The sequence below is a fragment of the Geotrypetes seraphini genome, chromosome 1, assembly GCF_902459505.1.
Source record: "Geotrypetes seraphini chromosome 1, aGeoSer1.1, whole genome shotgun sequence".
NCBI classification, from domain to species: domain Eukaryota; kingdom Metazoa; phylum Chordata; class Amphibia; order Gymnophiona; family Dermophiidae; genus Geotrypetes; species Geotrypetes seraphini.
Genome location: NC_047084.1, coordinates 400,561,429 through 401,426,785, shown reverse-complemented (window position 1 = coordinate 401,426,785; position 865,357 = coordinate 400,561,429). Strand labels below are relative to the sequence as shown.

Genomic DNA, 865,357 nt, shown 5'->3' with positions numbered 1-865,357 from the left:
AGACCACACTAGTTTTCGCATCATAACTCAAGCTACGTATATTGCTGCCTCAAATTGACTACTATAACTCACTATATGAGGGCATTACAAAGAAGCTTCAGAACAGAATACAGCTTTTGCAAAATACAGAAGCCAGACTGATTACAGGGCTAAAAGAATTGAAAGAATAACCCCTATACTGCATGAGATGCACTGGCTACCAGACCAATACAGGACCAAATTCAAATTTCCTTGTATTATTTTCAAGGCACTGACTGGAAAAAGTTCATCATCATTAATTTAAAACTGTCATCTACTTCATAACACAGGCTCCTGATTTATCCTACATTCAGATATGTCAAAAACAAAAGACATGAAACCACCTTTCAATACCTGGGAGATAAAATCTGAAATGATCTAACAGAAATTAGAACTATTTACAATTTCGCAAATTACTGAAAACCTAGTTCTTTGAGAAACTAGGATCTAACTGAACTAGAAATATGCCTTTAAGTTTCTTTCCATAAACTTTTCTGGAGCCATACCGGTTGAGGCAAGGATTACTTTCTGTTACATAAAGAAATTAATCAAGCATTACCTTGTGATTCTTCAGTCAAAATAATGAGGCAAAGACCGTCCCCTGTGTAGGCTCTTGGATGTATGTTTTAGTGCTATGTTTCTTGCTCTCCACACCAATTTATTCAGACTTGAATCACTCACCTGCTTTTACGAACATCAAAGTTCAGAAACTTTTCTCCGATCTTGAGAAACAGAATCTAGTGTTTGTACCGTAAAGTAAACTGCCACTGCTCCCCAGTGTTTGTCGTTTCCTAGTAACCTGGATTCCAAACTCTTTCCTACTACTTGTGTATTATAACCATGGAAACTGAGCAACTACATGACACTGGTCACATCATAGCTGTGCAGCAGCTTTCTGATGTCAACTAGGGAGGCAGTGGAGAATTTTTGTTGTATTTTCTGCTTGAAGAGAGACTGTCTGACAAATACTGTTATTCTTTTAATTCTCTTTCAACATTACACTTCTCCCTCCCGATTCGCGGGTTTGACTTGCGACTTTGGTTATTTGCGAGATTCTAAACCCGGAACCATCCCCGCCTCCCGGACCTCCATACAGCTTACCTGGCGGGTCTAGTGGGGCAGCAGCGCTCTTCCTACGCTCCTGCCCCGTACAGAGCCATCCACAAAAATGGAAACGCATGGCAGCCATTTTTGTGGACGGCTCTGCACGGGGCAGGAGTTTAGGAAGAGCGCTGCTGCCCCGCTTCACCGCTAGACCTCCAGGTAAGCTCTATAGAGGTCCAGGAGCCGGGGGTGGGTCGAAGTCGACCCTAAAAGTTATTCTGCTACAATAGCTACATACAATAAGGATTCTGCTGTGTATTTGCATACTTTGAATATCAAATGTTAATGTAGTTTACATAATAAAAAGTTTTTAATCATGCTTGTGTGTGTATGTATATATATATATATATATACACTAGTTTTTTAGCCCATTACATTAACGGGTGCTAGAATAGATGTGTAGACTTAGGCATTTCTTTATGTCAGTCTTTCTCGCTCTCTCCCTGCCCCCCTTTCTTTCTCGCTCTCCCCCTTGTCCAGCAGTAGCCCTTCTCCCTTCTTTTTACCTACCCATATTCCCATTTCTCATTTTATCTTTCCTATTTCCACCTTTTTCACCCCATCCAGCATCAGAGTACTTGTTCCATTGTTGGCGTTCTGGTGTCTTCTCTGCCTTGGGCCTGGGCCGGCTATTGTGGGTCAGGATTGCTGGGGGGTTCCCTGTGGGACAGGCCGGGGTGCAGGTCAGCAGAGGGGGGGGGGAGTTCTGGGTGGCAGCGCGAGTTCACTCTGGTGCAGGGAGCTGGTGTCTGTGGAGCTCGGTGTCTGGGGTTGTTGGGTAGGTGCTCCGGGAAGAGTGGGATGGTTGGCGGGCCTTTTTGGAGGTTGAGGCAGGGACCCATGCAGTCAGCAGCGTAACGCTTGCAGCATTGCCAATGGAGGGTGATGAGGAAACCACTGCAGGCAGAGTTCTATTCTGCACATGCAGGGCCACGGAAGAACAGATCAAGGACTCAGGGATCATGCCGTTTGAAGTGCGCATGCACGCTAAGGGTTTTATTATAGCAGATATTTTTTTTTTTCTGGGCAGGAGAATCTTTGTGCTGGGGAATAAGGATTCTGGGATAAAAGATAAGATCTCAAGATGGGGATATAGGGGAATTATTATACCTAGGATCTTTTGAATCTGGGATTGATATGGACTGGCAGGGGGCTGCATGCGAAGATTATCTCCCTGGTCATTCTCTTAATTGGCATAATAGGAGGTGCACACAAAATGTTTCTCCCATCCAGAAAGAATGAAGGGAAACAGAACGAAAGAAAGGGGGGACAGAGAGATAGAAAGAAAGGGAGGCAGGGAGATTAGAAAGAAAGAAAGGAGAGGGGGCAGGGAGAGAGGAAGAAAAAGTTGGGGGAGGGAATGAGGTCTGGACAAGAAGAAGCATACAGGAGGCTGAAAGAATGGAAGAAATATTGGATGCACAGTCAGAAGAAGAAAGTGCAACCAGAGACTCATGAAATCACCAAAGGTGGAAAAATAATTTTATTTTAAATTTAGTGATCAAAATGTGTCCGTTTTGAGAATTTATATCTGCTGTCTATATTTTGCACTATGGCCCCCTTTTACTAAACCACAATAGCGGTTTTTAGTGCAGGGAGCCTATGAGCGTCGAGAGCAGCGCAGGACATTCAGCACAGCTCCCTACGCTAAAAACTGCTATCATGGTTTAGTAAAAAGAGAGGGGGTATATTTGTCTATTTTTGTATGGTTGTTACTGAGGTGACATTGCATAGTCATCTGCCTTGACCTCTTTGAAAAAACTCTGGAATATAAATGATAATTAGCATTTTATCTGAATACAGTGTGATTTGTGTTTTTTAAAATTTTATTGTTGGTAGATCATTTTGGCTTAGTCATTTTAAAAGTAGCTCGCAAGCCCAAAAAGTGTGGGCTCCCCTGGTATAGAGTGTGGTACAATAGTCTTTGAATATCATAAAAACATAAAAATAGCCTTTCTGGATCAGACCAATCATCCATCAAGCCTAGTAGCCCATTCTTATGGTGGTCAATCCATGTCCCTAGTATCTGGCTAAAACCCAAGGAGTAGCAACAATACATGCTAATGATCTAGGGCAGGGGTAGGGAACTCCGGTCCTCGAGAGCCATATTCCAGTCGGGTTTTCAGGATTTCCCCAATGAATATACATTGAAAGCAGTGCATGCAAATAGATCTGCATATTCATTGAGGAAATCCCGATTGGAATACGGCTCTCGAGGACCGGAGTTCCCTACCCCTGATCTAGGGCAAGCATTGACTTTCCCATGTCTTTCTCAATAACAGACTAAGGACTTTTCCTCTAGGAAATTGTCCAAACCTTTCTTAAAACCAGCTACGCTATCCACTCTTACCACAACCTTTGGCAAACTATTCTCTGAGTGAAAAAATTTCCTCCTATTGGTTTTAAAAGTATTTCTCTGTAACTTCATCAAATGTCCCCTAGTCTTTGTTATTTTTGACTGAGTTAAAAATCGATCCACTTATATCCGTTCTATTTCACTCAGGATTTTGTAGAATTCAATCATATCTCCTCTCAGCCGTTTCTTTTGCAAGCTGAAGAGACCTAACCTTTTTAGTCTTCACTCATACGAGAGGAGTTCCATCCCCTTTATCATCTTGGTCGCTCTTCTTTGAACCTTTTATAGTGCTGCTATATCTTTCTTGAGATAAGACTACCAGAATTGAACACAATATTCCAGGTGAGATCACACCATGTAGCAATACAGGGACATTATAACATTCCTAGTCTTGTTAAGCATCCCTTTTAATATTTCCTAGCATCATGTTTGCTTTTTTGGCCGCTGCCGCACATTAGGCAGAAGGTTTCATTGTATTGTCTACGATGACACAGATCATTTTCTCTGAATCTAAGCCCCAAGCTAGACCCTAGCACCCGGAAACTGTGATTTGGGTTATTCTTCCCAATGTGCATCACTTTGCATTTGTCCACATTAAATTTCACCTGCCACTTAGATGCCCAGTCTTCCAATTTCCTAAGGTTTGCCTGCAATTTTTTACAATCCACATTATAATCACTTTATTACTTTATTGAGCCTGTTAAAAATAATTAAAAATTAATTTGTACACGTCACTTTACCAAGCCCGATGAACACATCACCCCTGTAAGGGTATGAAAAATTAACAAGTAGTGCCTTGGGTGTTTGAGGTCTGGTAATGAAATCAACTTGATATGAGTGTGTTCTCCATCGTATTCAAGTTAGTTTATTGAACATCTCTAAATTTTTCCTTATTCAGCTGACATGAGTATATAGCCGCAATATCTCAGATAAACTGGCCCAATTGAGAGATTATGCTCGTTGGGAGGGGATCTACCTCTTTCTCTGTTTGGACAGGTAGCATTAGTTAAAATGGTCCTGCTTCCAAAGATCCTTTATCCTCTGCAGATGATACCTTTGTGGATTAGGGGTGCTGATGAGAGGAAGTATCAGGTCTTTCATCTGGCATAATCACAGGGCATGTAATGGTTATTGGAAACTCACCCAGAGCAGACACAGGGGGGGTCTTGGCCTTACCAGATCTTAGATTGTATAATGTGGTGGCACTGATGAGGTGGGTGCATGAACTTTTCACTAACCAGTGCCGGTTTGCTCCTGAGGTGTTAATTCCTGTGTCTTCCCAGACGCAGCCCTGTCATGTTTAACAGCTTCTCAATGGCATCGCTGTGGTGTGGGTTTTCAGGTGGTATGGCATGCCCCACTAAGGCTGGCTCTGAATTGGTGGCGGCTTTGTATTGGAAAAGGGCAGGGAAACTGGGCCTTTCAATTAATACAGGACAATCCTGAGTTTCCTCCAGGGGTTGGGGAGGCAAGGGGCCTTGGAGATTGTTTTGGAGATCGTCACTACCTGGGCCATATTTGGTCTTCTTTTGCAGATGCTTCTGTATGGGGACTTGCATCATCATGGGCTTTGCCCCGTATGCCATTTTTCACATTCTTACAGTTGCAACATTATTATTTGGCAAAGTCCAGGCTGCACTCAGGGGAATATAATTTCTTGAAGGTTGATCATATTTTCCTCTCTCTCCCTCCGTCCTTAAATTCCTTGTCCATGTGGTATGGAGTTGTGTGAGAGGACTCCCAACTGCTAACCCTGGTGGCTAAATGGTTACTGGAGATGGGTGAACCTGACATTCTGAAAGTTTGGTTTAGCAATATTCTCCAGGGAGTCTGTAATGCACAGCTGCAAGAGATACACTTACCGTACTTCACTGGGACACAGGGGGTTAGGGCTTGTCTTTGGAACTCTGATGTGTGTGTGAGGTGTAAACATATGAGAGGGTCATTATTGCACATGCTTATTGAATGCCCTTCGCTGTGTGATTATTGGAACAGAGTCCTCAACTTCCTACCTAGGGTTTTGGGTGTCTCTGTCCAATGGTCTTATTTGATTTTAGTGCTGGGCGATGATATGGAATTGACTACACAAGGGTTGTCAACTGAGCAATGGAAGTTCCTTTATGTGTCCCTTCTTGTGGCTAAACTGGGGGATTGATCAGGGCTCACCAGAGGTGATGGGGTGGCACAGGTCCCTGAAAGAAGTGGTGCATTGGGAGCTTTGTAGTCTCAGAGTGAGTGCGAGGGGAAGTCGGCAGACATATCAGTCACTCTGGGAATTAGTTGTAGCAAATGTAGATGCTGTGAGTTTCCTGCTGGATTCTGTAAGTTGATGGAATGTGGGGTGGGGGTCAGGGAGATTCCCTTAGTCTTCCTTGTTGCTATCTATATCTAAAATAACATCAAACCTGTTCAACTGGATGCATTTGTTGTTGTGATGAACATTCTAAAGCAGTGTTCTTCAACCTTTTTACACCCGTGGACCGGCAGAAAAAAAATAATTATTTTGTGGACCGGCAAACTACTAGGACTAAAATTTAAAAACCCCGTTTCCGCCCCATCTCCGCGAGCTCAGTCCCCACAAATCATCTGATCCCATCCATACAAGCCTCAGTTATGATTTTATATTGAATGTATTTTATTAAAGTATAAAAAGAAACAATATTCTGTACAATTGTCATTTTATAAATACAAATAATTCAGAGCAAGGATCAACAAAACCCCTGTCTTCCCTCCCCTTCACATATATCCCCTCTACTATCAAGAAAACTGAACAAGCCAAATTATTACAGAATGCTACACAGAAATATCATGCTAACAGAATACTGCAGTCACACATGACAGGAATAGTTTTAGGGGAGTGCAACTAGGGCAACTGCCCCCTGGTCAGAGAGCGCCCTAAGCCAGCTGGAAGCTAAAGAAGCACTGCCTGGGTTTTGCAGTCCCCAGTTATGTCTAACACCAGCTCTAGCAGGATATATATTTCAAATCTGATATATTCTAATCACAAAATAGAAATAAACCTTTTGTCGTCTCTGGTTTCTGCTTTCAATCTTCTTTCACTCTCTTCCTTCCAGCGTCTGCCCTCTCTGTCTCTTCAATCCAGCATCTGCCCCTTCCATCCACTGTCTGTCCTCTCCCCCTTCCATATGGTATCTGTCTTCTTTCTATGCCCCTCTCCCCTTTCCATCCATCCATTCCTCTCCTTTTTACATGATTCATTCCAGCTTCATTGCTCTCTTCATTTTTATCTCTCCTACACCAGATCTATCATCGTTGTCCCTCTCTGCTTATTTTTTTGCTGACCCCTTCCTATCATCAATCTCTCTACTTTCTCATGCCTGTGTCTCCGCTTCCCCTCCTCTAATCTCACTGCCAGCTGTTTCATTCCTTTTTTCATTCTCCCTTCCCTCCTCCTCCTGTCCAGCAGTAACTCTCTTCCCTTCCTCCCCTCCCAGCAGCATCTCTCCTTCTCCCTCTCCAGTAGCAGCTGTCCCTTTTTTCCCTTGCCCATCAGCTTCCCAGACTCCTTTCCCTCCTCCCCTCCCAGCAGCATTTCTCCTTCTCCTTCCCTCCAGGTCCAGTAGCAGCTGTCCCTTTTTTTCCCTTGCCCAACAGCTTCCCAGATTCATTTCCCTCCTCCCCTCCGAGCAGAATCACTCCTTCTCCCTCTCCAGTAGCAGCTGTCCCTTTTTTTTCCTTGCCCAACAGCTTCCCAGATTCCTTTCCCTCCTCCCCTCCCAGCAGCATCTCTCCTTCTCCCTCTCCAGTAGCAGCTGTCCCTTTTTTTCCTTGCCCAGCAGCTTCCCAGATTCCTTTCCCTCCTCCCCTCCCAGAAGCATCTCTCCTTCTCCTTCTCCCTCTCCAGTAGCAAATGTCCCTTTTTTTCCCTTGCCCAGCAGCTCTTCTTACTTCCCAGCGCAATTCAGGAAGGCAGCCTCAGGTCCTTTGTTGGGTCGCGCCGCCTCTGAGGAAAGAGGAAGTTGCATCATCAGAGGCAGCCGCGACTCAGCAAAAGCCCCGAGGCTTCCTTCGTGAATCGCTGCGCTGGGAAGTAAAGGAGAGCTGCAGAGAGGGGAGAAAGCCACTGTCGGAGGTTCCCCAAGATCTCTCCGGCCCAGCGCAGACTTCAGATGTTGATCTTGCTGGCCCTGTGCGGACCGGCAGGAAGTTGAAGTAAGTCAATCTTGCCCTGCGCAGACCGGCAAAAATTTCCTGCGGACCGACACCGGTCCGCGGAACGGCGGTTAAAGAACTGTGATTCTAAAGTATGCTGGAGGCAGCTGCTGGCTTGGGCATTTGCTCTCTTCTATGTATGCATCCTACTGTTTTGTTATGTATATCATTTCATACTTTCCTCTAGAAAAGAATGTGTTATTATATTGGTTTGTTTGTTTCAATAAAAATATTTCAAACAAACAAAAAACACACATTTACTTATAATAATAACTTTTAATAATAACTTTATTTTGTATACCGCCATACCCAGAGAGTTCTAGGCGGTTCACAGAAGTTAATAAGATTACAATTTTTGGAATGTACATGTCATAGAAGTTGACAGGAATTAACAATTTTTGGAGTGTACAGGTCAATGAAGTTGACAGAATATACAATAGAGTACAGTAGGAAAATACAAGAGTGTACAATAGGAGGGTGCGTGAATATGTGAGTTAAAAAATATTTTGTTATGTGTGTGAATATCCCCCCCCTCCCCTTTTTACAAAACCGCGGAAGTGTTTTTTAGCACAGGCCGGCACACTGAATGCTCTGCGCTGTTCGCAACACTCAGAGAAACTCTGATTGTCAGACGTAGCACAGAGCATTCAGCGCACCGGCTGTGCTAAAAACTGCTTCCGTGGTTTTTTAAAAAGGGGAGGTATGTGAACTAGAAAATATTTTTAACATTTGGTGATATGTATGAATGTATGTTCAATCAAATGGTGTGTTAGAAGTGTGCAATACCAAACATACCAAGTGGATGGTACTCTTGTAACATCAGAGACTGATATGTAATGAAAACAGATTTGAATGAAACAGTTCACAATGAAGTGTCTTATTTAAATGAAAAAGTTCACAAAGGAAAGTCCTTATTGTAAGTGGAAAAATAGTCATATCCAAACAAATTTATCTTTCTGCGAATATTAGATCATGATTAGACCAGGGTACTTAATGTTGCTGTGAGATGTAAAAGCTGAAGCTGTGGGGCTCATAATCAAAAGAGAAAAACGTCCAAAAACCGGCCTAAGTCGGCACTTGGACGAACATTGTCAAAATACGTCCAAGTGCCAATAATAAAAACAGGTTTTGGATGTATTTCTAAATGACCTAGGCCTCATAGTTCTGCTGAATGACCATCGCTAAACAGGGCGGTTCAGGAGGAGTGTTGAGGGTGAGAGTTGGGCGGGACGTGGGCCGGCTTAGACAGCCCAGGACTGACGGAACTTGGACGTTGTGACTTAGACCATTTAAAACATGGTCTAAGTAAAAAAAAAACATCTAATGTCACCAAATAAGCACTGCAAACATATAATACAGACCCCCACACACTACCCCAGTGATCACTGACCTCTCTCAACCCCATAAAAATCGTAATCACACCTTTACAATTCAGCCTCCAGACCATCATCACCTGGCAGCCTGGCATAGGAAAGCCTAATCGTCCAGCACAGAGGCGGCTTAAGCCATCTTGGGGGTGGGTTAGGGACTCATGGAGAGAAGGACCCATGCCCATAAGCCCCTGTAATCACTGCATTGATACTTAAACATGTGCACTCCTCTATATACCCCCAAAACCCTTTTTTACTGGCAAATAAGTGGCTCCTGCAGCCATAAGGGCTATTAGACTGGTAGATAAGTGGATCTAGGGGATTCTGAAGGTGGTTTGGGGGGCTCACCATGACCTATAAGAGAGCTGTAGTGAGGAGAAGACATGGTATCCTTTTTATGAAGTTCACAGCAGTGCCCTGTAAAATACCCCACTATTTAGGTGCCATGTCTAGGTGTTCAGTCCATCACTTTGCAGACCCCTCTCGTGTCCAACAGGGCTTGTTCTAGGCGTTTTTGACTTGGATGAAAAGCTGGACGAAAATGAGGTCTAAAGATGGACGATTTAGTGACTTGGACGATCAGATTGGCAGGATGTATATTTAGACGATTTTCAAAACAAAAAAAATTTTGCACGTATTTTTTGAAAATGTGTCCTAGGCTGTTTTTTACTTTAGACGACTTGCGACTTAGATGAAAACGGACTTAGACGTTCCTTTCAATTATGCCCCTCTATGCATTCAAAACTGAATGGTGTATAGAACAAGTCTATCAGCAAGCGACATGCCCAAACCGATTTCCTGTTGGTAACATAATTTTTTATTCTTTACCGGTTCGAGCATGTCATTCGCTGATAGATTTATTCTATACACCATCCAGCTTTGAATGCACAGCTTTTGCATTTCACAGGCAGCCTGTTAGAAATGCTGGAGTACTGGCAGTCCTCTACAGACCATAGTTACTTTTTAAAGTCAGTCCGGGAAGACCAAGGGGATGCCAAACGAGGGTGGAGACAAAGGGAAAGTATGCCAGCTTTTGGGAAGCCCCTAAAGCCATAGAGCTGAGGGAAACTGCTCTATATGCCCTAAAGCCAAAAGGCTCTTCTTGAAGTACATGGGAGGAGGGGGTACAAAGAGAAGGGGTTATGCTGGACTGAGGGGGGAGGGGAAGAGATAATGGGCCTAGAAACAGAGGAGAGGGACAGATATAGTGGATAATGGGATGAAGGGAGAGAAAAGAAAGGGAGAGAAGTTGGACCTGAGGGGTGGTGTGAGGGACTGGATATGAGGGCAGTTGTGAGGAGAAAGGGAGAGATGGTGGACCCTGGGGTGGAGGGGAAGGAGGAAGAGAGATGCTGGATGAAAGGGTAGTTGAAAAGAGAAAAGGAAAAATGGTTGATCTGGGGATGTTGGACTAGGGTTACCAGATATCTGGATTTCCCCGGACATGTCCTCTTTTTGAGGACTCTGTCAGAAGTCCGGGTGGCTTTTAAATTTTAGAACTTTTGTACGGGGAAACCGGACACCTAGTAACCCTACACTCGCACACCTTAAACAAGTCAAGTTTGGCAAAATGGTGGTTCATGGACTGATCCTGTGTCATAACTGCATCAAATAATATTTTAATAATCTGCCCAGGAAGGAGGGTTAGGGCAGCTGTTGTAGTTTGTGATTCAATCATTCAGCATATAGATAGTTGGGTGGCTGGTGGGCATGAGGATCACTTAGCCACTTGCCTGCCTGGTGCAAAGGTGGTTGACCTCACATGTCACTTAGATAGGATTTTAGATAGTGCTGGGGAAAAGCCAGCTTTTTTGGTACACATAAGTAACAATGACATACGAAAATGAGAAAGGGATGTTCTGGAAGCCAAATTTAGGCTCTTAGGTAGAAAGCTGAAATCCAGATCCTCCAGGGTAGCATTTTCAGAAATGTTCCATGTTCCATGCACAAGACCCAAGAGGCAGACAGGGCTCCAAATTCTCAATGCGTTGAGACAATGGTGCTGGGATGAGGGATTTAGATTTGTTAGCAACTGGGCAACCTTCTGGGAATGGATGGACTCCAATTTAATTGGGATTAAACCAGGCTGCTGGCACTAACATTTGAAAAGGAGATAGAGTAGCTTTTAAAATTCATATTGAGGGGTCGGAAAGCTGATAGTCACCTAGACTATTGAAACAGTGAAAGAAAGAGTAAAGCACACAAATTATCCCTGTCAACTTCTAAGCAGCCTGTAAATGCAAGGAAAAAACACAATTTGAAGTGTCTTTATACCAATGCTAGAAGCCTAAAAAATATTCAAGGTACTGAAGGGAAGAGACTTAGTAGATAAGGACAGGTTGTTCACTCTCTCAAAGTAGGGAGAACGAGAGGGCACTCTCTAAAATTGAAGGGTGATGGATTCCGTACAAACCGAAGCTACTGATGAAGAAATGGAAGCCGAGATGAAACGAGAATGCAAAAGCGAAAACACGATTATTATGGGAGACTTCAACTATCCCGGGATAGACTGGAATCTTGGAAACTCAAAATGTGCTAGGGAGTCCGGATTCCTGGAGGCTATACAGGACTGCTTCATGGATCAGCTTGTAAGAGAACCGACGAGAGGGAATGCCACTCTGGATCTAATCCTAAATGGGCTAAGAGGACCTGCAAAGGAAGTGGAAGTAGTGGGACCGTTGGGAAACAGCGATCACAATATGATCGAGTTCAAAGCTGAAGTAGGAATACCGAAGGGAAAGAGAACCACCGCGATAACTTTTAACTTCAAGAAAGGAAACTACGAAGGAATGAGGGTAATGGTAAGGAAGAAACTTAGGAGCAGCTCGAAGAAATGGCAGACTGTAGAGCAAGCCTGGTCTTTATTCAAGGACACGGTGAGAGAGGCGCAAAATCTGTATATCCCCAGATTCAGAAAAGGGTGCAAAAAGAACCGAACAAAGGACCCCACGTGGATAACTAAAGAAGTGAAGAAAGTGATAGGTGAGAAGAAATCTTTCAAGAAATGGAAAAAGGGCAAAACCGAGGAGAACTGGAAAGAACCTCGTGGTTAGAAAAATGAAAAGAGAATATGAAGAGAGGCTAGCCAGGGAAGCACGAAATTTCAAACCGTTCTTCAGATATGTTAAAGGGAAGCAGCCGGCTAGGGAGGAGGTGGGACCGTTGGATGACGGAGATAGGAAGGGAGTGGTGAAGGAGGAAAAAGAAGTGGCAGATAGACTAAACATGTTCTTTTCGTCAGTATTTACAAAAGAGGACACATCCAACGTACCAGAACCTGAACAAATCTTCAAAGGAGACCAAGCAGAAAAATTAACATCCATGGAAGTAAGCCTCGAAGATGTTCACAGGCAGATAGAAAAATTAAAACCTGACAAATCACCGGGCCCGGACGGAATCCACCCTAGGGTACTGAAAGAACTGAAGGAGGAGATAGCGGAACTACTACAGCAAGTCTGTAATCTATCCCTAAAAACAGGCATGATCCCAGAGGATTGGTAGGTAGCCAATGTTACGCCCATCTTTAAAAAGGGATCAAGAGGTGACCCGGGAAACTACAGACCGGTAAGTCTGACCTCGGTTCCTGGGAAAATGGTGGAAGCGCTGATAAAAGAAAGCATCGAGGAGCATCTAGAAAGGAATAAACTTATGATAACAAGCCAACATGGCTTCTGCAAGGGAAGATCATGCCTGCTAAACTTATTGCACTTCTTCAAAGATATTAACAAATGGATGGACAAAGGGGACCCCATAGACATTGTATATTTAGACTTCCAAAAAGACTGACAAGGTACCCCATGAACGCCTACTTCGGAAACTGATGTACCATGGGGTGGAAGGAGACGTATACAGATGGATCAGGAATTGGTTGGCGGGTAGGAAGCAGAGGGTAGGAGTGAAGGGCCACTACTCGGACTGGAGGAGGGTAACGAGTGGTGTTCTATAGGGGTCGGTGCTTGGACCGCTGCTGTTCAATGTATTTATAAATGATCTAGAAACAGGGACGAAGTGTGAAGTAATAACATTTGCAGATTGTAGGGAAAATTAAGTCTTTTGAAATGCTCTGTCAAGAATTTGGCCTTCCCCAAACAGATGGCTTTGCTTATCTGCAAATTCAACATTATATTGCATCTTTGCCACCTGCCCATTTGACGGCTTCTTGCCAGGAGCTTTTATCCACGGCATTTACCTTTGGATCTCAGCTCCCGGTCCCCCTTAAATTTCATCATAAACATTTGAAGGATAGTCACCTTTGCTAGACCATATTAGATTGAGGGATGCTTGGGCTCATGACCTTTCTGTACCATTGCCTGATGTTATTCTTTGTGCTATATGCAAATTACCTGTTTTTCGCAAGTATGCTACGTTTTGGGAACAACACTATAAATTGGTATTACGTTTGTATATATCACCTAAACGAGCCCATCTTTCAGGGTTCCGGGCTTCTTCTGCCTGTCCTCGCTGTGCTGCTCCTGATGCGGCTCTGGGACATATGTTCTGGACTTGTCCTGTCATTCAGTCCTTTTGGGAAGCTATTTTTCTTTTTGTTGAATGCATTTGGAACATTGGTATTCGTTGTTCCCCTCTATTACTTTTTGGTGTTTCTCTTCATTTTACTTCTCGCAGACCAGGGACTGCTGCATTTCTTCGGTGGACTGTGGTAGTAGCTCTCAAGTGTAATCTGCTCAAGTGGCTGGAAGTGGAAGGGCCTGACTATTCCTTCTGGCGATGTTGCTTGATCACCCTTGCGATGTGGGAGCAGAGAGATGTTGACTTTTCTTCTCTGCTGGGCTGGAACTTTCAACCTACCTGGAAGCCTTTAGGACCACTATGACTCCGGTGGCCCGTAACCGCTTCCTGAATTGTTAGCCTGTTGCTTTGGACTATATTCTCCACTGGTTCCCTGCTTTCCATTACTTGCCATTTTCTGTTCCGATGTAGTGGGTTGGGTTTGCTGGAGGACTGGGAATGGGGTGGGTAGGGGGTTTGGGGGAGTGGTACCTGTGACTGCTTGTTGATTGAGGGTTTTTCTTGTTTATTCTTATTGGTTTGCTTCTTTCTTCGTGACTCTGTAGAGCTCATCAGGGCTCGAGGGGTTGTGTGGGTGGGGGTGCTGGTTTTCCTCACGCTTTCCCTTGACATAAAGTGAGCTCCCATTGTTCTATTTGTACTTGCTTGTGTACTTTCTTTTGAGCTCAATAAAATATATTTGAATATAAAATTTGCAGATGACACCAAACTATTTAATGGGGCTAGGACTAAAGAGGACTGCGAAGATTTATAAAGGGACCTGAACAAACTAGGGGAGTGGGCGACGAGATGGCAGATGAAGTTTAATGTAGAGAAATGTAAAGTCGTGCACGTAGGGAACAGAAACCCGAGGAACAGCTACATGATGGGAGGGCTTTTACTGAGTAAGAGTACCCAAGAAAGGGACTTGGGGATAATAGTGGACAAGACCATGAAGCCGTAGGCACAGTGTGCAGTGGCCGCTAAGAAAGCGAATAGAATGCTAGGTATAATCAAGAAGGGTATTACAACCAGAACGAAAGAAGTTATCCTGCCGTTGTATCAGACGATGGTGCGCCCACATCTGGAGTACTGCGTCCAATATTGGTCGCCGTATCTAAAGAAGGATATGGTGATATTAGAGAGGGTTCAGAAGAGAGCGACACGTTTGATAAAAGGTATGGAAAACCTTTTATACGCTGAAAGATTGGAGAAACTGGGGCTCTTTTCCCTGGAGAAGCTGAGACTTAGAGGGGTTATGATGGAGACTTACAAAATCATGAAGGGCATTGAGAAAGTGGAGAGGGACAGATTCTTCAAGCTTTCAAAAACTACAAGAACGAGAGGGCATTCAGAAAAGTTAAAAGGGGACAGATTCAGAACCAATGCTAGGAAGTTCTTCACCCAACTGGTGGTGGACACCTGGAATGCACTTCCAGAGGGCATGATAGGACAGGGTACAGTATTGGAGTTCAAGAAGGGATTGGACAATTTCCTCAAGGAAAAGGGTATAGAAGGGTATAGATAGAGGGTCACTATACAGGTTCTGGACCTGTTGGACCGCCACGTGAGCAAACTGCTGGGCATGATGGACCCCTGGTTTGACCCAGCAGAGGCACTGCTTATGTTCTTATGTATAGGGTAATACCCCCACCTTTATGACCCACTCTGTCTCTGCGGAATAGCTTGTATCCCGGTAGCACAGTGTTCCAGACGTTTTCCTCGTTCCACCATGTTTCCATGATGCTGATAATGTTGAGGTTATCTTTTTGTGCCATAGCTTCCAATTCCCCCATCTTATTCCTTAGGCTCCTTGCGTTTGTGTACACACACTTGAGTTTGCGGCCTGTTACTTTCTTGCATTTCCTTCCCTCTTGTGTTCCCTTCGACCTGTCAGGATTTCTGTCTTGCCTATGATCCCGTGAGTCTTATCCGCTATCTTCTTGCACAGTATGCTCTGGGTATACCGGTTCCCGAACCATCGACTCTAGGTCGACTGTTGGCTTTCCCCTTCTTCCTAGTTTAAAAACTTCTCAATTTCTCTCTTGATGTTGCTTGCAAGCAGCCTCGTTCCATCGCCACTGAGGTGGAGTCCATCCTTCCTGAACAGCTTGCTCTTCCCCAGAACGTCATCCAGTTGCGCATGAAGTGGAATTCTTCTTCCTCACACCAGCGCCTTATCCATGCGTTGACTGGTTGCAGCTCTGTCTGCCTCTTCTCATCAGCCCTGGGTACCGGCAGGATCTCCGAGAATGCTACCCTCGGCGTTCTGGTCTTCAGCTTCCCTCCTAGCATCCGGAACTGGTCCTTCAGTCTTTCCCTGCTGTAGTTCCTGTTGCTCACGTTGTTTGTCCCCACGTGGATCACCACTGCCGTATCTTCATCTTCCATGCTATCGATGATTCTGTTGATGCGGCTCACTATATCTTCTACCTTGGCTCCCTGTAGGCAGGTCACCAGCTGATCCTGTCTTCCTCCCGCTATGTGTCTGTCGAGTTGTCTGATGATGGAGTTCTCCATGACGATTGCTGGCCTATCTATCTTCTCTTGCCTCTCTAGTCGCATGGTTTCTGCAAGGGAAGATCGTGCCTAACGAACTTATTGCACTTCTTTGAAGGGATCAACAAACGGATGGACAAAGGAGACCCCATAGACATCATATATCTAGATTTCCAAAAAGCCTTTGACAAGGTGCCCCATGAACGTCTACTCCGGAAACTGAAGAACCATGGGGTGGAAGGAGACGTACATAGATGGATCAGAAACTGGTTGGAGGGTAGAAAACAAAGGGTAGGAGTGAAGGGTCACTACTCCGACTGGAGGAGGGTCACGAGTGGTGTCCCGCAGGGCTCGGTGCTCGGGCCGCTGTTATTTAATATCTTCATAAATGATCTAGAAACAGGAACGAAGTGCGAGATAATAAAATTTGCGGACGACACCAAACTATTTAATGGAGCTCGGACTACAGAGGACTGTGAAAAGTTGCAAAGGGACTTGAACAAATTAGAAGAATGGGCGGCGAAATGGCAGATGAAGTTCAACATTGAAAAATGTAAAGTATTACATGTGGGGAGCAGAAACTCGAGGTACAACTATACAATGGGAGGGATGTTATTGAATAAGAGTACCCAGGAAAGGGACTTGGGGGTAATGGTGGACATGACAATGAAGCCGTCGGCACAGTGTGCAGCGGCCGCTAAGAGAGCGAATAGAATGCTTGGTATAATCAAAAAGGGTATTACAGCCAGAACGAAAGAAGTTATCCTGCCGTTGTATCGGGCGATGGTGCGCCCGCATTTGGAGTACTGCGTCCAATATTGGTCGCCGTATCTTAAGAAGGATATGGCGTTAGTCGAGAGGGTTCAAAGGAGAGCAACACGTCTGATAATAGGTATGGAAAACCTGTCATATTCTGAGAGATTGAAGAAGCTGGGTCTCTTTTCCCTGGAGAAGAGGAGACTTAGAGGGGATATGATAGAGACTTACAAGATCATGAAGGGCATAGAGAGAGTAGAGAGGGACAGATTCTTCGAACTTTCGAAAAATAAGAGAACAAGAGGGCATTCGGAAAAGTTGAAAGGGGACAGATTCAAAACAAATGCTAGGAAGTTCTTCTTTACCCAACGTGTGGTGGACACCTGGAATGCGCTTCCAGAGGACGTTATAAGGCAGAGTACGGTACTGGGGTTCAAGAAAGGATTGGACAAATTCCTACTGGAAATGGGGATAGAGGGGTATAGATAGAAGATTACTGCATAGGTCCTGGACCTGTTGGGCCGCCGCGTGAGCGGACTGCTGGGCACGATGGACCTCGGGTCTGACCCAGCAGAGGCATTTCTTATGTTCTTATGTAGGTCCGTGTCCCTGGTGTATGGCCATCTCCGCATCCATAGATCCATGTTCTCTGTGCACTTTCATCTTCCCTCATCCTGGCGTTGGCTTACACCGGACTCGTCTTCTTTGTGGTTGTCCTCCAGGTGGTCCTCACTCACCCTAGGTGTATCCTGGCCCTCGCTCACTGTGGGTGTTTCTTGGTAGCTCCACTGTTGTTGGTGATTTTCCATGGCCTCCCTGTATGCCTGTTCAATGAACTTCTCTAATTCCCTGACTTCTTCCTCAACAGTTTCCTCTGTCATGAAGTTTTCTGCCTTTCTGTCCTCTTCCACTGCTCGAAGTGCTTCTAGTTCCAGTATTCTGCCCTCCAGGAGTCTGACTTGCTTCTTCAGGCCCTCCAGTTCCTTGCATTGAGTGCATACATAAGACTGCTTCCCAGAGGGGAGGTAGTTATACCTATGGCAAACAGTGCAGAAAACTGGGTAGCTCAACATCCTGCTTCTGTCTGCTGCATCCATTGCTGTCCGCTTGCAGGTCTGTCATCTGAAGTGGCTTCTCCTTGTGTTGGAATCCATGTAGCGTCCTTGGTGCTACTGTGAAGTCCTTTTCTTCATTTTAAACCTGCTACTCCTGTTGCTTGTATGTGTCCTCTGTGTCTGCTATGATTGCCCTCTGCTACTACTGTGTTTGTTTATCTACTACTTGCCTGTGTAGGTGTCCTTCCTTAGTGTTTCTTCTTTTGCTTGTCCCGTAAGGCTCTTCACAAAGGCGCTCTCGCTAAGGCGAGCACCTTTAACGCTCGCCTTTGATGCTCACTGAATGGCTGAGCTTTAAGGAGGAGCTCCAGTGATGTAGGTGGGTAGGTGGAGCTACCTCTCACTGATGCCCCTTGCTCTCTCCTGCCTTCTGTTGCTCCTTCTTCCCCTATCCTATTCTCTGCTCTGCTTTTCTCTCCTTCTCTTTTCCTGCCTGCTGAAGCCTGTTTAACTGAGCTCCGTTGGCCCCTCCCTTTTTAAGTAGGAGCTCCGGTGGATGATGTCAGTGGGTGGGGCGGAACTACCTTTCGCCGATGTCCCTTGCTCTCTCCTGCCTTCTGTTGCTTCTTCTTCCCCTCTCCTGTTCTCTGCTCTGCTTTTCTCTCCTTCTGCTTTTCTCTCCTTCTCTTTTCCTGCCTCCTGCTTGCCTGCCCAAGGAGGAGACTGTGGGACACTGTGTTACTGGGGTACAAATTATATCACAATGATAGAGTACATCAAATTGAATGGGGGGGGTTGAATTATATGTAAAAAATGGACCCCATATTAAGCGTTTTCTCTGAATACTCCATGGCTTGCTACCTGATATTACTTATTTTGAAATGGGATATAAATTCATTTGTCACCTGTATATAGCACCCTGGTGTGCCTATAGGGCAATGCTTGTATCTGTTGGCTCTTGCCTAAAATGTAGTCATACTAAGGCTACTTTAGCCCATATGTTTTGGATTTGTCCTTAGGTATACTATTTATGGTCTGTAGTTTTTTCTAAGGTCAGTAGAATGTGGGACATCACCTGGTATTGCAATAGTTATAGCCTATTTTGGTTATTTGATCTCCCTCATCCTATACCTAGAGGCCTTAAAGGCTTCCTTCGCCAAGTAATTTTGGTGGGTATGAAGGTCATATTTGGATAGGACCCTTGAAGCCTGAATATGGACACTGACGCTGGCCTATGATTCATTTATTGACTATGGAAAGTATGCAATTATCCGAGTGGGAAACTAAACAAGGAAGGTTGTGGCAACCTTTTTTGGACACATTAACTCCTTATGCCCATAGTCATGTATTCCATTGTCATTCTTAATATATTTATTTATTATTCTTTTGTAATGCAGTCCTGAGATGGATGGGCTGGGAGGGTAGGTGGGTGGGTTAGTTTATTGTATAATTGTTTTATTAATTGTGTTGATTTTGAGATTTGTTTTTATTCCTTTTATTCTAAATTTGTTGAAATGTAATTTTATCTTTGTAAAATTAATAATAATAAAAAAGGATGTTAAATAATATGGCAGTAATAAAACTCATGCTGACTTTGTTAAAAGGGAATTGAATAAAAAAACAAAAACATTTTGACCAATGGCAGCTCCTCATCACTCGAAGAAGGCTGCCCACTCAAACCGGGCATGGGGCTAGACAAATTGTGATTGGTAGATTCATTGCTGGTTTTTTTGTCTCAAAATTCACCATTGGTCAGAATGTTGCCAGGGGCAGAGTTTGGTGCATTGTTGAGCAGCCTCTAGATGGCATTTGGAACTGCCAGTGCCATTTTTCTTTTCTTTGGAGTTGTGTGCTCAGCTTTGAATAGTTTCTTCAGTAAGGACCAATCCCTGACACAGCTATCAGTGAAACAGGTGTGTGTTGACTGCAATGTCCCTGGAATGCATTGTGAAGTTCTGGTGTCTTGTGGATTCCAGTGGAGCATAAAGTGCAGCTAAGTGACTGTTTATTACTGGTTTGTTCATATGGGCACAGCATTACTTGACTTTTGGACTTTATGCTTGGTGAGTGCAAAAAAATTTTTTTAACCCTCATCTCATCCTCACTGCTTCTTTATAACACTGATATTCTACCTTCGTGCGTATTCCTCTGTTCTCTAGACTAGTCCACAACCAAAATTCTTTCCAGTTTCCCTTCCCCCTTCCATTGTTATGACTCCCTTACTTTCCTTCCCCAATCTTTTCCTTCTCCCTAAGCCACTGAGCACCTTAACACTTCACCCTTCACTCTTTAAAGCCACTGCCTCTCCCCTCTTCGCTGTAAAGATCCTACACTTTCTTCCTCATTCAGTCATCCCTGCGTGCACCTCACCCACGTCATAGCAGCAAGTGCCCTTTCACCTTCTCTACCCTCACTGTACCTTCCTCCACCTTCTCTTGCTTTCCGCTGGGAACATCAACCCAAATCCCACCCTACTCTTATGGTCCACCTTACTCTTACGGGCCAACCCACAATACCACCAATCTTATTTCTATTCCTCTCCTACCCCCATCCTCACTTCTTGCGTCTCTGGTGCCTTATAGAATGCCCGCTCCATTCCCAACAAGCTTATCTACATACATGACCTCTTCATCTCTCGATCTCTCCACTTGCTCGCACTTACAGAGACCTGGATCTGCCCTGATGACTGTACCTCAGCTTTTGCCCTGTGTCATGGAGGCTACCTTTTCTCCCAAACGCCTTGTCTGATTGGTCAAGGAGGCATGGGGCTACTACTCTCACCCTCTTGCAGATTTCGACCCCCTCCGACTCCATCTCAATGCCCTTCCTCCTTTGAAGTCTATACCATCTGTCATTTTGCTCCCCTACCTGATATGTCCCACTCTTCCTCACAGACTGACTCCTAGTTCTCCTCCTTCCTCGAGCCCTCATCCCCTTCTCTCATCTTCGGTGACTTCAATATCCATGTCGATGACCCCTCCAACTCCTTCGCCTCTAAGTTCTTTGCCCTAACATCTTCATACAATCTCCTGCTGTGCTCCACCACCCCTACAGACCAGAAAGGACATTGCCTAGACCTAATTCTATCCCCCAACTGGTCAATCACTAAATTCTGCAATACCACCCTTCCCATCTCTGACCATCAGGAGGGAGAAGGGGTACTGCTGGACAAGGGGAGCAGGGAAGGGAGAAGGGGTACTACTGGACAAGGGGAGCAGGGAAGGGAGAAGAGGTACTGCTGGACAGGGGGGATGGGAAGGGGGACAGGGGGGACGGGAGATGGGGTACTGCTGAACAAGGGGAGCAGGAAAGGGAGAAGGGCTACTGCTGGACAAGGGGAGCAGGGAAGGGAGAAGGGGTATAGCTGGACAGGGGGAGGTGCTGCTGGACCTGGCAGAAAGGGAAGAACAAGAAAGGTGCTACGCACTGGAGGAGAGAGAGCTTGTTGGGTTGGGGGTGAGAAGGAGGGATGCCATTGAGGGAAGAGGCAAGGTCAGAGAGAAAGCGTGCAGGAGGCAGAAAGTGTTGGATTCATGGAGAGGGCAAGATGGATGGGGAGGATAGAAAGGAGGGAAGGAGAAATGTTATACCGGGGAAGGGGGAGAGGGCAGACAGTGAAAAGTTGGACTCATGGAGGGAGAGAAAGAAATGTTGTTTGGTTGAGGGAAGGAGGACCAGAGGAGAAGCATGCAGGATGAAGAGAAAAAAAATGTTGGACTGGTGGAAAGGAGGGAGAAATGTTGGACTGAAAGGGGGCCAGAAAGGAGGAAGGGAAGGGAGATGGACTGCAGGGGGCAGAAAGGAGGAAAGGAAAGAGAGATGTTACACTGGGAGGGAGGGGAAGGAGAGAGATGTCAGACCATGGAAATAGGGAGGGAAGGAGAAAGAGATAGGAAGGGAAGGTAAGACATGGAAAAGGATATTTTGAGAAGAAAGCAGAAAAATGGAAAAATTGAATGTTAAGTTAATGCCAAAGATGGATGCAAGGAAGAAAGTGAATATGGAGAGAAAAACAGTCAATGGACAAGAAGGCCCTGAAAACGTAGTTATAAGCACAGAAAAATAAAGTCACCAGACAACAAAGATAGGGAAAATGATTTTATTGAAACGTGTCAGTTCTGAGAAAGGAAAGATGTTAAACTTTAACTGTGAGAGCCGCAGAAAAAATAGTTAATGTCTTATTAAAGAAATGACAATTTTGCATGAGGTAAAACTCTTTATAGTTTATAAATATTTCCTTTAACTGTTAAAGGAAAGATTTAATATCTTTAACAATTAAAGGAAAGATTTATAAACTATAAAGTTTTACCTCATGCAAAATAGTCATTTCTTTAATAAGACACTAACCATTTTTTCTGCGTCCCTCCAAGTACCTCCAAATCCAAAATATGGCCCTGCAAAGGGTTTGAGTTTGAGACCACTAGTGTAGAGGTATTCAGTTATTTACTTACCTGAGGGCTTTTATCACCCTGCCCCATCGCTTACCCGGGGGCTTTGATCACCCTGCCCTATTGCTTCTAGTTTAAAGCCCTTTTCAGTAGATTGGCCAGCCTGCTTCTGAAGAAACTTCATACCATCCCTACTCAGCAGCCTTGAAAATCATCCCATGGTCCAGGAAGCCAAAACGCGCTCGATAACACCATCCACATAGCCACGCATTCATCTCCAGGATATGAATTTCTCTGCCCTGGCCTTTACCCTCACCCTTGAATACCACCCATGCACCCGACTTTCCAAAGTGTGCTACTCAATACAGCCTTATCAAAACCAATCAAATATGGTGTTCCACAAGGGGCTCTACTATCCCCTCTATTACTTAACCTCTACATTAGGCCTGCCCTAGACATAGCCCATAAATATCAAATCCAGATTCACTGCTTTACTGAAAACATCCAATTGTATCTACTGCTGGGTGAAATCTGTGATGCTCAGATCATGAAACTCATGAACTGCCTTTCAGAAATCAAAAACTGGATATCATACACAAATTGCAACTGAATGCCTCCAAAACAGAACTCCTTTGGATTCGCAAAGAGCACTGCACTCACCCCTCTCTATGGGAATCAACTATCATAACTGCAAAAGACCAAGCATGCAGCTTAGGGATACTCCTTGATTCCAACCTAGCACTCTCAAACCATATCTCTCAGGTGATCTCTTCCTCATTCTACTACCTGCAATAACTCTGAAAAATAAGGAACTACTTCTCAGAGCCTGACCGCCCAACTACTCTATGCCTTCGTCCTCTCCCGCATGGACTACTGCAATGCACTGTTCAACGGTCTCACAGCAAAAAACCTATACTGTCTCCAACCTGTCCAAAATGTAGTAATCAAACTTCTGAAGAACCTTCACACCCACGACCCTGTATCTGAGGCTCTTTTATCAGTCCACTGGCTGCCCATAGCCAAATGCCTGATGCTAGTGTACAAATCCCAGCACAACATGGTGCCAGGCTACATGTCAACAAAACTCACCCCATATGTAACAAACAGACTACTCCACTCCCAGGAAGCAATATGCCTCCAAACACCCCCAAGCTGTGCCCTTCAACTACAGAACGCCAGACGCCGATCCTACTCCCTTTTTCTATCAAACTACTGGAACCAACTACTCCCAGAGCTCCTGAACTTTAGGAAAGTAATAAAAACATACCTCTTCACATAATCCCTTGCCTACTACCATATGTTTAAAAAGAGAAATGTATATTAGAATCTGACCATGTGTATTGTCATACTAGGACATTCACATTATACTATACACATGTCATATTGTAACCATTTGGACTGTATATTATGTATGTTCAACCTGTAAACCATCTTGACTATATATTATGTATGTTCAACTTGTAACTCTTTCTGAGCTCATTGGGGAGAACAGGATAAAAAATGAATTAAATAAATAGTCTTGACCATCAGGATGATTCAGAGCAGTCCCCAGTTCCTAGGGTAGAACAGATGAGCCTGCTGCCAGTACTAAGGGCCCAAAAGTGGTGTCCAGCCCAGATGCTACATCCACCCTGTAAAACTTAGTGAACATGTGGATATTAGACCAAGTGGCTGTGCTGCAAATCTCTGCAGGTGAGACTGCTCTAGACTCTGACCAAGAGAACGCAGCACTGCAAGTGGAGTGTGCCTTCACCAAAACCGGAGATTGCTTTCCACTTCCAATACAGGTGGAAGATATAGCCATCCTGATCCATCTGGATATGGTCATTTTAGATGCTGGTCACCCCCCGATGTGCCGCATTCGTAAGTAACAAATCAAAATTTGTCGCACATCCAGAACTTTCAACACACTATCTGCTTTCTTCACTCCTGTAGGTGTGAAGGCTAGGAGCCGCACCTCCTAGTTCACATGAAAACTGGACACGACCTTAGGTAGGAAGGAAGAAACTGTTTGAATCAAGATGCTAGCCTCTGAAATGCAAAGAAAGGGTTCCCTGCAGGACAGAGCCTGCAGCTCAGACCCCTTCTTGCTGATGTCACAGCCACTAAAATAGTTGTATTGATCTATCAAGGGCGCTTCCTCCAAAGGCTCATATGGGGCCTTTGCAAGTGCCTGCAGGAACAGATTAAAGGTTCCAAGATGGAAAAGATTGTCGTACTGGAGAATGAAGACTTAGGACTCGCTTTAAAAATTTGGATACATCCAGATGGGACGCCAATGAGCGCTTGCTGACCTGCGCTCTGAAGCAGGAAAGTCTGGCTATCTCTATCTGAGACAGGTAAACACAAAGCCCTTCTTCTTCTGTAGGAAGTTGAGCATAACCAAAATTTGTACGGTCACCAGGTTCAAGCTTTGTCTCATTTACACCAGTTCTTGAAACACTTCCAGACTTTTGCATAGGCCGCTAACGTGAAGTGCTTCTTAGACATCAGGAGCGTGGAATAACTTCAGGTGAATAGCCTTTATGCCCTTAGGCTTCGCACTCAAAAGCCCAAATCATAAGACCAAAAACTCTGGATCCTCCAGCGCAATTGGATCCTGTGAGAGAAGATTCAGATAAGAAGACTGAGAGCGTCACCCCTCTGCAGATGTACTAAGTCTGCATATCATGGCTGTCTCAGCCAATCTGCAGCTACCTGGGGATGTTCCGACCCACTGATGTACTTTGGCTATCATTGGCCATGAGCGGAACACATACAGGAGCACTTCTGCAAGCCAGGCTTGGAGAAGAGTATCAAGCCTGGTGCTTCTGGACTAGTACCTTTGACTGAAGAAATGATCTGCCTTTTTGTTGGATGCTGAGGCCATGAGGTTGAATGTCGGGCGCCCCTTCATCTCTCTATGGACTTGAAGGCCCTCCGAGAAACCACTCCCCCGGGATTCAAAGTCTGCCAACATAGGTAATCTGCCTGCACATTCTTCACCCTGACTACTGAAGAGACGCTGCTTACCTCCTCACTGACTCCCTATAAGGGAGATAATACATTTATTGTTCAAAGCAGAGTATATAAAAAAAAAAAAATAACAGCGGAAGCATACCACAAAGCTGTATTATCACCCAGAAATGACAATGGAGAAAAGCATGCAGATAGAGGCCGGCAAGAGTCTAGCTGTACAATATTCTCTGGCGAAAATCAGGAAGTGTAGCCCATTATATAGGCTTTATTTGGTCCATGCCCATGCATCCTGTGTCACCTGAGGACTATTCCAATTGGTGCAAATGTGCTACTACGCTGCCCTATCCCCATCACTTCCTTGTTCCTATGTCCATACCTGGAAGGTTTCTTAGTGTTCTCTGTGGTTTTCCTGTGACTGGGCCCTTCGTCCAGATGTGTACTGGCAGTTGCTGTTTCAACGGTTGCTGGTGACCGCAAAGTGCTGACCCAACAGTTGCTGATGTGCACATTTCTCTGTAAACCTATCTCTCTTTTTGAGCAATGAAACTTAGGGTCATGACCACAAGTTCATCTCCAGGGCAAAACACAGTAGAAATGTGTTTTAATCTTTTAGTTCAAAATGGTTGCAGATTTCCGTGGGGGTCCATAGATCCTCCCTCACTATGTGAGCTGCCGAGATGGCAAAGAGATGGGCTTCTGCTTACCGAAAGAGCAGATGACCTTCCAAGCTCAGCAGTGTATTCCTGGTGCCTCCTTGCCTGTTTACAGGCCACTGCAGTTGCATTGTCTGAGAAGAATTGAATTGCCCTTTCTTCTAGGGCAGTGATTCCCAACCCTGTCCTGGAGGAACACCAGGCCAATCGGGTTTTCAGGCTAGCCCTAATGAATATGCATGAAAGAGATTTGCATATGATGGAAGTGATAGGCATGCAAATTTGCTTCATGCATATTCATTAGGGCTAGCCTGAAAACCCAATTGGCCTGGTGTTCCTCCAGGACAGGGTTGGGAACCACTGTTCTAGGGCACTATCCAGGGCTCACAAAGATTGGGGCCACTGCCTTAGCAGCGGGCATTCCTTGCAATGAGCTCCCCAGCCAAACAGACTGGCATCCAGATGGCAGTAGGTGGGAGTGGCCTACTGCCATCTAGGCCACCCCAGCTTCGATCTCCTGAGGATGTTGGGGAACAGAAACAAGCTGAGCCCACCCCTGATGTACTGCCATCCGAGCCACCTCGCCCCCTCAAAACACCAGTAGTGGGAGTGGCCTACTGCCATCTGGGCTGCCTCAGTTTCAATCCCCCGAGGATGGCAGGGTCCAGAGAAGAGCAACTAAAATGGTTAAGGGGCTGGAGGAGTTGCCATACAGTGAAAGATTGAAGAAACTGGGCCTCTTCTCCCTTGAAAAGAGGAGACTGAGAGGGGACTTGATCGAAACGTTCAAAATACTGAAGGGAATAGACTTAGTAGATAAAGACAGACTGTTCACCCTTTCCAAGGGAGGGAGAACGAGAGGGCACTCTCTAAAGTTGAAAGGGGATAGATTCCGTACAAACATAAGGAAATTCTTCTTCACCCAGAGAGTGGTGGAAAACTGGAACGCTCTTCCGGAATCTGTTATAGGGTTTCAAAACAAAGTTGGACAAGTTCTTGCAAAACTGGAATATACGCAGGTGAGGCTGGACTCATTTAGAGTACTGGTCTTTGACCTGAGGGTCACCGCGTGAGCGGACTACTGGGCAGGATGGACCACTGGTCTGATCCAGCAGCGGCAATTCTTATGTTCTTATGTTCTAAGCAAGTCAGGTCCTGGAGAGTCGCTCCACCCCAAGATGCACTGGCAACATGGCACCATGCCTAGCAGTGTATTGCCACTCGGCGCGTCACCAAAGGCATGCTTTTTTTTGCACAGTTATTTCCTCCACTACCACAGACTTCACCAGTAAAGCTAACTACAGACTTCACCAGTAAAAAACTGACCTTCTACATCAGGGGACTACAGTAGAAGTGCACTGATAGAACAGTTCAAGATTCTGGGAAGGAAGTTGAAGATGAGGACTCAGAAAATAGTGTTTTCAGAGATCCTGCCAGTACCGAGGGCAGATGTGAAGAGGCAGGAGGAACTACAATCAATAAATGCATGGATGAGGAGATGATGTGAGGAAGAGGGGTTCCACTTCGTGAAGAACTGAACGTTTTGGGGCAAGAGCAAGCTCTTCGGGAGAGATGAACTGCACCTGAGCGCGGCGGGAACTAGACATCTAGCAAACAACGTCAGGAGAGGAATAGAACATGCTTTAAACTAAGAAGAAGGGGAAAGCCGACAGTCGACCAAGTGTTGACGATTCGGAAGAAGGTATCCCATGAAGATACTAAGTGGGAAAAATGCTGGGAAGAAACAACGGGCAAAACACAGGAATTGACTGACCCAGAAGAGGAGGATAAGAGGATTGTAGCACAGGGGAAGAAAATAAAGATCGAAGCACAGGAAAAGGAAATGAAGACAAAAAAACTACCAGAACTTAAATTGCATATATACAAATGCAAGGAGTCTAAGGAACAAAATAGGTGAATTAGAAGTCATGACTAAAAATGAGAACCTAGACATCATTGGGGTCTTAGAAACATGGTGGAATGAAGAAAACAAATGGGACATAGCACTGCCGTGGTACAAACTCTATCGCGAGGACAGGTCAGGTCAGAAAGGAGGAGGAATAGCCCTATACATAAAAGAAAGCATACACTCGACCAGAGTGGACACAGCAGTGACGACCAACAAATTGGAATCACTATGGGTTAAAATACTGGGAAGGAAAGGGCCCAAGATAAAATTGTGCCTGTACTATCGTCCACCTGGGCAAACCGAAGCTACTGATGAAGAAATGGAAGCCGAGATGAAACGAGAATGAAAAAGCGGTAACACGATTATTATGGGAGACTTCAACTATCCCAGGATAGACTGGAGTCTTGGAAACTCAAAATGCACTAGGGAGACCAGATTCTTGGAGGCTATTCAGGACTGCTTCATGGATCAGCTTCATGGAATGCCACTCTGGATCTAATCCTAAATGGGCTAAGAGGACCTGGAAAGGAAGTGGAAGTAGTGGGACTGTTGGGAAACAGTGATCATAATATGATCAAGTTCAAAGCTGAAGTAGGAATACCGAAGGGAAAGAGAACCACAGCGACAACTTTTAACTTCAAGAAAGGAAACTACGAAGCGATGAGAGTAATGGTAAGGAAAAAACTTAGGAACAGCTCAAAGAAATGGCAGACTATAAAGCAAGCCTGGTCTTTATTCAAGGACTCAGTGAGCGAGGTGCAAAATCTGTATATCCCCAGATTCAGAAAAGGGTGCAAAAAGAGCCGAACAAAAGACTAACTAAAAGAGTGAAGAAAGCGATAGGAGATAAGAAGAATTCTTTCAAGAAATGGAAAAAGTGCAAAACAGAAGAGAACTGGAAAGAATACAGGAAGTATCAAAAAGAATGTCACCTCGTGGTTAGAAAAGCAAAAAGAGAATATGAAGAGAGGCTAGCCAGGGAAGCACGAAATTTCAAACCGTTCTTCAGATATGTCAAAGGGAAGCAGCCGGCTAGGGAGGAGGTGGGACCGCTGGATGACGGAGATAGGAAGGGAGTGGTGAAGGAGGATAAAGAAGTGGCAGATAAACTAAACATGTTCTTTTCGTCAGTATTTACAAAAGAGGACACATCTAATATACCGGAACCTGAACAAATCTTCAAAGGAGACCAAGCAGAAAAATTAACATCCATGGAAGTAAGCCTCGAAGACGTACACAGGCAGATAGAAAAATTAAAAACTGACAAATCACCGGGCCCAGACAGAATCCACCCTAGGATACTGAAAGAACTAAAGGAGGAAATAGCGGAACTACTACAGCAGATTTGTAATCTATCCCTGAAAACAGGCATGATCCCGGAGGATTGGAAGATAGCCAATGTTATGCCCATCTTTTAAAAGGGTTCAAGAGGTGACCTGGGGAACTACAGACCGATAAGTCTGACCTCGGTTCCGGGGAAAATGGTGGAAGCACTGATAAAAGATAGCATCGAGGAGCATTTAGAAAGGAATAAACTTATGATAACAAGCTAACATGGATTCTGCAAGGGAAGATCGTGCCTGAAAAACTTATTGCACTTCTTCGAAGGAATTAACAAACGGATGGACAAAGGGGACCCCATAGACATCGTATAGTTAGACTTCCAAAAAGCCTTTGACAAGGTACCCCATGAACGCCTACTTCGGAAACTGAAGAACCATGGGGTGGAAGGAGACGTACACAGATGGATCAGGAATTGGTTGGCGGGTAGGAGTGAAGGGCCACTACTCGGACTGAAAGAGGGTCACAAGTGGTGTTCCGCAGGGGTCAATGCTTGGACAGCTGCTAATCAATGTATTTATAAATGATCTAGAAACAGGGACGAAGTGCGAAGTAATAAAATTTGCAGATGACACCAAACTATTTAATGGGGCTAGGACTATAGAATACTGCGAAGATTTACAAAGGGACCTGAACAAACTAGGGGAGTGGACTACGAGATGGCAGATGAAGTTTAATGTAGAGAAATGTAAAGTCTTGCACGTAGGAAACAGAAACCCGAAGTACAGCTACACGATGGGAGGGCTGTCATTGAGTGAGTGTACCCAAGAAAGGGACTTCGGGGTAATAGTGGACATGACAATGAAGCCGTCGGCACAGTACGCAGCGGCCGCTAAGAAAGCGAATAGAATGCTAGGGTATTAATCAAGAAGTGTATTACAACCAGAACGAAAGAAGTTATCCTGCCATTGCATCAGGCGATGGTGCGCCCGGATCTGGAGTACTGCGTCCAATATTGGTCGCCGTACCTAAAGAAGGATATGGTGATACTCGAGAGGGTTCAGAAGAGAGCGACACGCTTGATAAAGGGTATGGAAAACCTTTCATACGCTGAAAGATTGGAGAAACTGGGGCTCTTTTCCCTGGAGATGCGGAGACTTAGAGGGGATATGATAGAGACTTACAAGATCATGAAGGGCATAGAGAAAGTGGAGAGGGACAGATTCTTCAAACTTTTGAAGACTACAAGAACGAGAGGGCATTCGGAAAAATTAAAAGGGACAGATTCAAAACCAATGCTAGGAAGTTCTTCTTCACCCAGATGGTGGTGGACACCTGGAATGCGCTTCCAGAGGGCGTGATAGGACAGAGTACGGTTTGGGGGTTCAAGAAGGGATTGGATGATTTCCTGAAGGAAAAGGGGATAGAAGGGTATAGATAGAGGATTACTATACAGGTCCTGGACCTGATGGGCCGCCGCGTGAGCGGACTGCTGGGCATGATGTACCTCTGGTCTGACCCAGCAGAGGCATTATTTATGTTCTTATGTTCTTAAAGTGGCTCTCATTGAAACACTACAGCCACTAAAGAGGTAACTACCCAAGAACTACCCTAACTCTTCACACATGCAAAACAAACCAGACACTCCCCCCCTACTTAAAGAGGTAATGTAATGTAATTTATTTCTTATATACCGCTACATCCGTTAGGTTCTAAGCGGTTTGAAGAAAATATACATTAAGATTATAAATGAGAAGTAAGAAGGTACTTAAAAAATTCCCTTACTGTCCCGAAGGCTAACAATCTAACTAAAGTACCTGGAAATTAATAAAGAAGAGAAAATAAAGATGGTTGAAAAAAGAAAAATTCTATGTGAATTTATAGGATGGAAATTAAACTGACTGTGAAGAACTGTATTACTGCATACCAGACTAACCCTGTGGACACAAAAGCCTAATCACTCCACAAAACCCAATCACCTCCTTTAAAACCTCAACAACCACCTAATCCAAATTATTATGATGGAACCATTACTCTTACCACTCCTCTGCCTCCTAAGCCTCATAGAATTTCAGTCCACATCTCCTACTAGCAGACCCATTTCCTTATGGCACACCACCCAGCAAAAGCCCATGCCCCAAAACCCATCCGCCACTCTGGAGAACTTCTATGCACCTCACTCTAACTCTATCCCCATTCTAAGGCTCAAACGTATTACCAACAACCCCTCCCCCCCCCCGTTAAAACAACTCCCCTTCATAAATCACATTAACCTAAGATATATCAAGCATACATAAATCAAAAAAAGACAAGCAGGCAGGCAGCGTGGGGTAGTGGCGAGAGGGAGCTCCGCCCACCCCATCGCGTCATCACCAGCGCGCCGGACTCCCCCTTAAACAGAGGAGACCGCGGCGCCTAGTTCCACAACTTCGGCCGGTGCAGGAGCCAGCAGGCACCGGCGAAGAAAGCCACAAGGAGGGAAAGAGGAGCAGCAGGAGAGACAAGCAGGCAGGCAGTGTGGTGGGGTAGTGGCGAGAGGGAGCACCGCCCACCCCATCGCATCATCACCAGCGCGCCGGACTCCCCCTTAAACAGAGGGGAGCCAACAGCGCACAGCCGTTCGGTGCGCGGTGAAGGCGAGCGGCAAAGGCGCTCGCCTTAGCGAGAGCCGCCTTTGCGAAGGAGCCTTTGAAGGAGCCAGGAAACTAAGCCAGCCAACAGAGAGACACAGAACGTAAGTTACATTACTGTTTGTTTTCTTCCAGGTTGCTAACATCTCAGTAGCACCATCACAACTCGAAACCGACAGGAGCAAAGCGAACAAGAGGAAAGGACACACACAACCAGCTGAGACAAATGACAAGGAGAATAGGACATGATCACCCACGGAAGACAGAAGATGAGCTGTCCAGTCTTCTGCACCGGCTGCAGTATGTATGACTACCTCCCCTCGGGGACTAGGGCATACATTTGCGGCTGATGCATAGAGCTGGATAGCCTGAAACAGCAAGTCCGGCTGCTGGAGGGAACCGTGGCAGAACTAGAAGATCTCCTCGCTAAGAAAGAAGATAACCGCAAGTAGGAGAAATTGCTAGGGGAGCCCAGCGCAAGCGAAATGATTGAAGATTTAGAGAAATTCATCGAGGAAGCTCACCTGCAACCTGTGATGGCCCCAGGACTGAAGATAAGTACCCAAACATCAACTAAGGAAAAGGGCCCAGGCGATATGGAAGGAGGCACCATTACATTTGAAGAAGAGGCTGAAACGGAGATTGAGGACGACCACACACTTAGCAGTAATGAAAGCCAGTCTGGGGATGCATCACAGAAGAGAGAGGACAGGTCCTACACCATGGATACAGACTTGCAACCCCCTAAGAACCACCGACTGAAGAAGTCTGGGATCATTGTCGGAGATTCCATTATACGCAATGTGGACAGCCACATCGCAGGAGGAAGGGAAGATAGACTGGTCACCTGCCTGCCTGGTGCAAGAGTAAAGAATGTAGCCAGCAGGATCACTAGGATCATAGACAGCGAAGGAGGAGAGGACACTGCTGTGATTATCCATGTGGGAACCAACGATGTGAGCGGACGGAAGTACGACAGAGAGGAAATGAAGGGTCGACTCCGCTCACTCGGAAGAATACTGAAGGTCAGGGAGGTGAAAGTGACCTTCTCCAAAATCTTCCTGGTACCGAGAGCGGATGGAAGGAGACAGGAGGAGCTGCGAGAAATCAACGCCTGGATGAGACGATGGTGTGATGAGGAGGGGTTTGACTTCATACGCAACTGGACGGCATTCTGGGGAAGAAGCAGATACTATAGAAAAGACGGCCTGCACCTCACCAAGCAAGGTGCAAGAGTCTTGGCTGAAAACATGAAGAGGACCATTGAGAAGGTTTTAAACTGAGGAACAGGGGAGAGCCGACAGTCGACAACCAGTCGATGGCCCGGGCATCAGGTGATTCCAAAGAAGAGCCTACAAACAACTGCTTGGATAAAGGGGAAGAGCTTGTTGAAATTGAAAGTGACAGAGAAAGAGCGCAAATAGATACAATGAGGGCTGCGAAGACTATAAAGCCCAAGAAGCCAGCACAAAAGTTGCTCAAATGTATGTACACAAATGCCAGAAGCTTGAGAAACAAAATGGGGGAGCTGGAGGCACTAGCGGGACGAGAAAAACTTGATATCATTGGCATAACAGAAACATGGTAGAATGAGGAAAATGAATGGGACACAGTACTGCAGGGATACAAACTATACAGAAGAGATAGAATAGGGCAAAAGGGGGAGGTATTGCCCTCTATGTACAAGAAGGATTAGAGTCTATCAGAGAAGGGCAGATGGAAGGAAACGAAAAACTGGAGTCCCTTTGGATAAAGATCCCTGGAAAAAGCGATGCAGACACAAAAATTGGCCTCTATTATCGACCCCCAGCACAGACAGAAGAAGCACATGAAGAAATGATGAAGGAAATCAACCATGAATGTAGAACGGGAAATGTAACAATCATGGGATACTTCAACTTTCCAGGGATCAACTGGAACCTAGGAACCTCGATGCGGCAGGGAAACGATGTTCCTGGAAACAATAGGGGGCTGCTTCTTAGAACAAATGGTGAGAGAACCAACAAGGGGTTCCGCAACATTGGACTTAGTCCTCAATGGCTTAACTGGGAGAACATCAGACGTGGAAGTCCTGGTCCCCCTGGGGATGAGCGATCACAGCATGATCAATTTTAAAATTGGCATTGGGAAGGGAAAAAGAACCAAGACCCAAACTACAACCTTTAACTTCAAAAAAGGGAATTATGACAAAATGAGAGTCATGGTAAAAAAACGGCTCAAGAATAAGACAGCTGGAATCAAAACGGTCGATCAAGCATTGTCCCTACTAAAAAATACAATCACCGAAGCGCAGAATCTCTACATCCCGCAGATATCCAAAGGAAGACGAAAAAAGAACAAAGGAGAACCAGCTTGGTTAACTAAAGGGGTGAAGGATGCGGTAAGGGATAAGAGGGACTCGTTCAAGAAATGGAAACGCGAACGAACAACGGAGGCCTGGATTAGACACAAGGTCGACCAGAAGAAATGTCACAAGGTGGTAAGAGACACCAAAACAGCCTATGAGGAAAAGATAGTGCAAGAAGCCAAAAACTTCAAGCCCTTTTTCAGGTATATAAAAGGGAAAAAACCAGCAAGAGAGGCAGTTGGCCCTCTTGACGACTAAGGAAGGAAAGGGTGCATTAAAGAAGACAAACAAATTGCAGATAGGCTAAATTCATTCTTTGCCTCCGTCTTTACCAATGAGGACACAACAACAATGCCGGAAACAGGAAGGGTATTCATGGGTGACATAGAGGATAGCCTCACCTCAGTGAACGTGGAATTGGACATGATATACTATCAGATTGATAAACTGAAAAGTGACAAATCCCCTGGACCGGATGGAATTCACCCGAGAGTATTAAAGGAGCTAAAGGTAGAAATTGGAGAACTATTACAAACCCTAGCTAACATGTCAATTAGAATCGGGCAAATACCAGATGACTGGAAGATAGCGAATGTCATCCCAATCTTCAAAAAAGGATTGAGAGGAGAACCAGGCAATTATAGACCTGTCAGTCTTACATCAGTTCCTGGGAAGATGGTTGAAGCACTAATCAAGGATAGCATAGTGCAACACCTGGAGAATCATGACCTGATGAGAGCTAGTCAGCATGGCATCAGGAAGGGGAAGCCATGTTTGACGAATTTACTTCAATTTTTCGAGAAGGTGAACAAACTAATCGACAGCGTACTTAGATGGATAGGCAAATGGCTAGAGAATAGATTGCAGAGGGCAAGCATAAATGGGAAATTCTCGGACTGGGAGAAGGTGACTAGCGGCGTGCCCCAGGGCTCGGTTCTTGGGCCCATCTTATTCAATATCTTCATAAATGACCTTGAAGAGGAATCAACAAGTATTATAATCAAGTTTGCAGATGACACAAAACTATGTCGGGCAGTTGGGTCACAAAAAGAAAGTGAAGATCTCCAGAAGGATCTAAACCAGCTGGAGCAATGGGCGGAAAAGTGGCAGATGAGGTTTAACATAGACAAATGCAAGGTGATGCACCTGGGCAAGAAAAATAAGGAACATGAATATAAAATGTTAGGTGTAACATTGGCCAAATCCGATCAAGAAAGGGACCTGGGGGTACTGATAGACAGGAACCTGAAGCCGTCGGCTCAGTGTGCAGCAGCGGCAAAGAAAGCAAACAGAATGTTAGGTATGATAAAGAAGGGGATCACGAGTAGATCGGCGGCCGTTATAATGCCGCTTTACACAGCAATGGTCAGACCACACTTGGAATACTGTGTCCAACACTGGTCTCCATACCTAAAAAAGGAAAGGGTGAAGAGGTCTCCATACCCTGCTGGAAAGGGTGCAGAGGCGAGCCACGAAGCTAGTAAAAGGTATGGAAAATTTGAGCTACAAAGAACGCCTCGAAGGACTGGGACTGTTCACCCTCGGGAGGAGGAGACTGCAAGGAGATATGATTGAGACTTTTAAAATACTGAATGGATTCGATAAAACTGAGCAAGAAACATCATAAGAACATAAGAAACGCCTTCACCGGATCAGACCTAGGTCCATCTAGTCCGGCGATCCGCACACGCGGAGGCCCAGTTAGGTGCTCCCTGTTGGAGACCCGGATTTCCCGTATCCCCCGATATGATTTGAAAGAAGGTGTGCATCCAACTTGCGCTTGAAACCCTGAACACTAGTCTCCGCCACAAGCTCTTCTGGGAGAGCATTCCAAGCGCTCACCACTCGCTGTGTGAAACAGAACTTCCTGACATTTGTCCTGAACCTGCTGCCACATAGTTTCAGGCTATGACCTCTTGTCTGCGTCACATCTGAAAATGTCAGTAATGCTTCTTCCTGGTCTATTATGTCAAATCCTTTTAATATTTTAAAAGTCTCTATCAAATCCCCTCTCAATCTTCTCTTTTCGAGGGTGAACAGTCCCAGTTTTCTGAGGCGTTCTTGGTAGCTCAAATCCTCCATACCTTTGACTAGTTTCGTGGCTCGCCTCTGCACCCTCTCCAGCAGAGTTATATCCTTCTTGAGGTATGGAGACCAGTGCTGGACACAGTATTCCAAGTGTGGTCTGACCATTGCTCTGTAAAGTGGCATTATGACGTCCTCAGACCTACTCGTGATCCCCTTTTTAATCATGCCCAACATCCTGTTTGCTTTCTTTGCTGCCGCCGCGCATTGAGCCGATGGTTTTAGGGTTCTGTCTATCAGGACCCCCAAGTCCCTTTCTTGTTCGCATTCGGCTAATGTCACACCCAATATTCTATATTCATGTTTTTTGTTTTTCTTTCCCAGATGCATCACCTTGCATTTGTCTATATTGAAATTCATTTGCCACTTTATCGCCCATTTTTCCAGCTGGTTCAGATCCTTCTGAAGATCCTCGCAGACCCTTGGAGAGCCAACCCCCCGACATAATTTTGTATCATCTGCAAACTTGATTATATTGCATGTCGTTTCCTCTTCAAGGTCATTTATAAAAATATTGAACAAGATGGGCCCAAGAACCGAGCCCTGGGGCACGCCGCTAGTCACCTTCTCCCAATCCGAGAATTTCCCATTTATGATCACCCTCTGTTTTCTGTTCTCTAGCCATTTGCCGATCCATCTGTGCACTTCTCCTCCTATTCCATGACTTAGTAATTTACTCATAAGCCTAGCGTGCGGGACCTTGTCAAACGCTTTCTGGAAGTCCAAGTAAATTATGTCCACTGGGTCTCCACTGTCGATTTGTTTGTTCATCTTGTCAAAAAATTGAAGTAAATTTGTCAAACATGACTTCCCTTTCCTGAAGCCGTGTTGACTAGCACTTATTAGGTTGTGCTCTTCCAGGTGTTGTACAATGGTATCTTTAATTAGTGCTTCAATTATCTTCCCAGGAACCGATGTGAGACTCACAGATCTGTAGTTTCCCAGTTCACCTCTTGATCCTTTCTTGAAAATTGGGATGACATTTGCTATCCTCCAGTCATCCGGTATTTGCCCGGTTCTTATTGACATGTTAGTTAAGGATTGTAATAGTTCGCCAATTTCTATCTTAAGTTCCTTTAATACTCTTGGGTGAATTCCGTCCAGTCCAGGGGCCTTGTCACTTTTAAGTCTATCAATCTGAAAGTATATCGCGTCCAACCCCACATGTACTGTTGCGAGGCTCTCCTCTATGCTTCCAGCAAATATCCTCCTTGTTTCTGGGATTGTTGTAGTGTCCTCATTTGTAAAGACAGAGGCAAAGAATGAATTTAACCTATCGGCAACCTGTTTGTCTTCTTTAATTGACCCTTTCTTTCCTTGGTCGTTTAGAGGACCCACTGCCTCCCTTGCTGGTTTCTTTCCTTTTATATATCTATAAAAGGGCTTGAAGTTTTTGGATTCTTGCGCTATCTTCTCTTCATAGACTCTTTTGGCGTCTCTTACCGCCTTATGACACTTTTTCTGGTCGATTTTGTGGCAGTTCCAGGCCTCCGTCGTTTTTTCACGTTTCCATTTTTTAAACGAGTTCCTCTTATCCCTCACTGCATCCTTCACCTCTTTGGATAACCAAGCTGGTTCTCCTTTGATCTTTTTTTGTCTTCCTTTGGATATCTTCGGTATGTAAAGATTCTGTGCTTCTGTAATGGTGGTTTTCAGTAGAGACCATGCTTGTTCAACTGTTTGGATTTCTGCTTTCCCCTTCTTGAGCCGTTTTTTAACCATGGTTCTCATGCTGTCATAATTCCCTTTTTTGAAGTTAAAGGTTGTGGCTTTAGTCTTGATTGGTTTCCCTTTTCCAATGCCAATGGTAAAATTGATCGTATTGTGATCACTTGTCCCCAGCGGGGCCGTAATCTCTACATCTGCTGTCCTTCCAGTAATGCCATTTATGACCAAGTCCAGGATTGCGTTTCCTCTTGTTGGTTCTCCCACCATTTGTTCAAGGAAGCAATCTCCTATCATTTCCAGGAATCTTGTCTCCCTGGCGCAGATTGACGTCCCCATTTTCCAGTTTATCCCCAGAAAGTTGAAGTCCCCCATGATCGTTACATTCCCTGATTTACATCTACAGTTAATTTCCTCCATCATTTCTTTGTCTGTTTCTTCAGTCTGTCTGGGGGGTCGATAATAGAGGCCAATTTTAATGTCTGCTTCTTTTTGTCCAGGAATCTTTATCCAGAGGGACTCCAGTTTACCATTTGCTTCCGTCTCCCCTATTCTAGTAGATTATATCTCCTCTTGGACATACAGGACAATACCCCCCCCCCCACCTTTTTGCCCAGTCCTATCTCTTCTGTATAGTTTATATCCATTTAATGCTGTGTCCCATTCATTTTCTTCATTCTACCATGTTTCTGTTATTCCTATGATATCCAGTTGTTTTCTTTTTGCTAGTTCTTCCAGTTCACCCATTTTGTTTCCTAAGCTTCTGGCATTCGTGTACATACATTTGAGATTTGTTTGTGCTAATTTCCTTGATTTAGTGGTCCTCGCTTCCCTTTTTGTAGCTATCTGATCTTTCTCATTGCCTTTTGTAGTTTCTTCGTGTACTTCCCCTATAATTTTGCGGTTGCTTGAAGTTTCCTCCTCAGGATATCCTGGTGTCCGGGCCATCGACTGGTTGTCGACTGTCGGCTCTCCCCTGATCTTTAGTTTAAAGCCTTCTCAATGGATTTCTTCATGTTCTCAGCCAGGACTCTAGCTCCTTGTTTGGTGAGGTGTAGGCCGTCCTTCCTATAGTACCTGCTTCTTCCCCAGAATGTTGTCCAGTTTCGCACAAAGTTGAAACCCTCTTCTCCGCACCATCACCTCATCCATGCGTTTACTTCTCTCAGTTCATCCTGTCGTATTGCGTCTGCTCTTGGTACCGGGAGGATTTCCGAGAAAGCCACTTTCACCTCTCTGACCTTCAATTTCCTTCCGAGTGAGCGGAGTTGGTCCTTCATTTCCTCCCTGTTGTATTTCTGTCCGCTAACATCATTGGTTCCCACGTGTATAATCACGGCGGTATCCATTCCTCCTGCGTCGTCTATGATCCTGGTGATCCTGCTAGCCACATCCTTCACTCTTGCACCAGGCAGGCAGGTGACCAGTCTATCCTCTCTTCCTCCCGCAGTGTGGCTATCCACATTTCTTATGATGGAATCTCCAACTATGATCCCAATCTTCCTTTGTTGGAGGTTCCTCGGGGGTCTTAAGTCCGTATCCATGGTGTAAGTCCTGTCTTCCTCCTTCTGTGGTGCAACCCCAGATTGACAATCATCTCTGCTGAGTATGTGGACATTTACGGCCTCCGTTGCTAGCTTCCCGTCAATTAGATTGGTGCCTCCTTCCGTTTCAATTTTTCCATCCTCCTGGGTTGTTCGGTTGCTGATCTCAAGCCCTGGAATCTCCACAATCTGCTGGTGGGCATCCTCGATGTATCTCTCCAGTTCCTCAATCACTTCACAGGTGCTGGACTCCACAAGCAACCTCTCCTGTGTGCGCTTTTCTTTTTTGTTTATGAGAAGTTCTTCTAGTTCCTTCACAGTTCCTTCTAGCAACAAGACTTGCTGTTTCAGGCTTTCCAGCTCCCTGCACCGACTGCAAATGTATGCCGTAGTCCCTGAGGGGAGGTAGTCATACATACTGCAGCCTGTGCAGAAGACTGGAAAGCTAATCTTCTGACTTCCGTGGGTACTCATAATCTGTTCCTCCTTCAAGCTGCCTGTGTCTTATGTGTGAATCCTTTTATACCAGTGAGTTGTGTGTGTAGTCCTCCTTTCGTACCAATCGTCTGGGCTTGTATAACAGATTACAACTTACGATTTGGGATTATTAGTATGCTTCCTGGCTCTTTCTTAAGGGGTCTTCGCAAAGGCGCTCTCGCTAAGGCGAGCGCCTTTGCTGCTCGCCTTTGCCGTGCGCCGTTGGCCCCCACCCCTTTTAATGGGGGAGCCGAGTCGCGCTGTTTATGACGCGCTGGGGGTGGGCGGAGCTACCTCTTGCCTACCCCACGCTGCCTGCGACCTCCGTTGAGCTTTCCCTGCTTTTAAAGTTTAAAAGATCTCCTCTACCTGCCACTGCTCACAGCTCCGGTGACCACTGCTGCCTCCTTCACCGGCTGCTTTATCTCCGCGGCTCTCCCTTTTAATGGGGGAGCCGAGTCGCGCTGTTTATGACGCGCTGGGGGTGGGCGGAGCTACCTCTCACCCACCCCACACTGCCTGCGACCTCCGTTGAGCTTTCCCTGCTTTTAAAGTTTAAAAGATCTCCTCTCCCTGCCGCTGCTCACAGCTCCGGTGACCACTGCTGCCTCCTTCACCGGCTGCTTTATCTCCGCGGCTCTCCCTTTTTCGTTGTTCACATTGTCAAAAATGACACAGACAAGAGGTCATGGACTGAGGCTGAGGGGCAGCAGGCTCAGGACAAATGTCAGGAAGTTCTATTTCACACAGCGAGTGGTGGACGCTTGGAATGCTCTCCCAGAGGAGGTGGTGACGAAGACGACCATTCTGGGTTTCAAGCGTAAGTTGGATGCACACCTCCTTGCAAATCACATTGAGGGATATGGGTAATCAGGGTCTCCATCTGGGAGCACCTAGCTTGGCCTCCGCGTGTGCGGGTCGCCGGAATAGATGGACCTAAAGTCTGATCCAGTGAAGGCGTTTCTAGTACAGTATTGGGGTTCAAGAAGGGATTGGGCAACTTTCTGAAGAAAAGGGGATAGAAGAGTACGGATAGAGGACTACTACACAGGTCCTGGACCTGATGGGCCTCCGCGTGTGCGGACTGCTGGGCATGATGGACCTCTGGTCTGACCCAGCGGAGGCACTGCTTATGTGCTTATGTGCCACCTCCTCACCTGTCGTTCTTAGGAATTTGGATGATGATGTATTATGGTGGGCATAGGTGGGGTAATTCTGGACAATTTGTTTCTTTTAGCCAGGTTTTGGTGAAGGCCAGTCCCAGGTCGTTGGTAGAGATCAGTTTGTTAGGTAGAAATAATTTGTTTACTATAGATCTTGGATTGATGTATATGCAGAGGACTGGTGAGTTGTGGAACTAGGCATAGCCATTTGTCTACAAGAACACCTTGACTGACTCCGCCACCCACCACGATCTTGAATCCAGCGGTCCCACCTCCTCCCTAGCCGGCTGCTTCCCTTTGACATATCTGAAGAACGGTTTGAAATTTTGTGCTTCCCTGGCTAGCCTCTCTTCATATTCTCTTTTTGCTTTTCTAACCACGAGGTGATATTTTTTTTTGATACTTCCTGTGTTCTTTCCAGTTCTCTTCGGTTTTGCCCTTTTTCCATTTCTTGAAAGAATTCTTCTTATCCCCTATCACTTTTAGTTATCTATGCCGGGTCTTTTGTTCGGCTCTTTTTGCACCCTTTTCTGAATCTGGGGATATACAGATTTTGCACCTCGCTCACCGTGTCCTTGAATAAAGACCAGGCTTGCTTTATAGTCTGTAAGCTTGAAGACAAACCCAGTTCCACCACATTGGCACACTGCTGGTATACCAGCCCCTGAGATCTCAATTAAGCAATAAAACTAAGCTAGAAGAAATTATATTGAGCCTTGCCTGCCAATACAGCAAACTGCTCATACTCTGAGATGTTAACATACCTCTTGGAACTACCAGCAACAATGCTGCTTATTACTTCAAAAAACTGCTAGAAAATGGCCATATCAACATCCAAGACATGAAAAAGGTCACACCCTTCACTTGCTCACATCCACACCTTCAACACCAAATGGGCTCCAGTTCCCTGGTCAGACCACTAACTCCTTATCTCTTTACTTTCAACCTGAACCTCCATACAGGAAGCACAAATAGCAAGCCCCCGCAACACAGAAAGCTGGTAAGAGGCAAAACAAATCCTACCAAATTCTGGAATGCAGTTGCTAAATCACTGACCACTACATCTCATTGTACGATGCTATCAAACTGGTACAAATCCATCATAAACACTTTAGGCACCCTTGCCCCATGACATTATAAATCAATAAAACACATCAAAATCTCTCCCTGGTTTACAGAAAAACGAGCATGTCGAAGGTTAGAAAGATAGTGGCAGAAAAGTAAATCACCCAACCACAAAACACTATGGAGGATGGTGATAAACAAATACAAATTCAATATCTCAGAGGCTAAGAAAAGAAATAAAAAATAAAACCTTAAACAAGAAGCTGTGGACCAGACATGATTCATCTCAGGATATTGAGGGAGCTCAGAGAAGTTCTGGCAGGTCCTATTAAAGATTTGTTCAACAAATCTTTGGAGACAGGAGTGGCTCCTGGGGATTGGAGAAGAATGGTTTTGGTCCCTATTCACAAAAGTGGTTGCAGAGATGAAGCGTGAAACTACAGGCCAGTAAGCCTCACTTTGGTTATTGAAAAATAATGGAAGCATTGCTGAAGGAAAGGATAATGAAATTTCTAGAATCTAACGAGGCAGAATGGTTTTACTAAAGGTAAATTGTGTCAAACAAATCTGATTGAATTCTCTGATTGGATGACCAGAGAACTGGATCAAGGACATACCCTAGATATAATTTACTTAGATTTCAGCAAAGCTTTTGACACGGTTCCTTATGAGGCTCTTGAATAAACTTGATGGGCTGAAGTTAGGACTCAAAGTGGTGAATTGGATTAGAAACTGATTGACAGACAGATGCCAGAGGGTGGTAGTTAATGGAATTTGCTCAAAGGAAGGAAAGGATCAATGTTGGGGCTGATCCCTGTTCATTATTGCCGAAGGGTTAGAAGGAAAGGTTTGCCTTTTTTGCGGATGATACCAAGATTTGTAACAGGGCAGACATCATGGAGGGAGTGGAAAACATGAAAAAGGATCTGCAAAAGTTAGAATAATAATAATAATAATAATAATAACTTTATTCTTATATACCGCCACAATCTTGCGACTTCTAGGCGGTTTACAATGAAGAGAAACTGTACAGACAGCGAATTACAGAGTATAGCATTGAACATCTAGTGATAGTAACAGGAGAGTTACAGGGTCTGTGTATTACACGGTTTCACAATGAGTAGCATTATACAGTCGACGATATTCAGAGCATAAGTAGGAGAAGAGAAAGGAGATTGCGCTTTGAGTTACAAGACTGCGAAGATGAAAAAGATAACATAAGATGTTGATGAGAAGTAAGTTGTTAACTTGGTACATTTGAACGAAGGACGGGCACCAGTGGGAAAAACTGGTAACAATTAAAGATAGAAATTTTGGCAGAAGAGGGTAGACGGACTCCTTGGGATGGGAGGAGGCTCCGATTTTAGGGGAGAAGTCTGGTTAGGTTATAAATTTCTTAAAAAAGGTGGTTTTTAGTTCTTTCCTAAAGATACTATATGATTCTCTGGCGGCATCGGTGAAGTAGCCTGTCCAAGTTTGCAGTCTACCTGCTTGGAATTTGAATGTTCTATCAAAGAAGGTGCGATATCTACAGCCTATGATATTTGGGTAGGTAAAGAGGTTACGGTTTCTGGTAGGCCTAATAGAGGAGTGGAATTCGAAGTGAGGTAGTAGGTAGCTGGGGGCCAGTCCCCAGATTAGTTTATAGCAGAGGCAGGAGAATTTGAATAGAATTCGTGCTTCAATTGGTAACCAATGAAGGAGTTTGTAGAATGGACTAACATGATCGCTCTTCTTTAGTCCGAATATTAGACGGATGGCCGTATTTTGAACTATTTTCAGTTTTCTCACATTTTTTTTAGGTATTCCCAAGTAGACAATGTTACAGTAGTCCAGGGTGGATAAAATCAGTGATTGTACCAATATTCTGAAGGATAGCGGGTCGAAGTATTTTTTTATGGTTTTCAGTTTCCAAAGGATGAAGAAGCATTTTTTAGTCACCGAGTTTATGTGCTCGGTCAGGGTCAGGTGGGTATCCAGGGTGACTCCCAGTATTTTTATGGTTTTTAGTATTGGGTGATCATGGCCAATAATTAGAATAGTCTAATGTCTAGCAACTAAAATTCAATGCAAAGAAGTGCAGTGTGAGGCATTTAGAGATTAGAAATCTGAGGGATCTACTAGGAGATGAGATATGCATGGATGGGGAGAGAGACCTTGGGGTGATAGTATCTGAAGATCTAAAGGCAAAGAAACATTGTGTCAAGGCAGTGGTTGTTGCCAGAGAGATGCTAGACTGTGTAGAGAGAGGTATAACCAGTAGAAGAAAGAAGGTGTTGATGTAATGTAATTTATTTCTTATATACCGCTACATCCTTGATGCCCATGTACAGATCATTGGTGAGGTCCCACTAGGAGTATTGTGTTCAATTTTGGACACTGTATCTGGCAAAGGATATAAGAAGACTTACAGCAGTCCAGAGAAAGGTGACAAAAATGGTAGGAGGTTTGCGCCAAAAGACATATGAGGAGAGACAGGAAGCCCTGAATATGTATACTGTAGAGGACAGGAGGGACAGGGCAGATATGATATGATTCAAACTTGAAAGGTATTAACATAGAACAAAATATTTTCCAGAGAAAGGAAAATGGTAAAACCAGACGGCATAATTTTGGTTTGAGGGGTGGTAGACTTAAGAGTAATGTTAGGAAATCCTTCTTTATAGAGAGGGTAATTGATGCCTGGAATGCCCTCCAGAGGGAGGTGGTGGAGAGGAAAACAGTGACAGAGTTCAAAAAAGCATGGGATGAACACTGAGGATCTCTAATAAGAAAATAATGGGCATTTATTGATGAACTAAGGCCGGGACGGACTTGCATTCAATTGAGGATGGACTGGGGACGGCTTCAACGGAGACTCCAGTAGATGGAACCAGTTTGTGTGTGACTTTTGTTGTGAGAGGAGCTGAAGAGAGAGCTGCAACTGGGAACCAGAGGCCTGTGGAAGGTGGGAACTAGGCCTAGCTCCGTGCCCCAGGCAGAGCTATGAAGCCTGGGGTCCCTTCCCAGGGGAAGTCCCAGGCAGGACGGCCTGCTATGGAATGTGATGAGGAGAAGCCTGGGCCTTCGGGCTGGAAGAAGCCAGGAAAGCCAGACCTTGGGGCTCCTTAAAGAGGGGTTCCTTCCCCAGCATTGGAGCCAGGGAAAGAGAAGGTACACCAGGGGTCTGGCAGGGCCTGGGCTTTGGAGGTGGAGGTGGGAAGGCAGAAGAACCAGGCAGTTACTGTGGTGGAAGATTCATTGGAATCAGAGGAAGAACTTTTCAGTGGAGAGGAAGGAGAGCTGGAGTTAGATTTGGCCAAAAGAGTCATACTAACAGTTAAAGGAATGGCAGGCTTGGAGAGGAAGCTCCAAGACCTGCAAAAGAAACAGCGCATGTTGGCCACACTTTGCAAGCTGGCTCCAGAGGAGCAGAAGAAGAAATATAAGAAGGAACAAACAGTTTTTGCAAAGGCAGGTTGAGAACTGCATGGCTGAAATGACAACCATTACAAAAGAAAGTACAAATCCTATGGCAGAAATATATAGGAATCGTGAGAGGATGGCTGGGCTAGCAGGACACCTGGTGGTAAGGGCAGCAGGAGAACCCAGGGCTGAAACTGTACAAAAGGAAAAGCAAGCGCCCAGCACTGCAGTACAACAGCAAACTCCCAGACCAGTAGTGGAGGAACAGCAAGCCTCCATAACAGTTGTGGAGAAAGCAATCTCCACAAATGCTACAGGTAACCAGCTTGGGGCAAGTTTGGACTGTTATAGCTGGGGAGAAAAAGAAGCAGTAACTAGGAACAGCAAATTAGAAGCTGGAGTGGAGGAGGAGCAGACAAAGGAGCGCAGAAAGAAAAAAACCACACAAAGAGAAAAATACTTGGAGACAGAGTTTGAGCAATCAAAATCTTTAATTAAAGCACCTGAAGGAGAGGCTTTGGAACTGCTGGCACCTGAGCAGAGCTTACCAAGTAACATACTGAAGTTCATGGAGGAGGAGATGGTAGAAGAAAATGGTTTGAATGTGACTGAGAACAGGCAGGGATTACATACACCTGGGTTCCTGCTGCAAGGAAAATCCCAGCTAATGGGAGTGGGGCAGATTGCAGCCCATGGGAGGAGTTCTCTGGACCAACCTAAATCTGAGAGCAGTGCACAGCAGGTTGCTGTTTCCAGTGTGGTGGAAGGTGTGGAGTGGAGTGTGGAGCGGAGTCGGGAACAGCAGGAACAAGAGAAACTCCAGAGGCCAGAGCAGGAGGAGGAGGAGGTTGCTGGTGATGGAACAGCGCAGCCGCAACGGCAGCAAGGGACAAAGCAAGCTTTGCCTTGTTCTAAAGAACTGCAGTTGAGAGAACTGAATGCAGGGCAGTTTGAAGTAAGACAGGTCCCTGTGTTGGGGAGGGGGAGGGTGTTGGGGAGGGGGAGGGGTGGGGGAGGGTGGGGGATCTGGTGGTGGTGGGCATGGTGCCCGGAAAGGGGTTAAACGGGGAATATCTTTTGCAGATGTGGTGGCTGGGGGATTGGGGCAGGGGGGGTAGGAATCGGGGGAGGGGGAATGTGCAAAGGGAGAGTGGGGGGGAGGAGGGAAGATGGTGGAGGGAATGAGAATGGTGGTGGGGGTGGGGTACCGGGGGAGGGGGAGAGGGTGGTATTTTCAAGAGAAGAAATGTGGTTCAGTTGAAGTGGGTGGGGGTGGGGAATATGCCAACAAGAGAATGGTTCTGGGGTTGGGCTTCATCCCTGAGGACCTGTATGCCTGTATTCACCCGGTAATGGTTCCGGAGTGTGACATCAGTTTCCAGAGACAGAGGGGTTTAGAGTTATTTTGGGTAAAATATGAGTGGGTGAGGGGGAGGGAGCAGTGGGCAGAATTTAAAGCCATACCGGTGAGTAAACCTGACCTTGTGCAAGTGACAGTGTTGGTGAGAAATGAGTCCATCCCCAGTTCAGACCTGACATACTGGTTGAATCGATATGGGGTGCTTTGGATTCCAATAGTGAAGATCATGGACCCGAGTAGGGTCTGGGCTGGTGGATGGACGGCCAGCATGAAGCTAAGTCAAGTGGGTAATGTGATACAGCATGTTCCACCAGTGGCATACATTGGGAGAGAGCGCATCCAATGTTTTTACAAGGGGCAGCCCAGGGTATGCTTTCGATGTGGATTGTTTAGGCATCTAAGTATGGTGTGTCCTACCCTGATGTGTATAAAATGTGGAGGGAAGGGGCATATTGGGGAGGAGTGTGACCTCATTCGGTGCAACTTGTGTGGATGTCTGGGGCACCCATTCAGCAAGTGTCTGAGGGCTGCACATAACAGGTGGCAAGAGGAAAATGATGGGGGAGGGGAGGAACCTCAGGAGCGGGCCCAGGAGGAGGAATGGGATCAGGAGGGTGGTCAGGAAGATAGCCAGGAAACGGTGAGGCAGGGTGAAGGGCTGGTGCTGGAAGCAGAGGGGGAGAGAGAGGGTGGGGGTGGGGATGAAGGTACATGGGAAAAGGTACGTAGTAAGAATGTGGGGAAACATCAGAGGAAAAGAAGGGGGGATAGGGTTGAGGATACTAATAGGTTTAGTGTATTGGCACAGGAGGAAGAGGATGGAGGTGGAAAGGGAAAAAAGGTCGGGAGGGAGGGCAGCAGTGATTCTGGAGAGGATGCGGGTTGAGAAAGTGGGAGAGGAAGGGGATGGGGGAGGGGCTTTTCTAAATACAGAGGTGGGTGGGAAGGAGGGTATGGAAGTAGATGGAGGGGACATTTTGCTGGTGGGGAGGGATGTGATTAAGGAAGGGGAAGATAAGGAAAGGGAAGGAATTGGGGAAGAGTTTATTCTGGCGGAGGGCGAGGCGGTCCTGCCAGGGGTGGTGGTGAAGAGAGGAATGGAAGAGGGGAGCGGAGAGAAGGGGGGGAAGAAATCTAAATTAGTGTCATGATGGGGGGTCCCGGTTTGAATATTGCAACTTTGAATGTTGCTAGTCTCCAAACAGAGAGAAAGCGGTTTCTGGTTTATGAGTTCCTGGCTTCCAAAAAATTGGATGTTATCATGTTGCAAGAAACAAGGGTTGACCACCCAAGTTTATTGTGGAAAGCTAAAAGGGACTGGAAATGGGGGCCGTCATACTGGGTATTAGCCCAGGAGGCTTATGGGGGGGCAACAATTCTGTTTAACTCCAGGGCGGTGGAAGTGCGTAGGGTGGTGGAATTGGGTGGGGGGAGGGGGCAGATATTGGATGTAAGGAGGAAGAGGAGGTAAGGTTGGTGAACATCTACGGTCCTCAGAGGAAGTGGGTGCGTAAAGCTCTAATCTCCCGGATCAGACCATATTTATACATGGCCAGGAGGGTGGTGTGGGGAGGTGATTTTAATGCAGTGGTGAGGCAGGAGGATAGGGAAGGGAGGAAATTTTCTTTAGGATATGATGAATTATTTTTGAAACAGTTTTTGGGAAGCAAGGGGGGGGTTACGTTTGGCAGGGGGAAATGCCATAGTCGTATCGACAGGTTTTTTGTAAGGAGGGAAGACTGTCAGGTCCCTCCCCAAGTGCAGCATGTTGAATTTACGGATCACGCTTTGGTGAGCATACAGGTAGGGGACAGCTGGCACCGGACACAGTGGCGATGGATGTGGTGCGGGCAGTGTGCCAAGTTGCAGAAGCAGAGAGAAAAAGGAGGAGTGAACAGCAGTGGCATTTACTGTGGAGGGGGGTGCGGCTTCGGCCTCCCTGACACCTGTGGATGAGTGTTTCAGTTTTTACTGAGTTTTTGTATTTATGTTTATTTATTGCTGGGGGGGGGTTCTAGTCACTCTGTGTACAGGTTTTGGGGATGTTTAGTTTTTATATGTACAGGTTTGGTGTGGGGATAGTGAAATGTCAGTTTATGTTTGTATTATTTGTATGATATTTGCTGCTGTGACTTTGTAATGTGTTGAATTGTAATGCTTTTTGGTGTAAGTCTATATAATAAAAAAGAACTTTCCAGTAGTTGGAACCTAACCACAGAACTGGGCAGACCTTTAGGTCTCTGGCCCAGAAATATCTAAGAAAATAGACAATTTAATTTATATTATGAATTGTAATGTGTGTACAGTTGGACAGACCAGATGGACCATTCAGGTCTTTATCTGCTGTCATTTACTATGTTCACCTTGTACTTAGCTTAACAGCACTCCCAAACAGGGCAAATCACCTCTCCCAACCAATGGCCCAGGACTTTGTTGACTTCTTCCTCAACAAGATCAGAAAGGTCCAAACAGTAGAAAAAAACGACCCTCACTCTGAGACCAACACACTACACACATGAAAACCCAGAGGAACCCTGCAATGCAGACCAAATATGGAACTCCACACCCTTATCAACCTCTAAGACAGAAAAACTGCAAAAAAAACTATCTGCCATTAGCAACTACCTAGACAATTGTCCCTCTTACCTTCTCACTTTTGCACCAGAAGCAATCATCACGTGGATCACCAAATTCCTAAATAACATTCTAGATCAGGGTCAACTTCTGGCAGAAATGGGAAAAATAGCAATCGCCCTAATACTAAAATCACAGAATGCAGATCTTTCTACTCCCTCAAATTAGTTCCATTGCTTGCATTCCCATACTCACCAAGCTCCTGGAAACCTATGTAAACAAACAACACACAACTATATTGAACAATACTCCAATCTACATCCATCTCAGTTTGGATTGCAAGCACAGCACCAAACTCCTCCTCCTATCTCTGGCCACAAAAATCAAACAGATACTAAGCAAGGACCAGCAAGCAACTCTTCTCCCAATCAACATCTCCACAGCTTTCAACTCTGTAGATCATCACCTTATTCTAATGAAACTCTCAGAAATAGGAATCACGGGTACCACACTAAATTAGTTTAGAAATTTCCTTGAAAAGAGAGAATATCTCATGAGGAAAAACAAAGCCTTTTCCAACAGCTGGAAGACTTTCCATGGTCAGACCAATGATCTATCTAGCCCAATATCACGTCCTCACGGTGACCAGTCCTGGTCACTAGTACCTGGCAAAAACCCAAAGAGTAGCAACATTCCATGCTACTGATCCAGGGCAAGCAGTGGCTTCATCCATGCCTTTCACAATAACAGATTATGGACTTTTCCTCCAGGAAATTAATTTAAACCTTTTTTTAAAACTAGCTATGCTATTCACTCTTCCAACAACCTCTGGCAATGTGTTCCAGAACTTAACTATTCTCTGAGTGAAATAATTATTTCCTATTGGTTTTAAAACTATTTCCCTGTAACTTCGACTGTCCCGTAGTCTTTGTAATTTTTGACAGAGTTAAATTGATCCACATGTACCCGTTCTATACCACTCAGTATTTTGTAGACTTCAGTCATATCTCCCCTCAGCTGTCTCTTTTCCAAGCTGAAGAGCTCTAACCTTTTTAGTCTTTCCTCATATAAGAGGAGTTCCATCCCCTTTATCATCTTAGTCAATCCGACTGATCTTCGGACTATAAAAATGGGAACACATAACTCCCTATTACCACAAACTTCACTGGCTATCCCTAGAAGCAAGAGTGCTATTCAAGTTTGCCTGTTTCTGCTACAAATCCATCCTTGGCTCGGCCCCCCTTTACTTAGTACCCTATTTTATCCTAGACCGCCCATCCAAACTCACACGTAGAACCCACCTGTTTAGCTACCCTACCCTAAGGACCTGCCGTTACAAAAGATATCTAAATAGAACTCTTGCCTTCCAAGCAGGCCTTCAGGGGTGGGATGCAGACTTTTAAGGGGGGGACAGGCCTTCAGGGTGGGGCGGGCAGGTAGGCCTTCAAGGGGGGAGACAGGCCTTCGGGGGGTGCAAGCCTTCAAAAGGGGGACAGGCCTTTAGGGTGGGATGCAGACTTTTAAGGGGGAGACAGGCCTTCAGGGAAGGGGAGGCCCTGGTGTAGAAGTACAAGGAGGGAAGGGGGGTTCAAAGAGACGTGCATATGCCAGACTTTGGGGGGAATAAATAATGGGTCTGAAAATAGAGGAGAGGGAGAGAGATGATGGACCATGGGTTTTAGGGAGGGAAGGAACAGAAAGGGAGAGAAGTTGGACACAAGGGATGGTGTGGAGGGGAGAGATAGAGATATTGGATAGGAGGGTAGTTGGGAAAAGAAAGGGAGAGATGGTGGACCCTGGGTTGGTGGGGAATGAGGGAGAGATACTGGATGAAAGGGTAGTTAAGAAAAGGTGGATCTGTGGAGGGAGATGAAAAAAGGAAAGATGCCAGACCTCCTGGGGAGGGAAGGGAAATGGAAGGGGAGGACAGAGATGGCAGATGGATGGTTAGCATGCAGAAAGAAGAAAGAAGGAGACCCTGGCAAGCAAGTTATCAGAAGACAACCAGAGCCTTGGACCAATAAGATTTGAAAAATAACCGGACAACAAAAGATAGAAAAACTAATTTTATTTTCTGTTTTGTGATTACAATATGTCAGATTTGAAATGTGTATCTTGCCAGAGCTGGTGTTAGACCGCAAACGTGAGCCAGTGTGGTTAGGAGAAGCCAAAGGGGGTGAAAAAGCCATAAAATAAAACCACCAGGATGTTTGAAAAAAACACCCAATTGGGCAGGAAAATCGAATCGAAAAACCAAATCAATAGGCTGAATCGAATTGAAATTTTTTTTCCTGAATTGGGCAGCACTAGTTTGCGCTACTGTCTTAGACTTTAGGACCTGGGAATGGGGAGAGATGGCATCCTCAGTACTTTCTAATGCAAGTGAAATGAGGATTTGGTCAGACTTTTGAAGGGTCTGCAGAAGAAAAATATTGTATAGGCCGGGGACATGAGACGGCAGGAAATGGGAACTTTTCTTCCTTCTGTTTTTGTGAATGGCAAGGCTGAGAATGTCAGAGAGTTCAGTTAAAATATGTGCTTTATAAGAAAATATAATAATGTGTTTTATAAAGTTTATAAGCATTGCTGGCCTACCCGGTGAGGTGTTCCTGGTAGAAACATAGAAACATAGAAAGATGACGTCAAATAAGGGCTACAGCCCATCAAGTCTGCCCATTGACCCCCTTTTAAATCTACTGGCCCCCTTAACTCTACTGACCTGCTCTATTACGTCTATATCCTAGTGACCCTATTCATTGGTATGACCCTCGCAGTGATCCCACATAGGTATCCCATTTATTCTTGAAGTCTGGGATACTGCGGGCCTCGATCACCTGTACTGGAAGCTTGTTCCAATGCTCTATCACTCGTTCCGTGAAGAAGTACTTCCTGACGTCTCCACGAAACTTCCCTCCCCTGAGTTTGAGCGGATGTCCTCTTGTGTTCGAAGATCCTTTGAGAAGAAAGATATCATCTTCCACCTCAACCCGTCCCGTGATGTACTTAAATGTCTCAATCATGTCTCCCCTCTCCCTACGCTCCTCGAGAGTATAGAGCTGCAATTTGTTCAGTCTTTCTTCGTACGAGAGACCCTTTAGCCCCGAGACCATCCTGGTGGCCATCCGCTGAACCGACTCAATTCTGAGCACATCTTTACGGTAATGTGGCCTCCAAAATTGCACACAGTATTCTAAATGAGGTCTCACCATGGCTCTGTATAATGGCATCATGATCTCAGGCTTCCTGTTGATGAAACTTCTCTTGATACAACCCATCATCTGCCGTGCCTTAGATGAAGCCTTCTCCACTTGAGTAGCAGTCTTCATGTCTGCACTGATGATCACTCCCAAGTCTCGTTCTGCCGTAGTCTTGGTCAAAGTTTCTCCATTCAAGGTGTAAGTTCTGCATGGATTTCCATTTCCGAGATGCATGACCTTACATTTCTTGGCGTTGAAGCCCAGCTGCCAGACAGAGGACCAACTTTCTAAAGTACGGAGGTCCTGTTCCATAGTATCCTGCAGATTGTAGCCATTTACGATATTGCATAGTTTGGCTTCATCAGCGAATAAGGTTACCTTACCTTGAAGCCCTTGAGTCAAATCCCTAATGAATATGTTGAAGAGGAGTGGACCCAGGACTGAGCCCTGCGGCACTCCGCTGGTCACTTCCGACGTTTTGGAGAGGGTACCGTTAACCATCACCCTCTGAAGTCTGCCACTTAGCCAATCTTTAACCCATGCAGTTAGTGTTACTCCTAACCCCATCGATTCCATCTTGTTCAGTAGTGGTAGTGGCAGTGTGTCAACGTGTTGAGAGGAAGAGGTGGTCTGGGAAATTCTGCTGAGCAAACTCCGGGCCCATTTCCACCCCCCCAGGTAGTCCACTCCACTCAATTGGTTCACACACTGAGTGGGTCTTTGGGTGTTGTTCCTGGGTAGTTGTTTTGGGATCTCTTCCAATGGTTTGTCAGTATCTCCTTCTGGTCCAAGGAAGGAAACTTTATTAACCTTAGCATTGACCTTCAGAATATGTTTGGGATTTCTTCCAGTGGTTTGTCAGTATCTCCTTCTGGTCCAAGGAAGGAAACTTTATTAACCTTAGCATTGACCTTCAGAATATGTTTGTAACAGTGCTGCTTGTGTGGCATTAGGCTATTTAGTGATCAAAAGAAAAAAAAACAGACCTTTGGGTGTATGAGAAGATTCACATTTCCTGCACAGCTAAGTCCGTGTGAAGTTACCTTGTTCTGTATTTGACATCTAGCTCTGTTTGGAAGGAAAGATCTAAGCTTAAAAATGAAGTGGCCAGAAGTGATGGTAAAAGCAGATAACGTAGCTGGTTTTAAGAAAGATTTGGACAAATTCCTGGAGGAAAAAATCCATAGTCTGTTATTAAGACATGGGGGAAGCATCTGCTTGCCCTGGATCGGTAGCATGGAATGTTGTTACTCTTTGGGTTTTGACCAGGTATTAGTGACCTGGATTGGCTACCATGAGAATGGGCTACTGGGCATGATGGACCATTGGTCTGACCCAGTTAGGCTATTCTTCTCATCTGTAGTGGCCTTTGTTTTCACTTCTTATTTTCATCCTCCTCGAGACAGACTCGAACCTCACTAACCTCGCTGAGAACATATCCGCATGTATAATGAACCTCCAATCCTGGGCCCAATCTGTACAAATGAAACTGAATGAGTCCAAAACAAAATTACTTTGGCTCGGCCCAATATTAGATAATTTACCCATCTCCATCCCTTTATCCTCCGGCCCCATTCTTCAGCTCGAGTTTTCAAGCAAAGTCCTGGGCATCATCATAGACTCCTCTCTCTCCTTCAATGACCACCTCAACGCCTTGGTAAAAAAATGCTTCTGTAGCCTTCATATGCTGAGGAAAGTGAGATCCTGCTTTCATCATTCTCACTTCGCCGTCCTTGTTCAATCCACCATCCTCTCTAGACTGGATTATTGCAACTCCATCTTTATAAGCCTAACTAAGAAAAACCTCCATAGACTTCAGCTAATTCAGAACGCCGCGGCTAAGCTTATTTTCGCAAAAGGCAAGTTCGACCACGTCTCTCCACTCCTGTCCAAGCTCCACTGGCTTCCAGGACACTCCAGAGTCCTCTTTAAATGTGCCTGCTTAGCCTTCAAGATTCTACACGGTATCCTTCCTCCCGTTATTTCACTCCTTTGGAACTCCTCTAACCCTAACTCCACCAGATCTTCCCAAAAACTGAAACTATCATTCCCTTCTACAAAAGGTATATCCCGCGCAGGAAAACTAGGAACATCCCTCCCCTTTAGAACCACAGATCTCTGGAACAACCTCACATCCTCACTCAGAAATTCAAACTCCTTCCAATTCTTCCACAAACACCTGAAAACTTGGCTCTTTTCAAAAATCTAACACCTCCTGCTCTCTGGGACCCTTGTCCCTCTCTTTCTTCTTGTTCCTTTCCTATAACTCTTCATTGGAGTTCCTTTCTTCCTAACTCTGTAAACCATGCCGAGCTCTACACTTGTGGAGATGGCGCGGTATACAAACCTAAGGTTTAGTTTAGTTAGTTTAGTTTAATGTATTTTTTTTCTGGGAACTTATCAGTGTTTTTTATAATGGGAACAAAAATGGAAGAGAATTAATGTGTGTGGAATGGGGGGGGGGTAACTAATTTCTTCAGCTAAATAATTCAATCCACCTCAACCAGACATAGGAGAACTCATGCACTATTCACACACCGTCCAACCAAAAATGTGAAAAGAAAAAAAACTGTTCGACAACCTCCTAGCCATTCGAGCTGCAACACTCGACCCCCAAATCTACAACCTATTGACCTCGACCACAGACAACAAAACTTTCAAAAAAGAAATAAAGACTTCCGGTTTGGACTCAAACAGTATGGCTGCGTGAGCTGTGAGATCCCACCTTCTCTTCAGATAATCGCTCTAATACTATTCAGATCACTTACTTTTTTCTTCATCTGACACCTTGCCACACGCTATCTTCATCATACTAAGCGTTATGGCCAACAAAAAAACCAAAACAGATGTGCTTCCTGCTAATAAACGCCTGAAATCGGCTCCCCCTTCTCCTGATAAATCTGGCGCCAACACGGACCTCGACGAGGAAAACGACCCAATTCTCACCGAACTGCAAAGCATAAAATCCTTGATGAAATCCCACATGGATATATCGAAGGATATGCGGGTGGAATTGGAATCGATTCACACTCAAATGGCTGCCTCTCAACAACATTTTTAGCTTCTTTCTAATCGAGTTGCGGCTGTGGAAAAAGACATTCCGGCAGTGCGGGCCAACTCAGCAGCCATCTTAAAATTGTCCTCGGACCTCGAGGATATGGCCAACCGCAGCCGTAGGTCGAATTTGCGGATCCTTGGCATGCCGGAGGGGGCCAAAGGCACTGACACACTCTCCTTCCTAACATCCTGGCTGCCTAAGTTTCTTAATATCGAATTCTCCCCGACTTTGGAGCTAGAACGCGCCCATCGCTCTCCTTCCACCCTACAACCTGGAAGCAAGCACCCGCGCCCGCTGGTTGTCAAGGTGCTCCGTTTTCAGCATACTTTACAGATCCTGACCGCAGCGAAGGGCAAAGCATCGATGTTACATCAGGGCCGCAAGATCATTATCGTGCCCAACCTGGCTCCTGCTACAGCGGCAAGATGGAAGGCCTTTCTTGCTATGCGCCAGGATCTAAAGGGCCTAGGAGCGCAATATGGCCTTTTCTACCCGGCGAGATTCCGTGTTACTTACCGGAACAAAACTGATAACTACTCAGATCCTGCAGGAGTGCTTGGCTTCACCAAACCAAAATGGGATAATCCTTTCCTGACTGTCTTCGTTGAATCTTTGTTCGTTGGACTTATCGACGCCACCCTGCTGTGATTTGTCTCCTCGTGCTGACCGGTTTCCTGCCTCATCTTGCCTGCTGTACTGCCTTCACTTCTTGGGGACATTATATTTTCCCTCCCTTGTCTCTTTCCTTGTGCTATTTTGTAGTTCACCCCCACCTATTTTCATCCCTTTCCTATTATCTCCCCTGCAATTTTAGTGTGATATTGCTTTCTCGTGCTTTCTGCCTCTTCCTGTTTCTCTCTGTCGCCATTTTGCTCTTTGCTTATCTTGGTTTATCTTATTTTATTTCTCGATTTCTCGGCGGTCTAATATTATTTTCTATCTCTTCCAAGTACTTGCTCTTTCTATGCTTCTAATATCTTGCCTTGAATAATTGCTTTTCTTTGCGTTCACTTCTCACTCGTTTCTCCTCCTTTAACCCCCTCTTATTTGCTTACCTTTTTGTTTGTGCACTTCCAACCATTTTCTGGGAAGCTTGCTCTTCCTTCCTGCCTAATAACTTATCGCTTTAATCTCCGCTTTTGCTCTAGACCTTCTTCTCCTTCTCCAATCTCCTCCTCATTGTGCTCTAGTGCCTCCTGATGAACTTACTAATATTTATATATAATGCATTATTTATACCCCCGTAATCTTACTCCATTATTAATGCACTTTGTCAGATTCTATCTCTACCTATCCTCCCGCCATTCCTACACGTGGTTCTTTCCCTCTTTGCACTGTCTCGTCTTGCTTTGCTTCGCAATTGCAATGCTGCTTTTACTCAGAGATATATTTCTATTTGCTTGATGAATTTACAAATAACTGATTACTTCCATCATTATTCACTTTTCTTTTTGATCTCCTTCTCTATGTGATGCACCCTTTGATTTTTTACGATTATTCCCTATACTATTTTTTCTTTTTTTTACCTTAATATCTTGTCTTCATGTTATAATGTACACATGTTGTTAATATATGAATCGCCATCTACCTAGTAATAATTTCATTGTTGTTTGATGAATTTACAATCTTAAGCTTATTTCCTGTAATATTTATTTTCCTTTATGGACTCCTTACATATACAATGTATTCCAAGATGTCTTATGTTTCTTTTTTTATATCATCTACTTTTGCTCTACTATGCTGCCATATTGTTTAGATGAACTATTGTATATATTATAACCCGACGTTGTTTCAACGACACCATAATGATCTCATATCTACTTGATGAATTCACAATCTTCCAATTTTTTCTCCCCTCTTATACTTCTCTTCTTCATTCCCTTCCCCTTACGTTGTCCTATAGGCAGTTCTTGGCTTACTTATTAAGTTCTCTCCTTTCTCTCTATTATGCTGTCACTTTTCTGATGAAATATTATCCATAATATGTTTGTACAATACACTGCCTGCAAATAATGATCTCTCCCTTGTTTGTTGAATGTACAGTCTTTGATCCTCCTCTCCTTGTACCTTTTTTCTTTTTGCACTCACTCCTTTCAAGATGAACTCTATTTTGTATTTGGATTTATTTTTCCTATGATTCATTTTCTCTCTTAATACTATATTATCACGTTTCCCCAGATGAATTTGTCATTTTATCAACCTCCATGATATTAATTTTTTTTCTACTATACTGCTTTACCCTCCAGACGCAATATTGCTCCAGTTTTGAATTTTATATTGTTCTAGTGATATAATACTATTTAATAATTATATTCTATGATATTTATTTTCCTTTATTATGCTGTCATGTCCTCCAGATGCATCACTTCACATAATTTGGAACAGTGCCCTTTCCTGATATATTTCCTCCTCTCGAATTTACACTATTTATTATGCACTTTTATATGCTGTTCATTCCTTCTATGTATTATTATAACCAATATTGTCTTGTTCATTTGCTCTGTGATTATCCTTTATCATATTGATCTTTTTATTTTGCTTCCTGATCACATTAATGCATTCTTCTCTCCCTTGTCCTCTCTCCTTTCTATGTCCCCCAGGGCTTGCCAATATTATATATATATCCCTGTTGACCTGTTTTATACTTATGAGACCGTTTATTATATTGTAGGCCTTTGACTCATGTACAGCTCCTTGGTGACCGCTATACACACTTTAATCCTGACTTTGTTGGATCTGCTTTTTGTTGTAGTGCAGATCCCGAAGACACCCTACACTATTTTGAATGTTTTGTACCTTTTACTCTGTACCACCTGATTATATACACACGGTGTATTTTACTTTGCTCCATACTTTCCCTGTTCAGTATATGTTCTTAAATTTGAATTTCCCCTTTCTGTTTTGGATAACTTCACCATGTTGCATTTACCATTGTTGGTATTTGAATTGTTCATAACATCTTCTATTTCAAAGACACTCTACATATTTGTGAAAGACTTGTACCTTGCATTTTGTACCATTTGATCTTGCTCCCTGTGTACTCCATTATACTACACTCCCTCACTGATTTACACATGTTCTCAGTCTGTGTTCCTCCTATTTGTTTAGGGTAACCTACCCCTGTTATATTTACCATTGTTGGTATCTGTAATGATTACATTATTTTCAATATTGAGTGGGTTATTATAGCTCTTTCGCCATATGGTTGACAAACTGGTGTTTTCTTCTCTCCCTCCCTCTTCCTGGAGAGGATTCCTCTTTATTTCTCTCTTTTATGACTTCTTCACTCTCTTTCTACTTACTACGTTCTTGTTCGGGGCGGACATCCCCTCTCATAATTTCTCTCACATCCGTTTCTTCTTCTACTATTATGTCATCCCTTAAGCTTGTCTCGTGGAACGTCAACGGTATCAATCAACCTCTTAAATGTAAAAAAATTATAGATTATCTTAAATCAAAAGATTATGATATTCTCTTGTTGCAGGAGACTCATCTTAATTCTACAGATTGCTCCAAACTCCATGTCTCAGGATATACCACGCATTTATTTTCTCCGGCATTTCATAAGAAGAGGGGAGTGTCCATCTTCATCAAAACCTCATTGTAAGCTCGTATCTTACATCAACTATCTGACTCAGAGGGCAGATGGATTGCAACCTCAGTTCAAATTGGTGATTTGTTCTTCTCCATCGTCAATATTTATGCACCAAACATCGACATACCGTCCTTTATGTCTTCGTTGAGAGACACACTGCTGAATGTAGCCGATAACCCTTTAATTATCGGAGGTGACTTTAACCTTCCGCTAGATGTCTGCAAGGATAGGCATTTTCTCTCCCAGTTCCGCCCCTCCAAAATGTGGACTGAACTTCATCATGTTATTCAGGATTTGGGTCTCTGCGACCCTTGGAGATTGCTTCACCCTGATGAACATTCATTTACGTTCTATTCTGCTCCTCATCGATCTTATTCTAGAATTGATTTCTTTCTCATCTCTAAATCTCTCCTTCCTTTGATCCGTGCTTCTCTCATTCACCCCATTATTCTTTCGGATCACGCTCCCATCGGTTTACATGTGTAATTACAACATACTCGTCCGAATCGCATTTGGCGACTTAATACCTCTATTCTCTCGGATTCTGCTTTTCAAGATAAAATTCGTAGCTTCATTTCTGAATTCTTAATTAACAACGCCTCCTCTATTTCCTCTTATACCACCATTTGGGAAGCCTTCAAAGTGAGTCTTAGAGGCAAAGTGATTAGTTTTTTGGCATGGAAGCGCAAATCCGATTCTTCCAGCATGGAGACCTTGGAGAGGGACATCTCCCTATTAGAAACACAACAGGTTAAAAATAATCTATCTCAGGTCTCCCCGGCCTTAATTAAGAAAAAAGTTGAATTCAATCTGTTATCCCGGCTTAAAGCCCAACAAGACTTTTTGATCTCCAAACCCGGCACCTATATCTCTTCTAACAAATCTGGTCGCTTTTTAGCTCGTTATCTCGCCAACAGTAAACAACGATCTAGAGTGGCGGCTTTGTTGAGAGAGGATGGTACTTCCGTCACCGATGATGCCTCCATATCTCAGCTCTTCACTACCTTTTACCAGACGTTATACTCCTCGTCAACTGCCTCCTCTTCTATCTCTAGTACTGACTTCTTCAATGACATCTCCCATCCCTCTCTAGATCATTCTCAGGCTTCCAGTCTTGGTGCCCCTATTTTAGAGACCGAGATTCTGGAGGCTATTAAATCTCTAGCTTCACACAAATCGCCTGGGCCTGATGGTTATCCGATCGAATTTTACAAAACCTTTTCCACAGATCTTGTCCCACTGTTAAAACATCTTTTCGATTATCTCTTTTCCAATCCCGAGGATCAGGGTAGATTTGCGGAAGCGCACATTATAGTTCTACCCAAGGCAGGGAGAGATGAAACCTTAGTGGCTAATTACCGACCTATCTCTTTGCTTAACACTGACTGTAAGATTTTGGTCAAAGTTTTGGCCTCACGATTGGATAAGGTTCTTGGCAGTCTAGTTCATCCTGATCAAGTTGGTTTCATGAAATCCCGATTTATTGGTGACAACGCACGTACATTCCACGCTGTTTTGGATATCGCTCATTCTTCACCTGATCCTTTGATTGCGATTTCCTTGGATGCAGAGAAGGCTTTTGATATGGTCGAGTGGGATCACTTATTTGCCGCTCTCCATTGGTTTGGATGTGGTTCGGACTTCGTACATTGGATTCGATTACTATACACCAAGCCTTATTCTAGACTTCGTATTAATGACTCTCTTTCGGCCCCCGTATATCTCCATAGAGGCACTCAACAAGGCTGCCCCTTATCCCCTCTTTTATTTAATTTAGCCCTTGAACCACTGTTACTGGCCATCCGGCAAAATCCTCATCTAATAGGGATTCCAGTGGGCTCCTTTCAAGTTAAAACATTAGCATATGCTGACGATTTGCTGGTGTTTCTTTCTAAGCCAGCTTCTTCTATTCCTGTACTTCTCCAATTGGTATCTGAATTCTCTCGGTGTTCGGGTTATCGTATAAATTGGGACAAATCCGAAGTCATGCCTCTTAATGATGTTACTTCTTTAGCCGACTGCGGTCCAATCTCCTTTCGCTGGGCCAGCTCTTCCTTGAAATACCTTGGTACCTTTTTCCATCAGGACACTGAATCAGATCTTGGATAGCGGAAAACTCCTATCTTTCTCCCAGATCATGGACAAGTTTGCCCTACCACCTTCTGAATGCTTCCGTTGGATTTAACTCTCTCATTGTTTGATGAAATGCTCTCCTTCTATCTTTACATACACTCCGACTTCTACCTTCACGACACTTTCATGCATAGGACTAGAACTCGGCCACACCACGTCCCTCTTCTACAAAGAACTCCGATCCCATTTATACCCCATATCTAAGAGAACTACTGATGTTTGGTCATCCCACACTACTTGGCGTGGTTCAGACCAGGCTTGGGATCATTATTTCAGTAAAATCGTTTGCCCGATGGCATCTGCCAGCTTATCTCAATCTCTATATTTTCTTGCATACAAAGTTTTCTGGACGCCTAATAAGATGTTTATGGCAGGACTCAGAGATTCCAATTTATGCTGGCATTGTGCGTCGGAGTTGGGGGATCTCCACCATATGATCTATGCTTGCCCTATCCTTCAGGGGTTTTGGACACAAATATGGCGCCTTATCCAACGCATTATTCCTATCTCCTCTGAGTTCTCATTTGATATCTTACTTTTCAGAGCTTTAGCGGTGTCAGACCCTCTTTCCGCCAGTCAACAATCCCTTCTTAATATACTGATCGCCTTAACGATTCAAATGATTCTTCACAACTGGAAGTCTGCCGACTTACTTAATGTTGTTTTCTGGTGGAACACTGTCCTTATGATCCATTTGTATGAGATGAAAGCGGCAGAATTCTCCAATAGAGCTCTGATCATCTCCCGAATATGGAAACCTATTCAATACTTCTCTCCTTAACCGTTGCCTTTCCCTTTGGTTCCATTGAGCCCGCCTTTATCCTCTTTCTTTTTTTTCCCCCTACTGGGAATGGGATGTCCGCCCTGCATCTTTTATATAATTGCTTCTTTCTTTTAATATCTCTCTGGCTGAATTCTTCTTCTTATCCTTCTTTTCTCCCCTTTCTCTGCTTCCTTTTCAGGTTTATATTAGGTCCCCCCGGACCCTCTGGTTCTCCCCTAAGGTTCTCTTTGAGATGTATTGTATGCTAACCCTCTGGATTTCCAGACGGTTCCGTTGAACCTCATTGTTCTCTTGTTAATTGATGATTCTGTTCCATTACCTGTTTCTCTACTTGTTTTGGAAACTCAATAAAAATATTTGAAATAAAAAAAGAAATAAAAACCCTTCTATTCAAAAAACACAATCAGAACTTTCCCAAGCATCACCTGCAACTACTCCTTATGTATTTCTGATGTCATGACAATTCAGACATAATTTATATTATGTTATGTTTGGAATAATGGTTACATATGAGGTTCAATAAAAGAAAATTTTCACTGCCTGTTTCTATTCTGACCATTTATTCCGTTTCATGGTCATTACACAAAATATTTTTTTACATGCAGGGGTGTCAAAAATGATGGGCCCTGGGTGCCACATACCCTAGGTATGCCACTGCTTTGTATTATGCATGAGCATATCCCTTAGCTATGTCAGTATTGAAAACCACAAGAGCTGAATTGCGCATTAATATTTTCCTGATAGAGCTATCTTATATATAGAGTAACTGTGTTACATGTGAGCATTTTGCCAATATTTAGAAACTACAGGAGCTGGTTATTCTTTGAACAAAAGTCAAAAGGCAACCATTTTAGATGTGGACTATTAAGGGCTCCTTTTATTAAGGTACGCTAGTGTTTTTAGCGCACACAGGAAATTACTGCACGCTATGGGGCTCATAATCAAAAGAAAAAAAGTCTAAAAAGTGGCCTCAATGGCTACTTGGATGTTCAAAAAGCCTGATCGTCCAAGTACCCATAATCAAAGCTGGTTTTAGACGTATCTAAACCCAGCTTAGGCCTTTCCCCTGCCTCTAAACGCACAGAGAGAAAAGAAGCATTTTTAGAGGAGGGGAAAGGGCGGGCGGTGGGCTGATCTAGACCTAGGCATGCAGCAGGTATAACCAAGTCAAAACAGGTATAAGTGCCGAAAAAGGGGTCGCTGAGCTGATCGTGGCTGCTGCGATCAGCTCAGCTGCCCCAGTAACCTGCCTACCCCCCTACAGCAATGATCGCGGCAGGAGAGATGGCTCATCTGCCCTGCTGCGATCCACCCTTCCCCCCGACGATTGGGCAAGAGGGAGCCCAAGCCCTCTTGCCCCGGTGGCACCCCGACTCCCTGATTACATTCGGGGCAAGAGGGAGCCCAAGCCCTCTTGCCCCGGCGGCACCCCGACTCCCCGATTACGTTCGGGGCAAAAGGGAGCCCAAGCCCTCTTGCCCCGGCAGCACCCCGACTCCCCGATTATGTTCGGGGCAGGAGGGAGCCCAAGCCCTCTTGCCCCGGCGGCACCCCGACTCCCCGATTACGTTTGGGGCAGGAAGGAGCCTAAGCTCTCTTGCCTCGGTGGCACCCCGACTCCCCGATTACGTTCGGGGCAGGAGGGAGCCCAAGCCCTCTTGCCCCGGCGGCACCCCGACTCCCCGATTACGTTCAGGGCAGGAGGGAGCCCAAGCCCTCCTGCCCCACGCCCCCCCCCCCCCCCGATTACGATCGGGCCAGGAGGGAGTCCAAGCCCTCCTGGCCTCTCGCCCCCCACCCCCTACAAGATCGGGCAGGAGGGAGCCCAACCCCTCCTGCCCAGGCGGACCCCCTACCCCCCCACTACAATATGGGCAGGAGGGATCCATGGCCCTCCTGCCCTCGACACAAACCCCCCCAACGACTGCCCCCTCGAAACCCCGATCGCCCCCCCCGTCGACCCACAACCCTCCCACCCCACCCCCCTTCTCCATATCTTAAAACGTTGGCCGGATGGACGGAGCAGGCCAGCCGGCTCCGGAATGGGGCCGGATTGGCCCAGGCGGCTGAAACCCCGCCCACAGGTGGGGTCTGAGGCGCCTGGGCCAACCAGAATAGGCCCGGGAGCCTTAGGATCCTCCTGTGGGCGGGGCCTTAAGCACATGGGCCGGATAAAAGGCGCCCTAAGATAATGAATCTAAAAGGAAAAGAAAGAAGGAGGAAAAGAATAGAAAGCGTGTATTGAGTATTTACACCATAGATAGCTTTCTTAAAGAAAATGTATCAATTCTAATTCTGTGTTCAATCTATTTGGTTCATAGTGTCATGTTCTCGCAAAACTTTTTGATCCAAATTTCCACCTCGCCAATTTTGTTTAATCACTTTCATGACAAAAAACTTCAAATCGGTTAAAGTGTGATTGTTATCGAACCAATATTTAATAAAAGGAGCTGACTCTATATGCCTCTTGTTTTGATCATTCTTTTTGTCTTTCCAATGTACCATAAGTTGCATGGGTAGATTATGGCATAAATCACAGAGGAAGCGTTGCAATTTGTTTTGTCTCTCAAGATTGTTTGTTTCTTACTGACTGGAAGTGTGTATTCTGTAATTTCTATACATGTTTACATACAGTGCAAGTGCCATAGGAAGAATAACCTTTCTGGGTATTGTGCTTAGTTTTTCTTGTTTCTATTGTGACCAGTCAGACTCTGTGCCTGACGTGTTCCCAGCTAGAAACCCCAGGAGAGGCAGAAATAGGGCTAGGAAAGTTGTTCCCAAGCCCCGCAGAGCCCAGCAGCCTAGGTTCCCTGAGTACACTAGGGAGAAATCTGCTGAAGATGAGTTTCTTTCTGACCATTCAGAAGCTGAGGAGATGGAAACTCAGCCCAGCTCTGCAAAGTTTGTCTCCAAACCTGTGATTATCCCAGGACAAGCAGGCAGCATATTCTCACATGTGGGTGACATCATCTACGAAGCCCTGACGGGGACAGCTTTTCAAGCAAACTTGATTGAAGATTCAAGTTTGCTGTGCTGCTCCACTTATGTGTGCCTTCCTGCTCCACTAGAGGGTGCATCCCCTCCTCGTGGTCTCCAGTTCGTTTGTTTCCGCGGAGCCAAGAAGTCCTGTCTTTTTGGCTTCTGCCCAACAACGTGCCTTCTAGCACCGCGGCTTTCTTATTTTTTCGATCGGAGAGTCGCTGTGCGCGTGTTTGTTATTATTTCGATCAAGTTCTTTGATTCGCAATCTTTTTGGCTGCCCGGGGGCTCCCGGGTTGTCACGGCCGCATGGCCTCGTCGGCCGCGGCCGGTTTTTGCTTATGTCCCGGCCCTTGACTGGGTTTAAAAAGTGCGCCCGGTGCGAGCGTCTTCTTTCTATCATTGACCCGCATCGCTGGTGCATTCTGGGTTTGGGGGCTGATCATCCGACTGAGTCCTGCCCCCGGTGTGCTACGTTTCAACACCGGGCTCTTCGTCGACGTAGGGCCCGTATGGCGGATCTTTTTGCGGTCGATCAGCCCTCGACCTCGGCCTTGAGGTCGGCTTCGGCCCCGGCCTTGACCTCGGCCTCGGGTGCCTCGGCCCCGCCTTGGGACCCAGGCCCAAAGTCTTCGACGTCGTCCAAGGCTTCGGCTCCGGGTAAGTCTCCTCTTCCTCTCACAGGTTCTACTCCCGCGAAGAAGCCTTCCTCGGGGACGCCGGCCGGGCCTAGTGGGGGTTCCCTGCCTGTTGCTTCGGCGAAGTCCTATAAACCCTCGGGTCGTGCCTCCGCCACAAGGGAATACTCTGTATTGAGGTCGCCCTCGGTGGAGTGCACTACGGCACCGGACATGCCCTCGATGATGCCCATGCCGGTTTTCCAGGATATGCTCCGGGCGATAATCTCGTCGGAGCTCTCCGCTGCGCTGGCCCATCTGCAACCAGCCTCGACCTCGCGTGCGCCGGACCAGCCTGAGCAGCGCATAGGAACTCCGGGGGCCAAGGTGCGCTGATCCTGACGTTTGTCCTCGTCCTCGGACTCCTCCCCTCGGGCCTCGAGGCGGTCTTCCCCCGCGGGGCTATGCGGGGCGAAGCGTCGCTCAAAGCACGCCGAGACCTTGGTCCGGAGGGGTTCTAAGAGGGCCCGAGGTTCCCCTCCAAAGCAGGGTTGCTCCCCGACTTCTCGTGCTGAGGGACCACTGAGGGTTACAGAGTTGTCTCTGGCTAACCCTCGGCTCTTATTCACTCCCCCTCGGTCCGGGACTCCGGACCGAGGCTCGAGGCTTACGCCGAGGGAGTCTGGGGACCGGTCTCTGACCCATCATCGGTCGGTGCACCGTACCCCGGCGTCGTCTCCGAGGGGCTCCTCGAGATAGCGCAGGTCTTCGACCCCTGCGCGCTCTTTGAGTGCCTCCTGGGGTTCGGAGCGCACTACGGAGCGGGAACCTCGCTATTCTAGGGAGGCTTCCCCGTCCTTTTCGGCGCTGGGGCAGTCTCGTTCGGCGTCGCCTCCCGGGGCCAAGGGAGCGGCCCGCCTGTCCTTTACTAGGTTTGTCCAGGACATGGGTCGGGCGTTGGATTTGGACCTCCAGGCTGACTCCAGATATTCGAAGGAGTATCTGGCGGAGCTTGACATGCCGTCTCTGCCTAGAGAGTCCCTTCGGCTGCTGTTGAACCCTGTGCTCCGGCAGACCTTCATCAGGAATCTTGAGACTCCCTATATGGTGACGGCTGTCCCCTCTAAGATGGAGTCAAAGTATCGCACGGTACCCTGCCCGGGGTTCGAGCGCCCGCAATTGTCTCACCAGTCATTGCTGGTGGAATCGTCACTGACAAAATCTCACCCCTCCCGTGTCTCGGCGGCGGTCCCTCCGGGTCGTGAGGGCCGGACCCTTGACAAGTTTGGACACAGATTTTACCAAAACTCCATGATGGTCTCTAGAGTGCTGAATTATTCCTGCACCTTCACGTCCTATCTCAAACACCTGATTGGACTGTTAACGGCCTTCCAGGCGGACTTGCTGGCCTCTGTTCCATGCGGCGTACGATGGGTTTGAACTTTCGTCCAGGGTTTGCGCCTTTGCGGTGGCCATGCGTCGGCTGGCTTGGCTGCGCCTGGTCGACATGGACCCGAATCTGCAGGATCGGTTGGCCAACCTCCCCTGTGTTGGCAAGGAGTTATTTGATGACACCATTGAGATGGCTACGAAGCGCCTCTCGGAGCATGAGAAGTCGTTTGCTTCGTTGGTCAGACCGAAGCCTAAGCCTTCCTCGTTGAGGCCTTATAGGGCTCCCTCGCGGCGTTATCCGCAAAAGTCAACTCCGGCCTTCTCCCTGCCTCCGCCCAGACGTCAGCATGCACATCCTAGGGCCTTGCCCAAGTCCCAGCCGTCTGCTGTTGCGAAGCCCTCCCCGTCTTTTTGACGGGGTGAGCGGAAAGGGGCGGGTCCCCTCCGCACCAGTGTCTGGCCTCCTCCCTATCGGGGGCTGCCTCAGAGCCTTCTACCCTCATTGGGTGACCATCACGTCGGACGAGTGTGTCCTGGGCATGATTTCCTCAGGCTACTCTCTCAGCTTTCGGGAGCTTCCTCCCGACCACTCCCCAAGCGCGTGTCCTTCCAATCGGGCGCAGTTGTCCCTCCTTCTATCGGAGGCTCGGGCCCTTCTCCTGTGGGTGGTGGAAGTAGTCCCTCCTTGTCAACAGGGGCGGGGGTTTTACTCCTGTTACTTCTTGGTGCCAAAAAAGACCGGGGACCTGCGCCTGATCCTGGACTTGAGACGCCTCAACAAATACCTTGTGCGGGAAAAGTTCTGGATGCTTTCCCTTCCGGTTCTTTATCCCTTGCTTGAAGAGGGCGATTGGCTCTGCTCCCTCGATCTGAAGGAGGCCTACACGCATGTTCCGGTGCATCCCGCTTTTCGCCGGTTTCTGCGCTTTCAGGTGGGGGAGTACCATCTTCAGTACCGGGTCCTCCCCTTTGGTCTGGCTTCGTCCCCTCGGGTCTTCACAAAGTGTCTCGTTGTGGTCACAGCAGCCCTGCGGTCCCGGGGGTTTCAGGTGTTTCCCTACCTGGACGACTGGTTAATCAAAGCGCCGTCCCGGGAGGGGGTTATCTCAGTGACCCGACAGACTATTATCTTTCTTCAAAGTCTGGGGTTCGAGGTAAATTTCCCAAAATCCCAGCTGTGCCCCTCTCAATCTCTACAGTTCATCGGGGTCTTGCTGGACACGGTTCGCCTCCGTTCGTTTCTTCCTCCGCCGCGATTGGAGACGCTCGTCCGTCTGAGTCAGCAAGTTTTTCTGCTGCCCTCGGTATCGGCGAAACGCATGATGATTCTGTTGGGTCATATGGCTTCTACCGTCCATGTCACACCGTTTGCCCGTTTGCATATGCGGATCCCTCAGTGGACATTGGTCTCTCAGTGGCGTCAGGATCGTGACTCGATCTCCAGTCCCGTGACGGTGACTCCCTCTATGAGACGCTCGCTCTGTTGGTGGGCCAACTCTTCCAATCTTTCCAGGGGTTTGCTCTTTCTCGCCCCTCCACACCGCAAGGTCCTAACCACGGACTCTTCATAGTATGCTTGGGGGGCTCATCTGGACGGGCTGCGCACTCAGGGGCTGTGGTCAGCGGAGGACCGTTGCTGCCACATCAACGTCTTGGAACTTCGGGCCATTTATCTGGCCGCAGTGACCTTCCGCCACCTACTTCACGATCAGGTGGTTCTCGTTTGTACGGACAATCAGGTGGCGATGTATTATGTGAACAAGCAAGGGGGCACGGGGTCCTGGTCCCTGTGTCAGGAAGCTCTTCAACTCTGGGAGTGGGCGATTTCCCACAACATCTATCTTCAAGCGGTTTACATTCAAGGGGAGCGGAACTGTCTGGTGGACAAGCTCAGCTGCCTACTCCAGCCGCACGAGTGGTCGCTTCACTCTCAGGTCTTACGACAGGTGTTTGAGCGCTGGGGGACCCCCCAGATATATATGTTCGCCTCCCCCCTCAATCACAAATTGCCTCTCTTCTGTTCCCGGATGTACTCCCCGGATCGTCTCGAGGCCGATGCCTTCCTCCTCGCTTGGGAGGGGAAGTTCCTCTACGCGTTTCCGCCTTTTCCTCTAATCCTGCGATCGCTGGTCCATCTCAAGTCTACGCAGGCCACTCTGATCCTGATTGCTCCTCGGTGGCCTCGTCAACCATGGTTCTCCCTCTGTGTCAGGGAGCCTCTACTTCTACCTGTTTTTCCCTCTCTGCTGTCTCAGAGTCGGGGTTCACTGTTACATCCCAATCTGCAGTCTCTACACCTGACAACTTGGTTCCTTTCCACCTGAGTTCTCTTCCATTGTCTCAGTCGGTGAGGGAGGTTTTGGAGGCGTCTCGTAAGGTCTCGACTAGACTCTGCTACTCTCAGAAGTGGACTAGATTCTCTTCTTGGTGTTCGTCTCATCATCTGGATCCTTTGTCGGTTCCAGTGTCCTCAGTCCTGGAGTATTTACTTCATTTGTCTCACTCAGGTCTTAAGACAAATTCTATTTGTGTGCTATTGCTGCCTTTCATCGGCAGCTTGGTGGGAAGTCCCTTTCTCTTCATCCTTTGGTTTCTCATTTCATGAGGGGTCTCTTGAATGTCCATTCTCCTCTCAAGCCTCCACCTGTGGTTTGGGATCTCAGTGTAGTTCTGGCTCAACTTATGAAACCTCCGTTTGAGCCTATGGATAAATCTCATCTCAAGTTTCTCACTTGGAAGGTGATCTTCCTGCTTGCGCTCACTTCTGCTCGAAGAATTAGTGAGCTGCAGGCGTTGGTAGCGGACCCATCTTTTACTGTGTTCCATCATGACAAGGTGGTTCTCTGCACTCATCCTAAGTTTTTGCCTAAGGTGGTGTCTGATTTCCATCTCAATCAGTCCATTGTTCTTCCGGTGTTTTTTCCAAAGCCCCACTCTCATCCTGGAGAAGTGGCGCTTCACACACTTGACTGTAAGAGGGCGTTGGCTTCTTATCTTCAACGCACTCAGTCTCATTGGACGGTTCCTCAATTGTTTTTGTCCTTCGTTCCTAATTGTTTTTGTCCCTGTTTCCAAGTGCACCTTGTCCAACTGGTTGGCTGCTTGTATTTCCTTTTGCTACGCTCAGGCTGGTCTCGCGCTGCATGGTCGGGTCACGGGACATAAGGTCCGAGCGATGGCGGCTTCTGTTGCATTCCTCAGGTCAACGCCTATTGAGGACATTTGCAAAGCTGCCACTTGGTCTTCAGTTCACACTTTCACTTCCCACTACTGCCTGGATACTCTGTCCAGAAGCGACGGCCGGTTTGGCCAGTCGGTTTTGCGTAATCTGTTTTCTTGAATTGCCAACTTCCCTCCGTCCCTTTTTGGTTAGCTTGGAGGTCACCCACATGTGAGAATATACTGCCTGCTTGTCCTGGGATAAAGCACAGTTACTTACCGTAACAGGTGTTATCCAGGGACAGCAGGCAGATATTCTCGCTACCCTCCCGCCTCCCCGAGGTTGGCTTCTTAGCTGGTTATATGAACTGGAGACCACGAGGAGGGGATGCGCCCTCTAGTGGAGCAGGAAGGCACGCATGCGTGGTGCAGCACAGCAAACTTGAATCTTCAATCAAGTTTGCTTGAAAAGTTGTCCGCGTCGGGGCTCCGTAGATAACGTCACCCACATGTGAGAATATCTGCCTGCTGTCCCTGGATAACACTTGTTACGGTAAGTAACTGGGCTATACAGTCAAACCTCGGTTTGCGAGTAACCCGGTTTGCGAGTGTTTTGCAAGACGAGCAAAACATTCTCGCAAAACGTGTCTCGCAAACCTAATGTTGACTCGATTTGCGAGCACCCCCCGATAACCGGCATCGCTCCCCCCCGCTCGCAAAGGGCCCCCCACCGCTTGAATTGGCACCCCCCTGCGAGAACAGGAACCCCCCGCCCGACCAACTTTAACTCACCCCCCCTTTGGCATCGGCACGCAGCCCACAAGAATCTCGGCGAGAGGGAGAATTAGAAGGGTTTGAGCATGCGCAGATGCATGCTCAAAGCTGGCAGAGACTGGGAAGAAGATCTTCAAGCGGCACCGGCACTTGTGGGCTGCGTGCCGGTGCCAAAGGGGGGGTGAGTTAAAGTTGGTCGGGTAGGGGGTTCCTGTTCTCGCGGGGGGTGCCGATTCGAGCGGGGGGGGAGCCTTTGCGAGCGGGGGGAGTGGTTCTCGTGCCGGTGCCAGACGGGGGGTGAGTTAAAGTTGGTTGGGCGGGGGGTGCCTGTTCTCACGGGGGTGGCGGATCACGCGGGGGGGGACTTTGGGGGGGGGGCGCAGCGCCCTGGCTTCGGGGGGAGGTGGGGGGGGGGCGAGTTTCCATTATTTCCTATGGGGAAACTCGCTTTGATAAACGAGCATTTTGGATTACGAGCATGCTCCTGGAACGGATTATGCTCATAATCCAAGGTACCACTGTATTAGGTTTAGGCAAAATGCCCCTGTGAGAAAACCCTGTATTTACCCGACCATCCACAGGTGGAGCCCAAGAGAGCCTCAGAACAGGCACACTGAGAGCAGAGCGTGGCTCTCACATTGAAAAGCCAGCAGCTTTCTCTCCAGAGTTAGAGAGGACAAGGAAGGGAAAGGGTCCTCTCTCCTGTGCTCAGCAGTCAGCTAGACCAGGGCAACTAAATAGCCTGGAACCCATTGAAGTAGAGAAATGTAGCCCCTTGCTAGGAACCTGAGGCCACACCTCAAGAGGAAGCAATGGAGGTTTGTGAACAAATATTTCCAGAACCTGAAGCAATGGAAATTGGTATTGCTTGCAAGGTTAGCAACTGAAAAACTGTTTTTCCTTTTTTTGTGAAGTTTTTTTCAAGTAAGCCACTGTTTTGAATGCTGTTTTTTAGTTTTGCTTGGACAATTCTCAAGGCTTGTGCAGCCTAGAAAGGAAGAGGTTTTTTTCTTTTCTTTTTTTCTGCTACCTGGGCTCACAGCTCTAGTGAGGCCCAATGCAAGGCACCTGGTGGAGGCAGGACTCTGTGGCTGGAAGGTAATGTTTAAAGGACTGTTACTGGTGCTTTCACAAGTTTTGCTGGAGAAATGTTTTGTTGGTTTTTTTGGACTGCATTACTTTTGGTTTGAGTGCAGTAATGCAGACTGAGAACTGTTCTGATGAGGGAAAAGTTTGTCAAGACCTCGGGTGGGAATATTTGAATTTTTGATATTTGTATGAAGACAAACTTGTCAGTTCTCCTGCCCCAGCTCAGGAGCAGAGAGCTGAGGGCCTCCTCAACTTTTCCTTTTTGCATTTGTAGGTTTGGTGGAAAATTATTACACTGTGTTTGGTGAGATTAACTCTCTCCACAGTAAGGCTTAGGTCCAGGTGAGGCCTAGCTTTAGGAAGCTGTGCACTTGCTATAGCACAGGGACTTTGTATATCCTGATTTACTGACCAGGATTTTTGCTTTGCGTTTTTTCTTATTGTTTCTTGCTTGCCATTCTGATTTTGTTTTTGTGGTACAAAGAACCCTGGATAGGATTTAACTAATTACCTGGTTTGCCTGTTGACTATTTTATTTGATATTTTGCCTGTGGGCACTGTCTCCTTATTGAGCAGAACGCCAACACAATTTTCCTGTGATCCATTCAGGCACTATCAGCCTAGTCCAGGGCCCGGTTGCCACACTATCGATGGAAGAGTAGATGAAACCAAGTATTCTTTCAAGTTTCTTGATCTGGAATAAGCAATAATAGGTGATGTCTCCTTGAAACAGGGATGGATTTGCACTATATGCCAATAGTTTTGGATAATCTTTCGAATGTCCTTGGAAAAATAAGAGAATCTCATGGTACACACAATCTTTGGATCCTCTTTATTGCTTTTCTTTTGTAGAAGTGTTCTTCAATCTTGTTTCTTGGCATTTAGGTATCCTTTTTTAGGGGGAGTGTGTGGCGCAGTAGGGGGAGTGTGTGGCGCAGTGGTTAAAGCTACAGCCTCAGCACCCTGGGGTTGTGTGTTCAATCCCACGCTGCTCCTTGTGACCCTGGGAAAGTCACTTAATCCCCCCATTGCCCCAGGTACATTAGGTAAATTGTGAGCCCACTGGGACAGACAGGGAAAAATGCTTGAGTACCTGAATAAATTAATGTAAACCGTTCTGAGCTCCCTTGGGAGAACGGTATAGAAAATTGAATAAATAAATAAAAAAATAAAAAAAATAGACACTTATATGGATATCCCCTTTTTTTTATCATAGTCGGTGCCTGCTGATCATACGAGGGTCATTTCATAAATAATGCACACTATTTTTTAAATTTACATGTTTTATTTTTGTCAAGTATTTCTTTACAATCCTTCATATAGTCTCCCTGCTTTGCAATGACCGAGTCCCAACGTCCGGGAAGCTTCATTATTCTATCCAAGACACTGTTTTTGTTCATTTGCTGAATGGCTCGGGTACCGGCGGAAGAAAGCTCTTTCAGAGATGCAAAACGATGTCAATGCATAGGTTGTTTCAACTTTGGAAAAAGATTGAAATCTGGATGGACTCATGTCTGGACTATAGGGAGCATGAGGTAACACCTCCCAGCCGTATTCGCATAGTTTTTCAATGACGACATTCCCTATGTGCGGGTGAGCGTTGTCATGAAGAATGAGTGGCTCAGCCAAGAGCAACTGAGATTGGGTTTTGTGCATTTTTCTGAGCATTGTGTGCAAAAATCATGATAATACACTGCTGTGACACTTCTTCCACATGGAACTTTGTGATAATGCCTTCATGATCATAAGTAAAAAATCATCATTTGTTTGTCTTTTGATTGAGCTCATTGAAATTTTTTGGGTCGTAGGGAAGATGAAGCTCTCCACTCGTCATTGAAAAACTACGTGAATACGTCTGGGAGGTGTTACCTCATGCTTCCTACAGTCCAGACATGAGTCCATCCGGACTTTGACCTTTTTCCAAAGTTGAAACAACCTATGCGTTGACATCGTTTTGCATCTCTGGAAGAGTTTTCTTCTGCCAGTACCCAAGCCATTCGGCAACGTAACTAAAATGGTGTCTTAGATGGAATAATGAAGCTTCCCAGACATTGGGACTTGGTCATTGCAAAGCAGGGAGACTATATTGAAGGATTGTAAAGAAATACTTGGAAAAAAAACCTGGTAGCAAATTTTGGGAAGATAATTAGCCCTAATTTCCAACAAATTGAAAATAAATTGAGTCATCACTCAGAAGAGTTAGAAAAATTAAAATTGGACATGACTTCTAATAATTTACTTCAAAAGACTCAGCAGGATATAGTTTCAGTAAAACAACTCCAGGAGACCATAATTAAAGATAATTTGAACCTCAGAAGAAAAGTAGAGTCATTAGAGAGCCAGGCATGTATTAATAATTTGAGACTGATAAACTTTCCAAGAGTAACTTTGGTTACACCTAGAGACAACCTTAGAAGAAAAGTAGAATCATTAGAGAGCCAGGCATGTATTAATAATTTGAGACTGATAAACTTTCCAAGAGTAACTTTGGTTACACCTAGAGACGTGCTTAGGAATATTGGAAGTCCTGGAAGGGAACCTACCAACATTCTCTCAAGTGTATTATCTCCCTAGCAAAACCCCACTTCAACAGCAACCTGAACCTACTGAAGGACAAGCATTGAATATTACTGAGATTTTAGAGAAATCAGACACGGAGGTGGCAACACTGGCAACATTAGTTGTTACATTGGCTCTTTCTATTGATAAGTCTTGGTTATTGAGACTATTTCTAAAGAATAAACAGAAGGAATTCCTTGGTTGTAAAATTCAAATGTTCCCTGATGTTTCAAGGGAAATGCAAAAACGTAGGCGTGACTTTCTTCTTTTAAAACCAGGGGTCACCTCATTAGGGGCTACATTTTACTTAAGACACCCTTGTAAGTGCAATGTTCATTACCACTCAACTAGATATGTATTCTTTGAACCTCAACATTTGAACAATTTTGTGGCTATGTCCCTTCTGGATAAGGAGAAATTACAATCTTGTGCTCTAAAAGAAAAATGTAACTCTGTTCTCAAGGTATAGAAACAGCATTACTTAGTTGTATTGTTTACTTTTCTTTTGCTCGCTAGTAACTTTTTGGGATCCAAGGAGGACTTGAGCTAATTTCACCATAATAATTTATTTTGTAAATTTTACTTAACTTTGTTAAGTATGGATTTATCGTTTAATGATTGTAATATGCTTTGGTTAAATTTGCTTTCTGTACAAGTTTTACTTGATAATATATTGAAATCAATAAAAATACTTGAACACAATACTTGGAAAAAATAAACATGTAAATAAAAAAAAAGTGTGCATTATTTATGAAATGACCCTCGTATGATCAGCAGGCACTGACTATGTTGTCTAATGTGATGGACAGGTGACAGAGAAAAGGGAAGAGTCAAAGAAGTTGCCAAAGCATTACTTCCATGTTTGTGACTACACAAGACTTGCATAAATGGACATGTACTCTTTTTGTGTGTTTGGGGTTTTTTTTTTGTATGTATACAATTTTTTGCATGTGTACAATTTTATAAGAGCTTTTGTTCATCATGTAAAAAAGAATGATTCAAATTAAATGTTAGACATAATTCCACCCATAACTTAGTGTTAGAAAACTGCCAGATGTGTGGTAAAGGCTGTGGGGGCATATAAAAAATTCTACATTATTAAATTGCCAACATCAAACTTTATAATACTGTATCCTCAAATAATGCAGTACGTAAAATGTCAAGTTAACATTTCCACAATGAGAAATTTATTTTGAAATTTATAAGCAGCATATGAATTATTATTTCACTGAATACAAACATTTTTTTTGGGCAAAGACACAGTTAAAATTCTTATTCCTAAAATTTGGTATAAAGGTTGATTTAAAATTTAGAAACACTGTTATATAAGTAATTAGAAGTAGAAAAAAATCTTTAAAATAACGGTCCTAGTAATATGTAGAATCCTCTTAAGATGTTGCTGCTTCTCTTTCTGTTCTGTTCACAGAGATACCTGATGTGTCTGCACGTAACCTCTTATAGTCTGTGTGGAAAAAAAGAACAAAGCAGCAGGCTCCAAAGCTGCATATACCAGCCATTGCAAGGATCGGTACTGTATTTAAAGAAGAAAACAGAAAAGTTTCAGTAGAGCAGCTGAGCATATTCACTTAAAGGATTGTTTTATTAAGCTGTGGTAAAAAATGGCCTTAGCCCTTACTTGGGATTTTACTAAACGTTTAAGGCCATTTTTAACACAGATGTAAAAATGTCTTTTTCCTCTTTCCTGTATTAATAGACATGTACTAATGTTGCCATTAGCATGCACCCAACACAATATGTAGTTTACAATGAAATATATCACCAAGAAAAATGTGATACTATATATTAGCAGTTGCAATCCCTGGTGTTCAGCACATCAAATACAATGTATCAACTTCAATAGTGCTCAGAAAAAAAGTTTTGAGAGACCAGACTTAGAGCAATGCCCCAACAGCAGATAGCTCTCCTTTTTCACTCACAGCACCGTCAACAGCTTTTCATTTATCAGACTGTTGTTTATATCAAACATAAGACAAGTTAAAGAACTCATCTCTGCTAGAGTGAGGCCAAACTTTCTGGATTTTGACACGTTTTGCAACTAGCTTTCAAATAATAATAATAATAACTTTATTTTTGTATACCGCCATACCCAGAAGAGTTCTAGGCGGTTCACATTGGTTAGAACAAATTACAAGAAGTTACATACCAAATTGATCATAGAGTTGCGAATAGCAAGGAGAAAGAAGTTACAAATGGGTACATACCAAATAGATCATAGAGTTGCGAATAGCAAGGAGAGAGTAGTTACAAGTGGTTACATTCCAAATTGATCATAGAATTACGAACTACAAGGAGGAAGAAGGGGGGAGACGGGAGGGAGAAGTTTCGGTGGGAGGGAGGAGGAGGATTGAGGGAAGGGGCATTGGGACTTTAAGGGTCTTGCTCTCGGAATAGGTGGGTTTTAAGTGTTTTTCTGAAGTCGAGGTAGTTGTGGGCTTTGAGGACCATTTGGGCCAGCCAAGGGTTTAGTTTGGCGGCTTGGAAGGCATAGGTTTTGTCAAGGAATTTTTTTGAGTGGCATAGTTTTAGGGAGGGGTAGGCAAAGAGTTGGATTTTGCGGGAGGTCTTATAGTTGTGGTTTAGGGTAAAGTGAGGGGTGATGTAGCTTGGGGATAAACCAAATATTGTTTTGTAGCAAAAACAGGCGAATTTGAATAGGATTCTGGATTCTAGTGGGAGCCAGTGGAGTTTGTGGTAGAAGGGGGTGATGTGGTCCCATTTTTTCAGGTCGAATATGAGGCGGACAGCCGTGTTCTGGATCATCCTAAGTCTCTTGATGGTTTTCTTTGTGGTACACAAGTAAATGATGTTGCAATAGTCCAATATGCTTAGGATGGAAGATTGTACTAAGAGGCGGAAGGAAGTGTCGTCAAAGTATTTTTTTATGGTGTGAAGTTTCCATAGTATCGATATACTTTTTCAAATGCTAGTCCCATTACTATGTGTGCATTTACCACCAACAAAAAGGATGGGAGTAAGGACTTGTGCACTCTGTTAACCAGTTAGCATGCGGTAATGTAGCTATGTTGACTGGTTAATGTGGGAACACCCATGCTCTGCTCCCTGAAAAATATTTTTTAGCATGCATACTTTTGACAGTTACTACTACAGAGTGCCTGAGTGCATCCTGTAGTACACAATTTTAAGCTGCGTTAGGTGTATGTTGACGCCTAACAGTTTAGTAAAAGGACCCTTAAAACATGGACATGAAATAAGCAAGACATACAATCTCAATAAGAAACACATCTGGGAATACTCTACCAAAAGTGCACAGATTTATTAAATCTCTCAGCCATTCATTTATACAGATTATTTTAAGTTGTTTTTAGTCAAAAGATAGCAGCACAAATTTCTATCCTGCAAATTCTGTAAAATTAAAACATACAAAAATTTAAAAACAAGCCGTACTAAAAAAAAAACAAACATGAAAATAATAGACGAACTTCATAAAAACACTAAATCACAAGTTATAGTAGGTGAGAACAATCCAAGAATGGGTTCTTAACTGAAAACCCCATGAGTTTCTGGATCAGTAAACATTTTGGGAAGTGAAGGGTAGTGGTAATTGGCCATTTCCTTTTTAGAAGCACAGAGGTGTCCTTCTGCCAACCAGACATACTGTTCTGGAAGGTGTGTTGTCTGCCTGGTACCAAGATTCTGCGTTAATAAACCTATTGAGTATTATCTGATACTGCATCATAAATTTGAGAGAGAAGATGAAGCAGATATGTGTGCCGATAGTAGTCTTGTTGATTCTCCCTCTTCAGTAGAAGTATAGAAATTTACATCCTGAATACATGCTGTGTGGATGGAGTCTCAAGAGTGTTTAGGTTTCCTGGACAATGGGAAGAATGTTAAAGTAAAAATGGTGTTTATCACAGAAGGGATGAAGTGTCTTCCTTGCAGCACAATGACTTTAAACTAGATTCACTGGGGATGTATGAATAAAGTTTACATGGTAAGCAAAACTCTCAGGGAAGTAAAATATTAAATTGAAAGGAGCAATGTCTGGAAAATTGTGTATATTAATGCTCACAGTATGGGAAATAAGATTCTGGATCTTGTGGTGTTCTGTCGCCATATAGCCTACAATGCTTCAGTCAAGGACTCTTTCAGCAGACATGCGGTATATTCAACAGAAAGCTAAACCTTCAAAGCTCACACAGGCAAGTCCTTATAATTTTCTGAAATGGAGATCATATGATGAGCTAACATTCCCTAGTACTGTCCATCTTTGTTAATTTTATAATTTGGTTTTATTGTATCTATGCTTTGTATTATTAGTATTGTAAACCGCCCAGAAGCCTGACCTCTCTGCTAACAACTGCAACCGGAAGAAGAGGGGTGAGGCTAGAAAAAGGCTAGTCAAGTGACATCATACAGCAAGCAGAATTCAAAAAATATGAAAGAGTTTCAGAAAACCTGAACAGCATAGTGTGTCAAGAAGAAATAACAATATCAGCAGTACAAACTTTTTGATTTTTCTCTTATTTTGATATTTTTATTTGATTTATTTTTTTAATAAATTAATTAAAAATAAAAAATTAATTAATTAAAAATAAATCAAATAAAAATATCAAAATAAAAGAAAAATCAAAAAGTTTGTACTGCTGATATTGTCATATAGTAATGTGCATGATAGAAGAGCGGGACAGTGAAGAGTAGAAGCTCGTGGCCAGTAGGGGGTGATGTTTATGGGACAGTATTGGAATGGATATCAGAACTTGATAGTGCAGTATTAAGTGCCTATTTTTCATATGATTCTGGGTATTTCTAGTTAGATACAAGCATATGTGTTTGTTAAGGCTATGCCCAATAGAAGCGTATGACAAACTGATGAATAAAAATCTGAATATAAATGAAGCTAAAGCCAGAAAAGCACACTACAAATTAATATAAGGGAAAGTATAATAATATTTTTAATGTACTTTGCTGTTGGGCCAGATCATGAAGGGAACCAGGGTATACATGGAATCCATCTTGGTTCTCTGGCTTTCTTTTCTATATCTTCTCTGTCTTTGGAATCCATTTTGTGGTCAGTTTATCCAAGTCTTTGTTCTAAGCCATGTGGTGTTAATTGATACCAGCTGTGCCTTAGGCTGGGAAGACGTATCCTAAACTAAGATATAACAGGAATTAAATATAGTTATGAATGTATGGAATGCTTGGCCAAGCAAATATGAATGTGTGGCTGTGTATTGAACAAAAGAATGGGTTTTGAAAAAACATATTATATATCTTTGCAACCTAAAGAAATCCTAAAACATCTGGAAATGAGTAGCAATCTCTAGTGTAGAGAGGGGGAGACCAGCCCCTCCTCCTCCTTTTCTAGGAAGGCTTCTGTGGGCTAAAGCCATGAAATTTGAATCTGTCAGTTTAGGGAGAGTTTTTTTTCCTCTAAGGCTGACAACTTTTCAGCATGGAAGGGCTTAGAACATTTCAGTATCTTTTTAACTAATGATGTTCTTAATATACTTTTGTGAAAATTATGAAATGAATATAAGCAAACAAATGTAATTTTCTGAAACTTTTAAATGTAGAGGAATTTTCTTTGTCTAACTTTTAAGACCACCCATGTTAATTTTTATTGGTTGAGAAACTGATGATGTCACACTGAGCCAAAAGTATATAATAGAGTGACTTGAGATATTAAGCTGAACTCGTTATCAGAAAGCCAGCATTTGGCAACTATAACGATCTCCCACTAATGTAACGATTAATGCAATTATGCTGTATTCTTTTGGTGCCATGATTGAAGATAACCACAATAAAATTACCGGTAACTTTACATTAGTGAAATTTTGCATTTTTTATTATTTTTTTCACACCTTTGAGCTTATGCGTCAAAAACCTATGCTCAACAGGTGTGACTGTACATGACGATCTTAAGGTGGCCAAACAGGTTGAAAAGTTGACGGCGAAAGCTAGAAGGATGCTAGGGTGCATAGGGAGAGGTATGGCAGTAGGGAAAAAGAGGTATTGATACCCCTGTATAAGAATTTGGTGAGACCTCATTAAGAATATTGTTTACAATTCTGGAGGCCGCACCTTCAAAAAGATATAAAAAGGGTGGAGTCTGTCCAGAGAAAGGTTACTAAAATGGTGCGTGGTCTTCGTCATAAGGCATATGGGGACAGACTTAAATATCTCCATCTGCATACTTTGGAGGAAAACAAAATCAAAAGAAGAACTGACCTCACTTAAAAGTCTGTCTATGGAGAGTGATCAAAAGGTTTGTTAGTTGCTCAGAGGTGTGAAACTCTGCAAGGAAGGTTTGCACCTTCCTAGTGTTGTTATAGAGTTTACTTTCCAGTCATTGCAGCTTTTTTTAAAACAATGATCACGCTCTGAGACAGGGTTGACAAAATAAATAAAGAAAGTGTTACAGTCCTTCACAAACACTTTAAAAGATAACGTTGTTTGTTCTTATACTTCTTCTTCAGAATGCACATCACTCAAAATAAGTAGGTTGTAACACTATTACTTAGCTTTGTTAAAGGATTAGGGGACAATAGCGGACAGCCTCGCAAGCAGACTTGCTTGTAGAAACTCAGAAGTTTCGAGTCTGCCGCACCGCGCATACACAAGTGCCTTCCCGCCCAACACAGGGCACGTCTCCTCAGTTCAGATAGCTAGCAAAGAAGCCAACCGGGGAGGAGGGTGGGTTGTGAGAATAGCTGCCTGCTGTCCCTGGATAACACCTGTTACCAGTTCAAAGTGGAAATAGGAATGCCAAAGGGGAAGAGAGCCATTGCAACAATGTTTAACTTCAAGAAAGGGAACTATGATGCCATAAGACAAATGGTGAAGAAGAAACTCAGGAACAGCTCCAGGAAAGCACAGACTGTGGAGCAAGCCTGGTCCTTATTCAAAGACATGGTAAATGAAACGCAAAACCTGTATATACCCAGATTTAGAAAACGGTGAAAAAGAATCAAGCAAAAGACCCGGATAACTAATGAAGTTAAGAATGTGTTAGGAGATAAGAAAAAATCATTCCGGAAGTGGAAAAAGGATAAAACCAAAGAAAATTGGAAAGAGCACAGGAAGCATCAAAAAGAATGTCAATGCATAGTCAGAAAAGCAAAAAAAGAGTATGAAGAGAGACTTGCCAGGGAGGCACGGAATTTTAAACCATTCTTCCTATATGTGAAAGGAAAACAGCCGGCGAGGGAGGAGGTGGGACTTCTGGATGAGGGAGACAGGAAGGGAGTGGTGAAGGAGGAAGAAGAGGTGGCAGACAGACTAAACACATTCTTCTCGTCGGTCTTCACAAAAGAGGACACATCCAATGTGCCAGAACCGGAAAAAATCTTGAAGGGAAATCAAGAGGGAAAATTATCATGCATGGAGGTAAGCCTCGAAGATGTACTCAAACAGATAGATAGATTAAAAACTGACAAATCTCCGGGCCCAGACGGAATCCACCCGAGAATACTGAAAGAGCTCAGAGACGAAACAGCGGAGTTACTGCAGCAGATTTGCAACCTATACTTGAAAACAGGGGTAATCCTGGAGAACTGGAGGATAGCGAATGTTACACCTATCTTCAAAAAAGGATCGAAAGGCGACCCGGGGAACTACAGATCGGTGAGCTTAACCTCAGTTCTGGGGAAGTTGGCCGAATCATTGATCAAGGACAGGAGCATATAGAAAAAAATAATCTGATGAGAAGTCAGCATGGTTTCTGTAAAGAAAGATCATGCCAAACAAACCTACTGCACTTCTTTGAGGGGATAAGCGAACAATTGGACAAAGGTGACCCCATAGACATCGTGTATCTGGACTTCCAAAAATCCTACGACAAGGTACCTCATGAGCGCCTACTAAGGAAACTGTGGAATCACGGGGTGGAAGGTTGACGTGCAGATGGATCAGAAATTGGCAGGCAGACAGGAAACAGAGGGTAGGAGTATAAGGAATACTACTCTGACTGGAAAGAGGTCACGAGTGGCATCCCACGGGGTCAGTGCTGGGACCACTGCTGTTCAATATATTCATTAATGACCTGGAATCAGGGATGAAGTGCGAAGTTATAAAATTTGCGGACGACACCAAACTCTCAAGTAGGGTTAAAACTGTGGAGGAATGCTTGATTCTTTTTCACCGTTTTCTAAATCTGGGTATATACAGGTTTGGATGACACCTGAAGTAAAGAGGGCAATCAGTGACAAGAAAGTGTCCTTCCGGAAATGGAAGAGGGATCCAACGGAGGAAAATCACCAGGAGCACAGGAAATGCCAAAAGGAATGCCACCGAGAGGTTAGAAAAACAAAAGGGAAATACGAGGAGGGGCTGGCCAGGGAGGCGAAAATCTTCAAGGCATTCTTCAGTTACGTAAAGGGGAAGCAACCAGTGAGAGAGGAGGTGGGGCCATTGGACGATGGGGATAGGAAGGGAGTGATTAAGGAGGATAAAGAGGTAGCTGAGAGGTTGAACACGTTCTTCTCGTCGGTCTTCACGAGCGAGGACACGTCCAATATACCGGACTCAGAGGAGCTCATGAGTGGGGAGCAGGCCAAAAGATTGGGGCATATAGAGGTAAGGCGGGAGGATGTCCTCAAGCAGATTGACAGACTGAAAAGCGGCAAATCACCGGGACCGGACGGGATCCACCCAAGGGTTCTAAAGGAACTAAGTCAGGAAATAGCGGGCGCAATCCAGCATGTTTGCAACCTATCCTTGAAAACTGGAGAGGTACCAGAGGACTGGAAACTGGCGAATATCACACCTATCTTTAAGAAGGGATCGAGAGGTGACCCCGGGAACTACAGGCCGGTGAGCCTGACTTCAGTTATAGGGAAGATGGTGGAAGCAATGATCAAGGACAGCATTTGCGAGCACATCGAGAAAAATGGCCTACTGCGGACAAGCCAGCACGGATTCTGTAAGGGCAGGTCGTGCCTGACAAACCTTCTGTACTTCTTTGAGGGAATAAGCAGTCAGGTGGACAAAGGGGAACCCATAGACATCATTTACCTCGATTTTCAAAAGGCCTTTGACAAGGTGCCACATGAAAGGCTGCTTAGGAAGCTGTGGAACCACGGGGTGGGCAGGGATGTACACAGATGGATCAAGCACTGGCTGTCAGGTAGACTACAGAGGGTCGGAGTAAAGGGCCAATATTCTGACTGGCGGGGAGTCACGAGCGGTGTGCCGCAGGGATCGGTGCTAGGGCCGCTACTCTTCAACATATTTATCAATGACCTGGAAATGGAGGCAAAGTGTGAGGTTATAAAATTTGCAGACGATACCAAACTCTGCGCCAGAGTTAGGACCAGGGAGGAGTGTGAGGAACTGCAAAGGGACCTCGATAAGCTGGAGGACTGGGCAAACAAATGGCAAATGCGCTTTAACATAGATAAATGCAAGGTCATGCACATAGGGAAAAAGAACCCGTTGTTCGAGTATAAAATAGGGGGGATTCAAACAGGGATTGGACGGATTCCTGAGGGATAAAGGGATCGTGGGATACTGAGAGAGGTGCTGGGATGTAACAAAGGTATAGAAAGCTAACCAGGAAATAAGTATAGAAACCCAACCAGGTCGTGCATGTGCAAGACCGGAGGGTTAGGACTTCGATGGGAAGATAGGACTCAATGGGAAACCAAGGTGGCAAGGGGGCCCCTTCTAGTGATTCAGACAGGTCGTGACCTGTTTGGGCCGCCGCGGGAGCAGACTGCTGGGCAGGATGGACCTATGGTCTGACCCGGCGGAGGCACTGCTTATGTTCTTATGTTCTTAAGACACCGGACTTGAGAGAGACTTGGGTGTGCTAGTGGATCCATCCATGAAACCATCCGCACAGTGTGCAGCAGCCTTGAAGAAAGCCAACAGGATGCTGGGCATCATCAAGAGGGGCATATCAACCAGGACGCGGGAAGTCATCATGCCGCTGTATCGAGCGATGGTGCGCCCACATCTGGAATACTGCGTTCAATATTGGTCGCCGCACCTCAAGAAGGACATGGCAGTTCTTGAGAGAGTCCAAAGGAGGGCAACGAAACTGGTAAGAGGGCTGGAAAACTGCCCATATGCCGAGAGGCTGGATAAACTGGGGCTCTTCTCTCTGGAAAAGAGGAGGCTCAGGGGCGATATGATAGAGACCTTCAAAATACTTAGGGGCATAGAGAGGGTGGACAGGGACAGGTTCTTCAGACTAAAAGGGACGACAGGTACGAGGGGGCACTCGGAGAAACTGAAGGGAGATAGGTTCAAATCAAATGCAAGAAAGTTTTTCTTTACCCAAAGGGTCGTGGACAAATGGAATGCGCTCCCGGAGGAAGTGATCCGGCAGAGTACAGTACAGGGATTCAAACAGGGATTGGACAGATTCCTGAGGGAAAAGGGGATCGTGGGGTACTGAGGGAGGTGCTGGGGTGTTGCATAAGTATAGACAGCTCACCAGGTTGTGTAGGTGCAAGGCCGGAGGGTTAGGACATTGATGGGAAGAGAGGACTTCGATGAGAAACCTAGGGGGTAAGTGGGCCCCTTCTGGTGATTAAGGCAGGTCATGACCTGTTGGGCCGCTGCGGGGGCGGACTGCTGGGCGGGATGGACCTCTGGTCTGACCCGGCAGAGGCACTGCTTATGTTCTTATGTTAATGTAAAGAATTACAAAGGGACCTGAACAAACTGAGTGAGAGGGCAAATAAATGGCAGATGAGCTTCAATATAGAGAAATGTAAAGTCTTGCACATAGGGAAAGGAAACCCGATGTACACAATGGGGGGGATGGTACTGGGGGAAGACAAACTGGAAAAGGACTTGGGGGTTTTGGTGGATAAAACAATGAAGCCGGCGGCACAATGCGCAGCGGCCTCAAAGAAGGCAAACAGAATGTTGGGCATTATCAAAAAAGGTATCACGACCAGAACGAAGGAAGTTATCCTGCCACTGTATCGGGCGATGGTGCGCCCACATTTGGAGTACTGCGTTCAATACTAGTCGCCGTACCTTAAGAAGGATATGGCGATACTCAAGAGGGTCCAGAGAAGAGCAACAAGGATGATAAAAGGCATGGAAAACCTTTCATATGCTGAAAGGCTAGAGAAGCTGGGGCTCTTTTCCCTGGAAAAGCGGAGACTTAGAGGGGTCATGATAGAAACTTATAAGATCATGAAGGGCATAGAGAGAGTAGAGAGGGATAGATTCTTCAGACTAGCAGGGGCAACAAAAACAGGAGGGCATTCAGAAAAATTGAAAGGAGACAGATTCAGAACAAATGCTAAGAAGTTCTTCTTCACTCAGAGGGTGGTGGACACCTGGAATGCACTTCCAGAGGAGGTGGTAGGGCAGAGTACGATTTTGGGTTTCAAAATGGGATTAGATGATTTCCCGAAGGAAAAGGGGATTGAAGGGTATAGTTAGAGGGTTACTATACAGGATATTAAATGATTAGGGAATAAAATGTTTTAGGTAAAAGATCATTTACAGATCATGGACCTTGGGGGGCCACCGCGGGAGTGGACTGCTGGGCATGATGGACCCATGGTCTGACTCAGCAGTGCGATGCTTATGTTCTTATGTACAATGGTTGATTGAGATGAAATTCTGAAACCACTTTAGGTAAGAATTTAGGACGAGTACGGAGGATCATAAGAACATAAGGAAAAAAAACCCCAATGTTCACTTACAAAATGGGGGGATCAGCGCTAGAGGTGAGCGACCTTGAAAGAGACCTGGGAGTGATGGTAGACACAACATTGAAGGCGTCGGCGCAGTGTGCAACAGCCTCAAGGAAAGCAAACAAAATGTTGCGTATCATTAAGAAGGGTATCACGAAAAGAAAGAAGGAAGTCATCCTGCCACTGTATCGTGCTATGGTGCGCCCGCACCTGGAGTACTGTGTTCAATTCTGGTCGCCGTACCTCAAGAAGGACATGGAGGTACTTGAGAGAGTTCAAAGAAGAGCAACTAAGCTAATAAAGGGTATGGAGGACCTCTCATATACTGACAGACTGAAAAGGCTAGGGCTTTTCTCCCTGGAAAAGCGGAGACTTAGAGGAGACATGATAGAAACCTTCAAGATCATGAAGGGCATAGAAAAAATAGACAGGGACAGATTTTTCAAATTAAGGGGATCAACAAGTACAAGGGGGCACTCAGAGAAATTGAAAGGGAAGTTTAGAACAAACGCTAGGAAGTTCTTTTTCACACAGAAGTTGGTGGATACATGGAACGCACTACCGGAGGATGTGATAAACAGGAGCACGCTACAGGGGTTCAAAGAAGCTTTGGATAGGTACTTGGAAGACAAAGGGATTGAGGGGTACAGATAAGAGTAGAGGTAGATTATAGGGATGGGATTAGAGGTAAGTTATAAAATTAATCAGGGATCACTGTTCAGGCACTAGGCCTGATGGGCCGCCGTGGGAGCGGATCGCTGAGCAAGATGGACCTCTGGTCTGACTCAGCGGGGGCAACTTCTTATGTTCTTATGTTCTTATAAGCAGTGCCTCCGCTGGGTCAGACCTGAGGTCCATCGTGCCCAGCAGGAAATTTTCCAATCCTTTCTTAAACCCCAGTACCGTTCTCTGCCCTATTATATCCTCTGGAAGCGCATTCCAGGTGTCCACCACGCGTTGGGTAAAGAAGAACTTCCTGGCATTTGTTTTGAATCTGTCCCCTTTCAACTTTTCCGAGTGCCCTCTTGTTCTTTTATTTTTTGAAAGTTTGAAGAATCTGTCCCTCTCTACTCTTTCTATGCCCTTCAAGATCTTGTATGTCTCTATCATATCTCCTCTAAGTCTCCTCTTCTCCAGGGATAAGAGACCCAGCTTCTCCAATCTCTCAGCATATGAGAGGTTTTCCATCCCTTTTATCAGACGTGTCGTTCTCCTCTGAACCCTCTCGAGTAACGCCATGTCCTTCTTAAGGTACGGCGACCAATTTTGGACACAGTACTCCAGATGCGGACGCACCATCGCCCGATACAACGGCAGGATAACTTCTTTCATTCTGGTTGTAATACCCTTCTTGATTATACCTAGCATTCTATTTGCTCTCTTAGCGGCTGCCGCGCACTGTGCCGTCGGCTTCATTGTCATGTCCACCATTACCCCCAAGTCCCTTTCTTGGGTACTCTCATTTAATAACATCCCTCCCATCGTATAGTTGTACCTCGGGTTTCTGCTTCCCACATGTAATACTTTACATTTTTCAACGTTGAACTTCATCTGCCATCTCGTCGCCCATTCTTCTAGTTTGTTCAAGTCCCTTTGCAATTCTTCGCAGTCCTCTTTGGTCCGAGCTCCACTGAATAATTTTGTGTCATCTGCAAATTTTATTATCTCACACTTCATCCCTGTTTCTAGATCATTTATGAATATATTAAATAGCAGCGGCCCGAGCACCAAGCCCTGCGGAACAGCACTTGTGACCCTCCTCCAGTCTGAGTAGTGGCCCTCTGTTTCCTACCCACCAACCAGTTTCTGACCCATCTATGTACGTCTCCTTCGACCCAATGGTTCTTCAGTTTCTGGAGACGTTCATGAGGCACCTTGTCGAAGGCTTTTTGGAAATCTAGGTAAATGATGTCTATGGGGTCTCCTTTGTCCATCCGTTTGTTAATTCCTTCAAAAAAGTGCAATAAGTTAGTTAGGCACGATCTCCCCTTGCAGAAACCATGTTGGCTGGTTATCAGAAGTTTGTTTCTTTCAAAATGTTCATCAATGCTTTCTTTTATCAGTGCTTCCGCCATTTTCCCCAGAACCGAGGTCAGACTCACCAGTCTGTAGTTTCCCGGGTCACTTCTTGATCCCTTTTTAAAGATGGGCGCAACATTGGCTATCTTCCAATCCTCTGGGATCACGCCTGTTTTCAGGGATAGGTTGCAAATTTGCCACAGTAGTTCCGCTATCTCCTCCTTTAATTCCTTCAGAACCCTTGGATGGATTCCATCCGGACCCGGGGATTTGTCAGTTTTTAGTTTTTCTATCTGCCTGCACACATCTTCAAGGCTCACTTCCATGGATGTTAATTTTTGTGTTTGATCTCCTTTGAAGAATTGCTCAGGTTCCAGTATGTTGGTTGTGTCTTCGTTTGTAAATACAGACGAAAAGAACATATTTAGTCTTTCTGCAACTTCTTTCTCTTCCTTCACCACTCCCTTCCTTTCTCCGTCGTCCAGCGGTCCCACCTCCTCCCTAGCCGGTTGCTTCCCTTTAACATATCTAAAGAACGGTTTGAAATTTCGTGCTTCTCTCTCTTCATACTCTCTTTTGGCTTTTCTAACCACGAGGTGACATTCTTTTTGATACTTCCTGTGTTCTTTCCCGTTCCCCTCAGTTTTGTCCTTTTTCCAGTTCCTGAATGAATTTTTCTTATTGCCTATTGCTTCCTTCACTATTTTTGTTATCCACGCCGGGTCTTTTGTTCGACTCTTTTTGCACCCCTTTCTGAATCTGGGGATATACAGATTTTGCGCCTCGCTCACCATGTCCTTGAAAAAAGACCAGGCATTCTTCTACCGTTTGCCATTTTTTGGAAGTGTTCTTAAGTTTCTTGCTTACCATTTCCCTCATTGCTTCGTAGTTTCCTTTCCTGAAGTTAAAAGTTGTCACTATGGTTCTTTCTTTTTGGTATTCCTACCTCAACTTTGAACTTGATCATGCTATGATCGCTGTTTCCCAACGGTCCCACTACTTCTACTTCCTTTGCAGGTCCCCTTAACCCATTAAGGATTAGATCCAGAGTGGCATTTCCTCTGGTCGGTTCTCTAACAAGCTGCTCCATGAAGCAATCTTGTATAGCCTCCAGGAATTCTGTCTCCCTAGCGCATTTTTAGTTTCAAAGACTCCAGTCAATCCTGGGGTAGTTGAAGTCTCCCATAATAACCGTGTTACCGCTCTTGCATTCGTGCTTCATCTCGGCTTCCATTTCTTCATCGATATCTCCGGTTTGCCCGGGTATAGGCCCATCTTCATTTCAGGCCCTTTCTTTCCCGGTATTTTAACCCATAGTGATTCGAGCCTGTTAGTCGTCTCTGCTTCCATTCTTGTCGATTGTATGTTTTCTTTTATGTATAGGGCTATTCCACCTCCTTTCTGTCCAGCTTGTACCCCGGTAGTGCTGTATCCTATTTGCTTTCCTCATTCCACCATGTTTCAGAGATTCCAATGATGTCTATGACCTCTGCATTGGCCATGGCTTCTAATTCTCCCATTTTATTTCTTAGGCTCCTTGCATTAGTATATATGCAGTTTAGATCCTGGTATTTTGTAGTCTTCCTTTCCTTTCCCTTTTTTGCGGTCTTTAGTGTCTTCTCTTTTGCTACAATCTTTCTAACCTCCTCTTCTAGGTTAGTCGACTCCTGTAATTTGTCCCTTGTTGTTATTTCCCAGCCTTGTTTCCCCTTAGTATCTTCACGGGATACCTTCTTCCGAATCGCCGACGCTTGGTCAACTGTCGGCTTTCCCCTTCCTCTCAGTTTAAAGCTTGTTCTAGTCCTCTCCTGACTTTGCTTGCTAGAAGTCTAGTTCCCGCCGTGCTCAGGTGCAGTTCATCTTTCCTGTAGAGCTTGCTCTTGCCCCAGAACGTTGTCCACTTCCTCACGAAGTGGAATCCTTCTTCCTCACACCATTTCCTCATCCATGCATTTATTGATTGTAGTTCCTCTTGCCTTTTCACATCTGCCCTCGGTACCAGTAGGATCTCTGAGAACGCTATTTTCTGGGTCTTCATCTTCAGCTTTCTTCCCAGAATCTTGAATTGTTCTATCAGTGAGCTTCTTCTGTAGTCTCTCCTGCTGACATCATTCATCCCTATGTGGATCTTTACTATGGTCTCTTCCGTCTCTGCTCCTTACAGGATCTTTCCAATTTTGTCCACGATGTCCTTGGTTCTCGCTCCTGGGAGGCAGGTCACCAGTCGATCCTCTCTTCCTCCTGCTACGTGGCTGTCCACATGCCTCAAGATCAAGTCTCCCACTAGGATCGCTGACTTTCCCTTCTTTAAATTTTGCTTCGGTCTCAAGTCAGTGGCCTCGATGTGCTTCGCTTGTTGTTCTCCCTTCCATGTTGGTATAACTTCATCTTCCATCTGAAGTTCGTTCTCTTGTACCCTCCTCCTGTATGCTTCCTCAATGAAATTCTCGAGTTCCCTGACTTCCTCCTCAATGTGTCTCTCACTCCTGAAGTCAACAGCTGTGCTGATTGCATCCTCTGTGGTGTAAAGTCCTTCTAGCTCCTGTATCTTGTCCTCTAGTCGCTTGACTTCCTTCTTCAAGCTTTTCAGCTCCTGACACCGACCGCATACATATGACTGTCTCCCCGAGGGGAGGTAGTCATACATATGACAGTCTGTGCAGAACACTGGAAAGCTCATCTTCTGGTTTCCCTCTGCTTCCATTGTCGTTCCTACTTTAAGATAACAGTTAAGGTTACGTGTTCCTTCTGTGCCTGCTTTCTTCTATGCCTGCTTCTTGTCTTGCAGCCTTCTTCTTGTGTGTGCTGCCTTCGCTCTACCTTACCTTACTATTGCTTGTGTGTTTGTCCCTTTTGTGCCTGCTTCCTTCTGCGCTAGCGTCTTACCTTACTGCCTTCTTGTGTGTGCTGCCTTCGCTCTATCTTACCTTACTTTTGCTTGTGTGTTTGTCCCTTCTGTGCCTGCTTCCTTCTGCGCCTGCTTCTTACCTTGCTGCCTTCTTCTTGTGTGTGCTGCCTTCGCTCTACCTTATCTTACTGTTGCTTGTGTGTTTTCGTTACTTCTGCGCCTGCTTCTTCTTTACCTTCTGTGCTCCTGTGCTTGCCGCTTCCTTACCTTTCAGACCTTCCCTTCCATGGTGCTCTTGTGTGGAGTGACTTGGCCCTTCTTGAGGCCCTTCGTAAAGGCGCTCTCGCTAAGGCAAGCGCTTTTGCCGCTCGCCAAACGGCTGTGCACTGTTGGAACCTCCCCTTTCAAGGGGGAGTTCGGCTCTGGCTCTGACGCGGCGGGGGTGGGTGGAGCTAACTCTCGCCTCTGCCCCAAGCTGCTGGTCCTATCTGGCTTCTGCCTGCTCCTTTCTGCTCTTCTGTGTGCCTCCTTTAGCACACCTTTCCGATGCTGCTCCTTCCTTCCTCCGTTCAGCACCGCGTGTGCCGCGTTGGCTCCTCCCCTTTCAAGGGGGAGTTCGGCTCTGGGTCTGACACGGTGGGGGTGGGTGGAGCTAACTCTCGCCTCTGCCCCAAGCTGCTGGTCCTATCTGGCTTCTGCCTGCTCCTTTCTGCTCTTCTGTCTGCCTCCCTTAACGCACCTTTCCGATGCTTCTCCTTCCGATGCTTCTGATGCTTCCGATGCTTCTCCTTCCGATGTTGTTCCTTTTCATGATGGAAAACTGTGAAAGGTGGATCAGCAACTAAAGCTTGCAGCTCACTGACTCTTCGAGCAGATGTGAGGGCAATGAGAAACACCACTTTCCAAGTGAGATATTTCAGATGAGCCGTAGACATTGGTTCAAATGGAGGCTTCATTAACTGAGCAAGAACAACATTGAGATCCCAAACCACTGGAGGCGGTTTGAGAGGAGGTTTGACATTGAAAAGTCCTTTCATAAATTTGGAAACCACTGGATGAGCAGAAAGGGGTTTCCCTTCAATAGGCTGATAGAAAGCAGCAATTGCACTGAGATAGACTCAGATAGATGTAGACTTGAGGCCAGAGGTAGATAAGTGCAAAAGATAATCCTGAACAGATGATAAGAAGGAATGTTGAGGCTCCTTATCATGAGAGATGCACCATGTAGAAAATCGAGTCCATTTTTGGTGATAGCATTGTCTAGTGGCAGGCTTTCTAGAAGCCTCTAAAATGTCTCGTACAGGTTGAGAAAACTGAAGAGGAGTTATGTTAAGAGGAACCAAGCTGTCAGGTGTAGAGACTGCAGGTTAGGATGAAGTAGAGACCCTTGACTCTGTGTAAGCAGAGACGGAAAAACTGGTAGAAGGGAGTACCAAGGTTGTCTTGGCCACCGAGGAGCTATCAGAATCATGGTGGCATGATCGTACTTCAGCTTGGCAAGAGTCTTGAGGATAAGAGGGAATAGAGGGAATGTATACAGGAAGAGATTCGTCCATTCCAATAGAAAAGCATCTGCCTCGAGGCGATGAGGAGAGTATATCCTGGAGCAGAACTGAGGCAGTTTGTGTTGTGCAATGTCACTCACAAATATATTGAACAGGATCGGCCCATTGCTCACCTTTCCTTCCTCTAAGCGACTTCCATTAACCACCACCCTCTGGTATCTGTCTGACAGCCAGTTTCTAACCCAGTTCACCACTTTGGGTCCTAGCTTCAGCCCTTCAAGTTTATTCAAGAGCCTCCTATGAGGAACCGTGTCAAAGGCTTTGCTGAAATCTAAGTAAATTATATCTGGCATATGTCCTCAATCCAGCTCTCCGGTCACTCAATCAAAAAATTCAATCAAGTTCGTTTGGCATGATTTACCTATATAAAGCCATGTTGCCTCGGATCCTGTAACCCATTAGATTCAAGGAAGTACACTATCCTTTCTTTCAGGAACACTTCCATTATTTTTCCAGGGTGAATGAAGATGAGAAATCGAAGGGAGGCTGTTACCTTTGACTAATCGCCTGTTCATATTTTTATAAAGACAGATGGAGTTCTACCAAAACATGTAATTCAACAATTGCGCTTATTTCCAATTTTTAAGAACTTGTAAAATACCAATGGCTAACAGGAAATCTATCAGTTTAGGTGGACAATCTAGAGTAGTGAAACAGGGGTGTTGAGTAGAAAATTACAACATCAATGGAAATATTTGCAGAACATTTGACAATGTCCTTATAGTTGTCCAAATTTGAATCCAGAATGGTTTAACCTTATCACAGTGGAAGAGCATATGTGCTAGGTTGCCTTCGTCCTTATTGCAGTACCAACAAGCAGAATTAGGTCTCAGTTTTGCTTTCCACATGCAAAATGAGGTCCAATTGGCATGCCACATTAAAAAGTATAAAGATTGTGAAATTCTGAAGGACAAAGAAGGGCGGTTAGTTTTTGACCAAAATCTGTCACAATCCACATTAAAATCTGTAGTTGAGAATTCTTTCATCCATTGTTGTGTAACCTCCACAGACAATTTGTAATGAGCATCTCTCAAAATATCTAATATAATAAAACGCTAGGCCGCGCATGCGCACTTCCTAAGTGTGCGCCGGTTTTCCGTGAGCTGTAGTGACACATAGGAAGTGCGCATGCGTGGCTTACGATCTGTCCTGCTCCCTGTTGAAAGACATGCGCACTCGCGCCGCGTGTTCGTGCATCACAAAAGCTTCCCTGCTCTCCACTTCACAATACGGCCCTACCGGCTGAAGCGCGAGCGAGCTGCGGAAGTGGTGGTGGTGGTGGGCACCCTCAGGTATCAGTTTGACGTTAGGATGATGGGGTGGGGAGGCCTGCGGAGCCCAGCAACTTTCCGCTGCCTGGGACCAGAGTCTTGCCGCCTCCCCCTTCCCTTCCCGCGGGCCCGACTGGCGATTTAAGCAGCGTGTGCAACAGTCTTCACACGCTGCTTCAGGCCCTTCTACTGCCCTGATTTGCTCTGGACGTGCCAGAGTAAATCAGGGCAGTAGAAGGACCCGAAGCAGCGTGTGAAGACTGCGGCACATGCTGCTTGAATCGCCATGTGTAGTCGGGCCCAAGGGAAGGGGGGAGGGGGCGGCAAAGGACTCGGGCCTGCGTTTGTAGTCGCTACTGTGGGAAGGGAAAGGGGGTAGAGGAAACGCTAATGCTGCTGCACAGGGAACTGGTGTGGGGGGAGGGAAATGGAATGGGGAGGGAATGCTGCTTTGGACAGACAGACAGAGGGAGGAAGGGAGACAGAAAGACACAGGGGCAGGTACACAGGGAACTGGTGTGGGGGGAGGGAAATGGAGGGGGAGGGAATGCTGCTTTGGACAGACAGACAGAGGGAGGAAGGGAGACAGAAAGAAAAGAAGAAAGACACAGGGGCAGGGAGATATACAGAAAGACAAACAGACAAAGGGGGCCAGGGACAGAGACAGACAGAAAGAAACACAGCGGGAGTCGCGTCAGGAGGGGTGCGGGATGGTAGTGGACAGCCAAGGAAAAAGAAAGAAAGACAGAAATACAGAAAGCGGCTAAGGAGAGAGAGAGAAAGAAATAAAGACAGACACACACACATATATTCTAGCACCCGTTAATGTAACGGGCTATAAGACTAGTGATATATAAAGGAGACAGCTTTCCCTTGTGAAATGGCTAAATCACACCATTTTTCGATAGTAGTAGAAGAGTCCATGATACAAAAATTCAGGTCAATGTTGTTTATAGAAGAAGTCAAAATTTTCCATTGTGAGAAATGATGTTGGAGTCCAGGAAATTGTTTACTTATTGATACAAAAGGTAGCAAGGGTTGTATAGAGAGAAAACCAAACTAACAACACTAAGCATACTCACTGAAAAAGGAGCAGAAAAGTGTGTAAGGCAAACAGTTTGCAGGTGTTCCTGTAAGAACAGTGAAGTAGTGCTCCAGAGAAGTGTGCCACCTCCAAGAACAAAACTTTATATCTGAAGCATACCTTTGCTGGTATCTGTTCAAAAATGCAAAGAAGTTAGAATAAACAGCAGAACAGAATCACTGCATTTTGAGTAGACTTCTTAGAAGAAGTTTCTGAGTTCTGTTGGTTCAAGGTAAGATGAGGTATGATTATTGTATGTGACTCTCATCCTGGGAGGATATATTAGCCCCAATTTCGCTCCAATATCTTTCAGATCTTGTCTCAGTGAAAGAAATTCTTTGTGTTTGGTAGCTGTTGTCTTCGCCAAATCCGGAACTATGTGAAGGCGTTTCCCCTGAAATAGCAGCTGAGGATGTGATTTTACAGCCTCCATAATTTGTAGAACATGCTGGAAACGCAGAATCTTCGCCACAATCGGTCTCAGTGTTTTCTCCGAGGGTAATGGGTGAGAAGAAACTCGATGTGCGTGCTCGATTTCGAGCAGCTCTTTTAATTGTAAGACAAGTGATTTAGGCAGAAAATCTCTGGTAGAACTATAAGTCTTATATTGTTGCATCAACTTCTATTTGAGAGGTCTATATCTCTCTGTAGAGCGAGTATAGTTTTATCATGCTTATCCAGCATGGCAAGCTTTGATTGCATCGATGCAGCTTGTTCTTCTAAGGCATCTAATTTGTGTCTTGCATCTACAAATTGAGCATTTATTGCTTCTAGTTCCACCCTTACTAATTTTGTTTCTTCCACCTGTGCAGACATTATTGATTTGAATGATCTCACCTCGGCAATAAGTAGATCAAGTTGAGAGTCCTTGGTTCTCGACACCATTTTTTCAGGCATGCTAGGCTCCGGTTTAGGCCTTTTTCCACTGAGTTGGGTTGTGGAAGTCTGTTCCAACTTATTCGTTTTTGCTGGGGTCATCCGCAGTGTGTAATGGAACCGGATCGATGAAAACGCAAGATTTAAGTTGCAAAGGAGTAAGATTATCTGCAAATTTGTAAATGTTCGCTGTGCTTGCCAGGCTCTGCTACCATGCCACTTTAGTTTTATTTCTATGTGGTGATTGGTATTTCAGTCTTTTCAAATTTACATTTGCTGTCTTTATATTTTGCACAGTGCTAGGGGACATGCATTACTGTTTATCTATTTATTCAGTTTTCTATATCATTCTCCCAAGGGAGTTCAGAATGGTTTACATTAATTTATTCAGGTATGCAAGCATTGTTTCCCTGTCTGTCCCAGTGGGCTTACAATCTATCTAATGCACCTTGGGCAATGGTAGGGGGGAAGGGGGATTAAGGCCCCTTTTTACCAAAGTGCGCTAACCGATTAGCACGCGCTAAATGCTAACGCGTCCATAGACTATGCATGTTAGTCTATGGACGCGTTAGCAATTAGCGCATGCTAGTCGGTTAGCGCACCTTAGTAAAAGAGGGGATAAGTGACTTGCCAAGGGTCACAAGGAGCAGCTGTGGTGCTGCATTCTATGCAAAATCTGGTTTCTTAGGGTGCAGTTTCATTGTTGTCTACATAGTCTATTTTTAGTTTACAGTTACACTCTCACCCAGTACAGAAAGGATCAATTTGTACTAATATGGCTTGCTTAGTTTTACAATGGGTATATTGATGTTCTAGTGTTCACTGCAGTGGTTAAGATACAGCCTTTTCCTAGGTGTGACTCATGGATTATTACTAAAAATATATATTTTTTCATATAGAAGAGAGGGTGTTAAAAATGATTGGCCCTGGGTGTCAAATAAGCTAGGTACAAAACTGCTGGCTGGACTTGTAATTCCAGACCCGATGCTGCAGCAGTAGAGGGTTTGCTTGTTTTTTTAGGGGGGGGTTGACAATCTGTAACTTGTGTTCTTCATGTGTTGCTGAGATCTCTGGGGCTGTTTGTTATACATGACCATTTGTTATACATGACCATTTGCTGAATGTTTTTAAAAGGTTGGGAGGGAGAGGTACTGAACCTGCCTATGGTCAGGAAAGAGAGCTAGTTTCCCTGGCTACGCTTTGAAATAAAGCCCACAGAGACCGCTACTTTGGTGTTTGGTTGGTGCTTGCAATTGCCCCAGATGCTTCAGATCTGATACAGCAGAAGGACTGTTTAATGTTGTTTCCACATGGTTATCAACTCAAAGGTTGGTCTTCTCCATTCAGCATTTTATAGACTCACAACTGAAAGTCTGATATATCATGGGCGCAGCACAAGAAAGGATGGAGGCGCCATTGAGGGTAAGTCACATGGAGTACAATTATAGCTTGCTGCGACCCTGACTGCATACAACACACAACCGCCTAGGGGAAGGGAGGGACAAGGGGAGGAGTTGGTCCATTTGTCCTCTTTTTTGGCTTCACAAATATGGAAACCCTAACTTGGGGAAATGAAGCAACTCACAAAGAATTGGAAGGATTTGCCCTTAATCTGAAGTGGTAGAATACAGCTAATAAAAATGCTTTTTCTACCATACTACGTATTGCAAAATCTCCCTATTCATGTTAAGATTTAAAGAAATAAAATAAAATATTGACCCAGTTTTTCTGGAGCAGAAAAAAATAATGGATGCAAATTAAAAATGAAGGTGGATTTGGCCTAATGGACATTCAAGCATACAACATATTTTCAAAATGTCTAAATTCAATTTTGGATGTTTCAGGGAAAATGTCCAAAAATCCATTAGAGAAAATGGTAATTTGTACACCAGAAAAACAACCAATTTTTGAAAATAGCCATTTGTTAGATGTTTCTCAGCTCAGTGTATCAATCTTTTAAGATCATTTTTGAAAACAAAATTTCCAAGGGAAAAACACACAAAACAAGCCATTAAAATGTATTGGGGGTCAGCATTCTTAGTAGACTGGCCATGGGAGAGGGGGGGGGGGTGTTACGTAATGCAGCCTACCTAAGCAGAAGCATGTGAGGAGAGCTCCGATCTCACACCGCTCAAATCAGCATTTTTACCTGCCTTTCTGCATTCCCTCGGGGCACATTCCTGGCAGGGAAAGAGTCTTTGCTTCTGTTGGGAGTCCTTTGTACTGCACAGACACGCCAGGTATGCCTATAAAATAGGCACGGAGCTCCAAGGATAAGCTCTCCTCAACCCCCTCCAAGATGGCGGCAGACCATGCAACGTTCACGATCCCGACTGGAGACCGGATTACAGACATCACCAAATCTGTCTCGGCTGCCCTGGCGGACCAGTTAAAAAAATCCAATTGGCAGTTGACGAGATGAATGAGATATTCTTGAGGGCCCGCTGGCTAGACTACCAGGCTACCAATACCTTCCCTGAGAGAGGCCCTGTACCCTTCTGGTACGCCTCTAAGGCAGTCCTGTGGGGTCATATCATTGCTTACACGGCCGTTAAATGAAAGGAGAGGAACAGGGAGCTTCTACAGCTGACTAGAAAAATGCAGCCTTTGAGAACAGCGCACATTACCACTGTCCAACTCAGACCATTTTGAATACAAGAGTATTTGCGGGAAAATAGAAACCCTGTTAAACAAGCGCAAGGATCAATCCTTTTATTACCAACGCTATCAATTCTATTGATGGGGGAGAAAGACGGGGAAGCTTTTAACCAATTTGGTTCTCCCCTTTACGAATCGCCAAATTATCACAGCTATTAGAGATCTGCATGGGATACGGTACAAGGGGGAGCAGCAGATAGTGGACCAGTTTGTTCATTATTATAAAACATTGTATGGCAGGAAACCCTTGGATCGGGAGGCCCTTGAAGGGTTTTTTCGGGGCCTGGGTGTGCCACAGTTGGAAGATACCCAGGTCGATTTGCTGAATGCGCCAATTATTGAGGCAGAGATGTTGGTGTCCATCAAGTCTCTTACCTTAGCTAAGGCACCTGGGCCTGATGGTTTTGGACCGGAGTATTATTGGATCCTCCAGGATCTGGTAGCGTAACGTGCAATGAGGTAGCGGAGGTGCCTTCCCGGATAATGTGGCCCATGTAGCATTGATCCCTAAGCCAGGCAAGGACCCGGACATGGTGGGCTCTTATAGGCCGATTTCATTGTTGGATCAGGATATTAAGCTTTTAGCCATGACACTGGTGTGCTATTTGAACTGTTTCCTCCCTGGTCTTATCCACACTGATCAGGTTGGCTTTGTGCCAGGGTGCTATGCCTCTATGAATTTGCTGAAGATCCTGGGTGCTATCTATACCCATGCTGGACAAGGGGGTCACTCTGCGGTTGCGGGGCTGGACATGGAGAAGGCCTTTGACAGCATCTCCTGGGAGTATCTTTTCTGGGTTTTATAGAGAGGTGGTTTTCGGGGTTTCTTCCTGGCTTGGGTGATGGCCTTATTCACTGACTCCCCGGGCTCAGCTCTTAATTAATGGGGGGCTCATGGAGGCTTTTGGATTGCAGATAGGTACATGGCAGGGGTGCCCCCTATCCCCTCTTCTCTTCCTCTTAGCTATTGAGCCCTTGGCCATTAAGATCTGGCAAGCGGAAGCTATTCGAGAGATCCAAGGGGGGGGAACGGAATGCAAGATAAGTTTGTTCGCTGATGATATCTTGCTTTATTTGGACCAAGTTGATCCTCATCTACATAGGTCCTTGGAGGTGGTTCATGACTTTGGTGCTCTCTCTGGTTTGCAGGTCAATTGCAACAAATTGAAACTCTTGCTTTTATCAGGGGGCCCCCCAAAACCCTGGCATGCTTTATTACCCATTCCTCCATCGACTAAACCCATGCGCGCTATTTGGGCATCTACTTGAATACCGATAAGGCCACACTCTACACTGCTAATGTCAAACATCCCCTTGAGACTATTGGGAGATTGTGTCAGGCAAGGCAGGAGCTTCCGCTGCAGCTTTTGGGGAGGGTGGCTTTGGTAAAAATGGTCATGGTTCCTAAGTTGTTATACCCCCTGCAAATTATACCCCTTTGGCTTAGTCGTCGATATGAGAGACAGTTCAAAACAATTATTTCACGGTTTATTTGGAGATCCAAAGACATCCTGGATCAGCCTCGCTAAACTGACCCTGGATAAGGGAATAGGAGACCTAAATGCTCCAGATATCCGGTTACATAATGTAGCGGTGCTTATGTGCTGGATTCATGAGGGTTATACTGGCAATGCCCAATACTCTCCCCCGGGTTGGCTGGAGGGATGGAGTCATCCTTTTCAATTCCTTAACCTACTCCATTCCCAATCAGACCCTGCTCGTCGCTATCAGACCTGTTTCCAGTTTCTGCAGCCCTTATGACTAGCTTGGAAATGGTGGAAGCGTAGATAGAGCCTCAGCCCTGGGGTGTCTCCTTTTCTGAGACTCGAGGGTAATTCCCAATTCACTCCGGGCTGGGGTCGGTCGGTATTCAGGGATTGGACGACCCGGGGGTGTGTGGCCATGGAACCCTTGTTGGAGATTCCTGCGGATTTCCCCTCCTTTCAACAGGTCTGGGATGCCTGGGGCTTGTCTCATCGTTAACTGTTCTCCTATTTCTAACTCCGGCATTATTGGGAGGTTAAGCGCCGGGGGCATGAGGGAGCCTGGGTTAAGGGGCAGCTAGATGCTGCCTTCTCGGCTACCCCGGTCTTGCTTAGCACTCTGTCTCATTGGTATAGGCTGTTGAAGTCCTCTCTCTCTCTTTGTTGGTCCTTACACCTTTACGGGTACAATGGGAACAGGATCTTGGGTACAGCATCACTGAGCAGCAGTTCTTGACCTGTTTTCAGATTCTATACTCCTTTACTAAGTCTGCTGACTAGTGCTACCCAATTCAGGAAAAAAATTTTTGATTCGATTCAGCCTACTGAATTGGTTTTTCGATTCGATTCGATTTTCTTGCCCAATTGGGTGTTTTTTTCAAACATCCTGGTGGGTTTATTTTATAACGTAGTATACAGTATTCCACTCAATTTAGGAGGTGCATCTATAGTGTTATATTACATATAACACTTTCTCTCTATTCAGGAAAAGGCCTCAGAATTGGAGCCTATGCGCAGTCTTATCACAGACTGAGAGATCAGCGTAGTTTTTACTTCTCCATGCTCCAGTCATTGGCCAAAAAACCTGAAATCTATATTTATTCTTAACATCTTAATTATTTTTAATTTGTTTCACTTAAGATATCATTCAGCATTTAAAATTACCAGAGATGCACTACTCCATTGGTTTGGAAAACATTTGACAGCTAGTTACTTATCTCAGTCAATGTTTGTTAAGAACAAATACTGAACAAACATTGACTGAGATATTCTTCCATTCACTGACTGATATGATAGTTTCTATGGGTGATACTCCCTGCATTCTAGGTGGAGACTTTAATCAAATTATGGATATGAAGATAGACAGGAAATCTAACACACACTATAGGCAAACTAAAGTTTGGTCTAGTATACAAGATCTACTGTGCACTGCGAAACTGATTGATATATGGAGACTACTGCATCCAGGTGAGAGAACGTTCACCTTTTACTCTCCCCCTCACTCTTCATATTCCAGAATAGACTATTTTCTCACGAGCTATTCCTTAACTTCTAAGGTGGAAAGTGCTGAAATTCATCCTATATCGATCTCACACCATGCATCTATTACTCTTACATTTAAAGACATGGGTACATAAGAACATAAGTAGTACCTCTGCTGGGTCAGACCAGAGGTCCATCATGCCCAGCAGTCCGCTCACGCGGCGGCCCATCAGGTCCAGAACCTGTATAATAATCCTCTATCTATAACCTTCTATCCCCTTTTCCTTCAGGAAATTGCCTAATCCCTTCTTGAACCCCAATACCGTACTCTGTCCTATCACACTCTCTGGAAGCGCATTCCAGGTGTCCACCACCCTCTAGGTAAAGAAGAACTTCCTAGCATTGGTTCTGAATCTGTCCCCTCTTAACTTTTCCGAATGCCCTCTCGTTCTTGTAGTTTTCGAAAATTTGAAGAATCTGTACCTCTCCACTTTCTCTATGCCCTTCATGATCTTGTAAGTCTCTATCATGTCCCTCTAAGTCTCCACTTTTCTAGGGAAAAGAGCTCCAGTTTCTCTAATCTTTCAGCATATGAAAGGTTTTAAATACCCTTTATCAATCGTGTCGCTCTTTTCTGAACCCTCTCGAGTATCGCCATATCCTTCTTAGGGTACGGCGACCAATATTGGACGCAGTACTCCAGATGCGGGCGCACCATCGCCTAATACAATGGCAGGATAACTTCTTTCATTCTGGATGTAATACCTTTCTTGATAGTACCTAGCATTCTATTCGCCTTCTTAGAGGCTGCTGTGCACTGTGCTGACGGCTTCATTGTCTTGTCCACTATTACCCCAAGTCCTTTTCTTGCGTACTTTCACCCATTACCAGCCTTCCCATCGTATAGCTGTACCTCAGGTTTCTGTGTCCTACATGCAAGACTTTACATTTATCTACATTGAACTTCATCTGCCATCTTGTTGCCCACTCTCCTAATTTGTTCAGGTCCCTTTGTAAATCTTTGCAGTCCTCTTTAGTCCTAACTCCACTAAATAGTTTGGTGTCGTCTGCAAATTTTATTACTTCGCATTTCATCCCTGTTTCTAGATCATTTATAAATACATTGAACAGCAGCGGTCCAAGTACTGACCCCTGCGGAACACTACTCATGACCCTCCTCCAGTCTGAGTAGTGGCCCTTCACTTCTACCCTTTGCTTTCTACCCGCTAACCAATTTTTGATCCGTGTACGTCTCCTTCCACCCCATGGCTCTTCAGTTTTCGTAGTCATTCATGGGGTACCTTGTCAAAGGCTTTTTGGAAATCTAAGTATACGATGTCTATGGGGTCCCCTTTGTCCATCCGTTTGTTTATTCCTTCGAAGAAGTGCAATAAGTTCATTAGGCACGATCTTCCCTTGCAGAAGCCATGTTGGCTTGTTTTCATCAGTTTGTTCCTTTCTAGATGCTCATCGATGCTGTCTTTTATCAGCGCTTCCGCCATCTTCTCTGGAACCGAAGTCAAACTTACCAGTCTGTAATTCCCCGGGTCACCTCTCGATCCTTTCTTAAAGATAGGCGTAGCATTAGCAATCCTCCAATCCTCTGAGATCACGCCTGTTTTCAGGGATAGATTACAAATCTGCTGTAGTAGTTCCGCTATTTCCTCCTTTAGTTCTTCCAATACCCTAGGGTGGATTCCATCCAGGCCCGGAGATTTGTCAGTTTTTAATCTATCTATCTGCTTGTGTACGTCCTCCATGGCCTTTGGCGTTTTAATTCATCTCTCAGCTCTGACCCGCTATTCATAGCGCATACCACCAAGCACATTGTAGAATTTTTTGAATTAAACAAAGTATGTGATACTTCTTGGCATATTACCTGGGACACCTTTAAAGCATATATAAGGGGAATTATAATAGCATATGTTGCATAAGAAAAAAAGGATGCACAAATGAATATAAAACAGTTAGAGCAACAAATACAAGAGACAGAGCGTCTTCATGTAGCTAGCCTAGGTAATTCAAAGCTGCAAACTGCCCTTCACAAACTAAGATATGAATACAATCTTGCTTTGAGTACAAAAGCAGCTAAAGAACTATTCACGAACTCTGCCTGTTACTATTCCACAATGAACAAGTGCAGTCACCAGCTTGCCAATTATCTAAAACTGCGCTCAGAGAAAACAACGATACCTGCTATCAAAGACCACAAGGGTAAGATAGTGGTGACCACTGACAATATCTGCTCCCAGTTTCATGCTTTTTACATGGACTTATATACCACTGACAACCCGAAAGCAGATCTCAGTGAAGCCTTTTTAAGGCATTTACCACACCTGATTCTAAAGGATACAGACTGAGAAATTGATGGAACCAATACATTCTTCGCAAATAGAATCAGCAATTCTCTCTATGTCCAAACATAAATCTCCTGGACCGGATGGACTGACTGTAGAATTTTACATTACGTTCCTGGATGCTTTGCTTCCTGTATTGACACAATACTTCTCTCATCTAATCGAATCAGAGGAGGCATATGGCTCGTTCACTGAAGCTTTGACCATTGTTTTGCTCAAACCGGATAAAGATCCACTACAGGTACAAAACTATAGACCACTATCACTAATTAACGTTGACGCCAAAATATACGCAAAATTATTAGCGACCAGACTGAATGAAGTTCTTTCACAAATCATCCTTACTGAGCAGACTTTTTACACATGTCCTATATCAAGCTCAGGATTTACTGGATCCATTAGTAGCAATTGCTTTAGATGCTGAAAAGGCGTTTGACCGGGTAGAATGGTCCTTTCTTTTCCAGGTGATGAGTTGGTTTGGTATACCTGATGGTTTCATTAAAATGGTCAGAGTATTGTATTCCAATCCTACTACTAAACATAGAATTAATGGCAACTTCTTTGCCTCTTTCAGATCTTCACGAGGAACAAGACAGGGTTGCCCCCTATCTCCCCTACTATTTAACATAGCACTGGAACCTCTCCTAATAGCCATATGCTCCAATCCTTATATCATTGGATTACAAATTGATGAATTACCCATCAAGATATCCACATATGCGCATGATGTCTTCCTCTTCTCAACTTTAGATTCCATACCACATATTCATGACATCATTGCCAACTATTCATCTATATCAGGATATAAACTCAACAACACGAAAACGGAAGTTATGCCTCTAAACTCTAATTATTGTGCTGATGTTATACTTCGGATGGGTCTTAGATACACTCCGGATAAGTTGAGATATCTAGGAATATTCTTTGCCTCTACCATTGAAGACACCAGCTCCTATGCAGTGGAACACATATTACAAATAATCAAGAAAGTTACCACACAATGGTCCCCATTGAAACTTTCATGGTGGGGCAGATTAGACTCTATTAAGATGGTACTATCTCCTAAGATTACATATATATTATCAATGTTACCTTTTCTACTTCCTCTTACCGCATACTCTAAAATGGATGCATTGTCTGACTTTCTATGGAATCATAAGGTTCCTAAAATAGCGCTGAAAGAACTAAAGTGCTCAAAAAATAATGGAGGAGTGAATTTTCCGAGTATGTACGACTACCATATAGCTTTTTGTGCAGGCAGGGATCACAGTGGCTGCTGCCACCTGAAACTCCAAAGGCACCTACTTGGTTGGTATTGGAATACAAATTGTATAACAAAAATTCACTACAACTCATGCCTTTTATTCCCCCACCTGTATCGTTAAAAAGTAATCCTATTATGATGTCTACTTCTTCAGCTATTAGAGAAATAGATACTTTTGCGGATATCAAGTAGAATTTGACTACATCAGCTTCCATCTGGCTTAATCCACAAGTCACCATTCAAGGAAAACACATAGAATGGAAATCCTGGATCAAATCTGGTTTCTGGACTATCAACTATATCGGGACAATAAGATGAGCAACTTTGCAGACATATCTGCTGAATTCTCTATTCCACCTAACCAATTATATCAATGGATGCAACTACAGCATTTTTTCAACAATAGTTCCATCTCCCATAGACCCCTACCTTATTACTATGGAGTGCTCAACTTTGAATGAAGAATGGTGAGGCCTCTGCCTGGTATAAATTGCTTAAGAAACACAAATTTACCCCCTCCCAGGTTGGGCCTGAGATACTGTCTCCACCTTCCCTCTCTCTACTTGGGAAAATATCTGGATTAATTCATTTCATTCACTACAATCAGTGACTCATAAACAATTAGTTCTCATTCTCTATCACATATTGGGCTCCACATAAACTGTCCAAAATCTCTACAAGTAACTCCAATTTATACTGGTCTTGCTCTGCCCAGATTGGTACACTGGATCATATGCTTTTCCAATGTAATCTTTTGCAACCTTATTGGTTAGAACTGTGATCTACAATTTGTAATATACTATCTATCAATAATCCTATTACATTTTCGATTGTAATTTTTGATGGTTATGCACTATCCCCGATGCTAGACAAATATGAGGATAAATTGTTAAGGTGTTTACTATTTATTGCCATCAAAATGATTCTATCTTACTGGAAAGATTTTACGGGACTGAGCTATAATGAATGGTGGAATACTGTTTGTCTTTATGCAAAATATGAGAAAACTTTAGCTATCAATACGAATTCCATATCTTCTTTCAATAATACATGGCAGAGAGTACTAGATTATTGTACCAATACTCACAACTGATTTATTATCCATATTTATGGTGCCCATATTATGTGCCCATTGATCTATTGTTCATATTACTCTGTATACCCTCATGAAATGCTTATGCATTCCTGCACAACTGTAAAATGTTTTCTTGTATTCCTCACTGTTTGTTTTTCTGTATTATGTTCAAAAAATTTCCAAGAAACATTATTGAACATAAAAAAAAATATGCATGTAGATTGTAAAAAATTGCAGGCACATCTTAGGAAACTGGAAGACTGGGCATCCAAGAGGGAGATGAAATATAATGTGGACAAATGCAAAGTGATGAACATTTGAAAGAATAGCCCGAATCACAGTTACCGGATGCTAAGGTCCACCTTGGGAGGCTTGCCTCCAAGAAAAGGATCTGGGTGTCATCATAGACAATACAATGAAACCTTCTGCCCAATGTGCAGCAGCGGCCAAAAAAGCAAAAAGGATGCTAGCAATTATTTAAAAAGGGACTGTTAACAAGACTAATAATGTTATAATGCCCCTTTATCACTCCATGGTGTGACCTTATCTGGAGTATTTTGTTCAATTCTGGGCTCCTTATCTCAAGTAAGATATAGCGGCACTAGAAATAGGTCAAAGAAGAGCGACCAAGATGATAAAGGGGATGGAACTCCTCTCTTATGAGGAAAGACTAAAAAGATAAGGGCTCTTCAGCTTGGAAAACAGACAGTGAGGGGAGATATGATTGAAGTCTACAAAATCCTGAGAGGAGTAGAACAGGTACAAGTGGATTGATTTTTCACTCCACCAAAAATTACAAAGACTAGGGGACACTCGATGAAGTTACAAGGAAATACTTGTAATACCAATAGGAGGAATTTTTTTTCACTCTGAGAATAGTTAAGCTCTGGAATGCATTGCCAGAGGTTGTGATAAGAGCGGATAGTGTAGCTCACTGTTCTTCAACCACCGGTCCGCGGACCGGTGCCGATACACAGGAAATTTCTGCTGGTCCGCACAGAGCCGGCAAGGTTAAGGTGACCATAGGTCCCGTTTTCAGATCTCCTGTCCCGTTGTCCACACGCTGTCCCGAAGCTGTACTTGGGGACAACGGGACAGGCGATCATTTCCTGTCCCTACCTGTCGCAGCCTCCCTCCTTCCTTTTCCCGGGTCGGCTGCTATCTTACCGCCCTGCTGCTGCTAAAGCCAACAGGAAGTCTTCTTTCCGACGTCAAATCTGACGTCGGAGAGGACGTTCTGGGCCAGCCAATCGCTGCCTGGCTGGCCCAGAACGTTCTCTCTGACGTCAGAATTGATGTTGGAAAGAAGACTTCGTGTCGGCTTTAGCAGTAGCAGCAGCAGGGCGGTAAGATAGCAGCCGACCCGGGGAAAGGAAGGAGGGAGGCTTTTTTTTTTTTGCGTGGCAGGGAGGGAAGGAGGTAGGCAGGTAAGCAGACTGGCTTTGGCCAGGGAGGGAGGGAGAGAGGTAGATAGGCAGGCAGGCTGGCTTCGGGGGTGGGGGTGGGACAAAGTGTGGAAGGCAGTGAGAGGGACATAGGAAGAAGGCACTGGGGGCACTAAAGACATGGGAAGGATGCACTAAAGACAGGAAGGGGCACTAAGGATATGGGTAGGAAGCACTGGGGGCACTAAAGACAGGAAGGGGCACTAAGGACATGTGAAGGAGGCACTGGGGACACTAAAGACATAGGAAGGGGCACTAAGGACATGGGAAGGAGGCACTGGGGGCACTAAAGACAGGAAGGGGTACTAAGGACATGTGAAGGAGGCACTGGGGGCACTAAAGACAGGAAGGGGCACTAAAGACATGTGAAGGAGGCACTGGGGATACTAAAGACATAGGAAGGGGCACTAAGGACATGGGAAGGAGGCACTGGGGGCACTAAATACATGGGAAGGAAGCACTGGGGCACTAAGGACATGGGAAGGAGGCACTGGGGGCACTAAGGACATGGGAAGGAGGCACTGGGGGCACTAAAGACATGGGAAGGAGGCACTGGGGGCACTAAAGACAGAAAGGGGCACTAAGGACATTGGAAGGAGGCACTGGGGGCACTAAAGAATGGGAAGGAGGCACTAGGGGCACTAAGGACATAGGAAGGAAAGAGGGAGGGAATAGAAAGGGACAATTCTTGGGCCTAAGTGCAGAAAGAAAAAAATGAAAGAAAAGATACACAGGCAGAAAGAAACACAACCAGAGACTCATGAAATCACCAGACAGCAAACGTAGGAAATATGATTGTATTTTCAATTTGGTGATCAAAACGTGTGAGTTTTGAGAATTTATATCTGCTGTCTATATTTTGCACTATATTTGTCTATTTTTCTATAGTTACTGAGGTGACCGAGCTCGCGGAGATGGGGCGGAAACGGGGTTTTTAAATTTTAGTCCTAGTAGTTTGCCGGTCCACAAAATAATTATTTTATTTCTGCCGGTCCACGGGTGTATAAAGGTTGAAAAACACTGATGTAGCTGATTTTAGGAAAGTTTTAGATAAGTTCTTGGATGAAAGTCAATAGTCTGTTATTGACAAAGACAGGGGGGAAGCCACTGCTTGCCCTGGATTGGTAGCATAGAATATTGCTACTCCTTGGGTTTTGGTCAGGCTACTATTCTTAATGGATCATTGGTCTGACCAAGTAAGGCTATTCTTATTCTCTTATGTAATTAACTACAAAATATGACCTGACAAAGGGCAGATAGGTGGCATGTCTGGCATGTCCCACAGATCATCTTTTGAGTGAATTATGCATAGGCATCCTCAAACAGAAACGTTTTAAGGTCAGATTTGCATCTATACAGAGATCTCTTTCAATACACAATTAAAAATGGGAATACGATACAGCACTAGACTGCACAGAAGGGGAATTTTTGGAAAGAGTGAGAGGAGGAGAGGAATTAGTTAAAGTGTCCAACTGCGAGAAATGCACTATAAATAATGTTATACATAGTAACAGTCACACTCAACAGCAAGGCAATGTTGAACCAATAATCTAGTAATTATTCATTTTACTTGCTAAATTGCTCTATAAAATATCCTCCCTCCCCTCACCCACCTCCATGAAAAGCAAGACCTATAATCAGATGATATGAATGTGGTATAAAATACATTACTCTCTCTATATATCCCAATATTTAATGGGGTACCTCAGGAAATTGTGTTAAGTGTAGAAACCAAGAGGGGCCCTATATTCATTCTTGATGGAACTCTGGAAGCATTATGGAACCATCTTGAGCAACCTGAACAAGCTTTAAGAATGGACATAAGAACATAAGAAGTTGCCTCCACTGGGTCAGACCAGAGGTCCATCGCGCCCAGCGGTCCGCTCCTGCGGCGGCCCATCAGATCCATAACCTGTGAAGTGGTTTCTGACTATTCCTATAACCTACCTCTACTTCTATTTGTACTCCTCAATCCCCTTTTCTTTTAGGAACCTATCTAGACCCTCCTTGAACCCCTGTAGCGTGCTCTGGCCTATCACAGCCTCCGGGAGCGCGTTCAATTTCTCTGAGTGCCCCCTGGCTCCCCACAGCCTGAAGAATTTGTCCCTGTCTACCTTCTCTATGCCCTTCATGATTTTGAAGGTTTCTATCATGTCTCCTCTAAGTCTCCGCCTTTCCAGGGAGAATAGCCCCAGCATTTCCAATCTGTCAGTGTATGAGAAGTTTTCCATACCTTTTATCAGCTTTGTCGCTCTTCTCTGGACTCCCTCAAGAACCGCCATGTCCTTTTTGAGGTACGGCAACCAGTACTGGACACAGTACTCCAGATGTGGGTGCACCATCACCCGATACAGCGGCAAAATGACTTCCTTCGTCCTGGTCGTGATACCCTTTTTGATGATACCCAACATTCTGTTCGCTTTCTTTGAGGCTGTCGCACACTGTGCTGATGCTTTCAATGTTGTGTCCACCATCACCCCCAGGTCTCTTTCAAGTTTGCTCACCCCCAGCAACGATCTCCCCATTTTATAGTTGAACATCGGGTTCTTTTTCCCTACATGCATGACTTTGCATTTCTCAGTGTTAAAACTCATTTGCCATTTTCTTGCCCAGTCTTCCAATCTCGTTAAGTCCCTTTGCAGGTCTTCACAGTCTTCCTTGGTTCTAACCCTGCTGTAGAGTTTGGTGTTGTCCGAAAATTTAATGACCTCACAGTTCGTCCCTGTCTCCAAGTCGTTAATAAATATTTTGAACAGGAGCGGTCCCATCACCGACCCCTGTGGGACTCCACTCGTGACCCATTGCCATTCTGAGTAATGGCCCTTTACTCCAACCCTTTGTTTCCTGCCTGCCAGCCAGTGTTTGATCCATCGGTGGATATCCCTTTGCACCCCGTGGTTCCACAGCTTCTTAAGCAGCCGTTCGTGGGGTACCTTGTCGAAGGCTTTTTGGAAGTCAAGATAAATGATGTCAATGGATTCCCCATTTATCCATCTGGCTGTTTATTCCCTCAAAGAAGTACAGCAAGTTCGTGAGGCATGACCTTCCCTAGCAGAAACCGTGCTGGCTTGCCTTCAGCTGCCCATTGTTTTCTATGTGGCCGCAGATGGTGTCCTTAATCAGTGCTTCCATCATCTTTCCCGGAACCGAGGTCAATCTTACCGGCCTGTAGTTTCCCGGGTCATCCCTTGATCCTTTCTTGAAGATGGGCGTGACATTTGCTATTTTCCAGTCCTCTGTTTCTAAGGAAAGGATACATATTTTGCGAAAGTTTCTGCTATTTCGTTTCTCAGCTCTTTTAGTACCCTTGGGTGGATGCCGTCTGGACCTGGTGATTTGTCGCTCTTTAGTCTGTCTATCTGACGGAGGACTTCCTCCCGGCTTACCTCTAGTTTGAGCAGTTTCCCATCCCGGTCTCTATGTAAGATCTCCTCGGGTTCTGGAATATTGGATGTGTCCTCTCTCGTGAAGACTGACGAGAAGAACTTGTTTAACCTTTCAGCTATCTCTGTTTCCTCCTTTACCACTCTCTTCCTGTCTCCATCATCCAAGGGTCCCACTTTCTACCTGGCCGGTTGTCTCCCCTTCACATTCTTGAAGAATGGTTTGAAGTTTCCTGCTTTCTCTGCCAGTCTCTCCTCATATTCTCTTTTTGCTTTCCTTACCACTCGGTGACATTCCTTTTGTGTTCATCTTGTTTGTCCTTGGTTTGGTGCTTTTTCCATTTTCTGAACGATGCTTTCTTGTCACTTATCGCCTTTCTTACTGCATTTGTTATCCACACCGGGTTTTTTGTTCGATTCTTCTTGCACCCTTTCCTAAACCTGGGGACGTACAGGTTCTGTGCTTTGTGCACCGTGCCCTTGAGCAGGGACCATCTTCTCTGAGCTGTTGCTGAGTTTCTTTCCTACCATTTTCCTCATGGCCTCGTAGTTCCCTTTTCTGTAATTGAGTGCTGTCGTTGTGGTTTTCTTCACTTTTGGTGTTCTTATTTCTAGCTTGCAATGGATCATGTTGTGATCGCTGTTTCCTAGTGGCGCTAGTACTACCATCTCCTTTATGGGTCCCCCTAGCCTGTTGAGGATTAGGTCAAGAGTGGCTTCTCCTCTTGTTGGTTCCATGACCAGCTGTTCCATGAAGCAGTCCCTTATAGCTTCCAGGAATTTTGTTTCCCTTGTGGAGTTTGAGTGTCCAATACTCCAGTCTATGCCAGGGTAGTTGAAGTCCCCCATCACCACCACACTTCCGCTTTTGCATACCTGCCTTAATTCAGCCTCCGGGTCCTGGTCGTTTGCTTCCGGTTGTCCTGGTGGGCGATAGTACAGTCCCAATTTTATGTCTGCTCCATTTCCTCCTGGTAGCTTAACCCATAGTGATTCCAAGTTGTCCGCCCCTATTGCTGTTTCCATCCTGGTTGAAGGAATGGAGTCCTTTATGTATAGCGCTATTCCTCCACCCTTCTTGTATGTCCTGTCTCTCCTGTAAAGTTTGTACCCTGGTATGACCACATCCCATTTGTTGTCCTCGGACCACCATGTTTCAGTGACTCCAATTATGTCTATGTCCTTCTTACTGGCTAAGACTTCTAGCTCCTCCATTTTGGCTCTTAGGCTCCTAGCATTAGTGTATAGGCAATTTAAGTCCCGGTTGTTTACCTTCCTTGTTGGTTTTCCTCGTGGTTTGGTGTTCCTGCCTACCCCCTCATGGGCTGCCAGTCCCCGGGCCTCGCTTTGTTTATCCTCCTCCTGTGGTGTGTCTATTTCGTCCTCAGCTCCCTCCTGTAATGTGTCTATCTCGTCCTCAGCCTGCTTCCCCATTTTTGGATGTCCTTCCGACTGTTTCCTCCATTTCTTGCTCTTTGGTTTTGTCAGTTCCCTGGGCCCCTGCTTTGCGTCCTTGGATTTTTTGTCAAAAAATGTCCACTCAGTCTCGATCCCTCTATCGCCTTTTCCTGGTCTAGTATCCTTGTTTGATACTCTAGTCCGGTGTGTCGATGTCAGATCGACTATCAGCTTTCCCCTTTTCCTCAGTTTAAAGCCATGTCTATGTTGTTCTGGATGTTGTGTGCCAGCCTCCTCGTCCCATCGGTGCTCAGGTGCAGTCCGTCCCTCCTGTAGAGCTTGTTCTTTCCCAGGAAAGTTGTCCAGTTCCGTACAAAGTGAAAACCTTCCTCTTCGCACCACCTCCTCAGCCAACCACCTCAGCCAACCTCCTCGGTCTGCCACCTTGCATCCGCCCTCTGTACTGGCAGGATCTCTGAGAAGGCTATCTTCCTTGTCCTCAGCTTCAGTTTCCTCCCCAGTATCTTGAACTGCTCGGTCAGTGTTGTCCTGTTGTAGTTCCTTCTAATGACGTCGTTGGTTCCAACGTGGATTATTACTGCTGTTTCCTCCGTCTCAGCTCCTTCCAGGATTCTGTCTGTGATGTCCTTAGTTCTCGCCCCTGGGAGACATGTCACTAGTCGGTCATCTCTGCCTCCTGCTATGTGACTGTCCACCTCTCTCAGGATTGAGTCTCCCACTATGATTGCGGATTTCCCCTTTCTCAGTTTCCTCTTGGGTCTCAGGTCTATATCAGTGACTCGATCCGCCAATCCTTCCTCCGGATTCTGATGGGACTCCGCCTCCTCTGTCTGCTCAGTTCCTCCGCAAGGTCCTGTTGAAATCCGTCCTTCCCTCCTGGAATATGGTAGAATCTGTCCTTCCCTTCTGGAATCTGGTAGAATCTGTTCTCCATATATTGGTTCCTATCCCCCGGCATCTGGTGGATTCCGTCTTCCGACTGTTGGTTCCCTTCCGACTTGTTGGTGATCCTGTGCCTCCACCATCCTGCAGGCCTCCTCAATGAATCTCTCAAGCTCTCTAACCTGCTCATTGATGTGGCACTCTCTGGTAGTATCTTCAGTTGCCCAGCCTGGTTCCTCTACAGTGCGGAGTCCCTCCAGCTCCTGGACCTTCACCTGCAGTCTCCCGACCTCCTTCTTCAGGCTATCCAGTTCCTGACATTGACCGCATATGTACGCCTTCCTCCTGGAGGGGAGGTAGTCATACATATGACACCCGGTGCAGTATACTGGAAAGCTTCACTGGGTTCCTGTAGCCTCCATTTCTCCTTTCTCGTACCTGAAGTCCCTTGGTGTGTAGGAGTGGTGCTCGGCGTGCAGCTAGCTGAAAGAATAGAGAGAGAAGAGAAGAATGAGAACAGATGAAAACTAAAATTTAATGCTAATAAATGCAGGGCTGCAAAAATCCAGGGGAATAGTATAGTATAGGTGCTGAGGAACTTCTATGAACGGAAGAAGAGTGAGAGTTAGGGGTGATTGTGTCTGATGATCTCAAGGTACAAAACAGGTAGAAAAGGCAATGGTCAAAGCCAGGAGATGCTTGGGTGCATGACCAGTAGAAATGACCAGTAGGAAAAGGGAGGTGAAGCCCCATTGTGCAATTCTGGAGACCGCACCTTCAAAAAGATAAAAATGTGATGGGAGTCAGTCCAGAGGACTGCTACAAAATTACTTAGTGGCCTTTGTCATAAACCGTATGGGGACAGACTTAGAGAACTTAATGTGAATACTCTGGAAGAAAGATGAGAGAGAGGGAATATGATAGAGATGTTTAAATATCTTCATGGCATTAATGAATAGGAGGAGTCTTTTTCAAATGAAGGAAAACTCTGGAAGCAGAGGGTATAGGATGAAGTTAAGAGGTGATAGGCGTAGGAATAATGTAAGAAAATACTTCTTTACAGAAAGGGTATATGCGTGGTATAGCGTGGAACAGTCTCCCTGTGGAGGTGGTGATGATAAATACTGTTTCTGAATTTAAGGTAACATGGGACAGGCATGTGGCATCACTTAGGAAGAAGAGGAGATAGTGGATGGTGTGGAAGGGCAGATTGGATGGGCCATCTGGCCTTTATCTGCCATCATGTTTGTATGTTTCTAATCACTCCCTAGAAGTAAAGAGTTATGCTTATTAGACTTAAAAGATGACTTGGAATTTGAGTGTTGTGAATAGTTTATTTCTGAGGAAAGGTTGTCTGATAGTAAAATGATGTACTCTGCCCTACACCGATGCTATGAAGAAATCAAATTGAAAGATTAGGTTCTTACCTCGATAATCTTGTTTCTGTTAATCCCCACTAATTGCGAATCTGCAGAAGGGTATCACTTTAAGAACTTGAACTCTTTCCCCTTCTGCAGTGGACAACAGCTTCCTCTTCAGTTGTTATCAAAGCAATCAAACTCCACTGAACAGAAGAAAAGAGAAGGAAGAGTTTCCCCGGCAACAAACTTATCTGTTCTGCTCTAAAACTTTATTAAATGTTTCTTGATCATTGTTCTATTGCCTTTTTAACAATGAACCACAGATTACACACATGAGTAGCTAGGAACCAACCTGCTCAGTGCAACTAGTAGGGGCTAGTGAACATTCCAAAGGGAAACATAATAGGAAACCCCCTGTTCCTATAGCAACATCTCTTAGATACAATAGAAGAGGTACCAAGACGGACACTGGCAACGTCTGAGGCAGAAATCAGGCGAATCAAAAGTTCACACAGACAGGGTAGTCTGTGGACTAGAGGGATTCTTTGTTACCTTGCACCAAAGAGTCCTGGGTTCGACTCCTGTGGCAGGACTTTTACAGGGAGATTGTGGCGCAGTGGTTAAAGCTACAGCCTCAGCACCCTGGGGTTGTGGGTTCAAACCCACGCTGCTCCTTGTGACCCTGGGCATGTCACTTAATCCCCCGTTGCTCCAGGTACATTAGGCAGATTGTGAGCCTGCCGGGACAGACAGGGAAAAATGCTTGAGTACCTGAATAAATTAATGTAAACCATTCTGAGCTCCTCTGGGAGAACGGTATAGAAAATTGAATAAATAAAATAAATAAATAAATATTAACAGAAACAAAATTATCGAGATAAGAATCTAATCTTTTGTTTTGTTACATATACACAGGAGTCCATACTCTAGCTGATATACCAAAACAGTGCCAGACATCTAGGGAATGACAGAAGAGCCTGACCTTAGAATCAAGTACCCAAAAGCTGCACTCTCTTGAGCCACCACATAAACTTTATAGAACTTCATAAAAGTGTGAAGAGTAGCCCAATTTGCTGCTCTACAGATTTCATCAGGTGAGATAGCCCGGGACTCCGCCCAGGAAGCCACTATACCTCTTGTTGAATGCACTACGACAGAGATAGGAGCTGGGAATCCATCTGGCAATGGAAGCCTTAAAGGCTGGCTTGCCAGCACAAAAAGATGATCAGAAAGTCGGGAATCTTTAGTCTTCTCCAAATAGATAAGCAGGGGTCTGCGCACATCCAGCATCCACAATAGTCTGTCCTGTTTCACCAAACTCGTAAGATGAAAGGTGGGCAAATGAATCTCCTGATTGACATGGAAGACAGAAACTACCTTCAGAAGGAAGGTACTGTGCGCAGAGAAACATCTAACTCCGCAAAATGGAGAAATGGTTTCCTATATGAGACTGTAATTCTGAGATCCTTCATGCCGAGACTATAGCAACTAAAAACACTGTCTTAACCATCATTTCCAGCAGGGAATGAGGAAGGAAGGGAAGAAGAGGAAGGAAGGGAAGAAGAGGAAGACCTTTGCAGGAATGTACAGTTAAAGGCCTAAAATGGCTGCTGAGAAGCCTGAAATGGCTGAAGATACATTTTGACTAAAGCTGTCAGCTTTTTACACAATCTATTTCTGTGTTCCTGAGAAAAGAATACTTTGGCTTTTCTGAGAAGAGCAAGTCATGCAGAAAGCAATGCTGAAAATAACAATTCTTGTAAAAAACAGCCCTCCACCCAAGTCAACATGGCGATCTGTTAGAAGTTTCATAAGAATAAGGATATGAAACTAAGAAGACTAACCACAGTTGGACCCAGGTGTTCAGAATTGATGATCTTGGTATATTAACAGGACATTGTTTTTCCCTCTACAGGTATATTTTGCTGTGCATATATTTTCACTTCCCCTAAAAAGCTTATTTTCTTTATTACAGATGATTTTAAGGAATAGATATAGGCTGGAACAGTGTTTTGGGAACCAGAGCTAGCTGTAACTAGCGCAGCGGTTTGGGACCTGAGCTAACCTTGACTAGCACATAGGCCCGGGAATCAGAGTCAGCTGTGACTAACACCCAGATTCCAGTTCAGAGTTAGTTGTGACTAACGCGTAGACCCCAGTTTTAATAACCATTAATCATTTTTTTGACATAGAGTCAGCAATGACTGGCGCTTAGACATCTTGGTGGTCTCCTACCACGTATGATTCAATGCTAAAAAGGTACCTGCTTGCTTGTGATCACATTGCATTATTTTGTAAGTATTCTTTCTTTTCTCCCATTAGTTGGTTAAGGCCTTATTAGTTTTGTTTTCAGACTCATTATTTTGTTAATCGCAGGGTTTGTAATTAGATATATTGATTATTTCTACCATGTTGCCCATTCCAGTGGTCTCCCTCTCTGCCCCAGTTCCCATGTCATCTTATTGCATTAAGATCAAGGTTGTGGACCCACCCACTTATTCTCATGCTCCTCTATCTTTTCAGCTAGCATCTTAGTCCTGTTCTTTGTACCCATCTCTGCAGCCTCCAGACCCACATACTTCTCGTTCAGCCAGTCCCATTACTTCCCCTGCCTTACCACTGCCATCTACCCCTTTGCTCTCCCCAGCAAGTGTTCCTGCCCTTGCTGTCCCACTGCTGGTTTCCCCAATACCTAATATCAACCAAGACTCTGTACCTCCCCTTGCATGTCCCCTTATATTACAAGATTGTTACTCCTCTGCCATATGGGCTAAAATATCCCAAGCCATAGATGATATATATGAGGCAATTCAACAGCAATGTGCACCATCCCCCACCTGCCCCTACTTTACAGGAATATATGGTTAGGCTGTGTTCCTGTCTCGAAAACCCACATCTTGAACTGGAATGCCCTCTATGTCTGATTCCATCTCCTGCTGCTCCTCCCACCACCCTTGATAACATTATGAATTCTACCCTTTCTAGCCCTAACTCTTACACTTCTCTTATACCCTTTGGTCTGGCTGCCAGTGCTAGCCCAAATTATATGTTCTGTTATTTGTCCTGTGACCCTAGCCCTGGCCTATCTTTGTCTGGCCTGTCCCCTCCTGATTCTATCTGCCTCCTATCCCTTTATCCTCCTTCTTATACTCTTGCATTTCAACCTCCCTTTTAGCCCAGCTTTAAGTAAGTGTTTGAGGGTTATGTTTTCAAGCTAATGGCTTCCTTCCTTGGTTCTGCTTTTATGCTGTTCCATTTACATGTCAGCTGATACGTTTTGTGAGATACACGAGATTTCTATTAAACTTTATGAGAAAGCGAAAGCATTGTTATCGTGGCTTTTGTTCCTTGTTCTTTTGTGCCTTCCCTCCCAACCAAAAAAAAAGAGGGGGGCGGTAGGGGGACTGAAGAAATGAGGAAGTATATTTTAACTGTGTTTTAATGCTACCATAAACGAAGAGGGAAAACGAGGGGAATCCCTCTACCTACCTCGGGCTTCTCGACGCCGAGGCAGACTGTAATAACAGCATTTACAGTCCCTCCTTCCATATCGGGCGTCTCCACTGCTGTGGAGCGGGAACTCCACAGCTTGGGCAGCGAGTTGTCTCTCTCGCTGAGCCCACGAGGACCGCATACCCCTCCCATTCCCGGAGAATCTTTGCAGCAGCAGACCTGGCTAGAGGGCTCCCCCGATGTGTGGGGGGAGGCTTGCTCGCTCTCCGAAGCGAACCCGGAAGTGAAACACTCAACAGACCCGCTGACCTCGATGTCGGAGAAGCAGCGTTCTGGGGGAGAGGAGCCGTTAGTAGCCAGCGGTGGGGAGGTTGTAGGAGCCCAGAATTTCATTTCTGGAGCAGGAGCCGTACCAAAGGCGGCTGGAATCTCCCTCCTTGGACCGTTGGTGAAACCACAGGCTGTTACCCTGGACTCTATTTGGTCTGCGATTGAGAATCTTCACCTGGTATGTTCTAACTTTGTTACTATAATTCAGAATTCTACTTCCAGGATAAGCTCCTTAGAGTCTATTACCCAGCAACACCAAGTGGACTTAAAAAATTTAGAAAAAGTAATAACAGAGACTAAGAATTTAATTACTAAACAAACAACAGATAAATTGATGATTTTGAGAAAGATTGAAAACCTGGAAAACCAGCAGAAGAATTTGAATTTGAGGATTCTTAATTTTCCGGTTGCCAAGTTTATGTCACCTCAAGAACTGTTCAAGAACTTTATGTTGAATGTTTTAAATGTACCAGAAGCAAGCCTTCCCCCGATACAAATAATTTATTATTTAAAACAAATGCAGAAAGAAAAAGCTTTAGTAGAGGAAAATGCTCAATTAGATGTTTCCGCTATTCTGCAGTCTTCAGATATTGAAACTCAGGGAAGAGCAACTTTATTGGTCTCGTTGGTATTTCTTCAAGATAAAGAGATGTTGCTGAAATTATATTTCAATTTAAAGCAGATTACCTACTTGGGGGAAAGGGTGTATATATTTCCTGATGTTTCAAGGTGGACGCAATCTAGGAGGAAAGAATTTCTGTCATATAGATCAAAGGTGATTGCTTTGGGGGCAAGTTTTCAGTTGCGATTTCCTTGTAAATGTTTTATCTCCTATCAGGGGAGTAAATATATTTTCTTTGAACCTGCCCAATTAGGTTTTTTCCTTGAAGGTAAAGGAATCTCTACACAGCCCGAATGATACAGGTTAATTATGCGGTATTACTATTTTGGATAGGATAAGAACTACCTGCTCTATTTCTTAATATTCTTATTTTCTTCTGTATATTTCCCCTTTCCCGAGGGGGTTTTTATTTTCATCTTGTCTCCCCTTCTCAGGTTGTGGACTGTATAAGTTGATTTATTATGGATGTTTAAATTTCAGTTCTTAGTTTGTATTATGACTAAGAGAGTATTATATTTTCTGTATTTCCTTTAAACATCTTGTATTAAGGATGTATTAAAATGATAAATAAATAAATGGAAAAAAAAAAATAATAATTTAGCTCATACAAGTTTGCCTTGTATGAGTTTGCTTTGTGAGCCATGTTATGAGGTTGCTTTGTGAGAGAGAGGAAAAAAGAATTATAGACAAATTTGGATCACTGTTGTTTTTGTATTTAAAGGCAAAGAATGTTGGTGAGAAGGAATAGGAAAAATACCGAAAGTCAATAGAAAGTGTCACGTAAGAATGGCATTAAAGATAAGATGTAAGCAAATTACTGAAAGTCGGAGAAAGATAGTGTACGTAGATAAGAAGAATTTGTGTTAAGTGTTTGCACAGTGATATATGCCATGATTGCGTCTAACTAAATAACTGGCAGGCATTTAGTATGATAACTGGCAATGTAAAAAGAAAACCCCCTTTGTCTTTATAGGTCCGAGAATTTAATAACCTCACCTTTCCCCCCTTTACTAATGAGTAATACCACCTGCTGAGCCACACACTCACAATTCTCTAGAGAAGGGTCTCTGATTGGCCAATCGTCTAGGTAAGAATGCACCTGGACACCCATCCTGGGCAGGTGGCCTATTACAACCATCATCACCTTGGTAAAAGTGCAGGAAGCTGTGGCAAAAATGAAAGGGAGCGCCACAAACTGGAAGTGTCACTGCAGAATGTGAAATCTCAGATATTTCCTGTGATTCAGAAAGATGGGGAAGTGAAGATAAACATCTGTAAAATCCAGAGAGGCAACAAATTCTCCCAGAACCACCACTACTAAAATGGAGCGGGACGTCTCCATGCAAAAGCGGGGGACCTTTAGGGCCTCGTTTACCAACTTCAAATCCAAAAAGGGCCTCCAATCTTTGGTGCCTTTCTTGGATACTATGAAGTACAGAGTATCTACCTGAGCCCATTTCTTCTTCAGGAACTGGTTCTATGGCATAAATGTCTAAAAGTCATTGCACTGTCACTCGGACTTCCTTCTCCAGCCATCCAGCTGAGAACAGATCTGGAGGGGGTCGAGAAAACTCAATCTTGTGCACCTCCTGAATAATGTCTAGAACTCAGTGGTTGGATAAAATCTGTTCCCATTCCTCTCAGAATGCCGACAGCTGCCCTCCAATATGAGCAGTGGCAGCTGTCGTCCTGACAATATTATTGCTTCTTGGAGGCTGAGCCCACAGGCTGCTGGTGTTTGTAACTGCCAAATTTATGCCTGTACCCCAGAGATTGTGGTAGCTGGTTTTAAGAAAGGTTTGGACAATTTCCTGGGAGAAAAGTCCATAGTCTGTTATTGAGAAAGACATGGGGGAAGCTACTGCTTGCCCTGGATCAGTAGCATGGAATGTTGCTACTCTTTGGGTTTTGGCCAGGTACTAGGGACATGGATTGGCCACTGTGAGAACGGGCTACTGGGCTTGATGGACCATTCGTCTAACCTAGTAAGGCTATTCTTATGTTCTCTGAGAAGAGTGCCCTTGACTCATGCTAGCGGACTTGATGCATTTTGTGCTAATCCGGTAAGGTCCTCCAGCGTCATCCCCATGGTTGTTTTCAGTGTGTCCAGCCATCTGATTACAGGTTGTCCTCTTTGCCTAATTCCTTAGATCTTCCCAAACATGATGTCCTCCTGCAATGATCTTTCTCTTCTGATAGTATGACCAAAATAAGACAATCATAACTTCATCATTTGGGCTTCTATTGACATAGCCAGTTTGATCTCTTCCAGAATCTATTTGTTAGTTCTTCTGGTAGTCCACGACAGGCATAAAATCCTTCTCTCAACACCAAAGCTCAGATGAGTCAATTTTCTTTGTCTTGTTTCTAAAGTGTCCAGCTTTCGAATCCATAATTGACCAATGAGAAAATGAGTGCATGGACAAGTCTGATCTCCGTTTGGAGTGTTATTTCCTAGCCTTTGAATACTTTGTTGGTCGCTCCTCAATGAAGGCTCTTAAGTGCTATTCTGCAGAGTATTTCTTCCCTGCTAGTTCCATTTTTACAACTTCCATTCTATCACCTTCAAGCATAAAATCCTTTTTAAAGTCAAACTTTTTATTGGGAAAAATCAACAAAGCAAAATACAAAGAAACAGAAAATCAGCAAAAATAAACAGATCAGAGCATCCAGAATGCGGTACAAATGAGCAGTAGCGATGCAATCAACATCATATATGGTATAAGAGCACTAAGAAGGAGCAATATCAAGTCTACATACAATCAAGAAATGCAATCACAATATTGCTGTAGTGGAGCCCATATACGGTGAAAAGCCCCCGAGGAGCCTCTGCATTCAGCCAATCTGAGTTCATATTTATAGCACATAAGCACCAAGTTCCACCACTGAGACGTAGGTACTGGAGATTGCTTCTTCCAATGAAACAACACAGTTTTAAGAGCCAGGCCCATAAGTATGTCAAAGAGAATAGATTGATGTCGAGAGAATGGTGGGTCCAGGCTAGCAGATCGCAGTATAACCTGGTAGTATGTCAATGTCGACGAAAATGGAATAACTTGGCAGACTATGTCCCTCACTTCGGTCCAAAAAGTATATACAAGGGAGCAATCAAAGAGCATATGTTGAAAAGTACCAAGATGTGTCTCACATCGCCAACAACTATTAGAAGAGGACTTGGAAACACGTTGTTGCTTAACTGGTGTCCAGATCGATTTGTGGAGTATAAAAAATAATGATTGTCTGAGGGAAGCTGAATGCAAGGGTCGATTACTGTGACACCATACCTGAGACCATTGCTGGTCAGATATCGTGCAGGCAAGATCATGAGCCCACGATCGCTGTATAGGAAGCAAATCATCTGACTCCGAATTTTGTAAAACATCATAAATCTTAGACATCACATGTGGTTTAGTGCTCCAGTTAGCTAGCATGTTAGACAGAGATATAGTACCTTTAGTCAAGCGCTCCAATGTGGAGCCAAAAGCCGCACGCAAACTATGGCACAACTGGAGGTAATGGTAGGCCTGATTGGAGGGTAAGCTATACTTTTGATGTAACTGATCAAAGGACATCAGAGCATGGTCAGACAAAATATCTCGAATATACCATATACCACTCGTTATCCAGGTAGGCCAATGTATCATACGAGACCCCACAGTAATGTTAGGATTACCCCAAATGGAGGAATGGATAGTAGTAAAAACGGGATGCTGTAAGGTATGACCTAGACTGAGTATCGCCCTCTGAGTGACATGTAACACCTCCCATTCACGAAAGCAGGGGACAGTGTTAGAATAACAGGCAATGTCCAAATCATAAGGCAACGCCAATACACGCTCCAACATACCCCAGTAGGGCAAACAATTACTGGTTAAAGGCAGAAACCACTTACTCGTGCCCCGTAAGGCGGCTGCAGAGGCATATCATGTGTATTGTGGAAAATTAACCCCACCCTGGTGCCACGGTTTTTTAAGGGTAGACAAGGCGATACGAGGGGGCTTCCCAGACCACAAAAATTTTGTTAAGATCTTATCTATTCGTTTGAACAATGTGCGTGGAAGAGGCAAGGGCAACATTTGAAGGACATAAAGAATTTGAGGGGTGAGCATCATACGAATGGTCTCTAATCTACCCCACCACGTCAAATATAGCGGGGACCATTGGTCACATAGTGATTGAAGTTTGGAGATGAGTAACTTAACATTAATAGCCACTGTATCCTGCCAAGTATTGCAGAAATGGATGCCCAAATACTTAATAGACGTGGAGCACCAAGTAAGACCATAGGGTGCAATCATTGCCTGTGTACAGTAAGCATTCAGGGGTAGGACTTCAGTCTTATCCCAATTGATGGTATAGCTAGATAGGTGACCAAAACTGGAGAGAAGATTGAGAATGGCTGGGAGGGTGTCCATTGGTCTGGATACATATAGAAGCACATCATCAGCAAAAGCCGAGAGGCGTACCTCCGTCGGTCCTACAGGTATGCCTACTATTTTGGGATCAGAATCAAGTTTGCGTAACAGAGGTTCCAGGGCCAGATTGAACAGGAGCGGCGACAACGGGCACCCCTGCCTAGTTCCACGAGATAGAGAAAAATAAGGGGACATATACACCTCCACATTCAATCTGGCCCTGGGACCGGCATACAAGAGATGAACCATATCAAGAAAAACATCTCCCAATTGGTACCATTGCATAGTATAAAATAGATACTTCCACTCCACATAGTCAAAGGCCTTTTCTGCATCCAATGACATTACACAGGCCAGAGTGGAAATATTTTGTGCGGCTTGTAACACATGACAGAATACTCTAGAGTTATCAGCAGTCAGGCGACCCTTCACAAAGCCACATTGAGTAGGATGGATGAGCAAAGGGAGAGCCTGAGCCAGTCTTTCCGCAAGAAGTTTTGCATATATTTTACAATCATAATTGAGTAAGGATATGGGTCTGTAGTTTTTAGGAAGTAATGGATCCCGTCCAGGCTTGGGGAAGACTACAATATCCGCCTCCACAAAGGTGCCTCCACTAGTTCCTCGATGTAAAAAGTCAGTATATAAGCTGAATAAGTGAGGGAGGAGTATCTTTTGAAAGGTTTTATAAATACCTAAGGGAAGTCCATCACCCCCTGGCGCTTTTCCTGATTTCAGTCCCTCAATGGCCATTCCAATCTCCATCTCTGAGAGGGGTTTATTGAGATTCTCAATCAGATGAGGTGGAAGCGTAGGGGGAGCCTTGTCCTTGAAAAATTTATCAAAATCCTCTTGAGAAGGGCTAACTCCCGATGTATAAAGGCGTTCATAAAAGGATTTAAAATGGGCAGCAATAGCATTCGGATCCGTAATCAGAGAGCCGGCCGGTTTAAGAGCTTTGATATGACCCGCTCGTTTCTTGTGTTTGAGATAATTTGCCAGCATTGTCCCTGCCTTGTTACGATGTTCATAGTATAACGCCCCCTCATTCACCAATTGGACACGAGCACGCTCTGACAGAATGGAGTTGTATTGGAATTTAAGTTTGCGAATCTGCATTAAGGCCTGGTCAGTGGGGGAAATATGGTATGCTATCTCAAGAGATTTAATTTGGACGTCTAAGGTAGAGAGCACACGTTTGCGATTTTTAGTCAGGTGGGCTGAATATGCTATGATTCTACCACGTAAGTATGCTTTGTAAGCATCCCATAGTGTTTGATAGGTCAGCTCCTGTGTATTGTTATGTAAAAAATATTTCACAGTCCATTCTTCAACCTGTTGAAGGAAAGCTTTGTCCGTTAGGAGAGCAGTATTTAAACGCCAGGAGGAGGTAGGAGAGGATGATGTAGGAAGAGTAAAGGAAAGAAAAACCGATGAATGGTCAGAGAGAGGACAGGAGATAATAGAAGTGGAGCTAATATACTGCACGAGGGATTGTGACAATAGAAAGTAGTCCAATCTCATTGCTGATGCGTGGGGCGCGGACCAGAAAGTAAATTCAAGGTCCTTAGGGTGAAAAAGTCTCCAGGCATCAACCAGACCGTAGGACCGAGAAATGTGATGTAGTATCGGGAGCGTGGGAGGAGCACGATACGATGATTGGGATCTGCGATCAAGGTGGGCATCGAGGACCAGATTCCAGTCCCCCCCCCCATAATATAGTAATCAGTGGGTGTGGAGGCCAGTTCTTTGGCTAGGGTTTTGAAAAAATCAGTATTTGGAGTATTCGGGCCATATATCGTAAAAAAGGTATAGCGGCGAGAGTTAATATCCAGAGTTACTGTCACTCATCGCCCCTGAGAATCATGAGAAGAATGTAAAATAGTATATTTAAGGTGTTTTGAAAGTAAGATGGCCACTCCTCCCTTAGAGGAAACTGCGGGAGAGAAAAAACAATGTGAGACCCAGTCCCTCTTTAGTTTAGCAGATTCAATTGAGTTCAATTTGGTTTCTTGCAGAAAGACTACCTGAGCTGAATGATGTTTACAATATAGCAATGTCCGCTTTCTTTTAATAGGGTGGTTTAAACCTCTAATGTTCAAAGATAACACTTTATATAAAGCCATTAGTGAGCTAAGCAGGTGGTAAAGACAGAATGAGAGACAGTATAGCACAAGACTATGAATCGCATCGCTCTGAAAACACACATATAATCCATGGATGCCAAGATCTGTACAAAAAAAAAAGAATAAACCTCAGTCACACACACAGCCAGACATCCCCCCACCCTCCCTACAGACACTCTAACTCCCCCCCACCCACAAGACATATGCCTTGTAACCATCCCGCCAAAAAGGCGCCCCAAAGGCCTGTGGAGGGGAAGAGGCACCACAACATGGAGGCTCAAGACCAGCCCCCCCCCCCCCCCCACCGACCCCAAAACAAGTATGTTGGTAGAAAACAGAAATATAGTGAGAAACTACTCCACTATTAGCTCTGAAAAGAGCTGAGTTATTGTGCGCAACTAACAAAACTGCACAAACATAATAGACAACCCGGTCATAGAGTCATGCCAGTATTCAAGTGTCCATACGCTGTAGGTCCTCTTGCTCTTTTAGGAATCGATCCACATCCGCAGGATCATTATATGTTTTAGTGTGGTTATTGTAGGTGATTTTAAAGCGTGCCGGCGAAAGGAGGCCAAAACGTGCCTCAAGTGCACGCAATCGGGGGCGCAGGGCCAAAAATTGGCGGCGCTTCTCAGCAGTAGCTTTGGTGTAGTCAGCCGAGATGTAGATTGATTGCCCCTGCCATTCAATTTTCCGTAGCGATCTCATTTTATCAAGAATCTGGGCCACGTGCTGGAAGCGCAGCAGTTTCATCAGCACAGGTCGCGCCCGCTGGGAGCCGGTCAGTGATTTAGTCGGCACTCTGTGGGCCCGCTCCACCTCGAGCGGCCGGTCAAATTTTAATGAAAGAACTTTGGGAAGCCACTCCTCGAAAAATGCACAGGCTGCAGAACCTTCGATCCCTTCATGTAGACCGGTGATACGCAAATTATTCCGACGGCTATGGTTGCCAAAATCATTCAGCTGATCCTCCAGGGCATGCAGGGCCTTCCGGTCCATGGATTGATTGGAGGCAAGATCGTCTATAGTCTGGCATTTGCGCTCCAAGAGCGCCAGCTTAGAGACCATGGCTGACATTTTTTCGGTAAGTGATTGTATCTCATGCTTAATATCCTTAATGTCGTCTTTACTCTCCGATAACATATTAGAGATAAGCTGTAGTTGATCCGATACCGTTAGTTCCGGGTCTACACGTGGCCGCGGCGCATCCCCCTTAACTGGAGACGGTGGGTCTTGTTTTTGGCGTTTAGCATCCGACGTACCTGCAAATGCAGCCTCAATTTTGCCCTGCTTTGGAGCAGGCATCTCCGCTGCAGATTTTAGCGCGAACAAGTGTGAATGGAGACGAGTGGAGTAGAAATAATGGAGCCGGGGACGGGAGCATCTTGTTCGGGCTCTCTAGCGCCCCCCCAAGCATAAAATCTTCATCATTTTCCGTGTTCATGATCTTTGTCTTTTTTATATTAAGTTCTAATCCCATGTTAAGACTTACAGGTTTGACTTTTCTCAATATGTACAGAATGTCTTCTTGCTGCTGGTGATAAGCATTGTATTATATGAACATAAGAACATAAGCAGTGCCTCTGCCGGGTCAGACCAGAGGTCCATCCCGCCCAGCAGTCCGCCCCCGCGGCGGCCCAACAGGTCATGACCTGCCTTAATCACCAGAAGGGGCCCCCTTGCCCCCTAGGTTTCTCATCGAAGTCCTATATTCCCATCAATGTCCTAACCCTCCGGCCTTGCACCTGCACGACCTGGTGAGCTGTCTATACTTATGCAACACCCCAGCACCTCCCTCAGTACCCCACGATCCCCTTTTCCCTCAGGAATCTGTCCAATCCCTGTTTGAATCCCTGTACTGTACTCTGCCGGATCACTTCCTCCGGGAGCGCATTCCATTTGTCCACGACCCTTTGGGTGAAGAAAAACTTCCTTGCATTTGATTTGAACCTATCTCCCTTCAGTTTCTCTGAGTGCCCCCTCGTACCTGTCGTCCCTTTTAGTCTGAAGAACCTGTCCCTGTCCACCCTCTCTATGCCCCTAAGTATTTTGAAGGTCTCTATCATATCGCCCCTGAGCCTCCTCTTTTCCAGAGAGAAGAGCCCCAGTTTATCCAGCCTCTCAGCATATGGGCAGTTTTCCAGCCCTCTTACCAGTTTCGTTGCCCTCCTTTGGACTCTCTCAAGAACTGCCATGTCCTTCTTGAGGTGCGGCGACCAATATTGAACGCAGTATTCCAGATGTGGGCGCACCATCGCTCGATACAGCGGCATGATGACTTCCCGTGTCCTGGTTGATATGCCCCTCTTGATGATGCCCAGCATCCTGTTGGCTTTCTTCGAGGCTGCTGCACACTGTGCGGATGGTTTCATGGATGGATCCACTAGCACACCCAAGTCTCTCTCAAGTCCAGTGTCTTCCAGCAATCTCCCCCCCCCCCCCCCCATTTTATACTCTAACAACGGGTTCTTTTTCCCTATGTGCATGACCTTGCATTTATCTACGTTAAAGCGCATTTGCCATTTGTTTGCCCAGTCCTCCAGCTTATCGAGGTCCCTTTGCAGTTCCTCACACTCCTCCCTGGTCCTAACTGGCGCAGAGCTTGGTATCGTCTGCAAATTTTATAACCTCACACTTTGCCTCCGTTTCCAGGTCATTGATAAATATGTTGAAGAGTAGCGGCCCCAGCACCGATCCCTGTGGCACACCGCTCGTGACTCCCCGCCAGTCAGAATATTGGCCCTTTACTCCGACCCTCTGTAGTCTACCTGACAGCCAGTGCTTGATCCATCTGTGTACATCCCCGCCCACCCCGTGGTTCCACAGCTTCCTAAGCAGCCTTTCATGTGGCACCTTGTCAAAGGCCTTTTGAAAATCGAGGTAAATGATGTCTATGGGTTCCCCTTTGTCCACCTGACTGCTTATTCCCTCAAAGAAGTACAGAAGGTTTGTCAGGCACGACCTTCCCTTACAGAATCCGTGCTGGCTTGTCCGCAGTAGGCCATTTTTCTCGATGTGCTCGCAAATGCTGTCCTTGATCATTGCTTCCACCATCTTCCCTATAACTGAAGTCAGGCTCACCGGCCTGTAGTTCCCGGGGTCACCTCTCGATCCCTTCTTAAAGATAGGTGTGACATTCGCCAGTTTCCAGTCCTCTGGTACCTCTCCAGTTTTCAAGGATAGGTTGCAAACATGCTGGATTGCGCCTGCTATTTTCTGACTTAGTTCCTTTAGAACCATTGGGTGGATCCCGTCCGGTCCCGGTGATTTGCCGCTTTTCAGTCTGTCAATCTGCTTGAGGACATCCTCCCGACTTACCTCTATATGCCCCAATCTTTTGGCCTGCTCCCCACTCATGAGCTCCTCTGAGTCCGGTATATTGGACGTGTCCTCGCTCGTGAAGACCGACGAGAAGAACGTGTTCAACCTCTCAGCTACCTCTTTATTCTCCTTAATCACTCCCTTCCTATCCCCATCGTCCAATGGCCCCACCTCCTCTCTCACTGGTTGCTTCCCCTTTACGTAACTGAAGAATGCCTTGAAGTTTTTCGCCTCCCTGGCCAGCCCCTCCTCGTATTTCCCTTTTGCTTTTCTAATCTCTCAGTGGCATTCCTTTTGGCATTTCCTGTGCTCCTGGTGATTTTCCTCCGTTGGATCCCTCTTCCATTTCCGGAAGGACACTTTCTTGTCACTGATTACCCTCTTTACTTCAGGTGTCATCCAAACCGGGTCTTTTGACCGCTTGTTCTTGCGGCCTTTCCTGAAACTGGGGATGTACAATTTTTGCGCTTCCTGCAGTGTGTCCCTGAGAAGGGTCCAGGCGCTCCCTACAGTCTCCATCCTAAAGCCATTCCTGAGCTTCCTCCCCACCATTTTCCTCATAGTTGAGCGCAGTCGTTGCGGTCCTCCCCACTATGGGTGACCCCCTTTCTAATGTGAATCTGATCACGTTGTGATCACTGTTGCCTAGTGTTCCTCCCACTTCTACCCCTCTTGCAGGCCCCCCTAATCCGTTAAGGATGAGGTCAAGAGTAGCATCCCCTCGCGTCGGTTCCTTGACTAGTTGCTCCATGAAGCAGTCCCTCACAGCTTCTACGAATCCTGCTTCCCTCGTGGAGTTGGAGTGTCCCGTACTCCAGTCTATCCCCGGGTAGTTGAAGTCCCCCATCACTGTTACACTTCCAGTCCTGCATTCCTGTCTCAGTTCTGCTTCCAAGTCTTGTCCTATTGTTTCTGACGCATCAGGCGGGCGATAATACAGCCCCAGCTTTATGTCTGCACTCTTCTTTCCCGGCAATTTGACCCATAGCGATTCTAGCTCCTCTGCCTTTGTTGCCGTATCGATCCCAATCGAGTAGATATAGTCCTTTATATACAGCGCTATGCCTTCCCCCTTCTTGTGGGTCTTGTCCCTCCTGTAGAGCTTGTACCCTGGCAGCGCCACAACCCATTGATTTTCCTCTGTCCACCAGGTTTCTGTAATTCCTATTATATCCAGGTCCTCCCCCTTGGCCATTACTTCCAGTTCACCCATCTTAGCCATGAGGCTTCTTGCATTTGCTTATAAGCACTGTAGGTCCCGGTGTTCGTCCTCCACCTCTGCCTTTACCTGGGCCGCCTTCCCTTGGGTCTCGGGCCGTTTTCCCGCTCCCGGTGCCTCTGCTGTGCCCTCCGCCTTTACCCTCGCAACTCTCTTCCTCCCCATGTCCCCTCCACCCCACCTCCCCGCTTTTCCCCGGGGAGTACCAGCCCCCTCCTGTGCTATCGTCCCCTGGGCCTTGGTTTGTTCCCCCTTGCCTTGTGTCTCCCCTTTGCCCTGTGGCTCCACCTTATTGCCTTCTGTTTGCACCCTGGTGCCATCTTGTCCTCCTGAATCCCCTGTTTTCCCCTTCCCCTTAGACTTCTCCCAGCAAGTTGCTGTTACCTGGTGTTTCCCTCGCTGTCTGATCGCGAGTTCCATCGGACCCCCGTCCTCCTCCCTGCAGTCAGCCCATTCAGCATCTTTTCTTGATACTGCTGTCCGAAGCGTCATCAGGTCAGCTGTCGGCTTTCCCCCTCTCTGTAGTTTAAAGCCCTCTCGATCTCCTTCTTTACGTTGGCTGCTAGTATTCTTGTTCCCGCCGTGCTCAGGTGCAGGCCATCCCGCCTGTAGAGCTTGCTCTTTCCCCAGAAGGACGACCAGTTCCTCACAAAGTGGAAGCCCTCCTCCTTGCACCACCTCCTCAGCCACGCATTCACCTCCTGGAGCTCGGCCTGCCTCCTTGCATCTGCCCTCGGGACCGGCAGGATCTCCGAGAATGCTATCCTCTGTGACCTCCGTTTCAGCTTCCTTCCCAGGACCCTGAACTGGTCTGTTAGCGCAGGCATGCTGAAATTCCTCCGGCTCACATCATTTGTTCCGACGTGGACAATTACTGCTGTCTCCTCCGTTTCGGCTCCGTCCAAGATCCTCTCGATTCTGTCGGCAATGTCCTTTGTCCTGGCCCCAGGGAGACATGTCACCAGCCGGTCCTCTCGACCTCCGGCTACGTGACTGTCCACCTCCCTCAGGATCGAGTCTCCCACAACAATTGCAGTCTTTCCCTTCCTTAAGAGCCTCCTCTGCCTCAGGTCCGTGTCCATGGTGAATCTGGGCGCTCCTCCCTCGGGGTCCTTGGCCTCCTCTGCCCTCCTGGCCTCTCCACTAGGTCCATCCTCCGGTGGGTCCTGGCTCTCGTCTGATGACACCTGTCTGAGTTGCTGCTGGTTCTGCTCCTCGACCCTCCTGTAGCTCTCCTCGATGAATCTCTCAAGGTCCCTCACCTGATCTTCAATGGAGCTGTTTCTGTCTGGATCCTCAGACGCCTGGCATGGCTCCTCTGAAGCGTGCAGCCCCTCCAGGTCCTGAACCCTGGCCTGCAATCTCACGACCTCATACTTCAGGCCTTCCAGCTCCCGGCACCGACCGCATATGTACTCTATATGCATAGTGCAGATTGTTTATATTTCACTCACCAACTTTGAAACCAATGCTTTCTTCTTCCAAATTTGCTTTCCTGAAGATGGGTTCACTGTAAAGTTTGAACAGATGACAAGATGCATCCTTGCCTAATACCATGTTTTATTGTTGCTATATTCTGTTCTCACTGCAGCTTCTTGGTTTTCATAGAGGCTCTTTATCAGCTGAGCTATGTGTTTGAGTATTCCCATTTGTGCTATAATTCTTAGTTTATCGTGATCCATACAGTCAAAAGCTTTGCTGTAGTTGAAGAATAACAGAGGAAAATTGACAGAATCTCCTACAGACATTAAAATTGTCTCTGCTTCCCCCAGCAGAATGAAGGCTCCTACTATCTGGGAGGGATTTGGGACAGCGATCTGCCATACTGGGCACATCAGCTAGGGCACATCAGCTAAGACGCAAATTTGAAGACCGACAGAGGCCTCACATTATAATCGCTAAAGTACATAATTAGCTTGGGTGGGGGTAGAAATGCATGTTACATTCTAGCTTCTACTATTTGCTTTATTACTCTGGATGGGAGGAACTGGGAGGGGGGTTGCAGGAGAGGGGTGAATTGTTTGTTCCTGTACATTTAATATGGGTATTATACTCGCTGTGCCTATTAATGAATGTTCCTCTGTTTTTGCAACATGGGCTTTGAATTTTGAGGGTTTCCATATCTTCCGTGTACCTTCTTTGCCCCAGGTGACGGCTGGGCACCTGATGCCTATGTTTAATTTTACTCTAATTATTTATCTGTCATTGGTCTCCTTTTTAACTTGGTTCTTCTAAGCTTAAATTAGTTACCTGGAATGTTTCTGGTATTAACTCCCCTATAAAATGTGCCAAGAACCTCTCCCAGTTGAAAAGAAAGGCAGTGGACATTGCTTGCGTACAAGAGACCAAAATCACTGATGTTGAGCACTGCATAGGTAGGTCAAGTATATTATCCTTTGAAGAAGGGTGGAGTGGCTCTTTTGTTCCAGAAAGGTTTTATGGACCAGTTAACTGAAGTTTTGAGAATCTCAGAGAGAGCGTGAACTCGCAGGCCTTGACCATGCGCAGATGTTCAAGGCCCAGCAAGAAGAGGAGGCCGATCTTCTGGCACTGGCACCAATGCACAGGACATGCCGGTGCCAGTGCCGAGGCCCAGATGACAGTAAGAAGCAGTGGGGGGGGGGGCCGAATCGCGGCGGGGGGGGGTGCCGAATCGCGGGGGGAGGGTTCCGTATCGCGGGGGGGGGGGGGGCCGTTCGCAAATCGAGGCACGCTCGGTTTCCGAGGCGCCGATTTTGCAAATGTTTTGCTCGTCTTGCAAAACACTCGCAAACTGGTGCACTCGTAAACCGAGGTACCACTGTATATGCAACCAACACATATGAACATGCGTTTTTCTATAAGTTAGTCCACTTAGCACTGCAGGATGATTCATTGCTAGTGGTTATTGCGGGGGACTTTAACCAGGTTCTTGACCATCAGATGGACAGATTGGACTACACCAAAGGGACCAGATTGGGAGCTAGGAAGTGTTTACCCTTCCTAAGTTGTTCTTTGGATCTTGTGGACCCTTGGTGCCTATTGAACCCCACTGCTAAAGATTTTACACATATATCTTGTGTGCATGGGACATCGTCTCGTATTGACAATATCCTTCTCTCCTCAACTTTGTTTTCCCATGTCCTATCCGCAGATATTGGCTCCATAGTAATCTTGAATCATGCCATATGTTGGATAGATTTGGATCTGCCTCACTCTTCTTCCGGGGCGTCTAGATGGAAATTCCCTGCTTACCTTTATCAAGATAAGCATTTTTACTATTATTTGAACTCCACCAAGGACACGGACCTGCAGCTAGAGAGACAAGAGAAGACAGCAATCATTGTGGGAGACTCCATCATCCAACAAGTCAACAGCCACGTAGCGGGAGGAAGAAAGGATTGGCTGGTGACCTGCCTACTAGGAGCAAAGGTGGAGGATATAGCGAGCCGCATTGACAGGATCATCGACAGTGCAGAAGAGGGAAATACGGCAGTGGTGATTCACGTTGGGACAAATGACGTGAGCAAAAGGAACTACAGCAAGGAAACACTGAAAGACCAGTTCCAGATGCTAGGAAGGAAGCTGAAGACCAGAACGCCGAAGGTAGCGTTCTCGGAGATCTTGCTGGTACCCAGAGTCGACGGGAAGAAGCAAATGGAACTGTAAGCAGTCAATGCATGGATGAGGAAGAAGGATTCCACTTTGTGTGCAACTGGAGGACATTCTGGAGGAAGAGCAAGGATGGACTCCACCTCAGCGGAGTCGGAAAGAGGCAAGTGAGAAATTGAGAAGTTTTTAAACTAAGAAGGGGAAAACCAACAGTCGATCAAGAGTCGATGGTTCAGGAAACGGTATACCCAGAGGATACCATGCAAGAAGATTGCAGGGAAGACTTACCGGATCATAGGCAAGAGAGAAATCCCGACGGATCGAAAGGGACGGAAGCAAGGAAGACAGAAGGAGGAAGGAAGTGCATGAAAGTAATTTAAATGTATGTACACAAACGCAAGGAGCCTAAGGAATAAAATGGGGGAATTGGAAGCTATGGCACAAAAAGATAACCTAGACATCATCGGCATCATGGAAACATGGTGGAATGAGGATGTCTGGGACACTGTGCTACTGGGATACAAGCTATACCGCAGAATCAGAGTAGGACAGAAAGGTAGGGGTATTACCCTATACATAAAAGAGGGAATTGAGTCTACCAGAGAGAACACTTTGGAAACAAACCATATGGTAGAGTCTCTATGGGCTAAAATACTGGGAACAAATGGAACGGATACGAAGATCGGCATCTACTACCGACCTCTAGGGCAGTCCGAAGAGACTGACGGAGAAATGACGGACAAGATTAAACAAGAATGCAAGGGAGGCAACATAGTTATCATGGGAGACTTCAATTATCCAGGGATAGATTGGAACCTAGGCAACTCCAGCTGCAGTAGGAAGAACAAGTTCCTGGATGCTATAGACGATTGCTTCCTGGAACAACTTGTCATAGAAAACATGAGAGAAAATGCAATTCTGGACTAAATTCTAAATGGACTACGAGGACCAAGGTATAGAAGTAGAAGGAACGCTGGGAAACAGTGATCACAACATGATCCATTTCAATCTAGACACAGGAACAAAAAATCAATCCAGAATTACTGCCACGGCACTGAACTTCCAAAAAGGGATCTATGAAGGGATGAGAGTCATGGTGAGGAAACAGATTAGGAATCCACTAGAGCAAGCATGGTCCATTTTTAAGGACACAGTCACCGAGGCGCAAAATCTATAAATATCGCATATCAACAAGGGTTCCAAGAGGAAAAAGAACAAGGAACCTGTGTGGCTCACTATAGCAGTGAAGGAAGCAGGGTCCTATCTATCAGGGAGACACACTAAGGTGGATAGGCAAATGGCTGGAAAACAGAATGCAGAGGGTGGGCATAAATGGGAAGCTCTCAGACTGGGAGAAAGTGACTAGCGATGTGCCCCAGGGCTCGGTTCTTGGGCCCATCTTATTTAATATTTTCATCAATGACCTGGAAGAAGGAACGTCCAGTGATATCATCAAGTTCGCAGACGACATGAAGCTATGTCGGACAATCAGATCACAAAAGGACAGTGAGGAACTACAGAGATATTTGAGCAAGTTAGAGAGATGGGCAGAGAAATGGCAGATGAAGTTTAATGTGGAAAAATGCAAGGTAATGCATTTGGGCAGAAAGAACAAGGAGCACGAGTATAGCATGTCAGGTGCAACTCTGGGTAAGAGTGAACAAGAAAAAGACCTGGGGGTACTGATAGATAGGACCCTGAAACCGTCAGCACAATGTGCGGTGGTGGCAAAGAAAGCAAATAGAATGTTGGGCATGATAAAGAAGGGAATCACGAGTAGATCAGAGAGGGTCATAATGCCACTTTATAGAGCAATGGTCAGACCACACTTGGAATACTGTGTCCAACACTGGCCTCCCTACCTAAAGAAGGATATAAAACTGCTGGAAAAGGTGCAGAGGCGAGCAACGAAGCTGGTAAAAGGTATGGAGAACTTAAACTACAAAGAACGACTTAGAAAACTGGGACTGTTCTCCCTTGAGAAGAGGAGACTGCGAGGGGATCTGATTGAGACTTTTAAAATAATAAAAGGAATCGACAAGATAGAGCAGGATGAAAAATTTATTTACGTTGTTAAATGTGACTAGGACAAGAGGTCATGGACTGAAGCTGAGGGGGGACAAGCCCAGGACAAATACCAGGAAGTTCTGCTTCACACAGCGAGTGGTGGACACCTGGAACGCTCTCCCGGTGGAGATTGCTGCGGAACCCACCGTTCTAGGATTTAAGGTCAAGTTAGATGCACATCTACTTGAAAGACGCATAGAAGGATACGGGTGACTAAGTTTTTGACAGGTTACACCTGGCTGGGCCTCCGCATGAGCGGATCACCAGACTTGATGGACCTAGGGTCTGATCTGGAGATGGCAGTTCTTATGTTCTTATCAAAGCAGGTGCCATAAGGCGGTAAGAGGGGCCAAAAGGGACTACGAAGAAAAAATAGCTAAGGAGGCAAAAAATTTTAAACTGTTTTTTCAATATTTTAAGGGAAAATGCCCAGAGAAGGAAACAGTGGGGCCGTTAGATGACTATGGAATAAAGGGAGTACTAAAAGAGGACAAAGTCATTGCCGACAAACTGAACATATTTTTTGCGTCTGTATTTACCGAAGAGGATATATCCAATATACCAGAAGCCAACAGAATATACACAGGAAGTAAAGACAGGAAACTGACAGGGTCGACGATCAGTCTAGAAGAGGTATGCAGAGATTGATAGGCTTAAAAACTATAAATCCCTGGGACCGGACGGCATCCTACCCAAGGGTAATCAAGGAACTGAAAGGGGTTATAGCTGAACTGCTTCAACTAATAGTTAATCTGTTGAACAAATCAGGAAAGATTCCAGAAGACTGGAAAGTGGCGAACATTATACCCATCTTCAAGAAAGAAAGGTTCAAGGGGGGATCCAGGAAACTACAAACCAGTCAGCATGGTTTTAGCAAAGGCAGATCCTGAACTTGCTGCACTTCTTTGAGGGAGTAAACAGGCAGATAGACAAGGGCGACCCGGTCGACATTGTATATCTGGATTTTCAGAAGGCGTTTGACAAGGTTCCACATGAACGACTACTTCAGAAAACTGTGAGCCATGGAATCGAGGGTGAAATACTCATGTGGATAAAAACTGGCTGGAGCATAGGAACAGAGAGTGGGGGTAAATGAACAATACTCGGACTGGAAGAGCGTCACCAGCGGGGTGCTGCAGGGCTCGGTGCTTGGACCTGTGCTCTTCAACATCTTTATAAATGATCTGGACATTGGCACGACGAGTGAGGTGATTAAATTTGCAGACGATCCGAAGTTATTCAGATTAGTGAAGACACAGGGGGATTGCGAAGATCTGCAACGTGACATAATCAGACTCGAGGAATGGGCATCGACAGGCAGATGAGGTTCAACGTGGATAATAAGTGTAAAGTGATGCATGTAGGTACAAAAATCTCATGCACAAATACAGGATGTCTGGGGCAGTACTTGGAGAGACCTCCCAGGAAAGAGATTTGGGAGTCCTGATTGACAAATCGATGAAGCCGTCCACGCAATGTGCAGCAGTGGCGAAAAGGGTGAACAGAATTCTAGGAATGCTAAAGAAGGGGATCACGAACAGATTGGAGAAGGTTATCATGCCATTGTACCAGGCTATGGTGTAGGGCACACCATAGCCTGGAGTACTGCATCCAGCACTGGTTGCCGTACATGAAGGAGGACATGGTATTACTCGAAAGGGTCCAGAGAAGAGCGACTATCCCTAATTAAATTGTGTTCAGTTTTAGAGACCGTATCTGGCGAAGGACATAAAAAGACTTGAAGCGGTCCAGAGGAAGGTGACAAAAATATTAGGTTTGTGCCAGAAGACGTATGAGGAGAGACTGGAAGCCCTGAATATGTCCCTAGAGGAAAGAAGGGGCAAGGGAGATATAATTCAGACGTTCAAATACTTGAAAGGTATTAACATAGAACAAAATCTATTCCAGAAAAGGAAAATGGTAAAACCAGAGGGCATAATTTGAGGTTCAGGGGTGGTAGATTCAAGAGTAATGTTAGGAGGAAGATCTTTACGGAGAGGGTGGTTGATGCTTGGAATGCGCTCCCGAGGGTGGTGGTGGAGAAGAAAACTGTGACAGTTCAAACTAGCTTGGGATCTCTAATCAGAAAATAATGGGTATACATTGAAGAAACTAAGGCCAGTACTGGGCAGGCTTACATGGCCTGTGTCCTGTATATGGACTATTTAGTTGAGGACAGGCTGGGGAGGGTTTCGATGACTTGGATAGTTAAGGTAGACTGGAGTAAGCTTTGATGGAGACTCCAGTAGATGGAACCTAAGCACACAACTAGGCAGGGTTCTGGGTTTCTGGCCCAGAAATATGTAAGAAAAAGGACCATTTAAACTAAATTAATTTATGGAGCATGTATGGTTGGGCAGACTAGATGGATCTCTTGTGTCTTTATCTGCCATCATTTACTATGTTACTATGTAAGGGGCTGGAGGAGTTGCCGTACAGCAAAAGATTAGAGAAACTGGGCCTCTTCGCCCTCAAACAGAGGAGATTGAGAGGGGACATGATCGAAACATTCAAGGTACTGAAGGGAATAGACTTGGTAGATAAAGGACAGGTTGTTCACCCTCTCCAAGGTAGGGAGAACGAGAGGGCACTCTCTAAAATTGAAAGGGGATAGATTCCATAAGAACATAAGGAAATTCTTCTTTTCCCAGAGAGTGGTAGAAAACTGGAACGCTCTTCCGGAGTCTGTCATAGGGGAGAACACACTCCAGGGATTCAAGACAAAGTTAGACAAGTTTCTGCTGAACCAGAACGTACGCAGGTAGGGCTAGTCTCAGTTAGGGCGCTGGTCTTTGACCAGAGGGCCGCCGCGTGAGCGGACTGCTGGGCACGATGGACCACTGTCTGACCCAGCAGCGGCAATTCTTATGTTCTTAAGTTCTAACAGATGCAATTAAATACTTGGGAGTGTGGATCCCATATGATTTATCCAGGCTTTACTCTTTAAATATTGATACGCACATGCAAGATTTGGAGCATACATTGTCAATTTGGCAATCCTATCCTTTGACTCTAATAGGTTGAATATCTATATATGATCTTTTGGCTTGGCTCTATTTATTCCAAATGCTACCCTTGATACTCTCAACATTTTCCCATAGGCGGCTTGTTCGAGCTGTCAACAAATTCCTATGGAATGGGAAAAAACCTAGAGCATCATTTGTGATAGTTGCCTCTCCTAAAGATAAAGGAGGCCTGGGTCTTTTGAATATTCTTCTCATGGTTTGGGCATGTCAGTTGTGCCACCTTAATGACTGGTTCCGTACCATTTCCCAATTCTATTTTACTCCAGTGGAATTGCAACTCTTGTCTCCTTTTCATTTTAGTGCTTGTTACATACTCCTTTATCTCTTTTACGTTCTGATTGGCATCTCTACTAAGTTTTCTTCCCTGCTTGGCAAACATGGAGATGGCTTTGTTCTCTGTTGAAGCTCCGGCTGGATGTCTCTCCTTTGCTATCGATTATGGAAATCAGTCTTTTGCTCCAGCATTGATGTCAGCTGTCTTTCGCCATTGGGCAGCGAGAGGACTTCTCTATCTCTATCAGTGCTTACAGAATAATGGCTCTTTGAAATCCTTTTCAGACTTGTGGGCTAAGTTTAGGCTTGGGTCTCATGACTTTTTTGGCTACTGGCAGTTGCATCATTATGTGTGCTCTCTCTCTCAAACTTCTCTAACAAGCGAGATGTTGGAAATTTTGAAGGAGGCCTCGCTCAGGTATTCCTTCCCCTTTCTACCCCAACATCTTTCTTCTCTCATATATTCATGCTTCTCCAATTTACTATGTAACATCCTTCTTCTTTCATTTTGCAATTCGCTGATTGTGAACCGCCTAGAAGTCAGTTTGACTATGGCGGTATAGAAAAATAAAGTTATTATTATTATTATTATTATTATGTCTAGATGCCCAGCTGGCTATACCACTGCGATATCATAGGTTTCTTCAAGAAATGTTACTAGCCTATAATTATACTCATTATACATTGGATCTTAGAGCCAACATCATACCTGATAACATACGTCGCTACTTTTGTATTATGTCAGCTTTGAAGTTGTCTTCTCCCTTGTGGGAACTGAGTTTTAAAATGATTATGCTTTAAAATGATTATGTTTTAAAATGATTTAAATTGAATCTCCTAAACATGCTTTGCATATTAGCCTGCGCGCAGATTCTCGCTACCTGAAATGTGCGCTAGAGGGGGCCTCTTTAGGCCATATGTTTTACTCTTGTTGACTGATACAGGCCTTCTGGAAGAGGATCTTGGCACATATCTCCTCTTTGTGGAATGCTTGCTGTCTTTTGTCCCCACATATATTGCTCTCTGGGTATTCTGTGGTGGCTCCACTTCTTAAAGGTATGTGAGTTTTTTTGCATAGAGCCCTCTTATTGGGAAGAAAATAATTTTGGTACGATGGCTGGATGTTGCTCCCCCTTCTTTGGAGCATTGCAGAGCAGCAATGATTCAACTTCTCCAAATGGAGAGACAGATGGTGTCTGATATGCACTACAAACTACTTGGAAACCCTTTTGGAATTCCTTGACTGTTCATGCTTGTAGTCATCTTTTGAACCTCATATAAGCTCTTGTTTGGAATTGCTCAACAGTGAGTTCTGTTAACTAATGGGTGGTGTGTGTGTGGGGGCTATATTTTTAAAATTGTTTTACCTTTTGTGACTGGCTTAATTTTACATGTATTTTTTGGTACCTGTTCATTCCTGACTTGTTATCGTGCCTGTTCTTTTCAATAAAAATTATATGAAAAAAAGCATATAGAGACAGGAATTAGAGAATGACAAAATTCATCATCGTTCCCGTCACCGCGGATAACCACGGGAAATAATCCCATGTCATTTTTTAATGTCTATTTCAACCTCAGTCCTTCTACACTAGCATTCTTCAAAGCAAAGCTTGAGGGTCAGTGGTTGTGGCCATTCATATTCTGATTCTTCCTTCTCTCCAAAAGAATGATATGAAGATGGTTTCCCGCGGTTATCCGCGGGGACGGGGACGGTGATGAATTTTGTCACTGTGTCATTCTCTAACAGGAATCCCCAAGCTCCAAGGAACTGGTTTTCAATCTGGTATGGCAGGCCCATGCCATGAATGAGGCAGCTACTGTAGCTTTGATACCCAAAGCCAGTGCATCAAACTGTCTTTTAAAGATCATACCCACCTTACAGTCCTGTGCATCCTTTAGCATCACTTCACCTTCACTATTGCGGAGTCCACCTTCAGCTAAAAAAGCAACTGCTAGAAGTCTGGACCCATAGGATTGAGCCGAGACATAGCTTTGGCCACCTTAAGTGACCAGAACTTCCTGGCATTTGTCCTGGGCTTGTCCCCCCTCAGCTTCAGTCCATGACCTCTTGTCCTAGTCACATTTGACAACGTAAATAAGTGAGCCTTAAGGTTTCTCCCACTAGTCAGTGACCAAAGATCAAGGTGAGACAGAAATAAAGTTTGTCTGTGTATTAGTGCCACACATGATGGAGCACTATGAGGTGGAGGGCTTCTGGGCACTGAGCTTCAGAATAGACAGGGTATCAGAAATGACATGGAAGACTGAAGCTGACCTGAAAAGGCAACACACAGAGAAATCATCACCATGATCCATCTGCCCCTTGAATTCTGGTCCCCAAAAAGGATCCCACATCATCCATCGTCGCAGACGAGCCCAGCAAAAATAAAGGCATAGAAAGAGACTTCCAATCATACCAATCCCATAGGCACCGGTCCTGTTAAATAGGCTTTCCATAAAAGGCTGACAAATCTGAGAAGCCTTATATTGGGGGGACCTAAGGCTTCTTGTGTAACTCCAGATTGGAGAAGAGGAGATGCGTCTTCAGCCACCAAATGCTTGCATTTCACTCCATCACTGCTTGCAGGTTCTCTTCCCCTTAGACTGGATCTTTTCAGATTTCTGGGGTTTCAAAGCCTTAGAAGAATGAATGGGGGCTGAGTCTGAAGCTCCCACCTCTTTCATGCCACATGGCATGTTGAACAAGGCTACACCTCAACCAGTAAATCTTCCCTACAAATGCAGGATCTGGGGCTAGAATGGCCTGGGACATCGGGACATCCATGAGAAGTGGGCTCTAGTCAAATCGAGTGGTTTTGAGGCAGAAAATATGAAGTTTAAAATAGATCACTAAAAAATTCAAGATGGACGCCATCAGGAAATTCACACCAAAAATGGGCCATTGGAGCTACATCAAAAAATAAAAAATAGCAATGTTAGGGTTTTTGAGTTGAGAGAACCAAATCCTAACCTCAAAACCCCCTAAAATGAAATTTTCAGACCCCTCTGATTTTCCCCATAGGGAATAACTCACTGTAACTTCTGATGCTTATCAGCTTGTAGCAGCCTGCCTTCAGGGATCTCACATAGTGACAGGGCTCCCTGATACTCAGCAGAGGCCCTACAACCTGCACTCAAGCTTGTGAATAAATTAGCAGTCAAGCAGCTCTCAGAGGGACGGACCCCAAGCTCCAGAAGGGACACAAAGCAGGCTGGTTCCATAGGTACTCGATGAGATTGGCCTGGTAGCAGCAGTCACGCACACGGGACTGCATCCTTTCCCCAGTAGAGTAAGCCCAAGAAGGAGATCTCTGAGCACTGAAGCCATGAAGATCAAAATTCCAATGGAAAAATACCCAAAAAGAGCAGATCAAAACATACCTTCTGAATTTGCTTGCAGAAGGAAAAACTGAAGAGAGAGCTGTTTTCTACTGCAAATTATTGAGGGCGCATAACCAAGAGTTTCAGAAAATGACACCTTTCTGTAGATTCATAATTAGTGGGAATCAACAGTTAAAGTACAGACTCATGAAGATGGCGACTGCATAGGTTGGAAGTGAGTTTGCTCCTGACAACCTCCTCAAATCAGCGATTTTTTTTCTCTTAGCAATTTTTAATTACCTACCGAGAATGCCCAAACGGAGAGGGAGAAGCGTCGCTGGCACCTTGCAACGCTCCGGGACTCCTGCGGCCGGCACTATTGAGGAGCTTATCCGGCGCATGCAGGGCACGTCAGTAGAGACAGGGCTGCCCCCGCTGGAGATGCTGCAGGGGAACGGTGTGCAGCAGCCCTCCTTGGGACTCGAGACAACCTTCAGCCCTGAAACACGAGCACCGCCCCCGTAGCCTCAAAAGGCCAGTACCCCGAGGGAGTGGGAGCTTCCGGGAGTTGGAGTGCTTCCCTCCTTAGAGGCAGCAGAGATCGACCCTGGGAATGGTGATTTAGGCTCCCAGCTTTTGCTGGAGAGCCTGAACATGGAGTTAGAGGCTTCAATGTCTGTGGGAGCTGGTTCAATACAGCCTGAACAGCAACAGGAAGACTTGCCAGTGGGTGAGCATAAAACTTTATATTTAAAATTTCCTCAACTTATTAAATCCCAGGAAGTAACGTTGGACGCCTTGTGGGACTTGGTAGCTATATAAAACTATAACCTCTCAATTTAATCAAGTGGAAGAAAGGCTCAAAGAGCATGATAAAGAAATTTTGGGATTACAGAAAATTGCCTCTGACTTTAAATTACAATTTGAAACTCAACAGCAAAACATTAAATCCTCCAAAGTAATACAGGAGGCCCTAATTAAGGATAATACTAATTTAAGAAGAAAGCCTGAATCACTCGAAAATTTTTCAAGGAATAATAATCTTAGATTAATAAATTTTCCTAAGATCTCTACAATAACTCCTAGAGATATGCTCAAACGTTACTTAGTTGAAATACTTGAAATTTCTGAGTCTTCTATTCCACCGTTTACACAGGTTTACTATTTGCCTGTTAAAGATACCATTGATCAAAATAATTCTCAAGAAGTGAACCAAAAAGTGATTCAAGAACCCTTGGACATAACCGCCTTATTAGAGTCTTCAGACAGGGAAGTAGCCATTCCGGCTACTCTGCTTCTTTCAGTAGCACTTAATCTGGATAAAACATGGTTATTGAAGTTATACTTTAAAAATAAATGGGACTAAAAGTTCAAATGTTTCCTGATTTGGCCAGGGACACACAGAGGCGTAGAAAATAATTTTTGTTGTTAAGACCAGCAATTACTGCCCTGGGAGCTACCTTTTTTCTCCGATACCCATGTAAATGTATTGTTCACTATAAATCGCATAAATTTGTTTTCTTTGATCCTTCACAACTGACAACATTCCTGTCGCTGTCAAGGCTGGAGAAAGCTCATGACGAATAGATGACTGCCTTACTACAGTTTCAACCTATAATTGTTTTTCTTTTTTAACTGATTACTTTAAATTCCATTTAATTTAATCTTGGATCCTATATGAGGACTTGAGCGAGATCTAAGATAGAATTATTTTTCTTATTGGAATGTATGTATTATGTTGGATGTTTTTTCTCTTTATTTCTTGGACCTTGCTTTCTGTACAAGTTTCACTTGATTGATTATATTTGAAAGTTTATAAATACATTTTAAAAAAAGTACAGACTCATATATATATGTAACAGAAGCATCAGTTATTGCAAATGGAAAGAATGTTGAATTCAAAGAAAGGGAGAGAAGAAAATCAATAAATTCATATGAATATGGGCTTATTTTCTAAATTCATTAAAATCAAGAATGAGAAGCACAATGTTAAATTTATTACACATATATTTCCAAGATGGAATAAAAGCTTTTCCCTCTTTTGACCAGAAATATATACATTTCAGCAATCCAGTATTATGAGAGGGAAACAGTGGAAAGGGATAAAGTTATAATTTGCTGGGGGAAGGGAATAGGGGTTTTGTTTATACAGAATATGATTACAGGCAGTCCCCGAGTTAAGAACATCTGACTTACATAAGAACATAAGAATAAACTTACTGGTTAGACCAATGGTCCCATCTAGCCCAGTATCCTGTTTTCGCAGAGGCCAATCCAAGTCACAAGTACCTGGCAAAAAAACAAATAGTGGCAGCTTTCCATGCTATTGTCCCATGTCTGTCTCAACAGCAGACTATGGACTTTTCCTCCAGGAATTTGTCCAAACCTTTTATAAAACCAGCTACATTAACTGCTCTTACCACATCCTCTGGCAACTTATTCCAGAGCTTAACTATTCTCTAAGTGAAAAAATATTTCCTCCTATTAGTTTTAAAAGTATTACTCTTACTTCGAGTGTCCCCTAATCTTTGTAAATCTTGATGCAGTAAAAAATTGATCCACTTGTACCCATTCTACACCACTCAGGATTTTGTAAACTTCATTCATATCTCCCCTTAGCTATCTTTTTTCCAAGCTCCATTCCCTTTATCATCTTGGTTGCTCTTCTTTGAACTTTTCCTAGTGCCACTATATCTTTTTTTGAGATAAGGAGACCAGAACTAAACACAGTACTCAAGGTGAAGTCGCACCATTGAGTGATATAGAGGCATTATAACATTCTTAGTCTTGTTAACCATCCCTTTTCTAATACCGTATTTTCACGTAGATAATGCGCACCCGTGTAAAACACGCACATGGGTATAGCACGCGGGAAACCGAAATATATGTAAAAAAAAATTTGTATACCGCGCACACCCGTATACCGCGCATGCTGCCCGACTCTCCCGTCGCCGCCCGACTCTCCTCTGGCCACCCCGACTCTCCTTTCGCCCGCCCCGACTCTCCTCTCCCCCTTGAAATCCTGTTGCCCCCCCCGACGTCCAATTCATCCCCCCCGCACGACCGCTCGCACCCCTACCCCGAAGGACCGCGCGCACGCACCCGCACCCACACCCTGAAGGACCGCTCGCACCCCCACAGCCTCCCGACCCCCCCCCCCATCATGTAGAAGCTCCTACCGGTGTCCTGCTGCTTCCTCTTGGCGGTCCCGGCCCTTCTGTGAGCCCTGCGCCTGCGCTGCTTCCTCTTCCGGCGGTCCCGCCCTTTCTCTGACGTCAAGCCCTCTTGCCCTGCCAACTCCCCGGCTCCCCGACTCCCCGACACGATCGGGGCAAGAGGGAGCTCAAGCCCTCTTGCCCCAACCAACCGCGGCACCCCCGACATGATTGGGGCAAGAAGGAGCTCAAGCCCTCTTGCCCCCCCCCCGACTCCCCGACACGATCGGGGCAAAAGGGAGCCCAAGCCCTCTTGCCCTGCCGACTCCCCAACTCCCCGACAATATCGGGCCAGGAGGGAGCCCAAGTCCTCCTGGCTCTGGCGACCCCCCCCCCCCGCTAGTTGTTCGGGCCAGGAGGGAGCCCAAGTCCTCCTGGCCCTGGCGACCCTCCCCCCGCTAGTTGTTCAAGCCAGGAGGGAGCCCAAACCCTCCTGGCCACGGCGACCCCATACCCCCACCCCGCACTACATTACGGGCAGGAGGGATCCCAGGCCCTCCTGCCCTCGACGCAAACCCTCCTCCCCCCAACGACCACCCCCCCCAAGAACCTCCGACCGCCCCCCCAGCCGACTCGCGACCCCCCTGGCCGACCCCCACGACCCCCCCCCCTTCCCCATACCTTTGTGTAGTTGGCTGGACAGACGGGAGCCAAACCCGCCTGTCCGGCAGGCAGCCAACGACGGAATGAGGCCGGATTGGCCCATCCATCCCAAAGCTCCGCCTACTGGTGGGGCCTAAGGCGCCTGGGCCAATCAGAATAGGCCCGGGAGCCTTAGATCCCTCCTGGGGGCGGGGCCTGAGGCACATGGGCCCAACCCAACCATGTGCCCAAGGCCCCGCCCCCAGGAGGGACCTAAGGCTCCCGGGCCTATTCTGATTGGCCCAGGTGCTTTAGGCCCCACCAATAGGCGGAGCTTTGGGACAGATGGGCCAATCCGGCCTCATTCCGTCGTTGGCTGCCTGCCGGACAGGTGGGTTTGGCTCCTGTCTGTCCGGCCAACTACACAAAGGTACGGGGAAGGGGGGTGGGGGTGTCGTGGGGGTCGGCCAGGGGGGTCGCAGGTCGGCTGGGGGGGCGGTCGGAAGTTCTTGGGGGGGGCGGTCGTTGGGGGGAGGGGGGTTTGCATCGAGGGCAGGAGGGCCTGGGATCCCTCCTGCCCGTAATGTAGTGCGGGGTGGGGGTAGGGGGTCGCCGTGGCCAGGAGGGTTTGGGCTCCCTCCTGGCCCAAACAACTAGCGGGGGGGGGGGTCGCCAGGGCCAGGAGGACTTGGGCTCCCTCCTGGCCCAAACAACTAGCAGGGGCGGTCGCCCGAGCCAGGAGGGCTTGGGCTCCCTCATGGCCCAATATTGTCGGGGAGTTGGGGAGTCGGCGGGGCAAGAGGGCTTGGGCTCCCTTTTGCCCCGATCGTGTCGGGGAGTCGGGGGGGCAAGATGGCTTGAGCTCCCTCTTGCCCCGATCGTGTCGGGGAGTCGGGGAGTCAGCGGGGCAAGAGGGCTTGACGTCAGAGAAAGGGCGGGACCGCCGGAAGAGGAAGCAGCGCAGGGCTCACAGAAGGGCCGGGACCGCCAAGAGGAAGCAGCAGGACACCGGCAGGAGCTTCTACATGATGGGGGGGGGGGGTCGGGAGGCTGTGGGGGTGCGAGCAGTCCTTCAGGGTGGGGGTGCAGGTGCGGGTGGGAGTGCGTGCGAACGGTCCTTCGGGGTGGGGGTGCGAGTGCGTGCGAGCGGTCCTTCGGGGTGGGGGTGCGAGCGGTCCTGCGGGGGGGTGAATCGGACGTCGGGGGGGAACTATGTAAAAAAAAATTTGTATAACGTGCAAGGTTATGCACGGTTTGTAAAAATCGTGTATAACGCGCGCGTTATATGTTTGAAAATACGGTAATTCCTAGCAACCTGTTTGCCTTCTTGGCCGCCGCTACACATTGGGTGGAAGGCTTCAGCGTATTATCTATGATGACATCCAAATCCTTTTCTTGAGCGCTAAATCCCAAGGTGGTCATTAGCATCTGATAACCATGATTTGGATTATTCTTCCCAATGTGCATCACTTTGCATTTGACCACATTGAATTTCATCTGCCATTTGGATACTGTCTTCCAATTTCCTAAGGTCTTCCTGCAGTTTTTTACAGTCCACATACGTTTTAACAACTTTGAACAGTTTAATGTCATCTGCAAATTGTCATAGGCCCCCTTAGGGCGATGGCTCGTGGGGTAACCTATGGCAGAATTTAATAGCCTATGGGGCCAATTTGGGCCTCATACGCATAGTCAGGAAAAGGCATGTGAGCATGAAATCACACATCACCAGTATTTCAGTTCTCAGTTCTTGTCTCTTTATTATCTTCAGGGGAAAAATAAGAAAACAAGGCTTATGGCTCTCTAATTAAGTTAGTCCATTCCCCCAACATGTGTAGAGGGAAAAGTTCTGGCAGGACGTGCTCTGAAAGGTGACATCAGTGTTGTGTGCCTGCTCCCTCTAGTGGTAGCTGCTGGTAAATCTACAGCCTGCTTAAAATGTGATTTAAACCATGAAATGAATGAGTGTCAGGCTGCTGTGTGTATGCTTCTGCAGGGACATAGTTAGCAGGCATAGATTGAGTATCACAAAATGTAATCACCTAGTCGTAGTTCCAATTTCTAATTTTGTTGGACTTGTACTTACGAACCAGGTCTGCCTGTGCCAACATGCTCCTTTTCCTCCCTTCCTTTCCCAATGTGTCCTTCTACCGCCCTTCTTTGACCCTCTTCCTCACTACCTGATATCAGAGGGAAGGCTTCCGGGTCAGCCACGGGCAGCGTGCAGAAGCCGCTTTTTGCAGCTTTCTGAAAAGGAGTGCAGAAGATAAACACTCGTGGGAGGGAGGGACAAATTTAGGACACAGCACAGGAGGGAAGGTCGATGAAGGTTACGTTGGGACACATAAGGAAGGAAGAGGCGCTTTGAGACAGGAAGGGAGGAAGAGGGGCATGTTGGCACAGGAAGGGAGAAGCAGGGTCACTTTGGGACACAGAATGAAGACAGGGAGCACAAACGTCAGACAAAGGAAGTAAGGAAGAAGGGAGCGAGCATGAACTTAGACCAGTGGTTCCCAAACCTATCCTGGAGGACCACCAGGCCAATCGGGTTTTCAGGCTAGCCCTAATGAATATGCATGAGAGAGATTTGCATATAATGGAAGTGACAGGCATGCAAATCTGCTCCGTGTATATTCATTAGGGCTACCCTGAAAACCTGATTGGCCTGGTGGTCCTCCAGGACAAGGTTGGGAACCACTGACTTAGACAACAGAATGGAGGGAGGGAGGGGACATAGGATGGAAGAATGGAGGGATGAAGTAGGAGAGGGAATAGAAAGGTAGAACTGTTGGGCATGGGTGTCTGAGTGAGAGGGAATGAAAGATGGGAGGCGGTCTTATGTATGCATTTGATGTGAGGAACTGGAGGGCCTGAAGAAGCAAATCAGCCTCCTGAAGGGCAGAATACTGGAACTAGAACTACTTTGAGCAGTGGACAGAGAGGCAGAAAACTTCATGACAGAGGAAACCGTTGAGGAAGAAGTCAGGGAGTTAGAGAAGTTCATCGAGCTGGCGTACAGGGAGGCCATGGAAAATCACCAACAACAGTGGAGCTGCCAAGATACACCTACAGTGAGTGAGCACCAAGATACACCTATAGTGAGTGAGGACCAAGATACACTTACAGTGAGTGAGGAAGACCATCTGGAGGACAACCACAAGGAAGAAATAGATGATGCAGCGGCGAGACCTGGAAACAGCGGAGGGAACCCACAGGAAGACGAGTCTGGTGCAAGCCAATGCCAGGATGAGGAAAGATGGAAGTGCACAGAGGACACGGACCTACGGCTGGAGAGATGGTCATACACTAGGGACACGGACCTGTGGCTAGAGGCAAGAGAAGATAGAGAGGACAGTAATCGTCATAGAGGACTCCATCATCAGACAAGTCAACAGCCACATAGCGGGAGGAAGACAGGATCAGCTGGTGACATGCCTACCAGGAGCCAAGGTAGAAGACATAGTGAGCCGTATCGACAGGATCATCGACAGCGTGGAAGAGGAAGATACAGCGGTGGTGATCCATGTGGGGACAAACAACGTGAGCAACAGGAACTACAACAGGAAAGGATTGAAGGACCAGTTCCGGATGCTAGGATGGAAGCTGAAGACCAGAATGCCAAGGGTAGCATTCTCAGAGATCCTGCTGGTACACAGGGCCAATGAGAAGAGGCAGACGGAGCTGCAAGCAGTCAATGCATGGATGAGGCACTGGTGTGAGGAAGAAGTATTCCACTTCGTGCGCAACTGGATAACGTTCTGGGGAAAGAGCAAGCTATACAGGAAGGATGGACTCCACCTCAGCGGACACAGAACGAGGCTACTTGCAAGCAACATCAAGAGAGAAATTGAGAAGTTTTTAAACTAGGAAGAAGGGGAAAGCCGACAGTCGATGGTTCAGGAACGGTATAACCAGAAGATACCATGCAGGAAGATTGTGGGGAAGACTCACCGGATCATAGGCAAGACAGAAATCCTGACAGATCGAAAGGGACACAAGAGGGAAGGAAATGCAAGAAAGTAACAGGCTGCAAACTCAAGTGTATGTACACGAATGCAAGGAGCCTAAGGAATAAGATGGGGAAATTACAAGCTATGGCACAAAGATAATCTTGACATCATCGGCATTACAGAGACATGGTGGAACGAGGAAAACGTCTGGAACACTGTGCTACCGGGATACAAGCTATACCAACGAGACAGAAAAGGTCAAAAAGGTGGGGATATTGCCCTATACATCAAAGAGGGCATTCAGTCTACCGGAGAGAACATGCCGGAAGTGACCTGGTAGACCACGACATCCTGCTACAAATACTAGATACAATAGGAATCACAGGCAAAATACACACATGGTTTCAAGGATTCCTACAATCCAGGACTTACAGAGTAAAGACAAACAAAGAAAAATCAGAACCATGGTCCAACCCCTGTGTCGTACTCCAAGGATCGACATGATCCCCAACACTCTTCAATCTCTACATTGCATCCCTCGGCACCTGCCTAGACAAAATAGGCTTAACCACCTATAGCTATGCAGATATCACCATTCTCCTTCTTATTGATCAGCCAACGCCCACCAAGAGACACACTACACAGAACTCTAGAAACAGTGGCAACATGGATGAAAGACCACAAACTAAAACTGAACCCAGACAAAAAAAAATTCATACTTCTCAAAAAAAATAAAACCCCAGCCATAACAAACCTATTAATAAACTCAATCACATACCCCATTCAACCCACTTTAAAACTTCTGGGAATGACGATAGACAGATGCTGCACCATGCAATCACAAATCAACAAAACAATACAGAAATCATTTGCGGTCATGAGAAATCTAAGGCAAGTTTGAAAATTCTTCGACAGAAACCAATTACAGTTCATGGTCCAGTCCCTAGTCCTAGGTCTCCTTGACTACTGCAACATCTATATCTCCCCTGCCCTGCAACAATGATAAAACAACTACAAACAGTACAAAACACAGCCCTGAGACTAATCTATTCACTAATGTTGAAGATTTCTGTAATTTACAGGTGTGACAGTTGTTACCGATGATATGAAAACTGAGATTGTGAATGAATCAAACTTAAGTGAATACATTAAAAAATACAGTTATCTGCACATTGCATTGGAAACTCAGCCTTGAGGCCTTGTAATAAATAGATTTAGCTAGCTCACAGATTGGCATTCCCTGTCTAAATTACTGATTCTACATTTCAGCTAATACTAGGAAGTTCAGAAGGTTGATTTGGTTGATTTTGTGACTCTTAAGAGACATAGATTTATATACCATTGTTCACATACATCTATTGGATAAGGTTCTCAAAGGAACAGGAAATTTGGGTGTTTTACAGAGAATCTGTTTCTTAGAGATTAGAAAATACAATACTACTTTGAGGAAGTACGGCTTTGTAACTGACATGATTGATACTTGGAAAGGTCAAAGATCAAAACTGATTTAGGAAGAAAAATGAAACACTGCCACCTGCTGGGTTTAAAAACTTAACAGAATGGACTTTTAGTGTTAACACTGACATAAGACATTTTTGGAAAGGAAGTCATGTGCTCAACTCTGCCATTGTATTCTAAAGCATGATAATTATTACAAATGATGTCACTTAGGGTATAAATCTGTTTGCCTTGTTTTCTCTCTTTGAAGAGCACTGAAATTTTGAGGGCTTACTCTTCCCAGACTGTGGAAGCTCTGTCAATAAACCATTTATTTTTACATAGCTTTTCCTCATCTGTTATTAGAATTCACAGAACGGAGTCTCTAGCCCAATAATGTGGGAAAGAGAATCCATTCTGGCTATTCTTTTCCTTGATGTTCAGGCCTCCAGCCTACCTGAATACTAAGAAAACACGACCACATCACCGAGGCATAACTTGACTCACACTGGCTCCCAATTCAGGCAAGAATACTATTTAAATTCTATTGTCTATTATTTAAATCCATAAATGGTGACAGCCCAGCCTACTTGAACAACCGCCTAATCCAAACTACCACAACCGACTAGAGAGTTGCGCGGGGACAGAAATCCCACCCGTCCCCGTCCCCACCCATCCCCATCAAAGTCCCACTCGTCCCCACCCGTCCCCGTGAGGAATCCCTCCATCCCCATCCGTCCCCGCGAGGAATCCCCTCCATCCCCACCCGTAACCGCGAGGAATCTCCTCCATCCCCGCCCGTCCCTATAAACTTCAGAAATAGTTATTTCACTTACCGTATTTTCTCGCATATAACGTGCGCGTTATACGTGGTTTTTACGTACCGCGCATACCCTCGCACATTATACGCGTGAGCGCGTTGTACAAAATTTTTTTTACATAGTTCCCCCCCCCCCGACGTCCGATTCACCCCCCGCAGGACCGCTCGCACCCCCACCCCGAAAGACCGCTCGCACGCACTCCCACCTGCACCCGCACCCCCACAGCCTCCCGACCCCCCCCCATCATGTAGAAGCTCCTACCGGTGTCCTGCTGCTTCCTCTTGGCGGTCCCGACACCCGACACGATCGGGGCAAGAGGGAGCTCAAGCCCTCTTGCCCCAGCCAACCGCGGCACACCCGACACGATCGGGGCAAGAGGGAGCTCAAGCCCTCTTGCCCCAGCCAACCGCGGCACCCCCGACACGATCGGGGCAAGAGGGAGCTCAAGCCCTCTTGCCCCCCCCCCCGACTCCCCGACACGATCGGGGCAAAAGGGAGCCCAAGCCCTCTTGCCCCGCCGACTCCCCAACTCACCGACAATATCGGGCCAGGAGGGAGCCCAAGTCCTCCTGGCCCTGGCGACCCCCCCCCCCTGCTAGTTGTTCGGGCCAGGAGGGAGCCCAAACCCTCCTAGCCACGGCGACCCCCTACCCCCACCTCGCACTACATTACGGGCAGGAGGGATCCCAGGCCCTCCTGCCCTCGACGCAAACCTCCCTCCCCCCAACGACCGCCCCCCCAAGAACCTCCGACTGCCCCCCCAGCTGACCCGCGACCCCCCCTGGCCGACCCCCCACGATACCCACACCCCCCTTCCCCGTACCTTTGTGTAGTTGGCCGGACAGACGGGAGTCAAACTCGCCTGTCCGGCAGGCAGCCAACGACGGAATGAGGCCGGATTGGCCCATCCGTCCCAAAGCTCCGCCTACTGGTGGGGCCTAAGGCGCCTGGGCCAATCAGAATAGGCCCGAGAGCCTTAGGTCCCACCTGGGGGCGGGGCCTGAGGCACATGGGCCCAACCCGACCAGGGGGTCGCGTGGCCAGGAGGGTTTGGGCTCCCTCCTGGCCCGAACAACTAGCGGGGGGGGGTTCGCCAGGGCCAGGAGGACTTGGGCTCCCTCCTGCCCCGATATTGTCGGGGAGTTGGGGAGTCGGCGGGGCAAGAGGGCTTGGGCTCCCTCTTGCCCCGATCGTGTCGGGGGTGCCGCGGTTGGCTGGGGAAAGAGGGCTTGAGCTCCCTCTTGCCCCGATCGTGTCGGGTGTGCCGCGGTTGGCTGGGGCAAGAGGGCTTGAGCTCCCTCTTGCCCCGATCGTGTCGGGGAGTCGGGGGGGGGCAAGAGGGCTTGAGCTCCCTCTTGCTCCGATCGTGTCGGGGGTGCCGCGGTTGGCTGGGGCAAAAGGGCTTGAGCTCCCTGTTACCCCGATCGTGTCGGGGGGTGCCGCGGTTGGCTGGGGCAAGAGGGCTTGAGCTCCCTCTTACCCCAATCGTGTCGGGGGTGCCGCGGTTGGCTGGGGCAAGAGGGCTTGAGCTCCCTCTTGCCCCGATCATGTCGGGGAGTCGGGACCGCCAAGAGGAAGCAGCAGGACACCAGTAGGAGCTTCTACATGATAGGGGGGGGATCGAGAGCCTGTGGGGGTGCGAGCGGTCCTTCAGGGTGTGGGTGCGGGTTCGGGTGGGAGTGCGTGCGAGCGGTCCTTCGGGGTGCGGGTGTGTGCGAGCGGTCCTTCACGGTGGGGGTGCGAACAGTCCTGGGGGGGGGTGAATCGGACATCGGGGGGGGCATCAGGCTTTCAGGGTGGGGACAGGACTTCAAGGGGGAAAGGAGAGTCGGGACGGGCGAAAGGAGAGTCGGGGTGGCCAGAGGAGAGTCGGGGCGGGCGAAAGGAGAGTTGGGCGGCGACGGGAGAGTCGGGTAGCATGCGCGGTATACGGGTGTGCGCGGTATATAAAAATTTATGTACATAGATTTGTGTTTTTCGCGCGCTATACCCGTGTGCGCGTTTTACACGGGTGCGCGTTATCTACATGAAAATACGGTAATTATGCTACTGAATTAAAGGCTCTAGTAGAAACCCATTTACAAATAAGCAAAGAGACTTTATTAATTTGGAAATATTAATTGGGAAGAATACATACATACCAGAGCCTCTAATGTTTATAAATTTTTATCAACCCAACTAATATACTACTTTATCCTGAAGCAAAAAAAAGAAATAGAATTTTTTTTCCTACCTTTGTTGCCTGGTTTCTGCTTTCCTTATGTTCTCATTCAGTTCCTTCCATCCACTATCTCTCTTCTCTCTGCGTCTTCCATTTGCTCTGTTACTGTGCCTCTCCCTTTCTCCCCTCTTCCAAATTGGTCTGGCACCCATCTTCTTCCCTCCGCTCCCCCCATAGTCTGGCATCTCTGTCTTCTTCTCTGCCAACGTCTTCGCCCCACTCTCTCTTCCCCATTTCCCTTCACCGTCTTCTCCCCACTCTCTCTTCCCCATTTCCCTTATGCATCTTCTCCCACTCTCTTCCCCATTTCCCTTCAGCGTCTTCTCCCCACTCTCTCTTTCCCATTTCCCTTCAGAGTCTTCTCCCCACTCTCTCTTCCCCATTTCCCTTCAGCATCTTCTCCCCACTCTCTCTTCCCCATGTGCTTTCAGTATCCTTCTCCCCCTGTCTTCCCCATGTCCTTTCAGTGTCCTTCTCCCCCTCTGTCTTCCCCATGTCCTTTCAGCATCCTTCTCCCCCGTCTTCCCCATGTCCTTTCAGCATCCTTCTCCCCCCTCTGTCTTCCCCATGTCCTTTCAGCGTCCTTCTCCACCCCTTTGTCTTCCCCATGTGCTTTCAGCGTCCTTCTCCCCCCTCTATCTTCCCCACTGCTTTCAGCGTCCTTCTCCCCCCTCAGTTTTACCCATTTCCCTTAAGCGTCTTTTCCTCTCCACTCCACCTTTCCTCCCTTTCTCCCTGCCTGCCCCTTACCTTTGTGGCGCTTCCCCGCCCACCCGACAACAGAACAGGCCGGGTCTGACAAACCTTCCTGCCCTGAATCCAGCTGCTGTAAGAAGGTAATTTAGATTCGTGGTTACAGGGCAGGGAGGTTTGTTGGATCGGGCCTGTTGTCGGTCGGTAGGGGGAAAGCACCACGAAGGTAAGGGGATCGGGCCAGCTCTGCACCGCCCCCTAAGGCTGCCCCTGTCTGGGTTCTCCTGTGTCTGGTTTAGAGAGTTGCACGGAAACGGGGACGATGGGGGACCTGTGGGGATCTTGCGGGTTCCACCTAGGGTCATGGGGATCCTGTGGGGACGCCCCCTAGGGTCACGAGGTTCCTGCGGGGTTGGATGCACTCGAGCCGCGAGGCTCGTCTTCTTTTCCCTACCTGCCCTGCCGCAGCACATAGCCGACCGGAAGTCTTCCCGATGTCAGCGCTGATGTCGGAGGGAGGGAGGGCTTTGAAGGTCGCCGTACATGAAGAAGGACACAGTACTACTCAAAAGAGTCCAGAGAAGAGCAACTAAAATTGCTAAGAGGCTGGAGTTGCCATACAGCAAGAGACTAGAGAAGCTGAGTCTCTTCTCCCTCAAAAAGAGGAGACTGAGAGGGGACATGATAGAAACATTCAGGATACTGAGGGGAATAGACTTAGTAGATAAAAACAGGTTGTTCACCCTCTCCAAGGTAGGAAGAACATAGAAACATAGAACATGACGGCAGAAAAGGGCCACGGCCCATCTAGTCTGCCCACACTAATAGCCCACCCCCTAACTACCTCCATGAAGAGATCCCACATGCTAATCCCATCTTTTCTTAAAATCTGGCATGCTGCTGGCCTCAATTACCTATTGTGGAAGATTATTCCAGCGATCAACCACCATTTCGGTGAAGAAATATTTTCTGGTGTTGCCATGAAATTTCCCACCCCTGGTTTTCAACGGATGCCCTCTTGTTGCCGTGGGTCCTTTAAGAAAAAAGAGATCCTCTTCCACCTCGATACGGCCTGTGACATATTTGAATGTCTCGATCATGTCTCCCCTCTCTCTGCGTTCCTCGAGTGAGTACAGCTGCAACTTACCCAGTCGTTCCTATTATGTGAGATCCTTGAGTCCTGAGACCATCCTGGTGGCCATTCGCTGAACCGACTCAACTCTCCACCCATCTTTTTGATAATACGGCCTCCAGAATATTTACACAGTATTCCAGATGGGGTCTCACCATGGATCTGTACAACAGCATTATGACCTCGGGCTTACGGCTGATGAAACTTCTACGGATACAGCCCATGATTTGTCTAGCCCTGGATGAAGCTTTCTGCACTTGATTGGCAGTCTTCATGTCTTCGCTAATGATCACCCCCAAGTCACGTTCTGCTACAGTCCTTGCTAGGATCTCACCATTTAGGGTGTAAGTCCTGCATGGATTTTTGCCGCCAAGGTGCATGACCTTGCATTTTTTGGCATTGAAACTTAGTTGCCAAGTCTTTGACCAATGCTCCAGCAGGAGTAGGTCCTGCGTCATACTGTCGGGCATTGAGCTTTTGTCGGGCACTGTGCTTTCATCTGTTGTGTGGTTGCCTACTATGTTGCATAGTTTGGCGTCATCGGCGAATAATGTAATTTTACCTCGAAGCCCCTCAGCCAAGTCTCTTACGAAGATGTTAAATAGGATCAGGCCCAAGACCGAGCCCTGCAGCACTCCGCTGATCACCTCCGTCGTATCGGAGAGGGTACCGTTTACCACTACCCTCTGAAGTCTACCTCTAAGCCAGTTCCTAACCCATGCGGTTAATGTTTCACCCAGTCCCATCGAACCAATCTTGCTCAATAACCTGCGGTGTGGGACGCTATCAAACGCTTTGCTGAAGTCCAAGTACACGACGTCCAGGGGCTCCCCTATATCCAGCTTTCTTGTTACCCAGTCAAAGAAGCTGATCAGATTTGATTGGCAGGACCTTCCCTTCGTAAAACCATGTTGATGGGGATCTCGTAGATTCTCCTTGTTCAGGATCGTATCCAATTGGAGTTTGATTAGTGTTTCCCTAAGTTTACTCACTATCGGTCTATAATTCTCAGCCTCCGTCCTGCATCCCTTTTTGTGGAGTGGAATGACATTAGCCATTTTCCAATCCAACGGAACTCTTCCTGTACTTAGGGAAAGATTGAAGAGCGCGGATAACCAGGACGTCACTCAACTCCCTGAGCACCCTGGGGTGTAGTTTGTCCGGTCCCATAGCTTTGTTCACCTTGAGTCTTGATAGCTCCTCGTAGACACTGCTGGGCGTAAACTCAAAATTCCGAAACAGGTCTTCCAAGTTTTCCCTCGTCGGCAGCTGAGGGCTGGATCCCGGCGCCTTGCAAGTGAAGACTGAGCAGAAGTATTCATTTAAAAGTTTGGCTTTGTCGGAGTCCGATTCTACATAGTTCCCGTCGGGTTTCCTAAGGAGTATTATCCCATCTGTGTTTCTTTTTCTGTCACTAATATACCGGAAGAAGGATTTATCGCCCCTCTTGATGTTCTTCGCAAGGTTCTCCTCCATTCGGAGTTTGGCCTCCCTGACTGCCGTTTTGACTGCTTTTGACTTGGCCAGATAGCGTTCCTTGGATTCTCGCTTCCCTGATTGTTTGTAGAGGATGAACGCTCTTTTCTTCTTTTTTATGAGGTCTGAGATCTCCGCAGATCTCAGACCTCATAAAAAACTTAAAAGGGGATAGATTCCGTACAAACGTAAGGAAGTTCTTCTTCACCCAGAGAGTGGTGGAAAACTGGAACATTCTTCCGGAGATTGTTATAGGGGAAAACACTCTCCAGCAATTCAAGACAAGGTTGGACAAGTTACTGCTGAACCGGAACGTACGCAGGTAGGGTTGATCTGTTAGGGTTCTGGTCTTTGGGTGCCGCCGGGGGAGCGGACTGCTGGGCAGGATGGACCACTGGTCTGACCCAGCAGTGGCAATTCTTATGTATACTTTGAAGGAAAAGTGGGAGAGGGGAGATATGATAGAAACGTTTAAATACATATGTGGCCTCAATATACATAACATAGTAACATGGTAAATGATGACAGATAAAGACCTGAACAGTCCATCCAGTCTGCCCATTAGTTATTCTCATTAGAAAGGTAACTTCTAATGATTAAGGTAACTTGTAGCTCCTTTTTCTGGGCCTTAGACTAAAGTCCCACCTGGTAATGTCCTAGGTTCCAACTGCTGAAGTTGTCATCCAAGCTCACTCCAGCCTATCCAACCATCCTGCTGTTTGCAGGATATCTATTGTAAAGTCTGGCCAGTAATGTCCTCATGTTCCATGTTAGTGGAGTTCCCATTGATGCACTCCCCAGGCAATCCTACACCGAATCACCGCATATGGGACACTAACCGTACAAGTTTGTACAATACCGGCCTTAGTTATTTAATTTATATAATTTGTTTGTTTTCTAATTAGAGATCTTTTGTGTTTATCCCTTTTTAAATTCCATCACAGTTTTCCTCTCCACCACCTCCCTTGGGAGGACATTCCAGCCATCCACTACCCTCTCTATAAAAAATAATTTCCTAACATTACTCCTAAGTCTTCCTCCCTGCAACCTCAAGTTATACCCTCTAGTTTTACCATTTTCCCTTCTCTGGAAAAGATTTGGTTCTATATTAATACCTTTCAAGTATTTAAATGTCTGTATCGGGGGTCATGTGATGATACAGAGCTGAGTGGTGGCTATTCACCCTGGCTCCTGCCTCCCCTCATCCATATCTCACCTATTTGCACTGATATTTTGAAAATTGGCGTTTTTTTGGAGAGGCTCGGGAGTCCTGAATGTGGGTCTCTAAGGCATGTCCGTAAAAACCCCAAGGCCACTCAGGGAGAAGCACAGAGACGACCTGACCAAGATGGCGACTACACAGTCAATGACCCCAACCTTTACCTTGCAAGACGAGGCAGTCAAAGAACTGACTCGCAACTTGTCGGCAGTCATAGATTATCGGTTGTCAAAACTGCAGGCGACGGTGGAGGACATAAAGGACGTGTTGGAGCGTCAGGGTCAGGCCATTGCCCAAACACAGCAGCGGATCTCATAGATCAAGGATTTCTTGACAGCCATGGAAGCCCAGATTCATGAGCTAGAAACATGCTATCAGGTTGCACTTAGAGGATCAAGAAAAATGGAGTCGCCGAAATAAACATCTGGCTGGTTGGGATCCCGGAGAATATAAGAACATAAGAATTGCCGCTGCTGGGTCAGACTAGTGGTCCATCGTGCCCAGCACTCTGTCACATGGCAGCCCTTAAGTCAAAGACCAGTGCCCTATTTGAGTCTAGCCTTACCTGCGTATGTTCTGGTTTTAACCTTATCTTGAATCCCTGGAGGGTGCTTTCCTCTATAACAGCATCTGGAAGAGTGTTCCAGATTTCTACTACTCTCTGGGTGAAGAAAAACTTCCTTACATTTGTAAGGAATCTATACCCTTTTAACTTTAGTGAGTGCCCTCTCGTTCTCTCCACCTTGGAGAGGGTGAACCATCTCTCTTTCTCTACTAAGTCTATTCCCTTCATTATCTTGAATGTTTCGGTCATGTCCCTTCTTTTCAAGGGAGAAGAGGCCTAGTTTCTCTAATCTCTCTAAGGCAACTCCTTAACCATTTTTGTCGCTCTTCTCTAGACCCTTTCGAGTAGTACTATGTCCTTTTTCATGTACAGCGACCAGTGTTGGACGCAGTATTCCAGGTGGGGGGGGGGCACCATGGCCTGGTACAGCAGCATAACCTTCTTTGATCTGTTTGTGATCCCCTTAATCAATCCTAGCATTCTGTTCGCCCTTTTCGCCACCTCCGAACATTGCGCGTTGATTTTTCTACAAGTACTTCCAAGTCTCTTTCCTGGGGGGTCTCTCTGAGTACCGCACCAGAAATCCTGTATTCGTGAAAGACTCTGAGCTGAAAGAAATCATGCAACATTGAATTTCTGAAGTGGTGGGCCTCACAGCACTGGGCAAATGTGTGCAGACTGGGCGAATCCATCGGGTAGGCCCCTGAAAAGATGACGCTCCCAGACCTAGACCAGTGATGGCTCGCATTCTTAATTTTGCAGACAAGGAATGCAATCTGACTTTGTATTGGAAGAAAGGGAAACTCCATTACAAAGGTACCTCTCTCTTGATGTTTAATGATTATTCTGCTGAAGTAGCGGTGAAGAGGAAAGCCCTGGCGCCATATTGCTCGGAGCTGTGCAACAGAGGGCTTCGTTTTCTAGTGCAATATCCTGCTAAAGTCAGGATCTCAATGGACCAGGCTCCAAGACCTGTGATTCTCTAGAGGGCCTTCGGGACTTTGTGCAGTGGCTTCCCCTGAGTGTGGATATTGGGAGTGAGTGTTCCTGGTAGTTTTTCTCCCATGTTTTACTGTTTATACTACCTCCCATGATGTTCCCTGTTAATATCTATTGCTCCTCTTCATATTACGGGAGATTTGCTGGAGCGTTGAATTTGTGTGGTGAGCGGACAACTGAATTGTTTTATCATGTGCCATGGTCCAGATGTTGGTGGTACGGGGTTCCCCGATTGTGGCTTTTTGGAGGGTCTTCGGGTCCTTGCTTTAGCAGCTGCAGCATGATGGTAAGAGCAGGGGAAAAGGAAGGAGGCTTTTTTTTTTGAGCAGCAGGGAGGCAGCAGGCTGGCTTTGGCTAGGGAGGGAGGGACAGAGGTAGACAGGCAGGCTTCAGGGGTGGGGTGGGACAAAGTGTGGAATGCAGTGAGAGGGACATAGGAAAGAGGCACTGGGGGCACTAAAGACATGGGAAGGATGCACTGAGGGCACTAAAGACATGAAGGGGCACTAAGGATATGGGAAGGAGGCACTGGGGGCACTAAAGACAGGAAGGGGCACTAAGGACATGGGAAGGAGGCACTGGGAGCACTAAAGACAGGAAGGGGCACTAAGGACATGGGAAGGAGGCACTGGGGGCACTAAAGACAGGAAGGAGCACTAAGGGCATGGGAAGGAGGCACTGGGGGCACTAAAGACAGGAAGGGGCACTAAGGACATGGGAAGGAGGCACTGGGGGCACTAAAGACATGGGAAGGAGGCACTGGAGGCACTAAAGACAGGAAGGGGCACTAAGGACATGGGAAGGAGGCATTGGGGGCACTAAAGACATGGGAAGTTTCAAGTTTATTAAGTTTATTAATCGCTTACTCAAATATCTAAGCGATGAACAAATCATTCAATTTACAGATAATTCAGGGGTGATAAAAGACAGATGGACACTAAACAAAACATATTAAATTAACAACTAAAAGAATAAACAAAAAAGGAAAACAAAGGGAAAGGCAGGGTAATGAAATACAATAATAATGATAGAAAGAAGGACAATTATGGTAAAAAACAATAGGAGGGAAATAAAAGAAGTAGCCTTATTAAAATAAGCAAAAATAGGCTATAGAAACATAGAAGATGACGGCAGAAAAGGGCTATAGCCCATCTAGTCTGCCCACTTTAACAACCCCACCCCCTGAATTTACCCCCCTAGAGATACCACATGTGTATCCCCTCTACATTTTATTACCTCCCTAGAGATCCCACATGTGTATCCCATTTCCTTTTAAAATCTGGCACGCTGCTGGCCTGAATCACCTGAAGCGGAAGTTCATTCCAACGATCAACCACTCTTTCGGTGAAGAAGAACTTCCTGGTGTCACCATGAAATTTCCCACCCCTGATTTTCAGCGGATGTCCTCTTGTGGCCGAGGGACCTTTAAAAAAGAAGATATCATCCTCCACCTCAATACGGCCGGTGATATATTTAAACGTCTCTATCATGTCTCCTCTCTCTCTACGTTCTTCGAGTGAGTATAGCTGCAATTTATTCAGCCTTCCCTCATACGGGAGGTCTTTGAGTCCCGAGACCATCCTGGTGGCCATTCTCTGAACCGACTCAACTCTCAGTACATCTTTTTGGTAATGTGGCCTCCAGAATTGTACACAATATTCCAGATGAGGCCTCACCATGGATCTGTACAACGCCATAATAACTTCGCGCTTCCGACTGATAAAGCTTCTTCGGATACAACCCATCATTTGTCTTGCCTTTGAAGAAGCCTTCTCCACTTGATTGGCAGTCTTCATGTCTTCGCTAATGATCACCCCCAAATCACGTTCCGCCTTGGTCCTAACTAAGGTTTCACCATTAAGTGTATAAGTTTTGCATGGATTCCTGCTGCCGAGGTGCATGACCTTACATTTTCTAGCGTTAAAGTTTAGCTGCCAAGTTGAGGACCAGTGTTCCAATAGAAGTCGGTCCTGCGTCATACTATCTGGTAAAGTGTTCTCACTTACAATGTTGCATAGTTTGGCGTCATCGGCAAATAATGTGATTTTACCCTGAAGCCCCTGAGTCAGATCTCCCACAAATATGTTGAAGAGAATCGGGCCCAAGACCGAGCCCTGCGGCACTCCACTGATCACCTCTGACATTTTGGAAGGGGCACCATTCACCACCACTCTCTGAAGTCTACCGTTTAGCCAATCACTGACCCATGTAGTTAATGTCTCTCCCAGTCCCATTGATTTCATCTTGTTCAATAGTCTGCGGTGCGGGACGCTATCAAAAGCTTTACTAAAGTCCAAGTAAACGACGTCTAGGGACTCACCCACATCCAGTTTCCTTGTTATCCAGTCAAAGAAACTAATTAGATTGGATTGGCAGGACCTGCCCTTGGTAAATCCATGTTGGCGGGGATCCCTTAGATTCTTCTCATCCAGGATCGTATCTAATTTATGCTTAATTAGCGTTTCCATGAGTTTACTCACTATGGATGTGAGACTCACCGGTCTGTAATTCTCAGCCTCCGTCCTGCAGCCCTTTTTGTGGAGTGGGATTACATTGGCTGTTTTCCAGTCCAAGGGGACTCTTCCCGCCCTCAAGGAAAGATTGAAGAGCACAGACAATGGCTCCGCCAGGACATCACACAGCTCTCTAAGCACCCTGGGGTGTAGATTGTCCGGTTCCATGGCTTTGTTCACTTTAAGTCTTGATAGTTCGCAGTAGACGCTGCTGGGTGTAATCTCAAAATTCCAGAACGGGTCTCCTGAGCTTTGCCTTGCTTGCAATTGTGGACCGGACCCTGGCGCCTCGCAGGTAAAGACTGAGCAGAAGTATGACTCCTAAATATCATAAGCGTCTTTGAAAAGAAAGCTCTTAAGTTTACTTTTAAATTTATCTTCTCTGAGATAAATAGGGAGGGAGTTCCAAGTTTGAGGAGCTGTAACAGAGAAGATAAAGTGCCACCGTGTATTAATAACTTTAAGTGAGGGTGTAACTAATAGATGTTGGAGGCACTGGGGGCACTAAAGACAGGAAGGGGCACTAAGGATATGTGAAAGAGGCACTGGGGGCACTAAAGACATAGGAAGGAGGTACTGGGGGCACTAAAGACAGGAAGGGGCACTGGAAGCACTAAAGACAGGAAGGGGCACTAAGGACATGGGAAGGAGGCACTGGGGGCATTAAAGACATGGGAAGGAGAGAGGGAGGGAATAGAAAGGGACAATTCTTGGGCCTGAGTGCAGAAAGAAAGAAATGAAAGAAAGGATACACAGACAGAAGGAAACGCAACCATGAAATCAATCACCAGGCAGCAAAGATAGGAAAAATGATTTTATTTTCAATTTAGTGATCAAAACATGTCAGTTTTGAGAATTTATATCTGCTGTCTATATTTGTCTATCGCGGAGATAGGGCAGAAACGGGGTTTTTAAATTTTAGTCCTAGTAGTTTGCCGGTCCACAAAATAATTCTTTTATTTCTGCCAGTCCATGGGTATAAAAAGGTTGAAAACACTGATGAAGAGTATGCCGGCTTTCTTTTTTGCCCAGCCGCACGCGCGGCTGCTCGAGTTGATCAATCTTCTCCTCTCCTGTAACTTCCTATTTCCAGTTGCGTCAGAGGAGAATATTGAACAAATGAGCAGCCGCGCATGCGCAGCTTTTTGAATGCGTGCGGCTGGGCGAAAAAGAAAGCCGGCATACTCTACATCTAAGGTGAGGTGGAGGGAGGGAGATGGTGGAACGCTGCAATCGGTCGGGTGTCTGCTGTTTTTGTATCACTGCCTGCCTGCGCTCACGTTCCAGATCCTCCTGTTGCTCATTGTACTGCAGCATCTGCATGATTATGTGCTCAGGTGGGCATTTTTAGTGTGCACAATTGACCTGATTCGAGCTATAGGTGAACATGGGGGACATGTCATTGCAAGGGAGGACAAGTCAATTGATTTATTTTATGTTCTGTTTTTACTACAGGGCAGAAGCACTGAAACAGGTTCTTAGTGCAGTAGTAGTAGTGGCAGGACTCTCTTCTGTCTTCATGGTGTTTCGCAGTACTGAGGCTTATATGGATGCTGCGGGGACGGTGACAGGGCGGTGAATGGGATGGCGGTGACGGTGACGTGGCGGTGAAGTGAATGGCGGGGCGGTGAAGGGGACGGTGAGCCAGGGATGGGGCGGTGATGGGGACAGATTTTTTCCCCTTGTCATTCTCTAATACCAACAAAAAAAGCATCTTATAGCCATTTTCTATCATGTTACTGGCTAGTGCCATAAAGAAGGGAATGCATTATTTTAGACATTTCTTTATCAGTATAACTTTTCTAATAAAGCTTTCAATTTGTAATTTGTCTATAATAGAATAGATCTCTCGATGAGAGGATATATTCTTCCATCAATACTTCAAAAGGGACAATTTTCTCATCTTCCAATAACTGGTCCAATGTTGTAAGACCTTTCCTTCCCCACTTATGGAAGGCCACATCAACCTCACCTGGAGCAAAATTGGACATATACTGTATATAATGGCTGCTCCCATAAAGTAGATCCTATTTCCAAAACATCACCTACGCATCTGAATCCACATATCGAGAGTGTGCCATATTACAGATTGGGAATTAGAGCGAGGGTATCATCCACAAGATCGTATCCAATAACTCTTGCTCCATACGCATCCAAGATTTTCCCCTATCCCACTTCCAGTTAGTTAAATATTGTAATTGGGCTGCTTGGTAGTAATATCGAAAGTGTGGCACTGCCATTCCCCCCAACTTCATAGGTTGGTACATTATAACATGAGATACCCTTGCCATATCTAAGTAAATATCTTCCACTCTAAATTAAGAAAAAATTTCCTAGGTAGAAGAATCGTTAGGGCTGAAAAAAGATACAACAGCCTTGGGAGGATCACCATCTTAATCGTTTGTACCCTACCGAGCCAAGAGAATTAAGATGTTTCCATCTCTCTATATCCTGCCAAATTGCTTTCAAAAGGGGAGGATAGCTACAGCATATAGCAGGTCCACTTGCTTAGTTAAATCGATTCCCTGATATCTTAATGAATGTTGAGCCTATTTAAAGAAATAATTACTGGAAATCCATCTATGATCCAACTCTGATAGGGTGAGATCTAAAATTTCTGATTTAGACATATTTATCCAAAATCCTGACACCTGTCCATAGGCTGTCAAAGCTTCCACTACAGCCTTCAGAGAGGTGTGAGGATCTCGTATTGTAAATAGAATATCATCTCCAAACAGTAATATTTTTGTTTCCAGCCCACCACAACTTATACCTAAAATATTTGAAGCTTGCCGTACCATTTGTGCAAGAGGCTCCATAGTTAGTGCAAAAAGCACAGGTGAAAGTGCACAGCCTTAATGGGTCCCCCTCTTCAAAATAAAACAGTCAGTATATCATCCATTGATATTAATTGAGGCCAGAGGGGCCCTACAAAACAACCGAAGCCAGTGGAGATAAGTTCCAGATATTCCCATCTTTTCTAATACTTGAAACAGATAGGGCCAATAAACCCTATCGAATGCCTTTTCAGCATCAACACCAAGGATAAGAGTTGAATCATGTCCACCAGTAGTTTGCCACAATATAGGGCAGACCCGGCAAATATTGTCAAAAGTCTGGCAACCTCGTACAAACCCAGATTGATCGTCGACTACCAAATGGGGCATATATGTCTGCAGACGTTTGGCCATATGTTGGACACAAAATTACCACAAATATGCTCCATAATATATATTTTCTCAGTCGCTCTACAAGGCTATTTGTACCTTTCCACCAATCATATCTCACACATACCTCTCTCTGCATACATCCCCCCACCCATATATACCCTACTCCCCTCCCCCCAACCCATATATACTTTACCCGTCTCCTACCTCTAGACCCAGGTCTGACTTCCGGTCAAAGGGACCAGAAGTCAGAACCACTTCCAGATGGCAGAGAAAGTTGACCTTATCCCGGTTTCTCCACACCTTTATCACTAATCTATTGTCTGCCCCATTTCAACTCTTAAATCTAGCAAATATTGTTTAAAATTTTATCAATTCCTCTAATTATTAATACAGTTACTCTTATTCTACATGTTTCTGCAGTCGCTTTTTCTGATCTGTTCTATGCCATCTCTGGTTTGGCAGTCCCGTAATTGAGGGTTGTGTTTGTTCCTGCTGATGTTTTTCTCCCTCATTAGTCCCAAGTTTGGCCTGTATAAGTAACTGTTGGGCCTCTGATGCTGATGTTACTTTATATTGTTTATTTTCTATCATAAAAGAAATCCCAAATGGATAATGCCATTTATAACGGATATTATGTTGTTCCAAACATCTGGTGACTTCACGTTAGCCTCATCAGCATTTCAAAGTCGCTGAGGAAATGTCTGCAAACAGTTCTATTTTTACATTATTCCACAGCAAATGGCCAATTTTTCGTGCTGCCTGTAACACTTTCTCTTTCTGTGGGTATCGTAAGAAACATACTATTATTTCCCTTGGTCTCTCCACTTTACGTGGCCCCAGAGCATGATGTATCTGTTCAAATTCTATAAGTGGCAAATTTTTTTCTGGATTTTCTGCTTGCAAGAACTTATGACATAAAGATTGTTTAAAAGTTGCTGGTTCTTTAAGTTCTTCTGATTCAGGAACTCCATTGAATCTCAGATTATTTCACCTTGCCCTGTTTTCTCCATCTTCAACTTTGAGGAATAGTTCTTCTATTGATAAATCTATTTGTTTACAATGTTTTTGAATTTCAGATATCTCTTGATCATGTATAATGATCTGTTCTTCAAATTCTTGAAGATTCTGGCTCATATCATCCATTTTTTTATGTAAACCATCAATATTTACTTTAATATCTGAGGTAAATACTGCTAATGAGAGTTTAATATCAGCCATCCAATGTTGCAAGTCCCCTTTACTGGCTAATACTGGATCTACTGGAGGAGATTCTAATGTCTCTATCGTTTCTTTTCCAAGTGTATTTAGCTCGGCCTCTTCCTGTGTAAGAGTCTGTTTTGGAGTTAGCGTTTCCACTGGTTCTTCTGCTCGATAAGCAAATACTTTAAGATCCGGTCTAGGTGTTTTATTAGCCATAATTTCAATTTTATTCCCCTTCCAAGTAGCTAAATAGTCTAGAAGTTTCAAAGTATGACTAAATCAAAAGTTATTTTACTTGGAAAAGCCTTTCAGTAATTATTTCCTCACTGGGTTAAACTTAATCTAATACCACTCTTATGGTTTACTGTCCTTATTCTGTTATTGATGTGAATATGCAAATTCTCATCTCCAGAGTATTTTTCCCCCAGTTTGAAAGCAGGGCTCTTTTTATTCCCCCCCCCCTCCTTTTTAAATATTAGTTGCCTAATTTCTTCATAGCAAGTCCAGTTGGAGATTCTATTAATTGATTATCAACAAGCTGCACTCATTAATTATTATCATAGTCCTTCCCCGAATCTCAGCATAGAAAAACCCTCAACTCAAATTACACCATATGCTATTGAAAAATAGGGTCTCAAACCTCCAGGGCTCCAAACCTCCGAAATTCTTCCAACTCCAATCAGCTCCTGGAAATCACGACCAAAGATCCGGGACCCAATATGCACCACCAGTAAGACTCCTTATCCTCTCTCAATGGAGCCAAAATCTCATACCGATAACTCTATCTCCGCTTCTTGGGTCTCCGGGCATACTGCTCTCCAGTTCCAATAGGGCTCGCCAAGATTTATCAGAGGGAGAACACCCTCCTCCACAGCTTGCAGATGTGGCAAAGACGCTGTGGGACAACTGTTCCTCTCTGGGCCTGTTAGAGCTCGCCCAGGTCCATTAGATATAGGGTGCCATCCTCTTCAGCCTTTGTACTTCCAACAGGGCCCGCTAAGTCCCATCGAATACAGCCTCCTCCGCAGCTCACACATGAGGCAAAAACGCCGCAGGACAACTGTTCCTCTCTGGTCCTATTAGGGCTTGCCTGGGTCCCTCAAATATCATGTGCCCTCCTCTTCAGCCTTTGTACTTCCAACAGGGCCTGCCAAGCCCCATCGAATACTCCCTCCTCCACAGCTCACACACGCGGCAGAAACGCTGTGGGATTATTGCTCCTCTCCGCCCCTGCTAGGGCTTACCAGGGTCCTTCAAAAGTAGGACGCCCTCCTTTTCAGCACTTATACTTCACAGCAATAGCATCACAGAGGCAGTCCTTCTTCTCTCCTACACAATTAGGATTCAATGTGGCAGCATGCTGACTTTCTCCTCAATGGCGAGGAGTCTAGGCAAGTTCACATGCTAGTCAGCCATTCACTTCCGTTTCCTGTCCCGTCAAGATAGTCATTCTTGCAAATTTGGACGCAGAAAATGCCTTTGATAAGGTAACTTGGGGGTATCTTTTTTGGGTGGTGTGGGAATATGGTATAGTAGATTCCTTCCATCAGTGAATTATACGATTGTTGATTAACCAGCAGCGGACCAAGGTATTCCCACTACAGAGAGGCACCAGACAAGGTTGCCCATTATCGCCTCTCCTGTTTATAATGTCCTTGGAACCCCTGGTTTGTCAGATTTGGGTCTCCCCTGACCTACAGGGGATAGATAAGGACAGGAGGGCAGGAATATAGAATCAACCTATTCACTGATGATATGATGCTCTTTGTTGGGAAGGACACCAGTTCTATTCTGAAATTAATAGATATTACTGAGTATTTTGGATCTTTTTCGGGCCTCTGTATCAACTTCACAAAATCAGAGGCTTTGCCTATATCCCAACCTTGTCGATCTCAACAGGTGTCTGATTTCCCATTGCAGTGGGCAGGTCTGGAGCTTAAGTATTTGGGTATTTTCTTGAGCGCAGATTGGAACAGGGTTTATCAACAAACATTGCCGATAAATTAGTCACTATTAAGGCGATGTGTCATGGATGGCTAGACCTCCCTTTATCATTGTTTGGTAGAGTGGCCTTGGTTAAAATGGCTCTGCTACCCAGGTTGCTTTATCCGATGCAGATGTTGCCAGTTTGGCTCACTGTCTCTGATGAGTGGCAGTATAGATCTGTTATTGGCTCTTTTATATGGCACTCCTGCAGAGTTTGTATTAGCTTTAAACAGCTTACTCAAAGTAGAGATTGGGGGAGCGGGCTGGGTCTGCCTGATCTGACTATATAATACCGCTTCTTTGCTCTGGTGGATACATGAGTTGCACACAGGAGTGGACAGATTTGCCCTGGCAGGCTTGCTGAATGCTTGGATGCCTTGGCTTGCATATCCTTTATGGGCCCGATATAGGGGAGGCATGGGATTTGGCTTACCTCTCTATGGAAGGCATAGCAATGGTAGAGGATAGATGGGGAGGGGAACAAAAATTGGGCATTTATCACTGTTATAAATAATTCTGCCTTTCCAGTAGATGGGTCATACCGATAGGCATTCTGTCCAATTTGAGATGAGTAGATACTTAGGACACTGTTAGATTCCAAGGCAGGAGGTTTTCCCTAACCTTATGGACCTAAAAACCCATTGGAACTTACCAAATATCCAATTTTTCACATATTGTCAGTTATGTCACTTCTTCTATGGGCAAGAAACTAAGAATTCAGGGGGGCATCATTTTCTGAAAGTTGATCACTTCTTTTTGCACCTTCCACTTTCTCTAAATACTGTATCTATCTGGTATAGAATGGCTTGGAAGGAGTGATCTATGCCCTTCCTGAACAGCTTGGCAGTAGTGCTGCCCGAGTCAGGAAAAAAAATTTTTTGATTTGATTCGATTCAGCCTTTGAATCAATTTTTCCATTCGATTTGATTCGATTTTCCTGCCCAATTGGGTGTTTTTTTTCAAACATCCTAGTGGGTTTATTTTATAGCCTCTTCACCCACCCCACCCCTTTGCCCTCTCCTATTCACACTGGTGCTGTGGTGTAAACAAAATAAACAAACAAAAGAGACTTTACATCTCTCTGTTAAATCTTAGCTCACGTTCTAATACCAGCTCTGGCAGGATACATATTTCAACTCTGACATATTGTAATCACAAAATAGAAAATAAAATTATTTTTTCTACCTTTTGTTGTCTGGTCATTATTCAAATCATGTTGGTCCCAGGCTCTGCAACAAATGTCTTTTGATAACTCACTTGCCAGGGTCTCCTGCCCATTTGTCATTTTCTTCTTTCTCCGTGCTAACCATCCATCTTCCATCTCTGTCCTCCCCTTCTGTTTCCCTTCCCTCCCCTGGAGGTCTGGCATCTTTCCTTTTTTTCATCTCCATCCCCACAACTGCAACGATGGACTCCCACCATCCCCAGATCCACCATCTCTCATTTTCTCAACTACCCTCTCATCCAGCGTCTTTCTCTCCTTCCCCACCATCCCACGGTCCACCATTTCTCCCTTTCTCTTCCCAACTACCTTCCTATCCAGTATCTCTATTCTCCCCCCTCTACACCATCCCTTGTGTCCAACTTCTCTCCTTTTTTGTCCCTTCACTCCCCTAAATCCCATTGTCCATCATCTATCTCCCTCTCCTCTGTTCTTAGACCCATTATTTTCCCCCCAGTCGGCATATGCATGTCTCTTTGGACCCCCCTTCCCTCCCTCCCTTTGTCCATATACTTCTACACCAGGGTCCCCCCCAAAGGCCTGCATGTTCCCCCACTTTCTTTGTAGCATCCTCTGGCTTCCTCCCTGGCCTCCTGGTCTCACCTTCAGCTAATTAGGGCAGCCTGCATAGAATTGATGGTTCTGTAGCAATCATAGCAGGCTGCCATTTGTCTCCACATCACGTTCCCTCTGCCATGGTCCTACCCCTCCTCTTACATCAGGGGCGGGATTGCAGCAGAGGGAATGTGCTGCGGAAGACGACAGCAGCCTGCTAGGATCGCTACAGCACTGGCGATCCTCTGCAGGCTGCCCTAATTAGCTGAAGGTGAGAGCGAGAGGCCAGGGAGAAGCTGAAGGATGCTAGAAAGAGCACCTATGCAGCACTTCATGACTGACCCTCCCTCTCTCTTGGCTTCTTTCAGTTTCATCCAATATTCCTTTCTGTACACTTCTTCTTGAGGTTTTTTTATATTTCATGAATGCCAACTTTTGCCTTTATTTTTTCCACCACTAGTCTTTCAATTGAAAGTAAACTCCAGAGAGAACATAGAATGAGGTTAAGAGGTGATAGACTCAGGAGTAATCTAAAGAAAGACATTTTTACAGAAAGGGTGGTAGATGCATGAAATTTAATCTAATCTAAATCTTGGATTTATATATCGTGTCGTCTCTCCAAAAGGAGTTTGACTCGGTTCACACATAAAAATCGATAATCAGAGTGAAAGTAGTTAGATTAGAGAGAAAATGAAGAACCTCATCCAACATCCTAGAGAGAAGATAACTAATTTTCCTTAAAACAATTTTCTAAGAACTGTTGAAATAACAGTGTTTTCATAGATTTATGGAAAATCTGGAAGGAGAAAACAGTTCTAACACAAGAGGCAATCCCATTCCAAAACATTGTAAAAAGTATATGAGAAAGATCGAGTAATATTACCAATAGATTTTATTCCTTTTATATATGGAAAGGACAGTTTAAATTTCTGAGAGTTTCTTGAATCAGATCATCCCTAGTTATTCAAAGATAGAGGAATCAAAGATGTAAATAGTCCATGTATGATTTTAAAAACCATAGAAGTACATTTAAACTGTACTCTAAGATAGAGAGGGAGCCAGTGAAGATTTCTCATAAGAGGAGACACATGATCAAATTTTCTCTTACCAAATATTAGCTTTGCTGCTGTATTTTGGATTAGTTGTAACTGTTTCATTCCCCTTACTCAAGCCTATATAGATTGAATTACAGTAATCTAATTGTGCTAGGATAATAGCTTGTACCAGTACTGCAAAATGTTTATATTTATTAAAAATTTGATATACCGCTCCCGCATTTTACTGACCTAAGCGGTTTACAATGTAACAATTGAATACTGAAAGGAACTCCATAGAACATATTCAGATAAGAAACTCCATTGAACTTATTCAGATAGGAAAGGTAGAGATAGAGAAAGATGCAAGATATACATATCCTAACAAGTATTCATTACGGGTGAAAACAATACTTTAAAATAAAAATAAAGTAAATTTAAGAAAACTAGAAATTTAAAAAATAGAAATGAAACTGAAGTGTAAGGCAACACCAGGACACAATGGCCAAGATAATTCTTTGATGTCAATCCATCACTGGCCAAAGACGATCTCAGGATCCCCAGGTAGAAAAGAAAGAGCAAAGGCAGTAGACATTCAGAGCAAATATCGGCTTCATCGAAGTCAAGGTAGAAGAGGCAGGAGAGTCTCAACAGCTGAAGGCATCATGCCGAGGAGAGCTGGAGGATCAGACAGGCCTCAGGATGAAACAGATGTAGTCTCCAGGTAGAGGTGGTGGAGACAAAGACTGTTTCTGAATTCAATAAAGCTTGGGGCAAGTACGTGGGATATCTTACGGAAAGGAGGAGATAGTGGATGCTGCAGATGGGCAGAGTGGATGTGCCATTTGGCTTTTATCTGCCATTATGTGAAGCTATAATACAGACTGGCATATACTGTTTCATTTACACATCTTTGGGGGGAGGGGGGTGGAAGGGGGTCAATGCCCACTGGAGGAATATGAGGGGCATGCTTACATCCCTCCAGTGATTATTTGGTCAATTTGGACACCTTTTTGGCACTTATTTGCTAAAAAGGTGCTTAAACATTCAAATTGTGCCCCGGACGTATTCTTAAATGTTTGTTTAGGGCAGAAAAATATCTAATGCATAAGCCTGTCCTAGTTCTACCCACACCACACCTTTAACACGCCCTCTTGAGATTTAGATGAACTACTGATCAACAGCATAGATATCCATCTAGAAAACAGATTTTGAAAATAGTGACTTGGAAGGGTTTGGCGAGAAAAAGATCCATCTGCCCCTTTTTGGACATTTTTCTCTTTTGAAAATGAACTCCATAATGTCACCATTCACACAAATACAAAATATGGTATTCAAAATATATCACCTAAATTAACTAACCCGAGTGGTGTAGATAATCAAAATCAGTGTCTATATTTGTACTCCACTCACTTAGAGAAGTGCATTAGATATTTATCAATTATATGCAGAAGCCAGCATTCCCCATAGAAAGCAAGAAGGAAACCTCAGGACTGAAACTTCTAATCATTCTTCTGAAGAAACTTTTAATGCCCAAACTTTGGCCCTGAAGCAGCGGACAAGAAATAAAACTCTGCGAAACGCTGGCTGCGTCGGCATTTTTTAAGAGCAAGCACTGCTTTAAGATAAGTAATTTAGATGTCACTTTTTTCAGTATAATGGATAAGTGCATAAGAATTTGGTGAAAAATGGTGAATAGTGAAGGAATTCGAGGACAGAAGAAAAAGGAAGTTCATAAATAAGAAAGAAAATTTATAATAACCAAATTGAATTCCAAAACAGTTAAAAATAGTTTTAAAAAAGTTAAAAAATTATAAAAGTAAAATACTAGTAATCGGGTTTTTGGCCATTGACTGGAGCAAGGAGCATTAAAACTACGCTGACCTCCTCAGTCTATGACATCACGACTGTGCGTAGGCTCCAATTCTGAGGCCTTTTCCTGAAGAAAAAGCGATTATAGAACAATGCATATAATCAATAAATATCTAATGCACTTCTCTAAGTGAGTGGAGTACAAATATAGACACTGTGGTTCAAAATATATCAACAAAATAAAAAAACACCCAGATAATTAGCACACACAGAATACTAACTTAACGAAGAGGATGGCCTCAGAGACCTATGTTCAGGCAGTTGACTGCCGATGTGTTTTGCAGGTCAATATCTCAATCATGGGCCCAAACTCCTGATAATAATCAATTTTAAATATTTTTAAATGTTTTTATAAATAATTTTGATATTTTTACTCATTTAATATTTTTTAAATATTTTTTATCTTCATATTTATGAAGATTTAAAAAAATATATTAAAAAAGTAAAAATATCAAAATTATTTATAAAAACATTTAAAAATATTTAAAATTGATTATTATCGGGAGTTTGGACCGATGATTGAGATATTGACCTGCAACAAACATCAGCAGTCAACTGCCTTAACACAGGTCTCTGAGGCCCATCGCCTTCATTAAAAGTCAATACTCTTTGTGTGCTAATTGTTTGGGTCTCCATAATGTCACCTCACATTTGTGGTTTATCTAATTACTTGTCTCTGTGATAAAATTTATGACAGCAAAATAACTAAAACAATGAAGTCCAGAATAAGCATAGGCAGCAGCAATGCCTCCGTTGTTAAGTTTCAAGTTTATTATTATCTGACTAGTGTTTTAGCCCGTTACATTAACGGGTGCTAGAGTAGATGTCTGTCTGTCTGGTTTTTTATTTTTTTATTTGTCTCTCTCTCCTTGGACGCTGTCATTCTTTCTGTCTGTGTCTTTCCCTGGCCCCCCTCCTTCCAACGTCTGCTCCCCCTGTCCTTCACACTTCCATTCGGTGTGTCTCCCTCTCTCTACCCCTTCCATCTACTGTTCACCCTCTGTCTTGCCCCTCTCTTCTCTTTCCATCCAGTGTCCGCCCTCTCTCTCTCTGTTCCATATGGCCTCTCTCCATCTCCTCCTTCCTTTACCCTTGATCTGGCATACCTTCCTCCTTCCCTCCAAGCCATTCTCTCCCCCTCTGCTCCCTTTCCTCATTTAACTACTTCATTGGTCAGCAGCAGCATTCACAATTCATTGCTGTTGCTGGCTTCAGGTCTTTATCTCTGGCCGGTCCTGTCTTCATGAAAACAAGAAGTAGGCAGGACCGGCCAGAGAGGAAGGGCTGAAGCCAGCAACAGCAGCGAATTGTAAACGCTGCTGCTGCCTGAAGTAGAGAATGACACGGGGAAAAAATTTGTCCCCGTCACCGCCCCGTCCCCGGCCCACCATCCTCTGCACCGCCCCGTCACCGCCATTCCCTTCACCGCCCCGTCACCGCCACTGCCATCCCTTTCACTGCTCCGTCACCGCCACTGCTACCCCATTCACCGCCCCGTCACCGTCACCGCAGCATACATAAAAGCCTCAAACGGGTATGATTTTATATACTTATCTTTATTAACGTATAAAGGAAACATTCTTTACAACTTTACAACTTAGTTAACTATTAGTTAATAACTATACAAAAACAAAACACAACAAAACACAACCTGTACTTTTAATTGTCGTTATTTTTTAACCCGTGGATGAACAACAAATCATCCACAATCTCTGGATTCAGTTTCAAACTTCAACTGAGACTCGGTTTCCTTGCCCTGAAAATCTTCCATCCCTAGTTCTACCATTCCTCTCAAGGGGTCTTAGTACACCCTTCTCCTTCAGGTGTACCCCTCTAGTGACTGTCCCACAAGAACAAAACATTAGATACATTTACATATGATAATTTCATCAGATTTAATATATTTTACCTTTGTTATTGCTAAGATGACTGCTTGTTTGCATTAAGACTAATGTTTGTAGAGACTACGGGCCACTATGAGTGTTTGAGAACTGCTTAAGACAGTTCATTCAATTAGCTGATTAACATAGACACTGGAAAATGTAATTACCCAGGTCGATGGTGGCAGGTTGGAAGCAACTAAGCAGCATTGGGGACACAGGCAGTTAAGATGTTAGGACAGTTCTGGAAGCTGCTTAGATTAACCCTATCCTTAAAGAATGACATGGGGATGGTTTCTTGTGGTTAACTGCAAGGGACAGTGGCGTCCCCGAGTCATTTTGTAGGCTCAGTGATAGATTTTGTATTTTAGCGGAAGCATCTCCTCTGTAGTATAGTATTATGGTGAGTGTAGTTGCTTTTAGGTGTATTTTTCTCTGTGGAGCACTTGGGCTGCTCAGCGGTCTTGCTTGATTTTATTCACCCAAACAGTCCTTTCCTTACCTCTACTTGTAACTGACAAAGTTTTCAGGTTTTCAGCTCCTCCAAGAATGCAGTGAAATCCAATCGAGGCAGCGACTCAAAATTCAAATCCTGGGCTCGGCTCCGAAATCCCATTCCCAATCGCTACTGCTGCACTACAACTCATTAAATATCATGTGCGGCAGTAGCGATTGGTCCCCTACTTTGAGCAAACGGATCTGACAAATGAGGAGCCAGTATATTGGGGGGCGGAGTCAATGCGGCAACGTGCAAGTCGGGTAGAGAGTTGGAGGAGACAGACCACATGGCGGAGACAAACATGGCCGCCGGAAAAAAAATCAAACACCCGGTCCCGAACCAAAGACACACGGTGAAGACAAGGTAAATAGCGGTACTTAGAAGGGGGTACATTGGCCTGCGGGGACAAATCTTTTCACCGTTTTTGCGGGCTGTGAAAACTTTTGTCCCCGTGTCTGCGGCGATTTGGCTATGGAGTCTCCATAACCCGCAGCCAAACCGCCGCCACGCCGCGGCTGCCTGCGGGGATCGCTCCCCGTGTCATTCTCTAGCCTGAAGCACCCGAGGAAGACGCTTCTCTCCCAGCGAGATGACTTTAATATCAAACCTCCCACCAGCGTTGGCAGCCGCAGCACGCTAAACAGGCTGCTTCGGCTTTCTTCTGCCGTTGAGTCTCTCTGTTGCGTCATTGATGATGTCATCGGTGACGCGGCAGAGGGACTCAACTGCAGGAGAAAGCCTGTTTAGCGTGCTGCAGCTGCCAACGCTGGAGGGAGGTTTGATATTAAAGTCATCTCGCTGGGAGAGAAGCGTCTGCCTCGGGTGCTTCAGGCAACAGCAGCGTTTACAATTCGCTGCTGTTGCTGGCTTCAGCCCTTCCTCTCTGGCGGGAGGTTTGTGCCGGTATGTCCCTCCCCTTCCAGTAGTGTGCAGCACTTTGCACGGCGCATCCTCTCACGATCCTGGGTCGGCCACACGCTTGTGCTGGGGACTCATACAGTCCAGTCCTTCCGGCGAGTGTAGGGAAGTGCTGGGGATTCGCGCATGCGCACTCATGCGGCCACGGAACTACTGATCATGGAAACACACAAATAGGAGTGCGCATGCGCGAGTTAGCCTTTTATTATATAGGATATCAGTCTATTTCTTAGTGCAGTGGTTCCCAACCCTGTCCTGGAGGACCACCAGGCCAATCGGGTTTTCAGGATAGCCCTAATGAATATGCAAATCTCTCTCATGCATATTCATTAGGACAAGCCTGAAAACCCAATTGGGTTGGAAACCACTGTCTTAGTGGCTTACAATACACATTAAAATCAGTAATATAAAATAAAAATATAAAACTTAACTGACAAACAAATGGGACTTAGGCGAAGAGCTACAATCTATGATAGAAAATGGACAAATAACAAAAACATGCTTGAGGAGATTTGTATTGGTTTGTTTTGAACAGAAATTCCAGCACAGGTCATGGGCACAGAAGGCAAGCAACTTACCAACTGTACTACAAGGATATAGAGTTGCTGTAACTTACTAATGCATACAGTATATTGTGACAAGGAAGCTCCTGTCACTAGTTTAACCCCGGATTTAAATCCTGCCATGCAAAGAGCTGTCCCTATTCCTAAGCCCAGGAAGTTGCCCATTAACGCTGTTCCTAAGGTAAAAGGCCAGCAGGCAGGGCAAGGCACAGAGAGAAGGACAGAAACCACAATACCTGAGTTAGGGCACTATAATCCCTTTTATGATTCCTTGGGCAGTTCTCCAGTAAAGCTCTGGTAAAGAAAACTGGCCCAGGAAGGGTTAAGGAAAGGGGTGGAGCTGACAGGCCAGACAACCCAGAGGGGGAGTGAGAATGAGCCTGCAGCATAAAATCAACACAGCTGGGAACAATCGGGGAACTCAGGAACTGGGGGAGAGAGACGAGCCGTGCAGAGCAGGAAGGAAACGGCTAGGAGCTTTTTCTCACAGCCCAGGGCTAGAGAGCACGCTATCCCACAGCTCTCTCGAATTAACAAACCCCTGGCTTCCAGGCAGAGGCTCAAGGGAAGAGAAAGGCTTCCAGAGCAGGGCTGGCCGGTAGCTGCCTTTGAGGGGAATTCCTATCCAGCCTCAGAGAGCGGGGAGTCCCTAATGGAAATAGAGGGGGAGGTCTCTGAAGGAAGCGAAATGGATTGCAGTTTGGCAGCCTGGGACCTCCTATCTAACTACAGTCAGTGAGGTAATGAATGGGGGAGGGGAATGAAAGTTAACATCTCTGTTCCTCATCCCTTAGGCAGGACTGTAAGGAAGTGTGAATGTGAAAGGGGGAGGAGGAGGTGCCCCGTGTGAATTAAAGGCCGAGAGATAAGCCGAGCAGAAAGAGTGAAGGAGGTGAAAACACGAATTAACCTCCGGGGAACAGCCTGAATGCAGTAACCTGACTTTACATAGCCCTGAATAGGGGAACTTTTGGGTGGGGACTTTAAACCAGTAAGCCAAAGGATGGACGGTTCCCCAGCCCCTACTCCATGAGCATAAGGGTAGTGGGGGCCTTATACTTCAGGTGGGTCAGGTGGAAAAAGCTTCCTGAAGTATCCTCAGGCACAACTGCTGAAGCCTGAAAGAAAGTGTTTTTGTATATTTTTGGTTTATTTGCCTGCAGGGCAGTTTGGACTCTCTATAAAGGAGAAGCCTTGCTTATGTACTATTTGTTTCAAGTATCCTCTGCCGAGTGCGGCTGTTTAAAGACCCAGTGCCTTGAACTGGGTAATAAAAGGACAAACTGTGAACTCTCCAAAGTTAGCAGTGTGTGTTTTCTACTGGGATTATCCAGCAGGGTCCTCCGGGGAGTGCTCAGACATGCGCCTGGGGCGGGAGCCGGGTTGCCAGCGCTAGGCTTATCCCTGGCCCCGCCACAATATACAAGAGTGAACTGTTTTTCTGAGTTCCTTAATAATTACCACAAGTTCAATTTCAGTACTGTAATAATTCTGCTATAGTTTGCATTGGAATTGGATGTTTTGTTCTGTTGAATTTTTTTAAAAATTCTGTTGAGATTATTGATTACAATGGCCTTTTTAAATCTAGGCATATAATAAACATGCATTTTTGGATTTTCGCATATGCATTCTGTCATAAAAGGTCAACTTACCTTTCCAGTCTAATGGATCAACCCCAGCCACATTACATGTAGCAAATATAATATCAGAAAGGGGTCTGGCAAGCACCTGAAACACCACAAGATAGATAACTCCCTGGATTTGGCTGAAATTAATAAAAACAAATGCATGATATTAATAAGATGCAGTATTTAGCAAAATATTCCAGCCATGAATAATTCATTATTGAAGACTGAAAAGAAAAAAGCAAAGCAAGATAACCCCCTCTTCTATTAAACTGCGCTAGCAGTTTGTAGCGCAGAGAGCCCGATGCTCATAGCGCAGTTTCATAGAAGAGGGGAACATATTATCCAGTGTAGTGTGTATAGTATCCAGTTTTAAAATCAGCACAAATAAATTTATGACTACATACCCAAGCAAGAGCTTTTAGATTGTGCTTGGAATCAAATTGAAAAAAAGGGGAGGGAGGTACTGAATGCATGGAACATATGCCCAATAGTAAAGATGATGAGGCATAAATTATACAAAACTATAATCCTGTTACTTGGTTTGACTTCTGGTTCTATTTTGTGTCTTCTTGATAAAGATAGCGAGACATGTAATAAATGATGAGTAGAATATACTTTTCCCCCGCAGGGATGTGTGCTGTATTAGAATCTCTGGTATGCTGAAGACTGTGTAGTGGATCAGAAAATACTGTCCATGTATTTTGGAATTGTTTGTATTGTTATTCATGTTTGTAAGGAAATCAGAAAATAGACTTGGTCCTATAAAGCCCTATCTAAGAAGAAGCATCATTGATGCATCATCCTGAGATGTGAAGGAACAAGATGGTAGATGTTCAGGCAGTAACTTTAATTTTTTTTTTTTTGCTGTGTATGTGCAGACTTGCGCTAAAGCATAAATTCCAACTTTTATTATTCTAAACTGCCAATCCACACAAAGAATAATCAAATTGACCAGGGCTGACTATGGGAAAGAGACAAGAATAGAGTACAAGATGTCTGATAAGGCCCCAGTCCTTACAACACTGTGGGGCTCATAATCGGAACTTAAATACATCTAGAAACCCACCCAAGTCGGCACTTGGCTGACCTAAAAGACAGCTCATCCAAGTGCTGATAATCAAACCAATTTTTTGGATGTATCCAGAGACTTTTTAGGCCTTTGAATGCCGCTGTGTGCCCAGAGCTAAAAGGGGTGAATCTAGAGGAGTGTTTATGGCGGGATGTGAGCCGACCTAGACTTGGTCAACATGCAGGGATAATCAAAGGTTTTATGAGACTTCCTGGACGGAAGTTATACATTGTGACTTAGATGATGTAAAAACAGGAATAAGTGCCCAAAGGTATCCAGTGACCAGATAACCACTGCAAAGACAAAGTAAAGACCCCACACACACTCCCCCAGGGTTCACTGACCCCCTCACAACCCCGCAAAGATCGGAATAAAAACATACATACCTGTCTCCAGTACATCAGCATCTAGTATAGGAAAGCCTAGTAGAGCTGCACACAGTTCTGTTAAATAGAGAATGACACGGGGAAAAAATTTGTCCCCGTCACCGCCCTGTCCCCGGCCCACCATCCTCTGCACCGCCCCGTCACTGCCATTCCCTTCACCACCCCGTCACCGTCACCGCCATCCCTTTCACCGCCCTGTCACCGCCACTGCCATCCCATTCACCGCCCCGTCACCGTCACCGCAGCATCCATATAAGCCTTAGTACTGTAATATTTAGCTTATTCCTTTCTTATAAATCAAAGTTCCTGCTGCTGAACTAGAGAAAGAGATGTTCAGCTGGCAGGGCTTTGTTTATAAAATTTTATCAACACAACTAATTTACTACTTTATCCTAAAGCAAAAAATAAATAAATAAATAGAATTTTTTTTCTACCTTTGTTGTCTGGTTTCTGCTTTCCACATCTTCTCATTCAATTCTTTCCATCCACTGTGTGTCTTCTCTCTGCGTCTTCCATTTGCTGTTACTGAGCCGTCCCTTCACCCTCCCCCAATTGGTCTAGCACCCATCTTCTTCCCTCCGCTCCCCCATAGTCTGGCATCTGTCTTCTTCCCACTCTGTCTTCCACATTTCCCTTCAGGTTCTGTTCCTCTCTACCCTCTTTCAATGTCTGTTCTATTCCTTTCTACCACCACCCTTCCCTCCCTCCTTTACCATCTGTTCCTTTCTACCACCCTTCAGCTCCTCTCGCGTGGCCTATCTATCTACCTCCCTCTCTCTTATTTTCGTGGCACGTTACAATGTAATTTGTGCAAGCCGCTGGAGCCTGCGAGCTCGGTCCCTGTCCCATTCCCACAAACCATCTTGCTTCTGTGTTCCTATTTTCCCCATTTCTAATATCTCTCCTATGTATCTGCCATTGCCCCCCCCCCCTGTGTCCATATACCATCCCCATGGCATGTCCCCTTTATGTCTCTGTCCCTATGCCCCATGCACATAATTTCCCCTCTTTCTGTTACCTTCCTCTGTCCAGATTTCCCCTATCTTCCTCTTCCATACCAGCGTATCTTCTTTTCAACCCCATCTAGCTTCTTTCCCTCTTTCTCCCCACCCCACCTGTTTCCAGCATCTGGCTCACCTGCCTGTCTTCCCCTTTCTTTCCTGCTGTGGGTTTCTCTTTCCCTCTTCATCCCCTTGGCCCAGAATTTTTTTTCCTTTCACTCCCTCCTTCCTAGTATGAGCCGGGAACAAACGCGATCACAGAGTCTAGCAGCCCCCACCTATCCGATCGCAGTGTTTAGCCAGCTCCCTCCCTCCACCTCACCTTACATTCTGAGTTTGCTGGCTTCCTTTTTCCCTGAGCCGCATGCGTTTAAAAAGACGCTCCATCAAGCTTCTCCTCTCCTGCAACTTCCTGTTTCCGGTTGCGTCAGAGGAGAAGCTTGATGGACTCGCGCAGCTGCGCGTGCACGGCTTTTTGAACGCGTGCGGCTCAGGAAAAAGGAAGCCGGCAAACTCAGAATTTAAGGTGAGGTGGAGGGAGGGAGCTGGCTAAACGCTACGGGCGGGCGGTGGCTGCGGGGACCGCACGATCCTTAATGCCTCACTGCGGAGACAAGGCCATTCACCGCTCCATGGGCGGTGAATGGCCTTGTCCCCGTCCCCGCAGCGACTGTTATTTTTCATTCCCCGTTTTGGCGGGTTACCCACGGGTAACCGCCACCGTGTCATTCTCTACTGTTAAATAGCCTGGGGGTGGGCTAATGAACCAGAGAGAGGAGGACCCAGGTCCATAAGCCACTCTAACCATTATATATATGGTGGAACATCTGCGCCCACCAACACCCCCCAAACCCTACTCTACTGCCATATAGGTGCTACCTGGAGCCATTAGGGCTATTGGGGTTGTAGACAAGTGGGAATAGGGGGTTTTCGGGGGGGCTCAGCATAACCTATAAGGGAGTTCTGGAGAGATTTTTATGTGATACCTTTTTTGTGAAGTTCACAGCAGTGCCCTGAAAGGTGCCCCACTGCTCTGTTGCCATGTCTGGGCGGCCAGTCCATCAGAATGCTGGCCCCTCCCACATCTTGTTCTGGGCATTTGGGACTTGGACAAAATTTTGGAGGTCTGGACAAACAATAGCCTGGATGTCCAGAGAGACAATTTTCGAAAAAATATATTTTAGACATATTTTTTGAGAATGGGCATTTTCCCACTGCTGACTTTGGGCGTCTAGCGCTATACATCCCAATCGGATTTAGACATATGTTTTGATTATGCCCCTCCTCATGTCTGCAAGAATAAAAGCAGGCCACATCCTAAGAAACTGCCATAAAATATGTGAGCATGTATGCTCGTCTTTAAAGTGTAATTTCAAGAACTTCCTAAGCAATTCTATCTTTATAACTGTTACATGGGAAGATTAGGTACTTACCTTGATAATCTTCTTTCTAGTAAATAGGCACATCATTCTTGAACCTGTGGGTTGTGTATCTCTGATCACAAGATCTGGTGTAGAGAGCCTCATTTACATTTTTGTGCTCTGCCTCCTCTCACTCTGGGCTGGGCTGTATCTCCTCAGTTTGTATCAAATAGACATAAGAGGGATGGGTGCAGGGACTCTCTCCAAGAAACAAGTCTGATTAATACAAAACCTTCAATAACATTTCTAATATACACGAGGTGGAATGAACAAGCCACCTACCTGGGTGTAACCTGCACTAACATTCTTGAGATTAAGAACATAAGAATAGCCTTATTTTCTACATGATTGCTCATTCTCCGATCCGCCCATGTAAATAAGGTCATTAATATTGAAATGCCATGCAAACTAGCAGACCAACTGATGCTCTAACATGGCTTCCCGAAGCACAAAAAAAGGGATTGCGTTTAGCAATCCAAAAAAAGCAATTGTCTAACCATAGTTTAGCTCTTTTTTTTTTTTTTAATGGGCACAGATGCTGGCATGTTACACACGCACAATATCAAAAAGAAAGAAAGAAAAAAGCACTTCCCCCCAATGATGGCCCTCCTCGACATCCCCCCTCCGATGCCCTGGGAACCAACACCCCGCTCCCACGGCAGCGAAAACGGCAGGGGGGGCCTTAGGTATCAGAGCCTTGGGCCTCTTCCCATGCATCACATGATGCACTAAGGAGGGAAGGCACGCCATTTTGGATCAGCAGGCCTTGAAGGTGGAGGGACTGTGCTTCCCCCCTGTTTCCAACTTCGGAAAAATGTACCGAGGAGGCGGAGTTCGGGAGAGCACCTGGTAGCAGGAGAGAATGGGCAACCCTCCTACTAGGCTTTTTCTCACATGGGGGAGGGGTAGGTGGCATAGCAGGAGGGAATAGGCATCCCTCGTGCCGATTTTCGCTAGTGCGGGGGGTTTGCCGAAATCAATGGGCAAGGGGCCTTTTTTTAATATGTGTGTAACATGCACAGCATCTGTGCCCATTAAAAAATTAAAAAGAAAAAAAATAAAATTTCCTGCCCTAAACAGCTGAGTGACAAGAGACTTCCCCTGCCAGCTCTGCATATGTGTGAGAGTCGCTCTCACAGCAATCATTCAGACGGGAGAGTCAGGGATTACGACAAACCTCTGTGTAAATCATTTGTATGCAAACTTTTTAGTGCATCAATAGCTCTTTTTGAATTGGCCAAAAATTGGATCGGAGCAGACCACATGGTCTTACTGATCCTCTTTAGTGCATCTAGCCCTTAGTAGCTTCATTGCATGTCTCCTAGTATTTTTGGAAAGAGTGAACAAGCAATTCACATTTACCCTTTCCACTTCACTCATTATTTTATAGACCTCTATCATATCACCCCTGAGCTGTCTCTGCTCCAAGCTGAAGAGTCCTAGCCACTTTAGCCTTTCCTCAAAGGGAAGTCGTCCAATCCATTTTATCATTTTTGTTTCCCTTCTCTGTATTTTTTCTAATTCCGATATATCTTTTTGGGAAATGTGATAACCAGAACTGCACACAGTATTTAATGTGCGATCATACCATAGAGCATACCATAGAACATTTTCATCTTTATTTTCCATTCCTTTCCTAACATTCTATTTACTTTCTTAGCAGCCACGGCACATTGAGCTGAGGGTTTCAACGTATCCTCAACAATGATACCTAGATCCTTTTCTTGGACAGTGACTCCTAACACAGAACCCATCATCACATAGCTATAGTTTTGGTTCCACTTTACTACATGTATCACTTTGAACTTGCTCAGATATAGAACATAAAAATTGCCGCTGCTGGGTCAGACCAGTAGTACATCATGCCCAGCAATCTGCTCACGCGGCGGCCCTCTGGTCAAAGACCAGTGCCCTAACTGAGACTAGCCCTACCTGCGTACGTTCTGGTTCAGCAGGAACTTATCTAACTTTGTCTTGAATCCCTTGAGGGTGTTTTCCCCTATGACAGACTCCGGAAGAGTGTTCTAGTTTTCTACCATCCTCTGGGTGAAGAAGAACTTCCTTACGTTCATACGGAATCTATCCCCTTTCAACTTTAAAGAGTGCCCTCTCGTTCTCCCTATCTTGGAGAGGGTGAACAACCTGCCCTTATCTACTAAGTCTATTCCCTTCAGTACCTTGAATGTTTCGATCATGTCCCCTCTCAATCTCCTCTGTTCGAGGGAGAAGAGGCCCAGTTTCTCTAATCTTTTGCTGTACGGCAGCTCCTCCAGCCCCTTAACCATCTTAGTTACTCTTCTCTGGACCCTTTTGAGTAGTACTGTTTCCTTCTTCATGTAAGGCAACCAGTGCTGGACACAGTACTCCAGGTGAGGGCGCACCATGGCCCGGTACAGCGGCATGATAACCTTCTCCGATCTGTTCGTGATCCCCTTCTTTATCATCCTAGCATTGTGTTCGCCCTCTTCGCTGCCGCCGCACATTGCGTGGACGGCTTCATCGACTTGTCAATCAGAACTCCCAAGCCTCTTTCCTGGGAGGTCTCTCCAAGTACTGCCCCGGACATCCTGTATTCGTGCATGAGATTTTTGTTACTGACATGCATTACTTTACACTTATCCACGTTGAACCTCATCTGCCATGTCGATGCCCATTCCTGCCTGATTATGTCATGTTGCAGATCTTTGCAATCCCCGTGTCTTCACTACTCTGAATAACTTCATATCATCTGCAAATTTAATCACCTCGCTCGTTGTACCAATGTCCAGATCATTTATAAAGATGCTGAAGAGCCCTACTTGTCTACAAAAACATGGCACTCTCCTGGAATAAAATTTGATTTTCTTTTAAGAGCATTGTTGCAAAGTGAATACAGGTATCTAAACCATATATAAAACACTTTAATGAAACCAACCCCAAGGAATGGCCCAATCAGCTTCAACGGTAGAAACAGTAATGACGCCCATAGCAACATGTTTCTAAGACATCCAATGAGACATCCAAACTACGTAGAATGTCCAATGAGACGTCTAAACTGCCTGACAGCCTGCAAACAGCTTAATATTAAAGAAAATGGCATTATATGAGAGCAAATAGGAAGCTGTTAAAATGAGTGAGGTGGGATTTGAACCGGTGAGCTGGAGACAAGGTACAACAAAGCGCCTGAACTTGGTGACTTCTTTCAGTAAGAGGAGAAGTTTCCTACCATGAAAGCTTAGGATATCCTAGCCATGTCAATATCTAAAGAGGTGTATCTGCAAACTGCACAATGCTGATGAAAAATAGCAAAGTCCACCGTGTCTTATGAGAGCAAATAGGAAGCTGTTAAAATGAATGGAGGTGAGGGTGGGGTTTGAACCAGTGAGCTGGAGAGGATAGATGAGGTGCCTTTACTTAGTGAGCTACAAATGCTTTCTTTGGGGTGACTGTGATATCATTCCTAAGCAGATGATACATAAGCAGTAAGCTATGATATGACAGGGCAGTGAGATCCACCTGACTGAAAGCTGAAGTAGCTCAATGTATTAAAATCCTGTGCTGATCTTGCAGAGGTAGTCAGTTTAAAACCCAGGAAGCACAAAATAGTGATGCTCGGGTGGGGAGGGAGGGGGAAGAGCCTTGTGAGGCGGTTGGTATTCTCAGTGGAGAGGTTGCCGCTTTGGGTGCTCCGGTACAGCGCAGCAAGAACGCCGCCGCTATACACATGATGCCTATATTAACAGTATAATAAAACCTGAATTATTATTTTATGGCTCATTGTCTACCTGGTGTGGGTTCAACTCCCTCATATACTTCAGCTCACAGAATACTCATTTTAATAAAAATTACAAGCTACAGACCAAATATAATTTTTATCTCAAACAGCACAACATTAGCAATACTAGAAACAATAAATTACAAAAGTGAGATTAGCAAGTGATATAAACACCAGTATTTGACTCCATGTCACATTTATTCAACCATAGATTCAAAGCCCTGGCTTTTAGGACAATGAAAGCAGTGCTTTAAGCCATTGAGCTAACAGTGTTTTGTCGCAGCTAACTGTGATATGATAGCTAAGCAGATGATGGGATGGGATGCAAACATACCGGGATATAATCTTTTTAGGAAGGACAGAGATGGTCATAAAGGTGGAGGAGTAGCTCTCTATGTAAAGATCAATATCCAAGCGACCGAAATGCAAGGGACCTGGGGAGAGGAAGAAGCGATATGGATTGCTCTGAAAAGAGAAGATGGAACTTCTATCTACGTGGGTGTAGTCTACAGACCTCCGACTCAATCGCAGCAAATTGATAAGGATCTGATTGTGGATATCCAAAAGTTTGGAAGGAAAGAGGAGGTTCTGCTGTTGGGAGATTTCAACCTGCCGGATGCGGACTGGAATGTTCCGTCTGCGGAATCGGAAAGAAGTAGGGAGATTGTGGATGCCTTTCAAGAGGCTCTGCTCAGACAAATGGTGACGGAACCCACAAGGGAAAAAGCGATATTGGATCTGGTCCTCACAAATGGAGAGAGTATCTCTAATGTTCGAGTGGGTGCTCACCTGGGTAGTAGCGATCATCAAACGGTTTGGTTTGATATAACGGCTAAAGTGGAGAGCGGCCGCACGATACTTAAAGTCCTAGATTTCAAACGTACGGACTTTAATGCAATGGGAAAGTACCTGAAGAAAGAGCTGTTAGGATGGGAGGACATAAGAGAAGTGGAAAGACAGTGGTCTAAGCTGAAAGGAGCGATAAAAATGGCTACGGACCTTTATGTGAAGAAAATCAATAAAAACAAAAGAAAAAGGAAGCCGATATGGTTCTCCAACCTAGTGGCTGAGAAAATAAAGGCGAAAGAGTTGGCGTTCATGAAATATAAAAAAACCCAAGAAGAGGAGAGCAGAAAGGACTACAGGGTGAAACTGAAAGAAGCCAAGAGAGAGATACGTTTGGCGAAGGCACAGGCGGAAGAACAAATGGCTAAAAATGTAAAAAAGGGAGATAAAATTTTTTTCAGATATATTAGTGAAAGGAGGAAGATAAAAAATGGAATTGCTAGGCTAAAAGATGCTGGGAACAAATATGTGGAGAGTGATGAGGAGAAAGCAAATGTGCTAAACAAATACTTCTGTTCTGTGTTCACAGAAGAAAATCCTGGAGAAGGACCGAGATTGTCCGGCAAAGTTACACGAGAAAATGGAGTAGATTCTGCGCCGTTCACGGAGGAGGGTGTTTATGAGCAACTTGAAAAACTGAAGGTGGACAAAGCGATGGGACCAGACGGGATCCATCCCAGGATACTAAGGGAACTCAGAGAGGTTCTGGCGAGTCCTATTAAAGACTTGTTCAACAAATCTCTGGAGACGGGAGTGATTCCTGGGGATTGGAGGAGAGCGGATGTGGTCCCTATTCATAAAAGTGGTCACAGGGATGAAGCAGGAAACTACAGGCCGGTGAGCCTCACTTCAGTTGTTGGAAAAATAATGGAAGTGTTGCTGAAAGAAAGGATAGTGTACTTCCTTGAATCTAATGGGTTACAGGATCCGAGGCAACATGGCTTTACAAAAGGTAAATCGTGCCAAACGAACCTGATTGAATTTTTTGATTGGGTGACCAGAGAGCTGGATCGAGGACATATGCTAGATGTAATTTATTTGGATTTCAGCAAAGCCTTTGATACAGTTCCTCATAGGAGGCTGTTGAACAAACTTGAAGGGCTAAAGTTAGGACCCAAAGTGGTGAACTGGGTCAGAAACTGGCTGTCGGACAGACGCCAGAGGGTGGTGGTTAATGGAAGTCGCTCGAAGGAAGAAAAGGTGACTAGTGGAGTCCCTCAGGGTTCGGTGCTGGGGCCAATCCTGTTCAATATGTATGTAAGTGACATTGCTGAAGGGTTAGAAGGAAAAGTGTGCCTTTTTGCAGATGATACCAAGATTTGTAACAGAGTAGACACCGAAGAGGGGGTGGAAAATATGAAAAAGGATCTGCAAAAGTTAGAGGAATGGTCTAATGCCTGGCAACTAAAATTCAATGCAAAGAAATGCAGAGTAATGCATTTGGGGATTAATAATAGGAAGGAACCGTATATGCTGGGAGGAGAGAAGCTGATATGCACGGACGGGGAGAGGGACCTCGGGGTGATAGTGTCCGAAGATCTAAAGGCGAAAAAACAGTGTGACAAGGCAGTGGCTGCTGCCAGAAGGATTCTGGGCTGTATAAAGAGAGGCGTAGTCAGTAGAAGAAAGAAGGTGTTGATGCCCCTGTACAGGTCATTGGTGAGGCCCCACTTGGAGTATTGTGTTCAGTTTTGGAGACCGTATCTGGCGAAAGACGTAAGAAGACTTGAGGCGGTCCAGAGGAGGGCGACGAAAATGATAGGAGGCTTGCACCAGAAGACATATGAGGAGAGACTGGAAGCCCTGAATATGTATACCCTAGAGGAAAGGAGAGACAGGGGAGATATGATTCAGACGTTCAAATACTTAAAGGGTATTAACGTAGAACAAAATCTTTTCCAGAGAAAGGAAAATGGTAAAACCAGAGGACATAATTTGAGGTTGAGGGGTGGTAGATTCAGGGGCAATGTTAGGAAATTCTACTTTACGGAGAGGGTGGTGGATGCCTGGAATGCGCTCCCGGGAGAGGTGGTGGAGAGTAAAACTGTGACTGAGTTCAAAGAAGCGTGGGATGAACACAGAAGATTTAGAATCAGAAAATAATATTAAAGATTGAACTAGGCCAGTTACTGGGCAGACTTGTACGGTCTGTGTCTGTGTATGGCCGTTTGGAGGAGGATGGGCAGGGGAGGGCTTCAATGGCTGGGAGGGTGTAGATGGGCTGGAGTAAGTCTTAACAGAGATTTCGGCAGTTGGAACCCAAGCACAGTACCGGGTAAAGCTTTGGATTCTCGCCCAGAAATAGCTAAGAAGAAAAAAAAAAAAAAAAAAAAAAAAATTTTAAATTGAATCAGGTTGGGCAGACTGGATGGACCATTTGGGTCTTTATCTGCCGTCATCTACTATGTTACTATGTTACTATGATACCTTAGCAAATCACTAAGCTATGATATGACAGGGGAGTCACAGAAACCTGAGTGAAAGGTGGTGTATCTCAATGTGTAAAAGCTCTGTGCTGATCTTGCAGAGGTTGTGAATTCAATTCCCAGCATATATTTTAATTGTGGCATTGTACCTTGCAGGTGCACCTTGATGATCTCACAATGAGGTCAGCATTGTGCAACTGCACACCTCCATTTACAATGAACTAGAAGCCACATTCATGTTTGTTATGTGTTTTATGCATATGTACTTTCTTTGCTTTGAAGAATGAGCTGATTGGAGCAATGTTTAGTGGGAAAGAAAGTGTTATTTTGAGCAACAAACCTAAAGCTGTGAATTCATGTGCTATAATTAGCTAATAACATTGCTTCTTTGGCCAGGAAACTAGTAGGTTTATGTGATGGCTGAATAACAAAATAAAATCCCTGAACTGTATTTAGGAAAATCACTTTGGAAAGGTCCAAAGTCTGCCTAAATCCCCATTAGAAAAACATCTATCAAATTAACATCTATGTGATGCTCAAACAAAGCTCAACGGATGACCTCTCTGCTTGCCTAAATACCATCCATGAAACTCACATTTATCCAACTAACATCTTTCTAAAGCCCAAACAACACCTATCTAAAGCCCAAACAACTCTCAAACATTTATTCCTTCCATTGCTTATAGGTCCTAGTTTTACAATTATTATGCAGCTTATCAACTTCCTATGTAGCACATTGGTTAAAGTATACCCTTCTACACTGATGTTACCAGTTCAAATCCCAGTCAGTACCTCTCACTGAAAATAAAATATTATAAATATCCTTTAAAAATTGGCATGCAGTATTACTTTTTTTGTTTTTATTATTTTAAATTTTACAATCCTGAAATAAGGAAGAAAAAGAATCACAGAAAACATATTTTTACATCTAAGTAAATACATTGTATGGATGTCTAGCTGGCATCTAGGAAAAAAAGTCTGAAACTGGGGATGCCTATGTGATGCCTATGTGCCGCTGAGCTCGTTTAAGCACGATTCTGTAAAGTGCATCTAGCCGAGATGTCCAAAGCATGCCTAAAGTTAGGCGCAGTTTGCAGAATCAGGCTGCCAATTGGTGAATTAAATGAGAAAATTCAAAAGATGGGGCTAGGATCCCTGGAGTCAGACATAAATCATCCTGCCTCACTCAGATCATCACATGATCTCCTCTGTGTAGTATAGGTCAGGTGTAAGTGTGTAGGGGAAGGTAGTATGCTTAGACCCTTACAAAGGAAAAGTGGGGAATATATTTCTGAATTCTCTCAGGTGTCCCAGCTCAGCAGATCTACAACTTTGTGTCCAGCAAGTCCCCTGTATGCATATCCCCTGTCCACCCATTCCCTCTCTGTGTCCCTAATGCCCCTATCTCCAGCATCACTACTGTTTCCTTTAGAGATACCAAGTTATTCAGTTCCAGACTGGAGATGGATTTCTGACTAGCCCATCCTGGCATGCAACAATTATTTCAATAGGCAGAATCGAGCACTACAAATCCAATACCACTTTGGGATATAAGTTAAAAACCAGGAGTGGGGGGGGGGCGTGGCCGTGCAGAGAACAGGGAGGACGTCTTTTCCCTGAGCTCCGCTGTTCTTCCCCTGCCCCGGCTTCCCTGCACTAAAATCGGCGAACATTGACCCCACCAAGCGCCTTCCCTAGCTCCTTGGGGGCCCATGGACAGATTTATCCACAGGGGAGCAGCGGATATGGCCTCCAAGGTAGGCAAAAAAGATCGGGAACGGGCGAAATCGGGTCCCAGCCACGAGGACAAGATGGCGGATCCGGGCGATGCGGTGACTGCAGGGGGAGCGGATTTGATAGCGCGCCTTACCGAGGCAGTGGTCTTAGCGCTGGGGACCCGCCTAGATAAAATGCAGGAGTCTTTGGATACCTTGTCCACAACGGTATCGGATTTTAACTCCCGAGTTGCTGAGGTGGAACAGAGGGTAGGTGCTGCGGAAGACTCCATTCTCACACTGCAAACTGAAGTGAAGCAGCTGCAATGCAAGGTGGGACAATTTGAAGAAAAAATGGAAGATCTGGAGAATCGATCCAGAAGGAATAACCTGCGGCTGGTGGGGGTCCCTGAATCTGTGCAAGACGGAGACCTGCTTACCACGCTGGAAACTTGGTTGGCGGCGGAGTTGCTGGGAACGCGGAGTCTGGGACCCTTGCGCATTGAACGAGCGCACCGGCTGGGTAGAAGACAGGAGGGAGCGACTAGACCGCGTGTGGTGATTCTTCGCCTATTGAACTTTGCCATCAAGGACCTTCTCCTCCGCAATTATCGTCAGCGCAAGGATTTACAATTTCAGAACCAGCGGATCCTCATCTTTCAGGACTATTCTGCACAGGTGGCATCCTTGAGGAGGGGATTTTCGTCTGTCTGCAAGCAACTCACTGAGAAAAAGTTACGTTTCACACTGCAGTTCCCTGCTAAACTTCGGGTGATCTATGATGGCCAGCCTCATCTTTTTGACACCAGTGCGGCGGCCAGAGCACAAGTTCTTCAATGGTACCCTGATCTGGGGTCCGGCACCTGATGGTCTTTGACATTACTATAGTTTTTGCAGTTTGATTGCAGTGGGGCAGCCTGCGACCAGCGGGTGATATCCTCATTGGTACTGTTACTTGGCATATGTTGCGCCTGTACTTGGTTTGTAGTTTTCTCCCTTAGGGGGGTATGACTTTCTAGCATGGGTTCCTGGCTGGGACCTGTACGATCTGGTTTATTCTCTTGGTTCTATGTTACCCATATAAATACCTAGGTTCTATCTTTGGGTTTCTATTGCCTAACACTGGTTTGGTGGAAGTTTTGGAAGCTGGGGCGGGGGTGGGACTGTAGGCCCTTTGGTTTTTCCCCTCTCTGGAGTGGTGGTGTGGTGTGCATTTGCGGGTGTGGGTGGGGGGAGGGGGTTCTTGGAGTGGGGGTTGGGGTGGGGAGAGGGGGGTTCGGAAGGGGGATGGTCGGGGGGGGTTTGTGAAGGGGATGTTGTGGTTGTGGGTTTTGGCATGTTGGGTGGGGGGAGGGAGTAGGGAGTTCAGGAGGGGGGGTGGGAGCAGGCTCCTGACCTGTGTGCGTGTGACTGATTCCGGTGGGGACCTAAGGTGGAGACTGGGCTGCTGGAGGATGGGCTGGGACCTTCGGCAGCGGTTTTGTGCTCTTTTTCTCTTTTGGTATCTTTGGTTCCTTTTTCTATTATGCCGGTTAAGAGGGGTTTGAGATGTGTGTCTTGGAATGTCTCAGGTATCAATTCTCCTATCAAGAGAACTAAGATCTTGCAGTGCCTAGCTAGACATAAGGCTGATATAGCCGGCCTGCAGGAGACTAAGCTCACTGTACGGGAACATGGTAAACTGTGTCAATCCTGGGTGGATTCGATACCCTTACCTAAATTATCAAAGTCGGACTCGGATGTATTGGCGTCCCCTATAACCAGAGAGGAGGTGCTAGGGGTTATCAAGCATCTTCCCCTTTGTAAATCTCCAGGCCCGGATGGTTTTGGGGGAGAATTCTATCGTCTTCTTCAGGGACATGTGGCTGATCCATTAAGGGGTTATTTTGCATGTGCGGCAGAGGTTGGGCAGTTCCCTTCAGGAGCAAATCGAGCGTTGATTACTGTATTACCTAAACCGGGTAAAGATCCCTTACTTGTGAGCTCATATAGACCTATTTCGCTTATCAATGTTGATCTCAAAATCCTAGCTCGGGTTCTGGCCAATCGTTTGGCCCAGTTCATTCCTTCTTTGGTGGGTGCAGACCAGGTAGGGTTTGTGCAGGGACGTTTGGCATGTCATAATGTTAGGAAGCTCCTCATTGCTCTGGCCCATTGTGATTCTCGGAAACAACCTGCGCTGGCTATTAGTTTTGACTCAGAAAAAGCCTTTGATAGAGTAGAGTGGGCCTTTCTATTCCCCTTACTGCGCTGCTACGGGCTGGACGGGTTTTTTATGAGAGCTCTTGGGGCCCTTTATTCCCATCCGGTGGCGGCCGTATTGGTTAATGGAATGGTGTCTTCGGACTTTGTACTCCAGAGGGGCACTCGCCAGGGCTGCCCCTTATCCCCTCTACTGTATATTTTATTTCTGGAACCATTGTTGATTTCTCTCCGATGTAATTCTCAGATAGTTGGAGTAGAGCTGGGGAATTCCTCTTTGCGCTGTATGGCCTTTGCGGATGATATTATGGTAATGCTGACTGACCCGGTTTCCGGCCTCCCTAGCCTATTGGAGATGTTTTGCCGATTTGGGGAGATCTCGGGCCTAAAACTTAATGTGTCTAAGTCGGAGGCGCTTCCTCTTCACATTAGTATTCCGCACGCTTGGGCTGATTTCCCGCTCCGGGAAGCTCCACAGCAGGTAAAATACCTGGGGGTTTTGATACCGTCTTCCCTCACTCGACTCTATGAGATCAATGTTAAGCCCCTACTTAGGGGCACGGTGGAGCTTCTACGCTTGTGGGGTGATTTGCCAGTATCCCTTGCGGGGCGTATATTTCTCTACAATATGATAATTGTTCCTCGGTGGCTTTATCTGCTTCAAACTCTTCCGCTGTGGTTACGGACTGGGGACTTAGCTCGGCTGTACAGTGCCTTGAGGATTTTCTTATGGCGTGGGCGCAGGCCTCGGCTTTCTCTACGCATTTTGATGTTGCCTGAATCGCAGGGGGGATTTGGACTGCTAGACATCCGCGCCTATAATCTGGCATGTGGGACTAGATTGATTCGGGACTGGTGTCTGGAGAGCTCTTCTTTTTTAATGTTTTCTGTAGACAGGGATTTCTTACACCCTATTGCTGGGTTGTTTTTATTACACGCTCCTGCTGCCCAGTTGGACTCTGTTTGCAGGGGACATGTTGTTTGGGCCTATATGAGACACATTTGGAAATTACTGTGTAAACATATGGGCATAAACTCTCATATCACTCCTCTACTCCCGGTGGTGGGTAATTTGCGTTTTCAACCGGGCAGTCACAGAGAGGTGTTTCGTAATTGGCACGCACATGGGATTCGTAGACTGGGGGATGCTCTTTCTGAGGGAGGCGATCTTCTATCCCCGGCTGACTTGGGGTCACTATATGGGTTGGATAGAGTGGACGCTTTCGCCTACCTCCAGTTCCGCCATTATGTTCTTAGCGTCTCCGGGGATAGCTTGAGCGATGCTGTGGCACGGAAACTGGGGAAGTGTTTGGCACTGGGGGAAGATGTGACACCATGACTTCGTTATTATGTCAATGTTTTGGGCCCCCCTTTACTGACCGAACGGGCTGATTGGTTAGCGGGGGCGTGGAGTGCTGACTTGGGCTGCATGATCCCGTCTGAATTGATATCTCGCTATTTTGTCCTTGTGCGTACCATATCCTATAATATGTTACATAGGGAACAAGAATATAAATTCGTTCATAGGGCATTTATCTCCCCTCACAGAGCACATCGGGCTGGTATTACAGATAATGCGGGGTGTCCCAAATGTTCTGCAAGTCCTGCTTCCCTGGGTCATATGTTTTGGGATTGCCCCTATGTGGGAGCCTTTTGGCAGCGAGTCTGGTTCTACTTGTCCTCCTTTGTGCCGGGGATACCGGACAGTAACCCCTGTATAGCGCTCTTTTATCAGGAGGCGGAGCTTCTAGGATGCACTGTTGGGCAGCGGCAGTTGATTTCTAAGGCCCTTTTGTTGGCTAAGAAAGCCATTTTGACTCTTTGGCGTGAGCCACATGCTCCCTCTTTCTCTCGATGGCAGGGGTCCCTTTATGACTTAGCTCTCTTGGAAAGACGGACTGCGGGCACTAGGGACGAACGTAGATGGTCTCACTTTCAGGATATCTGGGAGGAGTATTGGCTGACCCTTCCCCATCGTGAGAGGAGTCTCCTATTGAACTGTTAGTCTCTATTGGGTCTTCTGTCCTCTTATGTATTTTTCCTTTTTCGGTATTTCAGATTTTTCTCTTTTCCGTAGATTTCTTCTTTCTTTTTCTTTTTCTCTCCTTCTTCCCTTTGGACTAAGTTCTCCTTCTTCTTCTTCTTGTAGGTTTCTGTCCTACTGTGCTTTGGTCTATACATTGTCACTGGGGGTTCCATATGTTGCTTATTGCTTATTCCGTTTCTTTCATGTATATCTCCTCTAAGTTTCTCACAGGTCAGGGGGTGGGGGGTGGGGGGGACGGGGGGGGGGGTAGATCCTGACGTTCCAGGAGTACTTTGACTTAGGCTTTGGTTTTGGGGGGTTTTATTGGGTCTTGGGGGGATTTGGAGGGGGTAATATGAAAAACTGTATTGAGCTCCACCTGTTTTCTGAGCAATCCGTACTACCTCGTGTTGCTCTCTTCTGCTTTGTGTACGCCCCAGGGGGCGCTTTCTGTTGGATTGCTGGAAATCCTGTACAATGTTCTGTTTTCTATCTGTTGGTTTGCTCAATAAAGAAATATTATATATAAAAAAAAAAAACCAGGAGTGGCCAAAATATTTACAAATCTATCTTAGAACTGGTAAACTGGCATCTCTGGCGGGGATAAGGGGCAGGGTATAGAAGATGCTGGTCCAGAGTGAACCCTTTATTCAGGGTTGCTTTAACAGAATGTTGTTTTTCTAGGGAAAAAGTCATGGTACTCATACAAGGCCATCCTTAGAGGGTAGGGTGACACTCCATGGCTTTGTACCCATAGTAGGCACATTCCCTGTTACCAGCAGCAGAACATATATAAAGGTTATATACAGGCAGTCCTTGAGTTGCAGACACCTGACTTAAATACGACTCGTACTTAACAACGCGGTTGCAGCTTCATTTTATTTCACTGAGCAGTTTTTTTCCAGTGGCATAGACTTTTACACTTCTCCTGTAGCAGATTCAGGAATGATGCATGGCCACATTAAGAACAGTGTGTGGTTGTGCATGCTGTACCTTAAAGGGAACACTGGTAGGGACAGTTGGCCCTTCTGTTACCTGGGAGCACAGGCAAGCAGCAAGTATCTTAAAAGTTTTGAGTTACATACAAATTCGTCTTAAAAACTGTTTTAAAAATGTAATTCATTCTTAACCTGGAGACTGCCTGCACTACAAAAATAAAAAATAAGAACAGTTTTAAAATGCTGAATATACTCAGCAAAAATTCTTGAAGTTAAATTATATAGCCTGTAAATAATGATCCCTTACTCTGGATCCAGGGCAAGCTCAAGAATCTGTGGTACCTTGAGCCACTTTTTCTTCAGCACATCCCTCCTGAAGGGATACTTTTCATGTGTCTTGCAGTATTCTTTCAACTGTGTTTGAAGTTGTAAATCCAGACATTGTTTGCCTTCTCTTGCTGAAATATTACAAGGCTAATTTACTATGTAGTTTTCCTTAAGTTATGTTTGAAGTTGTAAATCCAGATTGTTTGCCTTCTCTTGCTGATATACTACAAGGCCATTGTATGTTTGAGAGATGTGCTTTCTTATTCTGTTGTAAAGTGAATCTAATTGTTTTCTTAGCTGTATTTGTAAGAAAATTTAGATAAGGCTCTGCTGGCCAAAGCACCTCTAGACTTTGGTCTTAGATAAGTAAAGGATTTGTTATTTCTTTTAAAGTTGCATGTGATCTGTGTCCACATATGGTTTGCATTTACATCATATGCTGACGACCCTTACCCATGTAAAATGATATAAAAGGAGATACAGAATATTCAATAAAGCGGACATGTTTGAGAGATAATAGGCGTCTGTTTTCTCTTAGATATTGTCCCCGGATACATCTGCTTGTCAAATGACAGAGTGTGTACGGCCATAATCGGGCCTTATCCTTTTCAGTGGGGGCTCCTCCGGGAGGGACGTTGATATCACCGGTATTTTGTGAGTATTTCTGAATTTTGAATTCTGTTCTTTAATACTCACTGGTATTAGGTGCCCTGTTCCCACCCTTTATTTGTTAAACATAGATTTTTGGGAAGTCTATAGCGGAGTTTGAAGAAACTACACTAACAATAAAAAAAACTCCTATTGTTCTTTTGGGAAGAACAATATTACTTATAGAGCCGCCTGCGCACTCTGTCGTTTGTGGGGTTAACACTTTTTGTATGTGCTTTCTCTCTTCTATCGCTTTCCTTTCTATTGCTTAGAGATAAGATTTTATAGAGTATAAGACTATATTGTATATTACTGTTCTGTATCTCGCTTATAAGGTAAGATAAGCGGGATTCCTGCATTGCTATATTGTTTTTGTAATGGGTCAGAACGGTAGTAAGGTTCCCCCCCTAAGAAAGCTGAGACTTGTAAGGCTTATGTTGCCCGTGTATGTGACACTGGATATTATCTTATTGATCCTTGGATAGATAATATGGCTGGTTGGACTGAAGGACTTCATAGTTCGAGTCCGTTTCCCCGAGATGGGGCAAATGATACGTTTCATATGGATATGATAAAGGGATTGTGTTTGGGGGATCATGAGGCATGACCATATTATTTAGGGGATCTGCACTGGGACAAAGAATATATGAGAAGGGGAGGCATTAATTGGCTTACATATGCTCCTTATTGGTCAGCTACTGTTAAAGATAAAACATCCAAACTGTCCATTCTTTCCCCTGCTCAATTACATGCTGCAGAACAATCTATCTGTGCTGCTAGCCCTCCTCCTTATCATTTACAAATTCCTTCACCCGGTGCTCCTCTTAAACTTTATCCCTCTTTATCTAAGGATGATATTGACCTCCTTATCGGTAGTACTCTTATTCCTCCTCCTCCTCCACCTCCCGTCCTGTCCGGTGCAGCTGCATCGGGACAGATTGATGACACTTTGCCCCAAGACATTCCATTTCCCACTGTATCCACGACCAGCCCCACTGTTCGGGGGCCGATAATCTCTTTTTCACCCCTCCACACTCGTAGCGGTACTCAAAGGGTTGCGGAAGTACAAGAGCTGATGCAAGAACAGATGCCCTTTCTCACAGTGGGGGATACTCTTTTGAAGAAACCCATTGAGTTAGAAGACATTAACAAGATTATTAAGCACTGCCCCAAGCCTCTTGTCTCTGCTAGTGCGACTTTTCACTTTTCACTTTTCACATGCAAGGGTCGAAATTATACGCAGGAAGATATGCGCCTTATTATAGATGGCATTGTTGGACACAGTTCCCCTTGGGACTGGTCTAACGTCCCTAGTATTAGTGTTTTAGAGCCTGCTACTGTCACAGCTACTGCTTATAGACTTAATACTGAAGCAGGAAATGCTGTTATGTGGAATGAATTACAGGCAGAGCTTGATCGGTGTTTTAAGTCTCGATCTTCCCTTCCTATTGCAGTAGCCTGCAAACAGAAATCAGGTGAAACTGTTGTGGATTTCTGGAAGAGGTTTAATGAAACCTGGACCCAAGAGGCGGGTCTCAGTTCCCATGCAAATATGGATTCCCTACTTATTCAGACTTTCCTTTCTAACCTCCGTTCTCCCTTGCAAATTCTGGTCAAACAAATGATTTCAGAATGGCCCACTAGTTCTCGTGCTGAATTTCAAAATAAATTAATGGAAAAAGAGGCAGCAGGTTGTTTTGAGATCTCTAAACCTCGGGAAATCCTGCATCAAGGGCCAGCTACCCACCTGGGGACCGCGCCTGTCTACCTCTCGTGGAAGAAGGGGTCGCGGGTTTCGCAGGGGGAGGGCTCCAGTCTCCGGTCGAGGTGGTAATAATCCATCCAGAAGTACTGGATGTTTCAATTGTGGGGACCTTGGTCACTGGCTTAATCAATGCCCTCATCCCAAACCCCCCGCATTACCAGTTCAGTCCGCCCCACCGGTGCTGCCTACCCCTCCCTCTACTGTGAGACCATCTGCCACTTCTCCTCATTTTCCTATCTTTTGGCACAGCCCCCCTACTCCCCAATGAAGGGGCCCGGAGGATTATACACCCCAGCATTCACTTTGGTCTCTGCCATTGCTAAGGATTCTCCTATGATATCTCTTATTGTACAAGGGAGTCCAATGCCTTTTCTTGTAGATTCGGGTGCCACTTGTAGCACCATCAGTGAGGATTACTATCAGGGCCCACGCATGAATGCTGAACCTTCTATGGGAATTAATGGGGTTTTGACTAAATCCTATCATACCACACCCCTGTCTGTAGCTCATCCCGATACAGGCTTTACTCTTTTTCAGCACTCCTTTCTTATTATTCCCCATTGCCCTGTCAGCCTTCTTGGTCGAGATCTTTTTTTTCCTCTCCTCATTCAGCTCACTACAGATGATACAGGAGGTTTGCATGTCTTTTCCTCCGTTATTCCCATTCGCCCTCCGTCCACCCTTTACCTTTCTACTTGCCTTGACACACTTTTGCCCCTTCCCCCAGACTCTCCGGTCTGGGCTTCTACTGACACTGATGTAGGCTCTATTTCATGTACCCCCTATCGTGCTTCTCTGAAATCACTCATTCCTGTTTTCATTAAGCAGTACCCGATCTCCCAAGAAAAGGAGAAAGTCATGATTTCACTAATTGCTTCCTTTCTTTCTTCTGGTATTATTAAAACCACCATCTCTTCCTACAATACGCCCATCAATCCTGTTGTCAAAGCTGATGGCACCCCCCGTTTTGTTCAAGACCTTAGGGCTGTTAATGCTTTGGTGATTCCCATTGCACCCATTGTCCCGGATGTCCCTTCTCTACTCTCCTCCATTCCACCTGCAGCTCATATTTTTCAGTCATTGATTTGAAGAATGCTTTTTTTTCTGTCCCTGTTGACGAGGACACCCAGCCCCTTTTTGCATTCACTTTTAAGCAATAGCAGTATACCTGGTGTAGAATGCCCCAGGGCTATGTTGATTCCCCTGTGGTTTTCTCCATTGTCCTGCGGGCTACTTTATAGCCATGGACTGCCCCCCATGGTTCTGTCCTCATTCAATATGTGGATGACCTTCTTTTGTGTTCCATAACTCAGGAGACCTGTCAGGCTGATAGTTTGCACCTTTTACAATGGTCACAAGGTATCACGAAAGAAACTACAATGGTGTAAATCTGAAGTGGAATACCTGGGTTTTGTCCTGTCTCATGGTCAGAGGAAAATTAGCACTTCTCGCATTGCTGCTGTTCTGGGTTTGCCTCGCCCAGCTACTCAAAAAGACATGCTTACTTTTCTTGGTATGATTGGTTATTGCTGTCAATGGATCCCTGATTGTTCCTTCTATGACCAGATTTTGAGACAGACCCTAGGTCCTGAAATGACTGATCTTATCAGATGGACTAAAGAAATGTTGGACGCTTTTGGACATTTGAAATGTGCTTTGGTTTCTAGCCCAGGCTTGGGTCTTCCTGATTATGACCAAATGTTTCATCTCTTTGCTCGTGACAATTGTAAGACTATGGCGGGCGTCCTGGCTCAGGATCATGGCGGTAAGTTACGCCCTGTTGCCTTTTTTTCTAAAGTTACCCCTGTTCAAGTTCAAGGCATGCCTGCCTGTTTGAGGGCCCTAGCTGCATGTGCTATGGTGGTAGAGATGGCTCCTCCTCTAACCCTTGGTCACCCCACTACCCTTCATACTTCTCACGATGTCCAAGCCCTCCTTCGCAATATTCATACCCAGCATATGTCAGCTCAGCGCCTTAGTGGTTATGAGGTCATCCTCCTTTCTAATCCCAATCTCACCATCAGATATTCTGCCCCGACATACGGCCCCGCTCTACTTTTAAATGGTCTTTTGGGTCTTAAGGGTGAACAGGATGCGCTTCCTCCTGATCATTCCTGTGTCTCTCTGATATATCAAGACACTTCCCCTCGCCCTAATTTGTCCTCTACCCCTCTCCCCGATGCTTCCTCCATTTTTGTTGATGGTTCTTGCTCACGTCCTAGTGACAACACCTTCCACACAGGATATGCTGTGGTTGAACTCCCTGATATCATCCATGAGGCCCTATCCTTCGGCACAGGCTGCTGAACTCATTGCTCTTATTTACGCCTGTCACCTTTTCTCTGGTAAACGCGTTAATATTTATACCGACTCTAAATATGCCTTTGGTGTTGTACACGACCATGGTGTTATCTGGCAGCGTCGCAGCTTTGTGGCCGCTGATGGTAAGCCTATTTCTCATTCTTCCCTTGTTTCGGATCTTCTCTCTGCTTTACTCCTGCCTGCTGCAGTTGCTATTCTTCATTGTCGTGCACACACTGGCCTTCAGACTGAAGCTGCCAGAGGTAAAGCTCTGGCTGACCGCATTGCTAAACAAGCTGCTTTGGACCCCCCTCCTTCCTCTGTTCTCCTTCCTCTTCTTTCTCCTCCTGCTTTTCCCCCTTCTTCTCTTTTTTCCCAGCTTCAATCCTTTGCTACCCCCTCTGAACTTGATGCTTGGCAAATAGCCGGTGCCCAAAGCCACCCTTCGGACGGACTTTGGTGCAAAGAGGGGAAACCCTGTATACCAGCCGCTAGTTCCCCCTTATTCATTGCTCAATATCATGGCATTGGTCATCGTAGTGCTCGCTCGACACTCCAGCTCCTTGCCAGTGATTTTTTCATTCTTGACCTTCGCTCCCTGATACAGACATATATAGCTCGATGTCTAACTTGTCTCCGTGCTAATCCCAACATACCCCATAAAGCACCACACCAGCAACTTACTTACCCCACTTCTCCTTTTTCACACTTACAGATTGATTTTACTCATATTCCTCATGCCACTGGGACCCGCCAGGATTATGCTCTTGTTATTGTTGACATGTTTTCCCGATGGCCTGAAGTCTTTCCCACTACAAATGAAACTGCTCAGACTGTGGTGAACATTTTACTTCGTGAAATCATCCCTAGGTGGGGATGTCCCACACACATCAATTCAGATATTGGTCCTGCTTTCACTGCCAGAGTATGCAAAGCTTTAGCTACCGCACTCCGTATTGAGTGGAAATTTCATCTTCCATATCACCCACAGAGTTCTGGTATTGTCGAACGCATGAATAGGACTATTAAAGACAAAATCAGGAAAGCCACAGCTGGCACGTTTGTGAATTGGAAAAAATTCCTCCCTATTGTTTTAGCTGAAATCAGGATGCAGTGCTAACCCACTGGCCCCTACATTCAATAAACTTACTGACATGATGGCTATTGCCAATCCCACTTTTGAAGATACTATGGCTGTTGAGGTAGGGTTTTCAGAACGTAACCTTTGGTTAGAATGGATGAAATTCACTGCTGATCAACATAATAAGAGTAATTGTTACATATGTGCTCAAGCTAGACCCCATCTAGGAACCGTACCTCTGGACCTCCCTCCTGGTATCCAACCATGCTTTTTTGGGTTATTTACCAATATCTCCTCTAATTTTACCGATCCCCTTTGTGTGCTGTGGCGTTCTAAATACCCTTTGCTGCCAGGACAGAAAAAGCTTGACATAGCCGTTACTATCTATAAGGGTCACATGTCATGTTTCTAATTTGACACAGGGTAGTTTTGTGGGCAACTTTCCCCCAGGTTATTGTTCTGTCTTGGATTATAGGTATGCCCCATTGTTGCAGCATCAGATTTTCACCCTAGGTGATATTTACTGGCTCTGTGGAGACTTTAGGCTCCGTGTTAAGCTACCCAGCCAGTGGATAGGCCAGTGTGCTTTAGCTAAGGTTATTATGCCTCTGCATATCCTTTCTGAAGGGCACCCTTCCTATTTACTTTCTTCCTCTCCTCTGTCTCAACATAGACGTGATCGCCTTGGTAGTTTTGATCTGCATGTATATATAGATGCTATAGGGGTCCCAGATGAATTCAAGAGGGGTCCCAAATGAATTCAAGGCCCGAGACCAGGTTAAGGCTGGGTTTGAATCCCTTATTCCCCTTATTACTATCAATAAGAATGTTGATTGGATTAATTACATTTATTATAATCAGCAACGCTTTGTGAATTACTCTAGAGATGCCTTGCAAGGTATTGCTGATCAGTTAGGCCCCACTTCTCAGATGGCTTTTCAAAATCGTATGGCCCTAGATATGATTTTAGCTGAGAAGGGGGGTGTTTGTAAAATTCTTCCCAGTACTTTATCGTGTTGTACTTTTATTCCTGACAATACAGGACCTACAGGAAAAGTTACTATGGCCATTCAGAAATTAGCAGACCTCTCTGCTGAGCTCAAACGTAACTCTGGTTTATCTCATCCTTGGGACCAGTATTTTAGTTGGATGCAGGGCTGGGTAAAAGACCTTCTTATTGTTATAATCTCTATTATTATCTGCATTCTTGTCTCTTATGTAATTTTTCGACTGCTCATGCGCTTTGTTATTCGTATTACAGCTCCTAAAACCCCTCCTCGAGAGACATATTTGGAATATCTCTCCCTCCAAGCTCATGCTGTACATTTATGACGTCATTTACATGACGTAAGAGGGGATTGAAGGGATACTTTTCATGTGTCTTGCGGTATTCTTTCAACTGTGTTTGAAGTTATAAATTCAGACATTGTTTGCCTTCTCTTGCTGATATATTACAAGGCTATTTTATGTTTGAAAAGATGTGTGTTCTTATGCTATGTTTAATCCAGACATTGTTTGCCTTCTCTTGCTGAAATATTACAAGGCTATTTTACTATGTAGTTTTCCTTAAGTTATGTTTGAAGTTGTAAATCCAGATTGTTTGCCTTCTCTTGCTGATATACTACAAGGCCATTGTATGTTTGAGAGATGTGTTTTCTTATTCTGTTGTAAAGTGAATCTAATTGTTTTCTTAGCTGTATTTGTAAGAAAATTTAGATAAGGCTCTGCTGGCCAAAGCACCTCTAGACTTTGGTCTTAGATAAGTAAAGGATTTGTTATTTCTTTTAAAGTTGCATGTGATCTGTGTCCACATATGGTTTGCATTTACGTCATATGCTGACGACCCTTACCCATGTAAAATGATATAAAAGGAGATACAGAATATTCAATAAAGCGGACATGTTTGAGAGATAATAGGCGTCTGTTTTCTTTTAGATATTGTCCCCGGATGCATCTGCTTGTCAAATGTGTACAGCCATAATCGGGCCTTATCCTTTTCACCTCCTGCATCAGCGTGCCCCCCCCCTTATGTTGGCAATACTCTACCATCTTGGTACTCCCCCACATCAGCTCCCTTCTACACAGCCAGGCAGCCTGCCTGCATAATCTCAACTCATTCCAGGGGTTATGGGGGTGACAGGGCAGCATTGATCCTCACTTTCTCTTACCCTAGTGGCTGCCTTCCTCAAAATGGTGCCGCTATGAGACTCAAGTTGCTATATAAGAGAAAAAACTTCCATGATAAAAGTCATATACTTAGATCAAAAATAGACCTTCATACAATATTGAATAAGTGAACACAAATTAAAAATAGAAATCTATATATAAAAATTAAACTGAACCTTTGATCTGAATTATGTCAATCTAGCCACAACAGATAATGTAATGTATTTTATGTATGAAATAGCTTTATTTCTTCCATAGTTGCAATTTTGTGAATATTGAATTCACTTACCCCGAAATGAAAATTAATCCTGTTGAAGTTCCCTCACCTACTGGATATGAGCATTCTACAGAAAGCTCCATACAAATTGGATAAATGGAAAATCCAAATAACCCAAATAGTGAACAGACCACAGCAAGTAAAATGATTTGATTTCTTAGTTGAGAAGCCTGAGTAAAAGAAAAAGAAAAAAAAAGATAACAAAATGTAAAACTAACATTTATTTATTTATATGTTCATTTTTCTATACCGTTCTCCCAGGAGAGCTCAGAACGGTTTACATGAATTTATTCAGGTACTCAAGCATTTTTCCCTGTCTGTCCCAGTGGGTTCTATCTAATGTACCTGGGGCAATGGGGGGAAATAAGTGACTTGCCCAGAGTCACAAGGAGTAGTGTGGGTTTGAACTCACAGCCCCAGGGTGCTAAAGCTGTAGCTTTAACCACTGTGCCACTTTAACCACTTTGCCACTTTAACCACTGTGCCAATATTTGCATGGCAAATGTGGAAGGCCATTTCTGATATGTTATTGTATAAAGAAATAAAACAAAAAAACAAAGGAAATAAGGTGATACCTTTTTTGTTGGACTAAATACATTTTAAGATGAGCTTCAGATCAGAAATAAGCAAATGTTGACAAATATCAGTATATATAAGGAAAACATGAAAGCATTTCAGTGGCCAATTTTTCCAAAGTGTTGCCCGACAGAGGTGACATCCTGGTTTGGTTTGAAAAAACTTTCTACTGCACCAATGATTTTATGGTGAGTGTCAGCCTAGAGGCCTCTGGGAGATTATATCAATCTGACCCTGGCATGGGAAGGCATATAGACCCTTAGTGCAGGGAAACTGTTTTAAGTAGCCCTGATTGATATATTTTAAGTTTCAAGTAGCCCTGCTTGAATCATGGCTAGCTAAAAGGTGTTAATGTCTGATTAAGAGGGTGCTTAGGACAATGGTGCACAGATCAAGCCAGAGACTTAATCCCATCACCATGCTTACAGGTATCTCACCCTCCTTAGCAATTAAATTAACCATTGTCTCAAACAGTTTACAAATTCTAAACAGAAAGATACTGGGGCATACAGGTTTCTATATTGAGTCAAGGTATAAAAGCCTGCTCTCTGCAACACACATATAGCTCTCTTTTTCTATCAAGCTATACCTCTCTCTCTTTCTATCTAACTACCTCTTGGCTCTTTGCTTGGCACTCTGGTTCTGTCTTGGCTCCCTCTCTCTCGGTCTATCCTTCCCTTTATCTATGGAACACGAAGCTTCCTAGAACTACAAGCTTCTATGTCCCTCTTTACCTCTGACCTCTGTAAGGCAGTGAGACTGCTTGCTCTCTGCTTAAGTGTAATGCTCTCTGCTTAATTGTAATGCTTATGAATATTACTTTTCTGTAAGACTATTTCTATAATATATTCTTTATGCAATCACCTCTGGTTGTGTCTATTATTCTACTTCCTGGTGAGTCATCTGTGAGGGAACTGAACCTGGGACCTGGCGTTTGTCAGTACGCCTTTCACTTAACCCCTACCACCTAATATTGTGGGGGCCACTTTCAAACTGACATTTTGGGGGCTTTGTCTCGGTCCTTCCTGATGATTTCATTTGGGTAAGTAGAATTGTAAGTTTTTTTATGCACTGTGCAATAGGATTATGTATAGACAGAGTGATATAGAAATCAAAAGTCCTTGGAAAACCCTTAGATTGATTGTACGTTAGACTGGATGACACACTGTTGAAAAGTTCCAGTAATATTGTGGGGTTTTATACTTGGTGAGATTTTATTTCAATTTTTGATTAATAGACAGAGTGAGATAGAAATCAAAAGTCCTTTTGGAACCCTTAAATTGTTTTAGACTGGATGACACAATTGTGAAAAGTTTCAGTAATATTTTGGGTTTTATATTTGGTGAGATTTTACTATCAAAAGTCTTTGTAGTTTACCTGTGCCAGTTTGCATTGTATGATTTGCTATTATATGCTTGCTAGGGTGTTGCATGTAAGAATATTTGAGCTGCTCTGAAGAAAAGCAGGGTTCAAAGTGAAAACAGTCACTCAATTAAGACACGCCACATCTGTACTAACTTTTACTTTTTTTTACCTTGTGCTTTTAATTCTATTTCTTGTCAGTCTCTGCCCTGGTGAAAGGCCCAGTGCACACTGGACTGGAACTGGCAGCTGACACCTCTGCTCTTCTATATTTTATCCTGCTAAACTTCTGCCTGTAAATTTCAGGTAGTAACCAGTGTGGGCAAGTGTGGGCATAAGTGTATTATTTATGCCAATGACTCTTGCCTAACACGCTTTACCTCGCTTTTCTACCTATTAACTAAAGTCTCCCTCCTTCATAAGTGGGAGCATTTCAATCTCAAAGGCTACACACAGACAGGGACATTTAGAAGTCCATTCTCTCTCATGAAATATATGAGCAAGGCCCACGAACCAAGGCAGACTTCTGCAGCCTCAAATATGAACCCTTTTGATTTTCAAGAACTCACAGATATTGTACACAAATATTTTGACAAGAAAGGGGGTCCATATGAGGGTAATTTTCCAGAAAACACATGGCACGATATTCAGAAACAAATGGTTTCTCATTCTCAGGAGTTTAGAAAGAAAACAGATAAACGCAAATGCCTTTTCATTCAGGGCTTATGTAGAGGACTTATTAGCCTAAAACAAGATAATACTGACTTGAACACTCAGTGCCATCAGCTGTCCAAAGACTTAGATGAGGCACAAATTAATATATCCATGCTAAGAACCCAAATTGTTCAGGCCACAAATTCCTTTTTAACTGTAAATGAACAATTAGAAGAGGCCAAGGCAGAATTAAAGTATTTAAAGTCAAAATGTGCCTTACAGATTCTGCCGTCTGCACCTGTGCCACCATCACCATATAATCCATGTAGTCAGTTTATAGAGAAACAGAAAACCATTTTTGTAGCAGGTCAGAGAAAGGGTAAACTAGCTACAGATGTAGAACAGGAAGAAGAACCGACAAACGAAAGTGAGGAAAATTCATTACCAGGCCAGAGCAATACCAATAGTACCCCTATAAGTGACACAGCTCCAGTAACTGTAGTGCTGCAGGGACATATGAAAGATAGTGACATTGAAAGAATAGTGGAGAAAGTGGGCCCTATGCCTTTTAACATAAATGAATGGTGCAAATGGGCTATTGACATACTGATTCACTGGGGTCTAGGGAAATACAAAAGGAACAATGCAGATTTTGATAAGCTTATGCACCTCGCCCTGGGTCCACATTACTATAAATTTGGATCTCTTGTTCATCCATACCAATTTGTAAAGATGGGCATCGAACAACTATTTCGCTGCACCTCTTTGCAAGTACTTAGAACTCTTTCACCCCTGCCAAGTGATACACCAGAGCAGTTTGCATATAGAGTGTGGGTAATCAACGCGGTACTTAACGAACATGAACATTGGTCCATTTCCTCAGATTATGGCCAGAGAGAACATAAAGAATTCCTATTAGAATTATTATCTCCCGAGATTACTAAACACCTTCTGTTGTTCTCGGAGGACCCTAAAACTACGCCTTTTGACACTTTACTGCTCAGGATTGGGTCTGTGTGGAAGACCCAGCCAGCTCAAATTATTTCAGTCTCAGAAACTAGAAGGTGGCGTGCTGAGGGAGCACCCCAATACAAGAACACATCACACACAGGACATAGAGGGCATGTCAGAGGTAGTTACAGAAATGCCTCCACTTACATTCCTTTCCATGAGCTCAGAGCACAGACAGAAGCATTAGAAAAAGAGAAAATGAAATGGGAACAGGATCGTCACACAATGCAGATAGAATTGGACAGGGTAAAAAGTGATTTGACAGCCAGGAAAAACAGTGCTAGTCCATAGGGATGTCCTGACTCTCTGTGCCCGAATGCCAAGGTGACTCAGGCCTTCATAGCCCAGCCAGACTCCTTTCGCTTACCTGTGGACTCACTTTTGGAGACGCAGGATAAGGGAAAGAAGTCAGACTCAGAATTCAGCTTGAGGTATGTTGCACCTTTGATTTTGGACACTTCCGACAGCCCCAATGTTAATATTACCATAGAGGGTCAGGATAAATTAAAATTGATTGATACAGGGGCTAGAATCAGTTTCACAGATAGAGCGCCTCCTACTGGAGATCAGAAAAATATAGAAATCTGTGAGATTCAGGGTCTAAATGACAAAGCTTCAAAGTGTGTGTCTATCCCACAAAAGGAACAAATGAAAGACATTGTAGAAACTACTGCCAGCATGAGTGAGAACACAGGCAAAGAAATAGTTGAAGTGGCTGGTCTTGCATTGGGTACAGGAATTCTAAATGCTTCTAAACCTTTGGTTCATGAGGTTATTCCTGTGCAGTTAGCCACACAGTATAGCATGCTAATGCAGAAGCATGATCGTAGTATAACTCACTCAGAGGTTGCAGCTGTTTCACTTTGGGCACAAGATTGTGGGAAAAGGTACACAGAAATTTTGTTTGAGGGCAAAGATCCTGCACCACAAACACAGCAACCAGTACTTCCTCCAGCAACTGAACTGGTGCCTAAGATGGAGGAGAGAGGTCGGAGTGGACCTATCTCTTTAGCATGTGTCTCTCCAACTGGGTCATTTGCTAAATCAGAGGGCTCTGTTAGACTCACTATACACTCTCAGGCCCTAACTAAGATTTCAAAGCCTGTAGTGCCAGTGGCTTCCTCTTGCTCTGACATTACTGTGAAATTTAATCCTAAATGTGCATTTTTCTCTGTCCTAGACATGACTAATGATTTTCGGAATTTGCCCCTTGCCTCTGAATGCCAGGACACAACAGTGCAGACAAAAGAAGACAAATCTAGCCTGCACCTGACTTCTGCACCGCAGTGCCCACTCCTCCGAGTGCAGTGGGACCCAGGTGGCAGACATGTGGTCCAGGTCGGCCTGAATAGAACATGGACAAAGTTTGCTCTAAGTGACCTTGAGGTTGCTGCTAATTTAAAATGGGTTTTTTTTCTTTTTCCTAGCAGCAGTTCGGATATAGCCATCCCAGACCAATTTTGGCACAAAGATATTTCTAGTGTTTTCCAAGGTTCCTCTTTATCACTGCAGAGATAAAGATGTTCCAAAGAAGATATTAGCTTTATGCCTTTTCTGAATATGAGATGGTTATGATATGCATTATTTGTACTACTCAGGTGTTCATCTTTGCTGTGTTTTTCTATAACAAAGTGTTTATTTGCAGAGTTAAATTCAGCCCTGAACACTTGACAAATGGAAGAATAATGCCGACGCCTCAAAATTTGTGTTTTATGTTGTCTGTGCTATGTGGTCTGTCTTTTGTCTATTTGTTTTAGTTTAGGGGGTACCCCAGGATACATAACATTGGCCATTTCTAGAGCTCTTTTCCCCAATTTTTTTTAACTAGCCCAATTGCGCAATGTTCTTTTTCCCTATAATTTGCATATGCTAAATGTAGCTTAGTTAGGGGTTATATTTTAAGAAAAGGTTTTATTCTATATCTATACCATTTATTCTATGCTCCTCATTAGATTCAGTACACATTTTTGATATAATTTTTTTTATATATACATTCAGTACAGAATTATGGTTTCTCTGAATTGCCATAAGTTATATGCAGCACACAAAAACATATCTTTTGGGAATGTCTGATTAAGAACCTTAAGTACCTGATTATTGTCTGTCTTTTGCCATAACTACATGTTGCCACATTCAGTACAGGCAACTAGTCTCTCTCTCTCTCTCTCTCTCTATGCATTCAGTACAGGCAACCTGGTTTCTCTCTCTCTACATTCAGTACAGGCAACATGTTTTCTCTTCCATTTTCTATCTCTTATTTGGATCACACTGGAGTACAGCTGCTGAATGATATCGGGACTCTTTTCAAATCCCTCCCTGTATGCACAGACATCATTTCATCTCAAGGGCGAACACCACCAGTTTCCAGTGACTTGACTGATCCTGTGCAAACATCAGATCCTGTGCAAACATCCTTTCATTTCAAGTGTGAACCTCATCAGTTTAAAGAGACTGCCGGTTCCTGCTGGACTAATTCATCTTCATGCACCCTGACTGCAAAGACTTTCCACACATGCTGTACACAATGTTTCCTGTTCATCGGATATAGCCACCTTCCTAAGAACGCTTTGCTGTACAATTCCTCCTATTTAACCTTCCAGACATTCCAGACTTTATTTCTTATGCTGTACATCCACTACCTCTTGGAATGGGGAATGAGACATTCCACAAGCTGCTGAACTTTACTGAACTCCATACTTACATTGAACAACTTAAGAAAACCTCCAAAGAAGTGAATCATATTATCACTTTTGAAAATGGACAGATTGCACAAACTGTAGAAAATTTGCTACGAGACGCTCATGTCTCAGTTTGGGAACTTTTCTTTGGGTATTCGCCCACTGCAAACCACGTATTTAATGTTTTAATTCACCCTATCATTATCTTAATTATTGTACAAATTTTGTTATGTATTATTATGATTTTTCTTTGCTGTAAAGTGAAACACATGTACATTTCTTTACAACGCTTATCATACAAGCTTCCCTCTAACTTTTAAGGCAGTTATACATGTATTTCCAGTATCTTTTCTGACACTTGCTAATTTGGTTCTAATTTGGTTTTAATTTGGCATGGCCTATTGCATTACCATTACCAGGGTCAGATATAATATTATCCCATATCCCATACTTAGATACTCTCTCTTATGACATCTTGGTACCTTTATACCTGAACCTCCTGAAAAAGCTTCCTGCATCCCTTATGTACCGTTCACTCGCTCAACGACGGGTAAGATATAGGCATACTGGGATCCCCGCCCAGATTATGGCCTATACGACCTAAGACAGAGGTTTGAACTCGTAATGGGAACTGTTTACAACCTATCTTCATAGCTTGGAGATTCTGCAAGACAGGGGGACGTACTGTTGGAGGTAAGCGAGGGTACCACAAGCTTGCCCTCATTTCAAGAATAAATAATAAAAATAAAAAAATTATGGGAGATGTCAGCCTAGAGGCCTCTGGGAGATTATATCCATCTGACCCTGGCATGGGAAGGCAGATAGACCCTTAGTGCAGGGAAACTGTTTTAAGTAGCCCTGATTGATATATTTTAAGTTTCAAGTAGCCCTGCTTGAATCATGGCTAGCTAAAAGGTGTTAATGTCTGATTAAGAGGGTGCTTAGGACAATGGTGCACAGATCAAGCCAGAGACTTAATCCCACATCACCATGCTTACAGGTATCTCACCCTCCTTAGCAATTAAATTAACCATTGTCTCAAACAGTTTACAAATTCTAAACAGAAAGATACTGGGGCATACAGGTTTCTATATTGAGTCAAGGTATAAAAGCCTGCTCTCTGCAACACACTTATAGCTCTCTTTTTCTATCAAGCTTAACCTCTCTCTCTTTCTATCTAACTACCTCTTGGCTCTTTGCTTGGCACTCTGGTTCTGTCTTGGCTCCCCCTCTCTCGGTCTATCCTTCCCTTTATCTATGGAACACGAAGCTTCCTAGAACTACAAGCTTCTATGTCCCTCTTTACCTCTGACCTCTGTAAGGCAGTGAGACTGCTTGCTCTCTGCTTAAGTGTAATGCTCTCTGCTTAATTGTAATGCTTATGAATATTACTTTTCTGTAAGACTATTTCTATAATATATTCTTTATGCAATCACCTCTGGTTGTGTCTATTATTCTACTTCCTGGTGAGTCATCTGTGAGGGAACTGAACCTGGGACCTGGCGTTTGTCAGTACGCCTTTCACTTAACCCCTACCACCTAATATTGTGGGGGCCACTTTCAAACTGACATTTAGAATACTAAAAGGGAACTTTAAAATAATCCAAGAATGTAAAACCTTTGAAATCAAAATAAGGTATTTTGACACCTACCAGACAGGACTTAACAGAGATCTGAGCTTTCTTTCCCACTATAAAGACATCTAAAACTACTCTGCCACCTTTCTGTCTTCTGCCCGCCCACCCAGCCACCCCTCCCTCTTCCTATCCCTGAAATGCTTTCATGTTTTCTTCGTATATACTGATAGTTGTTAACATTTGTTTATTTCTGATCTGAAGAAGGGTTACCTTCGAAAGCTCATCATAAAATGGATTGGGTTAGTTCAACAAAAAATGTATTACCTTATTTCCTTTTTTTTAAATATATATTCTACCTTGGAAAGTAGACTAACATGGCCACCACCACCATCATCTCAATATGATGTCTAAATCCAAGTTTAGGTGTTTTTCAGAACACGCATAAAATTTCCAGTACCAAACATGCCCTTTTCAAAACATGCAAAAAGTCTATTTGTTTTTTTCAAAAATGGACCATTTTTTCAGATGCGCATCTATCTGATTCCTCTTTCCCTGAACTGCTACTGAAGGATAATCTCTTTAAGAACTGAGAAACTCCTCCCATTCCTCAGTTGGTACCAAAGCAAGAAAACTGCACTGAAACATAGAAAAGAGAAGGAGAGGCATGGGGAACTTCCCCGGCAATAAACACATTCTGCTCTGCTCTGAAACTTAGGACAATAAACATTTAACAAGATAACAGTGAACAGCAAACACTCACATGAGTAACTCAGAACCAACCTGCTAACGGTCACAAATAGAAGCTTCTCCCCCTTCCTGGGGAAGCAAGAAAGGGAAACCCCCAATACCTGAAACACACTTGTTTTTTTATCTTAGGAATAATAGCAGAGGTCTTGAGACAGACACTGGCAATGTCCGAGGCAGAAATCAGGGGAATCAAAATTAGTCCACACAGGGAAGGTAGTATGGACTTCTATGTATCCTAACAGAACCCATATTAACAAGGTAAGAACCCAATCTGTCACTTTTTTGCGGATACACAAAGTCCATACTTGAGGTCCAAATATCAGCTCTGCAGATTTCATCAGGCAAAACAGCCAGGGAAAGAGGCGGCAGTTTCCCGGCAGAAATGTAGAAAGAGGAGATTGCCATGCAGATCCATCTGGCAAAGGTTGGCTTGGAGGTTGGTCTGCCCTGCCTCAAGTGACTGGTCAGTACAAAAAGATGATCCGAAAGCCTGGGTCATTAGTCCTCTCCAGGTAGATGAGCAGGGCACTGCGCAAAGCCAGCATGCGCAAAAGTTTGTCCTGTTTTGCAGAACTCATAGGCTGAAAGCCAGGCAAAGGGATTATCTGATTGATGTGAAAGTCCTAGGACTATTGGACTACTGCAACATCCTCTACCTGCCATGCCCCGCAAACATGATAAAACAATTACAGACAGTACAAAACACAGACCTCAGACTGATCTATTCACTAAGCAAATATGACCACATCACCACCGCATACCTTGACTCACGCTGTCTACCTATACAAGTGTGAATACTATTCAAATTCTACTGTCTATTATTCAAAGTAATGAATGGCACTGCCCCCACATATCTAAACAATCACCTATACTGGAACAAAACAACCAGACAAAGGAGAACTCAGACCCCATTTACCTACCTCCTATTCAAAAGTACACAGAGCAAGAAGTTGTATGACAACCTACTAGCAATGCAAGCAGCTAAACTTGATCACCCCATCTCCAACATGCTGACAACGACCAACTTCAAATCATTTTGAAAAGAAATCAAAACCCTGTTATTCAAAAAATTTATCAAACAGTCATAACACATCTCCATGTCTATCCCCTCTTTTGTAAATTTCCCTTCAAAGTCTCAACCACTCTTGTAAATTTCCCTTCAAAGTCTCAACATGTAAACAGCACCCTAATTTGTAATTTTCCTGGAAATGTCTAGTTATCTTCTTTTGTAATCTGCCTAGAACTGCAAGGTACTGGCGGAATAGAAGTCACTAATATAATGTAATGTAATGTATCTCCGCTTGTAGTTCATATTCTGAGCAATATTCCTCTGGATTGATAGGACCCCTTGTGAGATGTTCTCTTTTTATCCTTGGATGTGTTTTAGATTTTAAATGAGTCCAGTTTAACTTGAAATAATAAGTAAAATGGTCGGACCAGATATCGTGGCACCAAGTACTGTCAGGTAGAGAAATGGAAGGGTCTAAGATCTCCTTTGTGGACATAGCTACCACATCTTTTCCATGTGTTTGTGTGGGTACAGGGAGAGTATAATTAAGCAAAGATAGAAAGTTTTTAAAATCTTTCACATCTGGATTGTCCTCTTCATCTAGGTATAAGTTTATGTCTCCTGCGATGATATTGTATGAAGGAGTAATTGAATTATGTAGGACAAATTCGCAAAAGTCCTCTCTGACTTTTGGCCAGCTTTTTGGCGGGACATAAAATAATATGCAAGAAAAGGATTCTTCTAGTTCCTTATTGCTGATTTTACAAGCTAATATTTCTAATTGATTGGTCATTTTGGAATCCAGTAGTTCAAATTCAAATCCTTCTTTAAGAATAATTTCTAATTCTCCCCCCCCTTTCTTCCAGCATGATTTAGCATAAGAATTTTAAAATTATCTGGAAGAAGATAATTTATTATTGGATCTTCTTCAGACAGTAGCCATGTTTCCGTTAGAAAAAGATAGGCTATTTGCTTGCTGATGATACAATCTTTAATTACGAAGGCTTTATTTCTAACAGATCTAGTATTAAGATAAGCACAGGGAACAGAGATGGATGTGATAGGTTTAGTAGTTCTGATAGGTTTTACATTACTTGTCTTTTTTTAAGGTTACGTTGATGTCTTCCGTTACTTGAGATTACATTAATATGATTTACCCTATCTTCTTGTGGGTCAATTATGTGCCTAATAGATAGGTTGGGATAGTGGCTTGAGTGTAGTTGTGGATAGAGTGAATTAATGCCCTTGATGCTCCCGCTTATTAAATAGATCAATAAAATCAATAGGAAATTCATGTTTGCAGAGTAATATGTCTCCTTCTTGTTGTAGTAGCTATATTGGTTTACCTATCACTCCCAATTTTAAGATTGTTTAGTGGATACCAATCAGATTATTCAATTCTAAAAATGTAGACAGTTCCTGATGTTGGGGGGTTATCTCTCACAACCTAAATCATATGTGCGTCTAACACATGCGTCTAATCTGAATCACAACCTTAGATTTCACAATTTAAATCACTACCTAAGCTCTCACAACCTAAATCACACATGCGTCTAATCTAAATCACAACTGCGTCTAACAATCACATATGCGTCTAATAATCCAGCAAGTAGAGTGCAAAGTGCAGGAAACCTAAATCACACATACGTTTAACATTCCAGCAGATAACCTAAATCACACACGCGTTTAACATTCCAGCAGATAAAATGCAGAATGCAGCAAACCTTAGCTTAATTTCTCACTCAACTCACAGTTCAGTGCAGTGACGTGAAGCGTTCAGGGTCCTGAATAATGCCTCTTCTGTGATTGCTGTCCAACAAATGAAGGGCAAAGTCTCTAGTTTTTAGGTTCCGCATGGCTTTCTGCAAAGGCGTGACTCAAAGGCAGGCCTTAGATGGCGCGCCGAATGGTGGTGCACCATTAGGCTCTGCCTTTTCAAAGGGCTGAAGATCCTGTGCAGTCCTTGAGGGCAGAGCCAAGGCCCCCCGATGCAGGCTGCTGTGGTCGGATCGGCAGGGCAGGAGAGGGAAGATGGCGGATCTTTCCTCTGTTCTGCCAGTTGAAGAAAACCAACAGAAGCACCCTCGGTGGCCCTTTGCAAAGGGCTGAAGATCCTATGCAATCCTTGGGGGCGGAGCCAAGGCCCCCCGATGCTGGCTGTATGGTCGGGTCAGCAGGGAAGGAGAGGGAAGATGGCGGATCTTTCCTCTCTGCAGTGGCATACCTAGCATATGTGACACCCGGGGCCCATCATTTTTTGACCCCCCCCATCTATATCAAAAATATGATTTTTAGTAAAATCCACATATCACACAACAAGAGTGTACCTAGGAAAAGGCAACACTAGAACACCAACACATACATTGTAAAACTAAACAAGCCAGATCCCACACAGTCAATTGATCCTGTAGTCAATGCCAACTGAAAAACTATGACCTTTTCATACACACAGAACAGAGATACACCCTCGCCCAATATGGAATAGTCAAACTAAAAATAGAAATATGTAGACAAAAGTTAAACTGAACCGCCGGGGTATGGAGGGCTATGCATGTTAATGCACACAGTTTAGGCGATAAGATTCTAGAATTAGAGACCAAAATAATGAATGCCGACCTTGACTTGGTGGCAATATCCGAAACTTGGTTCACAGACTCTCATGGGTGGGATATGGCTATACCGGAATACAACTTATTTCGTCAGGATAGAGAGGGAAAGTCAGGGGGAGGGGTGGCACTATACATTAAAGAAGACATCAAAACTACCAGAATCACAGATGTCAAGTACACCGGGGAATCTCTCTGGGTGAACCTGGCCAGAGGCAGGGAAAAATGCCTGTATCTTGGTGTAGTATATAGACCTCCAAGACAACTGGAAGACAAAGACTCCGAATTAATTGAAGACATAGAGAATATCACTCTACGGGGAGAAGCTGTTCTGCTAGGGGACTTCAACATGCCTGACGCAGATTGGAACTCATACTCAGCAACAACCAGCGGCAGCAGGAGACTGTTAACATCCTTAAAGGGAGCACGACTCAAACAAATGGTATTGGATCCCAATAGGGCCCAGGCAATCCTGGACCTGGTACTCACCAACAGGGATAGCGTCTCGAAGGTCTCGGTAGGAGATACGCTAACCTCCAGCGACCACAACATGGTGTGGTTCTACCTCAGGAAAGGTTTCCCTAGATCAAACCAGAAAACAAAAGTACTCAACTTCCGAGGCACTGACTTCGAACGCATGGGAGATTTCGTCCACCGGACACTGCAGAACCAAACTATGACCGATGATGTGGAAGCTATGTGGTCATCCCTGAAATCTACCATACATGAAGCGACAAGCCTCTACATTAAATCAGTACACAAACGGCGGAGAAACAACAAACCCCAATGGTACTCCGCAGAAATCTCGCACCTCATCAAAGAGAAGAAAAAAGCATTTATTTCCTACAAACGAACGGAGACAAGGGAAGCTAAACTAGAACATAGGGCGAGGTCTGCAGCGGTCAAAACGGCAGTCAGGGAGGCCAAACTTCGAGTGGAAGAGACTCTGGCAAAGAACATGAAGAAAGGGGACAAATCCTTCTTCAGGTATATAAGTGATAGGAAAAAGAACACAGACGGGATAGTACGCTTTAGAAAACCAGATGGGAACTGCGCAGAATCAGATTCCGATAAAGCAGAACTACTGAATGAATACTTCTGCTCGGTCTTCACCTGTGAGGCACCGGGGCACGGTCCGCAGTTGCAGGCAAGGCCCGTTTTCAGAATTTCGAGTTCACACCTGGCGACGTCTACTACGAACCGGCAAGATTCAAGGTGAACAAAGCCATGGGACTGGACAATCTACACCCCAGGGTGCTCAGTGAGCTGCGTGATGTCCTGACAGAACCGCTTATCAGGATTCTTCAATCTCTCCCTAAGTTTGGGGAGAGTCCCCATAGACTGGAAAACAGCTAACGTCACAAAAAGGGTTGCAGGGCAGAGGCTGAAAATTACAGATCGGTGAGTCTCACATCAATAGTATGTAAACTCATGGAAACACTAATCAAACGTAAATTAGATGCAATCTTGGATGAGGAGAATCTACAGGATCCCAGTCAACATGGATTCACCAAGGGTAGGTCCTGCCAATCCAATCTCATCAGCTTCTTTGACGGGGTAACAAAACAGCTAGACTTGGGAGAATCCATGGACGTCGCATACCTAGACTTCAGCAAAGCTTTCGATAGTGTCCCGCATCGTAGGCTGTTGAGCAAGATGAAATCAATGGGGCTGGGAGAAACACTAACTACATGGGTCAATGACTGGCTGAGTGGCAGACTTCAAAGGGTGGTAGTTAACGGTACCCTCTCTAAAACATTGGAGGTGACCAGTGCAGTACCGCAGGGCTATGTCTTGGGCCCGCTCCTTTTCAACATATTCATAGGGGACCTAACTCAGGGCTTCAAGGTAAGATAACATTATTCGCTGACGAAGCCAAACTATAGTGAGAGATGGCAATTCACACGATAGTATGGCACAGGACCTACATTTGTTGGAGCTTTGGTCCTCGACCTGGCAGCTGGGCTTCAATGCTAAGAAATGCAAGATCATGCACCTCAGCAGCAGAAATCTGTGCAGAACTTACACCTTGAATGGTGAGACCTTAGCTAGAACTTAAACAGAACGAGACTTGGGAGTGATCATCAGCGCAGACATGAAAACTGCTGATCATGTGGAGAAGACTTCATCTAAGGCAAGACAGTTGTTAGGTTGCATCCACAGGAGTTTCGTCAGCCGGAAGCCTGAAGTCATAATGCCATTAAACAGAACCATGGTGAGACCTCATTTGGAATACTGTGTGCAATTCTGGAGGCCACACTACCGAAAAGATGTGCTGAGAGTAGAGTCGGTGCAACGGATGGCCACCAGGATGGTCTCGGGGCTCAAGAATCTATCGTACGAGGAAAGGCTGAAAAATTTGTGGCTGTACTCACTCGAGGAACGTAGGGAGAGAGGAGTCATGATCGAGACGTTTAAGTATATTACCGGCTGTATCGAGATGGAAGAAGAGATTCTCTTTCTCAAAGGACCCTCAGCCACAAGAGGGCATCCGCTCAAACTCAGGGGCGGGAAATTTCATGACGATACCTGGAAATATTTCTTCACCGAGAGAGTGGTTGATCCTTGGAACGAGCTCCCGGTGCAGGTGATCGAGGAAAACAGTGTGCAAGAATTTAAGAGCAAATGGGATGCCCATGTGGGATCCCTTAGAGGGTTAAGCCAAGGATACCTGTCACCAGGAGTAGGATCCCTAGGATAGTAGACTTGGGGGTGGGTCAGTAGAGTGGGCAGACCTGATGGGCTATGGCCCTTATCTGCCGTCATCTTCGATGTTTCTGTTTCTATCCATGGTGAGACCTCACCTGGAGTACTGTGTTCAGTTTTGGAGGCCACATTATCAAAAGGATGTGAAGAGAATGGGTCGATTCAGTGAATGGCCACTAGGATGGTCTCAGGACTCAAAGATCTCCCATACGAAGAGCGTCTGAACAGGCAGGCTACGCTTATATTCTCTCGAAGAGTGCAGAGAAAGGGGAGACATGATAGAAACATTCAAATACATCATGGGCCGCATTGAAGTGGAAGAAGAAATCTTTTGTCCCACGGTGACAAGAGGGCACCCGCTAAACTCAGGTGGGGAACATTTCATGGGGACACCAGGAAATACTTCTTCACCGAAAGGGTAATTGATAAATGGAATGGACTTCCAAGCCAGGTAGTTGAGGCCAGTACAACGCTCGACTTCAAGGGATGATTGGACCATCAGGTGGGATCGCTCCAGAGGAATGCTTAAATGACGGTTTCTCGAGGAGGGAGGGTTCTTGAGTGGGCAGACTTGATGGGCCGTCGGCCTGTTTCTGCCGTCATACTCTATGTTTCTATGTTTAACAATCACCACTTACAAATTAACAAATAAAAATAAAACAAATGAGAAATAAGAAAATACTATAATGTCATAGTAGGCTGAGACAAAAAAAGTGGTAGCTCAATGGTTAAAAGCGCTGCTTTCACTGAGCCCCAAACCCATATTCCCAAGTGTGCTTGAATGCATGTGAGGTGGAGCTCCGTTTTTCTCACACGCTAATCTTCATTCTAAGCACTGTACTAATGCATATATGACTGTAAATAATCTGTTCCGTTTAGGCGTTATTTGTGCTGCAATTCTTTAATACATATTTGATATTTGTTTTCTACTTGAAAACTTTCCAAATCTTTAGGCATTCCTTTGCTTAAACTTATTTGAGTTCATCCTGATATGATACCTAATGAAGCACAGACAGCTCAGTCAAGCAGCTGTAGCTCTATGGGTTAGGAGCCAGCCTGTGCTCCTAACATCCAGAGGTTGTGGGTTCTACACCCAGCACATCTTTTAATTGTGGCATATTACTTTGAAGATGCAGATTGATGAGGTCACAATGAGGTCAGTTTTGTGCAACTGAAGACCTCCATTTTGCAATGAGGGAAGCTGGAATGTCCAATATTGGTCGCCGTACCTTAAGAAGGATATGGCGATACTCGAGAGGGTTCAGAGGAGAGCGACACGTCTGATAAAAGGGATGGAAAACCTTCCATATGCTGAGAGATTGGAGAAACTGGGTCTCTTTTCCCTGGAGAAGAGGAGACTTAGAGGGGATATGATAGAGACTTATAAGATCATGAAGGGCATAGAGAGAGTAGAGAGGGACAGATTCTTCACACTTTCAAAAAATAAAAGAACAAGAGGGCATCTGGAAAAGTTGAAAGGGGACAGATTCAAAACAAATGCTAGGAAGTTCTTCTTTACCCAACGTGTGGTGGACACCTGGAATGCGCTTCCAGAGAATGTAATAGGGCAGAGTACGGTACTGGGATTTAAGAAAGGATTGGACGGTTTCCTGCTGGAAAAGAGGATAGAGGGGTATAAATAGAGGATTTCTGCACAGGTCCTGGACCTGTTGGGCCGCCGCGTGAGCGGACTGCTGGGCATGATGGACCTCAGGTCTGACCCAGCAGAGGCATTGCTTATGTTCTTATGTTCTTATGTTAAGGTGTGTATCTGTTTATTCTCTTTTTAAGTGCTGATAATGTGTGCTGGTTTTTCTTTGCTTTCAAAAGAGAGCCGATTGCAGTGCTGTTTGTTGAGAAAAAAAAGGGGGTTGTAAAAGCCATGTGTAAATTATATTATGGTTTGGGCTGAAATGTGGTTTGTTATCCATGCAATATAATGTGTTCCATTGTTATGGTGTCATTATATTTATTAGGACAGAGAAAAGATGAAAATTACCTATTGAAATTCACTATTGGAATTATTGATGAAAAAACACAGCGGACGTCTGCCTCGCGTGTAACAAAGAGCCGCAATTACGATAGTTGAAACGGCATTGAAATCCAAGTTAGACCAGGGTTTCTTACGTCTACATAATTCACGATATTTAGACGCAGGCGTTCGCTCAGGTAGCGCCTATCTAGCGTCCCCATTTGGCACGCCCACGGAACGCCCACGTCCAGAGCTGGAGACGGGACTATGCTTTCGATAGACGTCAGTTCGCCAAGTACTTCATAGGGACGTCTATGTATCGTTAATTACCCAATTAACATTAATTAAGACCCTTAACTCCGTAATTATTCACTTACATCTGACGTCCAAAGCACGCCTAAGTTAAACGCAGTAATAGAGAATTTACTCCTTAATGTCTTCCTGATTTTCAGGATTGAATGGATGAGTTAATTGAATGTCATCTGCGTATGAAAAAGCAGTAAAGCCAACAGACTGACACAAATTTAATAATGGTGCAAGATAAATATTAAATAAAAGGGGTGATAAAATAGATCCTTGAGGAATCCCAAAGGTCGTTGTGTATGCATCAGAATATTCTTTATTAAATTTGACACAAGATGTTCGATTAGTGAGATATGATGTGAACCAGTTAAGGACTTGATCGCAGAGACCAATCGATTCTAACCGACTGAGAAGTAGATCATGGTCAATTGTATCAAATGCTGCAGAAATATCTAGGGAAAAAAAGGCGACAGATTTATGATGGTCCAGGAAATAGTGAATGATATTTGTTAGACCGATTAGAGAGTGTTCCGTATTATGGTATTTGCGGAAGCCTGTCTGATTAGGATGCATAACGTTGGTTGATTCAATAAAATCGGAAACCTGGTTAAATATCAATTTTTCTGTCATTTTGGCTAAAAAAGGGATATTTGCAATTGGGCGGTAATTTAAAGGGTCGTTTTTACTGGTTTTGTGATCTTTAAGCAAAGATGATAGTAGCAGTTTTCCAGAGGGCAGGAACTGAAGCAGTTTGTAGGCTTTTTAGAATAATGGTATGAATGAAAGGACCAAAGAGATGAAAAAATTTTTTTAAGTAAAATGGGTGAAGAATTTCAGACCCTGAACTCTTTAAATTTATTTGAGAAAAAAGTGTTTTGATATCATTTAGAGTGGGAAGTTTAAAGTTTGAACATTTAGCTGTTAGAAGGTGATCACCAGAATGTTTGCTTAAGGAACTATTATTTATGTTAGAGCAAAAAGTACTTCGAATATTATTGATTTTTTGGTTGAAAGCATCCGCAATATCTTGTGCTTTCAAGAGGGGTATCTGATTTGTAGTGTTTTTTGAGTTACGAGATGTGATAGATTTTAAGATGTTAAATAGGGTAGTGGAATTTTTTGCTTTATAAATTTTTTCTGTATAGAATTTTTTCTTTGCCTGATTAATTTTTGATTTGTATATGGCTGCTTGTTCTTTAAAATTTAGAAGATTTAATTGGGACTTAGAATGACACCATTTTCTTTCTAATGCTCGAAGTTGTTTCTTTAACAGATGTAGTTCCGCCGTATACCATGGGTTGGATAATTTTCGTACCGATAAAGATTTGAAGATTATTGGTGCTTTAGTATCTAAGAGTAAATAGAGAGAAGAGTTCCAGTATGAAAGTTGATCCTCTATTGAGGTAGGCATGTCATCAATAGTAGATACGTCAAAAAAAGGTGATATGTCAGCATCTTCTAAACTAGCAAGATCACAATATGAGATTAGTTTGGGTTCAGTTTGCATTTTGTGTGTTATTGAACTAGAAAATGATATAGTAGTAGAAATGAAATAGTGGTCAGACCAGGGTACAGGATTGACTAATGGAATTGAGCAGTTAATATATTGAGAGTTGGGAGAAAAAATCATATCCAAAGTATGGTTTTCTGAATGAGTTGGACCTATTATTTTTGGAAATAAATTTACCGAATGAAGCATATTTAATATATCTTGATTATTGGTGTCTGAAGCATTGTCAAAATGGATGTTAAAATCTCCTAAGACTAGAGAAAGCGATGAAGCTGAACAAAAATCAAAAATGAGATCTTGAAGTAGAGTTATTTTGTTTTGACCTACTGGAGGAGGAACATACAACAATAAAAAATTGAGGCTAATATTTGAATTAAGTTTGAGATCGAGATATTCGATAGAGGAATTTCCATTAGATTGGTCATTGAGGTTAATTAGATTAGATTGAAAAATAGCAGCAAGACCACCTCCTTTACGATTTGGGCGATGGTTAAAAAGATAATTGTAATTCGGAGGGCAGCAGTATGAAAGATAGGCTTCCTCACCATCAGAGAATTACATCAAGGATTACATATACTTTTCATCTGTAATGAAAAGTATATGTAATCCTTGAGCGGTAATAGTGTCTTTTAATAGGTGATGCTTACTCTTAATTAAATAGGGCATCAGCTGACCTGGAGTGGGAGGGTCCGGCGCTGCGCGGCGGCAGAAGGAAGAGAACAGTAAGCTAAAAAGAAAATAACACAACAACTAAATAAATCCAAAATTGTAGCAACAGAAATAACAGCAAATTCGTGGCAAGGCAGGCAAGTGCAGGTAGTGCAGTGACATTCCAGCACTGCTGCTGGCTTGTCACAGGCTCTAGACAGGAAAAGTGTGAGCTCAGTAGTTAAGAGAGTCACACCACGGGTTTGGCCCTGGTTCACAGATAGGTGTGTCTGCCTATCTGAGTTCAGGCATGCCAGGCATGCCGTGCCGCCGGACCAATCAGCAAGCAAGGCTTTCATCTGTGTACGTGCTGAGCTCACTGCTCAGCATGGCTATTTCCCGCCGCGACGCCGGACTTGTAAGCTGCATGCCTGCATCGCCAGAATTTAGGTAGGCTGTTTTCATCACCGTGGGAGTCTCTCTCGTGCGCTATGGCTCTAAGTCAGGGGTGCCCAACACGTCGATCGCGATCAACCGGTAGTTCAGGAAGGCAACGTGAGTCGATCGCAGAGCCCATCCCGGGCTCCGTGATAGACTCGTGTTGCCATCCCGATCTACCGGGCCTATCAGCCTTCCTCTCCCCGACGTCAAAGACGCCGACGCGGGCATTAGGCTGTTTTTGTCATTTCGGGTGGGGGGTGGCAGCAGCAGCAGCAGCCTGAAAAAGAAATCATCCTGGCCGGGGTCGGTGTCATGCTCCGGAGCTTCTACAACCTTCCTATCTCCCTCTCCCTTCTACCTGCTTCCGGCCACACCCCCTGCTCCGCGGCTCTCTTCGGCAACTCAGCAGCAGCGATCGACACAAGCTTCTGACGTCGGGGCCTACGCTCTGCGAGTCCCGCTTGTTTCAACTTCCTTTTTCCACAAAGGCGGGACTCGTAGAGGGAAGACCTCAATGTTGGCAGCTTGTCTTGATCACCGCTGCTGACGAGTTGCTGAAGAGAGCCGCGGAGCAGGGGGGTGTTGCCAGGTGCAGGTAGAAGGGAGAGGGCCAGATGCAGGACTCGTGGGTGAGGGAGGAGAAGAGAGAGAGAAAGAGAGAGGGGAGGGAAACAAAAGGAAATATTTCATACTGGGATGGGCCTGAGTGGAGGGAGGGTGGAAAGATTCTGGCTACCGGGTGCAGTAACAAAGGAAAAGGGGGGAAAGCTGAAAATGGAGATAGTGACACAAAGAAGAGAAAGGGTAAGCAGGACCTACTGAATAAGGATAGAGATACAGAGGGGACATTAAGAGGAGGAGAAAAAGAGACATAGAAGTAATGCTGAAACAGTGGGGGGGGGAAATAAAGACATTGAAAGGGCAAATGGTGAACATGGTGTAAAGACAAGGACAGAGACAAATGAAGATTCTGAAAAAGTGGTGAGACAGGGATATAGGTGAGATGGACACAAAGAAGGGTGATGCTGGAAAATAGGTGGAATGGTAATTCTGACAAACACAGAAGGGAAATGCTGGATCAAGGAGAGATGGGGCTCAGCCTGGATGGAATGAGGAGAAATGCCTTGTTGACCGGAACTTCCTCTCCTACGTCAGAATTGACGTCAGGGAGCGGAATGCTGGTCAGCGCGACGCTTCTGCAGGGAAAGCTTGGGACAGCGATGGCTTGGGGGCTATTCCCCGATGGCGGTGGCAGCAAACCGAGTGGCTTGGGGGAGGGCATGGAGAAAGAAAGAAAGGGGGCAGACAGGGAGACAGAAAGAAGGGGGAACAGGGAGACAGAAAGAAAAAGTTGGGGGGGAGAATGAGGTCTGGAGGAGAGGAAACATACAGGAGGCTGAAAGAAAGGAAGAAAGATTGGATGCACAGTCGGAAGAAGAAAGTGCAACCAGAGACTCATGAAATCAGCAAAGGTAGGAAAAATGATTTTATTTTCAATTTAGTGATCAAAATGTGTCTGTTTTGAGAATTTATATCTGCTGTTTATATTTTGCACTATGGCTCCCTTTTACTAAACCGCAATATCGTTTTTTAGCGCAGGGAGCCTATGAGCATTGAGAGCAGCGCGAGGCATTCAGCGTAACTCCCTGTGCTAAAACCTACTATTGTGGTTTAGTAAAAAGGGAGGGGGTGTATTTGTCTATTTTTGTATTTTGTTACCGAGGTGACATTGCATAGAGTCATCTGCCGTGACCTCTTTGAAAAAACCCGGAATATGAATAATTAACATTTTCTCTGCCTTTCATTGTGCTTTGTGTTTTTTTAAAATTTTATTGTTGGTAGATCATTTTGACTTAGTCATTATAAAAGTAGCTCGCAAGCCCATAAAGTGTGGGCACCCCTGCTCTAAGTCTTCTTACTCTGGGGCACCAGACCTCCCTCATACAAAGGCCGGAAATGCAGAGTTGGTTCTATTCTCGGTAGGAGATGCCTTGGTAGGTTCACTGCTCAGCCACTGGGAACCCAGATTCGGTCCTGTTCTGGGTGGAGGACACTTGTGGGGTGGGGTGAATGGGGTGGGGAGGGGGGCTAGTTTGCGCTATCGTGCAGGCTCACCACTCTGCCTCTGCTGGCAAAAGCACAGTCTGTCCCAATCTAGGGGGAAAAAACCTAGCAGGGACCAGGCTGTACCACAATACTGGCTTCTAGAAAGCACAATGGACTGGGGGGGGGGGTCTAGCAGTGTGTGGCACCATTTGGACCCATGTAGACTTGCACGGCCATTCAGATGCTGACCTGAGGTCCCTTTCCATCCAGCATCTGCCCCTCTGTCTGCTGCTTCTGCCCAGCATCTGATCTGTCTCCTCTCTTCCTCCTTTCTGCCCCCTCTGTCATCCCATCCATCATCCACCCTTCTTTTTCCCCCTTCCATCCAGCATCTGCCCATCTTTCCCCCCCCCTTTCAGCCCAGCATCTGCTTCATTTCTCTTTCTCCCCCTTCTATTCAGTGTTTGCTCCATCTTTCTCTTTCCTCCCTTCCATCCGTATCCTCCCCTTCTCCTCCTTTCCATTCAATGTCTTCCTCCCCTCTCCTTTTCTTTACATCCATCATCTGTCTTTTTCTCTCTCCCCAGGCATTCCAGCTTGTCTTATCTTTCCCCTTTCATCCAGTGTGTCTGATCCCTCCCCATTTCTATCTACAGTCTGTCTCCTCTCACCTCCTACATCCAGTATCTACCCCCTCCCACCTGACACCTCAGCCACCGCCAGACTGATGCAAAGCCTTCCCTCCAATGTCAGCTCTGACTTCGGGGGAAGACTTCTGGGTCGGCTACATATGGCTTGCTGCAGGCTGCCTTCAACCCCTGCTGTTATCTGGACTCGAATGAAGTGGTGTAAGGGAGTGCATTTTTGGACACAGAAGTCATGAACTGGGGAGAGAGGAAGGGAGGGAAAGAGATGCTGAGGTGGGGGAGGGAATAGAAAGAGAGAATTTGGTGTGGGTGTGTCAATGAGTGGGAAAGAGAGATGGTTGTGTACACACGGCAAATGAAAGAAAGAGGAGAATTTTTGGTTGTAGGGAGGAAGGTACAGAATGTGATAGGGAAGAAAAAGATGAGAGTGAAAAATGTGGCAAGGGAACAATGGGACAGATTGAAAGGGATGCAAGAGGGAGGAATATTGGACAGTGGTGAAGGGAATGGAGGGAGAGATGTGGCATAGTGTTGGAGAGGGGTGATAGAAGGAGAAATGTTGGGCATGGGGCTGGTGGGCAGGCACGAAAGATGAGAAAGAGATAAATGCTGGACCATGGTAGGGGGAATCAATGGACAGCAACAGAAGAATTTACAGAAGATGGGAAAGCGGAAAAAAGAAACTGGGACCAACTTTATGGAAAAATAAGTCTCCAGACAACAAAGGTAAAAAACGGAATTTATTGACTAAAATATGTTAGCTTTGGGAAAAGTATATGGCAGATGTCTTTGTTTTGTGTTCAAAAGAAAAGGAAATGCATTTCTGGTTTTATTTCTACAGTGTTGAAGTACTTGTTGACCCTTGCTGTGACTGGTGGGGATCCCCAAGCACCGCCAGCAGAGGACCTCCTCTAGAGATGGCCAGAACTCCCCTCCACCAAGCGCAGCAGTTGCTGGCAGCATCCATGAGCCACTGAGGTGCCAGCATCTGTGACTCAGGGACGCTACTGCTGCCTGCCAAGCTTGGCAAAAGGGACCCCCGGCCAACTGCAAAGGAAGTCCTCAGCTGACAGTTTGTGGGTTCTCATCAGCTGAGTATTTATATTTTATATTTACATTAGAGGTTCTGGTAGAAACCCATTTACAAAGTATGTATTCTTCCCAATTAATATTTCCAAATTAATAAAGTCTCTTTGCTTATTTGTAAATGGGTCTCTATCAGTAGCATAATTAAATAAAATAACTATTTCTGAAGTTTATAGGGAAGGATGGTGATGGAGGGGATTCCTCACGGGGACGGGTGGGGACGGAGGGGATTCCTCGCGGGGACAGGTGGGGACGGAGGGGATTCCTCACGGGTACGGGTGGGGACGGACGGATTCCTCACGGGGACGGGTGGGGACGGGTGGGATTTTGGCGGGGACGGGTGGGATTTCTGTCCCCGCGCAACTCTCTAAAAGGAGCTCCTTATTGAGCAGAGGGAGAGAGGGAGGAGACAGTGAGCAGACTAGTCTCTGGAGAGAAGCAGACAAGAGCCTTTGAACTTGCCTGATGGTGGAGCCCAGCTGAAAACCCTAGTGGGGATTGGGAAATGCTTAAGCTGGAGGAAGATTTCCACAGGCCAGAACTGGAGCCGATTAATACTTCAGAAGGTATGGCAATAGAAGAGGAATTTATTTCTGAGAATGAGATTCCAGGACAAATGGAGGTATGCTAACAATGCTCAGTCTAGTCCAGCTGTCTAAAGTGTGCTATATTAAAAAGGACTTACCTGGGGTGGGGGTTTTTTGTGGAAGTTTAAACCAGGAAGTAAACTGTTCTGGAGCAACCACCCATAGATGCTGGAGGTAAGAAGATTCCTTTTTGAACTGAGTTTTTCCAGCAACCATAGGGCTGTGGTGATTAAGGGAATCGAGAACTGTTTGAAATGTGCAAGCCTATTCTTTTTTTTTTTTTGTAACTGTTTATTTATGACAAGAGAAAAACAGCACAGCAAAACATCAGGAATATCCAACAACAATACAGGCAGGCAATCTGCAGATCAACAAATCTCCTGATGTCACCCCCCCACCCCCCCCCCCCCCCCCCCCCCCCTAGTGACAGCACCCTGCTCCCCCCAAAAACCCAAGAACACCACCAATAGGCACAATTACACCCCAACGTGAGGAAAAGTAGAAAAATCAGAAAAGAAGTGGACCAAAGGTCACAGACCCCCAATAAGAACCCCAAGAAGACACCCCCCCACAAAACCCATCCGGCCGAAGCCAATAACTCAGCTGACAACAGAACTATTCATCCCCAAACCCTCCATTGCCAGGTATCTCCCCCAAATATCGTGATATTGCTGCCATTTTCTAGTCAACAGGGCCGAGAGCCGATATTTCTCACACACCCATCCCAATTTCTCTCGCACCAGAGCCAAAGTAGGTGAAGCAGTACTGCGCCAGTGTTGAGCCACAGTCAGCCTAGCCGCTGTAAAAGCCAAGCGCACCAATCTATCCTGGGTGTCATCTACCCCTCCAGAGGGAAACCCCAACAAAGCCACCTCAGCTCTTTTCGCGAGAGGCACTTGAAGGAGAGCCCCCACATACTTAAACACCTGGCTCCAGAAGTCTTGAATGGAGGGGCAACTCCACCACATATGAAAGAATGTTCCCCGCTGCCCACATCCCCTCCAACAGAAGTCTGTGCCCGTAGCGGACATCTTGCTCAGAGTCACTGGGGTGAGATACCAGCGCACCAGCATTTTAAGCGCATTCTCCACCAACATAGGGGCTACAGCTAAATGATGTATCCTATACGAAATAGTTTCCCACAGAGATGCCTCAAACACCTGCCCCAAGTCCCCTTCCCAAGCCAGTAAATACGGAGGCTTCCGGTCTTTATCCTGATGCACCCATTTATACAGCAGCGAAATGCAACCTCTACGCACTGGGGACCCCAAAAGCTGCTCAAAGTCAGAACAGCTATAAGCTGCAACATCTGCCCTTTTAGCCTTCTGCAAATAACTTTTCACTTGTAGATACGGGAAGAGGTCCTTAGAATCAAGCTGATAAAGCTTTTGGATCTCTGGAAAAGCACAAATGGACTCTCCCTCTATAAATTGGCCAAAGTACTGCAACCCTTTCCTTGCCCACCGCACAAATATCCCCCCATCTCTGCCCGGTACGAAATCAGAGGCAGTGCACAATGGTAAATGATGCAACCCCTTACTACGACCCAAGAGTTTGCCAGCCTCTCCCTTCCACACCCTCATTGTCCAATTAGTAAACGGGTTAGAAATGCTTCCCAACTCCCGTGCCCCCAAGTCCCCCCACATAAGCGACCCTAGGGTACGAGCCCCTCCCGAGCCACTCAAAACTCCCTGCTCTACCTGCACCCACAACTTCAAAGATGGCGCATGCCACTCCACTCCCGCTCGGAGTTGAGCCGCGCGGTAGTAATGCTCCAAATGGGGGAGTCCCAGACCCCCTTCCGCTTTAAACTTGAACATGGCCCATTGAGCCACCCTGGGTCGTCTACCTCCCCACACGAATCGTAAAAGGTTCCGCTGCCATCGGAGAAGATACTGTCTAGGGACCTCAATAGGCAAAACCTGAAAAAAATATAAGAACTTCGGCAGTACCAACATCCTAATAACCTCCATGCGCCCCATCCAAGACACATATAATGAGGCCCACCGATCCATATCCCTAGCTAGGGATGCTACCAAAGGAATATAGTTAAGCTGAAATAGGGATGTCCAATCCACCCCCAACTGAATACCCAGATATCGTATAGGGCCCTTAACCCACCGAAAGGGCACCACCCTCTGAATACACGGAATATCCACTATCGGGACCGATATATTAAGTATCTCCGTTTTTGTCATATTGGCTTTAAAGCCTGATAAAGCCCCATAGTCTGTCATAAGATCCTGAAGGGATCTAAGGGACTCCGCCGAGCCCTCCACAATTGCTAAAATATCGTCAGCAAATAAGGACAATTTATGCTCACCCCCTTGAACCCGTACGCCCTTCACCCCAGAGGCTAGTCGGATCTTTTGCGCAAGAGGCTCAATCACCAAAGCAAAAAGCAAAGGTGAGAGCGGACAACCCTGTCTCGTTCCCCGCCTGAGCTCAAAAGGAGCAGAGTATACCCCATTAATTTTCACACACGCCAGAGGTCCGTTATACAAAGACAGAATCCAAGACACATATCTGGCCCCCAGACCTACATGGTGAAGAACTGCCTCCATAAAACGCCAATCCACGCGGTCAAAGGCCTTCTCGGCATCCACCGCCACTGCTACCCAAGGACCTCCACTGCGTCGGGCCTGCCAAATCAAGTTCAAGACTTTGCGGATTCCATCTGCCGCCTGCCTTCCCCCTATGAATCCCACCTGATCTGGGTGAATAAGTGTCGGCATGTGAGGGGATAAACGATCAGCCAGCACTCGAGCCAGAATTTTGGTATCAATACCCAACAGTGAGATAGGCCTGTAGCTCCCACACTGAGTGGCATCCTTCCCAGGCTTTGGTAAAATCGTGATCCCAGCCAGCCGCATATAAAAGGGCAATTGGGCTCCCTCTCTCAGATTATTGTATAAACGCACCAACAATGGAGCCACCAATGTAGACATCTTCTTGTAAAACAACCCCGTGAACTCATCTAAGCCCGGTGATTTCCCCGGTCTCAATTGTCTAATCACATTATGTACCTCCTCCAACGTAATGTCCTCATCCAGCCCCTGCGCTTCACAGGCCGTAAGGGATGCCAAGCCCAAATCCTGAAGATACTTCCCAATTTCTTCCCCCGACCCCTGACTCTCTGGCGTATAAAGCTGCTGATAGAATTCACGAAATCGTGCATGAATAGCCCCCTCAGCTGTCAATGTTTGTCCCGAGCCATCCTTAATAGCCATAATATTAGACTGCGTCTGCTGCAGGCGCAGACGATGAGCCAGCAATTTCCCCGCTCTATTACCAGATTCAAAGAACCTTAAACGAAGACGTTCAAGATTGAATTGAATCTCCTCATCCTCCATCTTCCCCAATTCCGCCCGAACTTCCCTTATCCGAAGCCCAAGGGGAGCTCCCCCCTGGCCCCTCTTATGTTGATCTACCAGTTGACGTAAAGTCTCTCTCAGACTCCGTTCCTTTTGCAATTGAAGCCTCTTTTTATGAGCGGCCATAGAAATAAGCTCCCCCCGCAGTACGGCCTTCAAACTTTTCCATATTGTTATCGGAGAGTAGGAATCAACATTATTATGCTCCAAAAAGTCCTCAATAACCTGCTCCACCTTGCGGACCATCTGCGGATCTTTCAATAAACTATCATTCAATCTCCAGTAGTGATCCCCTACTCTCGAAGCTCCCCATCGCACATCTATCCAAATGGGAGCATGATCTGACCAGCCAATGTCCCCAATGGAGGACCCCAGTAGTCTACCCCCCCCATCCCTTATCCAGATATAGCATGTCAATTCTAGTATAGACCCCATGAACAGGGGAGTAGTATGTATAATCTTTATCCAGGCAATGCTGAGATCTCCACCCATCTACAATATTGAGTACGTCAACCAAGTGTCTAAGGCGTTTCCTATCGGACTTAAGCCGGTCCCCTCCAACCCCCGTAGAGTCCCACCTGGGATTCATAACTAAATTAAAATCCCCTCCCACAATCACCGACCCCTTCTTAACCTGCAGTACCTTGGCCAATACCTCATCGAAAAAAGAACCCTGTTTAGAATTCGGGGCATATAAATTCACCAGGGTGACTACTTCCCCATTTATCTGCCCCACCCAAATCACCCAGCGCCCCCTCTCATCCCTCCATTCCCGTTCAGGCACGATCTTAAGACGTTTAGCAAACAAAATGCCCACCCCTGCCTTTTTCCTTTCTGTCCTATTAGAGGCCCAGACCCTTCCCGGATATTCTCTATATTGTACCAGCTTCTCCCCAGGGCGCACAAAATGAGTTTCCTGAATGAAGCTGATATCAATACGCAGCCTTTTCAACTCCTTCAACAAAAGCTGGCGTTTACGTGGCATATTGAGGCCCTTAACGTTAAAACTGCCCAATCTCAAAGAATCAGGTCCCATGACCCAAGAATCCTACCCCACACCCTGCACCCCTCTTCCCCTTCCCCCCACTCCAGATCCAAAAGCCCATGCTGTCACCTACCCATCCCCCTATCCCCACCCCCCACCAGCCCCACCCCCCTCCCAACCCTACCCATATCCACCTGCTCCTCAGCCCTTCCATGACCCCGGGTGACCCCCCCCCCAGCTCATGAACCCCTCATCCATTCCCCCTCCCCTCCCCAGCCCCCCAAGCATTCATCCTCAGTCCCACTCCCATAGGCACCCTCTCACACTCACCCCCATGAAGAAAACCCCTCACATCCAACCCCCCACACAGTCCCAGCCTCACATCTGCCCAGTCAAGGCATTGACAGTCCCAATTGTCCAAGTGCAGCCAAGCAGGATCCGCCATTGTTCACTCGCCACTGCTCACTCGCCAGTGCCATTGGAAGGTCCAGCTCCGCTTCTTCCACATGGTTCCTCCACCTCTCGACCACCAGCACCCGGCTTTCGGGACCTGGTCACACGCTCTCTCCAGCGAAATTTCTCTGACTGCTGGGTCCCTTGCCGGTCCGACATCAGAACCTCTCCAGTAAGGATCCCCTCCTTCCGCAACAGTTTGCCAGCCTCCGCTACAGTGGTCACTTTCTTATGGACACCGTTAATAGTGAGAAGGAGCCCAAAGGGGAACAGCCATCTATATCTGAGGTTGTTCTGCTTCAGGATCATCATGATCGGGCGAAACTCTCTCCTGCGTTGCAAAGTAACGCCTCCACTTTATGGGTCTTCCACTCAAACGACCCCAGATCACGGGCCTTGCGCACCATCCGCTCCTTGTCTGCATAATTGTGGAGACATGCAATAATGTCCCTTGGATAGTCATCTCGCTTGGGTCCCAGTGTGCGATGAGCCCGGTCCACTTTCAAGACCCCACTGGGCTCTCCGCCGTCGTCAGCCAGGGAGAAGAGAGAGTGATATATCTCCTGCACCACCTTCACCGCATCTGCATAATTCGCCGATTCTGGTACACCGCGGATGCGGACATTATTCCGGCGGGACCGGTTTTCCAAATCCTCCACCCGGTGGTAACAGTCCTGCCAGTCCTTTTGGGCTGCCTCAAATGCCCCACTCAAATTTTGTACCACCTCCTCCTGCTCCCCCATTCTCCTTTCAGTCTCCTCCACTCTCCCCATGAGGTCGGCTATGTCCCTCTTGATTTCCTTCACTGCGTCCCGGATTTTCCCTTTGACACCAGCAACTTCCTGCTTAATGTCGCAGACCCATTGCTGGAGGTCTGCTTTAGTCACAGCTGCGGAAGAGGAATCCATTCTCCGCAGTCTCGGAGAAGACCCCCTCTCCGACTCTTCATCGGACCCGCTCTCCCCGGACTCACGCTGGGACGCGCACGAGGCTCCGCGCGACTGGCGCAGGCCGCTCTTTTCTGGCGCCTTCTCGTGCGGTCTCCCTTCGTCGGGTTTCTTTTTAGACGGCATATTCCGAAGCCGCTCAGCTGCACTCGCACAGCTCACCGGGTGCCCCGCTCGCTACCGCGGCTTGCCTGCTCCTGATCGGGGGAACGTTCGCTCGAGGATCAGAGCTCCGGCTCTAACCCGCCATTCAGGGTGATGACGTCACCGGAAGTCCCAAGCCTATTCTTTTTGCTGCAAAAGTTTCTTTTTGTTGTTTATTTTGTCTCTCCATTTTGAGAACTGGAAGGAACAATGAAATAAGCTTATGGGACATTATTGTAAACTAATTTTGGATTATTTGTTTTCTTTCCTCATCAGAAGCAACTGCAACTTAGTTTTCTTTATCTGCCAGAGAGTTTGGGGAAAAAGCCTTGAAACAGCTGTGGCTTTACTCCAGCCAAGGCATGGCAACTCTCCTGCTGTGAAAAGCCTGTGGAACCAAGAGTACTGCTGTGGGGTGCTTAAAGCATTTTCTTTTATTGAGTTTGTAGTTACCAATTGCTTATTTGTTTTTTTTGTGTTTTGTCTTTTTGTGCTTTTATTTTTCTGGAAAATATTTTGCTTTGTCTTAAAAGACCTAGACAATAAATCATTATTTTTGCATTCAAGTCATTTTGACTCAAGTTGTGTTCTGTCTTGTGTGCTGGGTGTCATCCATGTTCAGTGCTGTGGGTTTTTTATGAGCCAAGCACTCCCTGTACGGTTATCCAATATTGGAAGCATGCCTCAGAAAGGTTTATGCCGCCTAGCCAGGTGGGCCACAACTGTTCCGCGGACCCCAGCTAGAAACAGTATGTATGGCACTCATCCCCCCCCCCCCCCCGGATAACTATCACAGACAGAAAAAGAGATATTCATCCCCCTCTGTTGCTGTATCAAAAGGCTGCACAAAATATACAGATCATGCATGCTCTGAACGGGGGTAAAAGAAAGGTTGGATCTTATTTTGTTGATGGTTACGCTTTTATTGATGGGGTAGAAACAGCTTTTGAATTTAATAGTTGTTTTTATCACAGCTGCCCTAGCTGTTATAATGATAAAGACCAGAATCCTTTAGCAGCCACGACCTTTGGCTGTCTTTATTACAAAAAGCAGCTGGGAAAGATGGTAGAGGCGCTGATAAAGGACCGCATCATTGATCACCTTGACGGACATAGTTTAATGAGGACCAGCCAGCACGGTTTCAGCAAAGGCAGATCTTACCTGACGAACTTGCTGCAGGACAAGGGCAACCTGGTCGACATTGTATATCTGAATTTTCAGAAGGTGTTCGACAAGGTTCCACATGAATGACTACTTTGTAAAATTATAAGCCATGGAATTGAGGGTAAAATACTCACATGGATTAAAAACTGGCTGGAGCATAGGAAACAGAGTGGGGGTAAATGGATAATACTCGGACTGGAAGAGTGTTACCAGCAGGGTGTCGCAGGGCTCAGTGCTTGGACCCGTGCTCTTCAACATCTTTATAAACGATCTGGACATTGGTACGACGAGTGAGGTGATTAAATTTGCGGATGATACGAAGTTATTCAGAACAGTGAATACACAGGGGTATTGCGAAGATCTACAAAGTGACATAAGCTCGAGAAATGGGCATTGACATGGCAAATGAGGTTCAACGTGGATAAGACCAAAGTGATGCATGTCGGTAACAAAAATCTCATGCACGAATACAGGATGTCTGGGGCGGTACTTGAAGAGACCTCCCTGGAAAGAGATATGGGAGTTCTGATCGACAAGTCGATGAAGCTGTCTGCACAATGTGCTGCGGCGGCAAAAAGGGCAAACAGAATGCAAGGAATGATAAAGAAGGGGATCATGAACAGATCATAGAAGGTTATCATGCCACTGTACCGGGCCATGGTGTGCCATCACCTGGAGTACTGTGTCCAGCACTGGTCGCCGTACATGAAGGAGTACACAGTACAACTCGAAAGGGTCCAGAGAAGAGTGACTAAAATGGTTAAGGGACTGGAGGAGTTGCCGAACAGTAAGAGACTGGAGAAACTGGGCCTCTTCTCCCTTGAAAAGAGGAGACTGAGAGGAGATATGAACGAAATATTCAAAATACTGAAGGGAATAGACTTAGTAGAGAAACAGACTGTTCACACTCTCCAAGGTAGGGAGAACGAAAGGGCACTCTCTAAAGTTGAAAGGGGATAGATTCTGTACAAACGTAAGGAAGTTCTTCTTCACACAGAGAGTGGTGGAGAGCTGGAACACTCTTCCAGAATCTGTCATAGGGGAAAACACCCTCCAGGGTTGCAAGACTTAGCTGGACAAGTTCCTGCTAAACTGGGACATACGCAGGTAAGGCTGAACTCATTTAGAGCACTGGTCTTTGACCTGGAGGCCACCGTGTGAGCAGACTACCGGGCAGGATGGACCACTGGTCTGACCCAGCAGCAGCAATTCTTATGTTCTTATGTATTTGGAAAGCCTGGGCTTCAAGGTCATAAGTCTGTGGGAGCATGAGTGGAAGAGAATGGTAAAAGAAAATGATAGGGGCTGTGCAGACATCTTGGCTGGCACTGCAGTACCGCAACCCTTGGTCCCACGAGATGCCCTTTTTGGGGGTAGAACAAATGCTGTTTCTCTATACTACAAAGCAAAACTTGGGGAAAAAATACACTATGATTTTACCAGTCTATAAAACAAAGGAATATCCAACAAGCCATCCGCAAATCATTTATGACAAATTTGGTCCTCCCACAAATTACTTTGGCTTTATAAAAGCAAAAGTATACCCTCCAAGAAAACTCTTTTGCCTGGTGTTACCCGTAAGGGTGGGCGGTAAGCTTATGTTTCCTTTGTGTCATACGTGCGCTGACATACGGCAACAGGAAACGTGTGCCCACACGGATGAGGAGAGAGCTTTCGTGGGAACTTGGTATACGGTGGAGATGGATGCCGCCATTGCAAAAGGGTATGTGGTTGTTGAAATCTATGAAATCTGGCATTTCAAGCAAAAATCTGATAGTCTCTTTTCTAAATACATCAAAATGCACCTTCATCAAAAACAAGAGGCTTCTGACTATCCCCACTGGTGCAATGATACAAAAAAACAAAACTTGCACATATCTGATTTCTATAGAAAAGAAGGTGCACTTTTGCATGCAGACCAGATCCAGCTAAACCCTGCTAAACGCCAAATAGCAAAACTTTTCTTAAATTCTCTGGGGGGGAAATTTGGTCAAAGGACAAACCTGTCTACTGTTAGCATTGTCAGAGAGTCCGATGATCCTTTTAAATACCCATTTTCTGCCGAATTTGAGGTTTCATCGTGACTTTATCGATGATGAAACAGCCTGCATGTCTTGGAAGCACTCAAAATACCGCACTACTTTGTCTGGTAACACAAATGTTTTCATCGCCTGCTTTACAACAACCTATGAACGTTTAGAGCTGTATTTTCTGACCACAAACCACCGACCAGGAGAGGACAGCCGGAGAGGCAGGAGAGGGCAGCTGAAGCACAGGTGAGTGAAGGAAATCACTCGCTGTATGCTCATAAGAACATAAGAAATGCCTTCACCGGATCAGACCCTAGGTCCATCTAGTCCGGCGACCCGCACACACGGAGGCCAATCCAGGTGTTCCCTGCTGAAGACCTTGTTTACCCATATCCCTCAATGTGATTTGCAAGAAAGTGTGCATCCAACTTGCCCTTGAATCCCGGAATGGTGGTCTCCGTCACAACCTCCTCCAGGAGAGCATTCCAAGCGTCCACCACTCGTTGTGGTGAAACAGAATTTCCTGATATTTGTCCATGACCTCTTGTCCGAGTCACATTTGACAATCTGAATAACGATATTTCTTGCTCTATTCTGTCGAATCCTTTTAGTATTTTGAAAGTCTCTATCATATCCCCTCGCAGCCTTCTCTTCTCAAGGGTGAACAATCCCAGTTTTCCGAGGCGTTCTTTGTAGCTCAAATTCTCGATACCTTTTACTAGCTTCGTAGCTCGCCTCTGCACCCTCTCCAGCAGGGTTATATCCTTCTTTAGGTAGGGAGACCAGTGTTGGATACAGTATTCCAAGTGTGGTCTGACCATTGCTCTGTAAAGCAGCATTATGACGTCCGCCGATCTACTCGTGATTCCCTTCTTTATCATGCCTAACATCCTGTTTGCTTTCTTTGCCACCGCTGCGCATTGAGCCGACGGCTTCAGGGTCTTGTCTATCAGTACCCCCAGATCCCTTTCTTGTTCGCTCTTGCCCAAGGTTGCACCTAAAATTTTATATTCATGTTCCTTGTTTTTCTTACCCAGGTGCATCACTGCATTTTTCTATATTAAACTTCATCTGCCACTTTTCTACCCATTTCTCTAGCTGGTTCAAATCTCTCTGGAGTTCTTCTCTATCCTTTAGTGACCCAACTGCCCTACTTAGTTTTGTGTCGTCTGCAAACTTCAAGTTTACAAGTTTATTAGTATTTTATATACCACCTATCAAGGTTATCTAAGCGGTTTTTACAGTCAGGTACTCAAGCATTTTCCCTATCTGTCCCGGTGGGCTCACAATCTATCTAATGTACCTGGGACTATGGAGAACTGAGTGACTTGCCCAGGGTCACAAGGAGCAGCGCGGGGTTTGAACCCACAACCCCAGGGTGCTGAGGCTGTAGATCCAACCATTGTGCCACACACTCCTCCAAATTGATTAAATTACTTGTTGTTTCTTCTTCTAGGTCGTTTATGAAGATATTGAACAAGATTGGCCCAAGAACCGAACCCTGGGGCACACCGCTTGTCACCTTTTCCCAGTCCGAGAACTTCCCGTTTATGCCCATCTTCTGCAATCTGTTTTCCAGCCATTCGCCTATCTATCTTAGTATATCCCCCTTCTATTCCATGACTTGTCGAACGCTTTCTGAAAGTCCAAGTATATTATATCCACCATGTTTGAAGATTGGACCACTCGGTTCAAACTAAAACTAAATCCAGAAAAAACTAAATTCTTCCTTGCAAGTCCCAACCACAAATTAACAACCACCACCCTACAACTTAACGTCTAACCTATCCTATCAATTCCACCATCAAAATTCTTGGAGTCACCCTAGACCGCTGTCTGACCTTCGAAGACCACACCAATGCCCTGGTCAAAAAATGCTTTTACACCCTTTAGAAACTCCGTACCATCAAACATTACTTCGACTTCCCCTCCTTCAGACTGCTGGTCCAAGCCCTAATCTTAAGCACCCTGGATTACTGCAATATCATATATTTGGGCTCCTACAAGAAAACCACCAAACATCTGAGACTCATCCAAAACACCGCCTCATCTATGGCCTCAAAAAATCAGACCATATTACCCCTTACTACAGAAAACTTCACTGGCTACCAATAGAAGTGAGAGTCATCTTCAAATTCGCCTGCCTCTGCTTCAAAACCATAACTGGCTCATCCCCGATATACCTGTCACACCACTTTGCGTTCCCAGGGACCAATCGCACACGCAATGCCTATCTGTTTACCTACCCATCTCCAAAGGGTTGCATCTACAAAAGATTCCTTAACAAAACTCTCTCATTCCAAGCTGGCAGATGGACTGATTGCCTGACCACCCTCATCTCATCTGCCCCATCTTACTCATCCTTCAGGAAATCTCTCAAATCTTACCTCTTTGATAAATTCCTCCAACTCCTCCCTGCCCAATAACGAAATTCTACCCACCTCTCTCATCTGGCAGTATTCAGTCTCTTGCAACCCTTGCATTGCATCTGCACTTCATCTGCACTGCATAAACAGCTTCGCTGTATATGTACATTCCCTTGCATGGTATCTTCGCTGTATAAATATCTTCGCTGTATATGCACAGTCTCTTGCATTGTTAACTGCTCTCTACTGCATTGTACATTCTCTTGTATTGTATCTTCGCTGTATATGTACAGTCTCTTGCATTGTAAACCGCTCTGAACTGTTTTGTTGTATAGCGATATACAAAAATAAAGTTATTATTATTATTATTATAAAAAATTAAATGGTATTCTTACTAAATTTATTTGGCTGGGTAAAACTGCTAGAATTGCTTTAGTATCTTTACAAAAAACAATTGCGGCGGGTGGGGTAAATTTTCCAAATTTTTATATATACCATCAAGCTTTTATTCTGTGTCAGGGTATGTATTAGATCCTTCCTGAAGTCTTGGAGCATCTTCCGGATAAGCTTTACTTAGAATGGCAACTCATGTCCCCATTGCGATTATGTCATATTTTGAGTATCAAGAAGCCAAGGCTTTATAAGGCCAATAGTATTCTATGTGATACATGGAAAACATTAAAATTCATTGACAATCTAACATCTATACCAATACAACAATCTACGTGTCAATCTATATGGTTGAACTCCAAGATTCAAATTGGCAAATTTAAGATCATCTGGAAGCATTAGATGCAGGTAGGTATACGTACTTTAGCTGACCTGATAACAAATGGGAGAATGCTTGATTTTTTTACAACTGCAACAATCATTTGGCATAGCAAAATCTCATGTTTATAAATGGTTGCACTTGAAGCAGGCCATTCAGAAGGGGTTCCCTGATTGGCAAAATTTAAAGGATCAGTATAGTTTGCCGGGCCTATGCTTCCAGATAGATTTCCTAGGGCATCAGGTCGCCAGGTGGTATAAATTAATATTGTAATATTTGAATAAAAACCCAAAAACTAGTCTGAGAAATATTTGGAGCATTGAGATTGAGCAGCAGATTTCTGCTTCTCAATGGCCACGGATTTGGACTTGGAGGATGAGATGTACAGCGTCAGCATCTATGAGACAAACATGTTTTTTTGTTACATAGAAGTTTCTGCACCCCTGTTCGTTTGCAGAAATTAGATAGTTCTAAGTCTAATAGATTCTGGCACTGTCATCTAGACATAGGGACACTGGATCATTTGTTGTTCTATTGTCCTTTAATACTCAACTTTTGGAGGTCGATATGGGGACAGATTAATACCATACTGGAGTCATTGATTCCATTGACATATGATGTAGTCATATGTGGGATGATATTGTATATTAAACCCCCTTTGGACCGATATAAATGTCAGTTTTTCCTTATTATGACCGGGATATGGTTACTCGCAATTGGAAAAACTGCGATCGCCTAAGTTTTACTTTTTGGTGGACGAATATATGTTATAAGTATGAAAAGATGAACGCTGACACGCTGGATCACAATAAGTTATTTAAATTAGTTTGGGATCCATTGATGTCTGTTGTGGCTTCATTATAGTTGTCTTATTGTCATTGATTGATAAGTGCTTATTATGATTATTATTATATGTATGTATAATGTTTTAGACTTTTGTTGGCTTTGAGAAAAATTAATAAAGATTATAACTAATGAAAAAAAAGCCAGCCTCGATATTCGCAGGGAAATGAGAATGCTGTGTATTAACGTTAGCCTGTACCCCAAAATGGTTGCCAAATTACCCTCTGCAGAAATAACAGACTTATCCTCTGATATTACATGAATTATTTGCGTGTTGGGGGTCATATATGATTCTTGCAGGCTCATAGACACTTCTAATGTCTTGATTCATGCTTTCAAATAACCTCCTCAATGGTCGCATATCCTCTCTGGATTGTAAGTTAGTATTGTACATTTCCATCTCCAGAGGTGACAACATACTTTAATATTCTCCCAAGTAAGGGGGGTATTGTATTTCCACCAGCCCAACTTTCTACAGCCCCTTTAAGTCCAAAGGCCTAGCTATTTGTATGGTAAAATTAGAGCTGGTATGGGAAAACACAGCCGCCGAAGCATTGCTAGGCAGTGTGATATAAAAGCCATCATTCATTTTTTTCCTCTGTGTTGCTTCAAAAGACAAAATCAGATGCCTTGAATCTCCGATGCCTTCACCAAACTGTTAAATTTACAGGCCACCCCTTCCATTTCCATGAAACAAATTTTGTTCTTACCCCCTCCTTTTATCTTTAGAACCTTTTCTTTTTTTTAGTTCAATAAATTTTTATTCAGTATTTTAAAAAATACAAGGAGCAATTCAAATACATGCATTAATATACAGTTATTTATAAAGGCCCATATTATTAAGAAAAGCTCAGAGTATTGGATTTGTTTGTGGTGATGTATGACAATAGAAAGTGAAATAGGACAAAGTAAAAATTGAAAGAGAGAGGAAAAAAGAAGAGAAAAAAAAAAAAAAAATTAAAGAGAGGAGAAGACAGGAGTGTCTACATAGTAGAGTGTACATATGAATCTAAAAATGACCAAGATGATTTTTTGTTTTTCCAATTCATGGATTTACGGAGTGAAATTTTATTTTCATATGCATATGATTCAAATCTGTGGTACATACATAGAGAGTTCCACCAAAAAGTATAATCTAATAACGAAGATGATTTCCAATTTTTCAGAATATGCATGAGAGCAGTCACAAACATGGTATCAATGAGTTTAGGAGGACAATTTGATTGCGCGAAACAGGGGTGTTGAGATCGAAGGATTATAATGTCCATAGAAATCTCTTGAGGGCTTTGAATACAGGACCTCTCTTCTTCAAGATCCAGCACAGTGAAGGGGAAGGGAGATCGAGGCGTCCCCCTTCACTGCACCGGAGGAGCCTGAGATCGGCGGTTTGCCCCGCCCCCCAACAGCCACTTCGGCACCGGTCTGCCGTTGCAGCCCTCTTGAGGGCTTTGAATACAGGACCTCTCTTCTTCAAGATCCAGCACAGTGAAGGGGAAGGGAGATCGAGGCGTCCCCCTTCACTGCACCGGAGGAGCCTGAGATCGGCGGTTTGCCCCGCCCCCCAACAGCCACTTCGGCACCACCCACTGTGAACCGCCGAGGAGGAAGGCAACTTCAAGTCCGTGGCCTGATCGCCACGAAGAACGCACGGATGGCTTAACGGCTCCTCTTACACACCTAATTTAATATAATCTGTGCTTTTGCAATTTGATTTTCATTACATTTAAATGCGTAGCAATTTAAAAGTGTGCATCAAATAGATATGCCGGTAAGACCGGCAAAAACACCTAAACATAAATTATCCTGCTCAGAACTTAAAATGGCGACGTCACCGACTCCATCTATAACCTTGACACAATGGGGAGATTGGGCCCAAGAAATCTCAAAAATGGTCACCGAGGCCCTGGAAGAAAAATTTCTTAAATTACAACTGGCTGTAGACTGTATTAATGATCGTTTTGAATCACACGCTGGACGTATTGCAGCAGTGGAGCAAAGGGTGTCTGATAATGAAGATGCAACTTTGCAAGATCGTGAAAACGTAACTGCATTGCAAAATCAAATAGCAACACTGACAACACGTTTGGATGACCAGGAGAATCGTCAACGCCGCAACAATCTACGAGTAGTGGGACTACCTGATCTCCGTACTGATCAGGATCTATACTATTTTTTTCAACTTTGGCTCCCAAAACAACTTGGCCTAGTGACCCCTGACTCTGGTTTTCTTTAGAACCTTTTCAATATGTTATATTCTGTCCTGTAGTAGCATAACTTTTAGTAATTCTTCAGGATAAAAAGAACCTTGTATAGCTTCGCTATCATAATCCTCTATCTTGTATGTTGCTCTCTGACCCCTGTTTAAAATATCTTTTATTATAAATATCTCATCCGTCCATGTTTGCTTGTAATCTCTCTCAAATTTTCCTTTAACTTTTGACAACCTCACATGGTCTCCTTTCTTTAAGAGACCCTTGACGGGGTCGCGTTTGATGTTGTTAACATAGACTGTTTTCCAAATCTGCAGAGTTTAAGGGTGTCACATCTACAAGCCTCGCCTGTATCGTTCTGTGAAAACTAATTGTAGCTGTGCACTAAAGCCTACAGCACGTCTTGATAAGCAAAGGTGTTGTGAGTCATAAAATAGTGCCACATTTTGGATTTTAAAGTCTTGTTAAATCTTTCCACTACAGCTGCCCAAACCGGCCCATGTGCCTAAGGCCCCGCCCACAGGAGGGGCCTAAGGCTCCTGGGCCTATTCTGATTGGCCCAGGCGCCTTAGGCCCCACCTGTGGGCAGAGCTTTGGGACGGCTGGGACAATCCGGCCCCATTCTGGAGTCGGCTGCCTGACAGGCGGGTTTGGCACCCGTCTGTCCGGCCAACTTGGAAAAGGTACGGGGAAGGGGGGTGGGGGTGGGGGGGTCGTGGGGTCAGCTGGGGGGGTCGCGGGTCGGTGGGGGGGTGATCGGGGGTTCTGGGGGGCGATCGTTTGGGGGAGGGGGTTGCGTTGAGGGCAGGAGGGGCTTGGGCTCCCTGCCCATATTGTAGTGGGGGGTGGGGGGTAGGGGGTCACCGGGGCCAGGGGGGCTTGGGCTCCCTGCCCATATTGTAGTGGGGGGTGGGCGGTAGGGGGTCGCCGGGGCCAGAGGGGCTTGGGCTCCCTCCTGGCCCATTTCAGTAGCGGCGGGGGGGGGGGTCGCCGGGGCCAGGAGAGCCTGGGCTCTCTCCTGGCCCACTCGAGTCAGTGGTCACCGTGGGCCAGGAGAGCATGGGCTCTCTCCTGGCCCACCCACTCGAGTCGGGGGTCGCCGCGGGCCAGGAGGGTTTGGTGCTCCCTCCTGGCCTGATCGTACTCGGCGGGGAGGGGGGGGCACGATCGCTGGGGATCGTCAGGGGTGCCGCGGCTGCCGCGGGGCAAGAGGGCTTGGGCTCCCTCTTGCCCCGATGTTGTCGGGGGGGGGGGGGGGTTGGCGGTTCGACATGGCAGGAGGGCTTGGGCACCCTCCTGCCTGGATCGTTGTGGGGGATGGGATTCTGTAACCGGTGTTGTTTTTGACAGACACCGGTTACAGAATCCAGCTTTTAGGTGAAGGCCTGGCTCCTCCTTCGCCTAAAAGCCCTTCTGTTGGACGTTTGGGGCTTAGGCGTTTTTTTGTTTCATTATGGCTAAATAGTGTAGACGTTGTGTGGGTGTACTTTTAGACGTAGTGGTGATTGGGCGTTTAGGCAGAGGAAGGCCATAATTAAAACAAGGACGTTTGGTTTGGTTATTGACACTTTCCCTGCTTCTGCTTTGAACGTTTAAGGACTTAGGCCAAAAAGGGACTTAGACGGTTTTTTTGATTATGCCCCTCTAAACGTATAATTGAGATTGACCTCGATGAATTAAATGCCCACAGTGAGTGATAAACAAGATTTTGGTCTGCTCAGAAATATGAAACTCCAAGATAGAAGGGAAAACCCTTTCTCCCAAAATGGGTTTACCGTCCAGTCATTGCGAACTTCTTAATGTTAAATTTTTCTTCTTAAATAAATTTTTCTTTTTCTTTTCTTTGCAATAATTTATCTTGATTTGCATACAGACAGAGATATCACCAACTGAATGAAAAAACTTCACTTATCTTTCAACACTCTGGGAGGACTCTGCAAATCAAGAGTGTCTGGGAGGACACTCTTCAAATCAAGATAAATTATTACAAAGAAAAGAAGAAAAATTTATTTAAGAAGAAAACTTTAACTATATATTGTCTCAGAGAATGATTTAACATTAAGAAGTTTGCAATGATTGGACGGTAAACCCATTTTGGGAGAAAGGGTTTTCCCTTCTCTCTTGGAGTTTCATGCTTCTGAGCGGACCAAAATCTTGCTGATCACTCACTGTGGGCATTTAATTCATCGAGGTCAGTCTTACTTATACATATTTTACACAATTTTCTGACTTCCAGTATTGAACCTTAGTTCCCTGTCTTTTCTAAAGGAAACGGTGTTAAAAAGCTATGGCATACGTCACTTTGACAACCCGAGTAGGCAGGGACATGTTCAGACAGGTTTAAACATACCTCCAACTTCCCCCTTGGCTTTATCAGGGGCTGCAAGAACCTTTATGATTAACCAGCTTATCAGTTGTCACCATGACAATCAGGGTGTGACCCTGCCCACAAACATTAACTAAGGTTTCCTTCTGAAGTATCTCTTTAAAAAAAAAAAAAAAAAAAAAACAGGAAAGAAAAAAAGGCATCTGTAGATGGTTGAATTTTCTTTTCTGAGCTGTGGGTGCACTGCTCTAACAATTAGATCTTAAAACCTGTCTTTTAACTAAAAGGCTGTTAAAATAAAAGCCACATTTTTTATTTCTGGCCACATCATTTCCGGGGTTTCAACTAAATCTGTTTCAGTTAACATCATCAGAAAATGTATTTCCATCTCATCAGAAAAGCGCATTTCCAGCGCTTCACTTACCCTGTTTCCGCTGACATTGTCAGTAAAGCGCATTTCCGGTGCTTCATGTACCTTGTTTCCGCCAACATCATCACAGTATGTCAGTCACACCCATTTCCATTGATGTCATCAGAAAGCGAATTTCCGGGGTCAGACACACTCATTTCCAGCGACGTAACCACGGGGCAGGGCATGGGCGGAGCTACTACCATTCATTCCTTTGGGAGGGAGCATGGAATGGGCGTGGCATGAGTGGGAGGGTTTGGGCAGAGTGGATATGACATGGGTAGAGAATGGGCCGGGATTAGGCAAAAAGTGGGCAGATTATGGGTGGGGCATGGGCGGGGTTTCATCTGAAACTGGGCAGAGTGGGCAGGGTTTGGGCAGAGAGTGGGAGTGGTGTGGCCAGAGAGTGGGTGTGGCTTAACCCAGAAGTGAACACTGATTGGTCTATCCTTATCTTGACAGCTGTCAATCATTTTGACATGAGGTGTACCCATTATACTACTAGTAAGTGTGGCAGGAAATACATCTGCAACTAACCATCTCATTATAATATTAAACTCTGTAAGTAATATAATGTAATTCAAAAGAACTCACCAAAGCAAATCCAATACTTGCTAGAGCAGTCATACAGAAACAGATCTTGGTAACTTCTATGAATTTCTTTGTCCTATCTACATACAACCCCAGCAATAAAGCACCAATTATTCCAAAGAGAATAAAACAAGGCTCCATATACACCAATACAGACCTGCAGAGAAAAAATTTTGTTTAAAAAGGATTATTACTACAACTCATTCATACAATATAAATTAAACATTTTATAAATTTTACTAAATATATATTAAACTTGAGTAGATGCATGAGTAAGAAATAATCAAACTTATTTTTACTATTAAGAAATTAGAGTAGAACCTTGGGTTGTGAGCATAATTTGTTCAAGAAGCATGCTCGTAAACCAAAGTGCTCGTATATCAAAGTAAGTTTCCCTATAGAAAGTAAGGGAAACTCGCTTGATTCGTTCCACAGACCCCCCTCATGAGTCCACCAGCGCTGCTCGCTTCCACCCTACTCCACATCAAATCCCAAAAAGAATCCCCAACCTGGCGTACTTCTACCCCCTCCCCTGAGAACCGGCATCGCCCCCCCGCCTGTGAACCCCCACTACCCAACAACCGGCATCGCCTGCCCGCCCAAACCCTTACCGCGATCTGGCACCAGCACTGGCATACAGCACCAACCAACAGGACGTGCCAGTGCTGGAAGATCCTGCCTCTTGCCGCTGATTTCTAAGTAATGTTTTGACAATTGTGCTACACTGTTTTCCCCTTCTTCTTCCTGGTCTCACCTGTGAGATTTGGCCTACTGTTCCTTCCCTCCCTCCATCCCGGCTTCTCGGTCTCCTCTTCAAAGCAACCTGTAGCTAAAGAAAAAGAAGGTCCAGGCGCTGGCCCACAAACCTTCCCAACGTAAATTCTGACGTCGGAGAGGAAGTTCCGGTCCAGCCAGGCAGCAATTGGCTGGCCTGGAATTTCCTCTCAGACATCAGAATTGACGTCAGAAGAAGATTTGTGGTTGGCGCCTGGACCTTACTTTCTTCTAGTTGTGGCGGACTGGGGGGGTTGAAGTGGCGGGTAGTCCAGTCTTTGACGGGTAGGTTGCAGCAATCGGGGGCTGGTCCAGGAGGGGCAGGCTTTGGCGCAGAAGGGAGGCAGGCAGGCAGGCTGGCTTTGGTATGGAAGGGAAGGGATGCGATCGCCTGTCCCTTTGTCCCCCCGCACATCTTCAGGATGCTGTCCCTGAAACGGGACATTTCGGCGTCCCAAAGCTGTGCATGGGGACAACGGGACAGGGGATCTAAAAACGGGATGGTCCCGTTCAAAACGGAACGTATGGTCACCTTAGTAATTCAGGATCTGATAGGAGACATTTCCTTTCATAAGTGTAAATAACTACTCGCACACACAATATAATCTTATTAACACATAATGGTTAACCACAAAATTAAACTACAAAAGCACACTGTATGCTTCTCAAGTCATTCCTAGCAGAACACTGGGCCTTGGTCACACATGCAGCACAAAAACAACCCCTATGTAAATATGGTACCACAAACTAAAAGTACTAATACGTATATACAAATGAAACCCTAAGATGCAAGACTGCATGAAGTACAACCCCAGAGAAATAGAAACAAATGTTTGCCTGTTCTTCCTGAACAGTGCAAAATATAGACAGCAGATGTAAATTCTAACTGACACAATTCAAATCACTAAATTGAAAATAAAATCATTTCACCAACCTTTGTTGTCTGATTTTGGGTTTCAAGCCATCTTTTCCCAATCTCTGGTTGCACTTCCTTCTATCTGTGCTCTTAACTGTGTATCCAGGGCCACCTTATCCAATTGCTGTTTTTCTCTCCTTCACTTTAGCATTAACTTTAGCATTCAACTTCCTTCCATTTTTCTGCTTTCTCTTCCCTTCCCATCTATCCATGTGTACTATCTCCTCCCTCCTTCTTCTCCCCTATTCCCATCTATCAATAATAAGCATTTCTTCTCATCTTTTTCCCTGCACACCCACTGCGGTGCACCATCTCCTCCCTCCATCGCTGTGCACCATCTCACCCCTCTGCTATGGTCAGACATCTGTCTTCCCCTTCCCCCCTCATATGGTCCTAGCATCTTTCTCCTTCCCATAGCCTGGAATCTCTCTCCTCTTCCTATGTCTGGCATCCTCTCTCTCCTTCTCTCCCTCTTCCCGAGGTCTAACATCTTTCTCCTCCTCTCCTCTCTGAAGTCTGACATCACTCTCTCCCCTCCTTCCCATTCCCAGTGGTCTGACATCTCTCTCTTCCCTTCTTTCCATCACTCTTCTCAGGAATCTGACATCTCTCCCTTCTTTAAGTCATCTCTCCTCACTCTCAGTGTAACATTTCTCCCTCCCTCCTCTTCAACCACTATCATGTCCAACAATTCTCCCTCTTTCCATCTTTCCCATGTATACCATATCTCTTTCCCTCCTACTCCACACACCTATGTCCAAGAATTTTCTTTTTCTATTCCCTCCCAGCCCATGTAGCATGTCCTTCCCTCATTCCCAGCCCTCCCTTCTCAGCTGGATCCTATGGTATGACCTGTTCCCATTTCCCGACTCCCCCACCTCCCCACCGCTGAAATTTAAAATCTTTGAGCAGCTGGATAACACAACGAAGCCAGCCTCTCTCCACCAGCCTGCCCCAGAAGTGTTCTTTCTGGAGCACTTCCTTTTCCCGTGTGGGCAGGACGCTGCAGAAAGAATACTTCCGGGGAAGGCTGATGGAGAAAGGCTGGCTTCTTTGCAAGTATGGTACTTGAAGATTTTAAATTTCAGCGGTGGTAGGTGGTAGGTGGGGGAGTCGTTCCAACGCCAATGGCTGGACCACAATGATGTTTGTTGTGGGCTGCATATGGCCCATGGGCCGCGAGTTTGACATGCTTGTTCTGGGGGCAAGGCAGAGTCTGGTCAGAGCTTTGGAGTTATGCAAGTACTAGCAATATTCAGTGCTGGTGCCCACACAGTTAACAAGGCAAGTAGAACTACTTAAATAGCAGACCTATCTTGGCCTGGTTAGCTATGCAAGTATGGCATTGAATATCAGCCACACCTAGACAGTCAGCGTTTATAAAAATGCTAACCACCACTGGCCCAATATTTATTCATAAAATTTCAACCACCTTAAGTTCACAGAAATATTAAAATCTTAAATATAACTTCACATTTATTGAAAAGCCACCATTATAAAGCTTTACTGTTAGAAATATTTCTGAAGAAATCATACATTGATTTACCAATTTACTACCGTATTTTCACGCATATAACGCGCGCGTTATACGCGTTTTTACCTACCGCGCATACCCCTCGCGCGTTATATGCGTGAGCGCGGTATACGAAAGTTTTAAACATAGTTCCCACCCCGCCCGACGCCCGATTCACCCCCCCAGCAGGACCACTCGCACCCCCACCCCGAACGACCACTCGCACGCGCTCCCACCCGCACCCGCATCCACGATCGGAGCAAGAGGGAGCCCAAGCCCTCTTGCCCGGCCGACTCCCCGACGTCCGATACATCCCCCCCCCCGGCAGGACCACTCGCACACCCCACCCCGAAGGAACCGCCGACTTCCCGACAATATCGGGGCCAGAAGGGAGCCCAAACCCTCCTGGCCACGGCGACCCCCTAACCCCACCCCGCACTACAATTACGGGCAGGAGGGATCCCAGGCCCTCCTGCCCTCGACGCAAACCCCCCTCCCCCCCAACGACCATCCCCCCCCCAAGAACCTCCGACCGCCCCCCCAGCCGACCCGCGACCCCCCTGCCGACCCCCACGGCCCCCCCACCCCCCCTTCCCCGTACCTTTGGAAGTTTGGCCGGACAGACGGGAGCCAAACCCGCCTGTCCGGCAGGCAGCCAACGAAGGAATGAGGCCGGATTGGCCCATCCGTCCTAAAGCATCCGCCTACTGGTGGGGCCTAAGGCGCGTGGGCCAATCAGAATAGGCCCTGGAGCCTATAGGTCCCACCTGGGGGCGCGGCCTGAGGCACATGGTCGGGGTTGGGCCCATGTGCCTCAGGCCGCGCCCCCAGGTGGGACCTAAGGCTCCAGGGCCTATTCTGATTGGCCCACGCGCCTTAGGCCCCACCAGTAGGCGGAGCTTTAGGACGGATGGGCCAATCCGGCCTCATTCCTTCGTTGGCTGCCTGCCGGACAGGCGGGTTTGGCTCCCGTCTGTCCGGCCAACTACCAAAGGTACGGGGAAGGGGGGTGGGGGGGTTTGTGGGGGTCGCCAGGGGGGTCGCGGGTCGGCTGGGGGGGCGGTCGGAGGTTCTTGGGGGGGGCGGTCCGTTGGGGGGGAGGGGGGTTTGCGTCGAGGGCAGGAGGGCCTGGGATCCCTCCTGCCCGTAATGTAGTGCGGGGTGGGGTTAGGGGGTCGCCGTGGCCAGGAGGGTTTGGGCTCCCTTCTGGCCCAACTACCAAAGGTACGGGGAAGGGGGGTGGGGGCGTCGTGGGGGTCGCCAGGGGGGTCGCGGGTCGGCTGGGGGGGGCGGTCGGAGGTTCTTGGGGGGGGACGGTCGTTGGGGGGGAGGGGGGTTTGCGTCGAGGGCAGGAGGGCCTGGGATCCCTCCTGCCCGTAATGTAGTGCGGGGTGGGGGTAGGGGGTCGCCGTGGCCAGGAGGGTTTGGGCTCCCTCCTGGCCCGATATTGTCGGGGAGTCGGCGGTCCTTCGGGGTGGGGGTGCGAATGGTCCTGCCGGGGGGGGGGGGATGAATCGGACGTCGGGGGGGGTGAACGGAGAGTCGGGACAGCGCACGGAGAGGCGGGGCAGTGCACGGAAGTCAGGGGGGGTGAACGGAGAGTCGGGACAGCGCACGGAGAGGCGGGGCAGTGCACGGAAGTCAGGGGGGGGTGAACGGAGAGTCGGGACAGCGCACGGAAAGTCAGGGCAGTGCATGGAAGTCAGGGGGGGTGAACGGAGAGTCGGGACAGCGCACGGAGAGGCGGGGCAGTGCACGGAAGTCAGGGGGGGTGAACGGAGAGTCGGGACAGCGCACGGAGAGGCGGGGCAGTGCACGGAAGTCAGGGGGGTGAACGGAGAGTCGGGCAGCATGCGCGGTATAATCGTGAGCGCGTTATACCAAAGTTTTTGTGCTTATCATCGTGATTTCTGCGCGCTATACACGTTGTGCGCGTTTATACGGGTGCGTGTTATTTGCGTGAAAATACGGTAATCTGATTTCTGTAGGATTCAATTCTGATTGTGCCAACAAATAATTGTAAAATGTTCAACAGGTTATTTGTTTTGATGTTTTGATACAGACTCTAAACTGATTGGAATCAAATGGTTCCATGCTTACTTTTGTTAATTTAGGAAACTTTATATACTATATAAAGTTTTAAGATATCCTATACTGAAGAGTATTATCTTATATGATTTTCTAATAATTGGGAAAATAAAGAATGAGTATCAATGAGTCATTTTGACTTGCAGATATATAACTGACTATGAAAATTTTGACACACCCCCAATCTTGTGATTTATTATTAAAAATTTCCTTTGTGCAATTGTCATTTTAGTTTAACTGCAATCAATAATTAGAATATTGCTGCTTGGTTAATACCATCTCTTATACAGGCTCTGCAGATGATATGGGTAGCTGCCTAGAAGCATTGAACTGAAAAGGAGCACTTCCCCCGTCATCCTGAGCAGTGGCACACCAAGGCTGAGTGGCGCTTGAGGTGAGGGCGCCACTCCCCTGCCCTTTTCTCTGTGCCCCCCCTACTCCTTTCAGACACCCCTACTGTGCGCCTTCCCTTACTACACTACTGGTCCTGAGGACATTTCCTCTCAATAACTAAACTAGTAATCGAAAGGAGTTAATATCAAAATATGCTCTAATAGTTCTTAGTTTCCATAAAGTATAAAAGCTCTTTCGAACCAACGAATCAACCTGATTTTTCATAGTAAGAATTCGATCTAAAATAACACCAAGTACTGTATCTTTATGGTTGGTTGGATACTGTACATTTTAGCATTTAAAGTGATGTAACATCTTCATTTAGATTTGTAGATGCAAAAAAATTTTGGGTGTTTTTCTGTATTAATTTTCAACTTGAATTCTACCATCCAAGATTCAATTGCATGCAGAATTTCTACAACAGTTTGATTAATTTGAGAGAAAGATGTATAGGGATTAATACAGTAATGTTATCTGTATAGCTAAATAATTTGATCTTGAAGTGGGATAATCTATTATCTAAGGAGCCCAAATAGATGTTTAAAAGCAACGGAGACAGAGGAGATCCCTGGAGTATACCACAAGGGTTACTCCAACTGTTTGAGAGCTCGATGTTAAACCTTACTTGGTATGTTCTAAACTTTAGAAAACCTTCAAACCATTTAAAGACCTGGCCATGTATGCCTATAATATCCAGACATTCCAATAGTTTGGCATGGTCGACAAGACTGAAAGCACTACTCAAGTCCAGCTGTAGAACCAGGGCACTAATACCCTTATTAAAAAGATGACAAATTATCCATTAAACTGTTTTCAAGTTTCAAGTTTTTTCAAGTTTATTTATTAATTTGATGAATCGCTTATCCATAATTTACTAAGCAAATTACGAGTTATAATAAACATATTAATAAACAAATTAAAATTAAGTAAATAAGGGTATAAAAACAGACTCATAAACAAACATAACAGAAATACGAGAGGATAAAGGGGAAAAGTTATATAGTTAACGTTTAGAAAAAAAGAAGAGAACCATTCAGGGAAAAACATAAGGAGGGATGACTTGGCTACACTGCATAAATTATGTTTATTTTAAAGACTAAAGGCATCGTTAAAAAGAAAGGTTTTTAGTTTATTTTTAAAATGACTGAGTTCTTTTTCATCTCTTTAGTATTGTGGTAGGGAGTTCCAAGTTTGGGGGGCCACTATTGAAAACATGTCGTGACGTCTAGTACCTACAACTTTTAAAGAAGAAACTGCCAATAGTCCTTGCGCTAAAGATCGGAGAGTGCGGGATGAGTTATACGGGATGAGCATCCGATTTATAAATAGTGGTTCACTCGTGGATAGAGTTTTGAATACCAGAAGCAGAATTTTATAAGTAATGCGATGGTTAATGGGGAGCCAGTGCGAATCAATCAAAAAAGGAGTTACATGGTCATATTTTTTACCTTTATGTATAAGTTTGACGGCGATATTTTGAATTATTTGTAAATGTTTCTTTTCTTTTTGCGTAATGTTAATTAGTAACGAATTGTAATAGTCGAGCTTTGCTATAACCAGCGAGTGTATTAAAATATTTAAAGATTTAAGCTCCAGAAATTTGGAGATTGAACGAATCATACGCAATCGGTAGAGGCAAGATTTAACAGTGTTACTTATATGTTCGTGATAGGAGAAATTTTCGTCAATAATAACCCCAAGTATTTTTAATGAAGAAACTAAGTCTATATGAATGTTGTTAATAATAAAGGGAGTAGCTAACTTTATTCCTTGTTTCCATAAAAAAAGTAATGTTTTTGTTTTATGGATGTTTAATGCTAATCTATTCGCAGGCAAGCCAATTTTTAATTATATCGTTTTTTGTTGATCTGAGAAATTTCTTCTAAGTTTTCGGGATTTAAAGGATGAGACAATTGAATATCGTCTGCATAAGTGTATGACGTAAAGCCAATAGATTGGCATAGACTCAATAGCGGTGAAAGGAAGATATTAAACAATAATGGGGATAGTATAGATCCTTGAGGAATTCCATAACAAAGAGAGAAAGGTTTTGAGCATGAATTATTGAAATGAACTGTATATTGTCGGTTAGCTAAAAAAGAAAAAAAACATTGTAAAACCTGATCACAAACACCGATAGATTTTAATCTGTCTAAAAGTAAAGTATGATCTATAGTGTCAAATGGAGCCGATAAATCCAAAGAAAAGAGAATGATGGAATTGTGGTGATCTAAATGATAGTTTATATTTGTGGTAAGCCTGATCTCTGTACTATATAATGTGAAGGGACACACTTATATCTTGTAAATTGTTTGTGCTGGGAAACAGAGACACAGTTTGTGTTGATTCTGCTTTAATGTTCTGAGACAAGTTAATTTAATCTTGTTATGAAGTTAATTTAATGAGGTTAGCTGGTGGGGCAATGGAGGTTCGACCCCCCACAGCTATGCTCTGGTTGAGAGAGAAAAAGGAAGCTTTTGATAAGACACTGTTGCTAAGATAGCACTTTAGATGTTAGACAATGAAGCACATATTGTGGTACGCAGCCTATGCCTGCTAGGTGTGTCCCTAGTGCAGAGCCCTGTTTAAAGGCCAACCCTTTCCCAGTGTTACTGATAAACCTTTTTTTTTATTCTCCTGATGCTATTTCTCCCTTGCTCGCTAGAGGGAGTCAGAGAACACGGGTGCAGAGCGCCCATCCCCCTCTCAGGCCCAGGGTTGCTGATAGGAAATACTTCCCACCTGAGGGTTGGGTGCGGGGCTGCAAACTAGTTGCCCAGAGAGGAAAGCTCCTGGGAAATCAGTTAAAAGGAGGAGAGTCACAGGACAAGCAGGAGAGCTCAGGGCTGGGAGATACTGATGGCAGTTCTCCACTGGAATCTATGGAGCTGGTGGAAGCCGGAGAAGAATCTGCTTTGAAGGAGAATGAAGAACATCAAGCCATGGAAATTGACCCGGATCCATCTGCTGCTCCAGTGAGGGAGATTCTGCCAATGGAAGTTTGCTTCATGGAAGGCAAGCCGCTCGTGGAATAAAAGACTGTTACCAGCCCAGGTAGTGGGGGTTCGCCTCACGTATTTTGTGGTGGGATTGTGGGCCTGTTTGGCAGTATATCACCACGTGAAGCGCACTGCCTGCCCAGTATTCTAGCAGCTGGGTAAGTCATAGCCGTAGCTCTGACTAGTGCTGTGGTAGTCAATGCAAAGACTGTTTGTATTTTGAATATTTTGTTTCTCATTGCTGGGAAATGAGTAGGGGCTGAAACCAATAGCATGACTCTTAGAAAAAGACTTGAACTGGGACATTTCCACTTTTTGGACAGTTTGCTGTTTTGTGGTTTTTTTCTTTTTACTGTTTTGGGACTATTTGCTAATCGCAGAAATATCCTGACAAGCTTTATGTTTAATACCAATGAAAGAATAAATCCTGATTTTGATTTAAGTAACTACCCTTACCTGGTGTGGCAGTGTTTTTCTTCCGCTATTATTTTCCTTGTATAGCTCACCGCGGCTCACAAGAGCACAACTCCCGTGTCCCAGCCGCTCAGGGCCCATTGTCCTGAGCCGGTTGGTGACATATTTGGTATCAGTTTTGGGATTTTTATTTTACTGCCTTTGTGTTGGAGATTGTATGGAAGAAAAAAACTTAACCAGGGATTGGAACTGTGAATGCAGAGTTGGACTAGTAATTTAATTTTTGCTTGTTGTGATTTTTGCTGAATGAAAATTCGTGAAACCGGAACTGAGAGTGGTGCAACAGGAGTAAAGATCTGGGAAGAAGCTGTGTCGGGGTCCGTGTTTGCCAGAAGCTGGGGAAGCAGAACCGGAAGCAGAACCGGAGGGAGCCCAGCAGTGTTCCAGAACGCCGTCCCAAGTTATTAATCCCAAAGGCTCAGACTCATCAGTCTGTCCGGTAAGGGTACCCTGGGGACAGCTGGTGGAGGATACTGGGACTAATAGCGTTGCTGGGAGGCGGGAGCTGGGGGCTAGCGCTCTGGGGTGTGGGAACTAAAAAAAAAAAAAAAAAGTTCCGCACTTGGGTTCTGTTTCTGTGCTTACTTTTCAGGGGCAGCATGGATCTGCAACAGTTATTCACGCTTTTGGCTTCCGAACGTCAGAAACAGAATGAAGACTTGAAGGTCGTCTTGCAGGCCAACCAGGATCTCTGGCGAGCGAGCCAAGTGGAGACCGGTCGGCGGCATGAGGAGTTGGTACACGCCATGGGAGAGCAGAGCAGGATATTTGCACAGTTGCTTCAAGGCACAACTGCTAGTGGTCAGAGTGCTGTGTTGCCAGTGGGAACAGGAGGCCCGGTAGGATTGAACTCTTTTTCCAACATGCAAGTGTGTAAAATGGGTCCTACTGATGCTCCTGATGACTTTTTACTTGCCTTTGAAAAGATGGCGGTGGCAGCGGGCTGGCCAGAACAGCAGTGGGCCACGAGGCTGATACCGTGCCTTGCTGGAACAGCTTTGGCCGCTTATCAGACTCTCAGCCCTGAGCTAGCCAGCAATTACCATGCTATAAAAAACCACATCCTAGATTATTTAGGGTATACCCGGGAACATTATAGGCAGGAATTTAGGAGTGCCCAACTGAAGGACAAGGAAAGGCCTGGTTCTGAAATGACTGATCTTATCAGGTGGACTAAAGAAATGTTGGATGCTTTTGGACATTTGAAATGTGCTTTGGTTTCTAGCCCAGGCCTGGGTATCCCTGATTATGACCAAATGTTTCATCTCTTTGCTCGAGATAATTGTGAAACCATGAAGGGTATCCCGGCACAGGTCATGGCGGTAAATTACGCCCTGTTGCTTTTTTTGTCAAAAATCACTCCTGTTCAAGTTCAAGGCATGCCTGCCTGCTTGAGAGTCCTGGCTACATGTGCTATGGTGGTAGAGATGGCTATTCCTCTGACCCTTGGTCACCCCACTACTCTTCACACTTCTCACGATATCCAAGCCCTCCTTCGCAACATTCATACCCAACATATGTCTGCTCAGCGCCTTAGTGGTTATGAGGTTATCCTTCTTTCTAATCCAAATCTTACCATCAGATATTCTGCCTCGACTTACGGCCCCGCCCTCCTTTTAAATGGGCTTCTGGGTCTCAAGGGTGAACAGGATTCCCTTCCTCCTGATTATTCCTGTGTCTCTCTGATACATCAAGATACTTTCCCCCGCCCTGACTTGTCCTCTACCCCTCTCCCTGATGCTTCCTCTATTTCTGTTGATGGTTCCTGCTCACGCCCTAATGAAAACACCTTCCACACAGGATATGCTGTGGTTGAACTCCCTGACATTATCCATGAGGCCTCTTCCCTCCCCTATCCCTCGGCCCAGGCTGCTGAACTCATTGCCCTTACTCGCATCTGCCACCTTTTCTCCGGTGAACGCGTTAACATTTACACTGACTCCAAATATGCCTTTGGTGTTGTACACAACCACAGTGTTATCTGGCAACGTCATGGCTTTGTGGCAGCCGATGGTAAGCCCATTTCCCATTCTTCCCTTGTTTCGGACCTTCTCTCTGCCTTGCTCCTGCCTGCTGCAGTTGCTATCCTTCATTGTCGTGCACACACTGGTCTCCAGACTGAAGCTGCCAGAGGTAATGCTCTGGCCGACCGCGCTGCTAAACAAGCTGCTTTGAACCCCCCTCCCTCCTCTGTTCTTCTTCCTCTTCTTTCCCCTCCTGCTTTTCCCCATTCCTCTCTTTTTTCTCAGCTTCAGTCCTTTGATACCCCTCTGAACTTGTTGTCTGGTGGCAGGTGTCCAAAGCCGCACTTCGGACGGACTTTGGTGCAAAGAGGGGAAACCCTGTATACCAGCCGCTAGCTCCCCCTTATTCATTGCCCAATATCATGGCATTGGTCACCGCAGTGCTCGCTCGACATTTCAACTTCTTGCCAGTGATTTTTTCATTCTTGACCTTCGCTCCCTGATACAGACATATATAGCTCGATCCACTTCTCCTTTTACACACTTACAGATTGACTTTACTCATATTCCTCATGCCACCGGGACCCGCCAGGATTACGCCCTTGTTATTGTTGACATGTTCTCCCGATGGCCTGAAGTTTTTCCCACTACAAATGAAACTGCTCAGACTGTGGTGAACATTTTACTTCGCGAAATCATCCCTAGGTGGGGATGTCCCACACACATCAACTCAGATAATGGTCCTGCTTTCACTGCCAGAGTATGCAAAGATTTAGCTACCGCACTCCGTATTGAGTGGAAATTTCATCTCCCATATCACCCACAGAATTCCGGTATTGTCGAACACATGAACAGGAATATTAAAGACAAAATCAGGAAAGCCACAGCTGGCACGTTTGTGAATTGGAAAAAATTCCTTCCTATTATTTTTAGCTGAAATTAGGATGCTGCCAATTTAAAATGTTTTTTCTTTTTCTTGGCAGCAGTTCGGATATATATATGGCAGACTAGTTTTGGCACAAAGATATTTTTGGCACAAAGATATTTCTAATGTATTCCAAGGATCCTCTTTATCACTGCAGAGATAAAGACGCTCCAAAGAGCCATTAGCTTTGTGCCTTTTCTGAATATGAGATGGTTATGATATGCATTATTTGTACAACTCATGTGTTCATCTTTGTTTTGTTTTCTATAACAATGTGTTTATTTGCAGAGTTAAATTCAGCCCTGATCACTTGACAGATGGAAGATTAGCTTCACACCTAAAACTTTGTGTTTTATGTTTTGTCTGTGTTTTGTCTACTTGTTTTAGTTTGGTGGGTACCCCAGGATACATAACATTGGCCATTTCTAGAGTTCTTTTCCCACTTTTTACTAGCCCAATTGCGCAATGTTCTTTTTACCTATAATTTGCATTCACTAAATGTAGCTTAGTTAGGGGTTATATTTTTAAGAAAAGGTTTTACTCTATACAGTGTTTATTCCGTGGTGCTCACTACATATGATCCATTCAGTCTACATTTCCGAATACATTCAGTACATAATTATGGTCTCTCTGAAGTGCCATAATAGTTATATGCAGCACACAAAAACATATCTTTTTGGAATGTCCGATTAAGAACCTTAAGTAACTGAATATTGTCTCTCTTTTGCCATAACTATACCAAGTAAAATGCATTCATATTGTCACATGTTGCCATATTCAGTATAGGCAACATGGTTTCTCTCTTGTTTTCTATCTCTTATTTGGATCACACTGGAGTACAGCTGCTGAATGATATCTGGACTCTTTTCAAGCCGGTGTATCCCTCCCTGAATGCACAGACATCATTTAATCCCAAGGGTGAACACCACCAGTTTCCAGTGACTAACAGATCCTGTGCAGACATCATTTCATCCCAAGTGTGCATCTCACCAGTTTAAAGAGACTGTCAGTTCCTGCTGGACTAATTCATCTTCCTGCACCACTGGCTACTCTCCCTTTGAAATTCTCATGGGATGACCTTTCCCTGCCCCGTGGGTAGACAAACCCTCAATAGTTGAGAGTAGTGATCTCCCCTTGATACAGGAAGAGTAAGTCAGAAAGCTCATTGAAACATTAGGGCATGTTGAAAGAAAAGTGTCTTGCACCTCTTCTTTCTCTCCACAGATTCCTACCCATTCCTTTCAGCCTGGTGACGAAGTCATCGTCCAGAAGCTTTCCAATGATAGGAAGCAGACAGATTTCCCCTTTGGCCCTCCCACCACTGTGATCGCTGCGACCAGGACCGCTGTACTCACTGAGGAGTCTCCTGTTTGGATCCACGCAAGTCGCTTGAAGAGGGTTAACCTAAAACCCCAGAAGCAAGTCGTCCCTGCGCAGATTTCACCTCCTCTAGTGGAACAGCATGATGATCTCATCACAGCATTCCACCAACTTTATCATTCTCCTACTGGCAGCATTGCTGCTAGTTTTTCTTCCTGTATGGATCCTTTCCAACTGTGTCTAAAGGGATGATGTGTCCTGGGTCCATGACACTTTCTGCCCATACCCATCTGTAAATGACACCCCTGCTGTAAACCACACCCCAGGCACCTCTTTGCGAACACGACGTCAAGCTGGACTTCCTCCCAAGGGCTGCCCTTCAATTGGAATCCAGAAAGATAGACAGTATACTACCCTTTGGTATAATTCCAGCAGTGTGCATGTGGCCACCTTCACTTTTGAATATTGTGACATTGTGGACTGTTAATCAATTGATGTCGCATGGCTGTGCCATTGGTCCTCTGAGATTCCTAAAACTAAAGACATATACATATGTGTTACTGACTCACGTTGGGGGGATAAGTGTGCATCCTAGGGAGCGGTAGGGTGGAACACTGGCACTGGCTTATAAACCAGAAAGTGCTCAGAAAAGAGTGGACCAAAATGGTAAATCTCTGCTTACCCGTATGACCCTTCGTAAGGTCGGAAACTATTATAGGAAAAGTGCTCCTGAACAAATTATTAAGCTTTCTTTTACCATTGAAAATCCTAGACCTACTGATGAAGGTATGTACGTTATGGGCATGTGGTTTAAGGGTGGGTCTAGCTATCTGCCCTGCCAGTTTTTCTTACGGGATCTATCTACCTCCACTCATCCTCTCCCGCCATTTTGTGGGGCCCCAAAAAATACTAATCCACTAGCTCCCAAATTAAATAAACTTACTGACATGATGGCTATTGCCAACCCCATCTTTGAAGATACTATGGCTGTTGAGGTAGGTTTTTCAGAACGTAACCTTTGGTTAGAATGGATGAAATTCACTGCTGATCAACATAATAAGAGTAATTGTTACATATGTGCTCAAGCTAGACCCCATTTAGGAACTGTACCTCTGGACCTCTCTCCTGGTATCCAACCATGCTTTTTTGGGTTATTTACCAATATCTCCTCTAATTTTACCGATCCCCTTTGTGGCGTTCCAAATACCCTTTGCTGCCTGGACAGAAAAAGCTTGACATAGCCGTTACCATCTATAAGGGTAATTACACATGTCATGTTTGTAATCTGACACAGGGTAGTTTTTTAGGTAATTTTCCCCCTGGTTATTGTTCTGACTTGGATTATAGGTGATATTGTTCTGTCTTGGATTATAGGTGATATTTACTGGCTCTGTGGAGACCTTCAGCTCCGTGTTAGCCTGCCCAGCCAGTGGATAGGCCAGTGCGCTTTAGCTAAGGTTATCATGCCCCTGCATATCCTCTCTGAAGGACATCCTTCCTATTCACATGGTTCTCCCTCTCATTTGCCTCGACATAAACGTGATCTCCTTGGTAGTTTTGATCCACATGTATACATAGATGCTATAGGGGTCCCAAGAGGGGTCCCAGATGAATTCAAGGCCCGAGACCAGGTTAAGGCTGGGTTTGAGTCCCTTATTCCCCTTATTATCAATAAGAATGTTGATTGGATTAATTACATTTATTATAGTCAGCAACGCTTTGTGAATTACTCTAGGGAAGCCTTGCAAGGTATTGCTGATCAGTTAGGCCCCACTTCTCAGATGGCTTTCCAAAATCGTATGGCCCTGGATATGATCCTTGCTGAGAAGGGGGTATCTGTAAAATTCTCCCCAGTACTTTATCCTGTTGCACCTTCATTCCTGACAATACAGGTCCCACGGGTAAAGTTACCTTGGTCATTAAAAATTAGAAGACCTCTCTGCTGAACTTAAACGTAATTCTGATTTATCTAATCCTTGGGATCAGTATTATAGTTGGATGCAGGGGTGGATAAAAGACCTTCTTTCTTGTTATAATCTTTATTATTAACTGCATTCTTGTCGCTTATGTAATTTTTAGACTTTTTCTGTGTTGTTTGACTCGTATTACAGCTCCTAAACCCCCTCCTCAAGAGACATATCTAGAATATTTCTCCCTCCACGCTCATGCTGTACATTTATGACATCATTTTCATGATGTAAGAGGGGATTGAAGGGACACACTTATATTTTGTAAAGTGTTTGTGCTGGGAAACAGAGACACAGTTTGTGTTGATTCTGCTTTAATGTTCTGAGACAAGTTAATTTAATCTTGTTATGAAGTTAATTTAATGAAGTTAGCTGCTTGGGACAATGGAGGTTCGACCCCCCACAGCTATGCTCTGGTTGAGAGAGATAAAGGAAGCTTTAGATAAGACACTGTTGCTAAGATAGCACCTTTAGATGTTAGACAATGAAGCACATATGCTGTTTACCCACCCTACCCCCCCTTTCTTGTGTTGATTACTTCTTTGAAATTTATGTATCCTGTCACTCGATATGGTTTGTACTCATGTCATCTGATGATACCACTGACCCATGTAAAAAGGTATAAAACTGGATGTAAGACAAATAATAAAACAGGCAATTTCTTTAGGTCAAGTCTGTGTATCCTTCTTGCCTAAAGGAACTGCCTCCAGATATCTCAAAGACTGACAGAGTGTGTGCAGGATGGTTCGGGACCAAGAAACAGACCCCTTTCTTTTCATAATGGTCTAAAACCTGACTGTGATCCATGTAAAATGGAGAAATGCTCTAAGTAATTCAGCAATTGTTTATTTACTACACCTTCCATAATTTTCATGAAAAATGGAATCAACGAGATGGGCCTATAATTAGCCACCAAAGATATTGATCCCTTAGGGTCTTTGGGGATTGGAATGATAATATGTCCACCTGATGAAGGGAAAATGCCGTTATCCTGGAAAATAGGTCTAATTGAAATTTTAAAGGCGCTAGTTTCATTACTGCCGGGGACACAAGTCCAATGGACAATGTGATTTTACATATTTACTATAGAATTTTCTAAAATCGCCCCACTCTGGGTTGGCAAAAGTACCCTACTGTAGATTAACCTAACAAATATCAGTTAGCAAAAACAAGGGACACTGATTCTTACTTACAACCAGTGGACAGGATTTTTTTAACTTGCTAGGTCTACAGATTTAGGAGGAATTACATGAGCTGATTGTGAGAGAGAGTTCATATGAAAATATTAGTAACAATTTTAAATAATTCTTTGGTGTTAGTACCTGTTATACTGATTTTCGATGCGTAAAATGTCTTACGTTTTGCTTTAATTAATTGTTTATAAGAATGAATCTCTTTCCTCCAGATATTGCGGTCTTTTTGATTCCCCAATTTTAGCCAAGCTCCTTACTATGCATTTTAGAGCAAAGAGATCATTATCAAACTATTGTTTAAAATTACAAAACAAAATTCATACTTCTCGAAAAAAATAAAACCCCAACCATAACAAACCTAGTAATAAACTCAATCACATACTCCATTCAACCCACTCTAAAACTTCTGGGAATGACGATAAACAGATGCTGCACCATGCAACCACAAATCAACAAAACAATACAGAAATCATTTGCGGTCATGAGAAACCTATGACAAGTTCAAAAATTTTTCGGCAGAAAACAATTCCAGTTCATGGTCCAGTCCCTAATCCTAGGTCTCCTTGACTACTGCAACATCCTCTATCTCCCTTGCCCCGCAACAATGATAAAACAACTACAAACAGTGCAAAACACAGCCCTGAGACTAATCTATTCACTAAGAAAACACGACCACATCACCAAGGCATACCTCGACTCAAACTGGTTCCCAATTCAAGCAAGAATACTATTTAAATTCTACTGTCTATTATTTAAATTCATAAATGGTGACAGCCTACTTGAACAGCCTAATCCAAACTACCACAACCAGACACAGGAGAACCCAGACACCATTCACATATCCTCCAATCAGAGACATCAAACAGAAAAAAACGTATGATGGCTTTCTAGCCATCTCTTTTGACGGCTTTTTACAGTGACGGACCTTGACGCCGCTTATGTCTTGCCGCCACTATACAGTATCTCTGTGATTTTTTTGATTTTTTTGTTTTTTTCCCTCTATTTTTACCATGGACCCCTGACGAAGGTTTGTCCGAAACACGGACCGTGTCGGGTCCCTTGATTGGTAAAAGGGTTTGCATATTTTTGTCATTAATAAATTTTGCCTACGTCTTGTACAGATCTGCAGTTTGTTTTGTTTGTTCTCGGTTGTTCTTTACTGCAGTTTAGGTTGGATCTTCTTTTGTTCTATTGTTTCTAGCCACACAGGCAGCAAAACTAGACCACAAACTCTCCAATCTACTACTCGCGACCCCAGACTACAAAACTTTCAGAAAAGAAAAAAACCCTGATATTCAAGAAATTCATAAAGACTAACTAACACCGTATGAACATTTCAATCCTCTGAAGCAACCTGCTCTACTCTGTTAACACCTCTGGATATGTCACCCCCTAGCTTATTGCTTTATTTCTCCTTTTCTTGAGGGGGGACACCTACATTTCTGTGCCAGGGCTCTGATGACATGTTAATTTGGCATTTTAAGAGTTCTCAGGATATGTTTTAGCTATTTGTTCTGCACTATTTTAGCTCAGAAAGCACAGGGACAGCAGGCAGCTATTCTCACATGTGGGTGACGTCAGTGGTAAAGTGTACTTTCACTTTAAGTTTTTATAAAAGCTCTGAGACTGCCCACATCATGCATGCTGAGTGCCTCCCCACCAAATGCCAGCTTGCAAGGTCGTCAGTTTTATACCCAAGTGAAGAAGCCAACTAGGTGAGCGGGAGCCAGTCAAGAAGCCGCTCAGCATCAAGCAGGAGCGCCAAAGTGCGCTCCTGTTTATTGCCACTCAGCGGCTGAAGAAACAGGATTTCGCAGCAGCCACCACTGACCAGGTTAGCAGCGGGGCAGGAGCGCAGAAAACTTGTTCCTGCCCGCTGCAGCTCTAGACCACCAGGGATCAGCAGAGGAGGTACGAGGATAGGGAAGGGAGAGGGGACAGGGTGCAGAGCCTGGGAGGGAGGGGGCTGGGTGCAGATTCTGACAAGGAGGGAAGGAAGGGGGCTAGGTGAACAGCCTGACAGTGTTTGGGAGGGAAGGGGGATGGGTGCAGTGCATGGCAAGGGAGGGAAAGAAGGGAGCTGGATGCAGTACCTGACAGAGGAGGGAGGAAAAGGGGCTGGGTGCAGTGTCTAGCAGGGGAGGGGGAGGGAGGCTGGGTGCAGTGCCTGACAGGGGAAGGGGAGAGGGAAGGTGGTTGGGTGCAGAGCCGGGCAGGGCACTTGAATATTAAGCTGCCCAACTTATATTTGAGTCAACCATTTTTCCTCGACTTAATTTTGATATATTAAATGAGGTCTTTTGTTTCTATTCTTATTGTCATAGCATGTTTTAACTTTTAATAATTTTTAACATAGTACTTGAATGTTTTTAACAATTGTATTACTTTTATTATATAATTTTAGATTGTACATAGATAGTGTGTTCTATGAAACTGTACCATGTGCTGAAATGTCTCAGTATTCTCCTATTGTGAACCACCCAGAACTACTGGTTGGGTGGTATACAAGAAAATAAATTATTATTATTATTATATTCGGATCAACTTATATTCGAGTATATATGGTATTTCTTTCCTAGCGGGACCCTGCCGCACAACCTCTTTCTTTGGCTTTCAACTCTTGACTCCCGACTCCCAAATTCTCCCACCCACCTACCTCCTCTCCGGTGTTTGTTTTTTTTTAAATCTTCAGGCAGCGTCAACGAGATCAGCATCTTGCCGTCGACCTGCCCCTGAAGCCTTCTTTCAGCAGTGATTTCCTGTTTCTGCATAGGCGAACTGCTGCTGAAAGACAACTTCTGGGACAGGTCATGTAAGAAAATCCTGGAGAAGCACCAAAATTGTCTGACAAAGTTACACACAAAAATGGAGTAGATTCTGCACCATTCAAGGAGGAAAGTGTTTATGAACAGCTTGAAAAACTGAAGGTGGATGGGATCCATCCCAGGATACTGAGGGGGCTCAGAGAGATTCTGGCAGGTCCTATTAAAGAGAGTGCTAAAGGAACTTAAGGTAGAAATCGGAGAGCTCTTACAATCCTTAGCTAATTTGTCAATCAGAACCGGGCGAATACCAGAGGATTGGAAGATAGCGAATGTCATTCCAATCTACAAAAAAGGATCGAGAGGAGAACCAGGCAACTATAGACCTGTGAGTCTTACGTCGGTTCCAGGAAAGATGGTTGAAGCACTAATCAAAGACAGCATAGTGCAGCACCTGGAAAATCATGACCTGATGAGAGACAGTCAACACGGCTTCAGGAAGGGGAAGTCATGTCTGACTAATTTACTTCAATTTTTTGAGAAGGTGAACAAACATATTGATAGCGGACACCCGGTGGATATAATATACTTGGACTTCCAGAAGGCGTTTGACAAGGTTCCACACGCTAGGCTTCTGAAGAAACTACAAAGGGGGATATACTAAGATGGATAGCGAATTGGCTGAAAAGCAGATTGCAGAGGGTAAGCATAAATGGGAAGTTCTCGGACTGGGAAAAGGTGACAAGCGGTGTGCCCCAGGGCTCGGTCCTTGGACCAATCTTATTCAATATATTCATAAATGACCTGGAAGAGGAAACAACGAGTAACATAATCAAGTTCGCAGATGACACGAAACTATGTCGGTCAGTTGGATCACAAATGGATAGTGAAGAACTCCAGAGAGATTTGAACCAGCTAGAGAAATGGGCGGAAAAGTGGCAGATGAAATTCAATATAGAAAAATGCAAAGTGATGCACCTAGGCACGAAGAACAAGGAACATGAATATAAAATGTTAGGTGTGACATTGAGCAAGAGCGAACAGGAAAGGGACCTGGGGGGTACTGATAGACCGGACACTGAAACCGTCGGCACAATGTGCGGCGGCTGCAAAGAAAGCGAACAGGATGTTGGGCATGATCAAGAAGGGAATTACAAGTAGATTGGCTAACGTCATAATGCCGCTTTACAGAGCAATGGTCAGGCCACACCTGGCGTATTGTATCCAACACTGGTCTCCCTACCTAAAAAAGGATATAACCCTGCTGGAAAGGGTACAAAGGCGAGCTACAAAGCTAGTAAAAGGCATGGGAAATTTGAGCTACAAAGAACGCCTCAGAAAACTGAGCTTGTTCACTCTAGAGAAAAGAAGAATGCATGGAGATATGATAGAGACGTTTAAAATACTAAAAGGACTAGATAAAATCCAGCAAGATGCATCGTTATTCACGTTGTCAAATGTGACTCGGACGAGAGGTCATGTACTGAAGTTGAGAGGCGACAGGCCCAGGACAAATGTCAGGAAGTTCTGTTTCGCACAGCGAGTGGTAGATGCTTGGAACGCTCTCCCGGAGGACGTTGTGACGGAGACCTCCATTATAGGATTCAAGGGCAAGTTGGATGCATACCTCCTTGCAAATCACATTGAGGGATACAGGTAAACAAGGTCTCATTATGAAGCACCTAGTTGGGCCTCTGCGTGTGCGGGTCACCGGACTGGATGGACCAAGGGTCTGATTCGGTGAAGGCATTTCTTATGTTCTAAATCTCTGGAGATGGGAGTGGTTCCTGGGAATTAGAGAAGAGTGGATGTGGTCTCTATTTATAAAAAGGGTCACAGAGAAAAAGCAGAAAACTATAGGCCTCACTTTGGTTGTTGAAAAAATAATGGAAGTGTTGCTGAAAGAAAGGATAGCTAATTTCCTAGAATCTAATGGGTCACAGGATCTGAGGCAACATGGCTTTACTAAAGGTAAATCGTGTCAAATGAACCTGATTGAATTTTTTAATTGGTTGACCAGAGAATTGGATCAAGAAAATATGCTAGATGTAATTTACTTAGATTTCAGCATAGCATTTGACACGGTTGATGGGCTGAAGTTAGGACCCCAAAGTGGTGAATTGGATTATGTTTAAATATATGTTATTGAGCTCAAGAAAACAGCAAACAACAAGTATGCTCACAGTTTTGATATTAACAAGTGAAAATCCCCATCCCCTCCACCACCAAACCATCTCACCCCTCCCCCCTCCCCAACTCCCCAACCCCCCCCCCAGGGAGGCCCTCCTGCAAAGCACAACAAGAACTAACAGAAAAGAATCCAGGGGATCAGGCATATCAGAAATTTCAGAAAAGACAATAATAAAAAATCAACAGTTAAGCAAACGGCTACGAGCCACAGAAGTCATAGTAGTCCAAAATGGTTCCCAGACACATTGGAAGGTACGGCCTGGAAGAGAGGAAAAGTCCTGCACATCCCGCCGTTCCCACATCAGGAGAGTAATCATCCAGCAACGCCAATTGGAATAGTCAGGTGCTTCCCCCTCAAGCCATTTCAGTAAAATACACTTCAAGGCTATAAGGACAGTCCATTTAAGGAAAGCCGCAGCCCCGCTCGTACGAGGGCAATAATGAGGGATAGCTCCAAACAATAATAAGGGCGAGCGTTGAATTGAGATGTTCCAAATATGTTCCACCAGTGGCGTACCTAGGGTATGTGGCACCCGGGGCCCATCATTTTTTGACACCCCCCCCCCCCCCCCCATGGAAAATTTTTTATTTTTTTTTTTTTTGCAATAACCATGAAATGGAATAAATGGTCAGAATAGAAACAGGCAGTGAAAATTTTCTTTTATTGAACCTCATTTATGTAACCATTATTCCAAACATAACATAACATAAATTATGTCTGAATTGTCATGACATCACATGGACTTAACTGTGCAGGAAATGAAGCTCCTCATACTCCCACCATATAGTGCAAAAATGTGCAAAGGTCTGTTTTTTTCTTTCGATCACTACATAGCCTAATGCCACACAAGCAGCGCTGTTACAAACATATTCTGAAGGTCAATGCTAAGGTTGACAAAGTTTCCTTCCTTGGACCAGAAGGAGATACTGACAAACCACTGGAAGAGATTCTAAAACAACTACCCAGAAATAACACCCAAAGACCCACTCAGTGTGTGAACCAGTTGAGTGGAGTGGACTAACTGGGGGTGGAAATGGGCCCAGAGTTTGCTCAGCAGAATTTCCCAGACTACCTCTTCCTCTCAACACACTGACATGCTACCACCACCACCAACACTAGGAACACCTCACCGAGTATGCCAGCAATGCTTATAAACTTTATAAAACACATTATTATATTTTCTTATAAAGCATATATTTTAACTGAACTCAGCCTTGCCATTCACAAAAATAGAAAAGTTCCCATTTCAAGCTGTCTCATGTACACTTTTCAAATCTAACATATTGTAATCACAAAACAGAAAATAAAATTATTTTTTCTACCTTTTGTTCTCTGATCAATATTCAAATCTTGTTGGTCCCAGGCTCTTGTTGTCTTGCTTGCCAGGGTCTCCTTTCTCCGTGCTAACCATCAGTCTGCCATCTCTGTTCTCCCACTTCCGTTTCCCTTCCCTCTCCCGGAGATCTGGCATCTTTCCTTTTTTTTGTCTCCATCCACAGATTCACCTTTTCTCAACTCCCCCACCACCCCAGGATCCACCATCTCTCCCTTTCTGTTCCCAACTATCCTCCTATCCAGTATCTCTATCCCCCCTCCACACCATCCCCTGTTTCCAAGTTCTCTCCCTTTCTGTTCCTTCCCTCCCTAAATCCCATTATGCACCATCTCTCTCCCACTCCTCTGTTTTTAGACCCATTATTTCTAACCCCCCAAAGTCTGGCATATGCACGTATCTTTGAACCCCCCCCTTCCCTCTCTCCCTCTGTGTACTTTTACACCAGGACCCCCCCCCCCCCGAAGGTCTGTCCCCCCTCCGAAGGGCTACACCCCACCCCTGAAGACCTGCACCCCCCCGAAGGACTTTACCTCCCACCCGAAGGTCTGTCCCCCTCTGAAGGCCTAAACCCCCACCCCTGAAGGCCTGCACCCTCCCCGAAGGATTGTACCCCCCACCCGAAGGTCTGTCCCCCCCTGAAGGCCTGCACCCATCCCGAAGGCCTGCACCCACCCCGAAGGCCCGCCCCCCCCCCCGAAGGCCTGCACCCACCCCGAAGGCCTGCACCCCCGAAGGCCTGTCCCCCCCCTTGAAGGCCTGACCCCCCCTTGAAGGCCTGCCTGCTTGTCCCCCCTTGAAGGCCTATCCCCCCTTAAAGGTCTGCCTGTCCCACCCCCTTGTAGGCCTGTCCCCCCTTAAAGGTCTGCCTGTCCCACCCCCTTGTAGGCCTGTCCCCCCCTTGAAGGCCTGACCCCCCCTTGAAGGCCTGCCTGCTTGTCCCCCCTTGAAGGCCTGTCCCCCTCCTTGAAGGTTGGCACCCCCCCAAAGGCCTGCACCCCCTTGAAGGCCTGTCCCACCCCCTTGTAGGCCTGTCCCCCCCTTGAAGGCCTGCCTGCTTGTCCCCCCTTGAAGGCCTGTCCCCCCCTTGAAGGCCTGCACCCCCCTTGAAGGTTGGCACCCCCCCAAAGGCCTGCACCCCCTTGAAGGCCTGTCCCACCCCCTTGTAGGCCTGTCCCCCCCCTTGAAGGCCTGTCCCCTCCCTTGAAGGCCTGCACACCCCTTGAAGGTCTGCACCCCCCCCGAAGGCCTGCACCCCCCCGAAGGCCTGTCCCCCCACTTGAAGGCCTGCCTGCCTGTCCCCCCCTTGAAGGCCTGCACCCCCTTGAAGGTCGGCACCCCCCTGAAGGCATGCACCCCCCCTGAAGGCCTGTCCCCCCTTGAAGGCCTGTCCCCCCCCCTTGTAGGCCTGCACCCCCTTGTAGGCCTGTCCCCCCCCCCTTGAAGGCCTGCCTGCCTGTCCCCCCCCTTGAAGGCCTGCACCCCCTTGAAGGTCTGCCCCCCCCCGAAGACCTGCACCCCCCCTTGAAGGCCTGCCTGCCTGCCTGTCACCCCCTCCCCCTTGAAAGGTCTGCCTGCCCGCCCGCCCGCCCCGCCCTGAAGGCCTGATGCCCCGACCCACCCCGAAGGACCATTCGCCCCCCTGGCCTCCCCGCACTACCTATGAAGCAGCCGCAGCAGGATCGCGACGTCAGCTATCTTTGCGCTGCTTAGGAGCTGCTTCCTGCGCCGCGGTCCCGCCCCCTCCTCTGACGTCAGAGGAGGGACGGGACCGCGGCGCAGGAAGCAGCGCCCAAGCAGTTGAGGGATTGCTGACGTCGCGATCCTGCTGCGGGCTGCTTCATAGGTGTGCTGGAAGGTCAGTGGGGCGAGCGGTCCTTCGGGCGTGGGGGGGGACTGAGCGGCAAGGCCGGGAACACCCCCTCAGGGCTGGTACCCGGGGCGGCCCGCCCCCCCCCGCCCCCCCCTAGGTACGCCACTGTGTTCCACAAATGTAAAAACAGCATGCCAAAAAACCTGGATGTGAGAACAAGTCCAAAACATATGACCCAGGCCCGCGTCAGGAGCCTGGCAGCGGAGACAGGTAGCCGTCTCTCGAAAGCCCGAAAAGTACGCCCTCCTGGGAGAAATGTACAAGCGAAAAATCAACTTATAATGTTGCTCCCAAAAGGTAGTATACTTCCGAAGGGTAGGTAGCCTACGGACTGCCTGGAGAAGCACATCATCAGGTAAGTCAATGGCAAGGTCACGGGCCCAAGCATCCCGTAAAGTGGTAGAATCAAACATGGGGGCCTCATCTTTCAAATGGCGATGATGGAATTTAAGGGGAACAGAAAGTTGGGAACCAATAGTGAAGGCCGTGGAAAGCAACTCATGGCAAGAGGCCTGCAAAAATCTAGAGGGCAGAGAGGCAAGGTAATGATGAACTTGCATATAGGCAAAGTAATCAGTGGGCGGTAGACCAAATTCTTCGCAGAGTCACGCAAAGGATTTAATTTTACCATCATCATCAACCAGGTGAAACACAAAGTGGATGTCCCTTGTTTCCCACTGAGCAAAACTCAACCCATCAACCCCGGGTAAAAAGGAGGGATTGAAACAAATAGGCAAAAAAGGAGAGACTGAAGCAGAGAGAGAGTGAAATTTACAGACCCATCGTCAAACCTTCCGTAAGGGACGATGGAGCACTTTCGTTGAAAGAGACTCAGGCAGAGAGGAGGGAAGCGAGTGAAAATAAGCACTAAAATGAGTGAAGCGAAAACAATAGAGTTCCAAGTGAGTAGGAGTAAAGATAGAAGTCCCTCTAAAAAAGTCATTAATATGGCGCATTCCACAGCCAATGGTCAGATAACGAAGATTCAAGACACCCAGACCACCCTTGTACCACGGAGCTGCCGCCCGGCTGTAAGGGAGTCCAAAGAAATCTTTGGACTAAACGTTCCAATCTGCGTTCATCCCGAGAAGTCAGGTAGAGGGGAAGGACCTGGAAGACATACAGCCAACATGGAACAAGAAGCATATTACACAAATATACACAGCCTAAAAGTGAAAAGGGTAGAGTTCCCCAAAGCTGTAACTTGTTCTGGAGAGCTTGGAACAAGGGCTCCACGTTCAGTCGATATAAAGTGGACAAATCCGAAGGAAGGAGGACTCCTAAATATTTCAAAGAGGAATCAGCCCAACGAAGGGGGAACACCCCTCTCCAAGTGCGACGAAGGTCGGGGGAAGAAGGTAAAGCAAAGGACTTATCCAAGTTAAGAGAAAGACCAGAGTAAAAACCAAACTCAGAAAGAAGATCTAACGCAGTAGGCAGGGACACTTCAGGTTTAGTGCGGATTAAAAACAAATCATCAGCAAAGGCAAGTGTCTTCAACTCAAGCCCCCCAACAGAAAGACCCTGAACAGCAGCAAACCCCCTAAGAGTACAAAGTAACGACTCCAAAGCAATCAGAAAAAGTAAGGGGGAAAGGGGACAGCCCTGCTGAGTACCCCGAAAAATAGGAAAAGAATCGGTCCGGGTCCCATTAATCAAGAGAGATGCCCTCGGATTACTATAAAGTGATCAAATCGCATCAAGATAAAAGCCACCTAAACCTATATGTTCCAGAGAACGAAACAAAAAGGACCAAATGATACTGTCAAAAGCTTTAGACGCATCCAAACTGACAAACAAAGCCGGAATACTATTAGAACTACAATGTGCGATAGCAAAGAGGACTTTACGAACATTACAGACCGATTGACGACCCCGGACAAATCCCACCTGGTCTTCATGAATAAGGTTGGGGAGATGAGGAGCCAAACGATCAGCCAACATATGAGAAAGAAGCTTAAGATCCACATTAATCAAAGAGATAGGACGATAGGAGCCAGGGTCGTCAGCCGCCTTACCAGGCTTCAGCAACAAGGCAATAAGAGCCTCGTTAGCATAACGCGGGAACGAACCCTGAGCTATAGCAGCATTGAAGTAAGCCAATAAGGGACCACATATATGGGAAGAGAGAAGACGAGAAACCATCCAGACCCGGAGCCTTACCCGAATGAAGAGCTTTAATAGCGGTGTCCAATTCCACCGCTCGAAACAGTCTATTAAGGGATGACACGACCATCTCTGGTAAAACAGGAAGGCCTGAAGAGTGAAGGTAGTCAGTCAACAAGTCTGGAGAAACTGAAGCGAGCTCATCATACAATTGACTAAAAAAATCAAAAAGGACAGCTGAGACGTCCGCCTGACTAGTCACCATACCCCCGCCAGGTGCTCTAAGGGACAAAATAGGTTTCTTATGGGTTGCAGCCTTAACCAAACGGGCCATAATATGCCCAGGCTTATTTCCAAAGCGCTGGAAGCGATATTTATAGTATGCCGCCCATTTTTGAGAGCGAGAATGAAGCAGGGAATTGAGAGCTTCTTGAGTAGACAGGTATCTCTAGTCTCCTTAGAAGGGCTAGATTGGAAAGATCTCTTAGCAACCCACAACGATACCACCATGAATACATTTATTGCGGGCGCTCAAAAAGGAGATAATATGACCCCTCAGTACCGTCTTGGCTGCTTCCCAGAATAGAATAAGATCATCTAGATGAGGAGCATTATTAGTAACATAGTCTTCCCATTGGGCTGTCAAAAAGGTACTAAACTCCTTATCATGAGAGAGGTAAGAAGGAAAACGCCATAGAGGCGTCCTAGAATACGCTACATCTAAGTGAACATCCACCCAAATCGGAGCGTGATCAGAAATATTCATAGGACCTATCTCAGCAGAAAGAACCAAAGAAAATAAAGTAGAAAAGAGAAAGATATAATCTATCCTAGACCAAGTGTTATGGGCCCGGGAAAGATGAGTATAATCCCTTACTTCAGGGTGTAAGAGACGCCAAGGGTCAATCATCGATAAAGTATCACAGAAATCGGAGAGAAGACGGCCCTTAGCTCCCAAAGGAGTAGAGGGAGAGCCAGATTTGTCCAAGGTTGGATCCAGTACCAAATTAAAGTCCCCCACTATAAACAACTGATCGCCAGGAAAACGGGAACAGAGACAGGTCAATCGACGCAGAAAGTCAGATTCCGACAAGTTAGGGCCATAAACCACAAGTAAGAGGTAAGAGCGATCCCCCAAGGTAACACGCAAGAGCAAATATCTTTGTCAAGAAGCTGCACGCCAAGGGGAGAGGATTTACGGATCAACACTGCAATACCGCCATGGCGGCCCGAAGAGGAAGCAAAATGGACTTCCCCCACCCAGGAACGGGCCAACTTAAGATGTTCCGCGTCTGTTAGTCGAGTTTCCTGTAGACAAGCAATATCTGAATGGTAACGCTGTAATGCAGCCAAGATTTTGGATCGCTTAACCGGTGAGGTAATACCCCCCAATATTCCAAGAAACAAGCCTAAAAGGTGTACTCAGGTCAGTAAGTCCAGTAAAAAGAGATACAGGAAAGAGAAATATGAAATAAGAGACCACCCTGGGCGCCCAGCCCCCGCCCAGAGCAGTGTGATCCAATATACTGGATAGCCTAAAACCCCAAACAATAATAAAACAATTATCCAGAAAACCAAACCCCTATACCAAAGGAGGACCTCCCACCCCAAAACAAACACCCAACCCCCCCTATCCCCTCCTACCCCATCCCCAACCCTTCCCCCCCACCTCTCAGACCCAATCTCCCCCCATCCCTCCCTAGGTCTCACACTCCAACCCACAAAAGCGGGAGGGAGAAGGAGTCACGCAAAGATGTGAACAGGGCCCCGAGTCCCCCAAGCCCACTGTCTCCAGATCCCACCCACCAAAATCACAAACGATACAGAAAATCCCACTAATGTATCACACCAAACCATCCCACGTTACATACTTCTATCCAGCCATGGGAATAGAAACATTATAATTCACAAAGTCACAGGTGCAAGAGGAGCTCAAGCAAGTCAGTGCCACCTGGCACCCGGTAACAATAACGTTCGTCTCCCAGCACAAGGGAAGAATGGCTTCGAGTGTCCCAAGCAGTCATCTACCTAGGCATACACATCCATACTGTGGCAATTCACACAAAATCAACTCCCTATCGAAGTTTACCCCCCAGAATCCTAATAAATAAATGAAGAAACAAAACACCCCCCCCCCCCAGCAAACCATACCCACTAAAGACAGTCATACCATAACCTCAGCCCGACTCAACACCCCCCAATCATACCCCAAACACACAAAACCACACTGCAGCCATGCTAAACATAGTGGAGAAGATCCGTAAATCCAAAAAGTCCATTGGTTCAGAAGATCCAGTTAGGCTAAGACTGTAAGATGGCCATAAGTCTCAGCTCCACTGGTGGACCCCCGCCAGATGAAGTCAGCATCAACAAGATCCGGAATAACACAGTCCCTGGCCACCAACTCAGTGCCAAGTGTTACAAACAGGCAGAGATGAGGGCCATCGATAAATGCCCCAGATATCCAACAACAGCTGAGGCTATCAAAGCTAGGGCCCGGTCCTAAGAACAGAACTTCAAGTTCAATCAGAATCATCAGGTTGGGCTCCAAACAACGAAAGGGGATCCACAAGGTATAACAGGCAACAGGCCAACAAACTGGTTACAGCTGTGATTCAGTGTCCAAGGATGATGAGTGGCTCAACATCAAGCAACGGCCCCCAGGTCGGCCAAAGTAAGACTAGAATCAGCAGCGGCAGAGTAACCCAAGCTCCTCTTCCAAGTAGCGCCAGGTCCAGGCACCGCATAAACAGAAAATGCCAGCACATAAAGGAAGGCCTCAGGGGGCCAAGGAAGGTCCAGCCTCCCCCGGCAGAAAATCCAAATAAGCCTGAGCATCTTCCGCTGTGGTGTAACTCCTCCACCCCGCAGCAGTCCAGATCCGCAATTGCGCTGGGTAGAGTAGCTGGAAACGGTGCTGTCGGTCAAAGAAAGCGGAGCAAACTCTGGAAAAACGCCTCCTGCGCTCCTGCAGTGCCGGAGAGTAATCCTGAAAAAGACGAACCTGTACGCCTTCAAAGGTGAGAAGGTTACGCTTTTGGCGGTTCTGTTTCATTAACTCCACTTTATGTGCGGTTATGGACCTTGAAGATGGTGACCCGGGCTCTTGTATGGTCTTCATTACACCTCCCCAGGCGGTGGGCACGATCCAACCGCAATGGTCCCATACTTTCAGGAAGTGGCAAGGCAGTACGGACCCAGGATTCCAAGGTAGCATGCAGCCAAGACTCAGACACAGACTCTGGCAGATCAATAAGGCGGAGGTTATCCCGTCTCGAGCGATTCTCGATTTTACCCGCCTGTCGTGCTATTTGAGTTTTAAGGGAGGTCAGGTCCGCCGCCGAAGCAGAGTGGGCTTCCTCCACGTGCGCCACTCGGGATTCTAGTTCCCCGGTCCTCCGAGTCGTCTCTGAAACTAGAGATTCGAGGGATGTGAGCTGACCCGAAAGTTGTTCAAAACGTGCGTCTAAGGCCCGTACCACCGATGCAGATAGAGCTGCAATGTGCGCCGCGGACAACGGAAGTTCAGCACCCGAGTCCGGCATCCCCGCCGCCATCTTGGGGTCAGTACGCTGCAGGCGCGCTTCTCCAATCCTTAGTTCCCCGGGTCGCTTTGCCGCTCATTACTGGGCTGGTGGACTGAGCGAAGCGGTCCATAAACGGGTCCAGCAGGAAAGAAAGGGCTCAATGTGAAAAGTCACTCACGATAAGGCACAGGGAGGCCCGGGGCCCCGGAGCTCGAGCAGAACACGTCTTGCTCGGCTCAGCACATCACGTGACTCCCGGTGAATTGGATTATAAACTGGTTGACGGACAGACACCAGAAGGTGGTGGTAAATGGACTTCGCTCAGAGGAAAGAAAGGTGAGTAGTAGAGTCCCTCAGGGTACAGTGCTGGGGCCAATCCTGTTGAATGTTTCTGAGTGACATTGCTGAAGGGTTAGAAGGAAAGGTTTGCCTTTTTGCAGATGATACCAAGATTTGTAATAGAGTAGACACCGAGGGAGTAGAAAACATGAATCTACAAAAGTTACAGGAATGGTCTAATATATGGCAACTAAAATTCAATACAAAGAAATGCAGAGTAATGCATTGGGGATTAGTAATTGGAAGGAGCTGTATGTGATGGGAGGCTGATATGCACAGATGGAAAGAAGGACATTGGGGTGATAAGTGTCCGATCTAAAGGCAAAAAAACAGTGTGACAAGGTGGTGGCTGTTGCCAGAAGGATGCTAGGCTATAGAGAGAGAGGCGTAACCAGTAGAAGAAAGAAGGTGTTGATGCCTCTGTACTGGTTGTTGGTGAGGCCCCACTTGGAGTATTTGGTTCAGTTTAAGAGGCTGTATCTAGCAAAGGACATAAGAAGATTTGAAGTGGTCCAGAGAAAGGCGACGAAAATGGAAGGAGGCTTGCACCAAAAGACATACAATGAGAGAATGGAAGCCCTGAGTATGTATTCCCGACTCCACAGCCCTGGCAAAAAAGTTCTAGTTTAAAACATTCCACAGTGAGAGTGTTTATTTTTGTGACTACACAGATGGATATGGTGTTATCTTAAATCCCAAGCCTACCCAGAATTAGCCCCACCCCAGCCTGCACCCAGCTCATCATAAGAACTCTTGTTTTGTATTCACCTGTTCCAGTTACCTGTCCCAAAGAGCTTTGTCAGTGCCCAGGAATTTAGTAAGCAGAAGCAAGGTTAAACCAACTAATGACAAATGGGGCAGACAATGGATGGGGAGTGTGCCTTATATTAACAGTTAATGTGGCATATAATCCATAACAGTTAATGCCACTTGAATAAGTCTAGGTAATTGCATCAGATTATCTGCAATTTAACTGTGCATCTCCATTTAGGTGTTCCAAGGATGCCTGACAGGAGCCTATTCTATACATGTCGTGATTGCAGAACCTCTCCCGGGGAAACCCCAATCAGTCAGGTTTTCAGGATATCCACAATGAATACTCATTAGATCAAATTGAATATACTACCTCCTTGGTATGCAAATCTATCTCATGCATATTCATTGTAGATATCCTGAAAACCTGACTGGCTGGAGTTCCCACAGGATACGTTTGGGAAATCCCTGCAATAATGGCACCTGGACTCCAGGTTCTGTTTAACATAATCCATTAACAAGCCCCTGATGTAACTGTGGCATGTACATGTATCTTACAGTATTCTGTAAGTTACAAATCTAACTGGGAGTTCTGCCCATGTGAACACTCCATTATATTTATGAACTATACAAGTTACGCTCACCAGTAAACAATCGTGCTTAGGTGAGCTGCTGGCACTTTCATGAGTAAGGCTATGCCTATATAGGTAAGTGCAGTATTTTTGCATTAAATAAATACACTTTCACAGGTATGTGTACAATTACACATGTAAGTGGCAGCAATGCAACTATGCGTCATTCTGTGATATGGGGGACATTCACAGGGGAGGAACACTGATACTTGGTTATATTAATATTCTCTAACTCAGTGAATCGCAAACTGTGTGTCACGGCGATTCAAAGTGTGCAGCGAGAAATTCAAAGTGTGCCTCGCAAGCGAGGCATGTCCTGTAAATAGTAAGCCGGCACCACAGCCTCTCCTTCTACCCGGCACCTTTACTTCTCTTCTGTGGACACCCCCCCCCCCTATTGCCGGCTCAAGGCCCTGTCTGCAGGGCCTTCGTGCATGTGCAGACGTCAACGTGATGATGTCACGTGTGCACGTGATGTAATTGTGTTGACGTCCACACACTTCTCGGTGTACTCGAGCCACAGTCGCCTGTTTAGTGTGCCTCGGCTGGAAATAGTTTGTGAGATACTGCTCTAAACTGAATCTGGGTGCTAAAAATGCTCTTATTAAGAGGTGCTCACTTGCAAAACTTTACCAAACTAGTCACCTGTTTTAAAATAGAGCATTCCTAAAATGAATGTTGCTGGTATTCTTGAGCTGCAATACTGCATGCCAAGGACCCCTCTGGTGAACAAAGCTGAAAATATCAAATAGATAGCTAATTAGTTGTAATACTTACTATTTTTCAGTCTTGTATATACTGTTTTTATATTTAAAGTGTGGTGTTATCTATGAACCAAATAATTTGATTTTTTTTCCATCTTCTTGAGTAAAAGCCTCTCCTTCTCTCTATTTTTTTATGATTTTTTTTTTTAGTTTAAGCACAGTATATTAATTCAGAACATAAATTTTGATAGTTTATTCCCAGTCCTCAAATACTGGTTCTCTTTCCCCTCCATTTTTTTTCTTATTTTAGTTTACTTTACTTTACTTCATTTGATCATTTGATATACATATCATCCTTTACCCTTTAACAGCATTAAAGCTGTTTATAATACAACATAGTTTAAAAAATGGGAAATAAACGCTCGAGGAATGGGTCGCGACATGGTAAATGAGGTTTATCGTGGATAAGTGTAAGGTGATGCAAGTCGGCAACAAAAATCTTATACACGAATACAGGATGTCTGGTGCAGTACTTGGAGAGACCCCCCAGGAAAAAGACTTGGAGGTACTGGTAGACAAGTCAATGAAGCCATCTGCACAATGTGCGGCGGCGGCAAAAAGGGTGAACAGAATGCTAGGAATGATTAAGAAGGGGATCACAAACAGATAGGAGAAGGTTTTCATGTTGCTGTACCAGGCCATGATATGCCCCCACCTGGAGTACGGCGTCCAGCACTGGTCGCGGTACATGAAGAAGGACATTGTACTACTCGAAAGGGCCAAGAAAAGAGTGACTAAAATAGTTAAGGAGCTGGAGGAGTTGCCGTACAGTGAGAGATTAGAGAAACTGGGCCTTTTCTCCCTTGAAAAGAGGAGACTGAGGGGACATGATCAAAACATTCAAGATAATGAAGGGAATAGATTTAGTAGATAAAGACAGGTTGTTCACCCTCTTCAAGGTAGAGAGAACGAGAGGGCACTCTCTAAAGTTAAAAGGGGATAGATTCCGTACAAGCGTAAGGAAGTTCTGCTTCACCCAGAGAGTGTTAGAAATCTGGAATGCTCTTCTGGAGGCTGTTAAGGGGAAAACACACTCCAGGGATTCAAGACAAAGTTAGAAGTTCCTGCTGAACTAGAACATATGCAGGTAAGGCTAGACTCAATTAGGCCACTGGTCTTTGATCTAAGGGCCGCCGCGGGAGCGGACTGCTGAGCACGATGGACCACTGGACTGACCCAACAATGGCAATTATTATGTTTTTATAACAAAGAGGAATACTGGAAGCTTAAGAGACACCATATAAGATAACAGGGCACAGGGAGAGCGAGAGATAGAGGAGAGCGGACGAGCAGTGAGGGACAAGGGCAGGCAGACAGCGTGGGGTAGTGGCAAGAGGAAGTTCCGCCCACCCCCCAGCATCACAGCAATGTCAGCAAGCCCGGGACTCCCCCTTAAAAGGGGGGAAACAGCAGCGGCCAGGGGCAGCAGTTACAGCCGGTGCGGGAGGGCAGCAGGCACCGGAGAAAGGAAGAGATGGAGAGGAGAGCGGAGGAACAGCGAGGGAGAAGGCAGGCGAGGGAGAAGGCAGGCAGACAGGGGGAAACAGTGGCGCCAGGGCAGCAGTTACAGCCCAGGGAGAGCGGAGAGGAGAGCGGACGAGCAGTGAGGGACAAGGCAGGCAGACAGCGTGGGGTAGCGGTGAGAGGAAGTTCCGCCCACCCCCCAGCATCACAGCAATGTCAGCAAGCCCGGACTCCCCCTTAAAAGGGGGGAAACAGTGGCTCCAGGGCAGCAGTTACAGCCGGTGCGGGAGGCAGCAGGCACCAGAGAAAGGGAGAGAGGAGAGGAGAGCGGAGGAGCAGCAAGGGAAAAGGCAGGCAGACAGTGTGGGGTAGCGGCGAGAGGAAGCTCTGCCCACCCCCCAGCGTCACAGCAGCGTCAGCAAGCCCGGACTCTCCCCCTTAAAAGGCTGGAGCCAATGGCACGCAGCAAAGGTGCTCGTCTTAGCGAGAGTGCCTTTGCGAGGAACCTTGAGAAGGGCCAAGCAAAGACAGCCAAGGACTCCAGAACACCAGAGAACAGCAGGAAGGTAAGGAAGAAGCGAGCATACGCGTAATGAGAGCACACACAAAAGAAAACACACAATAAGACACACACAAGACAGGGAAGGATAAAGAAGCAGCAGGCTCCAGGGACAAGATAAAGGCCCAAGAGAGGACAACTGACCCACAAGCAAAAAGTGGCAGATGAAGTAGGCAAGAAAGAGCCAAGCACAGGAGAGAGCATACACATGCACGCAAAAGAAAGAGGAGAGAGCACCTAGTGGACTGAAAAGAAAGAGTAATGGAAGCAGCAGGAACCCGGAGGAGCTTCCCAGTGTACTGCACGGAGTACGACATACCTCCCCTCGGGAAGGCAGGCGTATGTATGCAGTCGGTGTCAGGAACTGGAAAGCCTGAAGAAGGAAGTACGATCGACTACAGTGCAGGGTGATCAGGAGCTGGAGGGACTCCACATCTCGGAAGAACCGTTCAAGACAGCTGAAGACCCCACTAGAGATAGCCACATCGAGGAGCAAGTGAAGGAGCTCGAGAGATTCATCGAGGGAGGCCTACAGGAAGGTGGAAGAACAGGATCATCAGCAGCGCTGGAGCGAGGAAGCTACACAACATGAGATGGAAGCAGGGACCAACAGATAGAAGACAGGAACCAACAGACACCAAGGATAAAGGACCTCATGGAAGAATCGAGCAAGCAGAGGAGACGAAGACTCGCCGGTACCCTGAAAGAGAAGTATTAAACCACACCAAGGATACAGACTTGAGACCAGTGAGGAAGCTGAAGAAGGGGAAATCTGAAGTCATAGTGGGAGACTCAATCCTGAGAGAAGTGGACAGTCACGTAGCAGGAGGGAGAGATCGGCTAGTGACCTGTCTCCCAGGAGCAAGAACGAAGGATATCACCGACAGAATTGAGAGGATCCTGGAAGGAGCAGAAACAGAAGAAACAGCAGAGATAATCCACGTTGGAACAAAAGATGTCAACAGGAGAAATTACAGCAGGACTACACTAACTGAACAGTTCAAGATCCTAGGAAGGAAACTGAAGCTGAGGACACAGAAGATAGCATTCTCAGAGATTCTGCCAGTACCGAGGGCAGACGTGAAGAGGCAGACAGAGCTACAAGCAATAAACGCATGGTTGAGGAGATGGTGCGAAGAAGAGGGATTCCACTTTGTGAGGAACTGGACAACTTTTGGGGGGGGAGAACAAGCTTTTCAGGAGGGATGGACTACACCTGAGCACGGCAGGAACAAGACTGCTAGCAAACAACGTCAAGAGAGAAATAGAGCAGGCTTTAAACTACCCTGAAAGCCGACAGTCGACCTGACGTCGATGGTTCGGACAAGAGTATCCAAAGTGGGAAAAATGCTGGGAACAAGCAAAAGACGAACAACAGGAGTCTAAGGAACAAGGGTAACTGGTGAACAATAAGAAGGGCAAACAGAAAGAGCTAGAAGAACAGGAGAAATTGAGAAATCAGGTTGCGGACGAAAAAGATGCGCCAAAAAAAGAGGAAGAAAGGAACAGAAATCAGGGACTTGCACCTCAAAAAGGGGATGGCAAGAGGAGTAAATCACAAGGAAAACCAGCAGGGAAAAGAAAAGACCAGGACTTAAATTGCTTGTACGCAAATGCGAGGAGCCTAAAGACCAAAATGGGAGAACTAGAAGTCACAGCCAAAAAAGAGGACCTAGACATCATTGGAATCACGGAAACATGGTGGAATGAGGAAAACAAATAGGACATAGTACTGCCAGGGTACAAACTCTATAGAAGATTCAGGACTCACAAGAAGGGTGGAAGAATAACACTATATATAAAAGACACCATTCACTCGACCAGAGTGGATATGGAAACAAAGGCAGAAGGATTGGAATCATTATGGGTTAAATTACCAGGAAGGAATGGTTTTGACATAAAATTGGGACTGTACTATCATCCGCCTGGACAAACGGAAGCAAACGACAAAGAACTGGTAGCAGAATTGAGACGGGAATGCAAAAACGGAAACGTGATGGTAATGGGGGATTTTAATTACCCTGGGATAGACTGCAGTATTGGAAACTCAAACTGTGCGAGGGAAACAGAATTCCTAGAGGCTGTGAGGGACTGCTTTATGGAACAGCTCATCAAGGAACCAACGAGAGGGAATGCCACTCTTGACCTAATCCTCAACGGGCTAGGGGGACGTGCAAAGGAAGTGGAAGTAGTAGGACCACTAGGAAACAGCGATCACAACATGATCCAGTACAAATTAGAAGTAGGAACATTAAAAGGGAAGAGAACCATAGTGACAACGCTCAACTTCAAGAAAGGGACTATGATGCTATGAGAGTAATGGTGAGAAAAAAACTCAGAAACAGCTCATGGAAAACAGAGACCGTGGAGCAAGCCTGGTCCCTATTCAAGGGCACGGTGCAAGAAGTACAACATATGTACATCCCCAGATTTAGAAAAGGGAGCAAAAAAAAAAAAAAAACCCCAAACAAAAGACCCAGTATGGATAACCAATAAAGTGAAGAAAGCGATAGAAGACAAGAAAAAATCATTCCGGAAATGGAAAAAAAGGACCAAACCGGGGAAAACTGGAAGGAATACAGGAAATGCCACAAAGAATGTCATCGAGTGGTTAGGAGAGCGAAAAGGGAATACGAAGAAAGACTGGCCAGGGAGGCAAAACATTTCAAATTTTTCTTCAAATACGTTAAAGGGAAGCAACCAGCGAGGGAGGAAGGAGGACCGTTGGATGATGGAGACAGAAAGGGAGTGATAAAGGAGGAAAAAGAGGTAGCTGATAGGTTAAACAAGTTCTTGTCAGTCTTCACAAGCGAGGACACATCCAGTGTATCAGAACCCGAAGAGATCTTCAGTGGAGACCAAGATGAAAAACTGTCGACAATAGAGGTGAGCCATGAGGATGTCCTCCAACAGATAGATAGATTGAAAAGCGACAAATCACCAGGCCCGGACAGAATCCACCCAAGGGTACTAAAAGAACTAAGAACGAAATAGCGGAAATACTCCAACGAGTTTGCAACCTATCCTTGAAAACTGGCGAGATCCCGGAGAACTGGAAGATAGCAAATGTTACACCTATCTTTAAAAATGTATCTAGAAGAGACCCGGGAAATTACAGGCCGACAAGTTGACATCAGTTCCAGGCAAGATGGTAGAAGCACTGATAAAGGACAGCATCTGTGAAAAAAATGAATTAATGAAAGCGAGCCAACATGGCTTCTGCAAAGGAAGATCGTGCCAAACAAACTTACTGCACTTCTTTGAGGGGGTAAACAGCCAGATGGACAAAGGGCAACCCATAGATATCATTTATCTCGACTTCCAAAAAGCCTTTGACAAGGTACCCCATGAACGGCTACTTAGGAAGCTGTGGAACCATGGGGTGGAAGGGGACATACACAGATGGGTTAAACACTGGTTGGCAGGCAGGAAGCAAAGGGTTGGAGTGAAGGGCCACTACTCAGACTGGAGGAGGGTCACGAGCGCTGCTATTCAATGTATTTATAAATGACCTAGAAACGGGGACGAGGTGTGAAGTTATAAAATTTGCGGATGACACTAAACTCTGTAGCAGGGTTAGAACTGTGGAAGAATGTGAAGACCTACAAAGGGACCTGAAAAAACTGGAGGAGTGGGCAAATAAATGGCAGATGAACTTCAATGTAGGGAAATGCAAGGTCATGCATATAGGGAAAAAGAACCCGATATTCAGCTACCAAATTAGTACTAGAGGGAAGTAACCTTGAAAAAGACTTGGGTGTGCTGGTGGACACAACAATGAAGTCAACGGCACAATGCACAGCAGTCTCAAAGAAAGCAAACAGAATGTTGGGTATTATTAAGAAGGGTATTACAACCAGAATGAAGGAAGTCATCATGCCGCTGTATCGTGCGATGGTGCACCCGCATCTGGAATACTGTGTCCAATATTGGTTGCCGTACCTAAAGAAGGACATGGAGATACTTAAGAGGGTTCAGAGAAGAGCGACAAGAATGATAAAAGGTATGGAAAACCTTTCATACGCAGAAAGGCTAGGGCTCGTCACCCTAGAGAAGCAGAGACTCAGAGAGATAGAGACTTACAAGATCATGAAGGGCATAGAGAAGGTGGTAAGGGACAGATTCTTCAGCCTATTGGGAACTACAAGAACAAGGAGGCACTCAGAGAAATTGAAAGGGGACAGGTTTAGAACCAATGCTAGGAAATTTTTCTTCACTCAGAGGGTGGTAGACACCTGGAATGCGCTTCCGGAGGATGTGATAGGACAGTACATTAAGGGGATTCAAAGAGGGATTGGACAAGTTCCTGAAGGATACGGGGATTGAGGGATATAGATAGAGGTAGAGATAGGATTATGAAAGAGTATAGATAGAAGAATAATGGGGATTGAAAGGTTTTAGACAAAGGATCACTTACAGGTCATGGACCTGATGAGCCGCCGCGGGAGCGGACTGCTGGGCACGATGGACCCAGCGGAGGCAACTTCTTAAACTGGTGCTGGCATTCCTGATGGCATGGAGTAAGTCAGCAATTAGGCAGTAATGTTGACACCTAAATTTTGGTACCCATATACTAACTTAGGCTCTATTTTGTAACAGAATCTGTTGGGGCATCAAAATGATATTATAGAATACTGATTTATTGCACAGATTTTAAGTTCATAATTTTTGGAGGCAATTCAGTAAAATGCATCACTACTACTATTATTTATTATATCCATAGCACTACCCACCTTTCCTCCTAAGTATACATATTGAGATCTTTAAGTCTGTCTCCATATGCCTTATGACAAAGACCACTGACCATTTTAGTAGACTCTCCCATTGCCATGCCCCCTTTTGAGTTGCACATGTTACAGTATAGGGCGTAGGGCAGATCCACACCTAAGTTCTACAGCCAATTAAGTACTTGTTTTTTATTATTATTTATACAAATTTATAAAATTTTTTCCAAGCATAAACATCTTGTACAGAAAAGTGCGATCAAGACATTTCTAATTTAAGTTAACTTTCAATCCTGAAAAGTAAATCACTCAAATTGTTAAAGAAAAGAAAAAATCAGCTTCCCTTGATCACACACCAGTCCTCTAAACTAGATTCAAGATTTAAAGAGTAGCTTAATTAAATTCAAACAATCATAAAGAAGCACATTAACTACTACTGAACTGAGAACTAATTATGAATAGGCGCTGTTGTTACTTCATTCTCAAGGCGTTTCATTGAAAGAAATCTTATTTCAAGGAACGGTATCTAACGACACATTTACATGGGTATCTTAAAAAGAAAAAAAAAAACAATTTGAGTCACTCCAGGTTTCAGACTTAGGAATTTTCTTCTTCTTTTTTGAGTCTCTCTGGAGACATCTGGGAAAATTTGAATATGGAGACCCAGGAAATCCTTGGATCTATTCTTGAAGTAAAGATTTAGGAACCAGTCCTTATCTGGAGCCAGAGCCACGGTCAACAAGAAAGTGGCTGGTGTAGCCACTTCTCTATCCGATTGTTCCAATATAGCGGAAATATCTAATGGATGTTCTTGAGATTCCTCAACCTTTTCTTTTTGAAGAGTTTGAGATTTAACAGGAAGGTAATAAGCCCTTGTAAGGGGATGTAGAGAATTTTCAGGTATCTTAAGAATCTCCGTAAAATATCGTTTTATCATAGCTCGAGGGGAAATTGATAAAATCTTAGGAAAATTTATGATCCACAAGTTATTAGCCCGAGTATTGTTCTCGAGAGCTTCCAATTTACTCCTCATGATTAAGTTATCTTTAACCGTTGGTCTTGGTTTTCTTTAACAGTTACGAACTCTTTATTGGTTTCCTGTTTTAACAAAGATAGGTCTTGTTTTAAAGAGTTAATTTCTTCTTTCTGTACTTTTATTTCTCTGTCCAAGTTTTTTATTTGAGGATTTAGGGTATTTCCCAAATTCACCACCAAATCCCAAAGAGCTTCTAAAGTGACTTGTTGAGGTTTAACCACTGAAAATAAATGTGTTTGTGTGGTTAGAGTCTGTTCTTGAGACTGGTTTACCTCAATGGAGCCTTGTCTCTCTTCAGTGCTAGGTGTCCTGGTCACAGGATCATGTAGTGAGAGTAATTCTCTCTGAGATTTTCCATTCTGCGAGCCCTCCAACATGCTAGCCTCTCAAAAAGAGAGTGCTTCCTGTCCGGTTGCACTCCAATCTCGCGGTGAGCTGGCTGCCTGCAGCTGGAGAGGTGGCGTCTGTGCGTCAGGGCTCAGAAAGATGTCAAGCCCTAAGGTATTCGCCGCAGCACTACTCTCCGGCGGCGTTCCCAGCGGGCGCGTTCCTGGCAATTCTTGTTCCCGTTGCAGGTGCCATAGAAATTCCTAAATTGTAGCCTAAGGGGGTACCAAGCGCCGGGAGGCAGCACCAGCGCTTTTCCCCCTTCTTTTCAGCATTTCTTATCCGAGGTAAGGGTGAACGTTAAAGGCGTCCGAGCAGCAGTTAGCTAGCGGCAGCCATCTTGGCAATTAAGTACTTGTTAACTCCAATAATAAGCACCATCTTTTATGTAATTATGAACTATGCTGGATTAAAAGACAACTCAAAATAAAACCAAGGAACAATTTCAAAGAGAAAATTATTTGCACAAAAGGACAACTGAACCCGGTAGAATTCTGGATGCATTATAGCCTAATATCTAACTTAGTTTTTGATCCAAATTTCATTTTAGGATGGAAAAACTTTAGCGACCAGGTCTTTAAACAACATTGTATCTCTGAAAGAACGTAGGAAAAGACAACGCATATCATATCAGACAGCTGGTACGATACTAACTTAATGGTTTTAAAGCGAGGATTACGTAAATTGGAAAGAATATGGTGCAAATCAGGGAAAGATGAAGACAGACTTATTTGGCGACTTAAGGTTAAAGAATATAAAAGAATGATCAAAGAAAAGCGTTGCAAACATTACTCTCAAAAACTTAATTCTCCTACTTTAAATAGTAAAGAACTTTTCAGAATAGTCAACTCTATTTTGATATAATAATTCATAATTTGAGATTGTCTCTTGTAGGTTCAAGCTTAGATTTACCAATCACTTTAATTCCTTTAGGCAAAGAAAGTTCAGCTGTTGATATGATCTGGAATCATTTTGAAAATCCAGACTGGAACCAATTCCTCAAGCTGTATTCAAAATATGTAAAATCCAATTGCCTGTTGGATAACTATCCACCGACTATTATGAAATCAGCCCCTATCCCCTTCAAGGCTAAACTCTTTAATTGGGATTCTTTTTGCATGTGTACTGGCAAATTTCCGGCGGAGCTTGGTCATATCCTTGCGATTCCTAGTATTAAAAATTCTAAGGAGTCTGTCTCCTTGACTGCCAACTACAGACCTTTTGCCAACATACCATTTTTTCTTAAACTAATGGAAGGACTGGTTAACATCTATCTCATGAAATATTTAGAGAAGTTCAACATCCTACATGACTTTCAGTCTGATTTTTGTACAAATCATAGAATCGAAACAATTTTAGCTTCCATGACTGATCATCTTTTCCATCTGTTTTCCCTGGGAAAAAGCACACTGGTACTGCAGTTCTGTAGGGTCATGAAATGGTTAACTGTTGTTTAAAATATTGCTCTGGCCTACATAGCTGAAGAAAGTGTACAATCTATTGACTTCATCTGCCTGAAATGTATGTCCCTACCTTACCACATTGTAAGCTAAATAGATAAGAGTTTGAGCCATGATGTACCCTGCCCTTCTGTACATTTAACATTTAGAACTGTAAGAGTTAGATAAGTGACCTGCTAGTGTGAGCTTAGGACCAATAATAATTGTAGAAAAGTTATAGAAGTAACAAATGAAAATTGTAGTTTTTGCATATATTAGTTTGCAAAATGAGGCATAAAAGTCCGTGTATTTCCTGTTTCTGACACTCTAGTAGGCAGGCTGTTAACTGCACTAGAGTCCGGTATACCGTAATAAATTTCTTGTACTTTCTCACGCCTCTGACTTTGTGTTGCCAAGTGACCTTTCATTTGGCTTCCGCACAGGGACTTGAAGGTCTCTTGACCACTGGTTACTTGATTGGTCGCTTGTTTCTGGTCCTACGGCTGATGTGTCTGCTTAGCCGGCTGCCTTCCTTTTGGGGGATTGGCAGACCTCAGGACGTTTGACCACTTCAACTGACCTACCTAGTCTCAGTTTAAAGTACAAGAATCTGTATCAGTTTAATTCTGTCCTGGAGTGGCCACCATCTGGTAAGTGGGGATTGATCATCCGTATCCTGTCTCTTGTCTCCTGCCTAGTAAGCCACTTGATCTGTCGCTGAAGTCGTGGGAAGGGATTCTAGGAACTGTTATTTTCTGGTTGAGTAACTGAACTGAAATCTGTTGTGTTTTGTGTGTTTGAGAGTGTCTGAGACGTCCTTGAGGACGAAGCGAGTGTGGACATGTTAGTACTGCGTTTCCCTAGTCCGGAGACGGGCAGGGCCAGGAATTCAGGGAAGTGTTTTTGTCCTCCATTGCACAATGGGGGGATGTCTTTCTACCTGTGGGGATCCCTTGATATGTTAGCTAATTTTAAAAAGGGATTTGTCTCTGATTACACTTAACAAATCAACCCTTATTTGTCTGTGCCAGTTAGAATGGCCGATATTTGGTGTGGGCTGGCCCCCTCTGGCTCCCTGGAAGAGGACATAACTTGTCAGGTTTTTATGCATTCGTTTGCTGTCGGTTCCTCTTCCACTCAGCCAATTTTTGCATTCCATTGGGAAAACCCTTCCACTGGACAAACCTCCCAAACTTGGACTCGTCTACCCCAGGGCTTTAAAATAGCCCCACTCTATTCAGCACCGCCCTTGCTTCAGACCTTGCCAAATTCTTCCCTTCATCTGATTCCCAAGTCCTGCAGTATCCCGGGTTCTTTATGAGTTCTGTCTGTCCAAATGTATCAGTGAAGTTTTAAACTGTCAGTTATTCACAGCATGAGAGGAGAGTACTTTTCCTTTTGTGCTGATAAGGGCCATGAAGTGTGTAGCACTTCAAATGCGGTTTCTCCTGAAACAGATAAGTGGTTTTGCATTTTGGCTATGTTATAAAATGTTTATGTATATTCAGAAATAAATATAAATGAAAAATATGATTTCTGGAACTTATATTCCATGCTAAAAAGAAGTTATTTGTCTAAATTTAAAAATTCTGAAAAGGACTATATCTGTAATTTAATCTCTTTGATCTTTGAGCACTTCTCTCTCTCCTTTGTGAAATTCTGTTGGAAGGGGGAGTAAGTCTCTACTGAGACCCATGTTGATTGTAAAAAAAAAAAAAAAATGAACAATGTTTAAACTTGTGAGTACAGTAAAACGTTGGTTTGGGAGCATTTGTTCCAGAAGCATGCTTGTAGTCCAGGGCACTCGTGTACAAAAATATACATACTTGTATTGCAAGCCCTTGCTCGTTTGGAACAGTCACTGCATTCCTGCAGCGTCATATAGAGAGGAACCATTGGCTCAGTTGTGAAAATGTGATGCTTCTATACTGTATGTATGTGTATTGCAAGACGTTGCTGGTATAGCAAGTTAAAATGTAATCATTGCTTGTCTTATAGAACACTTGCAAACCAAGTTATTTGCAATCCAAAATTTTACTGTATATTCCAATCTTTGTTTTGTATTTCTGTTTATAAATCATGTAAGTTTAGGTATAGCAATGTAATTTTTAGGAATGCTTTTGTATTGAAGTAAATATTTTTGCCAGTCAGCTGATAGTGAAGGGACTGCTGCTTTAGAGAGCGCTTGTGTCAGACTACCCTGCTTAGTGGGTGGATCCAGAACTGCATTTTACTTAATTTTTACAAGTCAGCTCTTTGGGGTAGGAACCTGATACAGATAGTGGGTCTGCCTTTTAAATTTTCCTGTGGCCATATTTACATTGATTTCAAGTATGCCTTCCTCGTGTCACCTACCTTGGCTTTCAAATCTCCCAAGGTACCAGGTCCCTTCCTACATCCGTGTCCAGGCTGTCTGTAGTCTCCCTGTCCCTGATAACTGCAAGGCTCTGCACCGTCCTTGGTATTGTCAGATACTGTCGTATCTGGATCCCTGATTTCTCTACTATTGCCCACCCTCTATATGATGCCTTCAAAACTTCTGACTCAGGCCCCTGCCCTCTGGCCCTTCTGCCCAAGAAGCTGAGCTGTATGCCCTCACTTCTGCCCTGCGATATTCTGCTTCTTTAGTCTTGCAACATCTACACTGACTCCAAATATGCTTTCTTTACCTTGCATTCCCATAGGGCCATCTGGAAATATCGAGGTTTCATTACAGCCTCCGGCCGCCTGATCCATCATGCTCCCCTCATTCTTGACCTTCTTGAGGCCGTACAACTACCCTCACGTGTTTCTGTTATGCACTGCCATGCTTACAGACGCGTGACAGACCATGTCTCTCGTGGCAATGCCCTTGCCGACCGCACAGCCCGAGCTGCCAGTCTCTGCCCCCTCTTTCGGCTCCTCTGTATACAATCATTCCTTTTCTGGACACCCTTACACCCCAGTACACTTCTCAGGAACAGACTTGGGCATGCACTATTTTGGGCCAGTCTGTCCTGAAAGGGGGGTGGATACAAAATGCGCCAATGCACCAATTCAAGTGCCAATCCAGACCCACACACTGATACTTCAAATGCAAGCACAGCGGGTACCCTCATATTAATTCCTCAACACCTGGCCCTCACGATTGTCACAAGATGCCATGATTTGGCACACTCTGGAGAACCCACTATAAAATTGACTCTCAAGAGACATTTCTTTATCAATCACCTTGATCAGCTAGTCCGGAATATGGTCCGACAGTGTGTTGTCGGTTCTAGAATAAAATCCCCAATCAGATGACTGCCACATCTTGGACACCATCCCATTGGAACATATCCGATGCAGGTTCTGTCTGTAGACTTCACCCACATGCCCACCTCTCGTTCCTTCAGTCACCTCCTAGTCTTCACAGACACCCTGACTAGATGAGTTGAAGCCTTCCCTACTCACACTGAACGCGCCAGGGAAGTAACCAAACACTTCCTAAATGACATAATTCCGTGCTTTGGTCTCCCTGATTCCATAGGCAGCGACAACGGCCCCCACTTTCATTGCCAATGTTGTCCAACAAATTGCTCATGCCCTCCAAATTGAATGGAAATTATATGCTGCTTACCACCCCCAGAGTGGAAAGGACCTTTCTCACGAAATGAATTGAAGAAACTAATCTGTCCTGGCCTGTCCTGCTGCCTTCTGTTCTTTTTCAGATTAGATGCACCCCATCTAAATCCCCATTTGAGCTCATGTTCGGCCGGCAACCACCCATTGTGAACCCAGATCCTGGTTCCTTTGCTACTCTGGGATCAGATATCCTCCAGAGTCAGGTCCAGTCTTTAGCTAAGGCCCTTCAAGAGTTCCACAAATGGGTCCTGGAAAGGGCCCCACTATCGATAGCTACACAAGTCCATGGATACATCCCTGGAAATACAGTATGGCTAAAACTTGGAAGTCAGACCCCCTGAAACCTAGATGGATAGGTCCTTTTACTGTCTTAATTTCTTCTCTTACAGTTGTCAAGGTGTCCAGACATGAAACTTGGTTCCACTACAAAACGGATCTTCAGCTGAAGCTTTCTAAGACCTCAAAAGTTCTGAATATTTACCATTGTACTTAGCAGGTGTTCTGAATATAATTCTTTATAAGTGTTTGAGTTTAATTGACTGCCTATGGTTCACCACTGCCTTTAGCAAGTGTCTTGAGTATAACTGTTTGAAGTTGTGCCGGAAAGAAAAATGAGCTTCCTATGTTAGTATATATATCTGATATTTGTGTTGCCCTTACTTATGCTTCTTTCTTCTGTATTTCTTTCCTATTGTACTTAACAAGTGCAGCCCCTTTTGCCTGATGTTTGTTTGCATGAAGGAGTTAAGTACAGAAAGTGTCAAACATCAGAGGGTATTTTCTGTTTCCAACCTACTGGTGATGAAGTTTAAAAGTGGGCGGAAATCTGCATTGATAATGTTGAGGGTCCACTTATCAACTAGACTCTTATTGTAGACCCCACTCGCCTGGTGTCTTTGTATTGTGATACAGGTGTGTTATTTGATGGTTCTCAAGGTCATGCTACTACCCCTAATATAGTTTTGTGTGGCTCCCTAGATTGACTGTGTTATTATACCAAATGTGCTAAGTATTGTGACAGGGAAGCTCCTGTCACCAGTTTAAACCCGGTTTTAAACCCTGCCATGCAAAGGGCTGCCCCTATTCATAAGCCCAGGAAGCTGCCCATTAACCCTGTTCCTATTACAAAGAGCCAACAGGCAGGGCAAGGCAGAGAGAGATGGGCAGAAACCACAATACCTGATTTAGGGCACTATAATCCCTTTTATAACTCCTTGGGCAGTTCTCCAGTAAAGCCTCTGGTGAAGAAAACTAGCCCAGGAAGGGTTAAGGAAAGGGGTGGAGCTGACAGGCAAGACGAACCCAGAGGGAGAGTGGGAACGAGCCTGCAGCATAAAACCAACACACCTGGGAACACTCAGGGGAACTCAGGAACTGCAAAAGAGAGACGTGCCATGCAGAGCAGGAAGGAAACAGCTGGGAGTTTTCTTTCCCAGTCCAGGGCTAAAGAACAGGCTGTCTTACAGCCCTCACGAATTAACAAACTTCTGGCTCCCAGGCAGAAGCTCAAGGGAGGAGAAAGGCTTCCAGAGCAGGGCTGGCCGGTAGCTGCTCCTGAAGGGAATTCCTATCCAGCCTCAGAGAGCGGGGAGTCCCTAATGGAGATAGATATAGAGGTCTCTGAAGGAAGTGAAATGGAGTGCAGTCTGGCAGCCTGGGATCTCCTATCTAATTACAGTCAATGAGGTAAAGAATGGGGGAGGGGAATGAAAGTTAACGTCTTTCTGTGCAGGTTCTTTCTCCCTTAGGCAGGACTGTAGGGAAGTGTGAATGTGCCAATTAGAGCCCCAGAGATAGGCCTTGCAGAGAGAGTGAAGGAGGTGGGAACCCTAATTAACCTCCGAGAAAAGCCTGAACGGGAATTCAGTGACCTGAAGTTACATAGCCCTGAATAGGGGAACTTTTGGGTGGGGACTTAAACCAGTCAGAAAAGGGTGGATGGTTCCCCAGCCCCTACCCCAGGAGCATAAGGGTAGTGGGGGCATTATACTTCAGGTGGGTCAGGTGGAAAGAGCTTCTTGAAGTATCCTCAGGCACAACTGCTGCAGCCTGAAAGAAAGCGTTTTTGTATATTTTTGCTTTATTTGCCTGAAGGGCAGTTTGGACTCTCTCACAAAGGAGAAGCATTGCTAATGAATTATTTGTTTCAAGTTCACTCAGCCAAGAGGGACTGTTTAAGACCCAGTGCCTTGAACTGGGGATAATAAAAAGAAAAATCTGAACTTTACAAAGTGAGCAGTGTATTGTTCTTTCTACTGGTATTATCCAGCGGGAGTCCTCCAGGGAGCGCTCCGTCCTGCGCCTGGGGCGGGAGCCGGGTTGCCAGCGCTAGGCTTATCCCTGGCCCCGCCACAATATATATGTCTGTATAACCTGATGCCTTTAAGAACTGCCCCTATGAGGAAACCTTCACTAATGGTGGAGCCTGTCCTTTATGAGAAAGTGTCTCGTGGGCCACCTACAAGAACCCTCATAAATACCCAGCCAATACCCCCTCTGCCTCCTTTACTATAGGTCCTAGCTCCGGCCCCTTGTATACTACAGGTTATTGTAATCCCATGGTTTTCACTGACCCACATAACTGGAATGCCAATGTCCAAGTCCAGAAGGCCAGAGACCGCATGGCATTGTATATTGATGGTAAAAGGTGAGACCCAGGTACTGTTGTATATGTCCGAATTGTATCCCGCTCATGTGCTCCTGTCTATCACTCTTTGGTGTTTCCCCAGTTTTATGAAATTATGAAAGTAGATACTAACATCCTGTAATCACTAGAAATCTGTTTATACAGTTTGCTGAAACTATAGGCCAGACTCTTAATGTTAGCAATTGTTTTTATGAGGAGGGACTGGTATGGGAGAACAGTGGCTATGGGAGGCAATGCAGCTGGACATGTTAAACCTGACTTCACAGACCCTCACTTTTACGTCAGGTCCACGACCTTCACGATGGGCCTTGTGAACCTCCATTGTTGCTTCCCACTGTCTTCAGCGCCCTTCAGACACTGCTTAATGAAACTTCCTATGAATGATGGTCAGCTCCTGATAATTGATACTGGCTCTGTGATCTGATGGCCTACTCTTGGTTGCCTGCTAACTGGACTGGTGTGCTTTGCATGATCCGTTCCAGCTTCTTCTTGTTACCGCTAGCCGATGGTGAACACCTGGGAGCCCCTGTATTCAACACCAGGGGTCGCCAAAAGCGGTCTACTTCCACCAATTCCCTTAAAATAGGTGAATGGGGTAATGACTGTCCTGCAGAATAGATCATTGCTGCTTATGGACCTGTCACATGGACCGAGGATGACACCTGGAGCTATCGGACCCCAATCTATATGCTGAACTGCATTATTTGTCTACAAGCTGTATTCGAACTGATAACTAATGAGACCACCTGAGCTTTGAGCACCATTGTCAGAGCGAATGCTAAAATGCACACTGCTATCTATCAGAACTGCCTAGCTCTAGACAGAAGGTGGTGTCTGTGGTAAATTCAACCTCTCCAACTGCTGCCTTGAACTTGAGTAAAGTGATTGAGGACGATGTGGATCGTATCACCAAGCTGGCTCATGTTCCTGACCAGACCTGGCGTGGCCTTACTGCAGACTGGATCTCTGGTACCTTCGGCTCCTGGTTGCCTTCTGGTTCAGCACTGAAGATCATCTTGCTGATTGCCGCCCTGTCTTCTCTGCTCCTTTGCTGCCTGCCCTGTGTAATCCCCATAGCCATAAAGCTGCTCCACTGAACTATGGACTCTGCTGTCAAACGTTCCACTGCTGCATTGGCCCTTGCCCTCTCCCAGTATCGTCTCTTACCCACTGGGAACCCCGACTTTCCTGACCCCTAATTTTATTTTGTCAGGCTTGGCTCCTTAGGTACGCCAGCCTGAAAGGGGGGAATGTAGGGTCATGAAATGGTTAACTGTTGTTTAAAATATTGCTCTGGCCTACATAGCTGAAGAAAGTGTACAATCTATTGACTTCATCTGCCTGAAATGTATGTCCCTACCTTACCACATTGTAAGCTAAATAGATAAGAGTTTGAGCCATGATGTACCCTGCCCTTCTGTACATTTATCATTTAGAACTGTAAGAGTTAGATAAGTGACCTGCTAGTGTGAGCTTAGGACCAATAATAATTGTAGAAAAGTTATAGAAGTAACAAATGAAAATTGTAGTTTTTGCATATATTAGTTTGCAAAAAGGGCATAAAAGTCCGTGTATTTCCTGTTTCTGACACTCTAGTAGGCAGGCTATTAACTGCACTAGAGTCCGGTATACCGTAATAAATTTCTTGTACTTTCTTCACGCCTCTGACTTTGTGTGTCCAAGTGACCTTTCAGTTCCACCTGAGCAGTGCCTTTGACCTTGTTGATCATGGCATTTTGCTCAGTTGCATTGATTCCATTGGCATTTCCAGACAGGTACTAAATTGGTTTACGGGTTTCTTAAAACAAATGTATTTACCAGGTTTACAGCAAAGGAACTTTCTCTCAGGCTTGGTGTAATCCCTGCGGAGTTCCACAGGGCTCCCCACTCTCCCCTTCACTTTTCAATGTCCATATGGCACCATTGGGAAAAATGTTATCCAATTTAAAACCGAAATCATATATATACGCGGATGGCTTTACAATTATTATTCCCATAACCTCACTGACTCAAGAGACAGAATTCATCTCATCTGTCCTTACTAAGGTAGAACAATGGACTATGCAATCTAAATTAAAACTGAATTTGGATAAAACGAAGTTATTTTTGGCAAGTCCTAATAACAAGATCATGAATACCTCTTTGAGACTAAAAGGGTCATACCACCCAATTAATTCTATCATTAAAATCCTGGGTGTCATCTTGGACCGAAGCTTGACTTTCGAAGATCACACTAACTCTCAGGTTAAAAAATGTTTTTCACCTTATGGAAACTTCGTACCATTAAACACTATTTTGACTTCTTCTCTTTTCGACTGCTGGTTCAATCATTGATCTTAAGTATCTTAGACTATTGCAATATTATATACTTGGGATCTTTTAAGAAAACCATCAAACGACTGAGAATCGTTCAGGACGCTGCAGTCCGTCTCATCTACGTTCTCAAGAAATCAGAATATGTAAGTCTATATTACAAAAAATCTACACTGGCTTCCTTTGCTTCAAAACTATAACAGGTTCATCCCCAATCTATCTATCTCATCATTTCGATTTTCCAGGCACCACTTGTACACGTAGTGCCTACTTGTTCGCTTTCCCATCCTTGAAAAGCTTTATCTTCAAAAGATTCCTCAATAGAACATTATCATTCCAAGCAGGTAAATGGAATAAATGTTTAACCAACTTTATCTCAAACGCTCTTTCTTACCAAACTTTTAGGAAGACTAGCAAAACTTATCTCTTTGACAAATTTCTCTTGACTCCATTTCTACCATGATGTACTTCTAAAACACTTCCAGGAAAAATTTGATTAATCTTACCATGTTAATGTAATTTTGAAAGTTTTTTGTAATATCGCTGTCTGTATACAGTCTCTGAACTGTTTGTGGTATTGCGATATATAAAAATAAAGTTATTATTATTATTATTACATGCAGATCTGGGATTTGCAACAGAACAGACGGTTGCCGCCGCTGCCGGGCTGGGGGGGGGCCGCATTGCCAATCTTTCACAGGGGCCCCTCGCCGTTTGAAGAAAAAAAAATCTGGTGACTAACCTGCGCAAAGGAGAGGGGAAGGGAGGGAGATGGGGCCCTGTCTCAGACAGGCAGAAGTTTGAATCTGGAGCCTAAAGTGGATTGCAGAGGATACAATGAAGGGTGTCAGGATCAAAGGAAACCACATGAAATCAACTACCGGCTGCAGCGACAATTTCAAAGGCATGGTGTGGGGTGGTATAAAAGGGTTAAAAGGAGCTGTGGGAAAAGTAGGAGCAAGAAAAGCGTAACCCCAGGACATGGCAAAGACATCCCCCAGCAGCCATGAGCAGTTGTTGGTGATCTCAGGTAAGTGGCAGCAAGCATGCTTTTAACTTTCACAGCAAAACAAAATCACAATCATTCCCAATGTGGGAATGAACAAATACCACTTCCTAAGGCTGTGAAAGCATTGCTCTGTAATGGGGTCAGGCTCCTAAAAGGGAGTGGGGGTGGTCAGAGGTTTGAAACTCCTAAAAGGTGGTGTCATGCAGCAAAAGAACCAAAAAGGGTAAAAGCTTCAATTTGAATAAACATTTTGCAATGGTTGAAAGGCATTGTGGTAGTCCTCTACCTTCGTTCTGTTTTTGATAGTGATGTCATTATAATGGATTGAGGCTCCAAAAGGAGGGGAATCATTATGGCATGCACCAGTGGCGTACCTAGGGTATGTGGCACCCGGGGCCCATCATTTTTTGACACCCCCCCCCCCCATCTATATGAAAAATATGATTTTTAGTAACAATCCACATATCGCACAACAAGAGTACCTAGGAAAAGGCAGCATCTTAAACACTGCAGTGAGCACTAGAACACCAACACATACATTGTAAAACTAAACAAGCCAGATCCCGCATAGTCAATTGATCCTGTAGTCAATGCCAACTGAACAGAGATACACCCTTGCCCAATATGGAATAATCACAAACTAAAAATAGAAATATGTAGACAAAAGTTAAACTGAACCGCCAAGAAACCAGACCCTGGATACAATGCAACACCACAAAAACAGTAACATATGTCCTCTAATACAGTGCAAAATATAAAGACAGTAGATGTAAATTTGAAAAAACTGATACATAACAATCACCACTTTACAAATTAACAAATAAAAATAAAACAAATAATGAGAAATAAAAAAATACCATTTTATTGGACTAATCCCTGTAAGCTCGGACTTCATCCCCGCAAACCACCTGATTCCATCCACACAAGCCTTGAATTGTTTATCCTGCCACTGTATCGTGCAATGGTGCGCCCACACCTGGAGTACTGTGTCCAGTATTGGTCGCCGTACCTCAAGAAGGATATGGCGGTACTTGAGAGAGTCCAGAGAAGAGCAACTAAGCTAATAAAGGGTATGGGGGACCTCTCATATACTGACAGACTGAAAAAGCTGGGGCTTTTCTCGCTGGAAAAGCGACGACTTAGAGGAGACATGATAGAAACCTTCAAGATCATGAAGGGCATAGAAAAAGTGGACAGGGACAGATTTTTCAAACTATGGGGAACCACAAACACAAGGGGGCACTCGGAGAAATTGAAAGGGGAAAGGTTTAGAACAAATGCCAGGAAGTTCTTTTTCACCCAGAGGGTGGTGGATACATGGAACGCGCTACCGGAGGATGTGATAAGCAGAAGCACGCTACAGGGCTTCAAAGAAGGTCTGGACAGGTACCTGGAGGACAAAGGGATTGAGGGGTACAGATAAGAGTAGAGGTAAGGTTATAGGGATAGGATTAGAGGTAATTTGTAAAATTAGTCAGAGACCACTGTTCAGGCAGTGGGCCTGATGGGCCGCCACGAGAGCGGACCGCTGGGCGAGATGGACCTCTGGTTTGACTCAGCGGAGGCAACTTCTTATGTTCTTATGTAATTTTAATGCACCCTATTGTCTGTTTTTTTCTGTAAACCGCTTAGAATCCTAACGGAGTTTAGCGGTATATAAGAAATACATTACATTACATTACACCAATACTATTAAGTAAATTGGGGGATCCCCCCACACACCCCTATTGGAACCCTTTAAAATTAGCTTTTAAGGCAGTTGTCTGCTCCCAAATGTGGGCGCACGTTTGTCCCCTATTGTCTTGCTAACACAATCACGCAAAAGACGTTGACGTAAGGATGTCATTTATATCATTGTCATACGTGACTGTGTTTTGCAAATGTATTTTTAATCACTGTGGTTACCTAGCCTCTTGTCTTGCACTCAGTTGTTTTGCGCTCACTTGTCTTGCGCTCACTGTCTTGCGCTCAGATGTCTTGCGCTCAGATGTCGTGCTCGTGCATTTTACTATGAACCATTCACACTCAGTTGTTTTGCGCTCAGTTGTCTACGCCCATTTGTCTGCGCGCATATGTCTTGCACACATCTGACTATGAACCATTCTGTACTATTCTCAATTTTCTCATTGTTTTTTTAGGTATCCCTAAATAAACGATATTGCAGTAATCCAGTATGGATAGTACCAATGCTTGCACCAATAATCTGAAGGATAAAGGGTCAAAATATTTTTTAATAGTTTTTAATTTCCATAGTGCAAAAAAGCACTTTTTCACCACTAAGTTTGTATGTTCTAATGTAACTCCCAGTATTTTTTATAAATTTAGAAATTGGGTACTCATGACCATTTAAGTGAAGAGATGTTCCAATTATTTTATCCTTTGGGCTTGCTAAAAAAATTTTGTCTTATTAGTATTTAGTTTCAATTTAAAATTGATTGTCCATTGTTCTATTTCATTCATAATATCAGAAATGTGTCCTAAAATTTCATTTGTTATACTGTTTAAAGGAATTAAAATCGAGATGTCATCTGCATAAATATAAAAATTTAAGTTCAACTTTTACAGTAATTGTCCTAAGGACAAGATGTAAATATTAAATAGGGTAAGTGATAACGGGGAACCCTGAGGTACCCCGATGGGTTTTTCCAAGTATCAGAATATTTCCCCTCACTAACCACTCGGTATGTTCTTTTTGTGAGAAAGCCCTGAAACCAGTTCCAGACTCTTCCCGAAAGCTCTATTGCATCAAGGCAGTGCAACATTAATTCATGATCAACCAGATCAAAAGCGCTGTTAAAATCAAGTTGTAAGATCAGGGCACAAGTTCCCTTACTAAAGAGACCGTAAAGGTGATTAAGAATTGAAGCTAAGACTGTTTCAGTACTAAAACATTTTCTAAATCCTGATTGATGTTCATTAAGGATGTTAAACTTATCTAAATAGTTCACTACTTCCAAGTTAACTAATCCTTCCAAGAGTTTGTTAAATAAGGTGATGCTTGCTATGGGCCTGTAATTGGAATTCAGGGCAATAGAGGTATACTGATCTTTAGGGATCTGTATAATCAAAATGTGTCCAATTTCTTCATAAAATAATCCTCTAGTAAGAATAGTAGTTATCCAATTAAATAAATCCCTTTTAAAATCGAGTGTTGCACTTTTCACGGAAAAGTTGAAAGGGAACAGATTCAATACAAATGCCAGGAAGTTCTTCTTTAACCAACGTGTGGTGGACACTTGGAAAGCGCTTCCAGAGGACGTTATAGGGCAGAATACAGTACTGGGATTTAAGAGAGGATTGGACATTTTCCTGCTGGAAAAGGGAATAGAAGGGTATAAATAGAAGATTACTGCTCAGGTCCTGGACCTGTTGGGCTGCCGCGTGAGCGGACTGCTGGGCAAGATGGACCTCAGGTCCGACCCAGCAGAGGCATTGCTTATGTTCTTATGTTCATAATCTTGGAAGGACATTCGTCCAGCAGACAGTTTGCCTTAGAATATTTGTTAAACAATTTGGAAGTTCAAAGTATTACCAGAACATATCCACACTGGGCTCCTTTTCATGATGTTTAGATTGGAATTCAAATCCAGCTGTAGATAGAGGTATAGTTGCTCTCAAATCTAAGGTTGCTAAGATTGCTGCTGATGGTATGCACTCATGGTCTTTTTTCAGGACCCGCGTTGTATCTGTTAACTTCCTTACCAGCTTAAACAATTCTCGACTATTTATTTTAGATGTACCTATTTTCTGTGCGTAATGTTTTGAACATTTTTCTTTGATCAAAGTTTTATAGTTTTTCAATTTTTGTTTCCAATTTGTTTTATCTTCCTCTTCTTTCCAATTTTCTCAATTTAAGCAATGTCACCTCATTAACAACTATACAAAAATAGACAAATATACCCCCTCCCTTTTTTACTAAACCGCGATAATGGTTTTTAGAGCAGGGAGCTGCGCTGAATGCCCTGCGCTGCTCTCGATGCTCATAGGCTCCCTGTGCTAAAACCGCTATTGTGGTTTAGTAAAAGGGGGTCATAGTGCAAAATATAGACAGAAGATATAAATTCTCAAAACGGATACATTTTGATCACTAAATTTAAAATAAAATCCTTTTTCTTACCTTTGTTATCTGGTGATTTCATGAGTGTCTGGTTGCACTTTATTCTTCTGACTGTGCATCAATATTTCTTCCCATCTTTCATTTCCATGCTTCCTCTCCTCCAGACCTCATTCCCTCCCCCAACTTTTTCTTTCTTTCACCCTGCCCCTTCTTTCTTTCTCTGTCCATGCCCCCTTTCTTTCTGTATGTCTGTCTTTCTCTCTCTCTGTGCCCCATTTCTTTCTTTCTCCATGCCACATTTCTTTCTTTTTTCTTTCTTCATGCCCCCTTTCTATCTGTCTCCCTTCTTTCTTTCTGTCTCCCTGTCCCCCCTTCCTTTCTTTCTTTCTCCTTGCCCTACCCCAAGCCACCGCCATTGGGGAACAGGTTGCCACTGCCGCCATCAGGGAACAGGCCACCGCCGAGTTCTGAGCTCTCCCTGCTTCCCTTCCCCGTAAAGAGGACACTGAAGTGCCGGGTCAACCAACCTTTGCCACCCGACGTCAATTCTAACGTCGGAGAGGAAGTTCTGGGCCAGCCAGGCAGCGATTGGCTGGCCCAGAACTTCCTCTCCGACGTAAGAATTGACGTCGGGTGGCAAAGGTTGGTCAGTCCGGCACTTCAGTGTCCTCTTTATAGGGAAGAGAAGCAGGTTGGGCACACAAGCTAGACGAGCCGCAAGCCGCACTCAAGTGGCTAAAGAGCCGCATGCGGCTTGCGAGCCGCAGTTTGCCAACCACTGCCCTAGGTACTACAGTATATTCCCATCAATTAATCATGCCTTAAATAGGAATAAGCCTATTAAGGTTAGACAGTAATACTTTACCCACTCTTTTTTAACATCCCCTTATTCCCAGGCTTTCACTAACTCTGACTCCTATCTCCCCTTTCTTTTTCCTTCCATGTTCATCTCCCTCCTTTCTGACTCTACCCCCAAACATCTGCTACTTTCTCTCCCCTCTTCTATCAGGCATCTACCCCCTTCTATCCAGCATCTGCCTCCTCTCTCTCTACCTTTCCATACGTATCTCCCTTTTCTGTCTCTCTACCCACTTCCATACAGAATCTTCCCCCTCTCCTCTCTCTCTCCGTCTCCCCATTTTAATTCCCCCTTCCATCATCTCTCTCCTGTTTCTCCCCTCTTCCATCCAGTTCTGTATCCCTCCTTCTATATAGCTTCTTTCCCTCTATCTCCCCTCCTCTTCCATCAATATTTTCCTCCTCTCTGTATCTTTCTCCTTCCATACAATGTCTGCTCCATCTCTCCCCTTTTGCTTTCCCCTTCCATCATCTCCCATCTCTCTATCCCCCACCCCATCTGCCCTCACTCTCCACGTTCTATCCAGAATCTTTCTTTCACATTTCTATACAGCATCTGTCCACCTCTCCCCTTCCATCAGTGTCTCCTCCTTTCAGTCTGTCTTCCTTTCCATCCAGCACTGTCTACCTCTTTATCTCACCACCCATTTCCATTCAGCATTTGCTTCCTCTACTACTTCGTTGTATCTGGAAAATATTTGTTTGTATATTAATACCTTGTCCTCTAATTCTACAGGAAAAAGTGTGTTTGTATATTACTAACTTTCAAATATTTAAATATCTGTATCAAATCACCTCTATCCCTTCCTTCCTCTAAGGCAGTGTTCTTCGTTAATTTTTAAGTGAGGGCCATTTTGGGACCAAAAGGACTGACGGACAGCTGCCAAATATCTTCCTATTTGGGGGCCATGATACCAATAACACTTCTCGACATTCATTCCTATGAGAACACCTGCCCTTGATCAAACATGCAGAACACAGATAAACCCTATGCAAACAGCAGGACCAGAAACAAAAAAATACCAATATACAAATGAAATCCTAAGATGCCATACACCAGTGTTTTTCAACCTTTTTTGGGCAAAGGCACACTTGTTTCATGAAAAAAATCACGAGGCACACCACCATTAGAAAAAGTTAAAAAATTTAACTGTGCCTATATTGACTATATATAAATATATAGGAATCAAATAAACACAAAGAAAGTATTTTATAATGCTGCCACCACCACTGGGGAATAGGCTGCCACTGCCGCCATCGGGAACAGGTCGGCACCGAGTTCTCCCTGCTTCTCTTCCCCGCAGGGCCGACCAACTCTCGCCACCCGTCGTCAATTCTAACGTCGGAGAGGACGTTCTAGGCCAGCCAGGCAGCGATTGGCTGGCCCAGAACGTCCTCTCCGACGTCAGAATTGACGCAAGTGGCGAGAGTTGGCCAGCCCCACAGGGAAAAGCAGGGAGAACTTGGCGCCGGCCTGTTCCCGATGGCGGCGGTGGCACTCAAGTGGCTAAAGAGCCGCAGTTTGCCGGCCTAGAGACAACACTGGAGGGTGGCCAGCTGTGCACCCCCTTGGGACGTAAACCCGGGGTGGGGCAGACCGCCCCCCCCCCACCCTGGTATGCCACTATCTGTACCTCACTCCCTCCCTATGACCAAAAATTCTTTCTTCTATTCCCCGTGTACACAACCATCTCTTTCCCTCCCTTCCTCTCTCCAAAGTCCATGCCTTCTGTGTCCAAACACTCATTCCCTCCCCCACCTCAGCATCTCTTTCCCTCCCTTCCTCTCTCCCAAGTCCATGCCTTCTGTGTCCAAAAACCCATTCCCTCCCCCACCTCAGCATCTCTTTACCTCCCTTCCTCTCTCCCAAGTCCATTTCTTCTGTGTCCAAAAACGCATTCCCTCCCCCACCTCAGCATCTCTTTCCCTCCCTTCCTCTCTCCCAAGTCCATGCCTTCTGTGTCCAAAAACCCATTCCCTCCCCCACCTCAGCATCTCTTTCCCTCCCTTCCTCTCTCCCAAGTCCATTTCTTCTGTGTCCAAATACCCATTCCCTCCCCCACCTCAGCATCTCTTTCCCTCCCTTCCTCTCTCCCAAGTCCATTTCTTCTGTGTCCAAATACCCATTCCCTCCCCCACCTCAGCATCTCTTTCCCTCCCTTCTTCTCTCCCAAGTCAATTTCTTCTGTGTCCAAAAACGCATTCCCTCCCCCACCTCAGCATCTCTTTCCCTCCCTTCCTCTCTCCCAAGTTCATGCCTTGTGTCCAAAACGCACTCCCTCCCCCCTTTTGTGTTCCGTGTTTGCCTCCCAGCCCATCTTTGCAACTTTCTCAGCAAAACGAAGCTCAAGCCGCGAGGCTTGTCTTCTGCTTCCTGCCTGCCCTGCCGCGCACAAATAGCCGAACGGAAGTATTCTCCGACGTCAGCGCTGACGTCGGAGGGCAGGCTTTGCTTAAGCCCTCCCTCCAACGTCAGCGCTGACATTGGGGAACGCTTGCGATCGGCTATATGTTAGCTGCAGGGCAGGCAGGAACAGAAGACGAGCCTCGCGGCTCGAGATGTATTGAACTCCGCGGGTCCTCCGTCCAGCTCTCTCCTGTCCACGTGGGGCGGACCGCCCCTCTCCCTAGACTGGTGGTACTGCCCTGATGGCGGCCCTGACCGTACGGCACACCAGGCAACATCTCGCGGCACACTAGTGTGCCGCGGAACAGCGGTTGAAAAACACTGCCATACACTGCATGCAGTACAACACCAGAGAAATAGAGAGAAATGTATTTCTTCTTGAACAATGCAAAATATAGACAGCAGATGTAAATTCCCAAACTAGCATATTTGAATCATAGTAAATAACAGCAGATAAAGACCAAAATGGTCCATCCAGTCTGCCCAATAGTTACACACATAATAAATTCATGATTAAATTAAATTACCTTTTATCTTTGATATTTCTGGGCCTTAGTCCACCAGGTACTATCCTTAGGTTCCATGCCTTAGATAGTAAGTGCTGCATACTACCATGCAACAAGTGATTTGTTTCAATTCCAGGTTGGGACTTTAACTTACTAGTTTGGCCATGGTAGGGGTTGCTGCAAAGGTAGTGTTCAAAGCCCAAAAGGAGGAGTTATAGTTAATGTCAAGCTGTGACTATGCACTAACCAGTCTGCCCAATAGTTAAACACATAATAAATTCATGATTAAATTAAATTACCTTTTATCTTTGATATTTCTGGGCCTTAGTCCACCAGGTACTATCCTTAGGTTCCATGCCTTAGATAGTAAGTGCTGCATACTACCATGCAACAAGTGATTTGTTTCAATTCCAGGTTGGGACTTTTACTCACTAGTTTGGCCATGGTAGGGGTTGCTGCAAAGGTAGTGTTCAAAGCCCAAAAGGAGGAGTTATAGTTAATGCCAAGCTGTGACTATGCACTAACCAATACTGCCTATGGTTATAAAGTTTTGAAAGGAGCCAAACTACATGTCCCCCCAGCCAGAATGACCACTGTAATTAACCAATTAACCCTGTTGGGTGGGGGGGTAGGAAGACACAAAACAGGAGAAACTCCTGTTAAATTGAACCAGCAAGAAGCTGGACTCTGCATACAATGCAACACCACAGAAACAGTGACACATGTCTCCTAAAGCAATAAATAAATAAATAGAATTTTTTTTTTCTACCTTTGTCTTCTCTGGTTTCTGCTTTCCTCATCATCTTGTTACTCTCTTCCTTCCATCCACTGTCTGCCGTCTCTCTGCCCCATATGGCATCTTATCTCCTTTTATGCCCCTTCCAGAAACTGTATGCCTCCCCCTTCCATCTCTCCTTTCACCCCTATTGATCTGGCATCTCTCTCCTCTTCTTCCCTCTCCCACACCTCTCCTCTGCAATCCCTTTCCCTTTTTCCCCTCATTTTCCTTTTCAATTTATTTTCTGCATCTTTCTAGATTATCTTCTTACTACCTGGTCATCAATTTCCTTTTTTACTGTAGCTTGCTACCTCTTTCCCTCACCCCCTCCAGTATTTCACTAACTCAATTCTTTCCCCCCACCATGTGCCCTCCTTTTATTTATCCCCCACTTCTATTATGTGCCCTCTTTCTCTACCCCTTCCATCTAGTACCTTCTCCTCTCTCTGTCCACTTCCATCCAACGTCTTCTCCCCTCTTTCTCTCCTCCCCATTTCCTTCCTGCATCTGCTCCCTTATCTCTCCATCCGCACTTTCATCCTGCAAAGGCTCCCCCTCTACTCTCCCCACTACTATCCAATGTCTACCCTTTCTCTCTCCATTCACCCTTCTTCAATTAGCATCTACCCCTTGTCTCTTCTTTCCCACTAGCATCTGCCCCCTTTCTTTCCCTCCAATCTAATTCCATCCAGTATCCTTCCCCCTTATGTCTCTCTCCCCTTTCCCTGCACACCAATTCCATCAGTACCACCCTTCCATACCACCCTGCCCCCTTTCTCTCCCTCCACCACTCTTCCATACCATCAGTCCTGCTCCCTTCTCTCTCTTCATGCAGCAAGGGCCCGTGATGACTGTAGCTGCTGGCTGCTGGTCCACCCCACTGACGTACTTGCTCTGAGGTGCAGGAAGGTCCCGCGATGACTATGTCTGATGTCTCTGCTCCAGAAGAAGTAGGTTACATTGGAGGCGGTGGACCCGGCAGACACAGGGAGTTGCGGCAAGGTCCCGCGATTACTGCGTCTGCTGGGTCCACTCCCTCCGATGTAAATTACTTCTTCCGGAGCAGAGCCAGCAGACGTAGTCATCGCGGGACCTTCCTGCACCTCAGCGCGGCTGCCAACTCTGCTCCAGAGCTAGTACGTCGGAGGGGGTGCACCGGCAGCCACACTTAGGTGCAGGTCCTGTTGCACAGTAGGTCAGAATGTTCTGGACCTGGACGGCTGTGCACCCCCCCCTAGGGAGTGCACCCGGAACAGTCCACCCCCCCTCGCCTCCCCCCCTTGGTACGCCACTGGTTCCAACTGAGTTATAATTCCAAATGACCAGAAGGAAATGGCAAAACCCTTTTCCTATTAAACAAAAAAATGGATGTCTTAATATTAATATTTGTAATCTGCTTTCTCTATAAAATATCCCCAGATGTTTCATTTACAATTTAAACAAACACATGAATACAATTTGAACATGTTGATATTAATAACAACAAGCACATTTAAAGTAGGAAAATAATCTTACATTTGAATATTCCATTACACATAAGAATTGCTCCAGAAGTGCTGAAAAGCATGTGAAAATGCCAATTCCTGCTCCAAAACAAACCGTCAGGATTATGTATGCTTTATTTCGCATAAGCTGCAAATATAAAATTAGCAAGAAACTTAATAAGAAAGATGCTGCAACTCAAGAGAAACAGTAACATGATTCATTTTTGCAAATGCAGCCATTAGATATTGAATTATACTCAATATGTACAAATAGTAAAAAAAATATATGACAGAGCTAAAAAAAATTATGACATAACTTGAGTTATGTCACCAGGGCACCAAGAAATCACCTTTTGATAACCAAGATGTTCTTTCTCTCTCTCTTGTTGGCTGCCATCAGCAAGTATTGCTTCTACTCACAGTTTCATGATTGAATACAGCAAGGCTGATAGGCTGCAGCTGAAGGCTATACATTCTTGGACCATGTAACTTGATATAAACAAATTGACAAGCTGCTAATAAATGTGTTTACCAAGCCCTCAAACACCCGGGACACTACTTGAACTGATTTTGTGTCTTTACTGGGGTGACATATTCATCATCGGTCTGGTTTAATTAATTTATTTTTTTTTAATACAGACTATGATACCTTATTGTATTTATGCTGTACATAATAATAAATAATTTAGAAGAGCACATAGCTTGTGGCCCGACGGCTACCCAGCCGTTTGCCCCTGAGGAAATTTACCAGTGAAATGGCTAGGTAGCCTTCGGGCCACAAGCTATGTGCTCTTCTAAATTATTTATTATTATGTACAGCACCATATAGATACAATAAGATATCATAGTCTGCATTATAAAAAAAAAAAAAAATTAAACCAGACCGATGATGAATATGTCACCCCAGTAAAGACACAAAATCAGTTCAAGTCCCATGTGTTTGAGGTCTTGGTAAACACATTTATTAGCAGTTTGTTTATATTAAGTTACATGTGGCATGATTAGTTGAACAAGCTGTTTTTCCACTGATCCCTTAGGATTATACATTCTTGGAACCATAAAGTTCAGAAGCTACTGCATCAGATGGTGATCACTTAGATAGAGGCATACTGCTCTACTCTTCTGTTGCTTGCAGAATTGGGGGAAATTCATTGGTGGATAATAAGTCTACAAGGTTTTAAACCTCTTTATGCTAACTGCCTTGGCCATATCTTCCAGCAACATGTTCCATAATTTAACTGTGTGTAGGGTGAAAAATTTATTTCCTGAAATCATTCTAATATCAAGCTGAGCTAGAGATTTTTAGCGTGAGTCAGCAAGATAAATACTCCAACGCTCATAGGAATTCTATGAGTGATGGAGCATTTACTGCGCTGGCCTGCACTATAAACTGTCCTAAATGTGTTACCTATGAGTTTAATTTTTGTCTTTCGCTCTGCACAGCCCCTCCCCCCCCACCACCACAACCATTCTCTGCAAGTTCCATCTAAGCATGTCTAGTTAAGTTTCTAGCCCTCTGTGAGTTCCTGGCCATCTCTCTATTTGTGGTAGAGAATGACACGGTGACTGTTACCCACGGTTAGCCGCCAATAGGAGGACAAAAAACCTGGTCGCTGTGGGTACGGGGACAAGGCCATTCAGCCAGGAAGTCAATAATTTCTATTTTATGTTTCTGTTAATAAAGGTCAATATTCAAATAACCCCACTTTCAAAATCTCTATACCAAAGTACCATCATATATAGTAACACAGCAAATGACAGCAGATAAAAACAAAAGAATTGCCCTCCTGGGACAGACTGAAGGTCCATCAAGCCCTGTTTCCAACAGTGGCCAACCCAGGTCCCAACTACCTAGCTAGATCCCAAGTAGTAGAAAAAGATTTTATGCTGCTTATCCTAGGACTAAGCAGCAGTGGATTTCCCTAAGCCATCTCAATAATGACCTATGGACTTCTCTTTTAGGAAATTATCCAAGCCTTTTTAAAATCCTGCTAAGCTAACTGATTTCACCACATTCTCCAGCAATGAATTCCAGAGTTTAATTACACATTGTGTGAATAAATATTTTCTCTGGTTTGTTTTAAATCTACTACTTAGTAACTTCATCGCATGTCATGAGTACCTACATGTACCAAGACAGCCGGTTCCTCCCCAGCACTAAAATCTTATCTAAGTGAGGTGATGTCTGCCACCTTCGCACCAGGCAGGCAAGAGACCAGGCGATCCTCACACCCACCAGCCACTCAGCCTATCTACATGCCTAATGTTTGAATCTCCCACTACAATGACTGTCCTAACTCCTCCCTTCCAGGCTGAAGCAAGAGGATATTGCATCTGCATCTCCTGGTGAGCAGGTCCTGGTTACAGGATTATTTCCTGCATCACCAGGGTGATATTCTCCTTTTAGGAGACCTCCCTCCTCCAAGGCAGCACAGGGGATGCCAGACTGGGAGTGGGACTTCTCTACAACGTTCCTGTTGGTCTCCTCTATGTACCTCTCTGTCTCCCTCAGCTCCTCCAAGTCTGCAATTCTAGCCTCAAGGGAACGGACTCGTTCTCTGAAAGCCAGGAACTCTTTGTAGCGAGCACACACATTTAATTTATCGCCAACTGGGAGATAATCATACATTTAATACTCGGTTCAAAAGACTGGATAGCTCCCCTCTTGCTGCTGGACTACTATCTGCATCTTATTATTGAACTGCTTAATTAAATCCTATTAAGGTGCTGGATATGTTAGATTGATATAGAGAGCCTTAAGATAATTTGTAGGCTTTATTTAGTTTTTGAGTCTTAGCAAGTAATGAAATGCAAATTATATATGTACTAGCTTTATAATCCGTTACATTAACGGGTGCTAGAATATATGTGTGTCTGTCTTTATTTCTTTCTCTCTCTGTCTCCTTAGCCGCTTTTTCCTGTCCATTCTCCCTTCTTTTTACCTCTCCTGTGTCCACCACACCTTCACTGCTCCCCTTATGCAGCAGCAGCCCTTCTCCCTTTGTTTTACCTCCCCCCTGTCCATCAGCACCTCTTCCTGCTCCCCCTATCCAGCAGTAGGCCTCCCTTCATTTCCCCCCACCCCCCGTCCATCAGCACCTCTTACTTCTCCCTGTCCAGCAGGCCTCCCTTCATTCCCCCCCCATCCATCAGCACCTCTTCCTGCTCCCCCTGTCCAGCAGTAGGCCTCCCTTCATTTTTCCCCCCCTGTCCATCATCACCTCTTCCTGCTCCCTCTGTCCAGCAATAGGCCTCCCTTCATTTCCCCCCCCCCCTGTCCATCAGCACCTCTTCCTGCTCGCCCTGTCCAAGGGAGTTAGTATAGGCTGGTGTCTGCCGTTCTCCCCAGAGTCCTTGCCACCCCCCCTTCCCTTCCCGCGGACCCGACTACCTACCCGGCGATTCAAGCAGCGTGTGCAGCAGTCTTCACACGCTGTTTCGGGTCCTTCTACTGCCCTGATTTACTCTGGCACGTCCCTGATGACATCATCAGAGACGCGGCAGAGCAAATCAGGGCAGTAAAAGGGCCCGAAGCAGCGTGTAAAGACTGCTGCACACGCTGCTTGAATCGCCAAGGTATTGGGTCCATGGGAAGGGAAGGGAGTGAGCGGCAAAGGACCCAGCTCCTTCCCTGTCCACAGCCCGGGCCAGGCCTCCCACGCTTTCTCAGCGGCCCGGCTCGCTCGGTTGGGTTTTTTTTTTTTTTTTTTACCTGGTCGCTCCGCTTCCTGCATTCGGCTGCTCTCCGCCGACAGCCGCCTGTCTCAAAGCCCTCCTCCCTACCCTACCCCTAGCATGGCCACTGCGCCTTGAGATTGCCCTGGTCTCGGGGCGTGCGAGGACGGCTCCTTGCCCAACAATGCTGCTTCTCTCCATCCCCGCCAGTGACGTACTAAGCGCACATGCGCACTCATGCTCGCCACACCCCGAGAACACGCGGCGCAAGTGCGCATGCGCGGCTAGCATTTTATTATTTAAGATACCTCTCCCTCTGTATTCGTGATTTCAGTATTCACAGTTTCAATTATTCACGGTTTTTAGCTTGCTGGCTCCTCCCCCCAAATTACATCAACTTGCATAGAGAAATCGCTGATTCCAAGCATTTACAGAGAAAATTGCCGATTCCTAGCACTTTCTTCACCGTGTTTTGCCTCTCCTTCAGGAACAGGCCAGGTCTCCCACCATGTTATTCGTGGTTTCACCATATTCACGATGGTTTTTAATAGAAAACAGCAAATAACATATGAAAAAGTTATTTGTGGTTTTTCTGTATTTGCGGTTGTTAATCCCCTATCACAGCGAATAATAATAATAACTTTATTTTGTATACCGCCATACCCAGGGAGTTCTAGGCGGTTCACATCAATTAATTAAGGTTACAAACAATGAAGTCTTTGGCGTTAACAATTTAGGAATGTACAAGTCATTGAGGATGGCAGGAATATACATGAGTGTACAAAAGGAAGGTAATATTTATTTACAGGAAAAATACAGGTCCTTGAAGTTAACGGGTTAGGAGAGTACAATAAGAGGGAGAAGTGTAGTTCACAGGTTGCTTACTGAGGGTTAGGCACTACCAGCATTCCTCCCCTCAAGGGTCACCTGTGGAGTCCAATCTCGAAGAAAGTCCTCCATTCTCATATGTAACTTTGTCAGCCAATCATGGTCCTTCTCCAGAATTTTCTTCCATGAACACAGAAGTACTGTATTTGTTTAGCAAGATTGGGTTTTTTTCTCATCACACTCCACATAATGATTTCATAGCTTCTTTCAGTCTCACAATTCCATTTTTGACTTCCTCCTTTCACTAATATACCTTAAAAATATTTGCTCCTTTTTTTTTACATTTCTAGCCATTTGCTCTTCTGCTTTTGCTAGATGTATCTCTCTCTTTACTTATTTCAGTTTTATTCGGTATTCCTTTCTGTGCACCTCTTTCTTGAGTTTTTGGGGGGGTTATTTAACCAACGTCAACTCTTTTGCCTTTATTTTCTCTGTCACTTGTTTGGAAAATCATATCTGTTTCCTTTTTCACTTACTTTTATTCATTTTCTTCTCATAAAGGTCAGTAGCTATTTTTATTGCTACTTTCAGCTTGGACCACTGTTTTTCCACTTCTCTTATAGCCTCCAATCCTATCAGCTCTTTCTTAAGGTACTTCCCCCATTTTACTAAAGAGTGCATGTTTGAAGTTTAGGCCTTTGAGTTTTGTGTGTTTGACCATTACTTTAGCTGTTAAACTAAACTGTTTGACAATCATTACATTACATTACATTAGTGATTTCTATTCTGCCATTACCTTGCGGTTCAAGGCGGATTACATCCAAACTAAAACAAAAATTACATTCAAAATTTGAAGGAATAGAATAAGTGATGACATAGAATTTTTAAGGTAATATATGTTGGGTAAAGAGTTACCAAAGGGAAGTGGAGGTCTTTAGGAGATAAGAATAGGGTGAAATTATGGGTTTTAGATAACCTTTGGTAGATACTTCCCAAGTAGGCACCAAATCAGACATGAGATACTTTCTCCATTTGTGAGCATCAGATTAAATATCATAACCCAACATAAACATAACATAAAAACTCACTTGCATACCACAAATACCATTAAGTTCTATGCGGTTCACAGAGACTAGTAATACAAATTAATAAACATCCAATGTTTAACTTCCGAAAGATTCCCTAAAAAGATGCGTCTTTAAGGCACGTCAAAATTGTTGATACAAATTTGAGAGTGTGAATATGTAAGTCAGATCCCTAATCCATAAGGCTGCCTGGAAATGAAAATAATGAATGAGATTTTCTACAATGTTTAGAATTTGTAATAATGAAAGATTACATAAGATACTCTGGAATTAAGCTTGTTATACCTTAAAACAAATACAGCCGAACTTAAATTTGACCCATGCCTCAACTTGAAGCCAGTACAATCAATGATAGAAATCAGTGACATGGTCATACTTCTTTAAATCAAAAATCAGTCTACCTGCTGCATTCTGAATTATGCGCAGTCTTTGAAGATTTTTTTTGAGCACCAGCAAGATGAACGATGTTACAATACTCTAACTGACTAAGGACCAATGATTGAACTAACAAGTCAAAAGGAGTTAATATCAAAATCCATCTCCATTTGTCTGAGCAGGGCACTTTGAAAGTCATCCACAATCTCTCTACTTCTTTCTGATTCCGCAAATGGAACTTTTCAATCTGAATTTGCCATGCTGAAATTACCCAAAAACAGCACCTCCCCATTCTTTCCCAACTTTTGGATATCTGCAACTAGTTTATCAAGTTGTTCCAATTGTGTTCCAAAGCTTGGGGGTTGCTGCTCACACCAGGAAAGTTACAGAGGTATGGGGAAGGGAAGCGGCATGTGCGCAAGGCAGGAGGGGGGGCGGGAAAGAAGTGGGGGGAGGGGAGGGGCACTACCGCCCCAGGTGCCTCGCACCCTCGCTATGCCACCGGTTCAAATTACTGGAGCTGCTGTTGAACCTCACTCCAGCCTATCCAAACCATCAAATCGATTGTGGGATACAGACCATAAAAGTCTGCCCAGCACCTTCCTCATGTTCTAAATTACTGGCGTTTCCATCATAGCTCTCCCAGTCCATTCTAAACTTAACTGCCATATATGGGACACAGACCATGCAAGTCTATCTAGTACAGGCCTTTGTTCTTCAATTAATGCCATTCATTTTCTAATTAGAGATCCATTGTGTTCATCCCAAGCGTTTTTAAATTCTGTCATCATTTTCCTCTCCACCACCTCCCTCAGAAGGTCAGTCCAGGTATCAATCACATTCTTTGTGAAAAAGAATTTCCTAATATTACTCCTAAATTTAGTTTTACCATTCTCTCTTTTCGGAAAAAGATTTGGTTCCATATTAATTCATGATATAAATTAAATTGTTTATTTTATTAGATACTTCTGGGCCAGACGCCTAGAGGTCTGCCCAGTTCAATGCTTAGGTTCCAACTACTGAAGTCTCCGTCGAAGCTCACTCTAGCCTATCTAAACTATCTCAGCCGTCGAAACCCTATCCAGCCCATCCTCAACTGAATGGCCATATACAGGACACAAACCGTGCAAGTCCACCCAGTACTGGCCTTAGTTCTTCAATAAATACCCATTATTTTCTTATTAGAGATCGTCTGTGTTCATTCCATGCTTTGTTGAACTGTCACCAGTTTCCTCTCCATTACCTCCCTCTGGAAAAGAAGAATTTCCTAACATTACTCTTGAGCAGGGGTCTCCAAAGTCCCTCCTTGAGGGCCGAATCCAGTCGGGTTTTCAGGATTTCCCCAATGAATATGCATTGAAAGCAGTACATGCACATAGATCTCAAGCATATTCATTGGGGAAATCCTGAAAACCCGACTGGATTCGGCCCTCAAGGAGGGACTTTGGAGACCCCTGCTCTTGAGTCTACCACCCCTCAACCTCAAATTATGCCCTCTGGTTTTACCATTTTCCTTTCTATTGTAGCGTGGCCGGCCCTCAAGACTAGCGGTAACCGGCTCACGCTTACAAAATTCCTTCAGCATGCTTCCCCAAGAGGGAGGAAGACCCTATTGTGGATATACTAATCCTGTGTTCAAAAACAATATGGCTTCACACAGGTAGGTAATAAAGCAAAGCAATCAAATTTATTCATTCCTCAGTGAGGGCAAAAACAAAAAATGCATAATAATAAAAGTCCCAGTAATAATAATCATAGAAACAAAATAATGCTGCTCATACCAGCCTGGTCTGGTTATATTCTTGAAACTCATATCTTATGTCCCAGGAAAGTCTAAGTTCATAATGGGAGTAATGGCATTGCATTCAATACAGTCTCTCAAAAGTCTTCATTGCAAATCAACAAAACAAAATACGACACACTGCAATGTGCAGCACTTCCCTTCCAAGTGTAGTGGCAGAAGGTTGGCAGATTTGCCAAAACGGCTCCTTGTTGAAAAGAGCAAAATAACCTCCACTAAGATGTTGGGCAGATCCTGCCCCAGCCTTCAGGATATTCCCACTCAATGAGAGATATTGCTGAAGTTGTTTCAATGCAGCCTAGTCATGGCTTGCTGCAGCCATCTTGAAAAAAAACCTTCCAAGCAAACAAAACACTTTGTTAGCACACCTTCCTTGGCTAGCATGCTCAGGACAAGTCCTTAGTGTCCCAGAGAAAATGGAAATATTCAAAAATAAACCCAGAAAGAAAAAATCACCTCCACGCCAGCTATGCCAAACACACGTTCAAGATTAACTAACATCCATTTCCTCAGACAGTCCCACCTCTGGTAAAGCACTCCAATCCATTGCTTCATGTTCCGGGTTTACCAGGGTTGTTCCTTCTGACTCCGTGTCCAGCATTTCCACATCCTTTGGCTCTGGAAGAATTGAATGTTCCTTCCCTCTGAGAGCTTCTCCTGTTTCTCCCCTTCTCTTGGACAGCCAGCTCTCCAAATGCTCCAAGGCTGCTGTGCCCCGCCCAGTCCTACTCAGGGGCTGGACTTCTTTCAGCTGAGGCTGCCTTCTGCCCTGTTTAGCCAGCCTCTTACAAAATGGAGGACTTAAAGGGGCCCTGCCAGTTTTCACCAGGCTATGTTCTAAGTCAGGTCTGAACACAGCCTGTGCTTCCTGGTCCTGTTCCTGCCTAACAGGGACAATGTGATTAGCCCGGGCCAGTTTCAGGGGTAGCTTTTTACGATTCTTCCCTGGCACAAGGCCGGCATTGGGCTCGGGTTTGTGACACTATGGAAAAGATTTTGTTCTATGTTAATACCTTTCAAGTATCTGAACATCTGAATTATATCTCCCTGAATTATCCCTCCTGTCCGAGGGCCGGCGAGATCAAGTCGGCAGTTAAATTTCCTGCCAACTGCAATTCCTCCCGACTGCAGTTCCTGCCGACTGCTGTTCCTCCCAGCCTCAGGCGATCAAGACAGGCTGCCGACGTCGGGGCCTTCCCTCTGTGAGTCTCGCCTGTTAGGAAACAGGAAGTTGAAATAAAATAGGCAGGACTCAGAGAGTGAAGGTCCCGACGTCGGCAGCCTGTCTTGATCGCCGCCCCTGCCAAGTTGCTGAAGAGGGCCGCGGGGAAGTTGCAAGTAGAATGGAGAGAGCTGCAGGTACAGGTGCAGTTGGAGGGAGATGGTCAGCATTTGCGAGCAAGATCCTGGGGAGCCTTCACAGTGGCTGTCTCCCCTCCCACCTGCTCTCCTACTTGCCAGGGCAGTGATTTACCGGCAACTTCCTGCAGGCAAGTACTGAGAGCTGCTGGAAGGGGAGGAAGCCACTGTAGGGGGCTGGGAAGCTGCTAGATAAAGGGAGAGCTGTTACTGGACTTGGAGGGAGTTAGAAGGAGAGATGCTGCTGGGAGGGGAAGAGGGAAAGGGATGGGAAGAGAGTTAATGTTGGATAGAGGGAGGAGGGAAGGGAGAAGAAGGAGAGATGCTGCTGGGAGGGGAGGAGGGAAAGAGATGGGAAGAGAGTTAATGTTGGATAGAGGGAGGAGGGAAAGGGGAGAAAGAAGAAAGGAAGGAGGGAAGGGATAAGGAAAAAAGGAAGGAGGGAAGGGAGAAAGAAAAAAGGAAACAGCTGGCAGGGAGATTACAGGAGGGGAAGGGGGTCAGGGTGGAATGGAGAGATCAGATGAGGGAAAGGGGAGAGAGAGGAATGAGAAAGTAGAGAGACATTGATGCTGGGAAGGGGGTCAGCAGAGAAATGAGAGAGGGATAAATATGCTACATCTGGTGTAGGAGAGATAAAAATTAAGAAGGCAGTAAAGCTGGAATGAATGATGTAAAAAGGAGAGAGGAGGCACAGGCTGGATGGACAGGGGAGAGGGGCAAAGAAAGAAATCTTGGACTTCAGCAAAGCTTTTGATAGCGTCCCGCACCGCAGATTGTTGAGCAAGATGACTTCGATGGGATTGGGAGTGATATTGACGACATGGGTCAATGACTGGTTAAGCGGTAGAATCCAGAGGGTAGTGGTTAACGGTACCCCCTCCAATACATCGGAGGTGACCAGTGGAGTGCCACAGGGATCGGTCTTGGGACCGATCCTTTTCAACATATACATAAGAGACCTGACTCAAGGGCTTCAAGGTAAAATAACACTATTCGCCGATGACGCCAAACTATGCAACATAGTAGATAACAGCACCTTGCCCGACAGTATGGAACAGGACCTGCTCTTATTGGAACATTGGTCCTCGACTTGGCAGCTAGGCTTTAATGCCAAAAAATGTAAGGTCATGCACCTTGGCAGCAAAAACTCGTGCAGAACTTACACTCTGAATGGTGAGACCTTAGCCAGGACTAGGGCAGAACGTGATTTGGGAGTAATCATTAGTGAAGACATGAAAACTGCCAAGCAGGTGGAGAAAGCTGCATCCAAGGCTAGACAAATGGTGGGATGCATCCGTAGAGGTTTCGTCAGCCAGAGGCCCGAAGTCATAATGCCCCTTTACAGATCCATGGTGAGACCTCATCTTGAATATTGTGTTCAATTCTGGAGACCACATTATCAAAAAGATGTGCGGAGAATCGAGTCGGTTCAGCGAATGACCACCAGGATGGTCTCGGGACTAAAGAACCTCCCATATGAGGAAAGACTAAATAAACTGCAACTATACTCGCTCGAGGAACGTAGAGAGAGGGGGGACATGATTGAGACTTTTAAATATATCACGGGCCGCATCGAGGTGGAAGACGATATCTTCTTTCTTAAAGGACCTACAACCACAAGAGGCCATCCGCTGAAAATCAAAGGTGGGCAATTTCATGGCGACGCCAGGAAGTATTTCTTCACCGAAAGGGTAGTCGATCACTGGAATGAACTTCCATTGCAGGTAATTAACGCCAGCAGCGTGCTCGATTTCAAAAAGAAATGGGATATGTATTTGGGATCTCTAGCCAGGTGAAGTCTGGGGGTGGGTCATTAGCGTGGGCAGACTTGATGGGCTATAGCCCTTTTCTGCCGTCATATTCTATGTTTCTATGTTTCTATGAAGTCAGATACATATGGAAGGGGGAGAGGGCAGACATTGGATGGAACGCGCAGATGCTGGATTGAAGAGACAGGGCAGATGCTGGAAGGAAAAGAGTGAAAAGAAGATGAAAGCAGAAACCAGAGACAACAAAAGGTAGAAAAAAATAATTTTATTTCTATTTTGTCATTAGAATATATCAGATTTGAAATATATATCCTGCTAGAGACATAACTCCCGCACAGGCCATCTCTTCTATCAACAATCTCATAAACTCCGCCCTTCAGTCGGGCCATTTCTCCCCAGAAATGGGTCATATTGCCTTGACCCCACTACTGAAAAAATCTGACCTTGACCCTTCCATACCATCCAGCTATCGCCCAATTGCAAATATCCCTCTCCTAACCAAGATGCTAGAGTCCATCATTTCTACCCAACTCTCATCATACTTAGAGAGATTCTCTATTCTTCTACCCTATCAATATGGCTTTCGTCCTAACTTCAGCACCGAATCCCTACTGTCTTCCCTGATTTCAAGGGTTCAACAACTTCACTCTCGAAACAAGTTCGCTGTCCTCCTACAATTTGACCTTTCCGCTGCTTTCAATGTTGTCCACCATGATATTCTTGTTTACCAACTCTCTGAGATAGGCATCAACTCCACAGTCCTAGATTGGTTCTTTAAATTCCTCCGCTCTCGTTCTTACATTTTTAACATGAATGGCACCTCATCCTCCCCCTGGAAACTGAAATGTGGAGTCCCGCAAGGCTCTCCACTATCTCCTATCCTTTTCAACATCTATATGTCCTCCCTAAAACTCCTCCACCTATCCCCCTTGAAACAATTTACACTTATGCCGACGACATCCTCGTCCTCCTCAAGACCGATTCGAACCTCACCAACCTGTCTAAGAACATATCCTCTTGTATAATGAACCTACAATCCTGGGCCCACACTGTGCAAATGAAATTGAATGAGTCCAAAACAAGACTTCTTTGGCTCAGCCCAAAACTAGACCACCTACTCGCCTCCATTCCACTATCCTCTGGCTCCTCTCTGCAGCTTTGAGTTCTCGAGCAATGTCTTGGGCATCATCATTGATTCCACATTATCCTTCAATGACCTCCAATCCTTGGTAAAAAAAATGCTTTTTCAGCCTTCACATGCTGAGGAAAGTTAGATCCTGCTTCCATCAAAAACATTTTACCCTCCTTGTCCAATCCATCATCCTTTCCAGATTGGACTATTGCAACTCCATCTACTTAAGCCTAACTAAGAAAAACCTCCACAGACTTCAGCGGATTCAGAATGCTGCGGCAAAGCTCATCTTCGCTAAAAGTAAATTTGTCCATGTCTCCCCGCTCCTGGCCAAGCTTCACTGGCTTCCGATAATTGCCAGGGTCCACTATAAATGCGCCTGTTTAGCTTTCAAAATCCTACATGGTATCCTCCTTCCCTTTATCCCTCTTTCTTGGAATTCCTCAAACCCTAGTACCACCAGATCCTCCCACAAATTAAAACTATCCTTCCCCTCGCTAAAAGGCATTTCCTACACAGTAAAGCTAGGGACCTCCCTCCACTTCAAAATCACTGAGCTCTGGAACAACCTTACCTCCCCTCTTCGGAACTTGAGCTCTCTCCAAGTTTTCCGCAAACATCTGAAAACCTGGCTTTTCTCAAAAATTGTAAACCTCTCTCCAACTTAGGAATCAAGAAATCTCTTATATCTGGCATCCCAAGTCCTCTAAATACTCTTCACACTTCTATCTTTAACCCTCTGTTGTAGTTCCTTCCTATTTCATCTACTGTAAACCGCGCCGAGCTCTACGAATGTGGAGATGATGCAGTATACAAACCTAAGGATTAGATTAGATTAGATTAGATTAGTAGAGGGGATATATGTGAAGGGGAAGGGAGACAGGGGTTTTGTTGGTCTGTGCTCTGTATATTTGTATTTATAAAATCACAATTGTTTAGAATATTGTTTCTTTTTATACTTTAATAAAATACGTTCAATATAAAATCATAACTGTGGCTTATGCAAATGGGATCAGATGGTTTGCGGGGACCGAGCTCGTGGAGATGGGGCGTAAATGGGGTTTTTTAATTTTAGTCCTAGTAGTTTGCCGGTCCACAAAATAATTCTTTTATTTCTGCCGGTCCATGGGTGTAAAAAGGTTGAAAAACACTGCTCTAGAGTATACATAAGGTGACCATACGTCCCATTTTCAATGGGACAGTCCCGTTTTCGGGCCGAATGTCCCGTTGTCCCGACCCACCGCTTCGGGACACCAAAATGTTCCATTTTCAGGGACAGCGTCCCGAAGCTGTGACCAGGGACACCAGGATGGCCGATCAGTTTCCTGCCTGCCGTGCGGATTGAAACGCTGGGCCGCCGCCGCTGCTTCTTGGCTTCTTCCCGATGTCAATTTTGATATCGGAGAGGAAGTTCAGGGCCAGCCAATCGCTGCCTGACTGGCCCGAACTTCCTCTCCGATGTCAAAAATTGATGTCGGGAAGAAGCCAAGAAGCAGTGGCGGCGGCCCAGCGTTTCAATCCGCGAGGCAGACTGGCAGGCAGTGTCGGTACACAGTGGGTGGGCGGGGGGTTTGAATCCGTGGGGGCGGGGGAGGGTGTTGAATCTGCGGATGGGGGGTTGAATCAGGCACTGAAGAGAGGGAAGGAAGTAGGCAGGCAGGCTGGCTTCGGGGCAGGGACAAAGACAAGAGAAGACATAGGAAGGAGGCACTGGGAGCACTATGGACATGGGAAAGAGGCATTGGGGGCACTATGGACATGGGAAGGAGGCACTGGGGGCACTAAAGACACAGGACAGGCACTGGGGGCACTATGGACATGGGAAGGAGGCACTGGTGGCACTAAGGACATAGGAAGGAAGGAGGGAGGGAATAGAAAGGGACAATTGTCTTAGGTCTGCTGGATTATTGCAACTCCCTATATCTTCCTTGTCCAGCCACTATGATAAAACAACTCCAGACCATACAAAACACCGCCCTCAGATTGATCTACTCACTCAAAAAATATGATCACATAACAACTGCCTTCTTAGACTCTCACTGGCTACCCATACAAGCACGAATCCAATTCAAATTCCACTGCCTGATATTCAAAGCATTACACGGCTCTTCCCCCCTCCTATCTAAACAACCGCTTAAACCAAATCTCCACCTCAAGACACAGAAGAACCTCGAACCCTTTCGCCTTCCCCCCACTCAAAGGCACACAACGCAAGAAAATGTTTGACAACCTTCTGTCAACACAAGCAGCAAAAATCAACCATTCCATCTCCAATCTTATGACAATATCAGACAACTTCAAAACATTCAGAAAAGAAATCAAAACCCTGCTTTTCAAAAAATTCATTCAAATATCTTAACCCCTCCTCTTTTACCTCCAGAAGATTCACCTACTTTCAGATAACCTTCCCCCAAATTACCCACCTTAACACCTTCCAATTAAACAAATACCATAAATAGATTGTAACCTACCCTCTCTAACTGCATTCCATATGTATTTTTCATACAGTTCTTCACTGTCAGTTTAATTTCCATCCTATAAGTTCACATAGAATTTTTCTTTTTTCAACCATCTTTAGTTTCTCTTCTTTATTAATTTCCAGGTACTTTAATTAGATTGTGAGCCTTCGGGACAGTAAGGGAATTTTTTAAGTACCTTCTTACTTCTCATTTATAATCTTAATGTATATTTTCTTCAAACCGCTTAGAACCTAATGGATGTAGCGGTATATAAGAAATAAATTACATTACATTACATTACAATTGTTGGGTATGAGTGCAGAAAGAAAGAAATGAAAGAAAGGATACACAGTAAGAAGGAAACACAACCAGAGACTTCTGAAATCACCAGACAGCAAAGGTAGGAAAAATGATTTTATTTTCAGTTTAGTGATCAAAACCTGTCAGTTTTGAGAATTTATATCTGCTGTCTATATTTTGCACTATATTTGTCTATTTTTCTATAGTTACTGAGGTGACATTGTATATTTTAAAGTCATTTGCCTTGACATCTTTGAAAACCCCAAATGATAATTAACATTTTCTCTGCGTATATTGTGCTTTGTAATTTTTTTTAATTTTAAGGTTGCCATTATGAATTAATATGAAGATATTATGTGTACATGAAAAATGAATGGAAGAAATTTGGGGCGGGATTGGAGGTGGGGCTAGGGCAGGGTTGAGGCGGGGCTAGGGTGGGATTGGGGCGGGACTAGGGCGGGATTGGGGATGTCCCCTTTTGATGAAAAAAATAAATGGTCACGTTAAGTATACAGTACATATTCAGGGCTTCCAGTCTCTCCTCATATGCCCTACCATTTTTGTTGCCTTTCTCTGGACCACTTGTAGTCTTCTTATATATCCTTTGCCAGATACGGTCTCCAAAACTGAACACAAAACACCAAGTGGGGCCTTACCAATGACCTGAATAGTGGCATCAACACCTTCTTTCTTCTACTGATTACGCCTCTCTCTCTACAGCCTAGAATCTTTCTGGCAACAGCTACCGCCTTGTCATACTGTTACTTTGCTTTTAGATTTTTGGACACTATCACCCCAAGGTCCCTCTCCTCATCCGTGTATAATCAGCCTCTCACCTCCCAGTACATTCAGCTCCCTCAGATTTCTAATCCCCAAATGCATCATTCTGCACTTCTTTGCATTGAATTTTCATCAGACATTAGACCATTCCTCTAACTTTTGCAGATCTTTTTTCATGTTTTTCTCTCCCTCCTTGGTGTCTACTCCCTTACAAATCTTGATATCATCAACAAAAAGGCAAACCTTTCCTTCTAATGCTTCGGCAATGTCACTCACAAATATAATGAACAGGATCGGCCCCAGCACCGATCCTTGAGGCACTCAAATACTCATCTTTCCTTCCTCCGAACAAATTCCATTAACCACCACCCTTTAGTTGCTTTCAATGCTGGCCAGCCAACACAGATGATCTGACAATTGAAATTTGTTCATAACTTCTAGATACCGCAGTAAGAGTCTGTGCGCATCTAATGATTTTAAAACCCGATCATATTTTCTCAAACCAGAGGGTGTGAAGGCAGGCAAGCATATTTCCTAGTTGATGTGTAATAAATAAATATAGGGATATATATTTTTTTTCAATTGTGATAATAACTTAAATACCTATATTCATATCACAATTTAAAAGAATTAATTATTAATTTAAATAGTGCTCGGACCCACAACCCTAGTGTTCTAGTGTAGAAACACACAACACCAGTTGCCATCAGACCATCATAGCACTATTAATGTCTGTACCACCATATAACAATCCAACATCCATTTACTATACAATAAACTTATCTTTTATGGTGGTTACTACTTCTCCGATGGTCATTTAATAAGCAGCTGGTGTTATAAAGTGCTTGTGCAAATACTAATAAATAATAACTTCTGGAAGCCAAAAATTACAAATATCTTCCCTTCTACTCGTTTCGACTTGTGCTTCCTCAGGAAGGGATTATCTATCAAAAAACATATAATATAATTTAATTTAACATCTCACTACAAAAACATTAACACTAATGCTGTTTATAAAATATATCAATACATAATACAAATTTCCTTAAATTACCTAGAAGCAGCCTCTAAAGAAGGACCCATCCGACCTGCTCCATCAGGTTACTAACTGGCATCAAGCTGCTGACTTCCTACCTCAACTTAAATAGGGAGTTCTGAGTCACATGCCCAAACTCCTCCCTCTAACTCATTACTAGTCAGCAACCTTACTGCCTTGTGAAAGGAGGATCGGCACTCTACATCTGAAAACAATCAATCTCATTATTGAGCCCTCTGGGACTTAGGATCTGCCAGTTAAAAATAAACCGATGTTCTTTCTCCATTAAAATCTGTGTAACATCCCCCTTATATGTAGGTAAATGTAGCAACACCGTATATTGTAATTTTTCACACACATGTCCCATATCTAACCAGTGGGAAACCAGAGGAGCTGACAGCCAGCCACATCGGATGTTACTTAAGTGTTCCACTATTCTGATTTTAATACTTCTTTTAGTGTGACCAATGTACTATTTATCACAGGGGCATATAATACAATATACCACTGCCTTAGACATGCAATTGGTGTTTGTAAGTAATTTGAAATTTTTCTTATATCTACCTCCGTTTGGGATCTCCAATTCCTGACCCAACTTAATATATTTACAATGTACACAGCAGTCACATGGCTTATGGCCACTTCCGGTTCTATCTACTCCACTGGTTTCCCACGGGTTACTCCTATGCCGCAACATTTCACCTATATTACGGCCCTGATGGTAAGCAAACTTAGGGAGTTCTATTATGTTAGAAATAACTTGCAACACTGATCAATGCCGTTTAATTATCTGGCAAATCCTGTAACTGTCTACTGAAAAAGGGAGGACACATACCGTAGAGTTACCGTTTCCCCCTTTCTTGTTAGGCTGTAGTAACCACTCCCAATGACAATTGCTAGCCCTCTTCCATGTTTTTTTAACTACTTTATGAGGATATCCTCTTTGTATAAACCTGTGATGCATTTTTTCAGCTTGATTATGAAATTCCTTATCTTCTGAGCAAATTCTCCGTAATCGGAGAAACTGCCCCACTGGTATGCCTTGACGGAGGGGCTTCGGATGGAAACTCTGAAATTGTAACAAAGAATTTCTATCTGACTGCTTGCTATACAGGGTAGTGTTTAATACTCCCTGATGTTTAATCAGCCTAAGATCTAAAAAAGATATGTTTTCTTTACTACTGTTAAACAAAAATTTGATATTACTATCATACCCATTCAACTCCTGCATAAATAATTGTAAATTGTCCTGAGTTCCCGTCCAGAAAAATATCACATCGTCAATATACCTTTTCCATAATGAAACCCCCTCGTACAAAGCAGACCGGTATACGTACTTTTTTTCAAATTGGGTCATATATAAAGAGGCTATTGATGGGGCAGCTGATGACCCCATAGCTACCCTCTTTATTTGAACATAAAACTGTTAATCAAAACTAAAGTAGTTGCATTGAATTATGATATCCACTAGCTGGTTTGATGAATGTTACTTTATCTTTAGCTATACCTAACAAGTCCAGATAGTAGCTGGCCACCTCAATGGCTGCTTGCTGGGGAATGTTTGTATATAGCGCAGCCACATCAGCAGTCACCATCACTATGTCTTCTCCAATTTGACCCATATCCTCAATTAGCTGTAAAAAATGAGAGAAATCCTGGACATACGATTGATGTTGGTTGATGTGTAACCTGGAAATCACTTTCAGCAAGAAAGATGGGAATATGCGCAAAGTCACGCCTGAATGCGTAATCCTAAGAAAAGGATCTCTGCAGGACAAAGCCTGAAGTTGCGACACTCTCCGGGCAGAGGTGATTGCCACAAAAAAACATCTTGATAGTAAGGTCCATCAAGGAAGTTTGGTCCAGAGGCTCACAGGGCAGGCTCACTTGCACCCAAAGAAACAGATTAAGATTCCATGTCAGAAAAGGACGTCACACTGTCCTTCAAAAATCTGGCTACATCCAGATGTGCAGCAAGGGTATTTTTATTGATCCTGGGTCCAAACAGGAGAGTCTAGCTCTCTGAATTCTCAAGAAGCCAACCACTAAGCCCTTTTCCAGACCTTCCTGGAGAAAGGCAAGTATCACCGAGATTGGAGCCAAGCTTAGATTGTTGCTCTTCTGAGCGCACCAAATTTAGAAACACTTCCAGGCCTTCACGTACGCTAACATAAGAATTGTCATCAAACCGAAGGTCCATCAAACCCAGTATCCTGTTTCCAATAGTGGCCAACCCAGGTTCCAAGACCCTAGCTAGATCCCAAATAATAAACAGATTTCATGCTGCTTATCCTTGGAATAAGCAGTGGATTTCCCCAAGCCATCTCATTAATGGCTTATGGACTTCTCCAAACCTTTTTTAAACCCCACTAAGTTAACTGATTTCACCACATTCTCTAACAATGAATTCCAGAGTTTAATTACATGTGTGAAGAAATATTTTCTCCGCTTTTTTAAAAATCTACTACTTAGCTTCATCGCATGCCCCCTAGGCCTAGTATTTTTGGAAGGGTAAAGCTGTGAACTGGAAGTGCTGATCCAACATATGAAACCACAAATACTTCCTGTGCTCTGGAAAAATAGGAATGTGCAGATAGGACTCCATCAAATCCAGAAGGCAAGAAATTCCCCTGGTACCACTGATGCAATCATCAACTTTATCATCTCCATTTGGAAACATGGTATTTTGAGGAATGCATTTACCACTTTGGGGTCTAGAACTGGCCTCCAATCTTCAGAGCCTCTCTTGGGCACAATGAAGTATTCCTCTGGGATGGGCTCTATGGCTTCCAGAGCTAACAATCTTTGCACTGTTGTTCTGACTTTGGCCACTTTTTCTGGCTTCCCTGCCAGGGAGTCTATAAAAAGGTCCAGGAGGGCTTATAGCCCTCCCATATAATTTCCAGCATCCAGAGATCTGTGGTGATCTTTGCCCATGCCCCCAAATAGGCTAACAACCTTCCTCCAATGCATGGAGGTTTGGCTGATGGCTTGGCTTCATAACTGCTTCTTTGAAGCTGTGGTGGAGTGGGATCCTAATGATTGGGGGCATCTGGCCCCTCCAAATCTTTGACTGGAGTTCTGAAATGATCTCAGTGCTAGTTCTCAGGAGGTCCTTTGGGCCAATCACCTAGAGGACTGACAATTACCACAACCTATCCCCCTAAAGGATCGAGGTCTGCTGTCTGCCAAGGATTTGGGCTTACATCCTCCATGCTGGCCATAAGATCATCCAAGCCTTTCCCAAAAAGTAACTGTCCCTCGAATGGCAGTTTACTCAGGGTAGCTTTTGAGGGGGAATCTCCCATCCACTGTCTGATTCATACCATCCTGCTCATGACTCTGAAATGGTCATACAGAGCATCAGCCACATAAAAACTGCATCAGCCAATAAAAACTGAAGATCTTTGTCCACGACAGTGCCTGGATCATGGCGCAACTTAGAATGGCAAGCTCAGGTGACAAAAGACAATGACGCAGCTGCTTTCAATCCTGATGCCACAGCATCAAAGAGCTGATGTTGTTTCCCCTTAAATGTTTTTCTATTCCTTAAATAATTGTAGTTCACCTCCTCTTTCCTTATGTATCACTATCTAGTATATATATCAATTGTATGTTTATTGGTATTAATTATTTTTATCTTGTCCCCTAAAATTATTATTGTTATACGCATTGAAAATATTTGATATTGCGTTTACATCAAAATTTTTATGAACTTGAAACTTTTGTACACAAAATTTAATCTGCGGTCCTGGGCATCTTTCAATACCACATCGCCTTCCCTGGGAAAGGAGGTATGTTTGATAACCTGCACCACCAGTGAATCCACCTTTAGCAAGTTTCAAGTTTATTAAAATTTTGATAAAATGCAAATCAAAATTTTTAAGCGTTTTACAATTTGTATTAAAATGGGGAAACAATGAACAATACTTGGCAAATATAGAACAATAGGAAAGTGGGGAGAACTACAATTTAAAAATAAAGAAAACATGAAGGGTAAACAACAAAAGGGAAGCTAGGGAATAAAGATTATTAAACAACCCTGGCTGTTTCCAAGTCTATTCAGCAGTCATATGCATCTTGGAAGAGGTAGCACTTTAGATTTCCCTTAAATTTATCTAAATTTTTTTCTACCCTGATATGAAGTGGCAAGGAATTCCATACTGTAGGGGTCATAATTGCAAATGAAGTGGCCTGATGCATGCTTATGATTTTCAAGGATGGTATATTAAGAAGATGTTAAGAGAAAAATCTTAGGACTCTTGAAGGTTCATGTGGAATAAGAAGCTTGTGGATAAAGGCCGGCTCTTTAGTATTTTGGGACTTGAAGGAGAGAATAGCTATTTTGTATATAATTTGGTGTGGGATTGTTAGCCAGTGCGCACTTTTCAACAGGGGAGTGACATGGTCAAATTTCTTCCTATTTGGAATAATTTTTATGGCAGTATTTTCTATCAATTGTATGCGGCGAATATCTTTTTGGCACATACCCTTATATAATGAATTACAGTAGTCAAGTTTGGATATAACGAGAGAGTGAATTAGAATGTTGAAGGATTGGGGGTCCAGAATGTTCGCAAGAAATCTAATCATCCTAAGTCTAATGAAACAATACTTTACTACTGCGCTGATTTGTGTATGGTAGGTCAATTTGCTATCTATTATTACTCCCAGAATTTTAATAGCATTCACAGAGATAATTGGAGTATCATTTATAGTGATGGGAGATGTAAGCTGTAAGGTATCTTTCCATGGAAATAGAAGACATTTGGTTTTTGATAAACTAAGTGACAGCATATTTTTGTGAAACCATTGACTAATTTTATCTAATTAGAATTGATGAGACTAATGTTGTTGGAGCTGTAGGCGTCGACAGGGAGATAATAACATAAGAATTGCCGCTGCTGGGTCAGATCAGTGGTCCATCGTGCCCAGCGGCGGCTCTTTGGTCAAAGACCAGTGTCCTAAATGAGACTAGCTTTACCTGCTATGTTCTGGTTCAGCAGGAACTTGTCTAACTTTATCTTGAATCCCTGGAGGGTGTTTTCCCTTATAACAGCCTCCGGAAGAGCGTTCCAGTTTTCCACCACTCTCTGGGTGAAGAAGAACTTCCTTATGTTTGTACGGAATCTATCCCCTTTTAACTTCAGAGAGTTAAAAGGCCTTCTCGTTCGACCTGCCTTGGAGAGGGTGAACAACCTGACTCTATCTACTAAGTCTATTCCCTTTATTATCTTGAATGTTTCTATCATGTCCCCTCTCAGTCTCCTCTTTTCAAGGAAGAAGAGGCCCAGTTTCTCTAATCTCTCACTGTACGGCAACTCCTCCAGTCCCTTAACCATTTTCGTCACTCTTCTCTGGACCCTTTCGAGTAGTACCATGACCTTCTTCATGTACTGTGACCAGTGCTGGGCGAAGTATTCTAGGTGAGGGTGTACCATGGCCCAGTACAGCAGCATGATAACCTTCTCTGAACTGTTTGTGATCCTCTTCTTAATCATTCCCAGCATTCTGTTTGCTCTTTTGCCACTGCCACACAATGTGCGGACGGCTTCATTGACTTGTTGACCAGTACTCCCAAGTTTCTTTCCTGGGGGGTCTCTCCAAGTACTGTACCGGATATCCTGTATTCGTGTATATGATTTTTATTACCGACATGCATCACCTTACACTTATCCACATTAAACCTCATTTGTCATGTCGCAGCCCATTTCTCGAGCGTGTTTATGTCACGTTGCAGGTCTTCACAATCCTCCTGCATCTTCACTACTCTGAATAACTTCATATCGTCTGCAAATTTAATCACCTCACTCGTCATACCAATTTCCAGGTCGTTTATAAATATGTTGAAGAGCACAGGTCCAAGCACTGAACCCTGCGGCACTCCACTTGTGACGTTTTTCCAGTCCGAGTATTGTCAATTTACCCCCACTTTCTGTTTCTTATCCACCAACCAGTTTTTAATCCACATGAGTATTTCACCCTCGATTCCATGGCTCGCAATATTTCGAAGTAGTCGTTTATGTGGAACCTTGTCAAATGCCTTCTGAAAATCCAGATATACAATGGCGACCAGCTTGCCCTTGTATATCTGCCTGTTTACTCCCTCGAAGAAGTGCAGCAAGTTCGTCAACCAAGATCTCCCTTTGCTGAAGCCATGCTGACTGGTCCTCATCAGATTGTGTCCGTCTAGGTCAGTGATTCCCAAAGTGGGCGCCACCGCCCCCTGGTGGGCGCTGCAGCGATTCAGGGGGGGCGGTGATGGCCACAGGTGCATTTGCGGGGCGATGAATAACTGTAAGGGGGCGGTGATAGTATAAAAGAAAGAAGAGAAGATTTAGAAAAATTGATTTATGTATTCCGCTCATAACGCTTAACTTTTCTTTGAACAACGTACTGGACATTGGCTCGGTTCCCGCATACTCCCTCACTTGCATTGAGGTATGTGCAATCGCGCACTGCTACTGTTCATGTGGTGCCATTGAATTGCCGTTCCAAAACACGTGAACACTACGAGCATTGCTGCAGGTAACTGCCACTCATGCGATTGATCGATCGCAAGGCCAAAGCCTGGAACAGCAGCAGTAGTACTGGCTACTGGCAGTATTACCAGCAGATTTTGGAGCACGCTATGAATTAGGAGATTTCTCTGTAATTATTATGCGTAATATAACTCAAAGAAAGGTTAGATTGTTGTGATATGATATTGTGACAAGTTAAAGTTAACTAACAAATAGTGCGACTATAATTGATGAGTATTATTTATTTATTTTATAATAATTATATGCGCTTTACAATTAATAATATCATGTTTATTTATTTCATCAGTATTTATTTTAGTTTTTTACAAAAATATTTCAAAAAATTACTAAAAAAATATTATTAAAAATACCCCCTTAACCCTTTGAACCCTGACCTCCCTCCCTTTTCGGCTCCACTACTAGGCTCGGTTTTAGGCATAGGGCCTACGGCGTAGGCCCTACGCCTAAAACCGAGCCTAGTAGTGGAGCTACGCCTAAAATCGTCTACGCCTAAAATCGGGCTTCAATTAGACAGATTTGGTAAAAGATTTTGTAGAATTAAAAGCTAGGAAAATTCACTTTTAATTATGATTTATTTACTTTATTTTTTATTTTTGCATAATATTTATTTACCTTATTTTTCTTAACGAAATATTATATTTTCTAATGCAATAAAAAAATTAAATTTGGATTTTCAGTATTTTTTTATTTTTGTTCAACTTAAAAATTAATTCATTTTGTTGGGGAGGCAAAGTTTCATCTCGCCTACACACAGAATTCAGTAGAACTGAGCCTGTTTAACGGCCCCACGGGTAGTGGTGACAGATAGGCAGACCGGAAAACCGGCCCATAGGGTTCAAAGGGTTAAAAAATTTATTTTTTCTACAGATAATAATGGCTCAACCAAAGAAAAAATGTAGACAATATCGAATATTTGAAATATGGCTTTATTGAGTCGCTAGTAAATAATACATTACCAATGTGCCTGATTTGCCAGAAAGTTTTATCAAACGAAGCTATGAAGCCTTCCAGACTATAAGAACATTTGACTAAAATTCATGGTGATAAAAAAGATAAGGATTTATCTTATTTTAGAACACTAAAAGAAAAATTTATCAAACAACCGACATTGGCAAAACTCTTTTCAACCGCAACCACACAAGATGGCGATGGCTTGCTTGCTTCTTACAATATTTCGTTAATGATTGCCAAATCAGGAAAACCTCATACTATTGGTGAAGAACTAATTATACCGGCTATAAGTGAAGTAATACGTACTGTGCTACACAAGCCAGCATCTGATATTATCAAGAAAATTTTGTTGAGCAATAATACAGTGCAAAGAAGAATTGATGAAATGGCTCAAGATGTTGAAGATTTATTGTGTAGATATTTAAAAACATCTCGGTTTTCTATTCAGCTTGATAAGTCAACTTTGCCAGGAAATGAAGCTTTACTTTTAGCATACGTGCGGTTCACAAAGGAGGAACAAATTTGCCAAGAATTATTATTTGCAAAATATTTGCAAACTGATACTAAAGGAGAATCAATATTTCATGCATTGGATGAGTTTTTTTAAAGAAAAAGAAATACCTCTGAGTAATATCTTATCAGTAGCCACAGATGGTGCTCCAGCGATGGTAGGGCGCTACAGAGGTTTTCTTGCATATTTAAAAAAGGAGATGCCGAATGTATTCACAGTACACTGTATCATCCATCGCCAATATCTAGTTGCCAAAAATTTAAGTGCACGCCTACATAATTCATTACAATATGTAATTAAAGCTATCAACATAATCAGAAGCAAATCATTGAATGACAGATTATTTAAACAGCTTTGCATTGAAAACGATGAAGAATTTAATTGTTTGCTGCTTGGTTGTCAAAGGGTGCCTGTTTAAATAGGTTTTATAAACTGTTTAACTCGGTGCTGGAGTTCTTAAAAGATAAAAATGATGCTTTACGATCCAATTTAATTCAATCCAAAAGTGACATTGCTTACTTGACAGACTTGTTTCAAAAATTTAATGAAAGCAATCTTCAGCTTCCAGGTGATGAAGTGAATTTAATAAAAACAAAATCTGTTATTTCTGCATTTGTGACAAAACTTCTGTATAAACGAAACTTTGGACGAGGGGAATTCAGCCAGTTCCCAAATTTATCAGGAGCAGAAAATAAAGATGAAGACATACTTTCTTATTGTTAGCACTTGGATGCTCTCCATTAAGATTTTAATCAAATTGATGATATTTTGAAAATGAACATACCTGATTGGATTTTGGATCCTTTTTCAAGTGTAAACACAGAAGAATTTCCACAGTTACAAGAAGAACTAAGAACATAAGAACATAAGCAGTGCCTCCGCCGGGTCAGACCATAGGTCCATCCTGCCCAGCAGTCCGCTCCCGCGGCGGCCCAAACAGGTCACGACCTGTCTAAATCACCAGAAGGGGCCCCCATGCCACCTCGGTTTCCTAATTGAGTCCTATCTTCCCATCAAAGTCCTAGCCCTCCGGTCTTGCACCTGCACGACCTGGTTGGGTTTCTACATTTATTTTCTGGTTAGCTTTCTCAGTATCCCATGATCCCTTTATCCCTCAGGAATCCATCCAGTCTCTGTTTGAATCCCTGTACCGTACTCTGCCTGATCACTTCCTCCGGTAGCGCATTCCAAGTGTCCACGACCCTCTGGGTGAAAAAAAACTTCCTTGCATTCGTTCTGAACCTATCTCCCTTCAGTTTCTCCGAGTGCCCCCTCGTACCTGTTGTCCCCTTCAGCCTGAAGAATCTGTCCCTATCCACCCTCTCTATGCCCCTCATGATCTTGAAGGTCTCTATCATATCACCCCTGAGCCTCCTTTTTTCCAGAGAGAAGAGCCCCAGCCTATCTAACCTCTCAGCATATGAGTAGTGTTCCAGCCCTCTTACCAGTTTCGTTGCTCTCCTTTGGACTCTCTCAAGTACCTCCATGTCTTTCTTGAGGTACGGCGACCAATATTGAACGCAGTATTCCAGATGCGGACGCACCATCGCTCGATACAGTGGCATGATGACTTCCCGCATCCTGGTAGTTATGCCCCTCTTTATGATGCCCAGCATCCTGTTGGCTTTTTTTGAGGCCGCTGCGCACTGTGCAGATGGCTTCAGTGATGCATCCACCAGCACCCCCAAGTCTCTCTCAAGATTGCTTTCTCCCAACAATGCCCCCCCCAATTTGTAGTTGAACAACGGGTTCTTTTTCCCTATATGCATGACTTTGCATTTTTCCACGTTAAAGCGCATTTGCCATTTGTTTGCCCAGTCTTCCAGCTTGTCTAGGTCCCTTTGCAGGTCCTCACACTCCTCCCTGGAGTTAACTCTACCGCACAGTTTCGTATCGTCTGCAAATTTTATAACCTCGCACTTTGCCTCTTTTTCCAGGTCATTGATAAATATGTTGAAGAGTAACGGCCCCAGCACCGATCCCTGTGGCACACCGCTCGTGACTCCCCGCCAGTCAGAATATTGGCCCTTTACTCCGACCCTCTGCAGTCTACCCGACAGCCAGTGCTCGATCCATCTGTGCACATCCCCTCCCACCCCGTGATTCCACAGTTTCCTAAGCAGCCTTTCATGTGGTACCTTGTCGAAAGCCTTTTGAAAATCGAGGTAAATGATGTCGATGGGTTCCCCATTGTCCACCCGACTGCTTATTCCCTCAAAGAAGTACAGAAGGTTCGTTAGGCACGACCTTCCCTTACAGAATCCGTGCTGGCTTGTTCTTAGTAGGCCATTTCTCTCAATGTGCTCACAAATGCCGTCTTTTATCATAGCTTCCACCATCTTCCCTATAATTGAAGTCAGGCTCACCGGCCTGTAGTTCCCGGGGTCACCCCTCGATCCCTTCTTGAATATAGGTGTGACATTCGCCAATTTCCAGTCCTCTGGTACCTCTCCAGTTTTCAAGGATAGGTTACAAACATGCTGGATTGTGCCCGCTATTTCTTGTCTTAGTTCCTTCAGAATCCTTGGGTGGATCCCGTCCGGACCCGGTGATTTGCCGCATTTTAATCTGTCTATCTGTTTGAGGACATCCTCCTTACTGACCTCTATATGCTCCAATTTTTCAGCCTGTTCCCCACTCATGAGCTCCTCTGAGTCTGGTATATTAGATGTGTCTTCTCTCGTGAAAACTGACGAGAAGAACGTGTTCAACCTCTCAGCTACCTCTTTATCCTCCTTAATCACTCCCTTCCTTTCCCCATCGTCCAGCGGCCCCACCTCCTCTCTCGCTGGTCGTTTCCCCTTTACGTAACTGAAGAATGCCTTGAAGTTTTTTGCTTCCCTGGCCAGCCCCTCTTCGTATTTCCCTTTTGCTTTTCTAACCTCTCGGTGGCATTCTTTTTGGCATTTCCTGTGCGCCTGGTGATTTTCCTCCGTTGGATCCTTTTTCCATCTCCGGAAGGACACTTTTTTGTCATTTATTGCCTTCTTTACTTCTGCTGATGGAAGTAACTACAAATGATGAATTGAAATTTAAATTCAAAAGCAGCTACCAACAGTTCTGGCTGCAAAAGGAGATCCCTACGGCTTATCCTGAAATATGGGCTGTAATTCAAAAGTTTTTAATTGCATTTCCTTCATCATATTTAGTGGAACGTGGGTTCAATGTGGTAAACAATTTATTAACAAAAAAAAGAAACCAATTGCAAATAGTTAATTGCGGTGATTTAAGATTACTGCTGACGAAAATAGAGCCGAGGATTACTAAATTGGTAGCAGCACACCAGGTTCATCCTTCTAATTAAGATGATTTTGAATGTTTTAACTTTTTTTGTATTACATTCCATTCTGAGTTCAATAAATAGTTTCATAATTACAAAGTTCAATGTTTCTAATTTACACCTTTCTTTACTATATTTTACGAAAAAGGTAGAAACATTAATACATATATATTTCCTATTAATTGCTATTAAAATTTTAAAAAAATTAATTTCCAGGGGGCGCTAAGTAATATTTTTTCTGGAAAGGGGGTGGTAGGACAAAAATGTTTGGGAACTACTGGTCTAGGTGATCAATGATGCGGTCCTTTATCAGCACCTCTACTATCTTTCCCGGTACCGAGGTCAGACTCATTGGTCTGTAGTTTCCCGGATCTCCCCTCGAACCTTTCTTGAAGATCAGCATGACATTCGCCACTTTCCAGTCTTCCAGAATCCTTCCCGATTTGATCGACAGATTGGCTATTAGTTGAAGTAGTTCAGCTATAGCCCCTTTCAATTCCTTGATTACCCTCATATGGATGCCATCCGGTCCCGGGGATTTATCGCTCTTAAGCCTATCAATCTTCTAGACTGACTGTCAACCCTGTCAGTTTCCCGTCTTCGTTTCCAGCATATAGCCTGATGGGTTCCAGTATGCTGTGTACATCCTCTTCAGTAAATACAGACGCAAAAAATGTGTTCGGTTTGTCAGCAATTGCTTTGTCCTCCTTTAGCACTCCCTTTATTCCATGGTCATCCAACAGTCCCATCACTTCCTTCGTGGGTCGTTTCTCCTTAATATATCGAAAGAATGGCTTGACGTTTTTTGCCTCCTTGGATATTTTTCCCTCATAGTCTTTTTTGGCCCTTCTTACCGCCTTGTGGCACCTAGATGTCGTCTGCGTAAACTGGTTAAATGTAGCATCCATTGGATAAAGCTTTGATATAGCTTTTGCCACCAGAAGGGGCCCCTGCAAGTTCATAAGCATTTATGTAATGTCGTGATTTGAGGGAAAATAAGAGGTGTCCTTGGTGCTGCACATAAGTGAGCATTACGTGGTAGAGGACTGAGAATAATAATAATAATAATAACTTTATTTTTGTATACCGCATTACCATGGAAGTTCTATGCGGTTAACAGATGAAGATACTGTACATTACAGCGAAGTTACACATTTTTTTTTTTTTTGGCATAGCTACATTTACATTTTCGGCGACGCTACATTTGCGGTGAAGTTATTTTTCAGGTCGGTTACTATTGCAGAGAAGTTACATTTGTTGTAAGTTGCATATATATAGCGGAGTTCATACAGTAGTAATGTAATGTAATTTATTTCTTATATACCGCTCCATCCGTTAGGTTCTAAGCGGTTTACAGAAAATATACATTAAGATTAGAAATAAGAAAGGTACTTGAAAAATTCCCTTACTGTCCCGAAGGCTCACAATCTAACTAAAGTACCTGGAGGGTAATAGAGAAGTGAAAAGTAGAGTTAGAGGAAAAATAAAAATAAAATAAACATTTTAACAAGACAGCATTGATCTAAATACTTTTGTTACATACAGCAGTGATATATACTGCGGAGTTCGATAAAGCCGAGCAGAGGCATTAAGTAAGGGAGGTAACGAAGAAGGGGTGATTAGTTGGATAGGGTGATCCATTTTGTTAAGTCATTTGGTGGCTGACAGGATTGGAGGAGTCGAGAGTCTGAGGTAAGTCAAGGTCCGAGGAGGAGGCAAGGAAGAGGGTGGGAGAAGTTAGAGGAATTTATCAAAAAGCCTCTAGCTTGAATTATTGGAGGGATTCTGTGATCATTCCCATAAGCACTGAAGGTTTAAACAGCCTGCGCACAATTGAGTCCTCGCCAAGGTTCAGAGCCTCCACCAAATCCAGATCCTGCCCTATCAGAGATGCTGCAGAATCTCCTTCTATAAAGGACCCTAACTGGGAGAGCAAAGGTATGGAAATAGAATAATTATTCGTTCTATAGCTGAATTTTCCTGACCTGCACAGGGCACTGTTGCTGGGGAACTGAGCTCTTGGGGGATGGGAGGAAGGATCCCCAGCACTAGTAGGGCTGCGATTCTACAGGGTTCCATGTGGGGAGCTACAATGAAAAATGAAAAATAGCAATTTGGGGATTTTAGAAGTGGAGAAAACTACCTCTAATCCTAGAACCCTAAAAAAAATCAAAGACCACCCCCCCCCCCAATTTGGTTTGTCAGGCTGTCAGCTTGTTACTCACTGTGCCATGCTGTGTGCTGGGAGCTGCAAGCAAACAGCTTACAGGGAGAACCTCTGCCTCAACAAGCCTAGAATCTGGACTGCTTATGTCTTCTGACTGCCTCTCGGGCCCAACGAACTGGCTGGAGACCTCAACCCCCACTGGATCACACACACACAAAATAGGGGGAGGAACACAGTCAGCCCCAGTCCTGGAAAAAGCCGCCACTGAGCCATGCAGTCTACACTGAAACCCATTATGGACAAAGCTGGGGCAAGCCTTTCTCCCAAGCGAATGGTCTCTGTGCCCCCGAACTGTTAGTGCAGGTTGTCCAAGTGGGTGCAATGCAAAGCAGTCCGTCCTTTGGAAGCAGACTCTAGACCTCAGAGTCTGTGCTCTTCCACAGCTAGAAGGGATCCTCTGTAGCACCAAAAGCCTCACAAACAGCAAAAAAAGCCCCAAAATGAAATGAAAATAATTCTGAATGGAAAAGACAAGCTCCTACTCTCTCAATTGTATGAAGTTGAAGGACAGTCCAGAGGTAAGGGAGGAGGAGCAAAAAGAATGCAAATGAAGCTCCCTACAAGAGTTCTCACCAGAAAAGTGTTCAGGAATAGAGCATCTGTCATACTAGCAATTTCTTAAAACCACTGTGATTTTTTTTAACATTGATGGAAAAAAAAGCCACAGTAAAATTAAATGCCCCAGTTTTGGGGGGGGGAAAAGGAACTAGTCTTGGCCAAAGAGCTCAGGCCTAAGCAAGCCAGGAGCTGTGAAAAATGAAACAAAGCTCACAAATGCCAAAAATAACTAAGAAAACTAAAGAGGAGATAAGAAAATAAGAGATTATGTACTCACCCTGGTAAGTTCTTTTAAGATAGGTGAGACATTCTAGACCAGGGGTGTCAAAGTCCCTCCTTCGAGGGCCACAATCCAATTGGGTTTTCAGGATTTCCCAAATGAATATGCATGAGATCTATTAGCATACAATGAAAGCAGTGCATGCAAATAGATCTCATGCACATTCATTGGGGAAATCCTGAAAACCCGACTGGATTGTGGCCCTTGAGGTGGGACTTTGACACCCATGCTCTAGACAATAGGGTTATTTCCCCATATTTGCTTGCTCTGCAGAAGGAATCCATTCCGGATTTTTCACTCTGCCTCTGTAGTACTTCACTGATTGGTTTAATGCTCTCTACAGTCATTACCCAAGCACTGAGAGGCATCACCTATGTGAAGTAGAGGCACTTGTAATAACAGGCTAAACAAAGTGTTCTGCTGAAAGTAATGAAACAGTACCATTAACCACCAACACCAAAGGAGTGAAGCACAATTCCCCAAGAAAATGAATATAGAAATAAATTCTTCTTAGCTCTCAAGGGCTGAGAGGCCTCCAAGAAGCAGCTTGGAGAAGCATAGATAGACAAACTGTAAACAGGCGGAGAAAAGCCAGAGTCTAGAAATGTCTCACCTATCTACTGGAAAAGAGCTTACCAGGGTAAGTACATAATCTCTTTTTCCAGTGCAATAATAATAATAATAATAATTTTATTCTTATATACCTCCAAAGCCGTAATAGTTCAGGCGGTTTACAATAAGAAGAGCTGGACAATCAGCAATGATAGGTACAATGTAAAGTCATTGAATACATGTAAGCAGGATACAGAGATAAGAAGAGCTGGAACAATCAGCGAACATAGGCACACTGTAAAGTCATCGAATACATGTAAGCAGAGTACTGAGCAGGCTTGAGAGTTCTTGGTTACAAATCGGTTAGAGTATAAAGAGATAGGGCTTTAAGAGTTCTTAGGTTACAAATCTGTTGTACAAGTTTGTTTTTACTAGTTTTGTAAAACTTAGGATGAGGAGTGTGTAATAATGTTACCCAGCCAATTGTTCAGATGACCTGCGTGGAAAACAAGTGTTCTGTCCAGATATCTTTTATATTGGCAGGCCTTTATTGTTGGATAGATAAACATGTGAACTCTGTGTGTAGGCCTAATGGAACAAACCAAGTTGAAATGAGAGACCAAGTACATAGGTGCCGAACCAAGAATAGATTTGAAACAAAAACAGGCAAATTTGAACAGAACTCTTTCCAATGAAGTTTTTGATAATAGGGGGTTATATGTTCCCATTTTTTTATACCAAAATTCAATCGTACTGCCGAGTTTTGAATAGTTCGGAGTCTTTGAATGGTTTTCTTGAAAGACCCCCAAATAAATGATGTTGCAGTAGTCGAGTATGCTTGGAATGGAGGATTGCACCAGTTAACGCAATGAAGTTGCATCGAAGTACTTTCTGATGATTCTTAGTTTCCATAATGTCGAGAAGCCTTTTCTAACCAATAACTCCGTGTGTACATCTAGAGTAAGGTAATGGTCCAGAGTTACTCACAGAATTTTTATGGAATCAACAATAGGAAAGTCTTGTCCATTCAAAGAAATTGAAGAATCTTTGAATTTGTCGTTCGGACTCGCCAGGAAGAATTTGTTTTTTTTCTGGGTTGAGTTTCAATTTGAATTCAGCCATCAATTGTTCAATCTGCTTTAAAATAGATGCCAGATGGTTCTTCGTCTCAGAAGTCAGGTTTGTTAGGGGAAAAACTATAGTGATATCGTCAGCATAGATGTAAAATTTGACTTTTAAGCTTTGCAGTAGATTACCCAATGAGGCTAGGTAAATGTTAAACAGTGTAGGGCAGTGGTCTCAAACTCATGGCCCGGGGGCCACATGCGGCCCACCAGGTACTATTTTGAGGCCCTCAGTATGTTTAGCATAATCACAAAGTAAAAGAAAACAGTTTCTTGGTCATATGTCTCTTTAGCTATAAATGACAATATTATTCTTAAGACTTAGCCAAAAGGAAAAATTTATAAACTACAAAGAGTTTTACTTCATGCAAAATTGTCATTTCTTTAACAAGACATTAACTATTTTTTTCTGAGGCCCTCCAAGTACCTACAAATCCAAAATGTGGCCCTGCAAATGGTTTGAGTTTGAGACCACTGGTATAGGGGATAGGTGGAACCCTGCGAGACTCCACATGAGTTAACCCAGCTGAAGGTTTGTTTGTTGTCACTGTAAACTTGGTACGATCATTTACTCAAAAAAACCATTTTAACACATTACCCGAAAGTCTAATTGACTTCAGACAGTCAATTAGGATGACATGATCGACTAAGACGAAGGCATTACTTAAATCAAATTGCAGGACTAGTGCACTTGTACCCTGACTAAATAAGCTATGGAGGGAATCTAGCAATCAGGCAATAACTGTTTCTGTGCTAAACCTGGAACGAAAACCTGACTGGTTATCAAGTAGTATGCTGAATTTATCCAGATAGGTTACTAAGTCCTGTTTAACCAAACCTTCCATCAGCTTTATATAAAAGGGAATGCTTGCGATGGGTCTGTAGTTCGATGTCAGCTTAATAGATTCCTTGGGATTTTTTACGATCGGAGTGATTAGAATCTGGCCTAAGGCCTTGTGGAAATAATAATAATAAATGTATTTTTATATACCGCCATACCCGGGAGTTCTAAGCGGTTCACAACAGTAGAGAAGTAAGCCAATTATGTAATTTGGCTTTGAAGGCGACTGGAGCAACTTTCATAACATTTGGTGGGCAACAGTCTAATTTGCATTAGGAATAGGTATATTTTGAATAAAATTTGCAGAATTGTTGCCAGGCAGGGGTAGTAAAATTATTCTAGGTCATGTCTACCCTAGATTCAACTATGCATTGAACAACTGGGTAGTTAACATTGTAACATAGTAGATGACGGCAGATAAAGACCCGAATTGTCCATCCAGTCTGCCCAACCTGATTTAATTTAAATTTTTTTATTTTTTCTTCTTAAGCTATTTCTGGGCAAGAATCCAAAGCTCTACCCGATACTGTGCTTGGGTTCCTACTGCCGAAATCTACGTTAAAACCTACTCCAACCTATCTACACCCTCCCAGCCATTGAAGCCCTCCCCAGCCCATCCTCCACCAAATGGCCATATACAGACACAGACCGTGCAAGTCTGCCCAGTACTGGCCTTAGTTCAATTTTTTATATTATTTTCTGATTCTAGATCCTCTGTGTTCATCCCATGCTTCTTTGAACTCAGTCATAGTTTTACTCTCCACCACCTCTCTCCAGAGCGCATTCCAGACATCCACCACACTCTCCGTAAAGTAGAATTTCCTAACATTGCCTTTGAATCTACCACCCCTCAACCTCAAATTATGCCCTCTGGTTTTACCATTTTCCTTTCTCTGGAAAAGATTATGTTCTACGTTAATACCCTTCAAGTATTTGAACGTCTGAATCATATCTCCCCTGTCTCTCCTTTCCTCTAGGGTATCCATATTCAGGACTTCCAGTCTCTCCTCATATGTCTTCTGGCGCAAGCCTCCTATCATTTTCGGCGCCCTCCTCTGGACCGCTTCAAGTCTTCTTATGTCCTTCGCCAGATACAGTCTCCAAAACTGAACACAATACTCCAAGTGGGGCCTTACCAATGACCTGTACAGGGGCATCAACACCTTTTTCCTTCTACTGGCTACGCCTCTCTTTATACAACCCAGCATCCTTCTGGCAGCAGCCACTGCCTTGTCACACTGTTTTTCACCTTTAGATCTTCGGACACTATCTCTCCAAGGTCCCTCTCCCCGTCTGTGCATATCAGCTTCTCTCCTCCTAGCATATACGGTTCCTTCCAATTATTAATCCCCAAATGCATTACTCTGCATTTCTTTGCACTGAATTTTAGTTGCCAGGCATTAGACCATTCTTCTAACTTTTGCAGATCTTTTTTCATATTTTCCACTCCTTCTTTGGTGTCTTCTCTGTTACAAATCTTGGTATCATCTGCAAAAAGGCACCCTTTTCCTTCTAACCCTTCAGCAATGTCATTCACAAACATATTGAACAGGACTGACCCCAGCACTGAACCCTGAGGGACTGCACTACTCACCTTTCCTTCCTCTGAGTGACTTCCATTAACCACCCCCTCTGGCATCTGTCCGATAGCCAGTTTCTAACCCAGTTCACCACTTTGGGTCCTAACTTCAGCCCTTCAAGTTTGTTCAACAGCCTTCAATGAGGAATTGTATCAAAGGCTTTGCTGAAATCTAAGTAAATTAGATCTAGCATATGTCCTCGATCCAGCTCTCTGGTCACCCAATCAAAAAATTCAATCAGGTTCGTTTGGCATGATTTACCTTTCGTAAAGCCATGTTGCCACGGATCCTGTAATTCATTAGATTCAAGAAAGTACACTATCCTTTCTTTCAGCAACACTTCCATTATTTTTCCAATAACTGAAGTGAGGCTCGCCGGCCTGTAGTTTCCTGCTTCAGCCCTATGACCACTTTTATGAATAGAGACCACATCCGCTCTCCTCCAATCCCCAGAAATCACTCACGTCTCCAGAGATTTGTTGAACAAGTCTTTATTAGGACTCACCAGAACCTCTCTGAGCTCCCTTAGTATCCTGGGATGGATCCCATCTGGTCCCATCGCTTTGTCCACCTTCAGTTTTTCAAGTTGCTCATAAACACTCTCCTCCGTGAATGGCACAGAATCTACTCCATTTTCTCATATAACTTTGCCAGACAATCTCAGTCCTTCTCCAGGATTTTCTTCTGTGAACACAGAACAGAAGTATTTGTTTAGCACATTTGCTTTTTCCTCATCACTCTCCACATATCAGTTTCCAGCATCTTTTACTTTAGCAATTCCATTTTTCATCTTCCTCCTTTCACTAATATATCAGAAAAAAATTTTATCTCCCATTTTTAGCCAATTGTTCTTCCGCCTGTGCTTTCGCCAGATGTATCTCTCTCTTGGCTTCTTTCAGTTTCACCCTGTAGTCCTTTCTGCACTCCTCTTCTTGGTTTTTTTTATATTTCACGAACGCCAACTTCTTTCACCTTATTTTCTCCGCCACTAGTTTGGAAAACCATATCGGCTTCCTTTTTCTCTTGTTTTATTGATTTTCTTCACATAAAGGTCCGTAGCCATTTTATATCGCTCCTTTCACTTAGACCACTGTCTTTCCGCTTCTCTTATGTCCTCCAATCCTAAACAGCTCTTTCTTCAGGTACTCTCTCCCATTGCATTAAAGTCTGTACGTTTGAAATCTAGGACTTTAAGTAACGTGCGACCGCTCTCCACTTTAGCCGTTATATCAAACCAAACCATTTGATGATCGCTAATTTCCCAGGTGATGCACCCACTCGAAAATTAGAGATACTCTCTCCATTTGTGAGGACCAGATCTAATATCATTTTTTCCCTTGTGGGTTCCGTCACCATTTGTCTGAACAGAGCCTCTTGAAAGGCATCCACAATCTCCCTACTTCTTTCCGAATCCGCTGATGGAACATTCCAGTCCGCATCTGGCTGGTTGAAATCTCCCAACAGCAGAACCTCCTCTTTCCTTCCAAACTTTTGGATATCCACAATCAGATTCCTTATACAATTTGCTGCGATTGAGTCGGCGGTCTCGTAGACTACACCCACGTAGATAGAAGTTCCATCTTCTCTTTTCAGAGCGATCCTTATCGCTTCTTTCGTTTCCCCAGGTCCCCTTGCATTTCGGTTGCTTGGATATTGATCGTTACATAGAGAGCTACTCCTCCACCTTTTTGACCATCTCAGTCCTTTCCTAAAAAGATTATATCCCGGTATGTTTGAGCATCCCATCCATTGGGATTCAGATGAACCATGTCTCTGTGATAGCGACAATATCTAGATCTGCCTATCATGAACTTTGGTGCTTTGTGGTCATCGCTTTCCCAGCTATTTTTCAGCGGTAATCTCCTTTTTCGTATGGATTTTTGTTTCGTTTTACTTTCCGTTGGCAATACTAAGAAATGAGTTTTTGATATTGTTTATGTTGCAATCTTTACTACTATCACATGTTTTCTTTTGCCGGGGGTTGTCTCTGTGTTACATGTCGCAGTTTTCCTGATCCTACTGTGACCCATTTATTCCTGGGCTGTTTTATTCTTTGAGGTAGAGGTGGTAAGTTGGTATGATTTTGTGGAGTGATGGAAGCTGCTTTAATTGTATTTAATTCCTGTTTAAGTTTGTAGAGCTCCTCCTTAATACTAGCAAGTTGAAGACAGATGGGGCAAGCCTTAAGCCTCCAAATAGTGTTTCTTGGAATTAAAGCACCACAGTGATTGCATAGAATAAAGGTCATCTTGATTGGTTGGGAAGTGACTTGATTTGAATAGTCCTGAATATTTGGGTCTATATATATGAACAGTGGTCCCTGGGGTGGGTGAGACTTTAAGTCTTACCCTTAGTCCTATGAAGAGGAAGAGGAAATAAGATTTAACAAAGGAAAGAGAAGGGTTTATGTTTTGTGCTTTTTTGTTTTCTTTTAAGTAAGAAACAGGGAGGAGAAGAGAAATTAAGCAGTTATAATGCTGAAAAAACAGTGAAAAAGAGTAGAATATGAAAATGCTGAGTAACTTAGCTTTTAGAAGTTCACAGGGCAGACTTGTTCACAGCACTGTCCCAAAAGATAATGCAGTTAACCTATAATAGTAAATCAGAGCCCACACCCTTCTCCTCCTAATCAGCAGACATAGTGGTTGAAAACTATTAAGTCAGAAATACAGGCTCTATACCACACTAAAACACAGGATTTTAAACAAAAATGCAGGCTCTATACTAGAACTGTGGCTACCCCAAAACACAGGATTTTAAACAGAAATGCAGGCTCTATTACCATCCTAAAACACAGGATTTTAAACAAAAATGCAGGCTTTATACTAGAACTATGGCTACCCAAAACACAGGATTTTAAAACAGAAATGCAGTCTCTAAAACACAGGATTTTAAGCAAAAATGCAGGCTCTATACCACCCTAAAACACAGGATTTTAAACAAAAATGCAGGCTTTATACCAAAATCAGTGGCTACCCTAAACCACAGGATTTATAACAGGATTTTCCCTTCTTTAGTCACCCTGTGCCATAGGCACCAGGATTTAATTAGAGTTAATAAAGTCTTACCCTTATTCCTATGAAAAGGAAGAGGAAATAAGATTTAACAGAGGAAAGAGAAGGGTTTATTTTTTGTGTTTTTTTTAAAGTAAGAAACAGGGAGAAGAGAAATTAAGCAGATATAATGCTGAAAAACAATGAAAAGAGCAGAATATGAAATGCTGAGTAACTTAGCTTTTAGAAGTTCACAGGGCAGACTTGTTCACAGCACTGTCCAAAGTTAGAATGATTGGTTGTAGCGACCGAGAGAGTGGATCTCAGGTTGATGATTTTGTTGTTAAAAAACTCAGCCAGAGCATCGGCCAATGGTGGGGAGTCTATGGTAAGGCGGGAGAAGGTCTGTATGTCGTAGAGATTGTTGACTAATTTAAAAAGATTTCTGGTGTTGGTGGTTGGCGAACCAATTTTTTGTATGTAAAAATTAGTGCGTTTTATTATTATTAATTTTTTATATTCTTTTAATTTTAGACTCCAATTCTCTCTCCCTTTACTGTCTCCTGGTTTCAGCCATTGTCTTTCAAGTTTTCATAACTCCCATTTCATTGATCCTAGCTCAGCGTCAAACCAGCCTTCTAGGTTTTTGTTTCTCATTATTCTTGATTTGATGGAGGCCATTTTGTTTAATATCTGTGTACTTGTTGGTCCATGAGTCTACCGAGAAAAAATTAAGATCTGAGTTAGAAGTAATGTCATAATGTGACCAGAATTCCACCGGATTTACCAAACCTCTAGTAGCTATCATTTTCTTGTTCCTTTTTGCCACCTTGGGTTGGATGGGGAACGTCTTGCTTGCCAGCTGAATTGAAAATTACATAATTGATGGTCTGACCATAAAGAATCAGTCCAAGTGACTTGCTCCCAGAGAATGCAAGAAGTGAGGAACATGTTACTCAAGAAATAGACAGAAGGAAAATAACCTGGGAAGTAGCGATCATCAAACGGTTTGGTTTGATATAACGGCTAAAGTGGAGAGCGGCCGCACAATACTTAAAGTCCTAGATTTCAAACATACGGACTTTAATGCAATGGGAGAGTACCTGAAGAAAGAGCTGTTAGGATGGGAGGACATAAGAGAAGTGGAAAGACAGGGGTCTAAGCTGAAAGGAGCAATAAAAATGGCTACGGACCTTTATGTGAAGAAAATCAATAAAAACAAGAGAAAAAGGAAGCTGATATGGTTCTCCAACCTAGTGGCTGAGAAAATAAAGGCGAAAAGAGTTGGCGTTTGTGAACTATAAAAAAAACCAAGACGAGAAGAGCAGATAGGACTACAGGGTGAAACTGAAAGAAGCCAAGCGAGATATACATCTGGAAAAAGCACAGGCGGAAGAACAAATGGCTAAAAATGTAAAAAAGGGAGACAACATTTTTTTCAGATATATTAGTGAAAGCAGGAAGATGAAAAATGGAATTGCTAGGCTAAAAGATGCTGGGAACCAATATGTGCAAAGTGATGAGGAGAAAGCAAATATGCTAAACAAATTCTTCTGAGAAGAGACAGGGGAGATATGATTCAGACGTTCAAATACTTAAAGGGTATTAACGTAGAACAAAATATTTTCCAGAGAAAGGAAAATGGTAAAACCAGAGGACATAATGTGAGGTTGAGGGGTGGTAGATTCAGGGGCAATGTTAGGAAATTCTACTTTACGGAGAGGGTAGTGGATGCCTGGAATGCGCTCCCAAGAGAGGTGGTGGAGAGTAAAACTGTGACTGAGTTCAAAGAAGCGTGGGATGAACACAGAGGATTTAGAATCAGAAAATAATATTAAATATTGAACTAAGGCCAGTAACTGGGCAGACTTGCATGGTCTGTGTCTGTATATGGCCGTTTGGTGGAGGATGGGCTGGGGAGGGCTTCAATGGCTGGGAGGGTGTAGATGGGCTGGAGTAAGTCCAAACAGAGATTTCAGCAGTTGGAACTCAAGCACAGTACAGGGTAAAGCTTTGGATTCTTGCCCAGAAATAGCTAAGAAGAAAAAATTAAAAAATTTAAATTGAATCAGGTTGGGCAGACTGGATGGACCATTTGGGTCTTTACCTGCCGTCATCTATTATGTTACTATGTTACTATAAATTTATAAGTTTAGTGAGGCTTCTGTTTAGGAGATGAATCTGTCAAACAGTACGGTTTTAATTACTCTCCGAAAGACGCCGTAGGTCAGCCTGGCTTCATTGATGTAATTACCCAGCCAGGATTGCTGTTTGCTTGCTTGAAACATGAAAGACTTGTACAGAAAAGATTTGTCGAATGCACAAGAAAATTGACGAGATGGGAAAGCATCTGCATGAATTTGAGGAGAAAGTTATCTAACACGATCAGGACCTGGTTGATCTCCATAAGCACTGAGTACAGCTGGATGCGAAGACTTTAGATTTGTTACTTAAAATAGAGGACAGTGAAAATAGAGTGCAGCGAAACAACTTACGAGCTTGAGGTGTGCTGGAATATATGGCTGAGTGGGACATGAGCATACTTATGCAAACCATTGCCATAAATTTTTACAGGCTGTGGACCCTGCGGCAGAATTGCCTCCGATTGAGTTTGAGCATGCACATAGGGCTCTTGGCAGGCCCTGTGACATAGTGGCTTGCTGCCTCAGATTTCCTCAGGAGCGGGTCTTGCAAGTGGCTCTTAAAGTGGGCCACATTAATTTAGAAAGCGCTCGGGTGGAACCATTTGCAGACATTTCCTCTATCACCCTGTGATGCCAGAGGGAGTGTCGTGAGGTTACCAGATACTTGCAAGACCATAACATTTGATATAAATGGCACTATCCTGTCAGCTTATCTTTTGTGGTGGAAAATAAAGTGTGGCACGTTTCATCTGCAGAAGAAGCACAGCTGTTGCTGGTACAAGCGAAGATCTGGACAAGTGATGAAGGTGTAAGCAGTGGCATGATCAGCCTGAGTTTGCTATGAGGGGTTCCCAGGGTCAGCGCTGGTGAAGGGTGGACCAGAAACAGCACCTACACCATCAGCCGGACTAGTTCGCCTCGTTCTGACTTGGTGTTTTTGATTGAAGGCAATGGCCGAGTTGCTGCTTTTCTTGTTACTATACAAGGCCATAGGGGTGTGTTTTTCTCCCCCTTGGGGGGTTTTGTTTGGGGGATTGTCCCCTGATTTCCTCTTTGATGTGTTGTATTGGAGGAGTGGAACTATGCTGAGTAGGGGGTCTGCTCTGCCGGACTGGGGGTGATGTTCTCTGAAGTCTGGCCCTGGGCTTTTAGTGGCCTGAGTTTAGTTGGGGTGGGGGAGATGGGTTGGAGGATAGGGGTTGGGGATTTGATGAGAGTATGGTATGTATCAGGGGGATGTGGAGACTTTGTTGGTGGCTATATGATATGGATGGGAGAGTGTTTTGGTGGATATGTGGGATGGGTAGTGCTTGTGTCTTTTCCTGGGTTCATGCCATCCAAATTTCAAACTTGTCTCTCCATGAATGTGAGAAGTTTAAACTCTCCTCGGAAACGTCGGCTATTCTTTAAAGAGGCATATCATTTGCGCCTTTCTGTGGACTTTGTACAGGAAACTCACTTGCTGCCTAGATGTGAGAAGTACTTTCTGCATAAAAATTATTCCCAAATTTTACTTCCAACAAGATTAAAGCTAAGACCAATGGGGTAGAGATCCTTTTTGTGAATATTTTGTCCCCAAACATTGAGGAGGTAGTTTGGGATAAAGAGGGTAGGTATCTTTTGGTAAAGTTGCATTTTTTTTTTGGGGGGGGGATTGTATACCATTTTGAATCTCTATGTCCCTAATACTGATTAGGGGGCTTTTTTTGCTAAGATCAGTGAGCTTCTCTGGGCCCGGGCGGAAGGGTTATTAGATATGGGAAGCAATTTCAATTTGACACTCTCCACAGAATTCTACTAGGCTGGCAGTTTATACTCAATGGGATAGACAGAAATTGAAGAGTTTTTGGAGGCCTGGGATCTAGTTCACATTTGGCAGTTTCATCACCCTCTCGATCAAGAATATTTTTCAATGACTCGTGCTATCTATTCAAGAATAGATTTATGGTTAGTGAGAAAGGATTTTGTGTCTCAGGTGGGCGCTTCTGCTATTGAAACTAGGACTTGGTCTGACCATGCACCCATTAATTTTACTGTTAGCTTTTTCAGCAAAATAGGGGCCAGACATATTGGAAATTAGATGACAGCCTACATTTAGAGCCCCAGCATGTACAACATATAGGAAAGAAGCTTCAGGATTATTTGGACCTTAATGTTAGTGATGAGGCTTAGAGGGGACATGATAGAGACTTACAAGATCATGAAGGGCATAGAGAAAGTGGAGAGGGACAGATTCTTCAAACTTTCAAAAACTAAAAGAACGAGAGGGCATTCGGAAAAATTAAGAGGGGACAGATTCAGAACCAATGCTAGGAAGTTCTTCACCCAAAGAACACCTGGAACACACTTTCAGAGAGTGTGATAGAGCAGAGTATGGTATTGGGGTTCAAGAAGGGATTGGATGATTTCCTGAAGGAAAAGAGGATAGAAGGGTATAGATAGAGAATTACTATACAGGTCCTGGACACAGCAGAGGCACTGCTTATGTTCTTATGCTACTATTTGGGAGGCATTGAACAAAAGAACATAAGAAGTTGGCTCCACTGGGTCAGACCAGAGGTCCATCGCGCCCAGCAGTCCGCTCCCGCGGCAGCCCATAAGGTCCATGACCTGTAAGTGATCCTTTGTCTAAAACCTTCCAATCCCCATTATTCTTCTATCTATACCCTTTCATAATCCTATCTCTACATCTATATCCCTCAATCCCCGTATCCTTCAGGAACTTGTCCAATCCCTCTTTGAATCCCCTTAATGTACTCTGTCCTATCACATCCTCTGGAAGCGCATTCCAGGTGTCTACCACCCTCTGAATGAAGAAAAATTTCCTAGCATTGGTTCTAAACCTGTCCCCTTTCAATTTCTCTGAGTGCCCCCTTGTTCTTGTAGTTCCCAATACGCTGAAGAATCTGTCCCTTTCCACCTTCTCTATGCCCTTCATGATCTTGTAAGTCTCTATCATGTCTCCTCTGAGTCTCTGCTTCTCCAGGTTGAAGAGCCCCAGCCTTTCTAGCCTGTCTGCGTATGAAAGGTTTTCCATACCTTTTATCATTCTTGTCGCTCTTCTCTAAACCCTCTCAAGTATCTCCATGTCCTTCTTTAGGTACAGCGACCAATATTGGACACAGTATTCCAGATGCGGGTGCACCATCACACGAAACGGCAGCATAATGACTTCCTTCGTTCTGGTTGTAATACCATTCTTAATAACACCCAATATTCTGTTTGCTTTCTTTGAGGCTGCTGCGCATTGTGCCGTTAACTTCATTGTTGTGTCCACCAGCACACCCAAGTCTTTTTCACGGTTACTTCCCTCTAGTACTAATCCCCCCATTTGGTAGCTGAACATCAGGTTCTTTTTCCCTATATGCATGACCTTGCCTTTCCCTACATTGAAGTTCATCTGCCATTTATTCGCCCACTCCTCCAGTTTGTTCAGGTCTCTTTTAGGTCCTCACATTCTTCCACAGTTCTAACCCTGCTACAGAGTTTAGTGTCATCCGCAAATTTTATAACATAACACTTCGTCCCTGTTTCTAGGTCATTTATAAATACATTGAACAGCAGCGATCCGAGTATCGACCCCTGTGGAACTCCTCCAGTCCGAGTAGTGGTCCTTCACTCCAACCCTTTGCTTCCTGCCTGCCAAACAGTGTTTAACCCATCTGTGTACGTCCCCTTCCACCCCGTGGTTCCACAGCTTCCTAAGTAGCCGCTCATGGGTACCTTGTCAAAGGCTTTTTGGAAGTCGAGATAAATGATGTCTATGGGTTCCCCTTTGTTCAACTGGATGTTTACCCCCTCAAAGAAGTGCAGTAAGCTTATTTGGCACGATCTTCCTTTGCAGAAGCCATGTTGGCTCGCTTTCATTAGTCCATTTTTTTCAATGTGCTCACAGATGCTGTCATTTATCAGTGCTTCTATCATCTTGCCTGGAACTGATGTAAACTTGCCGGCCTGTAATTTCCCGGGTCCCCTCTACATACATTTTTAAAGATAGGTGTAACATTTGCTATCTTCCAGTCCTCCAGGATCTCGCCAGTTTTCAAGGATAGGTTGCAAACTCGTTGGAGTATTTCCGCTATTTCGTTTCTTAGTTCTTGGGTGGATTCCATCCGGGCCTGGTGATTTGTCGCTTTTCAATCTATCTATCTGTTGGAGGACATCCTCATGGCTCACCTCTATTGTCGACAGTTTTTCTTCATGGTCTCCATTGAAGATCTCTTCGGGTTCTGGTACACTGAATGTGTCCTCGCTTGTGAAGACTGACGAGAAGAACTTGTTTAACCTATCAGCTACCTCTTTTTCCTCCTTTATCACTCCCTTTCTGTCTCCATCACCAATGGTCCTACTTCCTCCCTCATCGGTTGCTTCCCTTTAATGTATTTGAAGAACGATTTGAAATTTTTTGCCTCCCTGGCCAGTCTTTCTTCGTATTGCTTTTTTGCTCTCCTAACCACTCGATGATATTCTTTTTGGCATTTCCTGTGTTCCTTCCAGTTTTCCCCGGTTTGGTCCTTTTTCCATTTCCGGAATTATTTTTTCTTGTCTCCTATCGCTTTCTTCACTTCATTGGTTATCCATACTGGGTCTTTTGTTCGAGGTTTTTTGCTCCCTTTTCTAAATCTGGGGATGTACATATGTTGTGCTTCTTGCACCGTGCCCTTGAATAGGGACCAGGCTTGCTCCACGGTCTCTGTTTTCCGTGAGTTGTTTCTGAGTTTTTTTCTCATCATTACTCTCATAGCATCATAGTTCCCTTTCTTGAAGTTGAGCGTTGTCACTGTGGTTCTCTTCCCTTTTAATGTTCCTACTTCTAATTTGTACTGGATCATGTTGTGATCGCTGTTTCCTAGTGGTCCTACTACTTCCACTTCCTTTGCAGGTCCCCCTAGCCCGTTGTGGATTAGGTCGAGAGTGGCATTCCCTCTCGTTGGTTCCTTGACGAGCTGTTCCATACAGCAGTCCCTCACAGCCTCTAGAAATTCTGTTTCCCTCGCACAGTTCGAGTTTCCAATACTCCAGTCTATCCCGGGGTAGTTAAAATCCCCCATTACCATCACATTTTTGCATTCCCGCCTCAATTCTGCTGCCAGTTCTTTGTCGTTTGCTTCCGTTTGTCCAGGCGGACGATAGTACAGTCCCAATTTTATGTCAAAACCATTCCTTCCTGGTAATTTAACCCATAATGATTCCAATCCTTCCGCCTTTATTTCCATATCCACTCTGGTCGAGTGAATGGTATCTTTTATATATAGTGCTATTCTTTCACCCTTCTTGTGAGTTCTGTCTCTTCTATAGAGTTTGTACCCTGGCAGTACTATGTCCCATTTGTTTTCGTCATTCCACCATGTTTCCGTGATTCCAATGGTGTCTAGGTCCTCTTTTTTGGCTGTGACTTCTAGTTCTCCCATTTTGGTCTTTAGGCTCCTCGCATTTGCGTACAAGCAATTTAAGTCCTGGTCTTTTCTTTTCCCTGCTGGTTTTCCTTGTGATTTACTCCTCTTGCCATCCCCTTTTTGAGCTGCCAGTCCCTGATTTCTGTTCCTTTCTTCCTCTTTTTTAGCGCATCTTTTTCATCCACAACCTGATTCCTCAATTTCTCCTGTTCTTCTAGCTCTTTCTGTTTGCCCTTCTTACTGTTCGCCAGTTTCTCTTATTCCTTAAGACTCCTGTTGTTCATCTTTTGCTTGTTCCCAGCATTTTTCCTGCTCAGTATCTTCTTTGGATACTCTTGTCCAAACTGTCGACATCAGGTCGACTGTCAGCTTTCCCATTCTTCTTAGTTTAAAGCCTGCTCTATTTCTCTCTTGACATTATTTGCTTGCAGTCTCATTCCTGCCGTGCTCAGGTGTAGTCCGACCCTCCTGAAGTGCTTGTTCTTCCCCAAAAAAATTGTCCAGTTCCTCACAAAGTGGAATCCCTCTTCTTCACACCATCTCTTCAACCATGCGTTTATTGCTTGTAGCTCTGTATGTCTCTTCACGTCTGCCCTCGGTACTGGCAGAATCTCTGAGAATGCTATCTTCTGTGTCCTCAGCTTCAGTTTCTTTCCTAGGATCTTGAACTTTCAGTTAGCGTAGTCCTGCTGTAATTTCTCCTGTTGACATCATTTGTTCCAACGTGGATTATCACTGCTGTGTCTTCTGTTTCTGCTCCTTCCACGATCCTCTCGATTCTGTCGGTGATGTCCTTCGTTCTTGCTCCTGGGAGACAGGTCACTAGCCAATCTCTCCCTCCTGCTACGTGACTGTCCACTTCTCTCAGGATTGAGTCTCCCACTATGACTGCAGATTTCCCCTTCTTCAGCTTCCTCACTGGTCTCAAGTCTGTATCCTCGATGTGGTTTAGTACTTCTCTTTCAGGGTACCGGCGAGCCTTCGCCTCCTCTGCTTGCTAGATTCTTCCATGAGGTCCTTCATTCTTGGTGTCTGTTGGTTCCTGTCTTCCATCTCATTTGGGCGTAGCTTCCTCACTCCAGCGCTGCTGATGATCCTGTTCTTCTACCTTCCTGTAGGCCTCCTCGATGAATCTCTCGAGCTCCCTTACCTGCTCCTCGATGTGACACTCTCTTGTGGGGATCTTCAGATGTCTTGAGCGGTTCTTCTGAGAAGTGGAGTCCCTCCAGCTCCTGAACCCTGCACTGTAGTCGACCAACTTCCTTCTTCAGACTTTCCAGTTCCTGACACCGACTGCATACGTACGCCTGCCTTCCCGAGGGGAGGTAGTCGTACATATGACACTCCGTGCAGTACACTAGGAATCTCCTCCGGGTTCCTGCTGCTTCCATTACTCTTTCTTTTCAGTCCACTAGGTGCTCTCTCCTCTTTCTTTTGCATACGTGCGTGTGCTTTCTCCTGTGCTTGGCTCTTTCTTGCCTACTTTATCTGCCGCTTTTTGCTTGTGGGTCAGTTGTCCTCTCTTGGGCCTTTTTCTTTTCCCTGGAGCCTGCTGCTTCTTTATCCTTCCCTGTCTTGTGTGTGTCTTATTGTGTGTTTTCTTTTGTGTGTACTCTCCTTACGTGTGTGTTCGCTTCTTCCTTACCTTCCTATTGTTCTCTGGTGTTCTGGAGTCCTTGGCTGTCTTTGCTCGGCCCTTCTCAAGGCCCCTCGCAAAGGCGCTCTCGCTAAGGCGAGCACCTTTGCTGCTCGACTGCGCACCGTTGGCTCCCCCCCTTTTAAGGGGGAGTCCGGGCTTGCTGACGCTGCTGTGACACTGCGGGGTGGACAGAGCTTCCTCTCGCCGCTACCCCACGCTGTCTGCCTGTCTTCTCCCTCGCCTGCCTTCTCCCTCGCTGCTCCTCTGCTCTCCTCTCCTCTCCGCTCTCCCTTTCTCCGGTGCCTGCTGCCTCCCGCACCGGTTGTAACTGCTGCCCTGGCGCTGCTGTTTCCTTCCTTTTAAGGGGAAGTCCAGGCTTGCTGAAGCTGCGATGACACTGGGGGGTGGGCGGAGCTTCCTCTCGCTGCTACCCCATGCTGTCTGCCTGCCTTCTCCCTCACTGATCCTCCACTCTCCTCTCCTCTCTCCCTTTCTTTGGTGCCTGCTGCATCCTGCACCAGCTGTAACTGCTGCCCTGGCGCCGCTGTTTCCCCCCTTTTAAGGGGGAGTCCGGGCTTGCTGACGCTGCTGTGACGCTGGAGGGTGGGCAGAGCTTCCTCTCGCCGCTACCCCACGCTGTCTGCCTGCCTTCTCCCTTGCCTGCCTTTTCCCTCGCTGAAGGCAGTCTTAAGGGGGAAGCCGATAGCCTTGAGGTCCCATGTTTACAAAGAACAAACGCAGAAGAGAACCGAGATATTGTCTCAGATTTATTAGTTGGACCTTTCTCATAAGAGGACTCCTGCTGATAAAGAGTTGGAGACACAGCTTAAAAATCTGCGCCTGGAATTGCAGGAGATAGACCTAGCAGATATCAGTGTCAAGTTGCAATTGATTAGGCAAGATATTTTTGAATCTGCCAATAAGGGAGGAAAGCTGCTGGCGCATAAATTGCGTAAACAGACCTTGTGTAATTATATTACTAAAATAGTAGATCAGCAGGGTACCCATTGCACCTCTTCCTTTCAAATTCATAAAACATTTTTGCTGTGTTATCAGCATTTATATACTGCAGAGAGTGAGCCGAACCCTGAAGTTATTGATCACTTCTTGGAGGGAGTGGATTTGCCCCAATTGACGAGGGGAGAGTTAGTGGCTTTCCTTGCTATTGGAGAGGAGGAGATACACTGGGCTATTAGTGACATGCATGTTGGAAAGGCGCCTGGCTTGGATGGTTATTCCACCAAATTCTATAAAGTTTTTAAGTACTAATTAACTAAATAGTGCAACTAGTGCAACCTTTGGCTGCTTTCCTCAATGGCCTTGGAGAGGGACATTTGTTGCCCCATTCTTGGTAACTTGCAGGGGTGACTTTAATATTAAAGCCTGGTAAGGACCCTACGCAATGTGGCTCTTATAGGCCTATATCTCTCCTGGGAGTGGATTACAAGATATTCAAAAAATTATTAGCTCAGCGACTTCAGCGGTATATGCCTTAACTGGTTAAGGATGATCAAGCGGGTTTTATCCAGGGGCGACAGACGTTTGATAACATTCAGCAGTCATTTAGTGTGGTCCATACAACACGGTAATGAGTCTGCCTTAATTTTGGGGATAGATGCTGAGAAGGCCTTTGATAGGGTCTACTGGTCCTTTCTCTTTAAATTGCTGAATAAGTTGGGCATGGAGGGTTCTTATTTGACTTGATTGCAAATTCTATATACAGAGCCAGTGGCGTGTTTACAGATTAATGGCTCAGATAGCTTTTTATTGAGACAGGGTACCCATCATGGGTGTGCCCTTTCACCGGTACTTTTTTCATTGGCAATGGAGCCCTTGGCTCAACTGGTATGCCAGCCGCCTGTGATTAGAGGAATAAGGTATGGCAGAATTGAACCATAAAAATCTTACTTTTTGCAGAAGATGTTTTGTTTACCTTGGCTAGTCCTCATGAATTGCTAGCAGCAGTGTCAACCTTGCTGGAGCTCTTTGGTCAGGTCTCAGGGTTCAAGGTTAATGATACTAAATTGGAGATCTTGGCTTTGGGCTAGATTTACTAAGCAAACCGATCATGTACCAATCGGTTTGCGACCCCTTTGCGTCCCGATATCTCTCTAACCCGATTCACTAACCTCTCCTGTGATCCACTTCTGATCCGTGCATGCAAATTAGAGGAAACGGTATGCAGCGTAGGCATGGACGCAATTCACTAAACAGAAGAAGGAAGACAGATTGGACTTGCTGATCTGAAGTGAAGCGACTGCTGAGGACCAGTGCTTCACTTCTTACTGACTCTTCTGCCCTTTAAAACCACGGGCTGGAAATGGATTTTGCAGAATACATAAAAAAGGAATTCTTCCTTTTTAATATATTCTGTAAAACCCATTACCAGCTATGGTTTTAAAACCCCCTCCTCCGCGCCGATGCCCCCCGCACGGATCTCTGCGTCTATGCCCCCACACTGATGCCCGCCCTCTGCATCAATGCCCCCCACGCCGATGCCCCCAAGGAGGAGCCCAAGGCACCTCAGCCAATCAGGGCCTTAGGCCCCTCCCCGTGCATCAGATGATGCATTGGGGCATGGCCTAAGACCATCATTGCTGAGCAGGAGGCTGGAGGAGCAGGAGGGACCGAGTACCCCTCCTGCTCCCAACAATTTTAAAGGTACCCGACCCGCCTAGCTTAGGCTACAGAGAGGTAGACCGGGCCAGGCCCAGACAGGACAGGACAGGACAGGTTTGAGATTGCAGAAGGGAGGTTAGCATCCCTCCTGCCTTATGTTCTTCAGCGGGGCATCGGCACGGGGGGGGGGGGCATTTTTTAGGGGTTTGGGGAAGGAGGAGGCACTTCGGGGGAGGGAGGCTTTTAAAATTTTTTTTTTTAACCAAGCAGTTATTTTGCTTGTGTAATACACGCAAAATATCTTCCCGATTTTAAAAAAAAATTATTTTAAAGCCGGCAGAAGCCCTGACAGCAGTGACAGGAGGCTGCTTCTCCTGTCACTATTGTCAGGGTCTGCGCATGCTCCAGGACCGCTCTCTAACAATCCGTGCCGTGGATGGGAGGCATGTCAATGAACGTCCCCATTTGCATGCAGGCCTTTTGTGAAATCGGCCTGCATGCAATCGGGAATGAATCAGAGACAGAATCGGGTTTAGTGAATCTAGCCCTTTGTCACTGAAACTGAGCGGGGTCATATAGTGTCCACATTTCCATATAAAAGGGCCTCCCAATTGCTGTGATATTTGGGAGTCAATTTGACTAGCGTTTTGTATGATATGTATGTGGCAAATAAACCGGTCTGCTATCACAGATTATGCAAGAGCTTGAACGATGAAAGCATTTGACTATATCGTGGCTGGGAAGGGTGCATGCTATTAAAATGGTGGTTCTTCCAAAATTGTTGTATTTGTTTTCAGCGCCACTCATGCCGTTGCCGTTTTCTTTTTTTAAGCGATTAGAGAAAAGGATTTTTTCTTATACTTGGAATAATAAGTCGTCTAGAGTCCAGCGATACATGCTTTATCAGCACAAGCAATATGGGGGTATGGCAGTTCCCACTTTAGATCTTACTATCAGGCTGCTCAATTGCAATATTTAGTTAGCTGGAGGTGGGCGTCTAGAAAAGATTGGGTGCAAATGGAACAGTCTATGTTGCCACGAGCTCTCCTTTGGGTGATTCCATAGTTGCCATTAGATCAAATTCGGGATTTGGCCACTATTGATCATCCTATCCTATGCCATGTTTTACATACGTGAGTGCAGATTTGACGTAGCTTGTTAGATTCCAGGGAGTAAGGTGTTTCTTCATTGGGCAAACCAAGGGCTCCAAATGCTAGGACAATTGTGGGTAGATGGGAATTTGGCTACCTTTTCTCACTTAGAAAATTAGTATGGACTGGTAGCTCGGACCTATTTCATTATAGGAAATTACGACCTTTCTTCCATAGGCAAGTGCTTCAAGATTTGAGTCAGCCACCCTCCCTAATGGAGCAAGCATTTGCACTGGGCTCTGGACAGGGGACGATTATGCATCTGTATAATGTTATATTACAATCTATCCCGCCTCCAGCTAGATATACACTAGCTTGGGAGCAGCTGTTAGGGAAACATTATGAGAAGAAAAAGTGGAAACGGCACTTAGGCTCCCTTCTTCAGGTATCTATTGCCAGCGTTAAGGTGGAGAATGATACAAGATGCTTTACCAGTGGTATTATAGCCCTGTGCTCTTGAAAGCTATGTTTAGGAGGGGTACAGATTTATGTTGGCTGCAATATGTATCTTTTATCCATATTTGGTGGCTTTGTCCTTCAGCTCTGGCTTATTGGTCCCAGGTGGTGGGATTTCTTTCAGAGGTCTTGGGTTTTCCTGTTGCCCAGTCTGCTGAATGTTGTTTGCTCAATATAGTCCCACGGATCTTGCAGTTACACTATTGTAAATAGATTGCTGTGATAATGACTGCGGCACGCTTGTTGTTAGCTGCCGCTTGGAAATCAGTGGACCTTCCGCCTGTGGAGGCAGTGCATCATAAAGTAAATTATGTCTATAATATGTCCAAATTAACTGCTTTACGTAAAAATCGTCTGGGGCTTTTTCAAAAAAATTTAGACTTCTTACATTGTTTGGAAGGAGGCAATTGAAGCACTGCCTGTTTAATAACCCTTTTGGGGGTCCACTACCTGCTTTCCCTCTGACCCCTGTATGTATTATTGGATCTATCCTTGATATATATTTTTGGGGGAGTTTTTTCTCTCGGGGGGAGCAGTTACTGGGGGGAAGGGGATAGGGGGGCGAGGGAGATTTTTGGAGTTTGAGCTGTGTTAGTGATACATAGTAACATAGTAGATGACAGCAGATAAAGAGCTGAATGGTCCATCCAGTCTGCCCAACCTGATTCAATTTAAATTTTTTAATTTTTTTCTTAGCTATTTCTGGGCAAGAATCCAAAGCTCTACCCAGTGGCGTAACTAGCATATGTGACACCCGGGGCCCATCATTTTTTGACAACCCCCCCAATCTGTACAAAAACATGATTTTTAGTAACAAGCCACATGTTACACATGAGTACCTAGGAAAAGGCAGCATCTTACATACTGCAGTGAGCAGTACAACATCAATACACCCATTGTAAAACTAAACAAGCCAGACTAGTACAGATCAATCCTACACCGTCAATCCTAACAGAAAACCATGTCTTTCGAACACACAGAAAACACCTTCACCTAGTATGGAATATGTAATCACAAACTAACCCCTCCCTCTTTTACAAAACTGTAGTGTGGATTTTAGCCACAGTGGTAACAGCTCTGATGCTCATAGAATTCTGAGCATCAGAGCTGCTACCACCACGGCTGGCGCTAAAAAACGTTCCACAGTTTTGTAAAAGGGGGGATAAAATAGAAATACATAGACAAAGGTTAAATTGAATCAGTAAAATGCCGGACTCTGCTTACAAAGCAACACCACAGAAACAGTGACACATGTCTCCTAAAGCAATAAATAAATAGAAAATTTTTTTCTACCTTTGTCTTCTGTGGTTTCTACTTTCCTCATCTTCTTGTAACTCTCTTCCTTCCATCCACTGTCTGCCATCTCTCTTCCCCTATATGGCATCTTCTCTCCTTCTATGCCCCTTCCAGAAACTGTATGCCTCCCCCTTCCATCTCTCCTTTCACCCCCATTGGTCTGGCATCTCTCTCCTCTCCTCTCCTTCCCTCTCCCACACCTGTCCTCTGCAATCCCTTTCTATTTTTTCCCTCATTTTCCTTTTCAATTTATTTTCTGCATCTGTCTATATTATGTTCTTACTACCAGCGGGAGACAGCGTATCCAGATTGTTCCCGAAGAGAGGCAGCGTGGGAGCCCTGCTCCGCCCCTCTCCCTGACCGAAAGGGAACATTTAAAAGAGCACAGCAGCCAGCCGGGCCCCCTTTCAGGCCACCAGTGGGAGACAGCGTATCCAGATTGTTCCCGAAGAGAGGCAGCGTGGGAGCCCTGCTCCACCCCTCTCCCTGACCGAAAGGGAACATTTAAAAGAGCACAGCGCCAACGGCGCTCAGCCGTTCGGCGTGCAACAAAGGCGCATGCGCCTTAGTGCGCGCCTTTATGAAGCGCCTGCAGTGACGACAGTTGGATTCTGAAGCTAACAAAATAACAGGCTCCAATCAGCAGGAGCACACCAGCACTTTACGAGAGTGATGGAGGACCCAGGATCCCAGAGGTACTTTCCGGTATACTGCACAGAGTGCAATATGTACGACTACCTCCCCTTGGGAAGGCGGGAGTACATATGCAGTCGGTGTCAGGAACTGGAAAGCCTGAGGATGGAGGTCGGCAGATTGAGGGTCAGGGTCCAGGAACTGGAGGGACTGGAGGGACTGCGCACCACAGAGGAGACGAGCTGGTCAACCCAGAACACAGACGGAGCAGGCCCCATTGTGGACCAGGTGAGGTACCTCGAGAGATTCATCGAGGAGGCCTATAGGAAGGTGGAGGAACGGGACCAGCAGCTGCACAGACGGATGTCGGCAGACGAGACCCAGGATCCACAAGGCGACACTGGGGAAGGACCTAGCGGAGGAACCACGCAAGAGGAGGAGACCGCGACTCACCGGGACCCCGAGGGAGAGACACCGCACTACACCAAGGACACGGACCTGAGGCAGAGGAGGTTGCTGAGGAAAGGGAAGCCTGCTATTGTGGTGGGAGACTCGATCTTGAGAGAGGTAGACAGTCACGTAGCTGGAGGAAGGGAGGACCGGCTAGTGACTTGTCTCCCAGGGGCCAAGACACGAGACATCACTGATAGGATCGAGAGGATCCTGGACGGAGCAGAGACAGAGGAGACTGCGGTAATAATCCACGTCGGAACGAATGATGTGAGCCGGAGGAACTTCAACATGGCCACACTGACTGACCAGTTCAGGGTCCTGGGACGAAAGCTGAAACGGAGCACACGGAGGATAGCATTCTCGGAGATCCTGCCTGTACCGAGAGCAGATGCAAAGAGGCAGGCAGACCTCCAGGCTGTGAATGCATGGTTGAGGAGATGGTGCCAGGAGGAGGGCTTCCACTTTGTGAGGAACTGGACGTCCTTCTGGGGAAAGAGCAAGCTCTACCGGCGAGACGGCCTGCACCTGAGCACAGCGGGAACTAGACTACTGGCAGCCAATGTGAGGAAGGAGATCGAGAGGGCTTTAAACTGAGGAGAGGGGGAAAGCCGACAGCTGATCTGATGTTGACGCTTCGGACAACAGTATCCAGAACAGATGCTGACGGGCTGACTGCAAGGAGGAAGCAGAGGGACCGGAGGATCTTATGATCAGACAGCGAGGGAAACATCAGGTAAAGGGAGCTTGCTGGGAGAAGACTAAGGGGCATGGAGACACAGGGGGACTGGGTGGCACGAGGGCGAAAGCTGAGGGCAATATAGAGGTACCACAAGGCGAGGGGGATCAAACAGAGGCTCAAGGGATGATAGCCCAGGAGGGGCCGGTAGGGCTAGAAAACCCAGAGAAAAAGCGGGGAAGTGGGGTGGCGGGAATGTGGGGAAGCTGAAAGCTAAGAGGGTAAAGGCTGAGGGCAAAGCAGAAGCACAGGGAATGGGAGAACTGCCCGAAATCCAAGGGCAGGCGGCCCAGGTAAATGCAGAGGTGGAGGAAAAACGACGGGACCTACGGGACCTGCGGTGCTTATACGCAAATGCAAGAAGCCTCATGGCCAAGATGGGTGAACTAGAAGTCGTGGCCAATGGGGAGGACCTAGATATAATTGGAATTGCAGAAACCTGGTGGACAGAGGAAAATTAATGGGATGTGGCGCTGCCGGGGTACAAGCTCTACAGGAGGGACAGGACCCACAAGAAGGGGGGAGGCATAGCACTATATATAAAGGACTCTATCCACTCGGTTGGGATGGATATGGCAATGAAGGCAGAGGGGCTGGAATCGCTATGGGTCAAATTGCCGGGAAACAAGGGTGCAGGCATAAAACTGGGGCTGTACTATCGCCCACCTGGTACGCCAGAAGGAGTCGGACATGACTTGGAAGCGGAACTGAGACAGGAATGCAGGACTGGAAGTGTAACAGTGATGGGGGACTTCAACTACCTGGGAATAGACTGGAGTACGGGTCACTCCAACTGCACTAGGGAAACAGGATTTGTAGAAGCTGTGAGGGACTGCTTCATGGAGCAACTAGTCAAAGAACCGACGCGAGGGGGTGCTACTCTTGACCTCATCCTAAACGGATTAGGGGGGGCCTGCAAGAGGGGTAGAAGTGGGAGGACCACTAGGCAACAGTGATCACAATGCGATCAGATTCACATTAGAAAGGGGGACACCCATAGTAAGGAGGACCGCAACAACTGCGCTCAACTTCAAGAAAGGGAACTATGTTGCTATGAGGGAAATGGTGGGGAGGAAGTTCAGAAACATCTCTAGGATGGAGACTGTGGGAAGCGCCTGGACCCTATTCAGGGACACCCTGCAGGAAGCACAAAGAATGTACGTCCCCAGTTTCAGGAAAGGCTGCAAGAACAAGCGATCAAAGGACCCGGTTTGGATGTCAACTGAAGTAAAGAGGGCAATAAATGACAAAAAAGTATCCTTCCGGAGATGGAAAAAGGACCCAACGGAGGAAAATCACCAGGCGCACAGGAAATGCCAAAAGGAATGCCACCGAGAGGTTAGAAAAGCAAAAGGGGAATACGAAGAGGGGCTGGCCAGGGAGGCGAAAAACTTCAAGGCATTCTTCAGTTACGTAAAGGGGAAGCGACCAGCGAGAGAGGAGGTGGGGCCGTTGGACGATGGGGATAGGAAGGGAGTGATTAAGGAGGATAAAGAGGTAGCTGAGAGGTTGAACACGTTCTTCTCGTCGGTTTTCACGAGCGAAGACACATCTAATATACCGGACTCAGAGGAGCTCATGAGTGGGGAACAGGCCGAAAAATTGGAGCACATAGAGGTAAGTAAGGAGGATGTCCTCAAACAGATAGACAGGCTAAAATGCGGTAAATCACCGGGCCCGGACGGGATCCACCCAAGGTTTCTGAAGGAACTAAGACAAGAAATAGCGGGCACAATCCAGCATGTTTGCAACCTATCCTTGAAAACTGGTGAGGTACCAGAGGACTGGAAATTGGCAAATGTCACACCTATCTTCAAGAAGGGATCGAGGGGTGACCCCGGGAACTACAGGCCGGTGAGCCTGACTTCAATTATAGGGAAGATGGTGGAAGCTATGATCAAGGACGGCATTTGCGAGCACATCGAGAGGAATGGCCTACTGAGAACAAGCCAGCACGGATTCTGTAAGGGAAGGTCATGCCTAACGAACCTTCTGTACTTCTTTGAGGGAATAAGCAGTCGGGTGGACAATGGGGAACCCATAGACATCATTTACCTCGATTTTCAAAAGGCTTTCGACAAGGTGCCACATGAAAGGCTGCTTAGGAAGCTGTGGAACCACGGAGTGGGAGGGGATGTGCACAGATGGATCAAGCACTGGTTGTCGGGTAGACTGCAGAGGGTCGGAGTGAAGGGCCAATATTCTGACTGGCGGGGAGTCACAAGCGGTGTGTCACAGGGATCGGTGCTGGGGCCGTTACTCTTCAACATATTTATCAATGACCTGGAAAAGGAGGCAAAGTGCGAGGTTATAAAATTTGCAGACGATACCAAACTGTGCGGCAGAGTTAGGTCCAGGGAGGAGTGTGAGGACCTGCAAAGGGACCTGGACAAGCTGGAAGACTGGGCAAACAAATGGCAAATGCGCTTTAACGTGGAAAAATGCAAGGTCATGCATATAGGGAAAAAGAACCCGTTGTTCAACTACAAATTGGGGGGGGCATTGTTGGGAGACAGCAGACTTGAGAGAGACTTGGGTGTGCTGGTGGATGCATCACTGAAGCCATCTGCACAGTGCGCAGCAGCCTCGAAAAAAGCCAACAGGATGCTGGGCATCATAAAGAGGGGCATAACAACCAGGACGCGGGAAGTCATTATGCCATTGTATCGAGCGATGGTGCGTCCACATCTGGAATACTGCGTTCAGTATTGGTCGCCGCACCTCAAGAAGGACATGGCGGTACTTGAGAGAATCCAAAGGAGAGCAACGAAACTGGTAAAAGGGCTGGAACACTGCCCATACGCCGAGAGGTTGGATAGGCTGGGGCTCTTCTCTCTGGAAAAAAGGAGGCTCAGGGGAGATATGATAGAGACCTTCAAGATCATGAGGGGCATAGAGAGGGTGGATAGGGACAGATTCTTCAGACTGAAGGGGACAACAAGTACGAGGGGGCATTCGGAGAAACTGAAGGGAGATAGGTTCAAAACAAATGCAAGGAAGTTTTTTTTCACCCAAAGGGTCGTGGACACTTGGAATGCGCTACCGGAGGAAGTGATCAGGCAGAGTACGGTACAGGGATTGGACGGATTCCTGAGGGATAAAGGGATCGTGGGATACTGAGGGAGGAGCTGGGATGTAACACAAGTATAGAAAGCTAACCAGGTAACAAGTATAGAAACCCAACCAGGTCGTGCATGTGCAAGACCAGAGGGTTAGGACTTCGATGGGAAGATAGGACTTCAATGAGAAACCAAGGTGGCAAGGGAGCCCCTTCTGGTGATTCAGACAGGTCGTGACCTGTTTGGGCCACCGTGGGAGCGGACTGCCGGGCAGGATGGACCTATGGTCTGACCCGGCGGAGGCACTGCTTATGTTCTTATGTTCTTATGTTACCCTCTCATCAATGTCCTTTTTTACTGTCTACCTAAAGCTTGTCACCTCTTTCCCTCACCCCCCCCCCCCATATTTCCCTAACTCAATCCTTTTCTCCCCATCATGTGCCCTCCTTTTATTTATCCCCTCCTTCCATCATGCACTTCTATCCAGCGTCTGCTCCCCTCTTTCTCTCCTCCCATTTCCTTCCTGCATTTGCTCCCTTATCTCTCCCATCTGCACTTCCATCCAGCATAGGCTCCCCACTACCATCCAATGTCTGCCATTTCTCTCTCCATCCACCCCTCTTAAATTAGCATCTGCCCCCTTTCTTTCCCTCCAATATTCTTCCCCCTTATGTCTCTCCCCTTTCTCTGTACATTAATTCCATCAGCACCACCCTTCCATTTCACCCTGCCCCCTTTCTTTCCCTCCACCACTCTTCCATTCCAGCAATCCTGCTCCATTCTCTCCCTTCATGCAGCAAGGTCCCACGATGACTGTAGCTGCTGGCTGCCAGTCCATCCCACTATGACGTACTTGCTCTGGAGCGGACTTGGCAGCTGCATGCAGGAAATGAAATGAAAGAAAGGATACACAGTCAATTAATAAATGTCCCCTTTTGATGAAAAAAATAAATGGTCATGTTACCTCTGACTTATTTCTTTGCAGCAGAGTCGGCAGCCGTGCTGAGGTGCAGGAAGGTCCCGCGATGACTCGTCTGCTGGCTCTGCTCTGGAAGAAGTAAGTTACGTCGGAGGGGGTGGACCCGGCAGACGCAGGGAGTTGTGGCAAAGTCCCACAATGACTGCATCTGCCGGGCCCACCCCCTCCAATGTAACTTACTTCTTCCGGGGGAGCAGAGCCGGCAGACGAGTCATCGCAGGACCTTCCTGAACTTCAGCGCGGCTGCCGACTCTGCTGCAAAGAAAGTAAGTCATAGGTAACATGACTATTTATTTTTTTTATCAAAAGGGGACATTTATTAATTGACTGTGTATCCTTTCTTTCATTTCTTTCTTTCTGCACTCAGGCACAACAATTGTCCCTTTCTATTCCCCCCCTCCTTCCTTCCCATGTCCATAGTGGCACTAGTGCCTCCATCCTGTGTCCTTAGTGCCCCCAGTGCCTCCTTCTCATATCCTTAGTGCCCCCAGTGCCTCCGTCCTGTGTCCTTAGTGCCTCCAGTGCCTCCTTCTCATGTCCATAGTGCCCCCAGTGCCTCCGTCTTGTGTCCATAGTACCCCCAGTGCCTCCGTCCTGTGTCCATAGTGCTCCCAGTGCCTCCTTCCCGTGTAATTAGTGCCCCCAGTGTCTCCTTCTTATGTCCCCCCACTGCCTTCCAGATTTTGTCCACCCCCAAAGCCAGCCAGCCTGCCTGTCTATCTATCTCCCTCCCTCCCTGCCGCGCTAAAGCCAGCCAGCTTGCCTGCCTACATCCTTCTCTCCCTGCCGCGGAAAAAAAAAGCGCCTCTCTCCTTCCTTTCCCCCTGTCCATGCCGCTGCAATCTTACCTCCCCGTTGCTGCTGCTAATCACCGCCGACAATACGTCTTCTTTCCGACGTCAGAATTGACATCGGAAAGAAGACGTATTGTCGGCCAATTCTGACGTCGGAGAGGACGTTCCGGGCCAGCCTGCCTGGCTGGCCCGGAATGTTCTCTCCAACGTCAGAATTGATGTCGGAAAGAAGACGTATTGTCGCTGGAGGTAAGATTGCAGCGGGAGGTAAGATTGCAGTGGCGCGAATCGGGGGAAAGGAAGGAGAGAGGCACTTTTTTTTTCTGCGGCAGGGAGAGAAGGATGTAGGCAGGCAAGCTGGCTGGCTTTAGCGCGGCAGGGAGGGAGGGAGATAGGTAGGCAGGCAGGCTGGCTTTGGGGGTGGACAAAATCTGGAAGGCAGTGGGGGGACATAAGAAGGAGACACTGGGGGCACTAAGGACACGGGAAGGAGGCACTGGGGCACTATGGACACAGGACGGGGGCACTGGGGGGTACTAAGGACACAGGAAGTAAGCACTGGGGGCATAAGACGCACCCTACATTTAGAGGAGGAAAACAAGAAAAAAACAACACATTCTGAACCAAATTCTCCCTGCCAGGCACTGTGCCATATTCCTTGTCAGCACCATGTCCCCTCTTCCTGCCAGGCTCTGTACCCTGTCCCCTCTGGTGGTCTAGTGGTAGGCAGGGCACAGGGCAGGCACGCCTAGTGGCCTAGTGACAGACCGGCTGGCTGGCCCCATACCCCTCACGTACCCTAAATCATCCCCCCATACCCCCCAATACCTTAAATCATCCCCCAACGTACCCCCAGTACCTTTTATAATCATACCCCCTGTACTTTTTAAAATCCCTCCCTCCCACCCTAGATGCTATCCTAGTATTTTAAACATCCACTCACCCACCCCCACCCCCTCCCGGTACCTTGATGCAATCTTGGCAGTCCAGCGCTACATCGGCAGCCTCCCCTGCTGGACAGCCGCCCAAGTCCCCATCTGCAGGTGTGAGCCCCGAGCGCGCCTGCCTGGTCTCGTGCCGTCCGGTCTCAGCTCGGTGCAGCGCTGCATCGGCAGGCTCCCCCATCTGCGCCGGAAGTGAGTCAGACGTGAGTCCCGAGCGCGCCTGCCTGGTCCCGAGCTGCCGCTCGAATGGTGCCGTCAACTCCCGCGAGAACCAACAGCGCCATTTGGGCGGTGGCACAGAACCAGGCAGGCGGGAGCCCCGAGCGCGGACCGGAGGAAAAGAAGGGCAGGAGGACCTGGCCGGCTGTGCACCCCCCCCCCCCCGCCCCCCTTTGTACACTATTGGATCTACCCGGTTCTGTGCTTGGGTTCCAACTGCCGAAATTTCTGTTAAAACCTACTCCAGCCCATCTACACCCTCTCAGCCACTGAAGCCCTCCCCAGCCCATCCCCCACCAAACAGCCATACACAGACACAGACCGTGCAAGTATGTTTATGCAATGTACTAAAGAACTGGGATATATCTTTTGTATACTATGCGGTCCTATGGTTAACATAGTAACATAGTAACATAGTAGATGACGGCAGATAAAGACCCGAATGGTCCATCCAGTCTGCCCAACCTGATTCAATTTAAATTTTTAAATTTTTTCTTCTTAGCTATTTCTGGGCAAGAATCCAAAGCTTTACCCGGTACTGTGCTTGGGTTCCAACTGCCAAAATCTCTGTTAAGACTTACTCCAGCCCATCTACACCCTCCCAGCCATTGAAGCCCTCCCCAGCCCATCCTCCACCAAACGGCCATATACAGACACAGACCGTGCAAGTCTGCCCAGTACTGGCCTTAGTTCAATATTTAATCTTATTTTCTGATTCTAGATCCTTTGTGTTCATCCCACGCTTCTTTGAACTCAGTCACAGTTTTACTCTCCACCACCTCTCTCGGGAGCGCATTCCAGGCATCCACCACTCTCTCCGTAAAGTAGAATTTCCTAACATTGCCTTTGAATCTACCACCCCTCAACCTCAAATTATGTCCTCTGGTTTTACCATTTTCCTTTCTCTGAAAAAGATTTTGTTCTATGTTAATACCCTTCAAGTATTTGAACATCTGAATCATATCTCCCCTGTCTCTCCTTTCCTCTAGGACAGGGGTGTCAAAGTCGATCCTCGAGGGCCGCAATCCAGTCAGGTTTTCAAGATTTCCCCAATGAATATGCATGAAATCTATGTGCATGCACTGCTTTCAATGCATATTCATTGGGGAAATTCTGAAAACCCGACTGGATTGCGCCCTCGAGGACCGACTTCGACACCTGTGCATATTCAGGGCTTCCAGTCTCTCCTCATACATCTTCTGGCGCAAGCCTCCTATCATTTTCAGCGCCCTCCTCTGGACCGCCTCAAGTCTTCTTACGTCCTTCGCCAGATACGGTCTCCAAAATTGAACACAATACTCCAAGTGGGGCCTTACCAATGATCTGTACAGGGGCATCAACACCTTCTTCCTTCTACTGACTACGCCTCTCTTTATACAGCCCAGCATCCTTCTGGTAGCAGCCACTGCCTTATCACAGTTTTTTCACCTTTAGATCTTCGGACACTATCACCCCAAGGTCCCTCTCCCCGTCCGTGCATATCAGCTTCTCTCCTTCCTATTATTAATCCCCAAATGCATTACTCTGCATTTCTTTGCATTGAATTTTAGTTACCAGGCATTAGACCATTCCTCTAACTTTTGCAGATCCTTTTTCATATTTTCCACTCCCTCTTCGGTGTCTACTCTGTTACAAATCTTGGTATCATCTGCAAAAAGGCACACTTTTCCTTCTAACCCTTCAGCAATGTCATTCACAAACATATTGAACAGGATTGGCCCCAGCACTGATCCCTGAGGGACTCCACTACTCACCTTTCCTTCCTTCGAGCGACAGCCAATTTCTGACCCAGTTCAGTTAAGTGTTTGCATTAGATAGTATTCTGTGTCGTTTGCAGTTTGTTTTGATACTGTAGTATTTTTTTGAAACTGTTGTATTTTTTGCTATTCTTTTAATAAATAAATGAATATAAATAAATAATATGTTTTATAAACTTGTTCCCCATATCATTTACTCATTGAGGAAATACGACCACATTACAGAGGCATACCTCGACTCACATTGGCTACCAATTCAGGAAAGAATATTATTTAAATTCTACTGTTCACTATTTATGTTCAAATGATTTTTATTATTTCAACCAGAATGTACAAATAGAAGTTGCATACAAATCCAAAAAAGAACAGTGCAAGTTCATCCCCTCCCCCCATCCCTCCCTTCCCTCCCCTCCCCAAAAGTCCAATGCCACTACTATGGCTGAGAGTGTAAGATAGTCCTAACAATTTAAGAGTCTACTGCGAGCATATGGTGTGAGGTCCTGCCAGAAGCATTCCCAGGTCTGACAGAATCTGCGGCCCGGTCCACGATCCAAATCTCCCACTAGTCTCCGCTCCAGTGTCGCATGAACAATCATCAACGCTCTCCATTGAGCGTAGGAAGGGGGTTCTCGGGACAGCCAGTTAGTAAGAATTGCTTTCTTCCCCATCAAAAGCACTCGAGTGACAAAAGCTGACATTCCTTTGGGTTTGGGCGTGGCTATATTATAAAGTCCAAATAAGGCTGTCGGTTGTGGGAGCCAACGCCTCCGCCAGAGCCGCGTGATATAGTGCCCTAATTGTTGCCAGAACTGTTGAGTTTTGGGACAATTCCAAAGCATATGTCCCAATGATGCGTGAGCATGTGCACATTTCGGGCAAGAATGAATTGTAGTAATCCTCATCCGGGCTGCTCGTTCCGGCGGGATATAGAGTCTCAAAACAATTTTTAACTGCATTTCCCAGTGGACAATATTAGGAGACACCTTCAGAATATTTTTCAGCGTCCTCTGTATCTGTTGGGCCGTTAACGTGCAGTGCAAGTCCTCAGCCCATGTTGCCGCTAAGATGTCCAAGTTGGGGCCAGAGTGCCCATCTCGGATCCCCACTATGTGAAATCGAAGCGGAATCCGCTGTTGTGCAGATAGGCTAAAGAATTCTGAAAGAGCCTCCCTGTTATCTTCCTCAAGATGGTGCGCCGGAAGAGACTGAACGTAATGTCGGATTTGGTAATATGCAAAAAAATCATTAGGTGGTAAAGTAAATGTCCGACGTAAGTCAGCAAAAGTTGCCAGTTTCCCCTCCTCAGAGAATAAGTGGAATAGGTATTGAAGTCCCTGCACACCCCACCTCCGGAAGACAGTATTTTGCAGTCCAGGCTGAAAGGCTCCATTGCCTTGGATGGGTAAGTATAATGAAACTTCAGCAGGCAATCTAGCAAGTTTGCAAACCCACTTCCATGCTCGTCGAGCCGGTGCAAATATCGGGTACTGGGCCAACAAAGGACGAAGCCGCGGGTCCGCCACATGCAAGAAATAACTCACATGAAACGGAGCCAGCAAGGACAACTCCAATGATGTCGCAGTAAAGTCAGACGTCCCCCTAAACCAATCATTAATGTGTCTCATCTGACAGGCAATAGCATACCAATGTACATTTAATAAGCCATAACCCCCTCTTTCCCTAGGTAAGCACATTCTAAGAAATTGCATGCGGGGTCGCTTGCCACCCCAAAGAAACCGTTGTAATCCTTTAATTAACCGGGCTTTATGAGAACAGGATAAAAGCAAGGGCAGGACCTGAAATCGGTATAACCATTTGGGAAAAAGCACCATGTTATAAAGAGCCACCCGTCCCGCTACTGTGAGCGGGAAAGTGGACCAGTTTTGCAAGTCCCGTAAAGTGTCATGGAGTAGTGGGGAAATGTTACAGTCATAAAGAGTCTTGAGGTCTCGGGGGATCCAAACCCCCAAGTATCGAATTGAGTGCACAGCCCATGTAAAAGGGAAGTGGCCCCTCCATGTCTGCTGCAGTGTTACTGGACTGGCTAAAGCAACAGATTTCTGATAATTCAAAGTAAAGCCTGAATAAAATCTAAATTCGTTGAGGGATTGTACAAGGTGTCGGATAGAATGAGAAGGGTTAGTAAGCATAAACAAGATGTCATCTGCAAAAGCTAACACCTTTAATGTTTGATCCCCGAAGTCCACCCCCACTATATCAGGATCCAGAGATATGGTGCGCAGAAAGGGCTCCAAGTACAGTAAAAACAACAGGGGGGACAAAGGACATCCCTGCCGTGTGCCTCTCTCAATTAATATGGGGTCAGTGATAGTGTCATTAACAAGCAGTCTTGCCCGCGGTGTCGAGTATAACGTGCGTAACGCTGTGGCAAACCAACCCGAAATTCCCATATAGTGCAGTATTTCAAATAAAAATGTCCAATTGACTTGGTCAAAGGCTTGCGCTGCATCCAAGCTGAGTAATAACATCGGGGTGTCATGAGATTATGTATGGGCCAATGACAAGAGTGCCTTTCGAACGTTATGGACCGCCTGCCTTCCCTTTACAAAGCCCACCTGTGTAGACGCGATGATATTTGGGAGTAGAGTGGCTAATCTATCAGCTAATATTTTAGAGAAAATTTTTATGTCCACGTTTAATAAAGATATAGGTCGATAGGACTCCGGAGCAGTGCTGTCTTTACCTGGCTTCAAAATCAATGTAATCAATGCCTCATTCGCCTCTGCGGGAAAATGTTCATCCCGCATAACCTGCGAATAGTAGTCCCTAAGGAAGGGACTCAGCTGCTCCGCTAAAAGTTTATAAAATTCAGCTGTAAAGCCATCCGGCCCTGGAGCCGAGAAATTTCTTTGCTGTTTAATAGCTTGTAACAGTTCTTTAGATGTGATGGCTGCATTGAGAAATTCAACATCAGGGTCAGAGAGCGGCAGTAGGCCGGAATCTGCCAAATAATCCCTAATAAGTGGAGCATCTCCCGAGTCCTGGCGACCATAGATCTTCTGGAAATGAGCCATAAAAATCTGCGCAATGTGTGCTGTGGAGTGCTGTAGATGTCCCTTATCATCCTTCATTCCCATTACATAACGATGACCTCGAGCCTGTGTTGTTAATCGAGCTAATAATTTCCCTGCACGATTACCGTAGCGGTGGTAGCGAAATTTGTGATACAGGAGCATTTTAACCGTGCGTTCATGAATATAAGAATTAAGAGTAGCCTCCACAGAAATCAAGCGTTCCCTAGAAGCTCGTGAGGGAAAGTGTGTATAATGGTGTTTAGCAGTTGCCAATTCCTTTTCTAACCGAAGGATGCCCCGAGATAATCGGCGATTCCGCGCTATAACGTATGCTATACAATCACCTCTAAGCACTACCTTAGCTGTGCTCCAGAACAGCGTCGGGTTATTACAGTGTTGTCCATTAAAGGTCAGAAAGTCTTCCCATTTAGTTAGTAAATAAGTTTTAAAATGATCATCTGAATATAAGTAACTAGGGAATCGCCAACGTACAGGTCCCCGAATGCCAAAGCCCACGTTCACGTCAAGCCAGATCAACGCGTGGTCTGAAATGATTGTAGGACCTATTACCGCCGCATCCACATTTAAGAACGCCCTACTTGTGGTAAGAATATAATCTATTCTAGATTGGGTGTTATGCGCCCTGGAGCAGTGAGTATAGTCTCGTTCTGTGGTGTGTAAGAGCCTCCAGGGGTCAACCAGATCCAGCGTGGCACAGAGGTAAGGTATGCCTCTAGTTCGGGATGAGCTCACACGTTGTCCCGGCCCAGTACGGTCACAGGTCGGGTCTAGGACTTGGTTAAAATCTCCGGCTATATAAACCGGATCAGTAATGCGCTCTAAAAGCAATGCTACAATGCCTTCAAAAAAGGCGTGATCGTATGTATTAGGTGCGTAAATATTCAAAAGGTAGAAAGAGTATGTTCCTACCGTCATCTGTAACAATACATATCTACCCTGTGTATCAGTGGCTACCACTTTCGCTGTGTATGGTAAGGACTTACGGATCAATATCACTACCCCCGCTCGTTTTTGTGGAGAGGAGGCTGCATACACTGCGTCCACCCAAGACCTCCTCAACTTCTGATGCTCTATGTCCGTCAACCTGGTTTCCTGTAGGCAGGCTATATCTACTTTATTCCGTTTTAGTTGTGTTAAAATTTTGGTTCTTTTAATAAGGGAGGTGATACCAGATACATTCCAGGAGGCTACCCTTAGAGTATTAGCCATGTGGTGTTAGAAGGGCTATGATCAGCAAAAAATAGAAAGCATAAATAAAGAAGCCACCCCAGGTTCCCAGCCATACCCGAGGTAGCCATAAGGCACTCAGGGCCTGCCCAAGTGCCTTCAATACAGTGGATGAGTTACTGAACAAGAAGCTCACCATAGCTTCAAAACATACACTCTCTTGCAGCCGTAAATTATATATATAGCCATATGATAGCAAAGGACTCCCCCCCATTCGACCCCCTCCCCCCTCTCCCCCCCTTCCCAACCTATCCCCCTTGCGCATGGTTTTGAAGTCACAACTAGGGGTCCGTCCTAGGGCGGTCCCAGAGGTGTGAAAGATCACAAAACAATGCCACTCCAGACCCCGAGTCCCCAATAGTGCAAGAATAACAGTTATATCTTAGAAGCCCAGTACCAAGAAAACAGCAAAGAATAACTTGTCCACAACATACATTCCCTTGAACAATCATAACTTAACAACTGCCAGATCGCCAGCTCGAGTCATGGTTACTGGCAAAAGTGGGCCCCAAATGTGGCCCTGAGCCACCACAGTTGAGGGCCAATGCTTCCCAGAAACCCAGAACCAAAGATCGACAAGCAGCCCTAGGTAGGTACCCACTCAGGTTCTGCTAATAATCAGGTCAGATCAGACTGGGTAAGCACATGGGTGTTCAAATAGAGAGCCGCTTCCGCCGCTGTATCAAAGACATGCCATTGTCCCAGATGGTGGATACGCAATAGAGCCGGGTACAGGAACAGGAACCGTACTTTTTTTTCAGCCAAGGAGGTACATATCGGGTAAAATTGCTTCCTGCGCTCCGTTAGGGCCGCAGAGTAATCCTGGAAGATGCGGACCTCCGACTCTTCAAATTGTAAGGTCTCCCGGAGTTGTTTATATCTGCGTAGAATTTCCACCTTATGGTTATAATTTAAGAGTTTGGCTATAACCATTTGAGGCCGGGCCTCTCGGGCCTGTTCCCTGCCCAGACGGTGAGCCCGTTCAAGACGGATAGGTCCCAATCCCTCGGGTAAGGAAAAGGTTTTGGTAAGCCATACCTCCAGAGTCTGTAACAGCTTTGGACCCGCCACCGCCTCAGGGATTCCCAAAAAGCGTAAGTTGGATCTGCGGGAACGATTTTCCAGGTTTTCCAGTCTCTCCGCTTGCTTCTGGGTCAGGGCCTGCAGTTCCTGCAATGTGGTGGCCTGGGTGTTCTGTGTGTCCTCCATGCTGGATACTCTAGTCTCCAATGCTGTTGTTCTTGTGGTCGTTTCTGAGAGCATATTTTCTACTTTTAAAATCTGCTCTGACAACTTGTCGATGCTGGGCTGCATAGCCGCTGTCACAGCCTGGGTGAGGGCCGTCAGCGCCTCCGGCGCAATATGTTGGATCGCTGGGGTGAGGGCGCCCGACGCCATTTTCTCCCCTCCGCTCTGCGGGCGCTCCCGATCCTTTTTATGCAGGCGGGTTGACATCGGGGGCGCGGATGTGGACAGAAATCTGTCCATGCAGCGAGTGTGGGGCTGCGCTTCAGATCGCTAATTTCCGGCGATCCCCCGACGGCTGTAACCGGGCAATTTGGGACTCGGGGCCCGGGAGCTCTGGCGGCACGTGTCAGCCGCGGCTCAACGCATCACGTGATCTCCTACTGTTCACTATTTAAAACTATAAACGGAACAGCCTCAACCAAACTACCTTAATCAGGCACAGAAAAACACACACCCCATTCACACATCCTCCAATCAAAGAAGTTAAACAGAAAAAAATATATGATGGCCTCCTAGCCACTCAAGCAGCAAAACTAGATAACCAAATATCCAATCTACTGATAACTACAGACTACAAGATGTTCAGAAAAGAATTAAAGACTATACTATTGAAGAAATCCCTGAAAAAAATCATAGCATCCCTGAAAAAGTCTTAGCACCATGAATACCTTTCCTTCTTCCCATCTTCTTCCTGACTCACCGATACTACTTGATCTACTCTTTACCCTCACTGGAATTGACCAGTGATCTTCTTTTGTAACCCACCTTCTATAAATCTTTTGTAATCAGCCTTGAACTGCAAGGTAATGGCGGAATAGAAATCTCTAATGTAATGTAATTGACAGAATACAACCTTAAATAACTTGTTAACTCTGGAGTAGAGAGCTGCACGGGAACGGGGACGACAGGAATCCTGCGGGGCCCGCGGGCATCCCGCGGGTTCCCCCTTCAGGTCATGGGGATTTTTTGCTTCAGGATAAAGTAGTATATTAGTTGTGTTGATAAAAATTTATAAACATTAGAGGCTCTGGTTGAAACCCGTTTACAAAGTATGTATTCTTCCCAATTAATATTTCCAAATTAATAAAGTCTTTTTGCTTATTTGAAAATGGGTTTCTACAAGAGCCTTTAATTCAGTAGCATAATTAAATGAAATAACTATTTCTGAAGTTTATAGGGACGGGCGGGGACGGAGGGGATTCCTCACGGGGACGGGCTGGGAAGGAGGGAATTCCTCACGGGGATGGGTGGGGACAGAGGGATTCCTCATGGGGACGGGTGGGGATGGGTGGGGTTCCTCACGGGGACAGGTGGGGATGGGTGGGACTTTGGCGGGGACGGGTGGGATTTCTGTCCCTGCACAACTCTCTACTCTGGAGCGATTTCTGAATCTTGAAGCATTAATAAAGCAACTAGTGACCCCATGAATGACCATAAATTGGCCCATAATGAAACTTTGTGGCACCTTTCTGTACTATTTCAAGTCTTCTGAAGTGCAAATTAGATATATAGTAATTAGTTGATCTGAGCAGGAGAAAAGCAGCTATAGAGAGAGGCAGAGGGAGAGAGAAGCCAAAGGGGGAAAAAAGCAGATAAAAGAGAAGAGAGAAGCAGAGGCAGAAGACCAAGAGGGGAATCGGCGAAAGTTAGCTCCGCCCACCCCCATGTCGACCACCGAATATCAACCTTAAAAGGGGAGGGGCCAACGGAGCAGAGTTGATCTGAGCAGGAGAGAGCAGGAGAAAAGTAGCTACAGAGAGAGGCAGAGGGAGAGAGAAGCCAAAGGGGGAAAACAGATAAAAGAGGAGGGAGAAGCAGAGGCAGGAGACGAAGAGGGGAATCGGCGAGAGTTAGCTCCGCCCACCCACCCCCGACATTGACCACTGAAGCTCCGCCTTAAAAGGGGAGGGGCCAATAGAATAGAGTTGATCTGAGCAGGAGAAAAGCAGCTACAGAGAGAGGCAGAGGGAGAGAGAAGCCAAAGGGGAAAAAAGCAGATAAAAGAGCAGGAGCAACCACAGCAGACACAGAAGGTATCCACAGCAGACCAACAAGCAGGCACAAATGGAAGCAGTAGACGGAAGCAAGATGTTGAGCTATCCAGTTTTCTGCATCATCTGCCATATGTATGATTACCTCCCCTCTGTAAGTATGCGCTCAATGCGGAGAACTGGAGAGCCTGAAGAAACAAGTCAGACTCCCGGAGGGTAGAATACTGGAATTGGAGGCATTTCAAGCAGTGGAGGAGGGAGACAGAGATGCAGAGAACGTCCAGACAGAGGAAGCAGAGAACAAGACAGAGGACACCATCGAGGAAGAAGTCCGAGAGCTGTAGAAGTTCATAGAGGAGGCATACAGGGAGGCCTTAGAAAATCACCAGCAACAGTGGAACTGCCGAAAGACAACTACAGAGACACCTACAGAGAGGAAGAAATGGGTGACACAGCAGCGAGAACTAAGGACATGGACCTGCGGCAGGAGAGATGGACATACACCAGGGACACGGACCTGCGGCTGAAGAATCAGGAGAAGATAGAGAGGACAGCAATCATCGTGGGGGACTCCATCATCAGAAAGGTTGACAGCCACATAGCGGGAGGAAGACTTGATCGGCTGGTGACCTGCCTATCGGGAGCCAAGGTAGAAGACATACTGAGCCACATCGACAGGATCCTCAATAGTGTGGAAGAAGAAGATACGGCGGTGGTGATCCATGTGGGGATGAACAACGTGAGCAACAGGAACTACAAAAGGACCAGTTCCAGATGCTAGGAAGAAAGCTGAAGACCAGAACGCAGAAGATATCATTCTCAGAGATCTTGCTGGTACGCAGGGCTGATGAGAAGAGGCAGATGGAGCTGCAAGCAGTCAACGCGTGGATGTGGCGCTGGTGTGAGGAAGAAGGATTCCACTTTGTGCGCAACTGGACGACGTTCTGGGAAGAGCAAGCTCTACAGGAAGGATGGACTCCACCTAAGCAGAGACGGAACGAGGTTACTTGCAAGCAACATCAAGAGATAAGTGGACAAGTTTTTAAACTAGGAAGAAGGGGAAAGCCGACAGTCAACCAAGAGTTAATGGTTTGGGAACCGGTATACCAGGAGGATACTGTGCAAGAAGATAAAGGAAAAGACTCATTGGATTACAGACAAGACAGATCGAAAAGGACACAAGAGGGAAGGAAATGCAAGAAAGGAACAGGCCGCAAACTCAAGTGTATGTACACGAATGCAAGAAGCCTTAGAAATAAGATGGGTGAATTAGAAGCCATGGCACAAAAAGATAACATTGACATCATAGGCATCACGGAAACATGGTGGACTGAGGAAAACGTCTGGGACACTGTGCTACCGGGATCCAAACTATAACGCAGAGACAGAATGGCTCAAAAAGGTGGGGGCGTTTCCATATACATCATATACTACTCGATAGGGTCCAGAGAAGAGTGACTAAGATGGTTAAGGGGTTGGAGGAGCTGCCGTACAGCGAAAGATTAGAGAAACTGGGCCTCTTCTCCCTCGAACAAAGGAGATTGAGAGGGGACATTATCGAAACATTCACGGTACTGAAGGGGATAGACTTATTAGATAAGGACAGGTTGTTCACCCTCTCCAAGGTAGGGAGAACGAAAGGGCACTTTCTAAAGTTGAAAAGGGACAGATTCCGTACAAACGTAAGGAAGTTCTTCTTCACCCAGAGAGTGGTAGAAAGCTGGAACGCTCTTCCGGAGGCTGTTATAGGGGAAAACCACTCTCCAGGGATTCAAGACAAAGTTAGACAAGTTCCTGCTGAACAAGAACATGCGCTGGTAGGGCTAATCTCGGTTAGGGGCTGGTGTTTGACCAGAGGGCCACCCCGTGAGCGGACTGCTGGGCATGATGGACCACTGGTCTGACCCAGCAGCGGCAATTCTTATGTTAGTTTTAAATGTTGTTAGTCTAATCAAAGAACATTAAATTACTTACTTTTTTCAGTCCAGAGATGAAAGGCTCAGATGCAGAATTAATTGAACTTGCTGATGGAGGCACAGGAGGTACCTTTTCACAAATTCCAACACTTGCTAGAATACAAGCAACTACTGCAGGAACAGCATATAATCCTAGCTAACAAAACACAAACATACATATTACAATTTATATAGTTTACAATATATAATTCAAATGCCCAGAAGTCAGAATTGTGTAGAAAACAGAAAAATCAATCTGCTGGCTTGGACTCCTAAGCTATAGTGGATTTGGAGATTAAGGCCTAGATTCACTAAACACACCAATCGTGTCCCAGTTTGCGATCGTTCCCCGACCCAATTCACTAACCTTCTACCAGATCAATTTCCCATCTGATCTGATCCGTCCATGCAAATGAGGGGAAATGGCATGCATAAGTAAGAAGCCATCGATTCACTAAGCAGAAGAAGAAACATCGATTGGGTTTGCCAATCCGAAATGAAGCGACTGCTGAGGACCAGTCGCTTACTGTCCTTGCTGACTCTCCTGCTCTCTGCCGCCCTGAAATCCCAGTATCAAGGTTACAAAAAAACCATCAAAATAAAAAATAAAACTGTACATGCAAACTCCCTTTTTATATATTCTGCAAAAGGCGCAGTGTGAGCCCGTGGTTCTAACCCATGGGTTTAAAGTGTGTTCTGTTCCATAATCTAGCTGCACAAATTGAAATGATTCATTTTAAAATGTTGACTTGTAGGGCCAGCAAGTAAACTGCAGCCACCCCTCCTCCTTTATTTTGACCTCGCTTGTGCGAAGAGCAAGCGCAAATCGCATCTACAACCAACAAGGATAATCTGTGCATGCGTCTCGATCGCTCTACAGCTGTAGAGCATGCGTCCAGATCAGATCATTTGCAAGAAGAATCAGTCACTCGGCAAAACTCGGCCAAGAATCGCCCAACAACGATCCAGATCGGTGAGTTTAGTGAATCTAGGCCTAAGTTAGATCATCTATGAATTTGAAATTATACACTATTTTAATGATATGCAACACTTTTTTTGAAAATTGAGATAACCTGTTCAAAATTTGGCTTTTTTTTTTTAATTCTTTCCAACCCAATGGAAGTTTGGAAAGAAATTATTTATAAGAGGATCAATCTATGTGGAGCAAATTAACAAAAATGGACCAAATTTGGTGAAGAGAGAAAAGTGTTTGAAAATAAACCAGATCATAAAAGAGGTTTCAGAGAAACAAAGCATTAAAACGTTAAGACACTGAAACTTAACAGAAAATTGCTCTTTTCAACTCTCTTTCCCCTTTCATGCACTCTCTTGAATATAGACACATACAGGAAAATTGGAGATAATTCCATGTAGCAACCCTCTCCCTCTACTGTCTATCAATTGTTTTTAATTTATTTGTGTGTATTTTGCTCGACATGGTATGTTATGTTTACTATGCTATTGGTATTTCTTTTACATTTTTTATTTTGTAAACTGCTTTAAATAACTTTTTTCTAAGCTGGGAGAGCAGAGTAGAAATACATAGTATGAATAGAAGATTGATTAAATGTTTGCCATTTACCATCAGAGGAATATATTTCTTTTCTTGCACAATGGAAGGTGATAGCAGGTTTGCTATAAGTACGCCAAGAGGATTTGCTAGAGTAAAACAAAGTTAAAATTACAACCCGAACAACAACTATAATAATAAAACATACATGGGTCTTTTTGCTAAGGTGTGCTAATGATTAGCATGTGTTAAATGCTGCACAACCCATTGTATACCCAAGGGCTGCATGGAATTTACAGCACATTAACTGGTTAGTGTATTTTAGTAAAGTGACTCCATACAATGAACAAAGAACAGAGCAGGATTTTCAAAAACCCACATTAAAAAGCGATGATCTGCTAATGCAGCCATTTCGATACCAAATCTAAAACCCAAGATATTCTTTAAAAATCGTGAATGCAAATAAGATTGACAGACAGCAGCGAAGATTTCCTACATTTGCATGTGCCCATCACTGATGGGCACATGTGCAGAAAAAAAATGTAAAGAAACCCCACCACCACCCTCTCCCGCTACCCCTGTGTTATGATGAAGTGGGAGAGATGCCCATTCTCTCCGCTGCATCACAACACTCCCCTTTCCTAACATCTTAGACGCAACCCCTCCAGCAGCAGGAGAGATGCCCACTCTCTACTGCTGCACTATTAAAAAAAATCCTGCCCCCCCCCCCCCCAGCAGCAGGAGCAATGCCCAGGATGCATCAGGAAGGAACCTAGGGCTCTGATTAGCCCAAACATCCCATAGACAGGGCTTTAGGCATCCCATAGAAGGGGCCTTAAACACCCTGGGCCAATTAATGCCTCAGGCCCATCCCCAGTGCATCCTCGATAGCGTTTTTTAGCACAGGGACCTGCGCTGAATGCCTCGAAGCTCCCAACGCTCATAGGCTCCCTGCGATAAAAACCACTATCGCAGTTTAGTAAAAGGGAGCCATAGTGCAAAATATAGACAGCAGAAATAAATTCTCAAAACAGACACATTTGGATCACTAAATTGAAAATAAAATCATTTTTCCTACCTTTTTGTCTGGTGATTTCATGAGTCTTTGGTTGCACTTCCTCCTTCTGTAAATCCAATATTTATTTCTGCCTTTCTTTCTTTCTGCCCCCTCCCCTTTTCTTTCTGTCTTTCTTTCTCTCTCCCCCTGCCCCTTCTTTATTTCTGTCTTTCTCTCTCCCCCTGCCTGCCTTTCTTTCTCTCTCCCCCTGCCCCCCTAAGCCATCGCGCCGATTTCTCCACTTCCTCGATTCTTTCTCTCTCCCTGCCCACTCCCTAGTCACCATGCTGATTTTTCCCTGCTTCCCTGAGCCATGCCTGGCATATACAAGCGCTGCAGGGCCCACAAGCCTTCTCCCCCCACCCCCCCCAACATCAAATCTGGCATCATAGAGGAAGTTCCAAGCCAGCCAGGCAGCAATTGGCTGGCCTAAAACTTCCTCTCCAACATCAGAATTGACGTCAGGGGTGAAAACTTGTGGGTCCGGCGCTTGTACGCGCCTGGCCTGGCTCGGGGAGGCAGGAAGAACAAGATCGCAAAGGTAAAGCGATCAACTCGCTTTGCCTTTGCGATCTACTAGTCGATTGTGATCGACCATTTGGACCCCTTCACTAAAGGGGAAATATGGATACAAAAGAGAAAACAGTAAAGGGTACATCATCGAAATGTTTTGGGAGGGGGAAGGGCATACCAAAAGGATAGAAAAGGAAAAAGAAGGGGCAGAGGGTGCAGCAAAGGGCCCGGAGGAAAAGTAACAATGCTGACGGAATTAAGCATGGGCTGAAAATGGAAATAAATAATGAATGCATCTTAGAACAGGAAAGTTTTTAGGCCTGATTTGAATTTAGACACATGGAGGGGCATAATCGAAAGGGATGTCTAAGTCCGTTTACGTCCAACTCGCAAGTCGTCCAAAGTAAAACACAGCTTAAGACACATTTTCTAAAAATACGTCCAACTTTTTTTTTGTTTCGAAAATCGTCTAACTATACGTTCTGCCAATCTGATCGTCCAAGCTGCTAAATCATCCATCTTTATACCACATTTTCGTCCAACTTTTCATCCAAGTCCAAAACGCCTAGAAGCCCTGTTGGACGTGGGAGGGGTCTGCAAAGTGATGGACTGCACACCCAGATATGCCACCTAAATAGTGGGGTACCTTACAGGGAACTGCTGTGAACTTCACTAAAAGGGTGTCATGTCTTCTCCTCCCTACATCTCCCTTATAGGTCATGGTGAACCCCCCAAACCACCTCCACAATCCCCTAGACCCACTTATCTACCACCCCAATAGCCCTTATAGCTGCAGGAGCCACTTATATGCCAGTAAAAAAGTGTTTTGGGGGTGTAAAGGAGAGTGCACATGTTTAAGTATCAATGCAGTGATTATGGGCATGGGTTCTCCTCTCTATGGGTCCCTAACCCACCCCCAAGACGACTTAAGCTGCCTCTGTGCTGGACGACTAGGCTTTCCTATGCCAGGCGGCCAGGTGATGATGGTCTGGAGGCTGAATTTTAAAGATGTGATATTTTTATGGGGGTGGGAGGGGGTCAGTGATCACTGGGGTAGTGTGTGGGGGTCTGTATTATGTGTTTTCAGTGCTTATCTGGTGACTTTAGGTGGGTTTTTGTGACTTAGACCATGTTTTATATGGTCTAAGTCACAACGACCAAGTTCCGTCGATCGTAGGCTGTATAACTTTTGGTTATATATGCTGTACGACTAAATCTAAGCTGGCCCACGTCCCGCCCAACATCTGCCCTCGACACTCCTTCCGAAACGCCCCATTTAGTTTTGGTCGTTCAGCGGCACTATGAAGGCCTAGGTCATTTAGAAATGTGTCCAAAACCTGGACCCAGTTTTTTTTAAGGCACTTGGACCTATTTGGGAAATGTTCGTCCAAGTGCCGACTTAGGCCGGTTTTTGGACATATTTCTATTTTGATTATGAGCCCCATAGAGTTCTTGTCTCAGATTGATAGAGAGAGAGTTCAGCATTGAGGGTGAAAATGCTTAAGAACATAAGAATTGCCGCTGCTAGGTCAGACCAGTGGTCCATCGTGCCCAGCAGTCCGCTCACGTGGTGGCCCTTAGTTCAAAGACCAGTGCCCAGATTGAGTCTAGCCTTACCTGCATACTTTCCGGTTCAGCAAGAATTTGTCTAACCTTGTCTTGAATCCTTGGAGGATGCTTTCTCCTATAACAGCCTCCAGAAGAGTGTTCCAGATTTCTACCACTCTGGGTAAAGAAGAACTTCCTTATGTTTGTACGGAATCTATCCCCTTTTAGCTTTAGAGAGTACCCTCTCGTTCTCTCTACCTTGGAGAGGGTGAACAACCTGTCTTTATCTATAAAGTCTATTCCCTTCATTAACTTGAATATTTCGATCATGTCCCCTCTCAGGCTCCTCTTTTCAAGGGAGAAGAGGCCTAATTTCTCTAATCTCTCACTGTACGGCAACTCCTCCAGCCCCTTAACCATTTTAGCCACTCTTCTCTGGACCTTTTGAGTAGTACAATGTCATTCTTGATGTATGGTGACCAGTACTGGATGCAGTATTCCAAGTGAGGGCGTACCATAGCCCGGTACAGCGGCATAATAACCTTCTCAAATCTGTTTGTGATCCCCTTCTTAATCATGATCTTATGCTTATATTAATCAATCCTGAGAGATCTGTAATACATCTACTTGATGCATTTGGCAGAATTTGGCTTCTACTCTGGTTTTCAGTTAAACTATCAGAAATCAATGGCTCTTCCATTTCATTCACCTTTGCTTTCTAAATGGAATGGCACTTTTCCTTTAACCTGGGCGTCTGAAAAAATAATATACCTTGGTATATCAATTCCACAAGATCTTAATCAACTTTATATTAATATACAACCTTTGTTAGATAAAACTAAATCTCATCTTTTGACATGGTAACATTTTCTGGTCTCTTTGATGGGGCATATTGCGCTTTACAACATGATTATTTTGCCTCAATGGTTGTATATTTACCAGATGCTCCCTCTTATTCTTTATCGGAGATTTGAATTTCAATTAGATAAACTTCTTAGGGGATTCCTTTGGAAAGGGAGTCAACCTCATTTTCCATTACACAAGTTGGCTTTAAAGATTCACAATGATGGTCTTGGTCTTCTATCTTTGCCTCAATTTGTAAATTCTTGCCAAATGAGGCATATTCATGACAAGTTTCAAATTTATTAAAAATTTGATATACCACCTTATCATTTATTTCAAGGTGGTTATACATTTTAAAATAGGGTAAAAACAGATAATACAATTTAACATAACTTTAACAAAATAAACATACACGATTAGACAAAACAATAACATACATGACTGGACAAACGGGTACGAGTGGAAAAAAGGGGAGAACTACGATGATTAAAGAAAAGTAAGATATAAAGGTATAAACAAAAGGGTGGGTTTTAAAACAAGTAAGTCCAATACAAGCAGACTCATAAAAGAAAAATTTTTTTTTTAAAAAATCCTCAAAAGGACATTTAAAACTTGAAAGGCATCTTTGAAAAGGAATGTCTTAAGAAAAGATTTAAATTTCTCAAGATTAGTTATCTCTCTTAGAGTATTGGGTGCCGAATTCCAGAGGGTTGGAACAACTACTGAAAAGATAGTGTTTCTTCTCGTGTTAATATGGTTCTAGGTTGGGATTGCTAATAATGACTGGTTTCTTTCCATGTCTTACTTTTCTTGGACTCCAGTAGAACTTCATTTTTGGAAGCCTTATCATTTTAGTTATCTTCTTCATTCATCTAGAATAGAGTCTGCTGTCCTGAAGAATCCTTATTATTTTTTACTTGCCCCTTTAAGAGCTACTTGGCGTCAAATTTGTACAAAATTATCTTTTAATTTTCAAATTACTGCTTTGTTATTATATATTTATTAAGTTTCATTATGAATCAAGCAAAACTTGTACAGAAAAGAAATTCAGCAAAGAATAATAAAGTAAGATTTACATTATAAAAAGAAATCAAATATAAGCTTAAATTTCAACTCAGGTCCTCAAAAAAGATCCAAAATTGGTAATGAGTGAGTATTAAAGAAAATTACATTTACACAGGCAATAAACTAATTGAGCGAGATTAGAGCACCCATTCCTTTAACAAAGCACAAATTTCAGATCTCATCTTTCTCCAAGCGTGACATTGAGAGAAACGTTGTCAGTTGGGACGGCTCAAAGAAAACAAATTTATAAGATTGATAGTAAATTACACATTTACATGGATGACGTAAGTAAAAAAGTCGCCCCCAGGGCTGTAACACCAGGTTTCATCAATAAGAACTCACATCTCCTTCTCTGCGTATCTTTAGCCAAATCTGGGAACATTTGTATTTTAAGAACTATAATGTATGAGGACGATCCAAGATGTCTGAGCTACATGCAGTGTCCGGGTTTTCCTTCTACCAACCATACAAAAGGTGCATAAAAATCTTACCTGTGGTCCGAGCCGGGTTTTCCCACTTGCTTGGGGCCTGGTCCAGCCACAATATGTGTAAATTTTCATATTTATATGTTTTAATTATTATTTTTACATACATATGCTTGTTAATTTTGGGTAATAATTGGAATTATTTTGGTTTTATTTATTAAAATTATGTGATAGTATTTGTGTTTAAATGTATATCTTGTCAGATATAGATTACAAATGATATAGTGATGTTCATCTGATTTTTATGTTTTTCATATTCTCATGTTTTTTTATTTTTTATCATTAATGTTTATGCGGATGCTGTTATGATTATTTTTATATGTTCCATTGTAGACTCCTGAGGCAGGCCCTTTTGGGCCAAAACATGATCGTGTCAAGTCAAATACAATAAAAAGAGACTGAGCACCAATTGGTCACCTTTGTTGTGTTTTCGTGCTTTCCAAGCAGTATGCCTTGCCTGTATTGGTGGCAAGGCTTACCGCTGAGGCACCTCTACAAAATTTTGGGGGAGGGGGAGGGACCCAGCACAAGATCCGCCGGGTGTGACACAGAGGTTGGACGGACCCCCAAACAGGGCCCATCCAAGCTCAGTCCGGCACCAAAACGGGGACTAGGAACCCTAAACAAATTTTAACAGCCCTAACAAGGAGAGATGGGTACAGCTCACCAACACCTGCTGGAGACTAAGAGAAGGCTGAGGTATATAAGAAGGGATAGGTATTATGTACTATACCATAGTTTTGGTCTTAGTCTCCACCTGCTGGTCATGATGAGCTATTACCCATCAGTAAAGAACTGTACCAGTCTAGAAGGCGACACAGAAGCAAGGATTTTCATAAACATTTTACAGAAGAAGCATGTACATTTAACAAAATAGTAAGTTAATGGAAGATTAGGTTCTTACTTTTGATAATCTTATTTTTGTAAATCTACAGAGAAGTCAGTATGATAGGTGTTTTAACTGAACCCGCAAACCACACATTGTTTTCTGCTGCTCCTACATAACAAAGGAATACAGAGCCCTCTAAAGTTAAGTCCCAAAGCAAATGAACATCACTGAAACAAAGCATACACACAAAGAGGGCCCGGGGAATTTCCCCACAAACATTATTCTGTTCCACTTTGCAATATATAAGAAACAAGCAACAAGAAAATTAGGCAAGAACATGGCAGTAATAGGAAATAGGAAACAACCTGCTGTGTGCAAGGAGCACTAACTGGAACATAGCCAGTGGCAAAGTTATGTATTCATATATGTAGAATGTTTCCCCAAAGGGCCCATCTGCAGGTTGGAAGATACTCAGGCCTGGAAGGAGAAACAGCCAAGACAAAAAATCAGGTGATACAGAAAGAATCAGAGTAGACAGAGGGCGGGCCATACTGACTCCTCCGTGGATTTACAGAATGAAGAAAGGTAAGAACCTAATCTTAAATTCTGTTACATCCTAAAGTATCTAGGCAACTGACCCACTCATCTTCTTTCTCCTCCATAGTGATTCCTCTGTCCTATTAATCTCTTTCTCCTCAACAACACATTTCCGGTCCTATTAAATCTCCTCTTCCCCCTCTTAAATTCAATCAATTTGTATCTCGCTTAATCTATTGTAAACCGCATAGAACTTAACGGTATTGCGGTATATAAACTGTTATTATTATTATTATCCACTCTGGAGTCAGTACAATTGGTGATGTACCAAAGCAATAACAATGTCTAGGGTGGGACACAGAGCCTGCCCACAACACTGAGGCTCCAAAGGCGGCATCAGAATGAGCTGCTACGTCCACTCTGTAGAACCTCATGAAAGTATGAAGGGAAGACCAAGTAGGCGCTCTCCAAATCTCGGTCAGATGAACCACTCAAAGATTTTACCCACAAAGCTGTGACACCCCTGGTCGAGTGAGCTTTGAGAAAATCTGGCAGCTGCTTACCACAGGTGATGCAAGTTGATGGAATGACCATGCGGATTCATCGGGCAATAGAGGCCTTGGATGCTGGCCTACCCCACCTGGATTGGCTAGTCAGAACAAACAGATGATCAGAAAAACAGAAATCATCCAAGTAGTGGAGTAAGACTCACCGCACATCTAGCCTCAATAAAATCCTATCCTTCTCATCCAACCCCGTGGGATGAAAAGCAGGCAGATGAACTTTCTGGTTCAAATGGAAATCCAAATCCACTTTCGGAAGAAAGAAAGGGAAAGAATAAGCTCTACAGGAGAGATGGACTGCACCTGAGCACGACGGGGATGAGGATGCTGGCACGCAACGTCCAGAGCGTCATAGATTTGGCTTTAAACTGAGGAAGAGGGGAAAGCCGACAGTCAATCTGACACATCGGACAAAAGTATCAAGTAAGGATACTGAGCAAGGACATTGTAAAAGAGGGCTCGGGACTGAGTGGAAACTTTTGGAACAAGGGCCTAAGGATGCATTACAGGGGCCTAGAGCCATGGACATGGAGCAAGGACATTGTAAAAAAGGGATCGGGACTGAGAGGGAATTTTTGGAAAAAAGAACCTAAGGACGCAATGCAGGGGACACGGGCCAAAGATATTGAGCAAGGACTCAGGACTGAGTGGGAACTTTTTGAAAAAGGACCTAAGGGAGAAATGCAGGGGTCTAGTGCACGAATAAAACTGGCAAGCAGCACTAATAGAGAACAACGGATTCCAGAGGGACAACCAAAAACAGGGAAACAAGCTGAGGACGAAACAGACACACCACAGGAGGAGGATGACCGAGACGAGGCTTGGGGTCTGGCTACTCAAGAGGGGGACGCCAGGAGCGCCAAACCACGAGGAAAAACAGCAAGAAAGGCGAACAAACGGGACTTACTTTGCTTATACACTATGGGGTTCATAATAAAAAAAACCAAAAAACATCTAAAAAGTGTCCTAAGTGGCTACTTGGACGATCAAAAAGCCTGATCGTCCAAGTAACCATAACCAAAGCTGGTTTTTAGACGTATCTAAAACCAACTTAGGCCTTTCCCCTGCCTCTAAACGCACAGAGAGAAAAGAGGTGTGTTTAGAGGAGGGGAAAGGGCGGGCAGTGGGAGGCAGGTGGGCCGACCTACACCTAGTCGTACAACAGGTATAACCAATACAGTTTAGTCGGCACTTAGGCCTTTTTCACTTAGACGAAATAAAACCAGGTCTAAGTGCCGAAAAATGGGCCGCTGAGCTGATGGCCTTTGGCGCCATCAGTTCAGCGGCCCGGCAACCTAACCATCGTGGCAGGAGAGATGCCTCATCTCCCCTACCGCGATGCCATCACTCTTCTACCCAAACTGCTGCGACCCGCGGAAGTTCGGGTAGAGGAGTGATGGCATCACGGTAGGGGAGATGAGGCATCTCTTCTGCCACGATGAATCACTCCCCCCCCAAACACAACATCGGGGCAAGAGGGAGCCCAAGCCCTCTTGCCCTGCGGCAGCCGCGACCCCCCCCTCGATAACATTGGAGCAAGAGGGAGCCCAAGCCCTCCTGGCCCAGGCGACCCCCCTACCCCCACCCCCACTACAGTATGGGCAGGAGGGATCCCAGGCCCTCCTGCCCTCGACGCACCCCCCTCACCCCCAACGTCCGCCCCCCCAAGAGTCCCTGATCGCCCCCCCAGCTGACCCGTGACCCCCCGGACAATCCCACCCCCCTTCCCCGTACCTATTTTAGGTTGGCCGGACAGACGGGTGGCAAACCCGTCTGTCCGGCATGCAGCTCAACGAAGAATGGGGCTGGATTGGCCCAGGGGCACCAAAGCCCCGCCTCCTGGTGGGGCCTAAGGCGCCTGGGCCAATCAGAATAGGGTGGAGGAATAGCGTTATACATAAAAGAATCCATACCTTCAACCAGGATGGAAACAACAGTAAGGGCGGGCGACTTGGAATCACTATGGGTTAAGCTACCAGGAGGAACTGGAGCAGACACAAAATTGGGTCTGTACTATCGCCCACCTGGACAAACGGAAGAAAGCGACCAGGATCTGGAGGCTGAACTGAGGCAGGTATGCAAAAGCGGAAGTGTGGTGGTGATGGGAGACTTCAACTTCCCGGGAATAAACTGGAGTATTGGGCACTCAAACTGCATGAGGGAGACCAAATTCCTGGAGGTCACGAGGGATTGTTTCATGGAACAGCTGGTCACGGAACCAACACGGGGTGATGCCACTCTTGACCTAATCCTCAATGGACTAGGGGGACCCGCTAAGGAGGTGGCGGTACTAGCCCCACTAGGAAACAGCGATCACAACACGATCCAGTACAGGCTAGAGATTGGATCATCAAAGGTAAAAAGAACTACAACGACTGCACTTAACTTCAAAAAAGGGAATTATGATGCCATGAGGAAAATGGTGAGAGAGAAACTCAACGACAGCGCAAGGAAGATGGACTCCGTAGAAAATGCCTGGGCCCTACTCAAGGGCACAGTGCACGAAGCACAGAACCTGTGCATCCCCAAGTACAGGAAAGGGTGCAAAAAAAAAGAACAAAAAACCCAGTGTGGATAACAAATGCAGTAAAAAAGGCGATAAGTGACAAGAAAGCATCATTCAAAAAATGGAAAAAGGACAAAACAGAGGAGAACCAAAAGAAGCATAAAAAACACCAAAAGGAGTGTCACCGAGTGGTTAGGAAAGCAAAAAGAGAATATGAAGAGAGACTGGTGGGGGAAGCAACAAACTTCAAATCATTCTTCAGGTACATTAAGGGGAAGCAACCAGCAAGGGAGGAAGTGGGACCCTTGGATGATAGGGACAGAAAGGGAGTGGTAAAAGAAGAAAAGGAGATAGCTGACAGGCTAAATAAGTTCTTCACGTCAGTCTTCACGAGGGAGGATACAACCAACATTCCGGAACCTGAGGAGATCGTAAAGGGGGAGCAGGATGAAAATCTGGTCCAACTAGAGGTAAGCAAGGTGGATGTCCTCCAGCAGATAGACAGGCTAAAGAGCGACAAATCGCCAGGTCCGGATGGCATTCACCCAAGGGTATTCAAGGAACTAAGGAATGAAATAGCTGAACCACTTCGACAAATATGCAACCTATCCTTAAAAACTGGAGAGATTCCGGAAGACTGGAAAATAGCAAATGTCACGCCCATCTTCAAGAAAGGCTCAAGGGGAGACCCAGGAAACTACAGGTCGGTGAGCTTGACCTCGGTCCCGGGAAAGATGATGGAAGCAGTGATTAAAGACAGCATCTGGGAACACATCGACAACTATGGGCAGCTAAAGTCGAGCCAGCATGGCTTCTGCAAGGGCAGGTCATGCCTCACGAACTTATTATACTTCTTTGAGGGGGTAACCAGCCAGGTGTATAAAGGGGAATCCATAGATATCATTTACCTTGACTTCCAAAAAGCCTTCGACAAGGTGCCACATGAAAGACTACTAAGGAAGCTATGGAACCACGGGGTGCAAGGGGAGGTCCACCGATGGATCAAAAACTGGTTGACGGACAAGAAACAGAGGGTTGGAGTAAAGGGCCATTACTCAGACTGGCAATGGGTCACGAATGGAGTTCCACAGGGGTCGGTGCTGGGACAGCTACTTTTCAACATATTCATTAATGACCTGGAGGCAGGAACAAAATGTGAGGTTATTAAATTTGCGGATGACACCAAACTATATCGCAAGGTAAATAACATGGAGGACTGCGAAGATCTCCAAAAAGATCTGACAACACTGGAAGAATGGGCCAAAAAATGGCAAATGAGTTTCAACATAGGGAAGTGAGCGACCTTGAAAGAGACCTGGGAGTGATGGTAGACACAACATTGAAGGCGTCGGCGCAGTGTGCAACAGCCTCAAGGAAAGCAAACAAAATGTTGGGTATCATTAAGAAGGGTATCACGACCAGAAAGAAGGAAGTCATCCTGCCACTGTATCGTGCTATGGTGTGCCCGCACCTGGAGTACTGTGTTCAATTCTGGTCGCCGTACCTCAAGAAGGACATGGAGGTACTTGAGAGAGTTCAAAGAAGAGCAACTAAGCTAATAAAGGGTATGGAGGACCTCTCATATACTGACAGACTGAAAAGGCTAGGGCTTTTCTCCCTGGAAAAGCGGAGACTTAGAGGAGACATGATAGAAACCTTCAAGATCATGAAGGGCATAGAAAAAATAGACATGGACAGATTTTTCAAATTAAGGGGATCAACAAGTACAAAGGGGCACTCAGAGAAATTGAAAGGGGAGAAGTTTAGAACAAACGCTAGGAAGTTCTTTTTCACACAGAGGGTGGTGGATACATGGAACGTGCTACCGGAGGATGTGATAAACAGGAGCACGCTACAGGGGTTCAAAGAAGCTTTGGATAGGTACTTGGAAGACAAAGGGATTGAGGGGTACAGATAAGAGTAGAGGTAGATTATAGGGATGGGATTAGAGGTAAGTTATAAAATTAATCAGGGATCACTGTTCAGGCACTAGGTCTGATGGGCCGCCGCGGGAGCGGACCGCTGAGCAAGATGGACCTCTGGTCTGACTCAGCGGGGGCAACTTCTTATGTTCTTATGTTCTTACATGACGGGAAACCCCCGTCTCCATGATCCAGAGAAAGGGTTCTCTACAAGAGAGCCTGAAGCTCAGAAATATGCCTTGCAGACACAATCGCCAAGAGGAACAGTGTTTTGATTGTAAGGTCCAGAAGGGATGCATCCTTAAGCAGCTCTAAAGGAGCTTCCACAAGCCCCCTCAGCATAATATCGAAATTCCACCTAGGAAAAGGCTGTCACAAAAGGTGGCCGCAAGCAAAGCATTCCCTGAGAAATGTGGTTACATCCGGATGGGCTGTAAGCGAACTGGAACCGTTGTGTGCTCTGAAACAGGAAAGGCCTGTCACCTGTAACTTGAGGGAAGCCACCATCAGGCCTTTCTCAAGACTGGCCTGAAGGAAAGCCAAGACCACCAGAATGGGAGCATGGAATGGCTCCACCTAGTCCCTGGCACACCACTGCTGGAAAGCCTTCCAAAGTTTGGCATAAATTGCCATAGTAGCAGGCTTCTTGGACCTCAGAGTTGCAATGACCACATTGAAGTAACCCTTCTAAAACAAGACCTAGCACTCAAGGGCCTGCCACAATTCCAAAGCACTAGGGGTTCTCCATGAGAAACGGACCGGACCCTGAGTAAGGAGGTCACAATGAACAGGGAGTTTGAGCTTCCTGTCCCACTGAAGTCAGACAAGATCCACATACCACAGATGGCAAGACCAGTCCAGAGCCACCAGGATCAACAGGCCCCGATGAGTCGCTATCCTGCGAGTGACTCGACCCTCCATGGGCCAAGGTGGAAAGAAGTAAAGGAGTTCATGAGTTGGCCAGGGCTGAACCAACACATCTAAACCTAAGCTTCCAAGTTCAGTTCTGCGACTGAAGAAGTGCTTGACGGCAAGATTTCTGCAGACGAGTGCCACCCCACTACTGAAAGAGCTACACTGGGCTCCTAATTGAAAGCAGGGTGAAATGCAAAATCTTGTTTCTGACACACAAAATTGTTCATCTCTAATAACTGCAATATCTAGCAGCCAGACTACATTACCATACACTAGCATGCACCCTGCACTCGAGCCAAGAATACCTGTTGGAAATACCCTCCTTCAGAGACATCAAATACAAAAGTGTTAGGACAAGAATGTTCTCAGCGATGGCTTCAAGGTGGTGGAACTCCCTTCTGAAGGAATTAAAACTAGAAAAGGACATCGGAAAGTTCAAGAAAAGGATAAATACCATCCTCTTCACAGACTACTTTAACTAATAAAGCAACAGAGGAGATAGCTGGCTAATCCCCACAGTGTTCCCTCTAAGCGGGCGGGTGTTGTGAGCAAACTTTTTTCACCGTGAGCCAAAAATATCGGGCGCCAGCAAGTTATGAGCCAACTCGCCCGATTCTCCTCTCGCCGCCCTGCCATCTGCCGTACGCCTCTTCCGATCGTGCGCTGTGACGAGAAACGTGTGCGCTGCGATGTAATATTTTGTGCGCCAGCGCACGCCAGCGCAGCTTAGCGGGAACACTGGTTCAAATGGTTTTATTTATTTCCCCAAATTTATTTTTGTTATACGCATTGAAAATATTTGATATTGCGTTTAAATCAAAATCTCAATAAACTTGAAACGAGTGCCCGTGAGATTGTGGGAGGGTTAAATACTCAAAACTTAGAAGTTTTTGCTACGCCAGCTTTCTGGTATCTTTACATACAGTGGCGTACCTAGCATATGTAACATCCGGGGCCCATCATTTTTTGGCACCCCCCCCCATCTGTAAGAAAAACATGATTTTTAGTAACAAACCACACGTCACACATGAGTACCTAGGAAAAGGCAGCATCTTACATATTGCAGTGAGCAGTACATCAATAAACCCATTGTAAAACTAAACAAGCCAGACCAGCACAGATCAATCCTACACCGTCAATCCTAACAGAAAACCATGTCTTTCGAACACACAGAACACAGAAAACACCTTCGCCTAGTAAGGAATATGTAATCACAAACTAACCCCTCCCTCTTTTACAAAACTGTAGTGTGGATTTTAGCTACGGAGGTAACAGCTCTGATGCTCATAAAATTCTGAGCATCAGAGCTGCTACCACCAAGGCTGGTGCTAAAAACGCTTCACAGTTTTGTAAAAGGGGGGATAAAATAAAAATACATAGACAAAGGTTAAATTGAACCAGCAAGAAGCTGGACTCTGCATACAATGCTTCACAGAAACAGTGACACATGTCTCCTAAAGCAATAAATAAATAGAAATTTTTTTCTACCTTTGTCTTCTGTGGTTTCTCCTTTCCTCATCTTCTTGTAACTCTCTTCCTTCCATCCACTGTCTGCCGTCTCTCTTCCCCTATATGGCATCTTCTCTCCTTCTATGCCCCTTCCAGAAACTGTATGCCTCCCCCTTCCATCTCTCCTTTCACCCCATTGGTCTGGCATCTCTCTCCTCGCCTTCCCTCTCCCACACCTCTCCTCATAGTCTGGTATCTCCCCTTCCCTGATTCTCTGGCATCTCTCTCCTTTCCTTTTCTTCCATCTTTCGCTCCCCCTCCATGCTCTCACATCTCCCCCTTCCTTTTCCCTTAGACTGGCATACCTTCCTCCTACGCTCCAAGCCCTGGCATCTCCTTTAATTCCCTCCCTCATCTTCCTTCTCCCTCCAGCTGGGTACCGCAACACTCTTCCCTGCAGCTCTGCACTTCCCCACAATTGCCATGCTTCGGTTCCTCTTCTTCCTTCCTTCCTCCCCCCCCCCCGCGGGACCCTGCGGCACCATCAACTCTTACTCCCTCTAATGTCGGCCCTGCAGCTCCAGACTTCCTCGCACCTTCTCCCCTCCCCCTTTGGATCGCTATTATTTTAAATGTTATAGCCGCGGAGCTGTATCCATCAGTGGAGATGTCTAACCTCGGCCTGCCCCGGAACTCTTACTGCAGCAGACGCCCGTCTAGGCAGGAACAGGAAGTCACTGTTGCAGTAAGAGTTCCGGGGCAGGCCGAGGTTAGACATCTCCACTGATGGATACAGCTCCGCGGCTATAACATTTAAAATAATAGCGATCCAAAGGGGGAGGGGAGAAGGTGCGAGGAAGTCTGGAGCTGCAGGGCCGACATTAGAGGGAGTAAGAGTTGATGGTGCCGCAGGGTCCCGCGGGGGGGGGGGGAGGAAGGAAGGAAGAAGAGGAACCGAAGCATGGCAATTGTGGGGAAGTGCAATCCCCCCAATGCGTCCCCTTACCTTACCGACGCGTGTGTGCGCTGTGAAGAGAAACTTTGCGCTGCGATGTAATATTTTGTGCGCGAGCGCAGGCCAACGCAGCTTAGCGGGAACACTGAATCCCCATTAGGAACACAACACAGAACACGATACAAGTATAATGTATGCAAATAAGTAGGATTTAGTATGAATGCAGTGCATGATGCTAGTATCATGTGTATATATAAGTAGGATGATTGACTATGGTATAAATGTGTACATATACGTAAGATGATTGATTATGGTATAAATATGTCTGTATTGAAAACCATCTCAGAAAACGCTAACTTTGTATTGTAACCTCATTACAGAAACTCATGTAAACTGCTCTGAATCGACTCCCCAGTCATTAATAGCGGTATAGAAGCTGTGAATAAACAATAAAAAATCTACCCTCAGCTGCAGCAACAGGAAGCTGGTGGTCCTGTATTTAAGGTAACTGTAACACATATCTGCGACTAAAAAGCTGTTTGATTATTTTCATCTAATTTCTATGTATTTTTGTGTGCTGAAAACAAATAAAATATTGAAAAAAAATCTCCTAGACATCATGATTTGCCACAAAATGCAAAATTGTCTTCAAATTTATCAATTTTTTTATATTATGGGTTTTAATCAAATTTAAAGTCCAAATTACTATTAATTAGTTCACATAAGTGCATTTAAGATATAAAAATGCCAAAAAAACCTTAAAGGGGTTGTCCGAGTTAGGTAAAAAAAATATAGCACTGTAAATCTGATGGTCAGCAATATATACATAAGCTAAGCAAGTTTTAGGGGAAAAAAATTATTTTTCTTCATTTCCTTAGTTCTCTTCTGGCCCTTTGTTGTTATTTGCAGGTAAACAATCTCTGCCCCTCCCCCCCTGCAAAGGGGGTGAATACAAGTGCTGCTCTGAGTGACATATCTGCTGGGATACTCAGCAGCATGCTGTATGTGTAAGCCTCAGCCCTGAGTCTGTGCTTTTAATGGTAGAAGGGGTTAATCTTTCCAGAAGAATCCAGTGGGAGGGAGACTCAGGGCAGATAGCAGCAGCTCCAGTCAGTGCAAGGGGGTACGGCCAGCACTGTGACGACTCATATAAAAACAAAGAGCTGCTCTCTCCTGCAGTCCACACTTGTGCACTAGAGAGTTGCGCGGGGACAGAAATCCCACCCGTCCCCACCCGTCCCCGCCAAAATCCCACCCATCCCCACCCGTCCCCGTGAGGAATCCCTCCGTCCCCACCCGTCCCCGTGAGGAATCCCTCCGTCCCCACCCGTCCCCGCGAGGAATCCCCTCCGTCCCCACCCGTCCCCGCGAGGAATCCCCTCCGTCCCCACCCGTCCCCGCGAGGAATCCCCTCCGTCACCATCCTTCCCTATAAACTTCAGAAATAGTTATTTTATTTAATTATGCTACTGAATTAAAGGCTCTGGTAGAGACCCATTTACAAATAAGCAAAGAGACTATTAATTTGGAAATATTAATTGGGAAGAATACATACTTTGTAAATGGGTTTCTACCAGAACCTCTAATGTAAATATAAAATATAAATACTCAGCTGATGAGAACCCACAAACTGTCAGCTGAGGACTTCCTTTGCAGTTGGCCTGGGGTCCCTTTTGCCAAGCTTGGCAGGCAGCAGTAGCGTCCCTGAGTCACAGATGCTGGCACCTCAGTGGCTCATGGATGCTGCCAGCGACTGCTGCGCTTGGTGGAGGGGAGTTCTGACCATCTCTAGAGGAGGTCCTCTGCTGGCGGTGCTTGGGGATCCCCACCAGTCACAGCAAGGGCCAACAAGTACTTCAACACTGTAGAAATAAAACCAGAAATGCATTTCCTTTTCTTTTGAACACAAAACAAAGATATCTGCCATATACATTTCCCAAGGCAGATGACTCTATGCAATGTCACCTCGGTAACAAAATACAAAAATAGACAAATACACCCCCTCCCTTTTTACTAAACCACAATAGTAGGTTTTAGCACAGGGAGTTACGCTGAATGCCTCGCGCTGCTCTCAATGCTCATAGGCTCCCTGCGCTAAAAAACAATATTGCGGTTTAGTAAAAGGGAGCCATAGTGCAAAATATAGATAGCAGATATAAATTCTCAAAACAGACACATTTTGATCACTAAATTGAAAATAAAATCATTTTTCCTACCTTTGCTGTTTGGTGATTTCATGAGTCTCTGGTTGCACTTTCTTCTTCTGACTGTGCATCCAATCTTTCTTCCTTTCTTTCAGCCTCCTGTATGTTTCCCCTCCTCCAGACCTCATTCTCTCCCCCAACTTTTTCTTTCTGTCTCCCTGTTCCCCCTTCTTTCTGTCTCTCTGTCTGCCCCCTTTCTTTCTTTCTCCGTGCCCTCCCCCAAGCCACTCGGTTTGCTGCCACCGCCATCGGGGAATAGTCCCCAAGCCACCGCTGTCCCAAGCTTTCCCTGCAGAAGCGTCGCGCTGACCAGCATTCCGCTCCCTGACGTCAATTCTGACGTAGGAGAGGAAGTTCCGGGCCAACAAGGCATTTCTCCTCATTCCATCCAGCCTGAGCCCCATCTCTCCTTGATCCAGCATTTCCCTTCTGTGTCTGTCAGAATTACCATTCCACCTATTTTCCAGCATCACCCTTCTTTGTGTCCATCTCACCTATATCCCTATCTCACCACTTTTTCAGAATCTTCATTTGTCTCTGTCCTTGTCTTTACCCCATATTCACCATTTGCCCTTTCAATGTCTTTATCTCCCCCCCCCCCCACACACACTTTTTCAGCATTACTTCTATGTCTCTATTTCACCTCCTCTTCATGTCCCCTCTGTATCTCTATCCTTATTCAGAAGGTCCTGCTTACCCTTTCTCTTCTTTGTGTCACTATCTCCATTTTCAGCTTTCCCCCTTTTTCCTTTGTTAATGCACCCTGTAGCCAGAATCTTTCCACCCTCTCTCCACTCCGGCCCAGCCCAGTATGAAATATTTCCTTTTGTTTCTCTCCCCTCTCTCTTCTCCTCCCTCACCCACGAGTCCTGCATCTGGCCCTCTCCCTTCTACCTGCACCTGGCAACACCCCCCTGCTCCGCGGCTCTCTTAAGCAACTCGTCAGCAGCGGTGATCAAGACAAGCTGCCGACATCGAGGCCTTCCCTCTACGAGTCCCACCTTTGTGGAAAAAGGAAGTTGAAACAAGCGGGACTCGCAGAGGGTAGGCCCCGACGCCAGAAGCTTGTGTCGATCGTTGCTGCTAAGTTGCCGAAGAGAGCCGCAGGTAGAAGGGAGAGGGAGATAGGAAGGCTGTAGAAGCTCCGGAGCATGACACCGAACCCGGCCAGGATGATTTCTTTTTCAGGCTGCTGCTGCCGCTACCATCCCCCACCCGAAATGACAAAAAACAGCCTAATGCCCGCGTCGGGAAATAGCCATGCTGAGCAGTGAGCTCAGCACGTACACAGATGGAAAGCCTTGCTTGCTGATTGGTCCGGCGGCACGGTGGGGCGGGGCCGCCGGACCAATCAGCAAGCAAGGCTTTCATCTGTGTACGTGCTGAGCTCACTGCTCAACATGGCTATTTCCCGACGCGACGCCAGACTTGCATCGCCAGAATTTAGGTAGGTTGTTTTCATCCCCGTGGGAGTCCCGTGGGCAAGGGGGCGTCCCCGTGGGAGTCCCGTGGGTCAGGGGGGCATCCCCGTGGGAGTCCCGTGGGCCAGGGGGCGTCCCCGTGGGAGTCCCGTGGGCCAGGGGGGGAACCCGCGGGATCCCCGCGGGACCCGCGGGATCCCCGCGATCCCCGTTCCCGTGCAGACCTCTATTGTGCACGAATCATCATCAGGTTTTTGGTTCTAGGCTGTTCACACTTTATCACAGTTCATGTTAGCTCGTCATTCTTTCAACCGTTATGTTATGGCTCCGCAAAAGTGTATTAATTCGCCAGACAGTTTCTGTTTCATCTGTGGTGAATATATAGTGTTGAAGTAACAGCAGAATATTACAGACTTTGTGAAAAAAGTATACCTCACATATTTTGGACTAAAAATTGGAGATCAAGATAAAGTTTGGCCGCCTCATAAAGTGTGCAAACGGTGTGTTGAGGACCTCCAAAACTGGTTCAAGGGTAAGAAAAAATCTTTCCTTTATGGGATTCCTATGGTATGGCGAGAGCAAAAGAACCATAGTGATGACTGTTACTTTTGTTCATGTGATGTGAAAAGGTTTAATTCCAAATGGAAGCATTCCATTTCATATCCCAATCTTCACTCAGCAATTCGTCCCATCCCCCATGGCACAGATATACCAGTACCCAAGTCCCCTGCTACCTTGGAAGAGATACCTAGCTCTGATGAAGGTAAAGTCATACCTGAACCAGATGATGAATCAAGTTCTTACTTTGAAAATGATACAAGACCAAAATTGTTTTCTCGGGAGGAGATGAATGATTTGGTAAGAGACTTGAATCTTCCCAAAGATGCCGCTGAGTTACTCGGATCAAGGCTGAAAAGCAGGATTTTATTGTTGCCAGGAGTGTCATCTTCATGGTTCAGACATTGTGAAATGGAGTTCGTTCCTTACTTCGCCCAGGAAGACAAGTTGGTCTGATGTCGAAGGTCTGATGGGTCAGTTTAAAATCCAATATGATTCAAAGCAATGGCGTCTTTATAGATTCTTCAAAAAGAAGTCTCAAAGCAGTTTTACTCCACAACGGTGGTTTTTACACTTCTATATCTGTAGGTTATTCCGTACACTTGAAGGAAACCTATGAGAACTTGGAATTGGTTCTTCGTAAACTTAAATATGAAAACCATGGTTGGTAAGTGTGTGGGGACTTGAAGGTCTTGTGCATGCTGCTTAGGCAACAAGCTGGGTATACCAAATACCCTTGTTTTCTGTGTCTATGGGACAGTCGAGACCGACAAAATCACTGGACCAAAAAGAGTTGGCAGCCGAGGGTGCTAACAGTCGGTGAAAAAAAGTCCTCCGAGAAACTTTGGTACCTTCCCATAAATTTCTTCTACCACCTCTCCACATAAAATTGGGATTGATGAAGCAATTCGTAAAATCACTTTCCAAGAGATGGAGAATGCTTCAGATACTTGGTCACCAAGTTTCCAGGCCTCTCGGAGGCAAAATTGAAAGAAGGTGTGTTTGTCGGACCAGATATTAGAAGGCTTATAGTTGATCAAGAGTTTGTCAATACCATGGCGGATCCTCAAAAAGAAGGGTGGATTACATTTAAAGAAGTTGTACAGAAATTTTTAGGCAATAACAAAGATCCTCCCTACAAAAAGATCATCAGATGAATGCTGAGAGCATTTCAAGCTTTAGGTTGCTTGATGAGTTTTAAAGTGCATTTCCTCCAGTCCCACCTTGACTACTTTCCTGAAAATTTGGGAGCTGTGAGTGAGGAACAAGATGAACGATTCCATCAATACATTAAAGAGATGGAAAGGAGAGACCAAGGAAAATGAAGCATTACAATGATGGCAGACTACTATTGGATGCTTCAGAGAGACATTTCAGATGCTACTCAAGCGTAAATACATCAAGAGGAGCCTCACAGGAAAGAAGAATCGAGTTTAGTGTGTGTAGGTGAGCTCATTTCAGTTCAAAAAAGGATTTTCATGAAACAATTGTATAGTCAAATATATTTTATTGAGCAATCAAGAAAACAACAGAGCAACACTAGAAGTTCAAAACCAGCTCAAAAAAGTTTGAAATGTCCCCCAAAAGAACCTCCCCCCCAAACCCCAACCAAAACACCCCCCTCCCCCCCCCCCCCCATTCCCACCCCTAGGTCCTCCTTCCAAACACAAAATAGCAAAGAAGCCAAAAAAAAAAAACAAGTTATACACGAAAAGTAACAAAAGGATAAGTACAAACAAGAAGCATCAATTAAGTATCCGGCTACAAGCCAGAGGGGTCAAAGTAGTCCAAAAAGGTTCCCAAGTGGTCTGGAAAAGACGGCCCTGGCGAGATGACAAATCAGTCACATCCCTTCGCTCCCACATCAAGAGAGAAATCATGCGGCTCCTCCAAAGGGAATAGTCCGGAGCCTCAGCTTCAAGCCATTTCAGCAGGATGCATTTCAGAGCAATCAGAATAGACCACTTGAGGAAAGCTGCAACTCCCTTGGAACGTGGAAAGTAGTGAGGAATGGTCCCAAACAAAAGCAAAGGTGAGCTGCGAATAGTGACATGCCAAAGATTCTCCACAAAAGCAAAGATAGCAGTCCAAAAAAGCTGTACCTGAGGACAAGTCCAAAACATGTGTCCCAAGCTGGCTTCCGGAGCCTGACAACGAATGCAGGCTGCATTGAGACGGAAGTGAGCCAAATAAGCCCTTTTAGGAGAAATATATAAACGAAAAATCAATTTAAAATGTTGCTCCCAAAAGGTAGTATATTTACAAAAAGCAGGCAGTCGGCGGACAGCCTGAAGGAGTATGTCAGAAGGCAAATCAACAGCAAGATCACCTGACCAAGCATCTCGCAGCCGAGAATGGTCAAACAAAGGGCATTCATCTTTCAAGTGGCGATGATGAAATGTGAGGGGGACCGGTTGTTGAGAACCAATGATAAAGTCTCATGACAGGATGCCTGCAAGGAGCTAGAAGGTAAGGAAGAAATGTAATGGTGGATTTGCACGTAAGCAAAATAGTCAGTAGGGGGGAGAGCAAATTCTGCTTGCAACTGAGCAAAAGATTTAGGGGTGCCATCATCAGTAACCAAGTGAAATAGATATTGAATGCCCTTTGTTTCCCACTGAGCAAAACTCGACCCATCAATCCCAGGCAAGAAAGAACTATTAAAATGAATAGGCAGGAAGGGAGAGGCAGAGGGAGAAAGAGTGTGAAATTTGCAGACCCAACACCAAACCTTCCGCAAGGGTCGATGTAATACTTTCATGGAAAGAGACTCAGGTGCAAGAGAAGGGATAGAATGAAGATAGGCACTAAAATGAGTAGACTGAAAACAGGAAAGCTCCAGAGATGAGTTAGTGAACGCTGAAGTACCCCTAAAGAGATCATTGATATGCCTCATTCCACAGCCAACTGTCAAATATCGGAGATTCAATAAGCCCAAGCCACCTCTGTACCAAGGAGTCGCTGCCCGCTTATAGGGCAAACGAGGTCTCTTACCAGCCCAAAGAAATTTCTGGACCAGGCGCTCCAATCTGCGCTCATCATGAAACGTCAAATAAAGGGGGAGGACCTGAAAAACAAAGCCAACAGGGGACCAGAAGCATGTTATACAGGTGCACTCGACCCAATAGCGAGAAAGGAAGAGTCTCCCAAAGATGCAACCTGTTCTGTAAAGCCTGAAACAACGGTGCGACATTTAGCCGGTACAAACTAGATAAGTCCAGCGGAATGTTAACCCCCAGGTACTGCAAAGCAGAATCAGCCCAACGAAGAGGAAAAACACCCTTCCACGAAGTTCGTAAATCTGGTGGAAAAGGTAAAGCCAAGGATTTGTCTAAGTTGAGAGACAGCCCGGAATAAAAACCAAATTCAGAAATGAGATCCAGAGCTGCCGGGAGAGAATCTTCAGGTCGGGTAAGAATTAAAAACATGTCATCCGCGTACGCCAGAGTCTTAAGTTCGAAGTCACCAACCAAGAGACCTCTGACCTCCGCGAACCCCCGAAGAGTGCATAACAACGGTTCCAAAGAAAAAAGGAACAGAAGAGGAGAGAGAGGGCAACCCTGTCGGGTACCACGAAGAATAGGGAAAGAGTCAGAACGAGTCCCATTAACAAGCAAGGAAGCCAGTGGATTTGAATAGAGGGAATGCACGGCATCTAGAAAGAACCCTCCGAGCCCCACATACTCCAAGGTACGAAACAAGAAGGACCAGTGAACAGTGTTCCCGCTAAGCTGCGCTGGCCTGCGCTCGCGCACAAAATATTACATCGCAGCGCACAAGTTTCTCTTCACAGCGCACACACGCGTCGCAAAGGTAAGGGGAGGTAAGGTAAGGGGACGCATTGGGGGGATTGCACTTCCCCACAATTGCCATGCTTCGGTTCCTCTTCTTCCTTCCTTCCTCCCCCCCCCCCGCGGGACCCTGCGGCACCATCAACTCTTACTCCCTCTAATGTCGGCCCTGCAGCTCCAGACTTCCTCGCACCTTCTCCCCTCCCCCTTTGGATCGCTATTATTTTAAATGTTATAGCCGCGGAGCTGTACCCATCAGTGGAGATGTCTAACCTCGGCCTGCCCCGGAACTCTTACTGCAACAGTGACTTCCTGTTCCTGCCTAGACGGGCGGCTGCTGCAGTAAGAGTTCCGGGGCAGGCCGAGGTTAGACATCTCCACTGATGGATACAGCTCCGCGGCTATAACAGCTCCTGCAGCTCTGCACTTCCCCACAATTGCCATGCTTCGGTTCCTCTTCTTCCTTCCTTCCTCCCCCCCCCCCCCCCGCGGGACCCTGCGGCACCATCAACTCTTATCCCCTCTAATGTCGGCCCTGCAGCTCCAGACTTCCTCGCACCTTCTCCCCTCCCCCTTTGGATCGCTATTATTTTAAATGTTATAGCCGCGGAGCTGTATCCATCAGTGGAGATGTCTAACCTCGGCCTGCCCCGGAACTCTTACTGCAGCAGCCGCCCGTCTAGGCAGGAACAGGAAGTCACTGTTGCAGTAAGAGTTCCGGGGCAGGCCGAGGTTAGACATCTCCACTGATGGATACAGCTCCGCGGCTATAACATTTAAAATAATAGCGATCCAAAGGGGGAGGGGAGAAGGTGCGAGGAAGTCTGGAGCTGCAGGGCCGACATTAGAGGGAGTAAGAGTTGATGGTGCCGCAGGGTCCCGCGGGGGGGGAGGAAGGAAGGAAGAAGAGGAACCGAAGCATGGCAATTGTGGGGAAGTGCAGAGCTGCAGGGAAGAGTGTTGCGGTACCCAGCTGGAGGGAGAAGGAAGATGAGGGAGGGAATTAAAGGAGATGCCAGGGCTTGGAGCGTAGGAGGAAGGTATGCCAGTCTAAGGGAAAAGGAAGGGGGAGATGTGAGAGCATGGAGGGGGAGCGAAAGATGGAAGAAAAGGAAAGGAGAGAGATGCCAGAGAATCAGGGAAGGGGAGATACCAGACTATGAGGAGAGGTGTGGGAGAGGGAAGGCGAGGAGAGAGATGCCAGACCAATGGGGTGAAAGGAGAGATGGAAGGGGGAGGCATACAGTTTCTGGAAGGGGCATAGAAGGAGAGAAGATGCCATATAGGGGAAGAGAGACGGCAGACAGTGGATGGAAGGAAGAGAGTTACAAGAAGATGAGGAAAGGAGAAACCACAGAAGACAAAGGTAGAAAAAAATTTCTATTTATTTATTGCTTTAGGAGACATGTGTCACTGTTTCTGTGAAGCATTGTATGCAGAGTCCAGCTTCTTGCTGGTTCAATTTAACCTTTGTCTATGTATTTTTATTTTATCCCCCCTTTTACAAAACTGTGAAGCGTTTTTAGCACCAGCCTTGGTGGTAGCAGCTCTGATGCTCAGAATTTTATGAGCATCAGAGCTGTTACCTCCGTAGCTAAAATCCACACTACAGTTTTGTAAAAGAGGGAGGGGTTAGTTTGTGATTACATATTCCTTACTAGGCGAAGGTGTTTTCTGTGTTCTGTGTGTTTTCTGTTAGGATTGACGGTGTAGGATTGATCTGTGCTGGTCTGGCTTGTTTAGTTTTACAATGGGTGTATTGATGTACTGCTCACTGCAATATGTAAGATGCTGCCTTTTCCTAGGTACTCATGTGTGACGTGTGGTTTGTTACTAAAAATCATGTTTTTCTTACAGATGGGGGGGGTGCCAAAAAATGATGGGCCCCGGATGTTACATATGCTAGGTACGCCACTGTATGTAAAGATACCAGAAAGCTGGCGTAGCAAAAACTTCTAAGTTTTGAGTATTTAACCCTCCCACAATCTCACGGGCACTCGTTTCAAGTTTATTGAGATTTTGATTTAAACGCAATATCAAATATTTTCAATGCGTATAACAAAAATAAATTTGGGGAAATAAATAAAACCATTTGAACCAGTGTTCCCGCTAAGCTGCGCTGGCGCACAAAATATTACATCGCAGCGCACACGTTTCTCGTCACAGCGCACAATCGGAAGAGGCGTACGGCAGATGGCAGGGCGGCGAGAGGAGAATCGGGCGAGTTGGCTCATAACTTGCTGGCGCCCGATATTTTTGGCTCACGGTGAAAAAAGTTTGCTCACAACACCCGCCCGCTTAGAGGGAACACTGCCAGTGAATGCTATCAAACGCCTTAAAAGCATCCAGGCTAACAAACAGAGTTGGAATTTGGCGAGATTGACACTGAGCAAGAGCAAGAAGTACCTTGCGGACATTGTGTACAGACTAGTGGCCCCGAACAAAACCTACCTGATCCTCGTGTATAAGCCGTTGTAAATGAGGAGCAAGACGATCAGCCAACATACAAGCGAAGAGTTTGAGGTCCACATTTATCAATGAAATGGGGCGATAAGATTTCGGCAAATCAGCAGCCTTACCAGGCTTCAAGAGTAAGGTAATAAGGGCCTCATTCACGAAACGCGGAAAAGAACCACGGACAGTAGCTGCATCAAAATACGCCAATAAAGGTCCATAAAGAGTAGGAGAAAGGAGCCGATAGAAGTCACCCGAGAACCCATCCAGGCCCGGAGCCCGGTCAGAGCGGAGCGATTTAATAGCAGACTCCAATTCAATCGCCCGGAACGGACTAGAGAGGAAATCGCATCCGCTGACAAACGAGGCAGCCCAGAAGAGTGAAGATAGTCCGACATCATCTCCAAAGAAGCGTCATCCGGAGCGAAAAAAATCAAATAAGACCCCAGAGATCTCAGAAGTCTGAGACACCACCCCACCACCCCGGGTCCGCAGAGATAAAATCGGCTTCCTGCCAGTCGTAGCATTAACCAAACGAGCCATAATGCGGCCGGGTTTGTTACCGTAGCGAAGAAAACGATGTTGATAAAAGGCTTTGCATTTTTGGGAACGAGAATGGAGAAGTGAGTTCAGGGCCACCTGAGTAGACAGATAACAGTCTCGAGTCTCCTGAGAAGGGTGGAGAGAAAAGGACCGCTTCGCCAAATGTAAGGCCCGTTCCAGATTAACAACCCCTGGTTAATACGCTTGTTATGAGCACACAGAAAGGAAATGATATGACCTCGAATCACCGTCTTCCCAGCCTCCCAAAACAGGATAGGATCATCCATGTGGGAAGCATTATTTGTAGAATAGTCATCCCACTGGGTCTGCAAAAAGGCACGAAATTCCGCATCCTGAGCAAGATAGAAGGGAAACCGCCATGACGACGCTCGGAGGTACGTAGAATCCAAGAAAACATCAACCCAAATCGGGGCGTGATCCGAAATAGACAGAGGTCCAATCTCAGCCAACTGAACGGAAGGAAACATAGAGGAAGACAAGAAAATATAGTCCAAGCGAGACCAGGTACCATGGGCACGAGAAAGATGGGCATAGTCACGAACTTCAGGGTGTAGAAGACGCCATGGGTCTGCAACCGAAAGAGAGTCACAAAAGTCGGAGAGAAGATGATTCTTAGAACCCAAAGAAGAGGCAGGAGATCCAGATTTATCCTGAGCAGGGTGCATAACCAAGTTAAAATCTCACAGAAGCAGAGGATCATCAGGAAAACGAGAGCGAAGGTGAAGCAACCGTTGTAAGAAGGCCGATTCTCCAGAGTTAGGGCCATATACCACTAGTAGAAGATAGGAGCGACCTCCCAAAGTAAGGCGAAGAAGCAAGAATCGACCGTCAGACGCCTTATCAAGAACTTAGGACGCCAATAGGCGAAGACTTGCGGACCAACACAGCAATGCCCCCATGACAGCCCGAAGAGGAAGCAAAATACACCTCCCCCACCCAAGAACGACGTAACTTAAGATGTTCTGCATCAGTCAATCTAGTTTCCTGTAGACAAGCAATATCGGACCGGTAACGTTGTAGGGCAGCAAGTATTTTGGATCTCTTGACAGGCGACGTGATCCCCCCAACATTCCAGTCTAAAAGGGGTACTCACAGCAGAAAAGCAGAAAGGAAGCAATACCAGAGAAAGAAAAGCAGATGAAAACTACCCCAAGGGCCCAGCCTCCCCCAGAGCAGTAGGAATTACCAGATAATAGTAATGGACAAAAAAGGTGAGCAATGAAACATATCAAAATTATGGAGCAAACGTACATAAGGAGGACCCCCCACCCCCACCACACCAACTCCCAGCCCACCCACCCCAACCCAACCCTCGAACCAGACAGGATGCCAACTCCCCCCCATAGCCATAACACCCCAGCAACCCCCTAGGAACACCTGCAACCAACAAAGGTCCAAAAAGGAAGCAAGCTGGAGCAAAAGCTCAAAGGGCTAGCACTGGCCAAACAGAACAAAGCCACTCAAATAAGGGGTAACAACTCTGTACGCCAACTCTGCTACAGGACTCAGGTGGCCGATGATGGTCCTGCTTCTCCCGGTGTTCCGCCACTTATTTCTGTCAGATGGGATGATCAGTGACACTCAGAAAAGCACACAGACAATATAAAAGCATAAACAATAACCCTTTATTATATATATATATATATATATATATATATATGAATATTGATAGGTGGGTGGACACGGGAGACTGTCCCTTTAGACGTCTTGGATTCTAATGTTAGGGGCAGAGTCCCGTCCTTATAAAGGGTGAAAGCTGCTGAGTTCATAGTAAAACAGCTGGTCCTGCAGTAACCAGCGTCCTTTATTACGATTCAGGCACACCCGGTCCTGGTCTTTTGTTCTTTGTTTTGGCAACACCCAGGTCAAGGAGGTCAAGATAGCAGATAAGCAGACTTGTTGCAGAAACCAGCTTCCCATCGGTTTTACTGTCCTTTTGATGTTGTTTGGGCAACCCCCAGGTCAAGGAGGTCAGGATATCAGATAAGCAGACTTGTGGATACATGTCAGTAGTATGCTGAGTTTCAGTTACCCCCCTGGCCATAGGCATAACACCCGGTAACGAATCCAGGTAGGCCTGGGCATCCTCCGCCGTGGCGTACATTTGCCAACCGTTGGGAGTCCAAACCTTCAGCTGTGCAGGGTAGAGGAGCTGGAACCGCTGCTTTTTGTCAAAGAGAGCCGAGCACACCCGGGATAAGCGCCTCCGACGTTCCTGTAGTGCAGGTGAATAGTCCTGGAACAGGCGCACAGGAGTACCCTCATAAGAGAGGGTATTCCGCTTCTGACGGTACTGCCGCATAAGTTCAGACTTCGCTACCGAATTATGAACTTTGAAGATAGTAACTCGGGCTCGGTCACGGTCATCGTTGCGCCGGCCCAGGCGATGAGCGCGGTCAAGCCTCAAGGGCCCAACCCCTGCTGGAAGCGGCAACGCCAGCTGAAGCCAAGACTCCACTGATGAAAGGAGACGAGAGTCTGAAACAGACTCAGGCAGACCAACCAGACGGATGTTATCTCTCCTCGAGCGGTTCTCGTGGTCTTCAATCTTATCTGCCTGTCTCTGGAGTTGGGCACGCAGGGAGGCCAGATCCGCTGCCGACGAGGAGCACGTGTCCTCAACCCCCGAGACACGATGCTCCAGTTCCCCCATCCGTCTTGTTGTTTCCCCCAATAGGGACTCAAGGGAGGTAAGTTGGCTGGAGAGAAGATCGAATCTGGAGTCCAGCGCCCGCACCACCGAAGCCGACAGCGCCGCTATGTGGGCCTCCGACAGGGGGAGCACGGAACCCAAGTCCCCCGCCGCCATCTTAGCCTCGGGCCGCGCCGATCTAGTCTCCCTGTCTTTCACCGAGCGGCTCGATTTGGTGCTCATAACCGGGCTGGGTGTCTGCAGGAAACGGTCCATAAACCTCCCCGAAGGTCCAGTGCAGTGCAGGGCTAGCAAAGATTAGTTGAAACGGTGCTGAGGGATTCGGGGCCCCGGAGCACGAGTGAAGCACGTCTCACTCGGCTCAGCACATCACGTGACTCCATGAAACAATTGTATAAAAACTTTAATTTTAGAAGTCTATTTCCATTTATTTTGAGGTATTTGCCTTATTTAACATAGTTAGCTAAATTGTCAGGAAACGTGATGTCCTATGACAAAATAGAGGTCATTTTCGGATTCAGCACACCAAAAAACATTAAGATTACATGGAATAACCAAAACAGCTCTTGAAAAAAATTTTTTTTGCAGACTTGTGATTAATCAATGCAATGCAAAGAATTTTCTTTTTGATAATATTACTTACACATTGAAGAGATCATATTTGCTATAGCTCGTTGGTGCTCTGGAAACCATAGGGCTGCTAGCTTAGTTGGTGAAAAAAGGACCAGTGGCTGTGCAGCCGCACAAAAACACTGCCCTATCAACAGACACACATAACGTGATGAACCTTGAGCAATGAAGTCAACCGTGCTGAGAAATCGAATGACACTACCAATCATGTTCAACCATGAACTAAGGATCACCTGCAGTAAGTACAAAAGAGACCAATGAATATTAAAGTGTAACATGAACAGTGAAAAGCAGTATTCAAAACTAACAAAAATAAGATACAAGTCATTAATAATAAGTTGGAAGGATTATACAAAACAAGTTGAAAATGTCAATGTCTGGGGAGTAAAATAACTAAAAATTTAATCGAATGAACTGGCATGAATGAAACAATGTTAAAAGAGAAAGAGGGCCATTTCTGAAAAGAATGTTTAAGTCCAACTTGGACATTTCCTGCTACGCACCCAAAGTTGAAGTACAGAAACATCCATTTTCAAAAGCTGAACCTTTAGACAACCAGATTTTTTTTTTGTTTTTACATCTAGGCTGACAGGACTTCCAATCCTTAGGACACCTATCTTTATACCTCCATTTTTGACCAAAGAAACATCCAAGTTGAAAACATCCAAATTCAGATCATTTGGGCATGGGAATGGCCACCATTGTGATGAACTGCCTACACCAACAGATCAGTGGGACACTGCTGTGAACTTCACATAAAGGCTGCCAAGATGTACATCTCACCATATATCCCTTATAATTTGTGGTGAGCCCTCCAAAAATCCCCCATAACCTATCAGCAGTGGCGTATCTAGCATATGTGACACCCGGGGCCCATCATTTTTTGACACCCCCCCCATCTGTACGAAAAACATGATTTTTAGTAACAAGCCACACGTCACACATGAGTACCTAGGAAAAGGCAGCATCTTATATACTGCAGTGAGCAGTACAACATCAATACACCCATTGTAAAACTAAACAAGCCAGACTAGTACAGATCAATCCTACATCGTCAATCCTAACAGAAAACCATGTCTTTCGAACACACAGAACACAGAAAACACCTTCGCCTAGTATGGAATATGTCATCACAAACGAACCCCTCCCCCTTTTACAAAACTGTAGTGTGGATTTTAGCCACTGTGGTAACAGCTCTGATGCTCATAAAATTCAGAACATCAGAGCTGCTTCCACCACGGCTGGTGTTAAAAAATGCTCCACAGTTTTGTAAAAGGGGGGATAAAATAGAAATACATAGACAAAGGTTAAACTGAACCAGCAAGAAGCTGGACTCTGCATACAATGCAACACCACAGAAACAGTGACACATGTCTCCTAAAGCAATAAATAAATAGAAAATTTTTGTTCTACCTTTGTCTTCTCTGGTTTCTGCTTTTCTCTTCTTCTTGTTACTCTCTTCCTTCCATCCACTGTCTGCCATCTCTCTTCCCCTATATGGCATCTTCTCTCCTTCTATGCCCCTTCCAGAAACTGTATGCCTCCCCCTTCCATCTCTCCTTTCACCACCATTGGTCTGGTACCTCTCTCCTCTCCTTCCCTCTCCCACACCTTTCTTCTGCAATCCATTTCTTCCCTCATTTTCCTTTTCAGTTCATTTTCTGCATCCATCTAGATTACGTTCTTACTACCCTCTCATCAATTTCCTTTTTTACTGTCTACCTATAGCTCGCCACCTCTTTCCCTCACCCCCTCTAGTATAATAATAATAATAATAACTTTATTCTTATATACCGCCAACAATCTTGCGACTTCTAGGCGGTTTACAGCAAAGAATATTGCAATGTACATCTGATAGTAACAGCATTAATGATAATAACAACAGTTATGTATTACAGGGTCGTGAAGTACCTTGCGGTTTGCACAGGGTTGGAAGTTAGTGATTGGGGTTAACAGTTTACAAGAACAGATTTGGGGAGTGATTACGAGGGGGGTTAATGTCCTTGTTCGTTGCCTAGGTATTTTGTGAACAGGTATGTTTTCAGGTGTTTCCTGAATTCTCCATAGTTGTTTGTGTGTGTAATTAGTTTATCTAAGTCTTTGCCCCATAAGGCTGCTTGATAGGATAGAAGTTGTTGATGGTATCTCTTATATTTGCATCCTTTGGCTGGTGGGGAGACGAATTTCAGGTGTAATCTTCTCTCATGTCTGTTGGTTGGGTATGAGAAGAGGTCTGTTATGTATTTAGGGGCTAGACCTGATAGTACTTTGAAGCATAGACATCCCAGCTTGAACTTCGTGCGTGCCTCCATTGGTAGCCAGTGCAGGAGTCGGTAGGAAGGGGTTATATGATCGGACTTCTTCAGCCCGAAAATCAGCCTGACTGCTGCATTTTGTATCAGTTGTAGTCTCTGCATTTGCTTCTGGGAAATTGCCAGGTGGGTGATGTTACAATAATCAAGGTGGCTTAATATTAGGGATTGTATTTCCCTAACTCAATCATTTCCCCCCCCCCCATCATGTGCCCTCCTTTTATTTATCCCCTCCTTCCATCATGTGCCCTCTTTCTCTACCCCTTCCATCTAGTACCTTCTGTACACTTCCATCTTATGCTCCCCTCTTTCTCTCCTCCCATTTCCTTCCTGCATTTGCTCTCTTATCTCTCCCATCTGCACTTCCATCCAGCATAGGCTCCCCCTCTACCCGCCACACTACCATCCAATGTCTGCCCTTTCTCTCTCCATCCACCTCTCTTCAATCAGCATCTGCCCCTTTCTTTCCCTCCAATCCAATTCTATCCAGTATCCTTCCCCTTTATGTCTCTCTCCCCTTTCACTGTACATCAATTCCATCAGCACCACCCTTTCATACCACTCTGCCCCCTTTCTCTCCCTGCACCACTCTTTCATTCCAGCAGTCCTGCTCCTTTCTCGCGATGATTGTAGCTGCCGGCTACCACTCTGACGTACTAGCTCTGGAGCAGAGTCAGCAGCCGCGTGCTGGAAGGTCCCGCGATGACTCATCTGCAGGCTTTGCTCCGAAAGAAGTAAGTTACGTCAGAAGGGGTTGACCCGGCAGACGCAGGGAGTTGCGGCAAGGTCCCGCGATGACTGCATCTGCTGGGTCCACCCCCTTCGACATAACTTACTTCTTCCGGAGCAAAGCCGGCAGACGAGTCATCGGGGAACCTTCCTGCACCTCAGCGCAGCTGTCAACTCTGCTCTAGAGCAGTGTTTTTCAACCTTTTTACACCCGTGGACCGGCAGAAATAAAAGAATTATTTTGTAGACTGGCAAACTACTAAGACTGAAATTTAAAAAAAAACACATTTCTGCCCCGTCTCCGCAAGCTCAGTCCCCGCAAACTATCTGATCCCATCCGCACAAGTCTAGTTATGATTTTATATTGAACATATTTAAAAAACAAAAAAAAACAATATTCTGTACAATTGTCATTTTATAAATGTAAATATACAGAGCAAGGACGAACAAAACCCCTGTCTCCCCTCCCCTTCACATATATCCCCTCTACTATCAAGAAAACTGAACAAGCCAAATTATTACAGAATGCTACACAGAAATGTCATGCTAACAGAATATTGCAGTCACACATGACAGGGATAGTGTTAGGGGAGTACAACTAGGGCAACTGCCCCCTGGTCTGAGAGAGCCCTAAGCCAGATGAAAGCTAAAGAATCACTGCCTGGGCTTTGCAGTCCCCAGTTATATCTCTAGCAGGATATATATTTCAATCTGATATATTCTAATGACAAAATAGAAATAAAATGATTTTTTTCTACCTTTTGTCTCTGGTTTCTGCTTTTATCTTCTTTTCACTCTTTCCCTTCCAGCGTCTGCCCTGTCTCTTCAATCCAGCATCTGCTCGTTCCATCCACTGTCTGCCCCTTCCAGAAACTGTCTGTCTCCCCCTGCCATCTCTCCTCTAGACCCCCCCCCCTTTGGTCTGGCATCCATCATCTTCCTTCCAGGGATTCAAGACAAAGTTAGACAAGTTCTTGCTAAACAAGACGGACGCTGGTAGGGTTAGTCTCGGTTAGGGTGCTGGTCTTTGACCAGAGGGCCGTCGCATGAGCTGACTGCTGGGCATGATGGACCACTGGTCTGACCCAGCAGCGGCAATTCTTATGTTCTTATGTTCCCTCATGGTCTGGCATCTTTCTCCTTTCATCTCTCATTCCCTCCCCCCTGTGGTTTTTAACATCTCTCTCTTCTCATTTCTTCTGCTCAGATCTGATATCTCTGTCTCCTTCCCCGTTCTCTGGCATCTCTCTCTCCTCTCTCTCTTCCCTTTCCTTCTCTGGTCTTCCTTCTTTATTTTCTGCCTCCGTCTAAATTAAATTCTTTCTTACTATGCAGTCCTCAGTTTCTCTTTTTTCACTGTGTCTACCCACAGCATGCCACCCCTTTCCTTCACCCCTCCACTATCTCACTAACTCTAACTTATTCCCCCATCCAGCATGTCCTTTTTCTTTATCCTTCCTTCTATCCAGTATGTGTTCTCTTTCTCCACTTCCAATCAGCATTTTCTCTCCCTTCTCCCCACTTCCATCATCTGCCCTCTTCTCTCTCCCCACTTCCATCATCTGCCCTCTTCTCTCTCCCCACTTCCATCATCTGCCCCTTCTCCCCACTTCCATCATCTGCCCTCTTCTCTCCCCCCTTCTTTCCACTTCCATCATCTGCCCTTCTCTCTCTTTCTCCCCACTTCCATTATCTGCCCTCTTCTCTCTCCCCACTTCCATCATCTGCCCCTTCTCCCCACTTCTATCATCTGCCCTCTTTTCTCTCCCCCTTCTCTCCACTTCCATCATCTGCCCCTTCTCTCTCTTTCCCCCCACTTCCATCATCTGCCCTTTTCTTTCTCCCCACTTCCATCATCTGCTCCTTCTCCCCACTTCCATCATCTGCCCCCTTCTCTCAATCTCTCCATCCACCACAGGCCCATCTCTCTCCCTTCCTCTTACCTTCCGATTTTGGCAACAAGATCAGCAACGCCTCCCCCCCGGATGACACTTAAGATCGGCAACAGGCCTCTTTCTCCCCCCGGCATCAACAGCACTTCAGATCGGCAACGTGGTGCTCAGTCCAAAGCTTCCCTCTGACTGAACTGCCTGGGCCGAAACAGGAAGCTGAGTCAGAGGGAAGCTTTGGACTGAGCACCGCGTTGCCGATCTGAAGTTCTCTTGATGCCGGGAGGAGAAGGAGGCCTGTTGCCGAACTTGAGTGCCATCAGGGGGGGCGGGGCGCCAATGCCGCTCTTCACCGTTGCAGCCCATATGCTGCCGATGGCCCCAATCCGATCTCTGCCGGCCCTGTGCGGACCAGCAGGAATTTTGTGCACCCCCGCTAAGGCTGCACCTGGGGCGGACTGTCCCCCCGACCCCCCCCCTTGGTACGCCACTGCCTATCAGATCTACCTGTCTACCACCCCAATATCCTCATGGCTACAGGCGACACCCTATATTAATGCTACTAATTATTTCTATAGTGCTACCAGCCAAAACAAAAATTAATAAATATAAATTTTTGATTAAAGAAAAGCGTTCACACTACACACAGAAAATAGGTACATCTAATATAAATAGCAGAGAATTGTTTAAGCTGGTAAATAGTTTAAAAAATACAACTCGGGTCCTGAAAAAGAACAACGAATGCATTCTATCGGTTGAAACCCTTGTCAGTTTTTTCAATAATAAAATTTTAGTTTTAAGAGCAACTATACCTTTGCCTTCATCTAATTTTGATATCCAATTCGGGTTTCATGAAAAGGAGCCCAGAGTGGACATGCTCTGGGATCATTTCGAGTTCCCAAATTGGCATCAATTTCTAACCTTGTTTAACAAATACGCCAAATAAAACTGCTTGTTGGACGAATGCCCTTCTAAGAACATAAGAACATAAGAACATAAGAACATAAGAACTGCCTTCTCCGGATCAGACCTTCGGTCCATCAAGTCCGGCGATCCGCACACGCGGAGGCCCTGCCAGGTGTACACCTGGCGTAATTTATAGTCCATCAAATCCTTATATGCCTCTCTTAAGGAGATATGCATCTAGTTTGCTCTTGAAGCCTAGGATGGTCGATTCTGTCATAATCTCCTCTGGGAGAGCATTCCAGGTGTCAACCACTCTCTGAGTAAAGCAGAACTTCCTGACATTAGTCCTGAACCTGTCCCCCCTCAGCTTCATTACATGTCCTCTAGTCCGTGTCAAATTGGACAATGTAAATAATCTTCTCTGCTCTATTTTGTCGATTCCTTTCAGTATTTTGAAGGTCTCGATCATATCCCCACGCAGTCTCCTTTTCTCAAGGGAGAACAATCCTAGTGTTATAAGTCTGTCCTCGTATTCCAGTTTCTCCATACCCTTCACCAGTTTTGTTGCTCGTCTCTGCACCCTCTCCAGCAGCTTTATATCCTTCTTTAGGTAGGGGGACCAATGTTGGACACAGTATTCCAAGTGTGGTCTGACCATTGCCCTATAAAGCGGCATTATAACTTTCTCTGATCTACTCGAGATTCCTTTCTTTATCATGCCCAACATTCTATTTGCCTTCTTTGCCGCTGCCGCGCATTGTGCCGACGGCTTCAGGGTCCTATCTATCAGTACACCCAGGTCCTTTTCTTGTTCACTCTTCCCCAGAGTTGCACCTGACATTGTATACTCGTATTCCTTATTTTTATTGCCTAAATGCATTACCTTGCATTTCTCCACATTGAACTTCATCTGCCATTTCTCCGCCCATGTTTCTAACCGACACAAGTCGCTCTGGAGTTTCTCTCGATCCTCCTGCGATCTGATTGCCCGGCATAGTTTTGTATCGTCTGCAAACTTGATGATCTCACTGGATGTTCCTTCCTCCAGGTCATTGATATAAATATTAAAAAGGATCGGCCCAAGTACCGAGCCCTGGGGTACACCACTAGTCACTTTCTCCCAGTCGGAGAACTTCCCATTTATGCCCACTCTCTGCTTTCGGTTTTCCAGCCATTTGCCTATCCATCTTTGTATATCCCCCTCTATGCCATGACTTTGTAGTTTCCTGAGAAGTCTTTCGTGTGGAACTTTGTCGAACGCTTTCTGGAAGTCCAAGTATATTATGTCCACCGGCTTCCCACTATCAATTTGCTCGTTCACGGTCTCGAAAAATTGGAGTAAATTAGTCAAACATGATTTCCCTTTCCTGAATCCATGTTGACTGGGTTTCATCAAGTCGTATGCGTCCAAGTGCCGGACTATGCTATCCTTGATCAGTGCTTCAACCATCTTGCCAGGGACAGACGTAAGACTAACAGGTCTATAGTTGCCCGGTTCCCCTCTCGATCCTTTTTTGAAAATTGGGGTGACGTTCGCTATCCTCCAGTCGTCCGGTATCTGTCCAGTTCTGATTGTCAGGTTTGCAAGTTTTTGCAATAACTCTCCGATTTCAAACTTCAATTCCTTTAAGACTCTCGGATGAATCCCATCCGGTCCAGGGGATTTGTCACTTTTAAGTTTGTCGATCTGATAGTATATCTGGTCTAAGTCCACTTCAACTGTGGTGAGGCTGTCTTCTATTTCTCCTGCAAACACTTTCTCCGCTTCAGGTATTGTTGAGGTGTCCTCCTTCGTAAAGACGGACGCAAAGAAGGAATTTAGTTTGTCTGCGATTTGTTTATCTTCCTTGATGTACCCTTTTATGAAAGTTGCAGCACCAGATTTTAAAAGGGATTTATTTAATTGGTTAACAACTACTCTTACCAGAGAGTTATTTTATGAGGAAATGGGACACATCTTGATTACACCTATCCCTAAAGACCAGAACTCATTTGCCCTGAAATCCAATTACAGGCCCATAGCGAGTATCCCCTTATTTACCAAACTATTGGAAGGATTGGTCAACTTGGAACTAGTGAATTATCTAGACAAATTTGACATTCTTAGTGAACATCAATCAGGATTTAGAAAAGGCTTTAACACTGAGACAGTTTTAGCTTCAATTGTTAATCACTTTTACGGTCTTTTTAGTAAAGGTACCAGTGCCCTGATCTTGCAACTATATTTTAGCAGTGCTTTTGATCTAGTTGGCGATGAAATAATGTTACACTGCCTAGATGCAATGGGGCTCTCGGGAAGAGTCTGGAACTGGCTTCAGGGTTTTCTGACAAAAAGATCATACCAAGTGGTTTGTGATGGCAAATACTCTAGTTCCTGGAAAAACCTCAAGGTTCCCCGTTATCACCCACTTTATTCAATATTTACATCTCGTCCTTAGGACATTTACTGCAAAAGTTAAGGGGTCCTTTTATCAAGCTGCGGTAGGGGTTTAATGCGCGTTAAACCGCCTGCCGCGCTAGCCGCTAACGCCTGCATTGAGCAGGTGTTAAGTTTTTTAGCCAGCCGCAGGGGTTAGCGTGTGATGAAATGTCCGACGCACTAATCCCACTACCACGGCTTGATAAAAGGACCCCTAAATCTAAACTACTATACAGTCAAACCTCGGTTTGCGAGTAACCCGGTTTGCAAGTGTTTTGCAAGACGAGCAAAACATTCTCACAAAATTTGTCTCGCAAACTGAGTGTTGACTCGATTTGCGAGCACCCACCCCGAGAACTGCCATCGCTCCCCCCGCTCACAAAGGCCCCCCCCCACTCGAATTGGCACCCCCCACCCGACCAACTTTAACTCACCCCCGTCTGGCACCGGCACGAGAACCGGTATCGCTCCTCCCCCGCTCGCAAAGGCCCCCTCCCCCCGCGAGAACAGGCACCCCTCGCCCAACCAACTTTAACTCACCCCCCCGGTCTGGCACCGGCACGCAGCCCACAGGACGTACCGATGCCGCATGAAGATCTTCCTGCCTCTGCTGGCTTTGAGCATGCATCTGCGCATGCTCAAGCCCTTCTAATTCTCCCTCTCGCTGAAATTTTAGAGCACATTTCTTACATTATGACTGAAATTGAACAATGGACAATCAATTTGAATAAGTGGTATAAAAAATCTTTTAATAAACTTGAATTTTAAATTGAAATTAAAAACAGAAAAGACAAAAGTTTTCTTAGCAAGTCCAAATGATAAAATTATTAAAACATCATTATACCTAAATGATCATGATTATCCGATTTCTAAAACTATAAAAATATTAGGAGTCACATTAGACACCCATTTATCCATGGTTGAACACACGAACTTAGGGCTCCTTTTATGAAGGTGCGCTAGCAGTTTTAGCGCACGCACTGGATTAGCATGTGCTAGCCTAAAATATACCGCCTGCTCATAAGGAGGCGGTAGCGGCTTGCGCACATGGCAATTTAGTGTGTGCTATTCCGCGAGTTAAGGCCCTAGTGCGGCTTTGTAAAAGGAGACCTTAGTGACTAAGAAGTGCTTTTTTGCACTATGGAAATCAAAGACTATTAAAAAATATTTTGATCCATTATCTTTTAGATTATTGGTACAGTCATTGGTCCTATTTATATTGGACTACTGTAATATCATCTACTTGGGTGTACCTAAAAAAACTGTGAGAAAACTAAGAATAGTACAGAATACGGCTGTCCGTTTAATATTTGGACTGAAGAAAGTGATCATGTTAGGCCCTACTACAGACTACTGCACTGGTTATCAATGGAGGCACAAATAATGTTTAAGTTCTTTTATATTTGTTTTAAATCGGTTTGGGGAATAGCCCCTACCTATCTCTTACCTCATTTCGTGCTATATAGTCCTACTAAGATAACCAGAAATTGTAACTTATTTGCCTACCCAAGGATCACTGGTTGTAAATACCAGCCCTTTTTGGATGGAACATTCATGTTTCAAGCAAGTAAACGGCAGTCTTGGTTAGGCAAATACATCAATGGAGCTAGGTTGACCTATGGCGCTTTTTGGAAAAAAATTAAGACTGCATTGTTTGATAGATTTATTTCTTAAATAGAAGTCATATTAAATTTAATAATTTTATATTGACTATCCTTGAGAATGTTGTACCTTTACTATTTGTATTTTGTAAATTGCTGATTGTCCAGTTCTCTTCAGTGTATGATTGTGGCGGTATAGAAGAATAAAGTTATGTTATGTTATGTACGCAGCGCTGTAAAGAGTCCCTGCTCAAAGGAGCTTACGATCTAAACAGACAAGACAGAGAAACAGAATGTCATAGATACAGTTAAGGGGAATGGTTAGGTTGGTGGGCATTGTGGATTAAAGGCTATATCAAAAAGGTGGGTTTTCAGTCTGCTTTTAAACAAGGGAAGGGACGTGGCAGATACCCTCAGGCAATTTATTCCAGGCATAGGGAGCAACTAGATTAAAAGAACAAAGCATGGAATTGGCAGTGGAGGAGAAGGGTACAGCTAAGAGCAGCTTATCTGAGGAGCGGAGTTCTCTGGGAAGGTATATAAGGAAAGAGAAGAGAGGAGAGATATTGAGTGGCAGCAGAATGAAATTACTTGTAGGTCAGCAATAGGAGCATGAACTATATGTAAAGATGGTTAGGAACCAGTGAAGTGATTTAAGGAGAGGGGTGACATGAGTGTAGTGAGGTTGGTAGAAGATGAGTCGTTCAGCAGAGTTTTGCATAGATTGCAGAAGGGGAGGGGGGGGAGAGGAAGCACTGCGGGAGACCAGTTAGAAGTAGATTACAGTAATCTAAGCGTGATGTTACAAGAGTGTGGACAAGAGTATGGGTAGTTTGCTCAGAGAGGAAAGGGCGAATTTTGGTGATGTTGTAGAGATAGAAGCCAATAAGGAGGCAGTAAAAATCAATAGGTTCTCAAAGAAATCGTTGGCTGTCTAAAACCCGCAGCACACAACAGTGAGCTCCACAAGAATTAAAGAAATCAATAATTTAGTTTAATTAGGAAGTGCCCTCAGTGTGATAAGGCAGCGAAAGGAGCAATGCTCCTGCGCTCGAATCATGAGACAAGGACAACCAGTCCCTGACTCGCTCACAGGCAGCGAGGGGTCAGTAGTGGTGAACATCTCCGGTGTTTCTTTTACTCCGGCACAAACACAGGTGTTGGAAAAAGGGCTTTCTTTCGTCCCTACTACCCCCCTTCACCGGTTCACGGTTCATCGGGATGTGGCTCGTATCATCAGAAACCTTCAAATTAAAGTGTTCTTTTCTGACAAAAATGCCACTCGCGATGAATCTTTGTTTCGGGTTAAATCTAGTTGGGTACCTCCTGGGCCTCTTGACCCACATATTAGGGTATTTCGTGATTTGGTTTTACGGGATGTTGACCAACTTTATTTTTCCCGCACACATAGAAATTACTCTAATATGACGAGGACCCAACTCCAGGCCATCAAAACGCTTAAGTGTAACCCTGAACTTAATATCAAGCCGGCTGACAAGGGTGGAGCTGTGGTCATGCAATCCAGGACTCAATATCAAATCCAAATAAGTAATCATATTTCCAACTCTGATTGGTATTTGAAATTGGATACTGACCCGTTGGTTGGTCTACAGTCTGAGATCAGCCGTGTGGTTCAGTCAGCTTTGGAGAATCAGTTCATTACTAAGTCTGAGGCTAAGTTCCTTACTCAACCTCCCACTCGTACTCCATACTTCTATACAGTGCCTAAGATACATAAGACACTCCATAATCCTCCTGGGAGGCCTATAGTTTCCCTGCGTGGGACCATTTTGGAGCCATTATCCAAAATGGTGGATTATTTCCTAAAGCCTCAAGTTATTAAGGCTAGGTCCTATGTTCTTGACACTACTCATTTTTTAACTCGGATCAAGACATTACAGGTCCAACCTTCGGATTTCTTAATAACCATGGACTTGCAAGCCCTTTATAGTAACATTCCCCAAAATGAAGCCTTACATATAGTGGAGACCAGTTTGACCAGTTTGCCTCAGGACAATAGGATTCCTAAATCTTTTCTCATGACTTTGTCCTCCATGGTCCTCAAGCAAAACTTTTTTGAAGTGCAGGGGGAATTCTTTCTGCAAACCCATGGCGTCGCCATGGGTACTGCCATGGCGCCCAGTGTGGCGAATCTGTATGTCACCAACTTTGAAGAAAGGTTCTTGTATCCTTCCTTGTGGATGTCCCACGTTGGGGTTTGGCTTCGGTATATCGATGACGTATTCTTGATATGGACGGACTCTCTAAACAGGTTTGCTGAATTATTATCCTGGTTAAACTCCTTGGACTGTCATCTCAAATTTACTGCAACCACTGATTCGACACGGATCAATTATCTTGATACTGTGGTTACCAAGGAGGGCAATCATTTGCTGACCACCGTCTATAGGAAAGATACTGACTGGAATACTTACCTACATTACTCGAGTTGCCATCCTCCACGGTTGAAGCAGTCACTGCCGGTCAGTCAATTCCTTAGGATACGCCGTATATGTTCTACCATTACTGATTTTAAGATGTAAGCCAAACTCCTATCTCAACGATTCAGGAACAGGGGTTATCCTGAGTGGGCTATTAAACGTGCATATGTGAGAGCACGGTATGCTAATCATGATCTCTTACTTGCTCCTGTTGCGAGACCGGCGTCTGACCAGCAGGTCTGTGTGATTTCTTATTCAAGTCGGGCCTCTCAGGTGGCTGAGGTGATCAAGAGACACTGGCATATATTGGGTTGCCACTCTGTGCTGCAGGATCCTCCACACATTGCGTTTTCAAGACCCAAGAATCTGAGGAATCTACTTACCCCTACTACCGTTGAGCCATCCACCATAGGCGGTCACAGGGCATGCAGTCATTGTAGTGTGTGCACCAACACTCTTGCTATTTCCAGTTGGTGCCATCCCAGGACTCGACGAAAGTATCACCTTAGGCAATGTACCACCTGTGAATCGAGCTGGGTGGTTTATGTTATCATCTGCCCCTGTGACCTTATCTACGTGGGTCGTACCAGCCGGCAAATCAGGACAAGGTTGGTTGAACATAAAAGCAGGATCCGGATGTTTATTAGATCTGCTCCTCTAGTGATCTCTCCTGGTTTGTTTTGGAGCAATTACCGAGAGATTTCAGAGGTGACAAGATGTTTCAACTTACCCTCCGTGAGCAATTTTGGATCTTCGAGTTACAGGCTGTCCAACCAGCCGGCCTTAATGAAAGCATTGAGTAGCATACGATAGTTTGACATCTGGGCACCTGATTGGCTGTTTTACTGAATGACAGTTTTTCTCCTGTCCTGCCTTTCTAAGCGTCTGATTGGCTGTGCTTGCAGGATGACGTTTCCTGTGATGTCGTTTTAGCGCACAGCTGCGCTCCCCTCATTTACCTCCACCCTCCCCCAGCCGGCCCAATGGTCTTCAGAATTTGTCATTCTGGTTCCTGAGGAAGGGAGTTTCCCGAAACCATGCCTGGTTGACCCATCTGTCGGCGTTCTTCTTTGCTTTTGGGGAGTTCATCCTTCACTTTATTCCAGCTAAGTCGGCTGTGTGTGATTCTGGCTTCTGGGGGAGGTTCTCTTAGAGACTGTTGCCTGTCTTTACCCGTGTGTGTTGCCTTGTGCTTTATTTTGGCACTTTTTGCACTTTTTGATTGATTTATTTACCTCACACACACTGGAAGAGCCCTATGATGGTGTGGGGGCAGGGACTGGTTGTCCTTGTCTCATGATTCGAGTGCAGGAGCATTGCTCCTTTCGCTGCCTTATCACACTGAGGGCACTTCCTAATTAAACTAAATTATTGATTTCTTTAATTCTTGTGGAGCTCACTGTTGTGTGCTGCGGGTTTTAGACAGCCAACGATTTCTTTGAGAACCTATTGATCTTTACTGCCTCCTTATTGGTATCTTGTTAAGTTTCTCTGGCAGTTCTTTGGGAGTTCATTTTTTTCTGTAGAGATAGAAGCGACAGGCCTTAGCAGTTTGTTGGATGTGTGGAGAAAATGAGATGTCAGAATCGAAGACGACTCCAAGGTTGTGATGACAGTAATATTTACAGAGACGGAAACCAGAGGGAGAGAAGCAGAAGGTTTAGGAGGAAAGAGGAGCATCTCAGTCTTGGATATGTTTAGTTTCAGATGACGGACATCCAGGCAGCATCCATCTCAGCCAAACAAACAGAGACTTTTTCTTGGACTTTAGGTAAAATTTCAGGTGTACAGAGGTAGATCTGGGAGTCATTAGCATATAGGCAAAACTGGAAGCCATGGGAGGAGATCAGGGTACCAAGGGAAGAGGTTTAGAGAGAGGGAGAGAGAGAAAAAAAGGCCCTCAAGACAGAACCCTGGGCTCTCCCATACCAAGTGCTGCTGTTCTAGAGACAGGTATGTACTCTTTCATTCAGATTTTTTTGGGGGGTGGAAGGGGGTTAGTGAGGAGTGTGGAGGAAACAAACTTTATTGGCTAAATATTGTAAAGAGGAATAATTTTTCATTTTGTGGACATGTAAACATACATATCCTGGGGGGGGGGGGAATGGAAATGGTACTGATATAGGAACTTATAAATAGTTTCATGAAGGTTTTGATTTATTTGTTTATTAACTGGGGAGTTGGGGGAAAATTTTTTTGTGCAGTAATATTTGTAAGGTTTGTTGCGCTTATTATATAATGTACAAATATGTGAATCATTTATTGCGCATTTGTAGTTTGAAAATCAATAAAGATTTTTTAAAAATAAAAATGTATCCAGTGGTCAACTGGTCAGTTTGGGTACCTTTGTGGCACTTAGACACTCACTCAAAATAATGGGAGTATATTTTATATACAGTTCAATTCTCACAAATGCAAAAAAATTCTTAACACAATGAATTGATATTATCAATCATAACAAACAAACAAAAATAAATAAACAAACAATAATGTAATAATTAAAGGTGCTCAGTGAAAAAAGCCAGCAACAGACCCCACCAGCTTGGACTTCAGAACATCAGCTTGGACTTCAGAACATCCTTCCTGCCTTCCATTTTCACAACTTTATGTTCAAATATGTTTTATTGAGCTCAGCAAAAACACCAAACATTATGCAAAATGAATTACAGACAAGCTCAACATTTTAGGTAACAGAACCCAGCCCCCACAGATCACTTCCCCCCGAGCAACCCCGCCCCACCCCCAAACAAACCCTCCCAAAATACCCCCCCGGGTACTCCTTCCAAATACAGCATGACCATGGAAAAAACATAAAAGGAATAGGCATACCAAGTTCAACAGCCATTGGAGTCATAGTTGTCTAAAATGGTTCCCAAGTGTGTTGAAAGATGTGGCCTGGGAGAGAGGAAAGGTCCGGCACATCCCTCCTTTCCCACATCATAAGATTAATCATCCGACAGCGCCAAAGAGAGTAATCCGGAGCACCATCCTCAAGCCAGTGCAGCAAAATACATTTCAGGGCCATGAGGACAGTCCACTTAAGGAAAGCAGCAGCCTCCCTTATACGAGGGAAATAATAATAATAATAATAACAACTTTATTTTTGTATACCGCATTACCATGGAAGTTCTGTGCGGTTAACAGATGAAGAGACTGTACATTTACAGTGAAGTTACTTTTTTTTTTTTGGCATAGCAACATTTACATTTTCAGCGATGCTACATTTACGGTGAAGTTATTTTTCAGCTAGGATACAAATTGCAGAGAAGTTACATTTGCTGTAAGTTACATATATAAAGCGGAGTTCATACAGTAGTGTTACATAAGGCGGTGATACATACTGCGGTGTTCAATAAGGCAGAGCAGAGGCATTTAGTATGGGAGGTAACGAAGAAGGGGTGATTAGTTGGATAGGGTGATCCATTTTGTTTAACCATTTGGTGGCTGACAAGATTGGAGGAGTCGAGATTCTGAGGTAAGTCAAGATCCGAGGAGGAGGCAAGGAATTTATCAAAAAGGTCAGTTTTGATTGACTTCCTGAACATTTGGTAGGGGGGGGAATGCTAGGGATCTGTCGAGGAATTTCTTGTAGAGGCAGCCTTTCAGGGAAGGAAAGGAAAACAGGTAGGTGTTTCGTGTACGAGAGGGGCCTGCAATTTCAAGGTGCTCGGATAGGTAGATTGGAGAAGAACCTGCTAGGGTTTTGAAGCAGAGGCAAGTGAATTTGAAGATGAGCCTTGCCTCCACCGGCAGCCAGTGGAGTTTAGTGTAATAGGGGCTAACGTGGTCATATTTTTTGAGGCCGAAGATGAGGCGGACGGCAGCATTTTGAACTATTCTTAAACGTTTGATGGTGTTTTTATAGGATCCCAGGTATATGATGTTACAATAGTCCAGTATACTTAAGATTAGTGTTTGGACCAGAAGTCGGAAGGAGAGGTGGTCGAAGTGGCGTTTAATGGTGCAAAGTTTCCAGAGGGAGCAGAAACATTTTTTGACCTGGGCACTGGTATGATCTTCGAAGGTCAAGCATCTGTCTAGGAGGACTCCAAGGATTTTTATGGTGGGGTTGATAGGATAGTCTAGGCCGTTCAATTTCAGGGAAGTGTTTGTAAGTTTATGGTTAGGACCTGCCAGGAAAATTTTGGTTTTTTCGGTGTTCAATTTTAATTTGAATTGTGAGGTCCATAGTTCTAACTTGGTGAGGACGGAGGAGGTGAGTTGTTCCGTCTGTTGTGTGAGTGAAGTTAGGGGAATGATAATGGTAATGTCATCTGCGTATATGAATGATTTTAGGTTTAAGTCAGCAAGTGTCCGTGCCAGGGGGGCCAAGTAAATGTTGAAAAGGGAGGGGGATAGAGGGGAGCCTTGTGGGACTCCGCAGGGGTTGCGCCAGTGATGGGAGAAGGTTCCGTTGCTGTGGACCAGGTAAGTACAGTTAGTTAGGAAGCTTGAGAACCAGTTTAGTACTTGGCCGGTAATGCCGATGGAGTCAAGGCAGTTGAGCAGGATATTGTGGTCGACCAGATCGAAGGCGCTGCCTAGGTCGAATTGGAGTACTAGGGCGCTTTTGCCCAGTGAGAACAGGTGGAGGAGGTAATTGGTCAGAGCAGCTAAGACAGTTTCTGTGCTGTGGTTTGTGCGGAAGCCGGATTGGGAGTTGTGAAGGATGTGGAACTTTTCTAGGTAGTTCATGAGGTCGTGGTTAATAATGTCTTCCATGAGTTTTTGGAAGAGTGGGATGTTGGCGATGGGTCTGTAGTTGGCGGTGGAGGAGATAGGTTCCTTGTTGTTTTTAAGGCGGGGGGATACAAGAATGTGGCCAAGTTCAGTTGGGAAGTGACCTGTGGACAGGCATAGTGAGACCCAATTGAAGAGGTCGGCTTTGAATGAGGGGGGAGCGGATTTCATGATGGTGGGTGGGCAATTGTCTAATAGGCAGTTAGAGTTAGCGTATTTTGAGTAGAGATTGAGAAAGATGTTCCAGTCTGGGCTTTCGAAGAAGCTCCAGGTCATGTCTGTAATTGAACCTATTGTGTCTGCTGCAGGAAGGTTGAATATTGGCTCAGGGCTGGGAGCTATAAGAGACGATTTTAAGGTGTGAATTTTGTTGGCAAAATGGTCTGCTAGGATTGTAGTGGGGGACGGGAGGTCAGAGCTGGAGCGTTTGTGTGAATCTGTGTCTAGGAGGGAGTTGACTATTCTAAAGAGTGCTTTACTATTTAGAGAAGGGGAATTGATTAGTTGGGAGTAATGTTTACTGCATTTTTTGTTGATCAATCTTTTGTATTCGTTGACTTTCAGTCGCTAGTTGAGTCTATCATTGTCAGTCCCTGATTTACGCCATGTTCTTTCAAGTTTCCGTTCTTTGCGTTTTATGGCTATGAGATCTGCGTCAAACCAGCTGTTTGAGGGCCAAGGGGTTTTCTTGCGAAGTCTTAGGGGTGCGATGGTGTTTAGGACTTGGTCGCTGAAGTTTTTCCAGTCTAGGTAGAAGTTGGGGTCAGGGTCGGAGTTAGAAATGAGGGTGTAATGTGACCAGAAATCTGCTGGATTAATTTTTTCTCTTGTCCAGATCATTGTCTTTGTATGGTTGGGCGTGGGTTTCCTGTCTGGTTGTTTTTTGAGCCAGGCTAGTACAAACTGACACAGGAGGTGGTTGGACCAAGGGGTGTCAGACCAATTTTGTTCAGTGAGACTTATGTTAGGAGTAGTGGGGGTATTGGAAAGGAAAGTGATCAGGTCAAGTTGGTGACCTTTAATGTGTGTTGTGGTTTGGGGGTTACTTGGTGAAGCCTAGCGATGTGAGGATGGAGAATAGGTCTGCAACATTGGGGTTCTCTTCTTGCTCAAGGTGTAGATTGATGTCTCCTGCTATAAGTTTGTGGGTGCTGGCTGCCGAGTTCGTGAGAAGGAATTCGGAGTAGTCTTCTTTTGCTACATTCCATTTATTAGGGGGTATGTAGAATAGTGTGATGATAAGGTTATCAATGTAGTCAGTTTTGGAGATTTTGCAGGTGAGGATTTCCAGGTTATTAGTTGATTTGGAATCTAGGATTTGGAAGTGAAAGTGGTCATGGAGAATGATGGCCAGACCACCTCCCCTTTTAGAGTTTCTTGAGAGGGGGATGATTTTGTAATGTGGTGGGAGAATATCCGCTATGATTACATCCTGGTCAGAAATGAGCCATGTTTCGGTTAGAAGTACAATTTCTAGATGGGTTTCTTCCAGCCAATCTTTGAAGAGTTGGGCCTTATTTCTAACTGAGCAAATGTTCAGGTAGGCGCCGGGAAGAGTGGATTGTTCTGGGAGGGATGAAGGTTCCGTACGTTGTAAATTTTTTAGGGATCGTTTTCTTTTGTGTGCTGGTCTTGGTGGGTGGCGGGTAGTGTTGATCACAGGGATGGGGAAAGGACCTGTTTCTGTGATGTCATGAATGAGCCGGTGGTAGCGGAGGAATTTATCAGGTCCTGGGATTCTAGTCCATGCAATGTAGGTTGGTATAGGTTCGAAGGCTAAAGCTTTTGTAATCCAGCCTCTTGTGCTAAGCAAGTAGAGGAGGAGGAGGGCAATGAGCTTGTGAGTGGGGATAGACATGTTGGGGTGGCAGTTAGGGTGGCAAAAGAGGGAGGCTGAGCTGGGGGAGGGGGGTAGGCTGGAGAGGCTAGGGAGGAGGGGAGATAGTCAGTTAAAGGGAGGTGGGCAAATACGAAAGACTCAAGGGCAGATGAGAGGAAAGGATCTGAAAATAGGTCTATGAACCGATGTTCAAGATGAGATTAGTAGCAGGTAAGATGAAAAGGACTATGAGCGGATCTGTACTAAGTGAGACAATGTGCAGGTATATTAGAGAAACTATGAACAGATCTATAAGACGGAATAAAGGTCTATGTTATACGAGGTGTAAGTCTTGAGCAGTGAAGGGGGACGACTCGATCTCCCTTCCCCTTCACTGTGCTGGGGCAGGAAAAGGCCCGGTCTGCTGAGCCCTTAAGAGGGCTGGAGGCAGGCCTGGTGCCGAAACGGCTGCTGGGGGCAGGGCAAACCGCCGATCACGATGCTCCTCCGGTGCAGTGAAGGGTGACGACTCGATCTCCCTTCTCCTTCACTGTGCTGGGGCAGGAAAAGGCCCGGTCTGCTAAGCCCTTAAGAGGGCAGGAGGCAGGCCAGGTGCCGAAACGGCTGCTGGGGGCAGGGCAAACCGCCAATCACGATGCTCCTCCGGTGCAGTGAAGGGGGACGACTCGATCTCCCTTCCCCTTCACTGTGGGAAACAGCTCCAAATAATAACAAAGGGGAGCAGCAAATGGTAATTCTCCAAATGTGCTCCACAAAAACAAAAAAGCATTCCAAAAAGCTTGAACATTAGGGCAAGTCCAAAACATGTGTCCCAAGCCCGCTTCTGGAGCTTGGCATCGGAGACAGGCAGCGGTTTCATGAAGTCGTGATAAATAAGCCCTCTTTGGAGAGATGTACAAACGGAAAACCAACTTATAGTGTTGTTCCCAAAAGGTGGTATATTTTCGAAAGGCAGGCAACCTACGGACAGCCTGCAAAAGCACATCATCCGGCAACTCTACTGCAAGGTCACGAGCCCAAGCATGCCGTAATTTAGAATGGTCAAACAAGGGGGACTCATCCTTCAAATGGCGATGATGGAATTTAAGGGGGACCGGAAGTTGGGAACCAATGGTGAAAGCCGTAGACAGCAGCTCTTGGCAGGAGGCTTGCAAAGAACTAAAGAAGAAATGTAATGTGGAATTTGCATATAAGCAAAATAATCAGTGGATGGGAGATCAAACTCGTCTCGCAACTGTGCATAAGACTTAATTTTGCCATCATCATCAACCAAGTGAAACACATACAGTGGTACCTCGGTTTACGAGTGCACCAGTTTGCGAGTGTTTTGCAAGACAAACAAAACATTCGCAAACTTGGTGCCTCGTAAACCGAGCTTGCCTCGCCCCCCCAGCGATCCGGCATCCCCCCCCGCTCGCGTTGCCCCCCTCCATCGCGATCCTACTTCCCCCCCCCCCCGAGCAGTCAATGACACTTCCTTTACCCGACTTGGCACCAGTGCCGGTGCCCGAAGATCCTCCCTCTTCTGGCGCAGCCTGGGCTGGGCGGTGCATCAGAGATCCTCCTTCTTCTGGTCTGGGCTGGGCTGGCTTTGAGCATTTTGCATGCTCAAAGCCTTCTGGTCTCGCTCTCGCCTGCACCGCCATGAACACCTGAAGAGTACAAAGCAAAGATTCTAAAGAAAGGAGAAACAGCAAGGGGGAAAGGGGGCAGCCTTGCCGGGTACCACGAAGGATGGGGAAAGAGTCCGTGCGGGTCCCGTTGACTAGAAGCGAAGCCCTCGGGTTAGAGTAGAGAGAGCGTATTGCATCAAGATAAAAACCGCCCAACCCAACATGTACGAAACAAGAAAGACCAATGGACACTATCAAATGCCTTGAAAGCATCTAAACTGACAAACAAAGCTGGAATCTGGTGAGAATGATAATGGGCAAGTGCAAAGAGAACTTTACGGACATTACAAACTGATTGACGTCCCCAGACAAATCTGACTTGATCCTCATGAATAATCTTAGGGAGATGTGGAGCAAGACAATCAGCCAACATACGGGCAAAAAGCTTTAGATCCACGTTGATCAAGGAGATGGGACGATAGGATCTCAGTGAGTCAGCCTCCTTACCAGGCTTCAACAATAAAGAGATAATGGCCTCATTAGCATAACGCGGAAAAGAGCCCTGAGCAATAGCAGCGTTAAAGTAAGCCAGTAAAGGACCATAGAGATGGGAAGAAAGAAGACGGTAAAAGTCTCCCGAAAAGTCATCCGGACCCAGGGCCCTATCAGAGTGGAGAGCTTTGATTGCAGATTCTAATTCAGCCCCCCGAAATGGGCTATTGAGAGAAGACACTACGTCCTCTGGCAGGTGAGGAATTCCAGAAGACTGAAGATAATCTGTCAATAATCTGTCAATAAAATCAATAGCAACCTGGATGAAAGATCACAAACTGAAATTGAACCCAGATAAAACGAAATTCATCCTCCTAGAAAATAACAAAATACTAACCATAACCAACATTGAAATCAACGCAATCAACTACCCCACACAAACCACCCTAAAACTGCTAGGAATAACTATCGACAGATGCTGCACCATGCAACCGCAAATCAATAAAACAATACAAAAGTCATTCTTAGTCATGAGAAATTTAAGACAAGTTCGGAAATTCTTCGAGAAAACTCAATTCCAGCTCCTTAATACTAAGCCTACTTGACTACTGTAATATCCTCTACCTCCCATGCCCTACAACCATAACAAAACAACTACAAACTATCCAAAACACAGCACTAAGACTCATCTACTCATTAAAGAAACATGATCACATTACAGAAGCATATCTCCAATCGCACTGGCTTCCGATCCCAGCAAGAATATAATTTAAATTCTACTGCCTACTATTTAAGACTTTATACGGAGACAGTCCAAACTACCTGAATAACCGCCTCATCCACAACACCGCAACCAGACATAAGAAAACTCACACCCCATTCTCATAACCCCCAATTATGTCAAACGGAAAAAACTATATGATGGCCTCCTGGCCTCTCAAGCAGCCAAACTAGACAACCAAATCGCCAATCTACTGACGGCATCCCTCGACTACAAGACTTTTAGAAAAGAAATAAAGACCATACTCTTCAAGAAAACTCTGAAAAAAGAAATAATTCCGCAAGTCTCAAACTCCACCTCTCACTAAAGCCAACTACCCCAAACAAATAACCTTACCCATTTCTCACTCTTTTTGAAAATGACCAATTTTTTTATTTTTTTTTGTAAGTTCTTGTTGTAATACATCTTGGATAATTCTTTTGTAATCCGCCTTGAACTGCAAGGTAATGGCGGAATAGAAATCCCTAATGTAATGTAATATAATAAGTCCAGAGAAACATCATCGGGAGCATCATATAACCGGCTAAAAAAGTCAAAAAGAACTGCGGAGATATCAGACGTATTGGTCACCGCCCCACCATCCGGGGTCTGAAGAGACAAGATCGGTTTCCTACTAGTCTCAGCTTTAACCAATCGGGCCATAAGGCGCCCAGGTTTGTTACCAAAACGTTGAAAACGGTGTTTATGGAAAGCCATCCATCTTTGGGAACGGGAATGAAGTAACAAATTTAAAGCCTCTTGGGTAGACACATAGCATTCTTGAGCCTCCCACGATGGATTTGAATTAAATGACCGCTTAGCCACTCTTAAGGCCCGTTCTAAATTAATGATTCCTCTGTGAATACGCTTGTTGCAAGCACTCAGAAAATAAATAATATGTCCCCGAATCACTGTCTTAGCTGCCTCCCAAAACAAAATAGGATCATCCATGTGGGGAGCATTATTGGTAGAGTAATACTCCCATTGGGCCTGCAAAAAGGTTTGAAATTCCTTGTCTTGAGCAAGATAGAACGGAAACCGCCAGGATGGGGTCCGAAGATACGTGACGTCCAGATGAATATCTACCCAAATTGGGGTATGGTCCGAAATGTTCAGGGGACCGATCTCGGCCGACAGGACTGAAGGGAACAATGTCGAAGACAGAAAAATATGGTCTATCCGAAACCAGGTACCATGGGCCGGAGAAAGATGAGTATAGTCACGAACTTCAGGATGAAGAAGTTGCCAAGGGTCTACCACAGAAAGTGTATCACAAAACTCAGAGAGAAGTCGACCCTTAGCCCCCAAAGAGACAATAGAGATTCCGGACTTATCTAAGTCAGGGTGCAGTACCAAATTAAGTCTTCCCAAGATGAGAAGTGGATTCCCAGAAAAACGAGAGCAAAGCTGAAGCAACTGTTGCAAAAAAGCCAATTCCTCCGAGTTAGGGCATAGACCACAAGTAAAAGATAGGATCAAGCAAAAGCAAAGATCTACAATCAAGAGCTTTATCAAGAACCTGCACTCCAAGAGGCGAAGATTTGCGAACCAACACAGCAATGCCACCATGGCTGCCCTGAGAGGAAGCAAAATAGACCTCACCCACCCAGGAACAGCCCAACTTAAGATGTTCCGCATCAGTCAGATGAGTTTCCTGTAAGCAAGCAATATCCGAGCGATAACGCTGCAGAGCAGCTATTATTTTGGACCGCTTTATCAGTGACGTAATACCCCCAACATTCCAAGATGTAAGTCTAAAAGGGGTACTCAAGTCAGAAAATCAAGATAAGAGCAACATAGATAAGAAAGAAGAAAAAGGTGTAGACTACCCCAGGGGCCCAGCCACCCCCCAGAGCAGTGGTACCAAACAAGTGGCATAACCTGAAAAATGAAACATGAGCAATGCAAATACTGAAAAAACTGATTATACATACTGAAGGAGGACCCCCACCCCCACAAACCCAACCCGCCCCAACCCAAACACCACCCCCACCCACCCAAACTAATTCCCCCATAAACCCAACCACAATCTCACACCCTGGCCTGCGAACGTGGAGTGTAGAGGAAGTCATGCAAGGATGTGAACAGGGCCCCCAGTCCCCCCACCCCACCCATCCCAAGGATCACAGCAAACCAAGAACCCCACACACACATGCACACCAATCCAGCCACGCACCATCCACTCCACGCCCTCCCCCACCCAGCCTCCCAACGCAAAGGCGGAGATCAAGGCGCAACGGCTCTAATAGGCCTCCATGGATTACCATAACCCTCCAAGAGAACCCAGCTGGAAACTATCACTAGAACACACACTCTTCCACCCTTCAAATTTCCCACACACACAATGGTCAACCAGTCGGTCCCAACCCAAGACCGACAGTGCCAAACCAGATCGAGACGCATAACCCCACTCACGCAAAAAGACAGGTCCCCCCCCAAGGAAACCAAACCCCAGCCTAACAAACCCAAACAGGCAACCCCCAGCCTCAATCAAAACCCCCAAATATACCACAAACACTCCGAAAACAACAGTCTGCAAAACAAGCAGTCCAATGAGGGCTCAAGAAGTCCAAGGATGCCCCCATTCCTCCAAGGGTCTGGTACCCTAAAAATAGCAGTCAGATATATCCGTGACCACTGAAGCACACCGCTGCCACTCGGCTCCACCCCAGACACCAAGGAGAAGAAAAAACTCCTGCAAGGGAGCCGAAGACCAAACCGCAGTCAGGATCCAAAACAGGACCCCCCAAAAAAGAAGGGCCAACAAACAATCCGTAGTGGAATGACAACGAGAGGGGAACTTCAGCAATGATGCCCAGAACCTCATGGGGCCGATGAAGGTCCAGTCTACCCCGGAAGGGCATCCAAGTATGTTTGTGCGTCCTCCGCAGAGGTGTAGCTCTTCCACCCAGTAGCCGTCCAAATCCTCAATAGTGCAGGATAAGAGAGTTGGAAACGCTGTTTTCGCTCAAAAAAGGCAGAGCAAACTCTGGAAAACCGACGCCGTCGCTCCTGTAAGGCAGGGGAGTAGTCCTGGAACAAACGGACTGGAGCCCCCTTGTAAGTAAGGGTGTTGCGCTTCTTCCGATAGTGTCGCATAAATTCGGCCTTATGCGACGAGTTGAGCAACTTGAAAATAGTGACCCGAGCGCGGGTATGGTCCTCAGCCTGCCTGCCAAGGTAGTGAGCTCGTTCCAGCCTTAGGGGCCCCAGGGAGCAGCAACTCTGCCTGAAGCCAGGACTCCAATGTGGTGAGCAGGTGAGAGTCGGAAACCGCCAACGGCAGACCAATCAGACGCAGATTATCACATCTTGATCAGTTCTCCAAGTCCTCGATTTTGTCCGCCTGGCACCGAAGCTGTTCTTTGAGAGATGTAAGGTCCGCCGCAGAGGTGGAATGGGCATCTTCCACATGCGTTACTCGGGTCTCCAGCTCGCCGGTACGTCGGGTGGTGTCGGTTAGGAGAGATTCAAGCAAGGTAAATTGATTGGAAAGCTAGTCAAAACGGGCGTCCAAAGCCCGCACCACTGAGGCAGACAACGCTTCGATGTGAGCCGCCAATAAGGGAAGCGTGGAACCCACATCAGTCGCTGCCACCATCTTGGAGTCAGCCCGTGAAGCTCTTACCTCCCGATCTTTGGCGGCGCAGGTCGTCTTACCGCTCATAGTAGGGCTACTAGGCTGCAAGAACCTATCCATGCATCATACGATCTAGAAACACGGGTGCAGATGCGAGAGCTGAAGGCAGGCAAGGTGCGGAGGGCCCCAGGGCCCCAGAGCTCGAGCAAAGCACATCTTGCTCGGCTCAACACATCACATGACTTTTCACAACTTTATATATAGTGTAACTTCACAACAAGGTCAGTAAGGGGTTGATGATACTATACAAAAAATATAAACAAGTTGTTACTTATCTTTCACCAGATGGCTGCTTACTACATCTCTTGCTTGTAATACTCCAATTCTTCAGCGTGCTCAGTGTGCTCCCAATAATGTGTGTCAATTCAAAACAAAAATTTCCATCCCAAAATCCAAAAAAGTGTAAAATCCATACAACAATCCATCATACAAAAAATAATAACATCCACACAAAAATGAATCTTGTACAACCCTTGTCTGTTCTTAAATTGATAATAAGAACATAAGCAATGCCTTCACTGGGTCAGACCCGAGGTCCATCATGCCCAGCAGTCCGCTCACGCGGCGGCCCAACAGGTCCAGGACCTGCGCAGTAGCTCCCTATCTATACCCCTCTATCCCTTTTTCCAGCAGGAATTTGTCCAATCCTTTCTTGAAATCCAGTACCGTACTCTGTCCTATTACGTCCTCTGGAAGTCCATTCCAGGTGTCCACCACATGCTGGGTAAAGAAAAATTTCCTAGCATTTGTTTTGAATCTGTCCCCTTCCAATTTTTCTGAATGCCCTCTTGTTCTTATATGTTTTGAAAGTTTGAAGAATCTGTCCCTCTCTACTTTCTCTATGCCCTTCATGATCTTGTAGGTCTCTATCATATCTCCTCTGAGTCTCCACTTTTCCAGGGAGAAGAGCCCCAGTCTCTCCAATCTTTCAGTGTATGATAGGTTTTCCATGCCCTTAATCATTCGTGTCGCTCTCCTCTGGACCCTCTCAAGTGTTGCCATATCCTTCTTAAGGTACGGTGACCAATACTGAACACAGTACTCTAGGTGTGGGCGCACCATTGCCCGATACAACGGCAGGATGACTTCTTTTGTTCTGGTCGTAATACCCTTCTTAATAATACCCAACATTCTGTTTGCCTTCTTCGCGGCTGCTGCACATTGTGCTGTTGACTTCATTGTTGTATCCACCAGTACACCCAAATCTCTTTCAAGGTTACTTCCCTCTAATACTAATCCCCCCATTTGGTAGCTGAACATCGGGTTCTTTCTCCCTATATGCATGACCTTACATTTCCCTACATTGAATTTCATCTGCCATTTATTCGCCCACTCCTCCAGTTTGTTTAGGTCCCTTTGTAGGTCCTCACACTCTTCCGTAGTTCTAACCCTTCTACAGAGTTTAGTGTCATCCGCAAATTTTATAACTTCACATTTCGTCCCCGTTTCCAGGTCATTAATAAATACATTAAACAGCAGCGGTCCCAGTACAGACCCTTGTGGAACTCCGCTCGTGACCTTCCTCCAGCCCGAGTAGTGACCCTTCACTCCAACCCTCTGTCTTCTGCCTGCCAACCAGTGTTTGACCCATCTGTGTACGTCCCCTTCCACCCCGTGGTTCCACAGCTTCCTAAGTAGCCGCTCATGGGGTACCCTGTCAAAGGCCTTTTGGAAGCCGAGGTAAATGATGTCTATGGGTTCCCCTTTGTCCAACTGGCTGTTCACCCCATCAAAGAAGTGCAGTAAATTTGTTTGGCACGATCTTCCTTTAAAGAAGCCATGTTGGCTCGCTTTCATCAGCCCATGTTTTTCGATGTGCTCACAGATGCTGTCCTTTATCAGTGCTTCTACCATCTTTCCCGGAACCGATGTCAAACTTACCGGCCTGTAGTTTCCCGGGTCTCCTCTTGACCCCTTTTTAAATATAGGTATAACATTTGCTATCTTCCAGTCCTCCTGAATCACCCCAGTTTTCAAGGATAGGTTGCAAACTCGTTGGAGTATTCCCACTATCTCATTTCTTAATTCCTTTAGTACCCTAGGGTGGATTCCATCTGGGCCTGGTGATTTGTCGCTTTTCAATCTATCTATCTGTTGAAGGACATCCTCATGGCTCACCTCTATTGTTGACAGTTTTTCTTCTTGATCACCATGGAAGATCACGTCGGGTTCTGGTACAGTGGATGTGTCCTCGCTTGTGAAGACTGACGAGAAGAATTTGTTTAACCTGTCGGCTACCTCTTCTTGCTCCTTTATCACTCCCTTTTTGTCTCCATCATCCAACAGTCCTACTTCCTCCCTCGTCGGTTGCTTCCCTTTAACATATCTGAAGAACGATTTGAAGTTTTTTGCCTCCCTGGCCAGCCTCTCTTCGTATTCTCTTTTCGCTCTCCTAACCACTTGATGACATTCTCTTTGGCGTTTTCTGTGTTCCTTCCAGTTTTCCCCAGTTTGGTCCTTTTTCCATTTCCGGAATGAATTTTTCTTGTCTCCTATCGCTTTCTTCACCTCATTGTTTATCCATGTGGGGTCTTTTGTTCATTTTTTTTTGCACCCTTTTCTAAATCTGGGGATGTACATATGTTGTGCTTCTTGCACTGTGTCCTTGAATAGAGACCAGGCTTGCTCTACAGTTTCTCCTCTCCTTGAGCTATTTCTGAGTTTTTTCCTTACCATTGCTCTCATAGCATCATAGTTCCCTTTCTTAAAGTTGAGCGTTGTCACTGTGGTTCTCTTCCCTTTTGCTGTACCTATTCCTAATTTGTACTGAATCATGTTGTGATTGCTGTTTCCTAGTGGTCCTACTACTTCCACTTCTTTTGCAGGTCCCCCTAATCCGTTGAGGATTAGGTCAAGAGTGGCATTACCTCTTGTTGGTTCCTTGACAAGCTGATCCATAAAGCAGTCCCTCACAGACTCTAAGAATTCTGTTTCCCTCGCACAGTTCGAGTTTCCAATATTCCAGTTTATCCCGGGGTAGTTAAAGTCTCCCATTACTGTCACGTTCCTGTTGTTGCCTTCCCGCCTTAATTCTGCTGCCAGATCTTTGTCGTTTGCTTCCGCTTGTCCAGGTGGAAGATAGTATAGACCCAATCTTATGTCAAGGCCATTTTTTCCCGGTAATTTAACCCATAATGACTCCAATCCTTCCGCCTTTGGCTCTATATCCACTCCGGACGAGGGAATGGTGTCTTTTATGTATAGTGCTATTCCTCCCCCCTTCTTGTGGGCCCTGTCTCTTCTATAGAGTTTGTACCCTGGCAGTGCTACGTCCCATTGGTTATCCTCGTTCCACCATGTTTCCGTGATTCCAATGATGTCTAGGTCTCCTTTTTTGGCTATGACTTCTAATTTTCCCATTTTGGACTTTAGGCTCCTTGCATTTGCGTACAAGCAATTTAACTCCCGGTCTTTTCTTTTCTCGGCTGGTTTTACATGTGTTTTGCTCCTCTTGCCATCCCCTATCTGGGCTACCAGTCCCTGATTGATGTTCCTTTCTTCCTCATTTCTTTGTGCATCTGTTTCGTCTGCAACTTGGTTTCCCAGTCTCTCCTGTTCCTCTAATTTTATCTGTTTGCCCTTCTTGTTGGTCAACAGTTTCTGTTGTTCGTCTCTTGCTTGTTCCCAGCATTTTTCCCCCTCAGTATCTTCTTTGGATACTCTTGTCCGAACCGTTGACGTCGGGTCGACTATCGGCTTTCCCCTTCTTCTCAGTTTAAAGCCTGCTCGATTCCTCTCTTGACGTTGTTTGCTAGCAGCCTCGTTCCTGCCTTACTCAGGTGTAGTCCATCCCTCCTGAAGAGCTTGTTCTTCCCCCCAAAAGTTGACCAGTTCCTCACAAAAAGGAATCCTTCTTCTTTGCACCATCTCCTCAACCATGCGTTTATTGCTTGAAGCTCGGTCTGCCTCTTCACGTCTGCCCTCGGTACTGGCAGAATCTCTGAGAATGCTACCTTCTGTGTCCTCAGCTTCAGTTTCCTTCCTAGGGTCTTGAACTGTTCAGTTAGCGTTGTCCTGCTGTAATTTCTTCTGTTGACATCATTTGTTCCCACGTGGATTATCACTGCCGTCTCTTCTGTTTCTGCGCCATCCAGGATCCTCTCGATTCTGTCGGTGATGTCCTTCGTTCTTGCTCCTGGGAGACAGGTCACTAGTCGATCTTCTCTCCCTCCTGCTACGTGACTGTCCACTTCTCTCAGGATTTAGTCTCCCACGACGACTGCAGATTTCCCCTTCTTCAGCTTCCTCTCTGGTCTCAAGTCTGTATCCTCGATGTGGTTCAGTACTTCTCTTCCGGGGTACCCGCCAGTCTTCGCCCTCTCTGCTTGCTTGAATCTTTTATGTGGTCTTTCATCCTCGGCGTCTGTTGGTTCCTGTCTTCCATCTGTTGGCCCCTGTCCTCCATTTCTTGTAGACGTAGCTTCCTCGCTCCAGCGCTGCTGATTGTCCTGCTCTTCTGCCTGCCTGTAGGCCTCCTCGATGAATCTTTCGAGCTCCCTTACTTGCTCCTCGATGTGGCTTTCTCTTGCGGGGTCTTCAGTTGTTCTGAAAGGTGCTTCCGAGATGTGGAGCCCCTCCAGCTCTTGAACCTTGCACTGCAGTCGTCCAACTTCCTTCTTCAGGCTTTCCAGTTCCTGACACCGACTGCATATGTATGCCTGCCTTCCCGAGGGACGGTAGTCATACATATGACACTCCGTGCAGTACACTGGGAAGCTCCTCCGGGTTCCTGCTGCTTCCATTTTTCTTTCTTCGCAGTCCACTAGATGCTCTCTCCCTTGTCTTATGTCTTTATGTGGGAGGGCTCTGTGCTCTCTCCTGTGCTTGGCTCTTTCCTGTCTACTTCTTCTGCTGCTATTTGTCTTGGTGGGTCTTTTATCCTCCCTTGGGCCTCTTTCTTGTCCCCGGAGCCTGCTGCTTCTTTCTTGTGTGTGTCTTGCTGTGTGTTTTCTTCTTGTGCGTGCTCTCTCCTTACATGTGTTGTCACTACTTCCTTACCTTATAATGGTGTCATCTGCTCTAGTATTCCCCAGTGTGAAGCAATGCAGGTAATTGACACTGTGGGTTGTAAAAAAGATCTTTTGATGCATATGGCTGAATATATCAGAGCATAATTACTTTAGCTATGAAAATCGTTTTTACCTGCAGAAGAGGGGAGTAGCAATGGGGGCTACTGTGGCCCCCGTTGTTGCTTGTCTTTATATGGCAGAGCTTGAGCAAAGTTTGTGCATGAATCTGAGCAATTTGAACAGATTATATTTTGGAAGCGGTTCATTGATGATATTTTTTTCATTTGGAGAGGCGATATTGAGGATGTTCAACTTTTTGTTTAATATTTGAATAACTGTGACCCCAACCTTGCTTTCACTGAAACAATTCATGCTAATCAGATAAATTTTTTGGACATCACAGTCATGTATGAGGCAGGTGCATTTGAGACAACAATCTATCAGAAGGGAACTGACAGGAATACTCATTATAATAGTCATCATCCTAGAAATTTAAGGGAGAGTATTCCTGTGGGTCAATTGTTCCGTAAAAAAAATATATATATATGCTCATCGGATCAAGAATTTAAATCCCAAGCAACGAGCATGATAGATAGATTTAGTGTGAGGGGGTATCCTAAAAAAAATGTTTGAAAACGGCCTACAAACGCACCAGGAATGTGCATCGTGAGTGGTTGGCATGTAATTCTAAACAGGAGAAACAGAAATCTATAACATGTGTTCTTCCTTTTTCATTTGAGGCACTTTTACTGCGAAAAGTAATTCAAAAACATTAGGAGATAGTACGCTATCATTCAGAGTTTGCAGAATTGCCTAGATTTGCATAAAATCAAGGGTAAAAATATGGGTGAAATGGTAAGGAAAGTTAGACCTTTAAAGGTAGGGAATGTGCAGGAGCGGGGCCACTACTGTTGTGGTCAGTATGTTTATTGCTCTTACACTCTTCAGATTACATCTGTTCCCATACCTCACACTGACTGTCATATGAGCTGCTGGGCCACAATGATTGCAATTCGGCTCAAGTCATTTATGCTATTGTATGCCCGTGCGGGCTTGTCTATATTGGGCAAACCCGACGGGTAGTAACGATTAGAATAGCAGAGCACTTGAGCTGCTTGAGAACCAGAAAAGAGGAAGCTCTGCTTGTAGAGCACTGGTACACTAACACCATCGGGTATCAGATTTAAAGTTTGTAGTACTTAGACAAGTGCAGGGAGGAAACATATCTCGCCAGTTGATGAATTGCGAACAAAGGCTTATTTTTACATGGAAAACAGTGACCCCTATGGCATTAAATAAAGAAATTGAATGGCCTTTAGTATGAACATTTTTCAACCAGTCCCTTTACGTCAGCAATCACATGTTCTTTAATGAGTTGAGAATGATTCTGCATAGTGTTTTTGCTGGTGGCGTCTTTGGCAGTTGTTTTGTCAGTGGGTTCTGGATGTGCCTTCTGTTTTATATGGAGTCATTTGAAATGTGAAGATGTGAGTGGTTTAATAAATTCTAATAGTTATATTTAATTTATATTTTTGGCTAAGTAATGTGAAGCTGATTTATACTCTAATTTTTCAACAGCTCTGGATATTCTTCCTCCTGAAGAAGCAAACATCTGATGGAGAAACACGTACAGTGTTGATGAAGATTGAGAAATCTGCGTTTGGAGTATCAGTACATTTTTGCGTTGATGTTATTATTATTATTTTTTGTATGATGACTTGTATGGATTTTACACTTTTTTGGATGGATATTTTTGTTTTGAATTGACACACACTATTGGGAGCACACCGAGCATGTTGAAGAATTGAAGTATTATAAGCAAGAGACGTAGTAAGCAGCTAGCTGGTGAAAGATAAGTAACAACTTGTTTATCTTTTTTGTATAGTATCATCAACCCCTTACTGACCTTGTTGGGAACAGTTACACTATATAAAGTTGTGAAAATGGAAGGCAAGAAGGGTACTATGATGTTCTGAAGTCCAAGCTAGTGGGGTCTGTTGCTCCTATGCCTAAAGTTTGCTGGCTTTTTTCACTGAGCATCTTTAATTATTAATTATTTTTATGATTGATAATATCAATTCTCTGTGAAGACAAACATAGAAACATGATGGCCCATCTAGTCTGCCCATCAGCAGTAACCATAAGAACATAAAAAGTTGCCTCCGCTGAGGTCCGCTCCCGCGGCGGCCCATCAGGCCTATTGCCTGAGCAGTGATCCCTGACTATTTCTATAACCTACCTCTACTCCTATCCCTATAACTTACCTCTACTCCTATCTGTATCCCTCAATCCCTTTGTCCTCTAGGAACCTATCCAAACCTTCTTTGAAGCCCTGTAACGTGCTCCTGCCTATCACAGCCTCCGGAAGCGCGTTCCATGTATCCACCACCTTCTGGGTGAAAAAGAACTTCCTAGCGTTTGTTCTAAACCTGTCCCATTTCAATTTCTCCGAGTGCCCCCTTGTACTTGTGGTTCCCCATAATCTGAAAAATCTGTCCCTGTCTACCTTTTCTATGCCCTTCAGGATCTTGAAGGTTTTTATCATATCTCCTCTAAGTCTCCGCTTTTCCAGGGAGAACAGCCCCAGCTTTTTCAGCCTGTCAGTATATGAGAGGTTTTTCCATACCCTTTATCAGTTTAGTTGCTCTTCTCTGGACTCCCTCAAGTACTGCCATGTCCTTCTTGAGGTATGGCGACCAGTACTAGACACAGTACTCCAGATGTGGTTGCACCATTGCACGATACAGTGGCAGGATGACTTCCTTCGTCCTGGTCGTGATACCCTTCTTAATGATACCCAACATTTTGTTTGCTTTCCTTGAGGCTGTGGCGCACTGTGCCGACGCCTTCAATGTTGTGTCTACCATCACTCCCAGGTCTCTTTCAAGGTTACTTACCCCTAGCAGTGATTCCCCCATTTTGTAAGTGAACATTGGGTTCTTTTTCCCTACATACATGACCTTGCATTTCCCTATGTTGAAGCTCATTTGCCATTTTTTGGCCCACCATTATTTCTTTCTCTCTCCAAGAGATCCTGCGTGCCTATCTCAGGCCCTTTTGAATTCAGACACAGTCTTTGTCTCTTTTGGGAGACTGTTCCATGCATCTACCATGCTTCTAAAATAGGTCTAGCTCCAAATGTCTAAATTCTGTCCAGGACATTTTGGGAAAGGATCAATTATCACTGCAAGACATCCCAGTTAAGCCCACCCAAAGCCCCCAAAACACACCTATAACTTACCTCCCAACACGTCCCCTAGAACTCTGGACACACTGGAAAAAAGTCTCATTAGACATCCAGGAAAATGGTGACTAGGACATTCAAGTGCTGACTTAGGCTTTTTTTTTTTTTATAATGCCCCTAAAATGAGTTTGAAAATGGACCAAATTACTCAAATAACCCAGTGCATTTCTAAGGAGCAATGAATAATTAACAGAAAGGGATGAAACTTGGGCAAGTGGAAGAAAAAATCTCAGCAAAAAGGCACAGTGAATTCCAATTTGGGCTTAATTGGACCAGGCGGGTCTAGAGAAAGCAGTCCCCCCTCCTTTCCCAACCCCCAATACTGCCTAATACTTTTTCATGGGAAAGGGAGTTCCAGCTTCTGTAACACAGAAACAGAGAGAAATGTAGGTTAAAAACCAGGATAAAACAGTTAAGGTAGTATTCTCTACTCTTTGAAATCCTCAAGCTGGCCTACTTTATGAACACTTATGACAGTCCCACCCCCAAAACTGCCACCAAAGCCAAAAAAATACTTTCCCGCTCATCTGCCATGCCACAAACCTTTTCTTCAAAATCTATCCCATCCAACTATCCTGGGAGTCGAGCGGAGGAAAGCAACAGACGCCGCCATCGCTCTGACCTTGTAGCCCATGACTCGACCCGGCAGGGAGAGACCAGCCTGAGCGTAACAGAAGGAAATACAAGCGGCCAACCAGTTAGAAATGGTTCGCTTAGAAACAGAGCGACCCAAGCGATTAGGATCGCTGGGGAGCCGAACGGTGAGGAGCGGTGCGCTTCAAGTAGAAAGCCAGCGCATGCTTACAATCAAGAGAATGCAGAGCCACTTCTCCAGGGTGAGAATGGGGCTTCGGAAAAACAATGGATTGGTTGATGTGAAACTCAGAAACTACCTTAGGCAAGAACTTAGGATGGGTACGGAGGACCACCTTATCATGATGGAAGACAGTGAAAGGTGGGTCCGCAACCAAGGCTTGAAGCTCACTGACCCGACGGGCAGAAGTGAGAGCAATAAGAAACACAACTTTCCAAGTAAGAAATTTCAAGTGAGCCCGCGCCAGCAGCTTAAACAGGGGTTTCATCCATTGAGCAAGGGCCACGTTAAGATCCCAAACCACCAGAGGAGGTTTAAGGGGCAGATGAATGTGGAAAAGACCTTTCATGAAGCAGGAAACCACAGGATGAACAGAGATAGGCTTCCCGTCAACCGACTGATGAAAAGCAGCAATAGCATTAAGGTGGACTCGAACCGAAGAGGACTTGAGTCCATCGCCAGACAAGTGCAACAGATAGTCCAGGACAGCAGATAAGGAGGCAGACAGAGGCTCCTGCTGTCGGATAGCACACCAGGAAGAAAAGCGGGTCCACTTCTGATGGTAACATTGGTGAGTGGACTCCTTCCGAGACGCCTCCAGGACATCCAGCACAGGCTGGGAGAACTGGAACGAGGGCATTAAGTCTCGAGGAACCAAGCTGTTAAGTGCAGAGACTGGAGGTTGGGATGAAATAGAGAACCCTGACTCTGCGTAAGCAGAGAAGGAAAAACAGGAAGAGGTTCCCTGGAACTGAGTTGCAACAGAAGGGAGAACCATGGTTGTCGGGGCCACCAAGGAGCTATCAGAATCATGGTGGCATGCAAAGACTTGAGCCTGACGAGAGTCTTCAGAATCAGAGGGAATGGAGGGAATGCATACAGGAACTCGTTCATGTAATCCAGAAGGAAGGCATCTGCCTCGATCCTGAGAGGGGTGTAAACCCTGGAGCAGAAGCGGGGCAACTTGTAATTGAGGGGGACGCGAACAGATCGACATCCGGAGTCAAACGAGCAAACACCTGACGCAGGGTCACGGAGTGAAGGGACCACTCATGAGGCTGCAGAAGACGACTCAACTTGTCCGCCAGACAATTCTGCTGGCCCTGAATGTAGACAGCTTGAAGGAATATGTTGCAGCGGATGGCCCAATCCCAGAGCCGCATTGCCTCCTGGCACAGGGATCTGGACCCCATGCCCCCTTGTTTGTTGATATAATACATGGCGACCTGGTTGTCCGTGCGAACCAGCACCACTCAGTCACGAAGCAAGTGACAAAAGGCTTTCAGAGCGAGGAAAATTGCCCAAAGCTCCAGAAGATTGATGTGACAAAGGCGGTCGGCACGGGACCAAAGACCCTGGGTGCGCAGACCGTCCAGATGAGCTCCCCAAACATAGGTCAACAAGTCCGTCGTGAGGACCTTCTGCGGAGGGGGGAGCATGAACAGAAAACCTATGGAAAGACTGCTTCAACAAAGGAGTCATGATAATGAGTCGAGAGACAGAATCCCGATCCTGGTTCCATTGGGACGCCATAGTCCATTGAGGAATGTGGAGGTGAAATCTGGCAAAATGAGTCACGTGAACCGTGGAGGCCATGTGACCTAGGAGGACCATCGTGAGCCGAGCCAGCGCCCAGGGCAGATGGGTCACCCTCCAGCACAAACGGATAAGGGCCTCCTGACAAGGCCGAGGCAAGAAGGAGTGGAGGCGAACCGTGTCCAGGACCGCTCCGATGAACTCGAGAGACTGGGATGGGCAGAGGTGAGACTTGGGAAAGTTCACTTTGAAGCCGAGACTCTGAAGGAGCAAGATGGTCTAATTCATTGCTTGCAAGACTTCGGCACGAGAGGACGCCTTGATTAACCAGTCATCGAGGTAGAGAAACACCTGCAGGCCGCAGAGGCGCAGGGCCGCAGCTATCACTACCAGACATTTCGTGTAAGCCCTCAGAGAGGCCGCCAGGCCGAAGGGAAGAACACCATACTGGAGATGGAGATCCCCCACCCAGAATCTCAAATACCGGCGAGAGGCCAGGTGTATCAGAATGTGTGTGTAAGTCTCTTTGAGGTCCAGTGAGCACAGCCAGTCTCCCTTGTCCAAGAGGGGATACAACGTGGGAAAGGTGAGCATTCTGAATCTCTCCTGGACCAGAAACTTGTTCACAGCACGGAGGTCCAGGATCGGACGCAGATCCCCCGTTTTCTTGGGCACCAGAAAATACTGGGAATAAAATCCGGAGTTCCACTGTTCCATGGGAACCTCCTCGACCGCCCGAAGGCGAAGAAGGGCTTGAGCTTCCTGCAGAAGGACAGGAAGCTGAGACTGAGCAGAAGGAAACTCTCGTGGAGGTAGGTCCAGGGGTACGCAACTGAAGTGGAGAGGGTACCCTTCCTGGATGATAGACAGCACCCAACTGTCGGTGGTAAGACTTTCCCACTGGGCATAGAAATGTTGGAGACGACCCCCGATGGGGAAGGGGGAAGGCTCCAGGAGGAAAGGAGCTCGAAGGCTCGTACTGGAATTGTCAAAAAGACGGCCCGGTCTTCGCCCGGGCCGGCGGCTGGGCCTTAGTTTGACGTTGCTGCTGTTGCTGTGGCCACTTCAAAGGAGGCCGAGAAAAGGCAGAAGTAGATTTTTGTGGGTACCTCCAGAGAGGAATTTTATATTGCCGAGCCGGGGGGGCCTTCGGTTTCAGTTTCACCAGAGAAGCGAAGGACCGTTCATGGTCCGAGAGGCGCTTCGTGGCTGCCTCGATGGAATCATCGAAGAACTCATGACCCACACACGGGAGATTGGCAAGACGATCCTGTAGATTCGGATCCATATTCACAATCCGGAGCCAAGCGAGGCGATGCATTGCGATCGCAAAGGCTGTGACTCTCGAGGACAATTTGAAGGCATCGTAAGATGCCTTAAACATATACAGGCAGAGTTGGGAGAGGGTCTCCTCAAGGAGACGAAACTCCTGATGCCGGGGCTCTGGTACGACCTCCCGTAACAAGCGGAGGGCATCCACACCGAACCGGAAGTAGGACATGAAGATAAAATTGTAGTTAAGGACACGATTCGCCATCATCGAGTTATGATAAAGGCGGCAACCAAATTTGTCCATTATATGGCCCTCACTGCCCGGAGAGACAGCAGCATAAATCCTCGAGGGATTAGACTTCTTCAAGGAAGACTCAACCACCAAGGATTGGTGGGAAAGCTGAGCACTTTCAGTCCCCTTAACAGGGATTGTCCGGTAACAGGACTCCAACTTGGAGGGTATAGCCGTGACCGCATATGGTGTCTCCAGGTTCCGGAGAAAAGTCTGCCGGAGAACCTGATGCAAAGGCACCATGGGGTGAATGGTCAACCCCCATTTCCGCAAGGTATTCCTGGGTAAAGCAGGATTCGGACTGAAGATCCAAGTTCAAAGCCCTGCCCATCTCAGAGATGAAACGAGAGAAGGAGGTCCGAGAAGAAGATTCATCATCTGGGGGGTACTCCGACCGAAATCTGAGTGCAGCCGAGAAGGAGGAAGAAACTTCCCTTGAATAGTAAGCCGGGGCCTCAGAGTCCCGCGAATGGGAGACCGAAGAGGCTTGACTAAGGTGTCTAGGGGGCGTCGAGGAACGGCCCCATGCAAGATGGACCGGGGAAGACCCTCGGGGTCTGAGGGATCAGCTGGTGAAGCCTCGGAGAAGATGGGGCAAAGGAAAAATCCCCTACCGGCTTCGAAGAAGACCCCTTAGAGGCTGGCAACTGCCTCGATGGAGAACACACACTAGAGTCCAACTTGAGGACAAGCGTGTGTTTGGACGGCTTCGTGGTCAGAGACCTGCCCTGACAGGGCAGAGAAGACCGGGGCCTTTTAGAAGAGGCCAGCATCGCCGCAGTAGCGGGGGAAAAACGGGCCACTGGCCTGGGCCCCTGAAAGGTCACCAGCGACTCAAGGGATGAAGAATCGCTTCGAGGGAACCCGTCGAGTCTTACGGGTGAGGCCTCGAGAGATGAGGGGACGCTCAGGCTGGTCAGACCAAGACTGGGTCGGGACCGAGGTCAGAGGCGTCAAAGTCGGGACCTGTTGGCTCACCACTGAGGAAAGCTGTGTGGTAAGAATAGCCTTAAGCAATTCCTTGAACATAGGCACCGAGACCAAAGGTAGTTGGGTTGGAGGTTCAGCAGTGCGCTCCTTCGGGGGCGACCTCGAGGAAGAGTATTCCCTACGTGAAGAGGCACGCTTAGAGTGATGTCTCGAAGACGCCGACGAGGCGGCACTGACATGAGACCCCGAGGTAGGATTCTTTGCAGGCACACCTGAGGATGAAAGAGGCGACTTACCTGAGGCCGGAGAAGCAGGAGGAGCCGAGGCCAGAGCCTTCGAGGCCGACGGGGACTTCGAGGCCGAGGCACCCAACGATGGTGCCGAGGCCGAGCTCGAGGCCTGTCCCGCAAGATCCATGGGGCCAAAGAATTGGAGAATCTTGGCCACCCTTCACCGAAGAGCTTGCGGTTGTAAAGTCGCACAACGGGGACATGACTCGGCACGGTGCTCTGCACCCAGGCACTCCACACACCAACAATGAGGATCGGTGATGGAGATAACCCGGTTGCACTTAGTAGTTTTTAAATCCGGAACGATTTCTGTTGAGTTTCTGTTGAGTCACTGTGCTTGCGTCTTTGATTTCCTTTATTTTCATTTTTTTTCAGTTCGTATATTTTTGACCGGGTTCACGGTCTTCCTCTGGCCGCCTGGCCTCACAGGAACGAGGCCGGGACATAAGAAAAAATACGGCCGCGGCCCTTCGAGGCCAGGCGGCCAGAGGAAGACCGTGAACCCGGTCAAAAATATACGAACTGAAAAAAAATGAAAATAAAGGAAATCAAAGACGCAAGCACAGTGACTCAACAGAAACTAACCAAACAAGCCGCGGTACAAGAGGGACAACGAAATCGCGTGAAGCAAGGGAGCAGTGCTTCTGGCTCCGCGGAAAACATAGAACTAAAGACACGCTGAGGAGACGCATGCCCTAGACCGGGCGGGAAGGGCTCACGCGCATGCATCTCCTCAGCGTGTCTGCTTACAAAATGTCCGTTAGGGGGCTCCGTCGGTGACGTCACCCACATGTAGAGAATATGCTGCCTGCTTGTCCTGGGATAAATATATATATAGTAGCAAGGGAAAGGGGCCAAAATATACACAGTATGCCAGTAAATGCCCTGCCACTGGTTGCAATACCATCATTGCAAACCTTGGCTATACAAAGGCAGTTCCTAGAGGGTGCAGAAACAGGGATTTATTTGCCTTTGAATAAGCAGGACAGAGTGCAACAGGCAGAGGGGGAGGGGTGCAATTTCACACATGGTAACACCAGACCTCAGGGAACAATTGACTAAGCAGCCAATCAGAGAGCTGAGTGGCTCAGCTCACCTGGTTAAACACGGCTGATTCACACAGTAGGACACCACCAGGAAGGCAATATTAGAGAGAACACTGGCGAGAGCTCAAGTCAGATTCTAGACAAGACATATATTGGCTGTTGACAACACAGGAGCAATCCTCAAGGCAAGTAGGAACCCCTAGCTGCCTGAAACCTTATCGTGCTGGAGTCTATTCTAAAGGGAGCCCAGGCCATCAAACAACCAGGAGGTAAAATCTTATCTGCCAGCTAGCAGTGTGGAAACAAAGGCTCAGATAGATAATTCCCAGCTAGAAACTAAGGCTAATGAGATCAGCTGTGATTGCTTGTCCGAGGAACAAAATGTATGCAATGATATAGAAATGTCTCCAGAGTTTACAGAGCTTGAGAGTGTAAATAATACTGCAGATTCTGAGTATGATATGATCTGGGAAGAGACATATCCATTTATTAAGGTCTGCTGTGAAACAAAAGCTAAACACTAAAGTTTTCCTCTGCACTTCTGTGAGGAAGGGAGCAGGGCATTTTTTCTGTCCTCGTAACTAAGCCTTCCTAAGAAAACCAGTATTTGTTTAAAGCTAAGAGCTGTGCAACCCTTTCAGAGGGAAGCCTAAAGAAGCTGGTAACATCCAGAACTGTTAAAAGCATTATACTGTACCAGGGTTACAAAAGCTACAGGAATTTGTGGATTTCAACACATGGCATCAGTGTGCTGATTGAACAGCTGATGCAATTGCAGGTGCTCAGCACCATGTATGAGAAGCATCCTTCAAACATTTTGGTCTTCCTGAAACAGCATTCTCAGTTTGTCTTATGAGTTACTTGTTTGCTTATGCCATCTGATTTACCTTGAATGCAGAAGTCAGAAGGAAAATAAAAGAAACCTTTTGTTTTTGAACCCAAAGTTTGCAGTGTATTATTGTGGATGAGGCTTGCTTGGCCAACTCAGTGAACTACTATGCTGGACGGAGTGTGTGTGTGGGTCAGGACACCGCATTGGCACCCTATTCCCCGCCACAATATATATAAATATGTTTATTGAAATCGAGAAGTCACAACATTAAAAGATAAACAAGAGGGCTGATCACAACTTCTAGTAACAAAACAAGGAGGAGTAAGTGCTGTACAGCTCTAACTCTCAAGACCAACAATTCCACAATTTTCAAACCCATACCCAGCCTACCAAACCCACCCCACAAGGACCAGCTCTGTACATACCCTTGGAAATACATAGCAAAACAATGACCATAGACCAAAGTTAAAGAAAGTTCAGAATTCTGTTTTGTGCAACATGTGGTATGGAGTCCCAGAAAGGTTCCCAAGTCTGTTGAAACAATTGTCCTTTAGAGGAGGATAAGGATTGAACACTCACTACCGCTCCAGTGTCAACAGTGATATCATGTGTATGCGCCATACACTCCACAATAGTGCCTCAGGAACCAAACAGGTGAGCAGGATCATTTTTTTCCCTTTTGTGAAGGAACCTTTGTATGCCTTTAGAGATAGGTTGTATCCCGCCAGGAGCCCCAAACAGTGGCAAGTCAAATGCGCGCAAGACATATGCGTGTGGACAATTCTATGCAGACAACTGAGTGCTACGACAATTCAGTGCAAGACAATTGAGCACAGCGACAATTGTGCGCAAGACAAATTGCGTGCAACGACAATTCAGCATGACAATTCAGCGCAAGATAATTGAGCGCAGCACAAAATGGCATAGCGCGCCACAAAAGGTTAACAATACAATCACGAGCACGTTCACGTAAACGGTCACACGCACGTTCACGTAAACGTGACAATGTTTTGCAAGTGCATTTTTATCACTATGGTTACCTAGCCTCTTTGTGCTTTGAATATGTCACGTGCATGCGTTTTCATTACTATGGTTACGATTGCTCCTTTTATATGTGCTGAAAACAGCCCGCCTTCCTTTGGCTGCCTGACTGTGTCCGTTATAGGTAAAGGTCTAGTCTTGCTAGAACTTGCTCTAGTCAAATGCGCGCAAGACAACTGCGTGATGAAACCATGGCTAAAGCAAAACTCAAGGTAGCGATGGCCAGGAAACATTGGAAAATGGTTTATAGTCATATGTGCCTGGAAACATAGTTAAAACCACCGACAAATAAAGTCACCAGACATATTATACGTATAGTGATTGAAATGTGTCAGGTTTGAGAAAGGAAAGATGTTAAATGTGAATTTTGAGGGCTGCAGGAAGAATTGGAGGATGGGAAAAGAAAAGTTAAATATTTCATTAAAGAAATTACAATGTTGCATGTAATAGATGCTGGCACTGAGATATAAAAGTTGATTATTGGTTATTATGACTAGTATACCCATGCAAATGGTTATCAAGAACTGGGATACACTGAGGCCATGATTCTGTATAGGACGCCCAGGAGAGGTGTCCTATACAGAATCGGTCCTACACTAAACCCCGATTCTGTAACCGGCGTCCATGGTACAGACGCTGGTTAGAGAATCGGGTTAAATTAGACGCGGCCGCTATACTTATGGCAGCAAGGGATCTCCCTGCTGCAATAAGTATAGTGGCCGCGGCCGTCTGTCCCATCGCCGGCAGGAGGATGCCCAATCCTCCTGCCGGAACCCCCCTGGAACCCCCCTCCCCCCCAAACTGGTAATCGCCGGCAGGAGGATGCCCAATCCTCCTGCCGGAAAGCCCGACGACCCTCCCCCAAACTAACCTCCCTCCCCCAACTAACCTTTAAATGTTGGTCGGCTGGATGGGTCTTGCTGCCGTCCAGCCGACAGGCCCGCCTCGTGGAAATGAGACGGGCCCACCCCTTCCCGGCCCATCCCCGCTAAATCTAAGGCCTGATTGGCCCAGGCTCTAGAAGCCTGGACCAATCAGGCCTTAGGCATAGCGGGCCGCCCATCCCCACTAATCCTAAGGCCTGATTGGCCCAGGCTAGGCACCTTGTGTTGCGATCTACAAAGGCATCCATCGGGGCCCGTTGACGAAACAGATTCATCCGGGAAAACCCGAACTTTAGATTTTCTGTTCACCATCAGGCAAATAATAGAATGGAAAAAGTTCCTTTCAACAGCGCGGTGGCGTCTCTGCTGAATCCTCAGGCTGCCATCTTAGGTAAGCTCCTCCCTACATTCTATAACTCTTGCAGGTACTGGCTCAGGATGAAAGGTCAAGTACCAGTCCTGAGGGTTTCATTGATATACTTTCAGTCTTGCAGGTATGATGTTCTTTTGAATAGTGCACTGTTATAGGGAATTGTATTTCAATTGTAAGTCAGAATAGAATAATATTATAAATTGTATGGTTTCAGGGATTGTTCATTCAGAGTGAACTGCCACAGAGATGGAAGTAATAACTTCACAGCGTGGGAAAGAGCACTGGGTTCATGAAGGACATCGTTATCGTCGTGACCGAGTTATGGCAGACAGTTCCACATCCTGGAGGTGTGTGCGCCGTGACTGTGTAGGCAGAAGAAAAAGGCACATTGATGGATCTTCTGTCGAGACAATGGCGAATATTCATGCACTCAACAATGCCAAAATAGCTGCTGAAAGAATGATGGGAGACATACATGAAAGAGCTGTGACCACAGTTGAAAAGCCCCGACAGATCATTCTGGGGACAACAGCGGGTTCAACTTTAGAAGCATCTACATTATTGCCTGCATACTCGTCCTTGCAGAGAACAATCAATCGAAAAAGAAAAGTAGGACATCTAGCAATGGGTAATCCTAGGTCAATAAGATAGATCCAAGTTCCTGAGCAGCTGCAAAGAACCATGCGTGGTGAACAATTTCTTTTGTGGGATTCCGGTGAAAATGATGAAAGACGCATTTTCATTTTCACAACCCAAGCCAATCTTGAGGTGTTGGAGCAACATGGCCATTGGTTCATGGATGGGACATTTAAAGTTGCACCCCATTTGATTGTACAAGTGTTTACCATCCATGCCTTTGTAGACAATCGTGCACTTCCCATGGTGTATGTGTTGTTGAATAGTAAAACGGAGGAGGACTATGAACGTGTGCTAAGAAAACACGCTGGCACCATTGACTATTCTGATGGACTTTGAGAGATCAAGCTTGCAAGCTGCCAGCAGAGTATTTCCAAATGCTGTGGTTTCTGGCTGTCTGTTCCATCTGGGGCAATCATTGTGGTGGAAAATTCAACATGAGGGATTGACCGCTAACTACAGGGATGATGAGAGAACAAGATTGTACACCAAAATGCTGTTAGCATTAAGTTTTGTTCCTGTTGAAGATGTTAGTGAGTGTTTTGAGGAGCTGGAGGCGAATCGACCAGCTGAACTGCGCCCAGTGTATGAATATTGGGAAGACAATTACATCGGTAGATGGCGGCAAAATGGGAGAGCTGCCCCACCTGTTGCTATTTCTCTGTGGAATATGCGCTCCCGTGTTGAAGATGGACTGCCTCGGACCAACAATTCAGTGGAAGGTTGGCACCATGCATTCCAATCTTAGGTTTCATGCCATCATCCAACCCTCTTTAAACTCCTTGAGCATATACAGAGCAAGATTACACAGAACAGCTGCTTGCTCGATTCCATGCTGGTGAGCGTGTATGTGAGACTGACTCAAAGACTAACAGCGCTGCTGCCAACATATGGACAAAGACCTCTTTTTCAATATCTCAGAGGTATAGTACATAATCTGGAACTTTAGAGTTTGATATTGAAGTTCAGGTTTTACTGTTGATATACTAGAATGGTGTTCATTCAGTGACAAACTTTGCTCTGACATATTCTCACTTGTTTGTGGCCCAGAAAGCCAGAGGCCTGCTAACTGCTGTGCTCAGGATCCCTCCCCCAGGAGTCCCCATCAAGCCCTCCCCAGCCCTTCAGTTCATTACCAAGACACATCCTTCTCCCCATCCTAACATCCAGTGCCAAGTTTGAAGGTTTTTTTATGCCGACGAGGTAACACCCTCATGCATACTGTACACACTTTGTCCTTTTCAAGGTGTTGTGGGTGATGTTCTCAGGCTTTTTCCTTCACGTTGGGCAGGTCAGATGTCGTTGCTGGAGCTGCTCCAAGGATAGCCAGTGTTAAGCTCCTTCCCTTTCTCTACTGTTAAAATGTTGCTGATTTCATTTGAAGGGTGTGTTATATTTGTTTTGAATGGTCTCGTAGCAAAATGGTGGTTTCCATACAGTCTTCACAACCACACATTCTGCAAAAAATGATGACACACTTGAAAAGGTATATGTTCTCACTTGTTTATGGCCCAGAAAGCCAGAGGCCATATGTTTGTGGAAACATTTTCCAGTGCCATTGTGCTGCTGCCTTCAAACATGCAATGGTTCAGCTCCTTCTTCTTGCACCCATTGCTGTTAGTCCTCCCTTGTGCCATATGCTTGTGGAAACATTTTCCAGTGCCATTGTCCTGCTGCCTTCAAACATGCAATGGTTAAGCTCCTTCTCCTCACACCCATTGCTGGACCCCTCCTGCCCATCCAACTATTGCCCTGTCTCACATATTAGCTTACATTGATGCCTTGATGTATCGCCGTCATCTAAAACTACTAAACAATCAGCTCCTCCTCCTTATTTTTGTGTCTCTGTAAATAATACTAATATTATTCTAGTCTCTTTTGCTCCCAACCTCACTGATATCAATCAGATTTCCCTCTAACCCTTGCAATCCCTGCAAAACTGTGCTGTGCAAATTATTTGTTACTTACCTTGCTACACTCATGTCACCTCTCACCTTACGTCTCTTCTATGTCTCCATATATGCTATCGCATACTGTTAAAGATCTTCTTGTTAACCTATAAGTGTGTTAATTCAGCAGTCCCTCGATATTTCTCCTTGCTTCTCTATCCTTATAAACCTCCACACATACGTCTCTCTTAATGTTACTCATCTACTCCACTGCCAATTCCAAAACTCATTTGTTTTGGCACTACCCATCAGATGAGTAAGACTCAGAGACATTCATTAAAGTAAGCAATATAACTGTTGTACACGTTTGCCACAACATGGGTGCCTGCTGCACATAAATTATCAAGATGGACACACTTGCCATAGTACATTCATTGATTATATAGTCTGTATAATCATTATTTTGCACCTCCTGCCTGTATGCTCATTGCCTGGCCATAGTGGGAACTGCCCATATTTTGGCACTATGCCTTCGTTTCATATACTTCTGACATGCTTATACCCTCTTTTAAAATATTTAGTATTTATGGCAAATTCTTCAGATACCATGATACAAAGTCCCATGAATGCCCCTCTCCCATAACTAATATGTTGATAGTTTCTCTGTACGTATTTGACCATACATGATTATATGTAAGTGTTATACAATTTATTGGTTTAGCTGCCCCCTATGAGTGTTCCCACAAGCACCAAACCCAAGTTGAATTGAAGTCTTATAAACCCCAGGACTCCACAATACTTGAAATGCCACTACTATTAGCTATATCAGCAACAGAATACCATCAGCATGCATCAGGAATGTCAGTCAAGTGTTGGCCTTTTAAGAACCCAGAATGGGTTGATAAGGGGGCAAACCTGATTTTGACAGAGTCCTAATCAAGAATGTCAGTCACTACTTTCTCACAATGAAAATGATACAATGCAGGATGCCCTCTCATGGATATTCAACTCCCAACCCCCATACATACAAACTGAAACATGCTAGACCTATTTTAATATTTCTTTCAAAAATATGAGATGTAGAATAATACATTGTATTATTATTCAGAATATTCTACATAATAGATCATGAATGTTTAGGTCAAAGATTTTTATATAATGTTTGAACATATATATGTATTACATGTTTCTCACATATGTTATATGTTAATAAACATTGAACACTGTTGAAAAAGATTTTTCTCTTGTTTTATCTTAGTATGAAATAAATATCCATGGTATTTATTGTTACTTTTAAATATGCTATCCCACTAACTAATAAGGTATATAATTTAAACAATGAAGTAAACACATACAATGGATTAATTTAAACTCTTCCCTTCATTTTCAGCTGTTGGGTGATTACTTTTATAAGTTATAAAGAGAAGAATTGGCATGGTAGGTAAGTGAAATAAAGTGATCACATAACAGCTGTGTACATCCAATTAAACCTATACATAATTGGGTAATTATTAAAAGTGGTTATTAAACCTTTTAAAACAAATGTGCACATGGTAACATTCCAAAGGTGGAGTTCTAAAAAAAATCTAACTACTCATGTCCACGTTAGTGTGGTTGCGCTCCCTGACCTTCAAATGTTACTATAAACATTCTCCATCAACATTCAAGAAACGTTGTGCATACATAGCCTATACAGTCCCCTCCATACATATGGCAGTTTGCTTATCTATCACCCCCTGTATTGACAATATATAGTGGTAGCTCGGTTTACGAGTGCACCGGTTTGCGAGTGTTTTGCAAGACGAGCAAAACATTCGCAAAATTGGCGGCTCGGAAATCGAGCTTGCCTCGATTTGCGAGTGGCGCCCCCCGCGATCCGGCACCCTCCCTCCTGCAATCCGGCATCCCCCCGCTCGCGTCACCCCCCCCCCCCCGCCGCGATCTGAAATCCCCCAGCACCTACCCGAATACGCTGCTTACCCCCATCTGGCCACTGGCACCAACGCACAGGACATGCCAGTGCCCAAAGATCTGCGTCCTCTTCTTTGCTGGGGCTTGAGCATCTGCACATGTTCAAGGCCTCCAAGTTCACGCTCTCTCCGAGATTCTCGGAGCTCTCAGGGGGTAGAGCAGTGCCGCTGGCCTCGGGGGGGGGGGAGTGGGAACGTATCAAGCGAGTTTCCCTTAGGGAAACTCGCTTTGATATACGAGTATTTTGGTTTACGAGCATGCTTCTGGTACGAATTATGCTCGTAAACCAAGGTACCACTGTATCTTCCTCTTATCCCCTTGTGTGTAGTATATTCTGCCCTTGCCCAATAGCCCCATGTCCAGCATTTCAGCTGCTAAAAGCCCTCTTGAATTGTATGCTACATCATCATCCAATCTTTCCAAAGCCATGCCCAAAATTTCACCCCCATGTATCCATGTCCATCTGTGCCAATGTTTTAACTACTACACTATTATATTTACTCTTTAACATATTGTGCTACCCCTCTTCAAACAATGTTTCTTCTGCGCATGCGCAGATGCATCAATCTCTGTCACGCATATGACTTGCTCCACAGTTATTTTATGTCCACTCAAACAAATATGCGTAAGACAATTGCAAATATTTGATAGTAAACCTTTCTGCACATGCACGCTGCACATTCATATATGCGCGAGTCACATTAGTATTAAATAAGGAGAAATAAGTCAGCGCATGCATACTTCGGATATCATGTGCGCATGCACAAATCGGTCCCCATGCGTTGATGCCTCTGTCTTCAGAGTTCCCAGGAAATCATTTATGTTCCTGGAAGACAAACATAAAGAAATTGTGCGCATTTGACGCTTAACCCGTCAATTGAGCGCAGGGAAATCCGTCAATTGTGCGCAAAACAATTACTTTAAAATGAGGACAGACGTCATTACCATGCACTAATGTATGCATGCTGATGTCATTACGCAGTTCATAGTCAAATGCACGCAAGACAAATGCGCGCCACGCTAACACAAATTCTATTTCGCTAAAGTAAAGAGACAAAACATATATGCTTTAAACTTCATGATTCAAATATGCTCAATTAACATGCGCATTTCACTATTCGAATGCATGCTTTCAAAATAATATAATCTGTGCTTGACATTTCAAATCAATATTGTTTGACGATTATCCATATAACACGTGTTTTAGATAACCAATAGCAATGCAGATAGGGGAAATCTCCCGATACTCACTCCCAATCAGTCATGTGAGTGGTATATAAGCTGCACAAATACGTCATACATGCACAGTGAATATAGCTTCCGAAGAGGCGCGAGGGCGAAAGCCCAATTTCACTGAGAGAAGTACTTTGTTTAACGGAGTACTTCTCTCTAAATGAGAAATTATTGTTCCCAATCAAGGGCAGGCACAGGAATATCGTGCAGATGGACAGGGTGTGGAGGAAACTCCAGCGCCTGTTCAACACCAGTGCCCTGACACCTCGCTCTGTAAGTACCTATTAAATACATATGCGGTTTATATATATTTACAATCAGCATGTTTTTTGCGTGGAAGCCAATAATATGTATGCATATTTCATCCACACTCAATGAAATTGCATACTGCATATTCATCCACCTGCAAGAAAAATGTGCTATTCATAATTGCGCACTAACATTTCACTAGCGTGCAATTTATGGTATACAGCACAAGTTAAATAATTTTATTATGAAAATACAATGCTGTAAAATAGTTTACACGCATGTGCAATATGACACTACTGTTAAACATGTGATGCACACCTTATATCCTCCACGCGCAACAGCAGATAGGGAGGTAGTGCAGTGAGGTTAGGAGAGGGGTGTGTCCCTGTATGTCTTACTTTTGTGAGTTTAATATAATGTTCAACATATCTCATATATATCATGCCTCTATCATTTCTGTCCATTATATAATAGGTGGAGGATTTGAAAAAAAAAGCAAGGGAGCTCAGGCTCCATTATCCAGCCTGGGTGCGGCCCGTCCGCAATAATCTGGATAACACTCCAGGTATGTTACAGTAACCTAAAGGTGGGGTGTAAGGTGTGCAGTCATAATATCTCTGAACTAATAATTTTTTTTAGCATTAACAGTTCTTCATTCCATACATATATTTCACACACTACATGCATTTATTTATTTCTTCAGATGACAGTGAGGAGGAGGCGGAGGGGAGGAAGAATAGGAAGAGGAGGAGGAAGCTGCTGCTGGTGCCCCTACCCCTGGGCACCCCTTCATTCTCCCCCTTAGACGCCCCACTTCCAAATCCCCTTCCACCTCCGCCCAGTCCCGTCCCTCTTCCACCTCCGCCCAGTCCCGTCCTTCTACCCAGCCCAGTAACTCCGCCCATAGTCCCACCCACCAACGCCCTCTCCCACCCCATCCAAGATCCCCCTCTGAAAATGCCCCAAGCCCAGCCCTGCCCCTTCATTCCTAATGCCAGGTTCACCCTCCTTCCCACGTCTTACCCCCTGGTTTACCATAGAAATTTTCCAGTACACCCCTCCTTCCTCGCCCATTCTGGACCACTTCAAAGACTTCACTGTGGAGAGTGGTAAGTGTTCCCCATTCAGATATTTTCTCTATGTAATTGTCTTTTCAATTTCAAACTGCTTATAATGCTCTTTGTCATTGCAGCATACAGAGATATATTGGCGGCCACCTCCTCTCCCACCCTCTCCTCTGTTTCAACCCCTCCCCTCCCTATTCAAAGCCCCACCTGGTGTCCCACGTGTTCAAACCCCCTTCGCTGCTCCACCCATGACTTTGGGACCAACCCCTCACCACCAACCACCCCTGTTGCAGCTACCACTATTGTGGTTCATGCTGCCACAATCACAGATCCTCCGCCCAGTTCTGTAACAGCGGAGGACATTCAGACGGTGGTGGGAATATTGAATACGGGTGTGGGCAGCATACATGACCTGTCCCAGGAGGCAGTTCGGATGGTCAGGAACATCAGAGGGGCTCTACAAAGCATCTTCCAGAAACTTGGTGGTGCCCCTCCCACCCCGCGAATGTCTCCCGCTGTTACTGAGGGAGCTGCACCTTCTTCCCCCTTACCCTCTCCTAGAAAAACTACAAATGCAAAAAGAAAAACTACAAAAGAAAAAAAAAAACCAGCTCCCATCCCTCCTCCCTTCCCTCCTGCCCTTACCTCTCCTAGAAAAACTACAAAAAAAAGAAGAAAAAAAAACAATTCCCACCCCTCCTCCCTTCCTCTTCCACACTCCCTCCCCTCTTCAACCACCCCTACACACTCCCACCCCCTCCATATCCATTCCCCACTTACCCATCATTTCCCACATAAAGCCATCTCTTCTCCAGCAGCAGGACACACCTGTGTCCCACCGTCTTCTGGTCAGACGTTTGGACTCCAATTCTCCTGTGAGTGCCTCTCTTGCTTGTCCTTGTGCCTCTCTCTCTCTCTCTCTCTCTCTCTCACTCCCCCAGTCACAGACTGGTGCTTCCTAGCCCTCACAACTGTGCTTTCTTCCCCCTCCAACCTCCTGTGTTGCAGCAGCAATCAAGCCGCCACTACCACCTACAGCCATCTCTCCTCCAGCAGCAGGACACGCCTGCATCCCACCGTCTTCTGGTCAGACGTCTGGACTCCAATCCTCCTGTGAGTGCCTCTCTTGCTTTGCCTTTCCTTGCGCCTCTCTCTCCCGGTCCCAGACTGGTGCTTCCCAGCCCTCACAACTGTGCTTTCTTCCCCCTCCAGCCTCCTATGTTGCAGCAGCACTCAAGCCGCCACTACCACCTGCAGCCATCTCTCCTCCAGCAGCAGGACTCGTATTCCGGTCAGACATCTGGACTCCACATGCCAGCTCTCCTTTGATTATCAGAAAAATGTGACATCATGTCTATGATACTTTTAAAATCATTTTAATATACAGTTTTTTGAAAGGAAGCCACAACTGTGTACAGGATAAATGCACACTGTAGTCCTTATCTGCCATAACTATATAGCCCAAGTGGATCCCATTATTCCCATTTTCTTTGGCCTATTCTTGTACCACTACGTCCTCATGATGCTTGAAGTATTGCTGCGATTAAATCTATTTCATCATTGGCGCTGTGTCTGACGGGTTCCGGGTAGAGCAGGGCACTCGTCAGGGGTGTCCACTTTCTCCCTTACTTTTTATTTTATCTTTGGAACCTTTGTTGCACCTTATCAGGGAGGATGGCTCTATTTTGGGCCTTCCTGTGGGTCAGGAGGAAATGGGGTATCTGGCTTTTGCTGATAATATTTTGTTGTTGCTGACTCAGCCCCAACGTTCTTTTCAATGGGTTTTGCAGCTTGTCGAGTGTCATGGAGGGGTATCTGGCTTTGAATTAAATTTAGACAAGTCTGAGGCCTTGCCATTTAGTGGGTATACTTATGAGGATTGGATCTCCCCTTTTCCTTTGCGAAAGGGGGCAGGCGCACAGACGCAAATATTTGGGGATATATATAACTGGTGACCTTAAAAAAGCTTATGTGGAAAATTTTGCTGTGTTGGGTAAATCCCGGGACTTATTGGCTCTTTGGACCAAATTCCCGTGAAATTGTGGGGTAAAATTGCTTTGTTCAAAATGATATTGTTTCTAAAATGGATTTATGTGATACAGACTTTTCCTATGTATATCACAAATAAGGATTTGGTCATTATCAAAAAGTTTTGCGTAAGTTTCTTTGGAGCAATAAGAAGCCCAGATTGACTTTAGTGCAACTTTCTTTGCCGCTAGGGAGAGGTGGTTTGCCGTTGCCGGACCTGAGAAAATATAATGTTGCATGTCTCCTCCGACATTTGGTTGACTGGATTAAGAGTACTCATTACTATACTCCTGTTTCTCTTGAACAGCAATTGATGGCACCAACATATTTGTTGTATTATCTTCATGCAAAAAGACCCTATTGGATTTTTCCTACTCGTTCTCATCCTTTGCAGAAATCTATGCAACAGTGTTGGCAATGGTTATGCAAACGTATGCATTTGCCTTTCACCTCTACTGTGCTATTGCCCTTGTGGGGGAATCAGGATCTGGATCCGGATGGCTCTAATACCTACTTGCGGAGCTGGTATGACAATGGTCTCTGTTATGTGCAGGATGTGATGACGGCACGAGGCCTTCCTGTCTCCTTCCCTGATCTTCAGGCTCGGGGTGTCTTGCAGGTTTGAGATTGGTTTTATTATGGCCAAGTCACCCATTATCTGCATTCCCTAGGACCACTCTACTTTGAATGAAGATATGGCGGATATGGTTCAGGAAACATTGACCCTGTCTCATCCATCCCGAATCAGTTTATCGTTTCACCAGGTCAGCTTGGGAAGTTTTAGTGTTCCCTGGAACTCTGATGCTGTGGCTGTGGTATGGAATCAGGACCTTGCTCCTACCGAGCAGATTACTGGTGAGGGCTTGCGTCTTCTTATGCGACATCTCCCGTGCCTGACTAGCTCAGTGGTACTGCAGGAACAACACTATAAATTCTTATTGAGACTTTAAATCTCCCCATATAGGGCGTTTGTTGCTGGCTTTGCTACTCATGCCGAATGTCCTAAGTGTCAATCAACACCAGCTGGATTGCTTCACATGTTTTGGTCTTGTGACAAGAGTACAAACTTTCTGGTCTTTTGTTGGTTTCCATCTGCAGACAATTATTTAAAAAAGTATTCCTCTGAGGGCAGATGTTTTGCATTTCGTTCAATTCATCTCTTTGGGATTTTCCAGGGGTAACTCCTTATTGCTGAAAAAAACTTTGTTGCTATCTCGAAAATGTATCCTTTTGTTATGGCGGCAAGCGGAATACCCTTACTATGTGGAAAAATGAACTGTTTACCTTGTTAAAGTATGAATATTTGCATGTTAGGAATTGTGACCCTGGTCACTGGAGGAAATTCTGGGCGGTTTGGCTCCAGTTTGGGACAATTTGACCCATGGCACCCGAAGTGCCCTCTTGAATTTCTGACACTGGAGTGCTTGGAGGGAGGAGGGGTTTGGGGGGGTTGGTGTTTGGTTTCTTGGTTGGGTCCATTTGTCTCCGTGCAGACATCACGCGGTAGACATTTTCATCGTGTGTTCTGGTTTTTGATTTCTGGTTGTATTTGTTTCAGGATTATTGTATATTTTCTCTTGTATTTTCATTTTATAATTAAAACAAATCTATTTCATCATTCCGATCAAAACCTTATCAAACATAAGTGTTAAGTTTACATGGCTGTGTCATGCCCAGAGACAGCAACACAGCTCCCATGTACAGAACTAGGTAGAATTTGTAAAGCTACAAGTTAGAAGGCTTATCTTGTATACAGAACTTTTTAATAGATCAGAACTCTAATCCAACCTACCCAGTTAAGTATAAATTTAGATGCAATGTAGAGAGGTGTTATGTTATCATCTTTCCTTTTGTGACCACACAATGTGATTGCTGTATTTTGTAAAAATATGATAAACTACCTATCATTAATAAAACAGGGAAACAGGTCTCCTAACATAATAGCTTGAGAATAATCTTTTTCAGGAGGTATAAAATCCCTCTCCCCAAATGCCCTCCTTCATCCCCTCATGCTGCCACGCTCACTGATCCTCCGCCCAGTTCTGTAACAGCAGAGGACATTCAGACAGTGGTGGCAATATTGAATATGGGTGAGGGCATCATACTTGGCCTGTTCCAGGCGGTGGCTGGGATAGTCATGTACATCACATGATAGGTGTTATGTGATCATCTTTCCTTTCATAACCTAACAGTATGATTTGTGTATTTTCTAAAAAAAATGATAAAATACCTACCATTGATAAAACAGGGAAATGCACTCCTTCATCCCCCATAATGAAGTGGTTCAAAGACCTCACAGTGGAGCATGGTATGTATATTTTTTACAATGTAACTGTAGGTAATATATAAACCGCATATGTATGTAATAGGTACTTACAGAGCAAGGGGTCAAGGCACTGGTGTTGAACAGGCACTGGAGTTTCCTCCACTCCCTGTCCATTTATACGATGTTCCTATGCTTGTCCTTGATGGGGAACAATACTTTCTCATTTAACGAGAAGTACTCTGTTAAACGGAATACTTCTCTTTCCATGAAATTGGGCTTTCGCCCTCATCGGCAGCCTATTCCTATATTTTGTTAGAAGTCATTGTCTTTTCCATTCAAACTGTTTGGAATGCTCTTTTCCATTGCTGAACATAGTCATATTAGTCTGTCACCACCCTTACCAGTTTAAGTGATCATCTTTCCTTTCATGACCTAGCTTTGTAGTTGTATTTCTAACAATACATAAAACAGCATAAGTGCCATTGAGGAAATTACATTGGTGCTAAAATGATGAAGGAATCTCCCTGCCCTGATAAGCTCACCAGCACCTATAATTTAATTTGTAAACTATTATGTGGTGGTTTAATTGTGTTCATTAATACTTACATTGTATTTAACTTTGTCCTGGGGGACCTGTTTTGTCCATTCTATATGTTCACTGGTAATGTTTTTTCCTGTATACCATTATGCTTTGTTAAATGGCAGAGTTAAACAGAAATAAATAAATTATTATACAACTACTGAGTCCTGAATTGCCATGGTCATTTATTTTAACCTCAAAAATACAAGGAGAAAATGAACTTCATAAACACTTAAAAAATGTATTCTGTCATGTAAAGATTATCATGCAAATGTAATTAGCCATTAGCTTTAACACATTTTGTGAACTCATAGAACAAAAATATCTTACACACTTCTAATAGGAGGCCTGGTTAGATTAGCATTTGAATATGAACTGGAATAGAGGAGGGATCAATCAGGTTAGCTTGGATCAGAGGAATAGATACTGCAGGCATAGGAAGAACGCACTAGGGACATCAAAACACAATATGGAAAGCACAATATGTCTTGCATGCATTTTACTATGAACCTACTGAAAACACAATAAGGACCTACTAAGCCCATTTACCTGATGCTATAAGATCCTGCGCGCTATTGTCTGGTGACAGGACAAAAGTGCGCGGGACAAACGCGCACTGATGTAGTGTTCGCGCTGCTGTGCCGTGTCCATAGAAAACTTAAAGTTTTGCCTATTTTTTAGGGGAAAAGTTAAGTTTCCTCTATAAAGGGGGGTTACAACCCCCCAAAACCACCCCCAACAGCAACACCACCACTATTAAGTAAATTAGGGGGGTTCCTCCCACACCCCCTGTCGGAGCCCTTTAAAATTAGCTTTTAAGGCAGCGCACGGGAGTCTTGCGCTCAGTTGTCTGCTCCCAAATGTGGGTGCATGTTTGTCCCCTATTGTCTTGCTAACACAATCACATGCAAGATGTTGAAGTAAGGATGTCATTTACGTCATTGTCATATGTGACTGTGTTTTGCAAATGCATTTTAATCACTATGGTTACATAGCCTCTTATCTTGTGCTCAGTTGTCTTGCACTCACTTGTCGGCGCTCAGACGTCTTTGCTCAGTTGTCTTGTGCTCAGATATCGTGCTCGTACATTTTACTATGAACCATTCGCGCTCAGATGTCTTGGCGCTCAAATGTCTTGCGCTCACTTGTCTTCACCCATTTGTCCACGCGCATATGTCTTGCGCACATCTGACTATGAACTGTTCCAAACAGGAGAGCAGTGGACTCCACCAGTCTACATTTCCAATGCTGTCATATGAATGCTATTAGAGCCGACCAAAAGGTCCAAACAGCCCAGCATGGCCCATGCCACTAGACATTTAGGCAAGAGTCACAGGATCTGTAAGAAACCACATAAGCTTGGCGTGATGAAATATACAATCACAGGAGAAAATTTATATTGTATTTCCCACAGGAGAGAGCCATCCGGGATAGTACAAGAATAAGTAACGTAGGATCTCAAGAGAGTCTCTGGAATGACAAGTCCTCAGAGCAGGTCCTCAGAGCAGGTCTTCACCAGAAGCTGATAAGCAATTGAGGGTGTCACCTTCCAGATGGCAGCATGGTGGCATCAAACTTTACTGAGGAAACCCAAGGAATAAAAGGATGACAAACACTCTTGTTTCTCCTTTGTCAGGTGTTCCTTTGGCAGTGAACTCAAATAATGACGCTGCTGTTGGTAGGCAAAAGTATCCTTGCTGCTGATATGAAACTCCTGTTGTAGGTCCACAAAAGATTTAAGAGTCCCCTCTGAGGTTAAAACATGGCAGAGGTAACAAATACCCCTGCTCTCCCAGTCCAGAAAGCTCCTAGTGCCTGTGCCCGGCAAAAAGTCAGAGTTGTTCCTTATAGAGAGAAAAGGAGGAGACAACTGCAGATATTGGCAAGTTCATCGCCATGTGTTGCATAGGGGCAGTACCAAAATACAGTCCTTAAGGCGCATCGATAGCCGAGCTAGAGGTGCAGGCAAAAGCGCATTAAAGTGTAAAGATGGACTTCCGGCGGAAACATGGATCTGTAAACAGCTCGCAGTGGCAGCTCCATTACACCCATCCTCGGATCTGCTCATTACCGGCATCTAGCCTCCCCGTTCTTTTCTCCGCGTCGGGCGGGAGTGTTCCTCGCCGGTTGTTGGTGCGGGCTCGATTGCGGGCGGGGCACGCGATGGCCTCCAAGCTCTCCCAAACGGCACGGGAGCAGTCCAAACACCCGGACCTCAAAATAGCAGACCACATGGCGCTCTCATCTCCAGAGGCCCCGAGCTCCGGCTGGGTGGCTGAAGTCACGGCAGAAGTCCAGGCGGTGATTGAGAGCTCCTTGGGAGATAAGTTGCAGCGTATCTTGGATAAACTTGATATGCTGGATCAGTGTTTTGCAACGCTCACCTCGGAGGTATGAGAGACGCAGCAGCGCGTTAGAGCCACGGAGAACTCGATTCAGCGCATATCCCATGAGCAGGCAGGGCATACTTCTACCATCACGGCATTGCAGGCGAAGCTCAACGATCTGAAAAAACTGCTCACGCCGCAACAACCTGCGCTTTATTGGCCTGCCCGAATCGTTGAAGGAGACGGAGCTCGGGGATTTCTTAGAGCGCTGGCTGCCGGAGTCCCTGTCCATTCCGTGGACTCCGGGTCCCTTGAGAGTCGAGAGGGCTCATCGTCTGGGGCCTCGTTGGGAGTCTGCGGATCGCCCGAGGGCGGTTATTTGCCGCCTTCTTAATTACCGCCATAAAGTGGAGATCCTGAGAGCATCGCAGCAGGGAAAAAAGTTGTTGTACGAGAATCGAGCAATCCTCTGCTTCCAAGACTATTCCGCAGAAGTTTCCCAGGCTCGTCGACGGTTCTCGCCCCTTTGTACCCGGCTCATCCAACGCCACATCACTTTCTCCTTGCAGTACCCGGCCCGTCTGCGAGTGGTGCATCAGGGCAGGGCCCATCATTTTGACACCTTGGAGGCGGCGCAACGTTTCATCACGGAGTAGTTCCCGGAGGGCCCTGTATGACAGGCGACAGTGGACGCCAGGGCATGCTCGTCGGAGGGTCCTGACTGCCCTCCTCCCCTTGGACTTGGTTGAGGGGGCCTCCTATGGTCCCTTAGCCTGGGGCTTGCAGTACCTCCCTTGTGAGCGTCCTCTTGTCTCTCACTATTTTTGCATTTTTGGTCTCTTTGGGTCATGTTTGTATGGTATGGGGGTGGGGGGGTTGGTGGTTTGTTGTATGCATGTGGGAGCTGGAGGGGGGGAGGGGGTTTCTGGGGCTTTCTTCTTCATCTTCAGTATTGACTTCCTTTGTTGTGTTCTAGGGGTGTTCTTCTTGTTTCTTCCTTTCTTATCTTTCAATTAGGAGCAGCTTGGTTGTAGCTTGGGCCTTAGCCTATTGGTGGGGTGTTTTGGAGGGATTCCCGGGGCGGGTGTACACAGTTTCCTGGAAGTGACACCAGTTTGGAGGTTTCCTGGGGTAGGGGAAGTAGGGTGGGGGGGTGGGTTCATCCGTATATGGAAGGGGCAGTGGGAGGTTTATTGGGCCTGGGGTGGGGGGGAGGGCTGGGTTTTCAGGGAGTTTTTTTTCATTGGGATGGAGGGGAGGGGATCTCAGTGGGTGGGGGGAGGAGCATTTGCTTTGTGCAGGCAGCAGGAGTTTCCTTGGGGGCTGTTTGGGAGCCCACGGTCTGAACTGGAGAGGTGGAGGCTGGGACACCCTTCTGGCACCCTACGGGAGGTATCTTTTGGTAGTCTTTTTCTTCCGAGTACCCTGTTTTGGAGTATACGTTAACCTCGTGGAATGTAGGGGGTATACATTCCCCCATAAAACGACAAAAAATTTTACAACGTTTGAATCGTTCTAAAACCTCTATTGCTTTTTTGCAGGAGACCCGGTTGTCCTCAGTGGAACATGCTAAGCTCTGTACCTGGTGGGTGGGGGGCTCACTTGGAGGCACCCGCGGTCGGGGGGGAAGGATGGGGTAATCATTCTGATTCAGAAGGGCCTTTCTTTTACTTCTCACTGTGTGATCCGTGATCCAAATGGTCGCTGTATCATTGCATTGGTTACGCTTCATAATAAGCCTTTTTTATTATGCAATGTTTATGCCCCTAACAATCCTCCAGCTCCATTTTTTTGGGGTCTTCGCAACCGACTTTTGCAATTCGGTGACGTTCCTCTGCTTCTTGGGGGGGATTTCAATGAGGTCCCTGACCCGCGCTTGGATCGTTCTTCTTCCATTTGCAGGGAAGCTGCTAAGCTTTGTACAGGGGCCAGCATTTTGGAATCTGCGTTGGGGTTGTTGGATGTTTGGCGGGTACTGCATCCTCTGGAGCGGGACTATTCTCATTTATCTCGGGCCCATGGGACACTGTCCCGTATCGATTTGGTGCCTTATCTCGCGTGTTTTGCTGCCCCAGGGGGTAGAACTGTGCCCCATTGAAATATCTGACCACGCTTGGGTGGGATTTCGCTGGTCGTGGGGTGAATCCCGGAATAGTCCGGGGGGTTGGCGGTTTCCGTGTTATCGTTACCGTGATGCTCGCTTTCAGGAGTTCCTGCTTCAGAGGTGGGCGGATTTTAAACATGATAACCAGCAGCATAGGGACGATCCTATTCTTTATTGGGAGATGGCGAAGGCGGTGTTGCGGGGAGAAGTCATAGCCTATGTGGCATGGCGGACAAAAATGCGGCATCAGGCTGTTATGGCGTTGGAACACAGAGCTGCTGGGTTGCGCTGTCAGTATGGTCGGCGGCCCTTCACTCCCCACTTTGGACTCAACTTTTGGAAGTACAACAGGAATTAAATGAGTTGTTACACCAAAGTGTAATGCGGTCGCGGGCTTATTACCAGTTTCAGTTTCGTTTCGCTAATAAGAGTAGTCGGCTGCTGGCGCGCATGGTGAGGGTGCATCGTAGTGGGGAAGCCATTACTGTGCTCCGTGACCCTCGTGGGGTACTGCGTCATTGCCCTGTGGAGATTTGTGACCTGTTGCGTTCCTTTTTCGAGGATTTATATGCAGCCCCGGAGGCGGATGGGTTGGCTGGGCGGGTGTACCTGGATAGTGTGGATTTACCTTGTTTGTCTCTTAAAGATTCCGAGGCTTTGGACCGCCCCTTTGCTGCCGAGGAGGTGGGATGGGCTATACGGATCAGCCCTTTGGGAAAGGCTCCGGGCCCGGATGGGTTTCGAAGTGAGTTCTATAAGCTCTTGGTGGAGGATATTGCTCCTGTATTGGCAGACGTCTACAATTTGAGTGTAGCCAAGGGCTTTCTTCCCCGTTATTTGAATTTGGCTCAAATTATTGTCTTGTTGAAGCCTGGTAAGGACCCTCACTATCCTGATTCCTATTGACCCATCTCTTTGCTGAACTATGAGGCTAAGCTTATGGCGAAAATTCTTGCGACTCGCCTGGCTCAGGTGTTACCGTCGGTGATTTCTGAATCTCAAGTGGGCTTTGTCCGAGATCGTCCGGTGGCCAAGAACATTCGGCGTATTTTGCTGGCTTTGGAGCGGGCAACGATGGAGAGTAACCCCTCCTTGCTTATTAGCTTTGATGCAGAGAAGGCCTTTGACCGGGTGCGGTGGGGCTACCTTTTTGCGGTGTTGCAGAAGTATGGTCTGGGTCCTTTTTTTCTGAATGTGATCCGAGCATTGTACATTGATCCAAAGGCGCGGGTTTTTGTTAATGGGGAACTCTCAGGTTCTTTTTGTATTCGTCGTGGTATCAGGCAGGGGTGCCCTTTGTCTCCGCTGCTGTTTGTACTTTCCCTTGACCCTCTACTTCGGGAAGTTCAGTCTAATCCGGAGATACGGGGGTCTGGTCCTGGAGGCTTCTCATTTTAAATTGGCTGCCTTTGCGGATGATCTTTTGGTATTTTTGACGGATCCTCAGCGGTCGCTGCCCACCCTGCTGGACAGTATACGTGAGTATGGCGACTCTTTGGGCTTTGCCCTGAATTTGGCAAATTCGGAGGCCCTGACTTCTTCGTCTCTTCTTCGCCGGCGTTGGCAGGGTGGTTTTCCGTTACGCTGGGCGGACTCTTCCTGTCGGTACCTGGGGATCAGGCTCACCATGGATCCCGCTCAACTGTATCGCATTAATATTGATAAGCTCCTTTCGGATACTAAGCTTTTAATGGTTAAATGGCAGGATCTCCTGCTTTCATTGTCTGGTAGGATTCATCTCTTCTGCATGATTATCTTTCCTAAGTGGCTTTATGTTCTCCAGGCCCTTCCTATATCTCTCTTACAGGGGGATATCCGGGCCTTATATTCTATGTTATCTCAGTTCTGCTGGGAGGGACGGAAGCCTAAGTTGCGCTGGCATTGGCTCATTGGTCTGACTTCTGAGGGGGGTCTTGGGGTGCCGGACATCCGGCTGTATAATCAAGCTTGTTTGTTGCGTCATCTGGGGGATTGGGTATTGGGCACCTCCTTCTATACATATCTTTCCTTTGAGTGGGACTATTTCTATCCTATTCATCTGCTTTACCTTCTTCATGCTCCTTTGTCATGGTTGCCAGGGGCTTGTAGGCGCAGCATTCTCTTTCGTCCATTGAGGGGGGCGTGGCACCAGATCCTTCAGTAATGGAATCGGGACCCTTCTGTTAGTGTATTTTTACCCCTGGTTGGGAACTTGGCTTTCCCTCCGGGGGTGGGCCCATCTGTTTTTGGTGGCTGGAAGGCCCGGGGTGTAGAGCTTTTACAGCATGTTCTGCAGCAGGATGGGGCCCTTCAGGAGCGTGTGGCTTTACTTGCCCAGGTGGTTCCGGGTTCCGGTTTTTTCTTTGCTTATTGTCAGCTAACTCATTATGTTGGCTCCCTCCCGAGGGTGTCCCTGGGTGATGCATTTGGGTCCAGCTTCCATTCCTTTTTGGTAGCAGATCCAGACACTAGGGTCTCGATCTCTTATTTTCACCGACAGCTTTGGACTCTGAGCCTGCCCAGGGTTTTCCCAGGGGTTTTGGAGGCTTGGCAGCGAGATTTGGGTCGGGATCTGGGGGGAGGGCTTTTTGTTGAGGGTGCTGAAATGCACCGCTAGTCTGGTCTCTAATGCAGATTTGAGGGACTGTCAACTTTGCACTGTTTTGCGAGCCTATGGCTCCCAGTGTCAGGCATATTATATGGGTTGTGTGGACACCCAGCTTTGTGGGAGATGTTCTACTGGGGTCAGTTCTTATTATCATGGTATTTGGGGTTGTCCAGGGATCCAGGCCTTTTGGTCTGCGCTAGCCTCCTTTTTACAGGGCCTTCTTCGGGTGTCTGTGCCTGTTTCCGTGTTTTCTATGCTTTTTGCACATTTACCATTGCTTTCAGGTTACTCTTCCTCGGAGAAATTGTTCCTCAGTAAGTGTTTTATTTTGGGGAAGAAATGTATCCTGTGTTGTTGGCATGCTCCTGAGCCGCCTACCTTTTGGTTTTGGAGAAACAGGCTGCATGAACTCATGGGCTGGGAGGCCCGGCTGGCGTCTTCTTCTCGCCACCGCAGTAAAACCTTTGTGGACACCTGGATTCCATATTTGGACATCTTGTCACCACTAGTCATGTTCTGAATTGATTACAATGGTACTCTGCCTTACCTACTTAATGTATGTACGCTGCCTATGCACAATGGTTAGGTTTGGGAGTTCGGGAGGGGGTTTCTGTGGGGTAGGGAGGGTGTATTGTTTGTAACCGTGGTGGACATCAGAGCAAAGTCCTCCGCGGAGTCTGCTCTTATTGTTAAACATGGTTTTCAGCTGGAGTTCTTTTTGTAGTGTTCTTTGTTTAATAAAAAAGGATTTCACGTAAAGTGTAAAGATGAATGTTGCTGCCAGTGAGAGAAAACATAGTAGAATTACAATACCAGTCATTGATATCTAATCTAATCTAATCTAATCCTTAGGTTTGTATACCGCATCATGTCTCATGTGACTAGCTATCATCAGATGCCTAATGTTCAATAAGCCCAACCCTCCATTATCCCTGGGTAATATTGCTTTGCATACAGTGAGCCTAGGTTTTTTTACCACGTCACAGGAATTTCTGGAGCAATCTATCTAAATCTATGAAATTTATACAACCACCTGGGAGCTATCATCATGTTGTACAGATGGACTTGCCACAATGACAGTTTATGAGAAGTGTCCTGTAGAAGAGGCTGCATAGTCACTCGATAAAAGATCAGAAAGGCAATCTGGAATTAGGATACCCAAGTATTTTAAAGTGTTCCCAGACCACACCAATGGAAAATTCCCCTGCCATCTTTCTCTAACCTGCGCTAACACGAGCAGCATCTTGGACTTCTGGGCATTTATTGTAAATCCAGAAAGGGTGCCATATTCGCCATATCTAAGGAGATGTGAGGGTACAGAGCAAATCATCAGCAAAGGCTAATACTTTGAGCATCCATTCCTAAACTATGAACCCATAAACAGCTTCCTCTGAACAGATCATACACAAGAAATGCTCCAATACCAACAAAAATAGAGGAGAAAGGGGACACCCTAGTGGGTGCCCACCTGTATGGGGAAGGCCTGCGTGAAAGATCCTGTAGCGAGGCCTAGGGATTAGCCTACAGTGCTTTAACTGCCTCCAAATACCACCCCGAGATCCCTACATATTCCAAAGTAGAAAACAAAAACTGCCAGATCACCTTATCAAAGGCTTTTTCAGCATCTAGACCAGCGGTCTCAAACACGCGGCCCATGGGCCGCATGTGGCTCTCCGGGTGCTATTTGCGGCCCGCGTCTGGACGCGATAAACACAGCATTTTGGAGCAGCAGCATATCTGGTCGCTCAGTCAAACGTTCCGTTCAAAGCCACGGGTTGGCGGCTCCTCGCGCTATCCATTCCTGCATTGGAAGCCTCTCTGACGTCACAACATCAGAGAGGCTTCAGACGCAGGTGCGGATCTCGCAAGAAGCCGCCACCTGCGGCTTTGAACGGAACGTTCGACTGAGCCGGCCAGACACGCTGCTGCTCCACAAGGAAGAGAACGGAATGGGAGGGGAAAGAGAAATGCTTCTGCTACATAGGAAAGGGGGACCCTAGGGAAATGCTGCTGCTGCTGTACAGGGAAAGGGAGAGGGAAGGAAAGGGGAAGAGCAATGCCTCTCCTGCACAGGAAAGGGGGAAGGGAAATTCTGCTTCTGTTGCTGCTGCACCCAACTGGGGAAAGAGAAGGAAGGAAGGAGAAGGGAGAGGAGAGGAACAAGAGAAGCCAAGTTCATGGGAGGAAGGAAAGGAGATATCAGACCATGGAGGGGGAGGGAAAGATGCCAGGGCATGGGGGAAGGGAAGGAGACAGATGCCAGACCAGGGAAAAGGAAGGAAGGAGGGAGGGAGAGAAAGGAAGGAAAGAGATGCCAGACCATGGAAATAGGATGCAAGAAGAGAGAGATAGGAAGGGAAGATAAGACATGGAAACGTAGATTTTGGAAAAGAAAGCAGAAAAATTGAACATTAAGTTAATGACAAAGATGGATGCAAGGCAGAAAGTGAAGACGGAGAGAAAAATAGTCAAAGGACAAGAATGCCCTGGAAACATAGTTGAAAGCACAGAAAAATAAAGTCACCAGACAACAAAGGTAGGAAAAATGATTTTATTTTCAATATAGTGATTGAAATGTGCCAGTTTTGAGAAAGAAAAGATATTAAACTTTAAATGTGAGGGCTGCAGAAAAAATGGAGGGCCGCAGAAAAAATAGTTAAACTAAACTAAACTAAACCTTAGGTTTGTATATCGCACCATCTCCATGGTCATAGAGCTCGGCACGGTTTACAGGGATTGTAATGAGAAAGGAACTCCAGGGAAAGGGTTAGATGAAGATCGGAGGAAAGAAGAGTGTTAGAGAGCTAGGATGTCAGATGAGGAGGGAGTGGTTAAATTTTTGAGAAAAGCCAGGTTTTCAGATGTTTACGGAAGGGTTGGAGAGCACTCAGGTTCCGAAGAGGGGAGGTAAGGTTGTTCCAGTTAATGTTTTATTAAAGAAATGACAATTTTGCATAAGGTAAAACTCGTTATAATTTATATATCTTTCCTTTTAACTGCTAAAGGTAAGTTTTATAAACTATAAAGAGTTTTACCTCATGCAAAATTGTCATTTCTTTAATAAGACATTAACTATTTTTTTCTGTGGCCCTCCAAGTACCTACAAATCCAAAATGTGGCCCCGCAAAGGGTTTGAGTTTGAGACCACTGATCTAGACTAACTAGAATAGCTGGGACCTCACATTGTTGGCAACATGCCATCATCAACATCAGTTTCCTCCCCTCTGACAAAGCTTGTCTGGTCTTAATGGATCACTTAAGGTAAGTGCTGAGATAGATGGTCGGCCAAATTTTTGAAAGAAGCTGGAGATCTACATTGATTAAGGAAATGGGCCTAAAAGCCACTCATGTGTTCTGGTGACCACCAGGCTTGGGAATTAAATTAATGTATGCCTCATTAGCATGCAGGGAAAAGGAACCAGTTGCTATATACCCCTTATAATAAGCCAACAAGGACTGGATTTGCAATATCTAATAGAACTTGTAAGAGAATCCATCTGGCCCCAGCACTGAACCACATTTAGCTGCTCCCAATACGGAAAGCAGCTCCTTCGGTTGAAAGGGGCCATCTATGGCTGAAAGTGCCATGGGGGAGATTCGAGGCATACCCAACGCTTGCAAATAAGTCTATGTCAACTACATTAATAGGTTCCCCTGTTGATAGGAATACAGGAGCTCAGAGATCTTAGAAGTATTTGTATGGTTGACATCCTGGCAGTCTTTCATAGATGGGATATAACAGGAGCCACCCCTTTGTTTCACCAAACTAGCTAAAAGCTTTCCCGCTCTATTACCATGTTTATGGAGGTGATATTTATGATATATGAGCATTCCTTAGGTTCTCTCATGTAATAGCGTTTGCCAAGCCACTTTTGTAGAATGCCATCTATCGAGATCCCTGGGCAGATGTGAGCGAGCATATTGTCTCCTAGCCCTATAAAGCTCCCTTTCCAGCTGCACTATACTTTGGGACAAACATTTATTACACACACTCACATAAGCTATGATATCTCCCCGCAGAACCGCTTTAGTGGCCAGCCAATATAGCAGGGCATCTAAAGTATGTGCGCTATTGTTCCTCTTATAATCATCCAATTTCGTGTGCAGATATTTTTTAAAGCCAAGGTGTATAGATAGGCAGGAAAACGCCAATGGTTCTGTGGTTGACATTGGGGGCTCAAAGCCATATCAATCCATATGAAGGCATGATTTGAGACCCCTTCAGTCCTAATAGAGGCTGAAACTACATCTGTAAAGCTATGCTCACTAAGAATATAATCAAGTTGGAACCAGGTTCCATGTGCCTGTGAAATGTGAGTGTAATCTCTCTCATCCATATGGATTAAAGTATTATAAAAGGTAGGAAAAAAGAAAGAAACACTATGTGTATTGCCCTGGGGCATACCTATCCTGTTCCACTGTGAATCTATAATCATATTGAAGTCACCTACCACTAAAATAGTGTGAACAACATAAGGTAAAAACATTTGCACTACTTTATTATAGAACTCCGGGGAAAAGATATTAGGAGAACTATACAGGTTCAGTGTGAAGGTGGTAGCATTTGCATTGTATTTGCACATTGTAAACCGCTTTTATCCTTTTTGGGGCTGTATATGCGGTATAGAAAGTTTTTAATAAACAAACACCCTGAATTTGAAGTTTAAGGAAGAGAATTCTGCCCTCCTCATCTCTGTCCAATAGTTCCACCTTCCCTTGAAGAGACTTACTTAGTAAAATTGGCACTTCCATCTCTGCAACGGGAAGGGGAGGAATTAAAAATGTCCCCTACCCAACCCTGTTTTAATTTCTTTATGTTCAGCCTCAGTGAGTCTAGTTTCCTGGAGACATACTATGTCAGTCCGTTTTCTATGTAATGTGGCTAAAATCTTATTACTCTTAATAGGCAAAGTTATCCCAGCCATATTCCAGGAGACCAAATGCAGTGCACTACCTTTCTGTATCAAGGAAGCTGTGAATGCATTTCAGGTGTAACCAGAACAATATTGAGTCAGAGTGACCAGCCTCCACCCGAACCCAGAAAGGAAGTATAAGTAGAATAAAAAAATAGGACTTTGGCCCTCAATTTACATCAAACAAAAGGGTGTGCAAAGTCTGCCCACCCTCCCCCCACGCCCCATAACAAACAGAAGCTACCCAGTGTGTTCCCACACAAAGCAGTTTAAGAGCACAGGAGATCACTCAAGATGACTGACAGCCTCCCACCCCCTCCTGATTCTAATGGCAGCAAACAGAAGTACAGGAACATATATGCTCTACATTAGTAAGAACAAAAACATTAGTGAGAACAGAGCTAAGAATAATCACCAGTAATCACGTGCAACAAATGTATGCATCTAAAGCCTTCCACCTACATCAAAGGAAAAAAATATAGGCATATATAGGCAGATCAGATGGCCTCCGTAGAACGGTCCAGAGTGCTAAGCAGGAAATCCTGTGCAGCATCCACAGAGTCAAAAGTATTCCATGTCCCATTGTGATGTACTTTAAGCAGCGCAGGATAGAGAAGATTAATTGAATTTTAGATTTACAGATTGGTGAGAATTTCTTGAGCTCATCTAAAAGTAAGGCCAAATAATCTTGAAAAATCTTAACAGGCACAGTTTCATAAAGCACATCTGTTGTACACACTCTTAACGCTCTCATCAAATCCACTTTATGTATATACAGTGGTACCTTGGTTTACGAGCATGATCCGTTCCATGAAAGCTTAGAACAAAAATTTTTTTACAAAGTTCTATAAAATATTTAAGCTACTTTATGATTTTGAAAGCTTTTTATAGCACTAAAGAAGCACTTTATAAACACTTACAATCACAACTATTAATTTAAAATTTTAAGAAAAACAAGTCTGATGAGGATGAACTTTCCAAAAGTGATCACAGACAGAAAATAAAATGGCTGGTTGATGGCACATTCTGAAGACTTAACAAAAGTTGATATAAGATGATTGACTCAAAGAATTTAGTACAAGCTCTTTTGTATATTAGTATATAAACAGTTGACAGCTAATAAGAATAAAAAGGTTTACAACCACACTATTTTCAGATCAAGCAGACACAAAAAGAAGAACCCCTTGTCTTAGGACAAAGTGCACAAACAGGAGAAAGACAAGGTAGATGTCGAAATCAACCAAAGCGGGTCTTTATTAAATAGTGCAAAAGTTAAAGAATCCCAACAAGGATTGCTGTTTCGGCGCGGCTAAATAGCGCCTTCCTCAGGGGACATTTACTGGTAGAGTATTACAAGCGCATGTTGGAACGATTCTCTACCAGTAAATGTTCTCTGAGGAAGGTGCTATTTAGCCACGCTGAAACAGGGATCCTTGTTGGGACTCTTTAACTTGTGCACTATTTAATAAAGACCCGCTTTCGTTGATTTCAACATCTACCTTGACTATTTTCAGATCAGCCATAATCAAACACCCAGACAGAAGCATCCAAGCAGACTCCATAATAACATGACAGAAGATAAAGACCTGAACGGTCCATCCAGTCTGCCCATAAGTTATACTCATTAAAAAATACATTAGATTAACTTGACTCTTCATCATCTAATTGCCCCCAGGCCAGTGTCAAGTGGCTCAGAACCCTACAACCAAGCAATTGGCTCCTCTGTATCCCAGCCCTCACCCACACAACACATACATACACATACACACCGCCCCATGCACACCCTAACAAACCCTCACCCCTCCCTCCCCAATGAATCCTTATACCTACTAGGTACCTCCAATCCCTGTCTTCTAGATCCCACTACCATATAGTTAAGCCTACCCATGATGCGACCCCACCCATCCTCCAACCTCCAGTATACCACACAGTAGTCCACAGTGGAATGCAAACATGAGAACAAAAACAAGTACAAGAATACCAGCAAGGAAAACCATAAAAAGAAGTAGGAGCAAGTCCAGTGACATCAAGGCTCATGTAGGAATAAACATGCAAGAGCTTAGCACTGCACCCAGATTCATGAAGCCATGCAAAACACAATGCAGGATACTCTCCACGCCGCAACTAATTAAGATATCTGGCACCGCAGGTCAGATGGCTAGCAAAAAAAATCCATAGGGAGCCAATGCCCTTAGCAATCCAGGAACAGAGGAAATCAAAGAGAAGCTCCCACAGAAGCACTGATCCAAAGTGGGTAGAGGCTGATAACTACTTAGTTATCCTGGAAGTTTCACCATAAAAGAACGTGCCTCCTCCACATTAGTAAGAATGGTAGTTTTTCCATCGCATCAAACACAAATTTTGGCTGGAAATGGCAGGGCAAATTGCATTCCCTTATTATGCAGGTCGGTGCAGAAGGGCACCATTAATTTTCTCTGAGCTGCCATTTGCACAGAGTAATCGTTAAAGAGGAGCAACTTGGCACCTTTGTAATCCAGCAAGGCCTGTTTTTCTATAGGCCCAAAGAATATGTTCCTTCCCCCTCCAGTTGCGGTAATGGGTAATAGCTGCACATGGTTTGCTGGCCTCCTGGTGTTTAGGGCCTATCCAATGTAATATGGTAAGCGAGAGCAATTTACAAGATAGTATGGCGCAGGACCTGCGTACATTGGAATGCTGGTCCTCAACCTGGCAGCTGGGCTTCAATGCTGGGAAGTGTAAGGTCATGCACTTAGGTAGCAGAAACCCGTGCAGAACTTATACCTTGAACGGGGAGACCTTGACCAAGACTTCAGCGGAACGAGATTTAGGAGTAATCATTAGTGCAGATATGAAATCTGCCAATCAGGTGGAGAAGGCTTCCTCAAGGGCAAGGCAGATGCTGGGTTGCATCCGTAGAAGTTTCGTCAGCAGAAAGCCTGCTGTCATAATGCCATTGTACAGGACCATGGAGAGACCTCATCTGGAATACTGCGTGCAATTCTGGAAGCCACATTACCGCAAAGACGTGCAGAGGGTCGAGTCGGTCCAAAGGATGGCCACCAGAATGGTCTCAGGGCTTAAAGGTCTCTCGTACGAAGCAAGACTAAACAATTTGCAGCTCTACACTCTCGAGGAACGCAGGGAGAGGGGAGACATGATTGAAACGTTTAAATACGTCACCGGACGTATAGAAGTGGAAGATAACATTTTCCTTCTCAGAGGCCCCTCAACCACAAGGGGGCACCCGCTCAAACTCAAGGGCGGGAAATTTCACGGCGACACCAGGAAGTATTTCTTCACGGAGTGAGTGATTGATCAATGGAACAAGCTTCCAGTACAGGTAATCGAGGCCAGCAGCGTGCCAGATTTTAAGAAAAATGGGACGCCATGTGGGATCCCTACGTGGGTCAGGGCAAAACATTGGCTAATCTTAAGGGGAGGGTCTATAGAGTGGGCAGACTTGATGGGCCTTGGTCCTTTTCTGCCGTCATCTTTCTATGTTTCTAATGTGCACGCTCACACTCATAGCACATGAACCCTCGCGCATGCCCAATTCATCCGGCAGCCAGGTGGTGAAAATAGAATATAGCTCCCCCTCAGTAACCAACTCTGGAAGCCCAATGACCCAAAGATTATTTCGGCGGCTCCTGTTCTCTTGCTCATCAAATTGATCCTGCATCTGCTCGGTGTTCTTGCACATCTGCTCCTCCAGTGTGCTGCACATGTCTTCCTGCACAGCTACACGCTGGTCTACCTTGGAAATTTGGCGCACACGGAAATCAAATTTTTCATTCACTTCCACTGCAGACTGCAATTTGTTAAGCCGGTCCACCAGAGCCGCCAATACCGAGTTGGTGATCTCCCTGACCCAGTCGCCCACAGGGAAGGTAAAGGATGCAGTCTCATCCACCATTTTGGCTAGTGTGGAGGAAGGCCTGCCCTGCACAGGTTTAGCAGCTTTTATGGGCATGCCAAATGCAGAAAGGTCACCACTATTGACCAAAGCAACTCACTCGGCTTCCAAAGGTAAAAGAGGAACCAGAATCAGGAAATTAGGACCCAGTCGCCCACAGGGAAGGTAAAGGACGCAGTCTCATCCACCATTTTGGCTAGTGTGGAGGAAGGCCTGCCCTGCACAGGTTTAGCAGCTTTTATGGGCATGCCAAATGCAGAAAGGTCACCACTATTGACCAAAGCAACTCACTCGGCTTCCAAAGGTAAAAGAGGAACCAGAATCAGGAAATTAGGAAGAATTATCGCTGATATTTAAGAGGGTGAGCACAGAGCTTCACTCATGCATGTTTTGTCAGGCAGGCTGCATCATGTGACCCGCTTATTAAAAAAAGGTGAGATTTTTTGTTGTTGTTGTTTTTAAAAAGGTTATATTTTAAAAAATATCTGTCCACACCTGATAGCCCTCCTTCTATATCTAGCCCCCTTTTCCCCCCACCTCCCATTATAACTAATGTGACCATTTATTTTTTTCATCAAATGGGACATCTATTAATTGTCAGTCCCCCCAGTGCCTCCTTCCTATGTCCTTAGTGCCCCAAGTGCCTCTTTCCCGTGTCCTTAGTGCCCCTTCACATGTCCTTAGTGCCCCCAGTGCCTCCTTCCCATGTCCTTAGTTCCCCTTCCCATGTCCTTAGTACCCCAGTGCCTCCTTCCTAAGTCCTTAGTGCCCCCAGATCCAGTGTCAGTTCTCCTTTGTACCTTGGTCCCCCTCACTGCCTTCCAGCCTTTGTCCCACCCCCTCCCCCGAAGACAGACAGTCTTTGTCCCACCCCTTCCCCTGAAGCCAGACAGCCTACCTCCCGCGCTAAAGCCAGCCTGCCTGCCTCCCTCCAACGCCAAAGCCTGCCCCCCCCAGACCGGCCCCCATTGCCGCTTACTACCCGCCGAAGCCTACCGCTGCTTCAAACCCCCTACCCCCTGGTCCATCGCCACTGCTACCCACCACCCGTTGCAACTAAACAAAAGGAAGGCCAGGTTGCGGCCCACAAACCTTCCCGACGTCAATTCTGATGTCAGAGAGGAAGTTTCTGGCTGGCCCGAAACTTCCTCTCTGATGTCAGAATTGACGGTGGGAAGAAGGTTTGTGGGCTAGCGCCTGGATCTTCATTTTTAGTTGCAGTGGGCGGCAGCGGAGGGTTTGAAGCAATGGTAGGCTTCGGCGGGTAGCTAGCGACAGCAGGGGCCGGTCCGGGGGGGGCAGGCTTCGGCACTGGAAGGAGGGAGGAAGGCAGGTCGGCTGGCTTTAGCACAGCAGGGAGGGAGGGAGGGGAAGCAATCGCTTGTCCCATTGTCCCTATGCACATCTTTGGGACGCTGTTTCTGAAAACGGGACATTTCAGCATCCCAAAGCTGTGCGTGGGGACGAGACAGGGGATCTAAAAACAGGATGGTCCTGTTCAAAACTGGAGATATGGTCACCTTAATTATAACTCCTTACCTGCTTGTTGTCTGTCTCTCACTATTGCTCGGTTTGTTCAGTCCAAGTTTGTCACTGTGCTCTGTACTACTGCTTTGTGTCAAGATTGTTTGCTGTTCATGGGAGAGTGCGTGCTTTGTTCTGCAGGTAGATATGTCAGGACCGTTTCCTGGTGGTGGGAAAATAAGTGCTTTGGGCAGCTGGTGTGCATATCAATTACTGTGTACTACTACTACTAATAATAATAATTTTAATCTTCTATACCGCCAACAATCAATTGACTTCTACGCAGTTTACACAGAAGAGAAGCTGGTCAATCAGCGAAGTACAAAGTATTGGGAATGGAAGTACAGCATATTATCAAAGTACGGCAGGTTAAAAGTATTTTTAAAATGAGACTTCAGTTAAGAAATGAATTTATCGTTTAAAAAATGGAAACGTGAAAAAACGATGGAGGCCTGGAACTGCCACAAAATCGACCAGAAAAAGTGTCATAAAGCGGTAAGAGAAGTCAAAAGAGTCTATGAAGAGAAGATAGCGCAAGAAACCAAAAACTTCAAGCCCTTTTATAGATATATAAAAGGAAAGAAACCAGCAAGGGAGGCAGTGGGTCCTCTAGACGACCAAGGAAAGAAAGGGTCAATTAAAGAAGACAAACAGGTTGCCGATAGGTTAAATTCATTCTTTGCCTCTGTCTTTACAAATGAGGACACTACAACAATGCCAGAAACAAGGAGGATATTCACCGGAAGCATAAAGGAGAGCCTCGCAACAGTACATGTGGGGTTGGACATGATATACTTTCAGATTGATAGACTTAAAAGTGACAAGGCCCCTGGACCGGACGGAATTCACCCAAGAGTATTAAAGGAACTTAAGATAGAAATTGGCGAACTATTACAATCCTTAGCTAGCATGTCAATCAGAAACGGGCAAATACCGGATGACTGGAGGATAGCAAATGTCATCCCAATTTTCAAGAAAGGATCAAGAGGTGAACCAGGAAACTATAGACCTGTGAGTCTTACATCGGTTCCTGGGAAGATAATTGAAGCACTAATTAAAGATACCATTGTACAACACCTGGAAGAGCACAACCTAATAAATGCTAGTCAACACGGCTTCAGGAAAGGGAAGTCATGTTTGACAAATTTACTTCAATTTTTTGACAAGGTGAACAAACAAATCGATAGTGGAGACCCGGTGGACATAATTTACTTGGACTTCCAGAAAGCGTTTGACAAGGTCCCGCATGCAAGGCTTATGAGTAAATTACTAAGTCATGGAATAGGAGGAGAAGTGCACAGATGGATCGGCAAATGGCTAGAGAACAGAAAACAGAGGGTGATCATAAATGGGAAATTCTCGGATTGGGAGAAGGTGACTAGTGGCGTGCCCCAGGGCTCGGTTCTTGGGCCCATCTTGTTCAATATTTTTATAAATGACCTTGAGGAGGAAACGACATGCAATATAATCAAGTTTGCAGATGATACAAAATTATGTCGGGGGGTTGGCTCTCCAAGATCTGAACCAGCTGGAAAAATGGGCGATAAAGTGGCAAATGAATTTCAATATAGACAAATGCAAGGTGATGCATCTGGGAAAGAAAAACAAAGAACATGAATATAGAATATTGGGTGTGACATTAGCCAAATGCGAACAAAAAAGGGACTTGGGGGTCCTGATAGACAGAACCCTAAAACCATCGGCTCAATGTGCGGCGGTAGCAAAGAAAGCAAACAGGATGTTGGGCATGATTAAAAAGGGGATCACGAGTAGGTCGGAGGACGTCATAATGCCACTTTACAGAGCAATGGTCAGACCACACTTAGAATACTGTGTCCAGTACTGGTCTCCATACCTCAAAAAGGATATAACTCTGCTGGAGAGGGTGCAGAGGCGAAACTAGTCAAAGGTATGGAGAATTTGAGCTACCAAGAACGCCTCAGAAAACTGGGACTGTTCACCCTCGAAAAGAGAAGATTGAAAGGGGATTTGATAGAGACTTTTAAAATATTAAAAGGATTTGACATAATAGACCAGGAAGAAGCATTACTGACATTTTCAGATGTGACACGGACAAGAGGTCATAGCCTGAAACTGTGTGGCAGCAGGTTCAGGACAAATGTCAGGAAGTTCTGTTTCACACAGCGAGTGGTGAGCGCTTGGAATGCTCTCCCAGAGGAGCTTGTGGCGGAGACTAGTGTTCAGGGTTTCAAGCGCAAGTTGGATGCACACCTTCTTGCAAATCATATCGGGGGATACGGGAAATCCGGGTCTCCAACAGGGAGCACCTAACTGGGCCTCCGCGTGTGCGGATCGCCGGACAAGATGGACCTAGGTCTGATCCGGTGAAGGCGTTTCTTATGTTCTTATCAAATAGTGCAGTCTTAATCCCTTTACGAAATGCGCTGTAAAATTGCACGGTTCCGTTTATGTAGATGCCTAACCAGGATTGTTGTTTATTTGCTTGGAATGCTAGCATTCTGTCCAAAAAAGACCTATATTTACATCCAATGATTCTGGGGTAGGTAAATAAATTGCAGTTCCTGGTTATCCTGGTAAGGTTTAGTAGCGCGAAATGAGGTAACAGACCAATTTAAAACAAATACAGGAGAACTTGAATATTACTTAGGCTTCTACTAGCAGCCAGTGCAGTATTCGGTAGTAGGGACTGACGTGATCATTTTTCCTCAGCCCAAATATCAGGCGGACAGCCGTGTTTTGCACTATTCTCATTTTTTTCAATAGTTTTTTTGGTGCTCCCAGGTACACTATATTGCAGTAGTCAAGTGCTTGCACCAGTAGTCTATAGGATGGAGGGTCAAAATAATTTGTAATGGTTTTTAATTTCCATAGGGCAAAAAAAACCATTTTTTTACCACTAAATTTGTGTGTTCTAGCATTGTTAGGTGGGAGTTTAATTTTGATCATTTTTGAAACTGGGTAATCATGACCATTTAAATGAAGTGATTGTGCTGTTATTTTATCGTTTGGACTTGCTAGAAAGATTTTTGTTTTTTCTGAATTTAGTTTTAGTCTGAAATTGGTTATCCATTTTTTCTATTTAATTTATAGTTTGAGAGATTTGTTCTAAGATTTCGTTTGTTATGTTGTTTAGAGGAAGTAAAATGGATATATCATCTGCGTATATGTAAAAGTGTAAGTTCAACTTCTGTAGTAGATGTCCTAGGGGTGAAATGTAGATGTTAAACAATGTGGGAGATAACGGGGAACCTTGTGGTACCCAGAAGGATTAGTCCATGTTTGAGAGTATTTTCCTTCGCTAATCACTCGGTAGGTTCTTTTCTTAGGAAACCCTGGAACCAGTTCCAGACTTTTCCTGAGAGTCCCATTGCATCCAGGCAATGAAGCATTGTTTTGTGATCTACCAAGTCAAAAGCGCTGCTGAGGTCCAGCTGTAGGATTAAGGTGCTAGTGCCTTTGCTAAAAAGTCCATACAGATGGTTTAGAACTGATGCTAGAACTGTCTCTGTGCTGAAACCTTTCCTAAATCCTGATTGGTGTTCACTGAGGATATTAAAGTTATCTAAGTAGTTTGTTAGTTTGAGGTTGACCAGTCCCTCCTGGAGTTTGGTGAACAGTGGGATGCTCGCTATGGGCCTATAGTTGGATTTCTGGGCAGTTGATGCTTGTTGGTCTTTGGGGTTAGGAGTAATCAAGATATGTCCTATTTTCTCGTAAAATGTCCCCCTTTGTAGCGCTATAGTTAACCAATTAAATAGATCCCTTTTGAATTCTAGGGTTGCATCTTTCATGAGTTTTGATGGGCATTCGTCCAATAGGCAATTTGAATTGGTATATTTGTTAAACAGGGTTAAGAACTGGTGCCTATTTGGAAGCTCAAAATGGTCCCAGAACATATCTACTATGGGCTCTTTTTCCTGGAGTCCGGATTTGAATTCGAAGTCAGCTGCGGTCTGGGGCATGGTTGCTCTCAATGCTAGAATTTTGTCATGAAAGAATTCAGCAAGGGTTTCAGGGAATGGAATGAGTTCATTCTCTTTTTTCAGTACCTTATTTGTGTCTGTTAACCTATCTACCAACTTGAACAGCTCTCTGCTATTTATTTTGGCTGTTCCTATTTTCTATGTGTAATGTTTTGATCACTTTTCTTTAATCAGGATTTTGTAGTTTTTCATTTTATTTTTCCATTTGTATTCGATTTGTGCCAGAGTCTTTCCAGTTTTCTCAATTCTCATTTAGTAGTTAATAGTAGTTTAGTAGTACTAGTGCTGGTGCTCCTGAGTTGCAGCAGGTGAAAGTGTGTATGGTGGTGTTACTGGCATCACCGGATTGCACTGTGGTGGTGGGATACTTGTATGTCCATCACAGATGTGTTGAATGTTTATGTGGCCGATGCCTTGCTGGAAGTGGATGAGAATATGGAGGGGAGGCCCCTGAGGAGATATTCCTATCAGAGAGTCTTTAGGCCCTGGACCAGCTTTCTGGACCTCATTGACTAGGAATGCCTTTCTAAATTCCTCTTTGATAAGGCTTCCATACATCACCTCTGAGACCAGCTACAACCTCTCCTTCAGGCCAGAACTGAAAGGAATAATCCAGTGACAATGCACCCAAAGGTCACTGCTTCCCTCACCTTTCTGGGCACTGGCACTTTTCAATCAGTGCTAGCAGGAAATGCAGGCTTTGCCTAGCCAATCATCTCCAACTGTCTTGACAAGTTCCTCAATGCCTTCCTCAATCATACCTCATACTATATTTCCCACTGCCACCCAGGCCCTCCAGAACAACATGGCTCAATTCTAGGCCACAGACCACTTCTCAGTCACAGGCATCATTGACTGCATACATGTCGCACCAAAAAAACCCACATCTTTTACCCACATGCCTTACCTCATCCTCCCCCAGGGGCCTCTTCTTCCAGCCTGATCCCTAGATGCATGGAATGGCACAGCCCTTGTAGGAGCATTAAAACTAGCTAAACTAGACCCCTCCATCTCCAACCTCTTGACAGCAACAAGTGACTTCAAATCATTTTGAAAAGAAATCAAAACCCTGCTTTTCAAAAAATTTATCCAGATATCTTAACTCCTACCTTATCCTTCCCCCTCCCCTGTAAACTTTCCCCTCAATTCTCCTCTCCTCCTGTAATTTCTCCCCTAAGACTCAACCATGTAACCAGTCCCCTATACTGTAATTTTCCTGTAAATATCCAGCTTTCTTCTGATGTAATCCGCCTAGAACTGCAAGGTACAGGTAGAATAGAAGTCAGTAATGTCATGTAAATGTGACAGAGTTGTACCCTTTAGGACTCCCATTGCCCTCACAGTCATCGTTCCATCCTGCTTCCTCTGCAGCTCCACAAAAATCTAACCATTTGGTAGGTGCTGTGACTGAGCTGCTATGCACAGGGACCTGGCCTCAAGGTAGTCACATTCACCTGGAGATCCCGTGACTCCTATCTGTGTACACTTGGATGGCAGCTATGGCTCTACAGCTGAGCCAAGTGCTGCGAAGCTTGGCTGGGTGGTGTGAACACTGGTGCCATTTACTGCTGAAATGGTGGTCTCATTGGCACTTGCTGAGTGGGCAATATGCTTGCCAAAGGCTCAGTATAATCCTGAATAACATGCCAGATCCCCAGAAGCTGCTGCCAGATATTCAGGGCACCAGCCTGTCTCTCCTGTATGCGATGAAGTTGCTAAGTAGTAGATTTAAAACAAACCTGAGAAAACATTTCTTCACACAATATAATTAAACTCTAGAATTCATTGCTGGATAATGTGGTGATATTGGTTAGCTTAGCAGGCATTTAAAAAAAGGTTTGAATAATTTCCTAACAGAGAAGTCCATAGGCCATTATTGAGATGGTTTGGGGAAATTATTCCTAGGATAAGCAGCATAAAATCTGTTTTACTACTTAGGTTCTTGCTAGGTACTTGGAACCTAGGTTGGCCACTGTTGGAAACAGGATACTAGGCTTGATGGACCTTTGGTCTGTTCCAGTATGGCAATTCTTATGTTCTAAGTTAGGGTAAACTGTTGGTATAGGGTTCATTTTCCCTCACTCCCATAGTAGAATTATTTTTTTGGATTCCGTTTGAGTCGATGGGTAAAAATCCAACATGCAATTCCTTTTGTTTACTTATCTGCAATTCCTATTGTTTATCTTTATTAATTTTTCAAATTTACATCACAAACAAAAATTGGAGATTTAACAAAAATTACAGAAATGTTGAAACTCAATTTACAATCCAAAAGCATTAATGAACTCAACTTTGAAAGGACCTCCCTCCCTGCCAGTCTAACAGTGAACGTATGGGATTCACACTATAACAGGGGTCTCAAAGTCCCTCCTTGAGGGCCACAATCCAGTCGGGTTTTCAGGATTTTCCCAATGAATATGCATGAGATCTATGTGCATGCACTGCTTTCAATGCATATTCCTTGGGGAAATCCTGAAAACGCGACTGGATTGCGGCCCTCAAGGAGGGACTTTAAGATCCCTGCACTATAACATTAATTCCATCTCTAGCAAATAAGAATTCCTCCAGTTGTTTAGGATCAAAGAACTGATAAAGTTTACCCTCAAGAACTCTCAAGGAAATCTAAACACAACATTAGCAGATATAGCCTGAACCCGAGCCAGGAGGATCAAGAAGGCTTTACACCTTTTCTGTGTGCTAAATCAGGAAACACTTTTATTTTAGATCCTAGAAACTGTGAGTCTAAGGGCTCCTTTCACAAAGGTGCGCTAGCGTTTTTAGCGCATATTAAGGCCCTAACGCACCTTTGTAAAAGGAGTCCTAAGTTTCTAAAGGAAAGATTCAACACATTAATGCGATAAAGTTCAAACGCAAAAGTCACCAGCAATGTCGTTCTAAGAATAATAACTTCCAAAGAGAACTCTACATAAGAACATAAGAACATAAGCAATGCCTCTGCTGGGTCAGACCTGAGGTCCATCATGCCCAGCAGTCCGCTCACGCGGCGGCCCAACAGGTCCAGGACCTGTGCAGTAATCCTCTATTTATACCCCTCTATCCCCTTTTCCAGCAGGAAATTGTCCAATCCTTTCTTAAACCCCTGTACTGTACTCTGCCCTATTACTCCCTCTGGAAGCGCATTCCAGGTGTCCACCACTCGTTGGGTAAAGAAGAACTTCCTAGCATTCGTTTTAAATCTGTCCCCTTTCAACTTTTCCAAGTGTCCTCTTGTTCTTTTATTTTTCGAAAGTTTGAAGAATCTGTCCTTCTCTACTCTCTCTATGCCCTTCATGATTTTATAAGTCTCTATCATATCCCCTCTAAGTCTCCTCTTCTCCAGGGAAAAGAGACCCAGTTTCTCCAATCTCTCAGCGTATGAGAGGTTTTCCATCCCTTTTATCAAGCGTGTCGCTCTCCTCTGAACCCTCTCGAGTAACGCCATATCCTTCCTAAGGTACGGAGACCAATATTGGACGCAGTATTCCAGATGCGGGCGCACCATCGCCCGATACAATGGCAGGATAACTTCTTTTGTCCTTGTTGTAATACCCTTCTTGATTATGCCTAGCATTCTATTTGCTTTCTTAGCGGCTGTTGCGCACTGTGCCGTCGGCTTCATTGTCATGTCCACCATTACCCCCAAGTCCCTTTCTTGGTTGCTCTCATTCAATAATATCCCTCCCATCGTATAGTTGTACCTCGGGTTTCTGTTTCCAACATGTAATACTTTACATTTCTCAACGTTGAACTTCATCTGCCATCTCGCCGCCCATTCCCCCAATTTGTTCAAGTCCCTTTGCAATTCTTCGCATTCCTCTTTAGTCCCAGCTCCACTAAATAGTTTTGTATCGTCCGCAAATTTTATTATCTCACACTTCGTGCCTGTTTCTAGATCATTTATGAATATATTAAATAGCAGCGGCCCTAGCACTGAGCCCTGCGGAACACCACTCGTGACCCCCATCCAGTCCGAGTAGTGGCCCTTCACCCCTACCCTCTGTTTCCTACCCGCCAACCAGTTTCTGATCCATCTATGTACGTCTCCGTCCACTCCATGGTTCTTCAGTTTCCGGAGTAGACGTTCGTGAGGCACCTTGTCAAAGGCTTTTTGGAAATCAAGGTATATGATGTCTATGGGGTCTCCTCTGTCCATCCGTTTGTTAATTCCTTCGAAGAAGTGCAATAAGTTCGTTAGGCACGATCTCCCCCTGCAGAAACCATGTTGGGTTGTTTTCAAAAGTTCGTTTCTTTCCAGATGTTCATGTTCCAGATGGCCTCTAAAAAGGCCATATGTCCCAGGTGTTCTTTTTTTTCAGCTATAGCCTCCAGGTTAACCGAAATACTCCGGACCTGAAGATATTGTACGCGAGTAATAGGCAGAAGTGCCTCCGATGGTATCTTCAAAATCTCCACAAGATATTTCTATTTCTTTTTCTTTTCAATTTCCAAAATTAAAGACAAGCAAATATTATTTGTTTTTTTTGTTTGTTTGTTTTCCAAAAGCACTTTATTAATAATTTAAATATTTAAAAAAAACATCAATCTTATATAATCAAGCTTTTAACAATACATTAATTCATTTTATATCTTACTTCTTAATACACACTAAAAATATCAATTTAACTAATAGACTTCTGTAACCCACCCTCCCTTTCTCCCCCACCTCACACCTTCCCACCCCAGTGAGAGGATATGTGCAGGAGATTCAAACAACTATATAAATGTGGTAGATCGTAATTTGGAGATCGGTGGGGCTACTCCTTTGGGAGCTGATCCAAATTTTATATGTACCCCAGATGGTATTATATTTATATATCTGATTTCTCCGAAGAGCAGTTAATTTTGACATTTGTTGTATAAATTGAACTTTAGCCAGCAACACTTGAAGCGCCGGCAAATATGGTTGTTTCCAAACCGATGCCAAAACCAATCGCCCTGCAGTCATTATCAAATGTGTCCACTTCTGCTGTTTAATTGGCAAGGCAGCTGGTCCTATATTCAACAAGCAGCACATAGTCTTGGGTATTGAAGTTCCTAGCACTGCTTCAATAAAGGATATCACTCTATCCCAATATGTTTGTGCCTTTATACAATGCCACCATACATATTCAAACATACTTACTTCCTCACATCCTCTCCAACATTTATCCAATCCTTTCCCATACATAACTCGTAGCTACATTGGAGTATAATACCAGCAATATAACATCTTATATCCATTTTCTATCATATTGCTAGCTATTGTGCCATAAAGAAGGTTATGCATTATTTTAGACCATTCTTTATCAGTATAATATTTGCCAATGATCTTTTCCCAACGGCACCAATATTTCAAAGGTGAGTGAAGATGCTCCAATTGTACTACCTCTCCCACTTTCCTTTGCTATAGCCCTGTCTAGATTTGACTGTTCAGTGATAACTTCTTTAAGGACCATTTTTCTAATAAAGCTTTCAATTTGTTTATAATAAAATAGATCTCTCGATAAAAGACCATATTCTTCCACCAATACTTCAAAAGGGGTAGCTTTCCCATTATCCAATAGGTGATCCAATGTTTTGAGTCCTTTCTTACCCCATATGTGGAAGGCCACATCAACCTCGCCTGGAGTAAAATTAGGCATATATGTAATAGCTGCACTTATAAAATAAACCTTATCTCTGAAGCATCGCCTGCGCACCTGAATTCACAGATCAAGAGTGTGTCGAATTATAGGGTTAGACCTCTTAGCTATAGCAGAAAGTTGTGAATATTGAAACCAAGGTTTTGCCCAAAGTGGGAATGCGCCCAATAGCTCTTGCTCCATACAGACCCATGATTTTTCCTTATCCCATTTCCAATTAGTTAAGTACCGTAACTGGGCCGCTTGATAGTAATATCAAAAATGTGGAACTGCCATTCCTCCCAACTTGCTAGGTTGATACATCATGGCTTGGGTTACCTTGGTGTCTTATATTGCCAAATATAAGCAAATATCTTTCGCTACAAGTGAAGAAAAAATTTACTAAGTAGAGGGATCAGTAAAGCTGAAAAGAGATACAATAGTCTCGGAAGCACCACCATCTTGATGGTTTATACCCTGCCTAGCCAGGAAATATTAAGATGACTCCACCTCTCCATTTCCTGCCAAATCACTTTCAAACGGGGAGGATAATTAGCAGTGTACAACATATCAATTTGCTTAGTTAAATTAATCCCCAAGTATCTTAGTGATTGTTGAGCCCATTTGAAGGAGTAATTACTAAAAATCCATCTACGTTCTAAATCTAATAAAGTAAGATCCAAAATTTCTGACTTAGACATATTTATCCGAAATCCTGACAGCTGTCCATAAGCTGTCAGAATTTCTACTACAGCTTTCAGCAAGGTGAGAGGGCCTCAGATTGTAAAAAGGATGTCATCTGAAAATAGTAATATTTTTGTCTCCGGGCCACCAGAGCTTATACCTGTAATATTTAAAACTTGTTGCACCGATTGGGCCAGAGGCTCCATAGCTAGTGCAAAGAGTACAAGTGACAGTCCACAACCTTGACGGGTCCCCCTCCTTAATGTAAAACACTCAGTATAGCTTCCATTAATATTAATCGAAGCCAAGGGGTCTCTATATAGCAACCGAAGCCAGGGGAGAAAAATTCCCTATATCTTTTCTAACACTTGAAATAGATAGGGCCAATATACCCTATCAAATGCCTTCTCGGCGTCAATGCCCAGAATAAGAGTCGAATCATATCCACTAGCAGCTTGCGACAATATATGGCAAATTCTCCGAATATTATCAAATGTCTGGCGGACCCCGTACAAACCCAGATTGATCATCAACTACCAAATGGGGCATATAAATCTGTAAGCGTTTAGCTAAGATTTTAGTAAACAGTTTATAGTGAACATTTAACAGTGAATTAGGTCTATAAGAGGAGTAAGATGTCGGGTCTTTACCTAGTTTCAATATCAAAGTTATACTGGCTAAACGCCAAGAATAAGGCAATTCCTGTCTATTTAGCGCAACAAAGGGGGAATCAGAGTTGTTTGAAATGTCTTATAAAACTTGGCTGTAAAGCCATCTAATCTGGGCGATTTTCCCACTAGTATATCTTTAATAGCCCATGTTAGTTCTTCCACTGTAATAGGCAGAGATAGTTTAGTAGCTTCCCCAAGTGTAAGACTAGGTAAATGTATAGGATCTAAATAAGAACAAATATCTGTTTCTTTTAGTATATGCTCAGATTGATATAACTGTTGGTAATAATTAGTAAAAACTTGTTGAATATGTTCAGAAATGATACAGTCCCCAGCCGGGCCCTGCACATGTGTGATCACACTGTGAAGTTGTCTTTTTTTCAACTTATGGGCCATTATTCTACCCGCCCTAATATTTGTTTCAAAGTATTCCTGGCGTAGTCATTGAAGCTTAGTACTAATTATTTCTAGATCTAATTCCTGAAGGTCTAACTTAAGTTGTTGTAATTTTGCTTTTTTTTTGGAAGATAACCTCCCACCCTTACGGTTCCATTCTAGAGCATAAATCTGGTCTTGCAAGGCCCCAATTTTAAGCATATGTACCCTTCAGACATGTGCCCCTAAGCCAATAATTTTACCCCTTATAACCACTTTTAAACATTCCCAGAGGGTCTCCAGAGGGGTATCTCCAGTATCATTGAATTGTAAATATTCCCCTAGGTCCTTACACAGTTGTTGCAGCAGAGTCCAGCAGAAGACTATCCTCTAATCACCAATACTATCTACCAGATTATGTAGATTGTATCACTAGATTTAAGTAAATTTGAGCATGATCAGACCATATCCTAGTTTCTACAATGGAGGAGCTAACAATCTTGAGGAACAGAAGAGAAGTTCTGTGTAGGAAAAGCCCAGGTGAAGACCCCTGAGCATTCCCCAATATAACAAAAACAGGCCAATACAGCTAAAACCTAAAATGGTTGCTGAAAGAGCAAAATGGACACTCTGACTAAAAACTGTCAGCTCTGAAAGACACTTCTTCTTTCTTGAGAGCAAGGTCAAACAGAAGGCACAGCTTCTTAGAGGGTTTTCTAACTCAAAAAGATCATAAATTTTTAAATAAGAAATTTCCAATGATGCCAGCTTTTTATACTCTACCCAAGATCCATAAACGATTAGAAGATCCCCCGAGGAGACCAATTATGTCATCACGAGGTCCAATTTTAGAAGATCCCCCGGGGAGACCAATTATGTCATCACGAGGTTCAATTTTAGAACCACTCTCCCAGTTTGTTGATGAATTTTTAAAACATGAGATTTTGAAAATCAGATCATATATAAAAGATTCAAGAGACCTAATGGTGAAATTAAATGAGATTCCAAAAGAGTCATTTCTTTTCATAATGGTGTCTTTTGATGTTGCTTCATTGTACACAGCAATACACAAGATGATGCTTTGGACATCATCAATAAAATTTTGGACAAAAGAGAGAGACCGCATACTATTCCCACGGTGTTTTTGTTAAACTTAGCACGAATAGCAATGAAGGAGAATTTTTTCTTGTATAATAACAAATTCTATAAACAAAAGAAAGGAGTGGCGATGAGGGCAGTGTTTGCCCCATCAGTAGCCAATTTATATGTGGCTGAGTTTGAGGCCGTTTGGATAGAGAACTCTCCTTTTGAAAGTGGTATCAGCAGATGGTTTAGATACATCAAAGATGTGTTAATGATTTGGAAAGGTATAGAAGAGGTCCTAAATCGTTTCACACAGTGCTTGAATAGTTGTGATTCAAATTTAAAGTTCAGTATGCATTACTCAAGCCACCAATTAGAATACTTAGATTTAAAGATCACTCAAGAAGATGACCATTTTGAGTTTGACATTCATGTGAAATCCACAGATAGGAACACTCTCTTGAACTTCTGTAGTTGTCATCCAGCCAGCTTAAAGAAAAATCTGCCTTTTTCTCAGTTTCTGCGTTTAAAACGTAACTGTTCTACAACTAAAAAGTTTAAACATCAATCTCAAGTCCTAATGTATAAATTGGAAAACCAGGGTTACCCAAAGAAGATCATAAAGAAAGCTTTCAAAAGAGAGAAATACTATAATAGGGACTGGCTATTACAGGAAAAAGTTATCAATAGGGAGAAATAACCAGATGACACATTGACGTGTGTTTTGAAATATTCATCTCAAGGTAATGAGATAGCGAGCATCCTGAAAGATAATTGGAAAATTATTAAAACTCATCCAATTTTTGAAGATTTAGACTTATGTATAGTATTCTCAAGAAAAAGAAATTTGAAGGACATTCTATCTCCCACTGTATGCATTTTTGACACTCCAGTTGACAGAAATGTGTTGCCAGCAGGGTTTTTCAAGTGTGGCAAATGCAGCATTTGTGATATTGCTGTATCTTTAAAAGAATTTACTAATCCATCTGATGGAAAAAGATATTCCATCAAACATTTTCTTACTTATTCTTCGGACCATATAATATACATTATTTCTTGTCCATGTAACAAACTGTACGTGGGGATGTCAACAAGACCTTTCAGAACGAGAATGACAGAACATAAGTCCAATATCAAACGAGAAAGATCAAATGCTTCATTAGGTTATTACAACATAGATTTTCAGAATTGAGATGTTTTTGCATTGACAAGCAAACTGTAAACATTCGGGGTGGCGATAGACAGAAAAAACTGTTCCAATGGGAGTCGAGCTGGATCTTCAGACTCAATACCCTTAAACCCAGAGGATTGAATACTACTATAGATTGGGGCTCTTTTGTTTAACCTTTTCAGTTTAATTATTCAGTTTAAGTTTTTTCAGTTCAAATCCTTCAGTTTAATTTTGTAGTTGTTGTTTGTACTAAACAGCTTTATTGACAGACAGTTAGTGTGAATTAATCTGTGAGCTCAATTTCAACAACGATTTAGAGAGTTTATAAGCGCATGCGTGAGCGTCTTCCGGCTGACAGCGCCATTTTGCTTCTCAGTTAGGAGCGTAGCTGCACAGTGAGTATTCTCTTATAAAGTTTGTTTATTATCTTTAATACGTTAAGTGAAGTCTTGTTATGATGTGTTTTATTGTAGTTGCAAAGTAGATCCCTGAAGAAGCCGTTAATAGGTGAAACGGGTCCCCGTTGGGCATAAGTTCATAGCGCTACAACCAAGACACCGACACTAAAGCTGTTATAGAGATAAGTGCTGGTTTTAACTATTTAATTATTTATTTTGCACAGAGAGCACTTTACATTAGTTAAAGCACTAAGCATTAGCACTTTATCAGCTCACAGGTACTAAGCTCGATGAAAGATACCTTTGTCCTGCAAATGCTGTAAAGAAAATCGTTTTTGATTACACAGTGCAGGCATCTGAGAGCATAGTTAACCGCAGTAGTGAGTTTTTGATTAGAGATAATGTATTACACACGTCTGTTTGTTTGGATCATTGGATGATTTAGTTGACTTGTTTCCATTGTGAAATATTTTAGTGTTTCCACTATTGATACAAGGCTATAGCTTAGCCATCCTTTTACTTGGGTTTGACTCTAACTATAATTCCCTTAGGCCAGTGATTCCCAACCCTGTCCTGGAGGAACACCAGGCCAATCGGGTTTTCAGGCTAGCCCTAATGAATATGCATGAGAGAGATTTGCATATGATGGAAGTGATAGGCATGCAAATTTGCTTCATGCATATTCATTAGGGCTAGCCTGAAAACCCAATTGGCCTGGTGTTCCTCCAGGACAGGGTTGGGAACCACTGCCTTAGGCTGACAAATATAATTCAGCTAATACATATATTAGACCTTAGGCTATTTAAATCAAAGCACATAAGTTTTGTTTTCTTTTATATTTCATCTTTTAATGCTGTACCTATCCTGTTAGTAATATTATTTAGGCATAGCCGGAAACAAAATAAAGGATATATAGTATAGGTATTTCTTCCATGTTGATTATGGTCCACTTTATAAAGACATTTGCCATATCATATGAAGCTGTTTGCCACATGAAAATCCGTATTTGCACCCTTTTGATGTCTATTAATGACTTATTTGCACAATCATGGACTAATGCTATTTGAAACATCATCGCTGAAAATTTCCATCCATATGAAACCCTGATGATGGATGAGCCCCAGAGGAAGGACCTTGCTACCAGAGAAGGAATCTGATAAGCGCCTAGGAAACCCTAAAGACTTATCAGCGAAGACTTCTTGACTGTTGATACTAAGGATAGGACGACCTTCGTGACCTTGAACTTCTACAGCTTTAATTATGGACATTGATTTCCACTTTAACTCTTTTATGGACTTATGCAGTATCTAATATAATAAAAGCCTAAGCGCGCATGCGCACTCCCACCTGCGTGTTCCATTTTCCATGCGCTGTAGGGCCCCGCAGGTAATAATAATAATAACTTTATTTTTGTATACTGCAGTACCACATACAGTTCAGAGCGGTTTACAGTGTAAGAGACTGTACATATACAGCAATGGTACAATGTAAGGGAATGTACTATGCAGTTGAGAGCAAGTTACAATGCAGGAGACTGTACATAGTTTAGCATAGGTATTAATACAGCGGAGGACAAAGCAGAATTACGGTGCAGGAGTCTGTACATCTACAGCAGCGATATTTATACAGTAAAAATACTGTTTGTGAGAATTAAAGAGTAAGATAGAGGTGGTAGGGTTTGGTTATTTGGGGGGGAGGGGTTCGAGAAATTTATCATAGAGGTAAGATTTGAGGGATTTCCTGAAGTAAGAGTAAGATGGGGCAGATGAGATGAGGGTGGTCAGGCAATCTGTCCATCTGCCAGCTTGGAATAAGAGAGTTCTGTTAAGGAATCTTTTGTAGGTGCATCCCTTTGGGGATGGGTAGGTAAACAGATAGGCATTGCGTGTGCGAGTGGTGCCTGGGAACGCAAAGTGGTGAGAGAGATATATCGGTGACAAGCCAGTTAGGGTTTTGAAGCAGAGGCAGGTGAATTTGAAGATGATTCTCGCTTCTAGTGGCAACCAGTGAAGTTTTCTGTAGTAAGGGCTGATGTGGTCTGATGTTTTGAGGCCATAGATTAGGCGGACGGCAGTGTTTTTAATGAGTCTTAGACATTTGATGGTTTTCTTGTAGGAGCCCAAATATATAATATTACAGTAATCCAGGGTGCTTAAGATTAGGGATTGGACCAGCAGTCTGAAGGAGAGGAAGTCGAAGTAGTGTTTGATGGTGCAGAGTTTCCAGAGGGTATGAAAACATTTTTTGAACTGGGCATTGGTGTGATCTTCGAAGGTCAGGTATCGGTCTAGGATGACTCCAAGGATTTTGATGGTGGGATTAATAGGGTAAGTTAGACCGTTGAGTTGTAGGGTGGTGGCCGTTAATTTGTGGTTGGGACTTGCAAGGAAGAGTTTAGTCTTTTCTGGATTTACTTTCAGTTTGAACCGAGTTGTCCAGTGTTCGACCATGATGACTACTGATGAGATGTGCTGTTCTGTTTCTTGTGATAATGAGGAGATGGGAATGACAATTGTAATGTCATCTGCATAAATGTAGGATTTCAGTTTTTGGTCTGACAACATGTGACCCAGTGATGCCATGTAGATATTGAATAGAGAAGGTGATAGGGGGGAGTCTTTTGGGACTCCACAGAGGTTGGACCAGGTATGGGAGTAGGCTCCCTCAGTATGTACTTGGTAGGTGCGGTTTTTTAGGAAGCCTGTGAGCCAGGTTAGTACCTGTCCCGAAGTGCCTATAGAATCAAGGCAACTAAGCAGAATGTCATGGTCTACCAGGTCAAAGGCACTACTGAGGTCAAACTGGAGTAACAGAGCGTTATTTCCCTGGGAGAATAGTTGGAGGAGGTAGTCGGTTAGTGATGCTATGACGGTTTCCGTGCTGTAGTTAGTGCGGAATCCAGACTGGGAGTCATGCAGGATGTTGAATTTTTCGAGGTGTGACATGAGGTCCTGGTTGACAAGGCCTTCCATAATTTTGAGGAAGAATGGTATATTGGCGATGGGTCTGTAGTTGGTGGCTGTGGAGAGTGGTTCTTTGGGGTTTTTGATAGTTGGGGATATGAGGATGTGGCCGAGTTCCAGCGGGAAGTAGCCGGTGGATAGGCAGAGAGTGACCCAGTTGAAGAGCTCCACTTTGAAGGAGGGGGGAGCTATTTTCATAATGGAGGGTGGGCAGTTATCTAATAGGCAGTTGGATTTGGAGTATAGCTCTAGAAATAGGTTCCAGTCTGGGTTTTTAAAGGTAGGAGTGCGCATAAGAACATAAGAAATGCCTTCACCGGATCAGACCTGGGGTCCATCCAGTCCGGTGATCCGCACACGCGGAGGCTCAGCCAGGCATACCCTGGTGCATACATTAGTCACTCGTATCCATCAATGTGTCCTGCAAGAAGATGTGCGTCCAATTTTCCCTTAAATCCTAGAATGGTAGTTTCCTCCATCATCTCTTTCGGGAGAGAGTTCCAGGCGTTCACCACTCGCTGTGTGAAGCAGAACTTTCTGACATTTGTCCTGGCCGTGTCCCCTCTCAGCTTCAGGCCATGATCTCTGGTCCGAGTCTGGGTCACATTCGCCAATGTGAATAAAGCTATTTCTTGCTCTCCATCCTTTCCCCCTGCTGGTGAGTGAGCTTGCTCCATTTTGTCGATTCCTTTTAGCAATTTAAAAGTCTCTATCAGATCCCCTCTCAGTCTTCTCTTCTCGAGGATGAATAATCCCAGTTTTCTGAGGCGATCCTTGTAGCTCAAGTTCTCCATACCTTCTACTAGCTTCGTTGCTCGCCTCTGCACCTTCTCCAGCAGTGTTATATCCTTCTTCAGGTATGGAGACCAGTGTTGGACACAGTATTCCAAGTGTGGTCTGACCATTGCTCTATAAAGCGGCATTATGACCTCCCTTGATCTACTCGTGATTCCCTTCTTTATCATGCCTAACATCCTGTTAGCTTTCTTTGCCGCCACTGCGCATTGAGCCCTTATTTTCTACATTTGGGAGCCAGCTACAGTTGTGGAGGGGTCTTCCACTCTCGTTGTTGGGGGCGAGTGAGTCTCTAAAATATGCTTATTGTTCCACAGTAGTTGTACGTCTTTCAGGTTCTCCCTCTCTATCTGTCTTCCCGAGATGAAAAGAGGCTTGAGCGTATGGTTCAACGATTTCTTTGGAAGGGACATCGCGCTCACATTACCTATAGGAGAGTGTCCTCCGCTCGGTATAAGGGAGGATTGGGGTTGTTAAATCTTCATTTCTTGACAATTGCTTGTGGCATGCATCATATTAATGATCTCTTTTGTGGCACCTCCACAAAATACTTCTTTGGAACTTTCCTGTTTTACTACTACTCACTTTAGTACCTTTATTCACTCTGCATTACTTTCTACCTGGGGGCCTACACACAGTGCCTTGTTACACTGCCCACTATGACGGGTTTGGCACTGGGTATGAAAATTTCACTCACTTAGTTCTACTATATCTCCCTTTCTACTGCCCCGCTTTAATGTCCATTTTTCCACCTGGGATTGATAATGCTAGTTTTGTGCATTGGGAAGCAAAGGGGATTTGTTATTTATTTCATCTAGTCGATGATGAAGGCCGGATAAAATCCTTTGACCAGCTCTGCGAGGAATTTAATCTTTCTCCTCTAGATGGATTCGCTTATCTGCAGATCCATCATTATATCTCCTCTTTGCCTTGTAATCATCTTTCGACTTCCTCTAGGGAGTTATTGTCTATGGCATTCACTTTTGGCTCCCAACAGCCGGTACCCTTAAAATTTTACCATAGACATCTGAAAGACGAATCCCCTTTGCTTGACTGCATTAGATTACGGGATGCTTGGACTCGTGATTTAAATTTGGAATTGTCTGAGGATGTGTTCTTGACTGCTATAAAAAAGTTGCCGATTTTTGGTAAATATACTGTATTTTGGGAACATTACAAATTAGTTTTACAATTGTACATCTCCCCACGGCGAGCTCATTTGGCGGGGCTCTGCCCCACTGCGGCTTGCCAGCGCTGTCACGCCCCCAAAGCTGGTTTAGGCCACATGTTCTGGACTTGTTCTGCAGTGCACGCCTTTTGTGACTCTATTTTTCTTTTGTGGATAACATTTGGAACATTATTGTACAGTGCACTGCTTTGGTGATGTTTGGGGCCTCTCCCCACTTTCATCCTCGTCGACCTGGGGCAGCAGCATTTCTTTGTTGGACGGTTTTGACAGCTATACAGTGTATTCTGCTTAAATGGATGGAGGTGGAGGCCCCAGACTATTCACTTTGGCGTTTGGGAGCGTAAAGGAGTGCAAGATTTTTCCTCTTTGCCTGGACGGGTCTTCCAGCGCACTTGGGAACCTTTTTGGTCTACTATGACACCGACGGCCCGTAGCCGTCTGTTGAATTGTTAGCCTTGTTACCTCTTTAACTCTTTGTTTAGCATCTTTTTGTCTATGAATACTTGTTTTCTATGTATGGAGTCCCTTTTTTTTTGGTGTATATGTGAGGGGATTGGGGGGGGTGGATTATTTCTGGGAGAATTTTTGAGCTGATCTTGTTGAATATTGTTTATTTGTTATTGGCTCTTTTGTGCTCAATAAAATATATTGAACGATACTCTCACCTTGTTCTTGTAGCATTTCTCTTTGAATGTTTACCTGGGAATTGTTACTGTTTTTCTGAGATTGGAGTCCATGATCACAATAGATCTCCATAGTTCGTCCATGCTGACTATAGCAGGCTTCACCAGCTATTCAAACTGCATATTCTCTCTTCTGATAGATGTATTTTCTCCTGCCTTCAGGGAGGGTGCTGATGTCAGGGCTCCAGTGGGGTCCACTTCAGCTACCGATTCCCCTCCCACTGCTCCTCCATGGCAGAACACTTGCATTTCTTCTTGGGAGAACAGTGTTGCCTCTCTCTCTGTGGATCCTTCTCTTATCGGTTGGGGAGGTGCCTGCCCCTAGTTCGGGCTCAGAGAAACCCATCCAGAACTAAGGCTCATGGTAGAAACCGGCAAATCTCCCTAAGTCAGCTTGGTCTCTTTCACTTGGCGCATCAGCATCTCCCCGATGATAATTTGCAAGAGTCCTCTGGAGCTCCTGGTCATTGGAGGAAGTAACTGAGTGCTTCCCTTCCTCTTCCCCATGTCCGAGGAAGAAAAACTACGAAAGGTAAAAATTTTTAAAACCTCTCGAGGTCTAGTGTAGGGAAGAGCTCCGGGTTACGTGTCCATCCTTGATGCCATTTTGGATCCTCCACAAGATATTTCTTAAGATTCCCATAGCTGAAACCAGTGGAGATTTAGGAAAATGCAAGAGTCGAGTGATTCTCTAGGTATTCTAGTTGCCTTGCAATATAGTTTCTATCCTTTACCATCAAGATTTCACAAGACTCCACTGCCTAGACTCTAGACCTTAAGGAGTCCACTTCTTGACCATGTTGATTAGCAACTTGTGCTTGAATCAATACTGCATGAGCAATATTCTTCACATCCAAAGTATTTTGTTTTAACTTCGTTTATTAGAGAGGAATATTTGCCATTAATGGCTTCTCACAGTGATGTAAGTGTCACAACAGCAGGTCTTATTTTCTTGTTCCTCAAAAGTTACCTGGGTCTTAGCTTTCATAAGATTACTCACCATTTCCTGACCCAAGGTTTTGGAAGCAGCTTGCATTTGATGGTCTTCTTCTTTTGCAGCAAATTTCAAACTCCCAGAGATCTGCCTCCCTTGTTTCTAGGGGATATCATCCTGCTCAGGTTCCCCTACCAAACGCTGAACCTCTGGAAAACTTTCACCCAGAGGAGGATGTGCCATTCATTCTATGGGAGACACGAGCCTAGTGTTCAATGTGGACTTTCAGTGCGCTTCTTCCGCGCTACCTTCTAGCACATCCTACCACCACAGCGCCATCTTGAATCTGGCCATAAAATTCCTTTTAATTTGCTGCAGTAACATTACTATAGGAAAAACCTTCCTGAATCTGTGTGTTTTGCTCCATCTCTGGTCTTATTCAAGTACCTCTTAAAGACCCACTGCTCTTATACCAAAAGTCCTACCAGATACTTATGACCAGGATTGGCTGCTGTTGGAAATAGGATACTGAACTGACCCAGTATAGCAATTCCTGCATTTTTATGACTCTTTCTAATCCCAATCTACTCTCTAGAAGTGAATAGAGTAATCTAGATTAATCTAGATAGCTGAATCAAGTGTCAAAAAACTAGAACAAATTACAGAATTTATCTGGGAATGGAAGGTTAATTGGGAGTCCAGGATGACTCCCAAATACCTGAAAGAGTGAACTAAAGTTAGAGCATCCTTGAAGAGTCAGAACAGCTGAGATCTGCAGTCGGCATCCTGTAATCTAGGATGCCATAGTTTTGGAAGGATTTAAGATTTAATGGATAGTGTTGAGCTGATTATTAATGGAATTAAAGCAGGATGCATATACTCTAATATCTATACATTATGGCTCTGTCCCTGAGAATGCCTATGCACAGGTTGCATAAAAAGTAAGCATACACTTTCTGTACATCTTAGTTTAATTCCAGGCCACATCCAGCAGAGCAGTGATACCCAGGGGTGATGCAGGTACAGCCAATATTTAGTGCTGTATTTGTACAGCTAACTAGGCAGTTAGGTCTGCTATTTATGCAGTCTTACTTGCCCAGCTAGTTATGTGGGCACCAGTATTGAATATTGCTGGTGCCCATTTAACTTTATGGACTGCCTTGACACTGCTTAGGATTGTCTAAACTAATATTCAGTGACACTGCCTAGCTAATTGGCAGTCAGCCTACTGAACACAATTTAAATAGGCAGGAGCATCTCCTGTAAATGTGAGTCTCACCTAGGCTCGGCCCATACATAAGCACCCCTTGCAAATCTGCACAGTATAAATTAAACTTGTATTTACAGAATAACTCTTAGGTTAAATTTTGGCATGCACTCTATTATAGAATTGTACTGCACATGACTTGCCCAAAATCACAAGGAGCAGCGGTAGAATTTGAACCTGTTTTCCCTGGTTCTCATCCTGCTACTGTAAACCAATAGCACAAGATGGGGTTGCAGGGGATTGGAGTTTAGGGGTATATTTTATAAAATTCATGCATAAGCTTTGATTCTTACTCACAAATATATGCTCAAAGTTAAATTGGAGCAGGTTGGACTTCGTGTGGTAACTTTCAAACAGGCTATTTTATAAAGGCACAAAAACATGTGTTGCCTTTATCAATCAACTGCAAAATATGTGCCTTTTTGTCTTGCTTGTCTAAGCACTCTGTTATATAATTACCCTTTATGCAAGAACAGGAAAAGTAAATATACAGTATATGATACAGTAACTGAACTTTTTTTTTTAAATTAATTTATCAGTTTTCAAATACAATACAGCTTAAATTTGAATAAAGGAAAAAAGAATCAAAATCTTTATACAATAAAGAAACAGTCAATAGCTCCTTAGACCTCAAATTATAAGGGAGGAATTCCACTAAGTGAAGAGAAACTTATTATACATGTAATTAATCAATATAATTAATCAATCAGGAAAGGCTTAATAGCATTCTTAAGAAGCCCTTTTTCAAACTGCTGTTCTCATGTCTAGCCTAAACATTCCCCGTGGCCAACTTCTTCAAACTCGGAGCTGTTCAGAAGAATAAAACACATATTTAACCCCTAAATATTTAACTAGGCATTTATAGGGGTAGGCCAAAAGAAATGTACCATCCAAACTGACTATTTCAAGTCTCATTACCAAAAATAATTTCCTACGGTCCTGTGTTTGTCTAGCTACATCAGGGTATAGGAAAACTTTTATCCCATAGAACAATATCTGTGAAGAACGAAAATATAAACAGAAAATTGCATTAACATCTTGTTCAAAAACTAGTGGAACCAGTAAAGTCATTCTTTCAGATAATTCAGATACTGTTGATTCCAAAAGTCCAGATACATTCAGAACTCCTTCGTTATTCAAATTAACGTTCAAATTCTGAGTGCACCCCTTGTCGTTTATTTCCTCAAAGTCAGATAATAAATCTCATTAACAGGTGGTAGGCAATCAGGGGAAAATTTCAAAATCTCAACTAGATATTTTTTAAACATCTCAATAAGGGATACTCCAAGCATCTTAGGAAAATTCAAGAGACAGATGTTCAATCGACGATTAAAGTTTTCTAGCTGTTCAACCTTACGGTTCAATTGTATTTTATCCTTTATTAAAATTGTAGGGTCATGAAATAGTTAACTGTTGTTTAAAATATTGCTCTGGCCTACATAGCTGAAAACAGAGTACAATCTATTGACCTCATCTGCCTAAAATGTATGTCCCTACCATACCACATTGTAAGCTAAATAGATAAGAATTTGAGCCATGATGTACCCTGCCCTTCTGTACATTTAACTGTAAGAGTTAGATAAGTGTCCTGCTAGTGTGAGCTTGGAACCAATGAGTGTTAAGAAAAGTAACACGTGAAAAGCTTTTTCTAGAATTCAGTTGTATAGCCAGAAAAATGAATAAATATCTTGGGGGAAGAACAAGCTCTTCAGGAGGGACGGACTACCCCTGAGCACGGCAGGAACGAGGCTGCTAGCAAACAACGTCAAGAGAGGAATTGAGCAGGTTTTAAACTGAGAAGAAGGGGGAAGCCGACAGTCGACCTGACGTCGACGGTTCGGACAAGAGTATTCAAAGAAGATACTGAGCGGGAAAAATGCTGGGAACAAGCAAGAGATGAACAACAGAAACTGTTGACCAACAAGAGGGGCAAACAGATAAAATTAGAGGAACAGGAGAAATCGGAAAATCAGGTTGCGGACGAAAAGGATGCACCAAAAAATGAGGAAGAAAGGAGCAGAAATCAGGGACTGGCAGCCCAAATAGGGGATGGCAAGAGGAGAAAACACATGAAAAACCAGCAGAGAAAAGAAAAGACCGGGACTTAAATTGTTTGTACGCAAATGCAAGGAGCCTAAAGTACAAAATGAGAGAGTTAGAAGTCAAAGCCAAAAAAGAGGAACTAGACATCATTAGAATCACGGAAACATGGTGGAACGAGGATAACCAATGGGACGTAGTACTGCCAGGGTACAAACTCTATAGAAGAGACAGGACTCACAAGAAGGGTGGATGAATAGCACTATACATAAAAGACACCATTCCCTCGTCCGCAGTGGATATAGAACCAAAGGCGGAAGGATTGGAGTCATTATGGGTTAAATTACCGGTAAAAAATGGCCTTGACATAAGATTGGGTCTATACTATCGTCCACCTGGACAAACGGAAGCAAACGACAAAGATCTGGCAGCAGAATTGAGGCGGGAAGGCAACAACAGGAACATGACAGTAATGGGAGATTTTAATTACCCCGGGATAAACTGGAGTATTGGAAACTCGAACTGTGCAAGGGAAACAGAATTCTTAGAGGCTATGAGGGACTGCTTTATGGATCAGCTTGTCAAGGAACCAACAAGAGGGAATGCCACTCTTGACCTAATCCTCAATGGACTAGGGGGACCAGCAAAGGAAGTGGAAATAGTAGGACCACTAGGAAACAGCGATCACAACATGATCCAGTACAAATTAGAAGTAGGTACAGCAAAAGGGAAAAGAACCACAGCGACAACGTTCAACTTCAAGAAAGGGAACTACGATTCTATGAGAGCAATGGTAAGGAAAAAACTCAGAAAAAGCTCAAGAAAAACAGAAACCGTAGAGCAAGCCTGGTCTCTATTCAAGTACACAATGCAAGAAGCACAACATATGTACATCCCCAGATTTAGAAAAGGGTGCAAAAAAAAAAACCGAGCAAAAGATCCCGTATGGATAAACAAGGAGGTGAAGAAAGCGATAGGAGACAAGATAAAATCATTCCGGAAATGGAAAAAGGACCAAACTGGGGAGAACTGGAAAGAACACAGGAAAAGCCAAAAAGAGTGTCATCAAGTGGTTAGGAGAGCGAAAAGAGAATACGAAGAGAGGCTGGCCAGGGAGGCAAAAAACTTCAAATCGTTCTTCAGATATGTTAAAGGGAAGCAACCAGCGAGGGAGGAAGTAGGACCTTTGGATGATGGAGACAGAAAGAGAGTGATAAAGGAGGAAAAAGAGGTAGCCGACAGGTTAAACAAATTTTTCTCATCAGTCTTCACAAGCGAGGACACATCCGGTGTACCAGAACCCGACGTGATCTTCCATGGAGACCAAGAAGAAAAACTGTCATCAATAGAGGTGAACCATGAGGATGTCCTCCAACAGATAGATAGATTGAAAAGCAATAAATCACCAGGCCCGGATGGTATCCACCCTAGGGTACTAAAAGAACTAAGAAATGAGATAGCGGGAATACTCCAACGAGTTTGCAACCTATCCTTGAAAACTGGAGAGATCCCGGAGGACTGGAAGATAGCAAATGTTACACCTATCTTTAAAAAGGGGTCAAGAGGAGACCCGGGAAACTATAGGCCGGTAAGTTTGACATCGGTTCCGGGCAAGATGGTAGAAGCACTGATAAAGCACAGCATCTGTGAGCACATCGAAAAAAATGGGCTGATGAAAGCGAGCCATGTGGCTTCTGCAAGGGAAGATCGTGCCAAACAAACTTACTGCACTTCTTTGAGGGGGTAAACAGTCAGTTGGACAAAGGGGAACCCATAGACATCATTTACCTTGACTTCAAAAAGGCCTTTGACAAGGTACCCCATAAGCGGCTACTTAGGAAGCTGTGGAACCACGGGGTGGAAGGGGACATGCACAGATGGGTCAAACACTGATTGGCAGGCAGAAGGCAGAGGGTTGGAGTAAAGGGTCACTACTCGGGCTGGAGGAAGGTCACGAGCGGAGTTCCGCAGGGGTCTGTACTCGGACCGCTGCTGTTCAATGTATTTATTAATGACCTGGAAACGGGGACGAAGTGTGAAGTTATCAAATTTGCGGATGACACTAAACTCTGTAGAAGGGTTAGAAATGCGGAAGAGTGTGAGGACCTACAAAGGGACCTAAACAAACTGGAGGAGTGGGCGAATAAATGGCAGATGGACGTCAATGTAGGGAAATGCAAGGTCATGCATATAGGGAGAAAGAACCCGATGTTCAGCTACCAAATGGGGGGATTAGTATTAGAGGGAAGTAACCTTGAAAGAGATTTGGGTGTACTGGTGGACACAACAATGAAGTCAACAGCACAATGCGCAGCAGCCGCGAAGAAGGCAAACAGAATGTTGGGTATTATTAAGAAGGGTATTACGACCAGAACAAAAGAAGTCATCCTGCCGTTGTATCGGGCAATGGTGCGCCCGCACCTGGAGTACTGTGTTCAGTATTGGTCACCGTACCTTAAGAAGGATATGGCAATACTTGAGAGGGTCCAGAGGAGAGCGACACGAATGATTAAGGGCATGGAAAACCTTTCATACACTGAAAGATTGGAGAGACTGGGGCTCTTCTCCCTGGAAAAGCGGAGACTCAGAGGAGACATGATAGAGACCTACAAGATCATGAAGGGCATAGAGAGAGTAGAGAGGGACAGATTTTTCAAACTTTCAAAACATAAAAGAACAAGAGGGCATTCGGAAAAGTTGGAAGGAGACAGATTCAAAACGAATGCTAGGAAGTTTTTCTTTACCCAGCGTGTGGTGGACACCTGGAATGCGCTTCCAGAGGACGTAATAGGACATAGTACGGTACTGGAGTTCAAGAAAGGATTGGACAATTTACTGCTGGAGAAAGGGATAGAGGGGTATAGATAGAGGGCTACTGCACAGGTCCTGGACCTGTTGGGCCGCCGCGTGAGCGGACTGCTGGGCACGATGGACCTCGGGTCTGACCCAGTGGAGGCATTGCTTATGTGCTTATCTCTGTAACTTCCTGGTTTCGGCACTTCTGAGCCAGCTTGGAGCTCAGGGGTCCAGCATGTATTCTGTAATAAACCTCTTGTACTTTCTTCACGCCTCTGACTTTGTGTGTCCAAGTGACCTTTCAAAACCAGAAGACAAATCTTGGAGTTTTTCAACTTTATCGTTAACTTTTTTAGTTCTTTAGTAAAATCTTCTTTAGTCCCCTCTAATTTAAGTCCCAAAGAGTCAACAGTACTTATTAAAGCTGCTACTTCTTGGGAAGACTTGGCCACTGATACATTCAGGCTAGCGAGAGTTTCAAGTTTCAAGTTTATTAGGATTTTATATACCGCCTATCAAGGTTATCTAAGCGGTTTTTACAATCAGGTACTCAAGCAAATGCTCTCTAATATAACCACCGGTGGCTTGATCAATTGAGAGCTGGATTTTCCTACAGCTCCCAGGTTCCCCTGCTCCTTCATTCCTCCCATGGCCTCTGTCCCTCGATCTGGGGTTTCCCCTGCAACGTCCATTTGGCAGGGCTCCTCAGTCAGTGCCGCGGTTGGAGCAGGTCGCAGTGGAGGAACAGCTACTGGGGGGAGATAAAGATGTATCCAAGGCAAAGTCCTCCACTTCTCCTCGTGTGGGGGATAATGCCACCAACACCCCAGGTAACTCTGCAGGATTCTGCATGGTCGCAAACTCCCAAATCAATTGCTGCATCGGAGAAGAAGTTTGAGGTGTCGAGGAATCCACCCGAACTATCCCCTTACACTTCGTGTGCGGCATCTGGTTACCGAAAAGAGACTTAGAATAAGACGCTCCCAGATCGGTTCAGGAACGCAAGCAATCTGCTGCCACCATCTTGAATTCCTCCCTGTTGCCAGTAACTGAACTATTAACTATTGCTGCACCTTATGCTTGGAACAAGCTGCCCGAATCCCTATGGTGGGCTCTGTCTCTGACAGTGTTCAAGGCCCGTTTAAAAGCCCATCTCTTTGAGAGTGCTTTCAACTCCTAACTCCTCTCACCTTGGGTTCTGCATCCCCTACCCTCTATGTCATGTCTTGTCTGTCCAAGTTAGATTGTAAGTTCTTCCGAGCAGGGAGAGTCTATAAATGTCAAAATGTATAGAGCTGCATATGCCGTTCAGTGCTTTTAAGTGATAAGTAGTATTAATAAATGCAATGTTTAGGGGGGAGACTAAGTTATAAAAGTTTTCCAAAATATGATAGTATATTAAACCAAAACCATAAATATAAGAGGAGAAAAAAACCCTTAATTAATCAAATATTAAAAATGAACTAAAAAGACAAAAAGGAGATTATGTACTTAACCTGGTAAGATCTTTTTCAGTAGATAGGTGAAACATTCTAGACCAGTGGTTCCCAACCCTGTCCTGGAGGACCACCAGGCCAATCGGGTTTTCAGGCTAGCCCTAATGAATATGCATGAGAGAGATTTGCATATAATGGAAGTGAGAGGCATGCAAATCTGCCCCATGCATATTCATTAGGGCTAGCCTGAAAACCCGATTAGCCTGGTGGTCCTCCAGGACGGGGTTGGGAACCATTGTTCTAGACCATAGGGTTATTTCCCACTACTCACATGGTCTGCAAAAGAAATCCATTTCAGGTCTTTCACTTTGCCTCTAGTGTACTTCATAGGCTAGTTTAGCACCCTCTAGCAGTCAGCACCCAAGCATAGAGAGGCACATTCATCTGTGAAGTAGAGACACCTGTACCTACAGGCTAAACTATTGTTCTGCTCATACTACTAAACAGTACCATTAACCTCCAACAGAGGCGTCAAAGGAGTTCAGAAGTACTCCCACAACAGGTTATACTTATATACAAACTATTGTTAACCCTAAAGGGTTGACTGGTCTCCAAGAAACAGATTGGATAAGCAGGAGACTGAAATATGAACTCAGAATCTGAAAAAGGCACAGCAAGGACAGGTTGTTTCAACTTTAGAAAAAGGTCAAAGTCTGGTGGACAGGGCGGTTGTCTACTGGAAAAGATCTTACCAGGGTAAGTACATAATCTCATTTTCCAGTGCAATAGGCGAGACATTCTAGACCAGAGGTGTCCAACCTTTTGGCTTCCCTGGGCTGCATTGGCCGAAAAAAATGTTTCTGGGGCCGCACAAATGCTGCAGCAAGACGGTAAACACCAGGGGGCAGCAGAGGAAAACAGTGCATCGCCCTCGACCGGGGCCATACAAAATACTTCACAGGGCCGCATGTGGCCCTCGTGCCACAGGTTGGACACCCATGTTCTAGACGTACAAAAGCAGTCCCCAAGAAAGCTAGGATGGGCTTGCTGCGCAGGCTCCCAAGACCGAGGACCCATCTGGGAAGAGTCCCATCTGGCAAAAGTGTGAAAAGAAGACTACGTCATCACCCTGCAAATCTCCTCAGGAGAAACAGATCTAGCTTCCATCCATAAAGAAGCTACACTCCTGGCAGAAAGTGCCTTAACATAAATAGGGGACAATCGCCCCCATAAGCATGTAACTGGACTAAATGGCTCTACGAATCCATCTGGAGATCATAGTCTTAGAAGCGAGAGAACTCCGCAGAATAAAATGAGCCACCACCACAGGTAGTCAGAAAACAAAACTCTTGAGAAACTCGCCAATAATGCAGGAGCACCCTGCACACGTCCAAGTTCTTTAGCAGACGATCCTAAGATTGGAACCCATCAGCTGAACATCCGGAAAACACACTTCCGGATGGATGTGAAAAAGCGAAACCACCTTCAGCAAAAAAGGAAGGAATTGTCTGCTCTCAGGAACTTGGAGCAAAGGGTGTCGACATGACAATGCCTAACATTCGGAAATTCTATGGTCCCAAGAAAGAACAACCAGAAAATCTTGAGAGTTAAATCCCGGAGAGAAGCATCTGTCAGCGATTTAAAAGAAGCCCTTGGCAAAGCCAGACAGCACCACATTAAAGTCCCAGACCGGGAACGGATTCATAACAGGTGGCCAGACCAGAAGATATTTTTGCAAAACTGAGCAACATCCGGATGCAACTCCAAAGAGAACTGCAAATCCTGGGATCTAGAACTGGAGAGACCGGCCACCGGGATCTGCAGAGACACCATCGTGAAGCCTTTATCCAGACCCGATTAGAGAAAGGTCCCGCGACACCCGAGTCAAATAAGGGTCCACCTGTTCTTGGGCACTCCAGTGCCAACACCCAGGATGACTGGGTAGACCTAAGAAGCTTTAGCTATGACAAGCTCTGAATAGCCTTAATATGTCTTTTTTTAAACTGCGCGCTCAAGCCGCCAAGCTGGATGAGCAAAACAACTCAGATCCTTCAAGGCAACCGGGCCTTGGTGAAAAGGTCAGGAAAAATACTCAGCCGCATCAGATCTATGCACCCCGGCCTTTCATGCAAATCGGGCACCACCAGAATGACGTGGCCGGGGTGAGTTGCAATCCTCTGAAAGACCCTGCCGAGCAGCGGCCAAGGCAGAAATACGGACAGAAGGACCTCCAGAGGCCACAGTCGCTCAGGAGCATCAAGTCTCTTACTTCAGAGCTGGATCTTTGAATGAAGAAGCGTGGAACCAGTCTGTTTTTCACCATGATCACGAAGTCAAGGTGGGGCTGCCCCAACAGCTCACAAGCGCCTGAAACGCCTTCTGCACTCAGGTCCACTTGCCTGGAACTCTAGACTGATGGCTAAGGAAGTCTGCTGGAATGTTGGCCACTGCATTCACATGCACCGCTGTCAGCGCCAGGAGAAGACTTTCCACCCAAAGGAAAAGAAGCCGAGACTCCTGAACTAAGAGAGAGTTCTTAGTTCCTCTTTGATGATTAACAGAGACCACTGCCATCAATGATCAACCACTTCTGTGGCAACAGAGACAAACGGTCCTGAAAAGGACAATGACCGTATTGAGCCTTTCCCAGGCACAAGGGCCGGCAGCCATGGTTGCTACAACCCAGAAGGCAATGCTTAATGGAACGCTCTGGCAGTGGGATTGAGGACAAAGCCACCAGGTCATACACACTCTGGCCTCCAGAGTCTACCACAGACTCAGCTTTAAGACATCTCGGGGCCCAGTGAGAAAGGAAGGTATTCTGAAGAGGACGCTTGTGTGTGTTCGTCCAGGGAACCACGTCCAGCTTGGTAATCCTGGAACTCACAATCTGAAGGGATTGCCATCTACAATATCTCCAAAATCTGTGCCCAGAGCTTCTATTATCGAGTTTCGGGCAAGTAAACATAGCCCGCTGCTGTATCGACTATTCCAGTGACTGCATGGGCATCAGATGGTTTGTTTTTTTTTTAGTATAAGTTGACAATTCAGCCCAGGTCTTCCAGTACACGGAGCACTGTTGTTATCGTAGAGCGCCCCTTTTTCTGGGGGCACTCTAAGCCACCAGGCAGCCAGATAAGGGTGAGCCTGTAACTTCACCCACCTCAGAGGAGCTGCTACTACCACCATCACTATGATTAAGGTACAGGATGCGGTACAGGTCGCCAGCCCAAAAGACAGGGACGAAAACTGACTAAGCTGATCCAGCATATGAAACTGCAGAAACCTGTAGTGATCTGGAAAAATGGGAGTGTGCAAATTCACCCCTGCAAGATCCAGGGAGGCCAGAAATTCCCCTGGAACATTGCTGGAAGGACCCACCACAGGGTATCCATCTAGAAATGAGGAAGCTGAAAAGCCGGATACAAGTGCTGCATAATCAGAAATGGTCTGCAAACTTTTGATCCTGTCTTAGGAAAAATAAACAGAGTATCTGTGTAAACCTGACAGTTAGCTTGGCGCTGGCCATACTACTTGAATATCTATTAAGCGCTAAACAGCAGCCTGGAGAGAGCTCACTGTGCCTGAGCTCCCGACAGGAGAAGACACGAACTAGGCTGACAGAGGCTGGGTAAAACCAGCTTGCAGCCCAACTGAATAAATTCCACGACCCACTGGACTTTAAAAATGTGCAGCTAGGCAGATTGAAACTGCAAGAATCGAACCTCCTATCTGCAGAGGGGCCCCTCGGCTCCCTGGTGTCATTGGGTCGTGCAGGCAGGCAGGGCGGTGGTAGACAGAGCATGCCTGTAGCCTGGAACCCTGAGAAAATCCCTGCATAGAAAATGAAGAATTTTACCTGTAGTTACAAAAATATCGGCAAGAGCCACGCAAGGGAGGATGCCCAGCACCCTTGGACCATGCTCTACTATCCACCCAGGTCTTCGGGTGATGGTCCATTTCCGAATTCATGAGGACAACCAGATCCTTGCCACACAACTTCCCCTGAAAAGGTAGCCGTGCCAGAGTTGCCTCGGAGGTAGAATCACCAGCCCACTGCTAAACCCAGAGCATTTGGCGGGCCAAAATAGAATCCGCTGATACCTTTGTCAGCACCTTCAAAAGGTCATAGAAGCCATCCGCTATGTAGTCCATCCCAGCCCACAAAGGCTGAGGAAAAGGTGTTCATAGATGAGCTAGACAGGCACGTGCCACAAAGGACATAGGCACTGCAGCTCCAATGACCAAATTAGCTGGTTCAAAACTTTCCGGAGAACCACATTCACCTGGCAGTTTTGTATAGCTTTCAACACAACTGTCCCGTCACGAAGGAGAGAGTTGTGCCATGTTAGCTGAGCCAACAGGATATCTCCCTTGGGCTGCCACAAAGCTGTGGACACTCTTGCACCCGAGGATGCAAGCTGGACATAGCCTATGCTTTCCATAAAGGACCCTCCTGAGAGTCTAACTGCTCCAGAACCATGAATGCATATCCAGATGCCAGGAAAAGTCGCAGAGTGCGAGCAAACTCTGCAGAGCCAGGGAGAAAAGTTGAAGACATGAAAGAGCCAGTAATGAGATCTGACAGCACCTCAAACTTAAACAAGCGCCTGACAATCAAATCTTCTCTAGGATGCAGAGTCCTAAAGGGATCTGCGGATCTAGCACTCAAGTCCAGATTCCTAAATCCGGGAACTGTTGCACTGGCCAGGGAGGTCCAGAGCAGCCGCTGGGACCCCGAAACAGTCTGGGAACAGACGGCGCAGAGACCCCCCCCCGAGGCCACTCAACCGCTGAGATGCGTAGCAGGGGGAACAGAAAAGCACCCAGCAGCCGGACCCCTGGAGTAAAATACAGACCAGCAAAACCTCATAAATCTTGAGAAGGAATCTGGACCCTGGGGCAAAGAGTCACTCTTACATGACTTATACTTGCGCTTCTTAAGATGCGGAGAGTCTGTCTCGCTGTGGACAGATAAAGCCACAGAACCAAGCCCCAAAAATAAATGTGGCCATCCCAATGGGCTAGCTGAGTATGTAATCACCTGCTTCTGTGAAGGGGAGGCTGAACCAGTAATTACCGCCCCCCCCCACCCCCCCCACCATATCACACGGTGCAAAACCCTCTAAATGTGGTATTTTTTGCCCAAATTTGGTATGAATCTATGCAAGGAGACCCTAAGGATGTTATTCCAGCAGTTTTCCTGGCAAAATTCTGAATTTTAAAGAAGCAGGGAAAAGTTGAAAAAAGATTGCTAAAAATTCAAAATGGCTGATGGACCCGAATGTGTCCCAAAAATGCACTAAAAACAATATTTCTCAAACTTTAAAAATTACATAAATAACAAAATTTCAGGTAGGGGAACATAGAGGAACACTAGGAAATCTTCAACACCCCTCAAAATTAACTTTTAAGAAATAGATTTTGGAACCTGTCAGCTCCACTTTGTACTTACGGTTACCAGACACAGAGATCCTGCAGCTGTTGCCAGCCCTTTCAATGGCCAGTTTAGAATTAATTGCCACACTGCTGGAAATTCATCCTTCAAGCTGATCTTCGGGCTGCTAGTCAAACTCCTCTGTCTGACTATACCTCCACCCCTGCGAACTACCAGATGCGCACCTGGATGGGCGGAGGCGTGAAAATGCAACCAGCATGCTGCAGAGCCCCCTAAACACGCTATACAGTCTACGCTCGACCCCCCTCCCCCTTGCCGCTTAACAGGGAGTGAGCTCCAAGGAAGACTAAGCAGACTAGATGACAGGTACTCCGAAGGGGTACCTGTCAGCTATAGACCAAAGTCTGTAAATTCTCGAGCAGGCAGAGCTTCAAATTCCTTTTTATTATTATGAAACTCTTTTTTATTGGTAAATAGAATAACAACTCACAACCACAGAATACAGAAAAGGATTGTAACAGTTACAAGAAAAGTCAAAGGAGGTCACCTCCCCCCCAAAGAGGACTGGACTCTGATGTCCTCTCAGGGAACAAAGAAACCCAAACACCCCCCCTCAAACCCATACCCCCCCCCTTCCCCCCAAACCCCGCCACCCCCCAGCCCCAACAGAAAGAATCCCAGGTCAGACAGGTGGAGCAGAGTATAATTGCAACCCATTTACAATTCGACTACGACTTCTTGGCGGCAAACTGTCCAAGTATGGAAGCCAAGTACGAATAAAGTCACTACTCTTTCGGCGGGAGGAACGAGCCAGCCGGGCCTCCCAACACATCAGCTCATGTAGTTTGTTCCTCCAATACCAGAAGGAGGGAGGAACATCGGCCAGCCAATGGTTCAAGATACACTTCTTCCCTAAAATATAACATTTACTCAAGAACAACTTTTCAGCGGAAGAAAAACCAGAAAATGCAGGGAAGTAAGCAAACAACATGTGGAAAATAGAAAGAGGAACAGGAACCTGAAGGAGATCCTGCAGGAAGGAGGCCAGAGCCCCCCAGAAACCCTGTATACTCTCACAACTCCAAAAGCCATGAAAATAAGAGTTCACTTCAGTGTTACAGGTGAGACAAACCTGGGTATCCACACAGCCCATATAGAAGGCCCGGCTCTGGGAGGTATAGGCCCGCAGCAAGGTCCTGTAATGGCACTCTCGCAGCTCAGCATTTGAGACTAGGGCCGGAATCCGGCGTATAGCGTGGAGCAACCAATCTGCCTTAAGCTCCCGCCCCACATCCCTCCGCCAAGCCTCCAAAACCAAGGAAAAGTCATGGGGAGGCTCCAGGGCTGCAAGCCGCCTGTGAAAAAAAGAAACCGAAATCTGAGGCTCCGGATCCTCCCCCCCCTCCAAAAAAGCTCTAAACCGTAGCCCAAAGGACAAAGAGAGAGAATCTCTAGGAAGCGAGCGCACATAGTGACGCAGCTGACAATGCGCGAAATCAAGCCCTTGAGAAGGAAGACCCCCCTGTCGCAAGTCTGCGCAGGATTGCAGCTCCCCGTCATCCCGCAGAACCTGAAAGAGATATTCACAGCCCTTAGCCCGCCATCTTCCGAAAACTGAAGGCCCGAATCCCGGAGGGAAAGAAAGATTACCGGCCAGGGGCAACAACACACTAACCCGCGAGTCCTGATGCCACATGGGAAGAATCCGCCGCCACACCTCCCAAAGGGGGCGAAACAAGACACTACGTCTACCAGGAGCAGGTACCTCCACCAACCGTGCGTGCAAAAGAGACACAAGGTGGGTAGGATAAAAATAATCGCGCTCGAAGGAGATGTCCGTATACAGAGCGGTACCCAAAGTCCAATCTCGAATATGCCGCAATAGGCAAGCCCAGTTATACAACCTAAGATTCGGCACCCCAAAGCCACCCCGGTCCCACGAACCCACCATAAAGCGCCACCGTAGCTTAGGCTTGCGGCCTCCCCAACAGAACCTCGAAAGCAAAGAGTAAAAAGTCCGTATGTCCCGCTGCAAAAGACACAAGGGAAGCGTCTGCAGGACGTACAACCATCGAGGAAAGAGCACCATCCGAAAGAGATGCACTCTTCCCATCAAGGAGAGCGGCAACTCCCGCCAAGCAGCCAGAACCGATCCCATAGAAGACAAGAGACGCGTAACGTTCAACCGGTAAAGTTCCCGCACATCCATAGAAAGCCGAATTCCCAAATAGCGGAAGGAAGAATCAGCCCATTTCAAAGGAAAAGTCCCTCCCCAAGACGCCCGAAGCCCCGCCGAAGAGGCCAATGCCTCAGATTTAGTCAGATTCAATGCAAACCCAGAAAAGTCCCCAAATTCCCGAACACTCTCCAAGAGAGTAGACAAGGAGCGGTGTGGATCAGACAAAAAAACCAAAAGATCATCAGCAAAAGCTGCCACCTTAAAATGAGTGGCACCCAAATGAAGGCCACAGATGTCCACATTAGCTTGCAGCTCCCGAATCAACGGATCCAAATAAAGAGCAAAAAGCAAGGGCGATAAAGGGCAGCCCTGGCGGGTACCCCTCCGAATCGGAAAGGAGGCCGAAAGGTCCCCATTCACCGAGATCTGTGCCGCTGGATCACTATATAGCGCTTGGAGAGCATTGAAAAAGAAAGGGCCAAACCCGTACGCACGAAGCACAGCAAAGAGGAACCCCCACCCCACTCGATCAAAGGCCTTTTCAGCATCAAAACTAACAAGTAGGGCGGGGGTGCCCTCCACACCAGCCTTCTCCAAAGCCAACAGAATACGACGAATGTTTTTAGACACCGGTCGAGCACGTACAAAGCCCACCTGCTGGTCAGACACCAACGAAGGCAACACCCGGGCCAAACGATTGGCCAGCACTTTAGCCATCAATTTCGTCTCAAAATTCAGCAAGGAAATGGGTCTATAGGATTCCGGCAAAACCGGATCCCGATCCGGCTTGGGAAGAACGATAATCTGCGCAAGATTCAAATAACGAGGCAAAAAAACCTTTAGCAACGCTCAAATTAAAAATCTCCGACAAAATCGGGGCAATCTCGGAAGCGAGCAACTTATAAAACTCCCCTCGAAAACCATCGGGCCCCGGCGCCTTGCCCAACGGGCACGCATGAATCACACTCTCCACCTCCTCAGCAGTAAGAGGACAGTCCAACATATCAGAGTCAAAAGTCGAGAGGCGGGGCAAATCCAAACTATCCAAATAGACCTTACCATCAAGGAGGTCCGGGTCAGGCGAATCATACAAAGCGGCAAAAAAATCACGTAAAATACGACTAACATCTCCAGGCTTATGGTGTAGAACCCCTCCCGAGTCTCTCAACGCCGCCACACCGGACGCCCCCCCGATGAGAACGGGCCAACCGAGCCAACAGCCGGCTACTCTTATTGGCAAACCGAAAGAGTTGGAATTTATAGTGATCCCGTGATCTCAGCGCTCCCCGATGTAAGAGCTCATTCAAATCCTGCTGAGCCTCCAAAAGCTGCGTCCGGAGCTCCAAGGAGCCACCACCAGCATACTGTCTCCGCAAAAGCAAAACCCGACGCTCCAGCGCCAATACTGCCCGGTGCCGCAGTTTAGTTTCGTGGGCCACAAACGCCAAGATCTCCCCGCGCAATACGGCTTTCGCAGCTTCCCAATACAGGATAGGATCGTCTCTATGCTCCAAATTGGTATGCTGGAAATCCCCCCACTTACGCAACAGAAAATCATGAAATCGAGTATTCCGATATAAATGACAAGGGAACACCCACCGGGCGCCACCCCCTCTAGAGGGCCCCCATTGCCAGACCAGACTCACCCACGCGTGATCGGATATCTCAATGGGGCCAATCGCTGCATCCTGAACCACCGGAAGCAACTCCCTGGACAAGAGAACCAGATCGATCCTAGAAAGTGACCCATGGGCCCTAGAAAGGTGGGAATAATCCCGTTCCACCGGGTGCAAAACCCGCCAAACATCCAACAAATCAAGTGAAGACGCCAAAAGCTGAGCCCCCGTACAAGTTTTGTGGGCTTCCCTTCCCGCCGAGGAAGAGCGGTCCAGTCTCGGGTCCGGAACCTCATTAAAATCCCCCCCAATCAACAAAGGGATCTCACCAAATTGCAACAAAAGAGAACGCAGCTTTCTAAAAAATTTGGCGGAGGGATTATTAGGAGCGTAGAGGTTACATAAAAGCAGAGGTTTATTGTTAAGAGTAACCGAAGCAATCAAATACCGGCCCCCAGGATCCCTGAGAACCCTGTGAGTCTGTAGCGAAAGGCCCTTACGAAAGAGAATCACAACACCTCCCTTCCCCCCCAGAGCCGGAGCCTCCAGATGATCACCCACCCACCATGTACAGAGCTTAGCATGTTCCACAGAGGTTAGCCGAGTTTCCTGCAGGAACGCCAAGGAAGCTCGTCTCCGATTAAGCTGCTGTAAGATTTTAAAGCGTTTAATTGGGGAATGAATACCCCCCACATTCCAGGAAATCAGTTTATGTTCCAGAAAAAACAAGATAGAGATAACATAGCAAGTACAATAAAACCCTTTGAGCAGAACCAGAGGAGTGTCCCAGCCACCACCCCCCCAGCCATATCAACCACCAAGAAGCCCTCCGGACCCCCACCAGTCTAAACCTAGGATTACCCCAACCCTCCAAAAACCTCCCCCTCCCCGTCCCAGAAACTCCCCACCTTCCCCAACCCCCCCACTTCCCCCCTACCCACCAGCCACACCACAACCCAACGGTTGCCACTTCCTGAAAGCAAGATACGCCCACCACAGGATCAGCAGGATATCCAGACACCAAACTCCCCCCCCGACTCACAACCCCCGGTCCAACCACACATACCCACCAGCCCACCTCAAACAAAGGAACCCCCAGACAACAATCAACCAAACCCACTCTCACACTCCCATCCTTCCACACCAAGAGACGTCAAAAGCACCCCTACAGCATGGAGCTAATGCCCCTAAAGAGTTCAGAAGCCAAAGCACGTCCACCAGAAGACCAGAGGGAGGCAGAGGAGTCGGTCCACGGAGGCACCCCCGAGATCCACAGCCCCAAAAGGCCAGATCTCAAAAGGATCTCCAACGGTGCAACAGCAAAGTCTTCAAAAACTAGGAGGAGGCAGCAGGAAAGTGCTCATCCACAAATTTCTGAGCGGCCTCAGGAGAGTCAAAGTGATGAGCCGAGCCAGAGAACATCACCCGCAGACGTGCCGGGTACTGCAGAGAAAAAGGAACATGGCGGCGAACCAGCGCAGAGCAAAGTGAAGAAAACTTGCGACGAGCCTGGGAAACCTCCGCAGAATAGTCTTGAAAGCAGAGGATGGAGACGTTGTTATATTGCAGTTTCTTCCCCTGCCGCAAAGCTCTAAGGACCTCCATCTTATGCCGGTAATTCAAAATCCTGCAGATCACCACCCGCGGACGATCCGCGCCGTCTCTGCGCCGTCCCAAACGATGGGCCCTCTCGATATGCAGGGGGCCCAATTTTTGTGGTAGAGCCAGGGACTCCGTCAGCCAATGCTCCAAGACGTCCCCCAGGTCGCTCTCCGCAATAGTCTCCGGCAGGCCGACAAACCGCAAGTTGTTCCGGCGGGACCGGTTCTCAAGGTCCTCCACCTTGGCCTTCAACGCCGCCAGAGAGGAAGCCTGCACCCCCTGTTCCTGAGTCAGCCGGAGAACCGAATCCTCCGCATTGCTGACCCTCTGCTGGGTGTCCCGGACCTCGGAGGTGAGAGCAGCGAAACGCTGGTCCATCGAGTCCAGCTTATCTAAGATCCTCTGCAGTTTGGCACCGAGCGTGCCCTCCAGCGCGGCCTGCACCTCCGCCGACACCTCCGCCACCCAAAGCGAGCTAGGGGACTCCGGCGAGGCAGGAGCCGCGTGCGCCGCCATCTTGAAATGCGAAAATACCAATGAAAGGGACAAAACTACATCAAATTAAAATAATAAAATGGGAGCAGTTCTCTTTACCATCAAGAGATCTTTTTCTGTATCTCCAAGTTAAACATTACTTACAGTGTCGATACAGGGACCCGAATGTTAGCTTTGAGCTCTCTCAGTTTGAACAACTTCTTGGAGCCCTGGTTCAAAGGGGTTGAATCTCTATTCTATATAAGTTGGTGAATAGGGCTCTATGGACAAAATATGTTGGCATAGGAGGGAGATTTACAGCAGGAATATGGAGCGGGAATGGGTTCAGCTGTTTTATCGTGCTCAGCACAATGCTTTTGCTCCGGTCTTGGTTGAAAAGGCAATGAAAGTGCACTATTCTCCATGTGTTGTGCCAGAAGTTCTCCCATGGTATGAGTGCAGAGTGTTGGCGAAGCTGAAGCCAGAGAGGTACTCTGTTCCGTATGTGGTGAGAATGTCCACTTTTGGACCCTTACTGGGAACAAGTCTTCCTGTATATTGGTACATTGGTTTTTCTTCCACTGCCTCGTAGGGTTGTAGTGGTTCTCCTGGGGATGCGGGTTGAGGGGCTTAATGATGACCAAGATAAATTGCTTTCCCTGGCTTTTGTAGCTACTAGGCTAGTGATAGCCCTTTATTGGAAGGAGCAGATCATGCTTTCACTGCAGCAAATGAGGGATAAGTTGAGTGAGATTTGCCACCAGTACCGGCTTTCTGCTCTCCTGTCTAGAAAGTGGCAGCAATTTCTACATATTTGGGGACGATACTTGGAATTGGAAGAGGGTGACTACTTTTTGGAGATATCCTCCTAATCTTTTATGTTCTGTTTCTCTGTACTGCTTTTGCTAAACCTGTATTTTTGCACTGGATATTCTCTTCGATTAGGTGCTGGGGGGGAGGAGGGGGGAATTGTCTGAACTAACTGTAAACCTTGTGTGAAGTTTTGGTTGGTTGTCTTTATGGTTGTATTTATCTGTTGCACTTCACTTTAAATAAACAATTACAAAAAAAAAAAAAAGAATTAAAATAATAAAATGTGGTGAGCAGAACCTACAGAGCTGCAGCCATGCTTGCAGAAGAAAAGACTACTATGGGGCGCTAAACTAGCCTGTGAAGTACACTAGAGGCAGAGAGAAAAACCTGAAATGGATTTCGTCTGCAGACCATGTGAGTAGTGGGAAATTACCCTATGGTCTAGAATGTCTCATCTATTGCACTGGAAATGCTGTTTAACATCAATGGTAAAATTTTATTAATATAAAAGCTAGCATATATGAAGTTTTCAAGTTTCTCACATAGATTTATAATAGGTCTTCAAAACAGCTAATTTGCTCTCAATCTTCTCCTGAGCATAGACTGAGCATTACCTATGCTGCTAAGAACAGCAGAACTCTAAGTTAAACTTTTCCAATACATTGGAAAATAAAAGTTTTTGGTATTTTGGTTTCAGATGTTTTATTCTGCAGTTTGCACTTTAGAACATAACAGTTGCTATACTGGGACAGACTGAAGGTCCATCAAGCCCAGTACCCTGTTTCCAAAAGTGGCCAACAAAGGTCACAAGTACCTGGCAAGATCCCAAGGAGAAAAACAGTTTTTCTGCTGCTTATCCTAGGAATAGCAAGTGGATTTTCCCCAAGACATCGTAATAATGGCTTTTAGGAAATTATCAAACCTTTTTAAAACCCTGCTAATGCTTTCACAACATTCTCTGGCAGTGAATTCCAGAATTTAATTACATGGTTAAGTGAAGAAATATTTTCTCTGGTTTGTTACTGAGTTGCTTCATCACATGCCCCCTAGTATTTTTGGAAAAGTAAACAAGCGATTCATATCTACCCGTTCCACTTCACTCAGTATTTTATAGACCTCTGGGAGGCAATCTTATGTATGCACTCGATGCGAGGAACTGGAGGGCCTGAAGAAGCAAGTCAGACTACTGGAGGGCAGAGTACTAGAACTAGAAGCACTTCGAGCAGTTGAGGAGTTCAAAGAGGCAGAAAACTTCATGAAAGAGAGGAACATTGAGGAAGAAGTCAGGGAGATAGAGAAGTTCATCGAGGAGGCATACAGAGAGGCCGTGCAAAATCACCAACAACAGAGGAATTGCCAAGACGCACCTACAATGAGTGAGGACCACCTGGAGGACAATCACAAGAAAAGAATAGATGACACAGCAGCAAGACCTAGAAACAGCGGAGGGAACCCACAGGAAGACGAGTCCAGTGCAAGCCAACGCCGGGATGAGGAAAGATGAAAGTGCACCGAGGACACGGACCTGCGCCTAGAGAGATGGACGTACACCGAGAACACTGACCTGCAGCTAGAGAGACAAGAAAAGATAGAGAAGACAGCAATCGTCATGGGGGACTCCATCATCCGACAAGTCGACAGCCACATAGCAGAAGGAACAAAGGATTGGCTGGTGATCTGCCTACCAGGAGCCAAGGTAGAGGATATAGTGAGCCGCATCGACAGGATCATCGACAGTGTGGAAAGGGTAGATATGGTGGTGATGATCCACATTGGGACAAGCGATGTGAGCAACAGGAACTACACCAAGGAAACACTGAAGGACCAGGATAGCTTTCTCAGAGATTTTGCCAGCACCCAGGGCTGACAGGAAGAGGCAGACAGAGCTGCAAGCAGTCAAAGCATTGGTGAGACGCTGGTGTGAGGAAGAAGGATTCTACTTTGTGTGCAACTGGACAACATTCTAGGGAAGAGCAAGCCATACAGAAAGGATGGACTCCACCTCAGCGGAGACGGAATGAAGCTACTTGCAAGCAACATCAAGAGAGAAATTGAGAAGTTTTTAAACTAAGAAGAAAGGGAAAGCCAACAGTCGACCAAGAGTCGATGGTTCGAGAAACAATATACCCAGAGGATACCATGCAAGAAGATTGCAGAGAAGATTCACCGAATCATACGCAAGATAGAAATCCCAATGGATCGAAAGGGACAGAAGCGAGCAAGACAGAAGGGGGAAGGAAATGCAAGAAAGTAACTAGCCGCAAACTTAAGTGTATGTACACAAACACAAGGAGCCTATGGAATAAAATGGGGGAACTGGAAGTTATGGCACAAAAAGATAACCTAGACATCATCGGCATCACAGAAACATAGTGGAACGAGGACAACGTCTGGGACACTGTGCTACCGGGACAGAGTAGGACAAAAAGGTGGAGGTATTGCCCTATACATAAAAGAGGGAATTGAGTCTATCAGAGAGAACACGCCGGAAACGAATAATAAGGTAGAGTCCCTATGGGCCAAAATACTAGGAGTAAATGGAACAGATACAAAGATCGGCATCTACTACCGACCTCCAGGACAGTCCGAAGAGACTGATGGAGAGATGAGGGATGAGATTAAACACAAATGCAAAGGAGGCAACACAGTTATCATGGGCTACTTCAATTATCCAGGGATAGATTGGAACCTAGGCAACTCCAGCTGCAGTAGGGAAACCAAGTTCCTGGATGCTGTAGGTGATTACTTCCTGGAACAACTTGTCAAGGAAAGTACGAGAGGAAATGCAATTCTGGACTTAATTCTAAATGGACTTTGAGGACAAGCACAAGGTATAGAAGTATAAGGGATGCTGGGAAACGGTGATCACAATATGATCCACTTCAACCTAGACACAGGAACAAAAAAAATCAATCCAGAATGAGTGCCACGGGTCTGAACTTCCGAAAAGGGAACTATGAAGGGATGAAAGTCATGGTGAGGAAGAAGATTAGGAAGAGGATAAGCACTGTAAATACGCTAGAACAAGCATGGTCCCTTTTTAAGGACACAGTCACCAAGGCACAAAATCTCTATATACCGCATATCCACAAGGGTTCCAAGAGGAAAAAAGAATAAGGAACCAGCGTGGCAGTGAAGGAACCGATCAGAGACAAGAAGACTTTGTTTAAGGAATGGAAAAGGACAAAACCAGACGAAAACTGCAAAAAGCAAAAACAACATCAAAGCAAGTGCCATAAGGCGATAAGAGGGGCCAAAAGAGACTATGAGGAAAAAATAGCCAAGGAGGCAAAAAAAATTTTAATCTGCTCTTTCTATATATTAAGGGGAAACAACCCTCGAAGATGACCATGGAATAAAGGGAGTACTAAAGGAGGACAAAGCCATTGCCGACAAACTGAACACATTTTTTGCATCTGTATTTACCGAAGAAGATATATCCAATATACTAGAAGCCAACAGGCTATATACAGGAAACAAAGACGGGAAACTGACAGGGTCGGCAGTCAGTATAGAAGAGGTATGCAGACAGATAAGATAGGCTTAAATCCCTGGGACCGGATGGCATCCACCCGAGGGTAATCTAGGAACAGAAAGGGGTTATAGCTGAACTGCTCCAACTAATAGCCAATTTGTCGATCAAATCAGGAAAGATTCCGGAAGGCTGGAAAGTGGTGAATGTTATGCCGATCTTCAAGAGAGATTCGAGGGGAGATCCGGGAAACTACAGACCAGCGAATCTGACTTTGGTACTGGGAAAGATGGTAGAGGCAATGATAAAGGACCGCATCATTGATCACCTTGACGGACACAATCTGATGAGGACCAGCCTACAAGGCTTCAGCAAAGGAAGATTTTGCTTGACAAACTTACTGCAATTCTTCGAGGGAGTAAATAGGCAGCTAGACAAGGGTGACCCATTCAACATCATATATCTAGATTTTCAGAAGGCGTTCAACAAAGTCCCACATGAATGTCTACTTCGAAAAATTGTGAGCCATGGAATTGAGGGTGATATACTCACATAGATTAAAAACTGAGAATGGGGGTAAATGGACAATACTTGGACTGGAAAAGTGTCATGAGTGGAGTGCCGCAGGGTTCGGTGCTCGGGCTCATGCTCTTCAACATATTTATAAATGACCTAGAAATTGGCACAGCGAGTGAGGTGATTAAATCTGCAGACGATACAAAGTTATTCAGAGTAGTGAGGACACAGAAGGATTGCGAAGACCTACAACGAGACCTAAACACACTCAAGGAATAGGCCACAAAATGGCAAAATAAGGTTCAATGTGGATAAGTGCAATGTGATGCACGTTGGTAACAAAAATCATATGCACGAATACAGGATGTCCAGTGCCGCCAGGAAAGAATCTTGGGAGTACTTGTAGACAAGTCAATGAAACTATTCACGCAATGCGCAGCGGCGGCAAAAAGGGCAAACAGAATGCTAGGAATGATTAAGAAGGGGATCACAAACAGATCTGAGAAGGTTATCATGCTGCTATACCAGGCCATGCTACGCCCCCACTTGGAATACTGTGTCCAACACTAGTCGCCGTACATGAAAAAGGACATAGTACTACTTGAAAGGGTCCAGAGAAGAGCGACAAAAATGGTTAAGGGACTGGAGGAGTTGCCACACAATGAGAGGCTAGAGAAACTGGGCCTCTTCTCCCTTGTAAAGAGGAGACAGAGGGGACATGATCGAAACATTCAAGATATTAAAGGGAATTGACTTAGTAGAGAAAGAGAGATTGTTCACCCTCTCCAAGATGGACAGAATGAGAGGGCACTCGCTAAAGTTAAAAGGGGATAGATTCCATACAAACTTAAGGAAGTTCTTCTTCACCCAGAAAGTGGTAGAAATCTGGGACGCTCTTTCAGAGGCTGTTATAGGGGAAAGCACCCTTCAGGGATTCAAGAAAAGGTTAGATAAGTTCCTGCTGGACCAGAACATACGCAAGTAAGGCTAGACTCAAATAAGGCATTGGTCTTTGACCTAAGGGCCACTGCATGAGCGGACTGCTGGGCGCGATGAACTACTGGTCTGACCCAGCAGCGGCAAATCTTATGTTCTTACTTCTATCATATTTCCCATGAGCCATCTCTTCTCCAGGCTAAAGAGCCCTAATCACTTTAGCCTTTCCTCATAAGTTGTACCATCCCTTTTATCATTTTTGTCACTCTTCTCTGTTCCTTTTCTAATCTAATCTAATCTAATCCTTAGGTTTGTATACCGCATCATCTCCACGTTCGTAGAGCTCGACACGGTTTACAGTAGGAGAAACAGGAAGGAACTACAACAGAGGGTTAGAGGTAGAAGTGTGAAGAAAATTTAGAGGACTTGGGATGCCAAGATATAAGAGTTTCCTTGATTCCTAAGTTGGAGGGAGACTTACATTTTTTGAGAAAAGCCAGGTTTTCAGATGTTTGCGGAAAACTTGGAGAGAGTTCAAGTTCCGAAGAGGGGAGGTAAGGTTGTTCCAGAGCTCAGTGATTTTGAAGTGGAGGGAGGTCCCTAGCATTCCTGTGTGGGAAATGCCTTTTAGCGAGGGGAAGGATAGTTTTAATTTGTGGGAGGATCTGGTGGTATTAGGGTTTGAGGAATTCCAAGAAAGAGAGATAAAGGGAGGGAGGATACCATATAGGATTTTGAAAGTTAAACAGGCGCATTTATAGTGGACCCTGGCGATTATCGGAAGCCAGTGGAGCTTGGCCAGGAGCGGGGAGACATGGTCAAATTTACTTTTAGCGACGATGAGCTTGGCCGCGGCATTCTGAATCCGTTGGAGTCTGTGGAGGTTTTTCTTAGTTAGGCCTAAGTAGATAGAGTTGCAATAGTCCAATCTGGAGAGGATGATGGATTGGACAAGGAGGGTAAAATGTTTTTGAAGGAAGCAGGATCTAACTTTCCTCAGCATGTGAAGGCTGAAAAAGCATTTTTTTACCAAGGATTGGAGGTGGTCATTAAAGGACAATGTGGAATCAATGATGATGCCCAAGACCTTGCTCGAGAACTCAAGCTGCAGAGAGGAGCCAGAGGGTAGTGGGATGGAGGTAGGTAGGTGATCTAGTTTTGGACCGAGCCAAAGAAGTCTTGTTTTGGACTCATTCAATTTCATTTGCACAGTGTGGGCCCAGGATTGTAGGTTCATTATACAAGAGGATATGTTCTTATATCTTTTTTAAGAATGGTGACCAGAATTGCACACACTATTTGAGGTGTGGTTGCACCATGGAGAGATACAAAGGCATTATAACATTTTCATCTTTGTTTCCCATTCGGTTCCTGATAATTCCTAACATTCTATTTGCTTTCTTAGCTGCCGCAGAACACTGAGCTGAGGGTTTCAATCTATCCTCAACAATGACATCTAGATCCTTTTCCTGGGTGGCGACTCCTAAAGTTGAACCTTCTGTAGTCTGGGTTCCTCTTTCCCATATGGCATAACTTTGCACTTTTATTCTTTATTGAATCACAGCTCTTTATTTTATTTATAGCTATTAAGCTAACATATTAAAAACAGACGCTTATCATTCTCAGCAAAATATTGATTCAGTTTCCAGTAACGCTGAAACAAGTCATGTGATTAGATGGTATATCACAATATCTAAAAATTCCAGCCATTTACAACACCCATGGCGGAACAAGTATTAAAGTCAATAGCAGCGTTAATGGATTGTGCAACTAGTGCAAATTGTGCAAAGAATTTTTTGTAATGTGCTGAAGTGCTATTAAAGTGCTGGTTAAAGTGCCATGTGCTTTTTATTTCAATGCCTGGCCCCCCGACTCAGGTTTCGTATTCTTCGTCAGGAGGGGTCTTCTCAGGCAAACTACATCTTCTTCCGGTGTCGTTCCCCGATGTAGTTTGCCTGAGAAGACCCCTCCTGACGAAGAATACGAAACCTGAGTCGGGGGGCCAGGCATTGAAATAAAAAGCACATGGCACTTTAACCAGCACTTTAATAGCACTTCAGCACATTATAAAAAATTCTTTGCACAATTTGCACTAGTTGCACAATCCATTAACACTGCTATTGACTTTAATACTTGTTCCGCCATGGGTGTTGTAAATGACTGGAATTTTTAGATATTGTGATATACCATCTAATCACATGACTTGTTTCAGCGTTACTGGAAACTGAATCAATATTTTGCTGAGAATGATAAGCGTCTGTTTTTAATATGTTAGCTTAATAGCTATAAATAAAATAAAGAGCTGTGATTCAATAAAGAATATTATTACTTTCATCACAGAATTCTAGTGACTTTCTCCCTATTAGTATTTTATAACTTTGCACTTTATCACATTAAACATAATTTGCCATTTTGATGCCCAGTCTCATTAGCCCCATAGCATAGAAGCCAACGTTTCAAAATGACTGGGAGTGCTCAACTCAAAACTAAGTGCCTCTCACTGGACACAATGAAGGAGCTTGCTCAATATTGTGGGGCCCAGACACCCACAAAGCTGGCACTTATGCCCCATAGAGGTGTCTTCTGTGTGTACCGATAACTACATAACTTAGCTATACAGTATGTACCCCATAAAGTCAAACTTACGGAGAACTTCAGTCCTGTAGTGTCCAGTATCCATGATGTCACCAATCCAAATGGGATAGTAATTATCAAGTATACAAGTGATAACCAGTTGACTTCAGTTGGGGAACACTGAAAGTAGTCCGCTGTCTTATCAGCCACTGGAGCAAAACTCAACCACAACTGTAAAATAAACACAATACAAATGAGTTGGTAACACAGTAATAAGATAGTAGATAAAAGAGCAAAATCTGCCCAGTAATGATTTGTCTAGTATGGGTAAATGTGCATATAAATTCCCTTGTGGAACTTAATAGCCAAGCTCCCTTCCTCTGTTGCTCAGATAAAATATTAAATATTAATTGCCTTTTAGACCTGTAACTGCTGTACCATGTAGACAACCCTCAATGCTTTGCTTTTAAATCCAGTGGTTTTAGGATTGTAAGTACCAGTCTGTGCAAGTTACCACAGTGCTTTATTTCCATTCTCTTAAGTCTAAAGATCCTCTGTGTTTATCCTAGGCTTTATTGAATTCTGCTACTATTTATGTATGGTTGTACAGTGGTGCCTCGCATAACGGACGCCTCGCACAGCGAACGCTGCGCATAACGAACTTTTTGTCTTGCTCCCTATAACGAACTTCGTTTCACACAACGAAGTCGCCCGAGGGGCCCGGGGGGGGGGGCGGAACTACTCTCGCCGCTTCCTAATGTGAGCCGGGAACAGCAGCACCCTCCTGTCTGAATGCAGTGTTCCATCATCTCCCTCCACCTTACCTTAGATGCCGAGTTTTCCGGCTTTCTTTTTCGGCCAGCCACACACTTTCAAAGAGCAGCACATGCGCGCATGCTCTGTTGTTCAATCTTCTCCTCTGACGCAACCGGAAACCGGAAGTTGCAGGAGAGGAGAACATTGATCAACTTCAGCAGCTGCGCGTGCACAGCTTTTTGAAAGCGTGCGGCTGGGTGAAAAAGAAAGCTGGCAAACTCTGCATATAAGGTGAGGTGGAGGGAGGGAAATGTAGGGCTGCAGAACGAATTATTTTGTTTTACATGTATTCTTATGGGAAAACAGGGCTGCAGAACGAATTATTTTGTTTTACATGTATTCTTATGGGAAAACGCGTTTCACACAACGAACGTTTCACATAACAAACTTGCTCCTGGAACGGATTAAGTTCGTTGTGTGAGGCACCACTGTACCCTAATCTCTGAGAGGGTGGTCCAGGCATCCATCACTATTTCCAAGAGCAATTATTTTCTGAGTGTAACCCTCTTGAAGCTTCTTATTGCAACCCCTAGTTCTATACAGTAAGTTTGCTTATTGAGCATTACTATCATCTTATTAGGTATTTAAATGTCTCTATCATACCCCTTAAGTTTATTATCTTTTCTAAGGCAGTGTTTCTCAACTTCTTCAAGCCAAGCACCCACTAAGTCTAACAAATATTAACTGAGTACTCCTGCCCAAGCTCCGCCCCCAGACCTGCCCACATAATAATAGTACTTATTGTAATGCCATTTCTTCCATCCATTTTTCATATACAAACAATATAATCGTATTAATACATAATGGTAACCACAAAATTTTAAAAAACACAATGCACACTGTACACACAGAAAAGGTTAATTATCATTTATATTCTTTTTCTTTCAAAGAGGAAAAGGCAGATGACTTTAAAATATGCACTGTCACCTTGTTAACCAATATAGAAAAATAGACAAATATAGTGCAGATATAAATTCTCAAAACTGCCACATTTTGATCACTAATTGAAAATATAATCATTTTTCCTACCTTTGTTGTCTAGTGATTTCATGAGTCTTTAGTTGTACTCCTTCTGACTGTGCATCCAATATTTCTTTCTTTCTGCCTTCTACATGCTTCCTCTCCTCTAGGCCTCATTCCCTTCACCAACCAACATCTCTCTCTGTCCCTCATGAGTCCAACTTTTCTTCCTCTCTTCTCCACCCCTATTGGCAACATGTCTCTGCAAAATAGGTGCTACCACTGCATGTAGCTGGCACAAACACTTCCATTCCTTCACCCATTTTAGAAAAGGCTCTCAAGGTAATTCTATAACTAGACAAGAGCAGTGTACATAATTGCTGAGATCAAGTTACCCCTTTACTTTATAGTGAACACTAGCTACCTATTTCAAACTGAATTATTTTTTAAGATTTTCATACTGGCTCACCAAGTTCTGTATACAGGTATTCTACCATTCCTTAGTAGTGCTAGTCAAACAAAATATCCTTGTTCTATCCTATTGAGTAGTCACATTTTTAGATAACATTTAGCTCATGTTTAAAGGAACTACTCTTCCTCCCTGGAACCAATTTCTTCTTAGCATTCAACTTGACACTTCTCTCAAGAATTTTAAGCAAAATCTTAAAGACATTATTTCACAAAGGCATTTTCCCCAGATTAACAGATTGCATACATGCTCCACAGGTACCTTATCTGTCTCCATCAAGAGTCTTGGTCTCTGCTCCCCACCCTTTCATAAGAACATAAGCAATGCCTCTGCTGGGTCAGACCTAAGGTCCATTGTGCCCAGCAGTCCGCTCATGCGGCGGCCCAACAGGTCCAGGATCTATGCAGTAATCCTCTATCTATACCCCTCTATCCCCTTTTCCAGCAGGAAATTGTCCAATCCTTTCTTGAACCCCAGTACCGTACTCTGCTCTATTACGCTCTCTGGAAGCGCATTCCAGGTGTCCACCACACGTTGGGTAAAGAAGAAGAACTTCCTAGCATTCGTTTTGAATCTGTCCCCTTTCAACTTTTCTGAATGCCCTCTTGTTCTTTTATTATTCGAAATTTTGAATAATCTGTCACTCTCTACTCTCTCTATGCCCTTCATGATCTTGTAAGTCTCTATCATATCCCCTCTAAGTCTCCTCTTCTCCAGGGAAAAGAGACCCAGTTTATCCAATCTCTCAGTGTATGAAAGGTTTTCCATCCCCTTTATCAGACGCGTCGCTCTCCTCTGAACCCTCTCGAATAACGCCATGTCCTTCTTAAGGTACGGCGACCAATATTGGACGCAGTACTCCAGATGTGGACGCACCATCGTCCGATACAATGGCAGGATAACTTCTTTCGTTCTGGTTGTAATACCCTTCTTGATTATGCCTAGCATTCTGTTTGCCTTCTTAGCGCCCGCTGCGCACTGTGCCATCGGCTTCATTGTCATGTCCACCATTACCCCCAAGTCCCTTTCTTGGGTACTCTCATTTAATAACATCCCTCCCATCGTATAGTTGTACCTCGGGTTTCTGTTTCCCACATGTAATACTTTACATTTCTCAACGTTGAACTTCATCTCGTCGCCCATTCCCCTAGTTTGTTCAAGTCCCTTTGCAATTCTTCGCAGTCCTCTTTAGTCCGAGCTCCACTAAATAATTTGGTGTCGTCTGAAAATTTTATTATTTCGCACTTCGTCCCTGTTTCTAGATCATTTATGAATATATTAAATAGCAGCGGCCCGAGCATCGAGCCCTGTGGGACCCCACTCATGACCCTCCTCCAGTCCGAGAAATGGCCCTTCACTCCTACCCTCTGTTACCTACCCGCCAACCAGTTTCTGATCCATCTATGTACGTCTCCTTCAGTTTCTGGAGTAGGCGTTCATGGGGCACCTTGTCAAAAGCTTTTTGGAAATCTAGATATATGATGTCTATGGGGTCTCCTTTGTCCATCTGTTTGTTAATTCCTTCGAAGAAGTGCAATAAGTTCGTTAGGCACAATCTCCCCTTGCAGAAACCATGTTGGTTGGTTATCAGAAGTTCATTTCTTTCAAAATGTTCATCGATGTTTTCTTTTATCAGTGCTTCTGCCATTTTCCCCAGAACCGAGGTCAGACTCATCGGTCTGTAGTTTCCCGGGTCACCTCTTGATCCCTTTTTAAAGATGGGCGTAACATTGGCTATCTTCCAGTCCTCCGGGATCATGCCTGTTTTCAGGGATAGATTGCAAATTTGCTGCAGTAGTTCCGCTATCTCCTCCTTTAATTCCTTCAGAACCCTTGGATGGATTCCGTCCGGACCCGGGGATTTGTCATTTTTAGTTTTTCTATCTGCCTGCGTACATCTTCAAGGCTCACTTCCATGGATGTTAATTTTTCTGATTGATTTCCATTGAAGAATTGCTCAGGTTCTTCTGGGTTAGTCGACGCCTGTAATTTGTCCATTGTTTCTTCCCAGCCTTTTTTCCCCTCGGTATCCTCATGGGATACCTTCTTCCGAATCGTCGACGCTTGGTCGACTGTCGGCTTTCCCCTTCTTCTTAGTTTAAAGCCTGTTCTATTCCTCTCCTGACGTTGTTTGCTAGAAGTCTTGTTCCCGCCGCACTCAGATGCTGTCCATCTCTCCTGTAGAGCTTGCTCTTGCCCCAGAACGTTGTCCAGTTCCTCACAAAGTGGAACCCTTTTTCCTCACATCATCTCCTCATCCACGCATTTATTGATTGTAGTTCCTCCTGCCTTTTCACATCTACCCTCGGTACCGGTAGGATCTCTGAGAACGCTATCTTCTGGGTCCTCATCTTCAGCTTCCTTCCCAGAATCTTGAACTGTTCTATCAGCGTGCTTCTTCTGTAGTCTCTCCTGCTGACATCGTTCATCCCGAAGTGGATCATTACTGTGGTCTCTTCCGTCTCCGCTCCTTCCAGGATCTTTCCAATTTTGTCCACGATGTCTTTGGTTCTCGCTCCTGGGAGGCAGGTCACCAGTCGATCCTCTCTCCCTCCTGCTATATGGCTGTCCACATGCCTTAGGTTCGAGTCTCCCACTAGGATCGCTGACTTTCTCTTCTTTAGGTTTCTCTTTGGTCTCAGGTCAATGTCCTCGGTGTGCTTCACTGCTTCCTCTCCTGGGCATCGACTAGCCATTTTCTCCCCCTCGTGCGATGTTCCTCTGTGGGTGTCTTCTATGAGGTCATCTGCTTCTTGTTCTCCCGTCCATGTTGGTGTAACTTCATCTTCATTTGAAGTTTGTTTTCTTCCACTCTCCTCCTGTAGGCTTCCTCAATGAATTTCTCGAGTTCCCTGACCCTCTCCACGCGACATCCACTATTCAGGCAAACTGGGAAAATCCCTTCTCTTCAAAATCACAGGTCTTTGGAACGACCTCACCACCCCGCTGCGGAACCTGAGCTCCCTTCAGTTATTCCGCAAACAACTGAAAACCTGGCTTTTCAGCAAATTGTAGCTCTATCCTTCCCCCCCTTTCTCTCCCCCCTTCTACACATAAGTTCATGTAATCCTTTTTCTTCTTCTCTACCCACTATTTTAAGTTCTTGTAAACCGTGTCGAGCTCCATTCTCATGGAGATGATACGGTATATAAACTTAAGGTTTAGATTAGATTAGATTCATGAAGTCTATAGCTGTCCTGATTGGGTCCTCTGTAGTGTGAAGACCTTCTAGCTCCTGTATCTTGTCCTCTAGTCGCTTTACTTCCTTCTTCAAGCTTTCCAGCTCCTGGCACCGACTGCATACATATGACTGTCTCCCCGAGGAGAGGTAGTCATACATATGACAGTCTGTGGAGAACATTGGAAAGATCATCTTCTGGTTTCCCTCTGCTTCCATTGTCACTCTCTCTCTCTCTCTCTCTCTCTCTCTCTGCCTGCTGCTGGTGTCCTCTCTCTATCCCTCTCTGCCTGCTTGCTGTCCTTCCCTGGTGTCCTTCGGTGTAGTGACTTGGCCTTTCTTGAGACCCTTCGCAAAGGTGCTCTCGCTAAGGCGAGTTCGCCGCACGCCGAACAACCGTGCGCCGTTGGCTCCTCCCCTTTTAAGGGTGAGCTTTGAGTCTGCTTCGGGTGATGTCAGGGAGTGGGCGGAGCTACCTCTTGCTTCAGCCCCTCACCCTCTGCCTTCTCTCTGCTTCCTCGTGCCTTCTTTGGTGGATTTTCTCCTCTCTCCCTACTCTGCTTGACTTCACCTGCCTGCCCTGAACTCAGGCAAGCTGGATCTTCAGAAGCTGTGCAGCGTTGGCTCCTCCCCTTTTAAGGGGGAGCTTCGAGAAAGGAAAATGGTAAAACCAGAGGTCATATTTTCAGGTTGAGGGGTGGGAGACTCAAGAGCAATGTAAGGAAATTCTTCTTTACAGAGAGGGTGGTGGATGCCTGGAATACGCTCCTGAGAGAGGTGGTGGGGACGAAAACGGTGACGGAGTTCAAAAAAGCATGGGATCAACACAGAGGATCTAGAATCAGAAAATAATAGTAAATATTGAAGAACCAATGCCAGTACTGGGCAGACTTCCACGGTCTGTGTCTGTATATGGCCATTTGGTGGAGGATGGGCTAAGGAGGGCTTCAATGGCTGGGAGGGTGTAGATGGATTAGAGTGAGTTTTGACGGAGATTTCAGTAGTTGGAACATAAAAACAGTACCGGGCAGAGCTTTGGATTCTTGCCCAGAAATAGCTAAGAAGAAAAAGAAAAAAAAAAAAAACACAACAAATTTTTAGATTGAATCAGGTTGGGCAGACTAGATGGACCATTTGGGTCTTTATCTGCCGTCATCTACTATGTTACTATGCTAGAGGACACTCACCTTGAATTTTTGCTGAGGTTCTTTGGGTTACCTATCAGATCTTCACCAATAGAGTCTGATGGACCATTATCAAGTATGTCGTCCTCTGATTACTTAGCATGGGCCTATATGGGCAACAGCTGTTCTTTTGACTGAGCTTTGTTCCCTTAATTCATGCTATGATGCCCTGTGGAGCACACTTTGGATCACTTCAGGGCTTGGATCTGCCTACTTATAAGCAATATCGAGCTGGGGAACTTTGTTCAAGACTAATGGCTGTTCCTGGATAGCCACTCTCGGGTCTGCTTGGATTACTCATGGGATCAACCTGCCTTCATGTTGGATCCTATTGTGGATTGAAGATATACTATGAACATAAGAACATAAGAAGCGCCATCTCCGGATCAGACCTTCGGTCCATCAAGTCCGGCGATCCGCACACGCGGAGGCCCCGCCAGGTGTACACCTGGTTTATTTTATAGCCACCATATCTTTATATGCCTTTCTCAAGGAGATATGCATCTAGTTTGCTTTTGAAGCCTGGGACTGTCGATTCCGCAATAATCTCCCCTGGGAGAGTATTCCAGATGTCCACCACTCTCTGTGTGAAGCAGAACTTCCTGACATTAGTCCTGAACTTGTCCCCCCTTAGCTTCATTTCATGTCCTCTTGTCCGTGTCAATTTGGACAATGTAAATAATCTTCTCTGCTCTATTTTGTCGATTCCTTTCAGTATTTTGAAAGTCTCGATCATATCCCCCCGCAGTCTCCTTTTCTCAAGGGAGAACAATCCCAGTGTTTTAAGTCGATCCTCATATACCAGTTTCTCCATACCCTTCACTAGTTTAGTTGCTCGTCTCTGCACCCTCTCCAGCAGTTTTATATCCTTCTTTAGGTAGGGAGACCAATGTTGGACGCAGTATTCCAAGTGAGGTCTGACCATTGCCCTATAAAGCGGCATTATTACTTTCTCCGATCTACTCGAGATTCCTTTCTTTATCATGCCCAACATTCTATTTGCCTTCTTTGCCGCTGCCGCGCATTGTGCCGACGGCTTCAGGGTCCTATCTATCAGTACACCCAGGTCTCTTTCTTGTTCACTTTTTCCCAGAGTTGCACCTGTCATTTTGTACTCGTATTCCTTATTCTTACTGCCTAAATGCATTACCTTGCATTTCTCCACGTTGAACCTCATTTGCCATTTCTCCGCCCATTTTTCTAACCGACACAAATCGCTCTGGAGTTCCTCATTATCCTCCTGCAATCTGATTGCCCGGCAGAGTTTTGTGTCGTCTGCAAACTTGATGATCTCACTGGATGTTCCGTTTTCCAAGTCATTGATATAAATATTAAAAAGGATCGGCCCAAGTACCGAGCCCTGGGGTACACCACTAGTCACTTTCTCCCAGTCAGAGAACTTCCCATTTATGCCCACTCTCTGCTTTCGGTTTTCCAGCCATTTGCCTATCCATCTTTGTATATCTCCCTCTATGCCATGGCTTTGTAGTTTCCTGAGAAGTCTTTCGTGTGGAACTTTGTCGAACGCTTTCTGGAAATCCAAGTATATTATGTCCACCGGCTTTCCACTATCAATTTGCTCGTTCACGGTCTCAAAGAATTGGAGTAAATTCGTCAAACACGATTTCCCTTTCCTGAATCCATGTTGACTGGGTTTCATCAAGTCGTGTGTGTCCAAGTGCTGAACTATGCTATCCTTGATCAGTGATTCAATCATCTTGCCGGGGACAGACGTAAGACTCACAGGTCTATAGTTGCCCGGTTCTCCTCTCGATCCTTTTTTGAAAATTGGTGTGACGTTTGCTTTCTTCCAGTCGTCTGGTATCTGTCCAGTTCTGATTGACAGGTTTGCAAGTTTTTGCAATAACTCTCCGATTTCAACCTTCAATTCCTTCAAGACTCTCGGGTGAATTTCATCCGGTCCAGGGGATTTGTCACTTTTAAGTTTGTCGATCTGGTAGTATATCTGATCCAAGTTCACTTCAACTGTGGTGAGGCTGTCCTCTATTTCTCCTGTAAACAGTTTCTCCGCTTCAGGTATTGTTGAGGTGTCCTCCTTAGTAAAGACGGAGGCAAAGAAGGAATTTAGTTTGTCTGCGATTTGTTTATCTTCCTTGATGTACCCTTTTATTCCCTTGTCGTCCAGGGGTCCCATTGCCTCTTTTGCAGGTTTTTTCCCCTTCACGTATCTAAAAAAGGGCTTGAAGTTTTTGGCCTCCCGGGCTATTTTTTCCTCATAGTCCTGTTTTGCATCCCTCACCGCTTTGTGACATTTCTTCTGCTCATCTTTATGTTTGTTCCAGGCTTCGGTTGTCTTCGTGCATTTCCATATTTTGAAAGAGTCCTTCTTTTCTTTTATGGCTTCCTTCACCTGTATGGTAAGCCATGCCGGTTCTCCTTTGCCTTTAGTTCTCCGATCTTTAGAAATCCTCGGAATGTAGAGATCTACTGTTTCAAGTTTGTCCACCATCTTCTCGAGTCGTTTTGTTACCATGGCTCTCATGCAATCGTATTTACCCTTTTTAAAGTTTAAGGTGGTGGTTAAGGTTTTGGCATGTTTCCTTTTCCCGATGTCCAGTTTAAAGTTGATTACATTGTGATCACTCGTTCCCAATGGAGCCCTGACTTCTACTTCTGTTATCGGTCCCTTGAGACCATTTAAGACTAAGTCCAAGATGGCGTCGCCTCTTGTCGGCTCTTTTACCATTTGCTCCAGGAAGCAATCCCCTAGCACCTCCAGGAACTTGGCCTCCTTGCCGCAATTGGAGGCTCCTAGTTTCCAGTCTATTCCTGGGAGATTGAAGTCTCCCAATATAACTACATTGCCTGTCTTGCATACTTGTTTGATTTCCTCCATCATTTCTGAGTCAGTGTCTACCGCCTGTCCTGGGGGACGATAGTAAAGGCCAATTTTTGTATCTGCGCCATTTTGACCAGGAATTTTGATCCAGAGGGACTCCAGCTTCTCTTTCCTGTCTGTTGTAATCATTCCAACAGAATCTATTTCTTCCTTAACATATAGGGCAATACCTCCACCTTTCTGCCCTTCTCGATCCCTTCTATATAGTTTGTATCCCTGTAGTACTGTGTCCCATTTGTTTTCTTCATTCCACCATGTTTCTGTTATGCCAATGATATCCATGTTCTCATGTCTTGCTATCATCTCTAGTTCTCCCATTTTGTTTCCTATACTTCTAGCATTTGTATATATGCATCTAAGTTCCCTTCGTGTTACCTTTTTGGACCTTCTACTCTTGGCTGTCCTTACAGTTTTATTTACGGTATCCTTTACTGCTCCTGTGTTATCTTCCATGTTTGCTGTGTGGTCTTCCCCTCCTGTGTCTGAGTTGTCCCTTCCTGCTTGTTCTCCTTTGTTGGCTGTGAGGTCGACCTCTCTTATGTATGAGTAGTAGTCCTTTGTTCCTACGTCGGGGCATCCTGTTGTCCATATCATCGACCGGTGGTCGACTGTCGGCTTTCCCCTGTCCTTCAGTTTAAAGCCTTCTCTATTGCTTTCTTCATGTTGCCTGCCAAAACTCTTGCTCCTTCCTTGTTGAGGTGTAGTCCATCCCTTCTGTAGTACTTGCTTTTTCCCCAGAACGCCGTCCAGTTTCGCACGAAGTCGAAGCCTTCGTCTTCGCACCATCGTCTCATCCAGGCGTTGATTGCTTGCAATTCCCCTTGTCTCTTTCCATCTGCTCTTGGTACAGGGAGGATTTCAGAGAAGGCCACCTTCACCTCCCTGATCTTCAGTTTTCTTCCGAGTGAGCGGAACTGACCCTTCATCTCTTCCCTGTCATACTTCCGCCCGTTCACATCATTTGTTCCCACGTGGATAAGCACAGCGGTGTCCACTCCCCCTGCGCCATCTATGATCCTGGAGATCCTGTTGGTCACATCCTTTACTCTTGCTCCAGGCAGACAGTTCTAGACAGTTTGTTTTATTATAATCTTATTTGACCAAAAGTTTGCTATGCTTTTGGGGTTGTGTGAATGTAAGGAACTAGCTATATAAGGGCCAGGTGGAAGGTATGGGGTAAACTTAGTGTGTGTATGGGGTATGCTTGAGGTGGGTCTTTTGCAAGGCAGGTGTCTGGGGTGGGGTGGGGGATATAAATTATATTGTTAACTTGACCTTTTGAGCTTTGATACCTACCTAAAGTTATTTCCTTTGGGTACCTGTCATTATACTTGTGTTGTGGGGGTTTTCCTTATGATGTTCACAGGACTGGAGGAGTGCTGTGGGGGTGGTGATTGGAGGGTGGGCTAGGGCATATGTGCTTGGAATGGGGCAGGAGAGTGGTTTATCTTGGTTACTAGGTGCACTGTTGCATCAGAGACTACGCATTATTCAGAAAGCACAGTTACTTACCGTAACAGGTGTTATCCAGGGACAGCAGGCAGCTATTCTCACATGTGGGTGACGTCATCCGACGGAGCCCCGATGCGGACGCCTCACAAGCAGACTTGCTTGAAGAAACTAGAAGTTTCGAATCGCCCACATCTCGCATGCACGAGTGCCTTCCCGCCCAGTGCACCGGGTGCGTCTCCTCAGTTCAGATAGCTAGCAGAGAAGCCAACCAGGGGAGGTGGGTGGGTTGTGAGAATAGCTGCCTGCTGTCCCTGGATAACACCTGTTACGGTAATTAACTGTGCTTTATCCCAGGACAAGCAGGCAGGCTATTCTCACATGTGGGTGACCTCCAAGCTAACCAGAATGGGATGGTGGGAGTGTTGGCAACTTAGGAGAATAAATTTTGTAACACTGTTTGGCCAAACTGTCCATCCCGTCTGGAGAAAGTATCCAGACAGTAGTGAGAAGTGAAGGTATGAACCGAGGACCAAGTAGCAGCCTTGCAAATTTCCTCAATAGGTGTAGATCTGAGGAAAGCTACTGAAGCTGCCATTGCCCTGACTTTATGGGCTGTGACTTTACTGTGAAGGGATAATCCAGCCTGAGCAAAGCAGAATGAGATACAAGCCGCCATCCAGTTGGAGATGGTACGCTTAGAAATAGGATGTCCCAACTTGTTTGGATCGAAAGAGACAAAAAGTTGAGGAGCAGTTCTGTTTGGTTTGTGTCAGCCTAGAGGCCTATGGGAGATTATATCAATCTGGCTCTGGCATGGGAAGGCAGATAGACCCTTAGTGCAGGGAGACTGTGTTAAGTTTCCCTGATTGAATCATGACTAGCTAAAAGGTGTTAATGTCTGATTAAGAGGGTGCTTAGGACAATGGTGCACAGATCAAGCCAGAGACTTAATCCCATCACCATGCTTGCAGGTATCTCACCCTCCTTTGTCAATTAAATTGACCATTGTCTCAAACAGTTTGCAAGTTCTAAACAGAAAGATACTGGGAGATACAATATTTTCTCTAGTCAGAATAAGATTCCAAGGTATAAAAGCCTGCTCTCTGCTCTATCAAGTTATCTCTCTTTTTCTATGGAGCTATGGGTGTCTCTTTTCAGCTATCAGGAGAGGGGTCTTGGCCCTCTCTCTCTCTTTCTATCTAGCTATCTCTTGGCTCTTGGCTTGGCACTCTGGTTCTCTCTTGAGCTCTCTCTATCTCTCTGTCTATCCTTCTCTTTATCTATGGAACACGAAACATCACCCCATCCCCCTCTCTCTCTCTCTCTGCCTTTCCCTGAAACTTCACACTCAATTCCTTCTGGACTCTGTAAGGCAGGGGAACTGCTGGGCTCTCTATTTAAGTGTAATACTCTCTACTTAATTGTAATGATTATAAATATTACTTTTCTGTAAGACTATTTCTATAATATATTCTTTATGCAAAAACCTCTGGCTGTGCCTCTGATTCTACTTCCTGGTGAGTCATCGGTGAGGGAACTGAACCTGGGACCTGGCGTTGGTCAGTGCGCATTTCACTTAACCCCTACCACCTAACATTGTGGGGGTGCGACCATCCTTACATTTTATTAAACTGACATTTTGGGGGCTTTGTCTCGGTCCTTCCTGATGATTTAATTTGGGTAAGTAGAATTCAAGTTTGTTTTTTTTTTCCCCTCCTTTTATGCACTGTGCAATAGGATTATGTATAGACAGAGTGATATAGAAATCAAAAGTCCTTGCAAAACCCTTAGATTGATTGTACGTTAGACTGGATGACACACTGTTGAAAAGTTCCAGTAATATTGTGGGGTTTTATACTTGGTGAGATTTTATATATCAATTGACTTTCTATTTTGATTGATAGACAGAGTGAGATAGAAATCAAAAGTCCTTTTGGAACCCTTAAATTGTTTTAGACTGGATGACACAATTGTGAAAAGTTTCAGTAATATTTTGGGTTTTATATTTGGTGAGATTTTACTATCAAAAGTCTTTGTAGTTTACCTGTGCCAGTTTGCATTGTATGATTTGTTATTATATGCTTGCTAGGGTGTTGCGTGTAAGAATATTTGAGCTGCTCTGAAGAAAAGCAGGGTTCAAAGTGAAAACAGTCACTCAATTAAGACACGCCACATCTGTACTAATAACTTTTACTTTTTTTACCTTGTGCTTTTAATTCTATTTCTACAGTCTCTGCCCTGGTGAAAGGCCCAGTGCACACTGGACTGGAACTGGCAGCTGACACCTCTGCTCTTCTAACAGACTTCTTATATTTTTTCCTGCTAAACTTCTGCCTGTAAATTTCAGGTAATAACCAGTGTGGGCAAGTGTAGGCATAAGTGTATTACTTATGCCAATGACTCTAACACGCTTTACCTCGCTTTTCTACCTATTAACTAAAGTCTCCCTCCTTCATAAGTGGGAGCATTTCAATCTCAAAGGCTACACACAGACAGGGACATTTAGAAGCCCATTCTCTCTGCCCACGAACCAAGGCAGACTTCTGCAGCCTCAAATATGAACCCTTTTGATTTTCAAGAACTCACAGATATTGTACACAAATATTTTGACAAGAAAGGGGGTCCATATGAGGGTAATTTTCCTGAACACACATGGCACGATATTCAGAAACAAATGGTTTCTCATTCTCATGAGTTTAGAAAGAAAACAGATAAACGCAAATGCCTTTTCATTCAAGGCCTCTGTAGAGGACTTATTAGCCTAAAACAAGATAATACTGACTTGAACACTCAGTGCCATCAGCTGTCCAAAGACTTAGATGAGGCACAAATTAATATATCCATGCTAAGAACCCAAATTGTTCAGGTCACAAATTCCTTTTTAACTGTAAATGAACAATTAGAAGAGGCCAAGGCAGAATTAAAGTATTTAAAGTCAAAATGTGCCTCACAGGGACAGGCTATTCTGCCGTCTGCACCTGTGCCACCATCACCATATAATCCATGTAGTCAGAAAACCGTTTTTGTAGCAGGTCAGAGAAAGGGTAAACTAGCTACAGATGTAGAACAGGAAGAAGAACGGACAAACAAAAGTGAGGAAAATTCATTACCAGGCCAGAGCAATACCAATAGTACCCCTATAAGTGACACAGCTCCAGTAACTGTAGTGCTGCAGGGACATATGAAAGATAGTGACATTGAAAGAATAGTGGAGAAAGTGGGCCCTATGCCTTTTAACATAAATGAATGGTGCAAATGGGCTATTGACATACTGATTCACTGGGGTCTAGGGAAATACAAAAGGAACAATTCAGATTTTGATAAGCTTATGCATCTAGCCCTGGGTCCACATTATTATAAATTTGGATCTCTCGTTCATCCATACCAATTTGTAAAGATGGGCATCGAACAACTATTTTGCTGCACCTCTTTGCAAGTACTTAGAACTCTTTCACCCCTGCCAAGTGATACACTAGAGCAGTTTGCATATAGAGTGTGGGTAATCAACGCGGTACTTAACGAACATGAACATTGGCCCATTTCCTCAGATTATGGCCAAAGAGAACATAAAGATTTCCTATTAGAATTATTATCTCCCGAGATTACTAAACACCTTCTGTTGTTCTCGGAGGACCCTAAAACTACGCCTTTTGAAACTTTACTGCTCAGGATTGGGTCTGTGTGGAAGACCCAGCCAGCTCAAATTATTTCAGTCTCAGAAGCTAGAAGGTGGCGTGCTGAGGGAGCACCCCAATACAAGACCACACCACACACAGGAAATAGAGGTCATGTCAGAGGTAGATACAGAAATGCCTCCACTTACATCCCTTTCCATGAGCTCAGAGCACAGACAGAAGCATTAGAAAAAGAGAAGATGAAATGGGAACAGGATCGGCACACAATGCAGATAGAATTGGACAGGGTAAAAAGTGATTTGACAGCTAGGAAAAACAGTGCTAGTGCATAGGGATGTCCTGACTCTCTGTGTCCGAATGCCAAGGTGACTCAGGCCTTCACAGCCCAGCCAGACTCCTTTCACTTACCTGTGGACTCACTTCTGGAGACGCAGGATAAGGGAAAGAAGTCAGACTCAGAATTCAGCTTGAGGTATGTGGCACCTTTGATATTGGACACTTGCAGCCGCCCCAATGTTAATACTACCATAGAGGGTCAGGATAAATTAACTTTGATTGATACAGGGGCTAGAATCAGTTTCACAGATAGAGCGCCTCCTACTGGAGATCAGAAAAATATGGAAATTTGTGAGATTCAGGGTCTAAATGACAAAGCTTCAAAGTGTGTGTCTATCCCACAAAAGGAACAAATGAAAGACATTGTAGAAACTACTACCAGCACAAGTGAGAATACAGGCAAAGAAATAGTTGAGGTGGCTGGTCTTGTATTGGGTACAGGAATTCTAAATGCTTCTAAACCTTTGGTTCATAAGGTTATTCCTGTGCAGTTAGCCACACAGTGTTGCATGCTAGTGCAGAAGCATGATCTTAGTATAACTCACTCAGAGGCTGCAGATCTTTCAATTTGGGCACAAGACTGTGGGAAAAGGTACAGAGAAATTTTCTTTGAGGGCAAAGATCCTGAACCACAAACACAGCAACCAGTACTTCCTCCAGCAACAAAACTGGTGCCTAAGATGGAGGAGAAAGGTCTGACTGGACCTATCTCTTTAGCATGTGGCTCTCCAACTGGGTCATTTGCTAAATCAGAGGGCTCTGTTAGGCTCACTATACACTCTCAGGCCCTAACTAAGATTTCAAAGCCTGTAGTGCCAGTGGCTGCCTCTTGCTCTGACATTACTGTGAAATTTAACCCTAAATGTGCATTTTTCTCTGTCCTAGACATGACTAATGATTTTCGAAATTTGCCCCTTGCCTCTGAATGCCAGGACACGACAGTGCAGACAAAAGAAGACAAATCTAGCCTGCACCTGACTTCTGCACCGCAGTGCCCATTCCTCCGAGTGCAGTGGGCCCCAGGTGGCAGACATGTGGTCCAGGTCGGCCTGAATGGAACATGGACAAAGTTTGCTCTAAGTGAACTTGAGGATGCTGCTAATTTGAAATGTTTTTCTTTTTCTTTTTCTTAGCAGCAGTTCAGATATAGCCATCCCAGACCAATTTTGGCACAAAGATATTTCTAATGTTTTCCAAGGTTCCTCTTTATCACTGCAGAGATAGAGACGTTCCAAAGAAGACATTAGCTTTATGCCTTTTCTGAATATGAGATGGTTATGCTATGCATTATTTGTACTACTCATCTGTTCATCTTTATTTTGGTTCTCTATAACAATGTGTTTATTTGCAGAGTTAAATTCTGCCCTGAACACTTGACAGATGGACGCCTCAAAATTTGTGTTTTATGTTGTCTGTGCCATGTGGTCTGTCTTTTGTCTATTTGTTTTAGTTTAGGGGGTACCCCAGGATACATAACATTGGCCATTTCTAGAGCTTTTTTCCCTATTTTTTTTTTTAACTGGCCCAATTGCGCTATGTTCTTTTTTCCCTATAATTTGCATATGCTAAATGTAGCTTAGTTAGGGGTTATATTTTTAAGAAAAGGTTTTATTCTATATCTATACTGTGTTTATTCTATGCTCCTCACTAGATTCAGTACATATTTCTGACATAATTTTTTTTATATATACATTCAGTACAGAATTATGGTCTCTCTGAAGTGCCATAATAGTTATATGCAGCACACAAAAACATATCTTTTTGGAATGTCTGATTAAGAACCTTAAGTACCTGCATATTGTCTCTCTTTTGCCATAACTATACCAAGTAAATGCATTAATATTGTTACATGTTGCCACATTCAGTACAGGCAACTGGTCTCTCTCTCTCTCTCTCTCTCTCTCTCTCTCTCTCTACATTCAGTACTGGCAACATGGTTTCTCTTCCATTTTCTATCTTATTTGGATCACACTAGAGTACAGCTGCTGATTGATATCGGGACTCTTTTCAAATCCCTCCCTGTATGCACAGACATCATTTCATCTCAAGGGTATCATGTGACTGACAGATCCTGTGCAAACATCAGATCCTGTGCAAACATCATTTCATCCCAAGTGTGCATCTCACCAGTTTAAAGAGACTGCTGGTTCCTGCTGGACTAATTCATCTTCATGCACCCTGACTGCAAAGACTTTTACACACGTGCTGTACACGTTTCCTGTTCATCGGATATAGCCACCTTTCTAAGAACGCTTTGCTGTACAATTCCACCTATTTAACCTATTCTATGGACATTCCAGACTTTATTTCATATGCTGTGTATCCACTACCTCTTGGTATGGGGAATGAGACATTTCAAAAGCTGCTGATCTTTACTGAACTCCATACTTACACTGAACAACTTCAGAAAACCTCCAAAAAAGTGAATCATACTATCACTTTTGAAAATGGACACATTGCACAAAATTTAATACGAGACGTTCATGTCTCAGTTTGGGAACTTTTCTTTGGGTTTTCGCCCACTGCAAACCACGTATTTAATGTTTTACTTCACCCTATCATTATCTTAATTATTGTACAAATTTTGCTATGTATTATTATGATTTTTCCTTTGCTGTAAAGTGAAACACATGTACTTTTCTTTATCTCACAAGGTTCCTTCTAACTTTTAAGGCAGTTATACATGTATTTCCAGTATCTTCTCTGACACTTGCTAATTTGGTTTTAATTTGGCATGGCCTATTGCATTACCATTACCAGGGTCAGACATAATATTTTCCCATATCCCATACTTAGATACTCTCTCTTATGACATCTTGGTACCTTTATACCTGAACCTCCTGAAAAAGCTTCCTACATCCCTTATGCACCGTTCATTCGTTCAATGACGGGTAAGATATAAGCATACTGGGATCCCCGCCCAGATTATGGCCTATACCAGTGTTTTTCAACCGCTGTTCCGCGGCACACTAGTGTGCCGCGAGATGTTGCCTGGTGTGCCGCAGGGCCGCCATCAGGGCAGTACTACCAGTCCTGCATTCAGGGGCCCGGAGCTGACAGGGGGCCCGAGGCAGGGGCGCCAGTAGCTCGCCAAGGCAAAGTGAGTCGATCACCCAGGACTCACTTTGTCTTGGCGATCTAATCTATCGAGCCGATAAGTCTTCTTCTCCCCGATGTCAATTCTGCAGTCGGAGAGGAAGTTCGGGCCAGCCAATCGCTGCCTGGCTGGGCGGAACTTCCTCTCCGATTGCAGAATTGACGTCAGGGAGAGCATGCGTCGGCGTCGGCTTTGGGGCCTGTTATCCATTGGTGGGTCCTGTTCCCCGATGGCAGCGGCAGTGGAAGTGGCTTGGGGAACAGCAGGGAGAAAGAAAGAAAGGGGGCAGGCAGGGAAACAGAAGGAAAGAAGAGAAACAGAAAAAAAGAAAGAAAGGTCAGGGAGAGAGGAAGAAAAAGTTGGAGGAGGGAATGAGGTGTGGAGGAGAGAAAGCATACAGGCTGATAGTAACATAGTAACATAGTAACATAGTAGATGACGGCAGATAAAGACCCGAATGGTCCATCTAGTCTGCCCAACCTGATTCAATTTAAAAATTTTTTTTTTTTTTTTTTTCTTCTTAGCTATTTCTGGGCGAGAATCCAAAGCTTTACCCGGTACTGTGCTTGGGTTCCAACTGCCGAAATCTCTGTTAAGACTTACTCCAGCCCATCTACACCCTCCCAGCCATTGAAGCCCTCCCCTGCCCATCCTCCTCCAAACGGCCATACACAGACACAGACCGTACAAGTCTGCCCAGTAACTGGCCTAGTTCAATCTTTAATATTATTTTCTGATTCTAAATCTTCTGTGTTCATCCCACGCTTCTTTGAACTCAGTCACAGTTTTACTCTCCACCACCTCTCCCGGGAGCGCATTCCAGGCATCCACCACCCTCTCCGTAAAGTAGAATTTCCTAACATTGCCCCTGAATCTACCACCCCTCAACCTCAAATTATGTCCTCTGGTTTTACCATTTTCCTTTCTCTGGAAAAGATTTTGTTCTACGTTAATACCCTTTAAGTATTTGAACGTCTGAATCATATCTCCCCTGTCTCTCCTTTCCTCTAGGGTATACATATTCAGGGCTTCCAGTCTCTCCTCATATGTCTTCTGGTGCAAGCCTCCTATCATTTTCGTCGCCCTCCTCTGGACCGCCTCAAGTCTTCTTACGTCTTTCGCCAGATACGGTCTCCAAAACTGAACACAATACTCCAAGTGGGGCCTCACCAATGACCTGTACAGGGGCATCAACACCTTCTTTCTTCTACTGACTACGCCTCTCATTATACAGCCCAGAATCCTTCTGGCAGCAGCCACTGCCTTGTCACACTGTTTTTTCGCCTTTAGATCTTCGGACACTATCACCCCGAGGTCCCTCTCCCCGTCCGTGCATATCAGCTTCTCTCCTCCCAGCATATACGGTTCCTTCCTATTATTAATCCCCAAATGCATTACTCTGCATTTCTTTGCATTGAATTTTAGTTGCCAGGCATTAGACCATTCCTCTAACTTTTGCAGATCCTTTTTCATATTTTCCACTCCCTCTTCGGTGTCTACTCTGTTACAAATCTTGGTATCATCTGCAAAAAGGCACACTTTTCCTTCTAACCCTTCAGCAATGTCACTTACATACATATTGAACAGGATTGGCCCCAGCACCGAACCCTGAGGGACTCCACTAGTCACCTTTCCTTCCTTCGAGCGACTTCCATTAACCACCACCCTCTGGCGTCTGTCCGACAGCCAGTTTCTGACCCAGTTCACCACTTTGGGTCCTAACTTTAGCCCTTCAAGTTTGTTCAACAGCCTCCTATGAGGAACTGTATCAAAGGCTTTGCTGAAATCCAAATAAATTACATCTAGCATATGTCCTCGATCCAGCTCTCTGGTCACCCAATCAAAAAATTCAATCAGGTTCGTTTGGCACGATTTACCTTTTGTAAAGCCATGTTGCCTCGGATCCTGTAACCCATTAGATTCAAGGAAATACACTATCCTTTCTTTCAGCAACACTTCCATTATTTTTCCAACAACTGAAGTGAGGCTCACCGGCCTGTAGTTTCCTGCTTCATCCCTGTGACCACTTTTATGAATAGGGACCACATCCGCTCTCCTCCAATCCCCAGGAATCACTCCCGTCTCCAGAGATTTGTTGAACAAGTCTTTAATAGGACTCGCCAGAACCTCTCTGAGTTCCCTTAGTATCCTGGGATGGATCCCGTCTGGTCCCATCGCTTTGTCCACCTTCAGTTTTTCAAGTTGCTCATAAACACCCTCCTCCGTGAACGGCGCAGAATCTACTCCATTTTCTCGTGTAACTTTGCCGGACAATCTCGGTCCTCCAGGATTTTCTTCTGTGAACACAGAACAGAAGTATTTGTTTAGCACATTTGCTTTCTCCTCATCACTCTCCACATATTTGTTCCCAGCATCTTTTAGCCTAGCAATTCCATTTTTTATCTTCCTCCTTTCACTAATATATCTGAAAAAATTTTTATCTCCCTTTTTTACATTTTTAGCCATTTGTTCTTCCGCCTGTGCCTTCGCCAAACGTATCTCTCTCTTGGCTTCTTTCAGTTTCACCCTGTAGTCCTTTCTGCTCTCCTCTTCTTGGGTTTTTTTATATTTCATGAACGCCAACTCTTTCGCCTTTATTTTCTCAGCCACTAGGTTGGAGAACCATATCGGCTTCCTTTTTCTTTTGTTTTTATTGATTTTCTTCACATAAAGGTCCGTAGCCATTTTTATCGCTCCTTTCAGCTTAGACCACTGTCTTTCCACTTCTCTTATGTCCTCCCATCCTAACAGCTCTTTCTTCAGGTACTTTCCCATTGCATTAAAGTCCGTACGTTTGAAATCTAGGACTTTAAGTATCGTGCGGCCGCTCTCCACTTTAGCCGTTATATCAAACCAAACCGTTTGATGATCGCTACTACCCAGGTGAGCACCCACTCGAACATTAGAGATACTCTCTCCATTTGTGAGGACCAGATCCAATATCGCTTTTTCCCTTGTGGGTTCCGTCACCATTTGTCTGAGCAGAGCCTCTTGAAAGGCATCCACAATCTCCCTACTTCTTTCCGATTCCGCAGACGGAACATTCCAGTCTGCATCCGGCAGGTTGAAATCTCCCAACAGCAGAACCTCCTCTTTCCTTCCAAACTTTTGGATATCCACAATCAGATCCTTATCAATTTGCTGCGATTGAGTCGGAGGTCTGTAGACTACACCCACGTAGATAGAAGTTCCATCTTCTCTTTTCAGAGCAATCCATATCGCTTCTTCCTCTCCCCAGGTCCCTTGCATTTCGGTCGCTTGGATATTGATCTTTACATAGAGAGCTACTCCTCCACCTTTATGACCATCTCTGTCCTTCCTAAAAAGATTATATCCCGGTATGTTTGCATCCCATCCATGTGATTCACTGAACCATGTCTCTGTGATAGCAACAATATCTAGATCTGCCTCTAATATCAGGGCTTGCAGATCATGAACTTTGTTGCTTAGACTGCGAGCATTTGTGGTCATCGCTTTCCAGCTATTTTTCAGCGATAATCTCCTTCTTCGTATGGATTTTTGTGTCGTTTCACTTTCCGTTGCAATACTAAGAAATGAGTTGCTGATATTGCTTATGTTGCAGCCTTTACTACTATCACATCTTTTCTTTTGCCGGGGGTGGTCTTTATAATTGTCCTTCGTACATACACCACCCCCACCTTCTAGTTTAAATGCCTGGAAAAATATTGTCTAAATTTCTCTGCAAGGTTTCTTTTTCCTGCTGTAGTAATATGTAGCCCATCAGTGCAATATAGCTTCTTGTCCTTCCATGTATTTCCCCATCCTCCTATGTACCTGAAGCCTTCTTGATGACACCAGGCTCTGAGCCATCTATTAAAGTCCTCTGTGTTTTTCACTCTTTGCTCTCCTTTTCCATATGCAGGCAGTATTTCAGAAAAAGCTAAAGTCTTTACAAAAGGTTTCACGCCCTCACCAAGCTCCCAAAAAGCTTTCTGTGCTGCAAGTGTGGAGTTGTTGGCCAGGTCATTTGTTCCCAGATGGATAACAACATCAGTGTTAAAATCCTTAGTTTCTTCCTTAACTATAGTCAGTATTTGCCTGGAACTCCTGGTAGCTGAGGATCCTGGAAGACATTTCACTATTTTGGACTCTTCGCCCTGTGTTCCAAGGTTAATGCCTCTGATGATGGAATCCCCCAACAGTAATAGTTTTCTGTTTTTGGCTTTTTTATTTGTACTTAGGGTGCTCTTGTTCTCTTGAGTTTCCTTCATTGGTTCCAGTCCCACCTCCCTTCTGTTTTCCTGAGTATCGCAGCGCACTAGTGGAGCGAAGGAATTCTGTAGAGGTAATATTAGTGAAGGTGGATGTTTCTGTGTTACATGTCGCAGTCTTCCTGAGCCTACTGTGACCCATTTATTCCTGGGCTGTTTTATTCTTTGAGGTAGAGGTGGTAAGTTGGTATGATTTTGTGGAGTGATGGAAGCTGCTTTAATTGTATTCAATTCCTGTTTAAGTTTGCAGAGCTCCTCCTTAATACTGGCAAGTTGAAGACAGATGGGGCAAGCCTTAAGCCTCCAAATAGTATGTCTTGGAATTAAAGCACCACAGTGATTGCATAGAATAAAGGTCATCTTGATTGGTTGTGAAGTCCTGATTATATGGGTCTCTATATATGAATAGTGGTCCCTGGGGTTGGTGGGACTATAAGTAAGACTACTAGTAAGGCAGAAATATAGGCTCTATACCACCTAAAACACAGTATTTTAAACAAAACTGCAGGAAGAAGAAATAAGATTTAACAGAGGAAAGAGAAGGATTTTTTTGTGCTTTTTTATATTTTTTTTTTAGTAAGAAACAGGGAGGAGAAGAGAAATTAAGCAGATATAATGCTGAAAACCAGTGAAAAGAGCAGAATATGAAATGGTAACTTAGCTTTTAGAAGTTCACAGGGCAGCCTTGTTTCAGCAATGTCCCAAAGATAATGCAATTAACCTTAGAAGTAAAACAGAACCCCTCCCTTCTCCACCTAATCAGCAGAAAACAATGGCTGAATACTGGTAAGACAGAAATATAGGCTCTATACCACCTAAAACACAGTATTTTAAACAAAAACGCAGGTTCTATCAGTGCTACCCTAAAACACAGGATTTATAACAGGATTTTCCCTACTTTAGTCCCCCTGAGCCACAGACACCAGAAATATAGGCTCTATACCACCTAAAACACAGTATTTTAAACAAAAACGCAGGTTCTATCAGTGCTACCCTAAAACACAGGATTTATAACAGGATTTTCCCTACTTTAGTCCCCCTGAGCCACCGACACCAGAAATATAGGCTCTATACCACCTAAAACACAGTATTTTAAACAAAAACGCAGGTTCTATCAGTGCTACCCTAAAACACAGGATTTATAACAGGATTTTCCCTACTTTAGTCCCCCTGAGCCACCGACACCAGAAATATAGGCTCTATACCACCTAAAACACAGTATTTTAAACAAAACTGCAGGAAGAAGAAATAAGATTTAACAGAGGAAAGAGAAGGATTTTTTTGTGCTTTTTTATATTTTTTTTTTAGTAAGAAACAGGGAGGAGAAGAGAAATTAAGCAGATATAATGCTGAAAACCAGTGAAAAGAGCAGAATATGAAATGGTAACTTAGCTTTTAGAAGTTCACAGGGCAGCCTTGTTTCAGCAATGTCCCAAAGATAAGAAGGGAAGAAAGATTGGATGCACAGTCAGAAGAAGAAAGTTCAACCAGAAATCACCAGACAAGGTAGGAAAAATGATTTTATTTTAAATTTAGCAAAGTGGAGGCAGTATTACCACAGTTTTCAAAGGAATTTGCCCAAATAACTTAATAGTTAACTGGGTAAATTCCCAGAGATGAAAACTTCCCTTCATTTACTATGCACAGTTCTGAATTTATATCTGCTGTCTATATTTTACAATATGGTCCCCTTTTACTAAACCGCAATAGTGGTTTTTAGCGCAGGGAGCCTATGAGCGTCAAGAGCAGCGCTGGGCATTCAGCGCAGCTCCCTGCGCTAAAAACTGCTATTGTGGTTTAATAAAAAGTATGGAGGGTATATTTGTCTATTTTTGTATGCTATAAAAACCAAATACAGAGAGAGACTGAGAGCTGTTGACGAAAAGCTACGTGTGTGTCTTTCTTTGATTCCAGCCAGAATATCAGCTTTGTGTTCAGCCAAACAGGCCCAGGTTTCGCACTGAATAAAGTATTTTATAATTTTTCACTATTTCATAATAAAGTAATTATAAAATACTTTCTTTGTGTTTATTTGATTCCTATTCAAGAGAATTACTTTATATATAGTCAATATAAGCACAGAGTTAAATTTTTTAACATTTTCTAATGGTGGTGTGCCTCGTGATTTTTTTCATGAAACAAGTGTGCCTTTGCCCAAAAAAGGTTGAAAAACACTGGCCTATACGACCTAAGACAGAGGTTTGAACTCGTAATGGGAACTGTTTACGGACTATACAACCTATCTTCATAGCTTGGAGATTCTGCAAGACAGGGGACGTACTGTTGGAGGTAAAAGAAGCATCTGCTAATTGCAGGCTGTTTAAAGAAGGGTACCACATGCTCGCCCTCATTTCAAAGAATAAAAATAAAAATAAAAAAATTATGGGAGATGTCAGCCTAGAGGCCTATGGGAGATTATATCAAGCTGGCTCTGGCATGGGAAGGCAGATAGACCCTTAGTGCAGGGAGACTGTGTTAAGTTTCCCTGATTGAATCATGACTAGCTAAAAGGTGTTAATGTCTGATTAAGAGGGTGCTTAGGACAATGGTGCACAGATCAAGCCAGAGACTTAATCCCATCACCATGCTTGCAGGTATCTCACCCTCCTTTGTCAATTAAATTGACCATTGTCTCAAACAGTTTGCAAGTTCTAAACAGAAAGATACTGGGAGATACAATATTTTCTCTAGTCAGAATAAGATTCCAAGGTATAAAAGCCTGCTCTCTGCTCTATCAAGTTATCTCTCTTTTTCTATGGAGCTATGGGTGTCTCTTTTCCTATCAAGCTATCAGGAGAGGGGTCTTGGCCCTCTCTCTCTCTTTCTATCTAGCTATCTCTTGGCTTGGCACTCTGGTTCTCTCTTGAGCTCTCTCTATCTCTCTGTCTATCCTTCTCTTTATCTATGGAACACGAAACATCACCCCATCCCCCTCTCTCTCTCTCTCTGCCTTTCCCTGAAACTTCACACTCAATTCCTTCTGGACTCTGTAAGGCAGGGGAACTGCTGGGCTCTCTATTTAAGTGTAATACTCTCTACTTAATTGTAATGATTATAAATATTACTTTTCTGTAAGACTATTTCTATAATATATTCTTTATGCAAAAACCTCTGGCTGTGCCTCTGATTCTACTTCCTGGTGAGTCATCGGTGAGGGAACTGAACCTGGGACCTGGCGTTGGTCAGTGCGTATTTCACTTAACCCCTACCACCTAACATTGTGGGGGCGCGACCATCCTTACATTTTACAAAACTGACAGTTTGGTGCTTTCTAAGTAGAAGGCCAAAGCACGTTTACAGTCCAGAGTATGAAGAGCTGATTCTCCAGGGTGAGAATGAGGCTTCGGAAAAAACACTGGAAGTACAATGGATTGGTTGAGATGAAATTCTGAAACCACTTTAGGCAGGAATTTCGGATGAGTACGAAGAACCACTCCTACACCATTAACATAAACGGTACCTTATCCCCCCCCCACCCCGGAAGCCGATATGTGGAGTCCCGCAAGACTCACCCCTCTCTCCTATCCTGTTCAACATCTACATGTCCTCTCTAAAACTCCTTCATCTATCCCCCCTAGAAACTCTCTACACCTACGCTGACGACATCCTCATCCTCCTCGAGACCGACTCAAACCTCACTAACCTCGCTGAGAACATATCCGCATGTCTAATGAACCTCCAATCCTGGGCCCAATCTGTACAAATGAAACTGAATGAGTCCAAAACAAAATTACTTTGGCTCGGCCCATCATTAGATCATTTACCCACCTCCATCCCACTATCTTCCGGCCCCACTCTTCAGCTTGAGTTTTCAAGCAAAGTCCTAGGCATCGTCATAGACTCCTCCTTCTCCTTCAATGATCACCTCAACTCCTTGGTAAAAAAATGCTTCTTTAGCCTTCATATGCTGAGGAAAGTGAGATCCTGCTTTCATCATTCTCACTTCGCCGTTCTTGTTCAATCCACCATCCTCTCTAGACTGGATTACTGCAACTCCATCTATATAAGCCTAACTAAGAAAAACCTACATATTCAGCTAATTCTGAATGCCGCGGCTAAGCTTATTTTCGCAAAAGTTCGATCACGTCTCCCCACTCCTCTCCAAGCTTCACTGGCTTCCAGTACACTCCAGAGTCCTCTTTAAATGTGCCTGCTTAGCCTTCAAGATTCTACATGGCATCCTTCCTCCCGTTATCCCATTCTTTTGGAATTCCTCAAACTCCCACTTCACTAGACCCTCCCAAAAACTGAAATTATCATTCCCCTCTATAAAAGGTATATCCCGCGCAGGAAAATTTGGAACATCCCTCTCCTTTAGAACCACAGAACTCTGGAACAACCTCTCATCCCCGCTCAGAAATTCAAGCTCCTTCCAATCCTTCCGCAAACACTTGAAAAACTTGGCTCTTTTCAAAAATCTAATCACCTCCCGCTCTCTGGTACCCTTGTCCCTCTCTATCTTCTTAGTTCCTCTCCTATAACCCTTCATTGTAGTTCCTTTCCTCCTAACTCTGTAAACCGTGCCGAGCTCTACGCTTGCGGAGATGGCACGGTATACAAACCTAAGGTTTAGTTTAGTTTAGTGGGTCAGTAACTAAAGCTTGCAGTTCACTGACATGTCGAGTAGAAGTGAGAGCAATGAGAAACACCACTTTCCAAGTGAGATACTTCAGATGAGCCTTATCAATTGGTTCAAATGGAAGCTTCATGAGTTGAGAAAGGACAACATTGAGGTCCCAAACCACAGGAGGCGGTTTGAGAGGCGGTTTGACATTGAAAAGCCCTTTCATGAATCTGGAAACCACCGGATGAGCAGAGAGGGGTTTCCTTTCAATAGGCTGATGGAAAGCCGCAATTGCACTGAGATGGACTCGGATAGATGTAGACTTGAGGCCAGAGGTGGATAAGTGAGAAAGGTAGTCCAAAACAGAAGATAAGGAAGAATGCTGAGGCTCCTTATGATGAGAAAAACACCATGTAGAAAATCTAGACCATTTTTCTTGATAGTATTGTCTAGTTATAAGCTTTCTAGAAGCTTCTAAAACATCTCTGACAGATTGAGAAAACTGAAGAGAGGTTATATTGAGAGGTACTAGGCTGTCAGGTGTAGAGACTACATGTTGGGATGAAGCAGAGATCCCTGACTCTGTATAAGCAGAGAAGGAAAAACTGGTAGAAGGTACAGCTCCCTGCTGCTGAGTACCAGGGTTGTCTCAGCCATCGAGGAGTGATTAGAATCATGGTGGCATGATCGTTCTTCAACTTGACCAGAATCTTGAGAATGAGAGGGAATGGAGGAAATACGTACAGGAAAAGATTTGTCAATCCCAGAAGAAAAGCATCTGCCTCGAGGCGTTGAGGAGAATATATCCTGGAGCAGAACTGAGGCAGTTTGTAGTTGTGGGAAGCTGCAAAGAGGTCTATCTGTGGCGTACCCCACTGTGAAAAAATGTGGTGAAGAGGCGAAGAATGGAGAGTCCATTTGTGAGGTTGCAGGAGACTCAAGTTGTCCGCTAAGCAATTATTCGCCCCCTTGAATGTAGACAGCTTTGAGGAAGGTGTTGTGACGGATTGCCCAGTCCCAAACCTCCAGAGCTTCTTGACAAAGGGAGGGAGACCCTGTCCCTCCCTGTTTGTTGACATAATACATGGTGATCTGGTTGACCGTGTGGATGACTACTGTGTTGTGAAGGAGAAGTTGAAAAGCATGGAGAGCTTTGAGGATTGCTTTGAGTTCCAACTGATTGATATGACACTGACGATACGTACTGGTCCAGAGGCCTTGAGTACAGAGACCATCGATATGAGCGCCCCAAGCGTAGGTCGAAGAGTCTGTCATGAGGACCTTCTGATGAAGGGGCATTTGAAAAAGCAAGCCTCTGGAAATATTGGAAGAGAGCATTCACCAACAGAGAGACCTCTTGAAGTAAGGAGTGACTGAAATGTGTCGGGAAGGAAGGTCGCAAACTTGCGTCCATTGAGATGCCAGGGTCCACTGAGGTATTCTGAGGTAAAGTCTGGCAAAAGGAGTCACGTGTACTGTGGAGGCCATGTGACCCAGAAGAATCATCATGTGCCTCGCCGAGATGGAAGAGCGGGAAGACACTGTGAGACAAAGTTGTAGAAGAGCCTCCAGACATTGTTGATGGAGGAATGCTCTGAGCTGGACAGTGTCCAAAACAGCTCCAATGAATTACAGATTCTGAGAGGGTTGAAGTTGAGATTTGGGAAAGTTGATTTCGAATCCCAAACTTAGAAGGAACCAGATAGTCCTTTGGGTCGCTACAATAACCCCTTGAGACGTGGAATCTTTGATGAACCAGTCGTCTAGGTAGGGAAATACCTGAAGACCATGATTCCTTAGAGCTGCTGCTACCACTACCAGGCACTTGGTGAACACTCTGGGAGACGAGGCCAGGCCGAAGGGTAGAACTCTGTATTGGTAATGCAGATTCCTCACCCAAAATCTGAGGTATTGACGGGAGGCCGGATGGATAGGAATATGAGTATAGGCCTCCTTGAGATCCAGAGAGCATAACCATTCATTCTGCTCAAAAAGGGGATAAAGAGATGCCAGGGACAACATTTGAAACTTTTCTTTGACTAAAAATTTGTTGAGAGCCCTGATATCTAAACTGGGTCGCAGATCGCCCGTCTTCTTCGAAAAGAAACCAAAACTCTGCTACTCAAAAAATCTATACAGCCTTCTCTACCCTCTACTAATATACCAAATGACTCTATCAAGTATCTACCCTAAACTGCATCTATCAAGTATCTACCCTAAACTGCATCTTCTCTACTAGTAAGCCTCAATCCTCCTCTTTGCCTATACTATGGGACCGTCCCCTAAATTGTAACTCCCCATCACCTCTACTATGTATCCGTCCCTTAAATTGTAACTTCCTGGAAATGTCCAGCTATCTTCTACTGTAATCCGCTTAGAACTGCAAGGTACAAGCGGAATAGAAGTCACTAATGTAATGTAATGTAACAAGGAAGTAACAGGAGTAAAACCCCCTGTTCTGCTGTTCCAGGGGAACAGGTTCGATGGCATGGAGATGAAGCTGAGCTTGAGCTTCTTGAAGAAGAAGGGCGGTCTGGGATGGATTGGAAGGATACTCTCTTGGAGGAAGCTCTGGTGGAACCTGAGTGAAATGAAGAGAATATCCTTCCCTGATGATGGTAAGTACCCAGAGGTCTGATGTAATTATCGTCCATCGGAGATAAAAATGATGGAGACGACCTCCGACAGGGGGAAAAGGAGACGGAGACAGAGACAGAACGATGGAGGTTATGCTCTGTTGCAAACAGTCAAAAAGGCTGAGAAGCCTTAGGTGCAACTGATGGTTGGGATTGCTGTTGCTTCTGAGGATGCTGTTTTTTCAAAGGAGGACGAGTATAAGGAGCCGGCTTTGGAGGAAAACGCCTCTGATAGATCAGTGATTCCCAACCCTGTCCTGGAGGAACACCAGGCCAATCGGGTTTTCAGGCTAGCCCTAATGAATATGCATGAGAGAGATTTGCATATGATGGAAGTGATAGGCATGCAAATTTGCTTCATGCATATTCATTAGGGCTAGCCTGAAAACCCAATTGGCCTGGTGTTCCTCCAGGACAGGGTTGGGAACCACTGTGATAGATAACAGGAGGGCATGTAGGCTTGGGTGGAGTCAGCTTTGGCTTGGGTCTCACGATGGAAGCAAACGATTTTGCATGGTCAAATAACTTCTTTGTGGCCGCCTCGATGGATTCGTCAAAGAGTTCGTTGCCTTGACAAGGAAGATTAGCCAGGCAGTCCTGAAGATTAGAGTCCATGTCAATGGTTCGAAGCCAGGCAAGACGACACATAGCCACCGAGCAAGCAGGGAAAGAAGAAATTCAAAATAGGTAATGAAATGAAAATTATAGTTGAGGACCTTAGAGGACATCATAGCATTCTGGTAGATGCGCCGTCTAAATTTGTCCATAGTTTTCCCCTCTCTCCCAGGAGGAACTTTGGCATAGACCTTGGAAGGATGGGATCTCTTCAAGGATCGCTCAACAAGCAAGGATTGATGAGAAAGCTGCGAGTGGTCCAAGCCTTTGTGATGCACAGTCTTATACCTCGAGTCCAACTTTCCAGGAACTGCTGGTATGGAAAAAGGAGTCTCCATGCATCGAGCAAAAGTCTGAGTCAAAAGCTTATGAAGAGGAAGCTTGAGACTCTCAGCCGGAGGCTGAGGGAGATGCATGACTTCTAGATATTCCTTAGAATATTTGGAGCCTATTTTACATCCAAATCGAAAGCCATCTGTTGTAAAAAAAGACGAAAAGGATAGCTGATCTGGTAGGGCTTGGTCTCGAGAAGGACTCAAGGATGTCGAGGCAGCCTGCATTGAAGAAGAAGCTTCGGAATGGAGAAAAGTCTCATAGGGACCTGGTGGCTTGGTCGAGGCAATCTAGGCCGGGATATCCTCGAGGTCCGGCATCGGAGACCTGGAACGAGGAGTCGGTGGTCTGTTCGAGGCCCGAGTAGAACGAGGCTTTGAGGAAGATGGAATATCCTGCAAGGAACGATGCCTGGAAGAATGCCTCGATGAAGGCCTGAAACGATGATGAGAGCTGTGTCTAGAACCAGATCTCGAGGATCGAGGAGACTTCGCCTCGGAGACACATGGAGCCGATGCCAATGTGTGAATAGGGCTAGAGGCTGTAGATCGAAGCTCCAGAGGCTTGGAGGAGGAACTTCGATGCACTCGCAAAGACTCTGCTCCTTGCTTAGAGTGTGAGGAATCCTGTCGATGCACTTGCAAAGAATCTACTCCTTGCCTTTCATGTTTCAAGTTTCAAGTTTATTGGTTTTTTATACCCCGATCATAAAACAAATATCTGACCGGTTAACAATAAAATTTAAATAGGAAAGAAAGATATATTTAATTGTGTTTAGAGAGAGTAGTGAGAAAAATAGAAACATATAAAACATATAGACAAACCTGACAGTGAGGGTAAGTGGGAAGGTTAGGAAAAAGTTACATAATCTTAGGAGAAATGAGATAGAGGGAAGGGATATAACACAGGGGGCGGGGGTGCCTGGTATGAGTGATATGCTCTGAGGATGATAATTAGATTGAAAAAGAAATCAACAAGTGGACGAGGAAAAGATTAAGATTTAGCATAGGCATCTTTAAATAGATAAGTTTTAAGAATAGTCTTAAATTTTGGTAATTGAATTTCGTCCCGAAGAAATTGGGGGAGAGAGTTCCATAATGTGGGTGCAGTTATGGCGAAGTTAGTATTCCTGGTGTAAAAGGATTCTTTTAGAGAAGGAATGAAAAGGAGTTTTTGATCAGATGATCTTAAGGAACGAGGAGAACTTTGGGGGATTAAAAGTTTATCAAGAAATAGGGGTAGGTGTGAGTGTTTGATTTTGAAAGTAAGTAATATGATTTTATAAAGTATCCGATGAGAGACAGGGAGCCAATGAGCCTCTTTGAAAAGAGGAGTGACATGTTCGAACTTGCCGACGTTGTAAATGAGTTTAATAGCAGTATTTTGAACAAGTTGCAGCCGTCGTAGTTCTTTTTGGGGGAGTCCATTGAGAAGAGAATTACTATAGTCTAAGTGTGAGATGACTAGGGAATGAATTAGTATGTTAATCGAGTCGGTAGTTAAAATAGATCTGAGGGAGCGAATGATACGTAGTTTGAAGAAACAAGTTTTTACAACGGAGCTGATGTGATCGTGAAATGTAAGTTCGCTATCTATAAAGACGCCTGCTTAAGTGGCAGACCAGACACTCGCGAGACTCTGTTCCCTGCAAAGAGTGCAGCTCCAATCGGGGCATAGGAGGCAGCTCGACCTCGCAGGAGGTTGCTGGATGCCCAAGCAGGATAATAGGAAGCAGCTTAGGACCCATAATGGTAAGGTACTGAAGGAACTGCTTCTCTAATATGGTCTGGAAAGAAGCCGGCAAGGTGGGTTCCGCGTCTGAAACCGGCCCACCTGCCTTGGCTGGAGGTTCCTTCGAGGTAGTATGAGAGTGCTTTGACTTAGTAGTCTTGGACAATTTAATCACCACTGGCGGAACCGATTGCTGAGCTATCTGACCTGAGGAAACAGGGGAAGATACAGCAGGTGACGTTGAAGCAAGAGCCGCTGCAAACAATGAAGGTTTGATGAGGCTCGAGGTGGAAGCAGGAGGCGCCGAAGGAGCATCGATGGAAGTCGAGGTCGAAGACGCCTTCGAAGTCGAGGGATCAGATGGAGACTCCATGTCGAAGAGCTTATCCACCAAAATGCAACGACGCTTAAAAGCTCGAGATGAAAATGTTAGGCAAGGTGTGCATGAGGTTGGACGATGTTGAGGCAGCGTCTGTGAGGGTCTGTAAGGGAGAAAGTGCACCTACACTTGCTACACTTCTTAAATCCTGTAGCAGGCCGGGACATAGGCTGAAAAATAGCCGCTGCAAAGTCGAAGCATGTGGGCTGCGGCTGAGTGGCCTGTCCCGGAGAACGAACGGAAGAAAATAAATTTTTTATTTTTTTTTAAAATAAAACAAATGAAAACAAAGAAAAACAGCAATTCGTGAATAAAAAGACACAAACCGCGGTCGAAGAGAAGGCAAAGTGAACGAAGTTGAACGCAGAGAGTCAAAGACGGACTTCTCGGCTCCGTGGAAAACTAAGAACTGAGGAGATGCGCCTGATGCACTGGGCGGAAAGGCACTCGCGCATGTGCGGTGCGGGCGACTCGAAACTTCTAGTTTCTTCAAGCAAGTCTGCTTGTGAGGCGTCCATTTCGGGGCTCCATCAGATGACGACACCCACATGTGAGAATAGCCTGCATGCTTGTCCTGGGATAATGAAGCTATACGCTTGATTTTTGGGTTAAAAAAGTACTATCATATTACTCCATTTATTCGAGAGCTGCATTAGCTGCCGGTGGAGGCTCGAGTGATGTTTAAATTTGGCTGCATCTGCTATAAATTACTAGTCAGTCTTATTCCCAGCTATTTAGAAGATTTTTACTTTTGTGAATGTAAAGTGTCCAAGATGATATCTTACATCGTTTTCATGTCAAAGGATGTAAATATAAGAAATACCAACAACAACTTTTAGCTTATCAAGCAGTCCTGGAATAAAGATTTAAATTCCTTGATCTCTAATGCTGGGTCCTATCAACATTTCAGGAAAAACTTAAAAACCTATTTGTTCACCAAATTTTTAGGTTAATAACTGTATCCATTTTGAATGTCTCCTTACTTTTGTAAACCAGATGGATCATCACTGTTATGCGGTATAGAAGGCAGTTTTTATGTTATGTTATGGATCAAGGGCCCCCCTGAAAGTGGGGGCTCAGATATCAAAACTTTACTGATTGTTGGGGGGGGTCGTTTTTCTTAACTGGAGAGATGTGGAGAGGGTATGAGTTGAGAGTGATCTGTTTCCCTTGGGGAACAGTGTAAACTCATGGAAACTCTACTCAAAGGTAAATTAGACACGATTTTGGATGAGGGAGACCTAAGGGATCCCCGTCAACATGGATTCACTAGGGGTAGGTCATGCCAATCCAATCTTATTAGCTTCTTCGATTGGGTGACGGGAAAGCTAGACCTGGGAGAGTCTCTGGACATAGTGTACTTGGATTTCAGCAAGGCGTTTGACAGTGTTCCGCACCGCAGACTATTAAACAAGATGAAGTCGATGGGTCTAGGCGGGAAGCTAACTGCATGGGTGAATGATTGGCTAAGTGGAAGACTTCAGAGGGTGGTGGTCAACGGCACCCTCTCTGAGACATCAGAGGTGACTAGCGGAGTGCCGCAGGGCTCGGTCCTGGGACCATCCCTTTTCAACATATTCATAAGAGACTTGACCCAAGGGCTTCAGGGTAAAGTAACACTGTTCGCCGATGACGCCAAACTGTGTAATATAGTAAGTGAAAACAATCTTAAGGATAGTATGACGCAAGATCTGATCACGTTGGAAAACTGGTCCTCGACATGGCAGCTGGGCTTCAACGCAAAGAAATGTAAGGTCATGCATCTCGGCTGCGGAAACCCATGCAAAACTTACACCTTGAACGGAGAAACACTAGCTAGGACTTCAGAAGAACGGGACTTGGGAGTAATCGTCAGCGCGGACATGAAGGCTACCAAACAAGTGGAGCAGGCCTCATCCAAGGCAAGGCAAATGTTGGGATGTATCAATAGAGGCTTCATCAGCCACAAACCTGAAGTCATAATGCCGCTCTACAGAACCATGGTAAGACCTCACCTGGAATACTGTGTGCAATTTTGGAGACCACACTACCGAAAAGATGTGCTTCGAGCTGAATCGGTCCAGCGAATGGCCACTAGAATGGTCTCCGGACTCAAGAGTCTCCCATACGAGGAAAGACTGGATAAACTGCAGCTCTACACTCTTGAGGAGCGTAGAGAAAGGGGAGACATGATTGAGACGTTTAAGTACATCACAGGTCGTGTCGAGGCGGAAAGCGATATATTCTTCCCTAAGGGTCCCTCGGTCACAAGAGGGCACCTGTTCAAACTCAGAGGAGGGAAATTTAATGGTGACACCAGGAAGTATTTCTTTACAGAAAGGGTGGTGGATCAGTGGAACAAACTTCCGGTGCAAGTGGTCAAGGCCACCAGTGTACTCGACTTTAAAAACAAATGGGACATCCACGTGGGGTCCTTACGGGGGTCGAGCTAGGGAACTAGGTCATTAGCACTCAGACTTGATGGGGTGGGTCAGAAGAGTGGGCAGACTTGATGGGCTGCAGCCCTTTTCTGCCGTCATCTTTCTATGTTTCTATGTTCTATGTTTCTAAAAGAGAGGATTGGGTGTGGAGGGTTGTTGGGATGAACGCAAGAGAGGGATGGGGGGGAAGAATTGAGAGGTGGGTTTGGGATAAGAGGGGAGGGGCTTTGGAGAGTTTTTTTTCCCTCTTTGCTTTCTTCTCTCTCTGGCAGTGTCTGAACCTGAGCACTATCATGTTTTCTTTGTCTCGTTTGCTCAGGACCCATTGGCTAATGGAGCATTGTTCTAATCAGATGCTGGGATGGCATTTCGGCGACTACATACTATTTTTCCTTTTCAAGTTCTCCTTACCAGTTTCTTTGCTAAGTGAATTATACGGATGGTGACTTGGAATGTTGGGGGCATTAAAATCCCCTGTGACAAGGGCCAAAATTTTACAAAATTTACAAAGAATTAAAGCAGACATTGCGATGCTGCAGGAGACACACCTTAGTGATTTGGATCACGCTAAGCTACATAAAGGTTGGTGGACAGTTGCATAGCAGCAGCGCCAGTAGGAGGTGGGGTAACAATCTTATTTTATAAGGCTGTGGCAACTACGGTCACTCATAGCTGCTGATTCCAGCAGGCATTGTTTTTTGCACAGTTATACTAGCGAACACTAGTATAGTAGGTGCTTTTAAGTTGCGGCTATGCTCCCAATGTCAATAATAAAGTGTTTTATGCACACTTGAAAACTATATTCTCAGCTCATGTTGTTGTTTTGTTTTTTTGGTGGGGGATTTTTAACTCGGCCTAGGATCCCTCTTTGGATAAGACCCACCCTCTGGTCTCTGGTGCTATGCCTGAGGCCAAGGATCTTCCACAGTTATGCCAATTGTTAGATCTCATGGATGTTTGGCACATTTTTCACCCCAGCGAGAGACTATACTCACCTGTCCCGAGCGCATTCGACCCAGTCTCATATTGACTATTTGCTGGTCTCTAGAGATCTTTTCTCACATGTTCAACAGGCGGAGATTGGGCTCTATGCGATATCAGATCATGCATGGGTGTGGATGGATTGGACGGGGAGGGATGGGTCAACCTCCCCTCAGTATTGGGCATATCCATTGAATAACTTGCCACTTTCGTTAAGAAGCTTAGGCCCCTTCTTATCATTCAGGAAGGCTTTGAAGACAATTCTGCTCGCCATGCACTTTGGAAATTAACTACTTCTACCTCCTGCTTTAATTCTTTTCTCATCTAGTTCTTTTGTATTTTTCCTGTTCAGAATGTTAACAAAGTCAAGTACCAAATTGGCTTATGACCCGGTTTATAAAACTAAGGTTTAGTTTAGTTCAATTAAATCTTTGTCCATTTCTTCTGACTGTGAAGGAGGTCTATATATCACACTAATGTAAATACATTTTCTATTCTCTCTTTCCAGATTAGTCCAGTGTGCTTCTTCTTTGCCCAATATGTCCTGCGATTCTATCACTTTAATATTATTCTTAACAAACAATGCTATTCCTCTACTCTTTGTACCTACCATGTCCCTCCTGAATAGATTATAGCCAGGTATAACTATATCCCAGTCACAGTTATGAGAAATGTGAAAAGAGAATTTTTATATTTTAGTGTTTATATTAATATATGTACTAATACTGTTTGTATATTTCAGTGTTAATTATTGCAAGATGCAGAGAAAGTAGGGGGAAGAGAGTGGAGAAAGTATTGACAAGTAAGAGAGCTAAGACATTGGCAACTATCTATCTGTGAACTCATTGTTTCAATGACATGCTGCTTCAGCATTATAGAATGTAAGCAGTGTCAAAATAAAATTGAAGGACATGAAAATGTAGCTGGAGGGATGAACACATGACGGAAAGGACTGGGTATGTGAATAACCATATATGGGAAGAAGTAAATAAGACTGGGATCAGGAGAAATAAGAGAAATGGGAGAAATAAACAGATGCGTGGAAAACGGAAGTGCAGGTGATGTTTGATAGGCTGTGAACTGTCACTGCCCTAACCAATGGGTATGCAGACAGGAGGGACCAGAAATATATAATGCATACACTTCTCCCTTCGTATTCGCTGTGATAGGGGATTAACAGAACTGCAAATAAAGAAAAAACGCAAATAACTTTTTCATATGTTATTTGCTGTTTTCTATTAAAAACCATCTTGAATATAGTGAAACCGCGAATAACATGGTCTGTTCCTGAAGGAGAGGCAAAACACAGTGAAGAAAATGCTGAAATCAGCAATTTCTCTATGCAAGCTGATGTAATTTGGGGGGGAGAAGCCAGCAAGCTAAAAATCGTGAATAACTGAAACCGCGAATGCTAAAACCGCAAATATGGAGGGAGAAGTATACTTACAATCAGCTTTGCGTGCCTGCTTTGTATGTATGACACCCTTTCTTGCAAGAGAGAAAAATAAAAATAGTTTCTGCTTCACTGTGAGTCTTTCCTGAGTATTCATGTGGGAATACCTTACTTCTCACACAGTTCTCTGTGAACCATGTCTCCGTGACCACCATTAAATACAAAACAGCATATCCACTAAATCCAGAAGGTTTGAAAGAAATGAGGCAAGCCACTGCTTGCCCTGGATTGGTAGTGTGAGAAATGAAAATACTAATATTTTCTAATGGTTTTAATTATTGCAGAAAAACATAAAGGAGTGAACACATTAAAGGGTATAACTCTTACATATGATACAGGTGTGGTTAAATAAAAGCAGAGAACCCAAAAACTAAAAGATATTACTAATACCGTACATATAATTCGAGGGGGGCGTGTCTGAGCTCTAGATAAAATGGAAGCCTAATGTGACCATTTATTTTTTTCATCAAAATGGGACATCTATTAATATTCAGTCCCGCCCCCAATCCAACCCTAGCCCCGCCCCCAATTTCTTCCATTCATTTTTCATGTGCACACAATATCTTATTATTTCATAATGGTAACCATAAAATTTTTTTTAAAACACAAAGCACCATATACGCAGAGAAAATGTTAATTATTTATATTTGGGGGTTTTCAACGATGTCACCTCAGTAACTATAGAAAAATAGACAAATATAGGGCAAAATATAGACAGCAGATATCAATTCTCAAAACTGACACATTTTTATCACTAAATTGAAAATAAAATCATTTTTCCTACCTTTGCTGTCTGGTGATTTCATGAGTCTCTGGTTGCGTTTCCTTCTGACTGTGCATCCTTTCATTTCTTTTTCTTTCTGCACTTAGGCCCAACAATTGTCCCTTTCTATTACCTTCCTCCTTCCTTCCTATGTCCTTAGTGCCCTCAGTGCCTCATTCCCATGTCCCCCTCACTGCCTTACAGACTTTGTCCCATCACCACCCCTAAAGCCAGCCTGCCTGCCTACTTACCTGCCTAACTACCTACCTCCCACGCCAAAGCCAGCCTGCTTGCCTGCCTACCTACCTCCTTCCCTCCCTGCCGCACACAAAAAAAGCCTCCCTCCAGCGCCCAATTTAAACCCCCCGGTCCGCCGCCGCTGCTTACCTCCCTGCTGCTTCTATTCGCGACCCAGAAGCCTTATTCCCAATGTCAATTCTGACGTTGGCCCGGAACGTCCTCTCCGACATCAGAATTGACGTCGGGAATAAAGCTTCTAGGCCGCGATTAGCAGCAGCAGCAGCAGGGAGGTAAGCAGTGGCGGTGGACTGGGGGGGAAGGGTTAAATCGGGCGCTGGAGGGAGGCCAGGGCAGGATTAATTCTTTGAGGGCCCCTAGGCACACAAGTACACTTAGCCAAGCAGGCCCTAGTTCTCCCCTACATTCTAGAATTGAACCTTTGTCAGAACCCTCTAGGGCAGTGTTCTTCAACCTTTTTACACCCGTGGACCGGCAGAAAAAAAAGAATTATTTTGTGGACCGGCAAACTATTAGGACTAAAATTTAAAAACCCCGTTTCCGCCCCATCTCCGCAAGCTCAGTCCCCACAAATCATCTGATCCCATCCACACAAGCCTCAGTTATGATTTTATATTGAATGTATTTTATTAAAGTATAAAAAGAAACAATATTCTGTACAATTGTCATTTTATAAATACAAATAATTCAGAGCAAGGATCAACAAAACCCCTGTCTCCCCTCCCCTTCACATATATCCCCTCTACTATCAAGAAAACTGAAGAAGCCAAATTATTACAGAATGCTACACAGAAATATCATGCTAACAGAATACTGCAGAGTTTACATGACAGGAATAGTTTTAGGGGAGTGCAACTAGGGCAACTGCCCCCTGGTCAGAGAGCGCCCTAAGCCAGCTGGAAGTTAAAGAAGCACTTCCTGGGTTTTGCAGTCCCCAGTTATGTCTAACACCAGCTCTAGCAGGATATATATTTCAAATCTGATATATTCTAATCACAAAATAGAAATAAAATTATTTTTTTCTACCTTTTGTCATCTCTGGTTTCTGCTTTCAATCTTCTTTTCACTCTCTTCCTTCCAGCGTCTGCCCTCTCTGTCTCTTCAATCCAGCATCTGCCCCTTCCATCCACTGTCTGGCCTCTCCCCCTTCCACATGGTATCTGTCATCTTTCTATGCCCCTCTCCCCTTTCCATCCAGCTTGTACCCCTCTGTCGTTTTTACATGATTCATTCCAGCTTCATTGCTCTCTTCATTTTTATCTCTCCTACACCAGATCTATCATCGTTGTCCCTCTCTGCTTATTTTTTTGCTGACCCCTTCCTATCATCAATCTCTCTACTTTCTCATGCCTGTGTCTCCCCTTCCCCTCCTCTAATCTCTCTGCCAGCTGTTTCCTTCCTTTTTTCATTCTCCGTTCCCTCCTCTTCCTGTCCAGCAGTAACTCTCTTCCCTTCCTCTACTCCCAGCAGCATCTCTCCTTCTCCCTCTCCAGTAGCAGCTGTCCCTTTTTTCCCTTGCCCAGCAGCTTCCCAGACTCCTTTCCCTCCTCCCCTCCCAGCAGCATCTCTCCTTCTCCTTCCCTCCAGGTCTAGTAGCAGCTGTCCCTTTTTTTCCCTTGCCCAGCAGCTTCCCAGATTAATTTCCCTCCTCCCCTCCCAGCAGAATCACTCCTTCTCCCTCTCCAGTAGCAGCTGTCCCTTTTTTTCCTTACCCAGCAGCTTCCCAGATTCCTTTCCCTCCTCCCCTCCCAGAAGCATCTCTCTTTCTCCATCTCCAGTAACAGCTGTCCCTTTTTTTCCTTGCCCAGCAGCTTCCCAGATTCCTTTTCCCTCCTCCCCTCCCAGAAGCATCTCTCCTTTTCCTTCTCCCTCTCCAGTAGCAAATGTCCCTTTTTTCCCTTGCCCAGCAGCTCTTCTTTCTTCCCAGCGCAGCGATTCAGGAAGGCAGCCTCAGGTCCTTTGTTGGGTCGCGCCGCCTCTGAGGAAAGAGGAAGTTGCATCATCAGAGGCAGCCGCGACTCAGCAAAAGCCCCGAGGCTGCCTTCATGAATCGCTGCGCTGGGAAGTAAAGGAGAGCTTCAGAGAGGGGAGAAAGCCACTGTCGGAGGCTCCCCAAGATCTCTCCGGCCCAGCGCAGACTTCAGATGTTGATCTTGCCGGCCCTGCACGGACCGGCAGGAAGTTGAAGTAAGTCAATCTTGCCCTGTGCGGACCGGCAAAAATTTCCTGCGGACCGGCGGTTGAAGAACTGTGCTCTAGGGCATTGCCTTGTGTGTTATTCCCAGTAGGAGTGAGTAGGCTAAGTACAGAAGTTTCTATGGGAGGTAATTCATCACAGGCTACACTTTTGGGTCTAGTGCCGGCAAGAAAGAGTTTGGAAACCTCAGTCTGTTCATCAGAGATTGCTCTGAAAGTCATTTAAATGTGTCTTCAAAGATCCTGCCTGCAGTCGTACAGAGTACTGGATGGATTTGCTGGCAGCAGCACTCCCCACTCTCCCCACGCAGCCGACCCTCCGACCGTGAAATTCCTGAAGCAGCCCTAACTTCACATTCTCTTAATAATTCTAAAACTGACAAATGAGCTACTCTTCCCTAGTAATGTCAATTTTACTTCCATTGCTACCCCCTTTCAAATCACTGTAAGCCCCTTACTCTTAACATCCCGAGAAATATCAAAAGATCCACACTTTACCATCCTAGTAAATCAATCGTTCTCCCATTGTAACCCCTTTATAAATTTATAAACCCATTATAAATCTTTTGTAAGCCGCCTTGAACCGCAAGGTAATGGCGGAATAGAAATCCCTAATATAATGTAATGTAATGTGAAACGACTGACATATCTCCCTCAACAGCAGCGTCGGCTGCGCTCTAAACAGGCTGCTGTGCAGCCTTCTCCCGCCACCGATTCCCTCTGCCACATCACTGATGATGTAATCAGCAACGCGACATAGGGAAGGCCCCGGCAGGAGAAGGCTGCAAAGCAGCCTGTTTAGAGCGCTGCCATCGCTGCTATTGAGGGAGGTATATCAGGCGTCTCGCGGTGGGAGGGTCAGCTGCGGGGAGAGAGTGAGGAGTGCTGCTGCCGGCAATTCCAGCGATGGAGTCGGCCGCGAAGGTGAGGGAGATGGGCTAGTTAGGGGGAGAAATGGCCGTACTGCTAGGACCCTTTAATCCAGCCCTGAGGAAGGCTTTTTTTTTTTTTCTTTTGCATGGCAGGGAGGGACAGGAAGCGATCACCTGTCCTATTGTCCCCGCGCACAGATTTGGAACGCTGTCCCTGAAAACGGGACTTTTTGGTGTCCCGAAGCTGTGTGTGGGGACAACGGGACAGGGTATCCCAAAACGGGACAGTCCCATTCAAAACGGGACGTATGGTCACCTTATGGAAGCCTGAACCCTGTTCTCCTCCTTTGCTTTATTAATTTTCAAAGCCAGACTACACATCTATTTGGACGCAGTTTTTTCTCTGCATTTCTTATAAAGAATAATGGCGTCCTCAAAACCGTGTAAATTGGATGTGGCTACTAGCTCCTCTGCTGGTTTGAAAAGGACCAAACCTGATCCACCAACTCCTGAAAAACTATCACCTGAAAAGAAAGCCACTACTGCAAGTGATATTGTACTTGATGAACTTCGTGCCCTCAGGGAACTGACAAGTAAACACTTTGAAACTACAAAGAAACTGAAAGATGATCTAGCAGAGATCAACATTTCATTAACAAACTTTCAGCTCCCCTTTGAGAAGCTGGAAGCACGTGCAGACACTGCTGCCCTAGAAGCAAATGGACAAACGCTTCAAAAACCTCGAACAGGACCTGGAAGATCTGGCCAACCGAAGCCACAGAAATAATTTGTGCATCATTGGGTTAAATGAGAGAATTGAAGGATCTGACATGTCTACTTTTCTACAGAAATGATTGCCTAAAGATTTACAACTAGAGCCGGAAAATACCAACGATATTGAATGCTCTCACCATGTGCCCTCCAGAATGCGCCAGAATCAATCCTCCCCATGTCCAATTGTGGTCAGATTTCTTCACTTCCAGCAAGCCTTTAACATTCTCACCACTGCTAGAGCACATACCAGCTTGATCATTGATGGAAGAAAGATCTTTATTGTTTCTGACCTAGTCCAAACCACAGCTAGAAAACGGAAGTTCTTCCTGGCTATGAGACAGAGATTGAAATCAATGAATGCCCGCTATGGTTTACAATACCCTGCATGCATGATTGTGATCATCAATAACACTATAAAAGTTTTTGATTCCCCCGACTTACTTCAAGCGCTTCTGGATCAGATTCAATCTCAGGGAATGGGAACCGGACTGTCTCCTCCGTGCACACTAGTTTCCTGTTTGAACTAAGCAGTAGGCTCGGTTGCTGTATAATATCTGGTTTCTTTTCACTTCACTTGTTGTTGACTGCTTTAATTTTTGCATTGAGTTCACTTTTATGACTATAGAATTTTTATCATTCTGTCTGGTTCCTGATGTTTTCTAAAATTGCTGATTGCATATACTTATTACATGTGTTTTCCGCCACTATTTTGTAATGCTGTTCTCTCCCCTTTGCTTTCTGTTTCTTTCCCGCACTTGCTACAACTCCATTTCCTTTCAAAAGATATTATCTTGTCTTAGGTTTTAAACAGTGGCGTACCAAGGGAGGGGTCCGCCCCGGGTGCACGGCTTGGGGGGAGCACAGCTGGCCAGGTCTGGGTCCTCCTGCCCTTCCTTTCCCCCGGCCGTGCCACTACAATCCTACCACCCCCGCCGACAAGAAGTCTTTCCGACATCAATTCTGACGTCGGAGAGGACGTTCCGGGCCAGCCAGGCAGTGATTGGCTGGCCTGGAACGTCCTCTCTAACGTCAGAATTGACGTCGAAAAGACTTCTTGTCGGCGGGGGGAGGTAAGATTGCAGGCGCGGACCGGGGGAAAGGAAGGAGAGATGCACTTTTTTTTTTCCCACGGCAGGGAGGGCAAGATGTAGGCAGGCAAGCTGGCTGGCTTTAGCGTGGCAGGGAGGGAGGGAGATAGGTAGACAGGCAGGCCTGCTTTGGGGGTGACCAAAATCTGGAAGGTAGTGGGGGGGGACATAAGAAGGAGGCACTGGGGGCACTAAGGACACAGGATGGGGGCACTGGGGGCACTATGGACATAAGACGGAAGCACTGGGGGCACTATGGACATAAGACGGAAGCACTGGGGGCACCATGGACACAGGAAGGAGGCACTGGGGGCACCATGGACACGGGACAGAGGCACTGGGGACACTATGGACATGGGTAGGGGGCACAGGACGGAGGCACTGGGGGCACTATGGGCACGGGATGGAGGCACTGGGGGCACTGAGGACACAGGACGGAGGCACTGGAGCACTATGGACACAGGACGGAGGCATTGGGGCACTATGGACACAGGATGGAGGCACTGGGGGCACTATGGATACAGGAAGGAGGCACTGGGGCACTATGGACACAGGACGGAGGCATTGGGGGCACTATGGACACAGGACGGAGGCACTAAGGACATGAGAAGGAGGCACTGGGGGCACTAAGGACACGAGAAGGAGGCACTGGGGGCATTTTGGACACAGGAAGGGGGCACTGGGGGCACTATGGACACAGGACGGAGGGACTAAGGACATGAGAAGGAGGCACTCGGGGCACCTAGGACATGGGAAGGGGGCACTGGGGGCATTATGGACAAGGGACGGAGGCACTGGGGGCACTAAAGACATGGGAGGGAATAGAAAGGGACAATTGTTGGGCCTGAGTGCAGAAAGAAATGAAAGAAAGGATACACAGTTAATTAATAGATGTCCCCTTTTGATGAAAAAAATAAATGGTCACGTTACCTCTGACTTACTTTCTCTGCAGCAGAGTCGGCAGCCGTGCTGAGGTGCAGGAAGGTCCCGCACTGACTCGTCTACCGGCTCTGTTCCAGAAGAAGTAAGTTACGTTGGAGGGGGTGGACCCGGCAGACGCAGTCATTGCGGGACTTTGCCACAACTCCCTGCGTCTGCTGGGTCCACCCCCTCCGACGTAACTTACTTCTTCTGGAGCAGAGTCAGCAAACGAGTCATCGCGGGACCTTCCAGCAAGCGGCTGCTGATTCCGCTCCAGAGCAAGTACGTCGGAGTGAGGTGGACTGGCAGCCGGCAGCTACAATCATCGTGGGACCTTTCTGCATGAAGGGAGAGAAAGGAGCAGGATTGCCAGAATGGAAGAGTGGTGGAGGGAAAGAAAGGGGGCAAGGTGGTATGGAAGAGTGGTGCTGATAGAATTGATGTACAGAGAAAAGGGAGAGACATAAGGGGGAAGGATATTGGAGGGAGAGAAAGGGAGCAGATGCTGATTGAAGAGGGGTAGATGGTGAGAGAAAGGGCAGACATTGGATGGTAGTGGGGAGCCTATGCTGGATGGAAGTGCAGATGGGAGAGATAAGGGAGCAAATGCAGGAAGGAAATGGGAGGAGAGAAAGAGGGAAGCAGACACTGGATGGAAGTGGACAGAGAGAGGAGAAGGTACTAGATGGAAGGAGGAGATAAATAAAAGGAGGGCATATGATGGGGAGAAAAGGATTGAGTTAGGGAAACACTGGAGGGGTGAGGGAAAGAGGTGGCAAGCTTTAGGTAGACAGTAAAAAAGGACATTGATGAGAGGGTAGTAAGAACATAATCTAGACAGATGCAGAAAATAAATTGAAAAGGAAAATGAGGGAAAAAAGGGAAAAGGACTGCAGAGGAGAGGTGTGGGAGAGGGAAGGAGAGGAGAGAGATGCCAGACCAATGGGGGTGAAAGGAAAGATGGAAGGGGGAGGCATACAGTTTCTGGAAGGGGCATAGAAGGAGTGAAGATGCCATATAGGGGAAGAGAGACGGCAGACAGTGGATGGAAGGAAGAGAGTTACAAGAAGATGAGGAAAGCAGAAACCACAGAAGACAAAGGTAGAAAAAAATGTTCTATTTATTTATTGCTTTAGGAGACATGTGTCACTGTTTATGTGGTGCACTGTATGCAGAGTCCAGCTTCTTACTGGTTCAATTTAACCTTTGTCTAGCGTCCAGCTTCTTACTGGTTCAATTTAACCTTTGTCAGCGTCTTAGTTCTGTTGCTTTTTTGTTCTTTTTTTTCTTCTTTTAGCTTTTTCAGCTAGGAGAGCGGTCCAGGAGACACAGGGGAGGAAAGAAACCGGCAGGCAGAGGCAGAGGGGAAGCGGCGAGAGGAAGCTCCGCCCACCCCAGCGCGTCAGAGGTCGGCTCAGCGCCCGGGCTCCCCCTTTAAAAGGCAGGGAGCCAGGGCACGAGGCAGAACTCTGCAGCGTCTTAGTTCTGTTGCTTTTTTGTTCTTTTTTTCTTTTTTTAGCTTTTTCAGCTAGGAGAGCGGACCGGGAGACACAGGGGAGGAAAGAAACCGGCAGGCAGAGGCAGAGGCAGAGGGGAAGCGGCGAGAGGAAGTTCCGCCCACCCCAGCGCGTCAGAGGTCGGCTCAGCGCCCGGGCTCCCCCCTTAAAAGGCAGAGAGCCAGGGCACGAGGCAGAACTCTGCAGCGTCTTAGTTCTGTTGCTTTTTTGTTCTTTTTTTAGCTTTTTCAGCTAGGAGAGCGGACCGGGAGACACAGGGGAGGAAAGAAACCGGCAGGCAGAGGCAGAGGGGAAGTGGCGAGAGGAAGCTCCGCCCACCCCAGCGCATCAGAGGTCGGCTCAGCGTCCGGGCTCCCCCCTTAAAAGGCAGGGAGCCAGGGCACGAGGCAGAACTCTGCAGCGTCTTAGTTCTGTTGCTTTTTTGTTCTTTTTGTTCTTTTTTTAGCTTTTTCAGCTAGGAGAGCGGACCGGGAGACACAGGGGAGGAAAGAAACCGGCAGGCAGAGGCAGAGGGGAAGCGGCGAGAGGAAGCTCCGCCCACCCCAGCGCGTCAGAGGTCGGCTCAGCGCCCGGGCTCCCCCCTTAAAAGGCAGGGAGCCAGGGCACGAGGCAGAACTCTGCAGCGTCTTAGTTCTGTTGCTTTTTTGTTCTTTTTTTTCTTTTTTTAGCTTTTTCAGCTAGGAGAGTGGACCGGGAGACACAGGGGAGGAAAGAAACCGGCAGGCAGAGGCAGAGGGGAAGCGGCGAGAGGAAGCTCCGCCCACCCCAGCGCGTCAGAGGTCGGCTCAGCGCCTGGGCTCCCCCCTTAAAAGGCAGGGAGCCAACGGCGCACGGCCTTTCGGCGCGCGGTGAAGGCGAGCGGCAAAGGCGCTCGCCATAGCGAGAGCGCCTTTGCGAAGGAGCCTCGGAAGGAGCCAGGAGCCCAGGCAGCCCAGCAGCAAATTCTAACTTCTAACTCAAAAAAAAAAAAAGTACTTTACTTTTCATCTGTTCTCATTCTTCTCTTCTCTCTCTATTCCTTCAGCTAGCTGCACGCCGAGCACCACTCCTACACACCAAGGGACTTCAAGTACAAGAAAGGAGAAATGGAGGCTACAGGAACTCAGCGAGGCTTTCCAGTTTACTGCACCGGGTGTCATATGTATGATTACCTCCCCTCCGGGAGGCAGGCGTACATATGCGGTCGATGTCAGGAACTGGATAGCCTGAAGAAGGAGGTCGGGAGACTGCAAGTGAAGGTCCAGGAGCTGGAGGGACTTCGCACCATAGAGGAACCAGGCTGGGCAACTGAAGATACCACCAGAGAGTGCCACATCAATGAGCAGGTTAGAGAGCTCGAGAGATTCATTGAGGAGGCCTGCAGGATGGTGGAGGCACAGGATCACCAACAAGTCAGAAGGGAACCAACAGTCGGAAGACGGAATCCACCAGATGCCGGGGGGCAGGAACCAATATATGAAGGACAGATTCTACCAGATTCCAGAAGGGAAAGACGGATTTCAACAGGACCTTGCGGAGGAACTGAGCAGACAGAGGAGGCGGAGTCCCATCAGAATCCGGAGGAAGGATTGGCGGATTGAGTCACTGATATAGACCTGAGACCCAAGAAGAAACTGAGAAAGGGGAAATCCGCAATCGTAGTGGGAGACTCAATCCTGAGAGAGGTGGACAGTCACATAGCAGGAGGCAGAGATGACCGACTAGTGACATGTCTCCCAGGGGTGAGAACTAAGGACATCACAGATAGAATCGAGAGAATCCTGGAAGGAGCTGAGACGGAGGACACAGCAGTGATAATCCACGTTGGAACCAACGACGTCTGCAGAAGGAACTACAACAGGACAACATTGACCGAGCAGTTCGAGATACTGGGGAGGAAACTGAAGCTGAGGACAAGGAAGATAGCCTTCTCAGAGATCCTGCCAGTACCGAGGGCGGATGCAAGAAGGCAGACAGAGCTGCAAGCAATTAATGGTTGGCTGAGGAGATGGTGCGAAGAGGAAGGTTTTCACTTTGTACGGAACTGGACAACTTTCCTGGGAAAGAACAAGCTCTACAGGAGGGACGGACTGCACCTAAGCACCGATGGGACGAGGAGGCTGGCACACAACATCCAGAACAACATAGACATGGCTTTAAACTGAGGAAAAGGGGAAAGCCGATAGTCGATCTGACATCGACACACCGGACTAGAGTATCAAACAAGGATACTGGACCAGGAAAAGGCGATAGAGGGTTCGAGACTGAGTGGACAATTTTTGACAAAAAACCCAAGGACGCAAAGCAGGGGCCCAGGGAACTGACAAAACCAAAGAGCAAGAAATGGAGGAAACAGTTGGAAGGACATCCAAAAAAGGGGAAGCAGGCTGAGGACGAGATAGACACACCACAGGAGGGAGATGAGGACAAAACAGACACACCATAGGAGGAGGATAAACAAAGCGAGGCCCGGGGACTGGCAGCCCATGAGGGGGTAGGCAGGAACACCAAACCACGAGGAAAACCAACAAGGAAGGTAAACAACCAGGACTTAATTTGCCTATACACAAATGCTAGGAGCCTAAGAGCCAAAATGGAGGAGCTAGAAGTCATAGTCAGTAAAAAGGACATAGACATAATTGGAGTCACTGAAACATGGTGGTCCGAGGACAACAAATGGGATGTGGTCTTACCAGGGTACAAACTCTACAGGAGAGACAGGACACACAAGAAGGGTGGAGGAATAGCGCTATACATAAAGGACTCCATTCCTTCAACCAGGATGGAAACAGCAATAGGGGCGGACAACTTGGAGTCACTATGGGTTAAACTACCAGGAGGTAATGGAGCTGACATAAAATTGGGACTGTACTATCGCCCACCAGGACAACCGGAAGCAAACGACCAGGACCTGGAGACTGAATTAAGGCAGGTAAGCAAAAGCGGAAATGTGGTGGTGATGGGGGACTTCAACTACCCTGGCATAGACTGGAGTATTGGACACTCAAACTCCACAAGGGAAACAAAATTCCTGGAAGCTATAAGGGACTGCTTCATGGAACAGCTGGTCATGGAACCAACAAGAGGAGAAGCCACTCTTGACCTAATTCTCAACAGGCTAGGGGGACCCGTAAAGGAGGTGGTAGTACTAGAGCCACTAGGAAACAGCGATCACAACATGATCCATTGCAAGCTAGAAATAGGAACACCAAAAGTAAAGAAAACCACATCGACAGCACTCAATTACAGAAAAGGGAACTACGAGGCCATGAGGAAAATGGTAGGAAAGAAACTCAGCAAGAGCTCAGGGAAGATGGAGACCGTAGAATAAGCCTGGTCCATGCTCAAGGACACGGTACACGAAGCACAGAACCTGTACGTCCCCAGGTTTAGGAAAGGGTGCAAGAAGAATCGAACAAAGAACCCGGTGTGGATAACAAATGCAGTAAGAAAGGCGATAAGTGACAAGAAAGCATCGTTCAGAAAATGGAAAAAGGACCAAACCAAGGACAAACAAGATGAACACAAAAGGTACCAAAAGGAATGTCACCGAGTGGTAAAGAAAGCAAAAAGAGAATATGAGGAGAGACTAGCAGAGAAAGCAGGAAATTTCAAACCATTCTTCAAGTATGTGAAAGGGAGACAACCGGCCAGGGAGGAAGTGGGACCATTGGATGATGGAGACAAGAAGGGAGTGGTAAAGGAAGAAACAGAGATAGCTGAAAGGTTAAACAAGTTCTTCTCGTCAGTCTTCACGAGAGAGGACATATCCAATATTCCAGAACCCGAAGAGATCTTACATGGAGACCAGGATGGGAAACTGGTCAAATTAGAAGTAAGCCGGGAGGAAGTCCTCCGTCAGATAGACAGACTAAAAAGCGACAAATCACCAGGTCCGGACGGCATCCACCCAAGGGTACTAAAAGAGCTGAGAAACGAAATAGCAGAAACTTTTCGCAAAATATGTAACCTTTCCTTAGAAACAGGGGAGATCCCAGAGGACTGGAAAATAGCAAATGTCACGCCCATCTTCAAGAAAGGATCAAGGGGTGACCCGGGAAACTACAGGCCGGTGAGTTTGACCTCGGTTCCGGGAAAGATGATGGAAGCACTGATTAAGGACACCATCTGCGGCCACATAGAAAAAAATGGGCAGCTGAAGGCAAGCCAGCACGGCTTCTGCAAGGGAAGGTCATGCCTCACGAACTTGCTGTACTTCTTTGAGGGAATAAACAGACAGATGGATAAAGGGGAATCCATTGACATCATTTACCTTGACTTCCAAAAAGCCTTCGACAAGGTACCCCATGAACGGCTGCTTAAGAAGCTGTGGAATCACGGGGTGCAAGGGGATATCCACCGATGGATCAAACATTGGTTGGCAGGCAGGAAACAAAGGGTTGGAGTAAAGGGCCATTACTCAGAATGGCAATGGGTCACGAGTGGAGTCCCACAGGGGTCGGTGCTGGGACTGCTCCTGTTCAATATATTTATTAACGACTTGGAGACAGGGACGAACTGTGAGGTCATTAAATTTGCGGACGACACTAAACTCTACAGCAAGGTTAGAACCAAGGAAGACTGTGAAAACCTGCAAAGGGACTTAATGAGATTGGAAGACTGGGCAAAAAAATGGCAAATGAGTTTTAACACTGAGAAATGCAAAGTCATGCATGTAGGGAAAAAGAACCTGATGTTCAACTATAAAATGGGGGGATCGTTGCTGGGGGTGAGCAAACTTGAAAGAGACCTGGGGGTGATGGTAGACACAACATTGAAAGCATCAGCACAGTGTGCGACAGCCTCAAAGAAAGCGAACAGAATGTTGGGTATCATCAAAAAGGGTATCACGACCAGGACGAAGGAAGTCATTTTGCCGCTATATCGGGCGATGGTGCGCCCACATCTGGAGTACTGTGTCCAGTACTGGTCGCCATACCTCAAAAAGGACATGGCGGTACTTGAGGGAGTCCAGAGAAGAGCAACAAGTTGATAAAGGGTATGGAAAACTTCTCATATGCGGACAGATTGGAAATGCTGGGGCTATTCTCTCTGGAAAAGCGGAGACTTAGGGGAGATATGATAGAAACCTTCAAAATCATGAAGGGTATAGAGAAGGTAGACAGGGACAAATTCTTCAGGCTCTGGGGAGCCACAAGCACAAGGGGGCACTCGGAGAAATTGAAAAAGGACAGGTTTAGAACAAATGTTAGGAGGTTCTTTTTCACTCAGAGGGTGGTGGACACATGGAACGCGCTCTCGGAGGCTGTAATAGGCCAGAGCATGCTACAGGGGTTCAAGGAAGGTCTAGATAAGTTCCTAAAAGATAAGGGGATTGAGGGGTACAGAAAGAAGTAGAGGTAGGTTATAGGATTAGACAGAAACCACTTCATAGGTCACGGACCTGATGGGCCGCCGCGGGAGCGGGCTGCTTGGCGCGATGGACCTCTGGTCTGACCCAGTGGAGGCAACTTCTTATGTTCTTATTTCTATTTTATCCCCCTTTTACAAAACTGTGGAGCGTTTTTTAGCGCCAGCCGTGGTGGTAGCAGCTCTGATGCTCAGAATTCTATGAGCGTCAGAGCTGTTACCACCGTGACTAAAATCCACACTACAGTTTTGTAAAAGGGGGAGGGTTTAGTTTGTGATTATATATTCCATACTAAGGTGTTTTCTGTGTTCTGTGTGTTCGAAAAACATGGTTTTTGTTAGGATTGACTGCAGGATTGATCTGTACTAAGTCTGGTTTGTTTAGTTTTACAATGGGTGTATTGATGTTGTACTGCTCACTGCACTATGTAAGATGCTGCCTTTTCCTAGGTACTCATGTGTGACATGTGGCTTGTTACTAAAAATCATGTTTTTCGTACAGATGGGGGGTGTCAAAAAAATGATGGGCCCAGGGTGTCACATATGCTAGGTACGCCAATGGTTTTAAATGCCTGATAGTTGCTAATTAATGAATTATCTAAGCTATTTTTTATATTTTCCTTAATGCTAGATATTCGAAACGTTTCTATCTGTATATTCTCCCCCTCCTTCCCTAATATACTTTTCTTGCTTCTTTGTATTGCATTGTGTATGATCTACTGTTTTTCTCTTCTTGCCTTGTGACAGATCACAATGCTATCGCACCCCGCTTATTGCTGATTTCCCTCCATGCTCTATTCAATAACAAAATCCGGTTCTGGTTCTTATGACTTCATTTGGTTTACCAAGGAATTATCATTTACGTCTTGCTTATGCTTTTATGCACATCAAATAGAATTAAGAAAAAGGAGCAAAACTTGGTAAAATTATTATTTTTATAACAGTAAAAGGAACAAATGTTTCCTGTTCTTTTGTCATGGATCTGCCCTGTGTGCCCTACCTGTGGACCAGCCTTGGCTGTCAAGTCAGAGGTGCCTGCATTGTTTATTTGCATCTACCTATATTGTCTAACGAGAGCTGCCCAGGGTCTCCTTGTGCCATTCTACCTATGCTGCAAGAAATGAACTCATACACCAAGCTTTTGTTTGAAGGTATCTTTAATTCTTGCTATCATTGTGCCATATGTACTTAGGTTTTCTGACATCCAATTGCACTTTTCTTATACTCTTTCCTTCCTTCTTTTCCTTCGATGTTTAAGTGCAGGCAATGGAGTTTTGCTAAATTTTTACCACGGTTTTACCAGCACTGACTTTCTACCTTAATCCTATTTATTTTTTGAACCTCAGTTTTATTATTGATTTTACTAATATAGTTAACCTATTTACTGCTTTCCCACCCTTTGTTTTCCCTGCGTTTCTTCATTGCTTTGCATTACAGTATTTTCATAACAATATTTGTTCACATGCTCGTTTAATTAATGAACTGATTATTTCCTCTTTGATTTTTTTTTCTTCATCTGTCATTTTACTATTCACAATATTACACTTCCATTGCTACTGCTTAATATGTTAATTATATATACTGTTGGATTCCTTTTATGATTAATTATACTTCTTTACCTTCTAAATGATCAATGTAATCACCCTGTCCTCGCTTATATTTCACATATTCTCTTTATTTACTTAGTATATTGATTTTTACATGTTTAATCTCCTGCAGGCTATTTCATTACTTTCTATACAAAATATGTTATATATAATTGATTGTCCTCGGGAGTCACGTGATGTGCTGAGCAGGGTAAGACGTATCCTGCTTGTCCTCTACCTCCCACCCTACTCTTTTATTTTTGCCAATCTGCTGTGATTAGGGTGGCATTGGTATATGGACAAGTTTGTCCACCATCTAAGCCCAATTATGAGTGGGAGAGCCACTCGTGCTGAAAAGGAAAAGTCGACCCGGTCTCAGAAAATCGACCCCAAAATGGCAACGCCTGAGTTGGGCCCCGCGCTTCAACTTTCAGTGGAACACATTGAAGCACTCTCGGCGTCCGTGGTGAGGGCTTTGGAAGTAAGATTCGAACAGTTGTCGGGTTACCGCCTTTGAAACTCTGCTAGCCGATACCACGAGGCGCACGGGGGAGCTTGAATCCCAGGTCACATCGACGGAAGCCGCAGAGGCTACTTCAGTGGCGGAGTTAACTGCCCTTAGAGACCAGGTGCGTCAGCAAAAGGAGAAGCTCAACGAGCTTGAAAACCGCTCTCAGAGAGATAACCTGCGGCTGGTGGGCTTCCCAGAGTCTGTGTCTGATTCCACCGTGCTGGCTACTGGGAGTCCTGGCTCCGAAAGGAACTCCCCTTGCCTGGGGGTGTGGGGCCGCTTCAACTGGAAAGAGCACATCGCCTGGGCAGACAGAGTGCCTGGGCCCGGGTGATTATATTAAAGATCCATAATTATGCTCACAAGGCGGAATTGCTGCATCAGTACAAGAAGAAGAGGAACACGCTCTGCTTCAATGGGGATTCTGTGAGGTTATTTCAAGATTATTCTCCAGCCTTGCAGGAGCGGCGAAGGCTATTTTCCCCAATATGCTCTGCCCTCTATTCTCGCAAAAGGCGGTTCATGCTCCTGTACCCAGCGCTACTGAAGATCTGGACGAGCGCTGGGTGGAAGACTTTCGACATGGTGTCCTCAGCTCAGGCATATTTGGAAACATTGCCGGTACCTCCAATTCCAATTGACTGGCTTATAATTATTCTTTGCCTGTTTATTCTAGTATGTCGCTGGACTTGGTTGGTTTGCACTGTGTGGGTGGCCCATGTGCGAGTTCTTTTGGGGCTCGGTGTATGCCCTAGCCATTGGTTTTCTTGCTATTTTTCATGACTGGTGCGAGTCTGCTTGAGGGCAAGTTTAGGTGCAACAGCTTATGCTGTGTTTGTTGGCTGGTAGGACCTTGCTCCTTCTCGGCTTCCTTACTTCTCCTTTCCCTCGCCAGCTAGTGGCTGTGGCCCTATATCACCGGGCCCTTTCCCATTGCCTTTTCTCACTGCTGCTTGTGGAGGCTCTCCCCTTTCCTCCAGATTTGCTAGGTGTGCTAGTAATTATTCTTGTGGACGGGGAGGGGTGCGGCAATGTGCATATCTTGTGTGTGTGTTTCCTTTGGGGTGGCTAAGGGGTAAATTTCTCTTTCTGGGTTGGGTGGTCTGTGTGCTGGGGGATGGGTATATGTGTGTGTCTTGTGTGTTTGCATTCTATTCTGGGTCTATTTGGGGGTTCTTTCTCTGGTTTCACTGGTATGTATGTATGGGTGGGGAGTGCAAGTGGTCTGTTTGCCTCTGGCTCTTTAAGTGGTACCTCTTGGACTTTTTTTTTTTTTTTTGGCTCTGTTTGTATCTCCTCCATTATACACTGGGCACTTCTTGCTTGGGCTTGGTGTGGGTTTGATAGGGCTCTGTATGGGTTCGCTTCCCTTCATTGCTGAGGGTGGCTTCTGGTCGCGCTTCATGATAATGTTCGGGGGCTCTGCTGAGTCAGAATGGAGGGGGAGGAGTTTGGGTGCTTTTGGTGTGCGGTGTTACTACAGTGTTGAGAGTTTGCTATTTCTGGCTTTTGTATTTACTTACACTTCGTGGGCTGGGGGGGCTGGGGGCCCTGTTCACGAAGTAGTGACTCTATCGCTTCGTGCCCTATTGGTGGTATGGAGCAGGTTTCCAAAGTATAGGTTTCTTTTGGAGGGGGGTTAGCGTTATGGGGGTGACGGGTGCGATGGGGGGATGGGATATTGGGTGGAGGTGTGGGCGGTCCTCCTTCCGTTTTGCTGATTGGAATTTTGGGAAATTCCATTGTATCAGCTTTGCTTGTCTGGTTTTATATTCTGCATGGATTTACTGCCCCCAGGGGAGGCTAGGCTCCTGGGTTTTCTCTTCTGTCACTTTTCTGCGCTCTTTTGTCTCTTTATTCCCTGACTTCCCAACCTGAGTACTCCTTTTAGACTTACCTCCTGGAACGTGGGGGGAATTACTTCGCCCGTTAAGCGGTCCAAAATTTTAACAGCTTTACAACGGTATCGCTCAGATGTTGCCTGTTTACAAGAGACTCATTTCACGGATGCGGAACATCTTAAGCTGTGTCGCTCTTGGGTGGGGAAGGTCTATTTTGCCTCTTCAACAGGCCATCATGGCGGCATAGCCGTCTTGGTCTGCAAATCTTCGCCATTAGGTGTTCAGGTCCTAATGGTAGTCACTTTTTTCTGCGCTTGACGCTGGGTAATAAGCACTACTTACTGCTTGTGGTTTATGGCTCCAATTCATCGGAATCTTCTTTACTACAGAAGCTGATTCAGCTTTGCTCTCATTACTCTGCGGAACCGCTTCTTCTCTTGGGAGATTTTAATTTGGTCTTAGATCATGCCTCTGATAAGTCAGGTACCTCTTCTCCTTCGTTGGGAGCCCGTGGTTGGCTCCTTTCCGACTTTTGTGATACTCTTTCTGTGGTGGACCCTTGGCGTCTTCTTCACCCTGAGGTTATAAGAACATAAGAACATAAGCGTTGCCTCTGCCGGGTCAGACCAGGGGTCCATCGTGCCCGGCAGTCCGCTCCCGCGGCGGCCCCCCAGGTCGCTACTATATTCATCTTTCTAGGGCTCACAATACTTGGTCTCGGATTGACCATATTTTTCTGTCCTCAAAGTTGTTCCCTTCCGTAGTTTTGGCGGAGATTGGTCCTTTGAGTATTTCGGACCATATCCCGATATGGGTGGACATTCATTTGGACGCAGCTTATTTCCGCACGCCTTCTTGGCGCTTTCCGTTTTATCTTGCTCAGGATGAGGAATTCAAAACTTTCTTGCGGGCCCAATAGGATGATTATTCTACAAATAATGCTCCTCATATGGATGATCCCATTTTGTTTTGGGAGGCGGCTAAGACGGTGCTTCGAGGTCATATTATTTCCTTTTTGTTTGCGAGGAACAAGTGTCTTCATAGAGGTATTATCACTTTGAAACGAGCCTTGCGCACAGCTAAGCGACTGTTTCACTCAGCTCCTTCGAAGGAACCTCGAGAACGTTACTTGTCTACTCAGGATGCCCTCAATTCTCTTATTCATTTACGTTCTCAGAAATGGGCAGTTTACCACAAACATCGGTTCCACCGCTTTGCTAATAAGCCGAAGCGACTTATGGCACGCTTAGTAACAGATGAGTCCAGCAGGAAACCGATTTCGACTCTCTGGATCCCCGGTGGGGGTAGAGTGACCAGTACGTCAGCAGTATCAGGGGTCTTATTTGATTTTTTTCAACAGTTGTATGCATAGCCCTGTTTATGCTCCTCCGGAGTTATTGGCGGACTATCTTCAGTCCTCTGGGCTTCCTCGTTTTCCAGAGGACGCAGTGTCTTCTCTTAATAGTCCCCTTCAAGCGATGGAACTGGAATCTGCTATTAAAGCTCTTCGCTCCGGTAAGGCCCGGGCCCGGATGGTTTTTCCAGAGAATTTTATCATCTTCTTTACCCTAATCTTTGTGGCCCTTTGTTGGCTTATTTTATTATTAATAATAATAATAATAATAATTTATATACCGCAATACCATGAAGTTCTATGTGGTTTACAAAAGAATTAGGCAAGGTACAAATTGATTGAACTTAAAAGGGGAGGAAGAAAGAGAGTTGGTGGACGAAATCCATTTTTGAGGATAGAGAGATTAATAGGATATGGTGATCAATATCGAGGGGGAAAGAGAAGAGGGTCAGTTGTCTAGATATTTTAGGAACAGGTGTATTTTTGTACGTTTCCTAAAAACCTCATAAGTGGTGGGCGAAAGCAATTGTTCTAGGTCCCTACCCCATAGCGCTGCCTGATGTGAGAAAAGGTTTTCGTGGTGTTTTTTCAGTTTGCAACCTCTAACTGGGGGGGGAAACGAAGTTGGAGTGTGAGCTCCTCTTGTGTATGTTGGCTGAAAAGGAGAAAAGGTCGGTTATGTATTTAGGGGCAAGTCCGTACAGTGCTTTGAAGTAGAAGCAGGCGAACTTAAACTTTATGCGTGCCTCCATCGGTAGCCAATGCAACTGCCGGTAGTAGGGTGACACGTGATCGAACTTTTTTAGCCCAAAGATCAGTCTGATCGCTGCGTTTTGCATTACTTGTAAACGTCGCATTTTTGGGGGGAGATTGCCAAATAGGCGATGTTACAGTAATCAAGTAGACACAGTATGAGGGATTGGACCAGGGTTCTGAAAGCCAACGTATCGAAGTAGGCTCTAATGGATCTGAGCTTCCAGAGAGTGAAGAAACCCTTTTTGATTACGGAGTCCACCTAGTCTTTCATGGTTAGGCGTTGATCCAGAATTACACCTAGTATCTTTATGGTGGGCTGGATAGGGTAACTAAGATTATTGATACATAGAGGTATTTTGGTATCGATTGGGTGTGGTGAGGCAACGAAGAATTTTGTTTTTTTCTGAGTTAAGTTTGAGCTTGAAGTCTGTCATCCATTGCTCCATTAGGTTTATGGCTTCTGAAGCTTTGGGAATAGTTTCCGAGATGGAGTTAGCAAATGGGATGATAATCGTAAAGTCATCTGCATAACTGAATAGTTTTATCCCCAGCTGGGTTAATTGCATGCCCAGTGCGGACATGTAGACGTTAAATAGCAGCGGGGAAAGTGGTGACCCTTGTGGCACACCGGACGGATTGCTCCAGGTATCGTAAATCTCATAATTGAAGCGTACTTGATAGGTGCGAGATATAAGAAAGCCACGAAACCAGTTCAGCACCTCGTCCCTGATACCGATAGCGTCTAGGCATTGTAGCATTTTCTCGTGGTCTACCAGATCAAAGGCTGAACTCATATCGAACTGCATAATCAGGGCTTTGAAGCCATTACTCAAAGCTCCTTTCCTCATTATGCTAATGAGGCGCTTATTACTTTATTGCTCAAACCAGGTAAGGCGGTCGATGTTCCTAGCTCTTATCATCCTATTTCTTTGATTAACCTGGACCTCAAACTTTTATCTTGAATATTAGTGGATCGACTCGCTCCTCATCTCTCTCTGCTGATTCATGAAGACCAGGTAGGTTTTGTTCGTGGTCGCCAATCGGTCTGTAATGTTCGCAAGGTTCTTTTTGCCCTAGCTCACTGTCAATATAATCGTATCCCAGCTTTGTTTGTCAGCTTAGATGCCTCTAAGGCCTTCGATAGTGTTCACTGGTCCTTTTTGTTTTCCGCCCTTGCTTATGTTGGGCTGAGAGGCTTTTACCTAAATGTGATACGTTCCCTATACTCTAATCTGCGGGCCTCTTTGTTAGTCAATGGGACACGTACGGACTCCTTTCCTATTCTTTGGGGCACTTGACAGGAGTGCCCTCTCTCACCTTTGCTCTTTCTTTGGAACCTTTGCTTTGCACTCTCCGGGAGTTTGGAGGGATGCGGGGCCTTGAAGTCGCGGGGATGGAACTGAAGACTTTGGCTTTTGTTGACGATATGTTTTTGATTCTTACTAGGCCTGCAGATTCTTTACCGATAGTGTTAGAACTCATTTCTGAATTTGGGTTTTATTCTGGTCTATCCCTCAATTTGAAGAAGTCGGTCACCTTGCCCTCCTTTGCTGAGGTCCATACAACATGGGTGGGGGCATTTCCTCTGCGCTGGGTTGATTCTTCGTTAAAAGATTTAGGGGTATTAATTCCACTTGACTTATCTCGCTTATACTCTATGAATGTGGAGCCATTATTCCAGGCCCTCCAGAATAAGTTACAGCTTTGGAAGGGCCTTCCATTTTTTCTTTTAGACCGGGTGCATTTATATAACATGCTTATTGTCCCATGTTGGTTATATGTTTTTCAAGTACTCCCTCTTTATCTGACTTCTCGAGATGAACGTCGTGTGAAGCGTTTGGTCGAGATTTCTTTGGGCTGGTATGAGGGCTAGATTGCCGTACAAGTGTGTGGCGGCTCCATGGTACAAGAGTGGCCTGGGTTTGTTGAATTTTCGCTTTTTGACTATTGTGTGTGGTATGCACCATATTAATGATCTTTTTAGGGGCTCCTCTGCTTTTACTAACACTTCTTTAGAACTTTCTTGTTTTCCGACTATTCCTTCTACCTCACCTAATCTAATCTAATCTAATCTAAACCTTAAGTTTATATACTGCATCATCTCCATGAGAATGGAGCTCGACACGGTTTACAAGAACTTAAAATAGTGGGTAGAGAAGAAGAAAAAGGATTACATGAACTTATGTGTAGAAGGGGGGAGAGAAAGGGGGGAAGGATAGAGCTACAATTTGCTGAAAAGCCAGGTTTTCAGTTGTTTGCGGAATAACTGAAGGGAGCTCAGGTTCCGCAGCGGGGTGGTGAGGTCGTTCCAAAGACCTGTGATTTTGAAAAGAAGGGATTTTCCCAGTTTGCCTGAATAGTGGATGCCGCGTGGAGAGGGGAAGGCTAGTTTAAGCCTTTGGGCAGTTCTGGAGGAGTCGGGACTGGAGGAGTTGAAAGACAGTGGGATAAGAGGAGGCAGGATTCCGTGAATGATCTTGAAAGCCAGGCAGGAACATTTGAAATGGATTCTGGAGATTATTGGGAGCCAATGAAGTTTGGCAAGGAGTGGGGAGGTATGGTCAGACTTGCGTTTTGAGAAGATCAGTTTGGCTGCAGTATTCTGGATTAGCTGGAGTCGTAGAATACTATTTTTTGATAGATTTAAGTAGATGGCGTTGCAGTAATCTAGTTTGGAGAGGATGATGGATTGGACAAGGATGGCAAAGTGTTGTTGGCTGAAGTAGGATCTAGCTTTCCTCAGCATGTGAAGGCTGAAAAAGCATGATTTTGACCAAGGAGTTGAGGTGGTCATTGAGGGAGAGAGAGGAATTGATAGTGATACCAAGGACCTTGCATGAGAACTCGAGCTGTAGTGTATCGCCTGTGGGTAGTGTGAAAAGTGTGGGCAGGTGTTCGAATTTTGGGCCGAGCCAGAGTAGTTTTGTTTTAGATTCGTTTAGTTTCATCTGTACCGAGAGGGACCAGGCACGGAGTCTCAATATGCAAGCTGTAATGTTTTCGTGGAGGTTGGTGAGGTTCTGGTCAGTCTCAAGGAGGACAAGGATGTCATCTGCATAAGTGTAGATTGTTTCCAGGGGGGATAGTTGAAAGAGTTTCAGGGAGGACATGTAGATGTTAAAGAGAATAGGGGAAAGGAGTGATCCTTGAGGGACATCGCAAGATGGAGTCCAAGGAGTGGACATGGTGCCATTTGTGTTGACGGTGTAGGAACGGGAGCGTAAGAAGTTTGGGAACATTAGGACGGTGGAGTCGATTCCAATCTCGGAAAGTTGGTAAAGTAGTATGTCGTGATGGATGACATCAAAAGCAGCGGAAAGATCGAATTATAGTAGGACAGCAAATTTGTTACGCGAGTGTAGTTGTACCTTTGAAATTAGGGAAACTAGGAGGGATTCAGTGCTAAAGCAGGGTCTGAAGCCATGTTGGTAGGGGTGAAGAATGGAGAATCTCTCGAGATAGGAGGAGAGCTGGGTAGCAACTATGGTTTCTAGAAGTTTGGTAAGTAGAGGGATATTTGCTATGGGACGGTAGTTTGATGGTAGGGAGGGGTCGAGATTGGCTTTTTTCAGAATAGGTGACAAGGCAATGTGGCCCATTTTTTTGGAGAACAAGCCTGATAGTAAAGCAGAGTTAATGAGTCTCGTAAGGGAGGAAATGGCCTGTGCAGGAATGTTTTCATAAAGGTGGGATGGGAAAGGATCTAAGATGCATTTGCAGGATTTCAGTCTGAGGCAGAGTTTAGAGATCTGGGGTTCAGATATGGGTTCAAATGTCGTCCAGGATCTATCTGTTGGGATAGGGTTTGAGTCATTGGGAGGAAGAGAATTGTAAGAGACTGCTGAGGGGAAAGAGCTCCTTATGGTGGAAATCTTTTCATTGAAAAATTTGGCTAAGTCGTTTGCGGAAAGAGGGGAGAGGGGAGAGGTGGAGTCGTTTTTTGAGGTTAAGTTTCGCCAGATGTAGAACAGAGTACTATTTTGATTTTTTGATCTGGTGATTTTATCTCCATAGAAATTCTTTCTTGCTTTTTTTAGTATTGTGTTATAGCACTTGATGTTGTCTCGCCAGGATTGTTTGTCTGAGGGGGATTTCAATTTTTTCCATTTCCATTCCAGGGCTCGACAATTCTGTTTTAGTTCCCTGTGATATGGAAGGTACCAGGGGGCTTTGTGGGAGTGGGAGATATATTTTGTAGATAAAGGGGCCAGAGCGTGGTAGGTAGTCCCAGAAAGGGTAACCCAATTATACCAGTTGGACTCTGGGTCTGTGTGTTTAGGAGAAGGGGGAAGTTGGTTAAGAAATTGGGCCCAGAACAATTCGCTCGTGATTTTTTTGACACCTGAGCCTCTTTCTCGTAGGGTGCTTCATGGTCCCCTCCGGAAGGTTTGGAAATGGGTCTGTAAATTCCATTCTCTTAGTTCTACTGTCATTCATTTTCTGCCTATCCGCTTTAATGGCTCCTTCCTTCCTGGGATGGATGGGGCTAGTTTTGTCCGGTGGGAAGCAAGGGGAATTCATTATGTGTTTCAGTTAGTGGATGATGATGGGAAGATTCGGTCCTTCGCTCAAGTGCGGGAGGACTTTAATCTTCCGCTTACTGATTATTTTGCTTATATGCAGATTCAACACTACCTCAATTCTTTACCCTCTGGTCCTTAATGATTTCTCGTCAAGAGTTGTTATCTACGGCCTTTACAATTGGCTCTCAGTTCCCTGTTCCCCTTAAATTCCATCATTGTCATTTGAAGGATGAGTCCCCCTTGCTTGACCATGCTAGATTACGGGATGCCTGGGCTCGTGATCTTGCTCTGGATTTATCTGATGATGTATTTCACAAGCTGTTCACAGGCTGCTTGCTTTTCGCAAATATACTACTTTTTGGGAACAGCATTATAAGTTAGTCCTTCGTTTATATATTTCTCCCAAGAGGACTTATCTTGCTGGATTCTGTGAATCAGCTGCCTGTCTTCGTTGTCAGGCCCCTGAGGCGGACCTGGGACATATGTTCTGGACCTGCCCTAATATTCGTTCCTTTTGGGAAGCCATATTTCTTTTTGTGGAGCACATTTGGACCATTACTATTATACTTTCTCCCTTGTTTTTATTTGGAGCTGTACCTCATTTTTCCCCCCTTAAAAAGGGGGTTGCTGCCTTCCTCAAGTGGACAGTTCTTATTGCATTTAAATGTATCTTATTTAAATGGCTTGATGGAGAATCGCCTGATTACTCACTCTGGTGGTGACGGATGATTACTCTCCTGATGTGGGAACGCCAAGATGTGCGGGACTTTTCCTTCCTCTCAGGGCACGCTCCTTTCAACGTACTTGGGAGCCCTTTTGGTCTATTATGACTCCATTGGCTTGCAGCCGTTTGCTTAACTGCTGATTTATTGTGTTATTATAGAAACAGAGAAATAGACGGCAGATAAGGGCCATGGCCCATCTAGTCTGCCCACCGCAATGACCCTTCCCCACCTAACTCAGTGAATAGATCCCACGTGTCTATCCCATTTGGCCTTAAAATCAGGCACGCTGCTGGCCTCAGTGACCTGAAGTGGAAGATTATTCCAGCGGTCAACCACTCTTTCAGTGAAAAAGAATTTCCTGGTGTCACTGTGCAGTTTCCCTCCCCTGATTTTCCACGGGTGCCCCCTGGTTGCTGTGGGACCCTTGAGAAGGAAGATATCTTCTTCCACTTCGATGCGACCCGTGAGATACTTGAACGTCTCGATCATGTCTCCCCTCTCTCTGCGTTCCTCGAGTGAGTAGAGCTGTAACTTATCCAGCCTTTCCTCGTACGGGAGATCCTTGAGACCCGCGATCATTCGGGTGGCCATTCTCTGGACCGACTCTAGTCTCAGTACATCTTTTCGGTAATGCGGCCTCCAAAATTGCACACAGTACTCCAGGTGTGGTCTCACCATGGATCTATACAATGGCATAATGACTTCATGCTTACGGCTGACGAAACTCCTGCGTATGCAACCTATGATTTGCCTTGCTTTGGAGGAAGCTTGCTCCACTTGATTGGCAGCCTTCATGTCCTCACTAACGATCACCTCTAGGTCACGTTCTGCTTCAGTTCTTGTTAGGATCTCGCCATTTAGGGTGTAAGTCTTGCATGGATTTTGGCTGCCCAGGTGCATGACTTTGCATTTTTTGGCATTGAAGCTGAGTTGCCAGGACCTAGACCAGCGCTCCAGTAGTAGTAGGTCGTGCATCATGTTGTCGGGCATTGAATTTTTGTCTGTTGTACTCTTGGCCACTACATTGCTTAGTTTGGCGTCATCAGCGAATAATGTTATTTTACCTCGGAGCCCTTCTGCCAAGTCTCTTATGTAGATGTTGAACAGGATCGGGCCCAGGACGGAGCCCTGTGGCACTCCACTGATCACCTCCGTCGTTTCGGAGGGGGTGCCATTCACCACTACCCTCTGAAGCCTACCCTCAAGCCAGTTCCCAATCCATTTCGTCAACGTGTCGCCCAATCCTATAGAACTCATCTTGCTCAGCAACCTGCGGTGTGGTACACTATCGAATGCTTTGCTGAAGTCCAGGTATACGATGTCCAGGGACTCCCCAACATCCAGCTTTCTCGTCACCCAGTCAAAGAAGCCGATCAGGTTGGATTGGCAGGATCTCCCCTTAGTAAATCCATGTTGACGGGGATCCCGTAGATTCTCCTCGTTCATGATCGTATCCAATTGGCATTTGATTAGAGTTTCCATTAGTTTGCTCACTATTGATGTGAGACTCACCGGTCTGTAGTTTGCTGTCTCCATCTTAGAGCCTTTCTTATGAAGTGGAATGACGTTAGCCATTTTCCAGTCCAACGGGACGTTACCTGTACTAAGGGAGAGATTGAAGAGCACGGATAGCGGTTCCGCCAAGACATCACACAACTCTGGGGTGTAGGTTGTCAGGCCCCATTTCCTTGTTAACCTTGAGCTTTGACAGCTCGCAGTAGACACTGCTGGGCGTAAACTCGAAATTACTAAACGGATCAGCTGAGTCAACCCTTGTCTGCAGCTGAGGACTAAGTCCTGGCGCCTTGCGGGTGAAGACTGAGCATTATTCTGTTCATTTTCTGTATACCTGTGTATTTTACACTGAATCATAGTTCCTGTTTGGGGTTGTATTTGGAAGGAGGACCCGGGGGGGGGTACGGGGGGCGGGTTTGGAGAGTTAGAGGGACAGGTATGATGTGGTGGGGTTTTTGATATACCGTGAGCTTGTTTTTTCCTGCCTATGTTACTTTTTCTTGTCTGTTTGATGAGCTCAATAAAATATATTTGATTATAATTGATTGTCATCAATATATGCTCTGAAATCAATTGTTTTAGCCATAGATTCTGACTGCTTATTTCACAATGATATTATAATGATCTGCTTCTATATATTTTATGTCTGATCGCTTCTTACACTTTGGTTTTTAATGATATAATATGCTCTTTTACTGTTGCTTAAACTATTGATATTATTAATTAGCTATCCTTTAAGTTTTTTATTTTCTCTCTCTATGACATTTACTTGCACTGTAACTCATATGTATAATGAATTTCCTCTCTTGATCCTTATTGCCTGGATCCCTATGTTACTTCTTATTATAAATCAAATGATGAATTGCCCCTGTCTTTCTTCTTGCAAAATCTACATTCACTGTTTCATTTATAAATACAATGTCTTATTTACTATTATTGCATTAGATAGCTATCATTCATGTTTCTTAAACCCTGAATCTAATGAATTGTCTATATCTGAGCTATACATGAATTCAAGTATTATATCTATCTATTTTTTACTGTCCTATAGGTAGTCATTAATTTAAATACCTGACTTAGTTTATATTTAACTTTCATTTTTAATGAATTATATAATTTATTTTAACACATGATCTGTGTTCTTACTCTATATAACTAATGTATTGTGCTGTTTGATTTCCTCTTAGTTTCAGCTATTTATTTCTAATTTTCCCCTACCATCTATATTTTCATTACGGTTAGATAATAAATCTGTTGCAAATTGACGATTTCACTGCTTTTTTGACTTCAACTCCTGTTTATTAGATGAATGCATGGTTGTTCTCAAAAGTTGATCTCCCAGTATATGCAGTATTGTCTTTTTCTTTGCCTGATTTATGCTATCAAAACTGTACCATACCTTTTACATTTCAATTTTATTTTCTGAAATAACTTCTACCTATATTTCCTATTGCTTTATAGCTTTCTGATTTCCAGCTTTATTATCTCATGTTTTATTAGGAGGAGGATGCCCTTTCCTTCAGGCGTCTCTTGTCTATCTGCTTTTCCCCCTTTTACTCTCAATCTCTGCAGTCTGGTTGAGTTTCTTTCAGCTCTTTATGCCTTCTGTTCTCTTTCTCCCTCAGAGGTCCTTCTTTCCTTTTCTCTCTTTTTTACTATTTTTTGAAATGCAGTGTTCTATACATACGAATAGTATCTTGAACTGTTATGGCTGACAATAAAGTATTTTCCAATCTTACTTTTATATCCTAGAATGTTAATGGCCTGAGACATCCAGTTAAAAAGGAAAAAGGAAAAAAAACAAAAACAAAACTTTACTCATCTTAAACTCAAACCTTCTATTGTCTTTTTACAGGAACCTCATATCTCTAATCTCTCTCATTATCTAGGTGCTAATAACTGGCTAACTCGCATAGCAGAAGCTCCAACGCTAGGTAGAAAGCACGGTCTAGCAATCCTATCTAACAAAACTGTCCCCGTCCAGCTCTTGGAGTTTAAACATGATACTGAAGGCAGATGGTTAATAGTCTGGGCATGTATTCTTTCCCAAAAAGTTCTTCTAGTTAACATATATGCCCCAAACATAGACTCCCCTGATTTCTTCACTCATTTGTTCCAAACTATTGCTGAGTTTGATTCTCTTCCTCTCATCATAGCCTGTGACTTTAATTTACCTTTGGACATTTGGCTGGATCGACACTCATCCAGTTTAGTTGTACCTTCTAAAGCTAATCTTGTCTTAAAATCCTTGCTTAAACACTATGATCTAACGGAGCCTTGGAGACCATAACACCCTGAAGATAGGGATTATACTTATTTCTCCTCTCCTCATTAAAGCTACTTGAGAATTGATTATTTTCTTATTTCCTCCTCGCTTCTGTCCAATCTACTTTTCATTACCATTAATTCTATTGTTATTTCTGATCATGCTCCCATATTGCTGGAACTGAAATGGGATGCTGTAACCCCAACTAGATCCCCCCTCTGGCGTTTGCCCAATCATTTACTATCTGATGAATCTACTATCTGATATATCTGTTCGACAGCGAATCTCTAAATTTATTGACAGATTTTTTCATTTCAATAACACTGACTCTTTAGACCCCCCTGGTTATATGGGAGGCCTTTAAGATCTCACTACGCGGTGAATTGAATTCCTGTCAAGCGTTTAGGTTCAAACAATTTTTATTGATGCAAACAACAACAAAAACAATGCCAAGGCACCCTAAGGTGCTCAGTACAAACAAATATGCATCATATATAATAATATTACAAACATGGACAAAAGAAAAGGAACATCAACCAAATTTCCCCCCCAAACCACGCTACTGAGGGCGAGCGAGGGTAAGGAGAGTGAAAAGGCACTCCGAGGCCCTGGACCCTTATGAACCCCGAAATGCTGCACCACCCCCTCCCCCCACTGAATTCCCTCTACCCTGTCCTTAGCAAAGTTCCAGAACCTTCCCAAACCCCTCCCCCATCCCCAATCCCTCTCCCCCCAAAGGTACTCCCCACCCCTCCCCACCAGTGCTCACCAGTACTCTCCCAGCCCAACTATCCAGGCGCCCAGATTAGGACACCCATCTTAAGACCGCACTGCGGCCCTTTGGATGCAAGGCTTGCAGATATGGTTCCCAAATATTTAGGAACAACATCTTTCGCTTCCTGGCCCCTCCCTGCATCATGTCAAGCGTTTAAATTAAAACAGGATAAAAAAGAACAACACAGTCTCGAACTTCAAATCAAGAACCTTGAACATGATTTTTTTCTCTCCAATGATATGATCTTGGCTGCCTTGGCTACTGACCCGGGCAGACCGTTTTTGGATCCCCTGGGCCTGCCAGTGGACTTAGTGTGCCTCCCTTACACTATTTGCCTCCAGTGGACTCACTTGAGGGGGTTTATGACACGTTTGGGGGGTTTGCTGAAGTTGGTTAGGTTGGCCATGTACTTTGGACTCTCTCTACGACCTCCTGGTGCTTTGCTGGTTGTTTGATGCTTGCACCCAGTCTGTGTGCCTTATCCTCCTTCCTTTTCTTTTCTATGGCTGTGAGGTGCTTGAGTGAAGCCTGAGATACCCCTGTGCACTGCTCTCCGGTCTCGGGAGTCTTTGATGCCATGCTTGGGAGACCCGACCTTTGGAGGCTCATGTCACCTGTTTTGGATGTTTGTGGACTGATTGGGGGGTTTGCTTGTGGTTGGGGATTTGCCTGGGGTATATTCTTTTTGTGCGAGTCCTGCATCTTTACGTGTATGGGGTTTTACCTCCTCTTTGGCTTTGAGTCTTCAATTTGGGGCTCGCGTAGCTTGATTGGTCTTTCAGAGTGAGTGTGATTGACGGGGGGGAGAGTGGGGTTTCAGAGTATTATTTTGGCTGATCATTCTTGCGGCACTCTTGGGCCCTGACACTTTGGTCTTCCTCCCTCTTCTGCCTGTTCATGTGGGAGAAGACTGGTGTGCCGGTTGTACTGCTGGGTTTAATGACTGTGTGTATGTGGGGTTTTTGCTATGTACTGCTTAGTGGGGTGGGGGGGACCGGGGGCCCTGTTAACATCTTTGTGTGACTCCCCTCTCACTCCACGTCGGTTGACTGGGGTGTGTGTTTGTGGTGGGATTTGGGGGGATTATGGGGGGTTTAGGAAGGGTGGGGGGGGAGGTTTGGGTTGGGGAGGGTTGGTTTGCTGAGGGTGGGGGGTCCTCCTTACCTTTGAATATTTTGTTTGTTTTACGATTCATTTACTCATGTACTTTTTCCCTGATGGTGCAGTTGGAATGGGATCCCTGCTCTGGGGGGTGGCTGGGCCCCTGGGGTGGTTTACTTTCTTATTTGCTGTTCTTTTTCCGATTCTTCTATTCTGATTTACTAACCTGAGTACCCCTTTTAGACTCACATCTTGGAATGTTGAAGGCATCACGTCCCCTGTGAAGCGATCAAAAATTCTGGCTGCCTTACAGCGCGGCCGTTCGGATATTGCATGTTTGCAGGAGACTCGCCTGACTGATGCGGAACATCTTAAGTTACGTCGTTCTTGGGTGGGGGAGGTTTATTTTGCTTCCTCTCAGGGTCGTCATGGTGGCATAGCAGTGTTGGTTCGGAAATCTTCTCCTATTGGAGTGCAAGTTCTCGATAAAGCGACTGATGGTAGATCTCTGCTTTTGCGCCTTACCTTGGGAGCCCGTTCTTATCTTCTTCTAGTGGTCTATGGCCCAAATTCGGGGGAGTCGGCCTTCGTGCAACGGTTGCTTACACTTTGTTCTAATTTTCCTGGGGATCTCCTCCTTCTCATGGGTGATTTTAATTTGGTTATGAGTCCTGATTTGGATAAGTCTGGATCACATGTTTCTTCTTTAGGTGCCAAGGGTCGTCTCCTTCCTGACTTTTGTGATACCCTTTCCATAGTGGACCCTTGGCGTCTTCTTCACCCTAAGGTCCGTGACTATACTCATCTTTCTCGTGCCCATGGCACCTGGTCTCGCTTAGATTATATTTTCTTGTCTTCTTCTCTGTTTCCTTCTGTTCAGTCGGCCGAGATTGGGCCTCTGTCCATCTCTGACCACGCCCCGATTTGGGTGGATGTTATCCTGGATGCCACGTATCGCCGGCTTTTGTCCTGGCGGTTTCCTTTTTATCTTGCCCAGGATGAGGAATTTCGGACCTTTCTACAGACTCAATGGGATGACTATTCTACCAATAATGCTCCCCACATGGATGATCCTATTTTGTTTTGGGAGGCTGGGAAAACGGTGATCCGGGGGCATATCATCTCTTTCCTGTGTGCTCGTAACAAGCGCATTAACCAAGGGATAGTTACTCTGGAACGGGCCTTACGTTCGGCGAAGCGGTCCTTTTCTCTCCACCCTTCACGGGAGACTCGGGAATGTTATCTATCTACTCAGGCGGCTTTGAACTCGCTTCTTCATTCTCGTTCCCAAAAATGTAGAGCCTTTTATCAGCACCGCTTTCTTCGTTATGAGAACAAGCCTGGACGCCTTATGGCCCGCTTAGTTACAGCTGCGACAGGTAGGAGGCCGATTTTATCTCTCCGAACTCGGAGTGGTGGGGTGGTGTCCAAAACGTCTGATATCTCTGGGGTTCTATTTGACTTCTTTCGCCGGTTATACGATGCTCCGGATGATGTCTCTCCAGAGATGTTGACGGACTATCTTCAATCTTCTGGTCTACCTCGTCTACCCGCGGAAGTGGTGTCTTCTCTTAATAGTCCATTTCGGGCGGCTGAATTGGAGTCCGCCATTAAAGCACTTCACTCTGATCGGGCTCCGGGCCCGGATGGTTTTTCAGGTGACTTTTACTGGCTTCTTTCTCCTACTCTTTTTGGACCTTTGCTGGCTTATTTTAATGCAGCTACTGCTCAGGGCTCCTTTCCGCGTTTTGCAAATGAGGCCCTTATTACTTTACTATTGAAGCCTGGTAAGGAGGCTGATCTACCTGGGTCTTATCGCCCCATCTCTCTGATAAACGTGGACCTGAAACTCTTTGCTCGTATGTTGGCTGATCGTCTTGCTCCTCATCTACTGCAGCTTATACATGAGGATCAGGTTGGTTTTGTCCGGGGCCGTCAGTCTGTAAGCAATGTCCGCAAGGTCCTTCTTGCTCTTGCTCAGTGTAAATCTCGCCAGATCACGACTCTTTTTGTTAGCCTGGATGCCTCTAAGGCGTTTGATAGCATTCATTGGTCCTTCTTGTTTCGTACCCTGGAGCATGTTGGGTTGGGAGGTTTCTATCTGGAAGCCGTGCGTTCCCTCTATTCTAATCCGCAGGCCTTTCTACTAGTCAATGGGAACCACTCGGACTCTTTCCCTATCCTTCGCGGTACCCGGCAAGGCTGCCCTCTTTCCCCCCTTCTGTTCTGTCTTTCTCTGGAATCCTTATTGTGTACTCTTCGGGGGTTCGCGGAGATCTGCGGTCTCTTGGTTGGTGACTTTGAGCTTAAGACTCTGGTGTATGCGGACGACATGTTTTTGATTCTTACCCGGCCTGAAGATTCTCTTCCGGCGGCTCTGGACCTTATTTCTGAATTTGGTTTTTATTCGGGACTTTCTCTTAATTTGGATAAATCCTTGGCCTTACCTTTTCCGCCGGATTTACGTACGTCGTGGAGGGGTGCTTTTCCTCTTCGTTGGGCTGATTCTACTTTGCGGTATCTGGGGGTTACCATTCCATTAGACTTATCTAGTCTGTATCGGTTAAATGTTCCCCCGTTGTTTCAGGCCCTCCAGAACAAACTGAACCTTTGGGAAACTCTCCCCTTCTCGCTTCTGGGTCGAGTGCACTTGTATAACATGCTCATAGTTCCCTGTTGGCTTTATGTTTTTCAGGTCCTTCCCCTTTATTTGACTTCTCGTGATGAGCGCCGATTGGAGCGCTTGGTCCAGAAATTCCTTTGGGCTGGGAAGAGACCTCGTTTGTCTTATAAGAGGGCGGCGACTCCCTGGTACAGGGGTGGCCTGGGCTTATTGAATCTCCGATATTTAACAGTTAGCTGTGGCATGCGTCATATTAATGACCTTTTCAGGGGTACTTCAGCGTTCATTAACACTTCTTTGGAACTTTCATGTTTTCATTCTACTCATTTTAGCGCCTATCTTCATTCTGTTCCTTCTCTTGAACCTGATTCTCTCTCTGTGAAAATACTGCACCGACCCTTGAGGAAGGTTTGGCGTTGGGTCTGTAAATTTCACTCTCTTTCCCCCTCTATCTCTCCCTTTCTGCCTATTCGCTTTAATAGTTCTTTCTTACCTGGGATTGATGGGCCGAGTTTTGCTCGGTGGGAAGTGAAGGGTATTCATTATGTCTTTCAGTTGGTTAATGATGATGGAACCCTTAAAACCTTTGCTCAGTTGCGAGCAGCCTTTGATCTTCCCCCCACTGACCATTTTGCTTTTTTGCAAGTCCACCATTACCTTTCTTCCTTACCTTCTGGCTCCTTGCAAGCCTCCTGTCAAGAGTTGTTGTCCACGGCTTTTACTATTGGTTCCCAACATCCGGTCCCCCTCAAGTTCCATCATCGCCATTTGAAAGATGAATCCCCTTTGTTTGACCATGCTCGGTTGCGAGAGGCTTGGTCTCGGGATCTTGCTGTTGAATTGCCTTCTGATGAGCTCCTTCAGGCTGTCCATCGATTGCCTGCTTTTCGCAAATATACCACCTTTTGGGAACAACATTTTAAATTGATTTTTCGTTTATACATCTCTCCTAAAAGGGCTTATTTGTCCCACTTCCGTCTTAACGCTGCCTGCCTACGTTGCCAGGCTCCGGAAGCGGGATTGGGACACATGTTTTGGACCTGCCCTAGGGTTCAGCTTTTCTGGACTGCTATCTTTACTTTTGTAGAGAACCTTTGGCACATCACCATTTGCAGCTCACCTCTGCTTTTGTTTGGGACTGTTCCTCATTATTTCCCTCACTCTAAAGGAGTTGCGACTTTCCTCAAGTGGACTGTCCTGATTGCTCTGAAATGCATTTTGTTGAAATGGCTTGAGGCTGAAGCTCCGGACTATTCCCTGTGGAGGTGTCGCATGATTTCTCTCCTGATGTGGGAGAGGAGGGATGTGCAAGATCTGTCTTCTCGCCAGGGCTGCTTTTTTCAGAGTACTTGGGAACCTTTTTGGACTACCTTGACCCCTCTGGCTCGTAGCCGGATACTTAACTGCTGATTCTTTTTTTTTTTTTTTTTTTTTTATTTACTGTATTAATTCTCTTTTAATCCTTAGCTCCCGTGTTTTGGAAGGAGGACCCAGGGGTGGGAAGGTGGGGTGGGGGTTCTTTCGGGGTTATTTCAAAATTTGTTGAGCTGGTTTTGTACTTTGTTGCTTGTACTGTTCCACTCTTGTTTGCTCAATAAAATATATTTGACTATAAAAGTAGCAAAATGCTCGCTAACTATCTTAAGTGAAAGCAAACTAAGGTACAGATCTCCTCTATTAAAGCCCCAGATGGGAAACTCCTCTCATCGCACTCTGACATCTCACAGGCTTTTCACGATTTTTACTCTCAGCTTTACTTCTCAGAAATCACGCAACAGTCATCCAGTGCTGAGGAATTTTTGTCCACATTACGGTTGCCTAAACTTGGCTCATCAGATATGGAAGAGCTTGAACGCCCCTTTGACACATCGGAAATTCCCTTAGCTATAAAACATCTATCTTCTGGCAAATCACCTGGGGCTGACGGTATTACGGTAGAATTTTATAAATTCTTCCAACAACTATCTCAAACACTTACAATCTTATTTAACTCTTTAAACCCGCAAAGAGGAGATCACGTGATGCCGTCTCGGTGAGCCGACGTGCGCGAGAAGAGCTCCCGGGCCCGCTTGCTTTTTCTTATCTCGGCCGGCGTTGCTATCGGCGCGGGCTGCTCTCCCCGACTTCCGGTTTCGGAGGGGAAGTCCCGGCAGCGTTTTGCGCTCGGTTTGGGGCGCTATGGCTGCAAAAGTGACCCGCAAGGAGCGGGAGAAGCCTCGGGCAGCAGATCCCAAGATGGCGGAGCCTGCCCTCGTGTCTCCCTCTTCTCCACGATCTGAGTGGGTGGCGGATGTTATCACGGAGGTGAGAGCAGCGATACAGGACACCCTTACCTCTCAGCTTCAAAAGCTCTCCGACAAACTGGATGGCTTGGATGCTTCTGTGAGCCATATTAGAGCGGAGTTTGGATCTTTTCAACAAAGGGTGTCTGATTTGGAGGACTCGGCCGGGCAGTCTAGGGAGGCTCAGACAGCGGCGGACTCCAAAATTCGCCAGCTGGAACTTAAGGTGGAGGATCTGGAGAATCGCTCCAGGCGCAGCAATTTGCGACTTGTGGGCGTTCCCGAATCGGTGTTGGATGGGCAGCTGCACTCCTTTTTGGAATCCTGGCTGGTGCAGTCTCTTCAGCTTCCTTCGACTGCGGGGCCCCTGCGGATTGAGAGAGCGCACCGTCTGGGAGTTCGCCGCCAAGATGCTACCCGTCCGAGAGTGGTACTCTTCAAGGTGTTGAATTATGCCCACAAGGTGGAGATCCTGCGGGCTATTCGGGCGAAAGGCCCCCTCACCTATGAAAATCAGAAGATTTTGTGCTTCCAGGACTTCTCGGTTCAATTGGCTGCCCGGAGAAAGGAATATGCCGCTGTTTGCCGTCAACTCCATGAGCGGCGTATCCAGTTCGCGCTTCTCTATCCTGCACGCCTCAAAGTTCAACATGAAGGTCGCTCTCACTTTTTTGACTCTGCGGCTGATGCCTTGGCTTATGTGCATCGTCTGGCGGGAGCGGCGCCTAGCCCCTGATCGTCCTCTGTTTCCTGGTTTCTGGTTTCTGGACTGTACTGGGCTGGATCTCTTGCTGTTTTGATGCTGCTAGCAAGCTGCCTTGGACTTTGCCATGGACTGACGGTGGGGCGGTGGTGCTGGAGATTAGGGGGCTGCTGCCAGGTTCTCTGCCTGACCCATGTCCGAGGACTCCAGCCCTTTGGATTTGTTCCTGCTGTTCTTGTTTGACTGTGTATTGGATTATAGGGCGCTGTTCCTCTGTGGGGGATGGCGTGCTTTTCTGCCATGGTGCCTCCATCTGCTTTTGACATAGCTCTCGTTTGGTTTCTCTCAACATAAGGGGGATTTATTTTGTTTTATTTATTGATATGTTGTCTTTTTTTGCGGCTTATATTGGGAATGTTTCCCCGCATAACTGCCTGTTCCTCCGCAGTAATTATGCATTCTTGTTTATTTGTTGAGATATGTCTTTAGGCTAATTTCCAGTACTTCTTCTTCGTGGGTTTGTGTTTAGTTTCTATGGAAGTTGGGGGGTGGGCTCGGGAGGGCTTTTCAGCGTGATTGGTATCTGGGTTTCTCCCAGATCTGTGCATGAAAATTTGGGGATGGGAGTTTGGGAGGTTGTTGGGGGGGGGGAGGGCTGCTGAGTGGTTGGGGGTTGGGCTGGGGAGGGGGGTATGTATGTGTGGAATGTTTGGAAGGGTGTGTTTGGGTGTGACTGGAGGTGGTTATGTGACCCGGGGTATTGGTGTTTGGCTGTGTTTGTGTTTTTTTTTGGACTATGGATGACTTTTTGCTCTGGGAAGGAGCCGCTGGCTGGGACGGTTCCCCCGGTAGTCTATTCAGCTATTTTTCTTTTTCTCTTAGCTTTTCCTACTCATGGTAATTAAGTTTATTTCCTGGAATGTCCATGGTATCACATCTCCTGTTAAACGCCAAAAAATTCTTAGTGCATTGAATCGACAAAAGGTGGATATAGCATTTTTGCAGGAGACCCACCTCTCTTCTGCGGAACATGCTAAACTCTGCCGGTGGTGGGTTGGTGAGATCTTGGAGTCTTCGGGTCTGCACCGGAAGGCGGGGGTAGTCATTTTATGTCGTAAGGGTCTGCATTTGACTACCCATAAGGTATGGTCTGACCCGCAGGGGCGTTATCTGGTTGCTAAAGTGACACTTAATAGGCAGGATTTGCTCTTGTGTAATATATATGCTCCTAACACTTGGGATGGGTCCTTTATGCGTTCCCTTACCAGACTTCTTCACCAGGACCTTCCAGTGGTGTTGGGTGGGGATTTTAATCAAGCTTTTGATCCCACTATTGACAAATCTAATCCCCTTCCTCACGACAGGTATGCCCCGAATAGAGGCCTTCCCTTGTTTGCCTCTTCTATGTCTTTGATTGATGTGTGGCGGGTGTTACATCCTGGCGACCGCGACTACACTCACACATCTAGTGCCCATGCAACGCAGTCCCGTATTGATTATTGGTTGCTCACGGATTCCCTGTTTTCGCAGGTGAGCTCGGCGGAGATTGGGGGATATGATGTTTCGGATCATGCTATGATTGTTCTTATTTTAGAGTTTCCTGGAGATACCCCTGGGGGCTTTCATTGGCGGTTTCCTCTCTCGCTCTATTCTGATCAGGAGTTTCATGCTTTCCTGGTGGATAAATGGAAGGACTATGCTTTTCACAATGCGTCTCATAGGGGTGACGCATTTCTTTACTGGGAGGCTGCTAAAGTGGTGTTGCGGGGTGAGATCATTGCTTACTCTAGCCGAAAGAAAAAAAGGCGCGACCGTCAGGTGCTCCGGCTGGAGCGCCAGGTTCAGGAGGATCGTCGCCGCTATGGGGCTCATCCCACCGGAATCAATAGAGCGTTATTATTGGCTTCGCAGTTGTCGTTGCGGGAACTATTACATGATCGGGCAATGAAATCTTTGGCATACTATAAATTTCAACTGTATTTACATGCTAATAAGAGCGGTAAGCTTCTGGCAAATTTGATTCGACGTGCTAAGGGGTTTTCCCCAATTCTCCATCTCCGCCGGGCAGATGGTGGTTTGGTCCACAAAGATGAGGATATGGCGGCGGTGTTTCATCATTATTTCCAGGAGTTGTATGCTGCTCCACCGGTTTCTTCGTTGGCGGGTGATCTTTATTTGGATCAGGTCTCTCATCCGGTGGTGACAGAAGCTCAGAATGCGCGTTTGCAAGCTCCTTTTACAGTTGAAGAGCTATCGCTGGTTCTTGGTAGTTCTCCGCTGCAGAAGGCGGCGGGACCCGATGGCTTTCGCAGTGAATTCTATAGACTTCTACTTGCGGACGTGGCCCCGGTTCTGGTTGATGTGTTTAACACTGCGGTACGCGAGGGGGCTCTTCCGCCTTCTCTTCGGGTTGCTCAGATTGTGGTTCTGCTTAAGCCCGGCAAGGACCCATTACAGGCCTCCTCGTATCGCCCCATATCCCTGTTGAATGCTGAAGCTAAATTCTTTGCTAAATTGTTGGCCAACCGGTTGGCGGGTATTTTGCCCTCTCTGGTGGCGGAGCCTCAAGTTGGGTTCGTCAAAGGACGGTCGTCCACTCGCAATTTACGTACAATATTGACTTCGCTGGAGTGGGTGGAGCGGGAGCAGGTTTCTTCTTTGCTGGTCAGTTTTGATGCCCATAAGGCCTTTGATAGGGTTTTGTGGGATTTTTTGTTTTGTACTCTTCAACATTATGGTATGGGAGGTTTCTTTAGTGATGCGGTGGCTGCATTATATCATGATCCGCTGGCTAGGGTGCTGGTTAATGGAGTTTCTTCGGCGGTGTTTCCAATTCAGCGGGGTACTAGACAGGGTTGCCCCTTGTCTCCTCTTCTTTTCGTACTCACCTTGGATCCCTTAATTCGCGAAATCTCTGCTAATCCGGCGGTTCGGGGTGTTTCTCTTGGCGGCCGAGAGTTTAAGATTTCGGCGTTTGCAGACGATTTGTTGGTTCATTTGACCTCCCCGTGGGACTCCTTTCCTGCTCTTATGTCGCTTTTTACGGAGTATGGCGATTTTTCGGGCTTCCAATTGAATTATGATAAATCTTTGGCATTAGCTACGGCCGAGGCGGTGCGCTTGGAGTGGCCGGGGCAGTTTCCTTTACGGTGGGCGGATGGTGTATTCAAATATTTGGGAGTGCAACTCACGAGCAGTGTGGGACGGTTATATCGTGCTAATGTAGATGTTTTGTTGGCCGCTACGGAGGGTTGTTTTGCAAAGTGGATGTCTTTACCTCTCTCTTTTTATGGAAGGGTTCAGTTGTATAAGATGGTTATTTTTCCCCGCTGGTTGTATGTACTCCAGTTGCTGCCTCTTTGTCTGCGTCGTAGCGATCTTCAACGGCTTCATAGGCAGCTGACCCGATTCCTCTGGCAGGGCAAGAAGTCTCAGATATCGATCTCTTATCTGTTCGGCTCGGGAGGGGTCGGGGGTGCGGGGCTCCCGGATATTGGCCTCTATAATCTGGCTTGCTTGTTGCGATTTTTGGGTGACTGGTACTTACAGAGTGATGACTATCTTTTTCGGGACTTTGAACATGCTCTTTTCTCTCCTTGGCACTTGTTTTCGCTGTCTCAGTTACCTGTTCGCCTCTTGCCTCCCGCGTTCCGTTCTAGTTTCATCCTTAGGTCGTGGCGTTTTTCGTGGAAGGCATTGGTAGGGTTACTGGGGGGGGACCATCAAGTTTCGGATCAGTTGTCTATACGGGGGAATCCGCAGTTTCTGCCTGGCTGTGATAACTCGGTCTTTGTGCGATGGACTGGAGAAGGGTTTCTTCTTCTTGAGCATTTATTGGATGTGGAAGGGGCGATGAGACCTTGGGGAGATTTTCCCATGCTTCATTCTTTGGGTGTGGGAGGTCTGTTTGCGTACCGGCAAATTCATCATTATGTGGGATCCTTGGCGCGCCCGGGCTTACGGTTCCGATTGGGTAACCAATTTCGTCAATTTTTTGCCCAATTTTATGCTTGTGGCTTGACGGTGTCTGCGTTGCATGGGGCTTTGCGGAGGCTTACTCCTCAGAAGTCTTATACGGCTCTGGAGAGCCGCTGGGGTAGAGATCTGGGCATACCTGGTGAGTCCCTGAACTTTCCTTCCCTTATTGGTCGTATCTCTTCTATTTCTATTAGTGCAGAACTGAGGGAATGCCAATTTCGAGTGGTGTATGGAGCGTATTTTTCCCAAGAGCGGGTCCACAAGGTTGGGGGCATTTCTTCTCCAATCTGCCCTAAGTGTACACTGGGTTGCAACTCCTTTTTTCATGCATTTTGGGGATGCCCTCGAGTGAAAGTCTTTTGGAGAGCCGTACTCCGCTTTTTGGAGCGGCTGGTTGGTCATGCTATTCCGATGTCTCCGGTAGGCTTGCTTTTGGATAGATATGAATCTTTGCGAGTGCCTGCTCGGAGACATCGGTTGCTGATCCGGAAGGGTGCTGTTATAGGAAAGAAGATCATTCTTAGCGTTTGGACGCAAGATATAGCGCCTGCTTACTGGGCTTGGAGGAACCGTTTTCATAATTTGATGCTCTTGGAGCAGCGCCATGCTCGATTATCTGTCCGGCGGACGAAGATTTTCCTGCAGACCTGGGACCCCTACATTTCCTCGCTTTCCCCTAGGGCCAGAAGTCTGGTCTTGAATTCACTCTGTTGTTGATACCTTATGCTCTCAGCTGTTTTCCCCGGGTTGGTGGGTGGATGTTTGAGAGAGTGTGAAAGGTAGGTATGAGTGGTTGGACGTATGTGGAGTTCAGGGGGTAGGGTGGGATTACACATTGTGGGTGGGAGGATGGGAATTGGATCTCTTGTTTTGTTTGATCTGTGCTGAGCGGCATAAGCAAACAGCTTGCTCAGCATAATCCTTTCTTGCTGGGGGGTTTTGGGTATGGAATGGGTCTCATGGTGTGGGTTTGGGTTGGGGTGGGGGTTTGGGATTTGGAGTGGGTGGGGATTGGGGGATTCTTTGGTTGGGGTGAAAATGTGTTTGCTGGTACATTTGATGTTCGCGACCTTGTTGTATGGTCGTGTTGTCTTGTGTGTTTATTGATGGTGTGCCAATAAAACATGATTTATACTAAACCCGCAAAGAGTGTCCACCAGCCACTTCCTGGATGCTATTATTACTGTTATTCCAAAACCTGGTAAAGATCCTCAACAAATTCTGAATTATAAAACTCTCTACTTAATGCTGACTACAAAATATATGCTACTGTCCTATCCACTAGACTACAACGTTCAATAAGTTCACTTATCTCCTCCCATCAAGTGGACTTTATGCCGGGATGGCTCATATCGGATAACTCCCGTCTCTTTTTTCATCTTGCCTCTATTGCTCATGCTTCCAAAGATCCTTGTATAGCCCTCTCTCTGGACGCTGAAAAAACATTTGACAGAGTTGAATGGTCTCACTTGTTTCAAACGATGCACTGGTTTGGATTTCCTCCTCAATTTATCAGTTGTGTTAAAATTCTTTATTCCTCCCCCAAGGCCTCCATAATTACAAATAACATCCTATCAACCTCCTTCATGTTACATAGGGGTACTAGACAAGGTTGCCCCCTATCGCCTTATCTATTTAACATCGCTCTTGAACCTCTTCTCCTAGCAATTAACTCCTGTAAATAAATCTCTGGTATTCTTCACAATAATTTAGAATACAAATTGATGGCATACGTGGATGACGTACTACTTTATCTTACCAATCCAGGCCAATCCCTGCCTGCCCTCTTTGATTTGATACGTTCTTTCTCTCTCTTTTCTGGCTATAAAATTAATCAGCATAAAACTGAAGTACTACCACTTAACACGCATTCTCAGCCAGCTCCGATTCAACCCTTTAACTTTCTCTGGTCCCCCATGTGTATGAGATATCTGGGACTTGACTTATATGCTACTCTGTCTGCTACAATACATCACAACGGTGAAAAGCTTATTGATCATGTCAAAACACTGTTACATTCGTGGCACCCTCTTCATCTTTCCTGGTGGGGCAGGATTGAAACAATTAAAATGATCATAACCCCTAAAGTAAATTTTATCCTTAGTATGATCCCACGTTTATTTCCAGCCTTGTTTTATAAAACCTTAAACATATCATCTTTTATATGGAATCGAAAACCACTGAAGATTGCCCTTAAAAAACTTAAAGCTTCCAAGGTACAGCGGGAGTGCTATTGCCTGATTTTATGACTTATCATAATGCCTTTTGTTCTGCAACAATCTAGCCACTGGTTTTCACTGGCCTCCAACTAGAGCAGTCCCTCTGCACCTATTAAAACAAGAGACTTGCATAATCTCTCTTTGGAACTGATCTCCTCTGCCTTTAACCTAGAACTCTCTGAAGTTAAGATAGGTTCCTTAGAAGATTCCCTTACACAATGGAATACAGCCACAAAAATATTATTAGATGAAATAGCGCCAATCCAGCACAGATCCATCTCTGCACGAAAAATTACTAACCCCTGGTTTACGGCAGAGCTTGATCTTATCAAAAAACAACTTCGCTCTCTGGAACGTATGTGGAGACACAAAAAATCCACTGCTAATCTAGAAAAATTCAAAGAACATTCAAAATTATATAAATCAAAAATCAATCAGGCAAAAATGAAATATTTCTCTAAACTAATTGACAAAGCTAGAAATCCTTCCGCCCTTTATTCAATCTTAAAATCGGTAACTCCTAATACCAAAAGGCAGGACCAGACAAATATTAACCTGCCAACTGCTCAGGAACTTGCAAATTATTTTATAGAAAAAGTTAATACCATCAGGAAAATTTTTACTTAAAACAGATTCCAAATCGAGCTCCAGAGCAAACCGATACAATTTCATTGTCTTCAAAATGCTCTCAATTCAACTTAGGGAGATTGAATCCCTTATTAAGACCATCAACATCAAGGGCTCCCAAGCTAAAACAATCTTGCCTTTCATCCTTAAACAATACTTCACTATCTTTGGTCCATTCATTCTTGCATCCTATATAATAAAAGGCTAACTCGCGCATGCGCGAGTGTGTGCTTCCATGAGTGTGTGCTTCCATGATCAGTAGTTCTGTGGCCGCATGAGTGCGCATGCGCGAATCCCCAGCACTTCCCTACACTCGCTGGAAGGACTGGACTATACGAGTCCCCAGCACAAGCGTGTGGCCGACCAAGGATCGTGAGAGGATGCGCCGCGCAAAGTGCTGCACACTACTGGAGGGGGAGGGACATACCGGTTCTGCACATACCGGCACAAACCTCCCTCCAGCGTTGGCAGCCGCAGCACGCTAAACAGGCTGCTTCGGGCTTTCTCCTGCAGTTGAGTCCCTCTGTGTGTCACTGATGACATCATCAATGACGCGACAGAGGGACTCAACGGCAGAAGAAAGCCCGAAGCAGCCTGTTTAGCGTGCTGCGGCTGCCAACGCTGGAGGGAGGTTTGATATTAAAGTCATCTCGCTGAGAGAGAAGCGTCTGCCTCGGGTGCTTCAGGCAACAGCAGCGTTTACAATTCGCTGCTGTTGCTGCCTTCAGGCTTTCCTCTCTGGCCGGTCCTGCCTACTTCCTGTTTTCATGAAGACAGGACCGGCCAGAGAGAAAGACCTGAAGCCAGCAACAGCAATGAATTGTGAATGCTGCTGCTGACCAATGAAGTAATTAAATGAGGAAAGGGAGCTGAGGGGGAGAGAATGACTTGGAGGGAAGGAGGAAGGTATGCCAGACCAAGGGAAAAGGAAGGAGGAGATGGAGAGAGGCCATATGGAACAGAGAGAGAGAGGGCGGACACTGGATGGAAAGAGAAGAGAGGGGCAAGACAGAGGGTGAACAGTAGATGGAAGGGGTAGAGAGAGGGAGACACACCGAATGGAAGTGTGGAGGACAGGGGGAGCAGACGTTGGAAGGAAGTGGGGAGGAGAAAGAAAAAAGGCCACATGCAGGATTGAGGGAAGAGGATAGAGTTAGAAATAAAGATAGACAGGGGGCCAGGGAAAGACACAGACAGAAAGAATGACAGCGTCCAAGGAGAGAGAGACAAATTAAAAAAAAAAAACAAACAACAGACAGACAGACATCTACTCTAGCACCCGTTAATGTAACGGGCTAAAACACTAGTTAATTAATAAAAGCCTTCAGCAAAGTATCTTGCCTTTCCCTAGCAACAGCAGCAGATGAATCCAGAGACCAATGGGGATAGCCCACATCTACCAGCAGGCAGAGATAGAGAAACTGATTAACAGGCTGGCACTCCTCCTGTCTCATCAGTAATCTCTATCTCCCAGCAGGAAAAGGTCGCTATTCAACTAGCTCCTGAATTCTGGCTGTGGCTGGAACTTTATTTTCTCCTGTTGAGGTTTCTCTTCAGTGAGACTGCCATTCTGTTTCTCTTGTTGAGGTTTCTCTTCAGCGAGACTGCCATTCTGTTTCTCCTGTTGAGGTTTCTCTTCAGTGAGCTGGCAATGCTATTTCTCCTGTTGAGATTTTCTCTTCAGTGAGACAGGGGTGTCTGGCTGAACGGTGCCGGCTTTAGGGGTTACACCTGGGCCCCCCCAGGTCCCTGCCTCACCCTCCCTCCAGTGATAGAGGGTCTGACTGGGTCTCAATATTTTTCTTCTTTCCCTTCTCTGTAAAAAAAAAAAAGAGACCACAGTTCCTCAATTCTGCCTGGTTACTGCTGATCAACCAGATTTAACTGGCTTCAACCTGCCCTAACAACAAGTTTGTGAGTATGTCTGTTGAACTTCAGGTCTATTTGGGAGTCTTAGTAATGTGGGTTCGTCAATGTACGTTTAAGGCATGGATATTTTATTGAGGCTAAGTTTTATGACTAGAAATCCGTGGAGGGAGCCAGGATTTCCCGCCCTTTGCATGCATGCGCTTGATTTCCTTGTTGGTTACAGCGCGGCAGTAGCGGTGCAATTTCATGCTCACACTTGTTCTCATTGTTGAGTTTCAGTGCAGCAATAGTAGTCCTCTTTATTCTGAGGCTCTCTTTCATCGGTGTTTGTCACGGCCATGTGCAGCTGATTGTGCAGGTGCCAGTTTATAGCAACATGAGATGGGACATGTTTTTTCCGGCGCTGTGGGCCGGTCTTCTGGTTATTCCCTGAGTCTGATTTTATTTCTATGCAAGCCGTGGCAGGGTGAATTTTGCGGGGCTTGAATCAGACTATGTTTCTAGGAGCGTTGATGCAGCGGCCACGTGTCAGAATCAGGCGTGCGCTTGGGTCTCCGGCGATGGCGGGAGAGCTGCAGCGTTCCGGTAGTTTATTTCCAGCTGACTTTGGTCAGGGTATGCCGAGGCTTCTCTCCTTTCCCGTTCAGACAAGTTGCATGTGTTTCACCAGCTTTGGGACAAGCTTGGGCAGCTTTATATGTCTATGTCTGTGTTCCTGCTGTACTCCCTTGAAGGAAGCTGCTTGTTTAATCGGACTCTGGGGTTAGCACTCAAGGGGTTTACCAGAGAGACTCTGACCTGTGCTAGGTCACCCAGTCTCGGTTTGTCTCCGGACTGGGGCGACATACGGCAACTCGCGGCACAGTGAGATCAGCAGTAAGATAGTGCCCTGTATTTCACACAGGTATCTCATTGTCTCTCTTGGGGTCCCTGCAGATTGAGCCTTTGTCTGTTGGTAACTGTCCTTATTTGGGCCTCTGTGCTGAGCTGCATGTGTCTAGTAGTGGCACAGGATATATATGCCTAAAGGTAGTACAAACAGTTTCCAAGTTTGGGCTGTCTCTGTGGGCATAATGACACTGCGCATCTTCCTGCGGCCAGGACTCTCTTTCTCTATTTCTGAGGGGGCCTGGACTTCAGATTTCCATGCTTATCACGCTGGTTTCTCCTGTCACCATTTTCTCATGGCACATGCTAGACGGGCCCCCCCGAACAGACAGGAAGGGCTGTACAGCTCCTTTTAACCAGGAGCCAGTTACCTATTCTATCAAACCCGCGGAGGATCACGCGCTATGTGGCTGTTAGCCTCATCCCTGAAGCTCTCATTAGCGATGTGAGCTTTGTCTGCTACCTGTAAGGATGCTGTTGTTTTCCACAGGGCGGTAGATGCAACACCTTGATTGAGTCTAGTACATATTCACTTTAAAGGACATACGTATTTTGTTCATGTTGCATGGGGTTAGTACTGTTTTCATGGTTCCAGTATATTCCTCTTTACATTGTGAAACTTGATTTTTCCTAGGAGACTCTTCTTGCAGATCCTACAGTCTCATCCTGCCATTCCCTGACCTTCTGCACTTCATTCTGAGGGGATCTTGACTTCTTCCAATGACTCTTCAGGCTTTCTCATGAGGGAGAAGACGCTATAATGTCAGGTCAGGGGGCTGTGAAGATTTTTCAGGATGCTTGCATCTTTGCATCCTCCTCAGGTTTCCAGTTCGTTGTTGGAGTCTCTATGTTTTGTGTTTCCCTTTTCAGTGTTACTGGTCCTCAGGACAGTTCTTGTAGTTCTTCAGGAACTAAGGGACATTGTTCCACTTACTGCAAGGTGCCCGAGACGGGGCCATTGGGCAGGCTGGATCCCATTCTGCTGAATTAGTTTCTCAGGGTTACACATTTCTGCAGACAACCTGGGAGTATATTTACATTTTCTCTATGGACTCCAAATCGGCACTTGGTTTGCCTGCCTCTCTTGGAGCGGCGCTTTCGGTTTTGGCACATGCCATTTCGCCTAAGCCAAGGCTTCACGAATGTTTTAGGTGATGTGGGCGGTGGTACCGTTTTGGCGCTACCAGGCGATTCATCTAATTTCTTCTTGACTGCCTGCTTGATTCGGACGACTTCCAGTCGGGCCATTTGACTGACATGAAAAGGGTGATATCTTTTCCTCAGTTCTTTACACGTGCATCTTTGAATTTGCACAGCCCTCTTTTCTCCTGTACTATTTATAGGTATATCGGGGTGATGTTTTTATTCATATAGGAGAGACATGTGTTTCTTTCCGGAGACTTGGGCGTGGGGTCTCGGTCTCAGATTGGTATTCTTCTTCGCTTACTATGATCAAGAGTATGGGATTCTGTACAGTTTCTGGGATCCATATTGCTGACTCCACTGGGGACTTCGGCTTGCTTTCCCCTTCTTATGCTACAGCAGTCGCTTTTGTTCCAGTGGTTCCCGGTATCTCAGGGCACCAATTATTTGGTATGCTCCTCCTGCATCACTCTGTATGATTTGGTGGCTCAGCGCGATTTCTCTTTTCAAGGCATGCCTCGGTCTTTGCTGGACTATCTCATGACCACCGACCATCCCGGGCTGTTGGGTTGGGGGGCTCCGTGGCTTCCATCCTCAGCTCCTGGAGTGTGGTCTTCAGAGGCGACTCAGTACTTGTTCATTCTTCTGCTCTTGAGCAGGGTCAGGCTACCTTTCTGGAGCTTCAGATCATTCTTCCGGATTGCCGCTGAGGGTCCTTTTGGTCAGTATTAGGATGGGGGTATTTCTCTACTGCTTGGGCAGTAGGTATTGTACTCATTGGCAGGTGAAGTTGTTCTGCTTCAATGGGTGGACTCTCATCTTCGTCTTCTGTTGGCAGATCCTTTTATGGATCAGGATAAGAGTTTGGATAGACTTTCTCTCCGCCGAATCTGAGCATGGCCCATTTCTTGTATGTTACAGTGTACAGCGCTGTGTACGCTCTGGAAAGTGTGCATGTTAGTAATAGTGTAATCTTCTGCATCCTGGATATTGAGATTTGTGGCTCAAGCGTTCTAGCTCTTTTTATGGACGTGAGATCTGCTTGACCTAGACCTCATGGCCTCGTCTCTCAATTCTAAGCTTCCTAGCTTCTAAAGCGGGCCCAGGGAGTGGGAGTTAGAGGGGGTAGCTGCATGGCTCCTTTCTCGCTTCTGCCTTCTCTTTTTCAGTGTTTTACGCTGGCTGATGATGGCTTGGATTTGCTACCTCGAGCTTGCTTTCTGGGCACAGTATTTGTAGAATCTCTGGATTGGCGGCGCCATCCTTACTTTGCGGATTTGATGAGTCTTTCGACAGCCAGACTAAGAAGTTTCCTGGTATCTCCGGCTTTGCTCGCCTAGGGTCCATTCAACATGGATATTTGTACTACTTTAGTATTACGCCCTAGTTTTTTGAAAAATCTTGGCTGACGTGTAAGGGTTATGCGAAGCAGGTTGTTTCTTCTCTTATCCAGGTGCTACGGATGTATTCTCCTGTGGCTTCTGCTTCCTTTTGGAGGTTTTTCCTTTCTTGGGTGCTTCTTAACGTTTAAACCACTCCAGTGTTCCTTTTTGGCACAGGTGTATTGCCGAGGGCTTAGCGTTCAATTCCCTTCAGCTTCTAGTGCCATTCTTGGCTTGTTACAAGGGCTAGGTATATTGCTCTTCGCTTACTTCTCAGCTTCATGTAGTTCAGAGTGCGGTATATTCATGTGCCTCTTAGAAAGCCCGGTTTGGAATACAATCTTCACGTACTTCTTCTCAGTTTACCGAAGGCTTCATTTCATCCTTGTCTTTTGGGACTCTAAAGGGCTGTGCCGTTGAACATGGGGTTTCTTGTGGCCATGGCTTCAGCTCTGCAGTTTTCTATGTTGCAGGCCTTGTTCAACGGGGATTCCTATTTCTGATTTCCGAAATATGGGGTATCAGTTCGGATGGTACCATTATTTCTTTCTAGGGGGGTGTCATTCTTCTTTTATGTCATGCTCGCTTTTCCTTCCTTCTTCCTGGGAGGAGAAATTGGGAGCAGTGCTTTTATTCACTGCATTTTTTGATATGTACGTAGCGTTCTCTGTGAGCTCGGTTTCTAACGACTTTTAACTGTTTATATCTCCTTTTTGTATTCTTCAAGGGACGCCTCAAACGTTTGGCGGCGTCCAAAACCTCCATCGCTCAATGGGTCCAGGAGGACATTCTTTATGCTTGCTTGCTGGCAGGGAAGCGGTTGGCGAAAGAACTTCATGACCATTCCGCTGGAGCGATGGCTACTTCTTGGGCTCGGCCCAGAGGTTTTTTCTTTGGAGGAGATTTGTCTCGCGGCTAATTGGTCTTCCGAGAGTGCTTTCTCTCCGCATTTCTGCTTGGATGTGGGGGCGCATGCGGTAGGGGCGTTTTGTGCTTCGGTTGTTGCGGAGGCGGCGTTTGCTTCCCACCCAGATTGAGGATTGCTTTGCTACATCCCATTGGTCTCTGGATTCATCTGCTGCTGTTGCTAGGGAAGGAAAAATTATGTTCTTACCTGTTAATTTTCTTTCCCTTAGATGCAGCAGATGAATCCAGAGCCCCACCCTTTCTGGATATTGTCTCTCGGTTTTTTCTTTTGCAACTTTCGCAGTTTGTTATTATGACAGGTTGTTTTCTGTATTATTGCATTTTGAGATTTGTTATGGGAAAGAAGTTTTTCACATGCTATGCCTATTGCTGGTTACGTGTGCTTGGGCAAGGAGCTATACTGATGAGACAGGAGGAGTGCCAGCCAATAGGACCACCTGTTAATCAGTTTCTCTATCTCCGCCTGCTGGTAGATGTGGGCTATCCCCATTGGTCTCTGGATTCATCTGCTGCATCTAAGGGAAAGAAAATTAACAGGTAAGAACATAATTTTTCCATAGTCTGGAAAGAATCCATTATCCATCCCATTATTAAAGATAATAAGATCAGCTCCGAGGTCAAATCAAATTATAGACCAATCGCTAACATCCCCTTCCTAGCAAAGCTGACTGAGAAGGTGGTTTTCAATCAAATATCTGAGTTCATTGGAAAAAAACTAATATTTTGCACCCAAATCAAACAGGCTTTAGGCAGCATCATTCTACAGAACACTCCCTAATTGGTATGTCCACCTCTAGACTCTACTACTTGGATCACCACAAATCTGTTCTTCTAATTTCTATTGATCTTTCATCAGCTTTCGACACAATCGATCATAACCTTCTTCTAGAAAGACTACAGACCATTGGGATCACAGATCAGGTTCTCTCTTGGTTTAGATCCTATCTCACCAATCGTTCCTCGATTGTAGCCTTTAATAACAGTACTTCAGAGCGATTTTCAGCTACATATGGCATTCCCCAAGGGTCTATCTTTTCCCCTTTGTTGTTTAATATTTTTCTCGCACCACTGTTGTTTAATTTGTTGTTTGTTGTTTAATATTTTTCTCACACCCTTTGCCAATCCATTGGCTTTAACATTTTTGCATATGCAGATGATATTCAGCTGCTACACCAGCTAGACTCCAATAATTCCTTTGAAATAACAGCTATTAATAAGAAACTTGAACTGATTCACCAATGACTAGAGATTAGCTCTAAATGTTACCAAATCAAATATTATGCTCTTCCCTTGGAAAGAAGGTCTCAAACTCCTGTTTCTGATTTATATTAAAGGTTCTATCCTGCAGTCGATTAGTAGCATTAAGATCCTCAGGGTTATTTTTGATTGCAAACTCACCTTCTATGAAAACAGTAGTAGTGTTGTTATCTACCTTCTTTAGATTACGGCAAATTCGTTCAGTTTCTAAATTTTTATACCCTAAATCACTAAACATACTAATTCATTCGCTGGTGATCTCAAAAATTGATTATTGTAACGCGTTGTTCAAAGGAATTGCCCAAAAAAGAAATCCGTCATTTACAAATCGTTCAAAATGCTTCAATTAAACTCATAAGGAACACTAAAAAATTTGATCATGTGACCCCTCTACTTAAGGAAGCGCATTGGCTTCCAGTAGCACACCGCATAACTTATAAATTAAGTCTATTGACTTTCAAATCTCTCCTTTACAAAACGCCTGCTTTCATACATAGATTATTGATTCCCTATACCTCTTCTAGATTACTCAGATCTACTGACCAACACCTCTTGATTGTTCCCTCTCTTAAAACCATAAATACACGGCGGCAATCTATTTTCAAGTTTCAAGTTTATTTACATTTGATGGATCGCTTATTACAATATCTAAGCGATGTACAATTTAAAAACCAACAGATTTTGGTAATACATTTAATATGTTGGGACAAGACATTAGACAAAAGATTTGGACATACATGAGTAAGTAGGTAAGAGGGGAAAAGTTACAATTATAATATTTAGTGAAAATTACATAAAACGGGAAGCACATTAGGTAAAAATGGGATAGAAATGTAAAAATTTTTTTTTTTTTTGATTATTATAAGAATGCAGGAAAGTAGAATATGTTTATTATAAATCAAATGCATCTTGAAATAAATATGTTTTAAAAATTTTTTTAAAAGAAGAGATATCTTTTTCAAGTTTAATAAAATTTGGAAGGGCATTCCACAAGGAAGGTGCCACCACTGAGAACATATCATTTCGTCTTGTGCCGATAACCCTCAAAGATGGGATTGAAAGCAGATTCAATGAAGACGATCGTAGAGAGCGAGAAGAGTTATAAGGGACAATCATTTTTGAAATGAATAGAGGCTCATTAAAGATTAATGTTTTGTAAACCAAGAATATAATTTTAAAGGTGATTCGATGTGAGATAGGAAGCCAGTGTGATTTAATAAAAAATGGGGTTACATGATCATATTTTTTTTGCTTTATATATTAGTTTGATTGCGGTGTTCTGGATTATTTGAAGCCGTCTCTTTTCTTTTTGGGTTATGTTGATCAAAAGCGAGTTACAATAGTCCAATTTTGAGATAATTAGTGAGTGAACTAGAATGTTGATTGATTTGGATTCTAAAAAGGAGGAAATAGATCGAAGAAGCCGCAATCTATAAAAGCAAGATTTAACTATTTCACTTATATGATTATGAAATGAAAGATCTGTATCAATTAATATTCCTAGAATTTTCATTTGAGATACTGATTCAATTAGAGTATTATCTATTATGAATGGTATTTTTTGAATTATATCTCCTTTCCAATTAAAAAGCATTGTCTTTGATTTTTGAGTATTTAGAGCCAATTTGTTATTATTTAACCAGTTTTTTATTAATTCAAGTTTGTCGTTGATAATTTTTATTTCCTCTGCGTTTTCCGGGTTGAGAGGGTGGATTAGTTGGATGTCATCGGCATAAGAAAAGGCTGTAAAGCCCAATGACTGAGAGATAGTAATGAGAGGAGATAAAAAAATGTTAAATAATAAAGGAGATAGAATTGAGCCCTGTGGTACTCCATATGAGGAGGTGAAATTGGCAGAATAGACATCGTTAAATTTGACTCTAGAAGTACGGTCAGATAGGTAAGACGTTAACCAATCAAGAACTTGGCCTTCTATGCCTAAAGACTGTAATCGATCAAGTAGGAGTTGATGATCGATTGTATCGAAAGCCGCAGATAGATCTAAAGAAAAGAGGGCTACAGATTTATGATGGTCAAGGCAATAGTGTATATTCGTAATGAGGCCAATCATGGAATGTTCAGTGCTATGATGCTTACGAAAACCAGTTTGGTTAGGATGTAGTGCGTTGGAAGATTCTATAAATTCTGAGAGTTGTTCAAATACAATTTTTTCCGAAAGTTTCATCAAGAATGGTATGTTGGAAATGGGGCGGTAATTAGATATTTCGTCCTGACTGATTTTAGTATTTTTTCTAATGGGAGTAACAATTGAAGTTTTCCATAAGATGGGGATGGTTACTGAAGAGAAACTATTTTGAATAATGGAAAGAATAAAAGGACCAAAGTGGTGAAAGAATTTTTTTAAGTAGAAAGGCGGAAATAAGTCTAAGGGGGAACCTTTTAAGTTGATCGATTTTAAGTGTCCTTCAAGTTCCTTTAGAGATGGTATTCTAAGATTAATACATTTAGCAGTTGGAATGATAGTTTTTGTATTTGGATTATCCGATGATGGTGAGATTAATGTGTTATTTTTGAAGTTTTGTCTAATCTTTATAATCTTTTGACAGAAGTAATCGGCTAATTCTTGCGCTGTTAGAGTAGATTTTTGAGAGAATGGATCCTTTTTTTTATCTGGATTGAAAGATTTTAAAATGTTAAATAAAACAGATGTGTTATTTACTTTTTGAATCTTTTTATTATAATAGGATTTTTTCGCCTGGATAATTTCATTCTTGTAGTGAGTTGCTTTCTCTTTAAATCTTTGGAGATTAATAGTAGTTTTAGAGGCGCGCCACTTCCTTTCTGTGGCCCTAAGTTGGGTTTTTAGTTGTGATAACTCTTTTGAATACCAGGGGTTAAGATATTTTCGAGTAGAAACTGTTTTGGTAATTAGTGGTATTTTAGTGTTTAAGATAGATTCTAATGTTGAATTCCAATATTGAAGTTGTTCTTCGACAGTTTTGAATTTTTGAGTATTTATTGATGGACTACAATAAGATGAAATATCTGAATCTTCCAATTTAGAGAAATCTCTGTAAGAGAATGTTTTTTTTCCTGGGGAAAAATTTGAGGTGAAAGATTCCGTAAAAAAAAAGATTTACAGAAATTAAATTATGATCTGACCATGGAATCGAGAGAATAGAAGGATTAGAGTGAGAAATGAATTGAGAATTAGGTATCAAGATCATGTCTAAAATGTGTTGAGCTTGGTGTGTCGGTTCATGAATTAAGGATTTCAGATTTAAGTCCTTAAAGAGCTTAACGGTGTCTGCGGTATTTGGGTTATTTGCATTGTCAAAATGAATATTGAAATCTCCCATAATAATAGGGCAATTAGCAGCAGAACAAAAGTCAAAGAGGATATTATGAAGTGATGTTAATTTTGAATAATCAATCGGAGGGGGAATGTATAATAAAAGGAGATCAGTTTTTTGTTTTTGGTTAATTTTTATATGAAGGTATTCAATTGTAGAGTTATTGACGGATTGGTCGTGGGGTCTAATTAAATTTTTTTAAAATATTATTGCTAAACCTCCTCCTTTACGGTTGTGGCGGTGGTTCCATATAACGTCATAATTAGGAGGGCAACAGAAGGAGAGGTAGGCTTCCTCTCCTTCTGATAGCCAAGTTTCGGCGATACAAAGGATATGTAATTTTTGTTGAAGAATGGCATCTTTTACAAGGTGGTATTTGGATTTAAGAGATCTTGAGTTGATTAAGCCTTTTCTAAGATGTGGTAAAGTACTAATTGATACTGAGCTGTTTATTTGAGGTATTAGGGTAGTTATTGGTAAAAATGTAGGTGGCACTAGTCTTGGGGGTTTATACGCGGTAGGTCTATTGTTTAGTTGCACTGGAATAGTTTGGTAGCCCAAGTCCATGTTAACGTTTATTTTAATGACTAAATTAAAAAAGTGTATATGGAGAAAAAGCAGTGCCACAGTTATGTATATTGCTCGTATAAGGTTGAATGTTACAGGTTTTAACAAAATGTTTGAATGAAGATTAATGTGTGTGTGCTCCTTCGGTGCGCGCCAAAGGCGCGCGCCTTAGCGGCATGCGCCGCTAAGGCTCCTATTAAATAGCACATGCGCAAACCTGATTGGGGGTGGAGTCCAGCGGGTCGCCGCTTTGCGGCGGCAGAGAAAAGGAGAGCACAACAGAAAGACTATAAAGTAAAATGAAAGGTAAAATAAAATACAATGAGTATAGTTTAAAACAAGTATAAAATCAATAGTACATTAAAACAAGTTCTTCGTGCAGCCTAGAAGTGAGGTGAGTAGAAGTGCAGTTTTCTCCGTCACTGCACCCCAAATATGGAATTTACTCCCAATTCAAGTACGTGAAGAACATAATTTAGATAGATTTAAGAGCAAATTAAAATGCTTTCTTTTTAAAGATGCATTTGACAACTAAAAAAACTACATTAGGTGCATAAACCAGAAAATTAATCTAGGTGCTTCAACTGAGCCCTGGTTCTCAAACTCTTTGAAGCTTACTGCTTTCCCCTTTCCTATTGTTTTTTCCTTTACTCGTTTTCTTTACTATTTTTAACTTGTATTTCTTTTCCTATTCCTTTCCTTTTGTATCATATGTTTTGTCTTGTCCATCATATTTAAATTAGTCCGTTTCTCTTTAATTATTGTAATACAATATTTTAACATTTTGTACATCGCTTAGAATTTTGAATAAGCGATTAATCAAATACTTAATAAACTTGGTAAACTTGGTTCTCTCCTTCGATAATTGCTTTATTGACATCTCACACTGAACTACAAGAGACTAACTCCATCATTTCTCAATCTGTTTCCAGTCTACTTGTATTGGATAAATTACTAGAAGTATCCATCTGTACTTCTTCCTTGATTTCCCTTTGGCACAATCCACAATTTCTAATTGACAAAGCACCAATTTTCTGGTCCACATGGGCTAAATTAGGAATCTGGTCCCTGACTGACATCTGTACGCCAGCTTTACGACTTTTAACATTTGTAGATTTACATAAGAACATAAGAAGTTGCCTCCACTGGGTCAGACCAGAGGTCTATCCTGCCCAGCGGTCCGCTCCCGCGGCGGCCCATCAGGTCCGCGACCTGTGAAGTGGTTACTGACCATTTCTATAACCTACCTCAAGTTCTATCTGTACCCCTCTATCCCCTTATCCTCCAGGAACCTATCCAAACCTATCTTGAACCCCTGTACAGAGTTCTGGCTTATTACCTCCTCTGGAAGCTTGTTCCATGTGTCCACCACCCTCTGGGTAAAAAATAACTTCCTAGCATTTGTTCTAAACCTGTCCCCTTTCAATTTCTCCGAGTGACCCCTAGTGCTTGTGGCTCCCCACAGTTTGAAGAATCTGTTCTTATTCACTTTCTCTATGCCCTTTAGGATTTTGAAGGTTTCTATCATGTCCCCTCTAAGTCTCCTCTTCTCCAGAGAGAACAGCCCCAGCTTTTTTAACCTGTCAGCGTATGAGAAATTTTCCATACCTTTGATCAGTTTAGTCGCCCTCCTCTGCACTCCCTCGAGTACCGCCATATCCTTTTTGAGGTACGGCGACCAGTATTTTACACAGTACTCCAGGTGCGGGCGTACCATTGCGCGATACAGCGGCATGATGACTTCCTTTGTCCTGGTTGTGATACCCTTTTTGATGATGCCCAGCATTCTGTTTGCTTTTTTTGAGGCTGTCGCACACTGCGCCGATGGTTTCAGTGATGTGTCAACCATCACCCCCAGATCCCTTTCAAGGTTACTTACCCCTAGCCGTGTTCCCCCCATTTTGTAGCTGAACATCGGGTTCTTTTTCCCTACATGCATGACTTGCATTTCTCTACGTTAAAACTCATTTGCCACTTATTTGCCCAGTCTACCAGTCTCGTTAGGTCCCTTTGCAGGTTTTCACAGTCTTCCGTGTTCCTAACCCTGCTGCAGAGTTTGGTGTCATCAGCAAATTTGATAACCTCACATTTTGTCCCGGTCTCCAGATCGTCAATAAATATATTAAACAATAGAGGTCCCAGCACCGACCCCTGTGGAACTCCGCTCGTGACCCATTGCCAGTCTGAATATTGGCCCTTTACTCCAACCCTCTGTTTCCTGCCTGCCAACCAGTGTTTGATCCATCGGTAGATATCTCCTTGCACCCCGTGGTTCCACAGCTTTTTTAATAGCCGTTCGTGAGGTACCTTGTCGAAGGCTTTTTGGAAGTCAAGGTAAATGATGTCTATGGATTCCCCCTTATCTATCTGGTTGTTTATTCCCTCGAAGAAGTAAAGCAAGTTTGTGAGGCACGACCTTCCCTTGCAGAAGCCATGCTGGCTCGCCTTCAGTTGTCCATTTTTTTCTATGTGTTCGCAGATTGTGTCCTTTATCATTGCTTCCATCATCTTTCCCGGAACCGAGGTCAAGCTCACAGGCCTGTAGTTTCCCGGGTCATCCCTTGATCCCTTCTTAAAGATGGGCGTGACATTTGCTATTTTCCAGTCCTCTGGGATCTCCCCAGTTTTTAGGGAGAGGTTACATATTTGGCGGAGTGTCTCTGCTATTTCGTTTCTCAGTTCTTTTAGTACCCTTGGGTGGATGCCGTCCGGGCCTGGTGATTTGTCGCTCTTCAGTCTGTCTATCTGTCTGAGGACATCCTCTTTGCTTACCTCTAGTTGTACCAGCTTTTCGTCGTGTTCCCCGTTTATAATCACCTCGGGTTCTGGGATATTGGATGTGTCCTCTCTGGTGAAGACTGACGAGAAGAATTTGTTTAACCTGTCAGCTATCTCTTTTTCCTCCTTTATCGCTCCTTTCCTGTCTCCGTCGTCCAGTGGTCCCACTTCCTCTCTGGCTGGTTGTTTCCCTTTGACATACTTGAAGAAGGGTTTGAAGTTTCTTGTTTCTCCTGCCAGTCTTTCCTCATATTCTCTCTTTGCTTTCCTGACCTCTCGATGGCATTCTTTCTGGTGCCTTTTGTGCTCTTCCTGGTTCTCCTTTGTTGGTTCTTTTTTCCATTTCTTGAAGGATGATTTCTTGTTGCTTATCGCCTTATTAACTGCAGTTGTTATCCATGCTGGGTTTCTAGTTCGATTTTTTTTGCACCCTTTCCTGAACCTTGGGACGCACAGGTCCTGTGCCTCGAGCACTGTGCCTTTAAGCAGTGTCCAGGCTTCCTTTACGGTTTTCATCTTCCCTGAGCTGTAGCTGAGCTTTTTTCCTACCATTTTCCTCATGTCATTGTAGTTTCCTTTTCTGAAGTTGAGTGCTGTCGTTGTGGTTCTTTTCACCTTTGATGTTCCCATGTTTAATTTGTACTGGATCATGTTGTGATCGCTGTTCCCTAACGGTGCTAGTACCACCACTTCCTTTGCGGGTCCTTTTAGCCCGTTGAGGATTAGGTCTAGAGTGGCATCCCCTCGTGTTGGTTCTGTGACCAGCTGCTCCATGAAACAGTCTCTTATCACCTCTATGAATTTAGTTTCTCTCGTGCAATTTGAGTGCCCAGTGTCCCAATCTATTCCCGGATAGTTGAAATCCCCCATAACCACCACCCTTCCACTTTTGCACACCTGCCTCAGTTCGGCCTCCAGGTCCAGGTCGTTTGCTTCTGGCTGTCCTGGTGGGCGATAGTAAAGTCCCAATTTGATGTCAGCTCCTTCCCCTCCTGTTAGCTTAACCCATAGTGACTCCAGCCTGTCTGCCCTTATTGTTGTTTCTGATCTGGATGAAGGAATGTAGTCCTTTATATACAGTGCTATTCCTCCCCCCTTCTTGTGCGCCCTGTCCCTCCTGTAGAGTTTGTACCCTGGCAGGGCCACATCCCATTTGTTGTCCTCTGACCACCATGTCTCTGTGATTCCTATTATGTCTAGGTCCTTATTTCTGGCTATAACTTCTAGCTCCCCCATTTTAGTCCTTAGGCTCCTAGCGTTTGTATAAAGGCAATTTAAGTCCCGGTTAGTTACCTTTTCTTTTGGGTCTACTCTTGATTTGATGCTCCTGCTGGTCTCCTCACGGGCTACCTCCTGTGGTGTGTCTATCCCGTCCTCCGCCCGCTTCTTTGATCTTTGATAGTCCTCTGGTTCCGGCTGTGTCCTCCATGTCTTGTTCTTTAGCTCTACTTGCCTCTCGGGTCCCTGTACTGTATCCTTGGGTTTATGTCCATAAAGTGTCCATTTTGCCTCTAGTCCACTATCTTCCTTTCCTGTTTCAGTATCCTTGCTCGATACTGTGGTCCGATGTGTCGAGGTCAGATCGACTCTCAGCTTTCCCCTTGTTATCAGTTTAAAGTCATGTCTATGCAGGTCTGGATGTTACGTGTCAGCATCCTCGTCCCAGCCGTGCTCAAATGCAGTCCTTCTCTCCTGTAGAGCTTGTTTTTCCCCAGGAAGGTTGACCAGTTCCGTACAAAGAGGAAACCTTCCTCGTCACACCATTTGCGAGATAAGTTTGCCCTCCTAGCATCAGCTTTTTATCATTGGTTACAACTCTCTTCTGCAATCACAAAATCAAAGATTTTACATTCTATGGTGATTGGAACCCCTTCCTTGATTTCATACTGTTCTCTGCTTATTACGACGGGTCATGTAGCATCACAGTTATATAAATTGTTTTTCACTCCTTCTAAGAATGTGGGCACTTCCTTACATAATGTATGGGAATTAGATCTGGGACACCTGATATCGGACAGACAATGGACGACTCTCTGGTCCAAAGTCATCAGAACCGTTTCCTCTGTAAACTCAATCCAGTCGATGTTCTTACATCATAGAATGAATTGGACACCCCAAAAGCTTCATACCGCTGATCTTCTTCCTTCTAATAAATGTTGGAATTGTTAAGTCTCTACCTGGCACCCTACTTCATATGCATTATAAATGTCCTCTGCTTCAATCCTTCTGGTCTGATATATGGTCTATCTTTCGTCTGATTTTCAACATCTAGACAGATGTTTCCGTTAATTATTTTATTGAAATCAGAAGCTCCTATGATTAATATACCTCAAACTCAACACATTTTATTTGATACACTTATGGTTATAGCTTTACGACTTATTCTTTCTAACTGGAAGTCATTTGATTCAATCTCAGTACATTTCTGGTTTCAATCTGTACTACTCCAACACAAGCATGAAATGCTGATCTCTACTTACTTACCTCTGTCTTTCAAGGGCCATCTTAAATGGGTGGCCTTTATAGAATATCTGGATTCTCTCTAATTTATGCCTCTTTCATAAATACCATTTTCAGACTATCTATTTGATATCTCTTTCTTCTCTCCCTCCTTCTTTTCTTTTCCTTCCTTGGCCTCTGAGGGACTTTTCTTCTTTTCTATCCTCTATTTCCCTCTTCTTCCTCTGATAGTTTTTCCTTCCCTACCTATATTACTTTTTCCTCCTCCCTTTTTCTTTTCCTATCCTCACTTGTCTTTCTTATCCTCCTTTTACTACTTCCTCTTGATTATATCATTATTGTAAAATTGATTATTGTACTTTTTCCTTATCATTCTTTCTAGAAAATATTTGTCTTTATCAACTCTTTAGATTGTCCACTATTGTTCTTATATCAATTGTACACTCTTTTTCCTTTTGTATTTTACAAAATTTCAATAAATTTTCAAGATAAAAAAACCCCAACTAATACATATAATTCTAATAAGGTGAGGGTCATATAATAAATACATTATGCAAATAGAAACATAGAAACATGATGGCAGATAAAGGCCAAATGGCCCATCTAGACTGTCCATCCACAATATCTCTTTCTCTCTCCAAGAGATCCCATGTGCCTATCCCAGGTCCTTATAGAAACATGATGGCAGATAGAGGCCAAAACATGAAGGCAGATAAAGTAGTAATAATAACTGCCTCCTCAATATACTTCTCCTAGTACTCTTCGCTATGACCAGTCTGGTCTCTAGAATAAGCTCTGTTATTGTCTACTGTAACCTATTTACTGTCATGACTAGTCTGTTTTCAAACGATTGTGAATGTCTACTTGTAACCCGTTCTGAGCTTCTGGGAGAACGGGATAGAAATTGAAACAAATAAATGGAATACTGGTAAAATTCCAGCAGAAGGAATTTGTCTAACACTGTGGGAGAGGGGGGGCATTCCTGGGAACAAAATATTATTACTGACTACAATGTCCTTAGTCAAGTTAACATGTAGAAAAATGTGTCAGCAGAACTAACCATAAGGGCCATTGTTCAAAAAGGTGATCCAAGCATGTCACATGAGGGACGAACATGTAAAGGGAGAAGACAGTGCCCAAATATGGGCAATTGTAAACAGAGTCAGGGGTCTGAGGAATGATGGTGATGGGAGATGTAATTAGCGGTGGAGATACAGGAAGTAGGTGTGAAGAAATCAGATAGGTTGTGAACTGTCCTTGCTCTATCTAATGAGCAGACAGGCAGGAGGGGTTAATAAAACTTTGTACTTAATTGTGAGAAAAGAAAATACTAATACCGTATTTTTCACTCCATAAGATGCACCCTAGATTTAGAGGAGGAAAACAAGAAAAAAAAAAAAAAAAAAACACCATTCTGAACCAAATTCTTCCTGCCAGGCTCTGCACCTTGTCCCCCCTCCCTGCCAGGCTCTGTACCCTGTCCTCCCCTCTGGTGGTCTAGTGGTAGGCCGGGACAGGGCACAGGGCAGGCAGGCCTAGTGGCAGGCAGGCAGGTCCCATACCCCCATGTACCCTCCAGTACCTTAAATCATCCCTATACCCCCACGTACCTCCCCAGTACCTTAAATCATCTCCCATACCCCAGTACCCTTTTAAACACCCCCATACCTTATAAATCATACCCCCTGTACCTTTTAGACACCCCCGTACCTTTTAAATCATACCCCCATGTACCTTTTTTTTTTTTTTAAACCCCGTACCTTTTATTTTTAAAAAAAAAAAAGTTTTTATTGAGTACATCAGAAAACCAAATATAAAGAAAACCGTACAGGATAAATCTTGGCACTCATTTTTCGTTTTCACCCAAGAGCACGCAACCCCCTCCCCCAACCCCCAGAAACAAATGCAATGAGGCCCAATGTAAAAGACCCAATGCCAAAAACACAGAAAACAAAGAAGACCTCAAACCAATCCCCCAATTTACTCTTTCAGAGAAACAATACAAGATATCCATCCAATAAACATGAAATTTCAAGAATAGTCCCTCCCCACCCCCAAACTCCCCTCCAATTGCATCGTAGGAAACAAAGGCAGTAGAGAAAGATATAGGAAGAAAGAGAAATGAGAGAAACAAAAAAGAAGAAAAAAACAACAACAAAAAAACACAAGCAAGGCGGATGAGACTACCCTGTACCTTTTAAAATTTTTCCTTCCCTCCCGACGGCTCCTTACTATTTCAGGGCAGCAGGCGCACGAGTTAGGAGCGCAGAGGTCAGGACTAAGCTTTCTGCGCTTCCGCTTGGGCCTGTGCAGTTTTCTGAATGGCTGCCGGCAGTTCTTACGATGTCTATTCTGGGTATTTTTGTTTAGTGGAGAGGAACAGGGAATGATTAGAAGAGCTGCTTTGATGCAGTGTCAAAATGTTCAGATCACGGGACTGGGAGGACCCACAGGGGCACAGGGGAGAAAAAGCACAGTTACTTACAGGTGTTATCCAGGGACAGCAGGCAGATATTCTCGACATATGGGTGACGTCATCTACGGAGCCCCGACGCGGACAGCTTTTCAAGCAAACTTGATTGAAGATTCAAGTTTGCTGTGCTGCACCACGCATGTGTGTGCCTTCCTGCTCCACTAGAGGGCGCATCCCCTCCTTGTGGTTTTCAGTTCAGATAGCCAGCAAAGAAGCCAACCTCGGGGAGGTGGGAGGGTTGCGAGAATATCTGCCTGCTGTCCCTGGATAACACCTGTTACGGTAAGTAACTGTGCTTTATCCCAGGACAAGCAGGCAGCATATTCTCGACATATGGATGATCTCCAAGCTAACCAAAAAAGGGACAGAGGGAAGGTGGCAATTTAAGAAAACAGATTATGCAAAACCGACTGGCCAAACCGGCCGTCGCTTCTGGACAAAGAATCCAGACAATAGTGAGAAGTGAAGGTATGAACCGAAGACCAAGTGGCAGCCTTGCAGATCTCCTCGATAGGCGTGGACCTGAGGAAAGCGACAGAAGCCGCCATCGCTCGGACTTTATGTCCCGTGACCCGACCACGCAGCGCGAGACCAGCCTGAGCGAAGCAGAAGGAAATACAAGCCGCCAACCAGTTGGACAAGGTGCGCTTGGAAACAGGAAGTCCCAAGCGATTGGGATCAAAGGACAAAAACAATTGAGGAACCCTCCGATGAGACTGAGTGCGTTGAAGATAAAAAGCCAACGCCCTCTTACAGTCAAGAGTGTGAAGCACCACTTCCCCAGGATGAGAATGGAGCTTGGGAAAAAACACCGGCAGAACAATGGACTGATTGAGATGGAAATCAGACACCACCTTGGGCAAAAACTTGGGATGAGTGCGGAGAACCACCTTATCATGATGGAATACCGTAAAAGGCGGCTCCGCCACCAGAGCCTGCAGCTCACTAATCCTACGAGCAGAGGTGAGCACAAGCAGGAAGATCACCTTCCAAGTAAAGAACTTCAGATGAGATTTATCCATAGGCTCAAACGGAGGTTTCATAAGTTGATCAAGGATCACATTGAGATCCCAAACCACAGGAGGAGGCTTGAGAGGGGGATGAACATTCAAGAGACCCCTCATGAAACGAGAAACCAAAGGGTGGACAGAAAGGGACTTCCCATCAAGCTGCTGATGGAAGGCAGCAATCGCACTAAGATGCACTCAAATAGAATTTGTCTTAAGACCAGACTGAGACATATGAAGCAAATACTCCAGAACCCAAGATACAGAAGCAGAAAAGGGTTCCAGATGATTCGAAGTACACCAGGAAGCGAATCTAATTCACTTCTGGGAATATCAGAGCCTAGTCAAAACCTTCCGCGAGGCCTCCAAAACCTCCCTGATCGACTGGGAAAACTGAACAGAAGAAGTCAGGTGGAAAGGAACCAAGCCGTCAGATGTAAAGACTGCAGATTGGGATGTAACAGCGAACCCCGACTCTGAGACAGCAGAGAGGGAAAAACAGGCAGAAGAGGCTCTCTGACATTGAGTTGAAGAAGAAGGGAGAACCACGGCTGCTGAGGCCACTGAGGAGCAATTAGGATCAGAGAGACATGCATCGATTTGAGATGCACCAGCGTCCGCAAGATCAGAGGAAAAGGCGGAAACGCGTAAAGGAACTTCCCCTCCCAAGCGAGGAGGAAGGCATCCGCCTCGAGACGATCTGGGGAGTACATCCTGGAGCAGAAGAGAAGCAGTTTGTGATTGAGGGGGGAAGTGAACAGATCTATCTGAGGAGTCCCCCAGCGGTCGAACACCTTACGTAAGATCCGGGAATGGAGAGACCATTCGTGCGGCTGTAGAAGGTGACTCAGCTTGTCCGCCAGATAGTTTCGCTCTCCTTGGATGTAAACTGCACGAAGAAAAATGTTGTGGCGAATTGCCCACTCCCAAAGGCGAAGGGCCTCCCGGCAAAGAGACAGGGACCCTGTGCCCCCTTGTTTGTTGACGTAATACATTGCCACCTGATTGTCCGTGCGCACCAGGACGACTCGGTCCCGAAGCAGATGGCAAAAGGCCACAGCTGCCAAGTAAATGGCCTGAAGCTCCAACAGGTTGATGTGACAGCGACGGTCCTCCATCGACCACAGACCCTGGGTCCGCAGACCGTCGAGATGAGCTCCCCAGGCATACTCCGAAGAGTCCGTGGTCAGGACCTTGTGATGTGGAGGAGCAAGAAAGAGCAAACCCCTGGAAAGATTGGAAGAGTTGGTCCACCAACGGAGCGAGCACCGCAAAGAAGGAGTCACCGCAATGAGACGGGAAGCAGGGTCCCGATCCTGACGCCACTGAGAGGCCAAGGTCTACTGAGGGATCCAAAGGTGCAAATGGCGTGACATGGACGGTGGAGGCCATGTGTCCCAAGAGAATCATCATCCGCTTTGCTGAGACCGAGGACAGCAGAGAAATCTGCTCGCTCATGCAGACGAGAGCAGCCTGCCGAGGCGGAGGAAGGAACGAACGAAGGCGAATCGTGTCCAGCACGGCCCCGATGAACTGTAGGGATTGTGAGGGGCGTAACTGAGACTTTGGGAAGTTTACCTCGAACCCCAGACACTGAAGAGATGTAATAGTCTGTCGGGTCGCTGAGATAACCTCCTCCCTCGACGGGGCCTTGATCAGCCAGTCGTTAAGGTAGGGGAAGACCTGAAGGCCCCGGGACCGCAGGGCCGCCGCCACCACTACGAGACACTTCATGAAGACTCGCGGGGACGAAACCAGCCCAAACAGGAGGACCATGTACTGAAGGTGCAGGTCCCCCACCTGAAACCGAAGGAACCGGCGACAAGCTGGATGCACCGGAACGTGGGTATAGGCCTCCTTCAGATCGAGGGAGCATAGCCAGTCCCCTTCGTCCAGCAAGGGATAAAGAATTGAAAGGGAGAGCATCCTGAACTTCTCCCGAACCAGAAACTTGTTGAGGCGCCGGAGGTCCAAGATCAGACGCAGGTCCCCGGTCTTCTTGGGGACCAGGAAGTACCGGGAGTAAAAACCCCGCCCCCGTTGACAAGGGGGAACTTCCTCCACCGCCCGAAGGCAAAGAAGAGCCCGAGCCTCCAGAAGAAGCAGGGGCAACTGCACCCGATTGGAAGGACACGTGCTTGGTGGACTGTCGAGAGGCAACTCCCAGAAATTCAGGGAATAACCATTCGCAATCACGTCGAGGACCCACACATCCGATGTTATGCGTTCCCAACTTGGGTAAAAGGCCCTGAGACGGCCCCTGATGGGAAGGGGGTCTGAAGCTAACGTGGAGGGGGCCCGCCCCATCCGCTCAGACTGTCAAAAAGACGGGGCAGGCTTAGACGCTGCTGGCGGCTGAGACTTCGGCAAGGCCCGCAAATGCGCCTGCTGACATCTCGGAGGCGGTCACGAAAAAGCAGGGGTCGACTTCTGGGGGTACCTCCGAGGGGGAGCACGATAGGCCTTCGAAGGAGTCGGCTTCGCCTTGGGTCGCACCAGGGAAGCAAAGGACCGCTCATGCTCCGAAAGGCGCTTAGTAGCCACCTCTATCAAGTCGTCGAACAGCTCATTCCCCACGCAGGGTAGGTTGGCCAGGCGATCCTGGAGATTAGGATCCATGTCAACCAGCCGGAGCCACGCCAGCCGGCGCATGGCTACCGCAAAGGCGGACACACGGGACGAGAGCTCAAAGGCGTCATATGCCACATGGAAAAGGTGGAGGCGGAGCTGGGACAGAGAATCAACCAGCTGCCCAAACACAACAAGGCGGGAGGCAGGCAAGTCGTTCTGGAAGGCGGGCAAAGACCGGACCAGGAACTTGAGATACAAAGTAAAAGCAAACTTATAGTTCAGTACTCGGGAGTCACGTGATGTGTTGAGCCGAGTGAGACGTGCCTTACTCGTGCTCCGGGGCCCCGAATCTCTCCACTCCTTAAGCTTCTTCTTTTGTTGGCCCGCGCATTCCAGGACCTCTGGGACCGTGCATGGATCGGTTCGTGCAGCAACCTAGCCCGGTCATGAGCAGTAAGCCGAGTCGTGCAGCTAAGGAAAGGGAGACTCGTTCGGCGCGGTCCGACTCTAAAATGGCGGCGGGGGACTTGGGTTCCGCGCTTCCCTTGTCGGAGGCCCATATTGCAGCGCTGTCGGCTTCGGTGGTTAGAGCTCTTGACTCGCGATTTGACCACCTGTCTAGCCAGCTCACCTCGCTTGAAGCTCTACTGGGGGAGACTACCAGGCGCACGGGTGAACTGGAGAGCCGCGTCTCGGGAGTTGAAGACACATGTGCGGCCTCCGCTATCGATTTGACCTCCATGAAGGCGCAGCTTCAGCGCCAGGCCGACAAGCTGGAGGACCTCGAGAATCGCTCGAGGCGGGACAACTTGCGCCTGGTGGGTCTCCCCGAGACAGTCCCCGATGCCAGACTGCTTTCCACCTTGGAGTCCTGGCTGCAAGCGGCACTGCCGCTTCCATCTGGCGTGGGACCGCTGCGGCTGGACCGTGCACACCGCCTGGGCCGGCGCTCTGATGATCGAGAGCGGGCTCGAGTAACTATTTGTAAGATTCACAACTCGGCTGTTAAAGCTGAATTAATGCGGCAGTACCGGCTGAAGAGGAATACTCTTTCTTTTGAAGACGTCCCGGTGCGCCTGTTCCAGGACTACTCCCCCGCGCTACAGGAACGCCGGAGGCGCTTCTCCCCTGTGTGTTCGGCTCTCTACGACCGAAAACTGCGATTCCAGCTTCTTTACCCGGCGCAGCTCAAGATCTGGACCCCTTCGGGATGGCGAATGTTCCACTCAGCGGAAGCCGCGCAAACCTACCTGGATGAGTTACCCGGTGAAACAGGGCCTTCTTCGGCCCCCTGAGTCTTCCTGTCCTGGTTGCTGCGCTGACCTAGCACTTTCCACTGGAGAGATCTTCCCCTGGTCTGCGGGACCCAGCTTTGTGACTCTGGGATGGCTCCCTATTTCTATTTGGCTCTTTTGGCATTTTGGTCCCTGTTGGAGTGTTCACACTCCCTTGCCTTTGTTTTGTTTGTCCCTTTGAGTCTGTACACTTTTCCATTGCCTTGCCTCTTTGACTTTTGCTGTCATCGCGTCCTTGCATCCCCTGCCCTGCACTTTGATGGACCCGGTTCTGCCTGCTTCTGGGTTGCTTGACCACTGTGCTTGTTTGGAGCTTTTGCGGGCCACCTGTCTGGGAGCGACGCCCAGGGGGCCCCCGCTGTACCTTTGGTTTAAGCACCTTAAGGCGAGGGCAGGCAGCCTCCCTAGCTTGGTCTGTGGAGGGCTCCGTTTCTGGAGGGTTTCCTGCGATGCCTGCTGACCCCCCCCCTTTTTTCTTTTGTGGGTTCTTGGGTGTCAGCTCCTTGCTTGTATTGCTTATGGGGTCCGCTGTGGCTTTGGGTCTCCTGTGTGTGTGTGTATGTTTGGTTTGCCTGTTTTGGGGAGAGACTGTTGTTTCTTTGGTTTGCAAGGTCTTTGCATGGTTTGTGGTTCGCTTGTTGGGCTACTGGTGCACTGTTTGGAAGTGGGGGGTGGGGGGGGCTTTAGTACTGGCGGTTGGCGGGCTTCTCTGTTCCCCTGGTTTCACAGCCCTGCCACATTTTGGGCCCTAGTTTCTCCTGGTTTTGGTGGGGTTTGTTTGGATGATTGGATGAGTGTTGTAGTACCTGGGGTGCGTATGATGGGAGTGGGATTGGGGGGATTTGGGGCCCCGTTCACATCTTTGTGTGACTCTTTTCTGTTCCCTTTTGTGGAGCAGAATTTTCCAAGGGGGTGGGAGTTGGGATGGGTTGGGTAGTTAGGGGGTCTTGGGATAGGGTGGGTTGGGTTGGGTTTGGGGGGTGGGGGGTCCACCTTCCAATTGTGTTTCTTCTGTTACCTTCTAGAAGGTGTTACTTGGTTCTTTTTTGGGGGTGGGTTGGGGTGGCTGGCTTTGGGAGTTGTTGGGGTGGGTTCATGGGGGTGGGGGGTCCTCCTTCGTTATATTTGCTCAATAAGTTTGATACGTTTTATTGTTGGTCTTTTCTGTCCCATACAATTATTTGGCGATTCTTACTGCTCTGGGGGAGGCTGGGCCCTTGGGGTAGTTTTCACTTGCTTTTCCTTTTCTGGCATTGTTTCCTTCCTGCTTTTCTACTATGAGTACCCCTTTTAGAATTGCCTCTTGGAATGTTGGGGGGATCACGTCGCCTGTCAAGAGATCCAAAATACTTGTTGCTCTACAACGCTACCGGTCTGACATTGCTTGTCTACAGGAAACTAGATTGACTGATGCAGAACATCTTAAGTTACGTCGATCCTGGGTGGGGGAGGTGTTTTTTGCTTCCTCTTCGGGTCGTCATGGGGGCATAGCAGTGCTGGTCTGTAAGTCTTCGCCAATAGGTGTCCAGGTTCTTGACAAGTCGTCTGACGGTCGCTTCTTGCTTCTTCGCCTTACTTTGGGAGGTCGTTCTTATCTTTTCTTAGTGGTATATGGCCCTAATTCTGGTGAATCAGCCTTTTTACAGCGATTGCTTCAGCTTCGTTCTCGCTTCCCTGATGACCCGCTGCTTCTTTTGGGAGATTTTAACTTGGTGATGCATCCCGATCAAGATAAGTCTAGCTCTTCTGCTTCTTCTTTGGGTTCTAAGAGTCATCTCCTTTCTGATTTCTGTGACTCTCTTTCGGTTGTAGACCCGTGGCGTCTTCTCCACCCTGAAGTTCGTGACTATACCCATCTCTCTCGTGCCCATGGTACTTGGTCCCGTCTCGATTATATTTTCTTGTCCTCCTCTATGTTTCCTTCTGTTCACTCGGCGGAGCTTGGCCCTCTGTCTATCTCGGATCATGCCCCGATTTGGGTTGATGTTGTCTTGGATCCTGCGTACTTCCACGCACCGTCCTGGCGGTTTCCCTTTTACCTTGCTAAGGATGAGGAATTTCGTGCTTTTTTGCAGACTCAATGGGACGATTATTCGACAAATAATGCTCCCCACATGGATGATCCTATCTTGTTTTGGGAGGCTGGGAAGACGGTGATTCGAGGCCATATCATTTCATTTCTCTGTGCTCGTCATAGGCGTATCAATCAGGGGATCGTCACTCTGGAACGGGCTTTACGTCTGGCAAAGCGGTCCTTTTCTCTCCACCCTTCTCCGGAGACTCGAGACTGCTATTTGTCTACTCAGGTGGCCCTGAACTCCCTTCTCCATTCTCGTTCCCAGAAATGTAAAGCCTTTTATCAGCATCGTTTCCTCCGTTACGGTAACAAACCCGGCCGTCTTATGGCTCGTTTGGTTAACGCTACGACTGGCAGGAAGCCGATTTTATCTATGCGTACCCAGGGAGGAGGTGTGGTGTCTCGGACTTCTGAGATTTCTGGGGTCTTATTTGATTTCTTTAGTCGGTTATATGAAGCTCCGGAAGACGCTTCTTTGGATATGATATCGGACTATCTTCACTCTTCTGGGTTGCCTCGTTTGTCAGCGGATGCGATTGCCTCTCTTAATAGTCCGTTTAGGGCGGTTGAATTGGAGTCTGCTATTAAATCGCTCCGCTCTGATCGGGCTCCGGGCCCGGATGGGTTCTCGGGTGATTTCTATCGGCTTCTTTCTCCTACACTTTATGGACCTTTATTGGCGTATTTTGATGCAGCTACGGCCCGTGGTTCTTTTCCACGTTTTGCAAATGAGGCCCGTATTACCTTACTCTTGAAGCCTGGTAAGCCTGCTGATTTGCCGGAGTCATATCGTCCCATTTCATTGATCAATGTAGATCTTAAACTTTTTGCTCGTATGTTGGCTGATCGTCTTGCTCCTCATTTACCTCAGCTTATCCATGAGGATCAGGTAGGTTTTGTTCGGGGCCGACAGTCTGTCCATAATGTCCGCAAGGTACTTCTTGCTCTTGCCCAGTGTCAATCTTTCCAGATTCCGACCTTGTTTGTTAGCTTGGATGCTTCTAAGGCGTTTGATAGCATTCACTGGTCCTTCTTATTTCGTACCTTGGAGTATGTGGGGCTCGGGGGGTTCTTTCTAGACGCTGTGCGTTCCCTATATTCCAATCCCTTGGCATCATTGCTTGTTAATGGGACTTGTACTGACTCTTTCCCTATTCTTCGTGGAACCCGACAGGGATGCCCTCTCTCCCCTCTTTTGTTTCTTCTTTCTTTGGAACCGTTGCTATGCACTCTTCGGGGGTTCGCGGAGGTCCGAGGTCTCTCGGTCGGTGACTTCGAACTTAAGACTCTGGCGTACGCGGATGATATGTTTCTAATTCTTACCCGACCTGAAGATTCTCTCCCGGCGGCTCTGGATCTCATCTCTGAATTTGGTTTTTATTCTGGGCTGTCTCTCAACTTTGATAAATCCTTGGCCTTATCTTTTCCGCCGGATTTGCGAACATCGTGGAGGGGTGTTTTCCCTCTTCGTTGGGCTGACTCTTCTTTGCGGTACTTGGGGGTTAATATTCCGCTGGACTTATCTAGTTTGTACCGGCTGAATGTGACCCCTCTGTTTCAGACATTACAGAATAGGTTGCACCTTTGGGAGTCTCTTCCTTTCTCACTTTTGGGTCGCGTACACCTGTATAACATGCTTCTGGTCCCCTGTTGGCTTTATGTTTTTCAGGTCCTTCCCCTTTATTTGACGTCTCGTGACGAGCGCCGGTTGGAACGACTGGTTCAGAAATTTCTTTGGGCCGGTAAGAGGCCTCGATTACCTTATAAGCGGGCGGCGACTCCCTGGTATAGGGGTGGCTTGGGATTGTTGAATCTCCGCTATTTGACAGTTGGTTGTGGAATGAGGCATATTAATGATCTCTTTAGGGGTACTTCAGCATTTACTAACTCAGCTCTGGAACTTTCCTGCTTTTCTTCTACTCATTTTAGTGCCTATCTTCATTCTACTCCTTCTCTTGCACCTGAGTCTCTTTCTATGAAAGTTTTACATCGACCCTTACGGAAGGTTTGGCGTTGGGTCTGTAAATTTCACACTCTCTCTCCTTCTGTCTCTCTCTTCCTTCCTATTCGTTTTAATGGTTCTTTCTTACCTGGGATTGATGGGCCGAGTTTTGCTCGGTGGGAAACAAGGGGCATTCAATATCTATTTCACTTGGTTACTGATGAAGGCGCCCCTAAATCTTTTGCTCAGTTGCGAACTGAATTTGATCTCCCTCCTACTGACTATTTTGCTTACATGCAAATCCATCATTATATCTCTTCCTTACCTTCTAGCTCCTTGCAGGCTGCCTGTCATGAGACTTTGTCTACGGCCTTTACCTTTGGTTCTCAGCTGCCTGTCCCTCTCACGTTTCATCACCGCCACTTGAAGGATGAATGCCCTTTGTTTGACCATGCTAAGTTGCGTGATGCTTGGTCCGGTGATCTTGCTGTTGATTTGCCTTCTGATATCCTCCTTCAGGCTGTTCGTAGACTGCCTGCTTTTCGTAAATATACTACCTTTTGGGAGCAGCATTTTAAATTGATTTTTCGTTTGTATGTTTCTCCTAAAAGGGCATATTTGGCTCACTTCCGTCCCCATGCAGCCTGCCTTCGTTGTCAGGCTCCGGAGGCCAGCTTGGGCCACATGTTTTGGACTTGTCCTCAGATACAACTTTTTTGGACTGCTATATTTGCTTTTGTGGAGAATCTTTGGCATGTAACTGTTCGCAGTTCCCCTTTGCTTTTATTTGGGACTGTTCCTCACTACTTTCCACGTTCCAAGGGAGTTGCTGCTTTCCTCAAGTGGGCTATCCTGATTGCACTGAAATGCATCCTGCTCAAATGGCTTACAGCTGAGGCTCCGGACTATTCCCTTTGGAGGAGTCGCATGATTTCTCTTTTGATGTGGGAGCGCAGGGATGTGACTGACTTGTCTTCTCGTCAAGGTCGTCTTTTCCAGACCACTTGGGAACCTTTCTGGAATACTTTGACCCCTCTGGCTCGTAGCCGGATACTTAACTGAAGCTTTGTCTGTACTTACCCTTTTGTACTCTTTTGTATGGTTTGTTACTTAGATTCTTTGTTACTTTGTGTTTCGAAGGAGGACCCAGGGGTGGGTACGATGGGGGGGGGGTTTGGGGGGGGGTTGGGGGGGGACTGGTTCTTTTGGGGACTATTTAAAATTTTGAGCTGGTTCTGTACTTTTGTGTTAACTTGCTGTGTTTTTGATTGCTCAATAAAATATATTTGACCATAGTTCAGTACTCGGTTTGCCATCATAGAATTTTGGTAAAGTCTCCTCCCAAATTTGTCCATCGTCCGTCCCTCCCGGCCCGGTGGGACCACCGCCGAAATGCGGGATGGGTGTGACTTCTTGAGCGAGGATTCAACCAGCAAAGACTGGTGAGATAACTGTGCTCGCTCAAACCCTATATTTAGATTCCATTTTGGACGGAACTGCGGTGACCGCGTAAGGGGTCTCCAAGTTTCGAATAAAGGCCTGACGGAGCACCGGGTTCAAGGGGAGCCGAAGAGACTCCCGGGGCGGAGATGGCATGTCCAGCTCCTCCAAAAACTCCTTAGTGTACTTGGAGTCTGCCAGGAGGTCCAGATGAAGAGCCCGCCCCCCCATGTCCTGCACGAACCTCGTGAAGGAGGATGGACGAGCGTCTCCCCGGTCCTCAGGTGGGGTGGCTGAACGGGACCACCGCACAGCCGAAAAAGAGGGAGAAGCCTCCCGAGAATAGCGAGGTTCCCTCTCAGCTCCCCTGTGCCCCGAACCCCAGGACACAGCACTGAGGGAGCGAGCCGGGGTCAAGGACCGGCAGTGCCTCGATGAGCCCCGCGGGGAAGACCCCGGGGTGCGAGGCACCGAACACCTCCTACGGCTCGGGGACGGGTCCCCGGAGCCCACCTGAGATCCCTGAGAAGGCAGAGCTTTTCGGCCCGGAGCCCCGGACCGAGAAGGTGACAAAAGCAACCGGGGATTGGATAGAGACAACTCCGAAACCCGGAGAGGCCCTGCAGCGCGGACCACCGGGAAACGACCCCGTCTCGGGGGAGAATCCCAGGCGTGCTTAGCCAACCGCCGGGACGGGGTCGACGCAGGCTTCGACCCTGGGCGTCCCGAGGGCGAGGAACGTCTTAAAGCCCGGGGCGAGGAATCAGAGGAAGAGAGACGCCGGGAACGGCACATCTTGCCCCGGGGGGCCTCGACGCGAGGCTCAGGCTGGTCCAGCACACGCGAAGTTGAGACTGAGTGCAGGTGAGCCAACGCCGAGGATATCATGGCCCGAAGCATGTCCTGAAACACAGGCACCGATAGCATCGAAGGCTTATCGGGCGCCGTAGTGCATTCCACTGAGGGCGACCTCGATTTCGAGCATTCCCGTGTGGTGGACGCACGCCCCGAAGACTTGGAGGACTTAGATGGAGCCAGGGGCAGAGTACCCCCCCCTGACTGGCCGGAGCCCCCAAGGATGACTTCTTCGCCGGCATCGAACCTGAAGGAGGAAGAGGGGACTTACCCAGAGCCGAGGACTTCGAGGCCGAGGTCGTCGAGGCCGAGGTCAAGACCGGGGCCGAGGCCGACGTCGAGGCAGAGACCGAGGCCTGCTCCACGGCAAAAGGTCCGCCATACGGGCCCGATGGCGGCGCAGAGCACGAGATTGGAATGTAGCGCACTGGGGGCAGGAGTCAGTGGGATGGTCAGCCCCCAGGCACAAGATGCACCACCGATAAGGGTCGGTGATCGACAGGAGCCGATCACACCGGGTGCACTTTTTAAACCCGTACAAAGGCTAGGACATAGGCAAAAGAAAAGGCCGCGGCCAATTGTGGCTACGCGGCCACGGCAAACTGGGAGTCCCCGGATGCCGAACAACCGCAAAACTACGCGAAAACAAAAACAATCAGGAAAAAGAAAGCGCACAGCGACTCCGATGAAAAACAACAAAGCCGCGGTACTAGAAGGCACTTTTTAAACGGAGTGAAAAAGAACAGGACTTTCTGGCTCCACGGAAAACTTAGAACTGAAGACCACGAGGAGGGGATTCGCCCTCTAGTGGAGCACATGCGTGGTGCAGCACAGCAAACTTGAATCTTCAATCAAGTTTGCTTGAAAAGCTGTCCGCGTCGGGGCTCCGTAGATGACATCACCCATATGTCGAGAATATGCTGCCTGCTTGTCCTGGGATAAAAAGATTTTTTTTTGGCGTAGATCCTAATTGGAATAATTAAAATGCTGCCCATAGAACTAATATGAAGGATTTACGGGATCTAATTATTGCAGGAATTAAAGAAGCATCTCCTAAATCTCAAAACTTCACTAAAGCATTTTAAGTACATCAAGAGAGGGATGAGACTCCCTCTGCATTTCTTGAAAGGCTACGGGGGCAAATGAGAAAATATTCTGGTATGAATCTGGAGGATGCAGTAGCTCAGGGTTTGCTGAAGGTACACTTTGTTACTAAGGCATGGCCTGATATCAGGAAAAAGATACAGAAATTAGAGAGTTGGAGAGAAAAACCATTGGACATAAGAATATAAGAAACGCCTTCACCGAATCAGACCATTGGTCCATCCAGTCCGGTGACTCGCACACGCGGAGGCCAAGCCAGGTGTTCCCCGATGAAGACCTGTTTATCCGTATCCATCAATGTGATTTGCAAGAAGGTGTGCATCCAACTTGCCCTTGAATCCCAGAATGGTTGTTTCTGTCACAACCTCCTCCGGGAGAGCATTCCAAGTGTCCACCACACGCTGCGTGAAACAGAACTTCCTGGTATTTGTCCTGAGCCTGTCGCCGCTCAACTTCAGTCCATGGCCTCTTGTCTGATTCACATTTGACAACTTGAATAACGAGGCTTCTCGCTCTATTATGTCGAATCCTTTTATTATTTTATAAGTCTCTATCATATCCCCTCGCAGTCTTCTCTTCTCAAGGGTGAATAAGCACAGTTTTCTGAGGCGTTCTTTGTAGCTCAAATTTTCCATACCTTCTACTAGCTTCGTAGCTCGCCTCTGCACCCTCTCCAGCAGGGTCACATCCTTTTTTAGGTAGGGAGACCAGTGCTGGACACAGTACTCCAGGTGTGGTCTGACCATTGCTCTGTAAAGCAGCATTATGACGTCCGCCGATCTACTCGTGATTCCCTTCTTTATTATGCCCAACATCCTGTTTGTCTTCTTTGCCGCCGATGCGCACTGCGCCGACGGCTTCAGGATCCTGTCAATCAATACCCCCAGATCCCTTTCTTGTTCGCTCTTGCCCAATGTCACACCTAACATTTTAAATTCATGTTCCTTGTTTTTCCTTCCCAGGTGCATCACTTTGCATTTCTCTATATTAAACTTCATCTGCCACTTATCCGCCCATTTCTCTAGCTGGTTCAAATCTCTTTGGAGTTCTTCAATGTCCATTTGTGACCCAACTGTCTGGCATAGTTTCGTGTCATCTGCAAACTTGATTATATTACTTGTTGTTTTCTCTTCCAGGTCATTTACGAAGATGTTGAACAAAATGGGCCCAAGAACCGAGCCCTGGGGCACATCGCTTGTCACCTTTTCCCAGTCCGAGAACTTCCCATTTATGCTTACCCTCTGCAATCTTTTCTCCAGCCATCTACCTAGCCATCTTAGGATGTCCCCCTCTATTCCATGGCATTCCAGTTTTCTCATAAGCCTTGCGTGTGGGACCTTGTCAAATGCTTTCTGAAAGTCCAAGTATATTATGTCCACCAGGTCTCCACTATCGATGTGTTTGTTCACCTTCTCAAAAAATTGTAGCAAGTTCGTCAGACATGACTTCCCCTTCCTGAAGTCGTGTTGACTGGCTCTCATCAGATCATGATTATCCAAATGTTGCACTATACTATCCTTGATTAGTGCTTCTACCATCTTCCCAGGAACCGACGTAAGACTCACAGGTCTATAGTTGCCTGGTTCACCTTTCGATCCCTTTTTGAAGATTGGGATTTGACCTGTTCTGATTGACAAATTAGCAAGGGATTGTAATAACTCTCCTATTTCTACCTTAAGTTCTTTTAGGACTCTCGGTTGAATTCCATCCGGTCCAGGGGACTTGTCACTTTTTAATTTGTCGATCTGATTGTATATCATATCCAAGTCCACATTCACTGTGGTGAGGCTATCTTCATCTTCTCCCTTGAATACTTTTTCTGCTTCGGGCAGTAATGCAGTGTCCTCCTTGGTAAAGACAGACGCGAAGAATGAATTTAGCCTATCAGCAATCTGTTTATCGTCCTTAATGCACCCTCTTCTTCCTTGGTCATCTAGAGGGCCCACTGCCTCCTTAGCTGGTTTTTTCCCTTTTATGTATCTAAAAAAGGGTTTGAAGTTATTGGCTTCTTGTGCTAACTTTTTCTCATAGACCTTTTTGGCGTCTCTTACCGCCTTGTGACAATTCTTTTGGTCGACCTTGTGACTGTTCCAGGCCTCCGCTGTTTGTTCACGTTTCCATTTTTTGAACGAGTTCCTTTTATCCCTTACCGCATCCTTCACCCCTTTAGTTAACCAAGCTGGTTCTCCTTTGCACTTATTTTTCCTTCCTTTGGATATCCGCGGAATGTAAAGATTCTGCGCTTCGGTGACAGTATTTTTAGTAGGGTCCATGCTTGATCGACCGTTTTGATTTCGGCTGTCCTTTTCCTGAGTCGTTTTTTTAACTATGACTCTCATGCTGTCGTAATTGCCTTTTCTGAAATTAAAGGTTGTGGTTATTAAGAAAGACACAGAGGCCTGAATTCTGAATAGGACGCCCGGGAGGGGCATCCGATACAGAATCAGGTCTACACTAACCCCGATTCTGTAACTGACGACCATGTTATAGACACCGGTTACAGAATTGGGTTAGAGTAGACGCGGCCGTTACACTTATCGCGGCAAGGGATCTCCCTGCCGCGAAAGGTATAGTAGCCGTGGTCGCCTGTCCCCCCCCCCCCGACGATCACCAGCAGGAGGATGCCCAACCCCTCCTGTCGGAGGATGCTCCCTGACGCCTCCTGATCTCTGGCAGTAGGGTGCCCAACCCCTCCTGCCAGAAGGCCACCCACCCGCATGATCGCCGGCAGGAGGGTGCCCCACCTCTGGACCGCCCCCCCCCCCCGCACTAACACCGCCCCTACGGACACCCCCGCAGTCCCCCAATAACCAATCAGGCCTTAGACTTATAGGAAAGGGGCGGGCCCACCTCATTTCGACAAGGCAGGCCTGCCGGACGGACGATAGCAAGACCCGGCCAGCTGGCCAACGATTAAAAGTTAGTGGGGGGTGGAGGCTAGAAGATTTCCGCAGGGGGGTGTTAGCACAGGGGGTCCTCCAGCAGGAGGGATTGAGCACCCTCCTGCTGGCGATTGGGGGCGTCGGGGGGCACCCTCCTGCCAGCAATCATTGGGGAAGGGGGGACAGGCAGTCGCTGCCACTATACTTATCGCGGCAGGGAGATCCCTTGCCACGATAAGTATAGCGGCCGCGTCTTCTTACAATGTAGGCCACCATTTTGCTGGCCTACATTGTAAGTGTCTCCCGCTCTACTAGGGAGATGCGTAGGGCCGACCAGGTTCGCCTAAGACTACCACTTAGCCTTAGGCAGTCTTGCAAGCCTCCCTAGGCTCCCAGAAGCGCCTTCAATATAGGCAGCCTGCCTGGGGAGCATTAAAAAAAAACCAAAAAAAAAACGTGCGTCCCAATTGGCTGATTAGACAGCTGTAGAATGCCTACAGCTGCCTAAAATCGGGACACATTTTGCAGAATCCAAGCCAAAAAGCATTTGTGAAAAAGAGAAGATAGGAAAAAGCAAAAAGTAAAATTAATGATTTCTGCAGTAGATGAGGTGATTAAGAGAGTAAGGGACAAATAAGCAAGGTGCAGGGGGAGGGTGGATTTGAGGCAGCGGTAGAGCCAGAGGGAGGGGGATGGAATATGAGAATAGAGCAGGCAGAGATTTTAAGTAGGGAAGGTTCCCAGGAACCAGCAAGAGATAGACTCTGATGGAGTGCTATTATTGTGGTAAACCCAGACATTTCAAGCGGGAGTGTCAAGAATTAAAGAGAGAAGAGACAGCCAACCCACTCATGACATTTAAAGATGATGAATGGAGGGGGGGAGGGGGCAGAGTTTTTTTTAAAGTCTCACTGGGTGTCCTATGAAAAAGAAATAATTTTCCTAATTGATATAGGGGGAAATAGTTTAAGCTGACCAGACAGTTGCCTTGGAATCTGAAAAGATAAGAAGGTGTGCCTTAACCCTGAAAATACCAGAATGCACAGTAATTCTTACTAGTGAGGAGGAAAAACTTGGTGACAGACTTAAAGGAGAGTCTGATCACAGCCCCAGTATTAGCATTGCTCTCTCTCTTGACAAGCCTTTTCATTTATTTGTTTTTTCTATCTAAATTAGATTTTTTCACAAGGAGGGTCTGAATGTTGCAAGATTTTACAGCTACAGCCCTCCTGGTTAAAAAGATGTCCCAATTTGAAAGATACTCCCTCTGCTAAGAGGGCGTCGATTATTTATCAACAGGTCCTCAAGGGGAACAATATAACGGGTATGCTATAATAGATGGGGAGGAGCTCTCCATCCAGGAGGCTGGGCGATTACCGAATGCCTGGTCAGCACAAGTTTGTGAGCTATATGGTCTCAACCAAGCCCTCCAGTTACTAAAAGGGGAGGAGGGCACTATATACACAGATTCTAGATATGCGTTTAGAAATTTGGGAAGAAAGGGGATTAATAAATGGTAAGGGAAAAAGTCTGATATATGGAGAGCTGATCAGACAAATGGTTGAGAGTCTTTTCTTGCCTGAGGAGATTGCAGCGGTCCATATTAGTGGACACCAGAGAAACATACCCCAAAGGTAGTGGGGAAGAGATTAGCTGATGAGACAGCAAAGGAGGTCACTTTGAAGTCAGAAGTGGTGACTTTATATCAGTGGTCTCAAACTCAAACCGTTTGCAAGGCCACATTTTGGATTTATAGGTACTTGGAGGGCCTCAGAAAAAAATTTTGCATGATGTAAAACACTTTATATAGTTTATAAATCTTTCCTTTTGGCTAAGTCTTAATAATAATATTGTAATTTATAGCTAAAGATACATATGATCAAGAAACTTTTATTTTACTTTTGTGATTATGATAAACATACCGAGGGCCTCAAAATAGTACCTGGCGGACCGCACGTTTTAGGCCACTGCCTTATATGCTCTGCTATTTACAGAGCAGGAAATATAGGAAATGACTAAATTGGGAATAGCTCATGTGAGAGGGGCTGTCAGTCTTGCACTAAGGGAGTCATTGGGGTGTCTAGACCCTATGTGATTTAGCCTTGAGGGAATATGGATGCCTAGGCCCTAGGGATTTACACGGTGGCAAAACAAGTTTGTGACCATTGTGTAATTTGCAAAAAGGTAAATAAGAAAGGCGGCAGCTGGGACTCTGGCCACTTACCTCCTCTTTTTCTTTTATTTTGATGTATTTATAAAACTTTCCCTCCCCTATTTCCCCTTTTGTCCCATGTATGTCAAAGTGAATTTGGCTAGCATTTTAATTTTTAATAAGATATTTTCTTTAATTTGCCCCTTTCATTTCTTTTTTAAACCTCATTTTATTGTACACCTTTAGACACTTATTTGATAGACGGTATATAAAAAATAAAGAAATTTGAAACTTGAAACTTTCAGAGCATCCAGGTAGATTTTACTGAACTGCTCCCAGAGGGTAGGTTCAAATATATGCTAGTACTGGTAGACCATTTAACTGGGTGGGTGGAGGCCTACCCCATGAATACAGCCCCAGCAATAGAAGTGGCTAAAATTGTGTTGGACAAATTCCCAGATAATATGGCTAGTGGGAACACAGATTGAGGTCAGGGACCTCATTTCATTTCCAGGGTGCTCCAAGGAATAATGATAGGATTAGGAGTATCCTGGGAGTTTCATGAGGATGGGTGGAACGGGGGAATCAAATGATATAGAGGTAATTAACCAGATTGCCTTGAGCAAAGGGGTTCTCATTGTTTAGAACAGGGGACCAGTTCCTTAAAAGGCATACACTGGTGTCTTTGCTTCTGTCTCTCCTTAGAAATTCAAGAGAGAAACTAAGTTTCAGCCTGAGTGGAAAAGACTGTTCCAAATACTACTCACTACTGAGACTGCTGTGACAACATGAGAAAAAGGATGGACTCATCATACCAGAGTCAAGGGACTCGTGGAAGCACCTGCTGAGTGGTGTGTACAATAATCTGAAGAGAATCCTCTATGCCTCACCATTAGGAGACCTGTGGATTCATCAAAGTGACTTATCTCAGCAAAAATATCCTTTTATATTGGACTTTAATGTTTTATGCTGCTCTAAATTTCTTTGAATTTTTGCTTTGGACATTGTTTCTTTGCCAATAGAGTTATTCTCACACATATGGGATTTGGGGAATGTGGGAGAAAGAAACTACAACTGCTGAAACATTAATGTTTGTGTTGTTGGGATTGGGGTTGGAGTTGGGGGGAAATATCCATATTTTTCTGGTTTAACATTAAGAGGTTGTGGGTGAAACTAAGGAACATGTCAGGCTTAGTCCAGAACAAGATGAAATTGATTCTGTGGTTTTCCATGCTGGAGGGGAACTGAGCAAGTATTGCAGCTCCAGTATGGAAGTAGAGGGGACACACACTGAACTCTCTAAACAGGTACAATTTACTATCATGGTAAAAGAGAGTAACAATCCACAGGTAATATAGTTTGATGCATGCTTCCTAATAGTCTGTGGCGGTGTATCAAGACAAAAAAGGTACAGTCCAGAAGAAAAATGTGTGTGTCTGTACACTTCATGTCCCAACTGGGGGCAGGTATGGTAGACCACCTAAGCATCAGGGTGGACAACTCAAACACATTCTAGGATAAAAGATATCATTTCCATTGTAAAGGGATATCTGAATCCTAAATGTGAAACTAGACAGTGTAACATAATTTATATGACCAATAAGCAAACCTCATGGCAAGAACAAATTGAGGGACAGAATCAGGAACAAAGTATTAATGACACTTTATTTGGGATGGGATCCTGAAGCATGTTGTTTCAGAATTAGGGTAGACAAAAGTAAGGTAGTCAAACACACCCAGAAACAATTTTCTAAAACATAAGCCTCCTGAGGATCCAAAGGTAACATAGTAACATAGTAGATGATGGCAGATAAAGACCCGAATGGTCCATCCAGTCTGCCCAACCTGATTCAATTTAAATTTTTAAATTTTTTCTTCTTAGCTATTTCTGGGCAAGAATCCAAAGCTTTACCCGGTACTATGCTTGGGTTCCAACTGCAGAAATCTCTGTTAAGACTTAATCCAGCCCAACTACATCCTCCCAGCCATTGAAGCCCTCCCCAGCCCATCCTCCCCCAAACGGCCATATACAGACACAGACCGTGCAAGTCTGCCCAGTAACTGGCCTAGTTCAATCTTTAATATTATTTTCTGATTCTAAATCCTCTGTGTTCATCCCACGCTTCTTTGAACTCAGTCACAGTTTTACTCTCCACCACCTCTCTCGGGAGCGCATTCCAGGCATCCACTACCCTCTCCGTAAAGTAGAATTTCCTAACATTGCCCCTGAATCTACCACCCCTCAACCTCAAATTATGTCCTCTGGTTTTACCATTTTCCTTTCTCTGGAAAAGATTTTGTTCTACGTTAATACCCTTCAAGTATTTGAACGTCTGAATCATATCTCCCCTTTCCTCTAGGGTATACATATTCAGGGCTTCCAGTCTCTCCTCATACGTCTTCTGGCGCAAGCCTCCTATCATTTTTGTCGCCCTCCTCTGGACCGCTTCAAGTCTTCTTACGTCCTTCGCCAGATACAGTCTCCAAAACTGAACACAATACTCCAAGTGGGGCCTCACCAATGACCTGTACAGGGGTATCAACACCTTCTTCCTTCTATTGGCTACGCCTCTCTTTATACAGCCCAGCATCCTTCTGGCAACAGCCACCGCCTTGTCACACTGGTTTTTCGCCTTTAGATCTTCAGCCACTATCACCCCAAGGTCCCTCTCCCCGTCTGTGCATATCAGCTTCCCACCTCCCAGCATATATGGTTCCTTCCAATTATTAATCCCCAAATGCATTACTCTGCATTTCTTTGCATTGAATTTTAGTTGCCAGGCATTAGACCATTCCTCTAACTTTTGCAGATCCTTTTTCATATTTTCCACTCCCTCTTTGGTGTCTACTGTGTTACAAATCTTGGTATCATCTGTAAAAAGGCACACTTTTCCTTCTAACCCTTCAGCAATGTCACTCACAAACATATTGAACAGGATTGGCCCCAGCACCAATCCCTGAGGGACTCCACTACTCACCTTTCCTTCCTTCGAGCGACTTCCATTAACCACCACCCTCTGGCGTCTGTCCGACAGCCAGTTTCTGACCCAGTTCACCACTTTGGGTCCTAACTTCAGCCCTTCAAGTTTGTTCAACAGCCTCCTATGAGGAACTGTATCAAAGGCTTTGCTGAAATCCAAGTAAATTTGTCAGGTAGTTCAGGTCATAGAAGTAGACTTGAAACAGACCATAGCAATAGAGATAGAGAGGCTTGAATGCTTGAGTAAAATGGGTTAAATTCCTGTGAAAAGTTTGAACAAGAGCAATTGCTATGCTTGTGCCCCTGGGCATCCATAGACCCAAGTAGTACCTTTCCCTTTGGGGTGGGAAAAGAAGAACCACAGAATGCTGTAGATGATGACACTATATCAAGGCACTAATGCCTGGGAAAAGAAAGAATGCCAGGCACTTTCCCGGATGTTACCTGCATTGCAACTAAATGATAGAAAGGTGCCACCTGTGTTCTCCATGGTAAGTGGGAACCACACCGCCTGCCTCTCACGGCAGGAAGAAGAATTACCTCCTCCACGGGCAAGTACAGAAGACCCCCCCCCCTCTCAGTTTCTTCTTCTTTTTGTCCCACACAGGGCAGTTTTACATCAACCCCACAAATCACCCTGAGGAACAGATTCCAGATCTTACAAGAAGGAACTTACAAGAAGGTACAGGAAGATGACCGACACACGGCTCCAATTCCAGGGACAACTGATCAACTCCCCCAGAAGAAGTGAAGAGTGGTAGTCATTGGGGACTCCATGCTGAGGGGCGCCGAGGGACCGATTTGCAAGCCGGATATACAATCAAGGGAGGTTTGCTGTCTGCCTGGAGCCAGGATCTGAGATGTCACCACCTGTCTAGATAGACTTCTCAGGCCTAAGACCACTTCCCCATGCTTCTCATCCACGTCGGAACGAACAACACTGCCAGGAACACCCCGGAGAACATGCCCAAAGACTTTGGAGCCCTGGGCGAGAAGCTGAGGCGGATCGGAGCACTGGTGGTCTTCTCCTCGATCCTCCCAGTGAGAGACAAGGGGAAAGCCAGGGAGGAACGCATCCAAAGGACTAATGAATGGCTACAAGGATGGTGCAAGGAGATGAATTTTGGATTCCTTAACCACGGGGAGGCACTGCAGGGACTTCAGGGACCAGACGGACTACACCTAACCAAAAGAGGAAAGAACGTCTTCGGACATCGACTAGCCCGCCTACTTCGTAGGGCTTTAAACTAGGTAAGTTGGGGGAGGGTACCCACTCAGATACCAGCGCAGTAAGAAACTACCCTGCGGAGGAGAGTCGCAACTCCACTTCTGAGTCCGAGGTAAGTGCATACACTGACAACAATACTCTAGGAGTCCCACTAACTGAGACGGGGAACCCCCCACAGGGACTTAGCAAACATAAGGTAAGGAGGGCTATGTATATTAATGCACACAGTTTGGACAACAAAATTCTGGAACTGGAGACCTAAATTATGAACGCCGATCTAGATGTGGTGGCAATATCCGAAACTTAGTTCACGGACTCACATGGGTGGGATATGTTTATACCGGGTTACAACTTACTTCGTCGGGACAGAGTGGGCAAGTTAGGAGGAGGGGTAGCACTATACACAAAAGAAGACATCAAAACTACCAGAATCACAGATGTCAGATACACCGGGGAATCCCTCTGGGTGAACCTGGCCAGAGGAAACGAAAAATGCTTGTATCTTGGTGTGGTATACAGACCTCCAAGACAACAAGAAGACAAGGATATAGAATTAATCGAAGACATAGAGAACATCACGTTGCGTGGGGACACAGTTCTGTTAGGGGATTTCAATATGCCCGATGCAGATTGGAACACACTTTCCGCAACAACCAGTGGCAGCAGAAGGCTATTAACCTCCATAAAGGGAGCACGTCTCAAACAATTGGTATTGGAGCCCACTAGGGTCCTGGTACTCACAAATGGGGAAAGCGTCTCGGAAGTTTCAGTAGGTGATACGCTAGCCTCCAGTGACCACAACATGGTATGGTTCAACCTCAGGAAAGGGTTCACTAGATCGAACACAACAACAAAGGTCCTCAACTTTCCGGGCACTGACTTCAAGCGCATGGGCGAATTCGTCCGTCGGGCGCTACAAGACCAAGTTGAAACCGATAATGCAGAAACTATGTGGTCAACCCTGAAATCTACCTTGCACGAAGCAACAAACCGCTATATAAAAATAGTAAGCAAACGATGGAGAAACAATAGACCCCAGTGGTTCACTGTGGAGATCTCAGACCTCGTTAAGGAAAAGAAAAAGGCATTTATTTCCTACAAACAATCAGGAAAAGGGGAGGCAAGAAAAGACTATCTGTCCATGTCTAAAGCTGTCAAAACAGCAATCAGAGAGGCCAAGCTTCGAATAGAAGAGAATCTAGCAAAGAACATTAAGAAGGGGGATAAATCCTTTTTCAGATATATTAGCGATAGAAGAAGAAACACGGATGGGAGAGTACGCCTTTGGACACCAGATGGGAATTATGTAGAATTGGATTTGGATAAAGCCGAACTGCTAAATGAATACTTCTGCTCGGTCTTTACCTGCGAGGCGCCGGGGTCCACTCCAGTCCATAGCTGCAAGCAAGGCAATGCACGGAAGACTCATTTTGGAATTTCAAGTTTACACCCAGCAGCGTCTACTGCGAACTATTAAGACTCAAAGTGAACAAAGCTATGGGTCTGGACAATCTACACCCCAGGGTGCTTAGAGAGTTGTGTGATGTTCTGGTAGAACCATTATCAGCACTCTTCAATCTTTCCCTGAACACGGGAAGAGTCCCCTTGGACTGAAAAACAGCTAATGTCATCCCACTTCACAAAAAGGGCTGCAGGACGGAGGCTGCAAATTACAGACCGGAAGTCTCACATCCATAGTGAGTAAACTAATGGAAACACTAATTAAACGTAAACTAGATACGGTCCTGGACGAGGAGAATCTACGTGATCCCCACCAACATGGATTCACCAAGGGTAGGTCCTGCCAATCCAATCTAATTAGCTTCTTTGACTGGGTAACAAGGAAGCTGGATGTTGGGTAGTCCCTAGACGTCATGTACTTGGACTTCAGTAAAGCTTTTAATAGCGTCCCACACCGCAGGTTATTGAGCAAGATAAAATCAATGGGACTGGGAGAAACTTTAACTGCATGGGTCAATGATTGGCTAAGCGGTAGACTACAGAGGATGGTGGTAAACGGTACCCTCTCCAAAACGTCGGAGGTGACCAGTGGAGTGCCGCAGGGCTCGGTATTAGGTCCGATCCTATTCAACATATTTGTAAGTGACCTGACTCAGGGGCTTAAAGGTAAAATAACATTGTTCGCCGATGACACCAAACTCAGCAACATAGTAGGTAAAAGCACTTTGCCCGACAGTATGACACAAGACCTACTTCTACTGGTACATTGGTCCTCGACTTGGCAGCTCGGCTTCAATGCAAAAAAATGTAAGGTCATGTACCTTGGCAGCAGAAATCTGTGCAGAACTTACACACTATATGGTGAGACCTTAGCCAAGACTGTAGCAGAACGGGATTTAGGAGTAATAATCAGTGAAAACATGAAAACTGCCAATCAGGTGGAGAAGGCTTCATCCAAGGCTAGACAAATGATGGGTTGTATCCGCAGAAGCTTTGTCATCCGGAAGCCCGAAGTCATCATGCCGTTGTACAGATCCATGGTGAGACCTCACCTGGAATATTGTGTACAATTCTGGAGGCCACATTACCAAAAAGATGTGCTGAGAGTCGAGTTGGTTCAAAGAATGGCCACCAGGATGGTCTCGGGGCTTAGGGATCTCCCGTATGAGGAAAGGCTGAATAAATTGCAACTGTACTCACTCGAGGAACATAGAGAGAGAGGAGACATGATTGAGACATTTAAATATATCACAGGCCGTATCGAGGTGGAAGATGATATCTTCTTTCTTATAGGGCCCTCGGCCACAAGAGGGCATCCGCTAAAAATCAGAGGAGGGAAATTTCATGGCGACACCAGGAAGTATTTCTTCACCGAAAGGGTGGTTGGTCATTGGAAAAGAACTTCCACTGCAGGTGACTGTGGCCAGCAGCGTGCCAGATTTTAAAAGTAAATGGGATACACATGTGGGATCTCTAGGGGGGTAAAGTCGAGGGGGTGGGTCATTAGAGTGGGCAGACTTGATGGGCTATGGCATTTTTCTGCCGTCATTTTCTATGTTTCTATGTTAAAGCCTGGGTGAACTAGCATCTTGCATTAATGCCTTTTATGTTATAGGAAAAGAAGAACTTCTCTGCTCTTGTGGTGCCAAGAGCTGACTTGTGGTGGTATTGTGGAGGGAAGATCCTGAGACCAATATTTCCCCTAAAATGGAAGGTACTTGTGCATTTGTGCAATTGGCTATATACCATTCACACTAGCATTTGAGAAAAATCAGAGTGAGACACACACTAGAGTTAAAAAAAATAACACTAAGCACTTCATTTGATGATAATATACACATAGATGCTATAGGGGGTCCCAGATGAGTTTAAAGGAAGAAATCAAATTGCAGCAGGATTTGAGTCACTCTTTTGGTGGGTTACAATAAATAAAAATGTAGATTGGATAAATTACAGTTATTACAATCAAAAGAGATTTATACACTACACAAAGGATGCAGTAAAAGGTATATCTGAAAAACTTGATGCCAGCAGCTGAATGGTCTGTGAAATGATTTTAGACATAATGTTAGCAGAAAAAGGAGAAGTATTTTCATTCCCAATAACACAGAACTTGATGGAACAATTACTAGGGCTTTGCAAGGTTTAAACACATTAACTACAGAATTAGCTGAGAACTTGGATATAGACTTCTCACTCACAGGATGGCTGGATGCCTGGTTTGGGAAATGGGTGGTAATACATGCACTCACTTCATTAATTGTGGGAATTGGGGTACTAATATCTCTAGGGTGTTGCAGGGCCGGATTAAAGGATAGGCCCAGTAGGCATGTGCCTAGGCCCCAAAATGGTCAGGGGGACCCACTGAAGGAGACCACTCCAAAAAATACAATTTTTCAGACGGAGATGGCCTGGCCCCTCCGCAGTGATCGGCAACACCTTCCCCACCCCCTCGATTGGCAACACCGGCTGCCCCTCGATCGGCGAAACAGGGTCGGCAACTGCTTTCTCTCTTTCTTCCGCTGCTGCTGAAGCCTGTAAACAACTTCTTTATCATTCCTAGCATTCTGTTTGCCCTTTTCGCCGCCGCCACACATTGCGTGGACGGCTTCATCGACTTGTTGATCAGAACTCCTAAGTCCCTTTCCTGGGAGGTCTCTCCAAGTACTGCTCCGGACATCCTGTATTCGTGAATGAGATTTTTGTTACCAACATGTCACGTTGCAGATCTTCCCCATCCCCCTGTGTCTTCACTACTCTGAATAACTTCGTATCGTCCACAAATTTAATCACCTCGCTCGTTGTACCTATGTCCAGATCGTTTATAAAGATATTGAAGCAGGGAGGTCACGTGACACCATGAGCGCGTGAGGACGTCTCCTTACTCGCTCCGGGGCGGCCCTGCTAATATCGGCAATAAACGACGCTTACCCCACCTAATTGTGGACCCATAGCTTACCGGACCTTTTGTCTTGCATGGAAAAATACATCACGAGATCGAGCAAACATATGCAAGCAAAACCAGCACGAAAGGACCGGGAGAGAGTGCGGCCTGGTGAGAATAAGATGGCGACGAGCCCCGCGGCGGCGGTCTCGAATCTCACAGAGACCGCGCTGTGTGATATTAAAGAAGCACTTACACAGGTACTGGGGCCCAAATTAGACTCCCTGACGGCGAAAATTTCGAATATCGAGACCATGATGGCGGCGGCGGCGGCCCGGGCAACGGAGTTGGAAGAGCGGGTCTCCACTTTGGAGGACACTTCCGCGGCTCGGGGAGCAGATTTTGATGCGCTGCGGGCGCAGGTTCGAGCACAAGCTGAAAAGTTGGATGACTAGGAAAATCGTTCCAGACGCTCGAACCTGCGCCTGCTGGGGATCCCGGAGACGATACCGGATCGTGGCTTGTTGGAGACACTGGAGAGATGGCTGCGAGAGGAGCTTCCCTTACCTCAGTCCCTGGGGCCTCTACGCATTGAACGAGCACACCGCCTAGGCCCCCGCCCGGGTCCAGAAACACGCCCGAGGGTGGTCATCATGAAACTTTTAAACTTTAGACACAAGGTGGAACTTCTGCAATTGTACCGAGCTAAGCGAGAGACATTGAAATATGATGGAGCGTTGGTCCGCATTAGTCAAGATTTTTCTATGGCACTGCAAGAACGGAGGCGGCCCTTCTACCCCCTCTGCGCACAATTATCGGAGAGTAAGCAGAGATTTCAATTTATCTATCCAGCTCAATTGCGGATTCACTCCAACGGAATATGGAAGTCCTTCCAGTCACCGGAGGAGGCGGCTGCCTATATTAAGCTACTTGGAAGACCCGGCACTGGGGTGGACTGACTTGGTGGGGTATTATTGCCTGGCTAGACTTGCTCCAGCGACTTGATTGATAACTTTGCCTGATATCTGGAGACAAGACTATATAGGTTCTGTCGAGCTTATTGTTTCTGCAGGCAGGGGTGGCCCTGGAGAAGGTGTCTTTTGTGGCCTACTTCTTCTCTAAGTTGGGGGTTATGCAGAGAGTTGGGGGATATGGGGGGGTGGGGTATTTCTGGGTGGCGGCAGCATTACTAAAGGGGCTTTCAATGTTATTGTTGATCCGTTGCTTGGGATCTATTTTATTAGGGTATTTTGCACTGTCTGTGGGGAAGGTATATGTAGAGTCTTGGGGTGAGGCTGGGCGCCCTAAGACATATATTACTGGCGGGTTTTTTTGCTCTGAACAGAAGGGTGGGGGTCAGTATGGGTGATCGGACATTGCGTATACTCTCCTGGAATGTCTCAGGAATTACATCTCCTGTTAAACGTACAAAAATTCTATCCCAATTGAAACATCATTCGGCTGACATAGCTTGCTTGCAGGAGACTAGGCTTACTGATGCAGAACACCAAAAACTTCGCAGGGGTTGGGTGGGGGAGGTATACTATGCTTCTTCGACTGGGAAGAAGGCGGGGGTGGTCATATTGATTAGGAAGGGCTTGCCCTGTACAGTCAAAGTCCTGAGGCATGATCTCCAGGGCAGATATCTTTTGGTGAAAGTGAATGGACCGGGGGGACCCTTTAGATTACTGGTAGGATATGGTCCCAATGGGTATCAACACTCTTTTTTCCAAAATCTAGCTAATATTTGTTTACAAGATTCTGATTGTCCATTAATTTTGGTAGGTGACCTAAATCAAGTATTAAACGCAGGGTTGGACCGCTCTGGGGGAACAGGGACAACTATACCGAGACAAACAAAGGGTATTCCTTACCTCTGTCGAGCCTTGGGGTTGGTGGACCCCTGGAGGCTACTACACCCCACTGAGCGAGATTACACACACCAGTCTAGAGCCCATGGTTCTTTCTCTAGAATAGATTACACCTTACTCTCTGAAACCTTGTTTGCTCGAGTCTCTGAGGCAACCATTGGCCCCCTTGAGGTATCCGATCACCATATGGTTTGGTTGGACGTGGCCGTGGGTGGGCCTGTGGGTCATGGGTCAGGGTGGAGATTCCCTTCGTATTTACAGGAAGATGCCCATTTCCGGGAGTTTTTATCTAGGAAGTGGGAGGACTACTGTTCCTTTAATGCACAACACATGGAGCAGCCAATACTATTTTGGGACACCGCGAAGGCAGTATTACGGGGGGAAGTGATTGCTTACGTGGCCGCTAGGACTCGCCGCATAGCCCACCGGATTGTACAACTTGAAAAACAGTCAACACAACTGAAACGTGATCTGCTACTCGACCCCTCGATAGCCAATAATGAAGCGTATAAAACGGTTCTAGCTGAATTAAACTCCCTTATACATGAACGCACTAAGAAATTACTGTTTTATCGTAAATTTAAATTTTACAAATATGGTAATAGGGCTGGGAAATTGCTAGCGTCGGTAGCCAAGAGTTGGACGGGAACCAGATATGTGACTATGATAAGAGAGAAATCGGGGAAGTTACTGACCTCAGCGGAGGATATCTCGGCTAGTTTTAAAACATACTTTGAGGCTTTTTATGCCTCACCGGGTACATATATGGGCCCTGATGTCTGTGATTATTTGGCAGATGCGGGGATGCCTAGATTGTCGATGGCTCAGATCTCCAGGTTGGATAGACCTTTACAACTCCAGGAGGTGATGCAGGCGATTAGGAAATTGAAGTCCTGTACAGCTCCGGGCCCGGACGGGTATTCCCCGGAATTCTATAAGATCTTATCTTCCTCCATAGGGGGAGCTCTTCTAAATTATTATACAGTGGTTCAGACCCAAGGTACTTTCCCGAGATATGCCAATGATGCTCTGATTACTTTAATCCCGAAACCTGCTAAACCGCCTACGGATGTTGAGTCTTACAGACCGATATCATTGTTGAATGTTGACATAAAGATCTTAGCTCGCGTGCTGGCGGATAGGCTGGCGCCATTATTACCCACTCTAATTGTGCCCGAACAGGTGGGGTTTGTTCGGACGCGCCATTCTGTACTCAATGTTCGTAGAGTGTTATTGGCCCTCTCCCGTGCTCAACAGACTCAATATCCCAGTTTAATTGTGGGATTAGATGCGGCTAAAGCTTTTGACAAGGTCCATTGGCATTATTTGTTTCAGACCTTACAATATATAGGACTCCCGGATAGTTTTTTGACTATGGTTCGCACACTTTATTCAGGACCCACAGCATCTATATTGGTTAATGGGGTGAGATCTCTCGGGTTTTCAGTGGGTAGGGGAACGCGACAGGGATGTCCATTGTCCCCTCTTCTTTTTCTGCTGTACTTGGACCCCTTGTTACGTACAATGCAAAGAGATGATGAGATTATAGGGTTGCCGGAGGGTTCCTCCCAGTTGAGGGTGCTGGCATTTGCGGACGATATCCTAATGACCTTAGGAAATCCGCAACGCTCATTGCCTCGAGCTCTAGAGATTTTAGATGAATTTCACCTTTACTCAGGGCTAGTTCTTAATAAGCAAAAATCACTGGCGATGCCGTCATTGCCCGAGGTGCGTCAGACTTGGGGGGGGGGGAGTTCCCTTTACAGTGGGCCCCTTCACAATTAACGTATTTGGGAGTGGTTATTCCTCAAAATTTAGATAGGCTTTATTCTACCAATGTTTTGCCGCTACTCCGTCGTACAGCGGCCACCCTTGCCAACTGGAGGAAATTTCCCTTGTCCATTACTGGCCGCATAGCCTTATATAATATGATGATACTGCCCCAATGGACCTATTTGCTGCAAATGTTACCGATTATGATCACACAGACTCACTTAGCACAACACAACTCCCACCTTTCGGCATTCCTGTGGCAAGGAAAGCGTGCTAGGATCGCGCTATCTAAGTTGATGTTAACAAAACGACATGGGGGGTTGGGTCTTCTGAGTGTTTCTAGATTTAACCTGGCCTGTCAACTGCGGCATATGCATGACTGGTTCTGTAATACTACATGTTTTTCTTTGCCTGAGATTGAATGTTTTTCTTTCCGACCATATCATTTCAGTTACCTGTTACATGTCCGTCATTTACCGGACTTACCACTGATACAAGCTAATCCCCTTTTGCCTGCCATGCGTAAAGCTTGGAGACTGATATGCAAGCTGTTGAAAATTTCCCCATATGGAACACTTTATCTTCCTCTTGTTGGTAATGGGGACTTTCTCCCTGGACTGGACTCTGCGGCCTTCCGGCGCTGGACCACTGCGGGCATTCACTACATATCTCAAGTGGTTCTTGATATGGGTCTTCCTGCCTCCTTTGCTGATCTGCAATTACAGTTCCATCTTTCTCCCATGGATTGGTTTGCTTACAGACAGCTCCAACATTATCTGCAGACTTTACCGTCAGTGACAATGAACATAGACGTCCAGACTCGACTCCAGGAAATTCTCTGTCTCACGGTGCAGGAGCCGGCACCGCTGAACTATTACCATAAGCTCCTACAGGAACTATCCGGAGATTTGGACTTTCCCACTTTAGCCCAGAAGTGGACTACTGATCTTCGGGTGCCTATCTCTGATGACATGATCCGTAGGGGCATTCGTTTGGGGAATGATCCTACCATATCTTCAATGGAGAAGGAACGAAATTACAAGTTCATACTGCGAGCTTTTTATACACCCAAGAGAGCTCAGGTAATGGGGATTAGTCCGGGACATTGTTGTGGAAAATGTGCACACCCTGTGGCATCCTTTGGACACATGTTTTGGACTTGCCCTCTGGTGTCTGCATTCTGGCTCCACTTGGTGACTTCTGTGGCACGGCTTTGGGGGTGTTCTTGGAGGATGCACCCTAGTTTTCTTTTCACGTTACAAATTCGTCTCCATCCACCCAGACCAGGATGTGCGACTTTTATTCGGAAAACTGTGCTTATGGGCCGGAAATGTATTCTTACCCAGTGGCTTTCACCTCAACCACCATCACTTCCACAGTGGAGACTTTTAATGCTACAACAGATGTTATTAGAAAGAAAGGCTATTGAAGACATGGCGGCAAAAAAGGGTCGGTTATTTCGTCAATGCTGGTATCCTTTTAGCCAGACATTTCCACCTTATGTTCAACGACAACTTTGAGAGGACTGATTTGAACTTTATTCCTATTTTGACAGTGCGTTTCTTAGATATGTTTGCCCTTGCTGCTGCTGCCTAGAAGGGAGGGGGGGTCGGGGGGGTTTGGGACCAGGAGATGTGTTGTGTTATAACTAAATTTTAAAAGACTTTTGTGCTACTTGTGTCTATATTTGATTGAATAAAAATTACTTTACATAAAAAGATATTGAAGCAGTCCCAACACTCAGGGAGGGCACGATGAGCCCGTCATTAGCATAGAAGCCCCAAAAGCTGCATCACGCTTAACCATCACATCAGGTGAGACCACATGAGATCTAGCCCACAAGGAAGCCAGTTCTCTGGGAGAGTGAACCTTCACATAGGCAGTGGAAACGGCCGCACGGATCCATCTAGAGATGGTAGCCTAGGACACAGGCTGACCCCAGCACCCGGGGCCCGCCAAGACAAAGAGATGGTCCGACAGACGGAAGTCAACCGTGGCCTCCAGGCATCTCAAAAGGAGATGCCGCACATCCAGACCAGAAAAGACGGTCCTCAGAAGCAGAGCCAGATGGAACAAAGGTGGACAGCTGCACTTCCTGGTTGACATGGACCGAGGAAACCACTTTCGGGAGAAAGTAAGGCACTGTCTCCATTAGGTGGAGAAAAGGATCTCTCCACGACAAAGCTTGAAGCTCTGACACTCTCCATGCAGAGGTAACCGCAATGAGAAAAACTTTCTTGACAGCAATATCCTTCCGAGAAATCCCATCCAGGGATACATAGGGCAGACGAGTCCAAGAGCGGAGAACCAGATTTAGATTCCACGTAGGACAAGGCAGTCGCAAGGGAGGCCTCAGCCTCCCCGCCCCCCACAAGAAGTGGACAACGTCCAGGATAAAAGAAACAGCCAGACCCTTCCTTAAGCCAGCCTGCAGGAAGTCCAGAACAGGTGTCAACAATTGGTCCAAGGGTTCCCCTTGAATCCCCGCACACCAAGACTGAAAGTACCTCCAGGCTTTCGTGTAAGCTGACATCGTTGACTTTCTCATGCTCTGAAGGAGCGCAGTGAAGATCGCAGATGCATAGCTCCTAGCTGACAAGGCCACGCGTTCAAGCTAGAGGGCCCTGTGAGAACAACCATTAATGGTAAGGAAAACGCAGACCCTTCTCCAAGCTCAACAACACAAGGTCTGCAAACCAAGGTCTCCTAGGAGTAGCGGACACTCGTGAGAGGCCACCCAGTGCAGAACATGCCCTATCATAGGCCAGGGGGAAAGACATATATAAGTTCCCTCTCTAGCCACTGTTGAACCTGAAGAACCCGAACGCCCTCTGATTCCCCGAGGACGCCATTAGATCGAAGGTGGGACAGCCCCACCAGAGAACTATGGACTTGAACGCTAGCCTGGACAGGGATATCCCCCCATCCAGAATCTGATGACTTAGGAAGTCTGCCTGAACGTTGTCTACTCAGGGCACACGAGCCACGGACAAGGCCACCAGATGCCTTTCTTCCCAAGAAAAGAGCAAATTGAGCCTCCAAACTCAGCAGGGTACTCCTTGTGCCTCCCTGACGGTTGACATAGGCAACAGCTCTCGCAATGTCGGAGAATACACGGATGGCTTCCGATGGAGACACCGTCAAAATCTCACCAGAGCCCTATGGATCGTTCACAGCTCCAGTCGATTGAACGACCATCTGCTCTCCAGTGCAGTCCACCAGTCTTGGACTGGCACAGATCTGCAAACTGCTCCCCAACTGGAGAGACTCGCATCAGTAGTCAGGGTCACCCACACCAAGACTCGCAGAGGAAGTCCTCTGTTCAGAGTAACAGGGGTCAACCACCACAGCATGCAGCTGCGTGCCGCCGCCAACCAAGGCAACCTCACCCCCTGAACAGCCCGCTGACAATTCCACCGATTCAGAAAGAACAACTGAAGAGGATGGAGGTGAGCTCTTGCTCATGGAATCACACCTATGGTCACCATCATGAGGCCCGAGACTAGAGAGCTGCACGGGAACGGGGATGACGGGAATCCCGCGGGTTCCCCCTTTGGGTCACGGGGATCCCGTGGGGACGCCCCCTAGGGTCGCGGGGATCCTGCGGGGTTGGATCGCAGTGCACTCGAGCCGCGAGGGTAGTCTCCTTCTCCTTACCTGCCCTGTCGCAGCACACAGCCGACCGGAAATCTTCCCGATGTCAGCGCTGACGTCGGAGGGAGGGTTTAGCAAAGCCCTCCCTTCCTCCGACATCAGCGCTGACATCAGGAAGACTTCCGGTCGGCTGTGTGCGGCAGGGCAGGGAGAAGGCAATGGCGTACAAAAGAGGGGGGAAGGGGCGGTCCGCCCCGGAGAATGTGCACAGCCGGTCAGGTCCCCCGATTGACCGACAACAGGCCCGGCCGACAAATCTCCCTGCCCTGTAGCCGCAAATCTAAATTACCTCTTACAGCAGCTTACTACTCTAGCTGCTGTAAGAAGGTAATTTAGATTCGCGGCTACAGGACAGGGAGATTTGTCCGACCAGGCCTGTTCTGTTGTCGTTCGGGTGCAAAAGCGCCACAAAGGTGGAGGCAGGGAGGGAGGAAAGGTGGAGTGGAGAAGAAAAGACGCTTAAGGGGGGAGAAGGCCGCTGAAAGCACTGGGGAAGACAAAGGGGTGGAAAAGAACGCTGAAAGGACATGGGGTAAACGGGAGGAGGGGGGGGGAAGGACCCTGAAAGCACTGGGGAAGACAAAGGGGTGGAGAATGCCACTGAAAGGACATGGGGAAAACAGGGGTGGAGAAGGCCGCTGAAAGGACATGGGGAAAACAGAGGGGGGAGAAGGACGCTGAAAGGACATGGGGAAGGCAGAGGGGGGAGAAGGATGCTGCCTGACAGGACATGGGGAAGATGGTGGGGGAGAAGGACACTGAAAGGAAATGGGGAAGAGGGAATGGGAAGAAGACGCTGGCAGGGAAGAAGACAGAGGTGCCAGACTATGGGGGGAGCGGAGGGAAAAAGATGGGTGCCAGGCCAATTTGGGAGGGGGGAGAAAGGGAGAGGCACAGTAACAGAGCAAATGGAAGACACAGAGAGAAGAGAGGCAGTGGATGGAAGGAATTGAATGAGAACATGAAGAAAGCAGAAACCAGGCAATAAAGGTAGGAAAAAAATTCTTTTTTTTTTTTTTGCTTAAGGATAAAGTAGTATATTAGTTGTGTTGATAAAAATTTATAAACATTAGAGGCTCTGGTAGAAACCCGTTTACAAAGTATGTATTCTTCCCAATTAATATTTCCAAATTAATAAAGTCTTTTTGCTTATTTTTAAATGGGTTTCTACCAGAGCCTTTAATTCAGTAGCATAATTAAATGAAATAACTATTTCTGTAGTTTATAGGGACGGGCGGGGACGTAGGGGATTCCTCGCGGGGACGTAGGGGATTCCTCGCGGGGACGGGCGGGGACGGAGGGGATTCCTCGCGGGGACGGGTGGGAGTCCTCACGGGGACGGGTGGGGACGGGTGGGACTTTGGCGGGGACGGGTGGGATTTCTGTCCCCGCACAACTCTCTACCCGAGACCTGCAGATACTGCCAGGACGTCAGGGCGGGAACCACTAACATGGCCCGAATGGTACTCTGAAGCTTGAGTTTCCTGGATTCCGGCAGGAACACCTGGTTCCACCCGTGTGGAACCAGACTCCCAGGTATTCCAAATCCTGTGTCGGCTCAAGATGGCTTTTCTTGAGATTGATCACCCCGCTGAGACTCTCCAGCAAATGCACCACCTGGAGAACCGCAATGCAGCCTTCCTCCAACGAGGGAGTTCTGATCAGCCAGTCTTCGAGGTACGGAAGTACCCGCACACCCTGCAAGCACAGAAGGGCAGCTACCACTACCATGGCTTTGGTGAAGGATCTGGGCGCAGTCGACAAATTCCGGAACTTGGAGGCGAGGAGGATGGCAGTTTGAATGCAGAGCTCCTCTCCCTGGACAATCTGTCTGCTTTTAAATATCAGCAGCAGTGGGAGATCAATTGCTTTTACACCTAAGCAGCAACGGGACCAACCCACCAAAAACCCACAGTCCCGATCCTGCAAAAATATGAGCTCCACCCTCTCTGCAGTCCGCTAGGAAAATCAACTGCTTTTACACCTAAGCAGCAGCAGGACCAGCTACCACTACCAAGAGCCCTTTGCCCCGATCCAGCCAGGCATGTGAGCTCCTCCCTCTGCAGTCCATTGGAGAGATCAATCTACCTGCTCTTAAATATCAGCAACAGTGGGAAATCAACTGCTTTTACACCTCAGCAGCAGCGGAATTATCCGCAACTACCAAGAGCCCACAGACCCGATCCAGCCAAGAGTGTGAGCTCCACCTCCCCCTGCAGTCCACTAGGAAGATCAACTGTTTTTTACACCTAAGCAGCAACAGGACCAGCCACCACTACCGAGAGCCCTTTGCCCTGATCCAGCCAGACAAGTAAGCTCTTCCCCCAGCATTCCGTTGGAAAAATCAATATGCTTGCTTTTAAATATCATCAGAAGTAGGAGATCAACTGCTTTTACACCTAAGCAGCACCAAGACCAGCCACCACTATCGAGAGCTTTTGTCCCAATCCAGCCAGACGTGTATGCTCTTCACCATACAATTTGTTGGAGAGATCAATCTGCCTGCTTTTAAATATCAGCAGCATTGGGAAAACAACTGCTTTTACACCTAAGCAGCAGCAGGTCCATCCGCAACCACCAAGAACCCACAGACCCGAACCTGCCAGGAATGTGAGATCCGCCCCCCCCTACAATCCGATAAGAAGATCAACTGTTTTTACACCTAAGCAGCAATAGGACCAGCCGCCACTACCGGGAACCCTTTGCCACGTTCCAGCTAGACATATAAGATCTTCCCCCAGCATTCCATTGGATAGATCAATCTACCTGCTTTTAACTATCAGCAGCAGTGGGAGAACAACTGCTTTTACACCTAAGCAGCATTGGGACCAACCGCAACTACCAAGAGCCCATAGACCAGATCATGACAGGAGTGTGAGCTCCACACCTCCTGCAGTCCGCTAGGAAGATCAACTGCTTTAACACCTAAGTAGCAGCAAGACCAGCTGCCTATAATAGGAGCCCTTGCCCCGATCCAGCCAGGCATGTGAGCTCCTCCCCCTATATCCCGTTTAAGAGATCAATCTACCTGCTTTAAATATCAGCAGAAGTAGAAAAACAACTGCTTTTACATACAAGCAGCAGCGAGACCTACCGCAACCACCAAGAGCCCACAGATCCGATCCTGCCAGGAATGTGAACTCCTCCCCCTGCAGTCCATTGGAGAGATCAATCTACCTGCTTTTAAATATCAGCAGCAGTGAAGATCAACTGTTTTTACACCTAAGCAGCAACAAGACCAGCCACAACCACCGAGAGCACACAGACCCGATCCTACCAAGAGTGTGAACTCTTCCCCCCATGCAATCCGCTAAGAAGATCGACTGTCGGCTCCGGGCGGCTTTCCCGCAGAGAAGAGAATCCTGCATTCACCGTGGGCCTCATCTGGGGCAGCCTCCTTGGAGCGGCTGGGGCACGGGCAGTGTGTCTGGGAGGAAATGCATGGATGGGAGAACATCGCAGGGGAGGAGACATAGGCATCCTGGGACTGTCGGCCAAGTCTCTTCCCTGAAGAAGCCCTTTCTGAAAACGTCAATCGCTCCTCCTAAACTTACTTGCTCCACTTCATCACTGACGCTGAAACCGTGGATTGAAGACAAAGTTTTATTTTATTTTTCTTTCCAGCTTATGATTTATCTTTAATCTTATCTATTGTTTTGCCTTTTGTCTTTGTTTTGTTCTATTTCTATCATTTAAATTTCTCCAGAATTCTACTGTTCAACGGCTCCCCCTTCTGCTTCTATTCCTTTCTCTCCTCTCTTCTACCTTCCAAAGTATTTAGATCAATGCTGTCTTATTAAAATGTTTATTTTATTTTTATTTTTCCTCTAACTCTACTTTTCACTTCTCTATTACCCTCCAGGTACTTTAGTTAGATTGTGAGCCTTCGGGACAGTAAGGGAATTTTTCAAGTACCTTTCTTATTTCTAATCTTAATGTATATTTTCTGTAAACCGCTTAGAACCTAACGGATGTAGCGGTATATAAGAAATAAATTACATTACATTACATTACAAAGGGAAGATGCAAACTGGAAGTGCCTCCCAAGCACGTGAAATCTCAGGAACCTCCTGTGATCCGGAAAGAACATGAAGTGGAGTTACGCTTCTATGAGACACAAGTTAGCCAAAAACTCCCCGGGTGCCACTGCTGTCACCACTGAATGCACCAATTCCATCCTGAAATGCGGAACTCATAGGAACGCGTTCACTGCATTCAGGTCCACAAGAGGTCTGCAATCTTCAGAGTCTTTCTTTGGCATGATGAAGTATATCGAGTATTTCAGAGCTCTGCCATTCTGGATAGAAGGCCAAAAGTCGCCCCCCCCCCCTCCGATCTGGGGATAGGGCCCGCCAGAGGCCTGGCATCAGAATTTTCAATTGGGAGGGGCAGAAGGACGAAGTTAGAAGACTTGGAGTGCCTGACCTCCAAAACGAAGTCTGGAGAGAGCGCTGAAACGCTGTCCTGTTGCCAGGGGCCCGGATGAAAATTTGGCCATCCCACACCCCTGGTCAGATGATGTCTAGACCCAGGAATCACCTTAGGCTTACGGGTCTGAACACTAGCCAAACAAGAGCAAACCTTCAAAAGGTAACCTGTTCAGCATAGCCTTAGAAGAAGATTCACCCACCCACTGGCAAATCTACAGCATTCGCCGAGTGGAAACTGAATGATCCCAGCTTAGCAAAAACTTTCAAGATGTCACAGAGTGCGTCTGCCAAATAATTCACACTGGAGACCAGGAAGTCAAGATCACGAAGGACAACCTCCATGGAATCCTGGTGAAGCGTGGTATGACATGCACAGGCCGCAAAAGAAGTGGCTGCCGCAGCTCGCTCTCCTGCTGCAGCGAAATCAGACGCTCAAGAACAAAATCCACTCTTCTGTCCAGAACATCCTTCAGGACAACTCCTCCAACAGAGGGTAAAGAGGTACGCTTAGTGACCTGAGCCACAGCCAAATCCACCTTTAGCAGGACCAGGCACTTGGTGAATTCCGATGCCATGGGATACCACTGCGCCATGGCCCTAGCACATTTTAGGAGACCCCCGGAGACCCTCGGAACTCTAAGAGCATTTCTGCCAAATCCGTGTTGTCTGGAAACTAGGTGGATAGCAGAGGCTTAGAACTCAGGACTGAACATTCTGCCTGAACCGTTAGTCTGAATCAAGGATCAGTGTTCGTAGTGACTCAGAAATAAAGACGGGCAGGCGGCTAGACTTGATGAGCCGGTGCACCACCTATCATCTCCAAGGTCTCGGACCCACTGTTCTGGATATGACCAAGATCCGCTAAGTCAGTCATGTCCGTGGACTCCGTCACAGAAACCTGTGACAGCAAAGACACAGAAACTGAAGCAGAAGCAATGGTGGGGACAGGCCGCCTGCTTTCTGGTGTTCCAGCAAAGGAACAAATCGACATGTTGGAATCCAAAGGTGGAACATACTGCTGCACTGGAGTCTGAGAGGGAGAAACAGACTTAGCCTCTTTTTTACCCCATAAAAGCCTGATACACCATTTCTACAAAGTCCGGGAGTAAATAGTCACCAAAATTCTGGATAAGATCCTTGTTTTCTTTCGACTTTTAATTGCCCAAAACAACCGCTTTTATCAAGCGACCTCCCTCCCCTCTGCTTTTTGTTCTCTCCCTTCCCCTTCCTACCTCCTTTTTATTTTTATTTTGACTTCAATGTAATTTTAAATCTTCCTCTCCCTTATCTTTGTCTGGTTTTTATGTTTCCTTATTTTATTATTAAATTTTTTTAAACTCTAATTTTAAGAATTGATGGTCGGTATATCAAATTGTAAATAAACTTGGAAACTTGGAACTTGACGGCAAGAGCCGCTCTGCGGGACTCAGATTTGGAACTTTTAGTAGATATATGAGACTTTTACCCGGAACTGCGCTTACATTTTGCGGAAGCGCCCTCCGCACCCAATTTAGGCGCCCTGGACGCAGTAATCATATCTCCGATGGAATTGGAGGAAGGTAGGATCTCTCCGGAGGAGGGTGGAATGGAAACCACGCACGGATCACACCCCCTCATGGGCCGCGGCACACATGATACACAGCTGTGAATCCGGCAGCCATCTACCACAATTATGGCATGAATCCATGCCACCCTGTCTTGAGGTGGCCATATATGAAGTTTGGAGAAAAAACAAAGCTTCTAAGGTCAAAAAATACACTTTTAAAAACTCTAATGAAAATCCAAGATGGGCACCGCGGGTGCCAATTTTGCCCTAAAATGGCCTGGAAAAATCACAGGGAACCCGGAAAAAACAGTGATTTTACAATTTTACAGGTGGGGAGGACCAGGGCATGCAGGGAAACCACCCAAAACCCCGATTTTAGCACCCTCCCCAAATTGCCAAACTCGTGGGCACACAGACACCACAGAGACACGTGCTGCAATACAAATCAATGGCAAGCCAGCAATTCACAGTGCAAGCAAAGGATTTCAGTACTTCAGGAGCTGGATTTCAGGTCTGACCACCTCGCCTTCCCTGTCATCTCAGATAAAGATCACCAGAAACCCTCAGGGAAATAAGGGAAGATATGCCGGTTCCAATCCTGGCGTACCTTCATGGAACCTAGCAGCCTGTACCGGGCAATGGAATACTGTGTCCAGCACTGGTCGCCGTACATGAAGAAGGACATGGTACTACTCAAAGGGGTCCAGAGAAGAGCGACTAAAATGGTTAAGGGGCTGGAGGAGTTGCTGTACAGTGAGAGATTAGAGAAACTGGGCCTCTTCCCCCTTGAAAAGAAGAGACCAAGAGGGGACATGATCGAAACATTCAAGATAATGAAGGAATAGACTTAGTAGATAAAGACAGGTTGTTCACTCTCTCCTAGGTACAGAGAACGAGAGGGCACTCTAAAGATAAAAGGGGATAGATTCCTTACAAACATAAGGAAGTTCTTCTTCACCCAGAGAGTGGTGGAAAGCTGGAATGCTCTTCCTGAGGTTGTTATAGGGGAAAACACCCTCCAGGGATTCAAGACAAAGTTAGACAAGTTCCTGCTAAACCAGAACGTACATAGATAGGGCACTGGTCTTTGACTTAGGGGCCGCCGTGTGAGTGGACAGCTGGGCACGATAGACTGCTGGGCTGACCTAGCAGCAGCAATTCTTATGTTCTTATGAATCCGGGATGAGATGTCTCCCGATCTTGGAGACCTGAACCGATCTGCATGCTGTCTAGAGGGCTTACTGCAGTTTCTGCTAACAGAGTACCCTCCAGAAGCAGACAATATTTAAGCAAAAGTCTGCGATCTCCCATTGAAGCATCACACCCACAGAGTGAATCCGCAGCACTTGGGCAATACCCGCACCAAAGAACACTTGAAAGACTATGAATTGAAAAAAAAGTAAATCACAAGCAGAAGAGACAAGAACTCAGCAGCAAGGCTGCAGGAACAAACAGAGTCCAGGGGAAGTATCCAGGGAGGTAACCTCAGAGGGAAGAGAGAAAATTTGATTGCAAGCCCTGTAGCCAAGGCTGGAAAGGATGAAAGACCCTACTGTTCAGCTTCCAGAGGGGTTGTACAAGAAAAGATATTACTAATACATATTATTCTAATAAGGCAGGGGGGGTCATATAATCAGTACCCTGAAGAGGTAACATTATACAGCATATATTAATACAGTGGTTTTACTTCTAAGGTTAATTGCATTATCTTTGGGACATTGCTGAAACAAGGCTGCCCTGTGAACTTCTAAAAGCTAAGTTACTCAGCATTTCATATTCTGCTCTTTTCACTGGTTTTCAGCATTATATCTGCTTAATTTCTCTTCTCCTCCCTGTTTCTTACTAAAAAAAAATATAAAAAAGCACAAAAAAATAAATCCTTCTCTTTTCTCTGTTAAATCTTATTTCCTCTTCCTGCATTTTTGTTTAAAATACTGTGTTTTAGGTGGTATAAAGCCTATATTTTTGGGGCCTGTGGCTCAGGGTGACTAAAGTAGGGAAAATCCTGTTATAAATCCTGTGTTTTAGGGTAGCACTGATAGAACCTGCATTTTTGTTTAAAATACTGTGTTTTAGGTGGTATAGAGCCTATATTTCTGACTCACTAGTTTTTAGCCATTGTGTCTGATTAGGTGGAGAAGGGAGGGGCTCTGTTTTACTTCTAAGGTTAATTGCATTATCTTTGGGACATTGCTGAAACAAGGCTGCCCTGTGAACTTCTAAAAGCTAAGTTACTCAACATTTCATATTCTGCTCTTTTCACTGGTTTTCAGCATTATATCTGCTTAATTTCTCTTCTCCTCCCTGTTTCTTACTAAAAAAAAAATATAAAAAAGCACAAAAAATAAATCCTTCTCTTTCCTCTGTTAAATCTTATTTCCTCTTTTTTCCTGCATTTTTGTTTAAAATACTGTGTTTTAGGTGGTATAGAGCCTATATTTCTGGTCACTTCACAACCAATCAAGATGACCTTTATTCTATGCAATCACTGTGGTGCTTTAATTCCAAGACATACTATTTGGAGGCTTAAGGCTTGCCCCATCTGTCTTCAACTTGCCAGTATTAAGGAGGAGCTCTGCAAACTTAAACAGGAATTGAATACAATTAAAGCAGCTTCCATCACTCCACAAAACCATACCAACTTACCACCTCTACCTCAAAGAATAAAACAGCCCAGGAATAAATGGGTCACAGTAGGCTCAGGAAGACTGCGACATGTAACACAGAAACATCCACCTTCACTAATATTACCTCTACAGAATTCCTTCGCTCCACTAGTGCACTGCGATACTCAGGAAAACAGAAGGGAGGTGGGACTTGAACCAATGAAGGAAACTCAAGAGAACAAGAGCACCCTAAGTACAAATAAAAAAGCCAAAAACAGAAAACTATTACTGTTGGGAGATTCCATCATCAGAGGCATTAACCTTGGAACACAGGGCGAGGAGACCAAAATAGTGAAATGTCTTCCAGGATCCTCAGCTACCAGGAGTTCCAGGCAAATACTGACTATAATTAAGGAAGAAACTAAGGAGTTTAACACTGATGTTGTTATCCATCTGGGAACAAATGACCTGGCCAACAACGCCACACTTGCAGCACAGAAAGCTTTTCGGGAGCTTGGTGAGGGCGTGAAACCTTTTGTAAAGACTTTAGCTTTTTCTGAAATACTGCCTGCATATGGAAAAGGAGAGCAAAGAGTGAAAAACACAGAGGACTTTAATAGATGGCTCAGAGCCTGGTGTCATCAAGAAGGCTTCAGGTACATAGGAGGATGGGGAAATACATGGAAGGACAAGAAGCTATATTGCACTGATGGGCTACATATTACTAGAGCAGGAAAAAGAAACCTTGTAGAGAAATGTAGACAATATTTTTCTAGGCATTTAAACTAGAAGGTGGGGGTGGTGTATGTACGAAGGACAATTATAGAGACCACCCCCGGCAAAAGAAAAGATGTGATAGTAGTAAAGGCTGCAACATAAGCAATATCAGCAACTCATTTCTTAGTATTGCAACGGAAAGTGAAACGACACAAAAATCCATACGAAAAAGGAGATTATCGCTGAAAAATAGCTGGAAAGCGATGACCACAAATGCTCGCAGTCTAAGCAACAAAGTTCATGATCTGCAAGCCCTGATATTAGAGGCAGATCTAGATATTGTTGCTATCACAGAGACATGGTTCAGTGAATCACATGGATGGGATGCAAACATACCGGGATATAATCTTTTTAGGAAGGACAGAGATGGTCATAAAGGTGGAGGAGTAGCTCTCTATGTAAAGATCAATATCCAAGCGACCGAATTGCAAGGGACCTGGGGAGAGGAAGAAGCGATATGGATTGCTCTGAAAAGAGAAGATGGAACTTCTATCTACGTGGGTGTAGTCTACAGACCTCCGACTCAATCGCAGCAAATTGATAAGGATCTGATTGTGGATATCCAAAAGTTTGGAAGGAAAGAGGAGGTTCTGCTGTTGGGAGATTTCAACCTGCCGGATGCGGACTGGAATGTTCCGTCTGCGGAATCGGAAAGAAGTAGGGAGATTGTGGATGCCTTTCAAGAGGCTCTGCTCAGACAAATGGTGACGGAACCCACAAGGGAAAAAGCGATATTGGATCTGGTCCTCACAAATGGAGAGAGTATCTCTAATGTTCGAGTGGGTGCTCACCTGGGTAGTAGCGATCATCAAACGGTTTGGTTTGATATAACGGCTAAAGTGGAGAGCGGCCGCACGATACTTAAAGTCCTAGATTTCAAACGTACGGACTTTAATGCAATGGGAAAGTACCTGAAGAAAGAGCTGTTAGGATGGGAGGACATAAGAGAAGTGGAAAGACAGTGGTCTAAGCTGAAAGGAGCGATAAAAATGGCTACGGACCTTTATGTGAAGAAAATCAATAAAAACAAGAGAAAAAGGAAGCCGATATGGTTCTCCAACCTAGTGGCTGAGAAAATAAAGGCGAAAGAGTTGGCGTTCATGAAATATAAAAAAACCCAAGAAGAGGAGAGCAGAAAGGACTACAGGGTGAAACTGAAAGAAGCCAAGAGAGAGATACGTTTGGCGAAGGCACAGGCGGAAGAACAAATGGCTAAAAATGTAAAACAGGGAGATAAAAATTTTTTCAGATATATTAGTGAAAGGAGGAAGATAAAAAATGGAATTGCTAGGCTGAAAGATGCTGGGAACAAACATGTGGAGAGTGATGAAGAGAAAGCAAATGTGCTAAACAAATACTTCTGTTCTGTGTTCACAGAAGAAAATCCTGGACAAGGACCGAGATTGTCTGGCAAAATTACACGAGAAAATGGAGTAGATTCTGCGCCGTTCACGGAGGAGGGTGTTTATGAGCAACTTGAAAAACTGAAGGTGGACAAAGCGATGGGACCAGACGGGATCCATCCCAGGATACTAAGGGAGCTCAGAGAGGTTCTGGCGAGTCCTATTAAAGACTTGTTCAACAAATCTCTGGAGACGGGAGTGATTCCTGGGGATTGGAGGAGAGCGGATGTGGTCCCTATTCATAAAAGTGGTCACAGGGATGAAGCAGGAAACTACAGGCCGGTGAGCCTCACTTCAGTTGTTGGAAAAATAATGGAAGTGTTGCTGAAAGAAAGGATAGTGTATTTCCTTGAATCTAATGGGTTACAGGATCCGAGGCAACATGGCTTTTACAAAAGGTAAATCGTGCCAAACGAACCTGATTGAATTTTTTGATTGGGTGACCAGAGAGCTGGATCGAGGACATATGCTAGATGTAATTTACTTGGATTTCAGCAAAGCCTTTGATACAGTTCCTCATAAGAGGCTGTCGAACAAACTTGAAGGGCTGAAGTTAGGACCCAAAGTGGTGAACTGGGTCAGAAACTGGCTGTCGGACAGACGCCAGAGGGTGGTGGTTAATGGAAGTCGCTCGAAGGAAGGAAAGGTGACTAGTGGAGTCCCTCAGGGTTCGGTGCTGGGGCCAATCCTGTTCAATATGTATGTAAGTGACATTGCTGAAGGGTTAGAAGGAAAAGTGTGCCTTTTTGCAGATGATACCAAGATTTGTAACAGAGTAGACACCGAAGAGGGAGTGGAAAATATGAAAAAGGATCTGCAAAAGTTTGAGGAATGGTCTAATGCCTGGCAACTAAAATTCAATGCAAAGAAATGCAGAGTAATGCATTTGGGGATTAATAATAGGAAGGAACCGTATATGCTGGGAGGAGAGAAGCTGATATGCACGGACGGGGAGAGGGACCTTGGGGTGATAGTGTCCGAAGATCTAAAGGTGAAAAAACAGTGTGACAAGGCAGTGGCTGCTGCCAGAAGGATTCTGGGCTGTATAAAGAGAGGCGTAGTCAGTAGAAGGAAGAAGGTGTTGATGCCCCTGTACAGGTCATTGGTGAGGCCCCACTTGGAGTATTGTGTTCAGTTTTGGAGACCGTATCTGGCGAAAGACGTAAGAAGACTTGAGGCGGTCCAGAGGAGGGCGACGAAAATGATAGGAGGTTTGCGCCAGAAGACGTATGAGGAGAGACTGGAAGCCCTGAATATGTATACCCTAGAGGAAAGGAGAGACAGGGGAGATATGATTCAGACGTTCAAATACTTAAAGGGTATTAACGTAGAACAAAATCTTTTCCAGAGAAAGGAAAATGGTAAAACCAGAGGACATAATTTGAGGTTGAGGGGTGGTAGATTCAGGGGCAATGTTAGGAAATTCTACTTTACGGAGAGGGTGGTGGATGCCTGGAATGCGCTCCCGAGAGAGGTGGTGGAGAGTAAAACTGTGACTGAGTTCAAAGAAGCGTGGGATGAACACAGAAGATTTAGAATCAGAAAATAATATTAAAGATTGAACTAGGCCAGTTACTGGGCAGACTTATACGGTCTGTGTCTGTGCATGGCCGTTTGGAGGAGGATGGGCAGGGGAGGACTTCAATGGCTGGGAGGGTGTAGATGGGCTGGAGTAAGTCTTAACAGAGATTTCGGCAGTTGGAACCCAAGCACAGTACCGGGTAAAGCTTTGGATTCTCGCCCAGAAATAGCTAAGAAGAAAAAAAAAATAAAATAATAATTTAAATTGAAATCAGGTTGGGCAGACTGGATGGACCATTCGGGTCTTTATCTGCCGTCATCTACTATGTTACTATGTAAATGGAATACTAGTAAAATTCCATAAGGAATTTACATTACATTACATTGATGTCTTCTTTCCTGCCAATACCTTTCAGTTCTAGGCGGTTTACAACAAGAAATTAGCCTGGGCATTCCCAAGGAGATTACACGGTTGATAGCTATAGAATTTCTCTAACAATGTGTGTGCACATTATAGTAAGAAGTATTGCTTACTCAAAGGAGAGGGGAGGGGGCATTCCTGAGACATTGAATATAATGCCCTTAATCAAATGAACATTGTATCAAAGGTGTCAGCAGAACTAACCATAAGGACTATTGTTTAAAAAGATGATTTAAGCATGTCACATGAAGGGCGAGCATGTGAAAGAAGTGAACAGTGCCCAAATATGGGCAATTGTATGAAGGGACGCAGTTCTGATTCAAGGCAAGATCAGCACACTGATCTTAAGCCCCTGTGAATGAATACTGAATCATCCCCTCTCTCCCCCTTACCTGTCACAAATAGCAATGTTACTTACTGTAACAGTTGTTATCCAGGGACAGCAGGCAGCTATTCTCACTAGTGGGTGATGTCATCCGACAGAGCACCGATACGGACATCTTGCAAGCATGTCTTGCTTGAAGAAACTCAGAAGTTTCGAGATGCCCGCACCGCGCATGCGCCAGTGCCTTCCCGCCCGATGTACCGGGCGTGTCTCCTCAGTTCAGGTAGCTAGCCTGAGAAGCCAACCCAGGGGAGGTGGGTGGGACGTGAGAATAGCTGCCTGCTGTCCCTGGATAACAACTGTTACGGTAAGTAACATTGCTTTATCCCAGGACAAGCAGGCAGGTATTCTCACTAGTGGGTGACCTCCAAGCTAACCCCAATGGGATGGTGGGAGAGTTGGCAACTTAAGAGAACAAATTTTGTAACACTGTTTGGCCAAACTGTCCATCCCGTCTGGAGAAAGTATCCAGACAATAATGAGAGGTGAATGTATGAACCGAGGACCAAGTGGCAGCCTTACAAATTTCCTCAATCGGTGTCGATCTGAGGAAGGCAACAGAGGCTGCCATTGCTCTGACCTTATGGGCTGTGACCTTACAGGGAAGGGATAATCCAGCCTGGGCATAGCAGGAAGAGATACAAGCCGCCATCCAGTTGGAAATGGTGCGTTTCGATACAGGTCGTCCCAACTTGCTTGGATCAAAGGAGACGAAAAGTTGAGGAGCAGTTCTGTGTGGCTTGGTGCGATCTAAGTAGAAAGCCAAATCACGTTTACAGTCCAGAGTGTGAAGAGCTGATTCTCCAGGGTGAGAATGAGGCTTTGGAAAAAACACTGGAAGTACAATAGATTGGTTGAGATGAAATTTCGGAACCACTTTAGGCAGGAATTTCGGTATGAGTACGGAGGGACCACCTTGTCATGATGGAATACAGTGAACGGTGGATCCGCCACTAGGGCTTGAAGCTCACTGACCCTACGAGCAGACGTAAGGGCCCACCAGAAAAACCACCTTCCAGGTGAGATACTTAGTGGAGCCTTGTTGAGAGGTTCAAACGGAGGCTTCATGAGATGAGACAAGACAACATTGAGATCCCAAACCACAGGAGGAGGTTTGATAGGAGGATTCACATGGAAAAGGCCTTTCATAAATCTGGAAACCACAGGATGAGCAGACAAAGGTTTCCCCTGTAGAGGCTGATGGAAAGCCGCAATAGCACTCAGGTGGACTCGTATAGAGGTAGACTTGAGACCAGACTGAGACAGGTGTAGAAGATAGTCCAACACAGAGGAAAGGGAAGCTCCTTGAGGCTCCTTGGCATTGGAAATACACCAGGAAGAGAATCTAGTCCATTTTTGAGAATAGCATTGTCGAGTAGCAGGCTTCCTGGAAGCCTCTAAGACCTCCCTCACAGCTGGAGAAAACTGGTGAGGAGCTACGTTGAGAGGAACCAAGCTGTCAGGTGTAGAGACTGCAGGTTGGGATGAAGCAATGAACCCTGATGTTGAGTAAGTAGTGAAGGAAACACTGGAAGAAGTACCGGCTCCCTGCTGCTCAGTTGAAGGAGAAGGGAGTACCAAGGTTGTCTGGGCCACCGAGGAGCAATTAGAATCATGGTGGCATGGTCTGATCTCAACTTGACCAGAGTCTTTTGAATGAGAGGAAATGGAGGAAACGCATACAGGAAGCGATTCCCCCAATCCAGCAGAAAGGCATCTGCCTCGAGGCGATGAGGAGTGTAGATCCTGGTGCAAAACTGAGGCAGTTTGAAGTTGTGGGGGGCTGCAAAGAGGTCTATCAGAGGCGTCCCCCACTGTGCAAAGATCCGATGAAGGGGGTCGGAATGGAGCGTCCATTCGTGAGGCTGGAGAAGACGACTCAAGTTGTCCGCCAAGACGTTGTCCTTCCCCTGAATATAGACAGCTTTGAGGAAGGCGTTGTGGCGAACAGCCCAATCCCAGACTCGAAGAGCTTCCTGGCAAAGAGGGGCCGAGCCCGTGCCCCCTTGTTTGTTGACATAATACATGGCGACCTGATTGTCTGTGCGAATAAGGACCACCATGTCGTGAAGCAGATGTTGAAAAGCTTGGAGAGCATTGAAGATGGCTCTGAGCTCCAGAAGATTGATTTGATGGAGACGTTCCGCACTGGTCCAGAACCCTTGAGTGCGAAGACCATCAAGATGAGCCCCCCAGGCATAGTTTGAAGAATCGGTCGTGAGAACTTTCTGGTGGGGAGGAGTGTGAAACAGCAAACCTCTGGATAGATTCGAAGAGGTCATCCACCAGAGAAGAGACTGCTTTAGAGCAGGAGTGACTACAATGTGGCGGGATAACAGGTCGGACACCTGAGTCCACTGAGACGCCAGGGTCCATTGAGGAATCCTGAGATGTAGTCTGGCATCACATGAACTGTAGATGCCATGTGGCCCAAGAGGACCATCATGTGCCTCGCTGAGATGGATTGGCGAGAAGACACCGACTGGCAGAGAAGAAGGAGAGCATCCATGCGCTGAGGAGGAAGGAATGCTCGAAGTTGAATGGTATCCAGGACTGCCCCGATAAAGGGGAGAGACTGGGTAGGCTGAAGATGTGACTTGGGAAAGTTGATCTCGAAGCCCAAGCTCTGTAGGAAACAAATGGTAGTCAAGGTTGCCGAAATGACCTCTGGAGCTGACGGGGCCTTGATGAGCCAGTCGTCGAGGTATGGAAACACCTGAAGACCCATGCTCCGGAGTGCAGCGGCCACCACCACCAGACACTTCGTGAAGACTCTGGGAGACGAGGAGAGGCCGAATGGAAGCACTCAATACTGCAGATATAGATGTCCCACCCGAAATCTGAGGAACTTGCAGGAGGCCGGATGAATAGGGATGTGAGTATAGGCCTCTTTGAGATCCAGAGAGCATAACCAATCGTTCTGCTCGAGGAGGGGATAGAGAGAAGCAAGGGTCAGCATACGGAACCGCTCCTTGACCAAAAACTTGTTGAGGACTCGAAGGTCCAAAATGGGACGCAGAGCGCCCGTCTTCTTCGGGACGAGGAAGTACCGGGAGTAAAACCCCCGGTTTTGTTGATCTAATGGAACCGGCTCGACGGCCCGAAGCCGAAGCAGGGCCTGAGCCTCCTGAAGGAGAAGAGCGGTCTGCGTCAAGGTTGAAGGATACTCTCTTGGCGGGTGGTCCGGGGGGACCCGTTGGAAATGAAGAGAGTATCCTTCTCCTTACGATGGTAAGGACCCAAAAGGTCCGTGGTAAGGACCCAAAAGGTCCGTGGTAATGGTCTCCCATCGATGACAAAAATGATGGAGACGACCCCCAATGGGAAAACCGGGGGGAGACAGAACGAGGTCGGTTATGCTCCCTGGAAGAGAGTCAAAAAGGCTGAGTAGCCCTTGGGTGCAGCCGGCATCTGAGGCTTCTGCTGAGGCTTCTGGGAGGCTTGTCTCTTCGCAGGTTGTCTCGCAGGAGGAGTTTGCCTCGGCTGGTAACGCCGCTGGTAATCAAAGGCGGCCTAGTGGGTCGAGACTGTTGAGGCTTGGGCTTAGGCCGTAGGATAGACTGGAAGGACTTCTCATGATCCGAAAGCTTCTTAGTATAACCGTCTCGATAGACTCATCGAACAGATCCGCCCCCGCACAAGGCACATTTGCAAGTCTGTCTTGGAGGTTCGGATCATATCAATCGTACGAAAGCCATGCCAGGCGACGCATGGCTACCGAACAGGCAGCAGCACGTGCCGAGAGCTCGAAGGCATCGTAGGAGGATTGCATCAGCTGGAGTCGTAACTGGGAAAGGGTCGCCACCACCTCTTCAAACTCGAATCGAGCCTGAGCATCGATAAAGGTATAAACTTGCGGAGCACCGGCAAGAAAAAGTCCAAATATGAGAAAAGAAGAAATTGTAATTGAGCACTCGAGTCGCCATCATAGTAGTTCTGGTAGATACGTCTATCAAACTTATCCATCGTCCTCCCTTCTCGGCCCGGTGGTACTGAGGCGTAAACCTGGGAGGGATGAGATCGTTTGAGGGAGGACTCGACCAGGAGGGACTGATGAGAGAGTTGAGCTCCCTCAAACCCTTTGTGGTGGACGATTCGGTATCGAGCATCCAACTTGCTGGGAACTGCAGGGATGGAATATGGTGTCTCAAAACAGCGCATGAAAGTCTGGTCAAGCAGTTTATGCAGAGGAAGCCGGAGCGACTCTGCCGGAGGGTGAGGCAAGTGCATGGTGTCCAGATACTCCTTGGAATATCGAGAACCAGTGTCCAACGTTACATCCAAGTCATCCGCCATTTGTCGGAGGAAGGAAGAAAAGGACAGTTGGTCCGCCAGCGCCGGCCGGCGAGACGGACTAGAAGAAGTGGAAGCCTCCGGGTCCAGAGAGAGCTGGGAGCGGCAAGGAGAATAGGAGGTAGATGGTTCCTCGTACTCCGGTCCCTCAGGAGGGGATAAATCCGACGAGGAGTATCCCATACGCTGTATCTTCTTTTGCGGGGACACCTCCGAATGACGCGAGGAGTGTCGAGACGAGTGTCGGGATCGATGCCCCTCCCGGTGTCGGGATGGAGAACGGGACCGCCTATGCATCGCACGGACCCCCGAAGCCTCCACGGAATGGATGAGACTAGATGCAGTGGATCGTAGAGGTGGCAAGGATGCGGACTCACGCAATGCCACCCAGGTCTGGTATGGAGTGCGGAAGAACTCTTCCTGCGAGGCGGTATGCCCAGGGCTCCGATTATCAGGGACTGGCATAGTACTCTGATGGCGGGGAGGTGTGATGGGCTCCAAAGGCGGCATATCACTAAAGGAAGCCCGCCGCGAGGCTCCCGCCACCCTCCGCCGATCCTCCTCGTCGAGCAGTGAGATCGAACGGCGAGGATGAGGGGGAGGGGGCGGCCCGCCCCCCGGGACCGGGAGGTCACCCTGAATGGAGGCGATAAGCCGGGGTCCCATAGACTGCATAAGCTCGACAAACTGAGCTTCCAGCAGGGATCGCAGCGAAGCCGATATGGAGGGATCCGCACCGAAAGGGGGTCCTCCAGCACGGTCTTCGCGCTCCTTTGCGGCCAAGTGCTTCTGCTTGCTAGCTTTAGGCACTTTGATGACCACCGGAGGGACAGTGGAAGGCGGTACCTGAGCCGAGGAGACGGGGACAGGCACCGGTGTCGAACTCGAGGCTGAAGTCGGTGTGAACGATGCCGGCTTCAACAGGCCAGATGCAGGAGTCGACAATGCAGGTTTCGCATGGACCGGCGAAACATCAGCAGAAGTGGAAGCAGACGGCTCCTTAGCAGGCTCCATCTTAAACATCGACTCCCAGAGCAAGCAGCGCCGTTTAAACGAGCGCGCAGTAAGCGTGGAACAAGGCCGGCACGATTTCGGTACGTGTTCTGGACCAAGACACTGAAGACAGCGTCGATGCGGGTCCGTCAACGAAATTGCGCGCTGGCACTTGCTGCACTTTTTAAAACCGGTGATTGGCCGGGACATAGGCCGGAAAATAGTTGCCGCAAGGTCGAAGGCGCTGGGCCTAAGCCACGAGGCCGGCCCGGCCGAACCGCCGGAAGAAATAATTTTAACTTTTTTTTTTTTTTAAAAGAAATACTAAGTTAAAGTAGAAATAAACAAAAAACGCGGTATAAAGAAGGCAAATTGTACTGAAATTCAGTCAGCGCAGAATGAAGTGAAACTTCTCAGCTCCGCGGAAAGAAAAGAACTGAGGAGACACGCCCGGTACATCGGGCGGGAAGGCACTGGCGCATGCGCGGTGCGGGCATCTCGAAACTCCTGAGTTTCTTCAAGCAAGACATGCTTGCAAGATGTCCGTATCGGGGCTCTGTCGGATGACATCACCCACTAGTGAGAATACCTGCCTGCTTGTCCTGGGATAATAACCCTTATCTTATTCCTTATCTTGTTTAAGGAGTCCTTTTATGGGCAGCAGACAGACATTGCCTACGTGCAAAAGCAGGCCTCTGTCACGCGCTGAGCTTAAGGATGATCACGAGGTGCATGCATTATAACCTTTAGAATGTCACATGCTATGGTAAGCTTTTAGAAGTATTAGATGTGTAAACAAGGGAATCACTTTATTGTAACCGTTATAATGTATTCAGATGTCACGTGAGATGGTAGCTTTGAGAATCATATTAGATACAAGGGAGTTACCTTGATATAATCCGCACTGTAAATGCATGATGAGAATGTAACCTTGCAAAGCATTAGATAGGTAAATAAGGGAGTTAAGATACTCAATAAAAGGGTTAGAGGCCTTCCATTTAGGGATGCCTCATCCCAATCTGAATCCTGTGTGAAGCCTCATCCCTACAACTGTAAATATGGTTAGGGGCAGTGGCGTACCTAAGGGGGGGCGGGGGGGGCGGGCCGCCCCGGGTACCAGCCCTAAGGGGGTGTTCCCGGCCTTGCCGTTCAGTCCCCCGCCACCCCCGAAGGACCGCTCGCCCCCCTGGCCTCCCCGCACCACCTATGAACAGCCGCAGCAGGATCGCGAAGTCAGCGTCAGCATCCCTGCGCTGCTTCCTACGACGCGATCCCGCCCCTCCTCTGACGTCAGAGGAGGGGCGGGACCGTGGCGCAGGAAGCAGCAGGGATCGCTGACGCTGACTTCGCGATCCTGCTGCGGCTGTTCATAGGTGGTGCGGGGGGGCCAGGGGGGCGAGCGGTCCTTCGGGGGTGGCGGGGGACTGAACGGCAAGGCCGGGAACACCCCCTTAGGGCTGGTACCCGACGCTGACTTCGCGATCCTGCTGCGGCTGTTCATAGGTGGTGCGGGGAGGCCAGGGGGGCGAGCGGTCCTTCGGGGTGGGTCGGGGCATCAGGCCTTCAGGGTGGGGCGGGCGGGCAGGCAAGCAGGCTTTCAAGGGGGAGGGGGTGACAGGCAGGCAGGCAGGCCTTCAAGGGGGGACAGGCCTTCGGGGGGGGGTGCAGACATTCAAGGGGTGCAGGCCTTCAAGGGGGGCAGGCAGGCCTTCAGGGGGGTGCAGACCTTCGGGGGGGGGTGTAGGCCTTTGGGGGGGTGCAGACCTTCAAGGGGGTGCAGGCCTTCAAGGGGGGAAAGGCAGGCAGGCCTTCAAGGGGGGGACAGGCCTACAAGGGGGGGGGGGACAGGCCTACAAGGGGGGGGACAGGCCTACAAGGGGGGGTGCAGGCCTTCAAGGGGGGGTGCAGGCCTTCAAGGGGGGGTGCAGGCCTTCAAGGGGGGGTGCAGGCCTTCAAGGGGGGAAAGGCAGGCAGGCCTTCAAGGGGGGGACAGGCCTACAAGGGGGGGGGGACAGGCCTACAAGGGGGGGGGGGACAGGCCTACAAGGGGGGGGGACAGGCCTACAAGGGGGGGGACAGGCCTTCAAGGGGGGTGCAGGCCTTCAAGGGGGGGTGCAGGCCTTCAAGGGGGGTGCAGGCCTTCAAGGGGGGAAAGGCAGGCAGGCCTTCAAGGGGGGGGACAGGCCTACAAGGGGGGGGGACAGGCCTACAAGGGGGGGGACAGGCCTTCAGGGGTGGGGTTTAGGCCTTCAGAGGGGGACAGACCTTCGGGTGGGAGGTAAAGTCCTTCGGGGGGTGCAGGTCTTCAGGGGTGGGGTGTAGCCCTTCGGAGGGGGGACAGACCTTCGGGGGAGGGGGGGTCCTGGTGTAAAAGTACACAGAGGGAGAGAGGGAAGGGGGGGTTCAAAGATACATGCATATGCCAGACTTTGGGGGTTAGAAATAATGGGTCTAAAAACAGAGGAGTGGGAGAGAGATGGTGCATAATGGGATTTAGGGAGGGAAGGAACAGAAAGGGAGAGAACTTGGAAACAGGGGATGGTGTGGAGGGGGGATAGAGATACTGGATAGGAGGATAGTTGGGAACAGAAAGGGAGAGATGGTGGATCCTGGGGTGGTGGGGAGTTGAGAAAAGGTGAATCTGTGGATGGAGACAAAAAAAGGAAAGATGCCAGATCTCCGGGAGAGGGAAGGGAAACGGAAGGGGAGAACAGAGATGGCAGACGGATGGTTAGCACGGAGAAAGGAGACCCTGGCAAGCAAGACAACAAGAGCCTGGGACCAACAAGATTTGAATATTGATCAGAGAACAAAAGGTAGAAAAAATAATTTTATTTTCTGTTTTGTGATTACAATATGTTAGATTTGAAAAGTGTACATGAGACAGCTTGAAATGGGAACTTTTCTATTTTTGTGAATGGCAAGGCTGAGTTCAGTTAAAATATATGCTTTATAAGAAAATATAATAATGTGTTTTATAAAGTTTATAAGCATTGCTGGCATACTCGGTGAGGTGTTCCTAGTGTTGGTGGTGGTGGTAGCATGTCAGTGTGTTGAGAGGAAGAGGTAGTCTGGGAAATTCTGCTGAGCAAACTCTGGGCCCATTTCCACCCCCAGTTAGTCCACTCCACTCAACTGGTTCACACACTGAGTGGGTCTTTGGGTGTTATTTCTGGGTAGTTGTTTTAGAATCTCTTCCAGTGGTTTGTCAGTATCTCCTTCTGGTCCAAGGAAGGAAACTTTGTCAACCTTAGCATTGACCTTCAGAATATGTTTGTAACAGCGCTGCTTGTGTGGCATTAGGCTATGTAGTGATCGAAAGAAAAAAACAGACCTTTGCACATTTTTGCACTATATGGTGGGTGTATGAGGAGATTCATTTCCTGCACAGTTAAGTCCATTTTTTCTACTGAATAATAGTATAGGTACAATGAAAGTAAATAGCAAAAATGTTTGAGTAGATAATTAAGGAAATCTTTTTCATATTGCTTGCTTATGGACTGGGAAAAAAGACTGTTCAAGCAAATGTCTCCAGAACTGCTTTAATGGAAAAATGTGATTTTTTTTTTTTTTAAGTACTTTGTGAAATTTATTGTTGTTGTGAAATTTATTGTTATACTTTGTTTAAACTTAAAAAGCGGTGTCATTAACAGTGAATCTAATCGAAAAATCGATTCAACAGGGTGAATCGGATAGAATGAAATATTTTTCTCTGAATCGGGCAGCACTATTGGCTACCATGAGAATGGGCTACTGGGCATGATGGACCATTGGTGTGACCCAGTTAGGCTATTCTTATGTTATGTTCTCATCTGTAGGGGCCTTTGTTTTCACTTCTTATTTTAATGTATTTTTTTCCTGGGAACTTATCAGTGTTTTTTTATAATGGGAACAAAAATGGAAGAGAATTAATGTGTGTGGAATGGGGGGGGGTAACTAATTTCTTCAGCTAAATAATTCAATCCACTTCAAACAGACATAGGAGAACTCACGCACCATTCACACACCCTCCAACCAAAAACGTCAAAAGAAAAAAACTGTTCGACAACCTCCTAGCCATTCGAGCTGCAACACTTGACCCCCAACTCTACAACCTATTGACCTCGACCACAAACTACAAAACCTTAAAAAAAGAAATAAAAACCCTTCTATTAAAAAAACACATAAAACCAAACTAACATAATCAGAACTGTCCCAAGCATCACCTGCAACTACTCCATATGTACTTCTGATGTCATGACAATTCAGACATAATTTATGTTATGTTATGTTTGGAATAATGGTTACATAAATGAGGTTCAATAAAAGAAAATTTTCTGTGGGAGCATTTGTTGGAACTTCTGTTATCCTGATTTCTTCTATCTGTGGGCTTTCTTTAGCTAACCTACTTATCTGGGGCTTTCCACTTCTGCAGCTGCCCTTTTCACGGTCCACTTTGCGCTTGCACTCTCTGGGGAGGGGGGGTTGGGTCTGGGCTTGGTGGGGTAGGTGTGTCTGGTAGTTTTGTCTGGGTGGTGGCTGGGTGTTTCTTGGGTGCTTGTTGTGCGGATTGGTGTGTCTGGTGAGCGGTCTGGGTGTTGTTGCTTGTGGGGGTTTTTTTTCATTATAAAATATGGCTGAGGGTCTAGTCCGGCTTATTATTCTTGTGGGTTCTGGGGTGGGATTTGTTTGCTTGCCCCAAGTTTTGGCCTTTTGTTGTGTATTGCTATGCCTCTCATTGGCAATTTTCTCTTGGGAGAGGCTTGTTCATGCTTGTTGTTGCTGTTACTCTCATTCTGTGTTCTTTTTGATAATGTATAAGTTTCTGTACAGACCATGGTTGCTTGTCTGGACCTTTTGCCATTCTCAATAAAAATACTTTGGAAAAAAAAAAAAAAAAAAGAAAATTTTCACTGCCTGTTTCTATTCTGACCATTTATTCCATTTCATGGTTATTGCAAAAAAAAAAAAAAAAAAAAAATTTTACATGAGGGGGGGGGGGGGGGGTGTCAAAAAATGATGGGCCCCGGGTGCCACATACCCTAGGTACGCCACTGGTTAGGGGTCTGAAGAATAAAGGGAATAGTAGAAAGTAATTAGGGGTGGAGAGACAGGAAGTAGGTGTGAAAGGATTTGAGAGCTTGTGAACTGTATTGCTCTATCCAATGAGCAGACAGGCAGGAGGGGATAACTAAAGATTGTACTTATTATATATTCAATGAATGTACTATGCCAGGTATGTCCATCTTGCCAATTTCTGTGCAGAAGGCACCCTTTTTGGGCCATAAAGTAAATAAATTTTAATTGCATTACTTTATTCAAAGTCTCTGAGTCTCACTCATCTTGTGGGCAATTAATAAAAACAATGAGTGTGTTATGCCAAGTGTGCCTACTTTGCCAATTTTATATAAAATTGAGCACCCTTCCTGACAATAAAGAAAATTACTCTATCCAAACCTCTGTGGAGTTCTTTGCAGACTTGGGCAGCGTTTCTCACAGTAGCATGCTACTCTTTGGGTTTTGGCCAGTTACTAGTAACCTGGATTGGCCACCATGAGAAGGGGCTACTGGGCTTGATGGACCTTTAGTCTGACCCAGTAAGGCTATTCATTGTACTCTATGAATCTAAAATTATATTTAAGAGTTTACTCTCTCTCGACATGGCAAACAAAGATTGAGAAGAAGCTGTGAACTAGAAAGCAATGTCTATGTTCAGTTTCTGAAAAGTCAACAGAGCAGGCCTGATCTTTGGCAGCCTCAGAGTTCCTGGACTGGCAAACAACTTCAGAAAAAACATTTTGAGTAATTGATTTTAGTTTAGAAACCATTTAAAGTATTAAACATATATGGCATATATTTAAATTAGAATATAATTGTATTCATGTTATCCACAGAAAGGAAGAGAGCTTATTATTATCTCATTCTGATAATGCTGCTATTTTCTCATATAATTTGAATAGCAACATCAACTGCTAAAACAAAATTTTTTTTAAAAAGTCATATTGCAATCAATCCCCAAATAAAGTCAGTTATTGTGCTTTCTTATACTTCTAGACCAGGGGTGTCCAACCCACGGCCCATGAGCTGCATGCAGCCCTCTGAGGTATTTCGTATGGCCCGCTCGAAGGTGATGCGTTGTTTTCCGCTGCTGCCCCTGGGTGTTTACCGTCTTGCCAGCTCCCTCCTCCGTCTTGTTGCAGTGTTTGCTCAAAACTGCGGGAAGCGGTGCCTACGTGCCTCCTGCAGCTGACCCAGAAGCATTCCCTCTGAAGTCATGACATCAGAGGGAACGCTTCCAGATCAGCCGCGGGAGGCGCATGGGAGCCACTGCCCGTGGCTTTGAGCAAACACTGCAGCAAGACGGAGGAGGGAGCAGACAAGAAGGTAAACACCCGCAGCACAGAAGGGAGGGAAAAGGGCGTGCTGGGACTTGAGAGGGAGGTGCTGCCCATATGACTGTAGCAGTGATGAGGGAGCCAGCCTGAAGGTAAACACCCGGGGCACAGAAGGGAGGATTGGAGAAGGGCATGTTGGGACTTGAGGCGCTGCCTGCAGCTTTATGACTGTAGCACTGAGGAGGGAGCCGGCCTGAAGGTAAAAACCCGGTGCATAGAAGGGAGGGAGGGAGAAAGGCATGTTGGGACATGAGAGGGAGGGAGCACAAACTTAGGAAAAATGATGGAAGGAAGGATGAGGGGCATGAACTTAGGACACAGAATGAAGGAAAGATAGAGGGGAGCATGAGCCATAAGATGGAAGAATGGAGGGAGTGAGGGAAAGAGATGCTGGGTGAGGGAGATAACAGAAAGGGAGAATTGGGTGTATAAGAGAGGGAAAGAGATGGTGTAATTGGGGAGATAAAGAAAGAGGAGAACTGTTAGGCAGAGAGAGAGGAGGGACGGAGACAGAGAATTTTGGACATGGTGGTGGGAGAGAGGATAGAGATAGAGATGCATGGGTGCAGAGAGAAGGGGGAGAACATGCTGGGCTGAGGAAGCCTCCTGGATTTTTTTTGGGGGGGAAGAAGTTATTAAAATAAGTGCCAGATTGGGCGTGGGGGGAGAGCTTATGGGGCTAGAAACAGAGGACAGAAAGAGAGATGGTGGGCAATGGTCTGAAGGGAGAGAAGTTAGACCTGGGGTAGTGTGGTGGAAGAGGGAAAGAGATACTTGAATGGAAAACTGTTGGGAAGAGAAAAGAAGAAATGGTAGACCTGGGGAAGGGAGGCAGGGGGAGAGATGGGATGGGAGCAGTTGGAAAGAGAAAGGGAGAGAAGTTGGATCTGGGGATGGAAGGGAGGGAGAAATGTTAGGCCTGCGGATATAAGGCAGAGAGATGCAGCATCTCTCTTTTTTTTCCTCCATTTCATTATTCAGCATCAAGGGGGTGCGGAAGAAGAAAAACAGAAAAGAGAGGGAGCAAAATGTTGGACCACGGAGGTAGAAGAGGAGAGATGGAACCATGGGAGAGCAGGAGGGAAGAGAGCTGGGATAAGATGATGCTAGGGGATGGAAAGAAAGGGACAGGGAGTTATAGCCTGACCAGTAGAGAGAGGGAGGGGGTTTCTGAAAGTGGTGAGCCATGTGGATGAGATCAAAAGGGAGATAACGAGATGAGTGAGAGAGCAGTGAGTACAGTGGTAGAAATGTGGTAATAGGGAGTAGATAGAAGGGAGTAGAAGGCTGGGAAAGGAGTGAGATGGAAATGGGAGAGCTAGAGACTGAGAGAAGATGGAGAATTGAGAGGTAGCTGAACATTTAAAAAGAAGAAGGGTAAGAAAAGGCAAGATTTGAGTGGACAGAGGCAAAAAAGAAAAGAAAAAGTTAAGAAAACTGAAAGGGAAAAATCAATACGTTGAAGATAAGCATAAGAAAGAAATGGAACAACAGAAGAGGAGAAAAAAATGGACAGACACTGGAAAGAGAATTAGTTGAAGATAGACAAAAAGCAGAAAGAGAAACTGGGACCAAGATGATGGAAAAACAAAACATCCAGACAACAAGGTAGAAAAAATTGTTTTATTTTGAATTTATTAACTGGAATATGTTAGCTTTGGGATATGTGCATCACAATTATTTTTATATTCAGTGGCGTCATATACAGCTGATTTGGAAGGAGGGACTGGAGCCCAAAATTAGTGGATGGGCACCAAAGTTTCTCCCCGCCTGAGTGCAATTTATAAAAACCTGAGCTAGTGGGGATTCCCAAGCCCTGCCAACTGAAGACATCTTCCTCTAGTCTGGCATCTCAAAATCTCCAAGCATTGCAGCCAATGGCAATATCCTCAAGCTGCCCCTGCTTTCATGCATGCATGAAAGCACAGGGGGGAGGGTGAAGGCAGCCGCTCTACAATATTACTGCCAGCTGCAGAACTTGGGAAGTTGGAAGGGGAGGAGGTGGCCATCAATTGGTGAGGATTGGGGATCCCTACTAGCTACCACAGGGAAGATATTCATCTTGAGGGAGCCTAAGCTCAAAGTGGGAGGCCCAAAAAAGCAGTATTATTTACCCTGATTAAACGATCCTCTACGTGCGCTGCTGACAGCTGATTCAGCATCCCCGCTCTGAAGAGGCTCACCATAGCTGTAATTGAAGTGAATGGGAGAACCCGGAGCGCGCATCCCTGCTCATCAGAGTGGAGATGCGGAAGCCTGTGGCTGCTCCCACTGTCAGCGGTGTATGTGGAGGATCACTCATTCAGGGTAAGTATTACTGCTTTTTTGGGTTCCTCTCCAGTGTCCCTTTAATTAAGGTTTATTATTAGATACGTACATCTTCTATATTAGTGATTATAATTTGGGACCTGCTCAATCTTTTTTTTGCTCATCAGCTAGTGTTAGTGTTTGTGTAGCCCCAGAAAAAAAATTTCAGCCGATGCGACCCAGAGAAGCCAAAAGGTTGGACACCCCTGCTTTAGATAAATAATGTGCAACACCCCTAAAGGGAGAGTTTACAAAGGATTTGGTAGAGAGGAGACCTTTGGTCACAGTGTGTTTTTTTTTTAAAGAGAAAGATTTATCATGTTGGCTGAGCAGCAGCCCTTGTAGTAGAAATGTATCCATTTCATAAATGTTACATGGTTTGAGCTGAACAAAGAGGGAGGTGGGCAGTGGGCAGCAAGTATTTTTTTTCACTGAAGAGACAAGCAGACAGCAGTTGGGAGCTCTTTTACACATTTTTTAAGGGAATTTTAAGGGTGCCCTGATCTCCCCCCATGGTTTCCAGTATCACCTATGCTAATGACTCCCAAAATTACCTCTCTACACCTGAAATTTCACCTAACGTCCAAGAAAAAGTCTCTGATTGTTTGGCTGACATTGCTGCCTGGATGTCTTGCTGTCATCTGAAACTAAATATGTCCAATGACTGGAGCTGCTCCTCTTTACTACTATATCCTCTGCTCCTCCTCCATCTCAGTAAATAATACTGTAATTTTTCCAGTCTCTTCTGCTCGAAACCTTGGAGTGGTCTTTGATTTCCGATCATATCATTTTTCTATGCACATCCAACAAGCTGCTAGACCTCTCGCTTCTATCTCTTCAGTATCACCAAAATTGTCCCTTTCTTTCTGAGCACACTACCCGGACCCAATATATACTTCTAACTGGTATCCTGCAGTGTTGCCTCTCCCACATGCAATCTATGCAAAACTCAGCTGCACGACTCATCGCTACGCTCATGTCACCCCTCTCCTTAAGTCACTTCACTGGCTCCCTAAATGCCATTGCATACTATGCAAAGATCTTATTGCTGACCTACAAGTGTGTTCATTCTGCTGCCGCTCAATCTCTCTCCTCGCTTCTCTCTCCTTATACACCTCCCAGAGAACTCCATTCCTCAGATAAGCTGCTCTTAGCTTTACCCTTCTCCTCCATTGCCAATTCCAGACTTCGTTCCTTTCATCTAGCTGTCCCCTGTGCTGGAATAAATTACTTGAGTTTGTCCGTCAAGCCCCTTCCCTTGTTTAAAATTAGACTGAGGACTTCCAGTTAAGCCATGGAGCTGTGAAGACGTAAGTCACATCAGCTCCAGAGGACCCCGCAGTGATTTACCTTCATTTATAGCATCACCCCTATTATTTTGCCTGTGCGAATTCGCCAAGGCTCCAAGAAGTACGTGGCTGTCATACGTGTAATATCTGCGGACAGATGGCAACCATATTCACACATAAGGATCGAGATCCTAAGATGGCAGATGCCACAGCACCGGCCTCTCCCACTCCAAGTTCACCTAGCTCAGGGTGGGTAATAGAGGTAACTTCTGAGGTTCAGGCATCATTGGGACTCACTGTGGGCAGACAACTTCAATAAATCCTAGATAAACTGGATGCTATGGATCAGCAGTTTACAGTGCTTACTAAAGGTCTGCAGGAAGTGCAGCAATGAGTTGGCTCAATGGAAAAGACAATCCATGTGCTCCCCACAGCTTTCCAAACTATGGCCTCAAATCTCCTTGAACTGGAAGCCAAAGTAGAAGACCTGGAAAACCAGTCACACCAGAATAATTTGAGGCTGGTGGATCTCCCGGAATCCATACCTGCTCAAACATTATCCACTTTCTTGGAGACTTGGATAGTGGATGCTTTATATCTTACTTCTTTGTTGAGCCCGTTCTGCATAGAAAGAGCACACAGACTAAGGTCAGCAGCACAATGAATCCGGGTGGCCCAGGATTGTGATCTTACTAAACTATGCACATAAAGTGGCAATACTCCAGGCACTTAAGAATGGGAAATTCTCTGCAATATGAGAATACGCCTGTGTTATGCTTTCAAGATTACTCAATAAAAGTGCAACAAGCTCGGAGGGCCTTCTTGCCATTGTGCTCCCAAATGTTCTGGGATAAAGTCCACTTCAACCTCATGTATCTTGCTCACCTGAAAATCTTACATGGAGGAGCTGCTCACTTCTTTGAGGATGTGGCGACAGTGAGTTCCTTTCTATAGACCTTGCCAAAACCTTGGTTTAGATTTCCTAGACTTGATTTTGGTACGCAGGCATGATTACACTCGCTTTTTTATCCGTATATCCACTTGTTTACAAGAAGGGGGGACTGCCTTCTAGTTTCCAGTGATTAGACCCTTGTTCATTTGATGGTAGTTGATCATTGTCTACTGGGAACTGTGGATGGAGCTGCTGTCAAGACTTTACTTCCCTGTCTTTCGAGGGGATGTTCCCCCTTTTGCATCCTACACACATGGGGGGCTCCTCTTGTGTAAAGGTTGCCTTTGAGACTTCATCTCAGTTCCCAAGGTCTGGAGTCTTTTTTATGACTGTATTGAATTACTTTTGAGATGCTATATATCTGGTTTTCTTTTCTTTCCTCTATCCTTGTTGCTTTTGGGGGAGGGATGCAAAACATAGGCCTCTTACATTTTGACATTGGGGAGGTCTGTCCCCTCTACAGGCCATTTGCCTGAGCGTTTCACTTTGGGGTGCAATTCATATGGCTGCCAGAAAGGTCATCTCTGATGCAACTTCCAGTTGCGTCAGAGATGACCTTTATGGCAGGCACACGCAGATTCAACGCTCCAGCTGTTGTAAGAAGGCAGTTTTGAAATCGCAGCCACGAAGGTAAGTGGCAGGGAGGGAGTAGGGAGCTATTTAAACTCGGCAACGGCAGTAAGAAGGGAGGGAGCTCGATAGGTGACCGCGTGCGTTCCCTCCCTTAACTGCAGGGACAAGGCCATTCATCACTCCACGGGGCGGTGAATGGCCTTGTTCCCTGTAGCCACGGTGAACACAGGTTTTTCCTCACCGTTTTGGCGGGTTGCCCACGGCTAGCCACGGGTAACAGCCACCGTGTCATTCTCTAGTGCCGACTACAATGAGGTGGTGAGTCTGGGTTGTAAGAACCAACGCCTAGACTCATGCTGTTTTGCCTGTATTGTATCAGTATATGTATGCTTGACTTGTTCAATTGAATAAATTGTTTTACAAAAAAAAAAAAAAAAAAGCGGTCGGAAAACCCGTCTTCAATCCTTAACCTTACTCCTCTGCCCTCCAACCCAGCCAGCTGATTAACCGTTTCCCTTAACTGTATCCATGATATCCTGTTTGTCTGCCTTGGCTGTTTAGATTGTAAGCTCTTTCAAGCAGGGACTGTTTTCTTCTTCTTTGTGATTCTGTGCAGCGCTGCATGCATCTGGTAGTGCTATAGAAATAATTAAAAGTAGTAGTAATTAAATGAAGAGAATAAAGCTTGAGGGAATAAATGATGTACACACACTAAATGGAGAGAGCTGGAGCAGAAAAAGGGAATTGGAGAACCTGTTCCTCACGACTTTAGGGAAGAGGGGGAAGGGTGGGCTTCCCAGAGGGGCCTAGGCCGATTCGTCACAGCATGGCCCTTTCATCGAGAGATGTTCCATCATGCCCATTTCATCCCCATCGGTTCCATCGTACCATACACCTAGAACAGTGCATCGCTACTCAGTGGCGTACCTAGGGTATGTGGCACCCGGGGCCCATCATTTTTTGACACCCCCCCCCCCCCCCATGTAAAAATTTTTTTTTTTTTTTTTTTTTTGCAATAACCATGAAATGGAATAAATGGTCAGAATAGAAACAGGCAGTGAAAATTTTCTTTTATTGAACCTCATATATGTAACCATTATTCCAAACATAACATAACATAAATTATGTCTAAATTGTCATGACATTAGAAGTACATATGGAGTAGTTGCAGGTGATGCTTGGGACAGTTCTGATTGTGTTAGTTCGGTTTTATGTGTTTTTTGAATAGAAGGGTTTTTATTTCTTTTTGAAGGTTTTGCAGTCTGTGGTTGATATCAATTGGTTGTAGAGTTGGGGGTCGAGTGTTGCAGCTCGAATGGCTAGGAGGTTGTCGAACAGTTTTTTTTCTTTTGACGTTTTTGGTTGGAGGGTGTGTGAATGGTGCACAAGTTCTCCTATGTCTGTTTGAAGTGGATTGAATTATTTAGCTGAAGAAATTAGTTACCCCCCATTCCACACACATTAATTCTCTTCCATTTTTGTTCCCATTATAAAAAACACTGATAAGTTCCCAGAAAAAAATACATTAAAATAAGAAGTGAAAACAAAGGCCCCTACAGATGAGAACATAACATAAGAATAGCCTAACTGGGTCAGACCAATGGTCCATCATGCCCAGTAGCCCATTCTCATGGTAGCCAATCCAGGACACTAATACCTGGTCAAAACCCAAAGAGTAGCAACATTCCATGCTACCGATCCAGGGCAAGCAGACACTTCCCCCATGTCTTAATAACAGATTATGGACTTTTCCTCCAGGAATGTGTCCAAATCTTTCTTAAAACCAGCTACACTCTCTGCTTTTACCATAACTTCTGGCCACTTCATTTTTAAGTTTAGATCTTTCCTTTCAAACAGAGACCTTGCTAGATGTCAAATACAGCACAAGGTAACTTCACATGGACTTAGCTGTGCAGGAAATGTGAATCTCCTCATACACCCACCATATAGTGCAAAAATGTGCAAAGGTCTGTTTTTTTTCTTTCGATCACTACATAGCCTAATGCCACACAAGCAGCGCTGTTACAAACATATTCTGTAGGTCAATGCTAAGGATAACAAAGTTTCCTTCCTTGGACCAGAAGGAGATAAACCACTGGAAGAGATCCCAAAACAACACCCAAAGACCCACTCAGTGTGTGAATCAGTTGAGTGGAGTGGACTAACTGGGGGGTGGAAATGGGCCCGGAGTTTGCTCAGCAGAATTTCCCAGACCACCTCTTCCTCTCAACACATTGACACGCTGCCACCATCACCACTAGGAACACCTCACTGGGTAGGCCAGCTATGCTATAAACTTTATAAAACACATTATTATATTTTTCTTATAAAGCACATATTTTAACTGACCTCTCTGACAATCCTCAGCCTTTCCATTCACAAAAATAGAAGGAAGATAAAGTTCCATTCCTGCTGTCTTATGTCCCCGGCCTATACAATATTTTTTTTCTGCAGACCCTTCAAAAGTCTGACCAAATCCTCGTTTCACTTGCATTATAAAGTACTGAGGATGCCATCTCTCCCAATCCCAGGTCCTAAAGTCTAAGACAGTAGCGCAAACTAATGCTGCCAGATACAGGAAAAAAAAAATTTTGATTCGATTCAGCCCTATTGAATTGGTTTTTCAATTCGATTTTTCTGCCCAGTTGGGTGATTTTTTTTCAAAACTCCTGGTGGGTTTTTATAGCTTTTTCACCCCCTTTGGCTTCTCCTAACCACACTGGCGCTGTGGTGTAAATAAAATAAAGAAACAAAAAGGACTTTTCCTCTTTCTGTTAAATCCTAGCTCACGTTTGCAGTCCAACACCAGCTCTGACAGGATACACATTTCAAATCTGACATGTTATAATCACAAAACAGAAAATAAAATTTAATTTTTCTACCTTTTGTTGTCTGGTTAATATTTCAAATCTTGTTGGTCCAAGGCTCTGGTTTTCTTCTGATAACTTGCTTGCCAGGGCCTCCTTCTTTCTGCATGCTAACCATCCATCTGCCAACTCTGTCCTCCCTTTCCATTTCCCTTCCCTTCCCAGGTATCCTGGTATCTTTCCTTTTTTTTTCATCTCCCTCCACAGATCCACCTTTTCTTAAATACCCTTTCATCCGGCATCTCTCCCTCCTTCCCCACCACCCCAGAGTCCACCATCTCTCCATTTCTTTTCTAATTACCCTCCTATTCCAGTATCTCTATCCCTCCTCCACACCATCCCTTGTGTCCAATTTCTCTCCCTTTCTGTTCCTTCCCTCCCTAAATCCCATGGTCCATCCATCTCTCTCCCTCTCCTCTATTTTCAGACCCATTATTTCTTCCCCCCCCCAAAGTTTGGCATATGCATGTCTCTTTGAACACCCCCTTCCTCGTGTTACTTCTAAAATCATGGTCCCCCCCCCAAAGGCCTGTCCCCCCCTTAAAGGTCTGCCTGTCCCACCCTTGAAGGCCTGCACCCCCTTGAAGGCCTGTCCCTTCCCCTTGTAGGCCTGTCCCCCCCCTGAAGGCCTGCCTGCCTGTCCCCCCCCTTGAAGGTCTGCACCCCCCGAAGGCCTGCACCCCCGAAGGCCTGTCCCCCACTTGAAGGCCTGTCCCCCCCTTGAAGGCCTGCCTGCCTTTCCCCCCTTGAAGGCCTGTTCCCCCCCTTGAAGGCCTGCACCCCCTTGAAGGTCTGCACCCCCCAAAGGCCTACACCCCCCCGAAGGCCTGCCTGCCCCCCTTGAAGGCCTGCCCCCCCCCCGAAGGCCTGTCCCCCCTTGAAGGCCTGCCTGCCTGCCTTTCCCCCCCTTGAAGGCCTGCACCCCCTTGAAGGACTGCACCCCCCCCCCGAAGGCCTGCACTCCCTTGAAGGTCTGCACCCCCCCCGAAGGCCTGTCCCCCCCTTGAAGGCCTGTCCCACCCCCTTGTAGGCCTGTCCCCCCCCTTGTAGGCCTGTCCCCCCCTTGTAGGCCTGTCCCCCCCTTTAAGGCCTGCCTGCCTGCCTTTCCCCCCCTTGAAGGCCTGTCTCCCCCATGAAGGAGCCTGCACCCCCCTTGAAGGCCTGCACCCCCCCTTGACAGGGCCTGTCCCCCCCCCTTGTAGGCTGTCCCCCCCCTTGTAGGCCTCGTCCCCCCCCCTTGAAGGCCTGCCTGCCTTTCCCCCCTTGAAGGCCTGTTCCCCCCTTGAAGGCCTGCACCCCCTTGAAGGTCTGCACCCCCCCAAAGGCACTACACCCCCCCCGAAGGCCTGCACCCCCCCTGAAGGCACTGCCTGCCCCCCTTGAAGGCCTGCACCCCCCCCCCCGAAGGCCCTGTCCCCCCTTGAAGGCCTGCCTGCCCTGCCATGTCACCCCCTCCCCTCCCTTGAAAGCCTGCTTGCCTGCCCCGCCCGCCCCACCCTGAAGGCCTGATGCCCCGACCCACCCCGAAGGGACCGCTCTGCCCCCCTGGCCTCCCCGCACCACCTATGAACACCGCAGCAGAATCGCGAAGTCAGCGTCAGCGATCCCTGCGCTGCTTCCTGCGCCACGGTCCCGCCCCTCCTCTGACATCAGAGGAGGGGCGGGATCGCGGCGCAGGAAGCAGCGCAGGGATGCTGACGCTGACTTCGCGATCCTGCTGCGGGCTGCTTCACAGGTGGTGCAGGAAGGTCATGTGGGGCGAGCGGTCCTTCGGGAGTGGCGGGGGACTGAACGGCAAGGCCGGGAACACCCCCTTAGGGCTGGTACCCGGGGCGGCCCGCCCCCCCCCCCCCCCCCCCCTAGGTACGCCACTGTCGCTACTAAAAAAAAAGTTTCACTTCACAGCTCTATGGCCTGTTTTTCTCAACCTTAAATCCTTGCTACATTCACAACCCATGCATCAAAAGGAATTCACACGCACTTTAAAACATCACTACTTTAAAGAGTTTCAGTTTTACAGCTCTTGATATCACAGTACTTTAAAGAAGAGAATGACATGGGGACCAAATTTTCCCCATCTTGTGGGATCTCTCTATCCCCATCCTCTCTATCCCTGCAAGTTCTGTCCGTGTCTCTGTTCCTATTCCTGCAAGCTCTGCCTTAACCACGCAGGCCTTGAACACTTATGATTTTAAAGCATTCAAGGCTTGTGCAGAGGAGGACAGAGCTTGAAGGAATGGGGCAGAGACAGAGCTCACGGGGATGGGACGAGAACAGAGAGATCCCACAGGGATGGGGAAAATTTGTCCCAATGTCATCGCTACTTTAAAAGTTCACAGCCACTACCTTAAACAGTGCATCCCTACTTTAAGAGAGTTTCACCTCACAGCTCTATCTTTTTTTTTTTTTTACACATCTGTTCGCAGCATCGCAGCCTGGGACATGGGTTGACATCTTGTAGTGGTGTAAGATCCTTAGTCACTGCTAAACATAGAATAAGCATAGAGCTGCAGGAGAGTCCGCATCGTACTGGTCCCAATTGTACTAGACAAGTTGAAATACATTTGCCAGGTTTTTTTGCCCTATTACATTTTTAATTACAATTCATGAATTTTATACAAAATTGTATAGCTTATAAACTCTCTTGGTTTAGAATTCAGTTTACTTAGAACACCATAAAGCAGGCAAACAATTGTTATATGAAATTTGACACGTTAAAGAAGAGCAATTGACCAGTACTGTTTTATTTTTGATTTTGTTGAAAGAAGGACATCTTTGCTTTTCTTTCCATACAGCTTATTTTCCTTCTGCTTTCCCCCCCTCCCCCGACATCAAGACATCAACTTCCTTCACCTTGCTTGGATGAAAGGGCTGTGATGCGGTGAACAGATGACGCACTGTTTTAAAGTACTGTGAAATCCTTTTGATGCACAGGCCATGAATGTGGAAAGGTTTAATGTTGAAAAGTTGTAAAACGGGCAATAGAGCTGTGAAGTGAAACTCTTTTAAAGTAGCGATGCACTGTTTAAGGTAGCAATGTGAATTCTTGAAGTGTAAGGTGTGATGTAACCAACGGGACTGAAACGGGCAATATAGAACATCCCATGATGAAGGGCTGCACTGAACTGGCAGTTCAAACAGTGGCAATGAAAGGGCCGCACTGAACCTGAAGATACTGTCAGAACCAGAGTGGCCAGAAGATCCATGACAGCATGTCGAAGCTTCTCCTGATGGGAGACAGGCAGGAACACTTTGTTCTGTCCCATGTAAAACCGAACTCCCTGAGATTCCAGATTCTGCGTCGGCTCGAAGTGGCTCTTCCTGAAGGTGATCACCCAGCCCAGGTGCTGCAGCAACTGCACCACCTGTTGAACAGCCTGACGCCCCTCAGACAGCGAGGGAGCTCTGATCAACCAGTCGTCCAAATACGGGTGAACTGGACACCCAGGGTGTGAAGATGGGCCGCCACCCACCACTATGGCGAAGGTCCTGGGTGCCGTCACCAATCTTAAGGGCATCGCTGCAAATTGGAAGTGTTACCCAAGACATGGAACCACAGGTACTGCTGGATTTCCAGGAAAATGGGAATGTGGAGATACACCGGTCAAATCTAGGGAAGCAGGGCACTTTTGCTTGAGGTCCAGAATTGGTCTCCAATTGTCAGATCTGTTCTTTGGAATGATGAAGTGTACTGTGTATCTCCCAGAGCCCAAGTCTTGCTCTGGAACGGGTTCTCTGGCCGCAATATCCAGAAACCTGTGGACTGTGGCCTGCACCCACAGCACCTTCTCGGGGCAGCCTGCAAGAGAATCCAGAAAATACTTGGTCAAATGACAGAGAAACTCTAGCTTGTAGCCATCCTTGAGAACCTCCAGGACCCAGCAGTTGGAAACAATTGCCTGCCATTCTACCAGAATGGCCAACAACCGCCCCCCTATTGGGGGGAGGAAGAGGGGAGAGACACCGGCATGTTTCTTTGCTGGAACCGTTGGCTGACTTCCCATGATTGCTGGCATCGGGACTTGCCAAACTGCGGTCTGGCAGATGAAGAGGACCACTGTCCTGTGGACACACCTGCCTAGGGACAAGAGCATCTGAAGGGATGAAAATTAGAATGCCTCAAATTCTGGAAGGATGGGATCTATTCACAGGCAGTGACTTAGGTCTGTGATCCTATACACTGGCCATAAGGTCATCCAGACCTTGACCAAACAATTGGCCTTTAAATGAAAACTGGCTTAAGGTCGCCTTAGAAAAGAAATTGCCAGACCACTTCCGGATACAAAGCATCCTGTGAGCCGAAACAGAATAGGCAGCAAGCTTTGCAAAAACTTTCAAGATAACATACAAGGCATCAGCTATATAATCCACACTGGAGATGAGAAAATCCAAGTTACTAAGCACCACAGTGTCAGTATCATGGTGCAGCTTGGAATGGCATGCCCGAGCTATGAAAGAAGAGGTCAACAACACCTTGATACCAGCAGCAGCAGAATCAAACAGATGCTTAAGGACAAAATTCACATATCTGTCCTGAACATTCTTCAGGACCACTCCCCTTCACTGGGGAGAGAAATTCATTTGGTGACCTGTGTCACTGAGGAATCTACCTTCATGGAAGCAAAGCGCTTATTAAAAGGCATCTGCCATGGGATAAAGCTGCGCCATGGCATGAGCACATTTCAAGGGACCCTCAGGAGTCTCTCAGATGTCTGCAAGAATCTGAACGAGGTCAGGATGATCAGGAAAAGATTGTGGCCTCTGGTCACTCATGAGGGAACATTCTGCAGTGACAGGCTGCTCAGATTGCAGCTTTAATTCCTGAAAAGATTCCAAGATCAAATCAACAAGGTGCATGTGCTTGAAAAATCGGCGCACAGCGGGATCATCCTCCAAATCTGGGGCTCCGCACCAATCCGGATCCTGGCGATCCGCCAAGTTTGCCACATCTGTGACCGCCGCAGTGCCTCCAGGGCGAAAGCAGAGATACAGAGTATCTGGCGCAATAGAGGGCACAGCCAATTTACCTGCCAGCACCACTGAAGGAAGACAAGAGTAAAGACCTTGATCCTGCACGGCAGGGTTCCCTGTGCCTGGCGCTGGAGCCAGTGGAAGGGAAACAGACTTTTTAACCAAGTACGCCTGATGAAGCATAGTCACGAATTTTGGGGAAAATCCATCCTCCACAGCGAAAGCCAAACTCTGCACATCAGGATTGGACTGTTTGGAGGATTTGCGAGGTTTCTTACCAGAGGCGTGCTTACATTTTACCAAAATGTCACCAGCACGCTCCCCCAGGATTCATGATGTCATTTTTGTTGGAGTCGAGGCAGAAGGTGCAAGAAGACCCTCCTTGGAGGTTGAAGGAACTGAATCTGGGCAAGCCTTGCACCACTAGCGGGCCGCAGCGCATGTGGTACACGGTAGAGAGTTGCGCGGGGACAGAAATCCTACCCGTCCCCGCCAAAGTCTCACCCGTCCCCACCCGTCCCCATGAGGAATCCCACCCGTCCCCGTGATGAATCCCTCCGTCCCCACCTGGCCCCGCGAGGAATCTCCTCCGTCCCCGCCCATCCCGTGAGGAATCCCCTGCCGTCCCCGCCCGTCCCTATAAACCTTCAGAAATAGTTATTTCATTTAATTATGCTACTGAATTAAAGGCTCTGGTAGAAACCCATTTACAAATAAGCAAAAAGACTTTATTAATTTGGAAATATTAATTGGGAAGAATACATACTTTGTAAACGGGTTTCTACCAGAGCCTCTTTTGTTTATAAATTTTTATCAACACAACTAATATACTACTTTATCCTGAAGCAAAAAAAAAAAAAAAAAAAGAAATAGAATTCTTTTCCTACCTTTGTTGCCTGGTTTCTGCTTTCCTCATGTTCTCATTCAGTTCCTTCCATCCACTGTCTCTCTTCCTTCTGCATCTTCCATTTGCTCTGTTACTGTGCCTCTCCCTTTCTCCTCCCTTCCAAATTGGTCTGGCACCCATCTTCTTCCCTCCACTCCCCCCATAGTCTGGCATCTCTGTCTTTTTCCCTGCCAGCGTCTTCTCCCCACTCTCTCTTCCCCATTTCCTTTCAGCGTCTTTCTCCCCCCCCTATCTTCCCCATGTCCTGTCAGCGTCCTTCTCCCCCTCTGTCTTCCCCATGTCCTTTCAGTGTCCTTCTCCCCCCTCTGTCTTCCCCATGTCCTTTCAGTGTCCTTCTCCCCCCTCTGTTTTCCCCATGTCCTTTCAGCGTCCTTCTCCCTCTCTGTCTTCCCCATGGCCTTTCAGCATCCTTCTCCACCCCCCCCGTCTTCCCCATGGCCTTTCAGCATCCTTCTCCACCCCCTCATCTTCCCCATGTCCTTTCACCATCCTTCTCCATCCCTTTGTCTTCCCCATGTGTTTCAGCGTCCTTCTCCCCCCGTCTTCCCCATGTCCTGTCAGCGTCCTTCTCCCCCTTCTGTCTTCCACTAATGCTTTCAGTGTCCTTCCCCCCCCCCGTCTTCCCCATGGCCTTTCAGCGTCCTTCTCCACCCCTTTGTCTTCTCCAGTGCTTTCAGCGTCCTTCTCCCCCCTCCTTCTCTCCCGCCTCGGGTGCAGCACAGCCGGCCAGATCCCCTTACTTTTGTGCCGACAACAGCCCCGGTCTGACAAACCTCCCTGCCCTTAACCGCAAATCTAAATTTCCTTCTTACAGCTGCTGTAAGAAGGTAATTTAGATTCGCGGTTAAGGGCAGGAAGGTTTGTCGGACCAGGGCTGTTGTCGGTCGGTCGGGAAAGCGCCACAAAAGTAAGGGGACCTGGCCGGCTGTGCTGCACCCGGGGCGGGGCGGACCACCGCCCTCCCTTGGTAGCCACTCAAGCCACGAGGCTACTCCTCCTTACCTACCCTGCCTGCAGCACAGAGCCGAACGGAAGTCTTCCCGACGTCAGCGCTGACGTCGGAGGGAGGGAGGGCTTTGTTTAAGCCCTCCCTCCCCTCCGACGTCAGCGCTGACGTCGGGAAGACTTCCGTTCGGCTCTGTGCTGCAAGCAGAGCAGGTAGGGAGAAGAGGAGCCGCGCAACTTAGTACATCCAGCCCGCAGGAACCCCGCGACCATCGGAGGCGTCCCTACGGGATCCCCGCGTCCCCATGGGATTCCCGCGACCCTAGGGGGCGTCCCCACGGGATCCCAGTGACCCGAAGGGGGAACCCGGGGGGTGCCTGTGGGTCCCGCGGGATTCCCGTCGTCCCCGTTCCCGTGCAGCTCTCTAGTACACGGCTACATATCCAACAGCCATCCACCGCAAATAAGGCATGAATCCATCCATGAAGTTTTCGTGCAAAAACGAAGCTTGGAAGTATGAAAAATATATTTAAATTCAAAATCAGGAAAAATCCAAGATGGGTGCCAATTTTGAACAAAAAGAACCCGGGAAAATTACAGGAACCCTAAAAAAATAGCAATTTTGGGATTTTTAGAGGTGAAGAGGGGTAGGGCATACAGGGACACCACCCAAAAAACCCTTTTCAAAACCCCCCCAAAATCACTGAGTCAGGCTATTAGCCCGTACCCACTGTGACATGTGCTCAATGAGAGAAATTGCAGATAGAGCTGAAAATCAATGAACTGAAAATCTAGAATTGAAGTCTTCCGACTGCCCTACCAGCCGGACCAACATGGCCTGAGACCTCCGCCACCCTCAGTCACGCTGCACAGACGCCTTAGAGAGGAATGCAGTCTGGCTCTGATCCCAGTCGCACCTCACTTACCAGCGGATGAACCTGGAGTGAGCAAGATCCCAAGGGAATGGCCCCTGAGCCCCGGTCTGGTGAGCAGACTGTCTAGGGGGCTTACTGACAAGCAGGGAACCCTCTAGAAGCAGACTTTTCTCAAAGGTCTGTGATCTTCCACAGTCAAGGGATGTCACCACAGGGAAACTCCACAGCACGAGGGTGAAACTGTGAATGCAAAACACTGAAACTACATGAAAGAAAACACAAGCAGAAAAGATAAGACTTCTACAGACTGGCTTGTAAGAAGGAAGACAGGGGAGCTGGGATACTGGCACAGTGATGAGGGATTTAAGTCTCTGAAATTCTGAGGCTTCCTACAAAGTCCTGGCGGGTAGAGGGAAATAACCCACTGGTCCCGGAATAAAGTGGGATTGTACAAGAACCTGCATTTAGAATATGTTTATGGAAAATTTCTTCAGGAATCCTTTTTCTAATATTAGGCAACTCTAAATCCATTATTCAAAAAATACTTCCCATCACTCTAACCGCCTTCTAATGAGCTCACGACCAATCCCTTGGGAATACCACCCCTATAGTAACACTTTGTCCAATCCTCAAACTAAACACCTCTACAGACTATATCATCAACATTATGTAACCAACGTCATGTAATCATCAACGCTATGTAACCACTTTTGCTAACATGTATATGTTGTTACTCTCCATCTGCTGTAACTTGAATCTGTTGTTATGTAACATCTTCTGTAATCTTGAATGTATTGTAATTCTTTACTGTTACCTGTAATTTACTCTTCTCCTGTAATGTAATTCTATTGGAAATGCCCAGATATCTTCTATATTGTAATCCGCCTAGAACCGCAAGGCACAGGCGGAATAGAAATCTCTAATGTAATGTAATGTAATAAGCATGCCATATGCAAATTCATCCTACTCAAAAAAGCTGTATAGAAAATAATTTTGTACATAATCTTTGTACATAATTACACCATACACTATAAATAATTCAAATATCCTCTTAACATTAAACATTATTTATAAATACTTTTCTATAGAATTAGAGTCCTCTCCCTAATTGTAATGACTGATAATTGTCCTGTAAAATATTCAGTTCTCACATTATTTCAAACCACAATCTTTTTATTTGTATCTCCTTAAATTCAAGTATCTTGTTTTTCTGTAAAATATTGTAATTGAATGCTTGCTATCTTGTTTCCAAAATCCACTGGTGGCAAAATCAATGTTTTCAATGTTTCAGGTAACTTGTCATTTTACAGCTCAACAGAAGACTGTTTCACCATCTAGGCATCATCAGAAGCTGAAATCAAAGGATGTAAAGCCCTGATTCTATAAATGGCATCCTGATTGTAGGCAGCGTTACGCGTCCTACCATTGTCTAACCAGCCAATCAGGACTCATGTTTTTAGGAAAAAAGCTCCTGAGGCAGGCTGCCTACATTGGAGGCGTCCCCAGGAGCCTAGAGAGGCCACATGCCCGCCAAAGCTCACCTAAGGCTATCCGTGGGCGTGGCTTGCCCCAGAAGTCGCCTTAGGCGAACCTAGGCGGCTGTTCCCTAGTCCAGCGGCAGACGCTTACAATGTAGGCCAGTTGGCCTACACTGTAAGTAGATGCGACCGCTAAGCTAATCACAGCAGAGATCTCCCTGCTGTGATGTTTAGCGGCCGCCAATCCCCCCTCCCCCGAACGCGGCAGGAAGGATGCCCAATCCCTCCTCCCCGAAACACCCTCCACCCGCCCCTGAAGATCGTCAGTAGGAGGGTGCCAAATCCCATCTGCTGGAACACCCCTCAACCCCCCTTGAGTGCCCAATCCCTCCTGCTGGACACCCATCACCCCCACTTGAAGATCACAGCAGGAGGGTGCCCAATCCCTCCTGCTGGAACCCTCCCCAACGTAGATATCCCAATGCCAGAGGGGGGGCCCCCCCTCCCTGCCCCCCCCCAGATCCCCCACCCCTCCCTGGACCCCCCTAACCTTTTAATGTTGGCTGGCTGGATCTTCCCCACCCTCCGGCCAGCAGGCCCGCCTCAATCAAAATGAGGTAGGCCTGCCCCTTCCTGGTGTACTGTGGGATGCACCGGGGAGGGGCCTAAAGCCTGATTGGCCTAGGGCCATAGGCACATGGGCCGGGCCTTAGGCACATGAGCCAAACAGAATCTTAGGTAGGCCTATGTGACTATGGCCCTGCCCATAGGCGGGACCTTAGGCACTGTGGCCAATCAGGTCTTATGCCCCTTCCCTATGCATCCTACAGTGCACCGGGAAGGGGCAGGCCCACCTCATTTTGACAGAGGCGGGCCTGCCGGCCATACGGTGGAAGACCCGGACAGCTGGCCAACATTAAATTGAATCAATTTTTATTTTTCAAACAACAAAAATCCAACCAACAAAGGCTAACAGTATAAACACTGGACAAATCCAAATACAAAGCATCTGATCCAACAATCCCACCCCAAACCTTCCCCACCCCAAACCTCCTAATCCAAAAACCAAGAAAAACCTTAGAGCAGTAGGTTTGGACTCTTATAACCCACTGCGAATAACTAGGAATAAAACTCCAATACTAAAGAGAAAAGAAAAAAAAAAGGAAGAAGAAATAAGGTACAGGGATCCCACGCACTCCTGGTGCCCCAGCGAGAACGCTAAAGAGAGCTCAGACCTCGGAGAGGTTCACAAGGAATTCAAAATATCACTTTGAGCCCTTGGCGATAGAGAATGGAGATAAGAATCCCAAATCCGAAAAAACTGTCTCCTTCTTCGCAAGCTATGATATACATCCTTCCTTTCCAACAGCAGCAGAGCATGCAAACGATTCCTCCAAGCCCAAAAGGATGGCAAAGCATCTCCAATCCAGACAGACAGAATCACCTTCTTCTCCAAGGCACCCACCCACCGCATAAACTGAGCTGGCCAACATTAAAAGGTTAGAGGGGGGTCCAGGGAGGGGTGGGGGGTCTGCATGTGAGGGGAGGGGCCCCAGCATCAGGATATCTACGGTGGGGGGTGTTCTGTCAGGAGGGATTGGGCATACCTCCTGCAGCATTCGTTTGAAGGGGGGAGAGGGGACTGGCGGCCACTAAACTTATCACGGAGGGAGATCCCTTGTAGCGATAAGATCAGCGGCTGCGCCTATAGTGAACCTGATTATATAACTGGTATCTGTAACATGGACGTCAGTTAGAGAATTGGGTTCACTGTAAGCATGATTCTGTATAGGATGCCCTTCGGCTTCTGAGACCAGGCATCCTATACAGAATCCGTCCCTAAATGCTTTCAAATATCTTAATACATAATTCTGAAAATAAACAGATGCAAAAGGCAGGATACAGATCACCATACTATGTCACACTGTTCCTCTTATTCATTGCTCTGGCAAGAAGATATTCGAATTTAAGGAGATACAACGAAGAAATTGTGGTTTGAAATACTGGACAATCTTAGTCATTACAATTAGGAAGGAGATTCTAATTCTATAGAAAAGTATTTATAAATAATGTTAAATGGATGTTTGAATTATTTATAGAGTATATGTAATGATTTTGCACAGAGATTTGTTAAATAAATGAAAATATTTTCTATACAGCTTTTTTGAGTAAGATATAGTAATATATATATAGAAGCAGATTTGAATTGATTTTCCCAATAGTTTGTTGTATATACAAATTCATAAGATATGGTAATATCTTCCAGTTCTCTAAATGAAAAATTTACAAGAAACAAACAAATCTGTGCTACAGGCCCCACAAGGAGTGTACACCAGCAAAGAAAAATCAGGTATAATCAAACATTTGCCCCAATCTCCCATTACTCACCATAGCACTGGAACAGTTCAGCAGGCAGATCACACCCAGAAGGTACCATCTCCTCCTGTAGGTTTTATAAGCTACCAATCTGTGAAGTTCTGGTGCCAGGAATGGCTTCACTGGGTTATCAGCACTGAGGTCCAGAATGTCTTCCATCTTCTTCCTTGGGAAGCCTCTGCTTACAAATGTCTGTTTATCTTCTTGCTGATTTTATGTTTTTATGCTAAGATTTGTTCAAGAGTGACTTAAAAAAACACCACATCACAGAGGTCTGTATTGTGACACTTCTTCCCAGGGTAGTCCTTTTCACAGGAGAGACTTTGCTTTTCCTTCACCTTCTCAACCCCTTCTTTGTATTTCAGTACAGATGCTGAAAATTAGATTTTGTTTCTGGGTGGATCCAATTCCACAATTCATTCTTCACTTGATTTTCCAATCTTTAAAAAAAAAAAGTACTGGAACAATGCTGGCACATCTGAAAAACAAAATTATTATAAGGGAATCACATTTACATACAATATTTGGTAAATACTAGATGTTAAGTGGATTTAAACACTGAAACTAAGGGGTAGATTCTGAAAATCTGAAAACCAAAATGTCTTTAATGTGCTCGCTAAACTGATTCCAGCCAGTTTAGCATACATGTATTTTAGCAGCAATTTATCAAAACGGCTTACCGAGGTATTTTCCTCCACCTGTTAACGTTTTGGTTCTGACTCTCATGCAATCCATTATTTTGGACTTATGTGTTACCTTAGTTAATCCTATAATCCTAGGGGACTTCAATATTCATTTTGAAGACTCCAATAATACTGTTACAGCAGAAATTCTGACTTTTCTAAAGGATTTAGGACTGTGTCCATTAATAACCGGTCCTACCCACATCGCCGGGCATACCTTAGATATGGTATTAACTTCATCATCCCAAAGCAATAACTTCCAAGCATTTACCATTACACCTGTTCCATGGTCTGACCACTCTTTAATTTCATTTCAACAATATAAATCAAATTACCAATGTAATCTAAAACCCAAAATAATTACCACTAGGAATTATAACAAACTAGAAGCCACAGATATATCTTCCAATTTCTATCTCTCTTTTGAACAACTATCTAGTTCCAACATTAATGAAAAAGTTCAAGCATGGAACCATTCTATAGTCAATCTATTAAATTCTACTGTACCAGTAGTTACCTATACTATTTCTCCTCGCAAATAAAAAAAACCCTTGGTACTGCTCAAATCTAATTTTATTAAAAAGACAATTACGTTCTTTAGAACGTAAATGGAGACATAATAAATCACTATCGAACTACAATAAATTCAAGGAACACGCTGCATACTACAAATCAGAAATCAATAGAACCAAAAAAGACTTCTACACTAAACAAATCAAGAAAGCAAAAAACTCCTCTGTTTTATACGCGATTGTCAAATCTCTTACTACAAGGAAAAAGGAAACAAATACATCCAGTCCCACTCCTACAGCGCAAGCCTTAGCTGCATTCTTCATAGATAAAGTTCAGAAAATTAGAGACACTTTTCCACCTAATGCCATTTCATGCTCCTCCGCAGATTACGTAGGCTCCACCTCTGCAACTATTTTGTCCTATTCTAAATGCTCTTATTTCACCCTTCCTAGTTTGGAGGAAATACAAAGATGTATCAGCACACTCAACATAAAAGAGACAAGCACAGAAGTCATTCCTCCTTTCCTATTAAAACGATTCTTTTCCATTTTTGGTCCTTACATAAAAGATTTAATCAATTCAAGTTTGTCATCCGGATCTTTACCTGAGACCTGGAAACAATCAATTATTCATCCGATTATCAAGGATAAAAATGTTAGCACACAAGATTTATCTATCGCCCCATAGCAAATATACCATTCATGGTGAAACTCACAGAAAAAAATCATCTTCCAATAACTTTCTGATTTTGTCGAGAAAACCAATGTACTTCACCCCAATCAAACTGGCTTTCGTCATTGTCATTCTACAGAACTTTCCCTGCTAGGACTTTCCCTGCTAGAATATTATACTACCTTGATCATCATCAATCCGTATTACTCATATCCTTAGATCTTTCTTCTGCATTTGACACTATAGACCAGTGTTCTTCAACCTTTTTGCACCTATGGACCGGCGGGAAAAAAAAATTATTTTGTGGACCGGCAAACTACTAGGACTGAAATTTAAAAACCCCGTTTCCGCCCCGTCTCCACGAGCTCGGTCCTCGCAAACCATCTAATCCCATCCGCACAAGCCTCAGTTATGATTTTATACTGAATGTATTTTATTAAAGTATAAAAAGAAACAATATTCTGTACAATTGTCATTTTATAAATACAAATAATACAGAGCAAGGATCAACAAAACCCTTGTCTCCCCTTCACATATACCCCCTCTACTATCAAGAAAACTGAATAAGCCAAATTATTACAGAATGCTACACAGAAATATCATGCTAACAGAATACCGCAGTCACACATAATAGGAATAGGCTTAGGGGAGTGCCCCCTGGTCAGAGAGAGCCCTAAGCCACTGCCTGGATTTTGCAGTCCCCAGTTATGTCTAACACCAGCTCTAGCAGGATATATATTTCAAATCTGATATATTCTAATCACAAAATAGAAATAAAATTATTTGTTTCTACCTTTTGTTGTCTCTGGTTTCTGCTTTCATCTTCTTTTCACTCTCTTCCTTCCAGCGTCTGCCTTCTCTGTCTCTTCAATCCAGCATCTGCCCCTTCCATCTACTGTCTGATCTCTCCCCCTTCCATATGGTATTTGTCTTCTTTCTATGCCCCTCTCCCCTTTCCATCCAGCCTATGCCCCTCTCTCCTTTTTACATGATTCATTCCAGATTCACTGCTCTCTTCATTTTTATCTCTCCTACACCAGATCTAACATCTTTGTCCCTCTCAATTTCTCTGCTGACCTCCCCTTCCCCTCCTCTAATCTCCCTGCCAGCTGTTCCCTTCCTTTTTTCTTCTTTCTTCCCTCCTCCCCCTGTCCAGCAGTAACTCTCTTCCCTTCCCTTTCCCTCCTCCTCTCACATCAGCATCTCTCCTTATCCCTCTCCAGGTCCAGTAGCAGCTGTCCCTTTTTCCCCTTGCCCAGCAGTTTCCCAGACTCCTTTCCCTCCCAGCAGCATCTCTCCTTATCCCTCTCCAGGTCCAGTAGCAGCTGTCCCTTTTTCCCCTTTCCCAGTAGCTTCCCAGACTCCTTTCCCTCCTCCCCTCCCAGCAGCATCTCTCCTTATCCCTCTCCAGGCCCAGTAGCAGCTGTCCCTTTTTCCCCTTGTCCAGCAGCTTCCCAGACTCCTTTCCCTCCTCCCCTCCCAGCAGCATCTCTCCTTATCCCTCTCCAGGTCCAGTAGCAGCTGTCCCTTTTTTTTCACCATGCCCAGCAGCTTTTCAGCCTCTAACAGTGGATTTCTCCCCTCCCAGCAACTCTCCTTACTTGCCAGCGCAGCGATTCAGGAAGGCAGCCTCGGGTCCTTTGTTGGGTCGCACTGCCTCTGAGGAAAGCGGAAGTTGCATCATTAGAGGCGGCCGCGACTCAGCAAAAGCCCCAAGGCTTCCTTCCTGAATCGCTGTGCTTGTAAGTAAGGAGAGCCGCTGGGAGGGGAGAGAGCACACTGTCGGAGGCTCCCCATTATCTCTCCGGCCCTGCGCAAACTACAAGTAGTCCATCTTGCCGGTCCTGCGCGGACCAGCCAGGAAATTGGAGAGGTTGATCTCGCCGGTCCTGCGCAGACCGGCAGGAATTTTCTGCGGACCGATACCGGTCCGCGGACCCGCGGTTGAAGAGCTGTGCTATAGACCACAGTTTACTCCTAACACGACTCCAGGAAATTGGTATATCAGACCAGGTCCTGGACTGGTTCACATCTTATTTTAGAGACAGATCCTCTAAAGTTATCTTCAATGATACTTCGTCTGAATCTTTTTCTTCTAAATATGGCATCCCACAGGGTTCTATACTGTCCCCACTCCTCTTTAATATATTTTTATTGCCTCTCTTGACAGTTTCCTAATCTATTGGCTTTTCTACATTTGCTTATGCGGACAATGTCCAACTCATCCATACCATCGATCTCAATAATAAGGAAGAAATAGTCCTCATTAATCGTAAATTAGAAAAAATTAAATCTCGGTTAGATTCAAATAAACTCTCTCTCAATATCAGTAAATCTAAACTTATGATCTTTCCATTTAAAGAAGGAACAACACTCCAAGCCCCTTTGAAACTAGAATCGTTATCCATCAAAACTGTTCCAACTTTGAAACTATTGGGAGTTACTTTCGACAGTAAAATTTTCCTATCATTCCCACATTAGTACAGTCGTCCAGAAATGTTTCTATTGACTAAGAATGATACATTCCCTATCTAAGTTACTCGAACCGGCTGCACTAAATACACTAATTCATTCTTTGGTGATTTCATGCATAGATTATTGCAACACTCTATAAGAGCATTACAAAAAAGGAGATTAGACGACTACAGATCATCAAAAACACTGCTATTAAGATCAAAGCGGAGCAAAAAAATATGATCACGTCTCCCCCCTCTTGATCAATGCTCATTGGTTACCAGTCGAACACAGGATTAGCTATAAAATTTTACTTTTAACACTCACAACTAAACTGAACAATCAACCCGATTTCATTAATAGACTTCTAATCCAGTATAGCACACCAAAATCTCTCCATTCATTTTCCCAAAATCTTTTAGTTATACCTTCGTTAAAATCTATTAATACATTGTGCTCCAATAACTTTGCTGTTACTGCCCCCACTCTGTGGAATTTATTATCGATTCATCTACGCTACGAATCTGATATAAAACAATTTAAAACTAAATTAAAAACATTTCTATTCCAAGATGCTTTTAGATAATAACTGCCCTTTTAAGGGCTAAATTTAAATTTCTACTACTTTTTACCTAACCTATTGTCTTATTCTTTTATGTCTTACCTTTTCTATATTAATTGTAGTTCTTCCCTACTATCCCATTGTTGTGTAGTCTGTACGTCTTTGACTTTTATCTATTATCCCTGTTTTTATACGTTTTTATGCAATTTATTATTTGTTTTTATGTAATTTTATATTGTTAACCGCTTAGAAACCAGAATAAGCGGTCTAAAAAATATTTTAATAAACTTGAAACTTTTCTAGCCATCTCCTTACTGCCTTGCAAATGTAGTATAACAAGATAATTTTTTTTTTTTTTTGTAAATAATTTTTATTAGTAGGAAGGGAACTACAAGATAACAAGGGCAATAAGGACACCAACGTACATACCAAAAATGCAAATACAAACAGCAATATGAGAACCAAAACTGCACCCTAGGAAAAGGATAACGAGATAATTAATATTAAAATGATCACTTAAGAGCAATTCTCTAACCTCGTTGTTCCACATTTGCGGCCAAAATTTGCCCTCAGATTTGAGCTGTTGCCTTACTTTCTGCTCAGTGCCAGAGCACCGATTGGCTCAGGCACTGACAGAAAAGGTTTGACAGCTCAGAACCCCCCTCTCCCCCCCCCCACACACGCAAATTAAAATAAGAACATAAGAATTGCTGCTACTGGGTCAGACCAGTGGTCCATCGTGCCCCTCAAACGGTGGCCCTTAGGTCAAAGACCAGTGCCCTAACTGAGACTAGCCTTACCTGCGTAAATTCGGGTTCAGCAGAATTTGTCTAACTTTATCTTGAATAATAATAATAAAAAAACCAAATTGATGATCGGCAGGAGGCTGCATCGCACAATTACCCAACACTACTAACTCCCCCCACTCACAGTGGGAGAGATGCCCACACCCCCTCCCACCACCAAGCAACGTCCCCGATACTCCCCTCCTGGCAGCGGGAGAGATGCTTACTCCCTCCTACCGCAACCGTCAAGTGACCCCCCACCAGTTAACACCTCCCAACAGCAGGAAAAATGCCCACTCCCTCTTGCTGCCAAGCAATGCACCTCCGACAACCCCTGGCAGCGGGAGAGATGTCCACTCCCTTCCGCCACCATGCAACCCCCCCCATCCTCCAACACCCCCAAGTGCCTCCAACGATTCCCACCCCCTCCTCCTTATATTACTTATGATGGCTGGTCAAAGGGATGTCTACTCCCTACGGCCAGCAGGCCCTCCTCTTCATAATGGCTGGCCTTTCCCTCCCCATGCATCCTAGGATGCACTGGGGAGGGCCTGAGTTTCTGACTGGCCCAGGTTAAGGCCCTTCCTGTGGGAGGGATCTTAGGTGTCTGGGCCAGAGACTTAGGCCCAGGGAGGAGCCTAAGGCTCTGATTAGCCCAGACGCCCAAGGCCCCTCCCATCGGAGAGACCTTAAATAACCTGGGCCAATCAGTCTCAAGCCCCTCCCCAGTGCATCCCAGGATGCATCAGGGAGGGGAAGGGCCGCCACTTTGAAGAGGCGAGCCTGCTGGCCAGAGGGAGTAGGCATTCCTCTAGCCAGTCATTGTAAGTTAAGGGAGAAAGGGGTCGTCATTTGCACTGGGGAGGCTTTGTGGTGGTGGGAGGGAGTGAATATAGCAGTAAGAAATATTGCTGAATCAAAGGAAGGGAGGGAAACATTCTTGGGACAGTATTTGTTACTGAACACAATGCCTGCAGTCAAGTGAACATTAGAGGTGTCAGCATAACTAACTATAAGGGCTATTGTTCAAAAAGCAGATCTGAGCATGTCACGTGAGGGGTGAGCATGTGAGGGGAGGAATAAGTTTCCAAATATAGGCAACTGTAAATATGGTCTAAGGCAGTGGTTCCCAACCCTGTCCTGGAGGACCACCAGCCAGTCAGGTTTTCAAGTTAGCCCTAATGAATATGCACGGGGCAAATTTGTACGCCTGTCACCTCCATTATATGCAAATTTCTCTCATACATATTCATAAGGGCTATCCCAAAAACCCAACTGGCTGGTGGTCCTCCAGGACAGGGTTGGGAACCACTGGTCTAAGGCACACTAGTGTGTCTTTTGAGATTTTAAGTGTGCCGCGGCTCACAAGACAGGAAGAGAGGCTCCGGTGCCTGTGTCAGCTGACTTCTACCGTCGCGTTGCATGTATCTGCCAGGACTCCTGCCTTCCTCGTCTTCTCACCCCCGGACCAGCAGTGGCAGCTCTATGTGCTTTTAACTTCAGCACACAGCTGCCACTAGCAATATAGCCCGGTTTCATCAGGCAGCTTCGATGATGTGATGCGGGCCGGCCTAGCAAAGGCCCTGAGGCTGCCTGATGAAACCGTGCTAAACTACTGCTAGTGGCAGCTGTGTGCCGAAGTTAAAAGCACACAGTGAGCTACTGCTAGCAGTGACAGCAGAGGTATTGCTGGACATGGAAGGGAGAAGGGGTACTGCTGAACATGGGGAGAAGGGAAGGGGGAAGTAGTACTACTGAAGAGGGGGGGGGGAGTGGTAATGCTGGCCAGGGGAGGAGGGAAGTGAGAAGGGGTACTGCTGGACAGGGGGAGCTGGAAAAGGGTACTGCTGGACAGGGGGGAGGTAAAAGGAAGGGAAAAGAGGAGCTGCTGGACCTGGCAGAAAGGGAGGGAAAGGAAAGGTGCTACACATTGGAGGGGAAGGTGAAATGGTACATGGAGAGAGAGCATGTTGGGTTGGGGGGTGGGAAGGAGGAATGTTACTCGAGGGAAGAGGCAAGGACAGAGAGAGAAAGCGTGCAGGAGGGAGAAAGTGTTGGACTCATGGAGAGGGCAAGATGGATGGGGAGGAAGAAAGGAGGGAAGGAGAAATGTTATACTCTGGGGAAGGGGGAGAGGGCAGAGAGTGAAAAGTTGGACTCATGGAGGGGATGGGAGGGGAGAGACACAGAGAGAGATAGAGACACAGACACAGAGAGAGATAATAATGATAATTTTATTCTTATATACCGCCATACCGAAAAAGTTATAGGCAGTTCACAATAAGCTGAGCTAGTACATACGATACAGATAAAATACAACAGATTGGAATGATAGAAACTTATAACAGATAAAAGCAGAATGCATTTACAATACAATGCAGATCAAATACATCAGATTTAAAAATAAGAAATACTTATAAAAAGTTAAAAAGATATGTTGGTTGGGGGAGGGAAGGAGGACCAGAGGAAGGAGGAAGAAATAAAAAAATGTTGGACTGGTGGATAGGAGGGAGAAATGTAGGACTAGGAGGGGGGCCTGAAAGGGGGAAGGGAGATGGACTGTAGGGGCAGAAAGGAGGAAGGGAAAGAGAAATGTTACACTGGGGGGGGGGTGGAGGAGAGATGACTAAAAGAAGGGAGAGATATCAGACCAGGGAATAGAAGGGAAGGAGGGGAGTCTGGTAGCGCTATAGAAATAATAATAGTAATAGTAAATAGAGATGCCAGATTAAGGGAAGAGAGGAGAGAGATGCCAGACTGGGAAAGGGGAAAAGGAAGGAGACAGATGTCGTCGGCCACTGGGAGGGAAGAAGAGAAATGTCAGACCATGGAAATAGGAAGGGAAGGAGACAGAGATAGTAGATTTTGAGAAGAAAGCAGAAAAATGGAAATATTGAATGTTAAGTTAATGCCAAAGATGGATGCAAGGTAGAAAGTGAAGAAGGAGAGAAAAACAGTCAATGGACAAGAAGGCCCTGGAAACATAGTTAAAAGCACAGAAAAATAAAGTCACCAGACAACAAAGGTAGGGAAAATGATTTTATATATAGTGATTGAAATGTGTCAATTTTGAGAATTTATATCTGCTGTGTGTATATGTAAAATGAATGGAAAAAAATTACATTACAATTAGTAAAGGGGATGGAATATGATGAAGAGCTTAGGTGGGTCTTGGGTGGAATTTTAGAAGTCTGTGGTTGGGAGTACTCAGTTGATATTTGTTAGACTTCCTGCTTCCTCAAGCCATGGCCACTACCGACTCGAAAAAGTTTGAGAAACACTGGTATAAGGTAGGAATAAGAGTAATGGGAAAAGTAATTAGGGGTGGAGAGACCGGAAGAGGCAGAGAAAGTATCTGATAGAGAAAGTATCTGATAGGTGAACTGTCCTTGCTCCAACCAATGAGAAGACAGGCAGGAGGGACTGAAAAGTTTACACTAACTATAAAACTAATGGAGGTATAGATCTGTGTGTGCCTACTTTGTCATTCTTTTGATGAAAATTGGACATTCTTCCTGGCCAGAAAGAAAATAAAGAATTACTTTATCAAAACCTCAGTGGAGTTCTTTGCAGACTTGGGCAGTGTTTCTCATAATGAATTGGCATTTTCAGCAGGTACTGGAGGCATTGGGCTAGATTCACAAAACAAACCAATCGTGTACCGATCGGTTTGCGACCTGATTTTACTCCGGCCCAACTCACTTACCTCTCTGCCGATCTGATTCAAATCCACGCATGCAAATGAGGGGAATGGCATGCAAAGTAGGCAGGGGCGCGATTCACTAAACAAATTTTGCAAACCGACTGGGCTGGCCGATCAACCCAAGAAGCAACTGCTGGGGACCAGTCGCAAACATCCTTTCTCACTCTCCAGTTCCATTGCTGCCCTGCTCTCTGCTGCCCCGATCTCGCTGCCCTTACTCTGCAGAAGCCCTGGATTGTTTAGCTCCTCTCTGCCCTTCTCCTGCATTTCAGCCCTGACTTTCAGCCTCGCCACCCCAACTCTCCTCTTGCCGCCCTGCTCTCTGCCCCGAATCCAAACTCCCCCTGCTCTCTGCCGCCCCGACTCTCCTGCTCTCTGCCTCCTTGCCTGCAGTGCGAGCCTGTGTGTTTAAACGGGGCTGCACTACGCAGTGCAGCCCCGCTTTAAACCTGTGGGATCGCACTGCAGGGAAGGCGGCAGAGAGCAGGAGAGTCGGGACCAGTGAGTTTTAGCTTTTTAAAGAGGCTGCTGCCACTGGGGATCACCCTTCAAGACAAGTTGAAGAGATAGCAGGAGAGTTGGGCCCCCCCAAAAAAAACCACGCAGCAAAAACAAACATGAACGCATGCGCAGACCCTCTACAGGGAAAGAAGAGGGTCTGCGCATGCGTCAGGATCGCACACTAGCGTTCCTCCAATTGCCCCCATTAGAATATTATTGGTTTCTGAATCCATCAGACCTGTCCGGATCGGACACGGATCGGTCACAATCGGGCAGGTTAGTGAATCTAGCCCATTGTGTTCATATAGTTACAGAAACTATCTTAAGAATGTCTCACCCCCTCCTTCATTGTTTCTGCGAGCATCAGCAACAATTAGTACAGTATTAGTACAGGTTTCCCCCTACTATTTTTATATGTTATTACACTCTGCAATAATTAACACATATGTCTGTAAGAAAAATACAGTATATCTGTTAGTATAAACACTATTATAAAAGTTATTTCTTATATATATATAATAATAATAAATTTATTCTACTATACTGTCATTATCCAAGAGTTCTAGGCGGTTTACAGCATAAGAAACTGAACAATCAGCGAAGTACATACATATCATAAGATTGAAAAAAACCCAAGATTAAAAATGGTAAAATAATTACGATGTTAAGAAGGCCTAATTATGTGATAAATTTGTCAAACAAAGCAGACTTTACTAATTTTCAAAAAGAACAGCAAGACATGGCTTGATGAAGACATTCACCAAGCCAACATTGAAGTTTGCCTGCCTGAAATGCTAAGGTCCTTTCAAAAAAGGTCTTATATCTAACACCATTTGGCTTATGATAGGTAAATAAGTTAGAGCTTCTCGTAATCCTTGATGGTCTATAAAATTCAAAGTGAGGGAACAAATAAATTGGAGACTCTCCTGAAATCAGCTTAAAACAAATACAAGAAAACTTAAATAGTATTCTTGCTTCCAACGCATAATCAATAATATGGACTAAGGAAAAATTATGTTCTTACCTGTTAATTTTCTTTCCTTTAGATGCAGCAGATGAATCCAGAGACCAATGGGATAGCACACATCTACCAGCAGGTGGAGAAAGAGAAACTGATTAACAGGTGGTCCTATTGGCTGGCACACCTCCAGCATTTTCAGTATTGCTCCTTGCCCAAGCATCCGTAACATCAATATGCTTAGCATGTAAAAAACTTCTTTCCCATAACAAATTTCAAAAGGTAATAATACAGAATACAACTATCAATAATAACAGACTTCGAAAGTTGCAAAAGAAAAAAACGACAGTCAATATCCAGAAAGGATGGGGCTCTGGATTCATCTGCTGCATCTAAAGGAAAGAAAATTTAACAGGTAAGAACATAATTTTTCCTTCCTTAGCAACAGCAGATGAATCCAGAGACCAATGGGATGTAGCAAGCAATCCTCAATCTGGGTGGGAAGCAAACGCCGCCTCCGCAACAACCGAAGCACTAATCTCTGCCTCCGCAAGCGCCCCCACATCCAACCGGTAATGCTGAGATAAAGTATTCTTGGAAGACCAAGTAGTCACATGACAAAACTCCTCCAAGGAAAAACCTCTGGACTATGTCCAAGTAGCCCCCATTGCTCTGGCTGAATGGTCATGAAGTTCTTCCGCCAACCGTTTCCCTGCCATCAAATAAGAGTAAAGTATGTCCTCCTGGACCCTTCGAGCGATGGAGGCTTTGGACGCTGCCATATGTTTGACGCATTCCTTGAAGAATACAAAGAAATGATCTAAATGACTAAAAGTCGTTAGAAACCTACAGATTGCAGAGAATGCTACGCACTTTTAAAAAATGCAGTGAAGAAAAGCTCGGCTCCCCATTCCTCCTCCCAGGAAGAAGGAAGGAAAAGTGAGAGTGGCATAAAAGAAAGGATGACACCACCTTAGAAAGAAATTGTGGTACTGTCTGAACTGACACCCCAGAATTTGTAAATCAGAAATAAGAATCCCCACCGTACAAGGCCTACAACTCAGAAAGAAAACTGCCGAGCTGAAGCCATGGCCACAAGAAACACCGTGTTCAATGCCACAACCTTTTAGAGTCTCAAAAGACAAGGTTGAAATGAAGCCTTCTGTAAACTGTGAAGAAATACCTTAAGACTGTACTCCAGACAGGGCTTCTTAAGAGGTGGACGAATATACTGTACTTCTTTTAGGAACTGAATTACATGAAGCTGAGAAGTAAGCGAAGAGCGAGATACCTAGACCTTGTAACAAGCTAAGATTGCCACTTGAAGCTGAAGGGAATTGAATGCTAAGTCCTTGGCAATACGCTTATGCCAAAAAAGAAAGAATATAAATCATAGAACTCTGGAATGGTGCCAATGTTGAGAAGTACCCAAGAAAGGAAAAGCCTCCAAACGGAAGCATAAGCCACAGGTGAAGACGTCTGTATCACCTGGAGTAGAGAGCTGCAAAGGAACGGGAACGACGGTAATCCCGTGGGACCCGCGGGGATGCCCCTAGGGTCGCGGGGATCCCGTGGGGACGCCTCCGAGAGTCGCAGGGTTCCTGCGGGGCTGGATGTACTCAGTCGCGCGGCTCCTCTTCTCCCTACCTGCTCTGCTTGCAGCACAGAGCCGAACGGAAGTCTTCCTGACGTCAGCGCTTAAGTCGGGAAGACTTCCGTTTGGCTCTCTGTGCTGCAGGCAGAGGAGGAGAGTAGCCTCGTGGCTCGAGTGGCGTACCAAGGGAGGGGGGTGGTCCGCCCCGGGTGCAGCACAGCCGGCCAGGTCCCCTTACTTTTGTGGCGCTTCCCCGACCGACCGACCGACCGACAACAGCCCCGGTCCGACAAATCTCCCTCCCCTGTAGCCGCGAATCTAAATTACCTTCTTACAGCAGCTGTAAGAAGGTAATTTAGATTTGCGGTTAAAGGCAGGGAGGTTTGTCGGACCGGGCCTGTTCTGTTGTCGGTTGGGCGGAGAAGCGCCACGAAGGTAAGGGGGCAGGGAGAGAGAAAGGGAGGAAAGGTGGAGTGGAGAGGAAAAGATGCTTAAGGGAAATGGGTAAAACTGAGGTGGGAGAAGGACGCTGAAAGCACATGGGGAAGACGGGGGGAGAAGGATGCTGAAAGCACATGGGGAAGACAAAGGGGTGGAGAAGGACGCTGAAAGCACATGGGGAAGACAAAGGGGTGGAGAAGGATGCTGAAAGGACATGGGGAAGATAGGGGTGGGTGGAGAAGGATGCTGAAAGGCCATGGGGAAGACAGAGGGGGAGAAGGACGCTGAAAGGACATGGGGGAAGACAGAGGGGGGAGAAGGACACTGAAAGCACATGTGGAAGACAGAGGGGGGAGAAGGACGCTGAAAGGAAATGGGGAAGAGAGAGTGGGGAGAAGACGCTGGCAGGGAAGAAGACAGAGATGCCAGACTATGGTGGGAGCTTATTTGTAAATGGGTTTCTACCAGAGCCTTTAATTCAGTAGCATAATTAAATGAAATAACTATTTCTGAAGTTTATAGGGACGGGCGGGGACGGAGGGGATTTCTCGCGGAGACGGGTGGGGACGGAGGGATTCCTCACGGAGACGGGTGGGATACCTCATGGGGACGGGTGGGGACGGGTGGGACTTTGGCGGGGATGGGTGGGGAGGGGTGGGATTTCTGTCCCCGCGCAACTCTCTAACCTGGAGAAGAGAAGAAATAACCTGCTTAGCATAACCCTTATACGTCAGCCATGACTTTTCAAAAGCTAGGTCGTAATACCAAAATAGGACGAATATCCATGTTGATTGGACCCTAGGTGAGTAAATCCGGATACCAGGAATCTCAACAGATCGGCCGTCGAAAGACTCATCATATCCACATAGCAAGGATGGCACAGCCAATCCGGAGATTCTCTAATTATTGTGCTCTGAATGCGAGCTTGAGATGGCAAATCCATCCATTCATCAGCCAGGGGAAAACACTTAAAAAGAGAAACAAGAGACGAGAAAGAAGCAATGCTGCTACCCCCTCTGACTGCTACTCCCTACGTCTGCTGAAGAAGTTAGGAAGCTTTGAATTTCGAGTTCTAGCAGATCTCACCTTTATACAAAGAGCTGGAACGCCTGAGCAAATAGTTCCCAATTTCCAGGATGTAGAAGATTTTACTAATCTAATCTAATCTAATTCTTAGGTTTGTATACCGCATCATCTCCACGTTCGTAGAGCTCGACGCAGTTTACAGTAGGAGAAATAGGAAGGAACTACAACAGAGGGTTAGAGGTAGAAGTGTGAAGAAAATTTAGAGGACTTGGGATGCCAAGATATAAGAGTTTCCTTGATTCCTAAGTTGGAGGGAGACTTACATTTTTTGAGAAAAGCCAGGTTTTCAGATGTTTGCGGAAAACTTGGAGAGAGCTCAAGTTTCGAAGAGGGGAGGTAAGGTTGTTCCAGAGCTCAGTGATTTTGAAGTGGAGGGAGGTCCCTAGCTTTCCTGTGTGGGAAATGCCTTTTAGCAAGGGGAAGGATAGTTTTAATTTGTGGGAGGATCTGGTGGTATTAGGGTTTGAGGAATTCCAAGAAAGAGGGATAAAGGGAGGGAGGATACCATATAGGATTTTGAAAGTTAAACAGGTGCATTTATAGTGGACCCTGGCGATTATTGGAAGCCAGTGGAGTTTGGCCAGGAGCGTGGAGACATGGTCAAATTTACTTTTAGCGAAGATGAGCTTGGCCGCGGCATTCTGAATCCGTTGGAGTCTGTGAAGGTTTTTCTTAGTTAGGCTTAAGTAGATAGAGTTGCAATAGTCCAATCTGGAGAAGATGATGGATTGGACAAGGAGGGTAAAATGTTTTTGATGGAAGCAGGATCTAACTTTCCTCAGCATGTGAAGGCTGAAAAAGCATTTTTTTACCAAGGATGGACATTGAAGGACAATGTGGAATCAATGATGATGCCCAAGACCTTGCTCGAGAACTCAAGCTGCAGAGAGGAGCCAGAGGGTAGTGGGATGGAGGTGGGTAGGTGATCTAGTTTTGGACCGAGCCAAAGAAGTCTTGTTTTGGACTCATTCAATTTCATTTGCACAGTGTGGGCCCAGGATTGTAGGTTCATTATACAAGAGGATATGTTCTTAGACAGGTTGGTGAGGTTCGAATCGGTCTCGAGGAGGACGAGGATGTCGTCTGCATAAGTGTAAATTGTTTCAAGGGGGGATAGGTGGAGGAGTTTTAGGGAGGACATATAGATGTTGAAAAGAATAGGGGATAGTGGAGAGCCTTGCGGGACTCCACAATTCGGTTTCCAGGGGGAGGATGAGGTGCCATTCATGTTAACAATGTAAGAACGAGAGCGGAGGAATTTAGAGAACCAACCTAGGACTGTGGAGTTGATACCTATCTCAGAGAGTTGGTAAACAAGAATATCATGGTGAACAACGTCGAAAGCAGCTGAAAGGTCAAATTGTAGGAGGACGGCGAACTTGTTTCTAGAGTGATGTTGTTGAACCCTTGAAATCAGGGAAGACAGTAGGGATTCGGTGCTGAAGTTAGGACGAAAGCCATATTGATAGGGTAAAAGAATAGAGAATCTCTCTAAGTATGATGAGAGTTGGGAAGAAATGATGGACTCTAGCATCTTGGTTAGGAGAGGGATATTTGCAATTGGGCGATAGCTGGATGGTATAGAAGGGTCAAGGTCAGATTTTTTCAGTAGTGGGGTCAAGGCGATATGACCCATTTCTGGGGAGAAATGGCCCGACTGAAGGGCGGGGTTTATGAGAATGGTGATAGAAGAAATAGCCTGAGCGGGAATGTTCTCGTATAGGTAGGAGGGGAATGGGTCCAAGGAGCAATTACAGGATTTCAGTTTGAGGCAGAGATTGAGGACCAGGGATTCAGATACGCACTCAAAGGTGGTCCAGGATCTGTCAGCTCGGATAGGGTTGGAGACCATTAGGGTGGGAGTGGAATCGGTGGGCACTAGGGAGTTGTAAGAGACTGAAGGAGGGAAAGAGCATCTCAAGGAAGAAACCTTATCGTTGAAGAATTTTGCTAGAACATCGGCTGAGAGAGAGGAGGGGAGCAAGGTGGGGTCTCTTTTGGAGGTTAGGGAGCGCCAGATGTTGAATAGAGTACTGCTTTGATTGTTGGACCTGGAGATTTTGTCACCATAGAAGTTCTTTCTTGCTTTTTTTAGTGCTGTATTGTACAGCTTGATATTGACTCTCCAGGACTGTCTGTCTATAGGACATTTTGATTTTTTCCATATGCGCTCCAGAGCTCGACATTTCTGTTTTAGCTCTCTGTGATATGGAAGGAACCAAGGGGCCTTGCGGGGATAGGAGATGGATTTAGTGGAAAGGGGGGCGAGAAAAAGATAGGTGGATTTAGAGAAAGCGACCCAGTTATGCCAATTAGTACCTGAATCTGCAGGCTTAGGGGCAGAGGAGAATAGATTGAGAAATTTAGACCACAACAGGTCGCTTGTGATTTATTTGCGGAAGGTAATGGGGTTGGAAGTACGGGGTGGAGCCCCAAGGTGCGACATAAAGATGGGGAGACAGAAAGCCCCTAGGAAGTAGTCAGACCAGGGGACATGTTCCCAGCGAGTGTCATCAATTGACGTCTTGTGAGCGGTAAGGTCGAGGAAGCTAATGAGGTCTAGTGTGTGCCCCTTTTCGTGGGTTGGGGATGGTGCAGGGGGGGTGAGGCTAAGGGAGGTGAGAAGCTAATAAGTTCAATCGTATCCTTGCTGGTGATGTCGTCTAGGTGGAGATTGATGTCTCCGATGATCAATAATCTTTGGAACTTGAGGAAGGCGTTTGTTATAGTCTAAAGGACGAGTTCGGAGGAGTTGTTCCAAGGGGTAGGTGGGCGGTTTAGGAGCAGGATGCCCAGTGGGTGAGGGTGAAGTTCATCGTTGACGGAAGCAAGCATGTATTCTAGTGAGGTGTGGCAACCCCTTTCAAGGAGCTGAACATCGAAAAAGGATTTGTAGAGAATTGCCAGGCCACCTCCTTTACGGTTAGATCTAGGTGAAAAGAGACCTTGGTAGCCATGGGAGCAGAGTTCATTTTGTGTAAATAGGTCATCTTTTTTAATCCATGATTCCGTGATGCATAGGAAACCAGGGTCAGAATCTTCAAGTAGGTCCTTCAGAATTTGAATCTTGTTGCAAGTGGATCTTGCGTTGCAATAAAGCATTGGGACTGGGGTGAACGAGTCAGAGGCAAGGTTGGGGAGATTGGCAGGGGAAACAGACTTTAAAGAAGCATGGTTGATTGTTCGGGGTTTTTTTTTGGGAGTATGTGGTCTGGTGCGAATCAGCGTGGGGATTTTGAGGCCAGGGCAGATATTATTGGTATTTGTGGAATTGAGAAGATCGGGAGAAGGAAGTATTACGCAGAGGGTGGAGTTGAGGGAAAAGCAAAGTAGGAGGAGAAAGGGCCACGAGGGTGGCTTCATGGTGAGAGGTTGGTGAGCCTTTGGTGAGCTTTTGGGTTGTGAAAATATAAATATATATATATATTTTTTTTTTTTTTTTGGGGGGGGGGGGGGAAAGCTAGGCAACTTGGTATCTAAGCAAGAAGAGGATCTAGACAACTAGGTAGAGAGAGGACTAGACAGACTTAGCATACCTTGATGGAACTAGTATAGAGGTAAAGGAGAGGGCTTAAATATTGCGCTCGTCCCTTAACATTGAAAGCACTTAGCAACTGGATGGTGTCCTATAAGAAGCTGTGGACAAGGACAGGCACTTAGCAACTGAATAGTGTCAAATAAGAAACTTTGAACAAGGTCAGGCACTTAGCAACTGAATAGTGTCAAATAAGAAACTTTGAACAAGGTCAGGCACTTAGCAACTGAATAGTGTCAAATAAGAAACTTTGAACAAGGTCAGGCACTTAGCAACTGAATAGTGTCAAATAAGAAACTTTGAACAAGGTCAGGCACTTAGCAACTGAATAGTGTCAAATAAGAAACTTTGAACAAGGTCAGGCACTTAGCAACTGAATAGTGTCAAATAAGAAACTTTGAACAAGGTCAGGCACTTAGCAACTGAATAGTGTCAAATAAGAAACTTTGAACAAGGTCAGGCACTTAGCAACTGAATAGTGTCAAATAAGAAACTTTGAACAAGGTCAGGCACTTAGCAACTGAATAGTGTCAAATAAGAAACTTTGAACAAGGTCAGGCACTTAGCAACTGAATAGTGTCAAATAAGAAACTTTGAACAAGGTCAGGCACTTAGCAACTGAATAGTGTCAAATAAGAAACTTTGAACAAGGTCAGGCACTTAGCAACTGAATAGTGTCAAATAAGAAACTTTGAACAAGGTCAGGCACTTAGCAACTGAATAGTGTCAAATAAGAAACTTTGAACAAGGTCAGGCACTTAGCAACTGAATAGTGTCAAATAAGAAACTTTGAACAAGGTCAGGCACTTAGCAACTGAATAGTGTCAAATAAGAAACTTTGAACAACGTCAGGCACTTAGCAACTGAATAGTGTCAAATAAGAAACTTTGAACAAGGTCAGGCACTTAGCAACTGAATAGTGTCAAATAAGAAACTTTGAACAAGGTCAGGCACTTAGCAACTGAATAGTGTCCTATAGGAGAACTTAGAACAGGGTCAGGGTCAGGCGTATATTGGCTATACATGTGGTTTTACATGCGGTAACAGGCTATAGGTGCAGTTTATAACAATCTATGAATCTATGACATGCAGTTTGTACAAGTTAAATAAGCAGGCTATACAAGCTATACAGGTTATATAGGGACAGGGAAAGCTGTGTTGAACCAACTGAGAGAATCCCCAGGAAGAGCAGTAGTTAGGAGAGATGAAAGAAAAAACAATTCCCTCAGAGCCTGGTGTGCTTTTTCACAAGTGACTTGGCACTAGAGGACAGCGTTAGAGTGGCCCCTCTTTGCTGCTGTGTTGAAACCAGCTGATAGAATCCTCAGGAAGAGCATACTACTACTACTATTTATCATTTCTAAAGCGCTGAAAGGCGTACACAGCGCTGTTCATTTTAACATACAATGGACGGTCCATGCTCAGATTTTGTGGTGAGAAAGTCTATCTAAACCAGGGGTGTCCAACCTTTTGGCTTCCCTGGGCCGCATTGGCCGAAAAAAATGTTTCTGGGGCTGCGCAAACGCTGCAGCAAGATAGAGGAGGGAGCTGGCAAGACGGTAAACACCCTGGAGCAGAGGAAAACACTGCATCGCCCTCGACTGGGGCCACACAAAATACTTCACGGGGCCACATGCGGTCCTTGGGCTGCAGGTTGGACACCCCTGATCTAAACCCTTTTCCTGTCCTGTAAAATGATGCGCTGACAGAATAGGAAGATGAGATTGCACCCATTGAAGTAAAACCATTACTTTACTCACCAACTGAGTACATCATGTACTTTCCTGGCTGTAGAGAAATGCCACTATCATAACACTATTCTAAAAGACCTTTATCGTCATTCCAGAAGAATGGTCTGAAACTTCTGAAATGGTAGCCTGACCATGCTTCAGTCCAGAAGAATGAAAGAGTACTGAGTCTCTTCTTAATACCAGACTCCTTGCGCTGAGGATTGAAGGCACTGAGCCCCCCAACCTGACAGCCTGGGATGTTTGGTGAATTTGAGCCAGTCCAGCAAACACCGAGACATGCGTTTGAAAAGATTAATCTCGCTGAGCCACCAAATTATACTGAGCGATGCTTGAGGAGTCTACTAGATACTACAATTGGAGCCTTGAGATATCGGGAACCACTGGAACAAAAGCAACTGCTGTAGCGTTCTCATGTGAAAGCAAGCCGAAGTCCCCAGTGGAGTAACCACCATAGATCCTAGAACCTGTACAGAATCCCATACTCTTGTTCTTGGTGACTGAAGAAGGCAAACCTGAGACTGTAATCTGTCGCTCCAGTCTGTGGGAAGAAATACATTCCTCTCCTAAGTGAACAACATCCCCTGATATTCCAATAATTAGTACAGGAGAAAAGAGCTCTTTGGAAATTTGAAGATTCACATCCAATGAATTGAAGAAAAGAAGTTCAAATAAAAGAAATCACCCGTTTGTGTCTGACAAATTGACCTGGCTGGAAGACATCCAAATCAAGCAGTTGTCTAAGAAAGAAAGTACCTGAATCTCCTGTTTGCGCCAAAACACCACTAGTGCCCTCATTTTCTAAAATGGTCATGGAGCCATGGCTAGGCCAAATGGCATCTGCCAAAACTGATAGCGTTGCTCAATGAGAGCTAAGCGAAGATTGTGCAGATTCAGTGACCATAGGGAAATTGTAAATATTCTCACAGTTTTTCTCCGGAAATGTCTTACTCTGAGAAACTAATTTACCAGAATGAGATCCAGCCCCTGTCTGACCAATTACCCCATCTTAGGCACTATGAAGTAAATGGAATAACTTCCCTTAGTTCAGGAAGAACTAAAACTATTACCCCGAATACCAGTAACACTTAAAAGGGGTCTCGCATGAACGTAATCTTTGGAAGCTCAATACATGGTCACTCCAAGAAAGAATCTGAAATGGGAGGAGGATTCAAAATTGCAAGCATCCTGAAAAATGCTCAAAGCCCCCTGACCTGACATCATAGTGTCCCCCCCACCTTTATGAGAAAGCATAAAGAGTTACCAGAAGAAGTGAAGATCCCTTCAGAATGAGAAGAAGAGCTGTAAATTCTGGAAGAAGAAAGGAACTTTCCCACAAAAAAAACCAGCTTTGCGATGTAAGATGGAGTATGTTGGAATTCTGAAAACAGTACTAACTCCATGTAATGTTAGCCAAAAACTTACTGCCTTTAAAGTGAAGACGTACTAGACGTAATCTAGAAGCTACATTGGCGCCCCATGGGAAACAATCTGCATCCTAATTGTTATCAAATAAAGCTCACATCCCTAAAGAGAGCTTCAGGGATGATTCTAACAGCCACACAGCATTTGCTACTCTGTGGATTTGGGAAAATAGGTAACTTGCCCCCTGGTTAGAAGGAAGCCACACAGCTCTTCCTGCCAGTTTGAGGAACTGTCTAGTAGGTGCCATGAGAAGATGGCGACCTGAGAAATTTGTGCAAGAAGCTTTGAAACTTGCAGTCCCTGGCACACTAGAAATAGAAAAGACAGTTCAGGAATCAATTCTATAGTGCTACCATACACACACATCGCTGCACAGAGGCACAAAGAATAAGAAAACCTCTAAACCTACAAAGACTAACCCTTCAGAGACACCGAGAGAGACAAGATACCCGTATGAAACACAGGGTACTCTAATGCAATTTGCCTTCTGCCAACCTATAAAGGCAAAAAACCGAGATTGGGCAGCTGAGCACAGGGCAGAATTTCTTTCTTAAGCACCGTGAGGCATAGCAGTACAGTCGCAATTAAAGTAGTTAAATCTTTTCAAGCAGAGAGAGTGGGGAAACACACACACAAGGGAAACACACACACTGCAACAGTGGCAAAAGCTGTTGAAACACTCGTGAAGTGTAGACCCCGAAAACATGGATGCCGCGGAATAGTGACCTAAATCAGCTGCAAAATAAACTCCGTGAACGCTGCAGTGCTCCCACTAGCACCGGAGACCCAAGCGCGTGCCTGTTTCATGCTGAAATGAGCTGGCTCTATCAACAATGCATTAAAAACCTACCCGGAGCCAACCATTAAAATATTTTTCCCACTGTCATGGTAAATTATTAAATTCATTAGTAAATTATTGAACAACTGAATGTATGAATAATTGTGAATTTGAAGTGCTGAGGGTGGATTCTTTTTTTTTTTTAATTCTTTATTTATATTTTAAACATATTATCAAGAAATAAACTTCTTGTACAGAATATGATTAAGTCAACATAGTAAAGACAAAAGTTAATACTTATATAACAGAATTACTATTTACTCAATCAAATTAAAGTCCCAAAATTAAGATCCAAGATGTTCCTGAGTGAGAAACTATTTAAAAGAAAAAAGAAAGATTCAAATTACGAGAATGGACCAAGAGTAAATTTATACATTGAGATTTTCTATATCCCCATCAAGGCGCTTCCTAGAGAGAAATCCTGTCAATTGAGAGGATTCAAAGAAAATATAATTTCAAGATTTATACTTTGCAATACATTTGCAAGGATATCGTAAAAGAAATGATGCCCCCATTGCAGTGACCTCAGGCTTAAGAAGCAAGAATTCCTTCCTTCGTTTCTGAGATTCCCTTGTCACATCCGGAAATATTTGAACTTTATATCCAAGAAATTCTTTATGTCTATTCTTAAAATAAAGCTGTAATATCCAATTTTTATCCGGTGATAAAACCACCGTAGCTAATAGGGTAGCTGGAATAGCTACCTCCCTCATTGAAGATTCCAATAATGATGTTATGTCCATCTGTTCGCCCTGGGCTTGTTGTTCTACTATATGTTGTTCTTCCGAATTTTTTGATATTGGCAAGTAATATATTTTAGAAAAAGGAGGAAAGGCATCATTAGGGACATTGAGAACTTCACAAAAGTACTTTTTCAAAACTTCTTTTGCTGATAAAGAAGGAATCTTTGGGAAGTTCAAAAATCTAAGATTATTCAACCGCATGCTATTTTCCATCATTTCCACCTTTCTCCTAAGGTTAAGATTGTCTTTAATCAATGTCGTTTGAATCAGATTTATTTCATTTATCTTTTTGTCTATTTTTTCCACATTATTTTTCATCGATATATTTTCCTGTTTAAGTCCATTTATTTCAATTCTTTGTTCTGAGAATTTCTCTTCTAATACTTTAATTTGAGGTGACAATGTTTGTCCCAGAGTAATTACCAAGTCCCATATTGAGTCTAAGGTAACATTCATGGGTTTAGGAACAGAAAATATACTTGCTTGCATTGTTCCAAATTCCTCAGAAATGGCAGTCTTCTCTCTCTGGATACCTTGCTCCAATTCAAGTCCCTTTGTTGTTCCCACCGCAGTCTCGTTCTCCTCCAGTGCTTCGCCCATTTCAGCCTCCCGGGAAACGAAGTCTGCCTCTTTGGACTGACTACTTTCCCGTGGAGAGCTAGCACGCTGCGGTTGAGGGGGCGGGGTCCTAGCATCGGGGCTCAGAGTCGACTCTAGCCCAGGGAAACTTGCCGTGACCTCACTCCTTCCCGGCGATTCCAGCGGGTGACTCCCCGATGCAGCTACCTCTTGGTTTAGACGCCACAAAAAATCCTCCATAGTCGTCTGAAGAGAAGTCTCCAGGCGCCTCGAGGCTCCAGAGGCGCCTTTTCCTCTCCTCTTCGGCATCGATAAGTCAAAAGGTAAATGTTGTTCGTTTGGGTATCTGGTGGCGTCTCACTCACTCTCAGCAACTCGTGGCCATCTTGGATCCTACCAACCTCCAGGGTGGATTCTTTTGATGGATTTAGTTGACTTTTGTTTCTCTCTCAGGGATTTTGCTTTGTTGCTATGCCATCAGAGGCCTGTTTGATGAATTTCTGCACTTTGAAAGATTCAGTGAACACAGAATTCCCCTCCTCACATATAATAAAGATCTCTTCGTCCTGATTTAACTGTTCCATTCTTCTGTTGTTGTTGACCTTGTTTCCTACTGTGAAATGGAATGGATTACCATTTTGGTTTTGCTCACAAGAAAAGAGGATTATAACATACACACAGCAACATTCTTATCCAGGACTGGTGGGGAGAAAGCATAACAAGAATAAACTCGGCACGAGAAAGCGTGGAAGGAAACTAGGAAAGTGGAGAAAAAGGAAAGAGTGCTTGCAACTACAGTGAGGGAGAGGTCTATACTTATGAATGAGTTCAAAGAAGCGTGGTATGAACACAGAGGATCCAGAATCAGAAAATAATATTAAATATTGAACAGTACTGGGCAGACTTGCACAGTCTGTGTGTCTGTATATGGCCATTTGGGAGAGGATGGGCTGGAGAGGGCTTCAATGGCTGGGAGGGTGTAGATGAACTGGAGTAGGTTTTGACAGAGATTTCGGCAGTTGGAACCCAAGCACAGTACCAGGTAGAGCTTTGGATTCTTGCCCAGAAATAGCTAAGAAGAAAAAATTATAAAAATTTAAATTGAATCAGATTGGGCAGACTGGATGGACCATTCGGGTCTTTTTCTGCCATCATCTACTATGTTACTATGCACATATTATAACATTCCTTAATTTAGATGTACACTTAAGGAACGTTTGCATCAACAGCTACATATAGGAGCATTTTTTTTACATGATGTTCAAATCTGATTTTGGGCATTTTGCAAAAACCACCCAAAAATCCAGTGCCAAACATGATTATTTTTTAAATAGCAAAACGTCTTATCTTTTGGTTAAAAAATTGCCCTGTTTAGATGTTTTTGTGCTCAGTACCTCTTTAAGGGCCATTTTCAAACAAAAAATGTCTAAAGGAAAATGCTCAAAAATAAGCCATTGGAATGTCCGAGAGCCAAAAGTCTTACTAGAATGGCCACATATATCCCAGTAAAGCAGTGGGGCAGCCTAGGGGGCACTGCAGTGAACATTGCATAAAAGGTCCCAGGTACACATCACATTATAACCCCATTATATTGTATGGTGAGCCCTTCAGTAATAACAAACATGTACTGTACCCAACTGAATGCCACAACAAAAGCCCTTATGCCAGCAAGTGTTGCCTATATGTAGATATTTTGTGGATTTTGGCGTGCTCACTTTCTACCACAAGTGTACTAGTTATGAAGGGTCACTTTGGTCAGCCACAAAACTTAAGAGACTTGAAGAAAGTAACAGGGTTTTTGTGTTTTGCGACTCCCGAGCACCAAGCTGGCAGCTTCAGAAGTCCCAAAACCAGGAAGTTACAGTGATATTTATACAATTTTCCGGCTATATAACTGAATTCTAGAAAAAAACTTCTCACATGTTGCTTTTCTTAACAATCATTGGTCCTAAGCAGGTCACTTATCTAAACCCTTCAGTCTTTCGGTTACATGTCCAGGAGAGTGGAATACAATATTGTGTATGCTGAGATAACCATAAGAAGCTAAAATGTCCAAGCTAAAACACCCAGGGCAGGCAGGCTAGAACATGAGATATGTTAGATCTGCAATTAAACATAATTCAGCATTTTATTAAAGAGAAAACTTAGTTCAAGACTCAAGAAAACCAGTCCCAGACTCCTTCAGTTAGAGTGGGATATGGGGCAGAATTCCCTTCTCTACAGTCCACTGCAGGCTACTCCAGGGACCTGCTTACTGCTCTATATTTACAGCCGTCACAGAACCTGGTATGTACCATCACTTTTACCTCTTAGGGAGGTGGGAAGGGATCAGCTTCAGATACAATGACAAGGCCATAAGTGACCAAAAAACTGGGATAAGCATGGTAGTCAGATAAAATGTACAAAGAAAAATTAAGGCAGATAAAGACCATATGACCTATCCAGTCTGCCTAAAAGTACCACTAATATGAACACATTATATATGTTAAATGATGTAATTTTATAAAACAGAAGAAAAAAAAGACCAAAAAAACCCCTAGATGTTAAATCAATTGAAAAAGACACCTTTATTTAGGGTTTAGGGATATTATCACTGGTCAAAAAAAACTCTGTGTATTGAACTTTTAATAAGTGCTTTCATGCATATCTTTGTATTGTCTTTGTAAATAAATATTTTTATATTTTCATCTTTCTTTACTAGCAATACGTGCTTGCACTATCCATGCTATTATCCCTTCTTCTCCCTTAGAGATCCTATGTATTTAGTCCGAGCTTGCTTGCATTCAGATGTGGAGGGGCATAATTGAAAGGGATGTCTAAGTCCGTTTGCGTCCATCTTGCAAGTCGTCCAAAGTTAAAAAGAGCCTAAGACACATTTTCGAAAGATACGTCCAACTTTTTTTTACTTTCGAAAATCGTCTAATTATACGTCCTGCCGATCTGATCGTCCAAGCCACTAAATCGTCTATCTTTATACAACATTTCCGTCCAAGTCCAAAACGCCTAGAAAAAGCCCTGTTGGACATGGGAGGGATCTGCAAAGTGATGGACTGCACACTCAGACATGCCACCTAAATAGTGGGGTACCTTACAGGGCACTGCTGTGAACTTCACAAAAAGGGTGCCATGGCTTCTCCCTACTACAGCTCCCTTATAGGTGATGGTGAGCCCCCCAAACCACCTCCAGAATCCCCTAGACCCACTTACCTACCACCCCAATAGCCTTATGGCTGCAGGAGCCACTTATATGGCAGTACAAAAGGGTATATAGGGCAGTGCACGTTTCAGTATCAATGCAGTGATTACAGAGGCTTATGGGCATGGGTCCTCTTCTCTATGGGTCCCTAACCCACCCCCTAGACGACTTAAGTTGCCTCTGTGCTGGACGACTAGGCTTTCCTATGCCAGGCGGCCAAGTGATGATGGTCTGGAGGCTGAAATTTAAAGTTGTGAATAAAATTTTTATGGGGGTGGGGGGGCGGTTGGTGATCACTGGGGTAGTGTGTAGGGGTCTGTGTTATGTGTTTTCAGTGCTTATCTGGTGAGTTTAGGTGGGTTTTTGTGACTTCACAATATCCAAGTTCCGTCTATGCTCTGTTGTTAAACTTTCGGTTACACAAGCTGTACGACTAAGTCTAAGCCAGCCACGTCCCGCCCATAACATGCCTCCCGAAACACCCCGTTTAGCTTTGGACGTTGGAGCAGCACTATGAAGGCCTAGATCATTTAGAAATATGTCCAAAACCCGGTTTTATTATCGGCACTTGGACGTATTTGAGAAATGCTCGTCCAAGTGCCGACTTAGGCCGGTTTTTTTTCTCTTTCAATTATGAACCCCACAGTGTCTCCACCAGGAGGCCGTTCCATGAATTCACCCATGAAGATGTTTTCCTTAAAGTACTCCTGAGTCTGTCTCCTTTTATCTCCATTCTATGGTCTTATTCTAGAGCTTCCTTTCAATTGAGACTCCCTGCTGTGCATTTATTCCACCGAGATTTACAAATGTCTCTTTTCATATCTTCTTTTTTCTGACTTTCTTCCAAAGTATACATATTCAGAAATTTAATTCTGTCTCCATAAGCTTTATGAAGAAGCCCACTGACCATTTTAGTAGCCAGCCTCTAGATGGATTCTATCCTCTATATCTGTTTGAAGGTGCAGGCTCCAGGATTTGTACAAAACACTCTAAATGAGGTCTCGCCAGACACTTATACAGAGGCATCACCACCTCCGTTTTCCTGCTGGCCATTCCTCTCCCTATACACCCAAGCATCCTTCTAGCTTTTACAGTCACCTTAAGATCATCACATTTGAAAACACCAGAGTTCCACTCCTATTTTATGCACAGTACCGGTACTTCATCCTCTAAACCAGTGGTCTCAAACTCATGGCCAGGGAACCACATTCAGCCCACCAGGTACTATTTTGCAGCCCGCGGTCTATACTAGTGCTGCCCGCTCTTTGCGGCATCCTCTGGCTTCCCCCCTGGCCTCCAGCTCTTACCTTCAAATAATTACCACAGCCTGCAGAATATTGCCGGTGCTGTAGCGATCCTTGCAGGCTGCCATAGTCCTCCGTATCATGTTCTCTGCCACGATCCTGCCCCTGACGTCAGATGAGGGGCGGGACCGCGGCAGAGGGAACATAATGCGGAGGCTGATGGCAGCCTACAAGGAATATTACAGCACCAGCGATCCTCTCTGCAGGCTGTAGTATTTCGCTGAAACTAAGACTGGGAAGCCAGGGGGAAACTGAAGGATGCTGCAAAGGGGGGGGGGGGAACATGCAGGCTTGGGGGGGAGATTTATAAACTATAAAGAGTTTTTACCTCATGCAAAATTGTCATTCCTTTAATAAGACATTAACTTTTTGCTCTGCGGCTCTCCAAGTTCCTACAAATCCAAAATGTGGCCCTGCAAGGGGTTTGAGTTTGAGACCACTGCTCTAAACTGTATCATCCCCTTTGGGTTTTTGTAGGCCAAATGCATGACTCTGGGGTTTTTATGCATTAAATCTTAGCTGCTAATTTCTAGACCAGGGGTGCCCAAGTCGATTGTGGAGCCCATAGACTCGCATTGCCTTTGTGCTCTCCCTGCTTCCCCGATGCTGCAAAAGCCAGGTGCGTGGAACCACTGCACAAGTGCCGGGCCCACAAGCCTTCCCCTCCTACATCAGAATTGATGGGGGGGGGGGGAAGCTTGTGATCCCGGCACTTGTGCAGTGGCTGCACGGGTCTGGCTTTTGCGGTGGCGGGGAAGCAGGGAGAAATCGGCAGCGGGAGGGGGTGCAGGGAGAGAGACAGACACACAAAAAGAAAGAAGGGGGCAGGGAGAGAGAAAGAAAGAAAAGGGGAGGAGGGCATGGAGAAAGGAAGAAAAAGTTGGGGGAAGGAATGGAGTGTGTCGGGTGGCAGGCAGGGAGAGAGGAAGAAAAATTGGACTCGGAGGGACAGAGAAAGATGTTGGTTGGGGAATGGAATGAAGTCTGGAGAAGAAGAAGCATGCAGGAGGCAGAAAGAAGGGAAGAAATATTGTATACACAGTCAGAAGGAAGTGCAACCAGAAACTCATGAAATCACCAGACAACAAAGGTAGGAAAAATGATTTTATTTTCAATTTAGTGATCAAAATATGGTTTTTAGCACAGGGAGCCTATGAGCGTCAGGAGCAGTGTGGGGCATTCAGCACAGCTCCTTGCATTAAAAAACGCTATCGTGATTTAGTAAAAGGGGAGGGGGTATATTTGTCTATTTTTGTATAGTTGTTACTGAGGTGACATTGCATATTTTAAAGTCATCTGCCTTGACCTCTTTGAAAAAAAACCCCGAATATAAATTATAATTAACATTTTCTCTGCGTACAGTGTGCTTTATGTTTTTTAAATTTTATTGTTGGTAGATCATTTTGACTTAGTTATTTTAAAAGTAGCTCGCAAGCCAAAAAAAATAAAAAAAGTGTGGGCACCCCTGTTCTAGACCATACTTGTTTGCTAGGTTTCTCCTCACATTATCCATACATCGGGGTGTCTAATTTAAACATACCAGGCTACATAATCTTTTTAGAAAAGGCAGAAATGGTCAAAAAGGTGGAGGAGTAGCTCCCTATGTAAAGACCAATATCCAAGTGACTGAAATGCAGGGGGCCTGGGGAAAGGAAGAAGCACTATGGAGAGCTTTGAAAAGAGAAGATGGAATTTCTATCTACGTAGGAATTGTCTATAGACCTCAGACTCAACTGCAGCAATTTAATAAAGATCTTGTTGCAGGTATCCAAAAGCTGGGGAAGAAAGGAGGAGAGGTGCTGTTGCTGGGGGATTTTAACCTGCTGTCTGCTGAACTGGGGAAGTAGGGAGATAGTGGATGCCCTTCAAGGGGCTCTGCTCAAACAAATGGCGATTGAACCAATGAGGGAAAAAGCAATACTGGATCTTATGCTTCAACAAACCTATTGCATTCCCAATGTTTGCCACAGGGAAATGTAGGAAAGTAGACAAACCCCGGTGCAGAAGGGCTGACCAGGGCAGTGCCCAAGACAATAAGTTACCTGACTACCTTGTAAGTAAGGATGAGGAAATGGAAATAGAACAGGAAAGCTTAGACTTAACTGAAGCAGTCCCAAAGCCAGGCAGGAAGAATCTGCCTTGCTATTGTTTAGTGCCAGTAATGCAGAAAGCTCACAAGCAGTTTCCCCTCAGAGAAACGGCACTGGCTGAGGAAGGAATTCCCTTCCCCCATCCAAAGTCAAGGGGGAGTGGTTCTTTACCTCAGCTTAAAGCCAGGCTTGTCAGAGAGCAAGGGGGATGAGAACGAGGCTTGGGATAAACAGCAGAGGCAGAGGCAGAGGCAGAGAGCAGAGGCAGGAAGTGCAGGACGGGGCTGAGCTTGCCTCAGACCCTGCAGGGCAGTTCATCAGCACGGACTGGGAGATGACTGAGGAACAGACGGGTAATTTGTCTACAGAATCCCTTCCCCCAGAGCCAATGGTGGTGGAAGACAGTAGTGCTGTGGAGGAGAGCTGGCCAGAGGAAATGGAGAGCTGAACACACTGGGAAAAGGTCTGTGAAAAGGTTTTTCTTACTAGCTGTGTTTTTCTGTTTTCTCATTGAGCTAATGGCTGTGGGAGTTATCAAAGGAACGTAATCCTGTACTACAGTTTTCACATGCTAGTTTGCTGGACTTTGTGAAAGGCACAGTAATCTCCTCTTCAGGAAATGTGCACAGTTAAACCAAATGCTAGGCTGTAATTCTAGCAAGGTTAAACGCTGAGATTCCTGGTTACAAGACTCCGTGCAAGATCCCAGCTGTGAATTGATTGCCATAGCAACTAGGTAATTGAATTAGCCTGCATGCCTCCTAGGAAAAGGAGATTAATCCTCTCCGCGTAAGCCTGCTTTGTTTCTGTGTGGAAAATCCAGCCCAGCTGGAGAGAGTGAGTACACTATAGGAAAAGCACAGAATGTCTCTTAGGCATGAATATGAATGTCTCCTCTGTAGTGAAAAGTTATTTTTGCCAACTGTTTCACTTCTAAGCCTTATGAAGAGCTAAATGACTGTATATGATTTGCCAAGCAAGCTCAGAGCTGATGCCTGAGTGATAGTGAATGAAATGAACTTTTTCTTTTCGGTTTTGTATTATGTTCATGCTACCAGGGAAACCTGGAGTGGCACAGTGATTCTACGGCTGGTGGCCAAATAGCACAGTTACTTACCGTAACAGGTGTTATCCAGGGACAGCAGGCATATATTCTCACATGTGGGTGACGTCATCTACGGAGCCCCAGCGCGGACAGCTTTTCAAGCAAACTTGATTGAAGTTTCAAGTTTGCTACACTACACCACGCATGTGCATGCCTTCTTGCCCACTAGAGGGCGCATCCCCACCTCGTGGTCCTCAGTTCCATAACCAGCAAAGAAGCCATCCCCGGGAAGGAGGGCGGGTTGTGAGAATATATGCCTGCTGTCCCTGGATAACACCTGTTACGGTAAATAACTGTGCTTTATCCCAGGACAAGCAGGCATGATATTCTCACATGTGGGTGACCTCCAAGCCAACCAAAAAAGGGCAGGTGGGAGGATGGCAATTTAGGAAAACAGGTTACGTAACACCGACTGGCCAAACCGGCCGTCGCTTCTGGACAAAGTGTCCAGACAGTAGTGGGAGGTGAACGTATGAACCGAAGACCAAGTGGCAGCTTTACATATGTCCTCCACAGGAGTAGACCGGAGGAAAGCAACAGAAGCTGCCATAGCCCTGACCTTATGCCCCGTGACTCGACCATGGAGTGTGAGACCAGCCTGAGCATAGCAAAAAGAAATACAAGCAGCTAGCCAGTTGGACAAGGTGCGCTTGGAAATAGGATGTCCCAGCCGATTAGGATCAAAGGACAAAAATAATTGAGGAACCTTCCGATAAGACTTGGTACGTTGGAGATAAAAAGCCAACGCCCTCTTACAGTCCAGCGTGTGAAGAGCCGCCTCACCAGGATGAGAGTGGGGCTTCGGGAAGAACACCGGAAGGACAATAGACTGATTGAGGTGGAAATCAGACACAACCTTAGGTAGAAATTTTGGATGGGTGCGAAGAACCACCTTGTCATAATGGAACACAGTAAAGGGCGGGTCAGCAACCAAAGCCTGAAGCTCACTAATTCGACGAGCAGACGTGAGCGCAAGTAAAAAGACCACCTTCCAAGTGAGAAACTTAGGAAGAGACTTGTCAATTGGCTCAAAGGGAGGTTTCATCAGCTGAGCCAAGACGACATTCAGATCCCAAACTACAGGAGGAGGTTTCAGAGGAGGATTAACATTAACTAAACCCTTCATGAAACGAACCACCAGAGGATGAAAAGAGAGAGAACGTCCCTCTAGATGCCGATGGAAAGCAGCAATAGCACTGAGATGCACCCGGATGGAAGTTGTCTTCAGCCCAGACTTGAACAAATGCAGCAAATATTCCAGAACCGAGGACACCGGAACCAAATTCGGGTCCAGATGGTGCGAGGTACACCAGGATGAAAATCTGGTCCACTTCTGTGAATAACAAAGCCGAGTCGAGGCCTTGCGCGAGGCTTCTAACACCTCCCTGACTGCCGGAGTCAGGAAGAAAGGAACCAAGCCGTCAGATGTAATGACTGAAGATTGGGATGCAACATCGAACCCCGACTCTGAGACAGCAGAGAGGGAAAAACTGGCAGAAGTAGAGGCTCCCTGGCACTGAGTTGAAGGAGCAGGGAAAACCAGTGCTGACGAGGCCAACGTGGCGCTATGAGAATCATAGTGGCTCTGGATGACTTGAGGTGAACCAACGTCCTCAAGATCAGAGGAAAAGGAGGAAACGCATAAAGGAATCTCCCTCCCCAGTCAAGAAGGAAGGCATCTGCCTCGAGACGGTCCTGGGAGTAAATCCGGGAACAATAGAGGGGCAGTTTGCAAGTCTCCGGGGAAGCAAAGAGATCCACCTGAGGAGTTCCCCAGCGGTCGAAGGCCTCGCGTAGGACTCGGGAGTTTAGCGACCACTCATGCGGCTGGAGAAGACGACTGAGTTTGTCTGCGAGACAATTCTTTTCTCCCTGAATGTAGACCGCCCGCAGGAAGATGTTCTGGGAGGTCGCCCATTCCCAAAGGCGCAAGGCTTCCCGGCACAGGGACCAAGAGCCCGTTCCCCCTTGTTTGTTTACATAATACATCGCCACTTGGTTGTCCGTCCGTACCAGGACCACCTGATTGCGCAGCAGATGACCGAAGGCTCGAGCTGCCAGAAAAATGGCACGAAGCTCCAACACATTGATGTGACAACGACGGTCCTCCGTCGACCATAGCGCTTGAGTCCGCAGACCGTCGAGGTGAGCCCCCCACGCGTACTCCGAAGAGTTCGTGGTCAGGACCTTGCGATGTGGAGGGACGAGAAACAGCAAACCCCCGGAAAGATTGGAAGAGTTGGTCCACCAACGGAGCGATCGTCTCAAGGAAGGAGTGACCGTTACAGGAAGGGAGAGCGGGTCTCGATCCTGGCACCACTGGGAGGCCAAGGTCCACTGAGGGAGTCTCAGACGCAATCGGGCAAACGGCGTGACATGAACTGTCGAAGCCATGTGGCCGAGCAGGATTATCAGCCGGTGTGCAGAGATGGAGCGCTGCAGCAGAATCTGACGGGCCAGGCGAAGCAGAGCCTCCAGTCTCGACGAGGGCAGGAATGCACGAAGGCGAACCGTATCCAGCACGGCCCCGATAAACTGAAGGGATTGAGCCAGGCACAACTGCGATTTGGGAAAATTTACCTCGAACCCCAGACGTTGAAGAAAGATGATAGTCTATCGGGTCGCTGAGATAACCCCCTCCCGGGATGAAGCCTTGATCAGCCAATCGTCCAGGTAGGGGAAGACCTGCAGCCCCTGGGATCGTAGGGCAGCCGCAACCACCACCATACACTTTGTAAAGACCCGAGGAGATGAGGCCAGCCCGAAGGGGAGGACTCGATATTGGAGGTGCAACTCCCCCACCTGGAACCGTAAGTACTGGCGAAAGGCGGGATGCACCGGAACATGCGTATATGCTTCCTTCAGGTCCAGGGAGCACATCCAGTCCCCCGAGTCTAGTAGAGGTATAGGACTGGAAGGGACAACATACGGAACTTCTCCCGGACAAGGAACTTGTTGAGCCTCCGGAGGTCCAGAATGGGGCGTAAGTCCCCGGTCTTCTTCAGGACCAAAAAGTAACGGGAGTAAAACCCCCGTCCCCTTTGGTTCGGGGGCACATGCTCCACCGCCCGAAGGCCCAACAAGGACCTGGCCTCGGACAGGAGAAGAGGAAGTTGGTCTCGGCAGCCAAGAGAAGCCCCCGGCGAATGTTCCGGTGGCATGGATAAGAAATTCAGCGAGTAGCCCTCGGAGATGATCCGGAGCACCCAAGCGTCCGACGTGATCTCGGCCCATGCTGGGAGAAAGGCCTGCAATCGGCCCCCGATAGGAAGGGGGTCCTTTGACAGTGCGGAGGGGGCCCGCCCCCAACCGCGCATCACGTCAAAAAGACGGAGCGGGTTTAGACGCTCCCTGCGCCTGAGGCTTTGGTTGGGACGCCCTGCCCTGCTGCTGGGGACGTCGGGGCGGAGGCCTGGAGAAGGCCGGCGTCGACTTCTGCGGGTACCGCTGCGGAGGAGGTCTAAACGGCTTCTGTGGCGGAGCCCGGGGTTTGGGACGGACCAATGAGGCAATAGAGCGCTCGTGTTCAGACAAACGCTTGGTCGCCGCCTCCAAGGACTCATCAAACAGCTCTGAGCCAACACATGGAAGATTGGCCAGACGTTCTTGTAAGTTCGGGTCCATATCCAGGGTACGGAGCCATGCCAGGCGGCGCATGGCCACCGCGAAGGCTGACACACGAGAGGCGAGCTCAAATGCGTCATACACCGCATGGAAGAGGTAGAGACGCAGTTGGGACAAATTGGACATAAAAGCCCCAAAATCCTCTTTATGGGAATCTGGCATGACTCCATAATACCTCGGCAACGACTTCACCATCTGTCTCAAATAAGACGAGAAGGTGAATGCGTAATTCAGGACCCTGGTCGCCATCAAAGAGTTGGAATAGAGGCGACGACCAAACTTGTCCAAGGTCCGTCCCTCCCGTCCGGGGGGAACAGCCGCCGAGACTCTGGAAGGCTGCGACTTCTTCAAAGCTGACTCCACCAGTAGGGACTGGTGGGACAGCTGTGCCTTATCAAAGCCCTTGCACGGAACCGTGCAATATTTAGACTCCATCTTAGAAGGCACCGCTGTGACTGTAAGAGGGGAGTCAAGGTTCCTCAAAAAGGTCTGGTTAAGAACCTTATTGAGAGGCAGCCGAGGCGTCTCTCGAGGAGGGGAGGGCAAATCCTGCTCCTCCAAAAACTCTTTCGTGTACTTTGATCCTGCTCCCAGATCAAGGTCCAAAGCCCTTCCCATATCCAGAATGAACCTCAAGAAGGAGGAGGGCTTCGAAGGCGGAGAGGGAGATCGAGATGAGCGCCTCGCCAAGAAGGAAGGAGAAGCCTCGCGTGAGTATCGAGGTTCCTTCCCCGTGCCAGACCCCGAGCCCCACGAAGCCGCACCGAGCGATCTGGACGGGGTCGGGGACCGCCCATGCCCCGAGGAACCCCTTCGGGAAGTCCCCGGGGTATGGGGCACCGAGGCACGCCCCTTTCGTCTTGGCGAAGAGTCCCTCGAGCACTCAACCTCAGACGAACGAAAAAGCCTCAGGTTATCGAGGCGCAGTTCGGAGACCCGCAGGGTCTCGGCCCCGGTCGGCGAGGAGCGACCATGTCGTCGAGGAGAAGCCCGGTGGCGTTTGGGCTTCCTCGACCGACGCTTCGCCCGAGGCCGACCCGAGGGCGAAGAACCCCGGGAGGACCTCGACGAGGACGAAGAGGAAGAGATCCTCCGAACCCGCCGCACCTTGTCCCGAGGCCGCACACTCCGCTCAGGCTGGTCAACCGAGGTCGAGGGCAAGGTCGGGGCCGAGGCCGCAACCCCCCCGGGCCTGAAGTCGAGGGCACCGAGACCGAGGTCACCGACGCCGGGGCAGCCGAGGCCGAAGCCTGCTGAAGGTGCGTGAGGGCCCCGGACAGCTCCGAGGCAATGAGAGCCCGGAGCAGGTCCTGAAAGACGGGAACCCCCATCATAGTTGGCAGGTAAGGGGCCGTCGGGTGCTCCCTCGAGGGCGACCTCAGTACAGAGTATTCCCGCGGAGCACCCGACTTCGGCGCTCGGGGCGGGGCCGAGGATGACCCACCCGCCCCCACCGAGGAGCTCGAGAATGGCTTCTTCGAGGCTGAAACTGAAGCAGGAAGTGAGGACTTACCCTTCGCCGACTTCGGGGTCGAAGACGCCGGGGGCTCCCGGGGCGAGGACGAAGGAGTTGAGGCCGAGGTCAAGGCCGAAGCCGAGGCCGACGTCGAGGCCTTCCCCGCCGCAGGGTCAACTGCAAAGAGCTCCGCCATACGAGCCTGACGGCGGCGGAGAGCTCTCCGTTGAAAAGTGGAGCACCGGGAACAGGTGTCGGAGGGGTGCTCAGGGCCCAGACAATGCAAGCACCACCGGTGAGGATCGGTAATCGACAGGAGCCGATCGCACCGAGTGCACTTTTTAAAGCCCGTCACAGGACGGGACATGGGCCCAAAAACCGGCCGGGAACAAGCGAGGTCCCGCGGCCGCGGCTACCAGGAGCCCCCGGAGCCGAACAGAAAAGATTTTTTTTTTTTGATGAAAACTTGAAGAAAAAAGGACACAGCCGCGGTGACAGAAGGCAAAAGTAAGAGCAAAATTTCCACAGAGCTTCTGGCTCCGCGGAAGAGAAAGAACTGAGGACAACGAGGTGGGGATGCGCCCTCTAGTGGGCAAGAAGGCATGCACATGCGTGGTGCAGTGTAGCAAACTTGAAACTTCAATCAAGTTTGCTTGAAAAGCTGTCCGCGCTGGGGCTCCGTAGATGACGTCACCCACATGTGAGAATATCATGCCTGCTTGTCCTGGGATAAAAAAGCTTATGTTTTTGCATCAAGGCCATTCTGACAAATGTGTTTTCTTCAAATCCCTTGGGAGTAAGTTTAGTTAGGTTTAGTGGCGGCAACTTGAAAGGACACCCTAATTCTAAAGGGACCACGCCAGCAGCAAATATCGTGTCACTACCCGACGGCTCAGGGTGTCCACAGAGAGCACGGGTGTGACAAAGCTCACAAATGGAGAAGTGTTTCTAATGTCCAAATGGATGCCCACCTGGGTCTAGTTTACTTCCCCCCCCCCTTTTTTATTTTAAAGTGTTAATTTTAGCTCTGTAAACCAACCAGATACTTGTTGATGGCCAGTCTATTAAATTATAAATAAACTTGGAAACTTGAAACTTGGTAGTGATCATCAAACAGTTTGGTCTGAGATATCAGCCAAAGTGGAAAGCAGACACAAACTCAAAGTCCTTGATTTCAAACGTATTACGTTCTTTACGTTTTTATGTTCATTACATCACCACGTATTTCATCAAGGGTGGGCTTTAAATGGCTCGGCGTTTTTACTAGCTGACGCCATTTTGAAAGCAGCATATTTGAATTTACCACAAGTCTTGTTCCGTAAGTTTGCTGTTTTAAGCACTGAGTTAAGTTGTTTTCGATTTCAAACATTCTTTAAATGATGCTTTATTTGTTTAATTTTTCAGGCACTGTTTTGGCATTTCCCCTGACGAAGCTGACATAGGTGAAACGGTGGCCCCGTCGGGTCTCAAGTGCAGTGCCGAATCTCATGATTCTAAAGATAAGTACTGTTGTTCACATTATGCACTATCATTGAATGTTTGACACTACTTATCCTAAATCGTATATTTAAAGAATAATTTATTTAAAATATTAAAAATATTAAAACTATTTAAAGCACTTACACTTCCCCCTCCCCATTCGCGGTTTCCCTACTCGCATAATCACGATTTTTTTTTTTTGGGGGGGGGGAGGAGGGAAAAAAAACACATATTTTTGTCTTCCCCCCGGCATCCTGGCCTTACCTGGTGGTCTAGCTGGTTTTCGGAGCAGGAACGATCTTCCTATGCTCCTGCCCCGTGCAGATAGCCATTAGGAAAAGGCTGTGGGGAGTTCCCGTAGTCTTTTGAGAGACTACGGAACTCCCCACAGCCATTTCTTAATGGCTATCTGCACGGGCAAGAGCATAGGAAGATTGCTCCTGCCCCGAAAACCAGCTAGACCACCAGGTAAGGCCGGGATGCCAGGGGAAGGCAGAAGGGAAGCGGGGGTGGGTCAAAGCCGGATATTCGCGGTTTTTCGCCATTCGTGGTCCGGCTCTGCCCCTATCCTCCGCGAATAACGAAGGAGAAGTGTATATTCACGTGCCACAAGCCTATGATTGAGATTTCTGACCTTCTAATGTATTCAGCAGCACACTGCTAGAACAAAAGGTCTCTGAGGCTTGTTGTCAGTAAAGCACAGTTACTTACCGTAACAGGTGTTATCCAGGGACAGCAGGCATATATTCTCACATGTGGGTGACGTCATCTACGGAGCCCCGATGCGGAAGCATTTTCAAGCAAACTTGATTGAAGATTTAAGTTTGCTCTGCTGCTCCACGCATGCGTGTCTTCCTGCTCCACTAGGGGGTGCATCCCCTTGTGGTCTCCAGTTCACTTAACTAGCCAAGAAGCCAACCTCGGGGAGGTGGGCGGGTTGTGAGAATATATGCCTGCTGTCCCTGGATAACACCTGTTACGGTAAGTAACTGTGCTTTATCCCAGGACAAGCAGGCATGATATTCTCACATGTGGGTGACCTCCAAGCTAACTGAAAAGGGATGGAGGGAAGTTGGCAATTTAAGCAAATAGATTTCGCAGTACCGATTGGCCGAACCGGCCATCGCTTCTGGACAGTGAGTCCAGACAGTAGTGGGAGGTGAAGGTATGAACCGAAGACCACGTGGCAGCCTTGCAGATTTCCTCAATAGGTGTGGACCTGAGGAACGCTACGGAGGCTGCCATCGCTCGGACTTTGTGTCCCGTTACTCGACCATGCAGCGCGAGACCAGCCTGAGCGTAGCAAAAGGAGATGCAATCGGCCAACCAGTTGGACAAGGTGCGTTTGGAAACTGGGTGACCTAACCGGTTTGGGTCGAAGGACAAAAACAGTTGTGGGACTTTCCGGTGTGACTGAGTGCGTTGGAGGTAAAAGGCCAACGCTCTCTTGCAGTCAAGAGTGTGGAGCGCCACTTCTCCGGGATGAGAGTGGGGCTTGGGGAAAAACACAGGTAAGACAATGGACTGATTGAGATGGAAATCAGACACTACTTTAGGTAAGAACTTTGGATGGGTGCGGAGTACCACCTTGTCGTGGTGGAATACCGTGAAGGGTGGGTCTGCTACCAGAGCTTGTAGCTCACTAACCCGCCGGGCGGACGTGAGCGCGAGTAGGAAAATTACCTTCCAAGTGAGGAATTTTGGATGGCATTTGTCTAGGGGCTCGAATGGAGGTTTCATTAGTTGAGCCAGAACCACGTTAAGGTCCCAAACCACCGGGGGAGGTTTGAGAGGGGGGTGGACGTTCAGCAGACCCTTCATGAAGCGAGAGACTAAGGGATGGAGCGAGAGGGCTTTCCCTTCCAGGGGCTGATGAAAGGCCGCAATCGCACTGAGGTGTACTCGAATGGAGTTGGTCTTTAGGCCGGAATGAGATAATTGGAGTAAATAGTCAAGGACCAGAGGGACGGGGACCGACACCGGGTCCTGGCTGTGGGAGGAGCACCAGGTTGAGAATCTGGTCCACTTTTGGGAGTAGCAGGTTCTCGTCGAGGTTTTTCTAGAGGCCTCCAATATCTCCTTGACTGATTGAGACACGGGGAGAGCAGTCAGGGGGAGAGAAACCAAGCATTCAGATGAAGAGATTGAAGATTGGGATGTAACAGTGAACCCTGACCCTGTGATAGTAGAGAGGGAAACAGAGGCAGAGGCAGTGGATCTCTGACACTGAGTTGAAGTAGAAGGGAAAACCACGGCTGGCGTGGCCAGCGAGGGGCAATCAGGATCAGGGTGGCTTGTACTGTTTTCAGGTGGACAAGCGTCCGCAGTATCAGAGGAAACGGCGGGAACGCGTACAGGAACCTTCCCTCCCAGTCGAGGAGGAAGGCGTCGGCCTCGAGCCGGTCCGGGGAGTATATCCGGGAGCAGAAGAGAGGCAGCTTGTGGTTGTGAGGGGATGCGAACAGATCTATTTGAGGCGTCCCCCACCGTTCGAACACCCATCGTAGGGTCTGAGAGTGTAGTGACCACTCGTGTGGCTGGAGGAGGCGGCTGAGTCTGTCCGCCAGACAGTTTTGTTCTCCTTGTATGTACACCGCTCGAAGGAAGGTGTTGTTGGAGATTGCCCATTTCCAGAGGCGCAGGGCTTCCCGACAAAGGGACCAAGACCCTGTCCCCCCCTGTTTGTTTACGTAGTACATCGCTACCTGGTTGTCGGTTCGGATGAGAACCACTCGGTCGTGGAGCAGATGTTGAAAGGCTACAGCTGCGAGATAGATGGCCCGAAGCTCTAGCACGTTGATGTGGCAGCGACGGTCTTGTGCTGACCACATCCCTTGGGTGCGTAGGCCGTCCAGATGGGCTCCCCAAGCGTACTCTGACGAGTCGGTGGTGAGTACCTTGCTGTGGGGTGGGGTGAGGAAGAGCAAACCTTTGGAAAGATTTGAAGAGTCGGCCCACCAGCGGAGCGATCGTTGCAATGAAGGAGTCACTGTCACGGGACGGTCGATCGGGTCCCGGTCTTGACGCCATTGAGATGCCAGGGTCCATTGAGGGATTCTCAGATGGAGGCGGGCGAAGGGTGTGACATGGACGGTGGAGGCCATGTGGCCCAGGAGAGTCATCATCTGTCGAGCTGATACCGAGGTCAGCAGGGAGATCCTTCGACTCAGACTTACTAACGCCTCTAGGCGCGGAGGGGGGAGGAAGGAACGGAGGCGAACCGTGTCCAGCGAGGCCCCGATGAACTGTAGGGACTGCGAGGGGCGTAGTTGGGATTTTGGGAAGTTTATTTCGAACCCCAGTCTTTGTAGGTAGGTAATAGTCTGTTGGGTCGCTGAGATAACCCCTTCCCTGGACGGGACTTTGATTAGCCAGTCGTCCAGGTAGGGGAATACCTGGAGGCCCTGGGAGCGTAAGGTTGCTGCGACCACCACGAGGCACTTGGTGAAGACCTGAGGTGATGATGCAAGGCCGAAGGGGAGGACTCGGTATTGTAGGTGCCAGTCCCCTACCTGAAAACGCAAGAACTTGCGGTGAGCGGGGTGCACTGGGACATGTGTGTACGCCTCCTTGAGATCGAGGGAGCAGAGCCAGTCGCCCTCGTCGATCAGAGGGTAGAGTGTCGGTAGGGAGAGCATCCAAAATTTTTCCCGTACCAGAAATTTGTTGAGGCGTCTCAAGTCTAGTATTGGGCGTAGGTCTCCCGTTTTTTTCGGTACCAGGAAGTAACGGGAGTAGAAGCCCTTCCCCCGTTGGTCGGGGGGAACCTCCTCCACTGCTCTCAGGCGAAGCAGGTCTCGAGCTTCGGAGAGGAGTAAGGGTAGCTGAGTCCGGTTGGGAGGGCAATTCCTTGGGGGGTTGTCCGGAGGAATGGCTCGAAAGTTGAGAGAGTACCCTGATGAGATCACGCCAAGGACCCATGCGTCCGACGTGGCTTGTTCCCAGCGAGGGTAAAAGGCTTTGAGCCGCCCCCCGATGGGAAGGAGGCCTGTGACTATGGCGGAGGGGGCCCGCCCCCTTCCGCGTGTCCCGTCAAAAGGACGGGGATGGTTTGGTGGTCACAGGCGGTTGGGATTTGGGCATGGCCCGGTGGTGGGCTTGCGGACGCCTGGGTGGGGGCTGCGAGAAGACAGGGGTGGACTTTTGTGGGTAGCGGCGCGGAGGGGCCCTATACGGCCTGGACGTGGGCGGTTTGGGCTTTTGTCGGACAAGGGAGGCAAACGAGCGTTCATGTTCGGAGAGGCGTTTTGTAGCCGCCTCGATAGTGTCATCGAACAGTTCTTTTCCCACGCAGGGGAGGTTAGCCAACTGGTCCTGTAAGTTGGGGTCCATGTCGACCAGGCGCAGCCAAGCTAGTCGGCGCATGGCGATAGCAAAGGCTGCCTCTCTGGAGGAGAGTTCGAAGCCATCGTAGGCCGCGTGGAATAGATGAAGGTGCAGGTTGGAGAGGGACTCTAAAAGCAGGCCGAACGTTCCTTGCCGGGAGGCCGGTAGGTCAGTCTCAAAGGCTCTCAATAGTCCAATGAGGTGTTTGAGGTAGGATGTGAAGGTGAAAGTGTAGCTTTGCACCCTAGAGGCCATCATTGCGTTTTGGTATAGTCTCCTGCCGAACTTGTCCAGGGTTCGGCCTTCTCGGCCTGGGGGGACCGCTGCTGAGACCCGGGATGGGTGAGCCTTTTTCAGGGAGGATTCTACTAGCAGCGATTGGTGGGAGAGTTGTGGTTGCTCGAATCCCGGGTAGGGTACTGTGAGGTACTTGGCCTCCATTTTGGAGGGTACGGCTGTGACCATGTAGGGGGTCTCCAGGTTCCTGAAGAAGGCTTGTTGGAGTACCGGGTTAGGTGGTAAGCGAAGGGACTCTCTGGGCAGTGATGGCATATCCAGCTCCGCCAGGTACTCCTTAGAGTATCTGGAGTCGGACTGGAGGTCTAAGTCCAAGGCGTGGCCCATGTCCTGGACAAAGCGAGTGAAGGATGGGCGAGATGTTCCCGGGGCCCCGTGCGGGGTCGGTGAACGAGACCTTCGTCGGGTGGAGGAGGATGGGGAGGCTTCCCTCGAGTATCGAGGTTCCTGCTCTGATCCATGCTCCGAGGCCGGGGAAACACTGTGAGAGTGCTCCGGGGTTGTCGATCTTCGGCGTCTCGAGGAGCCCCTCGGAGACGATGCCGGGGTTCGGGGTACCGATCGATGTCGAATCGGTGACCTCGATCCGGACTCCCTCGGAGAATACCTGCGACCTCGGGTCGGGGTCCCGGTCCGAGGGGGAGTTTGGAGGATGCGAGGGTTGGAGAGTGATAACTCAGCCACCCTTAGTGGTCCCGTACGAGGTGTGGGAGAACGGCCTCGTAGAGTTGGTGAACCTCGGGCCTTCTTGGAGGTACGGCGGTTTGAGGTTTCTGTCGTTTTAGCCCGACGTTTTGCCCCTCGGCGGTCTGCGGAGGGAGAACGTCTCGGGCGCCTCGGCGAGGAGTCCGAGGAGGATGGGATGTGGCGAGGATTGCGCACCTTTCCTCGGGGTTGCTCGATGCGAGGCTCAGGCTGGTCTGGCACATTCGGGGTCAAGGTCGAGGCCGATTGAAACTGGGCCATTGCAGCGGACGGTTCAGACGTGATCATCGCTCGGAGTAGGTCCTGGAAGACGGGCACGGACAACATCGAAGGCATGTCCACTGCCTCGGTGCACTCCACCGGGGGCGACCTCGTATCAGAGTATTCCCGTGTGGTGGAGGCACGGCCCGAAGGCTTGGAGGGCTTAGCCGGGGCTGTAAGCATGGGGCTTGCACCATGCGTCGACGTTGTCCCCGAGGCTGGCTTCTTCGATGTTACGGAACCTGAAGAGGGAAGAGGGGACTTACCCGGGGCCGAGGCTTTCTGTTGTCCCGAGGACTTCGGGGTCGAGTCTCGAGGCGATGCCGAGGTATCCGGGGCCAAGGTCAAGGCCGGGGCCGAGGCCGGGGCCGACCTCGAGGCCGAGGTGGAGGGTTGGTCCGGGGTGAAGAGGTCCGCCATGCGGGCTTTTCTTCGCCGGAGGGCCCGGTTCTGGAAAGTAGCGCACTGGGGGCAGGAGTCGGTTGGATGAGCCGCCCCCAGGCAGAGAATGCACCGGCGATGCAGATCTGTGAGGGAAAGAAGCCGCTCACACCGGGTGCACTTTTTGAAGCCGGTCAAAGGCCGGGACATTAAATCGAAAGTAGCCGCGGCTCGATTAGCCACGCGGCCACGGGGACCCGGAAGCCTCCGGGTCGTCAAAAACGAAGCAGGAATCAAGTTAAAAGGTAAAGAATTCGCGCACAGCGACTTAATCGTGAAAAAACAAGAAAAAATCGCAGTGCTAGAAGGCAGTTGGGGCAGAGCCTGAAAAACACGACTTCTAGGCTCAGCGGAAAATTTTGAACTGGAGACCACGAGGGGATGCACCCCCTAGTGGAGCAGGAAGGCACGCATGCGTGGAGCAGCAGAGCAAACTTAAATCTTCAATCAAGTTTGCTTGAAAATGCTTCCGCATCGGGGCTCCGTAGATGACGTCACCCACATGTGAGAATATCATGCCTGCTTGTCCTGGGATAATACTTATTACTTTGGTGGCTAGTTTCAGAGGTGATTTTTGGCTCATACTAGAGACCCAAGAAAAGTATAATTAGTTGTCACTCGTGTCCCCCAAAACATCATGCCATGCATAGTGACAACACACAAACCTAGAGGATTGGGTAAAATGAGGATCTTGCAGACCCCATGAACCTCGCAGATCTCTACCTCACATCTTTAAAAATTTGCTTACCTCAAGAGTGAGCGGGAATCGTGATGTCTGTTAAAATGCCCTGCTGACCCCATGCCACAGAGATGTGCAAGGTCTGTGGGATCCGGGCAATCCTTATTTTATCCAGTCCCCAAACTTAGGAAAGTCTATTCATTGAGAGCAATTTTTTAAAGCTATTTACCCAGATGCTGTTTCCAGAAAAGGAATGTTTAAATCTATGGGAATACTTATTTTCTTGGATGACTTTTTCAAAGAGAAAGTGCTCAGTGCTCTTAGTTTCATGATGGATGTGGTGTACCAGTTATCAAAGAGAAAGCAACCACAAACTTTTCATTGGCCTGAAGTTTTGAAAATAGCCCATAGAAAACTCGATTTCTGTCATAGAACTACAACTTTACCTTCTTGCAGGACTTGAAAACAGCAGCCGTGCACATAGCCCCGTTTGTGCAATCATTAACTCATACCAACATCTATGCACAATGCACAGCATGAAAATCTCTGCACTTCAAATCATACCATAGTAGGAGCTTCAAGTAGCAGCTCTCATCTAATGATTTGCCAAGATTTTTCCTCTGTATTGTAAGGGATAGGATTTTTTTTTTTTTTCTAAACCCACAAAAAAACCACCTCTCTTCTGAGCTGCACACATTGAGCACTGTAGCTCAAATAGCAAACAGCACTGGAACCCAGTGAGAAAACTCTCTTTGCTACCCATAGATACATACAACTGAGTAATAATGACTTGCCAAATTGCCTCTTTTGGGAGTCAATGGGCATTTGCTGTGACTTAGGAAAGATCAGAGCAACTGACCCCCTTCCTTCGCCAGAAAATTCAAGTGGCAGAGGCACAACTTGGATTCTGCTCCCTCTCAAGAAAAAAATGACGTTACAAACCGAGTAACAATCCAAGAGACCAAAAACTAAACTTTCCCGAGGCAGAAACCCCCCAAGTGGTCTTGATCACCCTGCTTGCCGGAACTGAAGGGAACTTGACACTTTTATTTTCTCCCAGAGTCGTCCCAGACTCGCTGCAGCCACACGATCTGACGAGCAGAGGCATTACCAGCAGCTTTGTGGGAGGTGTTGTTTACACTCAGCGCAGCAGGATTATTCTTCTTTCTGGAGACAGGGAAACATACCCAATCAGAGGACAAAGCCTGGTTATAGAAACAGCAAAATAGCTCAGTAACCCTCCTGAGCAAAACTGGAGGCAACCTGAGGAGTGCCCTTCAGATCGGCTTCTTTTTTTTTGAAAATCATTTTTATTATGAGTCAACAAGAGAAAAAAGCAGAACATAGAAGAAAAATAAGCAAACAATGGCAATCAAGGGAGGAGAATAACAAGCAGCATCAAGAAAAGAATATACAACATGACACTGCAGAACTGTCCAAGAAACAAAGGCAGCCAGTCTCTCATGTTAGCTCCATCATTTTCGTTTCCCCATAAAACAGGACATCCCCCCAATACCCACAGGAGTGAGAAAGCACGCCCACTCAACAGCACCACCCATACAAACAAACACACTCAGTCCAAGAACACACCACAGTCACACTCCCCCCTCCCTATCCCCTTCCCCCATCCCATTCCAAGAGACCAGAGGCAACTGCAAAAACACCCTCCATAATGCCAGGTATGCCAGCACCTCAGGGTTAGTTGAGTGAGCATGGTAGCATAGTTCAAAGCGGGCTAATTCGATCATCTGGTTGATCCAGTACGTCAAAGGAATAGAGTCCTCTTGAGTCCAGTGGTGCAGAATTGTTCTCTTAACCGCCAGTAAGGTCAGGTAAATGAAACGCCGCTGAGGTATTGTGAAACCCTGTTCCTCCAACAGGACCTGATCCCCAAGAAGCAATGTTCTGTAGTTCCACTCAATATCACGTTGCAAGACCAGTTGAAGCTGCGCAAAGGAGGAGTTCCAGAGAGATAATTCAGGACATTCTAAGAAAGAATGCAGTAGGGTCCCTGGGAACCCCCTACATCTGCTGCACATAGACTCCCCCCATAAGCCCATACTGGCTCCCCGATCTTTAGTGATGTAAGCCCTATGTAAGATTTTAAATTGGGTCTCCTGCCAGGCTGCAGATTTCACAAAGGCATATAAGGTATGGAAAAGGTCCAAAAAGGATTCAGGGCCATACTGTGCAGTTCCCTATTCCACCTGTTGCGCAAAACATCCAGTGACCCGCTGGCAGCAGAGGACCGAACCACCCTGTACCAGACCGAAAGGAAACCCTGGGACTCCGGTACTCTGAAGAGGTACTCATCTAAAGATCCACAAGTCCAGTCCTCCCCAATCCGTTGATGAATGCTCTGATAATAATGCCGTGCTTGTAAATAGGCAAAAAAATGTTGATTAGGAATGTCCCATTGTTCCTTAAATTGAGCAAATGAAACAAAGGCCCCCGTATCCCCATCCACCATATGAAAAAGAGTAGAGGCCTACCGAGTGGCCCATGTAGCAAACGGCGATCGACTCAAGCCTGGAGGAAAACTAGGATTACCCAGGAGTCGCAAAAAAGGTGATGCTATCGGGGAGCGAGCCTGTTTCCTACGCCACCACCTCCAGGCCAGGCAGAAAGGGTTCCCCCTGTACCTCTGTGCATATGCAAAAGGTTCAGAAAAGTAAAGGGTGCACACCAACCCCACATCCACCCCACAGGAGAAAATCGAGCTACCCCTGCCATCCCTTCATGAACAAATTGCATAAGAGTCGCCAAGTTATACGCTCGGACATCCAGAAGACCCAGACCCCCCTCCTGCTTAGAAAGGGATAACTTTGCATAGGCAACGCGTGCCGGCCGATGACGCCACAAAAAGGCAGAGAAAAGTGAACAAATTTTCCGAATGTCGCATTGAAGTACCCAAAAGGGAACCGTTTGTAAAGGATATAATAATTTAGGTAAAAAGATCATTTTAATCAGTGCAGCCCGTCCCAACAGGGACAACGGGAGATCCTGCCAAGCAGAACAGAGACCTTGTATTTTGTTTATAGCAGCCAAGACATTACACTTGTACATCACCCCCGGGTCCACGTGCAAATAAATGCCAAGGTAGTGCAGCGGCTTACTCACCGGAGGGATCTGCAATCCAGTGTGCCAGGGCTCCCAGCCCAGTCCCGCCAAGGGCAGTAATTCAGACTTTTCACAATTCACCCGAAGGCCCGAGAGAGTGCCAAACTCAGCCACTAAACTCTATGCTACCGGTAAATGAAGGGGTGCTTGGTCCAAAAACAGCAAAATGTCATCCGCAAACAAGGTAATACGACATTCTGTACTTCCGAGAAGAATGCCGCGCAGCTCAGGACTAGCTCGAATCTTAATGGCAAGCGGTTCGAAGGCCAAGACAAATAACAAGGGAGAGAGGGGACACCCCTGTCGCAACCCCCGACACAACAGAAAAGGCGGCGAAAGCCCCCCATCGATAATAAGCCGAGCCCGTGGAGAGGTATAAAGAGCCTGGATCCAAGTGAGAAAAGTCCCATCCAGACCAAACTCCGTCAGGACCTAAAATAGATACTCCCAAGAAATACTATCAAAGGTCTTCTCCATGTCAAGAACAACAATCGCCGATGTGCCACCACCGCACCTGTGCTCATGAAGTGCCGTTGGGGGACAAATCCCACTTGGTCACCCGCAATGAGCTGGGGTAAAAACCATGATAGAGGCCATCAGCTTAACATCTTGATTGAGTAACGAAATCGGGCGATAAGAGCCCACTTGCGTAGAATCCTTCCCTGGCTTTGGGAGCAAAGTGAGAGCTAGGTTACTACGAATACCGAAAACAGAGGTAGAAAGAAAGTTGAAATAGCGCTCCAGAGGCTGAGCCAAAAGGTCTGGCAAAAGTTTATAGTATTCAGGGCCGAACCCATCTGGTTCCGGGGATTTTGTAAGTTTCAACTTCTTGATCCCCTGTCGTATTTCCTCCAGAGAGATAGGAGCGTTCAGCTGCGCCACCTGCGCCTCAGATAGTTGTGGGACTTGAATGTCCCGAAAGAAGTGATCCCTGTCCGCCTCTGTGAAGTCCCTCCGCGCATATAGGGCACTATAAAATTCCACAAATTGGTCTTGTATTTGAGCTTCCTCGGTGAAATACTCGCCCCGAGTGTTCTTTACCAATTTAATGATTTGTTTTTTCCGAAAAGGCCATACCAGATTTGCGAGGAGTTTGCCCACTTTACCCCCCATTGATAAAGACAAAACTTCTGATAGAAAATATCTTGGCGAGCACGTCTGTCCAGGATCTCATCAATCTGAAGATGAAGAGATTTAATTTGCTGACCGTCCTCCTTCCTAAGTCCAACCCAATGCCGCTGTCGCAATGCTGCCAGTTGTTCCGAAAGAGCGATAAGTTTCTCTCCCTGCTGTTTCCTTTTAGTGGCAACATATTGGATGATGTGACCCCCTCAGTACTGCCTTGGAAGCATCCCAAAACACCTCCGGATCTACATCAGTCATACTCCAGCCAGCGAGCACGTAAATATGCCCGGAAATCCTTATCAGAATATAGAGCAGTGGGAAACCTCCAGGTCCTATCCCCCCCCCCTTTTCCGTAACTCTCAGAACCAGCACCACCGCCGAGTGGTCCGAAAGTGAGGTTTCTTCGATAGTAACTTTATCCACCCGGGGGAAAGTCGAGGAAGATATTAAGACATAATCCAGTCGGGAATACATAGAATGTGGATTAGAATAGAACGTGTATTCCCTGTCAAAGGGGTGGAGAGTCTGCCATGCATCCACCACCGCCAGATGGTCACATAAGAAATTGACCCCCATACGGGTGGAATTCCAGGGTAGCGGCCTGGCAGGAGAGCAACCTATAGTGGGATTAGCTGTAACATTAAAATCGCCTCCCACAATCAATTGGTACGTAGGGTATTGCGCTATCAGCCCCAACAGTCCAGAGTAAAAGCTGTGATTATAGACATTCGGGGCGTAAAGATTACAAAAAAGCAGCTGAGAACCCCAAAGCTCTCCCAAAACAATTATGTAGCGACCTTCCTTGTCCTGAATGGTCTTGTGAATGCATAGAGGGACCTGTTTATGGATCTGAATAGCCACCCCACGTTGCCTACCATTATGAGAGGAGTAGCTCACTTCTCCCACCCACTCCCTGCGCAGCTTCTCATGTTCAACACTGGTCAGATGAGTTTCCTGTAGGAAGGCTATGTCAACCTGATGTTTCCGGAGCCAGGTAAGGATTTTCTTGCACTTGATAGGAGAGTGTACATTAAGAGTGAGTACAGTAAAGTTAACCATAACTACTCAGCAAAAACAACCACCACTGTGCCCAAAAGATGAAAAAGGAAAAACAAACTAGAGACCAAGCCCTCCAGCCAGGCTCGTCTCCAGAGAATAGCAGTGCCCGGACAGCACCTCCAGTCTCTCTGCTTCTAAGTCCTACCCCCCTACCCCGCTGTTGATCCAACCACCCCACATTCATCCACATCCACACCACAGACTCCCAAGCCCACCCACCCCCACCCCCTCCCCGGAAAGTCTTCCCCTAACCTTCCAGGTCCCCATTCCAAAAAAGACTACAGCTCTCAACCCCCTAGCCTCTCGCCCTAACCCGGGTCAAAGAAATAATGAAAAAGATCCCACGGAGCCTTAATAAGCATCCCACCCTTCCCCGTACCTAGTTCTTAACCTGTGAATCAAAGATAGGGAACTACCCCTACCCCAGGGAAGCCTCCAAGCCATCCACATCCCCACATCAATTCCCAACTAGACCCCCCTCGCAGCCCCTTCCAATCCGCCCCCCAACCCTCCGTTCCAGCTTCCCACCAGAAAACTCCTCCCACCAAGAATGTGAAGAAAACCCCCCAGTACTTCTAGCCCTACCCTCCATACAAAATCTATGTTTATGAACCAGCTGCCTTAGCCTATAGCGAACTCATGCTTCGGGGCTCTAAGGTGTGCGTGCCAGCTTCCCTTCTCTTCCCCCCCCCGGGACGTAACTTCTGGTTTCGGCGGGAAGAGAAGAGAAGCCAGCACACACACCTCAGAGCCCAGAAGCATGAGTTCGCTAAGGGGTAAGGCAGCTACCTGTGAAATAAATACAAATCACTGCCGCGTCGCCAATAAATACAAATCACTGAGTTCGCGTCTCCAAGCCAGTGAGAGGTGTTTTTTTTGTTTTTTTATGTTGAGCGGCGGTGGCAGCAGCAGGATTCGCAATTGGGCAGACTTGCACGGTCTGTGTCTGTGTATGGCCGTTTGGTGGAGGATGGGCAGGGGAGGGCTTAAATGGCTGGGAGGGTGTAGTTGGGCTGGAGTAAGTCTTAACAGAGATTTCGGCAGTTGGAACCCAAGCATAGTACCGGGTAAAGCTTTGGATTCTTGCCCAGAAATAGCTAAGAAGAAAAAAAAAAAAAAATTTAAATTGAATCAGGTTGGGCAGACTGGATGGACCATTCGGGTCTTTATCTGCCGTCATCTACTAAGTTACTAATAGATGACAGCCAGGCGGTCATCTAAATTAGCCGGGCGCAGCATCCGGCTGATAGGCCCTGGTGAGAACACTGGCGTTCATGGGGTACCTTGTCGAAGGCTTTTTGGAAGTCTAAGTATACGATGTCTATGGCATCCCCTTTGTCCATCCGTTTAATTCCTTCAAAGAAGTGCAATAAGTTCGTCAGGCACGATCTTCCCCTGCAGAAGCCATGTTGGCTTGTTATCATGAGTTTATTCCTTTGTAGATGCTCCTCGATGCTATCTTTTATCAGTGCTTCCGCCATTTTTCCTGGAACTGAGGTCAGACTTAGCGGTCTGTAGTTCCCCGGGTCACCTCTGGATCTCTTTTTTTTTTTTTTTTAATTTTTATTATTTTCAATTTAAATTTCAAGTATTACACTTGTACAGAAAGCAAGAATAGAATAGATATCAAATACAATACTAATATAAATCCTAAGTTAACAAATATACTATTTATGCTCAAGTCCTCAAATTGAGATCCAAGAATTAAAGAAAATTGGCGAAATTATAAGGAAAAATAGTAATAATATTTAAGAAGCTGAGAGCTATAGCAATGAGATGAGGTCATAATATCCAAATTATAGGGCTCAAAGATTATTGACATTCAGATGAGACATTGCCACGAAATTTGTCAGATGTGATGGTTCAAAAAACACATATTTGAGTACGGTAATACACAATACATTTACACGGGTGTCTCAAATAAAAAGTTGCCCCCAAAGATAAAACCCCAGGTTTCAAAAGAAGAAATTCACGGCGGCGCCTTTGCGTCTCCCGTGCCAAGTCTGGGAACATTTGTATTTTATAACCAAAAAAGCTTTTTTGTCTATTTTTAAAATAAAGTTTTAACAACCATGTTTTATCAATTGGCAAAGCTAAAGTAATGATCATAGTGGCTGGTGATGCTAAATCCTTCTCAGATGTTTCTAAAATCTATGAAATGTTTAAGGGTTATTGATCTGAAGATTTTGCTTTTTGTTGTTGATTTTGTTCTTTATCAGGCAAATAATAAACCCGTGAAAATGGTGGTAATGATTCTTCAGGTATCTCCAAGTTTTCCACTAGATATCTCTTAAGCATATCTCTACGTGTTACTAACTCAAGTCTTGGAAAGTTAATTAACCTTAAATTATTGCTACGTGAGTTGTTCTCAAGCATTTCAATCTTCTTCCTTAGGTTAATATTGTCTTTAACTAAAGTCTCTTGCATTTGTTTCGATGTTACAATTTCTTTTTCTATTTTTTGAATGGATGAGTTAGAAGTATTCGTTTCTTCTCTTAAATTCTTCAGTTCTTTATCGTGTTCCTTAATTTTCCCTTCAATTTGTTGAAATGTAGGAGTAATATTTTTAACAAAACCAGCCATTAAGTCCCAAATAGAGTCTAAAGTCACTTCTGCAGGTTTAGGTTTAATCAGTACAATTGGAGTTTGTGTAAATGTGAAGTGCTCACCGTCCTGAAGTCCTTCGGGGGGTGTCTTCTGTTCTTCCCCCTCATATTGAGATGGTGTTCCCCCAGATATCTCCATGGGGGCCCTGGAAAGGTGGGCCCCAACCTCCAAACTCTCCAGTGAATCCTTCCTTGCCTCTAGAGAGGAGAAAACCACTGAATACGGGGTTTCCCCGCCCCTGGGAGAGCTGGTTGTCTGAGGCTGCGGGGGCGGTGCCCTAATGTCGGGGCTTAGTGTAGTATCGGGCCCAGGAGTATCCACAACGGGTTCGCCTCCCTGTGTCCTCAGCAGGCCGCCATCCGACGTCGCTGTGACCTCCTGCATGCGCCGCAGAAGATCCTGTATGTTTCCGAGACCCGGGGCTCCAGGACGCCGCGAGGCAGAAGCGGCACTCCGGCCCCGTCTCTTCGGCATCGCGGTAAGTAAATACCACTAGAAATTATTCCTGACGAACGCGATTCTGGGACACGCAGCTCAGCGCGTCCTGCTCTCAAATCACCATCTTGGATCTCAGGGTTGTAATTTCCTCTGGATCCCTTTTTAAAGATGGGCATAATATTGGCTATCTTCCAATCCTTCAGGATCGCACGTGTTTCCAGGGATAGATTACAGATTTGCTGTAGTAGTTCCGCTATTTCCTCCTTTAGTTCTTTCAGCACCCTAGGATGGATTCCCTCCGGGCCCGGTGATTTGTCAGTTTTTAATTTTTTTATCTGCCTGTGTACGTCTTCAAGGCTCACTACCATGGATGTTAATTTTCTACTTAGTCTCTTTTGAAGATTTGTTCAGGTTCCGGTATATTAGATGTGTCCTCTTTTGTAAATACTGACGAAAAGAACATGTTTAGTCTTTCCACCACTTCTTTCTCCTCCTTCACCACTCTCTTCCTGAACAGGTCTTAATTGCTCAATGTCTTAATTTCTCAACATCACCACATAGTGATTTTCCATGAGTAGTACCAAAAAAAATCCCATTCAGCAGAAATTCCAAAGTCTTTGTAATAATAGTGAAAATTAATCAATTTTTTTGTAATTTTTGTATTGTGCTGCAGATCCATCGCTAAAGTAGTGCACATTTTTTTATTCCAGGAATATGCTGGTTCATAAAAGCAATTAAAGCTTTCAAAAAGGCATGAACTGCAATAGTGTCATGCTGCAAGCAGTCACTAATTATGCAGAGCCTCAAATTCTAAAGTCCAGAGCCAGAATTGAAGTAAGGCATAAAGGGGAACACACATTGACTATGCAAGGGAGAACAGAACTCAAGTGAATGTATTGAACTTGCAATGAATCACCAACTAAATGTCCATTTTGATGGGCCACTTACAAGAGTATGTGAATGCAGTAGATATTGTAACCTGAGTTAGCATGGCAAGTCCTACACCATACAATTTCACACCTCTAGCTCATTTGCATATTATACAATAGGATACCAAAGATGCATGTGAATAATGCATACATTTGAGACTTAACTTCTGGCCAGAGACAGGCTGGATTAAATATGAAACTGAATGGCTTTTGTAGCAGGAAAAAAAATGCTCTTTCAAGTGATTTAAAATTTAAAAATTTGGACAATGTACAGTTGGGATATTTCCACCCAAAAAATGGCCAAATTTTGAATAAAGCACTAATATTTCTTTGTGTAATTATATCTTTGCTTCCAATTGGTTGCAAAGCTTTGTAATATAAATCCTAGGTGCATGTCATGTGCCATAACTGCTGGAACAGTTATGACTCAAAACGAAATACAAGTCAGGAGCAATAAAGGGGTCAAAGTAGGCATTAAATTTCTTTTCTAATATTTTTGCCTACTTTGCTGGCTCATAACAAGAGAGGTAAACTAATGTCATATTCCAAACTTTGCACATCAAGTTAGTAGTAGGGGTTGTATTAATCCCCAAAATTTAAATTCTCTTGGATGCTTTTTTTGGGCTGTAGTGGCTAGACAAAGTTGCCATTTGAGGTTTTGCATATCACAGTACTCTGAGAATGACATACATTCAACAGCCTCTAGGTCTGAAACCAATAGAGATCCAGATGAAAAATTTTACATGGTTTCATTTGAGGCTATGGGCTGTGGAGTTGGTAGATAAATCCTTCAACTTGACTCCTCAGTTTCTGGTACCCACAGCTCTAACTCCAGTACCCAAAATTGTCTCTGACTCCTCGACTCCGACTCCACAGCCCTGGGAACATCCACACAAAATTTTATTCAAATTGGAGGAGGTCAAGTGGGGATGATTTTTAATATTGGTCCACTTGACATGGACTAACCCAATACAGTGGTACCTTGGATTACGAGCGTAATCCGTTCCAGGAGAATGCTCATAATCCAAAATGCTCGTTTATCAAAGCAAAGTTCCCCATAGAAAATAGTGGCAACAGCAAGGATTCGTTCCAGAACCCAGGGTCTGTACCTGTCGGGTGCTGGATGCTGCAGCGCCGTCTCCTCCATCCGCCCCCTCTGTCTGTCATGCAAAGAAGAACCCCACAGTGCCGCTTTGGGGGGATGCCTCTAATGTCCGCCAGCCACCGGAGAACCCCGCAGTGCTGCTTCAGAAGGATGCCTCCTCCATCCGCCAGCCAGCCCTCCACTTCGGATGCCCCTCGCATGTTGGAGAGCCCCCACCCGATCCCACGCAGCCGAGTGCCGCCCCACCTGCACGCCGCGCACGACACGTACAACGCCGATGATTGACGCTGTGCACGTCACACGCAACGTGCAGGCAGGACTGCATCCGGCCGTGCAGGCCCAGACAGAAGTCCTCCAACCTGCGGAAGGCACCCGATGTGGAAGGCTGGCCGGAAGAGGAATCCCCCGAAGCGGCGCTTCCTGGACTGTAAGTGCTCATTTATTGGGGCAGTGCTCGGTTTGCGAGTCAAAAGTTTGCTGAGTGTTTGCTCGTCTTGCAAAACACTCGCAAACCGAGGTTCCACTGTATTAGATTCCAGGATGGGAATGAGAGACACACTAGAGGGCACAACTGAAAAGCTCCTTTAATGAACTGGGCGGCTTCTGAGTGAGAGGCCAAAGAGCCTCTCCCCCACCCCGAGTAGGGAACAGAAAAAGCCTGCTATCTGCACTTTCAGCGATCTGACCGACAGACTCTTCTGAAGTCCCTTATGCAAAAACTCCATGACTACTGAAATTGGAGCTCATAAGGGCTCTACATCATCCACAGCACACCATTGCTTTTAACATGCTTCTACAAACATTTATCGCCCCCCCTCCCCCCCACACACACACTCAACTCGAGTTTTGCATTCGTCATCAGGAGGGGACTCTATGGAAATCAAAAACTACACATTACTAGTGCTCTAAAATAATATAGGATGAATATACTGAACTGTCACTCTTAAACCTATTGCTACAGGATTAGAAAATGATTCATTGCTGGACTCTTTAAGAATCGAGCCTCAACAAAATCAAGCCAATGAAGTAACCCTAGCAGTCAAATCAAAAAACAACAAGGCCAAGAAAACCAATCACAAATGAATAAAGGAGTGTTTAATTTATCTTCACGACAGTTAACTCTTCAAGAAGAGGAAGTTTTAGCCAAGGGTTTGTCATTTGTCCCTACGTCTGGTTATAATGGTTTTGACACACAAGACCTTGAAACTGAAAACATTTTTTCAGGATGTTGGGATCCATGTTCCAACGAGTCAGATTTACCACCTGGTCTAAGGTATAGATCTAATCGGAATCCACCAGGAGTTCCTGATGTTTCTGTAGCTGCATTTGAACGTTTAGTATTGAACAGATAGAAATACATTCTTTGAGGATCAATTCCAACTTATCTCAACAACAAAGATTGATCCAATCCCTTCAACATGTAAAAGGGGGTGTGTCTTATCTAGTGAATACACCTCCACGCCCCCCCCCCTCGGCGTTCTGTTGCTGCTCGTCACCACCCCTTTGCCGCCCTCTTACTTGTTCGCTGCTGCAGGAAAGGAAGAGAAGGGCCAGCGGTGTGCAATCGGGCCCACAAGTCTTGCCCTGATGTCAATTCCCGTCGGAGAGAAGGTCCAGGCAAACCAATCACTGGCCCAGACCTTATCTCCGACATCAGAATTGACGTTGGAGGAAGGCTTGTGGGTCCGATTGCAAGCCACCGGCCCTTAGTGGAGTTGCGCGCAGGAGTCATCAGTCGCTTTGCCCCGTCGGCAGCAGGAGTCAGCCGCTGACATGTCAGCAACGGCGTTGGGTGTGCTCTGTGGTCCAGGAGTGCAGGAGGCTCATTTTGGTCAGAGAAGTCAGCTTTTGATCTTCTGTGGAGGGATCTTCGGGCTCCTGAGATGTGGGCAATGCTGTAGTTCCTTGAGAATTGTTCCCGTGGCAAGTTCAGGTGTGGGGGTGTTCAGGGTGGGTATAGCTTGGTGCAGGTGTGCTAGTGGCACTGGTGTATGGCCTGGGAGGTGAGCCTCTGGTTATTTGGGGTAGTGGGGTGTTGGTAGGTTGGGGTTTACCACGGTTTGGTGAAGGGGTTTTTAGTGCTCCTTATGGCGCCTGCTAAAAAGTCTGGTTCCAGGGGAGGAAGGGGTGGTGGAGCTCGAAGGGGACGTTCTGCAGCGTTGGCAGTGTCTGTTGGCGGACCAGGGAGGAAGGCATGCAGGCTTCGTTGTGGGAGGGAGGCAGGCTGTCAGGCTTTGGTGCGGGAGGGAGGAAGGACAAAGGCTGGAAGGTAGTGAGGGGGCAAGAACTCGGGGAGGGAGGGAGGGAGGGAGGGAAAAGAAAGAGACAATTGTTGGGCCTGAGGAAGTAAGGAAAGAAAAGAACTATCTTGTGCAACCAAAAATCACCAGACAACAAAGGTAGGATTTCAATTTAGTGATCAAAATCTGTCTGCTGCAGTATATTTGTCTATTTCTCTAGAGGGCTGGGTTAAGACTAAGAGGCACAATTTGGTTCAGAATATTTTTAATTGGTTTTTCCTCCTCTAAATCTAGGGTGCATCTTATGGTCAGGTGCGTCTTTTGGAGCGATAAATACGGTATATCATCCAACGAGCAGACAAGGGAGGGCGGTATAGTGATCCAGGATTATAGTAAATATAGGCAAAAAGCTATGTATCAGTTGAATAACATGGATTACTATAAAGAATTGATGGCGAACTCTTTGGGTGAGATCAAACTGAAGATTGACAACATATTAGCACAAGCTAAATATGATTGTTTAATAACACAAAAAGAATATCATTTTTTTGTCACAACATCACCCCAGAACCCCCACAATATATTTTATACCTAAAATTCACAAGTCCCATACCGACCTCCCTGGTCATCCCATCGTTGCAGGGATAGGCTCCATACTGGAACCTCTTTCCCAGTACATTGATGGGTGTTACAAGGGGTTGGTATCTAAATCCTATATTTGTGAATCAGCACATTTTTTTACAGATTGTGGGTGAATGTGCTATTGATTGGAAGATGAAGACATTTTAGTGACAGCAGATGTAGCAGCATTGTACACCAATGTTCTACAATCAGCAGCTATTAAATTAGTACAAGATCAGTTTAAACTATCTAATCTGTCTATTCCTAAACAAAATCTGATTCCCAGCTGTCTGGCAAGGGAATTAACTGAACTAGTAGTTTATTATAACTATTTTCGGTTTGAGAACAAATATTTTGTATAAACTAAAGGAGCAGTGATCGGGGCTACTGTGGCCTCATTACCCAACAAATAAGATGTATTAGAAAGCCAAACTGATAGCCCAAGTTAAAAAGAAAATATGGCTTCTAATAACAAATAAAAGGTGCATAGTTATATATGAGAGGAAAAAGGATCTCAGAAACCTGTTCAGAAACTGATGAAATACTAAAAGATTTGAGTCTGAGACTTATTAGTTCCAAATTTCAATCACAGATCCTATTAAAAAACCTCATATTTTTTTCAAAACACCCTATTTTGTATATATTAACTTATATTTATAATTTTCAATTATTTTTAAATCATTTTTATATATGATTTCACATTTAACTATCTTCAGTGACTGGTAACAGCTGACTTAAAAATAACCATGAAACTAAAGAGCCTACAAACTTTTCAAATATTTTTCATCAGTCCAATCCCAACGGTGTCAACAGAGACCATTTCCTCGGGTCAAGAGTCTGCCGACTGAGAAAGTCAGCCTGCACATTATCCACTTCCGCTACATGCGTTGCCGAGAGAGCCTGCAAATGAGATTCTGCCCACTGACTGACTTGAGGTCCAGAATTGGCCTCCAGTCGTCAGCCTTTCTTTGACATGATGAAGTATATGGAGTATCTGCCAGAGCCCGATTCTTTGTCTAGTACCAGATCCAGTAGCCTTCACACCATTGCCCAGACTACAAAGGCTCTCTCCAGCTGTCTGGCCAGGGAATCTACAAAATGCTCTGGGAGGCACAGAACTCTGTTTTGTAACTTTATTAAATAACTTCTAGGACCCAATGGTCTGTGCCAATCTGAACCCAGACCGACCAATAGGCCACAGCCTGCCCCCTATGTGGGGGGCCTGGCCCCTGTCCTGGCATCATTGCACTTTCTTGGAGGCTGGAGAAGGGTGACAGCCAGAGGCTTGCTGTCTCCTGACCCTGCTGAACCTCTGCCATGATCCCTGAAAATACCTCTACATCACTTGGCCTCCCGCATAAGGATGGAATCTTTGAGAGCCCCCAAAAGTCCCACAGCCCAGATCCCAAGCCATCCAGGGTTTACTGTCTGGCATCAGGTCATCCAGACTCTTGCCAAATAGCAACTGACCCTGAAAGTGAACCTTGTTTGGTGTAGTTTTAGAGGCTGTATCTCCTTGTCACTGCCTTTCTTTATTTTTTCTTTTTAATAATTTATATTCCACATATCCTACAATTCTATGCAGATTACAAATTATTCAGGTACTCAAGCATTTTTCCCTAACTGTCCCAGCAGGCTCTCACTCTATTTAATGTACCTGGGGCAATGTGGATTAAGGGTCATAAGGAGCAGTGCAGGATTCGAACCCACAACCTCAGGGTGCCAAGGCTGTAGCTCTAACCACTGCACCACACACTCCCACTGCCTGATCCAGAGTATCTGCTGGGTGGAGATAGCATAGGTTGACACCTTGCTCACGACTCTGATGCCATACAGAGCATCCACTATAAAATTCACCCCAGATAGGAGCATTTGGAGGTTTTGTCTTCCTGTGATGCCAGTACTCGAGTTGGGTGTGGCAAGCACATGCCACAAAGGAAGCAGTGGCTGCCCCTTTCAAATTGTTTCAAGGGCCACATCCACTTTACGGTCCAGAGTACCCTTTAACATCACACCTCCTTCACTAGGCAAGCAGGTTCGCTTGGTGACCTGCGCAACCAGCAAATCCACCTTCAGCTGAACTAACAGCTGCTGAAAATCCAGAGTCATAGGGTAAAGCTTGGACATAGTCTTAGCCACTTGCAGGGACCCCTCTGGTCCATGACCAGCTTTGTGATGTCTGGATGCAAGGGAAAGAAGGCAGTCTGAGTAACTGAACCACTCATTAATTGAGTATTGCAACAAAGGGGTTGGAGGAACTTCCAGCTTCAGTTCTCATAGCAAGCCAAAAATAATGCTTGAGAGCGCAAAGGCTTTGAACAGCTAGTGCACCTTTGGATCTACCCCCGGTCCACGGCTGCTTCCACTTCTTGACCGCTTTTCTCATGCAGAGAACTGGATTCTGCCAGAGAAACTACATCCTGGGACAATAATGGCATGAAATTGGACTTTCCAATCTCTCAGTCTACATCGGACTGAACATCCCGGTCCAGCTCTGTGTCTGTCTGGTCGAGGTGCATGCTGAGGGGATATCCCTTGTGCTCCTGCTTCCATCATGTTTAACATAGATGCTGAGTATCCTTAGCTGTTCAAATAGACATTCCACATTAAGCTCACAAAACCTTGAAAGACTCTAGCAATGAATCACTGCAGGTCCTCCTGGGCTCTGTGTTTAGCCAATGCACCTTCCGAGAGCTCTAGGAAGGATCGCTTCCCTTGAGATTCCATTAAGATTGCACCTCGTGTAGATCCCCAACCCAGGAGGACACAGAGAAGGCTGAGCCCAAGGCTCCCACCTACCTGCGCACTCTGCTGCACACAGGACAGGAAGCTCCTTAGCCGTCCATCCAGCACAAACCTGGCATCCCTACTGATTTTGTGAAATTGAGGCGTTTCGAGGCAGTTGGAGGATTTAGAAAACAAGATCATTTAAAATCCAAGATAGCCACCACCAGGAAACTCCCTTGAAGAAAGGGGTTTTAGACTAAACTAAACTAAACCTTAAGTTTATATACCGCATCATCTCCACGGAAGTGGAGCTCGACACGGTTTACAGGAATTAAAACAGAGAAAGGAACTCCAATGGAAGGAAGAAGGGCTGCTAAACAGGAAGGAAAGAGGGGGCTTTGAATAATGGAGGTGGGGGGGTGGTTACATTTTGGAGAAAAGCCAGGTTTTCAGATGTTTTCTGAAGTGTTGGAGGGAGGTCGAACTCCGAAGATGGGCAGAGAAGCTGTTCCACAGCTCGGTGATCCTGAAGAGGAGGGATGTTCCAAGTTTTCCTGTATGGGAAATGCCATTTAGAGATGGGAAGGATAGTTTAAATTTCTGAGTGGATCTGGTGGAGTGAGTACTCGAGAGCCAGGATAGTGGAAAGAGGGGAGGAAGGATGCCGTGAAGAGATTTGAAGGTGAGACAGGCGCACTTGTAGCGAACCCTGAGGGTGACTGGGAGCCAGTGAAGCTTAGACAGAAGCGGGGAGACATGGTCGAATTTGCCTTTTGTGAAGATTAGTTTAGCCGTGGTATTTTGAATCCGTTGGAGTCTGAGGAGACTTTTCTTTGTTAGGCTTAGGTAGATGGAGTTGCAGTAATCAAGTCTGGATAAGATGATGGATTGGACAAGGACAGCGAAATGTTGTTGGTGGAAGCAGGTTCTGACTTTTCTTAGCATATGAAGATTGAAAAAGCATTTTTTTACTAGGGAGTTGATGTGGTCGTTAAAGGACAGTGTAGAGTCGATGATGATTCCCAGAACTTTGCTAGAGTGCTCAAGCTGCAGGTTGGTGCCAGAGGGAAGTGGGATGTGGGAGGGTAGCTGATCCAGTTTCGGGCCGAGCCAAAGTAGTTTTGTTTTGGTCTCATTTAGCTTCATTTGAACGGTGAGGGCCCAGGATTGGAGATTTGTTATACAAGATGAGATGTTATCAGAGAGGTTGGTGAGGTTAGAGTCGGTCTCTAGAAGTATAAGGATGTCATCGGCGTAGGTGTAAAGTGTTTCAGAGGTGGATAGTTGGAGGAGTTTCAGGGAGGACATATAAACATTGAAAAGAATCGGGGATAGAGGTGAACCCTGAGGGACTCCGCAGATCGGTTTCCAAGGGGAGGATGAGGTACCATTCGTGCTAACGAGGTAGGAGCGGGAACGTAAGAATTTTAGAGTTAGAGGACCTTGGCTCTGGTTGCAGAAACTTTTAAATTTCAATTTTGGAGACAACCCCCTCTCCCTCATCCTCCCCCCCCCACAACACATACATGATTTTCCCTATAGGCTATAATAGCTTTACTCATTGCGTCATGTGCCTACCTGCCAACAGACACAAGAGAAGTTCACATTCCAATTTTGTTTCCCCCCCAGTTCAAGGTTGTAAACTGAAAAAACACCATGAATACCTTCTCTCACACCAAGCGGCATCATGGGGTAAAGACCTAGAACAATTGCTTTTGCCCACTACTTATGGGGAATTTAGGAAACGTCTAAAAACACACTTGTTCCTAAAGCATCTAGACAACTGATCCTCTCTTCTCTCTCCCCTCTATAGCGATTAACTTGTCCTTTTGATCACTCTCTCCTCAACAATAAATTTCCTGTCCTATTAATTCTCTTTCTTCCTCCCCTCTTAAAGTCAATTCAATTTGTTACCTTTGCTTAATCTTCTGTAAACCACATAGAACTTCACGGTATTGCGGTATATAAGCTGTTATTATTATTATTACCTGCTTCAGCTTAGGAATACAGCTGGGACAAATGGAGAAAAACTCTGCCTCACAGGTTCACATCGCAAAGGAGGAAAGGACCATGCAGCTGGTCTATTATTAAGCCCAGCCAAGCCAGGACAGAGTCAACACTCTGCGCTCAAGCTCCTGATAAATTAGGGATGCGAGCAGCTACACAGGAGATGGCCCCTGAGCTAAAAAAAAATACAAAAGCAGGCTGGTTAGCTAGGTGTCCCCAAAGGCTGATCCTGCTAGCAGCGCAAGTCTGCGTCTTCTCCCAGGCAGAGGTCCCAACAAGTGGGAACCAAGCCTCCAACTGAACACTAATAAAAACTTAAAAACAAAAATAATAAAACCGCAGAGCAAAGCGGAAACACTTCTGAGCAACTTGCTTGCAGAAAAATAACTGAGGGGGCAGGAGCAGCTTCCTGGGAAGGAGGTGGAGTTCAAAAGATGATTGACAGCATTCTGCAAGTAACATGTGGGTTCAGATGCATAACCCTAGCATTTAGAACTACTAGACATTGCTAGAATGAAAGATTAGGTTCTTACTTTTGCTAATCTTCTTGCTTTTAAATCCATGCTGTTCGTGGACTACTGGGTTTTTCTCCTATGGTCAAGACAGCTTGTAGGAAGCATCAATTATGCAATGCTCTGAGCCCCTCCCCTCTTACCTCAGGACTGCCCTCCAGGAATCCAGTTCATGACAAGGCACCTAGAAACACCTGTAGAGGACAAAGACACAAGAGAGATGTACGGGAATACTCCCTGACCAATAAGACTATAATCTGCTTATAACATGAAACCAGAACAATCATGAACATGAAACCAGAATAATCATGAACAAGTAAAACAGATCATTAAAAGTTTCAAGTTTATTTCTTATACCGCCCAATCAACCTTCTAGGCAGTGTACAAAAAGCACAGTTACTTACTGTAACAGTTGTTATCCAGGGACAGCAGGCAGCTATTCTCACAAATGGGTGAAGTGATCCAACAGAGCCCCGATGCGGCCGCCTCACAAGCAGTCTTGCTTGAAGAAACTCGAAGTTTCGAGTCGCCCGCACCGCACATGCGCGAGTGCCTTCCCGCCCAGCGCAGGGCGCGTCTCCTCAGTTCAGATAGCTAGCAGAGAAGCCAACCCAGGGGAGGTGGGTGGGATGTGAGAATAGCTGCCTGCTGTCCCTGGATAACAACTGTTACAGTAAGTAAATGTGCTTTATCCCAGGACAAGCAGGCAGGTATTCTCACAAGTGGGTGACCTCCAAGCTAACCAAAGTGGGATGGTGGGAGAGTTGGCAACTTAGAAGAATAAATTTTGTAATACTGTTTGGCCAAACTGTCCATCCCGTCTGGAGAAAGTATCCAGACAATAATGAGAAGTGAAGGTATGAACCGAGGACCAAGTGGCAGCCTTACAAATTTCCTCAATAGGTGTAAATCTGAGGAAAGCCACAGAGGCTGTCATTGCTCTGACCTTATGGGCTGTGACTTTACTATGCCTGGGCATAGCAGAAAGAGATGCAAGCCGCCATCCAGTTGGAGATGGTACGCTTAGAAATAGGACGTCCCAACTTGTTCGGATCAAAGGACACAAAAAGTTGAGGAGCAGTTCTGTGTGGTTTGGTGCGTTCCAAATAGAAAGCTAAAGCACATTTACAGTCCAGAATATGAAGAGCTGATACTCCAGGATGAGAATGAGGCTTTGGAAAAAAACACTGGAAGAACAATGGATTGGTTGAGATGAAATTCCGGGACAACTTTAGGAAGGAATTTCGGATGCGTGCGAAGAACCACCTTGTCATGATGGAACACGGTAAAAAGTTAATCCGCAACCAATGCTTGGAGCTCACTGACTCGTCGAGCAGAAGTGAGGCCAATGAGAAACATCACTTTCCAAGTGAGATACTTCAGATGAGCCTTGTCAATTGGTTCAAATGGAGGTTTCATAAGCTGAGAAAGAACAATATTGAGGTCCCAAACCACAGGAAGATTTGAGAGGAAGATTGACATGGAAAAGTCCTTTCATGAACCTGGAAACCATGGGATGAGCGGATAGAGTTTTCCCCTCAAGAGGCTGATGGAAAGCAGCAATTGCACTAAGATGGACTCGGATCGAAGCAAACTTGAGGCCAGAATGAGAAAGGTGCAAAAGATAGTCCAAAACTGAAGATAAGGAGGAATGTTGCGGCTCCTGATGATGAGAAAAACACCAAGTAGAAAATCTAGTCCATTTTTGGTGATAGCATTGTCTAGTAGCAGACTTGCGTGAAGCTTCCAAAACATCCCTCACAGCTTGAGAAAACTGGAGAGGAGTTATGTTGAGAGGTACCAAGCTGTCAGGTGTAGAGACTGCAGGTTGGGATGAAGCAGAGATCCCTGATGTTGAGTAAGCAGAGAGGGAAAAACTGGTAGAAGGTATGGCTCCCTGCTGCTGAGTTGAAGTAGAAGGGAGTACCAAGGTTGTCTGGGCCACTGAAGAGCAACCAGAAACATGGTGGCATGGTCGGACTTCAGCTTGACTAGAGTCTTTTGAATGAGAGGAAATGGAGGAAACGCATATAGAAAGAGATTCGTCCAGTCCAGAAGAAAAGCATCTGCCTCGAGGCGATGAGGAGTGTAGATCCTGGAACAGAACTGAGGCATGGGTGTAAAAAGGTTGAAGAACACTGGGTTACAGGATCAGAGGCAACCTGGCTTTACAAAAGGTAAATCGTGCCAAATGAACCTGATTGAATTTTTGGATTGGGTGATCAAAGAGCTGGATCAAGGACATATGCTAGATGTAATTTAATTAGATTTCAGCAAAGCCTTTGATACATTTCCTCATAGGAGACTGTTGAACAAACTTGAAGGGCTGAAGTTAGGACCCAAAGTGGTGAACTGGGTTAGAAACTGGCTGTCGGACAGACACCAGAAGGTGGTGGTCGCTCGGAGGAAGGAAAAGTGAGTAGTGGAGTCCCTCAGGGTTCAGTGCTGGGGCCGATCCTGTTCAATATGTTTGTGAGTGACATTGCTGAAGGGTTAGAAGGAAAAATATGCCTTTTTGCAGATGATTCCAAGATTTGTAACAGAGTAGACACCGAAGAGGGAGTGGAAAATATGAGAAAGGATCTGCAAAAGTTAGAGGAATGCTCTACTGCCTGGCAACTAAAATTCAATGCAAAGAAATGCAGAGTAATGCATTTGGGGATTAATAATCGAAAGGAACTGTATTATGCTGGGAGGTGAGAAGCTGATATACATGGACGGGGAGAGGGACATTGGGGTGATAGAGTCCGAAGATCTAAAGGCAAAAAAAAAGTATGACAAGGCAGTGGCTGCTGCCAGGAGGATGCTGGGCTGTATAAAGAGAGACGTAGCCAGTAGAAGGAAGAAGGTGTTGATGCCCCTGTACAGGTCATTGGTGAGGCCCCACTTGGAATATTGTGTTCAGTTTTGGAGACCGTATCTGGCGAAGGACATAAGAAAATTTAAGGTGGTCCAGAGGAGAGCGACAAAAATGATAGGAGGCTTGCGCCAGAAGACGTATGAGGAGAGACTGGAAGCCCTGAATATGTATACCCTAGAGGAAAGGAGGGACAGGGGAGATATGATTCTGACGTTCAAATACTTGAAGGGTATTAACATAGAACAAAATCTTTTCCAGAGAAAGGAAAATGGTAAAACCAGAGGACATAATTTGAGGTTCAGGGGTGGTAGATTCAAAGGCAATGTTAGGAAATTCTACTTTACGGAGAGGGTGGTGGATGCCAGGAATGCGCTCCCGAGAGAGGCAGTGGAGAGTAAAACTGTGACTGAGTTCAAAGAAGCGTGGGATGAACACAGAGGATCTAAACTCAGAAAATAATATTAAATATTGAACTAAGGCCAGTACTGGGCAGACTTGTACGGTCTGTGTCTGTATATGGCCGTTTGGTGGGGGATGGGCTGGGGAGGGCTTCAGTGGCTGGGAGGGTGTAGATGGGCTGGAGTAGGTTTTAACGGAGATTTTGGCAGATGGAACCCAAGCACAGTACCGGGTAGAGCTTTGGATTCTTGCCTAGAAATAGCTAAGAAAAAAATTTAAAAATTTAAATTGAATCAGGCTGGGCAGACTGGATGGACCATTTGGGTCTTTATCTGCTGTCATCTACTATGTCAGTGGTTCCCAACCCTGTCCTGGAGGAACACCAGGCCAATTGGGTTTTCAGGCTAGCCCTAATGAATATGCATGAAGCAAATTTGCATGCCTATCACTTCCATCATATGCAAATCTCTCTCATGCATATTCATTAGGGCTAGCCTGAAAACCCGATTGGCCTAGTGTTCCTCCAGGACAGGGTTGGGAATCACTGTACTATGTTACTATGACAGGCAGACCAACCTCCAGCTTCAGCTCCTCGAGGGACTCAGAAATCAAATCAACCAGATGTGCAGGTTTTAAAAATCTCTGCACCATGAGATCCTTACCCAGATCCATCCCCCACTGTGGTAATGTCAGCCTGCATGATTAACGGCATAGTGAGAGAATCCCGGTTGACCCTGGCAATTGCTGGTGTGCTAGCCTGGGCCACTACAGGGGAGCCAGGCACAATCCCTGTATCCTGGGAAAGGGGGGCGGGGTCCCCCCAGCCGACATAGATGCCTGCGGAGGAGTGGCTGGCATCATTTTCTTTGCCAAATAAGCCCAATACATCATGTTAATAAATTTTGGGGAAAACCTATCATCCGGGGCAGGAGTCTCCCCAAGAACTCTTTGAGAACTTATGAACTTTGGCCACCAAATTGTGACTGCATTTCGCCAGAACAGCGACTGTGCTGTCCTCGGGGTCTGTGTTAGACTTTATAGGGTACCTCCAGCCAGAAACAGAGGCAGGACCCCCAGAGGTCGAGGGTACTTGGGCAGATGAAATTTCACCCCCTCCTGCGCTGCAGCGCACATGGAACACAGCCGCTCACCAGAGAGCCATCCACCACAAATAGGGCATGAATCCACAGAATCCTGCCCTGGGGAGTCCATCTGAGTGGTTTTCTTGCAAAAGCACAGCTTATAGAGGCTAAAAATAGCTTTAAATTCAAATTGGGAACATCAAAGATGGGTACCGTAGATGCTATTTTTAGAAGAAAAAAGCCTTGGAAAATCACAGGAACCTCTAAAACACGGCAATTTGGGGATTTTAGGGATGGGGGAAGGTACTAGGGCACACTCCTAAGCCACTGAAGACTCAGTTTTAGAGACTCTACAAAATCGCTGATTCAGGCTGTCGACCCCATACTCACTGTGCCATTTGGAGCTATGTATTGTTGCAATGGAAGATGAAACAGCTTACAGGGAGATCCTCTGCCTGTACAAGCATGCAAACTGGACTGGTGGTCTTCTGCCTGACCCCTCCCCGGCCCGACATCCATGGCTAGGGACCTTCACCACCCTCAAACACACCATGTACACGACCTGTTGGAGGAAAGCAGTCAGCCCTGATCCTAGAAACACTTCCAAGGAGCCACGCAGCCTGCACTCAAACCCACTAACAAATGAACCTGGGGTGAGCCAGCACCCAAGGGAACAGTCCCTGAGCCCTGACCGAAGTGCAGGCTGTCCAGAGGGTGAACTGATAACCCCCTTGAAACAGGCTTTACGCAAAGCGTGCAATCTACTGCAGCCATAGTTGTCCCCATGGAGAACCTCTGCAGCACAAGGGCAGAATTTGTAAACAAAGACTAAATTTAAAGAAAAATAAACACAAGCAGAAAAGACAAGTTCCTACAATCTGGTGTCTAGGAAAGAAATTGGATTCCTGGGGGGAAGAGGGAGGGGGCAATCCTGAGGTAAGAGGAGAGGGGCTCAAAGCATTGCATAATTGAAGCTTCCTACAAGCTGTCTGGCGACCATGGGAGAATAACTCACTAATCCAGGAACAGAGCGGGATTGTATAATTCAGATTTAGATAGAAAATTAAATATAAATTCTGACTTGCATTTTATCTATTAAATTAAAAATCATTGAGTGACTGACCTCTAAATGCTCACCAAATGCTTATAATTTGGCACAATTAACAGTGGCCAGACACTGTGTGCATTTAATATTCCTGCATCTTATAGACGTTTGCAGTGAAGTAGGGAGAGGGCAGAAACTATGGTATCATGCTTGATGTTCCTCTTTCATTTCCTTCTGGTATATGAGATGACTGATGTGCAAATCTTTCCTTTTTCTGTTTCTCATTGCCTATCATTATCAGATCTTGTTGATGGCTGACCTCTTTCTTACCACAGAGCTGCCACCAGTTGCTGCCTTCCCATGTCTCCCAAGGGATTTATTTTGGTGATAACCATGTCAAGAATACATAAGTTGAGTATGTTGAATATGATGTCAATGTTCTCATACTTGCAGTGTGCAATGTAACAGTGTGATTGGAAGTTTTGGTTTTTTTAATGAGACGGCTATAAACTATGGCAGATATGCATGTGTATACTTACACCTGTGTTGCCTGTGGCATCTAGATCAGGGGTGCCCCACACCTTTTGGGCTTGCAAGCTACTTTTAAAATGACCAAGTCAAAATGATCTACCAACAATAAATTTTTTTTTTTTTTTTTTTTTAAAGCATACTGTACGCAGAGAAAATGTTAATTATCATTTATATTCCATGGGTTTTCAAAGAGGTCAAGGCAGATGACTTCATGTAATGCCATCTCAGTAACAACTATACAAAAATAGACAAATATACCCCCTCCCTTTTTACTAACCGCGATAGCAGTTTTTAGCGCAGGGCGCTGCGCTGAATGCCCTGCGCTGCTGTCGATGCTCATAGGCTCCCTGCGCTAAAAACCGCTATTGAGGTTTAGTAAAAGGGGGCCATAGTGCAAAATATAGGCAGCAGATATCAATTCTTAAAACGGACACATTTTGATCACTAAATTGAAAATAAAATCATTTTTCTACCTTTGTTGTCTGGTAATTTCATGAGTCTCTGGTTGCACTTTATTCTTTTGACTGTGCATCCAATATTTCTTCCCTTCTTTTAGCCTGCTGTATGCTTCTAGACCTCATTCCCTCCGCCAACTTTTTCTTCCTCGCTCCCTGCCTCCCTCCCCTTTCTTTCTTCCTTTCTCTCTCCATGCCCCCTTTCTGTCTCCCTGCTCCCCCCTCTTTCTGTCTCCCTGCCTGCTCCCAAACTACTGCCACCGCCATTGTGGAACAGGCCTTCAAACCGCCACCGCCCCAAGCTCTCCCTGCTTCCCCACACAGAAGCGTCGGGCTGACCAGATTTCCTCTTCCCAATGTCATTTCTGAAGTTGGAGAGGAAGTTCTGGGCCAGCCAGGCAGCAATTGGCTGGCCCGGAACTTCCTCTCCGACATCAGAATTGACATCGGGTGGGGAAAGTTGGTTGGCTCGGTGCTTCTGAGTCGGGAAGCAAGTAGAACGCGAAGGCAACGTGATCGACTCGTGTTGCCTTTGCAATCTACCGACTGACCTTTGGGGCCCGTTATCTAGATACAATATGGAACTTGGCAATTTTAGAATGTAAAATATACATGTTCTTTTGCTTTCTAAAACTGACATCCTTGCTTGTGTTTATACTTATCATGATGTTAAATATATATTTTATGACTGCAAACAGGTATAAAATTTTTTGGACTCAGTGCTTTCTTTTGTTTTTAGTATAAATGAGAAGATGATTAAGATGGTCTAAAAAAATCAAGTTCATGGGACATGACCTCCACAAGTCTATTTTTTCTGAAGAAAATAAGCAGAAGCAATAGTCTCCTTGATCCAGCGTGCAATGGTAGCCTTGGAAGAAGGACAAAATGATGATCTGATTTCCTGATCTCCTGGGTCCTGCACAAGTAGGCACAAAGGACCCATCCAACATCCAATTTGCACAACTATTTCTGCTCAGAAGAACCTGCCCGACTACCCAGGACCAGGAGGAGACATGAAAAGGAGAAACTACCTTTGGCAGAAAGGAAGGAACAGGTCGCAACACTACCCCCTCCCTACAAAACTCAAGGAAGAGAGACCGACAAGAGAGGGTCCAACACCAGATACCTTACCAGATCCGCATACCACAGAGGCCTGGGCCAATCCAGAGCCACAAGAACAACCAGGCCTGGGTGACGAACAATGCAGAGTAGAGCTCTGCCCACTAATGGCCACAGATGACCCTCCGTTGGCCATGGTTGAACCAGAGCATCCAGACCCTCGGCCTGACCATTTTTGCGATGACTGATGAAGCAGGGAATTTTGGCGTTGACTCCTGTGGCCATCAGATCAATTAGGGGCTGACCCCAAGACTGGACTATCAACTGAAAGGCCACATGGCTTAGACACCACTCTCCGGGATCTAATATGTGAAGACTGAGAAAGTCCGCTTGAACATTCTCCGGCTATGTGGGAGGCCGAGATGTCCTGAAGATGCAACTCTGTCCAGAGCATGAGCAGAGTCATCTCCTGCGCCATCTGAGTGCTCTTGGTGCCCCCCTGACGAGTGACATAGGCCACTGCTATGGCACTATCTGACAGAACCCGGACTGATTTGCCTGACAAGAAGGAGTGGAAGGTTAACAGTGCCAGATGGATGGCTCTGGTTTATAGAACATTGATCGACCAGGATGCTTCCTCAGTGGACCAAGTACCCTGAGTTGAATGACCTAGACACTGAGCTTCCCAACCAAGAAGACTGGCATCTGTGAGAAGCACTGTCCACTGTGGCTAATCCAGATTCGTCCCTTGAACATGATGGGAGGTCTGAAGCCACCAACGAAGACTGGAGCGAGCAAAGCCCCTCAAAGGAACAGGGTGATCTAGACTGAGGGTCTGGGGCGACCACCTCCGAAGCAGGGCATACTGAAGAGGACGCATGTGGGCCCGAGTCCACCTCATGATGTTGAGGAAAGCCGCCATTGACCCCCCAAGTCTTGGAGGAAAACCTGCGCCCAAGGACACCGGGACGCCATAAGCAGGCAAATTTGAGAGAGTAATTTGCTTATCTGGGCCTCTGGAGAGGTAGACCTTCCCCAAGGAGTGTCGAACACCACCCCAAGATACTCCAGGTGCTGTGAGGGGGCCAACCAGCTCTTGGCAAGGTTGACAACCCATCCCAGCGACTGCAGGAACTCCACCACCCAAGCCGTGACCCAGGCGCTCTCATGGAAGGATTCTGCGAATGAACCAGTTGTCCAGGTAAGGATGCACCAGAATTCCCTCTGTCCGCAAGGCCACTGCGATGACCATCATAACCTTGGTGAACGTCCGGGGAGCCTTGGCCAGACCAAAAGAGAGCGCACAGAACTGAAAGTGCTGGCCCAAGATCGCAAAATGAAGGAAGAGCTGATGGGAGGTCCGGATTGGAATGTGCAAGTAGGCCTCTATCAGGTTGAGTAAGGTTAGATACTCCCCAGCTGAACCGCCAGAATTACCGACTGCAGAGTCTCAATGCGAAAAGACGGAACTGTGAGAGCCCTGTTGACCCCCTTCAAATCTAAGATGGGTCAAAAAGTCCCCTCTTTCTTGGGCACCACAAAGTAAATCAAGTACCTGCTGGTGCCCAACTCCTGAGGGGGCACTGGAACCACAGTTCTGAGATCTAGCAATCTTTTAAGGATCTGGCGAAAAACCTACTTCTTCCACGGTGCATGACAAGGAGAAGCTAGAAAATGATTTGGCAGGGAATGGGCAAACTGCAGAGCAGAACCGTCCCGAATCACCTCCAGCCAAGCACCCACCAGAACCAGAGGGGGCGTGGGCACAGAGTCATTGGGCAGGATGGACAGCAGGGGAATCAACGGAGGGATTCTCAGCCTCCCGACGGGCCTGACAGGAATGCATTCCCTGAAAGAAACGACCCCTGGCAAAATCAGAGGTCGGGTAGTGAGCAGTCCCACACTCAGGGCAGTACCTGCAGAAATCTCACAAACTCCTGAGGAAGAATCAGGAGTAAGACATTCATGAAAATGTAGATGAAGACCTCTATGAGACCTCAAAAAGTTATATTTTGAAGAGAGATATTGTGCTATTGAATTCTAGTTTCTGAACAATTATATCTTTCCCTGTCAGCAAGAAACAATACGCTCTGTAAGAGATTTATCTTTGCTCCAAAAAGCTGGCAAGCATCTGCTGACTATTACAACATTGGTTATCTGCTGACTGTAACAGCCTTGGGTATTTTAGGACTTTCCAGAAGACGATAAACCAAGAACAAGAAGATAAGCCTAGGCACCATTATAGCAGGATAAGATGTCCTACCAAAAGTTATCTAAACTACTAATGAAGGACAATGAAGCTCAGGAGGAGAGGAGGGCCTGCTCTCAGAAATTATTGAATTTAGTATTAAGAATGCATCAATAAAGATTTTTTAAAAAGAGAATGCATTGTCAGGGAAATAGAGAGGACAGTTTTGACACTAGGTTACATCATGCTTCAATATGGCTCCGAGATAAATATGCAGACTATACAACCAATAGATATGATGAATGTGTCAACCCAATGAAAGTGAGTATGTAATCTGTAACTAGGCTAGGCTGCTGAACTAAAAGTATATAAGTAGCATACCGGTTGCCTTAGACTTTACATATCAGAGCAGGCCACTTTGTATTTTATCCATTGGCTCAATCTCCAGTTGTTTTCATGAAAGCTGACTTTTGTCTATTGCTAATAAACTAATATTATATACAGCAATTGGGTTGTTGCGAGGTCAGTTTTATGGGAAGGTCCGTAGCCCCTTCTCACTCCCCTGAGCAGTGCAACCTTGAAGAGCCTGTCCCTGTTATATCTTCAGGCAGGCAGGGCACTTTAGAGTCCATCAGAGTTTGAACTAACTAGTCCAAAACCTCTGGCAAACAACAAGGACACCCAAAAAATAAAATTTAGAGAGTTTAGAGATGGACACCACGTCCGTCAACCAAGCCCGAAGCCAGAAGGTCCAATGCGCAGCTATGGATTTGGCAAGAGAAAGAGGCAGCCATCTGAATCTTCACCACCTCCTGACCATCAGAATCACTGTCACAGACCCGCTCAGCCCACTGAAACATGGCCCAAGCCACCAGTCCCGCACAAATAGCTGCCTGGACCCCAAGGCAGACATCAAAATTCTGTTTAAGAATTGTCTTCAACTTACGCTCCTCAGTGTCTGTTAAGACAGAACTGCCCTCAACGGGCACAGTATGCCGCGTAGCAATAGCTGAGACCATCACGTTCATCACTGGCGGTTTTAAGATAGCCCTATCCCCCACCTGGACGAGATACAAACAAGCCAAGGAGTGCGCAAACCGAAAAAATGCCTCCAGCAAAGTCAAAACTGGATGTATTGGACAAGAAGGGAAGCAGAGAAAATCCCCCAAAGAAGAGGCGGCGCCTCCTCAAAGCGCAACACCAAGGAGAACTGCTGAATCAGATCTGAGAGCTTGTCCCTCTGAAAAAGATGCACCTTAAATGCCTCCTCACTGGTAGACGGAAAAAAAAACAAGTCCCCGGTACCAGTGGCCGTCCCATTGAGAGGATCCTAGAGGTGTCCAAGGGTCCAGGTCCTCATGCATTAGTTAAAACTCTCCTCAGACAACAAGTCCTCGTCCTAAGCAGTACGCGGGCACCTGGACGAGGGACGAGAAGGGGGGGGGACGCAAAAAGAATTAAGAGGTCAAAACATCAGGGGTCGGAGGGAACAAACCCCCGAGACCCCCTGGACACAAGTATAACCCCCGGCCACCTATATGCTTTACACAAAGCAAAAAGAAAATGAGGGGGAAAAAACCCTGGCGCTCCATAGGACTCCCTGCCCCAGCAGGGGACCCTGCTGTAACCTGTCCCCGTTATGTCAAAACAGGGGGAAGGCACCTGAGGCTAAATACAAGATGGAGGAGCTATCTGAGACAAAATGGCAAAAAAACACGCCAAAAATAGCCCCTCCAGGGCCTGTAGTGGCTGAGAAGACTGAACTGTCCCAGCCGCTAAAGCAGGCAAAAGCTGGCATCAACTGAGAGAAAAAACAGCTGACAGGAAATCCCTCCATGGGTGGCAGGAAAAGACCGAGCTTCCCTGCAAAGCTCTGCCGGCTCGGGAGGCACTAGCGGCAGGGAGCTTTGGACACCAGCAACCGATGCTGACTAGACTTCCACAACCGCACCGGCCCAAAGAGCTGTTTTCAGGCCGTCCATGAGTTCCTTGCGTCTTGGCCAAATTGTGCACTTCTCCCCTTGAGAAGTGCTCAATTGCTCCATACGCGACCTAGCCGAAAGAAAAATGCCGGTTAGCTGAAAAATACAGTAATTTACAGCATATTTAAAGGGAAAGCAACCCTTTAGACCGGCACTGCCTCAGGATTTTTTTTTTTCCTCACAGAACAGACTCCACTGGCTCTCTAAACAATATGCCTTACCACCAGGGGGTAAAGCTTACTGTTGAGGCACCTCTACAAAAATGTGGAGAGGTGGAGGAAGGTGGGGGGAGGGACCCCGCTCGAGACCCGCTGGGTTTGACACCCCCGAGGTCGGACAGACCCTCAAACAGGGTCTACCCACGTTCAATCCGGCAACAAAAAGGGACAAAAATTCCTAAACAAATTCCAACAGCCCTACCATGGGAGACAGGTACAGTTCACCACATCTGCTGGAGACAGAGAGAAGACTGAGGTAATTAAGTAGGGGCCACATGATATGTACAGTTCCAAAGTTTTGTCTCAGTCTCCACATGCTGGTCATGATGATATATATATATACCCGCTTGTAAGATTAATCCTATACGGTCTGGAGAGTGCTAAAGTCCCTTCTTGAAATAGCTTACAATCTAAACATGCAAGACAGATAAACAGGATGTCATGAAGTGTGGACAATTTTCAAATATCTCATTTACCTTCAATCCTTAACCCTACTCCTCTGCCCACCATCCCAGCCAGCTGATTAACCATTCCCCTTAACTGTTCCATGACAACCTATTTGTCTGTCTTGGCTGTTTAGATTGTAAGCCCTTTCAAGCAGGGACTGTTTTCTTCTTTGTGACTCTGTACAACGCTGCTTACGTTTGGTAGCACTATAGAAATAATTAATGGTAGTAACGCGATAAACACATACAACAAAGCTTAATTTTTACATGAGAGATGCTATACTGAGACAGTGACCAATCTAAGCTTAAACGCAGTAATGTGGGGGAAGAGTACAGCATTAGGGGATTAAGAAAGGAAGAAAGCCCAAGAAGCCCTGTGAACCTAACTTCAGGGATTATAACACCAAGTATGATGTCTAGGAAAGGGGCAGATTAGGTTAGTGGTAGCAACAAAGTGCTGCCACTGAAATCTGCTGTAAAAAGCCAGTGCTACCTTCATGTTCCACAGATATCAAATTCCAATATACCACCCCAGTCCACACCCAGAGATAGGAGTAGGAATGGAATTAAGAGACTTCCCCCACACCTCTGAAAAAGCAGTTGTGTGTACACATGATTGCTCCATTGGGAAATAGGCATCAACATGGCAAATGATGTTCAACGTGGATAAGTGTAAAGTGATGCATGTTGGTAACAAAAATCTCATGCACGAATACAGGATGTCCAGGGCGGTACTTGGAGAGACCACCCAGGAAAGAGACTTGGGAATTCTGATCGACAAGTCGATGAAGCCGTCCGCGCAATGCACGGTGGAGGCGAAAAGGGCGAACAGAATGCTAGGAATGATAAAGAAGGGGATCACAAACTGATGAGAGAAGATTATCATGCCGCTGTACCAGGCCATGGTGTGCCACTGGTTGCCGTACATGAAGAAGGACACGGTACTTCTCGAAAGGGTCCAGAAAAAAACAACTAAAATGGTTAAGGGGCTGGAAGAGTTGCCGTACAGTGAGAGATTGGAGAAACTGGGTCTCTTCTCCCTTGAAAAGAGGAAACTGAGAGGGGACATGATAGAATCATTCAAGATAATGAAGGGGATAAATTCCATACAAACATAAGGAAGTTCTTCATCACCCAGAGAGTGGTAGACAACTGGAAAGCTCTTCCGGAGTCTGTTATAGGGGAAAACACCCTCCAGGTATTCAAAACAAAGTTCGACAGGTTCCTGCTAAACTGGAACGTACGCAGGTGAGGCTGGACTCATTTAGAGCACTGGTCTTTGATCTAAGGGCCGCCATGTGAGCGGACTGCTGGGCTTACAGCAGCTCAAGAGTAGATTTTACAGCATTAGCAATTTATGTGCCTTATTTATCTACATTTGAATCATTTTGTATATTAAGGTAAATTATTTTGTATAAACAAGTATCTTTCCAGTATTGGTTTGTGTCTGCCTAATTTATTTTGCTCTTCAGTAAGATTTATGAGTTGGGAATTTCAGGTTTTGATGGGAGGATACAGGCATGTCAAGGATAAGTAGATGTAAATCAGGGAAGGAGGATCAAAGTTTGGGGAAACGGAGAGGGTCAAAAATTAAGAACGGAGAAAAAATGAGAAAGAGGAAACTAAAGAATGAGGAGAGAGATAATCTATAATCTTGGAACCAATTAGACCATTTAAACTTCCCTAACTCTTCGGCCCAGCTCACCAAAACGTACGACTAGAAGGTAGGAAGTGTTGATGGACGGTCTTCTGCTCATGTCCTCCCACTATAACTCTCGGAGCCCGACTGCCACATTTGTTCACGGCGGGTGGTTATCTCCTGGGGAAATTCTTCGTTAGTCCCGATCAGTGCGGGGGAAGAGAGAAAGAACAATAAATGCACACTAGGGCAAACTGCCTGCGAAGTCATAGGAACTGGAAAACTTTGGTTCCACTCTATCACCTACCTCAAGGAAGGAGACACTGGCTGCAAGGCACAGGGTATTTAAGGTTGTGCAGTTTAGATCTACTGAGTAAAACGAAAATCCCGTGGACCCAGCAATAAACAAACACAGAGATGAAATTCACACATCAAACTCTGCTTCACATTGCTCCTCCACCCAGAAACCGAACCGGAAGACACTGAACAAATTTTTTCAGCAGGCTTTAAATACTTTCCCCTCCGCCCCACCTCACCTCACTTCGAGAGAGATACGGTCTGGGGATGGAGGACTATTAAACGACCAACAAGCCTCTCCCTTGCTCTCTCTGAAAGCAGCTGTAGAGAAATACTGTAGTAGTAATAACGCAGCTTATTGCAGACAATAAAAACAAGTACCACCCCCTTGGCGCAGGGTTGGAGGACGGAGGTCATAGAACTGACTTTTATTCAGCTGATTGGCTGTTGACAACTAGGAAGTGAAACTGGAATGTGGATGACCACGTAAAGCAAGTACTGTATAGAGTTAACCCTAAAGAGTCCACTCTACGTTACAGGTGTGCTAACAGTAGTGCACTTTTTTTTAGTATGTTTGTGTCTATGGCAGTGGTAGGCAAACTCATTAGTCAAAAGAGCCAAAATCAGCAGTACAACGATTAAGATTTTTTTTTGAGAGCCATACCCTGTGCCCGCTTGCGCTATGATGGCTACGTCAACCCGACTGACACCCCCTCCCCTGCTTGAAATCGATTCATGGCAGAGCCTAGAGAATGACATGGGGAAAAGATTTGTCTCTGTCCCCATCCCCCAAACCACCTGATCCCATTCACACAAGCCTCGGATAGCTTTATACTGAATTTATTATATTAAAGTATAAAAAGAAACAATATTCTGTACAACTGTCAATTTATAAATCAGCTGTCTTCTCCCCACTCTCTCTCTTCCCCATTTCCCTTCAGCATCCTCAGCCCACTCTCTCTCCACTTCCCTTCAGCGCAGGCACATAAAAACAAGCAAGCAATTTTATATCATTTTCATTCTATTCATTCATAGAAATTAAAGTCTAAATAATGCCACTCATAACAAAACATGATTTTACAAAAATAATTCCCTGCACAGTCAAGCCTGCAAGGATTACTAGATGTCTTTTAGCAGCTCACCTACCTCCCTCCATCCCCCCTTACCTTCGTGGCCAAGTCAAAATGATCTACCAACAATAAAATTTTTAAAACACAAAGCACACTGCAGTAGCGTACTAAGGGGGGGGCGTGGGGGTGGGGCAGTCCGCCCCGGTGCAAGCCCTGAGGGGGTGCTCCCGGCCTTGCTGTTCAGTCCCCCCCACCCCGAAGGACCGCTCGCCCCCCTGGCCTCCCTGCACCACCTATGAAGCAGCCCGCAGCAGGATCGCGATGTCAGCGATCCCTTCGCTGCTTCGGATCTGCTTCCCCCGCCGCGGTCCCGCCCCTCCTCTGACGTCAGAGGAGGGGCGGGACTGCGGCGGAGCAAGCAGCGCCGAAGCAATGCAGGGATCGCTGACATCGCGATCCTGCTGCGGGCTGCTTCATAGGTGGTGCAGGGAGGCCAGGGGGGGCGAGCGGTCCTTTGGGGTGGGGCAGGCAGGCAGGCCTTTAAGGGGGGAGGACAGGCAGGCCTTCAAAGGGGAGACAGGCAGGCAGGCCTTCATAGGGGGGGACAGGCCTTCAAGGGGGAGGGACAGGCAGGCAGGCTTTCAAGGGAGGGACAGGCCTTCAAGGGGGGGACAGGCAGGCAGGCTTTCAAGGGAGGGACAGGCCTTCAAGGGGGGACAGGCCTTCGGGGGTGCAGGCCTTCAAGGGGGGACAGGCCTTCAAGGGGGGGAATAGGCCTTCAAGGGGGTGCAGGCCTTCGGGGGGAGTGCAGGCCTTCAGGGGTGGGATGCAGACCTTTAAGGGAGGGACAGGCCTTCAGGGAGGGGGGCTCTGGTGTAGAAATACACGGAGGGAATGGGGGGTTCAAAGAGATGCGCATATGCCGGACTTTGGGTGGGAAGAAATAATGGGTCTGAAAATGGAGAAGAGGGAGAGAGATGATGGACCATGGTTTTTAGAGAGGGAAGGAACAGAAAGGGAGAGAAGTTGGACACAAGGGATGGTGTGGAGTGGGGGATAGAGATACTGGATAGGAGGGTAGTTGGGAAAAGAAAGGGAGAGATGGTGGACCCTGGGGTGGTGGGGAAGGAGGGAGAGATGCTGGATGAAAGGGTAGTTAAGAAAAGATGGATCTGTGGAGGGAGACGAAAAAAGGATAGATGCCAGATCTCCTGGGGAGGGAAGGGAAACGGGGAGGACAGAGATGGCAAATGGATGGTTAGCATGCAGAAAGAAGGAAGAAGGAGACCCTGGCAAGCAAGTTATCAGAAGACAACCAGAGCCTTGGACCAACAAGATTTGAAAAATAACCAGACAACAAAAGGTAGAAAAACTAATTTTATTTTCTGTTTTGTGATTACAATATGTCAGATTTGAAATGTGTATCCTGCCAGAGCTGGTGTTAGACCGCAAACGTGAGCTAGGATTTAACAGAGAGGAAAAGTCCTTTTTGTTTCTTTATTTTATTTACACCACAGCGCCAGTGTGCTTAGGAGAAGCCAAAGGGGGGTGAAAAAGCTATAAAATAAACCCACCAGGATGTTTGAAAAAAAAAAAAAACCAAAACAAACAAACACCCGATTGGGCAGGAAAGTTGTATCGAAAAACCAATTCAATAGGCTGAATCGAATCAAATTTTTTTTTTTTTTTTCCTTGAATCGGGCAGCACTAGTTTGCGCTACTGTCTTAGACTTTAGGACCTGGGATTGGGGAGAGATGGCATCCTCAGTACTTTATAATGCAAGTGAAACGAGGAGTTGGTCAGACTTTTGAAGGGTCTGCAGAAGAAAAATATTGTATAGGCCGGGGACATGAGACAGCAAGAAACGGGAACTTTTCTTCCTTCTATTTTTGTGAATGTCAAGGCTGAGGATGTCAGAGAGTTCAGTTAAAATATGTGCTTTATAAGAAAATATAATAATGTTTATAAGCATTGCTGGCCTACCCAGTGAGGTGTTCCTAATGGTGGTGGTGGTGGCGGCAGCGTGTCAATGTGTTGAGAGGAAGAGGTGGTCTGGGAAATTCTGCTGAGCAAACTCCGGGCCCATTTCCACCTCCCGGTTAGTCCACTCCACTCAACTGGTTCACACACTGAGTGGGTCTTTGGGTGTTGTGCCTGGGTAGTTGTTTTGGGATCTCTTCCAGTAGTTTGTCAGTATCTCCTTGTGGTCCAAGGAAGGAAACTTTGTTAACCTTAGCATTGACCTTCAGAATATGTTTGTAACAGCGCTGCTTGTGTGGCATTAGGCTATGTAGTGATCGAAAGAAAAAAAACAGACCTTTGCACATTTTTGCACTATATGGTGGGTGTATGAGGAGATTCACATTTCCTGCACAGCTAAGTCCGTGTGAAGTTACCTTGTTCTTTCTGTATTTGACATCTAGCAAGGTCTCTGTTTGGAAGGAAAGATCTAAGCTTAAAAATGAAGTGGTCAGAAATTATGGTAAAAGCAGATAACATTGCTGATTTTAAGAAAGGTTTGGACAAATTCCTGGAGGAAAAGTCCATAGTCTGTTATTAAGACATGGGGGATGTGTCTGCTTGCCCTGGATCGGTGGCATGGAATGTTGCTACTCTTTGGGTTTTGACCAGGTACTAGTGACCTGGATTGGTTACCATGAGAATGGGCTACTGGGCATGATGGACCATTTGTCTGACCCAGTTAGGCTATTCTTATGTTATGTTCTCATCTGTAGGGGCCTTTGTTTTCACTTCTTATTTTAATGTATTTTTTTCTGGGAACTTATCAGTGTTTTTTAGAATGGGAACAAAAATGGAAGAGAATTAATGTGTGTGGAATGGGGGGGGGGGGTGTTTACTAATTTCTTCAGCTAAATAATTAAATCCACTTCAACCAGACATAGGAGAACTCACGCACCATTCACACACCCTCCAACCAAAATCGTCAAAAGAAAAAAAACTGTTCGACAACCTCTTAACACTCGACCCCCAACTCTACAACCTATTGACCTCGACCACAAACTACAAAACCTTCAAAAAAGAAAGAAAAACCCTTCTATTCAAAAAACACATAAAACCGAACTAACACAATCTGAACTGTCCCAAGCATCACCTGCAACTACTCCATATGTACTTCTGATGTCATGACAATTCAGACATAATTTATGTTATGTTTGGATTAATGGTTACATATATGAGGTTCAATAAAGCACAGTTACTTACCGTAACAGGTGTTATCCAGGGACAGCAGGCAGATATTCTCACATGTGGGTGACGTCATCTACGGAGCCCCGACGCGGACAGCTTTTCAAGCAAACTTGATTGAAGATTTCAAGTTTGCTGGTGCTGCACCATGCATGTGTGTGCCTTCCTGATCCACTAGAGGGCGCATCCCCTCCACATGGTCCTCAGTTCAGATAGCTAGCAAAGAAGCCAACCTCGGGGAGGCGGGCGGGTTGTGAGAATATCTGCCTGCTGTCCCTGGATAACACCTGTTACGGTAAGTAACTGTGCTTTATCCCAGGACAAGCAGGCAGCATATTCTCACATGTGGGTGACCTCCAAGCTAACCAAAAAGGGACGGAGGGAAGTTGGCAATTCAAGAAAACAGATTACGCAAAACCGACTGGCCAAACCGGCCGTCGCTCCTGGACAAAGTATCCAGGCAGTAGTGGGAGGTGAAAGTATGAACCGAAGACCAAGTGGCAGCCTTGCAAATCTCCTTGATAGGCGTCGACCTGAGGAAAGCTACAGAAGCCGCCATCGCTCGGACTTTATGTCGCGTGACTCGACCTTGCAGCGCGAGACCAGCCTGAGCGTAGCAAAAGGAAATACAAGCAGCCAACCAGCTGGACAAGGTGCGCTTGGAAACTGGGCGGCCCAACCGATTAGGGTCGAAGGACAAAAACAATTGAGGAACCAACCGAGGAGACTGAGTGCGTTGAAGATAAAAAGCCAACGCCCTCTAACAGTCAAGTGTGTGAAGCGCCACCTCGCCAGGAGGCGAGTGGGGCTTCGGAAAAAAGACTGGAAGAACAATGGAATGATTGAGAGGAAAGTCCGAAACCACCTTGGACAAGAACTGGGGTTGAGTACGCAGGACCACCGTGTCATGATGAAATACAGGAAAAGACGGGTCCGCAACCAGAGCTTGCAGCCACTGATTCTGCGAGCAGACGTGAGAGCAACCAAAAATACCACCTGCCAGGTGAAGTAATTCAAAAGAGCCAGGACCACACAAAGATCCCAAACCACTGGAGGGGCTTTGAGTGGAGGATGTACAATGAAGAGATCCCTCATAAAGCGGGAAACCGTCGGATGGACGGAGAGCAGTGTCCCATCAAGCGGCCGATGAAAGGCAGCAAATGCACAGAGGTGGACTCGAATAGATGTCGATTTGAGACTAGACCGAGACAAGTGAAACAGATCATCCAGCACTGAAAGCAAGGAGGCAGAGAGCGGATCCATGCGGTGCCGAGCACACCACGCAGCAAATCAGGACCATTTCTGGGAATGGCATTGCCGAGTGGAGATCTTCCGAGAGGCCTCGAGAACACCCCCACCGACTGAGAGAAACAGAAGGAGGGAGACACGTTGTGAGGACCAAGCTGATAAGTGTAGAGACTGCAGACTGGAATGCAACAGAAACCTCAACACTAAGACAGCAAAGAAGGAAACATAGGTAGAAGCAGAGGCTCCCTGACACACTGAAGGAGCAGGGAGAACCACGTTGCCAGGGCCACAGAGGAGCCATCAAGATCATGGTGGCTCAGACCGACAGGAGGTGTATCAAAGACCTGAGAAACAGAGTAAAGGGAGGGAACGCATAGAGGAACCTGCCCATCCAATCGAGAAGGAAAGCATCCACCTCGATGCGAACCCAGGAGAACATCCTCGAGCAATATCGAGGCAACCAGTGAGTGAGGGGCGAAGCGAACAGAACACCTGTGGGGTTCCCCACCGAACAACCACATGCCACAGAGTCTGAGAATGGAACGACCATTCATGCAGCCGAAAAGGGCGACTCAATGTGTCCACCAGACAATGCAGCTCGCCCCGGAAATACACCGCCCGAAGAAAGAAGTAGTGGTGTAACGCCCCCGCCAATGACTAAGGGCTTCCCTGCGAAGTAACAGGGAACCTGTACACCCTGGCTCGGTCACAGAATACATCGCCACCGGGATGTCGGGATGCACCAGGACACCGCAATCTTGCAACCAACAACGAAAATCCACCCTGGCATTGTAAATGGCCTGGAGCTCCAGCAGATTGATGCGGCTGCGACGGTCCGCACCCGACCAAAGACCCTGAGTCCAAGGGCCGTCGAGGTGCACCCCTAAGCCTATGCCAAGGAGTCCCTCGGCAGAACCGTCTGATGCGGGGATACGAACAGGTGGCCCACCAACGAAACAAGCGTGTCAAGGAGGGAGGCACCACAATGTGCTTGGAAGCGGGATCCCAATCCTGTCATCACTGAGATGCTCGGGTCCAGCGGGGAACACAAAGATGAAACCAGGTGAACATCGGGACATGAACCGTGGAGACCCATGATCCCAAAAGGATCAGCATCAGCTCGGCTGAGGCCGAAGACCGCTGAGACACCAGCTGACTCAGGCGCAGACAGGTGGCCTGCCGAGGCAGAGGCAGAAAAGACCGGAGGTGGACCGAGGACAGAGGGGCCACCCTCCGGCATAAACAAGGGCCTCCCCCTGAGGCCAAGACAAGAAGGAGCGCAGACAAACTGGGTCCAGGTCTGCCCCGACGGACTCCCGAGACTGGGGCGGACAGAATCTGAACCACTCCCAGACTAGAAACCAGTGCAGGTCACGAAGGGCCAGGACCAGACGCAGATGGGAGGATGGGAATGCCCCACCGACAGAAGCGAGGCTATACTCCCGGTGCGCAAACACGGAGACACCCCTCCCGAAGGGAGGGGAGGAATCCCCAGAAGGAGAGCAGCCCGGAGGCTATGCGAGAATAGTCAAAAAGACAGCCAGGAGTCGCCGAAGCCGGCGGCTGGACCATAGCCCGGTACTGCTGCAGCTATCGCGGCTGCTGCGAAGGAGGCCGAGATAACACAAGAAAGGTATCCGGAGGGCCCCTCCGGAGAAGGAGTCCAAACCACCAAGACAGAAGGGATTCACCAAGACTGAAGGTGTCCCGATAGGCGAAAGATCAGTCGCGTTCTGAGAGGCGGTTAGTGGCCTCCGCAAGAGAGGCCTCAAGAAGCGCAGTACTCACGCAAGTAAAAGTGGCGAGACGAACCTGGAGGTTCGGATCCTCAGCCACACTCTGCGCCAAGCGAGATGGCGCATGGCGGGAGCAACAGAGCTGGAGCAGGGAGAGAGTCTCCTCCAGGAAACCAAACTACAAGATTCCGTCACGGCTGCCCGGAAGGAACCGAAGAGAAAGCGGGGAACCCTCTCGAACAGGAACCGGAGACACCGAGGCACAGAGCCCCAGACGACGTCGAGGCACTAAGTCCCCGTCGATAACGGGGTACAAACCCGCAGTCGACGCCGAGGCCCAAAGTCTCAGCCGATGCCGAGGTATAAAGCCCCCAGCGACGTTGCGGCACCCAGCCCCCTTCGACTTCGAGACACAAGGCCACAGCCAACCAAAGGGCACAAAGCCCCAAGTGACGTCAAGTAACAAAGCTCCAGTCGACGGCGAGGCACGAAGCCTCGGTCAACGACGAGGCACAGAGCTCCAGCCAACAATGAGGCCCCCAGCCTCAGTCGACGTCGAGGCACAAGCCTCAGGCGACGTCAAAGAACAAGCGTCAAGTGACGCGGAGCACACGGCCGCAGCCGACGTCGAAGGCACAAAGCATCCGTCGACCTCGAGACACCAAGCCCCAGTCGACGTCAAGGCAGAAAGTCGAAGCACAAAGCCTTAGACCAGTGTTTTTCAACCTTTTTTGGGCAAAGGCACACTTGTTTCATGAAAAAAATCACGAGGCATACCACCATTAGAAAATGTTAAAAAATTTTACTCTGTGCTTATATTGACTATATATAAAGTAATTCTCTTGAATAGGAATCAAATAAACACAAAGAAAGTATTTTATAATTACTTTATTATGAAATATTAAGTAAACAGAATAGTGAAAAATTATAAAATACTTTATTCAGTGCGAAACCTGGGCCTGTTTGGCTGAACACAAAGCTGATATTCTGGCTGGAATCGAAGAAAGACACACACGTAGCTCTTCGTCAACAGCTCTCAGTCTCTCTCTGTATTTGGTTTTTATAGCATACAAAAGTAGACAAATATACTCTCCATCCTTTTTATTAAACCACAATAGCAGTTTTTAGCGCAGGGAGCTGCGCTGAATGCCCAGCGCTGCTCTTGACGCTCATAGGCTCCCTGCGCTAAAAACCACTATTGCGGTTTAGTAAAAGGTGACCATATTGTAAAATATAGACAGCAGATATAAATTCAGAACTGTGCATAGTAAGTGAAGGGAAGTTTTCATCTCTGGGAATTTACCCAGTTAACTATTAAGTTATTTGGGCAAATTCCTTTGAAAACTGTGGTAATACTGCCTCCATTTTGCTAAATTTAAAATAAAATCATTTTTCCTACCTTGTCTGGTGATTTCTGGTTGCACTTTCTTCTGACTGTGCATCCAATCTTTCTTCCCTTCTATCAGCCTGTATGCTTTCTCTCCTCCGCACCTCATTCCCTCCCCCAACTTTTTCTTCCTCTCTCCCTGACCTTTCTTTCTTTTTTTCTGTTTCTCTTCTTTCCTTCTGTTTCCCTGCCTGCCCCCTTTCTTTCTTTCTCCCTGCCGTTCCCCAAGCCACTGCCACTGCCGCTGCCATCGGGGAACAGGACCCACCAATGGATAACAGGCCCCAAAGCCGACACCGACGCATGCTCTCCCTGACGTCAATTCTGCAATCGGAGAGGAAGTTCTGCCCAGCCAGGCAGCGATTGGCTGGCCTGAACTTCCTCTCCGACTACAGAATTGACGTCGGGGAGAAGAAGACTTATCGGCTCGATAGATTAGATCGCCAAGACAAAGTGAGTCCTGGGTGATCGACTCACTTTGCCTTGGCGAGCTACTGGCGCCCCTGCCTCGGGCCCCCTGTCAGCTCCGGGCCCCTGAATGCAGGACTGGTAGTACTGCCCTGATGGCGGCCCTGCGGCACACCAGGCAACATCTCGCGGCACACTAGTGTGCCGCGGAACAGCGGTTGAAAAACACTGCCTTAGACGATGTCGAGGCACAAAGCCGCATTCAACGTCGAGGCACAAGGCCTCAGGAGGGGGTGAGGCACCAAGCTGCAGTCGACGTCGAGGCACAAAGCCTCAGTCAACGGCGAGGCACAAAGCCTCAGTCGAGGCACAAAGCATCAAACGACGTCGAGGCACAAAGCCGGAGTCGACGTCGAGGCACCAAGGCCCAGGCGACGTCGGGGCACTCAGCCCCAGTCGACGTCGGGGCACTCAGCCCCAGTCGACGTCGGGGCACTCAGCCCCAGTCGACGTCGGGGCACCCAGCCCCAGTCGACGTCGGGGCACCCAGCCCCAGTCGACGTCGGAGCACCCAGCCCCAGTCGACGCCGGGGCACGAAGCCCCAGTCGACGTCGGGGCACGAAGCCCCAGTTGACGTCGGGGCACGAAGCCCCAATCGACGTCGGGGCACGAAGCCCCAGTTGACGTCGGGGCACGAAGCCGCAGTCGACGACGAGGCACGAAGCCTCAGTCGACGACGAGGCACGAAGCCTCAGTCGACGACGAGGCACGAAGCCTCAGTCGACGTCGAGGCACGAAGCCTCAGTCGACGTCGAGGCACGAAGCCTCAGTCGACGTCGAGGCACGAAGCCTCAGTCGACGTCGAGGCAGGACGCCTCAGCCGACGTCGAGGCAGGACGCCTCAGCCGACGTCGAGGCACGAAGCCTCAGCCGACGTCGAGGCACGAAGCCTCAGCCGACGTCGAGGCACGAAGCCCCAGTCGACGTCGAGGCACCGAAGTCCGTTCAGAAGTCGGCACCGTACCAATGAAACTGGTAATAAAGGTGCAGCAGTGCACTCCATAAAGGGCAACCTCGAGATGAGTATTCCCATGAAAGGAGGCACGCTTCGAAGGTCTCGTAGAAGCGGGCACGACTGCACTCGATGCCTGGAATGCCTGAGACTCAGCCGGTGGCATCACCGAGGTAACGCACCTAGAAGAACAGAAAGAAAGAAAGAAAACTTACCGGGGATCGAAGCTACTCAGTCCGATTCCAACAAAGGAAAAAGGGTCCCGGCCATTCTGCTCACATGAGGTGAGCCCAGAGAGAGGCCAGGGAAGAAGAAAATACAGCTGCAACCAAATGAGGCCTAGCCGCATGGCTGAGGCCCAAGAAGGGCCTGCCGGTGGAAGCAGAAACACAATAAAAAGTCCTTTTTTTTTTTTTTTTTTTTAAACAAAGAAATACACGATAAATCAACAAACGCACAGCGACTCCCTAACAAAATAAAGAAGCCGCGGTGCTAGAAAGGCACATAGAAGAACGCAGAGAAGAGAGACAGGGCTTTCTGGCTCCGTGGAAAACTAAGAACTGAGGACCATGTGGAGGGGATGCGCCCTCTAGTGGATCAGGAAGGCACACACATGCGTGGTGCAGAACCAGCAAACTTGAAATTTTCAATCAAGTTTGCTTGAAAAGCTGTCCGCGTCGGGGCTCCGTAGATGACGTCACCCACATGTAAGAATATGCTGCCTGCTTGTCCTGGGATAAAAGAAAATTTTCAGTGCCTGTTTCTATTGTGACCATTTATTTTTCATGGTTATTACAAAAAATATTTTTTTACATGGGGGGATGTCAAAAAATGATGGGCCCCGGGTGCCACATACCCTAGGTATGCCACTGGCACACTGTATGCAGAGAAAATGTTAATTATCATTTATATTCCACAGGTTTTCAAAGATGTCAAGGCGGATGACTTTATGCAATGTCACCTCAGTAACAACTATACAAAAATAGACAAATATACCCCCTCTCTTTTTACTAAACCGCAATAACGGTTTTTAGCACAGGGAGCTGCGCTAAATGCCCTGCGCTGCTCTTGACACTCATAGGCTCCCTGCACTAAAAAATGCTATTTGTTTAGTAAAAGGGGGCCATAGTGCAAAATATAGACAGCAGATATAAATTCTCAAAATGGACACATTTTGATCACTAAATTGAAAATTAAATCATTTTTCCTACCTTTGGTTTGGTAATTTCATTAGTCCCTGGTTGCACTTTATTTTTCTGACTGTGCATCCAATATTTCTTCCCTTCTTTCAGCCTGCTGTATTCTTCTTCTCCTCCAGACCTCATTCCCTCCCCCAACTTTTTCTTTCTTTCACCCTGCCCCCTTCTTTCTTTCTCTTTCCATGCCCCCTTTCTTTCTGTATGTCTGTCTTTCTCTCTCTCTCCGTGCCCCATTTTTTTTCTTTCTTTGTTTCTCCATGCCCCCTTTCTGTCTGTCTCCCATCTCCCTTCTTTCTTTCTGTCTCCCTGTCCTCCCCCTTTCTTTCTTTCTCCCTGCCCCCTTTCTTTCTGTATGTCTGTCTTTCTCTCTCTCTCCGTGCCCCATTTCTTTCTTTTTCTCTCACCATGCCCCCTTTCTGTCTCCCATCTCCCTTCTTTCTTTCTGTCTCCCTGTCTCCCCCTTTCTTTCTTTCTCCCTGCCCTCCCCTAAGCCACCGCCATTGGGAAACATGCTGTCACTGCCGCCGGGGAATAGGCTGCCGCTGCTGCCATCGGGGAACAGGCTGCCGCCGAGTTTTGAGCTCTCCCTGCTTCTCTTCCCTGCAGGGCCGACCAACTCTCGCCACGTGATGTCAATTCTAACGTCGAAGAGGAAGAACTTGAAACTATAGCTTCAGTTGAACTTGAATTATCAGCATGGAAAAGGGGGGGGGGGAAGCTTTAGTCTTATGCTACTCAGAAACTTGTAGAACAATACTATCATTAACTCCTATAAGAAGTGGAAAGCTGAGCACCATATAGGCTTCTGATAGCCGTAGTTTAAGATTTTAGCAGTATAGGTAGTCTAGGTCATCCAATCAGCTTTCTCTGAGCTTCCCAAAGATGTTCATTGAGAGAGGGTTTTTAGAACTATAGATTTGATTTGTAATTAAAACAAAGGGGATGTTAAATCAACACGTATGCTAAACTAACACCAGCATGTGTTGATTTAGGACTTGTTTTAGGTTAAAAAAAAAAAAGAGGTCCTAAACTGCTAGCTCTTACCAGGCCATCAAGAAGCATATTACGATGCCCTTGTATGGTGATGATGAAAGTCTTGGACATCCAACCTGCAACAAGAGTATGAAAGCTGTTAGCTATTTGAAATGTGGTCAATTCATCATAAAGCCTGCTAATGGAATGATATCCAGGAGCAACATAGTAAATCAGCCAAAAAACAAAGATAGCTATATTCGATTCTCACCTATTATTCCACCTTTAATACTTGAGCTGCTACCAATAACTTCTTGCTTTGGTGGTCAGGGACATCTGAGCTTTAACTGCTGCCTAGAGAAAGAGGCATGATCACATTCAGTCACATGAGACAGAGACAGACAGAGAGAGAAGCTTTGTGGATTCACATAAATGTACTCACCATTATCCCAAGAAATGGGCTCTTATTGGGTTGTCCCTGACTACTTGCCCTCTTCTACGCTCCTCTTGCTCAGGTAGCAGCCTCTGTCTAGGTTGGAGGTCCTCGTCATCGTCACTGTCTTGGACCCACTCAGGAGGGTCTGGCATCTCAGCGCAAGCTTATGTAGCATGCAGCACTCAACAAACATCTTGGAAACCTTGTCGGGGCTCTAGAGCAGTTGCCCTCCTGAGCGGTGTAGACATCTAAAGCGGGACTTGAGCAAACCAAACGCACATTCAACGATTGCCCGTGTGGTGTTCTGAGCCCTGTTATACCGCACCTCTTCCGGCTGTTGGAGACGTACAACTGGGGTCATCAACCATGCCTTCAGGGGATAGGCACGATCACCTGCAAGAAGAAACAGTATTAGAAAAGGGGCACATATCTGTTGTACATTGTTCTGCATCATCCTTCAAAGTTTGCAATGACCCTGTGGTAAAATGAGAGAAAAGTGGTTAATGTAGCAAAGCTTTATTTGCAGTAGTATGATAACTCACCAACCAGCCATCCATCATGGATTTCTCCCCTCTGGAACCTGCCACCTAGGCCGGAGTGGGCCAGGATATAGGCGTCGTGGCAGGACCCTGGGAAGCTGGCACACACATCTGTCACCTCCATGGTAGCACTACAGACTACCTGCATATTCATCGAATGATATGCCCTCTGGTTCCTAAATTGCCCTTCAGTCTCGGCAGGTGGTCTGAGTGCTACATGTTTGCAGTCTATAGCTCCCAGGACAGAGGGGAAATGTGCCAGTTGATAAAAAACCCTCATTGTGCGTTGCTGCTCTGCCTCATTGGAAACTGTATATATATAGCAATACGCCTTAAAAAGACATCCAAAAACTTATTGATAATCCTGGATACAGACGGTTGACCGATGCCAACCCCAGCTCCCAGGGGCCTTTGGAAGGTTCCTGTAGCCAAAAACCCCAGGGCTGTAGTTACTTGTACATAAACTGGAAAGGAATGTCCCCTAAGAGTGGTGTGCTCCAAATCCTGCAGTTGCTCACACAGATGAACTATGGTCTCCCGATTAAATCTAAAGAGACCAATGCACCACTCATCTGTCATATCAAGGAAGTTCGCTCTGGGCCTATATACCCTGGGGGCCTGGCGTCGGCGTCAATCTGTGCCTCTGCGTCTAACCTGGCCACGCCCCAGGGCCGGGGCCAGACCCCTTCCTCTGTGCAGCAATTTATCGTGGGCCAAAGACACCAACTGACAAGTACACAACAAAAGGGAGAAGATGGGGGAAAGGAACAGTGATATCGCAGCACAAAGTCACAAATCAAACACCAGAAGTACAAACGCACGGGAGTCTAAAGGAGACAAAAAATGCTGTTTTAGAGCCCTCTATACACTAAGCACGCCTACATAGCGTCTGACGTCATAGGCGCCGTTAGAACTTGCCGCCAAAACATTCAAATCTGATTGGACGATCTTTGGGCATTGTCTCAAGAAATATACCTATAGAGACTTTCAATCATTGCTTTCACTTGTCAAAGCTTTTATATGAAGGCATTTCAGGGTTAGGGTTAGGGTTATGAGAGCTGTTAAATAAAAGCAGGTGACACTGGGACTTGAATTGGAGAGCTGGCGCACAAAAGTGCTTTAACTTACTAAGCTAAAATATGTGTGAATCTCCTGAGATTATGCCTATTACTTCCCATTCTTTTCTTTATTTTATTTATAACTTGTCATTGTTTTTGTTCAAATGTAGATTGTGTGAACTTAAATACATGGGGGGAGTTGAACTCCCATCAGGTTTACATGCTAAACTTCATTCTAAGTGTTCTGCTATATTTGTTTTTATAACTACGGTTTCGGCGTGGTAAAGTATGTAATCTACGGAGTTTATGTAGCGTGGAGTGGACACCGCAAGCACGCCCAAGTGGCACCAAAAATGTCATCGCGTTTTTTGCATTGTGACATCATAGAATCGCCCATTCTTCATACACAGTTATTTCTCCTAAAATGGCTGCCAGGAGACAGCCAAATTTCACCACTGGTGATTCCAAATTGCTGGCCAGGCTGTTCCTGCAGCATGAATATCACTTTTTTGTCACTCCTGACCACCGCAGGTCATACCTGCAGTATAGAGAGTCCTGGAACTGCCTGACCCAGCGGTATAATAGAAGAGCGTCCTGTCCCAGGGAAGTAAGTATTCTTAGTTAGGCTATCACAAAGAATCATGTAAAAAGTAATGATGATGTAAACCTGTCTCAATCAAATTGGTTATGTTTTTGTTGGTAAATCTTGATTCCTTTTTAAAACTACAATTGTGCATAATACACTTCCCCGTCCCCATTCGCGGTTTCCCTACTTGCGATTTCACATAATCGCGATTTTTTTTTGGGGGGGAGAGGAGGGAAACCCCCCCATATTTTTGTCTTCCCCCCGGCATCCCGGCCTTACCTAGTGGTCTAGCTGGTGCCCCAAAAAAGATTTTCGCCATTCGCGGTCCGGCTCTGCCCCTATCCCCTGCGAATAACGAGGGAGAAGTGTAAATCTTTTACATTGAATACTAAAATTAAAGCACTTCCCAAAGGAGCAGTAGTAGGATTTCAAATGACAAATTCAGCTCCTACAGCACATCTATCCCATGCACACAAGTAATTTTAGGATCAACAGCAGGGCATTTGTAATGGAAACATCTTGAAATCAACTTTGCCAAAGGGAAAAATATATTAAACTGCTCCTATGTCATTTCAAGTTCCTACAACTTTACTTTGGCATATGTATGTATCAATCTGCAGGTCTAGAGAGATAGTGGCATAACATTTAAAGTGACAGCGTCAGTACCCTGACATCGGGGGATTAAAACCACGCTGCTCCTTCTGACCAAACTATTTTATTGCCCCTGCTGCATGATTGTAAGCTTACCAGGACAGGAAATATTGCTTGACTAGATTAATAAAGTCATGCAAACTTTAATGTGGGGCAGTGCTGAAAGGCTACAGCCTCAGCACCCTGGGGTTGTGGGTTCAAACCCACACTGCTCCTTGTGATGCTGGCCAAGTCACTTAATTCCCCCCCCCCCATTGTCCCAGGTACAGTAGATAGATAGTGAGGCCACCAGAAAGGGGAAAATGCTTGAGTACGTGAATACATTGATGTAAAACATGTGGCAGGAGGGGGTGGATGCAGGCATCAAAGATGATAGGGGCTCTTGGAGGCCAGCATATCTTTCACTCCATTTTTATGTGATTATAGTTTCAAGTTCAAGTTTAATAAATTTTGATTTTTACGCAATATCCAACATTTCAATGCGTATTACATATTTCTAATATATAGAAAAAAGGCAGGGATGACAAATACAAATAAGATAAAATAATACATACTAATCATTTTTGTTCTATTATAAATTAATACAAACTGGAACAATTGGGTAATGGGTAGAATTACAATTTATAGAAAAAAAGAAACATTTAAGGTTTGCACACAAGGAAGGGGTCATTTAAGAAAGAATATAATAAAAATTGATTAAAAATACTTTAATTTTTTTGAAATCTTTCATTATAGAGGTCAATACTTAAGTAAACGTGTTATGCCACAGTGCTGTATGGCACTCATCATATCCCTCCCTCTCCTTTCTCTCTCTCTCTCCATTATCCAGGTTGAGGATCTCAGGAATAGGGTCGGCTGCTGAGGCGCCAGGAGTGGGCCTTCCTTGAGGGGGTGAAGGAGGAAATGCATGCTGAAGCCAGTGAGTAATGAATCCAGAGTGTGGCTATTTGTGATCAGCCTACTAGGATAAATAGATGAAAATGCTTGAGTAGCTATAAACCATTTTTAATCATAAAATCTGCGGAAAAGCCGCTATTGTGATATAACAGCCAGTGGCGTACCTAGCATATGTGACACCCGGGGCCCGTAATTTTTTGACACCCCTCCCCATCTATATGAAAAATATGATTTTTAGTAACAATCTACATATCGCACAACAAGAGTGTACCTAGGAAAAGGCAGCATCTTAAACATTGCAGTGAGCACTAGAACATCAACATATACATTGTAAAACTAAACAAACCAGATCCTGCAGTCAATTGATCCTGTACAGTCGATGCTATCAGAAATACATGTCCCTTTCATACACACAGACAGATACACCCTCGCCCAATATGGAATAATCACAAACTAAAAATAGAAATATGTAGACAAAAGTTAAACTGAACTGCCAAGAAACCAGACTCTGCATACAAAGCAACACCACAACACCACAAAAACAGTAATACATGTCCTCTAATACTGTGCAAAATATAAAGACAGTAGATGTAAATTTGAAAAAACTGATTAATAACAATCACCACTTTACAAATTAACATATAAAAATAAAATAAATAATGAGAAATAAGAAAATACCATTTTATTGGACTAATCCCCGTAAGCGCGTTCCTCATCCCCACAAACCACCTGATTCCATCCACACAAGTGTTTTATATTGAACTTATTATATTAAAGTATAAAAAGAAACAATATTCTGTACAATTGTCAATTTATAAATCAGCATCTTCTCCCCACTCTCTCTTCCCCATTTCCCTTCAGTGTCCTCAGCCCACTCTCTCTCCACTTTCCTTCAGCGCATGCACATAAAAACAAGCAAGTAATTTTATATCATTTTCATTCTATTCATTCATAGAAATTAAAGTCTAAATAATGCCAGTCATATAACAAAACATGATTTTACAAAAATAATTCCCTGCACAGTCAAGCCTGCAAGGATTACTAGATGTCTTTCAGCAGCTCCCCTCCCTCCCCTTACCTTTGTGGCCAAGTCAAAATGATCTACCAACAATAAAATTTTAAAAACACAAAGCACACTGTATGCAGAGAAAATGTTAATTATCATTTATATTCCACGGGTTTTAAAGAGGTCAAGGCAGATGACTTTATGCAATGTCACCTCAGTAACAACTATACAAAAATAGACAAATATATCCCCTCCCTTTTTACTAAACTGTGATAGTGGTTTTTAGCGCAGGGAGCTGCGCTGAATGCCCCATGCTGCTCTCGACGCTCATAGGCTCCCTGCGCTAAAAACCGCTATTGCGGTTTAGTAAAAGGGGGCCATAGTGCAAAATATAGACAGCATATATAAATTCTCAAAACGGACACATTTTGATCACTAAATTGAAAATAAAATCATTTTTCCTACCTTTGGTAATTGCATCAGTCTCTGGTTGCACTTTATTCTTTGACTGTGCATCCAATATTTCTTCCCTTCTTTCAGCCTCCTGTATGCTTCCTCTCCTCCAGACCTCAGACTTTTTCTTTGTTTCACCCTGCCCCCTTCTTTCTTTTTCTCTCTCTCCATACCCCCTTTCTTTCTGTATGTCTGTCTTTCTCTCTCTCCGTGCCCCATTTCTTTCTTTGTTTCACCCTGCCCCTTTCTTTCTTTCTGGCTCCCTGTCACCCCCTTTTCTTTCTTTCTCCCTGCCCTCCCCTCCCCATGCCACCACCATTGGGAAAATGCTGCCACCGCCGCAGGGGAATAGGCTGCCACTGCCGCCATCGGGAACAGGCCGGCACCGAGTTCACCCTGCTTCTCTTCCCTACGGGGTTGACCAACTCTCGACGCCCGACATCAATTTTAACATTGGAGAGGATGTTCTGGGCCAGCCAGGCAACAATTGGCTGGCCCAGAACACCCTCTCCGACATCAGAATTGACTCGGGTGGCGAGAATTGGTCGGCCCCACAGGGAAAAGCAGGGAGAACTGGGCGCCGGCCTGTTCCCGATGGCGGCGGTGGCACTCAAGTGGCTAAAGAGATGCAGTTTGCCTGCCTAGGGAGAACACTGGAAGGTGGCCAGCTGTGCACGCCCTTGGGGCGTAAACCCGTGGCGGACCGCCCCCCATCCCACCCCCACTTTTGTATGCCACTGTCTGTATCTCACTCCCTCCCTATGACCAAAAATTCTCCTTTCTTCCATTACCCGTGTACACAACCATCTCTTTCCCTCCCTTCCTCTCACCCAAGTCCATTCCTTCTGTGTCCAAAAACACAATCCCTCCCCCACCTCAGCATCTCTTTCCTTCCCTTCTTCTCTCCCAAGTTCATGCCTTCTGTGTCCAAAAACGCATTCCCTCCCCCACCTCTTTCCCTCCCTTCCTCCATCCTCTCTCCCAAGTTCATGCCTTCTGTGTCCAAAAACGCACTCCCTCCCCCACCTCTTTCCCTCACTTCCTCCATCCTCTCTCCCAAGTTTATGCCTTGTGTCCAAAAATGCACTCCCTCCCCCCTTTTGTGTTCCGTGTTTGCATCCTAGCCCTCATCTTAGCAACTTTCTCAGCCAAATACAACTCGAGCCGCGAGGCTCGTCTTCTGTTCCTATCTGCTCTGCCGCGCACACATAGCCGACCTGAAGTCTTCTCCGATGTCAGTGCTGATGTCGGAGGGCACCGAGGGACCGAGGGCACCGAGGGACCAATATGCAGACCGGATATGCAGTCGAGGGAGGTCTGCTGCCTGCCGGGAGCCAGAATACGGGACGTGACCGCCAGACTTGATAGACTTCTCAGGCCCTGGGACCACTTTCCCATGCTGCTCATCCACATCGGAACAAATGACACTGCCAGGAACGCGCCGGAGGACATAGCTAGAGACTTCGGAGCTCTGGGGGAAAAGCTGACGCAGACAGGAGCACAGGTAGTATTCTCTTCTATTCTTCCTGTTAGGGGCAAGGGAAGAGATAGAGACGAACGCATCCTGAAGACAAACGAATGGCTACAGCGATGGTGCCGAGAATTGAACTTCGGATTCCTAAATCATGGAGAGGCACTACAGGGACTCCAGGGACCAGACAGACTTCACCTGACCAGCAGAGGTAAGAACGTCTTCGGACACCGTTTAGCCCGCCTGCTTCGAAGGACTTTAAACTAGGTAAGTCGGGGGAGGGCACCCACTTATATACCAGTGCAGTAAGAAACAATCATGATGTGGTGATCCAAAACTGGGCTTCTAAGTCCGAGGTAAGTACCCTCACTGCTAAAAGTTCACTAGGAGACACTTTGAGTCAGATAGGGGTTAAACAAACACACAGAGTGGAGAGCTATGTATGTTAACGCACATAGTTTAGGGAATAAATTTATAGAACTGGAAACAGAAATTGTGAATGCTGACCTAGACGTGGTGGCAATATCAGAAACATGGTTCACGGACTCCCATGGGTGGGATACAACTATACCAGGATACAACCTGATTCGACAAGACATGAAGGGTAAGCTAGGAGGAGGGGGTAGCACTTTACATCAAAGAGAACATCAAAATAACCAGGATCACAGATGTTAAGTACACCGGGGAATCCATCTGGGTCAACCTGGCCAGAGGTGGAGAAAAGTGCCTGTACCTTGGTGTGGTATACAGACCCCCAAGACAAACAGAGGACAAGGATAACAAATTGATTGAAGACATTGAAAATATTACACTACGGGGGGACACTGTTCTGCTAGGGGACTTCAACATGCCCGATGTAGACTGGAACACACTCTCAGCGACAACTTGTGGTAGTAGGAGGATTTTGACGTCCATGATAGGAGTACAGCTCAAACAAATGGTGCTAGAGCCCACTAGGGCCGAGGCCATCCTAGACCTCGTACTTACAAACGGCGAGAGTGTCTCGGAGGTCTCAGTGGGAGAAACGCTAGCTACCAGTGACCATAACATGGTATGGTCCAACCTCAGGAAAGGCTTCCCTAAATCACAAACAAAAACGAGGGTACTCAATTTCCGGGGCACTGATTTTGCACGTATGGGAGATTTCGTCCATCAGATGCTGCAGGATCAAGAAGCAATTGATAATGTGGAAGCCATGTGGTCAAACCTGAAATTGACCCTACACGAGGCAACTATCCGCTACATAAAATCGGTAAATAAACAACAAAGAAAGAAACAATCCCAATGGTTCACTGAAGAGGTCGCGTACCTCGTCAAGGAGAAAAAAAGAGCGTTTCTTTCATACAAACGTATGGGAACAGGTGAAGCTAACATTGAATATAGGACCAGGTCTGCAGCAGTCAAAACAGCAGTCAGGGAGGCCAAACTTGCAGTGGAAGAAACTCTAGCAAAGAACATTAAGAAAGGGGACAAATCCTTCTTCAGATACATTAGTGACAGGAAAAAAAACACAAACGGGATAGTACGCCTCAGAACACCGGACGGGAATTACACAGAAACAGATTCCGATAAAGCCAAACTACTGAATGTGTACTTCTGCTCGGTTTTTACCTGCGAGGCACCGGGGCAAGGGCCACATCTGGAAGCAATGTCAAGCGTGGAAGACCCATTTCAGAATTTTGAGTTCACACCAGCTGATGTCTACAGCGAATTGTCAAGACTCAAGGTGAGCAAAGCCATGGGTCCAGACGAATTGCACCCAAGAGTGCTCAGAGAGCTGTGCGATGTCCTGGCGGAACCATTAGCCATGCTCTTCTATCTCTCCCTAAAAAAGGGGAGAGTCCCCCTGGACTGGAAAACAGCGAATGTTGTTCCTCTGCACAAGAAGGGTTGCAGAGCGGAGGCTGCGAATTACCGTCCAGTGAGTCTCACATCGATAGTATGTAAACTCATGGAAACACTAATTAAACGTAAGTTGGACACGATCTTGGATGAGGGGAATCTTAGGGATCCTAGTCAGCATGGATTCACTAAGGGTAGGTCGTGTCAATCCAACCTCATCAGCTTCTTTGATTGGGTAACAGGAAAGTTGGACTCAGGAGAGTCTCTAGACATAGTATATTTGGATTTCAGCAAAGCTTTTGACAGCGTCCCACATCGCAGGCTACTAAACAAGATGAAATCAATGGGGTTGGGTGAGATGATAATTGCATGAGTCAATAATTGGCTGAGTGGTAGACTTCAGAGGGTGGTGGTCAACGGTACCCTCTCTGAAACATCGGAAGTGACCAGCGGAGTGCCGCAGGGCTCGGTCCTGGGTCCTCTCCTTTTTAACATATTCATAAGGGACTTGACACGAGGACTACAGGGTAAAGTAACATTATTCGCCGATGACGCAAAACTGTGCAACATAGTAAGTGGAAGCTTTTTACAGGATAGTATGACACAGGACCTTCGTACGTTGGAAAACTGGTCCTCGACATGGCAGCTAGGCTTCAATGCTATGAAATGTAAGGTCATGCACCTCGGTAGCAGAAATTCGTGCAGAACTTACACCTTAAATGGAGTAACATTAGCTAGGACCTCAGTAGAACGAGATTTGGGAGTAATCATCAGTGCAGACATGAAGGCTGCCAAACAGGTGGAGAAGGCCACATCCAAGGCAAGGCAAATGATGGGATGTATCAATAGAAGTTTCGTCAGTCGGAAACCAGAAGTCATAATGCCGCTGTACAGAACCATGGTGAGACCTCATCTGGAATACTGTGTGCAATTCTGGAGGCCACATTACCGTAAAGACGTGCTTAGAGTCGAGTCGGTTCAGCGGATGGCCACTAGGATGATCTTGGGGTTCAAGGGTCTCTCGTACGAAGAGAGACTGAGCAGACTGCGGCTCTACACTCTAGAGGAACGAAGGGAGAGGGGGGACATGATTGAGACATTTAAATTCATCACAGGACGTGTCGAGGTGGAAGATGACATCCTCTTCCCCAAAGGACCCTCGACCACAAGAGGGAATCCGCTTAAACTTAAACCCTAAATTTAGTAGTGACACCAGGAAGTATTTTTTCACGGAGAGGATGGTAGACTACTGGAATAAGCTTCCGGTGCAGGTGGTCGAGGCCACCAGCGTGCTCGACCTTAAGAGTAAATGGGACTTTTACGTGGGATCCCTACGTAGGACGAGTCACTAGCATCTAGACTTATTGGGGTGGGCCAGTAGAGTGGGCAGACTTGATGGGCTATAGCCCTTTTCTGCCGTCATCTTTCTATGTTTCTATGACATCGGGGAAGACTTCCGGTCAGTTATGTGTGTGCTGCAGGGCAGGTAGGAACAGAAGACGAGCCTCGCGGCTCGAGCTGTATTTAACCCCGAGGGTCCCCCGTCATCCCCGTTCAGCTCTCTCCTGTGCACCCCCTTGGGGTGTGCACCCGGGGCTGACTGCCCCCCAAGACCCCCCCTAGGTACGCCACTGCTTTTTAGTGACCCCTGCCTTATTAGAATTATATGTATTAGTAATATCTTTATAGTTTCTCTCTATTTATCTACCCACACCTGATTAAATGTATTATAGCCTATGCAAGTGTTACAATATTTAAAGTGTTCACCTCCTCTGTGTTATTCTGCAATAATTAACACCATTAGAAAATATTAGTATTTTCATTTCTCACACTTCCCTCTCCACCAAACATCCAATATTTCTCTCTCCATCCTCTCCATCACTATTATGTTACGCCCATCTTTAAAAAGGGATCGAGAGGTGACCTGGGGAACTACAGACCGGTAAGTCTGACCTCAGTTCCGGGGAAAATGGTGGATGCGCTGATAAAAGAAAGCATCAAGGAGCATCTAGAAAGGAATAAACTTATGATGTCAAGCAAACATGGCTTATGCAAGGGAAGATCATGCCTGACGAACTTATTGCACTTCTTCAAAGAAATTAACAAATGGATGGACATAGGGGACCCCATAGACATCATATATTTAGACTTCCAAAAAGCCTTTGACAAGGTACCCCATGAACACGAACTTCGGAAACTGAAGTACCATGGGGTAGAAGGAAACGTACACAGATGGATTAGGAATTGGTTGGCGGGTAGGAATAAGAGGGTAGGAGTGAAGGGCCACTATTCGGACTGGAGGAGGGTTACGAGTGGTATTCCACAGGTGTCGGTGCTTGGACCGCTGCTGTTCAATGTATTTATAAATGATCTAGAAACAGGGATGAAGTGCGAAGTAATAAAATTTGCAGACGACACCAAACTATTTAATGGGGCTAGGACTAAAGAAAACTGCGAAGATTTACAAAGGGACCTGAACACGCTAGTGGGCAACGAGATGGCAGATGAAATTTAATATAGAGAAATGTAAAGTCTTGCACGTAGGAAACAGAAACCCAAGGTATAGCTACATGATGGGAGGGCTGTTACTGAGTGAGAGTACCCAAGAAAGGGACTTGGGGGTAATAGTGGACAAGACCATGAAGATGTCAGCACAGTGCGCAGCGGCTGCTAAGAAAGCGAATAGAATGCTAGGTATAATCAAGAAGGGTATTACAACCAGAACGAAAGAAGTTATCCTGCCGTTGTATCGGGCGATGGTGCACCCGCATCTGGAGTACTGTGTCCAATATTGGTCGCCGTACCTAAAGAAGGATATGGCGATACTCGAGAGGGTTCAGAAGAGAGCGACACGTTTGATAAAAGGTATGGAGAACCTTTCATACGCTGAAAGATTGGAGAAACTGGGGCTCTTTTCCCTGGAGAAGCGGAGACTTAGAGGGGATATGATAGAGACTTACAAAATCATGAAGGGCATAGAGAAAGTGGAGAGGGACAGATTCTTCAAGCTTTCAAAAACTACAAGAACGAGAGGGCATTCAGAAAAATTAAAAGGGGACAGATTCAGAACCAATTTTAGGAAGTTCTTCTTCACCCAATGCGCTTCCAGATGGCGTGATAGGACAGGGTACGGTATTGGAGTTCAAGAAGGGATTGGACAATTTCCTGAAGGAAAAGGGAATAGAAGGGTATAGATAGAGGGTTACTATATGATCTCACTCACCTCCTCCCCGGTCGCTGTTAAATTTTCAGGCAGCAGCTGCACAGGCAGCCTGCTGCCATCCGCCTGCCCCGGAACCCTTAATTTTGCAGCCTAGGCAGGTACAGGAAATCAGTGTGGAATGAAGACTTTTGGGACAGGCGGATAGCAGCAGGCTCATCTCGTTGACGCTGTGTGGCAGCTGCCCAAAGATTTAACAGCGACCAAGATGAAGGCAGGTGGGGGAGTCAGAAGGTGAAGAGAGAGGTCATAATGCAGGGTCCCGCAGATGGCAGGAAAGAACATATACTAAGTGCTAGATTTAAAATTACAGCAGTCAGAAAAGGAGGTAGCGGAGCAGAGCCACTGCCAATTTTTGGGAAGGCCACAGCCCCTGTGGCCCCCCGTTCTGATACCTATGCTAATTCATACTGATAAAAGGGGGCCAATATTAGAAGACATACATCACTGTTTCTGTGGTGCTGCATTATATGCAGTCTGGCTTCTTGGTGGTTCAGTTTAACAGGTGTTTACATATTTCTGTTTTTAGTTTGTGATTACTTATTCTATACTAGGGTGAGTGTGTTTCTGCGTTTTGTGTGTATGAAAGATATAGTTCTGTTAGGCGAAAAGGCACAGCAACCGGGTGGAGGAGGCAGGCAGAGCAAGCGGCAACTGAGGGCAGGCAGAGGCAGAGGAGACAAAGCAGCAGGAAAGCAGGGACTGAGGCAAGGGGACCGAGGCAAGCAAGGAAGAGGCAGGAAATGGTGGGAACGAGGAGCGGGTAGCGGCGAGAGTTAGCTCCGCCCACTCGCACCGTGTCACCACCAGCGTCAGTGCCCAGACTCCCCCTTAAACAGAAAGGGAGCCGCGGGCGAAAAGGCACAGTGACCGCGTGGAGGAGGCAGGCAGAGCAAGCGGCAGCTGAGGTTAGGCGGAGGCAGAGGAGACAAAGCAGCAGGAAAGTGGGGACCGAGGCAAACAAGGAGGAGGCAGGAAACGGTGGGAACGAGGAGCGGGTAGCGGCGAGAGTTAGCTCCGCCCACTCGTACCGTGTCACCACCAGCGTCAGTGCCCAACTCCCCCTTAAAAAGGGGCGAGCCAACGGCGCGCAGCCGTTCGGCGTGCGGCGAAGGCGAGCGGCAAAGGCGCTCGCCTTAGTGAGAGCGCCTTTGCGAAGGAGCCTTGAGAAGGAGCCAGGAGACCAGGCAGCCCAGCAGCGATATCTAACTTCTAGAAAATAAACCACAGGTACTTCTTCTCTACTCATTTCTCTCTTCTCTCTCTACTCTTTCAGCTAGCTGCAAGCTAGGCACCACCCATACACACCGTGGGACATAGGAACGAGAAAGAAGTAATGGAGGCTGTAGGAACCCAGCAGAGCTACCCAGTATACTGCATCGAATGTCATATGTATGACTACCTCCTCTCCGGGAGGCGGGCGTACCTATGCAGTCGATGCCTGGAACTGGATAGCCTGAAGAAGGAGGTCGGGAGACTGCAGGTTCGAGTACAGGAACTGGAGGGACTCTGCACCATAGAGGAACAGTGCTGGGCAATTAAAGACACCGCCAGAGAAGACCACATCACAGAACAAGTTAGAGAGCTCGAGAAATTCATCAAGGAGGCCTGCAGGATGGTGGAGGCACAGGACCACCAGCTCATCAGGAGAGATCTAACAGTCAGACGACTGAATCCAACAGACACCATGGGAGTAGGACCTTGCGGAGAGTCTGGACAGGCAGATGAGGAGGAGACCCAACAGAACCCGGAGGAAGGACTAGCGGACTGCACCACTGACACAGACCTGAGACCAGAGAGACAGTTGAGGAAGGGGAGATCTGCTATCGTAGTGGGAGACTCAGTCCTGAGAGGAGTGGACAGTCACATAGCTGGAGGCAGAGAGGACCAACTAGTGACATGTCTCCCGGGGGCAAGAACGAAGGACATCATCGACAGAATTGAGAGGATCCTGGAAGGGGCCGAGACGGAGGAGACAGCTGTAGTAATCCATGTTGGAACCAACGACATCAGCAGGAGGAACTACAACAGGACTGCACTAACTGATCAGTTCAGGATCCTGGGGAGGAAACTGAAACTGAGGGCAAGGAAGATAGCCTTCTCGGAGATCCTGCCAATACCGAGAGCGGACACAAGGAGGCAGAGCGAACTACAAGCAATAAACGGTTGGCTCAGGAGATGGTGCGAAGAGGAGGGTTTCCTTTTTGTTCGGAACTGGACAACTTTCTTGGGAAAGAATAAGCTCTACAGGAGAGACGGACTGCACCTGAGCACGACTGGGACGAGGATGTTGGCGCGCAACGTCCAGAACGTCATAGATTTGGCTTTAAACTGAAGAAGAGGGGAAAGCCGACAGTCGATCTGACACATCGGACAAAAGTATCAAACAAGGATACTGAGCAAGGACATTGTAAAAGAGGGCTCGGGACTGAGTGGGAATTTTTGGAAAAAGGACCTAAGGATGCAATACAGGGGCCCAGGGCCAAGGACATTGAGCAAGGACATTGTAAAAAAGGGATCGGGACTGAGTGGGAATTTTTGGAAAAAGAACCTAAGGACGCAATGCAGGGGACCAGGGCCAAGGATATTGAACAAGGACACTGTAATAGAGGGCTCAGGACTGAGTGGGAATTTTTTGAAAAAAGACCTAAGGACGAATTGCAGGGGTCTAGGGCACAAATGAAACTGGCAAGCAGGACTAACAGAGAACAACGGAATCCAGAGGGACAACCAAAAATGGGGAAACAGGCTGAGGACGAAACAGACACACCACAGGAGGAGGATGACCGAGATGAGGCTTGGGGACTGGCAACTCACGAGGGGGGTCGCCAAGAGCGCCAAACCACGAGGAAAACCAGCAAGAAAGGCGAACAGCCGGGACTTACATTGCCTATACACTAATGCTAGGAGCCTAAGGGCTAAAATGGGAGAGCTGGAAGTCTTAGCCAGCAAAAAGGGCCTAGACATAATTGGAGTCACAGAAACGTGGTGGACTGATGACAATAAATGGGATGTGGCTTTACCAGGGTTCAAACTCTACAGGAGAGATATGTCATACAAAAAGGGTGGAGGAATAGCGCTATATATAAAAGATTCCATACCTTCAACCAGGATGGAAACAACAGTAAGGGCGGATGACTTGGAATCACTATGGGTTAAGCTACCAGGAGGAACTGGAGCAGACATAAAATTGGGTCTGTACTATCGCCCACCTGGACAAACGGAAGAAATCGACCAGGATCTGGAGGCTGAACTGAGGCAGGTATGCAAAAGTAGAAGTGTGGTGGTGATGGGGACTTCAACCACCCGGGAATAGACTGGAGTATCGGGCACTCAAACTGCATGAGGGAGACCAAATTCCTGGAGGTCACGAGGGACTGTTTCATGGAACAGCTGGTCATGGAACCAACACGGGGAGATGCCACTCTTGACCTAATCTTCAACGGACTAGGGGGACCCGCTAAGGAGGTGGCGGTACTAGCCCCACTAGGAAACAGCGATCACAACACGATCCAGTACAAGCTAGAATTTGGAACATCCAAGGTGAAAAGAACTACAACGACAGCACTCAACTTCAAAAAAGGGAATTATGAGGCCATGAGGAAAATGGTGGGAAAGAAACTCAACGACAACGCAAGGAAGATGGAGTCCGTAGAAAAAGCCTGGACCCTACTCAAGGGCACGGTGCACGAAGCACAGAATCTGTGCATCCCCAAGTTCAGGAAATGGTGCAAAAAAAATAGAACAAAAAACCCAGTGTGGATAACAAATGCAGTGAAAAAGGCGATAAGTGACAAGAAAGCATCGTTCAAAAAATGGAAAAAGGTCCAAACAGATGACAACCAAAAGGAGCATAAAAAACACCAAAAGAAGTGTCACCGAGTGGTTAGGAAAGCAAAAAGAGAATATGAAGAGAGACTGGCGGGGGAAGCGACAAACTTCAAATCATTCTTCAGGTACGTTAAGGGGAAGCAACCAGCAAGGGAGGAAGTGGGACCCTTGGATGATGGAGACAGAAAGGGAGTGGTAAAAGAGGAAAAGGAGATAGTGTAGGGGTGTTTCCATATTTGCACCTGAAGGTTAGGCCTCTCTGACATCATCAAGCCTGAACCATTGTCTGCAAGAAATCTTTCCAGCATGACCTTTGCAAGAAAGAAAGAAGAACACATCTTTACTGTTTCTGCCTGATGCATTTTGGGTATGTACCAGAATGGTATTCTACTCAAGGACATCCATCTGTGTCTTCATAATTAGACTGTGTGATTCTTGAGGGAGTTATTCTCCTATCCTGTTCTTATCTGTCTAACGGCACCTGGGTCTACCAGCCTGTATGAGACCTTACACAGAAAGGCTATTCATCTAAGTTCTGTTTCTGGATTGGTCCGAGGAAGTCATCTGACGAGATCCAAGTGAAAAGGTGCTAATTAATTTTAGTCTGTGTTGGGATGCGAGGAAGCTCACATCTTACCACAGGTGTCCTGCACGCAACCTTTTCTTAAATAAGTAAGACCTGAACAGTTACCTCATGTAACTCTCTGCCTAAGAGAGAGTGAATCGGACTCTAAACAGCTCTGAATTCCAGCACTATAAGGAAACTTGTCTGCCAATGAATTATAGCCTTACCCGGGGCTGATGAACACGTGTGCCTGTAACAAGGGATTTCTTACGTCTCCTGAAGCTAACAAGAAAGTTTTCAATTTCACCTAATTTACGCCAGAGGCCTAATCAGAGGGTGAGTATACAGAACTTACTATCTTATCAGCTGGGGTTAGATAAGTATATCCGATTGTGATATAGGACAAGGTTTGTGAAGCTACCTTGGTGATTACTGTAATCATTTGCTACTAATCAGGGATTATTATTATTATAAGGAATTGTTTAGTGTGTGTAACAATTAGTTTTACTTAGTTATCTAACAAGTGTATTGTGATAATTATGTACTGAGTTTCATTTATGTAATCAGATATTTTGTGAACAATATTTAGATATTGCAGCTGGCTTGTGAATTATATTTTTCTATTTTCATAATAAAAGTATTTCTCATTAGCCTGGGTCTTGTGTCGTGTAAACAGGCAATAAAGCTGAACCTGGATCAGTGTTTATGGTTTTCCCTAGACAAAACTAACAGACACGTAACTTGTTTATGTAACTGATTATAGAGACCACCCCCGGCAAAAGAAAAGATGTGATAGTAGTAAAGGCTGCAACATAAGCAATATCAGCAACTCATTTCTTAGTATTGCAACGGAAAGTGAAACGACACAAAAATCCATACGAAAAAGGAGATTATCGCTGAAAAATAGCTGGAAAGCGATGACCACAAATGCTCGCAGTCTAAGCAACAAAGTTCATGATCTGCAAGCCCTGATATTAGAGGCAGATCTAGATATTGTTGCTATCACAGAGACATGGTTCAGTGAATCACATGGATGGGATGCAAACATACCGGGATATAATCTTTTTAGGAAGGACAGAGATGGTCATAAAGGTGGAGGAGTAGCTCTCTATGTAAAGATCAATATCCAAGCGACCGAAATGCAAGGGACCTGGGGAGAGGAAGAAGCGATATGGATTGCTCTGAAAAGAGAAGATGGAACTTCTATCTACGTGGGTGTAGTCTACAGACCTCCGACTCAATCGCAGCAAATTGATAAGGATCTGATTGTGGATATCCAAAAGTTTGGAAGGAAAGAGGAGGTTCTGCTGTTGGGAGATTTCAACCTGCCGGATGCGGACTGGAATGTTCCGTCTGCGGAATCGGAAAGAAGTAGGGAGATTGTGGATGCCTTTCAAGAGGCTCTGCTCAGACAAATGGTGATGGAACCCACAAGGGAAAAAGCGATATTGGATCTGGTCCTCACAAATGGAGAGAGTATCTCTAATGTTCGAGTGGGTGCTCACCTGGGTAGTAGCGATCATCAAACGGTTTGGTTTGATATAACGGCTAAAGTGGAGAGCGGCCGCACGATACTTAAAGTCCTAGATTTCAAACGTACGGACTTTAATGCAATGGGAAAGTACCTGAAGAAAGAGCTGTTAGGATGGGAGGACATAAGAAAAGTGGAAAGACAGTGGTCTAAGCTGAAAGGAGCGATAAAAATGGCTACGGACCTTTATGTGAAGAAAATCAATAAAAACAAGAGAAAAAGGAAGCCGATATGGTTCTCCAACCTAGTGGCTGAGAAAATAAAGGCGAAAGAGTTGGCGTTCATGAAATATAAAAAAACCCAAGAAGAGGAGAGCAGAAAGGACTACAGGGTGAAACTGAAAGAAGCCAAGAGAGAGATACGTTTGGCGAAGGCACAGGCGGAAGAACAAATGGCTAAAAATGTAAAACAGGGAGATAAAAATTTTTTCAGATATATTAGTGAAAGGAGGAAGATAAAAAATGGAATTGCTAGGCTGAAAGATGCTGGGAACAAACATGTGGAGAGTGATGAGGAGAAAGCAAATGTGCTAAACAAATACTTCTGTTCTGTGTTCACAGAAGAAAATCCTGGAGAAGGACCGAGATTGTCTGGCAAAGTTACACGAGAAAATGGAGTAGATTCTGCGCCGTTCACGGAGGAGGGTGTTTATGAGCAACTTGAAAAACTGAAGGTGGACAAAGCGATGGGACCAGACGGGATCCATCCCAGGATACTAAGGGAGCTCAGAGAGGTTCTGGCGAGTCCTATTAAAGACTTGTTCAAGAAATCTCTGGAGACGGGAGTGATTCCTGGGGATTGGAGGAGAGCGGATGTGGTCCCTATTCATAAAAGTGGTCACAGGGATGAAGCAGGAAACTACAGGCCGGTGAGCCTCACTTCAGTTGTTGGAAAAATAATGGAAGTGTTGCTGAAAGAAAGGATAGTGTATTTCCTTGAATCTAATGGGTTACAGGATCCGAGGCAACATGGCTTTACAAAAGGTAAATCGTGCCAAACGAACCTGATTGAATTTTTTGATTGGGTGACCAGAGAGCTGGATCGAGGACATATGCTAGATGTAATTTACTTGGATTTCAGCAAAGCCTTTGATACAGTTCCTCATAAGAGGCTGTCGAACAAACTTGAAGGGCTGAAGTTAGGACCCAGAGTGGTGAACTGGGTCAGAAACTGGCTGTCGGACAGACGCCAGAGGGTGGTGGTTAATGGAAGTCGCTCGAAGGAAGGAAAGGTGACTAGTGGAGTCCCTCAGGGTTCGGTGCTGGGGCCAATCCTGTTCAATATGTATGTAAGTGACATTGCTGAAGGGTTAGAAGGAAAAGTGTGCCTTTTTGCAGATGATACCAAGATTTGTAACAGAGTAGACACCGAAGAGGGAGTGGAAAATATGAAAAAGGATCTGCAAAAGTTAGAGGAATGGTCTAATGCCTGGCAACTAAAATTCAATGCAAAGAAATGCAGAGTAATGCATTTGGGGATTAATAATAGGAAGGAACCGTATATGCTGGGAGGAGAGAAGCTGATATGCACGGACGGGGAGAGGGACCTTGGGGTGATAGTGTCCGAAGATCTAAAGGTGAAAAAACAGTGTGACAAGGCAGTGGCTGCTGCCAGAAGGATTCTGGGCTGTATAAAGAGAGGCGTAGTCAGTAGAAGGAAGAAGGTGTTGATGCCCCTCTACAGGTCATTGGTGAGGCCCCACTTGGAGTATTGTGTTCAGTTTTGGAGACCGTATCTGGCGAAAGACGTAAGAAGACTTGAGGCGGTCCAGAGGAGGGCGACAAAAATGATAGGAGGCTTGCGCCAGAAGACGTATGAGGAGAGACTGGAAGCCCTGAATATGTATACCCTAGAGGAAAGGAGAGACAGGGGAGATATGATTCAGACGTTCAAATACTTAAAGGGTATTAACGTAGAACAAAATCTTTTCCAGAGAAAGGAAAATGGTAAAACCAGAGGACATAATTTGAGGTTGAGGGGTGGTAGATTCAGGGGCAATGTTAGGAAATTCTACTTTACGGAGAGGGTGGTGGATGCCTGGAATGCGCTCCCGAGAGAGGTGGTGGAGAGTAAAACTGTGACTGAGTTCAAAGAAGCGTGGGATGAACACAGAAGATTTAGAATCAGAAAATAATATTAAAGATTGAACTAGGCCAGTTACTGGGCAGACTTGTACGGTCTGTGTCTGTGCATGGCCATTTGGAGGAGGACGGGCAGGGGAGGACTTCAATGGCTGGGAGGGTGTAGATGGGCTGGAGTAAGTCTTAACAGAGATTTCGGCAGTTGGAACCCAAGCACAGTACCGGGTAAAGCTTTGGATTCTCGCCCAGAAATAGCTAAGAAGAAAAAAAAAAATAATAATAATTTAAATTGAATCAGGTTGGGCAGACTGGATGGACCATTCGGGTCTTTATCTGCCGTCATCTACTATGTTACTATGTTACTATGATTAGTATACCATAAATCTTGCCACAATAGCTGACAGGTTAAATGAGTTCTTCACGTCAGTTTTCACGAGGGAGGACACAACCAACATTCCGGAACCCGAGGAGATCGTAAAAGGAGATCAGGATGAAAATCTGGTCCAACTAGAGGTGAGCAAGGTGGATATCCTCAGGCAGATAGACAGGCTAAAGAGCGACAAATTGCCAAGTCCGGACGGCATTCACCCAAGGGTACTCAAGGAACTAAGGAACGAAATAGCTGAGCCACTTCGACAAATATGCAACCTATCCTTAAAAACTGGAGAGATTCCGGAGGACTGGAAAATAGCAAATATCAAGAAAGGCTCAAGGGGAGACCCAGGAAACTACAGGCCCTTGAGCTTGACCTCAGTCCCGGGAAAGATGATGGAAGCGCTGATTAAAGACAGCATCTGGGAACACATCGAAAACAATGGGCAGCTAAAGTCGAGCCAGCATGGTTTCTGCAAGGGCAGGTCATGCCTCACGAACTTATTATACTTCTTTGAGGGGGTAAACAGCCAGGTGGATAAAGGGGAATCCATAGACATCATTTACCTTGACTTCCAAAAAGCCTTCGACAAGGTGCCACACGAAAGACTGCTAAGGAAGCTATGGAACCACGGGGTGCAAGGGGAGGTCCACCGATGGATCAAAAACTGGCTGGAGGGCATGAAACAGAGGGTTGGAGTGAAGGGCCATTACTCAGACTGTCAATGGGTCACGAGCGGAGCTCAACAGGGGTCGGTGCTGGGACCGCTCCTGTTCAATATATTCATTAACGACCTGGAGGCGGGAACAAAATGTGAGGTTATTAAATTTGCGGATGACACCAAATTATACAGCAGGGTCAAAAACATGGAGGACTGCAAAGATCTCCAAAAAGATCTGACAACGCTGGAAGAGTGGGCCAAAAAGTGGCAAATGAGCTTCAACATAGGGAAATGCAAGGTAATGCATGTAGGGAATAAGAACCCGATGTTCAATTACAAAATGTGGGGATCACCGCTAGGGGTGAGCAACCTTGAAAGAGACCTGGGAGTGATGGTAGACACAACATTGAAGGCGTTGGCACAGTGCGCCACAGCCTCAAGGAGAGCAAACAAAATGTTGGGTATCATTAAGAAGGGTATCACGGCCAGGACGAAGGAAGTCATCCTGCCACTGTATCGTGCAATGGTGCGCCCACCTGGAGTACTGTGTCCAGTACTGGTCGCCGTACCTCAAAAAGGACATGGCGGTACTTGAGAGAGTCCAGAGAAGAGCAACTGGGCTAATAAAGGGTATGGAGGACCTCTCATATACTGACAGACTGAAAAAGCTGGGGCTTTTCTCCCTGGAAAAGCGGAGACTTAGAGGAGACATGATAGAAACCTTCAAGATCATGAAGGGCATAGAAAAAGTAGACAGGAACAGATTTTTCAAAAATGGGGAACCACAAGTACAAGGGGGCACTCAGAGAAATTGAAAGGGGAAAGGTTTAGAACAAACGCCAGAAAGTTCTTTTTCACTCAGAGGATGGTGGATACATGGAATGCGCTACCGGAGGATGTGATAAGCAGGAGCACGCTACAGGGCTTCAAAGAAGGTTTGGATAGGTACCTGGAGGACAAAGGGATTGAGGGGTACAGATAGGAGTAGAGGTAGGTTATAGAGATAGGATTAGAGGTAAGTTATAAAATTAGTCAGGGACCACTGTTCAGGCAATGAGCCTGATGGGCCGCCACGGGAGCGGACCGTTGGGCAAGATGGACCTCTGGTCTGTCTCAGCGGAGGCAACTTCTTATGTTCTTATGACTGCAGGATCAATCTGTATTAATCTGGCTTGTTTAGTTTTACAATGTGTATCTTGATGCTTTAGTGCTCACTGCAGTGTGTAAGCTGCTGCCTTTTCCTAGGCACACTCTTGTTATGCGACTTGTGAATTATTCCTAAAAATTAATGCTACCCGATTCAGGAAAAAAATATTTCGATTCGATTCAGCCAATTTAATTGATTTTTCGATTCAATTTCCCTGCCCAAATGGGTATTTTTTTCAAACATCCTGGTGGGTTTATTTTATAGCCTCTTCACCCCCTTTGCTCTCTCCTACCCACACTGGCACTGTGGTGTAAACAAAATAAACAAAAAAGACTTTTCCTCTCTCTGTTAAATCCTAGCTCACATTCGCGGTCTAACACCACCTCTGGCAGGATACACATTTCAAATCTGACATATTGTACACTTCTCCCTCGGTATTCGCGGGGGATAGGGGCAGAGCCAGACCGCGAATGGAGAAAAACCGCGAATATTTTCTCGTCCAGCTCTGACCCACCCCGCCTCCCTCCCGCCTTCCCCCTAGCATCCCAGCCTTACCTGGTAGTCTAGTAGGCTTTCGGGGCAGGAGCAATTTTCCTATGCTCCTGCCCTGTGCAGATTGCCAATAGGAAATAACTGTCATGAGTTCCCATAGTCTCTCGAGACTACGACGGGAGCTCACGGCAGCCATTTCATATTGGCGATATACACGGGGCAGGAGCGTAGGAAGATCGCTCCTGCCCCAAAAGCCCGCTAGACCACCAGGTAAGGCCGGGATGCCGGGAGGAAAGCTGGAGAAAGGCGGGAACATGCTAAACTATGGTGTGTGGGGGGAGGGGTTTCCCCCTTCCCCCCAAAAAATCACAAATATGTGAAATTGCGAGTGTCGAAACCGCGAATGGGGAGGGAGGAAGTGTAATCACAAAATAGAAAATAAAATTATTTTTTCTACCTTTTATTATAGTTCTTGTTGGTCCCAGGCTCTGGTTGTCTTCTGATAACTCACTTGCCAGGATCTCCTTCTTTCTTCATGCTAACCATCCATCTTCTATCTCTGTCCTCTCCTTCTGTTTCCCTTCCATTCCCCAGAGGTCTGGCATCTTTCCTTTCTTTCGTCTCTATTCTTGTAGCTGCAGTGATGGACCCCACCATCTCTCCTTTCCTCAACTACCCTTTCATCCAGCATCTCTTCCTCCTTCCCCACCACCCCAGGTTCCACCAGCTCTCCCTTTCTCTTCCCAACTATCCTCCTATCCAGTATCTCTACCCGCTCCCCCCCCCCCATGTACAACTTCTCTCCCTTTCTGTTCCTTCCCTCCCAAAATCTCATTGTCCACTATCTCTCTCCCTCTCCTGTTTTTAGATTCATTATTTCTTCTACCCCTCCCCCATTTCCCCTCTCCCTCCCCCTCCCCCAAGTTCATCTGTCCCTCCTCCAAGTCCATCCATCTCCCCCCTCCATCTTCTCCCCATCTCTCTTTCTCCAGTCCACCAACTTCAAGTCCATCTCCCCTCTCTTCCTAGCTCTGACCCCAAACACAGAAGCCCAGTATTTGGCTGACAGAGGGTAACACTCGTGCATTGCGGCACCTACCAAGAGCTACAGGCGCTTCGCACAGCGGACATACACTTTTCCTGTGAGCTGCAGAAGATGCGGCCTTGTAAAAGCTGAGTGAGAAGCGTCTCCGCACTGCAGCACTTCCAATATGGTCGCACTGCTCTTCGGGAGCCCCCGTGCGGTACCACGTCACCCGGTGCTCGCAGGTGCGCAGGGCTCTGACCGTCATGTGGCTGATGAAAAGCTAGCCGCTGGCAGGACCTGGTAGAGCAGGTGTGTGCCACTGAGCAGCAGCAGCAAGAGCGGTGCATGCAGGTGGCGGATCGGGGGCGTTTGCCGGGCTCCGGGGGAAGCATGAGCGTGCATGCGGGAAGATGAGGCGCAGGCATCTGCTGCCAGCCAACCAATTAAAAATCACCTTGTTGCCGCTGTTCTGCACCCAGAGGTCCACTCGGTTTTCCCTCTGCCACCGGAGTCCTTGCTTCTGGTGTATCTTCCGGTTTCGCAAAATCGGAAGTTACATTAGATGGAAGGATTCCAGTGGCAGAGGGAAAGCCCGAACAGATCTCTAGCAAGGGAGCAGACGAATCGGTGAGTTCGATTTTTTACAAAATCAAATCGATTTGAATTGATTCACCCGAAGTGAATCGGTGAATTGATTCGAATCACGAATTGGGCAGCACTACTAAAAATCATGTTTTTCATATAGATGAAGGGGGTGTAAAAAAAATGATGAGCCCCTGGTGTTACATATGCTAGGTACTCCACTGGTTTGGGATTCCCATTGCATCTTGCTTCTTTGATAGTTTTTCATGGGACTCTTTTGGGTTTCTAATTTACCTCCTCCCGTTTTACAAAGCTCTGTGGTAAAAGCCCTGAAGCCCTTTAAATCTCTATGGACTTTGTAGTTATTGCAGTGATAGCTGCTAGTGTGGCTTTGTAAAAGGCGCGCGGGGGGGGGGGGCTGGTTGGGAGGGGTTAAAGATTTGTACTGCCGATACTGAGAAATTAATACATTTTAATTATTTTTTAAATGTTTATTGGAAATTTGTGGGGAATGTGCTATATGCTAATTTCACAATTATGAATGCATAGTTGTGGTCTGCTTTGATCAATATCTAGTGGAAGGGTGGAATATAAGAAATTGCAGATTAAAAATTAAATTTAGTAAAAATGTGGAGAAATGGCAAAGAAGGATGATAGAAAATAGATTACTTGAAGGGGAGGAATAAAGGAGACAGTGGGGCTGAGACAGACCACATAAGTAGGGGAGGGTGCAGGGATTTGAAAGGGAATGCTAAAAAGTTAAGGATTTGAAATAATATGGTGGCACAAGGACCGGTGGGTGGGAGCGAGATGAGAAAGAACGTGTTGACATAATGTATGGGGAGATAAGAAAGTCACTGCTGGAGATAGGATGTCACCTAAAAATTGGCGAAGACTTCAGTCAATGTCTTATCTTCGTCCACTACTCATCTCTGTCTTCCCTTTCCAAGCTATCTTCATTTTTTTTCTTCAACCTCGTACAAGCTTGGTGCCCTAAACCAACTTGCATAAAAGGAAAACAATCGTCTCTCTATCATATGGACGCAAGACTAGCACTGTAGTATCACCCCGTGCGTGCAACATGAAGCCTGTCAACCTGCATTCACGGTGAGCAAGATGACGTCATGCCGTTCAAACTCCTCCCCCGTCCTGAGGTTTCTGAATTGCGCGTGCTCCTATCTTTGCCTCGGCCTGGTTATCCGAAGTTGTTCGTGCGTTTCCGTTTCTTTGTTTAAAACTCCAGTCAGAATTTTCCTTTTTTTAACCTAATTGGAGGGGAAAACTCTGGGGCAGCGGCTGCGCTCCCCACTACAGTTCGGTAGACCAGGTGCATATTTTTTTGTCTTTCTCCCTCGTCTGCCTTTCTTCCTATCCGTTTGTTCTCCGCTTTGGCAGCCGCAACCCCCGACTCGAGGCGCCGGTTCTGTCTCAGGTCAGTGTCTGTCCCTGTCTAGTGTGGGGAAGTCACGGACGATTAAAGGTATCACCCGCCACCCAGCACAGCCGTCTCTCCCCACTCCACTGGTGGTATAAGGGCCGTTGCGGCAGGGAGGATCCTTCCCAAGAAAGGTCGCCTTTTGGTTGAGATACAAGGAATGTCAGAGCAATTTTTTACTTCTGCCTTTTGGTCCTTTACATTCCCTTCAAGTTCTTCCTCATTTGGGGAGGGGAGAGTGGAGGTACTAGTGAGAGGACAGGAGTGACAGCTCTATGCTTGTAAAGGGTTGTCCACCTGCCTGCCAGTACGCTCTCATAGTTAACACTTTGGGTGAGATGTGGTGAGTTGGGAGGGGTCAAGGGAGCCGTAACCCCCGGAAAAGGGGAAAGGAGACATCTGTGAATGCTTGTGCTGTTAATGCTTATGTTTATTAGGCTTAATTTACGCCTTATCATTTCTAGCTCAAGCCAAGATACAGTAGGTGTTCCCTGATCTCAGAGGGTTTATAATTCAAGTCTACACGGGGTGGGCCAAAGGTGACGTGACTTGCTCAAGGTTACTAGGAGCATCTGTGTGTGAAACTGGATTTGAGTCTTGGTTTACAGTTAACCTAACCACTTAATACAAAGCTGTGTTTCAAGGCGTTTTTCATATAACTTTTTGTTTTTTTGTGTTTTTTAATGTAAGGATATGAAGGAAGATAAGCTAACAAATATTCCTATAATTTTAAAGTAATTAGTTAAAAAAAAATAATGCCCAGCATTTTTGGAGACCTTCACTCTTGTATATTTAAATGGACTAACAAAGCGACTGTATTACTCCATAAATAATAATAGTAATAATTGTAATAATAAAAGACATGTAAAATTGCATGAAGATGAACTGATTTGTTGAAAAGTATGGATACATCTATTCTTTAATTTTTCCAAGTTAAGAATATAATTTTTAAGCATTTTTTGAATCCTGTGGTTTGGTTCACAGATTTCTTTGATATGTGAATAAGAAAGTAGAATGAAAATTGTTGCTATAATAGTGATAAAATCTAGTTTTGTGCCTAGCTTTCCTCACTATTTTTCTTACATTTTGGGAAAATATAAGTTTATAAACTCAATTAAATTGATTCAAACTTCTCATTCTCCCTTGTATTTTACCCATCTTTATTCCTACCATTGTCCTTGTTACCTGTAATAAGTTCCATTATAGTGCTTGCCACTACCACTTCCACTGGTAAGCTGCCCTTTTAGGGTTTATAAGACCTGTTGTTTCTAATACCCAGGCACCTTCTCATGCCCTAATCCCAAATTTTGTAAGCTACACAACCATAAAGCTAATGAAGTTGATATTATTTAGCCACCCATGGTCATTAATATTAGGTTTGTAATCATGGCTCTTAAGAGTTAAACATAGAAGTCAAGATGGGATCTTGCAGGTGACTTGTACAATTATATGAGTATTTGTTTATTATCCCAGGAACAGGCAGCATATTCTCGCGTATGGGTGACGTCACCGACGGAGCCCTGGTACGGACCACTTTAAAAGTACATTGCCACTTTAAGATCTTAGAAAGTTCGCGATAGCCTGAACCGCGCATGCGCGAGTGCCTTCCCACCCAACGTAGGATGCGCGGTCCCTCAGTTTCTAGTTTCTGTGGAGCTAAGAAGTCGTGTTTTCAATGGCTGTTGAAAAAATTTTCAATTCGCTGCTTTCCCGCTTGCGGCTTCTGACTTTTCAGTCAGATTTTTATACTTTTATTTTACTTCTTTTGTTTAAAAAAAAGAAAAAGGACAAGAGATTATATATTTTTTTGTTTTTCTTTTACTGTTGTGGGCTTCGGTTCAGCAGGCCTTTATAGATCGCCCTAGCATTTGTTTTTCTTATGGCTATCTTGCCGTTCCTGACCCTTCCACTGATGATTCTCAATATGGGCAGTTGCTGTGCTCGGGCACTTGTGGTCACCGCCATCCACCTCTGATTCTCGCAGGGTTGGGCCCTTGACCTTGCCGATTTTTGCTTCCTCTGCTTTTTTTCTTCAGCAGCGTATTTCCACTCCACGTCAACAGCAGCTCCTGTTCCGCACCATCAGGAATCCGGTGCTTACCGCTTTTCTGACACAGGGCCGTACTAATCAAGTCCACACCGACATAGACACCGAAAGTGGATCTCCATATGTTGTCTGTGGTGTTGCACCTCCAGTGGGTAAGTTGGCTACCTAACTTTTCACTGCTCCCGCTGGGCTTCAGGTCATAGTAGCAGTGAGTGTAATCCTGCCGACCTCTGATAGCCCCACCTCTTGCTCCTCTTCGATATCGATGAGTGCCTTGATACCGGCATTCTCATCTCCGGAATGTAGTGCGGCACCGAAGGTCCCAGCTGTAAAAGGCCAATGGCACTGGTGCTTTTCTCTAATGCAGCGCATAACACAATTGCTACAAGAGGACTTAACGGGAGAATTTTCGGCTGCTTATGCCGACTCCCATGTCAACATCGACTCTCGGTGCCGGTTCAATCTGAGCCATCGCCTCCCATGATACCTACCCAGGAGTTTTCAGTAGTGGCACCAATTCTGGTATCAGCACTGAGATAGACGGTCTCCCGACACCGATCTTTTTCTCTTCCATATCACTACCATCTAACAAAGCTCTCTGCAAGTCAAAGCATTTGGAGCTTTTGGTACCGTCTGTTCGACACCGCTCCGCATTCCTAGAGATTAAGATCTCTCGGGGTTTTTTGAACAGGAACTTTTGATCTTTGACGTCCAAGGTTCCTCAGGGAGTAATTCTCGCCTTTCTTCTCAGGAAGCTCCTTTACCACTTTTCTCCTGGAGATGTTGGGGCTTTATCCATTCCTGTAGAGGCGGATTCTAAAACATCTAAACAATTCTTAGAAACTTTAATTATAATCAGCCACCCAGGGAGTTCTTCCAACTTTGCAATTCCACTTACAGTACCGGTTGCTTCCTGCACTTAGGGTTGTTCCCTTTTCAGGTTTGATACACCACCACTCCCTCATACATATCTTCCCGGGAGTGAGTGTCTGTCCCATACATCTCTTCCCGGGAGTGAGTGTCTGTGCCTTTGTACCTCCTAGCGGAGAGTACAAGGCTCTGCACCGGTTTTGCTCAAGTCTCTATAAGAATGCTATCTTGGCCAACCGGTCTGCTATTTGCCTTTTCCTTCTACCTGAAGCATTTGGTGCAACAACTAGCCACGTTCCAAAATATCTTCTGGAACATAAACTAGTTTTTCAACATTTTATATCAGACTTGCTTCACCTTCGCAAGTGCATGGTTGAATCAGCACATGCTGCCTTTACCTTGATTTCTCGTGCAGCAGCAATGTCAGTTGCTATCAGGCACCTTGCCTGGGTTAGAGGGTCTCAGCTGGGCATTACCCACAAGGATAGGCTACTAAATGCACCTTGTTTAGGGGACAAATTATTACCCTTTCATGGTCAGGGCTACTCGGATGTTCTCTGCCATGAGCCCAGATAGGACACTCTGGGCATGTCCAACATGAAACCTCCTCCTTCTGGTCCCTTTACATCCAGGAGACAAAGCCACGACAGCAACAACACAATCCATAGGCTGTTCCATACACATTAATACAGCCTTTTTTGATGTTTTTCTTCAGAGTATAATCATTCTCCCCTTTTTTCCAGTTAATGCCTCAACTCATTGAAGGCTATCTTCAGTTATTCTTAGATTGTTTGGGGTCAGGCATTTTCCTCCCGTTACTTCTGGGTACCCAAGTAGGCTGATGGTCTGAGACCCATCCTGGCTCTCAGAACTTTCAACCTATTTCTAGTCAAGGAGAAATTCAGGATGCTCTTTCTCGCCCTGCTTTCTCCTCTCTTCTGCTGGAACAACTGGCTCTGCTATCTAGATTCCACAGAAGCCTACTTGCATATCCCAATCCATCTGGCTTCCAAGGAGTACTTTTCAATTAAATTGGTGTCATTATCAGTACAAGGTACTTCCTTTCAGCCTGACATCTTCTCCCAGAGTCTTCATGAAGTGCTTATATTTAGTAGCCGCATCTCTCCGATCTCAGGGCCTTCAAGTCTTTCCTTACTCGGACGACGGTTAATGTAGGCTATTTCATTTCTGGACATGGTCCAAGTCACATCTCGGACCATTTTATTTTCTTCAGTCACTAGGATTCCAAGTCAACTTCCCTGCAACACATCTCTCTCTGACTCAATGTCTGCAGTTCATTGGGACAATCCTAGACACCACTCTCATGAGAGCGTTTCTTCCTCCAGATCGTCTTCAGGCTCTCATCCGTCTGTGTCAGCAATTGCTTCCTCTTCAATCCATCTCTGCCAGACTCATGATGGTTCTTCTAGACCACATGGCCTCAACTGTCCATGTAACACAATTGTCCATGTAACACTATTGGCAAGGCAGCATCTTAGCCCTTCTCAAGTGGTCTCAAGTGACGGCTCATCTCTCACAACATTTATATGTGACATCATCTCTTCTGCAGTTGCTTTAATGCTGGATGACCTCTTCCAATCTATCCAGAGGTCCCCTTTTTTTCACTTGTTCCCTCTTCACAAGGTCATCACGACGGACACATCTCCTTATGCCTGGGGTACTCGCATGGGCACTCTTCAGACTCAGGGTCTTTGGACCGCCAGGGAGCGGAAATTTCACATAAATTTCCTGGAACTAAGAGCAATGTTTTTATGCTCTCAAGGCCTTCCATCATCTACTCTGCCCTCAAGTCCTTGTCCTTCGCACAGATAACCGAGCAAGGAGGCACAGACTCTCTCCTGTTGTGTCAGAAATAGAGAATGACATGGGGAAAAAATCTGTCCCCGTCAACGCCCCGTCCCCGGCCCACCGTCCCCTTCACCGCCCCGTCACCGCCATTCCCTTCACCGCCCCGTCACCATCCCCGCAGCATCCATATAAGCCTTAGTACTGCAATATTTAGCTTATTCCTTTCTTATAAATCAAAGTTCTGGCTGCTGAACTAGAGAAAGAGATGTTCAGCTGGCAGGGCTTTGTTTATAAGTTTTTATCAACACAACTAAATATCCTAAAGCAAAAAATAAATAAATAAATATAATTTTTTTTCTACCTTTGTCTGGTTTCTGCTTTCTACATCTTCTCATTCAATTCCTTCCATCCACTGTGTGTCTTCTCTCTGCATCTTCCATTTGTTGTTACTGTGCCTCTCCCTTCACCCCCCCCCCCCAATTGGTCTAGCACCCATCTTCTTCCCTCCGCTCCCCCATAGTCTGGCATCTGTCTTCTTCCCTTCCAGCGTCTTCTCCCCACTCTGTCTTCCACATTTCCCTTCAGGGTCTGTTACTCTCTACCCTCTTTCAATGTCTGTTCTATTCCTTTTTACCACTACCTTCCCTCCCTCCTTCACCATCTGTTCCTTTCTACCACCCTTCAGCTCCTCTCGCGTGGCTTATCTATCTACCTCCCTCCCTCTTATTTTCGTGGCACGTTACAATGTAATTTGTGCAAGCCGCTGGAGCCTGCGAGCTCGGTCCCTGTCCCTGTCCCATCCCCACCAACCATCTCGCTTCTGTGTTCCTATTTTCCCCATTTCTAATATCTCCCCTATGTATCTGGCATTGCCCCCCCCCCCTGTATCCATATACCATCCCCATGGCATGTCCCCTTTATGTCTCTGTCCCTATGCCCCATGCACATAATTTCCCATCTTTCTGTTACCTTCCTGTGTCTAGATTTCCCCTATCTTCCTCTTCCATACCAGTGTGTCTCTTCTTTTCAACCCCACTAGCTTCTCTCCCTCTTTCTTCCCCACCCCCTGCTTCCAGCATCAGGCTCACCTGCCTGTCCTCCCCTTTCTTTCCTGCTGTGGGTTTCTTTCTTTCTCTCTTCATCCCCTTAGCCCAGAATCTTTTTCCCTTTCACTCCCTCCTTCCTAGTGTGAGCCGGGAACACGTGCGATCGCGCGGTCCAGCAGCCACCACCTACCTGATCGCAGCGTTTAGCCAGCTCCCTCCCTCCACTTCACCTTATATGCCGAGTTTGCCGGCTTTCTTTTTCCCGAGCTGCACGTGTTCAAAAAGTCGCGCAGGCGCAGCTGCGCGAGTTGATCAATCTTCTCCTCTCCTGCAACTTCCTGTTTCCGGTTGCGTCAGAGGAGAAGATTGATTGATCAACTTGCGCAGCTGCGCCTGCTCGGCTTTTTGAACACGTGTAGTTAGGGAAAAAGAAAGCCGGCAAACTCGGCATATAAGGTGAGGTGGAGGGAGGGAGCTGGCTAAACGCTGCGATCAGGCGGGTGGGGGCTGCTGGACCGCGCGATCCTTGATGCCTCACTGTGGAGACAAGACCATTCACTGCTCCACGGGGTGGTGAATGACCTTGTCCCCGTCCCCGCAGCGACTACTATTTTTCTTTCCCCGTTTCGGCGGGTTACCCTTGGCTACTTGTGGCTAGCCACGGGTAACAACCATTGTGTCATTCTCTAGTCAGGAGGCCCTCAAAAAAATCTGAACTTGGGTGACAGCTCACAATCTATTCTTGAAAGCTGTCTTCATTGAAGGGGAGAAGAATTCCCTAGTAGAAAACCTCAGCAGATTTCTTCAGCTTTATGAATGGACCCTCAACTCTGCAATTCTCCAGTTCATCTTTGTTCAGTGGGGCACTCCTCAAGTGGACTTGTTTGCCGCTCGTCACAATCACCGGTTGCCCCAGTTTTTGCTCCAGCCTTTACTCTCCTCTCCGCCTGGAAGCAGATGCCTTTCTCCTGGATTGGACAGGTCTGTTTGTATAAGCATTCCCTCCAATTCCTCTCATGTTGAGAACTGGATAACACCTGTGGTGGAATTCATTGCCCCATTACATAAAAAATGAAAAAGACATTCCTTCTTTTAAGAAATCCCTAAAAACTTATCTTTTTAAAAAGATTTTTAATACATAAAAAAAATTTTTTTTCTTTTAAATAAAAACTTTTCGTTTCAAGAATTTTACTACCTCCTCAATGTTTTACCCTTAAATGTGTTTCTTATTATAAGATATGTAACTTTAACCTCCCTTTCCTCCCAATTGTTGTTGGTCTTGTCTAATATCTAATGTTTATATATTTATTGTATGTTTTTATCTTAACTAATTTGTATTTTATTGTACATCGCTTTGTATAAAGATATAGCGATTCATCAAATATTTAATAAACCTTGAAACCTTGAAACTCTGTTCAAGCTCAATAGAGAATCAGCCACCATGACTCTCTTTGCTCCATGGTGGCCCCGGCAACATTGTTTCTCCTTTCTACTTCAGTTCCGCTCCAGGGAGCCCATATCTCTTCCAGTTTTTCCTACTCTGCTTACTCAGAATCAGGAATCACTTCTACATCCAACCTGCAATCACTACACCTGACTGCTTGGTTTCTCTTGGGCTGAGTCCATCTCACTTGTATCTTTCTCAGCCTATTCGTCAAATTCTTGATGCATCCAGGAAACCAGCCACTCAGCTATGTTATCAACAAAAGTGGACTAGGTTCTCTTCCTGGTGTCATCTTCATCATCATGATCCAACTTCATTATCAGTAGATTTGGTGTTGGATTATCTGCTTCATCTGTCTGATTCTGGCCTCAAATCTACATCTGTCAGAATCTGTCTCGGTGCTATTGCAGCTTTTCACACGCCAGTCAAGGGAAAACCTCCTACTGCTTATTCTTTGGTCTCCAGATTCATGACAGGACTTTTCAATTTGAAACCATCTCTCAAGCCTCCGCCTGTCAGCTGGGACCAGTTTGATGAAGTCTTCATTTGAACCAATGGCCACAGCTCATCTTAAGTTTCTTCCATGGAAAATGGTCTTCCTTATTGCTATCACTTCTGCCAGGAGGGTCAGTGAGTTACAAGCATTAGTAGCAGATCCATCCTTCACTGTTTTTCATCATTGCATGGTGGTTCTGCGTATAGGTCCAAAGTTTCTTCCACAAGTTGTCATTGAATTCCATCTTAATCATTACATTGTTCTACCACTGTTTTTCCCTAAGCCTCATTCTCATGCTGGAGCAATTTCTTTTTATACTTTGGACTGTAAACGAGCTTTGGCCTTTTACATTGACTGGTCATAAGAACATCCTCAGCTGTTCATCTCTTTTCATCCTAATAAGTTGGGGCATCCTGTTTCTAACAGAACGATTTCCCACTGGCTGGGCTGCCTGTATGTCATTCTGCTATGCTCAGACTGGACTGGCACTGAAAGAGTCATGTCACATCCCCCAAATTAGAGCTATGGCAGCTTCTGTGGCTTTCCTCAGATCTACTCCTATTGAGGAACTCTGTACAACTGCCCATCTGGTCCTCAGTTCATACCTTCACTTCTTACTGTTGTCTGGAGTCTTTTTCCAGATGGAATGGATACTTCGGCCAATCTGTATTGTAAAAATTTCTTTTCTTAAGGCCAACTCTCCCACCATCCCATTATTGTTAGCTTGGAGGTCACCCATACATGAGAATATGCTGCCTGCTTGTCCTGGGATAAAGCACAGTTACTTATCGTAATAGGTGTTATCCAGGGACAGCAGGCAAATATTCTCACAACCCACCTGCCTCCCCGAGTTGGCTTCTTAGCTGGCTTATCTTAACTGAGGGACCACGTGCCCTACGTCAGGGTGGGAAGGCACTTGCACATGCGCGGTTCGGACTATTGTGAATGTTCTAAGATCTGAAAGTGGCGATGCACTTTTAAAGTGGATCGTACCGGGGCTCCGTCGGTGACGTCACCCATACGTGAGAATATCGGCCTGCTGTCCCTGGATAACACCTGTTACGGTAACTAACTGCTTTCTTTCCTGCTGATGGTGCAGCATGTACTATTATTTTATTACACTGGTTGTCTACCTTGCATTCATTTGAAATGATTATGCCTAAATATTTATTGTCTTTGCCAGCTTTTTTTTTTTCCATTCAAATTAGAATTGTGACTAGCTATTTCTTTTGTATTCTAAATACAAAACCATTAATGGGTAATACGGGTATCCTCATATAGTGTTAATGCTGTACATAAATTTGCCTTATTTTTTGGTGGTAATGCTTATCCTATATAATAAAAGGCTAACTCGCGCATGCGCAGTCCTATTTTCGTGTTCCATGCGCTGTAGGTCTGTGGCCGAAGGAGTGCGCATGCGCGCGAATACGTCACCACCTGATCGCCTCCACAAGCCGGACCGCAGCCAGACGACGTTCTCCGTTTCTCCTGTCGCCGCCGATCTCCGTTTCTCCTTTGCCGCCCACCCCCTTCTCTTCCCGCGGGTCCGAATGGCGATTCAAGCAGCGTGTACATCAGTCTCCACACGCTGCTTCGGGCCCTTCTACTGCCCTGATTTGCTCTGCCGCGTCTCTGATGATGTCATCAGGGACGTGCCAGAGTAAATCAGGGCAGAAGGGCCCGAAGCAGCGTGTGGAGACTGATAAAAGCGCTGCTGGAATCACCACCTTTGTAGTCCGGCCCGCGGGAAGGGGAAGGGGAAGGGACAGGGGCGGGTAGAGGAAACGCTAATGCTGCTGCACAGGGAACTGGTGGGGGGGGGAGGGAAATGGAGGGGAAGGGAATGCTGCTTTGGACGGACAGACGGACAGAGAGAGGAAGGGAAACACAAAGAAAATAAGAAATACACAGGGGCAGGTGCTCAGGGAACTGGTGTGGGGGGAGGGAAATGGAGGGGGATGGAATGCTGCTTTGGACAGACAGAGAGAGGAAGGGAAACACAAAGAAAATAAGAAAGACACAGGGGCAGGTGCACAGGGAACTGGTGTGGGGGGAGGGGGATGGAATGCTGCTTTGGACAGACAGACAGAGGGAGGAAGGGAGACAGAAAGGAAAGAAGAAAGACACAGGGTCAGGGAGATACACAGAAAGACAGACAGGCAAAGGGGGCCAGGGACAGAGACAGACAGAAAGGACAGCGGGAGCCGCGTCAGGAGGGGTGCGGGATGCGGCAGTGGGAACTTTTCCAATGGGTGCAACTGGGCAGCTGTCGGGAACCTCTGATCAGGGGCAGAGCAAGGTAAGAGTATCATAGGGATAAGAAGGAGGAGGGAGGATAAAAAAGGAAGGGATGCCTACTGCTGGACAGGGGGAGAAGGAAAGAGATGCTGATGGACAGGGGAGGTGAAGAAAAAAGAATGGAGGACTAATGTTGGACAGGGGGAGAAGGAAAGAGGTGCTGCTGGACAGGGGGGAGGTAAAACAAAGGGAGAAGTGCTGCTGCTGCATAAGGAGAGCAGTGAAGGGGTGGTGGTGGACACAGTGGAGGTAAAAGGAAGGGAAAATGGACAGGGGGAGCAGGCAAGGGGTGGTGATGGACAGCCAAGGAAAAAGAAAGGCAGAAAGAAAGAAAGCGGCTAAGGAGAGAGAGAGAAAAAAAGACAGACACACACACATATGTTCTAGCACCCGTTAAACTAACGGGCTTAAAGACTAGTTAATAAATAACTTGTTTAAATTTAGAGCTTATAAAAACACTTTATAGTTAATTGTACTTTTTGAAATTTGTTTCGTATCTTTGCAAAATCACTGCATTGTTTAAATATATTTACTGTATTACATAGTGAGAGACTGGCAAGGACAGCTGCAAGAGAGTGAGAGAGACTGGAAGTGACGGGGCTTGGAGTACTGAGAGAAGATGAGTGAGTGATGGGAACAGGATGGTAAGAGAGACTAGAAGGAGAAGGGATCGTCCAGTCACTGGAGGGTGCCCTCCCAGGAAAATGTGAAGCTCTTAAGTAAGGTGTATTCTTGTTCCTTTGCTCTTGCCCTTACAAAAGTTGTCTTACCTCATTGGTGAGCTGTGCTCCTCATACTGTTCTTTTATTTCTGTTCTATAAAAAGCTTTACTCTTTTTTTTTTTTTTTTTGCATTAAATTATAGCTGCTAATTGTGAGGATAATTTGGGCAGAAAGGCACATAGTATAAGTTACGCCTCCTAGGTTCATAAGTTCCCTTCATCAAGGAATAATCTGGGAAGCAATTGTACATACAATGCTTAAAAATGCTAACTTTAGATAAGAGCTTGCAGTTCTTTCATAAGTTTTAAGCTATGGGTATGATATGTATTTTGTTTTTATTGTGTATGTTTTCTTTTGTAATCCGCTTTGGACAAAGGTGAATTTGAAATAAACTAAACTAAATGTGAGGGGAAAACTCAAGGGTTTTCCACCTTCTTTTATTAAAGTGAACGTACTGTTTCATTTTCTCAAAACCCACCAGTTCCTAGTGGTTTTATCTATTATAGGCTCCATGTTTAATTTATTGGACAAAATCATTCATCTTTGGAGCCAACACTTTTCCCACCTCTAACAAAATCATATAACGCAGAGTGATAACAGCAGGGTGTTAAGAAAAGTATTGTGGTAAAAGCAAACCTATAGGTTCAGATATAATATTGTGTACAATTCTAGAGGCCGCACTTTCAAAAAGATCATAAAAGGATGGAGTCGATACAGAAGAAGGCTACTAAAATGGTGCGTGGTCTTCATCATAAGGCATATGTGGACAGATTTAAAGATCTCAATTTGTATACTTTTGAGGAAAGGCAGGAGAGGGGAGATATGATAGAGACATTTAAATACCTATGTGGCATAAATGCGCATGACTCGAGTTGCTTTCATTTGAAAGGAAGCTCTGGAATGAGAGGGCATAGGATGAAGTTAAGAGATGATAGATTACTCCTGAGCCTAAGGAAATACTTTTTTACAGAAAGGATGGTAGATACGTGGAACAGTCTTCCGGTAGAGGTGGTAGAGACAGAGACTGTGTCTGATTTCAAGAAAGCCTGGGATAGGCACGTGGGATCTCTTAGAGAAAGGAAGAGATAATGGTTACTGCGAATGGGCAGATTGAATGGGCCATTTGGCCTTTATCTGCTATCATGTTTCTAATAATCTGCCTACTCAAGAGGCCTAGATGCACTAAATAGGGTCGGTAAGATGCTGCGGTCCGAGTTTTGGCCAATTCCAAAAGAGCAACTGATGCTCAAACAAGTTTGCATGCAAATGATTTGAGCAGAGGTTTGTCGTAATCCTCATCTGATCCTGCCGATGAATCACTGTGGGAGCGACTCACATGTTCAGAGCCGGCAGGGAAAGCCTGGAAGCAGCATCCTGCCACTCAGCTGTTCGGAGCAGGAAACCTTTTTTTTTTTTTTTTTTTAAATGGACACAGATGTTGTGTGTGTTATCTGAGCTCCTCACTTCCCCTGATTAAATCAGCTATAAATCTCCTGGACTATTATTTCTTTTGACGCCTTATCATGGCTGAAGATCAGCGGAGACAACTGGGTAGTGACTTTTTTGCTTGATGGAGTCTAAAGCCTTATGGAAGGAGAAATTGCGGCCCTTGGAGAGCAAGTTGACGGAGCCTTCCAGGCTGCAGGGCCCTTCAGTCTGCTTGACCTGAATGGCTGAAATAACAGCTGAAGTCACAGTGGCAGTTGAGGCTGACCTAGACAAAAAGCTGCAAGCACTGTATGATCAGGCTGAAGCTGCCTATGAAAGACTGGACAGCATGGATTTGGAAGTCAACCAGCAAGCCTTGCAACGTCGGGTTGAGGATTTAGAGACCAAGTTGGAAAATCTTGAAAATTGTTTGAGGTGGAACAACCTCAGATTGATTTAGTTTCCCGGAATCATCGAAGGAAGGAGACCTACCGCGCCATATAGAATTCTGATTTGCTGAACTTTGATAAATCGAGAGAGCGCACACTGGGTGGGTCCTCCCAGAGTGGCTGTTTCCCGATTTCGAGTGATTGTCCTCCACATGCTACACTTTTTTCTCACAAGCAATCGGTCCTATGGGAAACTTGTTCAGGTGTGACGCTGCTTATGGATGGGCAGAAAATACGGTGATGGGATAATCGCGTGCCAGATGCCAGCACGCCGACAATCCAGCGCTGACAATTCAGCACAAGACAGAAGCGTGCAGGGGAAAAATTACTTTTTAAAGAGCTCTGACAGGGGGTGTGGGGGGAACTCCCCCCACTCTAATCCATAGTGTTCGCGTTGCCGTTGCGGGGGGGTGTTGGGGAACTTTTCCTGAAAAAAATCGGAAAAAGTTCCATTTTCTCTATAATGGAAGGATCCAACCCCCCGAACCCCCCTCCAAAAGCAGCGCAAACACTATGCAATAAAGCGGGAGGGGGGGTGTTCCCTCCCCGGAACTCTTTAAAAAGTAGTTTTTCTCCCGCACGCTTCTATCTTGTGCTGGATTGTCGACGCGCTGGTGTCTTGCGCGCACCTGATTATGAACTGAAAATACTATGCTTTCAAGATTACTTGACAAAATTGGTGGTGGCGAGAAGGGAGTTTTCACCCTTGTGTACTCCTAGTGGGGGGAGAGATCAAATTTGCCCTGCTCTACCCCACCCATTTTCAGATACAAGTCGCTGGTAAAGATAATTTTTTTTGAGGCGGTCCGCTTCCTATACCAGACTACAGCTTTGAGACTCATCTACTCATTGAGAAAACATGACCACATCACTGAAGCCTTCATCAACTCACATTGGCTTCCAATCCAAGAAAGAATCCAATTCAAATTCTACTGCATATTATTTAAAACCCTACACGGAGACAGCCCATCATACTTGAACAATCGCATCATCCAAGCACCCACTACCAGACACAGAAAAACGCACTCCCCATTCATACCCCCCCAATCAAGGAAGTAAAAAGGACAAAACTACACGACGGCCTCCTAGCCACTCAAGCCGCAAGGCTGGACAACCAGATCTCCAACCTTCTGATGACCACCCCAGACTATAGGACGTTCAGAAAAGAAATAAAAACCACACTTTTCAAGAAATTCCTGAAGCAGCAATAACATCACGACCTCTTAGTAACTCTAAAACTGACATCTGATCTACCCATCACTGCACTAATAATAACAAAAGAACCTCCACTATGACCACCTATTAATTCTTTTACAAACCACCTCACCCTCAACAACCCGTTAAATGTTTATAAGATCTACAACTTACCTCTCTAGCTAATCATTGTAACTCTGTTTTTTATTTAAATTAACCTTTTGTAATCCGCCTTGAACCGCAAGGTAATGGCGGAATAGAAATCCCTAATGTAATGTAATGTAATCTTCTTGAAGGAACTTTGCTGTTTTTCCTAGGCAGCTTGGCTGCATTGCCAGGTCTCGGACCTCCTGCAGATTTTAGCCTGGCCTCTTGAAGATCTACTTTCCTGTGATATCTTCCTGGCATTCAGGATTCTGGTTCACTTAAGAACATAAGAATAGCCTTACTGGGTCAGACCGATGGTCCGTCAAGCCCAGTAGCCTGTTCTTACAGTGTCCAAAACCCAAGGAGTAGCAATATTCCATGCTACTGATACAGGACAAGCAGTGGCTTCTCCCATGTCTTTCTCAATAACAGACTATATACTTTTTCTCCAGGAATTTGTCCAAACCTTCCTGAAAACTGTTCCAGAGCTTAACTGTTCTCTAAGTGAAAAAAAAATTTCCTCCTACTGGTTTTAAATTGTCATTGTATTTACATTGTCCAATTTGACACGGACTAGAGGACATGTAATGAAGCTAAGGGGGGACAGGTTCAGGACTAATGTCAGGAAGTTCTGCTTCACTCAGAGAGTGGTTGACGCCTGGAATGCCCTCCCAGAGGAGATTATGACGGAATCGACCGTCCTAGGCTTCAAGAGCAAACTAGATGCATATCTCCTTAAGAGAGGCATATAAGGATATGGTGGACTATAAATTAAATGTAACAGGAGATTCAATTAAATAAATCAGAATGTATGCCAAACAAATTGAATATAAGTTTCAGTAGCTGGACCTTGTTCACACCACATTTAACTGAAGACCTTCAAGCTACACACTCTCAATAACATCACACATGAAAAATAATATAGACAAAAAACAACTATGGACTATAAATTAAGCCAGGTGTACACCTGGCAGGGCCTCCGCGTGTGCGGATCGCCGGACTTGATGGACCGAAGGTCTGATCCGGAGAAGGCAGTTCTTATGTTCTTATTTGCTTTAACTTCATTGAGTATCCCCTAGTCTTTGTAATTTTTGATCCACGTGTACCCGTTCTACTCCACTCAGGATTTTGTAGACTCCAATCATATCTCCCCTCAGCTGTCTCTCTTCCAAGCTGAAGAGCCCTAACAGTTTTAGTCTTTCCTCTTACGAGAGGAGTTCCATCCTCTTTACCATCTTGGTTGCTCTTCTTTGAGCCTTTTCTAGCGTCACTTTATCTTTATTAAGATAAGGAGACCAGAATTGAATGCAATATTCCAGATGAGATCGCACCATGGAGCTATACATGGGCATTATAACATTCTTAGCCTTGTTAACCATCCCTTTTTTAATAGCATCCTGTTTGTTTTTTTGGCTGCCGCTGCACATTGGGTGGAAGGTTTCATCGTATTGTCTACGATAATACCCTAGCATCCAGTAACTGTGATTCAGGTTATTTTTCCCAATGTGCATCACTTTGCATTTGTCCACATTAAATTTCATCTGCCATTTGGACGCACAGTCTTCAAATTTTCTAAGGTCCGCTTGCAATTTTTCACAATCCGCATGTGTTTTAACAACTTTGAACAGTTTAGTGTCATCTGCAAATTTAATTACCGCACTCTTCGTTCCAATTTCCAGATCATTTATGTTCAAGTGTATTTTATTGAGCTCATCCAAAAAACAAACAAACATACAACAGGATCTCAACAAAGAAGCTCAAAGTTTTGTACAATACCTCACATCGAACTTCCCCCCAACCCTCATACCTCCCCCACCCCCAGGTCCTCCTCCCAAAAAACAAATCCCACAGAGGCCATGAGTAAACATAGAACAACTTAAACAACCAACAGTATCAGAATGATACAAAAAGACATAAAATCAACAGTTAAGCAATCGGCTACGGGCCAAGGGTGTCATAGTTGTCCAAAAAGTTTCCCAGGTGCATTGAAAAACGCGTCCTGAAAGAGAAGAAAAGTCCATCACATCACTACGCTCCCATATCAGGAGAGTAATCATCCGGCATCACCAGATAGAGTAGTCTGGCACGTCCCCCTCAAGCCATTTCAGCAAAATACATTTCAATGCAATAAGAACAGTCCACTTGAGGAAAGCAGCAGCCCCCCGGATACGGGGGTGATAATAGGTAACAGTTCCAAATAAAACCAAAGGAGAACGGCGAATTGTGATAGTCCAAATACGTTCTACAAAAAGAAAAATGGCATTCCAAAAGAATTGAATGTTTGGGCAAGTCCAGAACATATGTCCCAAGCCCGCCTGAGGAGTCTGGCATCTAGGACAAGTAGCCGACTCACGAAACCCAGAAAGATATGCCCTCTTAGGATAAATATATAAACGGAATACTAACTTATAATGTTGTTCCCAAAAAGTGGTGTATATACGAAGGGCAGGCAATTGACGGACTGCCTGCAAGAGCACATCTTCAGGGAGCTCTATAGAGAGGTCCCGCGCCCAAGCATTCCGTAATGCAACATGATCAAACAAGAGGGACTCATCCTTCAAATGGCGATGATGAAATGTAATGGGAACTGGGAGTTGAGAGCCAATGGTAAAAGCTGTAGACAACAGCTCCTGACAAGAAGCCTTCAACAAGCCAGAAGGCAAGGAAGTAATGTAATTTGCATATAGACAAAATAATCAGTACACGGGAGACGAAATTCTTCCCGTAACTGTGTAAAGGGTTTAATTATCCCCTCATCATCAACCAATTGAAACACATAATGAATACCCCTTGATTTCCATCGAGCAAAACTCAGTCCATCCACCCCAGGGAAGAAAAAGCTATTAAATCGGATAGGCAGAAGGGAGTAATAGAGGCAGAAACAGAGTGGTATTTGCAGACCCATTGCCAAACCTTCCGTAAAGGATGGTGTAGCACCCTGCTAGAGAGAGACTCAGGCAAAGAAGAAGGAACAGGATGCAGGTAGGCACTAAAATGAATAGTCTGGAAACAGGAAAATTCCAGAGGTGTTAGTGAAGGCAGAGGTACCCCTAAAGAAATCATTAATATGTCGCATACCACAACCAATGGTTTCCAGATCATTTATAAATAAGTTAAATAGCACCGGTCCCAGTACAGACCCCTGCGGCACTCCACTGTTTACTCTCCTCCATTGAGAAAAATGACATTATCCCAGGACAAGCAGGCATGATATTCTCACATGTGGGTGACGTCATCTACGGAGCCCCGCGCGGACAGCTTTTCAAGCAAACTTGATTGAAGTTTCAAGTTTGCACACTGCACCACGCATGTGCTAGCCTTCCTGCCCACTAGAGGGCGCATCCCCACCTCGTGGTCCTCAGTTCAATTTCATCCGCGGAGCCAGAAGCCCTGTGGATAATTGTGCTCTGTAAAATTGCCTTCTGTCGCCGCAGCTGTATCGTTTTCGACGCGGTCGCTGCGTTTTATTGTTTTCTCTTTCGTTGTTGTTTCATTTTCTAAAAAAAAAAAAAAAAAAAAAGGTTTATTTTTTTCTCTGTCGCTCCGGGGGCTCCCGGTAGCCACGGCCGAGGGACCTCGTCTGTTCCCGGCCGCTTGTTGGGCCCATGTCCCGGCCTGTAACGGGATTCAAAAAGTGCAGTCGGTGTGACCGACTTTAATCCATCACTGACCCTCACCGGTCCTGTTTGCGGTGCTTGGGCCCTCAGCACCCGACAGAATCCTGTGCCCGGTGTGCCACCTTTCAGAAGAGGGCTCTTAAACGACGCAGGGCCGCATGGCGGAACTTTTCGATGTCGATTCCCCGGCCGGGAAGGCCTTGAGTTTGGCCTCGGCTTCGGCCCCAGCCTTGACCTCGGCCTCGGGCCCCTCAGCTTCGCCTCGACCTTCGGCCCCGCCGAAGCAGGTTGCCTCGTCCAAGCCGACCTCGGGTAAGTCTCCACTTCCCTCCTCAACTCCAGGTTCGACTAAGAAGCCATCCTCGGGCTCCTCGTCAGCGGGAGGGTCTGCCTCCGCCCAGCCCAAGGTATCAAAGTCGATTGCCCCGAGGGAATACTCGAGACCGAGGTCGCCCTCTGCGGAGCATCGACAGGTGTTACCACCTGGGATGACGATCCCGGCCTTCCAGGACTTACTCTGGGCTTTGATCGCCTCGGAGTTGTCCGGGGCCATTGAGCACCTGCAGCAGGCTTCGACCTCGACTGCTTCGGTCTCTGCTTCCCCGCAGTTGGCGACCTCGGCCTTGGGCGCTTCGGCCCCCGAGGTTCGTACTGCCTCGCCCTCGGCTTTACCCTCGGATCCGGCATCGGGAGGCCTACCTGAGCGTAGCGTGCGGCCCCGTGATAAGATGCGCCGGGTGCGGAGACTCTCGTCCTCTTCTTCTTCGAGGTCCTCGAGAGGCTCCTCGCCTTCGGGCAGGCCTCGGACGGGGCGCCGTCCGAGGAAGGCGAAGCGATCTCGCGCCTCGCCTCGGCGGCGCGGTCGTTCGTCGCCGCTCGGGGGCGAAACCTTACGAGTCTCGGAGCTCCGACTGGAAAACCCCAGCCTTTTCCGCTCCACGGTCGGGGAAAGTTCCCGTACTTCCTCGCCGAGGCGGAAGGGACGGGCCTCGATTCCTCGTACCCCGGGGGTTCCCCGAGGCTCCTCTCAGGCATACTCGGTCCCCGACCCCCTCGAGGTCCCGGGAGCGTGCCTCATGGGGATCGGGGTCCGGTAGAGAGCCGAGGTATTCCCGCGAGGCCTCCCCTTTCGGCTCGGCGGGGAAATCGCGGTCTCCTTCTCCGCCGGCCAGACCTTCGTCATTCTCCCGGTTTGTGCAGGATATGGCGGGGGCTTTGGGTATGGACTTGTTGGCAGGTTCCCACTACACCAAGGAGTTTTTGGAAGAGCAGGATCTTCCGGCTCCCCCTCGGGAATCCCCTCGCCTTCCGCTCAATAAGGTGCTTCATCAGACCTTACTGAGAAATTTGGAGACCCCTCTTACAGTCACGGTGGTGCCGTCCAAGATGGAGTCGAAATACCGGACCCTCCCTCCTAAGGGGTTCGAGAAGGCGCAACTCTCCCACCAATCGCTCCTGGTGGAGTCGGCGCTTAAGAAGTCTCTACCTGCCAGGGTGTCTGCAGCGGTCCCACCGGGGAGGGAAGGTCGGACCCTTGACAAATTTGGTCGTCGCCTCTACGCTAACTCTCAGATGGCGACCAGGGTCTTAAATTATGCATTTTCCTATTCGTCCTTCTTGCGTACCATGGTGAAGGACCTTCCATCTTTTAGGGAAGTCATGCCTGATTCCCACAGGGAGAAGTTCGCCACTTTTATGTCGCAGCTGTCACAATTGCGCTTGTACCTTTTCCACGCTGTGTACGACGCCTTTGAGCTCGCCTCGAGGGTGTCGGCCTGTGCGGTGGCTATGCGCCGGCTGGCGTGGCTCCGCACCCTCAAGATGGACTCCAATCTGCAGGAGCGTTTGGCGAACTTGCCCTGTGTGGGGTCGGAGCTGTTCGACGACTCCCTGGAGGCGGCGACCAAGCGTCTGTCAGAGCAGGAGCGTTCTCTGGCCTCCCTGGTCCGCCCCAAACCTAAGGCCCCGCCGCAAAAACCCTTTCGTCAGGCCCCAAGAAGATATCCGCAAAAATCTACGCCGGCCTTCTCGAGACCTCCGCCCAGACGTCCACCCCAACAGGGTAGGGGAGGTCAGTCTAAACCCCCAGCGCAGGGAGCGTCCAAGCCCGCGCCGTCTTTTTGACGGGATCTGCGGTTGGGGGCGGGCCCCCTCCCCATCGGGGGTCGACTCAGGTCCTTTTCCGGGGCTTGGACCGAGATTACATCCAACGCATGGGTGCTCCGGACCGTCTCCGAGGGCTATTCACTAAACTTCTTATCACAGCCTCCGGACAGGCCGCCCAGCGCTTGCCCGTCCAATCGGAGCCAATTGCCCCTTCTCCTGGTCGAGGCCAGGGCCTTGTTGAACCTACGAGCAGTGGAGCCGGTCCCTCCAGACCAGCGAGGTCGGGGGTTTTACTCCCGTTACTTTTTGGTCCCGAAAAAGACAGGGGATTTGCGCCCCATTTTGGACCTCCGGAAGCTCAACAAGTTCCTGGTCCGGGAGAAGTTCCGTATGCTATCGCTTCCGGTTTTGTACCCCCTGTTGGAGGAAGGGGATTGGATGTGCTCCCTGGACTTGAAGGAAGCATATACCCATGTTCCGGTGCATCCCGCTTTCCGCAAGTTCTTACGGTTCCAGGTGGGAGAGTTGCACCTTCAGTATCGGGTCCTTCCCTTTGGTCTGGCGTCGTCCCCTCGGGTGTTCACCAAGTGTATGGTGGTAGTCGCGGCAGCCCTGCGCTCTCGGGGGTTGCAGGTCTTTCCCTACCTGGACGATTGGCTGATCAAGGCCCCGACCAGGGAGGGAGTTATCTTAGCGACCCAACAGACTATCATCTTACTTCCAACGACTAGGGTTCGAAGTGAACTTTCCCAAGTCTCAGTTATGCCCGGCTCAGTCTCTACAGTTTATCGGCGCCGTGCTGGACACGGTTCGCCTCCGCTCTTTCCTCCCCCCTCCTCGGAGGGAGGCCTTGCTTCGGTTAGGTCGCCAAGTGTTGAAGCTATCCGTGGTGTCGGCTCAGCGTATGATGATCCTTCTGGGCCACATGGCATCAACGGTCCACGTCACTCCCTTCGCTCGCTTGCATCTGAGGCTTCCTCAGTGGACTCTGGCCTCTCAGTGGCGACAGGATCGCGACCCAGTCTCTTTTCCGATCGCAGTGACTCCTTCTTTGAGACACTCGCTCCGTTGGTGGACCAACTCTTCCAATCTTTCCGGAGGTTTGCTGTTTCTCGTCCCTCCATGCCGCAAGGTCCTGACCACGGACTCCTCAGAGTACGCGTGGGGTGCACATCTCGACGGTCTGCGAACGCAGGGCCTATGGTCGGCCGAGGACCGTCGTTGTCACATCAATGTGTTGGAGCTTCGTGCCATTTTTCTGGCTGCACGAGCTTTCTGCCACCTACTGCACGATCAAGTAGTGCTCGTGCGGACAGACAACCAGGTGGCAATGTATTATGTAAACAAACAAGGGGGGACGGGCTCATGGCCTCTATGCCAGGAGGCCCTGCGCCTTTGGGAATGGGCCTTCTCCCAGAACATGTTCCTGCGTGCGGTTTACATCCAGGGAGAGAAGAACTGTCTGGCAGACAAACTCAGTCGTCTTCTCCAGCCGCACGAGTGGTCGCTGAACGCCCGGGTTCTACGCGAGGTCTTCGACCGCTGGGGGACCCCTCAGGTGGATCTGTTTGCCTCCCCGGAGACTCACAAACTACCCCTCTACTGTTCCCGGATGTATTCCCGGGACCGTCTCAAGGCCGATGCCTTCCTTCTCGATTGGGGGGGGAGGTTCCTTTATGCGTTCCCTCCTTTTCCTCTGATCTTGAGAACGCTGGTACATCTCAAATCGACCAGAGCCACTATGATTCTCATTGCGCCTCGTTGGCCAAGACAGCACTGGTTCTCCCTGCTTCTTCAACTCAGTGTCAGGGAGCCTCTACTTCTGCCTGTCTTTCCCTCTCTGCTGTCTCAGAGTCGGGGTTCGCTGTTACATCCCAATCTGCAGTCTTTACATCTGACCGCTTGGTTCCTTTCCCCTTGACTTCGATTCCTGTTTCTCAGTCGGTGAGGGAGATTTTGGAAGCCTCACGCAAGGTTTCGACTCGGCTCTGTTATTCCCAGAAATGGACCAGATTTTCATCCTGGTGTTCCTCGAACCATCTGGACCCGAGTTCAGTGCCCGTGTCTTCGGTGCTGGACTATTTGTTGCATCTATCTCAGTCTGGACTGAAGACGACTTCCATTCGGGTGCATCTCAGTGCTATTGCGGCGTTCCATCGGCATCTCGAGGGTCGATCTCTCTCTCTTCATCCTCTGGTAACTCGTTTCATGAGGGGTCTCGGGAATGTCCATCCTCCTTTGAAACCTCTTCCTGTAGTGTGGGATCTTAATGTGGTCTTGGCTCAGCTGATGAGGCCTCCTTTTGAGCCTCTTGATAAATCTCATCTTAAGTTTCTCACTTGGAAAGTGATCTTTTTGATTGCGCTCACATCCGCTCGTCGGATTAGTGAGCTGCAGGCTTTGGTTGCAGATCCACCTTTTACTGTGTTCCATCATGACAAGGTGGTTCTTCGCACCCATCCTAAATTTTTGCCTAAGGTTGTGTCTGATTTCCACCTCAATCAGTCCATTGTTCTTCCGGTGTTCTTTCCGAAGCCCCACTCTCATCCTGGTGAGGCGGCGCTTCACACGCTTGACTGTAAGAGGGCGTTGGCCTTTTATCTCCAACGTACCAAGTCTCATCGGAAGGTTCCTCAATTGTTTTTGTCCTTTGATCCTAATCGATTGGGACATCCTGTTTCCAAGCGCACCTTGTCCAACTGGTTGGCTGCTTGTATTTCTTTTTGCTACGCTCAGGCTGGTCTCACGCTCCATGGTCGAGTCACGGGGCATAAGGTCCGGGCTATGGCAGCTTCTGTTGCTTTCCTCCGGTCTACTCCTGTGGAGGACATATGTAAAGCTGCCACTTGGTCTTCGGTTCATACGTTCACCTCTCACTACTGCCTGGACACTTTGTCCAGAAGCGACGGCCGGTTTGGCCAGTCGGTGTTACGTAACCTGTTTTCCTAAACTGCCATCCTCCCACCTGCCCTTTTTTGGTTGGCTTGGAGGTCACCCACATGTGAGAATATCATGCCTGCTTGTCCTGGGATAAAGCACAGTTACTTACCGTAACAGGTGTTATCCAGGGACAGCAGGCATATATTCTCACAACCCGCCCACCTCCCCGGGGATGGCTTCTTTGCTTGATTTGGAACTGAGGACCACGAGGTGGGGATGCGCCCTCTAGTGGGCAGGAAGGCTAGCACATGCGTGGTGCAGTGTGCAAACTTGAAACTTCAATCAAGTTTGCTTGAAAAGCTGTCCGCGCGGGGCTCCGTAGATGACGTCACCCACATGTGAGAATATATGCCTGCTGTCCCTGGATAACACCTGTTACGGTAAGTAACTGTGCTGTTTAACCCTACCCTCTGTTTTCTGCCTGATAAACAATTCCTAATCCACAACTGAACTTTGCCACCTATCCCATGACACTTTAATTTTCTCAGGAGCCTCTCGTGAGGAACTTTATCAAAAGCTTTCTGAAAATCTAGATACACTATATCAACCGGCTCACCTTTATCCACTTGTTTAGTCACACCTTTAAAGAAGTCAAGAAACTTTATGAGGCAAGATCCTCCCTCAGTTGAACCCATGCTGACTCTCTCATGTTTGTCTACGTGTTCCGCAGTTTTATTTTTTATAATCATTTCTATCATTTTGCCCGGCACTGAAGTAAGGCTTACCGGTCTATAATTTCCCAGATCTCCCCAGAGTCTTTTTAAAAAATTGGCGTAACATTGGCCAACTTCTAATCTTAGGTATTACAGCCGATTTTAGTGTCAGATTACAGATCACTAACAGCAGGTCAGCAATTTCATGTTTGAGTTCCTTTGGTACCCTAGGATGTATGCCATCTGGTCCTGACGATTTATCACTTTTTAACTTATCGATTTGGCTTAGCACATCTTCCAGATTCACTGAGATTTCTTTCAGTTTCTCCACATCATCACCCTTGAAAACCATTTCCAGTTCAGGTAGATCTCTTACATCTTCTTCTGTAAAGACCGAAGCAAAGAATTCATTCAGTCTTTCCACTATAGCCTTATCCTCCCTGAGTGCCCCTTTTGCTCCTTGATCATCCAGTGGTCCCACAGATTCCCTCACAGGTTTTCTGCTTCTGATGTACCTAAAAAAAAATTGCTGTGAGTTTTTGCTTTTTTGCAAGTTTCTCTTCATATTCTTTCTTAGCTGTCTTTATCAATACTTTGCATCTAATTTGCCAGTTCTTTTTATTTTCTTCATTCATATCCTTTTTCCATTCTTTAAAGGGTGGTTTTTTGCTCTAGTAGCATCTTTCACTTCACCTTTTAACCACATCGGCTCTTGTTTCCTCTTCTTTCCACCTTTGCTGATATGTGGAATACATCTGGTCTGGGCTTCCACAACGGTATTTCTAAATATCATCCACGCCTGGTTTATAATCCTAACCTTTGCAACTGATCCTTTTTAACCATTTTCCTCATTTTATCATAGTCGCCCTTCCTACCTATGCCTTTATGGCCATGAAGGTGTAGGACTGATTTGCTTCATCCCTGATTGACATTTGAGTTTACATTTGGGGGAAGTTAGCACTAGAGTGACCGGTTTGCTTAGCGGGAACTGGGAATGTGGAGGGGGAGGGAAGCCTTTATGGCTTTGGGGATGTGAGTTTGCTTGGGTAGGGGAATTGGGTGAGAGTGAATGATTCTTGAATGAGTGTGTAGTGTGTGATTTTTTTTGTTTTTTTTTTTTTTTTGCATTTCTATTATTATTCCTTTGGCTGCGCTCTATGGAGGGGGGTGGAGACTGAGCTGCCCCTCTGGTTGGAGTGGCTAGCAAGCCTTTCCATTTAGGCCAATGCTGAAATTAGGTCTTGGAATATTGGGGCGGGGGTATTGGGTCACCCATTAAATGTAGTAAGATCTTGCAGGTGTTAAATAGACATAAGGCTCTTCTTCAGGAGACACATCTGAGTGTGTCTGAACACAAGAAATTTTGCAGATGGTGGTTTGATGATTGTATTGATAGTCCTTCCCCCTAATAAGAAAGCTGGCATTCTTATACTCATCTGCAGAAGCATACTATATTGTTTTGGTGGATGATAAGGGCTGTTATGTTATTGCTCACATTACTCTCAATAAGCAGGAACTTGTGTTGATAAATATTTACACCCCTAATGATTGTGATAAATCTTTTTTCAAAACTGTTATATGTCAATTAGTATCTGTCCTGTGCAAATGTTTTGATGGGCAATGTCTATGTAGTCTGTGACTATCTGATAGATGAATCCCAGTAACGGTTCATTTCCACAGTTGGTTTTACAAAAGGGATTCCTTTATTTTGTGACACATTTGATCTATTTGATTCTTGGTGTCTTTTACATCCCCTGGATCGAGACTACACTCATATCTTGAGCCCAAGGTACTCAACTGTGGATTGATTACATACTGCTCTCCTCTTCTTTGCTATCCCATATGGGCTTAGCAGAAATAGGTCTGATTTGTGTATCGGATCATGCTCTTTATCTGGGTGGACCTAGAGGACCTTCAGATGGCTCTCAAATCATGCTGAACCAACTGATACATGATAAAGCTAAGAAATCTGCCCAATATTACTGCTTTCAACTTTACAAGCATGCTAATAAACCTGGAGCCTTAATGGCTAAACTCATCACTAAAGAACAGGGCCCTAATGCAGAGAAGGCTTTTGACCAGGTTAACTTGTCTTTTATGTTTGAGGTCTTGAGAGCTTATGGTTTCCCAGCTGTGTCCTTATTGGGTGTCAAGGCTTTATATGGCAGTCCCAGAGCATAGATTGGAGTGATTGGGTGGCCCTTGGATCCCTTTGATATCCGTAGGGGTACTAGGCAGAGTTGCTCTCTCTCCTTTTTTTAAATTTTGGTTTTAGAACCTTTACTCCATGATATTTTAGCCCACTCTGAAATAGAGGGGGTGCAGATAAGAACTGACATTTTTACATTGTCTGTGCTTTCAGATGATATATTGACCCACATCACGTCTCCAGAGAGGCCAGCTTTGCTGGAAACCTTTGCTGAGTACAGAGATTTCCCTGGATTCAAATTAAATATTCTGATTCTAGAAGATTTGCTCACGGAGACTGTTGGGGACTTATCTATCTTTCAGGCAATCCAACTATATAAGGTGGGGGGGGGGGGAGGTCCTTCAAATATCTGGGTATTTTCTTGAGTGCTGATCCTAGTGACATCTACTTTCTGAATGTCTCTTACCTGTTAAACGTTACTAAACAGTGTTTGCAGCAGTGGGCAGCCCTGCCTTTATCGGTAATGTGGAAGATAAATTTGTTTAAAATGGTGCTTTTTCCAGTTTGTCTGTATTTTTTTTCAGACATCTCCCTTTATACTTGTTGACATCTGTCTGTATGCTTTGATTCAACACTTTTGCTGGGGTGGTAGGTGGGCGAGAATACAGTTTTCCATGCTTTTTGAGCAGTTGGCAGAGAGGGGATCTAGGGATACCTGACATCAAAGTGTGTTTTTAATGCAACGTTTAGGGGATTGGTTGTGGGATACAGCACTTTCCACACCTATTGTGCCGCTTTCTATCTCTTGTATATTCTTCAGGCTAGGACTTGGGATATTTCAGCTCATCTACAGTTCTGTCCTGTGATTTGTTTTCTATGGAGACTCTGGGTGACATTGGCTCATTGAAATAATTTCTCAACTCATAATAGTTGTTTGCTCCCTTTGGAGGGCAATGGTGGTTTTCTACCAGGTATTTGCTTATTTTCAGCTCCAGGATTATATTTGGTCTTTATCTACTGCCTCATTGTCATCAGAGGTGGCTCTCAGTGTTCAAGAGATGCTTGTTGTCCCTTCTGACCTTTCTCCTTCTATTTCTTATTTTCATAGGAAATTTATACAAATTCTCCCAATGAAAGATCTCACTGATTGGCTGCTTGTTGGAGTACAGACTTGAATTATATCATACCTCCCATAGATTATTTACTTGGATACAGGCTATCTCATATTATGTTGGTTCAGCTGAGGGAATGCCAATATAGAATTTTTTTTCAGGCCTATGTGTCCCAGAATAGACTGTACCATATGGGAATACTGAGGTCTGCCCAGTAGTGCTGTCCGATTCAGGAGAAAAAAATTCGATTTGATTCTATTTAACTTATTGAATTGATTTTTCGATTTGATTTTCCTTCCCAAGTGGATGTTTTTTTCAAATATCCCAGTGGATTTATTTTATAGCCTCTTTACCCCTTTTAAAGCCTTTTCACCCCATTTGCCCTCTCCTACCCACACTGACTCTGTGGTGTAAACAAAAAAGACTTTTCCTCTCTCTATTAAATCCTAGCTCATGTTCAGGGTCTAACACCAGCTCTGGCAGGATACACATTTCAAATCTGACATATTGTAATCACAAAACGGAAAATAAAATTATTTTTTCTACCTTTTTGTTGACTGTTGGTCTCAGGCTCTGGTTGTCTTCTGATAATTCAAGTTTCAAGTTTATTATGGATTTGATTAATCGCTTATTCAAAATTCTAAGCGATGTACAAAGGAGTAAAAGAATGAATTGCAATTATCAAAGGGAAACTCGCTTGCCAGGGTCTCCTGCCCATTTCTCATTTTCTTCTTTCTCCATACTAACCATCCATCTTCCATCTCTGTCTTCCCCTTCCATTTCCCTTCCCTCCCCTGGAGATCTGGCATCTTCCCATTTTTTTTTTTTGTCTCCATCCCCGCAGCTACAGCGATGAACCCCACCATCTCTCCTTTTCTCAACTACCCTTTCATCCAAAATCTCTCCCTCCTTCCCCACCACCCCAGGGTCTACCAGCTCTCCCTTTCACTTCCCAACTACTCTCCTATCCAGTATCTCAATCCCCAGCCCCCCTCCATTCAATCCCTTGTGTCCAACTTCACTCCCTTTCTGTTCCTTCCCTCCCTAATTCCCATTATCCACCATCTCTCTCCCTCTCCTCTGTTTTTAGACCCATTATTTCTTCCCCCCTCAAGGAATAATTTAAGCACTCTGGTCTATTTCCTCTGAAGACCTTATGGATTACATACAGACAGTGTTTTAAATCTGACCCTTTAAGATACTGGTAGGCAGCTCATACTGGTGCCAGCTTCTACAACAAGATATGGGGGAGAGGCTGGGGGTTGCTTGAGCTGGGGGGGCTCTGAGCTGACCCCCCAGCCCACCAGGGTTGTCTTTTGGGGTCTTGTTGATGGGATGTTAGGGTGGGGAGTGTTGGGGGGAGTGCTGGGGGGGGGTCCAGGTGGGCTCCACTGAAAACCAAATTAGTGAAGATAAATCTAAATGTAGAGGATAATGTCTCAGAGCACCACTAAAGGAATCATATAGGCTTTCACCCTTAGTTTACGTGGTGATGGTTTTCTTTCATAGACATACTACTCTATTGTAGCTAATTAAATACTTCAATTAAATATTTTTTTATTTTTTTCAAAGCTTTTCAGACTAATAAATTAATACAGTTTCTTGATTTTCTTCTTTTAAAAACTTTTTTGTACTTTTTAAAAAGATTTTTATCTTTTAAAACTTTTTTTAAATTTTCATTTTCTTTGAACCAACCCTTCCTTAGCAACAGCAGCAGATGAATCCAGAGACCAATGGGATAGCACACATCTACCAGCAGGTGGAGATAGAGAAACTGATTAACAGGTGGTCCTATTGGCTGGCACGCCTCCTGCATCTTCAGTATGCTCTATCTCCCAGCAGGTGATGGTTGCTATTCAACTAGCTCCTGAATTCTGGCTGTGACTAGAAAATTATTTTCTCCTGTTGAGGTTTTTCTTCAGTGAGACTGCCATTCTATTTTTCCTGTTGAGGTTTCTCTTCAGTGAGACAGGAGTGTCTGGATGAACGTTGCCGGCTTTAGGGGTTACATCTGGGCCCCCCCAGGTCCCTGCCTCACCCTTCCTCCAATGATAGAGGGTCTGACTGGGTCTCAATTTATCTTCTTTCCCTTCACTGTAAAAGAAAAAGAAGAAAAAAAAAAGAGACCACAGTGACTATTAAACAATTCTGCCCTCAAAGTGCTGAGCAACCGGCAACTCCCAGCACTATCAACAAAGTTGTGAGTATATGTTTTATTTGAACTTCTTTTCTGGTTTCTGGTTGTGGTGGAGCTGCGGGTTCGGTGTGAGTCTACAGAAGGAATATGTTTTTTATCAAACACTATATTTTGTAGAGTTGTGGAAATGGTTTAGTGACTAACAAGTAAATTTACATTTGTATGAAGTTTATTCAGTAAAGGGCTTTGGGTGTATAGATAGAGCTTCATTGACGGAACTAAGGCTTTCCCACGTGTTGTAGGCGTGCGCTTGTTTTCATACTCTGGCAGCAGCGCCACAGCAGTAGTGGGATTTCTCCCCGAGGCGGACTCTGCTTGCCAGTTTCCGCGGCCGGATGGAGGTAAATATTTGGACAGCTCCGGGTGTGTTCTTCACATAGCCGGTTCCTGACTGAGTGCAAGAGGCGTGCGCTTATTTTCCTAAGTCGAGAACTAAGCAGCATTCATTTATTTTTCTCCAATGTTCATTTTAAGCATTTTATACCATGATAGTATGAAAAACATTTTAATGGTTGGCTCTGGGTAGGTTTTTAATGCATTTTTGATAGAGCCAGCTCATTTCGCCATTAAACAGGCATGCGCTTGAGTCTCCGGCGTTAGTGGGAGCAGCATAGCGTTCATGGAGTTTATTTTGCAGCTGACTTAGGTCACTATCCCGCGGCTTCCCTGTTTTCGGGATTCTACGTGTCAGGAGTGTTTCAACAGCTTTTGCCACTGTTGCAGTGATATACCTTGTGTGTGTGTTTCCCCACTCTCTCTGCTTGAAAAGACTTAACTACTTTAATTGCAACTGTACTGTTATGCCTCACAGTGCTTAAGAAAGAGATTCTGCCCTGTGCTCAGCTGCCCAATCTCAGTTTTTTGCTGTTATTGGTCGGCAGAAGGCAAATTGCTGCACAGTGATGTCAGCGGCATGAGAGTACCTTATGTTTCATACGGGTATCTTCTTGTCTCTCTCGGTGTCCCTGAAGAGTGAGTATATGGAAATTTAGAGGTGTTCTTCTTCTTTGTGCCTCTGTGCAGCGCTTTATGTGTCTGGTAGCACTATAGAATTGATTCCTGAGCTGTCTTTTCTGTTTCTAGGGTGCCAGGGACTGCAAGTTTCAAAGCTTCTTGCACAGATTTCTCAGGTCGCCATCTTCTCTTGGCACCTGCTAGACAGTCCCTCAAACTGGCAGGAAGAGCTGTGTGGCTCCTTCTAACAAAGGACAAGTTACCTATTCTCCTAAACCCACAGAATAGCAAATGCTATGTGGCTGTTGGAATCATCCATGAAGTTCTCTTTAGGAATGTGAGCTTTGTCTGATACCAATTAGAATGCAAATTATTTCCCATGGGGCGGTCAATGAAGCTTCTAGATTCTGTCTAGTACGTCTTCACTTTAAAGGCAGTAAGTTTTTGCCTAACATTGCATGGAGTTAGTACTGTTTTCACAATTCTGACATATTCCATCTTGCATTGCAAAGCTGGATTTTTTTGTGGGAAAGTTCCCCGACTGTCTGCTCTTTATTCTGAAGGGGTCTTCACTTCCTCTGATACTAACTCTTTATGCTTTCTCATAAGGGGGGAGATACTATGATGTCAGGTCAGGGGGCTTTGGGCATTTTTCAGGATGCTTGCAACTTTGAATCCTCCTCCCATTTCAGATTCTTTCTTGGAGTCGCCATGTGTTGAGCTTCCAAAGGTTGCGTTCGTGCGAGACCCACTTTAAGAGTTACCAGTACTTGGGGCAGAAGTTTTAGTTCTTCTGGAAATAAGGGAAGTTATTCCATTTACTTCATAGTGCCTAAGATGGGGGAATTGGTCAGACAGGGGCTGTATCTCATTCTGGTAAATTAGTTTCTCAGAGTTAGATATTTCCAGAGAGAAACTGTGAGAATATTTACCATTTCCCTATGAACACCGAATTTGCACTATCTTCGCTTGGCTCTCATCGAGCAGTGTTATTAGTTTTGGCAGATGCCATTTGGCCTAGCCATGGCTCCATGAACATTTTAGAAAATGAGTGCAGTAGCGGCGTTTTGGCGCAAACAGGAGATTCAGGAACTTTTTTTCTTAGACAACTGCTTGATTCGGATGTCTTCCAGCCAGGTCTCTTCTTTTCTTCAATTCTTTGGATGTGAATCTTCAAATTTCCAAAGAGCTCTTTTCTCCTATATAATTATTGGAATATCAGGGGATGTTGTTCACATAGGAGAGGAATGTATTTCTTCCCAGAGACTGGGACGACAGGTTACAGTTTCAGGTTTACCTTCTTCAGTCACCAAGAACAAGAGTATGGGATTCTGTACAGGTTCTAGGATCTATGGTGGTGACTCCACTGTGAACTTCGGCTCGCTTTCACATGAGAACACTACAGCAGTCTCTTTTGTGCCAATGGTTCCCGGTATCTCAGGGCTCCAATTGTAGTATCTAGTATGCTCCTCAAGCATCGCTCAATATTATTTGGTGGCTCAGTGAGATTAATCTTTTCCAAGGCATGCCTCGGTCTTTGCTGGACTGGCTCAAAGTCGCCAACATCCCAGGCTGTCGGGTTGGGGGGCTCAGTGCCTTCAATCCTCAGCGCAAGGAGTCAGTACTCGTTCATTCTTCTGGACTGAAGCACGGTCAGGCTACCGTTTCAGGCGTTTCAGACCATTCTTCCGGAATGACAGTAAAGGTCTTTTAGGGGGGAGCTGTTACTGACCCGGAGGATATCTGGCCAGTCTCCTGCAGCAGCGGTTCTTCACTTTGCTTGACTAACGCTGACAGGACTGACGTCATCGGGTCCATCTCCAACATCTTAAAAGCAGCTGCTGCTTTGGGCGTGGCCGAAGGGGCGTGCCCTAAGGGGCACACAAGGCCCCTTGGGAGCCCCTTGGAGCCCCGAGGAGCCTGGGAGCTGGATCTTCTTGGTAATATAATTTACTTCAATTTTTATATGTTTATTTGAATATGGGGAAAAGAAAAATTAAACCAAAGAGTTCAACACCAGTGGTATCTGGTCCCATGGACAGACATTTAACATTATTACCTGAAAATCCACTTGCTGTACCATCAAATATAGATTCATCTTTGTCAGGAGCTTCAATAAGTCCCCTCGAACGGACTCCTCCCCTTCACCCAGTATCTAGTGATAGTGGGAATATAAACCCTACTATATCCAATGGACAAGTGGTTTCCTCTACTCATACAGGTAAATTAGTTTATACTGAAATACCTAAACAATTGATTTTTTCTGGAGGAGTGGAAGAAAATCCACGAACAGAGGAAACGCAGGATATTACCCTAAGGGATTTATGGCTAGGAATTTCTAGAGTTGAAGGGTTTCTCAGGACAATGATGAAACAAATGGGGGATTTTTCTCATTCAGTTTCTTCTAAATTAGAAAATGTGGACTCTAATTTAGGTTGTTTGGATAAACGACTAAATATTATAGAAACTCAATGTAATAATTTACAAGCTGTCTCGGTATCTGCTGTTAAAGATTCTACAGTGATACATTCTAAAATTGAATCTATGGAGAATATGAATAGAGTAAAAAATCTCCGCTTGGTCAATTTTCCAGTAACTCATTTATTGTCACCTGAAATTTTATTAAGGAAGTTTTTCAAAGAAGTACTGGGAATGGCCAATGCGGAGAAATTTCCAATAAATAATTATTATTATATTCCTCCAAAAAAAATTGAATCTGCCCAAGAGGTGGACCACCTGGCCATACCAGAGGTAAATTTGACTGAATTTCTGGAAGATACACAGGATGTGATCCAGAGTCGGTCCACCCTGGTGATAACATGCATGAGCGAGATGGACAAGATGTTATTAATGAAACTTTACTTTAAAAATAGGTTAATGAAATTTTGTGGGGATTTAGTTAGGATATTTCTAAAACAATTCAATTGAGAAGGAAAGAATTTCTGAAATTGAAGGATAGAGTTTTGGCCCTAGAGGCATCTTTTTACCTGAAATTTCCTTGTAAATGTTTGATTAAGTTACAAGATACTGAGTATGCCTTTTGGGATCCTATACAACTACAACAATTTTTAGTTGCGAGAGAACAGAAATGAGTTTGTTTCATCTAGCTGAGAATAAGAGGATAAATTAAATTAAATTAATATCCCAATTAGTAAGGAATGATTAAAGGTTGTTTAGTATGAACCGAGAATTACAGTCCTTTAGTTTTCTTGAAATTTTTTGTTGATTAGAAATAGTAACATATTCTCCCCATTAATGTGGGCTTAAAAGGAATTATGTATGTATGATTTGATTATGTATTGTTTTGTGTGATTTTTCCTTTGAAATTATTGAATATTGTAATGTATTCAAAATTATAATTAAAAAAAAAAAAAAAAGATCTTTTAGGACAGTGTTATGACAGTGGTATTTCTCTATAGCCAGGAAAGTACATGATGTACTCAATTGGCGAGTAAAGTAATGGTTCTACTTCAATGGGTGGAATCTCATCTTCCTTTTCTGTCAGCGCATCATTTTACAGGACAGGAAATGGGTTTAGATAGACTTTCTCACCACAAAATCTGAGCACGGACCGTCTATTGTATGTTAAAATGTACAGCACTGTGTACGCCTTTCAGCGCTTTAGAAATAATAAATAGTAGTAGTAAAATCTTCTACATCCTGGAAATTGGGAACTATTTGCTCAGGCGTTCCAGCTCTTTGTATAAAGGTGAGATCTCCTAAAACTAGACCTCATGGCCTCGTCTTGAAATTCAAAGCTTCTTCAGCAGGGGGTAGCAGCGTTGCTTCTTTCTCGCCTCTGGTTTCTCTTTTTAAATGTTTTCCCCTGGATGATGATTGGATGGATTTGCCATCTCAAGCTCGCTTTCAGGGCACAGTAATTAGAGAATCTCCGGATTGGCTGCACCATCCTTGCTATGCGGATCTAATGAGTCTTTCGACAGCCGAACTGTTAAGAATCCTGGTAACTCTGGATTTACTCACCTAGGGTCCAGTCAACATGGATATTTGTCCTACTTTGATATTACGACGTAGCTTTTGAAAAGTTATGGCTGACGTGTAAGAGTTTGCGAAGCAGGTTATTTCTTCTCTTCTCTAGGCGATACAGACATCTTCACCTGTGGCTTATGCTTCCTTTTGGAGGCTTTTCCTTTCTTGGGTACTTCTCAACATTGGCAACCTTCCAGAGTTCTATGTTTTATATTCTTTCTTTTTTGGCACAAGCGTATTGCCAAGGGCTTAGCGTTCAATTCCCTTCAGCTTCAAGTGGCAATCTTAGCTTGTTACAAGGGCTAGGTATCTTGCTCTTCGCTTACTTTTCAGCTTCATGTAGTTCAGTTCCTAAAAGGAGTACAGTATATTCGTACACCTCTTAAGAAGCCCTGTCCAGAGTACAGTCTTAAGGTACTTCTTCGCAGTTTACAAAAGGCTTCATTTCAACCTTATCTTTTGAGACTCTAAAAGGCTGTGACATTGAACACGGTGTTTCTTGTGGCCATGGCTTTAGATCGGCGGTTTTCTGAGTTGAGGCCTTGTATGGCAGGGATTCTTATTTCTGTTTTACAAATTCTGGGGTGTCAGTTCGGAAAGTACCACAATTTCTTTCTAAGGTGGTGTCATCCTTTCTTTTATGCTGCTCTCACTTTTCCTTCCTTCTTCCTGGGAGGAGGAATGGGGAGGTGAGCTTTCCTTCACTGTGTGTTTTTTTTTTTTTTTTTTTTGAATATATGTTTTTTATTGAATTTTCAAAAACCAAACTACCAACCAACAGAATTGTATAGGTGTACAAGAAAAACAGAATGGATTCCAATTACATCACAGATTCCGTCCCCAACCCTCCCATCCCGCCCTCCCTTCCTCAGCCCCAATACCCTACAGAGTAATACACATATCCAATCCGGTGCAATTCCTACAAATAATTCTAAGCATTCAGTATGTGACTTCGAGCTCTAGGCGTTAAAGTGTCCCAGAAAGGTGTCCAACAAGTGCAAAATGACCGTCCTGGTTCAGTGTCCAAGGATGAAAAACAAAGCCTCTCCATGGAGGTCTGGTGGATCATTAGCGTACGCCATCGCGAGAGTGTCGGAGAGTCTGCAGTAATCCAGCAATGCAAAATCGCCTTTTTTCCCAACAGTACTGCTGTAGACAAGAAGCTGCGAAATCCCTTAGGCGCTGATAGAGGGAAACAGTCCAGAGAAAATAGCATTATCGGAGTTAAGGTAAAGTTATAATTCCACATAGCTTGGATATGCACATTAAGCCGATGCCAAAAGTCTGTAATCTTGATGCAAGACCAAAATTGGTGACCCAACGTGGATGGTGAGTAATGGCATTTGAGACATTGGTCAGACGCACACATTTTAGCACGAAATTGGTAAGAAGTGGACCTGTATAGCCTATGCAGGAATTTGTAATTAAGTTCAAACAAAAGTACGTTGAGGGTCACTCGGGCCGCTCGGTGGGTCCCCCTGCGGATGATCACCTCACAAGGAAAGTCCTGGGTCCACCTTAGGGCGATGGAGTCATAAGAGGGCTCGCCCAATTGTTCTTGGAGATGACGATAATGAAAGCGCAATGGGATCGATACCTGAGCCGATAGACTCAATGCCTCTGAAAGGGACTCCATACATTGATCAGTGAGAGATGTACTCGGCAAGGAGGTCACATATGAAGAAAGTTGCAGATACGAAAGCCATTCAGTGGACCTCCAACCATGGTCGCGTTGGAGTTCCTGGAATGTTTTCAAGGAACCCGAGGAGTGAACCAGTTGAAACAAATATTGATTAGAGCAGAAAGTCCATACCCCAGAGGGCTCCGGGTCCAGTCCCGCTTTAAATGCTCCATTGCCCCTCAAAGGTAAGTAAGGAGTCACCTGGTACGAAATCCGGAGTTGGAGGCACAGTGCCTTCCAGAGACGTGGGATGCATTACTCGCCATGGGTCAATCAAGTCTAAAGTATCACACAAATAATGTATTCCCCTGGTAGGACCACAGGATTGGGAGGGCCCCGGGCCCGTTCTATCCATGGGTGGGTCCAGCACCTGGTTAAGGTCACCCATCAGTAACAGGGGAGTAGCAGGATCACGCACTCCCACTCCCGCCAAGGTCTTAAAAAAGGAGTGGTCATATTGGTTGGGAGCATATGTCATAAGTAGATTAAAAGTAAATCCGGACATAGTTATCCTACATAATAATATCCTCCCCTGTGTGTCCCGATATAATTGTTCCACTTTCCCTGGAAAACCCTTTCTGACCAGCAACACAACTCCAGCTTTTTTGGTCGTAGAAGAAGTACAGTAAACCTGTCCCACCCAACTTCTCAAGAGCTTAGCGTGTTCAACATCCGAAAGTCTAGTCTCCTGCAAGCAGGCCAAATCCGCTTTATGATGTTGAAGACGCTGAAGAATTTTGCTACGCTTAACTGGGGAGGTAATCCCACAAACGTTCCAAGATAGAACATAAGAACATAAGAAGTTGCCTCCGCTGAGTCAGACCAGAGGTCCATCCGGCCCAGCGGTCTACTCCCGCGGCAGCCCCTCGGGCCTAATTGCATGAACAGTGTCCCTGACTAATTTTGTAATGCCTCTAATCCTATCCCTATTTCCTACCTCTACTCCTATCTGTACCCCTCAATCCCTTTGTCCTCCATGTACCTGTCCAGACCTTCTTTGAATCCCTGTAGCGTGCTTCTGCTTATCACATCCTCCGGTAGCGCGTTCCATGTATCCACCACCCTCTGGGTGAAAAAGAACTTCCTGGCGTTTGTTCTAAACCTTTCCCCTTTCAATTTCTCTGAGTGTCCCCTTGTACTTGTGGTTCCCCATAATTTGAAAAATCTGTCCCTGTCTACTCTTTCTATGCCCTTCATGATCTTGAAGGTTTCTATCATGTCTCCTCTAAGCCTCCGCTTTTCCAGGGAGAAAAGCCCCAGCTTCTTCAGTCTGTCAATATATGAGAGGTCTTCCATACCCTTTATTAGCTTAGTTGCTCTTCTCTGGACTCTCTCAAGTACCGCCATGTCCTTCTTGAGGTACGGTGACCAGTACTGAACACAGTACTCCAGGTGCGGGCGCACCATTGCACGATACAGTGGCAGGATGACTTCCTTCGTCCTGGTCGTGATACCCTTCTTAATGATACACAACATTTTGTTTGCCCTCCTTGAGGCTGTGGCGCACTGTGCTGACGCCTTCAATGATGTGTCTACCATCACTCCCAGGTCTCTTTCAAGGTTACTCACCCCTAGCGGTGATCCCCCCATTTTGTAAGTGAACATCGGGTTCTTTTTCCCTACATGCATGACCTTGCATTTCCCTATGTTGAAGCTCATTTGCCACTTTTTGGCCCATTCTTCCAGCGCTGTCAGATCTTCTTGGAGATTTATGCAGTCCTCCTCGTTTTCAACCCTGCTGTATAGTTTGGTGTCATCAGCAAATTTAATAACCTCACATTTGGTTCCTGCCTCCAGGTCGTTAATAAATATATTGAACAGGAGCGGTCCAGCACCGACCCCTGCGGAACTCTGCTCGTGACCCATTGCCAGTCTGAGTAATGGCCCTTTATTCCAACCCTCTGTTTCCTGTCCGCCAGCCAGTTTTTGATCCATCGGTGGACCTCCCCTTGCACCCCGTGGTTCCATAGCTTCCTTAGCAGTCTTTCATGTGGTACCTTGTCAAAGGCTTTTTGGAAGTCAAGGTAAATGATATCTATTGATTCCCCTTTATCCACCTGGCTGTTTACCCCCTCAAAGAAGTATAATAAGTTAGTGAGGCATGACCTGCCCTTGCAGAAGCCATGCTGGCTCGGCTTTAGCTGCCCAGTGTTTTCAATGTGTTCCCAGACGCTGTCTTTAATCAGCGCTTCCATCATCTTTCCCGGGACCGAGGTCAAGCTCACCGGCCTGTAGTTTCCTGGGTCTCCCCTTGAGCCTTTCTTGAAGATGGGCGTGACATTTGCTATTTTCCAGTCTTCCGGAATCTCTCCAGTTTTTAAGGATAGGTTGCATATTTGTCTAAGTGGCTCAGCTATTTCGTTCCTTAGTTCCTTGAATACCCTTGGGTGAATGCCGTCCGGGCCTGGCGATTTGTCGCTCTTTAGCCTGTCTATCTGCCTGCCACTAGTTGGACCAGATTTTCATCCTGATCTCCTTTTACGATCTCCTCGGGTTCCGGAATGTTGGTTGTGTCCTCCCTCGTGAAAACTGAAGTGAAGAACTTATTTAGCCTGTCAGCTATCTCCTTTTCTTCTTTTACCACTCCCTTTCTGTCTCCATCATCCAAGGGTCCCACTTCCTCCCTAGCTGGTTGCTTCCCCTTGACGTACCTGAAGAATGATTTGAAGTTTGTTGCTTCCCCCGCCAGTCTCTCTTCATAATCTCTCTTTGCCCTTGCTGTTGTTTCCATCCTGGTTGAAGGTATGGAATCCTTTATATATAGCGCTATTCCTCCACCTTTTTTGCGTGGCCTATCTCTCCTGTAGAGTTTGAACCCTGGTAAAGCCACATCCCATTTATTGTCATCGGTCCACCACGTTTCTGTGACTCCGATTATGTCCAGGCCCTTTTTGTTGGATAGGACTTCCAACTCTCCCATTTTAGCCCTTAGGCTCCTAGCATTTGTGTATAGGCAATGTAAGTCCCGGTTGTTCTCCTTTCTTGCTGGTTTTCCTCGTGGTTTGGCGCTCCTGGCGACCCCCTCGTGAGTTGCCAGTCCCCAAGCCTCGTCTCGGTCATCCTCCTCCTGTGGTGTGTCTGTTTCGTCCTCAGCCTGCTTCCCTATTTTTTGTTGTCCTTCTGGGTTCCGTTGTTCTCTGTTAGTCCTGTTTGCCAATTTCATTTGTGCCCTAGACCCCTGCAATTTGTCCTTAGGTCCTTTTTCAAAAAATTCCCACTCAGTCCTGAGCCCTCCTTTACAGGGTCCTTGTTCAATGTCCTTGGCCCTGGGCATCTGCATTGCGTCCTTAGGTCCTTGTCCCAAAATTTCCCACTCAGTCCCGATCCCTTTTTTACAATGTCCTTGCTCAATGTCCTTGGCCCTGGGCCCCTGTATTGCATCCTTAGGTCCTTTTTCCAAAATTTCCCACTCAGTCCCAGCCCTCCTTTTCAATGTCCTTTCTCCGTCCCGAGCCCTCTTTTACAATGTCCTTTCTCAGTATCCTCATTGGATACTTTTGTCCGATGTGTCAGATCGACTGTCGGCTTTCCCCTCTTCTTTAGTTTAAAGCCAAATCTATGACGCTCTGGACGTTGCGTGCCAGCATCCTCGTCCCAGTCGTGCTCAGGTGCAGTCCGTCTCTCCTGTAGAGCTTTCTTTCCCAAGAAAGTTGTCCAGTTCCGAACAAAAAGGAAACCCTCCTCCTCGCACCATCTCCTGAGCCAACCGTTTATTGCTTGTAGTTCACTCTGCCTCCTTGCGTCCGCTCTCGGTACTGGCAGGATCTCTGAGAAGGCTATCTTCCTTGCCCTCAGTTTCAGTTTCCTCCCCAGGATCCTGAACTGATCAGTTAGTGCAGTCCTGTTGTAGCTCCTCCTGCTGACGTCGTTGGTTCCAACATGGATTACTACAGCTGTCTCCTCCGTCTCGGACCCTTCCAGGATCCTCTCAATTCTGTCGATGACGTCCTTCGTTCTTGCCCCCGGGAGACATGTCACTAGTCGGTCCTCTCTCCCTCCAGCTATGTGACTGTCCACTCCTCTCAGGATTGAGTCTCCCACTACGATAGCAGATTTCCCCTTCCTCAGCTGTCTCTTTGGTCTCAGGTCTGTGTCCTTTAGTCCTTCCTCCGGGTTCTGTTGGGTCTCCTCCTCATCTGCCTGTCCAGATTCTCCGCAAGGTCCCACTCCCGTGGTGTCTGGTGGATTTTGTCGTCCGACTGTTAGTTCTCCCCTGATGTGCTGATGGTCCTGTGCCTCCACCATCCTGCAGGCCTCCTCGATGAATTTCTCGAGCTCTCTAACTTGTTCCGTGATGTGGTCCTCTCTGGCGGTGTCCTCAGTTGCCCAGCACTGTTCCTCCATGGTGCAAAGTCCCTCCAGTTCCTGTACTCGAACCTGCAGTCTCCCGACCTCCTTCTTCAGGCTATCCAGTTCCTGAGATCGACTGCATATGTATGCCTGCCTCCCGGAGGGGAGGTAGTCATACATATGACATTTGATGCAGTATACTGGGTAGCTCCCCTAGGTTCCTGTAGCCTCCGTTTCTTTATCCTTGCTCCTCGGTGATTGGGAGTGGTGCCTGGCTTGCAGCTAGCTGAAAAAGCAGAGAGAGAGAAAAGAATGAGAAGATAAGAAAAGTACCTTGGTTTTAAAATTTTTTTTTTTTTTTTTTTTAGAAGTTAGATTTGCTGCTGGGCTGCCTGGGCTCCTTCACAAGGCTCCTTCA

The 865,357-nt window shown here is 45.6% G+C and overlaps 2 protein-coding genes across 6 annotated transcripts in view; one reads left to right on the top strand and one right to left on the bottom strand.

Annotated features, from left to right (window-relative positions):
- Positions 1 to 75,848: 75,848 nt before the first annotated feature.
- Positions 75,849 to 787,569, bottom strand: SLC49A3 (solute carrier family 49 member 3). 5 transcript variants are annotated; one of them, XM_033918077.1, is made up of 11 exons: positions 787,418 to 787,569; positions 773,121 to 773,171; positions 710,717 to 711,182; positions 533,800 to 533,958; positions 413,897 to 414,116; positions 384,494 to 384,570; positions 382,931 to 383,068; positions 311,150 to 311,266; positions 206,277 to 206,434; positions 179,940 to 180,052; positions 75,849 to 76,211 (listed from the first exon to the last, which is right to left on the bottom strand). In XM_033918077.1, the coding sequence occupies exons 3-11, from the start codon at positions 710,861 to 710,863 to the stop codon at positions 76,069 to 76,071; spliced, it is 1,272 nt and encodes a 423-aa protein (XP_033773968.1). In that variant the 5' UTR covers positions 710,864 to 711,182; positions 773,121 to 773,171; positions 787,418 to 787,569; the 3' UTR covers positions 75,849 to 76,068. The 5 variants fall into 5 exon arrangements, with proteins under 5 accessions (XP_033773968.1, XP_033773981.1, XP_033773958.1 ...); XM_033918090.1 differs by lacking the exon at positions 787,418 to 787,569 and adding an exon at positions 787,189 to 787,343; XM_033918067.1 differs by lacking the exon at positions 773,121 to 773,171.
- Positions 787,570 to 825,007: 37,438 nt separating this feature from the next.
- Positions 825,008 to 865,357, top strand: part of PCGF3 (polycomb group ring finger 3) — a 1,052,715-nt gene continuing 1,012,365 nt past the window's right edge. The window contains 1 exon segment of the mRNA XM_033918044.1: positions 825,008 to 825,297. The gene's annotated coding sequence lies outside the window, so the exon portion shown is untranslated.

What these genes read in the sequence shown, in the direction of transcription:
- SLC49A3 (XM_033918077.1), bottom strand. Translation starts at nt 710,863, where the DNA reads ATGGAAGACATTCTGGACCTCAGTGCTGATAACCCAGTGAAGCCATTC. An exon ending in AAATATGATCTCTTCAATGT is followed by an intron (nt 384,571 to 413,896) that starts GTAAGTAATATT and finishes GTTTTACTCTAG; the next exon opens with CAAATCCTCTTGGCGTACTT. An exon ending in TCATCTCTGGACTGAAAAAA is followed by an intron (nt 311,267 to 382,930) that starts GTAAGTAATTTA and finishes TTATATTTGCAG; the next exon opens with CTTATGCGAAATAAAGCATA.